General features: G+C 44.7%; 40 protein-coding genes, 2 long non-coding RNA genes and 5 pseudogenes across 103 annotated transcripts; 35 read left to right on the forward strand and 12 right to left on the reverse strand.

Moving 5' to 3' along the window:
* The first annotated feature begins 8,950 nt into the window (after window positions 1-8,950).
* Window positions 8,951-9,559, forward strand: LOC113929455 (annotated as a pseudogene).
* A 16,229-nt stretch (window positions 9,560-25,788) lies between these two features.
* LOC113929438 (protocadherin alpha-3) lies at window positions 25,789-225,902 on the forward strand. The gene is given in 10 exon segments (XM_035727644.1): window positions 25,789-25,947; window positions 27,707-27,812; window positions 29,229-29,290; window positions 48,885-48,944; window positions 48,947-51,273; window positions 56,445-58,895; window positions 191,817-191,875; window positions 194,677-194,765; window positions 224,676-224,777; window positions 225,217-225,902. Coding segments are annotated over 9 exon segments (5,250 nt in total). The 5' UTR covers window positions 25,789-25,947; window positions 27,707-27,783; the 3' UTR covers window positions 225,288-225,902.
* LOC113928598 (cadherin EGF LAG seven-pass G-type receptor 2-like) lies at window positions 62,941-79,939 on the forward strand. The gene is made up of 3 exons (XM_035727678.1): window positions 62,941-65,461; window positions 73,737-76,079; window positions 79,865-79,939. The coding sequence occupies exons 1-3, from the start codon at window positions 63,065-63,067 to the stop codon at window positions 79,937-79,939; spliced, it is 4,815 nt and encodes a 1,604-aa protein (XP_035583571.1). The 5' UTR covers window positions 62,941-63,064.
* LOC118357000 (protocadherin alpha-6-like) lies at window positions 65,420-82,496 on the forward strand. Its single transcript, XM_035727679.1, has 2 exons — window positions 65,420-65,461; window positions 79,865-82,496. Exon 2 carries the CDS (start codon window positions 80,040-80,042, stop codon window positions 82,494-82,496), a length of 2,457 nt encoding a protein of 818 aa, XP_035583572.1. The 5' UTR covers window positions 65,420-65,461; window positions 79,865-80,039.
* Window positions 87,268-87,769, forward strand: LOC113929456 (annotated as a pseudogene).
* Window positions 89,394-91,973, forward strand: LOC113928597 (protocadherin alpha-7-like). Its single transcript, XM_035727680.1, has one exon. The coding sequence runs from the start codon at window positions 89,526-89,528 to the stop codon at window positions 91,971-91,973; it is 2,448 nt and encodes an 815-aa protein (XP_035583573.1). The 5' UTR covers window positions 89,394-89,525.
* On the forward strand, window positions 97,086-194,742 carry LOC113928596 (protocadherin alpha-10-like). The gene is given in 4 exon segments (XM_035727648.1): window positions 97,086-99,748; window positions 99,750-99,871; window positions 191,817-191,875; window positions 194,677-194,742. Coding segments are annotated over 2 exon segments (2,364 nt in total). The 5' UTR covers window positions 97,086-97,462; the 3' UTR covers window positions 99,828-99,871; window positions 191,817-191,875; window positions 194,677-194,742.
* On the forward strand, window positions 104,182-106,795 carry LOC118357001 (protocadherin alpha-10-like). Its single transcript, XM_035727682.1, has one exon. It carries the CDS (start codon window positions 104,369-104,371, stop codon window positions 106,793-106,795), a length of 2,427 nt encoding a protein of 808 aa, XP_035583575.1. The 5' UTR covers window positions 104,182-104,368.
* LOC113928595 (protocadherin alpha-11-like) lies at window positions 112,538-118,876 on the forward strand. The gene is given in 3 exon segments (XM_035727645.1): window positions 112,538-113,201; window positions 113,204-115,521; window positions 118,594-118,876. Coding segments are annotated over 3 exon segments (2,541 nt in total). The 5' UTR covers window positions 112,538-113,122; the 3' UTR covers window positions 118,738-118,876.
* On the forward strand, window positions 118,747-122,238 carry LOC118355959 (protocadherin alpha-12-like). The gene is made up of 2 exons (XM_035727647.1): window positions 118,747-121,264; window positions 122,095-122,238. The coding sequence occupies exons 1-2, from the start codon at window positions 118,877-118,879 to the stop codon at window positions 122,104-122,106; spliced, it is 2,400 nt and encodes a 799-aa protein (XP_035583540.1). The 5' UTR covers window positions 118,747-118,876; the 3' UTR covers window positions 122,107-122,238.
* Window positions 127,005-144,074, forward strand: PCDHA13 (protocadherin alpha 13). The gene is made up of 2 exons (XM_035727646.1): window positions 127,005-129,624; window positions 143,811-144,074. Exons 1-2 carry the CDS (start codon window positions 127,219-127,221, stop codon window positions 143,922-143,924), a joined length of 2,520 nt encoding a protein of 839 aa, XP_035583539.1. The 5' UTR covers window positions 127,005-127,218; the 3' UTR covers window positions 143,925-144,074.
* A 29,088-nt stretch (window positions 225,903-254,990) lies between the features above and the next one.
* Window positions 254,991-255,323, forward strand: LOC113929457 (annotated as a pseudogene).
* A 7,616-nt stretch (window positions 255,324-262,939) lies between these two features.
* On the forward strand, window positions 262,940-265,396 carry PCDHB1 (protocadherin beta 1). Its single transcript, XM_027606366.2, has one exon. It carries the CDS (start codon window positions 262,940-262,942, stop codon window positions 265,394-265,396), a length of 2,457 nt encoding a protein of 818 aa, XP_027462167.1.
* A 24,695-nt stretch (window positions 265,397-290,091) lies between these two features.
* PCDHB2 (protocadherin beta 2) lies at window positions 290,092-293,423 on the forward strand. The gene has a single exon (XM_035727767.1). The coding sequence runs from the start codon at window positions 290,234-290,236 to the stop codon at window positions 292,625-292,627; it is 2,394 nt and encodes a 797-aa protein (XP_035583660.1). The 5' UTR covers window positions 290,092-290,233; the 3' UTR covers window positions 292,628-293,423.
* Window positions 293,424-296,079: 2,656 nt separating this feature from the next.
* Window positions 296,080-299,451, forward strand: PCDHB3 (protocadherin beta 3). Its single transcript, XM_035727768.1, has one exon. The coding sequence runs from the start codon at window positions 296,296-296,298 to the stop codon at window positions 298,657-298,659; it is 2,364 nt and encodes a 787-aa protein (XP_035583661.1). The 5' UTR covers window positions 296,080-296,295; the 3' UTR covers window positions 298,660-299,451.
* A 7,147-nt stretch (window positions 299,452-306,598) lies between these two features.
* LOC113928569 (protocadherin gamma-C4) lies at window positions 306,599-646,953 on the forward strand. 33 transcript variants are annotated; one of them, XM_035727474.1, is made up of 5 exons: window positions 307,018-309,494; window positions 446,427-446,509; window positions 631,865-631,923; window positions 639,843-639,931; window positions 644,970-646,953. In XM_035727474.1, the coding sequence occupies exons 1-5, from the start codon at window positions 307,214-307,216 to the stop codon at window positions 645,194-645,196; spliced, it is 2,739 nt and encodes a 912-aa protein (XP_035583367.1). In that variant the 5' UTR covers window positions 307,018-307,213; the 3' UTR covers window positions 645,197-646,953. The 33 variants fall into 33 exon arrangements, 32 of the variants coding, with proteins under 32 accessions (XP_035583372.1, XP_035583373.1, XP_035583367.1 ...); XM_035727489.1 differs by lacking the exon at window positions 307,018-309,494 and adding an exon at window positions 442,637-442,799; XM_035727476.1 differs by lacking the exons at window positions 307,018-309,494; window positions 446,427-446,509 and adding exons at window positions 488,782-490,650; window positions 500,560-500,795.
* On the forward strand, window positions 318,363-320,450 carry LOC118357002 (annotated as a pseudogene).
* On the forward strand, window positions 320,734-327,056 carry PCDHB5 (protocadherin beta 5). Its single transcript, XM_035727499.1, has one exon. It carries the CDS (start codon window positions 320,872-320,874, stop codon window positions 323,257-323,259), a length of 2,388 nt encoding a protein of 795 aa, XP_035583392.1. The 5' UTR covers window positions 320,734-320,871; the 3' UTR covers window positions 323,260-327,056.
* LOC118356957 (protocadherin beta-6) lies at window positions 341,605-345,423 on the forward strand. Its single transcript, XM_035727491.1, has one exon. It carries the CDS (start codon window positions 341,882-341,884, stop codon window positions 344,315-344,317), a length of 2,436 nt encoding a protein of 811 aa, XP_035583384.1. The 5' UTR covers window positions 341,605-341,881; the 3' UTR covers window positions 344,318-345,423.
* LOC118356958 (protocadherin beta-17-like) lies at window positions 346,609-352,346 on the forward strand. The gene has a single exon (XM_035727494.1). The coding sequence runs from the start codon at window positions 347,390-347,392 to the stop codon at window positions 349,787-349,789; it is 2,400 nt and encodes a 799-aa protein (XP_035583387.1). The 5' UTR covers window positions 346,609-347,389; the 3' UTR covers window positions 349,790-352,346.
* On the forward strand, window positions 355,124-358,542 carry PCDHB7 (protocadherin beta 7). Its single transcript, XM_035727498.1, has one exon. The coding sequence runs from the start codon at window positions 355,301-355,303 to the stop codon at window positions 357,686-357,688; it is 2,388 nt and encodes a 795-aa protein (XP_035583391.1). The 5' UTR covers window positions 355,124-355,300; the 3' UTR covers window positions 357,689-358,542.
* LOC113928588 (protocadherin beta-8-like) lies at window positions 360,281-368,661 on the forward strand. Its single transcript, XM_027604453.2, has 2 exons — window positions 360,281-362,734; window positions 368,608-368,661. The coding sequence occupies exons 1-2, from the start codon at window positions 360,320-360,322 to the stop codon at window positions 368,644-368,646; spliced, it is 2,454 nt and encodes an 817-aa protein (XP_027460254.2). The 5' UTR covers window positions 360,281-360,319; the 3' UTR covers window positions 368,647-368,661.
* Window positions 369,002-372,000, forward strand: LOC118355936 (protocadherin beta-11). The gene has a single exon (XM_035727496.1). The coding sequence runs from the start codon at window positions 369,289-369,291 to the stop codon at window positions 371,680-371,682; it is 2,394 nt and encodes a 797-aa protein (XP_035583389.1). The 5' UTR covers window positions 369,002-369,288; the 3' UTR covers window positions 371,683-372,000.
* On the forward strand, window positions 378,326-380,993 carry LOC113928586 (protocadherin beta-14). The gene has a single exon (XM_035727495.1). It carries the CDS (start codon window positions 378,597-378,599, stop codon window positions 380,991-380,993), a length of 2,397 nt encoding a protein of 798 aa, XP_035583388.1. The 5' UTR covers window positions 378,326-378,596.
* LOC113929458 (60S ribosomal protein L37a-like) lies at window positions 381,836-382,128 on the reverse strand. Its single transcript, XM_027606388.2, has one exon. The coding sequence runs from the start codon at window positions 382,116-382,118 to the stop codon at window positions 381,840-381,842; it is 279 nt and encodes a 92-aa protein (XP_027462189.2). The 5' UTR covers window positions 382,119-382,128; the 3' UTR covers window positions 381,836-381,839.
* On the forward strand, window positions 388,677-392,221 carry LOC113928590 (protocadherin beta-18-like). The gene has a single exon (XM_035727497.1). The coding sequence runs from the start codon at window positions 388,677-388,679 to the stop codon at window positions 391,062-391,064; it is 2,388 nt and encodes a 795-aa protein (XP_035583390.1). The 3' UTR covers window positions 391,065-392,221.
* Window positions 394,287-396,736, forward strand: LOC118356961 (protocadherin beta-15-like). Its single transcript, XM_035727500.1, is given in 3 exon segments — window positions 394,287-396,604; window positions 396,606-396,638; window positions 396,640-396,736. Coding segments are annotated over 3 exon segments (2,370 nt in total). The 5' UTR covers window positions 394,287-394,349; the 3' UTR covers window positions 396,722-396,736.
* Window positions 399,168-414,522, forward strand: LOC113928585 (protocadherin beta-15-like). 2 transcript variants are annotated; one of them, XM_035727492.1, is made up of 2 exons: window positions 399,168-401,709; window positions 413,900-414,522. In XM_035727492.1, exons 1-2 carry the CDS (start codon window positions 399,330-399,332, stop codon window positions 413,920-413,922), a joined length of 2,403 nt encoding a protein of 800 aa, XP_035583385.1. In that variant the 5' UTR covers window positions 399,168-399,329; the 3' UTR covers window positions 413,923-414,522. The 2 variants fall into 2 exon arrangements, with proteins under 2 accessions (XP_035583385.1, XP_035583386.1); XM_035727493.1 differs by having other exon boundaries at window positions 399,168-401,585; window positions 413,900-414,521.
* Window positions 422,107-422,727, forward strand: LOC113928584 (60S ribosomal protein L12-like). Its single transcript, XM_035727502.1, has one exon. It carries the CDS (start codon window positions 422,191-422,193, stop codon window positions 422,686-422,688), a length of 498 nt encoding a protein of 165 aa, XP_035583395.1. The 5' UTR covers window positions 422,107-422,190; the 3' UTR covers window positions 422,689-422,727.
* Window positions 431,987-433,526, reverse strand: LOC113929453 (mitochondrial ornithine transporter 2). The gene has a single exon (XM_027606386.2). It carries the CDS (start codon window positions 433,397-433,399, stop codon window positions 432,494-432,496), a length of 906 nt encoding a protein of 301 aa, XP_027462187.1. The 5' UTR covers window positions 433,400-433,526; the 3' UTR covers window positions 431,987-432,493.
* Window positions 440,163-442,448, reverse strand: TAF7 (TATA-box binding protein associated factor 7). Its single transcript, XM_027606379.2, has one exon. It carries the CDS (start codon window positions 441,723-441,725, stop codon window positions 440,676-440,678), a length of 1,050 nt encoding a protein of 349 aa, XP_027462180.1. The 5' UTR covers window positions 441,726-442,448; the 3' UTR covers window positions 440,163-440,675.
* Window positions 453,493-458,029, forward strand: LOC113928583 (protocadherin gamma-A1-like). Its single transcript, XM_035727490.1, has 2 exons — window positions 453,493-456,084; window positions 457,526-458,029. Exons 1-2 carry the CDS (start codon window positions 453,664-453,666, stop codon window positions 457,559-457,561), a joined length of 2,457 nt encoding a protein of 818 aa, XP_035583383.1. The 5' UTR covers window positions 453,493-453,663; the 3' UTR covers window positions 457,562-458,029.
* Window positions 473,163-478,057, forward strand: LOC113929441 (protocadherin gamma-B1-like; the record flags this gene model as incomplete). Its single annotated transcript, XM_027606365.2, has 2 exons — window positions 473,163-475,529; window positions 477,803-478,057. Coding segments are annotated over 2 exons (2,436 nt in total), but the record flags the coding sequence as incomplete, so codon positions are not given.
* On the forward strand, window positions 529,546-532,106 carry LOC113928575 (annotated as a pseudogene).
* Window positions 573,812-575,707, reverse strand: LOC118356962 (E3 ubiquitin-protein ligase RNF146-like). The gene has a single exon (XM_035727501.1). The coding sequence runs from the start codon at window positions 575,560-575,562 to the stop codon at window positions 574,489-574,491; it is 1,074 nt and encodes a 357-aa protein (XP_035583394.1). The 5' UTR covers window positions 575,563-575,707; the 3' UTR covers window positions 573,812-574,488.
* A 354-nt stretch (window positions 646,954-647,307) lies between the features above and the next one.
* LOC113929460 lies at window positions 647,308-656,963 on the forward strand. The gene is made up of 3 exons (XR_003522197.1): window positions 647,308-647,494; window positions 652,507-652,722; window positions 656,868-656,963. It is a non-coding gene; the product is annotated as an uncharacterized LOC113929460 (long non-coding RNA).
* Window positions 648,936-742,825, reverse strand: DIAPH1 (diaphanous related formin 1). 7 transcript variants are annotated; one of them, XM_027606350.2, is made up of 28 exons: window positions 742,633-742,749; window positions 716,186-716,212; window positions 714,882-715,037; window positions 712,152-712,253; window positions 711,673-711,803; window positions 711,390-711,476; window positions 710,308-710,371; window positions 709,061-709,200; window positions 707,727-707,835; window positions 706,665-706,775; window positions 706,373-706,491; window positions 705,626-705,742; window positions 704,896-705,011; window positions 704,320-704,384; window positions 702,886-703,065; window positions 701,369-702,151; window positions 700,401-700,515; window positions 699,899-699,907; window positions 666,145-666,243; window positions 662,159-662,253; window positions 661,764-661,865; window positions 661,298-661,537; window positions 661,034-661,163; window positions 660,212-660,336; window positions 659,408-659,572; window positions 659,139-659,274; window positions 656,946-657,032; window positions 648,936-650,862 (listed from the first exon to the last, which is right to left on the reverse strand). In XM_027606350.2, exons 1-28 carry the CDS (start codon window positions 742,747-742,749, stop codon window positions 650,705-650,707), a joined length of 3,885 nt encoding a protein of 1,294 aa, XP_027462151.2. In that variant the 3' UTR covers window positions 648,936-650,704. The 7 variants fall into 7 exon arrangements, with proteins under 7 accessions (XP_027462151.2, XP_027462154.2, XP_027462152.2 ...); XM_027606347.2 differs by lacking the exon at window positions 648,936-650,862 and adding an exon at window positions 650,925-652,522 and having other exon boundaries at window positions 742,633-742,825; XM_027606351.2 differs by lacking the exon at window positions 699,899-699,907 and having other exon boundaries at window positions 650,705-650,862; window positions 742,633-742,825.
* Window positions 742,826-744,945: 2,120 nt separating this feature from the next.
* Window positions 744,946-758,332, reverse strand: HDAC3 (histone deacetylase 3). The gene is made up of 15 exons (XM_027606375.1): window positions 758,187-758,332; window positions 757,997-758,079; window positions 756,511-756,653; window positions 752,957-753,038; window positions 752,770-752,826; window positions 752,595-752,650; window positions 752,071-752,204; window positions 751,472-751,552; window positions 751,025-751,098; window positions 750,797-750,861; window positions 749,870-749,959; window positions 749,677-749,735; window positions 749,080-749,159; window positions 748,647-748,804; window positions 744,946-745,600 (listed from the first exon to the last, which is right to left on the reverse strand). The coding sequence occupies exons 1-15, from the start codon at window positions 758,239-758,241 to the stop codon at window positions 745,531-745,533; spliced, it is 1,287 nt and encodes a 428-aa protein (XP_027462176.1). The 5' UTR covers window positions 758,242-758,332; the 3' UTR covers window positions 744,946-745,530.
* A 139-nt stretch (window positions 758,333-758,471) lies between these two features.
* RELL2 (RELT like 2) lies at window positions 758,472-762,305 on the forward strand. 5 transcript variants are annotated; one of them, XM_027606380.1, is made up of 8 exons: window positions 758,472-759,244; window positions 759,409-759,544; window positions 760,273-760,338; window positions 760,451-760,517; window positions 760,956-761,141; window positions 761,417-761,789; window positions 761,916-761,949; window positions 762,200-762,305. In XM_027606380.1, exons 1-7 carry the CDS (start codon window positions 759,131-759,133, stop codon window positions 761,946-761,948), a joined length of 975 nt encoding a protein of 324 aa, XP_027462181.1. In that variant the 5' UTR covers window positions 758,472-759,130; the 3' UTR covers window position 761,949; window positions 762,200-762,305. The 5 variants fall into 5 exon arrangements, with proteins under 5 accessions (XP_027462181.1, XP_027462182.1, XP_027462183.1 ...); XM_027606381.1 differs by having other exon boundaries at window positions 758,472-759,225; window positions 759,409-759,887; XM_027606382.1 differs by lacking the exon at window positions 759,409-759,544 and adding an exon at window positions 759,641-759,887 and having other exon boundaries at window positions 758,472-759,225.
* Window positions 762,306-762,978: 673 nt separating this feature from the next.
* Window positions 762,979-772,463, reverse strand: FCHSD1 (FCH and double SH3 domains 1). 3 transcript variants are annotated; one of them, XM_027606371.1, is made up of 20 exons: window positions 772,366-772,463; window positions 772,035-772,132; window positions 771,391-771,436; window positions 770,924-770,991; window positions 770,435-770,570; window positions 770,212-770,348; window positions 770,053-770,116; window positions 769,062-769,190; window positions 768,469-768,591; window positions 768,191-768,286; window positions 767,680-767,805; window positions 767,169-767,273; window positions 766,817-766,978; window positions 765,825-765,953; window positions 765,655-765,738; window positions 765,361-765,478; window positions 765,023-765,243; window positions 764,153-764,240; window positions 763,248-763,303; window positions 762,979-763,119 (listed from the first exon to the last, which is right to left on the reverse strand). In XM_027606371.1, exons 1-20 carry the CDS (start codon window positions 772,384-772,386, stop codon window positions 763,054-763,056), a joined length of 2,073 nt encoding a protein of 690 aa, XP_027462172.1. In that variant the 5' UTR covers window positions 772,387-772,463; the 3' UTR covers window positions 762,979-763,053. The 3 variants fall into 3 exon arrangements, with proteins under 3 accessions (XP_027462172.1, XP_027462173.1, XP_027462171.1); XM_027606372.1 differs by having other exon boundaries at window positions 764,153-764,214; window positions 770,435-770,591; window positions 772,366-772,431; XM_027606370.1 differs by having other exon boundaries at window positions 770,435-770,591; window positions 772,366-772,431.
* Window positions 772,464-774,527: 2,064 nt separating this feature from the next.
* On the reverse strand, window positions 774,528-800,506 carry ARAP3 (ArfGAP with RhoGAP domain, ankyrin repeat and PH domain 3). Of its 4 annotated transcripts, XM_027606342.1 has the most exons (33): window positions 800,233-800,504; window positions 796,115-796,655; window positions 795,937-795,998; window positions 795,716-795,827; window positions 792,228-792,428; window positions 792,019-792,088; window positions 791,644-791,764; window positions 791,357-791,541; window positions 791,141-791,247; window positions 790,688-790,887; window positions 790,505-790,590; window positions 790,185-790,367; window positions 789,905-790,040; window positions 789,168-789,284; window positions 788,576-788,723; window positions 788,365-788,467; window positions 786,258-786,477; window positions 785,490-785,553; window positions 784,633-784,796; window positions 782,526-782,738; window positions 782,144-782,249; window positions 780,620-780,767; window positions 780,206-780,274; window positions 779,428-779,502; window positions 779,217-779,331; window positions 777,433-777,561; window positions 777,214-777,347; window positions 776,904-776,986; window positions 776,772-776,807; window positions 776,574-776,637; window positions 776,348-776,485; window positions 776,099-776,137; window positions 774,528-775,562 (listed from the first exon to the last, which is right to left on the reverse strand). In XM_027606342.1, exons 2-33 carry the CDS (start codon window positions 796,636-796,638, stop codon window positions 775,086-775,088), a joined length of 4,629 nt encoding a protein of 1,542 aa, XP_027462143.1. In that variant the 5' UTR covers window positions 796,639-796,655; window positions 800,233-800,504; the 3' UTR covers window positions 774,528-775,085. The 4 variants fall into 4 exon arrangements, with proteins under 4 accessions (XP_027462143.1, XP_027462144.1, XP_027462145.1 ...); XM_027606343.1 differs by lacking the exon at window positions 776,099-776,137 and having other exon boundaries at window positions 800,233-800,506; XM_027606344.1 differs by lacking the exon at window positions 791,141-791,247 and having other exon boundaries at window positions 790,688-790,802.
* A 112,712-nt stretch (window positions 800,507-913,218) lies between these two features.
* On the reverse strand, window positions 913,219-934,530 carry LOC113929462. Its single transcript, XR_003522199.2, has 3 exons — window positions 934,393-934,530; window positions 915,817-915,970; window positions 913,219-913,273 (listed from the first exon to the last, which is right to left on the reverse strand). It is a non-coding gene; the product is annotated as an uncharacterized LOC113929462 (long non-coding RNA).
* Window positions 934,531-957,982: 23,452 nt separating this feature from the next.
* On the reverse strand, window positions 957,983-984,099 carry PCDH1 (protocadherin 1). 3 transcript variants are annotated; one of them, XM_027606357.1, is made up of 6 exons: window positions 983,892-984,099; window positions 975,078-975,940; window positions 969,717-971,912; window positions 964,251-964,470; window positions 963,211-963,249; window positions 961,931-962,050 (listed from the first exon to the last, which is right to left on the reverse strand). In XM_027606357.1, exons 1-5 carry the CDS (start codon window positions 983,929-983,931, stop codon window positions 963,224-963,226), a joined length of 3,345 nt encoding a protein of 1,114 aa, XP_027462158.1. In that variant the 5' UTR covers window positions 983,932-984,099; the 3' UTR covers window positions 961,931-962,050; window positions 963,211-963,223. The 3 variants fall into 3 exon arrangements, with proteins under 3 accessions (XP_027462155.1, XP_027462157.1, XP_027462158.1); XM_027606354.2 differs by lacking the exon at window positions 963,211-963,249 and having other exon boundaries at window positions 957,983-962,050; XM_027606356.2 differs by lacking the exons at window positions 963,211-963,249; window positions 983,892-984,099 and adding an exon at window positions 977,400-977,470 and having other exon boundaries at window positions 957,983-962,050.
* A 26,452-nt stretch (window positions 984,100-1,010,551) lies between these two features.
* Window positions 1,010,552-1,024,516, forward strand: DELE1 (DAP3 binding cell death enhancer 1). Of its 3 annotated transcripts, none has more exons than XM_027606187.2 (13): window positions 1,010,552-1,010,708; window positions 1,011,791-1,011,905; window positions 1,012,000-1,012,123; window positions 1,014,439-1,014,589; window positions 1,015,545-1,015,706; window positions 1,015,960-1,016,048; window positions 1,016,150-1,016,246; window positions 1,018,733-1,018,875; window positions 1,019,708-1,019,866; window positions 1,019,960-1,020,052; window positions 1,022,227-1,022,392; window positions 1,022,928-1,023,167; window positions 1,023,933-1,024,516. In XM_027606187.2, exons 1-12 carry the CDS (start codon window positions 1,010,678-1,010,680, stop codon window positions 1,023,164-1,023,166), a joined length of 1,569 nt encoding a protein of 522 aa, XP_027461988.1. In that variant the 5' UTR covers window positions 1,010,552-1,010,677; the 3' UTR covers window position 1,023,167; window positions 1,023,933-1,024,516. The 3 variants fall into 3 exon arrangements, with proteins under 3 accessions (XP_027461988.1, XP_027461990.1, XP_027461989.1); XM_027606188.2 differs by lacking the exon at window positions 1,010,552-1,010,708 and adding an exon at window positions 1,011,227-1,011,286; XM_027606189.2 differs by lacking the exon at window positions 1,022,928-1,023,167.
* Window positions 1,024,517-1,030,111: 5,595 nt separating this feature from the next.
* On the reverse strand, window positions 1,030,112-1,043,168 carry PCDH12 (protocadherin 12). Its single transcript, XM_027606186.1, has 4 exons — window positions 1,039,986-1,043,168; window positions 1,036,858-1,036,955; window positions 1,034,800-1,034,951; window positions 1,030,112-1,030,956 (listed from the first exon to the last, which is right to left on the reverse strand). The coding sequence occupies exons 1-4, from the start codon at window positions 1,042,863-1,042,865 to the stop codon at window positions 1,030,481-1,030,483; spliced, it is 3,606 nt and encodes a 1,201-aa protein (XP_027461987.1). The 5' UTR covers window positions 1,042,866-1,043,168; the 3' UTR covers window positions 1,030,112-1,030,480.
* On the forward strand, window positions 1,030,838-1,071,784 carry RNF14 (ring finger protein 14). 9 transcript variants are annotated; one of them, XM_035727746.1, is made up of 9 exons: window positions 1,030,838-1,030,860; window positions 1,056,936-1,057,111; window positions 1,058,495-1,058,664; window positions 1,059,725-1,059,876; window positions 1,062,611-1,063,138; window positions 1,064,013-1,064,241; window positions 1,067,192-1,067,364; window positions 1,068,326-1,068,456; window positions 1,069,987-1,071,776. In XM_035727746.1, exons 3-9 carry the CDS (start codon window positions 1,058,511-1,058,513, stop codon window positions 1,070,042-1,070,044), a joined length of 1,425 nt encoding a protein of 474 aa, XP_035583639.1. In that variant the 5' UTR covers window positions 1,030,838-1,030,860; window positions 1,056,936-1,057,111; window positions 1,058,495-1,058,510; the 3' UTR covers window positions 1,070,045-1,071,776. The 9 variants fall into 9 exon arrangements, with proteins under 9 accessions (XP_035583639.1, XP_027461993.1, XP_027461995.1 ...); XM_027606192.1 differs by lacking the exon at window positions 1,030,838-1,030,860 and adding an exon at window positions 1,054,493-1,054,620; XM_027606194.1 differs by lacking the exon at window positions 1,030,838-1,030,860 and adding an exon at window positions 1,054,532-1,054,555.
* Window positions 1,071,785-1,080,568: 8,784 nt separating this feature from the next.
* Window positions 1,080,569-1,091,778, reverse strand: GNPDA1 (glucosamine-6-phosphate deaminase 1). Of its 2 annotated transcripts, none has more exons than XM_027606185.1 (7): window positions 1,091,645-1,091,778; window positions 1,090,637-1,090,766; window positions 1,087,584-1,087,685; window positions 1,085,991-1,086,173; window positions 1,084,773-1,084,957; window positions 1,082,922-1,083,096; window positions 1,080,569-1,082,018 (listed from the first exon to the last, which is right to left on the reverse strand). In XM_027606185.1, the coding sequence occupies exons 2-7, from the start codon at window positions 1,090,758-1,090,760 to the stop codon at window positions 1,081,918-1,081,920; spliced, it is 870 nt and encodes a 289-aa protein (XP_027461986.1). In that variant the 5' UTR covers window positions 1,090,761-1,090,766; window positions 1,091,645-1,091,778; the 3' UTR covers window positions 1,080,569-1,081,917. The 2 variants fall into 2 exon arrangements, with proteins under 2 accessions (XP_027461986.1, XP_027461985.1); XM_027606184.1 differs by lacking the exon at window positions 1,091,645-1,091,778 and adding an exon at window positions 1,091,098-1,091,584.
* Window positions 1,091,779-1,146,611: the final 54,833 nt, after the last annotated feature.

The following is a 1,146,611-nucleotide window of genomic DNA, read 5'->3' on the forward strand; positions in this document are numbered from 1 at the left end:
TAGTATCCCTAGCCTCTACTCACTAGATGCTGGTAGCACCTCCTCTCCGAGTTTGACAAATAAGAATGTGTCCCCAGGAGTTGGTGAAATCTCTCTCCGCAGTCCCATTGAGAAGCATTGATAAGCTGCCTTCCCTATATTGGTCTAACTTGAGAATTGGATGGCACAGACTGCTTAACTAAAGAAAAAGCTTTGATATTCCCTGGATTGGGTATTGTGCCAGATCCCAGGGATACAGAGGAAAAAAATCTGTCTCTTGAACAAACCAATAATAGTTACACAAACTCCCGACTAGGTGAATTCTATAATAACCGTTGGTGGTTCTGTATCCTGAAAAGTGGGCTCTGTGTGAGTTAACAAGGCTGCCACCATATGGCTTATTTACATTCTCTGCCTCATTAGCCCCTTGAAGCATCTGAACCACCTGTGGGTCCCTTAAAGTACTATACTCTTTCCTTTGGACTTTTGTACATAACTCCCTTGCTGCCAGGCATAACTTTTGCCTAATTTATTTCTGATGCTCAGTCTTGCCATTGGGATCACTGTGAATGTGTCTGTCTACTGGCTCAGAGTTTCACATACAGTATTTGTTGGCCAATTGCAGACAGATTAGTGGGTTATTTCCTTGACAGGATTATGTGCTCTACAGGTCCTTCAAGTAACGCTCTACTCTAGTAGCGTGGGCCCTTCTGCTCCTTTCAAGGCAGGCTGGAGAAAGTGTCGGCTGAGTTCTTCCATTTTTTAGTACTCTTCAGGAAACCACCTAATTCAGCTTGTCTTCAAATGATTTCCCATTCTCTTTGGTACAGTGGAATCTTACCTTTGGTCACCTATAATAAAAAGCAATTCTAAATTTTAGGTTTTCTATCTAAATTCTCTTGGGACTGGCAAGTGGTTTGGGTCTCTAAGGGGTTGGTCTAGGTCATGGGTATGTGAAGGGACTCAAGCTGGTGACTTGGAAAGGGGGAAGAAGGAGATGGGGTGGAAATTTAGGACCCTAGAGCAATCCCAGATAACTCAGAAATCTGAAAGAGAAATTTCTTGGATGTTTGTGGTCTTTCTAAAATCCATGGAAATTTTGCATTCTGGTTGAGGAATATGCCTGTGACTGGCCTACATGTGTTCATTTATTCAGTGATTGCTGAGATGCTGAACATGTTCTAGGCCCTGGTATTCTTTTTTTGGGGTAAGGCATCAGGGTTCCAGCTCTCATGGAATTTACATTCTGGTGGAATTGCCTTTAAAGTACCTGGGGAACAAAAGATCGGATGGCTTCAGATGATTCTGTGGCTTCAGGCACCTCCAGGGACTCTTTTATCTCTCTCATAACCCCCTCCAAAAATTTAAATGTGAAGATTCCTTAGTCCCGCAATTCTACTCTAAAAACATACCTGTGTATGTGTACATATACTTACAAGGATGTTTACTGCAGCTTTGTTTATATAACAGTGAAACATTTAAAATAAAACCGGTACATTTATTCTTGAATATAATGCAACCATTACTATGTATGTGAAGTAGATCTGTGTACTAACAAGAAAGATCACCAAGACATACTGTTAAGTAAAAAAAAGCACAAAAACAATACCAGACAAACTGATTTCCACACCCCTCCCAACCTCCTTCGTAAAACTATATTGTACATACAGTGAAATATATAGATTGAGAAAAAGGACTGGAAAGACACACTGAAATTATAACTGGTTAACTGGAAGGAATTATGGGAAGAAAAAAGTTAGCTGTTAAACAGTACATAAAAGGGAAAGATAACTGCGTGGGGTTATTTATTTTTGGTGGTTTTTAAAAACTATTCTACTTTTGGAGCCAAAACCCAGGAATGAATATATGTGGGGGTTAAAATAATGTTTAAAATAGTAATAGAAGTAATACCATGGAACACCTATTATGACACCTCAGAGAAGAGCTGTGGGGGTTATCTGGTTTAGCTTCAAAGTTCCCAAGGTAAGACCTGGAATACAGCTTGTACCTTGTAAAGATTCCACTCTTTGGACTCAGGCACTGTGAAAATCAATTTGATCACAGAGTGACTACCTGTGGTTGTCCGATGAGTGTAGAGGCTGGAGGTGGGTGTCCAGAGACTTGTGGACCAGATGACTGCTGTGTGGTAATAGAGAATAAGCTTGGAAGGCAACTGCTTGGGAGACCTTGCTGGGGGTAAACGAGATGTGAGTCCCCACAGCAGTATGTCCTCAGATGGTCACTCTGAGTGTCTGGATAGGCAGTTTTTTATTTTATTTTTATTTTTTATTTTTTTTAAAGATTTTTTATTTATTTACAGAGAGACACAGCGAGAGAGGGAACACAAGCAGGGGGAGTGGGAAAGGGAGAAGCAGGCTTCCCGCGGAGCAGGGAACCCCGTTCGGGGCTTGATCCCGGGACCCTGAGATCATGACCTGAGCCGAAGGCAGACGCTTAATGACTGAGCCACTCAGGCACCCCTAGGGCAGTTTTTTAGACGCTAGAGTGTAGATCATTCCTGTTCTTGTTAACTTACTGTATCACACTCTTTCTCGCCGTTCAAGATAGTATAATCTGGAGGATGTGGCCAGATTGGCCCTAGCTGAGCGGTTCCTTCAAGTAAAGCACCTTCTAACCACTGGAGTGCTTCAGGACCTTCTAGCCCTTTTGCCACTGTGCTGGCTCTCTTCATTTTCCCAATAATCAGCCTTGGATAGAGTGTTTAAGACTCCTCCCCTGTCCAGAGCACCAGAGCGACTGGGTTTCCAGTGGATGTTCAGCTCCCTTTACACCAGGAAATCAGGCTTCTTGGGGGAAATGGTTGATGCTAGGACTGGGGAAGGAAATAAAGAGGTGAACCTGGAGCATCTTGTAGTGCCAGAAAGTAAGGAAGTGCTAACAAACAAAAAACAACCCAAAACAAATAAACTTTTAAAATTACTTTTGGTGTTTAGTAATGTTTGTCCTTTTGTTCCAATGGTTATGGTTACACTTAGATCTTTTCTCATGTCCTCAAACTTCTTTTCCTCATTCAGAATCTATATTTTCATTTGCCCTATTTTGACTCTCCTATTATAGAGCCACAATTATTTTATTGTTTTCTCTCCTCCCATTTTTTTTAGTCGTTTTTAGGAAACAGTTTGCATACTATTTTTTCCACTCTTATCACCACCTTTATTTTAAAGATCTACAACTTAATATATTTAATGCTCACCATCATAAGGTTTTCTGAATTTCCCCCCAATTAGTCTTTATTTGGATGAAATTCATTCCTTAGTAAATTCTTCAAGAGAGGTTCCTGATTCTTGAGTTCTTGTATATTTAAAACTGATTTTTATAGCTTTGGTGTTTGAAGGGTGGATATAAATATTGGTTCACAGTTCTTTTCCTTGAGTTTTTAAAAACTTTGCTGCCTTTCTTTGTATGTTGTGAAAATACCAACCTGATTCTTTAATTCGTAAATGATTTCATCTTTTTGCCTGAGGCCTGGATGGTTTTTTTCTTTTGAATCTGATTGATTTTTTTTTAAAGATTTTATTTATCTGACAGAGCACAAGCCCAGGGAGAGGCAGGCAGAGGGAGAAGCAGGCTCCCCGCTGAGCAGGGAGCCTGATGTGGGACTCGATCCTGGGACTCTGGGATCAGTTAATGATCGGTTAAGTTGGCGGGCACTTAACCGACTGATTCACCCAAGCGCACTCTAATTGATTTTCTAAGATAAATCTCACAGTTGACCATTCTATATCAATTTTCCCTAAGTTCATGAAAGTCCCTATTGATGTGTAGATTCACATTTTATTTCAAGAAAGTTTTCTTGTATTATAATTTTGAATATTACATCTGTTCCATTATTTTGCTTTTTTTCTTTAGGGACTATATATAATTTGGATTTTTTTTTTTTTTTTTGCCTCTGTATCTAGCACTTTGTCTCTGATCCTTCTTATTGCTTTCTTGATTTTGTTTTTATTTCTTGACTGTTTTAATTCCTTTCTTTAATATCACTTTTTATATTTTAAGTAAAGTCTTTCCCTTGGACATCTTATAAATTAGTCTTGAAAAAAAGATGATTTGTCTTTTTCTTCAGTTCCTGATTTTGACTGACTCTTGTCATATCTTCTTTGTCCACTTTTGTTTTTTTTTTTTGATTGACAATATTTTTTTATAACACCGAATGACTGTTTAAGGTTATTCAATTGGGGTTGAAGTGTTGTGTTTGTTTCATAGTTAGGTTTTTAAATATATTCTCATTTTTTGTTGACTTTTTATAATTTAATGCCTGCCATTTTTTATTCATTTTGAGATGCCTTTATTTTCCAGTTTCAGCAATTTCAAGTAAGGCAGGCAGTGTTTCTTACTTCAAGAATATGCTCTTCTGTTGGCAGTATGAAGTGAAATAGAAGGCACTTTTTTGGGGGGTGCAGCCCAGGCTGGCATTATTCTATGGGAAACTGAAGGCCATCTCATTTTTTTCCTTGAAAAAAATTTTAATTGTGGTGAAATACACAGATCATAAAATTTACCATTTTAGCCATTTTTAAGTACAGTCAGTGGTATTTACATTCACATTGTTATGCAACCATCACAACCACCTATTTCCAGAACTACTTTCATCTTGTAAAATTGAAACCCTATCCATTAAACACTCCAATGCTCACTCCCAGCCTCTGACAACCATCATTGTTATTATTGGTACATCAATCATCAATGAATTTGACTAATCTAGGTACCTTATATAAGTGGAATCACAGTATTTGTCTTTTTGTGACTGGCTTATTTATTTCACTTTGCATAATGTGCTCAAGGTTCATGTATGCTGTAGCATGTGACAGGATTTCCTTCCTTTTTAAGGCTGAATAGTATTCTATTATATATATTATATATATAATTATACCACATTTTGTTTATCCATTCATTCACTGATGGACACTTGAATTGCTTCCATCTCGGCTATGGTGAATTCTATTATGAAGGTGGCTGCACAGGTATTTCATCAAGATCCTGCTTTAACCCCACTTGCCCTTTAGTGTAGAGGTTAAGGGTCTGGGCTCTAGAGGCAGAGTACACGGGTTCAAGCCCTGGTTCTAGAACCTCTACACTCTGTAACCTTAGCCAAATAACCCTACCTCTATTACACTGCTTTTTGATTTCTAAAACATTGACATTCATAGTACCTACTTTGTATAGTTCTTGTGAAAATTCATTGGATCAGGGTGACTGGCTGTTCAGTTGATAGAGCATATGACTCTTGATCTCAGGGTTGTGAGTTTGGGCCCATGTTGGGTGTATAGATTAGTTAAAATCTTAAAAAAGAATTCCATGATTAATACCAGTAATATGCTTAGAACAATAACTGGCTTATAATTAGTGAATTGTTATTACTGGTACATCAGATAACTTAGGCAAGAGAGTTATTTTACCATCAGAACATAGCACTAAGTCACTAAAAGTCACTGACATCAAGCTAGAATCAAGTACAACTATGAGGTAATAAAGAGGGCAAGATCCTGCTTTCAATTCTTTTGGATATATACTCAGAACTGGGATTGCTGGATCACATACTCATTCCATTTTTAGTTGTTTGAGGAACCTTCATGCTGTTTTCCATAGCAGAGCACTATTTTACATTCCTACCAACAGTGCAGAAGAATTCCAGTTTCTCCATATCCTTGGCAACACTTGTTATTTTGTTTCTGATTTTTTGTTTATATGGTAGTCATCTTAATGGGAATGACCTGATTCCTCTCTATTCTTGCACGTTTATTTTTCTGTTATTACTGTCTGCATCCATAAAATGTTGGTATTTTATTGGGATCATATTAACTAATCAATTTGGAGACAACTGATATCTTTATGATATTAAGTCAAAGGGAAGTTTTCTGCTTGTTCAAGTCCATGTTTGTGCTTTTTAGAAGTGCATTAAATTTTTCCACACATGAGATTTTGCACATTTAACAAGTTTGCTCTTAAGAATTTATCTTGTTTTGTTTATAGATAGGATATTCTATTCCTTAACACTTTCTGACTTATGAAGATTGTTGATTTTTATGTATAAATTTTATATGCTGACACCTTACCTAATTGTTTTATACTTCTTTTCCAGTTTATATACCTCTATTTGTTTTCCTTTCTCTGACTGCATTGGATAATTCCCCCAATGTAATGTTAAAAAGTAGTAAAAATAGAAAGCATCCTTGCCTTGTTCCTGACCTTTATTGGAATTCTTCCATTATTTCCCCATTAAGTAAGATGTGTCCCTAACATGATTATGTATGTGTATATATATAATATGTATATGATATAAGATGATAAAAGATAATGTATGCACACATGGTCAGATTAGAGATACAGCCACCAATTCCCATTTTAACTATTTTTTTAAAGATTTTATTTATTTATTTATCTGACCGAGAGAGAGACAGCGAGAGAGGGGACACAAGCAGGGAGAGTGGGAGAAGGAGAAGCAGACTTCCTGCGGAGCAGGGAGCCCAATGCAGGGCTCGATCCCAGGACCCTGAGATCATGACCTGAGCTGAAGGCAGACACTTAATGACTGAGCCACCCAGGCGCTCCCATTTTAACTATATTTTAAAAATCTGGAATGTGTGTTGAATGTTATTGAAGGGTCTTTTAGCACATAGGGAAAGATGACTTTTCTTCTTAGATCTACTGATTTGGTAAATTATACTATTGTAATTCCTAATATTTCATTCTGCATATCTGGGATAAATTCCACTTAGTTGTGATGTTACTTATATAATGTGTTGTTGGATTTTGTTTGCTAATATTTTATTTAATTTTTTTTGCCTCAATAAGACAGTCGTAGGTTTAGAGAAAAATTCCGCAGAAAATATAGAGGACCTATGTGCCTTCTCTCTCCCTTTCCACCTTTCTATTATTAACATCTTGCATTAGTGTGGTAGATTTATTAAAATTGATAAACTAATATTGATACATTAATTTTTTTTAAGATTTTATTTATTTGAGAGAGAGAAAGAGAGAGCACATTAGAGGGGGGAGGGTCAGAGGGAGAAGCAGACTCCCCGCTGAGCAGGGAGCCCAGGGCAGGACTCGATCTTGGAACTCCAGGATCATGACCTGAGCCGAAGGCAGTCGCTTAACCAACTGAGCCACCCAGGTGCCCTTGATACATTAATATTAACTAAAGTCCGTAGTTTATTTTAGTGTTTACTCTTTGTGTTTTATAGTTCTGTGGGTTTTGACAAATGCATAATTTCATCTTTCCACCATTAGAGTATCATATAGAATAGTTTCACTGCCCTGAAAAATGCCCTGTGCTCCACCTATTAATCCCACCTCCCTCATCAAACTTCTGGTAACCACTGATCTTGTCACTCTCTCCATAGTTTTGCCTTTTCCAGAGTGATATATAATTGGATTCTTAGAGTATGTAACCTTTTCAACTGGCTTCTTTGACTTAGCAATATGCATTTAAGATTCCTTCATATTTTTTCATGGCTTGATAGCTCATTTTTTTAATCATTCAATAATACAAGCATACACTTTTTCTAAGATTTTATTTATTTATCTGATGGAGAGATAGAGCCAGAGAGCACAAGCCAGGGCTGGGGGGCAGGGGATGGCAGAGGTAGAGGGAGAAGCAGGCTCCTCGTTTAGCAGGGAGCCTGATGTGGGGCTAGATCCCAGGCCCCTGGGATCATGACCTGAACTGAAGGCAGATGCTTAACCGACTGAGCCACTCAGATCCCCCCAGGCATACTTTGTTTTATTGTACTTTACTTTATTGCACTTCACAGATAATGTTTTTTTCCCCCCTAACAAATTGAAGGATTGTGGCAAACCTGTGTTGGCACCATTTACCCAACAGCATTTGCTCCCTTTGTTTCTGTGTAACATTTTGGTAATTCTCACAATATTTCAAATTTTCATTATTATTATATTCGTTATGGTGATCTGTGATCAGTGATCTTTGATGTTACTATTGTAACTTGGGGACACCATGAATTGTGCCAGTATAAGAGTAAACCAGGAGTGCCTGGGTGGCTCAGTCGGTTAAGTGTCCAACTCTTGATCTCAGCTCAGGTCTTGATCTCAGGGTCATGTGTTCAAGCGCCATATTGGGCTCCATGCTGGGCATGGGACCTACTTAAAGAAAAAAATATATATATGTAAATAAATATATAATATATATACATTTATTTATATTAAAATATATATATATAAATACACATTTATTTATAAGACAGTGGACTTAATCAGTAAATGTTGTGTGTGTTCTTAACTACTCCACTGACTGGCTGTTCCCCATCTCACTCCCTCTCCTTGGGGCTCCCTATTACCTGAGACAAAACAATATTGAAATTAGTAATTAATAACCCTACAATGGCCTCTAAGTGTTCAAGCAACAAAAAAGGTAAAGCTAGAAATGACTAAGCTTAGCTAGGAAGGCATGTTGATAATCGAGATAGGTTGAAAGCTAGGCCTCTTGCACCAAACAACCAAGTTGTGTGTGAATGCAAAGGAAGACTTCTTGAAGGAAATTGAAAGTTCTATTCCAGGCTGTTCCGAAGGTTATCTCAATTGATTTGTTCACAGTCAGTTACAGAACGTTCTATTCCAGTGAACGCATGAATGACAAGAAAGTGAAACAGCCTTGTTGATACCGAGAAAGTTTTAGTGTTCTAGATAGAAGATCAAAGCAGCTACAACATTCCCTTAATCCAAAACCTAACCCAGAGGAAGGCCCAAACTTTCTTCAGTTCTGTGAAGGCTGAGAGAGGTGAGGAAGTTGCAGAAGAAAACTTGAAACCTAGCAGAAGTTGGTTTATGAGGTTTAAGGAAAGAGGCTATCTCCATGACATAAAGGTGCAAGTAGACATGAATGGACATTTTTCCACAGAAGACATACAGATGGCCAACAGACATGTGAAAAGATGCTCAACATCATTCATCATCAGGGAAATACAAATCAAAACTACAATGAGCTCTCTTCCTGCTCTCCACCATGGCGCAGGATCAAGGGGAGAAGGAGAACCCTATGCGGGAACTTCGCATCCGCAAGCTTTGCCTCAACATCTGTGTGGGGGAGAGTGGAGACAGACTGACCCGGGCGGCCAAGGTGCTGGAGCAGCTCACAGGCCAGACACCCGTGTTCTCCAAAGCTAGATACACAGTTAGATCCTTTGGCATCAGGAGAAATGAAAAGATTGCTGTCCACTGCACAGTCCGTGGGGCCAAGGCAGAAGAAATAAGAGTACTGCGAGAGTAAGAGTTAAGAAAAAATAACTTCTCTGATACTGGAAACTTTGGCTTTGGGATCCAGGAGCACATTGATCTGGGGATCAAATATGACCCTAGCATTGGTATCTACAGCCTGGACTTCTATGTGGTGCTGGGTAGGCCAGGTTTCAGCATCGCAGACAAGAAACGCAGGACAGGCTGCATTGGGGCCAAACACAGAATCAGCAAAGAGGAGGCCATGCGCTGGTTCCAGCAGAAGTATGATGGGATCATCCTTCCTGGCAAATAAATTCCCGTTTCTATCCAAAAGTCCAATAAAAACTTTTCAGTGAAATGTAAAAAACAAAATAAAACAAAACAAAAAAACTACAATGAGATATCACCTCACACCTGTCAGAATGGCTAAAATCAACAACACAAGAAACAACAGGTGTTGGCGAGGATGTGGAGAAAGGGGAACACTCATTGTTGGTGGGAATGCAAACTGGTGCAGCCACTCTGGAAAACAGTATGGAGATTCCTCAAAAAGTTAAAAACAAAAACAAAAACAGAATTACTTGAGGGGCCTGGGTGGCTCTGTCGATTAAGCCTATGACTCTTGATTTCGGCTCAGATCATGATCTCATGGTCTTGAGATTGAGCCCCATGTCAGGCTCCACCCTAGGTGTGGAACCCGCTTAGGATTTTCTCTCTCTCCCTCTCCCTCTGCCCCTCCCCTGCCTCTCTCTCTCTTGAAAAAAATATATCTATATACAGATATATACACATCTATATATATCTATATATAGATATATATGTGTATATGAGGCGCCTGGGTGGCTCGGTCAGTAAGAACATTACTCTTGGTTTCAGCTTAGTTCATAATCTCAGGATCATGAGATTGAGCCCTGTGCTGGGCTCCACACTCAGCAGGGAGTCTGCTTCTCTCTCTCTCTCTCTATCTCCCTCCACCCTTTCCCCTGCTTGCGTGCTCTCTCAAATAAGTAAATCTTAAAAAAAAAAAAGAAAAGAAATACCCTATGATCCAGCAATTGGATCTACTAGGTATTTATCTAAAGAATACAAAAATGCTAATTCAAAGGAATACATGCACCCCAATGTTCATAGCAACATTATCTGTAATAGTCAAACTATGGAAACAGCCCAAGTGTCCATTGACTAATGAATAGATAAAGAAGATGTGGTATATATATATACACAATGGAATATTACTCAGCCGTAAAACAGAATGAAATCTTGCTATTTGCAATGACATGGATGGAGCTAGAGAGTATTAGGGTAAGCTAAATAAGCCAGAGAAAGACAAATGCCATATGATTTCACTCATATGTGGAATCTAAGGAACAAAACAAGCAAAGGGAAAAAGAGGCAAATTAAGAAACAGACTCTTAACTATAGAGAACAGACTGATGGCTACAAGAGGGGATGCGGGTGGGGGGATGGGTTAAATGGGTGATGGGGATTAAGGAGTGCACTAGTGATGAGCTTTCAGTGTTTTAAGGAAATGTTGAATCACTATATTGTACACCTTAAACTTACACTGTATGTTAACGAATTTAAATAAAAACTTAAAAAACAGTGCAAGTTGAAGCAGTATGTTATGCACACCTTAAACTTACAGTATATGTTAACTTGAATTTAAATAAAAACTTAACAGTGCAAGTTGAAGCAGTAAGTTATCCAGAAGATCTTGCTAAGATAATTCATGAAGGTAGTACACCAAAGAACATATTTTCAATGTAGACAAAATAGCCTGTTGGAAAAAGAAGCCACTTTCATAGCTAAAGAGAAGAAGTCAATACCTGGCTTCAAAACACAGGCTTACTCTCTCAATAGGTGTTAATGCAGCTGGTGACTTTATTTTTTTTTCCTTTTTAAAAAATTTATTTAAATTCAGTTAGCCAACATATAGTACATCATTAGTTTTTTATTTAAATTGAAGCCAATGCTCATTTACAATTATTCCAAAAATCCGAGGGCCCTTAAGAATGATTGTAAATCTACTCTGCCTGTGGTCTGTAAATGGAACAAAAAATCCTGGATGACAGCACATCTGGTTACAACATGGTCTACTGAATATTTGAGCCCACTGTTGAGAGTACTCCCTAGAAAAAAAGATCCTTTCAAAATAATCCTGCTCATTGACAATGCATCTGGTCACCCAAGAACTCTTATGTTGTTCTCATGCATGCTGACAACATCCATTCTGCAGCCCATGGATCAAGGAGTCATTTTGACTTTCAAGTCTTGTTATTGAAGAAATACATTTTGTAAGGTTACAGCTGCCACAGATGATGATTCCTTGGATAGATCTGGGCAAAGTAAATTGAAAGCCTTCTGGAAAGGATTCACAATTCTAGATGCCATCAAGAACATTTGGATTCATGGGAAGAGGTCAAACTGTTAAAATTAATAGAGGTTTTGAAGAAACTGATTACAACCTTCATGGCTGACTTTGAGGGGTACTTCAGTAGATGAAATAACTGCAAATGTGATGGCAATTGCAAGGGAATTAGAACGAGAAGTGGAGCCTGAAGGTGTGACTGAATTGGCACAATCTCATGATAAAATGTTAATGGTTGAGGACTTTCTTCTTATGGATGAGCAAAGGAAGTGGTTTCTCAAGACAGAATCTACTCCCAGTGAAAATGCTGTGAAAATTGTTGAAATGACAACAAAGGATTTAGAATGTTACACAAACTTAGTTGATAAAGCAGTGGCAGGGTTTGAGAGGATTTACTGATTGAACTCCAATTTTGAAAGAAGTTCCTGGGTAAAATGCTATCAAACAGCATCACATGTGGGGTACCTGGGTGGGTCAGTTGGTTAAGCATCTCTTAATTTTGGCTCAGGTCATGATCTAACAATGGTGGGATTGAGTCCTGCGTCAGGCTCCACGCACAGCGGGGAGTCTGCTTGGGATTCTGTCTCTCCTCCACCTGCCTCTCTCCCCACCCCAAATAAATAAATAAATCTTAAAAAAAAAAAAAAACCAGCATCACATACTACAGAGAAATCCTTTATGAAAGGAAGAGTCCATTGATAGAACAAACTTCACTGTTGTCTTATTTTAAGAAATTGCCTCAGCGACCCCAACCCTCAGCAACCACTGTCCTAATCAGTCAGCAGCCATCATTGAGGCAAGATGTTCCACCGGCAAAAAAGATTACAATTTGGTGAAAGCTCAGATGATGATTAACATTTGTTTGCAATGAAGTATGTTTAAATTAAGATATATACATTGTTTTTTAGATATAATGCCATTGCACATTTAATAGACTATAGTATAATGTAAATATAACTTTTATATGCGCTGGAAAATCAGAAAATTTATTTCACTCACTTTATTGTGGTGGTCTGGAAATAAACCCACAATATTTTCAAGGTATTCTACCAATATACCACACATTGTTTGTCCATTCATTTATTGAAAGATATCTAGATTGCTTTCTATTTTGGATCATTATGAATAAAGCTACCATAAATATTTGTATGCAGGTTTTTTTGTAGACAAAATTTTCAACTTATTAGGTAAGTGTCTAGAAGCACAATTGCTGAATCATATGGTAAGCCTATGTTTAGTTTTCTAAATAACTGCCAAAATGTTTTACAAAGTGGTGGTGTTCTCACCAACAATGAATGAGAGTTCCTGTTGTTCCACATCCTTGGCAGGATTTGGTGTTGTCAGTGTTTTGGATTTTGGTCATCCTGTTTGGTGTATAGTGATATCTCATTGTTTTAACTTTCAATTCCTGAATACCTTGTGATGGTGAACATCTTTTCATATGCTCTTGTTGCTGCTGTTGGCCATTTGTATATCTCTTTTTGGTGAGAGAGATGTGTGTTCTGATCTTTGGTCCATTTTTAGATTGAGTTTGTTTTATTTGAGTTTTAAGAGTTCTTTGTATATGGTCTTTGTCTGTTTGGGCTGCTATAGCAAAATGCCATAGAATGGTGACTTGTAAGCAACACAAATTTATTTCTTATAGGTCTGGAGTTTAGGTTAATGGCGCTGGCAGAATTGTGGTTGGTGAACGCTCCCTGGTTCATGGATTGCCATCTATTCACATGATGGAATGGGATTAGGGAGCTTTGTGAGGTTTCCTTTGTAAGGGCACTAAAGTCTCCCAAAGACCCCACCTCATAATACCATCACCCTTGCGAGTTAGGAATTCAACATCTGAATCTGGGGGGACAGAAATATTCAATCTCTAGCATATATTTTGGATACAAGTTTTTTTTTTTTTAAGATTTTATTTATTTATTTGACAGAGACACAGCAAGAAAGGGAACACAAGCAGGGGGAGTGAGAGAGGGAGAAGCAGACTTCCTGCGGAGCAGAGAGCCTGATGCAGGGCTCGATCCTAGGACCCTGGGATCATGACCTGAGCCAAAGGCAGATGCTTAACGACTGAGCCACCCAGGCACCCCACAAGTTTTGTTTCAGATATATATTTTGCAAACACTTTCTCCCAGTCTGTGGTTTATATTTCTATTCTCTTAACAGTGTCTCTCATAGAACAGAAGTCTTTAATTTTAGGGGCACCTGGGTGGCTCAGTCTTAAGCATCTGCCTTCGGCTGGGTCCTGGGATCGAGCTCCGCCTCGGGCTCCCTGCTCCGTGGGAAGCCTGCTTCTCCCTCTCCCACTCCCCTGGCTTGTGTTCCCTCTCTTGCTGTGTCTCTCTCTGTCAAATAAATAAAAATCTTTAACAATAAAAAACAATTTATTTGTGGGGCGCCTGCGTGGCTCAGTCATTAGGCGTCTGCCTTCGGCTCAGGTCATGGTCCCAGGGTCCTGGGATCGAGCCCCACATCGGGCTCCCTGCTCAATAGGAAGCCTGCTTTTCCCTCTCCCACTCCCCCTGCTGTGTTCCTTCTCTCACTGTCTCTCTGTCAATTAAATAAATAAAATCTTTAAAAATATATTTATTTATTTGTCAGAGAGAAAGAGCACACAAGCAGGGGGAGCAGTAGGCAGAGGGAGAAGCAGGCTCCCTGCTGAGCAAGAAGACCCATGTGTGACTCCATCCCAGAATCCTGGGATCATGACGTGAGCAGAAGGCAGGCACTTAACTGACTGAGCCAACCAGGCAGCCCATCAACTGTTTTTTTTTTTTTTCTTAAATTGTGCTTTTGGTGTTCTGTCTAAAATGTGATCACCAAACCAAGGGTTTCCTAGATTTTACTATGTTATTGTCTAGAAGTTCTATAATTTTGGATTTTACATTTAGATCTATTGATTCATTCTGAGAATTAATTTTTGTGAGAGGTGTAAGGTCAGCATCTATATTCTTTTTGTTTGTTTCTTTACATTTGGGTGTCTAGTTGCTCCAGCATGGACATTGCTGCAAAGATCACCAGCTCCATTGCATTGCCTTTGTACCCTTATTAAAGATCAGTTGACTATATTAGTGTGGGCCTATTTCTAAGCTTTCTGTTCTGTTCCACTGATTTATTTTTCTATTCTTCAGACAATACCATGCTGTCTTGAATACTGTAGCTTTATATGGTAAGTCTTAAAATCAGGTAGTATCAATTGTCTTTGATTTTCTTCAGTATTGTGTTGGCTACCCTGGGTCTTTTGCCTTTCCGTATGAACTTTAGAATCAGTTTGTCAATATACACAAAATAATTTGCTGGGATTTTTATTGGGATTGCATTGAATCTATAGATCATTTTGGGAAGAATTGACCTCTTAATAATATTGAATCTTCTTCTCAATGAATATAAAATATGTCTCCATTTATGTAGATATCCTTTGATTTCTTTCATCAGAGTTTTGTAGTTTTCCTCATATAGATCCTTTACGTCCCACAAATTTTGCTGTGTAATATTTTCATTTTCATTTAGTTCGAAGTATTTAAAAATTCATTCTGTGACTCCTTATTTGACTCATATGTTATTTAGAGATCTGTTGTTTAATCTCCACATACTTTGGGATTTTCCAGCTATCTTTTAAATGTTTTGTTAAATTTATACCTAAGTATTTCAGTTATTTTGATGCTAATATAAATGGTATTATGTTTTTAATTTCAAATTCCAGTTATTCATTGCTGATATAGAAGAGCAATTAACTTTTATGTATTGACTTTGTATCCTGCAACCACCTGGCTATAGTTTCTTATTGGCTCCAGAAGTTTTTTGTTGATTCTTTGGGATTTTCTAGGTAGACAATCATATCATCTGCAAACATAGATAATATTTCTTCCTTCCCAAAATATGTACATTTTATTTCCTTCCCTTGTCTTACTGTACTAGCTAGGACTTCAAGTATCACCTTCTGGAACCACCCTTGCATCCCGGGAATAAATCCCACCTGGCCGTGGTGAATAATCCTTTTAATGTACTGTTGGATCCTATTGGCTAGGATCTTGGTGAGTATTTTGGCATTCATGTTCATCAGGGATATTGGCCTGTAATTCTCCTTTTTGATGGGGTCTTTGGTTTTTGGATCAAGGTAATGCTGGCCTCATAGAAAGAGTTTGGAAGTTCCTTCCATTTCTATTTTTTGAAACAGCTTCAGTAGGATAGGTATTATTTCTTCTTTAAATGTTTGGTAAAATTCCCCTGGGAAGCCAGCTGTCCTGGACTCTTGTTTTTTGGGGAGGGTTTTGATTACTGCATCAGTTTCCTTGCTGGTCATTGGTCTGTTCAGATGTTCTACCTCTTCCTGTTTCAGTCTTGGTAGTTTATGAGTTTCCAGGAATGCATCCATTTCTCCCAGATTGCCTAATTTATTGGCATATAGTTGCTCATAATATGTTCTAACAATTGCCTGTATTTCCTTGGTGTTGGTTGTGATCTCTCCCCTTTCATTCATGATTTAATTAATTTGGGTCCTTCCTCTTTTCTTTTGGATAAGTTTTTTTTAAGTTTTTTTTTGTTTATTCATTTGAGACACAGAGATACAGAGAGAGAGAGAGAATATGACAGGGGGAGAAGCAGAGGGAAGGGGAGAAGAATGCCCCCCCACCCCCCCACTGAGCAGGGATCCCGATGCAGTGCTCGATCCCAGGACTCTGGGATCATGACCTGAGCCAAAGGCAGAAGCTTAACCATCTGAGCCACCCAGGTGCCCCTCTTTTGGATAAGTCTGGTCAGAGGTTTATCAATCTTATTCTTTCAGAGAACCAGCTTCTACTTTCGTTGATCTGTTCTCCTGTTCTTCTGGTTTCTATTTTATTGATTTCTGCTCGAATCTTTATTATTTCTCTTCTCCTGCTTGGTTTAGCCTTTGTTTGCGTTCTTTCTCCAGGTCCTTTAGATATAAGGTTAGCTTGTGTATTTGGGATTTTTCCAATTTTTTGAGAGCAGCTTGGACTGCTATGAACTTCCCTCTTAGGACCGCATTTGCAGTATCCCATAAGTTTTGAATCGATGCATTTTCATTTTCATTAGTTGGCATGAATTTTTTTAAGTTCTTCTTTAATTTCCTGGTTGACCCATTCATTCTTTAGCAGGTGTTCTTTCACCTCCAAGTGTTTGAGTTCCTTCCAAATTTCTTCTTGTGATTGAGTTCCAGTTTCAAACATTGTGGTCTGAAAATATGCAGGGAATGATCTCAGTCTTTTGGTATCAGTTGAGGCCCGATTTGTGACCAGGTGTGTGATCTATTCTAGAGAAAGTTTCATGTGCACTTGAGAAGAATGAATATTCTGTTGTTTTAGGATGGAATGTTCTGTATAATATCTATGAAGTCCATCTGGTCCATTGTGTCATTCAAAGCCCTCATTTCTTTGTTGATCTTCTGCTTAGATGATCTCTCCATTGCTCTGAGTAGGGTATTGAAGTCCCCTGCTATTTATGTATTATCAGTATGTTTCTTTACTTTGAATATTAATTGGTTTATATAATATAATATGCCCCCCACATTGGGGGCATAGATATTTACAATTGTTAGATCTTGTTGGATAGACCCTTTTGAGTATGATATAGTGTCTCTCTACATCTCTTACAACAGTCCTTGGTTTAAAATCTAGTTGTCTAATATGAGGATTGTGACCCCAGCTTTCTTTTGAGGTCCACTAGCATGATAAATTGTTCTCCATCCCCTCACCTTCAATCTGGAGGTATCTTTAGGTTCAAAATGAGTCTCTTGTAGACAGCATATGGATGGGTCCTGCTTTTTCATTCAATTTGATACCCTGTATCTTTTTTTTTAAAGATTTTACTTATTTTTTTGACAGAGAGAGACACAGTGAGAGAGGTAACACAAGCAGGGGGAGTGGGAGAGGGAGAAGCAGGAAAGCCTGATGCGGGGCTCAATCCCAGGACCCTGGGATCATGACCTGAGCCAAAGGCAGACACCTAACGACTGAGCCACCCAGGCGCCCCTGATACCCTGTGTCTTTTGATTGGAGCATTCATTCCATTTACATTCAGAGTAAGTATTGAAAGATAGAATTTAGTGCCATTGTATTGCCTGCAAAGTCCCTGTTTCTGTAGATTGTCTCTGTTACTTTCTGGTCTATGTGACTGTTGGGGTCTCTCTTTGCTTACAGTATCCTCCTTAATATTTCTTGCAGGGCTGGTTTGGTGGTCACATATTCTTTCAGTTTCTGTCTGTCCTGGAAACTCTTTATCTCTCCTCCTTTTCTCAATGACAGCCTTGCTGGATAAAGTATTCTTGGCTGGATGTTCTTCTCATTTAGTACCTTGCATATATCTTGCCAGCTCTTTCTGGCCTGCCATATTTCTGTAGATAGGTCTGATGTTATTCTGATGTTCCTCCCTCCATATGTAAGGAATCTCTTCTCCCTAGCTGCTCTCAGGATAGCTTCTTTGGCTCTAAGATTTGCAAGCCTCACTATTATATGTCAGGGTGTTGATCTGTTTTTATTGATTTTGGGAGGGGTCCTCTCTGCCTCTTGGACATGAATGCTTGTTTCCTTCCCCAGATTAGGGAAGGTCTCATGATTTGCTCAAATATACCTTTTAGCCCTCTCTCTCTTTCCACCCTCTTGGATCCTGATTCTGACATTGGTTCTTGTCAATGCATCATTAAATTCTCAAAGCCTTTCTTCATGGGCTATTAGTTGTTTTTCTCTCTTTTCCTCAACTGCCTTCCTTTGCATTAGCTTGTCCTCTAGATCACTTATTCTCTCTTCTGCCTCATTGACCCTAGCTGTTGGAGCATCCAATTTAGACTGCATCTCTTTCCTAGCATTTTTAAGTTCCGCCCAATTAGATCTCATTTCTTCCCATAGAGATTCTGTATTGTCATTTATGCTTTTTTTTTTTTGAAGATTTTATTTATTTATTTGACAGACACATAGAGAGAGAATACATATACACAGAGCGGCAGGCAGAGGGAGAGGGAGAAGCAGGCTCTCTGCTGAGCAGGAAGCCCGACTCAGGGCTCGATCCCAGGACCCTAGGATCATGACCTGAGCTGAAGGCAGGTGCTTAACTGACTGCGCAACGCAGGCGCCCCTCATTTATGCTTTTTTCAAGCCTAGCTATTAACTTTATAATTGCTATCCTGAATTCTATCTCTGACATCTTGCTTATGTTCTGTGGCCGAGAACATTGCCTCTGGTCCTTTGTTGTGATTTCCTTCTAGTCATTCTGCCCATGGAAGGATGGGTGAGCAAATGAATAGTCTAAAATATCAACCACGACCCAGGCAAAATGCACCCTAGGAAAAAATCCAAAGTGGTTGGAAGCTACTACAGAAAAGCAAGCAAAGCCAAAATGAACACAACAATAAAAAAGGCGGAGGGAGTGTAATCTCACAGGGTGGACAAAGCAGGGTGATCTACTTGTTCCTGATTGAATTTTGGTCTGTGTGTTAGAAGACACTACATCACAAAATTGAAAAGAAAGCAAAGTTTATAATATAACATTGAATAGAGTGAAAAAAGGACTAGAATGAGGCATAAATCTATAAAATATAGATTGAAAAAAAAAAGGTTAAAAATCGACTTAAAAACATAGATTGGTAAAATAAGAATCTAGTTGAGGGATGCCTGGGTGGCTCAGTTGGTTAAGCGTCTGCCTTCTGATCGGGTCATGATCCCAGGGTCCTGGGATCGAGTCCCATATTGGGCTCCTTCCTCAGAGGGGAGTCTGCTTCTTCTGCCTGCCACTCCCCCTGTTTGTACTCTCTCTCTCTCTGACAAATAAATAAATAAAATCTTAAAAAAAAGAATCTAGTTGAAATGGGAAAAAGGTTAAAAAAAAAAAAGAAATGTAAATTTTAGACTGAAGGAAAAACGAGTCGTGAGGAAACACCTGAAGCTCAATATATTATTTTCCCCTGGCGCTGGAGCTTTATACTCCTGTGGGATCTATAAGTTTGTCGTTCACCTGTTCTTCCAGTCTGTCTTCTGGGGGAGGGGTCTGCTGTTCTGTTTTCAGGCCTGGGCGGAGTTACTCCACCCCTTGTCAGGGGGATGGGCTCAAGGTGAGCTGGTCGTCTGTGTAGCTTTTGTTCCCTGGTGGCTTTCCACGCTTCTCCAGAGGGTCAGGGCAAAAATGGCTGTGCCATGATCTCTGGCCCAGAGCCACAAGATCATGGTTCACCTTCAATAAACCCTCCAGGTCAAACCATCTCCACTTCTGTGTGCACCAAACCTGAAGACTCTCAAGGTTCGCCCCCACTGCTTTTCTCCCCAGGGGGATTTCCTGGGGCCCAAGAGCCACACATAGCTTTCTGTCTTTGCAGCTGCAAGTGGTTGTGGGCTCACGGGCGCAGACTGCTCCACTGCTCCCAGGTCATGGCTGAGTGCCCTCCTACTGTCCTTTCTGGGGCCACTGCCACCCTGAGAGTTGTTGCTCGATGTGGGTGCAGCTCTCTCCCAGGGGATTTTAAACAGTCTGCACATTCCAGTCCTTTTCAGGCTAAGAGTGGTCTCCCTACCTGCCCCGCTCATGGTTTATGGCCACTGGAGCTGAGAGCCCCTTCAGGACTCACTGACTATAGCCAGTGTCCCTGCTCCACTGCTTGGGCACTCTATCAGATCAGGCACCCCCGTTCTTTGTGTGTCTCCTGGGATCCTGAGATCACAGTGACCCACCTAGAATTCTGCTCTTTTCATCCCTCTTGCCCCTTTCAGAAAGAGATGTTTCTCACTAGGGCAGATTTCTAAGGGTTCTGATCTTGTGCTCCCATCTTACATCACTTTCCAGTAGCTGGCTTAAGGAGGCTGCCTCCTCCCTCTGTTTATCTTCTGATATTTCTCCACAGATTCTTGATTCTATACCTCCTACCTTGCAAAAAACAGTTGTTTTTCTGCTTGTAGAGTTCCAGATATATTTTCTTACATCTCAGGCTGAATTCGTGTATGTTCAGAATGGTTTCATAGATATCCAGCTAAATTTGAGGGACCAGATAAAATGAGGTCCCCTACTCTGCTGCCATCTTGTCTCCCTTCTCTAGTTTTGGTTGAGCATTTTATGTGATTTCAGGTTCTGTCCTCTCTTATTTTTTTAAGCTTTTTAAAAAGATTTTATTTATTTATTTGAGCGAGAGAGAGAATACACGAGTGGGGTGAGGGGCAGAGGGAGAAGCAGACTCCCTACTGAGCAGAGAGCCCGATGCAGGATGCGGGGCTCCATCCATGGACTCCAGGATCATGACCTGAGCCAAAGGCGGATGCTTAACCAACTGAGCCAACCAGGCACCCATTTTTTTAAGTTTTTATTTGAATTCCAATTAGTTAACATACAATGTTATATTAGTTTTAGGTGTACAATATAGTGATTCAGCACTTCCATACAACACCCAGTGCTCATCACAGCAAGTGCACTCTTTAATTCCCATCACCCAGTTAATCTATCCTCCCACCCACCTCCCCTCTGGTAACCATCAGTTTGTTTTCTTGAGTTAAGAGTCTGTTTCATGGTTTGCCTCTCTCTTTTATCCCACTTTGCTTGTTTTGTTGTGTTTCTTAAATTCCACATATGAGAGAAATCATGGTATTTGTTTTTCTCTGACTGGCTTATTTCCCTTAGCATTAATATTCTCTAGCTCTGTCCATGTCACTGCAAATGGGAAGATTTCATTCTTTTTTATGACTTTTATGAAAAAATCCATTCATCAGTCGGTGGACACTTGGGCTGTTTCTGTAGTTTGGTTATTGTAGATAATGCTGCTATGAAAATAGGGGTGCATGTACCGCTTTGAATTAATACTTGTTAATTCTTTGGGTAAATATCTAGTAGTGCAATTGCTAGATCATAGGATTGTTCCATTTTTAACTTTTTGAGGAACCTCCGTACTGTCTTCCACAGTGACTGCACCAGTTTGCATTCCCACCAACAATGCAAGAGAGTTCCCCTTTCTCCACATCCTTACCAACACTTGTTGGTTTTTGTGTTGTTGAACCAAAGAGCTGAAAGACCTATAATCTGAAAACTATAAAACACTGATGAAAGAAACTGAAGAGGACACAAACAAATGGAAAGACATTCCCTGCTCATGGGGTGGAAGAATGAATATTGTTAAAATGTCCATACTACCCAAAGCAATCTACACATCTAATGCAATCCCTATCAAAATGCCAGCAGCATTCTTCACAGAGCTGGAACAAACAATCCTAAAATTTGTATGGAATCACAAAAGTCCTGAGATAGCCAAAGCGACCTTGAAAAAGAAAAGCAAAGCTGGTGGTGTCACAATTTCAGATTCAAGTTATATTACAAAGCTTCAGTGATCAAGACAGTAGGATCCTGGCACAAAATTAACAGATAGATCAATAGAACAGAGTAGAAAACCCAGAAATGAACCCACAACTATATATGGTCAATTAATCTTCAACAAAGCAGGAAAGAATATCCAATGAGACAAAGACAGTCTCTTCAACAAATGGTGTGGGAAAAACTGGACAGCAACATGCAGAAGAATGAAATTTGACCACTTTCTTACACCTTACACAAAAAATAAATTCAAAATGGATTAAGACCAAATGTGAGACCTAAAACCATAAAAATCCTAGAGGAGAACACTGGCAGTAACCTCTTTAACATGGCTGTAACAACTTCTTTCTAGATATGTCTCTGGAGGCAAGGGAAACAAAAGCAAAAATAACTATTGAGACCTCATCAAGATAAAAATTTTCTGCACAGTGAAGGAAATAGTCAACAAAACTAAAAGGCAACCTATGAAATGGAGAAGATATTTGCAAATAACATATCTGATAAAGGGTTAGTATCCAAAATATATAAAGAACTTATCAAACTCAACACCCAAAAAATGAATAATCTAATTTAAAAATGGGCAGAAGACATGAGCAAACATTTCTTCAAAGAAGATGTACAGATGCACCACAGATGCATGAAAAGATGTGCAACATCACTCATTGTCAGGGAAATGCAAATCAAAACCACAATGAGTTTTCACCTCACACCTGTCAGAATGGCTAAAATAAAAAACACAAAAAAAGAGTAAGTGTTGGCAAGGATGTGGAGAAAAAGGAACCCTCAGGCACTGTTGGTAGGAATGCAAACATGTGCAGTCCCTAGGGAAAACAGTATGGAGGTTCCTCAAAAAATAAAAAATAGAGCTACCCTATGATCCAGTAATTACACGACTGGGTATTTACCCAAAGGAAAAAAACCCTCTAATTTGAAAAGATATAGGCACTCCTATGTTTATAGCAACATTATTACAATAGCCAAATTATAGAAGCATACCAAATGTTCACTGATAAATAAATGGATAAAGAAAATGTGGTATATACATACAATGGAATATTACTAAGCCATAAAAAGAATGAAATCTTGTCATTAGCAACAACATGGATGAATCTAGATAGTATAATGCTAAATGATATACATCTGGCAGAGAAAGACAAATACCATGTGATTTCACTCATATTGGAATTAAAAAAAAATGAACAAAGGGGGAATAAAACAAACAAACAAAAAAGACTCTTACCTATAGAGAACAAACTGATGTTTACCGGAGGGGAGGTTGGGGATGGGTGAAATAGGTGAAGGGGGGGATTAAGAGTATGCTTACCATAATGAGCACTAAGTAATGTGTAGAATTGTGAAATACCTATATTGTATAACTTAAACTAATATAACACTGTACATCAACTATACTGGATTTAAAATTTTTAAAACAGAATAACCAATGGGGAAAGGATAGTCTCTTCAATAAATAGTGCTGGGAAACTTGATATCCAAATGTAAAAGTATAAAATTTGACCCCTATCTTACACTACTCACAAATATTAACTGAAAAGTGGATTAAGGACTGAAATGTGAGACATGAAACCATAAAACAACAAGAAAACATGGGGCATGGGGGAAAGCTCCTTGACATTGGTTTTGGCAATGATTTTTTTGGATGTGACACCAAAAGCACAAGCAACAAGAGCAAAAATCAACGAGGGACTATAACAAAATAAAATCTTTCACACAGCAAAAGAAACATTCAAAAAGAAAACCAGTAAGGCAAACTACAGAATCAGAGAAAATACTTGTAAACTTTATGTCTGATAAGGAGTTAATATCCAAAATACATGAATAACTCATACAAGTAAAAAATGACAAAAACAGTGTAAAACGGGTAGATGAGGGGCGCCTGGGTGACTCAGTCAGTTGAGCGTCTGCCTTCACCTCAGGTCGTATCCTGAGGTCCTGGGATCAAGCCCCACATAAGGCTCCCTTTTCAGCAGGGAGTCTGCTTCTCCTTCTACCTCTGCCCTGCCCACTGCTGCCCCACCCTGCTCATGTTCTCTCTCTCTCAAATAAATAAAATCTTAAAAAAATAAAAATAAAATGGGCAGATGATTTAAAGAGATATTTTTCCAAAGAAAAATATGCAAATAGCCAACATGTACATGAAAACTTGCTTGACATCACTAATAACGAGGGAAATGCAAATCAAAACCACAAATGAGGTATCATCTTAAACCTGTTAGAATAGCTATAATCCAGAAAACAAAACACATACATACAAGATATAACAAATGCCAGCAACGATGTGGAGAAATGGGAACTCTGTCACTGTTGGTAGGAATGAAAATTTGTTCAGCCACTACTGAAACAGTATGGAGTTTGCTCAAAAGATTAAAAATAGAACTACCATATAATCCAGCAATCCTACATCTGGGTATATTTCTGAACAAGATGAAGTCACTATTTCAAAAAGATATTCTCACTCCCATGTTCATTGCAGTATTATTCACAATAGCAAAGACATGGAAACAATCTAAGTCAACCTAAGTGTCCATCAGTGGATAAGTATATATATATTTATATATATATATATATATATGCCATATATATTCATTATACATATATATGTATACACACATACATATATTTAATACATATATGTATGTATGTATGTGTATGTGTGTGTGCACCATAAAAACAGGAAATCCCACCATATGCAAAAACACGGACAGAACCTGAGAGCATTATTCTAAGAGAAATAAGTCAGATAGTGAAAGACAAATGCTGTACAATCTCTCCTACGTGTGGAATCTAAAAGCATCAAACTGGTAGAAATGAGTGGAATAGTGCTTGCCAGGGGATGAGGGGTGAAGAAAAGGAGAAATGCTGGTCAAAGAGCATAAATTCAGTTATAAGGTACATAAGTTCTGGGATCTAAAGTATAGCATGACGACTATAGTAAAAAATACTGTATTATACATTTGAAAGTTGTTATCAGAGTACAGCTTTAATGTTCTCACCATAACAACAACAACCGTGAAGTGGTCATTATGTAAGATAAAGGATACTTTAGCTAACCTTATTGTGGTAAACATTTTGCAATATATACATATATAAAATCATCATATTGTATACTTTAAACTTACACAATGTTGTATGTCAACTATATCTCAATAAAACTAGAAAAAAGTGGGGGGAAAGCAGAAAAGCACAGGTATAGGACGCAGCCCATGCATGGGCTCACTAAAGACCGAGATGTGGTCATAGGATTATAGAATACTTCCCCTCTCCCCACAACATACCACCACATCAATAGGGCTCCTGTGTAACAGAAAATTGCAACTGAAAGAAGTTGCATGACTCAGACCTTATTTAAGAAGGAGTATCAAAGGAAATCCAAAGACAACAGGGGAGACAAAACCAAGCACATTAGAGGAAATTTTAACCTCTGACAGGTACAGCTAGTTGTAAAAACATAACCCCTGGCAAGAAAATAAAAATTGTCACAAAAGGCTTATTTACTTCATTTCCTTTTACCTGATACAATATGTTCAGCTTTCAGAAAAATTTACAAGATACATTAAAAGAAATAAAGATACAGACTGAAGAGACAGCAAACGTTAGAACCAAATTCAGATATGACAGATACTGGAGTTATAATAGAATTTAAAATAATTAGCATTAATATATTAAGGGCTCTAATGAAAAAGGTGGAAAACACTCAAGAAGAGATTGGTAATATAAGCAGAGACAGAAAATCTAAGAAGGGATTAAATGGAAATGCTAGAGATGAAACCCAAATCAATTGTATATGGTTTTATTTTCTTAAAGCAAAAACCCAAACACTAAAGCAAATGTTTTCTCCAATTCTCCCAGGAAAATCTTCTTACCACAGAGTGGCTATTGCAATTGCTGCAATACAATCAATTGGAATTAGAATCTTCCATGAATTTGAAGATCTGATGGAAAAGAAGCAACACAAGCAAAGTCTGCCTTTAACAGAAATCTAAAATGAGGAACTTGAGATGCAAAAACCTCTTTCATTCCTCTTCTCCTGATAGACAAAAGTTTTTTAAAGTCATCTTTGTAAAAAGTCTTTAGATCTACAATGATTTGTTGTAAGTATATAACATGATTCGGTTCTTTATCTTCTTCTGCTATTGATATGGTAATTATTTCAGGTAATAGATGTAATCTTCAAGATTTCATAAAGTGGGGTGCCTGGGTGGCTCAGTTGAGCATCTGACTCTTGGTTTCAGCTCAGGTCTGATCTCGGGGTTGTGGGTTTGGGCCCTGCTTCTGGCTCCGTGCTCAGTGTGGAGTCTGCTTGTCCCTCCCCTCTGCTCCTCCTGCTTGGGCTCATTCTCTCTGTCTCTGTTTCTGTCTCTGTCTGTCTCTCTCAAATAAATAAATAAATAGATAAACAAATAAAATCTTTTAAAAAGATATTTCATTAAGTAACGTCTGACAATTCACCCTGCCACTTGAAGAAGAAAAATCAGATACTTAAGGATGTGAGCAAGAATGACAGCAGTCTGTTATCAGGCTTGGCACCTCCAAAACTGAGTAGAATCCATGTGATTGATCACTACGTACACACTGAAGGAGTTGGCCAAATAGTTTTTTGGGAAGAAAACGTTCTAGGCAGGGGGAAAATCTAGAGCAAAACTCATAAGGAAGATAGGTTTTTGGTTTGTTCAAGGAATAGCACAAAGATTGATGTGGTTTGAGCAGAGAAAGGATGATCAGTAGTGCAGTCAGAAATGAGGTCAGGATTGAAATGGGAGAACCAGACAATTTAGACTTTGTTACAGTAAGGCTTTGCCTTGTATTCTGAGTGAAATGGGAACCGAGGATTTCTCTTTTCAGAACAGGAGTGATATAGTTAAAGTCAGCCTGGCTGCCATGTTGAAAATATAATTCAGGGAGGAAAGGGTAAAAGCAGAAAGATACAATAAGAGGCGATTTCAGTAATCCCAATGAGAGGTTATAATGACTTTGGACATGGTGGTAGTACTTGGGAAAATAAAATAGATTCTTAGTATTTTTTCAACTTTGAAAACTTCAAATCTATGGAAAACTTGTAAGAACCAGACAATGAACATTCATATATCCTTCACTTATATTTACTAATTGTTAACACCACATTATCTCTGTATATGGAGATACCTATGATATAGATATCTATGTCTATATTTGGTTATGTGTATTTGATATATGTATACACATGTGTGATATGTAGAGAGAGAAATAGGTAAAACATTAAATGATTTTTATAATGTTACATGAATTTTAGAAATGTTAAGCCATTTTACAGTCAGTTGAAGACATCATACTTCATACTGCAATACTTTATGTATCTGTTTCCTAAGAATAAAGACATACCATGAAGGTTAATTTTTTGTGTCAATTTGACTAGGCCATGGAGTGCCCACATATTTGGTTAAACATTATCCTAGTATGTCTGTGAGGAAGTTTCTGAATGAGGTTAACATTTGAATTAATAGACTGAGAAAAGCAGATTGCTTTTGCCATTGTGGGTGAGCTCATCCAATCTTATGTTATTCCAATCTTAATGAATATGAAACTTTTATATCAAGTGTAATTTATGCTGTAGTTTCTAATATATAATTTTTCAAAGAAAATAAATTTTCCTAAGACTTATTTTTAATCAGAATTATGTATTTAACTTTACTGAATACTGTAGTGGGTTGAACATTGGCCCCTCAAAAGATATGTCCATGTCCTAATACCTGTGCCCTCTGAATGTTACCTTATTTTGAAAAAAGACTCTGCAGATATAATTAAATTAATCACCTTAGACTATCCTAGATTACATAGGTGGACTCGAAATTCAATAGCAAATGTCCTTATAAGACAGAAGGAAAAACAGAAAAGAGGAGAGAGCCGTATAAAGGTCAAGGGAGAGACTGGAGCAGATACAGCCACAAGGAATGCCGACAGCCACCAGGAGCTGGAAGAGGTAAGTATAGATATTCCCTTAGAGCCTTTGGAGAAAGTGAAACATTGCTGACACCTTAATATCACAATCTGGCCTCTAGAACTGTGAGATAATTAATTTCTGTTGTTTAAAGCAATCAAGTTTGTGGTAATTTGTTACAGTAGCCCTGAAAAATTAATACAAATGCTTTTATGCATTATATGGGTTTATCTTTTAGTTTATTTTTAATTGGGAGCATATTCATAGGGGAAATTATGTGCTTACAATGTTATTGGAAGGGTTTAACTAGTAAGCTGCACAAAAAAGACCTTACTAGTAAAATTATTTCTTTTTTAAAAAGATTTTATTTCTTTATTTAAGAGAGCACACACACGCAAGAGAGCATGCACAAGGTGGGGAGGGGCAGAGGGAGAGGGAGAAGCCGACTCCCCACTGAGCAGGGAGCCTGATACAGGGCTTGATCCCAGGACCCTGGGATCATGACCTGAGCCAAAGGCAGACACTGAATTGACTGAGCCACTCAGGCACCCAGTAAAATTATTTCTGCTGAGAATGCCATTAGAAGCATACCAATCTACTTCTGAAGCTTCTTCTATTTGCCACAACATTTGAACCCAGAATTCTGGAGAGTGTACACTAAATATGTGATCCAGCAGTTAAGGAATCAGATTAAGAAGTAATACAATTGACCTTAAGTCTTCTATTTTCAGAAATGACTGAAAATGTGAAAGCATGCTTGAGAAGTGTCAGGTAACGCAAAAGGAATATTTTACCAAAATCATAATCTATGACAATGGCAACTTACAGACATTTTAAAAGTAATTCATATGCTTACAGTGTTATTATAAGGGTTTAACTAGTAACATCTGCATAAGTAATATAATAATCTAACCTTTTTCAAAACTAAAAATTTTCTCTAAAAATGGTATAATCATAAAGATTGTGGAATGACCTTCAGTAATGTATATCAATATACTCAACATAAGAAAACTCATAGTGATGGAAAACACAGTAAAAGTAAGGAATGTGAGAAGACATTTAAATTTAATTCAGTCCTTACCAATATAGAGAATTCATATAGTGAGAAATTTTATAAATGTTAAGAATTTGAGAACATCATTATCTGTGTGGATAATTTAGTCACCACCAGAAAATCCATACTGGTGAGAAATTTTGTGAATATAAAGAATGTAAGAAGGTCTTTAGAGCTGAGTTCTTTTTGCAAACTAGAAATTCATATTGCAGATAAGCTTTATGAATATTAGTAATGTAGGAAAGCCTTTACTGTGTCTGGACAAGTTACTTAACATCAAGAATTTACACTGATGAGAAACCTGGTGAATGTACAAATGTGGCATGATGTTTAGACTTAATTTAGGCCTTACTAAATATTAGAGAATTCATACTGGTGAGATTTTTTTTTTTTTTAATGAATAGGAGAAATGAAATAAAGTCTTCACTGCGTGTGGACAATTTATTCAAGGAGAGGATTCATACAGGTAATAAATCATAGGAATATAAAGAATGTGGGAAGGTCTTTAGATCTGATTGAGTTCTTTTTTCAAACCAGAGAATTCATACTGGTGATACATTATATGAATGTAAGGAAGGAGGAAAGCCTTTTACTATGTATGGATAAGTTACTCAACATCAGAGAATTTATACAGGTGAGAAATCACAGGAATATGAGGAATGTGGGAAGGTCTTTAGACCTAATTGAGTTCTTTCTTACCATCAGAGAATTCATACTGATGATAATCTTTATGAATGTAAGGAATGCGGGACAGCTTTTATTGTGTGTGGACAAGTCACTCATTCCAGAGAATTCATACTGGTGAGATACCTGATTAATGTAAAAAATGTGGGAATATATTTAGACTTAAATCAGTCATTATTATAATATAGAGAATTCATACTGCTGAACAGCTTTATGAATATAAGAAATTTAATAAAGTTTTTACTGTGTGTAGACAACTTATTCAACATCAGATTATGAATATTGTTAAAGAAAACTCATGACAACCCTATGAATGTAATAAAAACGGAAAAACCATTAATATGCAAAAACTAGTTACTTGAGAATAGAGTATTAATATTGGTAAAAAGCTCTTTGAATGCAAGGAATATGGGACGGCTTTTAGATATCATTCAAACCTTAATATATGTTGGTGAATTTATACTGGTGTGAATTATTATGAATGTAGGGAATGTGAGAAAGCCTGTAGTCAAGGAAGACACCCTCATATGCAAAAGAGAATTCATATATGTGAAAAACACTTAATATAAAATATTGTGGAAAGACCTTTAGTAATGGCTATCAAATTACTCAACCTCAGAGAATTCATATTTGAGAAAATCTGTGAATGCAAAGTATGTGAGAAGACCTTTCCAATGGCACATTTTCTTTAATTGGTATGAGTAGTCTTCCACCTTGAAATTGGACTTTAAAATTTCTCACTAAATAATTCCTTAGCTAAAGCAAATTAAAAACATGAGAAACGTAGAACTGCCTCATTTGTAGATCCATAAAACCTTGTTATGCTCCTTTACCTATCTCCTACTCTTCTCTTACAATTCTCCACCTCCAAGACCTTGTTTAACTTTCATTGATTCCTTAAATTTACTACTTCTCCTCCTTTATCTTAACTCACAAAACCATCTTAGTGCATCTTAAAATTGATATTCCCATTTGGGGAAGACCTCAAAATCTAATCATTTTTACATCTCTGTGCTATGGTGTAGACTTCCCATATTCCAACGTGAAAAGAGAAGTATCTTTCAAGATGATCATGAGGTTTATGTCTTTTTTTTTTTTAAGATTTTATTTATTTATTTGACAAAGAGATAGTGAGAGCAGGAACACAAGCAGGGGAGTAGGAGAGGGGGAAGTAGGCTTCCCGCTGAGCAGGGATCCTGATGTGGGGCTCGACCCTAGGACCCTGGGATCATGACCTGAGCCAAAGGCAGATGCTTAACGACTGAGCCACCCAGGTGCCCCTATGTCTTTTATTCATATAAAGTATTACATTAATTGATTTTCAGATCACAAAACAACCTTGTATTACCAGGATAAATCACCATAAGTCATGATGCATGATCCTTTTTAAACGTTGCTGAATTCAGGGGTGCCTGGGTGGCTCAGTTGGTTGAGCGTCCAACTCTTGATTTCTCAGCTCATGATCTCAGGATTGTGAGACTGAGCCCCAAGTAGGGCTCCACACTGGGCGTGGAGCCTGCTAAAGATTCTCTCTCCCTCTTCCCTCTGCCTCTCCCCTCTTTCCCTCTCTAAAAAATAAAAAATAAAAAAAAATTGGTGGATTCAATGTGCTAGTAATTTGTTGAGTATTTTCGTGTCTACATTGTAAGAGATATTTGTGCGCTTTTTTCTTGTGATGCCTTTGTCTGGTTTTGTTATCAGTAGCCTCATAGAATTAGGAAGAGTTAGGAAGTGTTCCATCCTCTATTTTTGGAAGAGTTTTGTGAATAATTAGTGTTAATTCTTCTTTAAATGACTGTCCGGTCCTGGGATTTTCCTTATTGGGAGGGTTTTTAAAAAAATTATTGCTAATCCAATCTCTTCATTTGCTATAGGTTTATTCAGATTTTTTATATGCATTTTTGACTTAATTTTGATAGTTTGTGTCTTTCTAGAAATTTTTCCATTTCACCTGCATATTTAGTTTGTTGGACTATAGCTGTTCATAGTATAACCTATTGTTCTTTTTTTCCCCATGTTTTTATCTAAATTCCAGCTAGTTAACATACAGTGTAATATTAGTTTCTAGTGTGGGATTTAGTGGTTCATCACTTACATACTACAGCTAGTGCTCATCACAATAAGTGCCCTTCTTCATACCCATCACACATTTAACCCATCCCCCCACCCACCTCCCCTCCAGCAGCCCTCAGTTTGTTCTCTACAGTTAAAAGTCTATTTTATGGTTTGCTTCTCTTTTTTCCCTCTATGTTCATCTGTTTTCTTTTTTAAAGATTTTATTTATTTATTTAAAAAATTTTTAATTTAAATTCAATTAATGAATATATATTATTAGTTTCAGAGGTAGGGGTCATTGATTCATCAGTCTTGTATAATATCCAGTGCTCATTACATTTCGTCCCCTCTTTAATGTCCATAAACCAGTTACCCCATCCCCCCATTCCCCTCCCCTTCAGCACCCCTCAGTTTTTTCCTATGATTAAGAGTCTCTTATGGTTTATCTGTCTCTCTGATTTAGTCTTATTTTATTTTTCCCTCCCTTCCCCTATGATCCTCTGTTTTGTTTCTTAATTCCACATATGAGTGAGATCATATGATAATTGTCTTTCTCTGGTTGACTTATTTTCCTTAGCATAATACCCTCTAGTTCTATCCACGTCATTGCAAATGGCAAGATTTCATTTTTTTGATGGCTGAGTAGTATTCCATTGTGTGTATATATATATACCACATCTTCTTTGTCCATTCATCTGTCGATGTGCATCTGGGCTCTTTCCATAGTTTGGCTATTGTGGACATTGTGGCTAAAAACATTGAGGTGCAGGTGCCCCTTCAGATCACTACATTTGTATCTTCAAGGTAAATACCCAGTAGTGCAATTGCTGGGTTGTAGGGTGGCTCTATTTTCAACTTTTTGAGGAACCTCCGTACTGTTTTCCAGAGTGGCTGTACCAGCTTGCATTCCCACCAACAGTGTAAGAGGGTTCCCTTTTCTCTGCATCCTTGCCAATATCTGTCATTTCCTGACTTGTTAATTTTAGCCATTCTGACCAGTGTGAGGTGGTATCTCGTTGTGGTTTTGATTTGTATTTCCCTGATGCCAAGTGATGTGGAACATTTTTTCATATGTCTATTGGCCGTTTGCATGTCTTCTTTGGAGAAGTGTCTGTTTATGTCTTCTGCCCATTTCTTGATTGGATTATTCATTCTTTGGGTGTTGTGTTGAGTTTGATAAGTTCTTTATAGATTTTGCAGACTAGCCCTTTATCTGATAAGACATTTGCAAATATCTTTTCCCATTCTGTCAGTTGTCTTTTGGTTTTGTCGACTGTTTCCTTTGCTGTGCAAAAGCTTTTTATCTTGATGAAGTCCCAATAGTTTATTTTTGCCTTTGTTTCCCTTGCCTTTGGAGATGTGTCTAGCAAGAAGTTGCTGTGGCCGAGGTCGCAGAGGTTGCTGCCTGTGTTCTCCTCAAGGATTTTGATGGATTCCTGTCTAACATTTAGGTCTTTCATTCATTTTGAATCTATTTTTGTGTATGGTGCAGGAAAATGGTCCAGTTTCATTCTACATGTGGCTGTCCAATTTTCCCAACACCATTTGTTGAAGAGACTGTCTTTTTTCCATTGGATATTCTTTCCTGTTTTGTCAAAGATTAATTGACCATAGAGTTGAGGGTCCATTTCTGGGCTCTCTATTCTGTTCCATTGATCTATGTGTCTGTTTTTGTGCCAGTGCCATACTGTCTTGATTACAGCTTTGTAACAGAGCTGGAAGTCAGGCATTGTGGTGCCCCCAGCTTTGGTTTTCTTTTTCAACATTCCTTTGGCTATTTGGGGTCTTTTCTGGTTCCATATAAATTTTAGGATTATTTGTTCCAGCTCTGTGAAAAAAGTTGATGGTATTTTGATAGGAGTTGCATTGAATGTACAGATTGCTCTAGGTAGCATATACATTTAACAACATTTGTTCTTCAATCCATGAACATGGAACGTTTTTCCATTTTTTAAATGTCTTCCTCAATTTCTTTGATGAGTGTTCTATAGTTTTCAGAGTACAGATCCTTTGCATCTTTGGTTAGGTTTATTCCTAGTATCTTATGGTTTTGGGTGCAGTTGTAAATGGGATCAACTCCTTAATTTATCTTTCTTCCGTCTCATTGTTAGTGTATAGATATGCAGTTAATGTCTGTGCATTGATTTTATATCCTGCCACTTTGCTGAATTCCTGTCTAAGTTCTAGCAATTTTGGGGTGGAGTCTTTTTGGTTTTCCACATAGAGTATCATGTCATCTGTGAAGAGTGAGAATTTGACTTCTTTGACAATTCTGGTGACTTTTATTTCTTTTTGTTGTCTGATTGCTGAGGCTAGGACTTCTAGTACTATGTTGAACAACAGTGGTGATAGTGGACATGCTTGTTGTGTTCTTGACCTTAGGAGGAAAGCTCTCAGTTTTTCCCCATTGAGAATGATATTCTCTGTGGCCTCTTTGTATATGGCTTTTATGTTATTGAGGGATGTTCTCTCTATCCCTACACTGTGAAAAGTTTTAATCAAGAAAGACTGATGTATTTTGTCAAATGCTTTTTCTGCATCAATCGAGAGGATTATATGGTTCTTGTCCTTTCTTTTATTAAGGTACTGTATCACATTTATTAATTTGTGGATGTTGAACCACTCTTGAAGCCCAGGAATAAATCTCACTTGGTCGTGGTGAATAATCCTTTTAATGTACTGTTGGATCCTATTGACTAGGATCTTGGTGAGAATTTTTGCATCCATGTTTATCATGGATATTGGCCTATAATTTTCCTTTTTGATGGGGTCTTTGTCTGGTTTTTGGATCAAGGTAATGCTGGCCTTATAGAAAGAGTTTGGAAGTTTTCCTTCCATTTCTATTTTTTGAAACAGCTTCAGAAGAATAGGTATTAATTCTTCTTTATATGCTTGGTAGAATTCCCCTGGGAAGCCATCCGGTCCTGGACTCTTGTTTGTTCGGAGTTTTTGATTACAGTATCAATTTCCTTGCTGGTTATGAATCTGTTCAGGTTTCTATTTCTTCCTCTTTCAGTCTTGGTAGTTTATGAGTTTCCGGGAATGCATCCATTTCTTCCAGATTGCCTAATTTGTTGGCATATGGTTGCTCATAATATGGTTTTATAATTGTTTGTATTTCTTTGGTCTTGATTGAGGTCTCTCCTCTTTCATTCATGATTTTAGTTATTTGGGTCCTTTCTCTTTTTTTTTTTTGACAAGTCTGGCCAAGGGTTTATCAATCTTACTAATTCTTTCAGGGCTGCCTGGGTGGCTCAGTTGGTTAAGCATCTGCCTTCGGCTTGGGTCATGATCCCAGGGTCCTGAGCTCCTTGCTCAGTGGGAAGCCTGCTTCTCCCTCTCCCTCTGTAACTCCCTCTCCTTGCACTCTCCCTCTGTCAGATAAATAAATAAAAATATTTTTTAAAAAATTCTTTCAAAGATCAAGCTCCTAGTTTCGCTGATCTATTCTGCTGTTCCTTTGGTTTCTATTTCATTGATTTCTGCTCTAATCTTTATTAATTCTTTTCTCCTGCTGGGTTTAGGCTTTATTTGCTGTTCTTTCTTCAGGTCCTTTAGGTGTAAGGTTAGCTTGTGTATTTGAGACCTTTCTTGTTTCTTGAGAAAGGCTTGTATTGCTATATACGTCCCTCTTAGGACCACCTTTGCTGCATCCCAAAGGTTTTGAACAGTTGTGTTTTCATTTTCATTTGTTTCCATGAATTTTTTAAATTTTCTTTAATTTCCTGGTTGACCAATGCATTCTTTAGTAGGATGCGCTTTAACCTCCATGTATTTCAGCTCTTTCCAAATTTCCCCTCATGATTGAGTTCCAGTTTCAAAGCACTGTGGTCTGAAAATATGCAGGGAATGATCTCAATATTTTGCTACCAGTTGAGACCTGATTTGTGACCCAGTATGTGATCTCTTCTGGAGAATGTTCCATGTGCACTTGAGATGAATGTGTATTCTGTTGCTTTAGGATGGAATGCTTTGAATATATCTGTGAAGTTCATCTGTTCCAGTGTGTCATTCAAAGCCCTTGTTTCCTCGTTGATCTTCTGCTTAGATGATGTGTCCATTGCAGGGAGTGGGGTGTTAAAGTTCCCTACTATTATTGTATTAATATTGATGTGTTTCTTCGATTTTGTTATTAATTGGTTTATATAATTGGCTGCTTCCATGTTAGGGGCATAAATATTTACAAATGTTAGATCTTCTTGTTGGATAGACCCTTTAATTATAATATAGTGTCCTTCCTTATCTCTTATTACAGTCTTTGGTTTAAAAACCTAATTGGTCTGATGAAAGGATTGCCACCCCAGCTTTCTTTTGATGTCCATTAGCATGATAAATGGTTTTCCACCCCCTCACTTTTCAATCTGGAGGGGTCTTTGTGTCTAAAATGAGTCTCTTGAAGACAGCAGATTGATGGGTATTGCTTTTTTATCCAATCTGATACCCTGTGTCTTTTGACTGGGGCATTTAGCCCATTTACATTCAGAGGAACTTTTGAAAGATATGACTTTAGGGCCATTGTATTAGCTGTACAGTCACAGAAACAGTCACTGTTTCTGTATATTGTCTCTGTTCCTTTCTGGTCTATGTTACTTTGGGGCTCTCTCTTCGCTTAAAGGATCCCCTTTAATATTTCTGCAGGGCTGGCTTGTGATCACAAATTCTTTTTTTTTGTTTGTTTGTTTTTTGTTTGTTCTGGAAGCTTTTTATCTCTCCTATTTTGAATGACAGCCTCGCTAGATAAAATATTCTTGGCTGCATATTTTTCTCATTTATCTTCCTGAATATATCATGCCGGTCCTTTTTGGCTTGTCTCTGTGGATAGGTCTACTGCAAGTCTATTGTTTCCACCCTTGTAGGTTACAGACCTCTTGTCCTGAGCTGCTTTCAGGATTTTCTCTTTGTCTCTGAGATTTACAAGCTTCGCTATTATATGTCAATGTGTTGGTGTTTTTAAATTGATTTTGAGGGGGTTTGTCTGTGCCTCCTGGACTTGAGTGTCTTTTTTGTTCCCCAGATTAGGGAGGTTCTCTGGTATAATTTGCTCCTATATACCTTCTGCTCCCCCCTTTCCTCTTCTTCTGGTATCCCAATTATTCTAATGTTGTTCTGCTTTATTTTATCACTTGTCTCTATAATTCTCCCCTCATGATCCAGTAATTGTTTATATTTTTCTCAGCTTCTTTATTCTCCATCATTTTGTCTTCTATATCACTCATTCTCTCTTCTGCCTCATTTACCCTAGCAGTTAGAGCCTCTATTTTTGATGGAATCTCATTACTAGCTTTTTTATTTTAACTTGATTAGATTTTAGTTCTTTCATTTCTCCAGAAAGGGATTCTCAAATGTCTTCTGTGTTTTTTTCAAGCCCAGCTAGTATTTTTATAATCGTTATTCCGAACTCTAGTTCTGACATCTTACTTATTATACATACTGATTAGGTCCCTGGCAGTCAATACTGCCTCTTGTTCTCTTTTATTGAGGTGAGTTTTTCCATCTTGTCATTCTATGCAGAGAAGAATAAGTGAATGAGAGAACAAAATAATAAAATGTCAAGGACTCCTGAAAAATACACACTAAACAAATCAGAATAACCCCTAAACCAAAAAAAAAAATTTTTTTTAAAGAGAGAATATAATCGATAGGTGAACAGAATAGAGCGATACACTGGATCCTTTGTGTATTTTCATCTGTTTGTTAGAAAACTCGATCCCAAAATTGTAAAGAAAGAAAAACTGATGTGTACAAAAATAAAATGAAATACAATGAAATGATAGAATGTAACTATAAAAATGAAAATTAAAAGAGAAAAAAAAGGGATATAAACAGACAGGTGAACAGAACAGAGCAATACACTATATCCTGAGTGTATTTTTGTCGGTGTGTTAGAAGAAACTACATCTCAAAATTGTAAAGAAAGAAAAACATATATATACAAAAATAAAATTAAATACATTGGAAGGATACATGTGATTGTAATGTTGAAAATTTAAAAAGTCTGTAACAAAACCAAAAAAAAATGAAGAAACAAGAACAAATATGATCAGATGTGTGAAGAGAACAGAGCCATATATTAGATTCTGGGTTATATTTTGGTCTGTTTGTTAGAAGAAACTATATCTTAAAATTGTAAAGAAAGAATATATATATGTATATATACACAAAAATAAAATTAAACCCAATGAAAGTATAGAATGTAAATGTAAAAATGAAAATTTAAAAAAGATTTTAAGAAGAGTTGATAAAATAAGAAATTGAAAAAGGAAAGAGAAAACAAATTAAAATTGAAAGACTGAAGAATCGTGGGGAATAAACATGAATTCTATATACTGTTTTCCCCTAGCACTGGAATTTTGTAGTTCTCTATGATCGGTAAACTTCATCTAACCCAGATGTTTTTGCTGATCTTTTGGGGGAAGGGCCTGTTGTGTTGATTCTCAAGTGTCTTTGCCCCAAGCAGAGTTGCACTGTCCTTGCTAGGCAGCCAGGCTAAGTAATCTGCTCCAGATTGTTCTATGTGGTTTTTGTTCCCTGAAGGCTTTTTATCCCACTTTAGAGGATGAGAATGAAAATGGCAGCCTCCCAGTCTCCAGCCCTGGAGCCAAAACCTTGGGGCCCTACTCCTCTGTCCACCCTCAGGGAAAAGCAATCAATCACTCCTGTCTCCCTGGTCTATGTGCACTCTGTGCTCAGCCAGCCTGTAACCAACACTTTCTATCTCAGGCACATGACCCCATTTCAAGTCTCCAAACCCTTCAGACTCCTGCAGTGTGCACCTGTGCCACTCCTCCTGGGGGAAGGTGGAAGATGGGAGATCTCGCTGGTTCTACTGCTGCTGGGCCCCTGCCCATAGAGCAGTCACCAACTGCACCACAGTTTGTGGTTTTTGGCAATGCCAATCTATAAGCCCACTCCTGGGCTCCCTGATAGTAGCCAGCTTACCCCCTCTGATGTCTGGGAACTCTGCCACACTCAGGCACCCCCCCGTCTTCCTGTGACCCTAAGGATCCTGAGACCACACTGTCCCACCTAGGATTCCGCCCTTCACCGCCTGAGTGCCTTTCAGGCAGGGACATCTCTCACTGGAGCCAACTTCTAAAAGTTCTGATTTTGTCCTCCACTGCTCTATCACTTTCTGGTAGCCAGCTTATGGAGGCTCCTTCTCCCCGAGGTTTATCTTTCCATTTATCACCTCAGATTCTCTTCTCCACAGCTCCTACCTTGCAGAAAATGGTTGCTTTTCTGTTTGTAGAGTTGCAGCTGTTCTTTTCTTAGATCTGCAATTGAGTTTGCAGGTGTTCAGAATGATTTGATAGCTATCTAGCTGAATTCCTGGGACCAGACAAAACTAAGGTCTACTCCTCCACCATCTTGAACTCCAAAAAACTGAGATTTTATTTATTTATTTACTTGAGAGAGAGAGAGAACACAAGCAGGGGAGGAACAGAGGGAGAGGCACAAACAGACTCCACACTGAGCATGGAGCCAGACGTGGGACCCAATCCCTGTACCCTGAGGTCATGACCTGAGCTGAAATCAAGAGTCTGTCACCCAACTGAATTAGCCCACAGGCACCCCACGTTCATCTATTTTGTTTCTTAAATTCCACATATGAGTGAAATCATATAGCATTTGTTTTTTCATTTCTCTTTTTTAAATTATTTATTTGAAAGAGAGAGAACAAGTGGGGGCAGGAGCAGAGGGGGAAGGAGAGGGAGAGAATATCTCAAGCAGACTCTGTGCTAAGTTTGGAGCCCAGTGGGGGGCATGATCTCAGCCTGAGCTAAAACCAGGAGTTGGACGCTTAACCGACTGAGCCACACAGGCATCCCTGTATTTTTATTTCTATAATGTCAGTGCTAATGTCTCTATCATTTCTAATTTTAGTAATTTCATTAGTCTCTCTTATTTTTCTTGGTCATTCTAGCAAAAGCTTTGTCAGTCGTATTGATCTTTTTTTAAAAAAAACTGTGTTTTGGTTTCATTGATATTTACTTTGTTCTTTTTCTGTACTCTTGTTCATCAATGTCCACTCTAATCTTTATTATATCTTTCCTTCTGATTGCTTCTGTTTGCTCTTCTTTTTTTTCTCCAGAGTTGTAAGGTGGAAGTTTAGTTTATTGATTTAAGATCATTCCTCTTTTTGAATCTAAGAATTTACAGCTATACATTTCCACTTGTCTTTCATACGTTTTGGTATGTTATGCTATGGGGCGCCTGGGTGGCTCAGTCAGTTAAGCCGCTGCCTTCGGCTCAGGTCATAATCCCAGCGTCCTGGGATCGAGTCCTGCATCGGGCTCCCTGCTCGGCGGGGAGCCTGCTTCTCCCTCTCCCTCTGCCTGCCGCTCCCCTTGCTTGTGCTCTCTCTCTCTCTCTCTCTGTGTCAAATAAATAAATAAATAAATCTTTAAAAAAATGTATTTTTTTAATTTCAGACTATTTTCTTATTTTTTCTTGAGATTTCTTCTCTCACCCATTGATTATTTCATAGCATATTGTTTAATTTTAACACAGGTTTTTGCATTTCCCAAATTTCTTTCTGTTGTTAATTTCCAATTTCCATTAAGGAGGAGCATCCTTTTATGAGTTCATTCCTTTTAAATTGATTGAGGCTTGCTTTATGGACCAGGATATGGTCTGACCTAAATAATGTTCCATGTGTACTAGAAAGGGGGGAATACTGATGCTGTTGGATGGAGTTCTTTGTAGAATTCTGTTAGATCTAGTATGTATAGACTGCTATTCAAGTCTTCTATTTCCCTGTTGATCTTCTGCATAGTTGTTTTATAGACTATTGATAGTGGAGTATTCTTTGTTGTTGAACTGTTTATTTCTCTCCTCAGTTCTGTCAGACTTTGCTTCATGTATTTGGGGGCTCTCTTGTTAGATGGATATGTGATTATAATTTGTAATATAATTTTTATAATATAAAACATCACTCTTTAGTTCTAGTAATATTTTTGCTTTGCAGTCTATTTTATCTGATGTAAGTAGCCACTATGATTTTTATTTGGTTCCTGTTTGCTTTGTATATCTTTTCCCCAACTCTACTTTGAATCTACTTGTATCTTTGAATCTAAAGTGTATCTCTTGTAAGAAGCATAGAATTGGATCACGTTTTTTTTTTAAGATTTTAATTTATTTATTGAGAGAGGGAGAGAGTGGTAGAGAGAGCATGAGAAGGAGGAAGGTCAGAGGGAGAAGCAGACTCCCTGCTGAGCAGGGAGCCTGATGCGGGACTTGATCCCGGGACTCCAGGATCATGACCTGAGCCGAAGGCAGTCGCTTAACCAACTGAGCCACCCAGGCACCCTGGATCACGTTTTTAAAAATCGATTCTGTCAATCTCTGCACTTTGAATAAAGAATTTAACCCATTTACTTTTAGAGTTACTAAACTCTACTCCTATGCAGTTCCATCTCCCCTGTTGTATGTTTTGATGTCACATATTTCATTTTTGTATATTGTATGCCCAGTAACATAGATTAAAATTATTTTTATGCGTTTGTTTTTTTAAATTATCTAGAAAACAGTAAGTGGAATTATTAACCAAAATAGCAATAATATTGACTTTTATATATGGCCATTATTTCCATTTGCTGCATCTTCATTCAAATTCAAGTTACTGTCTAGCATCCTTTGATTTCAACCCGAAGGTCTCTATTTAGCCTTATTTCTTGTAGGGCAGGTTTTGTGGTAATGAATTCCCCTGATTTTGTTTATCTTGGAATGTCTTAATTTTCCCCTCACTTTTGAAGGACAGTTTTGTCAGATACAGAATTCTTGGTTGGCAGGTTGTTCTTTCAAAATTATAAGTATTTTATTCCACTACTTTCTGGCTTCCAAGGTTTCTGATAAAAAGTCAGTTGAGGGTGGCTCATTCAGTTGAGCGTCTGCCTTCAGCTCGGGTCATGATCCAGGGGTCCTGAGATCAAGCCTCACATAGGACTCCCTGCTCAGCCCCTGCTGAGAGAGAAGTCTGCTTCTCCCTTTCCTTCTGCCCCACCTCCACTTGTGCTCTCTTTCTATCAAAATAAATAATAAAATCTTAAAAAAAAGAAGTCAGTTGATAATTTTATTGAGCATCCCTTGTACCTGCTGACTAGCTTCTTTTTGCTCATTTCAAGATTCTTTCTTTGTCTTTTAGTACTTCGGTTATAATGTACCTTAGTTTGGTTTATCCTTCTTGGAGTTCATTGGGCTTCTTGGATTTGTAGATACATGTCTTTCCTGAAATTTGGGGAATTTTTGGATATTATCTTTTCTTTTTGAACTTATTTTTTATTTTAATTCCCATATAGTTAACATACAGTGTTATATTAGTTTCAGGTGTACAGTACAGTTATTTGACAATTATATACATTACTTGGTGCTCATCAAGATTAAGTGTACTCTTAATCCCCTTCACCTATTTCACCCATCTCCCTGCCCATCTTGCCTCTGGTAACCACCTGTTTTTTTCTCTATAGTTAATTAAAGAGAGCATGTGATATGATGAGCACGGGGTGTTATACTCAACTAATGAATCATTGAACTTTATATCAAAAACTAATGATGTACTATGGCTAATTGAATTTAAATAAAATAAATAAAAAGAAACAAAACTTTAGTTGAAAAAAGAGTCTGTTTTTTTCTTTGTCTCCTTTTCCCCCTTTGTTTGGTTTCTTAAATTCCACATATGAATGAAATCATATGGTGTGTGTCTTTCTCTGACTGACTTTGCTTAGCATTATACTCTGTAGCTCCATCTATGTTGTTGCAAATGGCAAGATTTCATTCTTTTTTATGACTGAATAATATTCCATTGCATATATATACTACATCTTTGTTTTCATTTTCATTAAGTTTTTTATTTCATTTTTTAAAAGTTTTTTATTTTAATTCCAGTGTGGTTAACATACAGTGTTATATTAGTTTCAGATGTACAACATAGTGATTCAATAATTCTATATATTAATCAGTGCTCATCATGGTAAGTGTACTCTTTGATCCCCATCACCTATGTCACCCATCTCCCCACCCACCTCCCTCTGCTAACCATTAGTTTGTTCTGTATAGTTAAGAGTCTGTTTCTTGGTTTGTCTCTCTTTTTTTCTTTGTTCATTTTGTTTGTTTGTTTCTTAAATACCATATATGCATGAAATCAAGTGGTATTTGTCTTTCTCTGACTGACTGATTTCACTTAGCATTATACTCTCTAGCTCCATTCATGTTACAGATGACAAGATTTCCTTCTTTTCTTGGGTAAATAATATTTCACTATATATATATAATGAAATATATATATATCCACATCCTCACCAATACTTGTTTCTTATATTCTTACTTGTTTCTTATGTTTCATATATATATATAGCACCTTTTTCTTATCCCTTCATCAGTCAGTGGACACTTGGGTTGCTTCCACAATTTGGCTATTATAAATAATGCTGCAATAAACATAGGGGAGCATATATCCCTTTGCTTTAGTGTTTTTATATACTTTAATTAAATACCCTCTAGAGTGATTACTGGATCGTAGGGTAGTTCTATTTTTAATTTTTTGAGGAACTGCCATACTGTTTTCCATAGTGGCTGCACCAGTTTGCATTCCCACCAACAGTGCACGAGGGTTTCTTATTTTCCAGCGCTCACAAATACTTGTTTCTTAGGTTTTTTATTTTCACCATTCCAACAGGTGTGAGGTGATATCTCATTGTAGTTTTGACTTGCATTTCCTTGATGATGAGTGATGTTGAGCACCTTTTCATGTGTCTGTTGACCATCTGGCTATCTTCTTTGGAGAAATGTCTGTTCATGTCTTCTCCCCATCTTTCAATTGGATTATTCATTTTTGGGGTGTTGAGTTGTATAAGTGCTTCATATATTTTTGGATACTAACCCTTTATTGGATATGTCATTTGCAAAAATCTTTCATTCAGTTGGTTGTCTATTAGGTTTTTGTTTTTTAGTTGTCTTTTAGTTTTGTTGATTGTTTCCTTTGCTGTGCAGCTTTTTATTTTGATGTAGGCCCAATAGTTTATTTTTGCTTTCATTTCCCTTGCCTCAGGAGACATATCTAGAAAAATGTTGCTATAGCCAATGTTAGAGAAATTACTGCTTGTGCTCTCTTCTAGGATTTTCATGGTTTCAGGTCTCACATTTACTTCCTTAATCCACTCCCCGCCCCTTAATCCATTTTGAGTTTATTTTTGTATATGGTGTAAGAAAGTGGTCCAGTTTCATTCTTTTGCATATAGCTGTCCAGTTTTCCCAAGACCATTATTTGAAGAGACTGTTTCCCATTGCATATTCTTGCCTCCTTTGTCACATATTAATTGACCATATAATCATGGGTTTGTTTCTGCGCTTTCTCTCCTGTTCTATTGAACTGTTTTGATTACTACAGCTTTGTAGTATAACTTGGAAATCCAGAATTGTGATACCTCCAGCTTTATTTTTGATTTTCAACATTGCTTTGGCTATTTGGAGTGTTTTGTTGCTTCATACGAATTTCAGGATTGTTTATTCTAGTTCTGTGAAAACTGCTGTTGGTATTTTGATAGGGATTACACTAAATCTGTAGATTGCTTTATGTAGTCCGGACATTTTTCTTTTTTATTTTTTAAAATATTTTATTTGCGAGAGAGAGAATGAGAGACAGAGAGCATGAGAGAGAGGGGGGTCAGAGGGAGAAGCCGACTCCCTGCTGAGCAGGGAGCCTGATGTGGGACTCGATCCCAGGACTCCAGGATCATGACCTGAGCCAAAGGCAGTTGCTTAACCAACTGAGCCACCCAGGCACCCCTGGACATTTTTCAATATTTGTTCTTCCAATACATGAACATGGAATATCTTTCCATTTGTTTGTGTCATCTTCAATTTCTTTCATTAGTGTCTTCTAATTTTCAGAGTACAGGTCTTTCACCTCCTTGTTTAAGTTTGTTCCTAGGTATTTTATTATTTTTGGTGCAGTTGTAAATGGGGATATTTTCTTAATTTCTCTTTCTGCTGCTTTATTATTAGTATAAAGAAATGTGATGGATTTCTGTAGACTGATTTCATATTCTTCCACCTTACTGAATTCATTTATCAGTTCTAGTAATTTTTTTGGAGGAGTCCTTAGTGTTTTCTATACATGGTATCAGGTCAGGTTTAGTTTTGTGCAAATAGTGAAAGTTTTACTTCTTCCTTACCAATTTGGATGTCTTTTATTCCTTATTCTTGTCTGATTGCTGTGGCTAGGATTTCCAGTACTTTGTTGAATAAAAGTTGTGAGAATGGACATCCTTGTTTGTTCCTGACGTTAGGGGAAAAGGTCTTAGTTTTTCACCACTGAGTATGATGTTAGCTCTGGATTTCTCATATATTGTCTTTATTATGTTATTTATTGTGTTTATTATGTTCCCTCTAAACCTACTTGGTTGAGGAAACTTCATACTGTTTTCCAGAATGTTTGCACCAGTTTGCATTCCCACCAATGGTATAAGAAGGTTCCCCTTTCTCCACATCTTTGCCAACATCTGTTGTTTCCTTTGTTGTTAATTTTAGCCATTCTGACTGGTGTGAGGTGGTATCTCATGGTGGTTTTGATTTGTATTTCCCTGATGATGAGGAATGTTGAGTATCTTTTCATGTGTCTGTTAGCCATCTGGATGTCTTCTTTGGAAAAATGTCTATTCTTGTCTTCTGACCATTTCTTAACTGGATTATTCATTTTTGGGGTGTTGAGTTTGATAAGTTCTTTATGGATTTTGGATACTAACCCTTTATCAGATATGTCATTTTCAAATATCTTCTCCTATTCCATGGATTGCCTTTTAGTTTTGTTTAGTTTAGTTGATTTTTTTCCTTCACTGTGCAGAAGCTTTTTATCTTGATGAAGTCCCAATAGTTCACTTTTTGCTTTTGTTTCCCTTGCCTCCAGTGATGTGTCTAGTAAGAAGTTGCTATGGCTGAAGTCAAAGAGGTTGCTGCCTGTGTTCTTTAGGATTTTGATGGTTGCCTGTCTCATATTTAGGTCTTTTAACAATTTTGAATTTATTTTTGTGTATGGTGTAAGAAAGTGGTCCAGTTGGGAAAACTGGACAACTAGATAGACTTTTCAAATTTTCTATCTCTCCCTGATTCAGTTTTGGGAGATTATATGTTTCTAGGAATTTATCTATTTCTTCTAGATTGTCCAACTTGCTGGTATATAATTTTTCATAATATTCTTTTACAATCCTTTGTATTTCTGTGGTGTCAGTTATTTCTCCTCTTTCATTTCTGATTTTTTTTTATTTGAGTCATCTCTCTCTCTCTCTCTCTCTCTCTCTCTCTCATGAGTTTGGTCAAAGTTTTATCAATTTTTTCTATCTTTTTAAAGAACTAACTTCTGGTTCCATTGATCTGTTCTATTCTTTTAGTTTCTATTTTGCTTATTTCTGCTCTAACCTTTATTATTTCCTCCCTTCTACTGGTTTTGGGTTTTGTTTGTTCTTTTTCTAGCTCCTTTAGATATAAGGTTAAATTGTTTATTGGAGATTGTTCTTGCTTCTTGAGTTAGGCCTTTATGGCTGTAAACTTCCCTCTTAGGTCAGGTTTTGCTGCATCCCAAAGATTTTGGACTGCTGTGTTTTCATTTTCATTTGTCTCCATGTATTTTTTTTTTATTTCCTCTTTGATTTCTGGCTGACCCATTCATTGTTTAATAGCATGTTATTTAACCTCCATGTATTTCTGCTGTTTCCAGATTTTTTTCTTGTGGTTGATTTCTAGATTCATTTATTTATTTGTTTGTTTGTTTATTTATTTATTTATTTTTAAGATTTTATTTATTTATTTGACAGAGAGAGACACAGTGAGAGAGGGAACACAAGCAGGGGGAGTGGGAGAGGGAGAAGCAGGCTTCCCGCTGAGCAGGGAGCCTGATGTGGGGCTTGATCCCAGGACCCTGGGATTATGACCTGAGACGAAGGCAGATGCTTAACAACTGAGCTACCCAGGTGCCCCATGATTTCTAGTTTTATAGCATTGTTGTGGCCTGGTATGACTTCATTCTTTTTTAATTTGTTTGACTCATTTTATGGCCTAATATCTGATCTGTTCTGGAAAATGTTCCTTGTGTACTTGAAAGGAATGTCTATTCTGCTGTTTTAGGTTATGGAATGTTCTGAATATATCTGTTAAATCCATCTCATCCATTCTGTCATTCAAAGCCACTCTTTTCCATGATTTTCTATTTGGATGATCTGTCCATTGATGTAAGTGGGATGTTAAAGTCCCCTACTATTGTTGTTATTACTATCAAACTTCCTTTATGTTTGTTATTAGCTCTTTTATGTATTTGGGTGTTACTATGTTGGGTGCATAAATATTTACCATTGGTATATCTTCTTGTTGCATTGTTCTGTTTATGAGTGTATAGTGTCCTTCTTTGTCTCTTGTTACAGTCTTTGTTTTAAAGTCTATTTTTTCTGATATAAGCATTACTACCTAGCTTTCTTTTTATATATCCATTTGCATGATAAATTCTTCTCTACCCCTTTACTTTTTTTAAAAGAAATTTTTATTTAAATTCTGGTTAGTTAACATACAGTATAGCTTTAGTTTAGGTGAACAATATAGTGACCCAACACTTTCATACATCATGAGGTGTTCATCACAAATGCACCATTTAATCCATCCTCCACTTCCCTTCTGGTAACCATCAATTTGTTCTCTATAGTTAAGTGTCTGAGGGGCACCTGGCTGACTCAGTCAGTAGAGCATGCAACTCTTGATCTTAGGGTTGTGAGTTTGAGCCCACATTGGGGGTATAGTTTAAAAAAAATAAAAGAGGCTGTTTCTTTTTTTTAAAGATTTTATTTATTTATTTGAGAGAAAGAGAGAATGAGAGATAGAGAGCATGAGAGGGAAGAGGGTCAGAGGGAGAAGCAGACTCCCTGCCGAGCAGGGAGCCTGATGTGTGGGACTCGATCCTGGGACTCCAGGATCATGACCTGAGCCGAAGGCAGTTGCTTAACCAACTGAGCCACCCAGGCGCCCAAAAGAGTCTGTTTCTTAGTTTGCCTTTCTCTCTTTTTCTACCTTTGCTTGTTTGTTTTATTTCCTAAATTCCACATATGAGTGAAATCACATGGTATTTGTCTTTCTCTGACTGACTTATTTCACTTAGCATAATATTCTATAGCTCCATCCATGTTGTTGCAAATTTCATTTTTATATGTATATATATATACATATTATACATTATATATATATACATATATATATGTATATATATATAATGCAGACTCCATTCACCACCCATGAAATCATGGTCTGAGCTTAACTGACTGGGCCACCCAAGCACCCCAGATCTATTCAGATTCTGTAGCTATTTGCTCTGTGGTTACCATGGACATTGCATTTAATATCTTAAAGTTATCACCCTCTAATTTGAGTTTATACCAGCTTAACTTGAATTCTGCTATTTTAACAGCTCTGATAACAAATTTTCCAGGCATTACACTCCTGTTTATTTTTCCCTTGAAGATAGTATTGTGTAGCCTTTTATTTTCATAATCACAACGATGACAATGTAGTCCATGATTAACTATTGTTTTAAGTTTCAATTAAGTGTCATCTGATCGTTGTAAATGACATTTTTCTATACTGAGAATATATTCAAATTGAACAATTTTCATAAAAATAAAGAGGATGAAACGTTACAATATAGCTGAAATTATAAAGATTGTAGTTTTCAAAATTAAAGCTTGATAATTATATAGTTTTCAGTTAAATATAGATACGTTATAAAAGGTAAAATAAGTTTTTAACTGTAGAAAACAAAAGTATATTTAATTCAACAGTTTTATGTTTGAAATATTTGAATGCCAGTAAATTGTGGTTAGAATTTATTCTATGTATTCTTCATAGTAATAAAATGCATAAAAGGAAGTCTATACATTAAAGTACCTTGCATATTAAAATATTAACAGTATTGCCTAAATCTACTGGTATTTTTAAAAGTTCCAAATTCTGAATTTGCTTCATTTTAAGAATAAGTGAGATTTGAAGTGTACCAGTCTTTAAAAGACATAACTGAAAATGATTGCATTGAGTAAATTGCAAATGAATATATAGACTTTTGGAAATCAGTGAATGAATCTCAAATCTACACCATTAGCCACATGATGTCGCTGTATACCACAAAGTCTTGTCACCAAAAACTAAAGGAGGAAGCTCCATTTTGTCACAGCCTGAGAGAAGACAAAAACGGCCGGGAGATATATTATTCAAGATATAAAGTAAAGAGAGTATGACTTTGAAGTGAGAGAGCGGTACCAAATTTTTAGTGGTTTTGCGATGCTGTTTCCTAGGAAAGGAGGCAAGGGAGCCCTGCGTTTGTTGCTCTCCGTTCTGCTCCTCGCAGCCTGGAAGACTGGGAGTGGTCAGGTCCACTACTCGGTCGCCGAGGAGGCCAAACACGGCACCTTCGTGGGCCGCATCGCCCAAGACTTGGGGCTGGAGCTGGCAGAGCTGGTGCCGCGCCTTTTCCGGGTGGCGTCCAAAGGCCACGGGGACCTTCTGGAGGTAAATCTGCAGAATGGCATTTTGTTTGTGAATTCTCGGATCGACCGGGAGGAGCTGTGCAGGCGGAGCGCGGAGTGCAGCCTCCACCTGGAGGTGATCGTGGACAGGCCGCTGCAGGTTTTCCATGTGGTGGTGGAGGTGAAGGACATTAATGATAACCCACCGGTTTTCAGAGCAAGAGAACAAAGGTTATTTATTCCTGAATCTAGACTGGTGGATTCACGTTTCCCGATAGAGGGCGCTGCTGATGAGGACATTGGTACCAACGCTCTTCTAACTTACACCCTCAGCCCCAGCGATTATTTCTCTTTGGATGTACAGGCAAGTGATGAACTCAGTAAGTCACTTTCACTTGAATTGAGGAAATCTTTGGATAGAGAAGAAACACCAGAACTTCATTTATTATTGACAGCCACTGATGGGGGCAAACCAGAGCTGGAAGGTACAGTTCAGCTGCTGATCACAGTGCTGGACGTTAATGATAATGCCCCATTGTTTGCCCAGGCTGTGTACAGAGTCCATTTATTAGAAAGTACAGCAAATGGAACATTAGTGACTACATTAAACGCCTCTGATGCCGATGAAGGTGTAAATGGAGAAATTGTTTTTTCCTTTGGCAGTGATGTTCCTCTAAACATTCAAAAAAACTTCAAAATTGATTCCAACTCAGGAGAAATTAGGCTAATTGGTAGACTGGATTATGAAGAAACAAAATCCTATGAAATTCAGGTAAAAGCAGTTGATAAAGGAAATCCTCCAATGTCGAATCACTGCAAGGTTTTAGTGAAAGTGCTGGATGTAAATGACAATGCTCCACAACTGGCAATCACACCTCTGTCTTTGCCGGTCAGAGAGGACACTCCACTTGGCACCGTCATCGCCTTTGTCTCCGTGTCCGACCGTGACTCCGGTGTCTATGGGCAGGTGACCTGCTCTCTGATGCCTCATATCCCCTTCAAGCTGGTGTCCACCTTCAAGAATTACTATTCGCTGGTGCTGGACAGCGCCCTGGACCGAGAGAGCGTGGCGAACTATGAGCTGGTGGTGACAGCACGAGACGGGGGATCGCCTTCGCTGTCCACCACAGCTAGCATGTACGTTGAGGTGGCGGACGTGAACGACAACGCGCCGGCATTCGCGCAGCCCGAGTACACGGTGTTCGTGAAGGAGAACAACCCGCCCGGCTGCCACATCTTCACGGTGTCTGCGCGGGACGCCGACGCGCAGGAGAACGCGCTGGTGTCCTACTCGCTGGTGGAGCGGCGCGTGGGCGAGCGTGCGCTGTCGAGCTACGTGTCGGTGCACGCGGAGAGCGGCAAGGTGTACGCGCTGCAGCCGCTGGACCACGAGGAGCTGGAGCTGCTGCAGTTCCAAGTGAGCGCGCGCGACGCGGGCGTGCCTCCCCTGGGCAGCAACGTGACGCTGCAGGTGTTCGTGCTGGACGAGAACGACAACGCGCCCGCGCTGCTGCCGCGGCCGGGGACGGGCGGCGGCGGCGGCGGCGGCGGCGCTGTGAGCGAGCTGGTGTCGCGGTCGGTGGGCGCGGGCCACGTGGTGGCGAAGGTGCGCGCGGTGGACGCCGACTCTGGCTACAACGCGTGGCTGTCGTATGAGCTGCAGCCGGCGGCGGGTGGAGCGCGCAGCCCGTTCCGCGTGGCGCTGTACACGGGCGAGATCAGCACGACGCGCACCCTGGACGAGGCGGACTCGCCGCGCCAGCGCCTGCTGGTGCTGGTGAAGGACCACGGCGAGCCGGCGCTCACGGCCACCGCCACTGTGTTGCTGTCGCTGGTGGAGAGCGGCCAGGCGCCCAAGGCGTCGTCGCGGGTGCTGGCGGGCGCCGCTGGCGCCGAGACGGCGCTGGTGGATGTCAACGTGTACCTGATCATCGCCATCTGCGCGGTGTCCAGCCTGTTGGTGCTCACGCTGCTGCTGTACACGGCGCTGCGCTGCTCGGCTCCGCCCGCGGAGGGCGCGTGCGCGCCTGGGAAGCCCACGCTGGTGTGCTCCAGCGCGGTGGGGAGCTGGTCGTACTCGCAGCAGAGGCGGCAGAGGGTGTGCTCCGGGGAGGGCCCGCCCAAGACTGACCTCATGGCCTTCAGCCCCAGCCTACCTCAAGTTCCAGACTCCGCAGAAGAAAGACAACAACCCTCAGAATCAGAACACTTAGGAAAGGTGAGTCTTTCCTGTCGATTCTAGAATTGTTCTATTTCCTTTATTTATGATTCTATTATTTTGATTTATAGATTTGTCCTTATTTTTTTATTATTATGTTATGTTAATCTTGCCATTTGCCCTTATTTTTTTATCATTATCTTATGGTGCAATATATGGTATGAAATAGAGGTGAATTTCTTCATTGAGAACAATTAAATGGTTTTCTTATTTTCAGATTTTGTTTTTTTCATAATTAAATCTGTTCGTGAATAATTGGACTTTGAAGGACTGAAAAACACTTCAGCTAAACTTGAAAACTTATTACCTGTAAATATTTTTTCTCAAAATTGAAAAATCATAATTGGAAAAAATTTAAAGAGTGTGAATATACAAAATGCATATTTCCAATTTACATCATCCATCCATTCTGTCAGAATATTTTGGAATAGGAGTATATTATTACCTGGACGTTTTCTAGATTTTTTTTTCGATCAAGAATTCATTTGTCTTTATCTGTTTATGCAACAGGTAATAAGTTAGGTTTTCTTTTCCTTGTTTTTGAAAGCAGCCTGAATGGATCTTTTAATGCCAGGACTTCTGAAAGTACCTATCATAGGTCATTAGAATACATCACTTAGGATCACTAAGTAACATCACTTAGGAATAATTGCTAATATTAGGTATGTCTTTCAGTAGTCAAATAACCTGTTATTTGGGATAAAGACTTCACACTTACAAAATCCTTAGAGTTTTAAGGCACAATAGAGAGTTCATTGAGAAAAGAATCCGTCCCTGGGGCACCTGGGTGGCTCAGTGGGTTAATCGTTGTTGGTTGTTCCGTGGCTCCATCTGTTGGGTGTCTGACTCTTGATTTCAGCTCAGGTCATGATCTCAGGGTAGTGGGATCCAGCCCCAGGAGGGGTTTTGCCCGCAGTGGGGAGTCTGCTTGTCCCTCTCCCTCTGCTCCTCCTCCCCCACTCAGAGGCACTCTCTTTCTCTCTCTCTCTCAAATAAGCAAACGAACAAATAACATCTTTAGAAAAAAAGAAAAGAATCCTCTTTCAATTTTGTTAAAATATCTTTTTTTTTTTTTGAGAGAGAGCAGGGGAGTGAGGAGGGGCAGAAGGAGAGAGAGAGAGAGAATCTTAAGAAGGCTCCACACCTGGCGCAGAACCCAATGAGGGGTTAGATCTCACAATCCTGAGATCACGACCTGAGTTGAAATCAAGAGTCAGACACCCAACAGATGGACCCACCCATGCGCCCTAAAATCTTTTAACCTTAAAAAAAAATCTTAACATTTAAAAAACTACATTGTGGGGTGGCCAGGTGGTGGGATTTTTTTTCCTCTTAAAGTGGTGAGTACTCTAGCGCAGTTATTATGTTAGTGGGTTGCTCAGTCATCCTTCCCAGTATCTGTATCATTAGGCTAATGTGTGCAGGCCTTCCACTGTGCAGAGAATGACCACCTGCCTCTGACACCATACTCTATGCCTGGGATAACATTTTCCACATGTGTGAGATCACTCACTTTCTCCTGGCAACATTCATATAACTAAGGAAGTTGGAATTTTCCCAAAAGGTGAAGACTGATATTGAATGACTGCATTTTAATTGGAAACTCCTGTGTTGGGTTGTTAAAACATAAAATTGACAAGTAAATGTTACACTTGGAGAAGAATTTTAAAACTTCAAAAGAAAATGTCTTGGTGTGAAATAACTGTCTAAAACTGTCTTCTATTTGGTTCTTAGTTATTTGCTATTTTTTCCCTGTATGTATGTGGATGGGTATTGAATTGTAGAAATAACTTCCACTAAGTGATCTGGCCTTAGCCATTCAACAGATAGGCCATATAGTCATTTTCATCCAAGATCTGCTTTTAAAGGACTTGAGAAGTTAGGTGGGGAAATCTTTTAAGGATAATCTGTTTCTACAGTAAACTTCTTAGCTCCTAACAGTTAATAAGCCTCAAAATTCAGGGAGTATATATTTCCTGGGAACCAGAAAAGTTTATCTGAGGCTTTACAGGGAAAAATGCGACTTGGGCAAATAAGGAAGAAGCTCTTTCTTGGGAGGAGTCATCCTACCTAGAGTGTCATAGCTACTCACCACCTTCTTGAGACTTGTATGCAGAAAGTATAAACGGTCAGGTGAAATCTGTCCTACTAGAAGTCTGGCCACTATGTTTGTACTACAGGTAAATGGTACGCTGTTAAAAATATATCCAGGTATACCCAGATCTCCAGGAGTCACGGTTTATCACTTAAATTCTTATTGGTTTCTTATTCCTTATTTACACTTTTAAATTAAGTTACCTGAGGAGATGTCTAAGTGAGAGTAGATATTATTCACTGATACTTTATCCACACAGTGGCTCAATCTGATGAACTCATAGTTCCTTTAGTATTACCTTCATTGCCTAATAATCATTATGGAGTCTACTCTGTCATAAATTGCCTGTTGCATTCTACTTTGCAATTAGTATATTCTTTTTTTTAAGATTTTATTTATTCATTTGAGATGCAGAGATAGAGAGAGAGAGCGCATGAGTAGGGGGAGAGGCAGAAGCAGGCTCCCTGCTGAGTCAGGAGCCTGATGTAGGGCTCAGTCCCAGGACCCTGGGGTCATGACCTGAGCCGAAGGCAGACGTTTAACCATCTGAGCCACCCAGGCACCCCTGCAATTAGTATACTCTTAAATGTCATGAAATGTATAGTATTATAATAAGTTGTCAGAGGTATTCCATCAATATGGAGTCCATGATGTTTTTAAATTTATTTTTATTTTTTAAAAGATTTTATTTATTTGTCAGAGAGAGAGAGAGAGCACAAGCAGAGGGAACAGCAGTCAGAGGGAGAAGCGATGCAGGACTTGATCCCAGGAATCTGGGATCATGACCTGAGCCAAAGGCAGACACTTAACTGACTGAGCCACTCAGGCGTCCCATGGAGTCCATGATGTTTTAAATTTTTAATTCTGTATCTCATTTTAAAACTAGTAATTATTTTTCAAGATTCTTCAAAGCACTAACTGGCATACAAATATCTGTAATTATTTCCTTGATTCATGCTTTTCCAAAATAATTCTTAAATGTTTACTTCTTCATGAACTAGTACAATAGAATCAATTAGAAATTGCATAAGTTTGATATTAACAAATATCATTAATGTAACTTACCTCTTATGATACTTGAGAAAGTTTAAAATACTCATTTATCCATTAAAACATTAATTGACAATTTATTCTATTCTAAATGTGAATGATAAAATACGAGTAAGTTGCAATCCCGGCATGCTTTCAGTGAGTGCATGGGAAAAAAACCTGGCATGAAAACTTTTCTCCTAATATTTAAATCATGTATTTGGTTTTATTTCAAGAGGCTCTGACTTATAAGCAAAACCTTGGACATCCTTTTACCTCTCTACATTCAACCTCTGCCCATGAATTTTCTCTGGTCAACTTTCAAATATTTAGAGAACTCATACCTCTCACTGAATTCAGAGGGACCTTTAGAATATTACATTGCCTCATCTTGCAGATACTGAATGGTGAATTATGTTCCAAAGTTACTTTTCTTTATTGATTGGTTAAGTCACCAATACTTTCAAGTAACAACTTTTTAAGAAACTGGAATCCAGAAATTCATCTAGAGTGGAGATCATTAAAAATTAATCATCTGTCTGCTTCCACTTTTGTTTGGTATATGCCTTTCAGTTATACATTTATTCTAGGCATAGATTACATTATTATCATGTTTTGTACAGTTACATTTGTTTTTTTTTTCTTTCTGGGATCATTTTTCTCCTGAAGAAATTCTTTAATGAATTATTTCATATTGTGAACATTTTAGGATATGCAGGTAAGTTGAAATGTATAAATGGTATGGAAATTTAAAAAACAAATATATTCTGACTTGTCATGAATGTATTGTCATATGGTAAAACAAATTTATAAAAGAACTGCACTGTAAAAAACTGATTTCTGGCATCTTTATATAAATAACACTTAAGACAGACAACAAGGGTATAATCATTGGATAAAGGCCATAAAAGTGGGTTATAGACAGTCCATAAATAAATTTTATAAATTAACAATTGCTATAATAATATATAAGTAAATATGTATGTATATATGGATATGTATATACACATACTTTTTTGTTGTTAAGTAGGATCCACACCCAACGTGGGGCTTCAACTCTCAGACCCTGATTTAAGAGTCACATGCTCTGTCAACTGAGCCAGCCAGGCACCCCTATCTACACATACTTTCAATGTCTTGATGTTTTGGTGGTCATGAATATCAAAGGTCTGATTTTTCTTTTTCTTTTTAATCATCTTTCTGGAATTCTTTTTTTTAAAGATTTTATTTATTTATTTGAGAGAGAGAGAGAGAAAGCAAGAGACAGCTGGGCGGGGGAAGGGGCAGAGGGAGAAGCCGACTCCCTGCTGAGCAGGGAGCCCGAGTTGGGGCTGGATCCTAGGACCCCAACGCGGAATCCGGACCTGAGCCAAAGGCACATGCTTAACCAACTGAATCACCCAGGTGGCCCTGATTTTTCTATAAAATGTAGACTTCAAGGCCAAATGGTAAAAGTTAGGGGTCTTGAATCAGATTGAGATCCCACCCAAATATCACCAGTTAATATTTTTAAGTTACTTAACTGGTATGTTTTCACTTCCTTGTTTGTAAAAAGTGACTTGTATTAATACTACCTCGGAGAGTTGTTGTGAGAATTTAATGGGAAAAAAAAGAATTTAATGGATAACCCCGTTAGAACCCCAGGCTTGTCATGTGGGGAATAGTTCCAGTAGATGTCCACTACTATTATAACATTAATCATTCTACTATATTATACTATGTCATGGATTGGGATATTTGGAAGTGATGAATTAGTATAAAAGCTATAAGGTTATATTTCTATAAATATAAAGAATTTGAAAAGTGCTCGAAGGAAATTACAACTAAAATAGAAATTTTGGGAAAGATCAGAGGCCAGTATACGGAGAAGGTAGGTACATTTATTTAATACTTACACATTTAGCCACATGATGTCGCTGTCCACCGCAAGGTATTTCACCACAAAAGAAATGAAGCATGCGTTATGTACTCAGATGCTGCTCTCTGAAATACGGGCACGGTAAGGTTATTTAAGAAAGAAATGAGGAACTCAAATTCTTTTTTGAAGTTTGGATCGAGGCCAGAACGTCACAATATTTGGAAAAGGCTTGCAAGGGTGTTTTCACGGAGAGAAGAAGGTCCAGGAGCCCGGCGATTACTGCTTTCGCTTCTGCTCCTCACAGTCTGGGAGACTGGGAGCGGCCAGGTTCATTACTCAGTCCTGGAGGAGGCCAAACACGGCACCTTCGTGGGCCGCATCGCCCAGGATTTGGGGCTGGAGCTGGCGGAGCTGGTGCCACGCCTGTTCCGGGTGGCGTCCAAAGGCCACGGGGACCTTCTAGAGGTAAATCTGCAGAATGGCATTTTGTTTGTGAATTCTCGGATTGACCGGGAGGAGCTGTGCGGGCGGAGCGCGGAGTGCAGCATCCACCTGGAGGTGATCGTGGACAGGCCGCTGCAGGTTTTCCATGTGGAGGTGGAGGTGAAAGACATTAACGACAACCAGCCGGTTTTCCCGGTGGCATTAAAAAAATTATTTATTTATGAATCCCGGCCGCCTGGTTCTCGGATTCCGCTAGAGGGCGCGTCAGATGCAGATATTGGAGCCAATTCTCTGTTGACCTACAGTCTTAACTCTAACGATTATTTTACCTTGGATATTAAAAGAAATGATGATAATATTAAATCCCTTGGACTCGTGTTGAGAAAAGTTTTAGATCGCGAGGACATTCCTGAACATCACTTACTAGTAACGGCAGTTGATGGTGGGAAACCAGAGCTCACCGGAACTACTCAAGTGAAGATCACCCTTCTAGATGTAAACGACAACGCCCCAGAGTTTGAGAGGACTGTCTACAGAGTCAGTTTATTCGAAAATGCACCAAACGGTACCCTAGCAGTGATTGTTAACGCCTCTGATTTGGATGAAGGAGTAAATAAGGACATTGTATATTCTTTCAATACAGACATGTCAGCAGATACTCTTTTGAAATTTCACTTAGACCCAGTTAGTGGATACATCAGTATAAAAGGTAATATAGATTTCGAGGAAACTAAGTTATATGAAATCCAGGTAGACGCGACAGATAAAGGAACTCCCCCAATGACAGGTCACTGCACGGTTCTGGTGGAAATTTTGGACACCAATGATAATGTACCTGACTTGGTTATCAAATCACTATCATTACCTGTATTAGAAGATGCTCCCCTCGGCACGGTCATTGCCCTAATCAGTGTGTCTGACCGCGACTCTGGTGCCAATGGGCAGTTGACCTGCACCCTGTCACCCCACGTTCCTTTCAAGCTGGTGTCCACCTTCAAAAACTACTATTCGCTGGTGCTGGACAGCGCCCTGGACCGAGAGAGCGTGGCGAACTATGAGCTGGTGGTGACAGCACGAGACGGGGGATCGCCTTCGCTGTCCACCACAGCTAGCATGTACGTTGAGGTGGCGGACGTGAACGACAACGCGCCGGCATTCGCGCAGCCCGAGTACACGGTGTTCGTGAAGGAGAACAACCCGCCCGGCTGCCACATCTTCACGGTGTCTGCGCGGGACGCCGACGCGCAGGAGAACGCGCTGGTGTCCTACTCGCTGGTGGAGCGGCGCGTGGGCGAGCGTGCGCTGTCGAGCTACGTGTCGGTGCACGCGGAGAGCGGCAAGGTGTACGCGCTGCAGCCGCTGGACCACGAGGAGCTGGAGCTGCTGCAGTTCCAAGTGAGCGCGCGCGACGCGGGCGTGCCTCCCCTGGGCAGCAACGTGACGCTGCAGGTGTTCGTGCTGGACGAGAACGACAACGCGCCCGCGCTGCTGCCGCGGCCGGGGACGGGCGGCGGCGGCGGCGGCGGCGGCGCTGTGAGCGAGCTGGTGTCGCGGTCGGTGGGCGCGGGCCACGTGGTGGCGAAGGTGCGCGCGGTGGACGCCGACTCTGGCTACAACGCGTGGCTGTCGTATGAGCTGCAGCCGGCGGCGGGTGGCGCGCGCAGCCCGTTCCGCGTGGCGCTGTACACGGGCGAGATCAGCACGACGCGCACCCTGGACGAGGCGGACTCGCCGCGCCAGCGCCTGCTGGTGCTGGTGAAGGACCACGGCGAGCCGGCGCTCACGGCCACCGCCACTGTGTTGCTGTCGCTGGTGGAGAGCGGCCAGGCGCCCAAGGCGTCGTCGCGGGTGCTGGCGGGCGCCGCTGGCGCCGAGACGGCGCTGGTGGATGTCAACGTGTACCTGATCATCGCCATCTGCGCGGTGTCCAGCCTGTTGGTGCTCACGCTGCTGCTGTACACGGCGCTGCGCTGCTCGGCTCCGCCCGCGGAGGGCGCGTGCGCGCCTGGGAAGCCCACGCTGGTGTGCTCCAGCGCGGTGGGGAGCTGGTCGTACTCGCAGCAGAGGCGGCAGAGGGTGTGCTCCGGGGAGGGCCCGCCCAAGACCGACCTCATGGCCTTCAGTCCCAGCCTTCCACCTGGTCCCGTTGGCGGGGATAAAGAGCAGTTGAATGTGGACGTTGATCTTTCTGCTAAAGTGAGTACAGTTTTAAAACCCTTTCAAAATGTCCTTGTTTATTAATCCTCAATGTTTTTACTCTTTTTGAAACATGTTTTTGTTAATTGGTTTTCTAGGATTTTGTGGTTAAATGTTTGAGTTTCTTTTGACGGTTTTTGAACTGAATCAGCAGTAAGTAATGAGAACCATACTTGTAGTTTTTTGTCGTTGTAGTAGTAGTAGTTGTTAGTAGGTGCGGTAATAGGATTATTTTATTGCTAATGTATGGATAGAAACTAAATATTTTTTCCCTGATGAGTTGTATTGTTTAGAATATTTGACTCCAACTGTGGTTTACTAATCCTTGCTCAATGCTTCAGTAGCTTTTATCCCTTTTCATTTGGAATTCTTACATGTGTTAGTCCAAATGTCACCGGCCCATTGTATGAATTCAGCATAACTCTCACCACTCCCTGTTTGTTTTTTATATCTTCAGTTTCAAATATTAGTTTAAGTCTGTTGTCTCTATGAAGCCTCTTTTACTTATTTATGTGAAGTCTTAGTTCTTTCTTTCTACTTGAACATGATTTATTTTAGTCCTTGTGCTCACATTTGGTAATACATTGTATTGTTGCTAGTTTTCCAATTGGGTAAAGAAAACCACACACACCATAATAATAATTTTATTGCTTTAGCATCATATCTTTGTACATCTTAAGTTTCTCACTACTTTTATTAGTAAGCATTGAAAAAATCAATAGGAAGTGAAATTTTATACTCCCGTATATCATCATTTAGAAAATATTCTTTTTGAAAGTATATTATTAATTTTGTTAAGAATTGTTTTCCATCAGAACAATTTGTTGAGTATACTACTCTGTATCTAATTTTAAAACTATTAGGGGCGCCTGGGTAGCATAGTCGGTTAAGCATCTGACTCTTGGTTTCAGCTCAGGTCCTGATCTCAGAATCCTGAGATCTAGCCCCTAGTGGGGCTCCGCCGTCCGTGGGGAGTCTACTTAAGACTGTGTCTTCCTCTGCCTCTGCCCCCCACCCCGTGCTCTCTCTCTCTAAAATAAATAAATAAATCTTAAAAAAAACTGTTCTAGGGATGCCTGGGTGGCTCAGTCGTTAAGTGTCTGCATTCGCTCAGGTCATGATCCCAGGGTCCTGGGATTGAGCCCCGCATCAGGCTCCCTGCTCAGCGGGAGGCCTGCTTCTCCCTCTCCCGCTCCCCCTGCTTGTGTTTCCTCTCTCACTGTGTCTCTCTCTGTCAAATAAATAAATAAAATCTTTAAAAAAAACTATTCTACTAGCAAACTTATTAATCATTGACCTATTTTGCAAACAGTATTAAGGATGCTAATGTCCAAAAACTCCAATAAGTTAATTACTTAGTGTTATTACTCGTGAGTATTTTCCTCTGAATACCAACCTGTCCATTAATGTGTGTTATATAGTACATAAAATGTGTGTTATACAGTACATAAAAACTCCAAATAACTAGAACCAAATAAAACAAAATGAGATTGTTTTGTAGTCATTTCCCTATTTGGCATTTGATAATTTCTCCAAATAGATGGACTTCCATTCAAGTTTTCTTGCCCCTGGAAACTGAATCTTAGCCATATTACAGACTAGAAAACAAGTGATTATTTCTAAACCATGAAAGATAAAAAGAGAATACTAACCTTCTTGTGGGAGGTTATTTGGGTTCCAGTGTATACAATTATATGGACTATTTTTCTACACAAATTATAACTACAACTTCCTACTTCCTGTACAAGCTTCCTTGCTGAAACCTGGTTAATACTCAGTGACATTGTGAGTGAGACTAACATAACAATAGAGAAATAATCCTCTTTTTTCCTATTTTAATTTCCTTTTCTGTCACTGTCCTTTGTTGACCCCTGTCCATCAACTGTTAGCCACAGCATGTCCCATCTGAGTTCACATGTTATTTCATTTGGGCTGGTTTTCATCCTGTTGTAATTAGTAGGGTCATCCAAAGTTCTTCTCTCCCAGGATGTGGGACTTCAGTTTTCAAATTGAGCTCTCCTCTTCAAATTCTTGTCTAACAAGATTCTCAGTTAATAAGACATTTTAAAGACTTTTGAGTTTTTCTCTTTAGAGATATATTGCTGCTCTACAGATGAATACTAATAGTTCTCACATAAATATTCTTTATATTTTGTCGCATTCCTCATATATGCATTTAATTATTTTCAAAATAAAGTAAGTGGACAGGGAGTCTCTTTTGGTTTCTTCCAGTGTTTGACTTTTATGGTCATTTTGTACAAATCTACAGTTTCAGTCCTCAAACAGAGAAACAGAGTCTGATTCATGTTTTAATTCAGAAAAGATGTTTTTGTGTGTGTGAGTGTGGCTCTTCATAAAATGGAAGCCTAAAGCTATTTTCAGTAGATTGATTTTTTTTTTGTTCTAATCAACCATGAGGGAAAGAGGTTTATGAATGTAAGAGGCAAAGAAAGTTGGAAAAGTTTGAAAATAATCACCATCATGACCTTTTAAGTTTTCTTATGTCAGGAAAATATATTGTGCTCTATTGATTGAGAACTCTTCATTGAGTATTAAAACTCAGGATGTCTCTAAGATCATGACTACCAAGAACCAGTATGAAAACTAAGCTAAAGTCCAGGTTTTCAATATGGAAATTGAAATATATCTTAATTAGGGCAATGTCCAAGTAAAATATTTTTGTATCTCTGGAAAATTATAGAGGCTGCTGCTAAGACATAATATTTTCCTAACTAGCTTTGTGACCACCTTAATTTAATGCACTTTATTAGGCAACTGAAGAGAACCAGACCATTCTATTAGGTAAACATTCAGCATATACTAGGTATGTATTCTGAGCTCTTAAACTAATAAGACACAACTATTCTCTTTAAAAGTTTATATTTCATAAAAGAAGGTTCTAGTTATTTGGATCTTTGTACTTATTATATGACACCCATGTCATTAGACACACATACTCAAATGCCTACAAAAGAGATATTAATGTAATAAATGACCCAAGTGATTCCATCTGTATGCTATAGTATATAAAAGAAAGTAAAGGTACCTGCTCAATTGGGTTAATCATTAAAGTCTTCATTTCATTAAGAGGTCAAGAAATTTTAAAATCGTTATAAAATGTGGGGTTGCTTTGTGAAGCATTTGGAAATGATGGATATTAGGGGATGAAATGAGTTTTTTAGTGAAAAATATTATTGGAAGCAGGAAATTGTCCACTTTGACTGAAATACATGAGCACTATAGAAGAAAACAGAAGCTTATGCCTATTAGACGTTGGAGAACAGGATTTCTAAATTTAAGAGACAGGATTTCTAAATCTAAGAGACAAATTAAGAATACCAATCTTGCTTGTGGGAGGTGTGTATTTGTTAATAAAATTTTTTGCAATACTTTTCCACACCCATTATTTACCACAACATCCTACTTCTTTAAAGCTCCTTGCACTTTCAGCCCTTAGATGAATTAATGAAGACCTTCAGGTAAATGCTGGTGAGTTTTGCTTCCCTTTTTAAGACATTTTAAAATATCCCAACATTTTTAAAGTTCTCTTTCAATGGCTTATTCTTGGCATTGGAGGTTTCCTAGAGCAGAGGGTTCTCTGAAGTCTTCAACACAAGGAATATGAAGTCCAAAGATGAAGACTGTGTCATCATTAATAACTACTTTCCCCCATTCTCAGGAACACATAAAATATATCAAGAATTTTCCTAATCAACACTTCAACAATTCTATGTTTACAAATGTATGTATGTTAATTATAGCTGGGTCTCTATAAATACTTAAAACCTGTGTGAACAAAGGATTTCCATTGAAGTAAAAGCTGTCGTCGTGGTGAAACTAAGGGTCACATTCAATCAACGGTACAAACTGTGGACCTTAGTAGTATAAAATGTATTTATAAAGTATGCGCAATGGCTCAAAGGAAGACTCACCGGTATCAGAATCCATTACTTACGGTTTGGAGCCACATGATGTCGCTCTGTACCATAAAATCGATCTTAAGAGAGGGGGGAAAAAAAAATATCCCTTCTGTTCCTATAAAGAAGCTGCACCCATCATCCACATGCTGGGAAATGCAGGATACAGCGGCACTGGACTGAACAGTTAGAAGATTTTTCTTGATTTTGAAACAAGATCCCTTAATAAAAACAAAGCACTGCGGGCTGGAGATGGAGTTTTCCTGGGGAAGCAGCCAGGAATCCCGGCGTCTGCTGCTCTCACTTCTGTTCCTGGCAGCCTGGAAAGCAGGGAGCGGCCAGGTTCACTACTCAGTCCTGGAGGAGGCCAAACACGGCACCTTCGTGGGCCGCATCGCCCAGGATTTGGGGCTGGAGCTGGCGGAGCTGGTGCCGCGCCTGTTCCGGGTGGCGTCCAAAGGCCACGGGGACCTTCTGGAGGTAAATCTGCAGAATGGCATTTTGTTTGTGAATTCTCGGATCGACCGGGAGGAGCTGTGCGGGCGGAGCGCGGAGTGCAGCATCCACCTGGAGGTGATCGTGGACAGGCCGCTGCAGGTTTTCCATGTGGAGGTAGAGGTGAAGGATATTAATGACAATCCTCCCATGTTCCCTGGAACACGGAAGAATCTATTTTTGGCAGAATCCAGGCCTATTGACTCTCGGGTTCCACTAGAGGGCGCATCAGATGCAGATATCCGGGCCAACGCTATGCTGACCTACACACTGAGCCCCAATGAGTATTTCTCGCTGGAAAAACCGTCCGATCCTGAGCGGGTGAAACGTCTTGGGCTACTGTTAAGGAAATCTTTAGACAGGGAAGAAGCTCCGGAGATTTTTTTAGTGCTCACTGCCACTGATGGCGGCAAACCTGAGCTAACTGGCACCGTTCAGTTACTCATCAAAGTGCTGGACGCCAATGACAACGCCCCAGCTTTCGACAGAACACTCTATGCGGTGAAATTACCAGAAAATGTTCCTAATGGGACGTCGGTAATGAAACTTAACGCCTCAGATTTAGATGAAGGCTCGAATGCGGACATTATTTATTCATTCTCAACTGATATTTTACCAAATGTGGAATCCAAGTTTCACATAGATCCACTTACTGGAGAAATTATGGTAAAGGGATATATCGATTTTGAAGAAAGCAAATCCTATGAAATTCTTGTAGAGGGTATTGATAAAGGACAACCCCCACTCTCTGGCCATTGTACAGTTATGGTGGAAGTTGAGGACACCAATGATAATGTCCCAGTAATCGAATTCAAGTCCTTGTCGCTCCCAATCAGAGAAGACGCTCCATTAGGCACGGTCATTGCCCTCATCAGCGTGTATGACCTCGACTCTGGTGCGAACGGACAGTTGACCTGCACCCTGTCACCCCACGTTCCCTTCAAACTGGTGTCCACCTTCAAGAATTATTATTCGCTGGTGCTGGACAGCGCCCTGGACCGAGAGAGCGTGTCGGACTATGCTCTGGTAGTGACCGCACGCGACGCAGGCTCGCCTTCGCTCTCCGCCACGGCCAGCGTGTCCGTGGAAGTGGCGGACGTGAACGACAACGCGCCGGCATTCGCGCAGCCCGAGTACACGGTGTTCGTGAAGGAGAACAACCCGCCCGGCTGCCACATCTTCACGGTGTCTGCGCGGGACGCCGACGCGCAGGAGAACGCGCTGGTGTCCTACTCGCTGGTGGAGCGGCGCGTGGGCGAGCGTGCGCTGTCGAGCTACGTGTCGGTGCACGCGGAGAGCGGCAAGGTGTACGCGCTGCAGCCGCTGGACCACGAGGAGCTGGAGCTGCTGCAGTTCCAAGTGAGCGCGCGCGACGCGGGCGTGCCTCCCCTGGGCAGCAACGTGACGCTGCAGGTGTTCGTGCTGGACGAGAACGACAACGCGCCCGCGCTGCTGCCGCGGCCGGGGACGGGCGGCGGCGGCGGCGGCGGCGGCGCTGTGAGCGAGCTGGTGTCGCGGTCGGTGGGCGCGGGCCACGTGGTGGCGAAGGTGCGCGCGGTGGACGCCGACTCTGGCTACAACGCGTGGCTGTCGTATGAGCTGCAGCCGGCGGCGGGTGGCGCGCGCAGCCCGTTCCGCGTGGCGCTGTACACGGGCGAGATCAGCACGACGCGCACCCTGGACGAGGCGGACTCGCCGCGCCAGCGCCTGCTGGTGCTGGTGAAGGACCACGGCGAGCCGGCGCTCACGGCCACCGCCACTGTGTTGCTGTCGCTGGTGGAGAGCGGCCAGGCGCCCAAGGCGTCGTCGCGGGTGCTGGCGGGCGCCGCTGGCGCCGAGACGGCGCTGGTGGATGTCAACGTGTACCTGATCATCGCCATCTGCGCGGTGTCCAGCCTGTTGGTGCTCACGCTGCTGCTGTACACGGCGCTGCGCTGCTCGGCTCCGCCCGCGGAGGGCGCGTGCGCGCCTGGGAAGCCCACGCTGGTGTGCTCCAGCGCGGTGGGGAGCTGGTCGTACTCGCAGCAGAGGCGGCAGAGGGTGTGCTCCGGGGAGGGCCCGCCCAAGACCGACCTCATGGCCTTCAGCCCCAGTGTACCTGACTCTAGGGACAGAGAGGATCTGCAGCCAGTAACTGGAGATTCCCTTTCAAAGGTTAGTTTTAAATATCCTTTATTAAATCTGAATTTTTAATCTAATGTTTTATTTTCCTTTATTCTACTAATTTCTTCCTAATTAAAAAAAGTTCAGAATGAAATTTCCCTGACATGTTTTTTTACTTCTTATATACCCATTTTAGCTAATATATTTCAGAATTAATAAGACCCAAGGCAATATGTGTTGTTTTTAAAAATCTTCATTATTCAGTGCATATTTATATAACTGTTATACATTTTGTGCTTACCATCTTCATCTATTTATTCTCAGTTGTAATCAATTTTAAGAGAACATTTTTCTTTTATTTGCCTATAATATGTCAAAAAGTGCCCAGATGTAATATAACTCAATCATTTTAAAGTGAAAACTTATGTTACTTCCATTCCACTTAAGAAGCTACTTAAGGGCGCTTGGGTGGCTCAGTTGGTTAAGCAACTGCCTTGGGCTCAGGTCATGATCCCGGAGTCCCTAGATCGAGTCCCGCTTCAGGCTCCCTGCTCGGCAGGGAGTCTGCTTCTCCCTCTGACCCTCCCCCCTCTCATGTGCTCTCTCTCTCTCATTCTCCCTGTCTCAAATAAATCAATAAAATCTTTAAAAAAAAAAAAGCTACTTAAATGCACCTCCAAAATCACTTTCCCTTTTTTCCCCCAAATGTAGCCAGTTTTAACTTTATAACTGTTACTAATTTTTACCTGTTTCCTGAACTTTATCTAAATAGAATTGCACAAAATGTGTTAGTGTGTGCCTGTGTTTGTGTGTTCTTCGTATTTGTCATTCATCATTCTACGGAATCATCCCTATTGCCATGTGGAGTTGGAGTGCACTTAGTTTGTTTTCTCTCTAGTAGTTTATTTTACCACTGTAGTATCAGTTGTTTATCTCACTGTTGACGATTTTGCATTGTTTCTCCTTATGTCTGTTTCAAATAATGCTGCCATAAATATATTAAAAAAATTTCAGTGCCCATGTGCACAATTTTCTCTATTATTTAAGACCGAAATTAGTAGAGCATAAAATATATACATATATTCATCTTTAATATATCAAACAGCTTTCTCAAATGTTTTTACCCATTTACACTTGTGCTGGCAGTGCATTGCTCTACATCATCTCCAAAATTTGGCACTGTCAGATTGTTTACATAGTTGCCATTTTGCTGGGTATGTTTAGTATTTCCATTTTATTTTTCCTGATTTATAAATGAAGTTGAGCCCCTTTCTTTATTATTATTGGCCATTTTTTTTTTAAAGATTTTATTTATTTATTTGAGAGAGAGAATGAGATAGAGCACGAGAGGGAAGAGGGTCAGAGGGAGAAGCAGACCCCCTGCAGAGCAGGGAGCCCGATGCGGGACTCGATCCCGGGACTCCAGGATCATGACCTGAGCCGAAGGCAGTCGCTTAACCAACTGAGCCACCCAGGCGCCCTGGCCATTTTTATATCTTATTTTGTACAATAGCTATTCAAGTCTCTGCCTATTTTTCTATTGTGGTGCATTTTCTATTGTTTTTCAAAATTTCTTATATTCTGGATATAACATCTTTCTTGCTTATGCATTCTTCTGCTCTTCATTAGTTTTTTGGTGAATAGAAAATTTTAATTTTAGTTATGTTCATTTATCAATCTTTTCATCTTTATTCTGTGTCATGAAGATAATTTCTTTGGTATTTTTTGTTTCATGTTCATCTTAGATATATAATCCTTTTCCAATTTTTTTTTTTGTCTTTTGTAACATACAGGTCAAGATTAATTTTCCCCAATGACATTCAACTGAAGCAACATTTCTTAAAAGTGAATTCCATGTTTTTACAAAATAATTATCCATTCTATAGGTATGACCTTTTTTGTTGTTCTAATCTACTAGACTTAAAAAAAAGGTTTTTTAAATCAATGCCCTGTTTCCTCTTTTATTTCAACCAAAAATTGTATATAAATTCCATAAGAATAACTTAGTAAGGTTCTTATTTGGAATGCATTGAATCTATTTAGAAATGTGGGCTCCTGGGTGGCTGAGTAGGTTAAGCATCTGACTCTTGATTTCAGCCCAAGTCATGATCTCAGGGTTGTGAAATCGAGCCCCACATTGGGCTCGGCGCTGAGCTCAGAGCTGCTTAAGATTCTCTCCCTCTTTCCCACTCCCTCTGCCCCTCCCCCCTTGTTCCTGCACATTCTCTCTCAAAATAAAAAAAAAATGGTACATATGAATCTATAGTGTGTTTTTGTATTGACATATTATCCAGATAACTTGTTAAAATCGTATTAATTCTAATAATTTATCTTTAGGTGCTTTGTATTTTTCAAATAGACCATCATGCCATCAACAAATAATGATAGCTGTAACTTTTTCTTTCCCGATTCTTATACCCATTATATCTTTTGTGTGCTTTAATGGCATTGAGTTGGACCATTAGTATTATGGTAAACAGAAATGGCAATACTGAGCAACCTTGTCTCATTTATGAAATCAAAGGAAAAATTTAAATAATTTATCTTTGGGCACCTGGGTGGCTCAGTCGGTTAAGCATCTGCCTTTGGCTCAGGTCATGATCCCAGGGTCCTGGGATTGAGCTCCCCCCCATCTGCTTCTCCCTCTGCCCCTCCCCCTGCTTGTGCTCTCTCTCTCCTCTCAAATAAATAAATAAAATCTAAAAAAAATTAATTTATCATTAATTATGTTCGGTGTAGTTTTTAAAAAATCCTTAAAAATTCCTTCCTACTTCTCTTCCTTTTTTGTCTTTATCTGGATTGGTATATTTTAATAACTCATTTTCTCTACTATCTTTTCAATTATACAGTACATTCTTTTACTACTTTCTTTATTGATTTCCTGGATTTTAAAACAAGCATCACTGACTTGTTAAAATTTAAATTAAATTAGTGCTTTTAGCACTTTCAGACAATGCTAGGACCTTGAATAATAACTCCATTTGTCTGCTTCCACTTTTGTTTGGTATATGCCTTTCAGTTATACATTTATTCTAGGCATAGATTACATTATTATCATGTTTTGTACAGTTACATTTGTTTTTTTTTTCTTTCTGGGATCATTTTTCTCCTGAAGAAATTCTTTAATATTTCCTTTAGTGGTGGTTAAGAATTCTCCAACTTTTTGTATATCAGAACTATGCTTATTTCATCATCACTTTTGAAAAAGAGTTTTGCTGAGTATCAAATTCTGGGTTAGAAGTGATTTTTTTCCAAGGACTTTCAAGATGGTATCCCTGAAATGAATGCCATTCTTGAAATAAATTGCTGTAAGTTTATTGTTCAGGTAGTGTGCCTTTTTTCTTTTCCTCCAGCTGCTTTTTTATAATTTTCTTAGTTTTCTTTAGTTTCTTTTGATTTTCAGTGGCTTTATTATATGCTCAGTTTTAGTTTTCTTTGATTTTATCTTGTTTGCAGTATTGAAAGCTTCTTGAATATGTGGCTTGGTGTCTTTCATCATTGCAGAAAAAATTTCAGCAGCCTGCCTTCAAATATCACTTCTGCATCATGTTTTTTATCCTCTTCTTCTGTAACTCAAGGGATATGTGTGTGAAATATTTTCACTATATCTCTCATATCTTCTATGCCCCTTTCTGTTTTTTGAAGATAATTTTTGGTCTCTTTATTACATGCTGGATATTTGTTCTGACCAATCTTCTAAATCAGCACTTTTCTCTTCTTAGTTCAATCTACTATTAAAATCATGAATGTAATCTAAACTTCAATTGTGAAATTTTTTAGCTTTAGAATTCTAGCTTTCCTTTCGAAAATAGTTTCATTTTTCTGGTGAAGTTCTTTATTTTAGTATGTGTTTATTTCAATATAGTAATCACAGTTTATTTGTGCTCTATCAGATCACTGTAGTAAGTGGATAATATGTGTGCCTTTTTTATTGTGATTTTTTTTCTCATGATCCTCTTGCTTGGTAAGTCTGATAATTTTATTTTATTTTTTTAAGATTTTATTTATTTATTTGAGAGAGAGAATGAGAGACAGAGAGCACGAGAGGGAAGAGGGTCAGAGGGAGAAGCAGACTCCCCGCTGAGCAGGGAGCCCGATGTGGGACTCGATCCCGGGACTCCAGGATCATGACCTGAGCCGAAGGCAGTCACTTAACCAACTGAGCCACCCAGGCGCCCCAAGTCTGATAATTTTATAGTGAATTTTGGATATTGTGTTTGAGAAGTTATAGTTGTTGTAAATGTCATTATTTTCCTTAAAATATGGATAATGGGGCACCTGTGTGGCTCAGTCGGTTAAGCGGCTGCCTTTGGCTCAAATCATGGTCCCAGGGTCCAGGGATAGAGTCCTGCATTGGGGTCCCTGCTCCGCGGAGAGCCTGTTTCTTCCTCTCCCTCTGCCTGCCGCTCTGCCTATCTGTGCTCTCTCTATGCCTCTGTCAAATAAATAAATAAAATCTTAAAAAATAAATAAATAAAAGATGGATAACATAAATATCTCATAGATATGGATTTAGGGCATTTATGGAAAAGTTTTAATTGAAATAAATATTTTATTTCTTTTACTTTTTTATCTCCTATAATGATGTCTGTCATTACAAATTTTCTGAACATTTTTTTCTTTCCCACTCATTTCCCAGTTCTATTTTGTAGTATGTGAAATAAAGTTAGTAGAATAAAAATTTTGTACTTTATTTGAAACTTTGTTTCTTCCTCCTCACCACTAAATCATAAGAACCAAGCTTATTGAAGTTTATTACTGTTTAATTACCCTGCTTTCTTCTTTTTCATCCTCGACACTGGTTAATGCTCTAAGAATCGTGCACCTCAGCAAGTTTCTACTGACTTGACCTAGGATTTTAAAACTGAATATAACCTAAAAGATCATAATTTATCTCAATTAAATGATGAATAAACTGTGGCTGAGACATAAAAAACTTGCTTGAGGCTACGTGGATATTATTATGAATACAGATAATAGAACCAAAAGTTTTAAATTTTAGCTCTGTTGTCCCTTTCCACTTTTAAATGAGCCTATTTGGCAATAATAAAGGCAATAGGATTGTGAGTAAAAACTATACTTAATGTACTTTACTTTTTCACTTAGAGGTACTTTGAAATTACTCTCAGATTTTTCTCCCCAGAGTGGATATAAAATATAAATATTTTAGCACAGTATTTTATAGGGAAGTTGAACCATTAAAAAATAATGTAAAGATATATATACCATATGCACTAATGTGCTTTCATAGGATAATGTTTCATAATTAATTTTTTGGTCAAATTTGACACAGCTGCATAAATTATTTATAAATCTCTAAAAGATTGCTTTACCTTCACCTGTTGTTTCTGAGCAGTGTGGTAGACCTATGTAAATTTTTACAGATAGGAGAGAAATATAGCTTATTAAAATTTCATTCTGGAGTTTTGTAGGTAATGAAGGGCATCTAGAGTCCCATGCAAAGTTAAATTTTCTAGTGTAACATCTTCTTGGAATGCTTCCCATTATATTAAGTAGAGATTCCTCAAAACTCTACCTGATTTTCTTAACCTAAATTCATGGTCAAGGAAGGAGTTTAATTTCTATAACAAGGTTTAAATATAATTAAAAATTTAAAGAAACTAGCAAGTGAAAAGATCAGTTAATAAGGTAATTTATAATATTTAATTGAAAGAATGGTTTGGAAAAAGATTTAAAGAATTTTCTCCACCTATGGAGTTGTCTGTGGAATTAAGACCAGAGAGCCTATAATTGTTGAGAACTTAACATCCTCCTAAACAGTTGAGCATTGAAAGACTAATGCAGATGATCATTCAAAAACTTAATATTATCTAACAGATGTGGGAAGATGGGTCAAATGTCAAGAGTCTTGTTTTCTCTTGAAATATCTATATATTGGGGCACCTGGGTGGCTCAGTTGGTTAAGCATCTGCCTTTGGCTCAGGTCATCATTCCAGGGGCCTGGGATGGAGCCCTGTATCGGGCTCCCTGTTTGGCAGGGAGTCTGCTTCTCCCTCTCCCCTGCTTGTGCTCTCTCTCTCAAATAAAAAATCTTAAAAAAATAAACATCTATGTATTTACCTAAAAAAATTACAAACTGAAAGAAGTATATGAAAGTGTTGATGCCATTTTTCCCATTGTGTATATTTTCAAAATGTTGAAATATAATATTCTATCAATCACCATGCATACATAGTTAACATCACACTGTTGGTTTGGCTGTTAAATACTTGACATTCACTTTTTTCAAAAGTAAATTTATTTATAGCATGGTTTTGGAGTTTCACATCAGTCATGGTTCCACAATAGAAGGTAAATCAACCTTAACTGATGACATTTTCAGCACATTTATTATCATTTTTGTTTTCTTAGCTGTGTGTATTAAAATGTTTTCAAATTATCATTATCGGTAAAAGATAAATAATCTGGAAAATTGATTAATGTTCAGATTCTTTCGTGTTTGGGTGATCTGAATGCTGAGGGGAAAGTGATGTTAGTAGAGAGTAAGAATCTTTGAAAAACTAAAGGGAATGATAAATGTACTGTTAAATATTATATAAGAAATGAATCCAGTAACATTATTCTAATTCTTTACTACTTTGAATACTGGGAAGTGAAAGTATTTCAATTGATTTTGTATTTTCAAGTAATTTCTTATCTTCTCACTATTCTTTATATTACCATTTTTCCACATTTGTTTTATACATTGACACAAAAATAATACAAGTCTCACATGAAACTTAAACCAAAAGTAAGGAATATATTTGCGGGGGTGCCTGGGTGGCTCAGTCGGTTGAGTATCTGTCTTTGGCTCAGGTCATGATCCTGGCATCCTGGGATCAAGCCCCGCATCAGGCTCCGTGCTCAGCAGGGAGCTTGCTTCTCCCTCTCCCTCTGCCTGGCTGTCTGCCTATTTGTGATCTCTCTCTCTCTGTCAAATAAATAAATAAAATCTTTTTTAAAAAGGAATATATTTGGGGTTTATGCTTTACATGTAAAAGTGTCAAGTAATAGAATTATTGATTTCCTGGACCCAATGTCTTCATAGGTAAGGAGGCTTTTTAATATTTAAGGAATTCTAGGTAGTATAGACACAAGCAGAAGGTTAAATTTCTTTTCAGTGGAAAAAATTGGTGACATTTTCTTTTGGGACATTTTCTTCTGGCCATATTTATAAGTCTAAGTGGTATCATGCAGTAAATCAAAAGGATGATTAAAAAGAGATGAAATTAACATAGTCCAGTTAATAATGTGGTTTATTTTCAATATTTTAATTTTTACTGGAACCCAAACACTTTATGGAGTAGTATATCTACAGGAAAATATTAGTATTTTGATTTGCTGCATAAAAGCAAAGATATGTACTTTCACAGTTTATATGAACTGTGATTTATCAGTTGAAGAAATGCTGCCTAGATGCATCTGATTTGAAAAATGGTGTCAAGATACTGACCAAAAGTGTTTTTACTATGATTTTGACCTCTAGAAATTTTAAATCTCCACATATGAGTTTTTAGTCAACATTAAAAGTAGTTGATATAGGGAGAAATTAAAGAAATGGATTTTTAGCAATTTAAACATCAGACTTCCAAACTGTAACTCACACAAGAATGCTATTCAAGTAGTTTGTTACTTTAAAGATAACATCAACAAAAAGCCAATATTAAATGCTGCAAATAGAAATATAAATTTGTTTCATGAATAACATAGAAGTAGTGTACAAACATCCCATGAAAATAATAGAAAACACTCAAGAAACTTAACAAGATATATTTAAATATGAAAATAAGTAGAAAACTAAAACCTTTAATTTTAGTTAGGAATTATATAAAGTCACTCCCTAAATAGAATAGACCAATACAAATTACTCTAGTAAAGACTGGTGTGGCACGACTAAAGTAGCATTGATTTTGCAGTATTTTAATGAAAACTGATATTCTTTATTATAATCTTAACGATGTATTTAAATTAGAGATAAGGAAAATAAAGAATACCTAAAAGTCATTGAAATTGGGAAATATAAGGCAAATAAAACACAACAAAGTAAAAACTCACCCTTTCATCCACATGATGGCGCTGGAAACCGCAAGTTTGGTGATTGGCTTTTTTTTTTTCCCCCTTTCCCAATAAAGGAAATCAGTGAATTAGTTTATTTTCCTTAGACAGAAAGGAAAAGGCTACTCCTTTTTTTAGTCTGCTGCTGAGGCTGAAAAGGTGAGCAAATAAAAAATTATAGGAAATTGGGAATTAGGTTTCCAAAAGCTATCGTGTGGTAGTGCAATAGACATTTGAAAATTGCAACGAATTTGCGATGGTATATTCCCAGAGAAGAAGTCCAGGTTCCCCGCGCCTGCTGCTCTCGCTTCTGCTCCTCGCAGTCTGGGAAGCCGGGAGCGGCCAGGTCCACTACTCGGTCCCGGAGGAGGTCAAACACGGCACCTTCGTGGGCCGCATCGCCCAAGACCTGGGGCTGGAGCAGGCGGAGCTGGTGCCGCGCCTTTTCCGAGTGGCGTCCAAAGGTCATAGAGACCTTCTGGAGGTAAATCTGCAGAATGGCATTTTGTTTGTGAATTCTCGGATCGACCGGGAGGAGCTGTGCGGGCGGAGTCTGGAGTGTAGCATCCACCTGGAGGTGATCGTGGACAGGCCGCTGCAGGTTTTCCATGTAGAGGTGGAGGTGAAGGACATTAACGACAACCCGCCAAGGTTTTTCCGACAGGAACAAAGATTATTTATTTTAGAGTCAAGAATAGTGGATTCCCGGTTTCCGCTAGAGGGCGCATCTGATATGGATGTCGGAGCAAACGCAGAATTGAGATACAAATTAAATCCTAATGAATATTTTGATTTGGATGTTAAAGCAAATGAAGAAGAAACAAACATTTTAGAGCTGGTCTTAAAGAAAGCAGTAGATCGAGAAGAAATCCAGGAACATCTTTTATTACTGACTGCAATTGATGGAGGAAAACCTGAACTAACAGGTACAGTTCAATTATTGATCAACGTATTGGATGCGAATGATAATGCCCCCAAATTTGATAAATCAGTTTATAATATCAGATTATTAGAAAATGCACCAAATGGGACATTAGTTATTAAACTGAACGCCTCAGATGCAGATGACGGCATTAATAAGGAAATAGTATACCTCTTTAGTGATCTTGTTCTTGACAACGTCAAATCTAAATTTATAATTGATTCGAATAATGGGGAAATAACGGTTAAGGGAGAACTGGATTACGAAGACTGTAATTTATATGAAATTAATATTGATGCCGTAGATAGAAGTCCATTCCCATTAACTGGACACTGCAAAGTAATAGTAAAACTCCTAGATGAGAATGATAATACCCCAGAGATGGTCATAACCTCCATATCTCTGCCGGTCCAAGAGGACGCTTCAGTGGGGACTGTCATCGCCCTGATCAGTCTGTCCGACCGCGACTCCGGTCTCAATGGGCAGGTGACCTGCACCCTGTCACCCCACGTTCCCTTCAAACTGGTGTCCACCTTCAAGAATTATTATTCGCTGGTGCTGGACAGCGCCCTGGACCGAGAGAGCGTGTCGGACTATGCTCTGGTAGTGACCGCACGCGACGCAGGCTCGCCTTCGCTCTCCGCCACGGCCAGCGTGTCCGTGGAAGTGGCGGACGTGAACGACAACGCGCCGGCATTCGCGCAGCCCGAGTACACGGTGTTCGTGAAGGAGAACAACCCGCCCGGCTGCCACATCTTCACGGTGTCTGCGCGGGACGCCGACGCGCAGGAGAACGCGCTGGTGTCCTACTCGCTGGTGGAGCGGCGCGTGGGCGAGCGTGCGCTGTCGAGCTACGTGTCGGTGCACGCGGAGAGCGGCAAGGTGTACGCGCTGCAGCCGCTGGACCACGAGGAGCTGGAGCTGCTGCAGTTCCAAGTGAGCGCGCGCGACGCGGGCGTGCCTCCCCTGGGCAGCAACGTGACGCTGCAGGTGTTCGTGCTGGACGAGAACGACAACGCGCCCGCGCTGCTGCCGCGGCCGGGGACGGGCGGCGGCGGCGGCGCTGTGAGCGAGCTGGTGTCGCGGTCGGTGGGCGCGGGCCACGTGGTGGCGAAGGTGCGCGCGGTGGACGCCGACTCTGGCTACAACGCGTGGCTGTCGTATGAGCTGCAGCCGGCGGCGGGTGGCGCGCGCAGCCCGTTCCGCGTGGCGCTGTACACGGGCGAGATCAGCACGACGCGCACCCTGGACGAGGCGGACTCGCCGCGCCAGCGCCTGCTGGTGCTGGTGAAGGACCACGGCGAGCCGGCGCTCACGGCCACCGCCACTGTGTTGCTGTCGCTGGTGGAGAGCGGCCAGGCGCCCAAGGCGTCGTCGCGGGTGCTGGCGGGCGCCGCTGGCGCCGAGACGGCGCTGGTGGATGTCAACGTGTACCTGATCATCGCCATCTGCGCGGTGTCCAGCCTGTTGGTGCTCACGCTGCTGCTGTACACGGCGCTGCGCTGCTCGGCTCCGCCCGCGGAGGGCGCGTGCGCGCCTGGGAAGCCCACGCTGGTGTGCTCCAGCGCGGTGGGGAGCTGGTCGTACTCGCAGCAGAGGCGGCAGAGGGTGTGTTCCGGGGAGGGCCCGCCCAAGACCGACCTCATGGCCTTCAGCCCCAGCCTACCTCAGGGTCCCAGCTCTGCAGGCACCGTGAGTCTCAAAAATAATTTTCACAATAATTTTCGTTTTAAATCTTTAATATTTATTATTTCCCTCCATCTTCTTATCTTTATGTTTTGGTTTTTGTTTTTTTTTTTGAGAGTGAATGAGTTTATCAGCTCTTTCCTGAGAACAGCTTTTTCAGAAAGAGGGTGAAGGGGTGCACAAAACGGTACGGAGCTGCTGGCGGAGCAGCAGGCCAAGGAAGGGAGAGGCAAAGAAAGCAGGGAGACAGGGCACACGGAAGACACAGTGCAGCTCCTGGACAATCTGGCCCGACGAGCCTCAGCAAACTGGCAGGCCCCAGGGACTGAGGTGCGTGGCTCCAGGCCTCAGTGAGGGAGGGACATCACAGGCATTTAATTATGTTTTTATACTTGATTATTATCATTTCAGATGTAAGTTCTGTATTGGTACTAATTCATTTACTTAAAATTACAGTTATGCGTAGAATTCATTTTAATTTGTTGCAGATAATCGCTTTGCAGTAATGAATATATTTCAGTAACATTCCCTTTTTTAAGGTTTTCAAAGTTGGCGTGAATGGATTACTTTTCTTTGCATGATAGAAATTGTTTCCTAAATCAAATTTTAATTTTTCAGTCTTTAGGAAATGTTGTAGGGAGATACTTGTATGACATATTTGGAGTTATTTACCTTCAAATCTCATATTGCAACTGCATTGAAATGTTTTAACGTAGCTATGTCACTTTGCCTTTTCTTTTCCATTGAATATCAGTTATTTTAGTATTTTTATTACACCAAATTAATTTCCTTTTTATGTAATATTTGTACACTGAATCATTCTTTTAAGGTTTCTCTAAACGGTTTTTTTCTCATGATGAATTTGATATTTATGATTTATTTTTTAACTGTAGTGGTTTCATTTATCTTTGAATACGAAATACACTTACATGGTTTACAATGTTACCCTTCCACCTCCAATATCAAGCCACTTAATATACCTCCTTGTACATTTCTAAGTTTTTTTTTGTTTGTTTCTTTCTTTTTAAAGTAATATCTACACCCAAGGTGGGGTTTGAACTCACAACCCTGAGACAAGAGTCACAGGCTCTACTGACTGAGCCAGCCAAGTGCCCGGTCTTCCTTGACTATTTCAAATGTTGCAATTTCTTGATTATCTTTCCACAGATATTTTCTTTATATACAAATAAGCACCCCTCTTCTATTTTAAAACATAATAGTCATATCGCTTTTCCTCTGTTTTACTTAATATATCTTGATAATCATGATGTATCAGTACTTGAGGATGTGTCACATTCCTTTTTCCAGATTTATGGTGCCCCACTTTGCAGATATATCCTAATTTTTTCCCTTACCCTAACATCAACATTTAGTGGAACAATGATTAGTTTTTCTTTAACTTGCATTTTTTTTCAATTGACAAATTATTATATTGCTAAGAAGCAATTTTGAGCTCTCACAGTTGGGAAAATCTTAACATATTCAAATTAGATATTATTGGTATGTTTTGTTTTTGTTTTTTTTATGATGTTATATATCAGTTATATTTCAATTTTAAAACTGCACACCAAGGGGCGTCTGGGTGGCTCAGTTGGTTAAGCATCTGCCTTTGGCTCTGTTCATTATCCCAGGGTCCTGGGATGGAGCCCCACATGGGGCTCCCTGCTCGGCGGGGAGTCTGCCTCTCCCACTCCCTCTGCCCCTCTCCTCAGGCTCCTGCTTGTGCTCTCTCTCTCTCTCCCCCTCTCAAATAAATAATCTTAAAAAAATAAAAACGCACACCAAATTTCAAAGATAGTACAAAACTAAAAATGAAATATATTTCATCAATACTTTCAAAAGTAGTATTTACATGTTGAAATGGTAATATTTGGGATACATTCAGTTAAATAAAATATACTATTAAAATCTCATCTACTTGTTTTTACTTTTTAAGAATGTGGCAACTGGGGTGCCTGGGTGGCTCAGTCGGTTGTGTGTCTGACTCTTGGTTTTGGCTTAGGTCATGATCTCAGGGTCTTGGGATGAGCCCTGCCTCAGGCTGGGCACTGAGCGAGGAGTCTGCTTGGGATTCTCTCTTCCTCTCCCTACTCTCCTCCTTCTCTGATCCCCCCTTGCATTCTCTCTCTCTACTAAAAAAAATGGGACTACTAAGGGACACCCTGCTGGCTCAGTAGGTAGAGTGCATGACTCTTGATCTCAGGGTTGTGAGTTTGTGTATATATATATATTTTTTTGTATATTTACATATACCACATATTCTTTATCCACTCATCTTTTAATGGTCACTTGAGATGCTTTTGTAATTTGGCTTTTGTAATTAATCTGCAGTAAACATAGGGGTGCATATATCCCTTCAGCATAGTATTCATATTCTTTGGGTAAATACCCAGTAGTGGAATTACAGGATCATATGGTAGTTCTATTTTTAATATTTTGAGGAACCTCCATACAGTCTTCCATAGTGGCTGCGCCAGTTTGCATTCTCACCAACAGTGCGTGAGGGTTCCTTTTTCTCCATATCCTCGATAACACCTATTGTTTCTTGTGTTGATTTTATTTTTTTTATTTTTTTTAAAGATTTTATTTATTTATTTGACAGAGAGAGATACAGCGAGAGAGGGAACACAAGCAGGGGGAGTGGGAGAGGGAGAAGCAGGCTTCCCGCGGAGCAGGGAGCCTGATGCGGGGCTCGATCCCAGGACCCTGGGATCATGACCTGAGCCGAAGGCAGACGCTTAACGACCGAGCCACCCAGGCGCCCCTCTTGTGTTGATTTTAGCCATTCTGACAGGTGTGAGGTGATATCTCATCGTAGTTTTGATTTGCATTACCCTGAGGATGAGTGATGTTGAACATCTTTTCATGTGTCTTTTGGCCATCTGGATGTCTTCTTTGGAGAAATATCTGTTCATGTTTGCCCCTCCCCACCGCTTGCTTGTACTCTCTCTCTTGCTCTTCTGTCTCTTTCTCTCAAAATAAAAAAATAAAAACAAAATATTTAAAAAAGAGAGAACCATAGAAGGGGGGGGAGGAAGATGTGGGTTCGGGAATACCTTCAGTGAAAGTCTTATTTGAAACATTGGAAGTGGATGAGAAGACTTAAAGGAAAGCATATACAAAGTTGAGATTGAGAGAAAAGGATGAGCTCATTTGGGAGCAGCTGAAGGATCAGAGCATCAAAGAATTGTGGGTAGATATTCCATGAGAATTTGCAGTGATGAAGTATGTGAAGGAAAATGTTTAGAGGGGGAGGAGAGGGGAATTTAGAAATGCTGTAAAGAATATGCACTAAAGCTTTCTTCCATTATTAAGTAAAAGAAACAGGCTTGGGAGTATTTGATATTCATCAAATAAAGAAAGAATGGACTTCAATAATCTATAAAGTGTTAAAAATGTGGATAAAATTTGTTAATTTAAAATTACAGTCCATTCTTTCTCAGAGCAAAATATAATACATGTCCTATAACAGAAATATATGCACATGTTTCTTCTCTACACAAGGAGTGTAGTATAGCTTGCACTTCTAATTCCCAAACCTACTTCAGATCACAAATTTTCTGAATTGGTTGATAGCAGTAAATTATTGCGAGAGAAGTTGTGTTGCTATGAATTATCTGATCCCTCACCCTACTCTAAATTAATAAAAGAAATTAGACGAGAGAAAACTGGCTCTGCAAATTACGAACATAAGGAGATTTACTATTAAAGTAAGGCAAAATAAGAATTTCTTTAACTTAAAGGACTACAGCTTAGCGCGGTTATGTGAATTCATTTCTTACCCTTTGTAGCCGCATGATGTCGCTGTCTACCATGAAGTCAATCTAGTCATTACAGTATGCAAAATCCATTCCTCTTATTACTGATTAGTTTCACCAGTGCTCAGTGATGGCAGTCGCAGAAGAATTGGATTAACAGACTCGGGATCATACAAATTTTATCTTAATTGCGAGGCAAGATCTTCTGATGGAAATAAAACAAGTATTTGACATGGTTATTACCCTGGAGGGCCGACTGGGATATCAGTATCTGCTGCTATCCCTTCTGCTCCTTGCAGCGTGGGAGGAGGGCAGCGGCCAGGTTCAGTACTCGGTCGCCGAAGAGTCCAAACACGGCACCTTCGTGGGCCGCATCGCCCAGGACTTGGGGCTGGAGCTGGCAGAGCTGGTGCCGCGCCTTTTCCGGGTGGCGTCCAAAGGCCACGGGGACCTTCTGGAGGTAAATCTGCAGAATGGCATTTTGTTTGTGAATTCTCGGATCGACCGGGAGGAGCTGTGCGGGCGGAGCGCGGAGTGCAGCATCCACTTGGAGGTGATCGTGGACAGGCCGCTGCAGGTTTTCCATGTGGAGGTGGAGGTGAAGGACATTAACGACAACGCGCCGGTGTTTCGTTTAAAGGAACAAAGAGTGCTGATTTACGAATCAAGGCTGCCAGATTCTATGTTTCCACTAGAGGGCGCGTCAGATGCGGATGTTGGCTCCAATTCCCTCTTAACCTATAAACTCAGTTCTAGCGAATACTTCGCCCTAGATGTGAAAACAAACAGTGATGACAATCCACAAATTGGTCTCGTGTTAAGGAAATCCTTGGACAGAGAGGAAGCTCCCGAACATAACTTACTGCTGACAGCCACTGACGAAGGCAAACCTGAGCTCACTGGCACTGTTCAGCTGCTGGTCACTGTGCTGGACGTGAATGACAATGCTCCCAGTTTCGAACAAACTGAATATGAAGTAAGGATCTTCGAAAACTCGGGCAACGGAACAATAGTCATCAGACTGAATGCTTCTGATCGGGATGACGGAGTGAATGGGGAAATTTCATACTCTTTTAATAGTCTTGTTCCAACCGTGGTTAGAGACCGGTTTAAAATAGATCCAAATACTGGAGAAATAGTAACTAAAGGGAATTTAGATTTTGAAAAATTGAATTTATACAAAATTCGTGTTGACGCGACGGACAAAGGCCACCCACCCATGGCTGGACATTGCACTGTTTTATTGAAAGTTTTGGATAAAAATGATAATGTCCCTCAGATTGCATTGACTTCCTTATCCTTGCCTATCCGAGAGGACGCTCAATTAGGTACTGTTATTGCCCTAATTAGCGTGTCAGATCTCGACTTCGGTGCCAACGGGCAAGTGACCTGCTCACTAACACCCCATGTCCCCTTCAAGCTGGTGTCCACCTTCAAGAATTATTATTCGCTGGTGCTGGACAGCGCCCTGGACCGAGAGAGCGTGTCGGACTATGCTCTGGTAGTGACCGCACGCGACGCAGGCTCGCCTTCGCTCTCCGCCACGGCCAGCGTGTCCGTGGAAGTGGCGGACGTGAACGACAACGCGCCGGCATTCGCGCAGCCCGAGTACACGGTGTTCGTGAAGGAGAACAACCCGCCCGGCTGCCACATCTTCACGGTGTCTGCGCGGGACGCCGACGCGCAGGAGAACGCGCTGGTGTCCTACTCGCTGGTGGAGCGGCGCGTGGGCGAGCGTGCGCTGTCGAGCTACGTGTCGGTGCACGCGGAGAGCGGCAAGGTGTACGCGCTGCAGCCGCTGGACCACGAGGAGCTGGAGCTGCTGCAGTTCCAAGTGAGCGCGCGCGACGCGGGCGTGCCTCCCCTGGGCAGCAACGTGACGCTGCAGGTGTTCGTGCTGGACGAGAACGACAACGCGCCCGCGCTGCTGCCGCGGCCGGGGACGGGCGGCGGCGGCGGCGGCGGCGGCGGCGCTGTGAGCGAGCTGGTGTCGCGGTCGGTGGGCGCGGGCCACGTGGTGGCGAAGGTGCGCGCGGTGGACGCCGACTCTGGCTACAACGCGTGGCTGTCGTATGAGCTGCAGCCGGCGGCGGGTGGCGCGCGCAGCCCGTTCCGCGTGGCGCTGTACACGGGCGAGATCAGCACGACGCGCACCCTGGACGAGGCGGACTCGCCGCGCCAGCGCCTGCTGGTGCTGGTGAAGGACCACGGCGAGCCGGCGCTCACGGCCACCGCCACTGTGTTGCTGTCGCTGGTGGAGAGCGGCCAGGCGCCCAAGGCGTCGTCGCGGGTGCTGGCGGGCGCCGCTGGCGCCGAGACGGCGCTGGTGGATGTCAACGTGTACCTGATCATCGCCATCTGCGCGGTGTCCAGCCTGTTGGTGCTCACGCTGCTGCTGTACACGGCGCTGCGCTGCTCGGCTCCGCCCGCGGAGGGCGCGTGCGCGCCTGGGAAGCCCACGCTGGTGTGCTCCAGCGCGGTGGGGAGCTGGTCGTACTCGCAGCAGAGGCGGCAGAGGGTGTGCTCCGCGGAGGGCCCGCCCAAGACCGACCTCATGGCCTTCAGCCCCAGTCATCCACCCTGTCTGGTAGTGGGTGATATGAGCGAGCAACAGGATTTAAATGATGAGCATTGTGCCAAGGTAAGTCTGAATTGTCATAATTAACAGTTAATACATACATGAAATATTAAATTGTTTCCTTAGAATTTTTAAAAATTTGAATAAATTACTATAATCTGTTCATTTTTTTCTTTTAACTATTGTAATCTATGTAGTTTGTTATTAGTCTTAAATTAAACTGGAATCAAACATTATACCTATTTGTGGTGCATTTTTAATATGCATAAGTAGTAGTTTTTTTTCTAATTATTTATGTAGAATTTTCACTTCTTTGCATTTGATCCAAATAGCGGTTAAACAGAAATTCAAGGGAACTTGCACTTTGATCAAGTAAATTCATATAAAATCTGTATTCCTCAGACACTGCAAATCTCTTATGTTTGCATTTTATTTGGTGTGTTGCTTTTCATGGAGATATTTCTTCTTTTTAAAAAAGTTTGTATTTGGGTGCCTGGGTGGCTCAGTTGGTTAAAGTGTCTGCCTTCGGCTCAGGTCACGATCCCAGGGTCCTGGGATGGAGTCTGCATAGGACTTCCTGCTTGCTTGCTGTCTCTTTCTCTCTCAAAAATAAATAAAGATTAAAACAAATTTTTACTTAAATTCCAGTTAATTAACATACAGTGTTATGTTAGTTTTAGGTGTAAAATTTAATGATTCAGCACTTTCATGCAACATCCAGTGTTCATCACAAGTGGACTCCTTAATTGGGGTCCTCTATTTAACCCATCACCCACCCATGTCCCCTCTGGTAACCATGTTTGTTCTCTATAGTTTAGAGTCTGTTTCTTGGTTTGCCTCTCTCACCTCTTTCTCTTTTGCTATTTTTCCCCTTTGCTCATTTGTTTTGTTTCTTAAATTACACATATGAGTGAAATCATATGGTATTTGTTTTTCTCTGACTGACTTATTTCACTTAGCATAATACTCTCTAGCTCCATCAACGTTGTTGAAAATAGTAAGATATTCTTTTTATGCTGAGTAATATCCTCCGTGTGTGTGTGTGTGTGTGTGTGTGTGTGTGTGTGTATCACATCTTCTTTATCCATTCATCAGTCACTAGGCACCTGGGCTGTTTCCATTTTTGGCTATTGTGGATAATGCTGTTATAAACATCAGAGTGCATGTATCCCTTTGAATTAGTATTTTTGTATCCTTTGGGTAATTACCCAGTAGTGCAATTGCTGGATGGTAGGGTAGTTCTGTTTTTTAACCTTTTAAGGAACCTCCATGCGGTTTTCCAGAGTTGGCTCCACCAGTTTGCATTTCCTCCTACACTGAAAGAGTGTTCCTCTTTCTTCCCATCCTGGCCAACACCTGTTGTTTCTTGTGTTGCTGATTTTAGCCATTCTGACGGGTGTGAGGTGATATTTCATTGTAGTTTTGATTTGTATTTCCTTGATGATGAGTGCTGTTGAGTATTTGTCATGTGTCTGTTGGCCATCTGTGTGTCTTCTTTGAAGAATGTCTATTCATGTCATCTGCCAATTTTTAAGTGGATTTTTCATTTTTTGGGTGTTGAGTTCTATAATACTTAATATATTTTGGATACCAACCCTTTATCTGGTGTCATTTGCAAATATCTTCTCCCATTCTGTAGGTTGCCTTTTAGTTTTGTTGATTGAATCCTTCACTATGTCGGAGCTTTTTATCTTGATGAAATCCCAATAGTTTTTGCTTTTGTTTCTCTTGCCTCAGGAGATATATCTAGAAAGAAATTGCTATGCCCATGCCAAAGATGTTACCGCTTGTATTTCTCTAGGATTTTTATGGTGTCAAGTCTCACATTTAGGTCTGTAATCCACTTTGAATCTATTTTTGTGTATTATTTTGTGTAAGAAAATGGTCCAGTTTCATTCTTTTGCAGGTTGTTGTCCAGTTTTTCCAATACTCTTTGTTGAAGAGATTGTCTTTTTCCATTGAATATTCTTCCCTGCTTTGTCGAAGATCAATTGATCATATAGTTGTGGGTTCATTTCTGGGTTTTCTGTTGTGTTCTGTTGGTCTCCATGTCTGTTTTTGTGCCGATACCATACTGTCTTGATCACTACAGCTTTGTAATATAACTCAAAGTCTGGAATTGTGATGCCTCCAGCTTTGTTTTTCAAGCTTGCTTTGGCTATTTGGGGTATTTTTTGGTTCCATACAAATTATTGGATTGTTTTTTCTAGCTGTGTGAAGAATGCTGCTGATATCTTGATAGGGACTGCATTAAATGTATAGATTGCTTTGGGTAGTATTGACATTTTAACAATATTTATTCTTGCAATCCATGAGTAGGGGATATCTTCACATTTTTGTCATCTTCAATTTCTTTCATCAGTGTTTTACAGATTTCAGAGTACACGTCTTTCTCCTCTTTGGTTAGGTTTATTCCTAGGTATCTTATTGATTTTGGTGAAGTTGTAAGTGGGATTGATTACTTAATTTCTTTCTGCTGCTTCATTATTGGTATATAGAAATGCAACAGATTTCTGTACGTTGGTATATAGAAATGCAACAGATTTTCTATTCTGCGACTTCATTGAATTCATTTATCAGTTCTAGGAATTCTTTGGTGGAGTCTGTTGGGTTTTCTATATAGAGTATCATGTCATCTGCAAATAATGAAAATTTTATTTCTTCCTTGCTGATTTGGATGCCTTTTGTTTCCTTTTGTTTTCTGATTGCTGTGGTTGGGACTTCCAGTACTATATTAAGTAACAGTGGTAAGAGTGGACATCCTTGTCTTGTTCTTGACCATAGAGGAAAAGCTTTCAGTTTTTCCTCATTGAGGATGATATTATCTGTGGGTTTTTCAGTTGAGGTATGTCCCCTCTAAACCTACTTTGCTGAGGGTCTTTATCATGAATGGATGTTGTACTTTGTCAGATGCTTTTTCTGCATCTACTGGAAAGGTCATATGGTTCTTATTTTTTCTTTTATTAATTAATTTATAATATAATTTCTATTATAATGGTGTATCATGTTGATTTGTAAAAATTGAACCACTCTTTCAACCCAGAAAAAAATCTTACTTGATCATGGTGACTGATTTTTTAATGTATTGTTGGATTTGGTTTGCTAGTATCTTATTGAGAATTTTTGCATCCACGTTCATTGAGAATATTGGCCTGTCATTCTCTTCTTTAGAGGAGTCTTTATCTGGTTTAGGCATCAGGGTAATGCTGGCCTCATAGAATGCGTTTGGAAATTTTCCTTCCTAGTCTATTCTTTGGAATAGTTTGGGAAGAATAGGTATTAACTCTTCTTTAAATGTTTGGTAGAATTTGCCTTGAAGCTATCTGGCCCTGGACTTTTGTTTGTTGGGAGTTTTTTGATTACTGATTCAATTTCTTTACTGGTTATTGGTCTGTTCAAGTTTTCTATTTCTTCCTGTTTCAGTTTTGGTAGTTTGTTTCTAGGACTTTATCCATCTCTTCCAGGTTGTCCAATTTGTTGGCATATAGTTTTTTCATAATATTCTCTTATAATTGTTTGTACTTCTGTGGTGTTGGTTATTTCTCCTCTCTCATTTGTGATTTTTTTCATTTGGGTCTTTTCTCTCTTCTTTTTGCTAAGTCTGGCTAGAAGTTTATCAATTTTATTAATTTTTTCGAAGAACCAACTTCTGGTTTCATTGATCTGTCCTATTGCATTTTTAGTTTCTCTATCCATTTATTTCTGCTCTAATGTTTGTTATTTCCCTGTTTCTGCTGGCTTTGGAATTCACTTGTTGTTCTTTTCTAGCTCTTTTAAGGTGTAAGGTTAGGCTATTTACTTGAGATTTTTCTTGCTCTTGAGGTGGCCTGTATTACTATATACTTCCTTCTTAAGACTGCTTTGGCTGCATCCCAAATGTTTTGGACCATCGTGTTTTAATTTTCATTTGTTTCCATGTACTTTTTTAAATCTCTTCTTTGATTTCCTGGTTGACCCATTCATTGTTTAGTCATATTGTATGACCTCCATGTATTTGTGGTCTTTCCAAATGTTTTCTTATGGTTGACTTGTAGTTTAATAGCATTGTGGTTAGAAAAGGTGCATGGTATGATTTCAGTCTTCTTGTATTTGTTGAGGACTGATTTGTGACCCAGTTTGTGATCTATTCTAGAGAACGTCAAGCTCCACATCAGGCTCCATGCTCAGTGTGGAGTTTGCTTGAGATTCTCTTTCTCCCTGAATAAATAAATAAATAAATAAATAAATAAATAAATAAACAAACAAACAAATCTTTTTTTAAAATGGAGAAGTTTTCTCTTAGAGAATACTGAACATGATGGGCATTCCTGGGAACAGACTAACTTATGTAAATGAGTACACAGAAAATCCCAATGTGGCTGGACACAGAATAGTCTGCTTTGGTCAAAACATATGGTTTTTACAAGAAAGAGTATGAGATAAGACAGGAAAAGTAATATGAGAAAAAGCTCTTGGATAAGTTAGACTACTTGACTAAGAAATTTTGACTCACCTCTAAAGTCATCTGAAAACTAAAAGTGTGAAACAACAGGAATAAAAGGTGTGTTTCAGGAAGATGACTGTCAGGATTTAGTGAAGGATAAATGGGGTTGTGGCAAGATAACACAATAAGAATCTATTGAAATAATCCAGGATAGCAGCAATATTTAAAACTCATTTAGGCAGAGTCAGGAGGCAGAAGCCCAGTGGAAGGCCAGAAGGTTGTGGAGCCTCATGTTGGGCTCTGTTTGGTGGCCTCTAAGTGGTGCTCCCTTTCAGAATGCCATCCCAAAGCAAGGAAGTTCCAAGTGCACTTGTGGCCTTGGTGATTAGTGCCAACTCACTGCCACTGAACATAGTTGGAACAGAAAATTGGAACATGGCAGCAAACCCTTCAGGACTGGGTTTTCAAAACAAAAACAGAATTGCAATCTTGGCAGAACTGGGCAATGAGGAAAGAAAATTACTAGTGTAACCAATCTTCAACCAAATCATCCTGGAGCTAGTGATGCACTCTGGAGACTCTTTCTTAAGAAGGACTTTCAGAGGCACCTGGGTGGCTCAGTCAGTTAAGTGTCTGACTCTTCATTTCAGCTGACGTCATGATCTCAGGGTCATGAGATGGAGCCCGTGTGGAGCCTGCTTAAGATTCCCTCTCTCCCTCTGTCCTCCCACCCATGCTCATGCATGCACATGCTCACATGCCCTCTCTCTCTGAAAAAAAAGGACTTCCAGGTCATGCTGAGCAGCAGAATATTACAGCCCAACAAAAGGTAGCTTTGCAGCATGCATGTGCACATTCATCTGGCCGCTTCATAACTCAAGACTCTGCACTTGGGAATCATATTCTTCCTATTTTACTTCACCTTGACCTAGAATGAAGGAAATATTTATAATGAAAGTGACTGTAATATCAAATGCCAAAACTATCATTCAGAATGATATCATTCAGAATTGAATTCAGTGACTTCCAGAATTTTGATGAACATTTATATTCTTTGCTTATTTAAAAGAAAGGTATGTGTAAGTCAAAACAGAAAAGGAGGGTCACTGGGATTTGTGAGCTTTGGAAGCTGTATTATCTGAGTGACTTATTATGTTACCCATGGCTGTAACTTTTTTGTAATGTAGTTTGATTTTTTAACTCTAAATCAGGCTCTGATTTGGATGGTCACATAATTCACCCCTGCAGCCCCCAACTAGTTGGACTAATATGTCCACAATAGATTTTCAAGAACCATTTATAGTACTTAACTTTAAACAAATGAGGATGCTTTAAAAAATGTGAACCAGTAAGCTTAAATAAGTTATATTCATATTTACTGTTTGTAGAATTGATATTAATGTACCTTTTGAGTTTATAGTCAACATGCCATCCTGAAATACTGTTTAACTCATAACTAGCTCCCTTATTCTCCGTTTTAAAAGGAAATCTAAGTTAAGACTAAGGCTACCAACCAGTCTTTATAAAAATTTTTATAAAGCTATGCCACTATACATTATATGACTAAACGGTATTAAAGACAATTAATTATGAGAAATGTGGTTTTAAAATTTGTACCTGCTCTTATTTAGTGTTACCACATAAATGGTATGCCTATGTGGTTTTATTGTCCATTTTTGTGCTAATTAAAAACATGCAAGTTGGAAAAAACTCATTTAGGCAGATATCAAAATTGGAAAGCAATACAGGTGTAATTATTTAATTTGCACTTGGAAACAAAGGATGAGACATTCAAGAAAATTTATTCTGTGAAGTAAAATTAAAAAGGATAAAACCACCCCAATCTTGATTAAAGGACTGCACTAAGTATGATAAATGAGTACCAATATTTATCTAATGAAATAAATATGTTATGAAATAAATAATCTAAATTAAATTGGAGGTTGTAAAAACAGGTAGATACTCATAAAATGTGGAGCTTAGAAAGGATGTAAAGAATAAAGAGATAAGAACCATGAACTTTTGAGATCCTCTAAACCTTCTATTATTGTGTTTTCTCAGGAGAAGTATATGAATTAGTTGCTTTTATCCCGTTTCCTAAAAACAAACACCCCTTCTAAATTTTTCTTCCATTAGTAAATACTTGAGACCAAGAGTTTTCTTAACAGAAATCTAAGAAAATGAAGTTATCTGAACTCTGAACAAAATATTTGAAAACTTAGTGTTCCTGCTGTGTGATTCGCTTCATTGTCAGATTTTTATTTTTATTTAAAACTGTGAGAAAACGTGTTTTCAAGGCATAAGGAGATACAGTTATGGTTACACTAAATATTTAGAAGTTAAGTCTCTTAATGCTTTCAGCAAGTACGAGAAGTGTTGTCCTGTGCTTTAACGAAAATGAAGGGGAAAAAATCAGGTGTTAAAATAAAACTTCATATTTATTAATAAAAAGTTGATATTTGTAGCTCATACTTACTATTTGGCCACATGATGTCGCTCTTTACCGCGAAATTTTCTCATTCAAGACAAAACTAAGTCATCCATTTTCATATTGGAAAGACTCTTCACTCTGTTTCTCTAAGCGGATGTTGAACGATGGCGAGCACTTCATGATAGTAAGAAAGAGATAAGAAAATTCCTCCAAATTTTGAGACAAGTTACGATTTGAATTAAAAAAAACCAATTAATTTGAAATGGTGTACTCGATTCGAGGCGACCGGGGGAACTGGCATCTACTGCTGTTTTTCAAAATTCTCATAGCCTGGGAGAGCGCGAGCGGCCAGGTCCACTACTCGGTCCCGGAGGAGGCCAAACACGGCACCTTCGTGGGCCGCATCGCCCAGGATTTGGGGCTGGAGCTGGCGGAGCTGGTGCCGCGCCTTTTCCGGGTGGCGTCCAAAGGCCACGGGGACCTTCTGGAGGTAAATCTGCAGAATGGCATTTTGTTTGTGAATTCTCGGATCGACCGGGAGGAGCTGTGCGGGCGGAGCGTGGAGTGCAGCATCCACCTGGAGGTGATCGTGGACAGGCCGCTGCAGGTTTTCCATGTGGAGGTAGAGGTGAAGGACATTAACGACAATCCGCCTGTATTCCCCGAGACACAAAAGAATCTGTTTATTGCAGAATCCAGGATGCTTGACTCTCGGTTTCCACTAGAGGACGCTTCCGATGCAGATATCGAGGAGAACGCTCTGTTGACTTACAGACTGAGCCCCAACGAGTTTTTCTCTCTGGACGTACCAACAAATGACGAACAGGTAAAACCTCTTGGACTTGTATTACGGAAACCTTTAGACAGGGAACAGTCTCCAGAACTTCATTTAGTGCTCACAGCCACTGATAGAGGCAAACCTGAGCTGACTGGCACCGTTCAGTTACTCATCAAAGTGCTGGACGCCAATGACAACGCCCCAGCTTTCGACAGAACACTCTATGAGGTGAAATTACCAGAAAATGTTCCCAATGGAACTTTGGTAATTAAACTTAACGCCTCAGATTTGGATGAAGGCTCGAATGCGGACATTATTTACTCATTCTCTAGTGGTGTTTCCACAGATATAAAATCTAAGTTCTACATGGATGCATTAAGTGGAGAAATTATAGCAATAGGACATATCGATTTTGAAGAAAGCAAAACCTACAAACTTCGAGTAGAAGCGATCGATAAAGGCTCCCTACCACTAGCTGGTCACTGTACAGTTCATGTGCAAGTTTTGGACGCTAATGATAATGCTCCAGAGTTGACTGTTACTTCCCTGTCTCTCCCTATCTCAGAGAATGCTCAACCGGGCACAGTCATCACCTTGATTAATGTGTTTGACCGAGATTCTGGAGCTAATGGCGAGGTGATTTGCTCCCTAAAGCCCCATGTCCCCTTCAGGCTGGTGTCCACCTTCAAGAATTACTATTCGCTGGTGCTGGACAGCGCCCTGGACCGAGAGAGCGTGGCGAACTATGACCTGGTGGTGACAGCGCGGGACGCAGGCTCGCCTTCGCTCTCCGCCACGGCCAGCGTGTCCGTGGAAGTGGCGGACGTGAACGACAACGCGCCGGCATTCGCGCAGCCCGAGTACACGGTGTTCGTGAAGGAGAACAACCCGCCCGGCTGCCACATCTTCACGGTGTCTGCGCGGGACGCCGACGCGCAGGAGAACGCGCTGGTGTCCTACTCGCTGGTGGAGCGGCGCGTGGGCGAGCGTGCGCTGTCGAGCTACGTGTCGGTGCACGCGGAGAGCGGCAAGGTGTACGCGCTGCAGCCGCTGGACCACGAGGAGCTGGAGCTGCTGCAGTTCCAAGTGAGCGCGCGCGACGCGGGCGTGCCTCCCCTGGGCAGCAACGTGACGCTGCAGGTGTTCGTGCTGGACGAGAACGACAACGCGCCCGCGCTGCTGCCGCGGCCGGGGACGGGCGGCGGCGGCGGCGCTGTGAGCGAGCTGGTGTCGCGGTCGGTGGGCGCGGGCCACGTGGTGGCGAAGGTGCGCGCGGTGGACGCCGACTCTGGCTACAACGCGTGGCTGTCGTATGAGCTGCAGCCGGCGGCGGGTGGCGCGCGCAGCCCGTTCCGCGTGGCGCTGTACACGGGCGAGATCAGCACGACGCGCACCCTGGACGAGGCGGACTCGCCGCGCCAGCGCCTGCTGGTGCTGGTGAAGGACCACGGCGAGCCGGCGCTCACGGCCACCGCCACTGTGTTGCTGTCGCTGGTGGAGAGCGGCCAGGCGCCCAAGGCGTCGTCGCGGGTGCTGGCGGGCGCCGCTGGCGCCGAGACGGCGCTGGTGGATGTCAACGTGTACCTGATCATCGCCATCTGCGCGGTGTCCAGCCTGTTGGTGCTCACGCTGCTGCTGTACACGGCGCTGCGCTGCTCGGCTCCGCCCGCGGAGGGCGCGTGCGCGCCTGTGAAGCCCACGCTGGTGTGCTCCAGCGCGGTGGGGAGCTGGTCGTACTCGCAGCAGAGGCGGCAGAGGGTGTGCTCCGCGGAGGGCCCGCCCAAGACCGACCTCATGGCCTTCAGCCCCAGCCTTCCTCCGTGTCCTGGATCTCTAAATGCGACGGAAGATCCACAAGCTTCTTTGGAGTCCTCTGGAAAGGTGGGTTGCTCAAATATTTCATTCACTTATATATTTATTTTTGAAATGTGAAAGACATTCTTATTGCAGACGGTGTTTTTAAATAGTTTTTACTCGGGGCGCCTGAGTGGCTCAGGTGGTTAAGCGTCTGCCTTCAGCTCAGGTCATGATCCCGGGGTACTGGGATGGAGCCCCGCATCGGGCTCCCTGCTCAGTGGGGTGCCTACTTCTCCCTCTGCCTCTGCCTCTCTCTCTCTGACTCTCATGAATAAGTAAATAAAACATTTTTGAAAAATCTCTTCTTTAAAAAAATAGTTTTTACTCATTTATTCTAGAGATCTGCCAATATTTTCTTATTTATTATTCGGAAGTTGAATACTTTAAGTTTATACCTGCCTTTTGTATTTTGACTTCCAATTACAAATCATTAAAATCCATACATTGAGTAAATATTTATTGGGTGCTGAAATCAATTTCATTTAAAACCTGCCATGGGAATCATATTGAATTCCTAAAGCTGCGCTGCCACTGTACCTGAAAACTATTCAGTGAAATACAACTTAACTGCTGCACATTAAGAATACTTCAACACCAGTCTATCATTTATTCATTTCTTTTTTAAAAAAGATCTTACTGATTTATTTGAGAGAGAGAGTGCGCGTGCGAGAGAGCGTGGGTGCCTACGAGAGAGGGGAGGGGCAGAGGGAGAAGAAGGAGCAGACCCAGCTGAACAGGGAGCCGATGAGGAGGCTGGATCCCAGGAACCTGGGATCATGACCAGAGCAAAAGGTAGACACTTAAGCCCTTAGCCGCTTAACTAACTGAGCCACCCAGGTGCCCCTCATTTCTAAAGTTTGCATGGTACTTTAGTATATAATCTATTGTTTATAAGAAACCCCAAAGCAGAAATATGTAACTGTCATTTTCTACCTTTCTCTGGATGGAGACTGGAGACATGTTTGGCCAGCACTACTCAGTGTTTAATATTTCAATGAATAAATTTCAGTATATCCTAGAAAACTGTTACTTTACCGAAGTAATCTAATTCTGACAACAAATGTTAGAAATATAATTCATTCCAACTTTTGTTTTGAAGATTTTTATTTATTTGACAAAGAAAGACACAGCAAGAGAAGGAACACAAGCAGGGGGAGTGGGAGAGGGAGAAGCAGGCTTCCAGCTGAGCAGGGAGCCTGATGCAGGGCTGCATGACAGGGCCCTGGGATCATGACGTGAGCCGAAGGCAGACACTTAACGACTGAGCCACCCAGATGCCCCTCGTTCCAACTTTTGTAAAATATGTTTCTATATGCTTGACAGTGTATTGATTGAGAATCTTTTTTACATTTAGAAAATTTCTTAAAATTGATCTTTTATCTGATATTGCAGAAAATACTTCCTGAGAGGTACTTTCTTTCTTCAGAAGACTTTCTCCTTTTTACTGAAATTTTTGTTAGTATACATGTTTGTACATTGCAGATATATGTACATTCTACACTTTGAATTCTCTTGAAATTCAGTCTATAACTTTAAAAAGTTACCCCTATCAGTGGAGATGTTATTTACTTTTTCTCTCAATAATTCTGAAAGACAGAAATCTGGAGATGAATCAATTGCACCTTTAAACTCATTACATGTTAAACTTATATTTCCTGAATTGTGGCATGTGACTTTCAGATTGGTGGTTCTTCACACTGTCTTTAGTCCAAGTTTTTGTTTTCTAATTTATATTTTAGAAACTTCATTTGTACTTATTTTGAATTTTGTTATGTGACTTATTTTTCTATTCCAATATTTTTATTGTGTTAGATTTTTAACAAGGTATTCCTTAATTAAAAACTCAGCAGAGCAAAATCAGAGTAGCTTTGAGAATAGAGCCACAATAAAACCATAAAAGTGCAAGTAAAATTCACTTAAATAATATATTTCAGTAACTTTTTCTTTTCCCTTATAGAGGACATGTTTGGTATATGTCATAAAGCAATCTATTTTCTTTTCATTATATATATATTTTTTAAAAAGATATATTTGTTTATTTATTTTAGAGAGAAAGCAAGCAAGCAAGCTTGGGGTGGGGGCAGAGGGAGAGGGAGAGAGAAACTTTAGCTGACTCCTTGCTGAGCCCAGAGCCCAACACAAGGCCAGTCTGAAGACCCTGGGATCATGACCTGACATGAAATCAAGAGTCCACTGCTCAACCAACTGTGCCCCTCTTGGGGCCCCTCTTTTCATTATATTTCTTTCAAAACTTGAGTATTCTCAGTAACCACCTGGGTGGCTCAGTTGGTTAAGCAACTGCCTTCGGCTCAGGTCATGATCCTAGAGTCCTGCTATTGAGTCCCACGTTGGGCTTCCTGCTCAGCGGGGAGTCTGCTTCTCCCTCTGACCCTCCTCTCTCTCATGCTCTCACTCTCTTTCTCTCAGTCTCTCTCTGTCTCTCAAATAAATAAATAAAATCTTAAAAAAAACTTGAGTATTCTCTGACCGCCTGTGATCAATCCTGTCCATATCTGTCAGCATATTCACCTTAAATCCAGACATATCTTCAAATATCTCTGTCGTTGTACTCTTTCATGTGCAAGGACACCTGAATCAGAATTTGAATGGATTTTAACCTAAGGTCAGTCTAAAGAAGTAGAAAAGTATAAAAACAATTTAGTAGAATAGATGGATCGATGAATTAAGTGAATTGGGCCCAGGTATTTGATTGTATGTTATGTGGATTATATGGATTGAGGAGTGCTAGAAATTTAACCCCCCCACTCCTTTAGTCTCTTGGAGCTAGTATTATTTATTATTTACTATGTCTTCTATAATTATAAATTTTATTCTTTGTTATTGATGGCTGTATTGATATAATTGCTAATTTTGTACTTTATATTAATATTTATTTTCTCCTGAATACGGACTATCGTCCTCTGCAAATTTTCAGAAGATCAGTGAACATCTAATGAATTTATCTTTTGCATCTTCAGGAAGTATGAGCACACTGTAATCCAGGGAGGTTAGGACTTAAAACAGCTCGGAAAATCAAAATAGAGAGGTGAGAGCATGGAAGACACTTCAGTATTTTGCTTAGCATCTAGCTCTCTGTGTTTCTGTGGATAACACTCTTCAATTCAAGCAGCAATCATGAAGCCAATAATGAAACTTCCCTATGTCAGTCCCTAAATTGTAGTTTTTATATAGGGCTAACTATCTAAGTTCTGACCCAATTTTAGACACTTGCTAGTGAAGGGACTCTATAAATAAATACAGAAGACCACAGACATAAATGGAGTATATCCCAGGTAACTTGTGGCCTATGGTCAACCTACCCTGTCCTAGACCTGATAATGCTAAGTGCATTAGCAACACCTGGAGTTCTTATTGAACATTTAGGTTCCCAGATTCCATCCCAACATTTCTGAAATAATTAGAACTGGCAAATTTGCATTTTAATAAGCACCCCAGGTGGTTCTTATTCAACTGAAGTTTTAGATCCAATAGCTCTATGAGATGCTTGGCAAACCAAGTTCTTATGATTTGACAGGATATAATTTAACTACCCCCTACTTTGTATTCATTATTGAAGATTTAATTGGCATATTTATGTTATTACTTGCTGTAAAATGCACATTAACAGGAATGGAGTTTAGTTTATGTCATTACCTGTGTTGAGATGATTATTCACTGATAAACTTATTAGATTTCAGGTAATAACTCAAACTAAACATTGATTGGTATTGTGGATGGATCCACAATTTGTTATACTTTAATTCATGCTTTACAAGAAAAATAACCCTTAAAATCAGAATTTGAATGGACTTTAACCTAAGATCAGTATAAAGAAGTAGAAAAGTGTAAAAACAATTTAGTAGAACAGATGAATCAATGAATTAAATGACACATTCCTGTCAGTTTTCTTGTTCATAAATGTTGCTCTATTTTTCAGCTCCTAATAACAACCAAAAGAATTTAAAAATTTTTATCTCTTTTATAAATCACATCATTAAAGTAAATAAATTAACCTTTGGATAAGACCAAAGTCCTTTTATTAAGTTTTCCCTTCTTGGGAAAAGAGAACGTTCTCTTTTTTTTTTTTTCAGTAGTATAGATATATTAATTTCAGTTGCTGAATATTTGATTCCAAGAACTTTGAGAAAGAAAATATTTTTACTGCAGGTAGTGATGAAAAACTTTATTGACACTGAGAGAACTATTAGGTAATTCCAAAATTGTACATTTGGGGTCCTTGAAAAGATTAAATATAACAGAGATGAAAGCACTTGTTTCTGCAAGTGGAAATCATAAATTTTTGAATTATTTTATTTAGAATCATAATGAAGTTTATTTTTGCCCATGTAAGATGCATAGGAAAAAGTGAAACTTCTCCTTGTATAACTGATTTCTCAATAAAAGTACTTTTCTGTTTTTCTAAAGATAGGAACCACCAGCCTGTGCAGTAGTAACAGTAAAGGCATTGCAGAGTGATAATATTCTACAGGTAATAATTTTTACCAAAAAGCCTATTGGGGTCTTGACACAATGTGAAAATAAATGTGGCTAAATTGAGTCCTGAGAATATTGCCATTTATGAAGCAGGCACTCTCCTTAAGGTACAATCCTAGGCATTTAATGTATCATAATTCATATAACCACCATATTATTATTGTATGAATGTTATAAAACTGGAAACAGAGACAGAGAGGTTAAATTATTTTCCCCAAGGCACACAGTAAGTTTAAGAAGAGGAGTCAGAATGGAGATACTTCTGATGTTGAAGCCAGTGATCTTCTCTCAACTATCTAGGGATGACTGAACACCTCACAGAGAACTGATTCTTCAGATTAGGGTCTAGTAAGGTTTATTTAATCTCAAGAAAATGACAAAGAGAAGTGAATTAAGTGTCAAAACTTGAAGATATTTAGGGGTACCCGCCTTCGGCTCAAGTCATGATCCTAGGGTTCTGGGATCAAGTCCCTCATGAAGCTCCCTGCTCAATGGGGAGTCAGCTTCTCACTCTCCCTCTGCTCCTCCCCGCCACTCATTCTCTCTCTCTCAAATAAATCAGATCTTTAAAAAAACTTGAAGTGGTCTAAATTTGTTATCCAGCAAAATACTAATACACTCAGTATATACAAATATTAAGACTATTTTCAAATGTAACTAATGATAATCATGGTTGGAGAAGAAATTACCTCTCTGAGGTTCTGCACTCAAGAAAACCCTGAACTAGGGGTAAACAATAATTACTGTTAATACAAAAGAGACATCATGTGAACTTTTGGAGATCCATAGAGATACAAATACGTCAAAATAGAATGAAAAACTATGAATGAAAGACAAGTTGTTAAATTCATGGAATTGTACTTACACATCAGCCACCGGATGTCGCTGTCTTCCATAAAATGTTTTTAGAACAAAGGCATAATCCTGTTTCTCAAGGACCAGAAAGGAGCTACATTCTCAGATCTCAGCCATTTCGATAAAATTAGATGTAAGAAGTCGAATAGCAGAAGTTCAGAGAGCATGTTTGTTCTAGACTGCTGATTCATCAATTTGTTAATCGGCAGAAAGGTATGATGTTGGTCTACACACCCAGCAGCCCAAGAGCCTTGCGCCTGCTCTTGCTTCTGCTTCTCGCAGCCTGGAAGGCGGGGAGCGGCCAGGTCCATTATTCTGTCCCGGAGGAGGCTAAACACGGCACCTTCGTGGGCCGCATCGCCCAGGACTTGGGGCTGGAGCTGGCAGAGCTGGTGCCGCGCCTCTTCCGAGTGGCGTCCAAGGGTCACGGGGATCTTCTGGAGGTAAATCTGCAGAATGGCATTTTGTTTGTGAATTCTCGGATCGACCGGGAGGAGCTGTGCGGGCGGAGCGCGGAGTGCAGCATCCACTTGGAGGTGATCGTGGACAGGCCGCTGCAGGTTTTCCATGTGGAGGTGGAGGTAAAGGACATAAACGACAACCCGCCAGTCTTCTCCGTTTCAGAACAAAAGCTTTCAATACCCGAATCTCGACTGCTTGACTCTCGGTTTCCGCTAGAAGGCGCATCTGATGCGGATGTTGGAGAGAATGCAGTGCTTACTTACAGACTCAGTCCAAATGAGTTTTTCATTCTTGATATTATAAACAGAAAGGACAAAGCCAAAACCCCAGTGCTTGTTCTAGGAAAAATGCTGGATCGTGAAGAAAATCCTCAGCTTCAGTTGTTACTAACCGCAACTGATGGAGGCAAACCGGAATATACTGGATCTGTTACTCTGCTGATCTTGGTGTTGGATGCCAATGATAATGCACCTATATTTGACCGATCCGTTTATGAAGTTAAGATGTATGAAAATTCAGCGAACCAAACGTTAGTAATATGGCTAAATGCGTCTGATGCAGATGAAGGAGTAAACAAAGAAATGATATACTCATTTAGTTCTTTGGTTCCATCCAGCACAAGGCGGAAATTTCTAATGAATGAAAAAACGGGAGAAATAAGAGTAAATGACGCTATTGACTTTGAGGATAGTAACACTTATGAAATTCATGTAGATGTTACAGATAAAGGAAACCCACCTATGGTTGGTCACTGCACTGTACTAGTGGAAGTTCTGGATGAAAATGATAATTCACCCGAAGTGGTTATCACTTCTTTGGCTCTCCCGGTGCGAGAAGATGCTCAGGTGGGCAGTGTCATCGCCCTGATCAGCGTGTCCGACCGTGACTCTGGCGCCAACGGGCAGGTGACTTGCACACTAACACCCCGTGTCCCCTTCAAGCTGGTGTCCACCTTCAAGAACTACTATTCGCTGGTGCTGGACAGCGCCCTGGACCGAGAGAGCGTGTCGGACTATGCTCTGGTAGTGACCGCACGCGACGCAGGCTCGCCTTCGCTCTCCGCCACGGCCAGCGTGTCCGTGGAAGTGGCGGACGTGAACGACAACGCGCCGGCATTCGCGCAGCCCGAGTACACGGTGTTCGTGAAGGAGAACAACCCGCCCGGCTGCCACATCTTCACGGTGTCTGCGCGGGACGCCGACGCGCAGGAGAACGCGCTGGTGTCCTACTCGCTGGTGGAGCGGCGCGTGGGCGAGCGTGCGCTGTCGAGCTACGTGTCGGTGCACGCGGAGAGCGGCAAGGTGTACGCGCTGCAGCCGCTGGACCACGAGGAGCTGGAGCTGCTGCAGTTCCAAGTGAGCGCGCGCGACGCGGGCGTGCCTCCCCTGGGCAGCAACGTGACGCTGCAGGTGTTCGTGCTGGACGAGAACGACAACGCGCCCGCGCTGCTGCCGCGGCCGGGGACGGGCGGCGGCGGCGGCGGCGGCGGCGGCGCTGTGAGCGAGCTGGTGTCGCGGTCGGTGGGCGCGGGCCACGTGGTGGCGAAGGTGCGCGCGGTGGACGCCGACTCTGGCTACAACGCGTGGCTGTCGTATGAGCTGCAGCCGGCGGCGGGTGGCGCGCGCAGCCCGTTCCGCGTGGCGCTGTACACGGGCGAGATCAGCACGACGCGCACCCTGGACGAGGCGGACTCGCCGCGCCAGCGCCTGCTGGTGCTGGTGAAGGACCACGGCGAGCCGGCGCTCACGGCCACCGCCACTGTGTTGCTGTCGCTGGTGGAGAGCGGCCAGGCGCCCAAGGCGTCGTCGCGGGTGCTGGCGGGCGCCGCTGGCGCCGAGACGGCGCTGGTGGATGTCAACGTGTACCTGATCATCGCCATCTGCGCGGTGTCCAGCCTGTTGGTGCTCACGCTGCTGCTGTACACGGCGCTGCGCTGCTCGGCTCCGCCCGCGGAGGGCGCGTGCGCGCCTGGGAAGCCCACGCTGGTGTGCTCCAGCGCGGTGGGGAGCTGGTCGTACTCGCAGCAGAGGCGGCAGAGGGTGTGCTCCGCGGAGGGCCCGCCCAAGACCGACCTCATGGCCTTCAGCCCCAGCCTTCCTCCGTGTCCTGGATCTCTAAATGCGACGGAAGATCCACAAGCTTCTTTGGAGTCCTCTGGAAAGGTGGGTTGCTCAAATATTTCATTCACTTATATATTTATTTTTGAAATGTGAAAGACATTCTTATTGCAGACGGTGTTTTTAAATAGTTTTTACTCATTTATTCTAGAGATCTGCCAATATTTTCTTATTTATTATTCGGAAGTTGAATACTTTAAGTTTATACCTGCCTTTTGTATTTTGACTTCCAATTACAAATCATTAAAATCCATACATTGAGTAAATATTTACTGGGTGCTGAAATCAATTTCATTTAAAACCTGCCATGGGAATCATATTGAATTCCTAAAGCTGCGCTGCCACTGTACCTGAATACTATTCAGTGAAAAACAACTTAATTGCTACAATTAAGAATACTTCAACATCAGTCTATCTGTAGTGTAATATAGCTTATAATGCATACTATGTCCTCAGTATTCAGTGTTTTTATTTTATTTTTAATGGTACTCTATGTAAACTTGAAGTTCATTTATAAATGTCCTAATCTACGAAATTAAGGATTTTGAGCTCTTAAAATGTTTTCTCATTTTTATCTTGGTAGTGGTGGTATCTCTGTCAGTGTGTACTATTCACTTTTTTTAGCAGAAGAAAAACTTTATAGTTATTTACATAATTTTATGCAGTAGCTCTTCATGATCTCCTTTATCAGAATGAAATACTGCATTATGTTTAAGTATAAGATTTTGCACTGTGAGGAAAGAGTCATGATTACATTTAATAATGGAGAATATTTGAAAATCACTTAATTTTAAGGAGGCTGAAAATAATTACTTTAGTCCAAATTAATATGAGAAACTTGAAGAGAAAGCTAAATTGTTCTCTTAGAACATTCTCTACTGATTTGTGATCATAGCATGCAATTTATTTTATAGTTTCTCTAGTCATTTTTTAAAAAAGATTTTATTTGTTTATTTGACAGAGAGACACAGGGAGAGAGGGAACACAAGCAGGGGGAGTGAGAGAGGGAGAAGCAGGCTTCCTGCAAAACAAGGAGCCCAATGCGGGGGCTTCATCCCAGGACCCTGGGCAGACGCTTAAGGACTGAGCACTCAGGTGCCCCTCTCTAGTCATCTTAAACCAGGGTTGTGTTGGATAGGGTAGACTGTGAAATGCAAGACAATTAAATTGTAGGATGCCAACACTATCCTATTCAATATTCCTTTCTGAGACTGGTTGTTACCTGATACCTATGATTTCATTTTTGTTTATTTTGTTAAGTCCAGTGTTACCAAAAAATAATAGTGCAACTAGTTTCTTGACTCTTGTTCTTAGCAATACTTTTTGCTTTCTGTATACAAGCTGAATTTTTACTCTGTATGTGCTTCACAAATAGCTTCCAATAAAACCTGAAATATCTATTCAAGTTTAGGAACACCAAAAAGACAGTTGTGGCAGGAATTTAAGCATGGCATTGCCTTCTTATGTTAATACTTCCCATGGCCAGTCTCCAATTCTCAGAGATTACAGATGATAAGTTAATGCAGAGTATTTCAACTTGTATATAGAATTCCTTTCCCTTATATCTGTCTTCTCTTTTGGCCCTTTATGTCACTGTGTCCCCCTTGCAAAAAAATCTTATCCAAAGGTATCTCTTCATCTGAGCAATTAGTGAAACACAGAATTGTGTGTTTACCAATTTAGTCCTATTTATTTTACTTTCCTTCGGGGGGGCATGTTTAAAACATAAACATTCACCAAAAATGTAACACAACCAGTTACCATTTTATCCAGCAACATAATAATTTTTAAAGTCTTTGGAGAAGGAAATGCAGATAGGAGAGGAAATGGGGTGAGATTTCAGGAGTAGTTGAGAGCTAGCAAAGACAGATTTTACTGTTTTTAGTCTGACAATGTCTTCCTCTGTCTCTGTTTTTTTTTTTAAGATTTTATTTATTTATTTATTTGAGAAAGAGAGAGAACGAGCACACGAGCTGGGGGAGTGGCAGAGGTTGTGGGAGAAGCAGGCTCCCTGCTCATCCCAGGGACTCCATCCCAGCATCCTGGGATCCTGACCTGAGCCGAAGGCAGATGCCTAACTGACTGAGCCACCCAGGCACCCCTGTCTCTGTTTTAAGATAAATATTTTTAAAAACTTTATGGAAAGTTTCTTTCATTTAATTCAGAATTATGGAAATTTCAGAATGAAACCAGAAAATTTTCCAAATTAAGGATTTCTTTTAACATTCTTGCCAAAAAAGAAATTAGTCAATTTCTTTTAAAACTGTGACATCTTAGGAGTGCCTGGGTAGCACAGCTGGTTGAATGCCTGGCTCTTGGTTTTGGCTGGGGTTGTGATCTCATGGTTTCATGAGATTGAGCCCCACATCAGGCTCTAGTCAGCAGAGAGTCAGCTTGAGTTTCTCTCCCTCTGCCCCTCCTCCCATGTGCTCAGTCTCTCTCTCTGAAATAAATAAATAAATGTAAAAACAGTAACATTTTAATTTAATTTAATTTTTTAAAGATTTATTTATTTATTTATTTATTTATTTATTTGACAGAGAGAGACACAGCGAGAGAGGGAACACAAGCAGAGGGAGTGGGAGAGGGAGAAGCAGGCTTGCCCACAGAGCCGGGAGCCCGATGCGGGGCTCGATCCCAGGACCCTGGGATCATGACCTGAGCCGAAGGCAGACGCTTAATGACTGAGACACCCAGGTGCCCCAACATTTTAATTTTATAATCATGTTTAATATAATCTTTATTAAATGGCATTAAAATGAGGCTAATCATGAGTACTCTATAGCTCTTGATGGCATAGTATTTGTTATAGCCTATTTTAAGATGAGTAACCAAGCCATAGCTTTATTGGTATACTATAGTTATTTAGCTATATGATAGCCTTGGAATTTGAGGGCTTAAAAACTATCTTTAATGTGTACTTAACTAATGAAGCCATTCCTTAAACCAGAAATGGAATGGACCTTCAGTAAGGCATATTCTCAAAGGGACCAGATTATTTAAATCAGCAAACACAAGGAGTCATGTCTTAGTCATGTCTTTTTCTGAATTTAGCAACCCCCATGTGCTAAAATTTTTTTTGCTCCTCTTTATGTGAATGTCTTGAGTTTATGGCTTCCACAATTTAAAAAAGAATTACAAGTAGTTAGAACTATAAATCTTTTGCATAGATTTATAATCATTGAATCCTATCTTTAAAAGTGTTCCAAATGAAGACTGCCACTCACTTTCACATATAACCTAAGATTGCCTTGGGTAGCCATTTATAATTTTTTTTCAAAAGAGAAATTTGGGATTTTCCCAGTGGCTGCCATCTTATCAGAAGGATTTCAGATATTGAATAGTTGGCTTCTTAACAGTCTTGAGAATGATTAAAATATTTTTCTCTTTTAATATAAGACTGATAAGCTTTATTGCAATTGATAACAGTTGCGATGCAAATTTCCACTTGGTTTTTGCATCTGAGATAAGAACAGGAAAATAAAATTGAGTAAATTAATTCGGTTTAGAATGCTTTTATACTCTAGTCTCTGTAAACCAATTCTGGAATAAAGTGGGTATAAACAAACAGAAAATATAACTCGAATTCCTGATTCAGTGGGTTTTTGTTGGGAGGGGTTATTATTTTGCAAATAGCAATGGATATAATGCATATTTAAGTTGTCCTTCAGAATGGAAACTACAACATTCACCCTGAGCAGATACAGTAATTGAAAAAGCTCTAAAAGGAGCCAAAGATAAATATACTTTGTATTTCTAGGAGTCAGTACATGGTAAAAATCATTACTATCAAATAAAATAAATCTTTGGATAAACTGGTATGTAGCTTGCATATTAGCATTGATTTGAAACACCATTACGTTGAGGTGGTAACTTAGAGAACTTGAATCTTGAGTTATTCTCTTCACAGTTGAACTAAATATTTAGAATAATTTAACATAGTATAATTATTAAGCAATAGAAATTGTAGTGTTAGCAATAGAGTAAACTTAATAAGAGGCCATTCCAAAATGGTCAATTTCTAAAAGTCTAAAAAACACAGCATCACTAGTAACCTACAAATATGGACTTTTCGTGTTTATATACATGATAATATAGTTAGTCCAGTAGTACGTTCTCTTAGATGTCTATATCCAAGGTAAAACTTTTCTTAGGATTCTAATTTGTAAGACAAAAACCACCTTTAAAGAGCTAGTGGTCACAGATAAGGAATGTATAAAGAAAAAATAAAAGCCTACAAAGTAAAACATGGACCAATATATGAAGGAATTATGAGAGAAGCAATAGAAATGAAAGAAATAGTATAAACACAAACGTACTTCCATTTTGAGCCACAGGATGTCGTTGTTCTCCAAGGAGAGGATTCTTTAAACAGAAGAAAATTAACGATAATTCACGGGCCAGAAAGAATCTCCACGGTTTCTGTACACACCCATGTTGTTAAAATCAATTGGGATCTCAGGAACAAAGACTCGAAAAGTCTAAAAGGACTACACCTTTCCGCTCATGAAATGTTGATTTACTAACCAGAAGCGAAGCAGGATGTTAGCTTCAGGACCAGGTGGCCAGGGAACTAAGCACTTGCTGCTCTCGGTTCTGCTCCTTACAGCGTGGGAGGCCGAGAGCGGCCAAGTCCACTACTCGGTCCCGGAGGAGGCCAAACACGGCACCTTCGTGGGCCGCATCGCCCAGGACTTGGGGCTGGAGCTGGCAGAGCTGGTGCCGCGCTTCTTCCGAGTGGCGTCCAAGGGTAACGGGGATCCTCTGGAGGTAAATCTGCAGAATGGTATTTTGTTTGTGAATTCTCGGATCGACCGGGAGGAGCTGTGTGGACGGAGCGCGGAGTGCAGCATCCACCTGGAGGTGATCGTGGACAGGCCGCTGCAGGTTTTCCATGTGGTGGTGGAGGTGAAGGACATTAACGATAATCCGCCTGTATTCCCAGCAACACAAAAAAATTTGTTTATTTCCGAAACAAGGGCTCTTGACTCTCATTTTTCACTAGAGGGCGCCTCTGATGCAGATATCGGGGCCAACGCTCTGCTGACTTACAAACTGAGCCCCAGTGAGTATTTCTCTCTGGAAGTACCCACCAACGATGATCAGGTAAAACCGCTCCAACTAGTACTAAAAAAACTCTTAGACAGGGAAGTCGCTTCAGAGATTCTCTTGGTGCTCCAAGCAATTGATGGGGGCAAACCTGAGCTGACAGGTAGCACAGAGTTACACATCACAGTGCTGGATGTAAATGACAACGCCCCAGTGTTTGACAAAGCAGTCCATCGTGTAAAATTACTGGAGAATTCGAGAAACGGTACACTGGTTATTAGACTTAACGCCTCGGATTTGGATGAAGGTTCAAACAGCCACATTCTTTATTCTTTTGCAACTGATGTCTCCTCTAATACAGAAGCCTTTTTCTGCATAGATTCAGCCAGTGGAGAAATAAAAGTAAACGGAAAAATAGATTTTGAAGAAACTAAATTATGGAAACTTCAAATAGAAGCAGTTGACAAAGGAAATCCCCCGATGTTTGGTCACTGCACAATCTTGGTAGAAATCTTGGACATTAATGATAATGCTCCGGAGTTGCTAGTGACGTCACTATCGTTGTCTGTTCCAGAGGATGCTCCCCCCGGCACGGTCATTGCCCTAATCAGTGTAACTGACCGTGACTCTGGTGCCAACGGGCAGGTGACCTGCTCACTAACATCCCATGTCCCCTTCAAGCTGGTGTCCACCTTCAAGAACTACTATTCGCTGGTGCTGGACAGCGCCCTGGACCGAGAGAGCGTGTCGGACTATGCTCTGGTAGTGACCGCACGCGACGCAGGCTCGCCTTCGCTCTCCGCCACGGCCAGCGTGTCCGTGGAAGTGGCGGACGTGAACGACAACGCGCCGGCATTCGCGCAGCCCGAGTACACGGTGTTCGTGAAGGAGAACAACCCGCCCGGCTGCCACATCTTCACGGTGTCTGCGCGGGACGCCGACGCGCAGGAGAACGCGCTGGTGTCCTACTCGCTGGTGGAGCGGCGCGTGGGCGAGCGTGCGCTGTCGAGCTACGTGTCGGTGCACGCGGAGAGCGGCAAGGTGTACGCGCTGCAGCCGCTGGACCACGAGGAGCTGGAGCTGCTGCAGTTCCAAGTGAGCGCGCGCGACGCGGGCGTGCCTCCCCTGGGCAGCAACGTGACGCTGCAGGTGTTCGTGCTGGACGAGAACGACAACGCGCCCGCGCTGCTGCCGCGGCCGGGGACGGGCGGCGGCGGCGGCGCTGTGAGCGAGCTGGTGTCGCGGTCGGTGGGCGCGGGCCACGTGGTGGCGAAGGTGCGCGCGGTGGACGCCGACTCTGGCTACAACGCGTGGCTGTCGTATGAGCTGCAGCCGGCGGCGGGTGGCGCGCGCAGCCCGTTCCGCGTGGCGCTGTACACGGGCGAGATCAGCACGACGCGCACCCTGGACGAGGCGGACTCGCCGCGCCAGCGCCTGCTGGTGCTGGTGAAGGACCACGGCGAGCCGGCGCTCACGGCCACCGCCACTGTGTTGCTGTCGCTGGTGGAGAGCGGCCAGGCGCCCAAGGCGTCGTCGCGGGTGCTGGCGGGCGCCGCTGGCGCCGAGACGGCGCTGGTGGATGTCAACGTGTACCTGATCATCGCCATCTGCGCGGTGTCCAGCCTGTTGGTGCTCACGCTGCTGCTGTACACGGCGCTGCGCTGCTCGGCTCCGCCCGCGGAGGGCGCGTGCGCGCCTGGGAAGCCCACGCTGGTGTGCTCCAGCGCGGTGGGGAGCTGGTCGTACTCGCAGCAGAGGCGGCAGAGGGTGTGCTCCGGGGAGGGCCCGCCCAAGACCGACCTCATGGCCTTCAGCCCTAGTGTTCCCCCTTGTTCAAGTTCTGGAGATAGTGGAGAACAACAGGAGATTTTTGGGAATGATGTAAGTACAGTAATTCTGAATGTATTTAATGCCTGTTGATGTCAATCGCATAGTATGTTCAGCGACATTAGTGTAAGTTTATTGTTTCATTTATTTGTTTTTGTTTTGTTTTCTTGCGATGGTTTATTTTAAAACATACTGGAAGTCTAGCCATTTTTATTACTTTTCACTGAAGTCTTAATGCCAGGAACATTATTTAGTTGCTGGAAATAATAATAGTGGTAGTAATAGCAGTAATGAAACAGATGGCTAAAGCTGTCAGTAAATGAAGAAGACTAAGTCATCCAGGCAAGGATCACTGATGGGAAATGGAGGATGTAGGCAAAGCTTAAATATTCTGGTTCTCAATTTTGCAGCAAGTTCATTTTTTCTATTCATTTCCTTATTCTAATTGGTGTCCTCCCCTCATTGCATTCATGTATTAAAAATTACCATAATAATGCCTAACTTAATAATTTAGTTATTTTGAGTTTGAAATGTGTTTGAATTCTTACCTTCCTATAAACTCTAAATTTATTTATTACTAATGGGCATGGGCTGTTGAGGTGGCTTCCTTTTATAAATATTTTTGTTTCTTTATAATCAATGGCATACTTCTTTCAGATACTGGGTGAGGTTTCAACCTTACCTTTGGGGAGGACTTTACTTTTTTGTCTTTAATCCTCTCATGATTTCCTGCTTATTTTCTTCATAGTCTTCAGCTGCTTCAGATACACTACATTTTTTCTTTACTTCCTAGTGTAGTTTCAGTTTTTGCTAATTGCCTGCTGAATCTATTGCTGCTCTCCTCCAGATGAATTCATTGATTTCCTTTTTTATTTGGAAGATTTGATATTTGATCATATTTATGTTTCTTCCATTCATGGCACCCATTGTGAGGCTGTATGGAAATATTTTAGGGTAGGGTAGGAAAATTCACACTTCCTTGTGTTTTGAGTTTAAGAGAGAGTCTTCCTGTATATGTGGAAACGTGGTACTGCTGCCTGTGTCCACCAAGCCACTAGGTCTTTGAAATGACATTGATTTAAATAGCTTAAGCATAACAACCATGAAATATCTGTAAAGTCACTTCCATTTGACAATGGTGTTGTTGGTCATATTTCACAATTTGATATTGTATACTTTAGATACATTTGATGCAAAATCATGTGAATTGTTTTCTTAAGGAGATAACAGAGAACTTGTCTTTAGAGCTATAAGCAACTAAATCAATTGATGTGAAAGTTTTTTTGTTTTTTTTTTTTGCTCCAGTGTACAAGTTAGAAGCCCTTTAACTGTATTGTGTGGAGAAATAAATTATATATGATATATTTACATGTGGAGGAGAACCATGTTATGGATAGGGTAAAGTTAATAGAAATGCTGAGGAGGCGTTAGTCGCCATTTTCTACCCACAAAAGGATGATTTCCATGAAGATGAACATTAGGAAATCTTCTGAAAAGGAAAAACCAGGCCCTAATTTATTATACTGAAAATCTCTTCATCCATAGCTACAAAGTAGAACAAGAACTAACACTAATTACAAATAAACCACTACTTTATGAACTGTTTCTGTTTATTAGAACATTGTGTGAAGGACTTAAAATACGTAATTTAATTTAATCCTTATAACAACTTATAAAACACATGTGACTATCCAAATTTTAATGATGAACTAAGAGATGGTAAGATATTTTTCTAGCTTGTCTACTGCCATCCAGCTAGTACATGGTAAAAATGATACTCAAATGTATATCTTTTAGATTCTAAAGCCATTCTTTTATTCACTGTAGAGTTTTCTACAGTAAATTTTTTCTCTAATCAGGCATAGTTATGGCTAGGAAAATCAAGCCCAAAGTATATAGAGGTGAATCCTTCTTTCTGTTTTGCTTAAGAAAAAACCATGATTATCTTCATAGTTAATTTTGTGCGATGCCATAATTGAGATTTTTTTATGTTAAGTGATTTTTTTTTCTCAGAAGAGTTCATGAGCATCATTATCATTTGTTGCAATGCCACATTGAGATAGGTCTTTACATCATTCAATGTAATGTAGGTAATGTAGGTAATGAAGAGTTGCCATTGTAGGGACTAGGTATCCATTGTTTGGAAGTAATCTAAGTTAAGAAGAATCATTTTAATATATGGGAAAACCCAGAAGACTGGGGTCTGCAATGTTCTAGCAGAACACCAAAGCCAAATGACAGATATGAAAATGACCCTGTCCTTTTTATGTTGTGAATAAGGATAATGTTTTGGACAAATATAAGTGGTAATATGATTATTTCCAGGATCCTGGATATCAGCAAAGGATTCAATAAGTGTTTCCAAAATTGCATACTTCAATAACAGCTTAAAAGGTGTATATTTCCCATGAAAATCTTAAAGATTTTAATTTCTTTGTCAGAGAGAGAGACAGAGAGCACGCACAAGCAGGGGGAGTGACAGGCAGAGGGAGAAGCAGGCTCCCTGCTGAGCAAGGAGCCTGATGTGGGACTTGATCCCATGATCCCTGGGATCATGACCTAAGCCGAAGGCAGATGCTTAACCGACTGAACCACCCAGGTGTCCCTCCCATGAAAATCTTTGAATGTGTGTTGGTATTTCAGAATTCAGTCTTTTTGTGTCTGTGAGATTTGTGCTGACTGAACAAATGATCTGTGATGAAATAACTGTGTATACTTCAATAAGCCATGATAGCAAAGAGTGAAAATCAATGAGTATATCCTATAATTTTGTTAATACAATGTTGGATAGTATTTCTAATCTATTGATTTTGAAGAACCTCCTGGGTTTCCAAGAATGGTTTCAAGATTTGTTTCTCTGTTTTATGTTTTCAACAATAATATTACTAGACCTGTTATGCTGTATTAGGGGATGATGAGGACTAATAGAATATTAAACCAAGCACTCTAATATATGACCAGCAAGACATAGTAGAAACTTAAGACTAACCAGATTGGGATACCTGGGTGGCTGAGTCTGTTGAGCGTCTAACTCTTGGTTTCATCTGGGGTTGTGATCCCATGGTCATGGAATCCAGCCCCTCATGGGGCCTCTCATGGAGCCTCTGGTGGAACCCCACCTTGGGCTTCATGCTCAGCGGGGAGTCTGCTTGAGATTCTCTGCCTCTGTCCTTCCCTCTGTGTGCTCTCTCTCTCTCAAATAAATAAATAAATCTTAAAGAAAGACTAACCAGATTGGTTTAGTAAAGGTCAGGCGCAAAGTTCTTCAGTTTTCAATCAGTTTTACAAAATCAATGTTAACAATATTGATGTGAACTTCTTGGCATTAGCTTATTTCCAGATCTCAAGCGTATCCCCCCAAATGAGTTCAAAGATAGCATAATCTCTTTTATATGGATTAGTTGAGATGGTGATATCTAAAATATCATAGCTAAAATGCAAAAGAGGGGTCATTGGTTTATACAATATATCAAACTCTTTTGTGACTTGGTGTTCATCCAGTGTCTTTTCATATACTCAAAAAATACCATATTACTGGAAAGTAATTGCTAAATTAACATCTGTCTACCTTGGGTAAACTTTCTGATGTTCATCTCTCTATTTATGTTTGAGGATTCCATATTGCGTGTACCATCTCAATCCCCAATGTCTATAATGAAGTGGTTGGAGATCTCTTGCTTCCTTTTTCTCTAAAATAAATCTAACAGGCTTCAGATAGTAAGTTAAGTCTGCTGTTAATATAGTCTAATGTTATATTTTGATTAGAGGCCCTTATAACTGATTGTTTCACAGATGCATAAGATAATTCCATGTTATAAAAAGTGACAAGTCTGCTTGCTTTATTAGTTTTTTAAGAAAGAATTTTGCATTTACTAAGAGTCCTAGCAGGATGATAATATGGGGAAGAGTAAATTTGAAAAAAATGAAACAAGTCTGAAATTAGCAATAGTATGTGTGTATTCTAGATAAAGAAAAATACTAACATACAAATAAGTATACTAGTAATTTTTTCATGTGCCATTTCAATATTTTTAAATTGGAGATGGATCATCAATCATACAACAAAATACTCAAGCTAGAGTGATATTTATTCTAAATCATTTTCTACTTTAAACTTCCATTAGATCCTCTTTTCAAACCCTTAAATCCAAGGCTATATGAAAAGACAAAGACATATAACCAAGTTACATCTTCAAGCAATGATAACTCATATCAACAATTCCCATTTTCTCCTTGGTATTTTATGAAATTGAATTTACACAAACATTAAAGTCATTTGCCATTTGGTTGAATTATTATATGTGTGTGTGTGTGTGTGTGTGTGTGTGTGTTTAGCACAGTAGTATGCATTTAGAGGAGGTATAATTAGAAATCCTTTCCCTTGTTTTGGATGAACTTATGATCTCAAACCCAGAATTCTTTCAACAAGAAACAGGTCATTCAACCATTTATTGAGTGCCCACTGTGTGCTGGGAGCTCTGCTATGTGCTAGCCTACCTCATGTCACACCTAGAATGCTATAACAGCTCCCTGCTGGTCTCCTGGCTCTGGTCTTCTCCCCTTCAATCCACTTTGCGTACCTGGCCAGTCTCAGCTCTCTTAAGTCTTACCTTACTCTTTTAGTCCAGCATATCCAGTGGCTCCCCAGTGCCCCCAAGATCAAGTCCAGTTCTTTAATGTGATGCTTAAGGCTTCCATGCTCAAGCTATGCCCTCTCTAATGAAATTTCCTATCAACGGTATTGTCTCTTTGTCTGGTCCTCTCCTGTGCCTGGTATTCAGAGATGCTTAATAAGCATTTGTTAAGTGAATGAAGGAAAAAAAAATAAGTCAGCTATTTTCATGAATATATCTTGACAGATACACAAAAACCAATGTTAGTGACTTAGAAATACCAATATGGCATACACAGTTTCATGGTGACTTTTATTTATTTCATTGAATTATAATAAAATTTATTTTATAATTGAAAGACAGCTTCTTCCATATCACTGACACCATCACATAAAGGGTCATTTTGATACCTCATATTATAGTTAGTAATGTAACTTCCCTGATAAATCATGTGTGTCAGATATAAATTTCATCTACATCCATAGACTTTTCCATTGTGAATTCTGTTTTAAACACTAAATTTGAAAACATATTTTTGTTTTCCAGTGGATATAAGATTGCTTGTAACAAAAATGCAACAGTTGGTTAGGCAACTGCCTTCGGCTCAGGTCATGATCCTGGAGTCCCGGGATCGAGTTCCACATCGGACTCCCTGTTCAGCAGGGAGTCTGCTTCTCCCTCTGACCCTCCCCCCTCTCATGTTTTTTCTCTCTATCTCATTCTCTCTCTCCAATAAATAAATAAATAAATAAATCTTTAAAAAAAAGTACATGTCTTAATAACACTTATAAATCACTTTTAAAAAATGCAATTAAATGTAAATAACAAAAAAGAATTGGAACTAAAGAAAATAGATATGAATAGAAGGCAAGTACATAGAGATAAGAACACAACATACAGAACTTAAAGACTAAAGAGTTATTAAAACCTCAAGTTTGTCTTTGAGTTTCCTAGCATCCAAAGTAACCAAAGAGATTAGAAATGAGACAATTCAGGGTGCCTGGGTGGCTCAGTCAGTTAAGCGTCTGCCTTTGGCTCAGGTCATGATCCCAGGGTCCTGGGATCTAGTCCCACACTGGGCTACCTGCTCTGTGGGGAGCCTGCTTCTCCCTCTCTTCCCTGCTTGTGCTCTCTCTCTATGTCTGTCTCTCTCTCAAATAAATAAATAAAATCTTAAAAAAATAAAGGTGACTTGATACGTACTAGGCTCTCAATTAAAAAAAAGAAATAAAACAATTCAAATTTGATAACATTTTAATATGAGAAGCAATATCTTTAGGAAATGTTTAACCCTAGTTTTTCATAAGGCTACGTGTAGAACTAAACTCTGTGTGTATTATGTAGATAAAGAACAATTGTATAACTCTAAATCAAATATAGGAACAAAAATTTCAATTTTATATTAAGAATAAAATGTCATTTTCCACATACCATTGCTTTCAATATGACTTATGCTACAAATGTTTCCTCAATAAGCACTTTGGAAATATTATTTTGAGGATAAAATAAAAGGACACTTGAAGTTAATTATATTTTTCTCTTTAAGTAAAATTCTGTAGTGTACGATGTAGTGTACAGTACTCACTATTCAGGCGCAAGGTGTCGCTCTTTACTTGGTGGAAATAGTTGTTTCAAGGGTTGGTCTGAACAGCCAGGAACGCCCCATACAAAAACGACTCCATCATGCCGAACGTTACTGTTAAATGATTCTTTGAAACTTCTCAAAAATTCAGCTAGATTTTTAACCCCAAACTGGAGTCTCTGGTACTGTAAGTGCAAAGAACTTTATTTTGGAAGTCAGTGTCGTATGCGATGTTCGGCTCTCAAAGAAGGGGATTGGGCACTCGGCGTCTGCTGCTGTCGCTTCTCCTCCTCACAGTCTGGGAGGCCGGGAGTGGTCAGGTCCACTACTCGGTCCCGGAGGAGGCCAAACACGGCACCTTCGTGGGCCGCATCACGCAAGACCTAGGGCTGGAGCTGGCGGAGCTGGTGCCGCGCCTTTTCCGGGTGGCGTCCAAAGGCCGCGGGGACCTTCTGGAGGTAAATCTGCAGAATGGCATTTTGTTTGTGAATTCTCGGATCGACCGGGAGGAGCTGTGCGGGCAGAGCGCAGAGTGCGGCATCCACCTGGAGGTGATCGTGGACAGGCCGCTGCAGGTTTTCCATGTGGAAGTGGAAGTAAAGGATATTAATGACAATCCACCTGTGTTCTCTCTCAGAGAACAAAAGCTGCTGATTTCTGAATCTAAGCAACCCGACTCTCATTTTCCTCTAGAGGGAGCTTCTGATGCGGATATAGGAGAGAATGCTCTATTGACCTACAGACTAAGTCAAAATGAGTATTTTTCTTTAGAATTACCAACACATAGTAAGCAGACTAAAAGACTGTCGCTTACATTAAAAAAATATCTGGATCGAGAGAAAACTCCAGAACTTAATTTGCTACTGACTGCTGCAGACGGGGGAAAACCAGAGCTCACTGGCACCCTTCAGCTTTTCGTCCAAGTCTTAGATATTAACGACAATGATCCGGAATTTGAGCAATCAGAATACAAGGTGAGATTGATGGAAAATGCAGCTAAAGAAACTTTTGTGATAAAGCTAAACGCCACAGATCGAGATGAAGGAGTCAATGGGGAGGTAACCTATTCCTTGATGTCAATTAAGCCCAATGGAAAGCTCTTATTTACACTAGATGAAAATAATGGAGAAGTGAGAGTCAATGGAACTTTAGATTATGAGGAAAACAAGTTTTATGAAATTGAAGTACAGGCCACAGATAAAGGGAATCCTCCAATGGCCGGTCACTGTACAGTCTGGGTAGATATATTAGACGCCAATGATAATGCTCCTGAAGTCACCGTGACTTCTCTGTCTCTAGCAGTACGAGAGGACACTCAGCCTAGTACTGTCATTGCGCTGATCAGCGTGTCCGACCGTGACTCTGGCGCCAACGGGCAGGTGACCTGCTCACTAACACCCCGTGTCCCCTTCAAGCTGGTGTCCACCTTCAAGAACTACTATTCGCTGGTGCTGGACAGCGCCCTGGACCGAGAGAGCGTGTCGGACTATGCTCTGGTAGTGACCGCACGCGACGCAGGCTCGCCTTCGCTCTCCGCCACGGCCAGCGTGTCCGTGGAAGTGGCGGACGTGAACGACAACGCGCCGGCATTCGCGCAGCCCGAGTACACGGTGTTCGTGAAGGAGAACAACCCGCCCGGCTGCCACATCTTCACGGTGTCTGCGCGGGACGCCGACGCGCAGGAGAACGCGCTGGTGTCCTACTCGCTGGTGGAGCGGCGCGTGGGCGAGCGTGCGCTGTCGAGCTACGTGTCGGTGCACGCGGAGAGCGGCAAGGTGTACGCGCTGCAGCCGCTGGACCACGAGGAGCTGGAGCTGCTGCAGTTCCAAGTGAGCGCGCGCGACGCGGGCGTGCCTCCCCTGGGCAGCAACGTGACGCTGCAGGTGTTCGTGCTGGACGAGAACGACAACGCGCCCGCGCTGCTGCCGCGGCCGGGGACGGGCGGCGGCGGCGGCGCTGTGAGCGAGCTGGTGTCGCGGTCGGTGGGCGCGGGCCACGTGGTGGCGAAGGTGCGCGCGGTGGACGCCGACTCTGGCTACAACGCGTGGCTGTCGTATGAGCTGCAGCCGGCGGCGGGTGGCGCGCGCAGCCCGTTCCGCGTGGCGCTGTACACGGGCGAGATCAGCACGACGCGCACCCTGGACGAGGCGGACTCGCCGCGCCAGCGCCTGCTGGTGCTGGTGAAGGACCACGGCGAGCCGGCGCTCACGGCCACCGCCACTGTGTTGCTGTCGCTGGTGGAGAGCGGCCAGGCGCCCAAGGCGTCGTCGCGGGTGCTGGCGGGCGCCGCTGGCGCCGAGACGGCGCTGGTGGATGTCAACGTGTACCTGATCATCGCCATCTGCGCGGTGTCCAGCCTGTTGGTGCTCACGCTGCTGCTGTACACGGCGCTGCGCTGCTCGGCTCCGCCCGCGGAGGGCGCGTGCGCGCCTGGGAAGCCCACGCTGGTGTGCTCCAGCGCGGTGGGGAGCTGGTCGTACTCGCAGCAGAGGCGGCAGAGGGTGTGCTCCGGGGCGGGCCCGCCCAAGACCGACCTCATGGCCTTCAGCCCCAGCCTTCCTCCGTGTCTGGATAGAGAAGTTGGAGGGAAAATCCAGGAGGCAGGATCAAATCACCCTGGGCAGGTGGGTTATATAGATTCCTCTTCTTTTAAAATCTATGTTAAATTTTTAAAATCCGCTTTATTTCATGGAAAAATTTAATGAATACTCTGTATTTTAAGTATTAAGTTTTAAACGAATACGTTTTAGAGAACAATTTCTGTTAGTGAAATGCCAACTGATAAAAATCCAATTTTAATAATGAGATAAATCAGGTTTTTTAGCCAATAAATGTCCTATGTCTCCAAATGTTTTGGTAGAAAATGTTAAAGAAAGCTATAAGAATGACTCTCCTGTCAGCACTTTATTAGATATAATTTCTAAGTTTCAGTGATGTAGCCAGACCACTTATTTCATCTCTAATCCTCACTACTGTAGATAATTACTGTGGTTATTTCCATTTTTTCATCCTCTTTGTCTTTTAACACAGCTTTTTGCTTTAATATTTTCACATTATTAGATATCTTGACTTTTCTCACTTCAGGCTTGTATCAAAGATTGAACACTCTCTTCATTAAGTCTGAAAAGGTTTAACTTTCTCTGTAGTGTTAAACATGGATCGTACATTTCTTTTCCGTTAAATAATCCTTAGTTTTGCCTCAACTGGTAAGATAAAACCTGTTTTCATATTATTTGCAGTTAAAAATTCAGTCTTGCATTATTGTGTGGTGGTTTCATTGAAATAATAGAACTTAAAAGTTCTGTCGATTTATTTTATTTCATGTAATGGGTACAGATTTATCTACAATATAGTCAAACAGAACTCCAAGATTTATGCTTACAAAGTTTACTAGGCAAATAAAGTTATTCAAAGCACTCAATCAAGTCTTCAAACTTGATGAAGACATGCATATAGGCTTATAATATCTGCAACATATGCTGGTTGGCAGTCTGTCCTATGTTAAGTCTATTAAAGTGAAGTGAAAATTATCATTTTCGCTCATCTGGCAACTTAAATTTCCTGTCTTTAAATGCTTTATCTCTAGTGTTTGTGAAATTTTCTTTTCATGTGCTATAATCACATCGGATGATTCTACCAAAGTTCATTTACCCTTAGGTTATTCTTCTAATTCAGTGATCCTTAGCTATATGTAGGGTGGCAGAGTCACTGATTTCTTTGAGAATTTGATGAAATTCATATATGGCTATGCTCCCCTTTAGCCTTAGGGGTTAAAATTTCTTTATTCTATAATAGGTAACCAAATTAAAACACAAAATGTTTCTGACTTAAAAGATTAAGCCATTGTATCACTTATGAAACTATAAATGTATAAATGTGAATGTTAGGTAGGGCACACATTATTATAAATCTCTAAATGAAGTTCTTAGAATGACTTAATGTTAGCTAAATTTAATAAACAAAGATATTGGAATATTTTAAGTCCATGTTAAATTTTTGCAAATTATTACTTTTACAGTACATAAGTAGTTGATGCACATTTTTAGATAATTACAAATTATATGGGCTATTTTCTACAAATTTTGTGTCTTTTATATTTATTCTTAATTTCAGGACTACTTTCAGTGGTGTAAAATTATAATTTCAATATAATTTCCATCTTCTAGTTCAATTGTTTAAGTATTAAGCTAATTTTAGATGTTCCTATCTCTTTAGTAATTTAATTATGTCTAACAGTGTATGAGGACTACATAACACACTACTTTTTCAATAAAGTTTCTTAGCAATCATTGTACATTGACTATTTTTGAAAATGGAAGATAGAAAATGAAGAAACATGGTAGTGATGTTAGACAATTTAAATAGTCCAATAGCATCAAAATTCAAAATTTTTTTGATTACTTAAGAGCCAGTTTTATAGTTGACTTAAGTTATCTCTTACTTGTAGAACGATTATTGATTATTATTTCCTGGTTCTATAAAGATTTCTTATCTCACTTCCCTTCATTATATGTAAAAGGAATGGTGACAAATTGTTGGCTTAAAGATTTTGACTTGAATTTTAATGAGCTTATAAACTCTGTATTAAATTTTTCACAATTAACTGTGGGATCTTATCTGTGTTTTGTTTTCCCTTAAAGCTGATCTTGAATTAACTAATAAAATTAGGAAAAGTCCTTTGATTATCCTTTGCATCATAGTCACCATTCTGATTTTCTGAAGAGAAGCAGATTTTGAATGACTACTAACTGGCCTGAAGGGAACATTTAAAGAGAAACCAAAAGTTCATTATGAAGTTTATATTCTTTTGATTTTAGTCAGAGAGACTGGGCTCCAAAACATCTCACAGATCTTTTTCATATTATGGCTCCACAGCCACTTTAGAATATTGTGAAATTTGGAGGCTTTGATTCAATATTTTACATGAAAATTCTTTCCTCCTGCTAGAGTGAAACCTTACAGGATCTGTACCCAAGCCTCACTTTTTAAAAAGATTTTATTTATTTATTCATGAGAGACAGAGGGAGAGAGAGAGGGAAAGAGAGAGAGAGAAGCAGAGGGAGAAGCAGCCTCCCAAGGAGCAGGGAGCCCAATGCGGGACTCGATCCCAGGATCCTGGGATCATGACCTGGGCTGAAGGCAGACGCTTAACCATCTGAGCTACCCAGGCGCCCCCCCAAGCCTCATTTTAATATGTTATGGGAATAAGAGCAGTTGTATGAAAAGTCATCACATCTGAGCATCAAGGAAACAAAAAAACCGACATGTTCCATATTTATGATGAATATTTATATCCAACAGAAGTATGAATAAAATAATTTATATGAATGAAAAATTCAGTTAATAGAACTACTTTAGTTTTTTTTTTCTTTACTAAGTGCAGGAATTCTTGGGTTTCTCCTAAAGTCCTACAATGAAGGCTTGTGAAGGATAAAAGTCATTATACAAGTGTGCATTGTAAGCAAAATAAGGTTGAAGGTGATGTATATTATTCTTTATTTTATTCTCCATGATAGGCAATATTCTGGCATTCTGTATTTCAATGATTATTTTATGATGGACTTTGAAGCAGAATATTTTAAAAACTTAAGTATAATAGAAATGACTGCTTTGTTACTAATATCATATACATTAAAAAAATAGGCATTTACAAAAAATTCATGAAAATATCCAAAAGTCAAAAAATTTTATTCAAGTGTCCCAGGAAGTGGCTAAACCAAAAAGAACCTCCGGATCTTTCTTGTACTTACATAATCAGTCACATGATGTCGCTGTACACTCAAAAGGTGAAACGGAAAAATTTTGTCTCCGCGCCCAGAGTTCATCCATTGGCTGAATAAGATCGACTCCATGTTGACCGGAAGGCTGGGTAAATTTTACTATATATACACCTACAGAAAGGGAGACTGCTTATAAAGATTCTCAGGTGAGCGATCCCTTAAATCTAACAGACCCACCTCATAGATCTTGTTAACTACAATGGTGTTTTCCCGGAGAGGAGGCCCAGGAGCCCCGCGACTGCTGCTGTCGCTTCTGCTCCTTGCAGCTGGGGAATCCGGGAGCTGCCAGGTCCACTACTCGGTCCCGGAAGAGGCCAAACACGGCACCTTCGTGGGCCGCATCGCCCAGGACTTGGGGCTGGAGCTGGCGGAGCTGGTGCCACGCCTGTTCCGGGTGGCGTCCAAAGGCCGCCGGGACCTTCTGGAAGTAAATCTGCAGAATGGCATTCTGTTTGTGAATTCTCGGATCGACCGGGAGGAGCTGTGCGGGCGGAGCCTGGAGTGTAGCATCCACCTGGAGGTGATCGTGGACAGGCCGCTTCAGGTTTTCCACGTGGAGGTGGAGGTGAAGGACATTAACGATAACCCACCAGTGTTCAGAGAAGAAGAACAAAAGGTACTGATTTCTGAATCTGCACCGCTGGATTCTCATTTTCCTCTAGAGGGCGCTTCCGATGCGGATATAGGCGTAAACTCTCTTCTGACCTATAGGTTAGGTCTAAATGAGTATTTTACTCTTAAAATAATAACGAAAAACGATAAAAGTATATTGCCTGAACTAGTTCTACGGAAGTCATTGGATAGAGAGGAAACTCCACAACTTAATATATTGCTGACCTCCCAGGATGGCGGTAAGCCCGAGCTAACAGGATCTGTTCAGATTAAAATAAGCATTTTGGATGTGAATGACAACGCTCCGGAGTTTGACAAGCCTGGCTATAAAGTAGTGCTGTTTGAAAATGTCCCAAACGGTACGAGAGTGATACAGCTAAACGCTTCTGATCTAGACGAAGGGGTGAATAGAGAAATTTCCTATGGAATCAGACTGATTTTGCCAGTGAGTGAGAAATGTATGTTTTCAATAAATCCAGAAACAGGTGAAATCAGAATTTACGGGAAATTGGATTTTGAAGAGAATATTGAGTATGAAATTCAGGTTAACGCCATTGATAAAGGGATTCCTTCCATGGCAGGTCACTGTACAGTCCTAGTGGAAGTTCTGGATCTGAATGACAATACCCCTGAGGTAATGATCACTTCGCTGTCGCTCCCCGTGAGAGAGGATACTCAGGTGGGCACTGTCATCGCCCTGATTAGCGTGTCCGACCGTGACTCTGGCGCCAACGGGCAGGTGACCTGCTCACTAACACCCCGTGTCCCCTTCAAGCTGGTGTCCACCTTCAAGAATTACTATTCGCTGGTGCTGGACAGCGCCCTGGACCGAGAGAGCGTGTCGGACTATGCTCTGGTAGTGACCGCACGCGACGCAGGCTCGCCTTCGCTCTCCGCCACGGCCAGCGTGTCCGTGGAAGTGGCGGACGTGAACGACAACGCGCCGGCATTCGCGCAGCCCGAGTACACGGTGTTCGTGAAGGAGAACAACCCGCCCGGCTGCCACATCTTCACGGTGTCTGCGCGGGACGCCGACGCGCAGGAGAACGCGCTGGTGTCCTACTCGCTGGTGGAGCGGCGCGTGGGCGAGCGTGCGCTGTCGAGCTACGTGTCGGTGCACGCGGAGAGCGGCAAGGTGTACGCGCTGCAGCCGCTGGACCACGAGGAGCTGGAGCTGCTGCAGTTCCAAGTGAGCGCGCGCGACGCGGGCGTGCCTCCCCTGGGCAGCAACGTGACGCTGCAGGTGTTCGTGCTGGACGAGAACGACAACGCGCCCGCGCTGCTGCCGCGGCCGGGGACGGGCGGCGGCGGCGGCGCTGTGAGCGAGCTGGTGTCGCGGTCGGTGGGCGCGGGCCACGTGGTGGCGAAGGTGCGCGCGGTGGACGCCGACTCTGGCTACAACGCGTGGCTGTCGTATGAGCTGCAGCCGGCGGCGGGTGGCGCGCGCAGCCCGTTCCGCGTGGCGCTGTACACGGGCGAGATCAGCACGACGCGCACCCTGGACGAGGCGGACTCGCCGCGCCAGCGCCTGCTGGTGCTGGTGAAGGACCACGGCGAGCCGGCGCTCACGGCCACCGCCACTGTGTTGCTGTCGCTGGTGGAGAGCGGCCAGGCGCCCAAGGCGTCGTCGCGGGTGCTGGCGGGCGCCGCTGGCGCCGAGACGGCGCTGGTGGATGTCAACGTGTACCTGATCATCGCCATCTGCGCGGTGTCCAGCCTGTTGGTGCTCACGCTGCTGCTGTACACGGCGCTGCGCTGCTCGGCTCCGCCCGCGGAGGGCGCGTGCGCGCCTGGGAAGCCCACGCTGGTGTGCTCCAGCGCGGTGGGGAGCTGGTCGTACTCGCAGCAGAGGCGGCAGAGGGTGTGCTCCGGGGAGGGTCCGCCCCCGCCCCCGCCCCCGCCCAAGACCGATCTCATGGCCTTCAGTCCTTGTCTTACACAGTCGGGAGAAGATTGTTCAAACCCTTCCAGTGAAGTAAGTCATTGATATAATTTAAGTATATTTGTTTCCTTTATTAACTTTTTGTTAGGGTATAAATACATCTTCTCTTTTTTCTTCATGTTATCTTATAACCAGGGAACATTTTCTGTGGTATGATCATTCTCAGTCATTTTGAACTTTTTGTGTATTTCATCTTCATTTTGAAACTTTCATTTGAAAGTTCACTTGAAGTTTCATGTATTAGTGAGATATATAGATGAAATAGTGGTTTTGGATCACCACATTTTAAACTTTCTTATTCTATCATTTTTCCTATATTAATTATTAGCCTTGAAAAATATTAGTACAAAAGAGTAAAAACTGCATAGGTGTTTGGTAACTCTTAAATTTAAGTTTGAACTTAATTTTATGATCAGAGAATATTTGCAAGATTAGTACAAATAGTTTCCAGATACCATTAACTGGATTCCTTTACCGTTCCTTATATAAGCTTATAAAATATCCTCCTGATCTCCATTTTAATTTCAGCACAATGTGCTTCAGATATTATAACAATAATAATTATGTTGTTAATTCTAAGGAATAATTTTGTTATTGTTCACACAGAGTGCCTTCTTTCTTTTAAGTGAGATTGGCTGATTACTGTCCTGCCCTTCTTTACATGAAATATAATAAAGTAATTTCATATTTAAAGTGTTATAATATGCACCTGAATCAGGATGCATCTTGTAATTGATGGTTTATAATTTTATTGGCTGTTTTTCTTTCCTGGTAGCACATAAGTAATGGTGCATCTTAGAATTAATGACTTCTTTTGAATTCAATAAAATATAGTAATACTTACTGATCCTGTTATTTTCTAGGACCTGTGTTAAGATCTTTGACTGCATCATCTCATCTAGTTATCAAATCAGCCCTGGGGCTCCTAGCTGGCTCAACGGGTGGAGTATGTGACTCTTGATCTCAGGATCCTGAGTTGGAGCCCCACCTTGCGTGTAGAGATTACTTAAAAATAAAACCTTAAAAAAAACCCAGCCCTATGGTGCGAGTACAGTATTTATCACAGTCACTTTGACGATGAGAAACCTGAAGCTTAAGACAAAAATAGGTAGTGAGAAGTAGCCCAAACTCAGTTTTAGAGGATCCCAAATTCATTATGGCACACTACTGCTCTGACACTGTTATCAGTTGAATCTTTTGTTTATTTTTAAAGATTTATTTATTTATACGAGAGAGAGGGAGAGTGCACGTGCACAAGTGGGGGGAGGAGCAGAGGGAGAAAATCTCAAGCCGACTCTCTTCTGAGCCCGGAACCCAATGAGGGGGCTCAATCCTGCGACCCATGAGATCATGACTTGAGCAGAAACCAAGAGTCAGACACTTAACTGACTAAGCCACCCAGGCGCCCCCAGTTTGAGTCTTTTAAAGTGCGTTTAGTATATTTTATATCCTGTAATTTTTTTCCACAAAAATATCCAGAGGCTTCTCTGACTAGAGAATAAAGCCTTAAATCCTTCAGCCTAGTAGTGAAGGAATTAAACTTTCCTGCCTTTGCCTACTACTGTCTTACATATCTTTAGTTTTAGAACATGGAATATAGCATATGTTCAATCAATAATTTTTAAAAGATTTTATTTATTTATTTGATAGAGAAAGAGAGCAAGCAGGAGTGGGGGGCAGAGACAGATGGAGAGGGAGAAGCAGACTCTCAGCTGAGCAGGAAGCCCGATGTGGGGCTTGATCCCAGGACTCTGAGATCATGACCTGAGCCAAAGGCAGACACTTAACTGACTGAGCCACCCAGGCACCCCCAATCAATAATTTTTGAATACATATACAGTATTGAAATAAACCACCTAGGTGATTCCCTACAAGGTAGAAGTGTGGGTGGGCTCCAGAGATTAGGTATGTTTTACTAAAGAGTGCCTTGAAAGATAGATAACTTTTCAACTGGAAGGTTTTACTGATGGAGAGATAAGTATGAATAAATGAGCAGAGTTTGCTCTAGTGAATGTGTACTTGAGGGATGGAACAGGGGAGATTCTGAAGGTAAGAAAACTAGTAAAGAATTTTTTATAATATTCTAGGTATCAAGTAATGGAGACATACCATGACAGTCAAAATGGATTGAAAGAAATATGTACAAGAGGCATTAGCAAAGTAGAAGCAACCTAATAATGAATGATTCATTACAAATGATAAGAGAAAGATAAATAACAGGATGACACTAACTTTTTTAGTTTGGTCATCTAGGAGGATGAGATTGCCATTAACCAAGGTGCAGAATACAGTTGAAGAAATAGTTTGTGTATGTTTGTCCAGCTAGCAAATGGAGAGAAACATTTAATAAAATGTTATTCTTGTGGTTCTAAGAGAATGCCATTGTGATTGGAAATACAGGTCTGGAACTCAGGGGAGATTATAGATCTAGATTTGGGAGTAATTCTCTTATGGAAAAAATCTATGAAAGGATAGAATCAGAAAAGAGAGATTAAAGAATGAGAACAAACTGTCCAAGTAAAGAAGTTAGGTGAATTGGTATGTTCGTTCTTGGGGTTGCTGTAGCAAATTACCAAAAACTGGGTGGCTTAAGATAACAAAATTTTATTCTTTCACAATTTTGGGGACCAGAAGTCCAAAATTCAAATGTTGGCAGGGCTATACCCTCTGAAGCTCGAAGGGAAAATCTGTTGTCTCTCGCACCTTCTGATGGCTATCAGCATTTCTTGGTTTGTGGCTTCACCACTCCAATCTCTGTCTCCCTGGTCACATTGCCTCCCTTCCTGCATGTCTACTTATCCATATGTTTGCTTTATAAGGATACATGTGATAACACTTTAAGGCCCACCTGGGTAATCCAGGCTAAACTCCTTCTCTCTGGACCCTAAACTTAATCACATCATTTGCCACAGAAAGTAATACTCACAGGCTCCAGGGATTAAGACTGTGGGCATAGGGGCGCCTGGGTGGCTCAGATGGTTAAGCGTCTGCCTTCGGCTCGGGTCATGATCCCAGGGTCCTGGGATCGAGCTCCGCATCGGGCTCCCTGCTTGGCGGGGAGCTTGCTTCTCCCTCTGCTTCTCTCTCTCTCTGTCTCTCATGAATAAATAAATAAAATCTTTTAAAAAAAAAAGACTGTGGGCATATCTTTTAGGGGAGTCACCATTCAACCCGCTATAATAGGCTTAAAATCATAAGGAGGCTATGCAACAGACAGTTGAAATAAAACTAAAAGTGCAATACATCAAGTATTAGTTAGTTTTTGAGGTGAAGAGAAGGGATAAACAGAACTAGCTTTTCCCCCCAAGATGTAGCAAATTTAAATGTGTGTGTGTGTAATATGTGTACATATGTATGTGTGTGTGTATATATTAAAAATATATATGTATATACATATATATGGACACATGAGTGTTTTTGTAGTGTGAGGAAAAGAAGCAAGTAAAAAAGGAGATACTGAAGATGAGACAGGCAGATTAAGAATGAAGATGAAGATGAGGGGCGTCTGGGTGGCTCAGTCGGTTAAGCGTCTGCCTTCCACCCAGGTCATGATCCCAGGGTCCTGGGATCGAGTTCAGCATCCTGGCTTCTGGCTCAGCAGGGAATCTGATTCTCCTTCTCCGTCTGCCTCTCTCCCGGCTCGTGCTTGCTCTCTCTCTCTCTCTCTCTCTCTTGCTCTCTCTGTCAAATAAATAAATAAAATATTTTTAAAAAATGAAGATGAAGGTGAAAAATATGGGGGCATCTGGATGGTTCAGTCAGCTAAGCATCTGACTGGGTCTCAGTTTGGGTCTTGATCTCAGGTTCTTGATGTTAGGGTCATGAATTCCAGTGTGGAGTCTACTTAAAAAGAAGACAGAAAAAAGGTGAAAAATGTGGAAGAGGTAGAAAAGAGAATAATATTTTAAGAGCATAGGGTTAACTTTAAAAGTGGGGATCGGGCACCTGGGTGGCTCAGATGGTTGGGCGTCTGCCTTCGGCTCAGGTCATGATCCCGGGGTCCTGGGATCGAGTCCCGCATCGGGCTCCCTGTTCCTTGGGAGCCTGCTTCTCCCTCTGCCTCTCTCTCTCTCTCTGTCTCTCATGAATGAATAGATAAAATCTTTTTTAAAAAAGTGGGGATCATTTTTCCTTAGTAGGGAAAAAAATGTTGATACAAGAAGAGAGCCATCAAGTTCATATCTGATTATTTATCTCTCTGTGTAAATTATCTGAGAAAAAAATGGTGGAAATGAGGTTGGGAATTTGAGAAGAAAATATGGAAGAATCTCGGTATGCAGGAGGAAAGAGTTAATCAGGAATTCATTTGAAAGCCCAAATCAAGGTAAAAGTGAGAGTAACCTTGTAGAGAATATAGTGATCATGGTGAAGTAACATCCCTAAATGGAGAAGCTAAGTAAGAGGGAGAAAATGAATAGTTAGGCTGTGTGTTGGAAGCTAAAGAAAATGTTAGAGGAGTAATAGTAGTAGGTGAGTGCTTTTGGAGTGTCTGACATATTTCACATAGTTGACTCTGTAATCTAGGTTAGGTGGAGTGGAAAGGGAAATAAGGTAGAGCTTGATAGACAAGAACAACTACAAATAATCAAGGGACTGTTCCCTGATACAGGTAAAGTTATGTTAATGAAAGTAATGTAACAGGAGAGGAGGATGGGGGCAAGAGAATATCAAATACTCTACGCAAATTTTCAGAGATGAGCAAAGACACAGAAATTAACTCAACTATTAGTTCCTGCAGAGTTGTGTACAGGACAGGCAAGATAATTATTGGAGCTGTACTATATCTTTCATAGCACTTTTTGCCTGGAACTTTGTGGCTTGGTAGAGATAGTTGTAGCAATAGGTAAAAGTAATATTCTCTTCCTTTCTTTCTTGCTAAAGATGTGTTAACATCTCTGCTTACCTATTGATGTTTGGAAAATCAGAGTCAATTGAAATGATCAGTAAAGTTATTCCCAGGGATGGGGAAGAGAAGAGGGAAGTTTAACCTATTGGTATTAATTTAAATTCCATCAAATACATAGGATGCTAGTTTTTGGCATCTTTTATGTAAAGAAAAATGCAAAGCATTGTTATATCTTAATGATCTAAATTACTGTGTTTATGCACAAACAGGCTCACATACAAACTCATACACACATTGACAGGACACTTCCTTTAAATACAAATATTTTATCCACATTTCACGTGCATATTTGGGGGAATTTACACATATGGTATATTTATACATCTGGTATATCACTTATTAATATTTTCCACAATCATCTGTTTTATTCTTGTAATTGATTATATTTCCATTTGGAGTTAATGGCTGTTGTGTGAGCAGTTTTAAATAAATATTACAGGGAAAAGACATTCCCAACCGAAACCACCAAAGTTAGGCAGAACTGGAGACTGGTTTCCAAAAGTGAATATTGAATATTCCTCTTTTAAAATTCTGCATGGGAGAGCCTGGTTGGCTCATTCAGTAAAGCATGTACTCCGGATCTCCAGGTTGTGAGTTCGAGCCCACATTGGGTGTAGAGATTACTTAAAAATAAAATCTTAAAAAAATACTCTGCATGAAAGTTTTACCCTTGCAAAAATACATTTGTGGAAAAATGGAATTCAACCAATTCTCAACTAGCATCCTATACAGAGCAGAATACCGTGATTTACTGTTTCTGGAAAGAAAGACATTTAATCTTCAATTACGTGTTTGCAATGAAAAACATCACGAAATGACAAAAAAACAAAAAACCAAAAAACCCTCTACATCAATGGAAAATGTGAAGACCTAATCATTTTTACAGTTACACATTCATGCACATGGTGTCGCTCTTCACTGAGAACATTTCCCAGAAAGTGCCCTCGCTTCCTCCTTCCTGCAGAAAATTTGGCAGATAATGGGAAAGCTCTAGTGAATCCTCCCCCAGAGCCCGTGAGAGTCAGTTTGAGGTAAGGTATAACTTATACTTCAGATATCTTTGAATCCTTTTGCGTGTATCATGCTGTTCTCCTGGAGAGGAGGCCCAGGAGTCCAGAGTCTGCTGCTGTCACTTCTACTTCTCGCAGCCTGGAAAGCAGGGAGTGGCCAGGTTCACTACTCAGTCCTGGAGGAGGCCAAACACGGCACCTTCGTGGGCCGCATCGCCCAGGACTTGGGGCTGGAGCTGGCGGAGCTGGTGCCGCGCCTATTCCGGGTGGCGTCCAAAGGCCACGGAGACCTTCTGGAGGTAAATCTGCAGAATGGCATTTTGTTTGTGAATTCTCGGATCGACCGGGAGGAGCTGTGCGGGCGGAGCGCGGAGTGCAGCATCCACCTGGAGGTGATCGTGGACAGGCCGCTGCAGGTTTTCCATGTGGAGGTGGAGGTGAAGGACATTAACGACAACCCGCCTGTGTTCCCTGAAAATAAGAAAAGAATAATCATTGCAGAATCTAGACCCCCAGAAACTCGGTTTCCACTAGATGGCGCATCCGATGCAGATATCGGAGTAAACTCGGCCTTGATCTACCGAATTGATCCCAACGAGTATTTCGCTTTGGACACACAAAACAATCGTGAAGAAATGTCTTCGTTGTCACTTGTATTGAGGAAATCACTGGACAGAGAGCAAATTCAGGAGCATAGCTTATTACTGACAGCCAATGATGGGGGTAAACCGGAGCTAACCGGTACAGTTCAGTTGCTGATTACAATTTTGGACGTGAATGACAATGCCCCAGAATTTGACCAGTATATTTATAAAGTGACAGTGTTAGAGAACGCATTTAATGGAACATTAGTGATTAAGCTAAATGCCACAGATCTTGATGATGGTACGAATGGAGACATAATCTACTCATTTAGAAAGCCTGTATCGCCTGCGGTGTTGCATGCATTTATCATAAATCCCAACAGTGGGGAAATTAGAACAAGAGGTAAACTAGATTTCGAAGAAAAGAAGTTGTATGAAATATCGGTGGAGGCAATAGACAAGGGGAATATTCCAATGGCAGGTCATTGTACCGTTTTGGTAGAAATACTAGATATAAATGATAACACCCCAGAAATTACCATCACTTCTCTGTCGCTCCCCGTGAGAGAGGATGCTCACGTGGGCACTGTCATCGCCCTGATCAGCGTGTCCGACCGTGACTCTGGCGCCAACGGGCAGGTGACCTGCTCACTAACACCCCGTGTCCCCTTCAAGCTGGTGTCCACCTTCAAGAATTACTATTCGCTGGTGCTGGACAGCGCCCTGGACCGAGAGAGCGTGTCGGACTATGTTCTGGTAGTGACCGCACGCGACGCAGGCTCGCCTTCGCTCTCCGCCACGGCCAGCGTGTCCGTGGAAGTGGCGGACGTGAACGACAACGCGCCGGCATTCGCGCAGCCCGAGTACACGGTGTTCGTGAAGGAGAACAACCCGCCCGGCTGCCACATCTTCACGGTGTCTGCGCGGGACGCCGACGCGCAGGAGAACGCGCTGGTGTCCTACTCGCTGGTGGAGCGGCGCGTGGGCGAGCGTGCGCTGTCGAGCTACGTGTCGGTGCACGCGGAGAGCGGCAAGGTGTACGCGCTGCAGCCGCTGGACCACGAGGAGCTGGAGCTGCTGCAGTTCCAAGTGAGCGCGCGCGACGCGGGCGTGCCTCCCCTGGGCAGCAACGTGACGCTGCAGGTGTTCGTGCTGGACGAGAACGACAACGCGCCCGCGCTGCTGCCGCGGCCGGGGACGGGCGGCGGCGGCGGCGGCGGCGGCGCTGTGAGCGAGCTGGTGTCGCGGTCGGTGGGCGCGGGCCACGTGGTGGCGAAGGTGCGCGCGGTGGACGCCGACTCTGGCTACAACGCGTGGCTGTCGTATGAGCTGCAGCCGGCGGCGGGTGGCGCGCGCAGCCCGTTCCGCGTGGCGCTGTACACGGGCGAGATCAGCACGACGCGCACCCTGGACGAGGCGGACTCGCCGCGCCAGCGCCTGCTGGTGCTGGTGAAGGACCACGGCGAGCCGGCGCTCACGGCCACCGCCACTGTGTTGCTGTCGCTGGTGGAGAGCGGCCAGGCGCCCAAGGCGTCGTCGCGGGTGCTGGCGGGCGCCGCTGGCGCCGAGACGGCGCTGGTGGATGTCAACGTGTACCTGATCATCGCCATCTGCGCGGTGTCCAGCCTGTTGGTGCTCACGCTGCTGCTGTACACGGCGCTGCGCTGCTCGGCTCCGCCCGCGGAGGGCGCGTGCGCGCCTGGGAAGCCCACGCTGGTGTGCTCCAGCGCGGTGGGGAGCTGGTCGTACTCGCAGCAGAGGCGGCAGAGGGTGTGCTCCGCGGAGGGCCCGCCCAAGACCGACCTCATGGCCTTCAGCCCCAGCCTTCCTCCGTGTCTGAGTTCTACGGAGGGAACGGGTGAAAGAGAACCAGACTTAGAACATTTGCAAGAGGTGAGTTCGTATTAAAAACTGCCTTACTCTTTTAGCCTAACTCTCAGTTTTATCGTCTAAGGTTCGTCATTCTCAGTTGTAACATTATTCTTTAATTTTGCTCGTCTTTATGGTATTTAATGAGTGTTATTGACATCATGGATTGAATTATTGTTCAGATTGGGGCGCCTGGGTGGCTCAGTCGGTTAAGCTTCGGACTATATTTCGGCTCAGGTCCTGATCTCAAGGTTCGGGAGATTGAGCCTCAGGTGGGGCTAGCTCAGAGTTCTGTGCCTGCTTAAAGATTCTCTCTCTTCACCTCTCCCCCCACCCCACGCGCCTGTTCTGTCTCTCCAAACAAACAAATAATTGTTCAGATTGAAATCGTAAATAAAAAGCCATAACAAATTGCCCATAATGCTAATCATTTGTGCGGGTTTTTTAAAGTATTACTAACAGTTTGTAAGTATTTATTTCCTATGTGCACATTTGCAAGAAACCACACATTATGAATACTTAAGCGTTCAGAAAGGTTTGTTTTAATGAGGCTAATGAGAATTTTAAAACAAATGTCTTTATTTAAAAAATTTATACATATGCCCGTATATGTGTTTTAGTTTAAAGAGCACATAACCTTTTACAAAAACGCCTTTTAAAAGTTCATTTTTTTCTTTTTAAAAAATATTTTATTTATTTACTTGAGAGAGGAGAAAGAGAGCACAGAGGGAGACAGAGAAGCAATGCCTCCCCTCTCCCCGGTGAGCAAGGAGCCCGATGGAGGGCTTGATCCCAAGGGCCCTGGGATCATGACCTGAGCCAAAGGCAGACACCCAGCCGACTGAGCCACCCAGGTGCCCCAGTTCATTTTTGTTTCTTAAAAAAAAAAAAAAAAAAAAAAACTTTTTTGGTTTGGTCCCTCCTCATTTTCTTCTGGGCACATCACCATTCCTGTCAGGTATCCAATACAAAGGAGGCTTGTGATTTTCTTTTCACATATTTATTTGCAGTCACTTAATTGCTCCACACGTGCATGCATCTGGTGGATTTTTTTGTTATTGTTTATTTTAGAAAGTTTATTAGGATAGGTAATGCATTTTACACTTCTCAATCACCAATGTCTTTGGAAATCCCCACAAATCTGATACTTTTAATAGCTGTCTAGTACCTCATAATGCAGGATGAATCACTGATATATTCAGTTATTCACTTGTTGAGCACTTTGTTTCAAGTGTTCTTTTGCCCTCATAAACCATGCTGAACTATCATTTACATATTTCTAAAATATTGGTGCTTTTATTCCTGTGAAATTCACTTTCAGACATGGAACGGACACATCAAAGGGTATTAATAATTTTAATTTTAAAATGTGTTCCTAGAGGGGCACCTGGGTAGCTCAGTCGTTAGGCATCTGCCTTCAGCTCGGGTCATGATCCCAGGATCCTGGGATTGAGCCCCCGGAGCCTGGCATTGGACTCCCTGCTTGGTTGGGAACCCTACTTCTCCCTCTCCCACTCCCCCTGCTTGTGTTCCCTCTCTCACTGTGTCTCTCTCTGTCAAATAAATAAATAAAATCTTTTTAAAAATGTGTTGCTAGGGGCCCCTGGGTGGCTCGGTCGTTAAGCGTCTGCCTTCGGCTCAGGTCATAGTCCTAGGGTCCTGGGATCGAGTGACACATTCGGCTCCCTGCTCAGCGGGAAGCCTGCTTCTCCCTCTCCCACTCCCCCTGCTTGTGTTCCCTCTCTCGCTGTGTCTCTCTCTGTCAAATAAATAAAATCTTTATTTTTTCAAGATTTTATTTATTTATTTGACAGAACGGGAAAGCAGGAGAGCACAAGCAGTGGGAGTGGCAGAGGGAGAGGGAGAAGCAGCCCCCCTGCTGAGCAGGGAGCCCGATGTGGGGCTCTATCCCAGGAACCCGGGATCACAACCAGAGCCAAAGGCAGATGCCCAACCAACTGAGCCAACCAGGAGCCCCTTCATATGTTTTCATGTTACTAGTTACCATCCTTTCATTTCAGCTTGAAGAACTCCTTTCAGCATTTCTTGTAAGGCAGGTCTAATGGCAATGAACTCCCCAAGCTTTTGTTTATTTGGGAAAATCTTTATCTCGCCTTCATTTCTGAAGGGTAACTTTGCTGCATAGAGTATTCTTTGTTGGTGGTTTATTTTTATTTCAGCACTTTGAATTATATCACCCCATTCTCTCCTGGCCTGCAGTGTTTCTGGTGATAGCCTAATGGGGGTTCGCTTATAAGAGAGAAGTTTTTCTCTCTTGTTGCTCTTAAAATTCTCTCTTTGCCTTTGATTTTATACAGTTTTATTATAATTAGTCTTAGAGAAGATTATTTTGGATTGACATTTTGGGGTGACCTATTAGCTTCATGAACTTGGATGTCCAAATCTTTCCCTGTGTCTGAGAAGTTCTCTCTCATTATGTCTTTAAATAAGCTTCCTACCCCTTTCTCTCTTCTTCTGAGATTCCAGTGATAGTTTCTTTTAAAGGTGTCCTTGGGGCGCCTGGGTGGCTCAGTCAGTTAAACATCTGTTTTAGGCTCAGGTCATGATCCCAGGGTCCTGGGATGGAGCCCTGCATGAGGCTCCCTGCTCAGTGAGGACCCTGCTTCTCCCTCTCCCATTCCCCCTGCTTGTGCTCTCTTTCTCTCTGTCAAATAAATAAATAAAATCTTAAAAAAATAAAAAAAAAGGTGTCCCATAAGTCCTGTACGTCCCATAGGTTTTCTTCATTCCTTTTCACTATTTTTTCTTTTTGTTCCTTTAAAAAATTTTTTTATTTAAATTCAATTTAGTTAACATATATAGTGCATTATTAGTTACAGGAGTAGAATTTAGTGATTCATCAGTTGCATATAACACCCAGTGCTCATTACATCACATGTCTCCCTTAATGCCCATCATCCAGTTACCCCCATCCTCCCACCCCTCTCCCCTCCAGCAGCCCCCCAGTTTGTTACCTATAGCGCTCATTTTGACTGGATAATTTAAAATGATCTTTGTTGCTCCCTCTAGTGTCTATCTGCAGCATTTCAGTTTTCTGGTCCTATAGCAATAAGTTGTTCTCCCTTGTTCTCAGTGGTCACTAGGCATTCAAAGTGTGCTAGTTTCCTGTCAGCACCCTAAGTCAGGTAAAACAGATACCAGTTTCTTAGGCAGCTTTCCAAAAACCCAAAAGTCTGGACAGACCCTCACTTTTCTCCCTCCTTCCCGAAGGAGCAAGCTGACCCCTTGGTATTTTTTGTTGTTGCTGTTCTCCATAGCCTTCAGGCATCCAAATGATGCCAGTTCGATCAGTTCTCTGATTGAAGCAATATAGAAACTAGTCCTTTAGGCAGCCTTCTGAGAAGCTGATACATTGGACACATGCTATGCTCTCCTCTTTCCTCTTGAAGGTGAAATAGCAAGCCAGGGTGTTCTTTCTTGGTGCTGAGTTGTGCCAGTGTGGGTGAGGGGCTGATGTGAGCAAAGTAAAATTATTCTTTGTACTTGTTTCAGCACAGCTATTTCAGCCTTGTGTTCACCTGGGGGTACTCCAGCTTCATAACTGGATTCTGGAATCCTTATAAAGGAATTTTGGTCTATATATTGTTGTTCATGGTATTTTTGTGGGGAAATAAGGGCTGGGAATTCCTATTCTGTTTTGGCAACAACCTGAGCAAACTAATGTATAAGATATGTTACATTTATTGATTTTCAGATATTAAACCAACTTTGCATTTCTGGGATAACTCTTACTTGGTGATGGTATATAATTTCTTTTATATATTGCTGAATTTGGTTTTCTGGTATTCCATTGAGTATTTTTGTGTTTATATTCATAAAAGATAGTGGTCTGCAGTTTTCTTTTCTGGTGATGTCTTTCATTTTGGTATCAGGGTAATATAACCCTCAGAATGAGCCAGGAAGTATTTGCTCCTCTTCTTTTTTGAAAAATATTTTATTTGTTTATTTATGAGAAAGCAGGGGAGAGGAGAAGGAGAGGGAGAGGGACAAGCAGATTTCACACTGGGCACTGAGCCCTATGTGGAACTCGATCTCAGGACCCTGGGATCGAGTCAGATGCTTAAACAACTGAGCCATTCCATTGCCCCTTACTCCTCTTCTATTCTTTGAAACAGTTTATAAAGAACTGCTATTAGTATTTATTAAAATGTTTGATAGAATTCATCCATGATGCCTTTTGGTTCTTTTTTTTTCTGTGTAGTTCTAATGTTACTAATTCAATCTTTTTACGTTTCATATGTCCACTCAGATTTTCTACTTTTTTTTTTTTACCCAATTTTTGTATTTGTGTATTCTAAGAGTTTGTTTCATCTAAACTACTCATTAAGGGGTGCCTAGGTGGCTCAGTCGTTAAGCGTCTGCCTTCGGCTCAGGTCATGATCCCAGGGTCCTGGGATCGAGCCCCGCATCGGGCTCGCTGCTCCGTGGGAAGCCTGCTTCTCCCTCTCCCGCTCCCCCTGCTTGTGTTCCCTCTCTCGCTGTCTCTCTGTCAAATAAATAAAAAAATCTTAAAAAAAAAATAAACTACTCATTTATTGGCGTACAATTGTTCATAGTATTCTCTTATCTTTTTTATTCCTTTAATGTTTGTAGTACTGTCTCCTTTCATGTCTGGTTTTAGTAATTTTCATTTTCTTGCTTTTTCTCTTGGTCAGTCTAGGTAAAGGTTTGTCAGTTATGTTGATCTTTTCAAAGAACCAACTTGTGGCTTTGTCATCTTTCTCTACAGTTTTTCCTTTCTTTATTTCATTTATTTTTGCTTTAATCCTAATTATTTCTCTTCTTCTGTTTGCTTTAGATTTGGTTTGCTTTTATTTTTCTGGCATCTTAAAGTAAGGGGTTAGGTTATTGATTTGAGATATTTCTTCCTTTTCAGTGTCAACATTACAGCATTTTCCTCTGAGCACTTCTTTTAGTTGCATTCCATAAGTTTTCATATATTGTGTCTTCATTTTCATTTATCTCAGAGTGTTTCCTAATTTTCCTTGTTCTTCTTTGACCCATTGGTTATTTTAGCATATGTGATTTAATTTCCACATATTTGTGAATTCCCCACATTTCATTTTGTTATGATTTTTTTAAAGATTTTACTTATTTATTTGACAGAGAGAGACAGAGTGAGAGAGGGAACACAAGCAGGGGGAGGGGGAGAGGGAGAAGCAGGCTTCCCGCGAAGCAGGGAGCCCGATGTGGGGCCTGATCCCAGGACCCTGGGATCATGACCTGAGCCAAAGGCAGACGCTTAACGACTGAGCCACCAGGCACCCCTTGTTATGATTTCTAATTTCCTTCTGTTATGTTCAGAGAACGCATTTTGTATGGTATCAGTCCTTTTAAACTTTTTGAAGCTTATTTTATGGCATGGTGTTGGGAAGAGCACTCTCATGTTCAGTCTTTCAACTTTCCCTCAGTCACATAAGAATGGGTCTTGGGCTTGGTACACTTCTTTACCAAGAAATGGAGTCTGCACAGCCGGTGCTAGGCTTATCGTCTTGTGTGGGAATATCTTTCCCTGTTTCAGGCTCACTGAAGCTCTTTTGTCTCTGCTGGAACATGTGAATCATGTAGCACCTGGCCAACCCCACTGTTGAATCTATCCTCTGTGAATAGGGGAAAAGATCTTTCTTCTATGTTACAAGAGGGGTGCACATAGGCATATTGCCCTGCAACAGCCTCTAGGGGAAACCCACTGGCCATGGGGTACTGATGCCCAATACTGAAGCTGATCTTGCTCTGTCTTTTCTTTACCTACGTACAATGCTGTTGCATCTTGTTGGACTGTATTGTGTTCTTCTTGGCAACTCTGATACCAAGATGCAATGGGCAGAAAGTAACTAGAGTCCTCCCTTGGTGTTGATACCTGGTGCACAGTAATCTGCTTGACACTTAGCATGTGGTCTGTTATGGAGAATGTTCTGTGTGCAGTTGAGAAGAATGTATATTGTGCTGTCAAGCAGGTGAATATTCTGTAGATGTCTTTTAGGTCTAGTTGGTTTACAGTGTTTTTAAAGCCTTCCATTTCCTTACTGACCATCTGCCTAGTTGTTATCCACTGGGGGAAGCAAGGTATTACAATCTCCAGCTTTTAGTATTGAATTGTCTATTTCTTCTTTCATTTCTGTTAGCTTTTGCTTTATGTATTTAGGGACTCTGTTGTTAACTGTCTATATGCTTATAATTGTTATACTTTCCTAACAAACTCCTGTCATTATGAAATGTCCCTCTTTATTTCTAGTAATATTTTTGTCTGATGTTAGTGTAGCTACTGTAGCTCTCTTGTGGTTGCTGTTTTCATACTATATGTTTTTCCATCCTTTACTCTCAACTTACTTGTGTCTTTGAGTCTAAAGGTGCCTTCTGTAGATGGCATATGGTTGGACCTTGTAATTTTAATATCTAGTCTGATAATTCTGCCCAAGAGTGAATCTAGGGATGTAGTAAGGAATCCCACCAAGTTCTCCAAGTGAACATCCAAGAAAGATCCCTTTGTGAATCTGGCAGTGAGACAGATGTACATGTTTATTTTCTAATCTTTCTTTTAGTGTTTATGGAGATCCCATTTTGGCCTGCTTTTGATTACTACTCATTTTCGAAAGGAGTTCCTTCAAGACTAGCTATCTGCAGGTGAAGAATGTAAATGGATGGGCCAGCAGTGCTCTGGACTAACATGAATGTATCCGTATTACTGTTTGGTAAAGTGGTTTGTGTGACCTTAGCTTTTACATATCTCCAACTGCTGAGAATTGGCAGCTGCAGAGCAATTTGTTATCCAGAATTTTCTCTTCACCTTACTACATACAACCTTAGGTTCTCTCTTGAAATAATAGTGCTTCTTCTCTCTGTCACATTTAGTCCTGCTTTCTCTTATATTTTGTGCTGACAAATAGGATTATAGGAGAATCCTGCCAGATTCAGCCTCTGTACCTAGATCTTTTTGTTTCAGTCTTGGGAGGAAAAAGTTTTCTCTACCTTCAAGGTTCTTTTGGCTGGTCTAAGAATTAATTTAACTTGAGACAGATTAACAGGAGAAAATAAAATTTAATTACATACATGCAGGGAATCCACATAAACATTAGAGATTCCAAAGACAGACAAAATAAAGTGCCTATATGACTTTCTGAACTAAACAGAAAGGGGTGGGTAGGGTCTAAGGCTTCAAAGGGGAAGAAGGAACTTCATAGGAAGAATGGAAAGAGTAAATGTTTGGTAAACAAATGTGTGCTGGGCCATCCAAAAAAAAAATATGACGTTGGGAGGACTTTGATCAAACAGGCCTTGCTAGCTTTTTCCCTGTCTACCATTCTAGTTCATATTATGCTGCAGTTATCTATGGTGATAGCTGCCTTTCTGGAACAGGTCCTGTAAATTTTTACGCAGTTAGAGGGGAGACAAAAAACAAAACAAAACAAAACTTCTTGAGTCTTCTGTTTCTTAAAATAACTAGCCTATGATGAGCATGGGTTGTTGTATATAACTTTGAAGCATTGAATTCTATACCTGAAACTAATATTGCACTGTATGTTAACTAACTGGAATTTAAATGAAAACTTGGGAAAAAGTAACCAACCTAAAATAATACACCAGCCAAATAGACACATTTTGGGGTGGCAAATTTTTCATTTCTATAGTTCCAAACAAGGAATCATTTGTTTTGCATTTCAGTGTGAACCACTACTCTGGGAAACCCCAGTCTACCAGCTCTTCCCAAGTCTCCAGTGGCAGGAATTCACTCTTAGCATTTTCTCACATCATGGTCCAATTTTCGTGGCACTTGGTAACTTCTTTTCATATATATTATGATTGAAGTTCAAGTGTTTTATAGAGTTTCATCAAAGATGAAAACTAATCATGTCACTGAACTCTTTTTAGTTCTAATTATTTTTTCTTTAATTTTCTGGGATTTTATGAGTAGAAAATTATATTACCTATAGATTTATGATCTAACAATATATGTTATCCTTCTTTCTAACACACACACACACACACACACACACACACACACACACACACACTTTTTTATCTTGTGTTGACCAGAATATCCAAGGTGGTATTGAATAATGACTATGACATGAAGTGTCTTGTTATGCTCATGATTTTTTGTGGAAATAATTCTGGTGTTTTACTGTTTAAAATGAAGATTTGGGATGCCTGGGTGGCTCAGCCAGTTAAGCATCTGCCTTTGGCTCAGGTCATGATCCCAGGGTCCTGGGATTGAGCCCTGCATTGGGCTCCTTGCTCAGCAGGGAGCCCGCTTCTCCCTCTGCCTGCCGCTCCCCCTGCTTGTGCTCTGTCTCTTCCTCTGACAAGTAAAGAAATAAAATCTTTAAATAATAAATAAAATGAAGATGGTCATTGTTTTGTGACAGCTGTCAAATTTTTATCAAATTCCTTTTAAGCATCTATCATAATGATGATCTAGTAATATTTTGTTTAGCAGTTTTGAAACTATAATGTGAGATTTACATAGAGTCTTTTCTGGAGAATGTTGATAGGGTGTCTTTGTCAGATTTTTATTTCAGGTTAAACACTATCTAATAAACTGATGTCAGGTTGGTTGGTAATGGTTGCAGGCCTTCCTTTTCAGCCACACATGATGAAAATTTTCATCTGCAACTCAGAGGAGGATGTAGTATGACTGCTTACCAAATATGTAGCAATACAAAATTTGAATGCAGATAAAATATATTATGTGATTGAACTAGATAGGTTAACTTTTAACCCAATGATATTCAGCAAATTGAAGTAAAAAGAAAAAGTACACAAGTCTAGGACTTTTTGATCTGTGGCTTAAGAGCATCTAGAAGAAATAGGTGTGAATTTTAGTTTTCAATCCATCATGAAAAAAGTATGTGATGAGCTAGATGCAATTTTAGACTCTATTCCTTGATTTGTAATACTTAAAATGAAAGTGATGTAGGCTGGCTGGGTCCAAGGATATAGAGGGGGTCCCACAGGACCAGCCAAGAGGGTCCTTGGCTTCACATAGGATGGAGATCAAACATGAGCCCAGAGGAAGTGAGAGCAGAGTTTATTGAAGATTCATGGAGAGAGCAGATACAGACAGTCTGGGAGACTCAGAAAGGAAAGGAGAGAGAATCTCATCTTTGCTTGCCATTTGGGGTTTGGATTGAAGACAGTGGTCTGTCCCCTCAGACATTCAGGAATTGGTCAAAACAAGGATGAGTTCTTAGACATCCTCCATAAGTCACGGAAGCTCTGGAGTCAGTGGTCTTGGAAAACAGTCATGACAACCTCTCTTGGTCACTCCTTAGATGTTATCTGTTGTGCTGGAAGACTCTGAAGAAATCATTAACTCCTTGACTGTTACAAGGAGGACATACATTAAGGCATGTGTAAGAATACATCGAGACAGGGAAACTGAAGGGACCACGTGAAAAAACTGTTTTTGCTCCTTTTCCTTCTTCTATTCTTGCTAGGACCTATACCCCCACATTACCACATGCCTTAATATATGTTCTTCTTAAAAAGGAGAAAAGATCTCTTATAAAGGAGAAAAAGATCTCCTCTTTTTATGTCAGATGTGGCCAACCTGGAGTATGACTTTAAGTTCTGAGGGCTACACTTTGAAGATGAAATGAGAAAAAGATTTTTTTTAAATTTTTAATGTTTTTTTAAAGATTTTATTTATTTTTTTGACAGAGACACAGCGAGAGAGGGAACACAAGCAGGGAAAGTGGGGAGAGAGAAAAGCAGGCTTCCCACTGAGCAGGGAGCCCGATGCAGGGCTCCATCCCAGGACCCTGGGATCATGACCTGAGCCGAAGGCAGACACTTAACGACTGAGCCCACGCAGGTGCCCCTAGAAAAAGATTTTTAGGAAAAGGTAATTTTTGGAAAATTGATACATAATTGTAAAAAGTAGTGAGCAAACACAACATAGAGTCAGAGTGAAGATTCTCGAAGAAAGTTTCAAGATACTTTATATTGTATTATGTCATGGAGAAAAACTAGCTCCTTGGGATTAGAAATTTGAGAAAGAAATTCTGTAGTAATGTGTTACTGGTAAAGGATGCAAGTAAAAAAAAAAAGTGACATAGGATGTTGTATATTGAGAGTGCTTTAGCCACTTAATTTGTGTGCCCAGAGCCTAGCTAGATACTTAAGAAACAAAATTTGAGTGATATAGATCTCTACCCCCAAAGAACTCCTCCTCTATTAGACTTGATTTGGGCGGGGGGGTGGGGGGGGAAGACTTGCTTTAGACATTTCCTCAGCCTTTATAGGATGAAAATGTTCTTAATGTTATGCTGATACCATGTCTTTAAATTTAGGTTAAGTAGATAATATATTCCCAAGGAATAATTTTAAGCACTCAGAAAATCTGGTTTAGAGACACCTGGGTGGCTCAGTCGGTTAAGTATCAGCTCACGTCATGATCCCGGGGTCCTGGGATCGAGTCCCGCGTTGGCCTCCTTGCTCAGCAAGGAGCCTGCTTCTCCTTCTGCCTGCCGCTCCCCCTGCTTGTGCGGGCTCTCTCTGACAAATCAATCAATCAATCAATCAAATCTTAATTTTAAGTGTAATATCCTTTTGTTGTGGGTCGTCGAGCACAGGGGCAAGAAATTCCTGAGATACACTATGGTGCAACTTAGTAATTTATTTAAGTAGTGCGGGGACAGGACCCCTGGGCAGAAGCAGCTGCACTATGGCTGTATGAAGCTGGTGGATATATGCTTAGTGCTCAAGCGGGAGGGGACATGCAGGGAGTATTAGATCATAAATATTTCTTTGAATTTCTATTCATAAAACTACTTTTGCAAGATTTCTCTGGTACTTATCATTCAGTTCAGTACTAACTATCAATGAGATATACAGGCAGTCATGAGACCCTTTAAAGATGTATTTGAGCCTTATTAAAACTATGCAGGCCTTCTGGGCTAAATGTGAACATTTTTCTGCTTTCATCCCTCGTCGCTTTTGTGGTATGTATCAGATTTACTATTTTCTCATTTGGCTGCAAGATTTCTAGTAGGAGCTTATGCATTATTGCTAGAAATCTTTTGAATTTATAACTTAAGGCCAAGTTTGGTTGGGAGAGCTTTATATTAATAAGTCTTGGCAAGCAGAAATTAAGACTGTTTCTCTGTTGAGTCCACTTAAAGTTGTACTTATGCCTAATTAAAGCTTGAAAATGCCTGAAATAGGGGAAACTATGGAAAATGGCATAAAATGGCAAAATGAAATATTAGGTTCTGCCAAAGAGAAGTTTTATTGATTTATGGTTTAATGTTCACCTAGTTATCTTAAACAAAAGGAAAAACTCTTGAGACTTCATCTTTGGGATATCTAAATATTCCAAATATCTCCTAAATATTGCTTTCCCACAAACTCCAGGTATGCCTACAGATAGGGAGGCAGATGGCGGGACAAATCCCACTTAGGTGAGCGCTATTCACTTATTCTTGACAGAAATTAAATCCTTTGAAAATAATCATCAGTGGCAGTTTAGACAGAGAAATGGGAAAGGGAAGGAAGCCAGAAGTCTGAGACGTGTGTGAAGGGGGAAGAGTTTTTGTCAAGATTTTCCATATTGATTCTCAGTATGAGTTTTTTCCTTTTCCCCACTTACTAATCCACCACACATCCTGTCCTCCTAGACAGAGTTTAGAAATCCTAAACCCAGTATAACTGGAAACTTGATTGCAGGTCTTAAAATCAGGGGCCTTCCAAAAGTTGAGTTAGTCTCTCCAGATGTATTTCATCTGCTGCTAATGGAAAAGGGAAAAGTATAACCTTACACCCCAAAGCTATTAGCTTAGCTGGCAGCATTAAATGAAAATGAGGAAATGCAAATCCTAATCTCTGGCACTGAAGTAGATAATTAGTTTTGGTTCTGAAATTTGGTGAATACATTTAATTTTTATAGGTTATCTCACATCCTAATGAGCATTCCCCGTGATAGCTATACTTATGACCCTACCTAACACTTCACAGGGCTGACATGTTTTCTGCTTTGGTTTTATCCAACACTTGGTGTCAGTGATTTTCTTGGTTCCTTAACTCAGAAAGACAAATTAGTCGAGAGCACTTACTACTTAAATTGCCTTGTGTTGCTGCTTGCCATGCTTCCCTGGAAGAGATAAGGGTTTGGGTTTGTATTGTTCCCAAGGAGGTGATTGGTTCTTAGTGGCATAATGAATTTACCAATCCCACTTTCAGTTTTAAAACCAGAATGCTGGAACAGCCTGCCACCCCACCCCTCATTTTAATCAGCAATTTAAGATAGTATTCTAAAGTACTCAAACATACAGTAAAGTTAAGAGAATTGTATAATTAGTTCCCTTGTATCCAGCGTTCAGCTTCAATAATTATCAACACTTCTTAGGCCGTTTTCTGACCAGAAAATACATTGCCCTGGGACGGCTGGGTGGCTCAGTCAGTTAAGCGTCTGCCTTCTGCTCAGGTCATGATCCCAGGGTCCTGGGATTGAGTTCCCACTCAGGGGGGAGCCTGCTTCTCCCTCTGCCTGCCGCACCTGCTGCTTGTGTCCTCTCTCACTCTGACAAATAAAGGGGTAAAATCTTAAAAGAAAGAAAGAATGAACATTGCCCTGAAAGCTTCAATTCTTGATCAGTATTCAGCTTTTGTCTTTCAAATTTTGGTTCCTGGGGCTTTGGACCCTGCAATTGTATTAAAAGAAGTTTAAGAAATTTAGTGTTTAATAGTCATTTGAAGGCACTCTCTTTTTTCAGCTCGCCTCCCCTCAGGGAAATCCCCTGGTTGTAGGGTGCAAGACGAAATCTGGAGATATTTTTTGTAGCTCGGAGATGTTTTTCATAGAACTGATCAATATCCCTATTTCCCTTCAGGGGACCCGCCTAAAAACGAAATTGGAGAACGTATGGGCGGCCAGTCAGTTCCTACCCTGCCTCAATGCTATTTTCTAAATATTTACAGAGAGTAAATTTACAGAATAGTTTCCTGGTCACACTCTGGAGAGTATCTCAATTACTTTCTTCCCACTCCACTTCGCACGTCCTGTTGGGGATGAGTGTCAGTCTTTCTGAGTTTCAGGTGCTTGTACGGACTGGTTTCTAACCTCTCATCCAGAGCGTCAAGGGTCGCTTGTGAGGCACTCTGTAGTAGGGCCTCCTGGGTAGAGAGAAAATGCTGACCCACAAAAAGCCAAACGAACCCAGGTGCCTCGAAAAGCCAGAGTCCCGGGGAAGCTTGAGGAGGACCCTATTCCCCAATTTGCCCCTCGCTGGTCGCCTCTATTGAATTCTTGGCTCCTGGTATAAAAGAAGGTGCAGGAGAGACTTTAACCCGCAGCAGAGAGGCTGGGAATCCAGATGCACCTCAGCCCTTAGTTTGGGGGCTTCTGTTTCCTTAAGCTTCGAAGGCGTGGTCATTCAGAGTCCCGATACCGCCTCTAGCCGCCACCGCCCGGCGGTTTTTCTGGGAGTTCCGCTCTCCTCGCGGGCACTGTAGCGGTTCTGGAGGTCCGAGCGCCCGGCACTAGACGTTCCGCGGTCAGACAGTGGCGAGAGAAGCCCAGCCGAGCTCAGCCCTAGCTACGAGCAGTCTTTAGGCGGCCGCTGTGGAGGTTAAGACGGGGCGGGTCTTAGGGCGTTGTCCTTAGAAACGCCGTTCGAGGGAAAATGTGTTAGTTTCCCGAGCGTCTTCCTTGCCCCGCCCGGCCGCCGGGACTTCGGAGAGATCCCACCTAGCGGAGAGTGGAGACGGCGCCTCCCTAGCTCGAGCCGTTTACCTCGTCTCTGCACCCCTAGGCGGCGCTGCGCTCCTCCGCACCGGCAGCTCCGCTTCCCCAGACGGCTGCCAAAGCTCCAGTCCGGCGAGCAGTGCTTCCAGCCCGCCAGCCCCCGGCAATTCCAGTATATTCAGGAGGCCGAACGTCGGCGATCTGTGTCCCTCTAGCCCGCTGTGGCGGGCGCCCGGCCCTTGCTCTTTCCTAGGGTTCGTGCTCTCCGGGAGTCCGGAGCATGGTCCTGGGTCACTGCTGGTGGAGCGAGGACGCCGAGAGGGAGGATGGTGGGCTGGAGGGTGGCGGTTTTATGTCTGTGGGTCTCCTGCGGCTCTGCCGCCGGACAGCTGGAATACTCAGTATTGGAGGAGACCGAGCGGGGCGTAGCCGTAGGCAGTGTTTCCGCTGACTTGGGGCTGTCAGCGGCCGCTCTGTCCTTGAGGAACTTTCGCTTCCTTTCCAGCCACCGCGAGCCCTACTTCGGGGTGGATCTGGCCAGCGGTGCCTTGGTGGTCCTAGAGCCGGCAGACCGCGAACGGCTGTGCGAGACCAAAGCTGTCTGCGTCTTGACCTATGAGCTGGTGCTCGAGGACCCGCTGGAGCTACACACGATGCGAGTTCACGTCGTGGACACCAACGACAACTCGCCTTTCTTCCCTGCCGGCAACGTGCAGCTGCACATCCCCGAGTTCCTGATGCCCGGAGCCCGCTTTACTCTCCCTAACGCCCAAGATGCTGACGAGGGAAGCAACGGGGTCCTAAGCTACAGTCTGAGCCCCAGCCAGCACTTTCGCCTGATCATGGGATCGCGGGTGGACGGCAGTGAATACCCGGAGTTGTTATTAGAGAAAGCGTTGGATCGGGAGCAGCGCGCCACCCACCAGCTGGTGCTCAGCGCTAGGGACGGCGGGCAGCCCGCGCGCTCCGGAGACGCACGAGTTACCATCATAGTGGTGGACACAAACAACAATGCGCCTGTGTTTGAGCGCACGGTGTACCGCGCCAAGGTAGCAGAGACTGCACCGAACGGGACTGTGTTACTACGAGTTCAGGCCTCGGACCCGGATGAAGGCTCCAATGGGGAAATCCGGTACTCCTTAAGCAATAGCACGCGAGCCGCGCTGCGACACCACTTTCACGTGCACCCTAGAACTGGAGAGGTGCGGGTAGCTGCTTCACTGGGTCCACCTGAAACGTTGTTGGAGGCGTACATTGAAGCGAGGGATGAGGGCACCTTCGGTTTAGCTAGTACTGTCAAACTGCTGGTGGAAGTGACGGATGTGAATGATCATGCCCCCGAGGTGAATCTCCTGACTCTGTCCAGTTCAGTTTCTGAGGACGCTGCCCCTGGCACAGTGATTGCTCTCCTCAGTCTCAGGGATGAGGATCTCGGTCCCAACGGTAAGGTCGTTTGTAGCATGTCCAGTGGAGGCCCTTTTAAGCTGAAGGCTTCCTTTGACAACTACTACAGCTTGCTGACTGATGGGCTGCTGGACCGGGAGCAGGTCAGCGAATACCAGGTCCTGATCACTGCCTCAGATGGTGGCTCAACCCCCTTGAGCACCCGCAGGACACTGACTGTGTCTGTTGCTGATGTGAATGACAATTCACCAAGCTTTGCTCAACCGCAGCAGGAACTTTTTGTGGCTGAAAACAATGGTCCTGGGGCCTCTCTAGGCCGTGTGTTTGCCCAGGATCCCGACCTGGGGAAGAATGGCCTTGTCTTCTATGAGCTGTTGGGTATTATCTCTGAAAGGCAGACCACCTCTAGCTTGGTGGCAGTAGAATCAACCAGCGGGGCTATCACTGCCAAAACGTCCTTTGACTTTGAGCAGCTCAGGGGGTTTCACTTCCAAGTGGAAGCCCGGGATGGTGGCATTCCTCCCAGGAGTGCAACAGTGACTGTGAGCTTGTTTGTGGTAGATAAGAATGACAATGCTCCAGTCATCTTGTTTCCCGTGCCCAGAAATGGCTCTGTTCCAGTGGAAATTGTGCCCCGCTCTGCCAGAAGTGGTCACTTGGTCACAAAAGTGGTAGCAGAGGATGCAGACAGTGGCTCTAATGCTTGGCTTTCCTACCATATTTCTCAGGCTTCTGACTCCAGCCTTTTCAGAATTTCAGCCAATATGGGAGAGCTCCGAACTTCCCGATTAATTCTTCCCAGTGATGCGGTTAAACAGAGGGTGGTGGTCATGGTTCGGGACCAGGGAGAACCAACACTTTCCTCTTCTGTCACATTGGGTGTACTGTTGAGCAACTCTGCCCCTCAGGTCCTTCCAGACTTTGAAGATACCTGGGAAACAGGAGGCCACCTTTCTACCCAGAACCTGTACTTAGTAATTGCTCTGGCCTGTATTTCCTTTTTATATCTGGGGTGTTTACTTTTCTTTTTGTGCATCAAGGTGAACCAGAGCCCAGTTTGTTGTTCTCAAAGGCGCTGTCGCTCCCCAGAGGAACTGAGGTATGGGAGGAAGATGGCTTCGAGTCCCTGTATGGCATCAGCCACAGTAGATGTCACTACAGTTGAGAGACTTTCTCAGACCTATCTCTATCAGGCCTCTCTAGGACTTGGTTCCGATAATAACAGTTTGCTGTTGCGTGGGGAATACAGTGCTGCTGACCCGAGAAATCTGGCTACGGGGGTAGGATTGAATTTGCCAATATCCTGCATTCATATTCGGAATAGGAAAGGGGATCACATAAATGTCAATGCCACGGTAAGCAAAGTTTTGGAGATTTGATTCCCTTGGCCAGATGACTGCTAGCTGTGTTCTGAAATGCTTCTTAGGTGAGTCTTTGGCAACATTTAATCCACTGAATTGAACACTCCTGCTTAGCACCCACTGGGCTAAGAATTTTGGGCATATATAAGTATTAAAAGACTGTCCAAGGAGTTTATAGTTTGAGAAACAAGGGTAAGAAATTCAAACCCATCAAAGAACAATAAAAGTAATATAGCATAAAGGCCTAAAATTAAGAAATAAGGCACCAGTTTCTGGTATAGGTAATAAATGACCTGGGAAGTTTTTAATTCCCTTTGGGAATTTGTTTAAGGAATTATTTAAAGCATAAATCCCTTCATTCAAAAACCTATTTTGTGCAACAGATATGTGTAAGACATTCTGACACCAAAAGTGGGAATGAAAAATATACACTACTCTTTGCATAAAATAAGCATGATATCATGGAAGATGAGACATTTGCTCAAACCATTACAATACATGATTTAATGATGATAACCTAAAAAATGTAAAAATAAATTGCAATCGATGTTCAAAGAAGGGAGAGAGAGACTGTGAGAGAACATCTAGGAAAGGAGGAAGGAATCAGAGAAGGCATGATGGTAGAGATGGCATTTGAATTAAATCTTGAATGATACACCAATTAATAAAATGCAACATATTTTCTAGGTCATACCTTAAATAAATGCCATTTTTGACGGAGTAATCTTTTTCGAGAATGACACTCTAAAACATAGCTACTAGCTTGATACAGTGTCTCTAAGTATATGGAAATTATAAGCATGTCTCAGAACACCTATTTGTATTGATAGAAAGAAGATCAAACCATTGGGTATAGGACTTGACAACCTTTAATTTTGTGTTTTTATTGATATATTTCACAAATAATAGATGAGTGGTTGTTTTTTAATTTTAATTCCAGTGTAGTTAATATACAGTGTTATATTCATTTCAGGTGTACAATATAATGATTCAACAATTCCGTATATTACTCAGTGCTTGAAAGGGAATTGTTACATCAGAAACATTAGTGTGTTCAAGGTGCATTTGCCATTCAAAGTCCATTCAACTTGGATTTAATTTTCTTATTATTTTAGAGGGCAGTATACTTTAAAATAAGTAAATACCATATTTGAGAGTAGTGCATCTAGTGAAAGTTAAATCATTCAAATACTTAAATGTATCCCATAGTGGCCCTTTGCACTTCAGAAACTTTTTGAATAGAGTGAGGACAATCTTTAGCAATTTTACAATATGACTTTCTGACTTCTCATAGAGATCATGGAAACAAGGGAAGGAGGTATGCAGAAATTAGGGAAGGGAATGGAAGTTTCCTTGTTTTACTATTCCAGGTAATAGGGGAAAAGTGAGTTATAAGTTATTCTCCTTCAAATAATGATGTTAACTGCAAATAAAATAGATTTACATGCATTATAGTTTTGCATATTTAATATTCTCACATGACATAATAGAATGTAATATATGAGAGTAAATGCTTGCTGAATGAAATAATAAATACATTTGCTAATGTACGAATTGGGTGGTAACATAGAAGGAAGAGTTCAACATCAAGGGCAAAGATTTAACTCACTTTTCCACTTTACATGTATATATATTTAACAGTTTAAAGATCACTTTCAAATATATTATTTCAATGGTTATTTTCTTCCTCATGTATAATAGTTAAACAACAAAATAGTGGGGTTTTCTGGTCCTAGAGCTAGCTTGAAAAACCTCAATCCTGTGTTCTGTTGCTAAATATGATTGCAGTTCCTCTTGATAACAAAATGATTAGTAGGGATGCACGTTTTTGTACTGTGAAAGTCACAGTGGATGCAAATTAAAATGCAGTTAATTTTAAGGGAGAAAATTGGTGCATTATAATGTTAATATTTCAGGTATCAAAACAATTAATGTATAAACTCTCTTCCTGTCAAGAAAATTCATAATTTATTTATTTCATTGTTTTCTATAACAAAGAGAGACGAGAGTACCAGTAATGTCTGAAGTCTGGGAGTCGGGTATTGTTTGAAAAACACATTTTAAGCAGACTTGAAAGGAAATGGATCTGGAAGCTGGAAAATTATTTAAAAGGAAAAATGTAGGGGTGCCTGGGTGGCTCAGATGTTTAAGCGCCCAACTCTTGATCTCAGCTCAGGTCTTGATCTCAGGGTTGTGAGTTCAAGCTCTACCTTGGGCTCCATGTTGGGCATGGAGCCTACTTAAAAAAATAAATAAAAGGATAAATATAACTAATAACAGAGAAAAATATCCCTTGTCACCAAATTTTTAAACTTAAATGAGTGACAGTAACAAAGATAAACTGTTCATACATTTAGGAATACTGTGACATCCCATTCATCCACTTGAGCAATCTTTTTCCATCAATGTTGAAATTTCATTTTTTAGGTAGTCCATTGTCTGATAATAATTTTGTGGACTGGATATTTCCTTACATATAAAGAAAGTATGATGTATAAGAGCATGGATAAAATAACTTCTAGATAGCTGGAGTATTTGTAATTCACCCAAGCATTTTATTACTTTCTTCTTCCTATCCAATTGCATATTGATCCAGTCATTCTTTTTTTTTTTTAAAGATTTTATTTATTTATTTACTTGAGAGAGAGGGAGAGAAAGCACGAGTGAGGGAGGGGCAGAGGGAGAAGCAGGCTCCCCGATGAGCCTGATGTGGGGCTCTATCCCAGGGCCCTGGGATCATGACCTGAGCCAAAGGCAGGCACTTAACCAATGGAGCCTCCCAGGCACCCCGTCCATCATATATGTTATGTAAAAATAAAAAAGCAAAGATTCATGATACTGTATAGAGTATGGTTACATTTTGACGTTTATACATTTATATATGTATAAGTAAAAGTCTTCAGGGACATAACAATTGTCTATTAAAGGTGTAGTCTATAGGAGAATGGGATTTGAAAGATTTTCACTTTTTTTGTTTTTTTTTTAACAAAAAAATTGGGTGAATTGAATTTTGTACAAGGACACATATTATTGAACCTAAATTGAATAAATAGAAGACCAATAAAAAATAAAAATAAATCACATAGGAAGTATAACCAAAATTTATGTCTTTTAAAAACCTAAAATATATGGATATGTTGTATTCACTTATTCATAGCAAGAGAGGGAACACAAGCAGGGGAGTGGGAGAGGGAGAAGCAGGCTTCCCACTGAGCAGGGAGCCTGATGTGGGGCTCAATCCCAGGACCCTGGGACCATGACCTGAGCTGAAGGCAGACGCTTAACGACTGAGCCCCCCAGGTGCCCCCCAGTCATGATTCTTTAGAAAAGAATGCTTGGCATAGTGTTCACTGAATGCCTTAATAACAAGAAGGAAAAAGCAATGCCTGGGAAATGTATGAATGGGAAAATTTTAACAACGTGACATGAAGATCTGTTGGTGTTTGTTGCCTTCAACATTTATAGTTAGAGGAGAACAATAATATTCCAGAGACTAAATACATTTTGCTGGGTTGGGGTGAAGATGGATTAAGTTGCAAAGAGGCTTTTACATTGGATATAATATGAGTATCAGAAATAATTAACATTTGGAAGAATGTCAAGTGAATGTGGATTATAGGCCAGGGTTCTGACTGAAGTATTATGGGAAGTAAGGAGTTTGTGGGTAAAGATTGTTCTTAAAAACAAAAACTAAATCATAAAAGTGGTTACTCACTTTGTTCCCAATTTTAATTGACAAGATGAGAATGGTTCAGGATATAAATAAATTGCATGTCTCTTTTATACTGCATTTATGAAAAAGAAAAGAATTGGGATAACAATTTCCTCCTCAAGCTAAAAACACAGAAGGTCATTATATATTCATCTGGAACTTGTCTTTGAATCTAGGAATGAATATGCAATCACATCTTCTCTCTCCTGTGCTGCAGAGAAAAAGAAAACTTTTCTGTCTCATCCTAAATTCTTGGCTGTTCTAGAACCATCTGGTTGCCATCTACATATATACTGTTTTCTTAGAAGAACTGTAATGACATACCCTCAAAAATGTTCTCTGAATTCCTGCACATTGTGCTTATTCTTTAGAATCTTTAAGCAAAGATTACAGCTGTTTTGTTTAGTCTAAAAATGAGGTTCATGCAAAATAAAAACAACTAGTTAAGACATCTTCATAGGGAGTTTTTGCCTTTGTACTTAACACTCAAGATGGGCTTGTCATTTTCCTTTCTTATAAGGGTTTGGTGTCAAGGTTATTAAACAAATTCAAAGGTTTTTTTCCCCTCTCTTTTCTATTTTCTGAACATGTTTATTTAGATTGGTGATATTTCTTTCTTAAATATTTAGTGGAATTCACTAGTGATGTTCTCTGTGCCTTAGTTTTCTTTGTGGGGAAGTTTTAAGTCATGAAATTATATTTCTTTATCAGTAATAAAATTATTTATATTTTAATTTTTCTTGTTTTGTAAATTGTCTTTCCCAAAAATATATTAATTTCATCTAAGCTTTTTTGGGTATGAGGATGTTAATAATGTCCTCTTGTGATCTTTTTAACATCTGTAGGATCTGTAGTGATATTCCCCTTTTCAAGCCTGATGCTAGTTATCGTCAGTCACCTCATTTTTCCTGCCTAGGCTGGGAAGTAGTTTATGAATTATATTAGCCTTTCCAAAAACTAACTTTTGACTTTTGGGATTCTATTTCTTGTATGTTTGCTTTCTATTTTATTAATTTCTGCTCTTAACTTTATCTCCTTCCTCATATTTTCTTTGTATTCAATTTTCTATTTGTTTTCTTTTTTTTTTTTAAGATTTTGTTTATTTATTTGACAGAGAGAGAGAGAGCTCAAGTAGGCAGAGTGGCAGGCAGAGGGAGAGGGAGAAGCAGGCTCTCCGCGGAGCAGGGAGCCCAATGTGGGGCTCCATCCCAGGACCCTGAGATCATGACCTGAGCTGAAGGCAGACACTTACCAACTGAGCCACCCAGGTGCCCCTCTCTTTGTTTTCTACCTGCTTATTTAGCTTGCTGATTTTCAGGTTTTGTTTCTAATATATGGATTAAAGATTTTATTTATTTATGTGACAGAGCACAAGCAGGAGGAGAGGCAGAGGGAGAGGGAAAAAAAGGCTCCCCGCTGAGCAGGGAGCCCGCCTTGGGCCTCGAGTCCAGGACCCCGGGATCATGACCTGAGCCAGAGGCAGACACTTAACCGACTGAGCCGCCCAGGTGCCCCTAATATATGGATTTAAAGCTATAAATTTCTTCTGGGGCGCTTGGGTGGTTCAGTCGGTTGAGCAACTGACTCTTGGTTTCAGCTCAGGTCATGATCTCCGGCTCCTGATCTCAGGGTCATGAGATGGAGATTGGTATTGGGCCCGAACTCAGCTCACAGAACCTGCTAGAGATTCTCTCTCTCTCTCTCCTTCTCTCTCCCCCTCTGCTCCTCTCCTCACTCTCTCCCGCTCTCTCTCTCAAAATAAATAAATAAATAAAATCTTTTTTAAAAAAGCTATAAATTTCGGCGCCTGGGTGGCTTAGTCGTTAAGCATCTGCTTTTGACTGGGGTCGTGATCCCAGAGTCCTGGGATTGAGCTTCACATCAGTCTCCCTGCTCAGCGGAGAGCCTGCTTCTCCCTCTCCCTCTCCCTCTTGCTCTCCCCCTGCTTGTGCTTTCTCAGTCTTTCTCTATCAAATAAATAAAATCTTTTAAAAAATAAAAAGCTATATATTTCCACTAAGCATAGTTTTAGCTGCTTCACACAAATCTCACTTTAAAAATTTTTAATTGAGGGGCGCCTGAGTGGCTCATTCGCTAAGCGTCTGCCTTCGGCTCAGGTCATGATCCCAGGGTCCTGGGATCGAGTCCCACATCGGGCTCCCTGCTCAGCGGGAAGCCTGCTTCTCCCTCCCCCACTCGCCCTGCTTGTGTTTCCTCTCTCACTGTGTCTCTCTCTGTCAAACAAATAAATAAAAAATCTAAAAAAAAATTTTTAATTGAAGTGTAACATACATAAAAGTTCATATATCATAAGTGTACAGCTTCATGAATAATCCAAAGCCAACCCCATCATGTAACCACCACAGAGGGAAGGACTGAGAATTACTAGCAACCCACCCCTACCCCACCCATCTATCGTTACTCTCTTCTGAAACATAACCATTATCATGAGTTCCAACACCATAAAAAGAGAATCATATAGTATGATTATGTTTTTGTGTCTGGCTAATTTCACTCAGTATTGTATATGTCTCCTTTCTCCCACAACAAAAATCCCAGTTTTCATTTATACCAACTTAATTACTCATATTAACCCACACTGCTCAAACAACAGACTTAGAAAACAATACCAGCGCTATACCAACAATACGATTATAGTATCGGTTTAATATTTTTGTCATTATTTTCATTTGTACTAGGCATGTACAAATCATCATGTTTTAAAGTATCTTGGAAGAGTTCATCTCTTTGTAGTTAAGCTGCCAAGTACATACAGAGTTAGGTTCATTTATTTTAAGTTGCTTTCAAATTTAGGCCTGAAACTAATATTACACTGTATTTTAACTTACTGGAATTTAAATAAAAACTTTAAAAAATAGGTCTTGCTTTTTAAAATTTAATTTTCTTTTATAGTTATGTAAAATATTACAATGGTCCCAAAGTAAATTTATAAGAAAGTGTATTTAGAAAAGTCTAGTATTTACTATGTCTGTTCCTCTACTTGAGTCCTTATTTCCTCTTATAAGTAATCAAATTTTATGGTTTATCCTTTTACTATTTCTTTTTATGTATACATATATATATATAAGCAAATATGTGTGTCTATCCTCTGCTTTTTAGGATAAATTATAACATACAAAACATATTCTTCTCCACTTTGGTTTTTTTACTTAAAAATATAAATTTATGGGGCGCCTGGGTGGCTCAGTCATTAAGCGTCTGCCTTTGGCTCAGGTCATGATCCCAGGGTCCTGGGATCGAGTCCCACCTTGGGCTCCCTGCTCAGCGGGGAGCCTGCTTCTCCCTCTCCCATTCCCCTTGCTTGTGTTCCCTCTCTCACTGTGTCTCTGTCAAATAAATAAAATCTTTAAAAATATACATATAAATTTATGATCACTCCATAGTAGTATATAGAGATATTCTGTGTCTCCTAATGATATCTTTGGATTAACAGGAATTCCTAATTTTAATGAAATCCAATTTTCAATATTTTCTTTTTACTTAGTACCCTTTCTATCCCTTTAATGAAATGTAGCCTACTCCAAGGTCATGAAGATATGCTTCTATATTATCTGCTAGAACATTGCTGTCCAATGAAACTTCTGTATTTTGGAAATTTTCTATATCTGCATATATAGGACATATGGCTACTGAGCACTTGAAATGTGGCTAGTGAAACTGCAGGACTGAATTTTTAATGTTACTAAAGTTAATTCAAGCTTATGTTTAAATAGCCATATCTGATTAGTGGTTGCCATAGTTCCAGCAGCTTTCTTGTTTTAACTTGCACATTAAGAATCTTAATCTATCTGAAATTGTATTTTTGAGTATTGTGTAATGTCAGAGCTGATATTAATTGTCTCCATATGTAAATCCAGTTAGATTTTCTACATATACAGCACCATTTAATAAAAAGACCACCCTTTTCTTACTACTCTGCAGTACTACCTTTGTCGTAAACCAAGTGACTATATATTTGTGCCTATCTCTAGACTCTCATTCTGTTTCATTGGTCTAGTTCTCTATTCCTGTGCCAATACCATTCTGTATTGATACGTATTGTTATACAGTTGTGTAAGTTCTCCCCCTTTGTTCTTCTGCCTCTAGATTAATTTAGCTCTTTTTGGCCCTTGGCATTTCTATAGAAATTACAGAATCAGCTTGTCGATTTCTACCAAAAAAACTCTGCTCTTATTTTAATTGGTATTACATTGAATCTGCAGAAAACATGAGGCATATTGACATTTTGACAAAATTTTACTTGGATTTTTATTTACTGTATAAACAATATGGGATTTATTAACATAATGACAATATATCCATAAACAGCTGGTCTACTAACATGATATATCCTTCTATTTATTTTTTTTCTCTCAGTGTTTATATGTGTTTAATGTGTGTGGGGGATATTTTGTACAAGTTCATTAGATATTTGGTATTTTGATGCTAATATAAATAGCATTTAAAAATTTCATTTTATAATCATTTTTGTTGCAGGTATATAGATATAAAGCTAATTTTTGTATTAAGTTTGTATCTTTGCTAAATTTTGTTTTGAAATCTCACATTTTTATATTATTTTATATTTTCTACATACACTGTTATGCCATTTCCAATACTCTTCATTTTATTCATTTATTTTTTTAAATTTCTAATCATACAGTTTCTGTTTTATGGCTTTGTGGCATTGCTGAATTGAAGTGATGATAGTCTTGTTTTATTTCTGATTTCAGAGAGAAAGTTTTTTATATTTAATATGAGATACATTTTTTTTCCCCAGAGGTCCTCTGTCAGGTTAAGGAAGCTTCCTTCCTTTTCTAATTTACTAAGAGAGCTTTAAAAAATTATGAATGGGTATTAAATTTATCACATATTTCTCTGCTTATTGAAATGATCATATGACTTGATCCTTTTATTTTATTCAAATCTTGAATCACATTGGTTGATTTATTAATAATAAACCAATATTGCATTCTTGGAATAAACCTTGGTTGGTTGTAATGTATTATCCTTTATATGACTGGATTTATTTTCCCAACAGTTTGCTTAGAATTTTAAAAATCTGTCTTTATGATAGAAATTAACTGGTAATTTTCCATTCTTATAAGGTTTCTGTAAGGGTTTGATATCAAGGCTATCCTGGCCTCATATAGTAAGTTAAGAAGTTTTACTTCTTTTTCAATTCTTTGGAAAGTTTGTGTAAATCAGTGTTTTCTTCTCCCAAAAATACATGGAGAATTCAGAATGAAGCCTTATTGGATTAGAGTTCTTTTCATGAAAATGTTTTTACTTATAAATTCAATATCTGCAATAGGTATAGAGCTATATAAATTTTATGTTTCTAGTTGTGTCACTTTGGCAAATTGTTTTTTCCTACAAATTTGTGCATTTAATCTAAAGTTTATAATGTAATATATAGGCTTAAAGTTATTCATTGATTTCTCATTATTTTAATGTAGTAAGAAACCATAATGGTATTTCTTTCTTTTTTTTTTAAGATTTTATTTGTCAGAGAGAGAGAGAGAGCACAAGCAGGGGAAGCAACAGGCAGAGGGAGAAGCAGGCTCCCCGCTGAGCAAGGAGCCCCATTTGGGACTCGATCCCAGGACCCTGGTATCATGACCTAGCCCAAGGCAGACACTTAACCAAAGTGTCCCAATGGTGTTTCTTTTTACAGCCTTCATGTTGTATTTTTGCTTTCTCTTTTTTAGAATAAGTTATGCCATAGATTTATTGACTTTAATAGTCTTTTTAATGATCCTCTTTTGATAGCCAGAAAAGAAAAGACCTATTACCTTTATTTATGTATTTAGAGAGGGAGAGAGAGAGTGTGTGTGAGTAAGCAGGGGCAGAGAGAGTGGGAGAATCTTTTCTTTTTTTAAAGATTCATTTATTTATTTTTTAGAATGAGAGAGAGTGAGAGCATGCATGTGCACATACGCTCAAGTTGAGGGAGGGGCAGAGGGAGAGAAAATCCCAAGTAGACTCCCCGCTGAGGCAGGGCTCAATTTCACCACCCTGAGATCATGAACCTGAGATGAAATCAAGAGTTGGCTGTCTAATCGACTGCACCACCCAGGTGCCCCAGACCTATTACCTTTAAATGAACAATAGCAAGACTGACAACTGAGCTCTCAAGAAAAAAAAAAAAGGAAGTCAGAAAACAATGAAATGACATCTTTAAAGCACTTAAAGAAGACAACTGCAAACCTAGAATTTTATGCCCAGCAAAAATATCCTTCAAAAAGGAAAGTAAATACAATTATTTTCAAATGAACCAAAACTGAGGAAATATATCCTAAGCAGATCTTCACTGAGGTAAACAGTGATTTCTTTAGGTATATGGAAAATATTGCCAGATAGAAGCATAAGAAGTATAGGAAGGCAGGAAGGAAGGGAGGAAGGAGAATAGGAGGGAGGGGGGAGGAGGAAAAGTAAGAAGGAAGGGGAGAAAGAATGAAGCAGTGGAGGTAAATATTCACTGAATAAAACAACAATAATGCATAGTAGGATTTAAAATATAAAAAGAACTGAAATATATGAGAATAATAACATTCTCATATATGGAGAAAGGTAAATAGAATTAATTGATTTAATAACAGAATTAAAAAAATTTTTTTTAAAGATTTTATTTATTTGACAGAGAGAGACACAGCAAGAGAGGGAACACAAGCAGGGGGAGTGGGAGAGGGAGAAACAGGCTTCCCACTGAGCAGGGAGCCTGATGCAGGGCTCGATCCCAGGACCCTGGGATCATGACCTGAGCCAAAGGCAGACGCTTAATGACTGAGCCACCCAGGCGCCCCTAGAATTAAAATTTAATACAATTAAAAGATTCTAAGGCCATTGTGTCATCCTAGAAGTGGTAAGAGTAAAAATCTACATTAGACTTTAGTAAGTCAAGGATGCATGTTATATCTTCCTGGATAATCCATTTAAAATATTAAAAGAATATGTGGGGCGCCTGGGTGGCTCAGTCAGTTAAGCGTCTGCCTTGGGCTCAGGTCATGATCCCAGTGTCCGGGTTGGAGCCCAAGTCCAGCTCTCTGCTCAGTGGGGAGTCTGCTTCTCCCTCTCCCTCGGACCCTACCCCTGCTCATGCTTGTGTGTGAGTGCATGCAACACACACTCTTTCTCTCTGTCAATTGAATAAATAAAAAATATTTTTGCAAATGAGTATGAGACCAATAAGTTATTAATGGGGGAGACAATAGGATAAAAATATACTTAATTAATCTATAAAAAGGCAGGAAGGGGGGGAAGACAAATTAGAGCAGATGGGATAAAAAAATAAGTAGTAAGATGACAGATTTAAATTGAAGTGTATCAGTATATACATTAAATGTAAACAGACAACATTCCAATTAATAAAGATGGTGGGACTGGTTAGAAATTAAACAACCGTATGTCATTTATTAGAGACATACCTTTATTAAAAGGATAAAGAAAGGTTGAAAATAAAAGGATGGAAAGGGGTGATATCATGCAAACACTTATCAAAAGAGAAACTGTATACAGTATCTGCTATACAAATATCACTTACAGTACACCTTAAGGCAAAAAACTTAATAGTTATAAATAGAGACATTACATAATGAGAGGATCAAGAAGATAAAATAATCATAAATTGCCATCCTACACATTTTAATAATAATTATTAGATTATCTTGCTTTAGAACAACTTGAGTGTTTACAAGGGGAAAATGCTGGGTTTTTCTCCTAAAATTCCTTTTGTATTTTACAAGTCTGTTGAAGCTCTGTAGTGATCTATGCCTAGTTCCTCATAGTTGTGAAATGAGACATTAGAACTGTCTCTATTTCTTTTAATCATCTATTTCACTGTATAGTTCCTATCACTCCAGAAACATCTGTTCATGCTCTCAGCTTCTAATATTGGCTTATTCTTTCTGTTGATGGTTGTGATTAAGAATATTGTCTTAACTTCTCTGCTGGATCTGCTTCTGTAAATGTTGTAGGTCATGAATTATTCTCTGAGACATAATTCTCTTTGGTTCCTATTTCTAGCCATAGTTGGGACTATTTTGGAAAATATTAAAAATAGTCCATCAGGTCCAATAATTAGTTGCAAGTTGCCAACTGAGCCAGATTGTCTCTAGTCCCCAACTCGGTACGTAGAAATAACATAGACACCGAGGAAGTTAATAACAGACCTTGTTATTCATTCCTGCTCTTTTGATTTGGAAAATGTCATGTAATAGAAAAAAAAAGATTTTACATTTGGCTTCTTCTCTTAAAAAGAAGGACATATTCTACATCTCTATCAAGGCTTTTAAAGGATACCTTCCTAAGGTTAACGACAGCCTGAGCAAGGCTGAGCAAGATAGTTAATTATTAAGGTGTTTAAGATGAAATGCATCCCCCGAGCACCTGTTCTCTACCACCAAAGATTAAAGTATTGGGAGGATTACAGCCATGCTGTCTGCATTCTGGTGCGTTGTGAATCAGAGCTGGCGACCTCTGTTGCCTCTCAACTTTTATTCAACTAAAAATCAAATAGGTCTGAGTTATAATTATGCTCCTTGTAGCTCTGTGGAGAGCAAAGGACGTTTTAATTTTGAGAGCATAAGCATTTGCTTTGCTTTGCTTCTTATACAGTGTGCTTCATAATCTGTGACCCTTGGGCTCACAAATAGTTTGTTCATACTGATTTTTACCACCAAACAAGAAGATTTACTGTCTGTGTAATAAGTGAGGAGTTGAAAGTAGTTCATGTTCATATTTGTAGTTATGATATTCTGTATTCTCTATTTAAATGAGCAGAGGGATAAACTGAAAATTTAGTCTGTAGTTTAGGCATATTTCAGCTGCCATGTGCCTCATTCACTTTTGCCTCTCCTCTGAAGTACACTGTCCATTTTCATTCTATATATCATTTATAAATTAATCAATATTTTATCTATTGTTCTCATGAAATGTTCTACTGAAGGTTGTACCCTAGAGTGGTTTGACCGAATTTACTTTGAGCTTTTTTCTATTTTTTATCTATACAATGACTGAATAGTCTCCTATTCAAAAGTTTACTTGGGGGCTTTTAGAAATCCAAGAACAAGAGAAACTTAAATCAGTTTTTGTGTTTGAAGATTTTATTTTCTGTTTGTAACATCAGTAGAGTTTGTTTTACATCTAAAATAATACAAATATATTGCACAGAAACTGTAAATCCCCAGAGTCCCCCAAGGTATTAAGTAACCTAAATTTAGATACACAACTCTAGGCAGTTAAAGAAACTGAGTAATTCCTTTTTTTCCCATTGTCTTTTAAGGTTGCTAGTGCCTCAAGGTAGTTTGGTCAGGATAAAAAACAAAAGGCAGTTATCCACACTGGTTTAAGAACCTTAAATTTTTATAGTGACATTCATAATGTATCTGGCTTTATTTTTATCAACTTTAATACTAAAGTATAGTTAGCTAATATAGATTGCATCCATGTAAAATATATGATTCAGTGAGTTTTGATGATTGTATACACTCTTGAAATTATCATGAAGATACGGAATATTTCCATCCCCCCCAGAAGTTTCCTTTTGTCCCTTTGCATTCATTCCCCTCCCTCTGTCCCAGGCCCCAGAGAAAAACTGATCAGCTTTCTCTCACTGTTAGATTAATTGCATTTTCTGGAATAATATATAAATGGAATTGTTCAATATGGACTTTTTGTGTCTGCCTTCTTTACTCAGCCTAATGATTTTGAGATTGATTCATGTTGTATATATTCAGTAGTTCATTCCTTTCTGTTGTTGAGTAGTATTTCCATTGCATAGATATATCACATTTTTGTGATATGTTTTGTTGATGGATCTTTGAGCTGTTTCCAATTTTTGGCTGCTGTGAATAAGATTTCGGTGCACATTTGTGTGCAAACCCTTGTATGAATATATGTTGTTTCCCTTTTATTTCTCTACTACCTGTGAGTACACTGATTGGGTTCTGTAGTGGTTTTATGGTTTAAGAAACTGACAAATTATTTCTCAAAGTATTTGCACCATTGGGGCACCTGGGTTGCTCGATCAGTTGGGCGTCTGCCTTTGGCTCGGGTGCTAATCCCAGGGTCCTGGGATCCAGCGAGGGTCATGTGATGGAGCCTTGCGTCGTCGGGGCTCCCTGTTCAGCAGGGAGTCTTGTTTCTCCCTCTCCCTCTGCCCCTCCTCTCCACTTGTGCTCTCTCACGTGGGCGCTCTCTGTCAAATAAATAAATAAAATCTTTGAAAAAAAAGTATTTGCATCATTTTACATGTTCACTAGCAATGTATAGGAGTTTTGGTTGTTCCATATCCTCACAAACATTTGCTATTGTCAGTCTTTAATATTATCCATTCGAATGGGTGTGAACCATTATCTCATTATAGTTTTAATTTGCATTTCCCTGATGACTAAACATGTTGAGTGTTTTTTTTTTAATGTGCTTCTATTCGTATGTCTTCATTTATGAAGTATGTTCGGATTGTTTGCCCTTTTTAATTGGTTTGCATGTCTCATTTTCATTATGTTGTAAAAATCTATGTAGAAGTCCTATATCAGATATATTTATAGCAGATCTTTTCTTCTGTTCTGTGGTTTGCCCATTCATTTTTTAATAGTGTCCTTTGAAGACCAAAGTTTTAAATTTTGGTAAGGGTAAATTATTTTTTGTCTTATTATTATGTCTTCTGTGTCCTGTTTAAGAAACTTTTGCTTACCCCAGGTTCACAGTTTTCTCTCGTGTTTTCTTCTTGAAGTTTTATAGTTTTAGCTTTTAGATTTAGTTATCTGATCCATTCAAGTTAATTTTTGTGAATGGTGTAAGGTAAGTGTCTAGGTTTATTTTTCTCTATTCGAATATCCAATAAACCATTTGTTGAAAAGACCTACTTTTTTCATTGAATTATCTTGGCATCTTTGTAAAAAAAAATCAGTGGACCTCATTCTGGACTCTATTTCATTACTTTGATCCATATGTCTATCCTTTCACCAATAGTAGATTGTCTTTATACTGTAGCTTATGAGTTTGGAAATCAGCTGTGTAAGATTTTTTAGGATTTTCCATGTGAACAGTCATATCTAGAAATAAAGACTCCACTTCTTTTTTCCAAACTTATATTTAATATTTCTTTTTATTGCTTTATTGCAATAGCTAAGATCTACAGTAAAATATTGAATAGAAGTGTTGAGAGCAGGCATCCTTGCTTTATTTCGTTCAGTGGGCAAGTGTTCAATATTTCACCATTAAGTATTATGGTAGCCATAGATTTTTCATAAATGCTTTATCTAATTGAGGAAGTTCCTTTCTATTACTGTTTTGCTCAGAATTTTGTCACAAATAGTTGTTGAATTTTGTCACATGCTTTTTTTTTTTTAACCTATTGAAATGAAAATAAGGTTTTCTCCTTTATCCTACTAATATGGTAAATAACATTGATTTTTGAATGTTGAAACTACTCCCATTCCTGGATAAACCCCACTTAAACATCATAATTATCTTTTTATATGTTGTTGGATTCAATTTGTTAATATTTTGTTAAATATTTTTACATCTGTGTTCATGCAAGATATTTGTATATACTTTGTCATCTTTTTTTCTTTTCCTTCTGCTTTTTTTAAAAAATGTCTTTGTTGGATTTTGGTATTATCTGACCCAATAAGGTGACTGAGAGGGTGTTCATTCCTCCTGTTTTCTGAAAGGCTGTGTAATATTGGTGTTATTTCTTCCTTGAATGAAACCTTCTGTAGTTGGAGTTTTCTTTTTAGGAAGTTTTTTTTTTTTTTAAGATTTTATTTATTTGACAGAGAGAAAGACAGGGAGAGAGGGAACACGAGCAGGGGGAGTGGGAGAGGGAGAGCAGGCTTCCCGCCGAGCAGGGAGCCCGATGCGGGGCTCGATCCCAAGACCCTGGGATCATGACCTGAGCCGAAGGCAGATGCTCAACGACTGAGCCATCCAGGCGCCCCCTTTTTAGGAAGCTTTTTGCGAATGAATTCAGTTTCTATAATAGATTTTTTTCAATTAAAAATGGAAACACTGCATTTTTTGTTTTATTTTTTGTTAATCTTGTTAAGTTGTATTTTTCAGAGAATTGAAATCCTTTGAAATATCCGTTTTATTTAATTTGTCACATTAGTTGGCACAAAGTTAATAATACTGTCTCATCTTTCAGTGTGTATAATCTATAGTGATGGTATCTCTTTCATTCCTGATATTGGTGATTTGTGTTGTTTCTTTTTTTCTTGATTAGTCTACCTAGGAACTTATTAATTTTGTTGATCTTTTCAAAGAGCCAGTTTTTGGCTTTGTTGATATATTCTCTATTGTTTTTCTGTTTTCTATTTCTTGATTTCTGTTTTTATCTTCATTATTTGCTTTCTATTATGACTTTGTGTTTGCTTTTCTCTGCAGATTCTTATGTAACTGATTTTAGACATTTTTTTCCTAATATAAAAAAATTAAAGCTATACCTTTCCCTGTAAGAACTGTTTATCTGCATTAAACAAATAATTTTGATGCTGTATTTTTATTTTTGTTCATTTAAAAATGTGTTCTAATTTCTCTTATTATTTATTTTTTCATCCATTGATTATTTAGGAATATGTTCACATTTATAAATATTTTGGTTTTCCCAGATATCTTAGTGCTTTTGATTTCTATTTAATTCTCTTTTGGTCAGTCACAAGGTCAGAGAGTACCTTCTCTGCATGATTTCAGTCTTTTAAAATTTATTGAGACTTGTATTATGGCCGAGCATGCCGTCTATCTTGGTGAATGTACCAAGTGCACTTGAAAAGAATGTGTATTCTGCAGTCTTCAGGTGTAGTGATTTATAAATATAATTATTATTCAGATTGTCTTTAATGGTTTTTTCTAGTTCTATCAGCTGTTCAGAGAGCAGTGTTAAAATCTTTATTATTATTTTTTTCCCTTTCATTGTGTCCAATTTTGCTTCATGCTTTTTGAGGCTCTGGTATTAGGCATTTATACACATTTATGATTGTTAAAAACTTCCTTATTTATTGATCTCTTTATCATTATGAAATATCTCTTTACTGCTGTTAATAGGTTTTTTTTTTTTCTTTTTTGAAGTATATTTTATCTGACACTAAAGTGGCCATTCCAGTCTCATGTTTAGTGTTTGCGTGGAATATCCCTTTTGGTCTATTTACTTTCTGTTTCTTTAAATTTAAAGTGTGCCCTTGTGGGGCATCTGGCTGGCTCACTTGGTAGAGCATGTGACTCTTGACATTGGGGTTGTAAATTCTAGCCCCACATGGGTATAGAGATTACTTAAGAAAAAAATAAAATCTTTGACTAGCTAACAGACCCATGAAGAGATGCTCAACATCACTCATCGTCAGGGAAATATAAATCAAAACTACAATGAGATACTACCTCAACACCTATCAGAACACAGGAAACAAGTGTTGGTGAGGATGCAGGGAAAGGGGAACCCTCTTACACTGTTGATGGGAATGCAAACTGGTGCAGCCACTCTGGAAAATAGTATGGATGTTCCTCAAAAATTTAAAAATAGAACTGCCCTATGACCCAGCAATTGTACTACTAGGAATTTACCCAAAGGATACAAAAACACTGATTCAAAGGGGCACGCACATGCACCCTGCAGCATTAGCAACAATAGCCAAATTATGGAAAGAGCTCAAATGTCCATTGACTGATGAATGGATAAAGAAGATGTGGTATGTATACACAATGGAATATTACTCAGCCATAAAAAAGAATGAACTCTTGCCATTTGCAAGAACATGACTGGAACTAGAGTATATTATGCTAAGTGAAATGAGTCAGTCAGAGAAAGACAAATGACATATGATTTCACTCATATGTGGAATTTAATAAACAAAACAGATGAACATGGGGGAAAAAAGAGAGAGAGGCAAACCATAAAACAGACTCTTAACTGTAGAGAACAAACTGAGGGTTGCTGGAGGGGCGGTGGGTGGGGGATGGGCTAAATGGGTGATAGGTATTAAGGAGGGCACTTGCTGTGATGAACACCAGGTGTTATATGAAAGTGGTGAATCACTAAATTCTACTCCTGAAACTAATATTACACTACATGTTAACTAACTAGAATTTAAATAAAAACTTGAAACATTTTTTAAAAATTAAATAAACACATACATACATACATAAAGTGTGCCCTTGTAGAAAGAATATTTCTGCATCGTGTTCCTTTATCCATTTTGCTAATCTCTGTCTTTTAATTGAAGGGTTTAGTCCAATAACATTAGGGTAATTTTTGATATGTTTGAATTTGTGTTCTCTAATATATTTATTATTTGTCTTCTCTTTGTCCCTTATTTTTTTCTTCTGTTTCCCCTTATCTTTTGTCTTTTGAATTACTAGAATATTCTTTTTAATATCTTTTCATTTTTAGATATACCTATTTTTAGCTATATAATGTACTTTCATTTTTTAGTTGTTGCTCTAAGGATTATAGCATACCTCTTAACTTTCCTCACTCTACTCACAGTTACTAGTATACCATTTTCATAAAATATAGAAACTTTGCAGCTATGCAAGACCATTTAGCTCTTCCTATGCTATTGCTTATGTTATAATTTTTGTTAGTATTAAATACCAAAAGATATTAACCCCACAAGACAAAATTATAATTTTTGCCTTAGCAGTCATAATATATTTTAAAGAAATTAAGAAGAAAAAGGTCATTTTTGTTTATATGGATATTTGCCATTTTCACTGCGATTAATTTATTCCAAAAGAGTTGATTTTCCCCATAGTATCTTTTCACTTCAACCCAAAAAAACTTCATTTAGCACTTCTTGTAATGCATATGTGCTGCAACGATTCTCTTCCTTTCCCTGTATCTGAAAATGTACTTATTTCTCATGTATTTTTGGATGATATAGAACTCTGGGTTGATAGATTTTGTTCTTACAGCATTTCAAAGATTTTATTCCAGTGTCTTCCAGCCTCTATGATTTCTGATTTTTCTATAGCTATTTGAGTCATTGTTCCCTTTTTGTAATATGGTTGTTTTTGTTTCTCCATTTGGGGGGTGAGGGACACTGATTTCAAGGTTTTTTTTAACTTATCATTGGTTCAGAAGTTTGACTGTGATGTGTTCATTTGTGCTTTTCTTCATATTCATCCTGTTTGGGCTTGGCTGAGTTTATTGAATCTGCAAATTTATGTTTTTCACAAAATATGGAAAATTTTGGGTTTTTATTTCTTCAAATTTTTTTTTGGTTCTCTTCTCTCTCTCCTCTCAGGATTCCAATTACCTACATATGAGATATCTTGATATTGACTGGTTTCATCATAGTAGGGTTAAAGTTTGGTCTTTAATAATATTCATTCTTTGTATTCCTATCTTGTCCCATAGGTGTGTGAGACTTTATTTTATTTCATTTCTTTTGCTCTCTCTTAATTCATATTTGATCATTTCTGTTGCTCTATTTTCAGGTTCACTGCATTTTGCCTTTGTTATTTCCATTCTTCTACTAAGCTCACCCAGTGAATTTTTATTTCAGATATTCTGCTTTTTAGTACTAAATTTCCATTTGGCTCTTTTTTATATTTTCTATTTCTCTGCTAAGATTTACTTTCTGTCCATTCATTACCAGCATATTTTCCTTTACCTAAGCATATATAGTAGCTACTTTTAAGTCATTGTCTGCATTATCTCAGGTTTGATGATGATGAGCTTCTAAATGGTCTTTACCCTTGAGAATGCATCACATTTTCCTGGTTCCTTATATGCTAAGAAATTTTGAATTGTGTCCTGGATATTATACATGTTTTGTTGTGGAGACTGCATTCTGTTATATTCTTCTGAAAGGTGTTAATGTTTTGTTTTAGTAGCAGAAAAACTTGGTTAGACTAAAAATATAAATTCTCTCTTGCTTGTGATGGGCAATAGCTCAAATTTTAGTTTAGTTCTTTTAGCTTTAACCTTGTTTTCTATATGTGTGTTTCAGGGATCTGTAGATATGTGGAAAGAATTCAAGTACAGACTTTAAAGATCCCTTTTTTGGTTCTCTCTAGTTCAAGTATCCTCCCCCACCCTGCTTGCTTATTGCCACTGGCTGCTTCCTCTTCTTCCTCATGCAAGAGAAACTGAGGGCTATCTATTAGAGCTTTAGCTTCCTCATGGTATGCCACGATCATGACCTGCATGCCAAAGCAATGAAAATTCCATGCTAATCCCTTTCTCCAAATTTTGACTCCTTCCCACTTCCCCTCAAATCTGCCTGCTTTTGCTTATTCTCGAGAGTCTCAAAGAGTTACTTTATGAATTTGTCCAGAGGCTACGTTGCTTTCTCTGAAAGGCCTGTGTGACCTTACTTAGATACACAGGATTCAGCTTCAGATCTTATGTTTTAAGTTTTTGCTTAAATATCACATTTGTCCAATAATTAAATATAATAATTTCTTTATTTTTGGCTAAAGGGGCTGGAGAGTGAGATATCAAGAAATATATGTTCTTAAAGGAATAAACTTTAACCCTGCTGGATATAGGGTAAAGATGATATAAAACACTATGATGAAACTAATCAATTTAAGTAAAATAAATTCAAAGAAGTAAGCAGACTTTTTCAGTGAGCATTTAGGGTTTATGCAAGTTGTATGAAATATAATGTGAGACCTTTTTATTAAGGAGAACAAAATACTGCTGTGAAGGTGATTCTGTGTTTCTTTACTACATCATGAACTAAGAATTTTGGAGACAAATCGAAGTAAATGAATTGGCTTGTTTACTATTGATTGAGAGTATGAACTGGCACAAAAATTTAGGGAAGCATTTTGGCCTGTCTAACTAAAACTTAAATATGCATACTTTTAACTAAGTATCTCTCAGAATAAACACACAGGCATATACATGCACACACTTTCAGAAATGCACCTAAATATGCAATCATGGAGTAAAAATAAATTATGAAATATCCATACATAGGTGGATATCCATTCTTAGCTATTATTAAGAATGAAACAGAATTTTAGGCACTGATATGGAAGGATGTCCATCATACATGTTTTGTTTGTATATTTTTTAAAGATTTTATTTATTTATTTACTTGAGAGAGAGGGAGAGAAAGCACGAGTGGGGGAGGGGCAGAGGGAGAAGCAGGCTCCCCGATGAGCCTGATGTGGGGCTCTATCCCAGGACCCTGGGATCATGACCTGAGCCAAAGGCAGACACTTAACCAACTGAGCCTCCCAGGCACCCCGTCCATCATATATGTTATGTAAAAATAAAAAAGCAAAGGTTCATGATACTGTATAGAGTATGGTTACATTCTGACATTTATACATTTATATATGTATAAGTAAAAGTCTGCAGGGACATACAATTGTCTATTAAAGGTGTAGTCTATAGGAAAATGGGATTTGAAAGATTTTCACTTTTTTTTTTTTACAATTCTGGGTGAATTGAATTTTGTACAAGGACACATATTGTTGAACCTAAATTAATTAAATAGAAGACCAATAAAAAATAAAAATAAATCACATAAGAAGTATAACCAAAATTTATGTCTTTTAAAAACCTAAAATATGTGGTTATGTTGTATTCACTTATTCAAAAATCACATATGTGTATAATAGAGGCTCTTTTTTACAGTCAGTATAAGCTATACTTTAGTGGTCCCCAGGGGTTTTTGCCTTTATTAGTAGCTTCTAAGAATATCCAGAACACCAAGTACACTTTGCTTTGGGTAGGTCTTCTGTACAATTTTGTAAGTATTTCAGGAAGGGACCTATATATAAGAAATAAGGACTCCTGCTATAGCAGGAAAGGAGAGTGACACCAGTACGGGAAGCTACTATTAAAGGGTAAAGGATAACCCTGCCCCTTCACCCAGTGTCCGCATTCATTCAGAAAATATTTATTCATTTGTAATTGAATTTATTTTTTAAAGATTTTATTTTATTTATTTGACAGAGAGAGAGACAGCGAGAGAGAGAACACAAGCAGGGGGAGTGGGAGAGGGAGAAGCAGGCTTCCTGCCGAGCAGGGAACCCGGTTTGGGGCTCAATCCCAGGACCCTGGGATCATGACCTGAGCCGAAGGCAGATGCTTAACCGACTGAGCCACCCAGGCGCCCCTATTTTTTTTTTAAAGATTCTATTTATTTATTTGGCAGAGAGAGAGAGAGAGAAAGCACGGGCGGGGGTTGGGGCCGAGGTAGAAGCAGGCTCCCCACTGAGCAGGGAGCCCAGTGCGGGACTCTGAGCCAAAGGCAGATGCGTAACCAGCTGAGCCACACAGGTGCCACTGTAATTTTAAATTCTTCAGCCCAGACCCTTCTGCTGAGTTCCAAACTCTCCTCTCTGATCACCTAACATCTCTGCTTGGCTTTCTCACAGGCAGTTCACATGTGTCTAAAATTGAACTCTTGATTTCCAGATCGGCTCAGGCCATCTCTTCCCACAGTCTTCTTAGAAACTGATTCCACTGTCCACCTTGTTCTTCATGGCGGAAGCTGGGGAGTCATTCTTGACAGCCCCCTCTCTAAAGGGTAGCTTGCCGTTGCTCTTTAATTAATCAGTCGTATAAATTCCACCTCTGAAACTTAGTTTACAGGTGTCCATCTTCAACTAACAGCCATTACCTTGGTGCACATCACCATCTTACCTCCCCTGGACAGACGCAATAGCCTTGTAACTGCACCCTTACCCCCAATCCTGCTCTCCACAGATCATTCTCCATATAGCAATTATGGTAGTATTTTAAAATATATACAATTAATCATCTCATGCACTGTTTAAAACCTACAATGGCTTACTACCTTGGTATAAATGGAATAAAATCCAAACTCTTTATGGTAATGAGCAAGACTATAAGATCCTGCCCCTGGTTGTTTCTCATCCATCTTAGGTCACTCTCCCATTGCTTCCTATGCTTAAGCCACACTGACCGTCTTTCTAATCTTCAAGTGTGCCTTGACTTTTTCCACTTTAGTACCTTCACACTTGGCTGTTCTCCCAGCAGGGCATGCTCTCCTCACTAGTCTTTGCATGACTGGCCTCTTCTTATCCTTCAGGTCACAATTTTTTTTCTTTTTTTTTTTATTTTTTATTGTTATGTTAATCACCATATATTACATCATTTGTTTTGGTGTAGTGTTCCATGATTCATTGTTTGTTCATAACACCCAGTGCTCCATGCAGACAGGTCACAATTTTTAAATGTCACCTCCTAAGGAAGAAGGCCTTTGCTGATATCCATTTCTAAGTATATTTCCTTCGGGTATCCTTTATCGTAATTTCTTGACTGTTTCTTTTATGACATTTTCACTTTTTGCCTACTTATTTGTTCACTTGTTTATCATCCACCTCCCTTATTGCACTACTCCATGATCAATATCATGTCTATTTCTTTTGCCATTTCCTCCAGTAGCCAGCAGATTGTCTGACGATAATAGTTATTCTTTCAATATCTGTAGCATGAATGAGTAAACTCTGTCCCTTAAGCATGTTGAACAGGGAAGATATGTACACACCTAACCCCAGTTTAATATATAAATCAAAACTATACATAAGAGGTACCAGGAAAGTGCTACAGAGGTTAAGTATTTAATTCAGTTCTTGCCACAAGGTTAACGTTCAATAAATGTTGAATGAATGAAAAGTTCCCCAGCATCTGAACGTGGACATGTTTTCTTTTGTGTTGTGTTGTGTGTGTGTGTGTCTAAACAAGTATTTGATGCATATATTCCAAACACCAGGAGAATAAGCTATTTTTTAGAATGATGTTGGTTCTATGTAAGAAAATCAAGAGTATCACCTATGTGTGCTCATAGAATAAAAGCATTCCTATTCTACTTTAACAGTTCATTCCAATTCATTATCATATCAGATATCAAGTAAGTTCTTTTCTTTAAGTAATCTCTACCCTCAATGTGGGGCTCAAACTCACAACCCCGGGATCAAGAGTTGCATGCTCTATGGACTGAGCCAGTTGGACACCCCAAGTAAGTTCTTGGATGGAAGATCTGCATTGGAGAGACAGCTGAGACATGTTTTCTTTTAATAAAAATACAGTGAGATTGTTTTGTTCTGACTTATCTCTGCCATTAAGATTCTTACACCTTAAGGCAGTTTTTTCTTTACAAATTCTGAGATTTAAAAATTTTTAAAAGAATAGACATAAGGTAAGATTAAATGGAAATACAATGCACATATTTCTAAAGGGTCAAGATTCCAAAATAAGTGTGTATGGTGAATATTATATCTAAGTAATATTAAGCTTGAAAATCACATAAAGTTTTCAAGTACAGTGTTCCCAGTTGTATCGGTACCACCTTACAGAGAAATTCTCATGGGTGCCAAAACTTGAGAGCCACTAAACTTACCTAAATTAAGGAAAAAAAGAAATGTCTTTATCTAGACATTCAAACTTTTCTGCCTTTAAGATAAATGATGAATGAGGGTTTGTTGGAGAATTACAGTGTCTGCTTGCCTACAGGGTTTACTCCATACACTTTTAATGTTGACTCAATAATCTTGATGCATATTAAAACATTTCTCTAATGAGATTGGCACATACTAGATTATGAGTGCTTGATAAATTTGAATTTAAATCTTGCTTAATTAGACGAGCATACAAGAGTTTCTGAAATAATTATATGGAGATAAATGTGATTTCCTACTTCCTGTATTTCCAAGTTGGCACTTCCTGTTTAACACCATTGAATCCCTTAATAATTTTTTTCAAAATATATTGGTCCTGGGGGAATTAAGATTTGGGAATAATTAATGATAATTTTCTGTGTCCGTCTGCATCCTACAATTGCCAGGTTCTCAGAATTATAATCAGCATTTTCATCCAGAGATGTGATATTCATCCTTGTACCCAGGAAATCACAGCCTCACTTTATCGAGATGATTGCTACTTTCTTAACACATCATTATTGACCCTTGGAAAGAATGACTTTTTGTAATTTGAAAATCCTCTTTATTTCTCAACTCTTGGGAGCTTAAATCCACATATCCTAGGAGGCAGAGCTGTCCAATATATCCTATGTATATATTGATTTATGAACCAATAAATGTTTCATATACAGTTGAGTTTTTAAATGAGCTTATAATAATTGGATCAAAGGAATACTAATCTAACTTAAGAGTACTGTAGACAACTAATCATGGGAGGCTATGATAAAATTTTAATTGTAAAGGATATTGAAAATCCTAGGGTGACAACTCTGTTATAATAGGTGTAACATTGAATTGGAAAGAGAGAAAGTGAGATTTTTACCCATGTCTGCTTGAAATCAACTCCATATTTCTAGTAAATTATTGCGCTATTCTATGTCTCAATTTTATATCTTTGTTAAAGTTACCAGTCCATTGTCTTTGGTTCACTGGATTTATTAGAGAATTCTCCAATAGTTAGATAAAGAAAAGTCACAGGTTAAAGTGTTGATTGGGGAGTTTTACGTATATTTTTTTTTCCTATTCAGTGCTGAAAGTTAGATGCATCAAGTTAAATGATTTTAAGATATTTTGAGACCATTAGTTCAGAGATGCTGTATAAATAGAACCAGTACTAGATTTTCATTCATTCTACCTTATTCTGTCAGTTTGGTAGAATATGCTTTTTTTGCTTGTAATATAAAAAGAGAGAGAGAATGCAGAAGATTGGATTTCCCAATTTTTTTGACTCCCTTCTCCTCAGGTTATTTGGATAATTTCATGAGACTTCTATCTCTATGCTACCCCTTCTTTCTTCTGGCTAATAATCACTGAGGACTTATATACTGAAATTTTTACATGCTTTATCTCAATAAATGTTTGTAGTAAGTACTATGTGTTTCTTATTTTACTAAGCTGAGTTTTAGGGACATTAAACAACTTTTCTAAGGACACAGAATTAGTAAACAATAGAGCTAGATCTTGAATTATAGAATCTGGTTTTACTTGAAGCAGGAGTACTAGAAGAGGGCGTTACCTAGGTGGATGATTTTAGCATATACAATGTGATTAAAAACCTTGCAGGAGCTGGGGGTCTATAATTGCTCATGGAATTTAATCCTAGATCTTACTACCTAAAAGATGCTTTGTGAAAAATTCTGAGGTTACCACAAAGTTGAAGAATCTCAATGTCTTTCCTGAATAACTTTAATAAAAGGAGCTTTTTTTTAAAAAAAGAGCTTATTTATTTATTTATTTGAGAGAGAGACAGAGATAGGGAAAGAAAGCACGAGGGGGGAGGAGGGGGGGAAGCAGGCTCCTGGCTGAGCAGGGAGCCCAACTTGGTGCTAGATTCCAGGACCCTGGGATCATGACCCTGAGCCGAAGAGAGATGCTTAACTGAATGAGCCGCCCAGGTGCCCCAAAAGGACCTTTGATGAAGAAAGTTTTTTAGATAACCTTAATTATCTCATCAAAATGCCTTAAAGGATCTTTTAATATTCATAGAAAACACACTACCTCTTAACTTAGCTAATTTAGAGGATTTATATTTTACCCACCTTATAATGTATTGTGTACATAACAGCTGAGGGAATTATGTTAACAAAATCTATCTCAAGGAAGACGTGAGTGGGATTTGTATCAGAAAAGTCCAAATCATTTGTAAAACCCCATTTGTAAATTTAGGCAGAATATCGTAGGTGGGACAATGATACTGAAAGGAGAGGTTGGGGTATGAAATACAAATTTATTTTATATCACAATTTTATCAAGTCTAGTCATTAAAAAAAATTCAGAAGATCCAATCAAAGTTTCTAAAAGAAAAAGAAATTGGGGCGCCTGGGTGGCTCAGTCGTTAAGCATCTGCCTTCAGCTCAGGTCATGATCCCGGGGTCCTGGGATCAAGCCCCACATTGGGCTCCCTGCTCCGCGGGAGGCCTGCTTCTCCCTCTCCCACTCCCCCTGCTTGTGTTCCCTCTCTCGCTGTGTCTCTCTCTGTCAAATAAATAAATAAAATCTTTTAAAAAAATAAAAAATAAAAATAAAAGAAAAAGAAATTTGTAGTTATGGAAAGAATTGAATAGAATCCCATTTGAAATACTTGGAAATTAATAGCTCTTGAGACCAAATAATACAATTCTTTTTTTTTTTTAACAATTTTATTTATTTATTTGACAGAGAGAGACAGCACAAGCAAGGGGAACAGCAGGCAGAGGGAGAAGCAGGCTCCCCGCTGAGCAGGAACCCTGATGTGGGACTTGATCCCAGGACCCTGGGATCATGACCTGAGCTGAAGTCAGATGCTTAACCAACTGAGCTACCCAGGTGCCCCAAATAATACAATTCTTAATCAGGAGTGCATGTGTAGTGGTCAGATATTATAGTAGAATCTCGAGAAACAGAGGCATGGAAAAAAGTTCCCTGGAGATTCTGATCCAGTATCTTCATCAATACCAACCTCACTGTGCTCTTGTGAGGATTAAATGAGATAGTATGTATAGAAATAATAACTGTTAAGTGCATCAGGATGAAAGAGGGACCCCAAAAGCCAACAGTTACCTCATACTTTGAATATATGAACAGATACTTTTGAGATGTATCTGAGAGGTATAGTTTTGTTTGTTTTTTCCAAGCAGCAAGCAAATTATGGCCTTCACTTAGACTGAGCTCAGGTCATATCTTGGAAAACAGTTCAAATTCAAGGAACCTCAGCAATATGTATATTTTTTTTTTGAGAAAGAAAAAAAAGTATCCAAATCAATGAGTGCTTTAGCTAAAACCCACTTGGGAACAAAGATGTTCTTTAGTGCCAGATTCCCATCTTATTTCATTCTGTGGCTAAAATCCCAAGAATTACAAGGAGAAACAAGGCCAGAGAAGGATTTCTATTAAAATAAGAGGCCTCAAGTGATGAATGGAAACTTGGAACAAGTTTTAATGGCAATACTAGAAGCCAGAAGTTAGCTTAAATACAAACTTAGGAATTTCTGGCATGTATTGAATCTCAGATAGAATACCGGTACTAATTTCAGTGAATTAGAAACATGGTTAACCTAGACAGTTGTTCTCATTCCTGAGAGCTCAACTTATTGCTGGATTGGTCTGGACACTTGATGCTTCCTTGTCTTGAATCATTGATAAAATGTTGAATGGAGTAAGACCAGTCAGTGGATCGCTGTATCCACCCACTTAGATTTAACCTTCTGAAGCATTCCATTAATAAACACTTTTTGGCAGTGTTATTCAAACAGTTAAGAAATCACCTAATTACACTGTTTTGCAGCCTTTCTTTTTTCATTTTGTCTGCAAGGTTATATCGGGAGATTTTGTTTAACCGTCTCCATGAACTTCAGAGAGGTTGTGCCTGTAGCATTTCCCTTATGAAAGATTCTAGCAAATGAAAATCTAAAATGCCAATGTGAAATTTTTTTTTTAAGTCTATGCAGTTGGTTTGATGTTACAAGGTTTGTTAAGCCAAACTAGTCCCTAGCATGAATGCCTTCATTTCTAAGTGCTCATAAACAATCACTTTATTAATATTAGAGTTTTAAAGGAATTTATATCAAGCTCAATGGCACTTTAAAAAAAAATAGGAAATTTGGTTCCCTGGTCACATCTGTAAGTTCTTCCACTACCCCGGAAGATCATTTATCTTGTTAAAGACACTTGACTGACTTCTGGCACTGATCTTGAGGTTCAAATTCTGTTTAAACATTTCCTTCAATGACAAATAAAGAATTTGGGTGATACGCTCTCTAAATATCTCTCAACCTTTAACATTCTATGACTTTTGTTAGGCTATCTCCATTGAGAACACTATAGATAAGCATAGCCACAAAATAATTGAACAGTTTTATTTTATCTGTTAATGTTACACTGTCTGCCCTAATCCTTTAACCTATTCTCCCCTTTTATTGTTACTCACCCAAAGATAGTTTGAGTCCCTTTGTTTATTCTAAGCAATTTTTAGATGCCTCAGTCAAGAATCAACAGTATATTAGTTTCTCAGAACTAAAAATGTAGAGATCTCTCCCTGAAGGCTAATGCCTTCTGGAAGGAAGGGAAAGTAAAAAAAAAAATTAGCTGTCATGTTATATGAAAAATCTTTTTTATCCCCCATCCACTGGCTGCTATACCTGTAGAGAACATTGTAACCATATAGGAAAGTATTTTACTTCTGGAGATGCATAAAGATCAGAAGTCCTGTTCCTTTATAACAAAGTGAAAATTTTTAATAACTTTGGACTGCACTAAACATTGGGACTTTTGTGTGTCTGTTTTTAAATTATATATCACGCACTCGGTTTGTGGAACAACATAAATATACATCTTACAAATGAAAATTAGATCCTTCCTGATTTGGCAGATAGTCTCATCATGGTCAGCCCAAAGCCTGATCAAACTAATGGAGTATGTCCCCTTGCCCTACAGCCAAAAGACTCCAGATAGTTTGGTTCTGATCATTTCAAAGTAAAATTATTTGTAATGATGCAATAATAAAGGACAAATTTATGTGAATTAGGAGAGTTCACTGAGTGCCAGTATTTTTCTTATAGGCTTAATTCGGTTGTGTTGTGATTGGTTTTGCTCTTGTGCCCAATGACCTCACGATAGATGCATTTTACAAATACAATTAAGGGATACAATTGAGGAATACTATTTCAAAATTATTGTCTACCATGGGGATAAGCAAAACCATATCTACCATGGCACAAAACCTTGCCCATCGTGGCACTTCTCTTAACCTGTCACTTTTCTTGTTATAAGCAGCAAATACTTGTACTTTATAATTACAATATAAAGTAGAAAGAATGATCACATAATACTTTTGGGCAGAGCCTTTTTTAGAGTCCAACAACTTTATTAGTGGGATCCAGTGCCAAGCACTGACTATGTACTGGAGATTACAGCATGTTGGGGAACTCTGCTGTGCTCTGTTGCTAGCTAAAGTATTTTCATTTTTCCTAAAAAGGTGAATCTCTGGGGGCACCTGGGTGGCTCAGTGGCTCACCTCGGTTAAGCATCTGACTTCGGCTCAGGTCATGATTTCAGGTCCTGGGATTGAGGCACTGCATCAAGCCCTGTATCAAGCCCCGCATGGGGCTCTGCACTCAGGGGGAAGTGTCCTTGTTCCCCCTCCCTCTGCCTCTCATCCTCACTTGTGCACACACTCTCCCTCTCAAATTAATAAATAAAATCTTTTTTTTGAAAAGGGTGAGGGGCGCCTGGGTGGCTCAGTTGGTTAAGAGACTGCCTTCGGCTCAGGTCATGATCCTGGAGTCCCAGGATTGAGTCCCGCATCGGCGAGGAGCCTGCTTCTCCCTCTAACCCTCCCCCATCTCATGTACTCTCTCTCTCATTCTCGCTTTCTCAAATAAATAAATAAATAAATCTTTAAAAAAAAGGTTAATCTCTTGTGAGGAAGCAAATCCCTTGAAGGAATTCTCATGACAGAAGTCCCTTTTCCTTAGTGATATAGAAAGGGACTGGTTTTTGTTTTCAAAATATAGGGTAAGCTCTAGAAGCAACTGGGAAAGCTTGACTTTGGTGCACACTCAGCTTCCCATCATCATTGACTTCCTCCATGCTATATAGAGACTGTGAACTAAGGTATTATCTGATGATAAATGGTTGCATTTTAATAATAATAATAATAGTTAAAACATACTTGTCAGTCACCATGCAAATTGCTTTAAATACATCATCTCATATATAATAACTACCTTATGAGTTTTACTTAATATTGTCTGTCTTCCCTGATTAAAATGAGTGAACTGAAGCTTAGGTTTCAGTGCATGTCCAAGGCCACATGGTTTGTCACTGGCGAGTGTACGACTGATTCCAAAGTCTGTGTTCCTAAACACTGTGCTATTCTGCTTTTTAATAGGGGTTCTTGAAGGTCCAAGGGAAGGAGTACATAATAAAGGAAGCAGTGGTCAAGGCATTAACATTCATATTGTCAACAGGGCACTTGCCAGCAATCTAAGCAACCTCATTCCACCAACTAGCAAGGTTGACAAGAGGCTAAGTACAATAGTGTGAGGAACAAAATCATTGTAGTGCCAAATATGGTACAATCTCTTTAGTAGGATGTCTTCGGAAAGATGGCTGATTTGTGTCCGCTTCCTGTTTGCCTTCTCAATCACTGAGGGAGTAAATACTAGTTGACACTTATGATCCTGACACATCAAAATGGACAACCTGGCAGGTGTCCTTGCTGAAAGATGACAAAATTGCTAAAAGACAAGCCTTGTTTTTCTTCTCTAGAGATGTGACACTTGGGGGCTTCCATTAAAAACTTCACCAAGCCTCTGTCACTTTAATCTCTTTCTTAAGTGCCTATGATCCTTTCAGGGGCACAGATCCATGCATGGTCAATACCCAGTGGCCAGGTTTCTGAGCTGTGGGCAGAGGTGGCAGTGACTGTCAGGGCCTGGGAGGAGATGAGAGAAGAAAAGGTCACTCTTCTTGACAACTTATAACTTGATTCCACTTATAAGCCATTTATTTTCAGAAATAAGTAATGGGTGAAGACACAGGCCAGGCCTACGATTCAGGCACTTGAGAGTTTAAGGCTTTCTGAGATCAAATTAACCATAGCAAACAGAGACAGAGTTAGTGTAGGGACATTTGGGGAGGAAGCAGACAGAGAGGGAGAAGACAGAGACCTAAGAAAGGAGACAGGAATAGAATGTGATGGAAATTGCTTCCCACTCTGCACCCTTGAAGGAACAAGGAGGACAAATAAGAAGCAGCAGTGATAGGAGGAGTCTGGGAGCATCTCTGGAATAAAATTGGTTAGGTTGTGGAGTGTTGTCAGCAAGTGAGCTTAGTGGGTGGGAAGGAAGGGATGTGCTAGTTGAGGCCTTTGAAATCTGGGTGTCAGGATCATTGCTTTGGCCCCTTCACCTGTCCCCTCAAGGAGGGAAGAATGCCAAACGTCAGCTCTCATGCTGGCTTTATTCCAGCCCAGAGCTAGAAAATGACCCACAGAGGGAGATCTTAGGAGTGAGAGGGTCCTGGCAGATGAGAAGGGAGAGGACTTTTCGGTGAGTGCTTTTTGCACGCGGGGCAATGGATTTTAAATTCCTGTGGAAGAGAAGAAAAGGCCCGGGAAGGGGATGTCTGGAACAGAGCAGAGGCAGTGACACAGCACAGAGACACTTCCTCGGATCCTTTTGCTTTCTTGTTCACTGAAGAGAAAACTGGTTGTCTTTTTGTTGTCTCTGTAGCAATACAAGGTTGAGTCTTAGAAGAAAGGAGGGCCAGAGGTGTAAAGGAGCCTCATATTTATGGAAGGGGAGCTGTAGCCATTGAAACTTGCTGGCTGTTGTAAGAGAAATCCCAGTCTCCCACAGTTTGCTTAATAACAGCAGATTTTTCACTGCAAAGCATTAATGGAGTCCAAATTCCAGCCCAGCTTGGGAGATCAAGAGTAACCCTCTTGATGTAATGGTTTTGCAGGCTCTTGAAGACATTGTCATCTGTTAAAGAAAAATTTTAAACTCACTCTGGAAAGAACAAAGAAAATGTCTTGGATGATAAATTAAAAAGATTTGGAGTAAAAGAAGGAAAAGCTCGAGGGAAGAATTTCTTTAAAATTTTACCAGACTTCCCCACTCTGATATAAAGGGGTCAAATAAGACCTTAGCCTGCAGTTTCATGGAGCCAATTTTTGAAAGAAAAATTTAAAACTTGAAATATTGGTTATTTGCCAAGGTACACACTGAAAGCAAGTCCCTGGCTACTAGCAGAACTGAGTACTGGGATCCCAGGATGTTAGTTTTAGGCTTGTTCCGCAGAAGAGAACCGCACTTGCCGTCCCCCTCCCTTTGCCCCAGGAGTTGAACACTTCCTGCACTATTTAGGAGTATTGTAGGGAAAAGGTTGGGGTCAGGTGAACAATTCCCATCATCAGCAACCCCAGAGCGCCTTCCTTGCGTTTGTTTCTTTTGAATGTGTAGCCGCCGCCCAGGTGCCCATACTTAGCTAAGGCCCCGAGTTTATTTTCCTGAATTGCGCTTGTAAATCTTTTCCTGGGAAGGTGATAGCCCAAGTCCTAGAGACGTAACTGCTTGTCCTATTCTCCTTACGAAACCCGTTCAACAGCGGAGGGACGGTGGAGACTGGCTGAACAGGGAGATGGGGGCAGGGAGAAAGGGAGTGGCCGCGATCCCGCGGTCTGCCGGGATCCCGCAGGTCCAGGGTGAAGGAGCCGGGGCTGGAGTGGCTGGAGCGACCGATCACTCCGGGTCGCCGTCTGCCACCTCGGTGCGGAATCGGAGCCGGACTTGCTGAGCACTCCTCCCCCTCCCCTTCTGCTTCCTTTTCCCTCCCCCTGGAGCGGCGGCGGCGGCGGCGGCGGCGGCGGGGAGGCAGCGGAGCCAGGCGGAGCGACTGTGCGGCGAGCGGAGGAGCTGGGATATGGGGAGTCAGCGGGGGCGGCGGGGCCAGGAGCCCTCCGGGGGGCCTACGAGCGGAGCGGCCCCCGGCGTTTGCTAGCGCGTGAGCCGTGGGGGAGCGGGCGCACGGTGGCACGAGCGGAGGCGGAGGCGGGGCCCGGGCGTGGAGCCCGGCTGGGAAAACTGCTGCCTCCGGCCCTGCCCGGCTCCTACCTCCGCCGCGGCCGGTGGCTATGGAGCTGGCGGGCACCAGACCTGGGGCGACAGAGCATCCGCGACTCAGGCCGCCCATGTCCTGGCTGCTGCCGCCGCTGCCTCTCCTGCTGCTGCTGCTGGGCCCAGCGGCCTCCCAGCTGCGATACTCGGTGCCGGAGGAGCAGACACCCGGTGCGCTTGTGGGCAACGTGGCTAGCGCGCTGGGGCTGGAGCTGCGGCGCCTGGGGCCCGGCTGCCTGCGCATCAACCATCTGGGTGCGCCCAGTCCGCGCTACCTGGAGCTGGACCTGACGAGCGGCGCGCTCTTCGTCAACGAGCGCATTGACCGGGAGGCGCTGTGCGAGCAGCGGCCTCGCTGCCTGCTCAGCTTGGAAGTGCTGGCGCACAGCCCCGTGGCGGTGAGCGCCGTGGAGGTGGAGGTACTGGACATCAACGACAACTCGCCGCGCTTCCCCCGGCCCGACTACCAGCTGCAGGTAAGCGAATCGGTGGCCCCTGGAGCGCGCTTTCACATAGAGAGCGCGCAGGACCCCGACGTGGGCGCCAACTCGGTGCAGACCTACGAGCTCAGCCCCAGCGAGCACTTCGAGCTGGACCTTAAACCCCTGCAGGAGAACAGTAAGGTGCTGGAGCTGGTGCTGCGGAAGGGCCTAGACCGCGAGCAGGCAGTCTTGCACCGCCTGGTTCTCACAGCTGTGGACGGGGGCAGTCCAGCCCGCTCGGGCACGGCACAGATCTCTGTGCGTGTCCTGGACACTAACGACAATTCTCCCACCTTCGACCAGTCCACTTACCGCGTCCAGCTCCGGGAGGACGCCCCCCCAGGCACGCTGGTGGTGAAGCTGAATGCCTCGGATCCGGATGAGGGCTCCAATGGCGAGCTCAGGTACTCCTTGAGCAGCTACACGTCGGACCGGGAGAGGCAGCTCTTCAGCATCGATGCCAGCACTGGGGAAGTGCGGGTAAGTGGAGCACTGGATTATGAGGAGGCCTCTTCCTACCAGATCTATGTGCAGGCGACTGACCAGGGTCCCGTGCCCATGGTGGGTCACTGCAAGGTGTTGGTGGATATCGTGGATGTGAATGATAATGCACCAGAGGTGGTGCTCACGGACCTGTACAGCCCAGTGCCTGAGGATGCTGCATCCAACACCGTTGTGGCCCTCCTCAGTGTCAACGACCAGGACTCGGGCCTCAACCGGAAGGTGAGCCTGGGCCTGGAGGCCTCACTGCCTTTCCGGCTGAATGGCTTTGGAAACTCCTACACGCTGGTGGTGAGCGGTCCTCTGGACAGGGAGCGGCTGGCTGCCTACAACATCACAGTGACAGCCACGGACGGGGGAGTACCACAGCTCACATCCCAGCGGACGCTGCAGGTTGAGATCTCTGACATCAATGACAACCCACCAAGCTTCCTACAGGACTCCTACTCCATCTACATCGAGGAGAACAATTTGCCAGGGGTGTTGCTCTGCACTGTGCAAGCCACAGACCCGGATGAAAAGGAGAATGCCGAGGTGACCTACTCGCTCCTGGAGAGGGAGGTTCAAGGGCTACCGGTCACCTCCTATGTCTCCGTTAACAGTGCCAGTGGCAGCCTTTATGCTGTCAACTCCTTTGACTATGAGAAGTTTCGGGAGTTCTTTGTGACTGTGGAGGCCCAGGACAAGGGGAGTCCACCACTGAGCAGCACTGTGACCGCCAATGTGTACGTGGTGGACATGAATGACCATGCCCCTCACATCCTGTACCCTACCTCAACTAATGCGTCAGCAGCCATCGAGATGGTGCCTCGAACTGCCCCTGCTGGTTATCTGGTCACCAAAGTCATAGCCATGGACTCAGACTCTGGCCAGAATGCTTGGCTCTTTTACCATCTGGCCCAGACTTCTGAGCTGGACCTCTTTAAAGTAGAGCTACACACAGGAGAAATTAGGACTACCAGGAAGATGGGAGATGAGAGTGGGACGACTTTCAACCTGACGGTGGTGGTCCGCGACAATGGCGAGCCGTCACTGTCGTCCTCCGTGGCCATTACAGTGGCTGTGGTGGAGAGAGTCTCCAAAATCCTCCCTGATACTCAGAGACATGTTAAGAGTCCTCGGACATATTCTGAAATTACACTCTATCTAATCATAGCATTAAGCACAGTGTCTTTTATATTCCTTTTGACAATCATTGTTTTGAGCATCATCAAGTGCTACCGCTACACTGCGTATGGGACCGCGTGCTGCGGGGGCTTCTGTGGAATGAGGGAGCGGTGCCCCGCTGAACTAAACAAACAGGCCAATAACAATATTGACGCCAGGATACCACATGGCCTCAAGGTGCAGCCTCACTTCATTGAAGTGCGTGGGAATGGCTCCCTCACCAAGACCTACTGCTACAAGGCCTGTCTGACAGCAGGCTCAGGGAGTGACACTTTCATGTTTTATAACACAGGGGCACAGACAGGACTGGGGCCTGGGGGAGCCCAAGCAGCTGCGAGTGAGAGCAGGCACCTCACAGGCCAAAGTGGGCAGAGTGCCGGGAACCTGATCATTCTCAAAAATGATGCTGTTTCTCAGAACGAGGTGAGAGAGCAGTCAAGGGGTCTTGCATTTTCACACATCCCCTCCCCCGCGCCAGTGTCATTGGCTTTATTGAGTTACTAACAGTGACAGTGGTTATCTGGTAAACTGAATGTATATAGTACCTGTGACTTGATCATAACCTACTTTGTTTCCACTCTAGGAAAGTAACATCAGAGAATTGTTTTACTTTGTTTTCTTTTCAGATATATGAAGCCTTGACCATAACGCTGTTAAGAAGCAAGGATTGGTCTTAAATATTTGATGTTAAAACATAGCTCTGCAGAGGGCTGGAACAGGCTTGAGAATAAGATGATGCCATACTGGGTAATGTTTTGAGATTCAAGGAGAAATGGCTTCTGCTGTCTCATCTATAGGGAAAGTTCTCTTTGGAAATGCTATAGGAGTGTTGTTTTTTAAAAAGCTGAGACCTCTAGGGGTTGTGGTGGTCAACTCTGCATGCTTTCCTTATTTATATATCCAGTTACTATTTCCAGTAATTGCATTGAACTGATGTGATAGGATCTTCTGGCAATTCATGTCAGAGGTGATAAAGCCATAGACTGTGGCTCTCACCTTGAAGCCAAAGTTTGCTTTGTGGTAATTCTACTGTAGGGGCTGTCTGAGGAGATGGATGGTAAGGCAAAGAGAGCAAGACTGAATTTGTCTGGTTGGAGTAAGGAGATAATAGAACAAGTGGATCAATGATGTGGGGACGTGGTGAATAACAGGACAAGCTGGGATTGGGGAGAAAGAGAAGGAGAAAAGAACTCTCCCATTAGTCACCTTTCTTGGCATAGAGGAAGTTCATTGTAAGATGATTTCCCTGCAGTATGTTAAATGCAATCTGTAATTTCCTGATTTCCTGTTGACAATTTCGAAGGTTTCAATGAGATGTGAAGTAGCCTCTCAAGCCCTTTATATCTTTAAGTTAAATGACAGTACTTCAAACAACACTCCAACATATCCCAAAGTACATGTTCATTTTCTGTTTCTAAAATTTAGTTTGCAATAGCTAGAAAAGCCTTGGAAAGTGGATGGCTTGCTGTATATGAAAGACAAGTGTTAGTAAATACACGGGTTTTACGTTTTGTTTTGTTTTTAAGATTTATTTGAGAGAGAGAGAGAGAAAGAGAGAGCATGGAGATGGGGGGTAGGGGAGGAGCAGAGGGAGAGAGAGTCCCAAGTAGACTCCATGCTGAGTGCTGAGCCTGACTCAGGGCTCCATCTCACAACCCTGAGATCATGACCTCAGCCAAAACCAAGAGTTGGACACTTAACTGACTTGCCACCCAGGCGCCCCTTAAGTTTTAAGTAGGCAGAGGCCAGCTCACTCATTATTATGAAGAATGTACATAAATTATTGGACAGTGCATGAATGTGTGGATGTTTTTGTGTAGTGTGTGTCCGTTGCGTGCTTGAAAATAGAGGTCTGCTTTGTGATACTTTAAAGTTGTATTTCAGAAGCCAAAATTTTGTCCCATCAGTAGTGATGAATTGTTATCTTCCCAAACAACTACTTTGTAGCTAGGACTTTCAGAGGTACTACAAAAGGAATTAATAATATTTGTCCCTCCTATATTTTTGTGATGTATTTTCATTGACATACTGCTGTCTTTTTTTTTTTTTTATGTCCATAGTTTCACATTCTAAATTCATGCTAATCTTGAGGAAAGTAATGCATAAAATACAGAAAAAAGCCCAGATGGATAGAGAGTATTTCCCATGTACATTGTACGTAGCTGTATTAGAGAAGCCTGATTTTAGTCAATATTGAGCAACCACAGGAGGCAGATTGCAGATTAAGAAAAACAGGGAGACAAAATCAGGGAGTTTCCAGAATTCTTTAGAACATAGCTTTTGGAAGCCTGTAAAAAGGCTTAATAAGGATGCTGTAGACATTTGCTTAACAAATTCTTGTGAAGCCCCTCTGGGCCTGGGGTGGGCTGCAGGTGGTGAAGATGCTGGGAGAGCAGGCCGGGCAAGCTTTGCCACCAGCTGTGAGCAGGAAGCTCAGCTGTAAGACACTCTTCCCCTCCTTCTCCTGGCTCAAAGCGTGGGGCAGTTTGATACATGAACTATTTCTGTCTTACACTGACCTGTGTGTTAATACGACTTTGGTACACAAACCTTTAATTGAGGAAAAAATTATGTCAGATAAGTCCTTGCTCTTGTGGGATTTTGCCAGGAGGATGAATGCATGATTTTAATAAAGGCGGATTTCTGCCAGCCACGTTCAGAAATCCAGGGAAGAGCCCTACGGTCTCTAGCTCCTGAAATTATTACAGTTAAGAGGAGAGAGTGAGTCAGGTCAGCGTGGCAAAATGGAAACAAAAATCACTCAGCTCTGAAAGTCATGACTGCTAGATCAACCTGTTAAACTTCCACATTAGGCTTTCTCTTTTCCCTACCTAGTTACTGCAGATGGCAGAAGAGTCCTAGGGTGCACTTCATGCCATGTGCCTATGCTAATGAGATGAAGATTATAAAGGATGAGTAAGGGAATCTGCACTCAGTGACCACTATGTTATATAAAAATGTTCTGCTTTGCAATATATGTGTGATTTCATTCCCTGTAAATCATACATGAAAGAAACATTTACCAACATCCAAACATTTACCAACAGCTAACAAATAAGCTCAGAGAGGTTAAGTAACACACACAGTCATTCTGTTAGTCTATTTTAAGTCCTGTCTGTCTGATTCCAAAGATTATGCTGTTTGAAATAGTATGAGTAGACAGAAATCCCAATGTTTACATTCCTTTTGTTATGTGATAATCTGGCATTTTGGCTACTACGGGTTCACCTTGTGGTGTAAATTGACTGCTTTTGGAGAAAGAGTAATTCTTTGCATAAAAGTAGGTCACAGGCGGGAGGATCAATGAGTAAAAATGTTACTATCAAGCTGATATCTTTTTATTTGTTTATCTGTTTCACTTTGGCATAGCCTGTGATGATCTTTCATCTCGGTTCTTTTTCTGATTTCTCTTTTGTTGCTTATTAAACAGCATTTAACATCAGACTCTAATCTTTTGATAGATTTCACTCCCAGTGAGCTTATTTCATGAGCCATTTGTGCAGTGAGTTTTCTGAAGTAACTTTTTGGCAATGGAGCAGAATTTCTCTTCGGAGATTTCTGAAAACCTGATATTGAATGTGGTTGGCACCCCTTTCAGAGCCTCCAAGAAAAGGAAACCAAATCTTAAGGTAGATTCTGTGCATTTGTGGTCCTGTGACTCCTCATGAGTCACTCTGAGTGCTCTGGGCAGATTTGTCCAACTGTGCTTCTGTGGGACCAGGTGGCATAAGATGTGGAAATCACAAAAGACTAGCAGAAATAAGTTTGCTGTCATTTCTTTTCAAGCAATCTGTAGCCATCAGATCTTCAGTATTTCTGCCACTGTGTATATACATTCACCCCTAATTGCAGATGCGATGATCTGAAAGAGCTGACCCTTCTTTTAGTGGAGCCTAATTTTTTCCCTTAGGACTAACTTTTCTATCTGGTGACTCTGTCCTGTATCAGAATTTACACTTAGTGCAAAGGGACATGGTGGTGAATTCATAAAAAGTGTGTGAGGGTCAGAATAGGCAAAGAAATTCTATCTGTGAACTTCCATTCCAGTGTTCCACCCTCTCATGGTCACTTTTGAGTGGTGGGCTCCTTTGTTTTGCCATTTCTGTATTGGTTATAGGACTGTTCCTCTGAGAAAAGGTTTATTTTCTTTGGTCTGGTAATATAATAATTTCTTCAAATTACCTCCTTCCTTGCTTTTTCTGCAGATCTGCTGAGCCACATGGAATTATGGCTGAGCTCTTCTCAGTCTCTTTATCTTGCACATATTCTGACTGATGAAGAAATCTATTTATTGTAGCTTGAATGTCATTGGCTTCCCCTTTCCTCTGACCCAGGAGTGAGCTGTCACATGGGCATCTGGTCTACCTCCAAACACTGCAGGGACACAGCCTGGCATATTATAAATTGCCTATTGGCATGCTGTCCGCTTGACAGAAGAGCAGAGTCAGTTCTGGATACTTGCCTTGGTTTGCCACCAGTTTTTGCTCTCAATGAGAGGTTAGGATGATGTCAGTTCACAAATATTTGAGGAAAACTTGCCATCACAGAGCCCAGAGGTTTAGATGAATTTAATGGGAGATTTCCAGGTGTCTTTGAATGTGACTGTTGTTAGGAATTCACCTGGCTCAAATTTCCTGTGCATAATAAGTATGAATATAAATTTAGTTTATCCATATGATCACATTTTGAGTATTATAATCTATAATCATGATTTCAAAAATCAAAGAGCAAGAGGATTCCTTAGCAGTATTTCAGATCTGCTCACCTAAAAATTACAGTTTTTTTCTTTCAGGAATATGAACTTGACAAATGTAAAGAAATATCTGACATTGCAAAGGTGAAGAAAAATGTTAGTTCATTGGCACATAAGCAACATCAGTTCCTTTCTGGCCTTGCAGGGTCAGAACTCTGGACTCCAGGGAAGTGAAACTGTGAGTGAGGGAGTAACTGCTGTGCTAGCAGGCTGTGCGTCCAGAATTAAGCAAACCTAGCATTTTCTGTTGTACTGGAACCCATTAGTATGTTTCAATATTATGTTTATTTTACTTCCCTGCTTCGTGGATTAGCAAGTGACTTCAGAGGAAAGTATTTCATTTTGAATTCTCATATTTCTCATCTTTTCAATTGCTTTACTAGAAGACTAATATGTAACATAGCAGTGATTATTTTAAATGTTATACTCCTTCTTGCCTTATTGACCAACAGTTTATATATTCATTTTCTATTGCTTTGTAAGAAATTACCACAAATCTCCATCTCATTCTTTCTCTCAAATAAATAAATAAAATCTTTAAAAAAAAAAAAAAAGGGCGCCTGGGTGGCTCAGTTCTTAGGCGACTGCCTTCGGCTCAGGTCATGATCCTGGAGTCCCGGGATCGAGTCCCACGTGGGGTGCCCTGCTCAGCAGGGAGTCTGCTTCTCCCTCTGACCCTCCCCCCTCTTATGCTCTCTCTATCTCATTCTCTCTCTCAAATAAATAAATCAAATCTTTAAAAAAAAAGAAATTACCACAAATTAGTGGTTAAAAACAACTCTCATTTGTTCTCTCAGAGTCCTGCAGGATGTGAGTGGGTTCTCTGCTTAGGTTTTCACAGGGCTGAAATCAATATGGCACCCTGGCTGAGTTCTCTTCTGGAGGCTTTGGGGAAGAACATGCTTTCAAGTTCATTCAGGCTGTTGGCAGATTTTACTTCTTTGTGGACTACCTACTTACATACTGTTGCCTGGAGGTCACTCTCAGCTCCTAGGGGTTGTGCTCAGGTCCTTGCCTCATGATCCTCTCCATCTTTCTAGCTAACAGTGGAGAATCTTCTCTCATGTGGAATCCCTCCCATGCTTCAAATCTCTCCAATTTCTGTCTCTGATCTCTAGACCCAGATTTAAAGGGCTCATGTGATTAGGTCAGTCCGGCCCAAATGATTTCCCTGTCTTAAAGCCAAGTGTGTCATATAACATAACCTAATCAAAGTAAGAGCCATCATATTTATTCTTGGAGATTATGCAAGGCACATACACCAAGGTGTGAGGATCTTGGGGGGCATTTTAGGATTCGGCCTCTCATAGTTTATATCAATGATCTCAAAATATCAGTGTGAAAAATCTGCACTGGATACATCTTCAATAGAGTCCTAATAGGAGGGAAAAGGAGATGCAGCATGTAGTTTCATGTCTCAGAGGGCCATTTACTGATAGCATCAACATGGATTTCCATGACAAGGAGTGTCATTTCCTGAGTGGTCCTATGATTTTTTTTTTGAAGGAGATAAGGTATTTTAAACCTATTTTATTTAAAATTTGTCTTGAAAGAGTGATTCACCCTTCTGTAGCTCAGATATTCTATGGTGTAAATAATAAATAATATTGTTACAGGATAAGTTAAATCTTTCTTATAATTTTGATAGAAACTTAAACGGCTTCTTGTTCTTCATTAATGCTACATCACCCATATGGACTACCTAATTCAGTTTTTCCACATCTGGAGTTTTGTGGCTATTAGTCTTCTGAAGGACTAAGCTTTGAAAAAACAGAACATAATGGGACTTTCCACCAATAGGAATTAAGCATAGTTCTGGAATGTATCATCCAAGTGTTAGAAAACTAATTCAAATCCTTAGTATATATCTTCAATGTGTCTGGCTTATCAGTAGTCAACCTTTAAACTTGAGTTTTTCTGATTTTAATCAAGTTTGAGTGAAACCCACATAAATTTATTACCTTAAATTTTGTATCATTTAAAAATAAATTTGTCTCTGGGAAACTCAGGTTAACAAAGAGAAAAAAGAAAAGTACAGTTGGCCCTTGAGCAAGACAAGGGTTAGGGGTGCCAGACCCATGCACAGTTGAAGATCCAAGTATAAATTTTGATTCCTCAAAAACTTAACTGGGGCGCCTGGGTGGCTCAGTCGTTAAGCGTCTGCCCTCTGCTCAGGTCATGATCCCAGGGTCCCGGGATCGAGTCCCACGTCGGGCTCCCTGCCGGGCGGGAAGCCTGCTTCTCCCTCACCCGCTCCCCCTGCTTGTGTTCCCTCTCTCGCTGTGTCTCTCTCTGTCAAATAAATAAATAAAACCTCTAAAAAAAATAATAATAAATATCAGTTTAAAAAAAAAAAAAAACTTAACTACTAATAGCCTATTGTTGCCCAGAAGGCTTACCAAGAACATAAACAGTTGGTTAACACATATTTTATATATTGTATGTATTATATACTGTATTCTTACAATTAAGTAAGCTAGAGGAAAGAAAATGTTATTAAGAAAATCAGGAAGAGAAAATACATTTGCAGTACTATATATGGTATTTATTGAAAAAAAAATCCACATATAAGTGGACCAGTGCTGTTCAAACCTATGTTGTGCAAGGGTCAACAATATATGTCATTCCATGTAAATTAGTTTAAAACACAAACTTTTTGGGGCACCTGGGTGGCTCATTCAGGTTAAGCGGCTGTTGGTTTCGGCTTAGGTCATGATCTCAGGGTCCTGGGAGCAAACCCTACATCGGGCTCTGTGCTCAGTGCAGAGTCTGCAAAAATTTCTCCTTCTCCCTTTGCCCCTACGAACCCCTCCCCCCCACCCCAGCCTGGCTCACGTTCTCTCTCTCAAATAAGTAAATAAATCTTTTTTTAAAAAATGCACAAACTTTTGTGTTAGGGAGACCTAAATGTAACGATCAGCCAAACCCACCAATCAGGCAAATGATTTAATCTTTCTAAAGCTCAGATTTCTTATTTCTATAAATTTAAGTGCATTAATATTACCCTTGCATGATAGTTCATTTGTTCAGAAACATTTTTAAAACCTACCAAATACCCAAACCCTGCGAAGCTCTGAGGACATAGCTATGTATTATGAATATCTAAGGATATTCATGTTTTATGGACAAAACAGATATGGCTTTTATAGAATTTGTGGTCCAAAAAGAAGTGTTAGGATAAATGCAACAATATGTTTAAAGTGCTTATCCTTTTGCCTAATATTGTGTGGAGACTCAAAACATTGTATATTCTTCCTTTCTTTTCCCTGCCCAATCTTACTACCCTAAGACATGTCCTAACTACAGTTCTGATAAATGAATCTGAGAAGCACCTTATTGTTGATGGACTGTTACAGAAAATAGCAGCATGACAAACTGTCATTGAGGAAGTGAGTTTGTGTAGGGAACTGAGTTCCTTGGTCAGTCCTGCTAGAACTGTGCCTTTCAGCAAAATGAGGTTGGTGCTTTCATTCCAAAGATGAAGTCGCAGCAGTTTTCATCACAAATGTTACCCAATCACAGAAAAATTGGCAACAATTGCCTAACAGATGTCCAAGTCTTTATTAAAGGAAGGTTCCCACAGTTGACACGAGTGCTGCTGATGGTAAGGGGAGAGATGGTGATGATTGGATTAATAGGAAATAGTTCAGCCATATTTCCAGCTTTACAGAATAATTTACAAATAGTTTCTCTTTTGTTCCCTGCAACAGCACTGGTAGAAAATGAGAACCCTTTCATTTCATCTGTAGAGAGTTTTATGCTACTTTATATGGAACATCCATAGCATGCTGTGAACTTAACCACCAAGGATGAAGCAGCTTGCATGTTCATATCTTGCCAGCAGAGTGGAATGGACCAGAGAGGGCAGTTGGTGTATGGGGACATTTGAGGTCAAGTATCCTAGACTTGTAGCTTTTTCTGGGCCTTGACTTCGGCTAACTCTCTGAATACCATCCAACCACCCCAAAGTCTGTCTGGAAGTTGAGATGCCGATCACTTCTTTCCTAGGTGTTGTGAAAAAGTGTGGTTATGAAATACTCTGCATCCTTTGAATAAACAATAAGAAGGATAAGAACAATGGGCGCCTGGGTGGCTCAGTTGGTTGGGCGACTGCCTTCGGCTCAGGTCGTGATCCTGGAGTCCCGGGATCGAGTCCCACGTGGGGTGCCCTGCTCAGCAGGGAGTCTGCTTCTCCCTCTGACCCTCTTCCCTCTCGTGCTCTCTATCTCTCATTCTCTCTCTCTCTCAAATAAATAAATAAAATATTTTTTAAAAAAAGGATAAGAACAAGAATTACTGACATTTTGAAGTAGTTTATTGGTATTACTATGGCCTTGTGTCTACCAAATATGGTCATTATAATCCAGAGGAATTTATAGAATACAACCTCCGTCTCTTCATCTTTCCACTCAAATAGACCTCAGTATTTAGTGACGGGACCACTTTAATCTCTGCCCATGAAAACACGTTGAGAGGAACATCTATCACAGGTTTTTTTTGTTTTGGTAAAGATTTTATATGTTTATTTTTGAGAGAGAAAGAGAGCACACATGCACCAACAGGGGGAGGGGCAGAGGGAGAAGCAGACTCCCCACTGAGCAGGGAGCCTGATGCGGGACTCGATCCTAGGACGCTGGGATCATGACCTGAGCCAAAGGCAGATGCTTAACCCAGGCGCCCCTCACAGGATTCTTTTATAACAAAATTTTTGGTAATAAATACAAGATAGTGATGGTGGTTCATTTTGTCCCCAGTGATTCCTGAGCTTCTAAGCAGCCCATAACTCCTCCAACAGTCTTTAGGGGCCTATATTTTCCTTTTCTGTCCCCTCCACTTGGAATTGCCAGTCTGTGGACAGAGGGTAACAGATCTTTCCAGTACACAAGTGGTGCAGACTGAGCCAGGTTCTTCTTGGGTTTCAGCAACTCCCTGTCAAGCAATCAGAGCTGAGCAAACAGTAATTGAGGGAAGAGGCAAAACACTCAGAAAAGCAGGGAGGGAGTGGAATTTTATGAAAAGGATTATGTAGCAAAACAAGGTCAAACTCCTGTCATGGTTTGTTTTCGTCTCCCTGGGATTCCCCTTCAAGCGGCAGAAGAGGCAATTATTAGTCGCTGGTGTGCGGACGGGGCCCATCCATCCTGGGTCGAAGATGCTGCGCTCTGCAAAGCCAGCAGCAGATTGCAGTCCTCTGCAGTCTGGCCAGACCAGCAGAACTTGTGTAGTTCGTACCCTGTTACAGCTAGAATACCAAATGGGAGGCGTTCCTTTAGTGTGAAGCATTGGAAGGCAAAAACAATGAACGCTTTCCCTGTCTCAAAATAGACTGCCCTCCCCCTAGTGCTGCTTTAGGAACATAGACCTGTTTTGAGCAAGGCGAAGCCACAGCTGGTCCTTACAGCATCATTAAATCTGTTTTTTCCATGATACTGAGTCTGTGCAAGGACCGCGATGAGCTAATTTTCTCCTGAAGTGCTATATATATGGATATCATCTTAGAGTTGCACATAAAATGCCTCCTTCAAAACTTTTTTCAGATACATGGAAATATTTTAGAAACAGCTAATCAATCATGGGGAGATCACCGCTTTGCCTTATTAACAAAACCTCCCTTTGTGATTTTGCAGCCGCGACAGCCCAACCCTGACTGGCGTTACTCTGCCTCCCTCCGAGCAGGAATGCACAGGTATGTAGTTCCTTCCTCTTTTCAGTCAGAAGAGCTTTAACTTTGTATGGCTCAGACACATGCTCTGTCTAGAGGCCAGAAACTGCTGTCAAACTGAGAAGCTTCAGGTACTTTGCCAGGGGAATGTAGTTCCTTTTGACTCCATGTCTATTCCTTGGAACACTGGAAATAGTGCCAAATGCTTATCAAGGGCTGGCAAATGAGAGTTTCCTGTAAAATTACAGACAGGCTGCTGTGTACTTTCTCTCATCGAAAGTTCTATAAGGAAATAATTACAACTTCCCTTATCCCTTCCCCACCTATACTTTCTGTCCCTGCCTTAGAAATTATAATTAATGCCGATGCTTTTAGATCTGAATATAGGTACGTGTTGTCTACCTTGGATTTCTGTCACACATCAACTCTTTTAGCCTATTAACCACAATAATTGGCTGTTGTTCATGTTCATCCATATTAGAATCTCCTTTTCCATCTTGTTACTCTCTCCTTGCTGTCAATGGCATGGGCTCTTCAGAGGATGAGCCATGTGAAAGGCCCTTATTGAATATCTGGAGACCAAATCTATCTTATTTTAAATGAACCTAGAGTAATAGCATTACTCTGAGACTCAGATTAAATATAATTTTGCTTTCTCTACTTTGTCTCTTTGACAGTAATTGATTAACTACCATTATTCCCAGAGCTGATTTAGTGCCATAGGGCCAAATAAAAGATTCTTTATTTTTGAGTGTCTTTGGAAACCAAGAAACTAATGATCACTACCAGCAAAAGGATTTAGTTTTAAGGAAGAAATAAACTCTAAACTTAAGCCCCTCAAAATATCTGGGCAACACTTCAGTAGATCTTTACCAAACCTACATCAATTTCTAAAGAGAGAGCTTACAAAGTGTGTGTTATGTTAATGAAAAGTTAGTTTTGAGTCCACTTAGAAATGCATTAAAGTAAAATAAATTAACATGTTCTCAAGCATTACAAGTCGAGCAGAAGTCCTTATAATGGGCGCTGTTTCTGAACAAGAAGCAATCAGTGAAGGCCTGAAGATCCGTAGTTGGCATAGTGAGATGTCACATTGGAAACTTGGTCATAATTTTAGCCCAGAAACCCTGGTGAAGTTGCTGGAATCTTAGGTGTCAGGAGGGTTCTTTCTCTTTGTTAGTGACCAGCTTTTGCCTTTGCCTGCATCTGAGCTATTGTTGCAAACCATACATTAGGAAAAAGCATGGTTTATAATACCAGCTTTTTCTATCCTAGTTGAACTAGTGTTTTACTTGAGAAGTATCAAAGCCATGAGATGTGCCTTTAAAACTACATTTGAAACAAAATGCTAAAACGTATCACTTCCTTATTCCATTTTCAAATGAAAAAAAAAAAAAAAAGCCAAGTGTGCTCCTATTCAGGTTTCAACTAAGATGCCATGAGATACAAGTAGGATAAGGAATGAAATAAAAACTGAAGCTAAATGTAACTTATTCCTCACAGTATAGTACACTGAACATATATTAGAGTTGTAAACGTACAGAATACTCTTCTCTTTTTACACATGTGCTTGGCTTCTTGGCCGTTCAGCCTCAGACATTATGCAACTATTTCTTTGAAAATTCTGCTTTGAGTTGAGCTGGTTCCAGGGTAGTTACATCTCCAGAATGAATCTGATTGAACCCATAGAATTTGCTGATAGAATCCAGGAACATATGAAGGATATTAATATTTGGAAAAAAAAAAGAGAGAAGATCCTAGTACGTAGACGAAGGGAAGAATCGCAGTAGGGCAGAGCTTAATGAATGAATTTTGATTAGATATGTTATTCAGAGTCAAAAGTGAAAGAATATTCAGTTGATAGATGGTCTTCCCCCACAATAGTTCAAGATTGTCTGCTCTGCTGCTTCATATAACCCTTCAGATAGTAGTATAAAATTAAGTTTTAGTAACTTAATTTGCAAGATGAACCAATGTCTTTTTGAAAAGAATCCTCTAATCCTGATGAGGATTTTCTTGGATGATGTTTACTCTTCGAGTCCCATTTGTTCCTTCCTTCATTCATCCATCCCACAAATAGATGAGGGTCTCCTATATGCGAGCATTAGACATACATAGATGAATATGATGTTTGCTCCATCCCTGAACGGTTTATGTTCTATCTCTGCTTGCTTCTAAGGATGTCCCAGTTCGTGTCTCACTCCCTGCAATATTTCATGCTGAATTAATCTCTTCTGAATTGGGATCTGTGAGTGGTGGTGATAGGCTTCCTCAAGTTCCAGGAAATGGAGGGTGGGTTGTCTATAAGTAAAAGATACAGAAAGAGTAAAACAGAAAATAAGGTTAAGAAGTAATTGGGTAACTAAATTGGAATAATGCCACAGTTGTCAGCAAATAATTTTCATGTGTTTTCGTCTTTGCTGTAGAGGACCCAGAAACAAGAGAATCAGCAAGAGAGGCCTGGGGCTTCTGAGAACAAGCTCACCTCATCTGCTTCAGCATTAAGATGTTAAAATGGCGTTAGCCCTCTGATGGGCTTCCTGTTAGATTTACTGAACACCACGTGGCGTTAATGACAACCAAAACTGCCATAAAGATAAAACATGTTTATTGCCTGGATAGTATATATAGCAAGCAGTAAGTCAGCAATGCTTTTGCAGTTTGTGTAAGGTAACTGCTCAGCAGTAATTGCTTCGGTTCAAGTAGGAGTAGAGTGTGTTAGCTGTAGCCCTGCCTTCAGAGATGCATGCACTTTCTCAGGGTGGAAGGAGATCTGGAAAGTCGTTTGTGGTCTAACCATTATTTGGGTCTGTGTGTTTACTCAGCTCTGTGCACCTAGAGGAGGCTGGCATTCTACGGGCTGGTCCAGGAGGGCCTGATCAGCAGTGGCCAACAGTATCCAGTGCGACACCAGGTAAAGACCCAATGTTTCTCTCTTCTTGCTGGGTTCTAGAAGGCAATCAGATGACCTGTTTTTTTTTTTTTAAGACCAGGAATGTTAATGGTTCTCTTTTTAGTCTTTCTTCTTTTCCTTACATACATACATGATTATTTTGATTTTCAACTTAATGTCCTTCAAGAATTGAAAACAGAGGAGAGAGAGAGAAAGAAAGTGTGTGTGTGTGTGTGTGTGTGTGTGTGTGTGTGTGTGTGTGTGTGTGTGTAAAGTTCTTTTGTAAAGTAACCAGGCATCTTTCACATGCTTAGGCTATCTGAGCCACACAGAGAAGATCTGGTGGCCTCATGCACAGAGATGACACTGTTAGCAAAGATCTTTTGGTTGAAGACAATGGAAACCCATTCAAAGTGGTAAGCAAAAGGGAGATACATAGATAGGTACATAGACAGACGCAATGGAGTTTCTCATAGAAGTGGAAAGTTATGAAAACTTTTTATGAAAACTTTATGAGAGGCACCACTCTCTTTGACTTCAGGTCAGAGTCAGACCTGCTTCTTTCTGCATATCTACATCAGTCTGCAGACTGACTTTTACTGCCTTGACATGTATATTTACACACGTGACTGTCTCACAGTTTCTTAGTTTAGAGGACCAATGGGGACTGATTCCTAATCCATACTTTCAGGAAATAGAATCTGCCGAATTGGATCAAGAACCCGGTGGCTGGGAGAGCATAGAAAAATTCCTTAAACTTATATTTCCTTAGTTTCCTTATTCTTGCCTAATCACTAAAGCAATGTCATATAATAAAAATATGGCTTTGTAGGCCCATCCCTGTGGCAGTTTCCAGAAAGGAAGATTTCAGAGACTGCAAATGGTGTCTCTCATAATCCTCTATTAATAGAACATCATGATGATAATAATAGTTCCTGATTATTGAGCCATAATCTACCCGGACATTGTGCTGAGCACATTAAATGTGTGATCTCATTTATCCCCCATGACAACCTCTAAGGGATTTATGATGTCTATTATACATATGAGAAAGTGGAGACACAGAGAGGGTAAGAAACATAACCACATTCATGTAGTCTGTAAGTGGCAGAGGTAGGATTCAAACCCAAGTGTGTCTAGCTCCAAATCCAAGTGTATGTAGCACTTATTTCCTAGCATGGCTAGCTTGCAAGAACCCATCCAAAATCAAATACATATATTACAGATGACACAAGTGTGCGTGTGAAACATTCTTTCCAAAAATAATCAGGTGCCTTTCAAATGATTAGGCTATCCGAATAACATGTGCAGCTAAGGGCCCATTTTTACTGGCAATACTAAGGGCTTTCGTTGATTCTGATCAGCCAGCATTTGCTATTTATGAATGTTGCATGATTCAACTAAAAGTCACATTTGTCAAAAAAAAATGCACAAGTTAAAGCAATTCATTAGTGGGTAATATTGCCAGATGGCAAGGAGAGGGACATAAAATAGTTCATTGACAAATCTGCAGCCCCAGTGCCAGTGATGGAGCGAAGAAGTGATGGAGGAGGAAGGGGTGTTGGGCTGCCAAGTACTGCAGGCTGGGAAGCATCTGGAATGGTAAGAGCTACCCTGTGAAAGCAGCTTACACCCATGCCTTGCTCACCTGCCTTCGTTTCAGGGCTTTTCTATTTTCACAGAGCCAGGAACTAAGTCTGAATACATTCTCCCTTTCACTGATGATGCTGGTGGGTGTACATTCCTAGGCAAATGTGCAATAGCAACTGTCTGCTGTGATATTTGATCTGCATCTGGCCCAGGTCTCTTTCCTTCAGATTTGAAAGAATGTTAGGAACCCATCTTCTTGACAGAAGATAAGGAAGGAGTCTCCACTGCTCCCCTTCTCTATCACCCCAACCCCTCTTGTCTAATCCCTTCTGTCCAGGACTGTGCCTGGCTCCTGCTGCATGAGTCACAGTCCTCATGGACTGAGCTCGACAGAGCTTGCATCTTCCAAGTAGCCCGTGGGTGATCTAACCGTATTTTTCAGCACACCTCCTTACCGGTAACATAGAGTTCAAAGGATGCCCCTCTGCCTTCTGCTCTGTCCTTTTGACACTTTCAGGTTTTAGGACTCAAAATATGTTCTGCACTGTCATTAGGGAATATGGCATAAGGATTAAGATTATGATTTGGAGTCAGCTGAATAAGCAAATTGCTTAAATTCATGTTTTTCTAATTACCCCATCTGTAAACTGAGTATAATGATAACACCTATCTTAGTGAGTTGCCATGATTACTAAAGAAGAAAGAAAGTTGAATATAGTGCTTGACATACAATATTAATAAATACCTAATTTTCTCACTCTTTTTTTTTTCTGGAATAGTTTTGTGCAATCTATGATGTGGCCTTGGCTGATGACCTGGTGGCCAGAATTCAGTAATGCTCATTTCTGGACCCAGAGAAAGACCCTCTAAGGTTGTCTGGATCATCATGACATCTGTACAGTCCAGGCACTCTCCCTACCCCCCAACCCCAGCTGCCCTTCTGGGGATGGAATGAGGAGGCTTCATTAGTTCTGCCCAAAGAAAAGGAAAATGCTTCAAGAAACCTGGTTGTTTCCAGTCCCAAGAAGAGCCTGCCTTTCATTGATTCTGTTGCTCCCTCACGATGAAGGCGCAGTTGCTTCCAGAAGGCTTCCTCCTGTTGCCTGGGTCTCCTTACACTTGTGTCTGAGACGCCCCCCCACGAACCACTACCTTCTCACCCTAAAAGAGCTGTAGCTGGCGGGCACGAAGAGAGAGGGCCCAGCTATGCACCAGTCCCTCATTCACATGTCTTCCTTGAGGTTGTTTGTCCTCCATTGATGCGTTCTTTTGCTTTGTCACTAAACTGTTCATTTCTCTTCACAGTCCACAAAAACCTAGGATAAGATGTCACCCTCTGAAAGGATCAATGGGGACATCACCAGGTGATGTTTCTGGCAGGATAAACAAGTCAGGCATCAAATCGGTTAATCCTGATTACTGGTCCCCTTCTCCAGCCTCGCCTCTGTGTGAGCAGACCTGGACGAAGGACTTCTTTAGCAGCTTCCCGTGAGACCGAGCAGAGAAAGTAAATGGGCTGAGGAGAGAGAACGCGGCATCCAGTTACAGCTGCTTCTCCAGCAGGAGGGATGGGCGGGGCGGGGGGGGGCTTTAAAGGGCCAGTCGTTCACATTTGCAACTCTCACTTTCTCAATGTGAATGTTCTGAAGAGGTTTTAGTGAGTACCCTCTTGTGATCAGTTCCTAGAGGGAAGCCTGAGAGGTTATAAGAAGACTGTCCCTGCCCTTGAGAGAGCCAGGCAGGCTTCAGCGCGCCAGGCTGCTTTGCTTTCCCCTACTGGTTCTTCCAGGGGTCCCCTTTTCTCTTTTTCATTACCTAAGGCAACAGATTATTTTTGGAGTGGGAGATACTATTTTCAGAAGAGCTCAGGGAATTCCAAAACACACCGTGCTGCCAAAGATAATGCTATAACTTGTCAGGGAAGACCCCAGGGGATGGGGGACTAGGAAGTGGAAGATTAATCAGGCAGGCCAGATGACTAAGGCAGGGAGGCGTAGGGGACCTTAGTTCAGAGTGACTAGACAGTGGTTCTCAAAGTATAGTACTTGGAGCAGCTGCCCTAATTCCTACTGAGTCAGAAATTCTCAGAGTTGGGCCCAGAAATCTGTGTTTTAACAGGCTCTCTGTGTTATACCAATTTACCCCAAATTTAAGAACTGGTGTAGAATGAAGAGTAAATATTCCTGGGGTTGTGCGATGTCTTTGGAGGCTCAGAAGTCGTGCGAGGAAGGCATCTACTCATGATTCTTGCAGGAAGCAGGAACCCTTTCCTGTATCAGAGAGAGAATCACTAAGAGTTCAGGCTCTGGGTCAGAGTAACCCTCCTTTGAATTCTATCTCTGTCACTGTGCAGTTCAAAGTCCCTTATTTAACTTTTCTGATTCCTCGTTTTTCTGTAAGATAGTAGTAGGAGATAGTAGTGTCCACCTGATAAGGCTGTAACAAGAATTAAATGAGATAAGACATGCATGTTACAGAACCTAGAGAATAACATTTGGTAGATGGTAGCTATTTCTGAGGATTTTTCAAGGTATGCGTCTATCTTTCATATTGAGAATTTAGGTCTGAGTTGTTCTGAGTAGTCTCTGTGGGAAGGCTCTGTTCCGGGGATTTTTCTTAACGCGCCTATTTCTTTATGTCCCCGAGGGATTGTTTTTGCCCTGGTTTGCCATATGTCTTTATTCCGTGGATGATGGACACAGTTTATGTGCCCTAGTTTTATGGGGGCGGGGAATTCATGCTTTTATTTGTTTTAGGGATTCCTACCTCTCTGACAAAATCAACTTTCCATGAAGGGGCTTCATGTAGACTCCATCTCTGATTCTTCTCCAGAAAGAAACCACGATCCTTGAGTTTTTTTGGAATCCATATAGGAGCACTGCCAACACGAATTTTTCCACTTCATGAGTGAGTGCAGCCTCAGGCCTTGTTTGAGAATTTAGAAAGCCTGCTGTTCCACTAACCTGCTCACCCTCAACTTCTGCTGTTGTCATGGCAATCACAGACCTGGGAGGTGTGTACAAACCCTTATTAGGAAAAAAAATGAGATCGGTGATCTGTGTGTGTGAGGCAGCTCCCTCATTGGCATCCTCCACTCCCACCTGCATCTCAGGGCCAGAGTGCCGGCCTGGTTGAGAGGTCTCTAGCTGAGGAATGTTGAGTCCTTGTGAGGTGCACTTTTACTTTTTGTGGGTTTGGGTCTCATCATGTCTGCTGGAGTTCTCTGTGTAGCTTGTGTTTTGTGTTCTGACCTGGCCTGGAGGGAGGGAGCAATACAGTGTGGGAAAAGGGAATTAGAATCCTCTACCTAGGAGAAGCAATGAAACTTAAGTCTTTGCTGGCTTCATTCATTCACATGTGCTTCCTCCTTTAGAAGAACACCCTGCACTGTCTATTTTTAATGGTCATGTAAATAAAAAATTAGAATGAAAACTTTCTGGTTTTCGCCAAATTAAACATTTCCATTTATTATTTTTTTTAATTTTATTTATTTGAGAGAGAGAGAACGAAAGAGAGAGCACAAGCACAGAGCGAGAGGGAGAAGCAGACTCCCGGCTGAGCAGAGAGCCCAATGCAGGGCTCCATCCCAGGACCCTGAGATCATGACCCGAGCTGAAGGCAGACACTTAACCAAATGAGCCACCCAGGCGTCCCTCAACATTTTTGTTTAATAAATTGATTCTGAGATAATTCTTTCCCTCCACCCTGTGTTTCCTCCACCTCTCTCATTTTTTTCTACACCATTTTCTCCAGGATTGGTTAGCTCTGGGCAGAATATAGTCAGAGTTGGAAACGTGATACAAAATAAATAATTTTTTTTCTTTAAAAGTGGCCCAAAACAGAGTTCATATGCTTCCTGAAAATCAAGTCCCATCTGCACTCTAGTGTATGCTCCTGTGCATACATTTTAGAGGGTATTATAAGGAGAGAAGAGTAGCAAGAACTGTTCCCTTAGCCTCCAGTTCCCTTCAAATCCCACAGATGCAGAGAAGCAGCTAATGCAGGGTCAGGAAATGGATACTCACAGTTCCTTAGGTTATCATTGATCCAGTTAATGTGTCACTGGAGTATACAGTCTGGACCCTGAAAACTTCATCATGAGAAACAACTTTTGAATAATGTCTTAGGAAAATAATACACTTTTATCCTTCTTTTGTTTAGGAGTGTTGCATGGGACAATAGATTTTCCAAATTACCTTCTCTCCTAGTTTTATCTGCACACCATAGTTTGTAGCTAAATTTTTAAGCCCCTTATCAAAAGGGAAATTCAGGTTTCTACCGGGAAGATTCTAGTGTCTCCAAGGATCAAGGAAGGGCAGTGGTTACCAAGTCTGCCACCTGACTTGGCTCAAAGATGACAGGCTACCTGCGTAGCCTGAGAGCCCTGTGGCAAAGTAGAAGTGAGAGTCTGTACTTCATTCTGGAGGAAAGATGGCTTGGATTGTTTGGAATTGGTGGGCTCAGAGCTCCTCCCTGAGAGGTGCTTAGACAAAAAGTACCTACTTATAACCTGGGTTGAGGGCAGAAGAGAGGTAATGGCTTGTAATTACTTTAAGCTTGCAGCTCTAGCAAGCATTTCCTGAAGCCTCACTAATTCTAGTAAAATAGAAATGAAAGCCTGTCCCTAGCCATAGCAAGGGTCTTTAATTATAAATATTTTCAGAGAAACTCAGCCCAGGTTCCAAAAGAACTTGAAATGTTCATTTTCACAGAGGCAGTCAACTTTGAGTTGAAAAGGTCATTGCCTAATTTGGAAAAACATATTTAGGTCAAGCACTGGCTAGAGCCTAAGGGCCCCTAGGAAAGGGCCATAAGAGAGTTCATTGCCTGGAGACCTGGACTGGAGAGGAGCGTCTTCTGCCTCTACACTTAGAGCTTGTTACCCACGGTCAAAAAAGGAGAGGGAGGGTGCCTGGGTGGCTCATTCCTTTAAGCGTCTGCTTTTGGCTCAGGTCATGATCCCAAGGTCCTGGGGATTGAGCCCCACATTGGGCTCCCTGCTCAGCAGTGTGTCTGCTTCTCCCTCCCCCTCTGCCCGTGCTCATGTCTCTCTTACTCTCTCTCAAATAAATAAATAAATAAAATCTTTAAAAAAAAAAAAAAGAAAGAAAGAGGAAGCAGAGATCAATGCCATTCCACTCTTATCTCAATGAGACTAAGAGTTTCCTCAGCAGTAGCCCTGCCTGGAATGGTCTTTCTCCAGGGGAGTGGGCTAGGTGAAGGATGGGAGAAGGCAGTCCTGAGGACGGCAATACCAAAAGAAAGAAAGGGGAAAGGGAATACACCTGAAACTAGTATAACACCATGTGTTAACTATACTGGAATTAAAATAAAAACTTAGTAAATTTTTTAAAAGGAGGTTTGTATCAGTATGGAAACAGGAAATTGAGAGCTTTATAGAAGTCAGACGCACAGATGTAACTCTAGAAGGTTAGGGTATACAAAGACAATTTTTAGGAACTACATTTGTATCCGCAAGAAAACAGGGATGATGAGAAGCTTATTGTTACTAGAGTTGTGGCTCTTGACTGCTGAATCCCAAACAGTGTACCTGGGCCTCTAGATTAGAGCTGCCAGTGAATGTAAAACACCCAAACAAACTTAAAAAATGAAGAAAGTCTGAACAAACAAGTTTGTTGTTGACAGTCCAAGAAAGTCTGCCAGTTTGTGCTTACTTCCAACATTGGACCAATCCCGTGTCAGCATCATGTGCCAGGCTGAGTAGTGAGGTGACACTTCCCAAGTCTTCTCTTTTATGTTTTTTGATTCCGCCCTATAGGTGCTGTCTTACCCAAAACACATGTGTCACATCTCTGTTCCCATAATCATCTAGGATTACCCAAAAGTCTGTAGCAAGGCTAAAAGCCTCAGCCTGTGTGAATGGATGATTTACCTTACATCATGCATACCAAATTGCATGTCAGAGAGTTTTGGGGGCAAAAGAGTATCACCAGGTATGTGGACAGCCCTGAGGTGGACACCTTTGAGCCTATGACATTGGCTTTGTGTTTGATGATGAGCCATGGGATACAGATACCTATTAGCAAGGAAGTATGCATGTTGATGAGAGGGTCTTTGTTGTTGAAGTTTCAGAGTCTTTAAATCCTGTGCTGTTGCCCCCTGTTGTTGTAAAATAGTCTTTTAGAACAAGAGAAAGGAGGACTTAATGAATTATTATGTTTTAAAACTATGATAACACTTTATATGCATTGCGTACTTAAACAGGAGAGAAACGCATTGTTATTCCCATGTTTTAGATAAGGAAATTGAGACTCATAGGAATTAAGTGGCTTCCATACATTTACACATTTAGTGTTTTTTGCTCACTGTTTTATTCCTAGTGTTGAGCAAGGTGTCTAGCACACAGTGATGCTTAACATTTGATGACTCATTAATGAATTCAATGGCAAAGGCAATATTTGGACCTATGTCTGCCTGCTGGTGAACCCTGTGCACTTAACTAACACACTACTGATACTTTGTCCTACATGCCAGATGAAGGGAATATTTTGGTAACTTGGAGAGGACTATTCGTTGTCTGAGTTCCAGGCTGATTGTGGGGTCTGTATTAGTTTCTCATTACTATTTATAACAAGTTACCACAAACTTCATGGCTTAAAGCAATGCAAATTTACTATTGTACAGTTCTGGAGGTCAGAAGTTTTTTTGTTTTTGTTTTTTTTAAAAGATTTTATTTATTTATTTGACAGAGAGATAGAGAGCACAAGTAGGCAGAGTGGCAGGCAGAGGGAGAGGGAGAAGCAGGCTCTCCACTGAGCAGGGAGCCAGACGTGGGGCTGGATCCCAGGACCCCAGGATCATGACCTGAGCAGAAGTCAGCCGCTTAACCGACTGAGCCACCCAGGCGCCCCTGGATGTCAGAAGTTTTATTGGGCTAAAATCAAGGTGGATTCCTGTTACTATATAACAAGTATCCACTTTCCAATAACCTGTTTCTCATTTGCATTAGAGCTGTCATTGACAGCCTCTTTAATGTCCTATTTCTACTAACAGTCTGTTCATGATCATTTAGGTATTCCTTAAGATGATGGTATGTTTTCTCTAACATTTCTCACGTCTTTCTGAGTCCTCTCTAGCAGAGTCTTAGTAGCTACTTTTCTACTAAGCGTCTGTTCAAAGTAAGGCAGTGGATCTCATGCTTCTCAGAATTCTTTCAATCTCTGACCATTGCCCAATTCCAAAGCCACATCAACATTTTTAGTTATTTCTAATAGCAGGACCCCACCTCCAGGTACCAAAATCTGTATTAGTTTCCCGGGGCTGCTGTACCAAATTATTGTAAACTAGGTGGCTTAAACCAATACAACTTTATTATCTCATAGTTCTGGAAATCAGAAGTCCAAAACGGGTTTCCCTGCGCTAAAATCAAGATGTCAGCAGGGCTCTATTCCTTCTGGAGGTTCTAGGGGAGGGTCTCTTTCCTTGCCTTTTCCAGCTTTTAGAGGCTGCCTGCATTTCTGGGCTCCTGGATCCTTCATCTTCCAAGCCAACAGGATAGCATCTGCAAATCTCTTTCTGACTGTGATTTTCCTGCCTCCCTCTTCCCCTTATAAGGACCCTGGTGATTACATTGGGCCTACTTGGATAATCCAGGATTATCTGTCTTAACATCCTCAGTTAAGTCACATCTGCAAAGTCCCTTTTGTCATGTAACATAACATTCACAGGTTTCAGAAATTAGGATATTGGCATCTTTGGGGGACCATTATCTGCCTACCACAGGGTCTTTCATGTTCAGGCAGACGTGGCTGTGTGCATCTGTGTGTTGTAAACTTCAGTAGAGGTGAACGTAAAATAAAGTGCATATTAGGACCATGAAGAGGTGTAAAGAGAGTCCAGTGTGGACCAGACTTTATACAGCTTTGAAGGCTATTATTAATTGTCAGAACTTTGCCGGAGACTAATTAATCACCTCCCTTTCCCTCTAAGTCTCAACTAATTAAGAATAGATACAAGGAGCCAACTAAGGAATCAAAGGTCAGAATCAGATTTATTATTGGTAAAGATGGTCTGGAGAATATGGCAGGGCCTCTACCTCTCAAATACAAGGGAGGAAAATCCAGAATGGCTGACCACTCCCTTGGTGAGGAGGGGAAACTATCCTGGTTTGATTACCAAACAGAGCTAGAGCAGAGAGTGAAAAAGAGTCAGAGGAGAGGTATATTATGAAAAAACAGTGACTGTTAGTGCTAACTTTCCCCAATCAAAAAAGCATGATCCATTTGAAATATGATTTACGGTAATCTCCCCAACTGGACAGATAACTTTTTCTTCCTGGGAAGAGTAAGTATGGAAATGGAGCTAAAGGTGAGAGCCCCCTTCCTAGCCCATACCCTAAGGATGAAAGTATTGGTTGCTGGGTGTCTCTTTTCTATGGGCAGAGGTGAAAATAGGGAGACAGGAGGAAGATGGTACGTTGTGGGGTTTTTTTGTTTGTTTGTTTGTTTGTTTTTTAAGATGGTACATTGTTATATTAAAGGCTAAGAGATATTGTTCTGCCCCAGGCCTGAGAGTATTTTCCCAAGAGTTAGAGACCAGACAAGAGAGGACAGGAACTCTTTGGATCACCCACAGCCTGATCTGGAAGGAGTCGGTTAAAGGGCATGGTAGCCAGTGGAAAAGTCACTGTCCCTGGGGTGATGCCAGGAGAATAGGGACAGTGCATATTGCCCCCCACCCCATGTATGCATCTAGCATCTGTGTCTAGGTGAAAACAGATTGAAACATGTATTCAGGACTTCCCCCGAAGAAGAAAGTGCAGAGCCTGATTGGTGTGCATGTGTGTGTTGGGGGTTGTGGGCAGTTCGGAGGAGGAGATACTTCAGCCAGTATTCACATGCTTTTCCTGAGTGTGACATCCTGTGTCAGGGACAGGGGTTAGGTCTGTGGATACACAGGACACAGGATTTGTTTGTGTGTTTTTTAGGAGCATTTTGCATAAAAGACCTATTCTCATACTAGCTACCTCCTTGAGATCCAAACAAACTAGATACCTCCAAAGCCTAGAGCCTCTTAGCACCCTCAGCAGCTCTGACTGGAGACCAGATCACTCCCCATGCCTCTGACAGTGATTAGGCATGAGACCCATGAAAGAACCTCCTTGGAGGCCAGCATCCCCTCTACAGGGGATTGCATCACCAAGATGTTAATCCAACTGTTGTCCCTGCAGTCTGCAGTGAGTGGGGTTGTGTTTCAGTCATCAATACCATGTCAGTTTCCCACTGTTGGACCAAGTATAAATTGATTCTAAATATTTGCTTTGGGAAAATTTCTTTAGTAAGAATGAGCTTTCTCTAAATCTAAGGATTTAGAGATCTAAATTACTTCTTTGTCTTCTCTCACTCAGGGTTGCAACCCTGCATTTAGGATACTAACCCTTTAAATGGTTGTAATTTGAGGAGCACTAGAAAGATCCTCCTCACAAAACCCACCTCACAGGCAGGTTCCTAGAACTCCACCATTCACCACCACCAGCATTCTCTTTTTAAATTCCCTATTCATTCATTCATTCATTCTGTCTCTCGCTTTCTCTCTCTCTCTCTCTCTCTCACACACACACACACACACACACGTGTGAAGTATTAGAGTATCTTATCCAACAGTACTTTCCTTGGCTTGGCTTTAATACAGAATTTGGTTAGAACCCTCTGTATAGTCATTAAACAAACATTAAGCACCTATTTAAAGTCAGCCTCTATTGTAGTAACACAGTCCTGTCCTCATACTATAGTGGGGGAAGATAGAAATGTAAGGAAATATGGTAGAAATATTACAGTATCATGTGATAAGGACCATGATAGTGCCATGCACAGGCAGGGCCGATGAGGAGGAAGGAAGCTGGGACAAACCACCAGGGCCTGTCAGTCCAGAATGGGACCCAGAGTCTACCTATTTTGTAATCAGTACAAACTACATATAAATGTGATAAGCTGGTCCACCTTTCCTGAGAGGGCCCCCAGAATTGTTTTCACGGGTCCTAAATCCTCTTTCAGCAACCATGAACACTGGATGTTGTGGGAACCCAGAAGATGGAATTGGGGATTTAGGGGACCATCTCAGAGACTGTGACATTTAATACTGGGTAGTGAAGGATGGTATGTAGGATATGGAATGGAAGAGAGTTCTGGACAAAGTGAACAATACCTGTAAAAAAACACCAAAAATCAGGGTGGCTCAGTCAGTTTAGCATCTGACTCTTTATTTCAGCTCAGGTCATGATTTCAGGGTCATGAGATCAAGCCCTGTGTCAGGGTCTGCACGCATGCGCTCTTTCTCTCTCTAGAGAACAAACAAACAAACAAACCAAAAAAAAAAAAACAAAACAACACAACAATAACAAAACAACAAAAATCAGAAATGCATAATCTAGGTGAACAGAATGAGTACACTTGGTGGGTGGAAGGGATAAAGCACTGTTGGGAAATGAGATCAGAGATACAGACAAGAATTAGATTTTGTAGGGCCTTCAAAATCCTGCTAAACATCTTGAAGTTTCATCTGTTGACAGTGGAGAGCCACCAGAAGGTTGGTTGGTTGGTTGGTTTTTTAAGAAAAGAAGCTCTACTGAGCCCCTTTACCTCTGCTGAATCTTCAGAAATCATCCTATAGTATGTCCGGACAAGCTCATGAACTATCAACTTAGTGTTTTTCCCCACCTAAACCAAGGACTGGAAACTTTAAATTTCAGTATAGTTAACATACAGTGTTATATTAGTTTCAGGTGTGTAATATAGTGATTCAGCAATTCTACACATTATTCAGCATCATGATAATTATACTTTTTTTTAAAGATTTTATTTATTTATTTATTTTTTTAAAAAGATTTTATTTATTTATTTGAGAGAGAGAGAATGAGAGATAGCATGAGAGAGAAGAGGGTCAGAGGGAGAAGCAGACTCCCCGCCGAGCAGGGAGCCCGATGCGGGACTCGATCCCGGGACTCCAGGATCATGACCTGAGCCGAAGGCAGTCGCTTAACCAACTGAGCCACCTAGGGGCCCAAGATTTTATTTATTTATTTGAGAGAGAGAGAATGAGAGATAGAGAGCACGAGAGGGAAGAGGGTCAGAGGGAGAAGCAGACTCCCCGCCGAGCAGGGAGCCCGACGCGGGACTCGATCCCGGGACTCCAGGATCATGACCTGAGCCGAAGGCAGTCGCTTAACCAACTGAGCCACCCAGGCGCCCTTTTTTTTTTTTTTTTGATAATTATACTCTTAATCCCCATCACCTAGTTCTCCCATCCCCCAACCCACCTTCCCTCTGATAACCATCAGTTTGTTCTCTATAATTGAGTCTGTTACTTTGTCTCTTTTTCTTCCTTTTTTCTGTTTCTTAAATTCCACATATGAGTGAAAGCATATGGCATTTGTCTTTCTCTGACTTATTTCACTTAGCATTATCACCCTCTAGATCCATCCATGTTGCAAATGGCAAGATGACATTCTTTTTTATAGCAGAGTAATATTCCATCGTACATATATACCATTTCTTTTTTTTTTTTAAGATTTTATTTTTTTTATTTGAGCAAGAGAGAGAGAGCACAAGCCAGGAGGTGGAGAGGCAGAGGGAGAAGCAGACTCCCTGCTGAGTAGGGAGCCCAACTCGGGGCTCGATCCCATCATGACCTGAGCCAAAGGCAGACCCTCAACCAACTGAGCCACCCAGGTGCCCCATATACCACATCTTAAAAAAAAATTTTTTTATGTCTTCTTTATCCATTCATCTGGTGATGGGCACTCGGCTGCTTCCATAATTTGGCTACTGTAAATAATGCTGCAATAAACATAGGGGTATCTATATCTTTTTGAATTAGTGCTTTTGTATTTGGGTAAATACCTAGGAGCAGAATTACTGGATCAAATGGTAATTCTATTTTTAATTTTTTGAGGAATCTCCATACTGTTTTCCCCAGTGGCCACACCAGTTTGCATTCCCACCAACAGTGCATGAGGCTTCCTTTTTCTCCACATCCTTGCCAACACTTGTTATTTCTTGTGTTTTTGATATTAGCCGTTCTGACAGGTGTGAGGTGATATCTCATTGTCGTTTTGACTTGCATTTCCCTGATGATGAGTGATGTTGAGCATCTTTTCATGTGTCTGTTAGCCATCTGAATGTCTTCTTTGTAGAAATGTCTGTCCATGTCTTCTGCCCATTTTTTAATTGGATTATTTGGGTTTTGGGTGTTGAGTTATATAAATTCTTTATATATTTTGGATACTAACCCTTTATCGGCTATGTCATTTGCAGATATCTTCTCCCATACAGTAGGGGGCCTTTTAGTTTTGCTGGTTGTTTCCTTTGCTGTGCAGAAGCTTTTTATTTTGATGTAGTCCCAATAGTTTATTTTTGCTTTTGTTTCCCTTGCCTCAGGAGACATATGTAGAAAAATGTTGCTATGGCTGATGTCAGAGAAATTACTGCCCATGTTCTCTTCTAGGATTTTTATGGTTTCAGTTCTTACCTTTAAGTCCTTAATCCATTTTGAATTTATTTTTGTGTATGGTGTAAGCAAGTGATCCATTTTCATTCTTTTGCATATAGCTGTCCAGTTTTCCCAATACCATTTGTTGAAGAGATGGTCTTTTTTCCATTGCACGGTCTCACCTCTTTTTTCAAAGATTAATTGACCATATAATCATGGGTTTATTTCTGGGCTCTCTGTTTCGTTCCATTGATCTATGTGTTCCATTGGTCTGTGTGTCAATACCATACTGTTTTGATTACTACATCTTTGTGCAGTGTATCTTGACATCTGTGATTATGGTGCCTCCAGTTTTGTTCTTTTTTTCAAGATTGCTTTGGCTATTCAGGGTCCTTTGTGGTTCCATACAAATTTTAGGATTATTCTAGTTCTGTGAAGAATGCTGCTGGTAGGGGCTCATGGGTGACTGTCAGTTAAGCGTCTCCCTTTGGCTCAGGTCATGATCTCAGGGTCCTGCTCAGTGGGGAGCCTGCTTCTCCTTCTGCCTCCCGCTCCCCCTGCTTGTGCTCTCTCTTTCTATCAAATAAATACATAAAACCTTAAAAAAAGAAACAATACTGCTGGTATTTTGATAGGGATTGCATTAAATCTCTAGATGGCTTTGGGTAGTATGGACATTTTAAAAATATTTGTTCTCCCAATCCATGAGCATGGAATATCTTTCCATTTGTGTCATCTTCACTTTCGTTCATCAGTGTCTTAAAGTTTTCAGAGTACAGGTCTTTTGACTCATTGGTTAAGTTTATTCCTAGGGGTTTGCAGGTTTTTTTGTTTTGTTTTGGTGCAATTGTAAAAGGGATGGGACTGTTTTCTTAATTTCTCTTTCTGCCACTTCATTATTAGTGTACAGAAATGCAACAGATTTCTGTATATTGATTTTGTATCCTAAATTTCTTTTTCATTTCTCGTAGGATTGGAAACTGTCTAGAAATATGGAACCAAAAGGGTGGTGATGACAGCATTTTTGTAAAAAGAACTGGCCTTGGAAATGTTCTGAGCTAATGCTGGTGGACTTGATCTGATCTTGTCTGAGAAAGTGTGGAGAGGGAGGCTAAGTTTGTTTAAATTTTGCCTTGGTTTGCTTCTTAAGGGAGGCAGCACAACATTGCAGAGTGCCTCAGGTCCCTGTTGTACGGCTCAGTCATTGTGCCTCAGATTTATTAGTGTGTAAAAGAAGAAAGACCGTTTGCTGCTGTAAGGATTAAATGAAACAGTGCATGCAGAATGCTTAGTACCGTGCTTAGCTCACAGTAAACATTCAAAAAATGTTATCATTTACTCAATTTAATATTCCTGGCACTTAGCACATTGCCCAGCACGCAGTAAACAGGATTCAAAATGGTTTTGCTAAATTAAATGAACTGGGATAGGAAGTGCAAGGTCGGGGGGGTAGTGATGGTGGAGAGGGTTTTCCCCAGATGGTACTCCTTCTTTGCCCTCCTTCTCCTGTAGCATTCTGAGGGCACCTCCATTTTGTACCCTCCATGCAAGGGAGATCACTGCTTGGCTAGAAATGGTTGCTCAAGGCTGAGAAGTGACACAGCAACACGGCCTGGGATTGCTGCCAAATTTTAAGAAGCGCAGATTGCAGCCAAGTGAGGGGGAAGGGTAGAGATGAAAAGTTTGAAAACCCAACCAGACCCACCTAGAAGCAGTTTTATTGTTGAGTGAAAGGACTGTGCCTCCCAGTTTCAGTTGGGGCAGGCAGCGTGAAAGCTTAGGAAGAGTCCCTGTCGTAGGAGGGACCCAGCAGGGGGCTCTTGGGGCGAGCGGGGCTGCTTCATGGGGCCTTGGGCCTAGAAAGACCTCTTGGGTTTAATATTATGTTGTTGCCATCTTTGAGTACTTAGGAATTTTTTATGGGCCCTGCAAGTTACATAGAGGGTGCTGGGTCCAGACTGTCTAGGGCATCGATGTTTTGTTTCAGCTAGTTTTTGAGCCAGTTTTTGAATTTGCAGCTGATTAAGTAGGGGCTGGGCTAGTCATCTTTTTAATCTCTCTCTCTGATTTAATTATAAGAGGCCAAAAATTGTGACAAACTAAATCTGTACAAAACTACAATAAGATGACTAGTACCTACCTCCCATCTCTAGTCATGCTCCCAGGAAGTAACCACTACCGCTAGTTTTGTGCATATCCCCCAGCTTTTTTTTTTTTAAGATTTTATCTATTTATTTGAGAGAGAGAGTGAAAGAGAGGATGAGAGTGGGGTGAAGGGCAGAGAGAGAAGCAGGCTCCCCACTGAGCAGGGAGCCGGATGCGGGGCTTGATCCCAGGACTTGGGGACCATGACCTGAGCCGAAGGCAGATGCTCAACGACTGAGCCACCCAGGCGCCCCTCCCCCAGCTTTTTTATAAATATAAAGTTCAAAGTACTGTATAATAAAACAACATGTAATTATATTGTTGATATGAATATTAAACAATACAGCATCATTTGCATGAAATGCAATCCCACTTCCCTTCAGTGAGGCAGCCACTGGTAACAGTTTTGTGTGTGTCCTCAAAATATTTTTTTAAGTTAACAGACTCAATTTTTTAGAGAAGTTTTAGGTTCAACAGAAAAATTGAGTGGAAAGTACAGAGAGTTCCCATCTGGCCCCGTCCCCACACCCGCACAGCATTCCCCACCATTGGTATCCAGCACCGCAGTGTCCATTTGTTACATTCGATGAACCTACGAGGACATGCACCATCACCCAGAGTCCACCGTTTACACTAGGATTTGCTCTTCCAAATATTTTTCAAAATAATTTTTCTAAAGGTTTTATTTACTTACTTGAGAGAGAGAATAAGAGAGAGAGAGCAAGCATGAGAGGGGGGAGGATCAGAGGGAGAAGCAGACGCCCTGACCAGCTGGGAGCCTGTTGCAGAACTTGATCCCAGGACTCCAGGATCATGACCTGAGCTGAAGCCAGTTGCCTAACCAACTGAGCCACCCAGGCGCCCTCAAAATAATTTTTTTTTAAAGATTTTATTTATTTATTTGACAGAGAGAGACAGCGAGAGAGGGGACACAAGCAGGGGGAGAGGGAGAGGAAAAAGCACGCTTTCTTCAGAGCAGGCAGCCTGATGTGGGGCTCGATCCCAGGACCCTGGGACCATGACCTGAGCCGAAGGCAGACAGTTAACGACTGAGCCACCCAGGCGCCCCACCCTCAAAATAATTTTTAATCACATAATTCAACTGAGCCAGCCAGGCACCCCTGAATGTTTTTTGCTTATTAAAAAAAAGTAGGTTTTCAAAAAGCAAAATGAGATGTTACACATATTAGTATACAGCTTTGTTTTTTAACAAGCACCTTTTCAAGTCAGTCCATATAGACCCATCTCATTTTTTTTAATAAGGACATACTCTGTTGTATGCCTATATTATGATTTATTTATCCAGTTTCTTATTGGTATCCATGTTTTTTAAACAAAGCAATGTACATTCTTATACATATATTTTATGCACTACAGAAGTGTGCTTACTGGGTTAGTTGGCATGCTCCTATCTAAGATTGGACTGCATTTGTTATACACTTCCCTCTGACCCTCACCCCTAGCTAGTACTATATCATTTAAGTTAATGATCGCACCATCAAGGGACTTAGCCCTCACGCTTGAGAATACTGGAGCAGAAATATGAGAGTATTTACTTGTGAATAAAAATGGTAATAGCTTACCCATATTGAGCACTTTAGCTGTTTTGTTTACTTAAGCCAGGCACTGTTCTAAGTACTTTACATGTAATATACCCTTTACTCTGTATAACCACCCCCAGAGATAAGTCTATTATTATACCCATTTTAATGGCTAGGAAATTGAGGTACCTAGGGTTCAGTAAGGTCCGGTATCTGTCTAGTTAAGTGGTGGGGACAAGATCTGAAACAGGGCTCTTTCACTTCTGAGCTAGTGCTCTTAACTGTCTCTAGAAAGTTTAATGCCATCTCTTTGCCAAAGTTTCTCTACCTTGTTTATTCCTTATTTTGGTTTTTGAAAACCTACTTTTTTTTTAATAAGCAAAAAACATTCAGAGGTGCCTGGCTGGCCCAGTTGAAAGAGCATGCAACTCTTATCTCGGGGTTATGAGTTCAAGCCCCATGTTGGGTGTAGAGATTACTTAAAAATAAAATCTAAAAAAAAAAAAATTCGTATATCACCTGGGGCCCAAGGGTACAGGAGCACCTGGCCCTGGGGGTCCCAAACAGACCAGGTTTGTCACTCCCTGCTGACAAAATCCAAAGGCAGAGAGACGAGGGGTGGGGAAACCAGAAAGGAATTTATTTCAGGGAGGCCAACACCCGGAGGACAATGGACTAGTGTCTCAAAGACAGTCTCCAAACTGCTGCTGGTCTCCAGTGGGGCAAAGGTCGGTGGGTACATGTGCTGGGCAATAAAGGTCAGGTGGGTCACTTTGTTGGGGTCAATCACGCAGGGTCTAACTGGAGTCAGGGCCTTAGTTAATGCTTGAGGGGGCAGTTACAGTTCCATCACAGCTGCTTTGACCACTGGGAAAGATAAGCTGGAACGAAGAACTTAGAAAGTACAGACTGAGGTCACAGTGGAGGCAGTGGAAGTCCCCTTTCACTTAAACCAATATTGTATTTATTCATTTGCCTTTTTCTGCACTTTAACTGTTTGAGAGCAGGGCTCAGTGTCCTAATATTATTCATATTCCTGTCCTTAGTTCCTAGCACAATGTCTTATTTATTGTCCATAATAAATATGTTTAGTTGCATAACAGTGCCTCTCGGAGGTGGCTACTGTATCCATGTTACAGGTAAAGAAATCACAAGTTGGTGTAGTAGAAAAGAGTGGAAAGCAGAATGGTAGAGCTGCAATTTGAACCCAAGGCTTTTGATGCCTCCTCCATTGGGTGGTCCACGGAGTCCAAGCTGCCTCCTTCCCGCCAGCCCCCGAGGGCTCTGGAGAATGGCTCCCTACCCAGCAACCAGTTCTAAGTTGGAAAACTTCACAGCTAGACTTCTTTAATGATCCCTGGGAGGGGCAGAGCCAGATGGGAAGAGGGCCTCTGGAAAAGAGAGTTCCTGGAAGTACTGCGTCCAAGAATAAATTGTTGGTGCAGAGGTCCGAGGCGAGTCAGGGTCCTCGGAGGAATGCTACATTGTAGTAATACCTATCCTCTGTTTCGTTTTCTGCCTGCCAGGCATTGTTCTGTGTGATTTACGAGCATTGTGTCTTCTAAATGCTCACAGTCCCATAGATGGATATTGTTATCTCTATTTTACATATGAAAGAATGCGGGCTGAGAGGCCAAGTGACTTGCTTAAGGTTGCACAACAAATTGGAGATTCCAACTCCAATCTGTGTGTGTGTCCCCCAAACCTTCATTTTAAGCCTTCTGCTACCTCTAGGTTTTAACAGCCTGCTGAGGCTGGGGGCAATTTAAGAAGGCTATAAGGGGAAATTGCCCTCTGGACTGTGGGGGACTCTAGCAACCAGGAATAAGGTACAGAAAACGTTGTAGTTTGAGCCCTGCTGGGTTAGGGGGTCATGGAAAGAATTTTTTTTTTTTTTTGTAGCTGACTATGGAGAGCTTGGAAGATTTGAAACCAGCCATTCCAGTTTTTGAATCTGGGTTCACAGCACATGATGTCTTTATACTCTTAACCTAGAAATGGTAGAGTTATTTTGGGCACAAAGCAAGAGCTGTGGCTTTAAAAATATGCCACTGTATTTATCTCTTCCGCTCCAAGATTACTGAAAATTAGCCCAGCTGTGGCCCGAGGCAACAAATAGCCACAAAAATCTCCTTCCAGATCACGCAGACCCTCCCACCCCCACCCCCAAAGGAGGCGGAACACCCGGGAGTGGCAGCCTCCGGGGAGTCGATTCAGATCAGCCTGTCTCCCATCACACTCACACCACCCCCTCCCAGCTACTCTAGGGGTCAGAATGCTAGGTCTGTGAATGAGCTCAACTCTCTCTCCTACCTCATCGTCAAGGCTTCACAGAAGTAAAATAATAATAACACACTGATTACTGAGCTGGGGAGTCCGTGCAAGAAGAATTTTTCAGCTTTATTACCAAACCCTGTGTGATTTAGGGCAAATCACCTTGCTGTAAATTATGCTTTCAATTTCCTTACCTATAACATGGAAACCCTTTTCTATATATATAAAAGGTTATATACATATGTGTGTGTGTGTATGTGTGTCTATAAGGGTTATATATATATATGAGTTTCCATATATAAATATACAGAGATATAAATATATAAAGAGATATATATTATCTCCTTTTCACATGAAAACTGAGATATTAAATGATTTGCTAAACATCACATAATTTATATGGTATAGCCATATTTAAACCTACTATTCTGATTGTAGAGCCTAATGTTTTAGAGAACAGGCAGTATATTTGTACATTGTCTTATTTCCATGGAAAAATCTCTCCACTGTCATTTGAAGATCTAAAAAGCATGAGGAAATGGAAATGCTAGCCCAGGTGGCTTGAACTTTCTCCCCCTCTCTCTGATCCTGGACAGGATTTGGGTTGCAGACTGTGGTTCTCCTGTGATTTGTGGGCTGTAATTACTCAGATTAACATTGCCCAATTCATAAAGGCTGAGTGAGCAAGAGAAGGCGCAGCTTGTTCAAGCAGCCCACAAGCCCCACAGATGGCAGGATGGGGATGGGGAAGGAGCCAGGGATGCTGTACAGCCTGGTCTTTCCGCAGGTTTGATGGTGGATGGTTTTTGCGTTTTGCTCAGGCTGAGCGTGTATGATTCTACAATCTGCCAAGTTCTACACACGCACACATGCACACACGCACGCGCACACAACTGAGAGACACATGAAATGGTTGCTCAAAGCCAGGAGGGTACAAGCCAATTCAGAGCTGCTTGAGCTGCAGTGGCTGGCTCGGGTGTGGAGAGGAGTCAAGGAAGGGGGAGAAGCGGGGTGTCCCTACACAGAAAGCCTGGATGTTCACTTGCAAACCCAGAATCCGCAGAACCATCCGTGCTCTGGCTTTCCCCTGGGCAGCTAGAGGCGGCAGCAGCAGCCTGAGCCGGAGCCCGAGCAATCCAGGGGAGCTGTCTCGCTGGGCCGGAAATGGCTGGAATCATTTAATAGCCTTTGCTGGCTGCACTGACCTGGCAGAGTGGGCGGGAGGCAGGCTCCAGAGTGCTGTCTGGCAAGATAGCCCGGGCTTTAATCAAAATGATGGGGTTTCTGGAAGCTCTTTATTAACCTTAGGACCAAAATCCCAAAGATGGCAACAAAGGGATGAATGGGGAGGGAAGGGGAGGGCTGAAACCTGCAGAATGGGCTGCGATTTTCCTGAGCTTGTCACTCCTGCATCCGTGCCCCTCCCCCAGCCTCCACTCCTTTCTGCTGATTCTAGCTTAGAGGTTCCTGCCTGCATCTCTGTCTCCCAAATGGTGGCAAAACAAATAGAATCAAAGTAATTGCTGCATTTGTATAATGCTTCAGGGTTTTCCAAGGGTCTTCATATACAGCTCAGGATGAGGTGGAATGAGGCTGCCCAGATTCCATCCGGTCCTAGGTTCTGCCAGTTAGTAACTGTTTCTTCATTTATAAAAAAAGATCTATCTATAAAACAGACACGGATATTGGCAATATTTACTTCCTATGGTTCTTGTGAAGAGCAAAAATTTTATTGCATGCAGATCTGCTTAGCCCAGTGCCACGCACATAGGAAGATCCCAGTAAATGTAAAATACAACCATAATCCTGTAGTGTGACAGGAAGGTGATCATCTCCATTTTATGGATGAGGAAACTGTAGTTCAGAACTATTCATGTAAACTGCTCAGGATTGCATACTATTAAGTGAGAGAGTCAGGGCAAGCTCTTAAGTTCAGAAGAGCAAAGCAAGATGAACAGAGGAAAAGAGAATTCAGTTACTCTCCCGCATCCTCCGGCCTGTGCCCCCTCCAAGAGCTTTTCTGAAAACACTATCCTCGGTCAAAATAACTTGGTGTTGTTCTATCAGGGAGGATCAGTGTAAATCAGAAAAATGCTGTGCTGGTCTTAGTTGATTGTCCAGAGCAGTTCAGAATAGGGGTTGGGGGTGAGTTTACAAGTCTGGCGTTTGCTTCACCATTTTCAGGACCTTCCCCAGCATCTACATTGGCTAAGACTCCAGCCCATTCATTCCCAGTCCCTGAGACCAAACTCTGGCCAGAGTTCCTTTAGCAGAAAAGAGGAAAGTGGCAGAATGTTGCCAGAAAGACCCTGGGCAGTGCCTAAGGGGGTAGGTGTCTGAAGTGGCTTATAGGATTAAGTGTAGTGGCCAATTACCTCCAGAGGGCAGTTTTTTAAATTGCAGATCTATACACATTTTTTAAAAATATGTATGTTGTTCTGGTTTTTAAATGTATTCCTACCTATGGTGGAGAAATCAGCCAATACCAAAAAAAAAAAAAAAAAAAAGCAAAGCCATTTACTGTAATTATGATTATATGCTCTTAACGCTTTTAAATCCCACTGGGTTGTAATCTGAATGTCAGGGAAGGGCTCTGCCTAGGAATCCAGCCCCCTGCCTGCTTGATGTGTACCTGAAGTCCTCTTCCTGGGCTCTGACAGAGGCTTGAATGCCTGTCAGTCTTGTCCTTGCCAGTGAGCTAAATCCCCTGGGACCAGAGAAGAGGGACTTGTGGGAAGTCACAGGAGGGGGAAGGGAAGCAGCACCAAATGAGGACACATTCCCTTAATGGACTATTTGCTGGTACTAGTCCTGGTGTCTTTTCCTTTCTCATCTTCTTGAAAAGGGAGTCTCTCCTTGCTTCAGCCCCCAAAGTCCAAGCATTTTATAGGCAAAGCCGGCCAAAGGTCTCTAGTACTGGAGATTAGGAGGTCAGTAAATGTTGTTTGTCAGATCCTGAAGCTATTATTTCACCTGAATGAGCCCCCGGAGATGTTTGCTTACACATCAGCCAGAACAGGTGAGTCACAGTGGTCTGTGAGAGACTAGAGAAATCAGATTTCATTCTGCTGTACAGAAACTGCATAAGAGGGAGATGCACCGGAATGGATCTCTCTGATTGCTTCTTGGAGTTTAAGGCTGAGTCAGACCAACCAAGACTCCCAGCAAAGGCCGAGAAGCTCAATGACATGTAAAAGCAGCTCATTACCTCTTAGCAGTCCTGCTGTGAGGGGCTCAGTCGGCCAACAGGCAGGGCCATTAATGTCCTTTAATTCTGCAAGATAAAGATATCTCTGAGCTCTGCCTCTCCAGATGACAGTCCTGAGGCCTCTTGCAGAGTCCTGGCGGTGGTTGGAAAGAATTTCCATCCTGGGCTATGTGAGAGCAACTCAAGGACTGTGGAGTGGTACTGAAACCCAGTTCGCCTAGATGCCAAATCCCAGGCTTTTGCATACCAGTCTTGCTTTTGTTTCCGTTCTCTCGGGTACAGGGCCTGCATTTTAAAGGTAAACAGGTGGGTTCTGGCTGAGCTCAAGTGCAGATTTATCTTAGATGGCTCAAAGAAATTAGTCTTAGTCCCAGAGAAAAAGCATCTCTGGCCCTATGTCCAAAGAGCTATAGATGAAGCTCCACCAGGGGAAGCATGGTGTAGAGAAGGGGATTTGGGGGAAAGAAAAAAGGTTCTTGCTTTGTTTCCCTACTGCTTTCTGGTGCTTGGACTAAATTTGCAATATTCTTAACCTGCCTTCCTGGTCCCAAGAGCTGTGCCATATATAGTTGTCCATATGTGATTCAGCTTCTTGGGCTCTCACATCGAGCGGGCGATCAGGCTTAGCACTTTCCACACGTGACTTCGCTGTCTTTAGGGACAGCAGAAGTGCAGTAAGCAGAGAACTGCTGCATCTGCTAGAGTGGCTACCACTTCTCAGACCAGTCTTTTCATTCATCCACCTAGCAAGTATTTATGAAACACCTGTTAGGGGCCAGGAATTGTTCTAGACGTTGGCTGTGTCATGGTGAATAAAACAGATATGTTTTCTGCCTCTGTGGATGTTACGTCAGAAGGAGGTGAAGGGGTCGCTGCTTGGCTAGGAGGGTCAGAAAAGGCCTCTGCCACGGAGCTACATTTAAGCACAGACTTGAAGAATGAGGAGTCACGCTAAGAATGGAGGGGAGATCATTCTAGACAAAAGGAAACTGTGTACAGAACTTGAGGCAAAAACAATCCCAAGGGGTGTTTGAGGAACTGAAAGAAGGCCTGTGTGGTAAGAGGGAGACTTGTAGATGAGATTGGAGAATAAAAAATATCAGATTATTGCAGGCCTTTATACCCCATGTTAAGGAGTTTGCCTTTTTTTGTTGTTGTTAAGGCAGTAGAAAGCTTCTGAATAATTTTAAGCAAGGGAGTGATGTAATCTGGTTTCTATTTTTGAAGGATTTTACTGTATGTATGTTATACTTCAGTTTTTTAAAAAGGAGGAAAGACTTAAGGAATGAAGAGAACTCTGGCTCCTGGCTGGAGGGCTAGAGGGAAGGCTGAATGAGGAAGATGCTCTTGCTGTAATTCACATTCGGGATAATGGTGTTCTCGGGGAAAAAAGTGACAGTTCAAATGGGGAGAAGACGACAAGGTCAAGGTGTATTTAGGAGGCAGGAACGACAGGTATTGATGGATGACATATGGAGAATGGCTCTGAAGTTGCTGGCTGGAGCATTAAGGTGAGTGGAGTACCAGTTATTGAAACTGTAGAAATGTAGAAAGGACTAGCTGAGAGGCATCAGGAATCCCTTCAGCTTGAGAAGGTCCATGAGGCTTTCCAGAGGAGATATGGGATAGGCATTTGGAGACATGAGACTGGAGCACAGAGGGATAGGAGGGGCTCTAGATAGGAATCTGTGTCTCATCAGCATATTTGGACAGTGTGGATGCCCATGGACATGGCTGAGATCCCAACAGGAGTGAAGAGAAAGAAGAGAAGAAGGTCTCGGGCCAACAGAGAAAGGTCAGGACAGGGAACTTGTAAAACCCAGTGTCTCCAGAAGGGGCTGACAAATGCCGCTGAGGGGTTCACGACAGCACAGACTAAATTGTGACCACTGGCTTTGACAATAACGTGATTAGTGGGCTCAACACGAGCACTGTTATAAAAGTAGTGCTTACAGATGCCAGATTAGAAGAGGCAGGGAAGTGCTAGGGCGGGAGATGGAGAGAGCAGATGTAGAGAATCCCAAACTGCAGTCAAACACTAACAGTTTCTCTGGCAGAACTTTTCATGATTCCACCGAAGGAGCAGTGTCAGATACAAGAACGCTACTGTGATGTCAAAGGGTTTCAATGTCATGGCCACTGGGATTACTTTGCCCAGACAGATCATTACTCTTCCTCTCTAGCTCTGACCTCTACTCTTCTGGAAGTCACTGTGTCTTCCAGCTGGACTCTTGGGAAAGTCTTGCATCGAAAACCCCTGTGGGTGCATAATAATTTCCCCCAGTCTCCAAATTTCATCTCTCCTCTGGAATCTCCTTTGACTTTCTCAAGTATAATTAATAATCTTCTCCTCTGGAATCCCAAAAACATTTCACATGTACATGGGTCATTGCATTTACCCAATTGCCTTATAATCACTCGAATGTCTGTCCCAACTAGACTCTGAGCACACTGAGGGAGGAGACTGGGTTTGGAAAGTAAGGTTGACTCCCAGTGCTTTGCCCAAATAGACCCATGTTTACAACAGGATCCTCTCCTCCTGTGCTGGGCAGTACCTCCCCCCCCCACATCTTTCCATCGCTTCTCTGCTTCATCCAACCACCCCTCAGAGTTACGGTGCTACAGTTAGGATCAAATAATTGATTCAACTAATTTATCTTTTGTTTTGGACAGAGTAGGTGTCAAATACATGTGTAGCCAAAATGTCCTCTAATTCACATGCTAAGAATTAGCATATTCTTCTTCTTCTCCTTTTCACATCTGAAACTGCATCATGTACCTCTTGTGCAGGTTTTTCCCCATCACCTGAAGACAATTAAAGCACTTTGAGTATAATTGCAGACAAGGGTTCTGCAATCCCTTGGCAGTTCTTAGTTTAGGGGGCATCGTCTATTTACTCAGCTGCCTCTTCTGTTACCAGCATTATCGAAACCTCCATTTTAAAAATTATGACAGCAAACTTGAGACCCCAGAGGCCCTGAGAAGTGGCTGGAGAAACGGTAGTATAGTACCTGACATCAAATGAGATTCAGGTATTTCAGTGGTGTTTACAAGAACAAATGCCCAGGGCATCTTTCGGTGTAGAAAGGCTAAAAAAAGTTAACAACACTAATTGCTCCAGGGAATGCCCTGTTTACAACAGCTCTTAGAACCTCAGGTCTTGTGGGGTTTTTTTGTTTCTTTTTTTGAAAGAGATTCTCTTTAATAATATTTTTTTTTTCTTTTTACTGAAGTATAGACATACTAGTTTCAGGTATACAGTATAATGATTTGATATTTGTCTACATTGTAAAATGATCACATAAAGTCGAGTTGACATGTCACTGTACAGTTACAAAAGAATTTTTTGTGTGTGATGAGAACTTGAAGATCTACTCTCTTAGTCGCTTTCAAATATGCAATACAGTATTATTAACTGTCATCACCACGCTTTATGTTATATTCCCGTGACTTACTAATTTATAACTGGAACTCTGTACTTTTTGATTTCCTTTACCCATTTCGCCCACCTGTCGCCTTCCTGCCTCTGGCCTCCGCCAGTCTGTCCTCTGTATCTATGAGCTTGGCTTTTTGGTTTTGGTTTTGTTACTGTGGTTGTTTTTTAGATTCCACATATAAGTGAGATCATGCAGTATTTGTCTTTTTCTTTCTGACTTATTTTGCTTAGAATAATGCCCTGAGAGTTCATCCATGTTGTTGCAAATGGCAAGATTCCATTCTTTTTATGGCCAAATAATATTCCATTATATAGATTGTCAAACCTAAAAATAAAAGAGCCAGTTATTTTACCAGCAAAATGAGTTTATTAGGGAATAGCTGAGGAATTGCAATTTGGGACAAGCAAGTTATGACAAACCACAGGCAAGTCCAAAGAGACAAAGGAAAGGTCACCTCTTATTAGGTTTTAGGAGGAAACTGGGGAGGGTTGTTTCTTTTTTTTTTTTTTAAAGATTTTATTTATTTATTTGACAGAGGGAGACACAGCGAGAGAGGGAACACAAGCAGGGGGAGTGGGAGAGGGAGAAGCAGGCCCTCCACTGAGCAGGGAGCCCAGTGCGGGGCTCGATCCCAGGACCCTGGGATCATGACCTGAGCCGAAGGCAGACGCTTAACGACTGAGCCCCCCAGGCGCCCCGGGGAGGGTTGTTTCGAACAAAAGTTCTTTGGGGGGGCACCCGGGTGCCTCAGTCGGTTAAGTGTATGACTCTTGATTTCCGCTCCGGTCATGATCTCAGGGTCCTGGGGTCGAGCCCAGCCTCCAGTGCCATGCTCTGTGGGCAGTCCGCTTGAGATTCTCTCATTTCCTTTCCCTCTGCCCCTCCCCCTCTAAAAAAAGTTCTTTGGAAAAGAACAAGAGTCTGAGATTGTGGTGGTTTCTCTTTGGCTTCAGGTGGTGGTTAGTGTGTTGCTGCTAGGACAGGGAGAGGTTGTCCTTTTTTTTTTTTTTTTTTTTAAAGCAGGAGATAAAATTCCTATGTGAAAAGAATCTCTCTTTGTCAAGTTAAGAATTACCTTCCTTCTCCCTGCTGGTAGTGCAGGCTGCTGGGAGTGGTATATGTGAGAGTGTTCCCTGCTTAGGGCTTCCTGACTCCTTTTTTTTAAGGTAAGCTCTACCTGCAACCTGGGGCTTGAACTCACCACCTGGAGATGGGGAGAGTCTCATGCTCCAGGGACTGAGCCAGCCCGATGCCCCTCCTGACCCCATTTTAAATGAGATTTTCTTTCCTCATTTTTACAATATTTACATTTTCTTTATCCATTCATCCGTCTCTGGACACCTTGGTTGTTTCCATATCTTGGCTATGTAAATAACACTGCAGTGAACATAGGGATGCACCTATCTTTTCTTTTTGTTTTATTTAAGATTTTATTTATTTATTTAACAGAGAGAGAGACAGCAAGAGAGGGAGCACAAGCAGGGAGAGTGAGAGAGAGAGAAACAGGCTTCCCGCGGAGCAGGGAGCCTGATGGGGGCTCGATCCCAGGACTCTGGGATCATGACCTGAGCTGAAGGCAGACGCTTAACAACTGAGCCACCCGGGTGCCCAGGATGCACCTATCTTTTCAAGCTAGTGTTTTAATTTTATTTTTTTATGATTTATTTATTTGAGAGAGAGAGAGCGATCTGGGGGAGGAGCTGAGGGAGAGAGAGTCTTAAGCACAATCCGTGCTGATTGCAGAGCCCAACATGGGGCTCAGTCTCAACCACCCTGAGATCATGACCTAAGCTGAAACCAAGAGTTGGAGGCTCAACCGGCTGCATACACCCAGGTACCTCAAGCTAGCATTTTCTTTGGATCAATATCCAGAAGTACAGTTACTGGATTTATGGTATTTCTATTTTTAATTTTTTAAGGAACCCCATACTGTTTTCCAGAGTGGCTATACCAGTTTGTGTTCCCACCAGCAGTGCACAAGGGTTCCCTTTCTCCATGTCCTCACCAACACGTGTTATTTCTTGTCTTTTTGATGACTGCCATACTGACAAGTGGAAAACGACCATTCCGTGTACCTGTTGGCCAAGTATATGTCTTCTCTGGAAAAAAGTCTATTCAAATCTTCTGCCTCTTTTTTAATCAGATTGTAGGCATTTTTGCTGTTGAGTTGTGAGAGTCCTCCATATATTTTGGATATTAACTACTTAACAGATATATAATTTATAAATATTTTCTCCCATGCAGTAGGTTGCCTTTTCATTTTGTTGATGGTTTAGTTTGTTGGACAGCAGATTTTTAGATGTAGTATAGCTTCTTTTTGCTTTTTTTACTTTTGCTTTTAGTGTCAGATTAAAAAAGACTGATGTCATGGAGCTTATTGCCTATGTTTTCTTTTAGGAATTTTATGCTTTCAGGTCTTACGTTCAAGTCTTTAATCCGTTTTGAGTTTATTTGTGTGTGTGGTATAAGACAGGGGTCCAGTTTCATTCTTTTGCATGTAGCTGTCCGGTTTTCCCAACACCACTTACTGAAGAAACTGCCCTCTCCCAAGTGTATACTCTTGCCTCCTTTGTTGTAAATTAATTGATCATATATGTGTTGGTTTACTTCTGGGTTCTCTATTCTGTTCCATTGATTTAAGTGTCTTTTTATGACTATAGCTTTGTAATATAGCTTGAAATCAGGAAGCATGCCTCCAGGCCTGTTCTTTTTTCTCACGATTGCTTTGGCTAGTTAGGGTCCTTTGTGGTTCTATACAAATTTTAAAATGTTTGTTCTATTTCTGTGAAAAATGCCATTGGAATTTTGATAAGGATTACATTGACTCTATAACCATATTAATTCTTCCAGTCCATGAGCACAGAATATCTTCCCATTTATTTGTGTCATTTCTTCAATTTCTTCCATAAATATCTTCGAGTTCATAGTACAGGTCTTTCACCTCCTTGGTTAAATTGATTCCTACTTCTTTTATTGCCTATTCTGCTTTGATCTAGTACATTTCCCGTCTTATTCTCAGGCAAAATCATCACAACCATATTCTTTAGGAAATTCTTCACAAGGAACCAAAAGTATGTCACTAGAAAATTAGATTTCCAGACCCTCTGGCGAGAAAATCTGCCCTCCTGATTGTTTCCAAACTCTGACCTTGCCCTCAGGCTTGAAGAAAGAACCGCTGATTTCTCAGGGGGCCAGGCTCGTCTGTGCAGCTTCCCCTGTCTCCCACCCACTCGCGTGGCCTGGAAGGCGTGCGTTGACTCTTGCTGACTTGTGACGTTCTGTCTTTCAGAACCGGAGGCCGGAGAGGTGTCCCCTCCAGTCGGTGCTGGTGTCAACAGCAACAGTTGGACCTTTAAATACGGACCAGGCAACCCCAAACAATCTGGTCCCGGTGAGTTGCCAGACAAATTCATTATCCCAGGATCTCCTGCAATCATCTCCATCCGGCAGGAGCCTACTAACAGCCAAATTGACAAAAGTGACTTCATAACCTTCGGCAAAAAGGAGGAGACCAAGAAAAAGAAGAAAAAGAAGAAGGGTAACAAGACCCAGGAAAAAAAAGAGAAAGGGAACAGCACGACTGACAACAGTGACCAGTGAGGTCACCTCATGGAAACAAGCCACTTAGCCAGTTTTTGTAATAATGGCAAATCTCTCCCATGTAGCAACTCCCCACTCCCTTCTCCTATCTCCATGAGCCCTCTCCTGTAGACCTCAGAAATCTGCAGAAAGTGCCCTGTGTCTGTGTAGATCACATTGAACAGGTTTTGTCTTAAAAGCTTTACTAAGTCTGGTGTTAACTCTTTCTCTCCATTCTGGCTTGTTTTCAGAACCTAAAAAGCAGACCCAAGTTTCCTTTCTCCTCCGCCGAAAAGGAGAGGCTTCCCAGTCCCGCCAGTGAGAGGTTGGACTCTCTGCCCTGTGTTCCGGGGATGCTGTCTTGATGACACTTGCAGGGCAGGCTCACAGGCTTTGAGATTGAGCAGCTTGGGTGTCGGTGGCCACTGGCTTTGTGTGGTCACGGGCGGTGCACGAGTGCCGGACATCGGCGGGGAGGGGCCAGATGAGACTAGTTGGCACGAGGAGGGCTGCTGGGAAGAAAGGCAAAGGAACAGCGGGGTTGCCAATCCAGGGGGGGGGAATGCGAAACGAAAAGGGACCAGGCTGTCTAAATCTTACAACTCAAGAGGCAGTGGCCACCCTCCCGCAGACAAAACTGCCCCCACTGACGAGGCTCTAGGAGGCCTCGAATCTGTCGGCTGTGGTGTCATGATCCCTAAAACCCGCATTACACCGACAGGCCAACAGCTCAGTGATGAACGGGGCCGACCAGGGCAACAGAAGCAGATCTGAGGAGTTTGCTGTGGATGTCCTTGTGCTCACTTTATTACAAATTCTTTTGCACACAATGTTTATGAAAAGGCCAGACCCTTTTCCAACACATATGCAAAAGCAAACGCAAAAGAAAACCCCAACACCTCACTTTATGCTGTTTGTTGTTTGATAGATTTATTTACAAAAGAGAAAAATCTATAACTATAAATCTTTAAAGAGAAATATGACTACAGTTCCCCTCAACTCTCCTCAAAAGAGAATCCAGTATACGGCCATTGAAATGACCATTGCTGCTACAGAAGTGCTTTAAGAGAATTGCCTGAAACATCTGTATTATACTGGCCACCTGCCAATCACAGCTTTACTCTTTCAGGTCACTCTGGGGCTGCCTCTTGCATGTATTAATTACTAAATAAAAGGATCTCTCTCTCTCTCTCTCTTTTCTAAGAAACAATTCTGTGCACTTTGAATACACAACCTTCTCTAGCCAACTATATCAAGACCCCAAAATTGAAGAAAAATCATTGTTTTCTCATATATACAGTGAGCCGACTTTTTAACCCTCGAATTCTGTGGTTTGTCTTGGTGTGCTAGCCCACACCTTTTCTTTGGCTTAGTTTGCCTTTTTTAGAACACTCTGAATTGCTAATCTTGCTAACTAACACCTATGATGTTACCTGAAATCAATCTCCCATATGTATGCTGTATGCTATTATAAGACTCCTGAAATATACTTACTCTGTGCTTGTGTATGTGAATGTTAATGCAACTATTACCTAGAGTGAACTTTAAGCTTTATTGTTGAATGTAATTCCATTATATTTCCTTTTGTACACCTGTGAAAAAGTGGAGTAGTGTTTTTTTAACCATTGTTTAATCAGCTTTTGTGTATGAAAGACACAGTAAAATTTCTTTCTTAAATCAAGACACTGGTGATTCAAGGAATTTTATTTATGGTCAGCCAAGAGCTGTCTCTTGCCAAGACTCCTGCTGGCAAGGGAATGGATAAAGCTGTTTTTTTCTAGTAACAATTCTGGAATGAATACCGTAGTTATTCCCTAAGGGTACGCAAGCACAAAATTTATCAATCTGACCTCGCTGAAGTCGCAGAATGCTTTGAAATTCTAATGACATCTGGAATATCAGCTCATATCGAAGAATAAAATTTACTGTCACCTTAGATAAGAAATTTTAATTTTGTTAAAATGTACAATTTAGAAGTTTTAATTATCTTTTCAAAGTTATCATAAAAGAGGTAGGAGTCTGTTATTAAAACAAAAACATTAAATCTCCAAAAAAAGCCTGTTTTGTCTACTTTTAGCTTCATTCTCCCATACTTTGAAGGGTGTGTAACTTCAGCTCTGCAGGATTGCATGGGGTAAAACTTGTTGCCAACACATGTGAACCATTGCTACATTGTAGGTTGTGATCATTTTGCCCCATTGAACCCATGTATCTGACCTTACGTGCCTTTTGAATACTAGGAGAATCGGGCTAATTTATTAATAATGATAATTATAATGTATGTGTACAGCACTTTTTACATTTGCAAAGTGCTTTCCAGTCCATGTTAGTTACTAGTTATTACAGCTGTAAGGATAAAACACGTCATGTGGATTCATTTTTAATTGGTGCTATTCGTATTTATTCTGTTATTGCTAATAAATGGAAAATGGTGGTATGAAAGAAATGGTGGTCATTTCTAAGTATAAGAGTAGGAGAAAAATAGAACGCTGATTATCATTAGCTGTTGTCATTGAAGGAAGTCTGCAGTATGAAACTTACACGGTATCACTCTCTGGCTACCTCCCGGGCTTTTGTGTTCAGCACTAAGACCACACACCCAATGGAATCAAGACTCAGACTCCACCATGTGACCAGAATGGGCAACCAGGAGGCTTCTGGGTCACTTCCCAGCATACGGTTTCAGCCTTCTCTATTAAAAATTGCAACAAACCAATTTTTATCACTAGAGCCCTCCATCTTAATTCATTACTTGCTCAGCCTTCTCTCCTCTCTACAATTGGGCAGTCAAATAATGCCCCCAGGAAATAAACATTTATTGAGTACAGGCCGTTATGCTAGCCACTGTATGCGGTAGGTTCAGTTCACAGCCTATGTTCCGTAACAGATAGATTATATTTTCCTTCTGTGGTTACGTTTTATGAGCAGTTGTTCTCAACTGGGAGCAGTTTTGCTCCTCAGGGGACATTTGGCAACATCTGGGGACACATTTTGGGTGGATGGGAAGCTACTGGCATCTAATGGGCAGAGGCCAAGGATGCTGCTAAACACCCTATAATACACAAGACAGCCACCCACAACAAAGAGTTTTCCAGGCCCAAATGTCAGTAGTACCAGGATGGAAAACCTTGAGATAGAGTGACCGTATAATTTGTTGTTGAATCCATTTTTGAGATGGAAATAATAATCAGGATACAAGATGTAAGCTGGGACTATCCTGGGCAAACAGGGATGTGTGGTGACTCTGCTTATAGAAAGAAAAACTAGTATTACACTGTATATTAACTAACTGGAATTTAAAAACTTGAGAAAAAAAAACCTGGAAAAGGAAGGAAGGAAGGAAGGAAGGAAAGAGAAAGAAACCAGTATTGCTCTGTCATTCACTAGCTGGGAACCCTTGGGCAAACCATTGTGTCTCTCAGTAGTTCAGCCTCAGTTTAATCATCTATCAAATGGGAATATAGTATAGACCTTACAGATTTGTGGGGCAGATAGAGCAAAAGAATCTCAAAAAGTCTTAGCACAATGTCTGGCACACCACAGTGCTCAATAAAGAGTTGTTATTCTTAATAATCGATTTCTTCCACCTGTTCGCCCTTCTTTTTTTTAAGATTCATTTATTTATTTTAGAGAGAGAGAGCATGTGTGCACGTGAGAGGTGGGGTGTGGGGTGAAGTAGGGTGGCGGGGAGGGGCAGAGAGAATGAGAGAGAATCTTAAGCAGGTTCTACGCCCAGAGTGAGCCCAACGTGAGACTTGACCTCACAATCCTGAGATCATGACCTGAGCCTAAATCAAGAGTCAGACGCTCAACCGACTGAGACACCTAGGTGCCCCATCTCATCTTTTTTCAGAAATTTAGCTATTACACTCAAGACACTTTTCCTACTGATTAAAAATGTGAATGATGGATTACAAGTCAACTTAAACTTTGCAATAAAAATATTTTTACTTCTTCACATTTTTGCTCACTTCTGAAGGAAAAGTAGTCAAGTCAGTTTCATAACACTTTACCTACTTCTATCATGAATAATAATCAGGTCTCTAAGTGGTCAAGTGACCAGTCTGTTTACAGCTGTTCCACATCAATGATCAGTGATCTGAAAGCCAGAGACCAAAGGGCTTAGAAGTCACTTGGCAAGTTCCAATGAATAAATTCCACATAAGCCTAAGTGCAACAGCTTGAGAGAGAAATTGGAGTCACCTCCAACAATTTCTTTTGGCAGATGGGCAAAACACCAAAGATCCACAAACTTGCCTAGTGTTCTACAGCTAATCAGGAACAAATCAAGTTTATCTCTCTTAAGCACAAGGCTGCTTGATGTGGGTCTTAAAGAGAGTACAGGATTCACTCTTTTGAAGAATTACAATTCACCTGATTTGAAAGGATGAGGTTCTTCAATGAGTATCAGAGCCTTTACTGTTGGCTTTTAGGCTAAAGTATGATTCTAAGTCACAAAATGTCCTATTAGTGTATTTTATGTTTTATAAATTCAAAACCGAATCCTAAAGCACAAATGTAGTTGACCAAACACTAAAGCAATTCTAATGTTAAATCTAAATTTTAAGACCTCCAAAACAACAAGAGGCATGCTAAAACAAACACACAAAAAACTACAGATAAGCTTCCATAGGATTTGAAAGCCCCAAGAGCTTCCTTAAGAAATGGCAAGCTAGCCACTCTTTGACCCTGTTTCATCACTTTTGTATGTGTTTCCTCTCCTTGCAGAAGCAGCAGATCACATAATTTCTCCCAGAATTAGCTTGGCTGTTCTCTAGCAGGACATATAATTGCAACCTGGGATGCCCCTTCTGATTTTATGCAGACATACGTACACACACAGACCCTTCTGTTATAATGAAGCAGGGGGCTTTAGAAAATGAGCAGTGTGCTCTTCTCCTTTTGAAATCGTGCCTAAAAGAGGTATATCACAACCTCATTGTCAGAACCAGTTGGGTAAAATGTTCGTTTGGTTCCCATTTTCTCATGGGGTTGATCCATGGGGAAATGCCTGCTGCAACCTGAAATCAAGTCTTTTTGCAGACGCCTTGGTGGCTCAGTTGTTAAGCATCTGCCTTTGGCTCAGGTCATGATCCCAAGGGTCCTGGGATCGAGCCCCACATCGGGCTCCCTGCTCCGCGGGAAAGCCTGCTTCTCCCTCTCCCACTCCCTCTGCTTGTGTTCCCTCTCTCGCTATCTCTCTCTGTCAAATAAATAAATAAAATATTTTTTTTTAAAAAGTGTTTCGCTTCAAAAAAAGTCTATGAGTTTATCTCTGAGCTTAAGTTAAGACATAGACTGCTAGATTTACTTCCATAACATGGAGTCTAGTCTGCACAAAGAAATAAGGGCGATTAGGCAGTGAAAAACATAAAGCCCAGCAATTTGTTAGGTTATGCAATTATCCTGTGACTGGGGAATCATCAATCCACAAAGAACATGAACAATTCAACCACTCAGCCAGCAGCTGGTCTTCAAGCAGAGCTAAAGAAATTCACAACTGAGGCATAAACATACAGGAGACTTAATTAAACAGCTCCCATTTTTTTTAAATTCTTTTTTTTAAATATTTTATTTATTTATTCATGAGAGACGGGGGGGGGGGGGGGGGGAGAGAGAGAGAGAGAGAGAAGCAGAGGGAGAAGCAGGCTCCCAAGGAGCAGGCAGCCCGATGTGGGACTCGATCCCAGGACCCTGGGATCATGACCTGAGCCGAAGGCAGACGCTTAACCATCTGAGCCACCCAGGCGCCCAAACAGCTCACATTTTTAAGCTTGGCTTTCACTAGCCTAACTTGATTTAAGTTTATGTGACACTAAATTTTTATTATAAAAGTACACGTTCTTCTTTATAAATTAAAGAATCTTGGGGCGCCTGGGTGGCTCAGTCGTTAAGCGTCTGCCTTCGGCTCAGGTCATGATCCCAGGGTCCTGGGATCGAGCCCCGCATCGGGCTCCCTGCTTGGCAGGAAGCCTGCTTCTTCCTCTCCCCTCCCCCTGCTTGTGTTCCCTCTCTCACTGTGTCTCTCTCTGTCAAATAAATAAATAAAATCTTAAAAAAAAAAAGAATCTTACAGATCTCTCTCACACAGGTATTCAATGTCAATATTTTCAGGTGTGTTTTTCCACATTTTCCTCTGCGCGCACACACACACACACATGTGCACACACACTCACAATTAGGAAGGAGACCCATCAATGATCATGGTGCTCTTCTCCCTTTGAAGTTATGCCTAAGAGGGGTCTATAACAACCTTACTGTCATAACCAGTTAGGTAGAAGGTAGAAAATTAAACTTATGTGATACATGTGTATCACATACGCATAAGTGTAACGGTTTTTTTTCAAATTAAAAAAAAGACAATACCACACTCATTACCCTAAAGCTTTTTTTTTTCACTTACAGTAACATGGAGACTTCTCCAGTTTAACTCTAAATCACTCCTTTTAATTCCTATACATATTTCATATAATGGACAGATCATAAGGTCATAATGCATTCTCCTGTTCCTTTATTAATGGACATTTAGGCTAATCCAGATTTTTGCTACTAGAAACAAAAAATGGCACCTGTGTGCAATGATAAATTCAGTACCTGAGCTTTATAAAACCTGGTCTAGGTGTATCCCAAAGAGGAATTTTTAAGGCCTCTATGAACTTAATATAATTCCCTCCATAATAACCACAGTCCTCCATCTGAACCCATACTCAATATTGGTACTCAGCAATAAATTATGGCTTTATTTATATAGATGAATGACGAAAGCAGAAGAGACATTCACAAGAGAGAAAGACAGAAGTGAGAAAAATTTGTCTTCATCTACTTACCCAAAATAATTTCTTGAGAGCTCCATTTCATCCAAAGACTTTTCTTCATCCAATCATAGACTGAGATGCACATATGAAAGAAGACAATTCAAATACTTGCTTGGGTCTACGATATATTAATACCGTCTGGTTGAATACTGCATAGAAAACAGTTCAGTTGTCTTCAAGGTTGTTACATCTTAGCTAAGAAGTAGACATACAAACCTAGTACCTGTGGACCGGATTTCATTTTAAGAAAAATAAATTGTTTATCAATGACTCTGAGACAGCCAAGGATCAAGGTAGCCATTCATGTGTTAATCTGTTACAAAATCATCTGGCTCATAGCTTTGAAAGACTTGCCTCACTAAATTATTGATACAAATCAGCCTTTCAAGAAAGAATTAACACTCCCAAGTCCTTAGGTTCATTCCAGCTTCTATGGCTAACCGGCATTCATTATCCAGATGAAATACACATTTCCTCTCAACTGCAGTAACTTTCCAGATCACTTTCCTCTTTGTCTTCCTCGGGCCTACAGCCAATTCTCCAAGAGCAAGGGAGTCTAGAAGACTCGGACTTCCTATCATACCTTTCACAAGGGCATAGCTACCTCAGAGCCCAGTCAGGTATCTGGTAAACCAGTTCGGGAACATAGGTGTGTGGTGCACAGGTTTGGGAGCAGTACCTGGAATAGGCAGTGCTAGATCTAGCCTGGGGGTGCTTGGAGGGCAGGGAGGTGGGTTTCTACAGGCAGAGCTTCCATCAGAAATATAGGAGCATTCAGTTACTGTCTTTGCATAGATGTGGAAGGAGAGGGCAGAGGGGCTGTGGGACAGGTCTATTCTGTTGGCAGAGATGTACACCGTAGAACAGATTTGTGGATGCAGGTTAAAGAAAACCCCCCAAATCCATCTAGATTAAGCTAAAAAGGACAATTGACTATAAAGACAGAGAGGTTGTCTCACTGAAACCAAGAATGGGAAGGCAGCCGGGCCTCCAGAAGAGACCTAGAGGCCAGAACCGTTTGTTTTCTTTTTAATTTCGTCTTCTCTGATTATCTTTCGTAATCTGCTTCATTCTTCCCTATCTCTACAGACCATTGTTTCTCTCTTCTTTTCCACAGCTTCTAAATGTATTTATCCTTAGTTCTAGTGGTCCACAAAAACCTACCTTCTCTTTCTAAATACCCATTCTAAAATTCTTCATGGAGAGAAAACCTGATTGGATTGCCTGAAGTCTGGTGGTCGACTGTGGTTCCATCAGCTATGGGCCAGTGGGATGGAGATGGAAAAGCGAATTCCCAGAAAAGGGGAGATCAGACATTTAGAGACAACTCTAAAAGCTTGCTGACCACTGATATTCCTCAAGTGTAAACTAAACATCAGTGTATAGAATCTTAGAAAGTTAGGGCCTATAGGAAACTTATTTAACAAGAAAACTGAGGAAGGGAAATGTCTCATTCAAGGTCACAGCTAGTAAGTAACAAAGCAGAGTCATTCTTCTATTACCAGGGACTGCAAGACCAGAGGCCACCAGGAGTGAATGACAATACCCATTTCATGATACCCTTCACAGCCATAAGTAGTATAATTTAAGGTGGCCATATTTATTTTATTTTATTTTTTTAAGATTTTATGTATTTGAGAGAATGAGAGAGAGAGAGAGAGCATGTGTGCACACAAGCAGGGGGGAGGGGCAGACAGAGAGGGAGAAGCAGGCTCCCCACTGAGCAGGGTGCCTGACATGGGGCTTAATCCCACGATCCTGAGATCATGACCTAAGTTGAAGGCAGATGCTTAACCGACTGAGCCACCAGGCACCCCTATATTTATTTTATAGAGAGAGTAGTACATCATTGTTATTTCTCTTTTTATTAAAAAAGGAAATATCAATATTGATTAATTTTAAAGAGAAAGTAAAAATAGTACAAAATTATATATATGTGTGTCTTTCTATAGATAAACATATATATCTTAAAAATAAAATATACAGAAGTCTAGAATTTGGAAAGCATCAAGTTCAGTATCTACAGAAAGGTACCACTGAGAGTTTGGAAGCTACACTTCCATGAACTTTTTTTTTTTTAAGATTTTTATTTATTTATTTGAGAGAGGGAGAATGAGAGATAGAGAGAGCACATGAGATGGGGGAGGGTTGGAGGGAGAAGCAGACTTCCCGCTGAGCGGGGAGCCTGATGCGGGACTCGATCCCAGGACTCCAGGATCATGACCTGAGCCAAAGGCAGTCGCTTAACCAACTGAGCCACCCAGGCGCCCTTCCATGAACTTTTCAATGCATATATAACTAGATGCTGGAAGGACCCAATAAATAGCAGTCTTCTTCCTTGTCCAGAGTAATGAATACATTGATAAACAAGACAAATGAATGGCATAAGAAGGCAAAAGTGCTACTTTCATTAATGATAGAGATGAGTTAGAGGACAGAGATCAGTGTGAATGTCAAATTTAGGGACTAACTGAACCCCACGTTAGTCAGGGTTTCCATCCCGGTATCAGGCAGGAAAGACAGCGTGGAGGAGCAGAAGGGAACCAGTAATCCCAGCAGGCAGCCTAATTCCAAGAGGCAAAGAGGCAAGGTCAAGCATTAATAGTTTATTCTTTCCCACATTGCCAATCAAAATAAGTCACTCCAATCCCATGAGGCAGAGTGAACACGGGGCACAGAAAAGCTAAGAGTGTGACTCTGAGTCCCCTTTGCATGAGGGGAGCATCAGGAATGAGAAGATGCATTTTTCTGTATATATGTATATGTATATATATAGATAGATAGATAGATAGATAGATAGATAGTACTAGTCTTACTTCTGTAACTTGCTTTTTCCCACATACATATACATTGTTTAAATTACTTGCATATATTTCCTGACATGGTTAAACTATAATTTATTTAACCAGTCCCTGTTAATTGATATTAAAGGTTTTGCATATTTTTACCACTGTAAACAGTGCTACAATGAACACTAATTAACACACATTAATCCAATATTCCTGCAGGATAGGTTCCAAAAAGTGGAACTACTAAGAAGTAAAAAAATATACACATTAAACCTTTTATGCATATTACAAACTAGGCCCCTGCAAATGCAGCATACTCCTACCAGCCCTTTATGAGAATTTTTTGCCTAATGGATATTATCATTCCTTCTCATCTTTGAAAAGAAGATAAGCAAAGCATTGTGGTTTAATTTGTATGTCTTTGATTACCATAGAGTTCAACATTTTTTTCTATCAGAAATTATGACTTAACTGATCTGACTTAGGGTTGAAGCGTAAGCTGAGTGATAACGGGCTTTTCTTTCTGTTATGCAATTGCCTGAATTAAGTTTTTTTTTTAAAGATTTTATTTATTTATTTGACAGAGAGAGACACAGCGAGAGAGGGAACACAAGCAGGGGGAGTGGGAGAGGGAGAAGCAGGCTTCCCGCGGAGCAGGGAGCCTCATGCGGGCTCCATCCCAGGAGCCTGGGATCATGACCTGAGCCGAAGGCAGACGCCTAACGACTGAGCCACCCAGGCGCCCCCTGAATTAAGTTTTGATTGCTGAGGCATTCACTTTAAGAAAGGCACCCCCTGCAAAGATGGTTATGTCAAGTAACTGCAGGCCTCGAGACAGCCACCGCCCTCCACTCCTATCTTGGTGGATTTCCATACCTGACCTTTCAGGTAGCTAGTTTTTTTTTTTCTCCCTGCACTTTAAATTCCCATTCTTATGTTTTAAATTCACCAATAAAGAGTGAGGCCACGAGACTCTCGCCTCCAATAAAAGCAGAACCGCAGGTTCTCTCTCCCCTTCTCCCTTCCCCCCTACCCGCCACCCCCGCGACCTAGCCATTGGCCCCAGCTATGCCACATACAAAATTTCCAGTATCTGTAAGTAGTAAAGTTTTGTTTTAGTCTTTATTTCCCCCACAGAGTTTCCTTACGGTTCTTGCTGGGGGAGTCTTACAATCGTAAGAACCACAAGGGCCTCTCCAGCCACACCCGTGGTTATTGATAGGCTGAGATCAATCAGCACAGAACAGGTGTCAAATATTTACCAGGATACAAGATGCCTTTAAGAATCCAAGCAGCAAATTTGGCTTCAAAACAGTGTGAAAAATTGATGGTGTTATTTGGCCCAGTAGATATGTGAGATAGATTACAGTGTGTGATCTCAGAATCAATATTCAGTCCATATATTTGTGCAATAGATAATTACCCTAATAAATGCAGACTTGACATTTCAGTAGAAGGATGCATTAGGCCTGTGTCCCAGGGGGCTTACTGGATCAGGAGCTTAGAAACTATGGAGTACAATGGGCCACCTGCCTTTCTTCTAGACTTCTACCCTTCAGTCTTCATAGTGACTCTGAGACCAAACCAGAACATGCAAGAGTTTGTCTTCCATTTTCCTCATGTCATTGTTCCTGATTCTCTGAGCGCACTGATAGAATTTTGACTAATTCCCCAAGTAGCAGACCTGGAGCCTGTTAGGTGTGGGTCAAATTCAAAATAAAACTCCTTTGAGATAAACTTTTTCATCCATTGGTTAAAATGGTTATGCAGTTTAACGCCACAGTGTGTTAATAAGGTGCTTCTTCTGCCATATTTCAGATACTTCTTGTGTCTTCTCGTGTTTTTTTTTTTTAAGATTTTATTTATTTATTTGACAGAGACACAGCAAGAGAGGGAACACAAGCAGGGGGAGTGGGAAAGGGAGAAGCAGACTTCCCGTGGAGCAGGGAGCCCGATGCAGGACTCGATCCCAGGACCCTGGGATCATGACCTGAGCCAAAGGCAGACGCCCAACAACTGAGACACCCAGGCGCCCCTTGTGTCTTCTCTCGTATCCTCTAAACCTCACCTCTGATACTGTCGGTTGCGGCAGTAAACAAAATCTTCTGTGGGCTTAGACTCATTTCTGGCTGATAGAGTCCTGCCTTAAGCATACATTTAAGTCTTTTGCTTTCTTTCCTTGGGCTTTTCTGATGTCTTATGGGACACTGGTTCTTGAAGGTACAGGTTTACCTAGAAGTGTGGGACTTACCACCTCTGGGTCAAACTTCAACCAATGAGTGATGAGAAACAAATGTTTCTCCCAGTTGATCCTTGGGTGAACAATTACAAGAGACATCCTACACCCCACTCTGAAGTTCTGGCTGGCTGGAGCCTCAGTTGTTCACAGTGGCGATCTCGATAATGCATCCTGGATTGGCTTTTTTCACTTTTCCTGGTCCTTTGGATCATCTCGCAAACAATTACCTGTGCACAAATTCTTGTCTCAGGCTTTGCTTTTGAGAGTAAATTGAGCTCAGACATATTGCTAATGGGATATAAATGGGTAAGAGTAATTTGATAGTTTCGGGGCACCTGGATAGCTTAGTTAGTTAAGCCTCCAACTCTTGATATCACTTGGGGTCTTGATCTCTAGGGCAGGCCCCGCATTGGGCTCCATACTGGGCATGGAGCCTACTTAAAAAACAAAAAAACAGGGGCACCTGGGTGGCTCAGTCCATTAAACATCTGACTTCAGCTCAGGTCATGATCTCAGGGTTCTGGGATTGAGCCCCACGTTGGGCTCTGCGCTCAGCGGGGAGGCTGCTTGTCCTTCTGCCCCTCCCCAGACCTCGTGCTCACTTGCTCTCTCTCTCACATAAATAAAAAAAATTTTTAAACAAAAAGTAATTTGACAGTTTTCACTATAATTTTTAAAAATATTGACCTAAAAATTCCACTTTAGAAGTTTAAAGATAGATACTAATATTTTGGCATGTGTGAAGTGATGGTTATAAAAGAATATGCGTTGCAATATTGTAAAATAGCCAGGAATTTTTTTAAAAACCCTACTGAAAAAAAACCCCACTGAATCCCCAAATAGGAGGTTGCTTAAATAAATGCCAATATAGCCATACGGTGAAATAGCAGGTGGAAGATAATGAGGTAGCTTTATATGGAAAGGTCTTTAAAATCTGAGAGCAGTAAATAGAATAAATGATCATTTTGTAATATATATGTGCATGTGTATATATACTGGTGTATGTTTAAAATATCCCTGAAGAGAGACACAAAGATGTGACATTAGTGGATTGTCTCTAAGGAGATTGTGGCTGCAGACAAGTGTGAAAGAGACTTGTTTGTATTTTTCTTGGCTAATGATATGTCATAATTTAGTATTACTTTGCTATTTGGAATACTGAACCCTGTCCACATGTCTGTCTGAAATGTTGATTACGTCTATTTGCTGTTTCTTTTGTTTTTTGTTTGTTAGTTTTTTAAACTCTATCAAAAGCTTCAATTATATAGGGTCGCCTGGCTGGTTCAGTCAGTGGAGCATGTGACTCTTGATCTCGGGGTCATGAGTTTGAGCCCCACACTGGAGGTAGAGATTACATTTAAAACTTTTTTAAAAAAGTTTCAATTACATGAATTAGGATAAATCATACACAAACCCTCATGTTTGCATCATCCAGCTTAGAACAATTACCATCATCTTGCCAATTCTGTTTTATTTTTCTCCCCACTTTCCCCCCTGGAATGTTAAAGCAATTGCCAAATATTTATCATTTCACCTGTAAATATGTGTTACTTTCAAAGCTTCAGTGCTTCACTAATTGGATCTGACATGGTATATTTTAAAATTCTAGTAAATCCACAAAGGAAAACAAAACAATAGCAAAAAGGAAACAAAGACTCAAAAGGGTTAAATTGGATGAATCAAATGAAGCCTAATATAAGTATATAAAATAGAGTTTGAAAATAATATTTAATAGTTCTTTAGAAACAAACAGGCTAAAAATGAAACCTTGAACTGCCTAGAAATGGGAAAAACATACTTTTAAAAAGATGCAAACTTATTCAGAAAACATTAAATAAACCCAGTCTAATATGTGTGGTCTACATAACTAGAGCCAATCCTGGATAAAACTAGAGTTACAGGTAGAATTGCCAGATTTAGCAAATAAAAATGTAGGATAGCCAGTTAAATTTCAGGTAAATAATAATTTCTTAGAATATGTATCATGCAGGGGTGCCTGGGTGGCTCAGTCGTTAAGCGTCTGCCTTAAGCTCAGGTCATGATCCCAGAGTCCTGGGATCGAGCCCCGCTTCAGGCTCCCTGCTCAGTGGGGAGCCTGCTTCTCCCTCTCCCACTCCCCCTGCTCGTGTTCTCTCTCTCACTGTGTCTCTCTCTCTCAAATAAATAAATAAAAATCTTAAAAAGAATATATATCATACAATATGTCCCATGCAATATTTGGCACATATTTATATTAAGATATTATTGTTTGTTTTTATCTGTATTACTTGCTTATCTGATAATGCCTGGGCTCTACCATAGGCAGAATGAATCCGAATTTCTGGGGTTTTGGTCTGGGCATTACTTTTTAAAAAATTTCCTAGGTCAGAATTACCTACTTCATATCCAAGGTTAAGAACCACTGCTCTAGAAAATGCTAATTTTAGCCAAATCAATTAGGTCAATTGACATCAGGAGAATTGGCTTTAGGTGAATTGGTATCAGGTGAACTAAATCCTCATCACCATCTTAGCATGGTGCTTTGAAAAGGTGTCTAACTCTCTTGGTGCGCTATGTCCTTCGAAACCTGATTCATTTTGTAGACACGACTTACAGGGTCCCACCTTGGATTTGGCATCTGCCTCTGGCTATCCTCCTGGCCTGAGTGAGGTCTCTTCTGGGAGGAGCAGTTTTCATTTCTTGCCTATTAGCTAAGGTCTGGAACTGAAGATATGAACATTCTTTCCACTCTGGAGGTTGAAACACCCTGCTCTCAAGTCAGCCATGTCTCAGAAATCCCCTTGGACACTTTTGGGCAGTTTTATTTTTGACTTGGGTACATGGAGAAGCTGTAAGAGTAAGTTGGTGACTTTTAAGTGTCAGGGACAGAACCAGAGGCAAACTAAGGTACCCTAACTTCTACTTAAGTTGATTTAAGAAAGGGTAACATGAAGAAATTTTCCAGTATTGTTTAGGGTTGCTCAGAAAAGCAGACTTATATGTTTCTAGACTTTTCCCAAAACAAAATATCACCTGAAAGCGCTTCTTTCTTCTTTTCTGTAGCTAAGGTGCTAATCTGTCTCCCCATCAGCTCCCAGTGACCACGATGGCAGAGAAGAATGGGCTGTTATTTGATGCCAAATTGAATCTGCAGAGATTCAGTGAACTAAGACTAGAAAATTATTACAGTGACTCAGAATGTGTGTGTCTCTTCGTGATTTTTAGCATTGATAGCAAGCAAGACTTACTTTTAATTTCCTTTTAAATATTAGGATGTTTCAAAATGTCCACAGTTACTGATTAGGCCAATGTGTTTCTGATCTTGGTGATAGAAAGTAGCCAACTTTTAAAGTAAAAAAAAAAAAAAAAAATTCCTCTGGGAGGCTCTAAGTGAACTCCCGTGTTTCAAGAGTACCCTTTCTAGCCATAGCAAAAACATGAGCATTCTTCCGCTCAGTGCTACTTTGAAGGTATTCTTGTTGCCCTGGGGCGCCTGGGTGGCTCAGTCAGTTAAGCCTCTCCCTTTGGCTCAGGTCATGACCTCAAGGTCCTGGGATCGAGCCCCACGTCTGGCTCCCTGCTCAGCGGGGAGCCTGATTCTCCTTCTCCCTCTCCCTGCTGCTCTCCCTGCTTGTACTCTCTCTCTCTGTCAAATAAATAAATAAATAAATCTTAAAAAAAAAAAAGAAAAAAGATATTCTTGTTGCTCTTTGGTTGTCACAGGCCATTGCTCCACATGAGAAGAACGGGCAGCATTGGTGGCACAACTACACCTGCAATGTTCCAGTCTTTGGAGAAGCATGGGCTTCAGGAATGGATTTGTCCTCAAAATGGGTAGAAAGCCAGCACCTTTTGATTCCTCTTGCTGTGGATACTATCCATCGCAGTGGAAGGAAACTCTCATGTTAGATGGCCATTGCCCCATGTCTCCGGCCTCCAAAACTGCATTGGCAAGGGCTGGAGGGGGTCTCCATGTGGCCCTGTGCTGAAGGCAAGACACCAGTTTTAGCTACACAAGAGCCCAAGAATCCTGAATGTTTCTGACAAGACCCCCTGCAGCTTATCCCTGAGTCACAGCCTTAGCAACATTATCTGCCATCGTGACCATCAGAATTAACTTTCCAGTTTATGTCAGTTTCCAAAAGTTCAGAACTCCCGCATCAACTCTTTGCCCCCAGAGAGTAACTCCCATGTTGTTCTGTGGATTTCTTTTCTTTTTTCCTAATACAATTTCTACCTTCTTCCATTCTTTTTTTTTTTTTTTTAAGAGAGAAAGAGAAAATGAGTGAGCCAGGGGTGGAGTGGGGGGCAGGGGCAGAGGGAGAGGGAGAGAGAGAATCTTAAGAAGGCTCCATGTTCAGCCCGACTCGGGGCTCAGTCTCCTGACCCTGAGATCTTGACCTGAGCCGAAATCAAGAGTGAGCTCGTAACTGACTGAGCCACCCAGGCGCCCCACACCTTTTTCCACTCTTGAAACCCTTCCACTGTGCCCTCTGGTCAGTCTGCAAAATCACCTGTACCCTCGGTCTCTTTTCTGAAAATTCACCTTCTAACTAAAACCTGGCTGTCCCTGAAGACATTACTTCTATTTTTTTTTCTCATGATGTAGCTGTGGTTTCTCTTTAGCTCTAATACTACTGGGCCTAGAAAGAAGAAATTCTCTTCCTGCTGCTCACTGCCACTTCTGTATCACTCTACCCCCTTTTGCCTCACAACATTCAGCTTGGAACCTCATGTCACAGAGTTTTTCCACCTTCTCCCTCTCCTTCTGGTGGTCACCTGCTGACCCTATGCCACTCATCCTCATTTCTTGAAGCTTTTAACTGTTGACTCTTCATAATCCTCTCCAGTGTTATTCCAGTCATAATTCTTGGTGACATTGATCTCCACGTAGGTGTGTCTTCCAATAGCCTCTTCATCCCTTGACCTTCTCTCCTGCAGTCAGTGCTCTACTTACCTCAGCCACTTACTCCCAGCCAAAGTCAGATACAGACTTCATGTTATCAATACTTGCAACTTCTCTGTTAGCCATTTTAAGCATCCAATGTCTGGCTACCCCTTCAATTTTTCCAGCTCATTCCCTGCAGGATCCTAACTTCAAAAATAACTTCAATCCCTCCAATACATAAAATCCATTAGTCCTGCCATCTTTTCATCATCCCTACCACCCCATGTTCTTACTTCTCCTTATTGAGCTAAAAGCCTGTGGCCAGTCGTTATAAGCATTCCTTTTTAAACGCCCTTAACTCCCTGACCTTCTTGCATTTTAATATACATGCTTCTAAAAATGCTACTCTTCATAAATCCAAAATTTTGTCTATACCAGGCCTGTATTCACATTGATTAAAGTGATAGGAGAGAGGTGCCTGGCTGGCTCAGTTGGTGGAGCATGTGACTCTTGATCTTGGGGTTGTGTGTGAGTTCAGGCCTGAAGATGGGTGTAGAAATTACTTAAAAATAAAATCTTTTTTCTTTCTTCTTTTCTTTTTTTTAGAGAGAGAGTTTGCACGTGGTTGTGAGTGGGTGGGGGGGAGCAGTTGGGCAGAGAGAGAGGGAGGGAGAGAAACTTAAAACAGGCTCCATGCTCAGTGGAGCCCGACGCAGGTCTCAATCTCACGAACCTGAGATCATGACCTGAGCTGAAATCAAGAGTTGGATGCTTAACCAACTGAGCCACCCAGGTGCCCCCAAAATAAAATCTTAAAAAAAAAAATCAGTGATAGGAGAAAATACCACAATATTTCTGACTGTTCTCACATTCAATTTGTAATTACAAATTTCAAATGGCCTTTAATGCTGCCTGGTGATCATATTGTGTTTTCCTAATCCATAAGCCTTCCTACCCACACCTACTTGCTGTGACTACTTCCTACTCTCTGCTCTTCTCAACCTTCAGCATGCCCCCACTTCTGTATCAGTAGAGCAACTTCTTTACTCATTAATAAATGAAGCAATCAGAAGACTGTGTCCACAAACTCACACCACATTGACCTTCTGACCTGTCTTTGTTTCCTTCTCCCCTACCTGATGTTCTGTGGCTATTAGATAAACTGTCCATGCTCCTTGCTAAAGCTACCCTTCCACAAGTACTCAGATTCCCTCCCATGTCATATATTCAAAGACATTGCTTTCTACCACCCCTTTATTATCAATTTTCTCCTTTCTACAGGATCTTTCCCATCAGCATACAGGCATAAGGTTATTCCTCTCATCTTAAAATAACCATTTATTGACCTCATTTTTCCTTCTAGTTACAGCTCATTTCTCTCTTCTTTACAAAAAAAAAAAATTTCCTTGCAAGAGTTCCCTCTACTTACCACCTCTAATTCCTCTCCTAATCTTCCCCTCCCCCCAAAGTTATAAAAGTTACATTTAAAGAATTAGTACTCATTGGTGTGCCTGGGTGGCTCAGTCGGTTAAGCATCTGCCTTTGGTTCAGGTCATGATCCCAGGGTCCTGGGATCCAGTCCCACATTTTACTCCCTGTTCAGCAGGGGAGACTGCTTCTCCCTAGGGCTCTCCTGCTCATGCTCGCTTGCTCTCTCTCTGTCTCTCTCTCTCTCTCAAATAAATAAATAAAATCTTAAAAAGAAAAAGAATTAGTCATAGCTACTTGGAGATAAATTCAAATTGCTTCATTTGAAACCATTGTTACTCATATTACAAATAAATCTGTGGCCTGAAGAGAAAGTCACAATGGCTCAGATTTATTTTATTTTAATTTTTATTCTATTTTTAAAAATCAAACCTCTTGAAAAGTTGACAAATTATTAAAGTTAAGAAAAAAAATTTGGCATTTATCCATAATAGTGAATAATCAATTTCAAGATAGTTTGAAAGTCACTAAGAAGTATTGAGACGGGTCATCCTAAAGGAGAGGAAAATAATGATACAGTTTATTCCCTTGCTCGCAGAGTTCTTCAAATGCACTATCCTTCTGTTTTTCCTTGACTCTAAACCTACGTAGGTACTTTTCCCTATTACTAGTCACTGTTTTCCTTCCTGGATAACTCTTCATCTTTCTTAACATTCCACCTCTCACCTGCAGTTTTGAGTTCTTCTATTATCCTATAGTCTTCTTCTGATAGTGTGCAATGTATTTATTTTAACAGTTTAATTGCCTGTCTTACCTGTTAGGATCCAAGTTTTGTGAAGCTGGAATGGTACCCATTTCATTCGATACCATATTTTCTGATCCTAGAAGAGGCCAAACACATAGAAGATGCTTAATAATATTTAGTAACTGAATGACTATAGTGCTGTTAGGTAAAATGAAACAATCTTTAGAAGACAAGTTTCTCAAAGTAACACTTCTGTGGAAAAGAGCTGGCAGAGATTATTGAGAGATCGCATTCTAAAACTTCTTGACTGGGCCCATGCAAAGGACTTGGGAGCTCTGTAAAGTGGACACCCTTTGAGATTAGGAGGCCTAAGGATCATGACGGTGATTATTGGAAACAGCCTTATCACGGTACAAACACAAGTAATGCAAAGAACTAGTTTGCAAACATCAGTGTATCCTACGGAGGGCTTGGAAAATGCTTTGAAATGCTTGGAAAATGCATTGGTTTAGTTAAAATAGAAGTTTAACAAAAAGCTCTCCACAGGAAAGTTGATTTTTCTATTTCAAGGTACAGAGTAGGCATCTTCAGGAGAGGGGAAGAATTTAAAACTATGACTTCTATTATCGCAAATTATGGGCAGAGAATAAAGTAGTATCTTCGGAGCTATGAAGTAGTCTCAGTCTTCCCGCCACAGCCACCGCTATAGTGAATCACTCTGTATACTTTGATCTAATATCAAGAAATTGTGAATTTAGAAGTTTTGCTAATTTATTCCATGTATATAGACCATCCATCTTGGCAGTTCATATAATCTCTACTTCAAGTACTGTTATTTAAAAGGAATCCAAACTGAATAATATTTTCATAATGGGTTATCACATTAGATCAGGTTTTTCGTTGTTTTTTTTTTAATTTTATCACTTCATTGAATCTGCTCTGCCAAGGTCACAGGGGACCTCCATCTTTCCATCTCGTGTTTCATCTTACTAAACTCTCAACAGTGTTTCCTTCCTCCTTCTCTAAACACTTTATCCACATGACTCTCAGGACACGTTCTCTCCTGGGTTTCCTCCTACCACACTGGCTATTCCCCCTGAGTCTTGTTTGCTGGCTTCTCCTCACGTCCTCGACCTCTGAATGTGGGCGCGCCCTAGGACTGGCCAATCTTCACTCTCCTTGCTAATTTCCTAGGGGATCTTATCCAGTTTCATTGCTTTAATTATAGTTTTCCTAATCTTTACTCTAAAATTCCTATTTCTAGATGTGATATCTCCCCTAACTCCTCAGACTCAAATATTCAGTTGCCCAGTCAATATAATTTATAACTTTAACAAGCCTTTCAAATTTAATATGGAAAATCAGGAATTCTGTACATTCCCAAATTAACCCCCACTTTCCCCATATCAGTAAATGGTACCACCAACCACCAAGATGTCCCAAACAAGCTGAGGGCCATTCTTTAGTATTTAACATTCCACATCCAAATCCACCATCAAACCATGGGAATTTTATCTTGAAAACATGTCTTGGGCCACCTGGGTGGCTCAGTCGTTAAGCGTCTGCCTAACGGCTCAGGTCATGATCCCGGGGTCCTGGGATCGAGCCCCGCATCGGGCTCCCTGCTCCGCGGGAAGCCTGCTTCTCTCTCTCCCACTCCCCCTGCTTGTTTTCCCTCTCTCACTGTCAAATAAATAAATAAATAAATAAATAAATAAATATCTTTTAAAAAAGGTAAAAGAAATCATAAAAAAAAATATGTCTCAGGTCAAACCAATTTTTCTTGACTCCAGTACTATCATCCTAGTTCGAACTACCATTATCTTCTGTCTATTTTACTGTAGTGGTGTTCTAACGGGTCTCCCTTCTTCCACCCAGACTTCTCTCTCTGTTTTTAAATATTTTATTTATTTGTCAGAGAGAGAGTGCACAAGCAAGGGGAGCGGCAAGCAGAGGGAGAAGCAGACTCCCCACTGAGCAAGGAGTCTGATGCGGGCCTTGATTCCAGGATCCTGGGATCATGACCTGAGCCAAAGGCAGATGCTTAACCGACTGAGACACCCACATGTCCCAAGACTTCTCTTTTTGTAACATAAATCAAATATCCATTCAAAACCTTTCTTCTTTATAACACTTGCCATACCTCACATAATATTATATATCAATTTGTAGGCACCCTAAACATAGGGACTTTGTATTATTCATACTGTGTACTCAGAGCCTAGAAGCCTATTAACATGACACTTAACAGATGATCAATAAATATTTCTTGAATAAATAAATTAATCACCAAGTATTAAAAAAAAAAAACCCTTTGGTATCTGATAGTATAACCTGGTAAAACAGATAAACAATGACTATCTGATGATACCTCTTTTCCTAGCTGTATCCTAGGATCAGACTTAGAACCCCATGCACCATATTTTCCTCACATTATAACAAAGAGTTACAACTTTTCATCCTTGATGATCTTTTCTTCAGCAGCATGACCCCTGTGATATGCTATTTTCCAGGGGAAGGTAACTTACAAACTATCCTTATAAGTACAATAAAGAGAGGAAGCTATGTATGGGACATATATGGGCCTCTATCCGTGGGCATCATTTTTTTACAGCAAGTTAGTATGATGGAGAGTTTGAAAAACCTGTGCTGTAATTCCTCCAGAAATCCCCCTCCTGCCAAGATACAATATATATTTTTATATGAGAAGGAAATATAAAAACCAGAGCTGTTAAGTGTCAAAACATAAACTTAAAATCATAATCATTTCTTTATTCTTTCCACTAATCCTTTTTGAACTCCTATGTTGCTCCAGGCATTAGGCTAAGCCCTGGGGAAACAGCAGCTAACAAGAGAGATAGATGGGGTCCGTGCTGGCATAGAATTTACATTAGAGGGGTAACTGTGTGGCTCAGATGGTTAAGCGTCTGCCTTCAGCTCAGGTCATGATCCCAGGGTCCTGGGATCGAGTCCCACATCGGGCTCCCTGCTCCTTGGGAGCCTGCTTCTCCCTCTGCCTCTCTCTCTCTCTCTCTCTCTGTCTCTCATGAATAAATAAATAAAATCTTTAAAAAAAAAAGAACTTACATTAGAGTGGACAAGTGCACAAGGAAACAGATAAAACAATTAAAAATTGTGATGAGTGCTTTTAAGGAAATAAACGTGATGCTGTGCTAGAAGAAAAGAGGGGAGGGACTGAGGTGGGCAGAATATTGCCCCTCCAATAGATATCCCCAGAATTTTAAATAGGTTATATCACAGAACAAGTGGGAATTAGTGTTACTAATCAGCTGATCTTGATGTCAGGAGATCATCCTGGAGTATCTGGGTGGACCCAGCATTATCACAAGAGTGGAGAAGAGAGGCAGGAGAGAGAGTGTCAAAGTCAGATTTTAAGCTGTTGAACAGCTGACTTTGAGGATGGATGTAAGAAGGGGCCACAAGCCCAGACAAGGAGGCATCCTCTAAAAGCTGGCAAAGGCAAGGGGATGGGTTCTCCTCTCCTGCCTCCAGAAGGAACGCACTCCTGCTGATACCTTGATTTTAGCCCAGTGAGACCCATTTTGGACTTCTGACCCTCAGAAGTCTAAGATAATAGATTTGTGTTGTTTAAAGCCACTAAGTTTGTGGTAATTTGTTACAGCAGCACATAGAAAAATACCACAGGGACTTTTGATAGGAGATTCAAAGAAAGCTTCTCTAAAAAGATGTTATTAATCTGAGAGCGGAAGGGTTCAAAGGAGCATGTTATGAAAAGGGCTGACAATAATGCATTCCAGACAGAAAACAGCAAGTCCAAAGGCCCCAAGATTGAGAAGAGATTGGTATGTTCTAGACACTGATGAAAGGTCAGAGTAATTCAAGTGTGATAGTGGAAGGAGAAAGTGGTTAATAAGAGATTAAAAATTAGGTAAGATTCGTTTATTAGTTTATCCATAGGCAAATTAAGGAATTTACATCATGCTCTCAGTGTAATGGGAAGACACAATGATTTTAAATGTAAAAGCATGAAATGATCTGTCTTGTGGTTTTTTTGTTACTGCAGTGTAACATAATGAGCACATACAAATCATAGTGTATAGCTCAGTAGATTTTTACAGAGTGAACACACCTGTAACCATCATCCAGATCAAGAACTAGATTATTGGGCGCCTGGGTGGCTCAGTTGGTTGGGCGACTGCCTTCGGCTCGGGTCATGATCCTGGGGTCCCGGGATCGAGTCCCGCATCGGGCTCCCTGCTCAGCGGGGAGTCTGCTTCTCCCTCTGACCCTCTTCCCTCTTGTGCTCTCTATCTCTCATTCTCTCTCTCTAATAAATAAAATCTTTAAAAAAAAAAGAACTAGAATATTACCAATACCCCTGAAGCCTCCCTTGAGCTCCTTGCTAGTCTTTATTTCCGCCAAATGGAACCTCTATTCTGACTTTAATCATCTTAGAGTAGTTTTTTCAGTTATTGAGCTTTATATAAATAGACTCATATAAAATGTTTTCTTTGGTTTCTGATTTTTTTCTGCTGAACATTGTGAGATTTATACATATTGTTGCTGTAGTAGTAGTCTTAAAAAATGTCAGTGCTGTATATATTTCTGTATTTGGTGATAGCAATATCTTTTCCATTCTACTATTGATGTACATTTGGAGTCCTTCCAAATTTGAGCTATGATGAACATTCTTGTACATGTCTTTTTTTATGCACATATAAGCATTTCTATTGAGTATATACCTAAGAGTGCAATTACTGAGTTGTAGGGAATATGTATATGATACTTGACTAAATGCTGCCAGTTTTCCAGAGTGATTGTACCAATTTATACTCTACCAGAGTGTGTGATAGTGGAAGTTGTCCAAACCTTTCCAACACTTGAAAATGTCAGGTTTTGGGGCCCCTGGGTGGTTCAGTCGTTAAGCGTCTGCCTTCAGCTCAGGTCATGGTCCCAGGGTCCTGGGATCAAGTCTCTCATCGGTCTCCCTGCTGAGTGGGGAGCCTGCTTCTCCCTCTCCCACTACCCCTGTTTGTGTTCCCTCTCTCGCTGTGTGGCTCTCTCTCTCAAATAAATAAATAAAATCTTTAAAAATAGAAAATGTCAGGTTTTATTATTAATTAATTAATTAAGCTATTCTCTTGGGTGGATAAAGGCATTTTATCGTGGTTTAAAATTTTTCTTTGATAATTAATGATGTTGAAAAGCTTTTCATATGCTTATTGGCTATTAGGGTGTTCTCTTTTATTAAGTGCTTGTTTGCTGACTTACTACTTAGGTTTTTTTAAAGATAATTTAGCTTCCATGGGAAGATTATAATTATATTATCATTATATAGCCAATTTTAAGCACCCATTTGGATCTTGGTGCAACACGAATGAAATTTGGTATTTGCATAGAAAATTTATATTACCAGTGCTCGTGTAGAGAAGGAATGCTACAAAGACACAGGCATTCAACACACCACCAAAGTATATCTCTAAGATTAATCATGAAACTGTGAGTCAAATCATGCTTTCTGAAAAGTGTTGCTCTATCTTGTTAAGACATCTTCCTCTTGCCCCCTGCCATAGCCAACTTTTACTCTCCCAAGTGTTGAATATATTAATGAAATGGTGTCCTTTAAAAGTAAGTTTTACAGAAATTTAACGATTAAAGGAGAGAAAATGTAATACCATATAAAACTTAGTTTAACGGCCTCCAGAAAAAATTAATTTTACTAGTATGAAACTGAGTTAGATGAATTCTGAGACAAATATATGTAGGAGAAGGACATGTTCAATTAATGGGATTTCTGGCTGCCTGCCCAAGGAGATTCTGCAAAATCCTACAATACGAGGTAAAACGCCCCTGTGGAGCAGTAGTATGTTTGTCCAGAATGTGGAGGGCTCTTCCCAACAATAAATTAACTTGGTGCAGCGAGCTTTATTGCTCTGACCTGCGTTCTGGCAGGTTTCTCTCATTGTCTCTCTCCCTGAGTGGCTTGCTCACTTGTTTTGTATTAAAGATGGCTCAGCCAGACTCTTGGTCTTTCCTCTCTTCCTCTCCTTTCCCTACCCCTCAACCGCCCATCTTTGTTCCTAGAGTAGCAAAGCCAGAGCAGAGCCTTTTTTTGGTTGATATTCCAGCATAGTGAGCTATTGATCCTGAAAGGTAAACTGCTTCTTTTCTCTTTGGAACCTTCATAAGTTACACTCCTCCTCTAACTAGGCTACCCCTGGCCCTCTTAATTCTCTGAAGCTAGTGATCCCATGTATCCAGTTGCTGGGATGGGGCTGCTTTTCATCCCTGCCCCCTCCTGGAACAACCATTGCAATCCTCTCTGCAGCCCCAAGCGAGGAGACACAAGGGCAGCCACAGATCCAAGGTTGGCAGGATGGGCACTCTGCCAAGTTCCGTGGGCTACTGTCTTTTCACCACACCTTCCTCAGCTGGTGTATATTTGACGAGCCTAGTAAATTAATTTCTCCGGGGCAAGGGGAGAGGGGTGGGGGTAGAAGGACGGGAGGAGGGAGTGTCTTAGAGGCGAAAAATGCAGCCATTTCGCCCTCTGCTGGTTAAAGATCTGAATTACCGCCGCCAAAACGAAGTGGGAAAGAGAAAGAAATCGGCTTAACATGGATAAATTAGCTAAAACTAAGCCTAATTTAGCCTGTTTGTCCATCTTAAACAGCCACCTGTTCCTATTTAGCCCTACCTGCTGCCCCAGGACTGAGACTTAATCAGACTCTGATTCTAATTCCTACTCCCAGTTAATGTTATGCGGTCCTGAGCCCATTTTCATTTGCCCTTGAGTTTTTGCCATTCTGAGACACGAATTAAAACGTGCAAACATGCTCTTTTTGTCTAATTTATTGCTAAGCAACTGGAAACATAACACCTAAACCGTCACTTTTTGAGCACACTTGTGCTTCAGTCAGCCTCTTTGCCTGAAACTGTCATTTCATGTGAACAAAGACGGCTGCTGTTTGTGCTTTCGAGAGTAATTATGGAAAACAATGCGGAAAAAGCAGTCCATCTCCATGCTAGTTTCATAGGAAAACTGACAAGCAGCTTTGTGCAAAACGAGGTATTGGCCGCCATAACCCATACTCACACAGACTTGTACCGCCTTTGCTGTCTTACGCATTTTGTTGGAATAAACCAACACACCAAGGTTGGATGATCTAATGTTTGTCCCACACACGAAGACAGCATTTACAGCATGCACTTAGAATCCGGGAGTAGTGAGAGAGAAAAAAGTTGGCATTTTGCAATAGGGGATATTATTTAATATCAGCTGGTTTCCTTGCCAGCCTAAATATCCAAAATCAAGCGGTTCTTACCCCCCTCCATATCTGGCATTGTAACTTAGTCAGTCACGCGGCCCTTAGAACCAGTTAGGATTGGCCAGCTCCTTTGTCAGGTGAAAACCTCTGCAGCAAGTCATGGGACTAAACTGGGCGGTGTCGCTGTCCGCGTCTAGGGTGCTGAACTCTAGGCGTGGCCAAAGAGGTTTCCTTTACATGACAACTTCCGGTAGGGCGGGGTTGGGCTCCTGCTCCAGAAAAATGGCTCCATCTGCCACCTGGTGGTAGAATAGGAAAATGCTTTTGATAAAGTTTGAAGGGGACTTCGGATTGAGACCCTAAACTCTTTTTTTTTGAGACCCTAAACTCTGAAAGTACAAATTGTAAAGGTTTGGGATCTTAGACGTCTGGAGGTGGTTTTTGGGAGATCTGCCTATTCTTAAAATCCGTAAATATGTATAGGGGAATTGAGAATTTCCAGAGTGATCTCTCACTTCTATCCAAGAAAATAATGTACAAATAGACAGAAAATTTCCCGGGCATTTCTACCAACACATCTTGTTATCAGATGGGTATCTGAGAAATATTTGTATATATAGGAATTTAGAAATATTTACTAAAATATCCACAGAGTACATTTTACTAAAAGAAAAGCTCTATCTTGTTAGCCAAATACATTTAAGAAAGCATAGCTGAGAGCACTGCTCTGATTTCAGCCTAGGAGAAAAAAAGTGTAATTATATTTGGATGTGGTAAGAAGTAATAGGAATTCTAGGAGTGAAACGGCTTTTCCCCCATTTTCATCCTGTCTTAGTATGTAAGCTGTCGGAGAGCTAAAAATAATAGGATTTTTTGGTATGCTTATTGTTTTTACTCTGTGTATTTTACAGTTTTTACCTTGTATCTTCTATACAGTGATGATTAAATCACAATGAATTAATTACATTCAACCTCAGATGGGGAAGCTCTTCGGTTGATAAGTGAATAGAGATTATTTGATAGATAGCAAGAAAAAAAAACAGGAGAAAGAGCTAATGAAATGCCTCATTCAATGTTGTTATTTTGATAAAAATACTGTAAAAAAGTAGATACATATTTTTAGAAGCTTAATCATAGGAAACAAAATGAGCGTTGCTGGAGGGGAGAGTGGAGATGGAGTAACTGGGTGATGGGCATTAAGGAGGGCACGTGATATAAGGAGAACTGGGTATTACATAAGACTGATGAATCACTGAACCCTACCTCTGAAACTAATAATACCTTATATGTTAATTAATTGAATTTAAATAAACAAAATAAAATGCTAATAAATAAATAAAGCTATAAAGTCAAAATTGCAGCTAATCATCAAATTTCTATTTCTATATTGGTAACCTCTCCTTCCTAATTAGTTTAATATCGTTCTTTCCATCTTTTGAAACAAGTGACTGCTGTATAGCCAGAACTTTACTATATGTTCAGATGTAGGGATTACAGTGTAAAGTTAATTCTAGCAAGTTGAGAGTAAAACAAAATTCTTTCTCAAGTGAATGAATTTATCAATCCCAGAAAGGAAAGACCTATTCGGGAAGTACATTTGGCTTTGTCAGCCAACCCAGTTAATATTTAGTATTCTTACAATTTTCTCACTTGCTGTTCTGTGGATTTTTAAAAAAGATTTTATTTATTTTCAAGAGAGAGAGAGAGAGAGAGAGAGAGAACGAGCAGGGGGAGGGGCAGAAGGAGAAGCAGACTCCCTGCTGAGCAGGGAGCCCGATGCAGAACTCGAACACGGGACCCTGGAAACATGACCTGAGCCGAAGGACTGAGCCACCCTGGCGCCCACAGTTCTGTGTATCTTAATATAGAAAATATAGTTACCATTTCTGTTTTAAGGTATAAAACAATTTCAAGATATTAATTTCAGGAAAAAATTGAGTTACTGATTTAGGGTTGTTATGTGAATTGACTTCAATTATAAAATGAAGAAATTGGTCAGAGTTTAATGAAGAGAAAAATTATCACTCTAGCCTAGGTTCCATTTGATTAAATTGGGAAGTTTCCCAAACACATCAAATTTCATGGAAAGACACCTGTAACCTATGCGATCAGAGTTAGCATGGAAAACAAACAAGCATGCATAAGGGCATGAAAGCCATCTGTTTAAAATAAGAATGTAATATAAATCTGGACTATAAATGATATTGGTTTGTATTATGTCTTCTTATGTTACTGTGAAAGACTGAAACATTATATGCACATGCACACGGTGAACAATAAGAGGTATTGTCATTCAAAGCAACAGACGGTAGATCAAGAGCAGCTGCAGTACACTGAGCTGCCTAAGAAAGACTTCTGGACCCCTGAAGCCTCCTGTTCCTGCCAAAATGAATAAGAAACCTAAAAGGCCTGAAAAGACACATGGAAGAAAAGAATTCTAAAATAGTAGTAAAGTCTATAACAGCAGATGTGACCTCAGTGTCTCAAAATACATTTTAGGAGCCTAGGCTCCTAAAAATAGGGTTTTTTTTTTTCCAGATTAAGAAGTATATATGAAAGAAAATTAGAGGGGATCCCAGGTATTAATATAATATGACTATAACAATAAGTATTATAAATATTACAATTCTAAGACAACTTGAAGTTTGGATACAATAATAGAAACAACAAATGGAAAGATTCTCCAGTATTCTAGTTAGGTAGGGTATTTTTTCTGAAAGAAGTTGAAAATAGGGACAAAATTCTCAGAACAATTTCAGAAATATTTAAATGTATGGTGTAAAGGTAAATGAGTAAACATAAGTGACACATTTTACATAAATTTTAGAACACATTTTTATCTAAACTAGTTTTATAATCCGGAAATAGAGAGTTGTACAGGACAGAACATGGAATAAAAAGAATTTGTTATCCAGTATGAGTCTACTTACATTTCTCTGGCTTGTCTGACTAGATTTTCAAACAAATGAACAAACAAACAAAAATGGCACTCATGTAATAATGTAATTCCAAATTCCAAAACTCTTTGGTGTATATATTTTTTAAAAGACATTTTTTTTAGAACAGTTTTTGGTTCACAAGAAAACTGAGCCCAAAATACAGAGTTTGCGTATATTCCTTGTCCTCACACATGTAGAGCTTCCCTCACTATAAGCATCTTGAAGCAGAGTAGTGCATTTGTTACAATAGATGAACCAGCAGTGATGCATCATTATCTCCCAAAGTCCATAGTTTACATTAGGTTCACTCGTGGTGTTGCACATTCTATGAATTTTGACAAATGTACGATGACCTATATTTACCATTAGTATCTTACAGAATAGTTTTACTACCCTAAAAATTCTCTGTGGCTTTTCACTAAGGTGGAGAACAGGGCAAAGATGTTCCCTCTCACCACTGCTTTTATTATTATTTTTAAAGATTTTATTTATTTAAGAGAGAGAGTACATACAAGCAGGGGGAAAGGGAGAGGGAGAAGGAGAAGCAGACTCCCTGCTGAGCACAGACACCCCCCCCCCACAACATGGGGCTTGATCCCAGGACTGTGGGGCTCAATCCCAGGACCCTGAGATCATGACCTGAGCTGAAGGCAGGCACTTAACCGACAGAGCCACACAGGTGCCTCTCACCACTGCTTTTAAACATTGCCTGGAAAAGGAAACAAAAAGTATACTTCTTGGGAAGAAAGAAAAACTGTTTGCGGATTACGTGAACAGGTATGTAGAAAATCTAAAAGGCTCAACAAAAAACTCCTGGAACTAATAAGTGATTATAGCAATGTTGCAGAATATGAGAATCATAAAAAAGACAATCATTTTCCTATATACTAGTAACGGGCAAGTGGAATTTAAAATTAAAAACACAGCTCTTTGGGGTCTGCCGCGGAAACAAGATGACAAAGGGGACGTCATCGTTTGGAAAACGTCGCAATAAGACGCACACGTTGTGCCGCCGCTGTGGCTCGAACGCCTACCACCTTCAGAAGTCCACCTGTGACAAATGCGGCTATCCTGCCAAGCTCAAGAGAAAGTATAACTGAAGTGCCAGGGCTAAAAGACGAAACACCACTGGGACGGGTCGAATGAGGCACCTAAAAATTGTATACCGCAGATTCAGGCATGGATTCCGTGAAGGAACAACACCTAAGCCCAAGAGGGCAGCTGTTGCAGCATCCAGTTCATCTTAAGGATTTCAACGATTAGTCACACAATAAACGTTCTGGTTTTAAAAATAAAATTAAATTAAATTAAAAACACAATACCACCTACATTAGCACCCCCCAAAAATGGAACACTTAGGTATAAGTCTAACAAAATATGTACAAGATCTATATGAGAAAAACTATAAAATTCTGACAAAAGAAATCAAACTAAATAAATGGAGATGGGCATGTTAATGGATGTTGATGGATAAGAAGACTCAATATTGTCAAGATGTCAGTCCTTCCCAACTTGATGTATAGTTAATATAATCCCAATAAAAATCGCAGCAGGATATTCTGTGGATATTGACAAACTGATTCTAAATTTATATGGAGAGGTTAAAGACCCAGAAGAGTCAATGCAATATTGAAAAAGAACAAAGTCAGAGGACTGACATTGGCTAAGTTCAAGACTTATTATAAAGCTACGGTAATCAAGACACAGTGGTATTGGCAAAAAAAAAAATGACAAATAAAGAGCCCAGAAATACACCCACATAAAAATAGTCAGCTGGGGAGCGCCTGGGTGGCTTAGCTGGTTAAGCCTCCCAATTCTTGATTTTGACTCAGGTCATGATCTCAGAGTTGTGGGATCGAGCCCTGCCTGGGGCTCCATGCTCAGGGCAGAGTCGGCTTGAGATTCTCCACCTCTCCCTCGGCCCATCCCCTTGCTCATGCTCTAAATAAATAAATAAATAAATAATAAAATCTTTTTTAAAAAAGTCAACTGGAGGCGCCTGGGTGGCTCAGTTGGTTAGGCGTCTGCCTTCAGCTCAGGTCATGATCCCAGGGTACTGGGATCGAGCCCCACATTGGGCTCCTTGCTCCATGGGGAACATGCTTCTCCCTCTCCCTTTGCCTGCCCCTCCTCCTGCGTGTGTCCCCACCCCCGTCAAATAAATAAATAAAATCTTTTTTAAAAAGTCAACTGGGGTGCCTGGGTGGGTCAGTTGGTTGGGTGTCTGACTCTTGGTTTCAGTTCCGGTCATGGCCTTGGTGTCAGGGTATCAGCCTTCGTCAGGTTCTGCGCTCAGCACAGAGTCTGCTTGTCCCTCTCCCTCTGCTCCTCCCCCCCCCACCGACTTGCATGTAACTCTCTCTCTCTAAAATAGATAAATAAGTGAAATCTTTTTTAAAAAATCATCAACTGATCTTTGACAAAGGAGCAAAGGCAATGCAATGGAAAAAACAATCTTTTCAACAAATGGTTCTGCAACACATGCTGAAAAATAAAAAGAATCTAGACATAAACCTTATACCCTTCACAAAAATTATCTCAGAAAAGGAAAAAGGGGGGCACCTGGGTGGCTCAGTTGGTTGAGCTTCTGACTCTTAATTTCAGCTCAGATCATGATCTTGGGGTCGTGAGATCAAGCCCCACATCAGGCTCTGTGCTGAGTGTGGAGCCTGCTTAGGATTCTCTTTCTCCCTCTCTCTCTGCCCCTCCCTACCCATGCATGCATGTGCTTTCTCTCTCTCTCTCTCAAAAAAAAAAAAAAGGAAAAAAGACCTAAATATAAACACAAAATTATAATACATGTAGAAGATAACATAGGAGGAAATCTAGATGATCTTGGCTGTGGAGATAAATTTTTAGATATAATACCAAATGTATGGCCCATGAAAGAAATAACTGATTAGCTCAACTTCATTAAAATAAAAAATTTCAGGGTTCCTTGGTGGCTCAGTCAGTTGGACATCCTATTCTTGGTTTTGGCTCGGGTGGTGATCTCAGGATCTTGGGATCAAGTGCTGCGTCAGGCTCCTTGCTCAGTGGGGAGCCTGCTTCAGGATTCTCTCTCTCTCTCTCTCCTGCCTCTCTCTTTGTCTCTCTCACTCTCTCTCTCCCCTTCTGCCCTCTCTCTCTCCCCCTCTCAAATGAATAGATAAATATTTTAAAAATTAAATTAAATTAAAAATTTCTCATCCGCGAAAGACACTTTCAAGAGAACAAAAACACAAGGCACAAATTGGGAGAAAATATTTGCAAGAGACATATCTGATAAATGACCATGGTTCATATATATTCAAAATATATAAAAAATTTGTAAAACTCAGCAATAAGAAAACAAACAACCCAGCTAAAGAATGAGTCAAAAATCTTAATGGACACTTCACCTATATAACATAAAGATGTTTATTTGCCAATAAACATACGAAAAGATGCTCCACATCGTATGTCATCAAGAAAATACAAATTAAAACAACAATGAGATACTACTACGTACCTATTATAATGACCAAAATCCACAACACTGAAAACACCAAATGCTGATGAACACATGGAACAACAGGGACTCTTATTCATTGTTTGTGGGAATGCAAAATAGTACAACCACTTTGGAAGGTAGTTTGGCAGTTTCTTACAAAACTATACATTCTCTTTACCATATGATCCAACAATCATGCTCCTTGGTATATACCCAAAGGAGTTGAAAACATGTCAACACAAAAGCCTGAACATAATTCATTACTGAGCAAACTTGGAAGCAACCAAAGACATAACTAAAGGACATCTTGGTTTCTTCCAAGTTTTAGCAATTATGAATAGAGCTCTTCTAAACATCTGTGTGCAGAGCTTTGCATGGACATAAGTTTTCATCTCCTTTGGGTAAATAACAGGGAGAGCGATCGTTGGATCTTATGATAAAAGTACCATATAATTTAAGATTTAGGTAATAAATAAATATATTGCTAGTGTTGGGAAGCAAAGATTCTCACTTTGGTACAAGGCTAGTATAAATATGAGTTGGGGGTGGAAAGGAAGAAACCTGTGTTAATGAATTGAAAATATAAGTACTATGATTACATATATGTAAGTATTTGTGTTTACACACACTTATAAGATATAAGTACAGGTATGTACTAATTCAGGCAACTATCACCCAAGGATGTTGGGAAACAGTAATTGTTTTGGAAACAGCATATTCACATAGTTTTGAATCATCTCTCCACAGATAACTAATTAATTATGAAAAGAATTAAAAAGGTACCTTTCCAATTGAGAAATTTGATGTAAGCTGTTTTATAACCAAATGATCAAACTTAATATCACCCGTAATGGGATAAATGACATTATATACCTCCTGATGTAATGCATTGAAAAGGATACAAGATCACCTGTGTGGTATTTGTGTAAAAATATTTCATCTGAATCTAATCATGAAGACACAATAAAAATTCCAAATGAGGAATATGCTGTAAAATGATTTTTTTAAGATTTATTTATTTATTTATTTATTTGACACAGAGAGAAAGAGAGCTCAAGCAGGGGGAGCACCAGGCAGAGGGAGAGGAGAAGCAGACTCCCCACTGAGTAGAGAGCCTGACATGGGACTCAATCCCAGGACCCTGGGATCAGGACCTGAGCCAAAGGCAGACACTTAACTGACTGAGCCACCCAGGTGCCCCTCTTTTTTTTTTTTTTAAATATTTTATTTATTTATTTGACAGAGAAAGCACAAGCAGTGGAAGTGGCAGGCCAAGGGAGGGAGAGAAGCAGACTCCCTGCTTCTCTCCCGCCTGCTTCTCTCTCTCACTCTCCCTCTGTGCTCTCTCTTTCTCTCTCTCAAATAAATAAATAAAATCTTTTAAAAAAATGCTTTCTCTAAACTGTTGCAGTTTAAAGGAAAACTGAGAAAACATGACAATTAAATGCAGTGTGCAATCCTAGATTGTGTTCTGGGTTTTTAAAAACAACCACAAAAGGCAATATTGGAACAACTGAGGAAGTTAGAATATGGAATATATATTACGTATTAGTATTGTAGTCATGTTAAATTTCCTGAGTATGATAATTGTATTTTTTAAAGATTTTATTTATTTGTTTATTTGAGAGAGCGAGAATGAGAGAGAGAGAGAGAGCACATGAGAGGGGGGAGGGTCAGAGGGAGAAGCAGACTCCCTGCCAAGCAGGGAGCCTGATGCGGGACTCAATCCCGGTTCTTCAGGATCATGACCTGAGCCGAAGGCAGTCGCCCAACCAACTGAGCCACCCAGGCGCCCTGATAATTGTATTTTGAAGTTATGTGGGAGAATGCCCCTGTTCCTAAGAGGTACATGTTGAGATATTTAGGGATGATATGTCATAATGCCTGCAATTAACTCATAATAAAATTAAATGTTTACGTATTGTATCCGTCAGCTATTGTCACATGAAACAGTGTAACAAAACACCTCAAAACTTAGTAGCTCAAAACATTAATTACCACTCATGCATATGGGGGTCAGCAGATTTAGGCTGAGATCAGCTGTGCTTGACTTCAGTAGGCAGGCTGCATACTCATCCTTGGGTCAGTGAGCTATACAGAGAGTGTTCTTATCAAGGTGGCAGAAAAGCAAGAGGGCAAGCCCAATTATTATAGCACATTTCAAGCCACAACTTAGTTTATTCTGTGTATTAGTTTCTAGGACTGCCGTAACAAATTGCCACAAACTGGGAGTCCTAAAAAATATAAATTATTTTTTTGTATTTAAAATTTATGGCTTTGGGATGAATTATTTGAAAATTGATTGTATTAAGACTTTCTCAGTGGTGCCTGTAGTTAACAACATTGTATTGTATATTTGAAAATTGCTAAGAGAACAGATCTTAAAAGTTCTTATCAGGGCAGGTGGGTGGAGAGATGAGTGAAATCGGCGATGGGGACTAAGGAGTGCACGTGTTGTGATGAGTATACCCGAAACTGCTATACCACTGTTAACCATACTGGAATTAAAATAGATTTTAAAAAGTTCTCATCACAAGAAAAAATATTGCAACTCCATGTGGTCATAGATGCTAACTAGACTTACTCTGGTGATCATTTCATAATATATACAAATACCGAATCATTATGTTGTACACCTGAAACTAATACAATGTTATAGGTCAATTGTACCTCAATTTTTAAAGAGTCCCTAAGATGCCGTAAACTTCTGCATAATGTGTGAATCACTGGGAGAAATACCTCATTTTTAATCAAAAATTCTGTAGACAGGGGGCCTGGGTGGCTCAGTCGTTAAGTGGCTGCCTTCTGCTCAGGTCATGATCCCAGAGTCCTGGGATTGAGTCCCACATCGGGCTCCCTGCTCAGTGGGAAGCCTGCTTCTCCCTCTCCCACTCCCCCTGCTTGTGTTCCCGCTCTCGCTGTCTCTGTCTCTGTCAAGTAAATAAATAAAATCTTAAAAAAAAACTCTGTTGACATATATTGACTTAAGATAAACATGTCTCATTCTCTCACTTATGATATTCAGGACTCCTATTCAGAATATATGAAGAGCTACAAATCAGTAGAAAAAAGGTAAATGATCCAATGGAAAAAAATGGGCAAGAGACCTGAACAACCCTCCCCCCACCCAAAGGATAACCAGGTGACTAAAGATAAATTAAACAGTGTCCTACCTCATCAATAATTAATCATCAGAGAAATGCACCCTGAGATAGTAAGAATGGTTAAACTTTAAAAAGATGAGTAATGCTAGGTGTTGGTAAGAATTTGAACAACTGGAGGTTACACTGCTGATCAGAGTATAAATTGGTACAACCTCTTAGCAGTTTGGCAATAGGAAGGAAAGTGGAGAAGAACATACCGCATGACACCAGTGCCTCCACTGAGTATCTGCCCCCTCATCCAAAATATGTGTACATGTGACATATACAAGGGCATACTGCTATGAACAGTAGCAGTTCCCAACAGAATGGGTAAATGAGTTTTGCTATATTCATACTGAAAAAGACAAAAGCAGTATCTGACAGCTAGCAGCTGACCTGATACTCCAAGCTGGGCCAGCTTGAACAAAAACAATTTCATAGAACACCAACATTAGACAAGGCCAGTCTGTGACTGTGATGGATCAAAGAGCACACCATAATCACGTCTAAACATGGACAAAAAAGAACACTGTCCAATCCACAAACAGTGATCCAATATCTCTCTATCCTGGCTGATATGTCAGTCACAGCTTGTTTGCCAGTCACAGCTTTACTTCCTCCTTTCTCTTACCTTCTACTTAAGAATTATTAGTACACCCAACCATAGTATCAACTCCATTTCTGACAGCATCCCATCCAGAGCAAAGTTCTGCTTCACACCCCCCCCCCAAATCACCTTGCACAAAATTAAATACCCTAAGTCCTTTCTAACCTCCTACTGAGATGTCTTATGATTCTCTGGGGTGTGCAGTCTCCCTTGCTCCAATAAGTCAGAAAATACAACTCTGTTTAACTACAGGTGTGTTCCTGATGCTCTGTGGCCCAAGGGTATTGACAATACTCTGGAATTCTACACAGGAATGGAACGGATGAATGAGAACTAAACACAACATTGAGCTAAATAATGAAGGAAAGAAACTAGATTCAAAAGATTACCCACTATAAATGTTATGTGTTTTTTTACCAGAGTAAAAAATATTACCTTCCATACACTTTATTGTATATACTTTGATATACAGTTTTTTAAAGAGACAAAATTAAGCTGTTTAGGGATGCACGCTTAAGCCAAATGTTAAGATTTGTAATGGAGATTGAGAGATCCATCTTTTTTGAGGTGGCTTATCATTCTTAAACCTTCTGTGATCCTATGATTGTAAAAGAAACTCTGAACAAATATCTCCCAAATTTCTATCAGGTTACTTTCAATATATGTAAGTAGTCTCTTATTTCCTTTCAAATCCAAAGCCAAACATCTTCATTTCATTTATCCACCATGTTATCTGGGAAACAGAATAATATACTGATTAACAGCATAGACTCTGGAGTCAGACAAAATTAAATTGAATTCCTTCTCTAATACTTATTCACTAGGTCTTGGGAGAGTGACGGTAACATATCCAGTCTCAGTTTCTTTGTCTGTAAAAAAAGAAATACTAATGTGTGTTTCATAGAGTTGTTGCAAGGATTAAATAATACGGGTAAACAACAGTGTACCAGCACTATATAGAAATCATACCCAGTAAATATTACTGCCATCATAATCTTAAGTGCCAAGCCAACTGCTTCCTGGGCGTTTTGAGAGTTCTGGGAAAGAAATGGATTCGTGCAAATCGAGAGCCTAGTTGGCCAGTTACCCTATCAATGTACCTACTGGACACCAGGTTCCTGAAGGAAACATCTGTCTGCCCCTTTCTTTTTCCTGCTGATCACTTTCTCCAATTCCCCGCCCCTCGCCGCCATCCATTTGGCTCCAGGATCTTTCTGCCTTTCCCCTGATCTCAGGGCGGACTGTGTGGAGTATGCAAAGTAGCTTGTTTACTCCTCGCTGTTCGCGGGTTGCTGCAGAGGCCCCAGCCGGCTCACAGATTGAGTAAGCTTCAGCTTGAGTGAGTATCCTCATTGGCTTCTTAATTCCCAAGGACTTTTTTTCTGAAAGGGACTTAAAGGGCGAGTCAGCCGTTGCTTTAGTAACAACTTTCATCCTCTACCTAATCTCCGGAATGAGAACATACCTATTAATACACTGGATAGACTGGGGAGTTGAGTTGCTCAATGCAAATTTTCGTTCAAGTGCAAAACAGCTTACCGGGCGCGGCAAGCCCTTGGTGGCGCTGCGGTTAGAGACGAGCCAAGCTGAGCGCAGCAGTTGCAGGAACCTGCGGGCGGAAAAGTGAAGTTTATCCGCAACAGGTGGTGGTTGCTGCAGACAGTGCGCGTGCGAGAACGGATGGCGGCGGCGCACAGAAAACCCCTGCAGAGCAGGCAAGTAGGGTCTCTTCTCTTTTTGTTGTGCATATCTATGGGGAGTGCGGCCACCATCCGCTATTCAGTGGCGGAAGAGATGGAGAGCGGTTCGTTTGTGGCTAATGTGGCTAAGGACCTGGGGCTGGAGGTAGGGAAGCTGGCTGCGCGCGGGGCGCGGCTGGTTTCTGAAAGCAACAAACTGCATTTCCGGCTCCACCGCAAGACAGGGGATCTGTTCGTGAAGGAGAAACTGGATAGGGAGTCACTGTGCGGCAAAGCGGACCCATGTGTTCTGCACTTTGAAATAGTCCTGGTGGAGCCGCTGCAGTCCTTTCGTGTCGAGGTCAGGGTATTTGATATCAATGACAATGCCCCGATTTTCCTGAACAAGGAGCCGCTTTTAAAGATTCCGGAGAGCACACCCCTGGGTTCACGTTTTCCTCTGCAGAGCGCCCAGGATCTGGACGTGGGCCTCAATGGTCTTCAAAACTACACCTTGAGCCCCAACGCGTATTTCCACCTGCATACCCGCTTTCGCAGCCATGGGCCCAAATATGCCGAGTTGGTCCTGGATAAGCCCCTGGACAGAGAGGAGCAACCTGAAGTCAACTTGACAATTACGGCGGTGGACGGCGGGTCCCCACCCAAGTCTGGCATCGCCCACATCCACGTGGAGGTTCTGGACGTCAATGACCACGTGCCTCAGTTCTCTAGGCTGGTGTACCGCGCTCAGGTACCAGAAAATAGCGCCAATGGTTCACTGGTGGCCACTGTGAGTGCCACAGACCTGGACGAGGGCTCCAACAAGGAAATAACTTATTCCTTAGCTCAAAACCCAGAAGCAATTCTCCAGACGTTTCAGATTGATTCTCACACTGGAGAGGTTCGACTGAGAGGGCCCTTAGATTTTGAAGCGGTTGAAACATACGATATTGACATTCAAGCCACAGACGGAGGGGGCCTCTCTGCCCACAGCAAAGTCCTGGTGGAAGTGGTGGATGTTAATGACAATCCCCCTGAGGTGACAGTCTCCTCTGTGTCCAGCCCTCTCCCTGAGGACTCCCCACTACAAACCGTAGTGGCCCTTTTCTCTATTCGAGACAGGGACGTTCGGGTGGGAGGAAAAATCACCTGCTTCCTCAGAGAAGACCTTCCTTTTGCAGTCAAACCAACTTTCCGGAATTCTTACTCACTGGTTACTGACAGAGGCTTGGATCGGGAAGAGGTTTCAGGCTACAATATCACCGTCGTTGCCATGGATACTGGGCCACCCAGTCTGTTCACAGAAACTGTGATTGAGGTGTTAATATCTGACATTAATGACAATCCCCCAATATTTCAGGAAGACTCCTACATTTTGACTGTTCGAGAAAACAACAGCCCAGCAATTTTTATTGGCAAAGTTCATGCTGAGGATCTAGATTTGGGTGAGAATGCCCAAGTAACATATACTCTGCTGCCTCCACAAAGTGGAGATTTATCAGTCTTTGCTTACATCTCCATAAATTCAGACAACGGGAAGCTCTATGCACTGAGAACCATGGATTATGAGGCCATTCAAAATTTTCAGTTTGTGGTAAAGGCAACTGATGGGGGCTTCCTGTCACTGAGTAGCCAGGTTACTGTAAGAGTGGTTGTTCTGGATGACAATGACAACCGCCCAATGATCTTGCACCCACTGCAGAATGGCACCTTGCCCTGCAATGACCTGGTGCCCAAGTCTGCAGATGCAGGCTACCTGGTGACCAAGGTAGTGGCTGTGGATGGTGACTCAGGTCAGAATTCTTGGCTTTCATATCATCTCCTTAAGGCCACTGACCCTGGGTTATTCTCTGTTCAACAAGAAAATGGGGAAATCCGTACATTGCGGCAGATATCTGAGAGAGACCCCATGATTCAGAAACTGATCATTCTTGTTCAGGATCATGGCCAACCAGCTCTTTCCACTACTGCCTCACTCAACATCTTGCTGGTAGATGGTTTTTCTGAACCCTATCTGCAGTTCCGGGATCCTTCCAAGAATCCTACAAGGGTAAATCCATCCACTAAATATTTGGTCATTTCTCTGGCTGTGCTTTCCTTTCTATTTCTCCTTTCTGTCACAGTGATCTTTGTTATACACATCTACCAGAAGGTTAAATATAGAGAAAAGTTCACAGTTCAAGAGCATTTCTATGATGACTGTAATTTCCCTAACAACCTGGTACAAGGAAGGGCCAATGGATCGTTATCTCAGCCCTGTCCCTATGAAATGTGCTCAGCCACTGGCACCAGCAATAGTGAGTTTCGGTTTCTTAAGCGCTTTATGCCCAACTTCCCCTACCCCCATGGCACTGGAGAGGCAAAAACAGAGGCTGGCTCCAATTTACCACCAGATTCTGATAGGAATAGGTCTCGGGGGTCAGAGGACCATGGCCAAGTACCTGACAACTGTATGTAGCTCTTACTCATGAGCTGTTTGTAGCCATTATTTATGTCTCCCCCAAAAGTTCATTAGTCCTGGCCCTGGAAATTCTTAGTTCCATAGAGATATCCTGTTGCCTTTAAATTATTTTCCAGCAGACAGTTACACATGTATAAGGACAAAAACTAGGTTCTGGTTTTGATGCATCAGGAAGCAATTAGATTTGAGAAGCAGAAATATATTTTATCATCACTCAGAAATTTTAGATCTTTGCCTCTCGGTATGTGGAGATCATCTTTGACTCAATGTCTTGCATGCCATCGTTCATAACAATGCAAATGCCTGGTGAATGGTGGTTCTCATAGATAATCAGGTGAAAGGAAAGGTAAAGAAAAAAAAAGGATTGACTTATTTGAGAAGGTGAATAAGGGCAGATATAAGACTAAAGAGATTCAGTTCAGGAATGTTTTCCAAAATTAAGTTACCGGTGATTTCTTAATGGCTGTTTAGGGCCTTAGGCAAGTCTCAAATCTCTCTTTTACACAGAAGTCTATTCCATTCCTTATCAGAAAGCAGTTATTTGAATGTGGGGAATGAAAGGTAGATGAGGGAAAAAATAAATTAGGCTTACTGTAGTTAACAAGTGCTAACACACAACTATAAAATAAAAAGATATTAAGGAAAAAAGTGATCATGAATACCAATTAAGTAGCCTTAAGAAAAGATACATTTTCAGATATTACCAGATTTGATTTTTTCAAATTTTTCAGTTTTATTGAAATATAACTGACATATAGCACTGTGTAATTTCAAGGTGTATGGCATAATGACTTGACTTACATGTATTGTGAAATGGTTACCATAATAAGTTTAGTTAGCAAACATGTCCCTCAATTTGAGATTGTATTTGTCTTCTTTAGATTAGATTGATGTTATGCATTATTGGGAAGAAAACCACAGAAATGATATTGTATCTTCTCTGTGCATCATTATTGGGAGAACATGATGTCACTGTGTCCTATTGAGCAGTAATATTAATCTTTTAAAAAAACTGTGGTTAAAAACAACATAAAATTTACCATGTTAAACATTTTTAAGTATATAGTTCAATAGTGTTAAGGTGGTATTAATCTCCATCACTTAGCTGAGATAATATCTGTCAAGTTTCTCCATTGTAAAGTTACTATTTTTTCTTTGTGATTAATAAATACTTGGAAAGAGATACTTTGAAACTATGTAAATATCATGTTTCTGCTTAAACTCTTGCCCACTAATTTTAGGATCCGTTACTGGGTATTTCGTATGGCAATTAACACTGTGGCATTCAAATGGTAATTTTCTATTTCCCTGATTCCTTTTACATTAACTAATTGAAGAAAAACTTTTCATTTCTCCTCCATTTGTTCAATATGTAGTTATTTCTTTATATATAAACTCATGGAAATATACTTTATTATTTGGGTTATAATCCCATGTTATCATTATTTATTTTGTTGTTCAGCAAAACCTTTTATTTGGGATGAAAAGTAGATTTTTTAAGACTGGAATTATCCACATAGAACACATTTTGACCAAAATAAGTATTTCTTTATAACCTATGCTATATTATCTTAAATAAGTTTCTTAAATCTTATTAAGGTTTTTCATAATGATGTTTTAACCTTTTTTTAAAGATTTTATTTATTTATTTGACAGAGAGAGACACAGCGAGAGAGGGAACACAAACAGGGGGAATGGGAGAGGGAGAAACAGGCTTCCTGCGGAGCAGGGAGCCCGATGCGGGGCTCGATCCTAGGACCCTGGGATCATGACCTGAGCCGAAGGCAGATGCCTAATGACTGAGCCACCCAGGTGCCCCATGATGTTTTAGCTTTAAATGAAAATTACATTAACCTGATTTAAAATTTCCATTCTAATTATAAAACTATTAAATGGATACTAAAGTTTGAAAAATTTAAATTTTATTATGCAGGCATGTTTATATATTTATAAGCTATGTATAATAGAGATGTCAGTTAAAACAGATTTATATGTGAAATTAGACATACAGATATATAAGAAATGGAATTGGTCTGTCTGGTTTTATTTAATTCTCCTAAAAATAAGTAAATACATTGCTTTCTCTGTCATGTGTCTGTATTTTGTTGTTGTTGATTTCTTTTTTTTTAATTTAAATTCAATTAGCCAATATACAGTACATCATAAGTTTTTGATGTAATGTTCAATCATTATTTAGTTGTGTATAATTTAAAGATGAATTTGTCTTGGGATGCCTGGGTGGCTCAGTTGGTTAGGCATCAGACTCTTGATTTTGGCTCAGGTTGTGATCTCAGGTTCTGAGATCCAGCCCCATGTAGGGCTCTGGGTGTGGAGTCTGCTTGAGATTCTTTCTCTCCCTCTCCCTCTGCCCTCTACCCACTCTCTCTCTCTCTCAAAAAAAAAAGGTGAATTTGTCTCATTTGTGGAAGCAGAATTCATCCATGTAAGTCTCCCCTATAGAGGTCTATTTTCTTTTCTTTAAGATTTTATTTATTTACTTGAGAGATAGAGAGTGAGAGAGTGCACAAGCAGACAGAGGGGAAGAGGGAGAGGGAGAAGCAGACTCCTCACTGAGCAGGGATCCCAAGGCAGGGCTCCATCCCAAGACTCTGAGATCATGACCAGAGCTGAAGGCAGATGCTTATCCCAGGTGCCTCTTAAAGGTCTTTTTTCCATACAGTTGAATGTCCTCAACGTATGCGACTAATCAAACACAGGCTCTTCAACCAAAAATTTAACTTTGTTTACAAATTTATGTAACACTGTAAAAATAATATCATTAAAGTATTGGTTGTGTTTATATAACACTGAAACAAAATAATAAAAAGTAAAAACACAGTTTTCTGTTAAGCTCGTGAAGTAAGTTTATGCTTCTGTGCACCATGTGCTCTGCTCATATGAACACAGAAAAAAATAGATAAAAATTTAAAATAAAAATTAGAAAATATAAAACAAAAATGGAACAAACATAAAATAGTGAACAAGGATGAAACCCTTGCATTTCTGAGCTCTAGGGTGGGAAGCTGGCATTGGTTGCCATAAGTTTGGCTCTTATGGGCTATCAGGAAAAAGAAAAATTCTCCATACAAGATGGAGAATAAAAGCCAGAGTTACTGCTTACAGCCAGAAGCTAGAATGGGTCTATCTGGTTCATGAAAAAAAAAGATTGCAAAACCTCTGCCAAAATATTTCTGAAGTTATGAGAAACACAAATTCCATGCTCATGGATTAGAAGAACAAATATTGTTAAAATGTCCATACTACCCAAAGCCATCTACAAATTTAATGCAATCCCTATCAAAATGCCAAAAGCATTTTCCACAAAACTAGAACAAATGATCCTAAAATTTGCATAGAACCACAAAAGACCCTGAATAGCCAAAACAATCTTGAAAAAGCAAAGCAAAGCAGGAATTACCACAATTCCAGATTTCAAGTTATACTGCAAAGCTGTAGTAATCAAAACAGTATGGTACTGGCACAAAAATAGACATGTAAATCAATAGAACAGGAAAGAGAGCCCAGAAACAAACCCATGATTGTGGGTCAATTAATCTTAGACAAAAGAGGCAAGAATATGCAATGGTAAAATGACAGTCTCTTTAACAAATGGTGTTGGGAAAACTGGACAGCTGTATGCAAAAGAATGAAACTGGACCACTTTCTTACACCATACACAAAAATAAACTCAAAATGGATTAAAGACATAAATGTAAGACCCGAAATCATAAAAATCCTAGAAGAGGACACAGGCAGTAATTTCTCTGACATCAGCAATAGCAATATTTTTCTAGATGTATCTCCTGAGGCAAGGGAAAAATAAAGCAAAAATAAATGATTGGGACTACATCAAAATAAAAAGTTTCTGCACAGCAAAGGAAACAATCAACAAAACTAATGGACTCCCAACTGAATGAGAGAAGACATTTGCAAATGACATATCCAGTAAAGGGTTAGTATCCAATATATATATAAAGAACTTATACAGCTCAACACCCAAAACCAAATAATCCAATTAAAAAAATGGGCAGGAGGGTGGGGGGATGGGTTAGCCTGGTGATGGGTATTAAAGAGGGCACATTCTGTGTGGAGCGCTGGGTGTTATGCACAATGAATCATGGAACACTACATCAAAAACTAATGGTGTAATGTACGGTGATTAACATAACAATAAAAAATTTAAAGTAAAAAAAAAAATGGGCAGGAGACATGAACAGACATTTCTCCAAAGAAGACATTCAGATGGCTAACAGACACATGAAAAGATGCTCATTACTCACCATCAAGAAAATGCAAATCAAACCCACAATGAGATATCACCTCACACCTTTCAGAATAACTAAAATCAAAAACACAAGAAATAACAAGTATTGGCAAGGATGTGGAGAAAAAGGAACCCTCATGCACTGTTGGTGAGAATGCAAACTGGTGTAGGTACCGTGGAAAACAGAATGGAGGTTCCTCAAAAAATTAAAAATAGAATTACCCTATGATCCAGTAACTGCACTACTGGGCATTTACCCAAATAATACAACAACACTAATTCAAAAGGATATATGCATCCCTATGTTTATTACAGCATATTTACAGCATTATTTATAGCCAAATTATGGAAGCAGCCCAAGTGTCCATCAATAGATGAATAGATAAAGAAGAGGTGATACATATATTATGTGACATATATGTGTGTGTGTGTATACACACATGTACACAATGGAATATTATTCAGCCATATAAAGAATGAAATCTTGCCATTTTCAACAACATGGATGGAGCTAGAGAGTATAAGGCTAAGTGAAATAAGTCAGTCAGAGAAAGACAAGTACCATATGATTTCATTCATATGTGGAATTTAAGAAACAAAGCAAAGGAAGAGAAAAAGAAGAAATACAACCCAAGAAATAGAGTCTTTTTAAAAAAATTTTATTCATCTATTTATTTGAGAGAGAGCTTGTCTGCGAGTTGGGGGAGGCGCAGAGGGGGAGGAATAGATCGAGAGAGAGAGGGACAAGAAGACTTTGCACTGAGCATGAGCCCAACGTGGGGCTCCATCCCATGACCCCCAAGACCATGACTGGAACCAAAATCAAGAGTCAGACGCTCAACCGAGCCACCCAGGTGCCCCATCAGACTCCTAACTATAGAGAACAAACTGACAGTTACCAGAGGGGATATAGGCAGGCAGATAGGTGAAACAGGAAATGGGGATTAAAGAGTACACTTACAAGATGACCACTGAGTAATGTAGAGAATTGTTGAATCACTATATTGTACACCTGAGAGTAATATAGCACAGTATGTTAACTATATTGGAACTAACATTTTAATACACAACTAATGAATCATTGAACACTACATCAAAAACTAATGATGTACTATATGTTGGCTAACTGAACATAATAATAAAAAATTTAATAAAATTTAAAGAAAAGAAAGTTTCAATAGAGAAATAAAAAATTATGAAGAAGAACCAAATGGAAAGTTTAGAACGAGATATACAATAGCCAAAATAAAAAGCTTAGTGGATAAGCTGAACAGTAGAATGGAGGAAAGAGACAAAAGAATCAGTTAATGTGAATAAAGAACAATAGAAATTACCCAATCTGAACAAGAAAGAAAATATACTGAAAAATAAATGCACCGAGCTTCAGACATGTATGGGAAAATAACAAAACATATAATATTTGTGTCATTGGAGTCCTAAAAGGAAAGGAGAAGGAAGATAGAGGTACTCAAAGGGATAGACTGAAAAACTACTCAAATTTGGCAAAGATATAAACGTGGATATTTAAAAAGCTGAGCAGACTCCAAATAAGAAAAACCCAAAGAAATCCACACCAAGATACACTGTAACCAAACTTCTAAAATTAAGACAAAAAGTCTTGAAAGCAGCTAAAGAAAAATGACACATGACCTATAGGGAAAACAATTTGAATAATAGGGGATTTTTCATCAGAAATGATGGGGGCTAGAAGCAAGTAACACAATGTTTTCAGTGGCTGAAAGAAAAGAACTGTCAACCCAGTATCCCATATCATTAAAATATCCTTCAGGAATAAAGAAGACATCAAGACATTCTCAGGTGAAGAAAGATTAAAGACTCTGTCATCAGCAGACTGACCCTGAAAGAATGGCTAAGAGAAGTTCTCTAAACAGATAGGAAATAATTTAAAAAGGAATCTTGGAATATCAGGAAGGAAGAACGAGCACAGTGAGTAAAAAATGGGTGAATACTATAGACTTTCTTCTCCTCTTGAGTTTTCTAAATTATGTTAAAAAAATGATAATACTGCCTGATGTGGTTCTGAATGTATATAGAGGGAATAACCAAGACAATATTATAAACAAGAGAGAGTAAAGAGACACAGAGGGAGGTAAGATTTCTATACTTCATTCAAACAGGTGAAATGATGACACCAGTAGACTGTGAGAAGTTATCTATATATAATACTTAAAGCAGCCACTAAAAAGCCTTATAAAGCAATATACTCAGAAACACTATAGATAAATCAAAATCAAAATTTATAAAAGTGGTCAAATAACCTACAGAAAGATAGAGAAAAGGAAAACAAACAAAAAACAATTAAATAGAAAACAAAAAATAAAATGGCAGGGTTGCCCGGGTGGCTCAGTTGGCGTCTGACTCTTGATTTTGCCTCAGGTCATGATCTCAGGATCCTAAGATTGAGCCCATGTTGGACTCTGTGCTCAGCCAGGAGTCTGCTTGAGATACTCTCTCCCTCTCCTTCTGCCCCTCCCCCTGCTCGTGTGTGCAGGCTCTCTCACTCTCCCTCTAAAATAAATAAACATTAAAAAAAAATAAAATGGCAGACTTAAGCCCTAGCTTATGAATAATTACGTTAAATGTAAATGATCGAAATACACCAGTTAAAGACAGAAGTTGGCAGAATGGATTAAAAAAACATTACTTCAGTTATATACTGTCTGTAATAAATTCACTTCAAATATAACAATACAGGCTAGTTGAAAGTAAAAGGATGGGAAAAGACATATCATAAATACGTAAATAAAAGAAAGCAGGTATGGCCATATTAATACCTGAGATTTCAGAGAAAGAGAATTACCAGAGGCAGGAAGGAACATAATATAGTGATAAGAAAGTCAGTTCATTAAGAAGACATAGTGATCCTAAATATACATATATGAAACAACAGAGCTACAAAATATGTGAACCAAAAACTGATAGAACTGAAAGGAGAAATAGACAAATTCACAGCTGTAGTTTGGAGACCTCGACACCTCTCTCGACCATTGACAAGAAGTAGAAAAACTCAGCAAGAATTCAACAATACCATCAGCCAATAGGATCCAATAGACATTTATAGAACACTCAACCAAAAAGAACAGAATTATACTCTTTCCAAGTGCTCACAGAACATATACCAAGCTAGATTATATCCTGGGCCATAAAACAATCCTCAGCAAATTTTAAAGTAATTAAAATGATACAGAAGGTGCTCTGCAACCACAATAAAAGCAAACTATAAATCAATAATAGAAAGATAAGATGAAAATTTCCAAAACACTTTAAACCTAAATAATAGACATCTAATTATGTATGTGTCAAGGAGGAAGTGTAAAGGGAATTTTTAAAATGCATTGAAGGGAAAAGACCCAAATCAATATAATCATGAATGCAAGGTGAAAGATCATGACTAATACCAAGGATATAGAAACAATTATTAGAAATTATTACCAGCAACTATATGCCAACCAACTAAGTAATCTGAAGAAATGGATGTATTCCTGGAAACTTATAAACTACCAAGACTGAAACAGGAAGAAATAGACAATCTGAACAGACCAATAACCAGTAAGGAAATTGAAGCAGTAATCAAAAACCTCCCAAAAAACAAAAGTCCAGCGTGGCCAGATGGCTTCCCAAGGGAATTCTACCAAACATTTAAAGACGAAATAATACCTATTCCACTTAAGCTGTTTTGGAAAATAGAAACAGAAAGAAAACTTCCAAACTCGTTCTATGAGGCCAGCATTATCCTGATCCCAAAACCAGACAAAAGGAGAATTACAGACCCATATTCCTGATCAACACGGATGCCAAAATACTCAACAAGTTCCTAGCCAATAAGATCCATTACATTAAAAGGATTATTCACAGGGCGCCTGGGTGGCTCAGTCATTAAACGTCTGCCTTTGGCTCAGGTCATGATCCCAGGGTCCTGGGATCAAGCCCCGCATTGGGATCCCTGCTCAGCAGGAAGCCTGCTCCTCCCTCTCCCACTCCCCTTGCTTGTGTTTCCTCTCTTGCTGTGTCTCTCTCTGTCAAATAAATAAAATCTTAAAAATAAAAAAGGATTATTTACCACGACCAGGTGGGATTTATTCCTGGGGTGCAAGGGTGGTTCAACATTTGGAAATCAATCAACATGACAGAGCACATTAATAAAAGAAAAGACAAGAACCATATGATTCTCTCAATTGATACAGAAAAAAACACATTTGACAAAATACAGTATCCTTTCCTGATTAAAACTCTTCAAAGTATAGGCATAGAGGGAACGTACATCAATATCATAAAAGCCATCTATGAAAACCCCACAGCGAATATCATTCTCAATGGGGAAAAACTGAGAGCTTTTCTCTTAAGGTCAGGAACATGACAGGGATGCCCACTCTCACCATTATTGTTCAACATAGTACTGGAAGTCCTAGCCTCAGCAATCAGACAACAAAAAGAAATAAAAGGCATTCAAATTGGTAAAGAAGAAGTCAAACTTTCTCTCTTCGCAGATGACATGATACTTTTGTGGAAAAACCCAAAAGACTCCACCCCAAAATTGCTAGAACTCATACAGTAATTCAGCAACATGGCAGGATACAAAATCAATGCACAGAAATCAGTTGCATTTCTATACACTAATAATGTGACTGAAGAAAGAGATGTTAAGGAATCAATTCCATTTACAATAGCACCAAAAACCATAAGATACCTAGGAATAAACTTAACCAAGGAGGTAAAGGATCTATACTCTAGATACTACAAAACACTTATGAAAGAGAGAGTGTGAGCAAGCAGGAGGAAGGGGACAAGAAAGAGGGAGAGAGAGAATCTCAAGCAGACTCCTGGCTAAGTGTGGAGCCCGACCTGGGGCTGGATCCCATGACCCTGAGATCATGATCTGAGGTGAAATCAAGAGTTGTACACTTAACCAATTGAGCCATCCAGAATGCCCTATTTTCATTTTTTTAGGAACCTCTATACTATTTTCCACAGTGGCAATAGTAATGTACATTCCCACCAACAGTGTACATGGGTTCCCTTTTAGGAGTCATTTAGGCTTACATTTGTTTGAAGGAGTAATCAGAACTATAGAGAAGTTCCCGTTTTCATAGTATATTTCATAGTATATTCATAGTATAATAATTGTTAGCATTTATGAAACACTGTGATGTTCCAAGCACTAGGCTGAACATTTCATTCCGGGGAGACTCCCCTTCCTCCCCTGGGAGGAGCAGCGCGGGAGCGCACCGCAGGGATCTGCTGGGTTTGGAGACTCCACACAGGGTCGGGTGCCAGAGATAGAAAGGCTCGGTCACAGGCCGGGTGAGCACGGAGTGCGGCCGGAGACCGGGGAGACGGGAGTGACTGACTGCTTTTCTCTGGGGGCGCACTGAGGAGCGGGCCCGAGTTCTCGGCTCCTCTGGGGTGGAGATTGGGAGGCCACCATTTTCACTCTCCTCCTCCAAAGCTGTACCGAGAGCTTGCAGGGAACAAAAGCTCCCGAGAGCAAACCTGAGCAGATTACTTAGCCCAGAGGGGCAAGGGTGGGGCAATTCCACCTCAGGCAAAGACATTTGGGAACCACGGCAACAGGCCCCTCCCCCAGAAGATCAGCATGAACAGCCAGCCAAGACCAAGTTTACCGATCAATGAGAATGGCAGAACTCCAGTGCTAGGGGAATACTGCACATAGAATTCATGGCTTTTTTACCATGATTCATTAGTCTTTCAAAGTTTATTTTTTTAACTGTTTTTTTTTAATTTTTTTCCCTTTTTCAACCAACATCTTATCAACCCCTTTTTTTAAAAACCATTTTTATTTTTCATTTCTAGAGTCATATTCTATCCCTTCATAGTACTTATCCTTATTTTTGGCATATATGTATAAGTTGTTCTCTCTTTAAAATTTTGAGATACAGTTTCTTCTAACAGATCAAAATATACCCTAAATCTCTAGTGTATGGCTTTGTTCCAATCTCCTGCCTGATCACATTCTCTCCCCCTTTTTTTTCTTTCTTTCCTTTTTTTTTTTAATCCTCTTTATTTTTTCAAACACCTTCTGATCAATTCCTTTTTAAAAATTTTTTATAATTTTCATCTTTACAGTCATATTCCATCCCTTCATCATATCAACCCTTATTTTATACATATATAAGTCTTTCTTTAAAATTTTAGGAGGCACTTTCTTCTAACAGACCAAAATACACACAAAATCTAGTGTATGGCACTGATCTATACACCAGCCTGATCATATTTGATCATATTCTGTTTTTTTTGTTTTGTTCTGTTTTTGTTTGTTTTTCTCTTTTTCTTTTTTTTCCTCTTTCTTTTTTCTTTCTTTCCCTTTCTTTTCCTCTGGTTTCAGGTCTTTTCTGATTTGTTTAGAGTATATTTGCTGGGGACGTTGTTACCCTGTTAGCATTTTGTTCTCTCATTCATCTGTTCTCCTCTGGACAAAATGACAAGATGAAAAAAATCACCTCAGCAAAAAGAACAAGAGGTAGTACCGTCAGTCAGGGACCTACTCAATACGGACATTAGTGTGATGTCGGACCTAGAGTTCAGAATCATGATTTTAAAGATACTAGCTGGGCTTGAAAAAAGCATGGAAGTTATTAGAGAAACCCTTTCTGGAGAAATAAAAGAACTAAAATCTAACCAAGTCGAAATCAAAAAGGCTATTAATGAGGTGCAATCAAAAATGGGGGCACTAACTGCTAGGATAAATGAGGCCGAAGAGAGAATCAGCGATATAGAAGACCAAATGATGGAAAATAAAGAAGCTGAGAAAAAGAGAGATAAACAACTACTGGATCACGAGGGCAGAATTCGAGAGATAAGTGATACGATAAGATGAAACAACATTAGAATTGGGATCCCAGAAGAAGAAAGAGAGAGAGGGGCAGAAGGTATATTGGAGCAAATTATAGCAGAGAACTTCCCTAATGTGGGGAAGGAAACAGGCATCAAAATCCAGGAGGCACAGAGAACCCCTCTCAAAATCAATAATAAAAGGTCAACACCCTGACATCTAATAGTAAAACTTACGAGTCTCAGAGACAAAGAGAAAATCCTGAAAGCAGCTTGGGAGAAGAGATATGTAACCTATAATGGTAGAAACATTAGATTGGCAACAGACCTATCCACAGAGACCTGGCAGGCCAGAAAGGACTGGCATGATATCTTCAGAGCACTAAATGGGAAAAACATGCAGCCAAGAATGCTATATCCAGCTAGGTTGTCATTGAAAATAGAAGGAGAGATAAAAAGCTTCCAGGACAAACAAAAACTAAAGGAATTTGCAAACACGAAACCAGCCCTCCAAGAAATATTGAAAGGGGTCCTCTAAGCAAAGAGCCTAAAAGCAGCATAGACCCGAAAGGAACACAGACAATATACAGTAACCGTCACCTTACAGGCAATACAATGGCACTAAATTCCTATCTTTCAATAGTTACCCTGAATGTAAATGGGCTAAATGCCCCAATCAAAAGACACAGGCTATCAGATTGGATTAAAAAACAAGACCCATCGATATGCTGTCTGCAAGAGACTCATTTTAAACCCAAAGACACCCCCAGATTGAAAGTGAGGGGGTGGAAAACCATTTACCATGCTAATGGACACCAAAAGAAAGCTGGGGTGGCAATCCTTCTACAGACAAATTAGATTTTAAAACAAACACTGTAATAAGAGATGAAGAAGGACACTATATCCTACTTAAAGGGTCTATCCAACAAGAAGATCTAACAATTGTAAATATCTATGCCCCTAACATGGGAGCAGCCAATTATATAAGGCAATTAATAACAAAAGCAAAGAAACACATTGACAACAATACAATAATAGTGGGGGACTTTAACACCCCCCTGACTGAGATGGACAGATCATCTAAGCAAAAGATCAACAAGGAAATAAAGACTTTAAATGACACACTGGACCAAATGGACTTCACAGACATATTCAGAACATTCCATCCCAAAGCAATGGAATACACATTCTTCTCCTGTGCCCATGGAACATTCTCCAGAATAGATCACATCGTAGGTCACAAATCAGGTCTCAACCGGTACCCAAAGATTGGGATTATTCCCTGCATATTTTCAGACCACAATGCTTTGAAACTAGAACTCAATCACAAGAGGAAAGTCGGAAAGAACTCAAATACATGGGGGCTAAAGAGCATCCTACTAAAGAATGAATGGGTCAACCAGGAAATTAAAGAAGAATTAAAAAAATTCATGGAAACCAATGAAAATGAAAACACAACGGTTCAAAATCTTTGGGATACAGCAAAGGCAGTCCTGAGAGGAAAGTATATAGCAATACAAGCCTTTCTCAAGAAACAAGAAAGTCTCAAATACACAACCTAACCCTACACCTAAAGGAGCTAGAGAAAGAACAGCAAATAAAGCCTAAACCCAGCAGGAGAAGAGAAATAATAAAGATCAGAGCAGAAATCAATGAAATAGAAACCAAAAGAACAGTAGAACAGATCAACAAATCTAGGAGCTGGCTCTTTGAAAGAATTAACAAGATTGATAAACCCCTGGCCAGACGTATCAAAACGAAAAGAAAAAGGACCCAAATCAACAAAATCATGAATAAAGAGGAGAGATCACAACCAACACCAAAGAAATACAAACAATTATAAGAACATATTATGAGCAACTCTATGCCAGCAAATTAGATAATCTGGAAGAAATGGATGCATTCCTAGAGATGTATCAACTACTAAAATTGAACCAGGAAGAAATAGAAAACCTGAACAGACCTATAACCACTAAGGAAATTGAAGCAGTCATCAAAAATCTCCCAACAAACAAAAGCCCAGGGCCAGATGGCTTCCCAGGGGAATTCTATCAGACATTTAAAGAAGAATTAATACCTATTCTCCTGAAACTGTTCCAAAAAATAGAAATGGAAGGAAAACTTCCAAACTCATTTTATGAGGCCACCATTACCTTGATCCCAAAACCAGACAAAGATCCCATCAAAAAGGAGAATTACGGACCAATATCCTTGATGAACATGGATGCAAAAATTCTCACCAAAATACTAGCCAATAGGATCCAACAGTACATTAAAAGGGTTATTCACCATGACCAAGTGGGATTTATCCCTGGGTTGCAAGGTTGGTTCAACATCCACAAATCAATCAACGTGATACAATACATTAACAAAAGAAAGAACAAGAGTCATATGTTCCTCTCAATAGATGCAGAAAAAGCATTTTACAAAGTACAGCATCCTTTCTTGATCAAAACTCTTCAGAGTATAGGGATAGAGGGTACATACCTCAATAACATAAAAGCCATCTATGAAAAACCTAGAGCGAATATCATTCTCAAAGGTCAGGAACGTGGCAGGGATGTCCACTATCACCACTGCTATTCAACATAGTATTAGAAGTGCTAGCCACAGACAACAAAAAGAAATCAAAGGCATCCAAATCGGCAAAGAGGAAGTCAAACTCTCACTCTTTGCAGATGATATGATACTGTATGTGGAAAACCCAAAAGACTCCACCCCAAAACTGCTAGAACTCATACAGGAATTCAGTAAAGTAGCAAGATATAAAATCAATGCACAGAAATCAGTGGCATTCCTATACACCAACAACAAGACAGAAGAGAGACAAATCAAGGAGTCGATTCCATTTACAATTGCTCCCCAAACCATAAGATACTTAGGAATAAACTTAACCAAAGAGGCAAAGGATCTGTACTCAGAAAACTATAAAATACTCATGAAAGAAATTGAGGAAGACACAAAGAAATGGAAAAACGTTCCATGCTCATAGATTGGAAGAACAAACATTGTGAAGATGTCAATGCTACCTAGAGCAATCTACACATTCAATGCAATCCCCATCCAAATACCATCCACTTTTTTCAAAGAAATGGAACAAATAATCCTAAAATTTGTATGGAACCAGAAGAGACCCCGAATAGCCAGAGGAATCTTGAAAAAGAAAAGCAAAGCTGGCGGCATCACAATTCCGGACTTCCAGCTCTATTACAAAGCTGTCATCATCAAGACAGTATGGTACTGGCACAAAAACAGACACATAGGTCAATGGAACAGAATAGAGAGCCCAGAAATGGACCCTCAACTCTATGGTCAACTGATCTTTGACAAAGCAGGAAAGAATGTCCAATGGAATAGACAGTCTCTTCAACATATGGTGTTGGGAAAATTGGACAGCCACATGCAGAAGAATGAAACTGGACCATTTCCTTACACCACACACAAAAATAGACTCCAAATGGTTGAAAGACCTAAACGTGAGACAGGAGTCCATCAAAATCCTAAAGGAGAACACAGGTAGCAACCTCTTCGACCTCAGCCACAGCAACTTCTTCCTAGAAACATCGCCAACGGCAAGGGAAGCCAGGGCAAAAATGAACTCTTGGGATTTCATCAAGATAAAAAGCTTTTGCACAGGAAAAGAAACAGTCCACAAAACCAAAAGACAATCGACAGAATGGGAGAAAATATTTGCAAATGACATATCAGATAAAGGGCTAGTATCCAAAATCTATAAAGAACTTATCAAACTCAACACCCAAAGAACAAATGATCCAATCAAGAAATGGGCAGAAGACATGAACAGACATTTTTCCAAAGAAGACATCCAAATGGCCAACAGACACATGAAAAAGTGCTCAACATCGCTCGGCATCAGGGAAATCCAAATCAAAACCTCAATGAGATACCACCTCACACCAGTCAGAATGGCTAAAATTAATAAGTCAGGAAATGACAGATGTTGGTGGGGATGTGGAGAAAGGGGAACCCTCCTACACTGTTGGTGGGAATGCAAGCTGGTGCAACCACTCTGGAAAACGGTATGGAGGTTCCTCAAACAGTTGAAAATAGAGCTCCCATACGGTCCAGCCATTGCACTACTGGGTATTTACCACAGAGATACAAATGTGGGGATCCGAAGGGGTACGTGCACCCCAATGTTTATAGCAGCAATGTCCACAATAGCCAAACTGTGGAAAGAGTCAAGATGTCCATTGACAGGTGAATGGATAAAGAAGAGGTGGTATATATACACAATGGAATATTATGCAGCCATCAAAAGGAATGAGATCTTGCCATTTGCAATGACATGGATGGAACTGGAGGGTGTTATGCTGAGTGAAATAAGTCAATCAGAGAAAGACATGTATCATATGACCTCGCTGATATGAGGAATTTTTAACCTCAGGAAACAAACTGAGGGTTGCTGGAGTGGTGGGGGGTGGGAGGGATGGAGTGGCTGGGTGATAGACATTGGGGAGGGTATGTGCTATGGTGAGCGCTGTGAATTGTGCAAGACTGTTGAATCACAGATCTGTACTTCTGAAACAAATAATGGAATATATGTTAAGAAAAAAAAAAGATAGCAGGAGGGGAAGAATGAAGGGGAGTAAGTCGGAGGGGGAGACGAACCATGAGAGACGATGGACTCTGAAAAACAAACTGAGGGGCACCTGGGTGGCTCAGTTGGTTAAGCGGCTCCCTTCGGCTCAGGTCATGATCCTGGGGTCCTGGGATCGAGCCCCACATCGGACTCCCTGCTCGGCAGAGAGCCTGCTTCTCCCTCTCCCTCTGTCTGCTGCTCTGCCTACTTGTGCTCTCTCTCTATCTCCGTTAAATAAATAAATAAAAATCTTAAAAAAAAACCAAACAAACTGAGGTTTCTAAAGGGGAGGGGGTGGGGGATGGGTTAGCCTGGTGATGGGTATTAAAGAGGGCACGTTCTGCGTGGAGCACTGGGTGTTATGCACAAACAATGAATCATGGACCACTACATCAAAAACTAATGATGTAATGTATGGTGATTAACATAACAATAAAAAAGATATATGAAGTAGTAGAGCCAGGATTTTAATACGAGTCCTTTCACTTAAAAGCCCATGCTCTTAATCACCACCTAAAAAGATGATGTTTTTACACAACAAACTGCTCAGACATGCACACACTCAACCTGCAGGACTCTCCTTTAAATTGACTATTAGTTATCTGTACCAAATCAAATTGGAAAAAAGCGTTTATCCCTAGTCTTTCAGTTGTCACCCACAGCACTTCATGCAAGGCTCTGTGCTGTTGACTGAAAGACTACATTGCATTTCACATAAGCCATGACCTTCCCAACTTTTGAGAAAATCTCATTTCTTGCAAAATCACAAGTACTTCATCTGCAGGTGAAAATAATTTCAATGGGTTTGTGTTTAAGTTGATAGCATAAAATACAACTAGCTCAAACTTCACCTCCTCTGGGAATCTTTCCTGATACCCCATTTTTGTTCTTACTTAAATTTCCCTCAAAAGTAGTCACCGTGCCTGTGCAAATCTCTATGTTAGCACTTACCTCCCACATCATAATTGTCTCTTTATCTGTGTCCCGCTTCTAGGCTGTAACCGCCTGGGGGTGTAGGCACTAGGCTTTATTCCATTTTATGTCCCCAGTACCTTTCACAGGACTTGAATATAATCCCAAACACCTGCTGATGAATTAATAAATTCAACAGATGCATGGTCAAATGGGTGACCTGTCTCAAATGGCAGAAATCCAGTTCAAGTTACTCTCAAATTGTACAGTTGTGATAATAGAATAAAATAATTGATAATTAAAAATATGATAAAACCGCACACTATCAATTGTTTCTGCCCACACTGGTTAAAACAAAAATCGGAGAAGTAATATGAAGAAATAATTTAAGAACTGTGCCACTAGACGACATGACGATGAACAGATTTTGGCCGTTTCTGACGGAAAGAGCTGTATATGCCAGGTTTTCAGTTCGGACGCCTGGTGGTGCTACAGGCTAAAAAGTAGGAGGAGGAGCCTGGCATTTCCGCAGACTCCATCTTAGAAGAAAGGTACTGGGTATGGACGCGGCTTGGGAAGCTTCGGCTGCAAGCTCAGATTTCAGACTTTTCTTCAAATGAATGAGGACGAGACATAAGTTGACGTTATTCCTCTTACAAGACTTCCCAATGCTTCTTTTATTAAAGACAGCGCACTCAGAGGGTGTGCAGGAAATTGTGCGAGAGAAAAGCTGGCAGAAAAGGCAAGGGGTGAGTTTTCCTTTTCTTCCGGGGCGTATTGCCGGCGGCCCAGGAAAAGGAAGGCGGCTGTTTATGGCCAGAGGTCCCGGAGATTTGGCGCCAGCTGCGGGAAAGGGAGCGTCTGTGCACCTGTGGGAGCAGGGTGGTTTCCAAAGAGATCCAAGAATATTTTAGATCCACCCAAAGAAGAGCCTTTTCTCTCGAACAGGAATCTAGACCTGTAGGAGCTTTGCATTTCCAAACCTGTAAACTTCTTTTTGGTTTTCTGAGAAAAAGCTATAAGTCTGGAATGTTCCCTCTTTGAAAAATTCTTCTGAACGTTGCAGAATGTGCACGGGGACATGCATGAGATTTAGGTGAATTTTCCGTTATTGGAAACTACACCATCAGTTCAATTTCCATTCTCACAGTAAAGTGCGATGCAATAGTGGGATAATTTGCTCATTCGTGGGGAAAAAAAAATCGCCGGATGAAGAACAACCCAAGGTAAGTTTAACTGTCACAGAAAGGAGTGGTAGTAATCAACACTAGTTTGGGACCTCCTAGGTCCAATGATGACAACCAGTGAAAACCCTTGAGATGCATGCTCTTCGTCTCTCTGCTGAAGATTTAGTCTTAGTAAATCCTTAAGAAACGGCTCGCTGAATTCTCCAGGCTCACTAAATCCTCCAACCTCTGGAAAGTACTCGCCAAACATTTTAATTACTATTGATATCTGTGCATTATAAATATGCACTGCAAGAAAATTATCAGGCAATTTCAGGGTACGTGGCAAATACTCAGGAAATTCACAGCGGAACTACTTTCAGAAATCTTTTTCCCTGTGAAGGTTGTTGGATGACACTCCTGTTGGATGACAGTTCCATAGAATTCGTCATGTTGACACTTACCTGCTCATCCTGAAAAACTTCAAAAACAGACTTCACCTCTTTAAGGATCATCATCTAAACACTCTGGACAAAAAAGAAAATGCCTTATCTTTCCTTCCAGAATTTTTTTTCCATTAAATTTTGAATATTCCCTACTCCGCCAAACTAATGCAGGACAGAGAGAAGAGAGATACATGCATGCAACATCACTTTATCTTCAATGAAATTAAGTTCTTTGAAGCTGAAAATAAGACATTAGGTAGATACAGCTATCGTCCCTGGTATTCTTGCTTTTGGGCTCTGGATAAAAAGTAGAAGAAAACATCCCTTTTCTGAATAGCATAGTTGCTGTTTTATGGCTCTACCTTTAGTAGTATTTTCTTCTGAAGCATAGCTAAGGCTAATTTAGAATCAACAAGTACTGATGATTTAGCTGTTTTTATCTTTTTATTTACTTCACAAAGGTCTTGGTTTAGAAGCCAGTAGCCTCTTTATTAAGTACAGAAAAAGAATGCATTGTTTTCTCCTCAGGCCTAATTTCCTTTGATCTTTCACGAAGGTAAATTACCCCTAAAACTTTGTGTAGACTATCCTAGGAGGTATTCCAGTGCTTGACAAAGAAACTCATCCTAATCTATTCATAAAATGATAATATTCAAGAGGGAGGTCTTCCCAGTGGAGGCCAGCCTATGTATTTTGTCATTTTTTGCTTTTCTTCATATTTCACAGTTGATGGCCCATAAATTGTGATAGCCTACTTTTCAGCCATATTGCTGTCCATCTCCTAAATTCAAATAATTATTTGATTACCATTATGTAGTTTTTACTTCTTCTTTGAAAAAAAGTCATTTTATTTTGATGACATTGATGAGGCAAAATCAAATACAAAATTAAAACCACAGGGAAAAAAGTAATTGATAGAAATAAATGTCTCTTTCATTATTTAAGGTGTAATCCACTGAGTTGCTGTGTAGCTTATTTATTACTATGCTAAGTTTGTATTTGTTCATTTTTGCTAAGTTTTCTTAATATCAAAAATAATTCATTTTTTAGCAATTAATATCTCAGCATCTCCAATACATTAAAAGGAAATGCCATTTAATATGGAGTAGCAAAATAATCTCATCTTTCTTCTCTTTGCATCAATGTTTAATACTCTGATATAGTTTAGAATAATCAAAGGCAGAGGATACAAAAGCATGATATGCCTCAGATGAGATCTAACTGTTGATTTTTAATGTATATCTAATAGTTGCTGAGAAAATAAAAATACACATTATTCAATACACTGGATAATAAGCATATTACATAAATACAAAATAGTTGATATTTCCATTTGCCTTTCTAAAATTTTTTCCACTTTCTGGAGAATTTGAAAAACTAAGAGAGGCCTGATAATGACACTGAAGGCTTAGATGGTAGAGCAACCCGACTGCAAATATAGTACTGTATGCTCCATATTACACTACTCTGACTTTGAGAGTTGTATTGGAAGCCTGAGACTATGGTGGTATAAATAACAGAAAGAAATATTAGTGCGATAAAACTTCGATTATGCAAAGCCATATTTGCTAAGGGGCTAGATGAAGGAATAATGGAATACTTAAAGCCCAACCTAAGGCAAACTTACTCTGTTTCACTTAGCATATACCATTGAGGAAACTAAACTCCTACAGAATTCTGTTCCAAAGGCACTGTAGAGTAGTTCCTTCATTGCTAATTTCACAGATATTTTGGGCCTGAGAGTGGGAAAGCTACTGATGGTTGTTGCTGCCGGGGTGGGGTGGGGTGCGGGGGGTGGTAGACATGAGTGGGTAAGTAATATTTGTAAAGATAAAAGACAGCATTTTCAAACCAACAGACTCAGGATTTGCTACTAAATAGAAATTGGGGGGCACCTGGGTGGCTCAGTTGGTTAAGCGTCCAACTCTTGATTTTGGCTCTGGTCATGATCTCATGGTCATGGGATTGAGCCCGGCATTGGGCTCTGTGCTGGGCATTGAGCCTGCTTAAGATTCTCTCTCTCCCTCTGCCCCTCCCCACTCCCTAAGTAAATAAGTAAATAGAAATTGGATCCAGAGTTGGTGTACAGACTAAGTGAGACGTAGATGCTGAATTTTTAGTTGCTAAAGTAAAATTCTTTGCATTTTTCCAAGTTGAGTTGAGATTCACGGATATAAATAATTATTCACCAGTGTGTTCTTGGACTTGAGAATGCTACCGAAAGTCCAGTAGAGCATTCCTGAGGCAATCAAAGCCCATAAAGATGGCGGGACTTGGATATAAACAGTGGTATTCGGGGCACCTGGGTGGCTCAGTCGTTAAGCGTCTGCTTTTGGCTCAGGTCATGATCCCAGGGTCCTGGGATCGAGCCCTGCATCAGGCTCCCTGCTCCACGGGAAGCCTGCTTCTCCCTCTCCCACTCCCCCTGCTTGTGTTCCCTCTCTCGCTGTCTCTCTCTCTCTGTCAAATAAATAAAATCTTAAAAAAACAACAACAACAGTAGTATTCATAAGTATACCTTGAATCCCAATTTCCATGTTAATTTAACAATAACAATATTGGATGATCACTACTATTGGCCAGATCCAGGTCTGCACTGGTCTTCACCAGAAAAGTTGTTGGTTGTCAGTTATTTTCTCAGGTTTCTTTCCCCCTAACATATTCTTTGCCCTCCCTACATCTGTAGATTTCTTCATTATTTGTTTTCTGTATTGTTTTTAGTACTTAAAAAACAGGCACATTTTCTTTTTAAAAAGAAATTTCAGGGTGAGGGGATAAGTGAAACAGATGAAGGGAATTAAGAAGTACAAACTTCCAGTTATAAAATAAATAAGTCATGGGGATGTAAAGTACAGCATAGGGAACATATAGTCAGTAATACTATAATAACTTTTTATGGTGACAGATGGTAAGTACACTTATCGTGGTGACTATTTTGTAATGTGTATAAATGTTGAGTCACTATGTTGTATCCCTGAAACTAATATAATATCATATGTCAAATATACTTCAATTAAAAAATAAAGTAACTTTAAAAAGAGAGAAAGAGGCAAACCAAGAAAGAGACTCTTAACTATAGAGAACAAAATGATGGTTACCAGAGGGGAAGCATGGGTGAAATAGGTGATGGAGAATAAGGACAGCATTTGTCCTGATGAGCACTGGGTGGTATATGGAGGTGTTGAATCACTATATTGTACACCTGAAACTAATATAACACTGTATGTTAACTATACTGGAATTAAAATAAAATGAAATTTAAAAAAACAAATAAAATGAAATTTTAATTATGCTCTTAGTACAAATGCAATCATCTACAAGACTACCAAAACCTGATACAAGTTGTAGCCTATTTTAATAATGGGAGAGAAGATGTCTGAGATTCTTGGGAAAAATCATACACAATATATAAAAACATATAAAACATATACATATATATGTATGTATGTATATGTATTTGTAGGAGAGAGAGAGAGTCCAATATATACTCAAGGCAGGCTAGAACCCATGACAATGCGTGGGCAAGATTTTTTTCAAGGGAACAGTTTGTACTAATAGACTATGATGATTCTCATGAAACAAAAAATGCCAAGATTCTTACACAAGTGTCTCTTTCCAAACCATTAGTTGCATATTTGTTCTGGGGAAAGCAAATAGCATCTTCATTTCCCCTGCTCAAGTCACCTTTATTTTGAAATCCCGCTTGCTGGAGCTTTGTGAAATACATATCTTGATAGATTATGGAAAAACTTAGTTGTTTGTATCCTTAATAGAGTCAAAAGCAAATTGTTTGAGTGTTACCACAGGCCCACACTTTCCAACTTAAGATAAGTGCCAGAACATTCCCTGTGAAATGAATTTAAAATTTTTGGATTATTATAATAGTAATATAAACATAATCATGAAAAGAGAAAAATAATATCAAAATACAAATAGGCATTTATTTTCTAAATGTTAAGAAAAGGAATCTGTGATTGCCCAGTGTTTTTTTACCCAATTACAGAAAATAAATGAGAGCTTAAAAAAAGTGTTATGCCATTATTATATTTAATAAATCATCCATTCCAGTTTTCTGGAAATACAGGGGTTAGAGGAACAGGTTAAATGACACCACAAGGAAACAGAAAAATTCAGAATGTATAACATCCTACAAGACAACAGGTCTGGATACTTTAAAGAATTCAATATCATAAAAGGGGACTGTTCTAGACTAAATAGATTCAACACTTAATACAATCATGAAACTTGGTTAAAAAACAAATTTTTAAGACATTATAACAAGTGGTTAAAAAGTGCATTTGTAAAAGGAACTCAGGAGTGCATATGAATTCTTACCAAAATTTAAGAAAATTGAGGAATAATAATGGAAAAATAATGAGATTTAATAGGGACTGGATTTTGGATAATATTATGGAATCATTGTTAATTTTGTTAAGTGTGCTAGTAGGATCATGATTATATAGGACAATGTCCTTATACTTAGGAGATGCCTGCTGAAATATTTAGAGGTGAAGTGTTCTTATGTCTTCAAGTCACTTTCAAATGGGTCAGCAAAAAAAGGGGGTATTTGTATGTAGAATTAAAAAATAGAACAAATATTGTAAAAAATAAGCTTTAATTTTGGGTGGAGGGTAGAATTATGTTTGTATAATTCTTTTAACTTTTCTATATATTTGAAATATTTCTCAATACAAATATTTAATTTTTTTTTCAGAGTAAGAGAGCATGAAAGTAGGGGAGAGGGGCAAAGGGAATGGGAGAGAGAGAGAAACTTAAGCAGGCTCCACATCCAGCATGGAGCCTGATATGTGTTTCAGTCTCACAACCCTGAGATCATGACCTGAACCTAAATCAAGAGTCAGACACTTAACCAACTGAGCCACCCAGGTGCCCCCAAATATTAATTAATAGACTTAATTTTTTAGAGCAGTTCTAGGTTTTATAGAAAATTGAGCAGATAGATTTCCCATATACCCACTTTCTCTCATAGTGTTCCCTAGTATTAACATCTTGCATTAATGTGGTACATTTATTATAATTAGTGAACCAATATTGATCCATTATTAACTAGAGTCTGTAGTTTATATTAGGGTTCATTCTTTGTGTTGTTTTATGGTTTTGACAAGCGCATTGTGTCATGTATCCACCATTACAGTATCATAAAGAAGAGTTTCAATACCCCCAGATCTCCTGTGTTTTACCTCTTAATTCACCTCCTCCTTCCCTCTGGCAACTACTAATCTTCTTAATGTATCTTAATCACTTTTGCCTTTTCCAGAATGTCATGTACTTGGAAGTAATAGAGTGTGTGCCTTTTCAGACTGGTCTCTTTCACTAAGCAATATGCATTTAAATTTCCTCCATGTCTTTTTTGGGTTGATAACTCACTTCTTTTTATCAAGTATGTAATTTATTTTTAAAAATATTTTATTTATTTATTTGACAGAGAGAGAGCATGCACAAGCAGGAGGAACAGCAGGGAGAGGGAGAAGCAGGCTCCCTGGCTGAGCAGGGAGCCCGTTCCTGGACTTGATCCTAGGACCCTGGGATCATGATCTGAGCCAAAGGCAGATGCTTAACTGACTGAGCCACCCAGGAGCCCCTTATCAAATATTTTAAATACAAAAAGATACTTTAAACACCTAACAACAAATTGCAACATGTATATCTTGTTCGGCACCCGATTTAACAAATTATCTCTAAAAAGACATTTAAAAGAGATAATTGGAGAAAATTCAATACTTACTGAGTATTTGATATTATAAAATTATTAGCGTTGCTAGATGTGATAACTTATTTGAGGTTGTTTAAAAAATGCTCTTATCTGTTAGAAAAGAAAATAAAAACATTGATAACATTCATATGAAGAAATTTTCCAGCTACTTTTGGAGATTTTCATGTGGCCCAAATATGTCAAATTTCAGGGAAATGTGAAGTGAGAGTGGTGCAGGAGAGATATATGAGTAAGAACAATATTTCATAATTCATGAGAATGTTATTTGAATACCGTGCTTTCCCTGAGTTTGTATAGTTTTTGGTTTCTCTTGAGTGTGAGGATGGTAACCTAACCACCCCCCAGACGCACACATGCCCATCCTCTAAATAAAAACTGGGAACTGCCTACTCAAAGCCTTCTTTCATCCTGGGACTGAAGTTACCTTCCAGTTTCTGAAGTTGATGTTTTCCAATTTAAAAAGAACCCCTTTGATCTGTGAGAAAACTGGAATGGAAATTTGTCAATGCTTGCCATGGTCATTATGGATGCAATGAAAAAGTCTTTGGAAATGCAGATAAGACGTTGAGACACTACATGAAAATGTTCCATTTAGATTGTCTCTGTCTGAAAGAAAGGAGTAGGGTGTTAATGTTTTAGATAAAATAAACACTCGGAAAGGACGCGGGGTGGCGCTGCAGCATTAAAAGTAGAACGAAGAAAGCTACCAGCCGGCGCTCCTTAAGCCAGTTGCTCTGCTAAAGAAACAAGCAGGAAGGGGAGGGTTTCTAAGGTGTTTGCCCCAGGAAATCGGGGCCCTAGGCGTCTCCACTTATCCCAGTACCTTCGAGATACTAGGTGAAGAGTCCGCCACAACGCGAGCCGAAACTGGGTTACGTTTGCTGGTAGACCGGAAGGCGATGGAGGCTGGAGAGGGAAAAGAACGCTTTCTGAAACAAAGGCAAGTCTTGATATTCTTTGTTTTGCTGGGCATAGCTCAGGCTGCTTCCGAGCCTAGGCGCTACTCAGTGGCTGAGGAAATGGAGAGTGGCTCCTTTGTGGCCAATTTGTTAAAAGACCTGGGGCTGGAGGTAAATGAGCTAGCTGCACGGGGGGCTCGCGTCATTTCCAAAGGGAAAAAAACTCGTTTGCATTTTGATAGACAGACAGGGGACTTGTTGTTAAATGAGAAACTGGATCGGGAGGAGCTGTGCGGCCTTGCCGAGCCATGCGTGCTACCTTTCCAGGTGTTATTGGAAAATCCCCTGCAGTTTTTTCAGGCTGAGCTACGGATTAGAGATATAAATGATCATTCCCCGGTGTTCCTAGACAAAGAAATAATTTTGAAAATTTCAGAAAGTCTCACTCCCGGAGCTACTTTCCTAATAGAACGTGCCCAGGACTTAGATGTAGGAAGCAACAGTCTCCAAAGTTACACAGTCAGCCCCAATTCCTATTTCCATCTTAAATTACAAGACAGTCCCGACGGCGTATTACCACAGCTGGTGCTGGACAAAGCACTGGATCGAGAGCAACAGGCTGAGATCAGGTTAACTCTCACAGCGCTGGATGGCGGGACTCCACCCAGGACTGGCACTGCTCTGGTTCACATTGAAGTCTTAGACATCAATGATAACGCCCCCGAGTTTGCAAAGCGGTTTTATGAGGTGCAAGTTCCGGAAAACAGCCCCATTGGATTTCTGGTTGCCATAGTCTCTGCTAGCGATTTGGACATTGGAACCTATGGAGAAGTATCGTATGTATTTTCCCAAGCCTCTGAAGAGATTCGCAAAACTTTTCAAATAAATGCAAAGTCAGGAGAACTCTTTTTAACAAAGAAACTGGATTTTGAATCCACTCAGACTTACACATTAAATATTCAGGCGACAGACGGTGGAGGCCTTTCTGGAAGTTGCGTGGTGTTTGTCCAAGTGATGGATTTGAATGACAACCCTCCGGAACTGACTATGTCAACATTTATCGATCACATCCCAGAAAACTTGCAGGAAACCATAATTGCTGTATTCAGGGTTTCAGATCCTGACTCGGGAGACAACGGAAGAACGGTTTGTTCCATTCAAGATGGTCTTCCTTTCTTCCTTAAACCTTCCGTTGAGAATTTTTACACCCTCGTGACAAACACAGCTCTGGACCGAGAGACAAGAGCCGAGTACAACATCACCATCACCGTCACCGACCTGGGGACCCCCAGGCTGAAAACCCAGCACAACATAACGGTGACGGTCTCCGACGTCAACGACAACGCCCCGGCCTTCAGCCAAGCCGCCTACACCCTGCGGGTGCGCGAGAACAACAGCCCCGCCCTGCACATCGGCAGCGTGAGCGCCACGGACAGAGACTCGGGCGCCAACGCGCAGGTCACCTACTCGCTGCTGCCGCCCCAGGACCCGCAGCTGCCGCTGGCCTCGCTGGTGTCCATCAACGCGGACAACGGGCAGCTGTTCGCGCTCAGGTCCCTGGATTTCGAGGCGCTGCGGGCGTTCGAGTTCCGCGTGGGCGCGGCCGACCGCGGCTCGCCGGCGCTCAGCAGCCAGGCGCTGGTGCGCGTGCTGGTGGTGGACGACAACGACAACTCGCCCTTCGTGCTGTACCCGCTGCAGAACGGCTCCGCGCCCTGCACCGAGCTGGTGCCCAGGGCGGCCGAGGCGGGCTACCTGGTGACCAAGGTGGTGGCGGTGGACGGCGACTCGGGCCAGAACGCCTGGCTGTCGTACCAGCTGCTCAAGGCCACGGAGCCCGGGCTGTTCGGCGTGTGGGCGCACAGCGGCGAGGTGCGCACGGCCAGGCTGCTGAGCGAGCGCGACGCCGTCAAGCACAGGCTGGTGGTGCTGGTCAAGGACAATGGCGAGCCGCCGCTGTCGGCCAGCGTCACGCTGCACGTGCTGCTGGTGGACGGCTTCTCGCAGCCCTACCTGCCGCTCCCGGACGCGGCGGCGGCCGAGGCCCGCGCCGACCCGCTCACCGTCTACCTGGTGGTCGCCTTGGCGTCGGTGTCGTCGCTCTTCCTGTTCTCGGTGCTGGTGTTCGTGGCGGTGCGGCTGTGCAGGAGGAGCCGGGCGGCGTCGGGGGGCGGCTGCTCGGTGCCCGAGGGCCCCTTTCCGGGCCACCTGGTGGACGTCAGCGGCGCGGGGACCCTGTCCCACAGCTACCAGTACGAAGTGTGTCTGACGGAAGGATCTGGGACCAATGAGTTCAAGTTCCTCAAGCCAATTCTCCCGAGTTTCCTTGGTCTGGGTGAAGAGAGGATTAGTGAAGCAAACCCCAGTTTCAGGGATAACTTTGAATTCAGTTAAGAATTAATAAGTGTCTACGGAGCCTAGTCTCAGTTAATTTGTGGAAAGTCCTTTTTTACTGCCTTGCTTATTGGGGTTCTTTTTATTTGATAAGTAGCTATCCTATTCTAATTTAGTGCATGTTACTGGTGTTTCTAAATGTGTTCATTTGTGGCATAAGGAATGCAAATTTCCTTTGTTTTCTTTTTGTTGATTAGTCTCACTGTAACTTAATTCAACTTACAGTGTGAAAGTAAATTTTGTATTTTCAGAAGTCTTTAATTTTTAAGTTAGAGCACCTTTTTCCAAACTCACCTTCCACGGTTCGTAGGTAATTTTGCAGAACTTAAAATTTAAAACATTTTTAAAAGTTTTACGCTACATAAGCTTATTCTTTTTCCAACCCAGAATATTTATGTTTGTATATTCTCTTAGACTAGTATAACTTTTATTCTGTTAACTCATATTGACTAAAACCATTAATATATGCATATTCATTAATAACAAAGCAACCTCTCACATTTTTCTAAATATGTACTTCCTTAAAGTGTCCATAATGAAGATTATGATTCCTTAGAAATTGTGACAACCTTGACTGCTGGATTCTACAAACCATTCACATCAAAAGTGCTCAGTCAACCACTAATATTCTCAAATGTAGTTAAATAAATAGCATGTGTCCAGTTGTTTTCAAAGCCATGTAATTCTTCATGCTTTCTATTAAAATTTTTTTTCTTTAAACCTCTGCTCATTTCGGGCACCTGGGTGGCTCAGTTGGTTAAGCAACTGCCTTCAGCTCAGGTCATGATCCTGGAGTCCCTGGATCGAGTCCTGCATCGGGCTCCCTGCTCAGCGGGGAGTCTGCTTCTCCCTCCGACCTTCCCCCCTCTCATGCTCTCTCTATCTCATTCTCTCTCTCAAGTAAATAAATAAAATCTTTCAAAAAAATCCTATAAACCTCTGCTCATTTCAAAAGTTACCCATTTTGGAAATTACAAGCCATCTATTAACTTTGAGCACATCCTTAAACTCCAGAAGATATGAGGAAATAAATCTAAGTCTTTGTCCTTGACCAAATTTTAGAAACTTCAAATGTAGTTTGGCATTGCATTTTTCAAAAAATTTGGAGCATTGGGGCACCTGGGTGGCTCAGTCGTTAAGCGTCTGCCTTCCACTCAGGTCATGATCCCAGGCTCCTGGGATTGAGCCCCACATCGGCTCCCTGCTCAGCGGGAAGGCTGCTTCTCCCTCTCCCACCCCCCCTGCTTGTGTTCCTGCTGTTGCTATCTCTCTCTGTCAAATAAATAAATAAAATCTTAAAAAAATTTTTTTGGAGCATTTATGATTCCATTTTGGAAATAAGCCTATGGGGAAAAGATTTATCTTATTGTGGCCATATTTTTTTTTTTTTGCACTACTTCTATTTTTCCCTTTTCAGTTTCCTAGGCTTTCATAACTTTTTTTCTTTTTAGGTTCTGGAATGTGTTTCCCAATAGCTCCCCATTTATTGTATGATTAGCACAGTAATTGGAGGATTATAGGTTAATAAAAGTTTTGGCTAAATTATTGAAAGAAAGAAGTGTCTTTATTTCACCCTGTGATATTTTGATATTTAAAGACACTAAAATACTCATAGAACAAAATTTTGCTGGAATTAAATGCTCTCTAATGTAAAGGAAATACATATATAATTTTTGGTTATTAATTCAACTGATCACTATTATTGAAAGATTATGCAGTTATCAGTCCCTGGTGTTTCTTTCCTTCAATATATTTTTCCTTTCTCTCTTCCTGATTAATTTGAGTCTCCTGTGTTCTAGCTTAAGGAATATATATGGGGAAATTGTGTTTTTTATAATTTAAATTTCCTTGTATAATTCCCTAAATGATTCATCCAACTTTATTTCTTGCAGTTCAGTTTCAGATCCATACATTAACACACATTTTTAGTTCTTATTGTTCTTCAGCCTATATTTAAGTTCTTCTGTCATTTTATGTTTATTTGCATGAGCTTTACTATTAAAATTATAATATGAATTTTAAAGGTGTCCTTTTGAGATTCACAGTGTAGAGCAGTGCTGATACTTAGTAGGATCTTGGATAAGTCACATCATTTCTTTTCCCCCAAAATGCTAATAACAGCTATTTCTCTAGCTTGAAATTATGATCAAATGAGACAATATAAAGATATAGAAGTATAATTGCTGTTATTTTTAGTTTACTAATATTAAAAGTAATCCTAATAGATGATCCTTCATGTTACATTCCTGGTAATTGTGAAGATGCTAGATTGAACACTTGATAGTTGAATTGTTTCATTTCTCTGCCTAAAATCTTGCAATATCTTCCTTTTATTCTCAGAATAAAATCCAAGCATCTGTTATTTGCCCACAGTTTATCTCTCCATCCTTCTCTTCCCACTTACTCTTGAGACACGAAGTTTTGGGTACACTGTCCTTTTATTATCTAGAATAGCTGTACTTTACTGTTGCAGGCCTTTACTTATCAGTTTCTCATATGTATTCTTCCCATTTTACAGTCTTAGTCTGTAAGACTTAGCCTGTAAGACAAACATCTTATCCTTCATCATCCAGATTAAGTGGCACAACTTTGATGAAACTTTTTCACCCGCCACCCATTGAGTCAGGTCCTCCTATAGCATACTTTCAGTGTACTCAGTACATTTCCTATATAGCACTTTTCACAGTTTGTTTGAACATATATTTAAAGTCTGTTCATCCCATTAGATGGAAAACTGTATGATATATAGACACCATTTGTCTTGTTACCACTATATACCTAACTTCTACAAACTCAACAAATACGTGTTTCCACAGATAAAATAGTTATACAGATGAAACAGTTAATACAGTTTATATAGATGAAACCAGTAATTCTAAAATTACTATGAAATAAGGAGTAATCTCTGTGTTCCTTGAATGACTGTGAAGATTTGAAAAGAATTGGGCATTTGTGGCGTCTGAATATCCCCCCTGACATGACCTATTATAATTTTTCATCACCTTGTATGAGGTCACCTTCTCATAGCATTTTTTCCTGATTATAAAAGCAATTCATGCACATTTTGCAAAATCTGGAAAATAAGAGATAAAATGCAAGTAGGCTATGAAGCATATCATCATTTAGAGCAAAATCCTTTAAAGTTTATGTGTAATAATTGCAGATGGGCAGGAAGAGTAGCTCTACCAGTGAAATCCTATAAATCAGCAAAAACATGTAAATGAGGACTCTTACCAAAGACAGTGGTTGTTTTTTTAAGAGCACATTTCATTTCCTTACGTTGTGTTTGTTTAACTCATTTAACACAAGAACCTCCAGTAGCGTCAAATGGGTTTGATAAGGGGAATAAGCGATTAAAAAATCAAAACACCCACCCGGCCCCAACCTTCCCTAAGATTTTTAAGCTACCAGCGAACGCATGGTGGCGCTGTTGACTAAGAAGGCGAATTAAACCGCCGGCATTGTGCGCACTCTAAGGCACAGATCCAGTTCGGTAAACTAGGGATTGTGAGCCTGGGCAGATTTTTTTTAGGCAAACAAATCTGAGCCCTGGGAAAGATTATTCGCTAGACCTTCCTCAAAGGTTGGAAGGCAAAAGACTGCGTTTGCTACCACTGCTGGAAGCTTAGTTTGGCAATATTTCCGGGAGGAACGTGGCCGAAAGCACAATGGAGGCCAGAGGGGAGAGCTTTCTTAGACAAAGGCAAGTCCTATTTCTCTTTGTTTTTCTGGGTGGGTCTCTGGCTGGGTCTGAGTCAAGACGCTACTCTGTGGTTGAGGAAACAGAGAGGGGCTATTTAATAGCCAACCTAGCAAAGGATCTAGGGCTAGGGGTAGGGGAACTGGCTGTGAGGGGAGCCCAAGTTGTGTCTAAAGGGAACAAACAGCATTTTCAGCTCAACCATCAGACCGGCGATTTGCTCCTGCATGAGAAATTGGACCGGGAAGAGCTATGCGGCCCCACAGAGCCTTGTATACTGCATTTTCAGATATTACTGCAAACCCCTTTGCAGTTTATTACAAATGAGCTTCAGGTCATAGATGTAAACGACCATTCTCCGGTATTCTTTGAAAATGAAATACAGCTGAAACTCTTAGAAAACACGCCACCAGGAACCATAATTCCTTTGGAAAATGCTGAGGACTCGGATGTGGGAAGAAACAGTCTCCAAAACTACACGATCGCCCCTAATTCCCATTTCCACGTTCTCACACGCAGTCGTAGGGACGGAAGAAAGTACCCACAACTAGTGCTGGACAAAGCACTGGACCGTGAGGAGCAGCCAGAGCTCATTTTGACCCTGACCGCGCTGGATGGCGGCTCTCCGCCCCGGTCGGGGATCGCCCAGATCCACATCCTGGTCTTAGACATAAACGACAACGCCCCAGAATTTACACAGTCACTCTATGAGGTTCAAATTTTAGAGAACAGCCCCATTAACTCTGTTATTGTCACGGTCTCAGCTTCTGACTTAGATACAGGAAATTTTGGGACAGTATCATATGCATTTTTTCACGCTTCTGAAGAAATTCGCAAAACTTTTCAGCTAAATCCAATTACTGGTGATATCCTGCTAGTCAAATACTTGAATTATGAAGTTATGAATACTTATGAAGTGGACATAGAAGCCAAGGATGGCGGAGGCCTTTCAGGAGAAACCACAGTGATAGTTCAGGTGGTTGATGTGAACGACAACCCACCAGAACTGACCTTGTCTTCAATTACCAGCCCTATCCCTGAGAACTCACCGGAGACTGTGGTGGCTGTTTTCAGTGTTTCTGATCTAGACTCTGGAGACAATGGGAGAATTATGTGTTCCATCGAGAGCAATCTCCCCTTCATCCTCAAACCATCAATAGAGAATTTTTACACCCTCGTGACAAACACAGCTCTGGACCGAGAGACAAGAGCCGAGTACAACATCACCATCACCGTCACCGACCTGGGGACCCCCAGGCTGAAAACCCAGCACAACATAACGGTGACGGTCTCCGACGTCAACGACAACGCCCCGGCCTTCAGCCAAGCCGCCTACACCCTGCGGGTGCGCGAGAACAACAGCCCCGCCCTGCACATCGGCAGCGTGAGCGCCACGGACAGAGACTCGGGCGCCAACGCGCAGGTCACCTACTCGCTGCTGCCGCCCCAGGACCCGCAGCTGCCGCTGGCCTCGCTGGTGTCCATCAACGCGGACAACGGGCAGCTGTTCGCGCTCAGGTCCCTGGATTTCGAGGCGCTGCGGGCGTTCGAGTTCCGCGTGGGCGCGGCCGACCGCGGCTCGCCGGCGCTCAGCAGCCAGGCGCTGGTGCGCGTGCTGGTGGTGGACGACAACGACAACTCGCCCTTCGTGCTGTACCCGCTGCAGAACGGCTCCGCGCCCTGCACCGAGCTGGTGCCCAGGGCGGCCGAGGCGGGCTACCTGGTGACCAAGGTGGTGGCGGTGGACGGCGACTCGGGCCAGAACGCCTGGCTGTCGTACCAGCTGCTCAAGGCCACGGAGCCCGGGCTGTTCGGCGTGTGGGCGCACAGCGGCGAGGTGCGCACGGCCAGGCTGCTGAGCGAGCGCGACGCCGTCAAGCACAGGCTGGTGGTGCTGGTCAAGGACAATGGCGAGCCGCCGCTGTCGGCCAGCGTCACGCTGCACGTGCTGCTGGTGGACGGCTTCTCGCAGCCCTACCTGCCGCTCCCGGACGCGGCGGCGGCCGAGGCCCGCGCCGACCCGCTCACCGTCTACCTGGTGGTCGCCTTGGCGTCGGTGTCGTCGCTCTTCCTGTTCTCGGTGCTGGTGTTCGTGGCGGTGCGGCTGTGCAGGAGGAGCCGGGCGGCGTCGGGGGGCGGCTGCTCGGTGCCCGAGGGCCCCTTTCCGGGCCACCTGGTGGACGTCAGCGGCGCGGGGACCCTGTCCCACAGCTACCAGTACGAGGTGTGTCTGACGGAAGGATCTGGGACCAATGAGTTCAAGTTCCTCAAGCCAGTTTTTCCCAATGGCCTGGTTCAAGACACTGAGACTAAAGCAAAGCTCCAATTTTAAGGATAGTTTAGGTTTCATTTACAGAATAGTGAAAAAATAGGTGTTTGGCTATGGTTGTTTTCTTTTGAAATCAAGAATCTTTAGTTGATATAACATTTTGTTTATATATTGATTTTACTTTGTGTTGTTAATCCTTGCATATTCTTTTTTCATCTACTTCCTTTCTTACTAATGCAGTCTTAATGCCTCTCTTTCTTTTTCTAATAGGTGAGCAAAAATACATTCATTTTGTTTTAATGATGATTTCTAACCGGTTTACTTTAAGGAGCTCATCTCAAATTCTATATCCAGAGCAATGTAGATAGAGTTCCACGCCAGTAATCTTGTAATTTACCCTGTATAATACAGTCAGATATTGTTCTTTACAATATATTTAAAGCAGCTTTGTAGTTAATGAGGTTTGTGGATAGATAAAAATGTGCTTTCTTTAAGATGTACCTTCTTTAAGGTACAACATGTTTTTAAGGACATAGTAGTCAGAAGAAGTAATACATTTAATTCACTTTCTGTTTTGATATTTGCAGTTAATATTTCAATATTATATGCATTTACATTGACAAAAATGCACACAAAATATAGGCTATAAGGCAAATTACTCCGGATTTGCCTAGAGTATTGATTACTGAAGAATCAGTCATGATGACTGAAGAATAAAAATTAAGCCTAGAGCATTTTGAACAACAGATTGTGCCTTTCCATTTTGCATGAAAACTGTTTAGCGAGGCATCTGATGTGATGATAATTCAGTTTGTAAATTCTGAGATACAAATGTTATCAACCCAAGAGTCATTTTTAAAATATTTTATTTATTTATTTATTTGAGAGGGAGAGAGTGGGGAGAGGGGCAGAAGGAGAGAGAGAGAGAATCTCAAGCAGACTCTGCACTTAGCTGGGAGCAGGAGGCAGGGCTCCATCTCAGGACCCTGAGATCATAACCTGAGCGGAAACCAAGAGTCCTGTGCTCAACCAGCTAAGCTAAGCTACCCAGGTGTCCCAACCTAAGCATCATTTTTAAAGGTTTTCAAGGAAGCATATACATATATGATCTCTGAATGCATTATAGTAAAAGTGGTGTCCCATCCAATCTTTTAAAATTAATATCTAGGGCTGCCTAGGTGGCCCAGTCAGTTAAGCCACTGACTGTTGGTTTCGGCTCAGGTCCTGATCTCAGGGTCATGAGATCAAGCCCTGCCTCCATGCTGGGACTGGAGTCTGCTTGAATTCTCTCTTCCTCTCCCTCTGCCCCTCCCTGCCCCCATTCTCTCTCTAAAATAAATAAATAAATAAATAAATCTTTTGAGAAGAACCATTTAAATTAATACCCACTTGGCATTTAGATGGTGATATATGAGGGAAATACATATGTATTTTGTGCTTCCTGTCTTGGTTCCCTCCTCTTGATTTCAATCTGACATGGCTCAGGATTATATATGGTCCTTCTGGGATAAACACTGTCCATCCACATCAGTATTCTACCCCCTATAATGTAATTAAAAGATATCCAAGAATAGGTAGTCCTAAGAAGAGGGGGGAGTATCATTGTGAAAGTCTAAATTAGCTACACCTATGGATAAAATCTGGAAGCAACCAAAACATCATATTTTATGGCTATTTTGGGTGAAACAGAAAAACTTACATTTAAGTGACAAATTGTTTAGTTCCTAATTAGAGAAGTTGATTAGGAAAAAATCAGTTTTCTCCTCAGAGATATTTTCTCATCCAGATGGTTAGAACCTTCCAAGAACTGAAAACTGGTGACTAGAAGAAAATAAAGTTTCTCAATGATTTTGAAAGTTCCCGAAAGAGAAAACGAATTTAAGATTGATTTGCCTTGAATCTTACATTAAAGTGTAGTTATAAATGCTGTCATTTTATATAACTGAGAATCAAATGCATGAATCCTTAATAATTGGGGGAAAGAGAATATTTCCTTTCACTGATGAAGTACTTTATAGAGATGTTTGAATCTGGCTCTTTTCGTCAGATTTTTTCTCTTCCTTTCATACAGTAGCTGAATTTTCATTAAGAGAAGAAAAAGGCAAAGAACTGTGATCACAATTTCTCTTTATTTACCCAAGCTTAGTCCTGGGCAGTGTCAGAGCTAGGAAAATATTCTGTGTAAGATATAGAAGGCAGTTCTCTCTCTCTCTCTCTCTCTCTCTCTCTCTCTCTCTCTCTCTCTCTCTCTTTTTGGCCAATATGGTATATGATCTAGGACTAAAGTTGGAGGGGCTATATGCTGAGCATTCATTTAGACCCAGAAGATAAAAGAACAGATACTATTAATAACTTAGTTGGTAGAGCCATTGGATTCACATATTGTTGAGAAAGTGAACAGAATTTAGTAAAGCCAGAAAAGATCCTCTGAACTAAATTTGAAGATCAGAAATAATTACACCTTAGTCTTGTTTCAAAGTTGCTTTTATTTCTGGGCTATTGGAAACCTTTTACTCTTTTATTTGAAGACAGTGTTCAAAAACCTCTTTATCTGGATATTAAGTACAGGACAAAGAGAGCACCAAATGTATAGTACTATCTACTGTGGCCACTTTTTGGAATTCCCATACTGAAAGTCTGGTACAAGGTGAAAGGGATGATTTCCTATGTTAATGATAATTCTTAGTAGTCTTCTATGAGGACTAAATAAGTTCATTATTGGGAATTATTTCCAAATTGATCTCTAATATCCTAATTTTCAAAAAGTAAGAGAAATTAAATGGCCCCTCCCCCCAAATACACTAAATAACCTGACTAGACTCTAAGGAACTTGTCGGTAGAGTATGTTTCTGTTTTATTCAGAGTTGCATCTCCAGCACATAGCACAATGCCTCACACATAGTAGATGCTTAAATAACATTTGTTGCATGAGTAATTTTTTAAAAGATATTTGGGAAGTCAGTGAATTTTTCAAGGACTTGTTTACTTGGAACTTATCTGTACACTGAAATTCAAAAGAACTAGCTACATTCAGAAAGGGCCAGGGCTTTAGAATTCTGATCTCCATACAGCCAATATATTTTATTTACTGGTCTTCCTTCATTTGTTGAGATTTTTGGAAACTCAGAATTGTAAAATAATATATGAATCTCTCTTTGGGTTCCAGTTGTGCATGCTCACATCTTTGATTTCAGGGATAAAGAAGAAATGAGGGGCGCCTGGGTGGCTCAGATGGTTAAGCGTCTGCCTTCGGCTCAGGTCATGATCCCAGGGTCCTGAGATCGAGTCCCGCATCGGGCTCCCTGCTCCTTGGGAGCCTGCTTCTCCCTCTGCCTCTCTCTCTCTCTCTCTCATGAATAAATAAATAAAATCTTAAAAAAAAAGAAGTGAAATACAAGTAATTTATAAAAGCAGTGTCAACTTTCCAGACCTTCTGTTCATGAAATTATCTTCCTGAAATTGGTATTTGAAGTCCCTTTTAAAAGAAAACTTTTAAAGAAAGGCCCAGAACTAGAATTCTACTGAATGTTTAAAAAATTAACACCAGTCCTTCACAAATCCAATTATAAAAAGAGGAGCAAGGACCATTTCCCAATTCATTCTATGGGACCCATATTATTGTGATGCTAAAACCAGACAAAGATAATACAAGAAAACTATATACCATATTCCTTATGAATATAGATACAAAAATTCTCAACAAAATATTAACAAACTAACTCCAGCAACATATAAAAAGGATTATATACCATGACCAAGTAGAATTCATCCCATAAATTAAAGGTTGGTTTAACATATGAAAACCAATCACTGCAATACACCATACCATCTCAGTTTACACAGAAAAAGCACTTTACAAAATCCAATTCCTTTTCATGATAAGAACACTCAATAAGCTAGGAAGAATAGGGAATATCCTCAACCTGATAAAAACCCACAGCTAACTTCATGTTGAATGGTGAAAGACTTTCTCCCTAAGATGAGGAATGAACAAGGATGTCTCCTCTCACTGCTTTATTTAATATTGTACTGGAAATGTAGCCAGGGCAATTAGGCGAGAAAAAGAAAATAATTGAGATTGGAAACGAAGAAGTTAAAGTATATTTGTGGATGACATCATCTTGCATAAAGAAAATCCTAAGGAGGTGTGCCTGGGTGGCTCAGTTGGTTGAACATCCAACTCTTGATTTCAGCTCAGGTTGCCATCTCAGGGCCCTGGGATAGAGCCCCACATAGGGCTCCTGGCTCAGTGGAGAGTCTGCTTCCTCTCTCTCTCCCTCTGCCCCTCTCCCACCCCCTACCCCTGCTTATGCACATTCTAAGTAAATAAATAAATAGATAATCTTAAAAGATCAATTGTATTTCTATACATTAGCATTGGAAAATCCAAAACTGAAATGAAAACAATTCCATTTATGATAGCATCAAAAAGAATAAAATGCTTACGAACAAGTTTAACAAAATAAGTGCAAGTCTTTACACCGAGCACAACAAAACATCATTGAAAGAAATTAAAGAAAACCTAAGTAAATGGAAAATGTTCATGGATTGGAAGACTCAATATTGTTAAGATGGTGATACCTCCCAAATTCGTCTACAGAGTCAATGCAATCCTTATCAGAATCCCAGCAGGCTTTTTTTTTTTTTTTTTTTTGCAGAAATTGGCAAATTGACCTTAAAATTCATATGGAAATGCAAGGGACCCAGGAGAGCAAAAACAACCCTGAAAAAGAACAACAGAGTTGGAGGACTCATACTTTCTAGTTCAAAGATGTATTATAAGTTAGACATTAGATTTTGAACATTTTGATACATTAAACATACAAATACTATCTTTTTATTATGTACTACAAGGAATTATTAGAAATTATCTCAGATTCCATCATAAATTTCTCAAAAATTCTCATTATTTAGATATTTCCTTTCAAAATTTACATTTCAATAAATGCGATTTTATTCGCTTATTTATTTGAGACAGTGAGCACGTGACTGTGAGTGGGGAGGGGCAGAGGGATAGAGGGAGAGGAGAGAGAGAGTCTTAAGCAGGCTGCACACTCAGCATAGAGCCCAGTGCTGGGCTCAATCTCAGGACCCTGAGATCATGACCTGAGCCAAAATCAAGAGTTGGATGCTTACCAACTGAGCCACCCAGGTGTCCCAATAAATGTGATTTTTAAAACTATCTTAAAGGTTTAGTTTGGAATTTTAACTGATATTAAATTTTAGTTTGCTTTCACCAGTGAGCAGTATCATTTGCTTTATAGTTATTTCACTCAAATGGCCAGCCCGATGTATCTAATTTATCTATCTAGTCGATCTCAAAAATTTGTAAGAATTTCTAACAAAATCCATAAACCATCAATATTGACCAATTATTAATGTTAGCTCAATATTTTGAGATAATACTATTGAAGTTTGATTTAAGGAACTAAAAATACTAGTTAAAATCTAATTCCTATTTCACCAATTAATCTTTCTCTCAACAACTAATGTTTAATTTCCCTCTACTCTCCCCCTTCACATTAAGAACAAAACAGCCCTCAAGTCATCATGAAGTTTAAAAAAAGATTCTCTCACTTTTTTCTAAACAAGTGAGAGTATTCAAAACTTCAGGGTATGGATTTTGCATTTTGAACTTTTGGCCTACTTGTATTCAAATTCCTTTAAAATGATTTTTATCTTTCCTTCAAGGAAATTTAAAGTTCTTGCCTATACTATACCAAGGAGGAACCAAAACTATTCTCTCTCTCTCTCTGTATAATCAACATGGAAAAAATACTTTAAAAGTCATGTTTCAGGTCTGGTGAAAATTGTGTAAATTGTTGTAGTATGAATCCTTCTGGATGGATAATGCAACTTTCCTGACTGGAATAGAATGGTTTTTCAGGAGGTCACCCTTGATGTCATTAACTCCTCCTCCATGCAGGTAAAACATAATAGATTTTCTTTCTAAGTTTAGCAATTTTGGGGGGGAATAATCCATGATGTAAGACCGCCCTCTTAAGTCGTCTTTCTTGGTTTTAACTTTACACCCTAATAACATTTCAAAAGATCCATACATAGATATCTTTTTCTCCAATAATCAAGGCTACAAGGAATTCATAATATGTGTCACTTATTTTTTTTTTTACCTAATTAATGATCTCAACAAAGCACCACTGATTTCCCTTCCAATTTCTAAGTTTTGTAAGCACCTCTTTTTCCTGGTGTCTATCTCTAAAGGAAGACAGACCGTTTTAAAGACTCTTATATTAAGTGCAGACTTGAACGTAAATATTTCACCTATGATATCTCTGTAACCAAGTCAAGGCTGAAGTTTGGATCTGAATTATCTAAAGAGTTGTTCACTGCTCCAATTCCACTTATGTGGATAGGAGAATAGATTCTGGAGCCACACTAACAGTTTGAATCCTAGCTTTGCCATTTCATATGGTGTGTGATTATGGGCAGGTTATTTAAACTCTCTATACCTCAATTTCTTCCTCTATAAAATGTGGCTAATAAGAGTGTCCACCTCGTAGGATTGCTGGGGGATAAAATGAACTAATATGTGTAAATGCTTAGAATAATATCTAGCATATAGTTGCACATATGTGTTAATATTATCTAAATTTCACTTGCTTTGGATTGACAAAAGGAACGGAAAAGAGCTGATTTGCAACACTATTTTAATGTCAACATATAGCAATAAGTGAACAAAATATAGTTTGGTTTGAGTTTTGTTCTGAACACTTTAACTTGAATCTAACTAGAGCTTGGTTATTATAAGCAGTTTGCTCTTTGTTTTGCCCAGGGTATTTGTTTTCCATTTATATATAAAATAATATTTTTGCTTTTTGCTCTTTTCAGTGTTTCATCATTTTTTATTTCACTTAATGATCATATATATTGTATTCTCCTCTGATTTGCTTTAAATGTGAAAGAATTCTAAAGTGTATTAATGTTATTATTACCATTGCTATGTCTCTTATAGGAATTAATTACTAGAACTAGAATCAAAGTAAATTTAATTGAATAGTACTTAGCATGTATTATACTCTCTGAGAATTCTATGTTTATTTTTAGGCATGTTCATGGCTGAATATATGATCTGGCAATAATCTTCTTATATAAAGAGAAACATGATCATTAGAATGGATTAATTTATTTATTCATTTGACATTTTTGAATGACTACCATAATCCAAGCTCCTTTCAAGAATATTTTTTCTAATACTTTCTGTCACTCAGAATTTAAATATTAACATGCTTTTAAAATAATTCATTCAACATGAATTATAATTTATTAAGTCAGTTAAGTAAATAAATAAAATGCCAAGATATTTAAGAAGGGAAAATCCTGTATGTGCCAAAATAAGTGGTACTCCACTCAATATACTAATTGTAACCAATAAACTGCTTAACTGTATCTCAGTTAACTTACTATATCAGGGCAATCACAATAGCTGCACACTGTGCTGGAATTCATTTTATAAATAAGTCTCTCCTCTTTATGATATATGAATAGACAAGGCCTGAGGCACCCTTTGCTCACAGATTAAAATGCTTTAAATCAGGGCTTCTTATTTGGCCCAAATCAGCTGGTTGAAGAATATTGTATCTGGGATATAAAGGATGAATATAGTACGAAGTAAACTTATTATAAAATAGAGATATCTATCTAAGTAAGTTTAAGCTTAAAGCCTTTACCTTAACAAAATTTAATGATTTTTACTCACTTGACTTTGTCTTTATATTATTCTGATAATAGTCAAGTAATCAAGTCCTATCACCCTCTGAGCTTCAGTTTCCTTATCTGTAAAACCCCTTTCATTTCTTATCCAGGTCTGAGGATCTGACTCTAGTACTGTTTGATTTCCTTTTAAAATTAATGTGAGTTCACACTGTAAAAGGACTTATAACAAAGCAAAATGCCTCTTCATTTATACTACTTTTTGTACAGCAGTGTAGGGACACAGAAACTTCCCTTTGAAAAATAGTCTCCCTGAGACCACGTGACACCAAACACCTTAACAAACTTTTGCATAATCATAAATTCCTCACATACTTGGAAATAAACAAATATTAACTATTATGAATTATAATTTTATAAGAGTTTATCTCCCCTGGTTAGATTACGTAAAGGGGAAATGGAGTTCTTTGAAGTTCCAATGATTAGAGTGTGGGGAGACCAGGGTATCCTCTCGCATTGTGCTCACAATTACTCTAGCTCATGCAATATAATGTGTAACCTTATAAATAATGCAATTTAATGGAATAAAAAAGTTTGTGAAAGTTCTAAACACTTTAAAAAATAGCTTACATTTTGGACACTACCAAAATATGCTTTGACTTGAGAATATTAATTTCTCAATCGAGACGCAGGGTGGCGCTGCAGGCTAAGATTGTGAATAAAGAGCCCTAAAAAGCTCGCGCACTCCTTTGTTGCAAAAAGGAATCAAAAATACACGCGAGGAGCTTTGCCAGCCGTGCTGGGTTACCAGCGAGTTTGGACTGAGCTATACTAAACGAATTTAAGATTAAAGGCAACTTTGTGAGGACTCTAACAAACAAGAAATCAGAATTTTGTATCTCTGTGAGTGCTAGAAGGGATTGGATGTAAGCACCGGGTCTCCAACATGGAGACGCTAGAGAGAATTCAACCAAACAGGCAAGTGATGGTCTTTATTTTGATGGTGTTCTTTTCTCAGGCTCTTGCTGAGCCTATTCGTTATTCTGTGATGGAAGAAACAGAGAGTGGCTTCTTTGTAGCCCATCTGACCAAGGATCTGGGCCTGGAAATTGGGGAACTGGCCGCCCGGTCGGCCCGGGTGGTGTCTGACGATGACAAACAGCGCTTGCAGCTGGATCGTCAGACTGGAGATTTGCTTTTGAGGGAGAAACTAGACCGGGAAGAGCTATGTGGCCCTATTGAACCGTGTGTACTGCATTTCCAAGTGTTCCTAGAAACGCCGGTTCAATTTTTTGAAGGAGAATTATCAATTCAGGACGTAAATGACCACTCCCCAGTATTCCCGACTGGGGAAATGCTCTTGAAAATACCGGAAAACAGCCAGCCAGGGACTCTGTTTCCGTTGAAATTAGCTCAGGATTTGGATGTGGGCAGCAACGGTCTTCAAAAATACACTATCAGCCCCAATTCTCATTTTCATGTTCTAACTCGAAATCATAGTGAAGGCAAGAAATACCCAGATTTGGTGCAGGACAAACCGCTGGATCGAGAAGAGCAGCCTGAGTTCAGCTTAACCCTCACGGCACTGGATGGTGGGTCTCCACCTAAGTCTGGCACCATCACAGTGCGAATCCTGATCATGGACGTCAATGACAATGCTCCAGAGTTTGTGCACACCCCATATGAAGTGCAGGTCTTGGAAAACAACCCCCTAGACTCCCCAGTACTTAGTGTCTCAGCTAGAGATGTAGATGCTGGAAACTTCGGGAGTGTTTCCTATGGCTTGTTCCAAGCATCAGATGAAATTAAACAAACTTTCTCAATAAATGAAGTCACAGGAGAAATCCGACTGACAAAGAAACTGGATTTTGAACAAATTAAATCTTACCACGTGGAAATTGAGGCTATAGACGGAGGAGGCCTTTCTGGAAAAGGCACTGTATTCATAGATGTGGTGGATGTGAACGACAACGCCCCTGAACTTACCATATCTTCACTCATCAGCTCCGTCCCAGAAAATGCTCCTGAGACTGTAGTCTCTATCTTCAGAATTCGAGATCGAGACTCTGGAGACAATGGAAAGATGATTTGCTCTATACCAGATAATCTGCCCTTCCTTCTGAAACCGACTTTCAAGAACTTTTACACCCTAGTTACGGAGAGACCACTGGACAGAGAGAGCCAGGCCGAGTACAACATCACCATCACCGTCACCGACCTGGGGACCCCCAGGCTGAAAACCCAGCACAACATAACGGTGACGGTCTCCGACGTCAATGACAACGCCCCGGCCTTCAGCCAAGCCGCCTACACCCTGCGGGTGCGCGAGAACAACAGCCCCGCCCTGCACATCGGCAGCGTGAGCGCCACGGACAGAGACTCGGGCGCCAACGCGCAGGTCACCTACTCGCTGCTGCCGCCCCAGGACCCGCAGCTGCCGCTGGCCTCGCTGGTGTCCATCAACGCGGACAACGGGCAGCTGTTCGCGCTCAGGTCCCTGGATTTCGAGGCGCTGCGGGCGTTCGAGTTCCGCGTGGGCGCGGCCGACCGCGGCTCGCCGGCGCTCAGCAGCCAGGCGCTGGTGCGCGTGCTGGTGGTGGACGACAACGACAACTCGCCCTTCGTGCTGTACCCGCTGCAGAACGGCTCCGCGCCCTGCACCGAGCTGGTGCCCAGGGCGGCCGAGGCGGGCTACCTGGTGACCAAGGTGGTGGCGGTGGACGGCGACTCGGGCCAGAACGCCTGGCTGTCGTACCAGCTGCTCAAGGCCACGGAGCCCGGGCTGTTCGGCGTGTGGGCGCACAGCGGCGAGGTGCGCACGGCCAGGCTGCTGAGCGAGCGCGACGCCGTCAAGCACAGGCTGGTGGTGCTGGTCAAGGACAATGGCGAGCCGCCGCTGTCGGCCAGCGTCACGCTGCACGTGCTGCTGGTGGACGGCTTCTCGCAGCCCTACCTGCCGCTCCCGGACGCGGCGGCGGCCGAGGCCCGCGCCGACCCGCTCACCGTCTACCTGGTGGTCGCCTTGGCGTCGGTGTCGTCGCTCTTCCTGTTCTCGGTGCTGGTGTTCGTGGCGGTGCGGCTGTGCAGGAGGAGCCGGGCGGCGTCGGGGGGCGGCTGCTCGGTGCCCGAGGGCCCCTTTCCGGGCCACCTGGTGGACGTCAGCGGCGCGGGGACCCTGTCCCACAGCTACCAGTATGACGTGTGTCTGACGGGAGTTCCTAGGACTGGTGAGTTCAAATTCCTCAAGCCGGTATTTCCCAGCCTCTTGATTGAGGACACTGAGAGAGAAATTCAAGAAAACCCCAACTGCAGGAATAGCTTTGTATTCAGTTGAAGAGTGTATTTGGTCAAGTAAGCCTCTCCTTAATTTTGGCAAACCGAACTCCCATTGCAATTCCTTTCTTTTAAGAAATTTTGTTGTCTATATATGTATATCTCTATTCCAAACTTATGCATGTCCCTGATTGGGCTAAATTTCCCTCCTTCTATTAATATTCACTGGACTTAGCATTTTCAGTTACACTGGTTATGGAGTATGTATATTCTCTATATTTGACCTTCTCTTGGTGATTAATCTTTCCATAACCATAAATTACTCAAGTAGTTTAAGAAATTTTTATTTAAATCAACTCCTTACTGTCTTAAAGCTTTTGTGTAATTGTGCATTTCTATATGTTTGTGGTGTTTGTTTCTACCATTAGCTTTACCTTTGGGGTGTTTGAAATTCCTTTAGCTACCTGGGCCTTTTTGACTGTTCTCCAGGCTATCCCCCTGAAAAGCCATCAGCATATAACTTAACCTACTTGTTTCTCTGAAATTGTACATAAACATGCACTTTGATTAAAATATTAAGACACTAAAATTGTGACTTCCTATTGTGAACACCATACTTGCTAGAATTTAAAAAATGTATATGATTGCTACTTATCTAGCATACTGTATGTGTTCCATAATTATTAATATTAAATTTAAAAAAATTATTCTCATTTATAAGTAATAATGAAAATTTCTATAATTTGGCACACTCACTAACCAAAACTAAGTCACTGCTTGGTAAAATCCTTTAAGACAATTTCAGAACCTTAAATAAACCTTAAATCCTTTCAAAGAATTCAAGATATGAAGGATATCATATCTTCCTTGTCCTTCCTTTTGCCCTATAAATAGAAGTTCAAGTGTAATTTAATGTATATGTTTCTTTTGGTTTTCTTGCAGCTTCTCCCCACCTTTCAAAAGAGTCAGAGAATTTCTTCTGAGTTTCAATTATTCTATTCAGGCCTATTCAAGGTTATTGGTGATAGGAGATTTTCACTTTAAATTACTTTGCAGACGTGAACATCCTTTATCAACAAGATGTTTTATTTTTGATGTCCAAGTTATCTTCTGTTCAATGTAGCTCTGAGGTATTTTATGTAAATTTACTTTATCAATTATGCTAAACTTTCATTTATAAGAAATGAGCATTATTTTGTCATTTTGGACAATAGAATAGAAATAGGAATTAAATAAGAAATCTGAAGTATAATTGTTTTATGTTGTGTTCAATAAGCAAAGTAAGCTGATCATGTGGTTTCCAACTAAATACATATGGATATAAGTGTAAAACCTCTTAGTTGAACTTTTGGCACAATGTGAGCAATTGAAGAGCTTGCTTTATAATCTAAATATTTATTTTTAAATCTCAAGGGTCATCCTATTGGAATTTAATTGTTTGTACTTACCCCTGAATTACTTTTTTTTGTGCTAAGGATATAATAATGACATAAATAAGGAAAATTACTGGTTAAGTTATTCTTGAAACATAACTTTTAGCCTTCGTCCAGCCTAAAAATTGAAATGAGAAAGTGATAAAAATGAGAACAAAATTAAACACTTAATATATACTATATATATATATATACTTAAATAAACCTTAAATCCTTTCAAAGGATTCAAGATATGAAAGACATCATATCTTCCTTGTCCTTCCTTTTGCCCTATAAATAGAAGTTCAAGTGTAATTTAATGTACATGTTTCTTTTGGTTTTATATATTTATAGACATAAATAGTATATATATAGACAAAAATATGGTAGTCAACTTTAATGACTACTCCATTTCCTAGCTATTTAAATGAATAACTTTTATATATGATGATGAGAAATCTTATTGAAGTTTTCACCAGTATATTTCAACATTATGAAAATCCAAGTCCCCCTTTTTTTATGTCAGAAAAGTTGTTTGTATAATTGCCCAAATGAGACTGGCCAAATAAACACCCAAACCCACCTTTATGAATTTCTGTGTAAATTTGTGAATTACTTTGTGTATTATTTTATTGATTACTGTGTGTAATTCATAAAGCACAGGTCATTCCTTACACCAGGCTTTGGTGTAGAATGGATCAATATTTTGAAATTCAATAAGTAGAATTTAATAGTAAGTGTGATCCAAAAAACTTCCACAAAATGCATACTTTATGAAAAATCGGCCAGTTCTATTGTTGCAAAACAAAAATAAAGAATGGAGGCCAAATATTTTGATAATAACGCTCATTTCAATCCTATGTTTTCTCACATGCTTCTTTTAGAAGTACATCTTCCCAGTTTTAGTGAAAAATAATTGAAATACATCACTGTGTAAATTTAAGGTGTACAGCATTATGCTTTGAATTACATATATTGTGAAATAACTTCCACACACAATAGGTTTAGCTAACATCCATCTTTTATATACATCTTTTACAATTCCTTTATTATTTTAGGCACAGCATATAGTGAGTTGAACATATGCTGTTTGGGGGGCAGAACTTTTACTAAAGGCACTGTAAGGCCCACATCACTTCAAAACCCACCTCTTCCTTTACTACTGAAAGTTGCAAAATACAGATTTTAAGCAGGCTGAGGTTAAAACTTATGTAGTTGTTTGGTGGAAGTCTGCTTCCAGGTAGAATGGATGGATTACCTAATAGCAGAAACAACCATAAAAACTTGTTAAAATTCAGAAATTATCTGTTTGAAGCAACAGACAGCGGATGATATAATAAGAACTCAAAGGGATGGAGTGCCTGGGTGGCTCAGTCGTTAAGCATCTGCCTTCAGCTGGGGTCATGGTCCCAGGGTCCTGGGATAGAGCCCTGCATCAGGTTCCCTGCTCCAAAGGAGGCCTGCTTCTCCCTCTCCCACTCCCCCTGCTTGTGTTCCTTTTCTCGCTGTGTCTCTCTGTCAAATAAATAAATAAAATCTTAAAAAAAGAAAAAGAACTCAAATGGCTAAGATTTCTTGGAGTTGTGAACTGACTTTTACAGTCAGTTTGCCCTGAGGAACTCTGCTAAGTCTTAGAACAGACAAAAGGCTCCTGCTGCAGGCTAGAGCAACTTCAGTAGCCTTTGGCAGACTGGAAGATTCAAGCCCATGGCCAATTTTTCCCCTCAAGATACTTGTCAAACTCAGGGACATTCCAGGGAAGAAGACTAAAAGCCTAAGTAAAAAAAAAATCTCTGAACAGCAGAGTCAGTTTTGATAGTCTTGATACATAAAAATTAGGGTTTAGAACCTGTCATGGGAAGGGACTGTGGAAAATAAACTAAGTTCTCAACTGATCATTCTGGAGCATTAGGTGCTTATCAGGACTGCAAAGCACCTTGACTAAGCACAGTGCCTGTTTGGATTAATGAAATTTGATGAGACATGTCTCTATCAAGTTAACAGAGGAAACGGTGAACTCTTTTTGGAAAAAAATAATATCATCTGGATCCTGGAGAGCTTTTTACATAAATATTCCATATTCAATAAAAAAACTACTAGTCACACATACAAAAAAAAAAAAAAAACTGGTTAACATGAATAAAACCTAGAGAAAAAAAAACCAGACAATACAAATGACCCAAAGAAGAAACAAATACTAAAATTTACTGACAGTGATGTTAAAATAAGTGTGACTAATAGGTTACAAATAAAGAATAGAGAAAAGAAATAAAAGAGAATTTCACTAGAGAATTGAAATTTAAAATGGAAATTCATTATAGAACTGAAAAAAATAAAATCTGGAATTAAAAACGATTTAGGTCGTTTATGACTTAGTAGACATAAAGGAATACAGGATTAGTGAATGCAAGACAAACCAATATAAAATATCCAAATAGAAGCATAGGAGAAAATAATGAAAAATACAGAAAAGAACATTAGTGACATGTGGGATATAATGAAAAACTCTAACATACATATGACTGTAATCCTAAAAGGAGAGGAGATACTAGGAATAGAGAATAAGCAATGTTTGAAGAGAGAATGACCAAGAATTTTCCAAAATTTGTGAAAATCCTTCACCACTCAAGATGCTTGGGGAAACCAAATCAAGAGAAATAAAATACAAAGTACACCTAGACATATCATAGGAAAGATGCTGAAGACCAGAGTCAAAGAGAAACCTTAAAAGCAACTACCAAAAAATGACACATTACTCTTAAAGGAGCAACAATAAAATGGAGAGCTGACTTTTCCACAGAAATCATGAAACCAAAGGGCCAAGAAATGATGCCTTTAAGGTCATGGGGAAAAAAACAGACTAGCAATCTTATATTACCAGAAAATATATATTTCAAAAATACAGTTTTCAAACAAAAACCAAGAGAATTAATCACAGTCACATCTGCACTAAAAGAAATCCTTTTAGTGGAATTCACTGGGCAGAGGGAAAACAGTCCTAAAGGAATCAGACTTGCAGGAAGAAATGAACAGCAACAGGAAGGGTAAATATAAATTAATATTGACTATAGAAGGCAAAAATAGTAGTTTCTTAAAAGATTTAAAATATATATAAAGTTTAAATTCATGACAATAATAATGTAAAAGGAAGATGGTATAGATACAGTTAATGAGTTTTAAGCATTATCATGGAAATAGTAAAATTAAAAAAATTGTTATACTCTTGTAGATCAAAGATGCATGCTTTAATCTGTAGAATAATTACTACAAGATTAACTAAAACACTAATTGAAGGAAAATGAAAAATAACATATATCTGAATAATCCAAAAAAGAATGATACTTTAGAGACAAATAAAAAAAGATGGTAAATATTAATGAAGAATTATCAAATATTACATTGTGATTAGGTTAAATGATCCCATTAAACAACCAAAAATTTTCAGGCTAAGTATAAGAAAAGTTCAACTATTGTATATGCCATCATAAATATGTGTTTTTGTGTGAGATACACAAAAAGGTTGAAAGTTAAAAAAATAGGAAAAGATATAATACAGACACTAACCAAAATAAACCTAGTGTAGCTGTATTCATGTAAGACAAAGGAGACTTTGAGGAAAGATGCATTACATGTATAGAGATAAAAGAGATGTTTCATAATGATAAAGAAGTAAATCCACCAGTATTATATCAGTTCTGAGCCTGAATATATGCTCATAAGAATTACAAAATATATAAAGTTAAACTGAGAGAATAGAAATGAAAAATAGACAAATCCACCGTCATAGCAGACTTAATACAACTCTCTTGATTCCTGAGAGAATAAGAAGACATATACACACAAACACTAAGAATATTAAAAATCTGAGCAACACAATAATCATATTGGAATAAACTGACATACACAGCACACTGGAGAATACATGATATTTAACGTGCATATGAAATATATAAAAATTATCCATATTCTGGTCAAAAACAAACCTCAAAAATTTTAAAAAAAATTGAAATGACTCAGAGTATGCTTTTTGACATTGGAATTAAGACAATTAATTCTGGCTCAGTCAGTTAAGTGTCTGACTCTTGATCTCAGCTCAGGTCTTCATCTCACAGTTGTGAGTTCAAGCTCCATGTTGGGCTCCATGCTGGATGTGGAGCCTACTTAAAATGAAATGAGATGAGGGGCACCTGGGTGGCTCAGTCGTTAAGCATCTGCCTTTGGCCCAGGTCATGATCTGAGTCCTGGGATCGAGCCTCCTGCTGGAGGCCTGCTTCTCCCTCTCCCACTCCCCCTGCTTGTGTTCCCTCTCTCACTGTCTCTCTCTCTGTGTCAAAAAATCAAATAAAATCTTTTAAAAAAGAAATGAAATGAAATTTAAAATAAAAATATAACAAGAAATCCCCAAATGCTTCAAAAGTAAATAATATAAGCCATGGGTCAAAGAAGATGTAATAGCAGAAATTTCCATATATTTTGAACTGGATAAAAATTAGGATTTGCTACATCCAAACAGGACCTAGAAGGAAATTTTAAAACTTTAAATGCACATGTTAGAAAAGAAAGATTAAAAATCACTAATCCAAGATTTCCTCTGAAGAAGCTAGAAAAAGAACAAATCAAATAAAGAAGGAAGAAAACATATAAACATAAATAGATGACAAATAAAACAGGAAATCAATAAAACTGAAAGTTAGCTCTTTGTAATGATTGATACAATTAAAAATTCTTATGGGGCACCTGGGTGGCTCCGTTGGTTAAGGGTTGGACTCTTTTTTTTTTAATTTTATTATGTTAATCACCATACATTACATCATTAGTTTTTGATGTCATGTTCCATGATTCATTGTTTGCGTATAACACCCAGTGCTCCATTCAATACGTGCCCTCTTTAATACCCGTCACCAGGCTAACCCATCCCCCCACCCCCTCCCCTCTAGAACCCTCATTTTGTTTCTCAGAGTCCATAGTCTCTCATGGTTCGTCACCCCCTCCTATTCCCCCCTTCATTTTTCCCTTCCTGCTATCTTCTTTTTTTTTTTTTTAACATTAAATGTATTATTTGTTTCAGAGGTACAGGTCTGTTATTCATCAGTCTTACACAATTCACAGAGCTCACCATAGCACATACCCTCCCCAATGTCTATCACCAGCCAGCCCATCCCTCCCACCCCCACCACTCCAGCAACCCTCAGTTTGTTTCCTGAGATTAAGAATTCCTCATGTCGGGCGCCTGGGTGGCTCAGTTGGTTAAGCAACTGCCTTCGGCTCAGGTCATGATCCTGGAGTCCCTGGATCGAGTCCCGCATCGGGCTCCCTGCTCAGCAGGGAGTCTGCTTCTCCCTCTGACCCTCCCCCCTCTCATGTGTTCTCTCTGTCTCAAATAAATAAATAAAATCTTTAAAAAAAAAAAAAAAAAAAAGAATTCCTCATGTCAGTGAGGTCATATGATACGTCTTTCTCTGATTGACTTATTTCGCTTAGAATAATACCCTCTAGTTCCATCCACGTCGTTGCAAACGGCAAGATTTTGTTTTTATGGTGGCTGCATAATATATATATGTATACACACACACACACACACACACACACACACATCACATCTTCTTTATCCATTCATCTGTTGATGGACATCTTGGCTCTTACCATAGTTTGGCTATTGTGGACATTGCTGCTATAAACATTGGGGTGCATGTGCCCCTTCGGATTACTGCATTTGTATCATTGGGGTAAATACCCAGTAGTGCAATTGCTGGGCCGTAGGGTAGCTCTATTTTCAACTTTTTGAGGAACCTCCATACTGTTTTTCAGAGTGGCTGCACCAGCTTGCATTCCCACCAACAGTGTAGGAGGGTTCCCCTTTCTCCGTATCCCCGCCAACATCTATCCTTTCCTGACTTGTTAATTTTAGCCATTCTGACTGGTGTGAGGTGGTATCTCATTGAGGTTTTGATTTGGATTTCCCTGATGCAGAGCGATGTGGAGTACTTTTTCATGTGTCTGTTGGCCATTTGGATGTCTTTGTTGGAAAAATGTCTGTTCATGTCTTCTGCCCATTTCTTGATTGGATTATTTGTTCTTTGGGTGTTGAGTTTGCTAAGTTCTTTATAGATTTTGGATACTAGAAGAGTTGGACTTTTGGTTTTGGCTCAGGTCATGATCTTGGGGTCGTTGTGCTCAGCCGCTAGTCTGCTTCAGATTCTTTCTATTTCTCCCTCCCTCTCTGCCCCTCCCCCGAAAAATAAATAAATAAATAAAATCTTAAAAAAAACTCTAGATAAGACTAATCAAAAAGGAAAAAAAACCACCAACTACCAATATCAGGAATGAAAAATGAACATCACTACCAATCCCATAGATATTAAAAAATAAAAAGGGATATTATGAGTCACTTTATGCCCAATAAATTTGACACTTTATGTAAAATGGAAAACATCTTTGAAAAACACAATATACTAAAACTGAAACAAGAAGAAATATAACATCTGATTAGGCATATCTATTAAGTAAATTAAACTTGTTACTAAAGAAACCTGGCCGCTCCAATTCACACTAGTGAATTCTTCCACAATACTTATGGAAGAACTAATACCAGTTTTTGCAGCCTTTTTCAGAGAATAGAAAAATAGGAAATGTTTCTCAAATCATTTGGGTGCTAGTGTAACTTCAATGGGTTATGACATCCAAACCTGAATAAGACATTATAAGAGAGGAAAAACAGAGGCCAATCTTATTTATAAATATAGATGGGAAAATTCTAAACAAAAGATCAGGAAATAAAATTCAGAAATATATAAAAAGGAAATAATAAATTATGAGAAAAATGTTATTTTAAGGATGCAAATTCAATTTAATATTTGAAAATTAATATTAGTCACAGGAACAGATGAAGAAAAATAGGATTATCTCAATAAATACAGAAAAAGTCATTTGATACAATTCAGCACACATTCATGGTAAAGTATTTAGCAAACTGAAAATAGAAGGGAACATTCAGACTGTATTTTAAAACCTACAGGAAAAATGATCTTTAATGGTAAATTATTGACATTTCCCTTAATAATCAAGAACGAGACAAGGATGCCTGCCTTTACTATTTCACTTAAGTATTATACTATAGGTCCTAACCAGTGGAATAAGGCAAAGAAAAAATAAAAGTCACAATGATTGAAAGGGGAGAAATAAGAATGTCTTTTTTTTAAAAAAAATGACATGATTGTATATATAAAAAGTCATAAAGAATCTATTGATGATTAGGATTAATAAATTAGGTTAGCTATTCCACTGGATATATGGTAGTATACAAATAGAAATTGTATTTCTGATAAAAACAAAAATCATAAAATTTAAGATTTTGAGTATTATTTACAATAGTTTAAAAAATATCAAATATCTAGAAACAAATCTAACAACATGTGTAAGACTTATGTACTGAAAAACTATAAAATATTGAGAAAAGTTAAAGTTCTAAAATAGAGGGATATATAATTTTCAATATTTGGAGGACTCAATGTTGGGAATATGTCAGTTCTCCCCAAGCACTCTATAGTTGGAATAAAATCCTAAACAAAATTTCAGCAGATTTCTTTGTGAAAATCGACAAGTCAAATCTGAAGTTTATATAGAAATAGAAAGGGACAATAAGAACCAAAACCATCTTGAAGAAAAAGAATAAAAGTGGAGGACTTTCTGTGCTTACGCCCCTGGCCGTGGCAGCTGGCGCGCTCTCAACGTGCAGAACGACGCCGGCGAGTTCGTGGACCTGCATGTACCGCGGAAATGCTCCGCCAGCAACCGCATCATCGGCGCCAAGGACCACGCGTCCATCCAGATGAACGAGGCCGAGGTTGAGAAGATGACAGGCAGTTTCAATGGACAGTTTAAAACCTACGCTGTGGGGCCATTCGCAGGACAGGTGAGCCAGATGACTCCATCCTCAAACTGGCCAACTCCAACATCGTTTCAAAGAACTTCTGAATGGAGAGGATCATGGATGTGGGGTATTTGTAAAGTGGAGGACTTACCTATCAGATAGTCAAGCCTATTAAAAAGATATAGTTATTAAGACAATATGGTATTGCAGGATAAATGAAGAGAAAAATGGAAAGAAGAGTCTTGAACAGACCAATGGTCACCTGATTTATAATAAATTGACACTTCAGAAACAATAGGGAATGGATCTTTTTTTCAATAGATAGTGCATTTGGATTTATGAAAAAATAATGTAACCCTAACCTCATTCATATGAAAAAAATCAAATTCAGGAAGATCATTGCTCTAAATATGAAAAGTAAAGCAACTGATTTAAAAATATATACAAGAATATTTTCATGATCTTGGGATATATGCAAAGATTTCCTAACCATAAATGAAAAGTATTGATAAATTAGACTAATGGTAAGAAGTTTTGTTCATCAAAGATAGCACAAGAGAGTGGAAATGCAAGCCATAGAGTGGGAGAAGATATTTGCAATACATACTTCTGAAAAAGTATACTCAGAATATATAAGGAACTTCTAATGATTGATAAGGAAAAAGGCAAATGTCCTTAAGAGACAAAAGACAAGTACTTCACAAGAATGTACCCTAATGGCCATTCATCATGTGAAAAAAGTGCTCAATTTAATCAGGGAGATGCTAATTAAAGTTACAATATGTTATCACTACACATTGATCAGAGTGGTTAAAATTAAAAGACAGTATCAAATGTTGACAAGGACATGGAGCAACTGGAACTGTCGTTTTTTGCTGGTTTCAGTAAAACCACATTTGTAAACTTTCTGCAATATCTGTTAAGGCTAAATATATGTGTTCATCTTTGCACACAGAAGTCTGACTTCTAGGAATATATTCAACATAAATGCTCACAGACACCAAAAGATATGTACAAGAATGTTGGTAGCAGTGCTATTCAAAATATCACCAAACTGGAACACCCCAATGTGCATCAACCGGGGAATAGATAAATAGTAGCACAGTCATACAATAGAATAATATAAAGCACTGAGAATAAAATAAATTAGGACAATATATAACAGATGGATTTTAAAAACATAATGTTGAGTAAAAGAAGCCAAACATAAAAGAGAAATACTACATAAGTCCATTTGCATAAAAGTTCAAAAAAAAGAAAAGAAAAAATCTATGATAATAGATGTCAGAAGTATGCTTACCTTTAGGGGAGAGAGTAATGACCAAACAAAAACAGAAGGGAGCTTCTAGGGTTTTGGTAACATTTTAGTTTTAGTTTAGTTTCTACTTATAGGACTGTGTTCACTTCCTGTAAAATGTATTGAGTTGTACACTTATCACTTGTACACCTTCTGATATGTTATATTTCAAAATAAAAATAACTTTTGTAAAATTGCAAACTTTTGTAAACATCGGTTAACACTTATTTCTTGAATGTAATCAAATAAGAAACCCAACAAGAGGTTTCTTCTCAAAATGTATTTTATGAAGAACACTAACATATCATTTAGTTTGTTCTGAAAAGTATTACTGCACTGAAAGTTAACAAATGTTTCTTTAGAATTTCCAATACCTAAGAACTGGAGATACGATCCGGCGCACTTCTGTGACTTAAAAGGACTTTGATAGTGTATACAAGTTATAATTTGGAATGAAATGGCAAATACTACATGCCATAGTAAGTAAGGACACCTGGTGGCGCTGCAGGCTAGAGTATGAATGAAAGGCTCTATGGCTATCCTGGACGCCATTGAGCTGGAATCAGAACAATGAGTGCTTCCTAAAAGAAGGAAGCATTTTAGTAAGATCTAGGGGCAGTTATCTTCAGAGAGGACATCATTCTAGGGCGAGTCAGTCAGAAATATCTAAATCGAGGTTATTTAACCAAATCATCTGGGTTGATTGTATACAGAGTTAAAGAAACTGCACCTTCTTGAATTGGGTCTGAACAATGGAGACTGCGCTAGCAAAAACGCCACAGAAAAGGCAAGTTATCTTTCTTGCTATATTGTTGCTTTTGTGGGAGGCTGGCTCTGACGCAATTAGGTATTCCATGCCGGAAGAAACAGAAAGTGGCTCCTTTGTGGCCAACCTGGCTAAAGACCTGGGGCTCAGTGTGGGGGAGTTAGCTACTCGGGGCGCGCGAATCCATTACAAAGGAAACAAACAGGTCTTGCAGCTGGATATAGAAACCGGGAATTTGCTGCTATATGGAAAACTAGACCGGGAGGTGCTTTGCGGGGCTACAGATCCCTGTATATTATATTTCCAGTTATTACTGGAAAACCCGGTGCAGTTTTTTCAGGCTGATCTGCAACTTACGGATATAAATGACCATTCCCCACAGTTCCTAGAAAAGGAAATGCTCCTAAAAATCCCAGAGAATGTTCAGCCAGGGACCGTATTTCCTTTGAAAATAGCTCAGGACTTGGACATAGGTATCAACACTGTGCAGAACTACACAATCAGCCCCAACTCCCATTTTCACGTTGTCACTCGTAATCGCGGAGATGGCAGAAAATACCCAGAGCTCATGCTGGACAAAGCGCTGGATCGGGAGGAGCAGTCTGAGCTCAGTTTAACCCTCACGGCGCTGGATGGTGGGACTCCGCCCAGGTCCGGGACCACTGCAGTCCACATTGAAGTCGTGGACATCAATGATAATGCTCCTCAGTTTTTACAGTCGCTCTATGAGGTACCGGTTCCAGAGAACAGCCCCCTAAACTCCTTAGTTGTTGTTGTCTCTGCCCAAGATTTAGATGCAGGAACAAATGGGAATATAGTCTACACTCTATTCCAAGGCAATGAAGTTACTCAACCATTTGTAATAGATGAAATTACAGGAGAAATTCGTCTGAAAAAGGCATTGGATTTCGAGGCAACTCGATACTATAATGTGGAAATTGCAGGCACAGACGGCGGGGGCCTTTCAGGAAAATGCACTGTAGCTATAGAGGTTGTGGATGTGAATGACAACGCCCCTGAACTTACCATGTCGACGCTCACAAGCTCTACCCCAGAAAACTCACCAGAGACTGTAGTGGCTGTTTTCAGTGTTTCTGATCCAGACTCCGGGGACAACGGTAGGATGGTTTGCTCCATCCAGAAGGATCTCCCCTTTCTCCTGAAACCCACATTCAAGAACTTTTACACCCTAGTTACGGAGAGACCACTGGACAGAGAGAGCCAGGCCGAGTACAACATCACCATCACCGTCACCGACCTGGGGACCCCCAGGCTGAAAACCCAGCACAACATAACGGTGACGGTCTCCGACGTCAACGACAACGCCCCGGCCTTCAGCCAAGCCGCCTACACCCTGCGGGTGCGCGAGAACAACAGCCCCGCCCTGCACATCGGCAGCGTGAGCGCCACGGACAGAGACTCGGGCGCCAACGCGCAGGTCACCTACTCGCTGCTGCCGCCCCAGGACCCGCAGCTGCCGCTGGCCTCGCTGGTGTCCATCAACGCGGACAACGGGCAGCTGTTCGCGCTCAGGTCCCTGGATTTCGAGGCGCTGCGGGCGTTCGAGTTCCGCGTGGGCGCGGCCGACCGCGGCTCGCCGGCGCTCAGCAGCCAGGCGCTGGTGCGCGTGCTGGTGGTGGACGACAACGACAACTCGCCCTTCGTGCTGTACCCGCTGCAGAACGGCTCCGCGCCCTGCACCGAGCTGGTGCCCAGGGCGGCCGAGGCGGGCTACCTGGTGACCAAGGTGGTGGCGGTGGACGGCGACTCGGGCCAGAACGCCTGGCTGTCGTACCAGCTGCTCAAGGCCACGGAGCCCGGGCTGTTCGGCGTGTGGGCGCACAGCGGCGAGGTGCGCACGGCCAGGCTGCTGAGCGAGCGCGACGCCGTCAAGCACAGGCTGGTCGTGCTGGTCAAGGACAATGGCGAGCCGCCGCTGTCGGCCAGCGTCACGCTGCACGTGCTGCTGGTGGACGGCTTCTCGCAGCCCTACCTGCCGCTCCCGGACGCGGCGGCGGCCGAGGCCCGCGCCGACCCGCTCACCGTCTACCTGGTGGTCGCCTTGGCGTCGGTGTCGTCGCTCTTCCTGTTCTCGGTGCTGGTGTTCGTGGCGGTGCGGCTGTGCAGGAGGAGCCGGGCGGCGTCGGGGGGCGGCTGCTCGGTGCCCGAGGGCCCCTTTCCGGGCCACCTGGTGGACGTCAGCGGCGCGGGGACCCTGTCCCACAGCTACCAGTACGAGGTGCGTCTGACAGAAGGCCCCGGGTCAAATGAGTTCAAGTTCTTGAAGCCTATTATCCCCAAATTTCCGCCCCATGGAGCTGTCGAAGAAATTGAGGAAAACGCCACCTTCCGGAATAGCTTTGGATTCAATTAGGGATCTGATCACAATGCCATGTGTTTTGCCATTTATCTCTAATTTCCCCAAATACCGAGTTTGAGAACGTCATGGAGAAAAACCCCACCTTCAGGTATGATTTCCTTTTTGTAGTAAATTAATCCTTTGAACTTTATCTTGTCCAGTTTTGAAAAACTGAATTATATGTCATTGCATCTATTTATACAGTGCCACCCCAAATCTAAGCATGCTCTTGATTTTTCTGAGATGTTTGCTCCTGATGGTATTTGTCAGGGTGAGCTATTTTAATGAAATCAAATATTGTTTTTCTCTGTATTCTATTCATTGTTTCATCATACTCTCAGTGTTTTTGATGCTAAATAGCAAAACAAAATGTTTTTACATAATTTTGTTTTCAAAGGAATACGTGCACATGATAACAAATGTAATGTGTGAGAAAACCTGACAAAAAGCAACAATAATCTGGGCACCTGGGTAGCCCCAATGGTTAAGACTGGGCTCTTGGTTTTGGCTCAGGTCTTGATTTCAGGGTCAGGATCTGCCTGTGTGGGGCTCTGGCTCAGAGCGGAGTCAGCTTGAAATTCTCGCTTTTTCTCTTCCTCTGCCCCTTCCCACCCTCCCCCCACCCCCCGCTCTCTCTCAAATAAGTAAATTGTTTTTTTTAAAAAAAGCAACAATCTTCTAGCTCTGATCTACACTGGGAAACATTTTGTTAAACAAACATTTTTTATTGAATTATACATACAGAAAAGGGAACAAATCCTGACATCAGCTCAATGTGTTTTAAGAAAGTGAACATACTTGGTACTGGTATCTTGATGAAGAAATGAAACATTGCTAGCATTTCAGGTGCCACACAAATTACCCCTTAAAGTCACTAGCAGCCCAAGTATAACAAATATCCTGACTGCCAATACTATGTTTTAGTTTTTGCCTGTTTTGAATTTGTATCAGTGGAATAGTAGAGTATGAACTATTTTGTGTCTGGCTTCTTTCACTGAACATCATGTTTCTGAAATTTGTCCATGATATTGCTTTTAATTTTAGTTTTTTTATTATCATTGCTGTGTAGTATTCCATTGTATGAATCTTTCACAATTTATTGCCCATCCTATTTGGGTTGGTACAAGGTTTGACTGTTGGAATAATACTGCTTTGAACATTCTCATACATGTCCTTTGGCAAACATTTATATGCCTTTCTTTGGTGTATACCTAGGAGTGAAATTGCTGCTCATTTACAAAGTACATGGTCACTTTTAGTAGATACTTCCAAATAGTTTTCCAAACTGGTTGTACCAATTTACACTGCTGTCAGTACAGTCTGGATGTACCAGTTCCTCCATATTTTTGCCAAAACTTGGTATTTGTTTTTCATTTTATCCCATTGGAAAGTACTTTTAAATCTTTTATTTCTAGTTCTTTTTGTATTCATTTATTCATTACTAAAGAATGTGTTTGTAACTTTTTCATAAACTTAAAACAATTTCCTCAATTTCCTGCTGTTGCTTAGTACCTAGCACACTTAAAACTTCTCTCATTCATCCTTAACATATGGCTGTGTCACTGTTTTCCAGTACTTCCCTGCACAAACTGAAATCTTTTATTTATTATTCCACTAGCAACATTTATTGTTCCACTAACAACAGTTCCTTTGCATTTACTTCTATGACAGAATAGAATACAGTTCTTATTTTTTTCCTCTTACCTCTTTCTCCCTTACACTTTCAGACCTCTATCAAATTAACTTTTACTTTTGTCAATGTTGATGACATTTTTTACTCTACAACCATAGCTAAGAATTCCCCCTTTTGTCTGTAGATCTGTTTTCTGAAAATCAATATTAAAAATTCACCATTAATGACATATAAATTATGAATGCCCTGCAGCCAAAGATCACCAGGAACACATTGTATCAGAACAAAGTTGGGTTTATTGACTTGTTGTAAGGAGGGAGACTGCACATCCTGGGAAAGCATGGGTTACCTTAGTAATAGCGCCTTAAAAAGGAGCATAGGTTTTGGGCTTGTGTTCAGTGATTTTGCATAGAGTTCAAGGAAGTAGCCATGGATTAGATGCTTTCAGTGAATGGCAGTAATTCTATTATAGGACTCTTACTGAATTTTATTTAGGAGATGAGAAGAACAAAATGAGGTTAAAGCTGTAACTGGTTTTTTTTTATTATTTTTGTTTTGTTTTAAAGATTTTATTTATTTATTTGACAGAGAGAAACACTCAGAGAGAGAGGGAACACAAGCAAGGGGAGTGGATGAGGGCAGGGAGCCCAATGCAGGGCTCAATCCCAGGACCCTGGGATCATGACCCGAGCCTAAGGCAGATGCTTAACGACAGCCACCCAGGTGCCCCTGTAACTGTTTTTTTAAAACCTGCATTCACTCATAATAAGCTAGGACAGAGGGCTTGGTCATTTTTTTTTTTTTTTGGTTTTTACATGTTCTTGTTTTTGTCTCTGCTCAAGCATGATCATGATGTCATATTATTGTGGTTTTGTTCCATTTTATCACAATGATCTTTAATGATGTTCTGTGAAGTTGTTTATATTCAACAGGAGAAGATCATGGCCCATTTGTGGGTGCTAAGCCAGTTCCTATTTATAAGAGGCTGATTTTCTCTTTCTCAAAATATTCATTGCACTATAAAATCCCTAGAAGAAAGCACAGGAGAAAAGCTTCATGACACTGAATTTGGCAATGATTTCTTGGGCATGACACCAAAAGCAATGAAGGCAAAAATAGACAAATGACACTACATCAAACTTAAAAATTTTTATGCATCAAAGAACACAGTCAACAGTGAAAAGGCCACCTATCAAATGGGAGAAAATACCTGCAAATCTTTTATCTGATAAGGGGTTAATGTCCATAATATTTAAGAACTCCTACAACCCAACAGAAACAACAAAATATCAAGTAACCTCATTAAAAAATGAACAAAGTAATTGAATAGACATTTCTCCAAAGATGATGTGCAGATGACCAACAAAAATATGAAAAAATGCTCAACATCACTAATCATCAGAGAAATGGAGATCGAAACCACAATGAGGTATTACCTTACACACACATGAGGATGACTGCTATCAAAAACCAGAAAATAGCAAGTGTTTGTAAGGATGTAGAGAAACTGGTACCTTTGTGCACTGTTGGTGAGATTGTAAAATCATGCAACTGCTATAAAAACAGTATGGAGGCTCCTCAAAAAATTTAAAAGAGAACTTGTATATGATCCAGCAGTCTCATTCCTGGGTGTATATCTACAGGAATTGAAAGCAAGGTCTCAAAAAGGTCTTTGTGCACCCATATTCATAGCAGCAGTATTCACAACTGGCAAGAGATGGATGCAACCCGAATACCCACATGTGGATGAATGAATAAACAAAATGTGGTGTGTGTGTAAAGAATGGGAATATTATTCAGCCTTAAAAAAGGAAGGCAAGCCTATCACATGCTACAGCATGGATGAACTTTGAACACATTATTCTAAGTAAAATAAGATAGTCACAAAAAGGCAAATACTGTATGATTCCACTTAAATCATGTATCTAAAGTTGTTAAATTCATACAAACAGAAAGTAGAATGGTGATTACCAGGGATGGGGGGAGGAGGAGAAGGGGAGTTTTGTTTAAAGGGTATGGAGTTTCAAATTTGCAAAATGAAAATGTTCTGAAGATCGGTTTCACAACAATGTGAATATACTTAACACTGCTGAACTGTACACTGAAAAATTGTTATGATGGTAAATTTTGTTATATTTTTAACTACAATAAAATATGTTGTTCATTGCAGAACCATATTGCTTAGTGGTAAAGACTGCGTTTTCTGCTCCTTTGATCTATTCTTGTGTTTCCTGTGCCATTGAAAATAGAGTGTTCCTAGAATCAAAATCAAATATTCACCATTTTAGACTCCATCAGTTGGCTTTACCATATCTTCAAATATCTTTAAATCAATAATTTAGGTTCCCAAGGGGGCAGAGCAAGATGGCGGAGGAGTAGGAGACCTGGATTTCATCTGGTCTCAGGAATTCAGCTGAATAGGGATCAAACCATTCTGAACACCTACGAACTCAACAGGAGATCAAAGAGAAGAATAGCAACAACTCTCTGAACAGAAAAGCGACCAATTTCTGGAAGGTAGGACGTGCGGAGAAGTGAATCCGAGGCGATATTCGGGAAGATAGACGGCAGGGGAGGGGGCCTCCCTCGGCCACTTCTGGCAAGTGATAGAGCCACGGAGCACAAAGTCGGAACTTTTAGAAGTCGGCTCCGCTGAGGGATGCCGCTCCAGTGGCTAAGCGGGGGGTGGGACCCTCACGGGACAGTGTGGTCTCAGGACCCTCAGGGTCACAGAAAGACCGGGGGTGCCTGAGTGCGGCAGAGCTCCCAGGTATTGGAGCGGGGAAGCCGGCTGCAGAGACGGAGCCGAGGCGCGGGCTCTCAGCTCGGTGTTGCCATAAACTATGATCCGCGGCCCAGTCGGGCCACTGCTCCTCCAGCAGGGACCCAACAAGTGGCAGATCTGGGGAGACTCCCCTTCCTCCCTGGAGAGGAACGGCACGGGAGCGCACCGCAGGGATCTCCTGGGTTTGGAGACTCCACAGGGGGTCGGGTGCCAGAGATAGAAATGCTCGATACAGGCCGGGTGAGCACAGAGTGCGGCCGGAGACCAGGGAGACGGGAGTGACTGCTTTTCTCTGGGGGCGCACTGAGGAGCGGGGCCCCGAGTTCTCAGCTCCTCTGGGTGGAGATTGGGAGGCCACCATTTTCACCCTGGTCCTCCAAAGCTGTACTGAGAGCTTGCAGGGAACAAAAGCTCCTGAGAGCAAACCCGAGCAGCTTGCTTAGGCCGGACCAATAAGGGCGGGGCAATTCCACCTCCGGCAAAGACATTTGGGAACCACTGCAACAGGCCCCTCCCCCAGAAGATCAGCACGAACAGCCAGCAAGCCAAGAACAAGTTTACCAATCAAGGAGAATGGGAGAACTCCAGCGCTAGGGGAACACTGCACATAGAATTCATGGCTTTTTTTTTTACCATGATTCATTAGTTTTTCAAAGTTAATTTTTTAACTGTTTTTTTTAATTTTTCTTTTTCCCTTTTTCAACCAACATCTTATTGATCCTTTTTTAAAAAAACATTTTTTATTTTTCATTTTTAGAGTCATATTTTATCCCTTCATAGTAGTTACCCTTATTTTTGGCATATATATATAAGTTGTTCTCTTTTTAAAATTTTGAGATACAGTTTCTTCTAACAGATCAAAATATACCTTAAATAACTGGTGTATGGATTTGTTCTAGTCTCCTGCCTGATCACATTCTCTCCCTTTTTTTTCTTTTTTTTTTAAATCTTCTTTCTTTTTTCAAACAACCTCTTATCTTATCAATTCCTTTAATACAATCTTTTATAATTTTCATCTTTACAGTCATCTTCCATTCCTTCATTGTATCAACCCTTATTTTGTACATATATAAGTCTTTCTTCCTTTAAAATTTTAGGAGGCACTTTTGTCTAACAGACCAAAATACACCCAAAATCTAGTGTGTGGCACTGATCTATGCACTAGCCTGATCATATTTGATATATTCTGGTTTTTTTTGTATTGTTCTGTTTTTTATTTTATCTTTTGCTTTTTGTTATTTTTTCCCCCTTTCTTTTTTCTTTCTTTCCCTTTCTTTTCCCCTGGTTTCAGGTCTTTTCTGATTTGTATAGAGTATATTTGCTGGGGACGTTGTTAACCTGTTAGCATTTTGTTCTCTCATTCATCTATTCTCCTCTGGACAAAATGACAAGACGAAAAAAATCACCTCAGCAAAAAGAACAAGAGGTAGTACCGTCAGTCAGGGACCTACTCAATACAGACATTAGTACGATGTCGGACCTAGAGTTCAGAATCATGACTTTAAAGATAGTAGCTGGGCTTGAAAAAAGCGTGGAAGGTATTAGAGAAACCCTTTCTGGAGAAATAAAAGAACTAAAATCTAACCAAGTCAAAATCAAAAAGGCTATTAATGAGGTGCAATCAAAAATGGGGTCACTAACTGCTAGGATAAATGAGGCCGAAGAGAGAATCAGCGATATAGAAGACCAAATGATGGAAAATAAAGAGGCTGAGAAAAAGAGAGAGAAACAACTACAGGATCACGAGGGCAGAATTTGGGAGATAAGCGATATGGTAAGATGAAACAATATTAGAATAATTGGGATCCCAGAAAAAGAAGAAAGAGAGAGAGGGGCAGAAGGTATATGGAGCAAATAATAGAGAACTTCCCTAATGTGAGAAAGGAAACAAGCATCAAAATCGAGGAGGCACAGAGAACCCCTCTCCAAATCAATAAAAATAGGTCAACACCCCGACATCTAATAGTAAAACTTACGAGTCTCAGAGAAAAAGAGAAAATCCTGAAAGCAGCTCGGGAGAAGAGATATGTAACCTACAATGGTAGAAATATTAGATTGGCAACAGACCTATCCACAGAGACCTGGCAGGCCAGAAAGGACTGGCATGATATCTTCAGAGCACTAAACGAGAAAAATATGCAGCCAAGAATACTATATCCAGCTAGGCTGTCATTGAAAATAGAAGGAGAGATAAAAAGCTTCCAGGACAAACAAAAACTAAAGGAATTTGCAAACACGAAACCAGCTCTCCGAGAAATATTGAAAGGGGTCCTCTAAGCAAAGAGAGAGCCTAAAAGCAGCAGAGATCAGAAAGGAACACAGACAATATACAGTAACAGTCACCTTACAGGCAATACAATGGCACTAAATTCATACCTTTCAATAGTTACCCTGAATGTAAATGGGCTAAATGCCCCAATCAAAAGACACAGGCTATCACTGGATTAAAAAACAAGACCCATCAATATGCTGTCTACAAGAGACTCATTTTAGACCCAAAGACACCCCCAGATTGAAAGTGAGGGGATGGAAAACCATTTACCATGCTAATGGACACCAAAAGAAAGCTGGGGTGGCAATCCTTATATCAGACAAATTAGATTTTAAAACAAACACTGTAATAAGAGATGAAGAAGGACACTATATCCTACTTAAAGGGTCTATCCAACAAGAAGATCGAACAATTGTAAATATCTATGCCCCTAACATGGGAGCAGCCAATTATATAAGGCAATTAATAACAAAAGCAAAGGAACACATTGACAACAATACAATAATAGTGGGGGACTTTAACACCCCCCTGACTGAGATGGACAGATCATCTAAGCAAAAGATCAACAAGGAAATAAAGACTTTAAATGACACACTGGACCAAATGGACTTCACAGACATATTCAGAACATTCCATCCCAAAGCAACGGAATACACATTCTTCTCTAGTGCCCATGGAACATTCTCCAGAATTGATCACATCGTAGGTCACAAATCAGGTCTCAACCGGTACCAAAAGATTGGGATTATTCCCTGCATATTTTCAGACCACAATGCTTTGAAACTAGAACTCAGTCACAAGAGGAAAGTCGGAAAGAACTCAAATACATGGGGGCTAAAGAGCATCCTACTAAAGAATGAATGGGTCAACCAGGAAATTAAAGAGGAATTTAAAAAATTCATGGAAACCAATGAAAATGAAAACACAATGGTTCAAAATCTTTGGGATACAGCAAAGGCAGTCCTGAGAGGAAAGTATATAGCAACACAAGCCTTTCTCAAGAAACAAGAAAGGTCTCAAATACACAACCTAACCCTACACCCAAAGGAGCTGGAGAAAGAACAGCAAATAAAGCCTAAACCCAGCAGGAGAAGAGAAATAATAAAGATCAGAGCAGAAATCAATGAAATAGAAACCAAAAGAACAGGAGAACAGTTCAACGAAACCAGGAGCTTGTTCTTTGAAAGAATTAACAAGATTGATAAACCCCTGGCCAGACTTATCAAAAAGAAAAGAGAAATGACCCAAATCAACAAAATCATGAATGAAAGGGGAGAGATCACAACCAACACCAAAGAAATACAAACAATTATAAGAACATATTATGAGCAACTCTATGCCAGCAAATTAGATAACCTGGAAGAAATGGGTGCATTCCTAGAGATGTATCAACTACCAAAATTGAACCAGGAAGAAATAGAAATCCTGAACAGACCTATAACCACTAAGGAAATTGAAGCAGTTTTCAAAAATCTCCCAACAAACAAAAATCCAGGGCCAGATGGCTTCCCAGGGGAATTCTATCAGACATTTAAAGAAGAATTAATACCTATTCTCCTGAAACTGTTCCAAAAAATAGAAATGGAAGGAAAACTTCCAAACTCATTTTATGAGGCCACCATTACCTTGATCCCAAAACCAGACAAAGACCCCATCAAAAAGGAGAATTACAGACCAATATCCTTGATGAACATGGATGCAAAAATTCTCACCAAAATACTAGCCAAAAGGATCCAACAGTACATTAAAAGGGTTATTCACCATGACCAAGTGGGATTTATCCCTGGGCTGCAAGGTTGGTTCAACATCCACAAATCAATCAACGTGATACAATACATTAATAAAAGAAAGAACAAGAATCATACGATCCTCTCAATAGTTGCAGAAAAAGCATTTTACAAAGTACAGCATCCTTTCTTGATCAAAACTCTTCAGAGTATAGGGATAGAGGGTACACACCTTAATATCATAAAAGCCATCTATGAAAAACCTACAGCGAGTATCATTCTCACTGGGGAAAAGCTGAGAGCTTTTCCCCTAAGGTCAGGAACGCGGCAGGGATGTCCACTCTCACCACTGCTATTCAACATAGTATTAGAAGTCCTAGCCACAGCAATCAGACAACAAAACGAAATCAAAGGCATCCAAATCGGCAAAGAGGAAGTCAAACTCTCACTCTTTGCAGATGATATGATACTGTATGTGGAAAACCCAAAAGACTCCACCCCAAAACTGCTAGAACTCATACAGGAATTCAGTAAAGTAGCAGGATATAAAATCAATGCACAGAAATCAGTGGCGTTCCTATACATCAACAACAAGACAGAAGAGAGACAAATCAAGGAGTCGATCCCATTTACAATTGCACCCAAAAGCATAAGACACCTAGGAATAAACTTAACCAAAGAGTCAAAGGATCTGTACTCAGAAAACGATAAAATACTCATGAAAGAAATTGAAGAAGACACAAAGAAATGGAAAAACGTTCCATGCTCATGGATTGGAAGAACAAACATTGTGAAGGTGTCAATGCTACCTAGAGCAATCTACACATTAAATGCAATCCCCATCAAAATCCCATCCACGTTTTTCAAAGAAATGGAACAAATAATCCTAAAATCTGTAGGGAACCAGAAGAGACCCCGAATAGCCAGAGGAATCTTGAAAAAGAAAAGCAAAGCTGGCGGCAACACAATTCCGGACTTCCAGCTCTATTACAAAGCTGTCATCATCAAGACAATATGGTACTGGCACAAAAACAGACACATAGGTCAATGGAACAGAATAGAGAGCCCAGAAATGGACCCTCAACTCTATGGTCAACTGATCTTTGACAAAGCAGGAAAGAATGTCCAATGGAATAAAAACAGTCTCTTCAACAAATGGTGTTGGGAAAATTGGACAGCCACATGCAGAAGAATGAAACTGGACCATTTCCTTACACCACACACAAAAATAGACTCCAAATGGTTGAAAGACCTAAATGTGAGACAGGAGTCCATCAAAATCCTAAAGGAGAACACAGGTAGCAACCTCTTCGACCTCAGCCACAGCAACTTCTTCCTAGAAACATCGCCAAAGGCAAGGGAAGCCAGGGCAAAAATGAACTCTTGGGATTTCATCAAGATAAAAAGCTTTTGCACAGCAAAAGAAACAGTCCACAAAACCAAAAGACAACCGACAGAATGGGAGAAAATATTTGCAAATGACATATCAGATAAAGGGCTAGTATCCAAAATCTATAAAGAACTTATCAAACTCAACACCTAAAGAACAAATAATCCAATCAAGAAATGGGCAGAATACATGAACAGACATTTTTCCAAAGAAGACATCCAAATGGCCAACAGACACATGAAAAAGTCTCCACATCTCTCGGCATCAGGGAAATCCAAATCAAAACCTCAGTGAGATACCACCTCACACCAGTCAGATGGCTAAAATTAACAAGTCAGGAAACGACAGATGTTGGCAGGGATGCGGAGAAAGGGAAATCCTCCTATACTGTTGGTGGGAATGCAAGCTGGTGCAACCACTCTGGAAAACAGTATGGAGGTTCCTCAAACAGTTGAAAATAGAGGTACCATACGATCCAGCAATTGCACTACTGTGTATTTACCCCACAGATACAAATGTAGGGATCCGAAGGGGTCCGTGCACCCCAATGTTTATAGCAGCAATGTCCACAATAGCCAAACTGTGGAAAGAGCCAAGATGTCCATCGACAGATGAATGGATAAAGAAGAGGTGGTATATATACACAATGGAATATTATGCAGCCATCAAAAGGAATGAGATCTTGCCATTTGCAACGACATGGGTGGAACTGGAGGGTGTTATGTTGAGTGAAATAAGTCAATCAGAGAAAGACATGTATCATATGACCTCACTGATATGAGGAATTCTTAATCTCAGGAAACAAACTGAGTGTTGCTGGAGTGGTGGGGGGTGGGAGGGATGGGGTGGCTGGGTGATAGACATTGGGGAGGGTATGTGCTATGGTGAGCACTGTGAATTGTGCAAGACTGTTGAATCACAGATCTGTACTTCTGAAACAAATAATGCAACATATGTTAAGAAAAAAGAAAAAGAAGAAGATAGCAGGAGGGGAAGAATGAACGGGAGTAAGTCGGAGGGGGAGACAAACCATGAGAGACCATGGACTCTGAAAAACAAACTGAGGGTTCTAGAGGGGAGGAGGGTGGGGAGATGGGTTAGCCTGGTGATAGGTATTAAAGAGGGCATATTCTGCGTGGAGAACTGGGTGTTATGCACAAAGAATGAATCATGGATCACTACATCAAAAACTAACGATGTAATGTATTGTGATTAACATAACAATAAAAAAATTAAAAAAAATAATTCAGGTTCCCATATTTCTTGCCCAAAGCCCTCTATCTCTCTGCTTCTTTCTGGACTAAATGATCTCTAAATGTGAACAAAACTATCATCTTGTCTTCATACCTCTCCTATTTAAGTCCATTGGTAGATTACTTATCTCCTTTTAAAAAAAAAAAAAATTCCCTCTCTTTGCTACAGTATATCCTCAAGTGGATTCCTGAGAGGGTATTCGAAAAATGAACTCTTGTCTCTGCATGTCTGAAAATGCATTTAGTTTCCTTACACTTCATTGATATGTTATATATGTCATTTAATGTCATATATTTTTACAATTCATGCTTTTTCATATCTGGGATTATTTCTTCTCTACTATTTTTCCTTAATAACTGTATTCCTAATTTTGTTTTTTTCTCTGAGACTTGTGTTTGTCAGATATTGAACATTCTCAATTATTCCTCTATGTTTCTCATATTTCTCTTGTATTTTACATCTTTGGTTTTTCTTCTCCATCCTTTTTTAAAGTAAGTCCCTCACCTTATTTTGAGTATTTCTATTTCTTCTCCTAGGAGAAGTGTTGATATTTGTTGCTACAGGAAGCAGGGAGATCCTGGCAACTTCACAACAGAGGAGCAACATGCTGAAAACATAGGGGAAAAGCCTCATGACATCATATTTGTTAATCCACACCAAAAGACATCATAGTCAAATTTCTGAAAACTAAAGGCAAGAAAAATATCTTGAAAGCAGTGAAAGAGAAATGACACATTATTCATAGAGCAATAACAATTTGAATGACAGTAGACTTCTCACCAAAAACCACAGAAGTCAGAAGAAGGACACATAGTTTTCAAGTGCTGAGAGAAAAGAAATGTTAACCCAGAATCCTATATCCAGTGAAAATATCCTTCAGGAAGAGAATTTGTTGCCAGTACACCTACCCTAAAAGAATGGCTGATGAAAGGTCTCCAAACGGAAAGGAATCAATTAAAAAGAAAGGAATTTTGGGACTCTGAGCATGCGACTCTTGATCTCAGGGTTGTAAGTTCGAGCTCCATGTTGGACGTGGAGGCTACTTAAAAAAAAAAAAAAAAAAGGAATCTTGGGACATCAGTAAAGAAGAAAAACACAGTAAACAAAAACATGGGTAAATGTTATAGACTTTCCTTCTCTTGAGTTTCATAAATTATGTTTGATGGTTGAATCCCCAATTATATCTGATTATGTCTGATATAATTCTAAGTATATAGAGAGGAAATTTTTAAGACAATTATAAATGGGGATGTAAAGGGATATAAAGGGAGGTAAGTTTTCCACCCTGCTCTTGAACTGGTAAAATGACAATACCAGTAAACTATGATAAGTTATGTATGGAGCAACCACTGTAAAAGCTATACAGTGTGATACACTAAAAAACACTACAGATAAATCTAATTGGAATTCTAAAAAATGTTCTAATAACCCACAGGAAAGCAGGAAAAAGAAAACAGAAACAAAAAACCCTCCAGGGAACAAATAGAAAACAAAAAAATGTTAGGCTTATGCTCTAATATCAGTTATTACATTACATGTAAATGGTCTAAACACACCAATTAAAGCAAAGAGATTGATATAATGGGTTAAAAAATGTCCAACTGTATGCTGTCTACAAGACCCTTCACTTCAAATATAATGATATAGGCAGATTGAATGTAAAAAGATGGGAAATATATTATGCAAATGTTAATAAAAACATATCAGGAGCGACCATACTAATGTCAGATAAAGTAGACATCAAAGGGAAGAAAATGACGAGAAAGTGGGGAAGAAAGTGACAGATTACTTCAGGACATTATATAACAATAAAAGAAGACAAAGTATTCCTATGTATTCCATACATATTTAGTATGTATACACCAAGTTAACAAAGTTGCACATTATGTGAAGCAAAAACGGACAGAAGTGAAAGGAAAAATAGATCTACAATCAAAGTTGGATACTTCAACACCCTCTCTTAACAAGTGATAGAACAACTAGACAGAAAATCAGCAAGAACTCAGAACTAAACAACATCATCAACCAACAGAATCTAATCCATATTTATGAAATTCCTAGCCAAAAACAGTAGAATACACATTTTTTCCAAATGCTTTCAGAAAATATACAAGATAAACTACATAAACAAGGCCATAACACAAACTTCAACTGATTTAAAAGGACTGAAATCATACAATGTGGGTTCTCCAATCACAATGGAATCAAACTAAAAAATCAATAACATAAAAACAACACTTCAAACACTTGAAAACTAAACAACACACTTCTCATTAATCCCTGCATCAAAGACAAAGTCTCAAGGGATATAAAAAAATATATCAAGCTTAATTGAAAATGAAAAGACAACAAATTAAAATTTGTAAGACACAGCTAAAGCAGTGCAGAGAGGGATATCTATAACATTAAAAGCATACATTAGAGAAGAGGAAAAGTCTCAAATCAATGATCTAATCTCCCACCTCAAGAATCTAGGAAAAGAACAGTAAAATAAACCCAAAGCAAGTGGGAGAAGCAGGAGGAAGGAAATAATAAAAATAATAGAAGAAACCAACGAAATCCAAAATAAAAATAATAGAGAAAATCAGTGAAATAAAAAGCTGGTTCTTTGTGGTTGTTTTTTTTAGCGGGGGAGGGGCAGAGAGAGAGAGAGGGAGAGAAAAAGAATCTTAAGCAGGCTCCATGCCCAGCGCAGAGCCATGGGGCTCGATGATCTCACACCCCTGAGATCATGAGCTGAGATGAAATCAAGAGTTGGAAGCTTAACTGCCTGAGCCACCCAGGAGCCCCTCAAATCCTTTATATTTTCAAACTCTTCTGCATCATTTCTCCCATCAATTCAGAGGGTTAAGTGATTGCTTACATATTTCCATCTTTGCCCTGAAGTATTGTTTTTCCTTGGATATAGCTAAATTAAATAAGATTTTTTAAGAGATTCATAACAAAATTAAAGAAGATTTGGAAGACTAACCTTAAAGGTTATATTTGTCTTTCATTTTTCATAAACTTGAAGAATTTTTATTTTTTTTAATTTTATTTGAATTCAATTAATTAACATATAGTGTATTATTAGTTTCAGAGGTTGGGTTCAGTGACTCATCAATTGCATATAACACCCAGTGCTCATTACATCATGTGCCCTCCTTAATGCCCATCACCCAGTTACACCATTCCCCCCACCCTCCTCCCTAACTGCAACCCTCACTTTGTTTTCTATAGTTAAGTCTTGTATGGTTTGTCTCCCTCTCTGATTTTGCCTTATATTATTTCCCCCCTCCCTTCCCTTATGATCCTCTGTTTTATTTCTTAAGTTCCACATATGATTGAAATCATATGAAAATTTACTTTCTCTGATTTGACTTATTTCACTTAGCATAATACCCTCTAGTTCCATTCACGCCATTGCAAATGGTAAGATTTCATTTTTTGATGGCTGAGTAATATTCCATTATATATATATTCTACATCTTCTTTATCCATTCATCTATCTATTGGACATCTGGGCTCTTTCCATAGTTTGGCTATTGTGGACATTGCTGCTATAAACATTGGGGCGCAGGTGCCCCTTCGGATCACTATGTTTATATCCTTTGGATAAATATCTAGTAGTGCAATTGCTGGGTTGTAGGGTAGCTCTGTTTTCAACTTTTTGAGGAACCTCCATATCGTTTTCCAGAGTGGCTGTACCAGCTTGCATTCCCACCAACAGTGTAAGAGTGTTCCCCTTTCTTCACATCCTTGCCAACATCTGTCGTTTCCTGACTTGTTAATTTTAGCCATTCTGACTGGTGTGATGTATCTCATTGAGGTTTTGATCTGTATTTCCCTGATGCTGAGGGATGTTGAGCATTTTTTCATGTGTCTGGTGGACATTTGTATGTCTTCTTTGAAGAAATGTCTGTTCATGTCTTCTGCCCATTTCTTTTTTTTTTTTTTTGTGAGATTTTATTTACTTATTTGACAGAGAGAGTGAGAGAGCACAAGCACCGGGGGGCAGTAGAAGGAGAGGGAGAAGCAGGTTTCCCGCTGAGCAAGGAGCCCGATGCAGGGCTCAATCCCAGGACCCTGGGATCATGACCTGAGCCGAAGGCAGATGCTTAACCTTCCCTACCTACCCTACCCAGGCGCCCCTCTTCTGCCCATTTATTGACTGGATTATTTATTTTTGGTGTGTTGAGTTTGATAAATTCCTTATCGATCTTGGATACTAACCCTTTATCTGAAAAGATTTTGCAAATATCCTCTCCCATTCTGTTGGTTGTCTTTTGGTTTTGTTGACTGTTTCCTTTGCTGTGCAAAAGCTTTTTGTCTTGAAGTCCCAATAGTTCATTTTTTGCTTTTGTTTCCCTTACCTTTGGAGACATGTCTAGCAAGAAGTTGCAGCCAAGGCCAAAGAGGTTCTCCTGTGTTCTTCTCTAGGATTTTGATGGATTCTCACATTTAGAAACTTGAAGAATTTTTAAAATTTATAATGGAATGAAAGGAAAACAAACATTTGTAGCATAAAAATGGAAACCAGATTGATCAGCTATGCAATAATTATAAGCTTACTAAATAAAATTAAGTTTAATATACTTTACAATATTTCATCAAAGTATTATTTCAGCTCACTGGTAATAATCAGTTAAATTAATCTTAACGATCTGTCACTTCACATAAGCGTACATGAGCATAATGACATAGGGCTTGGTGGTTTTTTACATTGGTTTACCTTTCCATGTTGTGTCCAGAGGAGACCAAGTTTTTGCCACCTAATTATTAAAAGTAAGCTGGAAAATATGATTAAGAAGATTCCCAAGGAATGATGGAAATATTCTGTATCTGGAAAGAGGTGTGGGTTACATGGATGGATCCTTTATATAGTTAAGATTGGTGCATTTCAATTTGTGTAAACATTACCTTAAGAAAAGACCTATACAAAAACATTGAGTGGGAAGTGGAGGGTGGAGGGGAAGGTATAGATGAAATGAGACAAGATCTTGTGAAGCTGGATGACGTGTAAATGGAAGTTATGCTGTTTGCTTTGTATGCGTTGAACTTTTTCCACAAATGTTAGTGAGTTATTAGTTGTGAGACAAGTTTATAAATTCAGTTCAGTTCTACTCTAGCAAAGGAAAGCGAAAGAGAATAAAACAGAGAAGCACTCTCCTGAAAGAATCTAAAGTAATCAATTTCCATAAAAAGGCAGTGTCTTCACATACCAACTGATAGCCTTGGATGATACATTAAGATACTATCTTCTTCCTCTCTGTCATAACAAACAACATTCTCAAAGACATTTCAATGTCTCAATTGAGTATCACAGATACTGTACTGCTAGTAAAATTTGCTTTAAAGTGAAAAAGAATTCAGTAAGCTATATGTGAAGATGTCTGGTGGCCCTGCAGGCAAAGAGAGAGCACAAAGGACCGCGGAGATGCCAGGGATGCCATCAGGCTGGAATTAGAATGCCCATCGAAGAAAGGAAGCACTTAGGATTGAGTTGGAAATAACTTTGTTTCAAAGAAGAAATTAAGACCATCTAATATATTTGTGATTGCTGGTTTTACTTCATCAGTTTATCTTGTTATTCATACTCTCAAGGAAGTCTGTTCTCAGTAACATTTATCAAGTGAACCATGGAGGCTGGTCACAGTGATTTTATTTTTTATCCTTCTGGGTAGGTAGAGATGCTTTTTAATTACAAAATTATTTCATCTGTTCAGAGTTTAGACTTTATTTAGCTTTATTTATTTTACCTAGAGTTGAAACATCTTGAAAAATATCCTCAGGGCGCCTGGGTGGCTCAGTCGTTAAGCGTTTGCCTTCGGCTCATGTCATGATCCCAGGGTCCTGGGATCGAGCCCCACATCGGGCTCCCTGCTCCGTGAGAAGCCTGCTTCTCCCTCTCCCACACCCCCTGCTTGTGTTCCTGCCCTCTCTGTGTCTCTCTCTGTCAAATAAACAAATAAAATATTTTTTTAAAAAGAAAAATATCCTCATTTTTAATCTTCCATCATTTTGGCTCTTACCTGAAGTGAACTTTGGTTGAGCTCAATTGATTTCACCTCTCAAGAAATATGAAATCAATCTGAAATGAGATTATGTTTGGCACATTTTGTGTTCTTATATGCGCACTGACCCATTTCATATATTTTGAGGATATTTAAAGACATATTTCCCTATTTATCTGAGTAGAAACTGGTGAGATAGAAATGGATATAGCCATGATGAACCATCATTGAATTCTGTGGAATCCACTCAAATGTAATTCACTACCTTACTTGGTGTTTATTTATAATAGCAACTAGCGTCATCCTTGTTGTAGAGGATGATAGAGGTGATTCTTGAATGTTTGTATTCTGCATTGCATTATGTCTTTACAACATGGTAATATATTTGGGCCTTGATTAATTAATTAATATAGGAGGGAAATTTGATTTAAAAGTTATAATAAAATGAACGAACCTAATAAAATCATGACCAATTCCACCCATACAAAATGAAGTAAAATCCTAAAATGCCTACTAATGACAGACTGATTGTTGCTAGTTCCTCATTTAAAGATTTATTTATTTATTTGAGAAAGAGAGTGCAGCAGGGAGGGGCAGTGGGAGAGGGAAAGAATCTTAAGCAGACTCACAGGGAGCTCAGGAGCTCAGAGCCATCTAGGGGCTCTATTTCACAACTCTGAAATCATGACATGAGCTGAAACCAAGAATCTGAGGCTTAGCTGACTGCACCACCAAGGTGCCCCGCTAGTTACTCTTTTAAATAATTTAATTAATCAGATACTCTATCATAAGTATGTGTTGGCCTCAATTTTCCTTCTAATAGCCTAATTGTTCCCCTTACTGTGCAGGTGTAACCACAAAATAAGTTAAGTCTGTTGTTCATGCCATTTTATGAGCCATATAACTTAGAGAAATAATTGTTTATTTTATAATTGGTGTTGCTAACCAACTTTTACATTTTGTATAGTTTATTGACTTGTTTGTTGGGACAATTAAATAGTGTACTTTTTGGATTCACAAATCACACTACTCATCAGAGATAAATTTCACTGCCAAAGAATAAAAATTGATTATAGGAACTTTACATTACCTGAGGGTGTGATTCTTAAACATTAGTATGCATGAGAATCACTTAGAGAGATTGAAGTGCAGATTTTCAGCCCTTAGCACCACCAGAGAATTTCATTCAAGGTCTGGAGGGAAACCCAGGAGTCAACCTTGAAAAAAACAACTCAGACTCCTAAGTAATTATTTATGCATATGGTTCACACACTACAATTTGAAAAACACTGACTCCACCTGAAAGTCTTTATAAGGCTCAGATTTTGGAAATGGTATTGCCTGTATGCACCTCCTGAAGTTAATAATTTGAACGCCTGGTGGCAGTGCAGGCTAAGAGAGTGAATAAGAGCTCTGCAGATTCGGTGGACTCCCATTTTATTCAGAAGCCCCTCAAAATACGAACACATTTACAGCCGAAGCTAAGATAGTAGTACTCAGGAAGGCACTCATCACCAGACAAGTTACAAGACGAATTCGAAATTCAACAGTAAAGACATTTCGGAGGGTCGGTAGTGGACGTGATGATGGGGACTGGAAAAAGATTTTTTCCTCTGGGATCAGACATAATGGAGATGGCGAGAACAAAAGTACATCGCAAGAAAAGGCAAGTGGCAATTCTCATTATATGGGTGCTTTTGTGGGAAGCCGGTTCAGAATCGATTCAATATTCTGTACTGGAGGAGTCAGAAACTGGCACGTTTGTGGCCAATTTGACAAAGGACCTGGGACTCAGGAGAGGAGAACTGGCTGCGCGGGGTGCCCAGGTTGTTTTCAAGGGGAACAGACAGCATTTGCAGCTTGACCCAAAGACCTATGATTTACTGCTAAATGAGAAACTGGACCGGGAAGAGCTGTGCGGCTCCACTGAGCCATGCGTGCTACCTTTTCAAGTGTTACTGGAAAATCCCTTGCAGTTTTTTCAGGCTGCTTTACGAGTCAGAGATATAAATGACCACGCCCCAGAGTTCCCAGCCAGAGAAATGCTACTAAAAATATCAGAAATTACTACACCAGGAAAGCTATTTCCTTTGAAAATGGCACAGGATTTAGATGCTGGTAACAACAGTCTTCAGAGCTACATAATCAGCTCCAATCCTCATTTTCACGTTCTCACTCGCAATCGCAGCGATGGCAGGAAGTTCCCGGAGCTGGTGCTGGACAAAGCCTTGGACCGCGAGGAGCAGCAGGAGCTAAGGCTTACCCTCACAGCGGTGGATGGTGGGTCTCCGCCCAGGTCTGGGACCACGGAGATTCAGATCCTGGTCTTGGACATCAATGACAATGCTCCCGAATTTGCTCAGGAACTCTATGAGGCACAAATTCCTGAAAACAATTCCCTGGGCTCCCTGATTATCACCGTCTCAGCGACAGATTTAGATGCAGGATCCTTTGGGGAGGTATCTTATGCCCTATTTCAGGGAGATGACATTAACCAACCCTTCGAAATAAACGTAATTACAGGAGAAATTCGACTGAGAAAGACTTTGGATTTTGAGGAATTTCAATCATATCACGTGGATATTGAGGCTACAGATGGCGGGGGACTATCAGGAAAATGCTCTTTAATCATCAAGGTTCTGGACGTAAATGACAACACTCCTCAACTGACCATGTCCTCACTCATCAGTCCCTTCCCTGAAAACCTGCCAGAGGTCATAGTAGCAATTTTCAGTGTGTCAGATGCAGATTCTGGACAAAATCAACAGGTTATTTGTTCTATAGATGAAAATCTCCCCTTTCTTCTAAGACCATCAGTCGAGAATTTCTACACCTTGGTAACCGAAGGAGCGCTGGATAGAGAGAGCCAGGCCGAGTACAACATCACCATCACCGTCACCGACCTGGGGACCCCCAGGCTGAAAACCCAGCACAACATAACGGTGACGGTCTCCGACGTCAACGACAACGCCCCGGCCTTCAGCCAAGCCGCCTACACCCTGCGGGTGCGCGAGAACAACAGCCCCGCCCTGCACATCGGCAGCGTGAGCGCCACGGACAGAGACTCGGGCGCCAACGCGCAGGTCACCTACTCGCTGCTGCCGCCCCAGGACCCGCAGCTGCCGCTGGCCTCGCTGGTGTCCATCAACGCGGACAACGGGCAGCTGTTCGCGCTCAGGTCCCTGGATTTCGAGGCGCTGCGGGCGTTCGAGTTCCGCGTGGGCGCGGCCGACCGCGGCTCGCCGGCGCTCAGCAGCCAGGCGCTGGTGCGCGTGCTGGTGGTGGACGACAACGACAACTCGCCCTTCGTGCTGTACCCGCTGCAGAACGGCTCCGCGCCCTGCACCGAGCTGGTGCCCAGGGCGGCCGAGGCGGGCTACCTGGTGACCAAGGTGGTGGCGGTGGACGGCGACTCGGGCCAGAACGCCTGGCTGTCGTACCAGCTGCTCAAGGCCACGGAGCCCGGGCTGTTCGGCGTGTGGGCGCACAGCGGCGAGGTGCGCACGGCCAGGCTGCTGAGCGAGCGCGACGCCGTCAAGCACAGGCTGGTGGTGCTGGTCAAGGACAATGGCGAGCCGCCGCTGTCGGCCAGCGTCACGCTGCACGTGCTGCTGGTGGACGGCTTCTCGCAGCCCTACCTGCCGCTCCCGGACGCGGCGGCGGCCGAGGCCCGCGCCGACCCGCTCACCGTCTACCTGGTGGTCGCCTTGGCGTCGGTGTCGTCGCTCTTCCTGTTCTCGGTGCTGGTGTTCGTGGCGGTGCGGCTGTGCAGGAGGAGCCGGGCGGCGTCGGGGGGCGGCTGCTCGGTGCCCGAGGGCCCCTTTCCGGGCCACCTGGTGGACGTCAGCGGCGCGGGGACCCTGTCCCATAGCTACCAGTACGAGGTGTGTCTGAGGCGAGGATCTGGGACCAGCGAGTTCAAGTTCCTCAAGCCCATTATTCCCAACTTCCCTCCTCAGGGCACTGGAAAGGAAATGGAGGAAAACCCCACGGTTCGTGATAGTTTCCTATTCAGTTAAGTATTGGATTATCCTATTAAGTCCTACTTAGTTTGAAAATCTTTTAACTTAGTTAAATGTTATTGATAGTTTGTTTTTTAATTATTTTACTACACTTCCTTAGGTTGAAAAAAATCAGATATGGGTATATACGGTGTTTTCCCTATATTATGCTTAGTAGATTGTATTACTCTCAACTATATTTGACAATCTGAATAAAAAGTAAAATTTTACTTGCATAATTTAAAATTCTTGAAATTCAATCATCTATTTGTCTTAGAAAAATTGTAATACAAAGCCCTTAAGTAAGATTGTATATCTAACTATTGGTGATAACTGTCATCACCATTACCATGTAGGGAAATTTTTAAAGTGTGAGTGTTTGGGGGTGCCTGGCTGGCTCAGTTGGTAGAGAATGTAACTCTTGATCTTGGTGGTGAGTTCCAGCCCCATACTGGGCATAGAGCCTACTTTAAAAACATAAAATGTGAGTGTTTGATATTATTAATCTGCCAGTGTAAGTCTCATTTTGGGGTAATGGCTATAATGTGAATAATTAAAGATATACACTAAAGATGGCTAAATGCTAAGACAGCCATTCATATTTATGTGTATTTCAATATACCATAATAGTCAAAACATTTTTCTATGCATATAAACTTTGCACAAAAGTGTCAATAAATTAAACCCCAGTTTGTGAGCTTCATGTAAGCTTATGATAGTATTTTTTAATAATATCAAGTCAATTATAAATGCATAATAAATATTTGATGAATATTATTAACATTCCAACAGTGAATTTCAAAGGTTAATTTTCAAGGAATATAGAAAAATGTTAATATTCTCTCTACAATGCAGTACCTTTGTCAATAAGTGAAATTAAATATCATTCTTTTACTTTCTTTCTAAACAGAAACCACCCTCCACACACCCTAAACTCTATTACAGAATATAAAATGTTGAGAGTACATTTTATCTCCTTGTCTTTGTCTATCAATTTGAAAGTTCAAATGTATACTTTTAAAGTTTTTACTTATTTATTTGATACGGAGAGAGCACAAGCAGGGAGAGCAGCAGGCAGAGGGAGAGGGAGAAGAAACCAGAGAGAGAGGGAGAAGCAGGCTATAGGTTCGATCCCAGGACCCTGGGATTAGGACCTGAGCTGAAGGCAGACGCTTAACCGACTGAGCCACTCAGGTGCTCCTTAAAATGTATTATTTAATAAAACCCAAAGTATATTTTTCAAACTCTTCCTCCTAGTTTCTCAAGCTTCTACATGTGTGATACCTGCCAAGAACTAAGTAATTAATGGCAGGTTATTAGGTAATGTCATAAAGTTTTGTGTAAGTATCATTAATCTTTATTAATCATAAAATCATTTACTTTCACAGTTTAGGTCATATTTGTCTTGTGTTGGTTTTATTTGTAGTATCTTAAGAAAAATTTCTCTTTTCAACTCTCCATCAAAGTCAGGTAATTTATACTAAACTGATAGCTGAGTGAATATTTTATTCTTATCCTTAATTAAAATGGAACTAGGCTTAACTAAATTATATTTGGCTGAGGTTTGTGTCCAAATAAGTGAACTGTCATAGATGATTACCAGTTGGAACAATGACTATAGGGAACACTTACTGTTTTGTATTCTTAGATACTTATCCTTCCTCCTTGGAAAAGCATTCTTCTCTGGGGGTAACTACTTTTCCTGCTAGTGTCACTGCAGCCACTTGACTTTAGTTGGTGCCATGGTGTTTTTCAATATACCCATTTCCATAGTCCCAGGGGATGTACACTGGGATGGGCCACTGTCCACTGTTGACAGATCAAAACCCTTCCCAAAAAAGTATATCTTTGATTCCATTGAATTTTTTTGCCTTCTACATGTTTGTAGAAAAGACATTGTCTGAATTCTGAACTTACGTTGATTTCTAACAAAACAAATGGCCATTTCCTCTTAGTCTTACTGGGCATTGCACAAAGTGAATTTACCAAGGAAAAAATTGCCCAGAGACTGACAAGAAATCACATTTTAAAATTTTTTCAGGGGGCGCCTGGGTGGCTCAGTCGTTGAGCGTCTGCCTTCTGCTCGCGTCATGATCCCAGAGTCCTGGGATCGAGCCCCGCATCAGGCTCCCTGCTTCTCCCTCTCCCACTGCCCCCGCTTGTGTTCCCTCTCTCGCTGTGTCTCTCTGTGTCAAATAAATAAAACCTTGGGGCGCCTGGGTGGCTCAGTTGGTTAAGCCACTGCCTTCAGCTCAGGTCGTGATCCTGGAGTGCCAGGATCGAGTCCCGTGTCGGACTCCCTGTTCGGCAGGGAGTCAGCTTCTCCCTCTGACCCTCCCCCCTCTCATGCTCTCTCTCTCTCTCAAATAAATAAATAAAATCTTAAAAATTTTTTTCCAGGAGTTACAGGCACATGCAATTTGGGAGTAGAAAGTGGATTTTAAAATTCATAACTTCTTCTAACACAATACAGCAATTTTTTTGTAATTGAATGTAAGCACCCAAGAGCAAGAGTTTTGTGTTTAATTTACCATTTTATCTCCAGAAGCTAGAAAACTGCCTGCATAGAGAAATACTGGTTAAATGAATAAATGAATTTGTCTTGAGCAGTTTTGTATACTGAACTTGTACCTTTAAAGAAGATGAATATAAACATAGATATGTAAGTATTACTTTTGCTCTCACAAATATTGTTAGCACCTGAAGAATACTGCACAATGGGGTGGAGGGGAGTTTATAACCCAAAAGGCTTTCCTTTTGTTTTAACTGTTGCATGATGCTTTGAAATGAAAACAAAAAAACCTACCAAAAAACCCACAAAAACTGAAGTTGTAAGGCAGGACGCTTGGTGGCGCTGCAGGTTAAGAAAGTGGAAAAACTCTGCACCCTCTGTAACAGCTGAGCAGTTTCCGGCTACTTGAAAAGGAAACGTTTTACACTCTTGGGGGATAGTAGGTTTCAGAGAGGCCGCTATCCCCATGTCAGTCAATGTTAGGAACTAACTCAAGATTATTGAATCAAGATAGTAGAGTTGGCTGCACAGCAATTACTTTGTGATTAAATACTGCATCTTTTGGACGCCAAAGAACGATGGAGACAACGCTACCCAAAGCGCAGCAGAAAAGGCAAGTGACCGCCATTATTATCCTAATAATGTTAATACGGTGGGAAGTGGGCAGTACGACCATTAAGTATTCGGTTCTAGAAGAGAGGGAAAGCGGCTCCTTTGTGGCCAACCTCGCGAAAGATCTGGGGCTTGGCTTGGGGGAGCTGGCCGCGCGGGGTGCTCGAATTCTTTCCAAAGGGAATCAACAGTATTTGCAGCTCGAGCAGAAGAGTGGGAATTTGCTCCTAAAAGAAAAATTGGACCGGGAAGAGTTGTGCGGTGACACAGATCCATGTATACTGCATTTCCAGGTCTTATTAAAAAGCCCAGTGCAGTTTATTAAAGGTGAACTACAGCTACGAGACATAAATGACCATGCCCCAAAATTCTTGGAAAATGAAATCCTCCTGAAAATCTCAGAAAGCAGCCGTCCAGGGACTGCATTTCCTTTGAAAATAGCTCAAGATTTAGACGTGGGCAGTAATACAGTTCAGAACTACACTATTGGCAACAACTCCCATTTCCACCTTTTCACTCGAAATCACAGCGATGGCAGGAGATACCCTGAGCTGGTGCTGGACAAAGCGCTGGACCGGGAGGAGGAGTCAGAGCTCAGGTTAACGCTCATGGCCATGGATGGTGGGTCACCGCCTAGGACTGGGACTTCTCAGGTTCTCATTGTAGTCTTGGACATAAATGATAATGCTCCTGAATTTGCTCAGCTCCTCTATGAGGTGCAAATCCCAGAGAACAGCCCTATAGGGTCCCTTGTCATCACTGTGACTGCTAGAGATTTAGATGCTGGGACCCTTGGAGAGCTCTCCTACTCATTTTTCCAATCCTCAAATCAAGTGATTCAGGCCTTTGAAATAAACTCAGTCACAGGGGAAATTCGATTAAAAAAAATGTTGGATTTTGAGGAAATTCAATCTTATCGTATGGAAATTGAGGCTTCAGATGGCGGGGGACTATCAGGAAAATGCTCTATAGCCATAGAAGTGATGGATGTAAACGACAACACGCCTGAACTGACTATGTCAGTATTCACCAGTGATATCCCAGAAAATACCCCTGATACCGTGGTCGCTATTTTTGGAATTTCAGATCCAGACTCCGGGGAAAATGGCAAAATGATGTGTTCCATCCAAGACCATCTCCCCTTCCTTTTGAAACTTACTGTAGAAAATTTCTACACCTTAGTAACTGAAGGAGCGCTGGACAGAGAGAGCCAGGCCGAGTACAACATCACCATCACCGTCACCGACCTGGGGACCCCCAGGCTGAAAACCCAGCACAACATAACGGTGACGGTCTCCGACGTCAACGACAACGCCCCGGCCTTCAGCCAAGCCGCCTACACCCTGCGGGTGCGCGAGAACAACAGCCCCGCCCTGCACATCGGCAGCGTGAGCGCCACGGACAGAGACTCGGGCGCCAACGCGCAGGTCACCTACTCGCTGCTGCCGCCCCAGGACCCGCAGCTGCCGCTGGCCTCGCTGGTGTCCATCAACGCGGACAACGGGCAGCTGTTCGCGCTCAGGTCCCTGGATTTCGAGGCGCTGCGGGCGTTCGAGTTCCGCGTGGGCGCGGCCGACCGCGGCTCGCCGGCGCTCAGCAGCCAGGCGCTGGTGCGCGTGCTGGTGGTGGACGACAACGACAACTCGCCCTTCGTGCTGTACCCGCTGCAGAACGGCTCCGCGCCCTGCACCGAGCTGGTGCCCAGGGCGGCCGAGGCGGGCTACCTGGTGACCAAGGTGGTGGCGGTGGACGGCGACTCGGGCCAGAACGCCTGGCTGTCGTACCAGCTGCTCAAGGCCACGGAGCCCGGGCTGTTCGGCGTGTGGGCGCACAGCGGCGAGGTGCGCACGGCCAGGCTGCTGAGCGAGCGCGACGCCGTCAAGCACAGGCTGGTGGTGCTGGTCAAGGACAATGGCGAGCCGCCGCTGTCGGCCAGCGTCACGCTGCACGTGCTGCTGGTGGACGGCTTCTCGCAGCCCTACCTGCCGCTCCCGGACGCGGCGGCGGCCGAGGCCCGCGCCGACCCGCTCACCGTCTACCTGGTGGTCGCCTTGGCGTCGGTGTCGTCGCTCTTCCTGTTCTCGGTGCTGGTGTTCGTGGCGGTGCGGCTGTGCAGGAGGAGCCGGGCGGCGTCGGGGGGCGGCTGCTCGGTGCCCGAGGGCCCCTTTCCGGGCCACCTGGTGGACGTCAGCGGGGCGGGGACCCTGTCCCACAGCTACCAGTACGAGGTGTGTCTGAGGGGAGACTCGGGGACCAATGAATTCAAATTCCTCAAGCCAATTCTCCCCAGTTTCGTGGGTGAGGGGGCTGGTAGGGGCACCGAGGAAAACTCTCACTTTAAAAGAAATCATTTTGGGTTCAGTTAGGCATATCACCTTAAAAGGAGATAAATGATAATTATAACCAATGTCTTATTAGTTCGCAACCCGGTCATTCACATAAAGAGCTACATATTCATACATTAAAAATTATTGTCATATTTATAGTTATTTCAACTTGTTGATGTATTTTACATTCTGAATCTCTGGGTGTTTGTTGTTTTTGCTGTTGTTGTTTTTAGCCAGGTCACATTTTGCATGTTCATACAATAGTGGAGAAATATTGTTTTTCAGTTTTGGGGGGTTCAGATTTTTGGAGGTCGTAAATGTTTTCAGATTCCTGATGTTTGAGCTTGTTCACTGATACCTACTTATGACTAAGAGAATTGTGTTTTCTGATTATCAGCATATTATGTTGTAAATGATGGCTTTCAATTTTAAAAATACTTTTCATTCATACAAAATTTTTTGTTACCTTGGAAATGGTTGGGTTTCTGTAGTGTTGTTTTAAAAACACTATTGGGGGCGCCTGGGTGGCTCAGTCGTTAAGCATCTGCGTTCGATTCAGGTCATGATCTCAGGGTCCTAGGATCGAGCCCTGCATGGGGCTCCTGCTCCGCAGGAAGCCTGCTTCTCCCTCTCCCAGTCCCCTTGCTTGTGTTCCCTCTCTCTCTGTGTCTCTCTCTGTCAAATAAATAAATAAAATCTTTAAAAAAGATAAAAATAAAAACACTATTGTCTTTCCTCAAAGGAACTAGTATTTTATCTGGATGTTTTCTAAGTTGAGTATTTTCTTTCAAAATTGATATTGAACAAGACTATCTGATACTATTTTAAATAATTCAATCCCTGTTAAATAGAAAAAATGTTAGTAGACTGATGATTACTTATAATAAATGGTTTGGGTGTGTAAATAATGATTCTCATTCTTTTAAAATAATATATAGTCACATGATTCAAACATTCAATATGAACAAAAAACAAAGGAATTTTTTTCATTTTCAAATTTTTATTAAATTCTAGTTAGTTAACATACAGTATAATATTGGTTTCAGGAGAAGAATAATAGCCACAGAAGATTTAACCAATAAAACATAAATCTATTTCTCTGAAAAATTCAAGGGTATTTATTTTTAGTTAAATTGGTGGATTGGATATGTACCTTTAATTTAACTTCCTCTAAATGTGCATTAACATAAAAATGAAGAGCTATTTTCAAAAACATAAACTTAAAAGAATGGAAAGAATAAGGTAGAAGACAACAGAGAAAAATCTTAGTAGCTAGAAAGTAGATGAATGACTTAGTAGACTGACAAACCAACTACCAATCCTGAAGTGGGAAAAGCTGAGAACCAATCCTATTTAGACAGCAGGATTTTCAGAAGCATCGGAGCTGTCAGCCCTAGGTACTCTGGAAATGATAATAGGGTGCCAAATATGGAGGATCATATTAAAATTGCCTGAAAAATGGTTAAATCTGTAGCAGATCACTTTTCCCCACTGCAGTCAGTGAGCAACCTATTTCTCTGATCCTGGAATTTTGATTTCTCATGACAGCAAAAAGGGGAGTCATTATATTAGAAGTTCCACTGGCAAAAAATTGAGGGCAGGGTAATATGGGTGGTGGAAATAAGTGACCATCTAAACATTGAGTGCTGACTGATTGTTAAAACACTATGATAATCACTGGGACCAATCACTGATGTTTCAGTTCTCTCAGACACATGGCAGAATTAACTTTCTTCCTTCTTTCCTTCTTTCTTCCTTCCTTCCTTCCTTTGAGAAAGCATGGGCGCACCAAGGTTGGGGGAGGAGCAGAGAGAGAATCTTAAGCAGGCACCATGCTCAGTGTGGAGTCTGACTCAGGGCTCAATTTCATGATCCTGAGATCATGACCTGAGCTGAAATCAAGAGTTGGATGGTTAACTAACTAAGCCATGCAGGCGCCCCTGGCAGAATATCAATATTTCCTCTTTAAATTATGTATGACCATGTAATTTCCTTTAGCCAATAAAATGTGAGAAGAAATGAATAACTTCTGTGCTAAAGCTTTCAAAGACTGTACATGGTTTAACACATTTACTTTCTCCAACATAGTGATCCTGAAAGCATAGGTGGAGATGGAGTCTCCAGAAACCTGGATCCTTGACTGACCACTGTAAGGGCTCCATGCTGAACTGTATAGGATATGTAGTATAAGAAAGGAATCAACCGTAATTGTCTTAGGCCATTGAGATTTGGGGTTGTTTGATACTGAAGCATTATCTAACATATCCTGAGTGATGTAGATCTCCACCTCTCTTCTTCCATCAATCCTTTACCTTTTCAATCTATGCCTTTTCCTTTTCGGTAGAAGATTTTATAGAGTTGAGTAATCTGACCAGTCCAAGTAGAAAGACCTAATCAGACTAACACTGGGGTTTCCCCAACTACAAGTGCTCTCAGTTCACCTTAGAGTACATATTAAAATGGACAAACCCTGCCAACATGCTCAGACCTATCACTTAGCTCCTTAGTCTACCAAATTAAATTAAGAACAGACACCTGAAGAAAGTTTCTAAAAAGAAAAACAGAAACAAAAACCAAGCAAAGAGGAAAGAAGGTAAACTGGAGAAAAAGTTTGCAGAGAAGAAAACCTGAAAAAAAACCCAACTATAATTAGGGGTGCCTGGGTGGCTCAGTCATTAAGCATCTGCCTTCAGCTCAGGTCATGATCCCGGGGTCCTGGGATTGAGCCCCGCCTCGGGCTCCCTGCTCGGCGGGCAGCCTGCTTCTCCCTCTCCCACTCCCCCTACTTGTGTTCCCTCTCTGGCTGTGTTTCTCTCTGTCAAATAAATAAATAAAATCTTTTAAAAAACCAACTATAATTAATATCATCAGATGAGAAAAGAAGTTATTACATCTGAGAAATAAGTACAGAGGGCTCTCTTGAAAACATCCTTTTAACAAAGAGGGCTCTTGTAAAATATTAACATAATGAAATGAAAATCTCAAGAAGAGCTTGAAGGTAGAGTTAAGAAAATATTACAGGAAATATTGCAAAAAGTATTTTAAGATGACAAACAGAAAAAAAAATAAGGAAATTAGAGATTGTAAAGAGGCCCAACATCTGATTTGTAGTAACTGAAAGAGAAACAAAAGAATTATCCATGAATTAATTCAAGAAAATTTCTAAGAGCTGAGGGAAATTAATTTCCTAGTAGAAAGGGCTTACTAATTGTCAATGGATAAAGATAAACTCAAACCATGACACGTCAGTGTTTAATTTGAAAATGCTTGGTGCAATGACAAAATACTACAAGAAGTAAAAATATAGGTCACATACAGGAAGATATAAAATAAGATTCGCCTTAGAGTTCTTAACAAATACATTGGTTTGGGAACTCACTGACAAAATATTTTAAAATTCTGAAGAAAAACATTCTGTGTGGAGCACTGGGTGTTATGCACAAACAATGAATCATGGAACGCTACATCAAAAACTAATGATGTAATGTATGTGATTAACATAACAATAAAATTTTTAAAAAATTCTGAAGAAAAAATATTTTCAACCTAGAACTCTATAATCAAATTTTCAATCAAGTTCAAGGGTAGACTAAAGATATTTTAATATACTCAAGGTCACAACAAAATTTAACTCTCATACACTCTTCTCTGGAAACTACTAGAAGATATCTATCAAAATGCTAGAGTAGTCCAAGAGAGAGGAAATCAGAAGAAACAGAAAAGAGAATACTGAAAAAAGAAGTGAAATGAATCTCTAGATGATGTTCAGGGATGATCCCACGATGACAACCGTGTCTCAAGGGAAAACTAGTCCAATTTGGAGCTGTATAACTCAAGAGACAGGCATTTTGGAGGATATCATCAGCAAGTCTCCTGACATCTCTTCAATCAAACGAAACTATTATAGGATGTGATCTATTAAAATCATAGAGTAAACCAAAAAGGAGGAAGAAATAAAACCCTCAAAATAGGAAATCCAACCAGAATAAAAGGCAAAGAGAATTCCAAGCACAACAGCAAAGAAATGTTCCAGGATGATAGCAATGCAGCACATTTTGGGAACAACCACCCAATTTAAAGAAAATTGCTATCTCAGGAGATATGGGCATGGTCATGTGGAAAATCCTACTGGGAAGCAATTGGAGGTATGGGAAGAACAAGTGATAAATATAAAGAAAATCAAATAGGGGCACCTGGGTGACTCAGTCAGTTAAGCGTCTGACTTTGGCTCAGGTCATGATCTCAGCATCCTGGGATCAAGCCCAGCTTCCCACTCAGCACTCAGCGGAGAGTCTGCTTCTTCCTTTCCCTCTCCCTCTTGCTCTCCCCCTGCTTGTGCTCTCTCTCTCTCAAATAAATAAAATCTTAAAAAAAGAAAATCAAGTAAATGAAAAAGCAAGGCAATTATTAACTTCAAGAAAAAAAGTGAGAAAGAAAATATAATTTGTACGCAATAATATTCCCAATGATACTGCAACTAAAGGAAGGCATGAACCGACCTTGAAAGTGTACAAGAGCTAAAACCTAATCCAACATAAGGAGTCAACTGATAATGTCTAAAATTAATCAAAATACAGCAGAATACAGAATAAAGCAGAAGAGATAACAGAGATTAAAGTGGCTGGCTATTGGGAAGGGAGCTAGGAAAGTAAGGAAAGGGCAGAAAGCAATTGTATTTTATTCTAAGCCACTTAGTAATATTTGATTTTGAACCAAGTTCATATACCTTTTTGGAAAAAATGCATATTAAAATATCAGCAAAATATAGACCTTGCAAATCTCCCCAAGAATAAAAAGGAGACAAGACATTAAACATTACTAACAAATAGGGATATACCTAAAGATAAAAAAATAGAATTTTGCAAACCTAGAGAAAATGAATGGCTTATAAAATTAAATACAAATTACTTTAAAAGTAAACAAAACCTGGACAGATCGAAAACCAAAAGTAAAATGGGAAAGAGAGTCATAGATATACCACCAGAAAAGCCACCAAACCGAACTCATTTAAAAACCGGAGAAAGTTTTCTTAAGATTTACTCCTGGTGGGAAGCCAGAGTTTAATTCCATGTTCCCAGATTAAGGAAAACCACAAATTTATTTTTCTGCAAATTCAGACTATCACAGGGAAAAGCAATGTAAACTACTAACATTACCGTGACCATTTGAGGAAAAAGATATAATAAAACCGCAAAGACACTTGGGGGTAAAAAAAATCACTCCTGTTGCAGTTCCTCTAATCCGCCATCTTTTTGTTCTATTCTTGAAAAAGGGAATAACATCCACGAAACGCAAGGTGGCGCTGCTGGCTAAAAAGAGGGGGAAATAACCGCACAAAGGATGTTAAGAATTTCCAGTGTTCAGAGGAAAGCTGGCCAGACAAGAAAAGTAGAGGGAAGGAAACCATGGTGATGGAATTGGGGAAAAGTGGGACTCCTCCCCACGAGCACTGCTATTATCCAGCTCATTTCTAAGGATTCGGTTTCTGCCATTTCTGAGAGCTGCTTGAGGCCGAGTGAACGTGGTTTTGAAAGATTGCTAAAACAAATAATGGAGGCCAGAGTGGTGCGCGCAGTGCAGAAAAGGCAAGTGTTATTTCTTTGTGTGTTTCTGGGAGTGTCTTGGGCTGGCGCAGAACCGCTTCGGTATTTTGTGGCAGAGGAAACGGAGAGAGGGACCTTTCTGGCCAACCTAGCAATTGATCTGGAGTTGGGGGCGGGGGAACTGTCAGCTCGGGGATCTAGAATCATTTCAGATGAGAACATAGGATTTTTACTCTTCAATCCGCTTACTGGTGATTTGCTTCTAAATGAGAAATTAGACCGAGAGGAACTGTGCGGACCCACAGAGCCGTGTGTGCTGCCTTTCCAGTTGTTACTTGAAAAGCCTTTTCAGATTTTCCGTGCTGAACTATGGGTCAGAGACATCAATGATCATTCTCCAGTATTTCTAGATCGAGAGATTACATTGAACATATTAGAAAGTACCACTCCAGGGGCAACATTTCTCCTAGAAAGTGCACAGGATTCAGATGTTGGAATCAACAACCTGAGAAACTACACCATCAGCTCTAATGTCTATTTCCATATTAATATCCGTGATAGTGGGGAGGGGAATGTTTATCCCGAATTGGTACTGGATAGAGTGCTGGATCGTGAAGAGGTTCCTGAGCTCAGGTTAACCCTCACCGCCTTGGATGGCGGCTCTCCGCCCAGATCGGGAACCACCCTCATACACATCCTGGTTTTGGACATAAATGACAACGTCCCTGAATTTGTAGAGTCCCTTTACAAGGTGCAGGTGCCTGAGAACAGCCCTGTTGGCTCGCTGGTTGTCGCTGTGTCAGCTAGAGATCTAGATACAGGAAGTAATGGAGAAATAGTCTATGCATTTTTTTATGCTACTGAAAGAATTCTCAAAACGTTTCAAATCAATTCAACATCTGGCAATCTTCATCTTAAAGCTGAATTGAACTACGAGGCAATACAAACTTATACATTAACTATTCAGGCCAAAGATGGTGGAGGGCTTTCTGGAAAATGTACTGTGGTGGTCCATGTAACAGATGTAAATGATAATCCACCGGAACTGCTCATGTCATCACTTACTAGTCCAATTGCAGAAAACTCACCAGAGACAGTAGTAGGTGTCTTTAGGATTAGAGACAGAGATTCAGGGAACAATGCAAAGATGGTGTGTTCCGTCCAAGACCATCTCCCCTTCGTCCTGAAGCCATCGGTAGAGAATTTCTACACCCTGGTAACAAAGAGACCCCTAGACAGAGAGAGCCAGGCCGAGTACAACATCACCATCACCGTCACCGACCTGGGGACCCCCAGGCTGAAAACCCAGCACAACATAACGGTGACGGTCTCCGACGTCAACGACAACGCCCCGGCCTTCAGCCAAGCCGCCTACACCCTGCGGGTGCGCGAGAACAACAGCCCCGCCCTGCACATCGGCAGCGTGAGCGCCACGGACAGAGACTCGGGCGCCAACGCGCAGGTCACCTACTCGCTGCTGCCGCCCCAGGACCCGCAGCTGCCGCTGGCCTCGCTGGTGTCCATCAACGCGGACAACGGGCAGCTGTTCGCGCTCAGGTCCCTGGATTTCGAGGCGCTGCGGGCGTTCGAGTTCCGCGTGGGCGCGGCCGACCGCGGCTCGCCGGCGCTCAGCAGCCAGGCGCTGGTGCGCGTGCTGGTGGTGGACGACAACGACAACTCGCCCTTCGTGCTGTACCCGCTGCAGAACGGCTCCGCGCCCTGCACCGAGCTGGTGCCCAGGGCGGCCGAGGCGGGCTACCTGGTGACCAAGGTGGTGGCGGTGGACGGCGACTCGGGCCAGAACGCCTGGCTGTCGTACCAGCTGCTCAAGGCCACGGAGCCCGGGCTGTTCGGCGTGTGGGCGCACAGCGGCGAGGTGCGCACGGCCAGGCTGCTGAGCGAGCGCGACGCCGTCAAGCACAGGCTGGTGGTGCTGGTCAAGGACAATGGCGAGCCGCCGCTGTCGGCCAGCGTCACGCTGCACGTGCTGCTGGTGGACGGCTTCTCGCAGCCCTACCTGCCGCTCCCGGACGCGGCGGCGGCCGAGGCCCGCGCCGACCCGCTCACCGTCTACCTGGTGGTCGCCTTGGCGTCGGTGTCGTCGCTCTTCCTGTTCTCGGTGCTGGTGTTCGTGGCGGTGCGGCTGTGCAGGAGGAGCCGGGCGGCGTCGGGGGGCGGCTGCTCGGTGCCCGAGGGCCCCTTTCCGGGCCACCTGGTGGACGTCAGCGGCGCGGGGACCCTGTCCCACAGCTACCAGTACGAGGTGTGTCTGAGGGGAGACTCGGGGACCAATGAATTCAAATTCCTCAAGCCCATTATCCCTAATCTGAAGTTTCAGATCACAGGGAGGGAAGTGGAAGAATATCCCTCCTGTCAGAATGATTTGGGTTTCTGATAAAGGATGAAAAATAAACGCTCATATTGTAAAAGTATATTTTTATTATGAAATTCATCCTGAGTTACTTGTAGAAAATTGCTTTCATAGTATTTCAAATATTGTTAAAGTCCTAGAACAAATTTCTTCAGAGAAATGGATCCAGCTTTAGCTCTAGGAAACTTCCACAAAGCATGGAATGTATATGTCTTGTGGTTTATCTCAAACAATTGTACATTGTTTGCAATCTATTACATGAAAATCTTGTTTGAGATGTTTTAAGTTTGTTTTGTCTTTAAAGTTTATTGCTACTCTTATTTTTTGAGTTGGAGTGTTGTACTATAACTACACTTAGTTTTAGAACTGTTGGTTGTAGAGTATCTTTTAAAGCTTTTTAAAAAGCACTTACTATGCATCATACATTATGTTAACACTTTTAATCTTAGAAGTACACCTATGAGGTATCTTTAGAAATGAGCAAATCAACATCTATGGAGAGGTTCAGTGAATTCACTAGGGTCATCAACTAATAAATGGTAGAGGTGAGCATCTCTCCTAGATCTGTCTGACTCTGAGAACTTGCTATGATGCTATAGTGTTTTCTGTCATTAAATATCACCTGGCAAGTTTCTCCCTGATTAAGGAGAAGAAGTCTTCTCATGTTAATATTCCTGTTCAGTCTTTTTACATTTGGAAATAATAATGTATGTAGTGGTCTCTGGTTATATGTTCTCATTTACCAATAATCCAGCTTTTCTGGATCAATTATTCAACTATTATTATTAAAGCTATGATCTGACCAAAGCTTAAGTAAAAAAATATTGGAAGTGCTTTCTCCTTGTTATCTGAACACAAAACCTTTATTTCACAGGAAAGTTAATGGCCCTGAATAGAAATAATACATAATTTTGATTGTTTCATTAGTTTATTTTTTGCTCACATTGCAGTAATACTTCTCGAGTGGTCCCTACCTACTTTTAAAACACATTTCCTTCCTTAATTTTAAAGTTTTTTTAAAAAATAACTTTCCTATTCAATATGTTGCAGTTGCTGAATCAGGATAGTATAAGAAAAGAATGGTTTAAATATATCATATTAAAGAAACAAATTATCATCCAATTGCTTAGAGATTCTGAAGAGTTGAGAAGCTTTGTTTGTCATAATAATCTGTCATTGCTTTTTCTTTAACAATTATCCAGATAATTCTTACACAACTATTCTAAATGTATTGTAAGTGAAGTACCGGTAACTCTTAAAATAGTGCTATTAACTGTGAATTACTAATGGGATATAGCCTAAGGGCAAAAGAAAAAACCTCACAGCAGTAAAATCTTAAGTTGTTTTCATAATGTCAGGATAAAATTATCCAATTTTTCCAACAAATCAATGAAAGGGGAAAAGGGAGGAGGGAATTTTACACAATGAAAGAAATTAAGACACATACCAAGGAAATATAATGCTTGGTGGATCTTGTTTGGGTCTTGATTCAAACAACCATAACAACTTTGAAAGAACTGGAGAAATTTGAACCTAGATGGATATTAAATAATGTTAACCTAATTTCTTAGGTATGGGAATAGCATTGTAGTTGGGTTTTTTTTAAGTCATTAAAAGTTGGAGATGCATAATGAAGTATTTATGGGTGAAAACTTAGTTTGAGATAGGAAAATGATGGGCAGATAAAGTGGGCAAATATGGAAAAATATTGATAATTGTTGAAGCTAGTTATGAGTACCTGGAGATTCATCATACTATTCTTCTTTATAGGGTTTGGATTTCTCATAATAAGTTTTTTAACAAATGACACTGTAAGAAGAGGAGTTAACAAAATTAGGACATCCTTCTGAGATACAGAATCACCACTGCAGTTACAGATGATATCTCTATTAGATAAACTCTCCAGCCTTTCCTTGTTTCATCATTTGACATGATAAGTTCTATCTGAATAATCCTGCTCATGCATCCTACCACATGAATCTTGGGTGTTTTTCTAGTCATGGCAATGGACGCATGTAACCTGCTACCTGAGGGCATCAAATTACATGCCCAGTGTGTGTGTGTGTGTGTGTGTGTGTGTGTGTGTGTGTGTGTGCAGGTTAATATCTTTCTGCCTCAGTTCCTCATCTGTAAGATGGGGAAACTCACTGTAGCCCTATGTGGTAGATATCTCCACCTTACAGATAAGGAAACTGAGACAAGTTTAAATAATTTGTCCAAGGTTCATAGCTACTAATTATTCCAATAGTTCATGGCAACAAAAGTATATAACTCTGAAAGTTTTCTATATGACTCCACCTGTATATTTTAAAGAATTTCTGCATATATTTTCTTCTTAGCTAGGTTGTTACATAAATATTTTCTTTTTGCTGAAAGTAGAAAAGCAGAAAGTCCCTACTAGTGTTTTTTCTCTTGTCTGGCCCTCAGACAATTGTCTACACCATAAAGTCTAGGGATAGTAAAGGTAAGGCTCCATATAGTTTATACAGGCAAGAGTTAGGAATACTGCATCCATTTGCATCCCAGAAAATGTAAGATCCTATGACGACGCCTGGTGGCGCTGCAGGATAAGAAGGTACAAACCAGCCCTGCAGCTGCGACTCCATAAACAGGCAAAACTAAGCGGCAGAAACTGGAAGCCCACGGGAAGCTTGGATGCCACGGGAGGGAGGACTGGAAGGGCTGGGTCCTCTAATAGGACCACTTACTGGAATATTTCTGAGGTATCTTGGGAAAGAGCCACAAGTCTTGGATTCTGAAGTCTTTACAGTTCAACAGAACCACCCTCCAGGGAGGCTTTACCAGACAAGAACAATGGAGACCAGCGGGAAGCTCATTTGCAGACAAAGGCAAGTCCTTTTATTCATTCTCCTCTTGGGTTTATCTCAGGCAGGCTTGGACCCTAGGCGCTATTCTGTGGTGGAGGAAACTGAGGGTCATGCATTTGTAACCAATTTAGTAAAGGACCTGGGTCTGGGTCAGAGGGAACTCTCCAAGCGGGGAGCTAGGGTCATTTCCAAAGGGAACAAACTACATTTGCAGCTTGATCGGGAAACTGGAGATCTGTTGCTAAATGAAAAACTGGACCGGGAGGAATTGTGCGGTCACACGGACCCCTGTGTGCTGCATTTCCAGGTGTTGCTAGAAAATCCCTTAAAGTTTTTTCAAGCTGAGTTACAGGTAATAGACATAAATGACCATTCCCCAGTATTCATAGACAGAGATATGTTGTTAAAAATATCAGAGAGCAGTCCACCTGGAACTACATTTCCACTGAAGAACGCTCAGGATATGGACGTGGGCCGAAATAATATTGAGAACTATGTAATTAGCCCCAATTCCTACTTTGGGGTCCTTACCCGAAAACGCAGCGATGGCAGTAAATATCCTGAATTGGTGCTGGACAAAGCCCTAGATCGGGAGCAGGAACCTGAGCTCAGGTTAACCCTTACAGCTCAGGATGGCGGCTCTCCACCCAGGTCTGGCATTGCTCAGATCTACATCGAAGTCGTGGACATCAACGATAACGCCCCCGAATTTGAGCAGCCTCTATATAGGGTACAGATTCCTGAGGACAGTCCCATTGGCTTCCTGATTGTCACAGTCTCTGCTACCGATGTAGACACAGGAATCAACGGAGAGATTTCCTATTCACTTTTCCAGGCTTCTGAAGAGATTTGCAAAACCTTTGAGATCCACCACAAGACAGGAAAAATTCGACTGAAAAAACAACTTGATTTCGAAAGAATACAGTTCTATGAGGTCAATATTGAGGCCAGAGATGCTGGCAGCCTTTCCGGAAAATGCACCGTTCTGACTCAAGTCATGGATGTGAACGACAATGCCCCGGAAGTCACCGTGTCTGCATTTACTAGACATATACCTGAGAACTCGCCTGAGGCTGTGGTTGCAGTTCTCAGTGTTTCAGACCTTGATTCAGAAGAAAACGGGAAAATAAATTGCTCCATTCAAGATGATCTACCCTTTCTTCTGAAATCTTCCTTGGAAAATTTTTACACCCTAGTAACAGAGAGACCACTGGATAGAGAGAGCCAGGCCGAGTACAACATCACCATCACCGTCACCGACCTGGGGACCCCCAGGCTGAAAACCCAGCACAACATAACGGTGACGGTCTCCGACGTCAACGACAACGCCCCGGCCTTCAGCCAAGCCGCCTACACCCTGCGGGTGCGCGAGAACAACAGCCCCGCCCTGCACATCGGCAGCGTGAGCGCCACGGACAGAGACTCGGGCGCCAACGCGCAGGTCACCTACTCGCTGCTGCCGCCCCAGGACCCGCAGCTGCCGCTGGCCTCGCTGGTGTCCATCAACGCGGACAACGGGCAGCTGTTCGCGCTCAGGTCCCTGGATTTCGAGGCGCTGCGGGCGTTCGAGTTCCGCGTGGGCGCGGCCGACCGCGGCTCGCCGGCGCTCAGCAGCCAGGCGCTGGTGCGCGTGCTGGTGGTGGACGACAACGACAACTCGCCCTTCGTGCTGTACCCGCTGCAGAACGGCTCCGCGCCCTGCACCGAGCTGGTGCCCAGGGCGGCCGAGGCGGGCTACCTGGTGACCAAGGTGGTGGCGGTGGACGGCGACTCGGGCCAGAACGCCTGGCTGTCGTACCAGCTGCTCAAGGCCACGGAGCCCGGGCTGTTCGGCGTGTGGGCGCACAGCGGCGAGGTGCGCACGGCCAGGCTGCTGAGCGAGCGCGACGCCGTCAAGCACAGGCTGGTGGTGCTGGTCAAGGACAATGGCGAGCCGCCGCTGTCGGCCAGCGTCACGCTGCACGTGCTGCTGGTGGACGGCTTCTCGCAGCCCTACCTGCCGCTCCCGGACGCGGCGGCGGCCGAGGCCCGCGCCGACCCGCTCACCGTCTACCTGGTGGTCGCCTTGGCGTCGGTGTCGTCGCTCTTCCTGTTCTCGGTGCTGGTGTTCGTGGCGGTGCGGCTGTGCAGGAGGAGCCGGGCGGCGTCGGGGGGCGGCTGCTCGGTGCCCGAGGGCCCCTTTCCGGGCCACCTGGTGGACGTCAGCGGCGCGGGGACCCTGTCCCACAGCTACCAGTACGAGGTGTGTCTGACGGGAGGATCTGGGACCAATGAATTCAAGTTCCTCAAGCCCATTATCCCCAATATCCAGGCACAGAGCTCTGGGAGGAATAGTGAGGAAAAGCCCACCTTTCGAAATAGCTATGGATTTAATTTTCAGTAAGAATTCTTTTTTTAAGTGTTGTACTCTAATATCCATATTAGTTTAGTTTTAAAACTCCTAGTTATTATGCAGTTTCAAGCCTAATTTTAAGTGCTATATAACTGTTTTACAATGTTATTTCATCCTTTTTGCATTAATCAATAGGTAGCTTTAATTAGCACCCTTTTCTAAATAATAGTTTTAAGGTTTAACCATTTCAAAATGTGCAAGCATTTAGTTATTATTTCTTAAGTATATTTCATACACTAATCTCTTGATCCTAATCACCTTGTACTTCCTTCACGTAAGAAGACATACCCGCACTTTTGACCTTATCTAACATTCTATTTAATCATATATTTAAAAACCATGTCATATAGCATTTAAAAATAAATATTTTTCTATTACACTGCTCATGACACAATGAGATCATCTTGTGAGTGATATTGGACTCACAAGATACCTTGTAGTCATATTATGATTTCATTTCCCTTAAATACACTACTCTTACCTTTTTCTAGTGTTCACTTTTGCTGACATGTAAAAATAAGTCATGTCTTACAATTCCAAGAAAATGTAATAGTCTGCATGAAAATGAAAATAAAAACATTTTGAAAATTTTTGTGAGAATATTGGTGGACTGTTGGAAAGATAATCACTTTTCATTTCATTTTGTAAATTTATTTTAGTTGTTAGGAAAATTTAAAATCAAGATGAACTAAAAGTCATGAAGAAAAACAATAAATTCTTCAATCTCCAGGCCCCTCCTACAGAGTAGTTTCTCTAGAATTGCTCTCAATATTTCTAAGTAGTATGTTTATACCACTGTATCATAACATTCAGTTTATACTTTAATCACTTCTTATGATAAAAAAGGATTTAACTTCTCTACTTTCCAACTAACACATATCCAAACATTTCATGTGCCCTCTCTCTTATTCTCCCAATAGAGGTGTCATTTTTTTAAGTTAAACTAGTAGTTTTTGTCTGTATTACCAAGATTACTTCAAAATACACATTAGTTTAATATGATTACATTTCCTTTCTTGAAAAACTTCATTCTGAGGGTTGACCATTGTTTTCACTTGCATCATTTTCTTTTTACTATTATTGATTTTTCATACTCTCATTTGAATAACGTTTCTCTTAAATATTAAAAAATGTCAGATACGTATCAATTTATTTCAGATCTTCACCCAGATCCTTTTGTATCTCTGATTCATTAACACTGGTTGTTCCTTTTTTTAAGTTTTTATTTAAATTCCAGTTAGTTAACATACAGTGTAATATTAATTTCAGGTGTACAATTTAGTGATTCAGCACTTCCATACAATACCTGGTGCTCATCACAACAAGTGCACTCCTTAATCCCCATCACCTATTTCATGCATCCCCCCACTTACCTCCCCTCTGGTAACCATCAGTGTGTTCTCTATAGTTTAGAGTTCATGGGGGCACCTGGGTGGCTCAGTCCTTTAAGTATCTGACTCTCGGTTTTGGCTCAGGTCATCATCTCAGGGTCATGATCTCAGGGTCCTGGGATCCTGCCTTGATTCGGGCTCCCTGGTCAGAGTCTACTTGGGATTCCTTCTCTCCCTTTCCCTCTGCACCCCACCCCTCGAGCTTTCTCTATAAAATAAATAAATCTTTTTTAAAAAGAGTTTGTTTCTTGGTTTTCCTCTCTCTTTTTTTCCCCCCAGGATCCTTTGTTTTGTTTCTTAAATTCCACATATGAGTGAGATCATATAGTATTTGTCTTTCTCTGACTGACTTATTTTGTTTAACATAATACTGTCTGGCTCCAACCATGTGGTTGCAAATGACAAAATTTCATTCTTTTTTATGGCTGAGTAATATTCCAGTGTGTGTGTGTGTGTGTGTGTGTGTGTGTGTGTGTGTGTGTGTGTGTGTGTGTATACCACATCTTACTTTATCCATTCATCAGTTGATGGACATTTGGGTTCTTTCCATAATTTGGCTATGGTTGATAATGCTGTTATAAATACTAGGGTGCATGTATCCCTTCAAATTAGTATTTTTGTATTCTTTGGGTAAATACCTAGTAGTGCAATTGATAGATCATAAGGTAGTTCTATTTTTAACTTTTGGGGGGAACTTCCATACTGTTTTCCAGAAGGGCTGCACCAGCTTGCGTTCCCACCAACAATGTAAGTGGGTTCTCCTTTCCCCAAATCCTTGCCAACACGTTATTTCTTGTGTTGTTGATTTTAGCCATTCTGACAGGTGTGAAGTGATATCTCATTGTAGTTTTGGTTTGTATTTCCCTGATGATGAGTGATGTTGAGCATCTTTTCATGTATCTATTGGCCATCTGTATGTCTTCTATTGAAAAATGTCGATTTATGTTTTCTGCCCATTTTTAAACTGGATTATTTATTTTTGGGTGTTGAGTTGTGTAAGTTTTTAAATATATTTTGGATACCAAGTATTTATTCATGAGAGAGAGAGCAAGCCAGTGAGGGCACGATGGGGGGGATGGCAAGGGTCAGAGGGAGAGGGAGAAGCAGACTCCCTGCTGAGCAGGGGGCCCAACAAAAGACAGATGCAGATGCGGGGGCTGGATCCCAGGACCCTGGGATCATGACCTGAGTGGAAGGTAGACCCTTAACCAACTGAGCCACCAAGGCGCCCCTTGGATACTAAGTCTTTATCAGATATGTCATCACGAATATCTTCTCCCATCCCATAAGGTTGCCATAAGGTTGCCTTTTAGCTTCCTTGATTGTTTCCAACACTGGTTGTTCTATAGGCTGTCACCTTGGGACTTTTTCCTTTAATACTTTAATACTTTCTTGTGTTGGTTTACAAGATCCAATCTATTCTTTTTTGTTAGTTTACTCCCTTATTTAACTGATACACAGCTCTCAATAGTTTCATAAAGATGATTCAGAGGAGGTAAAAGTTTTTGAAAACTTGCTTGGTAAAGGTCTCTTGTTTTTCTTTTCATCTGATTGATAGTTTTGGCTGTAAAATTCTAGCTTGAAAGCAGTGTTCTTGCATATAGAGTTGCTGTTCAGTAGACTGATTACCTTCTGAGAATTTTCCAGCGACTTCCTGCTGAGCCCAGAGCCCAAGTTGGGCTCAGTCTCATAAACTTTGAGATCATGACCTGAGCCAAAACCAAGAGTCAGAAGCTTAGCTGACTGAGCCACGCAGGTGCCCCTTCCTTCTGATTCTTAGCTCTTTTAATGTCACTCCCATTTTTTCATTCTGGAAGTGTGAAAATATCTGAGTATCAGTTATTAATCTATTTATTTATTTATTTATCTATCTGGTCTTAAGGGTGTACCCTATTAACATTTAAACTCTCACTTTCAGTTCTGAGAAATTTTCTTGTTACGTTTTGACCATAATTTCTCCCTTGAATTTTCTACACTCTCACTTTAACCAGAATTTCATTAGTTAAATATTGGATCTCTTGGATTGATACTCTGAACACTATTTTTTTTCCTTTCTTATATTCTCGGTCTCTTGCTCTACTTTTTGGACAATTTATTTTATCATCCAGCCTTTATATTTAAGTTGTTTTTTTGGCTGACAATATTTATTTTTAAGAGCCCTTTTTGGTTCTCTAAGTGTTTTCCATATTATCTTGTTATAGATTTGTAAATGTATTAGCTTCCCTCATCTATAATTAATTTATTATTTTAAAATACCTTATACAGGGCGCCTGGGTGGCTCAGTTGGTTAAGCGACTGCCTTCAGCTCAGGTCATGATCCTGGAGTCCCGGGATTGAGTCCCGCATCGGGCTCCCTGCTCGGCAGGGAGTCTGCTTCTCCCTCTGACCCTCTTCCCTCTCGTGCTCTCTATCTCTCATTCTCTCTCTCTCAAATAAATAAATAAAATCTTTAAAAAAATAAAATAAAATACCTTATACAAAAAAGCATTATGCAGTAAAAATTACTGTTACATCCATTGTTAAAATGAGAGTGAGTTACATAGAAGTTAAGAACTTATCAAGGTTATATAGCTAGTAGGGGGCACTTAAGCCCTAATCTATTTTCAATCTTACAGTAAGAATACATACTTCATGCAGTTACTGTTGAGTAAATGTATATGTGTTACTTAGTACAATGGGTATCACATAATAATTCTCAATAAGTATTAGCTCTTATTAGATTTTACCATTCTGGGGATATTAATCAGACATTTTTAAAGACTTTTTTCTGTTTTCTCTCTATTATATATGTCTCTTCCTGTTCCTTTTTGTTTTGTTTTTTGGTGATGGCAGTTTGACCTTCCTAGTCATGTTGTAGGAATTTCTTCAAATGTCCTGTGGTCCTGGGTTATCTTCTCATATTTAAAAATGATGAGATACCATCCTGTCTGCTTTTTTTTTTTTTTGTGAAAACATGAGGCCTGTTGATGGTAGGACTTCATTCTAATGTAACCATGCTAGGATAGGGCTATTGATTTGGGAGACCCCTCCAAAATATCAGTGTGTAAGTCTTTATCTGAGCTCTCCATATTTTCCAGGTTAGAATTCTATAGTAGCTTCTGTGTGACGGAAAGTTAGAGAGAAGGTCAGGTATATACCTTGTGTCCTACAACCAGAGAGTATTGCATGGTAAGGGTAATATGGAAATCTCATCATTCAGGATGCAAAATTTTGCTTAACCTCCATCTTTTTAGTTTTATACCTCAACTTGCACTCAGCTCTGCCTAAGGCCTCCAAAACTAGGGATAGTCCCATTTAATTTCTCCAAAGAACTAACTTCCCATTCTCTGCCTCTGAGATACTTTCCTATCTATGTAGAATGATGAGAGGATCAGAGTATCCAACTCTCCATTTACATACTGTCACCTAATAACTTATTTTTTAGTCCTTAACTGACACTTGGCTCTTCTAAATCTTGTACCTAAATGGGATATTGTAGAAAAACCCACTAGTTTTGTGTGAATATCTCCAGTGCAGGAACTTTAGTTTAGATGTTTCTTGGAACTGCTAACTCAATTGCTCTTTTTTCTAATTTCTGTCATCAATATTATGGGTGTTCACTTGTGCATTCTGAGTCTTTATGAATTCATACCACTTTAGGTTTTTCTGTCATTTTAGTATTTTAAAAGGAAGGAGGATAACTGAGTGTAGTCAACCTACCTACTTTTCAGTTTCTACCCTTTTGTAGTAATCAATTTTTCAATAATGTGTCTTACATTTTAAAAAATGTAATTTGAACTTACCATTTTTAAATGTAAAATTTTTAGAAACCTCCTTGATCCATTCTTGAGAGCATTATTGAGAGCTTCTAGGATCTATTTCAAACAATTTCTCTCAACCTTGCACTTTGGCTAGGACTCAAACCACCCAAAGCTTAAAAGGTGGTCCCAGTTTTAAAACAAAGCAAAGTCCAAAGATCGGTCTTCAGATTCTGAGACTAAAATCTCCACCTATAATGATATGCCTCTATACCTTTTGAAATGATTGCTTCAAAAGCAGGTTTATGATCTTAATTGTCTAATCAGAGTAAAACTAAGTTTTTGCTCTATGATTGGGAAAGAGAATTTCTCTCTTTTGGGGTTGAAAGAGAAAACAGGTGACCATAGTTGTAGCTGAATAAATCTTGTGAGCCTGAGGGAAGGTGGTTTTAGGAGTAAGCCTGCTTTAAATGAAAGTAACATGTTTGTGTTTGTGTACGTATTAAATACTTTGTATAAATTATGAGAAATTAGAACTAAATTATGACTTTACCTAATGTGTTCCACCCCAGTATTTTACTTCATTTTCTCCCAGTTCACAGCTGACTGTTGTGAAGGAAATCTACAGAGATGACTTCTCGCTCTGTAACAACTATCTATTTGTGTTTCATCTCATGATCTACCCAATTCATATCTTCTGAGAGGAATCCCAAAGTGACTCGTGTATACTTTCCCTTTCCATTACAATCGAAAGAAGGCCAAGTAGTGATGCAATCTTGTTTCAGGTTTTCAATTTTCTCAGAAAGATTGGGAACTCCTGGGAGCCAGGAATCAGATCTTGTATTTAAAAGAATACTAACAGCATCAGGAACTTTAAAGAGTATAAAACATTTTTTATGGAAGATAGAATATATTTGTAATCACTTAAACAAAATTAGTAAAACAACATTTGTTTCTGAAGGACATTGATATTAATGGAATTTAGGTAGCTTTCACCTAACTGAAAATCTCTAGAGACGCATGGTGGCGCTGCAGGATAACATCGCGGGGGTGAAAAAAAACTACATTGGATGATGTTCAGGACACTGTTACCCAGTGCGCACAGAGCGGTGGGAAGACAGAAAGAACACGCCTTCAAGGGGCGAACTACAAGCTACTCAATAGGGTTAAAATCCATAGGCCTCCGAAGATTTGGTGGACATTATCAGAGGCACGTTTCCCAGAACTGCGAAGAGAAGTTGAAGCGATTCTGCAGGAAGCTTTCCCTAAAGGAACTATGGAGAACGGAAGGGCAGACACTGTGCAGATAAGGCAAGTCCTGCTTCTTTTTGTTTTGCTAGGAATGTCTCAGGCGGGTTCCGAGTCTGGGCACTTTTCGGTGGCAGAGGAAATGCAGAGTGGGAGCTTTGTAGGCAATTTGGCAAAAGACCTGGGACTAGAAGTGGGTGAGCTGGTCTCAAGGGGGGCTCAGGTGGTCTCTAATGATAACAAAAGGCGTTTGCAGCTGGACATAAACAACGGAGATTTGCTCTTAAGCGAATCACTAGACAGGGAGGAGCTCTGTGGCTCCACGGAGCCCTGTGTGTTGCATTTCCAGGTATTAATGAAAAACCCTTTGCAGTTTTTACGGATTGAGCTCCAGGTCAGGGATATAAATGACCACTCCCCTGTCTTCTTAGAAAAAGAAATGCTCTTAGAAATCCCAGAGAATAGTCCTGTTGGTGCTGTGTTCTTACTAGAAAGCGCGAAGGATTTAGATGTAGGAATCAACGCTCTAAAAAACTACACAATAAGCCCCAACTCTTATTTCCACATTAAAATGAGAGTCAATCCAGACAATAGGAAATATCCGGAGTTGGTTCTGGACAAGGCACTGGATTATGAAGAGCAGTCCGAGCTCAGTTTCATCCTCACTGCTCTGGATGGCGGGTCTCCGGCCAGGTCCGGGACTGCCTCGGTCCGGGTGGTGGTTGTGGACGTTAATGACAATTCCCCTGAATTTGAGCAGCCATTTTATGAGGTGAAGATTCCAGAGAATAGCATATTGGGCTTAATCATTGTCACCGTTTCCGCTTGGGATTTAGACTCAGGAAAAAATGGAGAAGTATCATATTCTTTTTCCCATGCCTCAGAAGATATTCGCAAGACATTTGAAATTAATCAAAAGTCCGGAGAAATCAGTTTAACGGCATCCATGGATTTTGAAACAATTGAATCATACTCAATAATCATTCAAGCCACAGATGGGGGAGGCCTCTTTGGAAAATCAACAGTCAGAATTCAGGTGATGGATGTGAATGACAATGCTCCTGAAATTGCCGTGTCATCAATTACCAGTCCAATACCAGAAAATTTGCCTGAGACTGTGGTTATGGTTTTTAGCATACGAGACAGAGACTCTGGGGACAATGGGAGGATGATTTGTTCTATCCCAGAAAACCTCCCTTTCATAGTAAAATCTTCTGTTGAGAATTACTACACATTGGAAACGGAGAGAATGCTGGATAGAGAGAGCCAGGCCGAGTACAACATCACCATCACCGTCACCGACCTGGGGACCCCCAGGCTGAAAACCCAGCACAACATAACGGTGACGGTCTCCGACGTCAATGACAACGCCCCGGCCTTCAGCCAAGCCGCCTACACCCTGCGGGTGCGCGAGAACAACAGCCCCGCCCTGCACATCGGCAGCGTGAGCGCCACGGACAGAGACTCGGGCGCCAACGCGCAGGTCACCTACTCGCTGCTGCCGCCCCAGGACCCGCAGCTGCCGCTGGCCTCGCTGGTGTCCATCAACGCGGACAACGGGCAGCTGTTCGCGCTCAGGTCCCTGGATTTCGAGGCGCTGCGGGCGTTCGAGTTCCGCGTGGGCGCGGCCGACCGCGGCTCGCCGGCGCTCAGCAGCCAGGCGCTGGTGCGCGTGCTGGTGGTGGACGACAACGACAACTCGCCCTTCGTGCTGTACCCGCTGCAGAACGGCTCCGCGCCCTGCACCGAGCTGGTGCCCAGGGCGGCCGAGGCGGGCTACCTGGTGACCAAGGTGGTGGCGGTGGACGGCGACTCGGGCCAGAACGCCTGGCTGTCGTACCAGCTGCTCAAGGCCACGGAGCCCGGGCTGTTCGGCGTGTGGGCGCACAGCGGCGAGGTGCGCACGGCCAGGCTGCTGAGCGAGCGCGACGCCGTCAAGCACAGGCTGGTGGTGCTGGTCAAGGACAATGGCGAGCCGCCGCTGTCGGCCAGCGTCACGCTGCACGTGCTGCTGGTGGACGGCTTCTCGCAGCCCTACCTGCCGCTCCCGGACGCGGCGGCGGCCGAGGCCCGCGCCGACCCGCTCACCGTCTACCTGGTGGTCGCCTTGGCGTCGGTGTCGTCGCTCTTCCTGTTCTCGGTGCTGGTGTTCGTGGCGGTGCGGCTGTGCAGGAGGAGCCGGGCGGCGTCGGGGGGCGGCTGCTCGGTGCCCGAGGGCCCCTTTCCGGGCCACCTGGTGGACGTCAGCGGCGCAGGGACCCTGTCCCACAGCTACCAGTACGAGGTGTGTCTGAGGGGAGACTCGGGGACCGGTGAGTTCAAGTTCTTGAAGCCCATTATCCCCAACCTCCCACCGCAGTGCCCTGGGAAAGAATCGGAAGAAAATCCTACCTTCCACAATAGCTTTGGGTTCAATATGTAGAGACCACAATTAAGTTTCATATTCTATATGTGCCACTTTTTCATGCCACTTCCACATCAATGTTATTTTCCCCAATTTGTGTGTATTTTAAATTGTATTCGTTGTACTTTTGTATTTTCACAAATTCTACCCATCTTTACTTTTAAGTGAATATTATCTTTATTTGTGCTGGTAATTAGATGGTACTTTAGTCTGTATCCAGGTCTTAATGGGTGGTTTGCCTCCTTAAGTAACAACACCAAATCACTTTTGTCCATGGCCCTCTCTCCAGTTGAACTTTCAACCACATTATGCTTTTGGCAAAATAAAGCAGACCACTTTCAAAGTATTTCAAGTGTTCAAGTATTTCTTCATTTCTCTTTTTTCTTATCATTTTTCTCGTTGGGTAGTAACAGTTGCTATTCAGAAATGTCATTTTTCTTCCTTTAAATTCACTGCATTTTTTATTAACACTTTAAAATGTTTATTGCTGTTGAAAAAACACCTGAAAAATCATGTCCTATAATAGAACTGTAAGTGTAATCACCTTGTTAGAAAAGGCCAGAAGGCAATTTTGTTAACATCCCTTCTTTATTCATCCTGGAGAGTGATTGTGAAGGCACATCAATATTGTGGCTACCCAGAAAGTTTTGGAATATGAAGTTTCAATTTTTCAGGTTTCTTGCTGATATTACAAAGCTGTAATGCAATCCACTTGAATCCATCTGAATAGTAATTTGTATAGGATAAAGGGGACTTGTATGCTAATGTTTATAACTTTTACCTTCTGTGTATATATATGTATATACACTTACATATACACACATATAATACATATACATGTATATATATAAATACATATATATAGTGCCCAGTGGGCACTGATAGAAATAGTAGGCACTAATTTCTAAACTTAAGGGGTGCCTGGGTGGTTCAGTCGATTAAGCCAACTCTTGATTATGGCTCAGGTCATGATCCCAGGGTTGTGAGATTGAACCTTCTGTTGGGCTCCACACTGAGCGTGGAGCCTGCTTAGGATTCTCTCTCTACTTCTCCTTCTGCTCCCCGCCCCACGTGTACTCTCGCCTCTCTCTTAAAAAAAAAAAAAAAAACCTTTGAAAAATGACAGCCGACAGAAAAATTATGTTGCATACATTGTATAATACATGAACATAACAGAAATGTTTTATAAACAATTCTTAGCTTTTTGGGGATGAAATCTAAAATTGCCCATATTATTCCATTCTCCTTAATTCTCAAGTGTGGTTATGATTCACTAAATTGATTTCATGACCCTACTAATGGGTAGCAATCCAAAGTATGAAAACCACTTTTCTCAGAGATAAATGTGGATATATGTAGGGCATTGAGAAGTATCAAAAGATAATCCTTTAAGGTTCTAACTTTTTAAAAAAAATTTCAAACCATTGTAAGAGGAAGTTTTGTCTCATGTAGCACGGGCACCAACCAACTATTCTTGACTTTAGTGATCTGGCTACATTACAGAAGAAAAAGCCTTCATGATTGGGGCAAGAAGTTTTCCAGTGAATCTCATCAATAAGCCCAAAGTCTATGTGTTGTGGAAGGAAACTGTAGAGAAACAAAATGAGTGAGGGTATAGAGGAAAGGAAGTATGTGTGTGTGAGAGTAAGCACATGAAAGATGAAATGGGGGTGCCTTCTGCTCAGATCATGATCCTGGGGCCCTGGGATTGAGCCCCACATCGGGCTCCTGGCTTAGCGGGGAGTCTGCTTCTCCCTCTCCCTCTACCCCTATCCCCTTGTTCATGCTCTCTCTCTCTGTATCTCTCTGTCTCAAATGAATTAATAAAATCCTTACAAAAAAAAAAGATGAAATGGGTGAGGGTAAGGAGCATGATGGCTCTTTTGCCTATAGTACCACAGACTAGAATCACTGCCAGAAAGTACCTTTTCAATAATTTTAAAAACATTATCTTAACACTGTAGCAAGGGTAGGTATTAGTTAGTTAATAATGTCAGGAAGTAGAATTTCTTGCTGTAGCATATCCCAAATAATCTAATGTCTGCACTTTCTGAAAGCTGAGATTTCACTACCAGTTCTTCTGAGCTGCATGGAGTGATTATTCTTTGAATTCAAGAAAAATGGAGGGAACAGAAGTTTGTCCATGCAGGCTAATTAAATTCTAATTTTCTATCTTTAGAAGTGGAACTAAGAGCAAGTTCGTTCCCCCCCCCAAATGAAAAGCTGCTTTACAGAGAGAACGAAAATTCATATGAAATCCATAAATCAAAGTAAAGTATTAAGATTACCTCCTGCCTTTACTGCAGTTAGTAGGGAAAAGATGTATGATCACTAGCTTAAAAAGATAAAAAGCATTATAGCACCTTAGCATACCAGACAAGATGCATAGACTACTGAAGGTGAAAAATAAAAATGGCCACTTGATGCACACTAGAATAGCCATAATCAAAAAGACAATAATAACTGTTGGAATGTATGCAGAGAAACTGCTGCAGGTTGGAAGGAATGTGAAGTGGTGCATTTGTTTGAAAACAGTTTGGCAGTTCCTCAAAATGTCAAACATATAGTTACTTTATGATGCAGAAATTCAACTCCTATGTATCTATTCAAAAGAAATAAAAGCACAATTCACAGGGAATTGTGTAAGACTGTTGAGTCACAGACCTGTACCTCTGAAACAAATAATACATTATATGTTAAAAAAGAAAGAAGATAGTAGGAAGGGAAAAATGAAGGTGGGGGAAATCGGAGGGGGAGATGAACCATGAGAGACTATGGGCTCTGAGAAACAAACTGAGGGTTCTAGAGGGGAGGGGGTGGGGGGATGGGTTAGCCTGGTGATGGGTATTAAAGAGGGCACGTACTGAAGGGAGCACTGGGTGTTATATGCAAACAATGAATCCTGGAACACTACATCAAAAACTAATGATGATGTAATGTATGGTGATTAACATAACATAATAAAAAAAAAGCATATGTTGACACATGCACAAAAACTGTATACATGCAGTTTAGTAGCATTATTCATAATATTACCAAAAGTGGAGACACCCCAAATGTCCATCAACTGATGAATGGATAAAATATGGTGTCTCCATACAATGGGATTGTTATTCAACACCAAAGTGGAATGAAGTACTGATACAGACTACAACATGGACAAACCTCAAAATCATTAGGCTATGTGAAAGAAGCCAGTTGCAAAATATCTTACATTGTATGATCCCATCTATAGGAAATGTTCTGGACAGGCAAATCTATAGGGATAGAAAGCAAATTAGTAGTTGCCTACAGCTGTAGGGAGGGTAGGGGATGGAGAGTGGCTAACGAGTAAGAGGCTTCTTTTTGGCATGATGTTCTGAAATTAGACTGTGGTGATAATTGCACAAATCTGGACATATACTAAAATCCATTGCATTGTACACTTTATTTTTTAAAGATTTTATTTATTTATTTTAGAGAGCACAAGTCGGGGGGAGGGACAGAGGGAGAGGGAGAGAATCTCAAGCAGATTCTGCACTGAGCACGGAGTCCTATGTGGAGCTTGATCTCATGACCCTCGAGATCATGACTTGAAACTGCTCTTGTAAAGGTGACTGAAGTTTTCTGTAAAAGTTGGGTAAGGTTATATTGCTGAACAAAGCAGTATAACTACCCAGTGGCTTGTAAAAGTGTGTATCTCCTTCAATAGTTCAAAAGTGTGTATCTCCTTCTAACAGTAAATGACTGGGTAGAGGAGCCAACTTTGCTCCTTACAATCCTTCCAGAACCAAATTTTGTTGCAAGTAACCGCTCCTACATTCCCTACTGCAATGTCATAATCTGCATGACTGTAGCCTCATCACTGCCACATCTAGGTTCTAGTTGGCTGGGAGGGAGGAAACCCATCCAGATGTCTTCTATTCTAGACCTAGGAATGGCAAACAAAAATTCTGCTCACAATATTAGTGAGAACTTAATTCAATTCAATACCTAACTACAAGGGAGACTGGGATAGGCAATCATTGAGTAGTCATGTGCCTGCATACAATGCTATTACTCTAAAGGGAAGAGATTTTGGCAGGTATCTATTAGAACCCTCCACAGTGACCATCCTCTTAATCCAGTCAACCATTTTAACGTCCGTTTTGGGGGGGGGTGGTTTCTGAAGCATTTACTACCATTGATCTTCCTCATCTCCTTGAAATGCTATTTGCTTTTAGTTTCATTATTCTGAACCCAGGGCCTTCTTTGTCTTTTTAAAGATACTTTATTTCCTCTTTCCTCTAATGAAGGTGTTTTTTTCAGAGTTCTATGCTGAGCCTCTTCAATTGTTACCTGACATACTTTTGCTTGGTTATCTTAGAGTTCTCACGGTTTCGGGGCGCCTGGGTGGCTCAGTCGTTAAGCATCTGCCTTCGGCTCAGGTCATGATCCCGGGGTCCTGGGATCGAGCCCCGTATCAGGCTCCCTGCTCCACGGGAAGCCTGCTTCTCCCTCTTCCACTCCCCCTGCTTGTGTTCCCTCTCTCACTCTCTCTCTCTCTCTCTGTCAAATAAATAAATAAAATCTTAAAAAAAAAAGTTCTCATGGTTTCAATTACCATATATATACTGGTGAAACTCAAAGTCCATATATACCCCAGTTTATATGCTATGCTTCAGTTATATATGTACATACATACTACTCTACACGGGCACATGCATGTGAGAACACACATACATATAGCCCAGAGGCACTTAACTCAATATCAGCATATCCAAAATTGACTTCATCTTTTTTCACTTCAATCTTTTTTGTTCCTCAGTGTTCCTTGTCTCAGAAAATGACATGACTACCCATCCAGTTGTCCAATCCAGAGGTGTGTTGATCATCCTCATGTCTTTCTTCTTGTTCTCCCCATGTAACCCATCAGTCACCAGATCCTAAATCTCTTCCTAATCATCCCTCTTCTCTCCAGCCACACCAGCATTACCCTTAACTGGGCTACCATTATCTCCTAAATGGTGTCTCTGATTCCAGTCATTCCTCCTGAAATAGATTCTCTATACTTCTTCTAAACTGATCTTTAAAAAATGCAGATGAAATCATGTTAATCAAATGTTTAAAATCCTACATCATATTTTAGTTACCCATAAAATAAAAATTTAAATTTGTGATACAACCTGTATAATCATTTATGTCCTCACCCTTTTTTCCCAGTCTCATTTTTAAATTCTTCCCTTCTATGGTTTAAAGTTCAAGGCATATTTAACTTCTCTCTGTTCTTCAAAATGTCTGCCTGAAACACTCCTCCTCCTGTCAGATCACAACTTACAGCTTATTACCTTAGGAAAGCTTTTGCTGATGTTCAAAAATCTAACCTAGATTTTATTTATTTTTTGATAGATACTTAATTAGCACTTACTAAGAACTTTGTAAATATTAGTTCATTAGATTCCTGTGATAATAATCCTATAATCCTACCATTTTCACCCCTATTTTACAGGTAAGGAAACAGGCTACATAATTGTAATGTAGTATCTCCAAGACTGAAGATAGTGAGTAGTAGAACTAGGAATCTAAATGTAAATATTTTGGTTCCAGAATCCATGTTCATGCGCTATGCTGCCTCCTAGGTACAAGATGGCTCTTCTAGATATTTCTGTATTACTCTTTACTTATGCATACGTTGTGAAATATTTCAATTACTTGTCTGCCAAATTTTTAGCCAGTGAACTCCATAAAGGCAAGGATTAAATCTATCTTATTTATTCCATATTCTTACATGGGTGTTTTAAAAATATGTAAGTGAAAAAAGTAATGACATTACTAACTATAATTGACTGAATTCAAAAGTATTTACAAGAGTGGAGGAGAGCATATATTTGAAATTCTCAAGAAATGGCCTAGGGGCACCAGGGTGGCTCAGTTGGTTAAGCATCTGCCTTTGGCTCAGGTCATGATGTCAGGGTCCTGAGATCCAGCCCCTCCTTGGCTCCTTACTCAGTGGCGAGTCTGCTTCTCCCTCTGGCTCTGCGATCTCTCTCTCAAATAAATAAATAAACATCTTTTTAAAAAAGTTACTTAGGGCGCCTGGGTGGCTCAGTTGGTTAAGAGACTGCCTTCGGCTCGGGTCATGATCCTGGAGTCCCGGGATCGAGTCCCGCGTCGGGCTCCCTGCTCGGCGGGGAGTCTGCTTCTCCCTCTGACCTTCTTCCCTCTCATGCTCTCTCTCTCTCAAATAAATAAATAAAATCTTTTTTAAAAAGTTACTTAAAAAAGAAATGGTCTAAATAAAATATTATTTCTTCAGTTCAGGACATATTTCTTCAATTCAGAACATCTGCCCCCCCCCAAACCTCTTCAGTTCAGGACATCTTACTAGAGTCTTGTCAGCATTCAAAACAGCACAAATTACATGCCCTGTATAGATCTTGTTTGGATCCTGATTCAAACAAACCAACAGTAAAAAACATTTTAGAGAAAAATGAGGAAAACCAAATACAGACTGGGTATAAGTATATCAAGCAATTACTGCTAACTTTGTTGATTGTAATAGTGGTATCATTATATTTTAAAGTCTTTCTCTATTAGAGATACTTGGTGAAGTATTTAGAGGTAAAGATATATGATGTCCGGGATTTGCTTTAAAATACTTCAGCTGTGTTCATGAATTATTTGTTCAAAGAGAAAAAAAGTTTTTTTACTGAAAAAAAGTCGTAGAAACACATGGTGGCGCTGTAGGATAAGATGAAATTAGCGCATGGACAACACTGTGGGCTTCGTCATTGAGGGGAACAGAGACCAATCCAAGCCACTGAAAAGAGAAATAGTAAAGGAGCTTCATCTACTAAAGCTGCTGGAGGGCTATATACCCTCCAGGGGGGGTTCTTATTTTTTAAAAATTGAGCTTCAGTTTCCAAAATTAGGGCTGAAAATTTTTTCTGCAAAAGAGGCTGCTGGAAGGAACCATGGAGATCAAAGGGGAGCTAGCTCTGCGGAAAAGGCAAGTCCTGATTTTCTTTGTTTTGCTGGGATTATCTCAGGCAGGTCCTGAATCTGTGCGATATTTTGTGGCAGAGGAAACAGAAGTTGGTTCTTTTGTGGCCAATCTTGCAAGGGATCTAGGGCTTGGGGTGGAGGAGCTATCATCACGGGAGGCCCGGGTAGTGTCGGATGATAACAAAAAGCACTTACAACTTGATTTACTGACGGGGGATTTGCTCCTAAATGAGAAACTGGACCGAGAAGAGCTCTGTGGCTCCACCGAGCCCTGTGTGCTGCATTTTCAGATGGTATTAGAAAACCCTTTACAGTTTTTTCGGGCTGAACTGCATGTCAAAGACATAAATGATCATTCCCCTATGTTTCTAGACAAGCAAATACTTATTAAAATATCAGAAAGTACCAGTATTGGAGCCACATTCCTAATGGAGAGTGCCCAAGATTTGGATGTAGGAACCAACAGTCTCCAAAACTACACAATTAGCCTCAATTCTCATTTCTACATTAAAATCCGAGACAACGGTGATGGAAAGTTGTACCCAGAACTGGTCCTGGACAGAGCATTAGATCATGAGGAGGAGTCTGAGCTCACATTAACACTCACAGCACTGGATGGTGGATCTCCACCCAGGTCTGGGACGACTTTGGTTCTCATCAAGGTCTTGGACATCAATGACAATGCCCCTCAGTTTGCTCAGAGGCTCTATGAAGTGCATGTTCTGGAGGACACACCTGTTGGGGCCTGGATTATCACCATTTTTGCTAATGATTTGGATGCAGGAAATTATGGGAAAATATCATACACATTTTTGCATGCATCAGAAGATATTCGTAAAACATTTGAAATCAATCCAGTATCGGGGGAAGTTCATTTGAGATCATGCCTGGATTTTGAAGTAATACAGTTCTACACTATAAATATTCAGGCAACAGATGGTGGGGGTCTTTCCGAAGAATGTACTCTGCTGGTTAAAGTAATAGATATAAATGATAATCCACCAGAAGTCACCATCTCATCATTTACAAAGTCAATTCCAGAGAACGCCTCAGAGACTCTGGTTGCTCTTTTTAGTGTCCGAGACCAAGACGCTGGGGATAATGGGAGGATGGTTTGCTCTATTCAGGATGAGCTCCCCTTTTTCCTGAAACCAACCTTCAAGAACTTTTTCACTCTAGTTTCGGAAAAAGCATTGGACAGAGAGACAAGAGCCGAGTACAACATCACCATCACCGTCACCGACCTGGGGACCCCCAGGCTGAAAACCCAGCACAACATAACGGTGACGGTCTCCGACGTCAACGACAACGCCCCGGCCTTCAGCCAAGCCGCCTACACCCTGCGGGTGCGCGAGAACAACAGCCCCGCCCTGCACATCGGCAGCGTGAGCGCCACGGACAGAGACTCGGGCGCCAACGCGCAGGTCACCTACTCGCTGCTGCCGCCCCAGGACCCGCAGCTGCCGCTGGCCTCGCTGGTGTCCATCAACGCGGACAACGGGCAGCTGTTCGCGCTCAGGTCCCTGGATTTCGAGGCGCTGCGGGCGTTCGAGTTCCGCGTGGGCGCGGCCGACCGCGGCTCGCCGGCGCTCAGCAGCCAGGCGCTGGTGCGCGTGCTGGTGGTGGACGACAACGACAACTCGCCCTTCGTGCTGTACCCGCTGCAGAACGGCTCCGCGCCCTGCACCGAGCTGGTGCCCAGGGCGGCCGAGGCGGGCTACCTGGTGACCAAGGTGGTGGCGGTGGACGGCGACTCGGGCCAGAACGCCTGGCTGTCGTACCAGCTGCTCAAGGCCACGGAGCCCGGGCTGTTCGGCGTGTGGGCGCACAGCGGCGAGGTGCGCACGGCCAGGCTGCTGAGCGAGCGCGACGCCGTCAAGCACAGGCTGGTGGTGCTGGTCAAGGACAATGGCGAGCCGCCGCTGTCGGCCAGCGTCACGCTGCACGTGCTGCTGGTGGACGGCTTCTCGCAGCCCTACCTGCCGCTCCCGGACGCGGCGGCGGCCGAGGCCCGCGCCGACCCGCTCACCGTCTACCTGGTGGTCGCCTTGGCGTCGGTGTCGTCGCTCTTCCTGTTCTCGGTGCTGGTGTTCGTGGCGGTGCGGCTGTGCAGGAGGAGCCGGGCGGCGTCGGGGGGCGGCTGCTCGGTGCCCGAGGGCCCCTTTCCGGGCCACCTGGTGGACGTCAGCGGCGCAGGGACCCTGTCCCACAGCTACCAGTACGAGGTGTGTCTGAGGGGAGACTCGGGGACCGGTGAGTTCAAGTTCTTGAAGCCCATTATCCCCAGCCTTCCAGTCCCTGACACTGGTAGAAATATAGGAGTAAATGAGAACTTTAGGAATAGTTTTGGATTCAACATTCAATAAAATAATTTATTGTAAACTTTGAATCTTTTGTTATTCTTGACAACGTGTAGATACTTTTTTGCCAATCTGTAATGGATATTAGGTTGTACTATAGTTGCATGCATTATCATTTCTCGCTCTCCTCACAAATCTTTATTAGCGGCCATAATGAAGTGGAAATGTAAACTGTGTGTTGTCTTTTTTTTTTTAATTGTTTGGTCAAAAATGTTATATTAACGGAGCTGTTGCTCATTTTTTGTTGTGATAATGGCATTGTTATGCAAGACAATGTTACTAATTATTTGGAGATACAAACTGAAGTGTTAAGAGCGAATGCCACAATATATAGAACTTACTTCTGGGTATTTTATCAAAGCAGAAAGCAAAAATAAAAAATGCTGTTGGATCTGGGTGGAAGTATATTGGATTTTTGTTGTACTACTAATGTCGCATATTTTCATCATAAAGTGTAAAAAAGGTACCTCTCCATATTTAGTACTAGGAAAACTAATTTACTTGCTTTTTGTCTTACAGTGTTTTTCAAAAATTCACTGTGACAAAATGAAAGTGATCATATTGAAAATTATTGATTTCTTAAGTAATTTTCCTTTGTTGTTCTTATGCTTTGTGGGGAAGGAACTTTATAATGCTGTGGGCCTTGATATGGCTGTTTTGTTTTCTTCAATACCATGTTTACTAGTTTAAATTTCTATTATTTTATATTGTTCATGACTTAACTAGAATGTAGTTCATGGTGTCATTCTGAGTAAAATAACTATCAGAAGAGTACCTATAAAAACTTCTTTTTTTTGTTACATAAATTAACCCATTTATTATAGGCTGGTAATGGTTCAAGTGGTGAAGCTTCTACTGGTCTTTCAACTCCTTCAGTCTTCTGATAGCCGACTTTACTGTGACAGCAGAAGTGGTGTTGTAGTTCCAAGCGCCACCAGCGACGGTTTTCATGCAGGAGCCACAATGCCAGATCCCCACAGCTTGTCTTTTCATCTTTGTTTTGCCAGAGAAGGAGCAAGTGTACTTGGCGTGCTGGCTTATTTCAATCTTCTTCACCATTTTCCTGAGGGAGGCACCATAACGGGTCCCGTATTTACCCACAATTCCGACCTTCTTGGTGCGTTTAGCCATGTCGCCGCAAACTAGGTCTGAGCCCAGAGAGCCCTATAAAAACTTCTTAAGTTGAAATGAAAAATCAAAATGTTAAAGAAATGAATTAGGTTCACTTTTCCATTGATTTGTAATCTTTAATACTTTGTGGCCTCTCTCTGATATCCAAAAGAAAGAATGGTTCTGTATTTATGGTTTATAGATATCTTATGGTGTTACAGATTATGTCTCTAATATTTAAGTAGACAGTTTAATGGAAGATTATAGGTAGAGATTTTCATAGCTATAATGTAGTGTGGCTATGTAGCTAGTGTGTCTTACATTTTTGTAATTTTCTCATAAAATTAGATATAGGCTAGATGATGTAATAAAATAGAATTTGACATTGAGAAATGGGTGCAACAAATTCCAATTTCCCTAGGAATCTTTTTTTTCTTCATGAAATTTTTACTGGTTTTATTTTGTGTTGCAGTAGATATTTACTGGCTGTGAGAATTTCATATAAATAGATATTTAAACAATAAAATCTTGAAAAAGAATGTTTGGCCCCTGTTAATCCCTCAGACTCATAAGAAGCAAATCTTATGCTTCTTATGCACTAATAAGAATAGATAAGAATAGGGGCACCTGGGTGGCTTAGTCGGTTAAGTGTCTGCCTTCGGCTCAGGTCGTGATCCTGGAGTGCCAGGATCACGTCCCACATTGGGCTCCCTGCTCAGCGGGGAGTCTGCTTCTCCCTCTGACCCTCCCCACTCTCATGCTCTCTCTCTCTCTCTCTTATCCTCTCTCTCTCTCTCAAATAAATAAATAAAAATCTTAAAAAAAAAAAGAATAGACAAGAACAGGGGCACCTGGGTGGCTCAGTTGGTTTGGCATAACACTCTTGATTTCAGCTCAGGTCATAATCTCAGGGTCCAGGGATCAAGCCCCATGTCAGGCTCTGCGCTCAGCAGGGAATCTGCTTGAAGATTCTCTCCCTCTCCCCTTTCTCCCTCGGCCCCTCCCCACTCTCTCTCTTTCTCTCTTCTCTAAAATAAATAAACATTTTAAAAAAGAATAGATAGGGGCGCCTGGGTGGCTCAGTTGGTTAAGTGACTGCTTTGGGCTCAGGTCACGATCCTGGAGTCCCTGGATTGAGTCCTACATGGAGTCCCTCATTGGGCTCCCTGCTCAGTGGGGAGTGTGTTTCTCCCTCTGACTCTCCCCCTCTTTTGCTCTCTCTCATTCTCTCTCTCTCAAATAAATAAATAAAATCTTTTTAAAAAAGAAAAGAATAGAGAAAAACAGAATATCCTATTTGAATAATTTATTTTTTTAAAGATTTTATTTATTTATTTGAGAGAGAGAATGAGATAGAGAGACAGCATGAGAGGGGAGAGGGTCAGAGGGAGAAGCAGACTCCCTGCCGAGCAGGGAGCCCGATGCGGGACCCGATGCGGGACCCGATCCCGGGACTCCAGGATCATGACCTGAGCCGAAGACAGTCGCTTAACCAACTGAGCCACCCAGGCGCCCTCCTATTTGAATAATTTAGGAAGAGACTTGTAGACTACCATATAGAACAGAATCCAGGGTCAGATCCTCTTATATAAGAGAATGTGGTTGTGATAGAGGAGGTGTCAAAATCACTGGGTTTAGGGGCTAGACATATCACTTAGCAAATGTTATTGGGAAAATTGGCTCACTATATAAAGAAAAATCCTCATCTCATGCCATATAAAAATAAACTTTCTATGGATTTAAGAGGTGAAGTTAAAGTATTTTAATTGAGAAAATGTAATAAACCCTGGAAAAATATATTTATAACCTTACTATCAGTTTGAATTCCTTAAAGCTTTAAAAGTACAAACAATAAAGATGAAAACTGACAAATATTACTACCTCAGAACCAAAAGATAACATAGGTAAGCCAGAAGGCAGGGAGAAGCTACTTGGAGCAGTTCAACTGAGAAGGATTATTATTCAGATTATTCAAGTAACTGTTGCAGATTAGCAAAAATCAAAAAGTCAGAGAGCCAGTAAGGTTTTTTTTTTTTAAAGGATAGAAGGGAAAGGAAATTCAAAAAAGGGAAAATGAAGTCTGAAAAGAACATGAAATGATGCTTGACCTCATTAGTTGGTGAAAAACATACTAAAATAAGACCTACTTTATACCCATAGCATTAGTAAAGATGAGAATTTTGCATAATATCAAGTGGAACAATAGGAAATCACATGTACAGACCACTTTGAGAGATTTTTAATTGTATTTAGTGAAATTTAGAGTGAACATACCCTGTGATCCAGCAATTCTACTTTGGGGTATATAAGCCAGAAAATTCTTTTTTTTTTAATTGAAGTATAGTTGACACACAATGTTATATTAGTTTCAAGTGTATAAGCCAAATAATTTCTTTCACAGCTTCACAAATGATATGCATAAGAATGTTCATCTTGGGGAGAGCAAAGAATAGGAGTCAACCCTACATATCCATCAGTAAAGCAACTGATAACTGAAATGTGGAAAATGTTTCTGAAGACGTATTATGCAGTATTATCAAAAGGAGTGAACTAGGTGTATATAAAACCACATGGATAAATCCCAAATGTTTAAAAGAAAGAAAGATACTAAGATTTATAGTACAGTGCTGTATATGTCCATATAATACATAATATCTTATATTTGTACAAATATATAAATAAACATATTGGGAGGAGAGAAGAAGGAACAGATGTGGGAAAGAAGTTGTGTTTATATAGGAGAATAAAGAATGCAGAGAGAAGTAGGAGCTATACCAATGTCAATGACAGAAATTTTCTCTTTGAAGAGATTGTTTAAGTTGATTGCAGCATTATAGGGTTGATTTAGCATTGATCAGTTGAAGTTGGTACAAAATGCATATTATTTCTCTATCTTCTTGAGATCAATTGCCCATACTCTAGAAAGCTAAGAGTTTACTTGTAATTTTGAGACAAGTCTCATTGAGACTTATTTGTAGTAAGAATGGTACAGATTGTGTAGACCCATGCTTCCATTGAAAACAATTAGCTAATAAGACACTAATATATTATCAGGTCACAATTAATGTCTAAGGGTAATCCAGAGAGATAAATGAGCTTAAAATCTACTTTTTCACTAGAATATTTGGAATCCTAGGAAGTGTAAACCTCTATTTAGATGGTTTATATAATAAGGGAGGAAATAAAAGCATAACAAAGTAAAGTTCATAGAAGACCCTTGCATTAATAAATATGGATCCCTAAGAACTACTCCTTTAAGGTGAAAGTAAACAGGAAATGGATGAACCCTTGTGTGGAATTTCAGCCCTGAATTTGATTTTTTAGCACTGAACAAATGGTTGTTGACAAAAGTAGTGCTTCCAGATTCTGATGGAACCGAATGCAGACCTTCTATAAAAGAAAGTTCATCCTAAGGCTAAAAATATTCATATAAATAAGTTTTATATTCTTAACCTGACCACAAAGATAACTGAATACACAAGGAAACATGACACCATGAGTGAGAGCCAACAGAAAAAAAAATCAGAATACAGAAATATACTTCAAACATTTTAATTAGCAGACATAATCTAATAATATGCTAAACACTTTAATTGAAATAAAAGTTATGCTTAGAGATGTAAAGAGAATAAGAAATGTGATAGATTATTAAAGAACCAAATAGGGGTGCCTGGGTGGCTCAGTCAGTTGGGCGTCTGCCTTCGGCTCAGGTCATGATCCCAGGGTCCTGGGTTTAAGCCCTTCATCAAGCTCCCTGATCAGCTGAGAGCTTGCTTCTCCTCCCCACTCGCCACCTGCCGCTCCCCTGCTTGTGCTCTCTCTGTCAAATAAATGAATAAAATCTTGAAAAAAAAAAAAGAACGAAATAGAACTCCTAGAACTAAAAAATATGACCAAAATTTAAATTCAATTAAAATTGAATAAAAGGTTTAATGAGAAAGTAGATATAACTGAATAAATAATTTGTGAAGTGAAAGGTCAGAATATATCTAGCATACAGCTGAGAGAGTTTGGAAGATGAAAAAATATGGAGGAGATGGTTAGAAACATAGGACAGAGTAAAAAGTTTAAGACAGGATCAGAAGCAATATTTGAAAAATACTGTAGAGTCACTTGGCTGGCTCAGTCATTGGAGCATGGGACTCTTAATCTCAGGGTCATGAGTTCAAACCCCACATTGGGCATGGAGCCTACTTAAAAAAAATTCATATATATATATATGAGATTTTTCCAGAATTGATTAAAATGTCAACACACAGATTCAAGAGACTCAAATAAACCTGACAGGATAAGTAAAAGATAAACATGCCTGGAAACATCATTGTGTAGTTTTAAAAAGCCAAAAACAAAGAGAATTTTTTAAATGAAAAGGTATAGGGAAAAGACATATAATCTTTAAACACATGGCAGTTAGACAGACAGCTATGTTCCATGCTGACAATTTCTCAACAGTAGCACTGGAAATTAAAAGCAAGATATCTTCAATAAGCTGAAAGAAATGAGAAAATCTTCCTGCCTTAAGAGTCATCAAATAAGAGAATCAAATGAGAGATCAGTGTGGCTTTAAATTAAACAAGATCATAGGAGAGAAGTGGTGTAAAGACATTTGATTTCTCAAATATAACTTCTTACAGTTTTACTCTGTCTATCCTTTGCCACAATTCTGGGTCTAGGAGTTTGACCTGTCTCTGTTTCTAGCCTTCTTCTCCTCTGGTGACATTCACTTATACTCTAGTCTTAGTCACCTAAGACCGTGGACACTTTCTGGAGATGGTAGTCTCAGAGCTACATCATCTCCGAAATCACAAAATCAAGCATACTCCTCTTAATTTACAACTTACCTTCTTTCTTGAAGGGCTTCAACCACCATTTATACTGATAAATCCTAAATTTGTCTCTGTAGCTCAAACCTCTTTTCTCAATTTCATTTATGTAGTGGAAGATCATTTATATAACTATTTATATGGGGTGCTCTATGGACAATTCAAATGCAACACGTTTTAAATTTAAATGGTCCCTTCCTTAAAACTAAACATCCTCTCCAGCTCTATACTTCTTCCTCTCTTCTCCTTTTCCTGTTTCCTCTATTAGTTAATAGCACCAACACTCACTTAGTTCCCTAAGCCTGAAGAAAGGTACATTTTTTTCACTTCTTCTTATCCCACTCCCTCCATTTCTAGTCTGTCACCACATCCTGTATCTTTATCATTTTAATATAAGATTATTACTGCATTTCTAGTTGAGGTCAATGTCATCTCCTTTTCTATTTAAAAGCCTTTAATAATCTTGCATTTCCATTGATGTAGAGTTCCAAATGCCTTGGAAGGGCTTACAAAATTATTTGCTTATCTCTCCAATCTCATTTCTTATTTCTTTCCTCTTGTTCTATGGCTTAGCCATATTGATCCTATTTCAGTTCTTCCAAAAACACTTCTCTCATCTCAGATTTGCACAATCATATTTTGGGATTATCCGGAAATTTTACCCAACACCCATTTTTTGTTCCAGAAAAGTATTTTCTGTACTTCAAAATTCTGGTTAGATGGCCCTTATCTATGCTCTTAGAATAGCATGAACTTTTGCTATCATGGTATTCATTACGTTCCATTTTTTTAAGTTTTAATTTATTTTTATTTTTAGTGGGGAGGGGCAGAGGAGGAGGGAAGGAGAGAATCTTAAGCAAGCTCCATGCTCAGCAGGGTCTCACGACTCTGAGATCATGTCCTGAGCTGAAATAAAGAGTTGGATGCTTAACTGACTGAGGCACCCAGGCATCCCTCATTATGTTCTATTTTTAAATGTGTAATCACTTTCTGCCTCCATCTCTCAGGACAGAAACTGCTTACCACTCTATCCCTAACACTTACTACCATTCCTAGCACAAGTATATGGTCAATAAATATTTGCTAGACAAAGTAATGAATGGATGAATAAAATATTTATGATTATGCCCCTGGAAGGCCTGGGTCTGCAAAATAGACCTTTTCTACAACTAAACTGGGATCTAATTTGTTCAATTTTTTAAAAAGATTTTATTTATTTGTTTGACAGAGAGAGACACAGGAAGAGAGGGAACGCAAGCAGGGGGAGTGGGAGAGGGAGAAGCAGGCTGCCCGCTGAGCAGGGAGCCCGATGCAGGGCTCAATCCCAGGACCCTGGGATCATGACCTGAGCCGAAGGCAGATGCTTAATGACTGAGCCACCCAGGTGCCCCGGAGAAAGTGTAATTTAAATTAATCAACAAATACACAAAATAATATTTTGTCTCAAACTTATTTGACTGTTTAAAAACCTGAGAAGCTGCAGAGTCGCGTGGTGGCGCTGCAGGATAAGATGGGGACTTTATGGTACTATCCAATGCTCTGGTCTCCATTAATCAGTGGAATTGAGAGCACAGGAAAAGCAGGAAGGGGAAAAGAGGGTTTCAAGAGAAAGCTAGGGAGCCAACAACACCCTCGTGACAGGATTACAAGTCTATAGATCCCCAGTGGTCCAGGCTGATAGATGAAAGGAGCAATTTAGGAGCTGTTTGCGACTGAGTTGAAACATTTCTGCAGAAACACCTTTGGCTAAGGAGCCATGGAGCCAGGAGAGAGGCGCCCTCAGCAGATAAGGCAAGTGCTGCTTTTCTTTGTTTTCCTGGGAGGGTCTTTGGTGTGTTCAGAGCCCTGGCGCTATTCTGTGGCAGAGGAAATGGAGATCGGCTCCGTTATAGCCAATGTGGTGAAAAACATAGGTTTGGGTGTGGAAGACTTGGTTGCACGGGGGGCGAGAGTCATCTTTGACGACTATAAACCATATTTACTGTTGGATCAGCAGACTGGCAACTTGCTCTTAAATGAGCAACTCGACCGGGAGGCACTTTGCCATCTCACAGAGCCATGTATATTGTATTTCCAGGTATTATTTGAAAATCCTTTACAATTTTTTCGGGCTGAACTTTGGGTTAAAGACATAAATGATCATACTCCTGCCTTCCTAGACAAACACATACTTCTGAAAATCTCAGAAAGTACTGCTCCAGGAACCTCATTCCAAATGGACAGTGCTCAGGACTTGGATGTAGGAAAGAATGGTGTCCAAAACTATACATTAAGTCCCAATCCTTATTTCCACCTTAAATTACAAGCCAGTGATGATGGCGGAAAATACCCAGAGCTGTTACTGGACCAATTTTTGGATCGAGAAAAGGAGCCCGAGTTTAGATTAACGCTAACAGCCTTGGATGGCGGGTCTCCGCCCAGGTCTGGAACTATACTGGTTCGTGTTTTGGTTTTAGATATCAATGACAATGCTCCAGAGTTTGAGAGTCCTGTCTATGAGGTTCAGGTACCAGAAAACAGTCCTGTGGACTCCTTGGTCGTCAGGGTGTCTGCTACAGATTTGGATGCAGGAATATATGGAGAACTATCTTACTCATTTTCCCACGTCTCCACAGACATACGGAAAACATTTGAAATCCATCCAATTTCTGGTGAAATCCATTTAAAAGCGCTTCTGGATTTCGAGTTAATTCAGTCATATACAATAAATATTCAGGCCGTTGATGGAGGTGGCCTTTCTGGTAAATCAGCAATTTTAGTTCAGGTTGTGGATGTGAATGACAACGCACCAGAAATAGTCATGACATCTCTTACCAGCCCCATACCTGAAAATTCGTCACCTGAAATGGTGGTCGCTATTTTTAGCGTACGAGACCAAGATGCTGGGGACAACGGGAAGATGGTGTGCTCCATTCAGGATGACCTCCCCTTTCTCTTGAAGCCTACCTTCAAGAATTTCTACACCCTGGTAACAGAGATACCACTGGACAGAGAGAGCCAGGCCGAGTACAACATCACCATCACCGTCACCGACCTGGGGACCCCCAGGCTGAAAACCCAGCACAACATAACGGTGACGGTCTCCGACGTCAACGACAACGCCCCGGCCTTCAGCCAAGCCGCCTACACCCTGCGGGTGCGCGAGAACAACAGCCCCGCCCTGCACATCGGCAGCGTGAGCGCCACGGACAGAGACTCGGGCGCCAACGCGCAGGTCACCTACTCGCTGCTGCCGCCCCAGGACCCGCAGCTGCCGCTGGCCTCGCTGGTGTCCATCAACGCGGACAACGGGCAGCTGTTCGCGCTCAGGTCCCTGGATTTCGAGGCGCTGCGGGCGTTCGAGTTCCGCGTGGGCGCGGCCGACCGCGGCTCGCCGGCGCTCAGCAGCCAGGCGCTGGTGCGCGTGCTGGTGGTGGACGACAACGACAACTCGCCCTTCGTGCTGTACCCGCTGCAGAACGGCTCCGCGCCCTGCACCGAGCTGGTGCCCAGGGCGGCCGAGGCGGGCTACCTGGTGACCAAGGTGGTGGCGGTGGACGGCGACTCGGGCCAGAACGCCTGGCTGTCGTACCAGCTGCTCAAGGCCACGGAGCCCGGGCTGTTCGGCGTGTGGGCGCACAGCGGCGAGGTGCGCACGGCCAGGCTGCTGAGCGAGCGCGACGCCGTCAAGCACAGGCTGGTCGTGCTGGTCAAGGACAATGGCGAGCCGCCGCTGTCGGCCAGCGTCACGCTGCACGTGCTGCTGGTGGACGGCTTCTCGCAGCCCTACCTGCCGCTCCCGGACGCGGCGGCGGCCGAGGCCCGCGCCGACCCGCTCACCGTCTACCTGGTGGTCGCCTTGGCGTCGGTGTCGTCGCTCTTCCTGTTCTCGGTGCTGGTGTTCGTGGCGGTGCGGCTGTGCAGGAGGAGCCGGGCGGCGTCGGGGGGCGGCTGCTCGGTGCCCGAGGGCCCCTTTCCGGGCCACCTGGTGGACGTCAGCGGCGCGGGGACCCTGTCCCACAGCTACCAGTACGAGGTGTGTCTGACGGAAGGATCTGGGACCAGAGAGTTCAAGTTCCTTAAACCGGCGATCCCCAACCTCCCTCCCCCGGAACATAAAACGGAGGAAAGCCACACTTTTAAGAATGGCTTTGAGTTCATTTAGGGATTTGATTATTGTGCAGAACTTTTATAGTGAGCGCTATTTCTTTGTAAAATGTATTCATTGTAATGTAAAATTCTTTGTTTTGGGTAACTTCATTTTACTTAAGAATTTTCACAGAAATTTTAATGATTTGTTTTCTGCTCTTTTTTATACTAACTGTGGAAAAAACTAAGGGAGCTAGGATTTGCTTGGTCTTTCTTCCAAAACGCAACCTCAAATAATTTATTCAAATATACAGCATTTTCCCTTCAAGCTTAACGGCACACTAGGCTCAGCCACATTCTTTGGGTGTTCTGAGCTCTAGATCCTCTCACTGAAACAGTTTTTATATGTTCGATAGAGGAAAATGCATGGTATAAATAAAAACCATGCATGGTTTCTAAGATGTTGTCTTATTTAGATTTCTTTTTTAAAAAGCATAATCAGTCTTGCCATTCTACTTTTCTGCCAAATACTTCAGAGTAATTTTTCTGCACTTAGGTAGTTTTCTTTGTAAACATTTTGAGAATGGTGTGTATTGCTGGTAGATGTTGTATTAAAATAAATTCTAATCTTGTTTGGATTAATATATATATCCAGCCCACACTTTTGTCTGAGAACTTCCTGAGACTTCCCAAGGGAAGCAATCACTGCTGAGATGTTTATTATACCTTTCTTTACCTCTCTCGGTCATTTTTTATTGGTCTTGTTATAGACTCCTGATTAAAGTAGGAATAGTCACATTCTCCAAGTCCCTAAGTTTGTAATTATGATGTAGTTCATCTATTTTTTTTTCTTGATTGCTCGTAACTAGGAAATAAATATTAAGTATGGGCTGAGGTAGCCATGTTTACACTTGTGTAGGTTGGCAGCACAGAATGGCATGTAGAGAGGGAGGAAAGAAAGGAGAAATGGAAGGAAAATGGGAAGGAATAAGGGAGTGGTAGAAGCAGAAGCCTAAGAAACAAAAGAGACTAAGAGTCACTTGGTTGTAGACCTGTCAGTTCCTGATTCCAGGGTTCCTAAGTCCCCATTGTCTAATTGTCCTTGAGCCCTACAGTAAAACTCCAGTTTCCTAATAATAAAACTCCTTTATTTAACCTATCATGGGGAGAGTGCACTTCTTGAAACCAAAAGAGTCAGAAAAGATACATGCAATCTTGAGTACTCAATTAGACTATTTACCATAAAACCTAGGTCTGTTATTGCAGGCTTTTAATATTAACATAATCAATAAATGGAATAAAAAATGTACAAGCTTAGAGATAACTAATGTATACTAGAAAATTTTGTTATAAAACTTAATTTTGTAAACAATTTATGAGCTCTTTCAACTGAAAGATACTACAAAAGATTTTATGGAATATTTTGTTAACAGGTTTCCCTCCATTTATTTTGTTCTCCAGGATTAGTTTTAAAAAGTAACACTGAAATTGTTATTGTTTGGATGTCTATACATCATACCTTCCTTATCATCTCTTTCTTTTAAAAATAACTGAGTTCAATGCTAGCAGAATTATTTTATCATCTAATGTAAAATCTTCAGGATCTAGAAATAATCCAATTTATAGATTATATGGGTTAATTCATGATTTCATTAATAGCAATTTGATTGACACATACTCTGTTACTAGAACACTCGGGAAAAAAAATTCAAGCTTCCTGCCAAGTATATGGGCATAAAACTTTCTCCTTAGAAAAGAAAATAAAGACAAAATTTATCTGAGAGATACAGATGGGAATGAAAAACTAGTTTTGATCCATTCACTTACCAACATAGGTACCAGCTTCTATCTATTAATATTTTAAAAACTGCATGGACACTAAGGGCACATTTTCTTGGACATTTGATTCCATAATAGAGTCTGGTCCATGACCAAGACCTTTCTAAAAGGAAATTATCTATTAGATTTTAACTGTCAACAGCATGTTCCCATATTTTGAGTTTACATAATCAATTTGTTTTACTATGCAGAGGAAAACATTCTAAAATAGAATATTGATTTGAGTGATTCGTACCTTTAATAGAGTTAAACTAATATGCAACACAATTTTTATACTTGGCCCATGCTATTTTCCCAGTTAGCTAGGTATTAGTGTGCCAGAATACGTGATAGTGTCTATTATTTAAACGTTATTAAAATTTTGGCTAAAGTTTGATGCAGCTGGAGAGACCCAGGCCCCCTACTACAGATATTTTTCCCATTGATAGACGTAAAAGAACTTCAGTTTCATGCTAGGATGCCAGGATCTCAAGCTATCCATAAGGGATACGTGAGTTGCTTGCTAAAAATGAGTTGCAATCTTCCTTACTTGATATAAGTTTTACATGCTCTTTCAGATGAATCCAACTTATTTTCTTCTGCACTTTATTACTTTAACGTCAGCCCTTTATTTTTATGATCTTGACTATCCTACTTTTCAAGATCTCAGTGAATCTCTGCTTCAACATGTGAGTATCTTGGTTTTAGGAATAAATATAGATGTCTTTATAAATTGTTTTGGACAATAGAACAAGTCAATACAACATGCTCACAGAGGTACAGAGATATTCTCCTTAGACAGTATTTACAAATAAGTCATCTACAACCCCTTAAGCTTTCTATTGAGTTTGCATAATAAACTAGTTCTAGCTGGTCTATCACTTAAGTTTATACTCCTGAAACATGTGAATGAGTCTTTTCATCTACTGTGCTGGCAGTGAGTTGAGTTTAATTATGTATATTCTTTGTTTAGGAATAGACTGATAGCTACACATCATTTTCTAGTCAATTTCCCTGGAGAGCAGAGATTATACAATATAGTAGACATTATATTGTAAACTCCATTAGTTCAGAGAAGGTATTTGTATTCCCAGCACTTAGTACAGTGTCTGACATATAACATGAAATTGATAAGCATTTGTTGAATAAACAAATACAGTTGGCTTTGTTTTTGCATCCTTTCCCAACGTGTCTGGCACCATTTCCACATTCATAATCTCATAGGAAAACAGAAGTTATCATTTTATTTATAAACCATCCCATATATAATCTGTGGTTTGTTTATGTGTGTAAATCAAAGTTAAGTCTGATGGGTTTTGGAGCAATTTCAGCAAACTAGGTTGAAGTACAACACATGGTGGCGCTGTAAGCTAAGGCTGCGAAAAACAGACCTGCGGATGGTTACTGTTCGGGCAGTCATACACACATGTAAGAGAAGATAATTCCTTACGGTAATTACCTTGCGGCAGGGATTGACTCCCGGAGGGGACTGCGTAAAGACCAAACAGGCACTCAGATTCTAAAGACTTTTGGCGTTGGAGAAATGGAGGCTGAAAAGGAACGCTTTCCTAGACTAAGGCAAGTTCTTCTCTTTGTTTTGCTGGCTCACACTTGGGCGGAGCAGGAAGATTACCGTATTGCTGAAGAAACAGAGAGTGGTTCTTTTGTGGCCAATCTAGCAAAGGACATAGGGCTAGCGGTAAAAGAGCTCTCTTGGCGGAGGGCTCGGATCATTTTTACAAATGACAAAAAATATTTTCAGCTGAACCTTCAGACTGGAGATTTGCGAGTAAATGAGAAACTGGATCGGGAGGAACTGTGTGGCCCCACTGAGCCTTGTGTACTTCAATTCCAGGTGTTACTGGAAGAACCTTTAGAGGTATATAGGTATAAGCTTTTGGTCACTGACATAAATGACAATTCCCCTGTGTTCCCAGAAGCAGAAATGATTTTGAAAATCATGGAAAATACTCTTCCAGGGACTGTGTTTCCCCTGAAAAATGCACAAGATTTGGATGTAGGTATCAATAATATTCAAAACTACACCATTTATCCCAACTCCCATTTCCACGTTCTTACGCGCAATAGCGGTGAAGGCAGGAAATACCCGGAACTGGTTCTGGACAAAGCCCTAGATCGAGAGGAGCAGCCTGAGCTTAGGTTAACTCTCCTGGCAGTAGATGGTGGAGTTCCTCCCAAAACTGGGACAGCCTTGGTCCTCATTGATATCTTGGACATCAATGACAATGCCCCTGAGTTTGTGCAGCCACTCTATCGTGTGCAGATCCTGGAAAACAGTCCTCTGGGATCTCTTATTGTCACTGTTTCAGCTAGAGATTTAGACACAGGAACAAACGGCCAAGTATTCTATTCATTTTTTTACGGTGATGAAGAGATTAGTAGGACATTTGCACTTAATGAACTCACAGGAGAAATTAAAATAATTAGGGAACTAGATTTTGAAAAAATTATATCACATGAGCTGGATATTAAGGCCTCTGACGGGGCAGGTCTTTCTGGAAAATGTACTGTCATAATAGAGGTGGTGGATATAAATGACAACACCCCCGAACTGACGGTGGCTTCACTTATAAGCGCCATCCCAGAAAATTCCCCTGAGACCACAATAGCTCTTTTCAGTATTCAAGACCGAGACTCTGGGGACAATGGGGAGGTGGTTTGTTCCATCCAGGACGATGTTCCATTCACTCTGAAACCTTCCGTTGAGAATTTCTACAAGCTAGTAACAGAAGGAGAGCTAGACAGAGAGAGCCAGGCCGAGTACAACATCACCATCACCGTCACCGACCTGGGGACCCCCAGGCTGAAAACCCAGCACAACATAACGGTGACGGTCTCCGACGTCAACGACAACGCCCCGGCCTTCAGCCAAGCCGCCTACACCCTGCGGGTGCGCGAGAACAACAGCCCCGCCCTGCACATCGGCAGCGTGAGCGCCACGGACAGAGACTCGGGCGCCAACGCGCAGGTCACCTACTCGCTGCTGCCGCCCCAGGACCCGCAGCTGCCGCTGGCCTCGCTGGTGTCCATCAACGCGGACAACGGGCAGCTGTTCGCGCTCAGGTCCCTGGATTTCGAGGCGCTGCGGGCGTTCGAGTTCCGCGTGGGCGCGGCCGACCGCGGCTCGCCGGCGCTCAGCAGCCAGGCGCTGGTGCGCGTGCTGGTGGTGGACGACAACGACAACTCGCCCTTCGTGCTGTACCCGCTGCAGAACGGCTCCGCGCCCTGCACCGAGCTGGTGCCCAGGGCGGCCGAGGCGGGCTACCTGGTGACCAAGGTGGTGGCGGTGGACGGCGACTCGGGCCAGAACGCCTGGCTGTCGTACCAGCTGCTCAAGGCCACGGAGCCCGGGCTGTTCGGCGTGTGGGCGCACAGCGGCGAGGTGCGCACGGCCAGGCTGCTGAGCGAGCGCGACGCCGTCAAGCACAGGCTGGTCGTGCTGGTCAAGGACAATGGCGAGCCGCCGCTGTCGGCCAGCGTCACGCTGCACGTGCTGCTGGTGGACGGCTTCTCGCAGCCCTACCTGCCGCTCCCGGACGCGGCGGCGGCCGAGGCCCGCGCCGACCCGCTCACCGTCTACCTGGTGGTCGCCTTGGCGTCGGTGTCGTCGCTCTTCCTGTTCTCGGTGCTGGTGTTCGTGGCGGTGCGGCTGTGCAGGAGGAGCCGGGCGGCGTCGGGGGGCGGCTGCTCGGTGCCCGAGGGCCCCTTTCCGGGCCACCTGGTGGACGTCAGCGGCGCGGGGACCCTGTCCCACAGCTACCAGTACGAGGTGTGTCTGAGGAGAAGCTGGGAGCAGGGAATTTAAGTTTTTGGTCTGTTGTCCCTACCCAACAGAGGTCTGTGGATGGTGTGGAGGAAAAGTCAAATTTTGTAAATAGTTTTGGATTCAATTAGGAACTTGGGTGAAGGAATTTGGGTTCTTTCTAAATATGATAGGTCTCCATTACTGTTTTTGGTCCATATAGAATTTCTTGGATGATTTGCTGATTCCATATTCCTATTAAGGGGATTAGAAATATTCTTTGAGTATATACTCATATTTACTCTCTTTTTATCATTTCTATTTTGATGGAGACAAAGAATTTTCAACTTCATTGCATTACTTAAAAGTCATGAACATGTGTTGAATTTATCAACTTTTCATTATCAAGCACGGTTGATTTGAAGATGACTCCAGCCCCATCCTCTATTTGATTGTTATATGGAAACTCTAAATTTTTGATGTTGTGGTTACTTAGAAAGCATCATGATATTAATACAATGAAGTATTAGTATAGCTTCTTTTTAATCTGATATTAAGCCTACCTGTTTTAAATCTTTAAATGGTGAAATGTCTGCAAAAAATGCATGTTTTTGTTTCACAGTAGTATTAAATAGAAAGGCTACAATTTCTCCCATACTTAAGGGCTTTTCCTCTATATCAACCTTCAGTATATCATATATATGAGTATTATCAAAAGATTATTAGGTTATTTCAAGACATTTAAATGCTAGATCCCTTGTGGTGTCTGTCTAGCCCATCCCATTATTTCCAGGAAACTTCTCTCTTCAGTAGAAGTATATGGTTGCAGCCATGTTTATTTTATTTGATCGATTTCCCTCTGTGTCTTCAATCAGACAAGGTGGTATTGCTAATCCAAGCTGAGTAAATCTCTTTTGTTTAAAAAATGGCTTTAGAAATCAGATCTAAAATAGTTTGTTAGGAACTTAACAAGAAAGTGATATCATGTTGGCTAAATACATGGAAACAAAAACAAAGTCAATGCATTTAGAGACAAGAAGAAAGGAGATGCCTAAAAAGTAACATTATGGATTTTCCAGTACCTCCCAAGTTGGCTTTCTCCCTTGGCTTTTTGGAAACATGTATGTGTGCTTTTTAAGAAATCTCCCTTTAATTATGATAGCTAAGTGGATTTTTCCCTTGTCAAAAGCATATTTAAATTCTTGCATGGATTGAACTTTACTCTTCATTGGAGATCTTTAAATTGGGGTTTTTATATTAATATAATAATATTTGGGATCAAAAGTCTGTGGAATATTAGTACTCTGTAAGGGACAAGCACAAGCTTTGGTTAAAATATATGATTTTGAGAAGAACTGATGGCTATTTTAAAATTTTACAGCTTTTTGAGTGTCTTATGGAAATTCTCTGAAAATTCTCCCATGTAAGAAAGCTTTGAATATTATTACTGTCATAATAGCATTAGTGTGAAATAACATTGACAATGTAAAATGTGTTCTAAAAGAGATGTATACCTTATTTGTAGGATCTTTATAGCCTGGTAGTTATGTTTTGTTTTTTTAGAATCTATTCCATTACATAAGGGATGCCAGAGTATTTTGCCATTTAATGAAAAACATTTAGATCATTCTGAAATATTGCAAATTATTTTTCTAAAGAGCATAGAAAATGGCTACCTGGGAACATGATGTTTTGTTTATCCAGCTCATATAATGTACCAGGATCCCAGCAAAAAAGGGGACTTCTACATTAGGAGGAGACTCCATCTATCAGAATTTTAAAATTAATTGTGACTTATTGATTGATCTGTTAAGCAAATATTGGTTGAGCATCTACCATGTGCCAGGGACTGTTCCAGATATTGGGAGATGTGGACATGAACAAAACAAAGATCTCAAGCACAAGAAAGACACAGAAAAGAAAAAATTAAATATGTATATATATGCTATATCAGATAAATGCTAAGGAGGAAAGGCAGGGTAAGAGATATAGGAAGTCCCCTCATATGCATTTTCCCATAGTTTCAAAGTTTTATAAAATCATAATTCTCTGACCTTATGTCAAAATGATATCATAATTACATAAACTGTAATTAACTGGTAGCTTTTTCTTCGATGTGATTCAACCAAAGGGAACTACCGTTCTGTCACATACACTGCCTAGAATTTGAAAGAAAATCTAGAGGAATTCATCCTATTTGCTGAGAGAATTTTAAGAAATCACATAGGTATATACTGTTATTTTCACAACATGATTTATCACTATTGTCTTCTTTCACTTCTCAACTTTCCTAGCACCTCACCCAGACTACAGGTTGTAAAAAGTAGGGATCATGTTTGGGTTCTTCACTGATCTATCAGAACTTAGTACATAGATATCAATAACACTTCTTTGAGTGAAGGCATGAATAATTATAATTACATGATTTTCTGATTACATCGCCTCCTTCAAACCATTTCCAAACTCCTAATAGCCCGCTGGATTATCAGAGAATACAATGGTGGCGATTCTTTTGGAAGACAACGCATGGTGGCGCTGCAGGCTAAGGCTTAAATTAAAAAAAAAAAAAAAAAGCCCAGGAACTGCTGCGAACTCTACTTCCGATCTATACCTGAAGACAAAAGCCTGTACGCAGAGTTCAGGACCAGTACATCATGCTACTCACCAACATTTCCGGACAGGTAACCAATTGAGAGATCCATCACTGTCCCTAAGGTAGAGCTGGGCCCTGTTTCTGGAAAGGAGTTTGTGGAACTAAAGATGGAGGCCGGAGGGGAGTGTTTTCCCAAACAAAGGCAAGTCCTGATTTTCTTTCTCGTATTGGGGGTGGCTCTGGCAGGCTGGGAATCTCGTCGCTATTCCGTAATGGAGGAAACCGAGAGTGGCTTGTTTGTGGCCAACCTGGCCAAGGACCTGGGGCTGGGAGTCGGGGAGCTAGCAGCACGGGGAGCCCGAGTGGTCTCTGAGGATAACGAACCCCGCTTGCTGCTTGATCTGCAGACCGGGGAGTTGATATTAAACGAGAAACTGGATCGGGAGGAGATGTGTGGCCCCAGAGATCCATGTGTAATGCATTTCCAAGTGTTATTGAAAAAACCATTGGGAGTATTTCGAGCTGAGCTACTGGTGAGAGATATAAATGATCATTCTCCAGAGTTTCCTGAAGGAGAAATGACTCTGAAAATCTCAGAGAATAGCCCCCCCGGGACCGTGTTTCCTCTGAAAAAAGCCCAGGACTTGGATGTGGGCAACAACAACATCCAGAATTACAGTATCAGTCCCAACTCTCATTTCCATGTTTCTACCCGCATCCGGGGGGATGGTAGGAAATACCCAGAACTGGTACTTGATAAAGAGCTGGATCGAGAGAAGCAGACGGAGCTCAGATTAACCCTCACAGCGCTGGATGGAGGCTCTCCACCCCGGTCTGGCACCACCCAGGTGCGCATCTTGGTCTTGGACGTCAATGACAATGCCCCTGAGTTTGCAAAGACACTCTACCAGGTGAAGGTTCCAGAGAACAGCCCTGTGGGCATGCTAATTATCAAGGTCTCCGCTAGAGATTTAGACACTGGGACAAATGGGGAGATATCCTACTCCTATTTTTATATTTCTCAGGAAATAAGCACAACTTTTGAGCTAAACAACCTTTCAGGAGAAGTTCGACTAGTTAAAAAACTAGATTTTGAAACAAGATCTTCATATGAGCTGGAAATAGATGCGGCTGATGGTGGGGGGCTTTCTGGAAGATGCTCTGTCTCCATTGAGGTGGTGGATGTTAATGATAACTTCCCAGAAATAACTATTTCATCACTCACCAGTCCCATTCCTGAAAATTCCCCTGAGACAGAAGTGGCTCTGTTTAGAATTAGAGACCGAGACTCGGGGGACAACGGAAGGATGACTTGCTCCATCCAGGATGATCTCCCCTTCCTCCTGAAACCATCAGAAGAGAATTTCTATACCCTGGTAACAAATGGGGCGCTGGACAGAGAGACAAGAGCCGAGTACAACATCACCATCACCGTCACCGACCTGGGGACCCCCAGGCTGAAAACCCAGCACAACATAACGGTGACGGTCTCCGACGTCAACGACAACGCCCCGGCCTTCAGCCAAGCCGCCTACACCCTGCGGGTGCGCGAGAACAACAGCCCCGCCCTGCACATCGGCAGCGTGAGCGCCACGGACAGAGACTCGGGCGCCAACGCGCAGGTCACCTACTCGCTGCTGCCGCCCCAGGACCCGCAGCTGCCGCTGGCCTCGCTGGTGTCCATCAACGCGGACAACGGGCAGCTGTTCGCGCTCAGGTCCCTGGATTTCGAGGCGCTGCGGGCGTTCGAGTTCCGCGTGGGCGCGGCCGACCGCGGCTCGCCGGCGCTCAGCAGCCAGGCGCTGGTGCGCGTGCTGGTGGTGGACGACAACGACAACTCGCCCTTCGTGCTGTACCCGCTGCAGAACGGCTCCGCGCCCTGCACCGAGCTGGTGCCCAGGGCGGCCGAGGCGGGCTACCTGGTGACCAAGGTGGTGGCGGTGGACGGCGACTCGGGCCAGAACGCCTGGCTGTCGTACCAGCTGCTCAAGGCCACGGAGCCCGGGCTGTTCGGCGTGTGGGCGCACAGCGGCGAGGTGCGCACGGCCAGGCTGCTGAGCGAGCGCGACGCCGTCAAGCACAGGCTGGTGGTGCTGGTCAAGGACAATGGCGAGCCGCCGCTGTCGGCCAGCGTCACGCTGCACGTGCTGCTGGTGGACGGCTTCTCGCAGCCCTACCTGCCGCTCCCGGACGCGGCGGCGGCCGAGGCCCGCGCCGACCCGCTCACCGTCTACCTGGTGGTCGCCTTGGCGTCGGTGTCGTCGCTCTTCCTGTTCTCGGTGCTGGTGTTCGTGGCGGTGCGGCTGTGCAGGAGGAGCCGGGCGGCGTCGGGGGGCGGCTGCTCGGTGCCCGAGGGCCCCTTTCCGGGCCACCTGGTGGACGTCAGCGGCGCGGGGACCCTGTCCCACAGCTACCAGTACGAGGTGTGTCTGACGGAAGGATCTGGGACCAATGAGTTCAAATTCTTGAAGCCTATCTTCCCCAGTATTCTGAGCCAGGACCGTAGGAACAAGTCAGAGGGAAATTCAACCTTCCGGAATAGTTTAGGTATCTGAAACTTTCCTGTTCACTTTTCCATTAGTTTTGTCTCCCTCGCCTTTCTGTTTTTTTTAATCGAGTAGTAATTTTAATTGTACTTTCCCCCCTCGTTTTTCCATAGTAAATTTACTGTTTGTTTTGTTGGCCTGAGTATTCTATGATTATTTTTCCAATTATTGTAGTATTGATAGAAATTCTATTTCAGAAAATTAATGTTTCTGGTTAAAAGTTTTGTACTCGTTCCTAAAGGATAATATGAAAATTAACCCCTCAGAATAAACAATCCTAATTTTCAAATTATTTTACTAACTATATGACACTACTTAAGAATGTTTGATTCTTTGGGTGCCTGGGTGGGTCAGCTGGTTAAGCCTCTGACTTTTGATCTCAGCTCAGGCCTTGATCTCAGGGTCATGAGTTCAAGCCCCATGTTGGGCTCCATGCTGGGTGTGGAGCCTACTTAAAAAAAAAAAAAGGAAGAATGTCTGATTCCTTTTTACATACTTCATTTTTAAATTACTGGAAGCCTTTTAGGTTTTATTAGTAACACACCGATGACTTTTGCATAACTCCTTATGTGTTTGGGGTGAAATCAATTTGTATTTACCCATGTCCAGTTTTTCCAAGCTCTTTTTGGTTTTTTGTTTTACAAATAGACAGCAATAAGTATGTTTTCATGCTATTTATTTCAAAAAGTCACACTTGTAAGCATTAGATTTTCATTCTGAAATACATATGTAACATCATGAAAAGATATCTTTATCATGCATTCTTTCTCAGAAATTCATGTTGAAAAAAACATATGGGTTCTTACATGTAACTTATGATCCTGATAAGTGTCCTAGACAGATTTTACTGATACCCAGATTGTATTTAAGGTGTTCCTGTATACTCTAACAGCTCTGATTGCAGCGTAATTCTTAAGTGACTTCCAGGTTCTAGGCCTAGAGGAGCTTTTTATGGTACAACATGCCAGTTATCTACTTGCCTTTGGATGATGACGTTGTACTTGTTGTTAAGGGATTTGAAAGAAAATACATTGCATAATTAATATTAGTTAACCAAGGAAAACTTATTAAAGGATATGTTGATGAGGGTGTTGAATGATTTGAAGAAATAATCAGCTCTGTTGTCAGGACTCCTCTATCTCCAGGAAGCCTCTTAATTTTGCAGATGCTATAGAATGGTGTGGTTGGCAGAATAATGGCCCCCTAATGACATCTACATCCTAACTTCTGGAACCTGTAAAATGTTAAGCTATATTGTAAAGAGGAATTAAGCTTCAGATGGAATTAAGGTTGCTAATTAGTTAACCTGAAATTAGAGAGAATATCCCAGATGCTCTGTGTGGGCCTGATTCATCAGCTGAAAGGCCTTAAGATCAGATCCAAGTTTTCCCTGAGATGAAAAAGAAATTCTGCCTGTGGGCAGGGGCTTCAGCTTGTGCCCCAGAGTCTCAGCCAGCCCTTTAATTGCCTGTCCTACAGATAGTGGACTTGCCTAGCCAGCTCCCACAATTGAGTGAGTCACTTCCTTGCAACAAATCTCTCATTATATATCTCCTGCTGGTTGTGTTTTCCCGGTTGAACCTCAAATGATACAGGTTTTGGTACATGGAAGTGGAGTACGGCTGTAAAAAATAACAAAAATCATAGAAGTTGTTTTGGAACTGGAAGATAGGTAGAGGCTGGAAGAATTTTGAAAAGCATGATGGAAAAAGCCTAGATTGCTTTGAATAGTGGAAATATGCATATTAACAACTCTGCTGTCAAAGTCTCAGAAGGAATTAAGGAGCATGATGGAGAAAACATATGTTACCATATAAAATACCTAAGTCAGGGTACCTGGGTGGCTCAGTAGGTTAAGTGTCTGACTCTTGATTTTGGCTCAGGTCACAATCTCAGGGTTGTGAGATCAAGCCCCACATCCGGCTCCATGCTGAGCTTGGAACCTGCTTAAGACTCTCTCTCTCCCTCTCCCCCCACCCCTTACTCTCCAGTGCTGGCACTCTCTCTCTTTTTCCAGAACAAAAACAGAAACAAAAACAAAAACCTAAACCATTGTAAAGAGAATGCTGGTAGAATTGTGGATGTTAAAGTCATTGATGGTGAGGGATCAGACAGAAATCAGGTGCAGCCCGGTTTCTTCTTGCTGCTTATAATGTGAGAGGAATGAGAGAGATGGAGGGAAGAACTGTTAAGCTCTTAAATGGGACTAGAACTTGGTAATGTGGCAAATTCTTTGACTATTCAGATTGCACACAGGGCTCAAATTAGGAAAGTATGTTCTATATCGAAAGCCAAGGGGTCATAAGACAACCTTTTGCTAGTGCCTTGAAAGGATTAAAAGATAAGAGCATTCAGTCACACAGCAGGTTCTTTAAAGGGGTTAGGCATGTGATTCATGGAAATCCCAGCCATCCCAGCAGAAGTCAGGAACAGACGAGATTACCCGGGAAAGAACTGTGAAGCCACCTATTGTCGAGGAGAGAGAATCCCTGTGACATACACAGGGACTCAAAAAGTTCTTGAGAATGTTATACCAGCAGAAGTATTAGCAGCTTGAATTGAAGGGACACAGAGAATGATATAAAAGAAACCTATTGCACTGCACAATTCTATAAGCAAGAAATGATTGAAAAATTACTTAGCCAAAAACACATGCTACTCTTTCATGAAAAGGAAGGATGGCTCATAAGACAGAGCCTGGAGCCCAGAGAGTGGAAGTCCAAATCCAGGCCTAGAAAGGAAGTAGAGTTTTCCCGGATGGATTTCTACATTTCTTGGGGAATATGACTATTTCTACTTTCCATTTTCTGTTTTTGAACTAGAATGGCTAATGACTGTAATCCTCTGCCTGTCCCATCATAATACAATTTGGAGAGCAGATAATTTGTTTAGTTTCACAGGTCCACAGATGGAGAGGAATTATGCCCAGGATGGGTGGTACCTAGAGTCTCACCCATACCTAATTTAGATGATGTAGATGGTGAAGTTTTGAGTTTTTGAGTTGATGAAATTTAGGTGAAATTATGGACTGAGTTGATACTGTAATGAGATGAGATCTTTGGGGACCTTGAGTATATATATATATATATATGTATATATATGTATTTTTTTTTTTAGGTGGGATGGATGTAAATCTTTGGGGGTCAGAGAATAATGGCCCCACAAAGTATCAGTGTCTTAATCTCTGGAACTGTGTCATTTGTTATATGGCAAAGAGGAATTGGAGTTGCTGATAGAAAAAAGGTTGACAATCAGATTGACCTTAAAATAAAGAGATTACCCTAGATTATCCTGGTCAGTCCAATGTAATCACAAGAGCCCTTAATAAGAGGTGGTAGAAGCAGAAGAGTCAGTGTCAGAGTGATGTTTTACAAAAGATTCCACCAGCCTTTACTGACTTTGAAGATAGAAGGGAGCCTCCAGGGAAGGAATGCAGGCATTCCTAGAAGCTAGAAAGGCAAAAATAAATTCTCAATTAGGGCCTCCAGAAAGGAATGCAGCCCCACCTTAAACGTAGCCCAGTGAGACCCATTTTAGACTTCTAACCTCTAGAGCTATGAGATAATAAACTTGTGTCTTTAAGCCACAAAGTTTCTGGTAATTTATTACAGCAGTGATTGGAAACAAATACAAATGGCTTCTAAAAAAACCATTTCTAAACCCATTTTTCTTTGCCTTTCCCTACTCTAGACCAAAATATTCACGTTTCCATAATCTCTTGCAGGTGAGAGTATTCTAGTACTCAGCTATTGCTAGTGATTTACAAAAAGTGCAATGGGGGCATTGTGCTTTAAGGGAAATTTTTTCTTTCCTTTTTTTTTTTAGCTTTTTCTTTTTCCTTTTAAAATTCAAATGTAGTTGATACACAATGTTAAATTAGTTTCAGGTGTACAACATAGTGATTTAACAACTCTGTACATTATGCTTTACTCATCACAAGTGTAGTTACCATCTGTCACCTTACAACACTATTACAGTACCATATTCCACTATATTCCCTATGCTGTACCTTTCATCCCCATGAATTACACATTCCATAACTGGAAGCCTGTAGCTCCCACTCCCCACTCTTCTTCACCCCTTCTGCTCATTCCCCCATCCCTTCCCTCTGGCAAACACCAGTTTGTTCCCTGTATTTGAGTCTCTTCTTGTTTCTGTTTTTTTTGTTGTTGTTGTTTATTCAGGGTTGGAGTTTTTTTAGAGTCTACATGTAAGTGAAATCATATGGTATTTGTCTCTGTCTGACTTATTTCACTCAGCTTAATACCTCTAGGTCCATCCATGTTGTTGCAAATGGTGAAATCTCATTCTTTTTTATGGTTGAATAATATTCCATTGTATATTTATACCATTGTATATTTATACCACATCTTCTTTATCCATTCAACTATTGATGGACTGTTAGGCTGCTTCCATACCTTGGCAAATGTAAATAATGCTGCAGTAAATATAGAGGTGCATGTATCTTTTCAAATTAGTGTTTTTGTTTTCTTTGGGTAAATAAACAATGTGTAATTACTGGATTGTATGGTATTTCCTTTTCTAAGATTTTATTTATTTATTCAAGAGAGGGTGTGTGCACAGTTGAGGGGAGGGGCAGAGGAAGAGGGAGAAGCAGACTCCCCACTGAGTGCAGAGCCCCACGCAGGGCTTGATCCCAGGCCCCTTACATCATGACCTGGAGCTGAAGTCAGACACTTAACAGACTGAGCCACTCAGGTGCCCCTGTATGGTATTTCTATTTTTAATTTTTTGAGGAAACACCATACTGTTTTCCACAGTGGTTGCACCAAGTTACATTCCTACCAATAGTGCAGGAGAGTTCCCTTTTCTCCACATCCTTGCCAACACTTGCTATTTCTTGTCTTTTTGATACCAACCATTCTGAGAGGTATAAGGTGATATCTCATTGTGGTTTTGGTTTGCCTTTCCCTGATGATTGGTGATGTCAAGCATCTTTTCATGTGTGTATTGGACATCTGTATGTCTTCTTTGAAAAAATGTTGAGGTCCTCTGCCCATTTTTTAATTGGATTATTTGTTTTTTGGTGTAGAGTTGTATGTTGTTTTTTTGAGAGAGAGAAAGAAGAAGAAAGAAAGAGAGAAAGAAAGAAAAAGAGAGAAAAAGAAAGAAAGAAAGAAAAAGACATAAAGAAAGAAAAAGAGAGAGGATGCAAGCACAGGTGCAAGAGCCTGACCCAGGGCTCCATCTCACAACCCTGAGATCATGACCCAAGCTGAAACCAAGAGTCAGAAGCTTAACCAACTGAGCCACCCAAGTGCCCTGAGTTGTATAAATTCTTTACGTATTTTAAATATTAACCCCTTATTGGATATGTCGTTCACAAATATCTTCTCCCATTTAGTAGGTTGCCTTTTTTGTTGTCGATGATGGTTTCCTTTGCTGTGCAAAAGCTTTTAATTTGGGTATAATTAAGGCAAATATTTTTCAAAGGGCTAATCTGAGGTGACATGTTCGTGGGGTCTTTTGCCCATTTTCCTTTTTTTTTTTTTTTTAAAGATTTGTTTATTTATTTGAGAGAGAGAGAATGAGAGAGATAGAGAGCACAAGAGGGCAGAGGGTCAGAGGGAGAAGCAGACTCCCTGCCGAGCAGGGAGCCTGATGTGGGACTCGATCCCGGGACTCCAGGATCATGACCTGAGCCGAAGGCAGCCGCCCAACCAACTGAGCCACCCAGGCGCCCTTGCCCATTTTCCTTTATCATAACCAGCATGGGTATTGGGGAGTAAGTCTTGAGTTGAAGCAGCCAGCTTGCAAACATGAGATGAATACTCTGATCTACTGTGGCTTACTTTATATTTTTATTCAGTCATTTTTTTCAGGCTAATACAAACATACACAAATAACTGAATTTTCAAAGGAATATTCCTGGCTAGTAGCAACCCAAAAGTTGAGTTGTGAAGAATAGAATGAGAAGGTGAACTGATAAGCTACTCTTTAAACCTGCAGGAGTGGTATGCTGACAAAATGACTATAATGTTTATGAAGTAATCCAGAACTGATTTCCTTGTCAGGCAGGGAAGTAGCAGTGCCAAAAATTTTACTTATTAAAATAAATTGCCAAAATATGTGTCCTGAAAATCTTCATAAGCATATCATCAATCTTCATGTTTTGGTAAAATATGCCTGGTGGAAGGATCAGAAATTCCTAACAATCTTCTCAATATACACAGATGTGTGTTTTGTAACAAGCTCAGAGACCCCCATGTGTCAGTATCCATTATTCCTTTCCCATATTACTTCATACATCTTTATTGGTAAAGAGTGGAACTTGAAGCCATCCCCAAAGGATGAATTCCTATGTCTTTCTTGGATTGACCTGGCATGCCTTGAAAAGAACATTACTTCCAATTGATCAGCATAGTCATGTAAAAGCAATACAAATCTTGCATGATGCATGAATGGTAATGCCTCGAGCAATTTTAGAACTCCACAGCTGTACCCAGAGTGTTTGTGTATCTGTGTGTGTTTGTATATGTGTGCATTTGTGTGTGGGAGGGAGTGGCTTTAGTAGATGGTGGAGATATGCTGCATGCACAGATATATACCAGAATAACATTGCTTTTCCACATTATAAAGATATTTTTCCTTTAATGCATAAATATATGCAATAAATCTGACATTAATAACATTCTAGAAGCGATCATATTTGCAAACTAAAGGGATTTTCTTTTTGTAAATTTAATAATGCCAGCATTATTGGATCTAGATGTTTGATAACCTTCTTGTGCTTGAAGGAGCATCCCAGGAAAGGGAACTATACTGTAGTTACAGTCATTTTTTTCCCCCAGTGAGATCAGGAAACAATAAAGTTGACATCAGGATGTGACACGGCTGGGATTAGGGTGAAGCCAAGTTGTGCAAGTGTACGGTTAGAGCCTTTCTTTATTTAACATTTGGATATTTTGTTCATAATGTATTGTTTTCATGAAGTTTGATTTTTTTAGAATATTGCATTAAACATATCTATCTTTAATTCTAAGTTTTGGGGAGACCCATTAATTTTGCTTCTGAGACAGTTGCCTTACCTTAGTCCTGGTCCTATTGGTTGTTTCCAATTTGCAAGTTCAAGTGGCCATTGCAGCACTAGTGATGCTGTCACAACTGGAATCTGAGCACCGAAATCTGAATCGAGTCCTCCTCCATTTTGAATATGGGATAGCAGCAGCAACAGTAGAAGAATCCAAAGGTATTCCATGAGATCCGATGAACTGGAGTCCTGCAGACTGGGAAGAGAAGGGCACCTTTATGGCTATGATTAACCCCGGCGAATTGTTTTTCTTCCAGGTGGCATGCAGCTGTGTGAAAAATATGATATCTATTAGGCAGATTAAATTTGCTAATAATGTTGAGAATTTTGCATTTATGTTCATGAGGGATATTGATCTATATATTTTTTTCATGTTATACTCTTATCAGGTTTAGTTTCAGGAATTATACTGGTCTCATAACATGATTTGGCAATTGTTTCCTCCTTTCTATTATGAAAGAGTTTGTGTAAGATAGTTATTATTTCTTCTTTATGTATTTGGTAGAATTTACGACAGAAGACACCTGTGGCTAACATTTTCTTTGTGGAAAAAATTTGAATTGCATAATAAATTGCTTAAATAGATATCCTACAATTCCAGTTTTCTGTTTCTTCTTGTGTCAGTTGGTAACATGTTTTTAAAACAATTTGTCCATTTTATCTAAGGTGTTAAATGTATTGACATGAAGTTATTGATAATATTCCTTTATCATCTTTCCAATATATTTAAGATCTGTAGTAATGCCTCTCTTTCATTCTGGTTATTGGTAAAATACATTTTCTCTCCTTTTGTTTTTATCAGTATTGCTTTATCAGTATCAATTTTATTAATCTTTTTTTTAAAAAACAATCTTTTTGTCATTTTCCTATTTCTGTTTTCTGTTTCATTAATTTCCACTCTTACATTTTTCTTTCTTTTTCTATACCTATTTCAGGTTTAGTTTTCTCTTTTTCTATTTTCTCTGAAGGTTTGGATTATTGACACTAGACTTTTTTTTTTGTATGGATTAAAATACCTAAATATTTAAATTAAAGCTATACATTTCTTTCTATACATTACTCAAGCTGCATTTCATGAATTTTGATACAAGGTGGTTTTTTACCTTCAGTTTGAATTTACTTATAATTTTTTTAAATTTTATTTTATTATGTTAGTCACTTTACAAGTACATCATTAGTTTTTGATGTAGTGATCCATGATTCATTGTTTGTGTGTAACACCCAGTGCTCCATGCAATACATGCCCTCCTTAACACCCATCACCGGGCTAACCCATCCCTCCACCCCCCTCCCCTCTAAAACCCTCAGTTTGTTTCTCAGAGTCCATAGTCTCTCATGGTTCGTCTCCCCCTCCGATTTCCCCCCCTTCATTTTTCCCTTCCTTCTCCTAATGTCCTCCATGCTGTTCCTTATGTTCCACAAATAAGTGAAACCATATGATAATTGACCTTCTCTGCTTGACTTATTTCACTTAGCATAATTCCCTCCAGTCCCATCCATGTTGATGTAAAAGTTGGGTATTCATCCTTTCTGATGGCTGAGTAATATTCCATTGTATATATGGACCACGTCTTCTTCATCCATTCGTCTGTTGAAGGCATCTCGGCTCTTTCCACAGTTTGGCTATTGCGGACATTGCCGCTATGAACATTGGGGTGCATATGGCCCTTCTTTTCACTGCATCTGTGTCTTTGGGGTAAATATCCAGTAATGCAATTGCTGGGTCATAGGGTAGCTCTATTTTTAATTTTTTGAGGACCCTCCACACTGTTTTCCAAAGTGGCTGTACCAACTTGCATTCCCACCAACAGTGTAAAAGTGTTCCCCTTTCTCCACAACCTTTCCAACATTTGTTGTTTCTTGCCTTGTCAATTTTTGCCATTCTGACTGGTGTAAGATGGTATCTCAGTGTGGTTTTGATTTGAATTTCCCTGATGGCTAATGATGATGAACATTTTTTCATGTGTCTGTTAGCCATTTGTATGTCTTCTTTTGAGAAGTGTCTGTTCATGTCTTCTGCCTGTTTATCGACTTGGGGGTTGTTTTTTGCCCTGTTGATTTCTTATTTGATCTATTGGTTAACTGGAACTATGTTGCTTCATTTCCAAATATCTAGAGATAACATTTTTCATATTCAAAATAACTCTGTTTTGGTCTAAGAACATACTCTGTATGATGTCAGTCCTTTAAAATTTATTGGGTTTTGTTGTTAGCCAACACATGGGTTATCTTGATGAGTTTCTCATGTGTACTTGAAATGAATGTGTGTGTAGTATTCTATAAATATCAATTAAAACAAGTTGGTTGATAATTTTGTTTAAATTTTCATTATTCTTACCATTTTTTTCCTACTTGTTCTATCAGTTACTGAGATAAAATGTTAAATTCTTAAATTATGATTGTGAATTGGTCTATTTCTCCCTTCAGGTGTAGCACTTTTTAAAATTTCATGTATTTTGAAGCTCTGTTATTAGATGTGCACATAGGTAAGATTATTTTATCTTCTTGATGAATTGACAATAATTATTATGAAGCATCTCTTTTAGTCTCTAGTAATACTGTTAATCTGATAATAACATCACCCCATATTTCTTATGCTTAGGGTTCATTTGATATCTTTTTTCCTCCTTTTACTTTCTCATCCTATCTTTATATTTTAAAGACATCTTATGTAAACTACGGAGAGTTGGATTTTGTTTTTTATCCATTCTGGTCATTTCTGCCTATTAATTGGAGAGTTTGTTCCATTTATATTTAATAAAATTATTTATAGGATTGTGTCTATGAAAATTTTTAAAAAGATTTTATTTTTTAAGTAATCTCTACATCCAATGTGGGGCTCAAACTCACAGCCCCTAAATCAAGAGTCACATGCTCCACCAACTAAGCCAGCCAGGGACCCCTATTGTAATTTTTTGGTACCATCTATTTTCATTCCTTTGTCTCTTGTTTACTGGATTTGGGTTTTGTTTGTTTGTTTTTACTATTATGTGTGGTCTTTTTTGTATTGCATTTTATACACTAAATTGACTTTTTACCTATAACATTTTTGGAGTATTTCATCAAGGATAAGAATACACAGCCTTTATTAATACAGTCTACCTTAAATTAGTATTATGTCACTTCACCAACAATGTGGAAAAACTTCCTATTATGTAATCCTCATCTTTTTCTGTCATGACACAGAAGATCTACACAAGACATAGGAGAGGTATTTAAGAATTCATATGGTGAAGAACCTCTATGAATAGAATCAAATTGGAAAATATTTGAAAAATACCTTATATGTGATGTATAAAAGATATTCCATACTAGAGAGAAATATAATGAGGATAATCAATGTGAGAAAACTTCAGCCAGATTTCAAATTTAAATGTGCACAAAAGAACTCATACTGAAGAGAAATGCTATGAATTCAGTAGATGTGAGAAAATAGTAATTAATCATTCATCTGTTAAAACACACATGGGATCACACACTGACACAAACCCTATCAATCTAAGGAAGTAGAGAGCCCTTCAGCTGTTCTTTGTATTGTAGGACTCGCATGAAAATTCACTTTGGAAAATAATATGCAAACTATGGGAAAGCCATTATTCATTCTTCATCCATTGCTGTACATGTAAAACTCATGGTGGAGATAAGCCTTATTTCATATAATGTGAAAAATGTGAAAAAAAAACTTTCCATTTTTTTCATCTCTTAGAAAAATGTGGAAAATCTCACTGAAGAGAAATACTATGAACCTAAGAAATGTGGAAAAATCTTCAATTGTCCCTCATCCTTTAGGCATGTGTGAGAACTCATATTGAAAATACCTCCTTTTGACTGTAGAAGGGTATGAGAAAGTCTTTATTTCTTCTACATCCTTTACTGTACATGTAAGATTCACATTGAGGTGAAGCCTTTCAAATATAAGAAATATAGGAAAACCTTCACTTATTCCTGAAAGCTTACTCTACAAGTGAGAAAACATATCAAAAAGGATCTCTATACATATAAATGTGGGAAAGGCTACAGTTTCCCCTCTCCCTTTAATAACCACAAGCACTGGAGAGAGGCCTTATAATTGTAACCAATGTGACAAATCCTTTCATTTTTCATATTTTACTGTACATGTGATCATGCATATTGGAAGAGAAACACTGTGGGTGTATGAAATGCATAACTTCTGCCTTCTCATCTCATAGGTAATGAGAACTCATACTAGAGAGAAGTCATATTAATATCTGGAGTGTAGGAATGTCTTAACTTGTATCTAATTCCTTCAAAGGCTTGTGAAAATTCACATTGGAGAGAAAGCATACAAGTGTAAGAAATGTGGGAAAATGTATTTCCTAACACTTCAGTGTTTATTTGATAACATACACACTGAAGAGGAACCATATAAATTTAAAGAATGTGGAAAAGCTTTCACATCTTTCTCAATCTTTTGTGAGGTAGTGAGAACTCATACTGTGATATAGACCTGTGAAGAATGTGGAAAATCCTTTAGTTTACCTTCATGCCTCAAAGACATGGGAAAAGTCACATTGGAGAGAAACCCAATGAATGTAATCAATGTGGGAAAGCCTTCAGGTGCATCTAATATTTTATTATGCATAAGGAAATTCACACTGGAGGAGAAATCTTTAAAATGTTGTAAATATGGAATTGGTTTATCAGTGTCTCATCTTGGAAGTGACTCCTAGCTCATAATTTCTACTTTGTATTTTCTAATATAAGCCTTTATGATATAACCGTTGCTCCCAATGTCCTTGTAGCTCTATCATACAACTTCTGATATGTTCTTATCATTATGGTTCATTAATATGTATTGTATCATTTCTGTTGTGAAGTCTCCTTAGACTTAAGTAAAGTGTTTTTAGTACATAAGTGTATTTGAAATTAATTTTGTTACTGTTTCTAATTAATTCCCATTCCCATATGTAATGCATGTGGTCACTGTGATAATGACTCTGGTACTTGTTGGGATAAGTTATTGATCTTTACTGTTGAGAGATCTGCAGCATTTTGGTAGCTAATGTAGTGTACAACCAGTTGTTTTGGTCAATAAGTAGTTGATGTAAGTAAAAAATGTGCAAAAAGGATGGTTTCATTAGACTTGGTAATTTCATCTTTTGTGCTTTGATCCTCCAAGTTGGACACAATACTTCAAGTTGAAGAGAGAGCCCTTGCAACCATGAGCGTGAAAGCTAGGTGTAATGATGATTGTGCTGGATTGTGTTAAATGAGACTTAGAACCACATTTTCCAGACTCTTCTCTGCTATATGGTTGGACAAGAGGAACTTGCATGAGATTTGGAATGCAAAATGAAGAAGAAGCCATTAATCTCAAAAGGATGTGGAAGTAGCGGATTGACAGATCTAAAACTATTCAGGAGTTCCAAACTTCAAGCTTGACTTTCTAACTATTGGCTTTGTTGAACATCAGCCCTGAGCCAATCACTAAGCACATAACTTCAGTTCCTTCAGAGGTGGCAGCTTCCACAAACATCACCATGAGCTCACCCTTCATAGTCCTACTTTGGTGGCTAGATGTGCACAGCTGTTTGAATTTCCTACACAGTCAAACCTGCCAATTCTCACTGCTGTTTCAGGATATCATGATTAGAGACTATTTCCAATCCTCTGACTCCTTTTTCTGTGAAAAGTGTAATTTCTGTAGTGAGCACATAGTTCAAAAACAATATAAACAAATGAGTAACTTTGTTCCCCTTTTGCATTGTTAAGTGGCTACTCTATCCCTGTACTGCCTGTTTCTGAACTCTTGAGAAATAAACACCTTGCTAATTTGTGGGTCATGTGAGAATTTTATGTCACTCAAAACTGAATAAAATCCTAAATGATAAACATAGTATGTGTTAAGTTAAAAACAATCAATCAATGTAATTCATCATATTAACAACATAAAGGAGAACATTTATGTGATCACCTCAAAGCATAGGAAGTCTTTGAAAAATTCAGAATGCACTTGGTGAAAATTTTCAACACTCTAGAGGATGGGAACATCCTCACTGTGGTAAAGAATATGTATAAAAATCCTACTACTAACATACTTAATGGCGAAATATTGAATGCTTCCCCATAATACTAGAGACAATGCCAGAAAGTTATTACTGTTCTGTTCAACATTATAAAGAAGGGTCTAGTCAATGTAAAAATGCAGGACAAATATATAAAAGACACAGATACTTAAAATATTTTTCTTTATTTACAGATGACATAATTGCATATGTTGAAAATCCTAAAGAACCTACCTGGTACTAATGAGTAGATTTAGCAGGGTTGAGGATATAAGTTTGTTTTGTAAAAATCAGCTATATTTCCATGTAACTGCAACAAATAGGGGAAAAAAGTTTAAAAACTACCATTTGCAATAGCATCAAAAAATAAATAGGAATAGATTTAACCAAAGATGTGCAAGACTTCTATACTGAAAATTATAAAACATTGCAAAGAGAAGTTGAGAAGATTTAAATAAATGAAGAACTATGCCATGTTCACGGATAGGAAGACTCAGAATTATTAAGATGTCCATTACTACCAAATTGATCTCTATAGAGATGCAATCCCAATCAAAATCCAACCAGATTTTTTTTTGTAGAAATTGGTGAGTGACAAGTAAACATACATATTTGCAAGACATCTTGTATAGCTGCAGTAATCAAGATGGTGAAGTATTGGCAAGAGGATCAATAAACTAAAGATCGAATTGACTGTAAGGACATGGAAATGCACCACCCAGATTCCCCTCCAATAAAGGACTTGTTTCTGGGAGTGCCAGGAGAGCTATCAGTGGCAATCCTTCAGCTGTCACACCCATCCCAGGGTAAGCCATGTCCAATGACTGATCAAGGTGGAAATATAAAGACCTGGCTGTTTCAGTCTAACACAGCACAACTCTAAAGGGCCATTTTAACTCCAGAGCTCCCCACTTCCCTGTCTATTGAATCCTGCCTCCATCACTTCATTTCCACAGGTATTAATCCTAAATAACTCCTTAGCAAACACCCTACACTTTAAGTCTATCTCAGTGTCTGCTTCCTAGAGATCCCAACTTAGTAACACAGCTCCTGTCTTGCTATTGGACCATCACAGAGACTGAACCCCTGACTATGGAATACTAAGTGAACATGTGATCTGAGATGCCTATAACTGAATAGATATTAGCTGATTCATCAAACCATAACATTGGTTTCATGTGTAGCAGTTCTCCATCTTCAAGTGGAAGTAATAATACAAGATCATACATGACAAGGTCTAGAGAATATAAATACATTTCATGAGTGGATGGTTTAGACTGGCAGGGCTCCTACTGTTCCTGCATTTACCACCTCTCTTTCAACCTACATCTATGGCCTCAGTGGGAGTGCCCTGTGATCAAACTACTGAAGATGGGAAATTTGAGCCTAACCTAGAAATATTTCCACACAGAAATCTGGCACAAGTCAGAAGAAGACTCCTAGAGAATTGCATCCTGCAGGACTGGCCTAGAAAGGCAGGGAACTCCTCCTGATGGGAGAGAATTTCAAAGGGTACACCTGATTGTTCACTTTTCCTGGAAAGAAGGATGGCCAGAGGTATAGTTTTGCATTTATATTAGTTTTCTAGGGCTGCCATGCCCAAAGTATCACAAACTGGGTGGCTTAAATAATGGAAATTTATCATCTCACAGTTTTGGAACCTAGAGGTCTGAAATCAAGTTGTTAGCAGAGTTGGTTCCTTGTGAAGGCTGGGGGGAAGAATCTGTTCCAGGTCTCTTTCCTGGGCTTGCAGGTGGCATTCATCTCCCTGTGTCTCTTCACATAGTCTCCACTCCCTGTGTGCCTGTGTCCAAATTTCCCCTTTTTATGAGGACATCAGCCATATTGGATTAGGGCCCATCCTAATGACCTCAATTTAACTTGATTACCTTTGTATTCTGAGATACCGGGGGTTAGGATGCCAGTACCTCTTTTTTAGGGAAGACACAACTCAACTCATAACAGCATTTATTCATGAGCAGTAGCTAATGATTTGACCTATATGTTATGGAATAGAAAGGAATAAGATTAGAAGGTTGATAACAAGAAAGTCTGGGTATCATCTCTTGCTCTGAGCTTCTTTCAAGGTGTTAATGTAATACTGTATTTCCCTCATTACATAACCCACTTATTCTTTCCTTTAGCCATAGCCTACAATTATTTGTTCTCTCCATTTAATTTCAAATTTTTCCATACTTGGAAGGCACATTAAGTTTGGCCACTGTGCTGGTCTAGCTCACAGGCAACAATGCTAGTCTGGCAAGTGCACCCCACTCAGTCTACTCCTGTTCACGAAGAATAAGGTTATATAAGTGCAGAATGAGGGGGCTAATGTTTACCACCAGGCAATATAGCTGCATTCACTGTTAACCCCAATTTTGCCAGATGGAATGAAGGCACAACCTGGCCCATCAGGCCCTTAGAAATTCTGACATAAAGGTTAAAAACATAGTTACAGTTTCTTGCTTAGGAATCATCCCTGATTCCAGACCTTGTAGTTGCAGCCCTGGTCCTATAATCACTGCATCAAGTAGGGGAAGAGAAGGTGATATGGGGAAGAAAGTACACCAGCAATTTCCCCTACTCCCTCTTCCCCAGACCCACCAGAGAAACAAGAGAAATCTGTCCAGTGGGGACCCTCCTTTAGCCTTCCTCTTTTTGTGAGCACATGTGAAGGCATGTAAGCCAGGCCTCCCTGCTTTTATCACCCCCTCTCGTAGACAACCAGTGTTTTAATGACCTATTCCAATTTTCTATCAAAATACTGCTCTTAGGACAATATCTCTCTGCCCACTGGTGCACATTATGGGCTATAAAGTGATTTCATTGGTCTGAAGAAATGACAGTCAGCTGTCTCAGCTGGTGTAGCATCTTCTGTTCCAGTTCTTTTAACACTTTGACCATTTGCATCTACTACCAGGTAAGTCAAGCCTAGTTCAGAGTCCATGCTTACTCCTGTCAGCACCCATTTGTAGCCCCCTGGAGCTACCAGTATCAGCTTGACTTGCCACTTATGTTCAAGGTTTTCCCACCAGAGAATCGGCCATATAGCCACCTGTAGTCTCTGTGTCTTTTGTTGACATGTAGAACAGTTTTTTTAAAAAAGAGTTATTTATTTGAGAGAGAGAGAGTGAGTGCTAGAGTAGGGGGGCAGAGGAAGAGAGAGAATCCTGAAGCAGACTCCCTGCAGAGCACAGAGCCCAAAGCCCAACGTGGGGCTCAATCTCAGGATCCTGAGATCATGCCCTGAACCAAAATCAAGAGTCTGACACTCAACTGACTGAGCCACCCAGGCACCCCAGTTAGACCATTTTTTATTGGCATTTTGTGCCTCATTGGGTACAAGAGGAATATGTCCAAATTCAGCCCATCTCTAAACTGACCCAATGTTATTTATTTCATGGACTTAGGTGACCACCTTTCATCAGGGTGGTAGCCTTCCAAACAGGATATTGTCGATTCACCTTGGAACTGTCATCCATAAACCAAGCAGCTCTTTGTTAAGTCAATCGAGGGCTGCCCATGTGACAATAGAATCCAGCAAGTCCTTATTCAATTCCAAAGCCAGTCCTAGGGGAAAAGAGGCTTCTACTTGTGAATATTTCCTTGCACTCCCCAGGCAACACAATCCTAAGTGAATCATTTCCATTTTATTATGCAACTTTTTTGAGCATTGCCATCCTCATTAGAGCATTTCACCAATATCACTCTACTCATTATGGGTATTTCAGCTTTCAAGATCATTTTATGTCCTTCAATCACCAGGATAGCTTCAATTAACATCCGATAACAAAGTAGTAAATACCCTTCAAATGGAAATTCTCTTGCCCAAAGTCCCAGTAGTCATTTCAGGGAAGCACTCACAAGCTTTTGTCCTAAGTCCTAGTCTAGGCTCCACGCAGGGCTCTCAACATAGAGAATTTGTCCCTGTCAGCACTCTAGCTTCCATTCCACACTCCGTGGCTCACTCAGGCAATCTTACTGGTTCTCATTTAGTATGTCCAATTAACCTTACCTGAAGGACTGATTTCCATGTCTTCTCTTTTACAATACTAAGGGAGATGTTCCCCAGTCAGGTACAATGTCTGTTCCCCAAATATAATCAGTTAAAAAAGACACAACCACTTCACATAAAGCTTATTCAAGCATACCAGTTCTCCTACAAAATTTTACCATAATTCTATCAACTCATATGTTCCTAACTATAGTCTCTATTAGGAAATTTTTAAAAATTTTTTTTAAAGATTTTATTTATTTGACAGAGACAGCAAGAGCAGGAACACAAGCAGGGGGAGTGGGAGAGGGAGAAGCAGGCCTCCCGCCGAGCAGGGAGCCCGATGTGGGACTCGATCCCAGGAGCCTGGGATCATGACCAGAGCTGAAGGCAGATGCCCAATGACTGAGCCACCCAGATGCCCCTAACTTTATGTTTTTATTAACATCTATAAGACTCATGAGGAGAAATTGAGACAGAAAATTCGATGAGGCTTCCCAAACTGTTTTTTGCTTTTGCAACAATAAGTTTATATGGGATGCTCATGTGAAAGAGCATGTCCTAAACACAGCATTTACTGTGATCTAGGCGATGGGCATATTCAGTGGGTGAATATTGCAGTCGTCATAAAGCCAATCCCACATAACTTGCATATAAAGCGTATCAGTTGCTTCACCTGGGGTGTTCCACTTGGCATTTCTAGAGGGAGATGGATAATCCCTCTTTTTAGGGTAAACAGACCTTACAGTGGCTTTTACCCAGTCCACCAGGCTAACTGTTCCCTCAAGAATAACTTCTACTCTCTGAAAAACAAACTGAGGTTTCTAGAGGGGAGGGGGGTGGGGGGATGGGTTAGCCTGGTGATGGGTATTAAAGAGGGCACATTCTGTGTGGAGCACTGGGTGATATACACAAACAATGAATCATGGAACACTACATCAAAAACTAATGATGTAATGTATGGTGATTAACATAACAATAAAAATTTTAAAGAAAAAAAAAGAATAACTTCTGCATCTCGATCATTTGCCAACTATAATTATTCCATAGTGAGCCATGGGTCCTGTATTAACCCAAACATGCTCTTCCATTCTGCAGCATTCAAAACCAAAAACATAGACCCCAGAGGAGTTATTTTCACAATCCATTTCAGTAAAGGTTTTTCAGGAAGCTGATGATACCAATCTACAAGATAAAACAATTCCTTCACACTATGCCCCCTGGTTCCAGTAGTTTCCTGGTTTTTCCCACACCAACATTGACTATCTTGTTGATGACTAGAAGTCCTAAAGGGACTTTCTTTTGTCCCTGAACAATTTTTTTTTTCCCTGGGATAGGAGTAGGTGGGCAGCTCTGAAGCTAGTGGCCCAAACTCAGATCAATGAAATGACTTTGGTCTAGCAGCAAGGTCTGACCCAGAATTCTCTTTTCTTGTCAGTTTAGTTATTACAAATAACAATAACCAAATGTTAAAAAACAAAATTCAGGGTGCCTGGGTGACTCAGTTGGTTAAGCAACTGCCTTCGGCTCAGGTCATGATCCTGGAGTCCCGGGATCGAGTCCCGCATCGGGCTCCCTGCTCAGCAAGGACCCTGCTTCTCCCTCTAACCTTCCCCCCTCGCATGTACTCTCCCCCTCTCTCTCATTCTCACTCTCTCAAAATAAATAAAAATATCTTTAAAAAAAAAACCAAAAACAAAATTCAACGGAGTAAATTTTAGGATCTAATTGGCTTTATTCAATGATTCATTAATCTAGCAACATCTGCAGCATCCTAGCTAGCAAATAGAAAGGAGCTTTGCAAAGCTGTATAAAATGGAAGGATTTTATAGGCAGAAATGGGGAGGGACAATCAGCAAAAGAAAAGAAAGAATTGTTTCAGGCAAAGTCACCTTCTCTTAGGGGAAAGAGCAAGGGACATTTTTTTTTTTCCAAAACTTCTGATACTGTTCTCTTGCCCCTTTGCCTACTTCTCACTCTTATTTGCTATTCATGACATTTTCTTTGGTTGTTTATTGCCGAAGGCAGACACTTAACCAACTGAGATACCAGGCACCCCAGAGTAGGGGATCTTAGTAGGTAGATTACCTCATCTTCCTTTGGAAGATGGAGAGGGCCCATGTGACAGATTACCTCATTGGTGCTGATCAAAAAATTCTGACTGACCATTAAAGCTACATTTCTGGGAGAGGTTGAAACTGCAATTAGGTTAGGTATTAAACCCCAGTTTGGTGACTTTATTTAGCATAAGTGACTCCATTTTGGGCCTCTGGCTTTCCTTTTAACACAAGGGATTGAATATATTGCCTTTTTCCTTATTTGCCTTTCCTCATGCATTCAGTGAACCAGCTCCTCGTTGGATCCATTCCTAAATTCCATTGGCAACTTGTACCTTTAGTAGCTGACTATAGCACAACTGCTGCTCTAGACCATGGGTGACTGTGTGGCCACACGGAAATCAAAGGTTCTTCATCCCTCACCCTTTCATCCTTTCTCTTCTAAAGCCCCATGCTTCTGTGAGCCAGGGCCAGTCTAGCAAATCCCACTTCACTGACACCAACTCTTTTAAGGTTCTGAATACCCAGTTTCAACATGGGAAGAAATATAAGTTAATTAATCTGATTCATCAAGATTAGAAAAAACTGGAGAGTATGATAACTATTAAATAAGTTGAATATTTCAGAATCAGCTGGCCATGAGTACTACCAAAAATTCAAGGAAAAATAATTACAATCTTATACAAACATTTCCAAAGAATAGAAAAGAAAGAACACTCCATAAAAATGTAATTTGTTTAGCATAACTCTGATATCAAGAAAGGAAAATTAAAAGGCAATATCACTCATTGATATAAATTAAAGGGAGAAAAATCTCACCATTATCTTTATAGATACAGAAAAAGCATTTTTAAAAATTCTGTTTATTATGGAGTAAAAATCTCCTTAAACTAGGAATAAAAGGAAATTTTCTTAATCTTTAAATGATATGGGGCAGCTGGGTGGCTCAGTCGGTTAAGCCTCTGACTCTTGATTTTGGCTCAAGTCGTGATCACAGGGTGGTGAGATCAAGCCTCATATCAGGCTCTGTGCCGGGCATGGAGCCTGCTTAAGATTCTCTTTCTCCCTCTACTCCTCCCCCACCTCCCCAGCCCTGCTCGCACTTGCAAGTGCACATGCACATGCCCATGTGCGTGTTCTCTCTCAGGAAATAAATAAATGAATGAATGAATAAATAAATGTTTAAATGATACGAAAACATTTATAGCAAAAAAACAATTGTAAGATGTTAGAAGCTTTCCTCTGAGATTAGAAACAAGACAAATGGCTTTTGGCTTTCGGCTCGGGGAGGCAAAGATGCAACTTTCTTCGGTCATCCCGAATCCGGGTTCATCCGACACCAGCCACCTCCGCCATGCCGCCTAAGTTCGACCCCAACGAGATCAAAGTCGTGTACCTGAGGTGCACCGGTGGCGAAGTCGGTGCCACGTCTGCCCTGACCCCGAAGATAGGCCCGCTGGGTCTGTCTCCAAAAAAGGTTGGTGATGACATCGCCAAGGCAACCGGTGATTGGAAGGGTCTAAGGATTACGGCGAAACTGACCATTCAGAACAGACAGGCCCAGATTGAAGTGGTACCTTCTGCCTCTGCCCTGATTATCAAAGCCCTCAAGGAACCACCAAGAGACAGAAAGAAGCAGAAAAACATTAAGCACAGTGGAAATATCACTTTTGATGAGATTGTCAATATTGCCCGACAGATGCGACACCGATCTTTAGCGAGAGAACTCTCTGGAACCATTAAAGAGATCCTGGGGACTGCCCAGTCTGTGGGCTGCAATGTAGATGGCCGCCACCCTCATGACATCATAGATGACATCAACAGTGGTGCGCTGGAATGCCCGGCTAGTTAACTACAAAGGAAAATGTTTCAATAAAGGATCATTTGACAACCAGTGGGGAAAAAAAAAAAAGAAACAAGACAAATGCCCATTATTATATCTATTTAATATCGTACTGTAGGTTTTGGCTAGCATTATAAGTCAAAGAAATACAAGTCATGTGGATAGCAGAGGAAGAAGCAAAGTTGTTATTATTTGCAGATGATATTAAGGAGTACACAGAAAATCCAAAGTACCTACAGATAAAATGTTATAATTAAAAATGGTTTAGTAGGGTTGCAGAATTTGAAAAATTAATATCAAATTAGTTTATTTTACAAATGCAACAAAAAGAAGTTGACATTTTAAATAGATATAATTTACAATCATAAAAAGTCAAGTAGCTAGGAATAAGTATAACTAATAAAGTGTAACATCTATGTTGGGGAAATTATATGATTTTATAAAGAGATGTTAAGATGACTTACATAAATAGAGAAATATATAATGTTTGTGAATCAGAAGATTGAATATCTTAAAGTTATCAATTCTCTTCTCCCCCAAGACATTACTTTAAACATTATAATATTACTTTAACATTACGTTGAAATTTGTATGAAAGAATAAAAGTCAACAATAGCTAGGAAACTTCTTAAGAAAAAAGAGCAGGAAGAAAAAACCTGCCCTGCGGTGCCTGGGTGGTGCAGTTAATTAAGAGTTGAATTCTTGGTTTAGGCTCAGGTTTTGATCTCAGGGTCATGAGATCGAGCCCTACATTGGGCTCCAAGCTCAGAGTGGAGTCTGCTTAATACTGTCTCTGCCCCGGGCGCCTGGGTGGCTCAGTTGGTTAAGTGACTGCCTTTGGCTCAGGTCATGATCCTGGAGTCCCAGGACCGAGTCCCGCATCGGGCTCCCTGCTCAGCAGGGAGTCTGCTTCTCCCTCTGACCCTCCCCCCTCTCATGCTCTCTCTCTCTCTCTCATTCTTTCTCTCAAATAAATAAATAAAATATTTAAAAAAAGACTCTCTGCCCCTATGCTAGTGTGCGTGCTCCCTCTCAAGTAAATAAGTAAATCTTAAAAAAGAAAAAGAAAAAGAGGGGTGCCTGGGTGGCCCAATCGGTTAAGTGTCTGCCTTGGGCTCAGGTCATGATCTCGGGGTCCTGGGATTGAGCCCTGCATTAGGCTCCCTGCTCAACATGGAGTCTGATTCTCCCTCTCCCTCTGCTCCACCCCCTGCTCAGGCTCTCCCTCTCTCTCTCTAACAAATAAATAAAATCTTAAAAAAAAGAAAAAGAAAAAACTTGCCCTACTAATAATTATTAAGACTTGTTATAAAGTTATATTAAACAAGGTAGTCTGTTACTGATGCACAAACAGAAAATTTGACAAATATAATAGTTCAAAAATACTTATAAATATGTGTGTAACTTTGGACCATTAAAGAGATGGCAAGTCTAATTGTCTTGGTCTGCTACTCTAACAAAAAACCATAGACTGGTGGCTTAAACAACAAGACATTTATTTCTCACAATTCTTGAGCCTGAGAAGTCCAAGATCAGGGTGCCAGCAGACTAGGTTCTTGGTAAGGGCCTTCTTCCTGGCTTGCAGATGCAAGGTTCTTAGTGTATGCTCACATGGCAGAGAGAAGATACCCTCAACTCACCTCTTCTTATAAAAGCACTAATCCTATCATGGGAGCCCCACCTTATGACCTCACCTAAACCTAATTACCTTGCAAAGGCTCCACCTCCTAACACCATCACCCTGGGAATTAGGGCTTCAGTGTATAAATTTGGAGGTGGGGAGGGCACAAACATTCAGTCCATACACAGATCAATGGAGAAAAGATGAAATGTTCAAATTAAGGGTTATCCATACAGAAAATATTAAATTGGGTCTTAATTTAAGAACTCCAAACTGATCTATGATTTAACTGTCCAAAATAAACATAACAAACAACTTCAAAGCTTTAAGGAAAAATATAAGTAGATATATTGTAACCCTCAGGGGTAGAAATAATTTCTTTAAAAAGATACTGACCATAGAATAAAAGATTAATAAATTTAACTGTATTAAAATCAAGATATCTTAAAACTGTAAAAAGGACAAGTCCTGAGAATGTCATGCACAGCATGGTGACTATAGTTAAAAATACTTTATTGTATATTTTAAAGTTGCTAACAGATTAGATCTTAAAATTTCTTACCACAAAAAAAAAATTATAACTATGTGTGTGGTGGATGATAACTAGACTTATTGTGGTGATCATTTCATAATATATACAAATATTGAATCATTATGTTGTATACCCGAAACTAATATGTTATAAGTCAATTAAATCTCAATAAAAATAAAATATATGAAAAGGTACAAACCAGGAGAAGATACTCACAATACACATACTGACAAAGAATTAATCAGGAACATGTAAAGAACTTCTACAAACGAATATAAACAAAAATGATAATAGAAAAATGGTAAAAGACATGAAGAGACATTTCATAGAAGAATCACACATAACCAGAAGACATATGAAGAGATATTCTTTTGCTATAATCAGAGAAATGTAGATTAAAACCAGGATGAGATAGATTTTTTTACATGCAATTGTTTAAAAATTTAAAAGCCTGACAGAACCAAATGTTGGAAAGGGTGTGGACACAGGAGATCCACTGGGGTTTATATATTGCAAGTGGGTATGAAAATCAGTGCAACTGCTTTGGAAAATAGTCAGGCACTCATAATTACTCCTAGATAAATATTTGAGAGTTCCAGAATTTCTATTCCTAGTTATACACCCAAAAGAAACTCTTGCACATTTACATCAAAGGGTATATATGAGAATATTTATATTGACAGTGTGCACAAGAGCAAATATCAGGAAACAATCCATATGCCCACCAACTGAATGAATAAACAGTGGTATACTCACAAAATGGAATGTTTTACAGTAGTCAGAATAAATAAATTATAGTAATACAACATTATTGGATTTTAACAATAAATATTTAGTGAAAAATATAAGTATACCAAAATATTACATACATTGTTTTACCCTTACTATAAATTTTAAAACAACTATATGAAAAATATGTATGAGGGGAGTAATATATAATACAATAGAAGCCTATTCAAAAGAGCAAAGTGATGTACATGGAATTGAGGATGATGATTACCTTCATTTGGTGGAGGGGAGGACAGGTATGAGGGAGCATGAATATGGTTAGATGTAGTTTATTACCAAGTCCCTAGCATTTGGGGGAGGTGCTATGTTCGCATATTCTTATTACTATTTAGGTTAATAACGAGAGAGATAAATATATATATAGATAGATGATATTGGATAGATAAATAAATAAATAATGCAGGTCACGTATGGACTAATGATGACAGTTTATTATAATCCAGTTCTGTGAACCTGAGTTCCAACGACCTAAAAGAAAGCAGCATATGTGATAGAACATAAAGCACATGGAATTACCAATGACATATTCTTGCTAAAAATGTTTAACCTCAACCTAGCCTTCTCTCGAGGAATCAAAGCCCAGAAACCCAGGGGCCTTCCTGCATTACAGAAGACAGGAACGGAACCATGGCAGGCTCCACACTCAGAACTGAAGACTAACACTGCTGTGCAGCTTCTTCATGACCCAATGGGCACCAGAATCTGAGAATATTCCTATGTCTGGGGCCAAGGAGACAGGGAAGGCTTTTTGTGGGCAACATCTTCAAGAACCCGGATTGGGAACCCAGAGTGCTGGTTAGAGAAGTGTTGTCCGTTTCTCCAAAGGTAGAAAGGAGCCTTTCCTCTGAATCACTAAAGGGCCATTTGATTTTCAACAGCAAAGAAGTTACATGGAAGGTTGCCGTAGTTAACATCTGCCAAGAGTCCAGGTGGCTGAGGAGAACCTAGTGGAACTACTTTAGGCTGGAGTAGAAATACTCATTATAGGGGGTTTGGGTGGCTCAGTTGGTTGACTGTCTCCCCTCGTCTCAGGTCATGATCCTAGCTAGGGTCCTGGGATGGAGCTCCACGTTGGGTTCTCTGCTTGGCGGGGAGCATGTTTCTCCCACTTGCTCTGCCTACTTGTGATCTTTCTCTGTCAAATAAATAAAATCTTAAAAAAAAGAAATACTCATTATAAAGACAACCATCTGGCTTCCTTTTGGTGGAAATAATACCCTTTCTGGGGACATCCTCCCACCCCCTGAATGTGCAGGATTGTTATAGGTGTCAATTTTCTACAAAATTATTTATGACCTGTGAAGTTTTTCATCTCAAGGTGCAGACTAAAAGCCAGTAATACCAAATAGTCTGAATGGGTTTTGAAAAAGCCATTAAGCCTGGTGCAATGAACCAAGCATCAGTTCACCACCATCAACCTTGAAAAGGTAAGGACACAGGATGATACTAGTCTACCTTTTAAACATCATTGACAAAGAGCCTGTATTTAAGTGCTGGCATTAGGAGGGAGCTGAGAGCACTATGGATGGTGCAGTTCACGAGGCAGGCCACAGACTTGGTTGACAGTTCCAACACTGAAATAATTAACTTTCTACAAAAATTGTCAGCAGACATCTGGGCCATTCCACATGAATCTGGAGAGATCAGAGAGACCAGACAGCTACACACTTTGAATGATGCTCAAGTTGGAAATGCAGGCTCCGGATAAAGGGGTACTTTCTGAACTTGAGCAAAAAGTCTCCTGTGACTCGTTTTAAAAAAAGATTTATTTATTTATTTCAGAGCTGGGGGACGAGCAGAGGGGAGGGAGAAGGAGGGGGAAAGAATCTCAAGTAGATCCCTGAGGAGTGCAGAGCCCAACATGGGGCTAGATCCCACAACCCTGAGATCATGACCTGAGCCAAAATCAAGAGTCCAGCGTTCAACGGAGCCACCCAGGCGCCCCTCCTGTGATGATTTTATTTACACAGTTACTTCCTGGAAATATTATCACCCTTTTTTAGAGCTCTGGGCCAGAAGAGAGAGAACCCATTTTTCTTTCTAAATCAGCAACTTGGGGGTATTTTCTTGTTCAAGGAGAAAATAAGCAGGTTTGAAATTCCATTGCCAGATATGTTCCTTCTGAGGTATCGCATACACTTAACAACTACTACAGCTCGGTATCCCGTGAAAGCTAGACAAAGAATGAATTTCTAACTACAGTATCACTGTAGCATTGCAAGATGCAGACCATCTGGCCCTGAAAGTAGACCAAATGGTATTATAAATATCAGAGATTTTTCAAAGTTGAGGATTAAATTATGTTATGTGAAAGTGAAGTTTAAAGTAAGGCTAGGCAGGGGCGCCTGGGTGGCTCAGTTGGTTAAACATCTCTTCGGCTCAGGTCATGTACTCCCCGCCCCCGGCCCCCGGCCCCCGTTCTGGGATCAAGCCCCACATCGAGCCCGCATCCTGTTCCATGCTCAGCAGGGAGCCTGCTTCTCCCTCTCCCTCTGCCTGCCTGTCTGCCTACTTGTGATCTCTCTGTCTGTCAAATAAATAAATAAAATATTTAAAAATAAAATAAGGCTAGGCATCAGAAAAATGGGTTTGACCAATTTAAATCTTAGAGATAAATAACCATCTCATCACACACACACAAATAAATGGTAACTCTGTGAGTGATGGATGTGTTAACTAACTTAATTGTGGTAATCATTTCACAAGATATACAAATGTCAAATCATCACCTTGTATATCTTAACTTACACAAAGTTATTTGTCAATTATATCTCAATAAAACTAGGGGGAAAAAGAAAGAAATACCATGGACCAATTTAAAGAATACAAAAAACCCCACAATACAAAAACAAAACACAATTAAGGAAAAGAGACAGTTCCTTAAATTCAAAGATCCCATCATTGATTTTACACACACATACAATTTAGATTCTGCTTTTTCATTTAAAAGTTTATTCTAGAATATCACTCTTCTAACTGTAAAACAAACATCTAAACCATGAGATCCTTGAGGACAGAAACCAGATATCATTAATGTCTGAATACCCATTTACATTGTAAATGGTGTAGATTAAATATTTTTATTTAGGTAAATAATGATATAAAACTCAAATTTCTTTAAACACATTATTTCAAGTTACTATATTTTTGCCTGGAGTATAGGTCTGAAATGATACAAATTGCACCCAAATATCAAACCATAAGTTAAGGAAATTGAGTAGAAAAAAATTCTCCTGACTTAGATTTCCATCTCTCTTATCTGCCTCAAATTATTTCTATTGAAGATATTTAGTTAAACCTTTGATGGACAACATGTAGAAAAGTCTGCCTACAACTCGGCTGAAACAAGCTCATAGGTGCTGGGCAGGGGGCCGTGGACTCTGAAGAGGTCCGTTTCCTTTTTTTTTTTTAAGATTTTATTTATTTATTTGACAGAGAGAGACACAGAGAGGGAACATAAGCAGGGGGAGTGGGAGAGGGAGAAGCAGGCTCCCCGTTGAGCAGGGAGCCTGAGCTGGGGTTCAATTCCAGGACCCTGAGATCATGACCTGAGCCAAAGGCCAATGCTTAACGACTGAGCCACCCAGGCGCCCTGAAGAGGTCCATTTCCTGCTGGAAGCCAGTTCTGTTCTCTATTCTGCTTTAATCCAAGTCTGCTTGGATGAAGCCCCACGAAGTAGCTACTGACCATTTAAGTATGAAATTTATAGAACAGGGGCACCTGGGTGGCTCAGTCGGCTGGGCGGCCAACTCTTGATTTTGGCTCGGGTTATGATCTCAGTGTCCTGGGATTGAGCCCTGCGTCAGGCTCCTTGCTCAATGAGGAGTCTACTTGAGGATTTTCTATTCTCTCTCCCTCTCTCTCTGCCCCTCCCCCCCGCTTGTGCTTATGCATGTGCTCTCTAAAATAAATAAATCTTTAAAAAAAGAACAAATGTACAAGTAACTTAAAGTAGAAAAATGGTTTTCTTTTTAAAGAAAAAGCAGATGGAAGAGCAGCCATTGCTCTTGAGAACACAAAGGACAACACTGAGCCTCCTTTCCCCAGATGTCTGCCACAATCCCCATTTGTTAACATCTCATTTCTCCGACCCTCTTGTTTCTGGCTCTATGGCTAGAGTTACCACAGAAGCTTCACGGATAGCAAAAAGCTAAAGGAAACTGGAGATTCCACACAAGATTTCCAAAGGTGATAGACACACATGGTGTAGACTATTATTAAGACTGGTAGGGGCGCCTGGATGACTCAGTCGTTAAGCCTCTGCCTTCGGCTCAGGTCATGATCCCAGGGTCCTGGGATCGAGCCCCGCATCGGGCTCCCTGCTCCGCGGGAAGCCTGCTTCCTCCTCTCCCACTCGCCCTGCTTGTGTTCCCTCTCTCACTGTGTCTCTCTCTGTCAAATAAATAAAATCTTAAAAAAAAAAAAAAAGACTGGTAGCCTGCTTGCTTTCAGCTTTACAGGCTTCTTTTTTTTTTTTTTTTTAAAGATTTTATTTATTTATTCATGAGAGACAGAGAGAGAGAGAGAGAGAGAGAGAGGCAGAGGGAGAAGCAGGCTCCCAAGGAGCAGGGAGCCTGATGCGGGACTCGATCCCAGGACCCTGGGATCATGACCTGAGCCGAAGGCAGACGCTTAACCATCTGAGCCACCCAGGCGCCCAGCTTTACAGGCTTCTTAAGAACACTTTTTATTGAGAGAAATTCTGCTGGTCTTGGAGCAGCAAGGAATAATGAGGCTTCCTTTAGTGGTAACAAGAATGACTGTCTATACCCTATGGCCAAAGAACAGGTATTCATCTCCAAGTCTGTGGGGATCAGATGAACTAGGGTTTTTTTGTTTTTGTTTTCTGGGTTTTTTTCTTCAGTGATTAACACATATGATATGGTTTAATAAAATTGCTTTTCTTATGTTTCATTGCTTTATAAAGTCACACCTCATATGCCGTCATCAATAAAATTCCCTGATGGCCAATACCAAATTTAGAAGGTTCAAACATTGTAAAAGAATGACAAGGAGTTATAGACCCCAAGGTAAATTTCAGGATGGGTCAGCCCTATTCACTGTGGAGTGCAAGTACTAAGTTCTGTCTAGTTCTGCCTGAGAGGAGAGCACGTTATCTCTGAATACTGTCATTGACCACCAAACAATGAACAAAAGTTCCCTTGGCTTTGGCACTTTATGTTGCCTTGGAAGGGTTTCTGACTGGTGAGTGGCAGAGAGGACAATGAATAATCCAAAATGCATCAACAGCATTATCCCATTCGTCCATTCCTCAATCTAAAGCCCAGTAGATGGGGTACCTGGGGGGCTCAGTTGGTTGAGCATCTACCTTCAGCTCAGGTCATGATCCTAGGATCCTGAGATCAAGCCCCACGTCAGGCTCCCTGCTCGGTAGGGAGTCTGCTTCTCCCTCGGCCAATGACCCTCATGCCTGTTCCTTCCCTCACTCGCTCTCACTCTTAAATGAATACATAAAAAATCTTAAAAAAAATAAAGCCCAGCAGAGGGGAAGCTTTTTGGGAGGGAAGAAGAGGGAAAGTTGGTACAGATGAAGGCTGCGCTGCTTCCCAAAGGCCTGATGCTGTAGACCACACCTAACTAAGAGTGCAGAATATGATCCCACTTTGAAAATGAATGCCAATAAGAATAGAGCATCTTGAACTATGAATCTATCCTGAAATTAATAATACACAATACATTAACTAACTTGAATTTAAATAAAACCCCCAAAAGATGCTTTCTAAATATATATATATGAACATATATGTAGCCATCAGAAAGGATGAATACCTACCATTTGCATCGACATGGATGGAACTGAAGGGGATTATGCTAAGAGAAGTCAGTCAAGCAGAGAAAGCCAATTATCATACGGTTTCACTCATACGTGGAACATAAGGAATAGTGCAGAGGACCAAAGGTGAAGGGAGAGAAAACTGAACGGGAAGAAATCAGAGAGGGAGACAAACCATGAGAGACTCTGGACTCTGGGAAACAAACAGGGTTACAGAAGGGAGGGGGTGGGGGGATGGGGTAACTGGGTGATGGGTATTAAGGAGGGCACGTGTTGTGATGAGCACTGGGTGTTATTCACAACCAATGAATCGTTGAACACTACACCAAAAACTAATGATGTACTATATGTTGGCTAACTGAACACAATAAAAAAATAAATAAAAAACATATATATATCTAAATATATATACAGATATATAGATGGAGAGAGAGCATCTTGGGAAAATGCAGGACATTTATTCCAAAATTTTAACTCAAGAATGTGGAAGTCACACCAGTATGCAGGTACATCGTCCTCTTAAAAATCTAGATGGGTATTTGGGGTTTCAAGCACCACACAAAACCTTTTTAAAAACTTTAATTGCCTAGTATAGTGAACATGTTAAGTAGAGTTTTAAAAGAGACCCTACAATCTCAAATGGGTTAAGCCATCATTTATGACCATCTTCATGAAACATGGTTAACTCTGTCTTTCTGGTGATACGAGATTAAACATGAAACCAAACTTTTTTACTCACAGCAGATAACCAACTAAACTGCATGTACATGTACAGGTTTATACAAAAGCTGTGATATAACTATATTTGCCATTTCAGATCAGGGTCATAGGCCACCCACTCACTATGTATATCCCACCAAACACAAGAGCAGCCATCTTTCTGTTTTAATACAATTATGGGTAGAAATCATATGATGTAAACTAGAAGTTCTTCTGTAAAGTTTAGAGTAGAAGAAGGGAAGACAAAAAATTCCCATGAAATAAAAACTAATTCCACATTGGTCCAGGACTCCATGAAACCTGAGATAAACTGTAGTCCTCCAAGGCCTTTACTTGGCTCCAGTTCACCAAGACACTTCAGTATGCTTCAAACTGGCTCATCATCATTCTCCTGCTGTATTCATAAGCCAAAAATAGTGACCCATTGGCAGGGAATGCTCGAATCATAGTAGCGGTCAGTCCAGAATATAAGGCTGCTATTCCTTCATTTTTCACAATACTTATAAGAGTTCCCAGAAACCCAGCCTGTTTTCCAGACATGGAAAGAACCTGAATTCTGGATTTGATACAATCCACTGGATAGATGACAAGCCAAAGACAAATTCCAGCAATTCCACCACTTAACATCAAAGGGACAGGGCCTAGTTCATCTTTTGATCTCCCTGAGGCAAAAAATGATCTACTCAGTTCATAGCCACCGAAGAAGAAGAAATAGCCCGGTACTTCTTGAAGGAGAGTGCTCGAGAGTCCTTGGTAGAAGCCCAAGGGGCCTTCCTTTCTAAGGATACTCTTCACGACTGACCAGATTGTATTTTGGCTTTTTGCTATTTTCCCTGACATCTCCATTTCGTACATGGTCTGCAGTCGGCACTTGACAAGCTCAGTGGGGCACAGGGCCAGCGCAGCAAACGCGGAGGCTAAGGAACCCGCAGCTGCCGTCTGCAGATCACTCAGCCTCGCCTGCTTATCCAGTCCAACCACTTTCCTCACAAGCTCTTGGCAGAAGCCATAGCACATGAAGAGGACAGAGTTCTCGGCGACGTAGGCCATCAGCGCAGGGCCGGTTCCTTTGTAGAAGCCCCGCAGGCCCACTTGGGAGTACGTTTTCAGGCAGCAGTCGGTGAGGCCCTTGTACAGGCCGGGGAACGTCTGCATCTTCACTTTCACTGTGTCGAAAGGCTGCCCGGTCAGGACACAAGCCGTGCCCCCGACCGCGCCCGCTGTCAGGTCGATGGCGGCTTGGATGGCAGGATTGGACTTCATGTTCTCACACTTCTGCTGGTCTCTGTGGGAGGCGACTCTCTGGAGCTCAGGGCAGGTGTCTCACGCCCAGCCGCCCATTCTCGACTCTCGGTCCTCGGCGGGAGAAGCCGCTTAACCCCAGGCTAGGTCTCGGGCCGCTCTCCGCGCGCACGGAAACAACGCCCCGCCGGCCTGCTCACGCCCCGCGCTCCAGCGCGCCCTGCCGCCCGTCGCTCCCAGGCCCGGCCCCCGTCCGCCGCCGCTGCCTCGGCTCGGCCCGGCCCGCCCGGCGCCCACCGGCCCCGGACACGGCTAAGTACACACCTTGTTTTTCTCATGTAGGCTCCACGCCGGAGCCCGACGCTGGGCTTGAACTCACGGCAGTGGGATGGAGCCCTGAGCTGAGCTCAGAGTCCATCGCTTAACCGACTGAGCCCCCCCGGGCGCCCGGTAAGTACACACTTTTAATGAATTATAATACAGCGATTGAAAGCTATTCGATAAATTCTTGCACTTACGGCCAGAGACTCTAGACGCCGCTGTTAACCGGCCGCGAAAGAAATGCTGCTTTCTTTTTCCGCTAGGACTCCCCTCCCCCTCTCCCCACACCTTACCAGGCAAAACAAAAGGGGATATGCTCCTAGTTCGCTGGGCCTGGAGTCAAACGGTCAAATCTACAGAAACAGAGGTTTAAGATAGGGAAGACAAACTACTTGGTGGGGGGTGGTTTACATGACAATGGGTGGCACCCTTAAGGTCTCTAGGCCAGGAAAGGCAGCTCTGCAGACCTGTGGGCCCCGCCGCGCCTCCCCTGACCCTGCTCTTCCCCGCCCGGGGACGCTGGCGGAGGAAGGCGCTCCGCCCTGGCCGCGGAGCTGGAGAATGGCTACTTTCGTGGCAACATCGCCAAGGGTCTGGGGCCGGTGCCCTGGGAACTGGTGGCTCCGAGTCCTCATCATTTCTAGAGGTAGGACACGGCGTTTTACAATTGGCGTGGAACACGGGTATTTATATATTCACTAAGCAAGGTGACCGAAAAGAGCTGTGGGGCTGCGGTGCTCTTTCCGGGCTCGTGCCGAGGTTCTTGAGGAGTCACAGAGCCTGACGCAGCAGCGGATGATCGGGATATAAATGACAACAGGCCTAGCTTCCAAGGCAAGGTGCGGTTTTGGACATTAGCTTGAGGACACCGCTGTCGGGACACGCTTTTCCCTCCCAGATAGATGCTCGTAATCCCAGCGTGAGAACGAGTTCTCTTAAGGTTTACATTCTAAGGCCTCCTCGGTATTTTACTTTGGGGGTAAAAATAAAATGGGCTCAGGTCATGATCCCGGAGTCCTGGAATCGAGTCCCACATCAGGCTCCCGGCTCAGGGGGGAGCCTGCTTCTGCCTCTGACCTTCTCCCCTCTCATGCTGTTTCTCTCTCTCTCTCTCTCAAATAAATACATAAAATCTTTTTAAAAAAATAAAATGGAGGGGGCAGGAAATAGGCTGAAATGATTCTCCCTTCGGAAAGCTTTCCTTGTCTGATTATCTTTGGCTGTCGATTAATCTATAAAAGTGAGGCACTGAAAAGCAGATGGTGCGTGAATAGTTTGCCAACAGGTAGACTTCATTGTAGTAGATAGTGACCTGGCCTTTTCTTTGGAGAATGCCCAAATGTCAGTATTTGAGAGAACACTGCCATTTTACATTAGAAAAAGATTTTAAAATTTTTCATGTCATATTTGAGGGATTTTTAAAAATTTATTATACTTTTTTTTTAAGTAAACTTTACCTCCAACTGGGGTTAGATCTCACCAGCCCAAGATCAAGGGTTGCATGCTCTACTGACTGAGCCAGCCAGGTTCCCTGAGGGATTTTTTTTGTTATGTTTTGATATTACCCTCAGGAAAGTCAAGGAGAAAAAAAGTATATTTTAATATTTATTGTGGAGGCCCTATCAAGTTATCTAGAAGTGTTTTCAATAGTTCAAAATGACCACTGATTGTCAATTAATTACATCTGGTTTATTATTTATTTAAAAAAACACATACTGAATTTTTACAAACACAAGCCATACAGGAAACTGTAATAAATCATAAACTGCTTTTGAATTAAGTTCATACATATGTTTTGGAGAAGCCAAATTAGTGATCCAGGCCAGGGATCACAAGGGCATTAATAGGGAAATGGTCTATACCTTCACTGAATTGCCAGAATAGTTGCATAAATAGTAGAGACAGAGATCAAATTCCACGCATTTAACTAAACTGCTGGACTTGGATAGAACAAATTCCAGCATATATTAGATCACTGCCCAAGATAATAGGTGAACAACTGAAACCAACTTTCTTTTTATTCTAACTAACCAAAGTGTTGATGCTTCTTGTTTTAAATTGAAGGACTTCTTCCCAAGCATACATACCAGAAAATAATGGCAAAGAATTTGCAGCTTTTCATTGAAGACCACTACCCATGACAAGATGAATGCCCAAATCACAGGCTTCCTAGCAGTTAGACTGAATGGCCAGATAGGATTACCAGAGAAAGTAGGGTGTGAGCGAAAGCCTGAATGACAAAAAGCCAAACATGAGAATATCTGGAGACTGTTCCAAGAAAAGGGAACTGTACATGCTAAATAAAGCTCTGTGGTGAGAAAGAGACTGGCATTTGAAGTACAGAAAAAAGTCCAGTATGACTGCTGTGTAGTGAGCAGTCTTCCCAGTCTATATTTTCACATAGAATTCTTACTGGGTAATAAAAGATAACCAGAGTTTAAGACACAGTCCTTCAAAGACATGAATTCTCACAATTTGTCCAAATTTTCATCTCAAATAAAAATTTGATCTCCAAATTAAAAATGTCAGGCTTTATGACACTTAGAACTGAATATAAAGATCCCATTTACCTAGTCTGTAGAGAATGAAAATTGGATATTGATATGAATGTTTATTGCAGCATTTGGTATAATAAAAAATTTAAAATGGAACAACCTAAGTGACCAGCAATAGGGGAGATTATCTTTTTAAAAATCTGTATCATGGGACGCCTGGGTGGCTCAGTTGGTTAAGCGTCTGCCTTTGGCTCAGATCATGATCCCAGGGTCCTGGGACCAAGTCCAGCATTGGGCTCCTTGCTCAGCAGAGAGCCTGCTTCTCCCTCTGCCTGCTGTTCCCCTGCTTGTGCTCTGTCTCTCTGACAAATAAGTAAACAAAACCTAAAAAGAATAAAAATAAATAAAAAAATAAAAATCTGTATTATGAACAGAAGCAGTAAATCTATATATCCTGATAGGGAAGGATCCTTATATTTTTGAGTCATAAAAATTTTCAGTAGTGCCTACAACAAAATCATATATATTTTTTGCTTTACAAAACTACATAAACATATATAATTAATTGTACACCAAATAAAGGCCTGGAATGATACATCTCAAAATGTTAACAGGTTACTTTAGAAAGTTAGTGTGAAAGGGACTTTACTTTTTGTCTTTTGTAAAATCTCTGCACTGTTTAATATTGAAAACTGTAGCCCAACTACATACCGTACTCATTAGCCAGGGGAACTGTGAGAAAAGTGAGTCCTTTTGGTAACACAGGACTTACTTTAAGGAAAATGGGTCCCAATCTTCTTACGTTTTTGTCTTTTGAAGTTTATGTAAGAGATTAATTACTCTTATGGAGTTCTTAATATTAATACAAAGCCAAACTATAAATATATCAAGTAAAAAACAAAGTTGTAGTAGTTAGCTGAGTCAGTTTGTTTATGCTGCGGATATATTTGAAGTACACTGTTTCTGCTGTAATTAGATTCTTTCATTTGAAATCAGCCACTTAAAATGGCTTTCTTTATACTTTTCTTTTTGATCATTTTTGAATTCAATTATTTAATCCCTGTTATGTTCAGATACTAGTTTGCTTTTGTTGTTAATAATGCAGGTGCCCTGCTTTTATTGTTAATTTACTAAGTTTCAGGCATTGTTCTAAGTCCTTTATTTGTATCAACTCAATACCCAAAAGCCAACTCAACAGTCCTATGAGATACACAGTGTTACCACCTTCATTTTAATAATGAGAACACTAAGGAAAACAGATTACTTGCCCAAGAGCACATGACTAACAGGTCACTGAGCTAGCATACAAACCCAGGCACTGCATCTCTTGAGCTTGAGATCTTAAATCTCTTTACTGTTCTTTAGTAAGTTTACAGTGACTAACAAGCCACATTGCCTACTTTCAGTGAATTTACAGCGAGTTTACATCCCCTAGTCGGGGATGAGCCATAGGTAGTTTACACTTCAGTATGATAAATGCATAAGACTATTTATCCCAGCAGGGGTGCTTGGTGGCTCAGTTGGGTAAGCACCTGCCTTTAGCTCAGGTCATGATCCCAGGATCCAGTCCCACATCAGGCTCCCTGTTCACTGGGGAGCCTGCTTCTCCCTCTCCCCTGCTTGTGCTCTTTCTGTGTGTCAAATAAATAAAATCTTAAAAAAAAATACTATCCCTAGCATCTCCTAGAGTACATTGATACTATAATAGACACTAGATGTTTAGTTCAGTACTTCATATCTAGCATTTGGTACTTTATGGCACAATAAGTATTTGTGGAATAAAAGGGAAACGCAGAGTAGAGGCAAATCCATAATTGAGTTGCTCTAGATGGAGATCAAGAAAGCCTTGCTGGAGTTCGTGATATTTGAGAACTGAGGGTTAAGTAGAATTTGGCCAAATGGAAAAGGGAAGTCTTCTAGATGTGGACTGAAAATAAGTGAGAAGATGTGCTGAGATGAAGCTGAAAAGGTAATTGGAGCACTTATGATCTTGTGCCTTTTTATTTTTTTTTTTAAAGATTTTATTTATTTATTTGACAGAGAGAGAGAGAGAGAAGCAAGAGAGGGAACACAAGCAGGGGGAGTGGGAGAGGGAGAAGCAGGCTTCCCGCTGAGCGGGGAGCCCGATGCGGGGCTCGATCCCAGGACCCTGGGATCATGACCTGAGCCGAAAGCAGACGTGTAACCGACTGAGCCACCCAGGCGCCCCAATCTTGTGCCTTTTTAAAAATACAAACTTAGTTCTGAAAGCAATGGTGTACCATTGAAGGGTTTTAAGCATGAGAATAACATGATGAAATATATCTTAGGAAGATGACTTTGATGGCCAAGTCAAAAAACTAAATTAAATTAGATAGTAAGTGAAAAAAAAAAATGTTTATACACACACACAACCAGTTAGGAAGTTACTGCCATTTGCAAGGCAAGAGATAACAATGACTTGAACTAGGACAGTGGCAGGGGGATGAGGTAGTGATTGAAGAGCTTTAGGAAGTAGACTCAGTAGTCTAAGGGTGAGTAGTCAAAGGTTATGGCTTAAGCTTCTAGCTTCTTTAACTGGGATGGGTGGTAGGGCCATTTATTTTCTCTTAGTCCTAAAACAAGGAAGAGCAGGTTTTCAAGGAAAAGGAGGAAATGAGAGGAGTTCTCTTTTCTGAACATTTGTAGCTGAGTTGCCTGAGGGATACTTACAAGGGTTTCTAGTACACAGGTGAATATACTAAACTGAACTCTGAAAGGATCAGGCTTGGAAATAAGGATTTGAGAATCAGCATAGTGCTAGTAACTGAAATGGTAGTCACACAATCACTAGACCATTTTGTTACTGTACACAGCATCTCTCCTTCCTATTATAGATGGAACTCAGCCATCACTGGTGTTGACACCTTAAGAATATTTTGATAAATGCTCACTGTAAAAGGCAAATATGGTGGGAGCTTTTCAGGTATTAAGGCTGTTAAGTGTAGCAAAATACCAATGTACTAAAACGAAATTTATTACCTGTCATACTATTGTACTAAGAAAACTTGCTTCTTTATTATTTGCAAATATCAAGAAATAACCCAAAGTTTTGACACTGAGAGAAACCTTAAGCCTCCATATCCTGTACTGAAATCTTAATAGTCTGACATTTTGGTAAAAGAGAAATGATCAGATGTGAGAGAAAAATTAGTGAGATTTCCAAACAGTAGCATGTATGATTTTAGACTTGAGAGGTCTGAACAATTTTAACATTTCACCACTGCTGTTTCTGGTCAAATACAAAATTAAGGTGGGCTTAAATATTTGTTTCATGAGGCCAATTTTCAAACCAACCTTTAATCCCAGCCTGTCAGAAGTGAATTGCATGCAACTCTGCATTTTGTAAATTTTTATTTCAAAAATTGCTCAAGTGTAAAGGCATTAGATTAGAATCTTAAGGACATATGAAAATTGTTTAAGAAAATTTGAAATACCCCACTATAGTGATGACTTCCTTTTGAACAATTTTGATTAACTGACATGGACATAACCTCAATTCTGAGAATACTATTAAATAATTGCAGGCATTGAAGTTGAAAATATTTAGAAATGCAATCAATCTAAAACAATGGGTTGATTCAGTGAACAGTACTTGATATGATAGCCTTTGTTTTGTTTCTACTATGTTAACCAGATGAGTGTAGTGCTTAAAAAAAAAAAAAAAAGGTAAAAATAGACTTTCATGTACAAAACTTAGGATAGTTTAGGTAGGTTCTGTACCTAGTGTTTCTTAACCTGCAAATGGAACAGGTGGGTTGGAAAATTAACATAAGGCACAAAGATGACATTTCCCAATTTCTTTGACCCTACTGTGTTTTCCTAAAACCCAACATTAACTGCTTCTTTCCCTACAAAACAGGATCAAATCACTGTCATTAAACCCCGCCAAGAAACCACCTCACAAGAGGATCTGATATCCACCACCCCTAAAAAAGCAAGACACACAATAAGGTGAAAATTAGTTGCTTTTATTGTGCTAAAACAGCATTATGAAATGATGTGCAACCCTACATACGTTAAGAATGCTTTGAATAGCTGGGAAAATAGCTACCACTTCGTGGGAAAACATGCAAACTAGCTTCACTGTCTGCAGACTTGACTCCACTTAACTGATTTTGGATGACATCACAGACAAGCAACAGCCATTTATGGCAAATGGAGAAATAGCAAAGTCCTGTGGTGAAGCTGCGATTACTAAGGTTGAACTATTTATTCCACTAATCCTACAATCATTTATCTGTCTATACACTCCTACTTCCTACAGGATAAATAGCAAAGTGATTCTGACAGAAAATAAGATAGCAATTCACATGTGTATTTGTCTGTAAGAAATATTCAGTAGAAGACAGTGGAGAAAATGAGAACTACTGCACTGTTATATCTAGTCCAAGTGATGAAGCCAAGATTCTTCTTTCAATGCTGAGCACTCTAAGGAATGAAATTAAGTATGAGAGCTCTTCTCACTTCTCGAGGAGTGATTCTAGCTCTTCTTGCAAAGAATTGAGCTGCTCCTTTTCTCGGTCTTCCTTTTGTTTGAGTTCATCCAGCACAGCCTGAAATCTGTTCTTGAGAGCCAGGTTTTCCACTTTCATAATGAGATCCTCCTGTCGTTTTGCCCTATCCTGGGTCTCCTGGAGCTTGCCTTTCATATTATCAATCTGTTTCTGAATTCCCATAACCAGCTGATTGGTTCCCTCATTTTCTTGGTGCTGTTCATCTGATTCATTCAGCTTGTCATGCAGCTGTCTTTCCAGATCTTCCTCAGTGTCGATGATGTTTATATCTTCTTCATCTTGATGCTGCGTCTCATCTTCATCTTCACTGCTGCTGCTGAGGTCGTTGAATATCTCCCGAAGTTCATCATGTTCTAATGAGTCATGGCCCTGCCTGTGACCAGACATTCCTGGAGAAGAGATATCAAGGCCTTGGTTTTCTGTTTCTTTTGTTTCATCTTCAGCAATTATCTCCCAACGAGTACTCACAGCTTCAGCATCTGTACTTAGCAACCGCTTCACTTCCTTCTCCACATCTGGAGATTCAATATACTTCTTCTTTGCTGTCTTCCGGAACCTTCTCTTTCTGACATTTTTTAGAGGCAGAGTGATTCCATGGTTCCATATAAACTTTTTCTCTTTGTCCTTATCCTTTTTCTTGCTTGCTTTGGGATCAGTAGTAGCAACTGGTTCCTCCACAGGAGGATAGAGATCACCATCAACTGTGGAGACAAGCATCTGACATATATCAGCTGTCTTGTAAAAAGTTTTTTTATCAATGGTTTTCAAACTTTCCATAACACACGGCAGATCTACCAATTTTGAGGCCAGTGGGACCCGGTCCACTCTGACGATTCCATGACGTCCATCAGGGTGTAACTCAATTGTCAGTCTGTCCTTCAGGTTGACATGACCAGACTGTACTGCCCGCCTCACAGTAGAGGCGTATTCCGGAGGTAGCCGTAAGATAAACTGGCTCTCTAGTTCGTGAGGAGCATCATCTTTGCTCTTACTCATCTTTACTTGAGACTCACTTCTCTAACAACCACTTGTTGCACTAAAAGTTCCAGCTATTGCCAACAATTAGAAAGACCAGTTTGTTACGAACTGAAATCCTTAATTACAAAAAAAGTTTTAAGCAGAACAGGGGCTAAGCGTCTATTCTGTCTTAATATTGAATTAAGGCCCAAGTTTTTAGAAATATATTGTGACAATTCCAGTCGTTAGGAACACTAATCAGTTAGGTCCACTTAAATCTATTAGCTGCAATGCAAGTTCCGACCTCTAGATGCCGCTGCCGGACAATGCAGACGGAGCTAGCTAGCAGGAAAGCAAATGGCGGCTTCTGCGGAATGATTTTTGACACAAAAAGTAAGGCCCAGCAGACACTCCCAATCCAATCTCTCCCGGAACAAAGGTATTCAAAAAGCAGGACACAGCTTTCTTCGCCTTGGGTACTTACAATCCGGTGACGATTATAAACCCAGCTTCTCCGAAGAGCAGCGAGCGGAAAAGAAAGCCACTCAGACCAAGACGGCCGGGAGCCGAGCGTCTCCTTCTTTATTCCTTTGTTCTTCCCGGGTCTTAAGAAAGTGATCCGCTACCGATCATAACGAAATGCCGAGGACGGGCAGTGCGAAATCTCGCCCAGATCCGCAGCTCGCAGCGCCACACTCGGCAGCTCCGCAGCCCGGCAACTCAGCGGTTCTCACTCCGGAGCTGCAGAACCAGCGGAGAAGAAAGCACTACGTCACACCGCCGGGCGGGAGAAACGGCTATGAATGACAGCACGATTAAAGCGGAAGTGCGTGTTGCTCCAGCGCGCGCAGGCGCAATTACGCTAGCCGGGGACTTGTCTCGCGAGAATTTGACTTAACGCGAGAAAAAGATATTTTTTTTTTTAAAGAGCTATAGATTTGAAAATATTTAAAGGCAATGCTTGCAGGAAAGACATTGACCCTCCGCTAAGCCAGAACTTTTACCGGTCGCAGTGGGTCCGGATAGCTCCTAGGCTTCTGAATGATTGCCGGAGATAGAGCATCCGTGCGGAAAGCGTCTTTGCCTTTGGAAACATCTCGGATGCTCCCCACGGTATATCCAAATCTGGAGCAGATACAAAAAATTATAGTTAACCATATAGTGGATTGTAAAGTACCCAAATCATTGGAGTGAGGACATGCTGACCATTATATAATTCTAAGTATATGTTTTGTTGATTATGAAAATGCCGTGAGGGGACCCATGCCTTAGGGACTTTTTGTTTTGAAGGACCCCAAGGCAACATGGGTGATTTCTCTTTTTAATACGTTTGACGTGGATATAAACGTAAACGGAGAAGTAAGTGTTCTGCTGGAGGCACATACTCGTTTAGGACAGAGTTGTCTGACGAATGATCTGATTGAAGTAGAATAAAATTGAAGTGTTACTCCCTATCACGCTTTTGCCTGTAATTTTTAAGTTAGGGATTTTTTTTCATTCCATGTCTACTATTTTGAAACTGTTTAATGCTTGTCTCTTCTATGGGTAGTGAGGTATTCATTTGCATGTTTTGTAGTATTTAGGCCTAAATATGTAACAGTTTCCACTTGCACCTATTCATTTCCGTTCATTTTTTGATAGGATCAGTTTGGTAAAGCATCAAGGTCTTTAAAATTTTATTTCTATCTTCTAAAGTATGAACTGCGTATAAATTTAAGAGAACTCACCTAAAATGTGGTTAATACTTTCAAAATTTGCTTTATTTGTTTAGGCACTGACTATCTCTCTTGCCCCAGATTGGAAGCTCTGTGATAATCAGGAGTTTTTGGTTTCCTGTGTTCATTGTGTCCCAGTGCCTAGTACCAAAACATGGAAGACACACAAAAAATATTTGCTAATTGAATGAAACAGTTGATCCGTGACATAATATATAATGACATATAATCTAATTCCAATAATAATTTGTGTAAGAAAATACATTCTGAGTCACCTTAAAATGAGATAGATCTACTTTATATACATTTTCTCTCTAGTCAAGGACAGTGCCAATTGTGAGTGGAGAGGTTTGCTAAAAGTGTGTGTGAATGTGTCTTCTTTGTTTTAGGTAGACTGTGATACTGTGTATCATGGGAGGAAATTAAAATGGCCTGACACCAGTTTGGTTTTTTTGTTAAGTTTGAAGGAAAAATTACATTCTTCCAGATAACTGCATTAGTTTTCTTTGTTGAAGAATGTTAGCTGATTTAACTATAATTTCCAGAATCATCTATTTTCTCTTTTTGAAGGTGAACTTTTTTTCACTATGCTGTCCCTTAATTATACCTGGTTTTACTTATTTTATACATATAAGAGGATATCTGCTGGCCTCTGCATAGAACTGTATTTAATCATATAAAATATAAGGACATATATAATATAATGTAATGACATATATGAAAATAATCCAAATACTGCTTTGCATTTTATTTTTTTAAGATTTTATTTATTTATTTGACAGAGAGAGACACAGCGAGAAAGGGAACACAAGCAGGGGGAGTGGGAGAGGGAGAAGCAGGCTTCCCACTGAGCAGGGAGCCTGACGCAGGGCTCAATTCCAGGACTCTGGGATCATGACCTGAGCCCAAGGCAGACACTTAACGACTGAACCACCCAGACGCCCTGCTTTGCAGTTCAATTGCCTGGGTTTTATGCAGTCAAATGCTCTACCACTGAGCTATACCCCCTCCTGGGTTTTATGATGCTCAAATATCCTTGTCATAGAAAATAACTTAAGATAAATTCTATGTAATTCTGATCTGCCAAAATTATGACATATTTTGGTTACTAACCTTTAAATGGAATATTGTCAGAGATAATTAAAAGGATTAACTGAAGTTTCCCGTAAAGTAACTACCTCCTTCAATCCTGAAACATATTTTCTGCTTTTGAGTTTAACATATTTTGTAAATGCTGTTTTTTTTTTTTTGAGGGAAAATTAGATTGATCCTAAAACTAAGGGCTCTACCACATCACCCATTACCCTAATGTCTATTGATAAATCCAGGTTTTTTAAAAAATCAAGTCCATTAGGCATACAGAAACACTATAAATTGATGAAGGAATTACACTTCTGTGGTTGTTCGATGAAATATCTGTGATACTAGCAAACTAAAGATTTGGGGAGAGCAAAAAATTCCCCATTGAGGTAACAAGTCCTCCAAAGACTTCCTTCCTATAATAAAGGAGTATCACAATCAGGCTAATGCTGTATGTTTGAAAATTCCCTTTAATAAACTTTCAAGTTCCTTATATTGTGGAAATTAAACAATTATGAGTGATAGAAGCAGCCCTGCTTATATTTTAGAGATCAAAAATTATAGGGGTGAGGAAATTGCAGACACCCCAAAAAAGTATACTTATATACTGGTATATCATTATATAAACAGTAAAAAACAGCTTATCAGGGGTGCCTCCCTGGCTCAGTAGGTTAGAGCATGTGACTCTTGACCTTGGGGTTGTAAGTTTGAGTCCCACGTTGTGTGGAGGAGATTACTTAAAAATAAAATCTTAAAGGGGCTCCTGGCTGGTTCAGTTGGAGGAGCATCCAACTCTTGATCTCGGGGTCATGAGCTTGAGCCCCACATTGGGTATAGGATTACTTAAGTAAGGAAAACAAAACAAAGAAATGAAATCTTAAGAAAAAAACAGGTTAGCTAAAATGTAGCAGTCTTCTGTATCAAATAGAATGTTTTTTTTAAAGATTTTATTCATTTGAGAGAGAAAGAGCAAGGTTAGCTAAAATGTAGCAGTCTCCTGTATCAAATAGAATGTTTTTCTAAGATTTTATTTATTTGAGAGAGAGAGATAGAGAGCAAGCATGAGCTGGGGGAGGGGCAGGTAGCCCGATGTGGGGCTTCATCCTCGGGTCCCAGGATCGTGACTTGAGCCAAAGGCTGCTGCTTAACCAACTGAGCCACCGAGGCACCCCAAGTAGGATGTTTTATATAGAAAAAAAGACCAACCTAATTTACACTGATTTAAACAATTAGAAATAAAAAAAAAAGAAATCTGTTATCTTTTTTTATAATTTTTTTATTATGTTAGTCACCATACAGTACATCATTAGTTTTTGATGTAGTGTTCCATGATTCATTGTTTGTGTATAACACCTAGTGATCCATTCAATACATGCCCTCCTTAATACCCATCACTGGGCTCACCCATTTCCCCACCCCCCTCCCCTCTAAAACCCTCAGTTTGATTCCCAGAGTCCATAGCCTCTCATGGGGAGAATATCTGTTATCTTAAAAACCAGATAGTCTAGAGCAGCTCCATCCAATAGAAATATATTGTGAGTCACAGATTAAAGCCACTGATGTGATCTTAAATTATCTAGTAACCACATCAAAGTGGTAAAAAAAACGTGAAATTCATTTCAATCATTTTATTTACCTTAATGCAAGCTATCATTTCCACATATAATAAATGTAGTAATTATTAATGATACAACTTACATTCTTATTTTGTACTAAATCTTCAAAACCTGGTGCGTATTTTACACTTATAGCACATCTCAATTTGGACTAACCATGTTTCAAATGCCCAGGAGCCACACATAGCTGGTGGTTACTGTATTGGACAGTGCCATTCAAGTATGGTGCCCTCTAGGCATGATAGAATCATGACCTGGGACAAATTGTTTTCCTCTTCCTAATTTTGGAGAATGATCATTTATTTATACTTTTTCTGTTATTCTTTCAGCTTTGCCCTCATCTTGTAAACTAAAGTCTGTGGTCACAAGAAATCTGCCAGCAGTAACCAGGGAACTTCCTTCCTTGTCCATGGTAAGTTCAGAGAGTGGCTCCGCCAACCAAAGTTCATCTTTCCAATCTGATAGGACCAATTAAGATCATATACCTATCCCTGGCACAATAACAGTCACCAGGAGACTACCCTGAGCCATACCATTTTCAGTATGGTGGGGAGGAGGTGACATTTGGTAATGTCTGAAGACATTTTTGATTGTCACAATTATGGGAATGGGTCTACTGGTATCTAGCGTGTAGAGGCCAGGAATGCTGCTCAATATCCTATAATACACAGAACAGCCTTCTTCCCCACAACAAAGAGTTATCTGGCTCAAAATAGTACCATGGTTGAGTCATCTTATTAAGTCTGTATTCCTAAGTAAACTGACAAGAGGAATGAGACTATCATTATTGGTTTAGATCTATTAGAACCTATTATAACTATAAATAAGGTTTAGCTTCCCATTTCAGAGGATGGGCCTCTAAACTAAAAAAGAAAATGTCAGAAGAGAGCAAAGGGCATGGATAACTGTCTTAGTCCATTTGGGATACTGTAACAAAATACCATGAACTGAGTGGCTTGTAAACAACAGAAATTTATTTCTTAGTTCTGGAGCCTGAGAAGTTGGAGATAAAGGTGCCAGCTGATTTGGTGTCTGGGTGAGGGCAAGCTTCTGGATTCACAAACAGCAGTCTTTTTACTGTAACTCACATGGTGGAAGGGGTGAGGGAGTTCTCTGTAGCCTCTTTTACAAAGCACTAAAGCCATTCATGAGGACTGCACCCTCATGACCTAATCACCTCCCCAAAGCCCTACCTCCAAATACCATCACACTGGGGATTAGGTTTCAACAAAAGAATTTTGAGGGGAGGGGCGCCTGGGTGGCTCAGTCGTTGGGCGTCTGCCTTCGGCTCGGGTCATGGTCCCAGGGTCCTGGGATCGAGCCCCGCATCGGGCTCCCTGCTCCGCGGGAAGCCTGCTTCTCCCTCTCCCGCCCCCCTGCTTGTGTTCCTGCTCTCACGCTGTGTCTCTCTCTGTGAAATAAATAAATAAAATCTTAAAAAAAAAAAAAAGAATTTTGAGGGGACACAAATATCAGTCTATATAAGCTACCAGTAGTATCCATGAAAGAGCTGATTATTTGCGGGGTTATAATGGCATATGTGTAATTCCAAAAAAGTTACAAATGGACAATGAGCACATGAAAAGATGCTCAACATCATTAATTGTTAGGGAAATGCCAATCAAAACAATGAGATACCACCTTACACCCATTAGGATGGCTACTATAAATAACCTAAAATATATAAATGTTGATAGGGATGTGAAATATTTGAAACCCTTGTGCATTGTTGGTGGGAATGTAAAATGGTACAGCCACTGTGGAAAACAGTGTGCAATTTCCTCAAAAAATTACAAATAGAATTACCATATGATCCAGCAATTCCACTTCTCGGTGTATACCCAAAAGAATTGAAAGCAGAGTCTGAAAGAAACATGTGTACACCCATCCTCATAGCAATATTATTCATAGTAGCTAAAATTTAGAAGTAACCCAAGTGTCCATCAATAGATGAATGGATAAGCAAAATGTGGTCTGTACATACGATGGAATATTGTTCAGCCTTAAAAAGGAAGGAAATTTTAATATATGCTACAACACAGATGAACTTTAAGGATATTATGCTATGGAAATACACCAGACATAAAATGATAAATACTGCTTGATTCTAATTGTATGAGGTATTTAGAGTAGCCAAAATCATAGAAAATAGATGGTGTATGCCAGAGGCTGGAGAGAGTGGAGAATGCAGAGTTATTAAGTAATGGGTATGGGTTTCAGTCTTACAAGATGGAACCTCCACAAGGCTTCTGGAGATGGATGGTAGTAATGGTTGCACAACATTATGAATGTATTTTAATACCACTGAACTGTGCCCTTAAAATTGTTTAAAAAGTGGTTAAAATGTTAAATTTTATGTTATGTGTATATTACCACAAAAAAGAAAAAAGTATTATGTACTTAACAAAGTATGAGTAGTTGTCAAATATGATATAATAATTATATAATTACTGGCGATTTATTTTTTTTACCTGCTTTTTTTTATTATGTTATGTTAATCACCATACATTACATCATTAGTTTTTGGTGTAGTGTTCCATGATTCATTATTTGTGTATAACACCCAGTGCTCCATGCAGAACGTGCCCTCTTTTTTTTTTAAAGATTTTATTTATTTATTTGACAGAGAGAGCGAGAGAGCACAAGCAGGGGGAGCAGTAGAAGGAGAGGGAGAAGCAGGCTTCCCGCTGAGCAAGGAGCCCGATGTGGGGCTTGATCCCAGGACCCTAGGATCATGACCTGAGCCAAAGGCAGACACTTAACCGTCTGAGCCACCCAGGTGCCCAGAACGTGCCCTCTTTAATACCCATCACTAACCCATCCCCCCACACCCCTCCCCTCTAGAACCCTCAGTTTGTTTCTCAGAGTCCATCGTCTCTCATGGGTTCATCTCCCCCTCCGATTTATGACTGGTGATTTTAAATTTTTATCAGTATTTTCTATTTTTGTATAGTAAAATTTTTTTATTATAGAATTTACAGTGAGAAATTTTTGTAATGAAAAATTCTTTTTACAGTGGATAACTTCTTGAGGAAAAATCTTTTTAAGGAAAAGAAGCTTCAGTAGTGTATCGTCCTCAAAAGGAAATACCAAGAGGGAAAATTCTGTATGAATTATTTTAAGTTGATGAATTTTAATAAAAGTGCTTGATTTAAATTTTGTGAAAAGTCCATTTTTTAATATTTTGTCAAAAATAAATAATGACTTGCAGTCTTTGTCTAAAATAACTCCTGGAAATAAAGCAAAGAGAGTCTCCTGACTGAGAAATAACATGCGGTAGATATAGCACCAGGCCTCTGGGTGCCGCTGTCTCCCAATCCGTGGCTGAAGTGAAACAAAGCAACCCATTGGCATTCTGACCCAGTGCTCCCCGCCGACTTGTGAAATGCATCTGGAGTGAATTCCAAACACCTTCTCTCCCACGATCTTTTCCAAATATCTGGATCAGGAACGCCAGGATGTTTAATGACCCAGAGTGAAGTGCTGCCTTTTCTCTCCAGCTCACCTTTGTCATCTGGGAGCCACCATGGCAAGATGTATTAAGATCTGAGAAGCAGCATCAGGAAGAGGTAAGAAGACCTCTGCAGTGAAGGCACATTGCGGTCAGGAAGCGGTTTCCCTTACAGATGTCTTTGTTCAGCCTAATGAACTACACATCAGATGCGCTGTGAGATTCCAGAAGAAAAGCCAATGGTTTAAAAGTGGAGAATCTGGGCAGAGATGTGCATCTCGGTGATTGGAACTTCGGGTGAGTGCTGGGAAGCCTCTCTTTACTGCCAGCGAGGACAGCAGGGAAGAACTCGAGAATGACAGGTTAGATCTAGCAGATATCCTAAAGGAAGTCTTTAGGCTCTTGAATCTGAAACCCTCCCTGGAAATCCCATTATTGCTTTTCATATAAATGTATTCTCCCTGCATACAAATAATTTATGGCTTTTCATACAGATATTTTGTTTTGAAAATTGTGGGAAACATCTTAAGAGTAGCATAGTTCACTCTTTAAACCCCACTATGTTTGGATCCTGCAAGTAATTCTCTATGAATTTATCACATTAATTTTAATAGCCATCTCCCTAGTCCCCACAAGTAAAAGAGATGACTAGGGCAGAAATGGACCAAAGGAATAGAGCTGCCACCACTTAGTGGTGGGGAGCAGTAGGAACAACAGATGGCAAGTTATAGGAGATGGATGCTAATGCCAGTCCTCCCATACTGAGCCACAAGGAGTACAGCGGAGCCTACCTGCCCTCTACCACATCCTCTGCATTCTTCAGGTGGTTCCCCACTGACCTAGATGACACCCTTAAGGTAGCGTTCCCCTACACTTACTACATAGTCTCACAGGGCATACAGCAAATATCTACCATCCAGTAATAATAGTACCATCTTTGATTTTGGAGCATGACAGTTGTATCATTCAGTAGAAGAGAAGATTGGAGGCAGTTTAAGGGCACATTTAGAATTCTGATTGAAATGGAGGTTGAGAACTACAGTGCTGGGCAGACAACTTTCTGCTGGCTCTCCAGTCAAGGCAAGAACTCTGGCTGCCCAAGCCAAAACAATGGAGAGAGAAAAGATATTATAGGAAGTAATAAACATACAAACAATTCACCTATAAGAATTATTATGGGGGCACCTGGGTGGCTCAGTCGTTAAGCCTTTGGCTCAGGACATGATCCCGGGGTCCTGGGATCAAGCCCTGCATCAGGCTCCCTGCTCTGCGGGAAGCCTGCTTCTCCCTCTCCCACTCCCCCTGCTTGTGTTCCTGCTCTCGCTGTGTCTCTCTCTGTCAAATAAATAAATAAAAATCCTTAAAAAAAAAAAAGAATTACTATGTAATTCTTTCTAAGCTACAGGCAGAAGGAATTCTAAACTGGGAGCAGTACATGAAGTACAATGTCACCACCAGAGCCACCAAGGACAGGCTCTCCCTCTCCTCCAGCACAAGCATCACCCTGCATATCACCCCCATCAACAAAAATGCTCTTGAGCAGGCCTCTTATATGGCCCAAGAGAATGAGAACACCTGCTCAGAGCCTCCATCGCCCACTTTAGTGCTTCTTACCCAGATGTGGGGCCCTCTGTGCCTATTTCTTCCTGACCAGCAACCCAGTACTGTGTGCGTCATCAGCCAGCGTCAGTAAGTGCAGAGCACGATGATGTTCACTGCAGGCTCCTTGTGATGGTGGACCACTGCAACGGAAGTGCACAGGCAGCGCTGTGCCAGGAGCTGCAGCCAGAAGTCATGCCCTCTTTGATGTGGCATCATGCCCAGTGCAACTGGCTACCTGGTCACCAAGGTGGATGTCAACTGAAGAGCTTTGCCTGGCTATCCTCTTACATGCTTCAGACCAGCTAATTTGATTCTTCAGCCTAGGGAGGCACAAGAGTGAGATTAGCACTGTGGCCCTGTGGGCAGCAGAGACGCTGCTCTACAGGGCTTGCTGGTCACTGCACACAATACCAACAGTCATCATGCTATTGCTGGTCTTTGCCTACAGTTTAGAGGAGTTGCTGCCAGAACTCAGCAATGGCCTGGCACTTGCTGCCAGGCAGACAGAGCTACAGTTTTACCTGGTTGGGCCCTTGTCCTTTGTATCTGTGCTCTTCTCCTCACAGTGCCTCTGGCCATTACCCTGGTCCTGTGAGGCTCCTCCAGCCCTACTTTCAGTCCGGTCTTTGGTCCAGGCCTAGATTTGGAGTTGCTTCTACTTCAGCAAGTGAGATTGGCCCTATTGCTACTATCTTTTTGTGGCTTCAGATATTGCAAAATCTTAATTTCTTTAACTCAAGAAACATCTTTTAACTGGATATTCTCTGTGGTGCCTGCACTGCAACCTTCAATATTACACTGGATTCAGATATTTACCTGTGAGTTTTAACACTTTTATTTTGTAAATATCCTGTTATAAATCAACTCTGCTTGGTTTTTGCTGTTGTTGAAGGAGGAGAAGCTCTACAAATTCACTTTCTAGTTTCTATGTGTTTTTTTAATTTCTTTCGTTTGCCCAGACAGTCCTGTTGGTGAAAAGTTTGTGCCTATGTGAGGTGTGTGTACATTCTTAAAACTTATATTTTCTGCTAAAAAGTCCTTTCCTTGCAATATTTAAAGAGGTTCATTCTTAAAACTTTTATTTTCTGCTAAAAAGTCCTTTCCTTGCAATATTTAAAGAGGTTCACTGAATCTTTAAGTTTCTGCCTTTGGACTCCATATACTTGTTTTGAGAAGCTGAGAAACCTATAGATTTGGTTACACAGGAATGGATATTCTCTTTCCAAGAACTGTTATTGTGACCTTTGTTTCCTTATTTTCTGGACCTTCTCAGTCATGTCCATAGGCTGACTGCTGGTATCTGGCCCAATTTCTTCCTGCAATGTTAACCTCTGGAATGCAGAGAACATTCTTCCCTATCTTTTTGGGTAAAGATAAATCACTCAAAGCCTCAAGACATTTTAGTTAGTAAACTTTTACTAATTTTTCAATGAGTAAAAGAAGGAAGGCAATCTAGTTTAAAAATCTTTCTATTAAGAAAACCAATTTCTCTTGGGGAAAATATTAAGTGTGATTTTAGGAGAATGCATATTATTTTAATGGCCTGTCTAAAAATAAAGATGTGGCCATTTCCTTTTCAGTTTTGAAGGAGAATATCACTACCTCTTGTGTCTCTTAAATTTGAAGTCTAAATTTGATACTCATGTGACATTTTCCAATGAAATTCCAAGAGCGCAGTGTTATTCTATTCAAAATATATTACCTTTGAGTGAATTAAAGGTCTTTTGAAACCCACATAATACATAGACACTTCAGAAAAGAGAAAAAATAAGAATATGGGTAAAACACGTCCTTCAAAATTCAAAGGTTTCTGGTAAGTATTCAAAGCACAATGGAAAGAAAATGGACAATCCAATTTTTAAAAGTCTAGCTTACATTCTAAAAGTTTATCCCCTAGTTTTTTCATTCTCCAGCCAAAGGGCAGTTGCTCTTCTATGTGGCCTGAGAAACTGTCAAGTGGTCAAGATACACTAGAGAAGAAGTATGATTTTTGTCCCCTGTGATGATATTACCTGAATAGCAAACAGAGGAAGCAGATAGCTTAGGTATACTGAGATTCTACTGTATATTGCAATTTAGTAACAGGTATGATTAATTAAATAAACATAGTAGTTTCTCGTTTTCATGCATATATTGTAGAATGAATAACTACTTCCTTGGCAATAAACTAAGACTTAAGGAAAGATAGACGAGGTTAACAAGAAGGGTAAGTTTCAATATTATCTAGGAGTGTAGTAACTGGTGAGGACTCTGGGCGCCGCTGTTCACCAATCTGGGAGATTACAGGCAGCGCGTGCGCACACACACCCCAAAAGAAAAAAGAAAAAAAATAGCTTCTTAGAACCTCCAACACCGCCAGATTGGAAACAGTCTCCCTGAAGCTTCCCAGACCCTACTTCTGGACCACTTTCCGCTCTGAAATCTCCCGAAAATTCGGTTAATTTAGGCTTAGAAGAACAGAGAAACAATACTCCCGGTACCGGACTGGGAGTAAACTACAAAGCGAGAGAGCAATGGTGATTCGGGGGAGGCAGCCCAGCAGCAGCGAGCTGTTCCTGCTGTGCCTTTTTCTGGGGCTGTCGTCGGAAGCTTGGGCCAGGAAGATCCGATACATGGTGCCAGAAGAGACAGACAAAGCTTTCTTCGTGGGCAACATCGCTGAAGACCTGGGGCTACAACCTCAGGAGCTCACAGAGCGCAGAGTTCGCATCATCTCTAGAGGTAGGACACAGCTTTTTGCTCTGAACCCTCGAAGTGGCAGCTTGGTCACAGCGGGCAGGATAGACCGGGAGGAGCTCTGTGCTCAGAGTGTGCAGTGTCTGGTGAGTTTTAACATCTTGGTAGAGGATAAAATGAAGCTTTTCCCTGTTGAAGTGGAAATAATTGATATTAATGACAACGCTCCCCAATTTCAGTTAGATGAAGTGGAATTTAAAATGAATGAAATAACTACTCCAGGTACCAGGATCCCTCTACCTTTTGGGCAAGACCTTGATGTGGGTATGAATTCACTACATAGCTACCAGCTCAGCTCCAATCCTCATTTCTCCCTGGATGTGCAAAAGGGAGCTGATGGATCCCAACAACCAGAGATGGTGCTGCAGAGTCCCCTGGATAGGGAAGAAGAAGTTGTGCACCACCTCCTCCTCACAGCCTCTGATGGGGGTAACCCAGTCCGTTCAGGAACCCTCCGCATTCATGTTCAGGTGATAGATGCAAATGACAACCCTCCAACATTTACTCAAGCACAGTACCACATGAGTGTCCCAGAGAATGTGCCACTGGGCACTCAGCTGCTTATGGTTAAAGCTACTGACCCAGATGAAGGAGCCAATGGGGAAGTAACATACTCATTTCACAATATAGACCACAAAATAGCCCAGATATTTCAGTTGAATTCTTACACAGGAGAAATATCAAATAAAGAAGCCCTGGATTTTGAAGAATATAAAATTTATTCAATGGAAATTCAGGCTCAGGATGGTGCAGGCCTCATGGCCAGAGCTAAGGTGCTGGTCAAAGTTCTGGACATAAATGATAATGCCCCAGAGGTGACCATGACCTCTGTCACCACTTCAGTCCCAGAAAACTTTCCTCCTGGAGCTATAATTGCTCTTATCAGTGTGCATGACCAGGACTCTGGAGACAATGGTGACACTACATGTTCCATTCCTGGAAATCTACCCTTTAAATTAGAAAAGTTGGATGATAATTATTACCATTTAGTGACAGAAAGAACTCTGGACAGAGAACTTACCTCCAGGTACAACATCACAGTAACAGCAACAGATCAGGGAACTCCAGCTCTATCTACTGAAACCCACATTTCACTGCAAGTGACAGATATCAACGACAATCCCCCTGTTTTTCCCCAGGACTCCTACTCTACCTTCATTCTGGAAAACAATCCCCGAGGTGCCTCCCTCTTCTCTGCAACAGCCCATGATGCCGACAGCAATGAGAATGCACTAGTCACTTACTCCTTGGTGGAGGACACCATCCAGGGGGCACCTCTGTCCTCGTATGTTTCCATCAACTCAGACACTGGCGTTTTATATGCCTTGCGATCCTTCGACTATGAGCAGTTCCGGGACCTTCAACTGAGAGTGATGGCGTGTGACAACGGGGACCCACCGCTCAGCAGCAATGTGTCGCTGAGCCTGTTTGTGCTGGACCAGAACGACAACGCTCCGGAAATCCTGTACCCCGCCCTCCCCACCGACGGTTCTACCGGCGTGGAGCTGGCGCCCCGCTCCGCAGAGCCCGGCTACCTGGTCACCAAGGTGGTGGCGGTGGACAGAGACTCGGGCCAGAACGCCTGGCTGTCCTACCGCCTGCTCAAGGCGAGCGAGCCAGGGCTCTTCGCGGTGGGGCTGCACACGGGCGAGGTGCGCACGGCGCGGGCCCTACTGGACAGAGACACGCTCAAGCAGAGCCTGGTGGTGGCGGTGCAGGACCACGGCCAGCCCCCTCTCTCGGCCACCGTCACGCTCACCGTGGCCGTGGCCGACAACATCCCAGCAGTCCTGGCCGATCTGGGCAGCATCAGGACCCCCGCCGACCCAGACGATTCGGACCTCACGCTGTATCTGGTGGTGGCGGTGGCGGCAGTCTCGTGCGTCTTCCTGGCCTTTGTCATCGTGCTGCTGGCGCTCAGGCTGAGGCGCTGGCACGCGTCGCGTCTGCTCCAGGCTTCCGGAGGCGGGCTGGTGGGCGTGCCGGCCTCGCGCTTTGTGGGCGTGGACGGGGTGCGGGCTTTCCTGCAGACCTATTCCCACGAGGTCTCCCTGACCGCGGACTCGTGCGAGAGTCACGTGATCTTCCCCCAGCCCAACTACGCGGACACGCTCATCAGCCAGGAGAGCTGTGGGAAAAGCGAGCCTCTTTTGGTAACTCAGGATTTACTTGAAGACAGAAAGGAAACATTTTCTCAGGTAAACTTTTTGTAAATTTATCTAGGTAAAAAGAAATTACTGAGTTTACTTACTGTCACTGTTTACTACTAACAGTTCTATTTCCCACATATTTTTGTAGATTTCTATTTACAGATTCTGGGAAATTATTAAATGTTTATATCCCAGTATAATTATAATTGCTTTTTCATAGAAAAGGAGACTGTAAATAACTGTAATGTAGGTGGTTGTTATGAAGAGTATTTGTGAGGTGCTATCTTCGTTGTGGAAAGAGCACCACATCAGAAACAAGAAGATATGACTTCTAATATTTTCTTGCTTTCCTCTGGCCAAATAATGTAATTTTTCTTGTTTTACCATTCTCTTATCTGGCAAGGATAGGGTTTAACTAGAAAAGATCCACCAATATTTCTTTTCAGGTTTTATTTATTTTTGACAGAGAGAGTGTGTGTACAAGCAGGGGAAGCAGCAGGCAGAGGGAGAGGGAGAAGAAGCAGGCTTCCCGCTGAGCCAGGAGCCCGATGTGGGAGTCGATCCCAGGACCCTGGGATCATGACCTGAGCTGACGGCAGATGCCTAACCATCTGAGTCACCCAGGCACCCCGATCCACCAATATTTATGTGACTAATAATGTTTTCCAGTTTCTCTCAGTTATAAATACTAATTTATTCCTAAATTAATATAAATGTCATCTGGCAAGGCCTGTTTTATCTGGGGACATTTGAAGAGGTAAAGGTTGTCTAAAGTATTATTTTTAGTTGTGTTAGGATTAAATTATAGGAATATATATAGGTTGTGATTTTTTGTTGAATATCTTAGCCCTTTGTTTCATCTTTTATTTTGAGATATTTTATGTATTCTGAAGAATACATTAGATGTTTAAGTAACTTATGAAATGAGGTAATAAAATGAATGACAGAAAATTTACTATGTAACTTGAGAAGTAGTTTCAAAGCCTCCTGACTTGTATATTATGCTTGTAATGGAAGCAACTAACAAAAACCAAGTATATAGTCCATTTTAATGTGTGTGTTAACTCTTCTCAAGAAATGTATCATAAGGGAGTAAGTCCATGTTTTGATAAACTTACTCTACTCCAATAAATTAAAGAGATATACAAACTATAAAAAGAAGAAATAAAAAGCATGGTAAGGCACAAATAAAAGATAAATATATACACGGGCCAAAGATGGAACAGAAAGTGGTGGGCCAGGATAAAGCTGTGGGAACTCTAGTCTTGGCCTAGATGCAGGCACTGAAGGTCAGGAGGTTGTTCCAGGATTGTAACAGGGACAAAGAAAGTGCTTCAGGCTAAACAAAGAACCTGAGCCAGACTTAATACAGACTTACTACTTAAATCTAAAATAAGGAGTTTGTCCCCTCAGCTAGCTAAAACAGGGAGAAATTGCATTAAAATGCTGCCTACAAATGCCTGTGGTCATGACTTTTTGCAACCTGCAGACCAAAGGAGAGAAGTGGATACAGATGCTGGCTTGAGAAAATGAACAATAAGTCTCTTAGACATGAGCTGTAATATTCACAGTACTACTGCTGCACACCATTAAAAGACCTACTTATGGCCTAGGACCTGCAATAAAAACAATTTCAAAACCATAAGAGACAAAACCCTCAATCCAGGAGGGAGAGGGAGAGAAAGTAGAAGAGAGAGAGCAATTAAGAAACTCTTCCATTCAAAATAAATCTACAAACCACAATGTTGAAGCATTGTCTTCTGGAGTTATTGTTGTTATTGAGATATTCCAACAAATTGTCATTATCTTTAAGGTATCTCTGTTTTCTGTCTGATGGCTTTTAAAAAATTTCTCTCATCCTTGCTATATGTCTAAGTGTTGATTTTTTATTTTTATTTTTTGTTTGGAGTACATTCTCAGTAACATAATTTATTTCATGGGGCACCTGGGTAGCTCAGTTGGTTAAGCATCCAGTCTTGGTTTCAGCTCAGGTCATGACCTCAGGGTCCTGGGATGGATCCCTCTGGTAAGCTCCATGCCCAGCAGGGAGTCTGCTAGAGGATTCTCTCTCTCCCTCTCCCTCTGTACCTCCCCCCCACCCCCGTGCACATGTGCTTTCTCTCTCTCTCACAAATAAATAAATCTTTTTAGAAAGTAACATCAGCTATTTCAATTCTGGATTTTCTCAGCTCCTGTTAATTTAAAATTTTGTTTTTATGCACATATAGATGAGCTAAGTTTACCTATTAAAATACAGAGATTACCAAGTTGGATGATTTTTTAAATCCGTCTATATTCTGCCGACAAGATACATGCTTAAAACAAAATTACACTGAAATAGGGAAAATAAAAATATATATGTACACACACAAAAGAAAGCAGTCATGTCAATTTTAATATAACAGCAAAGTAGTGTTTAAGACAACAAACATTAATGGTGATTTTTTTTTTAATGAACTGATCATAGTTACAAAAAAAAGACAAACAAAACGATATAAAAAAATATAAGCTCCCATCACCAAACAATATAGCTTTGAAAATTATACCAGGAGACTTAAACTTAATTCCATAAGAAATACTATACCCCACAGCCCAGAATTACTAAGCATACAGAAAATTTGAACAACAGAATCTATAAGCTTGATCTAATAAATCTGTACAGAATCCTATGCACAACAAATACAGAATAGCCATTCTTTACATGACTATATGGAATCTACAGCAATTTACTACATAGTCATCACAAAAATAAAAGGAGCAAATTTCGAAGTACCCATAATCTACATGCCTTATAACATGTACTTAATTCACAAAGCTGGGGTGGGGAAAATAGGGACAGGTAGGTAAAAGGGTACAAACTTTCAGCTGTAAGGTGAATAAGGCCTGGGGTGCCTGGGTGGCTCAGTCGTTAAGCGTCTGCCTTTGGCTCAGGTCATGATCCCAGGGTCCTAGGATTGAGTCCCACATCGGGCTCCCTGCTCGGTGAACCTGCTTCTCCCTCTCCCTCTGTCTGCCTGTCTGCCTGCTTGTGATCTCTCTCTCTGTCAAATAAATAAAGAAGATCTTTAGAAAAAAAAAATAAGGCCTGAGTATCCACTGTATAACATGGAGACTACAGTTGATAATACTGTATTGTGTTGTATAATAGAAATTTCTTCAGAGAGAACTTAAGTGTTCTCACACATACAAAGAAGTAAATATTTGAAGTGATGGGTGTGTTAATTAAATCAATAGGGGGAATCCTTTCACATATATGATATCATTACATTGTACACTTTAAATATCTTACAGTTTTATTTATTAATTATACCTCAGTAAAGCTGAAAAAATTACAAAGCAAACACTTAAAAATAGTAAAAGGAAACAAAAAAAAGTTTGGACACTTAAATCTATACCCCTAAATTACTCTTGGATTTAAAAAAATCACAATGGAAATAAGAACTATTTAGAAAGGAACAAAAATTAAAATATTATTTAAAACTCTGGAATACAGGGACACCTCGCTGGCTCAATCATCTGAACATGCAACTCTTGATCTCAGGGTCATGAGTTCGAGCCCCATGTTGGATGTGGAGCCTACTTAAAATAAAATAGAATAAAATAAAATAAAATAAAATTGTGAAATACAGCTAAAAGAGTAGCTAGGGGTAAATTTATAGACAAATAAAATAACTAAAAGCAAAACTAATTATTATTTTTTTTAAGATTTTATTTATTTATTAGAGAGAGAGAGAGAGAGCATGAGAGGGGGGAGGGTCAGAGGGAGAAGCAGACTCCCCGCTCAGCAGGGAGCCCGATGTCGTACTGGATCCCGGGACTCCAGGATCATGACCTGAGCCGAAGGCAGTCGCTTAACCAACTGAGCCACCCAGGCGCCCGCAAAACTAATTATTTAAAATAAGTGAATTTAGCAAGACACTCAAGAAGCAAGGCAAACAAAAACCATTGTATCAGCATAAACTTTAAGAAAATAATAGGAAAAATAACAAAGCTAAGAGTATAAATTATTAATATACAAACAAGGAAGAATTCTGATGATGAAGCAATTAAAAGCAGACAATAAAAGTCATACTGAGACCAGTGGGGAGAAATGAAAATTCTGTCAAGTCCAATGCTAGGACTAATATAGAGTAGGCAGATGGCATGACTAAAATTCTTTTTAAAGATTCTACAAGAAAACCCCAAATTCTGATTAAAAACAAAGACTTGGACAAGGAGAAAGAAAACAACTGGGTGGCTCAGTCAGTTGGGCAGCTGCCTTCGGCCCGGGTTGTGATCCCAGGGTCCTGGGATCGAGTCACACATCGGGCTCCTTGCTCAGCGGGGAGCCTGCTTCTCCCTCTCTCTCCCTCTGCTTGTGCTCTCTCTGTCAAATAAATAAAATCTTAAAAAAAAAACAACTTAATTCAAAGCAGGAAGCATGAGTAGGAAATAAGATATATTGTCAAAGACAACAGATAAGTCTTTAAAGAGCTGCAGTAAGGGATGTTGAACAGTTATTTAATGAGACTTGAAAGCATCAAAATGATGTTGATGAAAAGATTTTTAAAATCTAAAAAAGTAGAGGCCCTACTAGAAAACAAGGTGAGTTGATACTACTTGTTTCCAATTTTTTCCATTCTCAGAGGAATGGATAAAAGTAAAAATGAAAAAAATTCAACAAGGAAGAAACCAAAAGATAAACAGACTGAAGTGAGACCAGAAGTGGGCAATTTCTTTTAAAAATGTTGATTCAAGGGGTGCCTGGGTGGCTCAGTTTTTAAGCGTCTGCCTTCGGCTCAGGTCATGATTCCAAGTCCTGGGATCGAGCCCCGCATCAGGCTCCCTGCTCGGCGGGAGGCCTGCTTCTCCCTCTCCCACTCCCACTGCTTGTATTCCCTCTCTCACTGTCAAATAAATAAATAAAATCTTTAAAAAAAAAAGAATGTTGATTCAAAATCTTAAGATATTATCAAATCTTATCTAGCATGTATTTAGAAATAATATTTATAACTTATGACTAAGTAGGGTTTATTTTAGGGATGCAAGGATATTCCAATATAAGAAAATCTAATAATGCAAAACTCCATATTAAGAGATTAAAGATAAAAAGCTACATATTCATTTAAATAGAGGCATAATAAAGCTCTTGAGAATATTCAACACATGATTAAAATCGTTTAGCAAAATAGGAATTGAAGGAAACATCCTTAACCTGACAGAGTACCCATCAAAAACGTATATGACTACCCAAAGGAATCTACAGATTCAGTGCAATCCCTATCAAAATCCCAATGATTTTTTTTGCAGAAATAGAAAAAAAATCCATTCTAAAATTCATATGAAGTAGCAAGGAACCTCAAATAGCAAAAACAATCTTGAAAAAGAACAGGGGTGCCTGGGTGGCTCAGTCAGTTAAGCATCTGCCTTCAGCTCAGGTCATGAACTCAGGGTCCTGGGATCAAGCCCCAGGTCAGGCTCCCTGCTCAGTGGGGAGTCTACTTCGCCCTCTCCCTCTGACCTTCCTCTTTGCTTGTGCTCTCTCTCTCAAATAAATAAACAAAATCTTTAAAAAGAAGAAGAACAAAGAACAATCCCCTTCACTTTCCTTAATGTTACATGTGGCCTTTCACCTCCAAGCATTTGTACTGAAGTTCTAGAACACTACTCCAGCCTCTTCTTCACCCATTCCTACCCTTTCAGAGTCATCTTCCATAATGTCTTGGAAAAGTTCTGACCCCTGGATCTAGGTTGGATACCCTTCTTATGTACCTCTTTCCATTGCTCAGTGTTTCCCACCTTGGTAGCAGTTAACATATTCTATTAAAATACTCTATTTAGTTTTCTGTGTCCTCCCCTATCCTGTAAGCTTCCTGAGAACAAGGACTGTGTTCATCAGGTTCACCATTTCTTTCTCCAGCATCAATCAGGCAAAGTGCCAGGTATATAATTGTCACCTAATTAAGTGATAATTCAATTTTTTAAAATACAGATGTTGAAGTTAAAGTCTAAGGCACCAAGCACAGAAATGCAAAATATATGACCTTAGAAGATAATGTAGCTAATGTTCTAAAGCTGATCTTACTGCCTTTGAATATAAAATAAGAAGTTGGAGATGTTTGGAGCAAGGGCATCAGTAGCCTTGATGAATGCCTTGAGTGTAATAGTGAAAGTAGTGAAAGTAGTAATACTTTCCTAGCAACTACTATCAAGGTCACATTTGTATACACATTCTTATTAATTCTGAGAAAAAGACTCCTGACTTGAAAGAGCTACTTCTAAGGTATCTTAAAACTAAGATTCTTCAAAGCAACTTGAAAGTCACAAAGCTAACAAGCGAGAAATAACTTGGGTTTGCCTTAGAGGGTGCAGAAATTACTTAGGCCTCTGAGCGTCGCTGCTGACCACCTTAGAAGTAAAAGCCTGCAAGACAATCAGTCCAACATTCCGGCTCCCACAACAAAAAGGGCTGGGCGTTTGGCCCCCAAGCTTCCGGACGGGAAAAAAAAAAAAAAATCAGTCCAGCAGCTTAAAGTTCTCTCTACAGTGACCTGGGTCCTGTGAATGCTGGTCCCCTCAGACCCTGAGAAATAAAGACTGGAATCTCGCACTGGATGCTGGAAGTTGCCTGGGAGAGAAGATTGCAGCAGAAGAAATGGCGGCTCTGCAAAAGTTGCCACAATGCAGAAGGCTTATCCGGCTCTGCTTTCTTTTGGTCGTCTTGTGGGAGGTCGGAGCTGGGCAGATGCACTATTCTGTGCCAGAAGAGATTGACAAAGGCTCCTTCGTGGGTGACATTGCCAAGGACCTGGGGCTGGAGCCCCCGGCACTGGCAGAGCGTGGAGTCCGCATCATCTCCAGAGGTAGGACGCAGCTTTTTGCTCTGAATCTGAGAAGTGGCAGTTTGGTCACCGCGGGCAGGATAGACCGGGAGGAGCTCTGTGCTCAGAGCGCGCGGTGTCTGGTGAATTTTAACATACTCCTGGAAGACAAATTGAACATTTATTCGGTAGAGGTGGAAATAACAGATATTAACGATAATGCCCCTCGCTTTGGAGTAGAGGAACTAGAGCTAAAAATAAGTGAAATGACTACGCCAGGATTCCGAATTCCCCTAAAGAGTGCTCATGATTTGGATGTCGGAGAAAACACCCTTCAGAAGTACGAACTGAACCCAAATGACCACTTCTCCCTGGATGTGCGAAGTGGAGTGGATGGGAACAAGCACCCTGAGCTGGTGTTGGAGCTCGCCCTGGACCGCGAGGAAAAAGCCGTTCACTACCTCCTCCTTGTGGCTTTGGATGGGGGCAGTCCGGTCCGATCTGGCACCTCCCGCATCTGTGTGACCGTCCTGGATGTGAATGACAACGCCCCTATATTTACACAGCCCAAGTACCATGTAAGTGTTCCTGAGAATACGCCCGTAGGCACCCGGATACTCACAGTGACCGCCACCGACACAGATGAGGGATACAATGCCCAAGTGGCATATTTTCAAGAGAAAACCCTGGGAGAAACTCCAGAGGTATTTGAGCTTGAGTCGACATCTGGAGATATAACAATCGCAAAGAGTCTAGATTTTGAGGATGCCAAAGTCCATGAAATTGATATTGAAGCTCAGGATGGTCCAGGCCTTCTGACCAGGACAAAGGTTATTGTGACAGTTCTGGATGTGAATGACAATGCCCCAGAATTTTACATGACATCTGCTACTAGCTCAGTTCCTGAAGACTCTCCCCCAGGAACCATAATTGCACTTTTCAATGTACATGACAGAGACTCTGGGCAGAACGCATTTATCACATGTTCACTCCCTGAGAACCTTCCTTTCAAGTTAGAAAGATCAGTGGACAATTACCACCGACTGGTTACAACCAGAGCCCTTGACAGGGAACAGTTTTCCTTTTATAACATTACTGTGACTGCTAAAGATGGAGGGAAACCATCTCTATCCACGGATGCTTACATTTTATTGCAGGTGGCAGACATCAATGACAACCCACCCACCTTCCCCCACATGTCCTACTCTGCCTACATTCCTGAAAACAACCCCAGAGGTGCCTCCATCATTTCTGTGGAGGCCCATGACCCTGACAGTGACGATAATGCCCATGTAACTTACTCTTTGACTGAAGACACTCTTCAGGATGCACCCCTGTCCTCTTATATCTCCATCAACTCTGACACTGGCATCGTGTATGCGTTGCGCTCCTTTGACTATGAGCAGTTCCAGGATTTGCAGCTGTGGTTGACTGCGTGGGACAATGGGAACCCGCCCCTCAGCAGCAACGTGTCATTGAGCATATTCGTGCTGGACCAGAATGACAACGCTCCCGAAATCCTGTACCCCGCCCTCCCCACCGATGGTTCCACCGGCGTGGAGCTGGCGCCCCGCTCCGCAGAGCCCGGCTACCTGGTCACCAAGGTGGTGGCGGTGGACAGAGACTCGGGCCAGAACGCCTGGCTGTCCTACCGCCTGCTCAAGGCGAGCGAGCCAGGGCTCTTCGCGGTGGGGCTGCACACGGGCGAGGTGCGCACGGCGCGGGCCCTACTGGACAGAGACACGCTCAAGCAGAGCCTGGTGGTGGCGGTGCAGGACCACGGCCAGCCCCCTCTCTCGGCCACCGTCACGCTCACCGTGGCCGTGGCCGACAACATCCCAGCAGTCCTGGCCGATCTGGGCAGCATCAGGACCCCCGCCGACCCAGACGATTCGGACCTCACGCTGTATCTGGTGGTGGCGGTGGCGGCAGTCTCGTGCGTCTTCCTGGCCTTTGTCATCGTGCTGCTGGCGCTCAGGCTGAGGCGCTGGCACGCGTCGCGTCTGCTCCAGGCCTCCGGAGGCGGGCTGGTGGGCGTGCCGGCCTCGCGCTTTGTGGGCGTGGACGGGGTGCGGGCTTTCCTGCAGACCTATTCCCACGAGGTCTCCCTGACCGCGGACTCGTGCGAGAGTCACGTGATCTTCCCCCAGCCCAACTACGCGGACACGCTCATCAGCCAGGAGAGCTGTGAGAAAAAGGATTTTCTATCAGCACCGCAGTCTTTACTTGAAGATAAAGGAGAAACAATTTTTCAGGTAAATTCCCTTCACAATATACTTAGTAGCTATTGCTAAAATAAACATTTATTTACTTAGCTGCCTCCATTGTTTACCACATCTTTTCTATTTCTCGTATTTCCTTGTGAATATATCAATTCTTAGGAAATGAGTCCTCGTGAATTATTTCTCAATAGTTCTAAGTGTTCACACCCTGTAAGGGGAAGAGGGGCTAGAATCATTGTATCATGAGTATAAATCAGGAGTTAGTATCGGGTGAATATTATTTAGGTCATCAAAGAACATTCCTTTAGGAACTGGTATATCTGGTTTCTCATACTTTCTTTCCCACCCTTGGACAAATCATCTCGTCTACCTGGGTCAGTAATTCTTTCTGTCTTAAAAATATGAAGGTTGAGGGGCCCCTGGCTGGCTCAGTCAGTGAACCATGCGAGTCTTGATCTGGGGGTCATGAGTTTGAGCCCTATGTTGGGGGTAGAGTTTACTTTTTAAAAAATAAAATAAAAAGATATTTTTTAAAAATGAAAGTTGAATTTTATGTTTACTCAAATGCTTTAAAATTCATGGTTTTTGTTTTATATTTTAATCTATGAGTAATGAAATACTTTAGTTTCTTCTCACTCAATTTTAATATTTTTCCTTCAGTTTGGCAGTGAGGTTCTTCATTTTATTTGATTTGTATGACCTTCCCTATTTAAAAAAATGGAAATTTAGAAATAAATATGCTTCACTGTGTTTTAGGAAGGTATGTCATGGTATCTCAGCTTAGCTAAAAATCCTATTGACTTCTAAAGTAGTTGTTGCTTAACAACTACTACTTCAAAGTGATTGAATTATTGTTTGCTCTAAAATAAATGGATAGTGTAATAGTAAATATGTTTCTCTTTGATGTTTTTATTTTTTCATATCTGGAAACCACATTACTTCCAAACATTAAAAACAGTACATATCCTCAAGGGATTCAGAGACCATATCAAATAATTGTCCCTAAAAATGCTCCTTATACATTTCTCCTCGCAAAGATTCCTACCCATAGCAGTGTTAAAAATATTTCCAGTCCCTCACCTAACCTTAGTCTCCCTCACAACCAGTCTTCCTTCCTCATTCCTTTTTCCAAGTTGGCTTTTAGTATGTTTGTTATATATTTTTAATAATGAAGAAGAAAAACTACACTAATGTTCTATATAACTGGGATCATTTTAAATTTGGATTTGGAAGTAATCATATACTAACTGAGTCTTAGGTTTAATGGTATTATCATCTTTCAAGGTGCTGTGATTTTTTATTATACTTAAGGGTATTTGAGGAGAGCTGATCTAAGCCAATGTGTCTCTTGTGTTTTATTACTATTGCATAATTCTCTAAGAGATAAAACTGAAATTTATTGTGGAATAATACATCATAACATCTTTACTTCTAGGTAATAAATAAAGTATAAACTGAGAAAAATTAAAGACAGAGTTCCTTACAGTGTTTATACTACCTCTTCATAAGAATAAATGCCTTATGGATAAGTTTATAACCGTACATGCTTGAAATGACAAATATATTTCTATTTCTGTGCTTGGAGAGAAAAACAAATACAGAGAAAGCATTTCTGGAATACAAAACAAAAGTTTATCTCTACTAGTTTCAGTTTGGGTCTTTAAAGAACACCCTCACTCTAGATTTAGGCAAAGTGAACTACTTCCAGTATCCTGAAGTTCTTTGGTTTCTCTCTCACATCTAGACATTGCTATACTGTTCTCTCTCACATCCAGGCCTTTTCCCTGATCTACTCCTGTCATGTTTCTTGGGAGAGACTTTGCTAACCTCCAAGGCCAGGTTGGAGGCCCTCGCATCACCTTTGGCTTCTCCCATTATGGTAGCTTTCTCAATGCACTGGAATTCCTTGTTTGATTGTATCTTCATAGCTTGGGGGGGGAGTGGTTATGTTCATATCATTTACCTTAAATCCCCACATATCGTCTAACATCCAATTATATGTTTGTTTAATGAATGGGCTAAATTAAAATATTGAAACTAAGATGTCAGGCTATCAAGGACAAACTTCAATAAATATAATTATAAATATGGCTGATTTTTTTGTGGTTTTTAAATTTTGAACATTTCAAAACAGTAATTCCAGCATACTTAAAGCAATATTGGTGGTGTTAAGGTTAGAGCATGGCTTCCCAAGGAAGTTGAAGTTACATACTTTAACATATAGCAATTCAACTGTGTGAAATAGATACCAGTCCCATTACCTCTGATAAAGACGATTTCAGGTGTTGGGAAACTTAAAAATTACTAACTTGGGTTTGTCTGAGAGGGTGCAGTAAACCATTAGGCCTCTGAGTGTCGCTGTTGACCATTCAAGGCTGAAAACGGAGCTTGAGCGCTAGTCCACCATTTCCTTGTCAGACTCCAGAAGATCCGAGGCTGCTACAAAGCTCACTTTGTCAGTCAACCAGCTCTGTGACCCATAAATTAGGACCATAAAACGCTTAGTTCCTTGAGAAAAAATAAGATTTGAGTCCGTCGCGGGCAATTGGAACCGAATTCACAGAAAATAATTCACCAAAGAGGAAATGACAAAATATCTGAGATTCAAACACCGCAGGGGACTGACCCTGCTGTGCGTGCTTCTGGGGACGCTGAGCAAGACTGGATCCGGGCAGATCCACTACTCAGTGCAGGAGGAGCTGGACAAAGGCTCCTTTGTGGGCAACATCTCCAAGAACCTGGAACTTGAGCCCTGGGAGCTGGCGGAGCGTGGAGTCCGCATCGTCTCCAGAGGTAGGACACAGCTCTTTGCTTTGAACCTGCAAAGCGGCAGCTTGGTCACGGCAGGCAGGATAGACCGGGAGGAGCTCTGCGCTCAGAGCGCACTGTGTCTGGTAAAATTTAACATCCTGGTTGAAGACAAATTGAAAATTTTTGAAGTAGAAATAGAAATTAAAGACATTAATGATAATGCTCCTGATTTTCTAACAGAGGAATTGTTAATAAAAATTGGTGAACTAACGGCTCCTGGAACTCGATTTCCACTTAAGACTGCATTTGACCCAGATGTGGGCACGAACTCCCTTCAGAACTACCACCTCAGCCCCAATGACTACTTTTCCCTGGCTGTGAAGCATGTCTCTGATGGGGCCAAGTACCCAGAGCTGGTGCTGGAGAGGGCTCTGGACCGTGAGCAAAAGAAAGTTCACCAGCTTGTCCTCATTGCTTCTGATGGTGGAAACCCTGTCCACTCTGGCAACTTGTGCATCCAAGTGATAGTTCTGGATGCAAATGACAACCCACCAGTATTTACTCAAACTGAATATCAAGTAAGTGTTCCAGAGAACTTGCCAGTGGGTACCACGCTGCTCACGGTAAATGCCACTGACCCTGACGAAGGATTCAATGCTCAAGTGTCCTATATTCTAGATAAAATGCCTGGAAACGTCGCTCAGATGTTTGATCTCAATTCAGTGACTGGAGATATATCAATTTTAAAAAGTCTAGATTATGAGGATGCTACATTTTATGAAATTAAAATTGAAGCACAAGATGGACCTGGTCTCCTTTCAAGAGCTAAGATATTAGTCACAGTTCTGGATGTGAATGACAATGCCCCAGAAATTATAATCACTTCTCTTACTGGATCAGTCCCAGAAGAGGCTACTGCTGGCAGAGAGATTGCCCTTATCAATGTGCATGACCGGGATTCTGGGCAAAATGGGCAAGTCACAGTTTTTGTCCTGGGAAATATGCCATTTAATTTAGAAAAATCAATAGACCAATATTACCGCTTAATGACAGCCAGATCTCTAGACCGTGAACAGGTGTCTGAATATAACATCACTCTCAGAGCCATAGATGGAGGAAATCCCCCACTGTCCACGAGTACTCATATCACTCTGCATGTTGCAGACATCAATGACAACCCACCTGCCTTTAGTCAGTCCTCCTACTCTGCCTACATTCCTGAAAACAACCCCAGGGGAGCTTCCATCTTCTGTGTGACTGCCCAGGATCCCGACAGTATCCACAATGCCCACATCACTTATGAACTGACTGAGGATACTATCCAGGGAGCGCCTCTCTCCACCTATGTCTCCATCAATTCTGACACCGGTGTCCTGTATGCGCTCCGTTCCTTTGACTATGAGCAGGTTAGAGACCTACAGCTATTGGTGACAGCCAGTGACAGTGGGAACCCTCCACTCAGCAGCAATGTGTCATTGAGCATATTTGTGCTGGACCAGAATGACAATGCGCCGGAAATCCTGTACCCCGCCCTCCCCACCGACGGTTCTACCGGCGTGGAGCTGGCACCCCGCTCCGCAGAGCCCGGCTACCTGGTCACCAAGGTGGTGGCGGTGGACAGAGACTCGGGCCAGAACGCCTGGCTGTCCTACCGCCTGCTCAAGGCGAGCGAGCCAGGGCTCTTCGCGGTGGGGCTGCACACGGGCGAGGTGCGCACGGCGCGGGCCCTGCTGGACAGAGACGCGCTCAAGCAGAGCCTGGTGGTGGCGGTGCAGGACCACGGCCAGCCCCCTCTCTCGGCCACCGTCACGCTCACCGTGGCCGTGGCCGATAACATCCCAGACGTCCTGGCCGATCTGGGCAGCATCAGGACCCCCGCCGACCCAGACGATTCGGACCTCACGCTATATCTGGTGGTGGCGGTGGCGGCAGTCTCGTGCGTCTTCCTGGCCTTTGTCATCGTGCTGCTGGCGCTCAGGCTGAGGCGCTGGCACGCGTCGCGTCTGCTCCAGGCCTCCGGAGGCGGGCTGGTGGGCGTGCCGGCCTCGCGCTTTGTGGGCGTGGACGGGGTGCGGGCTTTCCTGCAGACCTATTCCCACGAGGTCTCCCTGACCGCGGACTCGTGCGAGAGTCACGTGATCTTCCCCCAGCCCAACTACGCGGACACGCTCATCAGCCAGGAGAGCTGTGAGAAAAGTGAGTCCTTCCTGGTATCTCAAGATTTACTGCAAACGAAAGGAGACCCCAACCTACTTCAGGTAAGTTTATTTCTTTCTTGAAATACTATGAAGAACAATTATGCCAGTGTGACTTATATAAAGATTTAATGCACATTTATTTGAAAATAAAACAATATGTTAGTCCTTTGTTCTGTTGCTTAAGTATCTGTTTCTTCTTCTGGGCCTATGGTAGAGCTGATCTTCCTGACCTGGTTATGACTGAATGGACCTAAGTAACCAGTTCTGGCCAATATATTGTAAATGGAAGTAATATGTGCCTCTCCCTGGAGGAAGCTCCTGTTGGCATTTTAAGAATTTCCAGATCTCTAAGTTATTTTTTGAAATTGTGACTGTTGCTTCTACCTGAGTGCTTGAATAACTATATCAAGAGAAGAGCTCTGTGGTTGTCATACATTGGTGTGTATACCTGTGATAAGTACTTTTTTTTTCATTTTAACTTCCTGTGATTTGAAATTTGTCACTCCAACCTACTTAGCTTATCCTGACTGATATAAATAAAAATATAAATATTAGGTATTTTAGGCTCCTGTAAAATGATGCTTGCTCTTTCCAAGCCAGGCCACACTCTTTTCATCTCAATGACAAAAACTGTTGAGTAAAAATATGTACAGCTTGGTCAAGTGGTTTTACCCGGACTATATTCCCTACTGTGTATACCTAAAGTATGTGTGCGTGTATGTGTGCATTCATATTGATTTCAGCCTTTTGTCTGAAGGTGGGGAGGTCAATTGCCTAAAGTGATATGAGTCTTGGAGGGACATTTCTTGTCCTTTGAGAAGGATTTTAAAAAATGCAAGGAGATATGTCTCAGCCTCAGCAGGACATTTCCAGATCAGCTACTCCAACAATAAAATAGAGTCCTACAACTTTCTTGAGCCAGAAATTGTTGGCCCATTTTGAAATTTATGAAATTATTTTCACCCATGAAATCACCTCAGAGAGTCATCCAAAATGAGACCAAAATATATTTCATTAGATTTCAAATAAAGGAACATCTGTCTCCCTCAATATATTAGAAAGAGATATATTCAAGAGTGTGAGATGCAGGGCTTGAGCAAAATAACTGAGAGCAGGGACAGGTGTATTTTCACTCAAACATGCAAATACATCACAGAAAAAAGGCACATGATCTTCAAAATGTCTTCTTTAAGGAAAAATCTTTATGATGTGATAAAGTGATATTAGTATCACTTTCCTCATAATGAGAAAAATTACTAAATGGGTAGTACCAGGGGAATTTTAGATGCTCAAAGCGAATTTTCTAAGAATCTTGATAAAACAAAGCCTACATAAATGTTGTGAAAGTGTACAGAGTACAAAGGCAGTACAATTTCCATCTACTTGTATAGATAATGAAAGGTCTCAGACATTCCATTTCACTAAAAAGGATTTTCTTAAGGATGGGCAAGAATTCATTACAATAGAAAGGGGAACAGCAAAAGGAACAGAAAATATAAATTCATGAAGTAGGGAAAACAGTGAAAATCATGTCAGGAAAATAGATAATAGTCTGTTCTGACTGGAGTGTAATGTGGGTATGTATTATTCTACTTCAAAACAGTAGAATAAATCATTACATTGGTATCTAATTTGGTAGTGCATTTGAAATAAAGGTATTTGTTTTAGTTAGCCAAGATGAGTTCAAGATTACAGGGTAAGTTCCAAAATTGAGTATCTAAGGACTCTCAACACCCCTCCAAGATTTACCAGTGATCAAGTCAAATTCATTATACTTATTAATGGTATAAATCAGCTGGAGCTGAGTATTGGCATTATGGAGTATTGCATATACATTCATATAGTAAAAAGCACTGATTTCATAAAAATAAATATGGCATTCACAAGACTGAGCTGTATAAAAGCATGTGTACTAAATTGGTCACTTTTTAAAAAGATTTTATTTATTTATTTGACAGAGAGAGAGAGAGAGACAGCGAGAGAGGGAACACAAGCAGGGGGAGTGGGAGAGGGAGAAGAAGGCTTCCCGCAGAGCAGGGAAGCCTGATGCAGGACTCGATCCCAGGACCCTGGGATCATGACCAGAGCCAAAGGCAGACGCTTAATGACCGAGCCATCCAGGCGCCCCTAAATTGGTCACTTTAACAAAATATCAGGCTGTGCTGTACTTAATGGGAAGATTTCCTATGCTTTTAAAAAGTGAGCAATACATTAAAATAAGTCTAGGGTCTTGATTCACTCTTTTTTTGCAGACTGTATCTTTGGAAAGTATTACTGAATTGATAAAGTTTATGGAGAGAGTTAAAATACTATGTAAGGGAGGTTATGGATTTTACAAAAATGTAAAGATCATAGTTCACTAAAATGTGGATAAAAAGCCAGTAACTTATTTGGTTACATCCATACTAGCCATGCCAGTGTTCAGAAATACAGTGAAATAATTGAAGATATTTTTGCTCCCAAAACTGAAAAACTGGTTGTAAGCCTGGTGAAATTTTTTTAAAAGATTTTATCTATTTATTTGAGACAGAGAGAATGAGAGAGAGGGAGAGAGAGCACATGAGGGGGGAGGGTAAGAGGGAGAAGCAGACTCCCTGCTGAGCAGGGCTCGATCCAGGGACTCCAGGATCATGACCTGAGCCGAGGGCAGTTGCTTAACCAACTGAGCCACCCAGGCGCCCGACTAGTGAAATTTTTTAATGCAAAAAAGAATGTAAAATGATAGCAACGCTTATGAAATGATAAAAAGTAGAACATATCAAATTTAGAGGGAAAATATGAATACTTGGTTTTTCCAACAATTAGACAAGGTACGTATAGATTCAAGAGCTTACACATTGAGGGTAAATGGCTGGACAATATGCAGTTCTCCCAGACAACCTCCGGGCGCCGCTGTTGACCAAAGGGAAGAAAGGTTCTCAATTCTGCCGGAGAGTTGGGCAGTGTTTTCCAGCTTTGACCTGCGCACATAAGAACGCGGAGGCGGCGCCTGTGCACCCACCAACTCAAATCCTACCCTCAAATCACAAAAATTCAGGTGCTGGCACTGATTTTTTTTAAACATCCCAGAGACATCCTGAAAAGAAGCTTCCCAGGGAGTTCAGAAAATGCAAAGAAGCTCCAGAAAAGCTGAACCGATGAAAATTCAGGTACTGTTTCTCTTCCTGCTGTCTTTGTTGTGGGGGGCTATCTCCCAGCAGATCCAATACGCTATTCCGGAGGAGCTGGCCAGGGGCTTGCGGGTGGGGAACCTCGCCAAGGACCTGAAGCTCAGTGTCCAGGAGTTGTCAGCTCGAAAACTGCGGGTTACTTCAGAGAATTTCTTCAGTGTGAGTGCAGAGAGTGGGGATTTGTTAGTGAACGGTAGGATAGATCGAGAGGAAATTTGTGGGAGGAAATCTGAGTGTGCGCTAGAATTTGAAATGGTTGCTGAAAATCCAATGAATGTTTTCCACGTGATTGTTGCAATCCAAGATATTAATGACAATGCACCACGTTTCACTGCAAAAGGCATTGACTTGGAAATCTGCGAGTCAGCCTTACCAGGTGTAAAATTCCCTCTGGATTCTGCACAAGATGCAGATGTAGAAAGTAACTCACTGAAGATATACACTATCAACTCCAATGAACACTTCTCTGTGACAACGAAGGAAAGTCCTGATGGAAGTAAATACCCAGAATTACTGCTGGAAAAACCTCTGGACAGAGAACAGCAGAGCTCCCACCAGTTAATCCTCACCGCCATGGACGGTGGAGACCCTCCACTAAGTAGCACCACCCAGATCCGGATTCAGGTCACCGATGCCAATGATAACGCTCCAGTGTTCAGCCAGGAAACATACAGAGTTAGCCTCCAAGAAAATGTGCCCTTGGGGACCTCTGTGCTCCAAGTGATGGCCACCGACCAGGACGAGGGTGTTAATGCAGAGATCACCTATGCCTTCCTCAGTGCCCCAACAAGTACCAGCCTCCTCTTCAATCTCAATCCAAATACTGGTGACATTACAACCAATGGTACATTGGACTTTGAAAAGACAAGTAGATATACGTTGGTTGTAGAAGCGAAGGATGGAGGGGTGCACACGGCTCACTGTAATGTTCAGATTGAAATTGTTGATGAGAATGACAATGCCCCAGAGATCACATTGATGTCCTATTCTAACCAGATTCCCGAGGACTCAGACCTTGGAACCGTAATAGCCCTCTTTAAAGTGAGAGACCAGGACTCTGGGCAAAATGGTCTGGTGACATGCTATATTCAGGAAGACATTCCTTTCAAATTAGAATCCACCTCCAAGAATTATTACAAGCTGGTGATTGACAGTGCCCTAGATAGGGAGCAGATGGCGGAGTACAATGTCACCATCACAGCCACTGACAAGGGCAAGCCCTCCCTATTCTCCAGTACAAGCGTCACCCTACACATCAGCGATATCAACGACAACGCGCCAGTTTTCCACCAGGCCTCCTACGTGGTCCACGTGGCCGAGAACAATCCTCCAGGTGCCTCTATTGCCCAAGTCAGCGCCTCGGACCCAGACCTGGGACCCAACGGCCGCGTCTCCTACTCCATCGTCAACAGCGACCTGGAGCCACGCGCGCTGCCGTCCTACGTGTCCGTGAGCGCGCAAAGTGGGGTGGTGTTCGCGCAGCGCGCCTTAGACCACGAGCAGCTGCGCGCCTTCGAGCTGACCCTGCAGGCCCGCGACCAGGGCTCGCCCGCGCTCAGCGCCAACGTGAGCCTGCGCGTGTTGGTGGGCGACCGCAATGACAACGCGCCCCGGGTGCTGTACCCGGCGCTGGGGCCCGACGGCTCGGCGCTCTTCGACACGGTGCCGCGCGCCGCGCAGCCCGGCTACCTGGTCACCAAGGTGGTGGCGGTGGACGCCGACTCGGGACACAATGCCTGGCTGTCGTACCACGTGCTGCAGGCCAGCGAGCCGGGACTCTTCAGCCTGGGGCTGCGCACGGGCGAGGTGCGCACGGCGCGCGCTTTGGGCGACAGGGACGCGGCCCGCCAGCGCCTGCTGGTCGCTGTGCGGGATGGGGGACAGCCGCCCCTCTCGGCCACAGCCACGCTGCTCCTGGTTTTCGCCGACAGCCTACAAGAAGTGCTGCCAGATGTCAGCGACCGCCCGGCGCCCTCTGACCCCCAGGCTGAGCTGCAGTTTTACCTCGTTGTGGTTTTGGCCTTGGTCTCGGTGCTCTTCCTCCTCGCGGTGATTCTGGCCCTTGCTCTGCGCCTGCGCCGCTCCTCCCACCGCGCTGCCTGGACCTGCTTTCGCCGGAATCTCAGTTCCAAGTCCGGACCTGGGGTTCTCCCCAGTTACAGTGAAGGGACTTTGCCTTATTCCTATAATCTGTGCGTGGCCTCACGATTAGCTAAAACAGAGATTACTTTTTCCAACCTGAAACCAGAAATGGCTCCTCCTCGGGATCTCCTTTGTGACAATCCTTCTATGGATGTATGTGTCAGCAATGAAGACCCCCAAATCGTTTATGATTCGTCTTTTGCCTCTCACGTGAGTTTCTGCAAACCTGCTTTTATTCTCAGTCGTGCATAATTATTTTTTGTTCATTTTTCTAGTGATGGTAGAAGAGGTGTATTGGATGGGTGGAGATTGGTGTCTTGATTGCTCAGTAGTCTTGGTAGTTACCAAATTAATACCTCTCAATCTGTACTGTTGACGATTTTGTATGATAAGAAATTATTGCTAAAGAGAGCTTGTTCTTGGGGCGCCTGGGTGGCTCAGCCGTTAAGCATCTGCCTTCGGCTCAGGTCATGATCCCAGGGTCCTGGGATTGAGCCCTGCATCGGGCTCCCTGTTCCGAGGGAAGCCTGCTTCTCCCTCTCCCACTCCCCCTGCTTGTGTTCCCTCTCTAGCTGTGTCTCTCTCTGTCAAATAAATAAATAAAATCTTTTAAAAAAGAGAGGGAGAGCTTGTTTTTGGATGCTGCTACCTTTAGTAATAACACTGCCTTTCTTAGTTGACGTGTGATAATATTTTTTCAAGCTTTATTCTTAATATATGTGCTGCCAAAGGGAGCACTTCAAGCTTTCTTCTTTATAAATGTACTGACAGTTCTTTCTGCTTAAGTTAATGTTCATCTTCATCAAATATAGTTTTTTATCTTTTTGCTGCCATGTGTATTTTTAGTTGAGCCTTCAATAATTAAGTCTCTTAGCACTTCTTTGCCTTATCACATGTATCAAAGACTGATTTGGATCGCTAACATTGGGTCAATTTTATTTGCACTCTATAATCTCATTCAAAAATAACTTTCTGGGCACCTGGCTGGCTCCGTCGGTAGAGCATGTGAGTCTTGATCTCCAGGTTGTGGGTTTGAACCCCACATTGGATGTAGAGATTACTTAACAATAGGATCTTTAGGGGCACCTGGGTGGCTTAGTCGATTAAGCGTCTGCCTTCTGCTCGGGTCATGATCCCAGAGTCCTGGAGCCCTGCGTCAGACTGTCTGCTAGGTAGGGAGGCTGCTTCTCCCTCTGCCTGCTGCTCCCCCTGCTTGTGCTCTTTCTCTCTGTCAAATAAATTTAAAAAAATCTTTATAAAAATAAGATCTATTTTTAAACAAATAATCTTAACCATTCTTAAATAATTTTTTATACTCTTTCTACTTTTTGACTCTTATAATAAGGAATGTAATGAAACTTTTTAAAAAGATTTTGTTTATTTATTTGACTGAGAGAGGGAACACAAGCAGGGGGAGTGGGAGAGGGAGAAGCAGGCTTCCCGTGGAGCAGGGAGCCCGATGCGGGGACCATGACCTGAGCCGAAGGCAGACACCCAATGACTGAGCCACCCAGAAACTTTTTGTATATAAAGCCTCTTCTGTGTTTTGTTTTTTTTTAAGTATAGGTTTCTGAGAAGTGAGTCAAAGTTTTTCAAAACATCTCATTTTACCTCCCAATCCCCAGCAATTTGTGACTCCTTTGAGGATTGTGAAAATTACCTTTGCTCTCCAAAGTCTGATGATTTTACTATTCTGAATAAATAATGGACTTTCTTGTCTGATTAAAACTTAAGAGTAACTTCTAGAAGCTAATTATTATGTGAGGAATCATCTAAAGAACTGGCTACTTGCTGTTTCATATTAAATTTTCTAAGATTAGTTAATTACTCCAAGTATTCATGTATAAGAAAACTGAAACATGCAGTGATAATATATATACAAGTCCTAAAAATTTTCCTTTTAGTGGTTATTTCTAAAATCAAACCTAAAGTAAATTTATAAATGACAGTAAAATACCTTCTGAATGTGTCCTTATGTGAAAAAAGATACTGAATATTGTCTGCTTTTTACAGACAAAGCTTCAGTTTAACTTTTCTATCTTCTTCATTATTTATTTTTAATATCAGAGTTACCCATTGTTTTAGGACTTTGCAGTTGTACTAGTAATGCACTCATTAAACATTGAAAAATTGTTTGAGTGTCTACTCTATGAAAGGTGCTGCTCTAAAGGTTGAGGACACACTGTGAACATGATAGTCACAAACGTAGCCTGTGACCTAAAATCTTGTGTATACAAAATTAATGAACAAATTAGCTTCCCAGACCTATTACCATATTTGCCAAGGCCATTTGCACCCGGGTAAGACTAGCTCTTGAACAGTAGATGTTTTCTTACAAGAGAATTGAAAAGTTACCCCAGATTCTAAAGGGTCAACCCACGTGAGGGAATTTGTTTCTGCATAGGTAAGGACCTAGAGCTCAGACCTTCTACTTCCCTGACCTGACACTGTTTTTTCATCTATCTATTCTTTCATTCGTCAAGTTCGTCCTTGTTTCTGGGGAGGATAAATGTGTCCCTCACACAATGCACTGCACTGAAGATGGACTATGAAAATAAATAATGGAAAAACTTAAAAAGAAAAAATCTTAGGAAAAAATCATATTTTCTTTGAAAATAAATTACTTTTGAAGATTTATTGTACAGTAAGCTTTGGATCATGCCTGGATTTTCACTGCAAATAAAACAACAGGAGCTAGAATTTTATTCTTTTTTTAAAAAAAGATTTTATTTATTTATTTGACAGACACGGTGAGAGAGGGAACACAAGCAGGGGGAGTGGGAGAGGGAGAAGCAGGCTTCCCGCGGAGCAGGGAGACCGATGTGGGGCTCGATCCCAGGACCCTGAGATCATGACCTGAGCCGAAGGAAGACGCTTAACGACTGAGCCACCCAGGCTCCCCTAGAATTTTATTCTTTTGGGAAAAATAGGTTATGGAAAAGAAATGGTATAAACAGGTAGTGCTTTTCTTCACCAAGAATAGATTGCAGTAACAGGTTAGGACTCTGAGTGTCGCTGTTCACCAATCGGGGAAACAGATAACCAGGAATTTAATCTGAACCACAAGATCTCTGCATCCCAAAGCACTAGCCCTGTGGTTTTAGGAAAGCTTAAGACTGGACCCCAGAACTCCAACGTTCAACGGTGAAAGCACAAAATCTTGGACCCCGAAGATCCTGGGGCTTCTCTGGTCTCCACTGAGGGAACACCTAAGCGGAAGCTATTCGGCCGCGGGGCGGTAATGGCGGCTTCTTCTTATCGCCCAGAATGCAGCCGGCTGGTCGGGATCTGCGTTCTCCTGGGGGCCCTGTGGAAAATCCAGGCCGAACAGATTCGCTACTCAGTGCCTGAGGAGCTGGAGAAAGGCTCTTATGTGGGCAATATCGCCAAGGACCTGGGATTGGAGCCCCGGGAACTGTCAGAGCGCGGAGTCCGCATCATCTCCAGAGGTAGGACGCAGCTCTTTGCTCTGAACCCGCGAAGCGGCAGCTTGGTCACCGCGGGTAAGATAGACCGGGAAGAGCTCTGTGACAGATCTCCAAAGTGTGTAGTAAGCCTGGAGATTCTTCTGGAGGACAAAGTGAAGATTTTTGGAGTGGAAGTGGAAATTATCGATGTTAATGATAACGCGCCCAGCTTTGGGACAGAGCAAAGGGAAATAAAAGTTGCTGAAAATGAAAGTCCTGGAACAAGATTTCCTCTTCCTGAAGCTTTTGATCCAGATGTTGGGGTAAACTCCCTGCAGGGTTACCAGCTCAGCTCCAATGTTCACTTCTCCCTAGACGTGCAAAGCGGAGCAGATGGCATTAAGTACCCTGAGCTGGTGCTGGAGCTTGCCCTAGACCGAGAAGAAGAGGCAGTTCACCACCTCCTTCTCACCGCCTTTGATGGAGGTGACCTGCCTCACTCTGGCACCGTCAAGATTCATGTAACACTTGTGGATACCAATGACAATGCTCCCGTATTCACTCAGCCAGAGTACCATGTGAAGGTTCCAGAGAACGTGCCAGTGGGGTACCGCCTACTTACTGTAAAAGCCACTGATCCAGATGAAGGTGCCAATGGAGAAGTAACCTATTCTTTCCGCAAAGTGAGAGATAAAATGTCCCAACTATTCCAGTTGAATTCTTTGACTGGGGACATAACAATACTGGGGGATCTAGATTATGAAGACTCTGGATTCTATGATATAGATGTAGAAGCCCATGATGGACCTGGTCTCCGAGCCAGAAGTAAGGTACTGGTGACAGTTCTGGATGTAAATGACAATGCTCCAGAAGTCACTGTTACATCTCTCACCAGCTCTATCCAAGAAACTTCTTCCCCAGGTACAGTAATTGCACTTTTCAATGTGCATGACAGTGATTCAGGAGAGAATGGCCTTGTCACATGTTCTATTCTAGGTAATCTGCCATTCACACTTGAAAAGACCTATGGAAATTATCATCGACTGTTGACACGCAGAACGCTGGATAGGGAAGAAGTTTCAGAATATAACATCACAGTAACTGCCACTGATCATGGAACACCACCACTGTCTACAGAAACTCATATCTCACTGCAGGTGGCAGACATCAATGACAACCCACCTGCTTTCCCTCATGCTTCCTACTCTGCCTACATTCCCGAAAACAATGCCAGAGGAGCCTCCATTTTATCTATATTTGCCCAGGATCCTGACAGCACCGAGAATGCCAGAGTCACATACTCCTTGGCTGAGGACACACTCCATGGAAAGCCTCTTTCTTCCTATGTTTCCATCAACTCTGATACTGGTGTCCTGTATGCACTGTGCTCCTTTGACTTTGAGCAGGTTAGAGACCTGGAACTATTAGTGACAGCCAGCGACAGCGGGAACCCTCCACTCAGCAGCAATGTGTCTGTCAGCATATTCGTGCTGGACCAGAATGACAACGTGCCAGAGATCCTGTACCCCACCATCCCCACGGATGGCTCCACAGGTGTGGAGCTGGCACCCCGCTCCGCAGAGCCCGGCTACCTTGTCACCAAGGTGGTGGCGGTGGACAGAGACTCGGGCCAGAACGCCTGGCTGTCCTACCGCCTGCTCAAGGCGAGCGAGCCAGGGCTCTTCGCGGTGGGGCTGCACACGGGCGAGGTGCGCACGGCGCGGGCCCTGCTGGACAGAGACGCGCTCAAGCAGAGCCTGGTGGTGGCGGTGCAGGACCACGGCCAGCCCCCTCTCTCGGCCACCGTCACGCTCACCGTGGCCGTGGCCAACAACATCCCGGACATCCTGGCGGACCTGGGCAGTCTCGAGCCCCCAGCGGACCCTGATGCCTCAGGCCTCACGCTATATCTGGTGGTGGCGGTGGCGGCAGTCTCGTGCGTCTTCCTGGCCTTTGTCATCGTGCTGCTGGCGCTCAGGCTGAGGCGCTGGCACGCGTCGCGTCTGCTCCAGGCTTCCGGAGGCGGGCTGGTGGGCGTGCCGGCCTCGCATTTTGTGGGCGTGGACGGGGTGCGGGCTTTCCTGCAGACCTATTCCCACGAGGTCTCCCTGACCGCGGACTCGTGCGAGAGTCACGTGATCTTCCCCCAGCCCAACTACGCGGACACGCTCATCAGCCAGGAGAGCTGTGGGAAAAGCGAGCCTCTTTTGGTAACTCAGAATTTACTTGAAACAAAAGCAGACCCTAGTCTTCATCAGGTGAGTCGATCTTGCCACAACAAAACATAGGCAAAGAGCTATATAAACGTCTCCAATTGTATAAGATAACGACATATTAGGTAATATATAAAGTAAAGACACTTCTTTTTTAGTATTCTATTACTTTAAAGGGGAGGAGCATGGGGCGCCTAGGTGACTCAGTTGGTTAAGGGTCTGCCTCAGGCTGAGGTCAAGATCCCAGGGTCTGGGATCTATCCCATGTTAGGTTCTCTACTCAACAGGGAGCATGCTTCTCCCTCTGCCTGCTGCTTCCTCTGCTTGTGCTCTCTGTCAAATAAACAAAATCTATAAAAATAAATAAGTAATAGGGGCACCTGGGTGGCTCAGTCGTTAAGTGTCTGCCTTCGGCTCGGGTCATGATCCTAGTGTCCTGGGATCAAGCCCTGAATCGGGCTCCCTGCTCAGTGGGAAGCCTGCTTCTCCCTCTCCTACTCCCCCTGCTTGTGTTCCCTCTCTAGCTGTGTCTCTCTCTGTCAAATAAATAAAATCTTTAAGAAATAAATAAATAAATAATAAAGGGGATGGGCGGATGATCCCTCAAGAATAATCAATAGCAGTTACTACTCTTAAAAGTTTATTACTTATCATTTGTAGTCTTCATTTAGTTACAGTTTCAGCAACACTCTCTTAATTTTATACCTCTGTCTCTCTTCTTTAAGTGACATTTTCATTTAGGCATTAGTGAAAGGATAGATTAGAACTGTGAAATGCAGGGCATTTGGCTGCTCAGTGGGTAGAGCATGTGACTCGATCTTGGGGTCATGAGTTCGAGCCTCTATGTTGGGTGTAGAGATTATTTTATTTTTTATTTTTTTAAGTAGGCTCCACACCCATCATGAAGCCCAAGACAGGGCTAGAACTCATGATCCTGAGGACAAGACCAGAGCTGAAATCAAGAGTCAGATGCTTAACCAACTGAGCCACCCAGGCACTCTAGAGAATGACTTAAAAAGAAGAAGAAGAAGAAGAAGAAGAAGAACTGAAATGAAAGGCAATTGTGTAAAATCATATTATTCTGTCTTATGAAGCCGTTATTGATTCTAGACAATTTTTTTAAAGATTTTATTTATTTATTCGAGAGAGAGAATGAGAGAGAGTACATGAGAGGGGTTAGGGTCAGAGGGAGGAGCAGACTCCCTGCCGAGCAGGGAGCCCGATGTGGAACTCAATTCAGGGACTCCAGGATCATGACCTGAGCCAAAGGCAGTCGCCTAACCAACTGAGCCACCTAGGTGCCCCAATTCTAGACTATTTTTAAATGTCCACTTTTTTACACTTTGCTTGAAGTTTTCTTTTTTTCCTTGAAAGGGTATTTTCCATTATAATTAAACAGTGGTAATTTATAAATACCAGAGAAAATATTAACTTTTAGATATAATTTTAACAGGGATAACTTCTCAACTGGATTGGTGTATTTCAAGTATTTTGTTGTTGCAGTTTGTGAGATGCATCAGCAGTCACTATGTATGATTCCTTTGTGCATTTCTGTGATTACCAAAAATATTGCCCATTTTATTTCATTCATCTTTAGGTGGAAGGAGTAATTTTAATAATTTCCAAATTTTCTATTATGGCATCACTATGAGATCCTTCTCAATTTCCAAGGAAAACAGTTTTCAAAATCTTTCCTTTTTCATCATGAGAGTCACTTATAAAGGTTGGGTAACTTGGATTCTGAATTGATATGATTTATGCTACTTATGAAGTAGGCCTCATCCCTATTCCTGAAAATTGCTCTCAGGGATGATCTGATATGGGGGAAATATTTTGTATGCAAGACATATGCAACACTTTTGTTCCTTGTGCTTTCCTTTAGTTCTGTGAGTTAACTAAGAATTCATGAATGTCTAGGGCTACACAAATTAGTGCTCTTTAGATACCTGGTTTTGTAGCAGTAGATTGTGGACTATGCCTCAATTCAACTTAAGAAGGAGCATTTTAGTTTCTAAATGCTTTAGTCTTTGTGGGAAAGTGTGTTGCGATACATAGAAAAACAGACTGTCATGTGATGCAATTAGCTGTCATGGGGAAAGGAGAGAGGAAATAATATTGAGAGAGATTCTAAGAAGAGATTATTTAAAGTACTGAAGCTTTAAAATAAAATTTGGAAATATCAATTGGCCTGAAACTGTGTCAGGCACGTTTGGATGTGGCATTAGGAATACATTCCAGGGGGCGCCTGGGTGGCTTAGTCATTAAGCGCCGCCTGCCTTTGTCTCAGGTCATGATCTCAGGGTCCTGGGATCAAGCCCCGCATGGGGCTCCCTGCTCCGTGGGAAGTCTGCTTCTCCCTCTCCCACTCCCCCTGCTTGTATTCCCTCTCTGTCAAATAAATAAAATCTTTAAAAAAAAGGAATACATTCCAGAATCAGAGTGATACATATTTTAAATGTCTAGGAAAGCAGTAGATAATTTTTACCCTAATATCACACTGAAAATGTACTTCTGTTTGAATGCGCACTGGGTTTCTTTTAGAAAATAGTATTTCTGGTTAAGTAAATTATTGTGCAACAATATGATGGAAGAAATAAATGAGAAAGCTCTTTATCTACTGATATGAAATAATTTCAAGATATAATGAGTGAAAAAAGCAAGGTGCAGAACATAGTATATTGTATACTTACATTTACGTATTAAGGGGGGAGAACATTTATAAAAATCTGCACTATACAAAACATATCTCTGGAATGGTACACACAAAAAATCTAACACTTATTTCTCCTGGGAGAAATGTGTTGTTGAAAGCAGAGAGGAGGCAGTATGCTCTATGTGCCTTTCCAGTTTGGAGCTATATGAATATATACCATTTGAAAAACAAACAGTCTCTGTAAATTCAGAAAAGAAATATTTTCTCAAAACATTTACAAGCAATTGGTGCACTTCCACGGGAAAACCTCTGGGTGTCGCTGTAGGTCAAAAAAGTGAGAGAAGACGCATTTGGGAGCCTCTTAGAGGGTAACTTCCTGCTCAAACCAGCCACTTAGAGGAGACAAGTAAAGATTCGGATACAGAAAACAAAAGCAGGAAGGGAGACCCTACCCAGGCTTTTGCCATCCACGGAGGGCTTATTTCTCCTCCCGACCAAAAAGCAGAGCCACCGTGGAGACAGGATGAGGCCGAGCGCAGAGAGGAGCAGCCCAGCGCGGTGGCGGCAGGTATTGTTGGCTTTCCTGCTGTCTTTGTTACGAGGGGCTCTCCCGAGTCAAATCCGCTATTCAGTTCCCGAAGAGCTGGCCCAAAAGTCGGTGGTAGGAAACCTCGCCAAGGATCTGGGGCTCAGGGTCCAGGACTTGCCAGCCCGGAAGCTGCGGGTTAGCGCGGAGAAAGAATATTTCACTATAAACCCTGAGAGTGGGGACTTAATTGTGAGTGACAGAATAGACCGAGAGCAGATATGCGGAAAGAAGCCTCTGTGTATTCTGGATTTCGATACTGTCGCTGAAAACCCACTAAATATTTTCCATGTAGCAGTAATAGTGCAGGATATAAATGATAACACCCCGCTATTCAAACAGAGTAAGATTGAATTAAAAATTGTAGAATCCACCAAGCCGGGTAAAACATTTCCACTAGACCCGGCCCTGGATTCAGATGCTGGTCCGAATTCACTGCAAAGATACCATCTTAATGACAATGAGCACTTTGATCTAGCAGAGAAACAAACTGCAGATGGACGTAAATATCCTGAGTTGGTTCTGAAACATTCTTTAGACAGAGAAGAACAGAATTTCCATCAGTTGGTTCTAACAGCTGTGGATGGTGGGGACCCACCCCAAAGTGGCTCCACCCAGATCCAAATTCAAGTGACCGATGCTAACGATAACCCCCCAGTGTTCATCCAGGATATATACAAGGTCAGCTTGCAGGAAGGTGTGCCCCGGGGCTTCTCTGTGCTTCAAGTAACTGCTACTGACCAGGACGAGGGTGTCAATGCAGAGATCACCTACTCCTTTCATAATGTGGGCGAACTAGTGGAACAGTTCTTTAACTTAGATAAAAGAACAGGAGAAATCACAACAAAGGATGATTTTGATTTTGAAATTGCTAATAGTTACACTTTCAGTGTAGAAGCAAAAGATCCTGGAGATCTAGCAGCCCACTGCAGTATCCAAATTGAAATTCTCGATGAGAATGATTGTGCACCTGAAGTGATTATCACTTCAGTATTTACTCCCCTGCCAGAAGATTCACCACCAGGAACTGTGATTGCCTTGATAAAAACAAGAGATAGAGACTCTGGAGAAAATGGAGAAGTTTACTGCCGCATCTTGGGAAACGCCGAGTTTATACTGAAATCTTACTCGAAGAACTATTACAAGTTAGTGACAGATGGGCCCCTGGACCGGGAGGAGATTCCGGAATACAACATCACTGTATTGGCCACCGATAGGGGAAGGCCGCCCCTCTCCTCTATTATAAGCATCACTCTGCAGATCGCAGATGTCAACGACAACGCGCCAGTTTTCGAACAGGCTTTCTATTTGGTCCACATTGCTGAGAACAACCCTCCGGGTGCTTCCATTGCCCAAGTCAGCGCCTCGGACCCCGACCTGGGGACTAACGGTCGCGTCTCCTACTCCATCGTGAACAGCGACCTGGAGCCACGCGCGCTGGCGTCCTACGTGTCCGTGAGCGCGCAGAGCGGGGTGGTGTTCGCGCAGCGCGCCTTCGACCACGAGCAGCTGCGCGCCTTCGAGCTGACCCTGCAGGCCCGCGACCAGGGCTCGCCCGCGCTCAGCGCCAACGTGAGCCTGCGCGTGTTGGTGGGCGACCGCAATGACAACGCGCCCCGGGTGCTGTACCCGGCGCTGGGGCCCGACGGCTCGGCGCTCTTCGACACGGTGCCACGCGCCGCGCAGCCCGGCTACCTGGTCACCAAGGTGGTGGCGGTGGACGCCGACTCGGGACACAATGCCTGGCTGTCGTACCACGTGCTGCAGGCCAGCGAGCCGGGACTCTTCAGCCTGGGGCTGCGCACGGGCGAGGTGCGCACGGCGCGCGCTTTGGGCGACAGGGACGCGGCCCGCCAGCGCCTGCTGGTCGCTGTGCGGGATGGGGGACAGCCGCCCCTCTCGGCCACCGCCACGCTGCTCCTGGTATTCGCCGACAGCCTACAAGAAGTGCTGCCAGATGTCAGCGACCGCCCGGCGCCCTCTGACCCCCAGGCTGAGCTGCAATTTTACCTGGTGGTGTCTTTGGCCTTGATCTCGGTGCTCTTCCTCCTCGCGGTGATTCTGGCGGTTGCCCTGAGCCTGCGCCGCTCCTCCCGCCCCGCTGCCTGGGGCTGCTTTCAGCCGGGTCTGTGTTTCAAGTCAGGACCTGTGGTTCCTCCCAACTACAGTGAAGGGACTTTGCCTTATTCCTACAATCTGTGCGTTGCCTCACAATCAGCTAAGACAGAGTTTAATTTTCTAAACATCACCCCGGAAGTGACTCCCTCTCAGGATCTCCTCTGTGAAGATGCGTCTTGGGTACCAAATACAAATCATGAAGGCGCTGGGGTCCCATTTGCATCAGATATTATTTTAAAGGTGAGCTTTAATTTACTTGACTTATTTTCACTTTGGGTGTTAGTGTTTGTTAACAAATCATCAACGTGGGGTTTAAGTCTCAACTTCATATTTTGTCTTGTGGGTTCAATTTAAGCAGTTTTCTGCCTTAATTATCTTAATCTTATCTAACCGAATCTTTGACATATGTTTTCTGATATATGAGATTTATCTGTCCATACTTTCAAGCCTGTACTACATGAAATACTTATCTTTCTTCCTCGTCTTTATATTCCTTTCCTCTGAAATTTCATTACTATTGGGACCTTAAGCTATTCCTTTCACCTTCAGGGTCTTTATTACTCAAATTTTAGTTTTCCTTCCTCTTAGAATCATAGCACTTCAGAGTAGTTGCTAGTTTGGGAAAACTGGGAACAAAAAAAGGAAAAAAAAATTTACCCAGTGTCATGGCTCCCAACAGCAGGGCATGGGTAGGACTGAATTGTAGACCAGCATTCTAAGTGTCTTTTCAAGCCAAGTGTCTTGATATCTCAGATCTGATTTTAAAGGATGGGCGAGAAATGAGAAATCTTTATCATTTATAGTAACAGATTGATTTTGTGAAAAATTGTTCATTGAAAAAATTTTGCAAACTATACTCACATTGTTTACTTAAAACTTTTTTGAATTTTCTAATTATAGATATAAAATGTCTTCATTTTCTTTCTTTTCCTATGAAGGTGTCATTAGGTAAAAATTGCTTTGCTCACTTAATGGACTCTCTGTAATGTCCTCTTTTCCCAATCATGAGACTTTTTTTCCCTGCTACCATATAGAGGTGATAACATTAAGTCTCTCTCTCAATATAGGAAAGCCACTCAATGCCTGCTCACTAAGTATCTGGACATGTTTTTCTGCATAGGTGATGAACTAAAGCCCTTTCCTTCAGTCACTATACTGATTTCTCCAAAAGTCTGTCACTGTAAAATGCCTAACTCCAGTTTAGTCATGGTAATAGGAAAATATAGATAATGTATAGTTATCCAACTCAAAGTCTTAGTCTGATATAGTGTAGCTGCCAAATTCTTGGTGTGAAAAGCTGGGAACTTTCTCAAAGACCTCACAAGAAACAAAATGGCCCTTTTATTTTTTCTTTTATTACACCTAATACAATTTGCTTGAGTCAGTAGGTGTTTTTGCAAAAGTGCAATAGGAGCTAGGTTTGTTTTCTTGACATTCTTATGCACAATGGGCACATTTTCATAAATATATCCTAATAAAAAGATGAAATTTTAAAACCTACAAAATTAAGAATTCCAATATCCTAATTTAATGGACTCGATGTAGGTAAGAGGTAAATAAAGGACATAGGCTCAGTGGCACTTAACTAAAACTTTTCTAAAGAAATAAAAATCTAATAATTATGTTGATCTCAAGGTTTGTTGAAGACTTGCTATTTCAGAATTAAATATAGGGGTGCCTGGGTGGCTCAGTCTTTGGGTGTCTGCCTTCAGCTCAGGTCATGATCCCAGGGTTCTGGGATCGAGTCCGGCGTTGGGCTCCCTGCCTAGCAGGAAGCGTGCTTCTCCCTCTCCCACTCCCCCTGCTTGTGTTCCCTCTCTCGGTGTCAAATAAATAAATAAAATATTTAAAAAATTAAATATAAATAATGTCACTTGATAATAGGTTAAAGATACAGCAAAATTATTATAAATAAAATATAATTAAACGTTTATGAAGTAAAACATAATTGGTGTAGTAACTGCTTAGGACTCTGAGCGTCGCTGTTCACCAAAGTGGAAAAGCGGCTTGTGGTTACGACCTGACTCTCTGCCCCTTCCGCACCAAACAAAAAAGACCAGAGAAGTTTAGGAAATAGGCTTGCATTTCTGTCAAGTAATGGCTTGAAAGAAATAAGGAAACAGCAGGCTGGAATTAGGACTAAGAAAACTGGTCGGAGAGAAAGCAATGGCGGATCAGCTGAGAGGTTGGCGCTGCATAGAGCCGCTCTTGCTCTTCCTGCTCCTGGAAACACTATGGGGAGCCGGAGCCGGGCAGATCCGCTACTCGGTGCTGGAGGAGCTGGAAAAAGGCTCCTTCGTGGGAAATATCGCCAAGGACCTGGGGCTGGAGCCCCGAGAGCTGGCGGAGCGCGGAGTCCGCATCGTCTCCAGAGGTAGGACGCAGCTTTTTGCTCTGAACCCGCAAAGCGGCAGCTTGGTCACCGCGGGCAGGATAAACCGAGAGGAGCTCTGCGCTCAGAGCGCGCCATGTCTGGTGAGTTTTAACATCTTGGTTGAGAATAACATGAAAATGTATGGAGTAGAAATAGAAATAATAGATATTAATGATAACTTTCCGCGTTTCCGGGATGAGGAAGTAAAAGTAAAAGTTAATGAAAATGCAGCTACTGGAACGCGATTAGTGCTTCCCTTCGCTCGGGATGCGGATGTGAGTGTGAACTCCCTCCAGAGTTATCAGCTCAGTCGCAATATGCATTTCTCTCTGGAGGAGAAAAGCGGAGCTGATGGACAAAAATATCCGGAGCTGGTACTGGAACGGCCCTTGGACCGCGAGAAAGTAGCTGTCCACGACCTCTTCCTCACAGCTTTAGATGGCGGAGACCCCGTACTCTCTAGTACTATGCACATACGTGTGATGGTCCTTGATGCCAACGATAACGCGCCCTTGTTCACTCGATCCGAGTACAGAGTGAGTGTCCCAGAGAACATACCGGTAGGGACTCGGCTGCTTACGCTGACCGCTACGGATCCAGATGAGGGAATAAATGGGGAATTAACTTACTCTTTTCGCAATGAAGAAGACAAAATTTCAGAAACTTTCAAACTTGATTCGAACCTGGGTGAAATATCAACTCTGCAATCACTGGATTATGAAGAATCCAGGTTCTACCTCATGGAAGTGGTAGCTCAGGATGGAGGTGCTCTTCTGGCCAGCGCTAAGGTGCTGATCACAGTACAGGACGTGAATGACAATGCCCCAGAAGTGATCCTCACCTCTCTTGCTAGTTCCATCTCTGAAGACTGTCCTCCTGGAACCATAATTGCACTGTTTAGTGTACATGATGGTGATTCTGGAGAGAATGGCGAGATTCTATGTTCTATACCCAGGAACTTGCCTTTTAAATTGGAAAAGTCAGTTGATAATTACTATCACTTATTGACAACGAAAGGCCTGGACAGAGAAGAGATCTCAGATTATAACATCACAGTCACTGTCATTGATCGTGGAAACCCACCCTTGTCTACAGAAAGCCACATCTCCCTAACTGTGGCAGACATCAATGACAACCCTCCCATCTTCCCTCACACCTCATATTCCACCTACATCCTGGAAAACAATCCCAGAGGCATTTCAATCTTATCTGTGACTGCGCATGACCCCGATAGTGGCAACAATGCCAAGGTCACTTACTCTCTGGCTGAGGACACATTGCAGGGAATGCCTCTATCCTCCTATGTCTCCATTAATTCCAACACAGGCATCCTGTATGCTCTGGTCTCTTTTGACTATGAGCAGGTTAAAGACCTGCAGCTGTGGGTAATGGCCAGTGACAGTGGAGACCCTCCACTTAGAAGCAACGTGTCACTGAGCCTGTTCGTGCTGGATCAGAATGACAATGCCCCCGAAATCCTTTACCCCAGCATTCCCACGGATGGCTCCACAGGTGTGGAGCTGGCGCCCCGCTCCGCAGAGCCCGGCTACCTGGTCACTAAGGTGGTGGCGGTGGACAGAGACTCGGGCCAGAACGCCTGGCTGTCCTACCGCCTGCTCAAGGCGAGCGAGCCAGGGCTCTTCGCGGTGGGGCTGCACACGGGCGAGGTGCGCACGGCGCGGGCCCTGCTGGACAGAGACGCGCTCAAGCAGAGCCTGGTGGTGGCGGTGCAGGACCACGGCCAGCCCCCTCTCTCGGCCACCGTCACGCTCACCGTGGCCGTGGCCGACAGCATCCCAGATGTCCTGGCGGACCTGGGCAGTCTCGAGCCCCCAGCGGACCCTGATGCCTCAGGCCTCACGCTGTATCTGGTGGTGGCGGTGGCGGCAGTCTCGTGCGTCTTCCTGGCCTTTGTCATCGTGCTGCTGGCGCTCAGGCTGAGGCGCTGGCACGCGTCGCGTCTGCTCCAGGCTTCCGGAGGCGGGCTGGTGGGCGTGGACGGGGTGCGGGCTTTCCTGCAGACCTATTCCCACGAGGTCTCCCTGACCGCGGACTCGCGGAAGAGTCACGTGATCTTCCCCCAGCCCAACTACGCGGACACGCTCATCAGCCAGGAGAGCTGTGGGAAAAGCGAGCCTCTTCTGATATATGAGAAGATAAATATAAATGAAGAACTAGGAGTTGTTCAGGTGAGATTTCTTTTTCAGTATGGTTGCTTGTAGCTTTTTTCATTTGTTTCCTTAATCATTTCTCTACCACATTCAAAATTGATTAATCATGTAAATACTGAATCATTGTATGTTTCATTTAGAGATTAACTTGATTTAATTGGATGATGCTGTCTCCATTTGTTCTCAAGTTATATTTTGTGTTTAATGTCTTCTTTTTTCAATACGTGAAATTTTTAGACAATCTAGCTGATATCCATAGGCTTAAAAGAAAGTAGTTAAACATAATCACTTTACCCAAAGACTATCTTATACTAGAACTGTTACTATGTTGATGGAAGAGTTGTTTGATTAGTCCAAGTTGTTTGAGATATAATGTTCTATTTTGGATATTTGTGTAAACACCAATGGTGAATATGTTTTGGAAAGGATGGTATGCAGCACTGATATTTTAGTATACCTGCTGTTTGCATAAGGAAATAATTTACAGTATTTTAATGAATCAGTGGAAGAATATAGAAAACTTCTACATGATAAAAATCAGAAAAACAGATTAAATTTATAGTCTGTGACATTCTCAAGTCTGGGAACTTTGGGCTAACCTATGTAATTACTAGACATGCATATATGTGGAGATAAGAAATCAGTGTTCTTTATTTGGGGCACCCAGGTGGCTCAGTCAGTTAAGTGTGGGACTCTTGATTTGGGCTCAGGTCATGGTCCTTGAGGTCGTGGGATGGAGTCCCGCATGGGTCTCCTGGCTCAGTGGGGAGTCTGCTTGAGATTTCTGTCCCTGTCCCTCTGCCCCTCACATCCCCACCCCCACAAGCTCGTTCTCTCTAAAAATAAATAAATAAATCTTAAAAAACTGTACTTTATTCTGATGCAGTTTAAAATCTCCAAAAAATTAGATTCTGCTACATTCATTAAATACAAATATGCCCTACACCTGGCACTTCTGGTTGCAGATAACTTCTTCACTTTTCAGAATCAGTATCTATTTGAATGTTTGCACCTATGCATGTGTTGGTACAATTCTGCTTTATTACTACAGTCTAAGATTTGTACTTGGAAAATCAACATAAAAATTGTTTGAAATTTTAAAATTCATTTCTCAGGGATATGCTCTTCTTAAATTAATAATTTTTCATAATGAAATGCAGGTCTATGGGTCTCAAATTCTTGAGTGTGTGTTGTGTAATGGAAGAACTGCCCTCTTTGTTTTTCGCATCTGATTTACTAAAGATGATTTCAGATGCTTCTCCTTAAGATTTTCAATCTTTCAAATATTGTACTTTCAACAACTTCATCGGCTGCAAAGTATGACTAACTGGGAGAAATAGCAATAAAATACTATGATGGGATGGTAGGCTACATTACCTGACCAAAAAAATGGTTTATTGTTACATGTGGGAACCTATGAGCACTTGGTTTTTGTTTTTTAAATAATTACTTCAAGGGGATCCAATATTTGTATATTGAAGGGGATCCAAGTATATTTATATACAGATAATTCTGATTACATTTTAAATTGTGCAGATTCACTGAATAGTGAATGCATCCAAAGAGTAATGAGAATCTGTATGATGGAGACTGATAACATTCCCTCCTACTTGAAAACTCACTTTTCCATTATATTTTATAACAAATATCATTTTTTCATTACATTTTAAAGAAAAGGTTATACATTTTGGATATATTTCCCAAGTTAATTTTTTCATGCAATGGAAAATACCTCTTAAACCTCTATAAACTTCAATAGACTTTATGTAATAAAATGCTTGATATGACACTCTGAGTGTATATACTATATATACTGTATAATCATTTAAATATTTGAATCTTTAGTTTCATATGTGCTCTGAAAAGATAACTCTCCTGTACTAATTTAAGTGTTCACACCATGTTGGAAAAGCACTTGTTCAGTCATGTGTTGGAGAGAAGTCTTAAGTCTATGTTTTTTATGTTTGTATGAAGTAAAGATGTCAGTGAGTTTCTTTCTAGAATCCTAAATACAATGAGTAGTTTAAGATGTCTAATACTATTACACTATGGGTTCAACATTGCTACACACCTGCTAATTTTTAGAATCACAATGTATTGTATAGGTTAAAAAAAGTTTCTTTATGAAGATTTCTAGTTTGGAAATGGAATTAAAACTTTAAGTCACTGGGACACCTGGGTGGCTCAGTTGGTTAAGCATCTGCCTTCAGCTCTGGTCATGATCCCAGGTCCTGCATGCTTCTCCCTCTGCCTACTGCCCTCCTGTTTGTGCACTCTGTGTCTCTCTCTCACAAATAAATAAAATCTTTTTTAAAAGCCTGTAAGACACCTATCAGAAACATGAAAATTGACATGGGAAGAATGTCAAAGGTGTGATGATCTGTTAGTAACCTGGGGACAACATAGATTACTTTCTTTAGAATATATAATTATAAGGACTCATACTTCATCCCCAAAATTCAAATAACTCACCATTGCTAAGTGGCTTGAGAAGAAACAGTACAGTTAAAGACAGTGGCAATGTAGTGTGGAAAAAATAAGATCAGTGGAATAGTTTTTAAATCATGGTCATTTAAAAGTAGACACTTGGAAACTAAGGAAAAGAGTTTCTTGCTTCTTACTGTACTTTTTTTATAAGGACAACCAATCTCTTTGCTTACTTATCTATTTTGGGGGTAAAGTGATAATGATAATATAGAAGGAAGTGAAACACAGGATAAAACTAAAAGCTACGAGATTTGTAATGTTTATAAGTTAGAAGAAAATAAACAGTGGAATAACCATATATACCAAGCTGATAGTTCAAGAATTTTCATATTACACTTTCTGCCATCACCACCACCACTTTCATTTGTGTCATTTTCTACATATCATTTCATTTGGTCTTCAGTTTTACTAAGGAACACAGGGAAGAAAATATTATGACCATTTTATGAAAATGGAAACGAAAACCACTACGATGCCAACATCTTCAAGCAAGTTACCTCTGCTCTTTGAAGAGTAAAAATCACTTGATATAGATGTATAAAGTTCAAGTTCAAATAAAATGACCGCCAGATCGACGATACAGTGAATATTTAAAATGTTAAAATCCTTGTAAAATCGGAAGAATAAGTATCTGTTGTCAGGACACAGTAGAATTTTCTTTTAACCCACTCCTTATTTGGAGCTCATTTAGTAACCACTACTGCAGTTTTGCAGCCGAGACGCGGGGTGCCGCTGTTGGCTAGTACTGAGCGTAGTATCAGCTTCTGCCGACGCAAAGGAATCGCCCCCCACCGCGGAACCGCGGTAACTGGGCACTCTCTCTCCGGTTCTTTCTGCCGCCGAGATATCTGTCAGAGAATCCGCCTGCCAAGACAAATCAAGGAGTTGCTCCTGCTCAGAGAATTCTTGGGATTATTTAGCGATCGTAGCTCTTCGGAATCAGAAAGACAAAGTCGCAGAAAGCGGAATGGGAGACCGCTTGGGACAGAAGGGCCCGGCTGGGCGGAGACGAATGTCCTTTCTCTTTTTGCTGTCTTTGTTCAGCCCGGTGCTCTCGGAGCAGATCCGCTACACTATTCCTGAGGAGCTGGCCATGGGCTCACTGGTGGGGAACCTCGCCAAGGATCTGGGGCTTGGCGTGCGAGATTTGCCTACCCGAAACCTGCGGATTAGTGCACAGAAGAAATTCTTTACAGTGAGTACTGAGAACGGGGACTTACTTGTGAGCGACCGTATAGACCGAGAGCAGGTTTGTGGTAAGAAGTCAACGTGTGTCCTAGAATTGGAAATGGTCGCCGAAAAGCCTTTGAACTTCTTTCATATAAGTGTGGTAATTCAGGATGTCAATGACAACCCACCGACCTTTAGCCGAAATATCACTGAACTGGAAATCAGTGAATTGGCCCTAACTGGAGCCACTTTTTCCCTGGAATCCGCACAAGATTCAGATGTAGGTGTCAATTCCCTGCAGCAGTACTACCTCAACCCAAACCCGCACTTCTCTTTGATTCAGAAGGAGAACCCAGATGGCAGTAGGTACCCAGAACTGGTAGTGAAGACTCCCCTGGACAGGGAAGAGCAGTCTTACCACCACCTGGTCCTCACCGCTGTGGATGGGGGGGACCCATCTAGAAGCTGCACTACCCAGATAAGGGTGGTTGTGGCAGATGCAAATGATAACCCACCAGTGTTCACCCAGGATGTGTACAGGGCCAGTGTTCGAGAGAACCTGCCCGTGGGCTCCTCTGTACTAAGTGTGATGGCCACTGACTTGGACGAGGGGGTCAATGCTGAGATCACATATGCTTTCATCAACATTGGCAATGTAGTGAGACAGCTGTTCAAGCTGGACAGTAAAACAGGGGAACTCACCACTGGTGGAGAACTGGACTTTGAAGAGAGAGAGAGCTACACAATTGGGGTGGAAGCAAAGGATGGTGGACGACACACTGCGCACTGTAAAATACAAATAGATATATTGGATGAAAATGACAATGCCCCTGAGGTAACCCTGGATTCTGAATCTAAACATATTCAAGAAGATGCTGAGCTGGGGACTGTTGTTGCCCTGATCAAAACACATGACTTAGATTCTGGATTTAATGGGGAAGTTTTCTGCCAGCTAAAAGGAAAGTTCCCGTTTAAAATAGTTCAAGATACAAAAAATACATACAAGTTGATCACAGATGGAGCCCTAGATCGAGAACAGACTCCAGAATACAACATCACCATCACAGTCACAGATAGGGGAAAGCCGCCTCTCTCCTCCAACAGAAGTGTCACCTTGAACATCATCGATGTCAACGACAACGCGCCAGTTTTTGAACAGGCTTTCTATTTGATCCACGTGGCTGAGAACAATCCTCCAGGCGCCTCTATTGCCCAAGTCAGCGCCTCGGACCCGGATCTGGGACCCAACGGCCGCGTCTCCTACTCCATCGTCAACAGCGACCTGGAGCCACGCGCGCTGGCGTCCTACGTGTCCGTGAGCGTGCAGAGCGGGGTGGTGTTCGCGCAGCGCGCCTTCGACCACGAGCAGCTGCGCGCCTTCGAGCTGACCCTGCAGGCCCGCGACCAGGGCTCGCCCGCGCTCAGCGCCAACGTGAGCCTGCGCGTGTTGGTGGGCGACCGCAACGACAACGCGCCCCGGGTGCTGTACCCGGCGCTGGGGCCCGACGGCTCGGCGCTCTTCGACACGGTGCCGCGCGCCGCGCAGCCCGGCTACCTGGTCACCAAGGTGGTGGCGGTGGACGCCGACTCGGGACACAATGCCTGGCTGTCGTACCACGTGCTGCAGGCCAGCGAGCCGGGACTCTTCAGCCTGGGGCTGCGCACGGGCGAGGTGCGCACGGCGCGCGCTTTGGGCGACAGGGACGCGGCCCGCCAGCGCCTGCTGGTCGCTGTGCGGGATGGGGGACAGCCGCCCCTCTCGGCCACAGCCACGCTGCTCCTGGTTTTCGCCGACAGCCTACAAGAAGTGCTGCCAGATGTCAGCGACCGCCCGGCGCCCTCTGACCCCCAGGCTGAGCTGCAGTTTTACCTGGTGGTGTCTTTGGCCTTGATCTCGGTGCTCTTCCTCCTCGCGGTGATTTTGGCGGTTGCCCTGAGCCTGCGACGCTCCTCCAGCCCTGCCTCCTGGAGCTGCTTTCAGACTAATGTCTGCTCCAAGACCGAATCTGGGGTTCTCCCCAACTACAGCGAAGGGACTTTGCCTTATTCTTACAATCTATGTGCTGCCTCACATTCCTCAAAGACTGAGTTTAAATTTCTCAATATAAAGCCTGAAAATGTTCCACCACAAGATCTTCTGTGTAATGAAGCCTCTTGGTTTGAAAGTACCAGTAATGAAGATCCCCAAATGATTTCTAATTCAGTCAGTTTGCAACAGGTGAGTTACTTCAAAACCCTTTATTTCCATAATTGTAACTAGATGTCAATAATTATTATAGAAGTAAAACATATACAGACTAAGTATGACCTGATTTTATCGTGTTTTGTTGATTTTTCTGGTCATCGCTTGGGGGGGTTGTTAGAATTTTTTGTTCATTTATCTGTTGCAGTCTTTCATGGCAAGTGGCCTTGTGATGGTCTTGAAATTTTTGTTAAATCTAAAGGCATATATCAAACATTTTTGATACATTAGTATCACACTCTCATTGGGAAACATTATCATATATAATTAAACATGAATGTAGGCAATTAAGTGGTTTACCTAGTCTCAATGCAGTTAATCCTAAACTATGTTTTGTATATAATATATGAATATAAATTTTTGTCATTGTAGCCAATATATTTTCACTTCCTTTTCATGTTTTTTTTAAACTTTTTTTATTCATTTAAGTAATCTCTACACCCAACAGGAGGCTCAAACTCACGACCCCAAGGTCAAAAGTTGCAGTCTCCGAGGTGCCTGGGTGGCTCAAGTTGATTAAGCATCTGCCTTTGGCTCAGCTCATGATCTCTGGGTCCTGGGACAGGTCATGATCTCTGGGTGCTGGGATCGAGCTCCGCGTTGGGCTCCCTGCTCAGTGGGGAGTCTGTTTCTCCCTCTGCCCTTCTCCTCTCTCATGCTCTCTTTCAAGTAAATAAATAATATCTTTAGAAAAAATAATCTTAAGATTTGCAGTCTCCTCTGAGCCAGCCAAGCACCCCCCTTTTCATTTTTTAAAAGTTACACAGAGATATTGCCTAAGTTAGGTCATTTATTCTCCGTGTTAATAAAATAGATTATGACATCCAAAAATGGCAATACTTGCAACCAGCAGTAGGTGGGTTGGTTCCAAATGTGTTGTTGGTGTCCTTATTGGAAATGGGACAAATAAGAGAGACTTTTAACTATAGAGAACAAATTGAGGGTTGCTGGAGGGGAGGTGGGCAGGGGGCTGGACTAAATGGGTGATGGGTATTAAGGAGGGCACTTGTGATGAGCCCTGGGTGTTATATGTAAGTGATGAATCACTAAATTTTACTCCTGAAAATAATATTACACTATATGTTAACTAACTAGAATTTAAATAACTTAAATCATAAAAAAATGAAAATGGGGGTAAATATAAATGATGGTGGAATGTGAAAATTCAAGATTTACATAAAAGTGTAATTTTATTTCTGTTCTCCAAGACCTTAAGACCTATAACACAAAAATGAGCGGTAAATTCCAGGGAACATCTAAAATTGTTCAAAATATGCTCTTTTATTCTTTTTTGGGGAGAGAAATATTACCAGTGACACCTAAGCTGATTTAGCCGAAATAAGATTCTCTGTATGATGGTTTCACAAAAACAGTGCAGTATTAAGTTAGGACTCTAAGTGTCGCTGTTCACTAACCTGGGTAAGGAAAGAAATGAGAACTGGAGTTACATCCCCAGCGAAAAGCAGATCAGACATAATAGCTCTCCAGCTGCGCAGAAATTCTAATCTAAAATGCTTCTCATCTGAACTACTTGTTTATGGAGCTTGGCTTCCAATTCTGAGAAGCACAAAAGTGATTGCGAACCTGTTCCCCATACTCATAATCCCAAGGAAGTCCGTAAGGAGCCAGTAATGGCCGCTCTGCAAAAGCGCGGGCGCCACAGCGGGGTAGTGGTGCTCTTCATTCTCCTAGGGACTCTATGGGAGGCTGGGGCCAGGACAATCCGTTATTCCGTTCCTGAGGAGCTAGACAAAGGTTCCTTCGTGGGGAACATCGCCAACGATCTGGGGCTGGAAACCCGGGAGCTGGCGGAGCGTGGCGTCCGCATCGTCACCAGAGGTAGGACGCAGCTTTTCGCTCTGAACCCGCGAAGCGGCAGCTTGGTTACCGCAGACAGGATAGACCGGGAGGAGCTCTGCGCTCAGACCGCACCGTGTCTGGTGAGTTTTAACATCCTTATTGAGGATAAACTGAATCTTTATCCCGTTGAAGTGGAAATAGTGGACATTAATGACAATACACCACGATTCTTTAGGGAAGAATTGGAAGTGAAAATTCTGGAAAATGCAGTCCCATCCTCTCGTTTTCCACTAATGGAGGTCTATGACCTGGATGTGGGAATGAACTCTCTTCAGGGCTTCAAACTCAGCGGGAATAGTCACTTCTCAGTGGATGTGCGCAGCGAAGCTAATAGGCGCAAATACCCGGAGCTGGTGCTGGAGCGAGCCCTGGATCGGGAGGGAGAGGCCATTTACCACCTGGTCCTTACTGCTATGGATGGCGGTGACCCCATCCGCTCAGGCACTGCACAAATTCTGGTAATTGTCCTAGATGCGAATGACAATGCTCCAGTGTTTACTCAGCTTGTTTACCGTGTGAATGTTCCTGAAAATCTGCCAGTAGGTACACCAGTATTGTCGGTAAATGCTACTGACCAGGATGAAGGAGTCCACGCAGAAATAACGTATTCCTTCCTGAGGGTAACAGAAAAGATCTCAAAGATTTTCTGCTTAAATGTTTCCACTGGAGAAATATCAACTTCTGCAAATCTAGACTATGAGGACTCAAGCTTTTATGAGCTGGATGTTGAAGCCAGGGATCGTCCAGGTCTACTCGACAGAGCAAAAGTCTTAATAACTATCTTGGATGTAAATGATAATGTACCAGAAGTGGTAGTTACATCTGGAAGTAGATCAGTTGCTGAAAGTACACCTCCAGGAACAGTAATTGCTCTTTTTCAAGTATATGATCGAGACTCTGGACTGAATGGCCTGGTAACATGTTCCATCTCAAGAAGTCTGCCATTTGAACTGGAAAAGTCAGTAGACAATTATTATCAATTACTGACCAATACAGTACTAGATCGAGAACAGGTATCCTTGTACAACATCACTGTAACAGCTACAGACAAAGGAATTCCACCTTTGTCTACAGAAACGCTTATCTACCTAAATGTGGAAGATATCAACGACAACCCGCCTGCCTTCCCCCAGTCCTCCTATTCTGTCTACATCCCTGAAAACAACCCCAGAGGTGCCTCCATCTTCTCTGTGACTGCACATGACCCGGACAGCCGTGAGAATGCTCTAGTCACTTACTCCCTGTCTGAAGACACTCTCCAGGGGGCTTCCTTATCCTCCTATGTGTCCATCAACTCTGACACCGGCATCCTGTATGCATTGCATTCCTTCGACTATGAGCAGTTCCGTGACCTGCAGTTGAGAGTGACTGCGCACGACAGCGGGGACCCACCGCTTAGCAGCAATGTGTCCTTGAGCATATTCATTCTGGACCAGAATGACAACACACCAGAGATCCTGTACCCCGCCCCCCCCACCGATGGTTCCACCGGCGTGGAGCTGGCACCCCGCTCCGCAGAGCCCGGCTACCTGGTCACCAAGGTGGTGGCGGTGGACAGAGACTCGGGCCAGAACGCCTGGCTGTCCTACCGCCTGCTCAAGGCGAGCGAGCCAGGGCTCTTCGCGGTGGGGCTGCACACGGGCGAGGTGCGCACGGCGCGGGCCCTGCTGGACAGAGACGCGCTCAAGCAGAGCCTGGTGGTGGCGGTGCAGGACCACGGCCAGCCCCCTCTCTCGGCCACCGTCACGCTCACCGTGGCCGTGGCCGACAGCATCCCAGATGTCCTGGCGGACCTGGGCAGTCTCGAGCCCCCAGCGGACCCTGATGCCTCAGGCCTCACGCTGTATCTGGTGGTGGCGGTGGCGGCAGTCTCGTGCGTCTTCCTGGCCTTTGTCATCGTGCTGCTGGCGCTCAGGCTGAGGCGCTGGCACGCGTCGCGTCTGCTCCAGGCTTCCGGAGGCGGGCTGGTGGGCGTGCCGGCCTCGCGCTTTGTGGGCGTGGACGGGGTGCGGGCTTTCCTGCAGACCTATTCCCACGAGGTCTCCCTGACCGCGGACTCGCGGAAGAGTCACGTGATCTTCCCCCAGCCCAACTACGCGGACACGCTCATCAGCCAGGAGAGCTGTGGGAAAAGTGAGCCTCTTTTGATTCAGGAAGATTCAGGTTTTTGTAAAGAGGAAGACTCCCTTGTTCAGGTGAGGTTAATCCTTTTATTAGTTTTATTTGAACAGGAAAGTTTAAAATTTTCTTTGATCACTGCTTAGTTTTCTTAGTCTTTGCATTGACTCAATTTTCAGAAATTTCTTTTTTATATCAGTAGAGCTCTATTAAATCTTAGTACTCTTAGTACTCTCTAATTTCACGAAGAAAATCTTAGTAATATATGCTGTAGATTTTCTTTACTTTTCTCCTGCTGGCAAGGTCTTCGTGCCTTGGGTTACATCTCTTTTGTTAGGGGTTCCCCCCCCCCACGAATTGTGACATCTGTAAGATTCTTTTCCTAATGGGGCACCTGGGTGGCCCAGTCGGTTAAACTCTTGATTTAGGCTCAGGTCATAATCTCAGGGCCCTCATATCAGGGTAGTGATTGAGCCCCAGACTCTGGGCTCAACCCGGAGTCTGCTTAAGACTCTCCCTCCCTCTCCCGCTGCCCCTCCCCCGACCCACGTGCTCTCTCTCTCTCTAAAATAAATAAACTCTTTAAAAAAAGATTCTCTTTCTAATGTAAAAAAAAAACTGCAGCCTCTGTTAAAGAAGATCAAGGTCTCAGTTTTTCCCCAATGTTAACTAAAAGCAAGTGTTTTCTAAAATAATGGAGATCTGTGAGAGATATTTTCCCCCTTTACTACTTAGGAATCAAAAATTATTTTTATGAAAGATAAAAGTAGTTGATGTCTGTAGCAGAGAAGACTTGATCGTTGGTGTTAGAAAACCTGAAAAATATTCCTGGAATTATCTGTTATTCATCTCGGGCTAGTCACAATATCTATAGTTTTTAAATTAACATGTAAATATTTTAAAAAGATTTTGTTTATTTATTTGACAGAGAGAGACACAGTGAGAGAGGGAACACAAGCAGGGGGAGTGGGAGAGGGATAAGCAGGCTTCCCACGGAGCAGGGAGCCTGATGGGGGGCTCGATCCCAGGACCCTGGAACCATGACCTGAGCCAAAGGCAGACGCTTAATGACTGAGCCACCCAGGCGCCACCAAATTAACGTGTAAATTAAATAGACTTGTCTTACCTACCTCACGCAAATTCTGAGACAATATAGTTTGTTAATTTTTTCAACTATAAAGCAGTATAATGAACAAGTATTTGTTGACATCACCAGTATTATAATTTTGATTGTTACCAAATATAAGCACCTGATGCTGTATGCCTACTACAATGTCTTCTGCAATCTGTGTGCTATTTAAAAATGAAAGTGAATTTTTTAAATATGCTTATTAGTGTCCACTTACAAGCCCATATCCCTAAAAAATAGAGGACTGAATAGTGAATGGGAGAATGAAAGTTTAACAGTGTTCAAATAAGAATTTAAATAATTTAGCATATTTAACCCAGATAAAATAAGGCTTCTGTCATGTAGAAACTCTTCAAATATTTAAGGAAAGGAGAGGGTTGTCATTAGAAGAATGATTAGTCTAATTCGTTATGGCTCAAAGGTGTGGATGAAACTGTGGCTTGGTGAGTAGAAAAAAACAAAGTTTTGATTTGTTGAAGTTGTTCTAATGGAAAATGGATTGCCTAGATGGTAGGAGGTTCTATTATTAGCTCTTTCCAAAAGTAAGTTGATGGCCCTGAAGTTAATAGAATACAGAGTATAATAGTATTTGATGAGTTGTTGAAGTACATGATAGCCAAGGTCTTTCCCAGTCCTGAGCTGGAGGATTCTATGATCTGATAATGCAATAGATTGGCCAATTCTGCTTCTAAATTTGCTATGCACATTTAACATAAATAATTGAAAAGATCTCTTGAAAATAAATGTAACCTGGAATTATCAGTCTTCTTTAAGTTAATATTGAGTTGATGCCTTTAAATTAGGTATTAAAGGTAGTGTATGTTTCTCTAAATCAATATTGTGATATTTATATCTCAGCGATTATTGTACCATTATTTATTTCAAGATTCCAAATGTATATGACCAAGAGATTCCAGTCACACACAGTTTCAAATCTGATTTGTTTGGACATTTGTGATATAATCCTTTGATGGTTTTAATAAAAATTTAATAGTGAATAAGGTGTCTAGTGACTCAGGTGCTGTCAGTTAAGCATCCGACTCTTGGTTTCGGCTCAGGTAGTGATCTCAGGGTCTGGAGGTCAATCCCTGAGGGGGACCTCCACACTCAGTGCAGAGTCTGCCTAAGACTCTCTCCCCCTCTTCCTTTGTCCCTGTCTGCTGTGCTCTCTCTCTCCCAAATAAATAAATCTTTTTCAAAGGAACTTAATAGTAAATAATTTTCAAGAACTTTAATCGTGGATATTGGTCATGGAAGTCAGATTGTCTCATACAAGTATTAAAATTTGTTTCATATGATCCGAGAGTGTAAATGTTATTTTTTTATATCACCAATTCTGGATGATTTAAACCACATCTTGAAAAAAATAAACAAAATAAACTATATCCATTTATAAGCAAAGCTCACTAACTGGGTTTTATGGATAGTAGGCTGGTTTATTTTATTCTCTTATCTGCTCACTCACTAACTGGGGTAGTATATGACGGTTTATTTTATTCTCTTATCTGAATTACCTATGACCATTTCATCTAAATAAATATTTTATTGGGAAAGCTATCAGATTCTACTCTCAGTAATATACATTCATGTGGACTGACCAAGTGTTAAATCCTAGCAGTCATGGAATTTGCTAAATTCTGACTGAGGCTCTCCGACTTACATACCATATAGATCATTGTTAATAAGATAAACAGTATGAGATTTTCAGTATATACTGAATTTTGAGGCATCAGGAAAAAAGCCTACCAAATTATTGGGCTAGTTTATCATCTGTGAAAACAACCCATCTGATCAAACTTCTATTGAGGTTGCAGTTGTCAAAGGGAAGGAGTAAAATTTCAGTGAGAAGTAGAAAATACTAGCATCTTTGCCTGGGAATGAAAACCCAAACAGAACTCCAAACAAATGTTTTCTCATTAGAAAAAAAGTTCCATCGGGACATCTGTGTGGCTCAGTCATTTAAGCATCTGCCTTGGGTTCAGGTCATGATCCCAGTGTCCTGGGATTGAGCCCTGCATCAGGCTCCCTGCTCAAGAGCCTGCTTCTCCCTCTCCCTCTGCCTGCCGCTCCCCCTGCTTGTGCTCTCTCTCTCTGTCAAATAAATAAATAAAATCTTTAAAAAAAAAAAAGAAAAGAAAAAATACCATAAAGAAAGGTGAGAAGATTGGGGCGCCTGGGTGGCTCAGTCGGTTAAGCAGTTAAGTGTCTGCCTTCAGCTCAGGTCATGATCCCAGGGTCCTGGGATGGAGCCCCTCATCAGGCTCCCTGCTCAGCAGGGGAGCCTGCTTCTCCCTCTGCCTCTGCCTGCCACTCCCCCTGCTTGTGCTCTCTCTCTCTGTCAAATAAATAAATAAAATCTTTAAAAAGAAAAAGAAAGGAGAGAAGATGCCTAACTTAATGTCTGGGAAGTCAATTAGACTTTCCACGGAATTTTTTTCCATAGAATTTTTTTATGCAAGTACAAAAATGAAGGCTGATTCTTCCCAATAACTCAATCAATAATAATATACTTCCTTTAAAACTGTAAACTTATTTCAATTTTATGTAGTAGGCTTATGTTATATTTAACATATCTTAGTGGTCTAATAGAGATCTTTAGTATTTAAATTTATGTTGTAGAATAACTTAGAAAATTTGATTACTAGAGATAATACAGCCAGTTACTTCCTAAAGTATACTTTATGTTCAGAGTATGTTCATAATTTTATTTATCTAGATCATAGTTAATTAACTCCAAAGAAGTTATCCAGAAGTAATAAGTTGAGACTCTTTTTTAAATAGTAAGAATAAGAAACAAATGTGAGATGACCCTATGAATTTTGAAGTGTTAGGTAGAAAAAGATCACAACATTGGGAAGCATAATATCTAGACCAAAAATTTTGTTTGAAAATGTCTGCAAGTACTCATGATCTTTAATGACTGCTTTCATCAACAGAAAGTTCAAAATTACTACTAAACAAATAGTATTTAACTTCTACTTATGGAATTAATCTGTAATACTCATATTGGCTCCTTTGAACAAGAAGTTATTTTATCTACTTGGTGAAAGCAAACATGGCTATAAATTGATAGATTGAAACAGCATTTCATTCAAAGTATTGCCTATATTTTGGACCAGTGCCATCAGAGAGCAGAAATAGATCACTTAGGAAATCCCCAGCAACTAAGCTAAGAAGGATTTTTCAATGTTACCTCTGATTTCTCCTCCTGGTGCTGCTATCTACTCCCCTAGGGCTTAAAATAATTTACAAAGCAAGGTATTTCTTTTTTTTTTAAGTTTATTCTTTATGTAAGTAATCTCTACACCCATCATGGGGCCTGAACTTACAACCCTGAAATCAAGAGTTGTGTGCTCTTTCTGAATGAGTCAGCCAGGCACCCCATAAGGTAAGTTTATTTCTTGCCAGGGTTTTCATTTCAGGACAGGTAACTCTTTTCTCCTGCAACTATGTGGAAAGAATTTTATTTCTATCAGCTAAGGCTAACCTCAGAGCCATCAACAATTCAGTTTTATTTAATTAACATCATTGGAACAATTGGTACCTCTAAGGATCTTCTCAGGACAGTGTATGCTCAAAGGCTATCTGGAGGCCCAACTTTTTTCACTTATTCTAGAATTGGGTAGGATGATTATTTGAATTGCATAATGAAAAGAAGCAGTCAACACCCACTTTCTTATGAATACACCGGTGGTAGAATCTGCAAACTCCTGCCTTCTGTGTAAAATGAGTTGCTTCTATAGCTGATTGTTGCTGCTTGGGTTCTTACCTCCTCTCTGATGGCACTTTTTGAGCATAATTAAGCATCAGCCAAGGCAAATGATTTTCCTTTTTCTTCTTAGAACACTGAAAGTGAGGATATTTGTATTCCAACAATGGTTTTACTATTATATAGTCAAGGACAAGGCAATTCCCTCTCATTTTTAAAATCATTAAAATGGAGGTATTAGACTAAATCATCTCTAAGTTTCCCTCCAATCAAAAACTTTATTAAATTACCTCTCTGTATTCTAAAGAAAATTTTGACTTTCTGAGTCTTACATGGTGGCATCTAAAACATAGTCGGTGTTCAATATTATTGAATTAATTTATTATACTCTGACATACCTTTTCAAAATAAATCACACTTTTTTTACCTACAAACACTGATTTTACTGTGTTCTATGAAGCCTGAAGCAGTACCCAACATCATTTCAAAGTTTGAAATGCAAAACAGAAAAAAATTTAAAAGTTATCTGGAATTAGTAAGCACCCATCATGAACACTGTTGCATTAATTCATTTTCTTGAAATATATTTTTAAATAATATCAAAGATATATAAATTGGAGAAATATAAATGGAAGGATTTTGAAGGATAAAACAACTTTCTGAAAAATCAGTTATTTTGCTTCAATATGGTGCAGTAACTTAATAAGGACTCTGAGCGCCGCTGTTCACCAACCGGGGGAAAATGGTGCAAAAGATCTGCCAGAACCACTGAGCTTTTACCGTACAAAGAAATACCAGATTGAGATAAACTCTCTTCCAAGCTGCATCAAACTCAGTTCTCTTATACTAGATTCTGGGCTTCTTTTACGAATACAAAAGATTCCACACTGACACACTGGCATCCAGAAGCACAACAGGAGATAGCCCAGTGTCTAAACAAGATCAGCACAACAATGGCGGCTCCGCAGAGGGGTCGGGACTACAGAAGATTCATCCTGCTCTCCGTCCTCCTGGGGACCCAGAGGGAAGCTTGGGCAGGACATCTTCTCTACTCCGTGCCCGAGGAGACAGACAAAGGGTCTTTTGTGGGTAATATCGCTAAGGATCTCGGCCTGGAGCCTGGGGAACTGGCGGAGCGTGGAGTCCGCATCGTCTCCAGAGGTAGGACGCAGCTTTTCGCTCTGAATCCGCGAAGCGGCAGCTTGGTCACCGCAGACAGGATAGACCGAGAGGAGCTCTGCGCTCAGAGCGCGCGGTGCCTGGTGAACTTTAACATCCTGATGGATAAAATGAATCTTTACCCTGTAGAAGTGGAAATAATAGATGTTAATGACAACGCTCCTAGATTCTTGACGGAAGAAATGGCTGTAAAAATAACGGAGAACACAGCTCCTGGGGTGCGGTTTCCGTTAAATGAGGCTCGGGATCCAGATGTGGGCACTAACTCCCTCCAGAGCTACGAGCTCAGCCCCAATCATCACTTCTCCCTGGTTGTGCAGAATGGAGATGACGGAGCTAAATATCCGGAGTTAGTGCTGGAAAGGGTGCTGGATCGGGAGGAAGAGGCGGTTCACCACCTACTCCTTACAGCCTCTGACGGTGGCCACCCACCGAGATCCCAAACCGCCCGCATCCAAGTAACAGTGGTGGATGTGAACGATCACGCGCCAGTCTTCTCTTTGCCTCAGTACCAAGTAACTGTCCCTGAGAACGTGCCGGTGGGCGCAAGATTGCTCACGGTACACGCTGTTGACTTGGATGAGGGAGTCAATGGGGAAGTGACATATTCTTTCAGGAAAATAACTCAGAAGATTCTACAGATATTCCGACTGAACTCTCATACAGGAGAATTATCAACTTTAGAAGGCCTAGATTATGAAGAGTCCAGCTACTATGAAATGGAGGTTCAGGCTCAGGACGGTCCTGGTAGTATGACAAGGGCTAAAGTAATTATCACAGTTTTAGATGTGAATGACAATGCCCCAGAAGTGACTGTAACATCTGTAAGCAACTCAATCCCTGAAGACACTCCTCCTGGAACCGTAGTTGCTCTTTTCTACCTTCAGGATCGAGATTCTGGCAAGAATGGTGAGGTGACCTGCACTATTTCAGAAAATCTTCCTTTTAAATTAGAAAGATCAATAGACAATTATTATAAGTTGATGACAGCGAAAAACCTAGACCGGGAAAAATGCTCTGTGTATAACATCACACTGAAAGCCACAGATGGTGGAACCCCACCCTTGTCCTCGGAAACTCATATCTCCATGAATGTGGCAGATACCAATGACAACCCGCCTGCCTTCCCCCAGTCCTCCTATTCTGTCTACATCCCTGAAAACAACCCCAGAGGTGCCTCCATCTTCTCTGTGACTGCACATGACCCGGACAGCCGTGAGAATGCTCGAGTCACTTACTCCCTGTCTGAAGACACTCTCCAGGGGGCTTCCTTATCCTCCTATGTGTCCATCAACTCTGACACCGGCATCCTGTATGCGTTGCATTCCTTCGACTATGAGCAGTTCCGTGACCTGCAGTTGAGAGTGACTGCGCACGACAGCGGGGACCCACCGCTTAGCAGCAATGTGTCCTTGAGCATATTCATTCTGGACCAGAATGACAACACACCAGAGATCCTGTACCCCGCCCCCCCCACCGATGGTTCCACCGGCGTGGAGCTGGCACCCCGCTCCGCAGAGCCCGGCTACCTGGTCACCAAGGTGGTGGCGGTGGACAGAGACTCGGGCCAGAACGCCTGGCTGTCCTACCGCCTGCTCAAGGCGAGCGAGCCAGGGCTCTTCGCGGTGGGGCTGCACACGGGCGAGGTGCGCACGGCGCGGGCCCTGCTGGACAGAGACGCGCTCAAGCAGAGCCTGGTGGTGGCGGTGCAGGACCACGGCCAGCCCCCTCTCTCGGCCACCGTCACGCTCACCGTGGCCGTGGCCGACAGCATCCCAGCCGTCCTGGCCGATCTGGGCAGCATCAGGACCCCCGCCGACCCAGACGATTCGGACCTCACGCTGTATCTGGTGGTGGCGGTGGCGGCAGTCTCGTGCGTCTTCCTGGCCTTTGTCATCGTGCTGCTGGCGCTCAGGCTGAGGCGCTGGCACGCGTCGCGTCTGCTCCAGGCTTCCGGAGGCGGGCTGGTGGGCGTGCCGGCCTCGCGCTTTGTGGGCGTGGACGGGGTGCGGGCTTTCCTGCAGACCTATTCCCACGAGGTCTCCCTGACCGCGGACTCGCGGAAGAGTCACGTGATCTTCCCCCAGCCCAACTACGCGGACACGCTCATCAGTCTGGAGACGTGTGAGAAAAAAGATCCCTTATTAACCGCCATAGATTTTCGTGAATGTAAGGATGAAGACGAAAATATTCAGGTGCGTTCTCTAATTCCTTTATCTTTATACTCTTAAGGAATTATATTTTGTGTGATTTTCTTTATTGTTTTGTGAAACGTGTTTTTGAAGATGTGGTGAAAAACCTTTAAAGAGGTAAACCACGTTCAGTAATTTATTTCTGTGGTGATACTTTAATATAGAACACTTGTTGGCATAGGTTTTAGTGTCGTTTCCATAGTGAAAGCCTGTGGAGAAGATTGTGAATAAGTGGACAATTACATTTTTATACCTTCCATCTATTTTCTACTCAGTGTTCTTAATTCATGTGTTTTATAAATGAGAATGAATTGTTACATCTTTCCCATTGCCCTAGGTTATCAAGAGGTTACCCACTAGGTTATCCACCTCCCCTCTGGTAACCCTCAGTTTGTTCTCAATAGTTGAGAGTCAGTTTCTTGGGGGTGCCTGGGTGGCTCAGCCAGTTAAGCATCCAACTGTTGATCTCAGCTCAGCTCGTGATCTCAAGGTCATTATTTCAAGTCCTGCCCAGCGTTGGGCTCCATGTGGTCATGGAGCCTACTTAAAAAAAAAAAAAGAGTCGGTTTCTTGGCTTGTTTCTCTTTTTTTCCTTGTTCCTTTGTTCATTTCTTAAATTCACATATGAGTGAAGTCATATGGTATTTGTCTTTCTCTGATTGATTTATTTCACCTAGCAATATAATTTCTAGCTCCATCCATATCATTGCAAATGGCAAGATTTCATTCATCTTTTTACGGCTGAATAATATTTCATTGTATATAAACACACATTTATCCATTCATCAATCAATGGACACTTAGGCTGTTTCCATAATTTGGCTAGTTTAAATAATGGTGCTATAAACATAGGGGTGCATGTATCCCTTTGAATTAGTGTTTTTGTATCTTGGTAAATACCTAGTAGCACCATTACTGGACCATACAATGATTCTATTTTTAACTATTTGAGGAGCCTCTATACTGTTTTCCAGAGTGGCTGCGCCAGTTTGCATTCCCACCAACAGTGTCTAAGAGGGCTGCTTTTTCTCCACATCCTCACCAACACTTGTGATTTCTTGTGTTTTTGATTTTAGCCATTCTGACAGGTGGGAGGTGATATTTCACTTCCTGACATATTTAAACATAATCGTCCATTAGAGTTAGTTTCTACTAGAAGGTTAGACTAATGCCTAAAGAATGAAATGTATGGGGCGCCTGTGTGGCTCAGTCCCTTCGGCTCAGGTCATGATCTCAGGGGCCTGGGATGGAGCCCTGAGTGGTCTTCATGCTCAGCGGGGAATCTGCTTTTTCCTCTCCCTCTGCCCCTCTCCTCCCACACTACCCCCCCATGCTCTTTTTCTCTCTCTCTCCCTCAAATAAATAAATAAAATCTTAAATAAAAGAATGTAATGTGTGCATCAAGCTTTGCTAAGATCTAGATCAGCGAGATGGATCTAATGCAACAATAAAGGTTATTGTCTGAAGCCAATAAAATATGATATCAAATAAAATGTCATTTCAAGTGGCACTTGTGAAATAAGCAGTTAGATGTTTTAAAACAAAATTCTATTGTGCTATTTTCATGGTACAGCCATGTGAAGTGTGTTTGTGGGCTCTCCTAGTGGGAGATTGGGGATGCTTGCTTTATGAAACAACCATATACTCAAGTCCTAGACCAGAAATTGGTTCAATTTATTGGATCTTCTGAAAAATTTAGTTACAAATAACCCAATCTGGGTTTAACTACTTTTATATTCATTACATAAGATTTCAATAAAGGCCAGTATATCAGTTGATTAGCAACTAGAAGGGGTTGATGACAAGTAATATTGTTTACTTGGATCAACTTCTTTACTAGGAACTATGCAAAATATTATTCCCCTTGTAACTTTGAAGATTGATGTTATAGTTTGTAACCAGGAAAATAATTGTGCAATAGGAAGGAGGGGGATAGGCTAACTCTTTCCTGGCTATGTTTAAACTTTCGAGTATTAAATAAAAGGACTTTTTTTTTTTAACATAGCATTGTGTTTGGTGGTACTTTGCGTAAGAGGGGATGTGCAATAGTGTGGAAGTATGTTTCATATATTTTGCAGTGTTCAGATGTATAATCACTTGGGAAGAAGACAATATTACTGACACTTTGTGAGGCAGAAATATGATTATCAGGTATTTTAAAAAGGAAAATCCCCCAACCAGATTCATTAGATACTTAAAAATATTTTTATTTTTTTATTTTTTAATTTTTAATTGTTATGTTAATCACCATACATTACATCATTAGTTTTTGATGTAGTGTTCCATGATTCATTGTTTGTGCATAACACCCAGTGCTCCACGCAGAACGTGCTCTCTTTAATACCCATCACCAGGCCAACCCATCCCCCCACCCTCCTCCCCTCTAGAACCCTCAGTTTGTTTTTCAGAGTCCATCGTCTCTCATGGTTGTCTCCCCCTCCGACTTACTCCTCTTCATTCTTCCCCTCCTGCTATCTTCTTTTTCTTTTTTCTTAACATATGTTGCATTATTTGTTTCAGAAGTACAGATCTGTGATTCAACAGTCTTGCACAATTCACAGCGCTCACCATAGCACATACCCTCCCCAATGTCTATCACCCAGCCACCCCATCCCTCCCACCCCCCACTTAAAAATATTTTTAAACAAAGGAAAGAAGCCACCACTAAACTCAGTATGCTATTTCAAATGAATATTCTAAGGACTATTTCATCCACTGAGGTCATCATGAGGTGTTCTATTTAAGCACACAAGTGAGAACCAGTACCTCACTATAGTAGACCAGAGTTAGCTACTTTGTGTTCGAAGGCAAAATATATCACTCTGGTAACTTTGAAGGTTGATGTTATATTTTATAACCAGAAAATAATTGCACAATGCAAAGGAGAGGGAATAGGCTAACGTTCTTCCAGCTATCATTTCCTTAACTGATACAAGTGTACATCAGATAATATTACTGTAAAGAAATTATTGAAACAATTTTGAGGGGCGCCTGGGTGGCTCAGTCGTTAGGCATCTTTCTTCAGCTCAGGTCATGATCCCAGGGTCCTGGGATCCAGCCCCACTTCAGGCTCCTTGTTCAGCAGGAAGCCTGCTTCTCCCTCTCCCACTCCCTCTGCTTGTGTTCCCTCTCTTGCTGTGTCTCTCTGTCAAATAAATAAAATCTTTAAAAAAAGAAACCATTTTGAAAGAAAGAAGGGTTTAGAAATAAGTATAAGTTGTGCCCTTTTAAAGACAATTTCAACATTACTGATGCTTTCTAAAAAATTGAAATGAACCAGCATAGAGGTACCCAAAAAAAGAAAGAAATCATGAAAAACAGGAACAAGGAAAGAAGGACAACAAACGTTATTCGTATACTGCTAATTAATAAGTATTCAAAATTACTGTACTCTGAGATCGGTTAGGCGAAGTCTGTGTTATAGTCATCTATTACAGTGTGGATTTGAAGATGGAGGAATAATTATGTCAACATATTGACTACCCTGAAAACCTGGAAATTTGGGATATTTGTGTAGCTAATAATACGAATCAATCATCATTAAATATATACACATATAAAAATAATTTGTTCAGTTAGGCACAGGATTGTTATTATTGTAGCTGGTTAAACTGAAGCAGCAGAGGCTGCAGTTCCCCAGTGAGAACTGTGGGCGCCGCTGTTGGCCAAAATGGAGAGCTTGGGCACTGGCGATCTCCTCGCGCAGCCGCCGCGCGCTTTCCCTATCAGACTCGCTAGCCCAGCCTTTACACCACTTCCTCCTCCGGAAAAGAAGAAACCCTGACCCTCACACAGGACTTACAGCCTGTTCGGAGCTCCGGACATCTGCAGCACAGAGATTATTTGTAATCCGGCGTCTCCAGGCCCGTGAGCAACCTGAGGGGAGCAAGAGGGATGGGGAGCGGTGCTGCCGAGAGGGGCTGGGCTGAGAGGCGGCCAGTGCTCTTTCCCTTCCTGCTGTCTTTGTTCGGCCCGGCGCTCTCTGAGCAGATCCGCTACAGGATTCCCGAGGAAATGCCCGAGGGCTCGGTGGTGGGGAACCTCGCCAAGGATTTGGGACTCACCGTGCATGAGTTACCGACTCGACAACTGCGCATCAGTTTGGAGAAGGCTTACTTCACCGTGAGCGCCAAGAGCGGGGAGTTACTTGTGGGCAGCAGGCTAGACCGGGAGCAGATATGTGGGAAGAAGCCAGCCTGTACTCTGGAATTTGAGGCTGTTGCTGAAAATCCGTTGAATTTTTATCACGTGAGTGTGGACATCGAAGATATTAATGACCATACCCCAAAATTCACCCAAACTTCTTTTGACCTGCAGATAAGTGAGTCTACAAAGCCCGGGGCACGATTTATTTTAGGATCTGCCCATGATGCAGATATTGGTACCAACTCACTACAGAATTACCAGCTCAACCCCAATGATCATTTCTCACTGGTGAATAAAGAGAAACAAGATGGCGGTAAATACCCTGAGCTGGTACTAAAAACGCCTTTAGACCGGGAAGAGCAGAAATCCTACCAGTTGACCTTGACTGCGTTGGACTGCGGGGACCCACCCCTTAGTAGTACTGCCCAGATACAGGTCCTAGTGACTGATGCCAATGATAACCCCCCAGTGTTCAGCCAAGAACTATACAGGGTGAGCGTCCTGGAAAACGTGCTTCCGGGCACCCCTGTGCTTCGAGTGATGGCCACTGACCAGGATGAGGGTGTCAATGCCCAGATCACCTTCTCTTTCACTGAAGCAGGCCAGATCACCCAGTTTGACCTGAATTCTATTACCGGGGAAATTACTATTCTAAGTAGGTTAGATTTTGAGGAAGTCAAAGAATATTCCATAGTTTTGGAAGCAAGGGATGGTGGAGGAATGATTGCTCAATGTACCGTGGAGATAGAGGTCCAAGACATAAATGACAATATCCCAGAAGTGGTATTCCAATCTCTGCGGGATATTATTATGGAGGACACCAACCTGGGAACACACGTTGCTTTGCTTAAAATCCGTGACAAGGATTCTGGACACAACGGAGAAGTTATTTGTAAATTAGAAGGTGATGTTCCATTTAAAATAGTCTCTTCTTCGATAAACACCTATAAATTAGTGACAGATGGAATTCTAGACCGTGAGCAGACCCCTGAGTACAATGTCACTATCACAGCCACCGACAGGGGCAAGCCTCCCCTTTCTTCTAGCTCAAGCGTCACCCTACACATCGGCGATGTCAACGACAACCCGCCGGTTTTCGAACAGCCTTCTTACGTAGTCCATGTGGCTGAGAATAATCCTTCTGGAGCATCCATTGCCCAAGTCAGCGCCTCCGACCCCGACCTGGGGACTAACGGTCGCGTCTCCTACTCCATCGTGAACAGCGACCTGGAGCCACGCGCGCTGGCGTCCTACGTGTCCGTGAGCGCGCAGAGCGGGGTGGTGTTCGCGCAGCGCGCCTTCGACCACGAGCAGCTGCGCGCCTTCGAGCTGACCCTGCAGGCCCGCGACCAGGGCTCGCCCGCGCTCAGCGCCAACGTGAGCCTGCGCGTGTTGGTGGGCGACCGCAACGACAACGCGCCCCGGGTGCTGTACCCGGCGCTGGGACCCGACGGCTCGGCGCTCTTCGACACGGTGCCGCGCGCCGCGCAGCCCGGCTACCTGGTCACCAAGGTGGTGGCGGTGGACGCCGACTCGGGACACAATGCCTGGCTGTCGTACCACGTGCTGCAGGCCAGCGAGCCGGGACTCTTCAGCCTGGGGCTGCGCACGGGCGAGGTGCGCACGGCGCGCGCTTTGGGCGACAGGGACGCGGCCCGCCAGCGCCTGCTGGTCGCTGTGCGGGATGGGGGACAGCCGCCCCTCTCGGCCACCGCCACGCTGCTCCTGGTTTTCGCCGACAGCCTACAAGAAGTGCTGCCAGATGTCAGCGACCGCCCGGCGCCCTCTGACCCCCAGGCTGAGCTGCAGTTTTACCTGGTGGTAGCTTTGGCTTTGATCTCAGTACTTTTCCTCCTGGCGGTGACTCTGGCCATCGCCTTGCACCTTCGTCCCTCCTCCAGCCCGACCACCTGGAGCTGCTTTCAGCCGGGTCTGTGTTTCAAGTCAGGACCTGTGGTTCCTCCCAACTACAGCGAAGGGACTTTGCCTTATTCCTACAATTTGTGTGTTGCCCATACTGGAAAGACAGAGTTTAATTTTCTAAAGTGCAATGAGCAGTTGAGTTCAGAACAAGACATACTTTTCGGTGATTCATCTGGGGCCTTATTTCCACTTTGCAAATCCAGTGAGTCAACCTCCCATCTGGTGAGTCTCTTTGAAGCATAACCTGCTTCTTATGATCTACCCAATTCTTTATGTTCATGGGAAAAATATACAATTTGTAGATCTAAAAGTTTCTCTATAAAGTAAAAAAGCTATCATACCAATCTTCATGAGAAGTTGAAGTAGGAGGAGTTATGTCTCTTTTAGGGATGTCTTAACAGGCTCAGATCTATGAAGCACTTAGAGTGTGGTTTTATCTAGGAAGGGAATCAATTTTATAGGCTATCTCCTAAAAGCCAATGAGATTTTTTCCTAAGTTTTTCTTCCTATTACCTAATATACTTTTTTTTAGCTGGATATAGTATAAATGTAAAAGTGGGCAGTCATTTAAATAAACCTTTAAAGCAAAAAAAATTAAGCTAAAATTGAGCATTTTTCATAACTGATTTAACGGTTTTGTTTCTTTTATTCACTTCCTTTTGTTTCAAAGCCTCCTAGAATAAAATACCTTAACCTGGATTTTTATGTAGATGGATATTTTCCAATTATATGCAATGAACTGTATGTGTGTTTAAAAGCATTTTACTGGGGTGCCTGGGTGGCTCAGTCGTTAAGCATCTGCCTTCGGCTCAGGTCATGATCCCAGAGTCCTGGGATCAAGCCCCGCATCAGGCTCGCTGTTCAGCGGGGAGCCTGCTTCTCCCTCTCCCACTCCCCCTGGTTGTGTTCCCTCTCTCGCTGTGTCTGTTTCTGTCAAATAAATAAATAAAATCTTAAAAAAAAATAAAAGCATCTTACTTACCTGTAAGACCAGTATGCTCACCAGATGATAAAAACTTTTTCTTTAATTTGCAGCATAGGTTTTTCACACACACCTATATAATTTAGTTTGTCTTTTTCCAGCCCAAATATAGCCAGAGGTCTTCTAGTCATTCTACTACCTCTAGGAGAAAAATAGAGTCTTGAATTCTTCAAATTTTAGACAAAATTGCCAATCTGAAGTGCATACAAGTATATATATAAGATAATGCGTTTGTCATCTTTAGCTAGATTTCTGTTAGCAAATGCTCAGTTACTGGCTACTTTACAAACTGCTGAAGAAAAGAGACATAATTTTTTTCATAGTGACACTTTTTGACTGCTTGGTGATAATTATGTGTTCCCTTTTTGTGGTTCTCTTGATCAAAATACTACTTAAGGGGGCGCCTGGGTGGCTCAGTTAGTTAAGTGTCTGACTTTTGATTTCAACTCAGGTCATGATCTCAGGGCCATGAGATCCAGCTCCATGCTCAGCGGGGAGTCTGCTTGAGATTCTCTATAAAAAAATACTAATTAAGGTAAAATTAACTTTAGAATATATGTCTTTCTTAGGAAGTTAATTAAGTCTGCTTTAAAATGTAATCATCTCTCATTTGTGGAAGATTAGGGTGCAGATTTGCTTTTCATTGTGTATTCATTTGTATTTTTAAAATAGTTCCTATTCAAGTAGGAAAAAATACATAATTTAAATAAAGTAGTAAATCAAGGGTACCTGGGGCACCTGGCTAGCTCAGTTGGTTAAGGGTCTGCCTTCAACTCAGGTAATAATCTCAGGGTCTTGGGATCAAACCCCCACATTGGGCTCTGTGCATATCGGGGAGTCTGCTTATCCCTCTCTTTCCTCCTCTGCTCCTCCAGCCACTCTCACTCTCTCAAATAAAATAAAATAAAACAAAATCTTAAAACAAAACAAAACAAGGGTGCCTGACTGGCTCAGTTGGTAGAGCATGCAATTCTGGATCTTGGGGTTGTGAGTTTTGAGCCCCACCTGGGTATAAAGATTACTTAAAAATAAATAAGTAAATGAAATAGCAAAATAATATAATCTCTGATGAAACTTGAAAGTAAAAGCATTTATCCTGTTAAAATTTCACAATATTAATTTGAAAACATTATCAATATGTAATTAAAATGGCATTTTAAAAAGAAAATTTAAAAAGCAACAACTCTACTGAAAGCTTACTATAATGATTAACTGGTTTACAGCAAATACAGCACCTTCTGAGTCAATCATGTTCATAGTTCTACTTGAGTCTAAAAATGAATTTATTTCCAGTGACAACTGGAGGTCTTATTTGATAATAGACTTACAATAAAGCTTAGAGCATAGAAAGGAATGAAATTTTAATGATTTACATTTTAAGAGTAAATGTATTCAGAAATTTGAGTAACGTGAGACTATCCCATAAATCTATGCAGATCATTTAATAATTTGTAAAACTTTAACCCTACTTAATCCCGTGCTTCTTGGCAACAACTTTTAAAATATTAACTCACAGACAAATTAAATAAATTCAAAACATACTATAAAAGGCCAGTATTTTTTCCTCTCTCACTAACCTAATATACACAATTACATATCTAAGTGGGTGCAGTAACTGCTTAGGACTCTAAGCGCCGCTGTTCACCTATTTGGAGATAAATTTAACCAAATGCCATCTGGTTAATAAAGGCTCAGATCTCGCAAAGACCCGCAGATCCCACAAACCAACTGCAGGGCTGCAGCGAAACTCTGACCCTACATCTGAGACACTCCAGTTTTCTATAAGATGATCTCCATAGCTCCCGCAAAAAGGTAAACAAGACACATATGCCCAATGAGGATTCTAAGTGGATTCAGTAGTGAAAGAACAATGGCTGCTCCAAAGAATTACCAGAGACACGGCGAGCTGGTCCTGCTGTGTGCGCTCATGGGCACACTGTGGGAAATCGGGAGAGGACAGATCCATTATTCAGTGCCAGAAGAGAGCGACAAAGGATCCTTCGTGGGTAACATCTCCAAGGACCTGAATCTGGAGTCACAAGAGCTGGTGAAGCACGGAGTCCGCGTCATCTCCAGAGGTAGGACGCAGCTTTTTGCTCTGAACCGGAAAACTGGCAGCTTGCTCACCGCGGGCAGGATAGACCGGGAGGAGCTTTGTGCTCAAAGCATGCAGTGTCTAGTAAATATCAACATCCTGGTTGAGGGCAGAGGAAAACTTTTTGGGATAGAAATAGAAATCACTGATATCAATGATAATAACCCAAAATTCCAGGTCGAAAATCTGGAAATGAAAATTAATGAAATTGCTGCACCTGGAACACGCTATCCGCTCCCAGAGGCTGTTGACCCAGACGTGGGCATGAATTCCTTGCAGAGCTACCAGCTCAGCCCCAATCACCACTTCTCCCTGGACGTGCAAACTGGAGGCGATGGAACTCTACACCCAGAGCTGGTGCTGGAGAAGGCCCTGGACCGCGAGGAAGAGGCTGCTCACCACCTGGTCCTCTTCGCCTCGGACGGCGGTGACCCGCGTCGCTCCAGCACAGTGCACATCCACGTGACAGTGCTGGATACAAACGACAATGCCCCGGTTTTTGCTCTACCGATTTACCGAGTGAAAGTCCCAGAGAACGTGCCCCCGGGCACCCGGCTGCTTACTGTGAGCGCTAGCGACCGGGATGAGGGAGCCAACGGAGAAGTAGCCTATAAGTTCTGGAAAATTAGTGAAAAACAGTCTCCGTTATTCCAGCTGAATGAAAATACTGGGGAAATATCAACGGCAGAGAGTCTAGACTATGAAGAATGTGCATTTTATGAAATGGAAATACAAGCTGAAGATGTGGGGGCACTTTTGGGGAGGACCAAAGTGCTCATTTCGGTGGAAGATGTGAATGACAATAGACCGGAAGTGATCATTACATCTTTGTTTAGCCCAGTCTTGGAAAATACTCTTCCTGGAACAGTAATTGCCTTCTTGAATGTGCATGACCGAGACTCTGGAAAGAATGGTCAAGTTGTCTGTAACACACCTCATAATTTACCTTTTCAATTGGAAAAATCAATAGATAATTATTATAGATTGGTGACATGGAAATATCTGGACCGAGAAAAGATCTCTGTGTACAATATCACAGTGATGGCCTCAGATCTAGGGACTCCATCTCTGTCTACTGAAATGCATATCACCCTGTATGTGGCGGATATCAATGACAATCCCCCCACTTTCCCTCAAGTCTCCTATTCAGCCTATATCCCAGAGAACAATGCCAGAGGTGCCTCCATCTTCACTGTGATGGCTCATGACCCCGACAGTGGCAAAAATGCCCAAGTGACTTACTCTGTGACTGAGGACATCATCATGGGAAGCCCTCTCTCCTCCTATGTCTCCATCAACTCAGACACTGGCATCCTATATGCACTGTGCTCCTTTGACTATGAGCATATACGAGACTTGCAGTTACTGGTGACAGCCAGCGATGGCGGGGACCCTCCACTCAGCAGCAATGTGTCACTGAGCTTGTTTGTGCTGGACCAGAACGACAACACACCAGAGATCCTGTATCCCGCGCCCCCCACCGATGGTTCCACCGGCGTGGAGCTGGCACCCCGCTCCGCAGAGCCCGGCTACCTGGTCACCAAGGTGGTGGCGGTGGACAGAGACTCGGGCCAGAACGCCTGGCTGTCCTACCGCCTGCACAAGGCGAGCGAGCCAGGGCTCTTCGCGGTGGGGCTGCACACGGGCGAGGTGCGCACGGCGCGGGCCCTGCTGGACAGAGACGCGCTCAAGCAGAGCCTGGTGGTGGCGGTGCAGGACCACGGCCAGCCCCCTCTCTCGGCCACCGTCACGCTCACCGTGGCCGTGGCCGACAGCATCCCAGCCGTCCTGGCCGATCTGGGCAGCATCAGGACCCCCGCCGACCCAGACGATTCGGACCTCACGCTGTATCTGGTGGTGGCGGTGGCGGCAGTCTCGTGCGTCTTCCTGGCCTTTGTCATCGTGCTGCTGGCGCTCAGGCTGAGGCGCTGGCACGCGTCGCGTCTGCTCCAGGCTTCCGGAGGCGGGCTGGTGGGCGTGCCGGCCTCGCGCTTTGTGGGCGTGGACGGGGTGCGGGCTTTCCTGCAGACCTACTCCCACGAGGTCTCCCTGACCGCGGACTCTCGGAAGAGTCACGTGATCTTCCCCCAGCCCAACTACGTGGACACGCTCATCAGCCTGGAGAGCTGTGAGAAAAATGATTCCTTGCTAACATCCGTAGATTTTCGTCAATGTAAGGATGAAGCTGCTGCTTCTGTTCAGGTGAGTTCAGTTCTTTGTTCACGTTTAATTCTCAAAGGAATTATATTTTTTATAAATTTATGTTTTAAAACACACATTGTGGAGATAGTTTAAAATATTTTTTAAAAGTGTAGCCCAAAGTTTTTGGTTTTAGTGGTCATACTATAAAATTGAGCTCTAATCATGATAATTTGCTTCATTTGCTTTCCAAAGTCTTGGACAAGATTGTTTACATGTCAGCTCTCAACCTTTTAAAAATCTTCCATAAGTGGAGCACCTGGCTGGCCCAGTCAGTCGAGCATGAGACTCTTGATCTCAGGGTAGTGAGTTCCAGCCCCACTTTGGATATAGAGATTACTTTTAAAAATACAAAAAATAGGGGTGCCTTGGTGGCTGGGTTGGTTGGGCCTCAGATTCTTGGTTTCTGCTTGGGTTGTGATCTCAGGGGTTGTGGGATCAAGGGGGGGGTGTGGGGTGGGGGAGTCTTCTGGCTCAGTGGGGAGTCTGCTTGATGATTCTCTCCCTCTGCTCCTCCCTCTATTCCTGCTCACATTCTCTCACTCAAATAAATCTTTTTTTAAAAAGAAGAGAAAAACATAAAAAATAAAATTTAAAAATCTTCCTTATGTTGCTATAATTATCACTTATCACTCATTCACTTAAGAAGTAGTTACCCAACCACATATGGTAAGTGTGTTTTATATTTAGGAAATATATATGTGTATTCCTAAATAGAGTTGAGAAAAAAATAACTGATAACTGATACTTTTATTTTTTTAAGATTTTATTTTTTATTTGAAAAAGAGAAAGTATGAGCAGTGGGAGCGGCTGGCAGAGGGAGAAGCAAACTCCCCACTGAGCAGGGAGACTGACGAGGGAGCAGGGAGACGACTCAGTTGCCTAACCAACTGAGCCACCCAGGCGCCCTAACCAAGACTTTTAAATCCTTATGTTAGCTTAGTAAAAGTAAAATACATCTCACAATTTTAAGATTCTGTTTAGGGTTTGGATCTTGAAGGTCTGAAGTTTTCTAGGCTTTTGGAGATTTCTTCACTTTAAACCCCTTTTGTGAGCCTTGTATTTGCATCAATACCCTTCAAAACTTTAATACTTATTATATTTCAAAACAAATACATTTGAAAGGGTGGAACTTGGTAGTAGGTGAAACAGGTTCCCTTATGTGTCAATGGTCTCCAAGAGCTCATACTAAAGAAGACATAGAATCTAGGGGTGCCTGGGTGGCTCAGTCCTTAGGTGTCTGCCTTTGGCTCAGGTCGTGATCCTAGCTTCCTGGGATCCAGCCAGCATTGAACCCCACCTCAGGCTCCCTGCTTAGCGGGGAGGAGGGGCTGCTTCTCCCTCTCCAGCTCCTCTGTGCTTGTGTTCTCTCTCTCTCTCTCTCTCTTTCTCGTCAAATAAATAAATAAAATCTTAAAAAAAAGAAGACTTGGACTCTAAAGCCTAAAATGTCCATCACCTCTCCAAAAATAAAAACAACAAAATCATATTTGAAATAAAATGTCATTTAGAAAAATACAGAAGACACGTTTTCCGTAAGTTCCAATGAATTGTTTTGATTGGACAGCCATGTGAAAGATGTTGTGTTCTCATGGTGAGAGAGTTACAGAATGTTGGTTTTAAGAAGTTTCAGGGGTGCCCGGATGGCTTGGTCATTAGGCATCTGCCTTCGGCTCAGGTCATGATCCCAAGGTCTTGGGATCCAGCCTGCATCAGATTCCCTGCTCTGGGAGAAGCCTGCTTCTCCCTCTCCCACTCCCCCTGCTTGTGTTCTCTCTCTCACTGTGTCTCTCTCTGTCAAATAAATAAAATCTTTAAAAAAAAAAAAAAGAAAAGTTTCATATAAACAGATTCTAAACAAGCTGATCAATTCAATTAAAAATGATTCTATATCTTCTGTATTCCTTGTTATAGCATCTTAGCAGTGCTAACTCCTGATTTGTCATCACATGAGAATGAAAAACACAATAAAGCATGTGTTAGTTATAAAAAGAGCATTTCCCAAGGGTTTTGTAGTGTTTCCTCCTATTTTGCACATACTGTGGTTGGGATTTAACCTTTTCGGTAGTGTTTGGGTGTACAGACATTTGAAGGGACAACTATATTATTGATAATTTACAATTTTTAAAAGTGTTTGGAAACTTGCCCTGACAAAAGACCTTATTCTTGTTCAAAACCTTCACTGATTGTTAAAAAAAACTTCAACAGATGGAGTAAAATAGTTAGAACAAATCTCATTTGCCCAGGAAATTTATGTGAATAAACTTACCATAAGGTCAATTCCAAAGTCATTACTTCAGTATAACATAGATACATAGATAAAAAAGTAATGTAATCTACTGAAATATCCATTTGTGACTGTGTATTGAAGAATAGATAAACATTTCCCCAGTGAGTTTTTTTTAAAGATTTTATTTATTTATTTGAGAGAGAAAATGAGAGAGAGAGCATGAGAGGGGGGAGGGTCATGAGGGAGAAACAGACTCCCCGCCGAGCAGGGAGCCCGATGTGGGACTTGATCCGGGGACTCCAGGATCATGACCTGAGCCGAAGGCAGTAGCCAAACCAACTGAGCCATCCAGGCACCCCCCTGCCCCGTGACTTTTAAAAATGAATTAATGTACTATTTATGTACTATATTGGGTATGACATAATCCAAGTAATTTTTAGACATGAAGAAAAAGGTAGGGTAAATCATCTCTTGGCTACATCATAGGGACAGGGTTTTTTTTTTTTAAATGAATACTTCCTTAGATAGTCAAAAGAGTAAAAAAATTATTTTAAAAAGAGGGTGTTGATATTATCAGAAGATGTTTGAGGATGTATGAAATTGCACAACTTTACAGAATAATTTGCAACAATGTTAATATTCTCTAATATATGTGATATGAAAACAGCATTAATAATATAGAAATGTTGGGGAGAAATTTAGGAATCAATGAAAGAAGATTAAAATTGTTTCACATATTATACCTACTAAAGAGAAATGATTTTGTGAGGTCAGTAGATGATGAACTCGCTGAAGTCAAGACCTCTGTTGTACTCATTTTTATATTGCCACTGACAAGGGCAGTACTTAGCACAAGGCAAGAGTTCAATGTATGTTTGTGGTAGGGTGAAATGGATGGACCAGTATATGTAGATTTCTATAAAAACTCAACATATTTCTAATAATTTGGAAACAAGAGAAAAGATGCCTTAAAAAGGCTTTATAATTTAAGATATTAAATATATTAACATAAAAACATGGCTTGTTCAGTTAGGCGCAGGATTGTTACTGTAGCTGGTTAAACTGAAGCAGCAGAGGCTGCAGTTCCCCAGTGAGGACTGTGGGCGCCGCTGTTGGCCAAAATGGAGAGCTTGGGCACTGGCGATCTCCTCGCGCAGCCGCCGCGCGCTTTCCCTATCAGACTCGCTAGCCCAGCCTTTACACCACTTCCTCCTCCGGAAAAGAAGAAACCCTGACCCTCACACAGGACTTACAGCCTGTTCGGAGCTCCGGACATCTGCAGCACAGAGATTATTTGTAATCCGGCGTCTCCAGGCCCGTGAGCAACCTGAGGGGAGCAAGAGGGATGGGGAGCGGTGCTGCCGAGAGGGGCTGGGCTGAGAGGCGGTCAGTGCTCTTTGCCTTCCTGCTGTCTTTGTTCGGCCCGGCGCTCTCTGAGCAGATCCGCTACAGGATTCCCGAGGAAATGCCCGAGGGCTCGGTGGTGGGGAACCTCGCCAAGGATTTGGGACTCACCGTGCATGAGTTACCGACTCGACAACTGCGCATCAGTTTGGAGAAGGCTTACTTCACCGTGAGCGCCAAGAGCGGGGAGTTACTTGTGGGCAGCAGGCTAGACCGGGAGCAGATATGTGGGAAGAAGCCAGCCTGTACTCTGGAATTTGAGGCTGTTGCTGAAAATCCGTTGAATTTTTATCACGTGAGTGTGGACATCGAAGACATTAATGACCATACCCCAAAATTCACCCAAACTTCTTTTGACCTGCAGATAAGTGAGTCTACTGTGCCAGGCACTCGGTTTATCTTAGAAACAGCTGAAGATGCAGATATTGGCTTAAATGCCCTGCAGATTTATAAACTCTCTCTTAGCCCTATTTTCTCATTGATAAATAAAGAGAAACAAGATGGCAGTAAATACCCAGAACTGGCATTGGAGAAACGTTTAGACCGGGAACAACAGAGTTACCATCGTTTAGTTCTGATTGCCTTGGATGGTGGAGATCCTCCGCTCAGCAGCACCACTGAGCTCCGGATCCAGGTCACTGATGCCAATGATAACCCCCCTGTATTCAACCAGGACGTATACAGAGTAAGTCTTCGAGAAAACGTGCCTCCAGGCACCGCAGTGGTGCAGGTGTCAGCCACTGACCAGGATGAGGGCGTCAACTCTGAAATCACTTACTCCTTCTACAGGACAGGGCAAGTCTTCAGCCTGAATTCAAAGAGCGGGGAAATTACAACTCGAAAGACTCTGGATTTCGAAGAAATCAAGGAATATTCTATAGTGGTGGAAGGAAGGGATGGTGGAGGACTGGCTGCACAATGTACAATTGAAATTAACATTCAAGATGAAAATGACAACCGTCCAGAAGTTACATTCCATTCTCTAGCGGAAATAATTCTGGAAAACGCACGGCCAGGAACGCTAATTGCTTTGATCAAAATACATGATCGAGATTCCGGGGAGAATGGGGAGGTTAATTGTCGATTAGAGGGTGAAGTTCCTTTTCAGATAATCTCTTCATCTAAAAATTCATATAAGTTAGTAATAGACGGGACTCTGGACCGAGAACAGACGCCAGAATACAATGTCACCATAACAGCCACTGACAGGGGCAAGCCGCCCCTCTCCTCCAGCACTACCATCACCCTACACATCACCGACGTCAATGACAACGCGCCGGTTTTCCATCAGGCCTCCTACGTGGTTCACGTGGCCGAGAACAATCCTCCAGGCGCCTCTATTGCCCAAGTCAGCGCCTCGGACCCGGATCTGGGACCCAACGGCCGCGTCTCCTACTCCATCGTCAACAGCGACCTGGAGCCACGCGCGCTGGCGTCTTACGTGTCCGTGAGCGCGCAGAGCGGGGTGGTGTTCGCGCAGCGCGCCTTCGACCACGAGCAGCTGCGCGCCTTCGAGCTGACCCTGCAGGCCCGCGACCAGGGCTCGCCCGCGCTCAGCGCCAACGTGAGCCTGCGCGTGTTGGTGGGCGACCGCAACGACAACGCGCCCCGGGTGCTGTACCCGGCGCTGGGGCCCGACGGCTCGGCGCTCTTCGACACGGTGCCGCGCGCCGCGCAGCCCGGCTACCTGGTCACCAAGGTGGTGGCGGTGGACGCCGACTCGGGACACAATGCCTGGCTGTCGTACCACGTGCTGCAGGCCAGCGAGCCGGGACTCTTCAGCCTGGGGCTGCGCACGGGCGAGGTGCGCACGGCGCGCGCTTTGGGCGACAGGGACGCGGCCCGCCAGCGCCTGCTGGTCGCTGTGCGGGATGGGGGACAGCCGCCCCTCTCGGCCACCGCCACGCTGCTCCTGGTATTCGCCGACAGCCTACAAGAAGTGCTGCCAGATGTCAGCGACCGCCCGGCGCCCTCTGACCCCCAGGCTGAGCTGCAGTTTTACCTGGTGGTGGCTTTGGCCTTGATCTCGGTGCTCTTCCTCCTCGCGGTGATTTTGGCGGTTGCCCTGAGCCTGCGCCGCTCCTCCCGCCCGGCTGCCTGGGGCTGCTTTCAGCCTGGTCTGTGTGTCAAGTCAGGACCCGTGGTTCCTCCCAACTACAGTGAAGGGACTTTGCCTTATTCCTACAATCTGTGCGTTGCCCATACTGGAAAGACAGAGTTTAATTTTCTAACGTGCAATGAGCAGTTGAGTTCAGGACAAGATATACTACTTTGCGGTGATTCATCTGGGGCCTTATTTCCACTTTGTAATTCCAATGAGTCGACTTCCCATCCTGAAACTCTAACGCCGGTGAGTTCTATTTAAGTATCTACTTCTTTTCATCATTTATGCAATTTTTCATATTTATATGAAAATATAGTACATTTCTAAGAGTAGTAAATCGTCTTAAGCATATTATAGCCCGGAACGCCTGGGTGGCTCAGTCGGTTAAGCGTCTGCCTTTGGCTCAGGTCATGATCCCAGGGTCCTGGGATCGAGTCCCACATCGCTTCTCCCTCTGCCTGCCTCTGTCTCTCTCTCTCTGATAAATAAATAAAATCTTAAAAAAAGGATATTATAACCCATCAGAAAGCTGTAATTCCATTTTTTTAAGGAGAGTTGTGAACTGGGAGTAGTTATATGACATATAATAGAGTTATCACCCCAAGTTAAGATTTACGAAGTAGTGAGTTTCCTCCTTGCTTCACAGCAAAAGTATTATATCAGTTTCTTATATCTTTTTTCATAGGTAATGAAATTTACCCAGATTGCCTCATTTATTTAACATATTTGAGTTTTTTACATGTAAGTAAACATTGAATTTAAAGTAGGCAATCATTTAATTCGTCCTTTAAAGCAAAGAAACTATTAGCCTTCTTTCTTCACTGATTTCACTAGTAGAGTTTCCATCTTTTTAAATGTTTATTCCTCATGTCTAGTTCCTTATTCTACTTAGTCATGACTGAATACTCTAAAATTGTAAGAAAAATCTTGTTGGGGGAGGAGCAGGGGAGAGAGACTCAGTGAATTCATCAGAGGGTCCAATCATTATCTAAATTCCTTCAAATTTTCTTGAATACAAAATCCTTTTCTTCCTCTTGTAGTTACTGGAAGACACTTGACAAAAGAAAAGGAAATGCTATTGCCTCTATCACTTGCTGTCATTCCTTACCTATATATTTCGAAGAAAGGGGGGAAAGTCACTGGATTTGTGTTATTTGGGACTCTAAACATTTGTAATTAGAGGTTTTCTCATCATCCTTGTATCTGTAGGAGGGAAGGAGAATCTCGAATTTTCCATTTTATGGCAAAAATTACTAATTTCATGCTCAAAGTTGCCATTTCTTAAGAATCAGTCTTTTGCTTGGTCTTCCTTAGTAACTGCTTCAGTAAATGGTATCTTTACAAATTGCTGAAAGAATTCTTTTTTAACGTAAGCTCTATGTCCATTGTGGGGCTTGAACTCACCACCCTAAGATCTAGAGTCACATGCTTAGCTGATGGAGCCAGCCAGGTTCCCCTGAAAGAATTTCTTGTAATGGCACTTTTTGCTTTTTAATGATAATAATTTGTTCTACATCTTGTATTCTTTTTCTCTAATTATCACAGAGGTTTAAGTGACCTTTACAATAAAAAGTTTAAGACTATTTTTTTTTAAAGATTTTATTTATTTATTCATGAGAGACAGAGAGAGAGAGGAGAGAGGAGAGAGGCAGAGGGAGAAGCAGGCTCCCAAGGAGCAGGGAGCCCGATGCGGGACTCGGTCCCAGGACCCTGGGATCATGACCTGAGCTGAAGACAGACGCTTAACCATCTGAGCCACCCAGGCGCCCTAAGACTACTTTATTTTTTTTTAAGATTTTATTAATTTATTTGACAGAGAGAGAGATAGTGAGAGCAGGAACACAAGTAGGGGGAGTGGGAAGAGGGAAAAGTAGGCTTCCTGCTGAACAGGGAGCCCGATGTGGCTGGATCCCAGGACTCCAGGATCATGACCTGAGCTGAAGGCAGACGCCTAATGACTGAGCCACCCAGGCACCCCAAGACTACTTTAAAACTGCATAATTTCTTTATGGAAGGACTGAAATGGAAACTTGCTTTTCAGTGTGTGTTTATTTGAATATTCCAAATGCCATAGCCAGTGTGTGCATTATGGATTCACATAGGAAATTTTTTAAAAATCGAAATAGCATAAAAGTGTAACATTCACAAATATGAAATTTTAAAAAACAATCCTTTCAAGATTTAGCAATATTAGGTGAGAAAATCTATTACTGTTGCCTAATTAAAATTATTTTTGTGAATGAAATTTTAAGGAAATCTTACTCCAGCAAATTTACCATCTGCATAAATTAACCTTATAAAATAATTTCAAAGTGAATAATCCATATGTATTGTACATTGTAGTTACTTCAGAAAATAATGACATATAGAAAAATTTTGAAAGATTATAAAAAGGGAATTAGAATCATTTACATATGTAAAAGGAGAGCAAAATTCTATCAAGATTAAGTTAATTTTATATTTAAAAAAAATGGTGGGGCTCCTGGGTGGCTCAGTCATTGAGCATCTGCCTTCGGCTCAGGTCATGATCCCAGGGTCCTGGGATAGAGCCCTGTATTGGGCTCCCTGCTCAGCAGGAAGCCTGCTTCTCCCTCTCCCACTCCCCCTGCTTGTGTTCCCTCTCTCGCTGTGTCTCTCTCTGTCAAATAAATAAATAAAATCTTTAAAAGAAAAAAAAGAAAAAATGCAAGTTTCCATTTAAAAAAAAAAAGAAAAAATGGTGAGGGGCACTTGGTGGCTCAGTTGGTTAAGCCTCCAACTCTTGATCTCAGCTCAGGTCTTGATCTCAGGGTCATCGGAAGTTCAAGCCCCGCATTGAGCTCTGTGCTGGGTCTGGAGCCTACTTAAAAAAATAAAAAGGGGTGCCTGGTGGCTCAGTTAGTTAAGCGACTGCTTTTGGCTCAGGTCATGATCCTGAGGTCCCAGGATAGAGTCCCTCATCGAGGCTCCCTGCTCAGCAGAAAGTCTGCTTCTCCCTCTCACCCTCCCCCCCAATGCTGTCTCTCTCATTCTCTCTCTCTCAAGTAAATAAATAAAATCTTTAAAAAAGGAAAAGAAAAGAAAGAAAAAATGTCGATTTAACAGTGCACTTAATAGAAGTTTCATTCCACTTCATTTTCAACTAACATATCCAGAAATGGTAATTGCTTTTGAAATGAGAATGCAAGAAACAGTGAGACAAGTCTACAATTACGATTAGAAGAGATTATTTTCTTTTTCAGTCATCTGTAATCAAGTATTATCTCAGTGGGTATAGTGACGGATTAGGACTCTAAGCTCGCTGTTCGCCAGCTCTAAGAAAAGTTCAATCAGCTCTCTATCCTATCCCGATGTTAGGGTCTGCAACTACACAAAGCCTCACAGATCCCACAAACAGTAGCAAAAGCTGCAACAAAACTCACCCTCTTAACCTGGGGCACTTCGGTTTCTCCTAAGAAAAAAGATCATCATAATTTGCGGGAGGAAAAAAGAACCTAAGGAGTCAATTTGCACAGAAAGCATTCTGGAAAAAAAATATATCTGTAATGAAGCAACAATGGCCATTCCACTGAATCTCCCGTACCACAAGAGCCTGGTTCTGCTGTGCCTTTTCCTGGGGAGGCTTTGGGAGACCAGGTCAGCCAGATACGCTATTTGGTGCCTGAAAAGACAGAAAAAGACTTATACTGTGGGGGAATATCTCCAAGAATCTGGGGCTGGAGCCCCAGGAGCTGGTGGATTGCGGAGTCCACATTGTCTCCAGAGGTAGGGCGCAGCTTTTTGCTCTGAACCCCCTAAGTGGCAGTTTGGTCACCATGGGCAGGATAGACTGAGAGGAGCTCTGTGCTCAGAGCACACAGTGTCTGGTTAACTTTGAAGTCCTGGTGGGGGTGCCTGGGTGGCTCAGTCATTGAGCGTCTGCCTTTGGCTCAGGTCATGATCCCAGGGTCCTGGGATCGAGCCCGCATCGGCTCCCTGCTCCACAGGAAACCTGCTTTTCCCTCTCCCACTCCCCCTGCTTGTGTTCCCTCTCTTGCTGTCTCTCTCTCTCTGTCATATAAATAAATTTTAAAAAAGTCTTTGAAGTCCTGGTAGAAGAGTAAAACTTTATGGAATCGAAGTAGAAGTAACTGATATAAATGACAGTGTGCCAGAATTCCAGGCTGAGAATCTGGAAGTAAAAATTAATGAAATTGCTGCACCTGGAACATGTTATCCACTCCCAGAGGCTGTTGACTCAGGCGTGGGCATGAATTCCTTGCAGAGCTACCAGCTCAGCCCCAATCACCACTTCTCCCTGGACGTACAAACTGGAGGCGATGGAACTCTACACCCAGAGCTGGTGCTGGAGAAGGCCCTGGACCGCGAGGAAGAGGCTGCTCACCACCTGGTCCTCTTCGCCTCGGACGGCGGTGACCCGCGTCGCTCCAGCACAGTGCACATCCACGTGACAGTGCTGGATACAAACGACAATGCCCCGGTTTTTGCTCTACCGATTTACCGAGTGAAAGTCCCAGAGAACGTGCCCCCGGGCACCCGGCTGCTTACTGTGAGCGCTAGCGACCGGGATGAGGGAGCCAACGGAGAAGTAGCCTATAAGTTCTGGAAAATTAGTGAAAAACAGTCTCCGTTATTCCAGCTGAATGAAAATACTGGGGAAATATCAACGGCAGAGAGTCTAGACTATGAAGAATGTGCATTTTATGAAATGGAAATACAAGCTGAAGATGCGGGGACACTTTTGGGGAGGACCAAAGTGCTCATTTCGGTGGAAGATGTGAATGACAATAGACCGGAAGTGATCATTACATCTCTGTTTAGGCCAGTCTTGGAAAATACTCTTCCTGGAACAGTAATTGCCTTCTTGAATGTGCATGACCGAGACTCTGGGAAGAATGGTCAAGTTGTCTGTAACACACCTCATAATTTACCTTTTCAATTAGAAAAGTTAATAGATTATTATAGATTTTTGACAGTCCAAATTCTTGACAGAGGAAAAAACCTCTGAATATAACATCACAGTGACAGCAACAGACAGAGGATTGCCACCCCTGTCCACAGAAATTTACATCAACCTACACCCTAGACATCAATGATAACCCAACTCCTCTGGAAACTCCTACTCAGTCTACCTCCCTGAGAACAACCTTAGAGGCATCTCCATCTTCTTGGTGCCAGCCTATGACCCTGACAGGGAGAGAACACCCAGGTGTTATTTACATCTTGGCTGAGGACACTATCCAAGAGTTGCCTCTTTCCTCCTATGTCTCCATCAGCTCTGACACTGGTGTGATGTACGTGCTGTGCTCCTTTGGCTTTGAGCAATTTCATGATCTTCAAATGCAGGTGAGGGCAAGCTACAGTGGGAACCAACCGCTCCGCAGCAATGTGTCACTGAACTTGCTTGTGCTGGACCAGAAGGACAGTGCACCAGAAATCCTGTACCCCACTCTCCCCCACTGATGTTTCCACTGGTGTGGACTCTGCCAAACCTGGCTACCTGGTAATCAAAGTGGTGGCTGTAGACAGAGACTCAGGTCAGATTGCCTGGCTGTCCTACCACCTGCTCAAAGCCAGTGAGCCTGGGTACTTCTCAGTGCAGGCCCCACTAGACAGAGACACGCTCCAGCAGAGCCTGGTGGTGGTGGTCCAGGACCATGGCTAGCCCCCTCTCTCGTCCACTTGTCACACTCACTGTGGCCTTGGCTGATAGCATTCCAGATGTGCTGGCTGACCTCAACAATCTGGAGGTCCCTGCATACCCAGAGACTTCAGACCTCACCTAATACTTTCTTGGTGGCAGTGGCTGCAGTCTCCTGCGTCTTCCTCACCATTGTCATTGTGTTGCTGGTGCTCAGCTTGTGGCGTTGGCACATCTCACATCTACTCCAGGCTGTGGAGTTTGGATTAGCTGGTGTGCCTACTTCTCACTCTATGGGTGTTGATAGCGTGTGGGCTTTTCTGCAGACTTAGTCCCAGGAAACCTCACTCACAGCGGACTCCTGGGAGAGTCATGTGATCTTTCCCCAACCCAAGTATGCCAACGTGCTGATTAGCCAGGAGCGCTGTCAGAAAATGACTCTTTGTGTGTTTCAGATGATTCTAGGTTTCCTATAGAAAACACCTCTTTGGTTCCAGTGAGTTCCATTTTTCCTTTATTTTCTATTATAACTGTTTTTTAAGGTTTGCACTTAAGGTATGATACACTGATGTTAACATATTTCACACCATTCAAGTTTTGACTGCGCCTAATTATTGCTCTAACATTATAACATTATAGGAGGCATTTATTGGTTACATCACTGATATAATTTTCACTTTCTCATAATCAAATTAACCTACAGTCAATGGAAACCTTCTTCATGGGGCTGCTCTCATTATTGAGCATTGAGATGGGCTATTTGGGTGTGTTTGCTTGGTTATCAGTTCACAACTAATCCTTAGGGGTGGTTTTCCATTCCTGAAATTTATTATTGTTATCTTCAAAGGCCCCATTGTGAACTTCTTACATACTGCTGAAACATAACTATATCTGATACTGATTTTGTAAAGGTAAATTAATGGCAAAACACATCCGTTCTTCTTGAAGAAACTAAAAGCCCAGACTTTTCTGCTTCTGCTTTTCTGTTTCTATGATAGGACAACACCCCTTTGAGGTTATGTTTTTCAGATTACATGTTTGTAGAGGTTGTTTGAATTTAAAGATCACTGTTGAGGAAGAATGACACTTCACTTAGAGGGGTTTCTAAGAATGAACACAGAGAGGACAAAACAAGGGAGATAAAAATTATTCCTCAACTGTCTGTTATTTATGGCTCAATTCTCCAATCTCCAGGCTAGAAATAAATCTGGATAAGGGAGACAATTTAGGAAAATATTCTCAGGACCTGCTGGAGAAGGTTCTAAAAATATTTTACTGGCTTTTAGCTATAAGGAAAACAATATTTTCTTTGATTTTAAACAATGTCATTTCAAGTAAAAAATGACATTCCAGGAGACTTTATTTTTTTATGATTTATTTTTTGAGAGAGAGAGTGAAGGGGGGGACAGAGAGGGGGGAGAGAATCTTAAGCAGACTCTGCACTCAGTGCGGAGCCTGAAGGGGGGCTGGATATCATGACATTGAGATCATGACCTGAGCTGAAATCAAGAGTTGGAGGCTTAACCAACTGAGCCACCTAAGCACCCCTCCAGGAGAATTTAAAAATAAGCTTTGAAGTTGACTCAAAATTCTATTCTAAACACACTGGCTATAGGGTTAACAAGTCTGGAAAGCCATTATGACATACAGACATAATTATTTCAAATACTCTATTCCTAAGCTAGTAAGAAAAAAAAACTAAAGCATCCTTCAGGGTCATATTTTTTTCAAAGATTTTATTTATTTATTAGAGAGAGAGAGATAGTGAGAGCAGGAACACAAGCAGGGGGAGTGGGAGAGGGAGAAGCAGGCTTCCAGCGGAGTAGGGAGCCCGATGCGGGACTTGATCCCAGGACTCTGGGATCATGACCTGAGCTGAAGGCAGCCGCTTAATGACTGAGCCACCCAGGCCCCCCCAGGGTCATAGTTTTAACTGTGCAATTGGGAAACTGTCACTTGAAGTTTCTGTCCTGGGGAATAACCATCTGTACTTAGTATTCATAAATATTAAATATGCGTTAATTTGGGAAAAAATAGATATTGATGAAGGTTTGTATATCATGATAGGTTACTACTATTCTCTACCATTAGTAATATCACTTGCAAGCTCACTGCATGGAATACTGGGCAGAGTGGGGAAAACGCTGAATTCTACTTTTCTCAAATGAGATAGGACTTTTACATTGGTAGCATTTTATGTAACAAAATAGACTAAAATCTTTGCTTATCTTAATATTTCATCTTAAGAGTTAAAATATCTTGGATTTGCTTCAAAATAATGAGGGAGTACAATATGTATGTTGAATGAAGATGGCCTTGTGTTGATCGTTATTGCCATTGGGTGATGAGTATATGAAGAGTCAATAAATACTCTCTACTTTTGTATAAGTTTGAAATTTTTGCATAATAAATTTCTTTAAAACACTAAGTACATACAACTGTAAAACTTTAGTAAAACTAAAATTTCGGGCTCTTATATAAGTGCATTTTCAAATAGCAATGTATACATATTCTACATATATAGAGAAAAATATATCATTATATATATTTCTATATATATTTCTCTTATACATATTTCTCTCTCTATATATTTCTCTATGTATACAATTGGCCTCCAAGTCCGCTCTATTGCAGTGACAGCCACTCACTGGGATGACGGGGGGGCCAATGCAGAAGTAAACTACTACTTCAGGAGCACTTCTCAGAGTACAGGGAATTTATAGAAATTTATATAGGAGTTTCGAAGAACAATATTTATATTCTAGAGATAGTCTAGAGAAAAATTGGATTCAAAAGGAAATCAGACTGCGGTACCACATGGGGCCCCTGGGCGCCGCTGTCGGCCAGTACAGGGCAAGTGCTGTCGCCCGGGATTCCTCAGCCTCAAGCCTGGGTTTTCCTGCTCAGTCACCAACACAAACGGAAGGAAACCCGCTCACACACTGAGGCTCCTGGCTGCGCAGGCTTTGCCCAACATACACAGATTTACAGCTCCGCCTGTCATGGTCGGAATGTTCTTCCAGTGATCCCGTGGATTGCAGTTTCTTCAGCTTTCTGGAAAGACTAGGACCCAGCGAGAGCTAGAGCACGCTATGGGAGGGAGCTGCGTTCAGAGGCGCCCCGCCAGCAGGCTGCAGGTACTGTTTTCCTTCCTGCTACCTTTGTTCTACCCCGCGCTCTGCGAGCCGATCCGCTACTCCATTCCTGAGGAACTGGCCAAGGGCTCGGTGGTGGGGAATCTCGCCAAGGATCTCGGGCTCAGCGTCCTGGATGTGTCGGCTCGGAAGCTGCGAGTTAGCACAGAGAAGCTGCTTTTCAGTGTAGATGCGGAGAGCGGGGACTTACTGGTGAAGGACCGAATAGACCGTGAGCAGATATGCAAAGAGAGAAGAAGATGTGAGTTGCAGTTGGAAGCCGTGGTGGAAAATCCTTTAAATATTTTTCATATCATTGTGGTTGTTGAGGATATTAATGATCATGCTCCTCAGTTCCATAAAGATGAAATAAATTTAGAAATCAGTGAATCTGTATCTGAAGGTGCACGAATATCCCTTGACCCTGCCACTGACCCCGATATAAACATGAACTCAGTTAAAGATTATCAGATAAATCCTAACCCTTATTTCTCATTAATGATTAGAGTTAATTCCGATGGTGGTAAATACCCAGAGTTATCTTTGGAGAAGCTCCTAGACCGGGAAGAGCAGCGTTCTCATCGCTTGATATTGACTGCCTTGGACGGGGGAGACCCACCACGAAGTGCCACCACTCAAATAGAAATCTTTGTCAGGGATGCCAATGACAACTTCCCGGTGTTCAGCAAAGATGAATATAGAGTCAGTGTTAGTGAAAATCTGCCCCCCGGATCCTCCGTGTTGCAGGTGACAGCCACTGACAAAGACGAAGGGGTCAATGCAGAAGTAAACTACTACTTCAGGAGTACTGCTCAGAGTACAAGGCACATGTTCTCACTGGATGAGAAAACAGGTATGATTAAGAATAACCAGTCATTGGATTTTGAGGATACAGAAAGATACACCATGGAAGTGGAAGCAAGGGATGGAGGTGGTCTCTCTACCCAATGTAAAGTAATCGTAGAAATCCTAGATGAAAATGATAACAACCCCGAAATAATCATCACTTCTCTCTCTGATGAAATTTTGGAAGATACTCTTCCAGGAATGGTGGTGGTTCTCTTCAAAACGCGGGACAAGGATTTCGGAGAAAATGGAGAAGTTGTCTGTAACATAGGAAGGGATATTCCTTTCAAGATTTATTCCTCTTCTAAGAATTACTACAAGCTGGTGACAGATGGACCCCTAGACCGAGAACAGACTCCGGAATACAATGTCACCATAACAGCCACTGACAGGGGCAAGCCGCCCCTCTCCTCCAGCACTACCATCACCCTGCACATCACCGACGTCAATGACAACGCGCCGGTTTTCCACCAGGCCTCCTACGTGGTTCACGTGGCTGAGAACAATCCTCCAGGCGCCTCTATTGCCCAAGTCAGCGCCTCGGACCCGGATCTGGGACCCAACGGCCGCGTCTCCTACTCCATCGTCAACAGCGACCTGGAGCCACGCGCGCTGGCGTCCTACGTGTCCGTGAGCGCGCAGAGCGGGGTGGTGTTCGCGCAGCGCGCCTTCGACCACGAGCAGCTGCGCGCCTTCGAGCTGACCCTGCAGGCCCGCGACCAGGGCTCGCCCGCGCTCAGCGCCAACGTGAGCCTGCGCGTGTTGGTGGGCGACCGCAACGACAACGCGCCCCGGGTGCTGTACCCGGCGCTGGGGCCCGACGGCTCGGCGCTCTTCGACACGGTGCCGCGCGCCGCGCAGCCCGGCTACCTGGTCACCAAGGTGGTGGCGGTGGACGCCGACTCGGGACACAATGCCTGGCTGTCGTACCACGTGCTGCAGGCCAGCGAGCCGGGACTCTTCAGCCTGGGGCTGCGCACGGGCGAGGTGCGCACGGCGCGCGCTTTGGGCGACAGGGACGCGGCCCGCCAGCGCCTGCTGGTCGCTGTGCGGGATGGGGGACAGCCGCCCCTCTCGGCCACAGCCACGCTGCTCCTGGTTTTCGCCGACAGCCTACAAGAAGTGCTGCCAGATGTCAGCGACCGCCCGGCGCCCTCTGACCCCCAGGCTGAGCTGCAGTTTTACCTGGTGGTGGCTTTGGCCTTGATCTCGGTGCTCTTCCTCCTCGCGGTGATTCTGGCTGTTGCCCTGCGCCTGAGACGCTCTTCCAGCCCTGCCGCCGCCTGGGGCTGCTTTCAGCCGGGTCTGTGTTTCAAGTCAGGACCTGTGGTTCCTCCCAACTACAGTGAAGGGACTTTGCCTTATTCCTACAATCTGTGCGTTGCCCATACTGGAAAGACAGAGTTTAATTTTCTAACGTGCAATGAGCAGTTGAGTTCAGGACAAGATATACTACTTTGTGGTGAGTCATCTGGGGCCTTAATTCCACTTCAGGGTGGGCATGATTTGACTGCATATCCTGAGACTCTCACACCGGTGAGTTCCACTTTTGTGTCTTCTGAAATATTCTACTAGTTTCTCTTATTTCAGGCATACTACTGCATTTTTATGTATAGAATCGTATTTAGAAAATCTGTAACCAATCACCTTTTTGTCTTCTCAATGTTTACTTTTTGCTGATTATATTTTTCAAGATTTACTTGGTTCATAAGTTGCTCTATAATTCAGAAATAATGTCACTAAATTGGGGATATCTAGTCAAGTTCAGATTAGCAAAACAGGCAGTGGCTTCTTACCAAATACATTAATAGTTAATTATTCAAATCTGATAAGATTTAAGATGAATTTTCCATATCCTACTTATATATTTTGAGTTTAATAATATTAAGCTATGCATTAAGTATCAAAGCAAGTGCTTGTTTCAAAGAAACATTTATTGTAAATAATATCCTGGGTACATTTAGGTATCTTTCTTTATCTTAATAGTTTAAAAAACTAAGCATTTGAGGGGAGCTGATGAGCAGATCCACAAGTCTCTGAAATGCTATGGGAAGTTGTAGATGTATGTATTTTCCTTGGATGATGAGTCAGAACTTGTTTTCCATTGCCGAGTTTTCTATGGTCCCCAGAACTTAATACTAACTACCCTAGAAGAATTTTTTCTCTTCTTTTGTTTTTTCTGGTTGTTTTCTTATATTTATCTTTTCTTGGAGTTTAAATTGTCTCTTTCATAATCTTTTTTTCTTCTATATTGCAAGATAATGAATTTCCAAGGAAGCAAATGAGACATCATTGCCTTTTGCATGCACTCTCTGTCTCTGATTGTCTGATATAAAACCTTTGAAGACAAAACATAAAATCTTTGAAGAGTTCCATACTTGGGGGGTGTAGTGACATAAACAGTTCTGAACTTGTTCTCTGAATGAAAGATGTGAACCTAGGGGCGCCTGGGTGGCTCAGTCGGTTAAGCATCTGCCTTCAGCTCAGGTCAGGATCCCAGTGTCCTGGCTCTTCTCAGCGGGGAGTCTGCTAGTCTCCCTCTCCCTCTGCCCCTCCCCCTACTCATACTGTCTCTCACTCACTCATTCACATTCTCTTTCTCAAATAAATAAGTAAAATCTTAAAAAAAAAAAGGAAAGATGTGGACCTTTCAACTCCTCACCTTTGAGGAGAGAACTGCTGCTGGGTTGATAGGCACATACAATTGAAGATGTGTGAACGGCTTCACTTTAGGCTTCCATACAAAATGCCAAAAGAAGAGATTGTTTATGTTGGCATCAATGCTCTGATGAAAACAGGTCATCTGAGTAAATATTTATTTTTTAAAAAAACATACATCATGAGTCTAACTTTGTCTTTAAAATTGTAGCTTGAAATTCTTATAGATATTTTTCTTCGCATTACAACACAGGCATGTTATGTTTCTTTTAGTTTGTGGTTACTTGTTCAATTCATTTAAATAGTCAAATTAACTTCTAATTATATATGCCTATAATAAACATTTTTTCAAAAAATTCACGAAGGCTCAATAAAACTATTTTAGAAAGAAGAATATTTTGAAAACCTTTTCCACAATATTAATGCTAAACAAATTTAATTAATTGGTTGATTAGTTAAAGCTAAAATAAAAATTATAAGTGAATTATAAGGGATATATCTCATATAGTCTCTAAATGAATGTCTACTAAACATAATGGGACCATTTCAGCCAAAATTTCAAATAAGATTATAAGACTTTTCTGAATATAGCTAGAAGCTTATAAGAAATAGACTAGACATTACTTAACCTTTTAAAGTGGGTACGTTTCTACTGAGAAAATAAGTGTTACAGATGTATACTTGACCAGTTATTTTCATTTAATATTTTATAGTACTTTCATCCCATTTATCCTACTCAGTGAGAAACCTACAAATAGTAGTTGGCTTAAGGGATATCAGTTGAGAAACCAAAGAAGTATTGTAAAATAAAATAAAATATCCAACAAAAGAGTAGCGTTTGTTGTCCATTGCATACCCAGTGGGTGCAGTAACTTCTGAGGACTCTGAGCGCCGCTGTTCGCCTGCTAGGAGAGAAGCGCAGCCCGCGCTCAATCCGGATTCTCAGGGCTCTGACTACACAAAGCTCCTCAGTTCCTACGAACCGGCTGCAGAGCTGCAGCAAAACTCACTCCAGAATTTAAGGTGCCTAGGCTACCGAGGCTCTCTGAAGCCAGGGAAAGAAAAAGGAATCGGTCAAAACACACAACGTGCCCAGTGAGTACTTGGCAAGAATTCCTTGACTAGACAACAATGGCTGCTAAAACGAACCGCTCCAACCGCACCGCGCTGGTTCTGCTCTGTCTTGTTCTCGGTCTGTCATGGGAGGCTGAAGCCCGGCAGATCCGCTACTCCGTTCCTGAGGAGCTGGAGAAAGGCTCTTTCGTGGGCAACATTTCCAAGGATCTGGGGCTGGAGCCCCGGGAGCTGGCGGAGCGTGGAGTCCGCATCATCTCCAGAGGTAGGACGCAGCTTTTCGCTCTGAACCCGCGAAGCGGCAGCTTGGTCACCGCGGGCAGGATAGACCGGGAGGAGCTCTGCGCTCAGAGCGCGCAGTGTCTGGTGAATTTTAACATTCTTGTGGAAGATAGGGTGAAACTTTTTGGGATCGAAATAGAAGTAACTGATATCAACGATAATGCCCCAAAATTCCAAGCAGAAAATGTAGATGTAAAAATTAATGAAAATGTCGCTCCAGGGATGCGATTTCCTCTCCTGGAAGCTGTTGATCCGGATGTGGGTGTGAACTCCCTCCAAAGCTACCAGCTTAGCTCCAATAAGCACTTCTCCTTAGCAGTTCAAAGTCATGCCTATGGAGTCAAATACCCAGAGCTGGTGCTGGAGCACGCCCTGGATCGGGAGGAAGAGGCAGTGCACCACCTTGTCCTCACTGCCATGGACGGGGGCAACCCTCTCCTATCTGGTACGGTTCTCATCAGTGTGACTGTCTTCGATGCAAATGACAACGCACCAGTCTTCACATTGCCAGAATATCATGTGAGTGTTCTGGAGAGCTTGCCTGTGGGCACACAGCTGCTGACAGTCACTGCCACAGACAGGGATGAAGGAGTCAATGGAGAAGTAACATATTCGTTCCGAAAATCACCTGACACGCAATTGTTGAAATTCCAACTAAACAAAAATACTGGGGAAATAAAACTATCAGCAAATCTAGATTATGAAGAAACAGATTTCTATGAATTAGAAATACAAGCAGAAGATGGAGGAGCATATCTTGCAATGGCAAAAGTATTGATTACAGTAGAAGATGTAAATGACAACAGTCCAGAGGTGGCCATCACATCTCTGTTTAGTCCCCTGATGGAAAACTCACCTCTGGGGACTGTTATAGCCCTTTTAAACGTGCATGATCCAGACTCTGGGCAGAATGGACAGGTCACCTGTTCCATATCAGAGACTCTACCATTTAAGTTAGAAAAATCCATCGACGGTTATTATAGACTGGTGACACACAGAACCCTTGACAGGGAACAGGTATCCTCTTACAATATTACAGTGATGGCCACAGATGGAGGAAATCCACCACTATTAATGGAAACTCACTTCACCCTGCAAGTGGCAGATATTAATGATAACCCACCCACCTTTTCCCACATCTCCTACTTCACCTATATCCTGGAGAACAACCCTAGAGGTGCCTCCATCTTCTCAGTGACTGCACATGACCCGGACAGCCTCGAGAATGCTCAGGTTATTTACTCCCTAGCTGAAGACACTTTCCAGGAAGCACCTCTGTCCTCCTACATCTCCATAAACTCTGACACAGGAGTCCTGTATGCACTTCGATCCTTTGACTACGAACAGTTTCGTGATCTACAGATTCAGGTGATTGCCACTGACAGTGGGGACCCACCACTTAGCAGCAATGTGTCACTGAGTATATTCGTGCTGGACCAGAATGACAACACACCAGAGATCCTGTACCCTGCTCTCCCCACCGATGGTTCCACTGGCATGGAGCTGGCACCCCGCTCCGCAGAGCCCGGCTACCTGGTCACCAAGGTGGTGGCGGTGGACAGAGACTCGGGCCAGAACGCCTGGCTGTCCTACCGCCTGCTCAAGGCGAGCGAGCCAGGGCTCTTCGCGGTGGGGCTACACACGGGCGAGGTGCGCACGGCGCGGGCCCTGCTGGACAGAGACGCGCTCAAGCAGAGCCTGGTGGTGGCGGTGCAGGACCACGGCCAGCCCCCTCTCTCGGCCACCGTCACGCTCACCGTGGCCGTGGCCGACAACATCCCAGCCGTCCTGGCCGATCTGGGCAGCATCAGGACCCCCGCCGACCCAGACGATTCGGACCTCACGCTGTATCTGGTGGTGGCGGTGGCGGCAGTCTCGTGCGTCTTCCTGGCCTTTGTCATCGTGCTGCTGGCGCTCAGGCTGAGGCGCTGGCACGCGTCGCGTCTGCTCCAGGCTTCCGGAGGCGGGCTGGTGGGCGTGCCGGCCTCGCACTTTGTGGGCGTGGACGGGGTGCGGGCTTTCCTGCAGACCTATTCCCACGAGGTCTCCCTGACCGCGGACTCGCGAAAGAGTCACGTGATCTTCCCCCAGCCCAACTACGCGGACACGCTCATCAGCCAGGAGAGCTGTGGGAAAAAGGATCCTTTGTCTTTGTTAGATGATTCGAAGTTTCCTGTAGAAGATACCCCTTTGGTTCCAGTGAGTTCTAGTTTTACTCTCCTTTTAAGAATTATAATTGGCATTACTTTTAGGTTTACAGCATAATGATAGAAAATTCCGATCTTTATTGTTTCACTTTTTTTTTCCGTTTTAATGTTACTTTTTTCTTGCTAAAACAATGAAGAGTAGAACTTGATGGTTATTGAAGTTGGTATGTTTTAACTTTCTGGTCAATAGTCACCTAATCCCAATGAAGGGCTGTGGTCACAGGCTGTTATGAATGGCCTTGCAGAATCTTCTATTTTATAGTTTTGTTGAATACAATATGACAATTCCTGAGAGGATTTCCATACAGAAGTGTCTCTCAATTTATGTGCACTTCTTTTGGCCACGTGCTGAAATCCTAGCCCCTTAGGCAACCCTAGCTCTTGTTTTGAAGGCGGGTCTGGTAAGAATAGGTGAATATCAGAAACAAATGCATTAGCTTCACTGGAAACAATGCCAATACAAGGCGCCTCACAACACCACTTCTCAACACTTTTGTGGTTTTATTTTTCAAACTTTACCTTGTAGCGACAGTTACAGTTGAATATGCTTCCTAAAGAGATTTGAATTTTTCATTAATATTTTATTAACAATTGATAACACCGTGTCCTTAAATTTTTCCATCATTGGTAACAAGGCAGCATCCTTTTTGCTTGTGATTCTATTTTCATACTGTTATGTGAAAGACATAGCATTTTAATTTGACTTTCCTTGCTCAGTATGGATTCTAGAGAACCTACAGAAGGTTAAATGAAGCAAATTTTGGGTTCTGCTGTCAGCATTTTTTGTTAAATTCTCCGATCTCTAAGGCTGAAAAAATATAGACTGGGGAGACAGATTTGTACATGTTCCCAAGAACAGCTGCTGAAGATGTGTGCCAACAGTATTTCAGTGGCTCTTCAATGTACAAGAAAGAAGACCCACCTGAATATCTGAAAACTCTGAAATTAAGTCACAATAAACAAAGTCAAGAAAGAAATATCACTTCTGTGGGAGATCTGAATATAAGCAGAGAAGTACACAAAATTATTCTAAACAAACGATCAGTAGAGTTACTAATGAGTCCATTTAGTGATGATGGTGATGTATTTGGTTTGATATCTTACTTTTATTTTATTTAATTGACAGAGAGAGATGGTGAGAGCAGAAACACAAGTGGGGGGAGTGGGAGAGAGAGAAGCAGGCTTCTTGAAGCAGGAAGCCTGATGCGGGCCTCAATGCCAGAACCCTGGGATCATGACCTGAGCCGAAGGCAGACGCTTAACACACCCAGGCACCCCTGATATCTTACTTTTAACTATTACTAATATTCTTCTAAACTAATATGGTAGCATAAAGTCAAAGAATGCCCTAATGTGTCTCAAAATACTTATGAGACCATGACATGTCATCCAACATTTGTTGAACAATAGGTCTGTGGAAGGAGAGCACATCCTTTTGGGTTGTAGTTATTAGCTTACATCATGGACACAGACATTTTAAATTTCTGGCTTTGGGAGAGTCAAAATTATTATGCATCTATTGGAAATAATTTTATTGTTCTGAAAAACACAGGTTTTTTAAAAAAAACTCTTTTGACATGGTAGCTATTGTAACCAAGTGTTTTTAAGTATTATTACATCAAAGCAGTACAGAATCCTCTAGATGATTGTAATGAATATGGGAATTACTGCCTTCTAGTTCCTCAATATGGAGGATGGATTAATACTTTCTAGCTAAATATAAGCTAGGACTGAAGATGAAAAAGTTTTTTGCTTATCTTCAGTATTAGCCTTTGTGGATAACTACTTTTAAAAGGAACAACAGTGATTGCCTCTGGATGGAAGAACTGGATAGCAATGAGCCACGGGATAGAAGACCTACTTTCCTCTCTATATTCTTCTGTGCTTTTTTGAATTTTGAAAATCATTTTACCTGTTCAAAGTTTATGTAAATTTTAACGTATAAAACATATGATAATTTTGACCATGTGAAACATGTTTCATGATGAAAATGAAATCAATGAGAAATAAGATTCAATATTTTAGCTGGTATCACCTAACATTTAAAAAAAGATTTCCTCCGGTGCCTGGCTGGCTCAGTCGGCAGAACATGCAACTCTTGATCTTGGGTTTGTGGGTTCGAACCCCACGTCAGGTGAAGAGATTACATAAAATTAAAATGTTTTTAAAATTTAAAAAATTAAAAATTAAAAGATTTCCTGAAATAGAGAAAAACTATATTGCAGTTCCACGCAAAGCCTCTGGGCGCCGCTGTCGGCCAGTACAGGGCAAGTGCTGTCGCCCGGGATTCCTCAGCCTCTAGCCTGGGTTTTCCTGTGCTGGCAACAACATAAAGAGAAAGAACCCACTTCTACACCGGGTTCCGGGCTGCGCAGACTTTCCCCAGCATACAAAGATTCCCAGCCCCAAGACTGGAGGGTCTGTATGTTCTGGGACGAATGCTACCAGTGTGATAGCGTGCACTTTCTCCAGCTCGAGTGACTGGGACCCAGTGAGAACTAGAGCGCGCAATGGGAGGGAGCTGTGTTCAGAGGCGCCCCGCCGGCAGGCTGCAGGTACTGTTTTCCTTCCTGCTACCTTTGTTCTACCCCGCGCTCTGCGAGCCGATCCGCTACTCCATTCCCGAGGAACTGGCCAAGGGCTCGGTGGTGGGGAATCTCGCCAAAGATCTCGGGCTCAGCGTCCTGGATGTGTCGGCTCGGAAGCTGCGAGTTAGCACAGAGAAGCTGCTTTTCAGTGTAGATGCGGAGAGCGGGGACTTACTGGTGAAGGACCGAATAGACCGTGAGCAGATATGCAAAGAGAGAAGAAGATGTGAGTTGCAGTTGGAAGCCGTGGTGGAAAATCCTTTAAATATTTTTCATATCATTGTGGTTGTTGAGGATATTAATGACCATGCCCCTCAATTCCATAAAGATGAAATAAATTTAGAAATCAGTGAATCTGTCACCCCGGGGACCAGAGCAATTCTTGAGTCTGCAGAAGATCCTGATATTAGCATGAATTCACTAAGCAAATACCAATTAAGTCCTAATGAGTATTTCTCCTTGGTGGTGAAAGACAGTCCTGATGGTGGCAAATATCCAGAATTAGTACTGAAGAAGACCCTGGACCGAGAAACACAAAGCTCTCATCATCTGGTGCTGACAGCCTTAGACAGTGGGGATCCACCACGAAGCAGCACAGCTCAAATCCAAATCCTGGTGGTGGATGCCAATGATAACCCCCCAGTGTTCAGCCGAGATATGTACAGGGTCAGTCTTCGGGAAGGCGTGCCCCCAGGCACTTTGGTGGTGAAGGTGAGCGCCACTGACCGAGATGAAGGCTTCAATGCTGAGATCACCTACTCATTCCTTGGTGTAGCTAATAAAGCCCAGCACGTGTTCTCTCTGGATTCTGCTACAGGAAACATTATAACTCATCAACCGTTGGATTTTGAAGAAGTAGAAAGATATACCATGGATGTAGAAGCCAAAGACCGAGGATCCCTCTCTACACAGTGTAAAGTAATCGTAGAAGTTCTAGACGAAAATGACAACAACCCTGAAATAATCATCACTTCTCTCTCTGATCAGATTTTGGAGGATTCCCATCCAGGAATGGTTGTGGCTCTCTTCAAAACACAGGACCAGGATTCTGGGGAAAATGGAGAAGTCACATGTAATTTAAGCAGAGATATTCCGTTTAAGATTCATTCTTCATCTAATAATTACTACAAGCTGGTGACAGATGGACCCCTAGACCGAGAACAGACTCCGGAATACAATGTCACCATAACAGCCACTGACAGGGGCAAGCCGCCCCTCTCCTCCAGCACTACCATCACCCTACACATCACCGACGTCAATGACAACGCGCCGGTTTTCCATCAGGCCTCCTACGTGGTTCACGTGGCCGAGAACAATCCTCCAGGCGCCTCTATTGCCCAAGTCAGCGCCTCGGACCCGGATCTGGGACCCAACGGCCGCGTCTCCTACTCCATCGTGAACAGCGACCTGGAGCCACGCGCGCTGGCGTCCTACGTGTCCGTGAGCGCGCAGAGCGGGGTGGTGTTCGCGCAGCGCGCCTTCGACCACGAGCAGCTGCGCGCCTTCGAGCTGACCCTGCAGGCCCGCGACCAGGGCTCGCCCGCGCTCAGCGCCAACGTGAGCCTGCGCGTGTTGGTGGGCGACCGCAACGACAACGCGCCCCGGGTGCTGTACCCGGCGCTGGGGCCCGACGGCTCGGCGCTCTTCGACACGGTGCCGCGCGCCGCGCAGCCCGGCTACCTGGTCACCAAGGTGGTGGCGGTGGACGCCGACTCGGGACACAACGCCTGGCTGTCGTACCACGTGCTGCAGGCCAGCGAGCCGGGACTCTTCAGCCTGGGGCTGCGCACGGGCGAGGTGCGCACGGCGCGCTCTTTGGGCGACAGGGACGCGGCCCGCCAGCGCCTGCTGGTCGCTGTGCGGGATGGGGGACAGCCGCCCCTCTCGGCCACCGCCACGCTGCTCCTGGTTTTCGCCGACAGCCTACAAGAAGTGCTGCCAGATGTCAGCGACCGCCCGGCGCCCTCTGACCCCCAGGCTGAGCTGCAGTTTTACCTGGTGGTGTCTTTGGCCTTGATCTCGGTGCTCTTCCTCCTCGCATTGACTCTGGCCGTTTCCCTGCGCCTGCGAAGCTCTTCCAGCCCCGCCGCAAGGGGTTGCTTTGGGTCTGCTCTCTGGTCCAAGTCTGGACCCGAGATTCCCCCCAACTACAGTGAGGGAACATTGCCCTATGCCTATAATTTATGTGTGCCAGGGGATCAAAGTAATCCGGAATTTAATTTTCTCACATCTGTTGATCATTTTCCAGCCACACAAGATATTCTTAACAAAGATAGCCCTTCGGGGCTATTGGCTAGCATTTTAATTACTAACGTTGAAGCAGATAAGACTTTTAAACAGGTGAGTATTTAAAATAATGACTTTTGTATTATAATATGCCAAAATATTCCAATATAGCATTGTTATTTTTAAAAATATTTATTTATTTATTTATTCGAGAGAGAGTGTGAGCGAGAGAGTGAGAGAGCATGAGCAGGGGGAGGGGCAGAGGGAGAAGCCCACTCTCCACTGAGCAGGGAGCCCATATTCGGGGGCTCCATCCCAGGACCCCCAGCTTATGACTGAGCTGAAGGCAGACACTTAATCGATTGAGCCACCCAGTTGCCCCTATAGCATTGTTATTTAAAGATTCTAGATTCAGGGGGCTTGGTTGGCTCAGTTGGTAGAGTATGCGACCCTTGATCTCAGGGTTATGAGTTCAAGCCCTACTTGGGCATAGAGCTTACTTAAAAATAAATAAATAAAAATAATGATTCTAGATTCAATCTCTTGATAAAGTTCCTAAAAGTAAACCTAGGTCAAACCTAATGGTATAACTGTTTAGACTAAAGTTTACAATGCTGCAGTCCTTCTGCTATGCAATTTAAAGTAAAATATATATAGAAATCTCAGGCAAATTTTCCATGAAATTGAATACTTCTTAATTAAGAATATGGAACACAATTATAGTGTTATGCCATGGTATTTTAAATGACAATCCTAATGCCATCCAAATTTTCTCAAATGTTTATTTTACTCAATAAAATATTGGTAGGGATTATAGTCATGCGGTCTCGTGATATTTTTTTGGAACTTGGCTAGTTCCACATCCACAAATGCTGTTCCCTTCAGTAGGTAAAAATCAATAGGAAGCAAATCTAACCTGCAAGTTTTCAGTTCCAGTAGTATTTGAAAATATTTTTTTAATTAAGCAAGCTCTTTTAATAATTACTCCTTTTATTAAGTTCTCTTGTTTAACATTTAACATCACATTATACAACTCTTTATTGTGTGCAATTTTCAGTGTTACAAATATGTGTAATTCTCGAAGAAGTGTGTAATAACTTCTGGGAAAGACACATTTTTTGGGTTTTCTTTACTCGTTGCAATAATAAGATTCGGCTCTAGGCGCCGCTCTTCACCAATCAGGGAATGGAAAGCTGTAAGCGGCAGTCCTTCCCTCCCCCATCTCTACAACACAAAGCCGAATAATACGGATACTCACAGATCCTGATGCTGGAAACTTAAAGTAGTTCGCTCTCTGATATATTTTGGATGCAGTCATTACGGAACTTCGTAGATACATAAGCTGATTCAGAACAAAACAGTTCAAGAAATCAGGGAATATAGGCTCAGCTTACTGCTATGGGAAATCGGCTACTGCGCCTGGACCGCAGGGGGCTGGTCCTCCTGTACATTTTTCTGAGGACGCTACAGGAATCTGGGGCAGGGCACATCCGATACTCGGTGCCTGAAGAGACAGACAAAGGCTTCTTCGTGGGCAATATTTCCAAGGACCTGGGGCTGGAACCCTGGGAGCTGGCGGAACACGGAGTCCGCATCATCTCCAGAGATAGGATGCAGCTTTTCGCTCTGAATCCGCGAAGTGGCAGCTTGATCACTGCAGGTAGGTTAGACCGGGAAGAGCTCTGTGAGACACTGTCTTCCTGTTTTTTAAATATAGAGATACTTGTGGAAGATACCCTGAAGATTTACGGAGTGGAGGTGGAAATAATGGATGTTAATGATAACGCCCCCAGCTTCCAGGAGGCGGAAATAGAGATAAAAGTCAGTGAACACGCAACTCCGGGATCCAGATTTCCCCTTCCTGGCGCTAGGGATCCAGATGTAGGAATGAACTCCCTCCAGAGCTACCAGCTCAATCCTAATAGTTACTTTTCCTTACAAATGCGAGGCGGAACGGATGGGGCCAAGAATCCCGAACTAGTGCTGGAGGGGAGTCTGGATCGGGAGAAAGAGGCTGCTCACCGCCTCCTCCTCACAGCCTTCGATGGAGGAGATCCCATCCACCAGGGTGCTGTTGCCATTCATGTGGTGGTCCTCGATGTAAATGACCATGTACCAAAGTTTACACAGTCTGTATATCGAGTTAGTATTCCTGAGAATCTCAGCTCTGGAACTCGGGTGCTCATGGTAAATGCAACTGATCCAGATGAGGGAATCAATGGGGAAGTGGTGTATTCATTCCAGAATATGGAAAGCAAAATTTCTGAAATATTCCAGTTAGATTCTCAAACTGGAGAAGTCTTAATACGAGGGTCTCTGGATTTTGAGAAATATAGATTCTATGAGATGGAAATTCAAGGCCAAGATGGTGGAGGTCTCTCCACCACTGCTAAGATGTTGATCACAGTTGTGGATGTCAATGATAATGCTCCAGAAATAACTATCACATCTTCTACTAATTCAGTTCTGGAAAACTCTCCTCCAGGTACAGTTATTGCTCTTCTAAATGTGCAAGATCAAGACTCTGGGGAAAATGGTCAAGTCTCATGTTTCGTTCCTAACAGTTTGCCTTTTACGTTGGAAAAGACTTACGGAAATTATTACAAGTTGGTAACAACCAGAATGCTGGACAGGGAGCAGGTCCACAGCTATAATATAACCTTGATAGCCACAGATCAGGGATTCCCGCCTTTGTCTACAGAAACTCACATTTCACTAAATATAGCAGATGACAATGATAATCCTCCAACTTTTGCTGACTCATCTTACTCTGTCTACATACCTGAAAACAACGCCAGAGGAGCCTCCTTCTTCTCAGTGATGGCGATAGATCTGGACAGCAATGAGAACTCCCAGGTCACTTATTCCTTGGTGGAAGATACCCTCCAGGGAGAACCTTTATCCTCCTACATCTCCATCAACTCAGACACTGGCACCCTGTACGCACTGCGCTCCTTTGACTATGAACAGTTCCGTGACCTGCAGCTCTGGGTGACAGCGCAGGACAGCGGGAAGCCGCCACTCAGCAGCAATGTGTCTGTCAGCATATTCGTGCTGGACCAGAATGACAACGTGCCAGAGATCCTGTACCCCACCATCCCCACCGATGGTTCCTCCGGCGTGGAACTGGCGCCCCGCTCCGCAGAGCCCGGCTACCTGGTCTCCAAGGTGGTGGCGGTGGACAGAGACTCGGGCCAGAACGCCTGGCTGTCCTACCGTCTGCTCAAGGCGAGCGAGCCAGGGCTCTTCGCGGTGGGGCTGCACACGGGCGAGGTGCGCACGGCGCGGGCCCTGCTGGACAGAGACGCGCTCAAGCAGAGCCTGGTGGTGGCGGTGCAGGACCACGGCCAGCCCCCTCTCTCGGCCACCGTCACGCTCACCGTGGCCGTGGCCGACAGTATCCCAGCCGTCCTGGCCGATCTGGGCAGCATCAGGACCCCCGCCGACCCAGACGATTCGGACCTCACGCTATATCTGGTGGTGGCGGTGGCGGCAGTCTCGTGCGTCTTCCTGGCCTTTGTCATCGTGCTGCTGGCGCTCAGGCTGAGGCGCTGGCACGCGTCGCGTCTGCTCCAGGCTTCCGGAGGCGGGCTGGTGGGCGTGCCGGCCTCGCACTTTGTGGGCGTGGACGGGGTGCGGGCTTTCCTGCAGACCTATTCCCACGAGGTCTCCCTGACCGCGGACTCTCGGAAGAGTCACGTGATCTTCCCCCAGCCCAACTACGCGGACACGCTCCTCAGTCAGGAGAGCTGTGAGAAAAGCGAGCCACTCTTGATAGCTGAAGATTCGGCTGCTGGTTTAGGCAATCTCGACTCCACGAATAATCAGGTGAGATTTATTACCTGACTCTGAGTTGCTAGTATCTCCGCACAAGTCTTTTAAATGGCTTTTTCAAAACAAAACAACATAAAAAAACAAAGACAAAAACCAACCCTGTTTTTAGTGTGGGGGGAGGGAACATATTCAGTTCATACATATTTAGAGCAATACATGTGAGTTCCTGTACTTTATCTTTCAACAAATTACCATCATTTTTAAGAAAGTTTTTTTCCTCCCCTATGGTATATTCTCTTTTGATTCTAAAGGTCTAGTTCAGCTATCATGGCTTGCTTTATAATAAGTTAAATTTTAGTAAAATTTTCTATCATCAGTGTCTTGTGGCTATCAATGTAAACTGGTTAGGATTCAAATTAATGATTCACAGTTTTTATTTATTTCCCTATTACAACTTCACATTGCCTTCCCTAATTCATAATTATATTCTACCATTATTTGCTTTACTTCTAATGTTCAAATTTGGCCCTCTTCATTCAGTGGGATACACTCTGTAGCTCTTTTCCTTATCTATACACACATATATACACACTTACATGTAGGTGTTTACAGATGTAAGCTTTTCTCTGAGCATGAAAGAAATCTATTTTGATCTTTGATGGGTGGTGATATGTTTATGTTGATTATTTCAACTTTCTTTTATTTATACTACCAAAACAGATATATTGACTGCCTTTTTACTACTAGATTCTCTTGGTAGAGAAAATGTACACTTTTCCCCCCTCAAGTTCTAGACATCTTTTCTGTTTCTACAGTGCAGTCATTTGATTGTTCTGAGTAGTTGAATTGTTGAACTGGTATTATTTCCTTTTATTCTCTTACTTGTACTTTAGTGTGTGTTCAAGATTTTTTAATGTGGTAAATTCACTTGCAGAAATAATTTTGATCCAGTGCTTCTCAAAAAGTTATTTACAAATTGGCTAAACATGCTTACATTTTTCAGATTTACTGATGTGGACCAGTTTGTAAATATAAGAGATGCAGTAGTTATTTGGACCTTATGAAACTGATTTAGCTGGTATTCCTATTTGGTATTTCCTTTTTTTGTTGTCTGTTTTCAATATGCCTGTGAGTCATGGATTCCTTTTTTATTTCCTTTGAAAATTCATTTTGTATTATATGTAAGTATATTCAATCCTTATATTCAGAACCAACTTGTAATTGAAGCCCTTGTAGTTACCTAATGACCTACATGTTACCTGAAACAATGTCGAGGAAAGTCAAATGAGGAAAGGAAATTTTTGAGGATATTTGATCACAGGAATCATCACAATCAGTTCAGCTTAGCACTCTTCATGCCGCTTTGAAACATTTGACCCAGATTATTTACATGTTCAGGTTCCCTTTCAAGTTTTCCTTTCTCATTTAGGTATTGACCTTAATATATTTAACTATAATTGTCTAATGTTTGGGCAAAAAGAATTTCAACTATAGGAGAGGGAAATCCTGCAACAGATGCCTAAATTTGTCCCAACATCAAGAAAAATGTCAGAGTGCCTTGAGCATGTAGGGATAAATTTTATGCCTATGGAATTCCAAACAGAAAAAAAAGACTTAAGGCATTTTACTTGAATTGAAGTTAGATGAAAAAAAGGATATGAAGTATTTGTGGGGAGAAGGAGGTTGTTCCATATATATTTTTAAAACATCGTCTGAACAGTTAGGAGCTGGCAACCAAAATCTTGGAAAACAAAAAAGAAAGGTTAGCTTTGAAACTTGAGATTAAGACAGTTATTTTGACTCAGAGGTAGTGATAAAGTTCTGTTATGGTACAACATGTGGTCCAGTTAAAGAGAAGGATAAAAATAGAACACCTCACATTTTTGCATGTCATTAAATTCCTATGGTAACCTACTAGGGTATGCTTTTATATTCTGTTTATGGTGAAGGTATACAATAGTTAATAATCCCTTTCATAAATCTCTCTTATAAGTAGCAAGGAAGGCTATATGTCATTGGTCATCCTTATCCTGATTATGCCTTTGAGCTCTCCTCCAGTTTGCTCTGGACAAAGGAGGAGGAAAATTATCTGCACATAAGATTGAAGCTAATACTGGGTATTATTTCATGGCTGTAAAAATTTCCCCATATCACTTGGTGAGGCTATTTTACCATGTGGTCTTTGTTCTAAGTCTGGAGAGAAGACTTTGCTTTATTCCTCCAGTATGTGCTCTGCCTCTGATTAGAAAAAGATAAACTTTTCTATACTGGGTTAATGACTCTTCTGTAGAATCAGATCTCTAAGGAACCTTCTTTGATAGTAAACACTAGAAAATAGACACATCCAAAACTCAGTTATTACCTCATTCCCTATACATCAGTCCAACAAATCTGTCAGAATAGCGAATCTCATTATTTGCAAGGCTTCGGACTGCAGTTTTCTAAGTAGACTCCGAGTGCCGCTGTTGGCCAATGCGCTGCAAGAACTGGAGTCCACGATCTACCTAAGTGGTTTTCTGCACAGTCACGGAAGCAGTTCTGAAAGGAGATAAAGCCCAGATTCGTGCTCTCTGCTCAGCAAATGATTCTGGAATATGGAATGGAATGCCTTGGAACAGAGTGTTAAGTTTTCTACGCATTAGCAGTAAATATTTTAAACACAATTGGTAAAGCATCTTCTCGTAACATCTGAGGCTGCAGCAGCGAAGAAAAGGATGGGAACTAGGGCGAAGCAGAGGAGTCATACCAGGCAGCGGCAAGTACTCTTTCCCTTCCTGCTGCCTTTTTTCTGTGGGGGGCTCTCTGAGCAGATCTGCTACTCTATTCCTGAAGAAATGGCCAGGGGCTCAGTAGTAGGGAACCTTGCTGAAGACCTGGGGCTGCAAGTAAGGGATTTACTGAACCGCAACCTCAGAGTTAGTGCAGAGAAACAATACTTTACCATAAACAGGGAGAATGGCAACATACTTGTCAGTGACAGAATAGATAGGGAGTCGCTCTGTCCCCAAAGCACTCTGTGTGTTGTGCCCCTTGAGATTGTGGCAGAGAATCCTCTAAATGTTTTTCATATAATGGTGAGGATAGAAGATATAAATGACAATCCACCGTATTTCCCCCAAAATAGCATTGTTTTACAAATCAATGAACTTGCAATTCTAGGAACTCGGTTTAGTCTGGAATCTGCTATAGATGCAGATGTAGGACCTAACTCTCTCCAGAGTTACCAACTCAGCTATAATGAGTATTTCTCTCTGATGGTGAAGGATAAGACTGAAGGCAAGAATGCCCCAGAATTAATATTGGAGAAGCCCCTGGACCGGGAACACCAGAGCTCCCATTTTCTAGTCCTGACCGCAGTGGATGGGGGTGACCCAGTCCGAAGTGGTACCATTCAAATCAGGATTGAGGTCACTGATGCCAACGATAACCCCCCAGTGTTCAGTCAGGATGTGTACAAAGTTAGCCTTCCAGAGAACTTGCCCTTGGGCACCTCTGTGCTAAAGGTGACAGCCATCGACCAGGATGAGGGCATCAATGCAGAGATCACCTACTCCTTCAAAACACTAAGAGATATTGGAAATATGTTTATGCTAGACCATCAAAATGGAGAAATTAAATCCGAAGGTCCTATAGACTTCGAAATCAGGAGTAGTTATACTATGAGCATAGAAGCCAAGGATGGTGGAGGCATGGCCACTGAATGTAAAATTATAATAGAAATTTTAGATGAGAATGACAATGCCCCAGAGGTTATTTTCACTTCAGTGTCTAATTCCATAACCGAGGACGCAGAACATGGGATGGTGATTGCTCTGTTCAAAACACATGACAAAGATTTGGGCGAAAATGGAGAGGTCACATGCCTCATAAAAGAAACAGTTCCTTTCAGAATTGAATCTTCTGCCAATAATTACTACAAGCTTGTAACAGATGGGTCCTTGGACCGGGAGAAGACCCCTTCATACAATGTCACCATCACAGCCACTGACAGGGGAAAGCCACCCCTTTCCTCCAGCTCAAGCATCACTCTGCACATCGCAGATGTCAACGACAATGCTCCAGTTCTTGAACAGGCTTTGTATTTGGTCCATATTGCCGAGAACAACCCTCCGGGTGCCTCCATTGCACAAGTCGGCGCCTCCGACCCAGACCTGGGACCCAACGGCCGCGTCTCCTATTCCATCGTGAACAGCGACCTGGAGCCACGCGCGCTGGCGTCCTACGTGTCCGTGAGCGCGCAGAGCGGGGTGGTGTTCGCGCAGCGCGCCTTCGACCACGAGCAGCTGCGCGCCTTCGAGCTGACCCTGCAGGCCCGCGACCAGGGCTCGCCCGCGCTCAGCGCCAACGTGAGCCTGCGCGTGTTGGTGGGCGACCGCAACGACAACGCGCCCCGGGTGCTGTACCCGGCGCTGGGGCCCGACGGCTCGGCGCTCTTCGACACGGTGCCGCGCGCCGCGCAGCCCGGCTACCTGGTCACCAAGGTGGTGGCGGTGGACGCCGACTCGGGACACAATGCCTGGCTGTCGTACCACGTGCTGCAGGCCAGCGAGCCGGGACTCTTCAGCCTGGGGCTGCGCACGGGCGAGGTGCGCACGGCGCGCTCTTTGGGCGACAGGGACGCGGCCCGCCAGCGCCTGCTGGTCGCTGTGCGGGATGGGGGACAGCCGCCCCTCTCGGCCACCGCCACGCTGCTCCTGGTATTCGCCGACAGCCTACAAGAAGTGCTGCCAGATGTCAGCGACCGCCCGGCGCCCTCTGACCCCCAGGCTGAGCTGCAGTTTTACCTGGTGGTGTCTTTGGCCTTGATCTCAGTGCTCTTCCTCCTCGCGGTGATTCTGGCTGTTGCCCTGCGCCTGGGACGCTCCTCCCGCCCGGCTGCCTGGGGCTGCTTTCAGCCTGGTCTCTGTTATAAGACTGGACCAGGGGTTTCTCCCAACTACAACCGGGGAACTTTGCCTTATTCCTACAATACGTACGTTGCCTCTGATTCTCAGAAAGCAAGGCTTAATTTTCTCACTATGACGTCAGAAATGGGCCTCCAACAAGAACTCTCTAATGAAGCTTCTTTGGTAATAAGTTTCACTGAGGAGAATAACAAATTAAATTCTCACACTGATGATTCTGCTCACGTGAGTGTCAATAAACAGGTTTGGTTTAATTTTCAAAACATTTTGGCAAAAGAAGTCCTAAACAGATCCTATCTACTATCACTTCATTTGCTTACCCACTCTCAGTATTTTCTTTTTCTTTCTCTGTGGGCCAGTAACTTCATTATTAGCCCTCAAGTATTTTGAAATATTTTGACAATTTTACCTGAGATAGTCTTTATCCACATACACACAATATCTCCTTTATGGTGACAAGTGGGTATTATGCTGTTGCCACAGAAATATTTGTTACTGAGGCATAACTGTTTTCTTTCTGTGGGTGTTTCTTTCTCAGAACATCAATATCTTGAGTATATAAGGCTTTTTCTTTATAACTACAAAGTGAGAGGAAAATGCACAAGAAGAGTTTTATTTTTTAAAGATTTTATTTATTTATTTGAGAGACAGAGCACTGGCTGGGGAGAGGGCAGAAGGAAAGGGAGAAACAGACTCCCCGCTGATCGGGGAGCCCAACTCAGGGCTCAATCCCAGGACCCTGGGATCATGACCTGAGCCGAAGGCAGATGCTTAACTCACTGAGCCATCCAGGTGCCCTGACAAGTTTTATTTTTAAAGGACAGGGTAATATTTTGATAATACTCCATTACATTTGCTAGGGATTCTTTGAATCTCACTGAATAGGCCAGTTTTATTCCCAGTCTTTTATCAGAACTACCTGTAGATTTCCTCCCAGTTTTAAAGATATGTTGTGGCATGCCTGTCAAATATGCTTATCCTCAGAATCCAAACATTTACATTCATGAAAGCAGAATAGTGAGAATTTTTTCCTATATTTTAATGGGCTTTCAAATGTATTACCAGTCATTTTCAGTAAATGGAATTGGGTTTGTTACTCAGAAAAAGGTAAGCTTATAATATTCTTTGGATTGCTAATTTTCTCAAACATGATTTTGAAATATAATGTATTAGTAAGTTGTAAGGTACTACCCTTATTTCCAGTAAATGCAAGTTGAAATGCTTCAGTTTTGTCCTAAAAATGTTAATGTGTCTTGCTCACTTGACTTCTTGTCAGTGTGCTTCTGATAATGTATACAATTGCATTTATTTTTAGATTTCTATATTGTGAAATTTTGATTTCTAAATATTAAATATTGACAACCTTTTAAAATAGCTCCTCTATTTAGGTATATTTTAAAAATCTGTAAAAATCTGTCCCTTATTACAGCCAACTGAGAAAGTTTAATTTATTCTATTATATGATTTCTCAAAATAGGAAACGCCTAGGAAGATGTCCCATAATAGGTGTTTTTTGGGGGTGGTGATATCAAATTAGGTGCACTAAAATTATACGGTTAAAATTACGTTGGAAACTTCACATTCATTTAAAAGTTCATTGGCAAAACAATACAGCTACAGAAAATCTCAAGAAAGCGGCTCTGTATGAAAAATTTTTGAAAAATACAAAGAAGTTGACTGAAATTTCTATTAAAAGGAACGCTGTAGTTTTTTAGTTGGCTCTACTTTCATCCCTATTTGAAGAACAGTAGGTGGAGCTATTTAAGGTACAAAAACCAAAAATCCTTCCTGGAGTTCAAGATTGTGCAGTAATTGGTTAGGACTCTGAGCGCCGCTGTTCACCAATCAGGGAGAGAAAAACAGAGATCCTGCTCGCCTCCTGCTTGCCCTGCAGGCGCCTGAAGCACAAAGCCCAGATAGAAACTAACCATCTCCAGAAATGTGAAGAAACTGCTGGATTCTGAAGACGGGGAAAACTGGTCCTGACTTTGGTGGTCTAGGGAAGAATTGGAAGTAATATCCTCCAGGAAAGTGACGATGATTCCTGAGCGACTGCATCAGGACTGCAAAGGGCTTGTCCTGCTGGGAGTTCTCCTGGGGATTCTGTAGGAAACCGGATGCGCCCAAATTCACTATTCGGTTCCTGAGGAGCTGGAGAAAGGCTCTAGGGTGGGAAACATCGCCAAGGACCTGGGGTTGGAGCCCCAGGAACTAGAAGAGCGCGGAGTCCGTATAGTCTCCAGAGGTAGGACTCAACTTTTCGCTCTGAACCTTCGAAGCGGCAGCCTAATCTCCACAGGCAGGATAGACCGGGAAGAGCTCTGTATGGGCGTCTTAAAGTGTCAATTAAATCTGGAGATTCTGTTGGAGGATAAAGTAAAAATATATGGGGTAGTGGTAGAAGTGAGAGACATTAACGATAATGCCCCCTATTTTCGGGAAGATGAATTGGAAATAAAAGTGAGTGAAAACGCAGCCACTGGGTTGCGGTTTCCTCTTCCCCATGCTTGGGATCTGGATATCGGGAAGAACTCTCTCCAGAGCTATGGACTCAGTAGTAATACTCATTTCTCCCTGGACGTGCAAAGCAGAGCGGATGGTAACAAGTACCCAGAATTGGTTTTGGAGCGCGCCTTGGACCGGGAGCAGAAGGCTGTTCATCACCTTGTTCTCACCGCCTCCGATGGGGGTGACCCAGTCCGCACAGGCACCGCGCGCATCCATGTGATGGTAGTTGATGTGAATGACAATGCACCAGTATTTGCTCAGTCTGAGTACCGCGTAAGCGTTCCAGAGAATGTGTCCATAGGCACTAAGCTGCTTCTGGTAAGTGCCACCGACCCTGATGAAGGAGCCAATGCGGAAGTGATATATTCCTTCCGTTATGTGGACAACAAGGCAGCCCAAGTTTTCAAACTAGATGCTAACCTAGGGACAATTTCAACAATAGGGGAGCTGAACCACGAGGAATCGGAATCCTACGAGATGGAAGTGCAAGCAGTTGATAACGCAGGGTATTCTGCACAAGCCAAAGTCTTGATCACAGTATTGGATGTGAATGATAACGCCCCTGAAGTAGTTGTCACCTCTCTCTCCAGCTCCATTGTGGAAAACTCTCCCAGAGGGACATTAATTGCCCTTTTAAATGTAAATGATCAAGACTCTGGGGAAAATGGACAAGTGATCTGTTTCATCCGAGGGAACCTGCCATTTACATTAGAAAAGTCTTATGGAAATTACTATAGTTTAGTGACAGACACACTCCTGGACCGGGAACAGGTTCCTAGCTACAACATCACAGTGACCGCCAGTGACAGAGGAAGTCCGCCCCTGTCCACGGAAACTCATATCTCACTGAAAGTAGCAGACACCAACGACAACCCGCCCGCCTTCTCCGATGCTTTCTACTCTGCCTATATCGTGGAGAACAACCCTAGAGGAGCCCCTGTAATGTCCGTGACCGCCTTTGACCCCGACTATGGAGTGAACGCCCAGGTCACTTACTCACTGGCCGAGGACAGCCTTCCCGGGCCGCCCATATCCTCCTACATCTCCATCAACTCCAACACTGGTGTTCTGTATGCGCTGCGTTCCTTCGACTATGAGCAGTTCCAAGACCTGCATCTGCAAGTGATAGCACAGGACAGCGGGGACCCTCCACTCAGCAGCAACGTGTCTCTGAACCTGTTCGTGGTGGACCAAAATGACAACGCACCAGAGATCCTGTATCCCACCATCCCCACCGATGGTTCCACTGGTGTGGAACTGGCGCCCCGCTCCGCAGAGCCCGGCTACCTGGTCACCAAGGTGGTGGCGGTGGACAGAGACTCGGGCCAGAACGCCTGGCTGTCCTACCGCCTGCTCAAGGCGAGCGAGCCAGGGCTCTTCGCGGTGGGGCTGCACACGGGCGAGGTGCGCACGGCGCGGGCCCTGCTGGACAGAGACGCGCTCAAGCAGAGCCTGGTGGTGGCGGTGCAGGACCACGGCCAGCCCCCTCTCTCGGCCACCGTCACGCTCACCGTGGCCGTGGCCGACAGTATCCCAGCCGTCCTGGCCGATCTGGGCAGCATCAGGACCCCCGCCGACCCAGACGATTCGGACCTCACGCTATATCTGGTGGTGGCGGTGGCGGCAGTCTCGTGCGTCTTCCTGGCCTTTGTCATCGTGCTGCTGGCGCTCAGGCTGAGGCGCTGGCACGCGTCGCGTCTGCTCCAGGCTTCCGGAGGCGGGCTGGTGGGCGTGCCGGCCTCGCACTTTGTGGGCGTGGACGGGGTGCGGGCTTTCCTGCAGACCTATTCCCACGAGGTCTCCCTGACCGCGGACTCGTGCGAGAGTCACGTGATCTTCCCCCAGCCCAACTACGTGGACACGCTCATCAGCCAGGAGAGCTGTGGGAAAAGCGAGCCTCTTTTGCTGTCAGGTACTTCAGCGTTCTCTAAAGATAATCATGCATTAATTCAGGTGAGTACATATCAAATATTCTTCTCTGGGTTTTGAACAAAATATCTCTCTTAGTGTGGGTAGCGTGTATTTCGAATTTAGAAAGCAGACACCAAAAAATTTATATATGTGTGGTAGACACCAAGGACAACTTGGAGGTCTTCTCTCATGCCTTATTTATAACAATGTTTATCTATTTTATATATATATAAATTTATAACCACTTTGGTACTTTTTAAATACTCTATTTTTTCTAATTTAATTAACCAGGTGTACCTTCTTTTAATTGGTCTTTATTTACCTTTGGCCGCACATTTTTATGTTGAACATCTGATGCCAATTTATCCATTAAAAACCCAAATTCTTATAGAGGGATTCACTCTAATTTATGAAAAATATAAATGCAATTTCAAATAAACTTTTATGAGTAGAGGGGTTTCTAACTACACATGAAGTTGCTAACAAATTAATAAAGTGCATTTAGTTTCTTTTAAAGTGAAGTAATTGTGGTCATTAGGGGTGCATAAATTTATACTTTCTTAGGTCCTAAGTCATTTCATGGTTTCACACAATTCTTGAACTTACAAATATACCGAGTTTATTTTCTACATACTTAAAACTTTGTCATTGAAATATGCAAACAGAGGTGCCCCACTGGCTTAGTGAGTAAGAGTAGCATACTCTTGATCTGGGGTTGTAAATTCAAGCCCCATGTTGGGTGTAGAGATTACCTAAAAGTAAAATCTTAAAAAATTATATGCAAACAGTGTAAGTGTTGTCATAAAGAAAAACTGAAGAGATTGCTTATTTTTCATCCCCATTGTAGTTTTTTAGGAATTCAATGTATGTATGTGTTTCCAGGGGAGATACTTCTTTAGTTTACCCATACCGATGATCTTGATGATGACTTTGTGAAACACTCAGTTAACAAATTGTGTTTTGAATGCCTTTTTGGTAATGTGGTGCATTTGCAGTAGTCTCTCTTCTTACGTAAGTTTCCATAACTTTCACACATAGAAAAAATTATGGAAAGTGCTCAGATTCTAAGTATTTTTTGAGAACCTAATGCTTATTGTATAATGTTGAACGTAAATTGAATGATAACTCATATTATTCTTGGGAAAGCATTGCTGGAACCTGTAAGAAGTTTAGATCTTTGGGTGAATTCTGTAAAGGGGAGGGAATCATAGCATCCTTATTATTTTCTCTTTGTTACCAATCTCCTTTCAAAAATCCAATAGTTAATATCTAGAATTATAAAGATTAGAAATCATTTGAGAAAGAAAGGTAATTAAATAGCCCGAAAATGAGGCAGTTACTGCTAATGAATTGACATGTCACTTTGTTTTGTGACAACTAATACAAAAAAAACGGAAACATAGTATGGTTCTATTTGTCTGATTTTTTTAAAAAGGAAGTTTTTGAGTCTACCTGAAAATGCAAATTTTGTATTGACATTAAGTTCCAATGGAACTTAATAAGTAGAGCTTTCTAAGTGATATCACTGGGATTAATGGGCAGTATGACCTCTTGTTTTGTAAAAGCTATCAAAATGTTTATCACAGGCCAGTTCTCACATGGTGGTCAATTCAAAATGAAAGACATAACACACAATAGAAATTATTTGGGAAACCTGCTATAGTTCAGTTATGCTGACTTCTGTTCACTTAACCTGATTTAGAGACAAATCATTAAGTTAGGGCAATGAACAATCATGACCCTTCAGCTGAATCTCAAGAATCAGTGATCTCAACTAATGATTCCAGGTGAGCTAAATAGGCTTCATTATTTTGTTAAGTGAGTGAATGAACAAATGTATGTGCTCTGGGGATTATCTGCTATTGGTTTCTCAGACGTAGTTTCATAGAAAAGTAGCAGCTTCGAAATGAGGTAACTACTAATTTTGTGACCTTTGACAACTTATTTAATGTCTATCAGCTTCAGCAAAATTGGGACAATAATATATAATTTGAAAGATTGTGGTGAGGACTAGTGATAACATATAAACCACCTGGTTCATAATAGGTAATTAATGGTAGCCATTTTTTTACATTGTTGATATAAAAAGCTTTTAATGTCGGCACACTTGACATTCTGTTGGGAAAAGTAATAATGATTTGTGTGTTCTCCTGGTTGTCTAACGGGTTGACCTGTGAGTGGAAGTAAAACTATTCTAAAGTTTTTATGAAAGTTAATTTAAAAAGCTTAGGGACGCCTCGGTGGCTCAGTCAGTTAAGCGTTTGCCTTTGGCTCAGGTCATGGTCCTGGGGTCCTGGGATCGAGCCCTGCGTCGCATTTCCTGCTCAGTAGGGGAGTCTGCTTCTCCCTCTCCCTCCGCCCCTGCTCATGTGCTCTTTCACTCACTGTCTCTTAAATAAATAAATAATCTTTAAAAAAACTTAAGTGCTTAAGTACATTCTTTTTTAAACTTACTTAAAAATTGAATTATAATTGATGCACAATATTATATTAGTTTCACGTGCATGACAGCGATTCAGTATTTTTTAAAATATTTATTTATTTTAGAGAGCGCATGAGCAGGGGAGGAGAAGGAGAGGGAGGCAATCTCTAGCGGGCAGACTCTGTGCTGAGTGCAGAGCCCATGACTCTAAGATCATGATCTGAGCCAAAATCAAGAGTTGGGCACTCAGCCAACTGAGCCACCCAGGCGCCCCTCAGTATTTTTATGTATTATGAAATGATCACCTCGATAGGTCTAGTTACTGTTACCCTACAGAGTCATTACAGTGTTATTGACTGTATTCCCTTTGCTGTATGTTACATCCGCATGACTTATTTTATAACTGGCTTCTATCAGTTGATCCCCTTCCCCTAGGGGGATTAGGTGATGGATGATTTATAAAGAGCAGAAATGCATTGCTTACTGTTTTGAAGACTGGAATTCTGAGATAAGGGTACCAGGATGGTCAGGTGAGGGTTTTCTTATAGATCACAGACTTTTGGCTGTGTCCTCACATGGCAGAAGGGGCAAAGGATCTCCCTAGACACATTATTGGTTGAGAAGCCCCTGTTTGGGGTCATAAAAGATGGAGGAACCATTGTTTTGGATGGGACAGTTTTTGAGTGTTAATTTTTCTCTCTCTTTTTTTTAAATGGTTTATAATGACATGGGAAATTTTTTAAAAAGATTTTATGTATTTATTTGAGAGAGAGAGAGCACAAGCGGGGTGAGGGGCAGAGGGAGAAGCAGACTCCCCGCTGAGTAGGGAACCTGCTGCAGAGCTCGATGCTAGAGATGCTAGAACTCCAGGATAATGACCTAAGCCGAAGGCAGACACTTAACGGACTGAGCCACCCAGGCGCCCCAGTTTTTCTCTTTCTGAACCATAGTAAAACCTAAACAAGTGTCCTGTGAAATTTCTTATTTAAAGGACCTATTTACTCCTTTAGGATTGCTGGGATGATTTAACTGGAGAATGGATCATCAAAACCTGAAAGCTAGAGTTATTTGGTTTTGGCCACATGAGAGTTTAAGCTAACATAATGTATTATTTCTAAGATTTTTATTTATTTATTTCTTTGAGAGAGAGAAAGTGCACAAGCAGAGGGAGAGGGAGAAGCAGACTCCCCACTGAGTGGGGAGCCCGATGCGGGTCTCAGTTCAGGACCCCAGGATCATGACCTGAGCCACCCAGGCGCCCCTAACATAATGTATTTAATGTAAGATGTCAATTTTAGCTTTAGGATAACTTGTTGATAATTTGGGATTGATAATTAGGATATTTGTTGATTTTTTTTAGAGTAACCAGGCAGTGGATTTGGATGTTTATTTTTGTGCTGGTTCCAGTAATGAAGTTACGTCAAGAATTTGGCTTATCTTCCTATGTGTTAAGAATGGTGGGTTTTCGTTCACTTAATCTAATAAGTTGAAGTGTTCGTCTATAATTTAAAAGTTGCAGCCTCACTATTTCATAGAACCTAAAGTTGAAATGTAACCTATCAACAGACATTCTTCCCCCACATCCATTCTAGAAGAGATATTAGGCTGTTTGAAGCAGAAATAGGCTAGGATCCTTGGTGAGACTGTACAACTAGTTGATACTGTGCAACCCATAGATCATTTTATTTAAAATTTTTTTATTTGTTAGAGAGAGCACAAGCTGGGGGAGCAGCAGGCAGAGGGAGAAGCAGGCTCCCTGCTGAGCAAGGAGCCCGATGTGGGACTCAATCCCTGGGATCATGACCTGAGCTGAAGGCAGACGCTCAACCGACTGAGCCATCCAGGCGTCCCCTCAGAGATCGTTTTAAACTGAATTAGAAGGCTAGTGATAAATGAGTGGGCTGTATCAGTTTTTTCAGTTACATGTGACAGTATAGCTGTGATCATGAATTGAATTTTTCTGGTGAAAAATCTGCTTTTTCTTCATGCAAGATACCAAGTCCAAAAAATTAAACACATCCACATTAAATATGTGTAGTTCTTTGTGTAGCAACTATACCTCAATAAAACTACTTTTAAAAATTTTAAAGCAAACAGTGTGAAGGGATATTGATCAAAGTAGTGAGTATATATATTAGGAAAGAGACAGATTTACTCTCCTGAGTTAAACTTAAGAGTTCATTTTTAGGAAACCTTATCTACTGAAAAGTTATCAATAAAAGAATGTACTGTTTGGGATTCTTAAAATACTAATAGGAAAAGATAGCCTATGGCAAAGGTAATTGAAAAAAATCTTTGATAAAGGATGAGTTTCCTTGATACCAAATGGGAAGAGTTCTGGTTCAAGAAGATGTGAAGAAATTGTCATCAGATCAGCTATAGACTCAAGATAATTTATGTGTAAAAGAAATCAGTACTTCTGCAGTTTCTCTTAGAGAAGCCATAAAAAGATGTATGTATAATGTCATTAATGACAAATATAATTTCTTAGTTCATCTTTAAGTCTCTGAAATGTTTCACACAATGATTTATACCCCTTCTAAATATTCAGTAAAAGGCTTCAGTTCAGTGATTAGAAAGTGGTCTCTTACATAGATCAGTGGAACAGAATAGAAAACCCAGAAATGGACGCACAACTATATGGCCAACTCATCTTCGACAAAACAGGATAGAATATCCAATGGAAAAAAGAGAGTCTCCACAATAAATGGTGTTGCGAACACTGGACAACATGCAGAAGAATGAAACCGGACCACTTTCTTAACACCATTCACAGAAATAAATTCAAAATGGATGAAACACCTAAATATAAGACAGGAAACCATCAAAATCCTAGAGGAGAACACAGGCAGCAACCTCTTTAACCTCAGCCGCAGCAACTTCTTACTAGACACATAGCAGGAGGCAAGGGAAATAAAAGCAAAAATGAACTATTGGGACCTCATCAAAATAAAAAGCTTCTGAAGGAAACAATTTACAAACTAAAAAGCAACCAATGTAATGAGAGAAGATATTTGCAAATGACATATTAGATAAAGGGCTAATATCCAGAATCTATAAAGAACTTACCAAGCTCAATACCCCCCAAAAACAAATAATCCAGTTAAGAAATGGGCAGAAGACATGAACAGACATCCGGAAAGAAGACATCCAGATGTGCTAACAGGCACATGAAAATATGCTCAACATTACTCATCATCAGGGAAATACAAATCAAAACCACAATGAGATACCACCTCACACTTGGCAGAATGGCTAAAATTAACACAGGAAACAGGATGGTGGTGAGGATGTGGAGAAAAGGGGAACCCTCTTACACTGTTGGTAGGAATGCAAACTGGTGCAGCCACTTGGAAAACAGTATGGAGGGTCCTCAAAAAGTTAAAAATAGAACTTCTCTATGGTCCAGCAATGACACTACTAGGTATTTACCCAAAGGATACAAAAATAAATAGTTGCCTTAAAACATACGCTTTTCATGTTGTGTAACTTCTTAGAGGCTTTCTGTATATTTGTAGCTGAAGATCCAGCCAGTAATTCATCCTGAGACTGTTTTTTGGAAAAAATAAAGCTTCCATATAAAAAAAATTTTTAAAGAGACAGCCTAAACATTATCTTAAGTATCAAGAAAATATAAAAAGAAGTCATCACTTTGACCTCGTATGATGGAGTCACTGAGAATATGAATTCCCAGGAATATTTAATCGGATAAATAAGGCTGTACTACTACTACCTTTCAGCCTGTAAATTCCACTGAGAAACATCTTTCTCTTTGTTCTCAACTCTCCAGAACATTGAGCTTTCATTACTTCAGGCTGCAGTATTAAGGCAGGGACTCAGAGCACTGCTGTGAGTCAATGTGGAAATAGAGATTAACAAGGAGATCTGTAAAGGTTCCTGCTGGGTGACTTTCCTCACGGGACCTTGCCAAAGATATGGGGCTAGGTGTCCAGGACTTGATTTTTCAGAAGCTGTGGATTAGTGTGGAAAAAGAATAGTTCAGTCTGAGTGAAGAAAGTAGACACTTAACTTGTAACAGGATGGACCTGGAACATATAAGACCATAAACCATAGTTTGTATCAAATATTTAGAAACAGTAGTTGAAAAGCCTTTAAATGCTTTCCACCTTAATATAGATGGGCAAGGTGCCAATGATAATACTCCCCAGTCCATCAGGAGTGTTACTGACTCAAATATCTGAACTGGCCCAGCTTGGGGCAAAATTTATAATAGAACCTACGGAAGATACTGATGTTGGAAGCAATTCCTTTACAAAATTGCCACCTTAGCAGCAACACTTTGTCTTTGAAGTAACAGACCAACAGTGGAAACAAATATGTTGAGCCTGTGTTAGAGAAGCCACTGGACTAGGAAAAGCAAAACTCATATGGCTTAGTCCTGATAACCTTAGATGACAAAGACGGTCCAGAAGCAGCACTGCTCAGATCCCCACCCTGGCAGTTGATGCAGTTATACCCGCCTCCTCAATTTCAGCCAGAATGTATCCGGGCTCAGCCTTTTAGAAGACATAACTCTGGGCACCTCCATGGTGAGGGTGAGGGCCATTGACCCATATGAGAATAGCCATGTGGATATCAGATATGTCTTTGCAGCCCAGAGTACCAGTTTAATTTTGATCACAATCATGGTGAGATGAAAACTTTAAGTACATTGGACTATGATGAGATTAAAACATGCTCCATGGTTTTGGAAGCAAGGAATGGTGGAAGGGGAGGACTGATTGCCTAGTGTAGTTGAGATCAAAATTCTGGATGATAATGACAAAATACCAGAGCTGATTTTTTACTTCTTTTTCCACAACGATTCCTGAAGATTCTGCACCTTAAAGAGTAATGACTCTGTTTAAAACACAGGATCCAGATTCGGCAGAAGAAGGGAGGTCACGTGTCTGGTATAGATTCAGAATTGAATCTTCTACCGATAATTACTATATGCTTGCAACAGATGGGGCCCTGGACTGGGAGCCAACCCTAGGGTCCAATGTTACCATCATGGCCACAGACAGAAACAAGTCACTTCTCTCCTCCAGCAGAAATGCCACCCTACACGTTGGTGACATCAACAACAGGCCAGTTTTCCACCAGGCCTCCTGGTGGTCCACATGGCCAAGAATAGCCCTCCCAGAAGCTCCATTGCCCAAGTCTGCACCTCAGATCCTGACCTGGGACCCAACAGCAGTATCTCTTACTCCCTTGTGGCCAATTTTCGTACTTTAAATGAATTTGAGGTAGCACAGAATGCTGGATAGGGACAGTTCCTAGTAATCAGGTGGATCCAAATAATGTTAACATAGCATTTCACTCAACTTATAGTTTACAAACCCTTGAAAAATTATACAATAACATTTGCATATAAAATTCCCTGTTATGTATCACTGTCAGTGGTTAGATTGCAGTCTAAAATATAACAGGGAAATATAAATATATAATATAAAATTATATAAATATAAAATGGAAAAGGAAATTCTAACTGTTGGAAAGTACATATAGGTAAAGTGAGTAATAAGGAAGCTGTAAAAAGTGAAAGGAAAATTACTCATAAGTCAAGATAAAGAATATTAGTAAGATGTATAAAATTGTGTCTGATTGGTTAGTCATGGTAGGATTCCTTATTGGTGTGGATTCTGTTGTCTAAGCTATGTTAATTTTATTGTAAATGATACCTGGCTGTTCGTCTCTAAAAGGAATTCAGGAAATTAGATAATTTGACATCTTCAACCCAGATTCCATTGTTCACCCAAAGAGTTTGCTAACGCTTGGAAACTAAGAAAAGTCGAGCATCTCAACAACTATGTGTCACTTGCATATATTGGCTTTATTTTGTGTAGTATTTTCTCTAACAGTGTGTTAAGGAAGGCCCTGAATATTCCTGGTGAGCAAAGGGCACTTATTTGACATCTATTGATTCTTCTATTTGCCTTGTTTTAAGCCGATTTTTGCATGTTATATGAGGTAGCAAATTAATGAGGTAGGAGTCAAGGTTCTTTTTCCCCATATGATGCCCAGTTTCTCCAATATCATTTGTTGAACGGATGTTCGTTTTCCTGTTGAATTGATTTGGCACCCTTGTTGAAAATCATTTGATACAAATAGGTCTATTTCTAAACTCCCTGTCATGTGCCATGACGTCTTTGTCCTTTTGCCACAACCACACTGTCTAGATTATTGTAGCTTTATAGTAAGTCTTGAAGTCAGGTAGGTAAATCCTCCATCCTTTTTCTTGTTTTCAACATTGTTTTCACTATTCATGATCCTATCTTTTTCCAAATAAAATTCATTTTCTCACTTTCCAGAGAGAGAAAAAGCCTGCAAGGGGTTTGAATGGGATTGACCAAATCTATAAATCTTTTGGGAGAGAGGTCATTTGAACAATATTGAGACTTACAGCGTATGGGAATGGTATTATATTTCCATGTATTTAGATCTTTAACTTCTCTTAGCAATGTTTCAGAGTTTTTAGTGTAGAGGTCTTGTATATTTTCCATTAAATTATTCCTACGTATTTTATAGTTTTGGATATTATTGTAAAATGTATTTTAATTTAATTTTCTGATTGCTGGCTTACAGAAAAACTTGATTTTTGTATACTTCATATGGTTTTGAAAAACAAGAAGTGTGATGTACTCTAGTCTCATACTATCTGAGAATATAATGTAAGAGAGTATAGTATAAGCTTAGCCACCTCCAGTTAAGTTCAGGCATCCATCCTCTGAAATATATAGGTTGGAAGAGCCCATCCAAAAACAAAGTAAACACTAGTGTCTTCCCCAAGTCTAGCAGTGGTTGGATCATTCATTCATTTATATAACAAATATTTATTAAGTGCCTGCTACATGCAAAACACTGTCCTAAGTTCCAAGTATGCACCAGTGAACAAGGCAAATGTGATTCCTGACTTAATAGGTCCCTTTCTAAGGTATGGTCTTTAAGAAGTCTGATAAATACCTCCAAAGAGAAAAACAAGGATGCTAAGAGAGCTTATAATAGGGAGGCCTCCTCTAGTCTGGGAGGGTCAGGGAGAAGTTCTTTCAGGAAGTTATAAATTTAACATGAGATCTGAAAGATGAGTAGAAGTTAGGTAGGTAACAAGGAGAATAAAGGAGAATTTGACGGAGCAAATAGTGGGTGTGAAAGTCTTTTAAAAAAAGGTGAGCAATTGAAAAAGGCTAGGGAAGCTAAAAATGTTAAATAAGTAGATGAGGTACATCTATTACAAGGCAGAGTCCTGTAAACCATATTAAAGATTCTGGATTTTATTCTAAGTACTTTCATATTTAGGAGCTTTTGAATGGTTTTAAACAAGGCAGTGACAAAATATGTTTTGAATTTTTAAAAGATGTCTCCGGTTTCCTGTGTGGCAAATTGATTTATGAGGGTAATAAATGGAAGTAGGGAGAACAGATGGGAGACTATGGCAGTGTTCCTGATAAGAAGTGGTGCTGGATGGGGTGCCTGGGTGGCTCAGTCATTAAGTATCTGCCTTCGGCTCAGGTCATGATCCCAGGGTCCTGGGAGCCCACATCGGGCTCCCTGCTTGGTGGGAAGCCTGCTTCTCCCTCTCCCACTCCCCCTGCTTGTGTTTCTGCTCTCACCATCTCTCTCTCTTTCTGTCAAATAAATAAATAAAACCTTAAAAAAAAAAGAAGTTGTGCTGGATTGGATTAAAGGGAAGGTAGTGGATGTAGAAACAAATGGATGGATTGGAAATATATTTAGGAAATAGATACAACAAGACAGTAGTGGAATGGTGGAATGTAAACTCTTTAAGGTCAGGGACTATTTTCTTTATTATATTATTCAGTGTCTGGAAAAATCATTGCCTGGCCACTGGTAGATTCACAATTAAATATTGTTGACTGAATAAATACAGTGGATGAAAGAGGGGGAGGATTAAGAATCATTTCCAGATTTGTGAATTAAGGAACTGGATCGACAAAGATACCATTCATGAGTTGTGGAAGACTAGTGAAGGGTAGATCACAGAGAAATTAGAAATTGTGAAGTTATTTGAGATTCTGTGAAATATCCAAGTGTAGATACTAAGACTGTGGTTGGACATATGGTAACCATTCTTTTACTCTGTTTCCTTCCATTGTGATAATCCATTCAGGGGGGTAGATCCTTACCAGGCTGAGCATGATAAGCTTCCTGACAGCTCTATACTGGTATGTTCTGGGGCTCATCATAGTGCTACCCCTGTGCTTTATTTTTCTTCCTGATCACTTTTTCATTATTAGAGATATCTGTTACCCAGAGAACCTCAGTATTTAATTCATGTTCACCCTACTTTTCAGACTAGTTCTGGTGCCCAGTTCTTTCTGCCTCTGGAATTGTGTTTGGATTATAATTTACCAGGCTGTTTTAATTTGTTGTTGCTTAATTTTCTTGGTTGTATATTTTTCATGCTAATTTTTAAGCCTAGTATTTTTTCCACCATCTATTGTTGGCTTACAAACAGCAAAATTTCAGATAAGGAATGTTTGGGATAAGGATGCATAGCAATAAGAATAAAATTGTTGGATTTTAATATTACTAATACACTTGGAAGATATACCCGCACATACCTTAGGCATCCTTTACAGTCCTTAGTAACCATGTTTAAAAGATAATAATTTTGGGGGGCGCCTGGGTGGCTCAGTCGTTAAGCGTCTGCCTTCGGCTCAGGTCATGATCCCAGGGTCTTGGGATCGAGCCCCGCATCGGGCTCCCTGCTCTGCGGGAAGCCTGCTTCGCTTCTCCCTCTCCCACTCCTCCTGCTTGTGTTCCCTCTCTCACTGTGTCTCTCTCTGTCAAATAAATAAATAAAATCTTTAAAAAAAAAAAGATAATTTTTTTTCTGTGACTTTCATCTGACATATATTTGCTTCTTCCTCACTGTTGTCTCTTTCTCTCCCTAACAAGAATATAAGCTCCTTCATGGCAAGGATTTATTTTTTTCTATGCTATATTTTTAAGGCCTGTAACAGTGCTTAACTTTGGTAAGCTCTAAATGAATATTTCCTGAATAAATTAATGGTAATTAAGCATTTTAAGTTGAAACCAACAGTGTTAATGATGGTAGAACTTCTTCTCCCCCTAAGGGGATAGAAATTTTCCATATTTTGATAGAGGTGTGGATTATGGGTGTATACATTTGTCCAAACTCATTGAACTCAAGATCCTTGCTGCTGACTGTACATAAACCATACTTGAATTTAAAAAGAGAAAAAAAATAAAACATCAGATTCCCCCCACCTACTCTTGCCTCCAGATTCACCCCCAAGAGGTCACTACTGTTAATATCTGATTATGTATACTTCCAGGTACTTTTTGTATATGTAGGTATGTGTGTATGTTTTTGCATAACAGGGATCATTTTATAGAAAGTATACTGTTCTGCAACTTGCTTTTCCCAATTAGTAATATTTCTGATGCCTTTTCATTGAGTACTTTTAGGTCTGCCATCTACCATGATCTTAGTAATTTTTCTTTATTTTGTGATAACTAACACATTTACATGGTTCAAAAATCAAAAGGATGTATAATAGGTATATATTGTCTTATTCCAATTCCTGACTTATTCTTCTTCTACCCCTGTTTCCTCCTGCCCCCATACATTTTATTAGTTTCTTAAGTATCCTTTCAGCATTTCTTTATATACAGATAGGGGCAAGTATGGACACACATTTTTTCCACGTTTCTTGCAAAAAAGATATACTGTACTCTATCTTGAGTTCTTGACTCCACAATGTATCCTTTAAAAATCTTTCCATATTAATACATGAGAGGTTTTTTTTTTTTTTTAAAACAGCTGCTTGGTATTCCATTGTGCTATTTATCAGTATCCTGGTAAATAAATTCATACTTGGGATGTTTCTAGTCTTTTAGTATCACAAACCATTGCATTGAATAGTCTTGTACTTATATTATTTTGTGTATGTGCAGTATATATGTGGGATGAATTCCCAAAAGTAGAATTGCTGGGTTAAAGAGTAGATAGGTTTATAATGTTTATGGGTGCCTTCACAGCAAGTTTTCTCTTTTTTTTGCATTTTTTTATTATTAACATATAATGTGTTATTTGTTTCAGGGGTACAGGTCTGTGATTCATCAGTCTTACACAATACACAGCACTCACCACAACACATACCCTCCCCAATGTCCATCACCCAGCCACCCCATCCCTCCCACCCCCCTCCACTCCAGCAACCCTCAGTTTGTTTCCTGAGATTAAGAGTCTCTTATGGTCAAACCAGAGAGTCTCCCTCTCTGGTTTTGTCTTGTTTCATTATTTCCTCTCTTCCCCTATGATCCTCTTCAAACTCCACGTATCAGTGAGATCATATGATAATTGTCTTTCTCTGATTGACTTATTTAGCTTAGCATAATACCCTTTAGTTCCATCCACATCATTGCAAATGGCAAGATTTCACTTTCTTGATGGCTGCATAATATTCCATTGTATATATATGCCACATCTGCTTTATCCATTCATCCATCAGTGGACATCTGGGCTTTTTCCATAGTTTGGCTATTATGGACATTGGTCCTATAAACATTGGGGTGCAGGTGCCTCTTGGGTTTACTATATTTGTATCTCTGGGGTAAATACCCAGTAGTACAATTGCTGGGTCATGGGTAGCTCTATTTTCAACTTTTTGAGGAACCTCCATGCTGTTTTCCAGAGTGGCTGCACCAGCTTGCATTCCCACCAACAGTGTAGGAGGGTTCCCCTCCCTCTGCCTCCTCGCCAACATCTATCATTTCCTGACTTGTTAATTGTACCCATTCTTACTGGTGTGAGGTGGTATCTCATTGAGGTTTTGATTTGGATTTCCCTGATGCAGAGTGATGTTGAGCACTTTTTCATGTGTCTGTTGGCCATTTGGATGTCTTCTTCGCAGAAATGTATGTTCATGTCTTCTGCCCATTTCTTGACTGGATTATTTGTTCTTTGGGTGTTGAGTTTGATAAGTTCTTTATAGATTTTAGATACTAGCCCTTTATCTGATATGATATTTATAAATATCTTCTGCCATTCTGTTGGTTGTCTTTTGGTTTTGTTGACTGTTTCCTTTGCTGTGCAAAAGCTTTTTATCTTGATGAAGTCCCAATAGTTCATTTTTGCCCTTGCTTCCCTTGCCTTTGGCGATGTGTCTAGGAAGAAGTTGTTGTGGCTGAGGCCGAAGAAATTCCTGCCTGTGTTCTCCTCAAGGATTTTGATGGATTCCTGTCTCACATTTAGGTCTTTCACCCATTTTGAGTCTATTTTTGTGTGTGGTGTAAGGAAATGGTCCAGTTTCATTCTTCTGCATGTGGCTGTCCAATTTTCCCAACACCATTTGTTGGAGACTGTCTTTTTTCCATTGTATATTCTTTCCTGCTTTGTCAAAGATTAGTTGACCATAGAGTTGAGGGTCCCTTTCTGAGTTCTCTTTTCTGTTGCATTGATCTATGTGTCTGTTTTTGTTCCAGTACCATAGTGTCTTGATGATTATAGCTTTGTAATAGAGCTTGAAGTCCAGAATTGTGATGCCACTAGCTTTGGTTTTCTTTTTCAACATTCCTCTGGCTATTCGGGGACTTTTCTGGTTCCATACAAATTTTAGGATTATTTGTTCCAGTTCTGTGAAAAAAGTTGATGGTATTTTTTTTTGATAAACTCTAGTATTTATTAAATTATAAATTCTGTAATCAAAAAGAAAAATGCAGATCAAGAGAAACCTCAAACTACAAGGACTAGACAGCAAAGCCTATGGGAAACGCCATGAAGTATGTTACAGACAAGATTCTGAAACGTGAGTTATTGGCTGTTTTCTTCACATTTCCATTTCAGTAACTTTACTATTTAATAGTTGTTATTCATCTATTTTAAAATCCCAGATTCCCATCTATTCTCACATTAAGCTTCCTGTTCATACCAATACAAGACATCTCATAGGTGCCAAATTTTAGTAATGGTTTTACATCAATCCATGCAGAAAAATAAGACACAATGCAAGAGTCAGATGAAGACTGTTAATGCACAGATAATACACACACGCTGGCCAAAAGAACTGAAGAAATTTAAAAAAACTATAAAATAGACATCAAGAAAACGGGGTTATTACTAAACAGCTCTCAACTATTAACGCCAAGTTCCTTATATTAAATAAATTCCTCAACAGAGACATGTTAGACATTTTAATTTACAGGTCTGTCCTCCCCATACCCTTTCCCACCCGAACTCCCAAAAATGCACTACCAGGGATGAGTATAATGTTATGTGGGCAGAAATTTACAGATAACCATTTTAACTTTGAGCATGGAGCTGAAGACTTTTATTTAAACTTCAGTTACTGTGCACTGTCCATCAGGCCTTCTAGATCTGACACCAGCACTCACTGTCCCACCCCCTGCTACTGATCGATCAGGATCTGATAGATCAGATACTGTCTGGTTTGCATTAGGAACCAAAAGTCTCTGTTGGGTCAGGGAGTGTTGTGCAACAAGTGCAGATACATCCTCACCATCACTCCTGGCGTCTGATTCGGTTTCTTCAGTGGACGCGTCTGGTGCCGGTAGCCTGCCTGAAGATGGCGACTCATGATCTTCTTCTCCTTCCCCCCTATGACTCCTTTCAGCTATGCTGTCTCCACCGAGTTGCAAATGAGCAAAAGAGTCTTCCAGAGAAGTGCTTGCATCAGGGGATGGTGTTGCAGGGCTTGTTAACTGACCATCTACTGATGTCAGGGGCCTTACGGAAGACACTAGAGGCTGAACGGAAGAAGCGCCACTCTGTGCGGAGACACTGTCTGCTCCATCAGCAGAGCTCTCTCGCGCGAGGTTTACAGTATTAGCATCACAGTCCAGCCTAAGTCCAGCTACTCCCTTCTTTGGTATATCTATTATATCCCGCTTAATCTTCCTGCGACGTCCATGTTCATTTCTCCTGTATTGAACCATATTTTCAAGATCAGCAACATACAGAAACCCAGCAATTAACATTTCAGTGCTCTTTTTACCTTTGGAAAAAGCATCTTCCAGCTCTCTACTAGTGCGCTCATCGTACTGCCACCACCCATTTCTTCCTTCATAATACCATGCATATTCACCATTTCCTCTACTCGCAGCCTTGAGTTCTTCTGGTGACAATAAGGTTGGCTTGTCAAGGAAATCTTCAGGAATTTCTTGTCGACAGAGGGCACATCGCTTTCCAAGCCATGAAGCTCCCTTTACACACAGATAGCAGAAAACATGCTTACAAGGCAGACTGACTGGGTGAACACATGTTTGCAGACAAATGGCACATTCAGGGACAGTTAGAGAAGGTGCAGTATTCGCACAGGACTCATTCGCTTTCCTGTTCGTAGGAAGCATGTTTATCGAATGATCAATTTCACCACAGCCAGCCATCATTTCTATTACAAATCCCACAGCTGTCTGGCACAAAAACAAAAGCTCATCTTCACCAGCAGTCAAACAGTGTGTGGTATTTTGTCTTCCACTGCTGGTTCATTCTCTCTAGCTGCAGCCGCGGCCGTCTCGTAGCCTTTCCTCTTCGGCCTCCGGAGCCCGCAGCGGCCGGGAACGCGCGCGGCGGTCACATTAGTTGATGGTATTTTGATAGGGATTGCTATAAATGTGTAGATTGCTCTAGGTAGCATAGACATTTTAACAATATTTGTTCTTCCAATCCATGAGCATGGAAGGTTTTTCATTTCTTTGTGTCTTCCTTAATTTCTTTTGTGAGTATTCTATAGTTTTCTGAGTACAGGTACTTTGCTGCTTTGGTTAGATTTATTCCTAGGTATCTTATGGTTTTGGGTGCAATTGTAAATGGGATCAACTCCTTAATTTCTCTTTCTTCTGTCTCGTTGTTGATGTATAGAAATACAAATGATTTCTGTGCATTGATTTTATATCCTGCCACTTGACTGAATTCCTGTATGCATTCTAGCAGTTTTGGGGTGGAGTCTTTTGGGGTTTCCATATAAAGTATCATATCATCTGCGAAGAGTGAGAGTTTGACTTCTTTGCTGATTCAGATGCCTTTTATTTCTTTTTGTTGTCTGATTGCTAAGGCTAGGACTTCTAGTACTATGTTGAACAGCAGTGGTGATAGTGGACATCCCTGCTGCATTCCTGACCTTAAGGGAAAAGCTCTCAGTTTTTCCCCATTGAGAATGATATTCACTGTGGGTTTTTCATAGATGGCTTTTATGATACTGGGGTATGTACCCTCTATCCCTACACTGTGAAGAGTTTTAATCAAGAAAGGATGCTGTACTTTGTCAAATTCTTTTTCTACATCTATTGAGAGTATCATATGGTTTTTGTCCTTTCTTTTATTAATGTAGTGTATCATATTGATTGATTTGCAGAGGTGGAACCAACCTTGCAGCCCCAGGAATAAATCCCACTTAGTCATGGTGGATAATCCTTTTAATGTACTATTGGATCCTAGTATTTTGGTGAGAATTTTTGTGTCCATGTTCATCAGGAATATTGGTCTGTAATTCTCCTTTTTGGTGGGGTCTTTGCCTGGTTTTGGGATGAGGGTAATGCTGGTCTCATAAAATGAATTTGGAAGTTTTCCTTCCATTTCTATTTTTTGGAAAAGTTTCAGAAGAATAGGTATTAATTCTTCTTTAAATGTTTGGTAGAATTCCCCTGGGAAGCCATCTGGCCCTGGGCTCTTGTTTGTTTTGAGAGTTTTGATTGCTGCTTCAATTTCCTTGCTGGTTATGGGTCTGTTCAGGTTTTCTATTTCTTCCTGTTTCAGTTTTGGTAGTTTATATGTCTCTAGGAATGAATCCATTTCTTCCAGATTGTCTAATTTGTTGGCATATAGTTACTCATAATATGTTCTTATAATTATTTGTATTTCTTCAGTGTTGGTTGTGATCTCTCCTCTTTCATTCATGATTTTATTTATTTGGATCTTCTCTCTTTCCTTTTTTTTTTTTTTAAAGACATTTATTTGAGAGAGAGAATGAGAAGGGGAGGGTCAGAGGGAGAAGCAGACTCCATGCTGAGCAGGGAGCCTGATGCGGGACTCGATCCTCATGGCCTGAGCCAAAGGCAGTCACTTAACCAACTGAGCCACCAGGCACCCCTCCTTTTTCTTTTCTTTTTGATAAGTCTGGCCAGAGGTTTATCAATCTTATTAATTCTTTCAAAGAACCAGCTCCTAGTTTCACGGATCTGTTTTACTGTTCTTTTGGTTTCTATTTCATTGATTTCTCCTCTAATCTTTATTATTTCTGTTCTCCTGCTGGGTTTAGGCTTTATTTGCTGTCCCTTCTCCAGCTCCTTTAGGTGTAGGGTTAGGTTGTGTGTTTGAGACCGTTCTTGTTTCTTGAGAAAGGCCTGTATTGCTATGTACTTTCCTCTTAGGACCGCCCTTGCTGCATCCCAAAGATTTTGAACAGTTGTGTTTTCATTTTCATTTGTTTCCTTGAATTTTTTAAATTCTTCTTTAATTTCCTGGTTGACCCATTCATTCTTTAATAGGATGCTCTTTAGCCTCCATGTATTTGAGTTCTTTCCAACTTTCCTCTTGTGATTGAATTCAAGTTTCAAAGCATTGTGGTCTGAAAATATGCGGGGAATGATGCCAGAATTTTGGTACCGGATGAGACCTGATTTGTGACCCAGGATGTGATCTATTCTGGGGAATGTTCCATGTCCCCTAGAGAAGAATGTGTATTCTGTTGCTTTGGGATGGAATGTTCTGAATATATCTGTGAAGTCCATCTGGTCTGGTGTGTCACTTAAAGCCCTTATTTCTTTGTTGATCTTTTGCTTAGATGATCTGTCCCTTTCAGTGAGGGGGATGTTAAAGTCCCCTAGTATTATTGTATTATTGTCCATATGTTTCTTTGATTTTGTTATTAATTGGCTTATATAATTTGCTGCTCCCATATTAGGGGCATAAATATTTCAAATTGTTACATCTTCTTGTTGGATAGACCCTTTAAGTAGGATATAGTGTCCTTCCTCATCTCTTATTACAGTCTTTGGTTTAAAATCTAATTTGTCTGATATAAGGATTGCCACCCCAGCTTTCTTTTGATGTCTATTAGCATGATAAATGGTTTTCCACCCCCTCACTTTAAATCTGGAGGTGTCTTTGGGTCTAAAATGAGTCTCTTGCAGACAGTATATTGATGGGTCTTGTTTTTTAATCCAATCTGATACCTGTGTCTTTTGATTGGGGGTATTTAGTCCATTTACATTCAGGATAGCTATTGAAAGATATGAATTTAGTGACATTGTATTGCCTTTAAGGTGGCTGTTACTATATATTGTCTCTGTTCCTTTCTGGTCTATGTCACTTTTGGACTCTCTCTTTGCTTAGAGGACCACTTTCAATATTTCTTGTAGGTCTTGGGTTTGGGGGGGAGGTTGCAAATTCTTTTAGTTTCTGTTTGTCCTGGAAGCCTTTTTATCACTCCTATTTTCAATGACAGCCTAGCTAGATAAAGTTTTCTTGGCTGCATATTTTTCTCATTTATTACCCTGAATATATCATGCCAGTCCTTTCTGGCTTGCTAGGTCTCTGTGAATAGGTCTGCTGCCAATCTAATGTTTCTCCCATTGTAGGTTACAGACCTCTTGTCCCAAGCTGCTTTTTCAGTATTTTCTCTTTGTTTCTGAGATTTGTAAGTTTTACTATTAGATGTTAGGGTGTTGACCTATTTTATTGATTTTTGAGGGGCGTGTTCTGTGCCTCCTGGATTTTGATGCCTGTTTCCTTCCCCAAATTAAGGAAGTTCTCCCCTATAATTTGCTTCAGTATACCTTCTGCCCCTCTCTCTCTTCTTTTGGGATCCCAATTATTTTAATATTGTTTCGCTTTATGGTATTACTTATCTCTCAAATACTCCCCTCGTGATCCAGTAGTTATTTATCTCTTTTTCTCAGCTTCTTTATTCTCCATCATTTGGTCTTCTGTATCACTAATTCTATCTTCTGCCTCATTTATCCTAGCAGTTAGAGCCTCCATTTTTGATTGCGCCTCATTCATAGCCTTTTTGATTCCAACTTGGTTATATTTCATTTCGCCAGAAAGGGATTCTCTAGTTTCTTCTATGCTTTTTTCAAGCTCAGCTAGTATCTTTATAATCATTATTCTGAACTCTAGTTTCGACATCTTACTAATGTCCATATTGATTAGGTCCTTGTACTGCCTCTTGTTCTTTTTTTTGAGGTCAAGTTTTTCTGTTTTGTCATTTTGTCCAGAGAAGAATAAATGAACAAGAGAACAAAATGCTAAAACAGTAACAACGACCCCAGAGAAATATACACTAAACAAAGCAGAAGAGACCCGAAACTGGGGTGGGGGGAAGAAAAAAAAAATGATCAGACTGGTGAATAGAACAGAGCCATACACTAGATTTTGGGTGTATTTTGGTCTGTTAGAAGAAACTGCATCTCAGAAGAATGAAACTGGACCATTTCCTTATACCACACACAAAAATAGACTCAAAATGGATGACAGACGTAAATGTGAGACAGGAATCCTTCAAAATCCTAGAGAACACAGGCAGCAACCTCTTTGACCTCAGCCACAGCAACTTCTTCCTAGACACATTGCCAAAGGCAAGGGAAGCAAGGGCAAAAATGAACTATTGGGACTTCATCAAGATAAAAAGCTTTTGCACAGCAAAGGAAACAGTCAACAAAACCAAAAGACAACTGACAGAATGGGAGAAGATATTTATAAATATCATATCAGATAAAGGGCTAGTATCCAAATCTATAAAGAACTTATCAAACTCAACACCCAAAGAACAAATAATCCAGTCAAGAAATGGGCAGAAGACATGAACATACATTTCTGCGAAGACGACATCCAAATGGCCAACAGACACATGAAAAAGTGCTCAACATCACTCTACATCAGGGAAATCCAAATCAAAACCTCAGTGAGATATCACCTCACACCAATCAGAACGGCTAAAATTAACAAGTCAGGAAATGACAGATGTTGGCGGGGATGCGGAGAATGGGGAACCCTCCTACACTGTTGGTGGGAATGCAAGCTGGTGCAGCCACTCTGGAAAACAGTATGGAGGTTCTTCAAAAAGTTGAAAATAGAGCTATCATACGATCCAGCAATTGCACTACTGGGTATTTACCCCAAAGATACAAGTGTAGTGATCCTAAGAGGTACATGCACCCCAATGTTTATAGCAGCAATGTCCACAGTAGCCAAACTATGGAAAGAGCCAAGATGTCCATCAATGGAAGGGAGGGTATGTGCTATCGTGAGTGCTGTGAATTGTGTAAGACTGCTGAATCACAGACTTGTACCTCTGAAACAAATAATAAATTATATGTTTAAAAAAAAGGAAGGGAAAAATGAAGGGGGAGAAATCGGAGGGGGAGATGAACAATGAAAGACTGTGGACTCTGAGAAGCAAACAGGGTTTTAGAGAGGAGGGTGGGTGGGGGGATGGGTTAGCCTGGTGATGGGTATTAAGGAGGGCACGTATTGAATGGAGCACTGGGTGTTATACGCAAACAATGAAGCATGGAACACTACATCAGAAACTAATGATGTATGGTAACTAACATAACATAACAAAATAAAATTAAATAAAAACCTGCATCCCGAAATTTTAAAGAAAGAAAGAAAAAAAATATATGTTATATATAAGGTTAAATACAATGAAGGGATAGAATATGACTATAAAAATGAAAATTAAAAAAGGTTTTAAAAAGGAATCAATAAGATAACTTGGTTGAAAAAAGAAAGAAAAAAAATTAAAAAAAAATGTTATCGGGCGGGTGAATAGAACAGAGCCATACACTAGATTTTGGGTATATTTTGGTCTGTTAGAAGAAACTACATCCCGAAATTTTAAAGAAAGAGAAACATATATATACAAAAAATAAGGTTAAATGCAATGAAGGGATAGAATATGAGTGTAAAAATGAAAATTAAAAAATATTTTAAGAAAGGAATTGATAAGTTGCTTGAAAAAGGAAAGAAAAAAATTCAAAAAAAAAAGAAAATTAAAAAAATTAAAGTTAAAAGACTAAAGCATCATGGGGAAAAAAGCCATGAATTCTATGTGCTATATTCCCCTAGTGCTGGAGTTTTGCAGTTCTCACAAGTTTTCTTTTTAACTATTTCGAAATAACTTCAAATTTTCAGATATTTCAAGAATTGCACAAAGAACTTTGTACACTTTACCCAGACTCACCTATTGTTAATATATATTTTGCCATATTTCCTTTATTTTTTCTTTTTATTCTCTTTATCATTCTCATATATATGTGTTTGTACTCATATGTGTATTGTATTTATATGTGTGTACACACACTATTTTTTATGAACCACTTCAGAGTAAGTTGTAGACATCATGTCTCTTTATTTCTAAATACTTCATTGTGTATTTCCTAAGAACAAGGACATTCTTTTGTATAACTGAATCTTAATATGAAAATACGAGTTTAACAGTGATAGAATGTTTATCTATAGTCTACACTCAAACTTTACCAATATTTAAGAGTAATTTTTCATTTAGTTGTCATGACTCCTTAGTTTACTTTATTTTTTTTAAAGATTTTATTATTTGATAGAGCGAGAGAGCACAAGCTGGCGGTGGGGAGAGGGAGAAGCAGGCTTTCCGCTGAGCAGGAAGCCTGACATCAGGCTCCATCCCAGGACCCTGGGATCATGACCTGAGCCCAAGGCAGATGCTTAACCATCTAAGCCACCCAGGTGCCTCTCCTTAGTTTACTTTAACCTGGAACAGTAAAGTTCAGCCTTGCTTTGTCTTCTTATAATACTGATATATTTAAAAGTCTGTAAGTCATTTATTTTGTAGAATACCCTTAATTTTGGTTTGTTTTATGCTTCCTCATGATTATATTTAAACAAGACTTTTTTTTTGTAATTTTCCATTGCTGTGTAGAAGAATTAACCCAAAATTTAGTGTCTTAACACAATAGACTTTTATTATCTCATATGTTTTGTGCATCCGGAATCTGGGTATGGCTTTGTTGGGTGTCTCTTTTCAAAGTTTCTCATAAGGCTACAAACAAGGTGTCTAGGGTTCTTATCTGAAGGCTCAACTGAGGGAGGATCCACTTCTAATCTCTCTTACATAATTATTGGAGCGATTCTGTTCCTCATGGGTCATTGGACTGAGGGCCCCATTGTTTTGCTTGCTATCTGCTAGAGTCCTACCTCTGTTCCTTGCCATGTGGACCTCTCCATAGGGCAGCTCAAAATATAACATCTGGCTTCTGTCAGAGCAAGTAATGGAGAGAGCCAGAGAGGGCAAACAAGGTGGAGGTCACAATCTTTTCGTAAACCTAATATTAAAAATGACATACCATAACTGCTATATTTACTTCATTAGATGCATGTCTCTTGGGGTGCCTGGGTGGCTCAGTTGATTAAGCCTCAGACTCTTGATTTGGGCTTAGGTCATGTTCTCATGGTTGTGAGATCGAGCCCCTCATTGGGGTCTGTGCTGGGCATGGAGCCTGCTTAAGATTCTCTCCCTCTCCTCCTGCCCCTCCGCCCTCTATAAAAAAGAGGTGTGTTTCTTAGTCCAGCCTGAACTCAATGGGATATGATTTTTCTAACTCCATTTATAATAATTTCTTCTACCTTTATTAGGCATTAGACTGTAAGGAAAAGCTTTCCCTTCTGTTTTATTTATCCAATTATGGTTCATGTTTATTTTTTCAGTAAGTTATATTGCATTATTACCATTATTTATTTTGATCCCAAATTGTTCTGGATTTATTTTATTTTAGATTTTGATTTATTCAATCCTAGATTATTTTGCCAGTGAGGACCTCTTCAAGATGGTTTTGTGTCCTTTCACCACACCCCTATCATTTTCTTGAGCACTTTCTAACTTTCTGATACAAGAGGATGTTAATTATCTTACACTTTTTTTGGCCCAATCATGAGATGAGCCATTTGTCCCTGTTTCTTTTTACTAGACAGTATTAATTAAAAATTAAGATCTAGTGGTAGATGTGCTTATTGCTAATGGGCTGTCTCTATTTCTAGACTTTTTCAGCAGATAGAGAAAGGAAACACACATACAACACACATACAAACATGTATCTATACACACACCTTCAAAATCATGAGTTCTTATTAATTCCTGCAGTTCAGATTCTTCCTAGCCTTTCCCCTTTTTACCTTTGTATTTTTCTTTTCCAAAAGTGAAAACTCTGGTTCTCAAAATTATGAATATATTTACTTAATTCTGAAGTGCACAAAAAGTAGCTTCAGAATTGTTACACCCATACCAAAGAGAAAAACCTGTAGAGTTCAGGATTTGCCTGCCTCATTAAACTTAGGGTATATAGTCAAAAGCATTGTGTTCAAAGCTACTTCTGGCATGGTTAAGTTTATTCATTTCGGGCGCCTGGGTGGCTCAGTTGGTTAAGCGACTGCCTTCGGCTCAGGTCATGACCCTGGAGTCCTGGGATCGAGTCCCACATCGGGCTCCCTGCTCAGCAGGGAGTCTGCTTCTTCTTCTGACCCTCTTCCCTCTCATGCTCTCTCTCTCTCATTCTCTCTCTCTCAAATAAATAAAATCTTTTTTTTTTTTTTTTTTAAAGATTTTATTTATTTATTTGAGAGAGAGAGAATGAGAGATAGCACAAGAGGGAAGAGGGTCAGAGGGAGAAGCAGACTCCCTGCTGAGCAGGGAGCCCGATGTGGGACTCGATCCCGGGACTCCAGGATCATGACCTGAGCCGAAGGCAGTCGCTTAACCAACTGAGCCACCCAGGCGCCCTCAAATAAATAAAATCTTAAAAAAAAAGTTTGTTCATTTCCTTTGTATGTAATTTTGGAGTTTTTCCACACTCTGAAATTGATAAGAGTGTTAACAGTATTCTTTTGTTTTTAAGGTATATTTATTTACTTGAGAGAGAGCAGGATTGGGGTGCAGGGTGGGGCTGTGAGGAGGGGCAGAGGGACAAGCACACTCCCTGCTGAGCAGGGAGCCCTACATGGGGCTCAATCCCAGGACCCTGAGATCATGACCTGAGCCGAAGTCAGACACTTAACTGACTGAGCTAGCCAGGTGCCCTGAGTGTTGATAGTATTTTTTTTGAATGTGTAAAACATTAACATAATTAAAGTTAAAACCATTTTTAAAAAGCATACTCAGAAAATAACCACTCCTTGCCTATCCCTTTTGTCTCATTTACCCCACCTACTGTAGATAATCAATTTCATTAGTTTCTGGTTTGTCCTTCCTGTGTTTTCTTTTGCAAAAAGTAACCACCTATATTTATATTTTCTTACTTGTCCTTTCTTACACAAAAGGTAACATACTATGGAGGCAGTCCTCTCTTTGAAAGGTTACAGTGTACATGCATTTAGTTACCATGGTTTTTTTTTTTTAAGATTTTATTTATTTATTCATGAGAGACAGAGGGAGAGAGAGAGAGAGAGAGAGAAGCAGAGGGAGAAGCAGGCTCCCAAGGAGCAGGGAGCCCGATGCGGGACTCGACCCCAGGATCCCGGGATCATGACCTGAGCCGAAGGCAGACACTCAACCATCTGAGCCACCCAGGCGCCCTAGTTACCACAGTTTTAATAATGCTAGTCTCCTAAAAACAGTTCAAAATTCATGCCATTATCATGGCATTTTTGCTGGGTAATTGCTTAAAGTATAAATGTCGCTGTTAGCCCTATAGTCCACAAACTATTTTGCATCTGACAGATATATGCCATGATTGGTAACCAATCACATGACCTCTTTCTATCTATTAGAGGTTGGTTACTGTACAGTTATTTAGTTATGCACAGACAGCAGAGCATGTAGTTGTGTTGCCTTCTTGTCTCCCAGAGATAAACCCACATATCATTTTACAAAAATTTATAGAGGGAGCTGACCAACAAAGATGTAAGTGCAGCAAAGAAACAAAAGTGATAATGCAGTCAGTGAAATTCAAATTGAATAAAAATGGAATTATAGGGGTACCTGACTGGTTTAGTCAGTAGAGCATGTGACTCTTGATCTCAGGGTTGTGAGTTCGAGCCCTACATTGGGTGTAGAGATTACTTAAAAATAAAATCTTTTTTAAAAATGGAATTGTGTACTATAGGTTTACTAACTGAACATAATAAAAAATTTTTAAAAAAGATGATGGATGTGAAAAAAGTGGAATTATAGAAGAAATAGCTGACACTAGGAATGTTGACATTGCTGCCTTCAAGAGTCTCTAGACATGTAGCCAAAGAAGCTTTGTGAAGGTAAACTTACTGGCGTAAGTTAGGAAAGTTGTGATGAAGAGGATGAAGATGTCCCAGTAAAACAATGACACCAACAGAAATACTTCACATTAGAGGAATTCTCAGAGATATCTCATAACCTTGAAAGTCAAAGGGTACATAATATATTGGAAGTTGATCTAAACTTACAAAAGGGTATGACAATTTTCTAAGGCACAGAAAAGATGCTTGCTCTGTATTGTAAGTTACAGGATGAGAAGCCAACCCTTTAATTCTCAGCTGTTCTAATGTCTCAGATTACAATGTACTAAAAAAATAATAGTTTTACTATTTTTTTTACTTCCCTGTCAGAATGCTTAATGTTTTTATAAACTTTTCTAAAGGTCACAGAACAATTCTAATTTACCCCATTGGTTTTATTTATTCACGAGAGGCAGAGAGAGAGAGAGAGAGAGAGGCAGAGGCAGAGCAGGGAGCCTGATGTGGGACTCGATCCCAGGACCCTGGGATCATGATCTGAGCCGAAGGCAGACGCTTAACTGACTGAGCCACCCAGAAGCCCCTACCCCATTGATTGTTAAGATCACTTTGCACAGCTTCAGTTTGCATGGTCGTTTTTACAGTCCTGCTGCACTACTATGCTAAGTAAGGAATGCCTGTATATGATTTTTTGCATTTTGTTTTAAAATAATTTTTAATCAGTTTTGGTATGGTATAATTTATATGTAATAAAATGCACCTTTAAAAATTACACAGCTCATTGAATTTTGACAAATGTTTGCACCTTGTAACCATTTCTACATTCAAAATATAGAACTATTCTGTAACCTTCAAAAGCTTTCTCATGCCCCTTCACGATCACTTCCCCACATCCCTGGCTCTAGGCAACCACCGATCTACTTCCTGTCACCATAAATTAGTTTTGTCTTTTCCAGAATTTCATCTAAATGGAATCCTACAACATGTACTCTTTTGTGTCTGTTTTCTTTTGTTCTGCATGTTTTTGAACTTGATTCACCTTGTTGCATGTATTATCTTGTTTTTTAAATTGCTCAGTGATAATGTGTTGTATAGGTATGTCCCAATTTGTTTATACGTTCACCTGTTGATGGATATTTGAGTTCCCAGTTTGGTGTTATTCTTCATTAAGATGATGTGAACAGGGACGCCTGGGTGGCTCAGTCAGTTAAGCGACTGCCTTTGGCTCAGGTCATGATCCCAGGGCCCTGGGATTGAGTCTTGTATCAGGCTCCTTGCTCAGCGGGGAACCTGCTTCTCCCTCTGCCTGACGCTCCTCCTGCTTGTGCTCGTGCTCCTTCTTTCTCTCTCTCTCTCTGACAAATAAATAAATAAAATCTTTTAAAAAAAAGCTTTTACATGTATGTGAACATACATGTATAAATATTTTTGTGGACACATTTTTAGTTTCTCAGGGAAATACTTAAAAGCACAATTGCTGGATCATATAATATGGGAAGTGTATATTTAGCTTTATAAGATGCTGCAGAACTATTTTTCAAAGTGGTAATACCACTTTTACATTCCCATCGGCATTGTATGACGACTCCACTTACACAATGTTCTCACGAGTGCTTCTTTTTGTTTACCTTTTTAATTTTAGCCAGTCTAGTGAGTATGTAGTACTATCTCATTGTGGTTTTAATTTGTGTTTTCCTGTTAAGTAATTATATTGAACATGTTTTCATTGTGTATTGGCTGTTTGTGTCTCTTCTTCTTGCAGTGTCCATTCAAGTCTTTCATTCATCTTTAACTGAGTTATTTGTCTTCCTAAAACTGAGTTAGTTTAAAAAGTATATTCTGGATGTGCCTTCTTTGTCACATACATGTTTTGTGGAAATCATGACTTGCCTTAAAGACTGACTTGACTTCATTTTCTTAGTAATTTCTTTTAAAGACCAGAAGCTGTAATTTTGCTAAAGCCCAATTTATTCATTTTTTTCTTTAGTTTGTATTTTTTGTCTTTTATGTCCAACTTAAGAGTTTGTAAGGTGGTGTAAGAGTTTACCTGGGTGGCTCAGTCAGTTAAGTGTCCAATTCTTTTTTTTTTAAAGATTTTATTTATTTATTTGGGAGAGTGAGCTCCAGAGGGCAAGAGCAGGGGGAGGGACAGAGGGAGAGGGAGAAGCAGGCTCTGTATTGAGCAGGGAGCCAGATGCGGGACTCGATCCCAGAACCCTGGGATCATGACCTGAGCTGAAGGCAGATGCTTAACAGACTGAGCCACCCAGGTGCTGTAAGTGTACAGTTCTTGTCCAATCCTGATTTTGGCTCAGGTCATGATCTCAAGGTTGTGAGATTGAGCCCTGTGTCAGGCTCTGTGCTGGGCATGGAGCCTGCTTAAGATTCACTCTATCTCTCTCTCCCTCTCTCTCTCAAAAAAAAAAAAAAAAAAAAAAAGAAAAAGAAAAGAAAAGATTTTGTTGCCTTTTGCAAAATTCTGATGATTTAATCCTGTATTTTAGGATTCTATACTTATAGAAGTTTTATTGTTTTACCATTTACAACTTAGTATATGATTCGTTTTCAGTTGATGCTTATATATGGTGTGAGGTAAGAGCGAAGGTTCATATTTTTCCAAAGGAATTCCCAGTTGTGTCTTTGGAAAATTTTGCTGAGAACTATCCTTTCCTCATTAAACCATCTTGGCATCTTCCTCATAAATTATTTGACCATATATATGTGATTTTTTTCCTGGGCTTTTTCTTCTACATATATATCTGTAGCATTGTAATAAAGTCTTGAAATCAGGTAAAGTTCCCTAACTTAATTTTTTTTTTTTGCGACAGTTGTTTTGGTTCAGCTTTATTTTTCTTTGCCACAATTGTTTGTGGATCCTTTGATTTTCCTATAAATTTGGGCATTATCCTGTTATTTTCTCTAAAAACAAAAAAAATATTTCTGGATATTGATGAGAGTTGCACTGAATCCATAGCTTCGATTTGGGAAAAATTAACAGCATTATTGAAAAATTTGACCCATGAGCATAGTATATCTCTAATTTAATTAAGAATTATTTAAATTTTTTAAGCAAGGTTTTGTGTTTTCCAGTGAGCAGATTTTCCGTATATTCTGATAAACTCATTGCTTAATATTTAATGCATTCTATTCTTTTTTTTTTTTTTTAAGATTTTAGTTATGTGACAGAGAGAGACACAGCGAGACAGGGAACACAAGCAGGGGGAGTGGGAGAGGGAGAAGCAGGCTTCCCATGGAGCAGGGAGCTGGATGCGGGGCTCGATCCCAGGACTGGGATCATGACCCAAGCCGAAGGCAGACGCTTAATGACTGAGCCACCCAGGCACCCCAAATGCCTTCTCTTCTAATTGACATTTTAATTTTTTTATTTTCTAATTGATGACTGGTGGTGTATAGAAATGCATTTAGTTTTTGCACATTGATCTTGTATCATGAGCCCTTAGTAAATTGGCTTATCAATTCTGGTAGGGGTTTTTGTAGATTCTTCAGTATTCTCTATATAAACAAACATTTTTTGCAAATAAGGCAGTTTTTTTTTATTCCTTTTCAATCTGTGTGTCTTTTCTTTCTTATAGTTGCCCTATTGCATTGGCTAGGATTTCCAGATCAAAACTAAATAGAAATGGTGAGAGTGGACTTCCTTGCGTTGTGTTTTGTTTTTACTGAGGGAAAGCTTTTAGACTTCTACTATTGAGTTTTCATAGATCTCTTTTAGCAGATTGAAGAAGTACCCTCTATTTCTAGTTTGTTGAGAGTTTTTAATCATGAATGAGTGTCGAATTTTCTCAAATACTTTTTTGCTTCTATCGAAATGATCACATAACCTTTCTATTTCATTCTGTTCATATGGTAAATGACACAGATTAATTTTTATTTATTTTTTAAAAGATTTTATTTATTTATTTGAGAGAGAGAATGAGAGATAGAGAGCACGAGAGAGAAGAGGGTCAGAGGGAGAAGCAGACTCCCTGCTGAGCAGGGAGCCCGATGTGGGACTCGATCCCGAGACTCCAGGATCATGACCTGAGCCAAAGGCAGTTGCCCAACCAACTGAGCCACCCAGGTGCCCACAGATTAATTTTTAAATGTTTAGTCAACTTTGCATTTTTAGAGCATATCCAACTTGGTCATTATATACTTTTCTATAACGCAGGATTCATTATGCTAATATTTTGCAAAACATTTTTGTATATGTGTTTATGACCGACACTGGTCTGGAGTTTATTTTTCTTGTAATTTCTTTGCTGGTTTTGTATGGTTTTGGTAAGAACTTTTGGTTTCATTGGTTTTTCTCTATTATTTGTCCATTTTTTAATTTTAATTTTAATTTTTTATATTTATTGTGTTAGTCACCATACAGTATATCATTAGTTTTTGATGTATTTGTCCATTTTTAAAAAAGATTTATTTAGAGAGAGCACGCATACACGGACATATGAGGGGGGGTGGACAGGGAGAGAGAGAATCTCAAGCAGACTCTCTGCTGAGTGGAGAGCCCCACGTGGAGCCCAGTCCCAGGATCCTGAGATCATTACCTGAGCCAAAATCAAGAGTCGGCTGCTTAACCACCTGAGCCACCCAGGCACTCCTGTCCATTTTTTATTTCCTTAGTTTCTACTCTCATCTTTTATCATTTCTTTCCTTCTACCTACTCTGGGTTTTACTCTTCTTTTTCTAAATTTTCATGTTTATAGTTTAGATCATTGATTTTACACTTTTCTCTTTTTTTTCTGATTTAAGTAGTTAAATAAATCAATTTTGCTCTGAGCTTTAAGCACATTATACTAATTTTTGGTGTTATGTTTCCATTTAGATTCAATACAAAATGTTTTCTCATACACCTTGCAATTTCTTCCTTGACCTATGGATTATGGATTATTTAAAAAGTATGTTGGTTATTTTCCAAATATTTGAGATTTACCCAAATATCTTTTGTCATTGATTTTTAATTTTATTGCAGTCTAAGAGCATACTTCGTATTGTTTCTATTCTTTTAAATTTGTTAAAATGTGTTTTACGGCCCAGGATATTGTCTATCTTGGCAAATGTTCCTTGCATACCTGAAAATAGTTTAGTTGTTAGTGATTGTTGTGTTTAATAATTGTAAACTAAGTCTTGTTGGTTGATACTGTTGTTGAGGCCTTGGCATCTTATGCTTTGTCTACTGGTTCTTTCACTCACTGACAGAGGAGAGTTGATATCTCTAACTACAAATATGGATTTTTTTGTTCTCCCTGTGGTTGTATCAGTTTTCATATATTGTTTCATATATTAAGCTGTATTATGAAGTACATACACTTCCTTTTTTAATTTTTATTCTAAAATCATTATAGATTCACAAGAAGTTGTAAAAACAGAACAGAAAGGTCCCATGTATCCATTACCAGCTTCCCCCCAATAATAACATCTTATGTAATGTAGTATAAGATCAAAACCAGGAAATTGACATTTCTACAATCCACAGATCTCACCTTATTCAAACTTCAACAGTTTATACATGCACTCACTTGTGTGTATGAATTGTGCTGTACAACTTTATCATCTGCACAGATTTGTATAACCGTCACCACAGTCAAATACAGAACTATTTCATCACCACAAAGAACTCCCTCTTACTGCCCTAACCCCTGGCACCCAACCACCCATCTGTCCACCATTGCTATAGTTTTGTCATTTTAAAAAAGTTGTATAAATGGTACCATACACTTTATAACATTTCATGATTTTTTTTTTCAGCATAAGGCTGTTAAGATCCATCAAACTTGCTGTTGGTATCAAGAATTTGTTTCTTTGGGGCACCTGGGTGGCTCATTTGGTTAAGCATCTGCCTTCAGCTCAGGTCATGATCTCAGGGTCCTGGGATTGAGCCCTGCATTGGGCTCCCTGCTCAGTGGGGAGTCTGCTTCTCCCTCTCCTGCTCCCCCTGCTTGTGTGCATGTTCTCTTGCTCTCTCTCTCTCTGTCAAATAAATAAAATATCTTTTTTAAAAAAATAAATAAATTAAAAAAATCTTAAAAAAAGAATTTGTTTTTATTACTGAGTAGTATTCTATTATATGAATATATAAGAGTTAGTTTAGCCATTCACCTCCTGGAAGACTTTTGGGTTGTTTCCGGTTTGGGGCTATTACAAATAAAGTTGCTGTGAACATCATGTAGAAGTTTTTGTGACTTAAGTTTACATTTCTCTGGCATATATGTCCAGGAATGCAATTTCTGTATGATATGGTAAGTGTATTTTTATTTTTATAAGAAACTACCAAACTGTTTTTCAGAGGATTGTACCATTTTGTATTCTCAGCAGCAGTTTATGAGAGATCCAGTTTTTCCATATTCTCACCAGTATTTGGTACTGTCATGATTTCTTATTTTACCTAATAGGTGTATGATAGCTCATTGTTGTTTTAATTTGCAGTGCTGTAATGGCTAATGATGTTGAACATCCTTTCATACACTTATTTGCCATCCATATTATCTTTTTCAGTGAGAGAAATTTATTTTTGTGTTTTGCCCATTTTCTAAATGGATTTTTAATTACTTTTGCATTTTGAGAATTCTTTTTATATTTTAGGTAGGCGTCCTTTGTTAGATCGTTTGGAAATACTGTCTTTAGTTCGAAGTTTATCTTTTTATCCTCTGAACAGGATATTCATAAAACAAGAGGTTTTAATTTTCAGTGAAGTACAATTTATGAAATTTTTTCTTTTATGGATCATGCTTTGGTGTCATATCTAAGAACTGTCCACATGCCCTAAGTCCTGAAGATTTTTCTCCTCTATCTTCTAAAAGGTTTTTTGCTTTAAGTTTTATGTTGGCACCTGTGGTTCATTTTGAGTTAATTTTTGTATAAGGTGTGGGGTTTAGGTTGAGAGTCAATTTTTTGTCTATGGATGATTAGTGGTTTCAGTACCATTTGTTGAGAAGTCTACCCTTCATCTCTGATGAATTACTTTTGCACCTTTGTCAAAAATCAGTTAGCCAAACAAAGCTGTAGGAAAGAATGTACTGGGGATTTGAGGAAGATGTTTTTGTATTCTTCAGAATATGGAAATATGCAGGAGTTGGTGGCAGTCATGGTGAGACCATAAGAGGATACCATTTGACTTAGCATGAAGTTATACCATGAAGAATACAATTTTTTTTGAGGGAGGGGGAGAGTCAGAGGGAGAGTGAGAGACAAGTCTTATGCATGCTCCACATCTAGTGCAAGCCCAACCTTGATCTAACAACCCTGAGATCATGACCAGAGCTGAGATCAAGAGTCGGACACTTGGGGCGCCTGGGTGGCTTAGTCGTTGTGTCTGTCTTTGGCTCCGATCATGATCCTAGGGTCCTGCGATCGAGCCCTGCATTGATTTCCTGCTCTGTGGCGAGCCTGCTTCTCCCTCTCCCTCTGCTTGCTGCTCCCCCTACTTGTGCTCACTCTCTAATAAATAAACCTTAAAAAAAAAAAAAAGAGTCGGACGCTTAACTGACTGAGCCACCCAGACGCCCCTGAAGAATACCATTGTATGTTAAATAAAGAAAAGGAAATAAATCAGGTCCTTGGTGACATATTTATGACCCTGGGTCAAACTAATGATGCCTACTTACTTCTGGACTTCAGTTATATAAGCCAATAAATCTTTATGGGTTTAAAAAATAAGTTGGGGGGTGCCTGGGTGGCTCAGTCGTTAAGTGTCTGCCTTCGGCTCAGGTCATGATCCCAGGGTCCTGGGATCGAGCCCTGCATCAGGCTCCCTGCTCAGCGGGAAGCTTGTTTCTCCCTCTCCCACTACCCCTACTTGTGTTCCCTCTCTCACTGTGTCTCTCTCTGTCACATAAGTAAATAAAATCTTTAAAAATAAATAAATAAATAATAAGTTGGCCATACTTGTGTGGATCTACTTCTGGGTTCTTTATTCTGTTTTATTGAACTATGTGTGTCTCTCTCTTCTAATAGCACATTCTGTAGATTACTGTAACTATATGGTGAATCTAAAATTGGTTGAAGTAATTCCTCCAACTTTATTCTTCAAGATTGTTTTAGCTATTCTAGGATCTGTGCCTTTATATGTATATGTTAGAATAAACTTGTCAGTAGTACCAAAAAATACCTTGCTCATATTTTAAACCTAGAGATCAAAGTGGAGGTGGGGAGGAATTGACATTTTTACTATGCTGAGTCTTCTGAACCATGAATATTATGTCTCTCTCCATAATAATTTAGGTATGCTTTTATTTCTTTCATCAGAATTTTTAAAGTTTCAGTCTGTAAATTGTGTACATATTTTTGTTAGTTCAGAATTTCATTTTTTGAGCAATTGTGAATGGCATTGAGTTTTAAATTTCAGTTTCTACATATTCAATCATAGCATATAGAAATAAAATAGATTTTCATAAATGTTGATCTTGTGTCCTGTGACCTTGCTAATGTCACTTAGTAGTTCTAGGAGCTTTCTTGCAGATTCTTCGGGATTTTTTTTTTTTTTTTGGTACATAATTGTGTCATTTGCAAATAGGGACAGCATTATTTCTTTCTTTTAATCTGTATGTCTTTTATTTCTTTTTTCTAGCCTTATTGCACTGGCTAGAACTTCTAATACTATGTTGACTAAGAATAGTGAGAATGGACATCTTTTCTTAGGGGGGAAAATATAGTCTTGCACTCTTAAGTATCACATTTACTATAAGCTTGTGTGGATGTGCTTTATTAAATTGAGGAAGATCTCCTATATTCTTCATTTTCTAAGTTTATTTTTTTAAAATCATGAATGGGTGTTGAATTTTGTCACATGTTTTTTCTGCACCATTGTATATGATTGTGTAATTTTTCTTCTTTAGCTTATTGATTCTGTGAATTATGCTAATTAATTTTCAAATATTGAACCAGCCTTGCATCCCCAGAATAAACTCCACTTAGTTATGGTGTGTAAATCTTTTTACATGTTGCTGAATTCAATCTACTCATATTTTATTCAGGATTTTTATATTTATATTTATGAGGGATATTGGTTTGTAATTTTTTGTGCTGCCTTTGTCTGGCTTTGGTATCTGTAAAACCAGCTTCATAAAATGAATTAGGGAGTGTTTTCTCAGGGTGTCTGGGTGGCTCAGTCACTTATACGACTGCCTCTTGGACTCAGCTTAAGTCATAATCTCAGGGTTGTGAGATTGAACCCTGTGTTGGGCACTGTGCTCAGTGAGGAGTGTGCTTCTTTCCCTGTGCCCCTCCCTCCACGTGCATGTGCTCTCTCTCTCTCTCAAATAAATAAATCAATCTTTAAAAAAAAAAAAAAAGGAAGTTTTTCTCCTCTTTTCTAGAAGAGATTGTGTAGAATTGGTGTCAATTCCTCTTTAAAATTTTGGAAGAATTCTCCAGTGAAAACATCTAGGCCTGGAAATTTCTTTTTGGGAATTTTTAAACTATGAATTCAATTTGTCTGCTAGCTATAGGACTACATAGATTATCCATTTCATAGTGGGTCAGTTTTACAGTAATTGTTTTTCAGCATTGGTCTATTTTATTTAAATTGTTGAGTTTACCTGCATATAGTTGTTCATAAGATTCCCTTATATTCCTTTTAATGTCTGTGGGATCTGTAGTGATAGCCCATTTCACTGTGAATATTGGATTGGCCATCCTTTTTTAAGATTTATTTATTTATTTTAGAGAGAGAGAGAAAGAGCGTGTGCATGAGTGGGGGAGAGGGGCAGAGGGAGAGGGCGAGATTCTCAAGCAGACTCCTCCCTGAATGTGCAGCCCAGTGTGGGGCTCAATCCCACAAGCCTGAGATCATGACCCAAGCCGAAACCAAGAACTGGCCACTTAACTGACTGAGCCACCCAGGCACCCCTGGATTGTCCATCTTGATAGAGTTTGTCAATTAATCAATTTACTAATTTTAGTGGTTTTCAAAAGCACCAGTTTTTTTTGCCATTGATTTTTTCTATTTTTCTGTTTTCAGTTTTATTGATTTATATATTTCTTTTTAAAAGATAAATTGAGGTATAATTTACATATCATGAACTTTACCTATTTTAAGATACAGTTAGAAAAGTTTTAATAAATTCATTTTGTTGTGCAACCATCCCCCTATCCAGTTTTAGAATATTTTCTTTTTAAAAAAAAAAAGATATTTATTTATTTATTTGAGAGAGAGAGACAGCAAGAAAGGGAACACAAGCAAGGGGATTGTGAGAGGGAGAAGCAGGCTTCCTGCTGAGCAGGGAGCCTGATGCGGGGCTTGATCCCAGGACCCCAGGATCATGACCTGAGCCAAAGGCAGACACTTAATGACTGAGCCATCCAGGCACCCCAGAACATTTTCTTCACTCCAAAGATTTCCTTTGTGTCTGTAGTTCATTTCCTCCCCCAGACCCAGGCAACCGCTGATCAGCTTTCAGTCTGTATAGCTTTTTCTTTTGTATAAGTTTTGTGCTAATATAGTTATACAATATGTAGTTTTTATGTTGGCTTCTTTCACTTGGCACAGCATTGTTAAGATTCATCCATATTGTAGCATGTATCAGCACTTCATTGGTTTTACTGTTGAATAGTATTTCATTGTATGGCTGTCCCACTTTTGTTTATCCACGTGTCCATTGGTAGACATATGGGTTGATTCCAGTTTATGGATATTATGAAAAATGGTGCTATGACCATTTGCTGCAGTCTTTGTATGAACATGTGTTTTAATGTCTCCTGGGTATATACCTAGGAATTCAATTTCATTGATTTATGACCTTGTATTTTTTTTATAACTTCCTCTGCTTGCTTTGTATTTATTTTGCTCTTCTTTTTCTAGTTTCTTGAGGTGGGAATGTAGTTGACTGATGGGAGAACTTTTACCTTTAGTGCTACATTTCCCTGTCAGAACTGCTTTAGTCGCATCCCACAGATTTTGATAAGTGTATTTTCATTTTCGTTCAGTTCAATATATTGTTAAATTTCCTTTGAGACTTACTCATTGACCCATGGATTACCTAGAACTGTGTTGTTTTATTTCCAAGTGCTTGGAGATTTTCCTGTTAACTTTCCTGTTACTGATTTTCAGTTTAATTCCAGTATGGTCAAAGCACATACTCTGTTTATTTCTTAAAAAAAAACAAAACAAAACAAAACTTGTTGTGTTTTTTTGTTTTTTTTTTTTTACCCTGGATATGATCAGAGTGTTCCATGGGTGCTTGAGAAGAAAATGTATTCTGCTCTTGGGTGGAATGTTCTATAAGTGTCAATTAGGTCCTGTTAGTTAATGGTGTTGTTCACTTCTTCTGTATTCTAATTAGTAATTTTGTCAATTGTTGAAAAGAGTTTAATCAATTGTTCACATCTTCAGTATCCTTGTTGGTAGTTCTGTCAGTTGTTGTCAGATTGTTGAAGTCTCCAACTTTAATGATGGATCTCTCTATTTTACATTTAAGTTATATCAAGTTTTGCTTCATGTATTTTGAAGTGCTCTCGTTTGGTGTGTACACATTTAAGATGGCTATGTCTTCCTAGAGGATTGACCCTTTTATCATTATACAAAGTCCTTCTTTGTTTCTTGTAATTTTCTTTGGGTAAATAGACACTTAGGATTGTTAAATCTTCATACTCAACTTTTTGTTGTTTTGAAATGTTTCTCTATCTCTCCTAGTTTATCTTGTCTTAAGGCCTACTTTTTCTGATATTGTTATAGCCACTCTAGCTTTCTTATAATTAGTGTTTGCATGAGTATATCTTTTCCCATTCTTTATATATAAAGTGCATTTTCTGTAGGAAGGATATTATTGGATCTTGCTTTTTTTTATCCCTCTCTGACTTTTAATTAGAATTTTCAGATTACTTACATTTAATATAATATGTCTACCGTCTTACTCTTTGTTATTATCCTATCCATTGTTTATTTCTTCATTCATCTTTTTATGCCTTCTTTTAGATTGAGTATTGTTTAGTATTCCATTTTGTCTCTGATATTTATTACATATTCTCTTTAATTTTTAAGTTGTTCTGGGGTTTATCTTATGCACCTTTAACTTATCACCATAAATATAATGAAAATACTATGCCACTTTGCATATAATGCAGGTGCCCTTTATACTTCCATTTTTCTCCTTTTGTGTGTGTGTGCGCTATTGTTGCCTCACGTTTTCCTCCTGCAGTATTTTTAGCCTCACAATATGTTGTTATTACTTTGCTTTAAACAATCAATTATCTTTTAAAGAAACTAGAAAGGGAGAAGTTTTTCATATGTAACCTACATATTTTTCATTTCTGTCACTTTACATAGATCCAAGTTTCCATCGAGTGTCATTTTCCTTGAGACTGAATAACTTCCTTTAACGTTTCTTGTAGTATAGATCTTCTGGTTGCATATTTTCTTGTTTTTTGTTTGAAAAAAAGTCTTTATTTCACCTTCATTTTTGGAAGGTACTTTTGCTGGATATAGAATTCTAGATTGACTTTTTTCTTTCAGTACTTTAAAGATATTATTCCTCTCTGTTCTGCCTTGTGTTGTTTCTAATGAGAATTTTACAGTCTTTTTTGTTTGTTTGTTTATTCCTCTGTATTTAATGTTTCTTTTCCTCTGACTGCTTCTAAAGTTTTCTCTTTATCTATGAAATTTGATTATGATGGGCCTAAGTGTGTTTTTCTTGACGTTTATTCCTCTTGGGACTTGCTGAACTTCTTGAGTCAATGGATCTGTACTTTTCTTTAAATTTAGAAAGTTTTGAGCTATATTCAAATATTATTACACACACACACACACACACACACACACACAATTATGGAACTCCAGTTTTACTTATGTTAGACCAACTGATATTTTCTGACATTTTTTCTCTGTAGGTTTATCTGTTACTATGTTTTCAAGTTCAATGAACTTCTTTAGTGTCTGGGCTGCTGTGAATCCCATCTAGTGAAGTTTTCATTTCATATATGTTATTTTTCACTTCTAGAAATTCCATTTCATTCTTTCATTTCTCTCCATTTCTCTCATTGTTTTCATGTTTTCCTTTAAATCCTTGAGAATATTTACAATAGCTGTTTTAAAGTCATTGTCTGCTAATTTAATTACCTCTGTTATTTCTAGTGATAATTTTCTCCCTGGTTTTAAGTCACAATTTGCTGATTATTTGCATGCCAGTAATGTTTTTATTGGATGGTAGACATTGTAAATGCTACATTGTTGAATGTTTGGATTTTGTTGTCTTTCTTTAAAAAGTATTGAAATTGTCTGGGAAGGCAGTTATTTGCAGATCTGATTTATCTTTTCAAGACTTGTTTTTATTTTTATTTTTATTTATTTTTTTTTTAATTTTTTATTGTTATGTTAATCACCATATATTACATCATTAGTTTTTGGTGCAGTGTTCCATGATTCATTGTTTGTTCATAACACCCAGTGCTCCATGCAGAACGTGCCCTCCTCAATACCCATCACCAGGCTAACCCATCCCCCTACCCCCCCTCCCCTCTAGAACCCTCAGTTTGTTTTTCAGAGTCCATCATCTCTCATGGTTCATCTCCCCCTCTGACATACTCCCCTTTTCTTCCTCTTCTATTATCTTCTTCTTTTTCTTTTTTCTTAAAATATGTTGCGTTATTTGTTTCAGAAGTACAGATCTGTGATTCAACAGTCTTGCACAATTCACAGCGCTCACCGTAGCACATACCCTCCCCAATATCTATCACCCAGCCACCCCATCCCTCCCACCCCCGACCACTCCAGTAACACTCAGTTTGTTTCCTGAGATTAAGAATTCCTCATATCAGTGAGGTCATGTGATACATGTCTTTCTCTGATTGACTTATTTCACTCAGCATAACACCCTCCAGTTCCATCCACGTTGTTGCAAATGGCAAGATCTCATTCCTTTTGATGGCTGCATAATATTCCATTGTGTATATATACCACATCTTCTTTATCCATTCATCTGTCGATGGGCATCTTGGCTCTTTCCACAGTTTGGCTATGGTGGACATTGCTGCTATAAACATTGGGGTACACGTACCCCTTCGGGTCCCTACATTTGTATCTTTGTGGTAAATACCCAGTAGTGCAATTGCTGGATCGAACGGTAGCTCTAATTTCAACTGTTTGAGGAACCTCCATACTGTTTTCCAGAGGGGTTGCACCAGCTTGCATTCCCACCAACAGTGTAGGAGGGTTCCCCTTTCTCCACATCCCCGCCAACATCTGTCGTTCCCTGACTTGTTAATTTTAGCCATTCTGACGGGTGTGAGGTGGTATCTCATTGAGGTTTTGATTTGGATTTCCCTGATGCCAAGCGATGTTGAGCACTTTTTCATGTGCCTGTTGGCCATTTGGATGTCTTCTTTGGAGAAATGTCTGTTCATGTCTTCTGCCCATTTCTTGATTGGATTATTTGTTCTTTGGGTGTTGAGTTTGATAAGTTCTTTATAGATTTTGGATACTAGCCCTTTATCTGATATGTCATTTGCAAATATTTTCTCCCATTCTGTCGGTTGTCTTTTGGTTTTGTGGACTGTTTCTTTTGCTGTGCAGAAGCTTTTTATCTTGATGAAATCCCAATAGTTCATTTTTGCCCTGGCTTCCCGTGCCTTTGGCGATGTTTCTAGGAAGAAGTTGCTGCGGCTAAGGTCGAAAAGGTTGCTACCTGTGTTCTCCTTTAGGATTTGGATGGACTCCTGTCTCACGTTTAGGTCTTTCAACCATTTGGAGTCTATTTTTGTGTGTGGTGTAAGGAAATGGTCCAGTTTCATTCTTCTGCATGTGGCTGTCCAATTTTCCCAACACCATTTGTTGAAGAGACTGTCTTTTTGCCATTGGACATTCTTTCCTGCTTTGTCAAAAATAAGTTGACCATAGAGTTGAGGGTCCATTTCTGGGCTCTCAATTCTGTTCCATTGATCTATGTGTCTGTTTTTGTGCCAGTACCATACTGTCTTGATGATGACAGCTTTGTAATAGAGCTGGAAGTCCGGAATTGTGATGCCGCCAGCTTTGCTTTTCTTTTTCAGTATTCCTCTGGCTATTCTGGGTCTCTTCTGGTTCCATACAAATTTTAGGATTATTTGTTCCATTTCTTTGAAAAAAGTGGATGGTATTTTGATGGGGATTGCATTGAATGTGTAGATTGCTCTAGGTAGCATTGACATCTTCACAATGTTGATTCTCCCAATCCATGAGCATGGAACGTTTTTCCATTTCTTTGTGTCTTCTTCAATTTCTTTCCTGAGTATTTTATAGTTTTCTGAGTACAGATCCTTTGCCTCTTTGGTTAGATTTATTCCTAGGTATCTAATGGTTTTGGGTGCAATTGTAAATGGGATCGACTCCTTGATTTGTCTCTCTTCTGTCTTGTTGTTGGTGTATAGGAATGCCACTGATTTCTGTGCATTGATTTTATATCCTGCTACTTTACTGAATTCCTGTATGAGTTCTAGCAGTTTTGGGGTGGAGTCTTTTGGGTTTTCCACATACAGTATCATATCATCTGCAAAGAGTGAGAGTTTGACTTCCTCTTTGCCGATTTGGATGCCTTTGATTTCTTTTTGTTGTCTGATTGCTGTGGCTAGGACTTCTAATACTATGTTGAATAGCAGTGGTGAGAGTGGACATCCCTGCCGCGTTCCTGACCTTAGGGGAAAAGCTCTCAGCCTTTCCCCATTGAGAATGATATTCGCTGTAGGTTTTTCGTAGATGGCTTTTATGATATTGAGGTATGTACCCTCTATCCCTATACTCTGAAGAGTTTTGATCAAGAAAGGATGTTGTACTTTGTCAAATGCTTTTTCTGCATCTATTGAGAGGATCATATGATTCTTGTTCTTTCTTTTGTTAATGTATTGTATCACGTTGATTGATTTGCGGATGTTGAACCAGCCTTGCAGCCCAGGGATAAATCCCACTTGGTCGTGGTGAATAATCCTTTTAATGTACTGTTGGATCCTATTGGCTAGTATTTTGGTGAGAATTTTTGCATCCATGTTCATCAAGGATATTGGTCTGTAATTCTCTTTTTTGATGGGGTCTTTGTCTGGTTTTGGGATCAAGGTAATGCTGGCCTCATAAAATGAGTTTGGAAGTTTCCCTTCCATTTCTATTTTTTGGAACAGTTTCAGGAGAATAGGTATTAATTCTTCTTGAAATGTCTGATAGAATTCCCCTGGGAAGCCATCTGGCCCTGGGCTTTTGTTTCTTGGGAGATTTTTTATGACTGTTTCAATTTCCTTAGTGCTTATAGGTCTGTTCAGGTTTTCTATTTCTTCCTGGTTCAATTTTGGTAGTTGATACTTCTCTAGGAATGCACCCATTTCTTCCAGGTTATCTAATTTGCTGGCATAGAGTTGCTCATAATATGTTCTTATAATTGTTTGTATTTCTTTGGTGTTGCTTGTGATCTCTCCTCTTTCATTCATGATTTTGTTGATTTGGGTCATTTCTCTTTTCTTTTTGATCAGTCTGGCCAGGGGTTTATCAATCTTGTTAATTCTTTCAAAGAACCAGCTCCTAGTTTCGTTGATCTGTTCTACTGTTCTTTTGGTTTCTAGTTCATTGATTTCTGCTCTGATCTTTATGATTTCTCTTCTCCTGCTGGGTTTAGGCTTTCTTTGTTGTTCTTTCTCCAGCTCCTTTAGGTGTAGGGTTAGGTTGTGTATTTGAGACCTTTCTTGTTTCTTGAGAAAGGCTTGTATTGCTATATACTTTCCTCTCAGGACTGCCTTTGCTGTATCCCAAAGATTTTGAACAGTTGTGTTTTCATTTTCATTGGTTTCCATGAATTTTTTTAATTCTTCTTTAATTTCTTGGTTGACCCATTCATTCTTTAGTAGGATGCTCTTTAGCCTCCATGTATTTGAGTTCTTTCCAACTTTCCTCTTGTGGTTGAGTTCTAGTTTCAAAGCATTGTGGTCTGAAAATATGCAGGGAATGATCCCAATCTTTTGGTACCGGTTGAGACCTGATTTGTGACCTAGGATGTGATCAATTCTGGAGAATGTTCCATGGGCACTAGAGAAGAATGTGTATTCCGTTGCTTTGGGATGGAATGTTCTGAATATGTCTGTGAAGTCCATTTGGTCCAGTGTGTCATTTAAAGTCTTTATTTCCTTGTTGATCTTTTGCTTAGATGATCTGTCCATTTCAGTCAGGGGGGTGTTAAAGTCCCCCACTATTATTGTATTGTTGTCAATGTGTTTCTTTGCTTTTGTTATTAATTGCCTTATATAATTGGCTGCTCCCATGTTAGGGGCATAGATATTTACAATTGTTAGATCTTCTTGTTGGATAGACCCTTTAAGTAGGATATAGTGTCCTTCCTCATCTCTTATTACAGTCTTTGTTTTAAAATCTAGTTTGTCTGATATAAGGATTGCCACCCCAGCTTTCTTTTGGTGTCCATTAGCATGGTAAATGGTTTTCCACCCCCTCACTTTCAATCTGGGGGTGTCTTTGGGTGTAAAATGAGTCTCTTGCAGACAGCATATGGATGGGTCTTGTTTTTTAATCCAATCTGATAGCCTGTGTCTTTTGATTGGGGCATTGAGCCCATTTACATTCAGGGTAACTATTGAAAGGTATGAATTTAGTGCCATTGTATTACCTGTAAGGTGACTGTTAACTGTCTATTGTCTGTGTTCGTTTCTGCTCTTTGCTGCTTTTAGGTTCTCTCTTTGCTTAGAGGACCCCTCTCAATATTTCTTGGAGGGCTGGTTTCGTGTTTGCAAATTCCTTTAGTTTTTGTTTGTTCTGGAAGCTTTTTATCTCTCCTTCTATTTTCAATGATAGCCTAGCTGGATATAGTATTCTTGGCTGCATATTTTTCTCGTTTAGTGCTCTGAAGATATCTTGCCAGTCCTTTCTGGCCTGCCAGGTCTCTGTGGATAGGTCTGTTGCCAATCTAATGTTTCTACCATTGTAGGTTACATATCTCTTCTCCCGAGCTGCTTTCAGGATTTTCTCTTTGTCTCTGAGACTCGTAAGTTTTACTATTAGATGTCGGGGTGTTGACCTATTTTTATTGATTTTGAGAGGGGTTCTCTGTGCCTCCTGGATTTTGATGCCTGTTTCCTTCCTCACATTAGGGAAGTTCTCTGCTATAATTTGCTCCAATATACCTTCTGCCCCTCTCTCTCTCTCTTCTTCTTCTGGGATCCCAATTATTCTAATGTTGTTTCGTCTTATCGTATCACTTATCTCTCGAATTCTGCCCTCGTGATCCTGTAGTTGTTTCTCTCTCTTTTTCTCAGCCTCTTTATTTTCCATCATTTGGTCTTCTATATCGCTGATTCTCTCTTCTGCCTCATTTATCCTAGCATTCAGTGCCCCCATTTTTGATTGCACCTCATCAATAGCCTTTTTGATTTCGATTTGGTTAGATTTTAGTTCTTTTATTTCTCCAGAAAGGGTTTCTCTAATAACTTCCACGCTTTTTTCAAGCCCAGCTAGTATCTTTAAAGTCATGATTCTGAACTCTAGGTCTGACATCGTACTAATGTCCGTATTGAGTAGGTCCCTGGCAGACGGTACTACCTCTTGTTCTTTTTGCTGAGGTGATTTCTTTCGTCTTGTCATTTTGTCCAGAGGAGAATAGATGAATGAGAGAACAAAAGGCTAACAGGTTTACAACGTCCCCAGCAAATATACTGTATACAAATCAGAAAAGACCTGAAACCAGGGGAAAGGAAAGGGAAAGAAAGAAAAAAGAAAGAGAAAAAGAAAAAAAAAAGAAAAAAAGATAAAAACAAAAACAAAACAATTCAAAAAAGGCAGAATATGATCAAATATGATCAGGCTAGTGCATAGATCAGTGCCACACACTAGATTTTGGGCGTATTTTGGTCTGTTAGAAAAAAGTGCCTCCTAAAATTTTAAAGGAAGAAAGACATATATGTACAAAATAAGGGTTGATACAATGAAGGGATGGAAGATGACTGTAAAGATGAAAATTATAAAAGATTTTATAAAAGGACTTGGTAAGATAAGTTGTTTGAAAAAAGAAGATTTAAGGAAAAAAAAAAAGGAAAAAGGGAGAGAATGTGATCAGGCAGGAGACTAGAACAAAGCCATACACTAGTGGTTTAGGGTATATTTTGATCTGTTAGAAGAAACTGTACCTCAAAATTTTAAAGAGAGAACAACTTATATATATATGCCAAAAACAAGGATAACTACTATGAAGGGATAAAATATGACTCTAAAAATGAAAAAAAAATAAAAAATGTTTTTTTTTTTAAAAAAAGGGATTTATAAGATGTTGGTTGAAAAAGGGAAAAAGAAAAATAAAAAAAAGTCAACAAAAATTAACTTTGATGAAATAATGAATCATGGTAAAAAAAAAAAAAAAAAAAAAAAGAAGCCATGAATCTATGTGCAGTATTCCCCTAGCGCTGGAGTTCTCCTATTCTCCTTGATCGATCAACTTGGTCTTGGCTTGCTGGCAGTTTGTGCTGATCTTCTGGGGGAGGGGCCTGTTGCTGTGGTTTCCAAATGTCTTTGCCGGAGGCGGAATTGCCCCGCCCTTGTCGGTCCGGGCTAAGGAAGCTACTCCAGTTTGCTCTCAGGAGCTTTTGTTCCCTGCAAGCTCTCGGTACAGCTTTGGAGGACCAGGGCGAAAATGGCGGCCTCCCAGTCTCCGCCCGGAGGAGCCGAGAACTCGGGGCCCCACTCCTCAGTGCGCCCCCAGAGAAAAGCAGTCACTTCCGTGTCCCCGGTCTCCGGCCGCACTCCGTGCTCACCTGGCCTGTGATCGAGCGTTGCTATCTCTGGCACCCGACCCCGCTCGGAGTCTCCAAACCCAGCAGATCCCTGCAGTGCGTTCCCGCACCGCTCCTCCTCGGGAAGGAAGGGGAGTCTCCCCGGATCTGCTGCTTGTTGGGTCCCTGCTGGGGGAGCCGTGCCCCGACTGGGCCGCAGATCACAGTTTGTGGCAACCCAGAGCTGAGAGCCCGTGACTCTGCTCCGTCTCTGCAGCCGGCTTCCCTGCTCTGATACCTGGGAGCTCTGCCACACTCAGGCACCCCCGGTCTCTCTGTGACCCCAAGGGTCCTGAGACCACACTGTCCCGGGAGGATTCCACCCCCCGCTTAGCCACTGCAGCGACGTCCCTCCACCGAGCCAACTTTTAAAAGGTCCGATTTTGTGCTCCGCGGCTCTAGCACTTGCCAGAAGCGGCCGACGGAGGCCCCTCCCCCGCCGTCTATCCTCCCGAATATCGCCTCGGATTCACTTCTCCGCACGCCCTACCTTCCAGTAAGTGGTCGCTTCTCTGTTCAGAGAGTTGTTGCTACTCTCCTGTTCGATCTCCTGTTGAGTTCGTAGGTGTTCAGAATGGTTTGATCCCTATTCAGCTGAATTCCTGAGACCAGACAAAATCTAGGTCTCCTACTCCTCCGCCATCTTGCTCCGCCCCCTTTATTTTTATTTTTTAAAGATTTTATTTATTTGACAGAGAGAGAAAGTAGGGGGGATGGGAGAGGGAGAAGCAGGGTCTCTGCTGAGCAGGGAGCCCGACACAGGGCTCAATCCCAGGACCCTGGGATCATGACCTGAGCTGAAGGCAGACACTTAACGACTAAGACACCCAGGCACCCCTAAAGACTTGTTTTTAAATTTTGTTAGGAAAGGTCTATAGAAACCTTTGCATTGGGCTAGTTAGCCCTGCTGCTAAGTTGTGATCTTTTTTTTTTTTTTTTTACTGTTCGTCATGATTTTTATATTCTGATCGAATGGAATCCAAATATTTACCCTCCCTGTGTGAGCTCCAGAAATTCTTCAGCTTATAGCTCCCTTGTTCTTTGCTCAGCTTCTGGAGAGTTATCAGTGTATGTGTGCTCGATTATTGTTCATCCAGAGACTCAGGGGATCCTTATCCAGAATTCTGGAATTCTTTACATAGCTCCACTTTCTGTTCTGCAAATTCTACCTGCCTCATCCTCTCCAAACTCTAATTTCTACTCCTGAATTCAGCAAGACCACTTTGTTATTCTTGGGTTTCCCCTTTTTTGCCCCATGGTCTGAAAATTGCCTCCAGGCAAAATATTAGAGATCCTAGGATTCACCTTGTTTGTTTCCCTTCTCTTGGTCTCCCATTCCTTTTAAGCCAGTGTCTAAGAGCATTTTTGCACATATTTTCATCAGTGTTCAAGGTTGCTTAATAATGCTATGGCTAGTTCCACATGAGCAGAAGTAAAAGTTATCACTTTGCTTTTTGTACTAACATTATATCCTGGAAATCATTGTATATTAATTTTTAGAGATCTTTATTTTTTATAACTTCCTAAAACTCTGTTATATGTGTACATATCATAGTCTATTCAATCAATCTATAGTTTGCCATTTAGGTAATTTCTAATCTTTTTGCAATTACAAATAATGTTGTAATGAATAATCTGGTACATATGTATTTTCATAATTTTTGAGGTGTATCTTCAGGGTGTATTCCTAAAAGTGTAATTATTAGGTCATAGGGTAAATGCATATATACGTTTGTTAGATGTAACTATTTCCCTCCATATAGGTTGTACTGTTTTGCATTCCTACCAGTAGATGAGAATGCTTATTTTCCCATAGCCTCCTCTATAGAGTATGTTGTCAAGATTTTTAATTTTTGCTAATGTGATTATTTAAAAAATTTCAAAATAGTTTTGATTAGAGTTTCTCTCATTATGATTGAATTTAAAGATCTTTTCACATATTTAAGAGACAGTTTATCTCTTTTTAAAAATTGTTCATGTCTTATGTTCATTTTACTGTATGATTTTTTTACTGCCTTGTCCGAAAATTTAAAAAAAGTTATTTATGTATTTAGAGATGTTAGCTCTTTGCCCAAGATATAAGTTACGAGTTTTTTTTCTCAGTATGTCATTTGTCTTTCAGCTTTGTTTAGAGTATTTTTTGCACTTCTGTCTTTTTTCCTTTTTATTTTTATGTAATCAAATTAATCAGTCTTTTCTTATATTGCATTTAGGTTTTGAGTCATGCTTAGAAAGCCTTGTCCCACGTTGAGGTTACAGAAAAATTAATCCGTTTTCTTCTAGTACTTAAATGATTTTTTTGTTTTTACATTGGGATCCTTGATCTGTATGGGTTTTATTCTTGTGTGTGCTGAGGTATGGCTCTAATTTTATCTTTTTTTCTTTTTCAAATGGCTGTCCAGTTGTCTCAGTACTGTTCATTAAAAGCTTCATCTTTGTCTTAGTGATTTGAGATAGCATCTTTATTGTGTACTAAACTTTTATATTGATAGAGGGCTTAAAGATCAGAAAGTTACACTTCCTTCTCACTCAAAGTTATCAGTATATTTTGAAGTGAATTACTTCATTAAAAAATAAACAATTCAACTACACAAGGCTATCCATTTGGTGAGAACTGATAATTTAGATAAAAATATAATCATGCTGGGGGGAAATTGAACAAATTTTATCTCTCTAAGGAGAATTTAGGTCTCTTGGAAGATTTTCAAGTGGGCAATTAATATTTTGCAGGTAGTTTCCTGGCATATTTGAGTTTCTTATCTAATAAACAGTAAGAGAGTACTAATGTGATCAGGACTAGATAAGAATAGCATTCAAATAGGCAAAGAGGTAAACATCTTTTTTTCTTAAACTTTTGATCCCTAAAATCAGTGATTTGTTTCAAAATATTTTTTTAAAGATTTTATTTCTTTGTTTTAGAGAGAGGGCACACATGTGCATGAGCAGGGGGTTGGGGAGGGATGGAGGGAGAGGGAGGGAGAAAGAATCTTAGGCAGACTCTGCTGAACACAGAGGCCAATGCAGGGCTCAATCTCACGACCCTGAGATCATGACCTGATGCAAAACCAAGAGTCAGACGCTAAGCTCAACCGACTGAGCCACCCAGGTGTCCCTGTAGTTTCAAAATATGTTTTTATTTAAATTCAATTAATTAACATATAGTGTATTAGTTTCAGAGGTAGAGTTCAGTGATTCATCACTTGTATATAACACCCAGTGCTCATTCCATCAGTGCCCTCCTTAATGCCCATCATCCAGTTAGCCCATCCTCGCTACCCACCTCTCCTCCAGCAACCCTCAGTTTGTTTCTTACAGTTAAGAGTTTCTTATGGTTTGTCTCCTTCTCTGATTTCATCTTACTTTATTTTTCCCTCCCTTCCCCTATAATCTTCTGTTTTGTTTCTTTTTAAAATTATTTTATTCTTATTTTATTTACTTGAGAGAGAGAGAGAGAGAGTGCACACAGAGGGAGAGGGAGAAGCAGGCTCCCCTCTGAGCAGGGAGCCCGATGCGGAACTTGATCCCAGGACCCTGAGATTATGACCCGAGCCTAGGGCAGATGCTTAATGGACTGAGCCACCCAGGTGCCCCCTGTTTTGTTTCTTATTGATGAGATAATTTCTTCTTGTTCTGAGGGGAGATAGAATGGATATAAAACTTATTTTTAAGATTCATAGATCTTTTCAAATCAAAGTATGCAAGATATTTTTTTTCATGTAAATAAACTTCAGATAAATATTAAGGCTAAACTCTTTAGCTTTTTCACCAAATCCTTAATCTCCCACCTGTGTAAATTGTGATACGTGTTTGATTAATCTCTTGGTTATCTGTTTTTATACCAGTTCTCCTGAAATGATCCCTTAATTTGACCTTGGAGTATTCCTCAAATAGGCAAATTATGTTAAATTGAAAGATTACTAGATGATATTTAGGATTTTAAGGGGATAATACATATACTTTTTCCTTGAATGCAATAATTTAACAGTACCATGAGCAGGATTTTTTTATATTACTGATACTCTGAGAATAAATAATATTATGATGTAGTTACCCAGGATTTAAAAATGATATTAGGACATATTTGAGAGGTTCCTCTGTGCCAGGCAAGGCCAGCTTCATGAGCATGTGATCTGTACAGTCACATGGGTCCCCTTTCTTAGAAGGGCCCTGCAATTTGGGCTAGTGCCTTGCTGTTATTGTCTTGAAATTCTTAATTTTTAAACAAGGATCCCCCTATTTTCATTTTTCATTGGCCTTTCAAATTAGGTAGCCAGTCATAGGACAGTATTTAAGGTATTTGGCTCAGGAAGTGGCAGTAGAGAGGAAAAGTAATTGATAGATTCAAAATACATTTTGGAGGTAGTAGGCATTGGCATGTACTGGTAATTAATTGAATGTGGAAATGTAGAAAAAGATGTTAAAGAATGACTTGGGAATTTTTTAAGATTTTATTTGTAAGTAATCTCTGCACTTAATGTGGTCACTTGAATTCAAAACCCAGAGATCCAGAGTTGCATGCTGTAGTGACCGAGACAGCCAGGAACCCTGGACTTGGGAATTTTTGCTCAGTGGTTGCCTGAGGCTGGGGGTAGGGGCAAGGATTGACTGCAGACAGGACTAAGGCATTTTTGGGGTGATGGGAATACAGTAAAACTGGATTGTGGTGTTGGTTGCATAACTATAAATGTACTAAAAATCATTGATTGTCTAGGTGGACTCTATGGTAAATGTAAAACTGTTAAAATATTAACAGATTGAGATGCTTGGTTATGTCAAGGGGTGCTATTATTATTCCCATTTTACAGATAAAATGAAAGCGAAGTTAAAAATAAGAACTTTATTGGTACATAGCTACTAAGTGTAATATCCAGTATGGGAACTCACGTCTTTCTGACCTGAAGGCTTCACACTTGACACGTGTAATATATTTACTTTCTATTTTAAAATTGTCTTTGCTGTATCTCATTGATTAGAGGCTCTCTTGAAATTACAGAACAGAAAGGAAGGAAAATAGAGACTGGAAAATTGCGTCCTATAATCCTATCATATAACATGGTGCTTCCATTTCCTATCTTTGTTCTTTTCTCTAGTGTGAGTTGTATTACCACACCTTATTTATCTCTTTAGCAAACTGTATTTTGTTTTTCAAATCATTAGGTTAAGGAATAGTTTCGTTAGGCCCACTGGTAGCTTGAAAGAGTGTATCTTCCAAAAACGCTTACCCCTAGGGAAAATGGATGGATATAATTGACTCTATGTAATCTTTAGTGCATTTTATGATTGCTAGGTCACTGGCATGAAGATTGCTGTATTAATAATCATTAAATGTAGAGAGGTGTTGGTCAAAGGGTACAAACTTACAAGATAAATACGTTTTAGGACTCTAATGTACAGTAGGTTGACTATAGTTAACAGTACTGTAGTATATAGTTGAAATATGCTGAGAGACTGTATCTTAATTGTTCTCACCACACACACACACAAACATATTGGTAACTAATGGAGGTGATGGATGTGTTAACTATGTTGTGGTAATTACTTTATAGTATAGTAAATCATCATGTTTACACCTTAAATTTTTACAATTACATTTGCCAATTATACTTTATTTTTTCAAGATTTTATTTATTTGAGAGAGGGAGAGAGAGAACACAGTGGGGGGGCAGAGGAAGAGGGAGAAGCAGATTCCTCCACTCATCAGGGATCCTGACACGGGGCTCCATCCCAAGACCCTGGGATCATGACCTGAGCTGAAGGCAGATGCTTAACTGACTGAGCCACTGAGGCACCCCTCAATTATACTTTTTTTTAAAAGATTATTTATTTATTTATTTGACACAGAGAGAGAGAGAACAAGCAGGAGGTGCGGCAGAGGGAGAGGGAGAAGCAGGCTCTCCACAGAGCAGGGAGCCCAGTGTGGGCTCCATCCCAGGACCCTGGGATCATGACCTGAGCCGAAGGCAGCTGCCCAACCGACTGAGCCACTCAGGCGCCCCCCCCCATTATATTTTAATAAAGTGGGGGGGAGGGGGAAGGATTAAGTGCCTACAGTTCTAGATGCCAAGGATATAAGTGGTCATCAAAACAGACATGGTCTCTGACCTCCTACAGCTTTTGTTTTTTTTTTTAGTGGAAGAAGCAGACATCTTAAAAAATAATTCTAAAATATCAAATTGTGCTAGGAAATATAGCACAAATGTGCTAGGGAAATATAAGGTACTCTGAGAGAATATAACAAAGGATCTTGGTTTTAACTGGGGCCTAATGGAAGACTTCTATTAGGAAATAACATTTAAGGGCGCCTAGGTGGCTCAGTTGGTTAAGAGACTGCCTTAGGCTCAGGTCATGATCCTGGAGTCCCGGGCTCCCTGCTCCGCAGGGAGTCTGCTTCTCCCTCTGACCCTCCCCCATCTCATGTGCTCTCTCATTCTCTCCCTCTCTCTCAAATAAATAAAATCTTAAAAAAAAAAGGAAATAACATTTAAAGTGAGACCTGAAAGATTCATAGAAATTAGCAGAGCAAAGGGAGGGAAGGGAAAGCAGCTTTCCCTAGGAGAGGAATAGCCTTTGTAAAGGCCCTGGGGCAGAAGAAAGCTTGGCTGAAGACCATACTGTATAATGGAGTGTCAAGAGAAGAAGGCATGAGAATTTAGATACTGTGCAAAGGATTTGGTATTTTATTTCTTTTTTTTAAGATTTATTTATTTGAGAGAACGAGAATGAGAGAGAGAGTACATGAGAGGGGGGAGGGTCAGAGGGAGAAGCAGGCTCCTCACTGAGCAGGGAGCCCGATGCGGGACTTGATCCCAGGACTCCAGGATCATGACCTGAGCCGAAGGCAGTTGCTTAACCAACTGAGCCACCCAGGCAACCTGGTATTTTATTTCAAGAGCAGTCTGATGCTACTGAGGAGTTTTCAGCTGAATAATTGTGTCATCTAATTAAAATTTTAAGAAGATCAGGGGCACCTGGGTGGCTCAGTAGGTTGAGTGTCCAACTCTTGGTTTCAGCTCAGTTCATGACCTTGGGGTTGTGGGATTGAGCCCTGAGTTGGGCTCCATGTTCAGCACGGAGTCTGCTTGAGATTCTCTCCCTCTGTCCCTCCCCGCTGCTTGCATACTCTCTCTCAAGTAAACAAAATCTTAAAAAAATTTTTTTAAAGAAGATCATTGTGGTTACTATGGAAAATGGAGCCAAGAGGGTTCTGCTGACTGATGAAGAGGTCTTAAGAAAACTATGGGACTTATTATAAATGGGAAAACTATTTTGACTTTTAGAAGCTAGTTTTCAAAAGCCATGTTGTAATTAAGTGATGGTGAATCGAAAAAAAAGATTGATAAACCATTATTTCTGAATAAACCACAGCTCAGTGTTTCTCAAACCCTAATATTCAAATCACACAGGTATTGTGTTAAATCTGGTCAGTAGGTACGGAGTAGGGCATTTCTGCATTTCTAACAAGCTCCTAGGTGATGCCTATACCATTGGTTCTTGGCTCACACTTTGAGTAGTAAATGACTAGGCCATATTCTATATTCTGAATATATTCTTTGTATGAATGCCCATCAGCCTTGGTGGTCTGATCAGTTGTCAAATAGTATTTAAAACTAGGGGGTTTACATCCTTGCCAACATTTGTTGTTCCCTGTCTTGTTAATTTAAACCATTCTGACTGGTGTAAGGTAGTATCTCATTGTGGTTTTTGATTTATATTTCCCTGATGGCAAGTCAGGTGGAGCACTTTTCCATGTGTCTGTTGGCCATTTGCATGTCTTCTTTGCAGAAGTGTCTGTTCATGTCCAGGGTGCGCAGCTCTTTCTTCAGGTTACCTGATCTAACATCTGGAGAATATACTTGAGCTTTAATAAACTTCCCCACTTGTGTCACTCATTAAAAAACCCCAAAAACCTAGGGGGTTTAAAGGATAAAGTATTGAGGACATGGAGAAACAGGTTCAATAGGGATTTTCATCTCTTCAGTAAATATCCTCTTTATACTTACATACTTACCTACTTATTTAACCTGTTTGACTATCTCCCCGCCTCAGGATTCATTTACATTTCAGAAAGGACTGTATGCAATCAAAGTGATGTCCAAGACAAGTATACAGAAATAGTATGAGGCTCTAAAACTTTACATCTCATATTTAATAGGGTGATTTGCATCAGTAATTGAGGCTTACTCTATGCCAGGCATTTTACCTGCCTTATTCATTTTATAAGATAAGGACCCAGAAACCCTGTGAGGGTAGTTTCTTGCCCAAGGATGTACAACTTAGCCGACTTATTTCATACTTGATTCTCTTATTCATTATCCTAATCGCTGCTATTTTGTTTGTTTCATGAGTTATAATCTTAATGCAGAAAACTCAAGGCTCTTTATTCTTTGGGTTAAAAGCTTTGTATTCTCTAAAGACCATGGAGCTTTGCTGCTATATCTCAGTCATTTTATAAAGGTGATAATTGGCCTGGATTTTTTCTGTTTTGGGGGTAGGGGGATATTATCCTTTTTTAGCAATGCATCTTCTCTTTGTGGCATATGAACACAGGATCTTGGGAAATGGATTGACCATGTAAAGGGAAGTATTTGAGATTCTGCATTATGGTTGAGGTTATGTTTGTTGGGAAATAGGGTAGGGAAATGTTACATTGCTCCCTGGTTCTTAAGAAATGAGAGCTAAGGGGCGCCTGGGTGGCTCAGTCCTCAAGCGTCTGCCTTCAGCTCAGGTCATGATCCCAGGGTCCTGGGATCGAGCCCCACATTGAGACCCACATCGGTTTCCATGCTCTGTGGGAAGCCTGCTTCTCCTTCTCCCACTCCTCTTGCCTGTGTTCCTGCTCTCTCTCTCTGTCAAATAAATAAATAAAATCTTAAAAAAGAGAGAGAGCTAAAGAACAACATCCAGTTTTAAAAGAAACCTGAATTTTAAATTTCATAAAACACAGTTAAACTGAACAAAGAGTGGCTCCTGTTGATTTTCTCCACTGAGGAAGTAATAAAATTATACAGTCTTATTTGGTAAGAGATAAAGCTGAAATTATTCACATTTCCACAGAAATGCTAAATGCCCCCTTACATGTAGAATCCAGCTGGATAGTATTTACCCAGCCCTCCAACAAACCAAATTTGTGTTTTTCCAGACAGTGTTGTATCATTCTCGGTTTGGTTTGACCCTCCCTTCTTGCAATTACAGACAGCGATTAAAATGTACAATAGGCTTTGGTTTGGTTTGAAAACTTGCAGAACAGCCAGCTTCATCGCTCTGCAGTGGGCTTTCCAGGCTAAGGCACGTTTCCGATGTACAGATAACTACCAAGAAGCTTTGGCCCTAAACTCTGGAAAGAAGCCAAAGGAAAGTGAAGCTCCTGTCGGTAGCGTTTGTCCCGCTCAGAGAGCCCGGCGCTAGCGCATTCTTCGTGCAGTTATTGGCTGGGACTCTGCGTGCCGCTGTCGGCCAATGAAGACGCTGGAGATCGGGCCCCAGCCCGTCCCCTCTCGGCGCCCCGGGATGAGGCAGAGACTGAACAGCCGGCGAGCAAATCAACGGCATCCGGAAAGCCATGTCCGACTCCGCGCCCAGCGCTCAAGCGCTAACCCGCTGAAAGTTTCTCATCGAAAAAGCCGGAAAGATCTGGACCTTGCTAAGAGGAACTGCCTTTGAGTGAGATGGTCCCAGAGGCCTGGAGGAGCGGACTGGTAAGCATCGGAAGAGTGGTGGGAGTTTTGTTTCTGCTTGGTGCTTTGCACAAGGCTTCTGCCGTCGTTCGCTATGAGATCCTGGAGGAAAGAGAGAAAGGTTTTGCGGTGGGCAATGTGGTCACGGACCTTGGTTTGGATCTCGGCAGCCTGTCAGCCCGCAGGCTCCGGGTGTTGTCCGGAACTAGCCGAAGGTTCTTTGAGGTGAACCGGGAGACTGGAGAGATGTTCGTGAATGACCGCCTGGATAGAGAGGAGCTTTGTGGGACACTGCCCTCCTGTACCGTAACTCTGGAGCTGGTAGTGGAGACCCCACTAGAGCTGTTAAGCGCGGAAGTGGTGATCCAGGATATCAACGACAACAATCCTTCTTTCCCTACCCGGGAAATGAAATTGGAGATTAGCGAGGCTGTGGCGCCAGGCACGCGCTTCCCGCTGGAGAGCGCGCACGATCCCGATGTAGGAAGCAACTCCTTACAAACCTATGAGCTGAGCCTAAATGAATACTTTGCACTTCGCGTTCAGACGCGGGAGGACAGCACCAAGTACGCGGAGCTGGTGCTGGAGCGCGCCCTTGATTGGGAGCGAGAACCAAGTCTCCAGTTGGTGCTGACGGCTTTGGATGGAGGAACTCCGGCTCGTTCCGCCACCCTTCCCATTCGCATCACTGTGCTGGACGCGAATGACAATGCACCTACCTTCAATCAGTCTTTGTACCGTGCGCGTGTCCTGGAGGATGCAGCCCCTGGCACTCTCGTGGTGCAAGTTCATGCAACCGATCTGGATGAAGGCCCCAATGGTGAAATCATTTACTCTTTTGGCAGCCACAACCGTGCCAGTGTGCGAGACCTATTCTCCTTAGATCCTGTAACTGGGGTGCTGACAATCAAGGGTCGCCTGGACTTCGAAGACACAAAACTCCATGAGATTTACATACAGGCCAAAGACAAAGGTGCCACTCCAGAAGGAGCACATTGTAAAGTTTTGGTGGAGGTTGTGGATGTGAATGACAATGCCCCAGAGATCACAGTCACCTCCGTGTACAGCCCAGTCCCTGAGGATGCCCCGCTTGGAACTGTCATTGCTTTGCTCAGCGTGATCGATCTGGATGCTGGGGAGAATGGATTGGTGACTTGTGAGGTTCCTCCAGGTCTCCCCTTCAGCCTTACTTCTTCGCTCAAGAATTACTTTACTTTGAAAACCAGTGCAGCTCTGGATCGTGAGACTGTCCCAGAATACAACCTCAGCATTACTGCTCGAGACTCGGGAGTCCCTTCTCTCTCAGCTCTTACAGTTGTGCAGGTACAAGTCTCTGACATCAACGACAACCCTCCACAGTCTTCCCAATCCTCCTATGATGTTTATGTTGAGGAAAATAACATCCCTGGGGTTCCAATACTAAATCTAAGTGTCTGGGACCCAGATGCCCCGCAGAATGCTCGCCTTTCCTTCTTTCTCTTGGAGCAAGGAGCTGAAACTGGGCTAGTGGGCCGCTATTTCACAATAAATCGTGACAGTGGCATCGTGTCATCCTTAGTGCCCCTGGATTATGAAGATCGGCGAGAGTTCGAAATAATAGCTCATGTCAGTGATGGGGGCACTCCAGTCCTGACCACCAACATCAGCGTGAATATATTTGTCACTGACCGCAATGACAATGCCCCCCAGGTCTTATACCCCCGGCCTGGCCGGAGCTCGGTGGAGGTGCTGCCCAGAGCCACTGCTCCTGGCCATGTGGTCACACGGGTGGTAGGCTGGGATCCCGATGCAGGGCACAATGCCTGGCTCTCCTACAGCCTCTTGGGAGACTCCAACCAGAGCCTTTTTGCTGTGGGGCTTCACACAGGTCAAGTCAGTACTTCCCGTGCAGTCCAGGACACAGATGTGCCCAGGCAGACTCTTATGGTCTTGATCAAAGACAATGGGGAGCCATCACTGTCCACCACTGCAACCCTGACTGTGTCAGTAACCGAGGATTCTCCTGAAGCCCGGGCTGAGTTCCCCTCCGGCTCTGCCCCTCGGGAGCAGAATAAAAATCTCACCTTTTATCTACTCCTCTCTCTAATCCTGGTTTCTGTGGGGTTTGCAGTCACAGTACTGGGAGTGATTATATTCAAAGTTTACAAGTGGAAGCAGTCCAGGGACCTGTACCGAGCTCCAGTGAGCTCCCTGTACCGAACACCAGGATCCTCTCTGCATGCAGACGCCGTGCGGGGTGGCCTGATGCCACCACACCTTTACCATCAGGTGTACCTCACCACCGACTCACGCCGCAGTGACCCGCTGCTGAAGAAACCTGGCACTGCCAGCCCGCTGGCCAGCCGCCAGAACACGCTGCGGAGCTGTGATCCGGTGTTCTATAGGCAAGTGTTGGGGGCAGAGAGCTCCCCTCCTGGACAGGTAAGGGTTAGCATCCCAGAACGATATTAATGCTTTTTGATGCCTGCACCAGGTTCAGGAAGGAATGGAGCTGTTTTTTAGTGATGAAGATGATTTCCTAATGATGCATCCATATTTTCACCTTGCCCTGCCTAGATCAAACATCATGCCTTTGTGAAAAGGATGGCCTGGCTAGAGTGTGGTTTGTGGACCCACACAATGTAGAGTTGATCGACTCATGTGTGGCCCCTATTCCCACCCTCAGCGTTCACGCCGTCACAACTAACCAATCTTGCTAAGGGGGCATTAAATTATAAGCCAAGATCTCAGCACTCAGAACTTAGCTTGGTGTCATTTGCATTGAGAAAAAGCTGCTAGATATCTCTAACCGGTGACAGATGCTTGGAATATAGTAAGTACCTCATTTGTCCATCTTTCATTTGATTGCTACATCTTCATTAAAACTGATGGTTTACTGATAATGTTCCTTTGCCTACACAGATCCCGTACCTTGTTCTCAGATGATTTTCTATGAAAGAAATAAAATTCTAGGTGTCCTTCAAGTTTTAATTCAGGTACACTGCTGGAAATAATGTGTATATTACTTACAAAATATTTTTATGGTATAGTAGTATTATGGAAAATTTGGAAAATTGGGGCACCTGGGTGGCTCAGTCATTAAGCGTCTGCCTTCAGCTTAGGTCATGATCCCAGGGTCCTGGGATCCAGCCCCTCATCAGGCTCCCTGCTCCACGGGAAGCCTGTTTCTCCCTCCCCCACTTCCCTTGCTTGTGTTCCCTCTCTTGCTGTGTCTCTGTCAAATAAATAAATACAATCTTAAAAAAAAATTTGGAAAATAGAGAACGGTATAAAGAAATAATTATACTAACATGAATCCCTAAATCTGAAGATATAACACACCATTAATTATAAAAGTAAAAGTAATCATTTATTTTAAAAATAAATCCAGACAATCCAAAAGAACATATGGTACAAATTGAAAGTTCTTTTGTACCCCCAGCGAATAATCCCTATCCTTCCAGCATTATTTTTCTTAAGTATACACACAATACACAATGTAAAAGGTAGGTAAATTTGTAACTTGAGAAAGGTAAAGCTCTCATTTATTCAGGCTGGTAACTGCAAGGCTTTTGTCTTGGAGTGAAACTGATACACACTTCCAGTTGTGGGATAACCACTATTATTTTATGACCAATAAAGTATATTAGTATCCTAATAAGTGTATTATTGTTATTAACCCTTGGATTTGGCAGTTAGACAGATGAGGCTCCACTACTTATCAGCTGTGTGTCCTTGGCCAAGTTAATCTCAGAACCTGGTGTATCCTAAGTGTTAAAAAATTCTTAGTTATCACTATTACTATTTTTATTATTTGCCCACCCCCAATCTTAAACACACCTTGGAAATGAGAAAATCTGGAGACAGCCAGAAATGACAAAGTAGAGGCATAAATGGAAAGGCTAAGGAAAGATGACAGCCAGAAAGAAGAAGCTGTCAGACTTGGTTGCACACTAGCATTACCTGGGGACCCCTTAAAAATTCTGAAGCCTGGGCCACACCCAAGACCAATTAAAGCACAATCCCTGGGGGTGGGACACAGGGATCAGTATTTTTTGAAGGTCCCCAAGTGATTCTAATGTGCAGACTAGTTTGAAAACTACTGCTCTAGAATCTACCAGGCTATCAACACATTTATGAAGCGAAGTGTTATTCTGGTGTTCACAGAACCAGACTTACTGGGCCAGGCCGAACTTAGAAAATTCTGTTATTTCCCAACCTTAAAATATTCTATAGAATAGCTCTATAAACTTGCTGAATTGCTGTGTTGTATACCTGAAACTAATGTAACACTGTTTGTCAACTATACTCAAATACATAAATAAATGTATAAAAATACATATGTGTATAGAATAGCTCTAGAGGAGCAACGTAGAGAAGACATAAGAGGATGCTTCAGTCATCTAAAGAGAAAATCTTCCTAAACCACTAGCATCTGGGCAGCTGTTCTTAAAAAATCTAGAGCTGGTCAGTGGGTATGGAACCTCTTTGAGGGATGACAGAAATGTTCTATAATTAGATTGTGGTGATGGTTGTATCCTTTTAGTATATGTGAATATACTAAAAACCATCAAGTTGTGCATTTTTTTTTAAAGATTTTATTTGTTTGACAGAGAGACACAGCGAGAGAAGGAACACAAGCAGGGGGAGTGGGAGAGGGAGAAGCAGGCTTCCCGCGGAGCAGGGAGCCCGATGCGGGGCTGGATCCCAGGACCCTGGGACCATGACCTGAGCCGAAGGGAGATCCTTAATGGCTGAGCCACCCAGGCGCCCCCAAATTGTGCATTTTAAATGAATGAATTGTATGGTATGTGAACTGTATCTCAATAAAACTGTTTTTACCATGTAAAGATGGGAAAATCACACACTTGGTATAAAAAGATCAAGTCAGGGATTTGTAGGATTAAGGCTTTATGATGTTCCAATGCTAGTAATCAACTGTATGCCTGTTTGTTTTGGTGTGAACTTGCAAATATTGAGACCTGTAAGAGGTCTAGTTCTTGGATATGAAAGGCATCAGTAAAAGGCCAGTTTATGGTCACACAGATGACAAACTAGTAGAAAAATCATTTAAGATGTTATAGAAAGAGACTTTATTTCTTTCCAGACAAACCAGAGATGGGAGTGGGGGGAATCCTAGTGCCACACATAGTGGTTGTTTAGCTTTAGGCACATCTCTTAACCTCTCTAAACTCCAGGTTCCTCATCTATAAAATAAAGATAATATCCTTCAAAATGGTTGTGTAAGTTGAAAGTAAGCCATATAAAGCATAGTGAATATATTCATGTAAGTCTTAAGTATTCAATAACTACTATTGAACTAATGATAACAATAATTCACCATTTATTGAGCAACCCCATGTACAGACACTATAAAAGATGAAAAGACACACTTCGTGTTATTATGGTGTCTAGAGTACCATAGGAAACAGAGGCAAAAATAAATAAATAAATAACAGTGAAGATCTGCATAACACAAGAAGCTGTCGGAGCAAAGGGAAAGAAACACCTAAGCCAGCCTGGGGAAATCAGGAAGATTTCATAGAGGTGGTGATGCTTGAGCTGAGAACATAAAGTTGAGCTGAAAGCTAAGAACTTAAGTTGAGAACTAAAAGGGAAGAAGGAAAAAGGTCCTTGCAGGGAATTGCATGCAGATGGATAATGATATTTCATGATTGCTGGACCTTAAAATATGTTTGTAAAACAGTCTTGGCAAGAGATAAAGTGCAGGGAGTAGGCAGGAGTTAGATCTTAAGTTATTTTTAGGCCAGACCCAGGAGTTTTGATTTTATTCTGTATCGATGATAGTCACTGCAGAATTTTGAACTCACATATGTATGATGCATCTAGGTTTTTTGTTTTAGAGCGATTATCCTGGCACCCATAAGTAAAATAGACTGGGGATATTGCTACCGAAGACAAAGAGAACAGTTAAAAGGCTGTTAAAATACTTGAGGAGAAGATTGATAAATGCTTGACTGTAGTATAATCGTCAGGACTTGTTGATTGACATGATATAGGGAGTCAGGGAGAGGAACGAGTCAAGGATGGCTCTGCCTGTCCCTCCCCTTTGCTGACTGAGGCAGCTGGGTTGATGCTGGTGCCATTCACTGTGATAGTGAATCCTGCCCCAAACACCTGGTAGGTCAGACTGATTGATACCTCCTCTGGGAGGAGGTTTAGTTATTTTTTGGTAAAAAAAAAAAGAGAGGGAGAAAGCCAGATCCCTCTCTTTGAGACCAGAATGTAGGTTGCTAGCTTCACCATAGTCAAAACGATATTCTTGAGGATTACGGGTTTGGTTAAAAATCTGGGGAGGATAAGAAACTTGGGTTTCGCTGGTGGTTTTTGCAGCCTGTGGTGACCTAGGTGAGGATTCAGATGAGTTAAGAAATCTTATGTCCAGATTAGGCTGGATTTTTCTCTCTGTGCTCCTGATGTGTTTGTCACTAGGATTATAGCTTGCAGGTAACTACAGTGTGAGATGATCTGTGTTTCTGTGTGTGTGCAAGGTGGTAGCCAGGCTCCTGAGAGGGTCTAGAGTGAATCCAGTCTCTAGCTCCAAGAGGCCCCCTGGGGCCAAGTGAAAAGCTTGCTCATTTGAAACTGTCTCTTGTGGTAATTAACAACAAATCAAGCATACCATGGTGTCAAATAAAGGGGATTTGTGGGCACAGAGCTGTTAGTGGCTGAACTCAATCATTCAAGGAAGCTATTAAATCTGTGAACATTAGCATTCTGCCAGGTAATGAGATCTAGTCCTTAGCGCCTCCCAGACACACTGATTCTTTACTGATTTGGAACATCTCCCTCTCCTGGCTCCCTCCACCTTGCTTCATCTCCTTCTATACTGTCCTTGAAATCAATGAATGGTAATTCAGTGTATCACTAGCTAGTGTCTGAATAAGAGAGATTTGGTTTCTGCTGCACCTCCTGTTACAACAAAAACGTGTGCTGCATAAATTTAATTGGCTACATTAATGTGTAAGTCTTTCTGCAAAGAGATGGATATGTTTCTGAATAATCTGCAGAGGAGCAGAGTTTTGAGTATACGGCACTGCTTCTAATTAGTTGTTCCTCTAATACATCAGACTGAGGCAGAAACTACCCATTTAGAATATTGGTGGATGACAACACTGGCTTGGACAAAGTGACCAGTCTCAAATGGCTACTCCTCTCTGGGCTGCAGGTTGCTAGGGCTCTGGCTGTCTGTTTCCCGCCCCCCCCCCAACCCCGCCGAGAAGGGGCGGGGGGACGTTGGTGTGTTAGGGGGAAAAAAGAGCATACATACATGTTGTCTGCCTCTCATAGAGATAATAAACCTATAGAAAGAAATGCTGTTGATTGGGAGGAAGGCGAAAAGATAGGTGGTTTTTTGTTTTTGGGTTTTTGTTTTTTTTTTTCTTCAGTGCTGCGACGCATTAACCCTGCTGCTATTGGGATGTTCTCTGCTCAGCCTATTGGCTGAGCCCAGGAGCTGCTGTCTACCAATCGGGTGGTGGAAGGCAGACAAATCTACCCCGCCACCAGCAAAAACGGCGTGTAACCCTTGCGGCGCCGGCCCAGCCGCGCGCCAGAACGGCGCCACGAAAGAGAGAGAGGTGTCTCCAGCTGCTGTTGCCGTTTGGGGCGGGTCGGCTTCTTCTGCTTCCCAGGACCAGGTAGAGGGGCTAGCGGGAAGCAGCAATGCTCCGCAAGGTGGGAAGCTGGGTAGAAATCTGCTGGGGGGCTACCCTTTTGTTCCTCATTTGCCACCTGGGTTACGTTTGTGGGCAGATCCGCTACCCAGTCCCAGAGGAGTCACAGGAAGGGACTTTTGTAGGGAATGTCGCCCAAGATTTCCTGCTGGATACAGAGAGTCTGTCAGCTCGTAGGCTGCAGGTTGCTGGAGAGGTGAACCAAAGACACTTCCGTGTGGATTTGGACAGCGGAGCCCTGCTCATCAAGAATCCAATTGATCGAGAGGCACTGTGTGGACTCAGTACCAGCTGCATCGTGCCCCTGGAGTTTGTAACCGAAGGGCCTTTGGAAATGTACCGAGCGGAGGTAGAAATCGTGGATGTGAATGATCACGCCCCCCGATTTCCTCGGCAGCAGCTGGACTTGGAAATTGGGGAGGCCGCTCCTCCAGGACAGCGTTTCCCCTTGGAAAAGGCTCAGGATGCAGATGTGGGGAGCAATTCTATCAGCAGCTATAGACTAAGCTCCAACGAACACTTTGCACTGGATGTTAAGAAGCGCAGCGACGGCAGCCTGGTCCCAGAGCTGCTCCTGGAGAAGCCTTTGGATCGGGAGAAGCAGTCAGACTACCGCCTGGTGCTGACTGCTGTGGATGGAGGGAACCCCCCGAGATCTGGCACCGCAGAGCTCCGGGTATCTGTGCTGGACGTGAATGACAACGCCCCAGCCTTCCAGCAGTCCAGCTACAGGATTAGTGTGTTGGAGAGTGCCCCAGCCGGCATGCTGCTCATCCAGCTCAATGCCTCTGACCCAGACCTGGGTCCCAGTGGTAACGTCACCTTTTCTTTCAGCGGTCACACCCCTGATCGTGTGAGAAACCTCTTTAGCCTTCACCCGACTACTGGAAAGCTTACCCTTCAGGGGCCCCTAGACTTTGAGAGTGAGAATTACTATGAATTTGATATTCGGGCTCGCGATGGGGGTTCTCCAGCCATGGAGCAACATTGCAGCCTTCGGGTGGATCTCCTAGATGTAAATGACAATGCCCCACACATCACGGTGACCTCAGAGCTTGGGACTCTTCCTGAGAGTGCAGAACCTGGCACTGTAGTGGCACTCATCAGTGTGCAGGACCCTGACTCAGGGTCAAATGGAGACGTGAGCCTCCGTATTCCTGACCACCTGCCATTTGCCCTCAAGTCTGCCTTCAGGAACCAGTTCTCCCTGGTGACTGCTGGGCCCTTGGACCGAGAGGCCAAATCCAGCTATGACATCATGGTCACTGCTTCTGATGCTGGGAATCCTCCTCTGAGTACCCAGAGGACTATTTTCCTCAATATTTCAGATGTGAACGATAACCCACCCTCTTTCTTCCAGAGGTCACATGAGGTGTTTGTTCCTGAGAACAATCGCCCAGGGGACCTGCTTTGTTCCCTTGCAGCCTCTGACCCAGACTCTGGCTTGAATGCACTTATCTCTTACTCTCTTCTGGAGCCCAGAAATAGAGATGTTTCAGCTTCTTCCTTTATCTCTCTGAACCCCCAGACAGGAGCTGTTCATGCTACTCGATCCTTTGATTATGAGCAAACACAGACATTGCAGTTTGAGGTGCAGGCCCGGGATCGGGGCAACCCACCTCTTAGTAGCACCGTGACAGTTCGTCTGTTTGTGCTGGACCTCAACGACAATGCCCCAGCTGTGCTCCGCCCTAGGGCCCGGCCTGGTTCCTTATGTCCTCAAGCACTGCCTCCATCAGTTGGTGCTGGCCACCTAGTCACAAAAGTGACTGCTGTGGACTTGGATTCAGGTTACAATGCTTGGGTTTCCTATCAGTTGCTGGAGGCCCCAGACCCCAGCCTGTTTGCGGTCTCTCGCTATGCTGGGGAGGTACGGACGGCAGTTCCCATCCCAGCTGATCTCCCACCACAGAAGCTGGTCATTGTGGTAAAGGATAGTGGTAGCCCACCACTCTCTACCTCTGTTACTCTACTAGTGTCCTTGGAGGAAGATACTCATCCAGTTGTCCCTGATCTTCGAGAATCTTCAGCTCCAAGGGAAGGAGAATCCCGCCTGACCCTCTACTTGGCCGTATCACTAGTGGCAATTTGCTTTGTCTCCTTTGGCTCATTCGTGGCACTACTCTCGAAGTGTCTACGTGGGGCCGCCTGTGGAGTGACCTGCTTTCCTGCTGGCACCTGTGCCTGTCTCACCCGATCTAGAAGGAGGGAGGGGCTTCCTCCTTCCAATGGGATCCTCCGAATCCAGCTAGGGTCAGATGACCCTATCAAGTTTGTTGATGTGGGCGGCCACTCTCATGGCTGTACACCTTTGGCTTCTGCACCCACTCGGAGTGATAGCTTCATGATGGTGAAGTCACCCAGTGCACCTATGGCAGGGGAACCTGTTCGCCCAAGCTGCCCACCCTCTGATCTTCTGTATGGGCTAGAGGTGAGACCTTTGCAGGCTCAGCCAACGCTTGAGGGTTATTCTGATACAGGCTTATGGCTGGGTCACATCCCAGTGACCGTTGGTCTCTCCCTGTAAGAGTCCATAGTGAGTGGTAACTGTGTGGTAGATGGTGTGCTTTAGAAGTGTTTTGTGAATAACCAGGAAGCTGTCACAGATTAGTACTTGGGGTGGGTTATGCCCTTATCCGAGGGTAAGAAATGAAGGTAATGATCAAGAGTCAGGGTATTGTGGAAGCCTGCTGCCAGAGTGTGGGAGCGTAGAAGGCTCTACTGCACAAGGGTAGGATGTCCCAGGCAGTCGCCTAAACCCAAGAGGATGCTTTCTCTTCTTGAATGAGGAGGCCAGGTTCTGGACTACCTTGACTCTAGGTTACCATTTCCCAGAGAATTGAGGGGGACTAATATATTTGCCCCACAGTATCAAGTACTCCCTAACCCAATGTAGAGAGAACTCTCTGCTTGGAACAGCAGGAAGCACAAAGAGGAGAGAGCCGAGGGGGTAGGGAGGCATCAAGGTACAAGCAGAGTCCAGGTCTTCAGGAATCCCAGTCAGGTCCCCACTGAGATTTGAGCTAGATACGGGAGAATGGGGGCAAGGGAGCATCACTTCTTTGGTGGGAAAAGCAATGTAAGTGAGATCACTTAATGTCAGAAAACTGGTCTACAGCTGAGGAACTCGGAGACAGCCACTCTGGAACTCTTTAAGTTGAGTTGTGAAACCATAAATCCTAGAAACCGTGCCTAGCTTCTAGCCACTCTCCTGGGGGACCTGGATCAGTCCCGGGAACATTCCTCCTACCACAAGCTGTTAGGCTCATTCCACAGCTCAAGTTAGGGAGCTCAGAAAAGCTGAGTCCTGGAACCATCAGCTGACATTGAGATTCCTCAAAGCATTGATGGAGAGTCAGAACAAGGCTTGACAGGATCCTAACAAATCTTTTCTCTCATCTTAGCAGTGTTTGGCAGGATGGGGGAGGGGGGTTCACATGGGCTTTGCCTCCCCTGGAAGAACACAATTTTGTTGGTTTAAGCAAAGTAGTGGGAGCTTCTGAAGTCCTGAGGGAAGTTGCTGGGACAGAACACTGAGAAGTTTTGTACCACTTTGTCTTCCCTGTTGAGCACCATCTGAGCTGTCAAACTTTGCTGCCAAGGGGGCTGAATCAACCTGCAGCATGAAATGAGTGGGGAGGTAGGAGGTTTCATTGACACAGATTTGCCTGTTCCTAAGGTTTCCAGGACGGAGGAGACTTCATAATTGGTTGAGAGCAGACAGACTTTTTGGCCAATCAGACTCAGAGCAGAGGTGGGGGATCTGCTCTTCCTGCCCACCTCTCCTCCCCCTGTTCCCCAGCTCCACTCAGATTCAGTTCCCATCCCCCTACCCACCCACCCCCGCCATTTGGTGACTAAGAAGAACTGCTGCAGGCAGACAGACCTCGGAGCAGTTTTTAAGAGGCTGGAAGGAGACATAAGGGATTTCAGCTGCTACATTCTAAGACCTGGGTCTACCTTGGAGACAGGACAGCACAGAGTCAGTGTCCAGGAAGGGACTTCTGGGTCATGGGGCCTGAGACATCCCCACAGCTCGCTGGGAAATGGCAAGTGCTGTGCATGTTGTCCTTGTGCTGCTGGGGCTGGGTGTCCGGGCAGCTTCGTTACTCAGTGGTGGAGGAGTCTGAGCCGGGGACGTTGGTGGGGAATGTTGCTCAGGATCTAGGCTTAAAGGTGACAGATCTGTCGAGCCGCCGACTGCGGTTGGGGTCTGAGGAGAATGGACACTATTTTTCCCTGAGCTTGGTGAGTGGTGCTCTGGCAGTGAATCAAAAGATTGACCGAGAGAGCCTGTGTGGAGCCAGTATGAGCTGCCTGCTGCCTGTGCAGGTGGTGACTGAACACCCCTTGGAACTAATGCGTGTAGAGGTAGAGATCCTGGATCTCAATGACAACTCTCCTAGCTTCGCCACCTCGGAGCGAGAGATACGCATCTCAGAATCAGCTGCACTTGGGGCACGATTCCCGCTGGATAGTGCCCAGGATCCGGATGTGGGCACCAATACTGTGAGCTTCTACACTCTAAGCCCCAGCAGCCGCTTCTCTCTGAATGTGAAGACCCTAAAAGATGGGAAGCTGTTCCCAGAACTGGTGCTAGAGCGGCAGCTGGACCGTGAAGCCCAGGCGAGACATCAGCTGGTGCTCACTGCCGTGGACGGGGGTATCCCAGCCCGCTCAGGGACCACCCTCATCTCTGTCATAGTGCTGGATGTCAATGATAACGCCCCCACCTTCCAGTCCTCAGTTCTTCGTGTGGGGCTCCCAGAGAACACACCCGTGGGTACACTGCTACTCCGCCTCAATGCCACTGATCCAGACGAGGGCACCAATGGCCAGCTAGACTATTCTTTCGGAGACCATACATCTGAGGTAGTGCGTAATCTCTTTGGCCTAGACCCTAGCAGTGGAGCAATCCACGTGTTGGGTCCCATAGACTTTGAGGAGTCAAGTTTCTATGAAATTCATGCAAGAGCCCGTGACCAAGGACAGCCAGCCATGGAAGGCCACTGTATGATTCAGGTGGATGTGGGAGATGCCAATGACAATGCCCCAGAGGTACTACTGGCCTCTTTGGTCAACCCTATCCTGGAGAGCACACCGGTGGGCACAGTAGTGGGCTTGTTTAATGTGCGGGACCGAGACTCGGGGAGAAATGGTGAGGTGAGCCTTGATATCTCCCCGGACCTGCCATTTCAGATTAAGCCTTCTGAGAACCACTACTCTCTGCTAACCAGCCAGCCTTTGGACCGGGAGACCACCTCCCACTATATCATTGAGCTTTTGGCCAGTGATGCGGGCTCACCTCCCCTACACACACATCTCACCATCAGGCTCAACATTTCGGATGTTAACGACAATGCACCATACTTTAGTCAGCAGCTCTATACTGCTTACATCCCAGAAAACCGGCCTCCAGGTTCCCTTCTCTGCATTGTGGCTGCCTCGGATCCAGATACTGGGGATAATGCTCACCTCACCTACTCCATTGTGGGGAATCAGATTCAGGGAGCTCCAGCTTCCTCCTTTGTATACGTCAACCCTGAGGACGGGCGAGTCTTTGCCCAACGCACCTTTGACTATGAATTGCTGCAAATGCTGCAGATCATGGTGGGGGTTCGAGACTCTGGCTCTCCCCCACTGCATTCTAACACCTCTCTGCATGTGTTTGTCCTGGACCAGAATGATAATGCGCCAACTGTGCTGCACCCAAGACCTGGCTGGGAACTCTCAGTCCCCCAGCGTCTCCCTCGCTCTGCTCCTCCCGGCTCCTTGGTCACCAAAGTGACAGCTGTGGATGCTGATGCAGGCCACAATGCATGGCTCTCCTATTCACTGTTGCCACAGTCTACGGCTCCAGGACTGTTCCTGGTGTCTGCACATACCGGCGAGGTGCGCACAGCCCGGGCCTTACGGGAGGATGACTCTGACACCCAGCAGGTTGTGGTCCTGGTGAGGGACAACGGTGACCCTTCACTCTCCTCTACAGCCACAGTGCTGCTGGTTCTGGAGGACGAGGATCCCGAGGAAATGCCCAAGTCCAGCGATTTCCTCTCACACCCTCCTGAGCGTTCAGACCTTACCCTTTACCTCATTGTGGCTCTTGCAGCCATCAGTCTCTTATCCTTAGTCACCTTCACCTTTCTGTCAGCTAAGTGCCTTGGGGGGCACACAGATGCGGATGGGGGTGGGAGCCAGTGCTGCAGGCGCCAGGACTCCCCCTCTCGGAACTTCTATAAGCAGTCTAGTCCCAACCTGCAGGTGAGCTCAGATGGCACGCTCAAGTACATGGAGGTGACGCTGCGGCCCTCGGACTCGCAGAGCCACTGCTACAGGACGTGCTTCTCACCAGCCTCGGATGGCAGTGACTTCACTTTTCTAAGGCCCCTCAGTGTCCAGCAGCCCTCAGCTCTGGCGCTGGAGCCTGATGCCTACCGGTCCCGCTCCAATACGCTGCGGGAGCGGAGCCAGGTGAGGGGCTCCACACCGCCCAGGGTGACACCTGTGGGCTGTGATGGAGAAGCAGCCCATCCACAAAAGGGACTTTCTGCATCCACTCCTCTCGGGGTGGGACTGAGGGTCGTGGGGGTGGAGGGGGGCGTTGGAGCTCAGTGTTGCCTGCACTCCACCTGATTTTTGGAACCATTTGGACTGATTGCGTAAAACGCCAAAGTGGGGATAGGACTCTGAGTACCAGGAGGTGGTGGTGATTGTAGGTGAGGGGAAGTAGAACCAATCCCTGCCCGACTGGCATCCAGTAATCTTTTATGGCCAGCGTTGGGTGGGGGCGTGGTCCTGGGTGGAGTCAGTCGCAAATCTACTCCTGCACCCAGCCTGCTTGCCTCCCGAACCAGCTTGCTCTACCAGCTTTTAGGTTTCCTCTTTCCACTCCCTTGATGGGTGACTTCACTGTTAATGTCAGCCATCCCTATCCCCCCACCCCCCCACCCTGGTGTCAGACAAACACATCTGTAGACAGTAGAGGTACACCTCCAGCCTTCAAGCATATCCTCCCTGCAGAACACACCCACTGGTCACATGCACCAATGGGCTTGCCTCGGTGCGCGTGCACACCCCCCCCCCAACTTGGTCGTACATGCATACCGCCTTTAACTGCCAGTGCTTGCTGTCAAGTTTACATGCACTGGCTGTTCCCAGGCCCCTCACAGCTTCCCAGCCACCTGGCTCCTGGCCTCGGAGGTACTCACAGCTGACTGATCACACCCTGGTGAGGATCCCATGGTGTGGTTTCCCAGGGCCTGCCAGGACTCAGGATTCTCTTCCTGCTTCCACCTGGGGCTAGACCAGGTCACCTCTGTGCAAGAATATGAGTCTGGGAACTCTAGGGTGAGGGTGGGCTGCTCCATCCCGCTGGGGCTCCAAGCAGAGGTCACCATTGCCTCCAGCCCAGAAGCCTTGGGGGCTGGCTGAGCTACCCTGGGTCCCAAGGGTAGGATAGGCAGCCTGGGACTTCAGTGACAGTCACTCCCTATCCTATCACAGGAAGTGGGAACGTGGAGCACCTGGACCCTGGACACTCAGAGATAGGCTTTTGGCTCCGTCGTAACCTTGATGTGTTCCTGCGATCTAGGTTCAGGGCTTTGGGGGTCGCCAAAGTATCTGAGATTCTGTCAAGTCCTTCCTTCTCGGCCTGATGGAAAGCCACAGCCTCTGCCAGATGCCAGGGGGCCCTCATACATGGGACAACTATAGTAGTAAAAGGCACAAGTTTCCAAGTTTCCACAATCTCAGGAGCTTTTATTTAAAGTATAGTTACGTTCCTCCCTGCCCCTACCGAATCGGAATTAGAGTTTGAAACAACAACTTTATGTGATAGCTGATTGAGAGAGCCTTTCTGCGATACCTCCTCTGAGTACCGCCTCACTCGTTCGTTCCAAGATTTTTGTTGGGTAGATACTAGCTTCCTCACCTTATGACTGAATTTCACCAAGGTCACATGACTTGCTCAAGTTCACAGGGTAAGTGGTAGAGAAAGCTTTAACTCGGGTCTAACTCCAGAATTTGTACTTTGAGTCGCTTGCACTTGTAAAGCTGGAGGAAGGAGGGCAGTCTTCATCTGCTGGGATGGGGCATAGATGGGATTCTTTCCCTCATAGGGCTTTATGTTAGAGAAAAGTCTTCTGGGGCTCCTTATCCCTGAGCAGCCCTCACTGAACACGCTTTGGACCCGCCGTCCTTACATAGGTTGTGAGTTTTGCCCAGTAACTCTCTTCCAGTCTGTCATGGTTCTTGCATCTCTGTGTAGATTCTCCTGTGTCTAAGGCTGAGGAGTAGGCATCTCAGTGCCGTTCCCCATGGCAGTCCTGGACTAGTGCTGGTGACTCAGGGTATACCTGGGATGCTAAATTTCTGGGTTCTGCTCATATCACTGCCACCTGTGAGCCTCAGAGTGAGTCATTTGGCAGCCTTGGGTCTTTCTTCTCCTCAGTGTAATCAGAGATACATTTCTCCTCTGCTTCTGGGACTGAGGGTGAGAGTTAATTACCAGCACACCTCAGAATGGTTAAGGAGATGGCTCTTGGAGTGGTGTGTGTGTGTGTGTGTGTGTGTGTGTGTGTGTGTGTGTGCGTGTGTGCGTGTGTTGGAATAATACACCCTCTGGACCCGGGAGTGAAGAGTCTGGCCAAAGTCCTGCACCGTCATCCAGGTGGAACATGACTACAGATCAGCCCCTTAGGAGCCCTGGAGACTTCACTGGCTCTGCTTGGAGGCTGTGGGAGCTTGATCTCTGCCGGGCTCCATCCTGGCGGTTTTCTCTGCCCCAGACAGAGCGGCCTTGTTCTCTCCTCCTCAGTCGCAGCCATTGTCTGGCAGAGTTCTGGGGGTGAGAGGTGTCCTGGGGCTTGGAGGCCCTGCAAAGAATCAGTCTGGCATGACTCCTAAATTAATAATGTGTTTAGCTGTGGGAAGGGGTCGTCGAGAGCCAAGGGCCTGGAAGAGGGCTCTCTCTGAATATGTTACAGCACAACCTGGCGCAAAAAGGGTTACCCAGAGCAGCGGCCATCTTGCTGCAAGGATGCTTTGTTCCCAGCTGAGGAGCTGAATAAATTCCTTCTAGGGCTCGTGGAATTCTCATGAAAATCTCATGGGGTGGGGGGTGGGGAGAAGATACTTTCTGCCCTTGAATCTCAGCTCAGCAGTTCTGAGTCAGGCAGGGAGGAATGGGCTCTTTCTTTAGCAAAGGAGTTGGGATTTGCTCTCTATGGTCAGATCGATGTTACTTTATCTCTTTGCCTCTGGTACCTCAGATCTCTGATACCTGGGGCACGTTTTGTCTTTGGCGATGAGCCTGCCCCTCCCTCCTCTTGTCTTCTCTGTGTCCATCTCCCTCTTTCCCTCCCTGCCCAGCCCCGGGCTCAGGTGACACTCTGACTGCTTGTGGGTCCTCAGCCCCTTTCCGTCTGTTTTCTCCACAGCAAGCCCCGCCCAACACGGACTGGCGATTCTCTCAGGCCCAGAGACCTGGCACCAGCGGGTAGGTGACTTCCTCTCCAGCCCACCCTCTTCTCTGCGGCATGTTCTCAGTGTGACGACGGGGGCGGGGGGGGGGGGTAGGGCTCAGCATGTGCTACAAGGGGCTCCTTCCCTCAGTTCCGATTTCAGGGAGGTTTTAATGTATTGGGGGCTGATACACAGACCCCAGAAGGAAGAGGTTTCTACTCTGGCTCTTCTGAAAACTCATTCCACACACTCAGCCCCTCCCTTCTCCCCGTGTAACCTTTTCCTATCTCCTGGTCTTGAGGTGGTCTCTGGGTGGAAAGGAAGTGTTCTATACCCATCTAATTCCTACGTCCCCCTGCTCCAGGTTGGGCTGGGGTTCAGGCAGAGACTGGGGGGGTGGCAGGAGGAGGAGGGGAGGCCCTGTCAGCGCTCAGAGCCTCCTCCAGAGCCAGCAGGTGAGGGAGGCCAGGCAGCTGTGGGGGAAGGTGGAGACTGCCCCGCTGGACGTGGGACTGAGGGGGTAGCTCAAGGGGCAGGTCTCCCTGGTCCTGTCCTGGCTCCAGGCTGCCCTAGGTCCCGCAGCTGGTCCTGCCTTGCTCCCTACAGGCCTGTCGTCTCCGCCACTCTTTCTCATCTCTCTGCCCTTTCCATCTCTCTCCCTGTCTTTCTGTCTCTGCCTCAGTTTCTGTCTTTAATTGCTGCATCTTGGTCCCTACCATTTGTGTCTGCTCGCATGCATCTGTGCCTCACACTGCACCTGCCATGCTGGGTGCTCAGGAAATGGGGAATTAATGAATAAATGTGACTCCTCCTCAGTCTCAGCCTGTTTTCTTTTCCTCTCTGTTTCTGCCTTCCTTTTTCCTTGATCTCTTTTCTGTCTCTCCCTCTTGCCTAGCGTCTTTGTTCTCCTCTGTCTCCAGTCTCTTGGTTTCTTAATCTCTTGCTATTTCTGCTTTCCTCTCTGTTCTCTTTCCTTGTCTCTGTCTCTCTCTGGATGTCTCTCGAAGTGTGTAGTCTCTGTCTGCATCCCTGGGCCTCGTTCTGTTACTCTTTCTTTATTTCTCTTCGTCTCCCTTTTATCCTGTCTCTTATTACTTTGTACTTGTGGGCAAGCCAGCACACACGTGCCCCCCCCCCCCCCCCACACACAGAGTCTTTGATCAATGCTTACCACCACACTCTCCCATCCCGGCTGCCCCAGCTGCTCATTTCAATCCAGTGTGAATTCCTGCTGAGACAGGAACCCCCTGCGGGTGGTGGGGAGGGAAACTGTAGAAAGACCTTCAGTCGGTCTGAGGGGGTAGGGTGGGCTCGGGGCCAGGGATCCCTGTTAAAAGTTAGGAGCCTGGAGGAGTCCAAGGAACCCAGGAGAGAGAGAGGAGGCAGAGCTTAGGCCCCCTTCCCCTGCCTCCTTTTGGCCGGGCCCTTACTGCCCACATGTCCCCACATGCTGTGGATGGTGAGCCCGCACCACCACAAGGACCCAGGAGACCTTGGTATGTGGTGGAACCTCCACCTCCTGCAGTCCTGCGCATGTATCCAGAACACAGGACACTTCCTAGAAGGCCCCTAGGAGGCAGCAAGCCAGATGGCTTGGACTGCCCTTGCCCCTCCCTTGACCCCATCTGTCTTGTTTTGCCCCAGTGGCCTTGCCAGCCTTTCTATCGCTTATCTGTTAGGTCATTCACATGTTCATTCATTCATTACTTATTGGGCCTCTAATGTGAGCCAGGCCCTGTTCTAAACACTGTCCTACAAGAATGAACAAGCAGACATCATCTTTGAACTCAAAGACTTCCAGGCCAGCAGGTGAGACAGAAAATTGACAACAAATCACACTAAAAATGTCTAGTTGCAAATCATAGCAAGTTCTTAGAAGAAGAGGGTCATGTGAGTGTAGAGAAAGCCTCCAGGAGGAAGTGAGCTGAGGTGGTGAGACGCACTGGGCAGCTTGTGGCCCCTGTACCCCCCACCTCCACCCCAGACCGTGTACTGGTCCTGGAGCAGAATTCACTGCTGCCCCTGGAAGGCCCATAGACTGCTTGCGATGTGCCCTCTGGGTTGAGCACCTTAGCCCTGCCTCAAGTCCCTTTCATCAAATGAAAGACTTGGTGGCCTGAAATACACATAGGAGCTCTTGGGGAGATGTAAGAGAAGGCTCCCTTCCTTAGTTAACTTGAGGGGGATGGGACACACATTTCTGTTGGAATTCCGAAATGGCCAAGATGAAATGAACATTAAGGGCTCAGTCCAGCAACTGCAGCTTTTCTCCTTCGTTCATTCCATAGTTAGTAAGCACCTCCTGGAGGCCAGGTTGTATTCTAGGTGTAGGAGGTAATAAAATAGGCCTGTTTCCTGTCCTTGAGGAGTTTACCATATGTTGAGTGAGACAAATATTAAGCAAAAATACAAAATAAGTGTAAGATTGCAGTTAATCCCAAGTGCTATGAAGAGCAGTACCTGGTGGTGAGAGCATAAAACAGGGATTTGACCCGGTCTGGGAGCAGAGGGAAATCTAAGAGGAAATGAGGTGTTACTGAGATCTGAAGGCTAAGTATGAAGTACCCAGCTGAAGGAGGGAGGGAAGAGCATATGCAAAGGCCCTGAGGTGAGGCCTCTCAGGATCAGCCGACTGACGGGGAATTCTTTCTTTGCTGCCCTTCTGGTGAGTCAACTGGAGCGAGAGGACGAAGTGGGGAGATTTCTCTCGTTCAGCCTCACTCTGGTTCCGGCCCTCCACCGCTTCTCTGCTCCACTTCCTCCCTACCGTCTTGGCTACTGGCACACCAGCTTCGGAGCAGGGCTGCTGTTGAGTTCTCCAGTAAACCCAGTCCAAGTTCAAGTCAGTGCTGGGTCACCTTGCCTAGACCAAAGGGAGAAAGACAAGTTGTGAAGTTCCCTGCTTGCCAGGTGCTCCTCCTTCCAGCCAGTGTCCCTTCTCAAGTCACCCTTCTGGCTTCCTGTCCCGGCAGCTGTTACCTCAAGCACTGAACCCAGCGAACCACTTGTCCTTTCTCAGGCTGTAACCCAGGCCCCACCCTGCAGCTGTTCCCAGTCTCTGCACAGAGGGGAGAGTCTCCATTTAGCTTTCCCTGGTCTCCACTCTGTTCTCCCTTGATGGCCCCACCCTCCCCTTCCACTCCCCCTCCTCAGAGAGACACTCGCCCTGCTCCCCCTCAGCTTAGGCCGTCACTCGCAGGCAAGTAGCAACTTATTTTTTGCTGCTTATAAAAAAAATACATGCTCGATATAGAAGCATGAGAAATAGAGGAAAAATTTAAAAGAGAAAGCACTCTAATTTCACAACCCAGAGAGCCCCCCCCGACTAACATTTTTTTGAATGTGGAAATTGTCGAATCTGTACAAAAGTAGAAGGGTCTAATGAACCTCTGTGATCCCAATGTCCAGCTCCAACTAATGCCCTACTTTGTTTCACTTGGGTCTCCACCCTGTTACCCCCTTGAACTATTTTGAAACAGATCTCAGCCTTCATATAATTTCATCTGAGTCTTCACTGTCTTTAACAGTTTTTTTTTAACACATAAGCACTCTAATAATACATTAATACTAAATAATATATTAATAAACTAGTATTATCAGAAATCCAGTCTATATTGACATTTCCCCGATTATATGTCTCTCTGTTAACTCATTTGTGCACTTACCCAAATTAAGGCCCACATTTTATATTTGGTTGAGTGTCTCAAATCTCTTAAGCTCTTTAATATTTTCATATGTGTATTTCTAAACTTTTTTCTTTGTACACTCAAACAACATGCACCGGTATCTTGTCTTTTTTAAAATCTGATTCATCTAAATAAATTGTTCACAAACTTGTTCACAAAATATTAAGAACTCTTATTCCTGATGAGGTGGTATATTTCTCACCATTTCCTCCCCCTAGTAATTGAGTTCCATCAGCATTATCACCTCTTTGTGTTCTCTTTGCAGGATACCACGAGAATTTCCCCATGGCAGGAAAAAAATGTTCAGGATGTAAATTGTTGCCTAACAGCCCCTCATATGGACATAGGATGTGTATTTTAACAGGCTGACAGGCTTTTACTATGTCAAAAAATACATATGTATTTATATTTTAACACAGTTAAATCCAGGCTCTTGTCAGAGGGGATGTCCCCAGATTTCTCCCTTTTTGCATCCTACTACAGGGAGCTGTTTTTCTGCAGCCCAGCCTCTGGGACGCCGCCCCCACACAGCAGCCCCGAATCCAGACTCCTTAGGGCAAGAATGCCGTCTCTCAACTCTTATGTCTTAGGGCCTGCCACAGGTGCTGACACATAGGAGATGCTTGGAAAATGGTCAATTAAAGGTAGTCCATCGCCTCCACTTTTATTTTTCACCGTCTCCTAAATCGTGGAGGAGCCCCCTGTCCCCGCTGCAGGGGCTCCAAGGCCTCCCTGGGGAAGCCCAGTACAGGGTCGTGTTATAAGAGCATGGGCTTCAGAATCACAGGAGGCCCCTTCAGGTTGCAGCTCTGCCAGTGAGCAGCCATGCAGCTTCGGGAGTCTCTCAGCCCCTCTGAGCCCTGGATTTATCTGCTGGAAAAGAGAGAGAATCATAGTAATACTTATCTGCAGGTGGTTCTGAGGCTCAAATAGGCGAGCTACCTAAGCTCTAACTAAACTGTATATAAACTAAGTATGTATAACCAAATTATATATACAACTAAATTATATGTAATTTAGCCCAGAACCCGGAGAATAGGAAGCTCTCAGCAAATTGTTCAAAAAGAAGTCTCTCCCCCTCCACTTACCTCGTGCCCAGCTTCACAGACCTGACAGCCTGCGTGCGCATCTGCTTAGCCTCCAGCCTTCAACCATTGCCCAAGGACCCTCCCCAGAGCCCAGCCCCTCATGGTTCCAGGCCCACCTCCTCACTCACCTTTATTCCCTCAACACCATTACCCAGTCCCCGCAGGGCATCTTCCTAACCTAGTGTCTGATGCTGTTGTTCACCCCGGGGCCCTTCTCTCTGCTTCCCTCCCTTGACCTTGTTCTCCCAACTCCATCCCAGTCAGGCTCTTCATTGAGGCATGAGCTCATCTGCCTCAGCCTCGTGCCCCTCTAGCAGGCCCAGTGACAGCTCAGCAGGGCTGCAAGTAAAGACCCCTGGATTTCCACGGAGACAGAGCTGACTGAGGCCCCATCCCCAGGCTCCTGTCCTCCCAAAGGTACCCTTAACCCTTGGTCCTCTCCCAGGAGCAAGAGTGATCTTTAAAGACTTAAATCCCATCATGACACCCCCCGTTTCCCCCCTTTAAACACCTGAGTGACTTGCCAGAGCTCTTAGGATGAGACCAAAATCTTTAGTGTCCATTTGTACATCCTCAGCCCCTGACACCACCTCCCCTTGGGGCAGCCACACTGGCTTCCCTTAGTCTGTTGAACTGGCCAAGCTTCTCGCAGCCTCAGAGCCTTGGGCCATGTTACTCTCTCTAACTGGAAGGCGCTCTACCCCAGCACTACACCCTCTTCTAGACACTTCACTTTACTCCCCGGTTGTTCGCTTTGAAATATTTCAAGCTTGTCAAAAATAGTGTGATGAACATGGAAATACTGTTTTTACCTAGATTAATCAATTGTTAATATTTTGCACATTTGTTTTTCTCTCTCCACACACACGCTAAACTTTTCTTTTTCTGAACCATTTGAGAGTGGCAGACAACATAATATTTGAAAAACGTCAGTATATAACTCCTAATAATAGTAGCATTCTCCTACAAACCATGAAAGAATGATCACGTTTGAGAAATTTAACACTAATGCAATAAAAATATTTAGTCCACTAGCAGATTTTCATAAATGTTCTTGAAATGTCTCTTTAACCTGTTTGGTGGGGTTTTTTTTTTTTTTTTGGTTTTTGGTTTTTGGTTTTTAAAGTAAGCACTGCACCCAACATGGGGCTTGAATTCATGACTTTAAGGCTGCAGCCTTTACAGGCTGAGCCAGCCACACCTCTGGTATTTTTTTTTCAAATCTAGGATTCAATCAAAGAGCATGAATTTCATTTGCTTGCCATCTCTCTCTCATCTCCTTTAATGTAGAACAGCCTCCTTCCTTTTTTGTTTTTCATGACAGACATTTTTTAGAGTCCAAGCCAGTTGTCTTTTAAAATGTCCCACAATCTGGATTTGCATTTTCTCACAGCGAAAGCAGGTTGACAGTTTTGGTAGGAATACTGCCCGTGCGACACTGTGCACCCTCCCACTGCATTACATGGGGAATGATTTCAGGTCTGTCTGCCCAGCTGTCAGTGATACTCACTATGTTCACTTAGTTAAGTGGTATTTCCAGATCTCTCCATTACAAAGATATTTTTAAATAATTGATTAATAAGTACTCTGTGAGTAGTATTTGAGACTGTGCAACAACCTTCCACTTTTAATATTTTGGTATTCACTGATGATTGCTGGTTACAAAGTGGTGATTTTCTGTCATTCTTCCTACTTTTGTTTTGCTGGAATTGTCCTGCAAATCACCTGGAAATTTCTTCCAATTTAAATTCCTTGTCTTCTAATGTCCCTTTTCCCCAGGGAAGCCTGGACTGATTGAGCTGCCTAGCCCCTACTAAATCAAGACTTCCCTCTACACCGTGCTCTTTGCCTCCATGGCACTTGTCACAGTCATGATTAAATGTGTAATTATTTAATGTCAGTCTCTCAGTATGGACCATGAGCGTCATAGAGACAAATTATTTCAGTCATGTTCCCAACTATAACCCCAGTATCTAGCCCAGTGTCTGGTGCACAGTCATTGCTCAGTAAATGTCAGTTGAATAAGTGGACACAGAATTCCACCTCTTCTCACTCAGAGAAGCGAGGCTCCTACTTTCCCCTCCAACCCTAACTCTCCCTAACTCTCCCTTTGATGTGACAGTGTAGAGGTCACACACTGCAGCTGTGCCCTGATCTAAGCCCAAGTCCACCTTCCTGGGGGTGGGGGGTCCCAGATCCGGGGAAACCATAGGCAGGGAAAAACTGTAAAGCATTTCTTGGCTCTGCTCACCCACCGTGACAGAATGCACAGATGTGCTTGTGCTCTTGCTCACTCGTGTTCACTCTCTTGTGCCCCCCTCCCTGCCACGCTCTCCCTCTCTCTCTCTCTCATGTGTTCAAGGCCTGCCCTGCAGCCACTCCCCTGGTGCCAAATCCTTCCCTCATAGTGACCTAACTCTCTCCATGGATTTTTTCCCATTCATTCAGGCAAGAAATATTTATTGAGGAACTCTGGGTGCCAAAGGGTGCCAAGGATCACCTAATAGACTGTGTGTGTGTCAGGGTGTCCCCCCCCAAAAAAACCCCAGAAAAAGTGTCATACTTCCAAATTCCAACAAAGCAGGGAAATAGTCACGGTGGGAAAAATCCAAGTTGGGTTGGAATTCCTTCAGGTCCTTTAGAGGTTAGTTTTTTTTAACAGTTATCGAGCACGTCATGTTTTCCTCAGTGCTTGGACTGTCTGAAGGTGGTAACTAGGTGCTCTAGTGGGAGGCAGGCAGACCCTGTCCCACTGCACACAGCTACAGCACCAGGGACAGGGCCGCCGGGGCTGCCATGCAGAGGCCCCTAGGCTGCTCTGGGTGGGCTTAGGCATCCCCTCTGACAAATTTTATTCATGTTACCAAAGCAGAGGTTGGGAACTGGCAGTCTAGAGAACAGTGTCTGTACCGGATTTGCTGTGAGAGGGAGCTTGAGGAATTAGGGAAGTGTCTCAGAAAAGGTTTGATTTTTATAGACGGTACAAGGCAAGCAAGAGTGCTCAGCAGAGGAATTTTTCCAAAGGATTTGCAAATATTACATGTTCCAATCCTACGGGCCATCTTTTTGCATGGGACAGAGACACAGGGTGCTAGATCTGGGTTCCCTGGGAGAGGACAGGAGGGGTGTGGCCTGGGCTGGCCCCGGAGGCTGTACTCACCACCCCACTCTCTCTGCAGCTCCCAGAATGGCGATGAGACCGGCACGTGGCCCAACAACCAGTTTGACACGGAGATGCTGCAGGCCATGATCCTGGCCTCTGCCAGTGGTGAGTTGTGCCCCTCTGGGTGTGGGGTTTGGGGTGGTCCTGCAGCCGCCAGGCCTCAAGACTGGCCATCCACCTGCCTGGCGTCTCTGGATCTTTCAGCTGCTCTGAGGGGACTCCTCATTCCTGGACAGAAAGCCAGGTGGAGAAACAGCTGAGGGTCCCAGGATGCCTCGAGGGGAGTGGGAAAGGAAAGATGTATTGAGGGGGTGTAGGCAGTAGTGTTGAGTCCAGCTTCAGGGGGCAGCATCGGTGGGACCCTCGTTCTGCCACTTACTGTCTTTGGGAATTTGATCCGTTTGCTTAATCTCACTAACCCTTCTTCAGCCAAGAAAATGGAGGCAGTGGCCTCCAGGGGGTTGTCTTGAGGATTACATGAGATGCTTCCATAGAGCACAAAGCTGTGGGCCTGGCACCCGCAAGCCTTCCATCCATGCAAGTGGGTGCGAGAGAATGCACTTGGACCTGTGAGACCCCTTCTCTTTTTTGTTGCCCACACCTGCAGAGCAGGATTTTGATTTTCCTAGAGGGCTAACAAAGAACTTCACATGCAAGAAAGATTCAGCCGATGACTGTTGTCCCTGAAGAGTCAAAAGCGGCCTGAGCAGGGGAAACAGAACACCAGAATGATATTCGTACTTAGGAGCACAGGCTTTGGAGGCAGGCCAACCCAGATTCAAATCCTGGCACCCATGCTCAGCTGTGAGTCCTCAAGGAAGGGACTCAGCCCCTGGGGGCCTCAGTTTCACTGACTGTAAATCGAGGACTTTGACAGATCTGACTGTGGTGTTGTGAGGGCCAAATGTAAGGCCTTAACACAAGAATGACAGAGTAAGGGCTGGATACGCAGTGGTGAAAACTGATTAATTCTTATCCTTATTGACCCGTAGAAGGCAGAATTAGAGTAATGCCTATTAATAAGGACTAGTTGCAGGTGCAGCAAATCCTAGGCTTCCTTGGAGGCCGTCAGAGGACGAAGGCACTGGGCTTACATGGTGGCGTGCAAACCCCGGCCTCTAGCATGTGCGGAGGGCTGGCAGGGAACCAGGTGGAATCAGAACAGTGACCACTGAGGTCGTACCTGGGTACTGTCCCGGGTACACGCTTGGCAAACTTGATGGGCCTCCCACCAACTAATCCCCTTACCAGCTCTGCAAGGCCTGTCTGTGATGACTTATATGACAAATGAGAGAACTGAGAAATCCCTTGCTCCAAGGTCCCTGTTTAGAGCTGCAGATGGGTGATTCTAACGCAGTCCGACTCCCAGGTTCATGCCTTTTCTTCTGCAGTGACCACGTCTGCCTTTAGATGCAGCCTACGTTTCTCTTTAGCTGAGTAGGAGCAGAGACTGAACTCCCTCCTATTGTCCTGCTCAGACTAGAGGTGCCAGATAAAATACAGGATGCCCAGTTAATTTTAACTTCATGTAAACAACAAATAGTATTTTAGCATAAGTAGGCCCCAAACATTAGTACTGGGACATACTGTATAAAAAATGGCTCATTTTTAATCTGAAGTTCAAATTTATTCGGGCACACTGCATTTATTTTTGTTAAATCTGGCAAGCCTTTCCCAGATGTCTGTGAGGCTGAGTGAAGCCAGGCCCATGGTAGGTGAAGGGGGAGAGGAAGAGGGAAGTGACAGGGGAGGCCAGCCTTCTGGGACAGAGCTGGCCCAGGTCTGGGGGGCTGTACTCCTGGAGAGGCCAGATAGTATGAAAGAGGCAGGCGGGTGAGTCTGGGAGATGCCAAGTCAGGTTCTTGAGGAAAGTAAACAGACAGTCAGGTATATTTAAGCTGTTGTGGTTTTTTAGTGTTAAGGCCAGGAAACAGGCTTTTTGGCCTGAATCCAGATTAAAAAAAAAAACAGAAATGGAATCAGTATTTATGGCCCACAAACTTCCTGGGTCACTGCAGGCTGGCTCCCCTGTCAGGGCTCCAGCCCCCTGGCCCACACAGCAGCTGACCTGAGCATAAGTTTGGGCCTTGGGGAATGGACCCAGAGGGTTGAAGTGGCAGGGTCAGGCCCTACTCTCAACTTTCACACCCACTTCCCTGCCCTGAAGCCTGGAAAGTGTCCTGGAGTCCAGCCCAGCCTGGCGCTAGGGGCTGCTGAGAGGGAGTAAGTAAGAAGGAAAGTAAGTACACTTGGGACGCTTTTTAAATAAACATTTGGGGGAAGTGTGTTTTCAAGGAGGCTCTGGTTTGTGGTTCAACTGGCCCTCATCTAGCTTGACCAGGCCTCCCTGTCCCGAGGTGCTGTCTCAGCCCTGGGTTGGGGTGGGAAGGGAAAAGGGGGGAGGGCGTTCGGGTGCCAGGCGCTGGAGAGGAGGCCAGAGCTGCTTCCACCTTCACGCCAGAGCTGTTTGCTTTGCTTTGGTTTGAAGATTTTATTTTTAAGTAATCTCTACACCCGACACGGGGCTCAAACTCCCAACCGCAAGATCGGGAGTCACGTGCTCACTGACTGAGCCAGCCAGGCACCCCTTTCTTGCTTCCTTTTAAAGAATGTTTCTCTTGGGAATAGAAAAGATCTCGGTCCCTGCTCACTGTGTGTGTTGGAGGAGTAGAAGGAGGGGCCACTGAAGAATTGATTCTACAGAAGGCCAGAGCCTTCTATAGAATCAGTCTACAGTCTACCTTCTCCCTCTCAGATTTATAGATGGGGAAACAGAGGCCTGAATGATGCAGGGCCTCTGCCAAGGTCACGCAGTATTTTTAGTGGCAGAGCTGACCAGAAGGAACTCACATGTCAGCCTTTTTTGTCTTAGGCTCTGGGTTTGCACATCATCTCCCTTGTCGGTCCAGCCCAGCCTCAGTGCCCCCCTCCCACAGTACCTGGGCCAACGTCAGGCCTGTGCTTCTGGTGAGAGGTGGCAACAACTGGCTTAGTCATTTCCACCCCCTTGGGGTGCTCCTTAGAGATCTAGGGCCGTGCAGGATGTGGGCGGGCCTGGCCTCTAGTTATCCAGTCAAGCCCTTCATGCCCTTCTGTTCCTGCCTCCCTTCTTCCTGTTTCTCCCCATTTATTTCCCTTTCGTGTGTGTGTGTGTGTGTGTGTGTGTGTGTGTGTGTGTGTGTGTGTGTGTGTGTCTCCCTCCCTCCCTCTCTCTCTCTGGCACCTCTGAAGTCTCTCCCCTTTAGCCCCTAAATCACTCTGGAATCCTGGCTCTTTGAAGCTGAATCTGGGCCCCCTTCCCCTCCCTTCCCAGGCTGGATGAGGGATGCTGGAGGGGAGGGTGAACTTGGCTCCCTCCTGGAGTTAATTAGGGAAAACATGGAAAAGTCAGTGAAATGAAGGGGCTGGGGGAGGGGACCAGCCTGGAGAAAGAGAAGGGAGTGGGCAGCTGCTCCCTCCCACCCAGCCTCTCTTTCACACGTGCCCCCAAAGCCCTCACATCCTGGGATTTGGGACTTGGAATGGAGGTTGTAGAAACCTGAGCGCGGTGGGGGGGGGGGGGGCAGAAAGACGGGGGCTCCTCCTTCCTGTCTCTGTCCCTGTCTCCTCTCCCCTCCCCCTCTGGTGCTGGTCTAGAAAATAGATCCAGTCTGTTTCTCAATCCCTGGTTAGTGTCCCAGGATTAGTCAGCCTCCGTGTCTTTAGTCACCCTCTCTGCCCACTCCCAGGGTCTAGGGTGGAGTAAAGAGAGGCCTGGAGGAGAGCTCATCTGCCAGCCGGGCCGGGAATTCCCGGGGCTTTAACCCTCCCGCTGCCAGACGAGTCCCGCAGAAGCCCTGGTGAGCTCAGGCTGCGGCGTGGAAAGTCCTGGTTTTGCCTGCCCGCCCAGTCAGGCAGCGTGTGGAGTAGAAGTTGCTCACACCGCGTGTGGCCGTGAGGCTGATGCGGCCGCACCGCACAATGAGCACTTAGCACATGCCTGGGCACGCACCAAGCATTGTCTCATTTAAGCCTCGCAAAAACCCAGTGAGGTAAGTGAGTCTGCGCTTCTCTACCTTCAGTGTGCATCAAAATCACTTGGAAATCTTGGTAAAATGCAGATTCTGTGTCTCCTTTTCCAACAAGCGCCCAGGGTGATGCGGAGCTGGAGCCTGCATTTTACTTCCCTAGACCCCATTTCTTCTTGGGTCCAGTGGGAAGCTGGGCTTGAGGTGTCCTCTGGTGTCACCCAGCTCTGAAACTGTGAGCCTGTGTCTGCATCGTAACCCGCAGTCTGCTCCCAGGAGCATCTTCTTCGCCTCCTAGAACACCGCTCAGCCCTGCCTTCCCTCTCGCTCCGCTCTCTGCAGAGGGACGGGGTCCATGCTGCTGGAGGTGGTGGTGACTCTGCCTGACAGTGGACAGTGGATGCTTAAATACACGCAGCCACCCCGGCTTTAACCCGTGCCACCTGCTATGGCTTTGAGTTGGTCTTTTACCTTCTCTGGGCCTTGCTTTCCTCATCTGTGAAGTGGGGATAAATACCCCTGTCTGGCTGGGTGGTCTTAGGGAGGTGAAAGCCACTGTGCCCGTGCACTCCCTAACCCCGCACTAACTACAGAACTGCCCAATACCCGCGCTGCGGGAGCTGGCCCGAGGGTAGAAGGACCAACAGGTCCTGGTTACAGCCCCCCAGGAGCTCTTGATCGGTGTGGCCACCAGAGGGGCTCCCTGGAGAAGGGTTAGGGCAAGAATTGATAGCTTTTACCTCAGCCCTGAGAAAAGTAACAGCTAGCATGTTTTAAGCCCTTACCGTGTAATAGGCACTCTTCTGGGTGCTTTATATACATCATAATTTTGGTCAGCCTTAACCAAAACCTGAAGAGGCAGATGCTACTTTTAACCTGTTTCACAGATCAGAAAACTGAGGAGACATAGGGGAGTTTAGGTAGACTTGCCCCAAATCAGTTAGTGGGTAAGAGAGCTGGGAATCAAATCTGGGCTGTCTCACTTACATCTGCCCCTTGTGAAGAGAGAGGACGTTCCCAGGGCTCGGCGGGGTTGGGGCCGGTGCTTGGCAGGCCTTCATTAACTGGCTGTGCTCTAACAGAGTGACTGTTGGGGACCCAGAGTTTAGCTCCTGACCTTCCTCTGTCTCTTGCAGAAGCTGCTGATGGGAGCTCCACCCTGGGAGGGGGCGCTGGCACCATGGGCTTAAGTGCCCGCTACGGGCCTCAGTTTACCCTGCAGCACGTGCCCGACTACCGCCAGAACGTCTACATCCCGGGCAGCAATGCCACGCTGACCAGTGCAGCCGGCAAGCGAGACGGCAAGGCCCCTGCAGGTGGCAACGGCAACAAGAAGAAGTCAGGCAAAAAGGAGAAGAAGTAACGTGGAGGCCGGGCCCAGAGCCACAGGGCAGCTTCCCTCCCCGACCAGCCCAGTCTCTCCTTACCTGTACCCCGGCCTCGGATTTTCAGGGCTCACCCCCAGGATACTGGTAGGGATCCAGGCCATGCTCCCCTTGGGAAACAGAAACAAGTGCCCAGTCAACACCCCCCTCTCTGCCCCCAAGGGATTGAATATGCAAAGGGAGTTCTGCTGGGAACCCCCGTCCAATCAATTGCTGTGCCCATGGGGGTAGTGGGGTTCGTGTAGACAACATTTATCACACCCCGTTTAGTTACAGCTGAACTCTGCCATCTTCCAAATTTAATCAGGCCCATCTACCGTCCCCTGCCTCCCTCCTGGCCACCCCACCCCACGCCCCTCAGCGGCCCCTCTTTCTCAAGGAAGGTGGTTGGGGTGTTGAGGTACCTGGTGACCTAAAAAGGCTCATAGTTCTGAAGAGTTGGAAGGGCATAATAACTTGTAGGCCTCTCCAATTCTCAGACTTCCCCCAAAGCATGGTTTGGTGCCAGTCCTTTCATCTCCTTCCAGAGCCCAAGACCAAGTTCAAGTTTTGGGAGACATGGTCACGATTCCCATGGTACTGATGCTTGCTGGATTTAGGGAGGGCACTTTGCTACCATGCCTCTTCCCAAAGCCCTCGGGACCAGTCTTTTGTTCTGTTTTTCACTGTTTGATGTTCCCACTGCATGCTGTGACTTCCCCTGCCCCAAAAGAGAGACTCCTCGCTGCATGTTCTAAGACGGTATGGGGTGGCAAGATAAAGAAGGGAAGGGTGTGGGTGTGGGTGTGGGGGACGGACAAAGCTTGCCTTACCGCTTGTCAGGGTCTTGTAGAAGGCTCTGTATGTCCCCAGGGTACTGGCCAGATCCCCAGTTCCAGCCATGAACCAAGTACCAGGCTGGACCCTCGTTTTCCCACATGAAGGCAGTAAACTTTGGGCTGAGCTTTTAGCATCAGTGGATTTCAGCGGGCATCACAGTCAAAGGAAGGTTTGAGGATGTTTAGGACCAGGTCCCCTGGAGAGGTCAGAGGGCCCTCTGTGGGTGCTGGGTACTCCAGAGGTGCCCCTGGTAGAAGCAGCAGTGTGGCCCCAGCAGCAAGGGAGGGTCAGCTGGGCCATTCTTGGCCCTTGGGCTGGGGAGGCATGGAGCTAGAGCTGGGGCCGTGGACAGGAAGTCTCAGCCCCGGACCAGGGCCCCCGCACAGGGCCCCCGCACTCCCCAAGCCTCCGTTCCTTCATTCTGCCAGGTGCCATTTCTTCCCTGTGAAGGCCACTGCCCAGGCCCCCCCCCAAGTCTGCCCCCTAGTGGCCAGAGCCTGGTTAAAGTCCCCCAGTGCCTCCTTGTGCATAGACCTTTCTCGGCCCACCCCAGTCCCGCCAGAGCCCCACCCCAGCCCTAACGGTAGTGTAGAGCCCCCTCCCTCTTTCGGCTGGTGTAGAATAGCCAATAGTGTAGTGCGGTGTGCTTTTCCGTGGGGGCGGGTGGGCGGAGGGCTGCGCGCAGCCGTCTGCCCTTGAATCCGCCTGCGGCGGCCCGTGCTGTGTTTTGTGCTGTGTCCTCGCGCTGCGGCGACCCCCTCCCCGGTACTGACTCCTAGAAGTGCTTCTCTTCGCATAGTCACGTAGCTTTCCCACCCACTCCCCTTCCTGTGTCTCACGCAAGTTTTATACTCTAATATTTATATGGCTTTTTTTCTTTGGAAAAAAAAAACAATTAAAAGGTTTCTTCTGAAAGGTTGAACGGTTCTGTGTAAGGGATGGAGGCTCCTGGCATGTGTGGATGAAGCGGCGAGCTAAGCGGAGTGTGCTGGAGGAAGGGCGCGATCGCCAGGCGATGACTGTGTGCGCGTCCTGGTTTTGTGTCGTTGCCCGTGAGTCTGTGTCTGTCAGGTGTGGCTGTGGATGCTTGCAGCACTGTTGTGCAAACGTAACAGTCCAAGTGACGGTGATCGGTCTTCCGTTGTGTGTAATCGGCTTCTGGGTCTGTTGTGGAGGCGGGCGTTTCGGAGCGCAAGGTCGGTGTGTGGCGTTTGTGCGCTCGCGCCGTCTCCCGTACGGCTCCCGGTTCCCGGCGCCAGTCTCCCGGCGGAAGAGGACGCTCCGGGGCGGGGGCGGGAGTGCGTTGGCAGCGGCTGGAAAGGCTGGAAACCGGGTGGGGGACATTTCCTCAGTTCCCGCCTCTTCCCTGCTAAAATGAACAGCCCGAGCGTCCTTGTGGGCTTCTCCGGAGGAGGGTGGATTCTCCTCTGCCCATTCCCCGCCAGCCCCGCTGCCTAGTGAGTTTGGGAACACTGTGGGAGTGGGAGGGCATGCCGGAGGCGGTTCTCCACTAGCCTGGGCCTCAGTTTACCCATCTGGAATTCACCTTCCCACTCCCTGCAGCAAAGCCAAGGAAATTGGAAGGTTTCATCCCTGTCGCTGGGGAGGGGGGCCGTGGTGTCGAGGGGACTGAAAAGTGTGCAGGAAATGAGATTGCCCGCAGACCCAGATCGTCCTCCCTCCTTCCTTTCCCCCTCTCCCCCTCCTTTTCCATTCGCTCTTCAGTTAGTCAGTCGTCCTCCCCTTCCCTCCTCCTCTGCCTGCTTCCTTGAAGCACAGTGGGCTTCGAGGTTGCTGCAGCCGGAGGAGCTGCAGGAAGTACAGAGGGGAGAAGGCGGAGCGGAAGGACAGAAACACAGACCCACTGGGGTTATCGGGGTGGCGGGGTGGGGGGGAGTCAGTGAGGGGATGCCTAACCGCCCGGTGGAAGGAGGCTGTCTCTGGGCTTCCTCTGCGCATCGGCTCAGAGCCGGGTCACATGTTCTGCCAGCTTCACCCCCCCCCAGCCTGTCGTCATGGAAACCAAGCCTTCCAACTAGGCATCTGGAGGCGACTCTCTTGCGTGGGAGGAAGGGTGGTGTGCGCGGTTCGCGATGCAAGCAGGGTTTTGTTTCTGCGAGCCAGGCTGCAGAGGGCGGGGTGCTGGCTGCCTGGGTTCTATTCCGGGCCGGCAGTAGACTGGCAGAGCGCGTGAGCAGCTGTGGTTGGTCCCCTAATTGGTATGTGCGCCTGTAAAGCTCTGAGCCAGAAACGCGTGGCCTCCGGTGGGGGAGAAGGAGGCAGGCAACCCACCCCCACATCCCCCTGCCGAGATGGGGAGCCAGCTGCCCAGGTTCCAGGGCTATTTAAAAGGCTTTTATTTCCAGGTCTAGAGCCTGTCCGAATGGTTTTGTGGTCCTCTTCGGGCCTTTGCTCCCTATTCTGAGTCTGCTCATAGCTTGTAAGGTTCCTTTGTGCAGGTCCCAACGTGTGCAAGTGTGGCTCTGAGCAGCAAGTTGCCTGGAGCATGACCTCTGGCTTCTGACCTCTGCTGGCAGGCTCAGGTTTCCTTCCACCCCAGTGTTTCTCTAGTCTCAAGTGTGGTCTGTGGCCACCAAAAAGGGCTGGGGGGGGGGGTGGAGATAGAAGAGGGGAGATGGGTGAATGGTTCCCTCAGTAAGAGAGGCACATAGCAGGGGCATGAGGTGGGGGGGGGGGCAAGCCCCCAGGCAGCAACGTGGAGGCAGGGGTGGGGCAGAACTGTGGCCCCATTTCTTTAGGGCCCACAAATACAAGTGGCAGAAGCTGAAGCAGGGTGTTTGGCACATGATAGGTACCTTCAACTTTTTGACACTGATTTGTTAGGTCAACCAGGGCTTTGGAAAACAGCTTAAACTCACAAAGGAGGCAGTAAGGTAGTACTGTTTCAATGCTTTATTAACAGTTGGAAACAAACCCAATACACTGGAGGTGATGACATCCCAGAAGCCCAAGGGGCAAGGGAAAAAGGTTTGCATTTTGTTTTTTTTTTAAATTTTTTATTAAATGCATCCTAGCAAAAGTAGATTAAAAAAGAAAGGGTCAAAGCCCCAGATGTCAGCGAGGAGGAGGAAGGGACCCAGGGAGGCAGCCTCCCCGCTCCCCCCGCCTTCCAGGGAAGAGCTCAAAGGAGCTGCTGTTGCTCCTTCACACGCAGGCAGCTGTAGCAACCAGCACCCCAGTTCCTGGCCTGAAGCCCTCCCTGTAGGAACCCTTAGGTCGGCTAAGTTCCCCCTGTGCTCCAACAACTCTCATCCTGGGTCAAGCCCTAACCCTGTCATTCTCTCTCCCTACCTGTGGTGGGAAGCTAAAAGCACAAGGAGGGCAAAGAATCTGAGCTTCCTGGAGCGGGGCCTACTGAACAGTTTTGGCCTGCCCACTGTTCAGAAGGGAGCGGGGCATGCTGTGTGGCCGCACTCGTGTGCTTCCTTGCCCAGTGTCCAGTTAGCATTTGCACATTTGGCTTGATAAATATATTAAATTTATAAAAACTCTGTGGTCTCAGAGCTCCCACTATTCTCAGGCCTGGTCCAGCTCTACCAGAGAAGAGCTTCCTCCTGCCCCCAAACTGGATAATGGGAGAGAGAATCTGCACTGGCCTCAAGGGCCCAGAAGGCTTTAGGGCTGACGTGGAGGTCCAGGGTCTTGCTCAGGATTGAGGCCTGTGGGGAGAAATCCCAGGGTTGCTGGGACCTGCCATCAGAGCCTCTTACATTATGGAGGGGAAAGGGGGAAGGAATATTTTCTTTAAAAAAAAAAAAATCTCATATAAAAATAGATCCATTTGCAAAACAATTTTCAGCCAGGAGGCTCCACCTCCCATTTCCTTGGAGACAGAGGGTGAGGTGTTGGGATGGTCACAGTACAGCCCATACTCCCGATGAGATGCACCAAAGCTCTGGGGAAGGTGTGAGGAGTGACCGTGGCTGGGTAGCCTGGGGCAGGGGTAGAGTTCACAGAGGCAGGGTGCTCAAACATGGCAGCAGGCTGGGGACAGGTCCCATGATGTCTCTGTACCCTGCCTCCCCACAGGCTCTTGGCTTTTTGTTCTGGGAGGCCCTTCCCAGGAAGATGCGGTAAGTAAGGGTGGGGTTTGCTCCCCACTTCTCCAGGCATGGCTCCCACTGCCACACCACTAGTAATAAATAACAACCAGGAGAGAGAAGAGCAGAGCAGAGGTGACAGGAGGGATAGAGCCCGAAGGTTCACAAGCCCCATGCTGTTCTCAGAGCTGGAGAAACCACAAAAGAAAAGCACAAACCCAGCAAGATTGACCCCGGTGAAATGCAAGCCCACTGGAAAGGCGGGAGCTGGGAGAGCAGGTGGGGCCTGGTCTGAGACAAGGCCTCGGTGGCAGAGAGGAGACACTTGGGGTTAAGGCAGCAACCACAGAGCCTGCTTTGGTAATACACACAGCCAGGGCAGGCTGGCTCGGGCTCCGGCCTCCCCCGCCCCCCCACTGCCCATTCCTGGGGGCCTCCAGGCAGCTGAAGCATGTGTGACGCACAAGAGCGCGGCAGGCCAGAGTAGAAGGGTCAGGGGAGTGGGAGCAACCATCCCAGAGGACTATTTCCGTGACCCTTTAGGCACAGGCTGCAGGGCCAGACAGTCCGGGGTGCCCGGGAGCTGCTGTGGCCACAGGACCCAGCTCAGTTTGCGCGGCCAACCAACTCCCTGGTTTCCTCCAGGGTCGTGGGGACTCCCTCACTGTTCTTGGCCACCTTAGAAGGAAGAGCAGTCATGGCGTCGTCCTTGGTCAGCTCCGAGGCTAGCAGGGATGTGACTGCACAGCCGGCCTTCCTGTTGGCTGCAGAAAGGACATGAGAGAGCTTGTCCACAGAAGGCCCGATCTCTAATCCCTTTCCGACTCTGTAGCATTCAGCCCAAAGCCATGCAAAGGGGGCTGCACCGTCTGGTCCAGAGAGGCCCGTATTTTAAAGAAGGGGTGGGGGCAGAGATCCAAGAACACGTGGAACAGACTTTCTAGGTGCAGAGAATCTAAGGGCAGGGTGCAAGCCATGTGCTTGCTTTCCTGGGTGGAAACTGCACAGGTTTGAATATAGTGAGACAGTCACAATGGGGTTCAAGTTTGCCGTGTAAAACTTGAGAAATCAAGTACTTGAAATGCATTTTCTCATCACCGGGTTGTTGAAATTAAATAGACCCAGGCTTCGTAATGAGTAGTATTTTTGTTTTCTTGGCAGTCTCCAGGAATCTCCCAGGCCCAAACCATTTTGAGCCAGCCCTGGGGAGGGCGGTCCCAAGCAGAGGAAGGCCCTCTGCAGGCTGCCTGGGGCGACTCCTGCAACGAGGGGCAAAGCAGCCATGCAGGGACCTCGCCTGCGTGTCCCTCTCCCGGCTATTCCACCAGCCCTCCTGCCCTCTCCCCACGCCCACATGCCCAGCCCTTTCCCCCCTCTTCAAGGGTAGCAGTGGGATATGCATGCCAAGGGCCCTACAAGGTATGTACGTGGCTGTGGGGGTGGGTGGGTCAGGAAAGGTATGTCAGGGAAGACAGAGCTGGGGTCAAGGACGGGCCCCTACAAAGAAATCTCAGCCCGGTGCGCTAAGGGATGGTGAAGCTCCAGTTGTCATCTTGAACAGGAAGAGAAGAACCAATCAATCCATGAGTTTCTGGTCTAACTTCTGGGAGCCATCCCTAAGATTCTCACATTAATTTATGGAATGCAGATTTATGGCCCCAGTATCTTCAACACAAAGGCAGTTTCTTGGGACTGTGCCCTACAAACAGCACGGAGAGACCACACGTACACACAGTCGCCTGCCTGGGCTGAAAGAAGCCAGACACAAAGGCCACATGTGCTAGGATTCCATTTCTACGAAATGTCTAGAATGGGCACATCCAGGGAGAAAGAGATTCATGACCGCCAGGGGCTGGGGAAATGACTGCTCATGGGGATGGGGTTTCTTTCTGGGGTGATGACAATATTCTGGAATTAGATAGTGGTGACATTTGCACAAACTTGTAAATATATTAAAGACCACTGAAGTATATACTTTAAAAAGGGTAAATTTTAAGCATCTGATTTATACCTCAAACCCCACTTGCTGGGTCATGGGAAGGATGGAGCAAGCAGTGCCTAAGCCTTAAAGAAGCAGGGACACGTGAAAGGAGCCTCGAGCTCCCACAGGAAGACCGCAGGACGGGGGCAGCTGCGGGACACGCGCAGGAAGGGCAAGGCCCAGAGGAGGCGGTGAACAAAGCGCCCAGAACACCTGTGCCTTGTCTAGACCAGCAAGAAGCTTTAGGCAGGGCAGAAGCCAAACAGGGTCGAACGGTGCAGCTTTCCAGCAGGGCTGTCCGGCTCCCCAGAAATGTGACGCAGCACCACTGTGTTCACACATCAGAGGCCACCCGCAGGTCAGGGAGCACACAGCATGCTCACAGGTTACCAATGTATGGGTCTCCTCCTCCAACTCCTCCTCCCAGGGGCACAAGGGCTCGTCTAACAAGAGGAGAAGGCAGAGTGAAGGCCCTGACTGACCAGCACAAGGGCTCATCATCTGGCTCCAGGTGGAAGGAATGTGACCCAGACCCCAGGCCGTTCACACAAGCCACTCCTTGGATTATGAAACATGCTCTGGCCTCAGGGACAGGCAGGAGAGGAAAAGGAGCCCACTAGAGTGTGACTAGGAAGGTCTACAGGTAGGTTATTCTATCTTCTTGGTGTCTCCAGCAAAGTCTTCCTCAGCCCCATTTAGTTTCAGCTCTTTTCTGAAGGACTCCCTTCTCTAGGACCCTACTTCTCATGCCTAGAAAGGCAGTGGCTTGATGTCACTTTGGTGTTCCTGTGCAGTCTCTAGCAGTTGAGAAAATATTGCTACTTGTGTGTGACTAAAGGGGTGTGTTTATGTTGAAAGAATTTCTGACTCCAGACCCCAGAAGAAAAAGGACACTGGGTCTTCAGAGACACCTGTCCTGGGCAACATGGGAAAGTCAGAGTTCAAGTGTGACATGTCTTGTGTTGTTTCTCTTCGGTTTCTTCCTTTACGAGGATACCAGCTGTACCTCATCAAGCACTGTTTCTACATTTTCTAGATTCCAAAAGATTCTGAAACATTACCGATTTCACGAAAACTAAGAGTGGATGGTAGGTGGGGAGAAAACCAAAACTTCCCTTTTAAGCCTGGAAGGTAGGTATACTGGGGATGTCCATGAAGTGGCCTAAGATCAGAACCAGAAATGAGAAAGCTCTTGTTGGAACTGGAAAGAGAATCAACAGAATGGAAGAATCCCAGTTTCCACTTTGTCTTCAGGGCCACAATTATACTCAACAGTTTGAACAATCCGGAGCAACTCACTCTTCCCCTCCTTTCCCTAGAGACTATTGACAAGTAGCCATAGAAGCAGATAAATAATTTGTATTAGATCAGGGAGGATTATTAACTCACAGGAGAATGGTCTCATAGCCTGTGGGGAAAAGGGAACCATCTTGAGACACTGCTCAAGCTCTCTGAAGCCAGATTCCTAGACATTCGGGTGGGCTAGGATAAAACCACCAGCAAAATCCACCAACCATATATAACACCAGTACAGATGAATGAGAAAAAGGTCAATGATTTGGAAAAAGACATTTATAAAACAGAGGCTAGAAACTGCTCCTGAAGAGGAAGGGTTCTTGTTAATAAGCTTCCTTAGGGGAGAGGAAACTAGGACAGATGGGGCAGTCATTACTGTCCGAAAGAACTCATTACCGTCTAAAAGTCACCTAATTATAATTCCTGTCCTATTTGCACAAAAGCAGAGGGAGAAGAGGTGGTGGTGGAGGAAACACTCTTCCCCTTCTATAGACAGGTAGTCCTCAGAAACTCCCCGAAGCACCCGTAGCATGTCCCGTGCTCTCTTCGCTCGAAGGTATGGAAGAACACCTCTGGCCTCCACAGAGGGGTCACTGTGAGAGAGAGTCCTCTCCTGTCCATCAAGGAGGCTTAGTGGCAACAGCCCTGGACTTGGAATCACAAAAGGGGGCTAGAGTTCTCGCTCTGGCATCAGCCAGCTCTGTAGGGCTGGGCCAGCCGGAGCTTCTCCGGCTCTTAAGTGCCTTCCTCTATGTGGAGGTCAGATGCTAATCACTGGAGGCCTTTAGAGGCTCTCCAGACTCTATGGTTCTGTTGGTGGAGGTGGAGCTCAGAGGGAAGGAAAGGAAGAGAAAGACCAATCTCTTGCCTTGACTTTTATCCCAGTGAGCAGATGGCCTGTATAGAGGCCACAATTCAGACATGGAGATAAAGTTGAGTCATTAAAACCACACGCTGACTCAATCATCAGCTTGAAATAGTAGCTGTGATACAATCACATGGATTCTTCTCCTTGACACTCAAACCACTGTCCTCCCGCACCCTGCAGATCCCTTTTAATGACCAGCCCCTGAGAGTAACTCTCCTCTTCCAGCTCAATGCTGCTTTGTGTGCTCTGTACTCGGTCTACGCTCCCTCAGGTCTCCAGAGACCGGAAGACGTTTTTTTTTTTTTTTTTAAAACATGCCTTTAAATCCTATGGACAAGGCCAGTGTCTTTGAGGCAGCGACAGCTGCCTCCCTGGGACTGAGGCGGCCTGTGAGGCAGATCTGCTCGCTTGTGCTTCAGTTTGTTGGCTCAAGGCAATTGGCCACGAGGAACCGTCAGAGGCGGTCAAGGGGTGAACCAGCTAAGTCCAGCAGCCGCTGAGGGAAACCCACAGCCTTTATAGTTTGAGAATAGGGCCTTCTGAGTCCAGCCCCTTTCTTGTCTTCTCTTAATTCTATTGCTGCTGGACAAAACAAAGTTATTAAAGCTGGAAAAGACCCAAGAGACCATTTTAGTCTAACTCATGAAAAAACTGAGTCCCCAAAACTTGTCTAAGGTACCCTAGACAGCATCAGATTTAGACTTGACTTTGGGGCTTTTGATCTCTACCTAATCCGATGCTCTTCAGACTGTGATAGAGGAGTTTTTATGTTTGAAAGCGTGAGGCCACATCACTTCACAGCATGTGAATGCACCACCTAAGCGGCATACCAGAGTAACCAGAAAGGTCTCCCCGGAGAGATTCTCCCAGATACTTTCAGCCCTGTTCTGTGAACCTACAACCCAGAAAGATTAGATTACAGGATGCAACCAATTTAAAAAGTATGTGCTTCTCTGCTTCAGTATCTCCTAGTATCAGTCTCCTATTCCTTCTTGCACTGGGGAACAGCACTTTGACTAATTTAGATCCTCTGCTGAAAGGTTATGTTCCAACAAAATCCCTGCTTCCTCTGCCTGTTGAGTTCTGGTTTCCTTCTTGGGAAGAAGTAGAGAATGGGGCCTCCCCCGCAGAGGAAAGCCATTGATGTCTGGCTGCCTGTGTACAGGAAGCATCTGGGATTCTAGTAGTTTCATAGGAAGAGGCTTAAAAAGGGAATTCCCCACCAAGAGTCGGATGCAGGTGGGCATTTAGCTGAGAGTGTGAACAGTGAGATGCAATATACTTTCATTTGGCTAGAAATGCCTAATGTAAGGCCACATTGGGAGGGGGGTAAAAAACATTCTCCTAAGAACCTCTAAAAACTAAACAAAAGAAATACTACTAGCTGCACTCTCTGCCCAAACACCAATCTATATGGTTTAACACACTATGCTAGGAAATTCTAAGCCCATCATAACCACCTCTCCTCCCACTACACAGCCTGCCAAGAGGATGCCAGAAGATGGGGAAGACTTGTAACTAGGGATTCTCCTATTTAGGGAACGTTCTGAAGTCATATGGAAGAGCCCTCAGAAGGGAATTTTCCTTTGGGAATTCAGAGTACGGGCAGAAACAGACAGCAACCTTTGGGACACTAAGTATATGTGGGCTAGCATGCTCTACACCCCTGATCCGGAGAACCCCTGTCCAGGCTATGACAGGTACTGTAAGCCCTACAGAGGCCAAAGCAAGCTACCCAACTCCTCCTGTCAGTAACCTTAAAGGTCTTATCAAACAGACCTACAGAACAGCCCAGCCAGGGAACAGGGAACACAGCTTTCACTCTCGCAAGGAGAAACCCTTCATGACTGCCTTTTCTGTTATTCCCACCCTTCAACCCAGGAAAGCAGCCCTCACTCCCAGTTCAAAAGGGCCCTCACCAGACACAACAGTGCAGGTCAGTCCCACATGAGGGACAGTGCTGGCTGTAGTACCTTCTCCTGGACTAGTCTCTTGGCCACCGTGTGCTTCCTTCTAAGGAAGCTTATCCACTGATCCTTCCCCACACTAATGCCGGGATCATTTGTCCTCCTATCCCATAATTCTTCTTGGAGGCTCTGACTCCACTTAATCCACTGAAATCTTCAGAGGGTTGGGAGAGGAGGTTGTGGGGGAGTCAATGGGTAAGACAAAAGCAGTGCAGGCTAACTGCACCCAAGGGCAGGGTAATTCTCGGACAGAGACAGTTCTTCCATTGGATTGCTCCTCTATATTACTACATCTGAGGATAATGATGTCTAATCTCCTCTCTATATTTTTTCTGCTTGTGAAGTTGAGTAGGGCTCTTACTTCCTACATCTAATGTACACTTTTATATTTAGCTCAGTTTTTGCTCATACCCACAAACACCCACCCAAATCTCTCTGTCCTGCACCATGGTTCACTTGTTGCAGGTTTCTGCTTCAAGAATGGGGAGAAATGCAGTCATCATCAGATATAATAGATCTGTTTTCAGATCGAAAACCTAGTTCTCCAAGTCCCTGCTTTCTAACTTAGGAGGCAGAGGGCTGGACAACCCACTCTTGACACAGGGACTATTGTGAGGAAGTTCCTAAACCTTCAGAGCATCTTTACCTGTTCTTCAGCTCACGACAAGCAGGACCAGGAGCAGAGGGACCTCACCCCTTCCACACGCCCAGGCTGGGCTCCAGCTGTTTACTTACCCTGACGGGGTCCTCTCTTCCGTCGGAATGCTGCGCCTGTCTGCAGAGCTTCCAGAAGACTATCCATCACACCGGTCTCATCGCCCTCTGTCACGAACAAAGATGGAGATGTAAGCTCTTCAGCCTGAGCAGCATACAGTGTTGAGTCACACACCAACTGTATGACTGTTGCCTGGCTTACCCGTCGCCCACAGTGGCTCAGGACTCAGAGCAGACACAGGGCTCAACCTCGAGCCTCACAGCCCATGTTCACTTGCATCTGTTTGACAGTGGTTCAAAGAAAAGGTTTCACTGCCTGCTAACCAATGCAAACCTTGGGATATTTCCTTGCAGTCCCCTCCTTCCCATCCCACCCGGGACAGCACAGAGAGTTGCAGAACTGCCCAACTCCAATTCCAGTTTCAGCACAGAGATTGAGATTATGAAATTAATATGCAACAATATCACTTGCTCTTTATCCTTAAGTGTTTCACTCTAATTCCTATAAACACATCAGGGAGAGCCTGGTTCCAGTTTCAGAGCAGGGCTGAGGAAAAAGGAGAGACCTGCCCCAATCAAGATTGAATTTTACTCAAGTACTGCCCCTTGTGGCTGCATCTTCCAGAAGCCAGCTCAGCATGTAGGGGGAGCATCCTGGCTGGAATAGAAAGAGTTAATGTAGGGTCCCTGTTCCAGCCTGGCTCTGTTTCCATGGCAACAGCTCTGGGTAGTGAAATCTGAAACTGAAATCCCAAGGAGCCTGCAGGCTGCTAGCTTCAGGGCTGGGCTCACTGCTCCCAGTGCCACCTGCTGGCTGAACATCACCAGTGCAGCTGACCTACATTTCGACCTCATTTGCTTGCCTTTGGGACCAGGACCAGGGCTTGCTGCCCCACCAGATAAACAGGGTGCAGCCCTCATCCTGCATGTCCGCTGGACTCCACCTTCCCCTGATGCATCCTAGACAGTACCTGGGGACAAACCGTGGCCACCAGGGGAGAATGGGGGAAGGTAAAGGATACTGGGTGTGGGCTTCAACAGCATTAGCAGTAGAATAAAATTTGTGGCTTGTATATAACTGTAGTAAACAACTGTGGAACTGCTTCCCAGAAAAGTATCAAAAAAGAAAAAAATGTGTTCAGCTCCTTCAGGTCACTAGCCTTACCACAATAGGAGCTGCCAAAGAAAAGTCCTTGGGAGCAAGAGGTGCTAGAGCAGCTCTGGCCTCTTGTGCTCAGCAAAGCACTCTGATTCTTGCCAGACTTGGCAGCCCTAAGAACCCCCTTTTTTTTTTTTAGTTTAAATTCAATTAGCCCACATATAGTACATCATTAGTTTCAGATGTAGTGTTCAATAATTCATCAGTTGCGTATAACACCCAGTGCTCATCACATCATGTGCCCGCCTTAATGCCCAACACCCAGTTACCCCATGCCCCCTCCACCCTTTACTTAGATTGCTCATACTGCCTCAAGGTCAAGAAGGGTGGCATCAGCTCAGTGCCATGCACAGTGTATGCTATATTCCTGCTACCCACAGAAGGAGCAGATGGGGGGGGGGCAGGAAGGCAGCAAAGACAGGAAACAGAAGGCCAGTAATTGAGCCCATATGTTTCAACAAAGACATACTTCTGGTAGCGAAACAGATCCTGCTAAAGAGAAGAGAGAGTGGCCAGCTCCCATGCCCCCTGCTCCAGAAGTTCAGTCCCTTTATAACCTTGTAGGTATGCGCAGTTGTGCGTGTACACAGTGTGTACAACTGTGCGGAGGTACTGAGCACACAGTACTTAGGGAACATAAGCAGACAAGGAGGACAAGCCACCAGTGTTAAGACAGGAGCAAGGCCAGGAAAACATTTTGGGGAAAAGAATGAAAGATGTAGTAGAAAGAACAAAAACGGGCCAGAAGACCATTTGGCCAGGCAGAAGAGTCCATGTTACAGCAATACTAAACCCACTGGGAGATGAGACATAACGCAGGAACTAGCGGGGGGGGGGGGGGGGGGGGGGGGCGGCGAGCATGGAGCGCTGGAAGCGCGTGCAGGGGAGCTGAGGTTCAAGTTCAGCACCGGGCTCTTGGAGGTAAAAGGCTGCCAACAATCTTTTGCCAGGAGCTGAGCTCAGACGTGAGCTGTTTTCTCTGGCCTTGAGATTCTAGGCAGAGAAGCCCTGCAAATATTCCTGTTTCAACCCATCAGCCCTTCTCCGCTTCTTACCTGCGTTCATGTCTATGAGCTGCTCCCTCTTCTGCTGCTTCTCGAGCCGCTCCTTCTCCGCCTTCTCCTTGGCGAGTTTTGCTCGCCGCATCTTTTCCTCTGTCTCCCGCCGCTTCTGGTTCTCCTTGACTGCTTGCTGTGGAGGAAAACAAAACAAAACAAAACACGTGGGCATGCGTGCACTTACACATAAGCCCACCCCACACCAAGCAATGTGGAAAGTGAGAAATGTCCACAGAAGATTCAGTCGGCAGGTAACCCTGGCTCACCACAAACATATTCTTAAAGTTGTGCAGATCCATAAAGAATTCTTCCACCGTCACCTTCTTGGGGTCAAAGAGGAAGTACTCTCCCAGCTCCTTATAGAGGGTCTCCATGTTAGAGTGCATCATCCGCAGTTTGTTATACTGCTCCTGGGCGTCCCTCACGAAGCTGTGCGGCCCGGGAGTCAAGGACCAAGGCCAAGAAGCAGACCCACCGCACTAGCCCCGAGGAACATGCAGAGATGCATGCCGGCAGGCACGACGATGTTCGACACGACACTGTAAGAGCAAAGGCGAGAAGCAATCGAAATATCCCAAACAGGGGACTGGTAAACCATAAACCATGGTTCACCGACAGAATAGGGGGTGGCAGTTAAAGGGGTGGTTCTGCATATCCTGCTGTGGAGCCAGGGCTAAGAACCAGGATGTGCAAAAAGCAACACAACACAGTTTTTGTTTAAAATAAACTCATGAGGTGAAAATGAGAAGTCCAGTGGCAGTGGTTACCTTTGGGAAGTGGAGAGAGACGAGAATACATATGTGTGTGTGTGTGGTGTGTGTGCACTTGTGTGCAGTGGAGATGGGGCAGAGGGCAAGGGATCAGGGAGGAATTTTAGTGGTGTGCTTACCACAACAATGAGAATGCTTTCAAGAACTATGTATTTAATGAAAAGAATTTTTAAGAGTTTTTTTAAAGAAGGAAAAATTATCTATCACCAGATCTCTCCTGCTCCACCCCCCAGCCCCGGGACATTTTCCTTCCCTTCCTAGAAAGCATCCTAGGAACTCCCTCCTCGTAAGAAAGGATATTGTCATTTTTTCAACAAACTTGTCTCTCTCATCTGTGGCAGCTGGGAAATTCTGAACATCACGTTCCACATCAGCAATCTGTTTCTTCATCTGATCTAGGTTCTTCTGCAAGTTTTCAGCAGAAACTAAAGGAGACACAAAAAGAGAAAGCAAGAGTTTATTCCCAGTCCCCAGACCCTCAGCTTCCGCTCGTTGGGGCCCGGCATCAGTGTACTCTCACGTCCTCTCCTCCAGATGTTCCACACATTGCACTTTTCATCATTCCACTTAGACTGTAAGTTACGTGATGCCTGAACCTCCAGCCTCCACAAGAAGAAGAGAGGCTTCATTTAACAAGAACCTGTGAAATCCCCTGGGATCTTGGTTTCATTTATTTTAGAGAACAGAGTTTGGGAGGAAGGAGCTATACATAGAAATACAGAGGAAGGGCAGAAATCTGTTCCCGTTTCTACTGAATGCAGCTTTTTCTGTGCCTCATTCCAGGATGGTGAGGCCTGATTTTTGTCAATCTAGTCCATGCTTTCTGAATAAAAAGAACCGCTAAGCTAGACTAAAAACACCTGCCTTTCTTCCAGTTGTTTTTTAGTGTTTGGTGTCTCCCCAGGAAAGAAAGAATGCTTCTCACTTCTGTACATGAAGTCCTCCCTTCTGCCTGATAATCCTCTCCCCCATGGCCTAGACATCATGCCTACACCCTTCCCCTTTCCCACCTAAAATAGGCAGAACTGAAAACTAAGACCTAGACCGTGTCTTATTTCCGTCCCGATGCAGAGATTTTGGGGGCCTGGAACAGCCTTCCAGTTTCACCTCAACCTGCCCCACCTCGACTGGCTTTCTCCACATGGGCAAGCTCATCTGGAAACTTCAGGACATCAGGATAGTCATTCTCACACGACTCAGCCAAGAAGTGCAACAATGTCATCTTCTGATCTGTGGACTTGGTATCTCGAAGCTTGGGGGAAGAGGAGAAACGTGTTAGTCCTGACACGCCCAAGATCCCCTGAGGCCAACAGCAGTTTGCCACATGGTGCCCACAGAGGCCAGCGGCCTTCCCTTCTGTCGTTCTGCTCTAATCAGCTGGCTCACCTTACAGAGGAAGCTGATGTTGAAGCCGAAAGCACCAGCATTCCTGGAGCCAGCATTCATATAGTTTCCAACAAGCAAGGTAATCTCCAGGAGGCTAGAGAAGCTCTCACTCTTTCGTAACTCCTCACACGCGGCAGTCACAGAAACGATCTCTGGCTTAATATTCTCCACTTGCTCACTGAACTGTAGCTTGAAGAGGATGGCGTTGAGGCGAGGCCGCAGGCGGGGCACAGTGCCCATCTGGTGGGGAAGACAAGCAGTTCCAGGATGGCCAACAGGTAGAGCAGGTCAGAAAAAACATACAGGCTTGAGCCTCGCATGGGGGGCCGTGAGTTCCAGAGTATGGAAGAGAAAGGAAGAGAGGTTCAGACTAGACGAGAGGCGAGGAGCAAGCACCCCAGCTGCTTCAGGGGAGGAGGGCAGCAAGGGGGTCCAAGAAGAGCTTCTTGCCACAGGCCTCACTCACCACCACACCAAACTGCTCCGACTCGGCCAGATCATCATATTCATCCTTCAGTTCGGAGAGCATTTTTAACTGCTCTGGCTCTGGCATCTGCTTAATGAGGTTCTGAAAGAGACAAGGGACGGTCTCATGAGCTGATAGCTTGAGCCTCCTGTCAGTCCCCTACTTTGCCCAAGGACCACAAAGAAGGAAACAGGGGCTGGGGGTCAGGGCAGCTAGTGAGATGGCAGGACTTTTGAAAAATATACCAGAAATAATCTAACCACCGGAGAGATGGATGCTGACCCAAAGCCAGCATTCTGTAAAGCACCAATCTAGAGGACCTCACACTCCAAAGAGATGAGGCCAGTGTACCGTGGCACGAACAGCCAGCTCCCAAAGACAATCTTGCTCCTTACCTGGATCATAGACTCAGTCAGAACACTCTCATTCACCTCCAGGATGACATTCTTAATCTCTTGATAGGCCATGCGGAAGGAACCCAGAAAGATGGCTGCCAGAAAATGAGATATCAAGACACATTCTTCTCAGTCTCCTCTCCCTTCCAGCCTATCTATAAACCTCTGCTGGCCTATTTGCCTAAGAGTTTTCTTTTAAAGTCACTATCAGAAACCTCCACCAGCTCTCCACTACCTGGGTAGTTAAAGTCCAAGTTCCTGAGTCCGACATCTAAGGTTCCCACCTCCCAGCTTTCTCTCTCATGAACGCCCCACATTTATGTCACATGCCAGCTACCCTGTTCTAAGCACCACATTCTACGAACACTGTGGCTCCTGGCCTTTGCTCACACAGGAAGATTTTGATCTTCTCTCTATATATACATCCAAGATACTCACCCCACTCTATTTTTAGTTTCCCACTCCCATGACTCCATCCTCAAAGCTGCCACTGCCTTCAAATGCTCTGATTCTTAAATTGCCATATCCTGTTCACCAACAAACACTTCCTGTCTTCCAGTTCTCTAGCCTCTGGAATGGCCCTTCAACCCCATCAGTGAGCGCTGACCACTCCGTTTTCTTCGGATGTACGAGTTCTATTTTGCCTTCTCTCCTTCACCTAGACCTACAGTCTATAGCTTCGCCTGATCTCTACTATTACTGCCATCTCTGTTACTACTGCTCCTATTATTGTTTCCTTCTCCTTCCAATTCCTGGTTGATCCAGCCATGTCATCTCTCCCCTTGCACCTGGGGTGATGAACACTGCTGGCAAAGACTCTGCAGATCACAGTTCATCTGGAGTGGCGCCAACAATAGTGATACACTCAGCGCCACCGAGCAGTCCTTTGTGTGTCCCTACTCTACGCTAGGCTCTTTTAGAAGCTCCTCCAAAGTATCCCCATTCTCCCAACTGTCCCACCACTGCCGATTTAAAAAAAAAAAAAAAAATCTTCTTCCTCTTCACTGGGAAAAAAACCCCAGCATTCTCTTACGCACTGGGGGCTCCCAGCTGGAGCCAAGCCAGAAAAGGCTTGGGTAAGGACTATTTGGAATTATACAGGAGAAAACGTGTGCCAACACTTGTGTAAGCTTATCAGCAACTACACCCATGTACTCGTCCTTTTCTTAGATTTCAGTAGAACAGGTGGCCCTGAGGACCTTTTCCTTCAGGATATACACATAACCAAGTTTCTACTGTCTTAAAAACAAAAAACCAAAAACCTTGACCTGATATTCCTCCTTTTTGAGGATATTCTTTCCCTCAAAAAATACAATAGTCTCTTCTCTTTCACTTCCACAGCTCTCATCTATTCTTCTGTCCCCAGAGTCAATGAAAAGACCACAATTACTTACTGAGTATCATACACAACACTTAAACGTAATCTACATACCTAAACTCATTTAATCCTATTCATGATATCCTTGTACGTCTGTATTATTAACCCCATTTGACAGAAACGGAAACTGATACTTCAAATTAAGCTAGTCAAACCCAAGGTCATACTGCCAGTGAGAGCTGGAAGCAGGAATTAAATACTACAGGATTCCAGAGGCTCTGCTCTTAACCTCTACGCTATCCTGAAATTCTTCTTGCTTAAGGCCACTGACTTTCCTCACGCCAGATCCAAAGGACACCTGTCCTTTCCTTATTTTACCGGATTCCCATCTTCATCTGACACTGCTGACTACCCCCACTTAGGACTATGTCATACCATTTTTCTTGTTGCTTCTTTCCAGCCTTTGAGTTCCCTGCCCCTCTCCCCCTTCTACTTGCCCCTTAAATATTAGTGGCCTTCAAAGCAAACTCATGGCTTCAGCTATGACTCATATTCTGTCTCCTAAATTCCTACCTCCAGCCAAACCTTCTTCCTGATTCCTATACCCAAAGGCCTAACACACCCATCCTTCTGGAGGAGTCCCACAGGCACCTTAATTCTATCCTACAAGTCATCATTTCTACCCACCACCCTGCCACCTCTCATTCATGTCCAGTACCCACCACTCCTCCCCAGAAAGACATTTTGCTCCTGGCTGGATTTTCCTATTTCAGTAAATGGTACCACTCTCTACAGAGTGATGTAAACCAAAGAAAACATCTCCTTCATTCCCTCAGTCACTAAGTTCCATTATTTCTATCTCCTTAGTATCTTCTGCCTGCCTTCCTACTCATTCTCACTACTTTAGTTTCAGGCCCTGATCATCTCTCACCTAGATTAAAGTGAGAACATAACTCATCTCTCTGCCTGGAGTCTTCCCGGACGCTAGCAATCCAGCCTCAGTCACTGCCCAAGTAGCCTTCCCCCGAATTACACAGGGACTATCACTCATTTTCCTGATTAAAATCCTTTTAATAAATTCCAAGACCTTCAGGATATCACAGATATTTCTTAGCCTAAGCCTGTCAGAATTCTTGATAATCTAGCTTCTATTTCTTGAAAGCTTCTCCCGCCACTCCTCTCCCACATATGGCCTTTAGTTTTCCAACCACACTGTGTCACACTCCGTGCGTCTGCGCCTTCATACGTGCTGATCCCGCTGCCTGCAACAAGCCAGCCCTCAGCCTTCACTTCACTCCTGACTCATCGTTCTTTCAAATCCATGTAAGCAGTACCTCCTTTTGAGTGACATGCTCCCTCCAGTACTGCCCGCACTTGATTTAGATGCCCCTTTCCCGGGGCTCTCATCTGCATCCAAGCTCATCTCTATCACAGCACTTCATCTGTGTGGTTCCCATTATTTACTTTTCTGTTTGTACCAGACAGATGCTTCATAAGGACAGGAACTGTGCCTTATTCAGCTTAAGTGTCCCTAGCACATAAGAGGCACTTAATAATTTCTGAATCACTAAATTACATCTCCTAGGCCATCCTCCCCTAAACAAATCTCATTCTCTTTGTGAGTTCTATTTTCTGTATTGTTATCATCCAACTGGAAGGAATCATGTAATACCCACAGTCTTCAATCACTTTCTAAAATGGGAGTTACTCATGTTTTCTCTTCCCAGAGATAAACCTGAGAAAAGGAACCATCTCCCATTACTTTTGGTCTCCATAAAAAGACTTACCCACAGACAACATTTAGTGGTATTTGCTGTCAATGATCTAGGACTATACAGCAAAGAATAACGTAAGGCTTACTGTTCTCATGATATCTCTGATTTTACTTATGGGTATGTGTCATTGTTTCCTTGTGTGACCTCGGCCGAGTCACAACATCTAAACTTTAATCTTCTCATATGGAGAAATGGGGACAAGAGCCACATTACAAGACTGTGAGTGGGTTTTATGGAATATGTACCCTTTCATCTCTGGAACACATGTCTCATACGGGCCCAACAGAGACTGCAACATGGCAGAACCTCAGATATTTGTTGAGCAAATATTTAAATCTCTATTACTCAGCATAAAGGAGATCAACAGCCAAACAAACAAACAAAAAATGAACATTCATCCTGATCATCAAATAAGTACCACCTATACCAACTTTGCGGAGGAGTTTCTGATCCTAGTTTGAGAAGTGCAGGATTTATATTATTTATTCTAAGCCACAAAAGTGTTTTAGATTTAAGTGAACCCAGTGCCTGCATTTAAAAGAAGTACTTAAGAAAAAGTTAGAAAGAGGGAAATGCAGTGGCTAGAATATTCTGCGGATGCAATGGAAACAGTAAGGGTTTTGAAATAAAAAAAAAAATCTGAGGTTCCAGTCCCATACCTGTCTCTCACCACCTATGGGACTGGGCGAATTCCTAAAACTCTCAACCACTGTTAGTGTCTAGTTTTATGGTAAGGAAATAATCTTGCAGTGCTACTGAGGAATTAAACAAGATACTGGAAGTTCACTATCCAATGCCTGGCACACATTAGGAACTCAACAAATCAAGACACCCTGGATCTACCAAAATTAAGCTTTTAAAAGACAAATAGTTGGGATCACAGAGTTACTCACAGAGATTCTGGGCCGTCTTTGAATCCAACACCTTTAACTCTTTTACTTTTTTCTTTTGCACAGATTTCTTTTCTTCTCCACCTTCCTGATCCTTCTTAGCTAGTAAGGGAAAGATGAGAAAAGCATGATTATGGACAAGCCACATTCAGGCCTTACTGAACTACTATACCAGCCTGGAATGCGTCCTCACTTCCTATTAACAATGGTTTCCCTCTTGTATTCCTTCTCTTTAACCGGCCACCCTTCTATTACTGACCCCTACCCTCAACTATAGTCAACATCTCATTCTCATTTCTTTAACTGTTACCAATAATTCTTTCCCAACTACATCCTATCATTTGCTTGCAGATCCTTCTCTGAAGGACCAGAGCGTAAATATTTCAGGTTTTACAGACTATATGATCTGTCTCAACTGCTCAACTCTGCCACTACAGCATAAGAGCAGTCAAAGACAATACATAAGTGAATGGGTGGTCAGCCTGAGGGATGTAGTTCGCCAACCTGTTACTAGAGCCTTCCACCATCTTATCCTTTTGTGCCTATTAAAAATCCTATTTTCTTTCAAGCTCCATCTTGAACAGTTCTCTATAAAAATTTTTTAAAGATTTATTTATTTTAGAGAGAGAGCAAGAGAGTGTGCATGTGTGTGCATGTGCAAGCGGGGTGAGGGGCAGAGGGAGAAAATCTTCAAGCAGACACCCCCCTGAGCCTGACATGGGACTGAGCCACCCAGGTGTCCATACTGTTTGAATTTTAAACCACATAAAAAGACCTGGTACAAATAAATAAGAAATAAAGCAAACAAAAAAGAAAGTTACATGGCAAAAAGTGCCAAGAACTATTAAAAACACTCATCCTTTGGCCTGTCAGTCCAAACTCACAGGAAAATGCTAAATACATGAAGATTAGTTACTTATATAAACACTTACTGAGTACCTATTATTGAGTATCTTTACGTGCCAGGTTATTCTGGGCACTGTGAATACAACAGTGAACGAAAGAGAGGGGCACCTGGGTGGCTCAGTCACTTGAGTGTCCGACTCTTGGTTTTGGCTCAGGTCATGATCTCAGGACCCTGGGATCAAGCCCCGACCCAGGCTCCAAGCTCAAGGCAGAGTCCGCCTGTCCCCCTCCCTGCCCTCCCACTCTCGTGTTCTCTCTCTTTCAAATAAATAAATAATATCTTTAAAAAAACAAAACAGTGAACAAAACAGAGAAGATTCCTGCCTCCAGAGAACTCATATTCTAATCAAGAGAAACGACAAGCAGTTAATACATAAAATACTATATGAGCTAGTCATAGTTCTGTGAAAAGAAAATCTAGAGAAGAAACGGGGACCAAATGGGCGATGGATTATACCTTTAGGGGGATGAGGAAAAATCTTAGAATGTGACTTTTGAGAAAAGACCTTCTAGAAAGTGAGAGCACAAAGCCAAGTGAGTATCTACAGGGAGAGGGGGATGCATTTAAGGCAGAGGGAATGACAAATACAAAGGCCTGAGAAAGGAGCATACCCAGTGAGCTCAAAGAAAAAGCAAAAAGGTCATTATGGCTGCACGGAGTGAGGGGGAGGTCCGGAAAAGTCAGAGAGGTACTGAAGACAGGTCATATAACAAAATGGAAATTATGGGTGGTCAGATAAAAATGGAGAATTAAAACATCCAGACTGTATTACAAAAACTTAGAAAAGGGGAAGGAGAAAAGTTAAAAGTAAAGCTCTCATTTTATACAGGCAAAATACGAAGATACGTATTCATTACTGATGTTGAAAAACAGAAAAAATAGACTCAACTTTTTTGCTTGGCAATAAGATAAAAATAAGTATAAGGTACAGATACAAGAAAGACAGGGATGAAAAGGCAGCTCCCTTTTTGTGGAAGATGTAACTCCACACGGCAGTTCACAACCACCGCCAGACTAACGAAGAACTACCAGAACTAGCAACTCAGGAGGGCTACGGAGGAAAGACAATCATCTGTGCAGAGGCTGCTTTTAGCTCACAGGCTGGAGCGATGGAGTGGAGACAAGGGCCTATAGCGACCCCCCAACTAAACACAGACAGGTACATCATGCGACCCACCTGAAAATACCCACGGACCAATGGGCTACTAACAACCACAGTTACCACAAAAGGGAAAATTCCGTATGCCGTCATACCTCCTCACCTTCCCTCTTTAAGAACGGTGCACACCCACTGCCCCATAGCAGACAGCCTCTCCTCTGCGCCCCTGCCAGGTGCTCCCTCGCAATACGTTTGATAAACTCTCGCCTCTGTTCTGCCTCCAGTGAGCCCTTTAACTGCCGTACCCGGCTTCTACCTGATTCTTGCCCTATTTGAGAACCCCCCTCCAATTGAGACAGATACAATATGGACTTCTCAGCTCTACCAAAATGGAGTAGCCCCATGTAGAGGAAATACAATTGTTATTTAAAAACTGGGGAGGGTAAAGGGACCTAAATGAAAATAAAGTTTCTATGCTTACTTGAACTGGTAAAACGTCAGTATCATCAGGGCACCTGGGTCATCTGCTTTTGGCTCAGATCACGATCCCAGGGTCCTGGGATCGAGCCCTGTGTCAGGCTTCCCTGCTTAGCAGGAAGCCTGCTTCTCCCTCTCCCCGGCTTGGGCGCATGCACTCTCTCTCTAATAAATAAATAAAATCTTAAAAAAACCCCACAAAAACCAATAGATTTAAAGGACTGAAATCAGAGCATGTTCTCTGACCATAATGTTATCAAACAACAAATCAATAACCAAAAGAGAACAGGAAAATATCCAGACATTTGGAAGCCAAAGAACCACTTCTAAGTAATTTGTGAGTCAAAGAGGAAGTCTCAGAAAATTTTAAGATACACAGAACTGAATGAAAATGAAAGTACAATACATCAAAATATAAGGGACGCAGCTACAGCAGTGCTGACAGTGAAACCAACAGCACCAAGTTTACATTAGAAAATTAGAAAGATCAAGTCAGTAGTCCAATTTTCTATCAAGGAACTAGAAAAAGAAGAGCAAAACAAACCCAAAGCAAGCAGAAGGAAGGAAATAAAGAATTTAAGAGCAGAAACCAATAAAAATGAAACAACAGAGAAAATCCAATGACTCAAAAAGCTGCTTTAAAGAAAATCAATAAAACAGACTCCACCAAAAAACTGCTAGAACTAATTCATGAATTCAGTCACAGGATATAAAATCAACACACAAAAATCTGTTGCATTTCTATACACCAATAAACGAAGCAGCAGAAAAAGAAATCAAGGAATCAATCCCTGTTGCAATTGCTCCAAAAACAGTTAGGATACCTAGCAATAAACCTAACTAAAGAGGTAAAAGATCTATACTCTGAAAACTACAGAACGCTTATGAAGGAAATTGAAGAGGACACAAAGAAATGGAAAAACATTCCATGATCATGGATCGGAAAAACAAACATCGTTAAAATGTCTATACTACCCAGAGCAATCTACACATTTAATGCAATCCCTATCAAAATACCACCAGCCTTTTTTTTTAAGATTTTATTTATTTATTTATTTGACAGAGAGACACAGCGAGAGAGGGAACACAAGCAGAGGGAGTGGGAGAGGGAGAAGCAGGCGTCCCGTGGAGCAGGGACGTGGGGCTCGATCCCAGGACCCCGGGATCATGACCTGAGCCGAAGGCAGAAGCTTAACGACTGAGCCACCCAGGTGCCCCAAAATACCAGCAGCATTTTTCACAGAGCTAGAAAAACAATCCTAAAATTTGTATGGAACCACAAAAGACCCCAAATAGCCAAAGCAATCCTGAAAAAGAAAAACAAAACTAGAGGCATCACGATTCTGGATTTCAAGCTATACTGCAAAGCTGTAATCATTGAGACAAAAAGAGACACACGAGACAAAAAGAGACACGCAGATCAATGGTACAGAACAGAAAGCCCAGAAATGGACCTAAAACTATATGGTCAACTCATCTTTGACAAAGCAGGAAAGAATATCCGATGGAAAAAAGACAGTCTCTGCAACAAATGGTGTTGGGAAAACTGGACAAAATTCCCTGGGTCAGTCTGGGCTGTGGCCCAGAGAACTGTCGACCATAGTATCTGCTCCCTTTCTACAATGTGGAGTTTTTGTCCTGGGAAATGATGGTGCAGGTAGGGACCACATTTCCTAGCCCATCTTGCATCTGGGAGGTGACCATATGATGTAAGAGCAGAGTGATGTATACTGATTCTAAGCCAGGAATTATTTTTTTAATACAAATTAAAATTTATTTCTTGCTTTAAGGGTTAATCTTATGTTATGTGAATTAATCTCAAAACATACATACATGTAAATAAATACATACAATAGACCAGAGATGGAAAACCTAAAACTATTAACTTCTAGAGGAAATCAGAAAAATCTTCCCAACTTTGGGGTAGGCAAAGATTCTTTTTTTTTTTTTTTTTTTAAAGATTTTATTTATTTGACAAAGAGAGACACAGTGAGAGAGGGAACACAAGCAGGGGGAGTGGGAGAGGGAGAAGCAGGCTTCCCTGCTGAGCAGGGAGCCCGATGTGGGACTTGATCCCAGGACCCTGGGATCATGACCTGAGCTGAAGGCAGACACTTAACGACTGAGCCACCCAGGCGCCCTTAGGGGGGTAGGCAAAGATTCTTAAAAACAAACCATGTGGTAGGCAGAATCTTAAATTGGCCCCCCTCTTAGTGCACACACTCTGTATACCCCTCTCCTTGCTGTCCTTGAAGAGGCAAACTACCAGGTTGTGGAGAAGGCCATGTGGCAGGAAATAATGAGCAGCCTCTAGAAGCTGGTAACAGCCCTTAGCTAATGACCAGCAAGAAAACAGTTATCTACGTCCTACAGTTACAAGGAACTGGATTCAGCCAAATAGCACATAAGCCTGGAAGAGGACACTGAGCTCCAGAAAGCAAGGAAGTCCAGCCAGAACCTTGATTTCAGTTTGGTGTGACCCTCAGCAGAGGATCCAGCTAACATGGATTCCAGACCCATGGAAACTGTGGGATAATAAATTTATGCTGTTTTAAGTTTGTGGGAATTTGTTCCAAAGCAACAGAAAATAATACAAAACATAAAAGAAAAAATTGATAAAGCAGACTTCATCAAAATTAAAAACTTCTGTTCTTTCAAAGGTACCATTAAAGAACAAAATAAGTCTTGGGAAAAAATACTTACAAAACGCAGATCTTGATAAAGGACTAGTATCCACAACATATAAAAAAATTCTCATTATTCAATCCTAAGAAAACAACCCAATTTTTTTTTAATGGGTAAAAGATTTGGACAGATACTTCACCAAAAAAGTTATACAAGTTTAAGTAAGCACAGGAAAAGATGCTCACCATCGTTAAGGTATTAGGAATATGTAGAATATGTACTAGGAATTAATTTAATTAGAAACTAAAACTACAATGCCTACAGGGGTGCCTGGCAAGTCGGTAGAGCATGCGACTCCTGATCTTGGGGTGGCTCAGTCTGAGCCCCATGCTGGATGTAGAAATTACTTAAAAACAAACAAACAAACAAAAAACCCCAAAAAACACCCCTACAATGCCTAACCCACTAGAGTCACTAAAAAAACAAAACTGACGCAACTAAGTGCTGGTAAGGATGCAAAGCATCCGCTGGTGGAAATGAAAAAAAAAAAAAAAAAGGTTCTCCCTTTGGAGAACAGTTTGACAATTTCTTATTTGATAGTTACGTTAGTAACAAAGGACCCAGCGATCCCACTCCAGGTATTTGCGGAAGAAAAATGAAAACGTATATCCAGACAAAATCTTGCATGTAAATGTTTCTACTGGCTTTACTCTTAACCACCCCAAACTGGATTCAACCCAAATGTCCATCAACCAGTAAATGGATATAATGGAATACTACTCAGCAATAAAGAGGAGTATCTCTGTATGCAACAACATGGACAAATCTCACATTATGCTAGGTGAAAGAATCTAGGCTTAAAAGGATACTTAATGTTTGATTCCATTTATTATGACTATTCTGGAAAAGATAAAACTGTAGACAGACATCAGAGCAGTGGCTGCCAGGGCCTCACAGTGAGGAAAGGGGATAGACAAATGGGAAGGAGTGAACTTTTTGGAGAGATGAAAATATTCTCTATCTTGAGTGTGGTGGTTACATGGCTGTATACATTTGTCAAAATCCACAGAACTGTACACATACAAAGGGTAAATTTTACTATATGCATCTTGTACCTCAATAAACCTGTCTATCTGAACAAATTATATCATTAAGGCCAATAAAGTACAGTAGTATAAAGCTACAATAATTATAACAGAGTGACAGTCAAAGAACATTTGAGGTGAACAAAGAACTGGAAATAGACATGAAACATTTAGCATATGCCAAAGTAGAAACTCAAATCAATGAAAAAAGGATGGTCTGATCCAGAGGTTGATACATTTTTTTCTTAAGTGACTGGAAAGTAAATACTTGAGGCTCTGTGCACCATAGTTTCTTTCAATTACTCAACTCCGCTAGTGTAATACGAAAGACATAGATAATATGTCATCAAATGGGCATAGCTGTGTTCAAATAAAACTTTATTATCAAAAATGGGTTGAGCATAGTCTGCTGACTTCTGGTCTAACCAACAGTGCTGGAGCAACTGGCTCCCCACTTTCAAGGAAAACAGACCCTAACTTTATGCTGCTCACAAAAATAAATTCCAGACATATTAAACACTGAATGTTAAAAATAGAAAAACAGTATAATTTTGAACAAAAACTTTTCTAAGAATAACATAAAATCAAGATATATGGTATAAAGACTGGTTTCATTACATAACATTTTCATTTTTCAATGTGGTGAAAATTACCATGTAAAATATGAAAAGAAATGAGAACTTTCATTTCCAATAATGATGCCAAGTCTCCTATGAAAAACATCTAAAAATGCTGGTATAGTGTTTAAAAAACCTCCTTGAAAACATGGAAGAAGTGATAAGATGGTGATGAACTGCTCCAGAAAGAACCACAACAATGGCACACTGTTCCAATACGTGTTTGACGGTTTTGTGTAGCAAGGGTGGACTGGGATCAAGGTTCAGTTTCTATCTAATGTGGGGAGTCTCATATAAGACTCTCTCCTCGGTAGCTGGGAACCCAAAAGGCTACATCCTGAATAAAGGTGAACAACAGGTTCACAGTTGAAAGCCCTTTATAAAGCCTACACTCTAGGAACAGGGTGAATAAATGCAGAGAGAAAAATATTAAAAATAATGAAAACAAATATCACATACATACAACACATAAAATGGAGGGCTAAATGTGATATTCACTGGCACTGAACTTGAAAGCAAAAGAAAGTGCCAAAAAAGAAGCGCCTGGGGCCACAGTCAGTTAAGCAGCTGCGTGCGTTTGGCTCAAATCATGATCTCAGCGTCGTGGGATCAAGCCCGTCATCCAGGGAGCCTGCTTTTCCCTCTCCCTCTGCCCCTACCCCTGCTGTGCGCATGTGTTCTCTCTCTCTCAAATAAATAAATAAAATCTTTAAAAAAAAATGGAATACTTGAAGGAAAAGTAGCTGTGAATTTTCCAAAAGTGATGAAGGATTTCAACACAAAGAATCAAGAAGCTCAGAGAATCCCAAAGAATAATACAAGAACCACATCATGGCACACCATCACAGTAAAACTGCTAAAAATCAGAGTAAAAAAAATTCTCAGAGTAGCAGGGGGTAGAACATAATTACCTTCAAATGAACTACAGTAACACTGACAGTGCAGTTGTCTTAACAAAAAAGGGAAAACAAAAAATATCCTTCAAAAACATAGGCGAAATAAAAACAGTTCAGGAGACCTGAACTAATAAAATAAATATTAAGGGGAGTAATTATTCAGGCAGAAGATGAAAAATTATTACAAAAGTAAATATAGAAATATACGTTGGGATGAGGAACACTAGAAAAGTGTTTCTAAGTGAATAGTGATATTATAAAATAATAGTAAAAATGCTTATAGGGTCTAAACCATGTAGAATTAAAATATGTGACATCAATGACTCAAAAAGAAGATACGTTGTGGGCGCCTGGGTGGCTCAGTTGGTTAAGCGACTGCCTTCAGCTCAGGTCATGGTCCTGGAGTCCCAGGATCGAGTCCCACATCAGGCACCCTGCTCGGCAGGGAGTCTGCTTCTCCCTCTGACCCTCTTCCCTCTCATGCTCTCTATCTCTCATTCTCTCTCTCAAATAAATAAAATCTTAAAAATAAAAAAAGAAGATACGTTGTAAATAGAGTTAAAATGATGTAGAGTTCTAGCATTATCTGGAAGGTGGAAAAAGTTTTAATTTGTATTAGATTGTAATAAATCAAGGATGTAGGTATAATTTCTAAGGTACCTGTAAAAAGACAGTAAAAAAATGTATAACTAAAAATAGGATATATGTGAAATTTAATAAAGTTCTAAATCAATCTGTAAGAAGATAAGAACAGAAAAAGACAAAGTGGAAAAAATCAAACAAAACAAATAGCAATATGGTATATATGAATTCAAATGAATTAAATACTTTGCAATGAAAGACTAAGATCATCAGACTGGATTTACAAAACATACACACTAAATAAGTGCTGCTTCTTAGAAGGGACAACACTTCAAATAAAGACGTGAATGTTAAGGGTAAAGAGTGGAAAAAGATATATTAAACAAAAGAAAGCTGTTGCAGTTATATTAGTATCAAATAAAAATTTCTTCTCTAATAATGCTACTGGCTTGAACACATTTAATAATGATAAAGGGTCAATCCACAAGGAAGACAATTTTAAATCTAAATACATCCAATAATTTAGTTTCAAAATATATAAAGCAAAAACTGACTAAACCAAAAGAAAAAAGGGTAATTCTATAACCACTGTGGAAGAATTAACACCTTTTGTACAGAAACTAATAAAACAAGCTGACAAAAACTTGCAAAGTATATGAAAATGTGAACACATCTAATAAACTTGACCTAATTGCTATATTAAAACAATGCATCCAACAATGAAAAACTACATCTTTTTTTCATATGTACACGTAGCACATGTACCAAATTCACCACATGCTGCTTAAAAGAGCCTCAACAAATTTCAAAGGGTAGAAATCATTCAAAGTATGTTCTATGACCACAACTCAGAAATCAGTAAAAAAGATAACCAGAAATTCCCCCAACTATTTCATATCGAATAAATATCCAAGTAACTCAGAAGTTAGGTAAGAAATCACAATAGAAATTAGAAAACATTTTGAAGAGAATGAAATCAGCTTAGAATAGATGGAACAGAAAGTGCAAAATAAGATGGCAGATTGAAACCTAAGTATTTCAGTAATTATGTTAAATGTAAATGGATTATATGCTCTAGTTAAAACCAATACTGTCAACTGGAGTGAAAAAAGAAAAAAAATAGTCCAAGTATATGCTGTTTTATGAAGGAAACATCTAGAATTAAGAATAGACAAAGGATGGGGGTGCCTGGGTGGCTCAGTCGGTTAAGCGTCCGCCTTTGGCTCAGGTCATGATCCCAGGGTCCTGGGATTGAGCCCCGCGTTGGTCTCCTTGCTCAGTGGAGAGCCTGCTTCTCCCTCTGCCCGCCACTCTCCCTGCTTGTGCTCTCTCTCTCACTCCCTCTCTCAAATAAATAAAATCTTTAAGAAAAAGAAAAAGAATAGAGAAATGATGAAAGTATAAAGTTACACTAGGCAAGTTCTAAAGTTTGGGGGTGCCTGGGTGGCTTAGGTGTCTGCCTTTGGCTCAGGTTGTGATCTCCGGGTCCTGGGGTCGAGCCCCATGTTGGGCTCCCTGCTCAGTGGGGAGTCTGCTTCTCCGTCTCCCTCTGCCCCCCACCCCCACCCTGCTCATGCTCTCTCTCTCAAATAAATAAATAAAACCTTAAAAAAAAAAAGTTGATGAAGTTCCATCAATTTTAGCAAAACAGTCTTTCAGGCAACAAAAATAATACAGAACATAAATAAGGACACATTACAATCACATCACAATAAAAGTTTTAGTTTATCAGATAAGTATAAGAATTTTAAATTTCTATGTACCCAGTAACATTGTACATTTATATATTAAAATATATAAAGCACAAAAAATGAATAATCTGAAACTAATCATGAGGAAACATTAGACAAACCCAAACTGAGGGACATTCTACAATCACAGGTATGCACTCTTCAAAAATGTCAAGGCTGACTCAAACAAACTGGAAGAATTAATATTGTTAAAATGCACATACTACCCAAAGCAATCCACAGATTCAATGTAATCACTATCAAAATACTAATAGTATTTTTCACAAGTAGAATCAATAATCCTAAAATTTGTATGAAGCCACAAAAGACCCCAAATAGCCAACGCAATTTTCAGAAAGAAGAACGAAGCTGGAGGTATCACAATCCCAGATTTCAAGATATAGTACAAAGCTATAATACTTAAAACAGTATAGTACTGGTACAAAATTAGACGCATTGATCAATGGAACACAACAGAGAGCATGGAATTAAACACATGTTTATAGGGTAAATTAATCTACAACAAAGGAAGCAAGAATATACAATGGTGAAAAGACAGTCTCATCAATAAATGATGCTGGGAAAGCTGGATAGCCACATGCAAAAGAATGAAACTGGACCAATTTCTGAACACCAGACACAAAAATAAACTGGATTAAAGACCTAAATATGGGGGGCGCCTGGGTGGCTCAGTTGGTTAAGTGTCTGACTTCAGCTCAGAGTGTATGCTTGTCCCTCAGCCCCTCCCCCTGGCTCATGCTCTCCCTCCCCCCAACTCTCAAATAAATAAAATCTTAAAAAAAAAAAAAAGAATGAGATCTTGTCATCTGTGACAACATGTATGGATCTAGAGGGTATTGTGCTAAGTGAAATAAGTCAGAGAAAGATAAATACCTTTTCATTACACTTGTATGTAGAATCTAAAACACAAATGAGCAAACAAAAAGCACACAGAGACTCATAAATGCAGAAAACTGATGGCTGCAAAGGGGAGGAGGAGGGAAGGATGGGCAAAATGGGTGAAAGACAGTGGGAGGTACAGGCCTCCAGTCTGGCAGTAAGTGATGAGGATGAAAGGTACGGTACGGGGAATATCGTCAATGATGCTTTAACAGCACTGTACAGTAACAGGAGAGCTAGACTTCTGGTGAGCGTAACTGTAGTTAGGGTTTCACTATGTTGTACAACTAACACTAATGTAACACTGTGTGTCAATTAGACTTCAATAAAAAAAAAAGAAATAAATGAAAGCACATGTAAAGAATTACAAGCATGGTGACCAAAAAACTGTCAAGGTCATGAAAGGTAAGGATTGAGGAACAGTAATGAGAAGGCTGACTCCATTTTTTGTTGTTTCGTGGACAGCTACTAAGCCTCGCCTCTCACCTCTCCCCTTGTGCCCCACATCTTGGTGCTGGCAGCAGATTAACAAGGACGCCAAGTACTGCACCTGTGCGGGAACTCTCACCCTGGCTCCACATCCTAACCTCAATAAAAACCCAGGCCAGTCTCCTTTTCTTGCCCTGTCAACCATTTCAAACCTGCTTGAGAGGATTGCCCTGCTCTTCCCAGAGACCTCCATTAGTTAAGTTAATCTTTTCATACCCTCTCGGTGTGTGTAGGGCATCATTAATCTTGACATTCAAACCCAATTTTGAGCAGGGGTCCATCTGCCTTTGCAGGTGACTATAACAGGAATTATTTCCAATTAAAGAAGACTACAGAACAACTGAATATAAATGCATGATCCAGGATTTTTTCTGTAAAAAACATAATTGTAACAACTGGTGTAATCTGAAGGTCAAATTAGATAATAGGATTATATTAATATGGATTTGCTAATTTTGATATATTTACTGTAGCTATGGACCTGTTACTAGGAAACATACACCAAAGGTTAGAGACCTAATGCCTGTAACTTAGCCTCAAATCTTCAGAAAAAAAGATACACATACACACATACATGCACTTACTCCAAAAAATGATACACACATTATATAGGCAAATGTGGTAATATGTTAACATCTCAGGAATGTGATGAAGTATGTACAGGAAATTTTTTGTATTATTCTAGCAACTTTTCCATAACTCTGAAATTATGTCGATACAAAAAGCTTTTCAAAAAGATGGGGCACCTGGCTGGCTCAGTCAGTAGAGCATGCGACTCTTAATCTCAGGGTGGTCAGTTCAAGCCCCACACTGGGCATGAAGCCTACTTCAAACAAACAAACGAATAAAAAAGACAAAAAGGAAGTAAAACTGACAGAACTGCAATGCTAAATCCACAAAGTGGCATGTTTTAAACCATTTCTGTCAGTAACTGATGAAACAAGCCAACAAAAAGGATACAGAAAATGTATTTATTTTTAAAGATTTTTAAATTTCTCCACTGAAATGTGGGGCTCAAAACCACAACCCCGAGATCAAGAGTCGCATGCTCCCCTGAGACAGCCAGGCGTCCCAAGAATATAGAAAATTTAAATAATATAATTAACAAAAAGGAACTAATGAAGATACAGAGAACCCTTCATGAAACTGAAGAACACATACATGCTTTTTAAGTGCATACAGAATATTTATAATATTTAATATTCAGAGCCATAAAGGAAAACTCAACAAATTTTTTTTTAAGATTTTATTTATTATTTATTTGAGAGGGAGAGAGAGCGAGCAAGAAAGCACAAGCAGGGGAAGCGGCAGAGGGAGAGGGAGAAGCAGGCTCCCCGCTGAGCAGGGAGCCCGATGCCAGCTGGATCCCAGGACCCCGGGATCATGACCTGAGCTGAAGGAAGACATCTAACCGACTGAGCCACCCTGGTGCCCCTCTACAAATTTTTAAAGACTGAAATTACAAGAGCACTGACCAAAAATGCCGTTAGCTAGAAATTAATAAGAAATTTAAAAAATCCTGAAAACTCACTGTGGTAGAGAATAACAGCTTCCCAAAGAAATCCACAACCTAATTCCTAGAACCTATGAATAACAACCTTGCATGTAAAAGGTACAAGGCAGGTATCATCAAGGTAAGTATACTGAGAGTAGAGGATTATTCAAGATTATTTGGATGGACCCAATGTAAAATTACAAGGATCCCTCTAAGAGGGAGGGAGGAAGGTCACAGTTAGAGAAGAGATGTGATGACAGAAGCAGGGGGGCGGGGCTCAAGAATATTCATTATCATCGCTTCATTCAACAACACTGGCTGGATTTCTGAACCAGTGTAGTAGTAAGGAAAGAAAAGGAAACAAGAATTCTAAGGATTAGAAAGAATTAACACTCTCATTTGTTTTTCTTCTTTAAGTACCAAAATAGAGCAATTTATTCAAGACACTGAGCATAACACACTCATCTGAAGAAGGTAATTGTCAATATAAAAAAATCCAAAAGGACCTATAAATTATAAGCAAGCAAAAAATAAAATTAAAATTATATAAAAACATGAAGTATCTAGGAATAAATTTAAGAAAAGCTATACAAGACCTCTACGGACAAACTATATGACATTAATGAAAAACACTAAAAATTAAGTGTGTGAATACAGATTTATAGATTCATAGATTAAAGGCTCGATAATGTTAAGATGTGAATTCTTCTCAGATTGATTTATAGAGTCAGCAGAATAAAAATCCTAACAGGTTTCTCTTTTTAAGTTGTTAAGCAGTTTCTAAAATTTATATGGAAATACAAGGGGCCAAAGGTAGGACATTCTTAAAAAAGCAGCAAAAGATAGGTGATATCAATACATTTTATAAAACTGTAAAAACCACGATCATGTGCTACTGGCACCAGGATAGACAAAATGATCAACAGCAAAGAGTACAGTCCCGAAGAGCACTTGAGAGAACAGACTGGGCATGTCCGATGATTGGGGGAAGGACAGACTTCACAACAGATAGGACTGGAATTAAGTGTCACATGAAAAAACTAAGTTGCATCCATAGGCAAATAGATCAATTACCAATCAATTAAAAAGCTCAATGTGACAGGCAAAACTATAATGACTGAAGGATTTCTCACACAGGACACAATATGCATTAGCCATAAAGAAAAGAAAAAGCCTGATAAATCTAAGCACTTTACGTAAGGAACTAGTCAACAAGACACTAAAAAAAAGTGAAGAGGCCACAGAGTCAGAGATGTTTGTGATACACCTAAGAGACAAAGGGTTAATATCTAGAATGTATAAGGCATTCCTTTTATTTGAAGTATGTCCATTTTGCAACCCTCATGAACAGGTCTATGCACTGAGAACTGATGGCTGCTAACATCACAGAAGGGATGACGAGACATTATATGTCATCTGAAGAGGAACCTAACATCTATTATGAAGAAGTCTTGGCAAAGACAAATGGAGCCCGATTCTGATTAAGCTTCTAGATCCATCTTACCCATTTACAGCAAATATAGGGAACAGAAACATATGAACTACACTATGGGAATAAAATCACAAAAATCCGTATTATGAGAAACTTCACAGGACAAATAATACAGTTCTTACAACAAATGAATTTCAAGAAAAATAAAGAAAAAAGGGAGAAAGGTAGAGATAAAGAGAGACAAAGACATTTAAAAACACAGGCAAAACTAAACTATAGTGTTCAGAAATATAAACTTAGGTGATTAAAAAAAAGTGATTTCCAGTCAGGATAACTGTTTCTCTTAGTAGGGAAGGGGCACATGGAGGTTCTTAGGATCCCCCCTGGAGAGTGTATCTCCATACATATGGCATTTACAAGGGCATTCACCTTATAATAATTCCCTAAGTTGTACATCTGTTTTATGTAGCTTTCTGTATTTGTCTTATATTTAACAATACAAAGTGTAAACATTCAAATACCTAAACAGTAGATAATGGCAATTTGAAGGAGAGGAAAGGGAAGGGTAGTAGTTTAAGTATCAACATCCTCACTTTCCTAACAGAGAGGCAAAAGATAAAATCTTCAACTTATAAATCAAGAAAAAGAGGCAAAAGCATATTATTTCAAGTATACAACACAGAATGACTGTCAATGAGACTGAAAAACTTTTAAAAAGAGGAGGGTTTAGTTATTTTAGGTAAGAAATGAAGGCATGGCCCAGTTATGGTGGGGCTGGAGGTAGAAAGCAATTGATGGATTTGAGAATTAGCTCATAAATAGAAACAGACATGCTTGGCATAAACAAATATGAACTCTAGTTAGTAGATGTGAGTTGCACAGTGGCATGAGTTAGCAGTTCTGAAGGTACTTATTAATGTGTATTGTAGGTGAGCAAACCAGTAAATATGCTGTGGATGAAGGAGCCAGATAAGAGAAATCTGTGGTGCAAGAAGTCAGAACAGTGGTTACTCTGGGCCAGGGTGGAAGGAGTTAAGGAATCAGCTAAAACCTGAAGGGGGTACAAGGAATTTCTAGGTCTTAGTAATGTTCTGTTTCTTGATCTGGGTGTTCACTACATGGATATAAGCTTCACTTTGAATTTTGTAAAAATTCACTAACCCATACACATATGATTTGCATACTTCAAATAAATAAGTGATACATGTACGCCCCTCTGATGACAACCAAATAAATGCTATATATACAGTATAGGCAAAGACTACAAGCAAACATGGACAAAACTAAAGTAGTATGATGTGTTAATGTAGTTACATTATCTAACATGTAAATTTTTAAAAGTGTTACCCACCAGTGAACTGTGAAACAGGTAGGACAGGAACGAGTCTGGATACCACCTATAATATTTTAATATCCTTAGACAGCTGACCCTGGTTCAGCTTTGACACTGGGTGGGTAGGTTGAGGAAGACCCACTGACAACCAGAAGTAAAGATAAAAAGTCAAGGGGTGCCCGGCTGGCTTGGTCAGTAGAGTACACAACTCCTGATCTTGGGGTCATGAGCTTGAGGCTTATGTTGGGCACAGAGATTACTTAAAAAATTTTATTAGATAAAAAAAATTTAAAATGTAGAGTTGATAGGATACTCCCATTAGCAGCCTTCCCACCCCTGTTGCTGGGATGGTGTATGGATTCAGTATACAAATATTATAGCACTCAACATATAAACTTACCAATGCTTGGTTCCAGCTCTCATTTTTGCCAGAGCAAGGACGGGAAGCCCAGAACAAAGGGCTCATACCATGTCTCACGCTAAAAAGGACATCAAGAGCTGAGTAATTTCACTCTGTAGAACTGTATGAAATTCATACACGATAAAAACCTGAGTACATACAGCACACCTTAGCAGAGAGGGAAGGAGAATCTTATCGGCAAATGACTGTGCCTCTCCGCTGACAAGAGCAGAAAAGAAACCCTTATCAGCCGACTCTTCAAAGAGCACGTCGGTGCCAGCATCCATGACTCTAGCTGCTGCAACCCTGGCCTCTTTAGCAGATTCTAAGCACTTGTGCTAATGGAAACGACAGCTTCCGAAGTAGGCACATAGCCAACCTAGTCTCTAAGGACCAAACTTGCCGAGTGCCCTGCCAGCCTTGCCAAGAAGTCAGACCCTGCAACTTCCCTTCTGTAACCTCTGCTCTCCCCCAGAGCAAGGGAAAAGACTGTCTGCTGCAGCTGCGGCTAAGTCAGGCACTGACCTAGTTCAGAAGGGAGAGAAAGAGCATCAGGCAAAAGCTTTCACCTCCTCATCTAAATCAGACTCAAAGACAATCTTCAAAAAGTCATGGGGCAGAGTGGGGAGGTGACAGTGCTGAAGCCATGGAAGAATTTTCACGTGTGCCTGTCCCCAACACGGCACACGATTTTTCTTTCTCTAAGACAGTCTATGAAGTACTGCTAACCCTTTAGGTCTGGTCAGGGAGAAAGGCGGCCACTGAAGAAGAAGGGAAGTGACTAGATAAAGCTGAGGAGCTGAAATCACCCTAGGGACGTGAGCCATCACACAGCAGAGAAATTCGGTATCCCAAAGCTTAAAGGTGCTCCTTTAATTCGTAGGAAAGAGCATGGTCCACTCTGTTGAGAGCAGTCTGCCGCGAATTTTCTTAAGACTTTGAATCACAAGCTATCCCGTCACAAGAAATAAGCCACTCCCCTAAGTTAGATATTCCAGCCCTTTCTCTGAAGGTTGCAGGGCATTCCCCCTTCAGTGCCTCCCCCATCACTTCTGGGGGACCTCCTGAAGATGGGAAGCTGTGCTCTGTGGAAAGAAGTCCGGCTCTGTACTTCCCAGTCCCAACCTGAGGGATCCTCCCTCTTTCCTAAGAAATCAGGCCTATAAACAAATTGCAAGATAAAAAATTAAGAGACAGCACAAGCTGGAGAGGGAAACTACAGAGACATCAACCAATTGTAATGCATGGACTTTATATGGCTCTGATTCAGATTAATAAACTATAAAAACAACAACAACAAACAAACCTGTAAGACAGAAACAGTGAGTGGATATCTGATATTTAAGAACTTTTTAGATGTGACAAAGGTAATATAATTCTTTTTTTAAAAAGTACTCATTTTTTGATATACATTCTGAACTACTTACTTAAGGATTAAATGATATAACTAATTAGGATACAGTTTAAATAACTGGTACAGCAAAGAGAAGGTTGATGTTGATAGATAAAACAAGATGAGCCATGAGTTTTTAAATGGGATGATGGGGTGCTGGGGTGGTTCAGTTAGTTAAGCATCTGACTTCAGCTCAGGTCGTAATCTCGGGGTCCTGGAATCAAACCCCAAGTCGGGCTCCCCACCCAGCAGGGAATCAGCTTCTCCCTCTCCCTCTGCTGCTCCTCCTGCTTGTGCACTCACTCTCTCTCTCTCAAATAAAATCTTAAAAAAAGGGGGCGCCTGGGTGGCTCAGTCGTTAAGTGTCTGCCTTCGGCTCTGGTCATGATCCCAGGGTCCTGGGATGGAGCCCCGCATTGGGCTCCCTGCTCAGTGGGAAGCCAGCTTCTCCCTCTCCCACTCCCCCTGCTTGTGTTCCCTCTCTCACTATGTCTCTGTCAAATAAATAAATAAAATTTAAAAAAAAAAAACTTAGAAAAAATAAAAATAAAACAAATTGGGAAATGGAGATCGTTTTCATATTCTTCTCTTCACATATATATGTGTGTATACATTTATGTATTACATATACATGTGGTTTCTTTTTTACCTTTTCAAAAATAAATGTTTTGTATGTGTTTTTTTTTTTTTTAAGTCAGACTGCTTCCCTGGGATGATTAGGATGTCAGATTCTTCTCAGACAACCGAGTGAAAAGGGTACCTATTTCTCTTAGCTGATCCTATAATTGAGAAAACCACCCTCAACATCTCTGTAAGAAAAATCCAACCTAAACTCAGGTTTAGATTCTTGAAGAGGGAGAAGGGATGCAACGCCTGCTGTCTCAAAAGCCAGCACCCCGTTACAGTTAGGTGTAGCCTAACTTAGCCATAGCCAGAAAGCACTCCGTTCTTGGCTCAGAGGGCGGGGACTTGCTACATCTGGGGCTCAAAATGCAGGCAGCCTGCAGCAAGGTAAGCCCCTGGTGAACAAGTGCTGAGTAAAGGAGTCTGTTGGCTGCGTCTTGGCCTGCCTCACTCCTCCCTCAGTCGGGCTCCTCCCTGGCCCAATTCTTTTTTTTTTTTCCTGCGTCACAAACACAAAATGGAGTTAGCTAAGAGCAAAAACAATCTGTCTAAAATGGCTGAATGCAGTAGGGAGTGCCAGGCAATAAAGCGAAGGGAAAGGGCACCCCCTGCTGTCCAACAGAAGGACCCTATTTTTCTTTCTTCACTATTTTTGCATATGTTAAAAGAATCCACCCTACAGAGTCCAAGCTAATTTTGTCATGAATCTTGATTCTTATGTTGAATTCTAAAATTTAAGCAGATTGAGGCATAAGAAGGGAAGATAATTTCTAGTCTCTGAAGATAAAGAGTCAAGGCACAAAGTCAGTGGCCTGAGTCCCAGATCATAAGGGCCCCCAGAACAGAAGGGAGGGCCTACTCCGTAGCACAGTATTCCCCAACTGCAGTAATGAGCTAATGCCCCCAGGCCTACAGCTGAAGCCATCACTTCCCCAGGACTTCCTGTTGCGGGCTTCTCTCAATGAAGACCACAAACAGGAAATGGAGGAGAAGGGCGTTGCCTGACACCCTGGAATTGAAGTTCCTAAGAACTGCAGGTGGGAGTGAGTAAGTGAGCTAGGAAAGAGGAATTTGGGAAAATACTGTTGAGAACACAGCCTGACTCTAAAGCCTGCAGGGCTTTAAGATTCTGCAGGACTGAAAGGTTCAGGCTGAGTTATACAGCCACTCCACCTAACCTTCCTTCTCACTCACTGACTCAGGACCATAAGCTACTTGCTCGGCCTGAGATATAACCTGAGGCGTTTGTCCTTATTCTACAGGGAACACCCTCCATAATCTCATGCTACATGTCCCTTGAGTAACCCAAGTACTTTATGACTAAAAGAGAACACACGAGAAAAGTGGAGAAAGTAGAAACATGCTGAGAAATCTGTGGATCCAAGTCAGCAGCGCCTTCTACTCACTTACATGAGGCAGCACAAATGTGTGAGCTTATCCAACAACCATGAAGAGAGATAAAGAGTACATACATGTGAGCAGAGAACAATAGGAAGTTAAAAAAAAAAAAAGTGGGACTCTGGTACCAGTATAGTTCTCTCTGATATAATACGGCCTTTGGGGAAGAGTCCTAGATACGGCCTTTGGGGAAGAGGCCTAGATCTGCCTAGCTTATCTAAAAGATCTGAACACTTATTAGTAAGATCCCCAGGAAATAACAAAAGTTTCTGTGAGGGTAACATAGCTACGACATCAGCAAGTCCTCCCAGCATACAATAAGCCATGTCTGTCAAGCTCTATATGAGCTCTCTGATTCTGAGGAAAGGACAAAACAAGAGGTCCCTACCGTGTCCTAATTTAAGAAAGTGCCCATATGGAGGATTTCTACTTTATATTCCCCACAGCTATAATATACATGAGGGAAAAATTCAGCACCTCAAAGCCATTTGTAGGTATACACCATAGCAGGGAAAACCAGATTCCTATCACTGACCTCCTGGCCAAACAAATACCCATCTACTAAGTCCCACAGAACTAGGCAACCACGGATGTGCAAGCTTTAAGGAGAGATGGATAAACCTGAAGGACAAGAACAAAGCTGGACTGAATTCCAAAGTACAAAAACCAAGTGCTAAGAGTTAGGAAGAAGGGAGCAAATAAAGAGTCTGAAAGGGTGGCAGAAAAGCAGTATTAGAAATCTGGGCACTTCTCAAAACATTTGATCACTCAGACAAGAAGTCACTGAGTTTCTTACACTTTCCCAGCACACCCAGGAAGGTGACTCAGTACAGGAGTACTCAGGAAGAGATCAGCTTCAGGAATATGGGTGAGGGTGGACTGGAAGGACAGACAGGGGACACTAAGGCTAGAGGACAGGAGAAAAGGCATCAAAAGAAGGCACTAGGTATAAAACCTTTGCTTTTCTTTAAAGATATAAATAAGATCCACACATTGCAACTGGCTGACATTTTAAAATTCTCTTTTAACCTGTATATTCCTCATCTCATTTTTCCCCTGGAGATTTATTTGTTGAAGAAATTAGGACTGGTCACTGTGGAAATGTAGAGTGCTGGCCCAGTACTGCAAGAGTCCCTAGAAGTAGGCACCTCTGAACACGCCTGCCTTTGTGCCACTCCCTTCCCCTAAATGCTAGATTCTAAACCTAAAAGATCTGGGATCAAATTCTGGCTTGGTATTTTCTTGCTATGAGATCTTAATAAACAAAGGACATATTAATTCTGTACTTTCAATTTCTCAGTTATAAATGAAGATACCACCTATTAGGCAACACTGTTCCTATGACTGGAAAGAACAAATAATGACCTCCTACCACTCACAGCATCTGACATCAAATAGGTATTCTTGAATCAGACTGAGAAGGAGAAATACCTTCATCTTTTTCTAGGTGCTTGGAACAGTTTTAATCTTTGCTGTGTCTCACCTAAATCGCGAGTAAACGGCACATTTCTAAGCTATTTTCAGTAACAAAGGATCCTAGAAACACCTTCCATTTCAGTCAGGGTCCTGGGAGGGGAAGTAACAGGGTAAGAGCCTAACAAAGAGAACAGATGGAATAAATACCCAGCCCCCAGCCTGAGTCTGCAATGGCAGCAGCTGGTTTTCTTCGTCATACTGCTGTTTTTTTCCCTTCTTTGTTCCTAATGTGGAAGCCAGGAAAGGGTGGGGAAAGAGGGGGGAGAAGGGGTGGGGATGAGGGCAGGATCGTCATCCTGTTACTGAAAGTCACCTGATACTCTCCTCCAATCCCTAGTTTCTGACCTCACAATCTGGAACCTGAGCCAAAATAGCTCAACTGCGCACACCCCGTGGCTGAAAAGAAGAATGCAAGCAGAGTAGGAATGCAAGCAGAAGAGGAAAAGAGGGTGAGGAAAAGTGAGTCACTCTTCTTTGAAGGATTTCAGCAGTTTTTCTTTCCAAGAGGAAATTTAAACACACACATATCTTATATTCTAATCAAATAAATAACGAAAGGAACAATCACTGACTCTAAGAACAGAGTTGGGATTACCATAGGATCAGGAAGGAAAGATTCCATCCCACATTGCATACATAGGGTTACCAAAGTTCTTCTCTTGTATAACTGGGGTTCCTCCACCCAAGGATGCTGAGAGAAGAACAAATAGCTTTTTAAATTGGAATCTGATTTTTCAAAGACAAGCAGCCTAGGATCATTACGAGGAGTGAAGTACAGATGCTGTTCCCTGCTCTCTAGCACTGGATATTAGCATTCTGCTTTGTAAACATTCATTTTTTAGGTGCAAGCACTTCTCTAAAAACCCCTTTTTAAAGCATTCTGGCCAATGGCAAACTTTCTTCTTAGCCTTTTGTTCTTCCCATTAAAAAAATAAAATGACAGGGGCACCTGGACGGCTTAGTCAGTTAAGTGTCTGCCTTCAGTTCAGGTCATGATCCCAGAGTCCTGGGATCAAGCCCCAGGTAAGGCTCCCTGCTCAGTGGGGAATCTGCTTCTTCCTCTCCCTCTGCCATTCCCCTTGCTTGTGCTGTCTGGCTCTCTCTGTCAAATAAATAAATAAAAATCTAAAAAAAAAAAAACAAAACAAACAACAGTAAGACAACCACATTATAGAGAAACTGAAGGAAAAGAAATCTAGCACCGTAACAAATTCTGTTAGAGTATTCTGGTATATTCCCTTCCAATCTTTTACCTCTGCACTTTTTCTGTAAAACACAATTGCCATGAGGGTTGTACATAATAGTATCCTGCTTTTCCTGCCTAACACTCTATCCTCAGCACTCTTCGAAAATGCTCTGAAGTTGAGGTGCCGGAATTCTACAACAGTTACAGTGTACTAAGTTCTACAGCAATTATCTCCAGAACAAGAACTGAGAAGCAAGAAAAAAATGAGGTAGGTCACCCCTTGCCTTTGAAGACCATATCCCTCTATGAAGTAGCATCCCTATGCTAGTGATACAAACCTCTGCTCCTGCTTGGGAATATAATGCTCCAGAAGTAGGCCAGATGTCCAGAAGGGCCCAGAGCAGAACATTTCAAGTCTCTCTTCTCAACACCACGACGGCTGGAAGGCTCCAGTAGGAATTGCCATACATTTAGAGTTGGTGTATTCAATCATTTATTACATAAGAGAGTTTGCAGGGAAAACAGGGAGAACAAGAGGATACACAGGCATGCTAAGTTGCTGCAGCTAGCGTTTCAAAAAAGGGACATTATTTCATTACCATAGTTTTGGTTTCATCCTAGTCTTCCTTAGAAAAGCGATGCATGCTTATTGAAAAATTTAGGATTTTTTTTAATGAGGAAGATCTCTATGTACTGATATGAAAAATCCCCATGACACAGAAGGTACAGAACAATACAGATAGTATGTTACCTTTGGTAAGGGGAGGGAGGATACGAATCTCTATCGGTATTTGCTTACAATTGCGTTTTTTAAAAAAAAAACATTAAAAGTGGGGCGCCTGGGTGGCTCAGTCAGTTAAAGCATCTGCCTTCGGCTCGGGTCATGATCCTGGGGTCCTGGGATCGAGCCCTGCATCGGGCTCCCTGCTCCACGGGGAGCCTGCTTCTCCCTCTTCCTCTGCCCCTCCACCCGCTTGTGCTCTCTTTCTCTCAAATAAATAAATAAATAAAATCTTAAAAACAAAACATTAAAAGCATAATCAAGAAACAAACACAATGACCTCTAAGGGTCGGGGGGAGCGCTGGGATGGGTTAACACTAGGGTGGCAATAAGCGTTCTTTATACCATCTTGACTTTTCAACTACCTAGATTACCTATGCAGAAAAACAGGTAACAGAGAAGCAAAAAGCCCAGAGGAATCACCTTGTGGTGGAGACATGCTCCCATATTTACAGAAAAGTAAGTTCAAATCCAACAATTCCTGAAGCATATAAGGGATGCTGAGAATAGTGCTGTTCCCCTGAGGCAGCTGCTTTGGGCTCCAGTAAGTAGCAGCCTGAGAGCATTGGATCACCCACTCTCCTGCTTATCCCAAAGCCCAGCTCTGCTCTTGACATTGCCGAGACATCCCATTTCTCCTCCTCCATACATCTCTGATCCCTACTCCGCATGGTGAGGGACTAACTGAACAAGAACAAGAGTTACATCTGCACAGCTGAAGCCCCTTCATCGTGATTTGGACATCCTGATCTCACACAACTCCATCTTTGTTGTACAGCCCGAGAGATCTCCCATCATCTGCCCTCCACCCATCCTTTCCAGCCTCATCAGTCTCTAAGTGGTTCCCAGCTACTTCACAGACTCCAGAGAACCTCTTCAGAACATCCTTCGAAGATGCCTAACAAGACCTGGCCAAGAAGATGGCAAGAGAAGAATTTTGTAAAAACAAGTGCCCCTGAAGTAGAGCCTCCAAAATGTTAGCAGTCAATAGAAAATGTCAGACTGCCCACTAACTGATCCTGTAGGATCTCCATAAAAATAAGGATAATACTTATCCAACGCCTACTCTCAGAAAGACATCAAAACGTTATCACGAGATAAAGCAGAGCAGCTTCCAGACCATGGCAGAGAGGAGGAAGACAGTGAGCAGAAAATGGAAAAAGAAATAAAAACGGAAGCCGTGGATCAAGCCAGGTTACTGTACCTACCACAAACTTACATGAGGTACTTATTAGAAAACCTCTCTTCCTACACTCCCTGCAACTTCGACTCTGGACGAACAGCCCAAGAATTTATACCTTTAACAAGCTCCTTATGTAATCCTTACACACACCAAAGTTGGGAATTGCTGACAGAAACAGACATGTAAGTGTAGGGACTGACTTCAAGATGACAGAAATTTATACAATACTGATACCCTTAACTGTTTGGCTGAAGCCTCAGACAAGGCCACTTAAAAGTCATTTTATCAGATATCAAATCTGAAATCTGCAGATAATGCTGGATGGTACCATGGGCTTAAAAGATACAGTTTCAGTCTATGTATGTCAAGAAGAGTACTACAGGCACACACTGAAGTTTGCATAGTTAGAAAGAGGCTCTAAAACAGGGATTATCTTGGGATAGTTAGGAGTTAACAAATGATACAAAAGGGTTGACAGTAAAAACCTTTTTGCACCAGCAAACTCTACCCAAGGTAGGTTGGGCAATTCCCTCCAAGGAAACGAATTCAGTATATGGTCTCTGGGAAGTTATGTGTTTATCATCAGCAGGGAGTTCTATTATGTGCTTCAAGGAGCTATTCAGTAGAGACAGAGATGGGATTAGGAATATGTATATCCTGGGGTTACAAATATGTATATAATGAACTACCAAGCTGGTAAAAAACAATTTTCTCTTTAAGCACTTTAAAAGGAAGGCTATGCTTTCATGAAGTTATCAGACTAAAACAAAAAGGAAAACATTTTCCAGCCTCTGTACCCTCCAAAAAATACAAATGTTGCTCCTATTAAAGATACTAGCTGCAAGGGGGGGACCCTTTTGGAAAACAGCAAGCTACAGCTTCCTGTCATAATTTCACTGATCAGTCCTCCAAATGAATTTCCTGACAGATAGAGGGCAGCATAACATGCAGTTGGTATTTGAAACCAACAGAGGTTGTCTCTCTCTAACGTGACTGCATCACTCTCAGACGTAACAATGACACATCTAAAACAGAAGAGATCCATGTGCCATCTGGTGGTGAAAAGGAGAAAGTGCACACTGCAGATACTATCAAATTCCTCAGTTTAGAAAGAATTAAAGTTTAATTATCTTTATCTGATGACACCCTTCCTAAATCTCCACCAGTAAGTCTTCTGTGGAAACTAAACCAGCAACCTTCATGCAAAAGTTTTACAGTTTTGCATCAGTGTAGCTCTACCCCCAAACACTAGTTGTAAACAAGCAGCAATTTCTAATGCCTGACCTCAGTGCAGGGAAAAAGAATGAAATTCAGACCAAAACAAAGAAAACATTACAAGAATTGTTTAGCAAACAATCAAAACAGAAGAGTTTCAGCTGATAAACAGGTAACACCAAGACAGCTTATGCAAGCAAAACAAAGAAAAAAAACATAACAAGACCAGAAGTTTCAAACTAAGAGCATCTTTAGGTAAATCTGTCTCATTTTATAGATGAGGAAAAAGTCAAGGCATGATGGAAAATTCTGGTGCAATCTCATTAATGGTCAGATTAAAACAAGGTATCAGTTTCCCCTATCAGATGTTACAATAAGTAATTTTTTTTAAAGATTTTATTTATTTATTTGACAGAGAGAGAGAAAGCAAGAGAGTGGCAGAGGGAGAAGGAGAAGCAGACTCCCACCCTGAGCAGGGAGTCCGTCTTGATCCCAGGACCCGGAGATCACAACCTGAGCCAAAGGCAGACGCTTAACCACCTGAGCTATCCAGGCACCCTATAATTTCTTATTTTTGATGGAAGGGCAAATTGGTACAATCCTATACCCAGCAATAGGGGCCCCAAAATTTTATTTTTAAGAATTCATTATGCAGAAATGCAAGAATACAGAGATAAGTATGATTCTTCCTGCAGCACTGCTTATAATATAAAAATGGTAACTTCTCAGTAAGGGATCAACTGTATACATTTACATTGCATTTGAAAAAATACAACTATCCATCAGAGGGGTGCCTAGGTGGCTCAGTCGGTTAACCATCTGATTCTTGATTTCAGCTCAGGTCATGATCTCAGGGTCCTGGGATCAAGCCCCGCATGGGGCTCTGCACTCAGCAGGGAGTCTGCTTGAGATTCTCTCTCTCCATCTTCTTCTGCCCTCCCCACAACTGTGCTCACTCTTTCTCTCTCTACAATAAATAAATCTTTAAAAAAAAAGTACTAACTATCCATTAGAAATGAGGTACATCTCTATGTTACGATAGCAAGAGGTGCTGAATCATGTTAAGCAAAATGCAGAATGTATATCTACCACATGGAATCACAAAGATTACATTAAAAATATGTGTATACTCTCATATTTCTGTCATTTTATCTTTATTCCCCTGCCCCTTAAATTTCCAGTAAGGTTCTATGAAAATTTCCCACATTTCCACACAAAGAAAAGGATTTCGTTCATTCCTTTATTAGAATAATACATATGCAGGTGAAAGGTATGTTAACCATGGTCACTCCAGGCAAGGAGAGGGAGATTTTTTAATTTTATATTTTTAATGTACTCTATGCATTTGTTGAAGTACAGGAACTGGCTTAAACAGGACCATGGTAAGAGAGAGGAAAATAGAGAGTGGGTACAGTAATGGTGGAAGTCCACAGAAGTGCCTTTTCCAATAATGGCTTCAGTTTTCTCAGTGAAGTAGGAGGAAGACATGCTCAACTGAGAATGAAGATGAAGGAGTTGGGTCTTTGAAGACAGAAAAAGTGAAATAATAATTTAGGAGAATGGGAAGCTGAACAGACATGTAATGTTTAATATCAGATTGCCTGGCAGGATCGAGGGGCATGTCACAATGCAAACTGAGCAGATGGGAGCCAGAATCAAGAACGGCCAGTGAGGTAGGGGAATAAGTAACAGCGTCTGCTGTCCTGAAAGCCAAGTGGAGAAAGTCTATCCAGGAGGACCAGGTGTTTGTTGTTTTTTTCAGCCACGTTCACTTGCACAGCTACCTGTGCAGGGTGCAGAAAGACTGTCGTTTTTTTTGCCCATCAATTATGATGAAATCAGAGAGAAGTAATGGAAGGGGAAAACACTGAAGAGAGTGATTATCATGATTAACCACAGAATTTTAGCTGAGGAGGAGAGTGAAGTCATCAAGGAGCAGAAACACAGTGAAAGGTGGTAGGACAAATGGACTGGATGTCTCAGTGGGGCTGGAGGACTAAGGCAGTCAGGGTCCTAAAGAGAGAGACGTAAAAAGCTAGAACATGGGTGGCATGAAGTTAAGATTGGAGAAAGGCTGCAGTTGAATGGGTAAGGTAAGGGATAAGACAAAATCACTGGAAAAGAACAATTCAAGGAACTGTGAAGCCAGCATACTGGTAGGATTATGACCCTTTCGTGTAGAAATTGCTAAGAACTAAGGTGGAAGTGGTCATGGAGTACCGCCAAGAGCGGCCACAGCTAACTTGGCTAAGGAATAAGGAGTAGCTCGGGATGTCAGTAGATGATTGGCACTAAGAGAGGAACTGGGTGATGTCATTTGATGTCATGAGATACAAAATTACGGGGTTTTAGCAAAGAGAAAGGTGGAATGATCTGAAAGTGGCAATAAACAACAAAGAGGACATCTTCACCATCTCTGGGTCCCAGTTCATTGGGATGAGGTTTATGGGCGAAAAAATCCCACCACACTCGAGGGCAAGAAGGAAAGCAGTGTTGAGGGAAAGCCAGGTCTCTTTTAGATCAACAAGGTGAAATTGATGTCAGAGGAGATTTTTCTAGTAATGGAACATGAATTCCAGAGGTCACAAAGAAGAGGATCACAGGGAAAAAAAAAAGACCCTTCAATCTCGGGGGAAAGAAGGGATTGCTTCCCCACCACAGGCTCCTCTTGAAGCCTGAACCAACTCAGGGAGGATCAGAGGGGGAGACTGAATAGGAGATAGAAAGAGCTTTATGGGGATTCGAGTATGGGATACGAGGGTGACCTGGAAGTCTGGGGCTCCCTATAGGAAGTAATATGAACCAAGATAAATAAGCTAATATTAGATCCAATGAATTCGAGGCAAATAGTGATGGAAAGGTTGGGATTAGAGATGGGTGTGTTTGTGGGGGGGGGTAGGTTATTTTTTATACCCCTGATGAGGGGAAAGGACAATCCAAATACACAGGGCTCCTCATAATCCCAGGTGATAGGAGCAGATTTAGGTCTTTTATTTTTTTGAGAGAGAGAGAGAGAGTGCGCATGTGCACTTGTGCAAGCAGGAGATTGGGGGGGGTGGGCAGAGGGAGAGGGAAAGAGAATTTAAAAAAAAAAGATTTATTTGACAGAGAGAGAGAGAGACAGTGAGAGAGGGAACACAAGCAGGAGGAGTGGGAGAGGGAGAAGCCCGCCTCCCGCTGAGCAGGGAGCCTGATGTGGGGCTCGATCCCAGTACTCTGGGATCATGACCTGAGCCGAAGGCAGATGCTTAATGACCGAGCCACCCAGGTGCCCCAAGAGAGAATCTTAAGTAAGCCCCACGCTGGGCACGGAGTCTGACACAGGGCTCAATCTCACGACCCTGATATCATGACCTGAGCTGAAATCAAGAAGTCGGACACTTAACTGACTGAGCAAATTCAGGTGCCACGGATTTAAGTGTTTTAAATCACAAGGAAGTACCATCTGATATAATGGAACTTCCCAAACACTTTGCACTAATAGTCTGATCCTACTCAGAACCCAAGACTATTAGTAATTAAAAGACAACAATCCTAACAAATATTCACTTGAATAGCACAAGTCCTTATCCTATACACTTGAGAAGATTAAGGAACTGATGGAACAGACATCTTTCTGTCAAGAGACTCACTGAGTAAGGTGGAGCATGTTGAGCTCTAACAAAATCTTGTTTCAAGGGGTTAAAGTTGCAGAAACTGTAAAGATTCACTTGTACACTTCCTGATAAAGATCCAACTGAAGGAGTGCCACCTAGTGGACAAAAGAGGATCACAGGGAAAAGAAAAAAGACCCTTCAATCTAGGGGGAAAGAAGGGATTGCTTCCCCACCACAGGCTCCTCTTGAAGCCTGAACCAACAAAGCTCTGGGAGAGCAACAGATGGTTGTTGCCAACAGTTCTGACTTATGGGACAAGAGCACAAACCTTGGGATCTTGACGCACAGTCAAATCCTAACTAGAATATGGTTATTATTTATGAAATTCTTAGCTCCTGCTCAAGATCTTACTTTTTAGCCAGAGTTCTTTCTAAGTTACTGCTGAAAATCACTTGGAGAACTGTTCTGATACTCACAGTTCCCACAATGCACCTCATACTTAAACAGGGAGAGGGTCTGACACTACATATTGACCAATGCACACCTACTGAGGGTAACTTGTGGATCTTCTGAGTGCAAAAGGTTTTTGGAACGCATAAACCTAAAAAGGAAAATGCCACTGTACTTAGTACAACAGTTATCATTTCCCACACAGTTTTAAGAGGTACTATTTTTCATGAGATCATGTCATCAACAAGAGAGTCAGAGTTAGAAGAAAAGCTGAATGAAAAACTAGTTATTTTATTCATACAAATAATGACCTCAATCACCAGTGATGAAAATGCTCCCCAGAAAAGGATGAAAAAAAAATTAGTTTAACTACTAAGCATGTTCCTAAGGAATTCAAGAGAGAGAGTCAACAAAGAGACTATGATAAAAGACTCCTTGCTGATCACCATAAGGATGGTGAGAAAGTGAAAAGGACCCCCAAGTTTTATAGTACTGCCTATCAGGTCTGAATTCATAATATTCCCTGACTAGGAATAAACTGATGGAGTAAATCTGTGATTTATAGGAAGTCAAGAGTTCAAAAACAAAAGACTAATCCTTAAGAGAGAAAAATGTGTAAGAGAACCTGTAGTATACATAGGAAGACTGGTTCCTCTCTCTGGGCCCTTCTCTTATTAAAAAGGCTCACACCTTCCTGAACCATAATGACGCAGTGGCTGGAGAACTGTGACTAGAGGAGGCAGATGTGAAGAGTAAGGTGGGTGTTCTCTCTAATGTCCATTCCTGGAGTAGATATACAGGAAGTTTTGGCTATCAGTAAAATATAAGGGGAATCCATCATGTCTAACAAATAACAGAAACTTGCGTTTAGCAAGTGAGAGAGGAAATAATGAAGCATTATGAAAACCTCCTGTCCAAATAACTTCCTCATCAAGTCTGGCAACTATTGCCCTGAAATCACCTAAGGAGAACTTCCACTATACTAGATAAGCAGGCCTTTTTTCTCCAACTGGGTTCGTTTTGCTACAGTTGAATGTACTACAATCAGAACATATTTCCTCTTCCTCAACCCTAAATATCCAGCATTTCACCTACTTTCCCTAATCTGCTGTTCCTTTTTTGTACTAAGAGTCACTGCCAGTTCAAGGACTGAAAGAGAAGTGCCTGAATGAATGAAGTGGTTGCAAAAGCCAGCATATCCCCTTCTTTCATCTTTTGTCTGGATCTAAGCTCCCAGAAGTTCTTAGGACAGGCACATATGCTTCTGGGAAGCAGAGGGCTAGAGCAAGGACTTTGGAGTCACACACTCCAGAGTCTGAATCCTGGCTCTGGCACTTACTATACAGCCTAGGAAAAGTTATTCAAGCTGTGTCTCTAATTCTTTATCTGAAGGACAGAATATTCATGGAGTGGTAATGAGTATTCATCTATCATTTATATCATCAATATTAAGACTGAATAAAAGACTTGGAAACTGAAACTGGTTACCTACTTGAAAAACAGGATTAAGGATAAAGATCTTCTGAAATTTTATACTGGACATGTTTAAAGTACCAGAAGCAAAAGCAACCTTGCTTTCATACTGAGGAGATGTGGGTCCTCTGAGCGCTCACCTCTGAAGTTGCTAGAGCCTGAATTTCCTTACCTGATAAAGACTTTAAGAACCCCAAAGCCTTTTTTACTGAAGTGTTTCTGGCTTGTTGTGAGCAAGGGGGCTATTGGGAAGTCTGCACTAAGTTTGCCAGCCTGAGCACCAAGAGAAGTAGTTCAAAACCACATCAGGAAAGACAAAGGCAAATTAGTATGATCACAGTGGGAGTTACACATGGCATGAGGTCCCTACAGAGCACTTCTGGCTGCCACCTGAGGCCCCTGCAAATGGTATTAAAGCAAGTATTTTGTTCCCAAGAGACACATTCAACAAACCCCAACACTCTAATACCTCTTGCAGCACCACAGATTTACAGACTAAAACAAAGGAAAAGAAAGCTGGTAAAGAGCAGCGCGTGGGTGGCTCAGTCATTAGGCATCTGCCTTTGGCTCAGGTCATGATCCCAGGGTCCTGGGATTGAGACCCACATCGGGCTCCCTGCATGGCGGGAAGCCTGCTTCTCCCTCTCCCACTCCCCCTGCTTGTGTTCCCTCTCTCTGTCCAATACATAAATAAATCTTTAAAAAAAAAAAAAGGGTGCCTGGGTGGCTCAGGTCATGATCCCCAGGTCCTGGGATTGAGTCCCGCATTGGGCTCCTCGCTCAGCAGGGAGCCTGCTTCTCCCTCTGCCTCTCTCTCTCTGATGAAGAAATAAATAAAATCTTAAAAAAGAAAGAAAGCCGGTAAAGAGAGAAGGAAAAAATAAATCAGACAACATTAAAGTCAGGAAAACATTAAAAATCCAAAGAGGAAAGAATTTTTAAAAGGGGGAGGGAGTTCTTATTTGGGGGGGAAATGGGTAACAGACACAGCAAGGGCTACAAGCAGCAGGGAAGTTCTGTTGCATCTGAGTGCTGTGGGTCACTCAGAGTTGGGTAAACAGTAAATATTCAGGATTATACTTGACAGGAAAATTAAATCGCTGAGATTTAGAATGTCTGGAAAACTGCTCATGATTTCGTAATTTTCGAGGGCACATCCCCTAGTGTTTCCTAATGGAAAAACGAGGAAATTAAGACAGAGTGCCAAGTTAACACCTGCAAGTGCTAACTGAAGCTAAAGATTTTAAAGCCTAGCTAGGAATTTCCTTCATCACAAGAGCAGCAATCTAGTAGTGCAGATTATTACTACCTGAAAATCAATACTCCACTAAACTAAACTAAGTCATACTCATTTTTTTCCAGATTAAGATATAGAGTTTTCTAAGAATAATTTGGGGAGTGGGGGAAAGCCAAGGCTGGTAGAAAGTTAAAACCTTCAAATGAAAAGAAAGTAGTTTCCAGGGCAGAATCTGAGAGCTAAAGGAGCATTAAAAAGTGTGGTTACACTGCTGAAAATGACAAAAAATGACACATGGTCTTCCTCGGGGATTTTTAAAACACTATCAATTCATAGCGGGAATAAAATGCCAAGGAAAACCACGAAAGTGCAGAAAACCTCACTATAATCACTAGTAATACAAATGTACAGAGGAAGGGGGTGGCCAAGGTGGGAGGAAAGCCGCCTGGCCGGTATGCAGGTGCAGTGGTGCTCAGGGCACAGCTGAGAGAACGGGACTTATGCCACAGGCCAACACAGGGGTAGATTCTATGAACCTACAAATTAGGAAATCATTTGATTTTGAGTTTCTCTGTCAACTAATCGTCGCTGATATACCAGAATAGCCTAAGTGGTCATTATCACAGGATTTTTTCACTAAGCAGGTGGAAGTCAACCCCTTAGCTGCACTTTAGTTCAGCAGATAACAGTTCTTCTAGAGTACAAGGCCACTCCGCCCTGAGTGAAAGGCAAGAGGTCACGCTGGAGCCCAGCGATCTTATGCTCCAGATAGACACACCTAACTAGGGGCCACCAAGGGCTCCTAGCAGTGTTAGGCTCCTTAACAGAACAAAGTGCAGCCTGCTTCCATCAGTTCACTTAAGGAAAAAATAATAAGTGCTTATTTACTGGGGATAGGGGAAGGGCAGACAGAAGAGGGGGAAATGCTCAAAAGTTGCACTTAATTTTCATCACTAGGGTCAAAATACACCTCAAAGGAAACAAAAAAAAAAAAGCTCTGAGATGGAAATACAAAATTATTAGGCTATAATTGTCATTAAATTCAAATACTGTATCCCTCGGGGGAAAAAACTACAAGTGCCCCGTCCCAACGCAGCACAAAAACCACAAGAATTAGGAAGTGAAGAAAGAAGAGGGCAAAACAGATCAGCTCTTCCAGAACAAAGGGGAAGATATGAAGGTGAAGAAGAAAAGCAAGACTTTATTAAAAAAAAAAAAAAAAAAAAAAGACAAGGACCAGAAGGTCCTTGGATCTGGTCATTTGACCTTGGGCAAGTTACCTATATTCAGTTCAAGCATGCTACAGAATGGAGATAATACACAAGCTGCGTATCTCTTAAGGCTTCTTGGCTGGTCCAAGAAATAATATGTGTTAAAGCACTTGGAAGACTATAAAACACAACAGTAATGTAAGGTCATGGTATTAAAATACTTAAGGTGTCCCCTGCCTTCCAAAGAAAGAACAACTAAGCTTTGACTTAAACTTAAAACAACTGTCTATGCTGTCAGTTAAACATCACAGCTACTGGTCCTTCTAGACTCTTAAAAAAAAAAGAGAGAGAAGATAAATCAATCCCTGATCTCTTCTCAGTTTTCTAAAGAGAAATTCCTTTACATCTGTTACATCTTTTCTCTAATGTTCAAGATACCCAATTAAAAGGCTCTTCTGTATTCTTACCTTTTGAAGCTGGAGGAGCAAAGGGCCAGGAAGAGGAAAGCATCAGATATTGAAAAGAAATGAAGAAAAGAAAAAGAATCACACATGGTTGTTATTGTAGACAGTCACTCAACCACCTAACCTGTTAAAGACTGGCCCAACCCTTATTAAGTTTGTAGGTCTGGGATGGCACCTTAAAGACAGTGCCAGAATCCGTTCAAGAGTATTATCAAAATGGGGCCCATAATGAGCTTCATGTCACCTTAATCTCATATCCCCAACATGTTATACTGATAAAAAATACCTACATGCCAAAAAATTGGGGAAGAAAAATACCAAAATGCAACAGTTTTCTTTTCCAACCCCAGCATCCCCAGAATACAAAAATATCTTAATTTCTTCCAAATGGGAAAAACCATCTCTCTTCAACCCTCACTCAGGGAAGGGAAAGGAATGGGAGACTCACTTAAAGGATACTCTAAGTCCTATACTGGACCTGTGCATGAAAGAGGAAGGTACTCACTCTTGGTCTGGGCAGAAAAGGTCAGAGTAAGTTTGGCGAAAAGTTCGTTGTTCTCAAAGCGGTCCTCCTTCACCTTTGTCCAGAAGCAGTCCTTAGACAGGTCCTCAGCAACAAACTGTGGATACGGGCAGGGTGTTAAGAGTTACTAACTGGAGCCCTGTACTTTCCATCCTAGAAAACTGACTAAGATGCAGAAGAGGTGGGTGGTGGTTCTGAGCAATGACTTACTAGAGTAAGACTAACAGGAGACACACAAGAGCTGTGCTCTGCATGGAAGGATCCGGACATAGTGCTCCCAGTTCATTCAAGAGCTAGGTTCACTTATGTTACTTATCCTCCTTCTAACCTCACATCCTCTAATTTTAGAAGTATTGAGGTTGTATTTCACATCTTCCCTTGTTCTACATTATATTCTCCCCATCAATCTGGCTAACTGACATACTTGCTCATTTTGTAAGTAAATCCTTAAGCTCCTTTAACTTGGTTTCTGGAAGCAGAAGGCCAAAGCAGAATCATAGGGGCCTCGAACAGAGTGGAAACAATACTGTGCTATGCACACATGTCCTCTATACCTCATTTATGGGGAAGAGGTAGGAGGGTGTATCCATAAATCCACAACTTTCAGATCAGCACTATTATCAACAGCTTGCAGACTGGTGAAATGACTATTATCAAACTGTGGGTTACTGTGGCACTCATACCCTCAGAGAAAAAGCCAAAAACATTAACTTAAGGATATGTTTAGGTTTTGTAGCAGAGTAGAGGGCTCAAAGAATTCTCCAAAGTGATGTCTGGCACACAGAAGATGCCTAATTTGCGCTGAGTAAACATAAGCGTGAATGCAACCTGAAGACAGACAGATGCTAGCCATAAGAAACAGAAGCCCACCAGGGCATAAAATACAAAGTAGGAAACTAAATTGGCTTCTTAAGATATCTATTGAGGAAAAAACGGACAGAAATTCTCACCTTGGACCAGTTTGGCCTTCGGAGTTGCACCTCTGGCTTATAAAGCTTCTTTGGGGTTAATCCAAATGGCAGAACTGGGGCTGCAGGAACTCCAAATCCAAAAGGGGGAGGTGGAGGCACACCCATTCCGGGTGGAGGTGGAGGAATTCCAGGACCGCCAGGAAATGGAGGGGGTGGAGGGATTCCAGGACCACCAGGAAGAGGAGGAGGGGGAGGTGGCATTCCTGCTCCTCCAGGCAAGGGAGGAGGGGGTGGGGGCATGCCAGTACCCCCAGGCAAAGGAGGGGGTGGAGGGATACCAGTAACCCCAGGCAGAGGAGGAGGTGGGGGGATGCCAGCACCCCCAGGCAGAGGAGGAGGTAGGGGGATGCCAGCACCCCCAGGCAAAGGGGGTGGTAAGGAGATGCTAGCACTCCCAGGCAAAGGAGGAGGTGGGGGGATGCCAGCACCCCCAGGCAAAGGGGGTGGTACAGGGATGCCAACACTCCCAGGCAAAGGAGGGGGTGGGGGGATGCCAGCACCCTCAGGCAAAAGAGGGGGCAGGGGGACACTCCCAGGCAAAGGAGGGGGTGGTGGAGGAGGAGGAATGGTAGCACCTCCAGGAAGAGGAGGTGAGGTGGGTATGCTAAGCTCTTCTGGTAAAGGAGGGGCTGGGGGTGGAGTAACAGTGCCAGGAGTGGGGGGAACAGTAGCACTGCTAGGAGGGGCTACAGCAGTAACTGCAGCAGAAAGAGAAGTCATTTCTTTCTTGGCATCTTCCAGTTCCTTGGACAGCTTGGCAACCTAGAGGAACAACATCAATGGAAGTACTCTTCACTCCGCTTCAGGGACCACTGGGGTTGGAAACGACCTAAAAAATTACTTAATCCAGTTTTCTTTTTACACATGAAGACACTGAAAGGAGTCAGACAGATGAAATGATTCACCTAAAGTCACATTGATACTTAGTGGCAGAGCCAAGACTAGAATTCAGGTCTTCATGTTCTTAGTTCAGCATGCTTTGCATTAAAAAGGCAACTTCAACCTTTATGTTAAAATCTCCCTTTAATTAAAAAATGCAAAGTTCAAGTAAATCAAATATTCTAGTGAGATAAGCACATGGGCGATCAAGTTATCAGATATCACAGATCATTTAAATAACTAACTGCAAAGAGAGTGTGGGCAATTCATCTGTCCAGAAATAGTTAAAGTAAGAGAAAATCAGCAAATATATGAAGACTTTTTTTTGGATTTTACTCCTGAATTTATGAGATGACTTAGTTTTATTTTTGGGTACTACCGTGACTCCTTTTACTCTCTATACTGTTCGTATTTTCCAAATTTTCTATCTTGTGTGTTACCTCAAAATGAAACAAAAAATAGTAAATGATTTTTAAAATATGCATCATTTAACTAGATCACCTATTGGTAGCTAAACCTTGCCTAGAAGTAAGATGACTGACTCCTGCTGCAAGACAGGCCCATCATGAGCTGCCGATGGCTTAGAGATCACTCTGCCTTCCCTGCTCAAACATTACCTCTCCTGTGAGCTGAGACACCTCTGCTTCCAAGTCCTGTTTCTCTGTGGCAATCTGCTGCTTTTCAGAATTCAATGCATCCTTTTCTCCCTGAAGATCCTGGAGCTTCTGCTCAAAGTCGCTCTCCATCTTTTTCATTTCTACCTGTAGCTCATGTCGGGCTGTTAACTCTGAGTCCAACTAAAGGAGAAAGGAATTAGGCTCTTAGTAAGCTCTAGAGGAAGAAGCAGAGTGTTGTCCTCCCAAATTCACTGTTCTGTCCCAATCCTTTACAGAGCTCACTTTCCTAGGAAATGCCTGGGAAAAAAAGACCACCATAATTTTGAACTCAAAATCAACGTTAAAGTAGAGGGAACCAGGGATCATTTCCAGTCTATCTAATTTGGGGGGTTCTAAAAACAAACAAAACAAATGAAAAAAGCAGAAATGAACTGATAAATACAGAGAACACAGAGATGTTTGCCAGAGGGAAAGGGGGTGGGGGATGGGCAAAATGGGCGAGGGGGAGTGGAAGGTACAGGCTTCCAGTTATGGAGTAAGTCACGGGGATGAAAGGTACAGCACAGGGAATATAGTGAACGGTACTGTAATAGTGTTGTGTGGTGACAGACGGTAGCTACACTCGTGGAGAGCACAGCATAATGTATAGAGTTGCTGAATCACTATGCTGTGCCCCTAAAACTAATCTAACATTGTATGTCAACCGTATTTGGATTAAAAAACAAATAACAAATAGGGTGCCTGGGTGGCTCAGTCGGTCAAGCATCTGACTCTTGATTGCAGCTCAGGTCATGATCTCAGGATTGTGAGATTGAGCCCTACGTCAGGCTCTGTGCTCAGCACAGAGTATGCTTAAGATTCTCTTCCTCTCCCTCTGCTGCTCCCCTCCACCCCCAACCCTGCACTCGAACTCTCTGTTAAAAAAAAAAAAAAAAAAAAAAAGGCAAAATGACAACAAACCTAAAATTTGTAAAGAAATTTCACATTGTTAAGACATTTACACCAGAGCAGCTATGGTGTACAATCCCAGCAGCCTCTAGGAGCAAAACCCTATCAACCACAATAGAAGTCCTAACAACTGAAGAGAAAAAAAGAATTCAGACATATTCCAGTCCCTGTTGTTCTACTAGGGGTAAGAGCCTGAGATACCAGTCAAACCGTAAGAGCTGTCACTGTTAGACATGAGAGTCCATCTTTCATTCCTGTCCCTACCCAGGGGCTCAAGAACCGCGTACTACTAACTCCTCAGGATCACATCCATATTAGTTTCTCCAGTGACAAACCTATACCAAAAGGTTTCCCCTAGGAACTGCTACTGGGTGCTGAATGCTTGGAAAATATCACAGGTAACAGTTTCACATGTCAGAAAAAAAATCATAATCCTTAAAAAGAAAAAAAGAAAGGCCTTCCATTTTTTTGATCTCTTATACACACCTTTTTTTCCAGTTCTGTAGCTTTGGCTTCAGATTTCTCCACCTTTGTTTTATCAATCATCTGATCTGAAAAGAAAGTCAGTAAGTGAAGCTCCCAATTCTCTTGTCTTTCCCACTACCTACACCCTTCAATATAACCAAAGGGCAGTCTTTTGTCCATTTGCTTATTTTTATTATCCTTCTTAATTTTCTGCTCTAGACAAAGAAATAAATCTTTCAGTTAAGTTCAACATGCAATTTCTGAGTGCCTGTTATATAGTAAGGCCACCATGCTGGATGGCCTGGAGAGTGCCTACAACTGGTACTTAAGAATGTCTGAGACCAGCAGGAATCACAGATAATAGGTAAAGTCCCTTCAAACGGTGGGGTGATGTTTGAGTAGGGGTAAATTTTTAGATTTATGTAACAATAAACTAAAGGTCTGTATATCCCTAGCACAGAAGCTAGTTATCACCTAAAGACAAAAATGGAAATACCTAGGGACTAGAAAGATATCTTCTCTGAAAATTTCACTGGAAGAAAGATAAAAAATGAAAGGCAGAGCAATGTTTTAAGGAGCTAGATAGAATATACTTACCAATCAACCCCTCAATATCAATCTGGAGGTGCCGGCACTTGAAGTCAGGATCAGCCCCATTCTTGTGCAAAACTATCTGAGAAATACATTCTTCAATCAACTTATAGTACTGCGGTCTATGGAAGAAAGAGAAGAAGGTTATCAGGGGAAAACGAAAATATAATTTTCAGAAGCATTCAGGATCAGAAAAAGTTAACTGCTTTGATAACAGAGCAACATGAGGAGATGTGTTCCTAAAAAGACCTTTTCATAAAACTAACGGAAGAACGCTGCCATGCTAGGAAACTCGCTATTCTACGAGAGCTACCCCATCATCTTCAGATAATCAAAACCTGTTGCCATCTACCTCCTGGTGCTGATCATCTCCCATCTAAAACTCAGGCTTGATCCTTTCTGTGATAGATAGCATTACTGCTGAATCTCTACTTCTAGGCAACCTGGAACAACCTTAAACAGGTACCTCCCTTTGCTATCATCTTAACCCCACCTCACTTCCCCTCTCCAAAAAAAGGACATTTTACCTTATACACTCTGACCTCCTCCATAAGGATGCCTTTCAGTCAGATTAAAAGGACAACTGACAACTCCTTTTGTATCTGTGACTAAAAATGAACTGTAATCCTTGTCTTTGTCTCTTCTTTTTTCCTTTACAGACAGTCTTTGAATTTAAGGATTTTACTCTCTCTACTTAGGCTCAAATTCAATACTTTTCACAGGTATATCATCTTACCTGGCCTCATAGTCATTTCGGACCAAGAGTAAATGCTGCAGGATGGACAGGAAGTGTGGCTCTGCCTTTGAATCCTTTACTGTGTTTAAGAGAATCTGGAAGACATCACTGAAGTCAGTAAAAAAGGGGAAGAGGCTAAGGAAAGCATATATTTAGAAACCATGTTTGACAGGTGGATGGCCCTACTCTTGGCAAAAGTCACAAGATGCCACTTCTATTCTAACAGCTGCCTCTCCTGTAAACATTACCCCAAACTTTAAGCTCCATAAGCTTCCTTAGGCCAAGGGACCAGTGGGTTAGGTGGTATTATACACAGAGATAAAGGATTCTCAGTCCTTGGCTTGGAGATGAAGCAGTAGACAGAAGTGAAAAGGTAACTGCACACCAGTCACTTGTGTCAAATAGCAGTATGGAGCCAAACTACTCCCTCTGTCAGTCTCAGGGACACAGAGAAGAAAGTAAATTACAAGCCCACCCCTGACTTATGCATATTCTCCAAAGACCAGCTCTACACCTTAGTAAGCTAAGATTTCATGTTCTAGGAGGTCCATACTCATTTTGATAGGAACCCTCAGATCTCTGGTCCATGCTGAGGTAAAAGCCCACAGCAATCAAAAGATACCTGCCTCATCTACTGAGAAGACACACAGGCTGATGCCCTGCTCTGAGTCATCACCCCACACCATTCCATACAGGGATCTACACTGAATGTCTCATGTGTCTTGAACCCAGTTCATAAAAGGATATTCCATCTCCATTCGAATGTCATCCAGCCGTCCCTTTAGGTCATAGGAATCTTCTTCTCCTTGCTCATCAAACACATTTAGTTGCACTCTCATATCATCATTTTCAATCTCTCGAAGGTCCTGTCAATGACAAAAGTACAAGTCAGGGAACCCAGAAGTATCCTATGCTGGCTAGAAACCCAAGCCTTTCAACCTGGTTCTTAAACTGAGAGCCAAAGTTTTGCCAAAGATGATGGGGCTGTCAAAGCCCGCAGCACTTGGCATGGCCGTTCTAATGAAGAGCTGCATCTCACCTGCAACACTTGATGTAGCCCCAAGCGCATCAGTTCACTTCGGATGTGCACTCGAAAGTCAAGTTCTTCAGCTGGTGTGATGAGAGCATTGATCAGCTGTAGGCAGCCCACCTAAAGTAAGAAAATTCGGCAGCATGTCATTGTAGACTCCTAGAGATCAAGATTCCATTCTCTTTACATGCATGCTGAGGGCCCCAAATGTAATGTAGAAGATGCAGTACAAAACTACAAGAACAACTTTCTAGTAGAGCAATAAGATTTGATTTGAGCCCAGGTCTGGAGAGCTCAGAGGTCTAAATGATTCCAAGGATTTGATGGGAGACTTTGTTCTCAGCCTTGGCTTCCCTAGCATATAAATAGATAGCATGCCTTTTCCCCATCTCATAATAAGGAAAGCTGCTCTTTCTCCGCCTTCTTTGAGAGAAGGATAATCATTTTCCCTTCAGAACAAATCCTGAAATATAAAACATATACAGACACAACTCATTTCATTGGACTTCACTTTATCACACTGCTCTATATAGTGTATTCTTTTTTCTTTTCTTTTTTTTTTTTACAAATTGAAGGTCTGTGGCAACCCTGAGTCAGGCAAGTTTATCAGTGCTAATTTTCCAATAGCACTTGCTCATTTCTTGTCTCTGTGTCGTATTTTGGTAATCCTCAGAGTATTTCCAACTTTTTCATTATTGTTTGTTATGGTGATCTGTGATCAGAGATTATGACTTGCTGAAAGCTCATATGATAGCATTCTGAAGCAATAAAGTATTTAATTAAGATAGGTACACTGTTGTTGTAGACATAATGCTATTGCACACTTAACACACCATGATATAGAGTAAACATAACTTTTACATGCATAAAACTAGGAAACCAAAAAATTCATTTAACTCGTTTTATTGAGATACTGGTTATACTGTAGTGTTCTGGAAGCAAACCTGCAGTATCTCCAAGGTATGCCTGTAGCTGGGAACCATTCCATGTGTTCTATTACAAGGTCAAATGAACCTAAGTCCTTCCATCTTGAATTCTATTCTTGGACACAGTTTCGGATGATACACTTGCCTTGAGTGCAATGGAGGTTCCACTTTTTAATCCATCCAACAATGGCTGGAAGCGTTCCACCTCATCCATCTCAGCTCTTTCTGTCATCGCTGTCAAAACCCTTTCATTCCTACCCAGGAGAAAGGAAAGGGAGAGAAATGTCCAGGTGCCCTGGCAGACAGGCACAATAGGTAGATTATACAGGGGCACAGATCAGTTAGAAAACAGAACATTATCAACTGTCCAAACTTCCAACATTATTCTCCTCATCACCTAGGGCTGGGGTCAGAATCTGGTGAAAGCTAAGGACAATCTCGTCAGAAAAATGTATTCCCTAAAACCCATTCCTAGACTCCTATCTATGGATACCAAATTAGAACACCTGTTCTATGGAGTATAAACTGCTATAACTTTTGGAGGAGTAGATAACAGTATCAGTTTTAAATGCACATAACATTTGGCTTACTTCTAAAAACCTATCCAACACAAATGCATAAATGTGAAAGAATATATGTACAAAAACATTCATTATGGCATCATCTGTAATAGTAAAACTTCTTATCACCTAGAGCAGGGGCCAGAATCTGCTAAGAAAAAAAAATGTCTACCCAAAAAGTCTAGCAATGGGGAAATTGTCAAATGTTATGGGACATACATACTATGGAATGTTAAATAGCCACTAAAGATAAGGTAGATCTTTGTAAGTACCAACATAGAAAGATGTTCAAGATAACCGTTAAATTAAAAAAAAAAAAGGTGAAAAGAAATGCATGGTAATGATTTAGTTTTTATTAAACCAAACTGCTCCACAGCAATAAAAATCTATCCTATGCATGTGATTTGTTTTATGCACATAAGCCATCTTTCCTTAGTTCTAACATTCCACCTTTTGGAGTGACAGAAAGTATCTTAGAATCCAGGAAATAAAATTTGTCTCTGCTAGAAAAAAAATCTGTAAGATTGTACCCAAGCCAGCAACACTGGCTGCCTTTGCAGAAAAGGATTTACTTAATTTACTTAAATTTTACTTTATATGTTTCTATATTGTTTGAATTAAAAAAATAAAGTTGTGTTACTTCTGAATTAAAAAAAACAAAGTAAAAGCAACCCTTGCCCTAGGCGATACAGACATTAACGGAGCTCTAGGAGACACTGCAGATTACTCCTCTGAGAACCGCCAGTACGCTGAGGACAGCGCCAAACACCTCAGTCCTTAAACATTACGATTCAGTGTTCACGCCTTGGTCTTACCTAGTATTTAGGATAAAGTGGACACCCAAGCAACTCAATTTTCCTCTAGACTAGGGAAGGTGGTCAAAAAGAGAATGGAGAAGAGCTATAACCCAGTCACATACATGTCCTCTGGCTGTGGTAAGATACAAAGAGCAGAAAGCAGCTTAGCTGCATCAATCATCATGTTGGGAACAGCCGGATCCATGGCTCTGACCAGCAGCAGGATACCTTCTTCTGTTTCCAGCATGGTTTTGATTCCAAACTGGCAGGGTAAGAACAGAGAAGGGAGGCTTAACGATGACAGCATCTAACCAAGGACAAAGGTAGGGGTGGTTATGGGTTGAATGGTGTCCCCTGCTAAATTCTATGTTGAAGTCCTAAGCCCCAATACCTTGGAATATGACCTTATTTGGAAATAGGGTCATTGGCAGATGTGATTAGCTAAGTGACAACAAGGTCATACTAGAGTAGGGTAGACCCTTAATCCAATATGACTGTTGTCCCTATAACAAGGAAACATGTCGACACAGACATGCACAGAACACCACCTTGTGAACATAAAGGCAGACACTGGGGTGAGGCATCAAAAAGCCACAGAATGCCAAAGACAGCAAGCTACCAGAAGCCAGGAGAGAGGCATGGAACATACTCTCCTTCACAGCCCTCGGAAGGCCCCAATACTACCAACACCTTAATCTTGGATTTAGGGCCTCCAAGAACTGTGAGACAATAAATTTCTGTTGTTTAATACACAGTTTGTAGTACTTTGTTATAGTAGCCATAACAAACTAATACGGGGTAGACCTCTTCCCAGCATAGCTAAATGGAGCTGAATATAAATACAACACAATTTTATATTAGATACAACACAATTCTAGGTCTTCAGGAATAAAAATCTTTGATTCTTATATTTCTTTTAAATGCCCCTCGCATCCAATGGTGTGAGTAAATTGTAACAATGAGGAAGACAGATCTGCACTCCGGAACAAACAACTCTAAGACCCCTGAGTTTAAATGGAAGGAAGGAGGGAAGGAGGGAAGGTAGGCAGATTGATTCTACAGTAGGAACATGCAGAAAATAAAATAAATCTTCCCCAAATAATAAATACAGATCAGGAAATTCAAAAATTAGCAAAACAAAGTATAAAAAGAGGAAGGGAAGTGAGCCTACCTTCTGAAACAGACATCAGAACTGGGAAAAAAAGGTCCATAGAAACATACATATGTGGCAATCAGAAAGTTGTAATATTAAAAGGGAAAGCTACAAGTTCTGAACTTCATATCCCTAGGTCCTTTTTGGAGTTTGCCAATAGAAAAGAAAGAACAGGGGTCATGATGCGGGTTGGAATGAGAATGGGAAAAATCTCACCTTGTTGTTCATAAATGCTTTCAAGCAACGGATGATCTCATGCTTGTTACGGCTATCATAGCTCCTGTGTGAAGACATACTCCGTGAATTCCCTTCATTGTATACCCCTCTCCCATTTGACTTTTCAATCTTGTAAACACAGGTCTTCGGAACATCCCCAACTAGTAGCTGAGTGAATTCTAGCACACAGCAATTTGCCCTGAAACACTGGCAAAAATAGGTAGTTGAGAGGGATCACCACCATCAGACCTTTGGTTAATCTTGCAATCCAAGAATTTAGTACTACATTAAAATCTTCTGTTTAACTCCCTCTAGGTTTCTTTTTTTTTGAAGATTTACTTATTTATTTGACAAAGAGAGACACAGTGAGAGAGGAAACACAAGTAGGGGGAGTGGGAGAGGGAGAAGCAGACTCCCCGCGGAGCAAGGACCCGATGCGGGGCTCGATCCCAGGACCCTGGGATCATGACCTGGGCTGAAGGCAGCCGCTTAATCACTGAGCCACCCAGGCGCCCCTCTCTAGGTTTCTAAGTGCTAAATTTGATCAGGATAATATCCCATCTATTACTGCTTGCCTCACTACGTCAAAGGTTTCAAGCCTGTCCATTCAGGAGGTATAGGCCCTATGTTTTGTTTTGGAAAGATTCCCAATAGAGAAGTCACTATGGGTTAGGTTGACTTCAAGGTAGCCTAAGAGTCCAAGATATCCCGAGAACTATTCCAACCCTGAAGATTGTCAGAAAGTTAGTCCCAAATTCATCAAGCGTATTATGAGACTTCTGAATGGGATATAACCCAGAACAGGTCCCAGGGGAGCTGTGGATGAACGCTGACCCCACTTCCAGATTGGGTAAGAATCTATGCTGGGAGACCCACAATCTTATGTGGTCCACAGCCTGTGTTATCCACTGTGTTCCTCTTCCCTTTGCTGTCATCACTCATCCTCTAGTTTGTCCAAAGACAAACCCTGTTCTCAACTAATAGCATATTCTCCTGGTCCACAATTTCTCATTTTAGTGCCATTTTCTCCCATAGAGCAAACAGCCAAGTCACCGGGAAGATGTCAAATTGGAAGTCCTCACCCAGGAGTCTCCTCTTTCTCATCATGGAGTCGTTTAAGGATGTCCAACAAAGAGGCCAGGCCCTCAGCACCAAATGTTTGCACCCAGCTGTAAGGAATCAACAGAGACAATGCAATATCAAATCAAATCAAATCAGTATTTATTCACCCAAACAAATTCTACCCTGGCAACTCTTTACTCCCAATCCAGAACTCTCATATATCCTGGCTCCTCTGATCTTCAATATCCACCAGCAAATCCTAACCTTGGGCTCTCACTGTTGTTACCACCTCAGAATCCTCACCTGACAGGGTTGTTGTTGAGGGAGACACGAAGGGACTCCAGGCAGGTAAGCAGAGGCATATCCCGCAGGCCTGACCTCAGCTCTTGAATGTACATCATGGCAGACCTAGAGCTCTCCTTCTGGCTCATGCCCTAGATGGGAGCGTATGCAAAGATTAGTCAACATTGGACCCAGATATAAATGGACTAGCATTAGTCATTACCTTTTGAATATCAAGGCAGACACATAACATACATAGCACCCAACTCTGGGACTCAGAATTTCCCATCCCATTCTCCACACACACCTCATGAAGACTGAATCAGGCAAAAAGTATGTTAATAACAGCAATTTGAATGAGAGTAAAAGAGGAATAGGCTTATATGACAAAATAAAATAAGACTGATGTAGACATAAAATGTTCTATAAAACTGGTAAAACAAACAGGTCCAAGATGAGGGCAGAGTCTCCCATGCATGGGTACCTGCCCCAGGACTCACAGCCTTAGAGGTGTGTAAGTATTGGGACACCATCTCCCTCTTGATGATAATGTCCTTCTCCCTCAAAGGTTGCTGTTTCTCTTCGTTCAGGTTCATATCCAGCTAGTAGGGGGAGAAAAAAAAAAAAGGATAAAAACAAAACTGCATCAAGTTTCTTACAAGTTTTCAGTGTTTAATACTTAGTACAGTCAAGAGTTAAACACATTAAATGCTTACTGAATCAGTAAGTTTTCCTGATCCCTTGAGATTTAAGCTATTACAGATAATAAAAATTCCTCAGGGATGTTAATGGTTAACATTTTAGCATAAATTCCTACACTTTTTTTTTTTTTAGATTTTATTTATCTATTTGACAGAGAGAGAGACAGCGAGAGAGGGAACACAAGCAGGGGGAGTGGGAGAGGGAGAAGCAGGCTTTCCGAGGAGCAGGGAGCCCGATGCAGGGCTCGATCCCAGGACCCTGGGACCACGACTGTGCGGAAGGCAGATGCTTAACGACTGAGCCACCCAGGCACCCCCTACAGACACTTTTATACACAATGTTTTTCCTAACAAAAATGGACTCAAGCTAGATGAAAAATTTTTTATTATTGAAACAAAAGCACACATAATGTTTTCTGAACTTGGGATGATCTTAAAAATCTCTTCTTGATGACTGGCATCATCCAAACCCACAAGATCTGCACCACTCTAGGGTGTAAACACCCATTATCACTGGTTAACTCAGTCCTTGTACAAACTCTTTTCCCATGAAGAAAGAACTAGAAACCCTGTGATAAAGCCCCTCCACAGATGTAACTTGGGTGTGGTATTGAGGAAAAGGCTCCACTTGAGCCTATTACATGTATAGCCATGTGTCTGAGCCCACTGCCTCGGTGAGCACAAGTTTAATCCAGCAAGTCCAAAATATTTGAAATGGGGAAAGGGAAGAGGGAAAATGGATACATTCCATTTCTTCTCTGTGTGTGTGTCTGTAAAAGAGAGAGAAGGAAGCACTGCTCCCAAAGTAAAACTACTGTGATGTTTTTCTGACTCAATTCCTGGTGCTTTTTTTCTCCTTTTACGGATTAACTGAACACAGAAATTGCAAAGTGGGGGCCTTCAGGTTGAATCAGACCCAAAGACACAGTACATTTTGCTTGGCTAGCTCAATATTTTAAATCTGGAAGACTTTATATAAAAATACAGATTTTTAGGATCAGGTGACGCAATCATCAAATTTCAGATTGTGGGTGACTCTACAGGTCAAACAGTTTCCTCCATAAGTTTTTTTATAGTGATAGCAAGGATAAAAGAGAGGGACAAAAACCTGTGATGAAATAAAACTTGAAAGAACAGTAGTATAAGGGACCTTATCTGGAATTGTGATTTGAATGAAGGGTTTTTTTTTTTTTTAAGATTTTTTTATTTGAGAGAGAGAATGAGAGAGAGAGAGGAGAGCACATGAGGTGGGGAGGGCCAGAGGGAGAAGCAGACTCCCTGCCGAGCAGGGAGCCCGATGCGGGACTCGATCCCGGGACTCCAGGATCATGACCTGAGCTGAAGGCAGTTGCTTAACCAATTGAGCCACCCAGGCGCCCTGAATGAAGAGTTTTTTAAAAAATGACCCAACTGGTGAAATCTGAATGCTGTCTGTAATAGTTGATACTATTAAACAATTACTGTTTTTCAAGAATTGAAGATTTCTGGCTTCTTTAGAGAAACAGAAATATCTGGCACTGCTGGGCATTTCCAACTGGAGTGCTACAAAAGCTACTGGCACTGAATTGTGGCTGGCCTTCCTAAGAGAAAAGCCCAAAGGCCTTCTGCATTTGACCACAGTCCCTTCTCCTTTTCATCATCCGCTATCTGGCATAACTTATTCCTGCCGCCTCCCTGGCCCTGAAGACATGTACATTTGCAATCCAAGCCCAAGAGATGGTCTTAGACTCTTACAGCACTTGGACTGAGAGACAAACTGAAAGCTACAGTGAAAAAGAATAATAGTTCTGGCTGAGTGTTTACTATATACCGGGTTCGGTGTTAGGAATTTTAAGCCCATGCTTTTAATTAAGTTAGGGCTGCCGCTCTGTTTGAATCTGAAATCATCTATTCAGGCAATAGAGGGGTCTTAGGAAAGCTCGGAACCATGTACTCAAAACTTTCCAAGACTTAGCACTACTGCACATTCGCTGAGTGTCCTGCTCACTCAGTGCCCTTCACAGAGGACAGAAAATTAAGTCATGGCCCTGTGCACTTCACTACTCAACTGACTTCAGCTACAATCTTTAAAGGTCTTCTAGGAATTATAGCATCAGAATTCTCTTTCCAGATTCACCACTAAATAGAAGACCTTGGGCAAATGATGCCTTTCCATGCCTCAGTCTCTTTTCATATAAAATTGATTGAGAATGCTTTAAAACTTTATCTACACTGGCTAACCCAAAGGTGGTCTCCACACTACCACATGAATTGGTCCACTCGCCTTAGGTCTTTGTGGCTAACATATTGCTGTGCAGAAGGACATTAACAAGGTGGGTACTGGTTAGATATGTCCAAGCCTAACTCATCGATTCCTATCTTATAGACTGGTGCTTGTATATTTCGTCCCTTTGTTAACAGTTCTCTGTTAAACCTGAAATTCTGTGTAATTAAGGGCTAATTAAGGGGGAATCATGCCCAAAAGAGTGCCTACCGTGTCCACAATTGCATTTTCAGAAAAAAGGCAATGTTTTGGAGTGGGAAACTTACCAGCATCTGTTCAAAGAGTACTAGAACTTGATCATCTGAAACATCTTGCAATGACTGTGCTGTGGGATCATCCCCATACGATGCAGAAGAATTTCTATGAGCAGAATTGGGCTTTTCCTTCTCCTTCTTAATTCTCATGCTGGTAAATCTCTCCAGCTAAGAAAGAGAAAAAAAGTATTAGCGATCCATTTTCATTTATACAACAAACCACACATGAAGTAGCCAACTCTCTCTTTTTTTTTTCAGGTTTTATTTATTTGACAGAGAGAGCACAAATAGAGGGAGAGAGAGGGAGAAGCAGGCTCCCTGCTGAGCAAGGAGCCCGATGTAGGACTCGATCCCAGGACCCTGGGATCATGACCCGGGCTGAAGGCAGCCGCTTAACCGACTGAGCCACCCAGGCGTCCCTCTCTAACTTCTTATACCTGCATGGTTCCTGTGGTTTGTGGGCACTTCAAGATTCTTCTGACATGAAAACAAGAAATCTCTTATCTAAATTTTGTATACTGACTCTGTACTCTCATCTTCATCCAAAGATAAGAGGACTGAAGTATTAAGATTTGAAACCTTTCTACAAAGAGAAAACCTTGTTCTCGAGCTCTCCTGCCACAGCTAAGCCCTCCAGCAATACAGAACTGAAAACACCTCACGTATAGAGTTAGCTCAATAAAATGCCGTTTGTTTCCATCAGAGGATCCCTCCCTTCCAGAGGTGAGTATGACCACAGATTTTAGTAGGTGTAAGTCATAAAGAATAAACAAGTAAATGCCTTAAAACCAGGAACCATTACTTTTTCTTTCTTCTGTACACTCCAAAGCCCCTGTGTTATGGAGGCAGCAAAAGTTCAATATACAGTCTTCAAAATCCCCTTTGCAAAGAATACAGTGTACTTCAGGGGTATATATGCAGCCTTTCTGCCAACCAAAGACTTGTGAACCATTCCCCAAACCTCAAGTACAGATGCTCACACCAAAGAGCCACCAATAAGCTGCAGCTTGTAGCTCCACCTGTTTGAAAATAACAGTAAGTATCTTCAAGCACTGTGGGACTTCAAGTGATGGGAGTAGCATTCAGACTGCAAGTCAGTTATGAGTTTAAAGAACGTGCCTACCCTTGGAAGCCAATGAATGTCCCAGGGGAACGCATGCAATGGGCCAAACAGAGCAAAGAGTTAGGAAAAAGCTTTGGGAGGTTCTGATAATAGAACCAGTATCACCATTTCAAGTCAAAGTTATGACAACTGGTAAGTATCACAGTGGAGGAAGTGAGCTAGAACATGCACATGCTGAACAAAATTTCCTTACCTCATCTGCCATGAGCCGCTTCAGAGTCTAGGAAACAGGAAAAAGGAGGGAAAAGAAAAAGAAGATAGATCAGTAAAATTCCAGGGAATCTCCCCAACACCAGATGGGGTGGGGGGAAAAAAAGAATAAGTTGAAAGGATCTAAGCTACTTTCTATAAGCTAAAGATTTCAGCAAGCTATTCCTTAGCACATTCTCTTATGTCAGGGGCATGAAGGAGATTGAAGGCCACTAACATATAACTCTTTGGCGGGCAAAACAAGTAGAGAACTGCAAAGACTCTAAATCTGATGATCAATATGCATATGAAACATGCTCAACTTCACTAGTAAACAAAGAAATGCAAACTAAAAACACAACGAGATATCGCTTCACGCTGGCGAATGGCAAACATTTTCCTGTCTGTCTGGTCGGAGAGCAGCAGGAGCTCTCACACACTGTCAGCGGTAACATAAACTGCTATGGCCACTTCAGCATGGCATTATCTAGTAAAGTTAGATATGCACATATACAACTCAACACATCAATTTCTATAAATCCACCCTGCAGAAATTTGCATGTATGTACCAGGATGTGTGTAACAAGAATATTCGCAGCAACACTATAATAATATCTAAAACAGAGAACAATCCAAAGAGCCATCAAGAGTAGAACGGTTAACCTAGTACCATGTACAGTGGGGAGCAATTACACAGAGAAATTAAATGAACTTACAGCTACTCACAAACATTAAAACTAAACATGCTATTTCCTTTATCTTCAGTTTAAAAACATGTCAACTATATTATTTAGGATGTAAGATTATAAACAGAATGATTATCACAAATGTCAAAACTGTGCTTAGTTGGGGTGGACAAGTTGTGACTGCAGAAGGGGACAAGGGGGCTTCTGAGGGGCTCACAATATTTTATTTCTTGACATGGATGATGGTTACATGGGTGTTTGGTTTAATAATTTTGTTTTATGTTCTCTTCTGTATACACGCTGTACTTAAAAAAAAATGAGCTGGGGTGGTAAAATAGGAATTCTTTGTCCTAATACTTAATTTTAAACCATATTTCTTTCTCTTAATGTTTTTACAAGAGTATATATAGTAAATGCCTTTTTTTTCTTTTTAAAGATTTTATTTATTTATTTGACAGAGAGAGACACAGCAAGAGAGGGAACACAAGCAGGGAGAGTGGGAGAGGGAGAAGCAGGCCTCCCACGAAGCAGGAAGCCCGATGCGGGGCTCAACCCCAGGACCCTGGGATCATCACCTGAGCCAAAGGCAGACACTTAACGACTGAGCCACCCAGGTGCCCCTATAGTAAATGCCTCTTGACTAACCCTCCTCAAGTAATGAAAAACTAGCTGTGACCCTGCCACAAAGCTATTTTACTAACCTTTTTATGGACAAGAAAAATCTCTACCATATGCTCATGTTCCCCATGTCAGAGTTCGGTTACATCCAGTTTAATTGTGAATCTTAACTTTTCCCTCCATGGTTCAGAGGAGGCCAAGCTTCCACTGACCGAGGGCTAATCACAAACCTGAAGCTATAAGAACCTTGCTCAGCACCAATAGAAATTATAGTTACTTTGTGTGTGCTTACTGGGGAGTGAAGGCAGAAGGATGGTGAAGCAGACAGCAACATCGAAGGAGACTAACAGTTCCTTTTGTCACTACTCTTAGTCACCTGGCACTCAGGGGAAACAAGCTACAAAAAGGATGAGTATGTACAAATTTAATAACCACTGCCAAGGTTAAACTTATGTGCACCTAGAGCAACTGCTTCCAGAAGCTTGTCCTCCAAACTCAAACTGTTCCCTCAGAACCAAGCAACAACCCTAACAATTCTGGGATGGATGTAACATGGGTAACAGAACTTGGGACTAATGAATCAGTGCCAGTTGGATTGCTCACAGCTGCAGGCTAAGTTAAAGAAAAGGAAACCAGCAACCAGTTCCTTCTGTCTACAGAGTTTTATTTCTCTTCTGTTCATCCCTACTACCACTACGTAAGCTTATGCCATTATTATCTCCTGTTAGACTTACTGCAAAAGCTTCTTAACTGATATCCCTGCCTCCAGTCCTGTCTGCCCTACACCAAATCCATTCTCCATACGGTATCCAAGGGTAATCTTTCTAAAATGCCACACTGTCCACGGTATTTCCTCATTTCAAACCTTTCAATGGCTCCCAACTGCCACAAACCCTCTACCTCAAACTCTATCTTCTGGGCATCTTGAACCAGTTGCAGGTCCACAAACAGATCATGCTCTCTCACCACCCCAGACTTTCCAGGCTGCTCCTTCCCTCAGTCTAGACTGCACTTTCACGGCTAACTCCAACAGGCCCTGCAGGATGATACGGACTCTTAAATGGACAAGTACTTCTTATGTTTCCACAGTAAAAGGCACACTAGTTGTGGATTACAGTTGTCTCTTGACTGTCTGCCTCCTCTACTCCTTTCCAGACTAAGTTCATTCAGGGCAGAGCCTGAGACTTAGTCATTATATTTCCTATGAACAGATACCACAATCTGGGGCTGCTTTCCTAAAATACCAAGCCCTGAAAAAGCTTTCAAATCAATTCAATGTGTCAATGAAAAAAACAAAACAAAACAAAACAAAAACACCGAAGCCTAGACAGGTAGAGTAAATCACTGAGGTCACAGGATCAGGAACAAGCTGGGTATGAACTCTAGTCTCCAGATTCCAAAGCCTAAAATCTTTGCATTCCCCAAATTCTTCTGCCTTGTTCCCATTTAATGCCAACTCTTGCCTTTAGAAACAAAAGTGAATATATCTTTTCATAAGAAGGAAGATACCACATTTCCTTGCTTTCCTTGGTACATTAGAAACATAATTACTTAAAAAAAATTATCCACACTTTAGCACTCAGTTTGGGTAAGGACAGCAAAAATGATCCATGCAGGATCAAAGTTGCACTTTTCCAAAATGTCCAACAGAGGGTAGCAACTACCAGCAAAGCAAATCACCATATAGGCAAAATTCTGTTTCAGAACCTAACAGAACACCCCAAGAGCAAGCTCAATTCAATTTCTGAAATGTAACCTGCTGCTACAGTGTACTGAGGGTGTGTTATTTACTTACTGTTATGTGTTTTTCTTACAGGTCCTATGTATACTGTGCTTGCAAACAGTTAGCTTTACTCAGTGTTTTAATTACATCCTTACTTGTGCTGTGGATTCTGAGATAAAGAACAAGAATTCCCAGATCTTTTATTTTAGTACAAGTGACTAAAAATAGTGGGATCCAGGAAGATAAATGCTTCTGGAGCTGTATTTGTGCCTTACACCACAGATACCCAGGCTTTTGTCATTAAGTTCTCTAAGCACTCTGTCTCTTAATTCTTCTATTCTCACCATTCTCCTTGCCTGCTGTCAATTCTCTTCTGCCCCCAAACCAAACCCTTACCCTCCTAACCTGCTGGCACTAAATACTTCATCTTCCTGTCCCTCCTATTGAGTCTTCCACTAAAACCTTTAACTATAAATATAGATACCGAAAAAAAGCACAGATACTAAATGAAATCTTTCTAAAATATCAACATCTGCTCATGAATACAGATTAATAGGAACTACTAGATAAAAGACAGTAAACTGAACAAAGCACCTAATTTCTCTCCTTCTTGAAACCCTTCTAAATCTACAGAAAAAGATTTTTTGAAAAGAAAACAACGATGGAAGGAAGGAGCCTATAAAGTTGGGAAAAACAAGAAAAGCACAGCTGCAACCAAATTTTGAAGCTGGGGAATAAATACAAAGACTAGTGGTAAACCTAAAAGACCTAAGAAAACTCAGTCCTAAACCAGAAGTAGGAAAAGACAGTAATCAATTGTAATTATATTTAAAGGTCCTGAAAAGGCTCAAGAAGTAGCAGCTTAAGGTACCTATGGAAATGGGGGTTGGAAGGAGGGTGAGCCTAAAAATAAGAGGACTGGCTGGAAGCTGTTCAAGAAGCAGTTCAGTCTGTAGATCCTTCCACTCTCCATTCCCCCAGCCCTCCTCCTGGCCCATACAACAGAGAGTACCCTCCCTTACTCCAGCAGAAATCTGCAAGTTCATTCTTACAAGAAGGTAAAGGATTTCTGAACTGGGAGATGCCAGGCACAGTTGTGGGTAGGAATTCTGTCATAAAATCTATGCATAATACCTACTGAGACACCTAGCACCTTCCGCCATAGAGTTTCTGAGAACCCCAGCAGCCTGGGTGGCCATTACGCTTGAGGCAGAAAATTGGTAGACTCTTCTCTGGGGAAATGAAAAATGACCTAAAACTCCCGACACAGTCCAAGTAGATCACCCTGGAGTTCTGCAGTCCAATATGATAGCTACCAGCCACAAGTTATAATCAAGCACTTTTAATGTCGCTAGTATGCCTGAGGAAGAATTTTAAATTGTATTTAATCTTATTTTTTTTAATTAATTTATTTCAGAGAGAGAGAGCGCACGGGCACAAATTTGAGGGGAGGGGCAGAAGCAGAAGGAGAAGCAGGCTCCCCGCTGAGCAGGGAACCCTATGCAGCAGAATCAGGACCTGAGCCAAAATCAACAGCTGGACACTTAACCAACTGAGCCACCCAAGCGCCCCAAATTGTATTTAATTTTAAATAAATATAAATTTAAAAACTAATATATTATTGTTATTGTTAAACTTATGTTTGGAATATCCTGGGTATGTGAATCTACTTTCACCTGTAAATTTTATGAAGTCTAAAAATACATGAACTTGGGGCGCCTGGGTGGCTCAGTCAGTTAGCGTCTAACTCTCGGTTCTGGCTCAGGTCATGGATCTCAGGCTTGTCAGATGGAGCACCATGTAGGGCTCTGTGCTCAGTGTGGAGTCTGCTCCCTCCTCCTCTGCCTCTGCCCCTCCCCCATTCCCGACCCAACTCCTTCACCCCCATGCACTGGTGCTCTCTTTAAAATAAATAAAATCTTTGGGTGCCTGGGTGGCTCAGTTGGTTAAGCGACTGCCTTCGGCTCAGGTCATGATCCTGGAGTCCCTGGATTGAGTCCCGCATTGGGCTCCCTGCTCGGCAGGGAGTCTGCTTCTCCCTCGGACCCTCCCCCCATCTCATGTGCTTTCTCTCTCATTCTCTCTCTCTCTCAAATAAATAAATAAAATCTTTAATAAAAAAATAAAATAAATAAAATCTTTAAATATACCTCAACTATTTTTTTATAAAAATTTAGCATATAAATTAAGATGTGCTATAAATGTAAAATATACACTGGCGTCCAACAACTTAATATTAAAAACAATATAAAACATCTCATTAATATTTTTATATTTATAACATACTGAAATCTTTTTATATATTGGATTACCTAAATTAATATTATTAAAATTAATTTCACGTTTCTTTTTGCCTTTTTCTGTGGCTGCCAGAAAATCTGAAATTACATATGGACTCACATTATAGCTCGCTCTATTATAGACGTCTTTTTTTTTTTTAAAGATTTTACTTATTGGGCGCCTGGGTGGCTCAGATGGTTGAGCGTCTGCCTTCGGCTCCGGTCATGGTCCCAAGGTCCTGGGATCGAGTCCCGCATCGGGCTCCCTGCTCCTTGGGAGCCTGCTTCTCCCTCTGCCTCTCTCTCTCTCTGTCTCTCATGAATAAATAAATAAAATCTTAAAAAAAAAAAGATTTTACTTATTTATTTGACAGAGAGATAGCGAGAGCAGGAACACAAGCAGGGGGAGTGCGAGAGGGAGAAGCAGGCCTCCCACCGAGCTGGGAGCCCGATGTGGGGCTCAATCCCAGGACCGTGGGATCATGACCTGAGCTGAAGGCAGATGCTTAACAACTGGGTCACTCAGGTGCCCCTATACAGGTCTGTTCTATATAGTAAAGGGCACAGTTAACAAACTTTACCTGTGCATCTAGAGTTTCCCATCAGTTTGTTAGTCCCTCATTCTTTTTTTTTTTTTTTTTTAAAGTAGGCTCCACACCCAGCGTGGCATCTGACATGGGGCTTGAACTCATGACCCTGAGATCAAGACCTGTGCTGAGAACAAGAGGCAAATGCTTAACCGACTGAGCCACCCAGGTGCCTCTGTTAGTCCCTCATTCTTAAACATTAGCAGACAACCCAGGTTATCAGACATTTGAGAAAAGCCACTGATGTAAGACAGAGGAAAAAAAAAAACAGCCTGTCATTCAGACTATGCAAAAAGATTTTCAAGATCACTAATATCCACAAAAGAGAACATAATGCCATTTTAAAAAGAAACATGCAGAGGAAAAAGAACCTGTAGAAGTTGAAAATATGAGAACTGAAACTCAAGAGAAAGCTCAATAGAAGTACTAGATGGTAAGAACTGAGGAAATCTCCCAAAAAGCAGAGCAAAAACAGAGATAGAAAAGTAAGAGAGAAAAGATAAGCAAAGATAAGATCAGTTTTGGAAGGTTCAATACACATATAGGAGAAAATGGGAGCAAGTTGCCAAAGAAATAATTCAAGAATATTTCCCAATACCAAAGGGTAGGTGTCCAGCACAAAGGATAAAAATAGATCACACAAAGGCATATTATGGTGAAATTTCAATACAGTGAATACAAAGAAAATCCTACAAGATTTGACAGAAAGGAAAAAATTGGTCATATACAAAGTACTGAGAACAGATTTGGGTTTTTTAACAACACACCAAAAGCTAGACAACAACGGAACAAGGACTTTAATACATACAAAGATAAACAATTTCAAACCTAGGATTCTATACCGACAAAATAATCAATCAAATGTTGAGTTCAGAACAGGCATCTTCAGAAACTTAAAGCTTTCAAAAAATTTATCCCCATGCATCTCAGGAAGCTATTGTAGGATATGCTCCACCAAAATGAGGGAGCAAACCAAGGAAGTAAAGGACTTGAAACATGGGCAACAGGAGACCTAACACATGGAAGAGGTAAAGGAAATCCGTAAGGCAAAGATTTGAGAAGATTGTTCTTTGCCAGAGAGCACAATTAAAAGGGGACTATGGGACCTGAGCCAAACCCTCCAAGCCTGTCATCACCATCATCTACTTTTGTTCTGGGCTTTTGAAACTGACAATACCTGGTGGGTCTGACCCAGCCAGATTCTTGGCTTATTGGAACCATATGTTAATAATTTCTTCCCTTCCTTCCTTACTCTACTGTTTGGACCTCAAGGACACTCATTCCACCCCACAGAGTTTTTCTACTTTGACTTATCCAGAAGAATTAAGATTGGCCATGGTGAGCTTAGAAAAAGAAAATATAAAGCATGTACTCCTCTGACCATATTCTTGTTGGATGTCTAGTACTTGATCCTCACTGCAGCCTTGCCAGATGCTCAACTATGGTGACTCTTGATCTTGGGGTTGTGAGTTCGAGCCCCAAGTTAGGTGTAGAGATTACGTAAATAAATAAATAAATAAATTTATAAGGAGTAAAAAAATATTTATTCTAGAGGAATTTATTCAATAGAATTAAATGAGTAAAACAATTTCTAAAGGTCATTAGCTGGTACCAGAAAAGAGCTCAACAAAACTGCATTTACCAAAATGACCCTCATCTTTTCCAGAAGATGCACTGTGTTATCAAATCTTATTTAAATCAACACAGATTGCTCAAAGGTGCACCGCATCAAAAGTAACAGCATTCAAATGGAGTGCCTACATGGCCTAGTCAGTTAAGGGTCCAACTCTCAGTTTTGGCTCAGTTCTGATCTTGGGTTCATGAGATCGAGCCCCAAGTCATGCTCTGCACTCAATGAGGAGTCTGCTTGAGTTTCTCCCTCCCTCTCCCTCTGCCCCTACCCTGCCCCCACTTTCTCTCTCTCTCAAATAAATCTTTTAAAAAAGTAACGTTGTCAAAAATATACTTTAAAAATAAAATAAGTATATTTGGCTGTGTACTGCTCTGCATTAAGACCATCAATCAACATAAAAATGAAAAGCTGTGCCCTCACTCCCCGCTTTCAGAGAATAATTCAAGACTATGATTCATTCATCACATCCTAAGGTAATATGTGGTAAGATAAATCTTTTGGTTACCATCTACAGGAAATAAGAAACTTCCTAGACACTTTACAGTTTGGTTTCTATAAGAAACCAAAAACAAAAAAGTCCAAAGACCCCAAGGTATGTCCTGTGAGGCCAAACTAATCAGATGACTTAATGAGTATGAAACATACCCTGATTATTATTATCATAATAAATGCATATGAACTATAAAACTTCTCTTCCATACTGGATTTGCTGTGGTGGTGGTGAACACTTCAACTTTTAAAAACTAGTGGATAATGGGGTGCCTAGGTGGCACAGTCAGTTGAGTGTCCAACTCTTGGTTTCCGCTTGGGTCATGATCTCAGGGTAGTGGGATCGAGCCCCATGTTGGGCTCCGTGCTCAGCGAGTAGTCTGCTTGGACTCCCCCTCCTATCACTCTACCCCTCCCCTCCATGCCCACGCACGCTCTCTTTCTAAAAAAATAAACAGATCTTTAAAAAGTGAGTGGATGGGACTAAACATGGCAGTCTTTTAAACAGAGGCTCCCTCTGTTTGCCTAGCAACAGAACTGGCAATTTTTTAAACTCAAGGCTGTAAGAAAATCATTCCAGAGACTGATTCACCTCTACCCAACTCCCTGACTCTTTAACTTTTCCCACTCAGCAGGAAAACGGGACAGAATTCTCAAACAATTAAGGATGGTCTCTTGGCACAAGATGTTTATGTAGCCAAACAAAAAGTAATTAGGTGGTATCCTTAGCAGCAGAGAGGTTGGCAGGGATCTAATAAGAGAATATGATTAAACTTCACTTTGAACAGAGTACATTACATAGCAAAAAGTGTTCCAATTCCTACCACTGTGCTTCACAAGAACAGTTAATCATGGATGATAATCCTATGAACCATGTGGTTCATACACAGATAATATAAACCTCCAACTGCAAGCCTGTATATCTCAGTACATTCTAAATATTTTGTTCAGGCTAACTTATTTAATTTTTTAAAAAAATTGTAAATGGGGGCACCCGGGTGGCTCAGTTGGTTAAGCGACTGCCTTCGGCTCAGGTCATGATCCTGGAGTCCCAGGATTGAGTCCCGCATCGGGCTCCCTGCTCAGCGGGGAGGGAGTCTGCTTCTCCCTCTGACTCTCCCCCCTTTCATGTGCTCTCTCTCATTCTCTCTCTCTCAAATAAATAAAATCTTTAAAAAAAATTGTAAATGAAGTATATAGTTGATATACAGTATGTTTCAGGTGTACAACACAGTGACTGAACAATTATATGTGTTATGAAATGCTCACCAAGGTATTACTGACTATATTCCCTATGCTGTACTTTTTATCCCCACGACTTATTTTATAACTGCAAATTTATAATCTCCTTCAGCCATTTCTTTTGCCCATTCCTCCACTACTCTTCCTGTACCACCTTTTAAAAAAAATTTTGTTCAGGCTAATACCAGACATATCTGAGCTCTTGGCTAAATAACTACCACCAGCACACCACAGCTGAACGCCCTGTGGCCCACTGTGTGAAGATTCTAAGAGGCCCAGGCTTCCTGGGAACTACAGGTTTTCTTAAAACACCTATAATCACAAGCAATTCACTAACTGCCTCAGGATAGTCAACTCATACCTCTCCCTCTCTGACATCCACCCTGGCTCAAGGGCTGTCTAATCTAGTGTAAGGACAGGTTTAGAGTGGTAGATAAAATTCTAAGATGTCCCCTGAGATTCCTAGCCTGACATAAGAACCTTGTATAATTACCAGGACTGTATGATAGGATACCACTCCTGTGATTAGGTTCTGTTATTCCGCACGACTGACTTTTAAGAAAGGGAAATAATCTGCGCAGGCCTGACCCAATCACACATGCCCTTTAAATCTGAGGTGAGATTAATTAGAGACACAAGGACTCAACATGTCATTTCTGGCTTGAGCATGAAGGGGGCCAAATAGCAAGGACAGCAGGCAGCATCTAGTTGCTGAGAGCCAGCAAAGAAACAGGGACCTCAGCTCTACAACCGCAAGGAACTGAACTCGGCCAATACAATGAGCTTGGAAGCAGATTTTCCCTGAGCGACTCCAGATAAGTTCTGGCCCAGGTGACACACCTTGATTTCAGCCCTCTGGTAACTCTGAGAATGCAGCCACACTACTCATGCTGGACTTCTGACTAATGAAACTATGAGCTAATAAGTGGGTTTTGTTTTAAACTGTTGAGTTTCTTATGCAGCAGTAGGAAACTAATACATTAAACAAACTGACAAAATCTACAATTTATCTAGAACTTTGGCTAAAGGAAAAAGACTATGAGTCCTGGTTTATTTATTTACGGCATCCTAAAAAGCTACAAGTACAATTTTGAGCAAATCATTTTAATTCTTCATGCTTCGGTTCCCTTATTTATTAAAAACAAAGCAAAAGCAGACACACATACCTACTGGGAACTATGAGATCATAAAGTGAAGTGGTAAGAGATCATTCTGTAAAGTAACTGCGCTGTTATTACTACAGAAAAGACTTGTTTTAAAATACACAGCTGAAGAGTGGACTAGTTGACACTGTGCTCCAACAACAAAAGGAAAAAGCTATTCCTCATCTATCAACTATACATTTAGCCATTGTTAGTCATTTCACAAAAAGAACTAAAGAACTTACCAAGGGCAGGTTCTCAATATTTTTTATCAGACTGTTTATTGTAACTACTTCTGTGTAAGTTGTTTGGGGGCAGGAATCATATCTTGTTCATTTGATGTGGCCAATATTTAATAAATATTTTAAAAATTAGCATCACTATAGGTTTAAGAGCATCATCCTAAGCACAGTATATTTATTAATTCCTTTACTCAAATTAGGCAAACCTAGGAAATACCTTAAGTCAAAGTCTGTGACAATGTGATGGTTATGGACAGGTCAGTCAACCATTAGACCATGAAGAGTCAGTCAAACACGAGACCATACCTTGAAGAGTCATGTCTTTCCCTATATATGAGAACAGGGGATGCTCATTGGTACATGACACACTTTGAGTTGTCCTTGAGGAAAATATCCAACTATGGGACACATGTCACCTAGGGAGTCTTCCACCTCCTTTGAAAAGCATTAAGCCCTAAGACACAGGCTACCTACAGGTAAAATGGAAAGCCAACAACAATCTTCTTTCAAATCCTCAACTACCTACCCAGGAAGGATCAGGTAAGGTATGTGTCATTCAGAATCATACAGAGCAGAGAGCATGGCCTGGCTATGATTCATTGATTCATCTCTTTATTCTATCACAGTAATGACACTCAGTTCCTTAGGATAGTTCCTTAAGCAACAGAAGGTTATCATGTGCACTTGAATTACCAATGAATCCCATTCCAGTTCAGACAAAAAATTTGTCACATTTCCACTAAGAGACAGTAAGAGCAGGCTGAGCTTTTCTTTTTATCTATCACAGTTTCAGTCTTATATTTAGGACTGTATCATCTCATAAGGCTGCTATGAAAAGTAATAAATTGGATGGAAAGTACTTTGTTTTGCAAAGTACTTTGTAAAAATTAAATAGTATATGATGATGGAACCTATGACACTTTTCAGCCTTCCTTCAATTCCCACTCCTCATTTAGAAGTCAATTACAACTAGAGAGAAGAAAATAAAGGGTCTATCTTCAAATGTAGAGAAGAACTTTCCCTTCCATTTTTAAGGAATGGCCCAAGGATGACACTGAGTTAAGTCAGTATCTCATCTACTATTTGCAGAGAAACTAGATTCTGACATTACTACTTACTAGTGCCAGAAACTTAAACCAGAGTTGTGCAGAACTGGAGCACCCACTTCCAGAAAGAAAAGAGGAAAAAAAAAAAAAAGAAAAAAAGAAAAGAAAAAGGGTATCTTTGAGAAAAAGAAGACTAAAAGAAAAGCACAAAAATGACCAGGAATTTAAAAACACCAACTATAATGCTAACTTAGTATTATTAAGTTAAATGGGTTTAAGGGAAAGAAACCTGAAGATTATCTAGCAGTCTCCAGAAATGTAGATGGCTCACTCATGCTCCCCATGATCAGTATGGGAAAACTGCTAAAGGAGTCAGACCTTTGCAGCTCATCCATTTAAGTTTCATGCTGCCTTGGCAGCTCCACAGCTCAACTCAGAACTGGACAGTTAGCTTTTCAGAATTCATACGAGGAACAAAAGGAACATAGTAGAGGAAAGTCCAAGATTTTTTAAACCTAACTAAGAGAGTTCTTGGGGCACCTGGATGGCTCAGTCGGCGGTTAAGGGTCTGCCTTCGGCTCAGGTCATGATCTCAGGGTCCCGGGATCAAGCCCCGCATTGGGCTCCCCCTGCTTGTGCTTTCTCTCTCTGTCAAATAAATAAATCTTAAAAAAAACAAAAAACCCTAATTAAAAGGGTTCTTTCAATCTACCACTGCCTTCCAGAACCAGTATCTTCTTACTGATACCGTCCAGTATGCCCTGAAGGATTCCAGGCAGTGACGTTTGTCAAGTATGAGTTAGAAATGTTCTACAAAGAGCATTAGGTAACTAATCATTACCTGTTTCAGTAATTTAGTTATAAATTTGAAGCAATTTACTTACAAATGCAAAGCAACAACTGTCTAAATCAGTTGGTGAGAGTCTGCTTTCCAATAAACCACATTTCCCAGCTGTGATTAAAATGAAGGAAAAACTATCTTAATATTAGGATCCTGTGACAGGTGCAAAATACATTCTAATAGTCCTCTGTTAGTTCAAGAAGGCAAGCCTCTTGGGGAAAAGGAGAAGGTAACATTTTGCCTACCGCTTAGCTCATTTTAAAGCCCAGGACAGGCAAAGCCTGCAGCCCAGATAGCTGATAGCCTAGAGAAAAGAAGGGTAGTCCACTCAGGTTTCACTATTCTAGCTCAGCAGAGCAGGTGGAAACCAGGCTGGGAACATTGCAATCCCCCTACAAGTCCATCCAAACTAACTGCCAGCCCCTTGCACTATGAACCACTCATGGGCTGGGACAATAAGCTGCGAACAGAGAAAGTGCTCAGATTCTGGAAGCCCTAGCTTCCTATCAAGTGTCACAAGGTGTGGCAGACATGACCACCTCTTTTGCTGTCAGGAAGGAAGTGCACATATATTCTGTCATCTGGCGAGAGATCAGTAAGCAAAACTTCCTCCCTTTCAAACATCATAAGGCTCTGATAAAACTTTTGAACACACATAGAGGTATCCCCCTCTTTTCAACAGTTCATGTTAGGCCACTTAGCTTTTTTGGAAGACCTATATTAGTACCTGTTTTTGCTAACTGAAACATAAAAGATTTTCACTTTTACCACAAAAAAAAAAAAAAAAAAGGTGAAAACAGAAAATAGCATCCAGCGTTTGTTTTGCAGCGAGCTATTATGAGAGAGGCAGTGCACAACCCGAGCAGGGCTACACTCAGCATCAGGCCACCGTAGCTTTGAAGTGTGTCTGTAAGCATCCGTGTTTTAGCTCCATTTATTTTGTGCCTCCGTTAGCAAGATGTGGCCTAAGTTACCAGAAAAGCCTAAGAGATTATTTTTAGGAATGCTCAAAAAATTTTCCACATAAATTAATGGTAAGTGCTTCTTTGCTTTATGTCATTGTGGCTTGTGAAAGATTTCATAGGAACCTCACCCTACTTTCAGATGGGGGGGCTGTATAGAAAACAATACATAATGTTAACCTATTTTTCCAAAATTTCAGCACATTTCTCCAGTTCCAAATACTGATACTTGTTCTTCACTTTCTTAGTAGGCCTCTCTCTTTACAGCCTGAGCTTAGATTGTAATTGCTCCCTTAAAAAGGGGGCGTTGTCCATTCATTTGGAAACAGTCAGTGACTCAGAAATGCTGTTTCCCAATCTCCGTAGCAACTGTTTTCTCCTCCCATGCTGTGATGTGAGTAGCAGGACATCTACTCTTCCTCAAGGGTGAGCACATGTATGACACACCCAAGGCCTGGCTGACAGAAAGTTCCTGCAGCTGATATTACTTCTACATACAGGGACCAAGTCTGAGGCCACCCTGTTTTAAATCCCATTCTCAAACCCTTCATTTCCAAATGATGGTTACACCTTTTTTCCTATCTGCACATCATTCCTAAATACCCAGAAATAATCATAGCCTACTGGTAATAGCTTAACTGATCCAAAAACTACATTACACAGACTTGATCTTATAAAACCACAATAAACATTTTCTGGGCCCCTTCAAATCTAGAATAAGATCTGATTTTGAGAAAATCTTGCAGGGGAGAGGGGCAGGAGAGCATGAGGTGAAATCTTATTACTCGTCTATCACCAGAAATACAAACAAGAATTAAAATACAGTACTTGTGATAGTTCCATACTACAATTGCTAGAAGTATGTTCTAACACAAACATACAATTTCAGGCCAAAGTCCTTATGCTACAAAATGTAAATGTAAAAATAAATGTGATAAATGGAAAACAAGGTTAAGGGATGTTTTATTTATTTATTTAAAGATTTTATTTATTTATTTGACAGACAGAGACATAGCAAGAGAGGGAACACAAGCAGGGGGAGCGGGAGAGGGAGAAGCAGGCTTCCCGCAGAGCAGGGAGCCCAATGCAGGGCTTGATCCCAGGACCCTGGGACCCTGGGACCATGACCTGAGCCAAAGGCAGATGCTTAACGACTGAGCCACCCAGGCGCCCCAGGGATGTTTTATTTTTATACACATCTATATCTTCTTATAAATAGGTGTTTCACTTTTATAATAAAAAAACACATTTCCATTTGAAACAAAAGTAGCACTTTTCAAAGATTAGAAAGCTAGAAAAATGTTTATGATACATTGTTTTAAAGCAGAAAACTTGTGTAAGCTATGACTGCAACTTTGTAAAAACGTCTGTGCATAGACATAGTAACTAAAATATTCAAATACTAAGTGAAATAAAAAATGAAAAGTAGAAATTTGGGGTTTAGATGCTGTTAGTTTTAAGATATATGTGTGTATATATATATATTTTTTTTAAAAAGAGCATTAAAAAAATCATAGCACAGCACCTAAAAGCAAAGCAACATCCAATTCCCATATTCAAAATGTCCACTAGTATTTACTCTTCTCCAGTAGTACTCTTGCTTAAGGAAACACTCTGGCAGGGCACAGTTAGAAAAATTAGGGGTGACAAAGAAATGTGAGAAAGAATAATGAGGGGCATCTGGGTGGCTCAGTCAGTTAAGCGTCCACCTTTGGCTCAGGTCATGACCTCAGGGTCCTGGGATCGAGCCCCGCATCGGGCTCCTTGCTCCTCAGGGAGTCTGCTTTTCCCTCTGCCACCTGCTTGTGCACTCTCTCTCTCACTCTTTCTATCTCAAATAAATAAATAAAATATTTTAAAAAAAAAGAGAGAGCGAGCGAGAATAGTGAATAGTCTAAAAGCTAGCTCATCTAATTACATGATCTTGAGCAAATGAGTACCTCCAGGCCTCAGTGGCCTCCTCATTTTAAGATGAGGAGACTGGATCAGATCATTTCTAGGGTCTCCTGAGAGGCCCAAAGACTGTGCTTAATTACTACTGTTCTTTTTGAGGGTAGCCCAATGCCTGCTGCTTGCCTGATAGAACATATCCTACAGTGGCTTCTCACCACTTCTTCTTGTGGTTTCAATCACAGGAAACAGACGTCACCCATGGGCCTAGAAGTAAGTAACGAACAAGCCCTGGCGGATGCAAAGAGCTGCCAACTAAGGCCAACTCCCATCTTTCTGAAATACAAGAATCAAGAAATCACTAGAAACCTTTATGCCTGGGGAGCCCAATACACATCTTTCATGAAAACTAACAAAACTAAAAATATCTCTGTAGGTCCCATACATGCAAACATGAAATAATTTTAAAACAGTCTCACTCTTTTGCTTCTATGACCAAATGAAGAAATTGAAGAATAGCTATGGGTAGGAGTATAAGAGTTTAAGGAGAAAAAAAAAGGTCACTAGCACTTTCTGTGGAGACCTAGACATATCCTGAGGACTTGGAGACTCATCCTTGTCTTCTTTATTTATTCTATGAAAACCTTTCTATAACCCTGAAATACTATAAAACTAATAGATTAAAATAATATGGGGACTTACCAATTATTCACTTTAAATGTATGCTAACAATCCCTACAGCCCTGGGTCAAATACAGCTCTCATTTGTAATGATAAAAGTTGGCAGCCCTGAACTATGTAAAATAACACAGAGATTTTTAATCCTGCAGACATGTTCTTTCATTAAACACAAAACTAGAAGATACTAAAGAATAACAATAAACTTTCTCAACAGGGTTCTTGTGGTCAGATATAGTTAACACTAGTGGTTCTCTCTGCCTCAGTTACCTTGGTGAGAGAGGACTAATGTTTTTAAACTGCCAATCTCCTATATTAGACCATAGAAATGGAGAACCTTGAAAATCATTTCAAGATTCCCAAAACTAACATTAAAACTAAAATACATAAGAGGATATTGATAATGTGAGCAAAACACCACCAATGGGCTTAGGCACCTCACAAGCAAGATGGGAAATAAGATCCCCCCAAAAAGTTATCTCCCTCCCTCTCTATATATATTATATATAATACATACGGGTTTTTTTTTTTTTTTTCATTCACAGATTAAAGAACACCTCAAATAAGTGGGCAAGGGGCTCCTGAATGGCTCAGCGTTAAGCATCTGCCTTCGGCTCAGGTCATGATCCCGGGGTCCTGGGATCGAGTCCCCATTGGGCTCCCTGCTCCACGGGAAGCCTGCTTCTCCCTCTCCCACTCCCCCTGCTTGTGCTCCCTCTCTCACTGTGTCTCTGTCAAATAAGTAAAACCTTTAAAAACAACAACAACAAAAAACAAATAAGCGGGCAAATCGAAACCTATACTGCACTATAGGAAACTTTTAAGAAGAAATAATACAGCCCAAAGAGAAGTTCTGATTATCCCCACGATGGGATTTCCCACCTGAGCTCACAATTTGGCTATACAGCTTTGAGATCCAGCCGAGAGTCGTATTTTTAAAATCTAAATTTATCACTCAAAGTCTGAAAAGATGGGTGTGTTAAAATTGATTAGGATTGTAAATCAAACAAACTATCTAAACTCCATCTAGGTAGCAGAAATGATTTGCTGATATGTGAACACCTTATTCTGTTCTTGGATATGCTGATTTACTGTCACCATCACACACTCGCATGGCCAAAAATTGCATCAACATGCCTCATGACATGCTACAAAACACTAATTTTCAGTCCTGCTGTCTGCAGGTTTCTACAGAAAGAGAACCTAAAAGCCCTTAACAGGAATAAAATAATCCCTATTAAGTGGCTTCATCTTTCTTAAACGATTGATCTCCCATATAAATCCTTTTGACTGCTATAACTGGGCCATTTTTTTTACCACAGCCACACATTTGTGTCTCTGATCCTCTGTTCACACCACTTCCTACACCATGAAATCCCTTCCCTTCTTCTCTACCAACCCTTCTATTTCCCTCCAAGGCCTGACATACCCCCCATCTTCTATGAAATTAACTATTAACTGTCCACAGTTATATCCTGGATCACTTACAGAATTTCGGACATAAGGACAGACCTTTGAAAGAGTTCATGCTGAATCTCTAATATTACAAGAAAAGACCAAGAAAAGTGGAATGACTTGCCCAGAGTTCAAATGGCTAATTAGTAGCAAAGTCCAACTAAACAGCAGTTATTTGGAAAGAATACTTCAGTGGGAATGGAAGATAAGGGTTCTAGTCCTAGGTCTAGCTATAAATGTGGACAGACCACTTTCCTAGGCCCGCATTTCTAAATGTATAAAATAAAGGGTTTTTTTAGCATCCCTTTCACTTCCAGCATTCTAAGATTCTGAAACCTAGTTCTTCTGACTCACAGTCCAGTACTCTTTCCACTTAATTCCTTCACTTCTCTGAAATTCTACAGCTTTTAAACTCTGTGTCCATAGCCTCTGAGCTTTTCCTACCCATTCTCCTATTGACATGACTGAGATGACATAAAAAGCAAGGGCTGAACAGGACATGTGATAGGACAACAACATGACTTCTTGACCTTTAGCCTTTTGGATCTAGGATAGATCCATGTGGATTCAGGCAAACAAGAGAAACTCCATTCTCTACTCTTTGCCACTAGTCATAGAGAAAATCCTAGTTCTGGGTACCTGGATCCCTTTGGCGATGTCTTAATTATTAACCACAGACAAATAACTGCCAGGTCTAAAGAACAAACATTAGTAGGCCCCAGACTCAGAAGAGACCCTGGAGTTATTAACCATTCACAATCCTTAGAGTCAAGTTTCAGGGCCACAAAGAGGATTTTTAAAGATATCATATGCCAATTCTAAAATACAGAAAAGATAACTATTAGAGGTGGTCTAACAACAGCTTCCTCCTTCCCATTTGTCACCACCGCTTGCTGCTCTCATCAATTTAAACAACTACAATAACTGACAAGTGATGCTGTTAGAGGTGTTTCACTTAAAAGAAGATAAGATTGCATTTTTAAAAATAGTAATTGACAACTTCTTAATAACTCATGAGCCAGAGGAAAGATTGGTTCTGATGCACTGAAACAGCTACCTCTTCATGCTTAAGAAAGGTTTAATTATAATTCTTGTAATGACTTCAAAGTCTACATTATTAAATGCAAAAAGCAGTTACCCATTTAACCACTGCACTTTGTCCATCTAGACCCAGTACTTCTTTCCCACCAAATGAACTGGAGGAGAGCCCAGTTTTAATCGACTACAGTCATCAAATAACTAAAGAGATGACATCAAAATTTTCTATGAAATTCCTAGGAGTGAATACTTTTATACTCCAGGTGCAAAAACTGGACACTTGTAAAATGTCGGTACAATGTAGTGAATAAGATTTTTTTTTTAATCAGCTAGATCGCAGTTCGAATTCCAGTTCGACAAGCTAAAGCAAGTTGCTTGATCTCACTGAGTCTCAGTTCAATTACCTATAAAACGGGAATAACAATAGTACCTACTTTATAAGACTGAGGTAGAGATTAATGAGATAATGAATCTAAAGCTCTTTAGCACAGTCCTAGGGCTGTAATAAGTACGCAACAAAGGCTCTTATTACTGCTGCTGTTGTTATTACTACTCCCTGTCCTTCCAATCTGGGATGAATTCATCTTCCTATCTAACAAGACGCTGAACATACAATATTTATAGATAGGAAGACGGGCATTATACAGAAGCAAACGGAGTACACGAGACAAAAGGTTTCTAACACCACATATTAAGATGAAAATGCCACCATGATAAACTGAATCTCAAAGGTCCCCCAATCCTGAGTATCAGAAATGTTCTCTCTGCCTACAGGTGAAAATTTATGCCCCAAGCAGCGTGAGTGGAATATAACAACAAATCCACAGCAGAAAAGTGGAGAACTTAAGAGCTTCATCTATAAAACTTCTAGAAGAAAACAGAAGGAGAAAATCTTAGGGGCTGTGATTTTAGCACAGATTTTTGAAATATGACACAAAAAGCAAAAAGTTTAAAAAATTGAACTTCAAAAAAAATTTTTCTTTTAAAGATTTCATTTATTTAACAGAGAGATAGAGAGAGAGCAGGAACACAAGCAGAGGGAGTGGGAGAGAGAGAAGCAGGCCTCCCGCCCAGCAAGGAGCCCGATGTGGAGCTCGATCCCAGGACCCTGGGACCATGACCTGAGCCAAAGGCAGAACGCTTAACGAATGAGCCACCCAGGTGCCCCTGGACTTCAGAATTAAACACTTTTGTTCTTCATACCACAGTGTTAAAGGAAAATGAAAAGGCAGATCACGGGAGAAAGAAAATATTTGTAAAACACATATCCAACAAATGACTTGCATTTAGACTATAATAAGACATTTTAAATGGGCAAAAATTTTGAACAGGCATTTCAGCAAAGATATACAGATAGCGAATAAGCACAGTAAAAGATGCTCAACATTACACAAATTTAATTAAAGCCACACTGAAATACCACTACACACCCACTAGAATGGCTAAAACTTAAGGCTCATCATAGTGAGAGTTAGCAAGGAACTGGAACTCATATATTGCCTGTGATAATAAAACGGTACAGTCACTCTGGAAAACAGTTTGGCAGTTTTTTAGAAAGTTAAACAGAGCCCTACGGGGGGTGGGGGAAGCAGCTTTATCTGAGATTTAAGGCCAATACTAAGGTATACTTCTTGGTTTTCTATGACCTTCAGGATCAAAGACAGTTTATAAATCATCCGATGTTGGATCCTTAAAGTATGTTAAATCTTAAAGAAAATGTAAATTCTATGTTTTCACACAGCAGTATTTCTAAAATAGGGAATAAATCACACTATCAGAAATCTAGAGGGCGCCTGGGTGGCTCAGTCGGTTAAATGTCTGCCTTTGGCTCAGCTCATGATCTCAGAGTCCTGGGATCGAGCCCCGCATCAGGCTCCCTGCCCAGCGGCAAGCCTGCTTCTCCCTCTCTCTACCCTCCCCGCCACCTGGGCCGCTCTCTGTCTCTTGCTCTCACTCTATCTTAAATAAATAAAATCTCTTAAAAAAATTAAAATTCATCCAGGCCTTGCATGGCTTAATAGAAATTCCTTAAAAAAAAAAAAGTGTTGTGGTGAGTGCTGTGTATTGTGTAAGACTGATGAATCACAGACCTGTACCCCTGAAACAAATAATACATTATATATTTAAAAAAAAAAGAAGTCCAGAAAAATAATCCAGGACACCATAAACTCCCCTCTATCTGCTACCTTAACAAAATGCCAAAGTCACTACCACCTAAGGACCACTTATAACCACCACCACGGATGAAATCTCCTATCTTTCATATAAGAACACTGCCACAGGGGCACCTGGGTGTCTCAGTTGGTTAAGTGTCCAACTCCTCATTTTGGTTCAGGTCATGATCTCAGGGTCGTAAAATCAAGCACTGCATTGGGCTCCATGCTGGTCGTGGAGCCTGCTTGAGTTCTCTCTCTCCCTCTTCCTCTGTCCTTCCCTCCCCTCCACCCCACACACTGATGATAGCTCTCAAAAAAAAACAAAAACAAAAAAACACAATGCTTCCACAAAAGAATGCCATGTGTTTCTCTTAATTTAGTTCCGTTATAGTTTCTTTTGTCTCCCCTTATCTGTTCCATCCCCCTTCTTGGAAGAAAGAAATTTAAGCAAATATTTATAGGACAAACCAAAACTCCGTGATTGTCAGTGAGCCAAGCAACACAGAGCCAGTTTCTTCAACCTTTTCCCTCTCAATCACATAGCTTCTAGTGTATCTGTTCCTCTTATATAATCTCTTTCTACTACTCTACCTATTCCAAGATCCTGAAATTCACTAAAGGAAACGTAGAGTCCAAAATTTCTGCTTCTCCTCCTCCATTCATTTATCCAATATCCACCCCATAGCCCCCTGATGTTTCCAAACTCTAAACATAAGAGACTGCTGCACTGAGTGGGTGTTTGGGCTTGATGGCATTTAAAGTCCCTTCCAACACTAAAATTTTAAGGCTACCATTCACAGCAAGCTTTAATAATGAATGGAAGAATCTCAAAGCTGAAAGAACAATGATACACCCAATTATCCTGTAATCTATGGTAAAATTCATAAAAATATTGGTCCTAATACTTCTCTTTTCCTTCAGTAATTCTTTTACCTTATTAAAAAGGATTCCTCTAATAAAATGTTTGCCAAAAGAAAGAGTAAAAGAGAGGTGGAAAAGAAGGCAAAATACGTTCCCAGTGTTTAAACATTCATTTTTCAATTTTAGCTTTGAAGTTTTAAGAAATGTTAGTATCAACAGATTTACCATTCCTGATTCCTCAAAGGCCTAGCCCGCCGATGGGACTGGGACTAGCCCTCAGAGAAGCAGAGAGGGAATAAAAACAAAGACAGAGGGGATGATAGTAGCTGGGCAAGGGGAGAGGGTTGGCTTTGTCTCATCTAACCCTAAGTAGAGGCAAACACCAAATGTTGCTTTGCTCATTAGTAAGAGGTGAATTTTTTTCCTACTGCTGTCAAACAAGAGTGAGTGGGAAGAGGAGGCTCAACTATAATAAAGAAGAACAGGTAAGTAATACATGGTTTGTTTCAAATAGAAATGCTTTCTGTAGTCAAGAATGACTTCAGCTGAGACATAAAATGGGAGAAAACACCATCTGCATATACATACCTTTTTTTTCTTTATAATACCTACTATCTCTTGTTAATAAACATGATTTTAACTTGTTCTTCTAAATCATATGTAGTATAACCTTATCTTTTAAACCTCCATTATATTTCACTGAAAATATAACTCTCCAGGAATAACTTGGCAATCCATTTATAAAATACTGAGGGCCCCATGGGATAGCAAAAGGTTGTTCTATCATACAGGAAATAAAACTAGTCTATTCTGACCCAAATGCCCAGCAACAAACTTAAACCACTTCTCACTTATTACTATTTTCTCAGGTTTTATAATAAACATAATTCACAAGTCATAAAATTTTCAGGTCTTTTTAAAATAAAAGTATTCCAATGTTTATCAACTCTCCCAGGGCAGAGATTTTAATTCTGAGGCATCCCCTCAGTCTGACCTCTTGCGAGGAAGGATTTCCTTCGAGACAAGTAAATGTAACATGATCAAGTGGATCCTTGTGCTACCTCTTTAAAGACAAGGCAGGAAAAAGGGCAATTTTTACGGTATCATTCTGTCATCACAAACCTCAAAAACATTCCTGTAGGCTCCCCTGTCTCTTTCTAAACTAAGTAATCCCGTGTTTATCATCTTCCAAAAAAAACCCACATGACTTGTATAAAGTTCTCTGTATACTCCTGGGTTTTCTGGAACCTTCTGGATTAGTTATTGTCTTCTTTAAGAGGAGAGAAGCAGGGCGCCTGGGTGGCTCAGTTGGTTAAGCGACTGTCTTCGGCTCAGGTCATGATCCTGGAGTCCCTGGATCGAGTCCCTGGATCGAGTCCCTGGATCGAGTCCCGCATCGGGCTCCCTGCTCGGCGGGAGTCTGCTTCTCCCTCTGACTCTCCCCACCTCTCATGTGCTTTCTCTCTCTCTCTCATTCTCTCTCTCTCAAATAAATAAAATCTTTAAAAAAAATAGTTTTAAATAAAAAATTAAAAAAAGAGGAGAGAAGCAGATAACTGCATAAACAACTCCACTTCTTTCATATTCTCTACCTTCCCTAGTATCTGTTTAAAATTCTGCCTGACATCCTCTACCTTTGACTGCTCTTTTTGCATGGACAGGGTTCTACAACCAAACATTTACACTTTCACTATCACTCTGCTTTTAGAAGGGCATGAAAATACTACCACTTGGTGAAAATTCAATATACACATCCAAAATTAAACAAGATTTTAAAAATTATGTATCTTCTATTCTCTCTAATCCCAAGCTAAAACTCATGTTTTACAAAGTTATGCCCCTAACTGAATCAGGAAGCAATATTCTTTCTTAGAATGCATCCACTTCTTGACTATAAGGAATGTGTAGTTTATAAAACGCAGGAATACTCTGCAGCCTCCTAACACCCTGGTTGTAATTACTTCCTTTACACATATTTCAGCCAGCAGTCTATTTGACACCTACATTCATCACTGCTGAAAAATCAGAATGCATTCTGTTCGTTTAAAATTTTTATTTTCTTTCACCGTAAGGACCTGTGAAAGAAGTGCAACAATGCTAGAGAAGGGATATGCTTATGACCCAGGAGGAGAAAGACTCCTGAAAAATCAAGGGGGAATGCCAGGCAGCCTGGCTTGAACCACACACACCAGCATCTCTAACCACCAAATGTTTTAAAAGGTGATTCCCAATCACTGTTTAAACTTCGACTCCATGTGCTTTCCACCCAAGATGCATCAGAGAGTTAAGAGTGTATCTTCGGCAATATGCGAGCTCTGTGTTCCATTCAGTTGATCTATACTTAGAACCTGCATAAGCTTGGAAAGGTACGGAGCAGCTGAAGCGGTAAGAAACTCCTCAGAAGCAAATAACCTTCAGGCACACAAGGTCCAAACCAGTGCAGCTTTATAAAGTACATTCTTAATGGAATTCCAGAGGACACACACTCTAGCAAAGGTGGAATAGGCAAAACAGCTTTGAGTTTGCTTGTAGCCTATAGTTCAAAAAACTAAGCCAAGGGTAACAAAAGCACACCAGCGATCTCTCCCCCTCCACCCACCCACATATACATACAGACACAAAGAGAAGTGGATTGCAATGCTCCTCCTAGTCTCTCATTGCCACAGACTTCTCATAAAAAGAGTAAGAGAAAATTCCGATGCCTTGAGGTGAGTTACAGTTGGCAAGAAAGGGGTTAAGCAGCACTACTTTTCTGGAAACTTTCCAATCCCCCAGCTCTGAATGCAATTCTCCTATCTGTGCTCCGTATTTGTTCTTTTTTTAACAGTTCAGTAGGCTAAGAGTTAAAACCAACACCTCAGAAAGAAAGAGAACTTGGTTCGGCTCCACCCTCTGTAAAGCAAATACCAAAAACTGAGCCAAATCCACTCAGCACATACAAGACTCCATGGACATTCCAAAATACAGGTGAAGTTTCCTCACGTATCTCAACTTTCAGCACCATGCACTTAGATTGCCCCAATTTCACTTGTGAAACACACAAGTGTTAAAGAAAACAGCACAAATAAAATTCTATTTAAGAACTTGAAAAACATTTACAAAAGTCAGAGTTCACTATATATCAGGAGGAATAACTGGAATTCGGGTGAAGGTCAAACAGTACCCATGGAAACAACAGCAAAACAAAAATAACAGATATATATACAGAAATAAAAAAGCAATAGACGCTAGAACTTAAGTTTTAAAAGGAAAGCTCCGAGTGTCAGTTCTTATCCTAAAGAAACATAAGGAAATGTTGTTTTAATCACCACAGGGGGAAGGTCATCACTACCATTAACCGAACATTTCTGGGAAAAAAAGATGTTCACCAAATGAAAAACAGGCAGTTACTGACAGCCTGTAAATCACTGGAAAGGACAGTCCAGAAGCACCTGCCTTGCTAGAAATAGGTAGGAAGAGATGAGTCACTATTTTAATTCTGCTTAGTACTCTCCACATCTCAATCCTCTAGGTCCCAAAGCAACATTTTCTTCCTGTTTCCATCATTTGATCAGTTTTCTTCCCAAAGTTGTGGAGTTGGGTCAGACTACTGAAGGTTGGAGATAAGAGAAAAGAGAAAGAGCAAAAAGTCAGAATCCAGTTGGTTAGTACAAAGAGATACTGGGGCGGGGGCATAATTACCTGGAAGACAAGACTAAAAAACTACATTTACAACTAGCAAATGATTACTAAGATCCAAGACTCCCTCTCTTGGATCGCGCCCCGTATCTTTCAAAGCTTTTACAGTAAAAAGCAAACAGCTCCCTAGGGAAAGGAGTAAAAAAGATTTATTGCAGGCAAAGGTAATGAAATATGATAGTGTCACATGAATATCAGTATTCCTTCAGACTTGGATTGAAGTCACTGGCACCTGAGGAAAGCTAAACTCTTCTACAGGTCAGAAAAGGAATGTCACTAGCCTGTCACACAGGAGGTGGCAGACGAGCTGAGATGGTTATCATGGGAAACATATAAAAAGCAATTCAATTACTCAGAAACTTCTTGGACTTGCAGCCTAACTTCCTCCCCACGGGGAGGTTTAAATCACCATCCTAGGTCAAGAGGGGCATCATCATCATGAGAAGTTCTAACCCCCTGAAAAGTGATAAGCAACAGGGCAAAGAGACAGGTTCCCTGGATGGAGGAATACCGGGAAGCAAATCAGCGTCATGCCCAAAGACCATAGGACCTGGGCAGGAACCCATTCCTGCAATCACAAGGACATGCAAGGGAGGAGGGAAGGGAGGGCCCAAGTCAGGTAACATTCCAGAGGGGAAGGATTATCAGGTGACACCGGGCTGAGGGCCCAGAGCTGGGGCTAAGAGCGAGGAAAGTTAGCAGGTGAAAGGGATCAATCTTGAGAAGGAAGTGACCTTTAGGCGAAGCAAATAAGAGGATACCAAAAAAAAAGGGGGGGGGAGTAGGAGTAAGAGGGAAACTGGACCCAGGAAAGCACAGAGAACAAGACAGAGAAGGCGTGTGCGGGTAACAGAGAAGAAGAAAGGAAGTGGGGCTGAGAGGGAAGCGATGGGGCTAAGACCCGCCGGGCTATGGGGGCGGAGGGCAGAGCTTGCAGGCGGGGAGGGAAAGGCCGGGGGAGGGGGGTGAAGAAAGCCCCGAGGCTGCCCGGGCGAGAGCCGGGTAGGACTCCGGGGTTTCCCGAGGTCCTGGAGGGGTAGGATGTCGGACTGTGGAGCCCGGGACCCAGCAAACCGAGAAAGAGAGGCGCGGGGGCGGCTCCCTAGAGACTGGCGTGCACCCCTGGGGCCGGCTGTGGGGGTCTCTGTGGACCGGAGGGCGGTTACGGGGCCAGGCTGAGGAAACCGGGTGGGAGGGGCACTCACAAATTTCTTGGATTTGCCGCCGTCGCCGCCCGCCGCAGGCAGCTCGTCCGGGCTCCGGCCCTTCTTCTTGTCCCGGGTCCCGCGGCCGGGACCCTGGCCCCCGCCGAGCGGCTCCATGTCCAGGTTCGCCCTGGCAGATGACCCCGCGCCTACGCGGCTCCCGCCCCACAACTCCCGCCCCGCCGCCGCCGCCGCCGCCGCCGCCGCCGCCGCGCCGCCGCCGCCGCCCAGCAGCTCCTCAGCCGGCCGCCGCGCCCCGCCTCATTAGTATGCCGGCCTGCGCGCGCCTCATGAATATACAACGGCGACGCCTCGCTCCCGCCCGCCTGCCCCACTTCCGCCCGGACCCGCAGCTCCTACCAATGGGGGAAGGGAGGGGGTGGAGGGAAGCCGCGGAAGCAAGCTACCTGCCCGGCGGGCCTAACCATTCGGACCCACGTGGGGGGGGGGGCTGTGTAGGCGGTGCAACTCCGCGGCCTCAACCCGGAATGGCGCCACCTGGCGGTCTGCGTGACGCAGGCCTCCCCGCTCCCACACAGTGCCCACGTGGCTGTGAAGCCCAGACCCTCTCACATCCTAGACCAGGTGAACCAAAAATCAAATAAGAGAAGTGTCGTCTTGGTCGAAAATCCAGTGCCAGTCTTTCGAGGATAATAGTTTTTATGTGTGCACTATCAGCGGAGCACATGCAAAAATTTAAAAGGGACAGCTATCATTTATTGAAAGCTCTGAGCCAAAAACAGAGCTTGGTCCAGAGCAAGTGCTAGACTGGAACTCAACTAGCCCTGGAGTTACATTACCTACTTTTGAATCACAGGTCTGCTATTTTCTAGTTTTGTTTTTTAATCTGAAAAACTATTGCCAACATGTGAATACACAGTAATAATAATTACCATTTACCATGCACTTGCTCTAAGCCAGGCTCTATGTAAAACTCCTGTTTTTCCTCACTGAATCTTCACATTGTCGTGTGATAGATTCCACTAGTCTCACCACTTTACAGATAGAAAATCTGGACTTCCAGGAGTTAAAGTGACTTGCCCAAGGACATATAAATGGTAAAAAATTTAAACCCAGGTTAGTCTGGGAAGTCCTGTTTGACCAAGATTTCCTGACATAAACCAAACCTGAGTGAAAAAAGCAGGTGTTCTCCAAGAGTGTTCTTTGATTGACCAGCTTGATTTCTCCCTCAATAATTTCATCCATTCTTCCAGCTACATCTGTTCCTCTTGTGAAAAGTTAGTGGCACCTGGTAGGCCCTCAAAGTATGGACTTACTTATCTTACCCGCAGCTGGAGAAAAATTTCAAATATATGTTCCTGGACGGCAGAGTCAGTGACTCAACATCTCTGAGACCCCGGTGCTCAGTCTGGGGCCTGGGATATTATAGGGACTCTCCAATGCTGGCTGCCTCATAAAGCTGGTTGCGTTCCATTTTCTAATCACCCGACAGAAAGCTGCAAAGAACTGTCCGGCCCACACTTCAAACTCAGTTTGTCCAAAACAGTTAAAAAACTACTTACTTTCTAAGCTAGAGTACTGACAGACAAGACAGGATCAAAACATGGAAGGAGTGATCCATCTATCACTCTTCCTTCTCATACCACTGTCTACATCTTCTATAACATTTATCTCACTCCTTACTGGATTATAGACTGCGTCAGGGAAAGGTTCACATTTGTGGTTACTATAGTATCTACCATCACTCTTCACATACACATTAAGATAATGAGCAACTACTTATGTCGGGCACTGTGCTAAGCACTTGACATGTTTTATCCCAATGTATCTTCACCAACTAGCATCACACCATTTCAAACACCCAGGTTCAAAAACCTGAACTCATCTTCTACTCCCTCTCTTAAGCCAGTAATCTGCCCAGGTTTGTCTAACTGGTAACTAGAATGCTCTATTAACTCCTTAATATGAGTAACACAATCCACGTAGAATGCATACACAGGGCCTAACATAAGTGCTGAATGAATGTTAACTATGATTTTTATTACATACAACATCACCCCCCCTTCCTTCTCCTTCATACACAGTCAGCTAGCAAGAATTAAGAATATTCCCAGGAGGGGCGCCTGGGTGGCTCAGTCGTTAAGCGGCTGCCTTCGGCTCAGGTCATGATCCCAGGGTCCTGGGATCGAGCCCCGCATCAGGCTCTCTGCTCCGCGGGAAGCCTGCTTCTCCCTCTCCCACTCTCCCTGCTTGTGTTCCCTCTCTCGCTGTGTCTCTCTCTGTCAAATAAATAAATAAAATCTTAAAAAAAAAAAAAAAGAAAAAAGAGAGTATTCCCAGGAAAGCAAAAGGTACAAAAAATACCAACTTGGTTTATTGGATAAAAACAGTGATAAAATGGACACAAAGCCAAAAGTTAGAACAGGACATTTTCACATCCTCCCCGGACTCAAAACCGTACTTCCCATCATCGGGGGTTAAGGTGTTAGGGAGCCAGAGCCCCCCAAAATCCCTCACTCTTCACCTGCACTGGAAACAAGGCCTGTACTAGGAGAACCCAGGAAAGGAGAAAGTCAGAGGCAAAGTCAGCCCTGTCTACACCTTCATCCCTAAAAGTCTCTGGGTTGGAGGGAAGCAGGGAAGGAGTAAGGGGGCCAAAGTGGCTGGGACCGGCCTCTAGGGCCCACTGCCCAAGATGTCCTAGAGGAAGTTATCCTTGCCCCCGTTCAATCCCTAATAAGTACCATTGTCAGGCCTTGGGAAGAAGAGGAAAGGGGATAGTTGGTTCAAAAACCAGATGTGGTCTCCAAACCTTCTTCCAGCATTGGTAAAAGCCCGGAAAGTGACCGTCCAGGCCTTGGAGCGCCACATCTTTTCCCTCCTGCCCAAACAAGAGGTAAAAAGGAATTCCTTGGGACAGAGCAAGCCCAGCTGCTCTTAAATCTCCACGTCGCTTTCCTTGTCATTGTCATGGTCTCCATCATAGAACTCGTTGGGTGCCTCTGGCCTGCAAAGCAACGGAGACAAATCAGGGTCCTATTCTCCAAGTTCTCATTTTCTCCCACACAGCTACCCTCTCTGGAACCACTTTTTAGGCCCCTTTTGTCGAGGAACCACTCCTCTCCTGTTGGAAGATACTGGTTGCTATCCATCCCATCCACTCATGCAGTCAGTAAACATTTATGGAAAGACACTCTGTGCCAGCCACCATCACAAGCCACAGCGATACGGCAGAGAGTAAGCTGGATAAAATTTCTGCCTTTCCTCAAAAAACTTACCGAATAAACAAGACTGACAACAACTAACAAAATAAATAAATAAAGATGGTAATTTCCCATGGTGGCAAGGGCTCTGACAAAATGAAATGAAGGGATGTGACCGAGAGTGAAGGGAGGAAAAGGGTAAATTTCAGGCAGAATTATTAGAGACAGCTGTTTTAGGAAGGTAAGACTTCAAGTCTGAGACGGAGCTGGCCAGGCAGAGATCTCAGGAAGCCCATTCTGAGCTGCAAGAAAGCTAAGTACAGAGTTGGAGGGAGTCTGACGTATTCCAGTAAGAGCACAGAGGCCAGGATGGCAGGAAGCGGTGTGCGGGGAGGGGAGTAGTTACAGATGAGACCATGGACATAGGGAAGCACCAGCATGTCTTTTAAAGCCATGGTCAGAGAAAGGAGTTTTGTTCCAAGAGCAATGGAAAGGGAGAGTTGTAAGTGGGGGAGCGAGTGAAGGGATGTGAAAGCAACACAGAGCCCAGTAAGTACTCAATACTGATTTCTTTCTTTTTGGAAAACTCTTCTCTGGGAGAACACAAACAACTGAAAACTGAATTACCTTGCCCACAGCTAATAACGAAGAAAGAAGGGAGAAAGTGATCAAAGAGAAGCTGGGAAACAAAGTCAGGAAAGGTCCTATCTGCCTGGTAAGCAATGTCTCAGTTACCTCTGAGTACCTCAGGTGTGGAGGTGTGGAGTCAGAGACTCAGGTTTGATTCCCAGCCCTGGTATTTAACTAGCCGTAGGACCTCTGGCAAGTTACTTAACCTCTCTGAGCCTTAGATTCCTCCTCTGGTAATTTAAGGTTAACAGCCACCTCTCAGGATTGTCTGATGACAGCAGAATGACGACATGATGATATGTACGTTTTAATATAATGCATTTACTATTGAGTCTGGTTCTTAGCAAACCCACAAAAAGTCATAACTCCTATTATTACTACTCTGCAAGTGATATGCAAGTTGGAGCTATAGGCATCAAAGAACAGGAACTTGGTAGGTGGTCTGACAGTGAGGGAGGGTTCAAGGCAGGAGGAGGCCTGAGCTGCTGCTGGCTATTGAGAGGGCGTGGTACTGTACAGACACCAGGCCCAGATACCAGCCTAGAACCAGAGATGAAAAAGCCAAACTTTGCCAAAAGGAGTAATTGAAAACAGGTTTTTAAAAAAAATCTATTTCTAGGGGCGCTTGGGTGGCTCGGTTGTTAGGCGTCTGCCTTCGGCTCGAGTCATGATCCCAGGGTCCTGGGATCGAGCCCCGCATCGGGTTCCCTGCTCAGCGGGAAGCCTGTTTCTCCCTCTCCCACTCCCCCTGCTTGTGTTACCTCTCTTGCTGTGTATCTCTCTGTCAAATAAATAAATAAAATCTTTAAATAAATAAATAAATAAAAATTTAAAAAATCAATTTCTAGAAGTCAAGCTTCAGAGACCTGAAGAAGTTGACAAGGAGGTGAGATGTTAAAAAGGAATCCTTAGGCCAGATGTTCAGATACTTCCTCAATAAGGAGGTGTTCATGGAGGAGAAGGAATGGACTGGTCCCAAAGGTCCAAGTAGTAAAGCTCAGGTCTAAAGGAGAGATGTGGAAGCTGACCTCTGTATTAATTAATACAGAGAAGCAGAGTCTGGAAGGGTCTGAGAAGGTCATGTGACTCTGCAGCAGAGTCAGCTCAAACCTCTAACACTGCATGGGAGGTGCAAGTGTCCAGCTGTGGTTATCCCTCAGCCATGTACGGATATCTGTTCTCCATTAAGTACATCTGTTTCTCCACTTCTGTGTTCTGTTGTCTTTCCCCTTCATGTTTCAGAAAAGCCTATTCTGGGATTAAAAAAAAAAAAACAACAACACCTCTATCCTAACCTCTTTTTTTCCTAATTCAATGCATCTGTAAATATTTTAGTATGTATCTCAGAAAAATAAAGATTTAAAAAAAATAACCACAATGTAATTATTGTATCTGAAAAAATGAACAGAGGAAAGACATCAAAGGCCTTAGAGGGCAGTATGTGAGCAGTGGCCTGTCTAGCTCTGAACCTGGAAGGAGTAAAATGCCCAAAAGATTATAAACTGTTACAGATTGTTTGGAAGGCAATTTGGCAGCAGATACAAACAATTTTAGTGCACACAGCCTTTCACCTAAGCAGAAACAATTCTGGGAATATGTGCATCTATGGAAGGGGTTTCAGGGCCACATTCTTTGTAATGGTGAAAAAATGGTAAATAATATAAATGCCATCAATGGTACTTGGTTAATATTATACAGCTGATAAAATAATGAAGCAGATCTATATATAATGACATAGAAAAATACAGTGTTAAAAAAAAAAAAAAGAACCCGTTGTAAATTGTAGAGCAACCTATACAGAATGGTCCAACTTGCATTTAAAAAAAAAAGATGCACAAACTCTAAGAATGAGTGTGTATGTGCATTTGTGTTCCTACGTGCATGCTAACAGTATACTTAAAACCGATTAAAAAAATCTATTTGAAAAGATATAAATCAAACCATTAATAGTGGTTACTTTGTGGAACTGGTCAGGGATTGTGTGAATGCAAGCTTAACATATTTTGGTGCTGTTTAAAATGTTGACAATAAATATATTACTTATTTATGGCGCACACACACACACAGAAAGAGTGGGGATTACAAGAGACCAAGGAGTAGGCATACTAAAGCAAGTAAGCCAGGGTCGATTAAGCTAATGCCTTCCAATTTACTTTTTTCCCTCCTCACTTCCCCGACAAGCCTGCTGGAAGCCCCTGCTCTCAAGTCGCTGCCCCAGACCTGCTATAGTTCTCCTCAGGACCCCTCTCCTCTGCATCAGCTTCATCAGTTCTGTCATAGGTCAGGAGGTCTGCGGGCACATCATGAATCTGGACGCTGGGTGCATGGTTCAGCATCTTCAGGTTTTCAAAGATTGTCTGGCGGATCTGGTCCAAATACTGGTTGGGGATTTGGAACAGAGAGCGAGTGATTCCCAGAGCATCCACCCGTCTAGCTGCCTTCCACCCCCACCGTCCTAGTTCTAATTCCCTCACCTGATAACTGGATCCCAACCCGGACTGCCTCTACTTTAACCTGCGCCGCCTCCTAGCTGATAACAGTGATAGTGATAGCTGAGAACTTTTTTCTCTTCTCTGGTTTCTCCAATTTCCCATATCCTGAACCTCTCCTAGGCCCTCCCCACCCTTATGTTCAACATCTCCAAGCTGCTGACCTGGCGTGAGTTCTGATTCTCGATGCGGGTACTGACATCCGGATGGAGCGTGAAGTCCGGGGCAAAGTACTCAAAGTATTCTAAGCAGGGAAAGGGAAATTCGAAGAGAAGACATGGCTCAGACAGAGACAGGCAGGTCCCAAGACTTCCCAATCTATTTCCTTCCCATCCCAAACCCCTGCATAATAGCTGTCTAATCTTTTCCCTGCTCTGAACTCAGCGATTTAGTCTGCAGAGCTCCTGGAGTGTCAAATTTCCCATCTGTAATAAAAAAAAAAAATTTTTTTTAATTTCCATCTGCCTTCAAATCAGGCCATTCTGGGGGCGCCTGGGTGGCTCAGTCCGTTGAGCGTCTGCCTTCAGCTCAGGTCATGATCTCAGGGTCCTGGGATCAAGTCCCACATTGGGCTTCCTGCTCAGTGGGGAGTCTGCTTCTCCCTCTTCCTCTGTCCCTCCTCACCCCCCACCTGTGCTCTCTTTCTCTCTCTCTCAAATAAGTAAATAAAATCTTTAAAAAACAAACAAAAAACAAATCAGGCCATTCTGGGGTCTTCTGAGAATGTCTCCTGCTGTGGGGTAGCAGGGAGTGGTCCTTACCACTATAGGGAAGCTCCTCACTAATGGCTTCTTCTACCAGCAGTGATGTTTCATATGTCCTGAAACCAAACAGCAGAGTGGGCTAGGCTGAGCAAGTGGGCTGAAGGGCTCACCTGGCCATCTCTCAGGGAGCCCCCAGCTCACCAACTCACACTGGACAAGGGGGAGGAGGAAAATCAGGGAGCATGCTCACCAGCAGCGGGCAACATTTCGAACAGTATAGCCACCACCACCTAGCACCAGTAGAGGGATATTGAAGCTCTTGACATATTCGACACATTCCCTGTTAAAAGGAACCAGAGGAATGGCTGGAGGAAATAATCAAAAGCCAAAGTATATGTCTCTAGGTATTGCCTAGAAAGGGCACAAGGGAACTAGAAAAGGTAGTGAAATTCACTGAGTTATACTCTTGAGCTATGTGTACTTTATTGTCTATATGTTGTGTCTCAGTAAAAATTGAAACATAAAGGGCATTCCCACCTCTCTCCAGCTCAACACCCACCCTGGCACCTCATCTGCTAATCAACTATTCTCATCAAAGCACCAGCAAGTGCGGTCAGCTCCAGCCTCCACAATATAACTCCAATCACCTACTTCTCATTGGCCACCACCTCCACCTAAGCCCAGGCACCACATCTGCCTCTGGACAACACCAACAGCTTCCTAACTGGCCGTCCCACTCCCACGCCTGTCCCGACGCCCACCCCAAACCTTCCTCCATTCAGCAGACAGAGCAGTCGCTTTAAAACATCAATTGGATCATGTCCCTTCCCTGTTTAAAATCTTCCAGCAGTTTCCCATCATATTTGAAATACAATCCAGACTTCTCACCAGGGTCTAATGGCTCTGCATGACCTCACCATGGCCAACTTCTTAGGCCTCACGTCAAACCATCTCCAGCTTGCTCCCCATGTTGTCGGCTCACCACTTTGACTTCATCTCCTCGCTGGCAACACCAGCTCTTCCCTGTCTCAATGCCTCTGCATGGGCCCTTCTCGCTGCTTGGGAGTGACTCTCTCTCTCCTCTTCCTATGGCCCTTTCCCCAACTACCCCCACTCCATGTACTGAGGCCCAAAGCCACTTGAAAACCTAGGGGCAGAGAAGGAGGGCAGGTCTCACCCATGTCCTCGAATGCTGAGGTTGAAGCAGCCCAAACGATCACAGCCCAGGGAGTCAGCTCCACACTGCAAAAAGCAAAACCCCAGGCAGCTGCAGTGAGATAACTGATCAGAACGTCTCAGATGTCCTTCACTTCCGTTCCCCAACAAACGCAGGGGCTATCCCCCTCCCGGATCTCTTCCCCTAAGCCCAGGCAGAGCCCTCTTGAGGAGGCACTGGCAGTATTACCTGGAGCACAATGCACGTGGGTTGGTAGAAGTCCACCACCTGGTTGATAACCGGCTGGAAAAGGTGCTTGTAACCTGGGAGAGGGCCAAAGATGGGCACCTGGCACCCCAAGGGGATGGGGAGACAGGGAACAAAAGAAAAAAGGGGTTGAGAGAGCATGTAGCCCAGGAAAGGGGGCAACCCCAAGAACCAAATCATTGGTTCTGAACAGCTGGATGGGGTCCCAGACCACTTTGAGTGACTGATGAAAGCTAATGACCCTTTCCCCAGAAAAATGCACATACACATGATATGTTGCATACAATTTCCGGGGGGTTCATGGTCCCTCTGAAGGCCATTCTTCCTTAAGGACACCTGGCCCAACAGTAAACAATACCAGGCAGAAGAGGTTAATTCAAGGAGAGGAAGAAGGGGCCTAGTAAGCAGGGAAATGACCTCAATACTTACTCTGGTCATCAATGCCATCCCGCAAGGGCACATTGAGACAGTAGTAGCGGCCACTCTCTGCTCCAACTTCATACATATCACCTATAGGCAAGTGGAGAGTACGGGTTAGGAGCTATACACAGGGGGCACCCAAATCCAGCTGCTTCAACTTCAATCCATACACTGAGAGCCTCTCACTACATCTATGTACCTCCACCACACATTCCCTAGAGACACTTAGTCTCTTGTGGCTTGCATTCATTCAACAAATAATTTTTGAGGGCCTACTATGAGCCAACCTCTGCACTAGGCATTGGGGATACAGCAATAGACAGAACTAACGAAATGAATGAAATCCCACCAAGCTTATATTCTTGGGCGGTGGGCATGATGAGGGAGACAGTAAACAAAACAAAATTCAAACAGCAGTGAGTGCTCTGAGAGAGGCAAGCACAGTGACATGACAGAGAAACGGGGAAGGAGGGATCACCTTAACTGCGGTGGTCAGGATACACCTCTCTGAGGAGAAGCCACCTGAGCCAAGATCTGAAGGCTGAGCAGGAGGCTATCACAGGAAAGAGCCGAGGGTGTGAAGAGGATGATTATCCCTATTCCCATACCTGTGCCAGGAAAGAAGTAGTTTCCATATTTGTGGAAGGAGACTGTCATCACCCGGTCAGTGAGGTAGAAGGCTTCCTGAACTCCATCACCATGGTGGATGTCAATATCAATGTAGAGCACCCGAGGGTGGTACCTGGGATGAGAGCCAAGCCAGGGTCTGAGGTAGAGTGGAACCCCCACAAGAAAACCCCCAACCCACTCCTCCCAAAACAAGGTTTGGAATTATGAAGAGTCTACTTAAGCCCAAGTCACCTGAAACCTAATACCACCAGTTCCCTACAGGCAACCCTGGGACTCCAGCCTGGAGGCAGGGACAGAAGAGGGATGTGCAGAGAAGACTGAAATGTGAGCAGGCAGCAGGGAGTCCGCAGCAGAGCACGGGAGAGGTAGTCTGAGTAAAGCATTAAGAACTGTGGAGAAGCTAGTGTGGGGGTTGGAGGAACGGGTCAGGGCCAGCACAGTGTGAGATACCTCCTCAGCCACGGGTCTCATAAGTCCCTCCATCTCCTCCCAGGCTACTTACTTGAGCAGCTCCAGGATGCCAATCACAATGTCATTGACATAGCAGAAGCCAGAGGCCTATGGTGAGACAGTGGTCTTACAATGACAGTAACAATTCCTCTACCCAGCTGCCCCCTGGTGTCATCCCACACCTAGACTAAGGCAGTCATTGTCTCGCCCATCACCTCCTCACTCACCTCAAACTTCTTGGCATGGTGCAGACCACCAGCCCAGTTAATGGCAATATCACAGATCTGAAAAACAAACACCCAACTCACAGTCCTCCTTGCTCACCCCCAAAGCTGGAAGCTCAGGGTCAGGGTTAAGGCCTTGAGTTGGAAGGACCCGCAGGAAAGAGAGAACAGGACTCAGGGCCATGGTCACCTTGTTATTCAGCTGGGTTGCTCCTTGCAGAGATGCGCCTGTGTAACGGGAACAGAACTCAAAGAGCCCGGGAAACACTGGGCTACAAGGAAGAGAAGCGAGTCAGAGTCCTTTACCTCTGTCTAGGCCCCTCCTACACCTCTCCCGACTCCAAACCCCTCCAGCCTCCATTCTTCAGAAAACTTCTCCCAGCCCCTAAGTTATCTGCAAATTTATTCAGCAAATATTCTGGACCATGTACCAAGCCCTGTGTAAGGCAATGGATGGGAAGTAAAAAAGCATTTAACTCTGTCAGAGAGTTTGTATCCTGGTTGCGGAGAAAAGTAGGCAGCTTCTAGGTACTTAATCACACATGCCAAAAAGGAAATAATTTGAAAGGGAACATAAACTTTGTTTCTCTTTAAAGATTCTTTTATGCATATCATATTTTAACACAATGTTCAATAACATTCTTTAAGAGTCACACATTTTTGGGGCGCCTGGGTGGCTCGGTCGTTAAGCATCTGCCCTCGGCTCAGGTCATGATCCCAGGGTCCTGGGATCGAGCCCCACATTGGGCTCTCTGCTCCGCGGGAAGCCTGCTTCTCCCTCTCCCACTGCCCCTGCTTGTGTTCCTGCCCTCGCTCTGTGTTAAATAAATAAAATCTTTAAAAAAACAAACAAACAAAAAAACACCTACAAATGATCATGAGATTGGGTAAGCTGTTTATAGTTTCTGTGCCTAAGTGTCCTCATCTGTGAAAAGGAGGCAGTAAAGAGACCCTGATTCACAGAGATTGATGAGATTAAATGACCTAATGCCTGTGAAGCATTTAAAATAGTACCTGACACAGAGTAGGGATTAAGTATTATAGATTATTAGTAACAGTAGTAGGTTAGGATCATTGCTTTGAAACCCAAAAATAAATACCAGAAAAAATAGCTAAAGGAGCTGAAAGTTGCTGCCTCTGGGGAGAGGGATTTGAGTGGGAGGCATAGATATGGGACCGTTGGGTTTTTTTTTTTCCATTAAAAGCCTTGCAGTATAACTGGGCTTTTTATATTAGATTAATTTCAAAACAATCAAAAATTAATTAAAAGGGAAAATCCCCATTCTCCGCTGAAATACACAGATAAGCATGATTGTAGCTTAAGTCTAACAGCACAACTGATGCAGTGCCAAGGGCCGAGTGGTAGTATTCCCTAACTGCACAGAGCAGTTACAGAGCCCCAGTCGGGGCCTGACGGCGGACTCTGCATTCCCACACCTGTAAAGTGAGCTCAGAAACAACAGTAGCAGCAATAACAAAAAACCAAGAAATCTCCCAAGATAGCATGCAACTAAACACCAAATGACTAGGGCAGTGTGTACAGGACAGACCTCTGCGCCTGGTGTGGTCAAGAAAGATTTAGTGGTGTGAAGCTTGAAGGTGGTGTGAAGGCCAGGAAGGTCTTGGAGAGGTTGAATGAGGAACAAAGGGCATTCCAGGAAGGTATCCTGTGCAAGCAGGGGTTTAGGGATAAGCCTGGAAAGGTGCTCAATGCCAACCTTCTATCTTCCAGCTCAGAGTGCTTCTATTGGTAGGATCTTCAGGGAAACAGTGTAGTGTTTAAAAACCAGGTTTCTAGATCTGAAACCTGCCACTTCCACTGATTAGTTTTGTAACTCAGGTTAGTTACCTAAATCTCCTCAAATTTTGGTTTCCTTATGCCTAAATTAAGGCAAAGGACTATTACATCTCACTGTTGGTGTGAGATTGAAGTGGGTATACCAGCAAACCTCAGAACAGAGTAAGCACGCAATAAATAGTGCCTGTTGTAGGAAACTCTATAGGACCAATAGCTTGGTTTCTTCAAGAAATAAATTCAAGGTAGAGGGGCGCATGGGTGGCTCAGTTAAATGTCTGCCTTCAGCTCAGGTCATGATTCCAGGGTCCGGGAATCGAGCCCCACATTGGGCACCCTGCTCAGCAGGGAGTCTGCTTCTCCCTCTCCTTCTGCCCCTCCCTCCACTTGTGTTCTCTCTCTCACCCGCTCACTCTGTCTCTCAAAATAAATAAATAAAATCTTAAAAAAAAAAAAAAGGAAGAAATTCAAGGTAGAGAAGGAAACACTATAGACTAAAAACCTTAAGAGATGTATCAGCCAAATACAATGTATGGACCTTGTTTACATCCTAAATACATCAACTGCAAAAAAGAAAAAATTAGGACGCAGTTGGAGAAATTTGAATACTGATTGCAAATATGATGATATTGAGGATTACTGTCAAGTTTTTAGGTGTGATAATGACAATGTTGAGTGTGTGCATGTATGTTTTTAAGAGTATCATTTAGAGACACACAATAAAATATTTACAGTTAAAAAATGTGACATCTGAGATTTGCTTTAAAATAACCTGGGATGCGGGGGCACTTGGGTGGCTCAGTCAGTTAAGAGTTGGACTCCTGATTTTGGCTCAGGTCATGATTTCAGGGTCGTGAGATCCAGCTGGCATCAAGTCCTGTGTCTGCCCACGTCCCTATTGGGCTCTGAGCTGGGCATGGAGCCTGCTTAAGATTCTCTCTCTTCCTCTGCCTACCCCCACCCCGCCCCCGCTCACTTGCTCCCCACCTCTCTCCTAAAAAAAAAAAAAACAACAACACTAATCTGGGATGCAGATGAAGTAAGAATGGCCATTTGCTCTAAGTGTTACAGGTGGTGACAGATATATGGGAATTCACTGTATTATTCTTTCAGAAACATTTGAAATTTTCCTAAAAAAAAGTCTAAAAATAAGTTGAGTAAATGGTAGCTGTTATGATCCCTACATTTTCATGAATATATGAGAGAATGTAAGCAAGAATATTGGTTTATCTTTGTTATCTTCCCTTCCCCACAGGGCCTCTGAATCTTCTTCATATGATAAAGCTCAATGTAAACCTCTCTCAATGTAAATCGCTCTCTTGCTTTTAGAACACTTTGACAATTTCCCTCTACTCTAGGGATAAGAACCCCAAATCAAAATGGGGCTATTTAATTTTTAAAGGCCTTGCCCATCTCTTTAGCCTTGATTCAGATCACTTTCCTTTTCATATTCAGTGAATGACCTTTTTTCTGTTCCTCAAATGAGTGACACACCAACCTCTCGTAAACCCTCAGCATATGTTGTATCTAATTTCCACAACATTCCTGCCCTCACCCCCATCCTCCCAACCACCTTCCACCTAATTATCTCCTACTCTTTCTTCAGATCTCACCTCAATCTCCATTACATCCTCTAGCCTCTACTGACCAGCCCACTCCCAAGATGGGTAATTCTCCTGCATATACACTCAGCCAGCCACCTACCTCTCCTTCACAGGACTTAGCACAACTGCAATATTAAAATTTGTTGTTATGTATCATTGCATTGCCAGCACTTAGCACAGGGCTTGGCCTAGAGCAAATGACCAATACTTGTTGAATAAACAAATGAGTAAATGATGATTCACTGACAAATAGGACCCCCTTCATATGTTCCCACTGCTGCCACCAGACCTCACGCAAGTGTTCTCCTATATGGCTGGCATTAAACATCCCAGCTCTCCCCTCACCAGTCATCGCCCACGTTGAAGGCATTAAGGCTCTTGGTGAAGCCTTGCATATTGGTGGGGCTGACTCTCTGCAAGAAGTCGATGTAGTCCTCAGAATGAAAGCGGCACATGTCATGCTGGGAGGCCTGGTACGGCTTGAAGACCTCGGGATGGAAACATAAGGTGAACCCAGGTGAGATCAGTCCCATTCATCGGCCTGAGACTGCCCACACTGAACCCAGCCGGGTGGACTGTCCAAATTCACACACATCAGCAGTCCCCTCACCCCTCCAATCCTTGTTATTCTATTAAGCAAAGGTCAGTGAAGAAGAGAGGCTCTGATTAGCCAGGTGGGGTACTATGATCAAGTCTCCGAAAGAACAGTGCACTTGCCTACTCCTTCCCACCTCCAGCCCAACCTTTCCCCACCTTCTCAACCTTGAGCCCTGATCCACCTACCCTGTTCCTTGGATCTCCTCTTTTTTTATTCTATCCATACTCATCTCCTCCCCCTGGCTCTGATTCCATCCTCTCTCTTCTATGAATCCTGAATTTTAGAGTTAAATAATACGGGGTATATGACAACCTTCTAATTAAAACCCCGGGGTGCCAAGGTGCTAAGCCAGAGATTTATTATCTTTTGGGGGGTTCACACACTTCTTTAGAAATTGGGCAAGAACAAAAAGCTTCTCTCCCCAGAAAATGCACACAGGTATGTACCAGCAAACAATTTCAAGGGCTTCAGATTCATGCACTAACCTCACCTCAGTCTTTTCTAAAGCTAATTCACTGTCTGTGCCTCAGCACAGTGGACAACATTCATTCATATTGTTGACTAATTCCCCTTGTGACGCATGAGGGCTGAGCTTAACTGTTATAATCGCCTATCACAACTATAAATTCCAAGTTGGGGATTGTCTATCTCCATGTGCATATCTGGGAGATGGAGGATTGAGTAGCAATTAAGTAGAACCCTGTGGGGGGTATTCTAAATTGATAAGGAAATACCAGGACATCTCCTGCTCTCTTCCACACACACATACACATTTGCACACAGGGCTACACAGTCCTCCCTGGAGCTCTAGCTCCGTGGAGGTGGAGAGAGGTGGCAAAGAAAGGGTGAGAACTGCGGTGGGAACACCCACATCCAGATAAAGTGATCCAGCCCCTCTCTCCTGAAGCCACAGCACTGCCCACATCCTAAGATGCTGGGGAGGAAAACACCTTCTCTCGTCAAACCAGCCCCACTCCACCCTAACCACAGGCCAGAGGTTGGTCTACCTGAGGTCAAAGGGTGGCCGACCTAAGGTGAAAAAGTAACTCCCATTAGGCCGGTGGATCCATCCACCTACACTCTGCATATGGCGGGTGTTCCTGGCTCCTTCCATCCACCCTGCCCCCCACCCCAAGTGTGGGTCGCACTTGGTGCATTCAGGGCAGCCCACCTATCCTAGGACCACACAGCTCGCCCGCACCCTCAATACCCAGCAGCGATGGCGAGACTCACGATCATCTTCTTATAGAGACCGTAGTGAAGGACCAAACTATGGGTCAATGCCAAGCGGTGGGGCTTCATAGGGTGCCCTGCCCCTGGGGGTGGGAGAAGAGAGTTCGTCAGTTCCCGACGCCGGAGTTATAGCCCCCGCCTCGAAACCTCCGCGTCCCGAAGCTCCTCGCGTACAACCTTGCTCCCTCACCGTAGTGGAAGTTGCCCACGTCGGGGTCGTAGAAATAGGCCACGGTCTTGGCCATGGTGCCGGCGGCAGCAGGCCCCGCGCCTCCGCCGCCTGCCCGGCCGCCTGCCCCACCCCCGCTCCTACGTGCTGCGTAAGGACGCAGCCTGCCTCTGCGGAACCGGGAAGTCCAGGCCCCGCCTCCCCGACCGCGCCCCCTGCGGAGTTCCGCCCCTCGCTTGGCTTCGCCCTTCTGGGTTCCCGAGCTTCAGCTTCTGGGCTCTGCGGAGGACGGGTAGTATGGTCCTAGGATGCGAGGGTCATTCCTTTCCGGGCGGGGGTCAAATCCTCGGGAATCCGAGATATCTCGTCCAGGCAGCTGCCCCAAATGGGGTGCAGGCGTTGTCACCAGTCTAGGAGACTCCAGAGAACCGCCACGCCGTCCCTCTCGGGTGCGGAAAGCCAGCTTCCCCTGGCCTGCTGGGAAGGTTCCTGGCTATCCACCGGACCGAAGCACTTGAGGGCAGGAGCCGCGCCAAGCATGCGGGATAGACCAGTGGAGAGCACTTTGTTCTGACTGCCTGTCCTCCCCACCCGGACCCAGACTCGGCGCCGCACACTCCCCCGGGGGGGCCGGGGGGGGGGCGGCGCAGTCACGCGCGCCCCACACTTGCGCTCACAAGCGCGCAAGGCTCTCGCTCTCCGCCCTGCACACCTGCGCTCCGCCCCCTGGTCCCGGGCTGGCGACTGGCGAAGGCATTTGGGAACCTAGGGCGTCTGCGGCAGCGCCCCCCACCCCATTTCCTTCCCCTTCCCACAGCCAGAGTTGTACGGAGCCAGCCGCCGCTCCCAACTAAGCCGGCATCCCTCTTCATCCTTCCCTCCCCCTGCCTGCCGCGGCACCGGTATCTGCAGCCGGAGCCCGGAGCCGGTGAGGCGGCGAAGGGGGGAGGGGGAGGAAGCAAGGGATGAGCGCCGGGAGGGCGTCGGGGGCCCTGAGCCGGACTAGGACGTCCCTGGAGCCGGAACCTGAGCCGGAGCCGGAGCCAGAACCAAACCACCGGTACCGAGTGGGCCAGGTGGTGAGGATGGGAGGAACCGAAAGGGGTGGTGTTGTGCGGGCATACAGGCAGGGGAGGGGGTTGCAGAGGCCTGGCTCAGGCCGGCGCGGAGGAGGTGCGGACGCTGACTCAGGCGCGATTCTTGAGCCGGCCGCCTGAGAATTCCGTCCCATCTCGCTCTGCAGTGTCCTTGGGAGGGACGGAAGCGCAGGACAAGCTGGAAAGGGGAACACTCTGGGCGTCGGGGAAGCAGGATCAGGGTCGTGGAAGAGGGCTTGCGCAGCCGCCGTCTGGCACCCCTGCCCCGGACCAGCACCCTTGGCACGGACAGCTCCTTGGTTGGGTAGGGGGTGGGGCCGGACCTCAGAGGCTCGTCGGTTTCGGGTCCTGAGGACCGAATTCCTATCCCTCCCCCAGTCCCTAGCTGCAGCCCCCTAACCCCAGGAGGCTCCCTGGCCCGCGCTCGCCCCCCAGGGCCTCATGTCGGAACCACAGCCAGACCTGGAGCCGCCCCAACATGGGCTATACATGCTCTTCCTGCTTGTGCTGGTCTTCTTCCTCATGGGCCTCGTAGGCTTCATGATCTGCCACGTGCTCAAGAAGAAGGGCTACCGCTGCCGCACGTCGAGGGGCTCAGAGCCTGACGATGCCCAGCTCCAGCCCCGTGAGTGAGGAGCCTAGAACCTGGCTCAGTCACCTTTCTCCCATACCCTTCACCCCACACCTCTTTCTGCCTTCCTGGCCAAGAGGCCACATCCTGACCAAGCCTTCAGGAGGCTTAATGACGCTTTCTTGAGTCAAGTGGGATGACCCCACCCTGAAAGCAAGCCTAGGAAAGACAGCATGGGTGGGAAGGGCCCACTGTTGGTAGTCTTGGGCTCCCACTAACTTTCCCATTTTTTCTGCCCTGACCCCTAAATGCTAACATCCAGCATGATGGCAAATAGACAAAGGGATAGGTCTTGAGCAGTAAGCCACAGAAGCCACCAGGTAATGTCCACCCAAAGCTGACTCATTTCCTGCTTCCTTGCCAACCTCTCATCCTTCAGCTGAGGACGATGACATGAACGAGGACACCGTAGAGAGGATTGTTCGCTGCATCATCCAAAATGAAGGTGGGTGTAGACTGGCCCTTTGCTCTCCCCACCCCCCCACCCTGCCCCCGCTCAACTTTCTCTTGCCCTGACCTCCACCTCCACTGACTCCCTCTTTTCCTTCTCCCCTCAGCCAATGCTGAGGCCTTGAAGGAGATGCTGGGGGACAGTGAAGGAGAAGGGACAGTGCAGCTGTCCAGGTGAGCTGGAAACAAGGGCCAGCATGACTTAGCTTGCCTTGGAGAGTACCCTCTCCTCCAGCACAATCCTTTCCCAATGTCCTCGCATGTCTGGGGGCAGGGGGGAGGCAAAGCTGGCTAGCCTATATGAAGAAAGAAGTTTTATAGAAATCTGAGTCCTTCAAACCATACTTCCCATCTGGATATCATCAAGCCTGACGTTTATCCTTGTGCCATTCCTTTGGGTTAAACATTGCCCTCTTTTTGGCAAACAACCCTGGGAAAAAGAACACATGACGACTAAAATCTCAATACTGTGTTTATTAGATAAATACAAGAATGCTGGGGCCTGGGGAAAGTGGGGCATCTGGGGGTTTAAGAAGCTGAAAGAACAGGAGCAAATGGAAAAGGAAAGGAAATGGTAATGTCACTCCTGCTCCCTTCTTCCCTATTGTCCAGCGTGGATGTTACCTCCAGCCTGCAAGATGGAGCCCCTTCCCATCATCACACAGTGCATCTGGGCTCTGCAGCCCCTTGCATCCACTGCAGCCGCAACAAGAGGCCCCCACTTGTTCGCCAGGGACGCTCGAAGGAAGGAAAGAGCCGCCCCCGGCCTGGAGAGACCACCGTGTTCTCTGTGGGCAGGTGGGGATAGAAAGCCCCAGAAAGAGGGAGTTTGAGGTGGGAGCCCCAGTGATCAGGCGCCTGACTCCAAAGGTGGGCCCCAGCTCTCTTCTCCTAGACTGTGAGCTACAGCAGAAGTCAGGCTGTACAATGTGCCCCATAGTCTGGGGAAGTCTCCCCCCGTCCCCCCAGGCCAGAGGCTAAGTGGCCATGAAACCCAGGATGTTCCTGGTTGAGGGGAAGCCAAGCAGTCTCTAAGTTGTGGTCGTAAGCCCCAGTGTTCCCTCCCTTCCCAGGTTCCGGGTGACACACATTGAGAAGCGCTATGGACTACATGAGCATCGTGATGGCTCTCCCACGGACAGGAGCTGGGGGTCTGGTGGAGGGCAGGACACAGGGGGTAGTCAGGGGTCTGGGGGGGGGCCCAGGGCAGGGATACCTGCCATTGAGAGTGTGCCCCCTGAAAGGCCACAGCCCCTGGGCCTCGCCAGTCCCCCAGTACAGAATGGAGGACTCAGGGATGGCAGCCTAGTCCCTTGTGCACTTGAGGGGAACCCTAGAGCCTCTGCAGAGCCCATGCTAGGGGCTGGAGGGAAGGGCCCAAGCCCAGGACTGGCCAGTCGAGAGGGAACTGGACAGCCAAGCAAACTGGACACCTCAGATCACCAGGTATGAAGGCATGGTCAGGGCTACGGTGGGCTCAGCTCTTATTGCCTCCTACCCTGGGGGTGGGGGAGATGGCACTCTTATGACCCACGTCCTGGTCTCCCATTGTTGACCACTTCTCTCTCACAGGTGTCCCCACCACGGGGAGCAGGGGGTGTGTGAGGTGAGTCTGCTTGGGCCCCAAATCAGATAATCTCATTCTCCCACCCCCTACACTCCCACCCCCTAAGTACACCACCTAAGCCCATTAGCTCGCTGTACTCCCAGGGATGGCCTTTGCTACAAAGTCTTTGGTTTAGTGGTGGGGAGTGGGCATGTGCTCCAGGAGACAGGGAAGGTCCTGCAGCCCCCAGGGAAAAGCTGAGACACATCCTGAATAGGAACCAACACTGTTACCCTTCCTCTCCTCCAAGGCTCCTTCTTCATTGTGCTGTTGGGACTACGAGCTGGCAGGGCCAGGGGGTGGGTGGGCATGAAGGCGCTTCTTTCCACTGGACAGCACTGCCCCCCAGCTGAGGAACCAGCTCTACTTCCATCTGGAGTTGCATGGTTTCAGGCTGGGGGACCGCGGGAGAAATCTCCCCACCTCCATCCCTCAGTCTCTTTCACTTCCCCTGCCTGCCAACAGGCTGCCTGACCCCTTCCCCATCACCTTGCTCCATTTGCTAGAGCGTGGCAGCTGGGAGCAGGCCCCCGCCCTCGGTGGGCCCCTAAAGCAATAGCACCTTAGGCCCCCTGCCCTCTTGGCACAAGAGGCCCAGGCCCTGGCTTGGGCTTAGTGCCCTTTATTCACTGTCAATAAATCCGCTCAGACCATTACAGCTGTTTTGCATACTGGCTCCAGCTCCTTTTGACAGGCCTGCCCTTGTCCCAGCCCCCAACCCCAGTGGCCATGGGTCACAGACCCAGTGGGGTGGGTCACAGAGCTAGGGTGGAGACACAGATGGGCTGGAGCCACTCAAGACTTTGGAAGATGGGTTCCAGCCCCAGAGATAGCAGAATATTTCACCACCCTACAGAGGGGATAGTGGCAGAAGAAAGAGGGGTAGTTCCAGCCCTAAAGATAGCAGAAGTATGATGGGGGAAAAGGAGTGACTTCCAGCCCCAGAAATGGGGAGAAGGAAAGTTTCTACCCCTGGAGGTGAGAGTGGAAATGGGGGAGACTGCAGCTTTTGGCTGTGTCACTCCAGATCATTGAGGGGGTGGTCTCTGACATCATAGGAATAGGGACAGCAGCATCACTGGGGGGACAGCAATCCTCCTGGCTTCAGGTGAGAGAATCCGGGTGGCCAGGATCCGGGGCTTTAGCTGGTGGGGGAGGCGGTGGACGCATCTGTAGAGAACACAGAGTCAGTACTCCAGTACCCTCCCTTGGGGATATCCCTGTCCATTCCCTCAGCCCCGCAGACAAAACAGGACAAGTTGGAATGACACCATCTCCTCCAAGGGAGGGACCCTTACCGGCCTGAGTCGAGGTACCATCATGTCCAGGGGTCCAGGGCAGTCCAGGTCTTGGTCTGCAAACAAGAACCACAAGTCAGTCTTCAGGCTTTGTTTCGTTCATTGCTGCATCTCCTGCACTTAGGACAGTGGAACTCTGTAAATATTTGATGAATTAATGAAGAGTCCCTAATCTTAGAGCCATAAAATCCATCAATCCATCCATCCTCCACTCTTACTTGGCACCTTGCTGAGAGGGGGAGATGGACTCACAGCACCCCCACTCCCAATGGCTGTCAGCAACCTGAGAGTGAAAAACCAACAAACACAATGAATGACTGAGTGCTCAATCATTCCAAGTGAACTATAGGTGCCGGAGCAGGGGCTGCAGAAAATGCTCACAGGGACCTCTGGAATCAGGGAAGGAGGCTTCACGAAGAAAGTGGAAGTACCAGAAGGTTTTAGAAAAGGCGGGCATTCCAAGAAGGAAAATGATGACACAAACGAAGGTGCTGGCAGGATTCAAGAACATGGAAGGCAGAGGAGGCGTAGTGGGAAAAGCTGGCTGATTTGTAAAATAATCTTCATGGGAAAACAGCTACTGGGGGCATGTGTACTATGTGCCAGGCACAAAGCTAGGCCCATCTTTCTAACTTTCACAACTCAGTGAGGTAGGGACCTTTCTCCTCACTCTATAAAGGCCCAGGCAGGTTAAACATCTGCCCTAAACCACACACTTGAGAAGTCACAGGCAAAGTCTCAACAACGCACTTGCCTCCCCTCCAAAGCCCAAGCTCTTCTCACCATCATGCTTCTGGGAGCCTGATGGAGGAGGTTCCTGAGGGCAGGCAGAGGAGCCAAGGGCAACCTTTCTCCTCCTTCTCGTCTCTTCCCGCCCCCCAGGGCCCCCAGGGCCCCCTACTCACCCACAGGCAGCACAGGTGCAGGGGCTCCATCCAAGGCAGAGGTGGGCACAGGAGGTGAGAAACTAGGAGGAGAAGGGGATGGCAGCATCTGGGAACGATGGGCACATGGAGTTATTCCTGGCACGTGGGAAGGTTTCACCACCTTTTCCTCTCATCTTGCCTTCAATTCCTGTCCCATCACTCCTTGATTTGGAGAGCGGCCAGATGCTTCTATCCAGGTGGGGGCTTTAGCTGATACACACTTCAATAGCCAACATGTACTGACACTATGTCCCAGACATTCTGTTAGCACTTCACATACACTCATTAACTCATTCCTCACCAGCATCCCATGAGGTAGGGATTTTTATGATTTCTCACAGAGGTGAGGCTCAGGTTAAGCCATCTATTGAAAAGCATGGAGTCTTTTAGTGGTAGAGTCCCAACTAGAACCCAGCTCTCCTGACTCCCTCTCCTAGGCTCTTCCTGCTGTAACGGTAGGTACCATTATATTAAAGGACCTCCTGTGGGTCACTGTGCTAAGGGCTTTACCTCCATATCTCTAGTCATGACAGTTGGGCTGCTGAAGTTGGTATTATTACCCCTGTTTTACATGTAAAGAAACAAGCACAAGGTTATATCACTGCCCAAGGCAATGCAATACGAATCTGAACTCAGATCTATCTAGCACTAAAGTAGGACCACCACACTCTTATGAAGACTGCCTGAGTTTCCCTCTTCTCTGCCCAGCCAAAGGAGATTGGGAGGTCCAAGCCAATATAGGAGGTAAACTGGGAGAAGGAAGGGGGCATTAAGATGAATATGGGGCCTCACTGGAGTGGAAGGCTCAACCTAGAGGTGCCTGGGGACCCAGGGAGAAGGAAGCCTCACCTGTTCAGGGTCTGAGAGTTCAGGGGGTCCTGGGGGGCCAAGCAGCTCCTCCACTAGCAGGGAGGGGAAAACCCCCACATGGCCCCCGAATTCTCCCCTCCAGAAGCCATCATCCACTCCATCCTGGGCCCGGGGCAGCAGGCGGATAAGCGCCCCCTCGGGGAAGCTCAGCTCCTCTGCACTCTGTCCTGTGTAGCTGTATAGGGCACGGGCCAGGAAGGCTGCAGAAGACCAGGAGAGGTGGTGAGGGGAGTTGATGGGCAGTAGTGCCCCGGGGCCATGACACCTCAGGGCCACAACTACTCAAGGTCCCCTGACCCAGAATTTCCCATTCTTACCTGTGGGCTCTGCCCCTGAGGGATTGTCGCTGTCGTGGCCACTCTCAGGGAAGGAGAGGTCCGGGAAGTTGAGATACCGTTCAGGGACAAAGCCTGCCTCGCCGTGCTGGTTTCGAGCCTGTTCACCCAGCAGTGTGAATAGATAGCAGACTTGCCTCAGCAGCCCGTGGCCCTAGCCCTCCTCCTTGGGCTTCTAGCTTTGTCTGTCTGGGTCCTTGCAAGCCACAGAGAAGTCCTTCCCATTGCCATGCCCCCTGCCCACCACCAAGGTCAGAATCTAAGGTCCATACCCACCTTGACCCATTCATCAGCATCTCCCTCTTCTATGACCTCCAGCCACTCGCCCTCTGTGATAGTCAGCTCATCCTCATGCCCTGCCTGGGCCCCACAAGGAAGGATTCAGGACATGGCTGTTGCCCATCCCCACTTCTCTGAGGTCCCCACCCCCAATGCCCACCTGATACCTGATAGCTGAACACCACATGTGCAGGGCAGGGGAGGGGCCTAGTGGCCAAGGCTGCCGGGGCAGGCTCCTCAAAGAGCTCCCCTGTCTCCTCACATTCCTCAAAGTCAGAGAGCTCAGCATCCTCAGCCTGGAGGGGATAGAGAACAGACATGATTGGGGGCGCCCACTCTCAAGTACCCATTTTATCTCCCACGCCTCCATTCTACCCTTAAAGAACACCGATAGATCACTCCCCAAGGGTGGTACCACCCATCTGTCCAACATATATCACAAGCAAAATCACCACAGAGCAGGGTAACACCAACAACAATCGCAGAATTACAGTACTGAGTGCTTACTCTGTGCCAGGTACGACGCTAAACATCTTATGTATAGCACCTCATTTAATCTTCACAATAACCCAGTGAAATTTTACATAAGTGTATCACCTTGTTTTACCTATTTTTTAAAAATGTTTTAAAAAGATTTTATTTAATTGAGAGCAACAGCACGCACATCCATGTGTGCACACACTGGAGAAAGAGAAACAAGCAGACTCTGTGCTGAGCATGGAGCCTGATGTGGGGCTTGATTGCACGACCCTGAGATCATGACCTGAGTCAAAACCAAGAGTCAGATGCTGACCGACTGAGCGACCCAGGTGCCCCCACCTCATTTTACTTATGAGAAAACCGAGGCTCAGAAAGGTCAAGCCACTTTGCAAGATCACACAGCTAATAGTAAGTGGAGTGGTCGGCACTTGAACCACGTAGAATCCATATTTGGAACTTTAATTCATAATCGTCATCCTACATTCATGATAAAAGTTCACTGAGAACACTCTGTGTTACAAACTATGCAAAAAAATATACATATTTCATTCCAGCCTCACAACAACCTCTTCGACTTTGGTACCATTGGGATCCCCATTTTATAGGGTCTGCCCTCCTCTGGGGAGATCTACCCTTTACCGTCCTGGGTGTACAGGGGTAGGGAGCAAAGGGCACTCACCGTGGGAGAGAGGTCCCTCTGGGACAGCCGGGCCTCACTGAGCCGTCGCTCCTGCTCCACCTCATCCTGGGCCTGGGTCATGGCGGGCTTCAGCCAGCGCTGCACATCGAGGCCAGCTCCTTGTAGCAGGGCCAGCCGGGCAGCCCCCTTCACCTGGCTCACCTGCCATGGGGAAGAGAAATCAATCAAGGCTATGGACGGGCCCGCCCTCTGGGCGGTGAGGGGAACCACCCCAAACATGTCCACCTTCTACCTCCTGCCTCCCTGCTCCCCACCAGGCAGATAGAGAGGAGGAGGGTGCTGCATGAGGAGGTGGGATCTCAGGGGTCCCAGGCACAGGGCTATGCCTCACCTGTGCCCGCCGGATGCTCTCCCTCACTTCCTGTAGCCGCTGATCTATACCTGGAGCCTCCCGCTCTGGAGCCTGCTGTCGCCTCTGCTCCAGCCGCTGCAGCACCTGGTTGCAAAGGCAGAGAACAGGGGTGGGTAGAAATCCTCTGCAGGACAACTGACTATGGACCTGGCACTTCGCTACTTGCTTCACATACATTAAGTCACTTAATCTTCCTCATGCAGTGGATACTATTATTGGCCCCACTTTAATGATAAGGAAACCGACATCCAGAGAGGTTAAGTCACTCCCTTACTCGGGGTTACATAACGAGGAAAGAACAGAGCAGGATCTGAACCCAGGTGGGTCTAGCTCCAAAAGCTGTGCTCTTAACTACTGTGCTACACTCTTGGCCTAAAATACCTTTCCTTCCCTTCCTGCCTGCAGCCCTATGATATCCCCCCACTGGCTCCAGGGTCCTCAGCTCTCAGCTCTTCCCGCCCACCCACAACACCTGCACCCCCCACCTCACCCGATGCCCATGGTTCTGGATCTTGTAGTCTCGGGCAGCTCGGCTCGTCCAGCGCTGAACCTCTTTCTCCAGGCCACAGTCCCCTGCCACGCCTCCTGCGCCCTCCTCCAGCTCCAGGGCACACACCTCAATGAACAATGTACACAGATGCTCAGAGCAGGGCCTGCTGTTGCCCCCGCTCTGCAGTCCCTTCCTTTTTCCTTCGCTCCATCCTAACCTCCAGGGACAGGCACAAAGAGGTGAGGGCACAGGTGTGCATTCCTGTGGACACACAGCAAGTCCCCAAAATGGGATCTGGGTTGAGGGAGAAAGAAGAGGATGATGTAGTGAAGGGCCAGAGAAGTGGAATAAAGTTTGTTTGGGTCCTGGTGGGGGGGAGGTGAACTAGAGTTCTGAAACCCCTTCTCCACAGCTGAACAGCCATTAACCAGAACAAGGATGATGAGGGAGAAGGCCTAAACCACAGTCCCCTCGACATGTAGTTTGGTTCCAATGAACAGAGAAGTCTCACCTGATCAGCCCCTGCAGGCTGAAACTCCTGAGGTGGTGTGGGAGAAAATACTCCAGGCTCCTGAAGAAAGAGCTTCAGATCCTGCTCCCAGCTTACCTGGGGGTTGGAAAAGGTCGAAGTAGTCGCTCACTGGTTACCACTCCAAACCTGTCCCCAGCCCCTCTTGGAAGAAGAAGGACGGGTGAGAATAAAAGGGGCAGATATGCAGTGGGTGGTCTGTACTGAAAGAGCAGGCTGAAGAGAGTCTCTGGGGAGCTCTTATAGGGCACAGCCCTCACCTGGGAGGTTGCCTGCCCTCCACGGCGGGCATGCTCCAGGGCCATCTCTGCAGCTTCCAGCTCAGTGCGGCTTAGCAAGGTCAGGGGGTCCCTCAAGTGTTCCAACAGCTCACTGACCAGGGCCTGGAGAGAACCCCAAGATAATGATACCACCCTTCCCCCAGCCTCTACTGCAAAGTAGGCTCTCTGCCCAGGTTTAGATGGGTGATAGGCATGAGGAATTGGATTGAGGGAAGGAATGAGACAGTTAACTGCTTCTAATAATAGGCCCTCACGTATGCATAGACCTTAACAGTTTAAAAAGCATTTTCACATCCATTCTCTCCCCTGAGCCCCACTAGTCCTATAAATTAGATAGAGCAGAAGTTGTCCCTAATGAGGCAACTAAGTGTTCAGAGGGGCTAAGTGTCCTGTACAATGTCATGCAGCCAGCTAGAAGCAGAACCCAAAACAGAACCAAAGGATGTAACTTCTACCTACTCAAAGCAGGCTGGGTCCCTAGCACCACCCAGCCTGACAGTGGTAGGAAACAAGGAGAGGCTCTCCCACAAGGCAAAGGCAGGAGAAGCAGGGGTATCTGGGCTGGGACTGGCCTTGAGCAGGGCTGGCAATTCCTCCTGGTAGTAGTGGTCAAGGTGGGCATTGGTGGCCACCAAGTTGAGCAGGTACTCATTGCGGGCTGCTCTCAGCTGCTGGGAGTACTGGGCTGACTGGGCAGACAGCTAGGAGGAAAAAACAGGTGTCAACAGGGAGCCCTGGAACCACAGGGTCCTTCCAAGGCCAATCCAGATCCAGAATGGATTCTCACATTATTGAGTGCTTACTATGCGCCTGGCACTAGACTAAAAATTTTGCATACTCAACAACTCCTGCTCAAAATGCTCGAGTGGCATCTGTGTCTATTTAAAATAAACTCCCCACTGCTCCTTACTGTGGCTTGCCAGGTGCAACAAGAGCTGGGCCCTGCAACCTCTCTGACCTCTTTTCACAGTGCCTGTCCCCTTGCTCAGAGTGCTCCAGCCACACTGGCCTTCTTTCGGTCCTCGAGCCCACAAGCTCTTCCCACCTCGGAACCTCTGCCCTCACCATTTCCTCTCCGTGGAATGTTCTTCCCCTAGATCTTTGCATGGCTGGCTCCTTCTTGATATTCAGGCCATGTGTTCAGACAGCCTTTCTCTCTATTACATCCTGTTACCCTTTACCGTAGCACCTTGTTTTGTTATCACTTAATCTGATTGTTTCTTTACTTACTATCTGTCTGCCCCTCACCAGACTCTGAAGGCAGGAACTCCACAGACTCCTCAATAAATGCATAGTAAAGGAATAAAAAATAAATGTACCATTTCCACATTCCAGATGACAATAAATGCATAGTAAAGGAATAAAAAATAAATGTACCATTTCCACATTCCAGATGAAGAACACGAAACTCTGAGAGATCAAGTTAACCAAGGGCACACACCAAGGACGTAGGGGAGCCTGGATTCATCCCAGTCTCCCAGATTTATGCCCCTGGGTTCCAAACCACTAGACTACTCTGCCCACCTCTTTCCCACCTCCACTCATGTCCACATCCCCCCAAACCTTGGTGCTGAGTTTCTGGAGACTGGTCCGAGTGTGAAAGAGCCCGTGGTCACTTCGGTTCAGTCTGTGCAGGAAAGGGAGAAGAGTCAAGGTCAGGCCCAGCTGTGGTGCCTTGGCTCCCTTTCCCCAGCCAGGTTTCCCAACTCCCCATGAACCCACCTAGCCTGGACATCAGCCGCCTTCTCCTGTGCCAAGGCCCACACACGTTCTCGCTGGCCATACAGCTTCCGACTTCGGCTCAGCTCCCGGATAGACTGCAGCACCTCAGCTTGCGCCCTCTGGAGGTTCTCTGCTCCCTAGGGGCATGGACATACAGAGTCCTGACCCAGACCACTTCCAACCCCATGCCAGCCCTTCCTTCAGCCCATCCACTGAGCCATACCTTCCTGAGCACCTGCTCCTTGGCACTCCGCCCTGTGCCCCCTGCCAGGTCACGGTATCGGTCGGATGCCTGAAGCCGGGCTTGGCCCCCAGCCACGGTGGCATCCAGCAGGCAGCGCCAGGCACCAAACACCATCCTGCCTCTCCCCAGAGAAGGTCTGTGTTGAGGAGGAGAGCACTCCAAAGCTTCATGAGAGCCCCCACCACCACCACCAAACCGAACACCATAGGAGACAGAGTGCTTTCCCATCCCCCTTGTCTGGGAGCCTATCAATCGATCAGTGCATTAGCTCAGCCACAAGGATCACTCACGCTCTCCGCCTGCACCCACAGTGTCCTTGCTGGGTCAGCTCCTCTCCGACTGCTGTGTCAGCTCTACCTGCAGCTCACATGCCCTCCCCCCTCATTAGCCCTTCACTCCCATAGGTTCCTGAGGTTGAGCTCCTCATCCCTTCTAGGCCCCCTGAACTCCCCCCTCGATGGGACCCACCTGCTGTCCATCTCCCCACTCCGGTGACCTTCCCTCTTCAGGAATGGCCCAGCCAGTTTCTGGAGTGCCTGGTGGGAAAGCCATCACAGACTCAGTTACCTTTCAAAGACTCCCACCAACTGGGAGAATATGAAATCAGAGTATAATAATGCCATTCACCAGATGCGTATTATGTACCACTCACTTTGCTAAGTGATTTACATGCATTAACCTATTCCATCCTTACAACAACACTCCATGAAGGTATGATTATTATTCCATTCTACAGAGAAAGAAATTGAGGCCAAGAAAGGCCAAGCACCTTGTCCGAGGTCACACAGTCAACAAGTAGCACGAGAGATCTGACACCAATCTGCCTAATTCTAGGCCATTGCTCTGGACCAGAAGAGGAGTATGTGCAGAGAGACAATGCTATGTGTAAAGGAGACTACAACAAAAGGGAAAGTCCAGAAAAAGGAGTTCCATACCTGTCCATATTCCCGTTCAATGGCTGCCCTCTGCTTGCTGTAGGACCTGTGAAGATTAGAGGGGAAGGGTGGTGTCACTGTCTAGTCCTGTTCTCCCACCCTCAATCCTCTCCTCAGCCTGGGCAGGAAGAAGAGGGGAGCCAGGCCTAAAGTGTGAGTACACGAGGATGGAACGAGACTGAAGAGAGAGTCCTTGAGATCACCTCAGGCAGCCGCAACCCAGAACAACCTCACCTCATTGTTCAGAGTCTCGGCAGGATCCTCCCCACCCCTGGAGAACCGTCTCTGGGCTTGGAGGTGAGGACGGACGGGGGGCTGGATACATTCCGGCCTTCCAACAGGTCTGGAAGAGGGAGGGGAGATTCTGCCCCAAGCTTGATTGTGGGGCGGAGCGAGTGGTGTGGAGTCAAAGGGTTTGAGAGAGGGTCCCTGTGTGTTTCTGTGTGTTGGGTTAGGAGGAAGGATTAAGTCCTATCTGGTATCTGGAGAGACAGGCCGACAGTGAGGGCCGAGAATGGGCAGGTTGGAGAACTCTTCACCCCCTGCTTTCCCCTCTCCGGTCCGGCTCCCACCAACGTCTGTTCGAGGAGAGGCGGGGCGCGCAACAGCGAAGGGGGGGGTATGTGGCGGGGATCAGAAGCTACCTGATGTCCTCCAGCAGATCCGCCTCCCTCTGCTGCCGGGTCTGAAGGATGCTCAGCTGCTCCAGGAAGCGAAGCTTCACCTCCTGGGACGGCTTCACCTGTGAGGGTTAGAAGAGGTTGAAGACCCTTGGCGCCGGGACCTGAAAAACACTCCGCGCAGGGAGCGGTGAGGGGGCGGGACCGGGGAGGGACTGGGGTGTTTCCTGGGTTATTTCAGGGTTAGGCCCTGAACCCTTACAACTCCTCGCCCCTCACTGCGGGTCCGATGCCCCCCTCAACTCCCACCATTCCCCCAGCCCACCAGGAGTCCCCATTCCCAGGCCAAGCTCACTTTTCGGGGCGGCGGCTGCATCTCCACTCCGGCCAAGGGAAGCCACTCGACTCCGGAACTCGAGAAAGCCCCGCCCACGCCAAAGCCCCGCCCCGGACCGGGCCCGGTTCCGCCCCCGTCCCGCCCACGCCTGGTCCGGCTACGCGCAGGGCTGCGAAGCGCTAAGGTGCCGCTGAGAAGCCAAAGAAACTCCTGTTGGTGCTGCGAATATCCCGGAAAGGGTCCCGACTGCCGAGTGGACGCGGCGTCCGCTGCGCGGTAGGGGAACCCCAAGTTTCTGAGTCAAGACGCCTGGGTTCTATTTCTGGTGGAGCCACTGACTCAGTCCGTAATTACTACTAATCACTCATTTACATATGCAGATCTCTGGTCGTCCGGTCCTCCCTCCAGCGCGAAGGGTGACGCTTGGCGAGGAGGAACTCAATTTGTGACCAATTTGTCACTGGATGCCTGAGCAAAGATGCTTCTGACAAGGGAAACAGGGCTGGTCTCAGACCTTTCCCAAATTCCCACAGAACTGGAAAAGCCAGTGAGTGGTGCTGAGATTACCCGGAGCCAGGAGGAAACCAGTCCCAGAGGAAGACAGGTGTGTCATGGGCCAATGGAAACTAAATGATACTAGTGAGTGGATGTAAGTGGGGAGATGGGAGTAGGGCCTTGCGTCCCAGGAAGCCCCTGTCACCATTAGGGTCTGCCTTTCGGGCTCTGTGCCCCAGCCCTATCACTGCTTTCTGAGGATCCCCACACCCTTTCTTCATCTCCCTCACCTATCCTTGGTCCACACCCCTTACTTGGAGAAAAGCAGTTATCTGTGGCCCCAAACTACAGATTCACCTTTCCAACGGCCCATTGACACCCACTTGTAGATCTAACAGGTACCTCAAACTTTTAAAACCGCTCCATCTACCTGATCCTTCCCCAGATATCTTCCCCAGACAATATACCAAATGGCACCTCTCTCCATCCAGTTAGGAAAGTCTGAAACCCAGAGTCATTGTGCCCTTTCTCCTACCCCGCATTCTGTCCATCAGCAAGTCCTGTAGGTTCTATTTCTAAAAGGTCTCATATTAATCACCTTCCTTCAATTTCCAAAACCACAAACCTAGTCCAAGCCCCAGTATCAGTCCCCTGTCTAATATCTGGTCTCTCACTCTTCCCCCCATAACCCAGTGCTCACAAAACAGCCAGAGTGATTGATGTTTTTTTAAGATTTTTTTTTTTTTTTTTATTCATTTGAGAGGGAGAGAGGGAGCAAGTGAGAGCGCAAGAGCAGGCAGAGGGAGAAGCAGACTCTTGGCTGAGCAGGGAGCCCGATGCGGGACTCGATCCTAGGACCCTGAGATCATGACCCAAGCTGAAGGCAGATGCTTAACGACTGCCACCCAGGCGCCCCCCCCTTTTTTTTTTAAAGATTTTTTTGTTTTTTTAAAAAAAGTAAATAAGATCTCATCACTCTCTCCCTTCAAACTTCTCGATTGCTTCAGAATAAAATCCAAACACCCTAGCATGGCCTATAAGGCTGTGCATTATTGGCCCCTGCCAGTCTTTCCCCCTTCAGCCCATACTCTTCTCTGGCTCCCCACTCACTGTGCTTCAGCCACTCCAGCCTCCTTTCTGTTTCCCCAAGAGGCCAAGTCTCTTCCCACTGCAGAGGCTTCATGCCTGTGGCTTTCCCTCTTCTTCTGGAGTGCGCCTTCTCCCAGCACTCCACATGCCTGGCTTCTTTAACTCTTCACAGAGGCCTTCCCAATCCTCCCAGCCTAAAGGCCACCTCCACAAGCACATCATTTCGGTTTGATTTCTTCATGGCACTGAATTCATTTGTGTGTTTTCTGTCTTCTGTTCCCCCTCTACAGTAGAAGCTCCAAAAAAGCAGGACCCGTCTATTTTTTTCTTAATTTTATTTGTTTATTTGACAGAGAGAGCACGGGATAGCACAAGCAGGGGGAGCGGCAGAGGGAGAGGGAGAAGCAAGGAGCCCAATGTGGGGCTGCAGGGCTCAATCCCCGGACCTTGCGATCATGACTTGAGCCAAAGGCTTAACCAACTGAGCCACCCAGGTCCCCCGGGACCCATCTATTTTGTTCAAACTTTCTCCTGAATACCTGAGACCTAATTAGGTGTTCAATACATATTTGTTAAATGAATGAAACAGTAATAGCTTTCGGTTCCAAGATTTATTAACAGTGACACATCCTTTTTGGCCCCTCTTTGCCCCAGCTCCCAACCCCAATCAACCTCCACACTCTAGGTCTTCAGTGTAGTCCCCAAATGTAGGAGGTGGGGTAGGATAGACTTGGAGATCATTTAGCTCTCTGGCTTCCAAATCTTTTTTTTTTCTTTAATGCAGTAAAACCATTCCTTTCAAACACAAAATCTCTCACAGAACTCCTACGTATCAAATATATAAAGCAGGAGTTACTCTTGTTGAGGGAAATTATGTGGGGCTTACAGCTCTAAGACACAGTTTGGTGTTTCACTGGCTCCTTATTTCAGTGACTTCATGGTACATAAAAGTGAGTGGAGGTTCAGTGAGGGGCCATAACCTGATCCTCTCTGGGCAAGAGAGTCCAGAGCCCTCAGCCCTGTGCTCTTTCCATAGCACCACACTGGATTCTAGAGTCTTTCCAGCCAGAGCAGAGGAGGCTCCCAGCAGTGTCTACCATGGTGAGAACTTGGGTCCTCTGGTTACCTCCCCCTTCAGACTATTCATCTTAGGGTCATGTGAGGGGCTGGCTGGAGGGTGAACTGGAAGTTTGGGTGGGAAAGCCAGGTGTCTGTGTCAGAAGGCCATTGGGGTTTGGGGACTGGGGGCTGGCGGGCTGGGAGGGGCTGCCCAGGCCTATGGTGGTTTCTCCCTTCCTCAGGATGAGGCTGCTAAGCTCCTGGAGCAGCTGCTCCTCCAGGGACCCATGTGCCTGGGGGCTGCTCTTTGAAGGAGGGCCAGGAGGGGGCTCAGGTGGCCTCTCCTCTGGGCTCGGGCCACCTGCCTTGGGAAAAAGGGGTTTGTCAAAGGACCTCTGGCTGGTGAGGGGGGTCTCTGGGTTGGCTGTCTTTTCTCTTATTGTGGAGAAGGAGGTAGAGATGTCCTTGGTCAGCTCGGGGAAGGCTCCCACTTCTTCATACACTGGCTCCTCATAGACAGGCTCCTCTGCTTCCTCTTGCTCCTCCACAGACCCCTGGGATGACTTCATTGGCTGGATGGGAGTAGGTAGCATGATGCAGGCACAAAGTTAGAGTTACTGGATTACTAATCGCTAACGTTTATTGAGCTCTTCCTCTGGGCCAGATGCTGTAAAATACTTTTCATGTATGTTATCAGAATAACTCTGTACGATGGGTTACACTGCAGGTGAGTGAAGCGAGGTGCAGAGGGGTTAAGTAAGTTGCTCAAGATCACACAGTGAGTCAATGGTAGAACTGGGGCTTCAGCCCAGGTCTATCTGACTCCAAAATGCGTTCACTTAACCACTTTCCTTCTATATCTCAGATCCTATGACCACTTTCCCTTTTCCTTATCATATCCTACCATGCCTCATTTTCCTCATTCCTTCTCACCCCTCACAATACTCTCTCTCTCTCTCATACACACACACACACACACACACACACACACACACACACACACACCACAGATGGCCTGCTGCAGAACAAAGACAGGGCACATGGGTTCAGGCAGCACAGAGGAACACAGGGCTGAGGGGCACAAAGCTGACACAGGTACAGTACTCACAAAGAACATGGACAGGGTCCTCCGGTTGTGAAGTCGCCGCTGGGCACAGGTGGGATGGGGATGAGGGGAGGGAGAGACACAGAGACACAGTGAGGCCTGGCAACAGAAGGCAGGGGTGGGGAGTGGGGGCACAGAGGAGGCAGAGGGGGGCACCAGGCTGGCAGGCACACCACTCCCACCTGCAGGGTGGCAAGGACATGGGCAGGATTCAGGAGGGCACAGCAGCAGGCCGGGGGTGGGGAGCCTCACCAGGGTCTGATTGGCAGAGAGGAGGGTGGCCCCACTGTCATCTCCTCTGATGGGCAGCAGAGGCATGGTGCCAAACTTCTGACGGGCAAGGTCTGAGGAGGAATGGCGTCGTAAGACTACTGGCTGCTGGTCATCGTGCTGGAGGGAGAGTAAGGAGTTCGCACAGTGGGTGTGGGACTACAGCTGGAACCTCTGACCTCATCCTCAGCTTTTCCCTTCCCCTCACCTGGGCTTTGAGGATGCTGGTGGTCCAGTCCCACATCTCATCCTCGTCAGTGCAGGACAGGTAGCTGGGAGTGGTCAGAGGGGAATTAGCCAGAGAGGAGGGGTTGTAGCTATAGGGATGGTGGATAGAAAAAGTAGGGAGGTAGAGGATAGGGTGCAGGGCTGGGCCAGAGGAGAAGCCAGGCCGAGAGGTACTCACAGGTGCATCTTCTCCAGTATCAATGTGAAGCCCCACCTAGGAGGCGAAGGAGAACAGAGTTGGGTGATTAGAAAGGCTGGAGGGGTGATGGCAGGCAGGCCCTAGAAATGTGGGCTGGTGGAGAAAACTCACGGTGTTGGAGGCTTTAACTTCTTTCGGATTCCCAGGTAGACCTTGGAACCTTCCAAAGGCCACTCTCGTTCTGGTTTAGAGCTCTGAGAACAAGAAGGCCGTCAGTGAGGTCAAGAGGTGAGAGAAGGAGCACAGTCGGGTCAAGAGGTCATGGAAGTGCTAAGGTAATATGATGATAGGGTCACAGAGGTCAAAGGACCAGGGCAGCCCTGAGATCGAGAAGCACATGGGCTGTGGAGTGAGAAGGTTGAGGCAATCATAGCTGCTCCCCGGGGGCCACCAGCATCTGCCCACCCCCCCAGCATCTCACCTTCTTTTCCTTGAGCAGCAGCAAGCAGCGCCCACGCAGCAGAAAGAACCTCTCCTGGAAGCGGTTTCCCAGTAAGCGGGGCGGCTCCTCCCGACACCGCAACAGACCCACCCTTGGGCTCTCGCGCCGGATACCTGGGCACGAACAGGCAACACTGGGTGGCGGGTCCTGGGGGGGAGGCCTGGGCATGGGGGTGCTGGGCTGAAGAAGGAGGTTCACCTGTGAAGAGGCAGCCGGCCTGGGCCAGGGAGACTTTTCTCAAGAGCAAGGAGGCTGAGCAGGGCTCTGGAAGCTGGCACCATTGAAGGGCCTGTTCTAGGACCCTTTCCTTGGGGTGCAGTGGCCGCTCTAAGGAGTAAAGTAGGGGTGGCTATCAACCAGAATATCCATCCACACCCTGGAGTCTCCAGCTCCTTTCCCACCAGCCACATTCGTTTGTCCATTCCACAGCCCAGCCACAGGTATTTATCTAAGGACCAACTCTATGCCGGGCATTGCTGGCCCTGGGGATACGGCGGTGAGCACGAAAACCCATGGCCTACCTTCACAAAGCCCACAGCAAAGTGAGGGAGCAGACAGTACACAGGTAAGTAAACCAAAGAATTGCAGGGAATTCAATGCTTTGAAAGAAACAGTAAGAAGCTGAGAGAGAGTAGTAGGGCAGTTACTGGGACAGAGTGATGACGGGGCAAGGTCTCTGAGAAGGGGGCATTTGAAGCTGAGATTGGGGCCTGGAGGAGGAGGAAGAACAAGCCATGCTAAGATCAGGAGAAGAGGATTTCAGGCATGACACAACACAGGAATAAAGGCTCCGAGTCAAGAAAGATGTGTTTGAAAAACAGCTGACATGGCTCAAGCACAGAGAATGAGTTATGTGAGATGAAGTCCAAGAAATAGGCAGGGGCCAGACATTCGGGGTCTGTGAGCCATAATAAGGAATTTGAATTTTATTTGAAATTTGGTGGGAAGCCATTGGAAGGTAATGGCATGAACTGAGTTATGTCTCAAATGCGTGTTGACTGTTGTGTGGAAAATGGAATGTCGGGAGGCAAGAAGGGAACACGGGCCAGCTATTCCTTTTCTGGGGCCGCACATTTTACTGGTTAATGTTGGGTGCAGAAAGATAGCGGTGACTTCGATCTGGGTGGTGGGAATGGTGGAAATGGGGAGAAGCAACAGATTCTAATAGAATCAACAGGACCTGTTGGTTGAGTTAGGTGTGAAGTTGAAGGAAAGGAGGACTCTCAGGTTTCTGGTGTTGATAACTGGGTGAATGGAGGGGCCACCGACTGAGTTAGGGAAAACTGGGAAATGGCCAGGCTTTTTGTTAGGCAAAAGGTCTGGGAATTGAATTCAGTCTTTCATCTTTTAAATTAGAGATGCTTGGGGCGCCTGTGTGGCTCAGTCGGTTAAGCGTCCGACTCTCGATTTCGGCCCAGGTCATGATCTCAGGGTCGTGAGATTGAGCCCCGCATCAGGCTCCACACCCAGTGGAGCCTGCTTAGGATTCTTTCTCTCCCTCTGCGCCCCCCCCAATAAAAAATAATAATAAAAATAAATTAGAGATGCTTGTGAGACATACAAGGGGACGTGTGCAGTAGACAGTTGGATATGTGAGTCTGGAGCTTGGAGGAGAGGTCAGGGTCAGAGACCCAGCTTATTAATAGCATTTAAAACCACTGGAGTGGATGAGTCATCCAAAGAGAAGTGTAGATAGAGAAAGGAAAAGGGTCTGGGGTTGAACTCTGGGTCCTTCCAATATTTGGAATATAGGCAAAGGAGGAAGAAAAGCCTTCTTTGGGGAGGAAGGGAAACCAAGGATTTGTGGGGTCCACAAAAGTCAAGAAAGAAGAGAGTACTGAGAAATAGGGAGTGGTCAACAGTGTAGGCTGTCCCTTCACATGCACGAGGACAGTGTCAGTGTATTTGGTAACACAGAAAACATTGGTGACTTTGACCCCCCTCCATCGCATGTGCATGCACACACACATGGTCATGCTCACCAAGTTCCCCGTGCTCACGAATCTCAAATGTCACCCACAAGTCCATCCCAGCCTCAGTGCCCCGCATCTCCAATACCTGGTTAGTCAGCTCCTCAGCAGTCAGTGTTGGAGACACCTGGGGTCAGGGCAAGAGCAGAGGACCCATGCTGGTCAGTCCACTAACCCTGCCCCCCCATCCTCTCCTCTCCCCTCCTGTCCCCTCAGGACTGACCTTTAGGGTGACACAGTTGTCTGGGAGCTGCTGTTCTATATAAACCTCCATGATGAGGTCTCCAGCCTGGGACAGCTGAGGGGAAGGCATAAAGAAGTCAGGAGGACACAAGAGGATACAAAAAATCAAGGTCAGAGGACTCCTTATGTTGCCTCCTAAACACGCCCCCCCTCCATAAAAGTCTCCTCCTACCCGCATCCCCAATGTGGCTCAGGCCCTTAAAAGCGAGAACCCCAGGAGAGGATGAACCGCATCTTCAGGCTGCGTGGGTGCTCCCCAAGGCAGTGCAGCATATGCTTGGAAGGACAGGTTTAAGGTCGGACTCTCTGGGTTCCAACTCTGCTACTCGCTACAGTAGGACTTTGAATAAGTGACCCTCAAGGCCTCTGATTCTTTATTTGAAAAAATGAAATTGTCTACCTCATGGAGTTGTGTGACACTAAAGTAAGATCATAGGTGCTTGGAAGATAAGTCCTTAGCTGTTTGCTATCGTATTTATTGCTATTATTCTCACTGCTCTGTATACCTTAGCTAACTCTTCCTTGGATCTCTTACATGAGGAACCCAAGTATTCTGCCATCATTTTGTAATGAAGAATCCTCGTGGTGGAATAAATAGAGCAAATCCTAAACCAAACCCCTCTTCCCAAAGCACTCCCCTCCTTGGGTTTCCCCTGTGTCTCAGAAAGCTGAGGGCCATTGTCCAGCAGCAGAAGGGCACCTTCCTATCTTGATTTCCCTCCTGGCCCACTCACGAGTCTAAGGTCAGAACAGGTTACCTGTACATCCTTCCAGGTGGTGATAAGACTGACCTCCAAGTCAATCTGAGCTACCTGGTCAGAGTCAATCTGTGGAAGAGCCCAAAAGAAGCATGTGTACTGTGGGGCAAGGGGGGGAGGGGGGCGGGGCGGGGAGGGCAGGGGAGGGTGTGGGGGGGAGGGGTTCTAGAAAAAGGGAGAAACAGGAAGAGTTTGCAAGACCAGAAGACCTGTATGAGAGCATGAGAGGCGAGAAGAGCTAAGAACCAAGGGGCCATGGGCATTTGGAGTGAGGTTATGGAATAGAGGGGCCCAGGGCTATGGGAGGTGACTCTTGGTGCAGAGGGCCTTAGAGGTCTGGGCTGGGGGCTTTTGGGGGGAGCAGGATCCAGAATTCAGGAAGAGGGACTACAGTCAGCGTTGGGGAGAGCTTACATCAAAGACAGAGACGTAGCCATCGATGAGCTCCTGCAGCACCCGCACCTCATGTTCCCCCCGCCCATCCGTCTGGAACACACTGGGTGCAAACAGCAGGGCCAGGTTCCGCGTGCACATCTGGTTTAGAGCGGCACACTTTTGTACCCTGCAGAGGGGTGTGACACGGGTCATGAGGGATGCAGCTGGTGCTCGCCTACTGGTTGATGCATCCATTCATTCAGGAAATACTAATTGAGTCAGTAGGCCAGGCCCTGGGCTAAGCACTTGGGATACAGTTGTAAGACACAATACTGGCCTCAAGGAGCTCCCAGTATAGGGGAGAGACAGATGAGGAATGGGTGATTATAAATATAGTATGGGGCAGCAAGCTTTTTATGGAAAGGGACGACAGTAAATATTTTAGGCTTGTAGGTCATAGATTCTTTGTTGCAATTCATCAGTTCTACTGTTGTAGTATGACAGAAGCCGTAGACACTGTATACGTGAATGGGTGTGCCTTTACACTTCATGTACAGAACTTTATTTTAAAGATTTGTTTATTTATTTGAGAGAGAGAGCATAAGTGCGGGGGGGGGGGGCAAAAGGAGAGAGAGAGAATCTCAAGCCAACTCCCTTCTGAGCAGAGAGCCCAATGTAGAGCTTGATTTCATGACCCTGGGATCATGACCTGAGCCAAAATCAAGAGTCAGACGCTTAGCCGACTAAGCCACCCAGGCGCCCCTGTACAAAACTTTACTTAGGGATGCCTCGGTGGCTCAGTCCGTTAAGCACCTGCCTTCAGCTCATGTCATGATCCCAGGGTCCTGGGATTGAGTCCCGCATCGCTCACCCTGCTTGTGCGTGCTCTGACAAATAAATAAATAAAATCTTTAAAAAACAAACAAACAAACAAACACAACAAAACTTTACTTAGAAAAACAGACAATTGGATGGATTTGGCCCATGGGCCATAGTTGGCCCATCCTTGTGATATAGAGTAATCAGTACAACAGCCAGGGTTCACCTTGGAATCATTTAAAGACCTGTCTCCCCAATAGGCTCATCAAGGTAGATCTGCGTCTTATTCTTCTTTGTGTCTCCTACATCTAACCCTTTGCCTGGCATAGAATAATAAAACAAAATAACAATGATTGCTCACCATATCTGAATGTTTACTACCTACATGCCAAGAGATGTGGTAAGAATTTTATAAGGATTATCTCATTTAACTCTCATCACCTAGGAGGTGGATACTATTCATTACACCATCTTCCTTTTACAGTTGAGGAAACTGAGGCTCAGAGAGTACAAATAACTTACCCAAAGTCACACACTAGAATGGTAGAGCCAGAGTAAAGCCTAGGTCTGCCTGACCCCAAAGTTCCACACTCAGAACGTTTGTGCTATGACACTTTCACTTAACAACTGTTTGCAGGATGAATGAATAAATGTGAGGTGGCCGGGATGGGGTGTGGGGGGGGGGGTTGGACAGAGGTGATAAAGGCTCAGTGAGGAGCTTGCAGGGGGTCTGGTTCTACTGACCGATAGAGATGCCCGATGAGGGTAGCCAGTGTGCGGCGGTTGACCTGTGGCAAGCAGCCAATCACTTCTTTGTATTTCTCCACGCGCTGATTCTTCTGGGGTAGCTCTGGGATGGAATGGGGGGAGGGGTGGAGAGGATCGGGGAAGGGAGCAAGGAGGGATTTTTAGAGAAACAAACCCAGGATGGATGTCTCTCTGCCCCCTTCCCACCTTGACCTAAGCTGAGTCCCTGAGTGATCCTGGGGTGTGGGGGTGGGGGAGAGGAGTACTGGGGAGGAGAGCTGCCAAATCCCACAAAACAGCCTCAGGGACTGGGGGGAAGGTGGAGTTCCGGGTTGCCCCTTGGTTGCCTGTGAGGAGTTCTTAGGGATCTTGGGAGTACCAGCAGCCTCCCTCCAGCGAGGCAACAACCGTGCAGAGGTCACAGGGTCATCGAGCTCTCGAAAGAAGCGTTTGAGTGTATCGGTGACATCTTCCACAAAGTGCTCTCCTGGCCGGAGCTTCACTGACCGGGCATCCCGCCGGAATTCAGCCAGGAGCCGAAGGCTACGGGCACGGGCACCCCCTTTCCGGTATATGCCCTCCAGCTGGAGCCCTGAGAAAAGCCAGCATCTCTGCTTACCACTGAGCATCTCTGCTCACCACTGCCCAGAGACCCAACGATCCACCCAGTATTCAGTATCTGTTACCCGCCCCCAACACACATGCTATATCATTTTTGGGGTAAGGGGGCCAGAGAGGAGGAAGTCTGCCTCCATGGTCTTGATTCTCAAGACCCTGCTCAAGTCCTCCTGCTCAGAAAGTCCTTCCCTAACCATGACATTACACATAGCCTCCATCACTCTCTATCTCCTCACTGTTTTGATTTTGAAATAGCACTCTCAAATTACATTACAGTTGATCCTCCCTATTCACAAATTCCACATTGTGGATTCATCTACTTGCTAAAATTTATTTGTAACCCCCCAAATCAGTATTTGGTGCACTTTTCCAGTCATTTGTGAACATGCGCAGAGTGGAGAATTTGAGTTGCCTGTTGGATGCAGTCCCAACAAAGCTCTCATATGGTAAACAAGTGTAGTTTTCATGGTATATATAGAACCACGTTTTTTGCATTCTTGTGCTTTTTTGGGTAATTTCAACTGTTTAAAATGGCCCCCAAGTGAAGTGCTGAAGGGCTGTCTAGTGTTGCTAACTAAGCGCAGGAAGGCTGTGTGTGCCTTATGGAGAGAACATGTGTGTCAAATAAGCTTTGCCCCTGTATGAGTTACACTGCTGTTGGCTGTGAGTTCAAAGTTAACAGATCACAAATATATGTTAAATAAAGTGCCTTTAAACAGAAACACACTTCAAACAAGGTTACATGTTGATCACTTGATGAGAAGTTGACCAGAAGCTCCCAGGAACCTAGCCCTGTATTTCCACTGGGGCAAGGATTTAGGATTCATTCATTCAGTGTTTGCAGTAAGTTCAAAGAACAAAACTGCCGTGAATGACAAGAACCGACTGATTTTTCTTATTTATCACCCATCTCTCCCGCTAGTCCCTGAGCTTCACAGAACCTTCCCTCTTCACTGCTATATATCCAGTGTCTGGCACACGGGAGCCGCTCAGTAAGCATCTGCGGAATGACGAGTGGCGGTGTGGGTATGAACACCCATACTCTTTCTCCAGGGCTCTTCCCTGGACTGCTGACTTCATTCCTCCTTTGGACATGAGAGAAACCGAGAAGAGGATGGGATCTAGGGAGTGGGGGAAGCCATGGCATGAGACTACTACCAAGGTGTGGAGAATGTCACTAGCCACAGACTAACCACTGTCCATGCTGTAAGCACAACTATTTGTAGTTCATGGATGTGCCTTTTTTGCCCTTTACTGCCTTCCTTGGTTTTCCATGAATTTCCCTCCTTAAGAGTCCGGCCTTCTGAAAAGGGGGCTCGCCAAGGAGCTAGATTCTACTTGGTCCTTCCTTGGGCTGGAGGAAAAAAGCAGAGGCCAAAAAGTCACAAAGAATTCTGGGAACCACTTGCACAGCTGATCTTTTATGCCTGGAAAAACTCCTGCACAGAATAATTCTGCTCAGACCTTCAAGGGTTTTGCCACACAGCTTGGCTCTTGCCTTGTAGCTGCCTTCTCTTTGTTTTCTGTGGCTCTCCAGTCCTATTTCAGTGCTGCTCTCCCTCCACCCTCACGCCCCCACCAACAGCTACCTTGGAACACTTACTACCTGCCAGGTGCTGTGCTAAAAGCTTTACATATGTCATCTTACTATCACAACTATCCTAGAAAATGAGGTCTGTTAGTAGTCCCATTCCACAGAAGGGAGAGCTGAGGCTCAGACAGGTAAAGCAGCTTGCCAAGGGAGATACAGCGGGTTGCTGTTAGGCTGTGGTCTCTGGAGGCAAAGCTCTTGTAGGCAGATCACACCCTCTGGCTGTGCCTATGTCCCCCATCCCCTACTGGCTCAGTATTGGCCAGTACCCACTCACCGTGCTGGGTGACAAAACTGATGCAGGCATCCACGATGATGGGGATGTCACCCCGGCTCATCTGCTGCTCCTGCAGCCCTGTGCCGCCACCGCCGGCTGCCCCCTCAATGGCTGCGTTCCATGCTGAGAAATCCAGCCGGCCCTCCCCCTGCAGATACAGGGTCCTGGGACCCGAGAGGCCTGAGTCAGAGCCAGCTCCAGAGGGTCCTTTGAAGTTAAGAGGCCCAGGATCACAAGGACCAGACTTCTCAGAGCCACCAGCAGGGGGCAGCAACATTCAACCCAGATGGGGCCCCTGAAGGTGAATTTTTCTTTTCTTTTTCCTTTTCTTTTCTTTCCTTTCCTTTTTTTTTTTCTAAGATTTATTTATTTGACAGAGAGAGACACAGCAAGAGAGGGAACAGCAGGGGGAGTGGGGAGAGGGAGAAGCAGGCCTCCCATGGAGCAGGGAGCCCCATATGGGGTTCGATCCCAGGACCCCAGGATCATGACCTGAAGCCGAAGGCAGACGCTTAACGACTGAGCCACCGAGGCGCCCCCCCCCCTTTTTTTTTTAAGATTTTATCTATTTATTTGAGAGAGAGAGGGAAAGAGAGCACACACATGCGGGGGGAAGGGTAGAGGGAGAGGGACAAGCCAACTCCCTGTTGAGCACAGAGACCGACGCAGGGCTCAATCCCAGGACCCCAAGACCAAGACCCAAGCTGAAGTCAGACGCCCAACCAACTGGACCACCCAGGCGACCAGTAGGCCGGCGAATTAGAGGAATCGGGCAGTGGTCCTGCAGACCAGGGTGGAGGGTAGGGGCTGAGCTCTCAAAAGAGGGACCCAGGGTCAAGGATTGGGGTAACAGTTACCTTCCTGTCTCCACCAGGACCAAATGCTCCTTCTTGTCTGGGGTGTCAGCTGCAGAAACCACACCTAGGAGAAGAATCATCAGACATTATCATCATAATTGTCTTCATCATGGTGACCATAAGTCACTAAGTATTTAATGTATGTAGGTGCCAGACTAGGAGCCTTACAAACAATGTTGCATTAAATCCTATAAGTTACATACCATTATCCCCATTTTACAGGTGACACATTAAGGCTCAGAGAGGTTAAGTTTCTTGTCTCTTTACTTGTTATAAAATGGCAAAGCTGAGCTTGAACTCAGGTCTCTTGTCTCCAAAGCCCTCCAATATTATCCCACACTGTTCCTCTTTGAGGAAGAAGTGAGAGTACCCAGTCCGCTTTCCCAGTCTCTAACCAGCAAGTGACTCCAAATAATACTAACAGTAACATTAATAACATATAACATTTATTAAACACTAATAAGATACCTTCTGCCAGGTTCTGTGATAAGTATTTTACATGCATTGCCTTATTTGAAACTTACAACTCTTTTATCATGCCCATTGTAAAGATGAGGAAACTAAGGCACAGAAAGGTTAAGTAACTTGTCCAAGGTCACATAGCTAGGAAGTGATAGAGATGGGGGTCTGTATCTGGGCAGTCTGACTCCAGAGCTTGTGCCTGAATCCACTACGTTCTGCTGCTTCCCACAGGGACCCCAAATAGATGAAGGTCCACTGCCCCCTACCCCATGGCCACCTTTCATCCCCGTCCCCACCCCTGCTCACTGATTTCCTGTAGCCGCCGCAGATGCACCATGTCCTCGGGGGCTGGCGGGCCAGGGCCCGGCGCTGGGCACAGGAAGAGGTGGTCACCACGAAGAAGTCCGAACCCTGACAGCCAGAGGCCAGGGGCCAGGGCTGAATGGGTGGGAGAGCGCAGCCACAGGCGGCCCAGCCGTAGCAGCCCGGGGCCCAACAGCTGGTGGCAGCTCAGCGGGGAGAACCACTGGGAGGCAAGAGGAGGACATGGGCAACAAGGAGGGTGGGGAAAGAAGCCAGACGTGGGGGGAGAGAAATAAGAGTGAGAAGGATAGGGAAAGACATGAAGAGAAAGCGGAAGAAAGAGAGGAATGAAAAGGAATCGGGAGAGAACAGAAGAAAGACCCAAGGAGACAAGAGATGGATGGAGAAGGACAGGAAAGAAATTCAGTTCAATTTAATTTGCTCTGGCCAACACAGAGAAGACCCCTGTGTGGCCGCCTTCTGCCCTTTGCGGGATGTCGGAGCCAGAAGGAATGGGGAGTCAAAACGCTGTAACTGAAGAGTCATGATGCCCTGGGAAATCCCAGCATCCTAAGCGGCTAGGGGAGGCTTTGTGGAGAAACAAGTGTTTGAGGTGGTCCCAAAGGAGTGCTTCCCCAACCACCTGTGGGGAAGGAACAAGGGGTTCTTCTTTTCTTTTTGTATTCAAAATTCCAATCTGTTACTAACCAGTACGTTCATAAAAAACAAAACAAAACAAAACAAAAAAACAACACAAAACTACTAGCAAAGTGAAATTAAAAAAGAAACATAAAATATAAGCCCCCACTTTAAGAAATTATTCTACACCCAAAATCGCTCTGTTACATTGCTAAGAAAGATTCTGAATGCTCCCTCTTAAGTTCTGTTCTTATCCTGCCAGAGGCCATGACAAAAGAGTGAGCCGGTGTGGTGTCCCAGGCTGCAGACTGCACTTTGGGGAGTACGGCCCTTAAGGATGAGCTACATTTTTGGAAAGTGCAGCTGACAATCAGAGGAGAGAGCATGGTGGCTTCAAGGGCCATGGCAGAGCCCTGAAAGGACATGAAGACAATTTCTTGGTGGGAGTTCTACTCCTCTAGCTAGGAGAGCGGGGTCAGAAGCCAGAGAGCAGGTGAGCATTTCCCACAGAGGAGTGCCATGTGCTGCAGAGCCGACTGGGTGAGGCCGGGAGGAGGCCCTTGAACTTTGGCAATGGGAAGTCACTAGCCACCCTGTAGCATGGCAGCTCAGAAGTCTGGCAGAGGCGGGCAGCCGCAAGGGGCTAAGGAGGAAGTGCAATCCTGCCAGGGCGCACAATGTTCCGATGGGCCATCAGGAGGGCGCCAGTGGGATGAGCTGTTGGTAGAGTAGGGCTGAGGGAAAAGCTGGGTAGGGATGGGAGTGACTGGCATCCTCATCACCATTACTATTTCAACACCCACAGATGGAGGGCCTGCTGTGTGCCAAGCAGTGCGGGCCTCACGTGTCACTTAATGCTCACTCCCCGAAGGGCGTGTCTTGTACACCCACTCTATCCCTATGGAAAAGCTCACGAGGCTGAGAGCTGGAGGACTCAGATCCCAGCATGTCTGATTCTAGGGCGTGAATGTTTAACTCCAGAGACAGGGTGCAGGACGGAGAGACTGGCTTGCCTGGGAATGGAGATGCTGGGGCACGTAAAGGCAGCCTTCCCTCTGGACTGGGAGAACTTGGTGGGTGGGGTGGGGAAATGGGCATTAGAGGCAGCCTTTCCTTGGGCAGAGGCCCAGCACAGTGAGGTTTGGGCCATGAGCTTTGGAGACAGAGGTCTGGTTTTAATCCTGTGCCCTGCTGCCTCCTAGCTCTGTGACCTTGACCAAGTGACTTCATAACCTCTGTGACTCTGTTTCCCTATATGTGAAATATTGATAATCCTTTCCTCCGAGGGTTGCTGTGAAAGTTAAATGAGAGATTGAGTGGGTAGTGCCTGACCCTGGTCCTAGCACAGCTGTTAACCTGAGCTGTTAGTGGACAGTGGTGTGAGTGGCTGTAGGAATGAGAGAGGGCAGGATGGGGGCAGCCGGGGACAGGGAAACCATGAGCTGTCGGGGAGGGGTCTTGGCTGGCTCACCTTGCCCACGGCACTGGTCCAGGCCTCCAGACTGTCAGCGCCATCTGTGCCAAAATGCTGGATCCTCCCCCCGGTGAGGATGAGCTCAAAGGAAAAGGGAAACCTAGAGAGAAAGTGAGGTCAAGGAGGAGAAGGCGAACCAAGAGGCGGCAGGCAGGCTTTGGGTCACGAAGGGCAAAGGGTGGGTGCAGGGAGCACGACGTGCGGTTACCTGTCGAGGTCACCTGGGTCAGTGGGTGGGGGACTCACACCCAAACAGACAACATCCTGGGGCTGGATGAGGCTGAGGGGGTCAGGGCTGCTTTCTGACGCAAACATTTCCAGAGCCGCTCTCAGCACGCACCACAACCTGGGGGGAGCTAAGCGGGTGGCTGATGGTCAGCAGGCAGAAGACCTCGGTGCCTACTATCATAATTCCCATTTACCAGATAATTATCCCATCTATGCCACACCCTCTGCCTATGTATGATCTCATGTAACCTTCCCAACAACCCTATGAGGTGGGTATCACTTTCAGTTCTCTTTTGCAGATGGGGAAACCGAGGCCCAGAGTTTGAGTAGCTTGCCCAAGTCACATCAGTAGGAAGTAGCAGAGCTGGGATCTGGCCCAGGCAGTCTGACTTCACAGCACAGGTTCTCAGCTATCTCCCAGTGCTGCCACTGGGCATGGTCCCTCTCTGACTCCCGGCACCCAGCCCCCATGCCAGGGAGTGGCCCTGCTTGCTCTTCCCAGCCCTCTGTGCTGCACTCTTGCTCATCCCGGTTTCTGCCCCATCTCCTCCCGCCCTCAGCTCCCCTCTCACCATCCCGGCCCCTGCGAGGAGGTGGGGGTCCAGCTTTGCTGCTGATGGGACCACAGTACAGGAAGCCGCTGTAAGTGGCAGGTACCACCACCTCATTGTACACACCAGGGGAAGGGTCTGCAAGGGGGAAGAAGTGGTCAGTCAGCTCAGGGCAGCGCGGTGGGATGGCCTGAGCCCTCTGGGGGAAAGGATCAGATTGAGGAAGACAGTGGGCCCCGATATCACTGGCAGCATGGCCAAGTCAAGTCCAGGCGAGTAGGACCCCTCACCAGCCACATTAGAAAAGAGGGTGGCAGGAAGTGAGACTCCAGCCCTTGCCCACTGCCTGTCGCCACCAGTGAGCCGACCCAGGGGTGGGGGCCTCTGAGCGTGGGCTGTCCTGTAGGTGTCTCAGGCCCTCTGGCCTGACCACTGGAGGAAAGCCTCTTTAGATGACCATTTCTATGATCAGACTTCCCCTAGGGAGATGAGACCTCACTTACGGGTTGACCTTGCCAGGGGTAGACCAGCACTAACACCTCAAACACCCAGATCCATCCCAGGCAGTGGCCACCATTGGTCATTTCATGACATCAGGAAATAGACCCCACGGGATCTAGAAGTGTGGGGAACTGCCCAGACTGGGCTACTGTGATGGCCTGAGTAAGAGGATACTTGGGGCTTCCTGGAATAATCAAGGCACAGGTCAGGGCTGAGAATTCTTGGAGAGTGAGAAAGGGGGCCCTTGTGGGAATTACCTGGGAGCAGGAGACAAGGGAAGCTGCCATCGAGGGCTGAGGGGGACCAGGGCTCCTCGCCCTCTGAGGCCTCAGCACAGAGGAGCTGGGTCATGTTCTTCAGCAGGTTGGGTCCTGCCACGGCAGCACACAGTGCCTGCAGAGGGGGAAGGGCCTCTATCAGCCCCAAGACCCAACCTGAGAGCATGGGGACAGTCTTGCAGTCATCAAAAACAGCCCCCGACACCCCAAGTCTAGGCATTTCGGCTTAGAGACTGCCCTCCTCCCCATCGGCTCCTACCTGGAGAAGCTGGTTATGATTGGAATACTGAAGGTGGGGCTTCCGGTAGAGACCCAGCCGGTACTTCCGGGAGATGAACTCTCCCCGGGGGCCAGGGCTTGTATCTGGATGCAGGCCCTCGCCTAGGGGTAGTGCCCCTGCCCAGAAGCGGTTGGCACGATCATTTCCCAGGACAATGAACAACTGTAGGATGACAAGGGGCAAAGGCAAGTGACAGGAACTCAAGAGTCTCAGACATTCCTGCCCCCAAGCTGGGCCCAAGGCCTTTTTTGGGTGCTCTCCTTCCCTCTTCCCACTTTCTCCCTCTTCAGACTCCTCACCTGCACTATCTCATTACTCCAGACACTTGTGTCCAGCTTCAGGCTCTGTACCTTGGAGATCCCAGAACCCAGGGCCCGGTGCTGACCTGTTGGGGTGTGGAGGGTACGTGGCATGGATACTCAGAGCCCCCTGCCCTAGCCCCCCTCCCTTTCCCTGTTTCAGCTAGAAGCCCCGGCCCTCACCTGCACACTGCTTGCAGATGACCACCCCCAGGTTGACAGCGGCCCAGTCTGGGCGGGAAGCCCCACAGTCTGCACAGTGCCGGTTTGCCCGATTGGACCAGATTTTCTCAGCCACCTCGTAGTCAGACAGGGTCTCGGTTACTGCTTCCTGCAGAGCGGCCGCCCAGCTCTGCCGAGCCCCCCCAGACTCGGCTGTGAAGCTGAGGGGTGGACAGCCAGTCCGTGGGCATGGAGACCCCCTCCGACCTGTCCCATCCCACTGGCCGTTTCTGCAGGAGCCACCACAGGCCACAGCTGGGCCAGCCCAGACCCTCCTGAGACCTTGAGCCTGCTCACTGGACTCATGTCAGTGCAGGGAGCCTCCTACTGAAGAGGCCTCCAGTCCTCTGCCCACCCTGTGCCTCCTTCCAAAGTCTCTCCCCCAGCCCTGCCTCCTGCCAGTCTGGGCCCCACCTGAAGCAGCGATGGGGTGTGAGCAGATCAAAGCTGCGACTCTTGGTCTCCCGGACACTGCAGCCTTGCAGTTCAATGAAGCAGATCCCGATGCCCAAAGAAAAGGCCTGGTGGGGATTGGGGGGGGGGGGGGGCGGAGTCGGGGTTGGAGCAGGCACAGTGAGGCACCAGAATAGACTCGGCCAGGCTCCTTGGCCCCGGCCCGGCCCTTCTCACCTGCTCACTCTTGTACAGTGCCAGCTCTCCAGGGCTCAAAGCGGCAAAAACCTTGGCCTTGTATCCACGGAGCTCCAGCATGCCTGTGCGGAGGGGTCGGGGTGGCTGAGGGGGCCGGGGGTGGCCCAGCAGGCGCTGCTCCCTCAGGCAGGATTGCAGCGTGGAGCACCATGTGTCCCGCTGGGCTGGTGGGGGCCAGAGAGGCAGGTGAGCCAGCGGGCCGTGTGCCCACACGGCCTTCCTGCCCCCACCCGGACACAGCAGACACAGCGGGCCCTGATTCTCACCCTCGCTCTCTGTGCGAAACACGAACACCCTCTGGCCAGTGATGACCTGGAACTTGTTGTCCTTGCTGCTGCGGGCCATCTCAATGGCAGTCAAAGGGATCACGCCCTTGGGGAAGGGATCCTGGAGAGACAGTCCAGTGACACACAGGGCCAGAAGCTCAGCCACGTGTGCTGACCCGGGAGCCAGCACCAGCTTTTAATGAGGTCAGCACTCATGTCACAAGCAGTGGGGTACAGCTGCTAGCCGAGCTACTTTAGATGCTGACATCAGTCATGTGGTGACCCCCCCCAACGGCCTTCCCATCTTCCTGTCCTCAGCTCTCCCCCTCCCTCTCTCTGTCCCCAGTCCCGACACAGCATCTCTTAGACCCCCACCTTATCACTGCCAAAGTACATCAGACTCCTCCCATTGAACTGCACAAAGCGCCTCTGGAAAACGTAGTTTCTGGGGACAGGAGGGGCCAAGATGAGTGAGCAGTGGAGGCTGTATCCTGGGGGGCTCCTAGGGTCTGGGAGCACTTGGGACCTGACACCCGCCCCACCCCCAGCCCCCCTCCTCTCCCTCCCCTCCCTAGCAGCCCCACCCCTGAGGAGAGAGCTTGTCTAGCCAGCCACTGAGAAGCGGCGTGGGGCGGTCTGCTGTGGAGGAGAAGCTGGCATAGGGTGAAATGAGGTCATCGTTGGTCTCCACGTCCAGGGTGGGCGGTGAGAGGGTGGCATCCCCGGGCAGCTCAAGGCTGGCATAGCCAGCGTCCTCCCGTGCCTCCAGATCCTGCCTGCTGAGCCTCATGTGGGGCAAGACAGAGGAACACACATTAGACCCAGGTCCCTGGACATCCCCACCTGCGGTGTTTCGTAGAATGCCTGGCAGATACTGGATTGCTTTTCAACAGGGAAAGAGGGAGGTTGGGAACCCAAAAGATAAGCACAGAGTCTCCTCCCTGAGCACACTTAGATTTTTGATCAGAGCAATTTCGGTCCCTGCCTTCTGCCATTAGTGTTACTTGGTAGAAAAGTTGGCGAGGGGCTTCATAGCTGGCTCTCCGCCACAGATGCCGATATCTAATCAAGAACTCTTCTCGATCCTTTCTCCAAAAAGGGCTTGACCTTCCTTCCCTGGACCAAGTTCCGGTCAGTTCTCACCAGGGTGCTATGAACTGCCTAACTGGTCACCTGCTTCCCCTGGGGCCCTCCCTCCGACACCCATTTTTCCACCACCACCAGTGCTCTTTTAAAAATGCAAGTGAGATCATTTCACTCCCCCCCACCCCCGCATGAAATCCTGCAATAACTTGCATTTGCAATTAGGATAAACCCCAATTCCTTACCATGGGCTGCAAGACCTTGTACAGTGAGACCCACGGCCAATCCCCTGACCTCTCCTTGCATCACCCTCGCCTTTGCTTCCTACCGTTCAGCCACATTCTCTTCTCTCTGAGTCTTTGCACATGCTGCTCCCTCTGCCTAGAACATGCTTCCCCAGTCTGCTTTTTCTCATCTTTAGGTCTTTGCTTATGCCATCTTCCCAGGAGGTCCTCTATTATTCTCTGTCACTTTCCAGTAGTCCTTACCTCAGTAGCACAAAATCACTTGCAAAACCTTAAAATATGGGTTTATGGGCCCCACACCAGACCCCTGAGTTTGGTCTTTTGGGAGTGGGGCCCAGGCATCTCTAGTTCTGAAAGTTCCCCAGGCTATAGTGCAGCTAAGGTTGAGAACCATTACTCCACCCTCTTTGTTTTCTACCTCACCGAGAAACTGAAGCAATCAGACGAGAACCCCACAGACTCACAGTGCCTCATCTACCAAGTTTCACACATACTTTGCATTCCTCCTGCTACCATCATGAACATCTCTGTCTGAAGCCAGTCCCGCCTCTGTGCACTGTCCTCTCACCTACGCAAGGACATTGCTCCGGACTTTCTCCCCTTTCTCTCCTCTACAGCAGCTAATTTTCCCTCTCTCCCAGATCACTGCAATCCACCTATAAACACATGTGACACTCCATCCTACAAAAAACATTTCCTGACTCCATTTTCACTATCAATAACCACTCCACTCTCTGCTCTTCTTTGCAGAAAAACTCCTCAAAAATGTCGTCTATACATTCCAACTCCTTCTGTTATCTCCTGAGACCCTTCTGATGCAGCTTTCACCTCTATCCCTTGTCAAGGTCCTCGGTGACCTGCATGTTGTCAATTCCAGAGGCCAATTCTCAGTCCTCATCTTCCTTGACCTCTGAGTAACATCTGACACCACTGACCTCGCCCCCTCCTTTCTTCACTTGGCCCCTCTAACACCACATTCTCCTGGTCTTCCTTCTCCTTCACTAGCCATTCCTTTTCAGTCTGTTTCACGGGTTCTTCCTCTTCTCCCAAACCTCTCGATACTGGAGTGTGCCGGGACTCTGATCCTGGTCCTCTGCTCTCTCGACACGCATTCACAGCTACATACACCCACTTAGAAGGCTGACAACCCGCAAATTTAGATATCCAATTCAGACCTCTCCCCCAGAGTCCAGACTTGTATATCCAATGGCCTATTTGTCATCTCTTCTCAGGCTTATAACATATACCTCAAATTCAGCATGCCCAAAATGGAACTCCTGATCTCCCCACCTCCCTGAGCTTTGTACACAGCCTTCCCCATGTCAGAGCAGAGCAACTCCAGGAACTTTCAGTTGCTCAGATGGTGCTATCCAACAGAACTCAATGTGAGAACCACACGTGTGATTTTCAATTTTCTAGCAGCCACGTTAAAAAAAAATGAAAAGAAACAGATGAAACTAATGGTAATAATATATTTTATTTAATCCAACATACCCCAAATATTGACATTTTATTACGTCATCTGTATAAAAAGTAAGATAATTTACGTCTACTTCTGTTACACACATCCAGTATTGCTTTTTTCATACTAAGCCTCTGAAATTTGGTAGTTTTACAGTTACAGCACGTCTTACTCAGACTAGCCACATTTCACGTGTTCAGTAATCACATGCGGTTAGTGGCTACCACCCTGGACAGTGCAGGCTCAGCCTGAAATCCCTGACGTCATCCTTGACTGCTCTTTTTTCTCATACCCCAATTTCCCAGGATAGTTTGCCTTTAAAATATAACCCAAATCCAACCACTTCTCACCATCTCCACTACCGTGATCCGCATCTGAGATGTCTCACCTAGATTACTGCAACCACCTCCTCACTGGTCTCTTTGCTTCTGCTTTTGCCCCCTACACACCGTTCCCAACATAGCGACCAGAGGGGTTCTTAAAATGTAAGTGAAAACCCTCCCAAAGGCTTCCCATTTCACTTAGAGTCAAAGCGAAAGTCCCTACAAGGTCCTACCTGACCTGGCCCCTTTTACCTCTGTGACGTCATTTCTTCCCACTCTTCCTGCCCTGGCCACTCTGCCCCAGCCCTGCTGGCCTTGTCACTGCTCTTGGGTCCCCCTGAAAGCCTCTATTCTGGCCACCACCAACCCCCCCCCCCCGACCTGGGACACTTTTCTCCCAGATATTGTCATGACTAACTCTTTCACCCCCTTCATTTTGCTCAAGTGTCATCTTCTTAACACTCTGGCAACTCGTAATGAACAATTGCAGGGTGCTTCCCCCTCACTCCATCCCAGCCTTCTGAGCCTGCTCTGTTTTTTTCCATGGCACTCACCACCTTTTAACATTTGATGTAACTTACTGATTGTATCTATTGTTATTTGACTATCTCCACACAGGGGCAGAGATTTCCGATCTATCCCAAGTATCTACAATATCTGGCATGCAGTAAATGCTCAATAAAGATTTCTTAAATGAAAGCATGAAAAGCCCTTCTCCCTGTTTTAAATCATATACCCATTTGTTTGTCTGCTTGTTTCATTGCCTGTCTGGCCCACTGAGTCACAAGCTGCCTGAGGAGGGGACTGGGTCTGTCATAATCCTCCTGTATCTTAAGTACCTGGCTGGCACACAGGGGACACTCAATGTGCACTTAACGAATAACTGGATATACGGCCACCACCAACCAAGCTCCTCAGGCTTCCCTCTTCCTGCCATCACCATCCTACTGACGACTCACCTTTGTTCAGCCCTGTCCTGACAGACACCTCTGCCTTCTCTTCTGTCGGGTGGCCCTGGGACGCCCACAGGCTGGACCCCATAGTACAGGCAGCCAGGGTCCATGATGTGTACTGGCAGGGGGAGGAATGGGAGAGGCAGGGAGGAAGAGGTCAGGTGGGGGGTGTCTGGGGTCCTGAAGGGCCCTGTCCCTCTCCCTCAAACCCATGATAACCCACCTACCTGTGCCTGTGGTGGGCCTGAGGGCAGGGGTGGGGGCAGCTGCCTGGGAGCTGTCTGGGGCCCTGAAGGAAAAGGTCGAGTGATCGTTAAGGGAGAGAGGAGAGAGGACTAGCCTTCATGTCCTGCCCCTCCCTGCCCCCACCCAGCACTGGCTCCCAAGGGAGCCAACCCCACTCACATGTCCTGAGCTGTCTGTGCCCCGCCTCTTAAGTCCAGGCCAAAGTAGATGGCATTGGGCATCATCTCCATAGTATTCGAGGCTGAAGTCTGCTCAGAGGAGGACGTGGGGAGAGGAGGGGACTTCGGGCTGGACTCTGGGCTCCTGGGCACGTCTGGTCTCCAGAGGGCTGGGCTCACTCCAGGCCTTTGGGTGGTGGTAGGGCCGCTGAGCCCACCAAATACTGTCCTGGGCTTAGGCACAGGCTTGGGGGGCTGGGCTTGGGGAGCTAGGCTGGGGGATGGCTCCATGGCACTGTCCGACTGGGGATCCAGGGAGCCCTCTGCAGCACCGGCCTGCAGCAGGCGCAGAATGCGTTTCCGGTGCCCTGTGGCGCTGATGCCCAACTGCCTCAGCTCCTCATGGCCCAGGCCCCGGGCTGCACCCGCCGTAGCCAGGCCGTGCCGCCGGAACGTGTCTGCATACTGCTCCAGGTGCACCGTGGCCAGCCACACAGCGATGTCCAGGTCCTGAGGGGCAGCCATGGGGGCTCAGGCCATTGCTGGGGGGAGCGGCAGGGTGAAGGGAGGGCTCAGGCTGAGATTCCCCCTCCCTGTCCCAAAGTCTGAGGCCTGGACCGGAGATAGGTACCAGACTCCAGTCTTCCTCCAAAGAAAAATGACCAGTGGCCGGCAATCCGGAGGAAGAGCCGTCCCAGAACATCAGAAAGGGCTTTCTTATTATAGGAGAATCCCTTCATTTGCGGGTGAGGACACTGAGGCCCGGAGAAGGGAAGAGGCTTGCCCCAGGTTCACCAGGAGTTGGTAGAAGTGTTGGCCCCCAAGCTCCTGCCCACCCTAGGTCTAGATTGAAGCTCTGCCTTCGCTTTACTGCATACTCAACCAAGTAAGCATAGGACAAAATGAGAGAAGCCTGAAGGGGCAGAATGGAGTGGGATGGTGGGGAGGAGGGGCCCCATGGTGTGGCATAAGGTGGGAACAGGGGCAGCTGTGGCATGGCAGGAGGGAGGAGGGAGGAGGCAGGAGGGAGGAGGGAGGAGGCAGGAGGCAGGAGGCAGGAGGGAGGAGGGAGGAGGGAGGAGGGAGGAGGGAGGAGGGAGGAGGCAGGAGGGAGGAGGGAGGAGGGAGGAGGGAGGAGGGAGGAGGCAGGAGGCAGGAGGGAGGAGGGAGGAGGCAGGAGGGAGGAGGGAGGAGGGAGGAGGCAGGAGGGAGGAGGCAGGAGGCAGGAGGGAGGAGGCAGGAGGGAGGAGGCAGGAGGCAGGAGGGAGGAGCAGGAGGGAGGAGGGAGGAGGCAGGAGGGAGGAGGCAGGAGGCAGGAGGGAGGAGGCAGGAGGGAGGAGCAGGAGGGAGGAGGGAGGAGGCAGGAGGGAGGAGGCAGCAGGCAGCGGGCAGCGGGCAGCGGGCAGGAGGGAGGAGGGAGGAGGCAGGAGGCAGGAGGGAGGAGGCAGGAGGGAGGAGGGAGGAGGCAGGAGGGAGGAGGGAGGAGGCAGGAGGCAGGAGGGAGGAGGCAGGAGGCAGGAGGGAGGAGGGAGGAGTCAGGAGGGAGGAGGCAGCAGGCAGCAGGCAGCGGGCAGCGGGCAGGAGGGAGGAGCCAGGAGGGAGGAGGCAGGAGGGAGGAGGGAGGAAGCAGGAGGCAGGAGGCAGGAGGGAGGAGGGAGGAGGGAGGAGGCAGGAGGGAGGAGGCAGGAGGCAGGAGGGAGGAGGCAGGAGGCAGGAGGGAGGAGGCAGGAGGGAGGAGGGAGGAGGCAGGAGGGAGGAGGGAGGAGGAGGGAGGAGCAGGAGGGAGGAGGCAGGAGGCAGGAGGGAGGAGGCAGGATGGAGGAGGCAGGAGGCAGGAGGGAGGAGGAAGGAGGCAGGAGGGAGGAGGGAGGAGGCAGGAGGCAGGAGGCAGGAGACAGCAGGCAGCAGGCAGGAGGGAGGAGGGAGGAGGCAGGAGGGAGGAGGCAGGAGGCAGGAGGGAGGAGGCAGCGGGCAGCGGGCAGGAGGGAGGAGGCAGGAGGCAGGAGGGAGGAGGGAGGAGGGAGGAGGCAGGAGGCAGGAGGCAGGAGGCAGCAGGCAGCAGGCAGGAGGGAGGAGGGAGGAGGGAGGAGGCAGGAGGGAGGAGGCAGGAGGCAGGAGGGAGGAGGCAGGTGGGAGGAGGCAGCAGGCAGCGGGCAGCGGGCAGGAGGGAGGAGGCAGGAGGGAGGAGGGAGGAGGCAGGAGGGAGGAGGCAGGAGGGAGGAGGCCGGAGGGAGGAGTGAGGAGGGAGGAGGGAGGAGCAGGAGGGAGGAGGCAGGAGGGAGGAGGCAGGATGGAGGAGGCAGGAGGCAGGAGGCAGGAGGCAGGAGGGAGGAGGCAGGAGGGAGGAGGCAGGAGGGAGGAGGGAGGAGGCAGGAGGGAGGAGGCAGGAGGCAGGAGGGAGGAGGCAGGAGGCAGGAGGCAGCAGGCAGCAGGCAGGAGGGAGGAGGCAGGAGGGAGGAGGCAGGAGGGAGGAGGCAGCAGGCAGCAGGCAGCAGGCAGGAGGCAGGAGGCAGGAGGCAGCAGGCAGCAGGCAGCAGGCAGCAGGCAGGAGGGAGGAGGCAGGAGGGAGGAGGGAGGAGGCAGGAGGGAGGAGGCAGGAGGGAGGAGGCCGGAGGGAGGAGTGAGGAGGGAGGAGGGAGGAGCAGGAGGGAGGAGGCAGGAGGGAGGAGGCAGGATGGAGGAGGCAGGAGGCAGGAGGCAGGAGGCAGGAGGGAGGAGGCAGGAGGGAGGAGGCAGGAGGGAGGAGGGAGGAGGCAGGAGGGAGGAGGCAGGAGGCAGGAGGGAGGAGGCAGGAGGCAGGAGGCAGCAGGCAGCAGACAGGAGGGAGGAGGCAGGAGGGAGGAGGCACTAGGGAGGAGGCAGCAGGCAGCAGGCAGCAGGCAGGAGGCAGGAGGCAGGAGGCAGGAGGCAGCAGGCAGCAGGCAGCAGGCAGCAGGCAGGAGGGAGGAGGCAGGAGGCAGCGGGCAGCGGGCAGCGGGCAGGAGGCGCGGCCCCGCCCCCCGCGTTTGCGGAGCTGAGGTGCAGGCCGTCCTAATCCCGTCCTTCCCAGTCCCCCTCCCCTTCCACCTATTGTCTCTGCTCAGACTTCCTTCCTGTCCCTCTGGCCCTGGCCGCCCCCACATCCTGTCCGCCTTGGTCAGGCTGCCCAGAGAGCCCTAACTCGTCTCGGCGAATAGGGTCCTGCCCTGGGAAGAGACCCCTTGGTGGAGTGCGGATAGGACGGAGAATTGGGCCAGAGAGATGATGGACCAGAGGCCAGGGGTATCCAGGGTCCTCCCTCTCCACTAGCCCGCAGCGTGTTCACACACGTGTATGCACACTGGAGCATCCTCCCTGTGGGGACTCAGAAGTGGGAAATGACATCCCTCTACCTTTGCTTTGCCTCAGTCTTCCTCTTGAGCCTTCCCGTTCCCTGCCCATGCCACCGGGCTCATGTCTCTGAGGCTCTACCCCATGCTGCCAAACTGCCCCTGCCCCTGCCCCTGGTCTATTCTCTGGACCCATCTCAGATTCAGCCTCTCTGGAGTTTTCTCTCTGCCTGTCCCCATCTCTACTGCACTCCATCTGTCCCCACCTCTACCTAAACCCATCTTTGTTCCTCTCCCTCTTTTGCTCTCTATCATTAAGCCTCTCCTTGCCTCAGTCTCCAATTTCAACTAGATCCTTCGTTGCATGTAACTCCAGATTTCTGTCTCTCCGCCTCTGCCTGGTAGGCTCGCTCCCTGTCGCTCTCTGGGGTTCTGACCAGGACAGCCTCTCGCCCCAGCATCGGTTCTGGCCTCTCTGCCGCTCCGCAGTTGGGCCCCATCCCCAAGCTTGTCAGGGCCTGACTCAGAGCCCAGTTTCCCAGTGACTCAGACCCATCCGAGGGCACGGGACTGGGAACCGGGAGGTGCGCCGGGGCCCGGAGGGCCGGGGGCGGACCGGGCAGCGCGGGGCAGTGCGGGCTGCGACAGGGGAGGGGGCAAAGAGGGAGGGGGCAGAGGCCGGGCCACCGGAGGGAGGGGCGGGTCGCGGCGGGGAGGGGGCAGGGGAGGGCCGCCGGCGCGGAGGGAGCCCTCGAGGAGGGGACGGGGAGGAGTCTGGGAAGCAGGGGCCCGTGGGCGCGGGGGTCCTCACCTCACTACGCGGCCGCTGTCCGCTCCCGGTGCCTGTGGCGCCGTCCGAGGCTCCGGCAGCGCCGCGCCGGCCCCGCCTCCCCTCAGCCCTCCCCGGACGGGACGGGCCCCGCCCCGCGGGCCGGTTCCCTCCGCGGGCCCCCCGGCCACTCCTTGTGCAAGCGCCGGCCTTCAAAAGGTTCGGGCGCCTTACCCAACCGCCGCGCTTATCTCGGGGCCTGGCCAGCTCTGCCCTCTTAGGGGCCGAGAAAGGGACCGGAACAGGGCTGGAGGCCAAGACAGCCTTAGAGAGAGGGACAAAGGGGCAGAGACCAGAATGGAGGTGGGACAGGGGTAGAGCCAGAGCAAAAAGGAGAGCGCTGTGTGGAGGACGGCTTTGCATCCCATCTGCTGTTCCCTCCCCGTCGTGCCAAAAGAGGAGGGCAAGGGGTTGGCCTTAAGCCCCCAGGGTGGCAGGCCCTCTCCCACGCCCAGCACGGTGGCTGGACCCTGGCACCCTGTTAGTGGGAGGACGGAAGCTAGCATCCAGAAGTCACGGATAGCCGCAGCCTTCCAAGCTGGGAAGCCCTTCAGCAGCAGCCCAGCGATTTGAGGTGGGGGAATAGGGGCAGAGGCCCAGCAGAGGAGTCCCCATCTGCTTCTCCCTCCCCGAGGGCCATGCCTAGGTTTCTTCTCAGAGGTGAAGGTCAGCTAGGCAACATTCCTATTCCTAAACCAGGGCTCGGGGCTGTCATTTTGAGGACAAGCCTGGTGGCCTGCAAGCACGGTGACCCAGCAAGCAGTCTTTTCTTCCTTGGGAGAAACCCCTTTGCCTCATTCTCTTCCTGCAATTTTTTTTTTTTTTTGAGGCGGGGGGGGGGGGGGGCGGTTTGCCTGAGGAAAAATGGCTCCTCTCCTCTTCCCCAGTCTTGCTTGGAGCCCCCAGCCTTGGAGCCTGTCCCCCAGAGCCTGAGGCACTTCCCTCCTCAGAGCTGGACTGGCTTAGCTCTGTGTGGTGAGAGGGGGGAGGAGGAGGGAAACACCACTGTCTGGCTGTGTTTTCCTGTTTGTATGAGAGGAAGTTGGCTGTGAGTCAGCAGACACAGGAGCTGTCAGCAGCTAGGGGAAGACCCCCGCCTCAGCAGAAGGTGAGGGGAATTGTGGAGAAGTGGTCCCCACCTCTCCCAGCTAGCTAGCTTCTCCAGCTTGGACAGGATCTGCCATCTTCAGCCTCCTGGAGTTCTTCTCTCTGAGAAAGAGAGTGATAATGATAATTAATCATTAAAATGGCCATAGTAATGGCTACCACTTACAGAGAGCTGACTCTGTCCCGGGCCCTGTGCAAATATTGCGTTGCAAGTTTCCATTAATCCTCACAACTCTTAAGATAGGGAATTTTATCACCTCCATTTTACAGATAAGGAGACATTTTTCTGGATGGGCAACCGTGGGGCCAGGAGAATGCTCTCCACGGACTTCCTACTCTAAAGACTGAAAATTGGCCCAAGGCCTCAGCTGCTTCTCTCTGAAGTCCATGAGCTCCTAGTTTAAGACCAGCTTCCCACAGGGCTGCTCCCAGCCAATGACCACGCTCAGCAGAGATCCTAAGGTAGGCCCAATCCTGGGAAATAAGGGGACTCCTCTGACAGCTGACCTTGACTCAAGAGTCCCCCCCTGTGCCCTAGATGAACTTCCCTTCTGCTGCATAGTGGTCTAGGATGCTGCCTCCCAACCTTCCTTCCTTTGCTCTCTCCATCCCTCTCCCAGCCCCTGGCTCCCTGCCTCTCCCACATTTCCCAGTAACTCAACAAGAGAAGGGAATCAGGTAAATTACTATGGGGCACAGGGAGTTTGGAGGGATAGGTACTGGGGGGTCCTGGTCAGGGTCCAGATGCAGGACCTTTTTTGTGTCAAGTTCCGCTTTGGCAATCTGGTAAAAACTAGGGACCCAGTCTCAGAATAATGTTTTAAAATGCATAAAATGAAATAGGTAGGATTACAAAGGAAACCAATTATATTGTAATACAGTTGTAAAACTATTTTAATGTGACATAGTAATATATGTGCCTCTTTATCAATGCTTTAAATAAGATCTAGCAGTAGGTTGATACCTCACATAATTTTGAAGCAGCGAGGAGCATAAATGCTATTTCAAAATGTCCGCAATACCATAAGAGGATACAAAAATATAAGTGATTTTTATCGGTGACAAAGCCATAGTTATGGCTAATATGACGGGTTTGTGGCTACTGTCATAACTGAAGGAAATGCTAAATTTCAGCTAGAGATTAGTGACAAGAATATAATATTCTTTCCCATCCAGGTTTAGTGACTCCACACTGAGGACACCTGAGCTGAGACGGTCAGGACAGAGCTGCAGGAAGGGAGACCCCACCCGCTCCCTGTCGGTCTCAGCCCCTGATAGTGGTGGGTGAGGACTCCGGTGCTGGCTTGTACCTCCCCTCCCCCTTTCTCCCTGGCTCCCTGGCTCTCTCACTGTCTCCTTGTCTCTGTCTCTCTCTAACATGCACCTCTCATATCTGTTTCTCTGTTTCTCTTATTTCCGTCTCTTCTTTGTCTTTCTGTCTTCCTTTGGATACCCTACTATCTTTGCTCTGAAACTCCTTGTGTTTTTCTCTGTGTGTCCATCCCCCTGCCTCTTCTTTCTCTGTACCTCTGTCTGCGTCTGTGCTTCTCGGTCCCCTTCATCCACCACTGAAGGGACAGGGCAGATTCAAAGGATTCCTGTAGCCTGAGCCAGGGGGACAAAGACAGTGCCAACCATAGGGTCCTTGAGAGCTAGAAGAGGGTGTATCCCTGGGCCTGCAGCTCTGGCTCGGGAGGCAAGGGTCTTCATTCCCCACTCCCCCTTCCATTCTCAACTTTCCTAAGGGCAGAAGCAGGTCAAGACAGAGATGAGTGAGAATGAAGGCAGTGAATGGAAACATTTCAGGCTCTGGAAGATAAGGGCTAAAGCCTCTGTGACCCTGAGCTTGGATACAGTGGATCTTTCTCCAAACTCCCAGGAATCCTGGTGTCAAGGCTGTCTTCTGCTCTCCTCCATGCCTGGGCAGAGAAGGGGAGGAGTACTGACCAGGTCTGGTGTGCAGGCACAGGGCCTCAGAGGTTAAGCCTGCAGCAGATATCTGCCCTCGCCCCCAGTGGGTGGGCAGAAGGGAGCTCAGTGGGCTCAAGGAAGGGGAGCAGAGGGTTCTGGGATTGATCTCTCCTCTGAGTACTTAAGAGTGGGGTAGAGCAACCAAGCCAACTGTTCCCTTGGGGCAGTATATGCCTCCCAAGAAGATTTAGATGAGGGGAGGGCTGTTGGTCTGAGAAAATGGGGACAGAGAGTGGTCATGGAATGCCCTAAAAGAGCTGAAGTCACCCTAGGAAACGAGAGTAGGGGGAAAGGCAGTGTGGGAGATGAACCAGTTCATAGGAGTGAGACTGAAACCATGTGGGTGGCTAGTGTCCCTTAGAGGGGCTGCTTCCCTGGGAGGCTGTCGTGGATCCCTGCTCTTTAGCCAAACCTCCTTCATCACCATTGTCCAGGGGGTTTACCTACAGCAAGATCAGCAATGCCAAGCTGAGCCAGGGAACTCACTTTACTCCAAGGACTGCCATGGCTGGGAATCTGGGCTGAGCTGCCATGCCCTTTTGGGGTATCATCTGTGACTCTTTCAGGGCCTGGTGGGCTCAGGATGATAGGAAAGGACCCTCTCCAAACCTTAACCCTGGACTCCCACCAGTTCACCCTGGCAAGAGAGACCCCATTATTGACTATCACCATCTGATCTGCCTGCTCTGGTCTAATCCAAATGACAATCGCAGGGCTCATGTGACCCCATGTATGCACAGAGCCACAGTTTAAAAACAAGGGACAGTCCAGAAACCAAAAAGAATGAACAGGTTCTCCAATGTTTCATCTCTCAAAAGATCTTATAACCTACAGCAACTCTTCTGTGTTGGTCACAAAGCTCAGTGGTCTGGGACTTCTCCCTCAGCTATACCCTATCTCCCCAAAGCCCTCCCCTTGGCCGGCACAGTCTTTCTCTCACTCATACTCTTTATTGTGCAGTTTGATTCAGCCTCTCTGGCATTTTGCAGGGAAGGAGTAAGAATACATGTGACTGACACACAGAACAAAAGGGTACCAGTGAGCAGAAGAAGGGCAGAACCAAGCAGTGGGGATTGTAGAAGGGAATGTTCTAATACCGCTTTCCATGCCTCTCTTTGCTTTTCCACCTTCCCACCCAAATCATAGACCACCACAGCCACAATCACTTAAGAGGCCATTTTGTTCATCAGAAGGGGATGGTACAATGTAGTAAGGAAGGGCAGTCTCCAGAGTCCAATCCTGACCCACCTCTACCTGCTGTGTGACCTGAGCAAGTTACTTAATCTCTCTGCACTTTGGTTTCCTTTTCTGCAAAACGGAGGTGAAAAAATAGCGCCTACATCACAGGGTTGTTGGCAAGATTAATCCGTGGAATATACAGGTATGCGGAAAGGGCTTGATGCCCTCACTCTAAGTGCTCAATAAATGTTTCCCATTCCTTATTTCTATTTTTGCTAGTCACTTCCACAGTGACTCTGGATTAAAACCAGCTTACCTATTACTCCCTCGCTCTGGTACATGCCGGGATCTTGTTTTAATCAACCACCCATGACGTCCTCTTGCCACATTAGACCACATTGCTCTCCTTGTGCTTCTCCCATCTCCCAAGGTCCCCAGGTGTCATCTTGTCAATTCCACCACCTTTGTTACTCCTCATTCCGGGATCCTGGCACCCTGGCACTCCTGATCACCTCCATTGTCTCCCGAGGCCTCCAGGGCTCATTCCTTCCCCTGCTTTCTTTTTGGGTGGTAGAGGTCACATGCATCGCCCACGCTGGGTCCTAATGAGATGAGCCAGGTGGAGGGCACATGGACTCTGAGGAGCATGTTTCTTGCAGGAACGAACACTTCTATTCAATCATTTCATTTATTTCTCATAGTTTTATTAAGCATCTCTTCGGGACCAACCACTGCTCAAGGGTTTAGAGATATAACAATAAGCAGAAATAGACTGTGGAGAGCTTGGTCTGCTAAGGGAATGAGACATTTACCAAAGAACCCCTAAATAAATGTGTAGAGTAATTACAAACCAAGATGAATGTTCCAGGGAAGCCGTATAACGGTATATATCAGAGGAAGCTGACCTGGCCTGGGGGTCTGGGAAGGCCTCTCTTAGAAGCCGTGTTTAATTAAACTGAGATCAGAAAGATGGATAGGAGTTAAATGGGGGTGGGCGGAGAGTGTCCTAGGCCAAGGAACCACAAGTGCAAAGGTCCTGAGGTGGGAGCAAACCCAGTAATAGAGACGGAACAAAGAGATGGGAGTTTGGGGCCAGCTGAGATTAAGGGACCTCAGGGGTCACCCCACATAGACCCTTGTAGTCCTTGGTTGGGATTTGGTTTCCATTCCAAGAAGAGTGTAAGCATGGGGTGATAGGTGCAGACTTGGATTTTAGGAAGATGGCTGCATGGAGAATGGTTAGGATCAGCACAGCAGTCCTCACATCTAATTTCTCTGGCCTGAGGACTGCACCATCTCCCCCACCCACACCCCCGCTTCTCCAGCTTCCCTCCACGAAGCCCCTCCCCATTGCCCTTCTCACATTTTTGTGAGGATGAGGTCATCATGGGGGAGGGGAGGGAGTTCCAGACCTCTAAGCCTCCTTTATCCTAAAGGGCTGGGGTAGCCCTGGGGAGGGGGGTGGGGAAGGACAAACACAGTACCCCGCCCTTCCCCTCATCCAGAGCCCCAGCTAGAGCCCTGTCTCCTTCCATCCCAGACTGTTGTGGAACAGTGAGCTGTATGTACAAGAAGATATTTTTATGCAATTTTCCATTTTATGAAGGGCATCTCGTCTTGCCACTACCGCTGACTCCCCTTGGGGTCTTGGGCAGCTTATCCCCTCTGTAGGCCTCAGTTTCCCTGTGCAAGGTTAATGGACTGGGATCTAAAGTTCAGCATGGTGACTATAGTTAACGATACTGTATTGTATACTTGGAATTTGCTAAGACAGTGGATCTTAAATGTTCTGACTACACACACACACACAAAACGGTAACTACGTGAGGTGATTGATGTGTTAACGAACTTCATTGTGGTAATCATTTCATAATATATCTGTAAGTCAGATCATCAGGTTGTATACTTTAAAGTTATACAATTTATTTATCAATTGTACCTCAGTAAAGTGAAAAAAAATTGTAATGGGCAGCACTGTCCAATAGAACTTTCTTACTGATGAACATGCTCTGCATCCGTTCTGTCCAACATGGTAACCACTAGCTACATATGGTCATGAAGACATTGACATGTGGCTGGCAAGCCACAAGAGCTGGATTATTTTATTTTACTTTATTTTATTTCTAATTTACTCTTAAATAGCCACATGTAGCTAGTGGCTACCATCCTGGCTGCACAGGCAGATCATAAACTTTTATGCAAATCTGATGACAGTTATGGACTCCTCCTTAGAAAAATATCTATGGGGGCCCCTGGGTGGCTCAGTCGTTAGGCGTCTGCCTTCTTCTCAGGTCATGAACCCAGGGTCTTGGGATCGAGCCCCGCATCGGGCTCCCTGCCCTGTGGGAAGCCTGCTTCTCCCTCTCCCACTCCCCCTGCTTGTGTTCCCTCTCTCGCTGTGTCTCTCTCTGTCAAATAAATAAATAAATAAATAAATAAATAAATAATCTAAAAAAAAAAAAGAAAAGAAAAATATCTATGCACTCTATCATAGATGGGCCCCTCTGGTCCCATTTCTGTATCCCAGGCAAGCATAGCTGACTGCCTGGAGCTCAGATCTCTCATCTACTCTGTCCTTCTTTCTGCCTCGAAAATGAAGGAGAAGTGGGTCCTTGCCTGGAGGTGGAATGACTGAGATGTCCCCAGGAACTAACAGACCATAGTTTTAAGCCTAGATTTCTGCCCCCAGCCTGGTGCACTCCCCACACATCTAAAGTAAGGCAAGGTAGTGAAGGGCAGGGTGAACCGGTGACAGGAGAGACGGTCAGTCTCTTTTTCTCGGTCTTGACCTGAACTTCCTCCTGCCCTGCTTCCCAGCAAACCACCCAAATGCCGCTGGGCTGGTTCCTCTTGCTGCTCACAACTCCATTGGAATGTGAGGCTGTGCTCTGGAGATGGGGTTGTGCCACGGGCCCCCGCAGTGTTTATGAATTGAGAGATCTGGAGCCAGAGGGTGGGAGACCTAAGCCCAGAGGGTGGGTCCCTTGGCTCCACTCCAGCCCCTCGTGGCCTCCCTTTTATTTATTTATTTATTTACTTACTTACTTACTTACTTACTTACTTATTTGACAGAGAGAGAGACAGCGAGCGAGAGAACACAAGCAAGGGAGTCGGAGAGGGAGAAGCAGACTTCCTGCGGAGCAGGGAGCCCGACACGGGGCTCGATCCCAGGACCCTGGGATCATGACCTGAGCCAGAGGCAGACGCTTAACGACTGAGCCACCCGGGCGCCCTGCCTCGTGGCCTCCTTGCACTGGAAAAGGGAGTTATCACTGGATGCTGCTTGGCACCTTCTCCCTGCTGCTTCCTCCTCCTGCCCCCAGCACCACCCACTCAGTCTTGAGGTTTTTACTGGTTTTCCAGATCATCTGAGAGTCAGACACTACGCCCACCCAGGAATATGGAGGTCTGGGGGGCTCAGAGAAACTCTGCATGCATGAACGGGCATGTCCTCTCATTGTGGGGAGGGAATATTGTCCTCCCTTGTCCCGCTGGATCCAGCCACTCCTTCCCAGAAAGCTTCCTACATAGACCCATTTACAGGGGACAGCCTTCATGGGGACTTAACTTTCCATCCTCTGCTCTCCTCTCCCTCCTTGCTGTTCTTGCCCGCCCTCCCCTCCTTTATCTCTCAGATGTCCACCCCTCTGCCCCCCATCTGCAAAAAAATAGTTGGTCAGTTCCTGCCTCCATAGGGTCTCTATTCCTTTGGTTTCAGCAGCGGTGCTGGAGTGGTCAGACTCAGGCTCTGTGGCTGACCCCGGTGTGGGCCACACAGGAGGAGAAAGCTCTCAGAAATCCCTTGTCTCAGGTCCTCTAGGAGCAGAGCGTGTGGCCAGGATTCAGGTGAAAGCCCAGGGGTCTAAGGGCAAGGAAGAGGGAAAATTGGGCAGGGAAGACAAAGGACAAGGTGGTTCGTTGCCTTACTGTGTTGACTTGCTTCATATGGGCCAAAGAGAGACACTGCAGGTGGCTTAGCCAGAGTGTGTGCACTCAACCTGTGGTCGGACTCCTCTAGAAGGCCGTAAAGAGGAAGTATACCTTGGAGTAGCCCACAGCTTCCAACCACAACCTATCCCCATGGGTCAGGGTTCACCCCAAGCTTCTGGGTTCTGTCAACCAACCTCGGTGGCACTCAGAAACCAGATCCCACACTACACAGTGTGGCCTTTCATCTACACCTGAAGGTGAGGGGCAACATCAGAGAGCAGGGAGGTAGTCAAGGCATTCAAGAAGAAAAGTCTGTGTCTCAATATAGTCCAACCCTTGTGCCACTGAGATCCACTCACACTTCTGCGTTATATCTGACTTCCCTACTACAACACAGGGCCTCCGTTTTTGTCCATGAGAACAAAGTTTTCATCACTTTTTACCCAGAAAGGGAGGTATAATCCACTGTAAACAAGGTCCCTTCAAGATAATGCTAGATGTGAATCAAGGAAGATAAAGACAAGAGTGTTGATGAAGCAAGCCATAGTCCCCACTGCTGTAGCCGGTCCTAACTCCATAATTGATAATGTCTCCCTCCTCCCTTCAGTTAACCCTCTGCAGATCTCCACTACTTGTCAGGTGAGATGGTACAGGCTTTCATCCCTGACAGCTCTGATCCCTTGGTTACCTTCCCTTTGGGGACTGTCGTTGGTGAGGTTGTCCATTGCCAATTACAACTGGGTGGGAGGTTCTAAGCGATGCCCAGTGAATCTCCTGGCTGGGTTCAGACATACCCTTCCCTGCCCTTTTTGCTTCTACATGCATTCCATCTACAGCTCTTGTTCCTCATGATAATCAGGATCAATGACCTTGACCAGTACAGTAATGAATGTCCCTTTTGGCTACTGGTGCCCTGGCATGAGGGGACCAGGTGGAAGTCACAGCTTCCCGTTCAGTGCAAACACTACTGTGTTCTCTGGTACAGTTCTGCCTTGGTGGAAACTAGGACCTCTGACTGGCAGAGCCTACTGTTTTGGGAACAAGAAGCAAAAATTGTGCAGATCCGAGAGTGAGATGGGTCACTTCCACTTCCACATTGATTCTGGGACCTGTAATTTCTAGGTATAGGGGCCGTGGTGCTATTCGAAACAAATACCATGTCCAGGAGTTCAGGGCCCAAACCCACGTGTATCTTGTTGCTGCCAGCAACTTCCGAGCATTCAGAACAGTGCTCCTGCACTGTTCTGCCAGGACCCTCCTTCTGGGTGATGAGGTACAACTAAGTAAGACTGATGGATCTGTTGCATTGATCGCCATCTCATTATTACCTCATGTCATATGCAAAAATCAACTCACAATGGATCAAAATCTAAATGTAAGAGCTAAAAATGCCTAAGTCTGAGGTGACCTCATTATTGTACCTTCTCCGTGGAAGCACTGTGGACAAGGAAGACAAGCTCGAACCCCAAGCACACACTGGTTCTAGTAAGGACAAATCACTGTCCCCTCCAGGCTGGAAGGAAGGGATTCAGGACAATCCACCTGCCACCAGAGGCTCGGCTGGTCTTCTGAGGGAGAGAACCACACCCGCTGCTCGGCGTGGGTCTCGCTGTAGGTAGATTGAGTCCCCAGAGAGGTAGAACTAGCTCAGCCGTGGTGAGGGGCGTCCACGCTGTTGGGCCCCCATGTATCGCCCCCATTCCTGGCACCATGACCGCTGTGTTCAAAAGCTAATGTGCAGGCATTTGGGGTAGACAGGAAGAGATGCACTCACCTCATGAATCACTTCGTCTGCCTTATTGACAGCCTCCTGGCAGCAGACGTTCTGCAGGGTGTTGGAGACCCAGAAGTTTGCACACTTGGTGCCCACTTCCAGAAGTCTGTCCATCTACCCTTCCCTAGCCCTCTTTGTCAGTGATTTGGGTTTTGTTCCTTCCAGGCTCCTGACCAATGAGCCAAGCCATTCACTACTTCTCTAGAATTAGAGAATATCCACATCTCAGACCACCTCCTCTTCTAGATGAAGCTGATAACCGAGTGTACTGCTCAGAGTTTTGCACACTGGGTAGAACTTCCCTTCGCCACTGTCCTTTAGGGTCACCCCCTCAGGGGGCCATAATGTGGCACCAGTCCACATCAGACTCTCACCAACATACCACACTGACCATCTGTGGGTCCCTTCCTTGTCATCTGAGAAGGCACACAAGCTTTATGACCCAATATCCCCCTCTATTCCTATCTGCCCATGACTTCCTCTCTATTCCTGACTCACTGGGAAGTGGTCCTTCACCCCTCTGGCCTCCAATCTCGCTTCACATCCCCGCCAGACCAGACCAGGCCAGGAAGTAGCACCGGGAGCTGAGGTGCTACTTCCTCCTGGGTCTTGGGGCAGGGTGCTGCCTCCCCAAGGCCTTAACATCCTCACACAGTAACCATATGATAACATAAACAATAACTCCTGTTGATGGGCCCTCCTCTTGTGCCAGGCAATGTGCTGATAAGCAGGGCCGTCACTAGGGTGAAAAGAATGAGGAGCTTAGGGTGCAAATTTTAAGAAGCTTTCAGTGTCATACAAGTCCCAAGTCCCTTAAATTTTGGGCTCCAGGCACTTGCTTTTCTCTCGTCCTGAGCCGACTGATAAACTCTTAACATGTTTCTTTTTCATGCTCACAAGTAAATACTATTACCCCCATTTTACAGATGAGATAACTGATTCAGAGATTCATATGCCAAAGTCACACTGTTAGCAACCAGCACAGCCATGTTTTCCCAATTTAGGGCCTGAGCTCTTAACCTCTCAGCTGTACTCATCCGTCTTAACCCGGCCTGAGCCCCGTGGGAGGCTCCCTGAGGGTGATCCTCCACAGAATTGAAATCCCACTCAGATGTGGGCTGCAGGGCCAGGTTGCACTGATGCAGGCAGGCTGGGTCTGAGGACTCAGAGGAGGGTCCCACAGGATCAGCCAAGAGGGTCCTTGGCTTCACACAGGATAGAAATCAAATGTGAGCCAGAGAAAGTGAAAACAGAGATTACTGAATAGTGTGAGTGACAGAGGATAGCAGACGGAGTGTCTGGAGAGAGGAATGAGTCTTGTCATTGCTTGGGTAGGGGTTTGTTTATACCGAAAAAGGTCTGGGGTACCTGTTTCTTCAGGAGTCCATGGTAGGGTCCAATCAAAGGCGAGTGTCAGGTGAACACTAGGCATTATTTCATAAATTACCGAAAATAGCCAGCATCAGCCGAGGTTCATTTGAAGGTAATGTCCTGGAACATGTTTGGGATCTGGCTCTTCTTAGGTGTCATCCATAAGTGTTTGGGGCCTAGGACAAAACTCAGAGAATGATTAACATTCTTGCTTCCCCCTTGACGCGGGAGCATAGCTTCTTCGGCTGATTCAGAGGCAAAATATGAAACACGAGTAAATGGGGCCGAGCAGAAAAACAGCGGAGACGGAGCCTTTCTGAAATGGAGCTTCCTACTTCAGCACCATGCCCTTTCTCATTACTGGCAAAGCAGAAACACGTTTTGTGCAGGCACCCAAAAGGAAGGGGCCGCGCCAGAGCGGGCGGGAAGGGGGTGCTTTCCTGAGCATGTCCACTAGATGGCGCCCCAACACCGAGCCACTGAGCTCGGACGGCCGAGTGGGCGGCCCCCCCAGCGGAGAGACGCAGTACAAGGCCCTCCTTCTCCTCTGGCCAGCCTTCCCAGGACGCGGCGTGGCGGGGGCTCCCCACCCAGGTCTGATCCTCGGCCTTCCTCACCAGCACCGCCCAGCGACCCAGGCCCGAACCCTCCTCTGCTCTCCCGGCTCTCTGAATCTCCCACCCCTTTCCCTGCTGCCCTCAAGGGATGGACTCAGGGCGAGGAGGCTTCCCAGGGCACCTGGTAGAGAACCTTCCTGTTTTCTCCTACAAATTGAGCAGTGCCCAGCAACTCCCAGTGCCTCCACAGCTCTGCCTCTTCCCTCCGTTCCCGTCCTGAATTCCCCAGGCCCTCCCTGTCACTCCCACCCTCTCAGCTTCTGCCAGTCTTCTGAGGCAGGGACCATTAAGGCCGTTTCCACAGATTTGGTGATGCAAATGCATGCAAATATATGCAAATCGCCATGTAAAGGAGGCTTGCCACTGTGGTTCTAAGTGGCTGTCACAGCTTCTCTGACACCTGTTCTGAGAGACAGCTGCCCTGCCCCCTCCTGCTCAGGCACCTATCTGCTACTTACCCCCGTTTCTCTTCCAAGCTGGCTTCTGGCCCCCTTTCCTTCAGGGACCCTGGGGGTTTCTGGTTACAAAAGACCTTTGGGGGCTTGTCTCCAAACTCTCTAGAGGGGGCAAGGAGGGAACAACATCTTAATGGCATCTGAAAATTACACCATTTCCTGGCTGTGTGGCCTTGGAAAAGCAGCTTAACTTCTCTGAGCCTCAGTTTCATCACCAGTAGAATGGGAATAATGATAGTATTCACATCATAAGGCTGTCGTAAAGATTCCACGCAATACTACCTGTAAAGTGCTTAGTACGGTGCCTTTGAACATAAGAAGCGCATTAGGTCTCAACATAGTGATTATCATCGACCCTGCTGGTCATCGCATTCTCAGGGCTCAGGCTTGGAGACAGGTATACAGATGGACACGGCTCAGGCATGTGCACACGCAGCCTCAACCGTGTGCATGCATGTGCATTCACGCGTGCACAGCTGACAGCCTCACGCACTGGTGGGGCACATGTTCGGGTACACACACATTCAGAAACACACAGGAGGAGGCTGTGGGAGGTGGAATCTGACTCATCGAGACCAGAGCTGTGGGTGGTGCTTTTGTCCTGATTTCCTGGGCTCCATGCTCCATTTCGAACAAGGAAATCTATGGGGGATGGCACAGCCAAGCCTGCAACTGAAGCTCATTGTGTGGGCCCTTTCTTGCATCAGCCCCCTCCCCAGCTGGTCCCAACCCAGCTCTGTGTCATCTCGGCTTTTCCTTCCTCTGACCTTGCCCTAAACGCCACTAAGTCCTCACAGGAAGGGCAGGACAGGCACGCTGGGTCCTTGACATCATAGTGCAAGCCCTAGATGACATCATGGAGGAGGTGCCGCCCGCTCCCTAGAGCGTGCCCTGGGAGCTAGGTGAGTGTAGTGGGGAAGGAGGTCTCGGGGAGGCGGCATGTGGTGGTAGTTAAGAGCCCTTAATCGGGAAGCAGATAGTCCCCAGTTCAATTAAGCCCTGGTTTTGTGTGACCTTTGGTAGTTTCCTTAACCTCTGGATCTCAATTTCTTCACCCGTAGAATGAGGTCAGTCGTACCGAACTCTGAGGGGTTTTGTGTCTTTTCAGTGAGATAATGCACATAAACAAGTCCTTTATGTTCATAGGTGGTCATCATTTTGGCTGATGCTTATTGACGGTGAGGGCACATCATCTGGGCAGCCCCACCCCTAGCAGTTTTGTCTCCTTGCTTGGAGCTGCCCCTCCTCCCCCACTGCTAAGGCCCGGAGGGAGGGAGAGAGAGCGGCAGTACCATCTCCACACGGGGTCTCAGAGGGCCACCTCCTAGGTTGGGTGTGGGTGGGGATGTCACGCCTGTGTCTCGGGAGACCGGTTTGGCCAGCTCCTCTTCTCTCACTGGGAAATATTGGTCAAGATGGGACAGAGTCTTGAAAGTTCTTTCTTTGGAAGGAAACTGTCGTTGTCTGTGCCATTGACCGTGCACCTAGGATGGGCCAGCTACCGTGCTGGGCGCTGTGCCACGGGAGCTCTTTTCACCTTCCCAGCTGTCCTGTGAAATTGCTACTGGCGTCCCCAGTGCGCAAAACAAGAAGAAAACGAGTGACTTGCCTGAGGACGCACAGTGGGTAGACAGAGGAACTGGGATGCAGACCAACGCCCATTCCATGCTCTCTGCCTCACCACATCTATCAGTGGTTTTAACCTATTCATGTGGACTCCCTGGACATGGCATTAGGGAGTATCAGTTCCCTGAATGTTCAGGGGGAAGGTTCTCTATTTCTTGGGTCAGTCTCTTGAGAGCCTTGTGGGCAATGGCAGGGCTAGTATAAGCTAGTTAATATACCGGAAGTGTCCCCAGGAGTCATGCACTTGGCTCCCAGCCAGTGGTTATATGACATCAGGGAAGGGACACAGGTGCACGGGACACAGGTGCATGGAGGTAGGGGGCAGGCTGGGGGCAGCCTAGACACCTGCTGAAGGCTCAGTTCTATGCCAGTGGGTAGGTGGGTGGGGAGGAGGAAGCAGCAGATGGACGGGGTCAGAGTGGGAGCAGGGATGCTGAGTCGGCTCTGAAGCCCAAGGTGACTCGAGAATCTGCCAGGAAGAGGCAAGTGTGAAGGAGAAGAAAGGAATGGAGGGGAGGGGAGCTGTAGTGGAGGAGAAACTGAGGCATCCCAGGGGAAAAGACAGTGGGAGCAAGGCTGTTGACAGAAAATGGTTTGGTTTGCAGGTTCTGGGGTACGATGACTCCCATGGCAAGAATGGTCCTTCAGTTTCCTCAGCTGCAAACCAGGGTACAAATAGTGGGTACCCCGAGAACCTCCAGTTCTCCACCACCAGAACCAAAACTTCCTTTTGGCCTAACTGCCAAGGAACGAGCCACAGGGACCTGAATCACTATTGGGCCCGGGAAGGGCCAGCTTCTGAAGACTCCGGGGGCCAGCTTCCCACCCCAGTCTAACCATACACTCATTTCTTGAAGCAATGGTCACCTTTTCCTCAGGCCTGCACAGTAGGGGTTCCAAGAATATTCACTGAAAAGATGAAGCAAACAATACATGTCACTTGGCTGGTACGTTGGTCAATAACGACACCTTAGCTGATTTCATGTCAGCAAATATTTCTGGAGCATCCACTTGTTCTTAGCAAAGAAGACCCTCCCCTCCGCTCCCAGTCTTGAAGATCAGTGGGTAAAGGTTGGGGCGCCTGGGTTGGCAGGAGGCCTGCTTCTTCCTCTCCCACTCCCCCTGCTTGTGTTCACTCTCTCGCTGTGTCTCTCTCTGTCAAATAAATAAATACAAAATCTTAAAAAAAAAAAAAAGAGTTTAAGGTGGTGATGAGTGTTACCGGGGTGCCTTCAGGGGTGTCCCCAAATCAAGGTCCAGAGGAAAAGGTGGCCAACATTTGGAGGAAAAAAAATGTGTGTAGTTAGGCTGGGTTGGGGAGCCAGCCCCTGGAGCCCTCTGAAGCAGGCCCTTCCCGGCCCCAACAGTGATTAAGGTCCTTGTGGCTGGTTACTCGGCAGCCAGGCCGGAAGAAAAAGCCCGTAATTAACAAGCTGGCACTCACACAACCGCATGTCGGCGCGCCCAAGTGCAGGGATAGCTGTCTGTCAGTTGTAGCTGCTGGTGGAATTTTTTAGACAGCTGGGCTCAAGCCGGGAAATGAATATAAGTTACATTTCTATGCATCGTTGTTCGTGGTGGTAAAAAAATTAATCAGTGACATAGCTGTGACACATACTCATTTAAGAGTCTACAGAGAAATGTTCATTTGTCAGAGGCAGCAAAGAAGAGATTATGTGTCAGCCAGGGAGGGGTGAAATATTTATACAATGGCTAATAAACACCGGTGTGTAAGGGGGTCAATTGATTGTGTCAGTGGCCACATGACAAATACACCATTGAGCAGCCATGGGCACTACCCCTGTGCCCGGGGACTCCATTCTGATGACAAATACACAACGTGTTACTGTTAATGCTCCCCACCGACCACCCACCCGGCCCTCCGCAGATTACTAGGAAGCAGAACTCCCTTGGAAGCTGCCTACCCCCAAAGTCATTAAGTTGAACTTGAAGTTGGTAAATTATTCCCCAACTGCCAAAACAGCTGCAAAAAAACCATCTCTTTGTGTATGTGCTGTTTTGTAAAACTTCACGTTTCTGACTTTCAGAAGGCCTGGAAAATGACTAGCCTCATTCCCTGTGTCCACCAAGACCATATACCAGCACTCCTGCTGCACATCTCACCCTGCCCTGTGCCCCCCGTGGGCACAGTGCTCTTTCTGGGCCTGGACCCCCACCTGCCATTGCCTAAAGGGACAATAGTCTGGTCGAGACATTTGTTATCGCCAGGCAAGAGGCCCCTGACTGTCACCTCCCTCTATGGAGTTGTGAGAATGGCTATCAGACTTCCTAGAAGGGGAAGGACATCCTCTCAGCAATGACCACTACTAGTCTTTGAGCCCTGATCACCTACCAGGCCCTGTGTCAAGCGCTCTACATACATTATTTCATTGACTCTTACACAACCCTAGAGGTAGTTCTTTTTTTTTTAACATATTTTTTAAAGATTTTATTTATTTATTTGACAGAGACACAGCGAGAGAGGAACCACAAGCTGGGGGAGTGGGAGAGGGAGAAGCAGGCTTCCCGCCGAGCAGGGAGCCCGACGCGGGGCTCGATCCCAGGACCCTGGGATCATGACCTGACCTGAAGGCAGATGCTTAACGACTGAGCCACCCAGGCGCCCTGTGGTAGTTCTAATAATCAGTTCAGTATAGCAAGAAAACCAAAACTCAGAGAAGTAGCTTGTCTAAGGCTCCCAATTACATAGCTGGAGGTGGGATTCCAACCTGGTAGGACTCAGGAGCACAGCCTTCTTGCTCCTGGCTTGCCTATTCAACCATATTGGAGCTATGTGTCTCATGGTGAACACCTAAAAATCTTAATCCTCAAGTTTAAAGAATTCAGATTCTAAGTGATTCATTTATGGCCTAGAAGACTGTAAACTTCTGGAGGCAGAGGCTCTGTCCCACACTCTTTGCTCACCACATTCACTCCAGAAAAACTTGGCTGATTCTAACTCTCGACTGGGGAGGGTCGAGCCACTCCCAAGCTCCAGAGTGCCCCCCACCCTCCTGGCTGAAAACGGTGGTACTTGTCACCCCCTCCAGGGACTGAGAGAGGCCCCCCTCTCCTCTTCGGCACCCACCCCCAGCCTCGAGCCTACTGCTGTAATACCCCTATGACTCCTGTGAGGGCATCCAGCATCCAATGTCATCATTTGATTTGGGGTGGGATGACACCCTGAGAAAACAGGTGCAGATGAAATTTCACACATATCTGTGAATGTGGAGATTATAGATAAGTACACGTTGCAGCTTGTTTTTACTTTTTAAAATGAGATTCCTCCCTTACGAAGTGGTACTTCCCTTTAGAGTTCCCACTGCGGAACTGTTATTAATGATAATATTAATGATAATAATAGAAGTTGCGTTTATTGAGTGTTTATTATATGCTCAGTGCTTTGCGTGTTTTTTTTGTATAATCCTCACAATCCCATTTTATAGATGAGAAAACTAAGAACCAGAGAAATTAAGTAATTTGCCCAAGGACACATACAGCTAGTAGGAGCTGGGATTTGAAGCTAGGTGTACCATCTGCAGAGCCCGTGGACCCTCACCCCTTAAGGCCTGAGTTCTCTCCTATTGCACAGAAGTGGCTCCACCCAGCCCGGACCTGGCTTCAGCCATATTGAAGTACTCTAGCTCCACAGCTGGTCTTGGGCACTTTGCCTCTGGGTCTTTGCAAACGCTGTTCCCGTTGTCTAGAATGCCCTTCCTTCTGCTTGCTCTCACATGGGTACCTCATTGGGGACCACTGTGGGGAAGCTTTGGTTCTTACCTCTTAACCCATCCACAAACCGTCTCCCTACCCTGGCCTCCACAGTCCCCCCCAGGCTCAGCCAAGGGTGCCCTAGAAGGCTGCCCTCCCACATTCCCACAGCCTGCAGGGCTGGCTCCAAGAGTCTAGGACAAAAAGTGACTGGGAAAGATCTTGCACAAGAGTGGACCACATCCCCAGTGCCAGCCCCATCCTCCAAAAAGCCTCCACAGCATCCTTAACACAGGCCTGATCAGATCACTGCTCTGCCACATGCCCCTCCCCAACGCGGCACCAACCTCCCCTCCCCTCTCTCCTCCAGCCAAGCTGTCTCACTTATGGGGTCCCTGAACAGGAGCTGCTCTCTCTTGCCCCTGGCTCTTTCTGCTTGGGACATTCTTCCTTCTTTCTCTGCTGCCTGCCCCGTACTTATCTCTCAAGATTCATCTTGGATTCCCCTTCCTCCCGGAAGCCTTCCCAGATTTCTCTAGCCAGGGTGGCTCCTCCAGAGCAGAAGATTGAGCCACTGACAACTGTGGTATTCTTAATGCCAGGCACACAGGGAGGCCTCAGTGAATGTTTGTCAAGTGAATATGGGAATGAATGAGTGACCTAGGAGTGTATAGAACCATAGAAAATACAGACCCCAAAGAATCCCAGTCTCCAGGGAGGAGATTCTGGAGGTTTTGGGTCTGAGAAGGAGCCTCAGTTAAGCCAGGGAGAGCCTAAGGATGGGGTTAAAGTCAGATTGTTCAAACAGACCAGCATTATGCCCTGGATGTGAATAGCTTCTCTGAGCTTTGGCCACATCATCTGTAACACGGGGGCTAATAATATTGCCAATATCATGAGGATAACACAATTCGAGTGGTGTATATATGCTCAACAGCTATCTGTTGTTGCTGCTACTGTTGAAAAATGGACTAGGCAGAAGAGCTGAGGGGGGTGGGCTGTATAAACTACTCCAGGATCCTGGGCCAGGGGATGATTAAGAGGAACATGTGTTCGGGGCCCAGCTTTGGCCTGCTCACAGGCTGTGTGACCTCAGACAAGATTCTTCCCTCTCTGAGTCTTGGTTTTCTCCTCTACAAAATAAGGACATTAATTTCCCTTCCAGTAACTACCCAATAGGACTACTGTGGGAGATGATATGAGATAATATATGTGAAAAAGCTTTGAAACGTGTTCAGGGCTTTATAAACGCAAGGGATTATACTTATCTACAGGCAGTTTGCAGGGACTTAATTATTAGTCAGCATTCACAGGCACCGAAGCTTTGGCACTGGCCCTTGTTAGCCCCTTGGTAAAGGAAAAGGGCCTGGGGGGAAACTGAGGCCAGGCTGTGGGCATGTGTGCAAAGGCCCTTGGCGGTGGAGGGCTGGGTGGGGGGTGGCACTGAGATGGCCCAGCATTGGTGTTTCCACCCCAGGCCTGATCCCTGGTTCTAGGGCCTCCATCCACTGTTGCAGAGGCGGAAGTCTGCAGGTGTGAAGGGCTTCGGGTGCTGCCCGGGGCTGCTTTTCTGGGTTTGCTCCTGGCGGCTCCTTAGGCTGGAGGAGCCGGAGATAGGCAGCAGTTGGCAATGACTCGGCATTTGCTAGGCCCGGCTGGCTGGCGAGGGGAAAGAGGTGCCCGGCCTCCCGCTGTTTGCAGACCCAGAGCTGTGTTCTTTGGAGGGTGAGAAGGAAGTGGGTCCAGGCTGCCCAGGGCCAGGCCGGCTCCCAGGAGCTCAGAGCCGGCCCAGCTCTTCATCAGGGAGAAGCAACCAAGCCTGTAAGGGCCCAGCCAGAGGGGTGTCCCTAGCAGGCCATGGTCTAGGAGTGGATGGCTGTGAAGGAGACGATATAAAAGACAGGTTGGAAAGCAAAGACCTGGCCCTGAGATCCAGAAGTCATTCCTCTGAAGACAGGGAAGGAGGGCCAGTGGGAGGGACTAAAACAGGAGGCATGGAGTCCCAGGGACATCCACTCATTTATTTACTCATCCCAAATACATCTTGAACACCTCCTATGTGCTGGGTAACTGAAGACAGAGCAGTAAACAAGACAGAGCTATCCTGACCGTGTGGAGTTTAGGCTAGCAAAGGAGACGATGCCAAGCATGGACATTCCCCAAGGGGGAAGTGCAGGGGGCTTTAGAAGGGGAAACGGAGAGGCTCCACCCAGCCCCCACAGCAGAAGGCCTTTCCTGACAAGTGAGGTTTGAGCTGAGGCCCGAAAGAGTCGGCCTGGATGCAGATGGAATCAGTTGAATTCAACAAATAGTTATGGCTCAGCTACTTTTGATGAACCAGTACACCAAGTCTCTGTCCTCGAGGCTTTAGAGTTTGAAGGAAAAAGTCTCCCAGGAGGAAGGAACTGCATCTGCAAAGGCAGAGGCACAAGGAGCTGAGGATATGGCCTGTGCCCCAGGGAGCTCTGGGTGCCGCGGCAAGGAGAGGTGGCAGGCGGGGCAACAACAGAACACTCGCCCCCGGGGCCACGGGGCCACGTAGGGCATCTGGGGCTTGTCCCAGGGCAGTGAATGAGATGCTTAGATTTGCATGCTTGAAAGCCCACTCTCCAGTATCCGGTGGCATCGGGGCAGACGGAAAGTCACATGTGGGAGCTTCTGTCCCACATTCCCTGCTCTCAGGCCAGGTGTGAAGGCAGGGGAGGGTGTATGTAGGCTGCACGTCTAAATGGCTGTCAGACTGTCTGTCACTGACCCAATGCGGGAGTGACTGAAGCTGTGTGTCTGCCTCACGCCTCCTCACCCCTTTATTAGCATCAGTGAGCTAGCCATGGATCAACAGTAGTCCTCACGTGGGCCTGGCGCCTGTGTCCGTTTGAGTCTCTCAAGAGATTGGTCCAGGAAGCTGAGCCAGGACTCCTACTCCCATTTTACAGATAACGGTATTAATAACAAGAGCTGACATTATTGAATGTTTAACGGTGTGAGGACCATGTGCATCTACCACCTCATTAAAAAGCCTCAGTAACCACCTCCATTTTACAGAAGAGAAGTCAATGCCCAAGGGCACACAGCTTGTAAAGAGCAGAGTTGAGACCAGAACCCTCTTCTCCTGATCGCCTGTCCCTGTCCCAGGCCGTCCCAGCCTCTCCTGTCACCCTTTGTTTGTCCTCTTGTTGCTTCAGTCTGCCCAAGCAGACAGTGACCTGGTCCTGCTGGAACAGCCCCATCTCCTGAGCTCAAATGGAGAGCTTCACCCCTTCATACCCCTTCCCCCACACTGCGGCTACACCCCACCCCCTTGCAGGACAGTGCTCCTGAAACCCTGAGCATCTGTGCCTGGATGCTGCAGCCCCTCCTCCGCCCAGCTCACAGCAAGCACTGGTGCTCTCCTAAATCTTTCCAGAGCAGAGACCTCTCCTGCCTCCATCTCAGAGCCTCACTTGGTCAGAACAGACAGGGGAGGCAGGATCGATGTGCAGAGAACTCAGTAATAATCCCGGCGCAGGCAGTCAGGCTTCTGTATAAAGACAGATTAAAAACTCATTGGGCTGAGATAAGGAAATAATTCAGCCAGTTGGCCACAGTGGGAAAGCCTGAGGCTGCAGGTGCTGGTGCTGGTACATGTGAGGGGTGCCAGGGCAGGCGCAGCTTCTGGCCTTGGGATCTGCAACCCCCACCCCGGTTTCACCCCCAGAGCCACCTTTGCTGCCTGCCTTGAAGCCAAAGCTGACAAATCCCAGTCCTCCCAGGGAGCAGTGAGGGGGAGGCAGGCTGGGGGAAGCCGAAGAGTACAGTCGCTGCCTAGCTCCACACCCTGATTTATTTCCTCCACAGCACTGAAATTACTTTGCTCATTTATTTGTTTACTTGCGTGCTGTCTGTCTCCTCACCTAGACTGTAAGCCCCCACGAGGCCAGGGACCTGTGGGTCTTGTGTACTGCAGTATCCCCAGCCCCCAGCACACAGTAGGGACTTCTTAATAACTGTTGAGTAAATGAACGCAGGGGTTGGAACCCTGGCTCTTCCCACGCAATTTGTATGATCTCGCTGGGCCCCAGTCCTCTTGGCTGGAAAATGGGCACAGCGGTGTCCTTCAAAGATCCAACCCAGCCCCTGGCTCCTAGGAAGCCCAAGAGAGGGTTGGTTAAACCTATCAGAAAAATGGAAAATGTGTCTGACACGTGAGGCGCCATCAGGGGGCGCCCTTGTGCTAGGCGCTCGGCGTGCTGCGCCCTCCGCTGGCTCCGGGGTGACTGCAACCCAGGCCGCCCCCTCGTCTTCCGCCCCCACCTTTGGAGGGTTACCTCCTCCCCACTCCATCCCATTCACACGCCCACCCCAATACCGGCGCGCGTGCCCGCTCCGGGGACCGTCTCCGCAGCCCTGTGCCCCCTCCCCCTCGCCGGGCCCAGACTCCTTCCGCCCACGCGGCCCCATATGCTGGAAGAGCCTCCCACTCCCCATCTGTCGAGCCACTTCCTTGCCCCCGTTCTCGGCTTCGGCGTCGTCCCCTCCTCCGGGAAGCTGGTCGTGATTGAGGGGTGGAGGAGGGCCGACGTCGCGCGGGACAACGGCCTTCCACGCCCCACTCCCCCAACCACCCGGCTTTGGGGAAATGCCCGATGCCTTGTGCAGACGACGATCCCCAGGGCCAAAGTCTGAGCCTCGAGTCAGGATGTGAGAACAGATGCAAGCGAGAACTCTGTGTGTGCTTCAGTCCTGTGGGCAAACCTGCCAAGGCGGAGAGTGGGAGGGCCTGGAAAGACACCCTTGTGTCAGGCGGGCTGGCTGGACGGACTGCTCCGCACACCCTGCAGCACGCAGGTGCCAGATCCCGGGGTCATAGCTCCTGGGCAGTCCACTAAGTGACCGGGGCGTGCACGCGGGTGCCAGGGACAGAGCCACGGTCCCTAGGGGCGGCCGCAGGGCCCAGGGAGCGCGGTGCGGAGGAACACAGCCTGCTTTTCTTGCCTGAAGGACCGGTTTCTTTTCGCAGATTGATTACTGCTCAATCTCTGTGTGTGTGTGTGTGTGTGTGCGCGCGCGCGCGCGCGCGCGCTCCTTCGGGCGTTGTTAGTTTTTTTTTTTTTTAAATGCACCTTGCTTGTCTAATGAATGTTTGATTGCACCTACATCCGGAGGCTGTTTTAATGAAAGGTGAAGGCTCCAAGAGGGAAATAAATAAATAAAAGATCATTTCCCCGTCCCCTGACCCCCCTCCTCCTCCCCCAGCAACAGCTCTCCATCCACAGCTGTCTTCTGAAGCCCATGCCCCCGCGAAAGAATTCTGTTCCTGTTTGAATGTTCCCATGTAAATGCCGCTGCTCTCCCGAGGAAATCCCGCCCTTCAATTGGTCCCTCTCAGGGCCTTTATTAAGGGTGTGAGCAGGAAGACAGAGGGGAGGGAAGCTCTCAGGGGAAGGAGGAAGACTTACTCTCTGGCCTGAAAGCTGCCCTGCGGATCTGCTCACCCACTCTGTGTCTGGCGCTGTGCTGAGGGCCGTGGGGACAGAGAAAGCAGGCCCGGTGCATTCCAGTATCCTCAGTTCGGTTCACCACCTATCTGGTAGCATCCCAGGACCACATTTTGACCGTGGGGAATTAAACTCGGAGAGGTAGTTTCCTCACCTGTAAAATGGAGAGGAAAATGAGATCGCAGGTGTAAAGTGCTTGGTACTGTCCCTGGCACAAAGCAAGCACTTAAGTAATGCCAGTATTATTATCTGCCACGGGGTAGCAGGGTAGGGGCTGTGAGCAGGCAAAGCAGTGGGACAGAGACCTAGCTGAACTGTGTCCCATCCATCCCTCAACAGGTAATTGCTGAGTGCCTAGGTACCAAGCACGGTTTTCTGCCCTGTGGATACAGTGGTGAGACAGGTAGGCCTGGCCTCCATGCGCAGACAGCTTGTGTCTAGGAGGGGAGATCGGGTCCCTAAACAGGCTCTTGGGTGGCAGGGTGGGAGAGCTGTAACAGCCAGCACAGGCAGCCGTGGTTGCTGGGAGCAGGGGTCCTTTACCCGAGCTGGCTTCCCAGAGGAAGGCGGTTTTAGCCAGACAGAGGTGTCGGGGGCGGGGCTGAGGATGTGTGAGGGATGCCAGGGAGAATTTCTAGGCGTGTGGAACTGCCTGTTAGAAGGCACAGAGGTTAAGAGAATGAGCTCATGGCTGGTTGTGGAACTGAAATTTCAGTCTCATGATGGTGAAAGAAGTAGCTTTCGGTGGGATCATATGCCTGGATTCAAATCCTCAGTCTGCTGTTTACCGGCTGTGTGATCTTGGTCACGTTATTTAACCTCTCTGTGCCTCAGTTTCCTATCCTGTAAAATGGGTATATTCATAATAAGGTATTAATAATAGTGCCCATTTCATTGGATTGTTGTGCACAATGGATGAAGTGACATCTGTAAAGGGCTTAGCCCAGGCCCCGCATAAGGTAAACATTCGGTAACTATTAAACAGTAATACTATCCTCTGTTGCTAAAGATTGCACCACAGCACTGGGAGGTGAGTGGGAGGTTCAGATCATGAAGGACCTCACAATCCACATTAAGGGGTTTGAACAAACCTAAAAGCAATGGGGAATTAGGGGAGCAACAAGATCAAATCTGCAGTCATGCCTGGCATCATTCCGGACTCCTCTCTTTTCTTTTTTTTTTTTTCAGACTCCTCTCTTTCCCACTCCACAGCCAATTCATTAGCAGATCTTGTCGGCTCTCCCTTCATAAATAATCCAGCATCTGACTACTTCTTACCACTTCCAGAGCCACCACCCTGGTCCAAGCCATTGTCTCTCCCCTCATTGTTCCAGTGGCCTCCTAACTGGTCTCCCGACTCCTCTCCTTGTCCCCCTATAGTCAGTTCTCCACGAAGCAGTTAGAGGGATCCTGTTAAAATGTAAATGAAATTGTGTCACTCCTCTGCTCAAACCCTCGTTTTGCTCAGAGTCAAAGCCAAAGTTTTTAAAATGGCCTACAAACCCTGCAAGGTGTGGCCTCCTGCCAAATCTCTCCCTCTTCTCTTACTCCTCCCCAGTTTTGCTGGTCTCTGTGCTCTTCCTCAAACATAAACTTGCCAAGCACAGTCCCAGCTGAGGATTTTGCACTTGCTGTTCCATCTGCCTGGAAGTTCGAGCCCCAGGTGTCAGCGAGGCTCACTCCCTCACTCCCTCACTTCCTTCAGATGTTGCTCAGTGAGGGCTCCCCCGCCCCCATCATGCGAATAACAGGCCTCTCTCCTGCCTGAACACTCCTTATTTCCTTCCTCTGCTTTTTGCTTTCCATGGCGGTTATCACTCTCCAGATGTTGTATACTGACTTTCTTGTTGGTTCTCCACTTCCCTGCTGGAATAGAAGCCCCACGAAGGCAAGGGCTTTGTCTTGTTCATTGCTGGGCCCTGGGCATGGCATATAGTAAGCTCTCAATAACTGTCTTGAATGAATGAATAAATAAATGAGTAGGCATCAGAAAAAAAAGACCACTGTCATGCAGAGTACAGAATGGATGGGGCCTGTGGGGCAAGAGTGGGGGGCAGGATAGGAGAACTTTGCCCTTGCCCCAGGGAGGGCTGATAGTTCACATGGGCCTAGGTGGTAGAGCTGGAAAGCAGTGAGTAGTCTAGAGAGACGCTTAGGTGTCTGTAGAGTCTGGGGACTGTCCAGTTGTGAGAGAAAGGATGACGTGAAGGACAGTGATGTTGCCCCATCTTTGGTCTGGGTATCTTGGTGAACAGTGGTGCCCATGACTGAGCTGGGGCAGGGGAAGCAGCTTGGGGGGAGGGGTTTTTGATGTGATCCTATCTGAACCTCAGTTGCCTTATGTGTAGAATGGGAAGGATTCTACGTCCCCACTTTCTACTTTCTGGGGTGGTTGTGGAGACAGAGATAAAAGAAATGTATGCCCTTTGTATGAGTGCCCAGTGGGTTTCCATATATGAAGAAGCATTATTATCATTATTATTAAAGTCCATTTGGGGAGATCTGACAGGCAAGTGAGATGAGAACCTGCGGCAGAACCAAATCAAATGCCAGCCGAGGCCCAAGCAAATGCCAGAAAGCACAATTGAGTCGATATATGCAGTGGGTGGTCAGGGAGAGGAGAGAACATTGTGGCCTGAGCTGTCAGAGGCTGTTCTGAGAAGGAATTTTGCCAGATCCGGGATTGAGAAGGGGAGCAAGAGCAAAGATTGGGGTTTGGTTAGAGGCCTGTGAGCAGAAAGGCCCCAGGGTAGCTTGGAGATCTGGTGGTATGCAGGGACTCCTGGACATAAGATGGATGATGACCTCCACTGGACCCCCTCCTCCCCGCCTCCACCTGCCAAATGAGAGAATCATGGTACTCCCGAGGCAAGGGACAGAGAGGGCAAATCCTGGGGGATGGGGCAGAAACCCCACTCCCCAAACGCCAGCCCCTGGGCCCAATGAGGGTATCAGGAACCTGTCCCAGCCAAGAGAAGGAGTAGATAGGCCAACGGGGGAGGGCAAGTTGCAGCAGCTGAGCCTACTGCCCAGAATGGAAGAGGGTTGAGGAATGGGGGGCTGGAGATTCCCTTGGACAGCCCCTGGCGGGATGACACAGTTGATCGGGTTTTTGGTTTCTGTTCAGGTGTGCAGGGCCTGGTCCCCAGGCTTTCAGAGGGCCCAGTTGACTGGTAGACCCAGGCAGCTACTTCTCCCCTCACCACACAGAGGAGCAAGCTGCTTGCGCCACCCTGTTCCACCCTCCCTAGTGCTAGGGAAAGTTACAGCTAGGTCAGGATGGGACAGACCTCTCCAAAGTGAGGGATCTAACTGTAGGCTCTCAAATTGGTTTGTGAGTTGTGACTACTTGTTCCTACTTCAGGGAGTGGTTCCCCCACCCTCATACCTAGCCAGTTGGTAAGCCTTCACCCATTTATCAGTTCAACTCTCAGGCCCTCTCTGGCTACCTTGTCTCAGGCAGCCCTCCCATGCCCTCCCTGGTACCTCACTTGTTCTGCTTCCCTAGAAAGCATGTGTCAGGAAGCATGAAATCATATCTTTCACTGACTTATTAATAATAATAATTCCTTGTATGCTTCCTTGGACTGGATTATAAACTCCGTGAGGCTGTGGCCCTAGCCTGTCTTGTCCATCTTGCTCTCTCTTCAATACCTAGAACGGTTCCTAGCACGTAGGGGACACTTAATAAATTATTTGTAAAATGAAGGAATTAAGTAAATGAAGGTATTCATTCCCCTATCGCTCATGCCTGAAAAGGACAAGGAGAAAAGCGTGTATACGCTAAGCATAGATATGGCCATGGAGCACCTCTGAAGAGGTTGGGCACACCCCCAGGCTGCAAGGCCCATGATGAGCTCAGACAGTATGTGTGGTGTTGGGTGTGTGTGTGTGTGTGTGTGTGTGTTGATGAGAAGAGAGAAAACCACCAGTTGCAAGCTGAGGTTCCTGCTGCATCAAATGCAGGGACTCCCAGAGCCCTGGTCAAAGGCCCGCTTCTCTTGGGGAGCAGGAAAGAGGAAGTGAGGAGGGATTCGGAAGGTGCCCCAGAGAGGTATGTGGCCCTTGCAAGACCTCATGCTGCCAGCTGGGGGCGCCCAACCAAGTATGACCACATCATCCCCACAATTTACAGACCAGCTGAACCGCCCCCCCACACACACTGCCCCTCCTACCAGAGAAGTGTCAATGTGAAAAGGGAGAATTTGCTCTCTCAGGTGTAACCTGGGGTTGGTGATGAGTACGAGAGATGGTAGGATCGGCTAGAATAACATGTCACGCGATGGGCCGCGTTCAGTAATGCTGGATTCGGTAACTGGCAAATTGGGAAAGGCTGCTTCATACTATAATGGTTAAAGAAAAAGAGAATGATCTCATGCCTTTCTTTTCATCTATCAAGGTGTCAGCGTATGCTAATTACCTGGCAGAGGCTTCAACGGGGAGAGGAAGAACAACTATTATATTTCTGAGGAAAGATTTATCTTGTGTTATTGGCGCCAGTTGGAGGAGGAGGTGGGGGTACTAGGGGGTCAGAGAGGCGAAGTGAGAACTGTTCCTTGACTCGAATGGAACTGAATGCCTTTGAAACTGAGGCTTGTCTCCTAAGATTAGAAATAACAAGCCTTGTTGGGAAAGGCTTTGCCCTGAGCCTGTCAAGGGAGAGGACAGGATGGGCAGAGGGCTCCAGGGTCCCGGGAGACCGTGGGAGGGTCGGGCCAGGGCAGCTGGCTGTGGAGGGCATGTGAGACTCCTCCATCCATTCACTGATTAATTACTCATTGATTGATTACATGAAGGGGGAGTACAATAGACGGGGGAGGAAGTTAAGAAACACAGGCTTGGAGTCAGGCAACGCTGAGTTTGCAACCCTGCCCCCAACCACCTCTTCGCTGGGGTCCATGGCACATCTTCAGAGCCTCTGTTTTGTCATCTGTGGGGAAAATAGTACCCCCTTTATACGGTTACCACCACAACTAAATGGGGTCACAACGTGAAGTGCTCCCTGCAGCTCAGTAATAGCAGCTGTGGGTATGATTATTCAACAAATATTTTCTGAATACCTGCTATAGTTCAAGGCACTGGGAAAACAAGGCTGAATAGGAGGGCTCTGCCCTCAAGGAGCTTATCACAAAATGGAGGATCTGTACCTCCTTTGGCTCCTGCTCTCTCAGAGGTCCCAGAAAGTGGGGAAGCTGTTGGGGGGCGGGTGTTGCAGGGAACAGGGAAGGGTCCTCAAGCCTTACATAGGCTATGATAGCACCCATAATAATAATAATACTAACAGTTAACTCAAATTGCATGCCTGACATGTGCGAACTCAAAGGGAGATCTGGTAGGTAGGCGGCGTCAGGGGCCAAAGGGTGAATCCAGGATCTGAAAGAAAGGAGAGGGGCTGCCTGCAGGAGTTGCTGGTCAGGGCCGGAGCCCTGGAGGTCAACCCTGGGGGCCTGGTTCCTCTGAAAGGCCTGTTTTGGGGGGCCAGGCGGGCCCTGGGTTCAGGTGAGCTGACGTCTCAGCTGCTGGCCTGCCTACGTCGAATCCCAGCTCTCCCCAAGTCCCTCCCTCGGGATCAGTGGGCTGCGGAAGAAGTGAGCTGCAGAGAGGCCGCGGGGTGCGGGCTGCAGCGCTGAGGGATCTGTGTTCCAGTGTTACCTCTGACACTTACCAGGTGGGTGGACTTGGGCCAGTTCCTTAGCCTTACTGTGCCTCTGTTAAATAAAGATCATAAGGCCTAACTGTGGGGTGTCCGGGCAGATGAATAAGGCATTCAAAGCACCTGGCACACAGTAGGTATTCCCAAATGGTAGAGGTGATTTCTAAAATTGGCCATCCTCGCCGACTGTGTCTGATTCAGTGCCAGTGTCCACCCCTGTGGCCTGGGGAGGCAGCGAATGCTCTGGGAAGGGCAGAGAAAGGAACGGCGGTACCACCAGGTGGGTTGTGTGGCAGGCAGAGACTCTGAGCAGGTAATGGCTGTCAGGGACCAGCAAATCACAGGTGTCTCAGAAACAACAGGAGTTACACTCAGACACCAAAGAACAAACACGTAGCACAAGACGTTTTGCCAAAGCAAAGCTGTTTTGATCGTTCCCGGATGTGACATGTATCGCATGAGGAAAGAGCCTCTTGCGTGAGGCTGCCTAATTGACAGCCTGCAGCTCCAAGCCGAGTAGCATGGGGCGGGGTGGGGGACGGGGCAGAGCAGCCCACCCTCACACTGCCCTGTCCCCCGCTCCCCAGGCCAGCCTGCATCAGCCTAGGCTCCCTCAGCTGAGCTGTCCGTGAGGGGAGGGAGGCTCATTGGTCCCAAAGCCTCCAGAAGGAGCCCCTGGCTCTCACCTCTCCAGCCCCATCCTGCATCAGTCCTGGAGCCCAGGCTCTTTGCCAGTCTAATCGAACTTCTAAACTTTGCCACATGCGCCAGGCTCTCTCTGGCCTCCAGGCCTTTGCCTACGCTGTTGTCTCTGCCTTGGATTCCTCTCCTCCTCACCCCTCCCAGCCACCTGGCCGGTATTGGCAAATGCCTACTTAATAACAAAAATAATAGCAGTTTACATTTATTGAGCACTCACTCTGTGCTAAGTGCCTCCCAAATGTTAGCTTGTTTAATCCCCACAACGACGACGAGGAAAAATAATCCTAGTTGACAGGTAGTAGATGCCCACCATTTGCCAGGCACTGTTCCAAGTGCTTTATATGTATTAACTCACTTAATCCTTACAACCCCATACGGTAAATTACCATTATAATCCCTCTTTTACACATAAGGAAACCGAGGCACGGAGTGGTGTAGTGACTTGCCCAAGGTCACCGGCTAGAAGTAGCAGAGCCAGGTTCCAGCTCAGGAGTTAATCACCACTACACCACCTGCTTCCTGTACATCCTTTAAGGATGCAGTAAAGGGTCCACATCCTCCCGGAGGCCTCCTCTTTCCTTGATTGGGTCAGGAGATTCCTGTGGGCTTCCATGGCTTTCTGTGCTTAACAACATCCTTCTCTCCACCCCCTACGAGCATTTACCACGCTATCAAGTGTGCTTGCCTGTCCTCTGCTGGCCTGGAAACTTCTGACAATAGGGAGCATCTGCCTGGTTCACCGCTGTGGCCGCCAAGCCTAGTACAGAGCCTGGCACGCAGGAGGGGCTCCACATATGTTTGGTGAATGCCTGCATGAATCCTGTTTGGGCACATTCCCGCGCTGGCTCCCCCTTTTCAATTATAAGGACTGCAAAACCCCACTGTATGCATTAACTGGAGTACAAAAAAGTCAATCACATAAAATCTGGGTTCTCATTTTTGTGGGGTGAGTAGGAATCAGTATTTTTCCATCCATCTGAATTGGCACAAAAAGTAAGACTGATCTGTACACAAGTGACTCTATGCTGAACTGAGGACGTTCCAAACGATCACGGGGCGTCACCTCCTGGTAGCCCCATTCCCTTTTGAGAAGTGTAAATTCAGTGCGGTTGGGTATAGGCCAGGAGCCCCACACCAGTCTTCCATGTGTTTGATCTGAACTGCATTTCTCCAGGGGAGCATTAAGGAAGGAGCTGCGGAGCCAGAGGGGCCCTAGAGAGGGCAAGGGGCTCTGGTTTCATTCCACACATACTTTCTGTCCTTAAACCATCACCCACCAGTGCCCCAGCAAACTTGCACCTGCGTTTTGTTTCCCATTGCCAGGGTGGCTAATTGTTGGCTCGTACCTTTGGCTGTGATGCAGAGATAATAAGCCCCACCCGGCTTTGGGAGGGGCTGCCAAAGGAATGCAAGAGAGGACAGTTTAAGAAGAGCAAGATTCATGATGGCGGCAGGTCCAGGCAGGCTCCTTGGAGGAGGTGGCATTCAGTCTGGACTCTGCCCCCTGCTGGCCTTTCCCTGTGATTACAGGGAGCCCAGAATTGTCATATGGCCATCTACCTGGATTTAGTCTTTGAGTCAATGACAATCTGGGGAGAGGTTATGACAACCTGCAGGAGATGAGAAGGAAGTCCCCACCAGGGCACCGCGATCCACACCCACCCCCAGGGATGCAGCCTACCTGGCCGAGCTGGGAGGTGTGGGAGCCTTACTTTCCCCACCAATAAAATGTAGATAATGATAATACCTTCCTCCCAGGCCTGTGGTGAAGATCAAATGAGAGAATGCAGGCAAAAGCGTCTTATATGCTATAAAAGCCTCTGACAAATGCTCATTATTTCCTTCTATTCTTCTCCTGGAACTTATCAAACACTTTATGGGCCCTGCAGGTATTTTTCTGCCTCCATTCTTCGTGGCTTTCTCTGGCCCACGAATCTCCTCTCCTCGGCTGCTATGCTCTGGGGAAGGCAGGGTAGCCCAGTGGTTAAAGAGGGAAGGGGGTGGGCCCAACCAGATTTGAATACTGACCCCACCTCTTCCTAGAGGGTGACCCAGGACAAGTCTCACCTCTCTAAGCCCTTCAGTTTCCTTCTGTGTAAAATGCGTGTAAACATAGAATTTAACTCATAAGGTTGGTTGTGAGGCCTAAATGAGTTTCTTAGGACTGTCCTGATTAAGTTTAAGAGAAGTCTACTGTGCTGTGGTTGTTATTTATTCTCTCTGGTGGGTGGGACTATACCTTGGCTGTTTGAGCAGCCTGAGGATCAAGGGAAAGAGACCCCCAGCACAGTTTTCATAGGCTTCCTTGTCTCCACACGCAGGAAGGGGCTAGATCAAGAAGCAGATCAGGTGTTCATTCATTCAGCAAGCAGCATTTGCGGGCCTCCTCTGTGCCAGGCTCTCCCAGAGCGGCAGTGACTAAGTTACAGTCACCATTCATTGGGAAGGCTCATGCCCCAGTGAGGAAGATGGTTATCATTCACTCATTCATCTCTTCATTCAGTTGTCAATTATCACCCATTCACCACGGTCTCCCAGAGCAAGTTTTATGCTGGGCTCTGGGGGCGCAGGGCTGGAGGCAAGACAGGGAGCCAGAGAGGCAGAGGTCCTTTGAGGTCTCTGCCTCTCCCGGGTATGTTTTCCCACCTCTGGTCACTTGGCCTCAGTCTCCCCACCTGGACGTCAGAAGGTCGCTTGAGCTGGTCCCCCACCACCTGGCCCACACCAACATTGCAGATTTCTGAGCCAGGATGGACAAATGCTGAGTGACACCCCCTTGGTGCTCCCAGCCCACGTGCTCACCCAGGGCTCGGGCACCAACTGCTCAGAGCTCATTAGCGGCCGCACAGTGGTCCCCGCATGTCACAGGCTCTTACAGTCTCCATTACCGAGGGCCCAAACTCCTCTGTATTTTTAGCCCACATCTGGAAGAGACGGCTGGCGTCTCCTACAGTTACACATGTCAGGTTCAGCGGTCTTGACAACTTCTCAGGCCTCTGGGCACCTGGACGTGGGGGCCCCGGATCGGCTCCTGGAAAGGAAGCTGGTGGGAGAGGCGAGGGGCGGGGCCAAGGGTCCTCCCCGCCCATATACTCCCCCCCCCCCCCCCGCCGTTCTGGGACTCCGCCTCCCAGGGAGGTCCCCACACAGCCAGGTGCTCTGGGACCTACAAAGACAAACAGCTCTCTGGATGACACTGGGGTGAGGGTGGTGACGCTGACGTGGCAACAAGCCCCAGGCCAGTTGGCCATCCCCAAGGACCAGCCCCCAGCTCTGGCTGCAGACAGGTGGAGCAAAGCACACGGAAGCTCCCCAGCCGTGTGTTGTCGGCTGACATGGTCAGGACAGGCTTGTGTCTGTTTCAGGAGACTCAGCAAGCCCCAGCAGCCACCCAACCCTGCCAGGGGAGCCCCGGTTCCTCTGGCATCTGGCATCGGGTAAGAACTGCATCTCAAAGATGCTGGAATGCTGGAGAGAGGGCTCTGAGGTTAGTGGCCCCTGGTGGGCTTACCAGGAAAGGAGAGAAAGGCCACAGCTTGCCTGGGTAGAGTTGGAGGGACAATGTGGGAGGGAGTGGGGAGAGAGGTGGGGGGTCCCCAGGCTTGAGATGGGAATGGGGTGTGCTCCTGTCAGGAGCACCAGAGCCTGGATTCCAGGACGAGTAAAAGCCTCCATCAAGGACACAGCTTAAATTCTCTCTCTCCCAATAGTCATGTATCCTAAGATTTGCAATAAAATAAGGTGATAATAATGAACAGTTATTGCTCTGTTACTCTGAGCCAGGCAGTGTACTAAGTGCTCTCCTCCCATTTCCTGATTATCTTACTGATGCTTCACATTAAGGCAGGAACTATTATGTTATTCCCATCTTATAGATGAGGAGACTGAAGCTCAGAGGGACCAGGCAACTCACTTAAGTTCACGTGACTGGTAGGTGCCAGAGAGACAGAATTTCAATCCAGAATCCAGTCTCAGCCTCCACTATATATGTAGCCTCCAAATGATGTGAGTTCCCACTCATCAGTGACATTTTGCAGACCACGTAGAGGGAAGAACAGCGATGTGAGGTGTGACGTGAATGTTTTGGTTCTGCTGCCAGATCATGGTGCTGACAAATCCTCATTTTCCTCTGGGCCTCAGTGAGGGGCTGGATTGAGGTGGGGATGGATCCACGCCACACGGTGCATCTGTTCTGAGCTCCCACCTGGCTCTGACACGATGATTAATAACAAAACAACAATGATATTAGCAAACATTCATGAGCATTTACTCAGGCATATTACATGTGCTATTTTATTTAGTCCTCACACCTCCCCTGTGAGGTATTATTCTGAAACAGACAAGAGTGAAGCTCAGAAAGGCTGAGCAACCTGCCTCAAGCCGCACAGCTAATAAGAAATGGTCGGAATTTGAAATGTGGTCGGCTCTTAACCACTCCCCTATACCACCAATCAGTGGGATTGGTCCTGCAGTGCCTAAATATTTTGAGAAGGAGGGGCTTCAGGTAGCTTTTGCCAGAGGTGGAGGGAGATGGGAGTGGAGCCTACATTATGCCCAGAAAGCACTCAGAGTTTCCTGTTACCAAGATGAAAGCAGCAGCTTCCTTACTTTCAGGCTCAGGGAACCCGCTTCTTTCCATCCCATTCCATTTCATCATCCACTTACCTCCGGTGTTCTGAGACCTCCCAAACACAGGACAGCTTCTGAGAGAGGAGGGAGGGAGCCTGTGATACCTTTGCCCCATCTGGGTGGGACCTGGAGTGGCAATGGGGAGACACCTGGGACAGAGACCTGGGGAGGGCTGAGCTTTGCCACCATCTATGAATTGACCAGATATTTAGTGTGTGCTTACTCAGTGCTGGGCACCATTCCAGGGCAGGGTCGTCGTACGTACCTATGCAGCACACAACCCTCTGAGGGCCCGCTTGTACTGTGGACACGGGTACCTGACATCTTCCTGGATGCTGGGAATGCCCAACCCGGTCCCCAACCTCACAGAAGATGCAGTCCCATAGGGGTGACAGTCAAATGAACCAGGGATTACCTGGCAGTGTGGTGAGACAGCAGGAGCAAGAGCTGTGACAGCTTGCAGGAGAGGCCCCAAAACAACATTTGGGAAGTCAAAGAAGGCTTCCTGGAGGAAGTGACTTCTAAACCAAGACCTGAATGATAAATTGAAATGACTTACTTGGCAGGGAAAGAGTGTTCCAGGTAATGGAAGGCAACAAATGGCTAATTGTAATACAAGGTGACCCAGGCTATAATATTAATATGAACAAAGAGCATTGGGAGCCTTTATTTATTCAATAAATCAATTACTCATTAAAACAAACATTCATTAAGGAGATGGAAAACAGGGGCGCCTGGGTGGCTCAGTCACGGTTGGGCATCTGCCTTCAGCTCAGGGCAGGATCCCAGGGTCCTGGGGTTGAGCCCCGCATCAGGGTCCCTGGAGGGGAGACTCACCTTGAACTGGGCCTTGAAGGATGAGTAAGAGTTTTCTGAGGGAAAAAGAGAGAAGCATCTGAAGAGAGAAAACCACATGAGCAAAGGCATAAGGTCCAAGATTTTTTTTAATTGAAGTATAATTAACATATAATGTTTTATTAGCTTCAGGTGTACAACATATTATTCGGTGCTCACCACAATAAGGGTAGTCGCCATCTGTCACTATATAGCATTATTACAATATTATTGACTCTATTCCCTATACTGTACTTTTCATCTCTGTGACTTATTTATTTTATAACTGGATGTTTGTACCTCCTAATCCCCTTCACCTATTTTACCCATCTCCCTAACCCCTCCCCTCTGGCTACCACCAGTCTACTGTCTGTATTGAAGAATCTGGTTTTTTGTTTGTTTTGTTTTTTAGATTCCACATATAAGTGAAATCATATGGTATTTGTCTTTCTCTGTCTTATTTCACTTAGCATTATACCCTGTAGGTCCATCTATGTTGTCACAAATGGCAAGATCTCCTTCTTTTTTATGACGAGTAATAGTCCATTGTGTGTGTGTATAAATATATATATTGTTAATTTTAGCCATTCTGACAGGTGTGAGGTGGTATCTCATCATGGTTTTGATTTGTATTTCCCTGATGATGAGTGATGTTGAGCATCTTTTCATATGTCTGTTGGCCATCTGGATATCTTTTTTGGAAATATGTCTATTCATGTCTTTTGCTTGTTTCCTAACTGGATTATTTGTTTTCTGGGTGTTCAGTTTGATAAGTTCTTTATAGATGTTGGCGAGGCTGCAGAGAAAGGGGTACCCTCTTACACTGTTGGTGAGAATGCAGCCACTCTGGAAAACAGTATGAAATTTCCTCAAAAAGTTAAAAATAGAACTACCCTATGACCCAGCAATTGAACTACTAGGTATTTACCCAAAGGATACAAAAATACAAAAAGATTTGAAGGGGCACATGCACCCTGATGTTTATAGCAGCATTATCAACAATAGCTAAACTAAAGGGGCGCCTGGGTGGCTCAGTCAGTTGAGCGTCTGCCTTCAGCTCAGGTCATGATCTCAGGGTCCTGGGATTGAGCCCCGAATTGGACTACCTGCTTGGTGGGGAGTCTGCTTCTCCCTCTCCCTCTGACCCTCCCCCCTGCTTGTGCTCTCTCTCTCTCAAAAAAAAAAAAAAAAGAAAGAAAGAAAGAAAGAAAAAGAAAACCAACAAAAACGATAGCTAAACTATGTAAAGAGCCCAAATGTCTGAAAATTGATGAATGGATAAAGAAGATGTGGTATATATATATATACTGGTATATTAGCCAGTATATACTGGTATATTAGCCATCAAAAAGTATGAAATCTTGCAATTTGCAATGACATGGTTGGAGCTAGAGTGTATTATGCTAAGCAAGATAAGTCAGAAAAAGACAAACACCATATAGATTTCATTCATATGTGGAATTTAAGAAACAAAACAGATGAACATATGGGAAGGAAAAAAAAAGAAAGGGAAGCAAACTATAAGAGACTCTTAAGTATAGAGAACAAACTGAGGATTGATGGAGGGAAGTGGGTGGGGGATGGGCTAAATGGGTGATGGGCATTAAGGAGGGCATTGTTATGATGAGCACTGGGTGTTATATATAAGTAATGAATCACTAAATTCTACTAGTGAAACCACTATTATACTATATGTCAACTAACTAGAATTTAAATAAAAATTTGAAACAAAGCAATTATATATATATATATATACATTTTCTTCTTTCACGTATCAGTGGACACTTGGGTTGTTTCCATGTCTTGGCTCTTATAAATAATGATGCAATAAACACAGGAGTGTGTGGATCTTTTTGAATTAGTGTTTTTGTTTTCCTTGGGTTAATACTCAGTAGTGGGATTACTGGATCTTATAATATTTCTATTTTTAACTTTTTGAGGAATCTCCAGACTGTTTCCCATAGTGGTTGTGTCAGTTTGCATTCCCACCAACAGTTCACAAGCATTCTTTTTTTTTCTCCATCCTCACCAACACTTGTTATATTTTGTCTTTCTGATTCTAGTCCTTCTGACAGGTGTGGGGTGATATCTCATTGTGGTTTTGATTTGCATTTCCCTGATGACGAGTGATGTTGAGCATCTTTTCATGCGTCTGTTGGTCATCTGGATGTCTTTGAAAAAAATATCTATTCAGGTCCCCTGCCCATTTTTAAATCAAAATGTTTGGTATCTTTGGTGTTGAGTTGTATAAGTTCCTTACGTATTTCGGATATTAACCCTTTCTCAGATATGGCACTTGCATATATCTTCTCCCATTCAGTAGGTTACCTTTTCACTTGGTTGATGGTTTTCTTCACTTTTAATTTCTTTTCCTTTTTATTTTGGTGTGGTCCCAATAGATTATTTTTGCTTTTATTCCCTTGCCTGAGCAGACATATCTAAAAAAATGTTACTAAGGCCAAGGTCAGAGAGACTACTGCCTGTATTTTCTTTTAGGAGTTTTAGGGTGTCAGGTCTCACATTTAGGTCTTTAATCCATTTTGAGTTTATTTTGTGTATGATCTAAGTAAGTGGTCCAGTTTTCCCAGCATCATTTATTGAAGAGACTGTCTTTTTTTCCAATGTATATTCTTTTTTTTTTTTTAAGATTTTATTTATTTATTTGACAGGGAGAGAGAGCCACAGAGCACAAGCAGGGAAACCGTAGAGGAAGTGGGAGAAGCAGGCTCCCCGCTGAGCAGGAAGCTGGATTCAGATTCCAGGCTCTATCCCAGGACCCTGGGAGCATAACCCGAGAGCCGAAGGCAGACATTTAACCGACTGAGCCACCTAGGCACCCCTACAATGTATTTTCTTGCCTCCTTTGTTGTAGATTAATTGACCCTAATAACGCGGGTTTGTCTTTGGGCTCTCTATTCTGTTCCATTGATCTATGTGTCTATTTTTGTGCCAGTATCATACTATTTTGATTACTACAACTTTGTAATATATCTTGAAACCTGGAATTACAACATCTCCAGCTTTGTTCTTCCTTCTGAAGACTGCTTTGGCTATTTGGGGTCTTTTGTGTTTCTATACAAATTTCTGTATTATTTGTTCTAGTTCCCTGAAAAATGATTTTGGTATTTTGATAAGGATTGCATTGAGTCTGTAAACTGTTTTGGGTAGTATGGACATTTTAACATGATTAATTCTTCCATACAGTTGGAGATTTTGTAGAACATTGCCTCCATAAAGTGGAGGTCTAGGATACCTTCCCCAGGCTACCCGTGGTAGCTCCTTGTGTCTCAAACCTAACTTGATATTTATTGCTCATTTTTAACATGACTTCATCAGAGGTTCAGATAGGAATGTTAGATAGATGTATGCATAAGTGCAGGGATAAATGAATGGGTGGAAGAAGTAAGGTGTGCATGAATGAAGGAATATAAGAATGAATAATAATAGCAAACATGTATACAGTGCTTTCTATGCATCAGGCATTGTTCTAAGTGCTTTATATTTATTAAGTCATTAAATCCTCACACAAGCCCAGGAGGCAGGTATTATCATATGCACTTTACAAATGAGAAAAATAAGGTATGCAAGGTTAAGTAATGCACCCAAGGCCACACAGCTTGGGAGCTGGAGGGGGAGTCAGGGTTTAGACCAAAGCAGTCTGGCTCTAGAGGATGTTACAAACTGGGTCCCAGGAGCAAACGCTGGGAGTTAGGCAGTTCCTCATTCATCCAGATATCTCCCTTTCTTACTTCATGGTGGTTTCTTGGCTGAGCTTCCTCCTGCTGTGGAACAGACCTAGGTCTGGGTGGCCAGAGTCCATCTGGGTGCTGCCCTGGCTGGCTGTGAGAGGAAGTGAGGACAGGCTGCGGCTCCCAGCAGGCTAACTGAGGACGCAGGGCCTCTGGCCTTGTCCATCCGTCTGTCCGTCCGTGGAGAGCACCTCAGCTCTGGGAGCGAAGGTCTGATCACGGAGCAGGAAGCTGGAAGTTTGCCTTTCAAGTTGATTGTATTAGCATTTCAGGAGAGTCCCCCTTCCTATGAAGTGCATTAAGGATTCACTCGGGCTGGTCTCTCACCCGGGCAGGCTCATCGTGAAGTGCCTCAGATTTCCTAGGAATCCTCTGAGACATTTTGACATTCTGATTGTCACTGCCAACGTGGGCTGCGAAGGAATTAATTGACATGGATGAAACCCTCAATTTCCAAGGGCTGTGTAATAAAATAAAGGTTATTGTATTATTACAGATTCCACCACTAATGAAAAAGGGCTAAAGACTGTAATCACAATATGGTATGCTTACTGGGGACTTACCTTGATTTCCACAGGCGACCATCCTAAACTGTAGGGAATAATAATTATAATAGTTATTATTTATAGAGAACTTTTGATATGTTAGGCACTTTACTAAATGATCTCGATTATGTATTCCCACAACAACCCTGTGAAGGAGGTGCTCTTTTCATCTCCATTTTACAAGGGAGGAAACTGATGCATAGAGAGGTGAGGTGAACATGGCCAATCAGCTGTAGAGTAGCAACAGACAACGTTGTGGGTAAAGCACATTCTAATTTCTTGGGGGTGAGGGAGAATTAAAATACTTGGGCAGGCAAGTGTAAGATATTGGCCAAGTATAGAGCATTCTGGGCGGTAGAGTGTTAGGAGTGTGTGTGCATGCTTTCCAGACTCTGGGAGAACCTCACTGCCTTTTCTCTCAGACCACAGAAATCCATCCATCCATCCACCTGTCCATCCATACAAAAGAGATCCATCCAGCCATTTATCTAACCATCACCCATCTACCCATCCTTCCATTTATCTGCCCATCAATTCACTCATCCATTTATCCATCATCCATCCATCCATTCATCCATTTAGTCATATATTCACTTATTTATTCAAATCATGGTGTCCCTGACTGCCCTTCCCAAGCACCTGTCATGAAGGTGGGTGTTCTTCTCCTCTACAGGGGGTGCCTGCTATGACCAATGCAACAGGCAGGGGAGAAGGGACAGCATGAGGAGCCAGGAGATGCAGTACCAGCTCCATAACCTGTTAAGTCTCTTCAACTTTCTCATCCCCAGTCTCCCTGAATGTAAAACGGGGATAATATCTACAGGCTATTGTGAATTTAAAGCAAGCAAATATGTGACACGCTTTGGAAATAGAAAAGTGTTGCACGAATTCTTGTCGCCATCATTACCATCACTTAGTGCGGCGTGTACCCTCACCTACAACGTCCTTGAGTTTGAGAAGTCGGCATCTTTAAAATGATCCATTTCTGATTTTGTATTACAAGAGTTCCATAAAATTTACAAATACGAAATTACTTACATTATGCACTTACCCAGTTTTATAATAATCAGACTTAGTCCATGTCCTCTGGGGCTACAGGAAGTATTGGGGAATAAGAACTGGAAACGACTTAGTAATAAGGAGCACCAGATGAAATGTAGGCCTGTCGTTCCTGGCTTCATCAATAGAGCTCTTGGTTATAAGGACAGAAAAAAAGTGTACTATAAGGAATATGTGCCTGAAAATCCAGGAAATGATGAACTATCATGTTTCAAGATCATTAGGAACTGCAGTAAACACAGACCTCGTATCAGTTGGCTTACATTAAGTTACGCTGCAGTAACAAACAATCCCCAAATCTTAGAGGCCTATGACAAATGTTTATTTCTCTCTTATGTTACATATCTCTCATGGGCTAGGTGCAGCTCTGCTCTGTGTCTTCTTCACTTGGAAGCCCAGGCCGACAAAAGAGCACACTGGGTCTTAAAACTTCCCTTCGCATCTTATTGGCCAAAGCAAATCCTATGCCAAGCCTGACATCAACGGGAAGTGTATTCCTCCTTTAGAAAGGGCACCCAGGATGTCTGGGTGGCTCAGTCATTAAGCGTCTGCCTTTGGCTCAGGTCATGATCAGGGGGTCCTGGGATCGAGTTCCACGTCGGGCTCCCTGCTCGGCGGGAAGCCTGCTTCTCCCTCTGCCTGCCGTACCCCCTGCTTGTGCTCTCCTTCTCTCTGACAAATAAATAGGTAGACTCTTTAAAAAAAAAAACAAAACCCACAAATAGGCACCCAAAAGAGAGAGGACAAATATTTTGAAGAATAATACAATTATTCTGGGGTGCCTGGGTGGCTCAGTCAGTTAAGCATCTGCCTTTGGCTCAGGTCATGATCCCAGGGTCCTGGGATCGAGCCCCACATTGGGATCCCTGCTCAGTGGGAAGCCTGCTTCTCCCTCTGCTGCTCCCCCTGCTTGTGCTCTCTCTCTCTCAAATAAATAAATAAAATCTTTAAAAAAAATACAACTTTCCATACCTTGTAACTGAGCTAGAAGGTCATTTGAACCTCCAGGTGGCTTGTCAGGAGGGGCCCTTGCAAGAGGAGGTGGTAGCTCAGGCAGCCCAGCCTCTCTCTCTATGTCCCTCTTGCCTTGTCACCACCCACTGACTCGACACCTTCTCCATGTCTTCTGGCTTCTGCTTTTCTCCGTCTTGAGGGTCCCATTTCTTCATGACGTTGGCTTCCCCTTCATGGTGCCTTTGCCCTCTTCCTCCCTTATCACCTTTCTCCTTCTGATCCTGCCATGAATTAGTCAGAACTCTTTAGGTTTGAGTGCTGGAGACCCAAACCCAATTAGTTTAAGAAAAATAATAACAATGGAAATAAGAAAGGAATTTATTGGCTGGTATAACTGAAAAATCAAAACTAGACTAGAACTGCCTTTCGGCATGGCTGGACTTGCAGGCCTCCATGACGTCCTTGCCATCTGTCATCTGTCTTTCCTCACTGTTAATTCTATCTTTGAACATGCTCTCCAGACATGGTGACGATGCTGCTGGTGGTCCTGTCATCGCCAATCTAATCTAATCTAATCTTCTTCTAACGTGGTAGAAGTTTTGAGCTGGCCATACAACCTCCCTTGCAACTAGGTGTGGTTTGGGACGAAATTCTGGCTAATGGGATATAAGCAAAAGTGATATCTATAACTTCTGGGTTGTTCTCTTACAAGGAAAGCCCATGTTCCCCCTTCCACTTTTCCTGGCTGGCTGGAATGTGGTCGTGTTATGGCGAGAGAACGGCCAGGGGGCAGGGCAGCAAGACAGAGGAGCCAGGGCTCCTAAGGATTTTCGTGGAGCAGAACTACTGCATCCACTTGGGCTTTTATGTGAGAAAGAGATAAACTTTTGTCCTGTTGAAGCTACTGCTCTATGAGTCTCTTTGCTACAGTAGCCAGACCAAAACCTTAATTAATTCGTTTCCCCCTCTTAAACCCATCACTGTCGTCAGGGAATAAAATCTGCTGACTGGCCAGACCTAGGATTGGGGCTATATCCCTGAATGTGGGGGTGGAACTGGATCACTTTAACTCAAGAGTTGCTCCCTAAGGAGTATGGGGATGCTGTCACCAGAAAACGTGAAATGAGGCTATACAGGCAAAAACAGCACACGTCCATCATAGTCCTTACGCCTGTCTCTTTCGATTCCCTGAAGAGAAAATTTGATTGACCCGAGTCACCTTTTTCCTCCTACCAGGCCCCAGCAGAGGTTCCTGGCCTGTGGATCATCTACCGCATTCCTGGTAGTGTTCTAATCAGCTGTGGCTATGGAGATGGGACCCCCACTACTGGCCCTTTGGTTGCCTTGGTGGGCAGAAGGGGCAGTGTGATGCACATGTCTTCAGCGCCCTCTGTCTGCTTGCTATAGTGGGTGCGGTTCAGGAGGAGGACTGGGTTCTCCAGGCCTGGGGAACAGACCAGCGAAAACGTGGGGGCTGGCTACAATCTCTGTATCTATGTTCTCTATCCCAGCCTCCAAAATTGGCCTCTGCCAAATGACACAAGGATCCTAGTTGGGGCATTTTCACTGTGCCAAAGGCAAGAGTTCTGACTAATTCATGGCAGGATCAGAAGGAGAAAGGTGATAAGGGAGGAAGAGGGCAAAGGCACCATGAAGGGGAAGCCAACGTCATGAAGAAACGTGACCCTCAAGACGGAGAATCTATTGCAAACACTCAATGAGGATGGACCGGAGTGCTTGTTAATTCCAAACTCCAATAAATGTCGATAAATAATGCTATTAAAATGTATTATTGTTCTGATACTTTGTTAGAGCCTCTTTCTTCTTACTTTTTCCCCATGTAACATTTGCTTTAAAAGGCCCCAGCCAAAAGCCAATGCCAGTAAAACTGCACCTAGTCTCCCAGAACATCTTCATTTATGAAACACTCAAAGATTCAGCCCTTGGGAAAAGCCTCGGAGATATTCCACTCTTTTGTAAACTTCGCAAAATCTGTAGTTCTCGTGGTAGAGGCCTAACTGCATGTTGAATTTGAAATTTTGAAGCTTCAATTGCCTAAAAATATTGTAACTGCTTCTCAAACAGGAAAATTGCATTTAAAATTTCCTCTGTGTTTAACCTCAGACTGGCAAGAGATAGTCTTCAAATTTCCCCAGTAAATCAAAATCACTTTAGGATTGAGATTGCATGTGGATAGTTCATACCTCGAGAAAAAGAAAATCTTCAGGAACAAAAACAGTCATACATTCTGTGCTGGGCCTACAATGTGGAGAAATAGATGATCATTTTATTCTATAATCCATAGCATGAAGGATTTAGGGCAGAGACAAGGAAGACATCCTTGCATATGAGGTTCAGTCACATCTGAACTGTTATGAAGGGAAATTGCAGTGTCCTGCACTCAATTTTCTGAGAGCCAGCCTCCTGCAAAATTGTATGATCCCTTTGGCACTTTCCACGTCAAAATTCTCTTCCTCCCTGCAGAAGCTCCAGTGCTTCAAACCACCTCTTCTCATCAGTCAGTCTTATAACTCATTCAAACTAAAGTGTGATTGTTTGCATCTTAAAGGAGACTCAAAGGAACGAATCAACACTGGTGAAATTCTAGGCAATGACAGTCTGTTAGATGGAGGATTGAATGGGAGTCTTTCTTGTCCACACATAAAATGGGTTTTACAGTGGCAAATACATCCGCTTTCCTTTCTCCTGCCCCCTCTCCCTCCTTTCCTTCCATCTGTTCAACAAATTTCTCTGGGGTGCCTGCCCTGTTTCATTGTCTATGCTCAACGTGGAAGTCCTGAAATGGGAGCTTCCTACAACAAAGGGAAGTGGGTCCAAGAAATAATAATCATAATTGTATAACTGCAATTACCATTTATGGAATGAGTGCTTACTACATGCTGGGGACCATGCTAGGAGCTTTTTATGGATAGCACTTCATCTTCATGACAACCCAGTGAGGTAGGTGGTATTATTCCCTCTTCACAGACAAGAAAACAGAGGCACCATTTTTTGGTCTATGGTCCCATATACTACGTGTGGTACTGGAATATCAATGCAGGCAATCTGACGTCAGAGCTTTTTGCTCCAGGTGAGATCAGGTTAGGAGGAGCATATAGGGTGGGCTTCAAGGCCACCACGTCCCTAGTGTGCTCTGGGCTACCTGAGGGGTTGCCTTGAGGGACAGCAAGAAGGGCCAGGTTCTCGAAGAGTGTATGTGAGTGCTGGCGGGAGAGTCCCGGTGGGGCACCCAGTTCTCTTTGTTGGCCACCATCCAAAGGATGCCCTCACCCCATGAGCAGACACCAGAAGCTGGCTGTGCCCCAGGCATGACTCTGGTCAGGAAGAGAGGATCTTTTGTGAGCTGCTGACCTGGTCTCTGTTAATGCCAATTAGCGTTCCTCTCTGCTTGGAGCTGCAGGGCCAGCAGGTTTCTGTGATCCTGATGGCTAGAGGTTTTGGCCTAGAAATGATCAGGATGTGGGACAGAAGTTAGAGTCTGAGGGCGGGACTGTGTCATTGAAAGGAAAGGAAATGGGGTTTCACAGAAGCTCCTGGGGCCCGACAGCCATGAGGTGGTCTGGGGCCAGATGAAGAGGAAGAGGAGAGAAGGTGACATCTAGGACTGCCTCCACCCCATGCTCACCAATCGCCTTGTCTAGGCCGTGCCTTGGGAAACTGGTTCTCTAGAGAGGAGGAGAAGGTAGACAGTGGGCTCTGACATTCCTAGGCTTGTGGGGGGCTCTGGGGGAATCTAGGAGCTTGGCTCTCCAGGGTTACAGTTACCCTGCTCCTCCATAAAGCAAATGCAGAATTTTGGCCTCAGATTCCCCCTACCCTGCTATTGTTTCCTGCACGAGGGCTGCGTCAAGTGTCACTGCTGAGCAAGCAGCCACCTATGATGCCCGGGAGCCAGCGAGTGTTCATCTCTTCCCTGGCTCCAGCTCCACGTGGTGGCCCAGATGCTCCCTAGTGACTGACCCAGGTGGCCCCAGGAAACGGTTTTCCAGAAAGCTATCCTGCAGGTTTAAGAAAACCACTTCACCTTCCAAACGCAGAGCCTGCCTTTCTCTTTCCTCCTCTCCACCAGGGCTCTTTCTGCGCAGCATATGAAGGGACAGAGTGTCTATGGTAAAAAGGTGCTCAGGCCAGATTTCCTATCCTTGAACCCCTAGCTCCTCTCCTCTTTCTGGCAGTCTCAACTCTTTTTCTAGTGACTTCTCCTGTGACAACTACTACTTCCGGTTCCATGTCCCTAGGAAATGGACAATTTCAAAGTGAGAGAGGGGGGCTGTCAGGTAATAGGAGCCCCGTATTTGCTTCTCAAGCCCAAGACTCAGCCCTTCTCTGTCCCTGCAGTGTGAGAGAATAAACTCTCACTTCTCCCAGTACCAAAAGGAAGAGCTCACTCTCTCTCCAGCCTCCCTGGTGAGCGCAGGCCCTGCGGCCCCCCTTCCTTGCTGCGCCTCTTATGCCTGCCTGGCCTGTCCCTTAGGAGACGTGGTGCCGGGGCTCAGGACCTGGGAGGAAGCTTTGTGAGGCTTTCTCTCTCCCCCTTGGCCATCGGTGGGTGGCTGACAGGGGCTGCTTTGCCAACGAAGGTATCCCTGAAGCTTTCTGCCAGCTTGTCACTAACCTCTCCCAGGGAAGGAGTGGGTGGAGGGACCCGTCATTCAGCCTGACCCTGTTCTTCCAGCAGATGTTGCTGCTACCCACAGCTTCTGAGGGAAGAGAGGAGCCCTGCCAGGGACTGCCCCATGTTCTCATGGCTTGAGGTACACAGTTAGCATAACCCTGCCTGCCTCCAGCTCCCTGAAGCCCCGGTCACAGGACTCAGGAGAAATGACTCCCTGCACCTGGTCCGAAGAGACCGATGGTGCCATGAGAAGCTAGAGATCCTTAGCCTGGCATTGGTAGCCTCGGCGTCCAGATCTCCCCTCAATGTCCCAGCTACTAGCATGGGTTCCTCCCCTCAGATGCATCCTAGGAGCAGGCCCCTGGGCCTTTACACATGCTATCTTTTCTCCTCTCTCCCCTCTCTGTCTAAATCCTACCCACACAGGAGGGCCAAGCTCAGCCTTCACCTCCCCGCCCAGGGAGCCTCCCTTGACTACTCCAGCCCACAAGATCGCCTTCCTCTGAGCCTCCGTAGCTCACAAAATAGAACTAAATACTATAGTATCTCTCATCATATATTAGTCTTGTTTTTCCAATTAGCCTGTCAGTCTCTTGAGGATAGGACACCATAGGTGACCCTTTTTTGCCTCTCCCAGTGCACTCAGAGAAGGGATGGACTTTTCTGGAACTCAGCCATGATTGGCTGGCTAATTAGAACTTGCTGGACTGCGTTCAAGGCCTGGATTTGTATGGGTATATAGTTTTCATGTGTCTGTGTATACGCTTGATTTGCATGTTTGTACACATATGTACAGTATGTGTTTATGAATATGAATATGATTAACATTTGTGCCATGTATATAAATGGTTTAACTCATTCAACAAGCATATATTGAGACCTTGTCACAACTGAGCACTATCCCAGGTGCTAGATTTACAGTGGTGAGTAAAGGAATAGACTGCCCAGCCCCTCAGAGCTGGGAAGAGAGACCATTAAAGAAGCAATAACAATAATAGGAGCTAAGTGCTCTGATGGGTGGGCGGGGCACATGGCAGAGTACTTTAGCCAGTCTACGGAGAAGGTCAGGGAAGGACTCATAGACAAAGGAAAAATTGGGCGGTGGCTGGCTGGCTTAGTGGAGTGTATGACTGTTGATCTCAGGGTTGTGAGTTATAGCCCCATGTTGAATGTATAGCTTATGTAAAAATAAAATCTTAGAAAAAGGAAAAAAGGAAATACTTGGCTAAGAGTCTGTTGAGCATTCAATTGTGTCCCCCAAAAAGATGTGTTCAGGTCCTAATCCCCAGTTCCTGTGAATATGACCTTATTTGGGAATAGAATCTTTGTTGACATCATTAAGTTAAGATGAGGTCATACTGGATTAGGGTGGGCCCTAATTCAATGACTAGTGTCCTTATAAGAAGAGGGAAATTTGGACACACACATGGGAAGAAGGCCAGATGACTACAGAGACAGAGATTGAGGTGATGTCTCTACAAGTCAAGGGATGTCAAGGGTTGTAACCGCCAGAAGCGAAGAGAGTCATGGAACAGATTTTCTCTCTGAGCCCCCCAAAAGGAACCAGCCCTGGTGACATCTGGATTTAGGACTTCTGGCCTCCAGAACTGTTGAGAGAGTAAGTTTCTGTTGTTATAAGCCACCCAGTTTGTGGCACTTTGTTATGGCAGCCCTAGGAAAGCCCTAATACAGAGGCTTACTAGGCTAACTAGGAATCTGCCAGTGAGGAAAAGGAGGGAAGAGAGACTCTGTCACGGTGAGCAGCCTACAGAGAGAGCATAGCAGAGAGAAATAGAAAGTTAATAGGGCTGGAATGGTCTCTAGGAGGTGGGAATGGGAGTTACATGTTAGAGCATGAATGTGTATACATGTGCCTTGCATGATGTGATTGTGTGTATGTGAACAGTTTGTGTATTCATGTATATGCTTTTTGGAGTTTTGCATTTTTCATCGTGTTTATGATTTACATGTTTCTGCATCGTTTGTGTGTGTCTTGATCTGTGTGTATGTGGTTTGCATGCCAGTGCATGTATATGGTCTGCAGGTGTGCATTGAACCCAAAGCAGGGGGTTTGTGCCCAGTCTCATGAAGTTTTGAAGCCAGGCAGAGCCCAGCTTCCTTGTCTATGTGGTTGGTGCTCACTGTAGATGGCAAAATCCTGGGCAGACCGTGTAATGACTCAGGTAGACACTCGGAGCTCAGTGTTTCAAGATGACCATGCAGAAAGGACTGTGCCTGGTCTGCCTCAGTGAGCAGGAGGCGTGTGTGGACAGAACTGTGGAGTCCTTAATGTTTGAGAGTTGGAGGTGGCCTTGGAGATGGTCAGATTTCTCTTACCCCTTAGCCCAACCCCACTGGTGCTGCTCCTGTGGAGCCCCCAAAACTCCGCCCATAAAACATGGCCAAATCCCCACCTGCCTGGAACCCCAAGTCATGGGCAAGGATTGCTACCGAGGGCAGCAGTCAGGGGAAGGGCCACCCTCATTCCAGGCCTTCCTGATAGGACATACAAAACGTATATATATGCATCTTCCTGGGGAGAGGGTGCCTGGCTTTCATCGTGGCCAGAGGGTCTGTGACCCAGGAAATCTATGAACCACTTCTCTAGTCTAGGCTGACATTGAGGGAGGGGGTGTGTGCATGGTATGTGCAGGTGTGTGCAAGCATGCGGAACTCTCAACCTGCTTCCTCTCCAAGAATATGGTTGGATCAGGATGTCAAGTGCAGCCTCGGGCCCTGCCAGCTGGTGCCATGGTCAGTTTGCAGGGGGCTGTCCTTGACAGGGCTGGTAGAACAGACGGAGCCAGTGTTAAGGACAGGATGGGAGGGATGGAGGCTGGTGCTTTCTGGAGGAAGCTTGTAACCTAAGGAAGCTCCTCAAGGTGAGCTACCTGACTCCCCAGCCCTTACGTGGTTCACATTCAGGACGAAGTCTTGGAGGTGCAGCAGGGTGGTTGTATGGCTGGGGATGGGAGGAAAGGGTGCACAGGGAGAATTGCAAAGGTTCTTTTGAAGGAACTGGAGCTGTGCAGGACCTGAGTCAGTACCCTCTGGATTCCTGCAGCACTAGCTTTCTCTGCCTGCTGCCAGCCTGCCCTGTGTTTTTTATTTTTTTTTAAGATTTTATTTATCTGTTTGAGAGAGAGAGAGAGAGAGAGTGAGAGAGAGAGCACAAGCACAAGGGAGAGGGAGAAGCAGGCTGCCCGCTGAGCAGGGAGCCCAACACAGGGCTTGATCCCAGGACCCTGGGATCATGACCTGAGCTGAAGGCAGACGCTTAACCGACTGAGCCACCCAGGCGCCCCCCAGCCTGCCCTATGTTAATGCTTCCGGGTAGGGTGAAGATGCTGACCCACAGGTAAAACTGAGGATATTGTTGGGCAACAAAAGTTTCTGAGAAGCTGGATGAGCAGGAGAGCTTCTCATGGATAACGAAGTATGCTGATCCCTAAAAGAGGGAGGGAAGAGGCTCTCCCAAGGCTCAGGGCTCAGGGCTAGGGGTGGAGCAGAGGCACGGTGGCTGTGCTCCTGCCATCAGGCTCAGCTGGTGGGAAGAGAAGGAGGCACAGCCTCCCCTCCCCCACAGCCCTGCCCAGCCAAACTCTTCCTCCTGTGGGCTCCCCAAACATTCCTGGATTGGGGATTTGCCTGAGGCTGTTCTCTGAGACCTCTCCCAAGCCCCTTTCCTCTGCTGCCCCACTGTCTTCCCGTCCCTGCCCGGCGCCTGCCTGTACCCACCGTCACAACCCCCACCTTGCTTTGCTGCCCCCCCACACCCTTGTTGTAGCAGACAGGACTTCACTGCTAATACTGTGTTGAGAACCCTCTGGCTCCCAGACATGATGGCTCCCTTGCTCCTTCTCCTCCCTCTAAAGAACTTTCTATAAGCAATTAATTAACTTCATCACATCCTTTCTGTGGAGCCCAGTGCAAGGAGGGAGGGAAGGAAGAGAAGCGCCTTGTCCCTTGAGGACAGTCAAGTGGACAAATGGCTACCCAGGCTGCTGGGTGATTCTCTCTCCAAGCTGCCATTCCCTCCCCACTCTGGAGCTGGATGCAGTGTGAGCCCAGCTCCTGGAAGGAGTGGGGGTCACCCCGGCTGCTCTTGGCCCTGGCTTCGTCTCCAAACTGCCCAACAAGACCTTTGTCATTTGCTCCCTCCAGTTGCTCCCACCACCAGTTGCTTTTTCTCATTCCTCCTCAGGCAACTTCTGGGGTCAAAGATTAAGCATAAAGCACTTGGGGAGGAATGCAGATGAGTGGAGAGGAACACCACATTGGGTGGCACTGATGACCTTTCTCCTGGATGCTCTGCCTGCCTTACTGGTACAGCGAAGGACATGGAAATGCAGTTTCTGCATGAAAATATGCCCAGGCATCCTGGCTACTCCAAGGACAGCCAATGGCCCCTGCAGAGTCCCTGCAGTCTGATCTCTTATCACCCAAGGGGCGGGACCCCCAGTAAGCTCTGGATGCACATAATGGGCACAGCCGCAGAGAGATGGGGCCCAAGGCTAGGGCCCAGAGGAAAGACAGAGTAGGAGAGACACGGTGTGGGACATTAATTGTGCACCTACTGACACCAGGTCCTGAACTAGACACACTGTGCATGTTAGCTCATGTCATCCTCTGACTCCCCGGGAAGTTCTTAAGGAAACTAAGGTTTAATAATGCAGGAATTTGGCCCAAGATCACACAGTGAATGAGTTGTGAAACCAGAACTCAACTAAGACTTTCATTATATGAGCAGAACTTAAAAATGTAAATCACATAATGTCATCCCCTGCCTAAATTTCTCCCATGGTTTCCCAGGGCCTTCCACAGGAAAACTTTCTCCTTTCCTTGGCTGAGAAGACCCTGCACCCCTGACCTCACCTCTCCCCGCCCCCATCACTTCCCCTGAACCTACTACAGGCCTCTTTCTCTTCCTCTAGCAGAGGTGCCCTTTCTCCTCCCAAGGCTCTTGCACTTGCTGTCCCCCTGTTTGGGACACCTTCCTTCCGAATCTTCACGGGGTGGCTCCTTCTCGTTCTTCAGGCCAAATGCCACCTCCCTGGAGAGGCTTTCCTTGACTTCCCCGGGCAACTGTGGCCTGCCTCCTTCCCTCTCTAGCCCCTCATTGCAATTTCTATTCTTTACACCACTTAGTATCTGAAGTTATTTATATGTTAACTTGTTCCTTGTGTGTTGTCCACTAGAACATAAGCTCCTTTGGAGTGTTCACCATTGTATCCCCAGGGTCTGGTGCTTAGTAAGTGCTCAATAAATGTTTGATGGACAAATGACCTCAGAAAATCTTTCCTGGGCCCCAGGGAGGTAACTAGAGGAGTAAGGGGGCACACTGGGCAGAGAACTTGGCTGCTGGTTTGCACACTACATGGGGGACTGATCCCTGAGGCTCTCTCTGTCCATGAGATGACCTGGCCTGCCTTTCTGCATAGGAAGTATGTATAGACACATTTTCTCAGATTTTGCGTGAAGCGAGGTGGAAGAGACAAGGCTGCCTGGCATCTCCGGACCAGAGCTGGGCACCCTTAAGCTCCCTGCATGCTCCCAGCCTTTCCTGATCTTGGCTGAGGTTTGCGACTGCTCAGGAGCCCACCCAGTCACGGTCACGCCAGGGGGTTGTGGCCAGCATTGCCTGGCCGGGAGGGAGAGACTGCTACCTGATCTTTTGCATTCGCTGACATTCTTGGCTTTGGCATTTACAACCTCAGGGTTTTATTCCGAAGAGGCCTTTTGCATTTGATGTAAATATTATGGTGATGAGAGGCGACATGGAGAATACCCTATAGGAAATGTAATTCCGCCCTCACCAGGCTGGAAGCCTCTCCCTGCTGCCGCTTTGGGTGGTTATGGAGGGGATTGATTCCTCCTAGTTCCTGGGTTAACCCAGAAGGGCCCCCTCCACTCACAGGCGGCAGGGTCCGGTGGTAGTGCATTAGTTATTTTTCCAATTTGCAGAGGCACTTTCACCCATCAATGTGCGAAGCAATCGGGGTGAGTCTGGAATGGGCTCGTGTTGCATCCATTCTCTGGGTGGGGGAATGGCCCATTCTCGGGGAGGCTTTAGAGAGGTGGGGTTGGGGGGTCCATGCCAGTAATGGCACTGAAGTTCCCAAAAGTCAGCTGCTCTCTTAATCACTTTGTCAGTGAGTCTCAGTTAACCACACATCCCCCAGCAGGGTTTAGTCTTGGATCTATGCTCCTCTCTACTCTCTGTAGCACTGGGCGCCCGCTCCAGCTGTGATGGCCCTTGGTGCCATAGTCCTACTCTCTTCTCAAACTCTCAGGGAAGTGATATTTATAATCCCCATGCACACTCCCTGGTGGGGAGCTAGGACTGGAGTGCTGTCCCCAAATGGCTTGCAAGATGGAAGAGAGACATGGCACCTCTACACTGATGTCTCTTTGATAGGTTGTGTGACCAGGGACAAGTGATTGGATCTCTCCGAGCTTTGGTTTCCACATCCTTCAGATGAGGAAAATTCTATCTATGACGTAGATCCGAAGAGAGAGTGCACGTAAGGGGCCCTGCCCAGTGCTTGCCATGAAGTGAGTGCTCAGGAAATGTGGGCAGTTCTCATTAGGTACAGAGGGTATGGTGAGGGATAGGGCAACCAAGGGCCAGCTGCCAGCCTGGAAGTCCAGAATTTACGGCTTATCTTCCTAGCTGTTCTTTGAACCTTGTATCTATAGTGAACCGTCACTCAATTAATAAACACTGGTGATTTGGATGTGTAGTGAGTGCTTTCATCATCATCAGTAAGCCAATATAACTTAGAGTTCAAATTCTGCAGTCAGAGAAACCGTTCGAATCCCAGCTTGGCCTCTAGATACTGGACTTTATAAAGTTTTGTTTTCTTCATGTATAGAAGTGAGTACTAGGGGCGCCTGGGTGGTTCAGTTGGTTAAGCGTCGGCCTTCGGCTCAGGTCATGATCTCAGGGTCCTGGGATCAAGCCAAGGTCGGGCTCCTTGCTCAGCAGGGAGTCTGCTTCTCCCTCTCCCTCTGCCCCTCCCCCTGCTCGCATGCGTGTGCACTCTCTCTCTCAAATAAATAAATAAAATCTTTTTTAAAAAAAGAAGAAGAAGGGCGCCTGGGTGGCTCAGTTGGTTAAGCGACTGCCTTTGGCTCAGGTCATGATCCTGGAGTCCCGGGATCGAGTCCCGCATCGGGCTCCCTGCTCAGCAGGGAGTCTGCTTCTCCCTCTGACCCTCTTGGATCTCGTGCTTTCTCTCTCTCTCTATCTCATTCTCTCTCTCAAATAAATAAATAAATAAATCTTTAAAAAAATAAATAAAAAATAAAAAAATAAAAAATAAAAAAAGAAGAAGAAGAAGGGAGTGCTAATAGAACCGTGTCAGATGTGAAGATTGCAGGACAGCGTTTGGCATATAGCAAGCCCCTTGTGAACGTGCCCTGGGGTGCGATGGGAAAGCCTCCAGAGTTGAGATCAGAGGCCTGGGTTTAATCTCCGTCCACCTCCTATTTATTGTCTTACCTTGGGCCAATCACTTCACCATGGAGTCTCTATTTCCCAACCAGAGCAAGGGGGATAATGTCAGTTGGTTTTCGATTGCCATAAAAAAATCTTAGCATTTGCCATACGATGGAGGAAGGATGCTCCGCGTGTGTCTGGAGAGTGAGTGAAGGATGGGGGAGATTTTAGGATGTGGATTCAGAGAACTTGGATCCCAGGTTTATCACTTACTTTCAGTGCGCTTTGGGACAAATGACTTCACCTCTTTGAACTTAAAGGAAGGAAAATTTCTTCTTCTACCCTCAAGGTCTTGGGGCTAAGGATTAAATTTACATGAGACACATTAACAGGAGGAAAAAACCCCAAAGTTTAATTATGTGTGCACGGAGGCCCAATAATGAAATTCAGACCTAAAGAAATGAGCAAGGCAGGCAGTTTTTATACTTCTTAGACCAAGAGACAATACATTTGTGAGGAATTGACAAGACAAAGAAAACTTAACTTTGGGAGCTTCCATTAGTAAGGAATTCTCAGTGGAATTTGGACCGGGGTAGTAAGTTAGTAATAAGTAACAAGGGTTGTTTAGACAGTCTTCTCGGCTCTAAATTTCCCATCTCTGGTGATAAAGATGTCTCTTTACCCCCTGGTACAGAGAGGCCACCTTTCACATGGGAGATTTATTTCCTGCTTTCAGGGAGACAGAGAAGGGTCTGAGTGTCCTTCTTGTCCAGGCTGTCTCTTAAGGAACTTTTATTTTGGATAATTAGTATGCCAAAGTGGCATGTTTGGGGCAGCCTGCCTTTGGTCCCTACAGAACCTTGGGTTCTCTCAGTATAAAACAAGATAATACCTACTCCCCAGCATTACTGCGGAATAGACAGTTAATATTAAAATGCCTTGTAAACCATAGGGCACTGTGCTCACTCTAGTTTAATATTACTTTGAGCAGAGCCCTGGGTGAAGAACTATGAGGGCTCCAAAGATATGCAAAATCCTTGGCCCCAGCCCTGGAAGAGCTGTGAGAGATCTGGGGAAAGAAGGCACAAGGCAAGGGCAGAACTAGAGATTTGCACCCATTCACTGATTGCACACATATTTACAGAGTACTGGGCATGCTTTTATAGGTCTGTTGGAGGTTTTAGGTTAGGCCTGAAGGGGAGCCCAGAAGGTCAGGGTAAGGCCCCTGGATTGACCGTTGTGTGGGCGGAGGTCTCCGATAGCCTATGTACCATCTGTGCTCCTGAGTTCCTGCGTGGGGCAGGTCCCCCGGCTCGCTCAGGCAATTTCCTCAGCCGCTCTCTGAGGGAGCAATGTGCAGAGTCCATTGTAGGGAGAGCATCTGAATCAGCCATTCAGTACGTGGCCCTTCCCCAAAGGTCGGTGGCCTATCTGGCCACTGCAGCTGGTGGCCACAAAAGACCTGCCGAGAATCCAATCTAATGGAGCGGCAAAGTCCCCAGCCGCTCTTCCTGAGAGCTCGAGGGTGAGTTGCAAGGTGATTTCACTGCGGTCGCTTTCTCCCTTTAGACACAGGCTGTCCTCAAGGGCAAAAATAGCAGCTTCAGAGGCAAGAGAGTTGTGACATCATCCCCAGGTTCAGCCAGCAAACCCCTCTCCAGACAGCTGATCCCGCTTGCTCCTTGGAGACCAAAGCCAAGGTCCTAGTGGATGATTCTGGTGGCCCTGGACCCCTTCCAGCCCCCTGGCTCCAGTCCTGGGCTCTGTCTGTGAACAGAAATCCCCCTAACTTGGCTTTTTACCTGGGTGAAGAGAAGTGCACTCAGCAGTGTTCTGTGGCTGGGCCCATGCCCACCTCCACCTCCCCAGGGCTAAACACCACAGACTTGCAGGGGCCTCCAGCCTCCCTGGGCCAGGAGCACACAGACTGGGCTGCACACACTGAGGATGGCACCCAGCCTGGAGGCTGAGCTGCGGGGGAAGACATTCTGCAGTCCCTGGGAAGAGGGAGGGAGGGAGGAAGGAGGAAGGGGGTTTGCAGAGAGAATAGAGGAGTTTGTGCACAGGGGTGTGTGTGTGTGTGTGTGTGTGTATGTGTGTGTGTGCATACGCACGTGCATGCACTGTAGCAGAAGATAGCAGGAATGGGAACTCCACAGTCTCTACTGATTAGAAGGGTTTTGAAATTGATAAATTACTTTGTATTGGGGCAAAATGATTTGCCCAGATTTCAAATGTCTCAGAGAAGGGAAGCTGCTCTTGGGCCAACTATTGATTGCATTTAATAGAGCTGGGACTTTCTCACTTAAAAACAACGAAATAAACATCTAAGAGAAGGCACTAACTCACCACTCTCTCTTCCTTCCCTCTCTCTCTTCTCTCTGAGAACAGAAAGGAACCCAGGGACCAAACAAAGCTGGGGCGGGGGTGGGGCAGTGGGGGCAGTGCTGATATCAGAGGCATGGAGTTCCTCTGGGGCAGATTGATGGTGGGAGCTCAGGAGAACAGGGGACCCTGGGTTGGTCCCATTCTTCACAGATCGATTTTTGCCAACAGCGACTGTCAGAGCCTTTGATAAATCACTAACGCAAGTGATGAATGCCCTGAGGCCGGGTGGGGTGGGAGAAAGGATGCTAGTCTGGGAAGCAGTTCCAGAGAAGGATAGGGGTGAGAATGGAGGGCTGGTGGGCAGAGGGAGCCAACGAGTTAAAGCTGAGTTCTAGAAATTCTGTGAGATACCCCCAGATAGCTAATCCTGACTTTGTCTTTCAGTAGGATTTGACCACAATCATTAACTCAACGGCGCTTCAGAATTCATTTTCATTCTGTCTCTTGTCTGTCTCTTGCTGTCTGTCTCACTGTCTACCTCTTTATCTGGCTTCCAAATGGACTCTGATGGTTTCCTCCCAAGAGAGGCTTCCCTTGGGTCTGCTGGAAAATGAGAAGGAGTGTGGGGAGTAGCAAGTAGGGGGTTGGCAGTGGGCAGTGGAGGGGAATGGGGTTAGGCCTCTTGAAATGGGTAGAAGTGAGGGTCCCGGGGGCCAGCAGAGAGAGGGTGAGGCTGGGGGAATGGAAATATGAATTTGCGGAGTAGCCCCGGCCAGAGAGAAGTCAGTTTCCAAGGTGTCTTTTTTCTCATGGAGGGAAAGATCAGTCATGTGGTTTTCTCATCCCTCTCCCCAATGCAGTGAGAGCAGAAAACTGACTTGATTGGGCTAAAGAATAGCAAGAAGTGTGGAGAGGGAGACAGACCAACCCAGAACCATAGACCTGATCTCTCATCATGGCCAGAGTCTGCCTTATAGGCAGCCCAGCTCACAGACCAGGAGTCTGAATTAGTTCTGGGGTGACCTTGGACATGTGACTTAGTTTCATTCAAATTCTGGTTCCTTGTCTATACATATATGAGGTTCTTAGAACAGGACCTGGCCCATAGCAAGCATTCAGTAAATGTTAGCTGGGAACCTTATTATTCTCCCCAGTAACAGCATGGCAGAGTCTGAAGTCATGAAAAACTCAAAATGTGTCAGCCACATTGGAGTCAAAAGAGGGGACTCCTGGCTCTTTCTGAGGGTGGAGAATTCTACCCAAATTACTGATCTACAGGCCAAGCCTGTTCCGAGCTTCTGTCCCTAAGGTCCGTGCTGAAATGCCATGGGCTGAGTCCCCGCTGCTCTGTAAAGGCATCTGAAACTTAGTCTTTGAGATGCCTGCCAGGCTCCTGCCTGGCCCACGGGCTTCTGCCCACACTGGTTGGTCTTGGCTCCTTACCCACCCCCATCCAGGCAGCCGCTCCCACACTCCCAGCCCTGGCTCTGTCCGTGGTGCTAACCCACATGGCAGCCCAAGACTTGCCCACAGTGCAGAACTTCCCATCTCAACCATCCGCTCTTGTCCCCCAAATTCAACATCTCTGATGATCTCCCCAGTCACCAGGAATGAATTCTGAGCTCACGTTCTGGAACGCTGCCAGGAAGAAGAAAGCGGCGTTAGTATAAAGAATCACACAAAAGGCCGCAGGTAATTATGTCTCTTTTAAGCTGCTAACAGGATTGGCCATTTGATAAATGGGAGGATTTGAGGCTGTTTTGTCACTGACAAGCTGCTGTAAGATCATATTGGAAGCTGAAGACAGTTTATCTTCATGTGTGTAGTGGAGAGAGGGGAATTCTCCGTGGATTTTACACCCTCTTCAAATTAACGTGATTTCCTAGGCCGTCCTGTGCACGGGAGTGAGTGATCTTTATGACTCACCCCCTGATTAGATTACCTGGCTCAGCAGCCACCTCCAGCCCCTGAGTGCCCTCTCCCTCCCTAAACCCCTCCCTGCTCCCCATCACTCTGCTCTCTCTCACCTCTATCTCCCCTCTGACCTCCTCCAGCCCTGGTCTCAGGGCCAGCTGCTGAGGAAGCCCACAGCTCAATTACTGCTGGTTACCCCCAGAGGCAGAGAGATCTGGTTTCTTCCATTTCTCTGGAGGGAGCAGAAGAGCAGGAGGTGGGATTCAATGAAGAGGGAGGCAATGGGAGAGAGAGGGAGGGAAGCAGAGGAGGAGAGAATGAAGGAGACAAAGAGGGAGTCTAACCAGAGAAACAGTGCCAAGCCAAGGTAAAGAAAAGAAAGACTAGACGGAAAAAAACGGTAGCGACGGGAGAGGAAAGGTTTTCTCTTTCATTTTCAGAATGCTGTTCTCCGCAAGAACCACGGTGGCCTCCTTCCCTGAACCCCTGAATTAAGCAGGTCCCCCACTACTTTCTTTGATAGCTCTGTTTTATCATCTTCAGAGCTCTTACTGCTATTATCTTGTTTATTTATTTATTTGCTTTTAAAATATTTGTCCTCACTCCTAAATTAGAAGACCCAAGGGCAGTAGTCATGGCTGCTATGTTCTTCCTAGGACCCCGGCACCTAGCACCTAGTAGGTCCTTGCTAAATGTTTATTGACTGCATGAAGTGGAAGGTCTGAAGGGGGCAGGGCTGGCTTGCCCTCCTGGCAGGGGTCCAGGATGGGATTGCCAAGGATATCATCACTGACTGGATTCGGGGAGACATTTCTGGGGAAGGGAATGCTTCATTAGTTCTTTGGACAGAATTAGGTATACTCCAGAACAAAGCTTTTCCGAATGTGGTCTGTGATTCACCGCATCAGAGTCCCCTGGCAACCTGTATCTTCACAAGTACTCCACGTGATCTGATGCAGTGGGTCTGAAGTTCACACTTTCAGAAACACTATTCTGGGGAATGGGTGAACAGGATGCTCCTGCTCCAGGGGGTGTCTTAGCAGAACCAGGGGCTTAGGCTGCTGTGTGTGTGTGTGTGTGTAAGGGTCATTGTTGGAATACCTGCAGGGGAATGAGGAAGCTAAAATCCATTATTTCCAGCCAGTTGCCACCTCATTCTACACACACACTGGGCGCTACTTGTGCAAGAGCCCCCAGCTTCAAAAGAAAATCTCCCCTTCCTTTGGGGAGCCTGCTGGGGAGAGTTCCCCCACCTGACCCAGGAGCCTGGAGGAAGCAGAAGGCAGCAACAGATGTGAGGAGGAGAAGGGCGCCTCCTTGTCCCATACTCAGAGGCCTCTGCTTTCTAACACATTGATGTTTCTGCAGCTGTTAAGTCATGCCTCATTTCCTAAGCAAGCTGAGCAGACCACCCTCAAGCCCCAGGCCAGGCTCCCTGCCTCTTCAGGGGACCTCCCCCAGACTTGTCAGCAATGTATACTCCAGGATGGATCGACTGCTACCCCATCATGTGCTCCCCCCCACCCCACCTCAAATGTCACAGTCCCATCATACCAGACACAGGCATGGCCCACACAGCTCTCTTCTTTGCTGGACCTTCCCAGGTCTTCTGGCTTTCTGCTACCACATCTTGACATCCTCTACTGCTTGCAACGCTCATCTCTCTTGTCATTATATATTCAGTCTATCTTCCCTACTAGACTGTGAGCTCCATGGCAGGAGTGGAGCTCCTGTGTCTTGTCCACTACCATATCCCTGCCACCACCACTCACAATGCCTGGCATGTGGTGGGCACTCAGCTGGGAAGACTGACTTAGAACAATTTGTTCAACAAATGGTTCTTGAGCATCAGTTGTGTGTCAAGCACAGTGTTAGACCCTGAAGATGCAGTGGCAGGCAAAAAAGCACCCTCTCTCCTCTCACAAAGGCTACAATCTGGTGGAGAGATGGATAGTTGTCAAATAATCATACAGATTACTCTATACAACTGTGACAGGTGCTTTGTAGAGGTTCATGTTGCCAACAAGGGTACATAAGAGGGGGATTTGGTTTTGTTAAGTACGCCAGGGAAATTTCCTGAGAAGGTGTAATTTCTCTGAGATGGAGAAGGTTGTGTAGAGCAACAGTAGAGAAAAGTGTTCTGGAGAGACAGAAAAGCATGTGCGAAGGCCCTGTGGCAGGAAGGAGCATGTCTTCTACAAGGAACTAAAAAACCAGAAGGTCTGGAGTTGTGGGGTGAATGGAGAGGCTGGAAGGCAGGCAGAAGCCAGACCACGCAGGGCCTTGTCAGGTAAGGTAAAGAATTTATTTCTTCATCTAAGAGCAAAGGGTTTAAACACTGAAGAGTTCAAACAGCAGGGGGGCAGGCACAGGCAACAGTGATATAATCAGCATTGCATTTTGAAAAGGTCACTCAGGCTTCAGTATGAAGAAGGAAGGGAGGGGCTTGGGTGAGGCAAAGGGATCAGTAAGTAGCCCACTGCAGCCACCTGGGCTCAGATTACGAAGGTGCTGGTGGAGATCAAGAGTAGTAAATGGTTTTTGAAAGAAAGTTTTCAAGCAACACCGCAGGCCGGTGGCAAAACCAGGACTAGTACCCATCCCCAGGCTTTGCACTTTCCTGTAGCTATTGGCCTCCTTCTGGAATGTCCAGTGGGCCACAATAAGGAGCGGTTGGCTCCCAGGCCTCCCCCAGAAGTATGCCTTGTTTCTGGCCCCCTAGTTTCCCATATTCTGTACTGTCTTTCTCTGGGCTTGCCCATATATGTCCTCTTCCAAGCTGGAAGCCTCTGACTAAATACCCATCTAAGAGGTGGGTTTCTCTCCTAGCCCCAGGTGCTTTGCATTCTGGGAATTGTAGTTCTAGAGCGGGAATGCTGGGTCTGCTCCTGACTGTGGGTCTGGCAGGCAGCCTGGTTGCCATGGCAGCAGCTGGGCTGGAGCCACCGAACCATTTCATCCACAGCTCTGCTGGCTCAGAGAGCCTCCCAGCAAGAAAGCTTGGGCTCTGGGGAAGAGGAGGGAGGAAAGGGAGAGAAGGCAAAGGAGGGAGGGGAGGACCTCATGGGCCTTCCCCAGAGGCCTGGGCTAAGCCTCACCCTGCTCTGGAGCTTCAGGACTGAACTGCAGAGAAGTCACCAGCTTATCCTCAGAGCAGGACTCCCCAGCCACTGGGAGCCAGTTCTGCTGCTCAATTCTTGTCAGTCAATCAGACCCTATAATTCAGCTCTGTGAATGCCTAAGTCCACACCAGAACAGAGGAAGGAGGGAGCAGCTCCCTCCCCTGGGGAACATGGAGCCTGTGTAGAAAGGAAAAAAATGTCCAAAATAATTACTTAGGAAGGAAAAAGTCCTGCTCATTTTTCCTCCAAAATAACTCCAGGATCCATTCCCTTCTCTCTGTCCCTCGGCCATAGTCCTGGTTCATTCTATCTCCCCAAGAGAAGGCTTTCTAAACCACAAATCTAGTCCTGTCACACCCCTGCTTAAAATTCTTAAATGGCTCCCCTTTGCCCACAACTGGCTCAAGTCCAAACTCTCTAGTAGGACCATTCATGGCCTTGCAAATGCTGGCCCCGAGTCTCTGTCCAATTTCTCCTCCTGCTTCCCCTCTGCCCCAGTCATACAGAAGTTTTCTGGTTCTTACTCTCATACCCCCTGCTTTTGCACATACTCCTCTGCCTAAAATACCCTTCCCTCCCTCTTCCAGCCTCTGAGAAGACCCAATCCAGCTGAAACACCTCCTTCTCTGTGACATGTTCCAAAATCTTTCCCTACCAGGGAAGAATGAATGGCCTGGGGCTCTGAGCTCCCAGAGCACTTTGTACATCCCTCTCCAGCTCTTATCACCTGTGTTGTGATTATTGTCCTTGTAGCTGCTTCTCCCTCCCCCTCTCCTGCATCTGAGCCATCCCGGGGGTCACAGTGGCCAGCAGAGTGTCTGACACAAGGGAGGCACTCAGGAAATGGTGGATGGAATTGAATTCACTGAAGAAAAGCTGTTAGGGCCTCTGCCACTCTTCTGCTGTCTCCTTCCCTGGGTTCTGCCTTTCCTGGGCCCCTTCCCCCATCTGCTCCTCCCATGGGGCTGTGCACCTCACACACAGTAGCAGACTGGCAGGCCCCATCGAGCCGTGGCTTCTCTTCTGTGCAAGGGTGGAAGGGTGGCATGGGCACCAGCGCATGGAGGCTGCAAGCCTCCCCATGTCCCTGGGAATATGTATCAAGTCACACTTAGGTCTCTAGAGAGGAGGTACCTGTGTCTTAAATGGAGCCATGATTTATGGACTCAGCTTCAGGAGCTGAAAAAACCAATTAGGCTTCCCTGCTTCTCCACCTGGAGGCAGGATAATTCCAAGAAAGTCCTTCCTCCTGGGCAGAGGCTCCCTCTGCCTGGGCCTCAGCCCTGAGGCTTCTCCATTGGGCCCCTCACCCCAGCCTTGTCACCTTACTCCTTGGTCAGTAGTCCAAGCTTCCTGGGCCAGCTTTCCTTGCACTGAAATCCTGACCCGACCAATTAACATCTGGGAAGCCTTTTCCAGGTTTCCACCCTCTTTCTTATTTCCCCACCATAATAAGAGGGTAAAAATAATCTGCCTCAATCATTCATTCATTTATGTGTCCGTCCATCCATCTGTCCATCTGTCTCTCCATCCATTTACATATTCCCTTGTGTGAGGATTTATTCGGTGCCTACTGTGGGCCCAGGTACTGAGTTAATCACTAAGGAAGTAGAAGTGAATCAGAAAATATGATCTCTGCCCTCAAGGAGCTGACAATCCATGGGGAAGACCACCTGCAAAGTGTTCCAGGGTAGAAGTGCAGACTATTAAGTCAAGTCCAGACCTGATCTGGGACCTCAGTGTTTCTTTCCTCAGTGACTGTGCACCTGTGATCTGGCAGGCATGGAGGATAAGCACAGATGCAGACAGGCCCTCCCTTCACTCTTCTCAACACAAACAGAGGTAGACGCAGCACAGAGAGGGCTCAGCCTTTGCTGGATACTACAACCGTGAGCCAGCCTGGAAAGAGAAAGTTGTGAACTCTGCAGCTGAAAACAGGGGACCCAGACTCCCCGGGGCTCCAGGGAGGAGTCCTTGAGATGGGAGGCGGGGCCCCTTCACCAGTAGAGATGAAAACCAATGGGCAGAGCCTCGGTAGCAGGGACTGGGCTGAGGTGAGAAGCAGCCCTCCCTGGTTAGGGTGTGGGAATGATGAAGCAAGGGGGCTCCCATGGAGGAGGTGAGAGATGGCAGGAGTGCCAGCCACTCAGGGCTTGGAGAGGTTGGCAGGTGCCCAGAGCACATGAAGGCTACTGTCAGCCCACGCTCTGCCATTCAGCAAGACCTTTATTTTCTCTCTTCTGGAAGAGCCTGGTCCAGGTGTCAGTCCAGTGAGGGGGTGGGGAGGACAGAGGCCTGTGTAGTGCTGACTCAAGCTGTTCTCCGTCCTACAGCCCCTAATGCCAAGCCCACAGCCCTGAACTGCTCCTCAGGCCCTCTCTCTGCTCCCCTGGCTGCTGGAAATCAGTGTCTTAACTCAAGGGGGTACAGGCTTCTGGGCTTGGAGGAAGATAGAGAGTAAGAGGGAATGAGGAATAGGGTATGTGAGCGGAGATCCATCAGGATCCTCAGTGTTTCCAGAGAAAAAACCACCAGCTTGCTCTGAGTCTGGATCTCAGTTTCCTTCATCTATAAAATGGTGGGGTTGGGCTTGCTGTAAGGGCTCTTTGGCTTCTGCTCCTGGGAAATGGTGGAGGGTGGCTCTGCAGAGAAAGGCTGGCTCCACCCTCTGTTGAGGGACCTAAATCAGCATTTGTTGACATTTCCCAGGATGCCCGAGGTGCTGGTGACATTTCTTTTTTTTTTTAATTTTTAATTTTTTTATTTTTTAAAGATTTTATTTATTTGAGAGAGAGAGAGAGAGAGCACATGAGGGGTGGGGAGCGTCAGAGGGAGAAGCAGACTCCCTGCTGAGCAGGGAGCCCGATGTGGGACTCGATCCTGGGACTCCAGGATCATGACCTGAGCCGAAGGCAGTCGCTTAACCAACTGAGCCACCCAGGTGTCCCACTGGTGACATTTCTGAGACTTGCTCCCTGAGGGGGCTGGAGGATACAGAGCGGACCCCATGGCCCCTGCTCCAGGCTCAGATGGGTTTAGGCCACAGCACCACCCACCACACCTCCCCGGCCCACCCCTGCCTGAGACAAGTCTCACATTCCAAACAGCAGGAAAGTACCATTTTCTGGGGTTAGTCCTGAGCTGGCATGGGGTGGGGGTGGGGACAAAGATCCCCCTTTGAAAATGCTGATTGATGGAGCAATGAGCCAGCTCTGGACCCAGAGCATTCCTCACTAAGCCTCAATGTCTGCTTCTGTAAAATGGAGCCCCTAGTCCCTGCCTCCTTCACAGAATAGTTGTGGGGCTCCAAAGAGAAAAAGGAAGTGTTTCCTAAACTGTGGGTTGTTGTGCAGTGTGAAGGGCTGTGATGAGGGACTTGAACCCTAGGGTGGACATGAGGGTGAGGGTGGGAGGGGTGGGGGAATGGAGCTTGTAAGGGATTCCCTGGGTGCAGAGGCTGGAGGAACTGGGTGAGAATCCAGCAATTGCACAGACTGGAGAGAACTGCTTTGTGGGTAGAGGCCAGCAGAGGAGACCCAGGGAACCCTCTGTTGCCCTGGCTAATGCTGACAGATGGCTACAGAGCTGTAGGCAGTGTCAGGACCAGCCCACACAAGGAGGAGACCCAAAGACCCTCTTGCTAATTTTACTCTTCAGTCTCAGGATGGAGGAAGACCAGCTTGGGAGGCCAGATCAGACCAGCTTGATCGTAAAGTGCCTAGAATTTGGAATCATCAGAACTAATCCTGGCTCCATTGATCACTAATCCTGGCCTTAGGCAAGTACTTTACCTCTCTGGGTCTCATTTTCTTCATCTGTGAAACGGAGGGAAGGGCAGTAATAATGCATACCTTGCAGGTTTGTGGGGAGGATCCAAGAAGCTAATGTTAGCATGGGTTACCATGCTGAGCTGCCTGCCTGGCACTCTCATTAGTGGCCTGGAGGCAGGTTGGGCCTCATCAGAAACATTTCTACCTCTGGTCAGACTAGTTTATAAAGAGGGGTTGGGGAAACCCCTTTTTCACGGCTTTCCATGCATTTAAATATGTATCAAGCACCTAATGTGCACCTGACTCGATATATTGGGAAAGAGGACAAAAACTTGACTCCTAGTCAGATTCCTAGTTTGTCGATTATGTGAGCTTGAGTGACTTTCTTCCCCAATCTGAGTCTTGGTTTTCTCTTCTTTAAAAATCCATAATCAGGCAAAGATTATGGACCAGTGTTAAAAAACATTAGGAGAATAGTTGATGGGAAAATCAACATTTGTTTGGAGCCAGAGTAACCCACAAATGTTATTTTTCTAGAATCAGGTAGGGAGAAATCATAACTATCATCAGCTGGTGTCCATCTGAGTGTTTCTAATGGTAGAAGGATTAATATTATGTGTCTTCTGATGTGATGCAAAGTGAAGTAAATGACATCACTTCACATGTGTGCTAGCCAAAAACATTTATCTTGAGTTATTCTAGACTTTAGATCTGATTTCTGGTTTACAGAAAGTAAAGCAACACAAGGAAGTAACCAGACATCTGGAAGAAGGGATATTCTATAGGGAAACTGATCTGGATGTTTCATAGGTCAATGGCCAAAAAAAAAAGTGGGGGGGAATGCATCATCTAAAGCAATTTAAAGCACATAATGATCAGATGCCCTGTGTGGCCCTAAACTGGGTTCTGACAAACTAACTGTAAAGGGTTTGGGGGGCCAGTTGGGGAGATTTGTATATAGGATATTAAGGGGTCAGATGCAGGAAGGGATTCTCCACGGAAGAGGATCCTTTCCAAGGCTCCATCTCTGATTCTAGCATCCCCAGAGCCTGGTAGGGATGGAGAGGAGAGAGAAACGTCTCAGTCCGTGGTAGGGGGATGACATAGGGGCATGGGTGTGTGCTGGGGGGCCCTCCAGCAGAGGCAGAGTTGCAGTGCAGAGGAAGAAGGAGCCAGAAGAGGATAGGTTTTTAGGGACTTCAAACCATTGAGGTGGTCCCCTGCAGCTGGAGAGGGGATACTGTGTGCATGGGTAGCACCCCATTACCCCGAGCTCCACCTCCCAGAGCCTGCTGGGCTCCTTGCTCATTAAGCCGACATCTCCTCCTTAATAAAAAATATATGAATAAATAAATAATGACAGCCATAACTGAGCAGGAAACCGCTTCCACTCTTTTCTGTTTCCCCAGCTCATTCCTTCGAGGAGCGGTCCTGGCGGCTTCCAGGCTGGGTCCATCTGTAAGTGCCCAGCCTCCCACCCCTAGTGCTACAGGCATCCCTCTTCTCAGGAGGGGACTTAGGGTGGCACTTTTAGGATGACTGAACAGACCTCTGTGCCCCAATCTGCTCCTGGAGAGGCAGGGGATGAGAGAAATCTGGAGAGAGGTCTCTCTCAGCTTTCAGGGAGAAGGCAGCAACAGCTGAGTCTTTTGGGCCAGGGCTAGCAGTGATCACCAACACACAGCTACCTCAAGTTAGGGAGGGGCAAGAAACAGGGTGAAAGAAGGAACTGGAAGGTGGCACAGCTGGAGAGTTTCAGGGACAAACAGGAGCTGGTATTGCATAAGATGGGGGAGGGGCCTTGACCCACACCCAAATAATCCAGAGGGAAGATTACCTTCCTTAGAAGAAACAACAGTTTCTTTCTTTCTTTCTTTCTTTCTCTTTCTTTCTTTCTTCTTTCTTTCTTTCTTTCTTTCTTTCTTTCTTTCTTTCTTTCTTTCTTTCTTTCTTTCTTTCTTTCTTTCTTTCTTTCTTTCTTTCTTTCTTTCTTTCTTTCTTTCTTTCTTTCTTTTTTAGATTCTATTTACTTATTTGACAGAAAGAGAGAGAGAGAACACAAGCAGGGGGAGTTGCAGGCAGAGGGAGAAGGAGAAGCAGAAGCAGGTTCCTTGCTGAGCAGGGAGCCCGATGTGGGGCTCCATCCCAGGACCCCAAGATCATAATCTGAGCCGAAGGCAGATGCTTAACCAACTGAGCCACCCAGGTGTCTCCAACAGTCACTTTCTTTTTCTCCTGGCAGTCTCGTGTTGATCCCTTTCTCTCTGTCCTTCTGTGTCTCATGCTCTCTGTCTCTGTTTTGTCTCTCCACTGCCTTCTCTTCCACTGTTACCTCCTTCCTTACCTGGGTCAGTATGCCTTGGAGATGTGACCCACTCCTCAAAGCTAAGGAGAAGCAAATCTGCCCCAGGCCTGGTGATTCAGGACCACGGAGAGCATCCTTCGTAGGCGGTGCCTTCTCCCAAAACAGAAGAACTTGGATTGCCAGTAGAGGGTCGGAGAGCTGGTGAGGTGGAGGTTAAGGGAGAAATGGTGGGGAAAGGCACAAAGGTGAGGCTCCTTCCTAGCCTGGCTCTCCTTGGCTGGGTGAGTCTGAACTGGGACTCCGAAATTTTGCTACCCTAGATCCAAGGCCCCCCACTACTACATCAAGAAGAATGGGAGGAGGAAGAGCAGCCTGTATTCGGGGGTGTGGGGTTCTGGAGCATAGCTTTTGCTGGGAAGCTCTGGGAACCATTGTGTGTAGAGTGCAAAGCTAAACAAATGAGCAGATTATTGTTTGGGGTATTTTTTTTCAATTTTTTAATTGTGGTAAAGTACATATAAAATTTACCATCTTAACCATTTTTAAGTATACAGTTCAGTGATATTAAGTATATTCATGTTATATATATATATAATTTTTTTTCAAGAGAATGGAGTGACCCTTGGGCAGACGTTAGGGAGGCTGTGTAGGGTATGTTATGTGTGCATGAGGGAAAGGGAAAGTTACAACCCTACAGGTGAGTGGGTCCCCAAGGGAAGGGAAAGTAGGAGATAGGGACCAGAGTCCTATTAGGCCTGTTCATTCTGGCAGTTGCAGGCTAGGAATAGATGGTCAGGCAGAGACTTCCCTGGCCCCAGCTCAGGACTAATGGGACCCAGGAGTCTCCTCTTCCCTCCAGCAGCTCCCTCTGGATGGAACCAGGAGCCAGATTTCAGAAGCAGTCCAGATGTTCAGGGGAGATGCAGGAAAGTGGAGCAGATGGGGCCTGGGATTCTGGAGGAGGCGGAGGGGAGGAGGGCTGCAGCTGGAGGATGTGCTAGGGCACGTGCTAGAGCTGAGGTTGGCGCCAACATGTGCCAGGGCACATGCCACAGGGTGTGCCTAGGATATGGGACTGGGGCAGAGGGCAAGCTTGGTCAGGTGGCCCTTGTTGCCTTCCCTATACCCACCAGTAAGATCTGTCCTGAGCTGCCTGTAGCTGTGGCCGAGCGTAACCTCTCCACCACGTGCTGTGCCAGGATACAGAAGTGAGGAAGACAGACCGTGCCCCTATCTCTGGAGAGCTCAGCCCTTCCCCCAGTGCCGGACTTTGCCTTGGACCTGGGAGATCTGCCCCTCCTCCCTGAGTCCATGAGGAGTGGCCACTCCTTTTGGACTCAGGGAAGAAAGCCTTGATAAGAGGCCTGAGTGAGATGACCCAGACTATCCATCACCTTCTATCCCATGAGCCCACAGCTCATCTTCCCACCCAGAGCCTCAGTCCCCGGCCATGTCATTCCTGCTGGTCCCTGCAGTTTCTGTGGTTCTGGGAAAAGTGTGGAACAAGACAAAGAATCTAGAACTGGTGTTTGCTCCCGCCTGCCCTGTGGTCTTGAGGGCCCGGTGGCTGTTACTACCCACCCCCACTTTGCTGTATCTGGCTGTGGTCAACTCACCATTCTCACACCAGCCTGGGAGAATGGTCATGAGCCCCATTTGGCAGATGAGCAAACTGAGGTGCCGAGAAGTGAAATCACTTGTTGGAGGCACATGTCTTCAACAGAGCCAGGATTTGAACCTAAGTTTGCATGACTTTTTTTTTTTTTTTTTCCTACAATTCCTCCTCTAGGCCAGGGGGTATGTTGGCTGTGTACCAGTTGTGTGGCTCTGGACGAATTAGTAGCTCTACCTTGCTGGACCTCCATTTCCCTATTTATAAAATGAAAAGCTACAAGTAGGATTATTTTGAAGAAGGGGGGCAGTGGGGACAGACTGTGAACTGATGGTACTCTAACTGAGGGCAAGGCAGTGACCAATTCCCCACATCTGCCACACCCTCGGGGCACCCCAGGATGTCAAGATGCTCAACAGGTGTGGGCTCCTCTGTAGGCTATAGTGGTGGGTTTGGAGTGGAGTCTGGGGGAGGCCAGGCCCTGAGCCCAGGCTCTGCCTGCTGGGGAGGGAGAGCAGAGGGAGGTGTGGGATAGAGAGTGGGGCTGGCTGGCAGGCCAGAGCCAGGCTGCCAGAGCAGAATAAGGCTCAAAGCTCTAGGGCTTTACAAATGGATTTTGCTGAAATGGAAATTTCCACCCATCCCTGAAATGAGCCTGGCAGTGAGGCCAGGTCTGGTGGGGCTGCAGCAGCTGGGGATGTGGACAGGGACAAAAGCCAAACTGTCAAAACCCCTCAGACCTATCCACCCCTCCCCTTGCTACCCATATTCCTCTTCCGCCACTCTTCTCCCCTGCTTAGGTCGTCTGGATCCTCAGGAATCGTCAGACTCCTCACACCTTTTTGTACCTTTCTCACTTTCTCCCTCAACCACTTCGTGCCTCTTACACTCCCACACACCTGACACTCCCCCCACCTGCCATTCGTCCTCGTACTGCCTTTTCACCCCTCATCCCCCTCACACGCCTCCCCACCCTCCACCTCACACCCCCCACACACCTGACACTCTCCCCACCTCCTACTTTACCCTCATACTGCCCTTTCAACCCTCACCTCCTCTCCCTCCCTTACCTGGGCTGTACCCCTCCCCCCACTCCCTCCCCAACACCTGACACCCCCCCTCACCTCCTGTTGCTCTCCTCCAGCTTCACTCCTCCTGGGCTCCCCCGCTTCACTCCTCACACACTCTTCCCTTGCCCTCCTCACCTCTTCCTCACATGGCTTTCTAGAACCCTCTCCCGGCCTGACACTCCGTCACCTCCAACTTCCCTCCTCTGACCCCTGCACGAGCCTCATCCCTCACCAGGTCCCTAACCCCCTTCTCACCTATTTATGCCCCCCCTCAATAACCATGAGGGCCAAATATCTCCTGGGCACTACATTCAGACTCTTAACTCAGCCCTTGCTGGCTGGGCGAGCCAGGAAATGACCTAATTTCTGTTTCCTTTTCTGTAAAATGGGGCTGACAACTTCCCCTAACTCTTGGGGCTGCCATGCGACTGAGCAGGCCAAGGCTTGCCAGGCCCTTGCCTCACACACACGATGGGCTCCTGAAAGTGTGGATCTTGTTTGCTGTCACTTTTGTAGTCAATTGATACTTTGTGCCAGGCCCTTAGCTGGACAGTGCTGGGTGGGAGCGTGTGGGTGGAGTACGTGCGAGATCTGGAGAGCAGATGAAAGTATCCAAGACTGTTCTGGGGAGAGGGGTCAGGGATGAGTCTGATCAAGCCGGCCCATAGGGCCCCCGAGCGATGTTATAGATGCTAATTAGACTACTAGGAACCGTGAGCAGCGTCCAGCCTTAAAGAGTTGTCCACTAATGCCTGGCAGTGGGGCAGGACTCTCCTTCTGCTCCTCCCACCTCCAGACCAACTGGACCCAAGGCGCTCCAACCTGGGCACCCTTTCCTCCCTGGGCCACCGTGATGGGGTGTGGAGGGCAGGGAGAGGAGGGATGCGGCCTTCTCATCACCCAAGAAGCTCTCCCTGGAGTTGGGAGGGAGAGGACAGGGGACTGCCTGGGATGGGGAGGGTCTCCAGAGGGTTCTACAGGGTAGGTGAGGAGAATGGGGGAAATGCCAACGGAGGAGGACCGAATACAGGAGCCAAATGGAGGAGGCAGGAGAGATGTGGATTCTTTTGGGGAGATTCTTGTTCTAAGTACTCAAGGCCTAGGTGGGGATGGGGGACTGGCAAGGCCCCTCACAAAGTTGGGACCCCTCTGACTGCAAGGAATGGGTGCCTTTTGCCCAGCAGAGAAGGCAGGGACAAGGAGCTGGGGCAGCGTTGAGTGAGGAAGTTCCTGGGGGCTGACTGAGTGGGGACTATGGGTCAGAGAGCCAGGCCCAGGCCCCAGGGTGAACCTGGGAGGGTGGGTGAGAGAAGTGTCTGGCCAGAGATGGGGGTCTGGAGGCATGCAGGGCCATGTGTGGGGGGGTTCCAGCCCGCTCCCCCATGGCAGGGTCCATGGAGCGCAGCCACATGCCCTCAATTACATGTTGACGGATTACTCATTAGCAATTAAACAGGAGCTCTGAGCTGCTCCAGGCTCCCTACTGCCCTAGTCCCAAGCGCTGGGCACCAGACGCACAGCCTGGGCTGAGCTGAACCCTGGGGGCGCGGAGAGGGATGGGGATGGGGTAGAGGTGAGAAGTGAAGCGGGGACACACAGGGGCAGCCTCTCTCCATTTCAGTGAGAAGTGCCCCGGGTCTGGAGCCTGGGGGGCAGGGCAAGGGACAGGAACAAGGAGCCTGCACATGGGGAGCTGAGGAAGGGTGGAGAGTTGTCCAGGCCAGAGGAGGGGTGGAGAGGCGGGGGGGGGGGGGTCGGCTGAGGGCTCATCTCCAGAGAGGTCAACATGTGCCTGCACCAAGGTGCGCTGCCCAGGAGCAAGGCCACACAGGCTCTGCACTTGCGGGTTTGTTCCTCGAAACTGGGTCTAAGTCTCTGTCAGGAACACCCAGTGCTGTGGGGGGAGGGGAGAGAGCGTGGTGGATTGAATTACCTTTCAAGTCTAAAGCCTGGATTCCTCTGGGCCTTGCAGGTGGGCGTATGCGCACATTCCCGAGAGCACTGTGGGGTGCTGGCTGTCACTAGGGAGCCAGGAGGCTCACTCCAGCTCTAGTTTCTTTTCCACAGGCAAGGAGAAAGGGGTGCCTATGACCCTGGGGGCAGTCAGAGTCAGGGGAAAGGGGAGGTATCTGACCGGGTCCCAGTCTGCAGCCCCTCAGACAGGACTGGAAAGATTTAGTTCGAACTTAGACTCTGCCGTGTTTTAGCCACATGTGACCTTGGCACATGACTTAAGCTCCCTGGTTTCCTCACCGAAAAAGAGGATAATAATAATGATAACAGTGGCATGAGCCGGGCTGACTAAGTGCCAAACACGATGCCAAGCCCTTTATTTCTTTATATCCTCACACAGCCCTAAAGCGTAGGTACTGTTGATCTCCCCATTTTACAGATGAAGAAACAGGGGCTCAGAGAGGTTAAGTGATTTTCTTACAGTCACACAGCTGGTAAATGACAAGGTTGGGACTCTGTCAGATCTCAGAGCCTTATCCTGAATGATGTATGGTACCCACATCTCAGGGTCTCTGTGAAGAGTAAATGAGATAATGTACATAAAGAAGTATTTAGGGGTGCCTGGGTGGCTCAGTCGGTTAAGTGTCTGACTCTTGGTTTCAGCTTGGGTCATGATCTCCGGGTCTTGGGATGAGTCCTGCATGGGCTCCCTGCTCAGCGGGGAGTCTGCTTCTCTCTCTCCCTCTGCCCCTCTCCCCGCTCTCTCATGCTCTCTTTTTTCTCTCAGATAAATAAAATCTTTTTTTAAAGATTTCATTTATTTATTTGACAGAGAGAGAGACAGTGAGAGAGGGAACACAAACAGGGGGAGTGGGAGAGGGAGAAGCAGGCTTCCTGCAGAGCCGGGAGCCTGACGTGGGGCTCGATCCCAGGACCTTGAGATCGTGACCTGAGCCGAAGGCAGACGCTTAACGACGGAGCCACCCAGGCGCCCCTAAATAAATAAAATCTTAAAAAAAAAGAAGTTTTTAGCCCAGTGCCTGGCACACAGTGAGTGCTCAAGAGACAGAGCTAAGGTTGTTAGCGTGCATTCATCCACACAGGTGTTCGAGGTTTTCTTTTAGGCTGCTCAGGTGGCAGGGGGCTGAGGAGAGGATGGAGAAGCTGGTTGTGGGGTTGGGGGCTGGGCAGGCAGCTGCAGGGAGGCTGTCCAGGGGGCAGGAGGGCAGAGGTAGGAAGCGAGGGCTGGGTGCAGAAAGCTGGGAAAGGTGGGGCAAGCAGAGTAGAGGAAGAGGAAGTGAGTGACTATGTATTTACTTAAAGATTTTGCTCCAGTGATCGCCTCATTGGCCAGACATCTGGTTTTCCTGGACGTCCCCAGCGAATGTAAATCAGACAGCATTACTTCAGCCGCCCCAATGCCATCCAGCCCGGGCTCGCTTACACTGGCTGGCTCACAGGGCTCAGGACACTACCCTCCAGGTTGCGGGCCAGGAGAGTAGTGGGTCTGTCCCTGGAGCTCACTGGGAGACAGTAGGAATCTCTTCTGCCGGCTGGTCACTGGTCACTCTCCTCTCATCTGCTCAGAGCCAGAAACAGTGGGGTTCGACTCCATGAGCTCTACCTCCCCATCCTGACCTTCCCTTGCAGGTGTGGGGGCGTGAGGTGGTTAGGAGCTGAAGAGGGCCCTCTCCTCCAAGCATCTCCTCTCCTTAGTCACCTGGAGAGGAGATTCAATGGAGGGAGACCCACCAGGCAGCTGCCCGGGGCACCCATCTCGACGGGGCGCTAAAGCTTCACCGGTCACTTAACGAGTTGGAAAAAAAGAGTATTTCCCAGGCTTGAGCCTCAGGGTGGGGGTGGAGGTTGGCAGGAACACTTCCATAAGCTGCTGGGCACAGAGGTGAGATCCCCGCAGGGTGCTCAGACTACAGCGATTGTTCATTAAACTCCTTTAGGAGGAGGGGAGTCCTGGAGAACCAAAGGATTGTGGAGTAGCTCAGTGAAACTGGCAAGGTTTGGACCAGAGCTGAGTTGTTTGGGCCGATGGAAGAGAGGCTGAGCGCGCCAGCCTGCGGGCCCCTGGCGGTAGTGGGGGCTTCCTACCCAGTCCCTACGCAGCCTCTCTCCCAAGTAAATATTAAACAAATATTGAAAGACTGTTGGTTGGAAGAGGCACCAAATTATTCGCATGCCCTTGGCTCTCTTATTCATGAGTCCAGTCCTGTTGCAAAAGTACCATAATGATGGCTTTAATGATTCCCTTCCTGTCTTGGGTCCTGACTGCATGCTTTTCAATTGTTTATTCATTCTTTCAGGCACTCATTCAACAGATATTTCTAAGCACCTACTATGTGCCAGGCACTGTTCCAGGTACTGGGGATACACAGCAAACTGCTTCCTCTCTCCCACTGCTCAGCACCCTGTGCGTGATTGAATCAGCAGAGATCTAGAGTCTTCTGTGTGCCTGGACTGGATTGGGGTGGGGGTGGGGGATCAGAGAGGTTTCAGGCTTGGTCTCTGTCCCAGGAGAAAACCATCTCCTTGGGCGACAGGAAGCCGCTGTAGAGGTATCTTTTTTATGCCTGTCCCCAGCCCAGCACCAGCTTTTCATGCCCTCAGGACCTGGTGTGAGTTTATAAATTCATGCGGTGTTCAGGAAGGTGTGTGTGTGTGTGTGTGTGTGTGTGTGTGTGTGTGTGTGTGTGTGTTTCTCTCCCTGAGCAGAGCTCCAGACCGGGCAGCTGGAGTGAGGAGAGGGGTGCCAGGATCCTCCCCCAACCCCTACTGTGGACCCCTCCAGGGCCTCTCTGCTGGGTGCCACTGCCCAGAGGAAGGGAACGTCCAAATGCCGGTCCCCAATGGTTTCTCTCAATCACCTCAGGAGAGGACCCACAGGAAGGCCAACAGGCAGGAGAAACCCTAGGGCTTGAAAGGCATCCTCCCTGAAAAATGCAAGACCTTCTTAGAGCACATGCTCCCTCCCCCACCCCACTACCGCTGAGATTGCTCCATTTAGCTGCCTGGGCTTTGGGGCATTATTCCAATTATTGACAATATTGAAAGGTCTGGAGGGGCCCCAGTCCTGATAGCCCTGTCCCCTACACCTTACCTGACTTGGAGGAAGAGGAGACAGAAACGCCTGAAGTCAAGGGTTCTTCTCCTCCACACTGCAGCCCTCACCTGGACCCCTCCCTAGAGTCAGAGACCAATGAGAATGTTCCTGGAGGCTTTGGGGAAAGCAGCGAATCCCCTCCACCTCAACCCTGGTGCCAAGGCCAGGGCTGCCGTGGCAGAGGAAGGCCCAGGGAGGCAGAGGGTGAATGGGGGAGAAACCGTGGGCTGGGTCTCACGTGCCCAGAAGGGAGAAGCTATGTCTGCACAGGCGTCCCCCCAACACACTGTCTGACAGAACGAGCTGCGTCCTTGTGTCTCTATTTTTAGTCAGAACTGGAAGGAAAGGAAGTTCGGGGGCCAAGCCACCAGCCCCATCTCCTGCTGCCAGCACCCATACCACATGGTGCGGGGTTGGGGGGGGAGCCCCAGCTCCTCCGGGAGGCGGGACAGAGCTGTCAACTGCCAGCACAGGTGCTGAGCCTGATGGGTAGGATGGGGGGACATACTCTGGATGGGGGCTGGGGAGGAAGTGCTGCTTCCTTTCCCGGGCCCAACACCAGTGCTCGGCATTAGTTGTCCCTGGCAGCGGAGAAGCTCCTGAAAGAGGACTTAGTTAGGGCGCAGCTTTCTCTCCTGGGCTCTTTGAGTGGAGCCCCCCTCTCCCGCCCCCCGCCACGCACCCACTTCCTCTTTTAAGACTTAAACATCTTGACCTCTGTTAGGTATTTGGGGGCCTACTCTTCCTCAGTGGGGGACTTGTATGAGGCATGAGCCCCTAGTCTCTCCCCCACCAACCCCAGCAGCAGAGCTGGGGGCAAAGAGGGGCAGTTTCCAGTGTTCCCTCGTCCCCAGCAGGAGAAGGGCTCCCCGGCTTAAACTCCCCAAGCTGCTGTGGTCATTCCCTGTGGGTCAGGGAAAGGCAGTTCGGGTGGCCGTCGAGTGTAGTTGTTAGAGCTTGGACTCTGCAGTCAGACAGACCCGAGTTCAAGTCCTGACTCCTCCACCTACGAGCTGTGTGACATTGAGGAAGTGGCTAAACCTCTCTGGATGTCTGTTTTCTTCTCTGTAAAATAGGGATAATTATAGCATCTGCCCCATAGGATTGCTAAAGATTAAATGAGGTACACACAGTAAGTACTTAACTATTAGTTAATGAAATGTTAAAAGCAGAGCCAGTCCTGGGCCTGAACCCCACTGTGTGGCCGCTCTCAGGCCCCTGTTGCAAATATTTCCTCTCAGATCTGACTGGCTTTGTTCCCCCCATTACTGCCCCCCAAAGTTCCAAGCCTCTGACTCCCAGGCAAAAAGCAAATGTATAGCCCACCCTCTACCGGCACAGCTGGAAAACTTGCTCCCTCTGCCACCGGCTGCAGTTCCAAGGGCTCTCCACCCCCATCATCCCGCCCTTGCCCGCCAGGCCAAGGTGGCTACACACCTGGAATCCTGGTGGAAGAGTGGCCTGAGGCACCTTGAGGGGTGGGGTTGGGGACAGGAGGTTGAAGGGCATCTCAGGCAGGACTGGCCCAGGGAAGAGAGCAGAAATGATGCAGTGAAGACCGCGCAAATACAGGGTAAGAGTTTCTGTAGCTGGGAAACGCTCTGGAGGAACCACTGGGTGAGGTAACCAGACCGATTTCAGGGGTAGGGGAGGTCCATGAACCTCTGAAAGTGTATTCCAAAAGAGGATCCATAGCCTTCCTCAGATTCTCCAAGGGACCTAGGGCCCCAAGTCGGCTAAGAACCACTGTGGGCTCTGGTCCAGAAGTCGGGAGATCTGTGCACTGGATCTTGTTTGCTTCTCACTCCTCAGGCAGCAGCCTTGCTTCTCAGTTTCCCCACCTGCTCCATGAGGAGGTTAGACCAACTGAGGTCTGAGGTCTGGGTGGGTCGTCCCAGGACTCTGTGAAGTCTGATGAGCAGTGACAGAATAACCAGAACTGAGGCTTGGGAGGCAGGCCGCCAGGAAGGTGAGAGGGGCCCCTATCCTACCCCTTCCCAGAAGCTGACTTGGTCCATCAGCCAACATGTCAGCCAGCCAGCCGACAGAAACTGAGCTGCATCCCTCCACCAACCTTGGAGGCTGTTGCCATGGCAACTTCATATTTATCCACTTTAGCTCCTAATTAAGGGGGAAAGCATATAACATATTGGATGTCAAGGAGGCTTTGTGAGCCTCAATTTAGCAGCCGTGCCTGGATGTCAACCTCAAGCGTGATTGCTGTTAATCACCTTCCGAATTACCTAGACAGGTCACAAAGGGAAAGGTCTCCAGCAGTGGGGGGCAGCTGGGCCCAGGGGAGGTGAGGTGTTGGGGAGGGCAGTGAGGGGAGAGCTCGTCAGTATCATGACCTAGGGGGCTGCTGTGTAAATCTTCACTCTTAGGGTGTGTGATGATGAGGTCTGTGGGGACCACGGCTGGGTCTGTTCCCACTGACCCTGAGTCAGGGAGCTCTACCCTGGGGACACCCAAATCAAGGCTCTTGGACTGGAGAAAGGGACTGACCGATTGATGAACAAGGAGCATACAAGGACCATCTGGTGGCCTCTGATGTCAGAAGGAAGATTGACAGATGACCAGGGCTGGTGGGTGCAGGCTGCGTGGATAGCTAGCTGGATGGGTGGATGCCTGCACCATGGCAGATGGGCAGTCTGACGGGTGTCCACTTAAGAGGCGCTGACAGGGTGACAGGATTCGCCAGAGCCTCTGTGATCTCCCAGAGGATTGCCTGGCCCCTCGACGCCCACTCAGGACGCCGGCATTCTGAGGCGCTGGCTGGAGCAAGCCCTGGTCTGCTTCCTGCCTGCCATCTGAGATGCGGCCAGAGCCACGTTCCCAGGAGAAGCTTCGGCAGGTCCCTGGGGACGTGGGAGGCAGAGAGTGGAGGTTAACAGAGTAAGGGTAGGAGTGGGGCAGGGAAGGATGTCAGCAGGGTGGTTAAGAGCATGAGTCATGGGGTCAGGCAGACCTAGGGTAGAGTTTCGGCTTGGCTATTTACCCCTGTGTGACTTTGGTCAAGTCACCTAAGTTCTCTGTGCTTTGGTTTGTCTCATCTCTCAGATGGGGATGATGATAATTCATACCTCATAGGACTCTGTGGGGCTTTAACGAGATGATAAACGTAAGGAGCTGGGGCGCCTGGGTGGCTCAGTCATTAAGCGTCTGCCTTCGGCTCAGGTCGTGATCCCAGGGTCCTGGGATGGAGCCCCACATCGGGCTCCCTCCTCCGCGGGAAGCCTGCTTCTCCCTCTCCCACTCCCCCTGCTTGTGTTCCCTCTCTCGTTCTCTCTGTCAAATAAATAAATAAAATCTTAAAAAAAAAAAAAGTAAGGAGCTTAGCACAGTGCCTGGCATGTGGTACGTGCTCAGTAGCTGTGTAGGCCTTGTTAGTAAAAGTGACAGCCCTGGAAAGGAGGGGGCAGGCTCAGGGTGATGGAAGGCTGGGCCTGGAGGCGGGTGCTGGCCACTTTTGGCCAAGGCTCCAAGAGAAAGAACCCACAGAAGGGAGCCCTGATGAAGCCAGGGGACGGGCCGGGAGCTGAGTGAGGGTGTGAGGACAATTGGAACTTGCTGGGCCTGCGTAGGATGTGGTTTCAGTCTCAAGGGGGCAGTGGAGAGGAGGTCCCTGTACTCAAAGTCTCAGTGTCACCTAAGGGCAGGAAAGGACCTTAGGGCGGCCTGAACCTGGGAGATCCTTAGAACTAACTGGGATGATTCTATAAGATTTACTGTCTGGGTTCTCCGCACATCTTCTGAATGAGAATCTCGGGGGTGGGGCATGGGAAACCGTTGTTGTTGGTTTGTGTTTTTTTTTAAGATTTTATTTATTGGGATGCCTGGGTGGCTCAGTCGGTTGAGCATGGGCCTTCGGCTCAGGTTGTGATCCCAGGGTCCCGGGACTGAGTCCCGCATGGGGCTCCCTTCTCCCTCTCCCCCAGCCTGCTGCTCTGCCTGCCTGTGCTCTCTCTCTGTGTCAAATAAATAAATAAAACCTTTTATTTAGTGATCGAGAAAGAGCATGAGTGGGGGGAGCGGCAGTGGGAGAGGGAGAAGCAGGCTCCCCACAGAGCAGAGAGTCCAAAACAGGGCTCCATCCCCAGACCCTGGGATCATGACCAGAGCCAAAGGCAGACGCCCCACCGACTGAGCCACCCAGGTGCCCTGGGAAACTGGTTCTAAAAAACTCCCAGAAACTGGGCACCTGGTTGGCTCAGTCAGTTGAGCATCCAACTCTTGATTTCAGCTCAGGTCATGATTTCAGGGTTGTGAGATCGAGCCCTGCGTCCGGCTCTGTGCTCAGCAGGGAGTCTGCTTGAAGACTCTCTCCCTCTGCTCCTCCCCACTGCTCACTCTTTCTCTAAAATAAACAAATAAAATCTTAAAAAAAAAAAAAAAAAAAAGACTTCCGGGAAGGCCTGATAACCCAGAGGCCAGTGTAGGTCGGACCTGGCAAGAGATGGAAGACTGGGTGGACAAGCCCTCCTCACCTTTTAGCAGTTTCAGGGTTCTGCTATAAATTGTATTCAAAAAGAAAGAATTCTGCAGCTAAAAAGTTTAGAAAACATGTATTATGGTAATAATAATAATTAGAGCTAACATTTATTGATTGTTGACTGGGAGCCAGGCACTATGTTAAGTGCTTCATGTGGATTAAGTCCTTCAAGCTTCTCAATGGCTGTTGAGGTAGATCTTCCCATTTATACAGATCAGGAAACTGAGGTTCAGAGAGGTATGTTAAAGGTCACAGTTCATTAGTGGTGGATCCAGCATTTCAACGTGGGTGGTCTGAATCCACACCGGGGCTACCCTCCCATTCTACCGTTGAGGAAACACGAGTGCCAGAGAGGTGTTGTGACTTTCCCAAGGCCCCACAGCAAGTTGGAGGCAGAGGAAGGATTAGAACCCAGGAGTTCTTCTCTTCCTCCTGCTCTCCATCCCGACTGCTCAGACGCATTTTGCAGAGAGAAGTTAAGGACAGGCTGGCCTGAGGGAAAGGACCTCAACTCTGTTCCCCTCCAGAGAGTCCCCAAAAGAGCAGGTGGAGTGGACGGAGCTGGGAAGTTTCCTGGCTCACAGGAGAACGAGAAACCTTGGGACATGGTGACCATGGCCATGGCTGCCTTGCGGGTCTGGTAGGAGGAGTTGCCTTGCCCTGGTTTCACAGATGCGGGTTGCAGCCGTCCCACTGAATGGGAGGCTATTAAGGGAAAATGCTTTGCAAGGAGCTGAGCAGCTGGGAGCGGAGATCATCAGAGCTCTGAATGGGGGGCTTTGTCCCCTCATGGGACTGGCGGGCGCTTGCTCTCAGGGTCTGCGTCTGGGAGACTGGCTGGTCTAGAGGCCAAGGGCAGTCACCCCCAAGAAGGCTCCATTCCCTGCCCCGTCCTGCCCCAGGTCCTCTGCCCCAGCGCTGTCCCACATCCAGGGCGGCCAGGCAGTTAAGCACAAGGGCCCTGGGGACTGACAGCAGGGCCACATTCCGTAGGTGTGGAAATGTGAGCATGTTGCTGAAAATCCCAGTGTCCTCATTTGTAAAATGGAACCGATAAGGGTATCTCTTTCTAATGTTGTTAGGAAAACTGAGCAAGAGCACAGAGTCGATGCTTGAGTCGTGCTGGCTCTTGTGCATATTCTCTCCAGCTGAGGTCTTCCTCCTCCTGCGGCCAGGGTGGGAACTCCTCTCCCGGGTCTCCCCCACCTCCCCGAACCCTCAGCACCCACGCAGGGGCTCAGGATGGGTCTCCTGCCCTAGACGGAGGCTGGAGGTGGAGAGAGGGAGAAGCATCAGCTCAGGTCTGATCTCCAAAGGAAGAACTCTGAGGACAGAATGCAAACTCCAGCCTCCGGACCCACTCCCACTCCGGATACTCCTGAACCCTACATCTGCCTGTTCCGTCCTCCCCAGGCCTTCACCAGGTCTGTGTCCTCCGCCTGGAAAGCTCTTTCCCCAACTAACTCCTACCTGTCCTCCAGGCCGTAGCTTAGACAAGCCTGCCTTCCCTTCCACCAGGGTGTTCTGTGTGCCTCCACTCTGGGGCTGCCAAGCACCCAGCCCCCTAACGTCTCAGCCATGAGCTCTGTGAGGGTAGGGTCTTCAACCGGTTTACTGATCTCCCAGCCTGTAGCATGGGGCCTGATCCAGAAGAGTCCACCTATAAGTATTTGTTAGAGGAAGGTGTGAATGCGTGAATGAATGCATGAATAAGTGGATCGGCCCAGGCTGGGAGAGGGGGGCAGAATGTCTGGTGGAGGGGAATGGGTGGCTTCAGACAGGACTGTAAACAATATCAAACATTCTCTCCCCAGGAGAAGGACCCAAGCTGACCTCCTCCCTTGGGACCCAGCCTTGAAGTTAGGCTACCAGTGTCTGCAGACTTATCATCATAGTGTTTACTAAGGACCTACCGTCAGCTACTATGTGCAACATTTTATACGCACATTTATCGTGTGCTTCCTCATTTTTAAAGCAGCTCTGTGAGATAAGCACCGTAATTACCTTCACTTTACAAAACAGAAAACTGAGATCCAGAGAAGTGAAGACCGCTTGCCCGGGGGTCACACAGCCAGCAAACGGTGGGGCTGGAAGTGTATTTAGCACCCAGGCATGTCTGTTTGATCCTAGAGCTGGAGCTCTTAACCACTAAGCCGTCTTGCCGCCCCTGTGAGATGGAACGGAAGTCACCATCCCACTTCTCAGGAAGTGGAAGTTGCTGGGAAACGAAGCTGGAGAAAGTTCAGACCAAACGTTCAGCTAGTGTTTGGTGAGCAACCACAGTGCACGGGGCCCGGCAGGAAATGCAGAGTTGGCGGTCAGCCCGGCCAGCCAGTGCCCCATCTGAGCAGACAGACAGACAGACCCCAGGAAGAGGGGCAGGAGATGATAGCCGGTCTTGGGGGGAGGGGTGTGCCAGCCTATGTGGGAGCACCAGCTGGCATTCCTCACCGGTGGCTCGAGGGTGGACGGTGTTGGGCCCTGGGAATAGGGCACAGATACACCGAGAGGCGCCTGGAGGGGCTTTTCGGAAGGCTTTGCACATTGGAGGCTTAATCACTCAGCATTTGCTGAGCTCAGATGGTGGCTTCTTGGCACTCAAGCCACTGACAGGGACGACTTCTATGCGCGTCCCCAGACAGGACGTTTTCTTCTGCTTCCGAGGGCTCGGCGGAGCACTGACTTGCTCATCCTCTCCCGTGGCTACAGGATTCCAAGCTTTCACAGTGCCCTTCTCTCCTGCCAGATGGAAATGTCCTCCTTTTAGCAGCATGCAGGGCCCCTCCTTCCGTGGGAGACCCTGGGGGCTGCTCTCCCTGATTGTCCAGCCGGCTGGAAGCAGGCGACCCATTAGGCTCAGCCTTGGGCCGTGTAGAAATTACCCAGTGAGGTGTGAGGAGTGGCGGTGGTGGGGCTGCCTCGCCGAGTGCTAATTTCTCACCATTTCTCAGGAGAAGCATGGCTCCTCAGCTGGGGGCACTGTCACATCCCTGCCCGCGTCATCAGGCCGGTTGCTGAGAGTGGAACACAGCAGGGGCGGGGGGCAGACTCCAGCGCTCAGAGCTGGGACCCAGAGCACTCTGAGAAACGGGAGGCACCAACCCACAGTTCCTCTGGCTTGGTGGCCGTGGCTCAAGGTGGCGGTCCTCTAACCCACAAGCAACCTTGTCGCGTGCCACAGGACCCAGCCAGGGGCCAGGGGGAGTGCCAGGGTGAGGGGCTGGCAGCAGGTGCAGCTAGGACGTCAACTTGGGCTGGAGAAAGGGCTGGGTCGGATGAGAGGTAACGACTGGAAAAGCCGGCAGGGTGGGGCGGGGACCCCTGTCCCCGGAGGTGGAAACTAGAATGAGGACTCATGGGGCAGGAGTGGGGGGGGCGCTGGTAGTGGAGGTAGGTGGGGGGTGGAGTTGGAGATGGGATTGGGATTGTCATCACTGTCAGGGGAAGAATTCGGGGTGGACCTTGGCTTGATGTTGATGCCAGGGACCAGGATCGGGGGCCAAGTTGTAGTCGGGCTGAGGGTTGGAGTTCGGGCTGGAGACGAGGTGAGGGTGAGTAGGTCTGCTGTTAGTGTGAGAGCTGCCGTTTGGCTCGGGATTAGATCGGGAAAGGGTGGGAACCAAGTTTTCTCTTCACTGACCAACGTATGCACTTCCTCAGTAGGTGGAAAACCCAAAGTGGGAAGACTGGGGCTGTCTTAGAACTCACCTGCCATCTACGACCCGTCTCATCCACTTACCTCCACCTTCCCACCCTTACCCTCACCTCCTTAAATTCCCATCTCTTGCTCTTGGGCAAAGGCAAGGCTGACGCATTGTCTCCTTCCTGACCACAGCAAATGGGACTGAGGACTGCGCCGTGTCCTTTTTCAAGCAGCTGCTTTATTGCAGGGTCCTCCAGCTTCGAGAGCAGAGCTAGACCCAAGGCATTCTGGGTAGGGCTCCATCAGCTGGGCCCTCATCCTAGGGGTGAGTGTGGATATGGAGCGCTCCCTCCCACTCCTTCCTGGCCCTGGCCAGGGCCCCGACCTCTCTCTTCCTCTCTGCAGAAGCCCCAGCCCCTGCATGCTCCCTCTCGCTTCTCAGGGTGACAACCTGACATCCTCGGGCTCTGAGTGCCGGGGTCAGGCTTTTAAAGCTGTCATTGGGGAAACCATGGCCCCTCTCCTACTCGTTCCCCTGCCCCGGTGTCCCTTCATGCAGAAACAGGCATCAGGGCATGAAACAGAGGACGACTGTGGCACTGTGATGCCTTTTAAATGCAGGCAATTAGTGGCAAAATAAAATATAGAACAAGCATCTCCGCCGGCTTCTGGCAGGAGGAACTCACTGAAAACTGCCTGGTTTAGGGACCCCAGGAATGGAGTGGGGAACGGAAGATGGTAGCGCCAGTCTTCCGCTCTGGAGCTTTTTGCTGGGACAAGGTTGCAGACAAGAGGGGCTCGAAGACTCCTAGTAGACTCCTCAGCCTCCTTAGAGGATTGAGGAGTGCAGGGGAGCTGTGGGGTTCTTGAGGGAGCCGAGGGAGAGGCCAGCAGAACAGCAAGAAGCAGAGGACAGTGGCTTTGGAGCGCGACAGACCTGGATTTGCACCCTGGCTCTGCCACTTCCCAGCTGGGTGGCGAGGGCAGGCTGCTCACTCTTTCCGAGCCCCAGTTGCTTTGGCTGTAGAACGGGAATGATAAGAGTCGTACCAACCTCTCATCAATGTTGCTAGATTTAAATGAGGTCATAAATGTTCCACACACCCCTCCCCCAAAAAGAGGCCTCCCAGAAGGGAGTAAGGCTGCGGCCAGAAAGAGTTAGAGATACTGCTGAGAGGTCCTGCATGGGTGGGAGCACGGGCCCTGGAAGGGAACTGGGAGCCCAGGGAAAGCTGAGCCGATCCCACTCCTGGGCTCTTTCCTCACTGATGCCCCCCTCAGGTGTGCTGGAGAGAAACAGGTGATTAGAATCAGACCGTTGGAGATGAAAGAGGAAGAACTTAGAGCTAGCCACTGGGTACGTGCCCCCACTTAATCCTCCCCCCCCACTACGGTCCCACTGGGACGCCACGCATAGGTAGTCACCTTGAATGACTCACTCAACGTCCTGGAGCCTCAGTCTCCCCTGCAGTATGGCTTTAACGGCAGCATGTTCCTTGACCCTAGCGCCCTATAACAAATGCACTCTCCTCACAGAATTCTGGCACCTTCTTTTCTTCCCCCATTGGTCTCTCCCATACTGTTCCCATGCTGAGCAGAGCCCTCCCCGGGGGTGCTTCTCAGGGGATGGGGCCCGGTCACGAAGCAGCTCCGCAGATGGCAGCTGAAGGGACAGAAGAGGCTGCTGGGCCAGGAGCTGGGACGGCCAGTCACTTGGCTCCTGCTCCCACGTGGACCCCCATCCTAAAGCTCCAGCTCAGCCCTTTTCTTTAAATAAAAGCAATGACGTCATCCTTATTCTTCACTGCCGCGCTAGAAGGAGGTGATCTGAGATACTGCGGAGGGGGAGAAAGAGATGCTGGGGCTGGGGGTGGGAAAACCAGGGGGCAGATGAAGGACAGATACCAAGGACCCCCTGGGAGCCCCTGTTCGTGTATGTCTCCTGGGGTTCGCCCACATGTATCTGTTGGGAAAACTGCCGAGTCACCAAATGTTAGAGCAGAGATGAAATCGCATGGTACCGCTAGAAAAGCAGAGGCTCATAGATTATGTGGTGGAGTCAGACAGATCTAGACAAGGTCCTTTATGTTTCTGAGTCTCAGTTTTCTCATCTGTAAAATGGGAGTACCCCCTGGGGGTGGTCTTGCAAGCGTTTATCGTGAGAGGATTCGAAGGGATGATGGATGTAAACATCTGGCACATAGTTGGTGCTCAGATAAATGGTGGCCATCGTGAATATGATCGGGCAGGAGCAATGCTGTCAGCAAATGACCGTTGGGCTGGCATCAGGAGGCCCCCCCCCCCCCGCCTTGGGATCAGCCCAACTCTTCCCAGCAGAGCTCCTGGGTCTGGGCTCTGCCAGGCAAGGGGCTTCGTGGTCTCACTTTATCTTTGGACTCATCTGCCAGCCACTCACCTCCTGTCCCGGGGGGCCTGGGAAGCACTTCTGCTCCCCCGCTCCAGGAGCAGCCCTAGGTCCTTCTGTGGGAGCCCTGGGTTCTGTTTTCCCTCAACACCTACGAGCCCCCCACCACCCCACCCCCCGGGCTTTGCTTGGGCTCCTGGCAGCTTCTGAGCTCTCACTCCTGGGTGACGGCTCCTGTTCCCTCTTGGGGCCCCTTTTCCTCCCCACCCCCACTTACAGTGCCTCCCTGTCCTTTTGCTCGCCTCCTCCCTTCTCTCCGCATTCCCCTCTCAGTCCTTCGCGCTTTCTCTTCCTGTTTCCATCCCTTGGATGCCTGTCTCTATTCAGTCGCCGCGGGGCCTGCCTCTTTCCTGCTTCCCTCCTCTGTCCCTGTCTCTGATAGGAAGTCTCTTGCTGCCTCTCTCTGCCAATCGCAATGTCTTTCTCCATCTCATCTTTTTTCCTGCTCCCTAACCAGTGAGTCCCAGCCTGGAGCAAAGGCCCAAGGGGCCAGGTCAGGCCAGTTTTCCAGAAGGGAAGGGCCCCCCCCCGCCAGCCCGTGTGGAGTGCAGCCCTGGCTCTCTCTGCTTCCTGAGCACGGGTGTGTGTGGGCCGAGGGCAGAAGGCCCATCTTGCCTGTCATCTGGAGAGACGTGTGTGCAAATGTTAGCTCTATGGCTCTGATTCAGCTCCCGGGCGGCTGGCTGCAGAACACAATGACGGAAGGGGGTGATGGGGACCCGAAAAAGGGAGCTGAGCTGGAGATGGAGTCCTGGGACTTTGACAGAGGACCTGGGCCGGATAATGGAGGGAGGTGTTGTTCACCGGAGGCAACAATGTGAACTGGATGGGGTGAAAGGGAAGGAGTTTCAGTGAAGGGCAGGAATAAGAGAAGAGGGTATTGGGGGGATGAAGGGGACTCTGGATGGGGTGGAGGGGCCCTGGGGTAGAGCTAGAGAACACTGGGTAAGGACTAGGGGATGGGAAATGTGGGTAAAGGGGCTATGGGATGGATCAGGAACTGGATGCCGTGAAGGGCCATGGGATGGGGCTCCCTGGGGCCTCCCCTTGCCTGCCCCCTCCCCCATCCCCCCACTGCCCCCCTCCCGGCCAGGCCTCTCTGCCTCTGTTGCTCCTTTGCTGCTTCCAGCCTTCTGCTCTGTCTCCAGGCTTGCCCACCTCTCCTCTCCCGCAAGCAGTTTTGAGTTGCTAATGACCTTTTCCATTTAGGACATTCCCCTATCGATCCTCTCATCACTTTGGTCTGTTCCTGAGGGTGGACAGACTGAATCTCAAGGTTGACCCTGCAGAGACCTGTCTGTCTGCCTGTCTGTCTGGTCCAGAAAGAAGAGCCCCAGTCCCCCACCCTTGCCCAGGTCTGGTGGAATCAGCAGATCGCCTGAGGAGTCCGTGGCAGTTCCTGAACCTGGAGTCTGTGAGCTGCGTGTCCTGCTGGTGAGGGTCAGAGCAGGGACAGAGTCTCCGGCACATCATAGTCAGTGCTTCTGGAACCTCCCAAGGTGCCCAGTGTCTGTGTGTGTCCGGGCCACAGAGAATGCATACAGTCAACTCGGGGCCAAAATCGCCGGCCACTGCTCTTCCGCAGGACCTTCGTCCCATGTCTACATCCACAGGGGCCGGGAGGGGGCCAGTGTGGGATTTGGAGACAGGAGGCCAATTTCAAAATATAGCGTGATAGTAATATTGGCAAAAGCCGTCTCTTACTGGGAGCTTACTCTGTGCTAGCCTATGGGGAAGCTCGGTGCCCTTTTAATTTAAAGAAAATCTTCACAACTATCTATGAGGTGAACATTATTTTTATCCCCACTTCCCCAAGAAAGAAACTGAGGCTCAGATATGTTGAGTCACCTGCCTGTGTTCACACCGGGGCTGTGTGTTTCCATGGCTTGTGCTTTGAACCCCTGCAGACCCGGCAGAGCCCCCACAGACAACTCCTGCTGTGCGACCCTGAGAGGTGTGAGTGATGGAGCTGGGTGCTCATGGCTCTTCCCCGCAAGGCCTGGGACAGACTTCCAGAGGGCAAGAAGCACTTCCAGGCCCACATGGACCTGAGGATACCCCTGCCTCCACCAACACCTTCAGAAAGCCGTTAATTGGTTACGCTTGTAGCCAATGGGGGGGGGTGACCTAAATTTAGGCTACCTTCCTGGGCTGTGGATGGGAACATGGTGGTGGGGGGAGCAGTGAGGGGCTGGCCAGGGTCCACTTCTGTCTCATCAGCCCCGTCCTACAAGCAGCAGGACTCCCTGGCAGGCTGCGGAGGAGCACAAGGCCCCCCCGCCCCATCTCTGTGTGGGTGCACTGGGCTGCTGTGTTCCTGTGGCACGGTGGGTGTGGTGGGTGCGTGAGGATGGCAGCCCCCCCCCCTGCAGAGCGGCAGAGCCGTGAACAGAAGGGGCGAGTTGCTGGCAGCTTGAAATAGCTCCTCGCTGGATCGCACTTGCTGAAGCCCCACCACCCCCCAAGTCTGGCTGCCCTAGGGAGGGGCTGCGTGAGCCCCAGAAACGAGGCCAAGACAGAGGGGCTCAGCCCCCCAACTCAGAAACACCCTCTAGTCACGGAAATGCCTGCTAAACACCACCTGTTCATCACTATGCCTAAGAGGTACAGCCCACTTTTTTTTTCTTGGGTAGGCGGGGTCCAGGAAATCTCTGAAGGGACTGCGTATTGTCAGGGGACAGGCTCTGTCTGGGCCTGTATCTCGGCTGCAAGGACGCAGCAGGCAGATTTTCATTCAGGTCCTCCCTTAAGAGGGGCGGGGTGCATTGGTCCCATCCACTGTGACTCTAAGAAGCAGCCCCCCCTGCTCCCGTGAGCAATCAGTGTTGACCCCCTTGCTCATCAGCTCACCTTCTCCCTTCATCCTACACCTGTCTAAACTCTACACACAGACCTCGATGATCTGCCCTGCAGCCATCTCCCCCATCGCTCAATTCCCCCACCTCACTTCAGCAGTCAGACCTTCTTTCTGCTCCCCAAACAAAGCCCAGCTCATTCCTACCTCAGGACCTTTGTAGCTGCTGTTCCTTTCCCTTGGAATGCTGTTGTGTGAGAAAAGCTCCTCTTCGGTTACATGTGAGTGATTGGTTGATGAGCCCCTGTCTAGCCCACCAGCCAATGAGCTCCAGGAAGAACGGGGACTATGTATTCTTTCTACTTACTATTGACCTCTAGGGCCCTACACGGTGCCTATGACATAGAAGGGGCTCAGTAAGTATTTGTAGAAAGAGAGACCCTGACAAAGCCCTAAATGGAGGCAGGCAGCCTGGCGGGCCAGGAAAAAGAGCACTGGATACCGAGTCTGCAGCCCTGGCCTCAAGCCCCCTGCTCAGCCACTGCCGGGGCTGGCACAGCCTCAGAGCACCTTCTCCCTTCCTGGCCTCAGTCTGCTTGAGTGCACCGAAGAAAGTGGCTCTGAGCCTGAATGGCTGCCTCTTCTCCCTCCCGCAGCCTCTCGGAGCAAGAATGAAACAGGATGCGTGCAGGTCCCTGGGGAAACCCGCTATAAATCTGCCTCCCCGCAGGGGCCTGGAGGAAGGCGGTGGCAGAGACTTGGCCCAGAGCTTGTAAGAGGCAGCACGACTCAGCCCTGGGAAGGAGGCATCCATCACCCTGGGCAGGCCGCAAGGGGAGAGACGCAGGGGAGGGACAGCGTGGGAGTGAGGGAGTGAAGGAAGGAGGGGGCGCAGCTCTCGGCCCCTCTGCTCCCTCCACCACTTCTCAGGCCTGGGACCCATTAACAGACATGGGGGACTCTGAGCAGAGAGAGGGAGAAACCTGAGAAGGAAGCAGAGTGGATGAGGGGTGGGGGGGTCACATTCTCTGAAACCACGCAGGATATAGAAGATGTGGCCCTGAACTACTTGCAAATCCTGAGACTAATGACACAAATTCTTCCCCCAGATCCACTTATCTGGCTTCTTCTCAGCTCAAATGTCATTTCAACAGAGAGGCCTTCCCAGATCAGCCATCTGTCCCCCACCCTTCCATCCCCTCTTTATTGTCCTCAGAGCTCCATGACTCCTTGGAATCACTGTAATGATTTGTTTCCAGGCTTATGGTCATCTCCCCGCATCCTCCTGGGATGTAGGCTTCCTGAGGGTGCCAGCCTCCCTATCTTGCTCACTGTTTTCCCACTAAGGCCTAGAACAGCACCTGGCACAGCGCTATGACTTAGGATGTGCTGAGAACCCTTTTAAAGATTTTATTTATTTATTTTTTATTTGACACAGAGAGAGAGAGAACACAAGCAGGGAGAGAGGGAGAGGGAGAGGGAGAGGGAGAAGCAGGCGCCCCTCTGAGCAGGGAGCCCGATGTGGGGCTCGATCCCAGGACCCTGGGATCATGACCTGAGCCCAAGACAGACGCTTAACCGACTGAGCCATCCAGGCGGCCCCAACTGGGAACCGTTTCAGATGACTTACATTATTCCATCATAACCTGATCTTTGAAAGAGGCAATATAATTATTTCTCATTTTTCAGATGGAAACACTAAAGACAGAAAGATAAGTGACTTGTTCACAGGTCACACAGCTAGAAAGTGGTAGAGCCCTATTTGGACTCAAGTCTATTTGACCCCAAAGCTCAGAATATGTCGAATGTGGCAGCAAAAGGACCGGTGGATACAGTGGGGGTGGGGCATGGGGGAGTGTTGACCCAAACCTCCCAAGTTACTGATAAAGAAACATTAGCCTAGAACAAGGAGGTCCTTTCTGAAGTTAGAGTTACTTAATTTTGGATTTCTAAAGGGAAGTCCTGCTTGACACAGCTGCTGTCCAACTTCAGGAATTTGTTACCCTCAAGGGGTCTTCGCAAGCTGAAAATAGAAAGGAGTTCAGGGAGGGTTGCATGGAATTAATGGATGATGGGTCCCCAGTGGTAATTAAAGGAAGTGAGAGATGCCGGGGTTCAGGCTTAGACATTTGAGGTCAACCTCACTGCTGGGGACTGCCATGGTCCCCACCAAATTGGTCCCGGGTGCTCCAGCAGAGACAGCAGCAGGCAGGGAAGCACGGGGAAGGTACGTGATCTCAACTTCCCAACTTACTCTGGCAGGATTTGGCCAATTCCTCTCCCCGCCCCCTTCTTTTTACCTCCCCCACCCCACATCCCCAGGCCCAGCTGGGCTGTTAGGGGCTGGGTGTCTTGGCTTGCTGACTCACTCACCTGCCCAAGATGGGCAATTTGCATATGTTCTGGTTTTCTGAGTGTTTTCTTTGTTACCTTTTTTTTTTTAAAGAAAAAGCTATTTTTGCAAGGTCTTATTACTTCCTAATTATTCATACTCCTTCCATTTGTTTGCCTTGTTAAATACAAAACTCAACAAGCAGCTTACTTTCTCATTTGTTTCAGATTCTTAATGGGTCTCATGCCCACACCCCTTTCTTCCGGTTCGCCTAAGGTGGGAGAGGCCCCCATGCCCCCTCTTCCCTGAGCACCGGGCATCCCCAGTCCTTAGTGACTTTCCTCCATCCTGCCCCCTAGAGATGTCAATGGGATCACCATTCTCAGTATCCGGCTGCCTGGACCTCCCCACTCCTCCTTCCCCCCTCTCCCCAACGGGGAGTGTCTCCCTTCTCTTCTCTTGACCCTCCCCCGCCCCCTACTTTCCTCCCTTACTTCTCTCAGTCTGCTCCCCCATTTCCTACTCTGCTCCCCCCATTTCTTCCTTATGCCCTGTCCTTCTCCACCCCCTATCTGTACCCATCACTTCCCTCTCCTCCCCCTGCAATGCCCTCACACCCCAGAGCTACCCTAAGAACCTCCAGGGGTTACGTTCACCCCACCCCGCCTTTCTGAAATATAAAATATTTGGGCAGAGCTCCAAATTTGTGCCGCATCGCCGACTGCCCCTGCAGGTGGGTACTGCCTCTCCTGGCTCTCAGCTGATAATTCATTCCCCCCACCCCTGCATAGTCCTCCCTAAATTGCTTAATCCCTAAAACTTCACTTCCTTGAAGCCCAACAGCAAAGGCCCCTGGAGGGGTGGAGTGGGGATAGGTCCCTAGGACTCCAAGAGCCCGGAGTAGTGGAGCGGGGATCGGGTCCTTCTCTGAGCCACATTGAGGTATCAGGACTGAGGCCGGCAACTCTCAGCAGATCCCGCTCCCGGGCCTACTTTAGGGAGGCCCTGGCAGGGACAGTGGGCCTGGCTTAGCCCCCTCCAGGCAGGGGGTGCTGCGGCCACCCAGGAAGCGAGCAGCCCTGAGTCCTCTGGCGGCACTGGTATCTGGTTTCTGCCTGGGCCTTTTCTGGCCTCTGGCTGGGGACAGCAGTCGAAATGCTCGCACAGACCCCTTACATGAATGTGCACGTGGCCGGCCAGCACACGCACCCGTTCACACGTCTCTACGCTGTCCATACATTAGAGCTGGGCATCTCACACTTGGGAGCACCAGAGCCCATCCAAAAAGCTCATCAGAGCCCTAGGGCCCACATCTGCATTTCTGATTCAGTAGGTCTGAGGTGGGGCCCAGAACTCGCACTTCAAGCAAACCCAAAGGCTACTACTTCTGCTGCTGGTCTGGGAGCGCTCTTTGAAAACCACTGCGCTAGACATGTCCACATGCACACACACAGGAGGGCACACATATCAATGCCCAGAAGCTTAGGCCAAACAGCATGGGCCAGGCAGCTGGGAGAACTGGAAGCTAGGAGCTGAGCCTGGGGATCACTTGGCCCAAGAACACCGATTCCCAGGATCATTCTCTCTCTCACTGTCTCTCGGCTCTTGCTCTTTCTCCATCAGTGTCTGCATTCCTGCGTATCTCTTCCTCAGTCTCCCCCTGTTCCTGCAGCGTCCTAGCCCCAGCCAGGCCCTGCAGCCTCCCGGTAGCTTCGCAGCAACTCTGCACATGTGAGCTCATCCATCTCCATCACCCTACGAGTGAGGGGCAGGCAGGTGAGAGAAGAAGATTACAGAAGAACAGGCTCAGCTCCCTACTAACAGGGAGCTCGCTCACCATGAGAACGCAGCCAAATATTTCCCCCTGTTCTGGGGAGTGATCATTAATGCCACAGGAAATTCTAAACAAGCGATTAAATCATTCCTGGGGAAGGCGCAGCGAGCTGGTGCCACCATTAGGCATCCCTCGTTCTGTTGGTCTGGGGAAGACTGACCTGGAGGTGGTGGTGGAGAGGAGACAGGGAGAGATAGGCATTTTCTCATCCCTGCAGCCAATCTGGCAGGGGCCAGCCCCAAAACCATTGTCCCCACTCTGAGCTGCACACCCAGCTTCTGGCCCCCGAGCCCCATCTGATCCCCCCAATGATGGAGGCTCTCCTCCAGTAGGCTGATGAATCTATTCGTTTATGGACAAATATTTACTGAGCACCTACTATGTGCCAGGCAATATTCTAGGACCTGGGGAGGTACTGGTAAACGAGACAGATGAGGTCCCTGTCCTCATGGAGTTCACAGTCTAGTGGGGAAGGCACACAATCAGAAAGTGATTAAGTGACTAAGAAAATAATCCCAAATTGCTGCAAGTGCTGAGGAGCAGATAAACAGAATCGTGGGCATTTGAGTGGAGCGTCTACTTGAAGGACCTCACGGGCCACCCACATGGTAGCAGACAGGATTGGCCATCAGTCTGTGCCCATCTCTTGGACCTGCAGATCATGTTTTGCATGAACATCTGCAACATCTGAGCAGCCCTCTTCCTACTCTGAAGCCCCACCACGCTATCTTGGGAAAGAACACGAGTATCTTATAACAGCTACTGTTTTCGAGCATTTACTTTGTGCCAGGCAATGCACTAAGCAACTGATGGTCATGACATCATTTCACCTGCAGAACAATAACAACGTTATGAAGTGGGTGTTTTTAATCCCCATTTTACAGACAAGGAAATGGAGACCTGGCAGGTTTGAGCCACTTGGCCAAGACACACAGGAGGTAACTGGAAGGTTGAACTGAGTTCTGTCTGAGTCCCAAGCAGAGGCGTTTAACCCCCGCCGTATCCTACCTCCCAGGAGAAACAGGCGAGGTCAGTGTGGCCTTTGCAGGATCGATTTCAGGACTGAGAGGCCTCGAAGCCTGGAGTCCCTGTGGACACAGGGCTATGCTGGGCTGGCTACTGGTTACTCAAATCTAACAGGAAGGGGCTCAACTTCTTCCACCTCTCCAAAATGCAGCCCAGAGGGGGAAGCAGTGATGGCCAGCTACAGGATCTCACTAGCCCAGGGACTTTAGGACAGTCCCCTTTGGCTTCCCAGCCGTGGGTCTCTATCAGAGAGAGAGGGTGGGAGGGCCCCTCCAACCATTCCTTCAGGCCCACCACTTCCTGCACCTGTGGCCAGGCCACACTCCTCAGGGCTGGTGGGGCAACCAGACGCAGACAGGACCGGAGCCTGGGTCTGTGGTGACTAATCGGCTGGTGCTTGGGAGGCCCTGGTGAATTATTCACACAGATTCTGTGAATTATTCAAGTTGTTATTATTTATCTTTCAGATGAGCCTGCGGCAGAGCCTCCAGGCCCATGTTCAAAGGATGACATAACTCCTGACTCTTGATCGCCTGTGTGTGTGCAGAATGAGTGAGGCTTCTCTCCAGCCTCACCCAGGAGTGCCAAAGAGCAGGCGGAGGACAGGGGCCTGCTGCCTTCAGGGCAGACTCCTGCAGAGTCCCAACCCTAACCCCAATTATAGAATTAATAGTTACTGCTTCCTTGGTCTCACTATGCTCTGGCACTGTGCTTCCCACGTTCAGGCTCAAGTGAACAGCACAGCCACCCTAGGGAGACTATTATAACCCCATTTTAAAGATGATGGAACTGAAGGTCAACGATATGAGGTCCCTTGTCCAAGGTCACCAGTTAGTAATTGGGACTCTAGCTCAGGGCCGTGGACTCTAAACCCAGTGGCTGCCACGGTGCATATAGGGCAGTGGGTGTTGTGCTGACCGGGTCCCAGCCAACATCCTGCCCCCACCCCCCCACCCCACCCCCATCCCACCCCCATCCTAACCGCACCCCTGTCACCACCTCAGGCTTCAAACCACGCTGAGGGCAGGCCACGCCCAGTGCCTCCAATGCTCTCTGGGGAGCCTTCTGTGTCTCCATAGCAACAGGATCCTGAGCAGCCAGAGCTGAGTTTGGTCTACCTGTGAGGAGCCGAGGTGGCCTTTGCCTGCGGAGCCCCCAGGTTTCCCAGGCTCTGAGCAAGTGACTCAGGGTCCCCCAGCCACCCCCCAGTTTCACCAAGCCCCCCCCAGCCCCAGACGCCCAGCACTCCTCCTCACGAGCTCTTACACGAGAAGCCACCCAGCCTCCCTGCCTCCTTCAACTAACTCTCCTGCTGCCTCCCCTCCAACCCTCGAGCTGTGGCCTCAGTCCTTGTCCCTGTGGAATCCCCCTTCCCCTCTCCCCGTAGCTGCCACCTGGAGGAGGCACAGCAGGCCTAGTAGACAGGTGGACTCAGCCCTGGGGACATCCTGAGGGCTCCTTGTCAAGGTGACCTGAGTCTCACAGAGACACCCTCCTGTCTTCCTACCTCTGCATTCATTCATTCATTCATTCCACAAATTCTTATTGGATGTCCACTATGTGGCAGGTACAGTTCCGGGTGCTCGGAAGTGGCCAAGAGCAGGGCTTCCAGGTCAGGGCCCTTCCCCTCCCAGTGTAGCATGGGCCCTTCTCCCAGGACCTGCCTCTCCTGATGTGAAGGAAGCAAAACCACAGGCAACCTTGATGGTGGCCTGGCTCTACTAGACCCTGGCCCTCTGGGTGACCTGGGGCCGGCAGCTCCCCACCTCAGCCTTTCCCCTTTTTAAAAGAAGGGAGTGGGACCAGAATCTGCTTTCTAAGGCCTCACCAGCCCTGCTTTTCTCAGGTGTCAGTAACTCAGTAACAAGGACACCATCATCATTTCCATCCCACCACTGTGAAAGGCAGAGAGCTCTGGGCCTGCTTCATCTCAGATGGGCTTAATGGCCGTCCCTCTCTTCCCGGCTCCGTGCCTTTTAAAGGGGAGTCTTGGGATGGCCCTGCTGCTAACGTGGATTTTGGTTGCCAGAGAGCCTTGGGAGCTGGAGAGGAAAGGAGACAATCCATTGTAGAATGCCTGTGCTTTCCCTGCAAATGTTCCATATGAATCTGTGTGGAGGTGGGTGTGATTATTCCCATTTTACAGACCACACAGCCGGTAAGTAGCAGGGCTGGGATGCGAACTCAGGGCCTCTCAGGGCCACTCAGGGCCCTGCTCCTGCTGCCACACGGGGGCTGTATCTCTGGCCTCAGCCGGACCCTGAGGATGGAGTGCGGCTTCCCCTCGGCGAGCCTGTGCTGGAGCTGAGGAGGAAGACCTTTGCCCTGAGAATACATCTAGGTTGTTGCCAATTTCCACCTTCTCCACCACCAGAGAGGAGAACCTTGGGCCCAGCTATGCCGAGCCATCCAGGGACCAGGTAATCCAGGTTCATGTTTACCCCAAGGCAGCCACCTCGGCAGGTTTGGACCTTTTTATCTCAAAGCACCTGGACTCATTCCCTGGCTGGGAGGCAGGTGAAAAGGGGCCACAGAGCTGGGGGCCATCCTGTGTCCTTGGGCACCCGTAGCCCAGTCCATAATCTCATGGGGGGCGGGGGGCACTGCTCTCCACTTCAGCCAGCCTGGCCCTTTACCCCTGGGTCCTCCAACCACCAGCATTTGAATCCAGGGCTTGTTCACGCTGCCCAGCTGTACATTCCTACAGACCTCCAGAACTGGGGGGGAGGGGGTACCCCCTGGAGGAATGTGTGCGGCACAGGTCATCTCCAAGCTTCTCCCTCCAGTTCAGAAGTGCTGGGCTGACCCTCAAAGCCTGGGCTCTGGAACAAACCTGAGTCTGAATGCTTAGGCTGACACTAGTGAGGCAGCCTTGGGCCCCGTACTTCAAGATCTCTCTGACCTCTACTTACCCATTTGCACACTAGGGATGATACCGGGGGTTGTGAGGATTACACCAGGTGACTTAGAGTGTTCGGGAAAGGCCACTCAGGACGACTGTGAATGTCGCACCCTCCCCTCCCCCTCTGCTCTGAGCGGAGCCTGGGCCTGGGGCTGCCGCTCTGGGAGGACGGAACTGGTCCAGCAGGTTCTCAGGGCCTCACAGAGGCAGTGTATCTGATGGCAGTTTCTAAATAGAACTCTCCTCCAAAGCCCAGTCACCTGTCCCTGTTGGCTCCTCAAGGCTCCAGGAGGAAGCCAGCTTTGCGAGGTGGTGGGCCCCTGCTGGAGCCCCTGAGATCACAATCAGAGAGCGCTGCTTGGTAGTCTCAGGGACAGAAGATTCGGGGACGTGACCTGGGGTCTAGGAGTGACCGCCGTCAGCCCTGGGGAGCTCCCATTCAGGGAGAACCTGCTTCCAGGCAGTTTGCATTCCCTCCTGCCCCTCGCCCATCCCTGGCTGAGGTGATATTAGCTCTGTTGACAGATAACAGACCCCTGGCTTAGTCTTTTGCCTAAAGTCATGGAGCTGGTAAGTGGAGGAGCTAGGATGTGACCCCAGAGCTGCATGATGCCCAGGTCCGTTTATGCCCCAAATGGGATACCCCCTCCCTCAGTCATCATCGTCATCACCATGGCTCACCAAGCGCTGGGTAAGGGCTGGGGTCTGAGCTAAGCACTCTACAGGCTTTTTCACAACTTTCCCAATAGCCCTCTGAGATAAATTCTGTTATTATTCTTATCCTACAAAGAAGGAAATCGCCGCTCAGGAAGGCTAAGACTCTCAGTGACCGAGCTTGGCTCTTTGACCATTCTATGGGGTCCTGGGAAAGAACCCCTCCCCACTTAGTCTTCCATGATTGTGTTTCACCTCCCAGCACCCCCCACCCCGCCGCCTCACTACCCGCCTCTGTCTCTACCCTTCTTGGTACTGGAGGGTCTCCTGACCCAACATGTGTCCCCGTCCTGGCCGCTCTGACCCTGAGCGCAGAGTGGAGAGGTGTGCCCCCACCCCCCAACTCCAAACAACCTACTGCCCCTCCTGCTGCCTCCAGGTGCCCTAGGAATTCGCCCCTAATTGCATCTCAGGCTGGGAGGCTATTAGCCTGTGATTGCTTCCCCAGCGCCTGCCTCGCCCCCTGGGTACCCACTCTCAACTTCCCCGGGGGGCTTAAGATGACGTAAATTGCCAGTCCAAGGCCTGGCCAGCTCGATTCCCCAGCACCCCCCTGTCACCCAGTCCTAAGTGGGCTCCTCCCCGGGGAGCTGGGTCCCCTCACTGTGGGGCAGCAGGGAGGCGCGCCCCACCAATCAAGCAGACACTGCCCCCCCAGTAAGTGCAGCGGGGGGATCCTCGGACTGAGCCCTCTCCCCATGGCATGCCCCTGGGCGTTCCTGCTCCATCTCCCCCTCGGGGCCCCCAACCCCCAGCCACGGTAGGAGGGCAAGAGCTCAATAGTAAGAACACCTGAGTCCTCCTGGCTCAGACACTCCCTCTCTGTGACTTTGGGCAAATACTTTCCACAGTCTGGGCCTCAAAAATAGGAGGTTCGTCTTGGTGATCTCTAACTGGCTTCTAGACTGAAAGGTAATACCATTTTGCTAACTCCTGGAGTTTTTCTTCCACTATTATCTAATCATTGCTAGTCATGGTGCCCGGCGTTGAGGATTCTAGAAAGGCAAGTTCCTGCTGTCACAGAGCTCGCAGCCTTGAGAGGGAAAGGGCCAGACGGTTACCACACAGAGTGATCAGAGCTGGGTTGGGGGAACCACAGGCTATGGGGGGTGCGGGAAGGAGGCCCTGGGGCCCCAAGGTGGAATCTTTTCTAGCTTAGAGGGGTGGTCTGAGAAAATTTGCTTCAGGATTTCAGAGACCTAAAGAATGAGGAAGAAGGGTCGGGTGTGGGGCTAGACCAAAAAATGGAACAGCAGTGGGAGGAAACCTGGAGGCTTTAAGGGGGTGGGGAGGTTAATGCAGAGGCCCAGAGGGTGGACAGAGGTCCTGTCAGCCATGTTTGAGGGTTTGGACCTGACTCTGAGGATACTGAGGAGCTGTAGAAAGATTTGGGGCCAGAGGGTGATATGGCTGCCATACAGAGGAAAGATTGGGGGCCAGAGGTGAGGGCAGGAGACCTTCCAGGAGGCGCCTAACCATCTGTCTTACCTCCCCTATAAGTGGGAACAGCCTCTCCTGTCCCCAGTACAAAGGGAGGCAAGACTTTCCTCCTTCCTCAATTTTTTCCCCAAATAGTCTCCCTCTCCCCCAGAACACACACACACACACACACACACACACACACACACACGCACACACACACACACAGAACCAGACCTGCTGTACATCCCCTCAGGGGAAGGTCAGAGGTTGGGGAGGCACCAGACTCACCAGAGCCGTGAGCCCTAGGAAGGAGCTAGAAGGGAAGCTGTCTGGAAGTTTGATGACCAGCTGAAGCTCCAGGAGGGAGAGCTTTTTGTCACTTCCAGCACAGCACCCCTGCCCTGTCCCCTAGGGTGAATATCTGCCTGAGCCAGGGAGACTGAAGCTGGGAGTATCTTCTCCGCCCCCCGCAGTTCCTCTTCTCTGACCTCCTCCTCCTGTGCTGCCTCCTCTTCTGGACGCTCAAGGGCCCTGCCTCCCATTCTCCCATTCCCCCGGGCTCATCCTGGAGCCTGGAACACTCTGTGTGTTTGTGTCTCTGTGTGTGTGCACATGCGCACAGGCGCAGGCTAGAGGGTGTGGTGTGTGTTTGTGAAGCACAAGGGAGGTGCCTTTAGCCCTGCCATGGGGCCACCATCAGGAAATATGCCTAAGGGCTGCTCAAGTCCCGAAAGGGATTTCCTGAGGATTCAGAGATTAGAGAATTAAACTTCCAGCTGTAGCCTCTGTTGAGCCTGGAATCCTTGTGGCCCCAGCTGCATAAAGCCCTGAGCCGGGCCAGGCCAGGGTGACCTGAGACTCTTGGGCTCCTGCTCTGAGCCCGGTCTCCCTCAGGCATCTTCCTAGATAGGGACCTGGGCCACATAAACCCCCCACCCAGGGCCCAGACATGCAGGGTGCCATTCTCCCCTCGGTTCTTGTGCCTCTGCCAGCCCCCACCTCCGGCAAAGCCACCCTCCAGCCACCCATCATCTCCAACCCCCTGTCTGTCAGTGCCGGCCCTGAGCAGGATTGCCTCTGTAATGCACATTGCCACATTGCCACATTGCCACAGCCTTCCCCGGCCCAGGCCCCATCCACATTCTTGCTCATCTCCCCATGTCGGCCCTTGTCCCACTCCCATCTTATCCCCACACCGCAGCCAGATAGGTGTTTCTCTAAGAAAACTCAGGTCACTCCTCTCCTCAGTGTCCTTCAGCGGCTCCACATTGCCCTCAGCATAAAAGCCACACTCCCCCTCATGGCTCACAAGGCCGGGGTTCCCCCGCTGACCTCTGCTCCTGACAGCCCCCCAGTACCGCCTCAGAAGCAGTGCTCAGCTAGGAGCTCTCACCTCCAGGCCTCTGCCCTGAACACTTTCCACCCTCAGTCCCTCCTACTTACCACCTCCAGGCAAACTCCTCCTCATTCCTCTGCTCTCAACACTAGTCAGCTCCTGCCAGACTGTCTGATCTCACACAGGCATCCCCTTTGCGTTCCCATAGCCCCCGGAACTTTGCCTGTCACAGCTCTGACCACACCATACAGGAAAGGCCTGTTCAACATATTCATCAGTCACACTTCAATAAGCACTCCTTGTATTCCAACTGGATGGAGGAAGGAACAAGGTGAGAGAAAGGATGGTGGGTACCACGTTGCAGGATTCAAGTGCGAAAGACACTATAACCACTAGTATGCTTGTAATAATAGCGGCAGCTCTTATTTACCCTGTGCCCGCTCCATACCAGGCACTGTGCTAATAAACATCTCCTTCCATTTCCCCCAGGGACCTTGAGCAGAGCCTTTTACAGGTAAGGAAACTGAAGCCCAGAAAGATTAAGTTATCCAAGGTCATACAGGCAGAAGGTGGTATAGGCTAAACCTTCCTAAGTGCTGGGATAGGGGGTCACTGGGCAGTCCTGAAGAAGAGATCACCAGAGCCCTCCTTCTCCCCCCACACCCCACCAGGGGAAGTTCTGCTTCCCCCGGCAATGGAGTAAGGAGTTCCTGAGTCCCTAGGGGAAAATGTGTCAGCCAACCCTGGAGCCTTCCAGGAGGTGTAAGAGAAGCCAGCCCCTCATGACACCACTGTTCCCACTCACATCTCTTTCGGAAGCAGGAGAAGTCTAGGAAGTTTGGAGCACATCCCCTCATCATCAGGGCAGAAGGTAAGAGGTTGAATTTAATAGCAAAGTAAATTTGGCTTGAGAGGAAATGAGATTTCTTGGTCAAGGTGAGTGTGCCTGGGAGAGCCAGGAATGGTGTGGAGTGGGGAGGATGGGGGCATTTGGGGGGGCGCTGCAAAATGGGGGAGTGCAGATCTGGAATTATTAGAATGTTGATTATGTCCTCTTGATTGTTAATGAAATTCTTCACCTTGGATTTCTGGACTGGGGGGAAAGCTCCCAGAGCTCATTTTCCTGCTGATGAGAGCAAGAGAGAGGGCAGGAGGGGGCAGAAGACTCTCAGCTTAGGGAGAATTTAAATTCCACCTAAACAAATGGGACTGAACAAGCCCGGCCACTGCCGTTTGGAGGCAGAGGCTTGGACTGACCCAGGGTCCCCTGTGGAAATGGGATGGAGATTCCTGGGTGGGGAGTGACCCAGGAGTCCCACTCATGCAGCAGAGTGTGGCTCCCAGAATAACAATAGCTAACATTACTGAGCACCATCTGTGTAGCCCAAGCTAAAGAATGGGCATGTATTGTGCCACTGAATTCTCCTAACAGCCCTTGGAGGTAGGTACTGGATTGTACCCATTTTGTAGATGAGGACACTGAGGCATGAAAAGGACAAAAGCTTGTCCAAGTTCCTGTAGATGGTAAATGGAGGCAGCAGGCACCAGCCCGGGCAGTCTGGCACCAGTGGCTGTCCTGAGAGCTGCAGGATGTCCAGCTCTACCCTTCCTTTACTACCTTCCTGAGCCTCAGCTACCCATCTATAATGTGCAGCCAATCACAGTTGTCACCACGAAGGGCTGTTGTTGGAAGTCAGTGAAATTAAAAGAATTAAATTAAGAACAAGTCATCCCAGAAACAGTATTCCCTTTGGCGCCTTGCTCCTTTCTCCTGACATGGGCAGGTGTCCCTCCTTATCCAGCTAACTGAGCACCCATGATGTGTAGGAACTGTTCTAGGCACAGCCGTGAACAAAATGGACAAAAATCCCCGCCCTGTGGAGCTGACATTTAGAGGGGGGAGGCAGACCACAAGCAAGGTGAATAAGTACATTACAACCCATGTTAGAAACAAGGAACGCCCTAGAACGCAAGCAAGCAGCAGCGGGGCGGTGGGGGGAGCTGGTGGGGACGGTGGTGCGGATAGGGTGGTTGGAGAAGGCCTCGCAGAGAAAGCGACTTGGAGCAAAGACTCAAAGGAAATGAAGGAGTGAGCAAGCACATAGATCCAGGGAAGAGCATTCCAGGGAGAGGGAACAGCGAGTACAAAGTGGGAAGGCGCTGAAGTGGGACCCTAGCCGGCAAGTTCCTGGAACAGCAAGCAGGCCAGAGTCACTGCATTAGCAAAGGTAGAGCAGGAGGAACTAGAGCCACGCCGTAGTGGGGAGACCGTAGGGCCTCGTGGGCCTTTGTAAGAACTAGCTTTTATCTGAGTGAGATGAGAATCCACCAGAGGGTTTTAGGCATGACGTGATTTATGGTTTTTTTTTAAAGATTTTATTTATTTATTTGACAGAGACACAGCGAGAGAGGGAACACAAGCGGGGGGAGTGGGAGAGGGAGAAGCAGGCCTCCCGCGGAGCAGGGAGCAGGGAGCCCGATGCAGGCCTCGATCCCAGGACCCTGGGACCACGACCTGAGCCGAAGGCAGACGCTTAACGACTGAGCCACCCAGGCGCCCGGCGTGATTTATGTTTTAAAGGTGTCACTCTGGCTGTGGTGTTGAGACTAGACAAAACGGGGTGGAGGACAAAAGCAGAGACAAGAGGTAGGAGGCGACTGCACTAATCCAGGGGAGAGGAGCTGGTGGCTTAGTTCCGGGAGATGGCAGTGGACGTGGTAGAAGAGATCTGATTCGGAATGTACCACAGAGGTAAGCCAGCAGGATGAGCTGATGGATCAAAGGTAGGGGGCTGTGAGGAAGAGGGGAATCACAGGCGATTCCAAGGGTTTGCCTTCTCCATCTCTAAATTCCCTGAAGATGATCCCCCCTTAATGTCCAGTTCCACCCTCCTGAGTCCCGCAAACACCCTCAGGTCATGGGGCTCTATTTGACGTCCGTCCCTTCCCACCCCTGTCTCCTTGCGCTGCCTGGGAATTTGCCTTACGGAGCCCAGGCTTGAGTACCCTCAGCGCATAGAAGTTGACCCAGAGTACACATCTGCCTCATGGCCCCGTAGGGCCCCCCAGTGGTTACTCAGCTCAAGGGGCCCCATCGTATCTGCTGTCCACCTCAGCAGCCCCTGAGGTCCCTGGCTCCTCCCAACTTTGTTCTCTTCTCTCGCTCCCTGGAACTGGCCCTGCTCCCTGCCACAGGGCTCTCTCTTGCTAGTCAGCCAGCGGCCTCCCGTGCTTCCCCTATATCTCAGATGGTGTGCCCCCCCCCCCCCCCGCGCAGCACCCAACCAGGAAACCCGCCACTCTGGATCAAACCCCCATTCCAGCCCTGACCTCTACCGTCCGGGCATGTTCGTCCGGACTCGTGTGATTATTTGATGAAAGTCTGTCATCCCACTTGACTGTAACCTCCACAAGGGCAGGGGCCCACCTGTTTCCCCAGAAGCAGGCAATTCACTAAAAGAGACATTCAGTGGATTTGACATGGAGCCTTAGGCTTTTGGTAAATTAACTTTCATTGCCCAAAATCCTCCAGCTGCTAGGTAAATGCCTGGCACATAGCAGGTGTTTGACACATATTTATTGAGGGAATGAATCAGTCAAAATGAGTCAGAGTTCTCCTGGAAGACTGCAGACATGTGACAAATTTGCCAAGCCTCAGTTTCCTCATACGTAACGATGGGAATAAGAATACCTACTTCATGAGTTGTGAGGATTAAAAAACCTAAGGCCTGAGCAGAGCCTCACACTAGTAGCTGCTCAATAATTGTTCCTCTGATGCATGTTCAGACAGTTACCACCTTACAACTCCCCCATGCTTCCCCTCCCATCCTCTCCCATCCCCCATCCGACACTGTCCTTCCTTCCCCAGCCTCCCCACTCCCCTCCCCCTCAAGGACCCCTGGTGGTAGAATCACCACAGCCTCCAGACACGCCCCTTCTCCCCCAAGATCCCCAAATTTGCCACTGGTTACATATTGATCCTGTTTAACTTTCCCAATGGATGAAATTAAAATGACTTCCCGGAATATTAATGTAGTAAATGGCCCTATTAAAAGAAAGAAAATACAGCTGAGAAAATTCGCTTTGATGTAGCGTTTCTGCAGGAGGCTCATTTATCTGCAGCTCAGACTCTCAAAATGAGATTCTGAAGGTTTCTCTGATGTCTCTTATTTTTCCCTCACCCAGAATTTAAGCAGAAAATAGAATCACAAGCTGGTGTCATAAAAACACCGGCCTTTTCCCTTCTCAACTAAAAAGCAAATGAAAACAGGGCCAGGTAGATGTCAGTCTCCACAAACGCAGGCCAGAGGCCTGCACCTGCCTTGCCCCCATTGCTCTTGCACCTGGCCCACAGAAGCTGGTCCAGGCTGCCAGGCTCATGTCCGAGGGGCAGTGGGGAGCTCGGAGGCCCACACCGCTGCTGCCGAAGAAATCAGGAAGGGGGACCGAGCACTGAGCACCGAGCACCGCGGGAGGCCACGTCCCAGGGTGGGCCAATACTCAGATTTGGGTGGACTTGAAATCTTGGCTCTGTCACTTAGTAGCTATTTGTTGTCGAGCACCTTTCTGAGTCTCCGTGCGCTCATCTATAAGATGAGGGTTCTAGTACCTAACTCGCAGGGAAGTTAGAAAGTTCCACTGAGAAAATCTATCTGGCATGTGGGAAGTTGCTCAGGGTTGCTCTTGTCTGTTGCTAGGATTACAAGTAATAATTTGTGTTATTGCTATAACTGATCATTCAGGCCTGGGCTGAGATGTCACCTCCTCTAAGAAGCTTTCCCTAGGCTGGGTGATGCGCTTCCTTTGAATGGCCACAGCCCTGAGCTTCCTTCCCCCTTCCCAGGCCTGGTTACCCGCCCTGCGGTTCCCAGCAGCCTGCTGCTCTGTGAGGCCTGACCCGGGTCTTGCTCACGATTACATCCCAGGGCATATGGTAGAACTTGGATTCAGAGCCAAGGTGCTGGTAGCTGATATCACTGCCCCCTGGCATGGTCTACAGATTTGTGTCACGGCATAGGGTCCTTCCACACAGCCACCAGAGCTCAGAGCACCCATCCGCCTCCCTCAAACCTGGGCTCCCTTGTCTGCACCTTCCCTGGATTTCATCTGGAATCTCTGGAGCCCACTCCTTCCTCCCTGGCCTCAGGGAGGTGGCAGACAGAGCAGTGCAAACCAAGGTCTTCTGGCGTTAACTCTCCCCTCCCTTCTCTCATCTGTCCCCCAGCTTCCCCCTCTCCTCAGCAACTTCTGCTGCGGTCCTGGGTCTCCTTTACCTGGATTTGGCCCTTTGAACAGGGAGAGGGGCTCCCTCCGCCTAGGCTGAGCTTCCCTGGTTGCCCTCAGAGGAGCCTTGGGTGGACCCCTGACTTCCATAGCTGGGGAAAACCATAGGCCTGCCCCCTGCCCTTCAGACTCTTTTGGCCCTTCCCCGCTGCCAGAGGGACTCAGGACCCCTGTGCCCACACCCAGAGAGCAGCCCCTCCCCTCCCAGCCAGCCAGGGCCCTGTCATGTCCTTCTCAACCATCCCCATTCTAGACCCAGCCCCTCCCTCTGCCCTCCCTGCCTTGTGTGTATCACATACACACGCACACACACATGCACACACACGCAGTCTCACAATCCCGGTCCTCCACAGCAACAGGAATGAAGAAAGAAGAGGAACCCGTGGACTAGGGGCGAGGGGCTGGGGTTTGTGGAAGACCAGCTTGCTTGCTGGGGGCACTGTCCGCCCAAGACCCTTCCCCAGCCAGCCAGAGGCCCCCCAGCAGGAAAATGAGAAGCTGGAGACGAGGGGTTAATTTGGGGGAAAGCAGCAGCTGCTGAAACAGTGAGGGCGGCCCCAGGGCAAGAGCTGCTCCTGCTGAGATAATGATGGTGAGGGATGCTGGGGTGGGGTCCACCTGCACACCACTCCCAACCCAGCACCACCCCCCCACAAAGCCCTCCCGTTCAGGCAAGTTGTCTGTTTGGGCATGCATGCACGTGCGTACACACACACACACACACACACACACACACACACACACACACACACACAGAAGCACCATAACCATCTGGGCATAAGACACAGTCCCTTACACACAATTATCCCAGCACCGCGGTTGCTCTCTGTGTTTGAGTACAAAGGCATTCAGAGACACAAGCTGCAGGCAGCCCTGGCGCTCAGAAGCCTGTAACACACACACACACATGTGCACGCGCACACACGCGCGCACGCACACACACACAGCTACGCCTTTCCAGTGTCCCTGTGTCAGATCTGACAGCATGCCAGGGTGACCCCCATCACTGTACAAGGACAGAGCATGCCTCCAGTGAGAGTGAGCAGAGTAGGGGACCCGGGAGGAGAGGGGCTGGGCCCTCCTGCCTGAGCGCCAGCGAAGGGCCAGGGCTGTCTCTAGATGTTCTTGGGCCTTCCTCCTTCTGGAGGCTGCACGTCAAACATGAGAAAGCACAGCCGGATCCCACATTACATATCATTTCTATGTAACCATATGAGCTGAGCAGCTTTGCGGGAGGCACGACGTTACATTTTGTAGACAGAATTAAGCATTTATTACTTGCAATCTCTTCGTGTGAATTCTGTTCATATTTGAGGTCATTGATATTTTTCACCAGAACCCTCAAAAGCCTTTGGGCCCTGGGTCTTGGGGCTCTGGTGTGTGGGTGGGCATGTGAGGGCCCTGGTGAAGGGAGAGAGTGGGCATGGAGTGGGGAACTGCCCAGCCCGTCCTTGGTGGCAGCTAGCATGGATAGACCAGGGACTCATGGGCAGGAGAGCCTCTTAGTCCGGGACCCAACTTGATCATCACCAGTTCCTCTTGGAGCCAGAGGGAAAGTCGGGTAAGGACTGTGGGCCCGGCAGCCTCCACACTGAGCCCCGCTTTACTAAGCTGCAGACACCTGCTACAGACCTTGTCTGGACAGCTGTGTGCAGGCACCAAAACTCACACTTAGATACACGACCTACTACACACCGCCACCACTTGGACGCGTACCCCAATGGATATACATCACCCCGGTACCTAGGTACACACCTACACAGAGAGTCTGACTCAGGCAGATTCACTCCAGATTCATCCTGAAACCCAGAGACCTGCCTGGAGTAGAACAGAAGTGCTCCCTAAAGCAAGGTCACCTGTGGACACCCCAGTCTGATACTTGAGTCCCTACAGTGAGAAATACCAAGGCAAATAATTAGAGATACCTACATTTACCCATCCTTCCTCCCCCTTTCTCTCACGCCCACCCATACATGCTCCCTCTCCTGTCATGGGGAGACAGAGCATCCCAGCCCCACAGAGCCCAAGGGGCCTGATTAACAGGAAATTCTACGAATGCCAATTAGAGCAAAGTTTACTGAACAAATTGTTTGCAGTTGTGCCCCGGAACCATCATGAATTTTAATCTTGCATTGATTTGCACTGATGGGAGGTTTGCAGATGCCAGGGCCTTTTGTGCCTTCTGCTCCTCCCCCCTTAACCCTCCCCCCAATCTGGGAGGAGTCATCAGGCTTCAGACTCAGGAGCCCTGGGAGCAGCCTTCAGCTTCTGCTGCTCCTGAGATACCAGCATGGGGCCAGCACACCCAGAGAGACCCAAGATGCCCAGAAGATGGGCAAGGATTTTGGAAATGCACGGCGTATACATATGAGGTACGGATGAAGAGAATCCTAAGTTTTTAAGGACGTCAGTAATCTGGGAAGGGGCCGGAGCCTCTGGAGCTTCTGAGGCTGGACACAGAAGCAAGGACACAAATATGGAGATAGACACAGAAGCAGCAGAGCCAAAGAGGACACAGATGTAGTTCCCGTTACTGCCTCAACTAACAGAAATTCCAGTACGTATATAACCTCAGTCCAAATGACCTCTTCCTAAATGAATTTCGTGTCCTCTTCTGCCTTCCACTAAACCTTCTGAAAGTTTCCCATTGCTTTAAAAAATACATCCTTGCCTGATCTGCACCTCCCGCCCCATCTCTCACTGTCCTGTTATCCAGCTACTGACAGCCTCCTTGTAGGAGCCATGGTCCCTTCCAGCCTCAGTGCCTTTGCACATTCCATTCCTTTGCCTGGAGTTTAACTAGGTAACTTCTGTTCATCTTTCAGGTCTCAATTTAAGTGTCACTGCCTCAAGGAAGCTTCTTTGACCCTCTGCCTAGATCAACTCTCCTCACCTCCCTGCCATTAAATGCTCTCATGCCCCTTTCATCATTAGAGTATATAAACTCCATGAGGGCAGGGACTGTACCTGGTTTTGCTTACTACTGTATCCCCTGTACCTAGCACAGGGCCTGCATAGAGTCTCCATAGAGTCTGCATCGTGTCATAATAATGTTGTATATTAAACCACTCCAAAACTCAGGGTCTTACAACAGTATTTCTTGCAAGCTGATTGTCCGGACTGGCCTCAGGTGGGCTTGGTTTTAAACTGTGGATTGAGGGGGGTCCTGGCTGGCTCAGTTGGTGGAGCATGTGACTCTTGATCTCGGGGTTGTAAGTTCAAATCTCATGTTGGATGGAGAGATTACTTAAAAATAAAATCTTTTTTTTTTAAATATTTTATTTATTCGGCAGAGAGAGACACAGTGAGAGCAGGAACACAAGCAGGGGGAGTGGGAGAGGGAGAAGCAGGCTCCCCGCGGAGCAGGGAGCCCGACACAAGGCTCGATCCCAGGACCCTGGGATCATGACCTGAGCTGAAGGCAGACGCTTAACGACTGAGCCACCCAGGCGCCCCTTAAAAATAAAATCTTTTTTTTTTTTTTTTAGACAGAGACACAGCGAGAGAGGGAACACAAGCAGGGGGAGTGGGAGAGGGAGAAGCAGGCTTCCCGCAGAGCAAGGAGCCCAATAAGCAGCTCGATCCCAGGACCCTGGGACCATGACCTGAGCCGAAGGCAGACACTTAACAACTGAGCCACCCAGGCGCCCCTAAAAATAAAATCTTAAAAAACACTGTGGATTGAGGACAAATCTGTCTCATATTTCTCTTTTCTCTAACCATTGTTGGACCAGCAGCTACTTGAGGCATGTTCTTCTGCAAAAGGCAGAGATGCAAGAGAGCATGGCTAAGCACGCTTGCACCCCGTCTGCCAAAGCAAGACCCGAGGTCATGGCAAGCTTGTGGATATAGTAGAGGGGGTAAAGGATTGGGGCCAAGGAAGACTGCCACATGCTCAGCAAATATCATGGTGCAGAACTGAGTGCTCTGTGCTATGTACTTTACATGTATTAATTTATTTAATCCTTGAATCAACCCTGTAGATCTGATTAACCCCATTTAAAAAAAAAAAAAACACCTCTAATTGAGAAAATAGAACTTGCACAAAGTAAATAATTCAAATAGTACCAATGGTATTCAGTGAAAAGTAACTGTTCTTGCTACTCGCATCCCTCGCCCTCCTCCCCACAGGGGAAGCACAGCTCCCGTTGTTCTGTGGGCTTTCCGATATAGTCTATTCGTAACAGGCACACACATATATGAGTATCCCGTTTTAAAACTTTGCTTTGGTGTATACTATATTAAAACTGTTCTGGGGGCACTGGGTAGCTCACTCCATCTTGATCTCAACTCAGGTCTTGATCTCAGGGTTGTGAGTTCAAGCCCAGCATCGGGCATAGAGCCTACTTTAAAAAAAACAAAAACTGTCCTGCGTCTTGGTTTCTTCTGTTCTGTATTTTTGTTTTCAATGAATAATATATCTTGGAGCTCCTTTATCAGTTGATTTGATCTACATTATTTTTTAACCTATCTCCGTTTTACAGATGAGAAAACTGAGGCTTAGATGAGTTAAGAAATTTGCCCAAGGTATTACAGCATGAAAGAGGCAGGGCTGGGATGGAAATTTAAGCCCGCCTGACTTCAGAGCCTGTGTTCATAGCCGCTCTGTTCTACTGATATGGCTGGGGGAACCCACAGGGTCCCCAGCATGAGCAGGGTCTGGGCTCTAGCCGAGGGTAATCTCAGGGACCAGGGCTGGCAGTGGGGGCCCTCATGGCTGTTGGCCTACCCAGAGTCAGCCAGGGAACCTACTAGTCCTGGGGCTGAGGAGTTGGGCCCTGGGGCTGAGGAGTTGGGCCCTGGGCCTCATATTCACCTCAGACCCCCCACCCTTCTTGGTGCCCAGCACTAGCTCTAGGCAGCCCATCCGCACAGAGTCCAGCCTCATCTCCCCCTCTGTTCCCCAGTGCAAGAGGAAAATGCCTTAGGCAGGGAGATAGGGGGCCTGGAGCCATTCTTCACTCTCTCTCACTTTGTATCTTTGGGCAAGCTACTTCTCCATATCTGTGAAATTGGGCACTCGTCCCACCTTCTCCTTGCAGAGAGGGAAGCAGGGAGACCCCGCTGAATGCAGCAGTCTGACTGGAGCCTGGTGCAGACTCCCAGGCTTGGTCGGGGGCCCTGATCCTTGTGTCTGGGTTGGGTCCCTCCCAGTGCACCCTCAGGGACACCTCAGAATCCAGCCTCTCTCTAGCGAGCTGGTCTCTGTGCAGTGGGAGGTAGAACAGCTCAGGGGCTCAAATCCTGCCTCTACCGCGCTTACTGACTCTGGGGCCTTGGGCTCTGCTAGTAGTGGTTATGATATATGGAACTCAGTATATTCCGGATGTGGGCAGACCTGCCACATTTCACCCCCCTGACAAGTCTATGTAGACACTATCCCCAATTTATACAGAAACAGCCTCTAGGAGGTTTAAGTGACTTCCTCAAGGTCAGGAAGTAGGGAAGCAAAGCATTTGACCTTTCTGAGCCTCAGTGTCCTCTTCTGTAAAGTGGGTACAGTAATAACCATCTCTCACAGTTGTAGTGAGGATTAAACTAACTAACGTAAGCCAACTAAATTGGCATAGCGGGTGCTCAGAAGTGTGACTTCTCTTCACCCGCTTGGAGATGGAGACTGTGCTGGAACAGTACATTGGGATCCCCTGGGATGTTATACAAAGGGCGAGTGCTGGGACTCTGATTTAAGTAGTCTGGGGTGCAACCGGGGTACCAGGATTCCTAAAAGTCACCAGGTGAGAGAATCTTAAGAGCCACCGTACTCTAGATCCTCAGTGGGTAGAGGATGGACATCGAGGGAGGCCCTCTCCCCTGTTAGTTCCTGAAATAGTCTGCTCACTGGTCTTGCTGCTTGCACTTTCGTCCCCCTCCCTAGTCCATTCTTCACTCCACTGCCAGAGAGGTCATTAAAAACTTATATTAGATCACTCTCCTTCAGGAACTTCCCATTCATGGCCCAGGCCCTGCTGACTCTGTCTGTGGGTCTACTTAGAACCTTCCCTCCCCAACCTGCCCCGGGCCAATTGCCACTCTGCCTTTACATCTTACCTGAACGAACCTTCCCACAAAGAGGCGTCCCTGGCCAGCCGTCTAGAGGTGGCCTCCCTAGTTTTTAAATGCATGATAGAATGAAGAAGACACTTTTGAAATCATTTCTTTATTTGCGTGCTTGCCTGTTTCAAGTCTGTGTCCCTCGCTGGACTCTAAACTCTGGGAGGGCAGGGTCCATGTGTGTTTTTGTTCATCGCTGTACCACAGTGCCTTGCATAGGGTCTGGCACAAAGCTGGTGCTTAATCAATATTTATTGAATGAATGGATGGTAGATGGGATAGATGGAGGGAGGGAGGGATGGTAGGTAGGTACCAGCTCTACAGTGTCTTAGAGGGCTGGGTGTTTTGGAATTTCTTAATTATTTGAAAAATGTGTGTGTGTGTGTGTGTGTGTGTGTGTAACAGCTCCCATCTAGTGAGAACCTACTATGTCTTATGTCAGCGGGAGGATTTGAGAGAACTACAGGGCCTCCCCCTCCCAAATTCTCTCTCCACCCTTAAAAGTGTCTCTGTTCTCTCTCCACCTCACTGTCCTGAATTATACTGCCTTCCTCCCCCATCTGCCTTTCACACTCTGGTCTGCAACATTACTTCCACCTCCTAGCATCTTCCTTTGAGCTCCTCAGAGGGTAGCCCCACACTCGTCAAAGCAGGGACCCCAGGCCTCCTCCAAAGGCTGGGCTCACTAAGCAGCCTTGTCAGAGCCCGGGTGGAGACTCGGAGAGGTGGCGGCCGGGGAGCTGGAGCGGGATGCAGCCAGCTGGCGCCTCCAGGATCAGTTAAGCCTGCAGGGGAAGCTAAGGGCCCTGGGGAGAGAGCAGCCGAGGGGATTAGGATGAGAGCCATGGTCTGGTGGGCCTGGGGTGCGGACACAATGAAGAATAGGCGCCTCAAAGACCATCATGCTGTGTCTCCGGCCTCTGGCTCACCCTCCCCACCCGAATCCGCTGCCTGCCAACTGCGGCAGGGCTTTAGAAGAAGCTCAAGGGGGGAGGGCCTGGCTGTCTCAGTCTGTGGAGCATGCGACTCTGGATTTCAGCGTTGTGAGTTCAAGCCCCACACTGAGTGTAGAGATTACTTAAAAAATAAAATCTTAAAAAAAAAAAGCAAAAACAAATAGAAGCGGGGGGCACCTGGATAGCTCCGTTAAACATCTACCTCTTGAATTGGGCTCGGGTCATGATCTCAGGGTCATCAGATCAAGCCCCTCCCCCACACTCAGCAGGGAGTCAGCTTGAGATTCTCTTTCCCTCTCTCTGCTCCTCCCTCTGTGTGTTCTCTCTCTCTCTCAAATAAATAAATCTTAAAAAAATAAGTAAAAGAAGCTCAAGGCAAGGGGAGCCTTATAAAGGGTTCTAAACCCAATTCCAGTGCAGGAAGGGGGCTTTCTTAACCCAACAATTCTCGGACACAGCTGGGTGTCCAACAATTCAACTGAATTCTGACAGTATCAAGCTGGAGACAGCATCGCATTCCACAGGTTAAGGCCTCAGTGCTACAGTCCTGGGGCTGAGGAGTTGGGCCCTGGGCCCACTCCCCCCTCCCCTCGACCCTGCTTCAGATGCCAATCACAAGTCCAAGTTGTCACCTGTGCTCCTGACCAACCAACCCGACTGCAGGTTCCAATGACCCCCTCTCTGGGTTTGTTGAATGTGGTAGAGAGGCTCACAGAACGCGGAGAAATATTTTACTTATTAGATTACTGGTTTATTATGAAAGGATATACAGTTGATCCTTGAACAATACAGGAGGTTAGGGGCACCAACCCCTGTCCCATGCAATTGAAAATCCACGCATTACTTTGGACTCCCCCCAAAACCTAACTGCTAATAGCCTACTGTTAATCACAAGCTCTCCTGATAACATAAACAAGCAATTAACACATATTTTGTGTGTTGTATGTCTTATATAAGTATTATGTACTGTATTCTTACAATAAAGAGAGCTAGAGAAAAGAAGACATTAAGAAAATCATAAGGAGGGGCGCCTGGGTGGCTCAGTCGTTAAGCGTCTGCCTTCGGCTCAGGTCATGATCCCGGGGTCCTGGGATCGAGCCCCGCATCGGGCTCCTGCTCAGCCGGGAGTCTGCTTCTCCTTCTCCCACTCCCCCTGCTTGTGTTCCCTCTCTCGCTGTGTCTCTCTCTGTCAAATAAATAAATTCTTTAAAAAAAAAAAAAGAAAATCATAAGGAAAAGGCATTTACAGTACTACCCTGTACCTATCGAAAAAAATGCGCGTAAAGGAGGACCCATGCCATTTAAAGCCGTGTTGTTCAAGGGCCACCTGTAACTCAGGAGCAGACAGATGAAAGAGAGGCACAGGGCAAGGGGGTGGGGGGTGTGGAGCTTCCAGGCCACTCTCCAGCGCCTCCACCATGTTCACCAACTAGGCAGTTCTCCGTACCCTGTCCTTTTGGGTCTTATGGAGGCGTCGTTAGGTAGGCACGCATGATTAAATCATTGGCCTTTGGTGATTGGAATCATTCTCCAGCCCCTCCCCCCTCCCCAGAGCTGGGGGTGTTCGGGAGTGGGGGAAAACCCAAAAGTTCTGACCCCCTAATCACAGGATTGGTTCCCCTGGCAACAAGCCCACATCCTTAGGTGACCTAGGGACATTCCAAAAGTCATTTCATTAACCCAACAAACAACACCTTTGTAGCACTCCTCACTCAAGAAATTCCAAGGGTTTTAGGAACTCTGTGCCAGAAATGGACAAAGACCAAAGATGAATTTACTATAAAGCACAACATCATACCCTGTGGTCAGCATCATCGTCCCCTCCCCCTCCCTGCCATCTTCATGGCTGACTGTGCCAGGCACTGTACATACAGCCACTCAGTTCATCCTCGAGCATCCACAGAAGCCAGGCACTACCGCTCTCCTTGAACAGATGAGGAAACTGAGGCTCGGAGTGCTTATGTCATCTGCCCCAGGTCACTGCACTGTCTGATCTCAGAGCCCAGCTCTTCAGCACAACACTATACTTGGTCTCCAAAGGCCTACAGCCTAGAACCATCACACATCCCTAATCCCAAAAGGACAGCCTCCAAGAGGGTGGGGTCTGCATGCCTTCTTCTCAAGAAAATAATGGCAATACAGTTGAGCCCTCCGTCATTTTGATATTAGCTTTCGCTTCACGCTTAGTAAAGGTGCTGCCATGACTGGGACCACCTCTGGCAAGAGGAAATTTAAAGGAAGACAGAATCATAGGATGTCAGGCTGGGAGAGACCTAATGCCACCCCTCTCAGCTTGCGGGTATTAAAAAAAAAAAAAAAAAAAGGTCCACAGAAGCTTCCCACACCCACCTAAAAGCAGCCACCTAAATTTGCAGTTTGGGTTCTTGTGATATTTCTGCCCGTGTTCTCATGCCTGAGCAACCACCCTAGTGCTGCTTTGGTAGATTTCCATTTTGAATTTCGGCTCTCTTACCCGCAAGCCCCTGGGAGCCTCCTGTTTCATCCCATTTCTTGTGTCTTTAAAGAAAACTCTCCTTGCCCAAGCTTCCTCCCTTCGGATTTTGTCCTTTGGAGCTGGGCCTGTCTCCCTCCCTCCCTCCCTCTCTCTTTTCCTTCCTCTCTCCCTCTTCCCACCCAGACATCTTCCTCTTCCTTATTCGGAAGGGGGAAAAAGACCTTCAGAGGCTCCCGGCCCCAAGCGCCCCCAACCCAACACAGCCGCCCTCCCTCCCCGTCTTCGGAGTGAGGGGTGTGGGGGTTCTCTGGCTGCACTGCAGTGCCTCTTGCTGCAACTTCTCCCCCTCTCTCAGAGTTGCTGGAAGATTATTAGATAATTTTCAAATTTGTAAAGCGCCTTAAGCTCCTCGGAGGAAAGGTGGTATATGAGTGTAATAACAATAACAATCCTATCTGTCAGAGCGATTGAGAAAATGAATCTTGTTATCCTCAGGAACCAGCGGTAGGAACCTCAGCAAGAAACATGAAAATAGAGCATGGAGTGCAGTCTCCTGACCAATCAGAGGAGGGGAAAGTGCCACCCCGGGGCCAGGGTGGCATCTGAGACCCCCCCCTTCCCCCAGCTCAGTGCCGGCAGAACGGGGCTCTCAGAAAGTTACCCAAATTGCCTCTGATGCTTCACCAATTAAAATGACTTTAGGACAAGTTGAAATCAACTTAGGGAGAAAAGTATTCTGATTTCTGAAACTCTCCAAAGGCAGCGGGGAAGGCAAGTGTCTGAGCAGGTTGTCACTCACTCAGGAGTAATGATGGGAAAATCCATCACAGTAACGTGATTGAGTTTGGTGAATTAGTAAGGGTGTTTACACTGTGCGCTGGAAGCCGAGTGGGGCTGGCTGGGCGGCTGGGGTTTTTGACATGTGTGGCAGCTTCACTCCTAATGAGGTTCTCCGACTCCCCGCTCACCCTGGCTGGACTCACTGTTGCTGACTTCAAGTCAGTGTGTCTCACTCTTCGGGCAAGTGGCTCAAGGCAGGGGTGGGCTCTGGAGTCAGACAGGCCTGCTTTAAGTGCTGCCTTGACTACCAGCAGCCCTGTAATCTCGGGCAGAGCGCTACCCTTCTCCAAGCCTCAGTTTCCCCATGTGTACAACCTGTGTGAGGATAGCATCCAACTCATAACGCTCCTGTAAGGGGGAAGTGAGATGAGCTCTCTTTTCATTTTTTTATTCACTCCCCAGGCCCAGCCTGGTCACAGAGAGAAAGGAAAGTTGATTTTATGTCCTCTCACCTGGAGTATTCATTTCCCTGAGAATCAAGGGGCATCAGGGAAGGCAGAGTCCTATGGGAAAGCATAATGTGCGACTCGAGTCCTGATGCTGCGTCTTGACAGCTGTGTGATCTCGAACAAGTCACTTAACCTCTCTGAGCCTTGGTTTCTTCATCTGTAAAGTGGGGATAATAATACAACCTCTGTTACTGAACAGAAGTTCTAAAAGCTCCAAGAAGACATTTGTCAGTTTGCAAGGGAAGACAAAATCTTGGGAGGGAGAATGAGAGCAGGTTGTCCTTCCTGCTCACCCTGGCTGCCTGATGGCGGAAGGAGATTCAAAGGACAACAGGGGAGATGGTGAAACCCAGAAGAGGAGGCAAGGGTGGGAAGGGCCCCTAGAATTCATGGACCAGGCTTGCTAAAAACTCACCAGAGGAAATGACACAGTGCTGCCGTATGAAGGTCTCAAGTCTGACTGCAAACAGACTTCCAGACAGGCGGTAACAAGCCCACTCTTTCCGGGGGTCCTTGGCTGTACCTGAGCAAAATCTCCCTCACGGAGACAGTCAGCCTGTCTGTGATTGAAGCAAACCCAGAGGACGGACAGGGCGACCCTGAGGATGCTTCTGCGGGGCCAGGGGAGGAGACCCTGTTGTCCAGCACATCTTTGCCCAGGTTCTCTTTCAAGCCACGTCCCCCGGAGGCCTTTCAGAACCTTGTCTGACCTTGAAGGGAAGTCAGTGGGCCTGTTCCGGAGTGGGGGCCATGTCCCTGCACACCTGCCCGGGTCAGCTTCAGGCCACAGCTCTATTATTTAAGGATTTCATAAAAGAGCAAACCTCCGGGCTTGGAAGAATGGCTGGGATCCTGACTCTTCCTGCACGGGAAATGCTGCAGCTGTACCGGAGCCCTGGATCGACCTGCTGAGGATTCACAGCCCCTGAGGCCTGGTTCCCAGCCCCCTGCCCCCCCTCCCACCAGGGTCCCTCCAGCCCGGTGTGGCCCTGATGATGATGACACCTGGGCCAGGCAGGGCTCCTCCCTTCCACACTGAGCTGAGATCTGCCAACAGACCCACTGCTTGTGGACTTTGCAGTGATTTTGTTGGAATTTCCTCTTGTCGCAGTTCATAGCATTAGTTTGTTAATTACTGTATATTTTAAAAATAAGAGAAAAGGGAATTCCCACCGGAGATTTGTTCTGGGCTAAAACGATGTGATGTGGAGGGAGGGAGAGTCTGTGCCCCGAGGGGCGGGGAATGAGCTTGCTCTGCTGGTTCTGGCTCCTCCTGACAGGGCCCCGGGGCCAGAGATGGGGCTGCTTCAAGAGGCTGCCCCCCCCCCGCCCCGCCCCCGACAGAGCCCAGCCCCTCCCTCCTCTGCAGAACCCACTTCTCAGTCCCCAGACCTCTGCGGCAGCCCCCTATCCCCAGCCCTGCACTAGTATCCGAGTGAGGCATCAGGTTTGGGGCTGAGGGAGCCAGACCTGAGCGAAATCAGGCACTGGGAAAGGTGCCTGAGTGGCTCAGTTAGTTGAGCACCCGACTCTTGCTTTCAGCTCAGGTCAGAATCTCAGGGCTGCGAAATGGAGCCCCCTCGGCAGGCTCCCTGCTCAATGGGGAGTGGAGTCTGCTTGATAATCTTTCCCTCTGCCCCTCCCCTGCTCTCAACTAAATAAACAAATCTTAAAAAAAATAATAATAATAACAAGACACTGAGGAAACCGGCCTGTGACCAGGAGCAATTGATCAAGATGGAGTTTTTCATTAGAAAACAGAGCTGGAATTTGGGGAGAGTCTCTTGCATTTAAATTCCACAGGCAACTACAGGTCTGGGGGGAGAACGGGGGAGCAGGAGTTGAGGTTGCGTAGAGACCGGCCCAGGGGCCACACGGGGGCTTGACTCTTAGCCCTTGCTCTGCTGGCCCCCTGGGGGGCCTGGTGGGCCATGTCCGCCCAGAGCAAAGGTGGCTGTTGGTAATTTGTCCAACTGGAGCGGTTCGCAGTGTGTTGCAGGGCCCTGCATGTTCCAACCCCCCCCCCATTCCTCTCACCCAGAGTCAGAAGAATGGGAGCAGGGATGGGGCTAGGGGGCCCAGGAGGAGTTGGGGGCAGAGTGTAGAGAGGAATGGTTAGGGAGAGAGGGGGGAAGGGAGGGAGGGAGCCGTGAAGACAGAGAAGGATGGAGGATGAGCAAGAAGTTCATACAATCTAGAGGAGCTGATTAAAATCCTGGAAGAAAATGTGATGGAAAGACTTTCTATCTTCCTATTGAGACATTTAACCTAAAAGAAATGAGTTAAATAATTTATACAGAGAACGAGTGAAATTTGCTTTGATCAAATTAAAAAATATGACTCTGGAAATAAAGTGTCCACCGTGTCCTTTCCGGGCGACAGAAAGAGCTGCCGAGAAACAAAACGACAAAGACATAAAAATAACTAACCCTAACCCGGCGAATATTAGTACCATATTTTTGGGAGATTACACGGCGTCACTGTGGGGAACGCAGAGAAATCCTCTCTAAGCACCAACAGGAGAGGTTTTGCTCATTGAGGAAGCCCCATAAAAACCAGAAAATGGATAAAATTTTCCTTGGCAAAAGCTATCTGACTTCACTCAGGGGTTGGCCCAGAAACCACAAGGGATCAAGTTAAATTTCCCATTCGTGTATTTCAAAAAAGGAAGAAAGCTGCTCACCTCCCCTGTCCAACTTGGTATATCTTAAAGCCGACCCCTGTTCCTCTCATTTACCCTCTACACACAGACACACACAGACACACAGACATGCACACACACACACACACGCACGCACTCACACGGCACACGCCCCCACACAACCCTAAAGAAGCATCACAGTCTGGGGCACCTGGCTGGCTTGGTTGGCAGAGCATGTGACTCCTGATCTCAGGGTTGTGAGTTTAAGCCACATGCTGGGTGGAGATTACTTAAAAGAAGAAAGGGAAGGAAGGGAGGAAGGAGCATTACAGTCAAGCTCCAAGACTCCTAAGGAAGGGGTTAGCATGAATACCATTGACTTAACTGCTCTGAACCTCAGTTTGCCACTCTTTAAATTTGGGCTAACACCCCTTGCACAACACTGTAGTGAGGATTAAGAAGATGATAGAGGGGCGCCTGGGTGGCTCAGATGGTTAAGCGTCTGCCTTCGGCTCAGGTCGTGATCCCAGAGTCCTGGGATCGAGTCCCACATCAGGCTCCCTGCTCCTTGGGAGCCTGCTTCTCCCTCTGCCTCTCTCTCTCTCTCTGTCTCTCATGAATAAATAAATAAAATCTTAAAAAAAAAAAAAAGAAGATGATAGAGCCTGGCTCACATGGGAGCCATCAGTAGGTCTTAGGGACCATCTCTTTTACCTTGACCTGAAGAAATGTCCAACGTGTACAAGCACAGCCTCCAGGAATTCTCCACCTAATCTATGTCCCTACCTGGAAAGCCCACAGTGGGACACTATTAGTCCAATCCTGGAGACAGGTTGGCTTCAGGGATACCAGTCCCTCTGACTTTGGGGGCCCAGGGGACCAAGAAGACACTTTTAGTCCCAAATAGCTGGGGAGAACATCTGAGGTTAGCCTTCTAGGGTTGCAGTGTCCGGCTGAATCTAAATGCTTCAGAGTCAGACAGTATCTGGTTCAAATTCTGGCTTCACCTCTTACTTAGTTGTGTGACCATGGCTAAGTTAACTTACCTCCAAGTCTGTGTCTTAATCTGCAAAATGGCAATAACAGAACAGATCTCATAGGACTGAATGAGATAAGGGATATAAACGGCACACCTAGTGTGTAGTCAAAGTTCAGTAACTGATGACACACAGTATTTTTTACAATGACCTTGGAGAGACGTTCAAGATCAGAGTGAGTTTTCTTCCCACGCCTTCAGTTATGGTTTGTGATCCCCACTTGGGAGGTGGGTTGAACTGACCTCTGTTCTGGTTGCACCACAAAAAGGGCTGTGGTCAGCTTTGGAGCCACCTTTAATAGTTCTCTGACACGCAGGGCCAGGGGAACCAGGCTGAAGAGGGAACTCAACCCACTGATCCATGAGGGCTAGAGGAATGTTCAGTCAGTGAGACTGGGGGTGTCTGGGGGCTGGAATGGCTGGCTTCAGATTCCTGAAGGCCTGTCACTTGCTAGAGGGGGACTGGGGGTGAATATGGGCTCCTACTGAAGGCTCTCTTGAGTAATAGGAGCTTTGCTGCAATAAAAGGGGCTGCCTCCTGAGGAAGTGAGTTCCCTGTCCCTGAGGGGAGTGTACACAGAGCCTGGTGGTAATACAGAGGGGCACTGAGCATCCCTCAGGACTGCACTGGATGTCAGGAGGGCTCAGGATCAGAACCTGCCCAGCCTGCCGGGGTGGGGGGTGTCTCAGGGTTTTCTGCCCCACCCTTCTTTTCTGTACTCCTTCTTTTCCTTCTCTGAGTTCTGTTCCCTTCTCCCCACGCCACCCCTCAGAGGACCCCTGAGAAAAGCAAAGGCCATATGGGAATAGAGTCTGTGCATATTGTGGATCTGTTCAGTTAAAAGGTATGGAGGTAAAGGAGGGAGAGGGAGGTGATCCGGGAGGGAGGGGTGGGTGGAAGAGAGCAAGAGGAGAAGAAAAAGGCAGAAGAGAAACCAGAGCAACGTACCGAGAGAGGGAGATGCACGATAAACAGAAAAAGAAAAATCAGAGAAAAATGCTGAAAGGGAGAGACAGGAACGAGAGACAGGAGACTGGGAGAGTGGAGGCCGCCCCCCACCTGCAGCTGTGCCCCTCTCTCCTGGCTGTGACCCCGGCTGGTGGCTGGTGGCCGGTGGGTGGGCCCGGGGCACGCGCGTGTGTGCACACAAGCCTGGCCGCTGAGGCACCCTGTGTCAGTGCAAGCCTGTCAGGCCTGGGATGGGGATGAGCCGGCTTTTATCTCCTCCGGCTGCACAGGATTTACAAGCTTTTGAAATGCAGGATTAATAAGAAGAGGCCGGTGTTTTAATCTATAATGGAACAGAAAGTATCATTATTGTTAAATAATGCACAGCCTGTCGTTTATTAAGAATTAATGGCTTATCGAGTGCTCAGGTTGCTGCAGCCGCCTCTGCCCTCCCAGGCCCCGGTTCCTAGCCGTTGGAATGGCCGGGTCTCCCACAGTCCTACCCGGCCAGGAGCAGGCTGGAGGGGCAGCGGCTGGTCAGCACGGGCCTGGAAGGCTCTGTGCTCTCATTCCTTGGCCTGGCCTCTCTCAGCGGTCTTCCCTCCCTTGGCAGTAGGGGGGAGGTGATGTGAGGGGTAGAGTCCCCCCTCATGCCTTCAGCCTGGATACATCATCTATCCCTTCTCAGGAGATTAAAAAAAAAAAAAAATCTGACCACATGTGGCTTACCTGTTGCCCCTCTTTTTCTAGGCCTAGGCAAATTTGGTTTCCACCTCTCACACGGAGTCCTCTGGCAGTGGTGACCACGCACACAGGCGCACTAAGGTGGCAGGAGGTCCCTTCTCCCCTCTGGGGCCCGGAGGAAGGGATCCCACATTTCCCAGGAGAAACAGAAGCGTCTGTGGAGGCACCCTGGCCCCAGGAGCAGGGAACCAGCATCTCCGGAGAACTTTCTCTGTGCCGGTCGGCTCACAGACATCACAAGTACAGTTTCCTCCATGTTATAGATGGGAAAACTGAGGCTCGGGGAAGTTAAGTCATCTCCCTAAGGCCACACTACAGATGGCAGAGCCGAACTCTTTTTTTTTTTTTCACTCCACACCCCGGGCACCGGCTGTGGGCTCTGCGCCCTGTCTCACGATGGGTGACCGCAGGGTTTCTGGGTGTCTGTCGCAGGGAGGGAGCTGTGACTGCAGTGATGCCCCCACGCAGCAGCAAACCCAGCCTCTCTACCCGCTGGGGAAACTGACTCAAGCAACCAGTGAGTCACTGGGTCAGGAAGGGCAACCCAGAAGCCTGACACCCAGCTCAGCATCATAGCCAGACTGCATCCTTGAGCCCCTGTAACAGAGAGCTCCTTGTCCTCTCCTGCAACCAATCCGTACGGTTTGGGTCTCTGGCCAGAAATGCCCATGTCTGGACACTGAAGCTAAGCAGGCCTTCACCATATCTGAGGCAGGGATCAGAGCTGTGTGGCCTTGGGCAAGTTACTCTACCTCTCTGAACCTCTGTCAAAGGGTAATTGTGTCTGCCTCAAAGAATTATTGGAAGTACTGAATGAGAAGCCGTCAGTGTTGATATTGGCAGCTGACAGTGGCACGGGTACCGTGGTCATTGATTCCGGTGCAAACACACTCCCAGCACCCCAGGCCCACCAGTTCCCACGCTCGCGACTTATTCCACAGATAAGTTGGGAGCATCAGAGGCTACGCAACAAGCCCCTACTTACTGCGCACTCTGGCCAGCCTGTGTGCGGGGCTTAAGTGGTGAGTGAGCCAGAGGCTGTGCCTGTCCCCACAGCCTCCTGACCTCACCCTTCGCGCCTGCCCATCTCCTCCCACTCCATTCTCGGTCATCTCCGCCTCCGCTCCCTCCCGTCCCAGCCTCTCCCTGCCACCTGCTACCAGCAACTCCATCTGCACCCTCCACCAGCTCCCCTCTGTCCTCATGGTGGCCGTCATCTCTGTCCCGGCGATCTGCCAGACTCCACCCTCCATTCCATCCACCTTCTTCCTTCTCCGACCCCCCCCTCCTCCTCAGCTCGGTCCATATTTCCTTCATCTTTTTCTCCCTTCCCGAGCCCGACTTCTCTCCCACCTCATCCCCATCTCACCCGATCTCTTTCCTGATTCCCCGGCCCAACCTTTCACTGCCATTTCTCTCCTTTGCCCCATCCCCATCTCCTCCCTTTCCCATCCCCACCCCCAGGATTCTTCCCATTCCAGATATGGGGTGCAGTGGTCGCGAAGGCCTCAGGGATACTGCCCCCAGAGGCCGCTGCAGGAAGGGGCACCGCAGGGAGCTAAAGCCCCAGCACCCCGGGGCCGGTGCAGCCCCAGCACCCGCTGTGGGTAGAGTCGCCTCGATTGGCTGGCATTGGGAGGGTGCTGACTGGGCGGCAGGCCAGCTCCTGGCTCCCCACCCCCGGGCAGGCCACCACGCTGGGACCTCGGCCCACAGCCCGGCTCCTCACGCGGCTGCTGTTTTATTAACCTGCCTGTCGCTGCTCTCGCCACTGAATAGGGCCTGGGGGGGTGGGGGGCGCTGGCAAGGGGGGCCTTGGGCTTTGCTGGGGATCACCATGGAAACAGCAGCTTCGACCAATCAGTGCGGCGGCAGCGCCCAGTGCGCCGGCAGCTCGGTCTCCGAAGCCTCGTGCAGCCCGCCGGCGGACTCCTGCCTGGCAGGCCGGCGCAGCCCCTGCCGCGGGACAGGATAAAAGGGGGCCGCGACCCCAGGGGAAGGGGCACAGGCCGCCGAGTGGTGGGAGTGGGAGGCCAGAGGGTGCTGTGGGGTCGGACTCGATAAAGGGGAGCGATGAGGGAGGGGATGGGGGGCGTGATTTGCAGGTTTGACGCGGGGCTGGGGGGGGAGGGGCGAGTTTCTCCCCAGCGGCAGTTCTCGCTATGAGCCAGGCTTCTCAGCCTCAGCACGGGTGACATATGGGACAAGGCAATCCTCTGCTGTGGGGGCTGTCCTGCGCATCACAAGATGTTTAGTAGGCTCCCCGGCCTCTACCCACTAGGAGCTAGTAGTATCCCCCTGTCACCCAGTCGCGACCACCCTTCTCCAGACAGTGCCAGAGGTCCCGCCAGAGGCAAACGGCCCCTGGTGGAGCCAAGCCTCCCAGGGCAGTGGTCACTAGTCGTGCTACTTGCTCTCTCTGAGCCAGTTTCCCTACGGGGAAGAGGAAGAGGGGAAAAGTGGAGTGAGAGAGAAAGGAAGAGGAGGAAGGGCAAGAGGAAGGAGCCCAGGGTAGGGTTCCTGCTAGGTGGGAGAGCTTCTGGAAGTAGGGAAGTAGGAGAGAGAGGCGCCCTGAGGAGACCCGGGGCTGCCAATTTGTGCAGCAAGGATTAAATAAAATAAAGTAAGAGCTCTAAATGCCTTTCATCATTGAAGATCCTTTGACCTGGGACACCCTTCCTGGCCTTCCCCAACCATACAAATCCTACCCTTCCTTCAGGCTCACATTAGTCACCACATCCAAGAAGTCCTCCCTGATTCTCTCACCAGATCGATTTGTCTTTTTTTCCAAGACTCCTTGCCACTTGGCCTCTGGCTCGACACTAGCACTCGCATGGTTCACTTCTAATAACAGTAATTGCCTTTACTGAGGGTTTCCTCCGGGCCAGATGCTGCACTAAAGGCTTTACGCCCATTTTCTCATTTAATTCTCCCCACAACTCCATGAGCTCGGTACCATTATCATCACCATTTTACAGATGAGGAAGCCAAGGCTCAAGTTAAATAAGATGCCTAAGTTCACCCAATTACAAAGTGAGGGCTCAAACCCAGCTTTTCATGACTCGAGGGCCACCATTTTTCCTTGCTACTGTACACGGTGTAAGCAGCCATTGCCCCCCTTCATCCCAACTCCCTTACAATGCCTGGCATTGGTGAGTAGTAGGTGCTTGAGAGCTGTTTTAAATGCCCTCAAGAGCTGGGCATCACGCTTGAGAAGGCAGGGATTGAATGGGCAGCTGCAGGGTGCTCGGTGCCTCCCAAAGACCCTCAGGTTTTGCTGGGGCCTGAATTAGCTGGGCCAACCCCGTGAAAAGCAAATGCCACTGAGCCCTCCTCTTGTCCATCACGCTGCCTCAAGGCCACTTTGGGTCTTAGAACTGACCTGTCCCTCCCTCACTTCCTATGGATGCTGGGCCATGGCCCCCCCCTAGTGGCCAGAGGATCACAGTGGTGGGTGGTGGGAGAGAGTGCACAGTTGGAGAGCTCACACACAGCCCCCTGCGCTTCTTGCTAAGCCCTACCCCCAGGCTCCCAGGCCCCGTTGGGGAATTGGAGCCAGAGGACTCAGGTAACCATGTCCTTGTGGAGCCTGGCCCCTAACCCAAGCCTAGAAGACAAAGCACTCCCCCTCCCTCCTGCCCCACTTGAAGTGAGAGAGTAGGGTTGGCAGAGGACCTGCCTCGCAGCCTTCCCCCAGTGCAGATCACACCCCCATCCCTGCCTTATATTCAGCAAGACAGGGTTTGAGGCTGAGGGGTGTCTGCCAGGAAACATCGCGAGATGCCGCTTCCCTCTCAGGTTAGGGTTTTGATCTGGAATCCAGGAGCTGGAGTCCCAGGGGGCTCACATCAGAACTGCTCCTCCACCCCAGACATGCACATGCCATCCGCCTCCCCTAGGAAACTGCAACACCCGCACCTCAGCTTTGAAGGCAGGGCTCCTGATAGGCTGCTGTTCCCATGGCAACCCCATCCCAGGCCGCCCTGCCCAGTGCTTCCCTCCGCCTGCCTCCCCCCACCCTGAACCCACATCACCTTCATTCATAGAACAAGAACTGCCTAACCCGGCAAAGCGGACCGCTTCATCCCGGCTTTCTCTCCCCCATTCCTCCCTTTTTCTCCTCCTTTAGGGTGGAGATCCATGAGCCAGAGAGAGAAATGCTGAGAGTGGCGGTGGGAACAGGGCTGGACTAGAGGGATGGGAGAGAGCCACGGCTCAGTGTCCCCCCATCTTTGGGCCCCCAAGGCTTGTTCCTCTGCTCCTCCCATTCCCAGTTCTGTCTCCATTCATGGACCTGTGTCCCTCCCAGCTCTAGTTCTGCGACCATCCAGGCCCCAGACAGGCGCCCTGATGAGCCCATGACCCTAGAGCACAACAGTGCCAGGTCTCAGCCTCCAGGCGTTTTTCTCTCCAGGACCAGCCAAACTGTAGCTCAGCCCTGGAGCTCAGCCCAGGAGCGTTAAGGCTGCTCCTGACCCTGTGTCCGTTCTGTATGAGGCACTGCCTTGCAAATGCAAGAGGGGTAGGGGGATTTTAATTTACGGTGTGATTATGAGAAGAGCTAGGGGGGTCTTCCACACCCCAGCCCTGGTTAAACAATGCAACTGCCCTGGCTGGGAGAAAGAAACTTGGCCTTTCAGGCATTGGCAGGTGCTGTTGGAAAGTCAGGAGGAGCCTGCTTCAGCAGGCGGCAGTCCCATCCCTGCAGGAGGCCCTGAGCATGGTCAGCATCTCAGCCTCAGAATCAAACGGCCTGGGTTTGAATCATAATGTCCTAATTTACTCACTGCATGCTACTTCCTTCTCGGAGCCTTGATTTCGTCATCTGAAAAGCAGAGATAATAATTATATTCAGGTATATGGTGGACATCTCTGAGCCCTGCATCCCTTCCAGACACAGTGCTTAAATGTGATGTTTCGTTCTCAGAACGGCGCACTGAGGTAGATGTCACTATTGCCGTGTCTCTTCGGCAGAAGGGAAACTGAGGCTCAGAGAGCTTAAGGTGAGTCTGCAAGGGGGAGAGCAGGGCTTTGAATCCAGGCAGCATGAGATAATGTATGTAATAAGTAGGGATATTCTTATTAGTGAGGTTCTATGACCGAACTTGGGGCTCTCACTTCCTTCACTCTGAGGATGCACAGCCTCTTCTGGGCTCCAGTCTGGTCCAGGGAGGGACCCAGGCTTGGTGAGATTTGTGATGGGATGAATAGAGGAGGGCAACTAGCTTTGGTCCAAGGAGTGTCTGAATTGGCAGTGTCTGAATCGGGGCCCAACCCTCAACCTTGGAAACAAGGCAAGGTAAGACCTCAAGGAGGAAATGACTTATCCAAGGTCACTTGGTAAATAAGCAGCTCTACCCCACCCCCATCACATGCAGCCTTTGGATAGCAGGTCTGTATTAGAAGTCTTGGAAAGTCAGAATTCCCTGGAAAGGGTAGGGAGGAGTGGAAGGGAAGCAATTATTTCTATCTGGGAAGGCTTCCCTGGAACTCAAGCCCACCCAACCAGACTTGCAGCTTCCCCACCTCCCTGGTGGCCCACGTTCAGGTTCTCCAGGTTCTCCAGCTTCCCCCCTTCCCCGAGAGAGTCCCCCATTCCTGGGCAGCCGGCCCCTCCAAGAACCTCAGAATGCTGGGGCCTAACTATCCGCCACCCCCCACCTTGAGTGAATGAGCAGAACAAACAGCATTGTTCCCCATACAATGGACAAAAAGAACTTGGGAATTCACAGAATGGTCCTCAATTCCAGCTTCCTTCCCCTCCAACCCCTAGAGAGATCTATTGTCTGTAAACTCCACTTAAAATGTGTGCTACGCTCCAGCTGGGGAGCCACTTAAGAGGTACCAGAAGAGCCTCCCCTACCTCTACCTCCTCCTCCCTCCCCTCCTTCCCAGGCCCTGTTAGAACAAAGCAGGGAGGAGGGAAGAGCAGGCACCCAGAACGAAGCTGAAAAACAACCTGCTCCAACCCTGCCCCCCCCAACTCCTGACTCCACGCTGTACCCTTTGGTGCCTTGGGCCTCTATTTTGCAGTTGAAGGGACTGCCTAGCCCTGGGGTTGAGGGACCTGACCCACTGGAGACCCTTCACTGCAGTACCTTGGCAGGGAAATGAAGGCTTCAGGGTCTCTCTCCTCTCTTGTCTGCCGACAGGGGTCTCCAAGGACAGGGAACTCACTACTTTCTAAGGCACCTGTGCCGCTCCTGACAAGTCTCACTATAACAAGGCCTTCCTTAGAGGGAGCCCCACCCCAGTCCTTCACCTTCTGGCTCCCTATTAATGTGGTCTCCCTTTGGCAGGTGACAGGCCTCCCGGAATTTCAAGGCTGTCCCTGGAGCCCCTGGAGCCCCCTGAGGCTTTATTTTTCCTGGGCTGAACAGCCCTGCACCCTTCCCCCAGGCCCTTTTAGTCTGTGGTTTTGAGTGCCTCCACCATCCTATTTTCCTCCTCTGTGCTGCCTGGTGTGTCACTGAGGACTCTGAGTGGTGGGGCCCAGAGCTGACCCCAGCATCCATAAGTGTTTATTCAGTAAATATTTGTTAAGTACCTTACAAGCACCAGGCACTGTGCTAACAGCTGGGGATGCAGACAAGAGCCCAGCTCTCCCAAGGCTTGTAATTCTGGTGGGGAAGTCCAATACTAACATCAGATAAGCACAAAAATGAATGCATAATTACCAAGTGAGATAAGGGATCTGACTAAAGCAACTTGGTAATGTGAAAGCTTCTAACAAAGGAACCTGATCTAGTGTGGAAGGGAGAGGGGTGGACCACCCTAGGATTCCTGACATCTAAAGGATACAAGCTTTAACTAGAGGACAAGGATAGGGAACAGCATTTAAGGTGGGGGGGAAGAGACCGTGCAAAAGCACTGTGGCTGGAAGGAGTTTGTCTCATTCAAGGAACTAAAGAAGCCAGGGGGAGACCCCAGTGAGGAGCTGGACTCAATTCTAAGAGCGATGGAAAGACATAAATGTGTATATGCAATAAGAGCTGATTAAAATTTGCCTCAAAAAGACATAATCCCTAGAGTGGCTGGTCCTAAAGCAGTTCTACTAAGTTTTTGCATGTGGGTGCTCTGTTCCTAGATTTGTCTTTCTTTCCTTCTCTCTCTCTCTCTCTTTCTTTCAAGATTTTGTTTATTTGAGAGAGAGCACAAGCTGGGTGTGGGGGGAGGCAGAGAGTAGAAGCAGACTCCCCACTAAGCAGGGAGCCCGATGTGAGGTTCAATCCCAGGACCCTGGGACCATGACCTGAGCCGAAGGCAGACGCTTAACGACTGAGCCACCCGGGCGCCCTGTTCCTAGGTTTTTCTGAGGCTGACTTGTTTTCAGCGTTCGGGGCTTGGCCTAACGCACCCAGCCTAAAGGAGCTTTGGCTACATGCCCTGTCCTCTCTATTGCTTTAGCTGTCTTATTATTTTTAATAGCATTTTCACAATCTGGAAGTGAGTTATTTATTTCTTTGCATATTTACTCTTGTTCTCTCACTAGGAAATAAACTCTGTGGGGGCAGGAATTTGGGATGTCTTAGCAACTTCACCATCTGCCGTACTGCTAGCACATAGTAGGACCTCAGTCAATAATAAATGAACAAATGAATGAATCACTGAATGGACTCCAAGATGAAAGGACCTGTATTTACCCACAAATACACATCTATAAACGTATAGACATTTAAGGGAAAGTGCGTACGTGTCCGAAGTCACACAGAGACATCCTTTGCCTATGTGGCCGCCTCTCAAGGGTCCTCTTAGACAATTCCGTCGTGGCCTGTACAGTTCATTGTCCTGCTTCAGCAAATCAATACCTATACTCTCTGGCTGGACGAGGACCTGTACAAACAGACATGTCTCAGGTCATCTGTCGGTTAATCAAAGATGAGGGTGGAATTTTAAGTGCCCTATGGGAGGGGCAGGAGAAAGAGATTGACCATGTGGCCTGGAAGCAGAAAAACACCTCATAGGCTCCATCTCCCACCTCGTCCCGGGCCCCCAGCCCACTTCCCATTGCTCCCCATGTCCTATTCTACTGGGGGTGGCCTAACCAGGCATTGTATGGGAGCCAGAATTTAGTGGCATTTACAGGGCTTGGGAATTTGATTAGGTAGGCAACTTTTTAAACAAACATTTATTGGGGTGCCTGGGTGGCTCAGGCAGTTAAGTGTCTGCCTTCGGCTCAGGTGATGATCCCAGGGTCCTGGGATCAAGCCCCGCGTCGGGCTCCCTGCTCGGCGGGGAGCCTGCTTCTCCCTCTCCCTCTGCGCCCCCAGTCATGCTTGCTCTCTCTCCAACCCGTCAAATAAATAAACGAAATCTTTCAAAAAATAAAAAATGAACAAGCATTTATTGATTTACTGAGTACCTACTAAGTGCAAAGCATGGCTAAGGACTGCCGCATTTATACGTAATAGCTGATTCGGGGGGGGGTTGTAAAAAATTGTAGAAACCTTAGAAGTAGAAGCTTTGTGGGGCTCCTGGCTGGCTCAGTTGGTAGGGCATTTGACTCTTGATCTTGGGGTTGTGAGTTCAAGCCCCACGATGGGTGTAGAGATTACTTTAAAAAAAAAAAAAAGGAGAAGCAACAGCAGCTTTGCGTTCCCAGAGTACACATGGACTGGGGGGACAGGGCATAGTTAATTCCTAGGCGGGGGGCTCGGGGATAACTTATTGGAGTATTATTTAAAATAACGACCAGACTGATTGAGCACTTACGGTGTGTTAGGGGCTTTTTACATAGATTTTCTCACTTAATCTTTGCTATAAACCCGTGTGTGTGTGTAATTGCTCTTATTGTGGGAAGACTAAGTCTCAGGGGGGTTAAGCAACTTGCCCAAATTTTCAACAACTATTAAGTGGCAGAAGGGATATTCAAGCTCAAGGGGAGAGTCCAGAGCTCCTACTCTTAACCACAGTGGTGGTCATAGCTTTGCCAAAAGCAAAGGTAGGACTCAGGTGGGCAGGTACAAACAGTCCATTCTAGAAAGAAGACACAGCTTGAGCAAAAGCTGGTAGGCATCGCTGCCAGGTCTGCCTGTTTTTGAAAATCTCTGGTAGCTTGAGATCCTGGGAGATTAAAAAAAATTTAAAAAGCCAGATTTTGTCAACTTTTCCTTCTCCCTGGCCTTTAGCGTATTAGCCCCACGGTAGTTTCTTGCCCTAGATGTGTCTTCCTCTAGTCCCTAAACTTGAGAGCGGACAAGAAGGTGGCTAGGATGGTGCTTCTGGTGAATTGGTCTCCTCCCTACCCTGGCTGGTGGGGGCCACTTGGGGACATTCTCTGGGCCAAGCTCCTCCTCTGCCCATCTGCATCCCTGCCTCCTGACTCATTTCATTCCAACCAATAGATTTGCAGCATGCAAATTTAATGAACAGGCAAAGAAATGATTGGCTCATTTTTCCCCTGATGTAATAATGCCACTATTCAAGTAACCCTATGTACCCTCCCTCAATCCCATTTCTGGGCATTTGATCATGTTTCTGGCAAGAAACTCCAACTCCTCTATTTCCCCTTTTCTTTTCCCATTCTGAGTTAGTGAATCACTTAAAAATGCCCTACTCATCTCTTAAGGAATGGGATGTGTGGAGGACCAAAAGCACCCTTAGGCCCAAACCACCACAGTCCTCCTGAGAGGCCCCATATGCCTCTGCTGGCTGTAAGTAGCATCAAATCCAGGACAACAGAGCCCATTTACTAAGAGATTTTGTGAGAATCCATGTCCAAAGGCTTCCTGAAACCAAACCCCAGCATATCGGCTGTTCCTTTCAGCCCCTAATTTAGTAATTCTATTGAGAAAAAGAGATTGTGGGTTTTTTTATTTGGTGTGATTTATTCTTTATCATATAAATAATAATAATTTACAAAGCTCTTCCCCAAACAGAAGAGAATCTGTACATAAAAATAAACAAAAATTAAACTGAGCTGGGCCTGGTGCCCAGAAAACCAGCCAATTCCAAACACAACCAGGGGGAAAAATTCCTCCAGGTCCTGGGAGCTCTGAGGACTTGGCTGGAATTCTAGGTGGAGGCTCTGGTCCGGGAAGCCACTGCCCCCTCTTCCTGTGATCTTGTGCAGGACGATGGCACCCCTAGCAGCCAGCAATCATGGAGAGCCAACCAGCAGACTCTCTGGGCTGGGATGTGGGTGGAATTTGGACCCAAAGCCATAATCAATTTTTAAAACTCCTGGGCAGTGTGCTTGCCGACGGTTTCCAGGGACTGCAAGAGCTACTGTGCTGGGAAGCTGGGGTATTTATTGGCCAACACCCAAAGTAGATAGGAGCTGCCTATGGTTCCATTTCCCCCCTGTAGTTCATTAGATGATTGGGTTGGGCAGAATATCCTCTGATCTTCTTTTCCCTTGGAGCTCTGACCCCCTCCCTGGAGGCTTGTTATTGCTATAGATATTGAAAGATGACAAGCAATCTCCTTGACCATTGATTAATTTCCCTCAACAGACACTCTCTGGTTGTTTGCAACTTCTCTCCCCCACCCCTCTTATTTCCAGAAAAGTCTCTAAGAATAAGACTGCCTTGTACCAATTGATTGGCTTGTACCTTTACTTTAGAGACTATATATGGGGGCACCTGGATGGCGCAGTTGGTTGGGCATCCAACTCTTGACTTCCGCTCAGGTCATGATCTCAGGATCATGAGATCAAGTCCCGTGCTGGGCTCCGTGCTGGATGTGGAACCTACCTGAGATTCTCTCTCTCTTTCTCTCTCTGCCCCTCCCCTCGCTCTTTCTCTCTCTCTCTAAAAAAAAAAAAAAAAAAAAAAAAGGAGACTTTACATGGCTGGGGGAGACTAGAGACTATAAGCACTTTTTTCCTGTCCCAAGGCAAGAGTTATATCTGCATTGATCTCCAAGTTCACAGTCATCTGCAATTAAGAATTTTGTAGATGGTGAAGGTGGTGCTGATAGTGAACGAGATAATGTTAAAGACGATGATGGCAAAAATGATGGGGAAGATTCAGAGAAAGGGGAGTATGATCATGATCCTGAGCATGCCCTTATGGCCGGGGTAATTATCTGGCTTAGACTGATATCAGAAATGTGAAACTAGGGGGCGCCTGGTTGGCTCCGTCAAAAGAACATGCACCTCGCGATCTCGGGGTCGTGAGTTTGAGCCCTACGTTGTGTGTCGAGATGAAAAAAACATAACCAAAAACAAACCAAGAGTCCAGAAATGGGCAAATGATGCATTGTGAAGGGACTGTGGTGGCACCAGTGATGGTAAAAGCAAGGAACCCAAGAAGGGGACAGTGAAGGTAAATGCACACAGGTGAAGAGCTGTAGGATCGAGGAGTGAAGAGCCCAGATTCTGGGGCTAGACATTCTGGTTTGAAATTCCAGCTCTACCCCTTACAGCTAAGCTTAGTTACTTCACCCTTCTGCCTCCCATCTGTAAAACGGAGGTTGTAATAGTATCTGCCTCGTGGGCTTGCTGGGGACACATGTAAAGTGCCCGCTCATGGGAAACACTGTGGAAGGGCATGTGATGTAAGGTGTAGATGGGGGTTACAGCTACAACTGGAGCAGTGAGGGCCAGAGAACATAGCAGTCAGTGGTGGAAGAATCAGGAGACCGTGGTCGGGCACTAGCCCTTACTCTATGTGACTCCCCACTACCCCCACCCCACCCCACCCCGGGGCCTTGGTTGCCTTGTGAGTGAAAGGATAATTGAAGTGAGTAATATTCACACTTCAGAAGTCCCCTTGAGCAGTAAAGCTCTACATGTGTGACCAGTCATGGCCCTGTGGGAACAGCCAGGCCCAGACAAGACCATGCAGGTCTGTAGGTCCGGGTGTAGACTCATCAAGCATTCTTGACCAGGGGTCAAACAGGAAGATGCTCAGCAGGTTGGACCAGCCTCCTTCTACAAGGAAAGCTGAGAGGTGAGCTCCTGCCTGGAGGAGGAAGACCCAGCTGCCTCTCACGGCAAGGCAGCTGCCAGGCCCCAGAGTGCAGCCCTGATGGGCCTGTGCTGCAAATTTCAGTGATACTGTGACCCTGGCTATGTGGGCCTCTGCTTCCCAGCTGAGCACACGTAGGATTTCATAACAACCAGCCTTTCCCAGTCCTGCCCCTTGTTCACATTCTCCACCAGTCTCTTCCTCCCCCTAGGGCTGGAGGACAGAAACGGGAAGCAAAGTTCATTTATGCACTGTGCCTAATTAAATCTTTACAGACTCCTTTTGTTTAGACCTTGCCTAAGAAGGTTAGAGCCCACTAATGTCTCCAGAACTGACAGGGTGGCTCCCAGAGGCTGCAGGGGGGCAGGAAGTTCTCCATCATTCCTGTCCCAGAGGGCGTCCCCCCTTCAGGCTCATGTGCCCCTGAGAGTCAGGGGTGGGGGTGTGGGCTTGGCCTTCAGTGTCTAGGAGCCTTCATCAGTCCCTTACCTCTCTGTGGGCTTCCCACCATTAGCCCCTGCTGAAGCAGAGAGAAGCGTCCTGCCATGTCCTGGGTTCCAGTCCTGAAACTATTACTCACACCATGGTCTATGGGCTTGGCATGATCTGCGTCCTGGAGCCAAGGGATGCCTGGTGGGGTCTGCCCTCTGGCCTACCCCTCAGCTTAGATCCCAGTCACCTCAGCTCTATGTATGTGTTTGGTTGGTGCCAGGAAGACATAATACATATATTAACAATCCAGGTATTGATCTCTTACTATGTGCCAGGCTTTATGCTAGATGTTCTACATCTGTCATATCACTAAATCCTTATTTATAGATGAAGAAACACACTCAGAGAGGTTAGGTCACTTGTTCAAGGTCACACAGTTAGAAAGCATCGGAATCTAGAGTCATAGACCTCCCTGATGCCAAAAGCTATGCCCTTACCCACCAAGCTCTGCACCACCCACCTGGAGGGACGGGACCCCTCCTGACACTCACAGTGAGTTGTGCTGAGGACAGTGTGAAGAGCCAAAGGGTCACCTCAGATCTACCTGTCCACCCATGATCATGTCCACCTGAGATTGTCTGGGGAGCCTCCCAGGAAAGCTGGAAAAGAGCCCAGGCCTGCCTAGACAGCTCAAGGAAGCCACCAAGTCTCTGCTGAGTCAGCAGGCACCAGCTACAGGCCCCCCCGCCCCCCCCCCCCGCCGCCATGAGCTCACCATGAGAACTCCCCCAATACCTCTCCCCAGCTTCTGCCCCCTCCATCAAGATGACCCCCTGGCCCCTCTCTGCCCTGTACCCTTTCCTACCTCTAGAATGTTCCCTGTGGCACCCCTGGTCTCCCTTCCTCCTGAAGCCCCAGACCTGTATGGTTTGACTGGTCCGGCCTGCAAATCTCCCAGCGGGGCTTCTCTTTGGGGTCACAGCTTCAGGTGCATCTCTGCATCTTGCCTGTACTTCGCTAAATCAAAGGAAGACCTGAGTCTCCTCGCTGCTCCTCCGGACCCCCCTCCTCCCTGCTCACCAGCTGCACAATGCAGTCAGGGGGATGGGGGTGGACTGGCAGAAACCAGCTTCTTTCTGAGGATGGAGAACAGAACTGTAGGAAATTAACAGGCTGAGAAATGTCTGCTTGGCTCCGTGTTTGTTTTGTGCCCTCAGTCTTTCTCTGTGCGGCTCCCTCCTCCAGCCCCTGCCACCTCCGTGTCCCGGCTCCCGCCCCCACCCCTCCGCGTGGGCACCTGGGGCTGAGGGTTGTGCAGCTGGGGCTCTACAGGAAGGTGCATCTTGGGGGGGGGTGTGTGTTTGGGGATGGCAGACCTGCCCCTCCCTTCGAGGCCGTGTAGCCAGAAACGCCCGCGGCAGAGACAATTGTGCGGGTGGGGATGCTGAGCGCAGAGCCTGCGGAGCCCGTGGGCAGGCAGAGAAGCACCACACAAGAAATTGATTCCATTAAAAAGTAATCTTAAATTTAATAAAAGTTATGATTTGATTATAGCCACAGAACCTACAGGCAAGAGGGAAGGGGGGGGTGGATTCTAGTGACGGATAAACAGAAAGATAAAAAAAAAACAAGAAGTGGGGGAGGGGAGGAGAGAGAGAGATGCTTAGGTTTGGATGGATGAGAAGATGGAAAGACCTGGGGGCGGGGAATGAGACCATTTTCTATCCCTCAGATGGAAGAAAAAAAGCCTGTGGCTGGTTTCCAAAGAGGAAGCAGAGTGAGGAGTGAGTGAAGAGATTCAAGGACCTCTGGGGAAATAGAGCGGTAGGTTGGAGGCAGCTGGGGCAGGGAGGCAAGGCCAGGAGAGAGGGATATGCAGGAGGGATGGCCCTGAGGCCGGGGAATGTAGGTGAGAAACACAAAGCTCCAGGTCACCAGGCGGACAGGCAGTCCTGGGTTTAGCTTCCGAGCCAGCCTCTTCCCAGCAGCACAACTTAACCAGTCAGACCCTCAGTTTCTTCATCTGCTAAATGGAGCTATGGAGACAGCATCCACCTCACAAGGTGGTTGTGAGGGTGACTGAAGCCATGCAGGCGCAGTATCTGGTGTCTCCTCAGAGCCCAATAAGTGATAGTCTGCTTTCCCTCCCCTGCCAGGCCCGGCACCGCCACACTGCCCCCTCCCAATTATTTGCAAGCACTGGTCAATCCCACTTTATTTGCAAGCACTGGTCGATCCCACTTTATTTGCAAGCACTGGTCAATCCTACTTTATTTGCAAGCACTGGTCAATCCCGCTCCCTTTTTTTTTAAGTTTATTTTTTTTTAGTACTCTCTACGCTCAGCCTGGGGCTCGAACTCATGACCCCGAGATTGAGAGTCACATACTCTTCCAGCTGAGCCAGCCAGCCCCTCCCCCCATGCTATTCCTTTTTTTAAAATTCTTTTTGCAGTGGTGGGGACTGAGGGGCCTTCATCTCCCATCTCAGTGGGGGGAGCTTGTTCTCCTGGACAGAGTCTCATACTTTGTCCTTTGCCCACCTCTCTAGAGCATGAATAGGACATGGACAAAGTAGGGAAGCCACAGGCTCTGGAACCTATTTCCATTATGGGCTAAGGGACCACCTGGAGGACACGTCTCCCTGCCTCGTGCCCGATCCCCCACCCACTCAGCCCAGGATCATGCTTAGGCATAGAGCTGAAACTCTCTGGGCCCCTTGGGTGAAGTGTTCCTTGGGTGAGACGGCTCAGGCCCAGCCCTCAGCCACCATAATCAGCTTCTGTTAGGCACAACATTTGGCTTTTCAGGCAAGTCTCCTATTAGTTCCTTCCAAAGAGCCCGGGCCCTGTCTCTAGGCCGGGCAGAGGGAGCCGGGGGCCTGCAGGGTCAGCACCCACATCCATGAATGGGGCCTGGGCAAGAAGCCAGAACATCACTGCGAAATGCTAAGTGAGGACTGAGCCAGAGATCCTAGCTACCCCAGAGTCCAGGAATTGGGAACCAGGAAACATAGTCACGGTAAGAGGAGCCCCGAGGGGGCCCAGAAATCATTCTGGGCATAATGTGACCAGTTCTGCCCAGTCATCTTCCCTCCTCCCAAGCTGTTTGTTTTATTTTTTTAAAGATTTGTATTTATTTGACTTTGACAGAGAAAGACACAGCGAGAGAGGGAACACAAGCAGGGGGAGTGGGAAAGGGAGAAGCAGGCTCCTTGGCTGAGCGGGGAGCCCGATGCCGGGGCTCGATCCCAGGACCCTGGGACCACGACCTGAGCTGAAGGCAGACGCTTAAGGACTGAGCCACCCAGGCACCCCTCCCAAGCTGTTTTTAACAAAGTCACTCCACCTGAACTCTCACCCTTTGGCATGTTAAAGACTCCTGCTGGTTGGAGAGATGGAGGACGGTAGCACTGTTGGTATCGGCGTCTCCATTTTACTGATGAAGAAACTGAAGTCAGAAAGGGTAAGCCATTTCCCCTAGACCACACAGCTTGTAATAGATGGATCTGGAACTGAAAACCATGTGTTCAGACTCCAGTGAGAGAAGTCGTTCTTACCAGGCCCCCACAGCCTCCCCAAGCAAGCCGCATCACTCAGCGAGGCTACATCGCCTGGAGCCCCCCTCACCGTTGCTGTCACCAGGTTGCTCATCTCCGCCTCTTTCCCCAAAGTCACTGCCGCAGTCCCTGTGGCAGCGGTCTCGGGGCTCACACGCTCATCCTCTCCCAGGAAGGGCGGCCCAGTCCTGGATTCTACGGCCCATGTAGTCTCCAGAAGGAAGAGCCGATGGCCCTGAAAGCTCGGGGGAGGGTGCCTCAAGAGAGCAGAGCACATTGACCTGTAGCCAGCAGATCTGAGATTTCTGGCATCTGACTGGGACTATGGGCACAATCTGGCCATGACCCCCAAAGGATGGCCACCCCCGCCAGCTTTGCAGACCCCTTCCTGGAACAACCCTTTCCCTGAGCCGAGAGGGATGAGCCACCTTCTGGGGGAGGGTCTCCAGCAGGACAGCCCTGCAGCTTCCCGCAAGCATGCACATGGGCTCTCCGAGACAGAGGGCTCACTCTGCTGCCCAGCCTCGGTCCTGTGTGCTCTCCGTGTCCTTGTTCTGTTCTCTGTGCACATAGCAAGCCAGCCACTCCCTACGATAACATCCAGCCAGCCCACTCTTGTTTTTGAGGAAGATTTTATTCCTGCTCTTCTGCAGAGACAGAACCTGGAGGGCAGTGGCTGGGGTAAAGGGATCACTTAGTGAAATGTCCTCCAGCAGATGGCCCCCAGGCTGTGTGCTCAAAAGCAGATCTTTAGGCTCTACTTGAAACTGTTCCCTGGCTCCAAGTGTTGCCTGGGTGACCTTTAGAAGAAGCCACCATGGAGTCCTGACTTCTGTATGACATTCACTAATAAATCACCTTCTCAGGCTCTCCCCAAAGCCGGCCGAATACAGTAGGGGGTCTATGCAAGGGAAGGGCGCTAACATCGCCCAAGAGCTTACTGTGCACCAGTCCCATACTAGAGGCTTGACCTAGAGGATGCCATTTGATCCTTGCAACAGCCTCCCGAGGCAGCTCTTACAGTCCCCCACTTTGCAGTTAAGGACACAGCAGCTCAGATAGGTTAAGTGACTTATCCAAGGTCACACAGGAAGAAGATGGCGGAGCCAAGATTTGGACTTGAACACGTCTAATTTGAAAGCCCATGTTCTTTCCATCCCAGGCGCCTTGAATCTCTGGTTCAGCCCCAGGGAGGGGTCCTTCACAGGAAAAAGGTCTCCATTCCAATTTGACTGTATCTTTCAGAGTGAAAAACTCATATATACTTTGAGCCAACAATCTCTCTCCTGGGATGAATCCTCAAGAAACACTCATATATGTGCACAAGGTGTATTCGGTGTTCACTGCACAAAATACATTAGATGTTTAGATTAGAGATGCAACAGAAAAAAATCCAAAACAGGGGCACCTGGCTGGCTCTGTTGGAGGAGCGGACAGCTCTTGATCTTGGGATCGTGAGTTCGAGCCCCACGGTGGGTGTAGAGCTTACTTAAATAAACTTAAAAAAATAATTAAAAAAATAAAATATATTTTTTAAGACTTTCTTTATTTATTTGCCAGAGAGAGAAAGCGCACAAGCAGGGGGAGCTGCAGGCAGAGGGAGAAGTAGGCTCCCTGCTCAGCAGGGAGCCCGACGCAGGACTCGATCCCAGGACCTTGAGATCATGACCTGAGCCGAAGGCAGACGCTTAACCGACTGAGCCACCCAAGCGTCCCCCAAAAGTAAAATCTTAAAAAAAATCCAAAACAACCTAAGTGTTCATCAGTAAGGGAGTAGATAAATAAACAGAATGACCATGAAGCTGTAAGAAAGGACGAGGCAGTCCTTAACTGAACAGGTAGGGAAATCTCTCTAAAAAAAAAAAACAGAGGTAAGAGAGGGGAAACACAATATTTGATTTCTGTATATAGTTATGCACATTGTAGTGTATACACGTACATATATTACATATATGTATTTTGTTTGTGTAGTTTTTTTTCTTAAGGCATCGATTCTTTCCCAGCAAGGGAACGTGGGAAAAGGTGGGGAAGTGTGAAGACTTAAGTAAGTCCCAAGCACCAGGAATCAGACCCTCCACCCTCTCTGTCTTTTTTTAAGGCTGTGTCCCCCCTCTCACCCCGGAGAACTCCCAGCCCAGACATCAGTGTGCCTGTGACAAGGGAAGAGAGTCTCGTATCTGTGCTGGGCATGGCTTCCTCCTCCCATCCCCTCCCCACCTGGCACCACCTACAAGCTGGTGCAGACAAGGCCCAAGGAGATCATCCCTTAGCTTATAACCAGTAGGGTTTCCACACATCTTGCCACTCCAGGCTGAGGAGGAAGGCTGGAGTCATCTGGGGATGTGCTGGAGTTGTGCAACCTGGACCATGTAGGGGTCAAACTTGTGACTTTGTTCCTCTTGTCTCTCTTGTTTATCACAAAGTTTAGTATTCTGTAAATTAGATGAAATCTGGGGACATCTGATAAGGAAGAGGTTGGGAAGGTGCTGAGTGCATGTGATAAGCAGGGATTGGTTGAATGTTTTCATTTGTCTTTAAATATCTGTCTTGGAATGAGGTTTACATCGTAAGAGCTGTTAGGAGGGACATCCGTGGCAACTGCGTGCTGACTGTCAAGATAAACTCCACCTGACCATGCCTTCCTCCCCACGCCATGTGAACCCATGCAGACTGGGGGTCAGATGGACTTCCGTCATGACACAGATAGATAACATATATAGTGGTACAAAAGTTTTCACCCCACCTCAGATTGGCCCACATGGAGAATTAACTTTGGCTGTGTGTTCTCTCCAGTAAATTCTGGCATCCTGCTTCACTGTTGCACGTAGGTTCAGTGATCCTAATGCACCAGTCCCCACCCCGACACATATACCCTTGCTTTCCCCTCAGATGTGGTCCTCATTCCTGCAGTTGTCTCTCTGCCTCTCTTTGTTTCTCTAAGCTGACTTCGAGTCTCTTGGATAAAAATCCAACTCAAAATGGCGTGAGCTTTTTTGCACACATAACTGAAAAACCCAGAGGTAGCCTTCAGGCGTAGTTGGATCCAGGCATTTGGTCATTTGGCAATTGTCTCTCTCCAACTCTCAGGTCTGTTCTCCTTTGTGTTAGATTTACACTCTGGTAGCTTTTCTCCAAGTGTTTTTGTTTTAAGATTTATTTATTTATTTTGAGAGAGAGAGAGAGAGAGAGCACATGAATGAACAAAGATAGGGGCAGAGGGAGAGGGAGAGAATCTCAAGCAGACTCCCCACTGAGCAAGGAGCCCAAGGTGGGGCTCGATCTCACCACCCAAAGAAAACGACCTGAGCCAAAACCAAGACTCAGACGCTGAACCGACTGAGCCACCCAGGTGCCCCGTCTATTTCCCAAGTGTTTTAAGCAGCTCCAGGCTTAAGCCTACCAATGTGGCAAACCCCATAGAAAGCACACCTTTTCCAGTAGTTTAGTGTTGATCATCCTGGATCAACTTTTATTGAATCATGTGGCCCAGGGATTAAAGGCACAGATGGGCCAGCTCCCACCCTGTAGCCCACCCTGAAATTGTGGCTAGTCAGGTAAAGTCAGCCCTTCTTAAACCACATGGACAGAGATAGGAAAGGGGTGGTTCCCTAGGGAAAATGTGGGCAAGCTTAGCAGCAGAAGGAAGATGGGAGAGTGGGATGGCCAATCAACATGACACTGACTTAGAGGAAGGCTTCACTTCTCTCGTTCTTAGTTGTCTCTCTTGAAAAACTGGGTGTGGTGTCCAGTTGGATTCTCCTCTCTTGGACCTCTCCCAGCCTGGTTTCTTTTCGTAGCCTTGGACAGGTGATCTGGGTTAAAGCAGCCCCCAGATCTTTCTATGTCATCACCATTCTCACCACTCCTTTCCCCATTTCTGCTGCCAGTGGAGACTCTGTGGTGCAGGCAAGGCGGGGACAGAGGGAAGAGAAAGGAAGAGCAATAGAGACAGAGGAAGGGAGAGAGGCAGGAGCTCAAGAGCAAACTCCCAAGGCTGTGCTGGTGCTGGGCACCTCAGCCCCTGTCCTCCTCCCTGCCCACATCCCCCAGCCTGTGGGGGGTGTGTCATGGCTTAGCTGTGCCAGCACCCTGGCCAGGCTGGGCTCCAAGCTCCTACCGCTTCGCCAGGGTATCATTATCCCCGTTCTGCAGCCCTTGTCAGCTGGAGGTTCTTTCTTCTCCTGTGGCCCACACACCGAACCTGCACACTGGTGCCTCTGTGTTTGCCTCCTGCCTGGCTCCTCCGAGTTGCCACTTTGGAGCCCTCTCCACTGCTGCACAGTTGGTGCTTTTGCCCCGATGGGTGCCACCCCTGCTCCAAGCCCACTTTCCATTCTCTTGTCTCTTTCTGACTGGCTACTCTTTGACTAGAGAGAGAGAGAGCCAGGACCGCTGCTCCACGGAGCCTCTTTGTCCCCTGGGAGGGCAATGGTGGAGAAGCCAGAGGTCAGACGAGGCACAACCAGGCTTCTGGGCACATCCAGTCAACTGGTCACCCAGTGAGAAGTGAACATTCACCCAGTGTGTAGACCATGATATCCGCTGTCTTCCCCACAGCTTCAGATTAGCTGCTCCCTTACTGGTTATCCCCTAAGGAGGACCCACTTTCCTTGGGTCCCTTGTCTTCATCTAATTGTACAACTTTTGCCTGGGGTTTAGGAGACAGCGAGGGCCCTGAGTGAGATCTGCCTCCAATTCACTGTGGAAACCTTGGACAATTCTCTTGCCCTCTGGGCTCCTCGGCTGCTCCACAGTGAAGAGATTGTAAATTCTGGCACACATACCACCATTTCTAATCCTGCGCCCATGGCAGACATTGCTAATCAACAGTAGCACTCTCCTCTCAGGACACACTGTAGGCAGCTGCTGCTCATCATTCAGCATTAACTCGTGACTTGAAACTTCTCTTGCCACTCCGGCCTGGCTGATCTCTAAGGGCCCTTCCAACACTGACAGTCAAGGATGCTTTTGGCCTGATTGAATCAATATCACTCCTCATTTCCCATTTCTCCCTCCAGCTCATTCTTTTGATCATCCCCATTCCCCTCTCTCTCCCTTCTTGCCTTATTTCTAAGTTCCTGCTGCTGAGTCCATGTAAACCCAAGACGATGTCTGGGTCTCCAAGGTTCTGTTTACTGTCACTCAATTTCAGGCGCCTTGAAAGTTACATTTTCCAAGCAATCACACTTACACATGTTGGGCGGCTCCGTGGCATTGGCTGCAGGGAGGGAGGTAGTGATAGAGACACCAGAGACAGTCAGAGGAGGAGCGGGAGTGACGTGACCAGAGAAATATTAAGAAAGAGATAAAGGGTGGGCAGACAGAGGGGCTGGAGTTAAAGTTATGTATCAAGACCATACTGGTAGGAATGGGGAAGGGCAGTTTGAATGGAATTTATCTGGACCCCTAAGGTCACAGTGGGAGGGAGGATCAGGTAGCATCTGAAAGAGAAGGTCAAAGGGAGGATAGAAATTAGTAGCTCAACATTAAGTTGGGCCAAGGGATTCTCTGCTGGGGAGGAGCTATCAAGAACTGTGATAATGACACGGACTTTTGGTGGGTGCTTCCTGCACATAAAAGCATCCACTAGGTGTTGATCAGAAGCGTTTGGTACCAGGCGGTGAGTGCTGGCTAGCAGCCAATCAGCGGCTTAAAGCTAAGCCTCACCTAAGTGGCAGGACATGTCTGTTCCATCAGAGTTGCTCAGAGCAGTTTTAGAATTTCAGGAAGTACTGCCAGCTTTATCTGAAGAGCATATGAACATGCACAAGGCCAATCAGCCAGGAGCAGAGTGACCACAAGAAAACCATTTGTATCTGCGGGCCTGCGTTCAACTCGTTTACTCAGTAACTGTGAGACTTTGGCCTCAGTCTTCTCATCTATAAAATGAGGATGAGCAGCATCTAAGTCACAGGGTCATTGCGAATGTTAAATAAGAATGTGTGTCGGGACACCTGGCTGGGCTCAGTTAGAGGAACGGGCAGCTCTTGATCTCAGGGTCGTGAGTTTGAGCCCCACGTTGGGTGTAGATATTACATAAACTTCTAAAAAAAAAAAGAACGTGTGTGAAGTGCCCAGCACAGCGTCAGGCTTGTGACTGATAATAAACAGTAGCTGGTAAGTTGGTGATGCTATAGCCTCCTTATTATCATGGGTGATGACACATCTAAGGGGTCCCATGAGTGACCACCCCCCAATTCACTCACTCTATATATGCCGGGTGCTGGCCTGTTGACCTGTGTTACCCACTTTACTGGTGTGATTCTCCCAGGCACACCATCTAATTCCCCTGTGACAGATAAATAATGTCTGAACCAAAAAGCCTGCAATTCAAAATGCCTGCTTTTGGTTGGGGATCACAAATGGTGTCGGGAGAGCTGGACAGCTCCCCTCAGCCCAAGAGGAAGGGCTGGTTCTTGCCAACATGGGAAAGCCCGGTGTGGGGAATTACAAGGGGCTGGGTGGCAGGTAGGGAAGAGGCCCCAAGATGCTGACAAAGGATGTCTCCTTCACAGTCGTGCTGTGGGCGTCCCGGTCCAGGCTGCCAGCCTGCTCAGCACCCCATCCCTCACTAAAGGAAATGGGAAGGCAAGCAGGAAAGAGGCTGCCGCAGGAGTCAGCCAGGCTGGGGTGAGCTAGGGCCCGCCAGGCTGCAGGCCAGTAGTGGGGATGCTGGGCACCGAGACCCCACGATGAAGCTGACGGGGCCACAACTCCCCAGATCCCCGAAGCTGGTCTCTGCCACTTTGCTGAGGCTTGACCTGAAGGTGGCAGGAATGGAATGAACCAGGGATTATCTAACCCCCTGTGTCTGGCCCATGTCTCTGCCCTGTGCAGAAAGGATGCCCAGGCTAGATGGGAAGAAAGCCCGGCCTCCCAGCAGGCCTCTACCCGCAGGATGTGAGTGGTGCCCACCTGAGCCCTGAGACCACAGTTACCTTGAAGATGCCCCTTCAGCAGGCACCATACCCTCAGGCCAAGACACAGACGCAAAGAGGAAAAGCCGGGGAGTCACACAGCCGTGAGTTCACGTCCCAGCTTTGCCATTAACTAGTGTGACCTAGGGCTAGGGCCTCCAGCTCTGTGAGCAACCTGTGCCTCAGTTTCCTCACCTACAAGTTACAGATGATAAAGATGGGCTCCTGACAGGATTAAGTGAGAATGATGCATGTGTGGTATTTGGCCCAGGTCTGGCACATAGCAAGGGCTTAAAAAATGTTAGCTATTATTCTTCTAATTACTACCATTGTTCATGAGGTCCCAAGATGTACTGTTGTTGAGCAGTTACACAAATTCCAGCTGGGAAGTTCATAAGGCCCAGTGTGGGGGTGGATCTTATCAAATCCAGTGTGATTTGGTTCTGGTCCCTCTGCCACCCTGAGGAAGTGGCCGGGGCCAGCCACAGAGGGGCTGGAATATCCCTGCAGGACCCTGTAAAAACCCTTTTCCTCTGGCCACCTCATCACACAGCTGGGAAAGAGAAAGGGATCTCAGTGATGCCACTCCCGACCCCTTTGGCTTCTGTCCTGGCCAGGGTCCAAGAGGAGGCAGAGGGCTGAAGAACAGATGTCTCTGAACGGTGCCGTCCAGAGTGGCTGTCTGCCTACTCCTGGGAAGCAGAGCAGGGAAGAGGGCCCCAAACCTGCTGGAATTTCCCTGGATTTCAGTCCTGACAGGACATCAGGGCTGGCCACGGTGGGAGACAGCCCACCACTTCTCCAAGCAATGGCTGAGAAAGTAGGAAGGGAGTACTCGCTTATGATTTCAGACAGGGGAGGCCGAGAGGAGCCCCCAAACCCTGTCTGTTAGGGCCCATTCTCCTCCTCTGTCTTCTTTCTCTTCAGGAACAGGCTGGGTTCCTGTGTTGACCTGAGGGGGTAGGGGGTAGCCGTGTCTGGGTATTTCTCTGTACACAGGTCCTTCCTTGTCCCACAGGGGTGGAGGCCGGGGCTGGACTGTATATTTCCGGAGTTGCCTACTTGAATCCCAAGCTTTTATTTTTAGAAGATTTTGATTACACATGCCGGGGCTGGGAGGAGAGGCCTGGGGGCCCAGAGCCAGGGTGGGGGAAGAAGTTCAGGGGTCTGAATATAGTGACTGTGGGACCAAAGCGGAGTTAGGCACTAAGGGGAATGGATGAGATGGTGGGGGAAATGAGGTGAGGCAGTAGGGGGATCCCACTCTCCCAATGCCCCAGAGCAAGGAGCAGAGTCTTTACAGGCTGGGCTAGGGAGGTAGGGAGGGCCGTCTTGTGGAGGGGGATGGGTCAAGGGTCACCTCTATGGCATGTAGCTGGATCCCCAGGGAGGCTGAGGAGCCTGGGAAAGAGACTGAGAAAGTCGCTCCCCTCCCCCTCCCCAGACCTTTAGGACTGGGAGAGCAGCTTCCTGCACTGACAACTCCTCAGGCCCCGGCGCTGGGGCTGGGGACTGGCTGGGGACAGCTTAACCCTTCTGGTGCTGCTATTCAGGAAGGCACATACATCTTCTTACACACATGGCCCAAATGCTGTGTCCACGCTGTCCGGCTCAATACGCTCAGCTCATCCCTGAGTCCTGACCCCAAAGCTCCAGACTGCCTGACTGCAGCCAGAATCTAGCTGATTCTCTTCTCCCCGAGAGCACAGAGGGAAAAAGGGGCGCCTCCCCTAGGGATGGTTGGCACAGCAGCTTCTCCCTCACTAGTGGGTGGTGGGTGGATGCCAGACAGAACTCAGAGCTCACAGGGTTAGTAAGTCCCCATCCTGCAATGAATGGGAGGCCCCAGGGCTGAGAGGAAGCTCGAGATCTGCTGTGTCTGCCTGTTTCTGCGTGACCTTGGGTAGTCACTTAACTCCCTTGGGCTTCAGATGCGGCCTCTGAAAAACATGAGGAAATCAGACCAGAATGGTCTGAGTCCCCTGACGGAGGCAGCCGCAAGTCCCCAGACACCGGAAACTTCGGGGGCCTCCCTCTCCACCTGCTCCTTGAAGCCAGGAAGCCCTTTGCTTTTTCCAGCCCTGAATAAGCCTGCCCAGCGTGGTGGCACAGACTCTTCCTACTGGCCGTGACAAACAAGTAAATAGAGAAATGACCCACCCTTGACTTAGGGACTTTTTTCCACTGTCTCCTCTACAGCATTAGACTAGGAGTCAGAAAGACCTGGCCTGGCTTCCAATTCTGACTCTTATTCACCAGCTGTGAGGCTTGGGGGCACAAGCCCTCCAAGCCTCAAGTTCATTGATCTGTAAAGTAGGGGCCAGAAGTAAAACATTTACCTTATGGACTTGTCAGGGTAAATCCAAAGAGCCTTTGTAAATTCTAAAGGGATACACAAAAGCAAGAAGTATTGTTATCAGTCATATTGTTGTTAACCCTAGACCTGGTTCAGAGGTACTATAAGGGATGGTGGTCTTAAGCCTGAGCTATCTTGATAGGTAGGTTGCTTAACCTCTCTAAGCCTCAATTTTCCCATCTGCAAAATGGGGATTATAATAGCACCTACAGCAACGGGTTGTGAGTGTCCCTGAGAGAGTACACATAAATGGTTTGCAGTCTCTGGCACATGGCAGACTCCATAAATAGCAGCTACCATTGGGGCACCTGGCTGGCTCAGTAGAGTGTGCGACTCTTGATCTCGGGGTCGTCAGTTCGAGCCCCGCATTGGGTTTAGAGATTACTTAAAAATAAAATCTTTAAAACAAAACTAGTGGCTACTATTATTTTCACCTCCCTTCCCCAAGAATTCTCCCAGCTGCCTCACCCCCAGCCTCCCGCCTGGAGGAAGCGTTCGTTTCACCCTTACCTTCCGTGCATGACTATGGAGAGTGGATGGAAATATCTGGCAGAAGCTGCCTTCCTCATAGTCCTTAGGGGAGGCAGGGCAGGAGTGAGCGTTGCTGAGGAGAGGCCAGAGGTTGAGGGCGGTGTGTGTGTCTGGAGAGGAGGAACGGCAGTGGGGGTGGGGGGGTCGGAGACTGGCCCAGCACCCCCACCAGCACCCCAGGATTGAGGCCACTCCACCTGCCAGACTGGGCCAGGCGGCAGTGATGTTGGGAGCTGCTTATCAGGTTAGAGCGGAGCCGCTGTCTCTGGCTGTCTCTGCACATTACCCAACCCATCCGTCCCGCTCTCCTGCGCGCCCTGCCTGCCCCCAGCTCTGCCTGCGCTAACTAGTTAATTGGATCTTGGCTAACCTGGTTATGGGCCAAGTCAGCCCAGCTCCTCTGCCTCCAGAAGCACCAGTGGGGGCAGGGCAGAGCGTGTGTGTGTGTGTGTGTGTGTGTGTGTGTGTGTGTGTGTGTGTGTGTGTGTGTGTGTGTGTGTGTGTGTGTGTGTGTGTGTGTGTGTGTGTGTGTGTGTGTGTGTGTGTGTGTGTGTGTGTGTGTGTGTGTGTGTGTGTGTGTGTGTGTGTGTGTGTGTGTGTGTGTGTGTGTAAGCCTGTGGGCCTGTGGGTAGGAGCCTGTCCTGGAGCCCGTCTTCTAAGCCTGCCAGGATCCCCTGGGCCCCGGGAGACTGGGTTTGGGTGCCTGAGGTAAGCCCAGAGTACCCCCACCCCCCACCTGCTGCAAGTGTTTGAGTGGCCGAGGGCGTGGGCACTGAGTCACACCACCCTATTCCAAAGCCCAGCTCTGCCACTCACATCATCTGTATGGCTTTGAGGTGGCCGATATGCCTCAGCTTCCTCCTCCACAAATTGTATTATAAAATAATAAAATGTACCACCAAGGGGGCTTGTGAAGCTGAAGAGAAACAGAACGTGCACTTCGGTGCCCGGCACTGAGCAGGCACCATGTGAATGATGACCATGACACAGTCATCCTCATCGGATGGAGCGGATGGAGCGGGCTCCAGCCACTTCCCGCATCCTGGTGGGAGGTGGGGGGGGTGCGAGGGATCTCAGAGTGGGGGCGGGAGAAGCTTTCATTCACAGTTGCTTGCAGGTGTTTCCTCTGAGGCGAGACTCCAATCTCCTCAATTGTTCCTTATGCAAATGTTATGCTAATGACACGTCAGCACACCCCTGGGCCCCGCCTGGGGAAGGTGAGGGGTGGGTGGATTTCCTAGGTTTCACTTTGGCCCAGTCTGCCCTCTTCTACCCCCAAAGAGGGGCAAACGCTGGTGCTCCGACAACACCAGTCCTCAGGGCAGAGAGAGGGGGAGAGGCAGACAGAAAGACCCTGATGGTAAGAGAAACAAAGAAAGGCCCCAGTCTTGGTAGGAGACGGACTGCCTCATCATAGCCATAATCATCAACATCAAAAAGGCCTTTGGAAACGTCAGATTCTTCCCCGCCCTGTGCGGACTACTCTACAATTACTGAGGCCCAGCTTCGGGCCCTGGGGAGCTGGGGGGTGGGTGGTGAGGGGGAGTTAGAGGAGGAAGGGGAGAGCTAGGGTCTGCTGGGAGACAAGTGGCCATTCTCTTATTGTCCTTGAGGGCAGGGGCCTCCCTCGGGCCTCCCCCAGTGCCGCAGCAGGTTCTGACAGGGAGACCGTAAATAAGAAAGTGATCCTGAGTCTGCCCCCACCGGAGGTTCTGGTCTTGTTCCACTGTCACTTTCTTACCAGCTGTGTGGCTTCACCTCTTTGTCTGATTTCCCCAGCTCTAAGATGGCCATCCTGCTTCTCCAGGTTCTTGCAAGAACTAAACGAGATCCCGTAGGCCTCAGTGATAGATGATCCTAACTGGCAGAGTCATAGCCAAGGACAAGCCAGTGCCCAACCCTGCTCCGTGGCCCACATTGGGGTGGTCAAACGAAACTGGTCCCACCTTCCACCTGGCAACGGGATGTGTGATCAGTTTTCTGAACCAAGGTAAATAATAACATCAAATGATGTGTGCCCTCCCCACCTAGGTGGGTTTGAGATCGCAGTCGCCACTGAACATTTAACCTGCCCTCGGAGTTAATGTTGGACGAGACTTACAGTTGAACCCTAGTCTTCTGATGCTGTCCTCTGGATGGTATAAAAATAGAGATGGGAGGCCTTGTGCAAAGATGAAGCTGTATGCCCCGCTACAGCAGCAGGCGAGGGGTGCTGACGAAGCCAATGTGGAACCAGCCTCTTCCGGATGGGGAACGCCTGCGAACACTGCCCTTGTTTTGCTGAAATGTCCAAGCCTGGAGGCAGCTCCACCATGACCCTCCAGTCCCCGTAGAGAAGAACTCCGGCACTTGGAGTCCACTCAAGGGCAGACCCTGCCCTCAAGACATAATAGGTGCTCAATAAATACAAATTAGTTGGATGGGGGTGACAGCCACGAGACCGCTGCCAAATAAATACCAAATTGTGCAAGCAGCAGGCCACTGTAATTACCCAAGGAGGATAGTCGGTTATTAATATCAGACACGCAGCAGGGCTAACAGCCACCGAGGGTGGCTAAAATGAAGAGAGAGTCACCTCCTGTGCCCTCAGGGCCTTGCCTCCGTGATGTCCTCCTGAAGAGGGCTGACAAGGGCCGATCAGCACCAAGTGCCCTCGCTGCCTCAGGATCTCCTGCTTTCGTGGTGCCGGAGATGGTCTCTGTGTTGGTGCCCCCGCAATGGGGGCCCCTGCCACTCCCATTCCTGCCTCCTTTCTGGAAGCCCCACAGCCCCTTATCTCTGGCTCCATTATGATGCCTATCTGTATGGAGGCCAATTAGAGTTTTTTATACCCAAGCCTTATCTCCTCTGCGGGATTCTAAACTCCCTGGGGACAGGATTTAGCCTGTCGCCATTGCTGTGCCCCCAGTGGTGGAAGCCAGCACCCTCCCACCCCTCTTGTAACAAGGAGAAGGAGAAGGGGAATTAGAGAGAAGGGAGAGAAAGATACTGAGGGGGAGAAGAGGGAGGACAGGCTAGCTCAAAGAGGGAGGGAAAGAGAAGCATGGAGAAAGCCGCCATGTCTGCTCTCTGGATCAGGGGACACCAGCCTAGCCTGGCTTTTGGTGTGGATGGTCTTCTTGGAAAGATAAGGACGCCAGACAGGCTCAGTGAGTTAAGCATCTGCCTTCGGCTCAGGTCATGATCCCGGGGTCCTGGGATCGAGCCCCGCGTCGGGCTCCCTGCTCGGTGGGAGCCTGCTTCTCCCTCTGCCACTCCCCCTGCTGGTGTTCCCTCTCTCGCTGTGTCTCTCTCTGTCAAATAAATAAAATCTTTAAAAGAAAAAAATAAAAGAGCCCTCCCTCCACCCCACCCCACCCCCCCGGTCCTCCTGCCCTGTTGCTGCCAGCACCAGCTCCCATGGGCCTGGCCTGGACCTGCCCTCTCTGCCCTCTCAGTCCAGGTCCCTTCGCTCCTCAGCCCCCCTTGGCAACCTGCCTCTGAGGAGGTGTGCGGGGTGCCATCCAGCGGGTGGGGGCCTGGCAGGAACCATGCCAAGCCAGGGAGCATGGCCAGGAAGGAGTCCGCAAGGCAGATGCCGCCCCTCTCCTGCTGCCTTGATTAGAGAAATTGAGATGTTAATAATATTCCGAGACGCAAGGTGCTAATTAAAGTTAATTACTGTTTCCTTGTGAAGTAACCTCTCCTCGTGTTTACCGGGAGCAAGGCTGCCAGCCACACCCCTGGCTCGTGCCGATCACTATGCCCCCTGCTCGGTGTCCCCAAGCCCTCACAGGTGCCCTCAGCTGCCCCAGCCCAGGCCAGGCAGGCACCACGGTCTGGGGTCCCCAGGTCCTGCTTCGTGGCGTTGTACCAGAGCAGCCCTGCCAAGGAGCACGGGAGCACGTGAGCGGGAGTGTCCCATGGAGCCTAATGGCCTCGGTGGCTGGAGCCCCCGCCTCTGCTCCTCTCCTCCTGCAGAATCTTGCCCGCTTTCCAGCTCCTGGACCCAGAGCAATTTACTTAACCTCTTAGAATCTCAGTTTTCTTATCTGTAAATGGGGCTGATAATTCCTACCTTGTAGACTAGCTGTGAGGATCACATGAGACACTGCCTCGAAAAATGCGCATCGCAGTCACACAGCTGGGATTTAATAAGCTCTCAGTTAAGGTTAACTGTGCTTATTGTTGTCTTTGTTAATAATCATCTCCCTCCCAAATCCCTCTTCTGTGTGGTCTGGCTTCGGGACTGGGGGTGGGCAGTTGAGTAGACGCATGTCCTCTACACATGCTGGGACAGCACCCCAGGCACACTGCACACACAACCCTACAGTACCACACTTGGAGCACACACACCCATTGCGGGGGGCCTCCCCCTGCCAGGCGCCAACACATCCCCTTCTCTTGGCTCCATCCCTGGTCTCGGCCTCACCCAGGGAAGTAGACAGAAGAGAGAGGAGGCTGAGAGGCCTCTCAGAAATAGAGTTCCGCAAAGCCCTGTGTGTGTGTGTGTGTGTGTGTGTGTGTGTGTGTGTGTGTCCACTCTTGAGTTCCAGGCTGCACAGGGCTTTGGGGGAGAGGTCACCCTCTTGGGATCCAAGTCAGGTTGCCATGACAACCACTGCAGGTGTGCACTTCCGATCTCCTCCACTGCCCCCCCAACACACAGCCACTCTGGCCAATTCTGGGGGAGACACTATCATTCTGATGGGAGTCTCCCCATCCTCACCCCGGCTATGACCACTGTCCCCATTCTCACGAAGCCCCTGAGCTGGGGAGAGGGCCAAGGGACCAGGCAGAGCCATGCATCCCCAGCTTCCGGTGGGGGCTTAAAGCTCATGAGTGAATTTTGCTGTCACCTTTGGTTTGGGAGGATGGAGGCTTCTGAAGGGGCCTCCCTGGCTATAACGTGGGTAATCAAAGGGTTAAGACCTCTCTGCTGGCTCTGTGCACCCTGCCCCCACTCAGGAGTATCCCAGGATGGTCTCTGAGGGAAGCACTGGCCAGCCCACTCTGGGGCATTTCCTGTTTATGGGCCCAGAAGGGTATGGGGAGGGGAAGTGAGGTTGGGCATCCGGGCCAGATTTGGGAGTGAGGGTGGGTCAGAGGGACAGCGATGGCACCAGCAGGCCCTGGGAAACTGCCAGGCTCAGCTGTTTCTGGTGAGGTTCTGCACTCCACCCAATCGAGCCCCAGACCCAAATTCCAAGCACAGCCTTGCTGAGAGCACACCGTGTCCTTGGCTCCCTATTCCAAGCCTGACCTCCTCCTGCCCCAAAGCCCCTGCCTCTAGCCCCTCTGGGAGTCTGGATCCCTTCCCCCAAATCCCATGCGCCTTGGCTCTAGTTCCATCTCCCTCCATCCCAAGCTCCCTCCTCACACCCACCTCTTTCCCTCGGCCCCGCCCCCACCTCCCTCTCATCCCCCAGCCCACCTACTCCTTCCACCTTCCCCACCTCCTTCCCCCTCTGCTGCTCGGTCCTTGTGGCCCATATCCGTGCTCACCTGTGGCCCACCCTCCCACCCTCTGGCTCCCTTTCCATGCTGTTGCTACAGAATCCCCAAGCAGATTTCCTCTCACTCATTCATTTATTCAGCAAACATTTTGAGTGGTGATAAATAAGTTAAACAAGATGCTTGCCCCTGCAAGCTTTTATTCTAGTAGAAGAGACAGAAATTGAACACGTAAACAAATAAATGAAATGACGATAGACTGGGTAAGGTCAAGGAAAGGAACAAAGGAGATGCTGTGACAGAGACTCCAAGGGCACCTTCTAATCCCCGACTTAGATATGGAGTCAGGAGAAGGGTCAGAGAGAGTGGGGAACAGGGGCCACCTGGAGGCAGAGATTTGGCAGAGGGAGGGTCTCCCAGCTCATCCGTAAGCAGTGGACACTGAAGCCAGGAGACCCTGCTGCTATCCACCCATTCCCACCTGCTCTAATAGATACCTTCTTCCTCTGTCAACCTCCTCAGACCTCCTCCCAGCCACCCCCAGCCCCCTCTGCCCCTGCTCCCATCCCACCAGCTTTTTCCAACTACTGGGTCTTCCTGATCATGCTGAGGAGATGAGGGGCAAGGGCACCCATCCTTGGAGGATCTAAAGGGGAAATTGAATGGGTGAGAAAAGCATGACCATGTAACAATATGACCTCAAACTTGCGCAAACTGTTATAGCTGTAAGAAATAAAATGTGCATGTGCTGAGGGGGTTTTGGAGAGATCATGGCCAGGAAAGAGTTCATCGGGGGCAATTTTCTGTGGGTGCAGCACTTTGAGGGTTGGAGCACGTGCAGAGGGCCCTGGGCATGTGGAAGAGTTCCAAGCCACGTGGAGCTGCGAGCAGAGCACATTCACAAACACAGCTCGGGGACTCTGCCCTTCCCAGTGCTGCAGCCCCATGAAATATTTAGGTTTCTGGACGTGGCTCATCCCTTATTGTCCCCCTCAGCAAGTACACTTCCCCTACATCATTTATGGCTGTCCCCTTTCCACCTCTTGGAGTACTGCAGAGAAGGGAAGGCTGGACCCCAGACTGGAGGAGGGTCTGTCCTAACCCTGTGGCCAGGGGCAGGTTCCAAGCCTACCTTCTCACACCCCACCCCCCGCCCTGTGTAGCCCTGGGAGCGGGCCAGGAGGGTGAGTCTAGGAACTGAGAGGTCATTTTCAGCCTGGAAGACTGGGGAAGCCGAATAAGGAGGGAGTGTAGAAGATGCAGATGTCCTGGCTCCAGAAGGGAGAGGAAAGGAGTCTGGGAGCTATGAGGAAAGCTGCATTTATTGAGCGCTTACAATTTATTGTGCTAAGCCGGTTACATGCACCATCGCCTTAAATCCACACTAAAATGTAGGATTTATTATCCCCATTTCATAGCTAGAGAAGCTATGATGCTCAGAGAGTTTAAGTAACTTGTCTAAGGCAGCCCAGAGAGTCCAGCTCCAGAAGCCAAGCTCCTACATACTCCAAAAAGGTCTCACCTTAGTTAGGGGTGGGAAGAGAGGGTGTGTGTTGTGTGTGTGTGTGTGTGTGTGTGTGTGTGTGTGAGAGAGAGAGAGAGAGACAGAGAGAGACAGAGAGAGAGAGAGACAGGGGAGGCATGTCAGGCAGTGTCTGTCCCATTCCCTCTTACTCCCAGAAGATGAAACTGCTCTCGATATAATTCCCTTCCCCTGTTCCCCCCTCCTCCTGATTCAGCCCCAGCCAGAATTCCTAAATACTTTACCTGTTTATTAGACAAATATAGTTGGCCAGAGATTGGGAGACCCTGAGGAAATGGGAAAAGGAAGGTGAGGAGATAAAGAGGGGGAGCCAGAGAGGGAGAGAGTGAAAGGTAGAGCAAGAGACAGACAGAGACACAGGGGCGGAGCAGAAAGCAGGGGCATTTGAGAGCGTACTGGGCACAGCGGGCTCGGATGGACACTGACCCACAACCTGGACAGTCAGAGCACAGCCCATCCACTGGATGGTGAGGGAATGGATGGAAGGTCACAGAAGGAACTCCTACTCCCCTCCCCCCACCCCCCAGCTCTGTCTCCACCCACCCTTCCCCCTTCACACCCCAGCTTCTCCTTCCCCTCCCCCACTGTCTTCTCGAGAACAATTCTAATTAGACTAAGTGACTAAGAGGCGGTTTCAGCCTGAACAGTCAATTAGGCCGGGAGGAAGGGAACGGAGCTCCCCCCCAAGTCTCCCACCTCCATCCGCCCCCCTCATCTGTCTTTTACCCAGACCCAGTATTCTGCGCCCAAGACTCCGGACTGTCACTCAAGTTTCCCTGATTCTGCTCCTCCCCCCATTGCCCACTTGTGTCCCCATTACCTGTGTCCAGACAGCCCCCGGCCCACTCTCTAGTCCCTACCTTGAGCCCCTCCATCCTCAGGCCCTGAATCCGTTCAAGCCTCCCTGGCAGGGGTTGCAAGGAAAGCGTGGGGTCCTCCTTGGGAGGCTGTCTTTCTGAGTCTCTTTATTTCTGATGTTTCTCCTCTGTCTCTGCCTCTCTCTCTTCTCTTCCTCTGGCACTTATTTCTAACATCCATGGACCAGGCCTACTGGTTGCCATGGAGACGCAGTGTGCAGCTGGGTGGTGAGTGTGTGAGAGGAGCTGTGTGTGCTCTGCCGCACGGGGGGGGGGGGGCAGGGGGGAGGTTGGGTGTGAAACGTATCCATGTGCAAGAAATCTCTCTTCCAGGTCTCCCTGAAGGGAGACCCAGGCCAAGGGGGAGACTCCAAAAGGCCCCAATGATCCTAAAACTCCGGGCCATATTCATCAGGGACACATCCTCTCCCTCAGCCCCTACAGGGGCAGATACTAAACTCTGTTCAGTGCAGGCTCTGGATTGGCAGATTCTGGAGGGACCCCAACCTGCCCCTCCTGTCCAAGGAAAGGATCGGGGTGGGCAGAGAGGTCTTTCCCGTACATTATAGCTGGAGTGCAGATTAGGCCGTGCAGATGGACATACTGATGAGGCCAGCAAGCCCCCAACACCACTCCAGGGCCTGGGAGTGGGGGAAGGTTGGCCCAGCAAGCTGGATAATCCCCTCCATTTCTGTTTACCTTACCCTGTATTTGTCCAGAAGAGTGGGAGAAGTAAGAAACCTAGGTTCCTGCCCTCAGGAAGCTTAACATCTTAGAGGAATCAGGCTAACTCCTTTCATGTCTCCCATCCCAGGGCTTCAGCTCCCCACTTTCCTGAACCTGGAATGCTCTGTTCTGAGCTCTACACCTTCAGGTGTCGTCAGAGAAGCTTCCCAGGCCTCACTGCGTAAGGCAGCCCCTTCCTTTCCCCCACCTCCAGTCATCTTCCTTCATTTCCCACTGTTTGTTTCCTTCACAGCACTTTAACACAATCTGTAATTATCTCATTTGTTTGTTTATTGTCTGTCTTCTCTACTGGACTGGAAGTTCCAAGAGATAGTAGGGATCATGCCTGTCTGATTCAGAGCTGCAAGGCCAGCACCTGGCACAGGGCCTACCACATAGTAGGTGTTAGGTATGTGTTCAATCAAAGAATGGACACGTTGTTTCACTGAAGCCCCACAAGGATCTTCCGGGACGGTCAGCATTATTATCCCCATTTTATAGATGGAGAAACAAAGGCGCAGTCACCTGCCCAAGGTACTACCACTAGGAAGCAGTCCAGTCAGATTTCTAAAGTCGGTCTCTGATGCCAGGTGTGAGGGAAGGAGGTGCGGAACATCTTTCCTAACCTACAGTGCACGGGCTCCCCTTCCTGTTTGTCTGTGGGTGTGTCTCCACTCCCAACCTAGGCATCCCCAGAGAAACTTGTGCGGAGAAGTGGGGAGGACAGTTAAAACCTGAGAAGAATGTGAATGTGACCTCTTCTTTCAGAGGCTTAGAATCTCACAATGGCTCCGGCTTTCGCTCCTTAGGTTGCCTAGCAGGCCCTTCTAGTTCTGCCTCCCTCCCCCCCCTCCAATTTTACCTGCCCTCCTGAGCGACAACACTTTCTCCTCCTCCTACCCCAGGCCCTTGCACACACAACTGCCTCGGGCCAGATCTGACCTTGGTAACTCAGCTCTGGCACCACCCCTTCCAGGAAGCCTTCCGGACTCTACTGGAGGAGGCACCTCCTTTAGCTCTCCAGCCCGAATTTACAGCTCAGGGCCGGGCTGAACACCTGATATGGTTATTATTTACCTGTCTGCCTTTCCCAGAGAGACGGTGTGTCATTCTTGGGGTGTCCCAGTACCCTGTGCTGGGCAGGCACAAGGGAGAGCCTCAGGGAATGTTTACAGAGGAGTGAACCAACCAGGGGCAGGATACCCATGTCTCTTGACCCGTGACATCTTTTTCAGGGCTAGGCCTTAACAGGAGCCCCTTACCGCCAGCTGTCTGGCCAAGTCAGGGGTGGGGATGAGGCGAAGTCCTATCAAGTGAGGCCTCAAGGTTAGGGGCTGGTCACCCCCGTCATGTAGGAGGGTTTGTGAGTCTTTAACTGGAGGATTGGTGGGGGGCCCGTGGGTTGCTCATTGAATTGGAGAGCTGACCTGATTCAGAGGCTGTCAAAGGGGCCTCAGCCCTTCCTCGCCTCCCGGGGACCCCAGGCTCTGGAACACCAGATTCAAGACTGATCTTGGTGGCGTCTTCTTCTTACACCGCCCCCCTCCCACCCCCAGCCGTCCCTCACAGCAGATCCAACCACATGTCTCTGAATGTAGTAAGGGGACTTGGCGGGGGGTGGGGGAAGGGGCGTCAGGCCCTGCGAAGCCCCGCGTATAGGAATGGATGCAGGGGCGCCTGCGACCTCCGCTGTACCCGCGGTCGATCCGGGTTTACACGGAGGCTCATCCAGGATTAGTCCCTGCGCTCAGCTAATCCCAGCCGCTGAACCGACCCCGGGGTCGAGGAGCCGGGCCTACTCGGTGCGGGCGGGGGTAGGGGGAACGCGGGCCGAGCGAAAGCACACGGAGGGAGGAGGGGGGGAGGGAGGAGGGGGGGAGGGGGGAGGGGCGCCCCGGGAGGAGGCGCCGGGAAACCGGCTGATCCGGTCTCTGTTCTTCGACCTCTCCCCAGCCGGTGTTTACCCGGGAGCCGGACGGAGGTGGCCGGGGTCGCTCGGGCCCGGAAGCAGGGGGAGGGGAGCGCAGTCGGAGACGAGGGTGAGACCTTTTCAGGTCCCCTAAATCGACCTCCAGCCCTGGTTCCTGAGCGTGGGAGAGAGAGCGACCGACAGATGTCTCCCGCCCCTTTTCCCTTCAGTTCCGCAGTTCATACTTGTTGCCAAATGAAAGGGGACCAGGAAAGGATACCAGCCCCTTGGAAGAAGGCAGCAGCACAGCGTACCCTTCCCCAGCGCTCCTCATCGCCGGCCCCATCCCTAGCCCGCACCTCCGCTCCGGGTGGGGCCCTGCAGGGCGGGCACAGCGCAGCGGCTGGGGAGGGAGGCACTTTGACATGCACGGAGTAGGTGTCTGTCCTCGGTCGGCGTCCTTTTGCCCCCCCCCCCCATTCCGGAGTGGCACCGATTAATCCCAATGGGTCTCGGTCCCTCTTCTCTCGGCCGCGTCCCCTGGCCCCCTCCAAGGCCTCTACCCCAGACTTAGCCCCCCATCTCCCGGGGACGCAGGCCTGAGGGCCCGGAAGAAGTGAGGTGGGGTCCGGTTTTCACACTTTTATTGTAAAGCTCGGGAATAATTACACGGGTCTTCCATTGACAGCTCAGCAAACAAACCGGAAACGAACCGAACCGGAGGGGGTAGGGGCGGTGCCTGCGCATGCTCGCGGCGGGGGAGGGGGGAGGTCAGAGAAAGAGAAAGACAGAAAGAGACAGAAATCATTACAAATCAACGGGATTGTGCTCGCAGCGCCAGGGATGGGGCGGAGTGGGGGAGAGTGGCTGCGGGGCGGGGGCCCTTCCCGGGAGGAGCGAGGCGGTGGGAAGTGGCACGAACCAAGAGAAACACGACCCCAGTGTGGGCACCCGACGGGCCCAAAACCCCCCTCCCCGAACCCCACCCCCCAACACACGAGAGAGACACGGCCCCCCTCCCCACTCAGATAACCCGAGGAGACACAGTCTCCCTCTCCCCAACGGGCAGACACACCCGCCCGGGAACCCCATGGGCGAGACACAGTCCCCCCTCCCAGAGAAGTCCCGCGTGGAGACGCCCCCTAAGAGACTTTCTCATGGCCAACATAAGCCTTCCCAACACCAGGAGATAGCCCACACCCAGGGAGGAAATGGCTCCAGAGGCCGGATCCCCAGGAGAGAGGTTTCCCAGAGCCTCCAGGAGAAAAGACAACTCAGAGCTGCCCAGTCTCATCCCAAAGTGCTGCAGGTCAGAGACACCCCCAGAGGAGAGATGCAGGGAGGGCCAGAAACATCCCTTCCCAGACATGCTTCAGAGATAGCCCCCTTCCCTGGGAAGAGAGATGGCCCAAGACTGACATGCCTTAAGTACTCCCAGGAACCCTGGGAGGAAAACAGGCTCCCCAGAGAGCCTGGGTAGGGGGGAGACATGCTCCCATGGTCCCCAGAGGGAATACATGTCCCTCCAGAGACTCCCAAAGGGAGAGAAAGGGCCTAGGGAGCCCCCGGAGGTGAGAGATGCCCCAGAGACCCTCCCCCAGGGATGTGAGACACGCTTCAGGGACCCCAGGAGAGAAATATGTCCCCATAATACCCTCCCCCTACCAAGAGACATGCTCTGAAGTAGGGAGTTGGGGACCAACTAGGTCCCCTCTAGGAAGACACTGACTGGGTCAGGCTGGGTTTGAGGGGGGTCTCCTCTGGCCAAATGTCGCCCATTTGTACATAAAACTGTACGCGACACAAGGCATAGGGGAAGGGCTTCACAGACCTAGGACCAATAGGGGTGGTCCCCAGTGCTGTCACCCGTCCCCTGCCCACCTTTGGTTTCACCTCTCGAGTGCCCAGGTGGTGACAGACTCGGTGCCCTGACCCCAACCAGGGGGCTGGGACTCTGCCTTTGCCTGTAGGAAGGGCTCCTCCTCTGTGCTTCTCAGCCCTCCCAGCCATCTGGGCTACCCCCTTCCTTCTGGCTTTTCCATTGTGCAAAATGCTCCTCTGCCCTTCCACTCAGTGCTCAGGGGTCTCCAAGACCAGGGCAGGGTGCCCAGGCCACCAGGGGCTTCCAGGGGAGTCCACTGACTCCAGGAATGCCTCCTGTCTGGACTACCCTCTCCACCAAGCAAATGAGCCTCATACAATCTTCTTGCCAGAACCCTGACCTCCAGGACCCAGGACAGCCCTTGAGGCCACTGCCCCACCAGCTGGGCACATCATGTTACCAACTCTACCACTATTGCACCTGCCCTGTTTGTGCGGGGGGAAGGGGGCTGTCTCTTTATCAAGCCCCCAGCCCACTTGTGGGCCTCCCCCAGGGAAAGGAGCCTTTGGCCAACCCCCAGACCTGGTTGCTGCCACCCCAGCCCACTCTACCCTCTGCCCTCAATAGAAGGGCTGTGTATGCTGAGGCTACCAGCCTGACAATGCTCTCCTTCCCAGCACTGTTACCCCAAGCCAAGTTAGGGGCAAGGAGCAGAGAATAGGGTGATTCTTCAGGCCCCTGGCTTTCCCGAGGTGGAGTGGGGTCTCTGGGGTTACAGGAGTCCAAGACCCCAGCAGCACAGCTCCCAAAGGCACCAGACGACCCAGCAGCCTGTACCCACCCCTCCCACCCTTGGGCCGCCCCCCAAGCTTAGACTAAGTCAAGCAAGGGCCATACCCTGAGTCTCCAGCCTCCCAGCCTGGGCCCCTTGGGGAGCTGGAGAGGTATGGGCCAAGGCAGTGGGGGTTTCTGGAAGGAAGAGGGACGGAGGCTTTGAGATGGCCACAGTGGGAGATGGGGGCTCTACAGGATGCCCCTCACACCCTGGCCCCCTGAGGTGCAGAAAGGAATCCCACCTCATCATGGCTGACTGGGCTTCTCTGCCCCCCAATCTCCCCACACCCTCCCCCAGGGGACCCCTGACCCTGGCAAAGGGAAGCCCAACTGGAAGAAGGGGGCCTGGAGCCCAGGGTGCCCTGAGGCAGCCCTTCCCACCCCCTGAGATCAAGGCAATGGTGGTTTTACAGGCTGATGGGTCAGTCATGGCAGGGGCGGGGCGGGGGGGGGTGGGGGGCAGGGAGGGGGCAGGGTGCAGGTTCCCCCTATTAGAGGCAGCAACCAGCCACCCCTTGAGCAAACCTTCCTGCTCCCAACTCACCCAACCAGGCCAGAGGCACAGTCATCCCACCCCTGTCCAGCTGCCCCCCACAGCCTCAGGGCCCCTCTGTGATGCTCATCTGGATGTGGGGGGCCAGCCTGAGCGGGGATTCCCCCCCCAGGGCACAGCGCAACAGTTCCAAAAAAATAGAGATTTGTATTTTTAAAAAAAATTAAATAAAAGCCCAGCTCTGCTGATAGGCGAATGTTACCCCCATCCCCACCCCCACCCACCCATTGTTTCCCTGGCCTGCACCCCCATCCCACTACGGCCCCAGGGGTATTTACAACATGGAACAGTAGAGGCCTGGGGTGGGGGGCACTGCGGCAGGGAGGAGGGGGCACAGGGCAGCCTCCCCCCCCAGAGAGGTCCCCCAAGACAACACAACATCAACAAGAAAAGTTGCAAATCAGGCAGAAATGGGGACATCATTCCAAGGTCCTTATATACAGACACTGCATGACCAGCAGGGAAGGGGGCTGCCCAGATGGGATCAGGCATGGGCATGTGGCAGGCAGGTGGGCCAGCCCAGGAGCAGTATAGGAAGACAAGGCCTCCGCCCCACTCCCACCCCTATCCCCACCCCACCTTTGGTAACAAAAGCCCTTCAGGGAGCCCCTGGTGGTCAAGAGTTTCCTCAGGGAGTTCCCAGGGAGAGGGGCTCCCCAGTTCAGCCCTGAAGCAGGGCTGGAATGGGGACATCCTGTCTCCGCCCTGGTCGGCCATGTGGGAAACAATGAGTTAAAAGTGTGTCGTCCACCCTTGACTCCACCATCTGCCCAAAGTGAGGGGGTGCTCCCTGGAAGTGGAGGGAAGGGAGCCTAGTCATTGTAGAGGAGCCCTCTTGGGCACCAGCTGAGGGGGAGCCCCATAAAGGGGAAGAAAGGCTCCCAGGGGCTGGGGGATGAAGTGAGGAGAGAGGACCTGGACCCTGCTTGGGGGAAGGGCCTGTGTGGGTCATGAGGCCGGTACTCACCCCCACTTGGGGCCCTGGCCGGGAAGTCCACGCTGAAGGGGTCAGGAGCAGGACCCTGGAATGGGCCCAACTCGGACCTGGCCGGTGGCTGGGGAAGGGGCATGGCCACCGGCCAGAAAGGGGCTCACAGGTAGATCTCGCGCTTGGCTGTCTGGGCAGATGCCGGTGTGGCTGCAGGTGGGAAGTCCGAGGTCTGGGTCAGGGGGATTTCCTCCAAGGTGGCCGAGTCCTTGCAGGAATCATGGCTACTGTGGGAGAAGGCACTGTAGGAGGGCAGGAGGCGCACGGGGGCCGTTTTGGTGTTCCGGTCTTCCGGGGGGCTGGGGCTGCCGGCGCCCACAGGCTCCTGCCCTCCTCGGTCCTGGTAAGGCACGAAGGTGGAGAGTTTGAGGGCGCTGCTCTTGGTCCGGCGGCTGGGAGACGACTGGCCAGGCATCCAGCACGTGTCAGAGTGGCCAAACTCGCTGCACTCCTGGGTACATGTGCCTGTCATGGCAACATCAGGCAAAGGGCGCAGGTCTGCACAAGAGAATGGGGAGGACGGTCTTCAGCTCCACCCCAGAGCTTCCCACAGGCACCTACACCCTGCCTCAGAACAGGGGTGCATGCCCCTTTTGCCCACTGAGTTCGCGGGCATACACACCCGCAAACAGACACTCAGCCGTCTACCATCCACCACAGGCTCTTCTCTCTCAGACAGTCTATCCTTAAATAGATGCGGTCCTCCATCCTCAGCCACCCTCCAGCTCTCCTATCAACACACCCACCAAATCTACCCTCAGACAGGTGCACAAACACACAATCCATCTACGCACTCCCTCATCTATCTCCAGACAGCCTTAAAGAAGCAAACCTATCCTTAGGGGGTGAGGAAACCCCCATCCTCACTTAAGGGCACAATATCTCTGTCAGCCACACACACACACACACACACACACACACACACACACACACACACACACACACACACACACACACACCCCTATCCTCAGATAGGCATGGACACACAAATCTACACTGGGCTTCTCCATCCTCAGATGAAGGTGGGCCAGTACCTTCCTTCTGAACCCCCTCAAGCCTCACCATGCTTGTAGCTGTCTTGGAACCCCACCCTACCCCAGCACAGTGACCCCTTGCTTTTACAGCCAGGGAGAGGGGATGAGCTTCTGTGTGGGGAGTTCACAAGCACACTCATGCAACCCCTCCCCACCTCACTCCAGCCCCCTATGCCAACCACCACCCCTGGCCTAGCCCCGGCTCCCTGCCCAGAACACCCACGGGAATAGGAGTTGGCCGCCTGACATCAGTAGCCGGTGTGGTTGCTGGGCAGCGGGGGTCTCCATGGGAACGGCTGGGCCATGAGCACTTCCTGTCATAGTTGCCCCTGTCCTGCCCTTGCTCAGGGACAGTACCAGGCGGTGACCCTCCCTCAGGGACACGACTGAGCCTCACTGCCTGGGGCAGGGGCTCCCCTGATACCACCCACCCTGGCCTGGCCTCCTGCCAGTGCAAGGTGAGGAGGGGACAGCTCTGTCGTTAACCCTCAAAGCACCAAGGCTCTTCAGCTCAGGGCTGGAGGACCCAAGGTGGCATAGAGCAGAGCAGGGGCACTGGGTGGGCGGGGCTGGGTGCTGGGCCAAGTCCCACAGACCCCAGACCCCAGAGCAGCTCCCACATACCTGGCACTCCGCCTCAGGGCCTGCTCCGGCCAGCCGGCTCTGCGCGGGCACAAAAAGGACGAGACGGGCATGAGATAGAGCATGGAGGGGCAGGGTGGGGTGGAGGGCACTCTGAGACCTAGGGCCTGGGATGTTAGACAAGGGCCCTGTGCCTGAGGGGTGGGGAGTGGAACTTTTCATCTGCTTTGTGGGGGGCGGGGGGGCAGTTTGGACTAAGGGAGGGGGCAAGACCTGAGGACAGCTCCAAGCAGCAGTCTTTCAGTCCCAAGGGGAAGCTTATTCATTCTCCCCCTTCAGAGGCTACCATGGATGCCTTCACACACACACACACACACACGCACGCACGCACGCACGCACGCACTACACCACACAAACATTTTGAAAGCACACCCACTATCCATTCCAACACTGACCTCTGCTCTGGCCCAGACCTTCCTTCTGCCATCACCCTTCAAACCCCGCCCAGACAAGCCTTTCCCCTCCCCAGACCACCCCACTCCCTTTCCTCAGCCAGACCCTCTCTGGCTCCTCCCCTCAGGGGATCATCAGACCCTTTTCTGAGCTCCTCATAGCTTCCAGGGTCCCCTCCCTTTTCTCAAGGCCCTCTGACCCCATTAAGGGACCCTCATGACCTCAAGGGCCCCTCAAGTTTCCCTCACCACTGCCTGAGCCCTCTGGCCATGGTTCTCTCGGTCCCTGTTCCCAGGAAGGTGGTATAATGTGGTCCTGAATGCAAGGTCTTTGGAGTCAGAGAAGCCTGGGTTTGAACCCCTCCCAGCTCTGTCACTTCCTGCGTATTACTTTGGGTAAGTGACTCAAGCTCTGAGCCTCCCGTTCCCGCACTGTAAAGAAAAGAGTCAAGTTCTCAGACCAGAGAGTAGTTGTGAGGATTAAATGAATACATAGCTGAAAGCCCTCAGCACAGTGACGGCCGCTGAACACACAAGAGCGCAATAAATGGAGGATATCGTTAAAGTCACATCACCATTCTCAGCTTCTACCTGTGCCCGGGGTGCCCTGACCATGCTGCAGCTCCTCACCATTCTCGGGGTGCTCCATCTCTCCTATGCTGCCATCGGGGGTGGTGCGCTCATAGTGATCCTCAGGCAGAGCCAGGGGACCGAGTCGGGGTCCCGAGGATGATTTGCTGGATGGCGTCTCAGACTCCTCCAGGCCACTGTCATAGTAACTGTGCTGGGACGGGTCCTGCAGCTCTTGGGCCTGACTGGTGGCGGAGAAGGTGACGCGGCGGTGAGGTAACTGCAGGGAGAAGGAGTGTCATCGCTGGAAGGCCAGCCTGCCCTGGGTGGGGGCGGGGGGAGCCCACCACCAGAGTCAACCCCAGCCCTAGCCAGGCCCTCCCCAGAGCTCCCGGCCCCCCAGGCCTCAGCAGCAACGGAGAAGAGGCCCAGCCCCGTAGCATAGCAGAGCCCACAAGAAAGCGCAGACCCCAGTGGAGAATTGCCCCTTAATTCTGGGACAGCTCCCCAGAGAGCCAAGGCCACACACTGCAAGTCCCACCACAGCACAGGCCCCAGGTTTATTATAGCCCCCAGGCCACCACAATAAGCCTAATCCAATACAACCACTTGTCATAGCACAGCTTCCCAGTATTGGCACAGCCTTTAATTCCAGAACAGCCCACACCAGAATAGCACAATACCAGCCACCTCCCCTAATTCCAGCATAGCCTCAATCACGAGCAAGCGTCCGATTTCTAGAACAGCTTCCTCAAAGCAGTATGAACTCCTCATTCCAAAACAGCTCACCAATACCAGTACAGTTCCCTAATTTCCAAATAGCACCCCTGAACTTCAGCTCCTCACCTGTCTCATTGCTCTTTAACTTCCCATTGCCTCCATCCAAATGAGATCCCCATGTCTTTCTGATCCTCTGTTCCTACCCCTGCTGCGTGATGCTGTAGGCAGCCTCGGGACTCCCTGCTGCGTCCCCTCCCACTCGAGCCCCTTTGTCCCCACTTCATCCCCCTCCGGAGAGGCCTGGGAGTGGAAAAAGGTGGGAAGGAAGAAGGAAAGGGAGCCCGATAACAAACTGGTAACAAGGATAACAAGATAACAAACCGGAGCCCCTTGGGGGTGGGGAAGCAGAACAATGGAAACTCCCCCATCCTCCAGATCAGGAAACAAGAGTATTAACTGTAGAGGGCATAGGGGGAGGGGCCTGGCATTCATCAGCAATTGGGAAGGCTGGCCTCAAAGGGAGACTCCTTCTAGGAAATAGGAAGGAGCTTCTGGGAGGGGCTGCAGCTTGGTGGAGCCAGGACTTAGAAGCTTGGACTGGGGGGTTGGGGTGGAGGCAGTAGAACTGGGGCAAGCTGCTCCCAGCCAGCAGCCCTGTGTGCCTGCCACGGGTTAACCGTCCTCCCAGAAACCTGGCAGCCTCAGCTTGGCACTTGGCACAACCAACCAGTCACCCAAACACCCACCTGGGACTGCCACTGATTTTCCTGCCATCCACAAATTAGAGGAGTTGTGGAGGGTGTAGACCCAGGGCCCCTGGAAGCCTGGGGTGGGAGCAGCTCAGGCCCAGAACCCTCTTGCTGCTGAGTCTCCAGGCTCCCTCCAATCCTCCAAGACTTCACGGCTGCTTTGTCTTTACTCTGAAACCCTCAATAGGATGTTATCAAGGCCAGAAGAGGGGATCCTGGGTTTGCAGACCCGTCCTCCTGATACCTTCCGATCCATCACAATCTTCATTCCATTCAAGGGAGCTGGGGTGGGGGAGGTTGTCAGGACGAGGAGCTCTTAAGCTGTTGGGAAGGCGGCTCAGAACTGCCTTCCCATCTTGGCTCCCACCTCATCTTCACGAACAGGCAACCCTTCTTGGGATCCATGTTGTGATCCAAAACACCAAAGGGTCTGGGTGATGACAGACAAGTTCCCCAAAATTGACCTGGGGCTGGGATGTGGTAAAGGAGCATCGGCCACCTGGTCAAAGTGAGCAGTCTCCAGTAGGGGTTTGTGAGGCACCGGGCAGTCTGGTGCTTCTCTTGCCAGTTTTCTCCAAGATGGTAGCCAGCAGCCCTCCGTCCCCCAAAAACCTACACCTGGTCATCTAAAGCTTCAGTCCTGCCTACTAGGCATGTCACTTGGGCCCTTTTTCCTGTAAAATGGAGGGTCGGGGCATACTCAACCCTAAACATTCCCTATCATTCTATCACTATCAGATCTTAAAAAGCCTAGATCCAAAATCTCTCTGACGTCTCCTTCTCCTCTGACTTCTGAACTTCTGAAGTTCTAGACATTTGCTGGGTATTTCCTATCGGCTATCCCCACTGGCCCTTCAGATTCAACAAGTCTGAAACCAACTTCTTCTTTTTCTTCAATCAGCTTCTGCATGGGCAATGATATCGTCACTATGCCATCACCCAGACACAGAAGGATGATGTCTACCTGGGAACCCTGGGAGCTGTCATACTCATTCCCCAAAACCCCCACCCTATATCCAATCATCCTTTGAGTCCTAGAGGTCGTTTCTCCCCAAGTTTAGCCAAATCCATCCATCATCCATTGTCCCCATGGCCACCATCTTAGTCTAGACCGTAGAGTTTCAATCCTGTACTTTCACCTCTACCCCATTTATATCCACCATATGCTCTGGTGAACTTTCTAAAACTCAGTTCATCCAAAACTCATGAGCTTTCAGGGGCTCCCATTTCCTGTTAGGGAACTTTTGGCGAGGCATCTGTGACCTCTACAACCTCCAGTTCGTCCAGTCTCATCTCTCAGCTCTCTCCTATACCCTCCACTCCAGCCCTCACGCTCCCCTTTCTGCCCTCTTCCTGTCCCCAACTTGGCCATGCTTACTCCTGACTCAGGAGCTGACTTACTCTGTTGAACCTCTTGCCCAGCTCCTGCTCATCACTGAAGAGCTGGCTCAGATTTGACATTTTCCTTCCAGGAGCCCACTCCCATGTCCTATGCATGTTTTCCCACACTGTGTTCCTCAAAGAAAGGGAGGAGGCACTATGGTCAAATAAGTTTGGAAAACCCAGAGTGATACAAAGTTTAACAGGTCTCCCCCCTTTCTTGCAGGCTTCGCGGAGCCTTTAATGGGCTAATGTGATGGTGCATCTCTTACTCCCCAAACTGACTTAATCAGGCGATCCCTCTTACAAAGCATTATCGATAACAGCAGACTCTGGAAATCACATTTCCTGATGCTTTGTGTTTGAATTCTGACTCCACCACTAACCAGTTTTCACTTCTGGAAAATGAGCATTATAATGACCTATGTCACAAAGAGTTATGAGCATCGAATGAGCTAATCCACATAAAGTGCTGAGTATGGTCCATTGCACCTTGGGGAAGGAGTAAAAAAAAAAAAAAAAAGAAGAAGCACCTAGTAGCAGAAGGAATAGTGGAACCACCAGCTGGGAAAAGCTTCACTATGGCATTTCCCACACCATGTTTAAGATGCTCAATTGCCTCATCTTTTCACTCGTGTACCTCGTAGGAATATGACCATTTCCCCTCAGCGTCTAGCACCATGCTGATCACACAGTAGGAACTTGGCCTATGTGTTTTGATGATGACAATGGTGTTGTGGTTTGGTTGTGTCTGAATGTTGGGAGGAGGTGTTCAATGTGGCTCCATGGATGTGTTGGGTTGCAGCTGAGTAAGGGATAATCCCTCAGACCCTGGGAAAGAAAAAGAGATGAAGAGGCTAAAGGGATAGAAGAAAGAGCAACCTGGCGGCGGCAAGGATGGAAACAAAGGAGAAAGAATGGTTGGTCAGGAGTTGCTGGTGGCCCCCTAGAGATGCTTATTTGTCCAGGAGAAATGAGATGCAACTAGATTTCACTTGCCCACGCCCCACTCCTCCAAAGCCCCCAGGAGTGTTTACTTTGGGGGTACCCCTAGGGCACTGGGGAGTTTGTGAACGGAATCAGAGTAGAGAGCTGGTGCCTTGGACCTCCTGGGAGTGTCTCAAGCCTCTTCAGTCGCCATGGAGACACGCTGCCTCTGGCCTCAGAGACTCCCCTATGATCTGAGGCCCCTCACCCAGGCTTTAGCCCCAGTGCCCCTCAGGCACAGCCAGAGACAGGGCAGACCCAGGAAAGCAAGAAGTGAGAGACGGAGAGAGAGAGAGTGAATGAGAGCCAGTAGCCCAGGGTGGCCAGTGCAAGGAGCTGAAGGAGGGAAGGGAGGAGGGGCCGGACTAGGGTCCCTCAGCCTCAGTCAGAAGGGAGCACCCCAAGAGTAGGGATCCAGAGCAGGCCAACCCAAAGAACTTGAGGATTCCCTCCCCCTCCCTGGGCCCTCCCTCCCAGTAGCCCAGGCTGATGATCCTGGCGGGGACACAGGGCAGGGCCCAGTAATTGCTGGGCATTGAGTGATGTTGGGATGAAGGAGCTGGGAAAGGGACTTGAGAAGATCTTGCCCCAAGGGAAGGTGGCTGGTATAATCAAGGACTTCTCTGCCTTCACCTGAGGAGGGCGGGCTGCACTTCACCCTCACCAGGTGCTCCGGCCCACGCTCTGTCAGGGTCTGCTCAATGTGAACAGATTGGAAGGGTCAAGTCCCAGCCCGTGGACAAAGGGCAGGACCTGGGTGCCTCTCACTCGAGTGCACCTGCCCTTTCTTGGTGAAGGATGTCATTCCTAGGGAGAAGACTTCACAAACACAGAGTGAGGGGACATGTTGCCAGATGTGGGGGTAGGTGGGACGATGGTAAATGAAGATAGGGTTGGGGTATAGGGCAGGTCTAGGAAGTAGGAAGGGGCAAAGAGAAGGGATGGGGAAATTGGGTAGGGACCTAAGGACAAAGGGCTGCTTCCAGTCTCTCTCACTCCTTCTCTCAGTTCCGGGAAAATAAGAAACCAAAACTCCAAAAATAGAGAACTTTATTGTCAGGGTAAGTGTTTGGGACTGGGGAAGGGGAGCCAGAGCCCAGCCCCAGGAGCCTGGGGTGGGGAAGAGGCTGACATAGCACACACAGAAGGCACGCATAGGGAGGCCCCCCCTCCCTGACAGAGTCCCTACCCGGTTACCCACTAGGACCCCAGGTCTCCCTGTTTCCCTTCTAGAGAAGCACCAATGGGTGGTCTCAGCTAGAGACCCAGGTTTGGAGTAGACTTCTTCACTTCCCTTCCCCCTTTCTGCCGCCACCCCTTCTGCTCACCTGCCCATCAGCCCCCACTGGCAAGACCCAGCAGCTGGTCTAGTGTCTCGGGAACTGACAGTCACAGGCCTCTCCCAGTGGGGAGGGGGCAAGAAGGAGGATGCCAGAGAGCACACCCTCCCTCAATTTGCACTCAGCCTAACCCTCTGTGCCTGGGCAAGGCAGAAGGGTCATCACCAAGGCCCCGGCCTCCCCAGATCTTTGGTCCCACCTCCCACCACTGGCTTGGGTTGGCCCCTACGGGCTGGTGAGCCCACAGGTCTGATGCAACTGCTCTGTCACTCCCATACCTCGGTCCAGATGGCCCCATGGTAGGGGTGGGGTAGGGGCCGGGGTGTGCTGAGCCGCAAGGGCTGGCCTACCTGCTTGCTGGGGTATTTGGGGGGGTTGGTGCGGTAGCTGTAGTCGGAGTACTGCTCAGAGCCCGTGGACGTGGTGTCACCAGTGCCCACAAATGTGTTTGCGGGTGGCAGGTCCTGCACCACCTGGTGCTTCTTGGAGGCCGAGGGTGACTGGGGCTGCAGCTGGATGGAAGGCAGTGGGGAGTTAGAGCGGTAGTGGCGGCCCAGGTCAGGGCTGCCCGGTGGGTAGTTGAGGGGCAGGTGGATGCGGGGGCTGTCTCCGGGGGCATCGCTCATCAGGTTGAACTTGAGGGATTTCTGCAGCCCCGCCTCGTCCTCATCTTCCACTGGCTTCACGGGCTTCGGGGACTTGCTCTTCTTGCCCTTGCTTTTGTTTCCCTTGGAGGCTTTGCTGCTGGGCTTGGGGGCATACAGGTCCTTGGTCTCCTTCTTACCGGCCTGGTAGCCACTCTTGGCCTCCCGCTGCCGGCAGTAACGCACGAGCACTGCCAGGGCGATGAGCAAGGCCACGGCCACAACACCGGCCACCACACCAAAGAGGATGTTGCCACGTTGCTTGGAGCGCTCGTATTCTGGATCCCCAGCGATGTCGATGTCCAGTGGCGTGTCCAGGCTGTGGCCCAGCAGGGTCTCCAGAAGTGTGCGGTTGGCCAGGGTCTCATTGACATAAAGGTGGACCAAGGCCGTGCCATAGCGCGGGGGCTTGCCACGGTCACTGACTTTCACCACCAGGCGGTGCAGCCCGTGGTGGCGCCGCTCAATCTCCTTCTCAAGGGTGATGGCTCCTGAGTGTGACCCAATCTGGAAGAGTCCGTAAGGGTTGCCACCAGCGATGCTGTAGGTCAACTCAGCATTGACACCGGAGTCGATGTCCTCAGCTGTCACCTGGCTGACCGTCTCACCAAGACGTGTCTGGGGGGTCAACAGCTGGTGGGAGGTGTTGGAAGGGGCGGTGATAAAGGGCGCATTGTCATTCTCATCCAGCACATTGATGGTGACGCCGACGTAAGCTGAGCGAGGTGGGACGCCACCGTCCACCGCCTTCAACTGGAAGGTATAGGTGCTCTGATGCTCCCGATCAAAGCTCAGGCTGGAGAGGATGGTGCCCGTACCATTTTGGATAACAAAGTCACCATTGTCCTGCTCCACCGTGAGCTGTACCCGGGCATTGTCCCCTTTGTCCCCATCAATGACAGTCACCATGCCCACTGGACTCAGCGCCGGCATGTTCTCCATCACTGAGAAGTTGTAGCCACTCAGCATAAACTTGGGGTCATTGTCATTGCAGTCCAGCACATTGACAAGGACGGTGGCTGTGCCCTGCAGGCTGGGGCTGCCCCGGTCAGCTGCCACCACCTTTAACTCATAGCTGTCCCGTTGTTCCCGATCAAGGGATGTCTTCACCCGGATCTCTCCAGTGTCAGGCGAGATGCTGAAGAGGCCCTTGGCGGCTGGCTCAGGATCCAGAGAGTAAACCAGCTCTGCATTAGAGCCCGAGTCGGCATCGCTGGCGGTGACTTCGGCGACCACTTCACCCGGCTTGTTGTTCTCTGGGAAGGCGACCTCAGTGACGCTCTGGGTGAAGACAGGGGCGTTGTCATTGACGTCCACCACCTGAACCTTGAGCGAGTTGGTGCTGGAGAGCGGGGGGTTGCCAGAGTCCACAGCCACAATCTCTATGGTGTAGTCTTTGACCTTCTCGTAGTCGAGTGGAGTGGTGGTCTGCAGGAAGTATTTCTTTTTGCTGTCACTTCCCGTCTCACTGGCCTGGCGTAGCTGGAAGGGCACGTCATTTGCCACCACACAGGTGACAGCTGCATTCTCTCCCTCATCTCGGTCAGATACCTGCACCAGGGCCACGGCTGTCTCCTCTGCCACGTCCTCCGAGATATTAGCCATCCCGTCTTGATGGGTCACCAACCCTATGCCCCGGATCTCAATGGTGGGGGCATTGTCGTTCATGTCCTTCACGGTCACCACCACTTGGGCACGGGCACTCTTGGGGTTGGTGCCTCGGTCCTTGGCGAGCACCGAGAAGCGCAGGGTACTTAGGTCCTCACGATCCACAGGGCCCTGCACAGTGATAAGTCCAGTGTTCTTGTCCAGTCGCAGAAGACGCCTCACCACCTCGGGCGCCTGGTGGAATGTGTAGTCGATCTCCGCGTTGGCACCTTGGTCCGAGTCATTGGCCTTCACCTGCAGGGCAGGGGAGGAAAACGGGGATGGGTTAGTCCCGGGATAGCACATCCAGGGACACGTGAGCTGCCTTTGCCATGAGCACGGCAGACAGAACTCATCTCATGCGGCACCCTTTCCAAAAGCAGCACATAGACTGCCCTTTCCCCAACGCTGACACGCGGCAGATAGTACTGATCTCTTTCCCTGAGGAGCACAGACGCAGCCTGCAGACCGTCCCCCGTGTTACAAGCAACTAGCAGAGGTGGGACGGGGCACAGTTCGACTCTGCTTACCATCCCGGTACTAGTGTGCCCAAACATGGGGATAAGGATCCAACTAGCAACTGGGGCAGCCTTTCCACCCAATTAAACTCGCCTTCAACCCTTCCGAAGGGCTGCAGAGGTGTGAGTAGTAGAAGTGGTATGTCTGCATGACATACGTGCGTTATAATATGCGTGCATGCATACACATGTGTTCTGAGACTGGGAGTATATGTTAATGTGTGAGAAGGTAGGTGTTTGTGCACGTGTGTGTTTGTGCATGAGTGGAGACCCACAGGCCCACCTGGAGGCCACAGGTGAGAGGATTTCTTTTGAAAGCAGCCAGGTAGGGATAGGGGTCAGAAGGAGCCTGCCGGGCCACTGCTTCTCTCAAACCGGGGAAACCTGTTTCAGCAGCTTTTCTCTCCTGGCTGGCGCTGGCTAGGCACCAACTTGAGGAATCTGGGCGGCTGAGCCTGCGGCCGAGAGGGAGGGGCTGGTGCAGGCCACAGAGCCTGCTCACAGCGGGCTGGGATCCCAGCATCAAACAATGAACTGTCTGTCCCTTTGCAGTGGGCACGCCCTCCCACGCCAATGCCGACGCACACTCAGCCCAAGTCTATACAAACATGGGTGGTGATGGGGCAGCAGGAACCTGGTGGGAATGGCCATGAGATACCGCTGGTCAGGGAGAAACAGAGGGTTGGAATCATGTCACAGTCAGGCAGAATGTGCTGGCAGTAGGGGTGGGTGTATGGGGGGAAACGGGGAGGGCAGGACAGCTATAACTTGGCAGAATCTCTGAGGAGCACCGCAGAAGAGTCCTGGGTTCAAATCCCAGCTCTACCACTTCCCAACTATGTGACCTTAGGCCAATTACTCAATCACCCCAAGCCTCAGTCTACAAATGTATAAAATGGGATAATAATAGGACCTATTTCACAGGGCTGTGGTGGGAATTAAATAATACTTGTAAAAATGCCTAACACTGCCTGGTACGTGGCAAGTGCTCCCTAAATAGCATTTATACTTCTTTTCATCTGCCCATCCACCTGTCCATCTCTGAAAATCAGTGGTAACACAATGCTGGGCACTTCATCTAGTGGGGTCTCAAACCACTGCTAGTCTTCTCTCCTTCCTGTCGGGCACCAGGACTTTTTCAACAGTGGAGAAACCTGGGCAGGGCATCCCAGCTACCCCCGGCCCTGTTTACCCCTGTGAGAGCCAAACTCTGTTTCTTCTCGTCGCCCGCCCTGCCCCCAGTCTATCTCTCCGTCACCTACTTTTTGTTAGGATTCCCACTTCTCCCTGTCTCTAGACTGGTTACCCGGCTTCTTATCTACCTCTCCCACCATCTTACGTCCCTTTGTCTCCGTGACTCTTCACTTCTGCCCTGTTGCCCTCCCAGCCTTGCTCAGCTCTTTCTGCCTCTTTCCCATTCTCTCTTTTCTGCCCCTGCCCGAGCCCCGTCTCTGCCCCACTCTCCTGCTTCGGCCCACTGGAAGGAGGTATAGCTATTACACGCCCAGGCTTTGAAGCCAGACTGTTGGATGTAGCCAGAGTGGGATGGGAACACATCAGCTGTGTGAGATCAGGCAGGTTTCCAAATCTCTGTGGGCTCAGTTTCCCATCGGTGAAATGGGGATAATGCTTACCTTGTACTGTGAGGATTCCATGACATAATATACATAATGTGTTCAGAACAGTGCCTGGCACCCAGGCTGTTATTATTCACCATCTCTGACTGTCTGTCTCCCTTTTCTTCCTCAGACTCTCTTCTACATGTTCAAGTCCACCAGCCTCTAAAAAAAAGGCTAAAACTTCTCCCCATGCCCCGCTTCAGTTTAAGGACACAGAAGGAAGGGTTTCCCAGGACCATAACGGTGTACAGGGCAGGCTGAGCCCTCCTCAGCTCCCTCACTTCAAAGACAGACAGCTCCAGCCCAGGGGGAAGGAGAAAGGAGCTGGGGCTGGCAGGAGGCCAGGGCTGAGATGACAGCGGGAGATACGCCCACCTGTCTGCGGGGACGCTTTCTTTGCTCCCTCCCTGGCCCTGGCCCCACCAAGCTGCCCAGCCCCTGGGGCAGTTCCCATGCTGAGAACTTCAGCAGAGGCAACCGACCCCCCACTGAGCCAAGCACCCCACACTCATGAGCACCCTGTGCCTAGGGAAGGAAGCTGGTGTACAGACAAGACATCTGAATGCAGTTTTCTAGAACTCTGCGGACTCACTTGGCTAAAATAATCTCATCTGACTGTCAGGGAGAGAGAGGCAAAGAAAGGCTCTGTCCTCTAGCTTCAGGAAAATCTCATCTGGCTAAAGGGTGCTGGTTGGGAGGATAATTCTCATCTCTGGAGAGGTTGTTCTTGTTCCAACTTGGCTCGCCTGGCTAGGGAGGAGGGTATCATTTGACTTGGGAGGGGGTTTCACTTCTCCGAAGTTTCTCCAACTTGAGTCTGCTTCGGGGAGGTGGGGGGACTGCTGTTCCTGTGCTATATCACTCTTACTAAGTAGCCTTTTTTTTTTTTAAAGATCTTATTTATTTATTTGAGAGTGAGCAAGAGAGAGCATGTGAGCACGGGTGGGGAGGGTGGGCAGAGGGAGAGGGAGAAGCAGGCTCCCCGCTGAGCAGGGAGCCCGACGCGGGGCTCGGTCCCAGGACCCCGGGATCATGATCTGAGCTGAAGGCAGATGCTTAACCCACTGAGCTACCCAGGTGCCCCTGTACTAAGTAGCTTGATAGAGGAAAATAATACCACCTGCGGGGATAGGAAGGTCTCGCCAGTTGGGGGCTGGGGAGAAGAGCTCTTGCCACAGTATCCTGGCAGTTTACCCCTAAGTGAAGGGCACTCTCACCAGGTGGGGCTGAGCTCCCGTTTCTAAAGGTGGGAACCCTGACAGTTAGATGGAGGGACCTCTCACCTGGATGACCGAGTGGCCAATGGGGCTATTCTCAGACAGTTCAGCCTCGTAGGAGGGCCGCTCGAACTTGGGGGCGTTGTCATTGGTGTCAAGCACAGTGACTCGCAGCAGGGCACTGCTGGCGCGTGGGGGGCTGCCACCGTCCTGCACCTTGATGGTGAGATCATAGGAATCCCAGCGCTCCCGGTCCAGGTTGCCCATCACGATGAGCTGTGGCTGCTTCCCCTCCTGGTCCTCTGCCACCTGAAGCCCAAATAGCGCCTGGGCCTCGGGCCCGGCCTGCAGCTCATAGGATGCCACACCGTTGGGGCCAGCATCGCGGTCAGAAGCCACCGGGATGGGGAAGAGTGAGCCGATGTTGGTGTTCTCAGGGATGGGTAGCGTGATGACGGGCGAGGCGAAGTTGGGCGTGTTGTCATTGATGTCCTGTACCTCTATCTGGCCCTCTAACAGCCGGGGACTGCCATTCTGCACCAGGTCCGTAATAGACACCTCAAACTCCAGGATGCAAGGCTCACCAGGGAGCTGGTTCTGGCATTCACGGAGCCCCTCGCGGTCGATAGACGTCTCGGTGGTGAAGATGTCTCCTGTCTTGCCGTCCACCCGCAGGTATGGGGCGCCTACCTCTAGTTTGTACAGGTGGCCCACATCTGGAAAACCATAGTCAGCTGCAAGGCTCCCAATGAGGGTGTTGGGTGGCTGTTCCTCCAGCACCTTGTACACCACCCGAGTGGCATGGCCTGGGGATGCCGCCAGCAGAAGCAGCAGTGCCAGCAGCAAGGGGGGCAGTAGCACCCGTTGCCCCCCGGGGCCTGGGCTGGGCCTCAGGGGCCCCATCCTGGCAGGCTCTAGAATCAGGAAGGCTGCAAGGAGGAGAGGCAAAACAGGAGGTCAGCTGGGAAGAGGAACCTGGCCCTGAGGGTTGCCCAAGCCAGGCCCGGACTCTCCCCCTGCCATCTATATGCTATCCCATGACGAGAGCTCAGCCCCAGCCCAGAACCCCGATGCCAGAACCCAGAACCCTGAGTTTCACCCACAGCTGGGTGTAGCAGCAGCGTCTGCCCCGGCTGGAGGAGCCGGTAAGGGCCTGGACCAGGTCTAGAGCAGCTCCCGCCCATGGAACGCCCTGACCCTCCTACCCCTCCCTCCTCCCTGCTCTCCAGTCTGTGCTTCGCCCAACACCTCCTTCTCACCAGCACCTTGCCTTAGTCACCCATGGTAATTACCTTGATACCGAGATACGGAGAGACAGCAAGTGGAAGGGTAAGCCCTGAAGCACCCCCCACGTACATGGTAGGAAAGAGACACAGGCACCCCTTATGTTCCCTGGACCCCACACTGAGGGCCACTCAGGATGGCTGGAGGGAGCGGAAAGACGTCTCATTTCTCTTCCTTCTGAGGTGCCAGTCAGTATATGCGTATGAGATATGACACGTCAAGTCCCTCTTTTCTGACAGTAATCACCCAGAGCGCCCAATGCCCCCATCCCCATGAAGGGCCAGCTTAAACTAGGCACCCATCAAGACTTGGAAACAGCTATAGAGCTGAAGAGTAGGAGTTAGCTACCCACCTCCCCCCCAAACACATACTGCCCCCGGCTTGGTTCCCTGGCCGCCTCCTCCCTTCCTCCCGATGTTTCCACTGGGAGGAGGGGAGACACTGACAGGTGTGTGGCAAAAGAGTGTAGAGGTCAAGATTGGGGTCAGGACTGTGGTCAGGGCTGACTAGCCCTGGAATTGGCATTGGGAGCTGCCCTGGCCTGTCCTTAGCAACTGCGAGCCCAGCAGGTCTAACTGGGACAGAGCTGCCAATGCCACCACCAGCCTGTTCCTGACCACTCCCCTCCAAGCTCGGCTCCCAGTCTCTCAGTAAACATCTGGCTCCTATTTGATCCCTCTCCCCACAAACATCTGGCCCCTATTTCATACCTGGCCCCGCCCCCTTTGACGGGTCCAGTCCCATCTCTGACCTGCTTCTCCGTGCCCACCCCCAAATCCTTCCAATTGGAGCGCTGTATGCCATAGCCAACTACAAGCTGCACACTCATCACCCCAATAACCCACTTCCACCCATCTCCCCCCCACCAGCTTTGAGGCTATGCATTTGCAGACCCCAGCCAGACCTCCTACTGCCCCAGTCTTGACCCCTTCCTTCTCTCCAACCAAATCATGGCCAGCCCCTCTATTCAAATCCAAAGTCAGGCCCTGCATTTTCAGCAGAGGGCTCAGGCTCCCTCTCCTCTCCCCATCTCCCCACTTGCATCTGAAATACCTGCCCCCCCACCTGGAAATCCTACCCATCCTTGTCATAGACCACACCTACCCCACTGAAAGCAGGCTCTGGTCCCCCAGGAAGCCTTCCCAGGCCTCTCCAGCCCACGGTGACTTCTCCTTTCTCCAACTCACAGCCACTATTGTCTGCCCCAATCCCAAGGCAATGAATCACTGAGCTGCCCGGACCCCGCCCACCTGCCTGTGTTGTTCAGTCCCAGTACTGTGCACCTATGCCTGTGTTCTCTGGCTCCCCGGAAGAATGCCAGACTTCCTGAAGGTAGGGCCACACTCCCTACACTCATTCCCCTGCCCCAACCCACGCATGTTCACAGAGCTGAGCACCACGCATTCAACAACTGTTTACTGTGCACTTACAATGTGCGAGGCTCTGTCCTGGGCACTGGGACACAGCAGCATACAAGATAGACTCAATCTGCTATCGTGGAGCTCACAACAGCTCAAACTCAATGACCGTTTGTCATTTTTGTTTGATTGTAATCATTTGGCACATGTAAGGAATCAGGGTGGAGAAGACATCAGACAGTCTGAGGAGAACCCCAACTGTCCATTTCCTGGGTGCTGAGCAGGGGAAAAAATGGTTTAGGGCCTCAGTTTCCTTATCTGTAAAATGGGAATAACACCACCTATTTCCTAGGGAGTTTGAGATCATGTGGGCTAAATGCCTAGCACACATATGAAGGACTCAACAAATGCTCCCTTACAGCACTTACAATTGTAGTTATGTAGCTGTTATATGAGAAATCATTTGTCAATTGTCTTTCCTACAAGACTGAGCAGAGAAGAGAGCCTCTGCTTTGTTTGCTCCTACATCCTCAGGACCCTGCCCTGGACTTGGCATACAGTAGGCACTCAGTAAGAGCTCCTGAAGGACTACTTTAGCTCCCAGGTTTAGCCTATCCTGGCACTTTCTGGGTGGTCACTGCTTATTTCCTTGCCTAATTCCCTTACTCCATCAAGAACCTATTGGCGTCAAATTTAATCCTTCTCTGTTTAGGTCCGTAGTAGACTCTCGGCAAATGCTCAGTGAATGCAGACTCCTTACACAAGTCAAACACTTCACTTCCTTCACATAGCACTCCTAAACCGCACCTCCTCCCTGGTCACTCCTTGGCAGTAAAGTGCTCAATGTATATGAGACTGTTATCAGATTAGTGTGTGTGCTTGTTCCTAGTTGCAATCTAAACCTCTTTAAAGGAAGGAGGAATTTATCTAATGCTCCATATGGATCCACCCTCCAGCCACTTCCCATCTACCTGCATGGACCTGGCACAGGGCTCATCTTTCAAGCTCCAACCCAAACACCCCCTGAGGACTGTCTCCAGAGAACCTCATTCCCTTCTGGGTACCTTAGCCTGCCTTGCCCCCATGGCACACACACAGTGGATCATTCGGCACACCAATGCCATGCATAAGTCTTGGCAGGGTGGGGGTTATATGGGAATTACCCTAAACCTGACACAGAGGAGAAATAAAGCAGTGACTGCTTGCCTCACTCACTCTCCAGAACAGGGATTCCTAACCTTTTTAGATCACAGCCCCCTTCATGAATTTTAGGAAACTATGGGGCAGATTTTTCCAAGAAAAATGAATGCTCACAAATTTTGGCTATAAATTCAGAGGTCTGTGATCTGACAGAGTCAGGGTGACTTTGATTTGTAGCAGCTCAAAGAGCTACAGATTAAGCCCATCCTTCCCCCTCTCAGGGTCAAAACCCAGGGCTCTGACCCCTCAGGCCTCCCAGGCACACAGATACTGGAAGCCCCCCTCCCCACCATACATATTCTTTTTCTGTCTCACTCATTCACCCTTAGAAGATCCCTTACCTCCAGCCAGCAGAGGAATCAGGAAAGGTATTATGGTATACAACCTCAGAGTTGGAAAGGAAACCACAGAGAAATATCCAAGGCCAGGAAGGTATGGGGAAAAGGGTGTTTCTGGGAGGTAGGAATTTAGGGGAACACGGGTTTGGAGGGGTGGCTACCCAGAGTGAAAGCAAGGGTTGAAGATGGTTTAAGGCCCATGAAGCACCTGGAACATTCCTTTAAAATGAGTATCATCTGCCCCCCCTTCCCGGAATTCTGATTCTGGGGGAGGGACCTGGAGAAACCCCCTGGCAGTAGGGTGGAGGAAACAGGATGCACTATCAGGGAAAGACTATCTCAGAGATGTACTAGGTCCCCTGGAGTTGAGAAAGAAGTGCAAATTCTGTCACCTTTGCCATCATCATCACTGCCGTTGCCATCATCATCCCAGCTAACACTCCCTGAGGTCTTAACTGCATTTACATACATTATCCCATCTAATCCTCTCCACCCTCCGAGATGGGTACTTTATTACCACACTGCCTCCCTTGTACAGATGATAAAATTGAGGCTAAGAAAGAACCATGAACTGTCTCAGGTCACAGAAGTAGTAAGCTGAGTCAAGATTTGAGAAATAAGAATGCCTCTTCACATCCCAGAGTCTGGGGAAAAGGCTGGATAGGGGAGAAGGAAAACCCACAGACGTCTCAGAGGCTAGAATATGTTGGCTGAGTAGCACCCCCCAACCCCACCCCATCCCTGGGCTGCCAAACTTGCCTGGCAAAGGAAAGAAAGAGAGAGGGCTTAGGGTTCGAGGCCTGAACAACCCCAAGCCTCCCAGCCTGAAGCTGTCCCCTCCCCCCACCCAGAGGCCCTGGGGATGCAGGGACAGAGTCAGAGGGGCCAGGAGCAGCAGTGAGGCAGCCCTTCCTCACCCCTGCCCCCCCATCCCTGAACTTTGCCCGGGTATGGTTTGGTTATGGAGCGTCATTAGTCCCAGGTGGCAGCTTCTGAAGCCATTAGCTCCTTATCTGTCCTTGCTGCCTTCCTGGCAAGGGTGTCCCCACCTCTGCCCAGTGACATAGGCACCCAGGACCCTGAGAAGCAGAGCTGCAGGGCAAACCGTGACTCATTCTTCTCAGGCCTGAGGACAGCAGTGAGGTATGAGGGGGCAGAGTCCAGGGAAGCCCAAGGAAACCGCCATCTGTGTCAACATTGTTAGGGGGGGGCGGGGAAGATAGCAGTGAGGGCTCCCCTGGATCCTTCATTTCCAGCCCACCTCAGGGACCAGGGTCCACTTTCTGCTGAATGCTGAAACACCCAGAGGCAGCCATCCGTGTCCCAGTGACCAAGTCAGCCCTGACCCCCCAGCCTTACCCCTGCACTCTTACACGGTGGCAGTGTAGCCACTGCCACCGTGGGCACAAAAACCGAGGGACAAAGCCAACCTCTGGGAGAGCAGGGTAGGGCTTAGCAGGGCTGTGTGGGGTGGAGCTGTTCAGAGGCTTCCCACAGTGAGCAAGTGCACAGCCCTCAGCTCCTCTCCCCTCTCTCTCACAACCCTCTATTAGCCTCTGCAGGGCTTCCAGGCACCTGCATTCTGGAGTCAGAATGTTGGGGTTCCAACCCTTGCTCCACCACTTCCTAGCCATGTGGCCTTGGCCAGGTGACTTCACCTTTCTGAACCTATTTCCATATGTGAAATGGAAATAACCAATTCTGCCTCTTGGAAGTTATTTGGGAGATGAGATCTGTGGCATTCAGATCTATTATATTATGAAGGACCAGTATACATATAAAATAACTGAACAGAGCATTTTATTTCCAGCACCAGGCACACAGTAGGTGCTCCTTGGTTCAGTAAACAAACGAACCCATCCGCTGCTAGTTGGGAAGACCTAGGAAAACAAGGTTGGTGTGTACCTTACCACTATACTGCATCCTCACCACCCACTACAGGCCCCGGCAGATACAGCCAGCAGGTGCTCAATACATTGTGGAAAGAATCTCACTCTGCAGCACCAGCTCTCCTTGCTCATGGTCAGGGAGCCATGGCCCCCTCCCTACCATACCAGAAGGGCCTCCTCCGTCTCCTACCCTCACCCCCAGGCCCTTTCCCGGTGCTTCCACCCCTCTCCTCCCATCTCTCTCTAGCCCGGATCCCCTGACCAAGTAGCCACAGCAGCAGCCCCTCAGCCAGGAAGATGCCAGACCAGCAAGACACCCTCTTCCAGCTGAAGTCTCTCTGGGAACTGGCTTGGGGCAGACAGGGGAAACTAAAAGCTGCCAGAACTGAAAGCAGATCCCCTACTATATGACCCCTGCCTATCTCTGGAGGCCCCTCTCACTCCTCTTCTCTGATTCCGTTCCACGCCCTGGTCTGGTTGTAATTACAGATTTCAATCCTCCTAGACCTCCCCATCAAGCAAGTAGCCCCCACCTCTAGGCTGTCACAAACCCCTTCTGAGCGCCCTCTTTCCCGGCAGCTACCGAAGATTGGCTCAGAGCGGGTAATGGAAGGCTCCCTCCGTCTTCCGGCACGATGTCCTGGACTCCGTCGCCGCCGGGGCAGCCCCCTGTCCACACCGCTGTGGTCAGCGGGTGCTCCCCGCACACACCCAGAGCGCGGGCGTCTCCTCCCAGAGGACGCAGCAGTGTGTGTGTGGGGGGCGGGGGGACGGCTGTTCCTCCACCATCCTCGGACTCGGGCGGCCCCACCCCCACTCCAGTGACACAGGGCCTCCGGGAGCTCAAGGCGAGGCGGGGGCGCGGTGAGAACGTGTCTCGGCCAGTGGGCCCCTTGCGCCCCCTGCCCCAAGGGCCGCCACGGGGAATCCCTCCTCCTCCGCATCTCGGCCCTCTGCCTAGGGTCCCCAGCAAGCGGGCGTCGGCTCCCGCCGAGCAGCGGGCGCCGGGAGGGGGCGGGGAGGGAGCCGGAGCCGGAATCACAAAGCGTGGCGAGCCAGGCCGGGTGGGGACATTCTCCTGAAACGGACCCTCTCACGGCTAGCGGAAAGGGGTCTTTGCCCCGCGCGCAATCCTCAAAGACCTCGACGCTACACCGAATATTTCCAGCTAGAAGAAACAGTAGCCAATCACTGCTGGGGAAACTGAGGCCAGAAGTCTGGGCTCCCAAGGGTAGCTGAGTCCATCTCGCCTACCAGTTCTGCTCCTGCGCGTGCCGCGATCTCCCCTCGGGCCCCCGGGCCTTGCCCGCACACCCGACTCTGGCCTGCAGCCGGCACCTGGCACAAAGGGCGTCCAGGTATGAGAGGGACACAGGTGTGCGGGACCCAGGTGTGCTGGGGACCCAGGTGGCTCGCAGAACGCAGCTAAATGGCCCGAAGGGGGTCGCAAACACCGCCCCAGCCTTGCACCCTCTGCAAAGGGACCTAGGGCCTTGAAGCCCAGGGGAGCCGGGATGGCGGGCCTGCCAGTCCAGCCTGTTCCGGGAATACCCGGCCGCCCGGCCCCAGAGTGGGGGTGGGGGAGACGCAGGCTGGAAAGCCGGTCCGGCCAGCCCCCAGGGTTCCCGCGGTGCTGATAGTCACAATAACAATGTCGTGATTAAGATGAAGGGACGCTAGGGGCTCGCCAGACCTCCCCTCGGCTTCCCCGGACCGAATCTGGCCTCCGAGGGAGAGAGACTGAGTATGTGTGTTTGTGTGTATAGGCTGCAAGGTGTAATGTGACACTGTTGGTGCAAGGTGTGTGTGACACCCAGTGTTAAGATGTGTGAAGCAGTGGATTCTGTGTTTGCGCCCCGTGAGGCGCCGCTGTAGGTTCTACTTTCTGTGTTAGGGTGTGTGCCGTCAAGGCGTGTGCTGAGACACTGGGGTTGTGTTTATGTGGGTGCAGTCGAGGGGGGCAAGCGAGACCTGTGTTGTGCATCTGTGTTCTGGCCAAGGAGTGGGTAACAAGATTTATGTTAGGGTGTGTTCCTTAAAGGAATATGTACGTGCGAGGTTAGGTTTTGAGTGTTCATTTGCGAACTGTGGCCGCGACACTCGTCCATGAGGGCACGGGATTGTGTTTGTGTGCTCATGTCGCCGGATGTCACACCCGGTTGTGTTCTGTTGCTGTTATGGCCACGGGTTGTGTGTCGGTGCTGCTGAGCGTGCAGACGCTGAAGCGGATTGTGAGCTAGTGACGGTACCCCAGTGGGCGCTGGCGTGCGGGAGGTATGTCTGTGTGCACATATGTACGGATGTATGTATGCGTGTACATATGTCCGTGGTCTGGCCCTCCGGGTGCCCGCGGGGAGCTGGAAGCGCCTGGGTGATCCGAGCTGGTCGCCCAACAAGTGTGTGTGTACGTTGTGTATGAGGGTCCTTGCTTGCTTCGTCCTCGGGGAGCCCCCCCACCTCAAACTGGGGGCTGCGCGCTTCCCCCAACCACCTCCATTCGGCGCGCTCCTAGAGTCCCCTTATTCCCCGCGGCTCCAAACGCGCAGGGGTGCGGGACGCCGAGGCAGAGGTCCGGTTCAGCACCCCCTCTCCTCGCTCCGCTTCTCGCCGCGGACTTTGGAGGCCAGGATGCCCAGACCTCAACCCCCGGTCCGAGCTCCCAGCCGCCCCCACCTCAGCCCCGGCGAGCTGAGCACCGCCTGGGCCCCCGCGGCCTCGCTCGGCTGAGCGCCCCTCCCTCAGCTCCCGCCGGCTATGGCCGCTCCCGACCGGGAGCCGCCGCCGCTGCCTCCACCGCCACCGGATCCTTACCCGCCTCGGGGCAGCGCCGGCCGCCGGCCCTGCTGTCCATGAGCCGTCACCGGCCCCGGCCCGGGCTGCGGCTCCGCACGGCTCGGGCTGGCGCTGCGGTTCAGGCTCCGCGGCTCCGGCTGGCTCTGGGCACAGCAGCCCCGGCGGCTTCGCGTCCGCGCCGCGCTCCCGCTCCCCGAGTGTGTGAGGCGGCGGCGGCGGCGGCGGCGGCAGCGGCGGCGGCGGCGGAGCCAGCAGCGAGCGGAGCGCACAGCCCGGCCCGCCCCCTCCCTCCCTCCCCTCCCTCCTGGCCCGCCTGCCCGCCTCCCTCCCGCCTCCCCGCCCTCCCCCCACCCTCCGGGCCGGGAGGTGGAGCTCGGGACCGCTCTGGTCCCTCTGGGAGGGGACCCCGAGCACCGCTCCCCAAAGCCACGACCCCCCTTCGCTGTCTCCTCACTCCCCGGGACCCGGATACACGGGCCGTCCCCCTCCCTGGGTCTTCACCTTGCACTTATCCCACCCGAGCCCCCATCTGGGACCCCTCCGGAATTCCGTTCCTAACCTCACTCAAACACCTGTCCCCTACGCTGCCTCTTGGGAAGTCGCGCCGGGGAAATGTCTTCCCCTGTGCCTTCTTCCCTGGAGGGCATCTGCTTCTCCACATCCACCTTCTTCCCGCGCAGACCCCCAGATCACCCGGTGTGGCCCTCCCTTCCCATTGCGCTCCGGGGAATTCCACCCTTCCCCCTCTGGCCGAAGCCGCAGAGCGGTCAGCCTCGGTGGCCGCAGCAAGCCGTGGGGGTGGGGCTATGGAGGGGACCTTGGGAGGAGGAGGGTAATGGGACCCGGGGGCTCCTCCAGAATGAGGATGGGGGAAATATACAAGAGTGAGAATGAGGTGACACGCCAGAGCTCGGGCTTTTGGAGGGTCCCCCTGTCACCTGCCCTCAGGGCGGGATGGAGCTGTGGCCCCACATATTTACCAGTGACATGCACACATTCACAGACTCACACGGGTCCCTGCCCCACGAGGCCGCGCAGTGTCACGGCCTGTGTCACACGCCCTCACAGTGCCACAGGCTCCCTGTCACACTCACACTCACCGAGTCACACACGGTGTCACACGCAGTGTCTCACACGGATTCCGTTCCTTCAGCTCAGCTCTGGCTCTCTGGCGCCATCTAGAGGCCTCTGAGGAGCTTGGGAACTCCCTTTCCTGCGCTTAGGGTTTGGGACCCCAGGCTCCAAAGTGCCCCACTTCCATATGACCCCCTGCCTTTTACCACATATAGGCCCAGCCAAGGTGTCCTAGGACGGAAGAATGAGGAAGGCTCTCCCTGGCAAGGCCTGGCACTGGGTTTGGAAAGGCCTATTACGGGATGACTGGTTGCCGGGCCTCTATTTGTCATAGCCGCTGTCTCTTTCCTGTCCTCCCCCATTTTCCCATCCCTACGGCTCTTTTATTCCCTCTTTCCTTTTTCTCCCCTACCCCCCACCTCTCTGTGGAACACTCTTCAGCGTGAGGTGGGATCTCTGGCCAGCTAAGGGGGCAAGCAAGGACTGCCCAAGATCTCTTACGGAGCAGTCCCCCCTCAGCCAGCCTCCCTTGCTGGCCTGGACCCTGTTCTAGTCCCTACTCCCAGCCCTCAACCCCAGGAGCCCAGGTGGGAGGCTCTGGATGGGAGATGGGGTGCACTAGTGAAAGGAGGATCTGTCTTGTAAGTGGCTTCTCGATCTCTGTCCCCTGCAAAACTCACAATCTCCTCATCATTGAGCACAGCTCCAAGGAAGAAATCAGTGGCCCAGAGAGAAGAAATCTTCCACAGAGGAGCAGCCCAATCCTCCCTGCCCCCAGCATGTGCCCACTGCCCACTGCAGCAAACCCTCCCCAGTCCGCTTGCTTGGAGCCATTCAAAGGCTCCTCTGTTCTCATTCCTTGCTCAGGGCTGAACAAGATAGGCAGCCGCAGAGCTGGGCAGGAAATGCTAATTTCCCAGATGTTCTCCTCCATCCTCCCTGCTCCACCACCATCAAACCCAAATCCTGCACCAAGTGGTAGGAGCAGAACTGGGCCAGAGCAACACAGGGTGTGTCTACTCTTCTCCCTGCTCCCCATCTCCTCCTACCCCAGCTGCCAGGCTGGGCTCTGGGTGGGAGGTGGGCCTGAGCCTGGGGCAATGAAGATATGGGAATGGTACCGTCTCCCCCAGAAAGGAGGGCAGGCAAAGGGCAGGGACTAGGAGGAGGCATCTGAAGAGGAGAGAAGCCAGGCTCCTGGCCTCATACCAAACTGGGACCTGGTTGGCAAGTAGAGCACTGAGCACTGGGGGGCTCCCGAAACTAATGGTGTCTGAGATTCCAGCTGAGACTGTTGCCGGGGATTGGAGCCTGGGGGATGCTACGTGGGGGAGTGGTTGATATTCTTGTGGCTTTAGCTTCTTGCTATAATATGTGTGTACCTGGGATGGGCTATGGCTAAGAGGACTAGGGTGCTGTAGGGCCTGGCACTGTAACAGAAAGGGGGTTGTTTCTGATGGCAGCTCAAATACTGTTGCAGTGCTATGATGCTGGTGTGCATAGGCTATAGTCAGAACAACAACCAGATTACTGAAGAGTCTGTCGCCAAGCCATGTGTGTGTGTACATGTGTGTGTTCATGTGTGCATTTCGAGGGGAGGGCTGTAACTGGAATGCCATCGGGCCTGGAGATATAGGTGTAAGGCTGGCACCCCTGAGAATGGCCATAGCAAAGAAGTAGTTCTCCGAAAATATGACGTAGGTAGAGCTGTAGCTGGAGCCATTGCCTGGGTCCTAGGAGATGAGAGGCTGTTGCTAGGAGCCTGTACCTGGGAGGAAGTCTGTTACCTGGGATAAGAGCAAAGCCACTGTTGTGTATACGACTGTAGCTGGGATGCTATTGGTCCCGAAGCTATAGCTGTGATGACAGCATACCAGGGATTGGCTATAGCTAAGATGCTGTTGCCCAGGCTGGTGGCTGTGCTGTTACTGTGTGCAGGATTCTAGCTGGGAGGCTATTATGCCTGCAGCCATAGCTCTGAAGCTCAAGTGTAGCTGGGAGGCCATTTCCTAGTAATATAGCTGGACCACTGTTGTGTGGGGGCTGTAGCCCAGACTCTGTTGCCTAGGAGAGGAGAAGCTGTTCCCTGGGATGCTGTTCTGGGAGGCAGCATGCAACCGGAGATGGGACTGATCTGCTGTTGAAGCTGATCTACTGTTGTGCTTGGGATGGTTCTGAGTGTCTGTTGCTGCACTGGTGGATGGCTGGGTGGGGGAAGGCAAGCGAGTTCTGCCTTGAGGTCTGGGAGATGCCAGGAGCCCGAGGCTGGGCGGGGGCTGCCGCTCTGGGGAGGCTTCAGCAGCTGCTCTGCTGTGGAGCTGGGAAGCCTGTTTTCATTACTGTTTTAACTCTTTTTTTAACCTTGTTTTTCTCTCGGCTGCACTTTCGCTCACTCATTAATTTTGGTATTTTTCTCACGGTGCCTCAGCCCCTGTCACGGCTGCCATGGCAACAGGAGGCAGTGTGCACAGCGCCAAAATATCTGATCAAAAAATAACCAAAATAAGCAAACACCAAACCGGCTGTGCTAGGGGCTGTGGCCAAGAGAGAGCCCATGGCGCAGGTCCAGGAAACCCAAGGCTCCCAAGGGACCCCTTTCACTCCCCCCTCTTCTCCAGGGAAGCTTTGCTGAAACTCCTGATAACCTGGGAGGTCCCTTCCCAAGAGACCCCCAACAACACGTTCTCCCAGGGCTCTGCGACTTCCAGTAGTCCCTCCCCACTAGGCAGCTTTGCCTGAGGTGGGAGCGTGAGGAGGGGGTGAGGGCTGGGGCTCTCTTCCCAGGAGCTGACAGTCAAGCCCCTAAGAAGTTCCCTACTTGCCCTAGCCACACACATCTACACCCACTGACCCACCCTTCTCCTCGCCCCTCCTGCCTTAGGCTTCATCCACGTATCTGCTCCCAACCCCTACTTGGCCACCTCTACTTTCTTCTCTTCCTACCCCAGCATCCTGACTGGATGGATGGAGGGAGGGAGCTGCAGCCTTCAGGCCTGCTGCCCAACACCTCAGTGGAGGTGCTAGTGAGGGATTCCACAAAAGTATCTGACACCCCTAGGCCTCTGGCCACCTCTAGGTCCAGCTACCTAAGGGTGATTCCTGAGCAGCCCTGAACACCCACACCAGTTCCATTTCTACTCCTCTTTCCTGCCTTCTGGTTTCCTGGGGGCCTACTTCTCTCAAGTGAACATGTCCCCAGAGAGAGGTAAAATGATAGGGCCTTGTGTGAAATAGGAAGGGGCAGAGGTCTTGGTATTACCTGTCTCCCTTCCTTCTTCACCCACTCATTTCCCCTCTGAGGGGGCCTTCTAGATGTCTGCAGCACTGAGAACTGGAGGAACAAGGAGCTCCTCGACTCTGCCTCAATCACATCGTTGCAGTTGTATCTCTGGCCGCCCTTCTTGATGTCCTCTCCCCCAACAGTAGAAGTTTGGTTTTTCAACAGGTCTATGTCCCCACCTGGGAATAGCTAGAACTCACCTCCTGCTCCTTACTTTCAATTCCTTTTCCCATCCACCCCCTCCTCCTCCACTCCCAGCAGTACTGGCCTTGCCCTCCCAGCAGAGCCATCCTGGGCCTGTCTCCATAGAAACAGGGTAGTCTGTGCAGTGTGGGAAGGGGAGGGGAGACAGGAGCAGGGAGGAGGGACCAGACCCAGGGCCCGCCCTGTCCAAAGGGAGGGTAGGACCCTGATTTGGGGAAAAGAGAAAGGAGGTAGCAAAAGCTTGGTAGGTTCTGTCCCCAACGCAGCTTGTTCTGCTGCCTCCTGAAGAGGGGACACCCAACTGTGTTCTCCCCTGGCAAGGGAAGGGAGATTCCTCTCTCCCCAATCCCCTAAAATCCCTCTTTAATGGGAACTGCCTGATCCAGGATGCAACTCTTCCCCAGAGCCAGCACTCTCTAAGACAGGGACCAGAGGATACCTTCCCTCCTTTAAGAGCTCCACACTAGCTCAAGCCTAGTGGCTCCAAGCTCTGGAGGCTGGGCAGCCCCGGGACCAGTGGCCGCTGCTGACCCAGTGGCGTGCAGCTCTCAAAGGCCCCATTCATCTCTGGGGGCTGAAGGCGCCATTGTCTGGGGCTGGGGGGTGGTGGGGGCAGTGGGGGGTCTCGACTCAGAAGGAAGGAATGTGTCTGGAGAAGTTGCCCCCAGGGCTCCAGTCTCCAGATCGCCACCAGCTCTCCATCGGGACCCCTTCATGACCCCGAGCCCTTTTCCCCATTAGCTCCCAGCAGCCTTCACGCTTTTCCTCAGAGTGGGAACTGCCGCACTCCTCCTGCTCTCTCCCAGAGAAACTTTTCTGGGGCTGGGAGCTGTCCAGCACTTCGGGTCCTGACAGAGTGCAGACTTGCCTTGATGGGACAGGAGGGTGCTCAGGACTCTGGGGGCTTGGGAGCTCTCCTCCATCCAGGCCAAGACCACAGACCACACCTGGCCTGGGTGGGCTTGGGTGAAGCTCTGGACACGGGGATCCATCAGTGCTGAGAACTGACCTGAGGAGCAACTTGACCCCTGCCCTATCTTAGCAGAATTGAAGGGTTAAGCGCCACCAGGCGACTCCCCTGGAATTCTGTCTCCAATCCTGGCAGAAGAAACAACCAGGAGAGGTCAGGCCCTGCCTCTCCCTGCCCCCAGTCTCTCCCCATGCCTCTGTTTCAGTTCTCCTCCCGCTCTCTCCCTCCTCCTCTCTTTCCCTCCCTGCTGGGTTGGGGGCTGCTGAATTATCATTTCTCAGCTCTGCTAATGTGCTCCCTGCTGCGGGGAGGGATCATAATTCTGGGAGATGATTAAGTTTCAAATTGTTTTTCTTTGTGTTGTGTAGATGAGGCTTTAATATGGTCCCTCCCCAGACAGGGGGCCTGGCCCTGTCCCAGCCGCCTGCCCCCATCCCTCCTTTGCTAGCCCTCTTCTCTCTTATAGGCCAGGTCTGGGGCCATGTCCTTTGGGGTCCCCACTAAACTTTTGGCTGGGCGGGGGGGGGGGGGCGTGGACCTACCCCTGACTTAAAGGGGAATACATATGATGTAGTGGTGAGGAACACTGGTTTTGAAGTCAGACAAGTTAGAATTCAAGTCCTAACTCTGTCGTTTACTACCTGTGTGACCTTGGATGAGTTACTTCAACAATCTGGGCCTCAGTTTCTTCATCTACTAATGGGGGATAATTTAATAATTGATTCATAGAGTGCTTGTGTGGATTTAAGATGATGCATGTAAGTGCTTTGCAGAGTGCCTGGCTCATAGTAAAACTTAGTAAATGTTAGTGGTTATTAATATACACATAACCCATCCTGTGTGATCCTGCCTCCTCCAACCTCCCTAATTTTGTTCTCCAGTTCAGTAAATGTATATCTAATGCCTCGGATTTTCCAGGCCACTGTGAAATAGAGATGAAGTTATCCAGGAATGAGGAGGTTGGTTTGCTTGCTTATCTTCCCTAAAACACCCCTTCATTCACCTACATCCCTCTTTTCAATTTAAGTTCACTCTCATTATACCCTCCCACCTACTTCTAGCTCTTCCTTCATTATTCCCACTCCATTCTTCTTTCTTTCACTGCAGTCTTACCACCTTACCTTGATTCTTATCCTCCTAACACATATGCATCTTTCACCTTCTACATGATTCTTAACCCCATTTGGGGCCATCATAGGGAATAAAGGGGTTGAATTTTCAAAAGAGGAGAGAATCCTGAGTTATATGTGTGTGTGTGTGTTTGTGTATATGTGTCTAAGGGTCACACATCACACATGAGTTCACATTCAGCAGTCGGTCTATAGCAGATTTCTGAACTGTCATATTTGAAGATTTTATTTATTTATTTGTCAGAGAGAGAGAGAGAGAGAGAGAGAGAGTGAGAGCGCACCAGCAGGGGGAGCAGCAGGCAGAGGGAGAAGCAGGTTCCTCGCTGAGCAAAGAGCCCGATGCAGGACTCGATCCCAGGACCCCGAGCTCATGACCTGAGCCAAAGGCAAGCGCTTAACCGACTGAGCCACCCAGGCGCCCCTGAACTGTCCTATCTGAACTGTATGCTTATTTGCTTGTCTATCCCCTATGTGTAAGCTATACGACCCTTACAATAGAAGTCTATTTCTTTGCCTACCTATCTTTCTGCTCTGAATGGGAAAGCCTGCTGTTCGTCAGTAAGAGAAGCTGATTTATGATAATGAATTTTTGTCTCTGCTCAACTGGATTCCTCCCCTTCACCATACTGGCTTTTTTTGCCCAGGGTTTCCAAGATGTCATTTCACAGTTCTTTGAGGGCTTGGTTCAGTGCAAAAACAGAAACCACTCTATGTATTTTTTTAAAGATTATCTATTTATTTGAGAGAGAGAGGGAAAGCACAGAGGGAGAGGGAGAGGGAGAAGCAGACTACCAGCTGAGCAGAGAGCCCGACACAGGACTTGATCCCAGGACCCTGAGATCATGACCTGATCCAAAGGCAGACACTTAACTGACTGAGCCACCCAGGCGCCCCTACTCTATGTATTTTAAACCGAAAGGAAGTTAATATAGAGAATTCAGTGCTTACAAAAACAGTGTAAACACTTGTGGAATAGACTCCTAGTAACTGTACCAAGGAGAGCTATGTATGTGCCATGATCAGGAAGATGGAGCTCAACATGCCACCACTGAAACGACTGAGCTCAAGAACACATTGCCAGAGATTTGCCATCTAGGAATTAGAAGAGACAGGGAGTTGGAATGGCTGTTAAAGGAGAACCCCATGTCTACAAGATCCTGCTTGCCAGCAGCAAGCCCAAAATAGCAGAAAGAAGGCCTCTCCTCCTTTTTGTCTTCCAGTCACACAAGTGACTGTGAGGGAGTCAGGGAAATGTATTCTAGCTTTCTAGTCTCTGTAACACAGTAGAAGAAAGTAGGAGTACAGGATGCATGCCAGCTGACCATATTCAAACTAAACTGGACTCTGCCCTTTAGGCGTTCACAAACTAGAGGAGATAACACCAGGATCAATGCAAATTGAAAGGATGAGCCAGAAAGTGTCTGTGACAGACCAAACTTCAGCCACATGAGCTCTGGGACCTTAGTAGTCTTAAACTGATTCCAGGTCTAATTTGGCTCAGGCTCTGCTAATCACTGGAGGAACAAAGCTGAAGACAGTGTACTAAGGAGAGGGGAAAAGAAGAGACCGTGATCCATTGTCCAAGACAGTTCTCACTGCCAGCAGGGAGCTGTACATGGTAATCTAGGGCCCTGAGTGCAGTCCCAAGAAAGGAGGGCCTACTTTCAGTGGCAGCTCCCCACACACACTGACTGGTTTTGGTTTATGTGGCCTTACTGGGCTCACCTGTCACCTGCTTCAAGACCATCATTCTAAAATGAGCCCCCAGGATCACAGGGGGAAAAAGAAAAGCACGGAGGAAAAAGACTAAAGTGGGCCCATCTCTTGAGCAGGTGTGCCTGTGCCCAGGAGTGTTTTGCTGGGCAACTCTGAGGAACTGGCACCTTCCAGCTATCTATATCTGCTTCCTCCTGCAATTCCAGATGTTTTGGCATCTCTCCTCTTCTATGACTCCAGGAATCAAGAATCGGGTCCAGGTTCTGGGACAAGGAAATAATGGCAGCTTCCAAGATCCCCAATCAATCTCAAGTCCATAATGCCTTTAGTTTATATCTACTGAGTGAATATGAAGGTCTAGTGATAAGGACTAGACTGGCATCTCGTTAGGGGCTTAAAGTGGAAGGTAGCACATGCTGGTGGGTAAAAGTGTGGCCTCAGGAGTCCTGTCCTGGATTAGCCACTTCCTAGTTGTATGACCTTAGGCCAATGATCTAATCTCTCTGAGCTTGTTCCCCTTCTGTAAAATAGGAGTAATATGTACTTATCTCACAAGACGGTTGGATAATCAATTGAAATAATAATACATAAATATGTATAAAGTGCTTAGCCCAGTGCCTGGCATATAGTAAGTTTCAAATAAATGGTAGCTGGTAGTATTTTTGTTATTACCGTCAATATCATATGTTCTCAGCAACATACATCTTCCATCTTGATTACCAGGAAACATACAGAAGAGGGGGTTCTTGGTGTGCCTGGCTGGCTTAGTCAGAGGAGGATGTGACTCTTGGTCTCAGGGTCATGATTTCGAGCCCCATGCTCGGTGTAGAGATTACTTGAATAAATAAGTAAAATCTTAAAAAAAAAAAAAAAGAAGAAGAAGAAGAAGAAGGAAAGAAAAGAAGAAGAAGAGGTTCCTTATGTAAAGCTTACTCAGAAATATGAGCTCTTAGTCACATTCTGGAAAAGTGGGAAATCAGATAGGCCAGGATGCCCCACAAGCCTGTTCCCTCCAGCTGAGCAGTCTGTCACCTTCAATCCTAGTGCTGTCCCTGTTTGGTTCCATTGGGCATCTTAACACAGCCCAGGAGGAGGGGAATATGGTGTCACTTGGACAGGTGAGTAAGGGAGAGACTGGTGATGTTCAGAGGCCCAAGATCAAAGCAGTTTGGAACATCTGCTCCGAACTTTTGTGCCCCTCTCCCTACTCTGCTCTCCTTTCTCCAAACCCTCCAGCTTCGTTTCAATTTTATTGAGCATCTACTGTGTACCAGGCACTATGCTAGGTACTGCTGGTACAGTAAAGAACAGAGAGAAAGGCAATCCCTAACCAACTGGAACTCTCAGTTGAATGGGGTCACAAACTATACAAATGTCATTACACAAATAATCACTTAATTATAGTTGTAATAGTTACATCCAAGGAAAATGTCAGAGAGTAATGAGAGTGAATAATGGGGGAAATTAACCTCCCTGTTAGTCTGGGGGAAGAGGGAGCAAGAGAAGAAGGCCAGATCAGACCCGAGGATTAAGAGTCTGCCAGCCAAGGATGGGGAAGTGCCCTGGGCAGAGTGACTTCCTGCCAAAATGTTAGATGATAACTTTATGGTGTGTTGTCTTGACCAGAGGCGTTTGATTCTTAACTGGGGACTCCCAAAGGGATAAATAATTAATGGTGGGATTTTTCAGAAGCATGTGACCAGCTGATAGGGTCAGGAGGCCTTCTCAACAGCATTCAAACCAAACCATGTAGCCAGGAGGCCTATCTCTGGGTAGTAAGTGTGTGTGAGTGTGACTGTGTGTGTAGGAGTGTAAATGCATGTTTGTGATTGTACATGTCAGTGCAGGTGTCTATGGATAAATGCAGAGCTGTAACTAATAATTTTGAGATCTGGGCCAAGCAGCAGAAATATATCTTTAAATCCAGGGATGCTCCAGCTCATAGTGGAATTGGGGGAGAGCAGAGAAGGAAGACTGTTTCCCCACATTTCCCCAACAGTTGGGTTCTCTACCCATGACTTTGGACATCCCAGATCATCCATCTCTGCCAAGCGTCAAGAGCAAAATAGCCCTGCTAAGAAAGCATTGGTTTTAAAGGTGGGGGAGGAGGAGAGGCTTTAAATTTCCACAGGCTGTTAGGAAGTCAGTATTTAAAATGTTGGCACCCTCTATATTTTTGTTCCTGGGCTCCTGGTGAGCTTACCTTTATTGAGACTTTGAATGTACATATGAATATATGTGTGTGTGAACGTTGATTGTATGTGTTTATGTGTGTATATGTACATTAGGTGTGTGTTTATTTTTTTAAGATTTTTTTTTTTTTTATTTGACAGAGAGGGAGAGAGCACAAGCAGGGGGAGCGGCAGGCAGAGGGAGAGGGAGAAGCCGGCCTCCCGCCGAGCGAGGGAGCCCGACGTGGTGCTCTATCCCAGGACCCTGGGATCATGACCTGAGCTGAAGGGAGAGGCCCAACCGACCGAGCCACCCAGGCGCCCCTAGGTGTGTGTTTATGAATATGTGTTTGGGGACTGCCATGTAAATTGTGATAATTAGGAGTCCCTGTGTGTTTGGGACCAGCAGACATGTTCCTGTGAGCCTTCTCTCCCGGTATGCCTGTCTCCACTGATCTCATGAGGAAGAGAGGCTGGGATTGTCTGCTGGTCAGGGCTGAGCACCTTCATATTAACAACAGTCTGAAAATGTACTGACCGCAACAAGGCAAACAGAAATAACATGCTCACATTCACCTCTATTCCATAAAGCAAGTGGAACCTGGGCCCATTGCAGTGAATGAGCTTCAATAATTCATCCCAGCTGCCAATGTGATATTGATATAAAGCTAATTTAACACTGGGAGAACCAGGGGAGGTAAGGAGCAATTATGCCTTCACTTGCAGCACACTCTGCTAGCTCTCTGGTGCCACGGTGAAGAGCAGAATCCCAGAGTGGGAAAAGGGTCAGAGAGGTCACTTGCCCCCTTTCTCTCTTTTCAGACAGTTGACTTTCTGAAGCTGTTAGGATGGTGTTCTATTTTCTTCTCGATGATTTTTTTTTTTAAGGTTTATTTGTCAGAGAGAGAGAGCACAAGCAGGGGGAGTGGCAGGCAGAGGAAGAAGCAGGCTCCCTGCTGAGCAGGGAGCCCGATGCGGGGCTTGATCCCAGGACCCTGGGATCATGACCTGAGCCGAAGGCAGACGCTTAACCACCTGAGCCACCCAGGCGCCCTGCCCCTGATATTCTTGAATAGAGACTTTCTCATCTCCAGCTCAGAATTCAAACCTGCCAACAGGGAAGGAGATGTTTCTTAGATCAGACCAATGTCTCTTCTATATCTCTTCCAAGGAACCAAAACCACTGGCACTTTCAATGGGGTATAACAGAAAAGTGAGATTGAGGTTTTCGCCAGAGAGAGAGAGGGAATCTATGGTTAATATCTTTTTCTTTTTTTAAGTAGGCTCCGTGCCCAGTGTGGAGGCCAACATGGGGCTTCAACTCACTACCCTGAAGTCAAGTATGGTTAATATCTTAAATGATATCTCACAACCAACTTGATTTTCTTTCTCAAAAATAAAACTCACTCATTTTATGTCCCCAAAATATTTGAGTTCCTATCTTTCTTCCTTTATTCAACAAATGCTTAGTAAGCACCTATGAGCACTAGGTAAACCAAACAGTCTGGCATCTTGCCTTCATGGGTTGACAGTTTAGTGACAGAGAGAGGCATTAAATAAATACACAAATAAGTATATAATTGCAAATTGTTCCTATTGCTACTGATTTTTATTAATGCATTAATTCAACCATCAAGTCGATGAGAGAGAATAACTGTAAGGTACAGTTTCGGAATGGGAAGACTTCTCTGGGCCCTAAAGAATGAATTGCCTGGGGAAGAATGTGGAAAGACTAGATCAGGGGGAGGAAAAGACATGGGTTTGATGTTTTGCTTCTTGCTGCAAGCACATGATTAAACTTTACTGGGACTGGTGGGAGAAAAGAAATTGGAAAAGAAAGATCTGAATTCAGATTCTGCCTTTGCCACTTTATAGTTGGGTTGCCTTGGGCAAGTTACTTCTCTCCTTCAAGTTTCAGTTATCTCATCTATAAAATGGAGATGATAATGTCCCCCACTTTATAGAACTATTGTGAAAAATTAAGTTAAATAATGTTCTAAAGTGCTTATCAGTGCTTGGCATATGGTGTCAATAAATTACTATTATTGCTATTTTGATAATCCTCAGATGCTCCAAGTTCATTATTACCCCCAGGCTCTGGCACAAATTTGTTCCCTCTGCCTGGATCACACCCCATTCCCTTTACTCACTTATACACATCTTTCAAATAACAGCTGAAATGTATTCCTGGAAGGACTTTCCTGACCCCCATACCACTGGCTCTCAAACTTTAGTGCCTATAAGAATCACTCTGTGTGTGTGTGTGTGTGTGTGTGCACGTGCATGCTTATTACAAAGAAGATTCCCAGTTTTGACAAACCACCATGGTAATATAAGATGATAACATCAGGAGAAACCGAAACTGAATGAAAGATATACAGGAACTCTCTCTACTATCTTTGCAACTTTTCTGCCAATCTAAGATTATACCAAAGTAAAAAGTTTATTTTAAAAAAGCAGATTCCTATGCAAATTAAAATAACAATGAGATATCACCTCACACTCTAAAACCAACCAACAAACAGAAAATAACAAGCGTTGACAAGTATAAGGAGAAATTGGAACCCTTGTGTACTGTTGGTGGGAATGTAAAATGGCCACTTTGGTAAATAGTATGGTGGTTTCTCCAAAAATTAAAAATAGAATTACCATATGATGAAGCAATTCCACTTCTGGGTATATACCCAGAAGAATTGAAAACAGGGTCTCAGAGATTGTTGTACACCCATGTTCATAGCAGCACTATTCACAACAGCCAAAAAAGTAGAAACAAATGTTCATTGATGGATGAATGACTAAACAAAACATGGTCTATACATATGATGGAATATTATTCAACCTTAAAAAGGAAGGAAATTCTGACACATGCTACAACATGGATGAACCTAAGTGAAATAAGCCAATCACAGAACAAAGAATACTGTATGATATTATATATATAAGGTACCTAGAGTAGTCGAATTTATACAGACTGAAAATAGAAGGGTGGATGCCAGGGGCCGTGGGGAGGAAAAAATAGGGAGATTTTGCTTAGTTTTGTAAGATGAAAAAATTCTAAAGATTAGTTACACAACAGTGTGAATTTACTTAACACTATGGAACTGTAAACCTAAAAATGATTAAGATGATAAATTTTATATGTGTTTACTATAATGAAAAGAAATGTAAAGGGGTGCCTTGCTGGCACAGTCAGTGGAACATCTGACTCTTGATCTTATGGTTGTAAGTTCAAGTCCCACAGTGGATATAGAGATTACTTAAAAAAATAAAATCTTAAAAAAAATTTAAAGTTTTTTTTTATTTATTTATTCATGAGAGACAGAGGAGGAGAGAGAGAGAGAAGCAGAGGGAGAAGCAGGCTCCCAAGGAGCAGGGAGCCCGATGCGGGACTCGATCCCAGGACCCTGGGATCATGACCTGAGCCGAAGGCAGACGCTTAACCATCTGGGCCACCAGGCGCCCTTAAAAAAAATTTAAACAGCAGATTTCTGTCCTTCAACTTCAGAGCTTTTGACTCAGTGAAAAACTGGAAAAGCTGATCCTAAAATTCATATGGAATCACAAGGGACCCTGAATAGCAAAACAATCTCAAACAAGAACAAAGTTGGACCACTCACATTTCCTGATTTCAAAACTTACTACAAAGCTACAGTAATCAAAATAGTGTGACCCTGGCATCAAGATAGACATATAGATCAATGAAATGGAATTAGGAGCCAGAAATAGACTCGTACATCAATGGTCAACTGATGTCAACAAGACTGACACGACCACCCAATGGTAAAAGAATAGTCTCTTCAGCAAATAATACTAGAACAACTGGAAATCCACACAACAAAATGAACAAACAAAACAAAACAAAACAGAAGAACAAAAAGCAAAAAAATGAAGTTGGATCCCTACCTCATATTATATACAAAAATTAACTCCATTTGAATGGAAGGCCTAAATATAAGAGCTAAAACTATAAAACTCTTAGGAGAAACCTTAAGGGCAAGTCTTTATGACCTTGGGTTTGGCAATGGCTTCCTGAATATAACATTAAAAGCACAAGCAACAAAAGAAAAAAATGGATAAACTGGACTTACCAAAATTTAAAACTTTTGCGCATCAAAGGACACCATCAAAAAAAAAGAAGACATTTTTCTCTTTCTTGCCTTCGTTCTTTCCTCCCAAATCATATATTCAATACAGTTCTCATATACAGAATATATGAAGAACTCTTACAACTCAATGACAAAAAGACAACCCAACCTAAAAATGGGCCAAGAACTTGCACAGACATTTCTCCAAAGAACACATATAAATGGCCAATAAGTACATGAAAAGATGCTAAGCGTTATTAGTCATTAGGGAAATGCAAATCAGAACTACAGTGAGATACCACTTCACACCCACTAGAATGTCCATAATAAAAAATAATACGGACTGGCTGGCTCAGATGATAAAGCATGCAACTCGTGATATTGGGGTTGTGAGTTTGAGCCCCATGATGGGTGTAGAGATTATGTAAAAATAAAATCTTTAAATAATAATAATTATAGGAACGTAACAAGTGTTGGCAAGGATGTAGCAACATTGGAGTCCTCATACAATCTTAGTCAGCATGTAAAATGGTGTAGCTGCTGTGGAAAACAGTTTGGTGGTTTCTTAAAAAGTTAAACATGGAATTACCATATGACCCGGCAATTTCACTCCTAGGTATATATCCAAGATAATTGAGAACTAGTACTCAAACAAATGCCTGTACAAGAATGCTCACAGTGGGCGCCTGGGTGGCTCAGTTGGTTGGGCGACTGCCTTCGGCTCGGGTCTTGATCCTGGAGCCCCAGGATCGAGTCCTGCATCTGGCTCCCTGCTCAGTGGGGAGTCTGCTTCTCCCTCTGACCTTCCCCCCTCTCCTGCTCTCTCTCTCTCTCTCTCTCATTCCCTCTCACAAATAAATAAAGAAAATCTTTAAAAAAAAAAAGAATGCTCGCAGTAACAATACTCACAATAGCCAAAAGATAGAAACAACACAAATCTCTACTGATGGATAAATGGATGAACAAAATGTGGTATATCCATATAATGGAATATTATTCATCAATAAGAAGAAATGAAGTACTGATATATGCTACAACATGAATGAACCTCAAAAACATTATGCTAAGTGAAAGAAGGAAGACACAAAGGGTCATGCAATCTGATTTCATTTGTATGAAATGTCCAAGATAGGTAAATCCATCGAGACAGAAAGCAGATTAGTGGTTACTGGGAGAAGTTGGGAGGGTGAGTGGGGTGTGACTGCTTGATGGGCATGGGGTTTCTTTGGGGGATTATGAAAATGTTTTGGAATTAGATAGAGGTAATGACAGCACAACATTGGGAATGTACTAAATGTCAATGAAGTATATACTTTTAGATGGCTAATTGCATTTTGCTTCAATTTTTAAAAAAAAAGCATATTCCTGGCCCCACCTTCAGAACTTTTGACTCAGTACATCTGGCATGAGGCCTAGGAATCTGAATTTTGTACAAGTACCTCAGGTGCCTCTGATGTAGGTGGGCCCAGCTATCATATTTTGAGAAACTTTGTTAAATTATGTTAAACTTCTTTGATCCTCTCCCATAGATCCCTGAGTCTCTCCTTTTGTAACACACCTCATAATTGTAATTATCTTGTGCCTCTTTCCCCCTTGACCGTAAACTCCTTGAGGCAGGGCCCATGTCTCCCCCATTTACCACAAGATCCCCAGCATTTGAAAGGCAGCTGGACATTGAATGTCCTCAGCAGATACAGGGTGAATTGAATTACTCAATCGGATTAGCTGGAAGGGGTGAGGGTAAAGGGGGAAAATCCTAAGGTGTCTCTAGCCCAGGAACCCAGAGTCTGTGTGGTGAGTCCAACGTTTGAACTCCCTTCTCTCCGGGACATCTACCGCATGACAAAGTGTATCAGCACACTCTGGTTTGGAAAGGCCTTCCCCAGTACCGCATACTGGGCTCTTCATGGGAGGTACATGAAGGGAGCTCCTGGCCAAGCTTGGGACCAAATCCCTGTTCTGAGACCTATGGACATGGCATTCAGAGGTGCACACCCCAGTTAGCATCTTCTGGCTGGAAGACCCTGGCCAGGTTTTCTTGGCTTCCTGGCTAATCCCAGTGCCTTTTGGCTGGGTGACAGCTCTTATTCTTGGCTGCTTCCACGGTTCCTTAGAGCACACAGTCAGCAGAATGGCTTCCCTCACTGTCACTGAGCTGGGCCTGGGCCATCCTACTGTGTCCTATGCTGACTTCTGAGGCCACATCCACACTGCAGGAAGCATGATGTAGCCACGAGGGTGTAGGTGAGATGTCTCGGGGACTGGCTGGAGCCTGATGCCTAGGCCTCCCACATGGGGTCTGCACAGATGCAGTTGTCTCCTCACCGCTCTTACCCCTTTCATCTGCGTCCCCAAAGTCCTCCTACCCTTTGTGTCTTTGAGCAGGAGAGTCAAGTTTTCTGACTCTGCTCTAAGTTTATGACTGTCAATCACATCATCATATCTTCTTACCACAGGTGGGAGTTCCAGAAAACAGCATGTGTGGATGAAGGGTTAAGGGAATATGCATTTCCAGGGTGAGCTTAGAACCAAACCATGGAGCCCTAGATGTGCAGCCATACTCTGCCCCATGAGGAGAGTCCCACTTAGCATGTGCAGAGAAGCTGGGACTGGATGGGGTATACATCAGGAAGGAATGTGTATTCAGTATGTGCTTCACAAAGGGATGGTGCTGTGTGATAAATCTCACACTTGGAGCAATCCCTCCATCCCACTCTGGGCTGGAGATACATACAGCCTTGGGCCTTAGCAACAATAGGTCTTATGGGGCTTGGTCTGTGGTAATCATGGTTTCTTACATTCAGATGGTCCCATTCAGTGGTCGGTGGGTCTCCTAATACCTAGAGACATTCTCAAATAGACCAGATGGGCCTGTAAGGGGGTGAATTCTCTGCACCTGTCAGGGAAGTCTGCAGGGATTAGGGTAGGAGACAGGATGAGAGGACCTCGAGATCCTTTCCATATCTGGACCTATGTTCTACGTTTAAATGGATACTGTTCCAAGGTGTCAGACATTCTGAACCACTCATTTCTAGTCTTTTCTTCTGCCTCATGGAAAAGAGGGTACCCCCTTTCTGCCAAGCTTCCTATCCTGGGAAGCTTGAAGGAGCAGCTGGACAAGGGGTGGGGGTGAGATAGCATGAGGATGAGAAAGGCCTAGAAGTGTGTTCTGGTTCTGATCTACTTGAGCAAACCTCTTAACTACTCTCGGCCTCAGTTTCCTCATTTGCAAAATGTATCCAAAAAAGAAGTCATCCCCGTTTTATAGACGAGGGATCTGAGGCTCAGAGATGCTAACTTGCTCAAGAATTCATAGACTCAGGTTTCAAACTCAGGTAGTCTGACTCTGAAATTGAAGCTCTTCTTTACTAAGAATTACTACTGGGGTGGGGGTGTGCGGGATGACTCGGGGAAGGAGGAGATACTGTAAGGTATTTCATGCGGACCTCCACTGTTAAATGTTTCCTGGTTTCCAAATTGTTAAAGCGAGAGTAAGTGTTTTAGCTTGAAGGGAACGCGGTATTGTGGGTGGGCAGGAAGGAGAAGGCATGGAGACTCAATGTGATTTGACTGTCTCATGCTGTTTCTTTCTCGGGTTTACAGCCCCGGGCAGACCCCAAGCAGGGGAACAGTCACGTTAGCACGTGCCTAGGGCGACTGTTCCCCAAGATGAGAACATGCAGCAGGCCCTTTCTGCAGGGTGCCACTCACTCTCCCCACCCCCACCCCCGCAAGCCAAGGTTTGGAGGAGGGAGGATGGGGTGCAGCGGTTGCCACAGTTTATGCTCCTCCAGAGCTTCGGAGCAAGATTTCCCCAAGAAGCTATATTAAATAAATAAAAGGAAATTCAGCAGATGGGAACATGAATCAATGAAAACTCCCATATGAGTGCAAAGATTTACGTCAAAAAACAAAACATCAACATCTGGGAGCTGCCGAGTCTCCTCTTGGCTGCTCGCTCGGAATGGATTCTCAGTGTCGCTTTCCGCCTCTTTCTGGCCCTGGGAGAGGACAGAAAGAAATAAAGAATGAAGCCCCTTTAAGAAATAGTCATTTTTTAATCAGGAATGAACGTTGTCGCTCCCCGCCTCCCCCCAGCTCGCCCAAGGCTGGAGGGAACGTGATCCGGGCGGCAGGGCTGCGGCGCTTGGCACCGGGATCGCCGGCACACGGAGCCCCCTGCCGGACGCGGAGGGGCGCCCCTCGCTCCCCGCACCCCGCGCCTCTGCCGAGTCCATCACCTCCAGATTTCACCGCCGCAGGCAGCGCGAGCACGCACACGCCGCGGCCCTCCGCACTGCGGGCAGCGCTCGGCTTCTCCGCGCCCACCGCGTAGGTGGGGGCCCGGCCCGGGCGGGGGGCGGGGGAGACGACTCAGAGGCTGCCACCCCCAGCCGCGCCACCCGATGCTCCTGTGGCCATAGCCGGTCTGCGTGGGTTTCCGGGGAGAAGGATCGCGCACATGCGTCTTGTGAAAGAGGATCCTAGGCCTGAGGAACGTGCGGCTCAGATCAAAGGCCGCACGCAGCTCTTAGACGGGGCCAGGCGGGCAATATGAGGGCAGGCCCTGGATCCTGAGGTTTGGGTTCAGATCCCAGCTCTGCCAAGCCAACTGTTTGACCTTGAGCAGTTTTAACTTCTCTGGGTCAGGGTTTCATTATCTGTAAAATGGGAATGATAGCACCAGCTTCCTAGGGGACTTGTGAAAAGTAAATGAGAAAACACATGTAAAGCACTCTATATATAACATTGAATGTTCACTATTATCATTAGGATAAAGGCTCACATTCTCATCATAGTCTGCAAGGTTCTGCATAACCCGTGCTGCTAGCTCCGTGGCCTTCCAGAGGCCACTGCCTGCCTTCATCACTGAGCTCTGGCTGCATTTAACCACCCAACAGCCTAGTGCCCTTCAGCCTCAGGACCTTTGCACGTACTGTTTCATCTGTTTGGAAGGCTCTTTCCCACCCTCCACTTCAAACCAGCCTAACCTTTCTTTGAGCCTGAATTTACTTGTCACACCATCCAGGAAACTCTCCCTGATTTTCCCCTCCGCCTAGATGTAGCCTCTGTTTTATGTTATAGCAGCCTGGGCTTCTCCTTGCTAGCAGTGCTCCTAATTGAAATGTATCATCAGTTTTGTTATGTTTAATGTCGACCACCCTCTGAAGAGCTTGCTGCATGAGGCCAGAAGTCCATCCTATTGCATTCATCTGGCATGCCCCAGCCCCGGAACAGTGACTGGCGTGGGTCCTCTATTTGTTGTGAACGACCCACGGTGGATGGTGAGACCCTGAGGCCAGAGGGAATCTTGAGTCTTCTGTACTGTTTCACTAGCTCCTTCCAACAGTGGCATTCAAACAGGGGCACATTCTGCTTTAGAGTCAAAGCTCTTACCTCTTTGGCCACTCTGGCTCAGAGCAAACAGCTCTGAAGTTACCCTCCCTGCCCACGCCCCCCTGCTGCAGCGGGCCAGAGCAACTCGCCACATTGCTGTCTGAAGGAATCCTGCCACCCAGAAGCAGAGAGGCAGGTGGGAGCAAGGGGCTGAGGGGCAGGTGAAAGCTGTACACTCTGCTCCACACGTTGAGCTTAATGAGGAATGTTCACAAGGGCGGCAAAGGAGACCTGCAACAGCTCAGCTAAAAACAGGAGTGCCTCTGGCTTCTGCCCTGCCCAATCCCCCGGCACTGGAGGGAGGCCCCTGCCTAAACCAGCCTCAGCACCCTGAGGGTGCTGTTCTCATCTTTCACACCCACCTCAAAGCTCCACTGATCCTGCTACATCTCCTCTCACTACCCCTGGGGCTTTTTTTTTTTTTTTTTTTTAAAGGTTGGATTCGCATCCTTCATTTGCTCTCTTAATGGCAGCCCTGCCTGCTCTCCTGGATTCCAAGAATCAGCCAACAAAGGTTTTGGAGGCTTACAGGGGAACTGTTCTTCAGGGTTTTCTCGGCTGAGGCCTGGCTGAAGTGATGTGGGGGTTCCTTCAAAGATTCAATGAGACCACCCTTCTTTGTTCTGGTCCCCTCCACCCTCCAGCGCTCAGAAATCTGCATCTTCCAGCAGGATCTGGTGAATTCTGACAGGTGGATCTGAGGTCACAGCAGGACATCGAATGGAAAAGTCTAGCGGATGATGTCGGGCTAGAACTCAGGAAAAAGAACAAGGGTAAGGCTAATAATTGTTGCAATTTTTTGAGTTCTTTCTGTGTGCCAGGCGCTGTGCTAACTAAGCACTTTACATCTGATTGCTCAGTGAATCCTCACATCAACCCTGTCAGGAAGGTACCAGTACTAGCCCCATTTCACAGATGAGGAGTTTAGGCTCAAAAAATTCAAGTCACTTTCCCAAGTTCACACAGCTAGAAAGTGGTGGGGGATTTGAATCCAAGCCGTTAGGACTCTGGAATTCAAACTCTTAACCACTCCACTCTCCTTTAGGAGTCTACAACAGAAGAGAGTTCAAGAAGAGGTCAATGGATAGAGAACTGAAACATGGGCAATGCTTAGACTCCGGGTCAGGAGGAGGAAGAGGCAATGGCAGACACAGAATGATCAGGAGGTAAACAAACACAGGAGATGCAGTACAAGGGAAGCTGGAGAGGAGACAGATTCAAAGGCCTGATGCAAAAGATGGTGATTTTTTATGGGTCCTGGGGACTAGGTAGGTGTGGGAGTATTTAGCACCTTTGGGGTATCTGTGCAGATCATGAAAAAACCAGAAAAAAAGCTAGAGAGAGGAGACTCACTTGATTGAGTCCTAAGTCCACAGTCCCGGTCTTTCCTGGGTTCTGGCTGCAGCCAAACAATTGTCCCCCCACTCCACCATATCCTGATAAAACTTTTCCAAAAAGGCAGCTTTAGTGAATTTCTAATATTTGCAATAAAAGTCAAAACTAATGTGGGGGAGGGCAGAGAAGGGAGTTGAGCCAACCCTGAGTTCAAGGTTTCTTTCCTGAATGGCTTGGGGAAATGATATAATTGACAGAAATAAGGAAGTGGGATGATGGGATGGTTTTGTATGTGGAATCAAGGAGTGGACAGTCAACTGAGTCAAGTGCTCTGGGCCAAGGAAATTGATTGAGCAAAGGCCCACTGGTGGTTAACAAGGTGGTCTTTGATGACCGCACTGACAGCTGTGTCAGAAGAACAGTGATGGAAGCTGGGAGACGAAGCTGAAGAGCAAAGGAGTCTTGAAGTCATGGGAGGCAGTATGTGCGCTACTTAATTAAGAAATCTGGCAGTAGAGAGAATGAAACAGAACGGTAGCTGAAAAGGGCAGGAGGATCAAATAAAGGATTTTCCCCCTAAGATAAGAAAGGCTCTTGTATATTTCATAGGCGGAAAGGAAATAACTGGTAGAGAGACACATGCTTTGGCAGGAGGGTCAGGATAATTATAGAGACAAGGTTCTAGAAGAGACAGGAAGAGAATGGGACTAAGAACAAACACAGTTTGGCCTTAGAACAAAGGGAAGAGACAGACCTCTCCATTGAGGTTGTCATTTCCTCTAACTCATATTCATGCCTTACATTTATTTGTATAGTGTGCAACTAAACATCCACAGCTATACTCACAGCAGCTCTCAAGTTAGAACCTTCTTCGTTGTCACCATTTACTGACCATGTATGTGCCAGGCAATGTATATACTGTTATCTCACAAGGAGGCTACAATTGTCATTCCCATCTTCTAGATGAGGAAAGTGAGGGAAAAGATTTATAATTTGTTCTAAGCCTTTTAGTACTGTTTGACTTTTTCCTAGAATAGGGACTCTTTTAACCAACCATTACTTAAATGAGGGGTAAAATCCACTGAGCCTGGTCTGCTCCTTGTTCTTGGCAGGCAGGCTCTTCCTTAACACACTTTACACTTAGGTACAAATTATTTGAACCACCTAGCCAACGTCATGTCCACATCCTACCAGGTAGCAGGCTTCCTATGACATGTTTTTTTTTAAGATTTATTTATTATTTTTTTTAAGATTTTATTTATTTATTTGACAGAGACAGACACAGCGAGAGAGGGAACACAAGCAGGGAGAGTGGGAGAGGGAGAAGCAGGCTTTCCGCCGAGCAGGGAGCCCGACGTGGGACTTGATCCCCGGACCCTGGGATCATGACTGGAGCCAAAGGCAGCCGCCCAACCAACTGAGCCACCCAGGCGTCCCAGCCACACTGATCTTACGTTGTGCTCTCTTTGCTTCTCTGGGACTTTGCACCAGCTGTTTTCCTGCCAGAACTGACTTCCCCTTCCCTTCTTCATCTGGCTAGTTCCCAAACCTCATCATTCAGGTTCATCAGTTAAGCTGTTGCTGTTTCCAGGAAGTCTTCCTGACTTCCAAACCTAGATGTTCTCATAGCACCCTGTACTTTCCCCACTAAACCACACTTCCTAGTATTTGTGCAAACCTTTGCACTGATTGTGGGCTGACTGTATGAACTGCTTTAGCCAACAGAGTATAGGTGCAGGTTCCAGGCCTAAAGCTTAAGAAGCCTGGCAGCTTGCACTTTTGTACACTGAGAGGCTCTGAGCCACCACTTAAGTTCAGCTACTCAACTAGAGAGGCCTGAGACTGCATGGAGAAGGAAAGAGGCTCAGCCATTCCAGTATCCTAGTTGAGCCTTCACAGGAATCCAGCCACAGCTGCCATCTGACTGCCACCTCATGAGACCTGAAGTGAGACCAGGAGAATTACCCAGCTGAGGCCAGTCAATTCACAGAACTGTGAGAGATAATAAAATAATTGTTTTAAGCCACTAAATTTCAGAGCATTTGTTATGCTGCACTAACTAAAACACTATGCTGTATTTTATTTGTCTACTGAGTGTGTCTGCCCTGCTAGATTATTTTCTCTGAGGACAGGGACCACATCCTTTTTCTTTTTTTTTTAAAGATTTTATTTATTCATTTGAGAGAGAGAGCATGAGCAGGGGGAGAGGCAGAGGGAGGGAGAGAGAGAGAGAGAGATAAGCAGACTCCCCAGTGAGCAGGGAGCGCGACGGGGTGCTTGATCCCAAAATCCTGGGATCATGACCTGAGCCGAAGGCAGACGCTTAACCAACTGAGCCCCCCAGGTGCCCTGACCACATCAATTTTTTAAAAAATTGTAATATACTCAGGACATTCTCCAGAGAATAAGCACTAATATATTTGATTAATGTAAATTAAGAGTCTCTACAAAAACAAAGACGATAAAAAATGTCTAGAACACTCACTGTGAGGAGTATACAGTGTTGTCAACAAAAGGTGAAGAACTGGCTATCTGGGCAGTAGCTTCCTTTTTTTTCCTTTTTAAAAATTTTATTTATTTATTTGTCAGAGAGAGAGAGAGCACAAGCAAGGGGAGCATCAAGCAGAGGGAAAAGCAGGCTCCCTGTTGAGCAAGGATCCCAATGCTGATCCCAGGACTCTTGGGATCATGACCTGAGTTGAAGGCAGACACTTAACCGACTGAGCCACCCAGACGTCCCTGGGCAGTAGGTTCCTAATGTTAAGTTAGACAGCTTATCTCTGTAGAAGGATTGAGTCAAATGGACTGGGCCACAAGCCAACAACAGAGAGCAACCTTGGGAGCTGAAAAAGAGAATGGCCAGTGGCTTTAGCAAAGGTAAAGGCAAGGGAACAAAGTTGTCATTCTTTTTTTTTTTTTTAAGATTTTATTTATTTATTTGAGAGAGAGAATGAGATAGAGAGAGAGCATGAGAGGGGAGAGGGTCAGAGGGAGAAGCAGACTCCCCGCTGAGCAGGGAGCCCGATGCGGGACTCGATCCCGGGACTCCAGGACCATGACCTGAGCCGAAGGCAGTCGCTTAACCAACTGAGCCACCCAGGCGCCCCAAAGTTGTCATTCTGATGGTGCTCCTCAGGGCAACACTGAACAGGTGATCTGGTGTGCCAATGAGGACTCCAGCTGCCCTTGCCGTTGACCCCTCACACAAGTGGTGTTTAGATTTCTAGAGACAAGAGACGTCATGTCATTTTACACATGGAAACAAGACATCTTATCTTCACAATTTTTCAGCTAGCTTCAAACATGAAGGGCCCTCAGTGTTTGTACATGGAATGAATATGTTCCTAACCAAATCAATAAATCGCTGAGGGGGGTCTGGTGCTCTTGTCTGTAATCATCATCAGCACAAGGTGTCCAGTCAAGAGACATTGTTTGACAATTTTTGTCAAGTTCTATGTGGACACAAAATGGGAAAATGCCATCCCTCCCCTGAGGGAAAGAACTGGGGAGAGTAGACTTACACAAATGAGATAATTAAATAACAGGGCAACATATAATTACTGCTAAATTGTGTGGTAAGAAATTAAGTGCTACAGGAATTGGGAAAAGCGGAGAGCAGTGAGGGCTCAAACAGTTGGGGAGTCGTCACTGAAGAGCTGGATGTGGCCGAGCCTGGGGGCATGAAAAGAACTGCAGACAGGCTGACAGGAAGAAAGGTGCAGAAGTCCCAGGAGGAAGAACAGAGCCAAACCAGCACGCTGGTTATTTTGAGGCAGCAACACAAGGAATGTGAAAGGTGGCTGCCCCAAATCCCAAAACAAGGATATCTCTGAATAGTTTCCCAATACTTGCACTCCTGGGCCTTTATTTTTTGTTTCTTCTGCTTGCAATGGCTTTCTGCCTTCTCTACCTAGCAAACTCTTTACTCATATGTAAAAGTCCAGCTCGAATGCATCTAGTTCTCTGTATCCTTCCTCAGTATCCCATAACCCAGCATCATGCTTCTTTTGGAACATATCTATTGTTTTTGCCTACTCACCTCCTCCACCACCGCAATTCACATCAACTTACATTTATTAGGCTCTTACTATGTGCTAGGGGCTATGCTAAACATTTTAAATGTACTATTTAATCCTCAGCAATTTCATGAGGTATTTTTCCTACCATTTTATAGATGAAGAACCTGAGGCTTCAAGTGCTTAATTAAACTGCCCAAGAGCACATAGCTAGGAAGTAAAAAAGCTATGATTCAAACCATTTGTGGAACTCCAGAGGCCATTCTTAAAATACTCGAAGGTTTATTTGTGGAGGCCACAAATACTCTCATGTCTTCTCAGATTCTAGGATGGTGGCCGCCATATGGCTTAAATATTGTTGAACAAATACAACTGTCCTATCACATGCCAAGGTCTAAAAGTAGGTGATTCCTGTAAACTGTTACCCCAGGTGTAGACTTCCACCCAACCAAAAGTCATGTACCTGGGGGAAAGGAGGAGGGTGGAAGTCTAAGCATCTTACATTTGAATTTGAGTTCCTTTAATTTAAAAATTCAAGTGTAGTGGAAGCAGAACCATTCTCTTCCACACAGAATAATGCATAGATAACATTGGGTGGGTCTGGGGAGGGCTTTGATTAACAGGTGTGGGGGGTGGGGTGGGAGGAGTCTCCTCTTAGGTATTTTGAAAGCAACTCAGGTAGTTCCTGTCGAGCCAGCAAGGACTGGTCGAGATCACTCCATCAGACCCTATCACCGCGCAGGCTGAGGCCCAGACAGGGGAAGGGGTCGTGCGGAGGCTACACGGTGACACAAAGCTGAGCCAGAGTTGGGACCCCGGCATCAGAACGCTGCCTTTTTTCATCGCCTACCCCGTCCGTCCGGGCCCGGATCTCCTAGTCGCGGGCCTTGGACGGCAGAGCTCGGACTACGGGCTTCTCTCGTCGGACCCTAGCGCTCCTCTCCTCCAGCCACCGGCCCCGGTGACTCGTCTAGTGGCGGGGCTGGGAAACAGGGTTCCCCTTTCGCTTCTCCACTGTGTCTGCAAAGCCGTCCTGCGCTACCGAGGCCCCTAGGCTCGCCTCCCCGCAGTCCCGTTTCGGACGCGGCTCAGCTCGGCCACCTGCGATCCCCCGCCGCTGCGCGCCCTCCCCACTGTCTGGCGCGCGGCTAGCGACACCTCTTTCAGGGGCAGGTCGGGCCCATATCCACGCCCTTGCCGCAGTTCACCTCCTCGTCAGCCCCAAAGACGCCTACACCCCCACTTCCTTTCGCGTAGCGCCGGCCTTCCGGCTGCGCCCCTTTCTAATTGGCTGACTGAGCGCTTCCTCAGGACTCGGCCATTCGGAGGGCGAACGGGCCGTCCCGGCGGGCCGTCCCTCTCGCCGCCGCCCCGTGGTCGGCCCTGTGTGTTGGGCCTGCGAGTTCTCTATGCTGTTGGCAACGACATGTGGCGCCTCCCGCGACTCCTGGGCCGAGGTAAGGGGCGTTGGAGCCGCGGGTCGTGAGGCAGCTGGAACTTCGAACTGAAGGAAGAGGACGGGCCAAGGGGACGGAGCCGAAGCTTCAGTGGGCGGGGTTAAAGTTGAGGGAAGGCGGAGTCTAAATAGCCGTGGCTACAGCCGCCTGTCAGGGGCCGCGGGAATTCGAGGTGTGGGTGGGGCTCATGGGGAAGAGGGTGGAGCGTAGAGCCACGGAGATGGGTGGGGCTGTTGGAAGGGGAGGAGTCAAATGGCCAGGGCTCGGAGTCTGGGAAAGATGAGTAGGGGCCGGTGGAGTAGGCGGAGCCAATGAAAAGAGGCGGGATTTAGAGAGGGGCGATTCAAGCATTGAGTTTGTGTGTGAATGTCCGGTAATTTTTTTTTTTTTAAGATTTTATTTATTTATTTGACAGAGAGAGACACAGCTAGAGAGGGAACACAAGCGGGGGGAGTGGGAGAGGGAGAAGCAGGCTTCGTCGGAGCAGGGAGCCTGATGCGGGGCTCGATCCTGGGGCTCTGGGATCATGACCTGAGCCGAAGGCAGACGCTTAATGACTGAGCCATCCAGGCGCCCCGGTAATTTTATTTTATTTTTTTAAAAGATTTTATTTATTTATTAGAGAGCGAGCGAGAGAGAAACAGCATGAGAGGGGAGAGAGCCAGAGGGAGAAACAGGCTCCCCACTGAGCTGGGAGCCTGATGTGGGACTCGATCCCAGGACTCCGGGATCACGACCCGAGCCAAAGGCAGTCGCTTAACCAACTGAGCCACGCAGGCGCCCCCCGGTAATTTTATTGTAACAGTGATTGTCAGCCCTGGGAGGACTTCGGAGTCACGTGGGGAGCATTTTCAAAATATGCCCTGAATGAGCCTGGTTTATTGGTTCTGGATGGCACCTCAGAAACTGTACTAGGCAAAAGAGTCCCGTATGTCCTTGTTTAAGAACTGCAGAGGCAGATGCCAGTGATTCCTGGGTTCCTGGAGTGGGGCTCTGTCAAGTGGCAGAGGGAAGATCGGTGGGGCTGCCACTACCTCAGTGCTGTTTATGTCGAGGTGATTGATCTTTGTTGTTCTACACAGCTCTTCCCAGTCTGCTGGGATCTGGCCTCCGGGGGGTGACCCCCAAGTCCCCCAACCCAGATGGGCTGCAGGCTGCCTCCTCCAGCCTGCTGGTCCCTGTCCCCAGCTTTGACAGGTGAGATACTTCCATTCTGTCACCCATCTCTTCCTCTGGCCTCCTTCTCCTCCCACTTAGGATAGAACTTGATAGCCTTTCTTGCCTCATCTAGGTCAGGCCCCCATGGCCCAGGCCCAGGCACAAAGAGGGGCCCAAGGTCTCATGGATGGAAGGATGCCTTCCAGTGGATGTCTACCCGTGTTTCCCCAAACACCTTGTGGGATGCCATATCATGGGTAAGGCTTCCCCAGTGCTGTCCTTGCCCTTCTGTGTGGATGAGAATGATCCTGCATGGAAATATAGCCTGGAAACAAGAGCTAGGGCATCACTGCTCCCACACTTGAAATTTGAGTAACCCATGGCATTTGGAGCCTGTTTGGTGAGATATTGCTGCTCTCCTTCCCCCACCCTCTTCCTCCTTTTATTCAGTAAACATTTGTTTCACACATTCTCTGAGCATTTTTGTTAGGCACTAGTGACACAGTAGAGAACAAGGTAGATGTGATTCTTGCCTTGATGAAGCTTACAATGAATAATACTAAATAGCTGACATTTTATGTATTAATGTAAATATTATATATGCATTATTGTCTTTAATCCTTACAAAAATCTTGCAAGGGAAATATAATCTCCATTTTATAGATAAGGGAACTCAGGCTCTGAAACTTTAGGTAACATGCTTAAGGTCATACAGCTATGAAGTAGAGAAACCGTATTTATTCTGGAGCTCATGCTCTTAGCCACCATGCTCTACAGCTTATTGTTTATTTCTCTGTGTACTCAAATTTTGTCTTTCTCCCTCAGTGAAGATGTAAACTCCGTGGGGACAGAGACTGTAACTTGTCTTTGCCAGTGTACCCAGCGCCTGTTGTAACAGAGAAGTATTTGAGTGTGCACAGGAAGGGACAGGGAAAACCTAGTACAGATCCAGGTACATGGTAGTTGCTCAAAAAATATTTGTTGACTCTGACCTATAAAGTCAGGTGCTCAGCAGCGAACACTAGGTCCAACAAGGCAGAATCTTCGTCATTCAGGTTCTGCACACATCACTCTCGTTTCTGTCACATCTCATCCCTATCACTTTTATGCTGTATACTTTGAGCAAGTAACTTGACTTCCCTGAGCATCAGTTGTCTCATTGTAAATTGGTGTCATCAGCAGAATGGAGCCTAGAATGTGCCCGTGGCAGGGCCACTTCTCTCTGCGGAGCTGTGGACTAGGGGCATAGCATACCCTGGAGAGCAGAGCATTTTCCCAATTTGTCAAAGATCTGAGTCCTAGAGCAATTCCCCAGTGAGTCCTTCTAGAAACTGGGCCTGGATTCCAGGGGTCCTGATGCTGTCCCTCAGCTCTGTCACTGTTGACCATGTGAAAGGGCCTGAATACAAGCTGTCCCCACTGCCATGGATACATGTCTCTTATTACATCCTGGCACCTTCTCTTCCTTCTGGCATCAGTTCACACATCAGCCCTCTAGAGAGGCTTTCCTTGATGCCCTGTTTTCTCAGACCTCCCTCTTATGCTCTGTGAAAACTCCTGATTTGTTTCTTTTTTGGCATTTAGCATAACTTGTGGTTATTGTGTTTATTTCTCGGTGTACTCGAAATTTGTCTTTCTCCCTCAGTGAAAATGTAAACTCCATGAGGACAGAGACTGTAACTTGTCTCGGCCAGTGTACCCAATGCCTATTGTCATAAATAAGTATTTGGGTGTGCACAGGAAGGGACAGGGAAAACCAAGCAGTCACTGGGCTAGGAGCTAGCTTAGGTCTTCCACAGACCTGTCAGGGAAGAGATACCGAGACACCTTCAGCAACCTGTACCTGTGAATGTGTCTCTGGTGGGGTGGCTTGGGCAGAGGGAAAGGAAGACCTGGTGCCCCAGGCTAGAGAAGGACAGTGAACCTGATGGGGAACTCTGACCTGCACTGCATTTGTGGCTAAGCCGCAGCTTACCACATTATCTTTTTGCCTGCTTAAACTTTATTCATTAACTTATTATGCATTTAATAAATACTTGCATGTATTTGTTAGTGCTATATCTTAGTACTCTCCTAGGCTCCGGGGATACAGTGGTGAGCAAAACACACACAATTCCTGCCGTCATGGCGTTTAAGACTAACTAGAGAGACAGAGCTTAGCTCAGTAATTGTCGAGGTGATTATTTAAGTACCACTGTGACCAGGGCTCTAAGGGACATTTGGGCACTGGGAGAGGATTTTTTTTCTTTTCAAGATTTTATTTATGTTTTTGACAGAGACACAGCGAGAGAGGGAACACGAGCAGGGGGAGTGGGAGAGGGAGAGGCAGGCTTCCCGCTAAGCAGGGAGCCCAGTGCGGGTCCCGATCCCAGGACCCTCGGATCACGACCCGAGCTGAAGGCGGACGCTTAACAACTGAGCCACCCAGGTGCCCCTTCGCTGGGGAGAGGATTAGTTGGCCATAGCCAGGCGTCAGGAAAGGCTTCTCGAGGAAGTGATGTCTGAGCTGAAGGGGGAGACTGAGGGAGGTGACCAGTGCAAAGCTGGGTCCCTGATGTGCTGTCTTTCCCAGGGCACTCTGGCCGTGCTGGCCCTGCAGCTGGCAAGGCAGATCCATTTCCAGTCGTCCCTGCCAGCAGGACCTCGGCAAGCAGGGCACTGCTTTTGGCGCCGTCCCCTGGATCGTTTCCTCTCATCTCCCTTGTGGCATCCGCAAAAGTCCTGTGAGTTCTCAGTCCCAGGGACGGGAGGGCTAGGCTGGGAGTTTCTCTGGGCCAGGAAGCATCTCTGGACACACCTCAGGAAAAGAGCCATCAGCAGCTCCTTGCCTTTCCTATCTGAAGTCAGAGGAAGGGGAATGTGAGGAAGTTCTGTCCACCCAGGGTGTGGGCCACACCTGCCCTTCAGTGTCCTCCCATGTCCTCCCCTCACCTTCCATGGAGGGAGCCCCACAGGGAGCCCACAGGCTACTTTAGATCCTGGGTGTGGCTTCCTGCTTGCCTCTCAGCCAGTTGGATCATTCTCTGGTTAGTCATTCATGAATAAGTGGATCTTCATTGGAGAGCTGTTATGTACCATGGTACCCAGGCAGTACAGCCTAGTGGTTAGGACCCTGGAGTTAGTGTCAGGGTTCAAGCCCCAGAGCTGTCGCATACTGGTCTTGTGTCCCTGAACAAGTCACTTTTAACTTCCCTGTGCCTCAGTTTCCTCATCTATAAAATGGGGTAATAAGAAAACCTACCTCATAGGTTTCTTGGGAGGAGTAAATGAGTTAATACACGTCAAAGAGTTAGAATAGTGCCTGGCACGCAGTAAGTACCCAGAAAGTATTAGTTTAAGTTCTTGTTCTTATAATTATAATCATGATCGATATTATTATCAAAGTGCGAGGTGCTGGGGCTACAACAGTGAATAAGGTAGATATCTCCCTGCTACTGGGAGAAATCAGGCATTGGCATGATTTATACCCGGGGCAGGAGATCAGCATAAATGGGGGCCCCTCTGGACCCCTCCAGATGGAAGCCAGCAAAGGAAACGGAGGAGGGAGGTTGAGGTGTGTGAAGGAGGTGTCAGAGGGATCCCACATTCTTCCCCCAAACCTCAGGGGACCCTCAGTCAAGCCCAAGCAAACTGAGCTGATCCCCTTCTGATGTGACTGCTCTTACTGGGTCTTTCCAGCACTTCGGAGACACATCCTCCCCAGCCCTGATGGCCCAGCTCCCAGGCATACTGGTCCCAGGGAACCTGGGCTGGGCCAGAAAGAAGCCTCCACTCAGCCCAAGAATCTCTCTTCACACAGCTCCTTGAGGGCATCCGGTCTTCAGGGTCCCTCTGAGGAAGGTATGTTTCCACATTCTAGAATCAGCCAGAGGTAGAGGGGGTGGGGAATTGGGCAGATGGACATTTGTTGCTTCGTATGCCCGATAAGGGAATCGTTCCTGTCAGGCCCCTGCTTTCTGGGGCACTTCAGAATGATTCTGTTTCCTGGCAGTGGCGCTGGCTGGAGGGGCTAGGGAGACTGGCACAGTGGGAGAAAAGGAGAAACCACACTTTCTCCTTTGCCCTGACTGGGTGTCACCCATTTTCCTTGCAGATCCCAGTGATCTGGGCTTCCTGCCCACCAATGGTAGCTTCCAATCCAGGGCAAAGCCAGCCCAGCCTCAGCCCGCTGGAGAAAAACAGGTATTGTTCAGATTTGGCCTCTGGATCCTCATAACATTCCCCTGGGCAGGTGGCAGTTCCAGTGAACTGTCTCATGATGAGTCTTTGTATTTCTTCCTCAGGAACAAGATAAATCAAAAACGCTTTCCCTCGAGGAGGCCGTTACTTCCATTCAGCAGCTCTTCCAGCTCACCGTTTCCATTGCTTTCAACTTCCTGGGTAACTGGGTGGACCTTGCGTCAAGGCAGGCGGAGGGGAAAATGGCAAGGGTATGGGGTTGGTCAAACAGAGTTAGGGTAGGGAGCAATTTAAACGAGAGAGTTTATTTTCGCCCGGGTAGGTAGACCAAATGTGGCATGGTGGCACAGTGGTGTCAGGGACCCATCCTCCTGGTTCTGCCGTTCTTAAAACTGGCTTCCATCTCAAGGTCCAGGTTGGCTATTCCAGCTTTTTTCAGGAAGGGGAAAGGTGGGAAAGCTAAAGCATCACTCCTTTCCACCCCACAAGTTGTACAAACCATTGACCAGAATGTAGGCTTATGGCCACACCTACTTGCAGAGGAGCCCGGGAAGTGTCGCCTTTAGCCGAATAACCACGTGCTTACCTGAAAGTTCTGTTACTGTGTAAGAAGGAGAAGAGAAATCTTGGAGGATCCCTTGCATTTTCTGACACATTTAGGCAAGAACAGGCTCCTTAGGTTTGGAGCAGGCCCTCAAGTGCACAGACAGGACCTTCTTACCCACATCCGGAGATTCCGGGTGCTCCCCCACCATCTGTCCCGTTCTTCATGGTGACTTGGCTTAAGTTTCAGGCCTTTCAATGTGGCGACTCAGCTAATGGGCAGATGGGGGAGAAGCTGGGATTCATTTAGTACAAATTTCACCTTTCGCTAGGCCCTATTTTAGGTTTCAGGGATACAGTGATTCATAAGACAGAGTCCTTACTCTCATGGAGCTGACATGTGAATTGGGGTGGAGGGGAGAGAAAAACAATACATTGTCAAACAAGAGAATTTCCAATGATGGTAAGTGTTATAGAGAAAAGTAAATAAGGGAATGTGTCAGTGACTTGGGGAAGTCCTCACCAATGAGAAGAACTTTGCACTAAGACCTGACTGACAAAAACAAGCCAGTCTTGTTTCCATCCAGAGAAAGAGCTTTCCAAACAGAGGAAACAGCAAGTACACAGGTCCTGAGGCAGGATTGAGTTTTGCTTGTTAAAGGAACAAAAGAAAGGTGAGTGTGGCTGGAATTCAGAGATCACCAGGAGAGTAGAAAAAGCAGGGAGGGGCCAGGTCAGGCAAGGAGTGTCGCTTTTTGAAGCAAGCAAAGCCAGTGGAGGGTTTTACACTGGAGTAGGAGGAGGTGCCATCACATGATCTGATTTACTTTTTCAGATTTCTCTGGCTGTTGTATGGACAGATGTGGAGTGCAGAGATGCCAGAGAAAACCGGAGACTGGGTTGGAGCTGTTGCTGATGGCATAGCAAAGCCTCATGGTAGCTTGGTTTAGGTTAGAGGCAGAGGAGACAAAGAAGAGAGATGATCAGGGAGCCAGTGTGGGGAATGGGCAGGCACGGGGTGGAATCCTTCGCCCTCTTGAGTCTTCTCAAGGACAGAGGGCTCTGTGAATCCTGGACAGCAAATTTTCAGGCAGCAGGGAGGTAGGTGACTTTAATTCAGTCCAGGCTGAATGGAACCTGGCTTCTGCCTCATTAGCTTTTTATGATTCTGATGGGCAGACAGCCTCTTCTGAGAATTTTCTTGCCCATTCCTTCATTCACATATTCATTTATTCAGCAATGCTAAGCAGTGTGGCAGAACACAAAGGGAGCAGAAACCATAATCATATTTTGCATTTGTATAGAGCTTTCACCCTATGCAAAGCTATTTCTTCTACATTCTTTTTCTGCTTCTGCTTCCAGGATTTTGCAGTCTAATTGAGGAGACAGGGCTTGTACTCTGGAAACCGTTTAGTTCATAGAAAAAGGCTTGTATATTAAGTAAATACCAAAAGAGTGTTAAAGCCAGAGTGTGGTCTGAAGGTTCCAGAGAAACAGGATGGGAAGGCCTGATGGTGGAGGCAGAGAGATACCCCAGGCAGGAGAGACAGCTTGAGCAAAGGTTTGATTGGGGAGTCGGCGTGCCCAGCCCTGTCTCTGTTTTTCGTTTGTTTTCTTGTTTAGTTATGTTTAGTTGGTTACAAGCAGCCTAAACCCACTCTGGCTAACTTAAGCACAGAAGGAATCCATTGAGATCTATCGACTTTGCCACGTGGCAGAAAGAACAGGAATCAGGGTAGCTCCTGGCGTCCCGGGGGCAGTAACTTAGGGACAGTGTCTTCAGAGTGCTGCTGTCAGAATAAACCTACAAAAGCTGTTTTCTCTCACGCCTCAACCAGATTGACTGACTCCTGAGTGAGGGACTTATGGGTTGGGAAGAGCACGGTGCATTGATTGATAGCACGGGTGCGGGGGGAAGGGGGGCTGCTCCCGAAGGTAGATCGGGATGCTGTCACCAAGAGGAGGATATTGTATAGGAGGACGGAACCCACTGATGTCTCTGGCAAACCAGTGAAACATTTGGAGGATGGAAACATGCAAAGTGTCTAGCATCAAAAAGAAAGGAAGCAGCCTCTGAGTATCTGGCCAAGGATATGGGGACGTTCACAGAGGAAGCTGTGTTTCCACCCCGTGCTTTCTTACAGGGACAGAGAACATGAGGAATGGGGACTACACGGCAGCCTTTTCTTACTTCCAGAAAGCAGCAGACCATGGCTACAGCAAAGCACAATACAACGTGGGCTTGTGTCATGAGCATGGCAGAGGCACCCCCAGGGACCTTGGCAAGGTACTGCACCTTCTCCCTGTCCCTAGGCCTGTCCCCCATGCTGCACTGTCCAGAGCTGACCTCCAGAAATGAGCAGTGGACAGGGCTTGGGGAGACAGCTTCTCTCTCTCCGCCACGAGAGAAAAAGAAGAGACTCCTAACTTCTAGGAATTTAGATTTAAAAGGAGTCAGGGACCTTGTCTTTCTCCTTTGCAGCTGTATCCTCAGGACCTAGAACCTTACCTTGGTGAATGGATTAATTCATTCTAAACAAGTAAGATAAGAACACAGAGATGTTATATACAAGAGTGGATTTCTTAGAATTGTATATGATGGCAAAAAAAAAAAAGGAAGGAATTTGAAGTTCCTTGAATAGTGAATTGGTTAATAATATCTATGTGGGTCTTAAAAATGATGCACCACATCTATATTTACTGGCTGGGAAAGACATTCTTGGTGTATTGTTAAGTGAAAAAAATAGGTTACAAAATTGTGATGTTTTCTCTCTCATTCTGTTTCTTTCTCCCTGTTAGACACACATACATTTATATATGTCTGTGTGTGTGAATGTATGTGCGTGTACGTATACATACATGGGTTTGTGGGAAGAAACCTGCAGAGCTGTAAACTAAAAGGTGAGCAGAGAATGATCTTTAGGAGGCAGAATTTCTTGGGATTTCATGTTTCTATTTTCAGTTTATCTGTATTTTGAAATTTTGGCCTATCTGTATTTTCTGACTAATCTATATTGATTATGTCCTATTTAATTAAAATAATTTTTACAAATTTCACTCGAAGGGAAGGCTGGCTTGCCGGGGTGCCCGTTGACTAGGGGTCTCTCCCTTTGTTCCAGGCAGCCCTTTCCTACCAGCTGGCTGCCAGCCAGGGCCACAGCCTGGCTCAGTACCGCTATGCCAGGTGTCTGCTGCAAGGCCCGGCCTCCGCGGGGGGCCCTAAGCAGCAGAGGGCAGTGTCCATGCTGAAGCAAGCTGCAGACTCGGGCTTGAGAGAGGTGAGTGCCCGGGTGGGGTCTCTCCTGGGCATTTGGAGCACATGGGGCCGGGAAGTGACCGAGATAACCTTTTTCCTTCCTCCCTGACCACAGGCTCAAGCTTTCCTTGGGGTGCTTTTCACCAAGGAGCCACACTTGGATGAGCAGAGAGCTGTGAAATACTTTTGGCTTGCAGCCAACAATGGGGTAGGACATCTCCAGCGTCCTGGCATGTTGGGGGATCGAGTCTGAGGAAGGAGGGGATTTGGGAACTTGTACCCAGCTCCAGGGTGCACAGGAGACGGCCGACAGGAACACACTGAGCCAGCTTCAAGTCTTAACTATCACTGACTTTCTGTGTGACCCCTGGGCAGGTCTAGTGGTGCATGGGAGCTGGCTTACACCAGTCTGCAGGAGGTGCTCGTGCCTTAAAATCAGCTATGGGAGGAGTATTTGCCGCACAGAAATGACTCAGTGCAACAAAGCAGGGCTTCTTGCACTGGACAGCCAGTTGTTATATTTACCAGCACACTGCTGGGCCGGTGGCTGCTTGTTTTCCTGTTTTCCTCATCTCAAAAACTGGGATAATACTGACTGCCTCGCCTGTCTGCTGCTTCGCAGGGTTGTTTTTGTTATGAGGATCACAATCTATCTGAGGTAACGGGTGGGCGAGCACTTGGTAAGCGGCGCACAGGGAGGGTGCGTCCTCATGAGCGGTGCAGTTCAAGGAAGTCAAAAGACATAGAGCAGTTTGGGGAGCGGCAGATGTAAGGGGGCGTTGGCATCTAGCCAATCCATTGGACCCAGAGTGTGTTCTCCCGAGTATTAGTTCCATGGGGTGTTCGTAAGTAATTCCGGGGAAAACATGGTCCAGGGGGTTTGGAAATACGGAGCTAACTAGGTGTCTTCAATGGAGGAGATCTCAGCGCTTTCCTTCCATGCGAGTCATCAAAAGGGCATCTCTGGTTTCTTGACCAGGATTTTTTGGGGGGTGGCCTCTTGGAGGACCAGGGCTCCTGGATTAAAGCAAGCCATGTGCATGGACTAGAATTGCCCTGCATAGGGGCTCCTGCTCGTCTGTGTTTTCGGGCCAACACAATGATAGCTTCATCGAACTCTTGGGCATCAGAATACTTTATTTTTACTTGGTGTTATCTGTCGTTGCTGTCAAAAGGGGACCGGTGTCACCAGCCGGTACTGCCTCTGAACCTGCCTTCCTTGTTAGATCCCCAGAGTCTTCCTCATGTTCTTCATGTGCTGGACAAGCCCGGGGGCCCCTTGGCCTGCTTTAGTCACCCAGCACGCTGGAAGGAGAAGTGCGCAAAGGATTGCTAGGTAACACGGTGTTGGGCACAGAAGGAATTGTGTCTCTGTAGGTTTATACTGAGCAGTGTGGCAGGGTGGGTGTTTTGGCCTTATGAGTATCTGGTACTGTTTCTAAGTTGGTCTATGGCTATGAGTCCACCATATTTATTACGTAGACTTTGGTGTGCAGGTAACAGAAACCCTGTCCAGAAATTTAACGCTAGAAGGTAGAAGAGAAATGGGACCGTGGTTGGGAATCAACAGAGTATTTTGTTTTTTAAAGTTGGGGGCTTGAATATAACAATAATATTCCCCAAAGAGGGAGAGATTAATGATGTGAGCAGCTAAAGGTATGAAAGTAATAATAACAGTAATCTAAGCACTTTTCACGTATTAACGCATGTAATCCTCATAACAATGCAGTAAGGTAGGTACTGTTGTTATTTCCCATTTTATAGATGAGGAAACCGAGGCACAGAGGCATAGAATAATATGCCCGAGATTCCTCCACAGTAGGTGGTGGAGCCGTGACTGGAACCCAGGCAGTGCTCCAAAGCACTACCTGCTACTGCCTCCTAGTTCTCAGAGGAGAGAGGATCCCAGGGCCTTTTAACCTTTCAAAGGAGGAACATTCTTTGTAACATATGTTTTGCAGCACTTTGGGAGAGGTTCAGAAAGGCATGCGGGGCCTTTGGGAAGCCTAGCCTCCACTCTTGCTCCTGGCTCTTTCAGCTGAAGTAGGAGCCGGAGTCCCGGGTTCCCCATAGTTGGGCTGGGCTGCCTGGGGCCCTCACTTCTGTCCCTGCCTGTGGCACCAGCCTCGGCAAAAGAAGCTGCCACGGCTCGAATCTCCCTGGGCAGAAGGATCCCTGACTCCTCTGTGTCAGGCAAACTCCGGGCCTCTGGCTCGTCGTACTTGAGATCCCTTGGTACAGGGAGGGCCGGGACTGGGCCTGGAGCCTGCACGGATGAAGTCCCAGCTTGCCTGACTCCTCCACCTTCCTCCTGGCTTCGCGGTTCAGTTCTTCACTCCCGCATGTGTGCATATCTGTGTGTCTGTCCGTTTTCCCCTTTAGGACTCCCAGAGCAGGTACCACTTGGGAATTTGCTATGAGAAGGGCCTTGGTGTGCAGAGGAACCTGGGAGAGGCTGTGAGATGTTACCAGCAGTCAGCAGCTCTGGGCAATGAACCTGCCCAGGAGAGGTTGCGGAACCTCTTTTCTGTGGAGGTGGCAGGGAAAGGTGCGTACCGAAGCCAACAGGTTCCCGCCCATGAGCTGATTACCCTGTGACAGAGAAGGGGGAGGCAGTAGCCCCTGGACCACTTGCCATTTCCTGCCCCAATGATGGGTGAGAGCACAGCTTCTTGAGTCAGACACAGCTGAGTTTTAACCCCTGCTCTGTCACTGACCCTGGACTCAGTGTCGTTGAGCCTTAGGTTCTTCACTTCTGAAAGTGAGGGTACTACTGATACCTCACTCATTGGGTTGTAAGGATAAAATGAGATGACTCTAGAGGGCTTGGCACAACCCGGCACACAGCGGGGATTGGAGAAGTGGTAGCTGCTCTGATGATTTGTCAGGGGAGACGGTAGCCTGAGATACCGCTTCATTGCCCTGAATTACCCTTCGAGGGCTCTCAGAGTCCTGCTCACTCATGAGCCACTCGGGCTGGCCTGGGTTAACAATGCCGGAAGCAACTAAGTCCTTTAAGAAGTCCTTGTTCCACAGTAGGAACCCACAGGGTGAGTAAGAGCTGCTCTCACCTCTCCTCACAGCCCTGGGCCCCAGCGACCTGGCAGTTAGAGGATTGAAGTCCTTCTCCAGTCCCTCCCTGCACAGCCTCAACACTTTGCTGGCAGGAGCCTCCCACCTCCCACACGCCTCGAGCACAGGGAACCTTGGCCTCCTCTGTAGAAGTGGGCATCTCGGAGCCAGCCTGGGAACCCCCAGCAGGGCTCTCCCCCTGCACAACTACCCCTTGGAAAGGAGTCCCGTCAGACTGGGTTTTGGCTAAGGTAAGATAAGACCTAGTCACTGGTGCCTCTCACTGGTGTTGGGCGGAGAGGTTGGATGGTAACAAAAACAGGTGTCAGTGTCCCTTTCCAAGGTGGACATGCCAGTGGGAGCTGAGGTTCTCAAGCAATTTCAAGTGCATGGCTCATAAATGACTTTGACCTTTCCCCCAGTTGGTAGCCTCCCAGATGAGAAGTGGGAACATTCACAGTGATTTCTGGTTCTGAGCACAAAGGGATTCATTCAGTGACCTGTGAAAAACTGTCCTGAAGGGTCCAGAGGCCCTGGTCCACATCTTAGCTTATGACCTTGAGTAAACCCCTTACCTATTTCCTCCCATGCCTCAGTTTCCTCAGGCTCAGACTGCATCAGTTTTTGCCAACATCTGATATATGTGTCTCTGGTGGTTCGCAAGAGGATTTTAGGTACTCAATATTTTCTGTCTTAGTAGTTGGATATTTAATATATAATGTAAAAATGTGACTAGCACATCGTGGTTTCACAGATATTATAAGTAATCCATTTAAAGAAAAACATTGTGAAATTGGATAAAGGGGAGCACAGGTCCAGAGAGGTGGCAGAAACCATGAGGGTGGTTCCATGAATGGCTAACGCTTAGAGAACACTGAATCAGGCCATTCTCAAGATGAGACCCAACATTCACTTTTGGTCATCTACGGATTCATGATCATCTCCCATTTCACCTTTGATTTGGAAGGAACGAGTTTCTTGCCTACATGCCTGACGTATCTGCTTGACTTTTTCAGACCACCTCACTTCAGCCCTAAAGAAGGAAGCCTGTGGGTTCTCAGAGAGCTACCGCAACTTGAGTCCCAGGACAGAGGCCAGTTATCTACTCACCTTCCCAAAGAATCTTAAGCACCTGCCCTGGCACAGTAAAGAAGAAAGTGTATGAAGACCCAGGTCCTGGCCATGTCAGCTTGAAGCAGTGACCTGACCCGCTACATTGTTTCCTCAGTGGTAAACCAAAGACATTGGTGTCTGCCTTCTACCCTACAGCCCGTGTGTGCCATTTCGCTGCAGAAAGGACCTTGGTCCTCACTGAAGCCCAAGGAGGCGGAGTGGTGCCCACGCTTACCGGCTTTATGAGTCAGCAGGCCAGGAGAAGACCCAGGCCCCCTGACTCCTGGCCTGGGGCTCCTTTGCGCCAGTTCACACTGTAGCTTTACGCGAAACTGTTCTTGTCTTCCAGCCGGTGTGAGGGAGGAAGTGGACACTGAGCACCTGGAGACTTGCAGCAGGGAAGGGTAGATTTCGAGATCCTTGTTTGTGAAGGGTATGCCAGAAATGGATGGGAGTTTAATAAAATAGATACTGGATTATCTCATCACTCTTGCCCTTGAGTATGTTGGGGAGAGCAGGGGGTTGGGCAGGGGGAGCTGAAAGCTGAGGCTCCAGCCTCATTTCTAAACTCTCCATTAACCAATTTGAAGGGTCTTAAAAGCTTCTCCAAGAGAGAGACTTAGGAAAAATGATTTCTGAGTCAACGCTAATGACTCCAATTACCGAATTTGTGCATAGCTGTTCCCTGGCTTCTGGATGTTAGCCCAAGTTCAATAGCATAGATGCAGTTGGGGTGGGGGTGGGGAAGGACTGAGGACCAGACCCTCTAGTAACTGTTCAAATGGGAAAGACCACCCAGCTCTGCTAGTTGAAAGGTGGGAGGAATTGGGCGGGAGAGGGTTGTCTATGTTTCCCTCTCTGCTCCTTACCTCTCTCTCTCCCCCCAACCTCTAGTGGGTCCTACCACACTTTTCCAGCACCTTCCTCTCACCACTGGCTTCCTCCAGCTCCAGCGCCTCCCCCTGACTGCCGTTCCCTTTCCAGGGCTGCCTTACACACTTGGCCTCCCCACCCCCATGCTGGTCCCCTCACGCAGCTGGCCTCCCACAGATGGCTCCTTGGGCTCTGGGACCTTGTTGTCTTAGCATTCTGGTACCATCAGCACTTAGCACAAGGCCCCATGCCGGTGGAGGCTCCGTACACACATTGGTTAAAGCTCAGGTTTTTAAGTTATACAGTGCACTAATCTCTCTGCAAAAAAAAAAAAAAGAAAGAAAGAAAAGAAAGGTTTCTGTGGTCGAATAAGTTTGGGAAATGCTGTACCAGACATCCCGTTTTTATAGATTCACAATGCACATCAGCATCTTTAAGGTTCCAAGAAGTCCTGCAGTGAAGAACTTGGTTAACCCAATGTTTCCCAGCCTGAGCTGAGCACAGAGCCCAGCTCTGTGCAGACCGCCAATCACCCTTCCTGAGGCACCTTCTGTAAAATGTCATTTCCTGCCCTCCTGCGGAGCCCAGCATTTCAGCCTCTTCCCTTCCTGTTGTCATTTGGGGTTCCTGATTCCTTCCGGGGGAAGGAGGGGCAGTTCACACAGCCCCAGGACGGTGTCCTGTCTTGATGACCAGATGCAGCCCTCCCTCCCCCTCAGTCATTACAAGTTAAGTACTGATTCAATTCGGGCTGCCAACCATGGAGGGAGGATATTTTTAAGCTCTCCTTGTGGAGAGGAAGGATGGAAGAGTCGTGAGAGAGGTGTTGTCAAGGGACCGAAAATCCTTGGCTGTTCAGGCACTGCGGTCTCCACATGGCCCCAGGGGATGGGCTTCATCCACAGACCCAGTCACTGCTGTGCTTTTGCCATTAAAATTCCATTAATAATGACTCATTGTCCATGCCCTGAAAGGAAATAGGAGGGGGAGGGCAGGGAAGTGGCCCCTGCCAGGAGGGCCAGCCTGGGTTAGGATACTGGGAGATCCAAGGCTGGGGACCTAGTGCCCTCAGCAATGAGACTTTTGTGTGATTCTCTGCTGCCTCAGTTTCCTTATCCAGAGATGCTGTTTTCAGGGAGTCCTGATGCTGTAGTCGGAACAAGGCTGTTTGATTCGTTATATCTTCAGTGCTAATACAGTGCAGGGTACTTGGTAAATGTTCGGTAAACATTTACTCAAAGAATGCGTGGTTTTATGCATTGCTGCATTGCCCCTCCACCTAATAGCACCAAGTCTACCAGCACATAGTAGGTGCTTTAAATATTTGTCGCATGAATGATTCTGTATACCCCCTACTGCTATTTCCAGTGCTACTTCTGACACATAGTAATCAATAAATACAAAGTGTTTGCTGAATTGAGTGTTTCTGATCATGGCTCCTTCCTCCCCTTACCCATTACATTGTACTCCATCCTTAGTAGGAGCTGGAAAAGGCTGACCGATTGTCTAGGTGCATACTACGTGCCAGGCTGAGCCTGTGCTAAGACACCTCCCTCCCTCTCCTGTCTTCCTGTGGGGATTGGGTTCTCTTCAGAGTCCCCTGGGTAGTGGTTGCCGTCTCAAGCTTGTTTCAGCCAGAGGAGAGGTAGGGTCAGTGAGCTGCCAAGCTGAAGTTGGGTGACAGACAAGGAGGCTGCCTATCAATCTCTGAGCTGCCCCCAGGCTCCAAGTGAGCACTGCACGGCACTCCTCGTGCTGGAGAATGGCTGACTATTGATAAAAAATGTCCCTCTGGGCTTTCCAAAGTAAGATGACATTTAACTGAGTGCTGGCTGGCTTGCCTGCTCCCTAAGTCTCCCGGAGGACAGTGCCCATCTTGGTGAAAACTGTTCTGAGCATGTCCGAAGTCTCAGCTTTGACATCTTGGCTGATGCAAAGAAGTTTCTCTAACCCTCCTGTTCAGCACGCTCCATTCTGTCACCATACCCCGTGTCACTCTCAGCCTGTTCCTCCTGGGAAAGGGCTGAGTGTCCCCAGGCTAGAAGGGGGCACTGACCTCAAGTACATACATCCCCACACTGACCGGACATCAGTTGCCCCAGAACAGAAACAGCTCTACCCGTGAGTTCTCCAGGGTCTGCAGGCAAGGCAGAACCGAGGACCGGCAGAGAGGATCGCAGGGGTCCTTCATCTTATTTAGGTCACAGAGCCCTTTGAAAATGTGGTGAAATCACTGACTCTTCCCATAGAAAAGTGTGCTTCCTCCAATTTTGCATACAATTCAGCTAATTCATGGATCTTGAAGCCCAACCCTGGACCCCAGGTTAGGAACCGCTGATATATTAAAAAGAACATTAAGGGCACCTGGGCAGCTCAGTTGGCTAAGCGTCTGCCTTCGGCTCATGTCATGATCCCAGGGTTCTGGGATGGAGCCCCAAGTTGGGCTCCCTGCTCAGTGGGGAGTCTGCTTCTCCCTCTCCCTCTGCCCCTGCTCACTTGGCTCATGCTCTCTTTCTCTCTCTCTCTCTCAAATAAATACAGTCTTTAAAAAAAAAAAAGAATCATATGAATCCCAGATCCAGATCCTAGCCCTGCTACACACCCGCCATGTGGCTTTGCACAAGGCAGCTTTTTCAGTCTTGCCTTTTCCTTGGTGATATAATGTTCTGGCTCCTTACGACTAAAATTACCTGTGTTTGTGGAGGTTGAGGCCATGACTGAGACCAGAGCAGCATAACCTTTCATAGGTCAACATGTTCCTTGGAGAATCCTATAAGGACTTCGTATCTTCTGCCTGGAAAAATGCCTATACACAAGGATTTGCCTAGTAATCACAAAGTCTACAGATTAAGGACTTCTGACCCAGAGTGAAGCAGTGATCCAGGGTATCCAATCATCTAGGTGACAGCCATGATTCCAGGTTTCTTTTTAATTAATTAATTAATTAGGTCCCAGGTTTCTTAGATTACCTCTTCCCCCATCTCTTCTCTCCACCCTCCCAACACCAGCTCTGTATCAAAAACCAACTAGTAATTGAAGAGGGGGGTGGTGGCAGTCAACATTGTCTACTCTAGTTCTGTGGTTTTTATTTTTTTTATTTTTTTATTTTTTTAAGATTTTATTTATTTATTTGAGAGAGAGAGAGAATGAGAGATAGAGAGCACGAGAGGGAAGAGGGTCAGAGGGAGAAGCAGACTCCCTGCCGAGCAGGGAGCCCGATGTGGGACTCGATCCCGGGACTCCAGGATCATGACCTGAGCCGAAGGCAGTCGCTTAACCAACTGAGCCACCCAGGCGCTCCTAGTTCTGTGGGTTTTAGACTTTGATTTCACATAATGGAAACTTTTTTTTCTTCATAATGACGTCTTAGCTGGAGCTCCAATACAGATAAAAGGGAACTCTGAAGTATTGATTTATTCATTTATTCATTCATTCATGCACTCAACAAGTAAGTACACATCAGATGTTGCTTTGTGTCGGTCTCCTGGCTGGTCAGGCTGGAGACCCTGCCTGCTGAGTCTCCCTGGCCTCTCTCATTGCCTTGGGGAACCCAACAGCTTAAAAATCACAGATCTTGGAAGGAAATCACTGGAGCCTGAAGTGAGGTGATCAGAGGCCCAGAGACTCTGCTCTTTAAGCCCTTAACTTTCGGGAGCCTTATTTTCATCATCTGTAACAGAATAACAGGATAATGGTGCCACATTGGATTCCAAGTTTACATGGCTTTCATTATCCTTGGTCAGGAGTATGATTGGCCCATTTCTGTGGACAGTGAACATGAGTACTGGCCTCCAAAAAGGACGGAAGGAGGAGCACAGAGAGGAATTTTTGCCTTCAGTGTCGAGGAGAGTCCCATGCTACTGAGAAGCTGAATGGCTGGCTGAATGACTGCTTGGAAATTTCCAGGAAAATTATAAGGCTGAGCCTTGGAAAAATATTGGCTATTTCTTTGCTGCTTCCTGCCCTGGAAGTTTTGCTGTTGTCAGTATCGATTTCATAGACCCAGTTCATACACTGTCCTCTAGGGCCTGAATTCACAGGCCCAAACCTGCTGCGACAGAGGAAGATTTACCCACGAATGCTGGGTCTGCAAACATGACTTCTGTACCTGAAGGGCTAATCACTGGGAAAGGACAGGAGCCTGCAGAGGCCCAGGCCTGCGTCAGATCAGATCCACGTCCCTCTTGCTTTGTGCTTGGAAATGCGGAGCCGTGCAGGCCTGAGCAGCTTTAGAAATGTTCTTTCCAACAGGGGGGAACTCAGACAAGTCCACTACTGAGAAAAGCTCACTTGTGGGGCCTTTTCCTTTCCTTTGCTTGGCTGGCAATCTAGTGTCAAGATCAAGGGCATAGGTTTTGGTGTTGGTCAGTCCTGGTTCCAAATCTTGGCTCTGCCTCTACTCTTTTTTTTTTTTTTTAAGATTTAGCTTATTATTTTTTATTTTTTAAGATTTTATTTGACAGAGAGAGACATGGCGAGAGAGGGAACACCAGCAGGGGGAGTGGTAGAGGGAGAAGCAGGCTTCCCGCGGAGTAGGGAGCCGGATGCGGGGCTCGATCCCAGGACCCTGGGATCGTGACCTGAGCCAAAGGCAGACACTTAACCGACTGAGCCACCCAGGCGCCCCAAGATTTATTTATTTTAGAGAGAGAGAGTGAGAGAGCGTGCATGTGCAGGGGGAGGGACAAAGGAAGAGGGAAAGAAGCAGAAGCCCTGCTGAGCATGAGTGGCCCCACCTGGACTTGATCTCATGACCCCAAGATCTAGACCTGAGCCAAAATCAAGAGTCAGACGCTTAACCAACTGAGCCACTCAGGCACCCCTCTGCTTCTACTCTTGATCTTGGGCAAGACCCTCTGCTTCTCCAAGCCTCATGTCCTTGTCTGTGAAATGGGGATAACACCTCCCTCCTAGGGTTGTTGGAAAATTAAATTAAATCCTAGTGTAAAGCCTAGGCCTGGTTCAGGTAAACATTCCATAAATAGTCATGCTTTTCTTAGCCCTAATTTTGCAGATTATTTGATAATGTAGCAATAGAGAAGTGGGGTCAGGAGTCCACATGTTAATCACTGTCTACCTCTGTGCTCTACTCCCATCCAGGTCCAGCATTCCCTCTTGCCAGGGAATGGGTGACAAGGAACCCTCTCTCTGTTAACCTCTCCTACCCCGCCCCCACGACAGGTGCACACAGGAGAATGAACCAGTGCTTTTCCTTTATTAGTAGGTCAGAGAGCTTTGCCTGGCACCCCAGGATCCAGCCCCCACCCTCAAGTATGCGATGAGGCCATCCTTTCTTGCTTAGGACACTCCTTGGCATCTGTCCCAAGGGGAGGACTGACCCCCTGTGCTCTACACGTGTTTTGCCAGCAAACACTTGTTTCAGCCACAAACATCTCCGTCCTCCAAAAAACTCACAGGCAGAGCCAGCCCCTAACAAGGGGCTGCTTTGATCAGCCAGCTATTAGTCGTGGGGCCCCTGCCTCCTCTGCGGGGCACCATCGGTCATCCTAAAGTTCTTGGGCCACCGCTGGACCGTGAGTTCAAAGATTTTAGAAAGCAGCTCATGTCCCAGGATCCTCTAGGGCCTGGGCTCCCTGACGTCTCCCAGGGCCCCTGGTCCCTGGATCCACAGGCCCCTGCTGCTGCTGCTGCTGCCCTCGCCAGTCCTGCCCTCGGCCCCCTTCGTTGCCCCCGGGCCCCCCTGTCCTTCCGTGCCCGAGGCCCCGCTGGTGGCCAGGTCCAGACTGAGGGTCCTCCCGCACACCGAGAGCCGCCGCAGCACCTCGGAGGCCGCCTCCACCGGCACGCCGGAGCGCTGCTCCAGCAGCATTTCCAACAGTGAGCTCATCTCCGAGAGGAAGGTGCTGGCCAGCCGCGTGCCTGTCAGGCTCAGCTCAGGCCCGGGCGCCTTGCCGAACGTCTGGAAGGTCCTGGGCTCCTCTACGGCCGGAGCGTCTGGTGAGAACACGTTGTCGCGGTAGTTGGTGGTGAGGGGCAGAGAGAGCCTCGCCATCCAGGCCGGGTCGGGGGCGCTGAGCCGGTCCAGGGCCAGGCCTGCACGGGGTGGAGGGGAGCCGGTGAGGGCCGGAGTGGGGGGGCGGGGCGGGGCCGGGCAGCCGAGGGTGGGGTCGTGGGCGAGGGCTCCGGACCAAGGAGGGAAGGGAAATGGCGGGGCACAGACGGGGAGGCCCGACGGGGCGGGAAGGAAGAGGCCCTGACGGGGAAGCTCGTTGGGCAGGAAGGCTGCCGACTGAAGGACCCGCAGGAGCTGAGTGGGGAGGAGGCAGGAGGAGGAAGGAGGCCTAGAATTAGAAATTGGCCCTTTTCTAAAGAATTTCCCGATCCTGCTGTGTTTCGGGCTAGGTGTCTTTCTTTCAACCACTGCGGCCAGCCAGGATTTTCACTCTCTCAGGGCATTAGTAGCTGTGGATGGTGCGGAGGTGGGGGTGGGGGGGCATCCCTTTTCTTAGCCCAGGCCGTAGTTCCTGGCTTGGTGCTGCCATCTGTTTGTATTCATGGTAATAGTGACCATTTATTAAGTTCCTCCACGCCAAGTAATTTAACCTCCGCACAAACCTTTGAAGTGAAGAGTGCTATTCCATTTTAGGGATGAGGAAACGAAGTTCCAAGAAGTTGAATCACCCATCTACCAGGCAACCAACCCAGATTTGACCCCATAGCTGATGACTTCGGAGCCCCATATGCCTGTACCCTCCTACCCACTCTCTGAGTAGCTTCCTGCCATTTCCCCCAGGGCACTCGGGGTGCATACCTGTGGCCTACGGATTCCCCAGGCCTAGGAAGGTCTGGACCATCACTATGCCCTAAACTCCTCAACATTGGCTTCTAAACTGCAGGAAACTCAGGCCTAGAGGCAGGCTAAGCACTGTCCCAGGAAAGGGGCAGGGGCAGTGAAAAACTGTCCCCTAGATCCTTAATGCCACTATGGCACTTTTCTTTTCCCATCTCTTCAACAAAAATGCTATCTCAAAAAAACTAGCCCTAGGCCGGATGGTAGAGGCCAAGGCAAAGAAAGAAAATATAAGTCTTATGGTTCAGAAACTGTGCCTTAAAAAAAAAACAAAAGTACAACATCCACTTCATCATGTGTTTAATGTTTGCTTAAGGTGAGCTGCTTTAGAATCTGTGCATATAATAAAAGACTAGAAGGAGGTATGTCAAAATGTTAACTGGAATTACTCCTGGACAGAAGTGATTTATTCTCTTTTCGTTTACCTCCATTTTTCTACCTTAACCAAATACTACTTTTGTAATTTGGAAAAGTTATTCCAAAATACAGCTCATGGCTGTTTATACTGATAAATGAGTCTCTGTCTTGCCTTGTCAGGGAGGAGTTGTGAAGGCTGTAAGGCAGGGCAGGCCTCTTCCCACCCGGTCCAGCCCATGCCTGGGATTTAGTAAGCATTTCTTGAATGACTCAGTGAACATAAATATTAACCCTGGGCATTTGGGAAATGTAAACCTTAGTTCCCTGAGACTTGGGGGTAATAAGGTTGAAACTCTTTTGGTTACAGAATCAGGCCTTTGTACAAGGGTCAGAGAGCTTATGAAGCTTGGAATGAGAAAATTGCTAGAGTGTATGAGAATGGCTGAAAAGTGATGGGGAGTCCACCCAGAGGCAGGTGGATGCTGGGCTGGCTTGATTTCCCACCTTTGCCATTTATGAGCAGTGTGACCTTGGGAAAATTGCTTAACCTCTCTGAGCCTTCTTCATGTCTCATGAAGTGGTGAAATAGTAGTATTCATCTTGTCAGGTTGCTGTGCGCAGTAACTGAGCTCATGCAACCATTAAAATGTTGTCCTCATCATAGCATCAGATGGATGCAGCCATGACCCCCGGGGTCAGCAAGCTCACCAAAAGCCCCTTGGCAGCTCTGCCCTGTGAGCAGCACAGGCTTTTCTATCCCTGGTGCCCTCATCATCCCCCAGCATCCTCCATGACCTCTGTGCTGTGGAAAGGCAGGACCATATGGCCGCTGAGCACTCAGGTTCCAGCCCAGAGCTGGCCGGTTCAGATATAATGTGAGCCAGAGAGGTCATTTTAAATTTTCTAGGAGGCAGGTTAAAAAAGTGAAAAGAAAAGGCGAAATCAATTTGTAAAACATTTTAAACGTAATGCCATTTTATCATGTCATGAGTATTTTTTAAATTAATGAAATATTTGACATTCTTAAGTCTTCAAAATCTGAAGTGTGTTTTATATGTTTATCACATCTTTTTAAAAAATAATAAGTTACACTTTTTTATGCTTTTTATTTTTATTAAGTAAGCTCTATGCCCAACATGGGACTTGAAGATGGATGTTTTGTTTTTTAGATTTTTTTTTTTTTTCTTTCTAAAGTAATCTCTATGCCCAGTGTGCAGCTTGAACTCACGACCCTGAGATCAGGAGATGCATGCTCTACCCACTGAGCTGGGTAGGGGCCGCCATATATCACATCTTGATTGTGACTAGCCATTTTCATATGTGGCTAGTGGCTAATGTGTTGGACCTCACAGCTGTAGAGTCTAGACAATGCTGTCCTATAAAACTTTCTATATGTGTGCTGTCCAAAGCAATATCCACTAACCATATGTGGCTATTGAGAGCTTGAAATGTGGCTGGTATAACTGAGGAACTGAATTTTTTCATTTTACTTAATTTTAATTAGATTTAATTTTGCTTTTAATTTAGAGCCACATTGTCAATGTTGGGAAAATTACCAAACAACCTTGGCCCTCAGTTTTTTTCTTTATGAAATGGTGATAATGAATAATTCCTCTCTAAAATTTTCTCACGAGGAACATAGAACAGGGACTAGCACATAGAAAGCTCTCAATAAATGTTAGCTATGTTTTTTTAACCAAGGAAAAGGAAGTCTCTGCCATGCTTTCGGTGTGTTTGCAGCCAGATGGAGCACATAGGATATGTCCAGTTGAGAAAAAGATTATTGTACAGAAACAGAAAACCACCGTGTAGGTATGGACAGAGGTATGGTGTGTTACCTAAAGGAGGCTGACCAGTGTCCAGCTAGCACATTCTTTTTTAATTTTTTAAATTTAATTATTTTATTTTATTTTACTTTTTTAAAAGATCTTATTTGAGAGAGAAACAGAGAGACGGAGAGAGCATGAGCAGGGGGAGGGGCAGAGGGATAAGCAGACCCTCTGGTGAATTCAGAGGAGAGGGGCGGGGGTGGAGGCTTGATCCCAGGATCCTGAGATCATGACCTGAGCCAAAGTCAGATGCTTAACCGACTGAGCCACCCAGGTGCCCCAGTTAGCACATTCTTGAATTAAAGTCCAGATTTTTTACTTTCTATCAAAACGAATTGTTTCTCTAGAAAATGTTATTTTTGTTTCGATTAGATATGTTAACACATTAAAGAATTGACTCAGTTTTCAGGATGGGAGGATGTTTAAACCCACCAAAGAAACACAGATGGGTGGTTTAGGAAGTAAGGGGAGGTCTCCTGATGGCAGGCAGGCCCAGGTTGGCTCCCCTTCGGTCACTGATGAGCTAAGTGACTCTGGGCAGGCTATGGTACTTCTCTGAGCCTCAGTTTGCTTATCTCTAAATTGGAGCTCATAACATCTACCTCCAAAGACTGTTTAAAAGCTTAACTGAGCTAATGTGTGTAAGATACTTCCTAGTAGTACTGGCACACACCAAGAGCTCATTTACTATTCTTAGGATTTTTTAAATGAATAATCAAAGTAGAATCTGGTATTTAAACAAATGAAGACCGTCTGAAGCATTAGGGAAAGTAAAATGTTGCTGATATCCCTCCCCAGAAACAGAATGTCTGTGTTCTCCTGTGGAGAAGGCTGACGTCTGGAGATGTGGGGGACTATGGGGGTAGAAGCAGGCTCAGGGTGATCCTGAGGAGTCCTTACCTGTGTGTGGGTCCAACAGGCTTGACAGCTCTTCTTCTAGCAGCTGCTTCACGGACAGGTCCTCTTCAGGATCCAAGCACCCTTCCTCCTGGTCTGGTTCTGCCTGGCCACCAGCCCGGGTACCTGGGCATTCTGGGTCTGGGATTGCACTCCTGCAAAGTCCACGAGTGAGGAAATTCACACACAGATTCATTCATTCCTGCTCATGAACATTCTTCTACTCATGCCAGCATTCATCCATCCACTTAAGGAGGTGGATACACAGCCCGGCTTTCAGAGTCAGACCGACCTGGGTTACTTGGTCCCAGGCCTCCTGCCTACTCTCCATCTGTTGCCTCATCTGTAAAATGGAGGTGATAAATAACACCCACCTCAAGGGGCAGGCAAAATGAGACAGTGTATGTAAAGAAGCTAGTACCTGGCACCTCTAAGCACTCAGCAAAAGAAGAAACAATGAATGCATTGATATTATTATTCACCATTGTCCCTCCCATTCCTTCGCATTGCCTGGCCCAGAGTAGGAGTGTAGTAACTTTGGTTGAGACAAGGCAGTCATCTGTCCATCCATCTCTCCATCCACCTCCAGCCATCTGAGTATGATGAGCTCCAGTGAGAGCAGAAATTTTTATCTGTCTCATTCCCTGGTCAGCCAGTGCTCAGAACAGGGCCCGGCACATAGTAGGTGCTTCATAAATACTTTGTGGACAAAGTGACTGAATATATTCCATACTTCCTATTTGAGGCCAAATCCTAGACCGGAATCAGAAAGCCACTCAGACTCTCCCTGACTCCTGCTATCTCCACCCTGGCCTCTCCCTCCCACAGACCCTGCCTGCCACCTGGGGGAGGCCAGTTCCTGGGACTGCCTCAGTATGGGGAGGCAGGTTTGGCCCCACATTCCAGCAGGTGGGAAGGCTCCCCGAGGGGCTTTAAGGTCTGCGGTCCTTTCTGCTTTTTTTTCTGTGACCATTTCTGCTGCCATGAAGCGATCAGGAGGGAGGTGGCAATTTTGCAAGTGATGATGACAACTAATGTTTATTAAACAGTTACTCTGAGGCAGGCCTTAGGCTTTGCAAGTTATACGCACCTTATCCTCAAACTTTTCACATCTGTAAGGGGTTCTCCCGTTGTTATTCCCATTTTGCAAATAAGAAAACCAAGGCTTGTGAAAATTATGCACCTTGCCCGAGGTCCCCACGGATTAAGTGTGAAAGCCAAAACTCAAATCCAGGCTGATGTGACTATGGAGTGTGTGTACTCACTGCTACTCTACACTACCTCCCACCATCTTTGCAAAAAAGAAGCCATGAATTGTCAAGGCAAGAGCACTGAACCTGGAGTCAGGTGCCCCGAGCTGGTTCCAGCTTTGCCACTCACTGGCCATGTGACCTCGAACAAAGTCGCTTTCGTAGGAAAGGACTTTTAGTGTCAGCTGTGCACCTACTATGTGCCAGCCACTGGGCTATGAGCTGAAAATACATTTGATCGTTAAATCCTTACCCCATCACTGCAAGGAAGTATGGTGACCTCTATTTTACAGGTAAAAAACTGAGGCCCCAAGGATTTACCTGGCTTGCTCAAATTGAACATAGCTGGGTTGTATCAAACTATTTAGAGCCCCAGTTTCTATATCTGTAACAAAAAGGAGTTAGATTAGATGTCCTCTTGAGCTCTCTTTAATTCTAGGACTGCCCAAAAGAACACACCCACACACTGATGTCCTCAGTCAGGGAAACTTCATAATTACGTTTAAGGGTCAAGACAAAGAAAGCTGAAAGTTACACATTTAAAGCCCATAGCCTAGCACCTCTGCAATCAGGGGGCAGATAGAACCTCAGGGATGAAGTCATTTCCTTAGAGACTCTGGGTCCTGTAAATACTATAAATACAGTTGCTCCAGGACCACCCTGACTGGGATGGGGGGATGGATGCTGTCCGCTGCTCTTCCAGGGGGCCGCTGTCTGGGATGTGCTCACCCTTCCTCAGATCACAGAGGCTCCAGGGTGAAGGCAAGCCGGTGGGGGGCTTGAGAAGCCTGTGGGTCCATGTGTTGCTTACCTGCCACCGCTGGGCTTGGCCAAGTACTTATTTCCTCGGTGGTTTGGTTTGGGCTGGAATTGGCCCTGATGCAGCAAGGACAGCAGCTGGGAGATTTGCTGCAAGACAGGAAAAATCTGTTGACTCCACACAATTCCGACCCAGCACACTTCCTTGCCGGATGTTTCCCTCAATGCCGGCGCTTTCTTTTTATAGTCTTTCCTCCAGCTTCAGATGTTTGTGTGATCAGATGGGGGATGGTGTACAGTGACGGAGGCAGGGACCTGTGCAGGCAGGATCCTTGCTTTGTCATGTCACCACAAGACCTGGGAGTCTGAGGGAGAGAAGGGGGACCCCCTGAGCCCACCCCTCCTTCTCATCCGAGTGACCTGCTCTTGCTGGAATCTGCGGGATGGGGCTGAAAAACGCATTTCCTGACCATAAATTCATTATTAATTTGATAAGGATTATCTTAAGGAGTTATTTCCCCACCTTCAGCAGTACTCAAACACTCAGCCAATTTTAGTGGGGCCAGTGCAAGACTCTACTCTGGAGAAAGCAAAATGGCATCATTCAATCATTCATTTATTCATTCTTTCATTCATTCAACAAGGGTGTGAATGAAAACAGAAGGCAATGCAGGCTGAAAGTCTGGAGGAGAGGGCAGAGGTTCAGAGAGGCTGCAGAATGGGGCAGGGGTCGGGCGAGATGTCAAGGCCAGACCCTGCAGGGCCTTGTGAAGGCGAAAGCAACAGACCCAGTCTCGGGAGGCTAAGTTCTAGTTCAAGGTCATTTCTAGTTTGTGTAATGTCAGGCAGGTTTTTAGACATTCTCAGACCTCAGTTTCCTCGTCTCTAAGCTGGAGCTGGAAATACCCATCCAGCCTCCTTCGCAGGGTGGTCAGGATTAATTCACCCAGTGGTCTGAGAATTTAAAATGCTCAGAGAATGAAAAGATTATGGGTTGTTACTCTTAGAAATCCTGGACCTACCCGCAGTCTTTCCTGAGAAGGCCCACTCAGCCTCTCTGGGCAGCTCCAGCTAGGCAGTGCCAACCACAGAGGACAGTTCGAAGAGGGCTGGGGCCCAGTTGCCTGCCTCAGGGCAGATCACATCTCCTGACCCAGTCCCAGAAGCCCTCCTAAGGCACCTGCCACTCTTCCAAGCGTTAGCTGATAGTTCAGAGACACTCCCTGAGTGTCACAGCCTGAGCATAGTGTTGTTGTTTAGGGTTGCTTCATAGTCAGAGTGCAGACTCTGGAATCAGTCAGACGCGGATTCAAATCCTAAATCCGCCGTTGCCCCAGTTCCATCTGGATGGCCTTGAGAAATTACTTAAGCATTTTGAGCCTCAGTTTCCTCAGCAGTAAAAAGGGAATAATATCAAGGCCCGTGTGGTTGTAGCTATAAGGATCAAATGAGTGAACGTATATAATTCATTTATTTATTTTTTTAAACTTTTTTTAAGTAATCTCTGTGCTCACTGTGGGACTCGAACCCATGACCCCAAGATCAAGAGTCACATGCTCCACTGACTGAGGCAGCTAGTGCCCCTGTGATTCATTTATTAATAGATCTTTTGACAAGCACTTAATAACTGTAGGGTGGTGTATAATCTCATTTAATTCTTATAATAACCCTAGGGAAAAGATACCATCATACCCATTTTGCAGATGTGGAAAGTGAGGCTCAGAGGGGCTACATATCAGTTAGTGTCAGGGCTAGAATTTGAACCCAGATCTGACTCACTGTGGCACTGTGATGCTGGAAAGACATGAGCATTAGGCAAGTTGCCTCCTACCCTCACATTGATCCCAGCTGGACACCCTTCTTTCCCATCACCCCAGTGGGTTCACCCCCAGTGCCTGCTCTCTGCTGTCTCTGTTCACCAACAACCAGCACAGTGTTTGGTTCAAAAAGCTCACTCAGTAAGCATTTGAAGAATGAATGAATGAATGAATGAATGAATGAATGAGTAAATGGCTCTGGGCAACCTCTGGAGCTACACAGGGCTCAGGGCAAGACTCCTAAGAGAGCAGTGGGGCTCTCTCCAGGTGGCTTCCTGGGGAGGATGTGGGGGAAGGAAGCTGTGTCCTTGCGCCACAGGAAACCTGAGTTGATTGCTTGGCCAAACAGACGTGTGTCTTGAGTGGGCAGCCTGGCACAGGGAAAGTTATCTGAAGTGCAGAGGAACAGATATGGGTGTGAGATCAGGTACCGTCCCTGAAAAAGATTTCCCATTTTTGTCCAGTAAATCCTAGGTCACTAGATACTTTGTCCTTCATTATTCCATTTAATCCTCAACCCCTGGGAGGTAGCACAGGGTAAGTTTGGAATCATAATTGCCATTTGAGGAAAGTGAGGCTCTGATGTTGGACAGACTTGCCCAAGGTTGCCCAGCTACTGAGTGGCTATGCTGAAATTTGAACCTAGATCAGACTCCCAAGTTCTGAGATTGTTTCCCCTGCCTCATTCTGCAGGCCTAGCCAACAAAGTCTAGTCTCAGGCAAGTCAAATGCAGCCCCTGAGCACAGGGGCAATGCTGCCCATGCTGGCCTGCTTCATAGGAAGGCTGCCCAGACAACAAGAGGGCTTTGCAGAAGTCATTGTAACCATTTGCTGAGGGCTGACCGTGTGCTGGACATTATTCTAGGCTTTAAGTGCACTCATTTCATCTTCAAGCAAATTTAGGAGATGGGTGCTATTAACATAGATATCTTCAACAGAGAAGCTGAGTAACACTCCTGTGGTTCACAGCTAGGAAGAGGTGGAGTCAGGATTTGAACCCAGGAGGCTTATCCCAAAGCTTGTATTCTTAAACTTTTGCTGGGTGTCTACTTGTGCCAGGCACGTTGAGTATGTGCTTTATAGGAATTAACTGATCAAATCCTCAGGACAACTCTGCAAGGCAGATGCTCTTACCATCAACTCTGTTTTATAGGGAAACGAAGGCTCAGAGACAGTAAGTTGCCCAGGATCACACAGCTAGATTTTGTTAACCCCAGAACTGTGCCCTCACTCACTGCATCCAATGTACCATAAAGTCCCTGGAGAGCCTCAGGAATGAATATGACGAATGTAAGGGTAATAGGGGTGTCTGATGTGGTGGTCCAGGGGTGACCACAGAGAGAGCTGCCCACACCCGGTTACCTGAACAGGAGGAGAGTCCATCGTGAGCTCCTCAACAGGGTTCCGCTCCGCAAAAGCAGCCACCGATAGCCGGACCAGGCTCCGCAGGATCTGACGGGGACCCGACTCTTTCTCGGGGGTCACTTTGCCATTGAGGTTTGGCTGCCGCCTCAGGGTTGCAGAGGAGGCCAGTGGACTCAGTGGGGCCTCCTCGCTGCCGAGGTCTCCTGGCAGCCTCCCTGTGGGGCTGCCCATAACCTTTGGGGGCCTTGAGCGTGGCTGGCCCATCACAGGCTGGGACTCAGGAAGGTTCAGGTTCTCCCGGGAGGCGTTCCTCTGCCTGGGATGGTTGAAAAGGAGGTTGACAGTGTCTTGCAGCACCTCTCGGCTCTCAGCCTGTGCTCCCTGGTTGCCTTGGTTACGCAGGGTTCTATACAGCGTTGGCGTGAGGTGAAAGGGGGCCTGCAGGCACGGGTCCCAGCCTGCTTCCATCATCCCTTCCTTGCCTGATTCCTTGTGGGGCTGCCCGACTTCGCCAGGCTCCTCCACCTGGCCCCTGAGCACAGGCACAAGGTGGATATCTGCCTTCTGAATGTGTTTCTGGGGCCTCTTGGGCTGGTGGCGGTAGGTAGATTCAGCCTCCCGACAGTTGTAGGCCCTGTTGTCCTTCTTCTCCGTCCTGCAGATGGACATGATCAGAGCCAAGATCAACCCAAAGATGGCCAGCAGTACGACCAGGCAAATCACTGTGAGTGCCGATGTGCTTAGGGTCCCAGGCTCCCGGGCCCAGTCCCTCAAGTGATCCACACTGGTGACAAACAAGACCCTCAACAGGGCTTGGGTCTGCAAGGAGGGGCTGCCACAGTCTTCTACCACTATCTCCAGCTCCCACTCACTCCCAATGAGGCTGCTGGCATTGGTGATGTTGATGAACAACTTCCCCAGGTGGGGGCTGAGGACAAAGAGTTGGGCTTCATTCCCACGCCCAATGCTGTAGAGGAGCTCTCCATTGGCCCCTGAGTCTGCATCTCTTGCTACAATGGTGGCCAAAAGGAATGGCCGGGAACTGTGGGTTGTCAGTGGTGGTGTATCAGCACCCGCTGGAACCAAGCCATTAGGAGTTTCAATGGGTACCAGAAGGTGTCCTGTGGAGGCATTTACGAGCACCGAGAGGCTGGCTTTTCCATCACTGAGTATAGGATGAATCACCTCTGGGGCGTTATCGTTGACATCCAAGAGGCTGACCCACACAGAGACGCTGGATGCAAGCTGGGGCTGGCCCTTGTCCTCTGCGATCACGCGGAACTCAAAACTGGCCATCTGTTCATAGTCTAGTGACCTCTGAGCAGTGACATCTCCTGTGTCTGAGTCAATAGCTACCAAGTGAGAAACTGGGGAGTCCTGGATACGATATGAGATTTTTCCATTTATGCCCAAGTCTGCATCCTGAGCCTTGATGGTAATGAGGTGAAGAGAAGGTGGGTTGTTCTCCCAAGTAGAGACCTCATATCTGCTCCTCTCAAACACAGGTGCGTTGTCGTTGGCATCACTGATCTGAATGCTGAGCTGTTTCTTGGCCGATAATGGCTGGAGTCCTTGGTCTTGAGCCAGCAGAGTGAGGGTATATTTGGGCCACTGTTCTCTGTCCAGTGTGGTGTTGGTTAGCAGCATGTATGTGTTGCCATTGGTCCTTTTCAGCCTGAAGTGGCCCAGTTCTTGGCTCAGCCAACAGTGGACCAGACCATTGTTTCCTGAGTCCAAGTCATTTGCCATGACGAGAGCAATGAAACTATCCTTTGGAAGAGCTTCTGACACCAGTGATGGCTGGGAGGCCCATGTGATGTGGATGCTTGGGGCATTGTCATTGACGTCCAGAACCTTGATGAGTACTTTGCAGTGGGCTGGAATGGGATTGGGACCTAGGTCCCTTGCCTGGACGTCCACCTCATAGGCAGGATTCTTTTCATAGTCTAGGGGTTGACGCAGAATCACCTGGCCCGTCTTTGCATCGATACTGAAGGTGTCCAAAACCTCTGGAGGCACATGCTTACTGAGGAAGAATTCCACCTCCCCATTGGGACCTTGGTCAGGGTCTGTGGCAGTCAAGTTTATGAGGAGAGTACCAGGGGCAGCATCTTCTTGGATTTCTAGTGCCAGGGAGCTCTCAGCAAACACGGGGCTATTGTCATTGGAGTCCAGGACATTGACCTTGACCAAGCTGGTGCCTGACTTGGGGGGTTTCCCACTGTCATAGGCAGTTAGCACCAGATCAAAAAATGAGTGGATTTCCCGGTCTAGCTCCTTCACCACCACAAGTTCTGCATGTTTGGTCTCATCGGGCCCCACGATGACATCCAGGGCGAAGTGCTCGCTGGGAGACAGCGTGTACGAGTGCAGGGTGTTGGGGCCCGTGTCTGGGTCCAGGGCTCTGTCCAGGGGGATCCGGGTGCGCAGAGAGGCACTCTCAGAGATTTCCAGCCCTTGCTCACCTTTGGGGAACTGTGGCTCATGGTCATTGATGTCCAGCACCTGGATCTCCACATGGATCAGAGCCAAGTCCCCCGTGGCAAGCACGTCAAAGGAAACCAGGCAGGGATCCTGCTGCCGGCAAAGCTGCTCTCGGTCCAGCCGCCTCCCTGTGCTAAGCAAGCCATCCTCAGGATCCACCTGGATGGGGAGTGCCTGAGACAGCTGCAGGACCTGGAAGGCCGCCTTCGTCTGCCCGTGCCTCTCCTCCCAGCCCAGTTCCCGGGACAGCTTCCCTATCACTGTGCCGGACGGCACCTCTTCTGCCACTTGGTATTTCACAGTGAGAGTCGCCACTTCCTGACCATGCCCTGGAAGGAACAAGTAGCCACCTGACCCCAAAAGCCCCAGCAGAAGTGGCAGAAGTCGCATCATGCTTACCGCCAGAATGGGCTAGACTCAGAAACCACTACAGTTCTTCAAAGGCTAGGCAAGTCCTCCAGTGTTTCCCAAGGGGCTTGATTAGCCCCGTTCTCCTGCCCCCAGACCAGCTGTCACAGCCTCGTCCCATAATTAGATGATGATGGAAGTAGCAAGGTTCCCAGGCAAGGCCATCTTCATCTGAAGAGATCTCAGAGGTCCAAGCACTGATGAAGTGGGCACCCGTGGGTCCCCTTCGGTAAATGATGGACAAGAGCCGGTCCAAGAGGGACTTGACCCAGTAAAAGCAGGATGTGGGGATCGGACTTCCAAACAGTTGCTGGGCTGGGGAAACGGAGAAGCAGCTTTTTCCTATGGAAACCCCACCTACAGGAAAAGGGAGGGCTGTAAGTTTCAATGCCAATTAGAGAGAGAGGGCTTCCCGTGAAGCCCGAGGGGCCCGCGGCAGAGGAGGATGGGCCAGGGCTCCAGGGACAGGCTGATGGGAAGGTGCTATCCACGTAAGGCGGCCCCTGAGGGAAAGGGAGCCGCTGTGTAGGCAAGTGCAGAGAGCCTGAGCCCCTGCCTGCCCCCCGAGACCCCTCCTGGGCATGTCATGCTCCCTGTGTCTCTCCTTTCCGCTGCTCTCTTTGTTTCCCTCATATCATTATTCCTCTGCCATTCCGGTCTTTTCCCACACTCATCTACCTCTAAGTCCTGACTCTGCCCCGATCACCCACTTTCGTCCTCCGGAAGCAGCTGTGATTAAGAGAGCGGCCACAGGGGCCAAACTGCCTGGGTTCAAATCCTGACTCTGCGATTTACCAGCTGGGTCATGTGGGACAAGTCACTTACCCTCTCTGGGCTTCCACCACTCCATCGTTAAGAGTGTGGATGGGAATAAGAATAGTAGCCCTCACAGCAGGAAACTGTGAGGACAAATGAAATGATGTGTGAAGGGCCAGGTCCTGGCTCAGAGGCACAGGCGATGATGTTTTGTGTGTGGTGGGTGTTGAGAACTGAATAGCCGGTCTCACCTGGTAGCTCCGGCTCTTGCCCTGGCCCCGGGGCAGTCCCTGCCCACATGGACCCATGAGGGCGCCCATGGCCTGGGCTCCTGAAGCCGGGGGGTCTCTCTGACCTGACCATGTGCCTGCCCTCCCCCTTCCCTTCCTGCTCCCCAGCCTGGAGGCCCATTGTTCTCTGCATCTGGTCCAGCCTGAGTCCCTCTCTGGGGGAATCCCCGGCCTCCGGCTCCCTGCCTCCAAGGTTTTTATACTTGTCCCTCTCCCACGCCTTCCTCGCCTTATCCTTCCCTTCCCCTGATTCTTCTCTCCCCACTGCTGTTTATGACTGGGTCCCATGAACAGTACTCCCTCCCCACCCCCAACACTCCTAGGGAGGTGGATGTTTTCAGGTGTGCCCCCCCCATTCACCTCCTCACAGAAGTGAGGCCCAGGATCACCTGGGTGGCATTTGAGGGGGCTTGTGGCTTCTCATTTCCCTCCTCACTTGCTGCACCCAGCACCCTCCTGGTCTTAGACCCTGCCTCGGGCTGAGCCTAGAGGTGTGTAAAACACTGGAAGCGATGGGAATTTAAGGCCAGCTTCCTTTAGGTGGGTGTTTGCAACTGAGTCCTTGAGGCTGGAGGTGCCCATTGGGACACAGGGGACCCCCATCAGGGCCTGTTGGCGTCTAGCCATTAGGACAGGGGCAGCAGAGGGAGCTCCCTGGCCTTAGAGCCATCTGTGCCCATTCCTGCCCCCCATCTTTTCTTTCCCGCACCCTGTCCTTCACTCCGTGTTCCACTCTGGAGGTTTCCTGTTCTTGTCACTTGTTGAACCACAGCAAGGGCCTGAATCCATGGGGCCATCTCCTATAGCGTGGCCCTAGAGACAGAACACCCACAAGCTTGGAGACCTTGCACAAGTCACTTAACCTCTCTGGGCCTCAGTTTCCTTCTCTATAGAGTGTGGCTGTCCCCCACCTCATGAGATTGTGGTAAGAATTCAGTGAGATGCTACCTATAAGGGCCCCAGCACAGGGCCTGGTACAGAGAAAGCACCCATTCCATGTTACTGTAACTTGTATTATTTTCCAGGTTTTATGCCTCCAATGCAAATGGTAATGACCTTGCATTTGTCCCTTTACCGTTTTGGTTTTTTTTATTTTATTTATTTATTTGACAGAGAGAGAGAGAGAGAGAGAGCACAAGCAGGGGGAACGGCAGGCAGAGGGAGAGGGAGAAGGAGACCCCCCCGCTGAGCAAGTAGTAAGGTTCAATCCCAGGAACCCGGGGTCATGACCTGAGCCGAAGGCAGACGCCTAACCGACTGAGCCACCCAGGCGCTCCCTGTCCCTTCACTCTTTTCTCTGCCTCTGTGGCCAAGAAAGCTCATTTTCTAGGGTTTCCTCAGCTCAGGCCGGGGCCAGATGCTGCCTGTGCTTCAAGGGGAGCCAGCACAGGCTCCAGGGGTCTGCTGCTCAGACATGTGCCCCTGTGCTCACTGCCCTTGGGTGACAGCCTGCATGGCAACCTCACTCTCTGGCTGTCACTTGTCCTATCATGTGCAACGCAGCTAGCAAGACAAAGTGACCCACACAAGTGGCTTGCAGTCTAAGGAGGGGGTGGGGAAAAGGAAAGAAGGGGGCCCAGTGGCTCTGTGTTTGGGCCTGGTGGTCAGGGGAGGCTCCTCATGGAGGGCGCTGGGCCAAATCCTGAAGACAGGGAGGAGTTAGCCAGAGGAAGGTGGGTGAGCAAGGGAGAAGCAAAACAGGCAGAGGGAGCAGAGTGGACAAAGGCCATAGGTGAGTGAGCTGGTTCCTTACAGTATCTCAAGAGGGTCTGTGTGGAGAGTGGGGAGGGAGAAGGTAGGCCGGGAATGTCAAAAGGGGCTGCCAGACCCTTGGAGGGCCTGGAGTCCTATGCTAAGGATTCGGGCCTTGTCCTGAAGGCCATGGGGAGCTTTTGAATGGCCCTGAGAAGGAAGATGAGGACAGTAGCTATATGGCAGGCCTTGTCCTGAGTGCTTTACCTACATCCTCCTGTACCACCCTCATACCCGGGCCATCGGGATAAAGAAGCTGAGCACAGACGTTTAGCTAACTTGCCCAAGATCACGCAGATTGGACCTTCCAGAAAGCCCCTTGGGCTGCACTCTGGAAAATGGATTAGAAGAAAACAGAGGAAGGAGAGGGGGAGGGCAGTTGGGAGTAATGCAGGGGAGCTTTGGTGCAGAAAATTCTGCTGCTGAGAATGTTTCCAGAATGCCATCTGGTGGCCAAAGGCAGAGAAAAAAGGCACAGAGGCAGAGAGGTGGGTACCTGGAGCTCACACACATCCACAGCTCTAGACCTGTGCTGCATAGAACACAGTGGAAGGAGCTTACACAGGATGACAATCACATATCATGAGAAACCTAATGTGACCTACAGCCCACTGAAGGAATTATGGAATTCACGATTTTATCAGTGTTAACGTTTATAGTCTCGAAAGGACATTGTTCTACTTATGCTCTGTGTGTATGTGTTGCCTTAATTATACCATGGATGCAGAAAATGGACTCCCAGGTCATAAGAAACACGTGCGCGCGCGCACGAGCAGAGGGAGAGGGGGAAGCAGACTCCCCGCTGAGCGTGGAGCCTGATATATGGCTCCATCCCAGGGATCATGACATGAGCTGAAGACAGTTGCTTAACTGAGTCACCCAGGCGCCCCACAAAAAAAATTTTTTTTGAATTTAGATTTCACAGACAGTTTTTATGGTTGTGGTTTGTTTGTTTCATTCACACTGGGGACAGAATCCAAAGCCAGCAAACAAGGTACCAGATTTTTTAGGCGATAATCTCTGGGAATGAGGTCCCCACTTAGTAACTTTCTCTCCTTCTTTCTGGCTGCAGTGGTCAGCCACATGTCGAGGGGTGAATGGAACTTTCCCTGGAGTTTGTTGGGAGAGCCTTCGTCCCTCTGAGTTTTGAAAATAGATTTGAAGTTGTACAGGTACTCTGAAATAGGTTTGAAAAAGCTAAGGATGCCTCCCTCAAGTCTGAAATATTTTTTTAAAGAGGGCAGGATCGGGGCTGGTGTTTGGAAGTCTGGCTCACCACCAGCCTTGAGGTCATTCACGCTTGGGCCCTTAGCTATGGGGAAGTGTTGGGGGATGAAGTGGGAGGGGTGGAGTCAGGTCAGGAGTTTTTCAAAATGCCTGGCGTCCTGAGGATCCTTGAGGGGTCAGACCGGCAAGGTGGGACTCGGACCCCTGGGGGACTCTCAGGTCCACTGGATGAAGGCTAGGATCATGCCCCACACTATGAACATGCTGCTCAGCTGGCTGCCCACCTTCCCAGCTCCTTGGGAATCTGCCCAGCACCTGCCATAGTTACCATCGCCAAGGCTGCTTGGTGAAGCTCAGAAGCTTCATCCTCTTCGGGATCATTCTTGTTGGGAGGGCGACAGGACCACCCAAGGTCAGCCTCTTTCCTTTGGCAAGACCTGTTGAAATTGGAGCCGGTCTGGCCACAAATCCTGACTGGGAGATTCAGGTAGATGGGTCACCTGCTCTTGATGTGGCACTTTGTGGTCTTTGTTGGGACAGATGACAGTTGTCCACTCCCACACGATAACACCTCTTTCTGGGCCCAGTGCAAAAAGAAAAATGTACTTTGTAGGTGGAAATCGGCCCAAAACTAGAACCTTTCAAGAAATGAAAAGGCTTTGTGTCTTGGTTGTCTTGCTTAAGAGTGATAGCTCTCAAAAGGGGCCAGATATCAGAATCACTTATCCAAATACCAGGGACAGGGCGAGAAAATGCATACTTTTCCCTCTTCCACCCTGCCAAAGAGAATTTTGTAACTGCCAGCTCCATTCCCTGGACCCTCCCTTCGAAAAGTCTTCCCCTTTCATTTGGGACAGAGTTGGGGAAGTCGATTGGAAGTTTTTTCTGGAAAGAGAGGCTTAATTGATCTACACAATAAAAGGAAAGTAGGAGAGGGGGATTGACGAAGGCTGAGGAGATCATGGAGGGGATTCACAAGAGAACAAGGCGGGGGGCTGTGAAGGAAGTAGCGTGACCATGAGGACTTGCCAATGAATCATTGCAAACCATGGGTCTCCTTCATGATTTTCAAGACAAATGCAAGAAGAGACCCAGAATTTATTTTGTCCTTTAGTAACCATAACCGGACCACATAAATTCTGAGTTGATAAGGGTTACCCATATGTTTTGTCTCTCTCCCCAACCTCGGAGGGAAAGCGGGCCACTTCCAGCATATAGATTTTAATTCTGATGTACAAGACACTCTGACATGCGCCCCATCTCCACCCCAATCTCGTTGAGAGCCACTGATTTAGAACTTCTTAGAACTACCAGCAACTTTGTAAGGGCCAAAACTCTACAGCCATCTGGCCTTTCCTACTGAGCATCCTCCTGGTCGCCACCTCTCCCTCGTGCCTGTGTCACTGCTCAGCAGAAGCTCTGTGCATAGCTGGTTCTCCCCCCATACTTCTGCAGACTGTTCCTTTGGTTTTCCTTCCTTCTGACTCCTAGGGATAGGCATGTCCCCAGATACTGTCCTCAACCTTCTCTTCTCCACAGGGTTATTAGCCTAGAAGTTGGGTGTCAGATTTAGCAAATAAAAATACAGGTGCCGGTTAAATTTGAATTTAGGTAAACAATGACAATTTTTTTTAGCGTATTTTTACCGGGCCATCCTACCCAGAAGTAATATATACTCTCAACACGAGTTTCTCTTCTGTTTTTCTGTTTTCTTTCCCCCTCTCCCTCTTCTTCCTTTTCCTCCTTCTTTAGAATTCTGATTTATACAGTGAATTTGAAAATCTATCAGTGAACCCAAAAATCAAACGTATTGACTGGGAGCATCATCTGTGCATGAATATTCAGAAGCTGACTGTGTTGATTGGCCTTGTTATGTATTCAGCATTTCTGGGTGACTCCAGGATCAAACTGTTCTCACACTGACAGAACCACCCTTGGGGAAGACTGGATCACACTCACTCATTAACTTATTTGGTCATCCAGTCACTCATGTATCTGGTGGAATTTAGCATGTTCTTTTCTATTTACAAGGTCAATTTTTTTGGCAAGGGAAGTAGCTGAAGTTGACCCACATTTTCCTTTCCTCTAAACCACTGGTTTGGTTTTCTTTCTTCACATAGGATCTAATCAGCCTAATTCTTGCCTTGCTTCAGAAAGGTTCTTGCAGGAAGGAAAATGAGTCTTCCTGTCGTTACATAAATTCTCATGGGGCTTCCCTTTATAAGTTTATGACAGCCAGGAGTTGAGCCTGGAGCTCTGAGAGAAATAGCCACACACTGATTTATGATGGCAGCCGCTGCTAAATCTCACCCCTTTTTCCTTCTTACAGAGCCATGTTACCTTGGGGTTACAAAACTCTTTTCACTGTTATTCAGGGGAATAATAATAAAATGCCAGGTTGCAAGTATAAACATGATCATTCTGTGCCTGTTACTGTAAATCAAATTTTACCTTGCATCAGAAGCGCAGAAAACATTTTATGCTGTCAGCCACCTCAAGCCTCTTTAGGGGTCTGTTTTTATATAACCCTGGGATGACCGGAGGTATTGTTTGAGGCGCCCTGACCAGGGAGGCTGGTCACACAGGTGATCAGTGTCTCCTTACACACCCAATTAACTATTTTTCCTTAAGCAAAGTGTTAACTTGATCTAAGCAGAGCATTGGGGTTAAGGATGTGGGCTCAGGGCTGCAGTTGCCTGGGTCCAAAGCATTTGTGCGACAGTGAAAAGTCACTTCACTTCTCTGTTACCAGCTTCCTTAGTTTTAAAATAGGAATGATAATGATGATGGTAATTTGTTTTCAGGTTCTGTAAGGTTTAGTGTAGTCAATACACAGCCTTTAGAGCAAGGCCTGGCATGTGGGTAGCCCCTTAAGGTTTAGTTATTTATAATTGTGCTTTTAGGGTAGTAGCTCCTCCTTTGTTTTTGACCCTGAAGCCCCCATTGGAAAGAAAAACCAATTTTTCCGATTCCCATGTGATGATTAGAAACCTTTTAAGATCTACATGGGGAGTGAACACACATGACAAGATGGTAGTGGGAATCCAGTGATACTCCTGTCTTAGAGTGGGGCTCACCGCTGTCCAGACCTATCCCAGAGTTAGGGCAGGGCTTTTCCTTCCACACTGCTACCCATCTGTTGTCAAGGCTAGTTTCAGGGCTGTTCAGGAATGGTAGCCACTGAAAAGGAGACTGTTAACACTGGGGCAGGTGGGATGAGCTCAGCAGTCTCTGGAACAGCCATTGCATGCCCGGGTGATGGATGACAAATACAGGCACTGATAAAAGCCTGCTGGTCCCTCTACTCACCAGCATATTCGGATTCACTCCTGCTTCTCTACTCAATGGCCCAGCCATGCATGAGTCCTGACCTCTGTTCTAGGTCGCACATTCCATCCTCTTCTAGCCTGAGGCTCCATCATCTACTGTGCTTGGGGACCGGTGACGGGGGTGAGTCTTTCTTTCCCTCTGTATTCTCATTCTCACCTATCCTTGTGTCACAAAATCTAATCCTAACTTCCTTAAGGTTTTCCCCTTTAATTCTTTTTTTTTTTTAATCTGAGAGAGAGAGAGAGTGTGAGAGAGAGAGATAGAGAGAGCATGAGTTGGGGGAGGAGCAGAGGGAGAGGGAGAAGCAAACTCCTCACCACAGGGAGCCCGATGCGGGGCTCGATCCCGGGACCCCGGGACCATGACCTGAGCCGAAGGCAGACGCGTAACGACTGAGCCACCCAGGCGCCCCTTCCCTTTAATTCTTAAGACAAGAACTCTTTTGTTCCCTCTGTACTTCTGCTCCAACAAACCCAATTCTCTTAGAGTCTGTAGGAGAGCGTCATCCTAACGAAGAGCTGGTCCTTATCCTGTATGTCATCCCTGTATGACATCAGCCAAATCACCTCACTCCTTAGTGCCTCAGTTTCCTCATCTGTAAAATGGGGAGACAAAATTGCCTCCGCCCAGCTAAATACCTGGGCATTTAAAAGATTTTTTTTTTTAATTTATTTGAGAGAGAGAATGAGAGAGAGAGAGAGCACATGAGAGGGGGGAGGGTCAGAGGGAGAAGCAGACTCCGTGCCAAGCAGGGAGCCCGATGCGGGACCCGACCCCAGGACTCCAGGATCATGACCTGAGCCGAAGGCAGTCGCTTAACCAACTGAGCCACCCAGGCGCCCCTACCTGGGCATTTAAAGGAGATAATGCATGGAGCGTCTGTGGCTCCGTCATTTGAGCGTCTGACTCTTGGTTTCAGCTCAGGTCATCATCTCATGGGTTGTGAGATCGAGCCCCATGTTGGGCTCTGCTCTCAGTGGGGAGTCTGCTTGAGAGTCTCTCCCTCTGCCCCTCCCCCCACTCACAGGCGCTCTCTCTCTCTCTCTCTCAAATAAATAAATCTTAAAAAAAAAAAACTTAAAATAAACAAATAAATGAGATAATGCATGTTAAGTGCTTAACACAGTGGAGGGCCGGGCACATGGAGAAACCTCAATTTAAAAAACTCTACGAGGGCGCCTGGGTGGCTCAGTTGGTTAAGCGACTGCCTTCAGCTCAGGTCATGATCCTGGAGTCCCGGGATCGAGTCCCACATCGGGCTCCCTGCTCAGCAGGGAGCCTGCTTCTCCCTCTGACCTTTCTCTCTCTCTCATTCTCTCTCTCAAATAAATAAATAAAATCTTTAAATAAATAAATAAATAAAATAAAAAACTCTATGGGCACATAAAACTGAAGACACAAAAGTCTCTTATTTTTATGGAGTCTAAAACTAAAATTTATTAGAAAACTCTCTTTATCCATTCCTGGCCTCAAAACTGGACTCTAAATATTCAGTCCAAATTATTAACACTGCTTTGAAATTCTCTCTTCTATTCCCTCCATCCTGTGACCTCTGATATGAGGTCATGACATGATGTCATAATTCACCTCCTGCTCCGATTTGTGAGAATTTCCCGAGCTGGTTCTTAGGCTCCCTCACTTTTTGCATCTGGGAGGTCACTTGCAGGATACATGGTCTCACCTGTGAACACCCAGAGGTAGGGCTGCCATACATTTTGCTCTTGGTTTTACTTCCTTTGCCTAACATGAATAATGATATTAGTGAATGGCTTCAGAAACTCTTCTTCCATCTTTGCCTCTTTAAGGAGTATGTTTCTGGTTTGGATATGGCCTGTGACAGTATGGAAAATTACGAGTGATTATTTGCATCTCAGTGGTTTTCCCTCTGTGGCAGTCAGGTAAGCCCCTTCAATGCCCTGATTTACCCACTTGATTTTTCTTCTCTCCCGGGTGCAGGACCAGCCACATAATTTGTGGAGCCCAGTGCAAAGTGAAAATGGAGAGCTTCCTGTTGGAAGATTAAGAATTTCAAGATGGCCGTAGGAGAGCATTAGACCAAGAGCAGGGCCCTTCTAAACCTGAGGGCTTCCTGAGAACAGGGCCCTGTGGGACTACACAGGTGGCTGACCATGAAGCCAATCCTGCCTGGAAGGCAGTGGTGGTAGAGACCTTTAGAATCCTGTAGGCTTGGATTAGAGGCCTACCTCTACAAGTTGCTTTTCTTGGGGGAGAAGTATATGATAAAGAGGACACAGGAGCTTATTAGGTCATTAGGGGCACATTAGTTTGATGGTTTCCAGGAACCAGAACCAACATTTCAGCAACCCACTTAAGTGCTGACTACCTAAAATTTTTCTTATTGAGATATAATTCACATATCATAAAATTCACCCATGAAAAGTGTACAGCCCAGTGGTTTTTAGCATAGTCGCAAAATTGTGCAACCCTCACCACTATCTAATTCCACAGGATTTTCATCCCCCAAAAGTCACCCCATATCCATTAGCAGTCACTTCCTATGCACTCCTGCCTCAGCCCCCAGCGACCACAAATCTGCTTTTGTCCCTGTGGATTTGCCTGTTCTGGACATTTGACATAACTGGAATTATATGATATGTGGCCTTTTGTGTCTGACATCTTTCACTTAGCATAATGTTTGTAAGGTTCATCCATGTTGCAGCATTTATCAGTACTTCATTCCTTTTTCATGGCAGAATAATATTTCATTGTATGGATGTACCACATTTTGTTTATCCATTTATCCAATGATGGACATTTGGGTTGCTTCTACATTTTGGCTATTGTGAATACTGCTGCTGTAGTGAATATTTATGTATACTACAAATGTACAAATGTAGTTGTGTATTTGTATACAAGTTTTTGTGTGAACATACGTTTTCAACTCTCTTGGGTATACACCTAGGAGTAGAATTGCTGGGTCTTACTGTAACTCTATGTTTAACTTTTTGAGGAACTGTCAAACTGTGTTCCAGAGCAGCTACACCATTTTACATTCCCAGAAGTGTATGAGGGTTCCAATTTCCCCCAGTCTCACCAATACTTGTTATTATCTGTCTTTTGTGGTTTCTCCTTGTGGTTTTGATCTGCATTTCCCTGATGACTAATGATGTTGAGCATCTTTTCATGTGCTTCTGGACCATTTGTATATATCTTCTTTGGAGAACCGTCTATTCAGATCCTTTGCCCATGCCACACCATGGCTAAAACTTAAAAATATTTAAAATTGGGGTTTTTTGGTCTTTTTTATTGTTGAGTTACAGGAGTTCTTTATATATCCTGAATATCAGATAAATGATTTGCAGGTACTCCTATTCTGTAGGTTGTCTTTTCAGTTTCTTGATAGTGTATTTGAAGCACAAACGTTTTGAATTGTGTTGAGTCCAATTTATCTATTTTTTTCTTTTGCTTGTACTTTTGGTTTCATATCTAAGAAACTGTTGCCTAATCCAAATTCATGAAGATTTACTCCCACATTTTCTTCTAAGAGTTTTACAGTTTTAGCTCTTACATTTAGGTCTTTGATCCATTTTGAGTTAATTTATGCATATGATGTGAGGTAGGGGGCATGTAATTTTAATTCCTGCTCAGCCTCTCAATAATCATGTACCCTTTGGTAAGTTCCTGAACATCTCTAGGTTTCAATTTCCTCGTTAATAAAGTGGGAATAACAAATAGTACCTAAAATCGTAAGGTTATGGTGAAGATAAAGAGAAAATGTACATACAGCACTTAGCAACGTGCTTGAAGCATCCTAACTGCTCCATAAACGTGGTAGTTATTACTGTTATAATATGAACAATGGGTAAATGCTTTCATAGAGGAGGTCCTACAAAGACCGGCAGCATTTCTGAGAAAGAAACTGGGATGGGGGAGGCTTTCTTAGTCTACCTGGAGGAGCAGGTGTGGGATTGTTACGGGAGTGTCTGTCTTGGATAGACCACTGCCTCCCGTTCACCTCTAGGGATTGGCAAAAATTTTAATTCCCGGGCCCATCCCAGAACTACGGAAAGGAGCCCCCTGGGCACAGAATCTGCGTATGTATCAACTTCCCCACACGCAAACTTAATTTCCAGAGCGGGGCGTGCAGGCTGGTGCCGGTGATCGCGCCGGCAGCGCCGCCTGTAAGCCTTCAGGGGGCGGCCGAGGGCCCGGGGCGGTCACGGCGGCTGCGCGAAGCCCTCCCCAATCCGGGCCGCCCCAGCCGGATCCGCCCGGCTCAGCTGACAGCTCCAAACACGGAAGAGGCGGTGCCGAGCGCAGGTTGGAGCCCGGCGTCCGTAGGCCGGCGCGGCGGTGGTGGTGAGGGCACCAGGGCTAGGGCGAAGGGCGGAACCTTCGGGCCCGGCACGGCGGTGGGCCGGAAGGTACGGTGGGGACCGCGCTCCGGGCACGCGAGGCAGAGAAGAGCGGCCGGGCCGGGACTGCTCAGTGGGCCCGAGCCCCCCAAATCCTGGACGGGGCGTCCCCAGCCGGGCCGGGCTGAGATCCCACCCCACCTGGGGCGCCCAGAGGAGGAAGGGGAAGGTCCAGGCCCTGCTCGTTGGGGACGCCCGGGGCCGGCTCACACCTCCCACGTTCGTACAGCGCCCTCTGTGTCCAAGGGCTGGGGCAGGTAGCGAGGCTGGGGCTTGCCCCCAGGTTGTAGGTGAGTCGCACGGACAACGACTCGGCACGGCTGGTGGTGAGCGGGGGAGACACCCGTGGCGGCGTGCTGATTCCGGAGCCAGGGCTGACCCCAGCTCTGCAGTTTGCACGGTGTGGCCTGGGAGAATGAGTTGGATTTTCCCAGGCGGAAGGGAAACCCGGCGGAGGAGGGCTTCCCTCCCTGGTGTAGCGGTCTCCCGTTTGCAAAGGCTAATATGTCTCTCTCTCATCTGATGGCGCCGGGGTGTATTCTTGTTGCTGGGTTACAGATGAAGAAACAGAGTGGTCTGAACCCAGATTTAGTTATCTCTTAGCGGTGTGACCTTGGGCCCTAAAGGGACTTAAACTGTCGTTTTTCTCATCTGTGTAATGGAAGCAGTAAGAGGACTTGGTTCATGGAGTTGTGGGAATCTAACAGGAGTTAATGCATTTAAAGGGCTTAGCACAATGCCTGACACGGGCTTAAGAGCCCAGCAAGTGTTACTTTTCTTGGTGTTATTGTGAATCCTGCTTCTAGTGGGATGTGGCAGAGCAGTCACTGAACCTTAAGATTCTGGTCCCCAATTTCAGCACACTGCATCTCACACCCATTCAGTTCCATTTTTTTTCCCCAGTGTCAAACACAAGGCACTGCTAGATGGTGAGAACAACGCACAGATGCATAAGATGTGATACTTGCCCTTAAGGAGCTAATGCAGTCTGGCGGTGCAAGCTCAGAAACTGCTATAATGCAAAGTGGGATGTGATAATGTCATAGGAAAGTTACAGTAAAAAAAAAAAATTGGCTGGATTTTTTAAGGACGACATGTAATTGAAAATTTCTACATAGAATGGGGCCTTTGGACGTGGCTCTTGAAGGCTGAGTGGATAAAATGAAAATGAAATGTGGGTCTGCCATGTGAATTAAGGGACTGGGACCAGGTGACAGCTTTAGAAGCAGGGGTCTGGTGAGGTAGGTTATGAGGAGCTGTTTACGGGAAACACTGCTTGGAGTAGAGCTTCTCATTCCTAGCTGCACTTAAGAATCACCTGGAGAGCTTGGGTAACTATTAATGCTTGATTTAATTGCTCTAGAATATGGCCTGGGTATTGACACTTTAAAACGCAGTTCTCCAGGTGATTCTAATGTGCAGACAAGATGGAGAACACTAACCTAAACCAGAATCATGAATTCATCTTTCACCCCATTTATAACTGTTCAAACAGGAAGAAACAGAAACTTAATCACGTTATCAACACACACTAAGTCTGGTAAAATTGTTTAAGATTAAATAAAATAATGTGAAAGCACCTAATGCAATATAGAGTAGGTGCTCCATAAATGTAAATGATTCTGAATTTCATTCTTAGCTTATTTGGGAGTCACACATCTGAGAATCTGGTTTAAAAATTACCGTTTCATATAATGTTTTTGCATATAACTTCATAGTGTTCTTAGGTCTCTCCGTAACCCATCTGTAGACTACCCTCCCCTTCCCCCTTACTCCCAGTTGAGAAGTCTGGCTCTAAAACTTCCAGAATAGAACTTAAAAGTATGTATGTGTGCATGCATGTGCACCCTTTTGTTGTTTTGTTTTAAATATCTTGCTGTCATGGTTAAATTGACCTAATGTTGAGTGTCCCTAGCAGGGTTGATTCATTAGTAGGTGAGAGGAAAAACTGGAAGGGGGATAGGAAATGAAGAAAGAGAAGAAGCTGAAGAGGAAAGAAGAAACAAAAACAAAAACAAACCCAAGAAGATGTTTAGATGTTTGTTATGGGACTTGGTGTGCTCACCTCGCATATGACCTTGGTATTCCACCTTGGCTCCTCCCAGGGCTGAAGGCAGTCAGATAAGGCTTGTCTCATTGCTGGGGACCTGCAAATACCCCTTTAACCACGTGGCTCAGTTAGGCTCTCCTAGAGAAAGTAATATGCAGCTGTAGTTTGGCATTGACTGTGTGTTAGGATGTGTTTGACTTAAGTGGTAATAACGGAAATTCAGAATTTAAATTTGGAGAGTGTCCTAACCATCTTTTGTATTTTTTTTCTGCAGATGGCAGGATTTCTATAGTATATCTAGCATGAGTTCCAGATCTTGGCCTTTTATCCAACTTCAACAGTCTCATCTCCACCTTCTGGAGGATAAATGGGATTTGCATAAATTCCAAATTCTGAACTGAAAAACAGACCGCATTGTTAATATCTTTTTCTTCTGGTTGTTATTAACAGGTACTAACTCACCTCAACTGGAACATGTCACTGTGTTCTGTTTGGGATAGGGATGCCGCTTAAGCAGAATCAGGATCATCTGGCAAAAAAATATATTTTGAAAACGGAGTCATTTTAAATGAACTTGTTCAGATTTTGTAGTGTCACCTTTTATAATGTCCTAACTTTTCAGCTGTGCACATTTCAAATAAAAAATTTTTAGTTGAGAGGGGGCATTTGCAAATCCAGTTATAGTCCAATATTTTAATTGACAGAATGGTAATTTGTTTTTGCCTTAATAAAGTAATTTTCATAGATTCTCATTACATATTTTTCTACATATACATTATCTGAAATTGTGGTGCATCTTTTAGTTGATGCGCTTAAAAAGCATCGATTTCACATTGTAATTGCAGCATATTTTCATTCTTAGTTTTGCCTAAAATAATGGTAAATCTTACTGTTTTGACAAAGTGTTGTATCTGAAAAATTGAATGTTCCTTTGCTAGCCTCTCAATATCTAACCCTCTCCTATAGTATCTGTCTCTGTAACGTTCTCTAGAACAGGGTGTTCTCACCTCAGTCCCCACGCTGCACCCCTGGGCGGGGGGGCACATTTGGCTATGTTGAGGGGGAGGCATGCTGTTAACATCTAGTAGGTTGAAGCCAGGGATGTTGGTACATACCCTGTAGGGCACAGGACAGCCTCCCGCCACAAAGAATTATTTGTTCCAAAGTGTCAATAGTACTGAGGTTAAGAAAACCTGCCCTAGAGATTTCTGTGCATTTAAAAAATTTATTGATTTTTTAGGAAGTATATCACATATACTTAATCCTTCTGTGAGCAAGGCACTTTGCTGGTTTGGTGGGCAAGTCAAAATAATTTGTGATTTGTCCTTTTTTTTTTTTTTTAAGGTTTGTTATTTTAGAGAGACAGAGCTTGAGCAGGAGGGACAGGCAGTGAGGGAGGGAGAAACTCAAGCAGACTCCAAGCTGACATTGGAGCCTGATACAGGGCTCAGTCCCACGACCCTGGGATCACTACCTGAGCCGAAACCAAGAGTCAGAAGCTTAACTGACTACGTCACTCAGGTGCCCCAATGTTTGGTCCTTTTTAAAAATTTTTTTTAAATTATGCTTTTTTCCCGTAAATCAGTGATACCTAACTGATGAAGTCAGCAATTAGAAGCACCGCAACCATCATTTTTGAAAAAGCCATTACTATTGCAAAGCTACTAGAATACTAGATAGGCCTTATCATTTCTAGTTTAGCAGAAAAGTGGGAAATTTGATTCTTTGCAGTTGTTTGTGAAGAACTTTACCTTTTTTTTTTTTTGGTGCCACTAGACTTTTCCAAACTCTGTGCCTTTTCTATTCTTAACTAATTTGAATGATTGTCTTCAGCTCCTCAGAAAATTAAATGTCGTCAGAAGATCGAGAAGCTCAGGAGGATGAATTGCTGGCCCTGGCGAGTATTTATGATGGAGATGAATTTAGAAAAGCAGAATCTGTGCAAGGTGGAGAAACCAGGATCTATTTGGACCTGCCACAAAATTTCAAGATATTTGTGAGCGGTTAGTTAATAAGATTCTCTTGAACAGATTTTTCTAAATGTTATTCTCAATTTCTTAGTGTTCCCTAAATTATTTGCCATCTTGTGTTTATAGGCATTAGTGGTAGATGGTAGTATTGCAGATTGAATGCATGTTTCTATTTTAATTGAAAATTGGACTGAGGGTAAATAGTTCTCAATTTGATTCGCCTTTTGACCACTGAATTGGGATATTATCCTGCATATTTCATGCATTCTAATCGTCTTAACTAGCAGTTTATCAGCTATGAATCATTGGCTGTTAAATAGGGATAATAAAAGAGAAAATGACATAATGTATGTGAAAACGCTTGGAAGGTTTTAAAGTACCATGGTGGTTGTTAATACTATTTGGTTTCCAGAATCATTTCAACTACCATAAACCTGTGACATATGCTGTTACTCTGTGACCTTTTGCTTCAGAAAAAAACCAAAACTGCTGCTTTTGATACAAACTCACAGAAGACTTTGGTGCACACTTTCTCAAAAAGTTTCTACTATAAAGGCATTGAGTAAAGAAAGTAAGTGTGATCATTTAAAATGAAACTTTGATTGTGAGAGTGTTGTGTGCTGTATCTTGCCCTCAAGCCTGAGATCATTGTGTTGGCACAAATTCTCCCAGCTATGATTCATGGATAGTTGGCACATGCCGCTCTAAGTAGGTCATGGCTCTTTAATAGAAATAAAAGTCCTTTTCTCTAGACTGTGTCTGTAATCACCTGTAAAACAACAACAAAAAGAAAACATTGGTGTATTACTTGCTTATTAGTTAGTGTTAGGAATTGTATTCAAGAGTGTATACGAGAATAAGTTATGTGTCTTCATTAGAAATTTCACGGTGCTTAGTAGATTTCTCAAGGGCTTACAGGATTTTCTTTTTTAAGGTGGCGGCTACGAAATGAACATTAGGAAATAGGAAGTGCTTTGGGGGAGGGTTTTTATCCCCTCAACTAAAGCATTAGTCTTTCTTGAGCACTGCTCAACGGTAATGGACACTCAAGTGTTGACCAGCTGATTCTTTCTAATCTTTGTTTTTGGTTCAGGCAATTCAAATGAGTGTCTCCAGAATGGTGGCTTTGAATACACCATTTGCTCTCTGCCTCCACTTGTGCTGAACTTTGAACTGCCACCAGATTATCCATCCTCCTCCCCACCTTCATTCACACTTAGTGGCAAATGGCTGTCACCAACTCAGGTTAGACCCGAAACTTAATTTCTCTTATCCATTTTTAGAAACTTTGAAAAATCATCTTTAATTGAAGACTACCTTGATGATCTTGAATTCAGTGCATGAAGAACAGATGGCTTTGATTTTGTAATTCTTTCCCCTCGCCTTCATGAATCCTAATGTTAATGAACTGAAAATGTTGGGTGTTGTAGAAAGGAATGGCAGTGACGAGGGTGACTAATCACTATGAATTGCAGTAGGGATAATTTTTAATCAAGTATGTATGTTTTTCCCTATCTTGCTGTTTTCCCATTTAGTCTGCGTTGTAATAGAGAGGATAAGGTCCTCCTCATTTTCCTTAGATGTTGGTATTACTTTTTATTCTTAGTTTCTTAGCCATTCCTAATGAAAGATTTAACTGTAATTAGGAGGGCTAAAATTGAGCTGATGTAGTTAGAATAAACTCAGTTCCTAAGTAAACGTAGTAAGTGCTTTTATTTTTAGAGATCTGTGTATTAGTGACAAATAATTGTTGACTGGTCTCCCGTGGATGTAAATGCACACAAATAGAAATGTGTATGATTCCTACATCTCCTCTCTCATGAACCTCGTATTATGAAGCCTTCATTTCCTCCAGCTTACATAGCCTTTTCTAGTAACAACCTCGGCTCTTGATTGAGACGTAAATATGACTTGAAGCTAATATAAAGTACTCTGGGATACATAATGGATCAATAGCAGCTACTTCTAGAAGTCATGATGAAGATTGATAGGCTGATGTATATTAAGACAAAAGCTGTCAGAGTTACTTGACCTCAAGGAACAGCTTGTCGGTTTTTCCCTTTTGATCCATGGAGTTTTCATTCTATCCCACTGGCCAGTCTAATCTTTCAGATGAGAGTCCTTTTGTAAAATTGAGCCTATGGTTTAAAAACAAAATTTAATTTTAAAAAAGGATAACACATGTCGAATAAAAAAGGAATATTACCTAACATGCTGATAACTGTGCCAGAGGAAATATATGCAAGACAATGGATTATTTGTCCAAGAATATCAAGGCTGTTTGACATTTAGATCACAGAGAGTTGACTGAATTATTTAGATACGGATAATCTCATTTCTCCAGAGAGCTCCTGATACTTTATATCCATGCCTGTGTGCACATGCATTCACACAGGCACAGAACAAGGACCGATTCACTGCGAGTGTGGTTGCAGTTTCAGATTCCGGCCAAGTAGCATCGACATACTGCTGTCTTTTGGGAGTGTGGGGGGAAGAGAGTTGTTCATTATTTTATGTGTTACAGCCGAAATTACAATAGGATTCTCTATCAAATAAATTCTTGTGCATATGATCGACATTTTAATTGGCCTCATATTCCTTCTTGGTTCAATTCTTGTTGTTTGCCGGGCCCTGATTCCTTGTCATTGTGAATCTCACCTGTTGATAGAGAAGCTGATGCATAGTCCTGTCTTTCCCTGGATTGGGGTTGGTACAGAGAAGGGAAGTGAGATTAGCCTCATAGTATTCTCCATTATACTTCTCCCACTATATATACAAACACAGTCTCTCTCTTACTCTTTTCCTTTTTCAATTCCCCCGACCTCACATTTGTGTGCGCCCCAGCTGCCTCACCTGAGAGAGGCTGGAAAAGAAGATGGAGGAGAATGGCTTCTTCATTGGACTCGGTGGCTCAAATAGCACTCATAACTCCCCTTTTAGTATTTATTAAATTTTACACATTTCAGCAGGTTTCTCAGAAGTATGATTGATCTTGGAAGCATATTCATGTAAATGTGAGAAAGCATTTTGCGTGGTATTTAACATAAGTTTTTAAGTTCAGGAAGTGTTTATGTTTGTGCCTATGTAGGGTTTAGTGAATGGCACTATGTAGAGCAAGGAATAGAAAATGTGGTCCTTTTTCACTTGTTATTTAAATTTACACAATTTGTCTGCATCTGGAAGGCTTATTTTTTTATGTTTAGCTAAAAAGAAAGCTGATTATAATTCCTGAGCTCTACTTACCAATATTTTACATTTCTAATGGAAAAGCCTCTTATATTTCCCTTTCATATTGAACAAACCACCTTTAAAGAGGAAAAGTCAAAGTAGTTTAAACTTTGGTTGCTTAGCCTAGGAGGTGTGAAACCACGTTGAGGGCTTATAATCACGTCCAGGTTCCGTATCAGTCTGTCTCCCTCCGTTAACCAGGATCTCATGTAAGCCCAGATTGCTTAGTTAAGACCAGCTTGTGAATCTGACTGATGAGGATTCTGAGGTTGGATTCTGTTAGTGATTCTTTCACATGAGTTGGCCTTTTGATGGGACTGAAAAAGTTAGAGTTAATAACTTGGACGATGTTTTTAAACTGCTCTCCTCCTAACCATGGTGCAGGCTACCTGCAGGAGTAGGACTCCAAAGGAGTAGAAGTAGTTCATTTTAGAGCTCCGTCTCTTTCTCCTGCATGAGATAGGTAGCAATCCCACAACAACAAACATAGACAAAATCCTCCATTTCAGTGGCTCCTATGTAAACCTACAGTGTTGCCATTTCTCTCAGTTTCAGGTTGCTGCTTTTAGCTTCTGACTGTGTGTTCTGCTGTGACTCACGTTGTTGGATAGTGTAAGAAGTGCTCCACTAAGATCACGTGAGGAGTTGTAAGGGCTTAGCTTAGAAGTTAAAAAGATTTCCAGAGAAATGAGGAATTGACAGTACCCTCACCTTTCCACACTCACCGGCGCTCTCCTGTGCTCTCTCCTAGCTCTCTGCCCTCTGCAAGCATTTAGACAACCTGTGGGAAGAACACCGTGGCAGTGTGGTCCTGTTTGCTTGGATGCAGTTCCTTAAGGAAGAGACCCTAGCATACCTGAATATTGTCTCTCCGTTTGAGCTCAAGATGGGTTCTCAGAAAAAGGTGCAGAGAAGGACGGCTCAGGCCTCTGCCAGCACAGAGCTAGATTTTGGAGGAGCTGCTGGATCGGATGCAGATCAAGAGGAGGCTGTGGATGAGAGAGCTGTACAGGATGTGGAATCGTTGTCCAGTCTGATCCAGGAAATCTTGGACTTTGATCAAGCTCGGCAGATAAAATGCTTTAACAGTAAATTGTTCCTGTGCAATATCTGTTTCTGTGAGAAGCTGGGTAGTGAGTGCATGTACTTCTTGGAGTGCAGGCATGTGTACTGCAAAGCCTGTCTAAAGGACTACTTTGAAATCCAGATCAGAGACGGCCAAGTTCAGTGCCTCAACTGCCCAGAACCCAAGTGCCCTTCGGCGGCCACTCCTGGTCAGGTAATCCTCTGCTCTGCTGATAGCCGCTTCCTGATTCTCTTTCACAAAGGGAGGCATCTTCTCAGGAACTTCTTTGATAGGGCTCCTCGGGGCAGGCTGAGGCCTTAGAGCCAGCCCGCAAGTAGTTTCATGGATACCAAGGTATCGATCAAGAATACCTTGGTCTAGGGGCGCCCGGATGGCTTAGTCGTTAAGCGTCTGCCTTCGACTCAGGTCATGATCCCGGGGTCCTGGGATCGAGCCCCGCATCGGGCTCCCTGCTCTGCGGGAAGCCTGCTTCTCCCTCTCCCTCTCCCACTCCCCCTGCTTGTGTTCCCTCTCTCACTGTGTCTCTCTCTGTCAAATAAATAAAATCTTTAAAAAAAAGAATGCCTTGGTCTTACTCAATCGTTGAAGCAAATGTAAGTGCTTCCTCTGCTGGCCTCGGCATGAGCAGTTCTTGGCAGGGATGAGTGTCAGAATAGTAATTATAACGTGTTCTGATGATTTACTTTATCTGCTGGGATCCCATCAACCTTGGAGAATCACTAGCCTGCCTTTGTGTGAGGTTGGGATCCGAAGGGCATATTCCTTGGAATGGTGAACAGAATCAGGGACAGCATCCTTGGTTTGACCTTTTTTTGTTTTTTTAAATCTTTATTAACCCATAAATGTACCCATTTAAAGTGTGCAGTTCACTCAGCTTTGACACATGTGTATACCCATGTAGCCACCATCTCAGTCAAGGTATAGACTTGGCCACATTTGGTTTGATTTTGAAGAGAGAGAGTTCTAGTTCATGTGCATCTACTTGGCACCAGCATTTTAAGGATCTCCTCAGAATCAGAACTGGTTGGGAAATGCTCACATTAGTGTGTTCTCTGTTTCCCTCCAGGTCAAAGAGCTAGTGGAAACAGAGTTATTTGCCCGTTACGACCGCCTTCTCCTCCAGTCCACCTTGGACCTGATGGCAGATGTGGTGTACTGTCCCCGCCCGTGCTGCCAGTTGCCTGTGATGCAGGAGCCCGGCTGCACCATGGGCATCTGCTCCAGTTGCAATTTTGCCTTCTGTACCTTGTGCAGATTGACTTACCACGGGGTCTCTCCATGTAAGGTGACTGCAGGTGAGTTGTCACTGTGTGAACTCCATCCTCCTGACCTCTGTGCGCGCACGCACACACACGCGCACACACACACACACACACACACCCGCCCCAAGAAATTAAATTGTGCGATATGGAATTGTTCATTCAACAGATATTTTTGTTTCAGTTACTGTCCTGGGCTCTGGAGATAGGGTAGTAACCAAATACCCTCATGGAACTTAAATTTTAATGGCGGAGACAGGCAAACAAAATAAGAATATTAGATGCTCGTAAGTGCTATGGAGGAAAAAAAAAAGTAAATCAGGGACAGGATATGAAATGTTCTGAAGTGGCTTGGGATTTTACTTAGGGAAATAAAGGGAAGACCTCAGTGGTAAAGTGGTTTGAATAAAGACTTGAAGGAACTAAGGAAACAAGCCATGGAGTTGGCTGGCGGGGGGTGGGGGGAGGGGAACATGACGGAGAAGGAATGGCAAGGTAGTTTCTATCTATGAACATGGGATAATGCAGCTCCTGGTTGGCCGATGCAAGACCGTCTTAGCTGCCACCCTTGTTTCCATGGCATGTATGTCTGATCAGCCATCAAGTTCTTTATCATTGAGTCCAGGAACGCCTCAGAATCTTCCTCAACCTTTAGTGCTTCAGAAGCATTTATTGAAGCGGCCAAGGAGATGAAACCTATTTATAATTCTGATCTAAACAGGGATTGAGAAATCAGGCCTCTGACCTCAGTTTAACTGGACTTTGATAGCTTAGTCTTTCTTACACTAACAGGGGTAATGATAATAGCTATTTCACAGGGTTATTTTAAGGATAAATAAACTATCATAGTGCTACTTGAAGCTTGTATTTTTGGTTTTTTTTTTAAGATTTTATTTATTTATTTGACAGAGAGAGACACAGCGAGTGAGGGAACACAAGCAGGGGGAGTGGGAGAGGGAGAAGCAGGCTTCCTGCTGAGCCGGGAACCCGGTTCGGGGCTCGATCCCAGGACCCCGGGATCATGACCTGAGCTGAAGGCAGACGCTTAACGACTGAGCCACCCAGGCGCCCCGCTCGTATTGTTCTTAACACTGGTCTGTGACAAGATAAATAAAGAAATGGAGAGTCAGGGCTAGAAAGTTACAGCGATTTCACAGAGTAATTTTATGTCAGATCTCATAAAAATTTAAGCTTATGTTTCTTGTCTTTGTATAATTTTTCTAATAATTCATTTGATTGTATTTTGCATAAGTTTTGGTCCTTGGCAGAGTGGTGGGGGAAAAAAACTGGTCCTTTACCATGGATAGTTTGAGAACAACAGGCTAATCTATGTAAAATGCAAAATGGTAACCGTTAATGTCATTATTACGATAGTTACTAACTACGCCTATTAGCACTGTTACTACCTCCAACAGAGTAACCTTAACTGATTCTTCAGTTGCCCAGAGCAGTCTTGTAGTGGGTATGGGCAGATGGGGTGGAGAATTGCTTTAGACTTCTGTAACCTTATCGTTGAGAGGATGAAGTACGTATGTCTTCAGGTGTTTCATGGCATTGTGGAAGAAATCAAAGAAGCTTGGGGGCTTCAGCAAAATTAAGATCTCTTTCTGTATCTATCTGTATCTGTATATATCTGACATATCAGATACTACTATATGAAATATATGAACTAACAATTATTTTGAGAATGTTAGAGCAATAATCATTGCCTTAAGAAATCTGGGAGACACAAAATGCTTTGAATTTTTAGAGGGATAAAAATGACCAGGATAAGGGGCGCCTGGGTGGGCTCAGTTGGTTAAGCAACTGCCTTCGGCTCAGGTCATGATCCCAGGGTCCTGGGATCGAGCCCCGCATCGGGCTCCCTGCTCGGCGGGAAGCCTGCTTCTCCCTCTCCCACTCCCCCTGCTTGTGTTCCCTCTCTCGCTGTCTCTCTCTCTCTCTCTATTAAATAAATAAAATAAAAAAAAAAATGACAGGATAAAAAGATACATGTGTGCTCCATCTAAATAGAGGTGATGGAGCCATGGGAGTGCACAGTACAGAGAAAGAAATCTTCCCCAAAAGATCCATGGCATAAAAAGGGAGTCAGACGTCTAAATAGTACGAGGAGAGTAAACTAATAAAACAACTACAACACCCTTGAGAGAGGTCTTCAGTTAATCGTGTTGAAAAATTAAGGTGATAGAATGTGAACAAAAGCCTTTGTCTACAAGTAAAGCCCTTGTGAATGGCTGCCTGTTCCATCTGAGTTAAGTGATAGAACAGTGCAGTGAGATTGAAGAATATCAGGGGAAAGTTTGACAGGAGGAACTTCTGCAGTACCTGTGGGTGGTAAATTTTAGTCACTGACTTTTTTTTTTATCTACAGAATTGAACGGTCTTTGCTCTTGAGCCAAAGATGCTTTCGTTTACTTTTAGGCCTTGTTATTGTCAAATGATGAATGATGCTGACTTCGTGGAAAATCAGTGTCTCTTTCAACCTTTGTGTCTTTTAGCTAAGTCAGTCTTTAACTGTATGCTACTAGTTGCCCAAATGTGCCAACATTAATAAGTCAGAATCAACAAAAAAGATGACCTCTTATTCGAACACCTTGCACAAGTCCACCTTCTCTAGCTGGAGTGTTCTTATACATTCTTTGTCATTTGTACGTGTGTCATTTTTACCTAGTCATAACCTACATCTGCCTTTTTCTGGATTCTGTAATGAGTATTTTAATTGAGTTGTAGCCATCTCATAAGTTTTTAATAACTAAGTATGTCATTAAATGGCTCTTTCACATGTGGCTGTTCCCTTGGACATTTAATTTGTTTTCCATTGTTATAGGCATCTCAATGCATATAACTGTACTTTGGATTCTTTCTTCATGATTAAAGTTCCAGCAATAGCATTATTGAATAATCAAAGGTTATGACCATTTTTTTAATGGTTTTTAGTCAGCTTTGCAAAGTTGTATCAAAGTTAATTTTCCATTTCACTTTCCAGAGAAATTAATGGACTTACGAAATGAGTACCTGCAAGCAGATGAGGCCAATAAAAGATTTTTGGAACAGAGGTATGGTAAGAGGGTGATTCAGAAGGCACTGGAAGAGATGGAAAGCAAGGAATGGCTAGAAAAGAACTCAAAGAGCTGCCCGTGCTGTGGGACTCCCATAGAGGTAAAGGTTTGGGCCAGACTTGGCAGACAGACTTACAGGCTTATTAGGATTGCCTTAAGAAGCCTATTAATTTTATGACTAAGAAAACACATTTATTAAACCTTCTTACTTGTAAAATGCATATTCACTAGTAAATATTGTTATTGATCTTCAGTGTATACAGACTTACCTTTTTAAAATGCTTTCATAGATTGCAAATTGTTCACACATTTTATCCATAACAAAATTGAATGGGTTATGAGAAAGCCCTCGTAGAGCTACAATTAACTCTTAACTCATCTACATGATAAAACAAAAATCAAGCCTGACTTCTTAGAACTATGTATCTGGAACTTAACACACCTGCTTAAGAAGTATAAATTTAGGAAGTGAAGACATTTTCCTATTAATCTGAGCCAAAATAGACATTTAAGTCTATTGCGTCTTGATAAAATTGTAATTATGTTTTAAAGTTGGAATTTATCTTTGCATTTGATTCTCCTATTCCAGTCCATTATGTCTGAACTGTAACTGGTGGTGATTCCCCAGTTACTCTGTTAAGGAAGCTGGCCTTCTGTTTAACCACGTCAGACATGCTTCAGCCCTATATTACAGTGGAGGACTTGGTACCAAATGTTTACTTAGATTTGTGTAAAAAGTTTCAAGTCACACATATTAAGTCCAGACATTTTAATATTAATTTACACATTGGGGCTTATAATGTACATGTTTGGTTTGTGTCTACTGTTAAACAGAAAAGATTTGGGGAAGTATCTAGTTGTAGGTACCCGTGCTAAATATTTTCTGTATTTTACTTGCAACAGAGGAAAGCATTTAATAGTTACAGTGTGTTACCTGTGTATCTCAGCCCTGCATGGGGAGAAAGGAGATGACTAGGAGAAGGTTGTACTCAGTCTTTTTGGCATGTGCTTTTCTCTTTTGCTTTTATAGCCTTGATACTATTCTCTTTCTTTTCCACCAGAAATTAGATGGCTGTAACAAGATGACATGTACTGGCTGTATGCAGTATTTCTGCTGGATTTGCATGGGTTCTCTCTCTAGAGCAAACCCTTATAAACATTTCACTGATCCTGCTTCCCCGTGTTTTAACCGGTATGTATACACCATCCTCTGGTCTCAGCAGCAGTTTTTGGTACTCATTTGTAGACCACTTTGCTTAGAGAATTCTCTTACATATTTTCTTACACATATACGATCTTTTATATTTTCTTGAAAGTGAGTTTATGATGAAAGATATGCTATCTGGAAATTTGCTTTTTTATCCTCAACTTTTTATAGTGAAAATTTTTAAGCATACAGAAGAGGTAAAAGTTGAAAGAGTATGATTAGTAGGATACCGTCTACCAAAATGAACAAGTGATAGTATCTTGTCATATTTGTTTTCTAATACTTGACCCTAAGTTGGAGATAGGATGCTTTATCTCTAAATACTTCCACATTGTCTCCTAAGATAAGAAAATTCTTCTACGTAACAACAGTACTTAAATTGAACAATGATGGCATACTATCATCTAATAAACATGTTTTCAAACTTCCCAGTTATCCCTAAAAAATCTTTTAAAGCTGTTTTTAAAACCAAACCAGGATATAATCAAGTTCAAACATTTCATTTGGTTCTGTCTCTTCAGTCTCTTAATATAGAAGAGTTTTGCCCGCCTTTTTTCATATGTGTTGAGGGGAACGTTGACATTTGAGAGAGGCCAGGCCACTTGTCCTGTAGAGAACATCTTACTTTCTAGAGTTTTGCTCCTCCCTGTTGTCTTTTAGTTTTTCTGTCCTATTTCCTGTAAATTGGAAGTTAGATCTAGACTGAGTTTGAATAGATTTCGAGTAACATTTTTGACAAAAATACTTGTGTACTTCATATTGTATCACATTAGGTCCATAATGTCAGGCTGCCCCACGTTAGTATGCTGCTCAATTCTATTGTTTGCTCCATCGTAAATGTAAGTTTTCTTTTTTGTTGTTAGTAAGTAATCTCTGGGGTGTGTGAATATCTTGTTTCTCAGCAGCTCTGATTTCAGCATCAGTTGATGACCTTTGTGAAGAGGCATCTGTCTAGTATCTACAGTCATTGGTGTTACTAAAGTATAAGAGAAGTTGAAGAAACAAGCTCTGTCTGTGAATCATTGTAAATCTAGTGTTGAAAATTGCATAAATTTTAGGTAACATAGGGAAGGAAAACAAGTTGGCAGCTATGAAACATTATACCAGAGGAGAGTACAAGGACAGTGAAGCAGAGAGTAGAGTGATTCACATGTAATAGAATTATGGTGGTTTGGAAGAGTTCCCCTTCTAGATTGCCTGACTTCCCCAATCCTGGCTTAATTCCATTTACTGTGTACATTGAGTATCAGTTTTTTGAAACCCACTTCCAATTATTGTTAATCCTTGGCCCTAGAGAGGTTGTCTGGATCTGAAAAGGGCTATTCTTGTAAACTTTAAGACAGCTTGTTCAGAGGGAGCCGGATTTCAGCCCTCCCCAGTGTAGTGATTAAAGGAAAGGAAAAGATACACAAAGATGTTTTCAGAAGAGTACAGAAAGTAATTTTGGGAGAAGGAAAGAGATGATACTAAATTTTTCCCAAGTGCCTACAAATGTACCTTATTTTATGCTTCCAGGTTGTTCCATGCTGTGGATGTTAATGGAGATATTTGGGAAGATGAGATTGAAGACTAATTAACTCCTCCTACTCAAGATAAGGAAGTGGAATGGTTTGCCCTAATCTTTTGTCGCGTACACAAAATAACTTTGCAGGATATTTAGGGTACTGTTAATTCACTCTTCCTTTGTAGAAGATGTGGAAGAACAAGGTTTATATTTTCGTGTGGTACTACTGATCAAGGCACATTCTTATGTTTTTCAGTGTAACATAGAGAAAATTATAAGCCAAAGGTTCAGAAAATGAAAACTAGAGAATATTAAATACTACAGTGTGCCCGAAGCTCTGAATAGTTAAAAAGTAAATATTTATTTTCTTCCCCAAGCTTTAGGTGAGGAGAGGAGTAAAGCATTAAAATTACAGTCCTTTTTATCTGAAAGCATCCCTCTAAGGCATTGTGTGGGAGTCCCCTCAGTACTACTCCTTATAACTGGGCTGGGTAGAAGGAAGCCTTATTAAAATTGTGCTGAGAGCCTGATCTCATTAACTCCGTGTTACATTCCTTTGAACCTACGTTTCTGCCAAGTTAGTTTTCTTTGGAGGAAGCCCTTTACTCTAACTGATTGGATGGCCCAGTGTCATTTTGATCTACTGCTTTTCAGAATAGAAATTTATAGATAATTTAAAAAATATTTTTAATGCCACAAACACTGTGGGTCACGTGGTATTTATTAGTGGTGTGCAGTCCACTGGTTTTGAGCCAAGTCTAGAATATAATGATACTGGCCCAGAAGAATGTCAGTCCCATTCAGCTCTTCTGGGCCATAGAGCCTAGATTCAAAATGACTTGTCTTTGCTACCTTTTGTTCTACCTTCTCTCCCTTCACTCTTACCCTACCTTCCATCTGGAAGGACAATTTTAATATTAACTCCAGCAGCTCATATTTTTATTTCTGCTGGAGTAAGAAAAAGCCAAGTATATTCCCAAGCTGAACAAGCTGTACGTTCTTGAATTACCTCCATTTTGAACTCCACACCATTGTAGTTCCAGTCCTCATTTTCTGGATACTTTTTAAAGGTCTTCTCTAATGAGCTACGGAAATTTGGCTTCCTACCCTTTTTTGTAACAGCACTGTTTGGGGGGATAATTTTAATTCCTAGATCCCTGTTTCTGGGTTTTGATGGCTTTTTGAAAAATTGTCTTTCCTTATGGTTTGGTGAATGGCTTGGTAGCAAAATAAGATTGTTTGAAAAAGAAGACAGAGGCATACAGCTTCAGCTATGAACATGTTCTTTTTTCCCAAATTGTCATTGAAAATTGGGGAATCACTTTTAACCATTTTATGTGTGTGTGTATATCCAGAGTCAGCGAAGACTGTTTCTGGATTGTCAATGAGGCTGCTTAATCTTAAAATAAAAGTAATTTAAAAATTGTCTTATAATCAGAGCAGAGTTCCTGCTATTCTGTCTCCAAGGCAACTGATCACATTTTAAAAAACTGTATGGCGTGTAACACATATTCTTAAAGTGAGCAGAAAGAAGTCATAGAATAGCACCTCCTCTCTTATCCAGACTCGTGACTGAACTTAGGTTTTAGTGCCCATATTTTGTTCGAACCATATGGCTCATGAGCTTTCATTTTGCACATTTTATAGAACTAAAGTTAAAGAATAAGTTGAATATAAGAAATGGAAATTAAAATAATTATACAGTATACACCTAAGAAGAGTGGCTCTGTGATTGAATAGGAATTCAGTGGAGATTTTTTTAGTAGTAGCCATTCAGAAGCTCCTCAGTTCATGGACTAGTTGGTATTTGATAGAGGTTATTTTATTTTAGGCTTTTGCACATTATGTTGATGATATAGTGGAAGTAGGAAAGAAAGCTTCATCATGAAGTTTTGTGAAAGAAATGGGAGGTTTCTCTTTATGATTTTAAAAAACACAGCAAGTGGTTAGTCTCAGACTTGTTTGTTCATTTGAATGTTTCATCCTTTTTTCCTTAGGTACAAAATCTTCACCTTGCAATTTTAACAAAGACAATAGGGGTTGTAAAGTCTTAATTTTGAGGCATGAGTTACGAGGTAATTTTAAGATGGTGTAATTTTGGGTAGAGTATTTTTGTCTCTGAGTAAAATGAAAAATCGGGATAACCCCCTGAATGCCCTATCAAATACCTGAGTTTGTGGAAGGTTGGCGTATCAAGAAACTATATGAAAGAACAAAGAGTTTTTTTGTTTTTTAAAGATTTTATTTATTTACTTGACAGAGACACAGCTTTTTGAAAAGTTGTCTTTCCTTATGGTTTGGTGAATGGCTTGGTAGCAAAATAAGATTGTTTGAAAAAGAAGACAGAGCAGGGAGAGTGGGAGAGGGAGAAGCAGGCTTGCCCACAGAGCCGGGAGCCCGATGCGGGGCTCGATCCCAGGACCCTGGGATCATGACCCGAGCCGAAGGCAGGCGCTTAATGACTGAGCCACCCAGGCGCTCCAGAATAAAGAGTTTTATACTTAGCTTAATTTCATGAAGGCCTTTTTTTTTTTTTTTAAACAAGTGGGCCAAGATTTGTCCTACATTGACATGAACCTCATGTGTCCTTTTGGTGAGAGCGAGAGAGCCAAGGGTCCCTGTACAGACTGCCAGTTCATCGTGCTCAAAATTATAGTTTGAAGAGGCTGCATCTCTTGATTTAAATAAAAGTTTTGAGTCTAGAACATACAGATGAAAATAAGCTACTAAATAACTTTTAAAATCAAAATGGAAGTTTTTGACTTTTTAAGCTTGTGACTGAACTGACTTAAGGGCCCGCTTTTGAATTGTCATTTGAATTGCATCTTGTCCCATTTTTTTTTAAGTAAACATTTTTAGAAGTTTCAGGTTTACAGAAAAATTGCAGAGGTAGTACAGCGTTCCCGTATGTTCCACGTTTCCATTCTGTTACTGGCATCTTAGTATAGTACATTTGTCACAATAATGAACATTATTAGTAACAAAAGTCCATACTTGATTCAGATTTCCTTAGTGTTTTCCTGTTGACCTTGAGCTGTTCCTGGGTTCCATCCAGAATACCACATACTACATTTAGTCATCTTGTTTCTTTGTCTCCTCTTGGCTGGCACAGTTGTGCCATCCACTTTTATTGTTAGTATGACTTAAACATCCACTGGATTTTGATGTACCTGGATTGGTCAGGACCTGAAAACCTTTTCTTGGAGACTGATGACCTAATCCTAGCAGGCTCAGCAAATCATTGCATTTTTTTAAATGTCTCTTTGTGGCTTTAAATCCGTTATTTCTTAGGACACTTCATTGTCTTTGTATGGAGTTTTAGTCCATGTACCTGTTATGGTCATTTTCCTACTCAGCTTCATGAGGAAATCATCAAACTGGATGAGTTTGTTGTTGTTTAAAAGATTGTATTTTTGAGTAATCTCTACACCCAGCATGGGCTCAAACTCACAACCCTGAGGTCAAGAGTTGCAGGCTCCACTAACTGAGCCAGCCAGGTACCCTTAAACTGGATAAGTTGATTAGACTTGTGGATCATCTGGACCCACAGGTCTCTGCCCTGGTGTGAGAGGATAAGCTTGCAATCTCAGTTAAATACTGAATCCCATGAGTGAGCATCAAGTGGAGACATCTCTTGCTATTGAGAGGAGAGGAGATGGATAATGAAGAAAACACTTGGCGGCCCCTTTGCTAGACATATAGCAATCTCAGCAAGATCATTTTTTTGTTGTTTATTTAAGTAATCCCTGCACCCAACATGGGGCTCAGACTCGTGACCCCAAGATCAAGAGCCGCTCGCTCTTCCAACTGAGACAACGAGGCGCCCCAGCAAGGTCATTTTTTAGTAGTAGAAGGTTCTAGTTTACATTAGAAATCCCTTAATATACTTAATTTTTTTTACTTATTTATTTGTTTAGGTTAAGAAAAAAAGTAGAGTTAATTAGATGGAATAATCGTAACGCCATTCATTCAACAATTTGGAAGGAAATTTTGGAAATCCCATCGAGTATTAACTTTGTCATAAGCATGACCTGCAGGTGGCAGCAGTTCTCATGTTATAAAAATGCAGTAAATAAGACAGTAGTAAAAATAAAAAAGACAGTATTTTGTTACAGAAACAGGTTTATTTGGGGGATTTTAATTTTCCTCCTCGTGTTCCATTATCGTCTCCTATACACCCTCATATCTGGAATGGCATCTAGTGATACCAGCAAGGCAGGAACAGCAGTATTAACCAAAAATGTAAGGCCACTTAAAACTATACTTGAACCATAGTTGGCATTCAATTGTTACATAGAAGGTGTCAGTCCTGTTAGTAGCTCTTGTCTCCGTCCACTGGAGGAAACAAATTAAGTTCTGACGCCCCTAAGTATGACAGATGTGGTACCCTCTGATACTGGTAAGAATAGCCAAATGGTCTGCTCCCTGAACTTTGGCTCAGTAAAAACATTTGCTGGCAAACCAGGCTGAGGCTTTGTGGTCAGAGAGCTGGCTTTGAGGATGTTCTCACCAATGTTAGTGATAATTATCAACTTTCAGCATTCACAACCTAGCCTTCGGGTAAATATTCAGGTCTGCTCTAAAGGTTTACCACTCCAAGGATTCGCATACTTTTCAGAGCCAGAGGGCGCTTTGGAGAGGATAGTGCACATTGAAAACGTAGTGAGATTCTGATGCCAAAGTTGTGAATACAAAGTCAGCATAGTTACTTCTTTTCTTTGCTTGGCTCTTTTTCACCCCCTTCATTGAATCAACAAACAAACTAAACTAATATTAATGCATCGTCACTGCATAGGAATTTAAAAGATGATTGTGTGTCTTACTCTCATTCCCATTCCATTTCTCGCAGCCTATTGTGTTTCCTAGTATTCATTCACTTAAATATTGCACACCTCATGATGGGCCTTACTGTTTTTCTAGGTGCTGAGAATGTAGCAGTGAATAAAACAAACATAAATCTCTCCCCTTATGCAACTTAAATTCTGATGGAAGGAGAGAGACACTAAGGAAATGATATGGATTATCACAAGTGAAGTGCTATGGAGAGAAGTTGGAAGAGGCAAGAGGGAGTTAGGTGAGGCAGAGTGATAGTGGAATTTTCAAGAGTGTAGAAGACTTCATCAAGATAGCACTTGGACAAAGGCTTGGCAGTACCATGTGGGCACTTGAGAGAAGAGAGTCTGGATAGAGAGAGCAGCAAGGGGACGGGCCCTTGGAGTGAGAGCATGTTGGAGGACTCCGGGCACAGCATGGGGGCCAGTAAGAGCTGAAGTGACTCAGGAAGAGAGTAGTAAGAGGTGGGATAGGAGGAGAGAGCAGAGGTGAGATGGTGGAGGCAGACTGCTTGAACTTGGGCTTCTAATCTGAGATGGGAGCCTTTCGAGGGCTTTGAGCCGGAAGTGTGATAGGATCTTAGGTTTTAGGAGTGTGAGCAAGCGTAGAAACAGACCAGTTAGAAAACTACTGCAGTAACTCAGGTGATAGGTGCAGCTGGCTTGGAGCACTGTGCCAGCACCTGGAATCCTGGTAAGTGGTCAGATTCTGTACTTAACTTGAAGGTAAAAACTTCAAGGATTCACTGATAGATTGCATGTATAATACGAGAAAGTGAGGCATCAGAGTTGATTTCTAGCTCTTTTTGTCTCTCTAGTTGAGATGGGAAAAGCTATAGGTGGCAGAGATTTGCTGGTGAAGATCAGGAATTTATTTGTGGATAGATGAGTTTGAGATGCCTGGCAAGGATCTCAATGGAGATGTTGAGTAGGCAGTTGGGTATTGTAGTCCGGAACTGAAGGGAGTCTCGGCCTGAAGATGGAAATAGGGGAGTCAGTGTAACAGATGGTATGTGAAGCCATGAGACTGGATGAAATTACCAAGAGAGTGAGTTGTATGGGAAGAAGAGGTCCAAAGACTGAGTCTTGGAGCCCCCCAGATGCCACGAGTTCAGGGTGATGTGAAGGACCCAACAGAGGAGACAACGAGCGGCCAGTAAGGTAAGAAAATCTGAGCGTGATGTCCTGGAAGTCGTGTCAAGTGTGAAAGAAGGAGTGGTCAGCTGTCAGTGCAGACAGGTCAAGTAACATGAGCTCTGTGCATTGACTTAGTGATCAGTGTGGTCATTGGTGACTTTGACAAGTGTCAAAGTGACAGGGGAGGTGGAAAATCTGGAGTGTGTTTGGGAAAGAATGGGGTATCCTCACAAAGAGAAAAAATGCTAAGCAAACTGAAAATCAACTTTTCTTTGATCCATCAAAGAATGGAGATCACAGGGAAACCACCACAAAAACTAAAGAAAAAAGAAAATGCAGAAAATACAAATCACTTCACTGAAAGGAGAAGCTGCTGGAGCCAATTATCAGGATTGAAGCAAATTACTGGGGACTGAATGTGGACTCGCTTGAGAGTTTAAAACTCCTGGGAGTTACCCTAAGGGGACCCCACACTTTGGTGGGTTTTACCTCCAGAAGTTTCCTTAGGTTCTCAATGTGAAGATGGCAGAAAAATCCCCTCCTGCAAGGTGGAGGGGGAAAGTAGCCATTTCAAAATACACCTAGACTTTCTGTTTCCATGGCAGAAGGCCGTGCTCAGGGAAAACTGCTTTGCCTGAGTCTTCTCTGACCTCGGAGAAGAGCAGCTAGATGGCTTAAGCCCCCTCTAGCCTTCCTGTCTCACATAAGAAAAAAAAGGCTAAGACATTTCTGAAGGTTTTGGCCCAGGGACTCCATCTCACTAAAAAGAGACAAAACAGATTTAATCATAAGGTACAGAATAATTCTCCCTAATACCATACCATCAGTAGGGCTCCAGTATTATAACAGTGGATTATAGCTTTTGAGAAAGCTACAAGACACAGACTCTATTTCAAGAAGGAGTTTCTAGGGAAACCCAAGCACAGAAAGGGAAGACAAAAACAAGGACACCGAAGGCAATCGAAACCTCTGACAGCAGATTGAACACAGCCTAGCTGCTAGTTGTGTAAACATAAAACCTCACACTCAAGGCCCGTTGACCTCAGTTCCTGTTACCCAATATATATCATGTCCAGCCTCCAATAGAAAGTATACAAGGATGCTAAGCAGAAAAAAAAAAGTCTGATGAAACAAAGCAAGCATCAGAACCAGACTCAGATATGGCAGAGATTTTAGAGTTATCAGACTGGGAATTTAAAGTAACAATGATTGGTATGCTGAGGTCTTTGATGGAAAAAGTGGACAACGTATAAGAATGGATGGGTAATATATATAAAAGATGGAAACTCTAAGAATCAAAAAGAAATGCTAAAAACAAAAACAAGAGAATCAGATACCCTTGAGGGGCTCATCAGTAGTCTCAAAACACCTAAGGAAGGACTCAGTGAGCTTGAAGATATGTCAAGAAAAATGTTCCAAACTGAAATTTGAAGAGAAAAAAGGAATAATGGGGGCGCTTGGGTGGCTCAGTCGTTGGGCGTCTGCCTTCGGCTCAGGTCATGATCCCAGGGTCCTGGGATCGAGCCCCATGTCAGGCTCCCTGCTCGGCGGGAAGCCTGCTTCTCCCTCTCCCACTCCCCCTGCTTGTGTTCCTGCTCTCGCTGTGTCTCTCTGTCAAGTAAATAAAATCTTCAAAAAAAAAAAAAATAATGTTTTTTAAAACGTATGGAATATCCAAGAACCGTGAGACGGTTACAAAGGTATAACATATGCATAATGGGAATACCAGAAAGGGGGAGCAGAGAGGGGAGAGCCCCAGTAGAGGTAACTCCAGAGGCTTTGCAGTAAAGGGGATCAGAGAATGAGGCTATTATAGGAGGGGGCAAACGGGGTAGAGTTTTGTTTTTAGGGGCGCCTAGGTGGCTCTGTTAAGCATCCGACTCGATTTAGGCTCAGGTCATGATCTCAGGATCATGAGATCGAGCCGTGTTGGGCTCTGCGCTGGGTGTGGAGCCTGCTTAAGATTCTCTCCCTCTCTGCTCCCAACCCCTCAGGCTCATGCATGTTCTCTCTCTTAAAAAAAAAAAAAAAAAAAGTTTTGTTTTTAAGACGTGTTTTGTATGCTGATAGGAGTGATCCAGGAAAGCAGGACATTTTGATGCTGCCGGCGGGTGAGGGTCTTGCTGGAACAATGCCCTCAAGGATGCAAGAGAAGGTGGGATCTAGCCGACAAGTGGAGGGACTGGACAAGGAGCAAAGTATGAGAGGAGGGCTGGCAGGTCGGTGTGTGTGATGGTGAAGCTTGTGGAAGTTCTTTCCTGATCGCTTCCATTTTCAAGGTCATAGCTGAGAGACAAGCTGGGGGAAAAGCGGGTGGAGGCTTGAGGCCTTATGAATTAGTCTTAGAAGAGACTGAACGAATTGGGGGAATATAAGGTGGTTGCCAGCTGGTGTTAAGACCTCCCTTAAAGCCCAAATTACTATGTTCTGTTTATCATTATTACATAACTCAATATTTTGTCACAATATAATTTGTTGGAAACGTATCCCTGCTTCATAGCATCTCATCACAGTAAGGATTGGGGTTCCCAGGAATGAGGCATCAAATTTGCACGGTTAGATCTCTTTGGTAGGCCAAGTGGCTACTCTGTTATCATATAATGTGCTACTATTTCCCCTGGTTATTGTGTATGGTCATTACTCTTGGCGGTGGGGGGGGGGGGCTATCAGGCATATAGTTGAACAAATTTAACAGGTGCCTTCTAGATCTCAAGGCACTGAGAAGGATGGGATAGCGCAGTATTTAAAGTCCGCCTTCAGGACGCTTACTTACATTTTGTGGGGAACAAAATACACATCAGGTAGTAAAAGAGCAGGATGAGGGGGTAGGGACTCTGCATTGCTACTTGATATTGAAGGGTCAGGGAAGATCTCTGATAAATGACATCGAAGCAGAGACCTAAAGGACGGAAGGGAGTAAGGCTTTGATGTATCTGGGGGAGATAGTGGGCCAGGCCCTTGTATCTATCTCTACTTTCTAAGCAGATTAAATAGAAAAGATGACACCCATTTATGTCGACATGCAGCCGCTTTTTACGAAATGCAATAGAACGTTAAACACATCCACTCCTCTCTTGCTGAAATACAATACCATTTATACTTAATAGTACCTTTTTCCTCTTTGAGTAGCAGATTTGGGGTTTTACAGATTCAACTTGTTCCACTTAACTGTATTTAGTATTTCCTGACTGATCACATTGTCACAACCTGGCCAGTGGGAGCCCCATTAAACTGGCCGCTTTGTGCTCTCATTAACTGCCCAAGCCTTTTTTTTTTTTTTTTTTAAGATTTTACTTATTTGAGAGAGACAGACACAGCGAGAGAGGGAACACAAGCAGGGGGAGTGGGAGAGGGAGAAGCAGGCTTCCCGTGGAGCTGGGAGCCCGATGTGGGGCTCGATCCCAGGACCCTGGGATCATGACCTGAGTGGAAAGCAGACGCTTAACGACAGCCCCCCAGGCACCCCTGCCCCAAGCGTCTTTTAAAGCACCCTTGTTTTTTGGCAACAAGGTATTCCAGGCCCGCTGTGATCCCTGCCCCAAAATATAATTAGCCCTTTTCCACAGAGCCCTGAGTCAAACCAGAGGCCCAGTCTGGCGCAGGAGTGTGCATCCCACTTGACAGGCATTAGAACCAGTTATAGCTGGATGACACTGCTCTTGGGCCACCAGGGAAACTAAGGCCTGGGAAAGAAATCTTTTTTAAGTCCTGAGTTCGCTCAGGCATCTCCAGAGCAGCCATCTTGACTGAATTCTTTTTCATTTCATTCTAATACAATTTTTTTCTAGAACATACCTACTTAAAATGTAATCTCTTCTTTACCAGATAAACAAAATGTGGTATATCCGTACCACAGAATACTGTTTAGCAATAAAAAGGGACTACTGATACGTGTTAAATGGATTAACATTATGCATCAAAAACATGCTTTGTGAAAGAAGCCAAACCCGCAAGAGGCCGTGCCGTAGGATTTCACTGATACGAAATACCCAGAAAAGGTAAATTGTAGAGACAAAGCAGATCTGTGGTCACCTGGGCTGGGGTAGGAATAGGGAGCTCTTGGGAGGATAGAAATGGATGTGGTAGGAAATTGCACAACTCCATAGACTAAATAAAAATCACTGAGTTGAAAATAGGTGACTTTTATGGGCACGTCAATTCTATCTTAATACAACTGATAAAAAATTAAACCCTTCTGCCAACTTCTACTTGTACCTCAATTGGTTATATTGACCCAAGATGTTCCCTTATATTTACTTTTCTAACAAAAAAACCACCTAAACCTATTTCCCATACCCTGCAGTTTTTATATCCCTCCTGCTCACAAGTCTCCTTATTCTTTGTAGAAGCCATATCCTCGTTTGGATCCCAGGTACAGCCGGAACATCACAATTTATTGCTCATCTGCTCATGCCCACCATTTTACACAGGTGCTTCATTATTACGAACTATTTTCTTTTCCCCCCGATGACTGAAGAGGTCAACAGCTGCCACGATTGTGCTGTCCTTTAGAGCCGTTGTGAGGAGTGAGTGTGAAGCGTTGCTCACCAGCTGTTGCCAAAATATATAAATACCAACCCAGACCACCCTCTGACCTCTGGGGGTGCAAGTCCACAAAGACATATTTCATTTGAAAATATTCGATTTAATAGAAAATATCACATTGTAAACAAGTCCACTGATCCGTTAGCCTAAGACAGAATGACAGCACAATCACGTTTTATAAAAGCTCAAGACCAAACACTGGTACCAGACACAGCACTTGAAGAGAGGCCTGAGCCAGTCTCTGAAAGATCTTTCCCAGAAGGAGAGGAAGCAGCAGCTTCAAACAGGCACAGAAATAGGGAGGCGAAGGCAGCATCCACTCCACGAAGGCTTAGGAGTCAAAAGGCAGAGCAATAAACTCATTTTGTGAACAAGGGGTGAAGGACAGAGGGGCAAAAGGGTTGTATTTCCTGATGTTCTGGGAACGTCAGAGCGTGCCACAGGAACCTGAGTGGGTTGGAAGGGCAGGGTATTTTAAGTGGGGAAAGGCTATTATTAGGCAACTTTAGAAGCATTTGGTATGTTGTCTTTGCGTACTCAGGGAAGGAGAACATGTTGCTTGTGTTGTGACTAAACTTAGGCCTGACTGAGCTGTTGCCTTGGCCTCCATCTCCTTAGCTGAACACACTGATGCTGTGGCAGGATCTGTCGCCCCAGGGAGACCCTGGAACAAAAACATGGGGCTCTGGTGGGAAGAGGGTTTCCACCTTCCTCCAGGTGCCAGGGGGTCCCGAAGGGAGGGGAGTCTGACGTGGTTGGGCCCCTTGAGACTGAGTTTATCAGCAAAAGCCTTCTCTTTAGTCCTAGCCACCTAGATCCTCCTCCCCCAAGGAGTCCTCCAAGTTCATGGAAAGGCCAACTGTGAGAGCAGGAAAAAAAAAAAACAAACAACTAGGGAAAGAAAGTAAGGAATCATTTTCTTTCCATGGCACTTATAACTGAACAGAAGGTTAAGAGTTTGTTCCTTAATCTGGAACAGTGATTCCCAAACGAAGAGGCAGGCCTACTCAAGAGAGGCTTTCAAAGAGGTTTGGGCCAAAACACAGAGGCCCCCCACTACCCCCAGTTGAGAATCAGTGTATGTAATGATAGAAATTCCTGACGGGAGTGTGTTATACATGAGAACAGTGCCAGAGGCAGAACAAAAACTAAAAAACCCTAATCTGTGTAGGGCAGACATCAAAATTATGGAGTACATTTTTCAGAGACTTTTTTTCTGATTAAAGTAGGTTACAGAACAAGTCCTTCTCCCTGTAGCTAAACTCTCATGACTAGGCTCCATGCTGCATAGCCAAGAACAATAAGTATACCCATTTATCTGGAGTAACCATTCTGGATTAAAGAAATACAATTCTGTCCTCATAAAGGCAATTTCCAGAATTGCTCTGCCTGTCCGAAAGAAGTACTCGATGCTAGGATGAGCACAGGCTAATCACCGTATGGTTTCTCAGAAGACTGGTTTTTCTCTGTTTCTTTCTCTTTGATACTGTACAAGGGGTCCACCAACTTGTTATGAACAAGCATTAAACCTGTGAAAAATTAAAAACAAAGGTAGTTAATGCAAGTAGAGGCAGAGTTACACGATTATGAACAATAACATCCAGGAGCTCTCAAATTTTGTCCTAGTACTGAAAATCATCTTTTCTCTGTGGCTCCAAATGACAAAAATACTAAGAGTAGGAAAAGAATTTATTCCCAATGAATGCTAGAATCCACGGCCCTTTTGTAAATTCACTCTTTAGAGGTGTTGGCTATTGAAAGGTTAATCTTTTCACCAAAGAATAAATTCCTAATTTGCCTGCTTAGTAAATGAGGGTTTTCCCCTAAGTATGCCCAAAGCAGCGTGTCCTTATTTATTTATTTATTTATTTATTAGATTTTATTTGACAGAGAAAGCCAGAGAGAGCACAAGCAGGGGGAACGGAGCGTCAGAGGGAGAAGCAGGCTTCCCACTGAGCAGGGAGCCCGATGTGGGGCTCGATCCCAGGACCCCGGGATCATGACCTGAGCTGAAGGCAGACGCTTAACTGCCCAAGCCACCCAGGTGCCCCACAGTGTGTCCTTCTTAAAGTAGAAGAGAAAAAGATCCTCATGAGAGTTCAGTGCCCCACCTAGAGGGGAAGGCCTGGATAAGTCCTGGAAAGATTAAAAAAAAAAAAAAAAAACCCTGAGCTTCAATAGCCCTGCCAAGAGATCACCACATAGCCCTCAGCTATTTTTCATTTCATTGTCTTCTTGCCTCTGTAGAACAAATAGGCCTCCAGAAATAGACCCTTGCAGTCATGGGTGGAAGAGCAATGAGTGTGTATTCTGGGACCATAAGGTTTGGTTTTTATTAACATCAGAGTTGTCTATGAAAATGGCCAGAGCCAGAATACGAGACCTGCTCCTCACACCCGGCATAGCCCAAACTCCTCGCCCCCTCCCCTCACCTCTGAAATACTTGACGGTTTTCACTTTCAGCTCCAGGGTGGCATCCTCGTCACACACAAATACCGTGCGGGGATGCTGCTGGAAGGCAGATACGGTCCACATATGGCTCACTCCCTCCTCAATGGCCTTGTACAGAGCAAATGCCTTGTGTGCACCTGTGATGAGGATCATCACCTGGGGATCAGAAAACAAGCCTGTGATGGAGGAGAATAAGCAGTGGAACCCGGAGTCCAGAAACCTGAGTTCTGGTCCAGTCACCCCCAACTGGCTGCAAGCACTGTTGTTTTTAATAGACCATTTTCAGTTGTTGGCTTGCAGCACACGGTGCTCCCTGCTCTCTGCCTTACTGCCCAGGGAACCTGAGGCTGGGAGCATCACCATCCCCATGTTCTGTGATGAGGAAATGCGCTCCAGGGGAGTAAGTAGCTTGCCCCAGGGCATTTCTGACCCAGAGTCCATGCTCTAGACCACCCTGTAATGGTGCCTCCTGGTACCTTTGATGAAAGCTACGAACACATATGCCAGACAAAGGTCCATGCCTCTAATCCCAGCAGTTGGGACACTGAGTCCCAGGGGGTCCTAGGCTGGGTGAGTTTTCACAAGTGCAGTCTGAAGAAGAGGGGTTCCAATATGCACCATCTACAAGGGGCCATGGAAGTGATGGTCATGTTATGTGTGTGGCCGCTGAGGTTCCATCCCACAAAGGCTGCCCCTTAATCTGGTCACTCTCAATGCCAAGTATTAGACTGACTAATAGGACTTGGGGTGATGTTTTATGTTCAAATAAAACAAAGGCACGGACTCCCTCAACAGTTAAAATATCAAGAACATAAATGCTGGAAAGTGATTGTGAAGGAACTCTGCCCTCTAGATTTCATTGTAATTCGATGTACCATGGAGTTGTGAACAGGATTTACTATTTCTCTCTTAAAAGATGAGACATCAGCAAGAAGAGAGGAACAACTCTATCTGTTCAGGACCCCAGAACTCCTGATTTCCAGACCCAGGTCCTTTCCCAGACTGTAATACCCTCCCAGAACAGGGAGAGCCCTCACACCCTAGTGCTTCCACGCTATACGGCCAAACACAGCCGGGTGACCCCCAGAGATACTGAGTCAAGGTCACCCAAGAGAAAGCTGGTGACCTCACTCATTTCACAAAAGTTCTCTTGAAATAGGGAGCTTTTTCCGCTATGTAGATGTTTGTTTACAGATCTGGGCAAAGAAACTTGAAGCTACAATGTCGGTAACTGCTTCCCACTGAATATACCCCTGAAAGGAAGAGAAAATGCTTTTAAAATTCTAATGAAAGATAGTAAAGAAACTGGAACCACAAAAAATTAAAATGATACCCAACTTTCTAGGGAAAAACACACTCAACTGCGTTTAGTCACTTAAATCACACTTCTCCGTGTTTACGAGTCCCCGAGCACAAGGCCATAACCACAAATATCCTGGGGTAGCAGGGGGAGCTCCCTTCAAACAGTGACCTCCACCAACTGCAGGGAACCAGCAGTCCCTCTCGGTACCTGTGCAAATGCAAATTCCTATTCGGACCTGAGTAGTGCAGGGCTCCTCTGCCTTGAGAAGCTCCAAAGGGGTGCGTAAGCAGAGGCCGGGGAGCCTGCAGCCTCCCGTGCAGCCAGTGTGGAAAGGGTCCTGCTGAGAACAGACTAGTGGTTGCCTCCAAAGAGGAAGGAGGACCAGTGAGAGGATCAGCTGGGATTTTAGCCGTATTTATAATGCCTTCATTTTTAGTTAACAGTGTTGTCAGGTGGTTCCTGTATAGTTAATGACAGAAAGACAAGTCCAACCCCCCAAGGAAGGCCTGGGGACCCCATGTGCCCTTACCTCTCTAGCATCCATGAGAGTTCCCACACCCACCGTCAGGGCCATGGTGGGCACCTTGGTGAGATCACCATCGAAGAACCTAGCATTGGCCAGGATGGTGTCCATGGCCAGAGTCTTCACACGGGTCCTGGACACCAGACTGGAGCCCGGCTCATTGAAGGCAATGTGTCCATCAGGGCCGATGCCTGCCCGGGAGAAACAGCCAGGGCAGCCCTGTCAGTCCCAGGGAGCCAAGATTTCAGGAATGGACAATCTATCCTTCCCCACCTGGGGTGTGTAAAATCCTTGAAATCATAGCTCTTTTCTCATTCACCCTGGGCAGGTGCACTTTAAGTGTAAGACCCTCCCCTCTCCCCACCTCCTAGCCATTTCTGTTTGAGGCACACACATGACCTGGTCACCTTGTGACCACCCTCAGAAAGCTAAGCAAGCAGTAATCCAAATAGCTTCTGCTTCACTAGAGCAGCGAAGGGTAACCTCTCTTGCCAGTAGTCAGGGGTCCTGCCGCTGGGATAGTCACAGCAAATAAAAAAACAGGGACTGGACAAGGGTTGCAAAGTTTATAAAATCTTTGAACATGAGTGCTCTCAGCCTCTTCCTCCTACCTTGAAGTAAAAAAGAGTTAAGTCTAGAGCAGTAAAAGCTTAACACTCCCATGGGTGGCTCCAGAGATGGCAAAAGATGGAAACGTAAGGGGGCAGCCCAGGGTAGGGACAGAGCACAAACTGAGAAGGGGACACCCTGGGTTCCTGCTTTCTTGCCACTGCCCCGGCTGACCTGGGGCAAGTCACAAAACTTCTCTGGGGTTCACATGGCTATCTACAGTGTGCAGCGGCTGAGTGCAGAATCTTCTCGAACCATACGAGTTTTTGATTTTAACTGTTTAGGTAAGTCCTGTGGACTGATCCATATAAAACCTCAGGACTAGGGAATAGAATCTTCGAATCCAAATCCAAACATCTCACTTGACCAACAAGGCACAGGAGTGCAGAGAGAGGAGACGTCCAAGATCACATGGTCACTGAGCAGCACGGCCAAGGCAGGGAGTGAGGGCTCCTATCTATGTCTTCCCTGCGTCCTCAGGGGAATAAATGGTTCCTGCTATTACCAGTGCAGTGAGAAAACTGTTGGGAGGCAGGCATGGGTCCTGTTCCCCTTCCATGTGTTCTCAGCACCCTGGGCCTGCCCTGGACACGTGCCGCAGAGCGTCAGGCTCACCTCCGACAAACAGCTCAATCCCCCCTGCGGCTTTGATCTTTCCTTCAAAGGCGTCACACTCAGCCTGCAGGTCAGGTGCATTCCCATCCAGAATGTGGGTGTTTTCTGGGAGGATGTCAATGTGCTTGAAGAAGTTGTTCCACATGAAGGAGTGGTAACTCTCCGGGTGATCTTGAGGAAGGCCTGTGGGACCATGGCAACACTCAGTCATACCCAGGCTGAGCCAGAGCCCTCCTCCCAAAGCAGATGCCAGGATGCCCTCAGACCTCCACAGACACTTTCAGGGGAACGCCCATCAGGGGGCCTTGGGCACCAGGCCACGATCAGCCACAATTGGCTGGGGTGGTATCCCCGTGTCCACCCACCACCACCACCTGTGACGGCAGGACTGGCCCAGAGTGACTGCACCCTGGGAGCCTGAGAAATCCCCTCATTCTCATCTCCTTTTCACAAGGGAGTAATTGTAGGCGGGAGGCCAGGGTCACTCTGGGCTTCTGGAGGAGGCCTACAACCTGGGGGTAAGGACTTGGCCCATCTGGGACAGGAAGCAAGCATACCCCTTGCCCGTGCCTCCCACCCCGCCATTCATCCCCAGTTATAACCCCTCTGAGCCTGAACCCCAACTTGAACACCAGCTGGTCGGAGAGAATTCTCTCAGGGCTTCCCCAAAATGATTTTTAGCAAAGAAAAAAAGTTTCAAGTGGATGTTTAATTAAACATGAAGAATGTTTAATGTCAGCCTTAAAAAGGAATGAAATTCTGACATACCACAACACGGACAAACCTTGAGGACATTTTGTTGAGTGAAATAAGCCAGTCACAGAAAGACAAATACTGAGTCCACTTAAATGAGATATCTAGAGTAGTGAAATTCACAGAAGCAGTAAAACGATGATTGCTAGGGGTTGGGAGAGTGGGCAATGGGTAGTTGGTGTTGAATGGGTAGAGAGTTTCAGTTTTGCGAGATGAAAAGAGTTCTGGAGACTAGTTACACAACACTGTGAATATACTTAACGCTGCTAAACTCTACATATAAAAACGGCTGGATGGTAAACTTTATGTCTATTTTACCACAATTGAAAACAAGAATGTTTAAAGTGTAGCCTTACAAAATGATGGCGGGGGTGACAGAAGATGAAGGTATAGCTTTTCAGCACTGGAAGGGACACCAGTCTCTGCTCCTCTCCCAGGGTGCCTGGCAGAAAGGCAAGCTGGAAGATGAATGCTGGAGAGACCAGACAGACACGGAGGCACGAGCCCATTGGCAATTACTGGTTACAGAAAGAAATGGCATGGAGTTGGGGAGGAGGCAGAGGAGAAGGAGATCCTCTAACATTTAAAATGGTTGCTCTGTACAAGAGGCTTCCATATCCGTTAGATCACTTAATGCTTACAACCTGAGGTCAGCTTTCAGAGCACCATTTTACACCTGAGTGCACCAAGGCCTGGAAGAGAAAGGTTTCGCTAATGGAGCTTATCACCAAACATCACTGGTTCCCGGAGACAATCTTATTCCCCTCCCGGGCTGCACCTGAACGGGGAGGAGCAGGACTCTCCTGGAATCAGGGAAGACCTGGAAAGAGACAGACTCACCCACATACTCATCCATGTTGAAGGTCTTCACATATCTGAAGGACAGGTCTCCATTCTTATAGTACTCAATGAGCTTCTTGTAGCAGCCAATTGGGGTGCTCCCTGTGAGAGAGGCCACAGCCATGAACACCCTTCAGCTCCCAGCTCCTGAGGACACCCAGGGATGAGGGCTGCTCACAGGGAGAACCAGTCAGATCTGAAGCCCTCCCCTGGTGCCCCAGTCCTAACCGCCATCCTGTCCGCGCTTCCGAAGGCTACCTCCCCCCCCTCCCCACCAGAGTGTGAGCTCCAGGAGGCCAGGGCTGTGTCTGTCTCGTCCGCTGCCGAATCCCAGTGGTCGGCACACTGCTGACTGGCACGACCGGAACGAGTAACCCGAGTAAACATCGCACCTAACGTCCTGACGTGTTCGGTGAGCAACTAGTATGTGGGAGGCAGTGGGCCACATGATGGGAACACCAAGGAGGCACAGACACACAGCCGCTCGGAACGAGCTCACTGGCTGGGGCTGGGGTAGGAAGCAGTAATGCCAGCTGTGACCAGCCCAAGTCTGTGGGCTCAGGAAGACTTCCCCGAGGAGCAGCAAACTCCTGTGAACTGAGTCTCATTAAAAAGTCAAGGTTCTAGAGCACATGAAAAAGGCAAGAGGACCTCTGTAGATTAAAGAACTAAATATGCGTGAAGTCTGGATACTGGATTATTGGGGGAAAAAACTATAAAAGATAAATGTGGACAATGAGGAAAAAACTGTTACTACTGTCTGCATAACAGACAATATTATGGAATGATTTTTTTAATAGGTATGGTAACAGTGTTGTCGTTGGGTAAGAGAACATCTGTACTGAGGGGACAGATGCCAAAAGATATAGAGGTCAATCGTCAGGAGGTTTGGGATGTACTTTCAAGTGGCTCATAAAAAAAAAAAAAATGTGTGTGTGTTTGTGTGTAGACAGAGAACACGAGCCAGAAGAGACAAAGGGTAAATGTGGCAAATATTAACAATGGGCGAGCCTAGGAGAATGGTACTGTACTATTCTTTCAGCTTTTGTGAATATTTGAAATTTTTTAAAATAAGAGGATGGAAAGAAAAAAGCCCCACCCAAATCAGATCGCTCTTTTCACAACCTACTAATGCCTTCTTATTTCACTGAGTCATAACCAGTCCTAACAAAGGCCCCCCCATAACTCGGCCCCGGGTTCCCAGCCTCACCCGTATTCATCCCGCTCCTCACCTGCTCCTCCTTCAGGTACCCGCACAATTCTCACCTCTTCTGGCCTCTACTCAGATGTCGCCTTCTCAGAGGGACCTTCCCTGCCACCCTGTCCGACACCGCGGACCCCCTCCCCTGCCTAGACACTCCCTCGCCCCGCTTCCCTTCCTCATTTTTCTCCTTCACTCATCACCACCTAACATACTCTGTATTTTGTCAAGTAACTTGCTTATTGTCTGTCTCTCCTACTACCATTTAAACTTCAGGAGGCAGGAGTTTACGTCTTTTTTGTTTGTCGTCATATCCCCAGCACCTAGAAGAGTTCGGCATATGGTGGGCATTCACTAAATACCTGCTGAATCAAAGTTCCCTCCCGCCCCATCCCCAGTCTGTCCCTGTGCCAGGGCCTCAGCCGTGCCTGCGTCCCACAGCTTCCCTGGCCTTCCCCTGAGCTTCGTCATGTCATGTCCGCTTTCCAAACTTCGAGCTTTCCCCTCAATTCTGTGAGCTCCCCGTTATCTAGCCAATACATTCCTTTTCTGCGTAAGTGAGCCAGAGCTGTTTCTTTGGTTTCCACCCAGAACCCCCGACTGGCATTTCACCTAACAGAAGCCATGTTCCAAGGAACCCAAAAGGAAACGCTGTGCCGGTTCAGGTACGGCAGTCAGGAGGGGGCCAGGTCTTGGAGGGCCCTGAAGGCCACACTGAGGAGCTGGGACCTGATTGTGCAGGTGATGGGGAATCAGGGAGGGATCTCAGCAGGAGCAGAGACTCTAGTCCAGAGAGGCTCCACGGTTAGAAAACAGGACGTCAGTGCAGCCCCTCCAGGGCCCAAGACGTTAGCGGTTTCGCAGATACGTGCAGCTATGCTCCCACAAGTGTCTAGTGCAGAGGCCCGCAAACTTCAGCCCACAGGCCAAATCTGGCCCGCTGCCTTTGTTTATATAGCTCATCAGTTAAGAATGGTTTTTACACTTTTTATGTTTATAAATATCAAAAGAGTCTGACTCTGTGACATGTGAGAATCATACGAGTTCAGACCTGAGCGTCCATCAGGCTCTATTGGTAGATGGCCAGGCGCATTCATTTATGTGTTGTCTGCAGTGGCCTTTGAGCTACAAGGACGGTTAAGTAGTTGCGACAGAGGCCATATGGCCAGGGAAGTGTAAAATATTAACCATGTGACCATTTACAGAAAAAGTTTGAAGGCCCCTGCTCTAGTGGATGGGACACTGGGGCAAATCCACCCAAACTCAGAGAGAATCAGGACCATATGCCTTGAGGAGCTGGGGTCAAAATAGATACCCTCCCATAAAGGAACGAGCTGATTTTTCCAGAAGAAACTGAGGCTGTTTTTCAGGTAGGTCCTGCGTCTAATTAAACCTTACAGAAAATGCCTTGAGTATACTATCAATTCTGCCAAGGATGGTACTCAGGTAGTAGCACTCGAGATGCACAGAACTTAATTCATTACATAAAATGTATGCCTGAAGGCATTAGGACTTAATTCTGTTAAGGACTCCTAGATTCCGAGACAGCCTGTTGTGGACTGGGCTGATTTAGAATGGAGCTGAAAAATCAAGTTCTTCCTGCCTAACCAAGATCCCTTCTACTCCAGAACTCTTCGGGAGCAGGCAGCACCTAAACCAAACCATAGAGGAAGCTGGGTCCTCTTGTTTTTGCGTTTCCAGGAAGCAGGGCTGTTCACTCATAGCACCAGCACCCTAGAGCCCTCCTTGTAAGTCTCCTGGCTCAGTGAGCCCACGTACCTGGCCCCTTAAAAACCCTAATGCTCATTCACTCCCCCACAATCCATGGCACCCTCTCCATCCCCCAACGCACCAGTGGGAAGTCCCAGGGTGAAGTATTTGTCTGGCCCCGGGTTAAACTGGATGATGCGATTCCTGATGTACTTGGCTGCCCACTCGCTGGCCTGAGAATAATGGTCCAGGATGATGAGCTTCATCTTGTCCTGTAGGGGGCAGGTGACAAAAGGAATCAGTGGTAAGGGACAGGGAGAAAGGGATGCAGGTGGCTGGGGAGAGGGGAGAAGCCCTTCCCAGCCAGCAACAACCTCTCTCCAGGGTGTCTGAGCAAGGAAGAGGAAGACCCCAACTTTCGGTTCACAGAGGAATTAACAGGCTGGGCCAAGTGCCTCCACCACCCACCAGGAGGCGCTGCTGTGAGACAGACCGGGGTTCTAATCTCAATTCCTCCATTTACCAACCGCAGGACCTTGGTCAAAGGACTCAAGTTCTCCCAGCCTGTTTCTTCTTAGTGAAAATGGGGACAATAGTACCTACCCGACAAATTTCACGATGGTGAATATTAAATGAGGGCATGTAAACCACACACTATTCAATGTTGGCTGTTATCCTGTAGCTCGACCCCTTTCCCCACTTCTCTACCCCCACGCGCTGGATAGTCTGTACCCACGGCCTCTTCCTCAATAGAGGGGTCATGGGACCATATGGGCCACTATAGCAGGTGAGAGCCGTGGAGTTTGCCTGGAGACGTGTGTTCTCCTGTAGAGGGGTGCTCCCGCCGGCCTTGCTTTGTGGACCCTCAGTTTCCCCCCAAAGCACAGGGGTCAATGTAATCGCCCCGCACTGCGATCACTCAGGGTGGGAGGCGGGGATGGCGGTCCCGGGCAGCCGAAGGATACAGGAGTGTTTGCCCGACGCCGATCGCGATCCCAACGCCCCTCCGGCCCTGCACCGGAAAGGGGGGGGGGTCCCAGCAGTTCGCTGGGCTCCCGGCTCCTGGGGAACCGGAGGCTGGGGTAGCGCCTGGACCCCCGCCCACGCCCACCCGCGAGGAGGGTCCCCGCCAGCCCCGCTCCCCACTTACTCGGACACCTCCCGCGGCGGCTGCAGCAACTGCGCCGGCGGCCCCGCCCCGCGCGGGTCACGTGGCCCCGGGTCACGCGGAGCGGCTCTCAGCCGGAGGGGCCGACTCTGCTGCGCCCACTGCGGGGCCCTGGCCGCCCGCGGGCTCTGCATTGCCTGGGGCCAACCCCCCTGTCCGCTCGGCTCCGGGCGCAGCTGTGGGAGGCGAGGCTTGGAGGCCGGTTTTGTGCGGCCTGGAGACTTGGGGGCTCCAGGTGGCCCCGAGGAATGCAGTGCCCAGGCCCGGGGGGACTGGGGCCAGGTTTTTAGTGCTGGGGGGAGGAAGAGCAAAATCACTTCCTTAGAGCCTCAGGGATTGGGCCTGGCTCTGCCTTCCGTTTAACTTTTTTAGGTGCCATTTTTTTTTTTTTTACCTGAATATTACAACTTTTTTGCTTTAAATATAATTAGATTTTTCTTTCTTTTTAAAATCTTAATCTTCACAGCAGTCTATGCTAGAGAAAGAGGGAGGTCCCTGGTCCCCCCAGCTCCCCACCCCAAGATAACATTGCTGAGAGTTTAGGCTACATTTCCAAAATCTTTTTCCTTGAATATATTTTACATTTTACAGAAATGGAAACACACCACACATGATGTCCACCGGGAGCTAGGTGGCCATGTTCCGCAGGTCCCATGATTGGGCTCACCCCTCCCCTGGGGCCCAGCTGCAGCTCCAGCCCAGCTTGAAAGAGGTAGTGTTGGTCTGGTGAGGCCCTGATGAGATGAGGCTATGGAGCTAATACCTCTACAGTTCTAAGGATTTGTTCTTTGGCCTCAGTGTTGGTTTAGTTGTTAAAACAACAACAAAAAACACACACACAGAAAGACCATGCAGTCAGAAACCTCATCTCAGCTTGAGCACTGTAGATGTTTCACAACCCCAGTCTCCACAAACACATCAGATAACGGGGCCTGGTCTCCACCAGCTGCATTCCCATCGTTCCAGGAAGAGTGACTTCATGTGACTTTAATTGGGCCTGTCGCCCCCACCCCTACCCCCATTACCCTTTCTGTAGGGAACCAGTTCCAGGTCTCTCTTGAGCCTGGCAGCTCTGGAATCAGAGAGCTAGGGGACAAATCAGGAAGATCTGGTTTAGTCAATCCCTGGTTCTTGAGTGAGTGACTCAAGCAAATGACTCAACTTCTCCAGCTCTGAATTTTCTCTTCTAAAACATGGGAACCGAATGGGGATACGTAATCCTGACCTCAGGTATCTGTTGTGAGTACTGGATGAAACAGTAGCATAGCCTGGCATTCATGGCCAGCCATGATTACCCCTCATGTCCTCCCAGCCTCCCTGCAGCCTACTCTCTACCCTGCAATGCTCTCTACCCTCACCTCCTGCCCCCTCATGTTCCTCCCAGTGCATGTCTGTGTTTGAACTTACCCATACCCGTCCTTCCGTTCTCGTTTTAGAACCAAAATGGGCTAATTCAGAGAGTTGTGGATTCATCCTTACAGTGGAACACTCTGCAGCTGTCCTGTGGATGGATGTTTTTGTACTCTTTTGTTGCCCTTGCTTTGCGTGAAGACATTGCCCCAAGCCTCTGAAAATCCTGCTTGGGGCTTGGGGTTCATGTGGGTTTTGTGAAGCTGGTCCTACCCTCTGGCCTAATCAATTAGAGAGCTCCATGGCCCTGGCCATGACTGATTCACAACTAGGCAGACACGGAAGATACTAACCCAACAGCCACTCACAGCCTTCCTTCTCCTTTGCTGCTTCCCACTGTAGCCTCTGGAAAGTTAGCTACTCTCCCAGCTTCTCAGCCAGGATGTGGCCAGGTAACCTAGTTTGGGCCAGTGAAGTAAAAAGATGGCTCTGGGAAGATACTCTGCTTTCTGAGAAAAGTGACATGCTTGCAAAACAAACTGTCTGTTCCTTCCCTTTTCTTCCTGCCTTGATGGCAGATGTGATGCCTGGAGCTGGGAAAGCTGTTTTATGACCATGAGGCAACAAGCATAGGATAGAGTGAAGGATAGAAAGAACATAAGTCCTTAATATTTGAACCGTGCTGGGACTCCTGCTTCTGGACTTCTTCTAAGTAAATAATAAATATCCTATGGTTTAAATGTTAAGCCACTGTTAGTAGAGTTTTCTGTGACTAAGGTTGAAAATGTGACTCATTGTTATGGTGGATGACTCAGGTCTTCCTCGGGGTTTATGCTGGTATTTTGAGGAGATACATTGTGGGGAGCTGTAAAATCCAGAAAAGTTTATAGAGCTGCCAGTGAGAAAAGCAGAACCAAGGGAAAAGTGATACAGAATCCTGATGACATCATTTGATCCACTTAAATCTAGCCATCTCTGAAACCAGATATACCCCATGAAGTTCAATAGTTGGGTGAATGAATGAGTGAAAACATAAATAATTTTTTTTTTTTACCCTGAGTCTAGTTAGAGGAAATTCTGGAAGGATGCTTAGTTATCTATTGCTGCATAATAGATGATCCCAAAACTCAATGGCTAAAAACAGTAAGTCCAATAAGAGCCAAAGAGAAATGTGCTGTGAAGCCATGAAAAGACATGGAAGGAAACTCAAGGGTGTGTCACCGAGAGAAGCTGATCTAAATAGACTATGTCTGCTGTAAGAGTCCAACGATATAACATTCTGGAAAAGGCAAAACTAGAGAGATAGTAGAAAGATCAGTAGTTGCCAGCAGTCGGGAGGAGGAAGGAATGAATAAGTGGAGCACAGAGAATTTTTAGGGCAGTGAAACCGTTCTCTATGATGCTGTCAGGGTGGATACGTGTCGCTCTACACGTGTCTAAACCCAGGGAATGTATGAGAATGAACCCTGATGAAAACGGTGGGCTTTGGCTGATTACGACGTGTCAGTGTAAGTTCATTATACAAATAACAAGTTTTTGTTATATATAACAACACATGTGCCCCCCTCTGATGGGAGATGGTGATAATGCTGGGGGCTGTGCATCTGTGGGCACAGGAGGCATATGGGCTTCTCTGTACCTTCCTCTCAATTTTGCTGTGAACCTAAAAGTGCTCGCTCTAAAAAAAAATCCTTTAGGACACCTGGGTAGCTCAGTTGGTTAAGCGTCTGCCTTCGGCTCAGGTCATGATCCCAGGGTCCTGGGATTGAGTCCTGCTCCGCAGGGAGTCTGCTTCTCCCTCTGCCCTTCCTCCCACTCGTTCTCTCAATCTCTCTCTCTCCCTCTCAAATAAATAAAATCTTTTTTTAAAGATTTTATTTATTTATTTGAGACGGAGAGAGAGAGAGAGAGCACATGAGAAGGGGGAGGGCCAGAGGGAGAAGCAGACTCCCCGCCGATCAGGGAGCCCGATGTGGGACTCGACCCAGGGACTCCAGGATCATGACCTGAGCTGAAGGCAGTCGCCCAACCAACTGAGCCACCCAGGCACCCCTCAAATGAATAAAATCTTAAAAAAATAAAAATTTAAAAAACCTTTAAAAACATTTATTTTTTATGATCTCTCATGATTTCTATATGCTAGATATTCAGACAGGGTACAGTGGGGATGATGAATGGAGCCTTAAATGTAAGAAGGCCGGAGCTGGAATGAGGCTCGTTTACTCACATGTCTGGTGGTTGATGCTGGCTGTTGGCTGAAACACTTGCCTAAGGGCTTCTCCTTGTGGCCTGGGCTTCCTCACAACATGGTGGCTGGGTTCCAGTGGCAGGCATATTGGACAGACGTGGGTACCCTATCATGGAGTGGACTCCAGAGCTACACTGTCTGAATTTGAATCCCAGATCTGCTACTTACTGAGTGGGTAACTTCTGGTAAGTCACTTAATTCCTCTGTGCCCTAATTGCTTCATCCATAAAATAGGAAAAATATCTTCCTTATAGTATTTACTATTATAATGAAGAATGATTACCTCAGGGAGGAATACATGGTTTAATAGATGTAGGGCACTTAGAATAATGCCTGGCACAGAGTTCGCCGTTGCTAAGGAATTGTTTTGAGATGGATCTCGAAAGAGAATTAGGATTTGGTCGTTGAAGAAGAGGAGGATGGCATTACAGGCAGGGGTGATCATGGAGGCACAGAGGCTGGGGCTGAGGTGTGCACCAACGTAAAAAAATAAAAACACAGAACACCCAGTTACATTTGAATTATTCCTACACATATATACTTTGAGATAAAAAAAATTGCATAAAACCCACTTTTTTTTTTAAGATATGCTTATTTATTTGAGGGGGGTTGGGGGGAGGAGCAGAGGGAGAGATAAAATCCTAAGCAGACTCCCTGCGGAGCGAGGAGCCTGACTCCTGGTGGGGGGGGGGGGGGAGGCTGGATTCCATGACCCCAGAGATCATGACCTGAACCAAAATCAAGAGTTGGACGCTTAACCCATAGAGCCACCCAAGACATACTTATTCTAAAAACAGATTTGTTGTTTATCTGAAATAAATTATAAGTATCTAAATTACATCCCTATTTATTTCATTATATTTCCCTGGTGATTTGGCTCTCCTTAATAGTACCTTGTTTTGCAGAATTTGCTTATAAAAATTCCCTGAAGTTACAGTCTATGTTCCATTTACATTTTAACATGATTTCTGCAGTGGTCACATTCAGCTTATTCTGTTCTTGGCCAAAGAACAGATAATAGAAAGTACAGTGAGAGTCAAAGAGACTGAATTTGAAGATCTCACAGCTGCAACAGTGCACCTGCATTCACAAGTCTGACCTCACAACTAACCATCAACAGGGGTCCAAATGTTCAAAGGGCTGCAAATTTGTAAACGAACATTGAACTTGATGTCTGATGCAAAAAAGATGCGCTTCATCTTTGCCTGAAAGTGAGACGTGTGCTTTTAAGTCTTAATCAGCAAGAGCTGGTTTTCGGTAAGGCTTGGGGAAGCATGGTGCAAGCGGCCAGTGCGCTTTCACAGAAGAAAGTGCGCAGAGACGTTCAGGACTCTCAGCTGAGTGTAGCACTAGAGCAAGGCTGCTTCTGACTCGCTGACTTTCAAGCTTGGGCTCTGGAGTGAGGGACTTGCTGATTGGCTATTGTCTCGCAGGGGCTGTCACTGATTGGCTGGCTTTCAGAGGCTGGGGGCTGTCCTTGACTTGCTGACTTTCAGAAACTTGGTTACTGGGGTGAGATTATCGCTGATTGGCTGATTTTCAGAACAAAAATCGTTAAGTTATCTTTTATTAATGGTGCTCACTGTTCACGACTTGGGACTTTAGCGGAAGAACAGTATTTTCCTTTTCTGAATATGAAAATAAGTACCCTTATTTTGCAGTCTTCCCTTTTATGCTTCCCTCAGTTAAACCTGCAGGAGACCATACGGGATTGTCCAGATCTTTATTTGTAGAGATATGCTTTTCAGTTAGTGTGGCCTTTAATTGATTTAAGTCCCAATTACGGTGGAGGAAAAATAGCTCTGATGCTTTTTTTTTTTTTTCCCCCCAGGGTGGTACAGTCGGTTAAGTGGCCAACTCCTGGTTTCGGCTCAGGTCATGATCTTGGGGTCCTGGAATCGAGCCCTGTGTCGGCCTCCGTACTTTGGGGGGAGTCTGCTTCTCTCGCTCTGCCCCCCCCCCACACCCTCTCACTCATGCCTTGTCTCTCTAAATAAATGAATAAATCTTAAAAATAAAAAAAATTTAAAAATACAAGCACCAAGCATTCATTGAGCACCTACTGTGCACCTGGGACTGGGAGAGCCATGGGAAGCATTTGGTGTTTGAGTGCTAGCATGACTCTAGGAATGTGATTTCCTTTAACTGAGGGGGAAATTCACGTAACATAAAACTAACCATTGTAAAGTGAACGATTCAGTGGCATCTAGTACACTCACAATGTTGTGTAGCCATCACCACTGTTTAGTTCCAACACCTTTTCATGACCCCAAAAAGAAGCCCCCTCTCCATTAAGCAGTTCCTCTCCATTTTCCCCGAATCTCAGCCCCTCTAACCACCAAATCTGTGTCTGTCTCCATGGATTTACCTATTCTGGATGTTTCTTGTAAATTGAATCATATATATGACCTTCTGTGTCTGGCTTCTTTCACTTAGTATAATGTTTTCAGGGTTTATCCACATTGTAATAGGGATCATCACAACATTCCTTTTTATGGCTAAATTATACTTCTTGAATCCATCTGCCACACTTTGTTGATCCTTCCACTCACTGATGGGCGTTTGGGCTATGTCCACATTCTGATTATTGCAAATGTTCTAGGACAGAGAACCGGTTCCAAACTGAGGTTTGGCTGTTTGCTGCTTGAGAATCAAGAGACAAGTGATGGAAGGAAAGGAAAGGTGGCTTTATTCCAGAAACTGGCAAACTGGGAAGATGGTAGACTAATGTCACTAAGACCATCTTCCCTGTCCAGTGGAAGCTGGAGGGTTTGAAAGGGGAAGGCATGGGAAAAGGCGGGGGGACTGCATGCGGGGGAAGCAGGTGCCCGGGTGGTTACTCGTATGTCAACGTGACCCTGAGCAGACTTGCTGCCATCAGGGGCAGCCGTATTTGGATGTGGTCAGGCCTTATCTTCTGGGAAAGTTTGGTTCTTCACTCCTCCAAACCAGTGGTCTGCAAATCTCAAGGAAATTAAGTGAGCGCTGCAGCACATCAAGGGATTTAGGTTAGCAAGCAAGGAATGCATAAGATGGAAGCAAGTCAACCCTTAGCACTGGTCCGAAGGCTCCTACACAAATAGTGTTGCTGTGAACATGTGTGTACGTGTACTTTGAGACCCGCTTTCACTTCTTTGGGGGATATACCTAAGGGTAGAATTACTGGGTCATGTGGTAATTCTATGTTTAACTCTTTGAGGAACCCCCAAATTGGAATGTGCTATTTTGACATTGGAATCTTTTCTTGGTACCTTGGCTCTCTCCTATCCAAGAAAAGGAGAGAGCTCCTTACCAGGGTGAACAAGAGAAACCACAGTGTGTTGTAGTGAAGACACGGGCTGGCGTAGTTTTGAATCTCTGCTTTACCACTCATTGATAGCATGTGTGTGGGCTAGTTGTAAGCCTCTTTGAGGCGGTTTCCTTATGTGTAGAAATCAAGATGATCCCATCATCCAGCCACCCATCCATTCATTCAGTGAATCTGCTGAGGGCTTATTGTGGTCCAGGTGATGGGGATAGAGGGAGCCTTCATTGAGTTTACAGAAGGAGGGTTGGGGGGAGTGGGGAGGACCCAGGAGTGAATTATTTTGCAAAAGAATCTTTTTTTTTAAGATTTTATTTTTAAATCATCTCTACACCCAACATGGGGCTTGAACTTGCAATTCCAAGATCAAGAGTCACATGCCGTACCGACTGAGCCAGCCAGGTGCCCGAAAAGGAAGAATCTTTTTGTTATGAGAATAATCACTACCCCCCCAACTTTTTTTAGACTTCATTTAAATTCAAGTTAACACAGTGTGTATTATTAGTTTCAGGGGTAGAATTTAGTGATTCATCAGTTGTATATAACACCCAGTGCTCATTCCATCAAGTGCCCTCCTTGATGCCCATCACCCAGTTACCCCATCCCCCTACCCACCTCCCCTCCAGCAGCCCGCAGTTTGTTCCCTATAATAACCACTCCCTGTAATCACAAGTGCGTCAGAGTGGGACTGCAGCCTATTCGTCTCTGTCCCCAGCAACAAACGCAGGGCCTGTAGACAGAGATATGTCATTTAGGGTTCTGGGGTGGCAAGCATCAGAAACTGAGCGGCTTGGTTAAACAGATCTATTCCTGGAAAAAAAAAGATTAGGCTAGCTCCCAGAATTGAAAGAGTAAACAGTCTTCCGGGAGGCCAGTCGGGGACAGGTGTGTCAGCACCAGCAGCTTGTAGTTCTGCCTTCCCTGGGGCTCTGCCTTCCCTGTCCCTGCTCCGACCTCGTCTCTCACCTGCGGGCCCCCTGCCCGGCTTCCAGGGCCTGACCCCCCAGCCCCAGCTCAGGGCCGGTGTGCTGTTGCAGGCACTGCCTGTAATTGGAGGGTGGGCTTTGTACCACTGCAGGGGGTTTCGTCACGTTACAGTCAACTGGGGTTCGAATTCTCATTATGACAATCTTCTAGCAAATACCAGTTCAAATGTCTGGAGGAAAAGCATCTCTGTATGAAGTCACTGTTGGGGCTGAAAGAGCAAAACCCGGCCTGGACTGACAGGGAAAATCAGCTTGCAGTGCAAAAGAAAGAAGCCAGGAGGACAGGGAAGATAAAGCCAGCGGGGAAGTCACCAGGAAATACTGTTTCTCCCCAAGTCATGCAGAAGCTGTGAGATGTCATAAGGACCTCTCTTTGGGCGACCAGTGCTTTCTGATCTGTGACAAAAGATAAAAACAAAGGCCTCCTTTGCTAGTCTCATCGATTACAGGGGACAGCCAACTGCTCAGCCGTCCTCACGTCCTGACAGCTTTCAGTCCCCAGTTAACTCTGCTTTTCTCAATCCCAAGTCCCCAAAGAGCAACAAGTGCAGTCCTGTGGAAAGGCTCATCTCACTGCGTCAAGTGGAGAAATCCGATTCTGTCAGACTGCAGGTGCAGGCTGGCTGCCGGGGGCTTTTGGGTAATGAGGCTTCACGGGCCGTCAGAAGCTGGAATAGAGGACTGTGATTGGCAGCCCCCCCTCCAGGACCGTGGGATGGAGGGCTGAAGTTTCTGCAGAAGAAAGTGGAACACTGTTTTCAGGAAAAGGTTTGCAAGTATTGGGCATCCAGACCCAAGAGCTGGCTCTTGGAGTAGGTGTTCAATTAATGCTAAGTATTATTGAGGTCATGTTCTTAGTAAATATCTTACAAAATTATAGATAATATAATAATTAATGGTGACTGAACAATTGCCGTGTGCCAGGCATTGCTACTCTATTCTTTTTTTTTTTTTTTTGAGATTCTATTTACTTATTTGTCTCAGAGAGAGAGAGCACCAGCAGGGGGAGCGGCAGAGGGAGAGGGAGCAGTGACGATCCTGCCAAGTAAGGAGCCCAGTACTGGACTCGATCCCAGGACTCCAGGAGCATGACCTGAGCCGAAGGCAGACACTTAACCAACTGAGCCGCCCAGGCGCCCCTCATCTATTTAATCCTTGGAGCAGCCTCACACCCATTTCATAAGGCCCTCTGCCCTTTCTAGGACATGCTGGCTGTGCAGGGAGTGTTGTCCAGCGTGGAGACTACAGGCAGGTTGCTTCCAGATCTGGTGTCCTCTCAGTGACTACTCCGACCTAGCAGGACCCCCTGGATCTCTCTAGATCTTTGTTGGGGATGTGTGAAGGCAGAAGTGGCTCCTGGCCGGACACATGCTACTTTAGGTTAGGGGACTCATGCTCTGCTCAGGCGGCAACAATGGTAACAACAACCATTCAAAACACTCACAAGTGGCTTTATTTACACACCAGAGACCTTGCTAAGAGTTCGGCATGTATCCTCTCATTTAATCAGCAGAACAGCCCTGGGAGCTACGTGCTTCCTTATTTGACAGATGAGGAAGCTGAGGCCAGGAGATGTTTCTTGCTGAGGTCACATAGTTGATGAATGACAGAACTAAGACTTGAACCTAAGTCTTTCTAGAGTTCATGTGCTAAAAACCACAAGGCTACGTTGCTTGAATGACCTGCAACCATTTGGAAACACAGCCTGTGTTTATATTTTTATAATCATTTATGAATGTACTTGTTCATATATAAATATATATATATATATATATACATTTTTTAAAGATCTTATTTATTTGACAGAGAGAGAGAGTGAACACAAGCAGGGGAAGGGGCCGAGGGAGAGGGAGAAGCAGGCTTCTCACTGAGGAAGGAGCCCGATGTGGGGCTCAATCCCAGGACCCTGGGATCATGACCCGAGCCCAGGGCAGACGCTTAACCAAATGAGCCACCCAGGTGCCCCAATATTTTTAATAAATTAATGAATAAAGCACTTAGCATAGGGGTTGGCACATGAGACTCATGAGTGTTTATGACAGTTACAATGGATGTGTTCTTTTTTTTTTTAAGATTTTATTATTTATTTGAGAGAGAACGAAAGCGAGAGAGATCAGAGGGAGAGGGAGAAGCAGATGCCCCACTGAGCAGGGAGCCTGACATGGGGCTCGATCCCAAGATCCTGGGATCATGACCTGAGCCGAAGGCAGACGCCCAACTGACTGAGCCACCCAGGCTCCCCTACAGTGGATGTGTTTTTCACAAGGATGTCAATCCTATTCTCACTGTAACTTCAGGTTATGATTCTCATTTTATCTTCATTGCTCAGTGATGATCAATTTGCCACGACTCTTAGATGCTCTCCATCTCTCTCCTAAATGCCATCTGCCAAATTTCTCTCTCACGTCTTTTATGTGGCAAACACTTAAGGGCAAGCACCTAGAAAATAAAAGCATCTCTTAGCAAATTATTTTGGTTGGGGAGAGTCCTGTTGTCATGGGGTAAATTAGCGATCACCCCTAATTTTTCTGTTTGTAATCTCAGGAATCCGGATTTGGGGAGAGAAAGGGGGAGCGGAGACCAGGATGGCTGTCTCACAGACTGGGGAAAGCCCAGGGATGTCTCTGCACCTGAGAGTAGCCAGAAGGGCTCAGAGTATGGCTCCCACCATTGATATCGCTGTCATCATGGGCAGCTGGGCCAAAGTGTAGGGTCCGGGGCGCCACCCCAGGCACGCTGAGGCCGTGTCTTTGGAGATGGTGCCCGTGAACCTGCATATAGCATGTCTCCTACTATATATATACGTGTGTGTGTATGTGTGTGTGTGTGTGTGTGTGTGTGTGTGTGTGTAGTATGTATAAAACACCTTGCTACCTCAGCTATAATCTTACTCTATTATCAAGGAGAAACTGCCTGGGGCAAGGCTGGGGTCACTGTCAGAGGAGTAAGTATGTTTCATCAGTGCCTTGTGGATGGCTGTCTTTTCAGGGGTCCCCTGTTTGGCTCTCACATGTCTTCGCTGCACAACTTTTCATCATGGCCTTACTTGCCTTTTTAACATCACTTCCTTATTACACTAGTGCTCTAAGAGTCCACCTCTGGAGTATGCAACGGGGAGCCATCACTGTCCCTGCTTCTTCCCCCAGATGCAGTTCTGCTCCCAGAGGCTGTTTGCACAGGACCTACCGTCCTTCCAGGCCCCTCACCCTTTTTCTTACTTCTTTTGGTCTTTGCTGCCCCTCTTTGATCACAGGGGAGGCAGAGAGGATGCTCCTAGAATGTGAAAGACCCATTTGCCTTATGCAGTTCAAGGATGAAATTCACATGAATCAGTTTTCGTTTGGATTTGAGGCACTGAGATTTTGTACCTAATTTAGTACCCGCTGGATTGAGAGAATTGAAGCCTGTTTGTTTGTGCCCTTGGCTGACCTTCCCTCCCTTCTTTCTGCTTTTGTTTATTTCTTTTCTCTAGCTGCCCTTGCAAGTTTCATTTATCAGTCTGGCTTGCTTTGGGATGCCAAGAGCATGAGTCTCTGCCTGGCTGGGGGTTTAAGAGGAGGCACTAGGAGTGTTGTGGGAAGAAAGGAATAAATACATATAAAATACCTTGCTATAACTTCACAACAACAACAACAACAGAAACAAACAATCCCAACTGAAAAATGGGCAAAGGATTTGGATACACCTTTCTCCAAGGAAGATACGCAAATGGCCAATAAGCCCATGAAAAAGATAGTCAACATCACTGACCATTAGGGAAATGCAAATTGAAACCACAATGAGATACTGCTTCGCACCCATTGGTATAGCTTTTACCAAAAAAAAAAAAAAAAAAAAAAAAAACAGAGGATAGCAAGTGTTGGTGAAGATGTAGAGAAATTGGAATTCTTGCACTCCACTGGTGGGATGTAAAAGGGTGCAGCAACTGTGGAAAACGGTATGGCGGTCCCTCAGAATGAAAAATGGAATTACCACATGAACCAGCAATCCCACTTCCAGGTATATCCCCAAAAGAATTGAAACCAAGGACTCAAAGAGATACTTGTACACCCATATTCCTAGCACTATTCGTCACCATGGTCAGAAGTTAGAAACTACCCAGGTGTCCGTTGACAGGTGAATGGATAAACACACTGCGGTGTCTACATACCATGGAATGTTATTCAGCCTTTAAAAGGAAGGGAATTCTGGCACATGCTACAACCTGGATGAATCTTGAGGACATTATGCTAAGTGACATAAGCCAACAAGGGAAGGATACATATTGTATGATTTCACTTATATAAAGTACATGGGCTAGTCAAATTCACAGAGACAGAAAGTAGGGTGGTGGTTGTCAGGGCTGGAGGCAATGGGGAAGGGAGGCTTATCTCTAATGGGTATGGAGTTTCAGTTTGGGAAGATGGGAAGAATTTGGAGATGGATGGTGGTCACCACCATCACACCAGCGTTAATGTAAATTCCCAACATGGATGTACTAACAGACTCCAGAAAGAGAACGACTGCTCACAGTTACGGTGCTGCTCTTTGTGTTCAGTAATTCTGTATTCGGGGATGTGCACTTCCCCTGACTTTCCTCTCTGTCAGACCTTCAGCGGTTGGTCAGTCCTGCAAGCAGTGGTTTTGCCTGAGGGCCGGACAATCCGGAAGTGCCATGTGGAAAGAGCTGCTGACCCGGGAAATGCACGGCTTGGGGGGCTTTGGCTGGGTGAGGAGAGCAAAGAAGAATTTCTGTCGTGACTACAACATAAGCTCCTCTGGAGAAACCTGCCCTGGTTGGTTTTCTCTGAGGTCTGGGTTTTTCTAGAAAATCACCTTTTGACTTCCAACCAGGCAGTTTCTGATGCCTCTTGGAGACGTTCTGAACAAATTGCTCATCTTTTTTTTCTACCTGATAATCACCCACATGAACCAGGCCCTTAAGTACCCCTGCCTTCCCTACCCTGAAAAGCTCAGGTGTCCGGGATCATTTCATGAAGGGAGGACGGTATGGAAACCACTGTTTTCTAAAAGTCAGAGACTGCATACCGCTTCTTTAGTTTTTTGGTTGCTATTATCCATGTGCCATCTGTGTTATTATTTTACTTGATATTTTTTACAGTCATTGTTTAAACCTTAGCATTATCCTAATCAGTTGTTATCTGTGAAGTCATGGATTTTATGTTCTATATACACACTTATACACACTTTTTAAAAAAGATTTTATTTTTAAATAATCTCTACACCCAACGTATGACTCGAACCCACAACCCTGAGATCAAGAGTCACCGTTCCACCGACTCAGCCAGCCTGATGTCCCTGCACGCACAATTTTAAATAAATACATAACAAGTAAAAAAAAATTTTACAGAAATCATCAGGTATATATACTCCACCTCAGGAGCACAGGCCTAAGTTATGGTGCTCTGAGTAAAGTTGTGGAGGTGGATTCTGTCAGGCTCAGTTGTGGCCATGGGGAACCTCTCTGGCCAGTGGGTTCTTCACCTCTGGTGGCAAACCCAGTTAGAAAGCACTGTGTTTATTAGAATCACTCCAGACTCCTATCAGCTTTGGGACATTCTCCCCAAGTTTCTCTAACTCCTTCTCTTGGGGCAAGTTTACACATTGCTCCACCACACCCTGGGCCGAGCAAGTCAGCTTGACTTGCCGGGTTGCCCTTAGAACTCTGCACGGTATCCTCAGTCCCAGAGAGGGCTGGTCAGCTGAGCTAGGCAGCCATAGGCTGCTTTTCTTTGCTAGATGTGCCTCTTAACCCCCTTTTTAGAAAGGTTTATTTAAAACTGTATTTATTTATTTGAGGTACAATGTTTATATCTTAAATGTACAGCTTGATGAATTTTTCTGTGAGTATATACCGATGAAGCTACCACTCAAATCAAGGTACAGTCCTGTGCTGTTTGATGTGGTAGTTATCAGCCATGTATGGCCACTGAGCAACTGAGGGGTGGCTAGTTGAGGCGCCCCGAGGCTGGCTTAGGCCCTAGAGCGTGCGACTCTTGATCTGGGGGTTGTAGTTTGAGCCCCACGTTGGGTGGAGAGATTACTTAATAAAATTAAAAAAAAACACAAAGGGTGGCTAGTTGGAATTGAGATGTGCTGTAAGTGTAAAATACACTTTCAACAACTTAGCACAAAAAAAGGAATATATATCATTGATAATTTTTAAATAGTAAGTAAATGTCCAGTATTTTGGATGTTAAATAAAAATATATATCACTAAAATTAAGGCTATTATAAAATTAAAATTAAATTTCACTGGTTTCTTTTCGGCTTTTTAAATATGGCTACTAGCGACAAACCATGAGAGACGATGGACTCTGAAAAACACACTGAGGGTTCTAGAGGGGAGGAGGGTGGGGGACGGGTTAGCCTGGTGATGGGTATTAAGGAGGGCACATTCTGCGTGGAGCACTGGGTATTATGCACAAACAATGAATCATGGAACACTACATCAAAAACTAATGATGTAATGTATGGTGATTAACATAACACTAAAAAATTAAAAAATAAATAAATAAATACGGCTACTAGCATATATTAAATAGCTTACATTATCGTTTTTTTTGGACAATGCTGGTGTGGAACATTCATTCCCAGCGCCCTGGAAGGCTCCCTCATGTTCTTTTCCCCTCAGGACCTTCCCTACAGGTAACCCTTATCCTGGTCCCTATCAGCATAGCTTCATTTGGCCTGTTCTTGGCCTTCATGTAAATGGAATAATATAGTGTGTACTTTTTCAGTATCAGTCTTTTTTCATTCAACATTAGATCTGTGAAATTCATTCATGTTCTACCAGGTTGAAATGGTTTGTTATTTTTTATTGTTCTCTGGTATTCTGTGGTGTGAATAGGCAGCACTTTATTTTACCCATTCTGATGCTGATGAACACTGGTGTTTTCCCAGAGTTGGGTTATTGTTCATAAAGTTATTGTTAATAAGCTATAATGATTTTGTGTGTGTACTTGGTGTACATAAACACACACTTCTGTTAGTATATACCCAGGAAAAGAGCAGCTGGGTCATGGGGCAGATGCATGTTTTGCTTTAGTAATATCGCTTGACATTTTTCCAAAGTGGTGGTTAGAATTTGCATCCCCATCAGCTGTGGACGAGTGTCTTGGTTGTTCCACATCTTGACACTTGGTATTGTCAGTCCTTTTGATTTTACCTAGTCTAGTAGAGAGGCAGTCAGATTTTGCACTGAAAGTAATTCTTGGGGCGCCTGGGTGGCTCATTCGTTAAATGTCTGCCTTCGGCTCAGGTCATGATCCCAGGGTCCTGGGATCCAGCCCCGCATCGGGCTCCCTGCTCCGCGGGAAGCGTGCTTCTCCCTCTCCCACTCCCCCTGCTTGTGTTCCCTCTCTCGCTGTGTCTCTCTCTGACAAATAAATAAATCTTAAAAAAAAAAAAGTAATTCTTACCATTTTCTTCTCTTTACAAGGTGACAAGACACCCACCTAGAGGATGTATAGAACATATACACAGGCAAAATAAAAACAATAAAAATACCCATCATCTCAAGTCAACTACTGTTAACCTTTTTTTCTTTTTTGTTTTTTTTTTTAAGATTTTATTTATTTATTTGAGACAGAGAATAAGCAGGAGGGAAGGGCAGAGGGAGAAGCAGACTCCCCACTGAGCAGGGAGCCCAATGGGGGACTCGATCCCAGGACCCTGGGACCATGACCTGAGCTGAAATCAAGAGTCAGATGCTTAACCGACTGAGCCATCCAGGCGCCCTACTGTTAACCTTTGATATATATCCATCCTACATTTATTAGTGTATATACTGAAAAAGATGGCATCATACTACAATAATTTTTTTCTAACAATTTACCATGTTCCATCTTGCCGTGTCTATGAACATTCACCTACAGCATAGTTTTTAAAAGCTAAATGACGTTCCGTTTTATGGATGTGCCATAATTTGATCAGTCCCCTTATTCTTGAGCATTTAGGCTATTACCAGTTTTTCACCATTACAAACAGTGTTGTAATAAGCGCCCTTGGCATTAAATCTTTTTTCTTGTCTTTAAAATTTTCCCAACAGTGGAGTTGCTTGTTAAAAAGGCTGGCATGCATGTTTTGAAGGCTGCCAGTCTGTCTCCCTGAGCAGCTCCCTCCCCAGGCTTGACAAGAAAACCCTATCTCTTTTCAGTGAATGACATTTGAAGGCAAGAGGGCAAGAGAATTTTCTCTAAAACACCGAGTTGCTCTTTTCCTAGATCTAAAGTGCAGGAGGCACTGGTTTCCTAAGAATGCCAGGTCAGTTAGTAATGCAGAAGCTCAGGCATGAATCATGTTCCTGGGGCAGAGAGGGAGCTGTTGGGTTTCCCAAGGAAGAGGTATCTGGACCAAGGAAGGGGAATGTGTATCTGTGAGAGGGAAAGTGCTAACTAGGTGAGTCAGACAGTCCAGAGGGATCTCTTAGGTGAGGTCTATAAAAAGGGTTTGGGGAGGGCGCCTGGGTGGCTCAGATGGTTAAGCGTCTGCCTTCGGCTCAGGTCATGGTCCCGGGGTCCTGGGATCGAGTCCCGCATCGGGCTCCCTGCTCCTTGGGAGCCTGCTTCTCCCTCTGCTTCTCTCTCTCTCTCTCTCTCTCTCCCTCTGTCTCTCATGAATAAATAAATAAAATCTTTAAAAAAAATAAAAAATAAAAAAATAAAAAGGGTTTGGGGAATAACAGATCATTAGGTCTTGGCTGCTGTTAGGACTATACTCCATATCCCCAACAGCCTGCCTGCTCCCTCCATTTAAGTGGGGTGTTTTCTCTGTGGGAGAGAAAATAAATGTCTGGAAGCAGACAGAAGGACTTGTGCCCCTGCCCACTCCTTTGGGCTGACTTAAGCACTCTACAGAGAGGGGGGCTTATAGAAAGAAGCTGATAGAGCAATTCAAGACGGACACCCCAAGATTCAGGACAAAGCAGAGCCACTTGAGGGCCCAGGTGATCTGCTGTAGCTTAGAAGCAGCCAATTCCGTCCCTAACCCCCAGGAAACACTCTGCTGGGGGGGGGGGGGCTCTCACGATGGTTGATGCGGAGGTAATGCTTTTCCAAGGGGATTCAGGAGCCACAGTCAGGAAGTGGTGCTAAAGAGCAAAAAAAGGCAAGTAGCTGCCTAGTGACCGCAGAGGGAGGCTGGTTTGTGTGCCCTTGTGAAGCTCCTCTCAGCACCTCCCAGACGGACCTGGGGCACTCTGAGGGGGGCAGAGGTTCCTCTGTTGCACATGTGGGGGCTAAGGAGGCTGGTAGCTGCCCTGCTCTAGAGTGGGCGATCCAAGAAAGAGCGAGAGGAAAGCTGCGTGTCTCTTATGACCCAGCCTCATGAGTCACACGCCAGCACTTACACCGACCATTACACTTGGTTATGATACTGAGTCCAGCTGACACTCAAGGGGAGGGGAATTAAATTCCACCTCTTGAATGGGACAGTGTCATGGATGTGCACATATTTTAAAACAACAGCAACCAACGGTACATCCTCACAGTCTATACCTCTAGAAAACATTACTGGGAGTGAAGAGAGTTATTAGTTAATAACTGTTGTTATGAGAACCGATTAACCATTTGGAAAAAAACACAACAAGAAAACAGAAACTTAGATCCCTACCTCACATTTTACACTAAAATAAATTCCAGATAGTTGAAATATTTCATTGTGCAAAAGTATTGGAAGAAAATTTTGATGAATCAAAGTAGGATGGGTGTGGGAGTCCTTAATTCTCATGTTCAAATTACGGCAAACTCAAGCTTTTAAGGGATGTGTTGTTGGATTTATGAGAAATGATTTTCACTGGTTAAAAAATGAAGTAGAGGGGCGCCTGGGTGGCTCAGTTGGTTAAGCGTCTGCCTTCGGCTCAGGTTATGATCCCAGGGTTCTGGGATCGAGTCCCGCATCGGGCTCCCTGCTCCGCGGGAAGCCTGCTTCTCCCTCTCCCACTCCCCCTGCTTGTGTTGCTGCTCTCGCTGTGTCTCTCTCTGTCAAATAAATAAGTAAAATCTTAAAAAATAAAATGAAGTAGAGGAAGATATTGAATCATGACATCCAAGCTTAGGCAACACAGATGATTAGTTGATAGGATCACATGTGAAAATTAAACACATCAAAGGAGAAAAACCAAGCAAAAGACAAATGAAAGCTGGACAGAAATTCTTGCCAGTTATAAGGGAGACAAGAACTAAACCCTTAGTAGAGCTTGTACAAATTCATGTGGAAAAAAAAAAAAAAGACCCTAAAACGTGTCCTGGAAGTATGTCTCTTTTCCTGGGTGCGTGGCTAGGAAGTGTGCAGGGAGAAGGCTTTGTGTGCAGTGTCTGCACTGCTGCAGGTCATTCCACGGGGCCAGGATGCAGGGATAGTGAGTCTGTTGATTGCGGCTCTTTATTTCAGTTCCAAAAATGTCTGCACATTATTTCTGTGCCTCACCCTTCAGTTCTCTCCTCTCTCGCTCAGAGAAAGCTCGTTCAGATACTTCCTGTGCAGTCTGTGACTCATAGCTAGATTATGGCCCAAGCAGTGCTGATTTCAGCAAGAAATCCTCCCACAGCATAAATTGGGTCCCTGTGATGCCCAAAGAGTGAATTGGAACTGGAAAGTCTGGGCTCTATTCAGCACCTCCTTATTATGCCCTTACTATGAATCTGGAGCCCTTTTTCTTTTTTTGATTTTATTCATTTATTTGAGAGAGAGAGAGAGAGCATGAGTGGGGGAGGAGGGGGAGAGGGAAAAGCAGACATCCAAGCTTGGGCAGCACAAAAAAATGATTACTTGATAGGATCACATGTGAGCAAGGAGCCCAGTGTGGGGCTGAGCAGGCAGCCCGATGTAGGGCTCAATCCCAGGACCCTGGGATCATGACCTGAGCCGAAGGCAGATGCTTAACCGACTGAGCCACCCAGGTGCCCCTGGAGCCCTTTCTTTTTTTCATCTGAGTGCACACATGAGGGAGAGTGCAGACAAGAAGCTGGACAAGAAGAAAAGGCATGGCCTGGAGATCCAAGTTTGGGGCCAGCTCTGCTACTTTTCATCTCTGTGACCAGAAGGGCCCCCCTCCAGCCCTAGGCCTCAGTTGCTTCCTGTGTAAAATGATTCGGGGGACTAGGTGGTCCCCACAGGGTCTTCTAGCTCCAACATCCAAGGACTCAGCTCATTTTCTCTTTTTCACATGTGGGCTCTGATAGCTGTTTAACTTTACTTGAGAAATTTTGGAAGTCCCTTGAGAGTCCTTCACAGATTTTGGAACCCATTGAGAGTAAAATAGAAAGTGCTTTCAGTTACTGAAGTTTTCCCTCCATTTTCTAAAAAAGATTCCATTCCACTCATTTGGAAAAAGTAGAATTGCAACAGAGCAAAATGACTAAGGAGGCAATAGTTAGGTTAGGTGGTGAGTCTGACAAGGTCCCCATCTTCTGATCTGGCCATGGACGTGGGTGTGGGAGCCAGGGGGTGCCAAGAACTTTAGACTTCATTTTCCTGGACATGTGATTGTTACAAGGATGGCATGCCATGATTCTGGGAGAGAAGGTCTCTGTCCCTAGGTCTTAAACTATTCGTGGTGCTATTAAGCTGAGAGGCTGTAGGTCTAAGCACCGGGTAGCCATCATTCTTATACCTGGAAAGAACCTGATGCAGAAGGAGGCCAAGCAGAGGCTACTGAGATGAGAGGTGGAGAGAGTGTCATGGAAACAGGACATCAAAGAAATAAGAAACAAGAGGGAGATTCAGAGGGGAATGGAGAGAGAGAAAGAGAGAGAACTTCACCTTGAAGCTGAAGCCTTGGTTCCTATAACTTCCCCTTATAGTCTGTAAGCTACCCGACTATCTTCCTAGCTACGTGAGTAAATACATCCTCTCTTTTCTTCAGATAGTTTGAATTTAGAAGTGTCCTGAATAATGTACTTGTGTATCTCCGGGAAGTTCTTCTTAAATTGTAAATGTGTTATCCAGAGGGATGACACATGAAACCCGTAATGTAGGTTAGGTTTTCAGATAAGCTGTGATTACTACATAGAACAGAGATACATTTTGACAAAGAAGATAAAGCAAGAGTATTGCTAGAGAAAAGAGGTATTGCTAGAAAAGGTGGGAATCCTCATACGCTGCTGGGGGGATGGAAAATGGTGCAGCCACTGTGGAAAACAGTTTGATACTTCCTCAAAAAATTGAACATATGGGGCACCTGGGTGGTGTAGTCAGTTAAGCATCTGACTCTTGGTTTCGGCTCCAGTCATGATCTCAGGGTCGTCAGACGGAACCCCGAGATAGGCTCTGCGCCGGGTGTGCAGTCTGCTTAGGCTTCTCTCTCTCCCTCTCCCTCTGCCCCTCTACCCCCATCCCCCGCTCACACACACTCTCTCTCTAAAAAACAAAAAAAAAAACCTTGAACATATGTTGTGGAATTTAAGAAACAAAACAAATGAGCGAAGGGAAAAAAAAAAAGAGAGAGACAAACCAAAAAACAGACTCTTGAGAACAGACTGATGGTTACCAGAGGAGAGGTGGGCGGGGTGGGGGTGGGGGTGGGGCAGAGTATGGGGAAAAAGATGATGTGTAAAAAGTGCACTTGTTGTGAAGAGCACTGGGTGATGAATGAAAGTGTTGAATTATTATACTGTACACCTGAAACTAACATAATGCTGTATGTTAGCTACACTGGAATTAGAATAAAAATTTAAAAAAACCTGAACAAATGTTATGTCATGACCCAGCAATTCCACTCCTAGTTGTATACCTAAGAGAATTAGAAACATATTCACACAGAAACCTGTACATGAATGCACATAGTAGGATTATTCATAATAGCCAAAACCAATTTCCATTAATTGATGAACGGATAAACGAAATATATCTGTATGATGGACTACGACTCAGCCATAAAAAGGAATGGAGTTCTGATGCAACAACATGGAGGAACTTTGAAAATATGCTAAGCGAAAGGAGCCAGTCACAAAAGGCAACATATTACATGATTCCATTTATACGAAATATCCCGAACAGGCAAATCTATGGAGACAGAAAATAAATTAATGGTTGCCAGGAGCTGGGGTAAAGTGACTTGTACACTTTAAATGGGTGAATTTTTTTCCCAAGAACCAAAAAAAAAGGTGAATTTTTGAGGTGCCTGGCTGTCTCAGTCAGTAGAGCGTGCGACTCTTGTTCTTGTGGTTGTAGGTTCGAGCCTCCCGTTGGGTGTAGAGATTACTTAAAAATAAAATCTTTAATAAAAAAAATAAAAAGAAAAAAGAAACGGATGAATTTTTGGTGTGTGAATTACATCTCAATTTTTATAGAAGGATTACTCTTACCCTGGTCATTCCCATCTTTATATCGTACCGTGGGTTGATATACATTTTGTGGTTTGACTCTGATTCTCCCACAGACATCCCTCTTCCAGTGCCCCATTCCACTCCAAATCCTCCACAATATTTAGGACCCCTGGAATACTCCCTGGTATGACTAGGAACTGGGTCTTGCTTCGCTTTCAAAAGAGCTACACCCTTTTGCTTGCACAGTTATTTTGTTGGGTAAAGGACCAGTCTTATCAACTCAAAGGGGATAGGCATCAGGGGACTGAAACTAATTCCCAATTTTGTTTAAACTTACTTGTCAAAGGCAGAAATATTCAATTTCATGCATACTCCCAATTCCCTGCCCTGGGAGCAGATTTCCAGGAAGCAATTATGTAGAACAAAATGTAATGGGTAACAGGGGGTGCCTGTGAATTATTCATAATCCCATAATGATTTTAACCCATTTTTAACATTACCTGCTATTGGTGTTAGCTTCTGGAAAGTTCCCAAAGTAAGCAGCAGAGAAGCTTCCTTTAGCTCTGCTTCTATAACCATAAACCTCCTGCCTTTCCCCAAACCACCTGAATACTTAAAATTAAAAGGGGCCTGGGATCCCTTTCCTCCCTGAGTCTACAAAGCAAAGGTAAATGCTGCCTTACAGACTCCATCTTGCTCACCCATCAGTCCTCCTTCCTATCTTCCAGGATGGTCGGCGTGGCATGACGCCCAGCAGAGCGCCTTGCTCCAAGAAGGCACCCAATATTTACTTGGTTTGGATTATTGGAATGAATGAATGATGGAAAGAATGAGGTATTTGTAGTAAAGAATACCTGGGCTAAGTAGTTTTGCGATTTACCAGCTGTGTGATTTAGGCAAGTGTCCTGCCCTCATTTTTTTGTTGTTGTTTTCATCTGTAAGATGGAGAAAATAATACCTGCCTTGTGGGGTTCTTGGAAGAATTTGAGAGCATAATAATAAGTGTTCAATAAGCAGTAGCTGTTATTTTAGTCTTTCTTTCTACTAGCAGTCCTGTACCTTCCCCACCTCTGGTAAACAATAGGGAATCAGCCAAAGCTTTCTTGGGAATCCAAAGGTTACCACACCTGAGTATGTATTGGAATCACCTGCAAAGGTTTTTTAAAATATACATTTCCAGATTCTGCCTCTGGAGATTCTGATTTAGTAGGAATAGGACGGGGCCAGAGAATATATATTTTTGTTTTTTTGTTTCCGTTTTTTAAGGTTTATTCATCCATTTGATAGAGAGAGACAGAGCATGTGTGCGCAAGCAGGGGAGGGAGAGGGACAGGCACACTCTGGGCTAAGCATTGACTCTGATGTGGGCCTTGATCTCACGACCCTGAGATCATGACCTGAGCCAAAACCAAGAGTTGGATGCTCAACCGACTGAGCCACCTAGGTGCCCCTTGGTTTCTTTTTTTAAACTAAGGTAAAATTTACCTACAGGGAAACGCACAGATCTTCAGAGTATAATTGGGTAAATTCTGGCAAATGTATGCGTACAGAACATTTCCATGGCCTCAAAAAGTTGAATCAATCGCCATCCTGCGTCGATCACCACTCTTTTGATTTCTATCGCCATAGATGGGTCTTTCCTGTTCTTGAATGTCATCTCAATGGATGTGTCCGGTTTCTTTTTTTCTTTTGCTTCTCATAAAGTTTTTGGGATTTATCCGTGTTGTTGCATGTATCGTATCCATAGCTCATTACTTTTTATTGCTCAGTAGTATTCCATCCTGTGGCTATACCTCAGTTTGTTTTTCTCTTTACCTACCGATGGGGCTTTTAGTGTTGTTTTGGCTATTATGAATAAAGCTGCCATAAATATATTTTCATTTATTTTTTAAAAGATCTATTTCTTTTAAAGTGAGAGAGAGAGAGAGAGAGAGCAAGCGAGCAAGCAGGGGGTGGGGTGGGCAGAGAGAGAGAGAATCTCCAGCAGACTCCCCGCTGAGTGTGGAGTCTGAAGCAGGGCTCTATCCCACTACCCCAAGATCATGACTTGAGCCGAAATCAAGAATCAGCTCCTCAACTGATTGAGCCACCCAGGTGCCCCTGGTGTTTTCATTTATTATGGTCAAATACCAAGGAGTGCGATTGCTGCGTAATAGCATAGGGATGTGTTTAATTCTATTTATAAAAGCCCTTCATGTGATGCTGATGATCACCCAGATTGGGGAATTCCTGAGGTAGGGGAAGATCAACCCTGATGACTGATGATTTGTTCAGTTTTTATTTCATTATACAGGCGTCCTTCTTTTACCAGGGAAACATTCTCTGTTCTCTCTCTCTCTCCTGAGGAGCCCAACCCTCCTCTCTCTTGTTTGCCAGTACCTTACCAGAGAAGAGAGCTCCTAGCCAAGGATCCCCATGCGTCTCTTGAATTATGTCATCCAAATAGTTCCAGGAAGCAGTGGGGGTGAATGGAATCAGAGGAGGCTGCCCACTGACAAGACTTGCTCCGACCTTGGGATTGCTTGCTTAGGATGAAAGGCCAACCCTCCAGGCACTTGGAAGGGTTATCTGTTTCCAGGGGGCCACAGCAGTTCCCCCACCTGATATAGGGGCAGGCCTGGGGCACTTTGGAACCGAGGTCTTTGGTAGACCATGTGCAACTCCAAGGGAAGAGACGTGGCAGAGCCCTGTAGGCTCGTCAGACTCAAGAAATTGGAATCAGGGTTGGGAAAGAAGAAGTTGTCAAAACACAACCATTTTGTTCCAAGGGTCATGCTGGTTCTTGGCTCAGGAATGATATATATATTTTTTCTTTCTGAAATTGCTTTTCCTTTGGGGAATTATTAGAATTTCACAGTAGGGGTGAAGACATTTGGGAACTAAAGTGATGCTCTAATTCAGTGTTTCCCAAAGGGTGCTAGATGTGTATGGTCCTCAGGATGGTTTCAGGGATTATACAGATGAGTAAAATTAAAAATAAGTCTTTGTAGAAAAAAAACAAAACTAGCACATTAAATATGTGATTTAATGGATATGTTGCTTATCGTGAAGCCAAGTTAAAAAGGTAATTCAATTTTCAGAAAAATGTTAAGTATATAACAGTATAGGTGATACACAGGGGTGTTTGGAGGTACAGATGAGAGGCCAGGGTTTAGAAAACTGCCTTTGTTGAACCATATCTTTGATGGATGAAAACCCAAGGCCCCAAGACGCAAGTGACTTGCACGAAGTCACACTTCATCAGAGCTGGGACCAGATCCCCAAACTTACCTAGTTCCTGGCCCAGGGCTCATTCCACTAACCTATTACTTCCCTTTTGTAAGAAGGGGAAGGGATGTCAATGACCATGTAGCCTAGCCCCTAGATTCAAAGTCAAATACATTTGCAGAAATAACCTACAGTTTGATCAGACCACAAAGGCAGACGGAGTCCATTAATAGGTCCAGGCTTCAGGAAATCTGAGGTAATGAGAAGGAACCAGACTTCTAAGGAACAAACACCAAGATCTTTGTAACTCTCCTCATGTGAAATATTTGGGGGCAGAAGAGGACAGAAGCAGAAGGGACAGCTCTTTACCCCATCTCTGCCTCCCATCCCTCCAGAACATTGAAAACGGCCTCTAACAGAAGGTGCTAGAGCCGTGCTGCGTGAGTGCCCTATGTGGGCAGTTTACTCGTGCACAGGTTTTTAGAGGCCATAGAAAAAGAGCTCTGATTGTTCACAGAAATAGCTTCAGGCATCAGGCAACGTGTAAGGGCATGGCTTCCCAGATGACTGTCATCTTTGAGTCTTTACAAATCCTTTACAAATCCAGCAGGGAGATTCAGAGGTGGCAACTCCGTCAGAATTCTAGCATTTGCTGATCCCCACCCCAGTGAGAATGAAAAGGGCAGGCCCTGGGAATGCAAGCACAGATTCTAGCCTTCTCATCTGGAAAATATAACTGACAGTGGGTGTGGCCGAGAGGGTCCACCTTACCCTTTCTCTTTCAGAGTGGTATCTTGTGTCCCTTGCTGAGGCATCCCTGACCTCTACAGTCTGGGAGCCGTTCATTCTTCCTCTGTGTCACCCTCAGGGTGTTGGGCTAGTATGTGACCTGCGGAGCCTATCCCTCAAAAGAAGTCTCAGGGATCCAAGCATGCGACCCCATCTAACGTCAGAAGAGATGTAGTTGGATATACCATGTGCAAGTTGTCCTGACCTTACAAGATCTCAGCACTGAGGGGGACAGCACATTATCCTGGGGCAAGAGAGGAATCTGTGCAGGGACCCCTCTAACCTGTCCTTGCTCTGGCCGGTGGAAATAGGAGCCCTAAGAATTTGATAGTGGATAAGTTAAGCAAGTAATACAGTACCATAGCTTCTCCTGACTTCTGTAGGCTCAGAATGAAGGTTCTTTTACTTAGCAAAGCACCTTTTTGTGTTTTTAGGATATGCCAGGGTAGGCTCAGGAATCTGATTTGAGTGGAGGTGGAAAGCTGAATACCTCTGCATTAGAAAGTAACAAGGAATTTCATGGTTCCTGCTGGGAGCTCCAAGAGAAAGGTCAAGGAGGGAGGGAAATCACGTGATCTCCTTACAGTGAGCCCTAAGGATAATCACGTGATTTCCTTACAGTGAGCACTAAGGATAGAAGGCAGTGAGAACTCTTTCTATTTGTGGAACATACCATGGTCTTCTTCTGAGCTATGGCGTGTTCCCCATCTGTTACCCCCTAGATCTTCATAAAACCTGCTGTACCCAACAACTTTGAGTCATGCATGGGGTGGGTGGGACTACACATGAGGGTGACACAGGTGAGGTGGGCAGAGAAACCTCCAGAGCAGAGGGTGACCTTGAGTTGGGACTGAACTGGGGCATGGGGCCAGGTCTCAGGAACAGAACTGAGACCATAAAAGCAAGAAAGCAGAAGTGCGGGTGGGTCAGGATGAGGGTGAGGGGTGGAGGGGCACACACTTAGATGGGTCTCCCTCTGTAAGGGGGGTCTGGACCCTGGAACTTCCTGCCTTTCCCAACCACAAAGAACTAACGGGGAACTCAGGAGCCTCCTTATTAGTCCTCTGATCCCATCCCGGGCCTTTGCTGGTTAGTCGAGCTGGGAACTTTTGACCTGGGCCAACAAGTGGCTTCCTTTGGAGTTATGGTCTTAGAATGGGAGATTGCTTGAGGTCAGGCTGGCTTCCATGACTGCGGCTTGGGAATATAAAACTCACAGGGTCTGTCAGCAGCCACACTGCCTGTCTTGTGGGAAAAGCTGCTGGAAGGAGAAGGAAGGAAGCTGACTGCTGGGGAGAGGGAAGACATGGTGATGGAGTCGGGACGACTATCAGGCCTCAGACCCCCACCGGCGTCACTGCCTGAAGATCCTTTTCCCTAAGTTTCGCCTCTGCACTTGCATCCCCACAGGGCCCCAAACATTACTCCCTGCCCCCCTTCCTCCTGTGTGCCCCTCCCTCCGGAAGTGAGGCACTTGGACGAGGGCAGAGGAAAATGTCCCTCCTAGGATCAGAGCTCCTCAGCTCCTTTATCTTCACCACACTTACCACTCCCCAAATCATGTTTATCTGTTTACTTGTATCACCCCTCTCCACTAGGAAAACAAAGTTCCATGCTGGCTTATTTAATGTGGTGTCCCTAGTGCCTGGAACAGAGTAGGTGGTCATGTGTCCCTGAACGAAGAAATCAGGCTTAAAATCAGGCCACCGTAGATCCCCTCCAAGGTCACAATTACAGCAAAAAGAGCTCAGTGCCAGGCACTGAGTCCCGGATGTCCGAAATGTGCGTGTCCAAGTTATGTGCCCATCAGGGTGGTGGGGGCAAGGCCGGATACACAATTGGTGCTTCATAAAGCACAGATAAAGAGCGAGCAGCCGAGTGGGACGAGGGCCTGCTGGGAGGAGAAGTTCGATGCAGAATACAAAGGCTTCATCAGGAGCGGGGCACTGGAAGGCAGCTGTAATGAGAAAGCGTGGGCATTCGCAATTGCCTGGAGGTCAGAAGGGCGGCCCTGGCCGGCTGGGAGCTCGGCCGGAAATGGACACGGAGGCGCTGCGGTCCTGGCCTGACATAATTGGACAGAGACCAGCAGCCCGTTGCCATGGTAGCAGCCAATCCGAGGAGCCGCTTCTGCGGCGAGGACTCAAGGTTTCTAAAAGAAAGGGCTAAAAAGGCCGCCTTTGTTCCCACTCTGAGCTACTTGCTGTCAGACCCCTGTGGGGGTGAGGTGGCGTGGCGCCAGAGCCAGCAACTGCGGGCCACGGTGGCCAGGAAGGGGGGCCGCGTGAGGACTCGCGGGGCTGGCTGGCCTTGGGGAAGCAAAATGTGTCGCTCCAGGTAGCTGTCTGTGCCTCCCGAGGCAAAGCAGTGGCCAGTGGCTTGCGTGTCAGAGCCTGAGAGCGCGGCTTGGCCTCCTGGCAGCGGTGTGGCCCCGGGAACGATCAGGCCTCCGATTCCCTACATGGCCAGAGGGACTATACTACCTTACAGGGTGGTTGTCAGGGTGGAGACAAGGGATGCGCGCCACACACTCAGAGAGTGGTAAATACTCTTGCCTTTGTTTTGACAAATGATATAAACGGCTCCTCAGCAGCTCCCTCAAAGGGCTCTTAGCTCCTGGGGATTAAAAGCCAGGTTTGGCTTCTTTAAGGGGACCAAGAAGACAGCCAACAGAGACTCAAAACCTCCAGGAGGTGACCGTTCGGACTAACAAAGTTGTATTTAAAAAGAAAACATTCTTCAGACTGTTTTGAGAGCTGTGCGCCATCAGAGAATCCTTCTCCTTTGTTGTTCTGGCCAATTCGTGGGCCTGGGCAGGATACAGAGATGAGGCTTTCCTTCCACAGCAGGAGAACACAGAGGAGAGGACTCTGAAGGGAGAGCTTCCTCCGATGTTCCCGGGAGGTGGGGCTGCAGGGGCTGAGGAGCGCGCTTTGCTTGCCCCAGGACAGACCAGAGGCAGACAGAGCAAGGGCACGGCTCCGCACCGAGCCTCCCCATTTCCTCGCCCTCGCAGAAGTGCTGGGAGATTCAGACATCCCTATTTGGACTCCGGTGCAGTCCTCTGTTGCTATGGCAACTCAGTGGGCTCTCTGTTGGGTGGAAGAAGGGCAGCGGCTCTGCCCCTTTGCTGTGGCAATCAAGGCATTTCTGAGACATCCCCTACCCATCTCCGGCGGCCCTGGGAAGCCCTGGGGCCCTGGGGGCCTCCCTCCTGGCTCCAGCCTATACCCGTCTCAATGAGGAACCAGGCTCCTGTATGGAGAGACAGCTCCCTTGGGACCCTCACTCGGACTGCATCTCCCAATCACACATTCCTCTGGGGGTTTCCTCTCCATTTTCTTTGTAGATGTGGTCTGTTCATTCGTTCAGCCAACTGGGGACCGTGGGTCTCCCGCGCAAGGCGCCGGGTGCAGAGCAGTGAACGAGACCAAGTGCCTGCCCATGTAGAGCTCACGGTTTTGTGGGGCACAGACAGTAAACACAAGCACACAGAGAGAGACTTGGAAGGTAATACACAGGGTGGTACGAGCCGGAGAAATTGGAGGGGTGGGCTGATTAGCGTGGGGTGCTCCAGGAAGGCCTTTCCTGCCCTGCGGTGGGCAAGCTGAGAGGAAGCCACTTCTCCTTCTCCTTGTGGGTGTGAGGAGTGTTCCAGGGAAGAGCCAGCGCAGAGGCCCAGGGCGGGAGGCATGGTGGTTAGAGGAGGAGAAGGGGGTGGTTGTGAGGCCACAGAAGATGCAGCTGGAGAAGCGGCAGGAGGGAATTGGACAGTCTTATCAGCTTTGCCATGGAGCCTGGGTTTCACTCTGAAGGCAACGGGAAGCACTGATGGGTTTTAAGCAGGAGAGGGAAGTGATCTGTTTTATGTTTTCCAAGGCCTCTGCTAGCATGGTGGCTGATGGACTTTGGGAAGGCAGGCGTGGAAGCAGGGGGCCGGCCAGGAGACTGCCGCAGTGCCCCGGGGGGAGCTCATGGTGGCCTGGCCCAGAGTACTGGAGTGGTAGAATTTGTAGGTAACCCCAACTGGACTTGCTGGGCACCTAAGGGTGGGGATAAAGGAAGGGTGCTGTGACCCCTCTCCTTCACCCACCAATCTCAGTGAAATCGTTGGTTTTGGAAGAATATAGAAAGAGTAGTTGAAATGATGAGCGTGGGGAGAGAGGTGAGAATAGAGAAGCCCCTAGTGGATTCGAGAACAGGACAGGGACAGGACGTGACCAGGAAAACATAAGCAACCTTGGAATCTACAAAAATCTTGGGAAGGGAGCTGCCTTGCCATGTGCTGTGACATGGGAAAAGAAGCCAGTTATCTGAATGTTGAAAGATTAGGAACAACCTAAATGCTCATCAAGAGGAAGATCCTTGCATAAACTATGGTACATCCATACAATAGAATCATAATGTGATGGATATAAAGGACAAAGTGCCCACTCCATACCCTGAAGTGGAAATAGGGCCAAGGCAAAATGTTAAATGAACAAGCAAGTTGTACAGTACAAAGAATATGATCCCGCGTAGGAAAACACAACACAACAATCTTCCCCACAAAGCAAAAGGCTTAAAAGACCCAAGCTACGGTAGACACTTCTGGGTAGAGAGTTGACATGGGTTTGGGGAATCAAAGGGTATTTTTTACTTCAACTGAATTAGTCAACTTTTTTTTTTCTGCAGAAATATATTCATGTATTTTCTATGCAATTAAAAATGACTTAAAAGCTCTCAAAAGAAACAAGGGTCCTGAGTCATGTGCAGAGGAAGGCTGGTGCTGATTGTCTGACCGCAGGTACTGCCCAGTTGGCCCCAGACACCAGTTGCCCTTTCCCAGGTGATGAGCTCCAGGGTCAGTAAATATGAATAAATATGGGCCCAACTCCCCAGCCACAAGTCAGACAGTTTTGTTTTAGTGGGGACAAAACCCCTCATACCCATGAAGAATCCCAGGGACACAGCCCAGCCATGGTTCGTGACAGTCACATGTAATGAACCTGGACCTCAGGATAAATTGTTCATTGAAAAAGCAAGGTGGGGGTGGGGGGAAGCAAGGCAAAGGACACTGGGAATTAATTCCACTATTTGAATGAAAATAAAAACTGTGAATATGCAGGCTTATGTATGCATAGACTACTTCTAGAAACTAGTGATTGCTTCTCAAGAGGGCAGCAGGGTAGCTGAAAGACAGGGGTGGGAAGGAGCCTTAATTACAGGTATTTTTGTACCTTTGGAACTTTGAAATATTATGTGTTGCCTAATTTATTTATTTATTTATTTTTTAAAGATTTTATTTATTTATTTGACAGAGAGGGACACAGCGAGAGAGGGAAAACAAGCAGGGGGAGCAGGAGAGGGAGAAGCAGGCTTCCCGCTGAGCAGGGAGCCGGATGCGGGGCTCAATCCCAGGACCCTGGGATCACGACCTGAGCCGAAGGCAGACGCTTAACGACTGAGCCACCCAGGCGCCCCGTGTTGCCTAATTTAAAGTAAGTGCTTTTTTTTTTTCTGAAAGTTTGTACCTCTTGACCCCCTTCACCCTTTTTGCTTGACCTCCCACCCCCCACCTCTGACAATGATCATTCTTTTTTATCCGTGAACTTATTTTTTTGTTGTTCTGTTTTGTTTAGATTCCATCTATAAATGAGAGCATATGGTATTTGCCTTTTCTCTGACTGGCTTATTTCACTTAGCATAATGCCCTCAAGGTCCATTCATGTTGTTGTAAATGGCAAGATTTCGTTCTTTCGTATGGTTGAACACTATTCCACACAAACGCATTCTTTTTCTCTATCCACTCATCCATCCATAGGTACTTGGGTTGTTTCCCTGCCTTGGCTATTGCAAATAATACTTGCAATGAACACGAGTTAGTGTTTTCATTTTCTTCTGATAAAGACCCAGAAGTGGAATTGCTAGATCCTACAGTGGTTCTATTTTTAATTTTTTGAGGAACTCCCACACTGTTTTCTTTAGTGGCTGCACCAATTTTCATTTCTACCAACAGTGCACAAGTGTTCCCTTTCTCCCACATCCTTGTCAACACTATTTCTTGTCTTTTTGATAATAGCCCTTCTAACACATATGATGTGATATCCCACTGTGGCTTTGATTTGCATTTCCCTGATGATGAGTGATGTTGAGCATGTTTTCATGGACCTGTTGGCCATCTGTATGTCTTCTTTGGAAAATGTTTATTCAGATCCTCTGCCCATTTTTTTCTTCCCTTTTTTTTTTTCCTCTGCCCATTTCTTAATCCGATTTTTTTTTTTTGCTATTGAGTTACATGTATTCTTTATATGTTTTGGATATTAATCCTTTATCAGATATATGATTTGCAAATATTTTCTCCCATTCAGTGAGTTGCCTTTGCATTTTCTTGATGATTTCTTTTGCTGTACAGAGGCTTTTCAATTTCATGTTGTCCCACTTGTTTATTTTTGTTTTTGTTGACTTTGCTTTTGGTGTCAGGTCCAAAACATCACTAATACTAACGCCAAGGCACTTACTGCCTGTGTTTTCTTGTAAGAGTTTTATGGTTTCAGGTCTTACGTTTAAGTCTTTAATTCATTTTGAATTGATTTTTGAGTATGATATAAGATAGCCGCCCAGTTTCATTCTTTTGCATGTGGCTGTTCACTTTTCTCAACAGGATTTATTGAAGAGACTGTCTTTTCCCCTTTGTATAGTCTCGGGTCTTTTATTGTAAATTAATTGACCATATACATGTGGGTTTATTTCTGGGCTCTCTCTTCTGATTAATCTAAAAGCCTTTTTTTCCTCCCTGTATATCTGTTTTAATGCCAATACCATACTATTTTGATTATTATAGCTTCATAATATAGTTTAAAATCAGGGAGGGGTGTCTGAGTGGCTCAGCTGGTTAAGCATCTGCCTTCGGCTCAGGTCATGATCCCAGGGCCCTGGATGGAGTCCCAGGTCGGGCTCTCTGCTCAGCGGGGAGTCTGCTTCTCCCTCTCTCTCTGCCCCTCCCCCCTACTTGTGAGCTCTCTCTCTCAAAATAAATAAATAAAATCTTAAAATAAAATATAAATACATAAATGCATAAAGAAAGAAAATCAGGGAATATGATGCCTCGGGCTTTGTTTTTCTTTCTCAAAAAAATAATTACTTAAAATACATATTTTTAAGTTTTTTATTTATTTTAATTTTTTTTTTTTACGTAATCTCTGCCACCAGTGAGGGGCTGGAACTCATGATTCTGAGATCAAGAGTCAAATGCTCTACCAACTAAGCCAACCAGGTGCCCCAAAATACATTTTTTTTTAATAAAAGGAAGTATATTAAACCAGGAAGGGAAAGCAATCAGAAAGGGCCTTTTTTTCTAAATTGTGAGGACGTGACTGGGGGAAGCCCCCTTGACTTAGGACCTAGGGGCCAGTGCTGGGGTAATATTGACACACAGGCTACTGTGTTAGGTAATGACTCAGTTTCTCCTAATGCACCTCGGAATGCCCTTTCAGCGATCCAGAAATCATCTTGGTGCTCTACCACAGCATCTGCCGGCATCTGTGCCTTAGTTTCCTTTCAGAGTTTTTAGGATAATAAAACACTATTTTTATTTTACACTATGGTTGGTTTATACCACAGGACTGATGCTTCCAAGACATAGCTGGGAAAGCATCCTGCCGCTGCTTGCCCAGGAGACATATCATACACACGCGGCCACGCCAGCTCCTTTGTGGAATGAGGCAGGCCCTAAATAAACACACCTTGCTGTGTATCACGGGGAGCCGATAGTACTGTCCTGTTCCAGTTTAAACATCGTCGTAAGCCACCCTCCTTTGTGAGAGTGTCCGCGCACACGGCCACACACGCCCACACACACTTCCTCGCCATTAAGTGCTCCTTCCATCGGGAACTAAGGACAATGGGAAGCTGTTGAAGGGTTTCAGGCAGAGCAGTGACCAGATCGGATCTGCGTTATTCAAAGATGGCTTCCTGCAGTGTGGAGAGTAGAGGGGAGCAAGGTGAGGCCGGAGCTGAGCAGGGCAGAAGAGCTGGGGCCGGCGGAGGGCTGCCGCAGCGGGCCCGGCTGCAAGCGGTGGTGATGAGGGGGAGCCGAGCGGCGTGGGCTTGGTGAGGTGACAAAAGCGCTGTGGACTTTGTAAAGTGCCTTCCGTGGAGACGCACTGTGACCACCGTACCTCCGCCCCTGGCCGCTCAGTCCAGGCAGAGACGACAGGCGCCCCTTAGAGTGCCCCCTCTCCTGCAAGTGTCAGCGCGCCAGGACGAAAACCTGAGTCCCCGGCACCTCTAATGTGTCGCTGACAACAGGACTTGTGGAAAAGCTATGTAGGGAGGGCGGAGCGGGACAGAATTTCAGACAGAGAGTGCTTCCTCGTGCTTGTTTCAGCCCCCGACCTCACGCAGCTCTCCTCTGGAGGAGTCCCCGCGAACGACCCTGGCAAGCTCTGCTGGAGCGGCAGCGCTAGGGGCTGCGACACCCTGCCCCGCAAGCAGGGGGAGGGGTGGGGCGGCGAGGCCGGCTTCTCGGCTTGACGTCCTCATCCACCTTCTGTAGTCAGCGTTACCAGGCTTGTCAGGCTTATCACCGAACTTCTTGGGACCTCATCTTTGTGTCTGGAAAAGAGGGATTACCATCCTTCTTGTGGAATTGAACATGAACCAAACAAATTATTATTTTTTTTAAAGATTTATTTTTTGACAGAGACGCAGCAAGAGAGGGAACACAAGCAGGGGAGCAGGAGAGGAGAAGCAGACTCCTGGCTGAGCAGGGAGCTTGATGCGGGCTCGATCCTAGGACCCCGGGATCATGACCTGAGCCCAAGGCAGGCACTTAACGACTGAACTACCCTGGCCGCCCCGAACCAAACAAGTATTAAATGCCATTCTTCTGCAACACGGAAAGCAACAGTCTCATAAAGTGATGATTTTCAGGCTGTGCTCCTGGGGCCACTGGGGGGGGGGTGGGGGGGTGGGACTACAGACATCCCACTTCCCTGTTCAACAGGACAGCTCCACTCTTCAAAATGTTGGAATTTGAGTAAGATTTCATTTGAACAAATGAGGGGTCTTTCTGCTAAAACAGATTAAAAACCACTATGGTGGGGGCGCTGGGTGGCTCAGTCAGTTAAGCATCTGACTTGGGTTCAGGTCATGATCTCCGAGTCCTGGGATCCAGCTGCCAGTGGAGCCACCAGTGAGCCTTCCTGTAGCTGAGGCTCAGTAGGGAGTCTGCTAGTCCCTTTCCCTTTCACTCTACCTCCCCCCCTCGTCATGCCCACATGCACAGGCACTCTCTCAAATAAATAAATAAATAAAATCTTATTTTAAAAAAGATTTTATTTACTTATTTGACCAAGAGAGAGAAGAGCAGGAGAGTACAGGCAGGGGGAGCGGCAGAGGGAGAGGGAGAGGGGAGAGGGAGAGAGCAGGGCTCCCGGGATGAGCAGGAGCCTGATGCAGGACTCAATCCCAGGACCCTGGGATCATGACCTGAGCCAAGGCAGTCACTTAACCAACTGAGCCACCCAAGGTGACCCCATAAATAAAACCTTAAAAACAAAAAACCCGCAATGGCACAGCATTCAGCAACAGCTGGGCAACCTGGGCATTCAGATGTCTGACCTTAATCCAGGGGATGGCAAATAAATCACCCACCACATACAAAGCCTGTGCCTGTGGCAGACATAACTAATGGATCACAGGCCTGTTTCCTGCTGAACTTTAATGAAACCTCAGAATTATTTGCAACGCAACACTTGGAGCTACCAGTTCCATCCATAAGCATGTGAGATGAAACTGATTTTCCACTCTCTTGAATTTTCTTTTTAGGTTGACCTTGAGCATCCAGTTGAATTGAAGACAATAGCTGCTCTAAACTTCATTTAGATAAAAAAAGTTTGAAAGCAAAGTTTGCTTTTGTCTTAGTCAGTTCGGGCTGCTATAACAAGATATCACAGATGAGGTGGCTTAAGCATCCGTCATTTACTTCTCAGAGTCTGGAAGCTTCAGGTCCAGGATCAGGGTGCAGGCACGGGTCGGGTTCTGCGTGCAAGCCCTCTTCCTGGTTTACAGACTGACAACCTCTCTTGCTGTATCCTCACGTGGCAGAGAAAGAGATTGGTCTCTCCTGACTCTCCTTGTAAAAGGCACGAATCCTATCATGAGGGTTTCTACTTTCATGACCTAATTACCTTCCAAAGGCCCCACCTCCAGTACCACTGGGGATTAGAGCTTCAACATACGAATTCTGGGGAGACACAAACACTCAATCCATAGTAGCTTTCAGAGATTTGTCTTACCAATATGTATTTAAGAAAATAAGCTTTTCCTTTTGATCATTTACAGAGGGGTCCTTCATCCTCATATGCCCCCACCCACCTCTCATCTTTTACGTGTGCAAAATCATACTCTTCCTTTAATTCTTTCCAGTACTCCTCCTCTCCCTTTCCTTTCTTTCTTCTTTCCTTCCTTCTCTTTCTTTCTTTCTTTCTTTCTTTCTTTCTTTCTTTCTTTCTTCCTTTCTTCTTTCTTTCTTTCTTTCTTTTCTTTCTTTCTTTTTCTTTCTTTCTTTCTTTCTTTCTTTCTTTCTTTCTTTCTTTCTTTCTTTATTTCTTTTTCTTTCTTTATTTCTTTCTTTCTTTCTTTCTTCTTTCTTTCTTTCTTTCTTTTCTTTCTTTTCTCTCTCTCTCTCTCAATGTCTCTCTCTTTCTTTCTTTCTTTTTAGAGAGGGGAAGTGGGGAGGGGCAGAGGAAAAGAGAATCTTAAGCCAGCTCCACATCCAGGGCAGAGCCCAACTCCAGGCTCCATCTCACAACCCTGAGATCATGACCTGAGCCGAAATCAAAAGTCAGATGCTTAACCAACTGAGCCACCCCCTCTTCCTTTAAATCCTAAAATCAAATGACTCCTAGTTACCTTCTCCCTGAAGGTGAATTTTCTTCTCTGAATTTTCACAGCATTCTATTTGCTTTGCTCATGCATTTAATACCTTGTAGTGTTGGGGTTTTGTTGTTGTTATTGTTCTTGTTGTTGTTGCTGTTGCTGTAAATGCCTTGTGTTTCCATTTAGACAGTGAGCTCTGCTGAAAACATGATTACCATCTGGATAGATATTTGTATTGTTTCAGAGTAGCCCAGTAGTTAGTATTTCCTGAAAGAATGAATTGACATGAGGAAGTCTGAAGGCTAGCCCAAAACGCTATTTCGTTTTGTTAAACAACAAATTGAAGCATACTTGGGTTCTATTGGAACTGAAAGCAGTTGCTGAAATGTAGATTCTAGGGGCGGCCTGGGTGGCTCAGTTGGTTAAGCATCTGCCTTTGGCTCAGTTGAGGGTCCTTGCTCAGCAGGAAGCCTGCTTCTCCCTCTGCCTGCCGATCCCCCTGCTTGTGTTCTCTCTCTCTCTCTCTGACAAAAAAACAAACAAAATCTTAAAAAATAAGTAAATAAAAAATAAATAAAATGTAGATTCTAGGAGGATAGGTGATCTTGGTTTGTTCATGGATGCTTGCTTCACTCATGGCTAGGACAATGCCCGGCATAGAGTAGGCCCTCCCCTCAATTTATTTTAGTAGAATGAATAACAGAATGAACAAATTAGGGTTTGAGAAAATACTGTAGCCTGGCAGTGACCTGTCTTGTGTTTATCTCACGTGAGGTAAGGTATTAAATGATTAACAGGGTTTAGCCACTTTTGAAACCAGCTGGACAATTGCCTGGTTATTTCTATGGAAACGTGCACATTTCACATTTTTCCAAATAGGTAGGAACTGGCAGGAGGATGTTATGTAATTGAGATTGACTTCCACCTCTAACTGGGAACTTACATACTCTTGCCTTGTGGAAATCTGAGTAGATGCGGTCCTTTAAAGGATGAAAGTATTCTGCATATTTAAAAATTTATAGTTGTTATCAAAATAGCTCCTGAAAATTCTCTTATTTTTCCTGTGTTTGGCAAATGAAGATTTCTATTTTTCAGGGCCATTCTGCCAAGAGAAACTATTGAATTTTCAGTTTCTCTTTGCTATGAGAAATTTTTGGGTAATTTGCTGTCAAGTAGGATTGTTGAGTACTTTGATAGTTTGCTTTACTGCTGATTGTGCAGAAACTCACTGTTGGAGAAATCCACATTTGGTGTGATATGGTAACATTCCCAATCTCCAGGCAAAATACTGTCATCAGAAAGGTGGCTTTTTTTTTTAAGTTCTCCTGGTTTTATGAGCTCTCACTTTTTTTTTTTAATTAACATATAATGTATTTTTTGTTTCAGGGGTACCGGTCTGTGATTCATCAGTCTTACACAATTCACAGCGCTCAAGAAAGGTGGCTTTTTAAAGCCTGATATTTGCAGTCCACTGTTCGGCACATAGTAGGTGCTTAAGTAAACATCAAATTTGTGCACTTAGTAATTCAACAAATATTTATCCAAGGCCAGCCCTCCACTTGAGGTTACCAACATTAAATTCAGGTCCTAAGAACATTACTGGTGTTGTCTCTTAGAGTCAAGTTGGCTAATTAATGTGGGCACGCTATTATTTTCTTGACTGGCCTAGTACTGCCAAATGGCTCAATTAAAGCAATAAACTGAAGAGGGCTTGATCTTCCTTTAACATTTATCACCAACAGGGGCTTAGTTCTGTGCTAAAAAGGCTTGAGTAAAGATTTATTGGGCCCTTTGCCTACTCAACTAGTCTATAACCATTAACTAGTTAATCCAATAGGCCCTCAGGGAGCGTGGCAGAGCCATTATCTTTACATTCTGAAAGCCAGGTGGCTTGTTCAAGGCTGCAGGAAGAAGGTCAGCTGGTTTACACTGGGGCAAGAGGAGAGTCCGGCCCTTCTTTGTCAGGGTTGGTCAACTGCTTCCTCCCTAGGCATTTGCACATCTGTCTTTATTTTTCCCACTTAAAAGGAGCTCCATTTTTGCCACCTTGCTCCCTTGCCCTCATTCACTATCCTCTCTTCAGACACCTTGCCCAAGAAGTCTTCAAGTGAAAGTTCTGGTCCCTGGAGACTCGGATGGCCTTCTATTTCAGAAATTACCCCAAACTGATACGCAGACCTTAGCAGCTAAAGCTTTGGTGTCAGGCAACTTGGGTTCAAATCTTGGATTTATTGCTTAGTAACCATGTGACTTCAAGGCAAGTCACTTAACATTTGTCAAACCTCAGTTTCCTCCTTTACAAGATGGGGGTGTGTTAATAATAGTACTAACCTATGGTGTTGCTGCAAAAATTGAATAACGTAATGTCGGTAAGCACTTAGCACATTGCCTGGCACACAAGAAATGCCCGATGTATAGTAGCTATCAATGTACTAGGTAGCCATCACAAATTGCCTCTAGACAAAAAAATAAGACTTCTAAACAGTCACATCTTGTCTTTTCAACCAAAGTCATCTGAAAAATCAATAACCAGAATAGAAACCAGCAAGTGAGATGGAGCAGATCCAACCTGTATACAACTGTGTTGGCTAGAACTTGGGCAAAAAAATGAAAAGAAATATGCCTTGTATTGCTTATTTACCTGGATGCAGCGAACTGAAGAGAAAGCAGATACTCTTTGGAGAGATGCATTTATTACCTTTGGGAGGCTGAGCTGAAGTGCAGCTGAGCAGCCAGGACTTTGACATTTATCTGTTTTCCCCGATGCTTTAATGGACTCTCTATAAAACCAGTCTAATGACTTTCCTACCAAGGCTGAACAATTTGCTGATGGAGCTGTAGGTTTCTGTGGGCCTTTTGTGTGTGTGTGTGTATGTGTGTGTGTCTGTGAGAGAGAGAGAGAGAGAGAGAGAGAGGCTTTTAATTTCATTTCTGGAATAAAGGAAGTGCAAAGACATTAAGCTCTGGATCCATCAAAGAAAGAACACTGTAATTGCAATTTGGCAGCAAATGTGCTTATGCTATCTGCACTTTGAAAGCCAGTGATGATTAATCCTGCACATTTATCAGAGCCCCAAGAGCAGACGCGCAGTATGACAACTGCGTCAGGCGAGAGAATGTTGTTTGATCATTACGGACTCGGACCTGCTGGGATGTACATGAGTAGCAGCCTCAACCAGATCTCAGCCAAGAAGTCTCAACATGCCTGTCCAGCATGGCAGCCACTAGCTGCCTGGGCTCCAGAGCCCTTGAAATGTGGCTGGCCCACATTGAGATGTGCCGTAAATATAGATTTTCAAAGCTGGATTTCAAAGACTTCATATGTAGAAAAGAATGTAAGATATTTGTATATTGCATATGTTAAAGTAATAATATTTTGGATATGTTGAGTTCAGTAAAATAGATTATTAAAATTATCTCATCTGTTTCTTTGTATTCCTGTAATGCATCTGCTGGAAAATGTTAAATGACATATGTGGCTCACATTTGTGCGTCATGTCGTATTTCTGTTGGACGGCGCTGCTCTATAGTCAGAGACTAACAGGTGAGGCAGACACATCTCCGGTTTGCTCCCCCCACTCACAATGATTCCTCTTTTTCAGGCGACTGCCTTTGTCCCCATCTCACGTTGAGTGGTCTCCTCATTGCCATCATGCTGGGGTTTTTTGACTCAAGGATGGATGCCTGACTCAAGTCTGTCAGTCAGACTGCTTCCCTGGGAAGTTGGCCTGGGAGCCGGTGCTGGGAGCGGCAGCATGTAACACGGGCGGCCACGGTTTCCTGCTCCATGTGTCAGAAAAGCACACGGAGTTGATCTTCAAAGAGAAAGTTAAGAATGAAGCACATGTGTAGGTTTAGAAAGAGACAAAACATAGGGAGTCCTGCTTGGGTTTGAGACTCTGGTTGCAATGTATATGTGGCCCAGCTAGGTTCTCATCCCTGGGTCCTGTGAGATATCCCGGATCCTTCTCATAAATGTCAACTTTTCCACTCCATCTACCTCAGATGGGTCTCTGACTACCAAAAGAGTCTGTAGGTCAAATCTACTTTTCTCTATCACCCCAGGTCCAACCTGAAATAGATTTCCTCTGAAGTTCGTGAAGCTTAAACCTTAGAGCCACTCACATCCCTTGCAAAGCTTCCTTCCAAAGCCCCATGTTATATATGTATGTTAATATTCTTTTCCTTAAAGAGGGCCCCCCCCAAACTGTATATGTTTCAGGCAATATAAATGTAGATTTACCTTCTGTATGCATTCCTCTCTGTGCTTGCAAATTTAACCCTTTGGTGGTTTCAGGAATATTATTCCTTCATAACAACAACTCAGACCTACCTTCTTAGGACCTTTGACAAGCCTCCCTTTGCCAGCAGTGTTCTTCCCCAGACCTTTGTGGAGTTGGGTCCTTCTTATGGATCAGGTCTTACCTTCAGTGTTACCTCTTCCAAGATGCTTTCCTTGGATAGCCCACCCAGGGAACTCTGTGTCTCTATCACATCATCCTCTTTTATTTTCATGAAATTTCTTGTGTATTCATTTATTTCCTTATTCTTCATTTCCTCCTGTTCTTTCTAAAATGCAAGTGCTTCAAGAGCAGGAATACTGTCCTGCTTACTGCTGTAATCCCAGCATCTAGAACAGTGCCTGACACGTTGTGGACATTCAGTAAACATTTGTTAGGATTTTATTTATTTATCAAATATTTATAAAGTGCTTCTTGTCTACTGGGCATGATTCTAAGAACTTTACAAATGAATGAATAAGTAAAGTTCCCAACTCTCTGTTACAGTCTGTGCCATGGACTATATTTTCAATTCCTGATTCCTTCTTACTAGGAAGAAAATTAGAATTCATCAACAAATAATTCATTTAGTTATTCCTATGTTCCAGGCACTAGGCTAAGTGCTTAACAAACATCTTATTTTAATCCTCACAGCAACCATATAAAGTAGTGTATTCACTTGGGATTGCATTTGGCTGCATGTAACAGAATCCAGACAACAGTGGGTTAACCTGGTAAAGATTTCTTCTTCTCATGTAACAGGGAGTCTAGGGTATGTGGCCCAGGATATGTATAGCATTTCCGTGAAGTCATCAAAGACCTGACTTCTGCTTTCTTGCTCTGTCATTTGTGATGGGTGGTTCTTATAATTGCAAAAAATGGCTACTGACTCTCTAAGTGTCCTTGTCTTGCTTTAGGCAGGAACAGAGGAAAGAGTTAAGGACAAAGAATATATGAAAGTTGAACATATCCTTTGTGATCAGGGATACACCAATTTTCTTGGAAGCCTTTTGTAATCTATAAGAATACTGCTTATATTTCACTGGTCAAGCTGGACCACATGACCACCCCTACTGCAAGGAAGTCTGGGAGGTGAGTATTTTTAATTGGGCACATTGCTGTCTTGCATAAAATTTAAATTCTGTTGGTAAAGAGAGAGGAAAGAATAGATATTGTGTGGGGAATTAGCTGTATTGGCTGTGACAGGGTTCCATGATTATATCCAGGACCCTAAGAAATGACCAAGTCTGCAAGTATTCCAGGAATTCCATGTGTTCAGGACAGCCGGAAACACTGAAGGCTCGGAAGGTTGTGTAGGATTTGGGTGATTGGATGACGGAAAAAGCATTTCATTTTGCAGATGGAGGAATCAAAACTATAAGTGATAAAGTGTTTTGCTCAAGATGTGGCATCTAAAAAAGATTGACAAGGGGAAAAAAGATACAGAACTGAAATTTAAACCCAGAACTATCTGATTTCAAAGGACCATATTCTTTTTTTTTTTTAAGATTTTATTTACTTATTTGACAAAGAGTTAGCGAGAGCAAGAACACAAGCAGGGGGAGTGCGAGAGGGAGAAGCAGGCCTCCTGCTGAGCAGGGAGCCCGTCGCAGGGCTTGATACCAGAACCCTGGGATCATGCTCTGAGCTGAAGGTAGACGCCCAACGACTGAGCCACCAAGGCACCCCTCAAAGACCATATTCTTAATGATTGGGCTTTGTGGGTCTAAAATATAGTTAAGTGGTGATTTTCTGGGATCAAAAGACCCATCTTTTCATGGTAAGTTTTCACAGTAATAACATCTACTGCTGATTGAGCACTTACTGTGTGTGATTTTCTTTCTATACATTGTCTCACTTTGAAAATGGCTTTATGTTTTTTGTAAAAGTCTTTCCTGATCATGGTAAAAAATTTTTAAATCCCCCAAATAAACAAACCAAGCAGTATGGAAAAAAAAACAAGGAAAAAACCTCCAGGGCACCTGGGTGGCTCAGTCAGTTAAGCGGCTGCCTTCGCCTCAGGTCATGATCCCGGGGTCCTGGGATCAAGCCCCACATCCAGCTCCCTGTTCAGTGGAGAGCCTGCTTCTCCCACTGCCTGCCTCTCTACCTACTTGTGCTTTCTCTCTCTGTCAATAAATAAATAAAATCTTAAAAAGAAAAAAAGAAAAACCCTCCAGAAATCTCACCTTGGAGAAAACCAGGATTATCATTTTGGTGAACATCTTCTCAGACATCTCTCTTTGCAGATTAACATATTAGATATGTGTCTAAATACACAAGTGGGAGCATGCCCTGTGTTTCCTGTGGACATATACTGTCCAGCTAATCATTCCAACAACCCTGTGGGGTTGTCCTCCTTAAAAGAACAAGGGGTCCTCTCACCTTATAGACTTCTGGTGCTGAAGTCCTCTGTATACTGGGAACATGATCTGAGCAACAATCCATTTTGAGGACAGATTTATTTCTTCTTTTTCAATTATTGTAATGAATCAAGCAGGACTGCCAAATAGTGCCAATTAAGTTCAATTGGTGATGGCCGCCCGGAGTGCTGTTGAGAAGAGCCGGGAGGCCGTTTCCGGGCTTAGCTGTGATTAGTGAGCCATGGCTGCCCCAGTGGGAGGGTGGGGAGTCTGGAGAGCAAGCTTCATGTGGGTTGGTGTCACCAAGGGACAAGTTCCCTCCCAGTTAGTCCTGGCCTCCCTGCAACCCCCAGCACGCTAGCACATGACACTATGCTACTCACAATGTTCTAGCATCCCAGAGGGGGAAACAAGGTTTAAGGGAAACATAAAGGACACAAATCCTGATGGTGCATGAAATTAGCAACGAACACTGGGAAACATAAGTCACAGCTCTGTTTGTTCTGGGACAGGGTGAAAAATCACAATCATTTCATCAGAGTAGAAGATAAAACCAGAGGGAAAAAATCAAGACTAACCAACTGATCAAAAGAACCACCACCACCAACCTTTCAGATGGCCCCTTCATCTTTAGTGAGCTTCTGTGGCTAAGGAGAGAGAACTGGGGCACCGTGTGGGCTGAGACTGATAGCAGCTTCATCTTTAGGGCCTCAAGGTCTTTGTGAAGGGCCAGAGTAGGCCCCTCTGGGGAGATGACATCTGAACTGATTATCGAGTAATACCAAGGAGCCAGCCACAGGCATGTGTGCAAACGGCTGTTTCTGGTCGGGCCCGAGTTTCTCCAAGCCCCGTGGAATTTTCTAGGCACTTCCAGGTAAAACGTGTCCCCTCTGGTGTGGCATGTCTGGCATGGTTTAAGTAAGGAGGAGCAAAGAGGCCTTTGCCCGAAAGGGGCTTTTTGGACGTCCCTGCAGTTTGCCGTCCAAGTGTCTGGCGGAATCCATGTCTGTCTGGGCCAGGAAGGTGCTTCTTGCACCACGTGGGCTACCACCATTGACTACCTGGACTTGGTGCCGAAAATAGCACCATTGAAAGGTCTGCTTGTTCTGTTTGTCCCAGAGCTTCGATGAAACGCTACCCAGGGGTCAGGAGGGAGCCCTGGCAGGAGGATGTGAGGCTTAAGAGGCAAGGTCTCTTCCCTTCCACAGCCACCTTTGGGATTTGGTCGAGTCAACGTGATTTAGTATTTAAACTCTTTTCTGTTTGTTTTTGTTTTTTTGGTACAAAGTCCAAAGTATGAAGAAATTTCTCTCCTTTCAAAATTGGCAGATAAAGGACGTGACCAAACAGGATCCGTTTGGTTTTCTAGTTGATGTGGCCCCCTCCCTTCCTCAAAATGCTGCACCAGTCTTCCAACTGTGCCTGCCTCAGATAACTCCTGATATGTCCCTTAGCACTGGGTGAAGCCCGGATCTCTGGGGGAGGACAAACACCAGAGTGGGAGCAGGTGGGTGGGGCAAAGGCTAGAAATCTGATTCTGGACACACCTTCCCTCATTCCTTTGATAAACAAATACAGTATATTTATGGTGTGCCTACCACAAACAAAGACGCAGTCTTTGTTCTCAAGAGCTTAGAGTCTAGCTGGGGAGTAAGGTCTGTTAAACTATGTCTGTTTGTTTTGCTTTGATTTATTTCACTAAAACTTGTCAGTGGTAATTCCGCTAATGGCAGGATTAACAGGGAAAATTTATTAAATGTTTAAGCTAGTTTAAAAACTGAATCTCGGAGCGCTTGGGTGGCTCAGTCAGTTACATGACAGTCTTGATTTCAGCTCAGGTCATGATCTCAGGGTGGTGAGATTGAGCCCGGCATCGGGCTCCTGCTCAGTGTGGAGTCTGCTCCAGAGTCTCTCTCTTCCTCTGCCCCTCCCCCTTCTCTAAGATAAATAAATAGGATCTTAAAAAAAAAATAAAAATTGAACCTCTAGGTCATGAATAAATGAATAAAATTATCTGGATCTTATTCTTGCAAAGAAAATAATTTTATTTTTTTATAATTTTATTTTATTTATTTAAAGATTTTATTTATTTATTTGACAGAGAGAGAGAGAGAGAGAGAGAGATCATGAGCAGGGGGAGGGGCAGAGGGAGAGGCAGAGAATCCCAAACAAACTCCCTTCTGAGCAGAGCCCCACATGCTGGGGCTGAGACACCCAGGTGCCCCTATTATTTATTAGAGTAAACTCTACCCCCCCGCAATGTTAAGATTTGAACACAGAGCTCCAAGATCCAGAGCTGCACGTTTCACCAGACTGAGCCAGCCAAGCGCCGCCTAAAGAGAAGAACTTTAAAAAGTGGTATAAGTGATTTTGTATATTGTACTTCAGCACCACCTCCATCTTAATCACTGGATCCTTTGCAACACCCGCCAGTCGTGTTCTTTACCAGATTGCTGTTTTCTTAATTAATTTCTCCATCAACTTGACTTCATGGTGGTTCAAATTAACATAAACGGACAGGATGAAGGCCTCCACAAATAAAATTACATGTGGCTTTAAAGAAAAAAGAGGATAAGGAAATAAACTTTAAAAAAATTTTTTTAAAAGATTTTATTTATTTACTTGACAGAGAGAGACACAGAGAGAGAGGGAACACAAGCAGGGGGAGTGGGAGAGGAAGAAGCCGGCTTCTTGCGGAGCAGGGAGCCCGATGTGGGGCTCGATCCCAGGACCCTGGGATCATGACCTGAGCCGAAGGCAGATGCTTAATGACTGAGCCACCCAGGTGCCCAGAAATAAACTTTCTAATCATCCTAAAAAGATGGCTCACAGGTCTAGTCCTACAAAGAAGTATATGACTTTTTGCAAAAGGTAATGCTCCTTTTTATTTTATTTTTAAAGATAATTTTCCTTTTAAAAGGAGTGTATAGGGGCACCTGGGTGGCTCAGTCGTTCACAGCAACATTATTCGTGATAGCCTAAACGTGGAAATGACCAAAATATCCATCAACCGGTGAGTGGTTACACAAAGTATGGTATATCTATACCACGGATTATTCAACAATAGAAAGAAATGAAATATGGATATACATACTATTATACAGATGAACTTCAAAAAAATTCTGCTAAGTGAAAGAAGCCAAACACAAAAGGTCACACATTGTATGATTCTATTTATATGAAATGACCAAGCTAGGCAAATCTGTAGAGGCAGAAAGTTGATTAGTGGTTGCCAGGGGGCTGGCAGGGGCAGCAGTTGGGAGGAAATGAGGAATGACTACTAATGGATGCAGGGTTTCTTTTTTGGGGTGAGGAAAATGTTCTAAAATTGATTGTGGCACATTGCAAATATACAGAAAGACCACTGAATTGTGCATATTAAATGGATTAATTGTATAGAATGAAAGTTCTATGTCAATAAAGCTGTTATATATATATATAAGAAAAAGGTATATAGGGGCGCCTAGGTAGGTCTGTCCCGTTAAGTGCCCAACTCTTGAGTTTAGCTCAGGCCCTGATCTTGGGGTCGTGGGATGGAGTCCCCAGTTGGGCTCTGCACTAAGCATGGAACCTGCTTAAGATTCTCTCTCCCTCTCTGCACCCCCAGCATGTGCATACATGTGCACACTCTCTCTCTCTCTCTCAAAAAAGGTATATATGTGTGTGTGTGTTTATATATATATTTAAGCTTTTGAAAAATTGAGTCATTTCAGGACAGTTAGGGCAGCAGCCTGAAGAATTCTTTTTCCTTAGATCGAATTTGTATGTGAGGATTTTGTTAATTAAGTTTTCTAAAAAGCAGGACTCACAATATACATTTTAACAGATGAGTGAAAAAAAAATCAGAGTTCCAGGAAAAAGCTCATATATATAAAAGGAGATTTTGTATATGATGGACACTTTTTAAATAATTATTCCACAAATGGTATGAGATCTAGCTAGCCATTAAAAAAAACCCAAAAAACCCTGGATTCCTACCATGTTCCTTACCCCAAAATAAACTGAACTTGATCAAATATGTCCATGTAAGAAAGGAAAGTACTAGGAAAAAATATAGGTAAATGTTTTCATGATCTTGGGGTTGAGGAGGATCTTCGTAAATTAAAGGCAGAAGTCATTAAAGAGAGAGAGAGAGAGAGAGACATAGATTTGACTACATTTTTTGAAAGTGCACAAAACTTCAGCACAGCCAATATTATTCCTCTCTCCTCTTCCCTATGTGCCCACTCTACCCAAATTTGATGGATCCTTCAGGATAAAGCTAAAATTGCCTCTCCCTGTGGCATCTTTCCCAACCACTCCTGCACCTATGACCGTTTATCCTTTCCTGAACGTCTCTTGAACTTGGTCAAAAGTAAACAGATGGAAAGAGGAGGCGGATGGATTATAATTTACCTGCCAGATCCAGACACACAGCAGTGACTTCTCAGAGCCCTGTGTTAGAATTCTTACCTGCTTCTGACCTCAGGGGGATTATTACTCTCTGTCCTGCACGTAGGAAAGGTAACATGAGTCACACGCATCTCCCCTGCCTTTGGGCATCTCATTACAAGCACCCAAAACCCTGAAATGAGTGCTTTCCAGGAGCACAATAGTTCCCAGGATCAGAAAGTATCCCAAAAGTGACCTCTAGTTTATGGTGTGGGGCAAGGAGAGTGGCAGGGAGGGGATGCAATGGAAAATGGTCCTTCTTTACTTTTCTTCTTTAAACAAAACCTATTTACCTCCAAGCTATACTTACTGTACAGGGGCTTTACATGTGGGGCAGAAAACAGAGGAGTTTTTTTTTTAAATAGAAAGCTGCCCATGGAGTAAGAATTAAATATGCATTTACTGAATGAGCGATTGCATGAATAAAATCAAAAGACCTGCAAACACCTCTAACATGACAAAATGTTCCACGGAGCTCAAGCAGCACATGCACCCGGTAAGAAGCTCCAGGTCAACACAATGGCAGAGACTCAACTGGGAGATGCTCCTACAGCCAGACGAGGCTGTCTCCCTGTCTCCTCGGTTCTGCTGGCTGATTGCAACTCTTTGCCTCATTTACGAATCTTGCACCCTCCTGGAGGCGGCATGAACCCAGCCTCAGAGCAGCTTTCGCAGTCATCCTAATCTCATGTCAGCACACAAGGAGTTATCCACAGAGAGCCCCGGCCGGGAAAACTTCCTGGTTCTCTGTGGCTGGAAAATCTGTGTCACCAGAGGTATCGCTAGATAATTCATCCATTCTGCTCCCTGGATTTGAAGATTCAGGGAACACATGCAAAGGCACGTGAGAGTTCCTGGTATTCGCAGTTTGCAAAGTACATTTACCTGCATTGTCCCATTGAGTTGGTCTTCAAGAGGTAAGAGACTAGATTTTTTGCTTGAAATCAATCTGCCTCAGAAGAGCAATTGTTGCCAAAGATCCTATGAAAGGTCTTTTTTTCCTACTGACAATTGGCATTTCTCTCCCCTCCCCAAGAAGGAAGTCTAATCTCCAGGTGGGAGGAAAGCTTATCCTTAGGCAGCTGCCAAGTTGGGAAGGAAGGGCTACCCCCCAGGGCAGTGATGTCTGTTTTGAAAGGGAGAGGGAATGACATTTTTAGGCTGCAAGTCTCTTCTGGGAGACAGACCTATTTTTGGATATGTTCTGTGCCACCCACGAAACACTCGAAAGGTAACCAAGAACCTGGTATGTTTCCTGTGGGGAAAGTTGTGAAGGGCCAAGAGCTTCAGCCTGTTCTGAGTCATGAAGTTTGACTTCATCATCAATTGGTTGCAGAGAGAGCACAATACCGCCCCTCCCCTTTCTTCTGAACCATAGTTTGGTTGCATGAGGACAGCACATTGGGAATGGCACAAATCCTCGAATCACAAAGGGTTGGGCCACACGATCTCAGAGTACAGGAGGCCAGGGTGACGTGTGTTAAACCAACGTGGTAGATTGTTTGGTTCAGGGATGGAAGGACCTTATGTTCCATAGCTGCTCTGCCACTTCCTGGCTGTGTGATCACTGGCGTGTGACCTAACCCCCCTGAGCTCAGTTTCCTCATCTGTCAAATGAAGGATCAAACCAAATGATTTCAAAAGCCCTTTTAGCTCTTGTCTTCTATGACATACACATATAGGCAAGATAATTATCTTCATGCAACTTGTTCCCTCATCCAGAGGATAGAGATAAAATAGATTCTACCTCATGTGTTTCTTATCAACAGTAGAAAAGATAAAAAATGTAAATTGCTTGGCACAATTCCTGGCATAAAGTAAGTGCTCAGTACGTGTGATAATTAAAGTAGTGGTCTTGTGGGCAGTGATATCAGACGCATCTTTTTTAGGACAGTGAACAATAAAAAATGCATCTTTAATTTTTTATGGTGAGAAACATCAGTGGCAATTTAAGCCGATGTTCTGGATGACCTGTAGACTAGTATATCGGCCATGTTTGCTTACAGAGTGACACTGGCTTAACAGGTAAAGGAAAGTCAAGGCAAGAGAATGGTGTTTCAAAAGCGGAGAACACAACTTCCATTCGACCCCTGAGCTGGTGGCCAATTACTATTTAAAATTGAAATCTGTTTTGTCACCATCAACTCTGGAAAGGCTATGTGCCAGGTGCCAACCCACCTATTACCATTACTCTATCACCGCATGGCTGACTCCAGGGGAGGAATTTGGCATAGAAGGGGGCTTGTCTTTGCTCCATCTGTGGGCTGCAGTTACTGAAGATGTGAATGAGGAAGAGCCCCGTACAGGGATAATGTTAGAGGAGCTCCTGAATAATTTGGCCAGGATTTCAACACTGCTTTAAAACTATGGTATGGGGGTGCCTGGGTGGCTCAGTCGGTTAAGCATCTGCCTTCGTCTCAGGTCATGATCCCAGGGTCCTGGGATCGAGCCCCACATTGGTCTCCCTGCTCAGCAGGGAGCCTGCTTCTCCCTCTGCCTCTCCCCCTGCTTGTGCACTCTCTCTCTGTCTGTCAAATAAATAAATAAAATCTTTAAAAAAAACCCAACAACTAAGGTGTGATTTCCTGGTCCTCATGTAATCATTTAAAACTAGAGAGGGCACCTGGGTGGCTCAGTTGGTTAAGCGACTGTCTTCGGCTCAGGTCATGATCCTGGAGTCCCTGGATCGAGTCCCTGGATCGAGTCCCGCATCGGGCTCCCTGCTCGGCGGGGAGTCCGCTTCTCCCTCTGACCCTCCCCCTCCTCATATGCTTTCTCTCTCTCTCTCAAGTAAATAAATAAAATCTTTAAAAAAAAATAAAACCAGAGAGTCTCCCTTGTCCTTTCCCTAAGGGCTGCTCTAAGTCACCCAGGCAGAGTTCCCTGGTGACCTGTGAGCAACACAAGCTGCGGCTGAGTTTAAACCAACATCAGCTTCTTCCAGTGGGCGCCCCTGCGCGGGCTCATCTTTGTTGTCATGATTAGCACAAGTAGTACCTCCCCTGACTCAGCGCAGGCGGTGCAGATCCCTGAGCTTCGATATCTTCCTCGTGCAACCCTGTTTCTTATGATACTTCCTGAACACAGGGAGAAAATTACCCACTGGGGAAATGTGAAGAAACCTTTTCGTGTCTTAGGAATCAGCCTGAGGGGTGGAGAGCCAGGCACTTTCCCTGCTCACCCTGTTCTTGTGTTCAAGACATTTAGTTAAAGCAATTGGTTGGTATGCTGGGTCCAAAGATAAGAATCAGACGCTTGATTTCCTTGTGGACACTTCGCTGTTCTTCATTCCTCATTCCTTTGTCACCCACAACACCCCTAAATATATTGTGAGCCATTTGTCAGGGGTGGGATCACATAAAGATTTTATGGGGATGCCTCCTATGGCTGCATAGGTTGTATATTGCCCAGATCAGGGTGGAGGGTTCGTTTGCATAGACTATACTGGCCTGGCTCTCCCTGGACTGTGTCAATGCACTATTTACACAAACAAATGTGGCAGTCAATACATGGAGGACCAAGTTGCAGTATCTCTCCTGGCAGGGGGGACTCCCCAAAATTTAAAGCATGTATTCTATTTAGGACAGACAGGTCAGTTCAGCATCTTTATAATTAAATGTTACTGAGAACTCTTGGAAGAAATTTCTTTATCGGTCTTGGTACCCTGTTTTATTTAGCTCAGGTTCCCTATCAGTTGTATAACCAATCAGGTCTCCACTTTATTGTTGCGCTTGTAACATGTATAACTTCATTTTTGTGTTAAACTCATTCCTGATGCTATTTCAGTCCTACAAGGGCCTATTATATGCCAGGCTCTGTTCATATGGAGATAACGGTGAACAAGAAGGCATGGTCTGTTTCATGTTGCTATTTTTGTTTTGCTTTTTCTTTTCTCATCTACTTCTAATCTGTGATTTCTTTACTACACTGCAATCACTTAAATCCTTTTTGGATCGAGACAGTGTATAAAATAAGTAAATACTATAAATGTATATGTACCTAACAATAAAGCACTAAACTATATGAAGCAAAACTGACACCAGTGAAGAAAGAAATAGACAATTCTACAATTAAAAGTGGGAGACTTCAACAATCTACTTTCAATAATGGTTAGCCAGAAGATCAACTAGCCAGAAGAGCAACAAGGAAATAGAAGACTTGAAGTACACTATAAGCCAACTAGACCCAATAGACACACCTAGAGAACATGCCACCCAACAATAGCAGAATAGACATTCTTTTCAGGTGAACATGGAACATTTTCCAGGGTAGACCACAGGCTAGGGCATAAAGCCAAACTCTATAAATTTTAAAAGGATTGAAAAAATACAAAGTATGGGCAGCCCCCTGGGGTCCCTTCCCTCCTCAGGAGTTTCATAAGATCACTCTACTATTGCTCAATAAACCGTGCTTTGCTGTCCACCAAAAAAAAAAAAAAAAAAAAAAGAAAAGAAAGAAAAGAAAAAAAAATACAAAGTATGTTCTCCAATCACAATGGAATGAAAATTAGCAATCAACGACAGAAAGAAATTTGGGGAATGCACAGATAAGTCAAAATTAGGCCACACACTGCTAAGGAACCAATGGGTCTAAGAAACCACAAGTGAAATTAGAAAATAGTTGGAAATGAATAAAAATAAAGACATAACATACCAAATCTTATGGTATGTTAATACCCACACTTAGCATTTCTTAATTTCATTCTGGAGAATAAATGAGAAACTATTCTTTTGTAGTTTCAGGTTTTAGGCAGAAAGCCACAGCAATTGCCCATATTGGTGCTCAATTAGTATCTGTTGAATGAATAAATCAATTGCATTGCAGGGGCAAGAAGATAAGCCAAGGAATCAGGAATCTCATGATGGATCCCTAACTGACTAACACTTTTCCTCTGACTTACATTTTTGCAGAAGCCATTGTATTTTAAGATCTTTTATAAATACCCATCTTCTTCTCTCTTTCCCTTCCCTCTCCATTAGGCCTTCTGCATTACTCTGTGGTTTAAAATTCCTACTCAAGCTCTTAGCACATAAACTTTTTTTGTCCCGCTAGGAAGCTAGGGGCTGGCCATCTACTGCCTGGGGGCCAAATCCAGCACACTACTTGTTTTTGTATGATCTGAGAGTTAACCATAATTTTTACCTTCTTTTACATAATTGAGAAAAATCAGAAGCAGCGTAATATTTCATGACATGTGAAAATAAGAAATTCAAATTTCAGTGATGATAAATAAAGTGCTATTGGAACACAGCCATCCAATTTGCTTGATACGGTCTATGGCCACGTTGATGATACAGTGGCAAAGTAGAGTAGTTGTGACAGAAAACTTGTGGCCCACAAAGTCCAAAATATTTCCAGTACTATCTATCCCTTTACATAAAAGTTGCTGCCCCCTGTTCTAAGCTTTTGTACAAGCATACCCCTGACTGGGTGTGCCTTCCCATTCATGGCAAAGCCTTTTTTCTCATTCAAAACCCTTTCTCTTCAATCCTTGCCTGATTATCACACATGATCACATAATTCTCTTCACCATCTCTAGTTAATATAGTCCAAGACAGCTGTAATTAACTTGCAGTTTTTATATTTGAAAAAATGTCTTGAATCTGTGTACACTATCTTCTCTATTTCACTGCAGAGACTCCAGGGATGAGACTGGTTCTTCTATGTCTTCTACTCCCCTCTACCTACAGAGCAGTGCTCAAGTTTTGTTATCAGACAGATCTAAATTTGCATTCTGGTTCCACCATCACTAGCTCAGCAAGTGATGTACATCTCCTGAATCTCTTTTACCTGCAGACTGGGTTTGTTATGAGGATTAAGGAGAAGACCTGTGGAAGGGTCCAAGATCAAGAAGGTGCTCCACAAACAGTAGTAATTATCAGTAGATAATTTCTTTATTTGTAATATGAAGATATCACCTTTGCCTTTAATGGAACTCATAGTAATGTAATGAGAATTAAGAGAAGGAATAAGTAAGTGGAAATGGAAAAGCATGGTTCAGTGGGAGCTCTGTAAAGATTAGCTGGAGACATTCAAGGTCTGAAATGAGATATTAGACTAATGAGGCTTTGTTTAAAATTTAACAAACCCTTCTTGGTTACTTATTGAGCTCAGCACTGCCTAGGACAGGCCTCAGGTGGATGTGAAAGACAGAAGAGCACATCTATTCTGGAGGAGATTTTTTATCTAAATGGGGGGGCGAGGGTAGAGAAACAGACATGAGCTATGCTCTTACTTGTCCATAATATTTCTCTTCTCTCTCAGGATGGATGATTCAGAGTCAGCAATTCACATAAAAAGTATTGCACACGGAAAGTATTACTGCTATTCTGTGGGGAAATAAGTTTCTAAGTGCAGCAATCTGAAATTAATAACTTTCTCTGTGGAAACTCTCTTTGACAACATCTCCAGATGAAGCCAAAGAGTGCAATTTTTATAGCCTTGGATTATCTTTGCTGTCTGCTTGGCTTGCAGCAGGCATGGATCCGTGAGTCAGAAATTCAGTTTTCCCCTTCACTGTACAGTTTGCTTGCCAACGGGAGACCTTATACAGCGGTGACTCAGTTTCTCATCTTCCCAATTTACCATTGAATCAACACAAATCATCTCCATTTACTTATTAAAGGCTTTGGTGGGGTGGGGAACTCAGAGAAAGAAAAAAAAAAAAAGACCAAGACTTCGCTGTGTACGTAAAACATTTTGGTTCCGGGTATCAGAAAAGGAGTAGGAATGGGAGACTGGAAGCTACAGATGAACTTTTTTTTTTTCCTTTGGAGAGAAAATATTTCAGGGAGAATGCCCAGTATTTATATTATGTTCATATGCAGGGAGTGTATCGCTACTGGGGGAGAAAGTAATTTAGGAAAGAAGTAGACGGGAAGGGTAGCAACATCTTTTCCGCAAACGTCACGGCGCCTCTGACGTGCGCAAGATGGCAGTTGTTGCTCCCATAGCCATATGCGGCAGCACAGACATCTTTTTTATTCCTTCTTACAAGTAAATTTAGATAATCTGGGCAAAGAAATCTGGGTTTCTACTTTTATTGGTGAGATTTTAAAGCATTTCAAATTAGACATTTTTTTTTCCTTATATAAGACCACAAGGTAGGACATTAGGTGTAGAATGATTCACTGTACCTTATTACATTTAAAGGTGGTGTTTCTGGATTGAAAGCAACTAAGGGACAGAGTAAAGAGCGTACTATTTTGAGACTCTCAGCTTGGCATCTTGCTGGATTTGTTCACTTCTCCAAAGTGTAAATATGTGAGGCTAATGCTTGGATGTTGGGACAGACATGTAGGAGTTTGGAAACTGTTGGAGAATTTAAAGTGAGGAAGATAAATATCTAGAATTGGCTCGTATATGTAGAAACCTCAGGGTAGGTTCAAAACACAGCTATGGTCAAAAAATACGTAGTTAACTAAACTTGAAAATCAGAGGCTAAAACAATAATCATATTAATGCCAACCTTAGATGACTAAGTTGGAAAGGCAATCAAGAAGAAATGGGAATTGCAACAAGCTTCAAAGATCCATTTTTTCCCCGTGTTGGACATGTGTGTAGAAGCAATTCCAGGTGGCTGAGTATGACAGAAGGAAATAGCAGACCTCAAATGCCTGCTATATAGCTATGCTGTGCTATGAGAAATATCAAAATATTTAAGAGATATATACTTTCATCTTCACAGATTTTATAATTCAGTTGCATGATAATGGTTAACAATGCTGGTTTAATGGGTTTACATTCCAGCTTTTCCCCTCACTAGCTCTGTGTTCTTGGGTAGGATATTTAATCTCTTCAAGCTTAATTTCCTCATCTAGGAAACATTGCATCTCTTATATGGCAGTTCGGCCTGCCTCC

This window comes from Zalophus californianus, chromosome 5, assembly GCF_009762305.2.
Source record: "Zalophus californianus isolate mZalCal1 chromosome 5, mZalCal1.pri.v2, whole genome shotgun sequence".
Classification (NCBI taxonomy): Eukaryota; Metazoa; Chordata; class Mammalia; order Carnivora; family Otariidae; genus Zalophus; species Zalophus californianus.

What these genes read in the sequence shown, in the direction of transcription:
- LOC113928598 (XM_035727678.1), top strand. Translation starts at nt 63,065, where the DNA reads ATGGAGTTTTCCTGGGGAAGCAGCCAGGAATCCCGGCGTCTGCTGCTC. An exon ending in CTGGAGATTCCCTTTCAAAG is followed by an intron (nt 65,462 to 73,736) that starts GTTAGTTTTAAA and finishes GTATATTCCCAG; the next exon opens with AGAAGAAGTCCAGGTTCCCC. An exon ending in GTCCCAGCTCTGCAGGCACC is followed by an intron (nt 76,080 to 79,864) that starts GTGAGTCTCAAA and finishes TACCCTTTGTAG; the next exon opens with CCGCATGATGTCGCTGTCTA.
- LOC118357000 (XM_035727679.1), top strand. Translation starts at nt 80,040, where the DNA reads ATGGAAATAAAACAAGTATTTGACATGGTTATTACCCTGGAGGGCCGA.
- LOC113928597 (XM_035727680.1), top strand. Translation starts at nt 89,526, where the DNA reads ATGGTGTACTCGATTCGAGGCGACCGGGGGAACTGGCATCTACTGCTG.
- LOC118357001 (XM_035727682.1), top strand. Translation starts at nt 104,369, where the DNA reads ATGTTAGCTTCAGGACCAGGTGGCCAGGGAACTAAGCACTTGCTGCTC.
- LOC118355959 (XM_035727647.1), top strand. Translation starts at nt 118,877, where the DNA reads ATGGTGTTTTCCCGGAGAGGAGGCCCAGGAGCCCCGCGACTGCTGCTG.
- PCDHA13 (XM_035727646.1), top strand. Translation starts at nt 127,219, where the DNA reads ATGCTGTTCTCCTGGAGAGGAGGCCCAGGAGTCCAGAGTCTGCTGCTG. An exon ending in ACTTAGAACATTTGCAAGAG is followed by an intron (nt 129,625 to 143,810) that starts GTGAGTTCGTAT and finishes CTTCCTTTCCAG; the next exon opens with CCACCGCGAGCCCTACTTCG.
- PCDHB1 (XM_027606366.2), top strand. Translation starts at nt 262,940, where the DNA reads ATGGCGGCGGCGCACAGAAAACCCCTGCAGAGCAGGCAAGTAGGGTCT.
- PCDHB2 (XM_035727767.1), top strand. Translation starts at nt 290,234, where the DNA reads ATGGAGGCTGGAGAGGGAAAAGAACGCTTTCTGAAACAAAGGCAAGTC.
- PCDHB3 (XM_035727768.1), top strand. Translation starts at nt 296,296, where the DNA reads ATGGAGGCCAGAGGGGAGAGCTTTCTTAGACAAAGGCAAGTCCTATTT.
- PCDHB5 (XM_035727499.1), top strand. Translation starts at nt 320,872, where the DNA reads ATGGAGACTGCGCTAGCAAAAACGCCACAGAAAAGGCAAGTTATCTTT.
- LOC118356957 (XM_035727491.1), top strand. Translation starts at nt 341,882, where the DNA reads ATGATGGGGACTGGAAAAAGATTTTTTCCTCTGGGATCAGACATAATG.
- LOC118356958 (XM_035727494.1), top strand. Translation starts at nt 347,390, where the DNA reads ATGGAGACAACGCTACCCAAAGCGCAGCAGAAAAGGCAAGTGACCGCC.
- PCDHB7 (XM_035727498.1), top strand. Translation starts at nt 355,301, where the DNA reads ATGGAGGCCAGAGTGGTGCGCGCAGTGCAGAAAAGGCAAGTGTTATTT.
- LOC113928588 (XM_027604453.2), top strand. Translation starts at nt 360,320, where the DNA reads ATGCCACGGGAGGGAGGACTGGAAGGGCTGGGTCCTCTAATAGGACCA. An exon ending in CCCACAGCTACCAGTACGAG is followed by an intron (nt 362,735 to 368,607) that starts GTGTGTCTGACG and finishes ATTTTCTCCCAG; the next exon opens with TTCACAGCTGACTGTTGTGA.
- LOC118355936 (XM_035727496.1), top strand. Translation starts at nt 369,289, where the DNA reads ATGGAGAACGGAAGGGCAGACACTGTGCAGATAAGGCAAGTCCTGCTT.
- LOC113928586 (XM_035727495.1), top strand. Translation starts at nt 378,597, where the DNA reads ATGGAGATCAAAGGGGAGCTAGCTCTGCGGAAAAGGCAAGTCCTGATT.
- LOC113929458 (XM_027606388.2), bottom strand. Translation starts at nt 382,118, where the DNA reads ATGGCTAAACGCACCAAGAAGGTCGGAATTGTGGGTAAATACGGGACC.
- LOC113928590 (XM_035727497.1), top strand. Translation starts at nt 388,677, where the DNA reads ATGGAGCCAGGAGAGAGGCGCCCTCAGCAGATAAGGCAAGTGCTGCTT.
- LOC113928585 (XM_035727492.1), top strand. Translation starts at nt 399,330, where the DNA reads ATGGAGGCCGGAGGGGAGTGTTTTCCCAAACAAAGGCAAGTCCTGATT. An exon ending in AACCTTCCGGAATAGTTTAG is followed by an intron (nt 401,710 to 413,899) that starts GTATCTGAAACT and finishes TGATCCTCCAAG; the next exon opens with TTGGACACAATACTTCAAGT.
- LOC113928584 (XM_035727502.1), top strand. Translation starts at nt 422,191, where the DNA reads ATGCCGCCTAAGTTCGACCCCAACGAGATCAAAGTCGTGTACCTGAGG.
- LOC113929453 (XM_027606386.2), bottom strand. Translation starts at nt 433,399, where the DNA reads ATGAAGTCCAATCCTGCCATCCAAGCCGCCATCGACCTGACAGCGGGC.
- TAF7 (XM_027606379.2), bottom strand. Translation starts at nt 441,725, where the DNA reads ATGAGTAAGAGCAAAGATGATGCTCCTCACGAACTAGAGAGCCAGTTT.
- LOC113928583 (XM_035727490.1), top strand. Translation starts at nt 453,664, where the DNA reads ATGGTGATTCGGGGGAGGCAGCCCAGCAGCAGCGAGCTGTTCCTGCTG. An exon ending in GAAAGGAAACATTTTCTCAG is followed by an intron (nt 456,085 to 457,525) that starts GTAAACTTTTTG and finishes TGCAACCTGCAG; the next exon opens with ACCAAAGGAGAGAAGTGGAT.
- LOC113928569 (XM_035727458.1), top strand. Translation starts at nt 517,813, where the DNA reads ATGAGGATTCTAAGTGGATTCAGTAGTGAAAGAACAATGGCTGCTCCA. An exon ending in CAGAGACCTGGCACCAGCGG is followed by an intron (nt 631,924 to 639,842) that starts GTAGGTGACTTC and finishes CTCTCTCTGCAG; the next exon opens with CTCCCAGAATGGCGATGAGA. An exon ending in GATCCTGGCCTCTGCCAGTG is followed by an intron (nt 639,932 to 644,969) that starts GTGAGTTGTGCC and finishes TGTCTCTTGCAG; the next exon opens with AAGCTGCTGATGGGAGCTCC.
- LOC118356962 (XM_035727501.1), bottom strand. Translation starts at nt 575,562, where the DNA reads ATGATGGCTGGCTGTGGTGAAATTGATCATTCGATAAACATGCTTCCT.
- DIAPH1 (XM_027606347.2), bottom strand. Translation starts at nt 742,749, where the DNA reads ATGGAGCCGCTCGGCGGGGGCCAGGGTCCCGGCCGCGGGACCCGGGAC. An exon ending in TACTCTTTGAACAGATGCTG is followed by an intron (nt 712,254 to 714,881) that starts GTAAGTTTCCCA and finishes TCCCCCTACTAG; the next exon opens with CTGGATATGAACCTGAACGA. An exon ending in GGCTACATCAAGTGTTGCAG is followed by an intron (nt 706,492 to 706,664) that starts GTGAGATGCAGC and finishes TGTCATTGACAG; the next exon opens with GACCTTCGAGAGATTGAAAA.
- HDAC3 (XM_027606375.1), bottom strand. Translation starts at nt 758,241, where the DNA reads ATGGCCAAGACCGTGGCCTATTTCTACGACCCCGACGTGGGCAACTTC. An exon ending in GTCTCTATAAGAAGATGATC is followed by an intron (nt 756,654 to 757,996) that starts GTGAGTCTCGCC and finishes TTCCATCCCGAG; the next exon opens with GTCTTCAAGCCGTACCAGGC. An exon ending in CAACCCAGCTGAATAACAAG is followed by an intron (nt 752,827 to 752,956) that starts GTGACCATGGCC and finishes TTTGTTTTTCAG; the next exon opens with ATCTGTGATATTGCCATTAA.
- RELL2 (XM_027606380.1), top strand. Translation starts at nt 759,131, where the DNA reads ATGAGCGCCGGGAGGGCGTCGGGGGCCCTGAGCCGGACTAGGACGTCC. An exon ending in GCCCCGGACCAGCACCCTTG is followed by an intron (nt 759,545 to 760,272) that starts GCACGGACAGCT and finishes CTCATCCTTCAG; the next exon opens with CTGAGGACGATGACATGAAC. An exon ending in ACCGTGTTCTCTGTGGGCAG is followed by an intron (nt 761,142 to 761,416) that starts GTGGGGATAGAA and finishes CTCCCTTCCCAG; the next exon opens with GTTCCGGGTGACACACATTG.
- FCHSD1 (XM_027606370.1), bottom strand. Translation starts at nt 772,386, where the DNA reads ATGCAGCCGCCGCCCCGAAAA. An exon ending in TGCAGCCGCCGCCCCGAAAA is followed by an intron (nt 772,133 to 772,365) that starts GTGAGCTTGGCC and finishes TAACCCTCACAG; the next exon opens with GTGAAGCCGTCCCAGGAGGT. An exon ending in TTGAACGGGAATATGGACAG is followed by an intron (nt 770,992 to 771,390) that starts GTATGGAACTCC and finishes CTTTCCCACCAG; the next exon opens with GCACTCCAGAAACTGGCTGG.
- ARAP3 (XM_027606342.1), bottom strand. Translation starts at nt 796,638, where the DNA reads ATGGCTGCCCCTCAGGACCTGGACATCGCTGTGTGGCTGGCCACGGTG. An exon ending in CAGTTTTGTCACCCAGCACG is followed by an intron (nt 782,739 to 784,632) that starts GTGAGTGGGTAC and finishes GGCTTTTCTCAG; the next exon opens with GGCTCCAGCTGGAGGGCATA. An exon ending in TCGCTGGAGGGAGGCTGCTG is followed by an intron (nt 782,250 to 782,525) that starts GTACTCCCAAGA and finishes ATTCCATCCCAG; the next exon opens with AGCTACCCCAGAAGAATCAG.
- PCDH1 (XM_027606354.2), bottom strand. Translation starts at nt 983,931, where the DNA reads ATGGACAGCAGGGCCGGCGGCCGGCGCTGCCCCGAGGCGG. An exon ending in TTGGCCACTCGGTCATCCAG is followed by an intron (nt 971,913 to 975,077) that starts GTGAGAGGTCCC and finishes CCTGCCCTGCAG; the next exon opens with GTGAAGGCCAATGACTCGGA. An exon ending in CCAAATACCCCAGCAAGCAG is followed by an intron (nt 964,471 to 969,716) that starts GTAGGCCAGCCC and finishes TTCTCCCTGCAG; the next exon opens with TTACCTCACCGCCGCGTCAC.
- DELE1 (XM_027606187.2), top strand. Translation starts at nt 1,010,678, where the DNA reads ATGTGGCGCCTCCCGCGACTCCTGGGCCGAG. An exon ending in CCCGCGACTCCTGGGCCGAG is followed by an intron (nt 1,010,709 to 1,011,790) that starts GTAAGGGGCGTT and finishes TGTTCTACACAG; the next exon opens with CTCTTCCCAGTCTGCTGGGA. An exon ending in GTGGCATCCGCAAAAGTCCT is followed by an intron (nt 1,014,590 to 1,015,544) that starts GTGAGTTCTCAG and finishes GGGTCTTTCCAG; the next exon opens with CACTTCGGAGACACATCCTC.
- PCDH12 (XM_027606186.1), bottom strand. Translation starts at nt 1,042,865, where the DNA reads ATGATGCGACTTCTGCCACTTCTGCTGGGGCTTTTGGGGTCAGGTGGC. An exon ending in TGGACTCTCCTCCTGTTCAG is followed by an intron (nt 1,036,956 to 1,039,985) that starts GTAACCGGGTGT and finishes CCTGTCTTGCAG; the next exon opens with CAAATCTCCCAGCTGCTGTC. An exon ending in GCCAAGCCCAGCGGTGGCAG is followed by an intron (nt 1,034,952 to 1,036,857) that starts GTAAGCAACACA and finishes TGGACTTTGCAG; the next exon opens with GAGTGCAATCCCAGACCCAG.
- RNF14 (XM_035727746.1), top strand. Translation starts at nt 1,058,511, where the DNA reads ATGTCGTCAGAAGATCGAGAAGCTCAGGAGGATGAATTGCTGGCCCTG. An exon ending in TTTCAAGATATTTGTGAGCG is followed by an intron (nt 1,058,665 to 1,059,724) that starts GTTAGTTAATAA and finishes TTTTTGGTTCAG; the next exon opens with GCAATTCAAATGAGTGTCTC. An exon ending in TCCATGTAAGGTGACTGCAG is followed by an intron (nt 1,064,242 to 1,067,191) that starts GTGAGTTGTCAC and finishes TTCACTTTCCAG; the next exon opens with AGAAATTAATGGACTTACGA.
- GNPDA1 (XM_027606184.1), bottom strand. Translation starts at nt 1,091,136, where the DNA reads ATGCCCTCATTTAATATTCACCATCGTGAAATTTGTCGG. An exon ending in ACCATCGTGAAATTTGTCGG is followed by an intron (nt 1,090,767 to 1,091,097) that starts GTAGGTACTATT and finishes TGCCCCCTACAG; the next exon opens with GACAAGATGAAGCTCATCAT. An exon ending in AACCGTCAAGTATTTCAGAG is followed by an intron (nt 1,082,019 to 1,082,921) that starts GTGAGGGGAGGG and finishes AATTTTTCACAG; the next exon opens with GTTTAATGCTTGTTCATAAC.